General features: G+C 39.9%; 2 protein-coding genes and 2 pseudogenes across 2 annotated transcripts; 3 read left to right on the forward strand and 1 right to left on the reverse strand.

The window, feature by feature from the left end:
- Nucleotides 1-7,911: 7,911 nt before the first annotated feature.
- On the forward strand, nucleotides 7,912-899,453 carry NELL1 (neural EGFL like 1). Its single transcript, XM_032640327.1, is given in 21 exon segments — nucleotides 7,912-7,966; nucleotides 16,583-16,711; nucleotides 87,443-87,593; nucleotides 135,082-135,252; nucleotides 173,867-173,963; nucleotides 194,088-194,160; nucleotides 194,812-194,894; nucleotides 203,232-203,366; nucleotides 204,282-204,384; nucleotides 212,455-212,528; nucleotides 218,242-218,341; nucleotides 240,002-240,130; nucleotides 418,691-418,816; nucleotides 544,761-544,780; nucleotides 544,782-544,884; nucleotides 672,785-672,880; nucleotides 822,790-822,930; nucleotides 854,931-855,124; nucleotides 894,556-894,732; nucleotides 897,018-897,242; nucleotides 898,967-899,453. Coding segments are annotated over 21 exon segments (2,433 nt in total). The 3' UTR covers nucleotides 899,018-899,453.
- On the forward strand, nucleotides 137,650-137,802 carry LOC116758939 (annotated as a pseudogene).
- Nucleotides 552,811-553,116, reverse strand: LOC116757888 (annotated as a pseudogene).
- LOC116757648 (isocitrate dehydrogenase [NAD] subunit gamma, mitochondrial-like) lies at nucleotides 603,021-604,181 on the forward strand. Its single transcript, XM_032639614.1, is given in 3 exon segments — nucleotides 603,021-603,253; nucleotides 603,255-603,493; nucleotides 603,496-604,181. Coding segments are annotated over 3 exon segments (1,158 nt in total).
- Nucleotides 899,454-1,153,433: the final 253,980 nt, after the last annotated feature.

Consider the following 1,153,433-nt stretch of genomic DNA (forward strand, 5'->3'; position numbering starts at 1 on the left):
TGTGGACTTCATAGAGCCACTAAATTAAACCTGGTTCATTCAACTCTAGGATATTTTTTTTTTGCCTGAGAGAGTCTTACACATCTCTTATGTAAGTTATTACTTGGGAGTTTTTCCTGTTATATGAAGGCAGAGAGAATCCTTACTGATATAGGTAATAAAATGAACTGGGCTGACTGGAAGGAGACCCAAGGAGCCGCTGGGAGATGTGGGAGAGTTTAATGTTACTTTGTTGGCGAGGAGAATTTTCATGGCCTGTGACTCTGGAAAGCAGTCTTAAAAGCGTTGGAAATGACCATTTCTGTTTTATGTATTGTAGATGGGCAGAGCCAGTCTCAAGAACTGATGTGATAGGTTGTTGCCTGAAGTACCTAGAGCAGGCTATCCCTGTTCAAAAATACCTCTCCCATTATAGTATCCCACGGCCTGAATTTCCTCCAGTAGATATCCATTGCTTTGTGTCAACAGGCCGGCTCATTGATGTGGTACTTTAGTGAGGCATGCTCCATCTTCCCTAATTCAGTGTAAGTACAAAAGGATGCCTTCCTCCTAATTTTCCTGCAGAGTGATGGTAACACTGTTGAGTACATGGGCCTTCTACCGGGAATAAAGGACCATTTTCAGCCCTGGAAAAGAAGGCTGGGTGAGCACTTTGTGGGCAGCCCAGGGCCACGGGACAATAGAAGGAGGCTTTATGGAGGAAAGTTTGAGAGTTGATCAAGAGGATCATTTTGGTTTCCATGTGAGGGATTTTCCTTAGACCCTCCTGGCCCTTTACTACACTCCCTACTCTCTCCACTTTTATAGAGGAGGCGGATGGCCACTGGTCCTCATTTCTCAATGAGCTCTCTTTCACTTTCTCCCTCCACCCTGATCAGTGAGAGCACATGGCTGTGTCAAGGTCCAGCCTGGAGGGAGGGCAGATGGCCAGTCCATTCTGGCTTTCACACGAGGCTGTGCTCTCGCAACACTGTCTCTGTATTCATAAAGGCCATGTTTGGCCTCCTGTTAACTCTTTTATTTCTCAGTTGGTCAGAACTCATGCCGGAAATAGGGCTGCTATGTATTATTAGTCTCCCACAAGACCTCAACAAGGAGACTGAATCACAGGCTTTAGCCCAGGAGAAGCGGTATAGCTCAACTGTGAAGTACACAGCTTCTGCAGTCCTACTGTCTGGGTTTGAAGCTTTGCTCGGGCATATGTTTGACAAATGGCTCAGTTTCCATATCTGTAAAATGGGTATAATAATCCCACCTACGTAATTGGGCTGCTTTGAGGAATAAATCCATAGAAAGCACTTGGCTCAGTAACCCACACCTAGTTACACTTAATAAATGGAGCCATTATCATGCTGGTTAGTGTTGGGGCAAGGTCTGCCTCTAGGGCCTGTTAGAGGATAGGGTTTCTGCTCTCCCCTGGTTATAGGAATGGACATGTACTTATATAACACTGAAAACCTGGATATTGTGTACACCTTGGTCCTTATCCTCAGAAACTCAAAACTCAGATTATTGATTTTATGGATTAGGAGAGTTTCATCCGAAAGAATTATGAGATGCCTTTATCTATATGTCTATGTACAGATTTTTCTATGTCTTCCTGCGGACTTACACCTAGCTTTGTTCCGAAATGCGTTTGAAGCTGCAAGACAGAAGGACAGTAGTTATCTTCACAAAATGTGGGTCCCTCTAATCTGGATGTCATTGAAATTGATTGTAGTAATTGGAGTAGGGAATGCATTGTTTTGTGTGTAGAATTCTTATATTCATATTGAAACAGAGGTATGGGCGTGAATATATTCACTCTACCCCTCTTTACGATTGCACGTGCATTTCAGGAAACGAAAGTACCCACCCAGGTCCAGGCGTGCATAATTCTAGAGAGTTTGGGGCTTGCTGGGTTTGTGAAGGAAACTTGGGAGGTTTTGCACTTCCCTGGGCTCTGTCAGCAAATTGGCACTTGTGTTAGTTTCCTAAGGCTGCTACAAAGCACTGTAAATCGGAAGGCTTAAAAACAACAGACATTTGGTCTCTCTCAGCTCTGGAGGTTAGAAGCCTGAAATCAAGGTGTTAGCAGGTCCATGCTCTCTCCAAAGCCTCTAGGGGGAGGATCCTTCCCTGCCTCTTCCAGCTTCTGGTGGCCCCAGGCACTCTCTGGCTCGCAGCCCTTCAGTGTCTGCCTGTCACATGCTGACATCTGTTACGTCTCTGTCTTCACATGGCATTTTCCTCTTCCTATAAGGACACCAGTCACACTGAATTAGGGCCCACTAATGACCTCATCTTCACCTGATGATGTCTGTAAAGACTCAATTTCCAAATAAGGTCACATTCATAGGCACTGGGAATTAGGACTTCAACATATCTTTTCGAGGGGACACAATCCTATCCATAACAGCACTATCCTCTACTCTCCAGTTCTACAAGGAAATGTGTTGTGCACCCATAAATATGAAGGTAGTTGGAAGGCTGTTTGGACAAAGGAGAGTGACTTATGGAGGGGGACTGGAGGGCAGTATATGAGATGGAGAGTTTCTCAGCCTTGGATACTAAGAAGGAGTCTTCCTCATTCTTCCTCTGTGGAATCCGCTGCCCTACATAGAGTCAGCAGTGGAGCAGCTCTGAGGGTCAGTGGGACATGGCAGTCTTACTGTTGCCTTGGTGATGGTCAATGAGAAGTGTCAGTTCTCTATGCTGCTTCCTGGGAGAACATCCGTTGATTCATTCAGCAAAGGTTTATTGAGCTCCTAAAATGTGCCAGGCACTGTTCTAGGTACGGAGATATGGCGGCGAACGAGGAAGACGAAAATCCTACTCTTGTGGCGTTCTCTGGGGGGAGACAGAATAAATGTCAACAAATCAATTGATATTTCAGATAGTAATAAGCACTATAAAAAAATGAAGCAGTGTTAGGAGACAGAGAGCCGTGGGCGTGAAGCGAGAAGCTTCTTTAGGCAGGTCTCCCCGAGGAGTTGACATCTGAGCAGAGATGTAAGTCAGGTAAAAAGTGAACCACACAAAGACTTATGGAAAGAATGTTCCAGGCAGAGGAAGCAGCACATACAAAGACCATGAGGAGGGTGTGAACTTGGAATGTTTGAGGAATAGCAAGATGCTGGAGTGAATGAAGGGGAGAGGGAGAGAGAGCTGGGAAGGTGGGCAGAGACCTGGTAACATGTTTGGATTTCTTCAAGATATGATGGAAAAATGCAGGGGAGTTTTGAGCAAGGGAACGTGATCTGATACATGTTTTAAAAAGCAGACTATGCCTGCTGGAGGATGGCTGAATTGTCAGGGGCAAGAGGGGAGGCTGAGAGAATGATTGAGAGTCTAGGGCAGTAGCCGAGGGAAGGGGTAGTCATGGATTGGAGGAAGGTGGGAGTAGTGAAGGGTGGTGAGAAGTAGTTGATTTGGGATTTTTCTTTAGGTCTAAGGGAAAGCAAGTCAAGGATGACCCCACGTCATTTGGTTGGAATACCTGATGAAGGCTGGTGCCATCTCCTTAGAAGGCAGCAGGAAGGGAGTTTGGGGGGGGGGGGGGAATCAAAGGTCCTCATTTGGCCATATTACAGTTTTTTTCATGATCATTAACAAAGTTTTTAAAAAACAGGTTTATTGATATACAATTCACATATTATACAACTCACCCATTTAAAGTGTACAGGTCAACGGCTTTTAGAATATTGTGCATATCTGTGAGAGTTTTGCGTCCATCACCACAATCAGTTTTAGGACATTTTCATTTCCTCCCAAATAAACCCTGCGTTCCTTAGCTGGCACCTGCCAAGCCTTCCTTCCCCTTCCCCCTGCCTTAGGCAACCAAGAATCTACTTCCTGTCTCTATGGATTTGCCTATTCTGGACATTTTATATCAATGGAATAATGTGACATGTGGTTCTTTGTGACGGCTTCTTTCACTTAGCGTAATATTTTCAAGATTCATCCCTATTGTAGCATGTATCAGTACTTCATTCCTCTTTATTGCTGAATAATATTCCATTATATAAATATACTGCATTTTACTTATCCACTCATCAGCTGATGGGCATTTGGGCTGCTTCTACTTTTTGGCTATTATGAATAATGCTGTTATGAACATTTGTGTACAACTTAGTGTGTGGCCATATGTTGTCAGTTCTTGTGTATGTACCCAGGGGTAGAATTGCTGGGTCACATGGTAGCTTTACGTTTAAGTGTTCAAAGAACAATTTTACATTCTCGCCGACCAGCAGTATATGAAGGTTCTAATTTCTCCACTTCCTTGTCAACATTTATGATCTGGCTTTGTGATTTTAGCCATCCGAGTGGGTGTGAAGTGACACCTCATTGTGGTTTCGATCTGCGTTTCCCAGCTGGCTAATGATGCTGAGCATCTTCTCATGTGTTTTCTGGCTGATTGTATATCTTCTTTGGAGAAACGTCTCTTCAGATTCTTTGCCCATTTCAAAACTGGGTTACTTGTCTTTTACTATTGAGTTATGATAATTTTTAATAGATACAAGTTTCAGTCAGATATAGGACTTGAAAATTTGTTTCCCATTTCTGTGGGTTGTCTTTTCACCCGTCATGATGTCCTCTGAAGCACAAATATTTTTAATTTTTTTTTTTTTTTTTTTTTTTGCGGTACGCGGGCCTCTCACTGTTGTGGCCTCTCCCGTTGTGGAGCACAGGCTTTGGATGCGCAGGCTCAGCAGCCATAGCTCACGGGCCCAGCCGCTCCACGGCATGTGGGATCTTCCCACACCGGGGCGCGAACCCTCATCCCCTGCATCGGCAGGCGGACTCTCAACCACTGCGCCACCAGGGAAGCCCATTTTTAATTTTGATGATGTGGCCATATTACAATTACGGCACCTGATAGGTAGTTGGGTATGTAAGCCTGGGGTTCAAAGGAGAGGTGGGGACTGGAGATACGCATGTGAGAATTATCCATGTGTAGATAGTAGTTAAAGCCAGGAGGCTGGATGGCAACACACAGGAGTAAGTGTGGCTGGAAGAGAAGAGGACTGGGGACTGAGCCCTGAGTCTCCCCAATATTTAGGGGTCAGGAAGAAGAGGCAGAGGGATGATCAAAGGAAGCCTCTGGTTCCTGGAGAGACCATGGAGGGAGGCCATTCAGAAGGGCAGGGTGGACTTGGGATATGGTATTGGGTAAACCAAGCCTCATCACTGCTTTCACTGAGCATGGATCCCATTGCAATATCCCAACATCACAGCCACGTGGTCCCTTAATTGACACCACAGAAATTTGATAGACGAATTCTGTAAAGGTTACCTTAGGCTACACACTCCAAATCCCTACTCAAATGCATTTATAAGAGGAGATTGAAGTACTTAGTTATCTAGGAAGATTTATGACCTTGTTAAGATTAACACTTGTTACTGCTAATGGATGTGATGCTGCAAAGCTTTGACAGAACATATGCCTTGCTTTATTTTTTAATGGAACATGCTAAAAGCTCCATCCCACAGGACCAACTAATTACACAGAAGCTTTAACAGAGAGAAAGCTCTAAAGGTCTGACTCAGACTACCTTTTCCCTTTGTTGGGGTCACTGTGACTTCTAGGATTTCTGAGATCAATAAAAGGGCCTTTAAAACAACAGTTCAAAGCCACGAAGGGCTGCTCCTGCTGAGATGTATTTAAAATCCGTGGAGAGACAGGGGGCATGGGTCTCACAACACAACATGGTGTAGGGGAGTTCTCGTTCATTAGGCTCAACTAAACTTGGGGAATCCAATTTTCTGAAAGATGTGTGATTTTAACGTTAGCTTTAAATGTAACATGCTCCAGGTAGAAGGAAAAAGTCCTGACTCTGTAATGAAAACACACAGAGAGAGTCAAGGCAGACAGATCCCCTCTGGGCTGGAGTTGATCCCAGAAGAGATGGAGAATCAGTTCAGCCTTGACGTCAGTTTACCTCAATCCTTCAACTCAACTTTGGAGTGGCAGTACACTTCTTTGTTGCCTTCCCTTCTTCTACTTCAGCTGGTAGGAGCTGGAATTTATCTCTTGTTCATTTCCTTTTTCATCTGCTAAGGGACCACAATGCAAAGCGCCTAGTGGGACAGTGGCTTGCATACAGAAATATCTAGAAAAAAAAGGGCAGAGATCAGAAGAGTATGCAGATAAAACCTTCTCTTAAGGGCTTCCCTGGTGGCGCAGTGGTTGGGAGTCTGCCTGCCGATACGGGGGACACGGGTTCGTGCCCGGGTCCGGGAGGATCCCGCATGCCGCGGAGCGGCTGGGCCCGTGAGCCATGGCCGCTGAGCCTGCGCGTCCGGAGCCTGTGCATCGCAGCGGGAGAGGCCACAGCAGTGAGAAGCCCGCGTACCGGAAAAACAAAAATCAAAAAAAAAGAAACACCTTCTCTTAATAAACTGTGTTGCAAGTTTGGTGACCTTCAGTGGTGGATCCTGGGATCATAGCGATGTAGGGGTTAGGAGTACAGGGAGTGAGAGGGGGCACGAGAGGTGAGAAGGGCAGATCCTTATTAGTGAAGAGGATTCTGGAACGTTGGAATTGTCTCCTGGGAAATGAGGGAGGGTTGTGTTCAGAGAAGTTTCCCTTTCCTTCTCTGGGATCCCTGTTGCCAGTATCAGAGGTGTGGGGTGGACTCGGAGAGGGGACCAGTGCGAGCAAGCTGAGGAGTTTTAAATCACGTGGGGCTCATTTGGTACAAATCAAAGGTCCTGTCATGTCTGATTTCACGACTCTGCATCCTAGTTATAAATAACATTCCTGGATGGAAGTGTGACAAACCTGGGAGCTATTTCTAGGGAAGGCTCGGTTCCAGAAGGGGGTCACATAGAAGGAGGAGGACTTGACTTCTTTCCCACACTCCTAAAACAAAGCCCAGCTTTTCTCTCCGTGGAATGGTCCTCGGGAGGGTCCCAGAGGGACTGCGGGACAGGCATAAAAGTGACTATGATGGCTTTTGACAAAACCATCGAGAAAGTCATTCAAGAAAAAAAAAAAAAAAAGGTTAGGAATTTCCCCTAAGTGGCAGCATCTGACCTGCGGAACCGGAAGGCTTGCAAGTAGACCCCCCAAACCCCACCGTAGCTCGCTCGGGCTCAGCGACCCTTTTACTGGGCCCCCTGCCTCAGCGTCCTCTCCCTGAACCTCCAAAGCGTGTACCCAGTCAGAGGGCGGGAGAGGGGACAGAAGATGCAGGTGGCGAGCCGCGACTCTGCCATCATTCCCCTCAGGGCCCTACTCGCCCCTCGCCAACCAGTTGCCTAAGCAAATCCCGAGTAATTGTTTTCCGGGGAGGGGCTGGGCGCGCTCTTTGGCGCCACCTGGGTCGGGATTCCCCCTGGAAAAAAACCCACCCGCGGGGGCTCCGCGGTTCTTAGTCTCGACCAAGATGAACTAGGGCAACTTCTGCAGTCTCCAGCGCGGCGCGGAGGCAGAGACAGCGGTGGTGGCGAGGCCGGCTCGTCTGGGCTGGAGGGCGTGAAGCCGAAGGGGTGCTTCCGCCTCCAGCTCCTCCCTTTTGCCCGCGGGTCCTGGGACTCCAGCTCCGGTGCTCCGAGTGGTAGCGGCTGCTGTGCCGTCCGCCCGGGTCTTCGCAGCGGAGGGGAAACCGCTCCCAGCGCCGAGCGCAACCTGCCGGAGTGGCCGAGCCCCGCGCTCCCGCTCCAGCTCCGAGGAGAGCGCAGCCGCAGCGGGGGCCGGGGTCCGAGCAGGGTGCCGCCGCCCGCTCTGGGGGACGGGCTGGGGGCGGGGCGGCCGGGGCCGCCTTCCTGGGCGCGATCCCCGAGCGCAGCACCCGGCGCCGCCGAGCCACCTCCCCCGCCGCCCGCTAGCAAGTTTGGCGGCTGCGAGCCCGGCGCGCCTCGGAATCGAGGCGCATTTGTTTCCTCCTGGCTTCCGCGCGCCCGGCTCGGCGGGGACCCTTGGGAGCGATGCCGAAGGATGTGATCTTAATTGTGTGGTTTTGTGTGTGCACCGCCAGGACAGGTAAGCACGGCTGTGGCTGTCGGAGGGATCTAGGGATAGGGGGGAGCCGCGCCGCTGTGACCGGCGCCCACCTAGGCGTGAGGAGAGCTGGAGCTGAGCTCTGCACTGGTCCGGGGAAGGGCGTGGATGGGTCCCTCGAACCTCTCTGCCCCGGTCCAGGTGAAAGGGTGAAAAGTGGGACTCACAGGCTGGAAGATGCCCCCCGAGGAGTGCCCCCTTCCCGGAGGACACGGCCTGGCGGACGCAGGAGTGAGGGGCGCGGCCATTCGGGCGCACCCTCCTGCTGCTAGTAACCGGCTTCCGGGTCGAAACCCACAGTAGGGCGGGTCCGCGAGCCCCACACCCGTGAACTTGACAGGTGCGGTGGAAACCGCTGTCCTTGCGTCCCGCCGGGCCGCAGACGGAGCGCTTCCGGCCGGCGGGCGCTGCGAGGGCCGGGAGGGCGCGGCGCGGGGTGAGGGCTGCGGGCGATCCTGGGATTCCGCGATCTCTTCCTCGTCCCCTCCTGACTCTTCCCCAGGGGAACTCCAGGAGTGGTCTCTCTTGCCACCCCTATCCCCCCCTCCCCCAGAGGGCAGGACAAACTGGGGGGAATTGGAACTGTGGGAGCAATCCCGGGGAGATTCTCTCAAGCTCGCACTAGTTTTCCCGTGCTATAACTGCACGTTGGGGGTTGTAAAGGGGAGGCAAGGATAATTGGCGTCATTTTCTGAAGTCCCCACTTCTTTCTGCCTCCAGAGACGCAGTTGTGAGGACTCTAAGCGCGCCTCCTTCCTAAAGCTTCTACTCGCCCCCAGCCCCCATGTCCCCTGGGGTTTGGAGACCCTCTCTCAGCCGCCTTCTCCAGGGGACTAGTAGTAGATTTGGAAAGGTGGGGGTGGGGTGGGATGGAGGAGGAAATTAGCAAAAATAGGACCCTCCCCCCAGGGGTGGGGTGGGGCGTCGCGAGGTTTCATCCCTACGCTAGCCATCCTCGCCACGCGCGGCCGACTTCGCACCCCAGAATCGGTGTGTAGTCATTCCCTCTGCTTTTCTCTTTTTCTCTTTTATCACTCTCATTTCCCTTCTCTAGAGGCATAGCCTCCTTCCCATGCAGAGTTTATCTGTAGAGGGCTGGGAAGGGATGCCCGGCCTTGGTCCGCTCAAAAGTTCCCTCCGCTGGCCCTTTCCATTTTCCCCAGGACTGAGCGGGAAGCAGCTTTTCCTTTGCTTAATGAAAGAGCGGCGGGTGTGGACTTCTCCGCGGACAAAAGGCATCCCCATCCCTTTCCTATCTCCATCCGAGCTCCCCAGGCTGCCGAGGTGCCAAGACTCGGTCCAGCCTAGAATAGGTGCTTCTTGAGTGCCGGCCCATCTAGATGGGTTAGTCTTTTAAAAACCGAGAACACACTGGAAAAAAACGCGCCCCCGGAAGATCAGGGCAGGCGAGGCTAGTGCAGAGCCTGGGCTAGCAGCCCTGCGTGCAGAGAATTGGAACCGAAGAGAGAGAAACTAGGTGGGGGAGAGGGCAGCATCGGGCATTTCAGGTCTCAAGTGCACATCACAAACAAATATACTTAACGTCCTTTGTTATCATTACTCTTTTGAAAAGTCGGCAAAAAGTGCTTCCCCCAGAAGTGGACTGTGTCTCCAGGGCACGTTGCTTTTGGAGATCTTTAACGACACTGTCTTTTCCCCTTCCCCACATCAAGCCCCTTTAAAACTTGTAAACATTCTCTTGCAGGGAAGATTCACTCCTGTATCCATTCATTCAGCGAAGAGTTGAGTGTCTTGCTGGGTGCCAGGATTGCTTATATAAAGAGGAACCGGCTTGCTTGACTTCCAGAAACTTACAGCTTAGCTGAGAATCTAGATAGAAACTGAAAAGCAGTTTTATTGTACAGCTTGATGGGGGTGGGGGGAAGCGAGGTGGGAGTACAGGAGTTTGTATTGAGGAAACAGAGGAGGGGAGGTAGGAGTGAATTCTGGGGAGGGGTGGTCGGTAGTCAGGGAAGGCTTTAATCGGGAGGTGACATTTGAAAGTTGTGTCTGGAAGGCTTTGTAGGGAGTTTTCCAGGTGCACAGAGTAGGGAAAGCACTCCAGGCAGAGGGCACAGCTTGTCCAAAGTCAAGGAAGCATGGAAGGATCTGCCCATTGGTTGTGGCAGTTGCTTAGGGAGCTTGAGTTTTCCATGCCACTTGGTACTCTTTGAACACCAGAGGCTACCTATTTCTTCTACAGAAATTATCAGAAGAATGAGAAAGACAGGGGGGAATTATATCTCACTTCTTTCACTTACAATTTCTTGCGGCTTGAGGTGGTCTGATGAGCAATTTTCTTCTTTGGTTTTGGCCGGGAACCATCATACGAGCATCACACATACATCCTCTGAGGTAGCTAAGCCTAGCTCTCAATTAGTTTATCAGGATCCAAACAGCCACTGGGAAAGTTTATTTGTCAAGTGGGACAATTGCTGTCTGGGCTGTTAACAGTCCAAGATGAAATAAACACGTGCTTCGCTGAGTGAGCTGCTCCGATATCACTGCCTTTTAATGGAAATGAACAGATGGTATCAGGCACATTTTAATTAAAGCAGCACTGCAGTGCAGCAGCAGTTACATATGAAAAGATCTAATGATAGGTGTCACAGGAAGCTGCTTAAATTACTCATTGTTCAGAGAATTTGTTTGAAAGAGGAGAGTGGAGTCAAGAATAGGTCCTGTTCTCCAGTGCTGGTTATTTCTGGGTGAAAAAAATCTGAGATTTCCAGGTACCTCACTAATAATGAAAATTTAGAAGGCTACGATAACAGCAGTAATAATACATTATGTCCACGAGTTTTCTCCAGTAACCTGGAAGTGTGAATAATGGAAAACTCAGTGATTACTCCCCCATGGCTTTCAAGTGTTGTTCGGATTACTCCCCCATGGCTTTCAAGTGTGGTTCGGCCTCATGGCTTTCAAGTGTGGTTCGGTCGCCAGGGCAATGGTTAGAGGGAGCCCCTGGGGCTGAGGGAATGTCTTTTGCTGCCGCCTGCTGGAAAGGAGAGCTTTTCTTTTAGAAGCACCTCCCAGGCAGTTCATTAACTATGAATTGAATAATAGAGCTGTGAACAAAAGCCCCCAGCCTCCAGTGATCATGTGAAATATTGGCTGATTTGGAACAGGCATAGAGCATGTTCTTTAAGGACGTTGCTTTTGGGGTGGTAAGAAACTTTGTAGGAGTCCAGAGGCCCAAACCCGATCAAATGGTTGTGAAATCCTGCTGGTAAATGAGGTCTTGGAGCATCTCTCCAGTATCGTATTCCCCTTCATGGGCCAGAGGAAAACAGCTGCCATCATGCATAGTGAGCTGGATTAGATTTGAAGTGAGCCACATCCAGGAGGATTTGCTTGGGAGCTTAGGCCTGGGACCCTGAAGGTGAATTGAGTGGGCTTTGGGCCTCAACACTCTCTGGGCTAGACTGAGGAGTGGCCAGCAGCAGGTGTCCTGGGAGATTAGGGTGGAGATTCTGAATCTCAGAGCCAGGCCTCAAGTGCCTCTGTGACATTGACATGCTGCCTTCCAGGTTTTAAAAAATATTTTTTTTTCCCCAGAAGCTTTTTATCCTGCTTAATTCCAATACCCAGCTTCAGCCATTTGAGAGCAGTTATGGCCAAAGTAGAAAACTTCAATAGAGTTTCCTTGGAAAGGGCAAGAGCTCCATGCTTGGATAAGAAGCAGAAACATTAAAATAAAAAAAATATTTTTATGGAACCAACACTTTCATACTGTATAAGGTTCAGGTGAAGCCATGCAAATGCTGTCTTATTAATAGATTTTCTGATTTTTTAGGCAGTGGGCGAAGTGCTATCTTTTACTCATCCAGCTATTGGCACCAGGTATTTTCATCTTGAAGGGGACCACTTAGAGAAAAGAGTACGGTTCTGTTTCTGGAAGCCTAATTGATTTCTCTTGTTCTGTTTTAATGGGATGTTTTCATGACTAGAGGAATACAGTTATCTTAAAGCCAGGGAAGCCCCTTCGCTTGCAGGGTATAGGGAGAGGGGTTAATATAGATTTAATATATAGATTTCACAAAGCACAGCCAGGGACTTCCCTGGTGGCGCAGTGGTTAAGAATCTGCCTGCCCATGCAGGGGACACGGGTTTGATCTCTGGTCCGGGAAGATCCCACATGCTGCGGAGCAACTAAGCCCGTGCGCTACAACTACTGAGCCTGCGCTCTAGAGCCCACGAGCCACAACTAACGAAGCCCACGTGCCTAGAGCCCATGCTCCGCAACAAGAGAAGCCACTGCAGTGAGAAGCCCGCGCACCGCAATGAAGAGTAGCCCCCGCTCTCCGCAACTAGGGAAAGCCCACGCACAGCAACGAAGACCCAACGCAACCAAAAAATAAATTAAAGAAAAAAACAAAAAACACGGCCAGAGTGAGAAGCCCTTCTATGTCATCTGGGCATGTGGAGGGGCTGGGAAAATGGGAGCCATCTGTATCTTTCGTATGATTCCAGTGGAGTTGAGGACCAGGGAGCTGGAATGGTCTGGAGAGCTGGTCCTGTGAAAGACAGATGCAGCAGACCCCAGCTGGGCACCAGATATATGCTAGGAGTGTTCATACAGTTATCACTGAAATCTCACGAGGCTGGGAGGCGCGTATTATCCCCATTTTACAGTTAAGGGAAATGAGGCTCGGAGAAGTGAAATGATTTTTCCAAGGGCACAAATTTAGTAGGGAGAAGAGACGGGACTGAAAGTGGCTCTTAGCTTAGTGTTGTTTCCACAACACTTTCCATATTGAGGTGTTCTCACATGGAGCTGGGAATCCAAGGGCACCATTGGGGTGTTCTGCCAGTTCTACAGAATCTGTGTGGGTGCCTTTTAGGCTTGTCCGGTTGCAGGGCTCCAAGTTTGGGAGATTCAAACAACTTAGGGATAACCATTATTGTGGGTCTTTAGTCCCCGCGTTGGTCACTTACTGCCACGATAATATTGTATAACAAGCCACCCTAAACTCAAAGCAACATTTCTTTCGGTGCATGCGTCTGTCGGTTGGTTTGGTATTGGCTCACTGCGGCCAGGTGTGGCTGGGAGTCGTTCCAAACCCAGGTAGGGTGTCTGCTCCGTGTGTCTTAGTCTCCTTGGAGCAGTGGCCCAGTAGGGCCATGTTTTTCTCACTGTAATGCAGAGGTACAAGGGAACAGGCCCCACCACACTGGCACATCCAAGCCTCTGCTTGTGTGACATTGCTAACATCCTAATGACCCAAACTAGTTACATGGCTGGGCTCAAAGTCAAGGGATGGGGAGGTTTACTCCCACTCTAGTGGAAAGACATGCAAAGCCACATAGCAAAGGGTGTGGCTATGGGAGGGGTAAAGATTTTTTTTTTTTAATTTATTTTTGGCTGCACTGGATCTTCATTGCTTCGAGCAGTCTTTTTCTAGTTGCCCTGAGTGGGGACTACTCTTGAGGGGCGTGTTTTGCGGTGGCTTCTCTTGGTGCAGAGCACGGGCTTTAGGCACATGGGCTTCAGCAGTTGTGGCACACCGGCTCAGTAGTTGTGACTCACGGGCTCTAGAGCGCAGGCTCAGTGGCTGTGGCGCATGGGTTGCGGCGCATGTACTCTGCAGCATGTGGGATCTTCCCGGACCAGGGATGGAACCCCTGTCCCCTGCACTGGCAGGTGGATTCTTAACCACTGCGCCACCAGGGAGATCCAGGGGTAAAGATTTGAAGCCAAGAATTCAGTCAACCATATTCCTTTTAGAAAGTTTCCTGGGCTCGAATGCCATCCTGTCCTCTCGTGGTATTCCTCAGGTATGCATATTGCCCTTAGATCACTGCACCCAAAGCAGTGATCATACATCCACTCATCAATTAATTAATCAGGTCCTGGGCTTCCCTGGTGGTGCAGTGGTTGAGAGTCCTTCTGCCGATGCAGGGGACATGGGTTCGTGACCCGGTCCGGGAAGATCCCACATGCCGCGGAGCGGCTGGGCCCGTGAGCCATGGCCGCTGAGCCTGGGCGTCCGGAGCCTGTGCTCCGCAACGGGAGAGGCCACAACAGTGAGAGGCCCGCGTACCGCAAAAAAAGAAAAAAAAAATTAATCAGGTCCTAAATTCAGGGCCTGACATATATGAAGCCTTGTGCAAGACACTGAGGCTACAGGGATGCTTCCTTCCTCTTGTGTCCAGCTAAGGTCACATTTCCCAAACCACATTTCAAATTCCTGGCCAGAGATAGACTAGTGTGGAGGTCCTCTGAGATCACTCTTAATTTAATTTCTGCCATATAGGTGTAGAGCACTATAGATCAAACTGAAATATTAGTTCCTTTCCTGCCTTTTCAAGGTGATCATAGAACTGCTGGGTATCTGAGCTCACTTGGAGAAAAACATTGCCAGTCTTAACAAGGGGCTTATGGTGCCGTGACCTGGGCTGATAGATGCCCGTTAGCGCAGTACTTCTTTGCACAGAGTAGGTACTCGGTCAGTCATCAGTCTTTATGAATGGAGTCTGTGTCAGGCAGGTAGGATGGAACCTTAAGTGAGATCATAAGGTAAATCAGAGCACATCCCACTCTTCCTCCCCTTAAACACATACCTTAAAGCCCTCCAGTGATACTCCATTGCAATTAGAATACTGTCCCTTTCCTTGTTGCGGCTCACAAGGCAGGGCCTACTCTGGGGCCTCATTTTCTACCACTCCCCCCCGGGCTCACTCTGCTCTGGCCACACTAGCCTTTTCACTGTTTCCTCTACACGCCAAGTTTGTTCCTGGTTTGCATTTGCATTTTCTGTTCTCTAAACCTGGAAAGCTTTCCCCTCCAGATCTTCCCTTCCGGAATGACTGCACCATCGCCAGCCGCTATAGACATCAGGTGTCTCCTCAGAGGAACCTTCCTCTACCACCCTTTTTAAGCCTCCACCCAAGCTGCTTTCTGTTTCATAACTCTGTTTTATTTTCTTCGTGGCATTTATTGCCATCTCAAATTATCTTATTTATGTATTCGTTTATTTTTTGCCCTCTCCTCACCCGCTGCCCTAGGAATGCATGCCCAGGGAGGCCATCTCCAGTGCCTCGCAATGCAGTGTGTGTGTTACATAGAAAGCACTTAGTCATATCTGTTGAAAAACGACTGAATGAATGAGTTGTCTTTGGGTAAACTGGTCTCGCATCTGGCTGCATTTCGGAGGACGAGGGGAAGCCTGACGAAAATTGAGAAGGCAGCTCTATGCCTGTGCCTTTAATTTAACCCTTTGTCCACCTTCGGCTCCAAAGACCCTTCCCAGAGCCACCTTCTGTGGACAGAAGCCTAGATTGCTGCAGCAGCCCCTGTTTCCTAACAGGAAAAGAGTGAGGAGAGGGTACATTTCCTTCTCCAGATCTGTGGGGAAAGGGGTGAGGGCAGGAGGACAGATGAGATTGTCACAGCGCTTGGTGCCCTGATGAAATGCACTCGGTCTCTCTGGAACAAATTGGGTGTAAGCTCTCCAAATCTTGCCTCAGCGACTGCATTACCACCAGACAAACGTTGACAGTTGTTGCTGATTAAAACATTTCCAACTGTGCAATCAGAATTGCACTACTGAGGTGCTGAGTGTAGACAGGCACAGCCTGTAGGAATGGCTTAAACATGGTCCCTTGGACTGATCGCTAGCCTTATTAATAGATATAATTGGAAGTCACTTTGCGGTCAGGACTGAATCATTCTGTGGAACACCCTGTGGATGAGAGACAGGCTTAAGGATTTGCCTTTTTCAGATGAGGCAAGGGGGGCTCAGGGCCCTGTTCCTCTGTGCTAAGTTTCTCCAGCAAGAGTTGTCAGGGTGTGGAACTTTTCAGGAATCCCCTTGAAATCTACATCCATTGTTCTGAGGATCTCTCTCCTGGCCAGTCCCTCCGCCACCCTTATCCCTCAGGGTCAGGATCCCTCTCATTTTCTTCCTCTTTATGGAAGGTGTTGTTGCCACATTAATAGTGCTCTGTGGAGGTGTTTCCTGGTGACGGTGGTGTCAGATTTCACTACTGTATCAGTCTCTGAAGCAGGTAGATCAGGGCCACAATCCTGTATCCACAGTTCCCAATTCTAAAAAAGCTCAGAAACCCAAAGTTTCTTCATAACTCACCTGACAGCAAAACCTACCCTGAGCTGAACTCCTTTGGTGGCAAAACTTGACCTGAACAGATACGAGGCTATTTATAGTCTTTATTTATACCAATTAGAGGACGATATCAGACTTTTTGCTCTACAAATATTGTGTTTGGTTATGGGGTACTGATGCAGACTTTGCTGAGTGTGTTACATAAGATGTAGTATATGGGCCATATTAGCTTTCCAACAGATGGTCCAGTCTGAGTTCTGAAATATATTTGGCCCCTAGGGTTTTGCATAGGGATTATCAATCTGTAATGGGGAATGGGAGATGGGGAAGGGATGAAAAAACCACAGTATCAGTGGGGGTGATGGAGCAAAGAGTTGCCTTCATTTTCCATCCAGGGAAAGAGCATCTCTAAGCACTCATCACTGGGTTCCTTGTATTCCCTGCCACTCCTGTGGCCTCGTGTCATTTCTGTTCCATGTTGCCGCAAGCAAGTCAGCATTTTAAGCCAAGATGGCTCTTTGTTCCTTTTCAGTGGTGGGCTTTGGGATGGATCCCCACCTTCAGATGGATATTATCACTGAGCTCGACCTCATGAACACCACCCTTGGAGTCACTCAGGTGTCTGGACTGCACAATACCAGCAAAGCATTTTTATTTAAAGGTAAAGGCATTTTTCTCCTTTGCATGGGGGCAGAACTTGGGGAGGAGGGTCTGTCTGGGGACTGTTCCTCTGGTGTGTATTTGTCGGAGGATCATCTCTGCTATTTCCCTTGTGTTACCGTCATGAGGAATGTTCAGAAATGCCGAGGGTGTTTAGATATTTGGGGGGTGTTCTGAGGGCGTGGGAGGGGGCAGTCGGGGGCGTGGTGATGAAAGATTTGGCTTGGCAGTGACATATTTCCCGGGGGATTTTGGTGGGGATCTAAAGTGGAATGAATTTGGAAAGTCCTTGAAAGCCATGGGCAGCCACATTACTTTTACAGGATATTTCTTCTACTGTTATTCCTATCGTTACCTATACCTACGTCCATTCCTGTTCCTGTATCTTGAGCTCTCATTTAGTGGGTGGACCATGCACGAAGAGGATGTCTCATGGCTGCATTTTCTTAGGGGTACAGCTTCCTTGGTTCTGCCCACTGTGAACTTGACTATAATTCATTAAATTACTCAGCAAGCACTCCTAAAGGCAGTACAGTGAGCTCTTAAAAGCCTGGGCTCTGGAGCCTGACTGCCTGGGATTAAATTCCAACCCTACCACTTACTGACTTTGCGACTTCGGGCGATTCCTTAGGCTGACTCTGCCCTGTCTTCATCTGAAATAATAGTACCTAATGGGGCAGGTGCAAGGATTAGAGGAGCTAATCCATTCAAGTGGTTCAAACAGTGCCTGATAACATAGTAAATCCCTGGTGAGTATTAGCTGTTATTATGGAACGCCTATTGTGTACCAGGCAACATGCTAATAGTAGGATTATTAGTAAGAGTAAATAAATGTGGTGAGAGAAACAGTCATTACACAAGTAATTATTGACTTCCAGTGGCTATACTTAGCATGAACGGGGTGTATAGGTTGCCAAATAAGAGTATACAGGGAGATCTGATTTATTGGGAGTGGGGAGATAGTGGTGGTCAGGAAAAGGCTACCCTGAAAAAGTGATATGTCAGCAGAAAAGTGAAAAATGAATAGAAAGCTTGTGTAGGGAGAGGTGGCGGCTCAGAGCGTTCTGGGCGGAGAAAATAGTATGTAGGAAGGTCTTAAGGCAGAAACAAATGGAAAGACATTTGGCATGGCTGCAAGGTGGTGAGTGGCTGGAGAGGTAGGCAGGGGCTAGGTCACACTGGGCCCAGAAGGCAGAATTGATATTTAGCTTATATCCACAGGCTGGGGTGTACTGACGCTTTATGGCCAGTGTCTATTTTGATAGGTGGGAGGCCATGTACTTGTTAACTATTAGAAATATTACCCTTGCCCATAGGCCATGTTAGTTTCTTACTTTACTTTCAGCTCAGTGGGGGCCTTTGATAAGTTGAAGGAGGGGAGTGATCTGATCAGATATGGCAGCCTAGATACTCCTCTATGAAAATGCCTGGCAGTCTCCTTTTAACCCAGCCTTTTGTGAAGATAACAAAAGGATTATTTTAGAATGACTGAACCAACATTATGGGATGAGATATATATATATATTTCCTCTGCAGAGAATTTAAAGCTTCTTAATAATATACAGCACATCTACAGATACTACTGTATAATAATATATAACAAGACTACAGATATGTTAATTTCCGCTTACTCTTACTAAGGAGTTGGTGAAGTAAGTAAACTGGGCATGGTTAAGAGAATACAAACAGGATTAGTTTTCTCTTTGCATTGTGCAAGGTCTCTTCAGTTACTGTTGAGAGGCCATTCCATTCTTTTTTTTTTAACGTTTTTATTGGAGTATAATTGCTTTACAATGGTGTGTTAGTTTCTGCTTTATAACGAAGTGAATCAGTTATACATATATCCCCATATCTCTTCCCTCTTGCGTCTCCCTCCCTCCCACCCTCCCTATCCCACCCTTCTAGCTGGTCACAAAGCACCGAGCTGATCTCCCTGTGCTATGCGACTGCTTCCCACTAGCTATCTATTTTACATTTGGTAGTGTATATATGTCCATATATACACTACCACTCTCTCACTTTGTCCCAGCTTACCCTTCCCCCTCCCTGTGTCCTCAAGTCCATTTTCTAGTAGGTCTGCATCTTTATTCCCGTCTTGCCCCTAGGTTCTTCATGACCATGTTTTTTTTTTTTTTTTTTTTTTAGATTCCATATATATGTTAGTATAAGGTATTTGTTTTTCTCTTTCTGACTTACTTCACTCTGTATGACAGACTCTAGGTCCATCCACCTCACTACAAATAACTCAATTTCATTCATTTTTATGGCCGAATAATATGCCACTGTATATATGTGCCACATCTTCTTTATCCATTCATCTGTCGATGGACACTTAGGTTGATTCCATGTCCTGGCTATTGTCAATAGAGCTGCAATGAACATTGTGGTACATGACTCTTTTTGAATTATGTTTTTCTCAGGGTATATGTCCAGTAGTGGGATTGCTGGGTCGTATGGTAGTTCTATTTTTAGTTTTTTAAGGAACCTCCATACTGTTCTCCATAGTGGCTGTATCAATTTACATTCCCACCAACAGTGTATGAGGGTTCCCTTTTCTCCACACCCTCTCGAGCATTTATTGTTTGTAGATTTTTTGATGATGGTCATTCTGACTGGTGGATATCTCATTGTAGTTTTGATTTGCATTTCTCTAATGATTAATGATGTTGAGCATCCTTTCATGTGTTTGTTGGCAATCTGTTTATTATGTTGAGGTAAGTGGAGAGATATACCATGTTCTTGGATTGGAAGAATCAACATTGTGAAAATGACTGTACTATAGCTTCAATGCAATCCCTATCAAACTACCACTGGCATTTTTCACAGAGCTAGAACAAAAAATTTCACATTTTGTATGGAAACACAAAAGACCCCGAATAGCCAAAGCAATCTTGAGAAAGAAAAACGGAACTGGAGGAATCAGGCTTCAGAGTATACTACAAAGCTACAGTAATCAAGACAGTATGCTACTGGCATAAAAATAGAAATATAGATCAATGGAGCAGGATAGAAAACCCAGAGACAAACCCACGCACATATGGTCACCTTATCTTTGATAAAGGAGGCAAGAATATACAATGGAGAAAAGACAGCCTCTTCAATAAGTGGTGCTGGGGAAACTGGACAGGTACATGTAAAAGAATGAAATTAGAACACTCCCTAACACCATACACAAAAATAAACTCAAAATGGATTCAAGACCTAAATGTAAGACCAGACACTATAAAACTCTTGGAGGAAAACACAGGCAGAACACCCTATGACAGAAATCAGAGCAAGATCCTTTTTGACCCACCTCCTAGAGAAATGGAAATAAAAACAAAAATAAACAAATGGGGCCTAACGAAACTTAAAAGCTTTTGCATAGCAAAGGAAACCATAAACAAGATGAAAAGATAACCCTCAGAATGGGAGAAAATATTTGCAAATGAAGCAACTGACAAAGGATTAATTTCCAAAATTTACAAGCAGCTCATGCAGCTCAATATCAAAGAAACAAACAACCCAATCCAAAAATAGGCAGAAGACCTAAATAGACATTTCGCCATCCCATTCTTGATTTGAGAAGTGCTGCTGACACTTTGTCGACAGAGTTGCTATGGAAGCCTGGCTCATCTGTAAGCTTCATGAAAGCAGAAGTCTTCCTGTCTAAATACCCCTACATCTCTAGGGCCAAGTACTGTGCATGACACACAGTAGGTGACAAGTAAACATTTTGAATTGAATTAAAATTTCCTCTGTCCAATGTGCTCTAGGAAAGGCTTGTTGCCTACTTTATATGCTGGTCATTCACTCATTTATTTATTCCCTGGGCTAGATGTCTGCTTTCTAATTTGTGTGTTCTCTGCTTTAGCAGCTGCTTTTGGGATGTCTACCATCCCAAATCTCTCCAACAATAGGGACAGATTTTCAGCTTCTTTGCTGGGAAGAGTAACTTTATTATGGGACTTTGAGGAGGTTTTTCCCTTTCAAGGTCTCTTGTGATTACCTTACCTGGATAGTCTCTCCATCTCTGGATCTGTAATTTAATCACATCTGCAAAGTCCATTTGCCATGTAAGGTAACATATTTCATAGGTTTTGGCAATTAGGACATTGACATTTTTGGGGAGCCATTATTCTGCTTACCACAAAGTCTGCCCACTGGCCCCCAAAGATTCTTGTCTGCCCCACATGCAAAATACATTCACCCCATTCCAATATCTCCAAAGGTCTTAACCAATTATAACATCAGCTCAGAGTCTGAAATCTCATCCACTCATCAGTTGAAAAATTCCAAATCTCACTCTCTAAAAATCTAAATCAGGTATGAGTGGGACTCTAAGTATTTGCCATTTTGGAGCAAAATTACTCTTTATCTGTGGATCTGTGAAACTAGAAAACAAGTAATCTGCTTACAAAATATAATAGTGGGACAGGTATAGGATGCCAGTTATAGAAGTTCCTGTTCAAAAGGGAAAATTGGAAAGAAGAAAGGGGTCACCAGGCTCAAGAAAATGTGAAATCCAGCAGGGCAAACTCCATTGGGTTTCAGGGCCCTGAGGATCATTCTCTATGGTCCTTGACTCTGCCTTCTGGGCTTGTGACTCATTCCTCTGAATCCTTCTTTTTCACGAACAGTAGCATAGGTTTGTAGTTGAATAGTTTTATCAACCTGTTTCTTGCTTATAGAATTTTGGGAGTCGATCAGCCTTCTTTCATTTCATGTTCTTTCTGTCCCCTTCAGTCCAAGTTGGCAGTGTTTCTGCTGGTATAACATTCTCAAGAACCCAGAGGGTCTCCTGTCCATTAGACAAAAGGCTCACTTACAGATCTTTCCGAGATAATCTAATCTCTATTTCTGACTTCTGCTGGGATGGCTGAGGGGATCCATGAATTACAACCATGATCTCTTCAAAGAACCCTCTGTGTGATTGAATATTCTGACCCTTTGGTCCTTCAGAGTCACTAGCAGAAGGTGGTTCAACCACACCCTTGGCTTTTTTCCAGAGCAGACTTTTCCTGACAGTGAATCTCCTAATTTTATTGTCTTTTCCAATCTGGGTAGGCTGGGAATTCTGCATATAATCAGTCCTGGTTCCTTTTTGCTTAACAGCTCTTCCCTCAATCTGTCTTTTTCTTCTTACCTTTTACTATAAGCAGCAAAGAGCAACCAGGCTGAAACTTCAACACTTTGCTTGGAAATCAGAAGTCAAAAATGGGCTTTAAAAAGGGCTAAAATCAAGGTGTTGGCAGAGCTGTGTTCCTTCTAGAGCCTTCTCTTTTCTCTCTATGTATCATTTTTGATAGTTTCTATTACTTTGACTTCAAGAACTGTTTTTCTGTATTGTCTGCTGTTAGTATCATTCTGTTTTTTTTTATGTCATGTATTGTAATTTCATCTCTGTAAGTTCAGTTTGACTCTTTAAAAGATCTTCCGTGTCTTTATCTAACTTTTTGAATAGATGGAGTACAATTGTAACAACTGTTTTAATATCCCCGACAACTAATTCTAATATTTGTATTAGCACTAGGATGATTCTGATTGACTAACTTTTCTCTTCATTACTGCTTCCTTGTATACTTGGTAATTTTTGATTGAATGCCAGACATTGTGAATTTTGCCTTGTTTGGTTCTGGATATTTTTGTATTCTTATAAATATTCCTGAGTTTCGTTTTAGGACACAGTTAAATTACTGAAGAACAATTTGATCCTTTTGGATCCTGTTTGTTTTTTAAATTGAGGTATAGTTGATGTACAATATTATATCAGTTTCAGGTGTACAGCGTAGTGCTTCACAATTTTTGAAGGTTATGGATCCTACTTTTAAGATTTGTTAGATGGCTCAGAGCAGTGCTAGTGCTAGTATGTAGAATAGAATTAATTATTTCCCATCACTGAGGCAAGACCTTCTGTGTACTCCACCCAGCGCCCCATGAATCATGGGGTTTTCCAGTTTGAGTGGTGAGAATAGGTACTCTTCTTGGTCCTGTGTGTATGCCAGGCACTGTTGCCTTTTGGGTGGTTCTTCTATGTCAGCTGAGAGAGTTCCATATTTTTCTCTCTGCCGTTATCTCTCATGTGTGCTGTCCTCTGAAAGCTAGGTGCCTTGGTCTCCCCACACTCTCAGCTTCTTCACCTCAATTTGAGTGAAGACTGCTGGGCTTTGCTTGCATTTCTCTTCCCTATGGCACAGCCTGGAAACTCTCAGAGGGGTAAACTTGGGTAATTGTAGGGCTCATCTCTTTTGTTTTCCATCTCTTGAGGGTCACTGTTCTTCATTGACTGATGTCCAGTGTCTTGAAAACTGCCATTTCATTGAATATTCATTTAAATTCAAACTAATTCAAATTAAATAAAATTAAAAATTAATTTCCTCCACCACACTAGTCACATTTCAAGTGCTCAATTGCCATATGTGGCTTGGGGTTACCATATTGGACAGTGCAGGTCTAGAGAGGCTCAGAGATTTTAGCGTTTCACCACAGTTCAGTTAATATGAGCAAGGTAAGAAATCCTGTCTTTCAAGTTTAATACATGATCGTAAGTAGCAAACTACTTAATCCCTCTACCTCACGGTACCTCCATTTACTCACTGATAAAATGGGGTAGTAATTGTACTTACTATATATGGTTGTAGTGGGATGAAATAAATTTATACACATAATAAATTAATACACATTAATACACACAATACACTGTATTTGGTACATGGCAAACTCTTGTTAAATGTGAGTCCATGCATTTTTAAGTAATAGGGTATAATTTTGGTCTTCTTCTCCTATGTGTATCATCTGTCTTGTGTGTTATTAATGTCAGATTTAAAAAAAAATTTACTTATTTTATTTATTTATTTTTGGCTGCGTTGGGTCTTCACTGCTGCATGCGGGCTTCCTCTAGTTGCAGCGAGTGGGGGCTACTCTTTGTTGCGGTGCGTGGCCTTCTCATTGCAGTGGCTTCTTTTGTTGAGGCGCATGGGCTCTAGGCACATGGGCTTCAGTAGTTGTGGCACGCGGGCTCAGTAGTTCTGGCGCATGGGCTTAGTTGCTCTGCGGCATGTGGGAACTTCCTGGACCAGGGCTCGAACCCGTGTCCCCTGTATTGGCAGGTGGATTGTTAACCACTGCACCACCAGGAAGTCCCTTAATGTCTGATTTTAACCTGCAGAGGTAACTTGGGATAGTGGGAAAAGCAGAAGATTGGGGAGGGGGCAGAAGATTAGGGGTTAGCACTTTCTATGTATTAATTTATTTTACCTTACTACAACCATATAAGGTAATTATTATCATGCTTCCATTTTATCAGTAAGTAAATGGAAGTACCTTGAGGCAGTACTTAGGGGGACCAGTGGATATGTCTCTTAATGTCTTCCAGCCTCAGTTTCCTCATCTGGAAATGGGGTTGATTGTAAGAATTAAATGACAATGTGTGAGAAAGTACTTTGAAAAATAAGTGTAACTGATGCTGCCTGGGTGGGAGCTAAGCCAGAGCCAGAGCCACAGAGACACGGAAACATGGAAGCCTGAGGTGACATGTATCACCCTGGCTGTCCTGCTACTGTGGCTTGTTCTGTTCCCCTCTGCCACTCACTCATTTTCCCATGAGCTGGAAGGGGATCTCCCCACTGGCTGAGACAGGTTGTCTTGTGGAAATGAAAAAAAAAAAACTATTATATATAGTATGGATAAACAATCAGGTCCTCCTGTGTAGCACAGGGAACTATATTCAATATCCTGTAATAAACCATAATGGAAAAGAATATGAAAAATAATATATATAGATGTATAACTGAATCACTTTGCTGTGCATCAGAAAATAAGACGACATTGTAAATCAACCATACTTCAATAAAATAAATTAAAAATAAAGAAAAAAGAGAAAAATATAAAGTATAAAAAACAAATTCATTCTTCTTTCCTTCCTTTATTTTTATTTCTTCTCCTGTTTCACCCTCCTAAGGCCAGCTCTGAGTTGATGTGTATTGAGGGAGTGAAAACCTTCATTTCAATGCTAGCCTCTTAATATTGATAAATTTAAGTAGAAAGCCCAGTTAACTGGAAGCACTCCTATCATACCAGCTCCAAAGCCAGATAGGATTTATTTTCTGGCTACTCAGCTTTTTAAGGTTACCTTTGTCACTGCTGTCCTTGTAGAGTGTAAAGGCTTGAATGAGGAAGATTTTTATTGTCTTCTTACCTGAAACAAATCATATTTTAATAGGGATTGGTGATGGGGGTGGGGAGAATAAATGGCTATGTGTAAGACTGTCATAGGTCTTCTCTAAGCTGAAAAACATCCTATATATTGAGTACCAGAATCAGAGTTTCAAAAATCATCCTGGAATATTTTGCTTTCCTTTGCATGGGACTCAGAGAAGCTCTGATGGTTTGGGACTGTACTTCTCCCTGACTGGCCATGTTTTAGCGTTGAGTAGCTGGGAGGATTTGTCTGTCTATTGGTGTTTCAGTTATAAAAGTGAATTAGAATATACATGAGTGCAAATTCTTTAATGTGTTACTTTCTTTTTCCTGTCAGGAAAGTGCTACCTTTTAGGAGTTCTACATTAGGAGAATTTCTAAAGAAAAAGTAGTATCTTTCCAGTAGCTTGTTTTATGTGACAAGTTAGAACAAAGGCTAATGTGGGATACTTTGAGGAGAAGATTGAGGCTTTTAGCACCTATTTGCATTCTAGGCTTTGAGCTAGATGTTGGGGAAGACACAGATGAATAAGGCAAAGATCCTGGCTGCAACGAGGGTACAGCCTAGAAGGCAAACACAGCATGTCATCAGACATTGTAACGTAGAGGACAAGAGAATGGGCTTGCAGCGGGGTATGGATAAAGTATGTTGAAGAGAGAAATTTCTTCTCACTGGCTAACCTGGGGAAGGCTCCCTGGGGAAGGTGGCACCTGAACCAGAACTTGAAAGATGGATAGGAAGTAAATCCGTTTCTGTTTCATAGGAGCACTGCCTAGGTATAATCATTTTTACAAGATGGTGCTTGAAGTTTGAGCCATAGCTCTTAATACTTAGAAAATCTGAGTAAGATGGAGTTACCCAAAGGGTTTGTTTAATGCTGATCTTCCAGATTTCCTGCCACCCACTATTGCCCAAGTCTAAATTGTTTTTTCTGTTGATTGGATGCGCCTAGTTGCTAATTACCTCTGGGAGCACTTCAGAGTCAACCTCACTTTGAGTGGAGTGATTTACTATAACTTTGCATTTAATCAGTTAGTGGAGTGATTCAGTTCACATGCCAGCGTCTCCCAAATATAGGTATTTTTTTGCTCTTGCCAAAAAACAAAAAGCAAAAAACAAACAAACCCTCAAGCAAGCTGCGGGGCTGGAGTGGGTTTACAAGTTCCTCTCTGGGGCAGATTAACACCTGCACTGGCATATTCTGGAAAATCATTCAATGGCTATGTGCGTAAATGGATGTCATAGATCAAATAAACTCTGTCTTTGTTTCCCAAAACTGCCCACTTCTAACATCTGCACTAAAATCTATTTTCTCAGTCATGCTCCTTTTCCTATCAAATTGTACATTAAGGAAAGCAGAGATGGAGAGAGACAGCAGAGAATGTAAAAAGATAATTCCTTTAGAAACTGTTGGGTATAAGAGCCAATTCCATACTAACAAATTGACCTTGGGCAAATTACCTCTTGGGATTTGTTTCTTCTCTGGACATTAAGTAATAATGGTAGTGTCTATGATACAAGATATTTTTAAGGGTTAATTTAGATAATATAAATTTATTGTAAGCCATAAAAAGAAATTGAAAATGTTAGTCAATATTATTATTAAGAGTATTTATTCAGAAAATATACTTTTAAAAATTAAATAAATATTTAGCAGGTACCTACTATGTTTTAGGCACTCTTTCAAGCACCAGGAATATAGCAGTGAGCAAATCAGAAGAAGTCTGGCTCTTAAGGGTAAACAGACAATAAGCAAATCAATAGGTATAAAGTAAGTTCAGATAACTTTAAACAATTAATGTATTTACAGTCAGGAAAATATTTCTGTTCATTTTCTCTCAAGGAGTATATATTTGCAGTTACCTACTTACTTAATTCCTAATAAGGATGGATAACTTGTCTGACCTCCGTTTTATTTTTAAAAGAAAGGTTACCTGAACTCCTAAAATTTATCTGCCTTTTAATCCTTCCACCAACATTCCTGTATATGTACTGTTTTCATGTCCATTATACAGATGAGGAAACTGAGACCCAGAGAGTTCCAGTAACTGACATTAGTTGTAGTGACAGACATAGGATTTAAATTCAGGAGTCTATACCTGCGGAGTTTGTGCAGGTCCCAATCCGTCTCATGGCTGTTTTTCCCTACTTCATGATGGTGGGAAAGACAAAATAAGTGCAATATGCTAGAGATATATCTTCTTCTAAGAGACACCAAAGGACAATCTGCCAAAATATATTTTGGCAGGTATTTTATTTTTATTTATTTAACATCTTTATTGGAGTATAATTGCTTTACAATGGTGTGTTAGTTTCTGCTTTATAACAAAGTGAATCAGCTATACATATACATATATCCCCATATCTCCTCCCTCTTGCATCTCCCTCCCACCCTCCCTATCCCACCCCTCTAGGTGGTCACAAAGCACCGAGCTGATCTCCCTGTGCTATGCGGCTGCTTCCCACTATCTATTTTACATTTGGTAGTGCATATATGTCCATGCCACTCTCTCACTTCGTCCCAGCTTACCCTTTTTTGTAAGTTGATGAATTTCATTTAATAGAATTTTTAATAATTCCTTCGCTTGGAGGGTCCTGCTGAATATCTGGAGATGAATACCTGGTAATCTGTTTGGATGCTTAAAGAGAACATGCAAGAAAATCAGAATTAACCATGGAGCTACAGTTTAATATGTGTCCATTTAAAATGTAGCCTCTGTGGCCATTTGACCAGCGCTTTCTTGAGAGAGCATTGTGGGAGAATTAGCTCCACCTTGACTGCTGTGCTTTTTAATGAATGCTGTGATTCTTAATTGGGGTTTATTTTAACATATTGGGACTAAATTCTTTTCTGTGGGAACACATCTCCAAAATTAGAATGTAAATCAGTGGAGAAAATGTGATTTGATATGCAAATATTTTATTTAAATACAACTTTTCAGGGACGCAGCCAGTGTATGAAGGGGAGCCAAGGTGTTCTGATAAGCTAGGCTTGCTCAGCCCTCACGCTTACTGTCTGTGAAAAAATAAGGCACACACACCATCTGGCAGCATGGGGTCGCAGAGCATGCACGGCACCGCAAGCCTGGGAACACAGGGTCTAGCTTGGCTCTTTTGCTGTTGATTCCTGGGTATATCCCTTGACTTCTCTGGACCTCAGGTCTTTAAAGTCATAGAATATCTAGCTTGACAAGGAATTATTTTGCAAAAGAAAAGAAAAATCTGGACAAGCACAGGGCAACAACACTGTAGCTGTTTTCTAGAATCAACAAATGTTAATATCTTGTCGTATTGTTTAGAGCCTTGCAAAACATTAGACTCAGTTGAAGTCTCTATATTCCCCTCCCTGTGCTTTCTCTCTCTCAACCTCCTTAAAGGCCATCACTAACATGGTTGATTAGTATTTAGTCCATTTGTGTGTATGTAGGTGTGTATGCACGTGTTTGCACGCTCATATATTGCCACATTTATGTTTTTGTGTGTGTTCATACACAAGATACATAACAGAGAGGGCGTATGTGTAGGGGCTAAATACAGCCTTTGGAACCAGATGGCCTAGATTCAAATCCCAGATGTGACTCTTAATAGCTGTATCACCTTGGGGAAGTTCTTTAGCCTCTCTTTGCCTCAATTTGCCCAGGTGTAATATAGGGATAATAAAGCATCTATCTTCAGATTGTTCTGTGGGTTGACTTGATTCATGTAATATATTAGAATATTATTGGGCATATAGTAAACATTTGGTAAATGTTAGCTGTTGCTTTGTGTGGCTTAAGACATATAAATGGCATCATATAGTATGGACCTTTCTGAAACTTATTATATTCACCATTATTCTTTTGAGGATGAATAGACCCAGTTCATTAGTGTGAACTGGTGTATAACCCCACAATGTATTCATTCGCCTATTGGTGGAAACTTGGCTTGATTCAGATTTCTGACAAACAGTACTTAAAGGTACATCTTTGTGCATGCTTCCTTGCCCATGGTTCTTAAATTCTTAAAATACATACCTCACTATAGGGAGTCTTCTTTAAGGGAATCCTTAAGTGTCCAATAATCCATTAGTCCAATCCTATGGTTGGTCGCCTAGTGATGGAAGTACCACCACATCGTGAGGCAGCTCATATTACTTTTGGAATTCTCTGTTAGAAATAATTTAAAGGAAGACAAATTTTGGTTTAATGCCGTGCCCTTGCATTGATCCCATCTAAATCACTCTAGTCACATTGGCCACCTCTTTGTTCCTTGACTGCACCAAGATTTTCCCTGACCCACGCCATCATTCCTGCTTGCCTTTTGCCTGGAAGACCACCTTATAGCTGCATTTTCTCTATCTGGCTCCTACTCTTATATACCACTTCCTCAAGGAGGTCTTCCCTGACCATCTTACATATGAGGGTTCCCCATTTTGTTATGACTCATCACTTCCTGGTGTTTAGTCCCTCAGAGTTCTTTTCATAAGTTGAAAGTATGTATATATATACACACACATATATATTTGTTTGTTTGTTTGTTTCCTGTGTATGTTTTTGTCTCCCAGAAGATCATAGGTAACTCCATGACTCCACTTGTTTTTTTTCTGTCGTAAGTCAGTGCCTAGCACAATGCTTGGCACTTAGAGTTGGTACTTAAGAAAGAGTTGTTTAGGCAGTGAATAAAGAAATGAGTTAATGAGGCACTATGACCACAGAGATAAAGTCTAAATCCCTTTCTCATGAGGCATCCTCTCAGATATTTGCAGACAGCTTTCAAGGTCTCCCTCCTTTCCTTTCTCCAGGGTTAACGTTTCTGGTTGCTTCAGCAGTTCCTGATGGGACATCATTTTGAATTTCCCCATCATTTTCTCTTTTTCAACTACCTGGCTAATTGTCTCTACTCCTAATGATGTCTGATGTCTTGAATTGAACATGGTGTTTACAATCTAGTGTGACCAGGACACAGCAGAGCATCCCTCCTTGTTCAAGTTTATATTCAAGTTCATATCAAGTTTCTATTACTGCAGCCCCATCACAGAATTAATTCATAATAAACTTATTGTGGACCAAGACCCCATAGAGATTGGTTTGTTTGCTGTTTCACTTGCTAAACTCTGACTTTTCCCTTCTTGATCTTACACAGTTGGTGTTTTGGACCCATGTTTATGTCCTTATGCTCATTACCATTAAATTTCATTACTATCTATAGAGGGAGAGGGTTAAACCACCAAGGTCACTCGCAGCTCTTAAAAATGGAATTGGTTGTTACAGAACAGCATTGTCCGATAGAGCTTTAAATTTAAGGAGCCGCATGTGGCTAGTGGTTACTGTATTGGACAGTGCAGTTCTAGAGAAAAAGTTTCAAATTTTGAAAAGATGAAATGGTATGTATAACATTTAGGGAGAAACCAGTGTGGGATCAAATGGTCTGCTCAGGGTCAGGATTCATTTATTCAGTGTTCTTTTATTTTATTTAATAGATTTGTTTTCTTTTTTTTACTGAGCGTTAGCAAAGTGCCAGGCACAATACTAGATGCTGGAGATATAGCTTTGAAGAAGGTAGTAATGACCCCTGCTCTCAAGGAACTTCCTGTCTGGTACAGTGTTTTCAGCCCTGGTTTCATACTAGAATCACTTAGGGAACTTGAAACAATTCAGATGCTGAGGACCTACCTTTAAGAGATTACGATTTATTTCATCAAATGTGAGGTTCATGTTAGACTTTGATAGTCTTATAAAAACTCTCTGGGTGACTCTAATTGGCTGTTGGGGTTAAACATCTTTGGTCCAGGGGAAATTAACTGCCCTTCCCGGTAAACAGCTGGAGAGAGTCCTATTTAAAGTTACACTTCGGTGGGTAGGTTTTCTGCGTATTCTAAAGTCCTCTACTTGATACTCTGATGTGACCTAATCTTCCCTCCCCAAGTAAGAAAGACTGCCTGAAACACGATGGTCCGTGGAATCGATTACATGGTCTTGTTTGTTGTGTAGTGATGTCAAACATGCAAATATATCCTCAAGATAAGCTCTGAACTCCATCTCTTGACAAAATGTATTATTAGTCTTCAAACTGGATTTCTCTGCCCGTGCTTTTTCCATCTATAGTCTTGACCAGGTCTCCAGATTCTAGAACTTGATACTTTAGAACTCAGCCCCAGTAGAATGAGAGGAATGAGGAGACAGACGTTCATGAGGTGGAAGGAATATTGGCTTGGGCTCTTCCAGCAGGAGGATATTTATGATTGTGTCACTCAGTCTAGGCTGGGTTTTACTGTGTTTCATAACAAGGGCTGGTTTCTCTCTCCATGCTCATCGTGGGACATCTGGGACCTCTGGAACAAGCAGATAGAGCATTCTTTATGTAGAACTTTGCTGTTGTGACAGAGGGAAAAGAGAACATGGCAAAGCATGAGCTGACCTTTAAAACTTCTGCCTAGAAATATGTCACTTTTGCTGAAAGCAAGTTCCATGACAAAGCAAAGTAGTGGCCTTCCCCAGGGAAAGGCAGCAAATATTTGTGAATGATAATATAGTTTATTATAGTCTTCCCTTATCATCACAAATATTTGGTTCAATTTCCTTTCAGCTCGCAAAACACACCCTCCTCCTGCCTCCCTCTTGGGAGACCATACAGAAAGTCTGTCTAGTCATGGCGGTCCACTCAAAGCCCGGGATCCTGTGATGGACTTTACATCAGTTATTTATTTGTCCTCTCTTGCTTCTGACACCCATGCACTAAAAATTCTGCTTCCCGTATACCCAATATATAATGTTAGAACAGGGCTAGAATAACTTAAATAAATACTTTTTTTTGGAAAGGAAAAGACTGATAGATACACAATTATAGCAATTTTGGGATTTAATGGGAGAGATGCTAAAAGGGCCTCTTACCTTAGGGATTGGGCATGTTCTGTGGCTCCCCAGAAGTGGATCTCCTGTCTGTTGTTTTCCATGGCTCTTGCTTTCACTTTCTTGGGAGTCTCTCTTCTTCCATTATCCTTTTTGGCAGCTGAAAAACTCTTGTCAATCCACTTCTTCCCCATAGAAGTTTGGGGACCCAAGTGTTGTTTTGTTTCCTAAATGGTCACCGTCTCTCTTAGTTTAAGATAGTATTCATTTAATTCCAGTCAGTTTTATGTACCAAGGGCCACATTCACAATTACTTTTCATTACCTTGAACTTATCAGGCTTTCATGGGAGAAGAGCTAGACCCTTAGCCATTTTGTCCAACTGAAGGGATTCACTGGAACTACTTTAATTTGTTCAGATGTTTTAACAAAGGTTGGATGTCCAAACCCTTGATGCGATCCTGGCCTCAAGGCTGAGTTTTTTTTTTTTTTTTTTTTGAAAACTGAGTTTTGATTGGCTTGCTCAAAGTATTTCTCAGTTGTATCTTTTTTACAGTTTGGAGATAAAAAAAACTTGTCTCTTTCAACAATACAAGTCCTGGAATTTCTAGACTATGTTCCCTTTCCATCCACAAGGTGGCCAGTTCTTTTGTCTCTCATCTTGTATTAGTTTTCCAGTGTTGCCATAATAAAGTACCACAGACTGAGTGGCTTCAATAACAGAAATGTATTGTCTCATAATTCTGGAGGCTAGAAGTTCAAAATCAAGGTGTTGGCAGGGTGAGTTCCTCCTGAGGACTGTGAGGGAAGGATCTGTTCCAGGCCTCCCTTTTTGGCTTGTAGATGGTTGTCTTCTCTCTATGTCTCATCATATTGTTTTTGTTCTATCTACATTTCTGTGTCCAAATTTCCCCTTTTTATAAGGGCACTAATCATATTGGATTAGGGTCCACCCTAAAGACCACGTATTAATTTGTTACCTTTGTAAAGAACCTATTCCAAATATGGTCACATTTTGAGGTATGGGGGGTGGGCACCTCAATGTAGGAATTTTGGGGGGACCAATTTCAATGCATAACACATCTCTTTCCCCTAGTCCTTGTCAAATGCAGCCGATAGTAATTGAGGCATATACTAACTTTCTGGTCAGTGTACCTGAACTCACCCTGCCAACACCTTGATTTTGAACTTCTAGCCTCCAGAACTGTGAGGCATAAATGTACTCACCAGGTACATTTATGTCTTCCAGTTTATTTCAGATGACAGCTTTACCAAATATTCCATCACTGTATAATAGAAATAAACATCTTTCCAGTCTCTAATAATACAGTTTCTTTCTGCCCTCTGCCAGAAGCCAATGCCACATATTTTTAGTTTATCTCTTGTTGTTGTTGTGTTGTTACAGCAACACCTCATTTCTTGTACCAATTCATGTATTGACAGGAAGGCTAGGTGTTGTTGCAATAAACACCTAGTGATTTACAAGATCAAGAGTTTATTTCTTGCTCATGCCATGTGTCCTTCATGAGTTGGCCACCTCTCTCCTTCATATTTTTCGCTCTCTGAGATCTAGTGCAACCTCTGTCAATAGCCTGGCCATTGCTGTGGCAAAGGGAAAAAGAAAGGTGAAGTGTCCGCTGGCTCTTAAAGCTACTGGTCTGAAGTAATATGTGTCACTTCTGCTCAAATTTCATTGGCTGAAGCAAGGGGTATTGCCAAGCTTTAAATGAAAGGAGACGGGGAGTACAATTCTCTTCTAGCGATGGGCAGGAAATATTTGTGAGCAGGTTTACAGTCTAGAACAACGGACTGAATATTTTTAGAAAAGTTCAGAGAGATAGAGGACGGAGTTTGACACCTTGGGACTAAGCAGGTGGGAAAACTAGAGCAGTTGGTGAAGAGAAGGACTTTGGCCTTGGGAATGAGAGGAGCACCAGAAGATTCTATCTTTCATCAGAGACTTAACAGGTTAATATGTCAGAGTTGAAAGAATCCTTGGAGGGGGCATAGTAGGCTGTATACTCCAGAATTTCAAGTTGCACCTCTGCCACTTAATTGCTGTGTGACTTTTGTCAACTGACTTGACCTCTCTCAGTCTCTGTTTCTCACTTGTCAAAGAAGATAGCGGTATCATTCATTCCACAGGAATGTTTTGAGTATCTCACTTCCCCTGTGTAGTAACTGTGTAACCTTGGATAAGGTACTTGACTTAGACATACCTCAGTTTCTTCATCTGTAAAACGGAGATAATAACCGTAAGTGTTTCGGGGGGTGGATAAAGGATTTCCTGGTTTAAAACATTTACGCCCGTACCTGGCTGGTAGTAAGTGCCCAATAAATGCTAATTATTGTTGTTGTAGCTGCAGTTAGCCCAGGTGATACACAGTGCTAGACACACAGTGGACAGTGGGCACATGGTACATACGAGATCATCACTTTCTGCACCAACACTTTATTGAGGAGTGCGAGTCTTAAAAGATGAAGCAGAGGAGGAGGGAGTCTAAGAGAGAGCGTCACCAAGCAGGCCATGGGTTCCTGGCAAGCTGATTGTTCCGTCTCTCAGGATGTACTCATAGAGGTCATGTATTGTCATCGCCTCTCCAAATGGTCCGTACACTAAGGGGGGACGAGAGAAGAATGTACCTGTTGACTCCTAACTCCCATGGGTCCAAATTCCTACCATGAAGCATCTATGTTTCAAGACATCTGGGCTGCATGTGCGTGGATGCCATGTGAGTCCTGAGATGTCTCCTGCCTCTGTGGCATCAGGGAGGCCCCAGAGCATGAGATGAAGGTGAGTGGCCTGATGAGAGGGGAGGAATTGTTCGAGCATGCATCTGGGCGACAAGAGTAACTGGGAGCAGCTCCGTGGCAGATGTGTTGGTGGCAGCAGTCGTCTGGCTGCATCTCCGTGGGACTAGTGTAAATGGCTTCCAGGGCCCTCTCTGGCTTGAAAGCAAAGCAAGTTCATGAATCTGGGTGTCCTATAAACATAATCACCTTTTTAGCCCTGTTTTCTCACTTTACAGGTGAGGGAACAGACGTCCAGAGTGGGAAAGGATTTATAGAAGGTGATACTGCTTGTTACTTGCAGAATAAAAATTAGAATCCAGGTCTTATGAAGAGTTAGTTCTGAGATTTCCTGATCTCTGGTTCAGGCCTTGCTCATCTCCATCCATCCATCCATCCATCCATCCATCCATCCATCCATCCATCCATTCATCCATCATCTCTGTGCTTGGCATTTACTGAAGTTCTCCCTTGTATCTGGTGCTATGCTGTGCTGGGCACTTCTCACAAGAGAATGCAGTCACCTCTTTCTCCTAACTTTATGTCCTCTTCTGCCATGGTGGTGGGGAAGGCAAGCCAACAGGGAGGAAATTGGATGCACTCCGGATGCCTGGTAGCTGGGATGACTGAGGTTGTCCGGGCCAAGGGAAAAGGAAAGGAGCTGTTCCATCTCTGGCTCGAGCTCCAGTGTAGTGGCAGCAACTCCCAAATGTAGGGAGAAGATGGATTTCCAAGGAGCATACCCGGCTTCTCTGAATCTCACAGGACCTTAAGACATACAGCCTCCCCATTGGACCAAATCATCAAAGGGCCTAGTGGCTCGCTAACTGCAAGGCACTGTGTAGGAATTATGAATTACAGGCAGGTCCATGTTATGATTCCTATCCTTTAGCAAATGAAAATGTAGTTGGGAGGTAAGCAAATATATAAAATATTATTAATAGTATTGTGTTATTAATATTAATAACTAACAGTTACTGTGCTTGGCTAGGAGGCATCTGTTGTATCTCAGTGATCTCAACTTGGAGTCCATGAACAAGCTTGGTGAATCTGTGGGCCCCCTGAAGTTGCATGCAAATCTATGTATTTTTCTGGGGAAAGGGTCTACTGCTTCCATATTCCCAAAGATGTGTGCAGTCCCTTACAAATAGAATTCACTCTGTTGAATTCATTTTCATAGCAGCCCTAATTTTTCAGGTGAGAAAACCAAGGCCCAGAGAGGTTAAGAGGCAGAGTCAGTACTTGGACCCAGACCTCTTTGACCCCAGACCCTGTGCTTGACCCACTTTGCCGTGGTGTATTCCTACAGCATTAATAAGGGGAAAATGAGGCAAGCACCTCTGGTCTGTGCCTGGGAATGGTGTGTGATTGCTGCTTTGAACAGAAAGTACGTGCTTTGGGGCAAGGCCCTGAGACTTGGGATCATTCATCTTGGAGAGCGGGGGTCCGAGGGCAGCACGCCTTCCATTGGGTTCCTGGATGTGCACAATAAGGGTGGTGGCAGCCAGCTGTCCCCATCCCCACAGAGGCCAGGGCCAGTGCCTGGCTGCATGAGGAGTGTAGTTTATACCCAAGGAGGAACTTCCTGACTAAAAGGGGGTGATTGAAGGATGAATTAAGTCTCCTGAGTGGTTAGAGTTGGCTCTGTCTTGAATAGTTTTATTTAAATTCAGGGGAAGGATACATCATCTCTGAAGGCTTCCTATGATCACCATTTTTCTTTGTGGCTCTAAATCCACTATAATTTCCTGACATCCGGTTGTCACTGGTGAGTTCATTGGGATGTCCAGGCCTGGGTTCTCTGGTATCTTCAAGCTGCAGCCCCAGCAGGGGCATTCACACCCGCACCCCTTAACTCTGCTCTTCACCTTGAGAAATGCAGTTCTGCAGATACCCGGGGAGGTCTGCACCTGCGTGAGGCACTAGGGGCTTCAGATGCGTTGTGAGAACTTTCACAGCTTGGCAAGTTGCAAGACTTTGGAGGTGACCTGGTGAGGTTCCATTGCGTGACTTGAGACCACGCTGGGGGATCATTCTGTTGGGTTTAACGGGCTAATGGTTGTGGCCAGATGAAAGGGGAGGAGAAAGCTGGAGCTTCAGGAGTTCATGGCTGAAAGAACCTTCTAGAACTACAGAACTGCATGTGAGCTAGGCCGGAAGGGGGTTCACCACGAGGGTGCGCAGAAGAGGTGTGGAGCGGTGTGTGTGAAGTTATGTGTGTGAATGTACTCCTGTGGCTTTGGGAGTGTGATGTGGGCATGGGTGTGAGTGTGAGTGTGTGCTTGGGGAGGGGCTGTGTGTGTATGCGGTAGCAAAGACCTGGGTTTAAATTCCAGACCCACCGTTTATAAGTGGGGTGGGTTAGGTAATTTACCTCTCTGCATGTCAGTTTTCTCACCTGTCAAATAAGGAGAATAATAACCACCTCACAGAGTTACTGTGAGGGTCAAAACAGAAAGCATGCGTGAAAAATGCTAAGTACGCGCCTGGCATTAGTAAGTGTTGAGTCAATGACAGATGTTAGTGTCTGTAATGGGAGTAGGTGTGCGCATACGTGTGTGGTAGGCTGTGCATATGTGCGTGCACACACATTGGTTTTATCCCCAGCTGTCTTAGCAGACCCTCTTTAACTAAGGGGCTGTCTTAGCAGACCCTCTTTAACTAAGGGGCTGTCTTAGCAGACCCTCTTTAACTAAGGGGCTGTCTTAGCAGACCCTCTTTAACTAAGGGGCTGTCTTAGCAGACCCTCTTTAACTAAGGGGCTGTCTTAGCAGACCCTCTTTAACTAAGGGGCTGTCTTAGCAGACCCTCTTTAACTAAGGGGCTGTCTTAGCAGACCCTCTTTAACTAAGGGGCTGTCTTAGCAGACCCTCTTTAACTAAGGGGCTGTCTTAGCAGACCCTCTTTAACTAAGGGGCTGTCTTAGCAGACCCTCTTTAACTAAGGGGCTGTCTTAGCAGACCCTCTTTAACTAAGGGGCTGTCTTAGCAGACCCTCTTTAACTAAGGGGCTGTCTTAGCAGACCCTCTTTAACTAAGGGGCTGTCTTAGCAGACCCTCTTTAACTAAGGGGCTTCCCTCATCCGAAATCACTGGTGTACTCTCCAAAGCTCCTTTTCTAGAGAAGCATTTCACAGGGAATCTCTCCTGGGACCCATCCTTCCTAGGATTTGCCCTGATTTCCCACTAGGATTGTTCACAGTTTTTGTGCTGCCTTTTTGAGTCTTTTTCTCACCAGCTGTCATTTCCCAGGTTCTTTCCCTGTTGTTGGTGGAGGGAGGAGGTGATGGGGGTGCTTAGGTGATCTTATGTACATCGGGCTCACTTACGTCCACTTGAGACCTACCTAGTTTGCCCTTTCCTCCTGTCTGTTCCCTCTTGGTTCTTGTGCTTTGTGGATCTTAGTGAGTGGAAGATGGTGCTTAAGTTCCACCTTCAATCCCCATCAACTTTCTGTGGTCGGTATTACCGTATTTTCTCTATTTTGAGATTCGCATTTTACCTTTTAACATGGTGTGTCTTACGGTCAAGGTGTACATATAGTCACTGAAGGTGGTATTGCTTGTCTCTAAAGCTTTTACTAAAACAATAGCGCAGCTTAGAGGGGATGGCTTCTTTGACCTTCATCTCAGCACTCGTAACCTTACATTTCAGTGATCGGTTTCTAGGACTGGTTCCCCAGCTTCATCAGGAGCAACTGTGGGGCAGGAGGGACCGGGTCTGGCTTCTGAGCAGTGTCAGGCACATTGTGGGTGCTCTGCTCAGGCTGGTTTGAATGAGTGTGTAGATAAGGTGTGAATCCTCCCTGGAGGAGCCCGCAGGCTGGTGGGTCTTAGCTGCTCCCTTTACTATGGCTTTTGTCCTTTCATTCTGCATGAAAAGTTTGGGGGTACTCCTGTAGTTTTGCTGCCAAGGTCACTACCAGAAGAGTCTAGTTAGGGAGGCAATACAGGTGTGCGTGAAAAGATGATAAGCCATATGGGGCATCACTGGTGTTCCTGAATGGCTCCCCGATGGTGGGTGCGGTGGAGGGGTGAGGTTCAGAGATGCTTCAGGGCTGGCAGGATCCAGAAGGACTCGCAGCAGGAGCGGAAGAATGAGTAGGGCTGGGTTAGGCTGAGAGTGGGAGGAAGACATAGGATGCTGGGGGAATGGCATGTGCAAAGGGACAGGGGGACCATGATCAAGGGACAGTGAGAGGACAGTTTGGCTTGAATAAAGAGTTCATGTGAGAATACGTGGGAGAGAAACCTGGAAAGGCAGGTTAGGGCTTGGCTGTGAGAAGCTTTGAATGCCAGGCTCAGGAAGTTATGGTGGGGAAGGCATGGACTTTGGTATCATTTAGACCTGGGTTCATTCATTCTTTCTTTCAGTAAGACATTCACTGAAATGCCAGGTACTCTTCTAAGTGCTGGGAACACAGTGGAGAACATGAAGACCAGCCCCTACCCTTGCACAACTTACATTCTAGTAGATTCAAGTCCTAGTTTTGTTATTTACTTCCTGGGTAAACATCAAGAAGTTCCTCAAACTTTCCAGGTCTCAGTTCTTCGTCTGTAGGATAGGGATAGCTGTCACTAAATGAAATCATGTAAAAAAAATAACAGCTCTGTATCCAAGTGGTGTTAGCTTCCCCCTTCCTCTTTCTTCTTGCCATTTCCCTTTCCTCACTCCTTTCCATAGGTTCTGGGGAGCCATTGGCTCCGCTCTATGCCTGCTGCTCTGAGAGAAGGACATTGCACCTTTTCAACTGCCGCTGGGACTGCCAACTACAGTTTAGCGCTCTCCATAGGCTCTTGGCCTCATGCATTTGCCTCCTGGGAGTGACTGTAAATTGTCATAGACTGAGGTAGTTCATCAGCAGTAGAAATTAACCTACATGTGCCTTGTGAGTTTCTCCAGGACGACTGCAATTTCAGGGTGTGGTCTGAGCTCAAGGTGAGGCATACCTAGCAAAAACTAGATTGGGAGCACAGGCCAGAAGGGGCAGGAACAGGTGGAGGTCCGAAGCAGAGTCGGAGGAGGAGAGAATGGGAGATGAGAAGAGATAAAGGGCCCTAGGTGTAGGCCGAGACTCTACTGGGGAGGGGTGGACCCCATGCAAAAGTTTAACTCCTGTTAAGTATTTGTTGAGTGCCTGCCACACGCCTGCCAGTGTCCAGCTGCTGAGGCTAGAGCAGTGAATGAGAAAGCAAATTCCCTGCCCTCATGGAGCTTGTGTAGATCAGAAGAGACAGATAATAAGCACACTAACAAAGAAATTACAAGATAATTTTGAACAGAGATGAGGACCATTCATTCATTTACTTAGTCATCAACAAAATTTTGAGTGTATTCTATTTGCTAGCTATTATTCGAGGTGCTGAGAATACAGCAAGGAAGGGGACAGTCTTTACTGTCATGGACTTTGCATTCTAGTGGAGACAAGTCAGTCAGTAGACAAATATATAGTAAGGCTCAGTTAGCGATAAGTACTATGAAAAAAGGAAGATAACAGGGTACAGGTGACAAGGGTGCTTTTCAGATCAAGTGCTTATAAAAGGTCTGAAGAAGAAGATGATGTTAGAGCTGAGACTTGCTGAAGTAATGGAAGAAGCTATACCATATCCTGGGGGAAAAGCATACTGGGTAGATGGAACTGCAAGTACAGAGGCTCCAAGCTTGGTGAGTTTGAGGAAAATCTAGGAGGTCAGGGTGACTAAAGTGAAGAGGGTGAGGATGAGTGTAGTAGGAGTTAAGATCAGAGAGGTAAGCAAAGGCCAGATCATATTTGGACTTTATTTTCCATGGATGAGAGCAGTTGGAGGATTTTGAGTGGGGCAATGATGTATGAGTTGTGTTTTTGAAATACGACTGGCGCTCTGTGGAGGATAGAATGCAGAGGGCCAAGGGTATACTAGAGAGATCAGACAGGAGGCTTACAGGCAGGGGTCCAGGGAAGATGATTGCTTTGACTAAGAATGTCGTGGAGGAGGTGGTCAGCAGTGTTCAGGTTTGGGATGTATTTTGCAGGTAGAGACAACAGGATTTGTGGATTTGTGATGAACTGAATATGGGGCTTGAGGGATCTGGTGGAATCAAGGCTGCCTTCTCCTTATTGCCACTGGGAAGACTAGTGGGGATACTGCTGTCATTCAGTCCTATTAGGTCATGTTGTGTTTGGGGAGCCTATTTAATGTCCACAGGGGAAGTGAGGAGACATTGGGTCCTACAAGTCCAGAGTTAAGGGGAGAGGCATTGGGTCCTACAAGTCCAGAGTTAAGGGGAGAGGCATTGGGTCCTACAAGTCCAGAGTTAAGGGGAGAGGTGGGGCTGGAGGTATATTTCTGGGTTTCATCAGCATGAATGTGGTATTTGAGGCCAAGGGCGTGTTGAAATCATGTAGGGCAGCGGCTTTCAAAATGTTGTCCATGGATGAGTAGCAGTGGCAGTAGCACCTGGTGACTTGATAGAAATCCAGATTTTTAAGCTCTTCTCTGGACTGACTGAATCAGAACCTCTGGGTGTAGAGTTCAGTGATGTGTGTTTTAACAAGCCCTCCAGATAATTCTGGTACAAACTCATATTGAGTGTTGGGGGGTGAGTGTAGACAGAGAGGAGGTCCAAAGATTGATCCATGGGTCCCTCAACAATTAAAATCTGGAGTAGAAGGAGCCAGCAATGGGAACTGAGAAGAACCAACCTGGAATTTAAGAAGAAGACGCAGAGGGTTTTGCAATGGATGACAAATGCTTATGAGGAAGGCGTGGATGGTTGGTTCAAATGCTGCTGAAGATTGAAGGAGATGAGGAACCAAATGGTCCAGTGGATTTGGCAAGATAAGTATCTTTTCTTAGCCTTAACTAGAGCAGTTTCAATGGAGTGGCTCTGACGAAGCTTGTTAAAAGAGAAAGTGAAGTTGAAGAGAGAAAGGAAGGTAAAGAAGCAGAGACAGCAAGTATAGGCAAGCGTTTGGAGAGGTTTTGTTATAAAGAGGAACAGTGAAAAGGAGCAGCTGCTGGAAGGTGACTTGGCGTCTATAGGGAGGTTTTTGTTTTGTTTTAAGGCAGGAGATATAACATATTTGAAATTGAGTGGGAATAACATAGTGGAGACAATTAAACAGGAGATAAACAAAATCTACAAACCTCTAGCCAGGCTTACCAAGAAGAAAGAGAGAGGACCCAAATAAACAAAATAAGAAGTGAAAGAGGAGAAATGACAACCAATACCACAGATATACAAAATATCATAAGAGAATATTATGAACAATTATATGACAAATGCAACAACCTAGAAGAAATGGACAAGTTTCTAGAAACATACAGCCTGCTAAAACTGAGTCAAGAAGAAACATAATTTGAACAGACTGATCACTAGAAGTGAAGTAGAATCTGTAATAAAACTCCCTGCAAACAAAAGTCCAGGGCTGGATGGCTTCACTGGGGAATTCTACCAAACATACAGAGAAGAACTTATACATATCCTTCTCAAACCATTCAAAAAAAATTGAAGGGGAAGGAACTCTCCCAAATTCATTCTATGAGGCCTCCAAATACTCTGATACCAAAACCAAACACACTACCAAAAAAGAAAAATTACAGGCCAATATCTTTGGTGACTATACATGAAAAATTCCTCAACAATATAAGCAAACCAAATCCAGCAATACGTGGAAAAGATCATACACCATAATCAAGTTGGATTCATTCCAGGGTCACAAGGGTGGTTCAACATATGCAAATCAATCAGTGTGATACACTACATTAACAAAAGCATTTGACAACATTCAGCATTCATTCATGATAAAAACTGTCACCAAAGTGGGTATAGATGGAACATATCGCAAATAATGAAAGCTATATATGAAAAGCCTAGATAGACATTTCTCTAAAGAAGACATAAGACAGCCAAAAAGCACATGAAAAGATGCTCAGCAGTGCCAGTTATTAGAGAAATGCAAATCAAAACCACAATGACCTCACAGCAGTCAGAATGGCTGTCATCAAAAAGTCTGCAAATAACGAATGCTGGAGAAGGTGTGGAGAAAAAGGAACCCTCGTACTGTTGGTGGGAATGTATACTGGTGCAGCCACTATAGAAAACAGTATGGAGGTTCCTTAAAAAACTAAAAATAGAGCTACTGTATGATCCAGCGATCCCACTTTTGGGCATATATCTGGAGAAAACTCTAATTTGAAAAGATACATGCACCCCAATGTTCACAGCAGCACTATTTACAATAGCCAAGATATGGAAGCAACTCAAATGTCCATCAACAGATGAATGGATAAAGATGTGGTACATATATATACACAGTGGAATACTACTCAGCCATGAAAAGGAATGAAATATTGCCATTTGCAGCAACATGGATAGACCTAGAGAATATTACGCTTAGTGAAATAAGTCAGATAGAGAAAGAAATATAGTATATGATATCACTTAAATGTAGAATCTAAAAAATAATACAAATGAATCTATAATATGTATAAAACAGAAACAGACTCACAGATGTAGAAAACAAACTTATGGTTACCAAAGGGGAAAGTGGGGGGAAAAGGGATAAACTAGGAGTGTGGGATTAACAGATACAATACTATATATAAGATAGATAAGCAACGAGGATATACTGTATAGCACAGGGAATTATACTCAATATCTTGTAATAACCTATAATGGAATATAATCTGCAAAAAACTCCCACAACTGAATCACTATGCTGTATACCTGAAACTAACTCAATATTGTAAATCAACTATACTTCAGTAAATAAAAAAGAATGATGCAGGAGAGAGGGGTACTAATAGCGGGAGGGAGGTCCTTGAACAGGGGTGAGAGGAGCTGGAATCCCATACATGAGTGGGGCACTGATCTTAGGAGCAGGACGAACTGATCCTTGGCAGCCAGAGGGGAGGCAGGGTATCATACATACAGAGGACAGTGAATACAGAGGACAGTGAATACGGGGCCATGAGGTTGGCAGACTTAAAGGTGCAAAGATGAGGTCGTTTCCTCTAGTTTCTCAGTAGAATAAAAGTGAGGTCATCCATGGAGGGCTAGGGGAGGTGGTGGAGGTTTGAGGTGAGAGAAGTAGGTGTGAAATAGAAGAAACTACAATGGGTGATGTGATATGGTAGAGAATGCTTCCTCACGCCCCCTCTGCTCTCATGGGTGGCAGGTGAGAGGGCGGGGAGGGGATCAGAGCTCCCACAGGGCACACTGGCCTTGCCCCAGGAACCCCAGGTACCCACTGGCTGAGGAGGACCAGCTGTTAGCACACAGGGATGGTGCAAACAAGGATCCCAAGGTGCCCCCAGTCAGGAAGGAAGTTGGGCACTCAGCTCAGAGTTGAAGCTGAGCCCCTTCACTGTGGTTTGGGATGGTCTAGAAGTTCTAGAGCCGTCTTGGCTTTTCTCTCCATCCAGAGAGGACAGAGGTCTCCTTGGTCCATGGGGTTTCTCAGGCCTGTGCTCTGTTGACCAGTGTTCAAAATGTGGCATTAGTTTATTTACTTTATAGAACATTCTGTATTTATCTTTTAAATTGCAAACTACTTTTTCACTGTAACAAAGGAAATAATCCTAAAATTTATACAGCAAACATCAATCATCTCCAGACCCTTTCTTCCTCCCCAACCCCACTTACATCCCGCAGTGTGCATAGCATTCTCCCTCCTGTTAATTTTTGTTTTCTTACTCCTATTTTTATTATTTTCCCGGGCTCTTGAGTCTGATAACCTGGTTTCAGTCTTGGCCCTCTGGCTTCCTGTTTTTTTTGGCAGTACGCGGGCCTCTCACTGCTGTGGCTTCTCCCGTTGCGGAGCACAGGCTCCGGACGCGCAGGCTCAGCGGCCATGGCTCACGGGCGCAGCCGCTCCGCGGCATGTGGGATCCTCCCGGACCGGGGCACGAACCCGTGTCCCCTGCATAGGCAGGTGGACTCTCAACCACTGCACCACCAGGGAAGCCCTGGCTTCCTGTTTTGTGTCTAATGTTGTTCTCCATTGAAGGGGACTGGAGCTCCCTAGATGTAGCTAATTATGAAATTTGGGGCAGGGGAATATCACGATGGCCCTGGGTTGTCTGCTTTCAGATATATCTGGATTAGTGCAAAAAATGGCCAAGAGGAACAGTGAAAAGGCTCCCGTTGGCTGAGGTGGGGCAATTTACTTATAAAAAGCAATAATTATTGCCATCAGTTGAAATAAGCTGTTACTGGCAATCCGTGAATACATGATAATGGTCAAAAGGAATATGACCCTGAACAAATGCTTCAACTTCTCTGTGCCTCAATCTTGCCATCTGTGAAAAGATTGTAAAGATTAAGGAACTTAAAGACTCTTGTAAAGATTGAGGAACGTTAATTCCTGCAGAGAGATTAGCGAGCAACTGGCACATCATATTCAATGAGCATCAGCCGTAATTCACATTATTGTTGATACTATTTCCATGGAATGCTCTACAGGATTCTAGGATAAATATTCCATTTGTAAAAGTTCAGAGTGGGAAAAACTCAAATATTTACTAAGAGCTACTATTATGTAGGCACTGTGCTGCACTCTGAGTTGGAACCAACAGGAATTGTTGTTTGCAGTTACATGTGAATTTGATGTGTTTCTTCCCCACTGGATATAAGCTCCATGAGTTAGGTTCTTTGTGGTGTTCAGCTACTGTATGCTAGTAATACTCAGTTGAGTGGCAAAGGGAGGTATTTATACACACTATAAGTAGTGTGAAAAAATGTAATCTAAAGGATTGTGAGATCATAGCAAATATTTCTGCTGTGGGTTGGAGAGGTGTGTGTGTGAATGCACGTGTGCATGCATGTGTGTATGGTGTCTGGGAAAGCATCCCACGAGAGGATCCTCCAAGCCTTGGTGAGTGGGGGCAGGTTGAGGAGTAGGCAGGAGACGGTCTGGGCAGAGATGCTAGGGCCTGGCAGAGCACTGGTGCACAGAAGTGCTCGGTGCAGACAGACTGAATGGATGAATGAGAAAGAAAGGCGCTGAGGTGCTGTCCAGGGCGCTGGGTTTTCTGGGTCCAGGGAGCGCAGATGATGGGGAATCACTGATGGTTTTGAACAAGAGTGCTTCAGCTTGGACAGGAGGTCCCAGGAGAGAATGGTCTGAGCTGTTGTGGAATCAAAATCTGGGTCGCTTTACTCCTTGAACTCTTGTAAGAAAATGTGATGTTTTTCAAAGAGGCTATTTATTTTTTTTCCCTTCATTCTTCTCTGGTAAAATTCACTAACAGCCTGGGCTCTGGACTGGGACCTGGATTCAAGTCCCAACTTGGCCAGGACTAACTGCGTGACATTGGGCCATGTCCCTCACTTGTAAAGTGGGGGAAATAATACCAATTTCCCAGGGGTTTGTGAATCACCGGTGAGGTAACGTCTGGGGAGGAGCCCTGTAGACTGGTTAAGAGCCATGGAGATGCGAGGGATGGGGCTTCTTTCTTTTTTCCTCGGAGGCGGTGGTGCCCTGGTCTTTAACTCCAGAGGAGCCAGACTTTGCTTCAATTAGTGAATTCCTTGAAAGTGTGGTTCACACTGCACTGACTAGTGTCCTGGATAGCACAGCTGTCGCTGTAGAACATTCTTGAGGATGCACTGCCTGTGAAGGGGGAGGGAGGGAGGCCACAGGGGTCAGCAGACAGCGCTGAGAAGATGGCGGTGGCTTGGCAGTGCCTTTCAGGGCCTGCTAACATTGCCCAGTGGAACGTGCAGAGGAGAGAGCCCTCAGGTAAGAGTGACCTCATGCAGCGGCGATGTCACTCTGTCTTACGGGCTGTATTTGGGGATGGGCAGAACACACACCACCCTTGTTTGGTTGTTTCTTGGGAGCCAAATGCTCCCCATCAATGAATGCTGCCTCTTAGCTTCCTGCTGTGCTTTGTAGCTCTTTTTTTTTTTTTTTTTTAAACATCTTTATCGGAGTATAATTGCTTTACAATGGTGTGTTAGTTTCTGCTTTATAACAAAGTGAATCAGTTATACATATACATATGTTCCCATATCCCCTCCCTCTTGCGTCTCCCTCCCTCCCACCCTCCCTATCCCACCCCTCTAGGTGGTCACAAAGCACAGAGCTGATCTCCCTGTGCTATGCAGCTGCTTCCTACTAGCTAGCTATTTTACGTTTGGTAGTGTATAAAAGTCCATGCCACTCTCTCACTTTGTCACAGCTTACCCTTCCCCCTCCCCGTATCCTCAAGTCCATTCTCTAGTAGATCTGTGTTTTTATTCCCGTCTTGCCCCTAGGTTCTTCATGACCTTTTTTTTTTTCTTAGATTCCATATATATGTGTTAGCATATGGTATTTGTTTTTCTCTTTCTGACTTACTTCACTCTGTATGACAGTCTCTAGGTCCATCCATCTCACTACAAATAACTCAATTTCATTTCTTTTTATGGCCGAGTAATATTCCATTGTATATATGTGCCACATCTTCTTTATCCATTCATCTGTCGATGGACACTTAGGTTGATTCCATGTCCTGGCTATTGTCAATAGAGTTGCAATGAACTTTAAACGTTCCCAACAGACAGTAACCCAGCTGCTTGCCTGCCAGTGTTTACGTTTTCTGTCGAGGCAGAGAGAGTGGGAGCTGTAGCATGGTAAAAGCACTTTCCCGTTTCTGTCATTCTCTTGACAGTGTCTTTCCAGAAACCTTGGGCAGTGAACGTCACAGGGGCCCCTTGCTCAACTGATGTGCAGTGGGATTTGGGTGGGATCCAGCTGGGTAAATGACAGACACATTCATGGACATCTTCCCCAGCCATTCCCTGGGCACAGAGAGAGGAAGTGACCTCCCCTCACTGTCTGCAGGGCTCCCCAGAGGGAGTGTTTGATGTACAGTGGGGGGTGGAATGGGAAAGGCAGGTGGGGAATGGTCCAGAAAAGTCGAGTGGTCTGGAAGGGTGGTTTTTAAAGGACCCATCCGGAGATAGACAACAAGATACACAGTAACTCTGTGCCATATGATCCAGCACTCCCACTTCTGAGCATGTATCTGGACAAAACTGTAATTCAAAAAGATACATGCAACCCTGTGTTCATTGCAACAGTGTTTACAGTAGCCAAGGCATGGAAACAGCCTAAATGTCCATCAACAGATGAATGGATAAGGAAGATGTGGTACGTATATACAATGGAATATTACTCAGCCATTAAAAAGAATGAAATAATGCCATTTGCAGCAACATGGATGGACCTGGAGATTATTATACTAAGTGAAGAGAAAGACAAATACCATATGATATCACTTATATGTAGAATCTAAAATATGACACAAATGAACTTATCTATGAAACAGAAACAGACTCACAGACATACAGAACAGACTTATGGTTGCCAAGGGAGAGGGGGAGTGGGGGAGAGATGGACTGGCAGTTTGAGATTAGCAGATGCAAACTGTTATATATAGGATGGATAAACAACGAGGTCCTAGCGTATGACACAGGGAACTATATTCGATATCCCGTGATAAACCATAAAGGAAAACAGTAACAACAAAAAAAGAAATAGTTACTAATACGCTTCACCCTTATACTAGGATGAAGATTCAGAGAGAGAACTATGCATTCACCTAACAAATATTTATTGAGCAACTACTATTTGCCACGTCCTATTCTAGGTGTCTAAGCTTATAGCAATCACAGACAATAATCCCTGTCCTCATGGGATTTACATGCAGTGAGGGAAGAAAAGCCAGCACTTACTGAGTGCTGAACACACCAGACACTTTTCTAATCCAATGAATTGTTGCAACAACCCTGTGAGATCCACGCTATTATTACCCCCCGTTCTTCAGAAGTTAGGTAACTTGTCCAGGGTCACTCAACTTGGAAGTGGCATGGCTCCTCCTCTCCTTTCTGTCATTTTCTAAAACTGCAGGATCCTGAAGCTTTCTTAGCCTTGCGATGCCATTTAGGGCAACAGCAGCTTCCATGGCTGCCCCTGGCCCTGAAATTCCTCAGATTTAGGACTCCTTTCTTCCTTGGTCCTGATGGAGAAGCCCCTTAACAGATTCCTGCTGCTACTGGTGCCCCAGGCCGCAGCATCCACCTACTTTGTCTTTCCACAGCATTTGATTTCTGCAGGCTTAGGTCCCTTTTTTGTTTCAGTGATGTCAGGAATAATCTTTTGCCTAGCACCTCTTTGCCTGCAGTAAAGGAACTTGAATCTGTTTTTTCTAATATTTTCTTTTTGATTCTGTCTGGTGTTCCCGTCCCTCTTTCTGCTGGTTTAACTTTTCTGAAATGGCTTCAACCTGCTTCTTCAGTTCCTTCTCTGCCACTTTTAGGCCTAATACTGTGGACTGGTCCTGAGATTTTCCTTTCCTTTTCTTCTTTCTCTTTCCCACTCTTCTTGATTTGACTTCAAGATCAAAATCAGTTTTTAAGCTATTCTAATCCTTCCCGGGTTTCTGATGTCCTTACTGCAAAGTCCAAGTAGTAGCTTTGTGTGCACACGTTCGTCCCTGAAGCCTTCATGCCTCCTGATGGTGCTTTTCCCTCTACCTTGATGCAGGTCTGGTTCTCAGTGCCAGCATTTTAGATAGAGACCTTTTACTTTTCCCGGCTGGAACCTGGCCTTGTGTTACCACCAGTATGCTTTTTTTTTATCTATCTCAACTTAAGAACGTGTCATATTACATCGCCTGGCAGAAGAGCTCTCATTCCTCTCTACCTGTTCACGGGTGATGCCACCTTCTCATTGTGATTGAATTGATCCCCCTGTCTCTGAAGTCCACGAACATAATCAGGATTAATTTAATATCCCCAATTAGGATAAAAGGGGCAGAGGCATCTTGGATTCCTCCCTGTCAAACCACCAAGATCATCAGGGTCTTTCTTTGTTTTCATATCTGTTAACATCCCTAAAAACTTTCCAGAGATTCGGGTTTCTAAGAGATGGACTTCTGGGAGTGGTGAGTAATTCAGAGAACATACAGACAAGCCACCCGAACCCATCAAGATTAAGTCTGCCATGGAACACTACAAGTCTTGTGCAAACCTCTCTCAACTCCTGGAATTCTAGTATCTTGTGCTCATGAAGATTGTATTGGGTATTTGGCCAGGGAGCTGAGGAATACATCATCTCTGCTCCATCAGTCATCCCTTCCTACAAAGTCCCAAGGGACATACATACCGTAGTCATGCTTTTCCAAGTTTACTGTGCGTATGAAACTTGCAGGGATCTTGCTAACGTATGGATTCTATTCAGTAGATTGAGGTAAGACTTGAGACTCTGCATTTCTAACAAGTTCCTGGGAGACGCTGATGTGGGCCTAGGATGTGGCCCATGGACCACCCTTTGAGGAGCAAAAGGCTAGACGACGAAGAGTCAGCAAAGGAATATTTTTATTATTTGCTGGAGCTTTGGCCCCAAACTCTGCTACTTCCTCTAATGAGGTGGACTTTGCAGTAGGAAGGACTTCTTTTTCCAAGAGAAGCCTGTTGTTTCTATCTGGGCATGAGTCTGGTTCTTTTTGCTTTTTTTTAATTTTATGGAAGTACAGTTGATTTACAATGTTGTATTTAATTTCTGCTGTACAGCGAAGTGACTCAGTTATACATATTTATATTCTTTTTCATATTCTTTTCCATGTTGGTTTATCATAGGATATTGAACATAGTTCCCTGTGCTATGTAGTAGGACCTTATTGCTTACCCATCCTATATATAATAGTTTGCATCTGCTAATCTCAAACTTACCTCACCCTGCTCCCCCGCACTGCCAGCCCTGAGCAACCACAAGTCTGCTCTCTATATCTGTGAGTCTGTTGCTGTTTCATAGATATGTTCATTTGTGTCGTATTTTAGATTCCACATATAAGCGATACCATATGATATTTGTCTTTCTCTTTCTGACTTACTTCGCTTAGTATGTTAATCTCTATGTCCATCCACGTTGCAGTCTGGTTCTTATTTGGCTCTCTTAGGGGTGAAGAGCTGCGAAGGACACATCTTCCCAAGCTGGAGAAGGTTTTGAGCCATATCTTACCTTAATGGCTGTAGACAAGGAAGGGGGTCAAAGAGGCAGTGAAGGGAAACCAAGAGGGAAATGACTGGAAATCCCTCCAAGCAGCAGCAAACACAATGCCTTTCCTTGACATTCAAGGATCCTGGTCTTTGTGGGCCTTGCCTTCACCTCTCCTTCTGGCACACTAAAGACTCTACTATCTGCCCCTTAATATCACCAGTCCATAGCAGTGCTTCTTTTTGGTGGTGGGGGAGATAGGGGGATAAAAGAACTCACTCTTCCTTTGCATTCTGTTCTTTCCACCTAGGATGGCTCTGTGTACACCTCTCCAGTAGATATAGATGCCAGATGATCTACACTGAACTAATGTAGTCCTACCCAGTCTCTAGTCACAGACTCCACAGAGCTCTCTTTCTGCTTGTAGAAACCATTAAATCCCGTGACTCTGAAACTTTTCTAACTAAAGTCCACTTACGCACAAGACCTGTGACTCACCTGCCAAATCTATCCCTACTTTCTAGAGGTGAGGTATCATAACAATGAGATATTACTGTTCAAAGTGATTCTTGGCCTTTATTTTCTTTTGTAATGAGATGTACATCTTCTTCAGCAAGCACTCAGAGCCATGTATGAATTCAGTTTGATCCATGACTTTTCTCTTCATTTCCTGCTACTGACCTTGCCCGCTTTTCTTCTTGCATAGGCCCATATTTCCTGGTGTCCTTTGCTGACTTATCCTCAGCTCCTATATCTCCAAATGTTGGACTAAGTTGTATCTTCAGGTATCTTATCATATTCATGTCTTTAGGTGATCTCCCCTGGTCTCATGGCTTGAAATGCCATCTATACATTGTTGACACTCAAATTTATATTTCTAGTCTGTACCACTTTCCGGAAACGCAGAATTGAACACCTAACTGCCTAGTTAACATCTCAAACATGAGATGCCAAAACCACCCACCTTCCCCACTTCTCAACTCTGGACATCTTCTTACCCCAAGCCTTCTCCATCATTTACTCAGTTGCTCAGACCCAAAACTTAGGGAGTATCCTTGAACCTTTTTATCTTTACATCACTAATCCAGTCCACTAATTAGAGCCATCTCCTCTACCTCCATAATATATCTTGACTTAGATCACTCCTCAGCATTTTCATAGCCATATCCCTATTCTAAGCTACTGTCGTTTCTTGCTTGGGACATCATAATAGCCACCTAACTGGCATCCCATCTTCCACTTTTGCACCTCTGCGGTCCATCCTACATACAGCAGCCAGATACTATTACTCTTATGTTTAAAACTCCCTAATGACTTACCAATACACTTAAAATAGAATCCAAGCTAAAACCTTTCTTGTAGAGCTCTGCCTTATCAGGCTCCTTGCTATCTCATCCATATTGGCATATGAGTATGGAAGATGACTTCCTTCCTCACTGTAATCAGACCGATTTTCTCTCTGTCTGAACATGCTATATGAGTCAGCTATTGCTGTGTAATAAACTACCCCCAAACTCAGGAGCATAAAATGATAGACATTTATTCTCACTTTTATAGGACTCCAAGTTGAGTGAATCAGCTGATCCAGTCTGAGCTTGGCTAGGAGGTTCTGCTTCAAGCTGAAAATCCAGCTGGTCTTGTCTCTTCACAGTAGTTTGAGCTCAATTCTTCTCCAGGTGTGATCATTATGGAACCCAGGATGAAGTACCAGCAACTACTCAGGGCATGCTCTTCTTGTGGGCAAGGCAGAAACCCTAGGGGGCAGGCCAATCACACAGGCCCATGTTAAGCCTTTGCTCATGCCACATTTGCTTATACCCCATTGGCCAAAGCCAAGTCATATGCCCAGTCTCAACATCAGGGGGCAGGGTAGCGTTTTCTGTCCACAGTGGGAGGAGGACAGGAATACATTTGGTGAATGACAGTCCAAACCATGATATACTCCAAGCTTGTTCCTGCCTCAGAGCCTTTGTACTTGCTGTTCCCTCTGCATGGAATGCAGTTCACCTAGATCTTCATGAACCTGCTTCTCATTATTCAGTTCTTAACTTACATGTTACTCCCTTAGAGAAGACTTTGAAGGTTCTTGATCTTGGCCACAGTAACCTTCTCATTCCCTCTTTACCACATTACCCTGTTTTATCTTTTCCGTCATACTTGATTGATGCCTGGCATTGCCTTACTTACTTGTTTTGTTTGTTTATTGTCTATAATCCTCCAATAGCATGTACAGTTTTGGAGGACAGGACCTTCTGTTGTTCACAGAAGGATTCTAATACCTGGAACAGAACTTGTTACATAATAGGTGCTCAATAAATATTTAGTTTGACCAGGCATCCAGTTCTTATATGCCTTAAAGTCCAACTGTTGAAAATCCTAGGCCTCAAACACTGTGGACCCAAGAGTGCATCACCACACGTGGTAGGGTTAATCAAATGACCCACTACAATCTATAATAGTAATTATGGAGCTTAATTAACATTAATTTATAAGCAGTCATAACAGTAATTGAGAGCCACAATCAACTAAAGATAGCGCTAATGATGTTGATACCAATATATTCTTCCTGAAAACTGTGGACCTTCCAACCATCTGCACATGTTTCTTGATCCACTCACCATAGGAGCATTGAATGTTGTCAAGTATTTAAGTCCTTTGTAGACTAGAAACACGTTAATTTTAGTTGACTGGTAACACATTACAGTAACCTAATTAGTATGTTGCTGGTAAGTAACCCTTAGCTGTCCATAAAAATAATTCTTTGAAATGAGGGGCTATCTACTCATGAAATTTATAAAAGCACCTTTATTTCTTGGTCAAGTTTGAGACTCCTGAAGAGAATGCGAGTGGTGTACCACTGGGCAGTGGGCCACATTTGAAGAGTTACTGATCTGGTGCAATGACATCATCTTCTGAATGAGGACATTGAGGCTCAAGGTAGGGAAAGGATTGTCCAAGAACACATGGGTAGTAATGGCTGAATCAAGAACTATTATTTCTGGTCACCTGACTCTGATCTCAGGGCTCCTTCTGCTCTTCCATTCTGGACCTCCATGCAAAGTGAAAATGCCTTCACAAGGAATAAGATTTTCTTACCTATCTAGGGCCTATTCACTCTTAAGTATTTAACTCTGAATGGGCCAGTGAGGCAGGTCAGGGCAGTTATTATTCTATTTAATAGGTAAGGGAACTGAGATGTGAGGGCAGTCAGTAGCAGAGTTCCACTAGAATCCCTATCTCCTGAGTTAGGGAAGACTTCTGTGGTCATGTGGACTGTGGCTACAGGTCGAGGGTATCATTTGACAGTGTTAGTTGACAGAGAGTGAAGCACAGGGTCTGTAGGACCTTTGACCTTACTCCTAACAGTAGGCCATAGACTGAAGTTCTTTGGGAACCATCAGACAAAGGTCTCTAAGCTTCAAAAACTTTAAGGTGACATGGACTAGTGGAAAGATGTGATTTGGAGTCAGATTTGGGTTCAAATCCTGCTGTCTACTTACTAGGTCAGTGGTCTTGGGCAGCCAATCTGACCTCAAACTCCTCACCTGCAAAGTGGGGGGACATTAACAGCCTTCCCCTTTTAGGTGTGTAGTAAGGAATCAAAGCATGTGGCCCATAGTGGACACTCAATAGTGATGATGATTATTTAAAGTTGTATTGAGCATTGCCCTTTTGCGATTCTATCACATTTGCTGAGTGGGACTTTCATATAATGTGAAATTTTATTTACATCATGTATCCTAGATCATTTTAAGGTCTGTTTTCTTGATCCACTCACCATTCTTTACCAATTATTTACTTCTCTGTGGTGGTTTGGTAAATGGAAATTTAAGACGTGTAAGACATACAGCTTCCACGGAGCTTTGTTCCTGGTTATACACGATATACTCTGAAAGCTGGAAAGACCTTGAAACGACTTTGACCTATCCCCATGACTGAAGTTTAACACCATGCTCACCCCGTACCAGGCTGATAAAACCCTGTCCTTTTCTTTGCCTTCTGATGAAGTCTCCGGTGACGACTCTTTTTTTTTTTTAATGTAATATTAATTTTTTTAAAAAAATTTATTTATTTTCGACTGTGTTGGGTCTTCATTGCTGGGCTCGGGCTTTCTCTGGTTGAGGCGAGCAGGAGACCCTCTTTGTTGCGGTGCACGGGCTTATCATTGTGGCGGCTTCTCTTGTTGTGGAGCATGGGCTCTAGGCTCGTGAGCCTTGGAAGTTGTGGCATGCAGCCTCAGCAGTTGTGGCTTGCAGGCTCCAGAGTGCAGGCTCAGTAGCTGTGGCGCACGGACTTAGTTGCTCCGTGGCATGTGGGATCTTCCCGGACCAGGGCTCGAACCCGCGTCCCCCGCACTGGCAGGCGGACTCTTAACCACTTGTGCCACCAGGGAAGTCCCCACTGACGACTCTTTTTTTTTTTTTTTTAATAAAGTTATTTAGTTTTGGCTTCATTAGGTCTTAGTTGCTGTGCTCAGGCTTTCTTTTTAGTTGCAGTGAGCAGGGGCTACTGTTCGTTGCGGTGCGCAGGCCTCTCATTAAGGTGGCCTTTCTTGTTGCAGATCACAGGCTCTAGGTGTGCGGGCTTCAATAGTTGTGGCACATGGGCTCAGTAGTTGTGCCTCGTGGGCTCTAGAGCGAAGGCTCAGTAGTTGTGGCACGCGGGCTCATTTGACCCACTGCATGTGGGATTTTCCCAGACCAGGGCTCGAACCCACGTCCCCTGCATTGGCAGGTGGATTCTTAACCACTGCGCCACCAGGGAAGCCCCTGACGACTCTTGAGATAGCTCATTGTTGGTCTGCTCCCCTTTAACTCAGAGATGTGTCTTGTTCACAATTACATGCCTGACTTCCTTCTTATAAAACACCTGGCATATGTAATAACAATTTTGTGGAACAATTGAATATTGTCTCAGAGTGACGGACAGTGCTGACCTGGAGTGCAGTTGAATATATTTAAATAGTGGGAAAAAGTTAAGTAGTCCGTGTGGGAAATGTACCTGCTTTGAACCTCTGTGTATAAAAAGATATTCTCATGTGGTCATGCATGTTTGGGAATATTTTATATGATATATTAGTAGAAATAAAATGTCTTTTGAAATAAGCATATAAACATACATTGATTGATTCAGCGAGAAGAATGTGTCTTGATCAGCAAGATACTAGGAAGTCTAGGCTGATGGGAAGCAAGAGCTGTTTGGTTTGGCATCTTTTCATTTAAAAGGGAGGAAGGATTTGAGATGGAGTTTGGAAGGCATCTATGCAGAGGACAATGCCTGAGATCCTATGATAATGTTCAGATGAGCGTGATCTGGATATCAGAGGAGAAGTGGAGTTTGTGAGCTTCAGACCTGGATCCTGTCAGCTCTGTGTGGTTTCTCTTGCTTGTGTGGTTGGGACCTGCATGTCAGTAACCCATATGCCCTCACCTGGCCTGTCTGTTGGCATCACTGTGTGAAAGAAAGGTGGGTCTGGGGGGTGGAGTTTATATTCTTAGTGAATTTCCTGACCAGTCAGATTGCTAAGCACGAATTGCTCTGCATACCCCGGCCATAGCCAAAGATGGTTGAGCTTGTGCCAGAGTTAAGGCTACAATGTGTCAGTCTATGCGCAAAACCTTCATTCCATGGCCAAAGTTTTCTCCTTCCTGCCTATCCACAGTGGAGTTAGAACACCAGTGTTCCTTCAGTGCCTTCCCATCACCTTGGGATGTGTGACATGGCCTCGTCTATATGCGCGACAGTGTCTTACCACCGTCTTTGCTCTCTGTACTCCAGTCACATTGCTGTGTCAGTTTCTTGAATGCCTCGTATTTCCTCATGCTCTTGTGTAAGTTTTGGATATTTTGCCTGCAAGTAAGTGATCGTTCACACTCATCTGGCTTAAGTAATAAGGAAGCTTTACGTATTATCTCATGTAATAAGAAGTCCTAAAGAAGAGAAGCTCTAGGTTCAGTAGATCGGCAGGCGGACTCTCAACCACTGCGCCACCAGGGAAGCCCTGTATGCAGTCTTTGTATCTGGTTTCATTTTGCTCGACATAATATTTTGGAGATTCAGCCATGTTGTTGCACGGATCAGTGTTTCATTTTTACTGCCAATTAGTCTTCCATTGTATGAATATATTTTAATTTCTTTTGGGTAAACATCTAGGAGTGGACTTTCTGGGTCAGAGGGCCAGTGTAAATTGATAAGAAACTACCAAAGAGTCCTCCAAAGTGGTTGTTCATTTTACTATCCCATCAACGGAGTGTGGGAGTTAAGGTGCTCTACATCCTCGCCAATATTTGGTATTATTAGTCCCTTTAATTTTAGTCATTCTGACGTGTATTTAGCAATATCTTATTGTGGTTTTAATTTGCATTTCCCTGATGACTAACTATGTTGAGCATCTTTTCGTGTGTGTGTGTGTGTGTGTGTGTGTGTGTGTGTGTGTGTGTGTGTGTTTTCCCATTCCTATATCTTTGTGAAGGGTCTGTTACAGTCTTTTTTACCTGTTACTATTTTTTTTTCTTTTAATTATTGCCTTATAGGAGTTCTTTACATATTCTGGCTACAAGCTTTTTGTCAGAAACATGCATTGCAAATATTTTTCTCCCAGTCTCTGACTTATCTATTCATATACTACTGGTGTTTTCATGAGCAGAAATTTAAAATTTTGATGAAGTCCAATATATAATCTTTTTTCTTTTGTGGTTAGCTTTTTGTATGTTGTCTAAGAAATCTTTGACTACACTATAAAGTTATGAAAAAATTTTATCTTCTAGAAACTTTATGGTTCTAGCTTTTATGTTTAGGTCTATGATGCATCCTGAATTAATTTTTGTGTGTGGTATTAGATAAAAGTTGAGACTCATTTTTTAATATACATATATCCAGATCTTCTGGTACCATTTGTTAAAAAGACTTTTCCTATTTCATTGACTCGGTGACTCTGTAAAAAAAAATCATGTGATCGTGTTCTCTATTCTGTTCCACTGATCTGTAGCTTTATTCTTACACTAATACCACACTCTTTTGATCACTGCAGCTTTATAGTAAGTCTTGAAATCAGATAGTGTAGTTGTTGCAGCTTTGGTCTTTTTTTCATGATTGCTTGGTAATTCTAGATCCTTTCAATTTAAGTTTACATTTTAGCATCAGCTTTTCAATTTTTCAAAAAATTCTACTGAGATTTTGATATGTTTTATATTAAATCTGTGTATCAATTTAGGACAGTGTGCATCTTAAAAATATTGAGTCAACCAATGAACACTATATATCTCTCCAACAATTTAGGTTTTTAAAAATATCTCTCAGCATTATTTTGTAATTCTTAGTGTAGAGGTGTTGCACATCTTTCATTGGATATATTCTTTGATGTTAGATTTTTAAAAGGTGTTTAAAATGTAATACCATTTAACTTTCATTTTTAATTGTTGCTATTTTGTAGAATTGAAATTAACTTTTATATATTGATCATTTATCTTGAGACCTTGATAGATCCACTTGTTTGTTCTGGTAGTTTTTTTTTTTTGCTTTCACATACTCTATGAGGTTTTCTTCATTTACAACGATGTCATCTGTTAATGATGGCAGTTTTACTTCTTTCTTTCTAATCTTTTGTCTTTCATTTCTTTTCTTGCCTTATTGCACTGTTTAGGACTTCCAGTACAATGCTGAGTGGAAGTGATGCAGAACATTTTTGTCCCTGTTTTAGAGGGAAAGCATTCAATGCTTCACCATTAAATATGATGTTACCTGTAGGGCTTTTTTCTGGGGTACATGCCCTGTATCAGAATGAGGAAGTTGTCATCTATTCTTAGGTTGCTAAGAGGTTTTATGTTTTTTTATTTTTATTTTTTGAGGTATAATTGACATATAACATGATCTTGGTTTCCTTGTACCACATAATGATTTGATATTTGTATGTATTGAGGAATGATCGCTACAACAAGTCTAGTTAACATCTGCCACCATACACAGTTACCTTTTTTTTCTTTTGTGGTTACAACTTTTAAGATCTACTTTGAGTTCTTTTCCCCCTATCATCATGAAAGCTTGTTGCATTTTTGGTCCGGTGCTTTTCTTGCATCAATTGAGATGATCTGATGCCAACTCTAGCTTTAGTCACCTTTGGGAGCACCCGTTCCAACAGCGGGAACTGTGGAAGGGCAAATATTTATAAACATCTCGTACAAATGGCAAAGAAAAACCGACTCTTCTTTGAGAATTTTCTCTATTAAATAAAGTTATAACTGGTGAGACCACAAAATTATTCTTTACCCTAATTATTGTCCTTTAAACAGAAAATTTCAGAGATATGTCTCATATACTAGAAATTACCGTGGTTTTAAAATCTTATCATTAACTATGTCTGGGAGAAGTAGAAGAGAAAGGTAGGAATGGGTACCATGCTCGGACTAGGTGGTGTAAGATTAACAGATGACACAGAAACACTTTCTTTCATTTGGCTCAATCTTTCCTTCTAGAGGAATGATCTTAATATGGGACAGTGTGGAACAAACAGGAAGTGAAAGTCCAATTTCGTTATAAAATGGAAAGAGAACTTCAAAGTGCTTTAAACAAGTTCTAGCCCTGAGGCTCAGATGAATCTCATCCAGAGAAATAGGATGGACTTAGTTTTGATCATCCAATCTCTGTCTTATAATCGTAGGGAAATCATGGGAAATGAGGGAGGAGATGAAGGGCTGGATATATATCCTTTATAATTATTATTTTTTAAAGGGGAAATTCTGGGTTCCAGAAAGCATAGCCTAGTGATCTTAATATCTCTTCTTGGCAAATTTCTAGATTTCTTTCTTAATTAAACATATGGGAACATTAGAAGAGAAATTGTTGACTCCCCTGGAGCTGGTTCAAGAATCCATTCAAGTGTCACCTTTCTTTGATGGCTTCGTGGACCCTAAAGGCAGAATCAATTCAGTTTGGTCTTTGTGCTCTACATTAATTATACTTGACTCTGGCCCTGACCACATATTTTCTGATAATTGTGTCTTTAGCTGTCTGTCTCCTTCACTAAACTACCTTTCTAAAGGCCAGAAACCAAGTTATTCTCAGTTATATCCCTGAGTTAGCAAGTGCCTTAAACTGTAAAGGCACATACTAAATGTCTGTGTGATAAATGAAATGATTAGGACTTGCCAAACTCATATTTTGAAAGAATATTATGTACCAGCCAAGCTCTTTTACTTGTAATAGATCAACAGACAACTAAAATGGCTTAAGTAAAAAGGAGAAATTTAATTGCTTGTGTAACCAAGTTAGGGATAGAAGTGGCTTGAGTCCTCATAGATTAAGGTACTCTAATGATGTCATCATGACTTAATTTCACTTTCTCTTCTTCGTTTTTTAGCTCTGTTGTTTGGGGCTGGTTATTTGCAGACAGGCTTCTCCCTAGGGGAGCAAGGTTGCCCCTAGGATCTCAGGCTTATATCATATTCTCTCCAGAATGTCAGTGGAAAGATGCCTCTTTTTTGTCAGTAAGTAAAACAAAAACTTTGGAACTGTCTTATTGGGCTGTCATTGGTCATATACCCATCCCTGAGCCAAATACTGTGCTCAGAAGGATGGATGATGCTGATTGGTCCTGGGTCACATGTCCACCCATGGAGTTGAGGGGTGGAGTCAAGACCTGAACCCAGTAGACTGAAAGTGAGTGAGTGGTGGATCTCCAAAGGAAGACAATAGTATAGTTACAAAAAAGGAGGGAAAGTGCGTAATGAACAGGGAAAAAACCTCAAAATACCTCTGGGTTCTCAACCAGTTCATCCATTGTTATCTCATACACAAGGATACTTTGATTTCAGTGGGGCCTTAAGCACAGTCTCTCAGGATGCTCTTTGGGCATGATGGTTAAATGTGAGCTTGTTGATAATATAGTTAGGTGGATTTATAGTTGGCTGAACAAACATATCCTAAATGTGTTGATTCATGAATTGATGTTGACATGAAGGGTGGTCCCCAGGGCCATGCTGTCTGATTTTGCACGTAATCCTCTCTGGGCTGGCATTTTTCAGCAGCAACTTGGAAGAAGACAATCATAGGTGTGCTTATCAGACCTCTGGGTTGACAACTCCTGGAATTTTGGGTTTCACAATCTGGTAAAGTTGCAGAAAACATTTAGGAAATGATGCAGAGTCTTCAGCTTTTTATTTTTGCCAAGTAAGGATGCAACTATGTTAACTATCATCTATTCATTTCACCCATATTTTATGGAGAAAAGATATTTTAATATCAAAAAAGGGAGGAAGAACGTGATCTTACAAAAAAACAAAGCCCTTCCCCCAAAAGGACAATTGGCTTCCTTATAGTGACATTAAAAGAAAATAATAAAATGGATATAACACAAATGATTGCAACGTAAAAAGTCAGTTTTCAAAATTACAACGAGTCTGATTTCTGTAATTTTCTCCCTTATAGATTTGCCATTTTGGAGATTTATATTTGACAGTACATCACAGCATAGAGCTTTAATGTCGGCCTATGGACCAGATTATTTTTTTAGACTTAGTGGAAAGTTCAGACTCACATAACTCTGCTGACACAAATAAAAGAATGACACTCTTAATGCTATTTCACTCAATTCAGATATTTTACGTTATATCAAGAGACGATAGGAAACAACTCATCCACCTACAGGCCATATGTGTGCACATCTCTGGCCGGACATGCCTCAGCCATTTCTGCTGCCTACTTTTTCCCCCACAGGGCAGGAAGAAGCTCTGTGGTTTCTGGTAGTGAGGTGTGCAGGAATGATGGTGGGGGGACTCAGGAGTGGTTATGGGGAGCGCTGTCACCTAGAGGGCTGCCCTCACCTGGTGTGCTCAGGCAAAGGCCCTGAGCATCTTGAGTGAAGCAGGCAGGAAAAGCAGCTGAGAGGGATGCTGAAATCAAACCCTCCTTCACCCACCCGCAACCAACCCAAAGTCTGTTCAAGTTCCCCTATTCCACAGCTGTTGCTGGAGGTGATGAAGAGCTGGGAGAAATAGCTCCTTCACTGAATGTCAGGATCGAGGTTCTCAGTATCCCCGAGAGCAAGGAACCAGGAAACTGAAACTGACGGGATGGAATTTCATAGGGATTAGTACAAAGTTCTTCCCAATGGTTCAACTGCACAAGGGCAAGCCTACCTTGAGAGCAGTTTAGGAGAAAAGACCTGTTATTATTTATTTATTTATTTATTTTGCCGTACGCAGGCCTCTCACTGTTGTGGCCTCTCCCGTTGCGGAGCACAGGCTTCGGACGCGCAGGCTCAGCGGCCATGCTGCTCACGGGCCCAGCGCTCGGCGGCATGTGGGATCTTTCCCGGACCGGGGCACGAACCCGTGTCCCCTGCATCGGCAGGCAGACTCTCAACCACTGTGCCACCAGGGAAGCCCAACCTGGGGTTTTTAATGGACTCAAGTTCAGTATGAGCCAAAAGAACCTATGCCATCAGTCTTAGGCCACCTTAATAGGAACATAATGTCCAGATCATTCTAATGACTTCATCTGAATGTAATTACTTCCCAAAGTTCCCCCCTTCCAAGTACCATCATACTGGGGGTTAGGACTTCAGCACAGAATTTATGGGAGGGAACACAATTTAGTCCATAACACATACCTATTACTTTCCTTCCCAAACAGCCTCTCATTCTGATTTCCCCTCATACCATTGCTAATCTTTCTTTTCTCTAGTCTACACTCCAAGCTGTGGCCAGCAGCATTGTCCCATAGGACCTGTTCAGAATGCGTTGCCCTGTTCAGAATGTGGCCTGATGAATCCAAACTCCTTAGCATGACATTTGAGACCTTCCATGAATCTGGCTCCAACCCATCTTTCTGTTCTCATCTCCCACCACATCACGTTCCTGATTCTAAGATCTGTCCATCCTACAGCTGATCCTTGAGAGTGTGTTGCCCTTTCCTGATGGAAGTCTGTGCTTTTGGTGTTTCATCAGCCAGAGATGCCTCTGTCTCCGTTTCAGCCTCTATAACTTCTTTCATGTGTATCACATTTTTTCTTGACCCATCCTGGATGACCCCAGACTTAAATGGGTTCTTTCTCCTGGAGGATACGGTATATTTCTTAACATTGTCTTTAATCCACATTTTATTCTGCCTTATTTTGTAGCTTGTTCATCTCTCCATCTCCTCTGTTAGGGTGTAAACTTCCTGAGGGCAGGGACTCTGGTCATTCTTCTGTTCTCCCCCAGGGCTTTGCATACAAGTGGTTGCATACACCAACCTCTTGACAAGCTCGAGAGGTTTTAGGTTTATTCTGTGGAGAAGGAAAGGGCACAAGTAGGACCAACCACTTGAAAGTTCTTTATTTTGATTTAATGTACAGAGAGACATTTTGAATTAGGTCTGATCAATAATGGAGAGGGTTTATCAGGGGGTGGTGAGTGTCTGTCCCTGAAAGTATTCAGACAAAAAGCCAGAAGACCATCTCTCAGAGATATTAGAGAGAGAATGCCTGAATTAGTGGGAGGTTGGGTTAGGGGTCCTCCCAGGCAGGGTTTCTCAGTCTTGGCACTGTTAATATTTGGGGCTGGATAATTCTTTGCTGTGAGGGCTGTGCCGTGCATTGTAGGATGTTTAGCAGCATCCCTGTCCTCTAACCACTAGGTACCAGTATTACCGCGTATGCCCGCCAGGTTGTGACAACCAAAAATGTCTCCAGACATTACCAAATGTCCCCTGGGGGCAAAATCACCCCAGTTGAGGATTGCTGTTTTAGGGTCCCTTCTATCAGTGAGAATCTGTGAATGTTTTTGTTTTTCTATGTAACAAATCTGCCAAAATCATTGCAAATTCTGTGGGTTGGGAGAGCTAAAGGGAAGGATGGAGAAGGAACAGATCTTTATGGAGCCTACCATATTCCATGACAATCTTGGAGGTGGGGCGTTTTACTTTTATTTTACAAATGAGGAACGTAAGACTCGGAAAAGTCCTTCAGCTGTTGAATAGCACAGTTGGGGCTCAATGTGGGCTTGCCTCACAAACTCTGTCTTCTTGCCCCGCCTCCCCCCTCTTGCTTTTGCCTAAGTGTGTTTCTCATTGCCTTTAAACTCGACTCTTACGTTAACCTGCCTCCTTTTATGAGCCTCACATTTAAAATTTGAGGGTGTTTCAGTACAGTTGTCCCTTTGTATCCACAGGTTTTGCATCTGCAGATTGAAACAACCACAGATCAAAAATATTTGGAAAAGAAAAAAATTCCAGAACGTTCCAAAAAGCAAAACTTAAAGTCTGTGCTGTGGCAACTATTTACGTAGGGTTTACATTGTATTATGTATTATAAGTTGTCTAGAGATGATGTAAAGTGTATGGGAGTATGTGTGTACGTTATATGCAAATACTACACCATTTTACATAAGGGGACTTGAGCATCCATAGATTTTGTCATCTGAAGGAGTCCTGGAACCAATTCCCCATGGATACCAAGGAACTACTGTATTGACTTCTTGTAAATTTCCACGGAGCTTCAGCTCAGTGCTCCCCTGTAGGGCTGACCTAGAGCCTCATGGAAGAAGCCCACGTTGTGATGCCTTGGCACTGGACGCTCTTACTTAACGCTGCTCATGGCTTGTTCTCCCCCTACACCAACTTTATCAAGATACAATTAATATGTAACATTGTGTAAGTTTAAGGTGTAGAATATGATGATTTGCTATATGTATCTATATATCGTGAAACGATTACCACAACAATGTTAGTACCCATTACCTCACATAACGACCATTTTGGTGTATGTGCGGTGAGAGCATTTTAGGTCCCTCTTAGCAAGCAGATCTTAGAAGTTCTCATCACAAGAAAACTTTATAACTATGTATGGTGATGGATATTTTTGTGGTGATTGTTTCATGATACCTACAAATGTCAAATCATTATGTTGTGTACCTGAGATGAATATAATGTTATATGTCAATTATATCTCAATAAAAAAGATCTACTCTTTTAGCAACTCTCAAGTATATAATACAGTATTGTTAACTACAGTCACCATGCTGTACATTAGATCCCCAGAACTTATTCATCTTACAACTGGAAGTATGTATCCTTTGACCAACATCTCCTCATTTCTTCCACCTCCCAGCCCCTAGCAACTAACGTTCTCCTCTCTGTTTCTATGAGTTTCTTTTTTTTTAGATTCCATGTATAAGTGAAATCATACAGTATTTGTTTTCCTCTGTCTGACTTATTTCACTTAACATAGTGCCCTCAAGGTTCATCCATGTTGTTGCAAATGGCAGGATTTTCTTCCTTTTTATGGCTGAATAGTATTTCAATGATATAATAATATTATTATATAATATAATAATATATATATGTATATATATATATACTGCATTTTCTTTCCTTTTTTTTTTTTTTAAAGTGAGCAATGTTTATTGAGCCTCTATTATTATAGTCCTGGGAGGTGATTTACAGGAAAATAGACGTGGTCCTATATCAGGAAGTTATGCGTGAAGACTCTGGAGAAGTTTTTATAATGATAAGAATAAAAAGTACTATGCTTTTGAGGGATTTCTACTTTATAGGATTATCGTGAGGATTACATGAGAAACTTTTACTCCCTCCCCACTTTTTGACAGATATAGACACTAAGCCTTAGAAAGGTCAAATGGAGACAAACTCAGATTGAATGTTTCCACTATCCTGGTGCTCTGTCAGCATTATGTTGTACGGTTGAGCAGGTTGTTCAGTGCTCAGAGGTGCCTGGCTGAGAGTGGAAGTTATACCACACTTTCTTTATTCATTCATTTGCTGATGGACACAGGTTGTTTCCGTATCTTGGCTGTTGTGAACAATACTGCAGTGCACATAGGGGTGTGATATTGCTTGAGGTAGTGTTTTCATTTCCTTTGGATATATACCCAGAAGTGGGATTGCTGGAACACATGGTAGTTTTATTTTTAAGTTTTTGAGGAACCTCCATACTGTTTTCCATAGTGGTTGTATCAATTTACATTCCCAACAACAGCGCACAAGGGTTCTCTTGTTTCCATGCTTTCGCCAACACTTGTTATATCTTGTCTTTTCGATAATAGCTCTAATGGCTTGTTTTAAGGGAGACTTAAATGTCACCAGGATTCACAAACCTGTGAATACCTATGGAACCCCACGGTATTCATAATAACCACAAAAACATCTATTCTTGCTCCATTCTGCCCAAGAAGAACCTAGTTTTCTGTGCAACATCTCAGGAACCCCAGGTCTTTCTGGGGTCCCTTATAGGACACCTCACCACTCAGTCTGACAGCTTCATCCACCACTGGGCATGTTTTTTTTTTGTTTTTGTTTTTGTTTTTTGCGGTACACGGGCCTCTTACTGCTGTGGCCTCTCCCGTTGCGGAGCACAGGCTCCGGACGCGCAGGCTCAGTGGCCATGGCTCACGGGCACAGCCGCTCCGCGGCAGGTGGGATCCTCTCGGACCGGGACACGAACCTGCGTCCCCTGCATCGGCAGGCGGACCCTCAACCACTGCGCCACCGGGGAAGCCCTGGGCATGTTTTTTTTTCTCAACTCTGGCCAATTCAGGAGTCTGCTGGGAGAAGGTTCATTATTGCCAGGACTGTTAGAATCTCTTATGAATCACTACTTTTGTCCAGGGTGCTGTGCCCAGTGGACCCCAGGGATGCCCGTCTTCAGGGATGCAGAAGGCACTTGCTCCATTTGAAGACAGAGCTATCCTCCCTACTTTGGCTTGGGACCCAGCCCCTTGGAGGAACAGAGCATTCCTAGCTTTAAGTAGGAGAAGGACTCTTATTCCAATTACTCCACACTTTGTTTCCTGGTCCCCAATTATCCCTGCTTTGCGTAGACCCCACAGAATCTCTCAAGAAAAGACTCCGTCTCCTCTGAGCTCTTATCCCTCTAGATATAGAAGCTCAAACCCTGCCCAAAGGCTGGGCTGGGGAGGGAGCAGACATCATTCTCTTCCTGCATCCTCACAGAAAAAAGGAATCCTTCTTTTTTCCACCCCGGTTGCCAAACGAAAGTCCCAGAACATATAGCGGCTATATGGTTTAGTGCGGGGAGGGAGCTTGCCTATACTTACAGCATCTGAGTCTCCACTCAGCCAGCCATGATGCCCTCTTACACAGAGGAAAGAGGAGGTTTAACACTCGAATTGGGAAATGCCAATATTTCCTGTACCATCAGTGAAAGGTTTAGGCTGGAGTACATGTAACTGTAATGTTCTCAAGTGTGTTTGTTTCATCCTTTTGATTGGTTTGACTAGTGTGGCCGGTTTCATTCTCTGCTACTCAGGATCTGTCTAGGACACCACAGATCAGCTGCATGTAGGGTTATGATTGGAGAGCCCTGGAAACATTTGGGTACACACTGGTGTTGGCACACATGTTGGATGGGTCTCATGTCCCAGATCATGAGTCCCTAGACTTGATCCGGAACAAGTGGACCTAACGAGCGCTGTCCTTCCTCTGCCCTCATAGGCCTGGGTGGGAGAAGAAGGGAGATGGGGTGTGGAAGGTAACACCCAGCCAATGGGGGAGAGAGGGAGTGACCGACTAGGGCCCATGGTGCTAGAAGTCAGCTCCCAGATCTATCGAGCAAGACCTTGAGATTTGCCACTTGAGATCCTTTGACTTAAAAACAAGATTTCTTAGGATTTCAGGCAGCATTGTTATTGGTATACATGCGGCTGATTTGGTCATCTTTTTATCTTCGTTCTTAGTTTCTTTTTGCCCCTAAAACTGAACTTTGGTGTCTAATCCCATTTGACAGTGTCTGTTAAAGATTTAAATGCTGCTGCCAGATTTTCCAGCCCTATTTGGCCTCTTTGAAATATTGGGTCTGAAAGAAGGAAGGCTCAGCCCGGCACCTACGAACGGCAGCCCCTCAAGAGTGCCAAACGCTGCTACTGTACCTTGCGCTGAGGGAATAAAACTTAGCTTTTCCTCATGAGCATTCAAGCTGCTACCTTATTTATCTGCCAGAGATTCAGACTCATCTTGCTGTCCACACTGCAGGCATGTCTGGCATGTGAGTGTGTGTGGGGGGTGTATTTGTCATCAGCACCTAACCACCTTTGCATTCCCTGATGTCATGAAGTGTCAGTCGATGGCAAGATGCCGTTTAATGCAACATGGCATTAGGTAAGACAATGTGACTAAAGTCATCTCGGAAACTGCAGCCTCGATGTAGTCGCCATTCACTGGGCTTCAGAATGGTTCTCGTGGGTAGTAAAAGTCACAGTTCAAGACTACCTGGTGTCTTGGAGGAAGTGAGTGAAGATGAAAAAAACCAATTTCCCCAAATAGGCATCACCGTGCACCAGCAAAGTATACACAAGAAAACAACAACATATGCTGAAGCTTTTGCATTCTGGTTTTCCTGATGATGCCGGGTTTCATTTTCTGGAGGAGTGTTGGAAATGTTTCCTAGCCTCAGCTTAATCTTAAATGTGCTTGTCACGTCCCACAGACAAACCCATAAGTTGGGAAGTTTGGCAAATTGCTCATCCAGGAGGTCTACATCTCGGTTCTTCAAGTTCTAGGCAAGCAGTGACTTAAAACTGTCTCTCTGCTCTTACATATTTTGAAACAAACTCTGGGGCAAACATGTATTGGGGAGGAAACTTTTCTTGGAAACTTTTCCAAGAAAACTTGGAAGCTGGTTTTCTATGTGTGATAGAACAAGATGCTCAGAGATTCGTTTGAAAAAAATGAAACCTCGAAACTTGAAGTCTGACGTCCCCGGGGCCATATGATAAATGCCAGCGGTTGTGCAAGTTCCTTTCCTTTCTTTTTCACATATATTTCTTTGAAAGACAGACCAGAGCCTGAACTTGGAAGGAACCTGGCAGCCTTTGCTGGGGAGAGGAAAATTCTCAAAAGAGAACGCTGTGGGTGATTTAAATATCTCTCCAGGTGAGTGCAATCACCTGAATGATGTTTAAGATGTAAAGTCACATACTTTGCCCGCTAGTCTGTGGTTCTGAATGTGTCTCTTTGAGTATGGCGGGAGGATTCTTAACCACTGCGCCACCAGGGAAGCCCCCTGAGTCACATTGTTTGATGTGCTGTTTCAAGTCAGTTTCATAGTGAGCAGAGCACCCTTTGGTTTTTTGATTTGTTCCCTAATTATCTAGAAATGTCCTCATTAAGAGAGAAAGTAAACACGGTTTCAGGTGCTGTGCTGAAGACAGGAATTGTTGGGTAGTGGGAGGGGGACCCGGGAGAAGGGAGAACGCACGTGTTTCTTCTTTGAGATAAAAGCCCATCCCAGAAACAAAGGCTGTTAGAATACAAAAGCTCTTTGTACACTGAGCACGTCTGCTGTTACGGATGAATCCTCTCCAATGGCTACTGTCAAACTTGTCATATTTTATTCATGAGTTGTGGTGTGCCTGGATGAAATAAGAAAAGCAAAGCTCCAAATCAAAATTATTGCATAAAAAAGATAAAATAGTTATTATTGTGACATTTTGGAAGAATTCTTAAATCTCTCCAAGGATTCACTTGAAAAAGTTGCACGGAACGGCTGGGTGTGTGGCGTGTCATTTTGCTGGTCGGGGCTCCTGGGCTCAATTACACCTGGACCCACACTGACACACTCTATGCCTATAGTGAATAAGAGCATAATTAAAGAAAGGGCCACAGCAGTGGTTGTCAGGCATCTTTTTTTTTTTTTTGCGGTACACGGGCCTCTCACTGTTGTGGCCTCTCCCGTTGTGGAGCTCAGGCTCCGGACACGCAGGCCCAGCAGCCATGGCTCACGGGCCCAGCCGCTCTGCGGCACGTGGGATCTTCCCGGACCGAGGCATGAACCCGTGTCCCCTGCATCGGCAGGCGGACTCTCAGCCACTGTGCCACCAGGAAAGCCCTGTCAGGCATCTTTGCATTTATCATTCTTACATTATTACTCTGTGGTTGATAAAATACGGCATTCTTGTTTTTTTATTTTTATCTTTTTTTTTTTTTCAGAATGTGGTGTCTGGATTGTGTGGTATGCCTTGTATGGAGAGATTTGGGGAAATAGTGGTAGGAAAGTCCACTTAAAAGTATGCCTTAGGGCTTCCCTGGTGGCGCAGTGGTTGAGAATCCATCTGCCAATGTAGGGGACACGGGTTCGATCCCTGGTCCGGGAAGATCCCACATGCCGCGGAGCAACTAAGCTCGTGTGCCACAACTACTGAGCCTGCGCTCTAGAGCCCGTGAGCCACAACTACTGAGCCCGCGTGCCGCAACTACTGAAGCCCACGCGCCTAGAGCCCGTGCTCCACAATGAGAGAAGCCACTGCAATGAGAAGCCTGTGCACTGCAATGAAGAGTAGCCCCCGCTCGCTGCAACTAGAGAAAGCCCGCACGCAGCAACAAAGACCCAACATGGCCAAAAAAAAAAAAAAAAGTATGCCTTGCACCCCATAGATGTTGTAGGACAGCAACAAAGAGTTTAGGAAAGAAGCTGTTGGTTTACATCATGAATTTGAAAAAGTAAGGTGAAGTGCTTTTGTAAAAAGACATGCCAATTTCACTGAAAAAAGAAAAAAAGGCCCACTGTTGCTCCAGTGGCTCTCTGTTGACACAGGGCTTGCGTGATCCCCATCTATTTCCTGATTTATCTGGAGATGCCTACCATCCCACTCCACCCTATGCTCATGGCCTCCCCGTCTCTGGCCCAAATTAGTGATGGATTCATTGTAAGCTAACTTACTCAGGATTTATTTTCATCCTATGGTGTTCTCTCCACTTGTTCACAATGCCGGATTGTAAGTGACTTGAAAGCCAGTGAGAGAAAGCCTTATCCACATAGTCTCCGTACGCGCCCAACTCGTGTGGTGTCCTCCAACCCTGGCACTCAGACAGAGAAGAAAGTGACAGTGACGAACATTTTATAAAACTGTTCATGTAGATGATTACATGTACATGTCATGTAGATTCTGTGATATAAGTATCATCATTATATTAGTCGCCATTTAATGGAGGAGAAACTGAGTTTCAGGGGGATTGAATGACCTGTCACTCAGATGGTAAGTGCCAGGACTGATGGTGTATCCAAGGTCTTCTGATCTCAAATTCCACTTCCACACAGGGCAGTGTTTCCCAACCTTTTTCATATCATGGCACATGATTTTCAAATGGCTGTATTTGTATATTACACTGGGGAAAAGACAAGGGGCTGTTTTCTTTTTTTTTGCCTAAAGTACTCTTCCTGGCCACACCAAGGGCTGAGAGGATCCAAACCTCAGAGATACCTGTTACCGGAGCCCCAGCATCTGTGGAGAAGCACCTGGGTGAGCCAGAAAGGGCCTGGGAAGGCAGGGGATGGAGGTTTTGTGTGGAGCCTGGGTGTATGTAGAGTGTGTGGTATTAGCACATGTTAGAGCCATGCCGGGGACGGGTTGCGATCCCAGATGCATGGAGGGTCAGCCAGGTCATCGCTGAGTGTATGCACCAGCGAGGGAATGCAGACAGCGGGTGACATTGTGCAGTGCCCTGTTATCTCCTCAATGCCACATTCACTGCATCTTGTAATCTGTGCCACCTTGGACTTGATGAAATGTGATGTGTAGGTTGGGAGAGCGGTGGAGGACACTGAAGGCTAAACTAACATGCTGGTGCTGTGCCTGGCCTGAGGCTGGTCACTTTATCACTTTGGACCTGGAGCCAGGACTCCGCACAGGACCCAGTTCTCAGCTGTGGCTTCTTCTTACAATCACTTCGGATACTTAAACAAACAAATCCCGATGCCGGCTTCACCCCAGACTACTTTCCTGAGTCTCCGGGTGTGAGGTACCTTAAAGGAGAAGGCCCCCGTCTGCCTCGGCATTTATGAGCTGCAGGCATCAGTGGAAAGGAGAAACACAGGGTGACAGGTACTTAGGGCTTGGCAGAAGTTGCCCTGGCAATTGGCTTTTAACTGTATATTTCATGCATAAGCTAGCCACAGCATCCTTTTTGATATTTCCTTTAACTCGAAGATCTCACCATGACTAGAAAGCTGCCCGACCCACTAGTGTGTGCTGGGGACAGGGCAAGCTTGGGAGCACAGGTTCCTGGACACCTGCTTTGTCTTTTTAAATTTTTAGTTTTGTTTTTTTAGTTGAAGTATAGTTGATCTATAATGTGTTAATTTCTACTGTACGGCAAAGAGATTTAGTTATACATATATATATATATATTCTTTTTTTAATATTCTTTTCCATTATGGTTTCTCATAGGATACTGAATATAGTTATACACTAGGACCTTGTTGTTTATCCATGCTATATATAATACTTTGCATCTGCTAATCCCAACCTCTGACTCCATGTTTCCCCCAATCCCCTCCGCACTTGGCAACCACAAGTCTGTTCTCTATGCTGGACTTTTGCTTTGAATCTCGTTTTTTCCATGTGTAACTTTGGAATCCGTTCCCTCTTTGAGTGACTGGCTGGAGGACAGTCTTTTTTTTAGAGCCCTTATCTTAAAGGTGCCTCTAAAGCTCACGTATATATTAACCAATCAGCAAGCATTAACTGGGAGTCTGCTATGCTGCCGTGTGCCGGCCACTGTGCTGGGTCCTGATTGCACAAGAGGAATGTGGAAGATGCTCTGCGCTTGGGGGCCCTTGGTCCAGGTGCAGGGATGAGAGAACCAGAAATATATCGTACTCATTCATTCAAAAATGTTTATTGCACACCCATGTGATGGGCACTGTTAGAGATGTAGCGGAGAAAAGACAGAGTCTCTGGGTTCCTGAAACTTTGGTTCCAGCATTGATGGGGAATCGCAGTGAACAAGTATACTCATAAATTAGTAACTATAGATAGCCATATAGACTATGAAGGAAATAAAACAGCAATACCGAGGAGAGAAAGAAGGAGAGGAGAGACTTTAGATAGATAGGATTCCTGGGGAAGCTCCCTTGCAGAGGAGGGTATTTGATCTGGTGCCTGAATGAAGCCAAGCCATGCAAAGATAATAGTATCATTCCTGATCCCTTACATGATTAATGATGGAACACTTTTATGTGCTAGGCACTGTTTTAGATTCTTTATATTTGTTAACTAATTTCATCCTTAAAATAATCCATAATAGTCCTAACAGGGAGATGGGTATTATGAGCCCCATTTTACAGAAAGGAAAACAGAGGCACAGGGAGGTTAAATCACGTGGCCAAGGTTAGGTCCAGTAAGTGGCGAAGCTGAGAATTGAATTCAGGCGTTTTTGCTCCAGAGCTGACATTTTGGAAGAGCTGGTACAAAAACCCTTGGATCAAACAAGTTTAAGGGGCACAAAGATGGCCAGTGTGGGTGGAAGTACCCGAGGAGGTCGAGAGAGTGCGGCCAGGGCCAAAGTAAAAGCTTGGTCTTTGTTCCAGCCCAGCAGCAACACCGAGCCACGCAGGGTTCTTTCAGGCCATTGTAAGGAATTAGGGTCTCTATTTCAATTGTGCTGGTCAGTGTGGTTAGGTTGAGAAATGACCCTCCCCCACCCAAAGATATTCTGTCCTAATCCCCAGAACCTGTGACTGTGTACTTTACATGATTAACACAACTTTGAAGATGTGATTAAGTTAAGCATCTTTGGTGGGGAGGTGATCCTGCATTATCCAGGTGGGCCCAATGTAATCACAAGCGTCCTATAAGAGGGAAACAGGAAGTTCCGTTCAGAGAGCGGGTGATGCGAAGATGGCGGCAGGGCGAGATTCTACGTTGCTACAAGCTAAGTTGGAGGATTAGGAAGGGGACCTGAACCACGGGAAAAGGCAAGGTAAATGGATTTCTCCCAAAGAGCTTTCGGAGGGAGGGTGGTCTTGCCCGCATCTTAGTTTTTGGTCAGTGAAACCCGTTTCAGCCTTCTGACCTCCAGAACCGTGGGATAATAAGTCGTGTGTTTTTAAGCCACTAAGTTTGCAGTGATTTGTTATAGCAGCAACAGGAAACTCATACAGGCACCTGTTTGAGGTGTTTAAAGTAAGGGGTCGACGGGATTGATATGATGTGATTTAAGTATGAAAAAGATTTCCTTGATTCTCCAATTGCTACATGATGAGAGAGAGAGAGTCAGAGAGGAGCGGGGAGAGGAGAGGAGGGGGAAAGAAACAAGTGGAAGCAAGCTGGCATTGACAACTGCTGCATTATTACAGTCAAGAGGATGGAGGGTCTCGGTGGTGATGGAGGTGGAGCTCAGGGCTTGCTGATGCACGGATGTACCCTGAGACACCCTGACAGAGAGCAGGCAGATGAGGGCATGAAGGAGCCTCAAGATGGCTGGAGAGGTGGGAGGAAACCCAGAAGAATGCAGTGTCCAAAAGACAGAGTGCCTCAAAAGGAGGGAGACTGAGGACAAACTGTTGGGAGGTTGCTGAGAGGTCGTTAGGCGGAGGATAGAGAACTGACCATTGATTTGGCAAGATGCAGAATGTAAGATGGGTTCACAATGGGTGGTAGTGGTCAGTGCAGCTACAAATACATGGCTGGATGTCTCTGTCTAGACTGAGTCTGTCCTATCACCGTGGCCCAGCGACTGCCACAGAGAACGCGCCCCGAGAATATGTCTGACTGAGTGAATGATTGAATTTTGGAGCGAAGGGGAAGCACGCTGAACTGGGTGGCTCCAGAGCTTCACGGAGTTAGAGGAATTGGGTTGGGTCTCGCGAGATGGGCAGGTTTTGCATCGGCATGGAGAAGGTGGCTGGAACTCCAGGCGGGAGGAGAGTTGAGATCCCATGCCCGTGGAGTCCTCACCTGTGCCTGGCACTGCCCCAGGCACCACATGTGTTCTGCATTCCCAGGGCTTCACTCTGGGCCCGAGAGAGCTCGCCAGCGGGTCAGCGAACAACCACTCGCGGTGGCAGAGGTTCAGGTGGTTGTGGCTGGACAAGAGTATCTGCAGGGGCTCGCCGGCGGTCCAGGGGTTAGGACGCTGCGCTCCCACTGCAGGGGGTGCGGCGTTTGATCCCTGGTCGGGCAGCTAAGATCCCACATGCCGTGGGGCACGGCCAAAAATTAAAAACAAAAAAAAAATCTTCTGGCTGAGTCAGATCATACCCAGTAGAAAAGACTCCTTGGAAAACCTACGGGCACCCTTTGAGATGAATTAATCATAAAGACACTATTAAAACACTGAAGGAGTAATTACTGAAAACTGACTCAGCGTGGGTTACCCTAGGACGTGCCAGAGCCAAATTATGTGCGGCAACAATGATCAAAGACCAATTTTCCCCCAAACCGACATGTTCATATCTTTACAAAAGCCTCAGTAAGTAGGGCTTGTAATTTGAGCCCTTGGTTGTAGATCTTGTTTGGGAGGGTGGCCGTGGGAAATTGGTGGAGAAGGATCCAGTAGCCAGACGGCAATTGGCTTTGAATTCAGGCAAGCAGCATCTCCAACGGTTCATTTTAAGGGTGACATTAAAGATTGTATTCTCATCCTAGTAAACATTAAAGAGGTCAGTTTTCAAAGGAGCACAGCCCGTCTGCCAGAATCCACAGCCAGAGCCCCTTTCTGCACTCACCCCACATTTCCTGGAGCTTCTGTTCACAGCCTGGAGTTTCAGGTGTTCAGAAAGCTTTACTGACCCTCCTCAGCACAGGGTCTGAAAGGCCTGTAATTACACTCTATGGGAGCCAGGAAGCACACCCAGCGAGCATTGCAGATAGCTAAATAGTGTGGGAGACCTCCCCAGCAGTGACTCGGGAACTAATCAGCTAACGAGGCATGTAATTAGATTAACACATGTGATCTTAGAGCTGATGATCTGCTTTTTAGGACAGTGGAAATAAAGGAGCTGAAAAGAAAGCGTTCCACTGAGGAGTTCCAAATTCTTATCCCTTCGGAATATTCAGGGCACTTGAAATAATAGAGCAGAGAACCTTCTCCAGTGGCCATGCCAGCAAGTATGGGCCCTGACAGGTGGTCAGTCTCAGGCTGGGGGTAGGGTGGCGCTGAGCTGAGAGGGTACCTCATTCATCACTTAGTTCTTGCTGTGTTACCTGGGACCGATGCTGCTTTATGATTTCTCTCTTGTGGAAAGGATTTCTTTTTCCCTCCTTTGCATAGCATAGTGAGACGTTCCCCTATTACTTTCTTGGCGTGTATAGTGACCAGGCCTGCCCTAACCTAATAGGCCAATTATTTCTGGAAGGACCTCCTGTAGCTTTCCTCTTTTTCCTTCAGCTTACTTGGAGAGAAAGAAATCGCACATTTGAGGTTTGCCAAGCTGCCTCCCTCTCCCCAGCTACAGACTTCTGCCATGCAGAGTCCCTACCCCCTCCACTCTGGAGTCATACCCCTCACCTCTGACCACTGGGACCCCAATAAAGCAGATTTTACCTCTGACCCTCCCCTCATTCCTTACTTCTCATTCATTCTTTCACCTCTGTCTGAGCTAATGCTACCCTGTTGGTCCCCGAGTGCTAAATTTGTGCAGTTTCTGGGGTGAAATCTCCGAGGCCACCAACATTGTTTCTCACTTGAGCTCCTGACGGCTTGCTAATTAATATGATTTTGGTCGTTGCAGCCTGTGTTGAAGTTGGACCGCTTTCCCAGAGGTGGGAAGTCAGACACTCATCCACAAAAGCAAGTAAATCACTTGTATGTGAGGGGGAAGACCCTCAGATACACCAGGAGCATCTTCCTGTGGTTTGGCATCTAGCTTTGCGGGCTGTGGGCTTTTAAGAGCACTTCCTGGCCTCATGAACAGGGGTGCTTGGATTCCTGATAGAAAAGTTACGTGATTAAGATACCTCAAGTAAAACACACGCTTAGAGCTCTTTGCCTATCACCATGAGGAGATGCCAGCTCTGTTGCGAAAGCTGGGAAAAGAAATAGCGCTGTTTTCCATCAGGTGGAATACAGGCTTATCTGGAAGAGTGTCGCTTTCTGCTTGTAGATGCCACAACTATCTCTTTGCCCACAGAGCCACGGGAGCTTACCTTTGAAACATTAGCTGTTCACCCTCGTAATTGCACCATCCTTTAATTTAATGGAAACCCATTAAACCGAAACAATAATTAAAATGAGACATCATCTCTGTAGGAGGTTTGCATATTAAAATCACCGCATTTCAATGCTGGCAGATTTTTATTCTTGAACAGCGTTTGAAGCAACATGTAAAAATGATTTATAACGAATAAGCATAAACTAGAGAGCTTGGCGATTGAACACGATGCCTCACTGTTTACTGTTGAATTTGAGTAGATGTGGCATGGTCAAGGCCAGTACAGCATCGAAGATGTCTCTCTTAAGCCTGAGAATTAGGCCTGTGCAGAAAAGGGAAGTAATTATAATTAGGTTAGCCCACTGCTCCAAGCTTTTCAAACAGGCTAGAGAGTGCACGCTCAACGTATGGGGCGGTTTAGGCTTTTGGAGGAGCGATGCCCCTTAGGGGAGACCTGGCATTCGAGTGGAGTAGAGAAGTTTAAAGATTCTTCCTTGTCTGGGGATTAGGGAAGTCGTACAGAAATATACAGAAAGAGCTGGGAGGTTGGAGTCAGAAGACACATCTCTACTTGCTGGAGGTAGGATCTTGGGTGAGTCACTTAACTTGTACGCACCAGAGATTCCTTATCTTTAAAGGGAGGTTATTAATGCCTACCTAATGGCTTATGATGAATATGAAATGTGGTCGTGTGTGAACCCATTGGCAAATGTTAAAGCTCAGACTTCCAGTGTGTAGGTTTCTGAGCCACCTTTGCAAAGCATCTCAGAAATGCTGTCCTAAAGAGAGGCCAGGGAAGGGGAAATACTTCTGGAGCACAAGCTATATGGTAGGCACACTCCATGTATTCATCACTCCTTACTGAGCCCTGCCACGTGGGTGGTATTACCACTGTGTTTACACACGGGGCAACTCAAGGATGAAGGAAGGAAGCTGAGTTACCCAACCTCTCACAGAGGCTACATGGTGGAGCTGGCATTCAAACACCAGTTGGGCTGAGATGGGTGAACAGGGCAGAGGCAGTGGTGTGCCGTGGTTGGCAGTACACAGATCTGAGTTTGAAATCCAGTGACAATACTTTGAGAGTTTCTTAACTCTTTGTACCTCATTTATAAGATGGAGATAGCAATACTGACATCACTGGGCTGCTGTGAGGATTAAATTAGGAAGTATATTTAAAGTCCTTAGCTCAACATCTAGCACACAGCAAAAATTCAAAGATGTTTGGATGTCGGTCAGCTGGCTGGACCTAGATTGGAGTACCTGGGAGCTCAGTAGACTCTGCCCACTTTTTAGTTTAAGAGAAGAGAGAACTGGCCACTTATCATGCCTCCAGACATGGCTGGCAACCCCTGGTCACCCGCCCGTTGCCCTCCTGCTGGGCTACAGCCATAATCCGCCACAGCCGCAAGGCTCTCCTGGCAGGGCGGTGGCTGGCATAGCTTGGTACAACCCATCCTCCAGGACTCAGGGCCTGCCCCAGCTGCGTTCCAGATAAACAGTTGGCCTGTTCTTCCTGTGTGGCAGGCACTGTTTTAAGAGATTGACATGTGTGAATCTTATACTATCTCTATGAGACAGATGCAGTTTTATTCCCATTTTACAGACGAGGAAGCTGAGGCACAGAGAGATTAATGAGTCCATGGTCACACAACTAGTAAGTGGTGAAGCTGGAATATGAGCCAGTCAGGCTCCAGAGTCTGAGCGCTTAACCGCTACCCCGCACTGTCCCTCATCGGGAGGATCAGGTCTCTGAGGAGAGCTCTCTGGTCCTGCTCCAGGTTATTTCCAGCCATGTGTTGCCTCCTGAGCATACTAACTTTTCTTTTGCCTCTGAACCGAACAATTGGACAGTTCTCATTCATTTATGTTTGTGTCTTTTGTTTTTGGCGGTATGCGGACCTCTCACTGCTGTGGCCTCTCCCGTTGCGGAGCACAGGCTCCGGACGCGCGGGCTCAGCGGCCATGGCTCACGTGCCCAGCTGCTCCGCGGCATGTGGGATCTTCCCGGACTGGGGCACGAACCCGTGTCCCCTGCATCGGCAGGCGGACTCTCAACCACTGCGCCACCAGGGAAACCCCATATGTTTGTGTCTTTATTACTAGATGCTTAGCCCCTGGCAGATAAAAGATGTGTTTTAGTTTTGTGTCCATAGTGCCTGGTTCAGAAGAGTGCTGGATAAAGGTTTTAAAGGTGAAGAATTAATGAGCTAATAATCGGATGGATGAGTGAGCAGTTCCCAGAGGGCTGGGACCAGGACTGTCCTCATGTCTTCTGTAGCAACCCAGAGAGCGTCCCGTGCTGGGAACAATGTTCTTGCCTGTGCTTGACAAACTTCTGTGCAACTTCATCCACCGTGTGGTGGGCATACCTCTACGTTCTCAGACTCTTGACCATGAGTGTGGATTAAAATGACACCTGACTTGACTGTCAGTTATTACCAAAATATACCTCAGTCCCATCAGCCTGAGCTGTCATGAGCTGAGGGTCTCAGCTTAGGAGAAATGCCCCAGCAGGCCATTCTGGGAGCTGACCAGCCCGCTGCTTTAAGGAGGGGAGTGTTATTCCATGGGAAGCCAGACCTGGTTGAGCTTGGCTGGAGGGAGAGGAGGGGGGATCTCACTAATTTAAAGAGACACAATTTCATGATTGAAAGCTGGGTGGTTTATGCTTATTTTCTTCTTTTGTAGGATGCCCTCTTTGCTTCTCCCCTGTTTCTATAACGAAACTGATTGTTTTTTCCTTACAATAATTCTGGAAATAATACAATCTAGAAAATTGAGATGTGTGGAAAGGAGAAAAATGTCACCCAGATTAGCTCCCAATGCTAACTTTCTGATTGAAGGCCATCATATCTTTCTGCTATGCATCACTAAATACATTTTTTATATACTTGGTATGACATTCTACATAAAATCGTGTCCCTGTTTGACATTATTGCCTAGGAATTTCCTGTGTTATTCTAATACCTTTGATATTATGTTATCCTACGTAATCTTCCATTGTATACAGTCTAATTTACAATCATTCCCTGGATAGCTTTTTTGCTATATGATGCAGTCTTCCTCTCCTCCCTGCCCCAGTTTTAATGAGATATAATTGGCATGAAACATTGTATTAAAGTGTACAGCTTAATGATTTGATATATGTATACTGCAAAATGATTACCTCAGTAAGTTTAGTTAACATCCATTGCCTCATATAATTAGAATTTTTTTTCTTGTGATGAGGACTTTTAAGATCTCTTAGCAACTTTTTTTTTTTAAATGTATATATTCTTGGATGCGTTGGGTCTTTGTTGCTGTGTGCTGACTTTCTCTAGTTGTGGCGAGCGGGGGCTACTCTTCGTCGCAGTGTGTGGGCTTCTCATTGTGGTGGCTTCTCTTGTTGCGGAGCACAGGCTCAGTAGTTGTGGCTCACGGGCTCTAGAGCGCAGGCTCAGTAGTTGTGGCACACGGGCTTAGTTGCTCCGCGGCATGTGGGATCTTCCTGGACCAGGGATCGAACCCATGCCCCCTGCATCTGCAGGCTGACTCTTAACCACTGCGCCACCAGGGAAGTCCTTTAGCAACTTTCAAGTAGCCAATATGGTATTGTTATTTCAGTCACCATGCTCTACATTACATCCCTAGAACTTATTCATCTTATAACTGCAAGTTTGTAGCTTATACAATGCAGTCTTTTTATTAAAAAAATCTTTATCAGCCTTTTTTTTTGTTGTTGTTCTCCTGTCCCGTGATTCAGATAGAGCTGGCATCCATGCTTTACCCCTATCTTTATTATGAGGCATCCAACTGAGATGGGGGTGGAGGGGTGAGGGTTAGTGGGGAGACTTGACCACTGGTAGGTTATGGTGCCAGTGTAGGGGGACAGCCTGAAGAGAAGGAGTGATCACAGTTTGCTAACTTCTTAGTGACAAGGGGATGCATTGATATTCCTTACCAGTATTTTTTTTTTTGAAGTTCTGAACTCTACTTTTTAATGGTTAGCTTTGTTCATCACTGAATTTTTTATCTATTATTTCTTTTACATCTTTATAATTGCTTTACAATGGTGTGTTAGTTTCTGCTTTATAACAAAGTGAATCAGTTATACATATACATATGTTCCCATATCTCTTCCCTCTTGCGTCTCCCTCCCTCCCACCCCCCCCTCCCTCCCACCCCCCCTCCCTCCCACCCCCCCTCCCTATCCCACCCCTCCAGGTGGTCACAAAGCACAGAGCTGATCTCCCTGTGCTATGCGGCTGCTTCCCACTAGCTATTTTACGTTTGGTAGTGTATATATGTCCATGCCACTCTCTCACTTTGTCACAGCTTATCCTTCGCCCTCCCCATATCCTGAAGTCCATTCTCTAGTAGGTCTGTGTCTTTATTCCTGTCTTACCCCTAGGTTCTTCATGACATTTTTTTTTCTTAAATCCCATATATATGTGTTAGCATACGGTATTTGTCTTTCTCTTTCTGACTTACTTCACTCTGTATGACAGACTGTAGGTCCATCCACCTCATTACAAATAGCTCAATTTCGTTACTTTTTATGGCTGAGTAATATTCCATTGTATATGTGTGCCACATCTTCTTTATCCATTCATCCGATGATGGGCACTTAGGTTGCTTCCATCTCCTGGCTATTGTAAATAGAGCTGCAGTGAACGTTTTGGTACATGACTCTTTTTTTTTTTTTTTTTTTTTTTTTTTTAAACATCTTTATTGGAGTATAATTGCTTTACAATGGTGTGTTAGTTTCTGCTTTATAACAAAGTGAATCAGGTATACATATACATATGTTCCCATATGTCTTCCCTCTTGCGTCTCCCTCCCTCCCACTCTCCCCATCCCACCCTTCCAGGCTGTCACAAAGCACCGAGCTAATATCCCTGTGCCTTGCGGCTGCTTCCCCCCAGCTATCTACCTTACTACGTTTGTTAGTGTGTATATGTCCATGACTCTCTCTCGCCCTGTCAAAACTCACCCCTCCCCCTCCCCATACCCTCAAGTCCGTTCTCCAGTAGGTCTGCGTCTTTATTCCTATCTTACCCCTAGGTTCTTCATGACATTTTTTTCCCTTAAATTCCATATATATGTGTTAGCATACGGTATTTGTCTTTTTCTTTCTGACTTACTTCACTCTGTATGACAGACTCTAGGTCTATCCATCTCATTACAAATAGCTCAATTTCATTTCTTTTTAAGGCTGAGTAATATTCCATTGTGTATATGTGCCACATCTTCTTTATCCATTCATCCGATGATGGGCGCTTAGGTTGTTTCCATGTCCTGGCTATTGTAAATAGAGCTGCAATGAACATTTTGGTACATGACTCTTTTTGAATTACGGTTTTCTCAGGGTATATGCCCAGTCGTGGGATTGCTGGGTCATATGGTAATTCTATTTGTAGTTTTTTAAGGAGCCTCCATACTGTTCTCCATAGTGGCTGTACCAATTCACATTCCCACCAGCAGTGCAAGAGGGTTCCCTTTTCTCCACACTCTCTCCAGCATGTATTGTTTCTAGATTTTTTGATGATGGCCATTCTGACTCCTTACCAGTATTTTTAAATATTTATAAGAAGAGCTTAGCTCCTCCACCATGATGATCTAATTAGTAAAATTATGGGGCCACCTGAATCTCTTTTTTGAGTCATGTAGTAATTATAAAAATGATTAATACCATGTGTCACAGGGTTCCTTGGGTTTAGTCCCCAAATAGAGGAGTTAAGGATGCTTAGCTGGCTTTACCCTTAGGTGTCTCATTATGGTAATGTACTTTTTCTCAGCAGGTTGGGGTTATAGTTGAGTGTCTTTGGTAAACCTCCTCCGTTGTGTTCCAGGCTTTGGAATCAAGAGATATTATTAATGCAGCAAATATTTTTTGAGGTTCTACCATGTGCCAGGCAACATGCTGAGTGTATCTGTTGATAAACCTTCCCTGTGGAATGTAGTCCAGTAGGCATGGTAGCCATTAATGAAGGGATGACACACAGTAAAGTGATTAGACACATAAAGACTTGATATTTACAAGAAGTACAGTGAGGACAATGTAGGGAATTCGAGCTGGTCTGGGATGGTCAGGGAAAGCGGGCCTGAAGGAGTAACGATTAAGCTGGTATCCACGGAAGACAGAAAGAAGAGAGGTCACTGAAGATGAGAATATACCAAGGTGGGAAGGAACATGGTCCTGGGAAGAAGAGGCGGGAGGCTTGTGTGGCTGGAGCGCAGGATGAAACAGGTGGGAGAGAGGAAAGACAGGCGAATGAAAACGTAAGCAGGAGTGCCAGGCGAATGCTATGGAGTGTCCCGATCAACTCTGCTGGGGCAAGACTCAATTTTATATCCAGTCATGTTGTGTGACCTTGGGCAAGACATAAAACTTCTCTGTGTCTCAGTTTCTTTACCTGTAAAATGGGGGATTGTTATTTAGCTCAGGGGTTGTACGAATAGATTGTTCATAAATATTTCCCGAGTGGATACAGTGTCGGGCGCTGGGTGTATGATGATTTGTCCCTTTTCCACAGGCACCAAGCCCTGAGGTCCTACATATTGGCAAACAGTAGACATAGCACAGTGAAGAGTGTAGCATGTGGGACCACCCTGCCAGGTTGGGATCTCAGAACATGGACTCCTAGCCCGGTGTCTTTTAGAAAGTCATTTAAATTCTGTAAACCTTAGTTTTCTCATATGTAAAGTAGGAAAAATAATAATGGCTACTCCGAAGATTATTGTAATTAGATGATATGCGCAAAGCAGTTAACCCTGCGCTTGGCACCATCGTAAGCCATACACGTGTTTGCTTTTTATCATTCAGGCTCCTGGAGCTAATGGAGGTTTAATGGGATATTATCGTGAACTTGTTCATGGAGATAGAAATCCCTTACACATTAAGTGGGAGTCTTCTGGTGTCCCTACTTTCTGCTTGTGATTTCTGCTGCTTTGAAAGTACTTGGATCAATAACATCTGAAGTTCTCAAAGTTCACTGTTAGGCCCCAGGACCTAACAGTGGGACATGTGCCTCTCTCCACACAGTAGGAATTGCCCTGTGGACAGTTGGCAGTTCTGAAATGGCAAATTTCCTCTCTACTTAGAAATGAAAAGCCAACTGTCATTTCAAATTAGCAAGTGTTGCTTTATCTTTCGGGGCCAATGTTAACCACGAGCTTATGTGGGACTCAGGCTGGAAGGAGGTGCTATGTCTATATCGAGGTTCTGCCACGTGTCGAGGTTCTTAGCGTACACATGCTGCGATTACGGAGACGTCGCCTGAATTCACCATCACTCAAGACTGAGGCAAGCTGCCCTGGTGTGTTTATTTCGTCCTGTTTCTGGCTGCTGCTGTCTTTGCTCTCTCAACCCACTGATCAGTGGAGAGTTCCCTCCAATTAGGTTGAGTAGATGCTTTCCTGCTGGACTTTTAGTGACAGAGGCTTGCAGAGAAAGAAAAATGCCAGGATAATGGGAAACACCTGGGTGTTCATAGCCTCACAGCGATCCTGCAAGGAGTGCCCTCTTCTATTTCTCCTGTCTAGTAAATGCTTATTCATCTTTTTTGACTCAGGCTCAAAATTACGTCCTGTACGATGTCATCCCTAGCCTCCCCGGGTCCCTTCCTTCCTTCTTTTATGCATTGCCCTACTCTGTTTTCACCAAGTAACTGTCTTGCTTATGTAGCTGTCCTGGATGCCAGAAACGGTTTTTACCTTTTTGCTGATACCTGACACAGCGTTAACACAGGTATATGTTTGTTGACATAGAAAATCACCACCCTCCTCACCCTGTAAGTCAGGGAAAATGGAAATGAGGTTTCTTCTACATTAGGCAGAGAAGAGCTTGTGAACACCCTCGTTTAATTTCTCTCCTTCATTCTTCAGCCTCCTTCCTTCACCTAACACGTTTTTACTGACGCTTCCTCATCACATTAGTATTTTTAGTGTTTCTTGAAAATTGACTAGAGCTGTTTCATCCTAGTGGGGAAAGAAAGGAAATAAGGTAAGGAACATGAAACAAGATTATGGTAAGTGATACAAGGAAATAATTGATCACAATACATATACTGTGATACGTGGTATGAAGGAAGTCACCAAAGTGGCATTTTAGACATTAACGGGGGCCCTGTTGGAGGGAGTGACCAGGAGGTTGCATTTGCAGTGAGAGCTGGGGGAGAAGGGAGAGGTAGGCAAGAGGCGTTTGTGTGTGACCGTGTGGGCCATGGGGAAGAGCCTGATTTTATCCTGGGAGCGATGGGAAGCCACTGGAGGGTTTTAGGCAAGAGATGAAAATGATCCTGGTTTCTGCCTTAAGAAGGGCACTTGGGCTGCTGTGTGGAGGATGGAGAAGGGAAGGTAACACGGAGGCCAGTGAGGATGCAGTTGGAGAGATGATGGCAGCTTGGACAGGAGTTTGAAGAGTACAGCTGGGAAGAAATGGACAGATGCCAGACATGGGAGCCCTCGTGACACGCTCTTGGATTGAATACGGAGCGTGTAGGAAAAGAAAAAATTGAGGACAATTTCTAGTTTTTTGGCCTGAGGAAGTGGGTGGTTCCATTTACTAAGACTGGGAACTCTAGGAGATAAGAGAGGGTTGGGGGAGAGAACAAGAGCTCAGTGGGCGAATACAACTTGGTGTTAGATATTCAGATACTGAATATGGAGATATTCAGAAGGACACTGCATATATGAGTCTGTTACTTAAGGGAGAGGTTGAGGTTGCAGATATAAGTTTGGGGGTCGTTGGCCATCTGGCTTGATGATATTCCCCCAGGGAGAATTGAATGAGAGGTGAGGATACCCATAACTGATCTGATATTAACTCCCCTAGTAGGCACTGCTGATCAGTCATGGCCCTCTTTGCATTGGGCCTAAGCTTCAGAATCCTCTAATGAGCTCCCTGAGATCGACAAAGTTAATCTCAAGAACCAAGTGTCTTTTTTCTGGCACCAAATTCTCGGTGAAATGTTACGAGGCTCTTTGCCCAGTAGTAGTGATAATAAAAATAACATTAACAAACATTGGCTAATGATCTCTAGTTTACAGAGTGATTTGTTCATACGTTTAATTGGTTTTGAATATCATCCTGGAGAGTCTTCGGCTAGGATTCTGTAGAAGGCATAAAAGCATTCCCTAAGTGGCTGTCTCTTATCTCAGCCCGGGACAGAAGCTGACAGCTGACAGCATGCCGGTTAGTAGTAAAGTAGTGAAAGCCTTTCTTTGGGCAGAAAGGCAAATGTCATTGAGGTAGGTTTTCTGTGTGTACAGCGTTCTTGGGTTGGGTCCCTCCTTGGAAGAGGACCAACCTTGCTTCCCACTGTGCGTAGCCTAGACTTGAACAGCTGCAAGGCTGGTGTTCTGTGCTGCAAACTTGAAACAGCAATGTATAGAGTTATAGGAGATAAAGCTGGGGAGGCCCTGAGAAATCGCCTAGTCCAACCCCCTCATTTTGCAGGTGAGAAGACTGAGGCCTGAGGTCAAGAATTCAAGGATTTCTTTTTGTTAAAAAACACTCTTCAGGATGAGGTTCTTTAAGGTCCGAATACAAGTCTGTGATGTTGCTTGGGCCATGCAGCCTTTGCAGTTCTATGTTTTTCTTTTTAAAATTTTTTAATACAATTTTTAAAGGTTACTTTCCATTTACAGTTATTACAAAATATTGGCTATAGTCTCTGTGTTGTACAATACATCCTTGAGCCTGTCTTACGCCCAATAGCTTGTACCTCCCACTGCCCCATCCCTATGTACTCCCCACTTGTAACCACTAGTTTGTTCTCTGTATCTGTGAGTCTGCTTCTTTTTGGTTATATTCACTAGATTGTTGTTTCTTTTAGATTCCACATATAAGTGGTATCATACAATATTTGTCTGTCTGACTTATTTTAATTTAGCATAATGCCCTGCAAGTCAGTCTTTGTTGCTGCAAATGGCAATATTTCATTCTTTTTTATGGCTGAGTAGGAATCCATGGTATATATATGTACCACAGCTTCTTTATCCATCCATCTGTTAATGGACACTTAGGTTGTTTCCGTATCTTGGCTATTGTAAATAATGCAGTTCTATGTTTTTCAAAGCTTCCTCGGGCAGTCCTGGAGAAATACCCAAGTAGTTACCATACCATCAGAGGACGTGGTCAGGGCATGAGAGAAGGCCACCAAACGCGTCTTCGGTGTTCATTTGTCATCCTCTGGATAGTTTTCTCTAATTCAGCTCCCTTGGTGTCTGCTTTCTGCTGCCAGAAAGTATAGTGTAAAATAGTGATGTAACGCCCAGTTTATCACAAGGGTGAGCCTGAAATGAGGGATGGCTCTCATTATGCGGATGTTGCAGAAAGAAAGATTTCTGTCCAGTAGCAGGATTAGCTGGACTCGCACACCTCTAGGCCTGCTGAATCGGCCTCAACTTCAATAAACATTTCATGAGGACAGTCATCCGCTGCATGTTTACAGAGGAATTCCAGGCACGCTGATGGATTATGGGCATGCCTTGTATTTATCCTTTCAGCAAAAGCAGAGTTGTCTGGCATTATTAGCCCTAGTAAATCTCTTTTGGGTACAAGGCAAGGACAGGTTTCCCTAGATGCATTGTGGAGAGAAAGAAGCTGAGGCCACGGGAAAAGGGAAATTAGAGACTGCTGAGTGGCCCTGGATCCTGTTACACTCAGGATTCTCTGAATTTTGGACCCCGTTTATCAGACTGCCCCTCACCTTATTTTCAGCAGCTTAATCTGTTTGCAGCAGGCCAGATTGCTCCGTGTCCCATCACAATTCCTGTCAGAAAATCACCGGCTGGCCAGTTGTGAACTCGTCAAAGTGACAAGCAGGCACGGTGGCTGAGACGGCATGTCCAGGCTTTGCCTTGAACGCATGCAGCCGTGTGGAGTGGTGGGTGGTGCCTGAAAACGGAAAACTACTGACAAGAGGGGAAAAGGGAGAATGTACCGTGGACCCTCTGGACGAGGCATTTTTAACTGTGCATCTTTTCTCCTTTTCCTTCTCATATTCCTTCTCCTCTTTTCCCGTCTGTATTCCTCCTTTCCTTCCTCTTCTCCTCCTCCATTTCCTCTTCTTTCTCGCTTCTGTTCCTTCTTGACTCCTAGATATAGAAAGGGAGATCCACGCAGCCCCTCATGTGAGATACAGATTAATTCAGCTGTTCCGGAATAAGAGCGAATTCACCTTTCTGGCCACTGTACAGCAGAAGCCATCCAGTTCAGGAGTGATACTGTCCATTCGAGAACTGGAACGCAGGTAAGAAAGAGCTTTCTGCTTCTCAAAAAAATCTACCTAGCATTCATGGGCTATACAAAATGCCTTGGAATTTAGAGGGTGGAGCTCCAGGAAAATGTTCGGCTTGCTGAAGCCTCGTGACCGTTGAACACATTCATGGACTTACTTTGCCTTAAGATGTCTTTCTCACCTATTTTCTATCTCCTGGTAGACTTTGCTCATATAAAACCACATGCTATCCATCATATTTAGGCCATCAAGCAAGTTACATTTACCAAGAACCTCCAGTAAGCCTTCATTGTGTTTATTTTATGCAGGAACTGTGCTTGGCGCTGGGAATATTAAGGTGAATAATACAGTGTTTATTCTAAGGATCATGTCACACAAGCTAGTAGGGAATATGGGCAAATGAATGTCACGAAGAATTGTAGATGCAGTGCTGGAAGCTTGTGTTTAGGGAATAAAGGTAGTAGGCAATTCTGCTAAGCTTTGTAGTAAGCCAAGAAAGGGTTCAGAGAAGAAGATGACTGTATAAGGAAATCAAGTGAGTAGATACTTGACAGGCTGAATGGGAAGGAGTAAGGAATAGGAAGAAAAACATTCAAGGAAGAGGTTGTGATGATTTGGGGAAGGAACGGGTAAGTGGCTAAGTAGATGACACAAAGTGTGTGGGGCAGGGGCTGAGGTGTTTGAGGCAGGCAGAGATAGGTGGTATCATAGAGGCAGGCGGAAACGAGATCATTCCAAAGCTCTGATGCTGTGTTGAAAAACTTGGACTAAAGTCCCCGTAGATGATGGGAAACTACATAATGGTTTTAAGTTTGAGAAAGGTCACTCTATTCGGGATTTCAAAGTAATGATTATTAGATAATCTAAGACAAAGGTATAAGGTCCTTTCTGGGATATACTGGTGAGCTGTGGCAAAGCAGAGGGTGAGGGGAAAGATTGTGTCCACGAACCTCCATTCCCTGAGAGCCCCTCTGTTGGCCCCTGTAAGCGTGCTGGAAGCCTTCTCCCCAGACCAAAGCTCCTGGACAAGCAAACATCTCTTTCTCAGAGAGACTGGCGGTATTTCAGTCTGCTCTCTGTGTAGTGCCCTGGGGGTGATAGGCTGCCAGGGACTGTCTCTTCGACTGTTACGGTCCCATGGGACCCAGGAGCTGGGCTCCAGAGCCAGGGAATCAAGGGTGTCCCTTGGGTGGCAGCTGTAAAAACCACGGCACCGAATGGTATAAAAGCTCCCTTCTGGGAGATACTGACCCTCTGGAGTTTGCAGAGGGAGAACGTCACGGCTGCCACTCTTCCTTCTGAAGAGGGTTCCAGCAGGTTCCTGGATGTGTGTGTTAGATTAAATGCCTGCCCCTCAGGCCAATGCTTTATTATAAGCAAATGAGCCTCTTTCACTTGAAGTCTGGGCACCAGAGTCTTCCTCTGTTCTGGGCCCCGAGCTGGGTGAGTCCCAGTGTGTGAGCTCTTTTCTCAGGTTATTACAGCCTTGTGGGTCTTGTGGACACGAGCCCCTTTGGTTTTCGCAGCTAGACATTGTGGAGGATTGTCTCTTAGGTGCAGGTGTTGAGAGGTGGGGTGCCTGATGTGGGGTTCAAACTCTTTGCTCCTTAAGGAGAAGCTCTGGGTTTTAAGTTCCCTACTGACTCTGGGTCTCTGAACTGGGACTGGGGTTTATAGTGAGATTATATCTCACCCTATCCTATCTGCTTCGATGCATTTTTTTTTTTTCCTCATTTGTCCCATGTGCTCAGCCTGCCTTTAGGTTTTTTCCAGAGGAAAATGTTCCATAGGTAGCTGTAGACTTAGTGTGGAGGACGAGGTGCACTCGGGATCTACCTGTGTCACCATCCTGAACTGGAACCTCCCAGCCAATTTTATTTTTATTTATTTATTTTTGGCCACGTTGGGTCTTCGTTGCTGCGCGCGGGCTTTTCTCTAGTTGCAGCGAGCGGGAGCTACTCTTCGTTGCGGTGTGCGGGCTTCTCATTGCGGTGGCTTCTCTTGTTGTGGAGCATGGGCTCTAAGTGCACGGGCTTCAGTAGTTGCGGCACGCAGGTTCAGTAGTTGTGGCGCACGGGCTTAGTTGCTCTGTGACGTGTGGGGTCTTCCTGGACCAGGGATCAAACCTGTGTTCCTTCATTGGCAGGCAGATTCTTAACCACTGTACCACCAGGGGAGTCTCCCAGCCAATTTTAATTGAATACTAATTTTATATCAATACATTGAAAATACTTATGAAGCACCTACTCTGTTCTAAGTGCTATGCCAGTTTTTGTGGGGAAGTGAAAGAAACAAAATCTAACAAGAGTTTGGCAATGTGGGAAGCAAGGCATGACCATGTAAAAAACTAAAGAAAAAAGAGCTATTAATAGAGAAGTAATAGACTGGAGTTACTAGGCAGTGTGTAGCTAACTTCAAAATTATGTGGCTCCCCAAACTTACCCCTGTACCCCTCCCTCCCCGCCAGGGGTGGACAGCAGTGGCAGAACACTGGCTCCCCCCCAAGCCCACAGAACAGTCACTGCCTAAGCAGAGGGCGGCAACTGGGAAAGACAGGTGGGCCCTGGGCACCAGGAGCAACCGGGCCAGTGGCTGAGAACTGGTCCCAGGGAGGTGGTAGGTTGTAGGTGGTGGGAGGGAGCTGCACGTGAATGGAGGCTCCAAGGGCCCAGTGTGTGTGCTCCACTGTCCCATCGGACTTTACTGACAAAACCCAAAGTCAAAGGTAAAATTACTGAGAATTTCAAGATGGTGACTGCAGAGCATTAGCCCCCAAGTGTGGGTCCCTCCTGAGGGCAGGATCCTGTGCAAATGCACTGGTCACATGCCCATGAAGCCGGCCCTACCTTGACCTTGCAGCAGACACGGTGGTGCTGTCCCTTGACCCCCCTCACATCTCTTGTGTAGGTTCTGTGTGCCCTTCGCCTGGCTTCTGTGGGCTTTGCTTCTGAAGGTTGGCACCTTACAACTTGCCTCAGAGCACTGACCCTCAGCCTCTATAGCCCCTCCACCCTACTATACTGAGAGCAGAAGTGTCTAGGAGTTCACTTCCTCCCCAGGTAGCCTAGAGTCAATGGTTGACTCATGAGTGTGGGAGTATGGAAGCCTAGTTCCCTGGCCTTCGATGCCCGGAGGCCAGTCAGGCTCTGAGGCTTCATTCATCCCCCAGAACAACCAGGGATCAGGCTGAGGCTGGGACTTCCTTCCCTCCCTCCCTCCCTCCCTCTCCTGGGAGCACTTCCTTAGGAAATCACTTGCTCTCAAATCTCGTCAGGGTCACTGCTGGGGAACCAGAGTTCAGATAAACCTTCCCTTTTACTACTTTTTGATATATCAACCTAGATAGGTAAACTGAGGCAAAAATGATATAAAGGTGTTAAGTTCACTGAGTTCATTACATTAAATTGGTGGTTAAGGAAGACCACATAGAAGGGAGACTCCTGAACAGGTAGACTTCTGCAGGCAAGGGAAAGAGAAGGGTGTAGAAGCGGGGAGAACAGTGTGGGCAGTCACATGGGGAAGAAATGAAGGAAATACAATTTTTTTTGGTTGTGGGGAGAGGTGTGGAGAACGGATCATTTGCTGGAGCAGAGGATCTTTCCGTGTACATTTTCCACAGAGGTGAGGATCTCAACAGTTCTGTCTCTTTCCAGTGGTTAAGTTTGCCCTCAGCCTCAAAGGGATGTGATGGACCCTGACCCTTCGGTGGGGATGCAGTCAGCACGGTGAGCTGGTTGTTTCTGGGCCAGCCTGGCAAAAGCGAACTGCCATATGTGTTGGTGAGCAGGCGTGGGTTAGGGTCCACATGTTCCGTAGACTGGGAGAAAGCGCAGGTTCTTATTGCCCAAGGGTGGAGATGTCAAGTCAGCCTCAGCTTCACAGACATAGGAAGGTCATGTCCTTGCCCCACTGGCTTTGTGGGGTTGGGTGTGAGGGCCTCCTCAGTATGAGGGCCTCCTAGGAGGGCCATACACATGTCCAAGAATAGAGTGTGGGGCATCTTCAAATGCTTCTCAGTGGAAGCAGAGAACTTCCCAAGGCAGGTGAGAAGTGAGTGGAATGGCAACCGATATAGTAGAGCGCTGGCTTCAGAGTCAGACATGATAGAGGCTGGAGTCTGACTTCTAGCTTTGCAGTACCCGCTGTTTAATATCTTGGAACCTCAATATCCTTATCTGTAAATGGGGATAATAATCTGCCTTGCAGGACGGCCGTGAGGATGAAAAAAGATAGTGCATGTTAAGTGCACAGCTCTTAACAAATACGTATTTCTTCTCCTTGTCTAATCCTAAGTCTTGAAACTCTATTTTATGGGTTTCTCTTTTGGAATCTAAAAAAATCCATACCTTACTTTAAGAAACGTTTTGAAAAGCCTTTTGTGTTGCCAGGAGAGTCATCTGAGGCCACCTTCTCTTACTTTCCCGGCAGGATTCTAATAGAACTTGAGGATCATTGAATGGAAATCATCTGACCATTTTTCATTGTAATAGGAAAACCTCAGGTCTTGACTCAAACGAAATAGATATAAAGAAGTAGAAAATAAGTTCCCCTCCACTTCTGAATTCTGTGGTGCCTTCCTGCATGTTTGTTTAGTCTAATCAAGTCAAGGTATAAAGGATTAACTCTGAATTTGTAATGTACTTGGCTGTGGGTACTAAAGATCTGGTTCCATGCTTAAGGAGATTAACATCTAGTTAAGGAGGCTCTCAGCATGCAAGAAGTAGAGGGGAATATTTATTTACGAATTAGGCTTTTTATAATACAAAAGATATTCCCATCTGTAATATGTGAGAACCTTTAGTCATTTTCAGATTTCTTTTTGTTTTCCAGGGTAACAGTGTCTAGAGAAGCAAATTGCCTTTGTAGACATTTGGCGTGCACATTTGACCAGGTGTAGAAGATAATCGGGCTCTTCTTTATCCAGTAGCAGAGGGTCCAGGGATTTGATAGACTGGATTGATAAACTGGAATCTATTAAGGATCTGATAGACTGTTGACTGGGAAGTCAGACACCCAGGTTTTTCTTTTGATTCTCTCCTGTGTCATCCTCATTGCACCTCTCATGATCAAGGTGAATTAAATATGCATTTGCTACAAATAGGATATGATGGGCACTATTAGATTGCTAGCTGATTTTTTTGTTTTCACATTTGGTTTTTTTAGTATATTCGGAGTTGTGCATTTATCAACATAGTCAATTTTACAAGTTTTCATTACCTCTCGAAGAAATCCCCCACCTCTTAGCTATTACTCCCCAATCTCCCCAAGGGTCCCCCAGCCTTAGGTAATCACTAATCTACTTTCTTTCTCTGTGGATTTGCCTAAATGGAATCATACAAGGTGGCCTTTTGTAGCTGGCTTCTTTTATTAAGAATGTTTTCAAAGTTCTTTAGTGTTGGCAGTATGTGTCAGTAGTTCATTTCTTTTTTCTTTTTTTTGGCCACACGTTGTGGCTTGTGGGATCTTAGTTGCCCGACCAGGGACTGAACCTGCACCTTTGGCATTGAGAGTGCAGAGTCCTAACCACTGGACTGCCAGGGAATTCCCCAATTGCAGAATAATATTACATTGTTTGGACATACCACCTTTTATTTGTCCATTCATCGATTGATGGGACACTGGAGTTGTTTCCACTTTTTGGCTATTATGAATAATGCTGCTCTAAGCTTTCTTGTATAAATTTTTGTGTGGACATATATTTTTATTCTCTTGGGTATTTAACTAGGAGTAGACTTGCTGAATCAAGTGGTCACTATGTTTAACTGTGCAGTTGTCAGACTGTTTTTTCCAAGTGCCTGCACCATTTTACATTCCCACCAGCAGTGTGTGAGGGTTCCAAATTCTCTCCATCCCTGTTAAAAGCTAGTTATTATCTTTCTTTTTGATTATAGCCGTCCCAGTAGGTGTGAAGTGATATTGCACTGTGCTTTTGATTTAAATTTTCCTGATGGCAAATAATGTTGAGTATCTTTTCATGTGCTTATTGGCTGCTATATATCCTCTTTGGAAAAATGTTTATTCAGATCATTTGTCCATTTTTAATTGGGTTGTGTGTCTTTATGGTTTGGTAATAGTTATTTTATAGATACAAATCCCTTATCAGATGTGATTTACAGAATTTTTTTCCCCATTCTGTAGATTCTATCACTTCTTCATGGTGTTCTTTGAGGCACAAAAGTTGTTAAATTTGATGTCCAGTTTTTCTTTTATTGCCTCATCCTGAGACTGAAGATTTATTCCATATGATTTCTTTAAAAAGTTTTATAGGTTTAGTTCTTATATTTAGATCTTTGATATATTTTGAGTCAAGTTTTTTAATATGGTGTGAGATAGGGGTCCGACTTCATTTTTTTGCACGTGGATAGCCAGTTGTCCCAGCACCGTTTGTTGAAGACCAATGAATTTTCTTGGTACCCTTGTTGAAGATCAGTTGACCATAAATGTGAAGATTTATTTCTGGACTCTTCCAATTCTATTCCACTGATATATTTGTTTACTCTTGTGCCAGGTACTGTTTTGATTATTTGGCTTTGTGGTAAGTTTTGAAATGGATAAGTGTGAGCCCTCCAACTTTGTTTCTTCTTTTTTAAGATTGTTTTGTCTATTTCAGTCCTCTTGAATTTCCATATGAGTATTAATGACCAGCTTTTCAAATTCTGCAAAGATGTCAGCTGTACTTTCAAAGGGATTGCATTGAATGTGTAGATCATTGTGGGGAGTACTGCCATCTGAACAATATTAAATCATATGATCCACAGACATGGAATGTCTTTCCATTTATTTAGGTCTTCTTTAATTCTTTCAAAGTGTTTTATAGTTTCAGAGTATAAGTTTTATAAGGCTTTTGTTAAATTAAAAAATGATTATTAAATATTCTTTTTGATGCTATTGTAAATGGAATTATTAATTTCACTTGTTTGCTCATTGCTACTTTATAGAAATGCAAATTGATGTTTGCATATTAATCTTGTATCCTGCAGCTTTGCTGATATCATTCTAATAATTTTTTAGTGGATTTCTTAAATTTTTACTTACAAGATCAGGTCATCTGTAAATAGTTATATTTCTGTCTCATCTGAGTGCCTTTTATTTTCTTGCCTAATTGCCCTGAGTAGAACTTCCAGTACAGTGTTGAATAGAAGTGATGGGAACAGATAGTCTTATCTTGTTTCTGATCTTAAGGAGGAAAGCTTTCAATTTTTCACCATGAATTGTGTTGTTAGGTGTGGATTTTCTTAGATGAGTTTAACCAGGTTGAAGAAATTGTCTTCTATTCCTACATGCTCTTATCAGGTTGAGGAGGTTCTCTTCCATTCCTTGTTGGTTGAGTGTTTTTTTTTAACATGAAAGGGTGTTAACTTTTTTCAAGTGCTTTTTCTGCATCTATCAAGATGATCATGTAGTTTTATCCTGTTCTATTGATGTGGTGTATTATACTAATTGATTTTTGGATATTATACCAAGCTTGCATTCCTGGGATTAATCCCACTTAGTCATGTGGTATAATCCTTTTTATATATTCCTGGATTTGATTTGATAGTATATTAATTTCTATATCTATATTCATGAGAGAGATTGGTTTGTAGTTTTCTTTTGATGCCTTTTGTCTGATTTTTGTATTAGATTTTTAAACTATGTGAGCTATGTGGAATAGTTGTTTTTCTTTTTTTTTTTTTTTTTTTTTTGCGGTACGCGGGTCTCTCACTGTTGTGGCCTCTCCCCTTGCGGAGCACAGCCTCCGGACGCACAGGCTCAGCGGCCATGGCTCACGGGCCCAGATGCTCCGTGGCATGTGGGATCTTCCCGGACCGGGGTACGAACCCGTGTCCCCTGCATCGGCAGGCGGACTCTCAACCACTGCGCCACCAGGGAAGCGCTGTTTTTTTTAAACATTTGCTATTTAGTGTACCATGAGCCAGGCATTTAAATTTTTTTTTTTTAGATGATGCCCCTTGATAAGTGTACAATTTTGTAACTCGAAAATATTGAAAATTTTGTCTCTCTCATTCCAGTATTTATACTAGCTATATCGCTCACATTCCAATGTTTATACTAGCTATCCCTTTTTCTTGTCTTATGATACTGGCTGGAATCTCCATAACAGTGGTGAATAATAATCATATTAAAGGTCCTCATTAAAGTCAGGAAGAAGACATCAGATAATCCTGTCTTTAATGTGTTCCTTATCTGTTTAAGCTGCTTAATATAATGTCTAGTACTTTCTGATCTGTCAATCTATCTTATATATGTGTGTGTGTGTGTATACACACACACAGTCATCATGTAAAGGAAATTTAGATCTATTTCTGATTTACTGAAAGGCCGTAAGATCATGAACAGCTGTTACATGTTAAATCAATCTAGCATATATATAAATATGTATATATGTGTATATATAGTATGTATATGTATGTGTCTATATGGATATATATATACATATAGTCATTGTGTAAAGGAAATTTAGTTTTCTTCCTGATTTAAAAGGCCAAAAAATCATGAACAGCTGTTACATTTTATTAAACACCCTTTTCAGGGTACCTTTTAATTATGTGTTTTTTCCCTTTCATTTATTAACATTAATTACATTAATAGAGTCCATAATGTTGAACTATTTCAGAAATCCTTAAATTTATATTTAGTAATGTTTAGGATTTTTGCATCAATGTTAATAATAGTAATATTAATAAAAATAGTAATAATAACTAATTACCGGAAGCATTGACAAATGCCAGGCATTGTTCTAAACATTTTACCTTAAACTCATTAAACACTTTTTAACTCATAAGTGAGATACAGTAGGTTTTCCTGTGTACGTGATTTAACTCAAGGCTTTTTGAATTTTATGCACCAGACTGGTTTAAATATATAGGCAATACCTCTTTTGTAAGTGATTCTGATGGAATTAGCCTGAAAATAATGTGGGCTGATAATTTGTCTCTCAGGAGGCTGGGAACTCTTATTACTGAAAATGTTCATTTTCCATCTCTTTATGGTATTGTTCTATTTAATTAATTTTAAGCTCTTTGGACCAATTTACATTTTGTTGAAATCATATATTTCATTGAGATCGTTCCCTTTTTTGGGGCAAATAGTTGGACATTATATTCTTAATAAAATTTTTATATTTGTGGTTATATCTTCATTAACTTGTAAACGTGGAATAATGTGTTTCCTTCTTGGTCAAGCTTATCATGGATTGTGTAATTTATTGGCCTTTTTAATGAAGCAGTTCTTAAGTTTTATTGATCAAGTCTACTGTTTTTCACTTTAAATTCATTGATTTCTGCTTCTTACCTCTTTTTCAATCACTTTGGTATTTTTACTAGCTTCTTGGATGTTTAGTTCATTTGTTTTCAGTATTTTCTGTTTACTGGTAAAATCACTGAAGGCTTTGTTTTCTTATGAGTACCACTGAATATAGCCCACTGATACTGCTATATACTGTTTTCCTTTTCTGTACTTTTCTATAATTCTTAATTTCAGTTAACTTCCTCTTTGATCCGAGTTAGAGGAGTATTAAAAATTTCAAAGTGATTAAATTAAAAAATACTTAATGGGTGACTCCTGGTTTTATTGTTAACTGAACATGTAAAATATGTGCTATAAGATGTGAGACGGAAAACCTCTCTGGCACCTGTACGTGCTCAATATTTTTAGTTTTTGAGGGGGAACATTTTAAAAGGATGGACAGTTTTTGTGTGTATATAGATATGACTTTATGTGTAACAGTTGTGTTATTCAACTTCTCTGTGTTTTGATTTATGATCTCGAACTATGACATTCTGAGAGAGATAGATTAATAGCTTCTATTATGATTAGACTTTTGTCATATCCTCCTTGGATAAGTTTAAGGGCTAAGCCTGGAGATGTCATGCATTGCCTGTACTGCATTTTATTGACTAATACTGGGAAATTTGATCTAGCAATGTGCCAAGGATGAGAAAACCTGGATGTTGGAATAACGAGGCGGTCTCTGTTTTGATTGTCTGGGATGTAGTCTGTGCCCAAATACATGAAAGTAACATGGGTAAGAGGCTGCATCACATAGGGGCTTTTTCCAGGTGGTACTCTGAGGTACATAGTATGTACTAAGCAACTATTAAGTGAATAGATGATTCATTTACTCCAGCTCTGGTTAGGGCTGCTCAGAAATTTCATGGCTGATTTCAGAGGTTCCCATGGAATATATTGTGCCAGGTATAGTACTGTCCTGGATGCACTAAGGAGGCTGCACCGGACAGTGAAAAGGGCAAAGGTGTTGGTATCTGGAGACTGAAACGAATAATTCCTTGGGATTTTTGTATAGGATTAGAAGTATTTGCAAAACATCTACCATAGTTCTTGGCACATAATTTAAAAAACAAAAAGCCATGATGGTGTTGTTAAGGTGGAAATTTGATGCTGAGGGGAAAGAGGATATACGGAGGAGTGGCCAGAGAAGGAAACAGCCACTTGACTCTAGTTCACTGGTTCAAGGAAAACAGTATCTATCACCCCAGTCTGCAGGTAGTGTTCAATTTCCAGTCAAAAGTCACCTTTGCTGCTGAAGCACAATGGGGAAACCACATTCTGGATCTGAACACTTGCCCTCATGTGCACCATGGGGAGTCATCATCCACTGCCTTTTCCAACGCTGTCATCCAGAAAACCTGCATTTACTGTTTTGGAAATCACTGTTTCCAATTTCTGCTCGGCTTCCAGCTATTCTCAGGTAAGGCCATTATTGAATTAATGGCCGAAGAGTTCATTCAGTGGCTGAGTTTCCTTCAGCTAAAGGCGGGCATCTCTCTCCCTCGTGGGGTTCCAGCAGCCAGAGGTGGATCATTTGGGAGGTGATTCCTTAAACCAGGAGCGAATTTCTTGGCATAACAATATCTAGAAACTCCCTAGGTAACTGAGCCAGTTGAGTTTCTATGAATACCTTGAGTGAGTAGATAAAATGAAATGGAAAACTTAAATATAAAGGCAATTGAAAACATACCTGGAGGTAGCAATTGAAATAGACTCTTCCATGTAATGGAATGGGCACTCTGTTATTAATTCTCATCTATATTTCTAATTTGATGGATTTTTATTCTTTTTTTTTTTTACTGTACCCATAGAGCACGTTGGAGGAGCAACAAAGATGAATCTGTCTCGCTGAGCTATCTTAATAGCATTGCAGATTTAATGTTTATTTTTCCTGATTCAAGCGTGTTAATATGGAGCTTTGTTAAAATGGAAAGCTTAATTAACATAGATTAAATCTAATCAAACATTCTGCCAGTATAAGCAACTCTATAAGATATAATGGTAAATCTTCTGTTTTTCAATTTTATTCCTAAATTATAGATAAAATTAAATCTAAGCATAATTATCTAGGAAGCTGGAAGCTAGGAGTCTAAGAAAAAGCTTCCTGTGGGACACTTCTGTGAGGAGATGAAGAGGACATTTTTCGCCCCCTAAGAAGGCATCTCCTCTTTTAAAAAATTTTGTATTTCGAAAGATACTCTTCAGTTTTCGGAGTTCTTGTGGTGGAAAGAACTACTTTCTACTTTGATGCCAGATAGACGTGGGTTCAATTCCTGGCTCTATCAATTACCAGACAGGTGAGCTTTTGCAGCTGCTTTTAATTTACTTCAAACTTGGTGTCCTTTCATGCAAAGTGAAGTTAATGATTACCATGTCATGGAGTTACCGGGAGGATTCAATAGAAGCACGTAGGTAGGTGCATAGTTCCTCAACGTCTCCGTTTTCAAGACGCTCATCAAATCTCATTTCCCTTCCTCTCCTCATGTTTGTAGATATTTCCTCATACCGTCTCAAATTCTTCAGAAGTGAAAAAGGTAGATATTGAGAATTTCTCATCATTTGAAATAGTAATTAGGTTTTCACATCAAGAGATTGTTGTACGTAATCTAAAAATAGTGGTTGTCCTAATGGAGTGCATTCAGTAATTTCTAAGCAGCAGGTTTACCTTCCTCGTTATGGATGATTTAAGCTAATATGTAAATTATTTTGCACTTTCAGGCAGTTTATTGAAGATGTCAGAATGGAGGGATAGGAGGTGGAAGAAATTCCAGAATAGTATTACATGGTTTGAACCTAGCCCAATAAAAAGCTTTTCTCGGGCTTCCCTGGTGGCGCAGTGGTTGAGAGTCCGCCTGCCGATGCAGGGGACACGGGTTCGTGCCCCGGTCCGGGAAGATCCCACATGCCGCGGAGCAACTAGGCCCGTGAGCCATGGCCGCTGAGCCTGCACATCCGGAGCCCGTGCTCCGCAACGGGAGAGGCCACAACAGTGAGAGGCCCGCGTACTGCAAAAAACAAAAAGCTTTTCTCGTGGGTGATTAATAGTACATTTTTAGAAATTAAACTTCTTATATAAACTTAAGTTTAATTCTTTCCTCAAGGATATATAGTATAACGCTTATATTAAAAAAAGAAGTAGGTGACTTCAGTTGTTAAATTGCTCACATTTGGGAAGGAAAGAAGCAAGTTCAAATTGGAATCTTGTCCAAATGCAGATCTCTCTATGATGCTTTCAAAGTATACAAATAGGTCTTCACTTTCCAAACAAATGTGGGGAGGCTCTAGATTTAGAGCTGGGTTCCTTTTAGACTGTAAGCTCCCTCATCAACAACATTCAGGAGATATTAATGCAAATCTATCAAATACTATGTGTGGTGCTAGATACTGCGGTACAATTGTGAAGCATACAGGGATGGAGATAGTCAGTTGATGAAACACCCCAAAATATGGTTAGTGCCCTGATAAGAGGAATACAGGGAGCATAGAGCAGGGTACCTTGACTTTCCCAAAAGAAGTTGGAACGCCTTCTCACTGAGGGTTATGCTTAAGAGGCAAAGTAGGATGAGTAGAAATCAGCCAGAAGATGGTGAATGGAAGAGGGTTCTGGACGCAGCATGAGCAAAGGGGCGAGAGATGAGAGCGATCATGGTGCCTTAAAATAACTGAAGAAAATGCCGCGTTGTTGGAGAGTGGGCAGAGCATTAGGTAGGGAAGAAGGGGCGTGGCCAGAAGTGAACCACGGAGTCAGGCAAGAGGCTAGATGTGAATGGCTTTCTAAGCAATGCATAGGGGCTTAGCTTTTATTCCAAGGGCAATGAGGAGTCATGCAAGGGACTTAAGTACAGGTGCAGCATGATTAGATGTGTGTTTTAGAAAAATCGCACTGGCTGCTTAGTGGAGAATGGTGTGGAGGAGGCAGAATTGGAGACAGAATGCCAGTTAGGAGGTTGTTGCAGTTGTCTAGAATCTAGACTCTAGATAAGAGGATGGAGACCTGGACTATGTCAGATAACGGTGGTGCAGATGAAGACAAATTGATTAAAATAATTAGGAGGTAGAGTGAACTGGTTGTGGTTTTATGTCGGATGTGGTGGGGAACAGAGAGGGGGAGGGGTCAAGGGTGATGCCCAGGGTTCTGGCTTGGGCTACGGGGAGGTACTGTGCCCTGAGCAGGCAGGATGAGGTGGTACATGACTTTTTTTTATCCTTGTGTTTGCATGTCACATGGTATAGAGTTCCTTGAATTTGCTTTGCTCAATTTTTTAGTTAAATCAATTCACAAAAATAGAAGCTGCAAAGGGTAAGAATAGATGGGAAATATTCTCTGGGAAACGGGATCACCTACTTCCGGAAGGAGCCGCCTTCTTGAAGAAGGAAACGGCAGCTAAAAGTTAAATATGCATCATCTAGAGATGCTTCTAAATGCTAGGGGACAAGACACGTGGAATCTGGGTTTCCATCATTTTTATCTTTATGCCTAGCAGAGTGCAGACAGTTTCAAGGGAAAGTTTAAAGGCTGCAGTGAGCATTAGAAAGTAGTAATTTTCAGATAGAAATAAATGAGTGGAAGGATTGCATGTTAAGAAAATGAGGTTTTTCAGTAACACACTAATGAAATAAAATTTAAATCTTTGTCATAAGAAGTGAAGCTGCTCAGATGACTTTTGACCTTAATTGAGGACGAGAAGTATCATGGCAAGAGAGTATAACGTTTTGGGCAAATTGCTTATGCTTGCACATATGCTTATTAGATTTTGGATTGCATAGTGTTTGAGAAACAGAAAACCAACAAGTGTAGCCATTAACCCTTACTTTCTTAGGAAGAAAGTCGCAATTGTATTAATACTTAGGTATAAAATCATTCAAGTTCAGTGGAATTCTCCTAGAGAATTTAAGCTGTCATCTTTGACTTCCTTTAGAATTAGTAGTTGTGAAACACTTGCACGCCTGCGTAATAGGTATTTACTCATTTGGTCTGTGGAGAGAAATGTGGAGAGGTGGGCCTTGTCACTGCTGAAAGGTTTAACACCCTGACTTGCCAAGTTCTGGGTGGAAGGCATTCCAGACTGTCAGACCATTGACGAGAGTGGTACATTGGCAGGGATGTGGGGCCAGAAGTTAGAAGGCCTGGGCTCAAGTCTCTGCTCTGTCAGTGAATATCCAGGAGACCCTGGGCAGGCCCCTCCCTATGCCTTGGTTTACTTATCTGTCAAATTGGAATCCGTTCATTATTCCTCAGATACTAGTTTGTGTCAGACACTAATCTGTAGGCAGGAGCAGTGGTGGATTCTGCCGTGGCGAAGAGGACATGCAAGGGACCTGATCTTGGGGACCTTGCATTCTAGTGGGGCGAGTCAGACGGTAAATACAAAAATAAATCTAACTATACACATCACGAGAGAAAATAAAACAGGGATGAGTGACAGGCCTGTGGAAAAGAGGCCAGAGACGCTTTACGAAGATGGGGTATTTGAACTGAACCTAAGAGCGAGCCAGCTATGAGAAAATTGGAAAGATGCATGTCCCGGGTATAGGAGAGGGCAAGCGCAAAGGTCCTGTGGCAGAAACCAGCTTGGCGTGCTCAGGAGGTAGACTGAGGGCTGGTGTATATGGAGTGTTATAAATAGAGGACTCAGTGAGGGAGTGGCTCTGGATGAGAAGCTAATAGTAATAGCTGCTGTGACATTTTTGCAGCGTGAGGGGAAGTGCTTCGCAAATGACAAAGCATGATGTTTACACAGGCCGTATCATTTCTCGTCAGAAATCATTTATGGAGCACCAGCTGTATTCAAAGAAAGTCTACCCATCCATGAGAACTGTTCCTTGGAAATCAGAATAATTTCATAATGTGCGAAGCTACAACAGTTACATTTTTTATAGGGCAAATGAACTTGGTGTTTTTTTAAAAAAAAATTGTTTAGGAACCCCTCCCTCCCCCCACAACCCTAAGTTGATTGAATTGTTTGCTGATTCTCATAGCTTGGTAGGAGTGAATTGGCCGTAAAGGTTATCCGTTCATCTGGAAGCAACCAGAATGAGGTTCTTCTAGCCAGTAATAGCCTTTCCTGAGAGGTGGAGGGTCTTATCCCCGAGAATATGGGTGTGGCACAGAGGTGCAGGATGTGTGAGGAGGTGCAGAGGTCCTGGGGCTGGAGTGTAGCCTGCAGGGCAGTAATGGCAAAGAGCTAGTGTGGTGACCTTGGTGGGCTCCCCACGAGAGGCAGCCTTGCAGGGTTTGTTGATGAGCATGGACTTTATCTTATGGGATAAAGGTTGAAAGTGCAGGCCTAGAGGTGGCTTGCAGAAGAGCTTTGTTTGCCTCTCATTGTACTGGCCCCCATAGTATTTTTTTTCCATTAAAATTAAAAAAAAATGAAATTATTGCCAACATAAAAAAAAATTGGGTGATTTGGCCTAAAATCTCAGCTTTCTAGCTTCTCGTGAGAAGCACGACATGCATTCTTCAGATGGCCTCAGTCCCTAGCTCCCCTGATTGTCTCCCCATCGCTGTGAGAACCTGAGACCCTGTTGGTTGCTGTCTTTTTTTTTTTTTTTTTTTGCGGTACGCGGGCCTCTCACTGCTGTGGTCTTTACGGCTGCGGAGCACAGGATCTGGACACGCAGGCTCAGCGGCCATGGCTCACGGGCCCAGCCGCTCCGCGGCATGTGGGATCTTCCCAGACCGGGGCACGAACCTGTGTCCCCTGCATCGGCAGGCGGACTCTCAACCACTGTGCCACCAGGGAAGCCCTGGTTGCTGTCTTTTCAAAAACATTTTTTAATTAATGTGCAGTTAGAAAAGTGAAATTCTTGTACACATGTTTTTATTCGAACAAGAAAACGAAAGAAACTTAAAGGGCTGCTTGTTTCATGAAAAATAGTTCCGACTGTCAACCCACTGCAGTCATGTGAGATACCTCTGGGCCCCTATAGCTAACGGAGTTGGTGATCCCTTTCTGTCGGGGTTGGAGTGCCGCCGGTGAGGTGTTGAAAAGCAGGAGACAGGCATGCTGAGCTGGCGGCCTCAGAGCGTGTTCTTAGGTGGCTGTGCAGAGGATGCATTTACCGTACGGGCATTTTTGTTGCTCCTTTTGTTAAAGGAGTCGGGCCAGTGCAGGAATCATGATCGATGCTCTTCAAATTGAAAGGACAAAAGGAATCCAAGGGCAAAGAGACGAAACTAGCTAAAAAGCCCCTTGACCACGCATTACGTCTTCCAAACAGGATTTCTTTCCGAAGCTGCATTAGATTGCTTTCCACAAATCACCCCAAGGACATCGCATTTTCTTATGGCCGTGGTGGCCACGTTCTCTGAAGTCAGAGTTTGGGAGCGTATAGTCTGATAAAGAATTTTAGGCTGACTTCAGGGGTGGTTCTTAGTTTGGAAGGTAGAGTTTAGTTCCTGAGATCGTGGAATCCTTGGGATGGGTTAGTAACTAACTGGGCAGTAGGACAAGAAATTATCCTAGAATAGCTGTCCTTGAAAATCTGAGCTGTGTAGTCATCGGTTTAGCAGAATTGGCTCTGCAGAAATAGTTAGTAGGTACACATGATGAGTTTAAAGGGGACAGTGAAAATAACCACTGCTGGCCCATTTGTCTCCGTTTGTTCTGCCCTGATTTGATTCTGGGTGCCTGGCTCTCAGCTTTGGGAACATGGAATAACTGATGTCTTTCTGGGTATTGTATATTCAGTGTCTTGTGTTTTATCTTGATCAAACCAGCCAGAGGTAGGAGTGCTTCCTAGTTGTTCCCGGCATTCAGAACATGATGATGTACTTTTTTCAAAGAGCACGTGAATTCATTTGGTGGTTTTGACTTCACCATTCACAGAAGAACCTTGGGCTAGAAACTGGGGCTGTTGGTCTGGCCCCCTTTAAATGACGACAGCTTTCAGCCTGAATTTACACTTCTGAGACACAGTGAAAGGGGAGGCAAAATCGATTATCCAGAATGTGCTAGATATTGGACAGTCATTATCTCATTTTGTCCTCATCACAACCAAGATTGGCAGTTTCCTGATCTCAAAGATGGAAAAACAGTGCCTTTCAGAGAGGTGCAGTAATGTGCCCAAGGTGATGTAGATAGAAAGTGGCACAGCTAGAATACAAAGCCAAGTCTAAAGTACTGGAAATAAGACCCAGAAGGGTACTTAAGGATTTTGACCAACATGTTATCTTTTTTTTTTTGCGGTACGCGGGCCTCTCACTGTTGTGGTCTCTCCCGTTGCGGAGCACAGGCTCCGGACACGCAGGCTCAGCGGCCATGGCTCACGGGCCCAGCCGCTCTGTGGCACGTGGGATCCTCCCAGACCGGGGCACGAACCCGTGTCCCCTGCATCGGCAGGCAGACTCTCAACCACTGCGCCACCAGGGAAGCCCCAACAAGTTATCTTTAAACATCACTTTTTATTTTTTATCTCTGGCATTCATTCATGTGAGTGAGTACAGTTTTGTTGAGTTGGACACGTTGAGATTGATGGCATTCCAGCCTGACTCGGTATACGCATCACTGACAAGCATATGGCAGGTCAGCCACATAGGATCCAAGGACTCCTGGGTCTGCAAATAGTCTCGTAAAACAAGAGTTCTGTTACGTGATGAAATAAACTTGAGAAAGATGACGCATACTCTTTCTTTCTTGGAGAATCACAGTAAATATTAGCATATTTAAGGCTCTTTAAAATCATGTAATAAAGTCCTAGACCCTTTATTAAGCACTTCAAATGCATTGAATCCTTACAGAATGATGAAGTAGTTTCTATCATTATCCCCATGTCATGGACGAGGATCAAGCATAGATTGTTGGTGGCCTTGGCCTTGGCTTGGCCTTGGCTGGTAAAATGATGGAGCTGGGAGTCAAATCCAGGTGCCCATCTCCTCAGCATGTTTTCTTAACCAGTGTATTGTATTGGTTCCTTCAACTCGCTTACTGTAGCATTTCCCAAACTAATTTTTATCGTGCAGTGCTTTGGGGAGTAGTATTTAATATCATTTAGTTGAACTAGCATTCTAACAAACACTGGGAAGCGCTGCACGTACAGCATTGATTCAGGGCCGCTCTGGGCTGTCAGTCCAGAAAGAAGCAGTTTGGTGGCCTCAGAGAGGCTTGGAAGTCTGAACACAGCTGAATAGGGGAGGGTGTCACGGAACTGGCAGTAAGAGGCCACCAGAGGCTTGATGGTGTTGAACCCAGTTCAAGTGTTTCATTAGTCATCGGTGCCTGCACTTCGCCTTCGTGTGGTCGGCAATGAGAGGGCTGCTGTAAAAGACTGTTGTTCAGACGCTTTGAAGGTGTCCAGTGCCCAGCTGGGCTTTGGTTGGTGCAGTGAGGGTACTGCCTGGGGCTCTGTCCACCTGTCCAGGTTCAGAGGCAGGAAGAGGGGGCTGACAATTACAATATCTGCTTATAAATTGTCAGATGAGACTTCTTAAATTGTTGTATTTCAGATGAGGTAAGATAAATTGCTCCTGAGCTTGTCTAGTCAAGGAAAAGTACAACTCAAGGACTTGATTGATGTCAAATTTCCCTCCTTTAAGCCACTGTGGATCCCAGAAATGGGTGGATTGGCTGGTAACATTCAGACGCTTTATTTTATTTTATTTATTTATTTTTATTAAGACTTTAATTTTTTAGAGCAACTTTAGGTTTACAGCAAATTGAGAGGAAGGTACAGAGATTTCCCATATACCCCTTTTCCCCATGTGTGCATAGCCTCATCCACTATGAACGTTAATCACCAAAGTGGTACAATTTTTACCAAGGATGAACCTATGTTGACACGTTATAATCACCCAAAGTCCATGGTTTACATTAGGGTTCACTCTTGGCATTGTACATTTGATGGGTTTGAACAAGTGTATAATGGCATATATCCATCATTATAATGTCATACAGAGTATTTTCAATGCCCTAGATATCCTCTGCTCTCTGCCTACTCATCCCTCCCATACCTAGAAACTACTGACTTTTTTTTCGTGGACAGGATCAGTTTGTTTAATTTTTCACACACACACACTGTATTTTATTTTTACAAGAGATAAATAGACTGACACCAAGCATTGTAAATGATGACCACAACAAAAGCAGCAATGATTGCAATTACCAAACACAAAACACACTCACACCATGTCATAATATTGACATTCAGTCCAGTAATCCTCCACTGTAACAGCTCCTTTACCTTGCAGTGAAAATTGATTTGTATACTTTTTGCCTCTGAGTCCTTGTGGGATTTTTTCTTTTTATTCAAACAAAGTCACAAAAATTATAATCATCCTCATCAGTTCACTCAGTCCCATGTAATTAATTTTTTTTATCTTGATCTTTTGTTAGCACTTTTATGAAATCATCAGTTTTCCATGAGAGTTCTGAAAATGCTTATTCAGTTCAGCAGTATAGTCAGTTACCAGAAACCTGTACTTGTCAGAGTCTTTTCCACGAATTCCTTGAAGATGAAACCCTTTTATAGGAACATGTTTGCAAAAGCATCAGAGTACACCCAGAACTGTCTGTAAATGACAAAAGACTTAAAAATGATCACGGTTAAAGATATGATGAAAGTTCATAATAATTCAGTTGACAAGGAAATTTAGTTATTTCTGAGATATACATTTTAAAGTAATAACTAGAATTATGACTTATAACATTATACCAGAACATATAAGATTTATAGAGATTTCATGTAATGTCTGAGACAGTTAACGTTTCCATACAGATAACCCAAAGAAAGTTTAGTATTAGTTGTTTTTTTGTTTGTTTTTTTATACTGCAGTTTCTTATTAGTCATCAATTTTATACACAGTGTATACATATTTTATTTTTTTAAAAAGCTTTTTGGATATGGACCATTTTTAAAGTCTTTATTGAATTTGTTACAATATTGCTTCTGTTTTATGTTTTGGTTTTTTGGCTGCGAGACATGTGGGATCTCAGCTCCCTGACCGGGGATCGAACCTGCACCCCCTGCATTGGAGGGTGAAGTCTTAACCACTAGACCACCAGGGAAGTCCCCAGACACTTTAAACTTGAGGAGAGCCATGAGAATTTATAGGAATCTTTTCCCACTTTTTGCAAAGCCTCTGAACTAGAAGTACAGCAGCCCCTGGGGATTCAAAATAACTTCATTTTTCATCTTTCAGAGTGCCTTGGGGACTCTAAGAATTATTTACTATGGCTCCATGGTACCTCAGGGATGGAAAGAGAATCTATCTGGTCCATTGAGCTCCTTCCAAGCAAACCGTTTAGGAAGATCTATCGTGGGTATTACTGGAGGGTGAGATGTGGTTTTCAATCCAGACTGTAGTAGCAATGGAACTTGAACCCCATAACAGTATTGAATAGTATTTTGATGGTCCAGGAATTCTACAGGGATTTTGAGCAACCTTTTTCAGTTAGTGACTCTTGGTGCTCTGTAGTTTGGGGAAGCTGGAAGAATTGCTTGTTTCTGTGCTCAGAGAACAGTGATGTTTCTAAGTAAAGCCTGATGTAAGGTAACCATGGGTAGATACAGAACTTAGGAGGCTGATCCTTTCCTGAGAAAGACAGTGGAGGACAGCCAGTGTTGGTGCCCATGTACGCCCACTACCGGTTCAGCATCTTCTATTTGTTCTGCTGTCCTTTTTCCCTCCCCAAAGAGTTATTAAACACCTTTTGTGAACTGGGTGCTGTGTTAGTTTTTGGGGAGATTGAGGTGTGCCTTTGGGGAGACAAACCCATCAGTAGGTACAGCACACTGGGTCAGGGTTAGAAACGGGTGACTTAACACGTTGCCCCTTTGCTCAGCATCCTTCAGTTTCTTCTGCAGTGATTCAGGATAAAATCCAAAGGGTTTACCATAGCTACAATACAAGTCCCAGTATGGTCTTGCCCCTGCCTGTCCCTTTGATCTCATCTCCTGCCCTTCTATGTCGTCACTTGGTTCAGCCCCAGTGGTCACCCTGCTGCTTCAGAAACATGGGCAGCTCTCTCTTGCCTCGGTCCTAAGGCTTTTGCGTGTCCAGGAGCACGTCCTCCCTCAGGACTCACTCCTTGCTTCATTTCACGTGCTCACACCTGGTTAGAGAAGCCTTCTCTGGCAGCACTGTCTAAAATAGTCCCTCTTTGCCCCTGCCATTCTCTATTCCTACGACCCTGCTTTACGTTTTATATACTTTCTCGTCATCTTACACAGCATATATTTACTTGTTCCCCTCTCTCTTCTATTAGATAAGCAGCTTAAGTGCAGAAATTTCAATTGTTTTCTTCTTTGCTATATCCCAGGTGCCTTGAACAGTACATGGCACCTTGTAGATGCCCAGTCAATATTTATTGAATGAATAAATTAGGAAAAATTTTGTTGAAACACAGAAGGAAACCATCAACTTCCAGGGAAAGTCAAGGGAGTCGTTATAGAGTAGGTGGCACTTCACTTGGGATTTGAAGTATGAATAAGAGTTTACCAGGTGGAGAGTGTGGGATGGGGAGGTAGGTGGAGTGAGGGAAGGATGAAGGGTATTTCTGGGCATGACTCCTTCCCTTCCTCCACTCTTCCCCTTCTCTGGCTGCCTCTACATACAAATTACCAGCTAGCATCATTTCTGGGAGAATTCACCACTGAGTCTCTTGTTCTCAGGCTCCCCACATTATAGTAAGATGTGTCAAGTGCCTGATTGATCTTAGATATGATTATGATGAGGTTGGGGAAGGGGTGGATGTATTCATTCTTCTGCAATGAGTATTATCAGCTTATAACTAGCTCCTTATATGAAGTACACGGGGGTTTCACCTGCTGGCAGAGGGATCGTAAAGCATCTTGAATTGATTGTAGGGTAATAATGTCCATCTCCAAAGGACTTGTTATGATTGCAAAGTATCCAACTGTTTTCATATGTTTAAAACTCAGGATGAAGTTAGATCTCCACTGGGGCTTTTTCTCACTCTGACACTTAGAATTTTAATTGACCCCCGGTAGCTAGATCTTTAAAATGAGATAATGTTCAAACACTGTAATTAAAATTTTTAAAAAGGCAGCGGTAACTTACGTACCAACAGGCTCAGCCTGGATTCTGTAATGATTTGCTTAATGCTTAATCTGAATATCAGGGCTGCTCTCTTGTCCTTTTTGCATGCTACTGGGGAACACTTGCTTAGCAAATGAGGGTGAACCATCAGAAAGCTCTTAACTACCCTCAGAGAGATGAACTGAGGGCCTCTCTCTAGGTAGAGGGTAGGCAGTAAAAGTAGGTCCATTTCTTTTCTATTTTCCTCTTTCCTTTTTTTTTTAAAGTCAACTTATTGAGGTATGATTGACATACAAAAAACTGTACATATGTAACAAACAACTTGATGAATTTGGACATATGTATACATCTGTGCCATCACTACCATCTATGCCATAAACTTATCCGTCACTTCCAAAAGTTTCCTCCTGCCGTCTTTGTTATTTTATTTTTTAAAAAATAAATATTTTATTTTTATTATAAATAATAATAATAAAATATTATTTTGTGTGTATGTGATTAAAACACTTCACATAAGATCTACCCCCTTAGCAAAATTTAAAGCATGTGATGCAGTGTTTTTAACTATAGGTCCTGTGCTGTACAGCTTTATTTTCTAAGAGGCTTATGCCCAGGGTATCTCAATGCTTAGTCAGGACACTGTGTTGTATTAGGTTTGTACTGGGTCCGTGGTGGTCCCAGGTAAGAACTGCTGACCAAGTCAAGCTGGGAATGAATGGGAGCAGACCTTGAGTTGGCAGTTGATGCTAGGCTAGGGGGCAGAGAACATATACAGGTTGGATTATTAGGCGAAGTAAAGGTTGGAAACCAAGCAGAAGGAATCCATGCCACGCAGAAGTTGAAGAGGTCAAGGTCAAGAGAATGGTTCAGTAAACTGATGTTGTCAGGGCTCAGGGAGCCCTTGGGTAATGGACACCAAGGTCTCACAGAAAGAAATCAAATAGACATTAGCAAGAAGGTAATTTCATCTTCTTTCCTCGGGGGACCTAGCAGGGAGAAACATGGTGTAAATGCCGAATATGTTGATTTCATTAGTGAGAATGTTTTTGTTTTTTTTTTTTCCCCCCTTTCCTGAGATAGAAAGCCTTTTTGCTAGGTCAAGAGTTGCCCTTATGGCAGGTCTGCCTAGGGCCTGCATATGTGGACAGTGAAATCCCTCTGGGATTGAGAATTGAGAAGCTGGGTTTTCCAGGAGACTTTGACAGTTAACCAGTGTTGGGAGTAGTAACCATCTTTACAGCCCTTCATATGGATGCTGTAGCTGAGTCTGGAAGGGTGGGTGTGAGTTGTAAGTGTCCAGGAGAGGAAGAGAACTCCAGGTAGAGGGGGTAGGAGTAAAAAACGCAGGGTGGGAAGGTAAAGGTAGCAGATGAAACCAGAAGGTTGGTGGTGGTAACATAGTTAGGAGTCTGATGTGCTTGGCTTTGCTGGAAGAGCTTGGACTTGTGATGATATATGCTGATGAATGAATGAGGTCTTCATGTAGACAATGGGGGTAAAGAGGCTTAAAGCAGGTCCAGCTTGCAGTGTAGAAGGTGATCCCTGTGGGTGCATCTGAGGTGCTTGACCTGGAAAGCTGGAGAGAACAGCTTTGCCCCAGGGGCACAAATCATAATAGAACTGAAGGATCCTACTGCACGAAAGGGAGAAAAACACGAGGTCTAGGAGGGAAAGCAGCAGCAGGCGATGCTCTAAGGGTCCCAAGAAGCCCTGAGACCCTTTCCGCAGATGCACTCGTATCCCCATGAACTTCAGGCTCCAGAAGACATGGTTGAATATTTTAACTATGTGGTGAACTTTAAAAATAGATTTTAGGAATGTTATAAATGCCCAGAATCTGAAGCCCTGGAAATTTGGTCAGTGTGAAGTAGGTTGCCAGGTGATTCTAATGCAAGCATTCTGTGGATAAGTGTGTGGGAATCACTGCAAGGCATTTCTAACTATGCCTGTGCCTCTTGCTCTCTGAAGGCCAGAGAGAGGAAGCTGCCATTCAAGCAGGGCTGGAAGGCAAGCCAAGACTCGTGGAGACCACCCAGTAATCTCCCTGCACCTGCTGTGGGGAATGTGTACAGGAGGAATCTGGTTAGGATACAGGTTTGGCTGCTGAAACGAAGACCAAAATAACAGTGGTTTAAACCAGATGAAAGTTTAACTCTCGCTCATGCAGCAGTGTGAATGCAGGTAGTCCAGCATTGATGTGACTCTATATTTTTGTCCTGCAACCTCTGGGATATTGCCCTCTGCCCCGTGGTTCATGATGGTTTGCTCCCAACCCCTGCTAAGCCAGTAGGATGGAGAACAGAAGTGGAGAGTGTGCTCCTTGTATCTCACTGTGACTTTCGCTTGCATCCAGGTGGCCAGAACTTGATCACATGGCCGCACTTAACTGTAAGAAAGGTGGGGAATGTGGCCTTTATTCTGGGCGGCCATGTGCCCCACTAAGATTCTGTTACTGAAGGAGAGGAAAGTGCACTCGGGGCAGCCGGCATTCTCTGCCTCTACTAGTCTTTCAGATCTTTGCTGAAAGAGTCCTGGTCTCCTCTCTGGGCATGTGAGTGTGAATTCCTGGAGAATTAACTTTCATTGCATAATTCTGGGTCAGGAGATTGATAGCCTTCCAGGAAAATCATACAAAGGCTCTCTGGAAGCTGGCTTCCTGTGGACGTTCTCACCATGAAACCCCTCCAAGCAAGAAAGAGCTTTGGCTGGAGCTCATCTAGATACTTGACTGATACAGTTTAAATTAGCTTGTGCTTTGAACATGACCTTTGCATAAAAGAGAGGGATGGGGGGTTGGGGGGTCTGTAGAGAGAATATTTGTGGCTGAGTGGAGGCAGAGGGACCCAGAATTTGCTGAGGCTATGCTTTTGTGTGTTAAATGTTTTCCGTATGGGATGGTACGTTATCTATCCAGAAGATGTGAATTTCAGACCAGTCTCTATTGCTTACTGGCAGTTGGTCTAACTATGAGATCTCTGGGACACTTAAGTTGAGATTGACAAGAAACAGCCTTGGTTTTGGGGTCGGAGAATTGAGAGAAGGAGCCATGGCTTGGGTTATCTGAGTCTCAATGTCCTCATCCATAAGATGGAGATTCTTATTGTTGCTGTCAAGATTTGAGCATTAAAATTCCTAATTCCATGGACCCCCTGACATTGTCCTGTGATCTGAAGAGCCAAAGTGACAAATATCAAAATATTATGTTTTCATTCTTGTGAATATTTGAAATCAAATGAGACAATTTTAAAACTCTGTAGACATTGCACCTTATCAAATGAAGTGGCAGGAAGCTTTTTCTGTGGCTTAGAGAAATTCTTGTGGCTTATCTTTGGGACTGTTTTTTTAATTGAAGTATAGTTGATTTGCAATGTTGTGTTTCTGGTGTACAGCAAAGAGATTCAGTTATACAAACACATATATGTATATTCTTTTTTATATTCTTTTCCATTATGGTTTATTATAGGATATTGAATATGGTCCCCTGTGCTATGCAGTAGGACCTTGCTTATCCATTCTATATATAAAATTTGCATGTGCTAGTCCCAAACTCACAATCCATCCCTCTCCCATGTCCATCCATGTAGCTGCAAATGGCATTATTTGATTCTTTTTTAAGGCTGAGTATTATTCCATTGTGTGTGTGTGTGTGTGTGTGTGTGTGTGTGTGTATACCACATCTTCTTTATCCATTCATTTGTTGATGGTCATTTAGGTTGTTTCCATGTCTTGGCTATTATAAATAGTGCTGTTTTTCTGACTGACTTCACTCTGTATGACAGACTCTAGGTCTATCCCCCTCACTACAAATACCTCAATTTCGTTTCTTTTTATGGCTGAGTAATATTCCATTGTATATATGTGCCACATCTTCTTTATCCATTCATCTGTCGATGGACACTTAGGTTGATTCCATGTCCTGGCTATTGTAAATAGAGCTGCAATGAACACTGTGGTACATGACTCTTTTTGAATTATGGTTTTCTCAGGGTATATGCCCAGTAATGGGATTGCTGGGTCATATGGTAGTTCTATCTGTAGTTTTTTAAGGAACCTCTGTACTGTTCTCCATAGTGGCTGTACCAATTCACATTCCCACCAGCAGTGCAAGAGTGTTCCCTTTTCTCCACACCCTCTCCAGCATTTATTGTTTCTAGATTTTTTGATGATGGCCATTCTGACCGGTGTGAGATGATATCTCATTGTAGTTTTGATTTGCATTTCTCTAATGATTAATGATGTTGAGCATTCTTTCATGTGTTTGTTGGCAATCTGTATATCTTCTTTGGAGAAATGTCTGTTTAGGTCTTCTGCCCTTTTTTGGATTGGGTTGTTTGTTTTTTTGTTACTGAGCTGCAAGAGTTGCTTGTAAATTTTGGAGATTAATCCTTTGTCAGTTGCTTCATTTGCAAATACCGTATGCTAACACATATATATGGAATCTAAGAAAGAAAGAAAAGGTCATGAAGAACCTAGGGGCAAGATGGGAATAAAGACACAGACCTACTAGAGAATGGACTTGAGGATATGAGGAGGGGGAAGGGTAAGCTGTGACAAAGTGAGAGAGTGGCATGGACATATATACACTACCAAACGTAAAATAGCTAGTGGGAAGCAGCCGCATAGCACAGGGAGATCAGCTCGGTGCTTTGTGACCACCTGGAGTGGTGGGATAGGGAGGGTGGGAGGGAGGGAGACGCAAGAGGGAAGAGATATGGGAACATATGTATATGTATAACTGATTCACTTTGTTGTAAAGCAGAAACTAACACACCATTGTAAAGCAATTATACTCCAATAAAGATGTTTTAAAAAAAAAAGTGCTGCTATGAACATAGGGGTGCATGTATCTTTTAAAATTAGTTTCAGGGGACTGTTTTTTAATTGAGTTTTAGCTAGGGATGTACTGTGTTTGTTGCTCACATAATAGACAAACGCAGGTATTTCTGGTGGAGATCTAGAGTTTCAGCTCCATCTGCTTTGTCATTCTGCCCTCTTCAACATGCGGTACTCAAAGTTGCTCTGGGGTTGGTCTTCATTCCAGCATCCAGAAAGAGAAGGATTGTATGTGGGAAGTTGAGGGCCTTTCCTGGAAGCAGCATATATCAGTTACTTCTGTTCACATTCCTTTGGCTGGAGTTCCAGCACATGGCCATACCTGACAGCAAGAGAGGCTAGGAAATGAGTCCAGCTTTGTGCCCAGAATAAAAGTACCTGGGTTTGATGATTAGCTAGCAGTCTCTTCTATGCTGAGTTGATGTGAACCATCTTTCTTTCTTCTCTGTGGAGAGAGTGATGAGGTTGTGAAGGGGAAACTTTGCTTAAGTGACTGTCATCTGTTGTGATGGGTGCATGTAAGTCCCCAAGGAAGTTTTGCTACCAGCTCTTACCTTCATTCACATAGTGCCAACAGTCTCAGTGTCTCTTTGCTGGTGCCTGCAACTTCATGTGCTTTACAACATCCTAGACATGGTGTCATGGAGTAGAAAGAACATCGTTAGTGTTACATAAATCTGGGTTCGAATCTGTGATCCACCACTTACTAGCTGTGTTATGCTAGTCTGATCACTTTATATCTTTGAACTTCAGCTTCTTCATCTATGATAATAATAACATATTATTATAATACCTTCCCTATGGGCTTATTTTGAGGATTTGAAACAATGTCTGCTACATAGTAGGAACTCAGTAATTGGTGGTGGTGGTAGATGTTATTATTATTATACAGGTGTGCTTACCGTTCTCAGCCCAAAGGGCATGGGTTGATTTTTTCTTAATGTCTGGCTCTATCTTGTATGCTCTACTCTTGGGATATCTATTAAAATCAGTCATGTTTGAAATCTGATCTCTATATCTAACTTGAAAACACCAAAGACCCATAAAAGAACTACTAATAATAGTAACTTTGTAATTATATTAGTGACTGATGAGGAACAGTTGACTGCTCTCTTCCAAGGTTTAGAGTTGAGGCCTTGTTCCTACTCAAATTTGGCTCAGGGTGGCTGGAGATGAGGGCTTTGTGGAACTATTTTGGGGTTCCTTTTCCCCAGTAGTTAGTGGTCTGCTAACTTCTGCCCTCTACAGTAGGTCCTTGTTGTTTACCTATGTAATATATAGTAGTGTGTATATGTTAATCCCAGACTCCTAATTTATTCTCCACCCTCCCCATTGCTATCCCCTTTGGTAACCATAGGTTTGTTGTCTATGTCTGTGAGTCTGTTTCCGTTTTGTAAATAAGTTCATTTGTATCTTTTTTTTTTTTTTTTTTTTAGATTCCACATATAAGCGGTATATGACATTTGTCTTTCTCTGACTTACTTCACTTAGTATGATAATTTCTAGGTCCATCCATGTTGATGCAAATAGCATTATTTCATTCTTTTTTATGAAGGTAACCCTTTTGCGGGGGACAGGACTACTATAGAAATGATGTGATGCTTTCTCCAGGCATGGCATCCTGTCAAGGGGTTCCTGATGTTGACATATATTGTTACTGGTCGTGTTAACCTTGATCACTTGGTTAAAGTGGAGAATGAGAGTTTTCTTTGCTGTAAAGTTTCTATGTTTCCTTTTGTAATTAAAGGAAGCAGTAATTTAAAGGTCTTTGCCCGGCCATAAGTGAGAAACTGCTTCTGAGTCACTGGGCTGAGAAGGTTGCTGGTGGGCCTGTTTGTGGAAGGAGGCAGAGGCATGGGATCAGGAGCCATCTCTCGGTAATACCTTGTCTTGTCTCGATGCCATGGCTCTCTCCAGCTTCTTTCTTCATCCGACTTGCTCGTCTAACTTCTTTGTGGTCTAAGTAAGCCAGCAGAATTTCTTTTTATATTTCATTGTAAGGTCTTCCGTTAAAGGACGTTCTTAGCATGAAAAAAGAGTTTTTCTTGGTCTCTTGGTGTGATGGAAAGGGAGGCATCTTTACAAATGCATTTCCCTGCATTCCGTGCACAAAGGCATTCCGTGCAAGGTAGTCAGGGATATAGTTTACGTGATTGCGAAATTCCTGATTTTTAAAGCAATTATTCCGTCTTCTTTTTAGGAGGTTTGACTTTTGAAGCTTTCTTAGTATTGAAAAGCAGTTGCCCAGTAAACACTTTGATTTCAGAGAAAGTTTTTGGTCACGGTTTCCAACTCCAAGGACGTATGAGTTAGTCTCTGGTCGCCTTCTCTTGCATCCTGTGTCCAAGACCAGAGATGAGGATACAAAAATCCAAATCTCCTAATATTCAGGAGTTTTTACTTCTAGTCCAACGTGTGCATCTTAAAAGCCACACTCATCTTGTGATGACCTTGCTACAGATAGTGTGGTGGGCAGACCAGCAGCAGGAGCATTACTGGGGGCCTATTTGAAATGCAGTATCCTAACCCTCGGCCCAGACCTACTGAAGCAGAACCTGCATTCTAACAAGATGATTTATGCGCACCTTAGATTCTGTGGAGCCCTTTTTTTTTTTTTTTTTTTTTTTTTTTTTTTTTTTTGCGGTACGCGGGCCTCTCACTGTTGTGACCTCTCCCGTTGCGGAGCACAGGCTCCAGACGCGCAGGCTCAGCGGCCATGGCTCATGGGTTCAGCCGCTCTGCGACATGTGGGATCTTCCCGGACCAGGGCACGAACCCGTGTCCCCTGCATCGGCAGGCGGACTCCCAACCACTGCGCCACCAGGGAAGCCCTCTATGGAGCACTTTTTAAGAGATGCTGATTTTACAGTGGTTCTACCTCCCAGATGCCTGGGTGGTCTGAGCTGATCAAGGATGAAGATAAAGTCAGCTTCAGGATGATGGCGTCCGGGAAGCTTCTCCAGCCCTTAAGCAGGCTTGATGGAGATGGAGAATATAATAGGATTTCTGTCAGTGCAGTTAAAATTGATTACTTTTGAAGGGCACAAGTTCTTTTGGGAGGCTGGATGGACTCTATCCTTCAGGAGGATATTTTCCCTCCTGAAGCATCTTCTTGCCCCTCTCCCTCCAGTCTAATAATTCTCATCTACCGCCTTCTTGAAACTTTCCTGGATCACAGTTCAAGAATGGACTTTTCCCCCTTTCTTTAAATGTCAGGCTTGTATTGTTTGTTTTTCTGTACTTTTTTTTTTTTTTTTTTTTTTTTTTACCTCAAGTGGCATGTAGATTCCTTGCAGGGAGGCATGTATATCAAAGGTCTTCATACTACTCAGTGCTTCCTGCTTACTTAACACTGAGGGCCATCCCTTGCATATGATTTTCAGTTCTGCTTTCATGCCATGTAAACCTTGCCTAGCCTTGAGGAAATGGACCATTAACTAGTTGTAGTCTGGATTTGTGCTATATAGAAGTCATGGATTTTAATTCTGAGTGGGAGTATGTTTCAAATAACAATTGAAAACTGTAAGGATAAAGAAGCTCTGTGTATGAAAAGATCTCTTGTTACATTAAGTGAAAGTGTAGAACTGTAAGGATGGTATACTACCACTAATGTTAGAAAAATGGGAAAAAAAGAATATATTCATATTTGGTTTTATAGCATAAAAACGTCTGGAAGAAAGGATAGTCTTTATCAAATGAGGCTGCAACAATTGGACATCCTTATGCAAAAAAAAAAAAAAAAACCCAAAACCAAACAAAACTGACAAAGACCTTACCACTTTCACAAAAATTAACTCAAAATGGATCATAAACCTTAATGTAAAATGCAAAACTATCAGACTTCTAGAAGAAAACAAAAGGGAATATATACATGACCTTGGGTTTGGTGATGAGTTTTTGTATACAACATCAAGTGTATGATTCATGAAAGAAAATGGGTAAATGGAATTTTACTAAAGCCAAAACCTTGTGCTTTGCAGAAGATACTATTAAGAGAATGAAAAAAGTCAGATTGGGAGAAATATTTGCAAAACATCTGTTAAAAAGGTTGTGTCCAAAATATGCAAAGAACTCTTAAAACCCAACAAAAAGAACCCAGGTAAAAAATGGGCCAAATACCTGAACAGACACCTCGCCAAAGAAGATGTGTAAATGACCAATAAGCATATGAGAAGATGCTCAATATCATTGTCATTAGGGAAATCCAAAGTAAATATGAGATACCATTACTCACTAATTAGAATGGCTGAAATCCAAAAAACCTGACAACACCAATTGCTGAGGAGCATGTATAGCAATAGGAACTTTCATTCATTGCTGGTGGAAATGTAATATAGTACAGCCACTTCGGAAAACAGTTTGATAATACCTTACAAAGCTAAACACAGTCTTAACTATACAAGCCAGCAATCACATTCCTAGATATTTACCCAGTTGACTTGGAAACTTATTTTCACACAAAAACCTGCACACAAATATTATTAAGCTGCTTTATTCACAATCACCTAAAAGAAGCACCAAAATACCCTTCAGTAGGTGAATGGGTAAGTAAACTATGGTACATCTATATAATGGGATACTCTTCAGTGCTAAAATAGGAATGAACTATCAAGTCATGCAAAAATATGAATTAATCTTAAATGCATGTTTAATATTCCTGGTAAAGGAATCCAGTCTGAAAAGGCTACATACTGTATGATTTCATTTATATGATATTCTGGAAAAGGCAAAAAAGGAGGTGATAAACAGATCAGTGATTTCCAGGGATTTGAGGAGCGTTGAATAGGTAAAGTACAGATGACTTTTACAGGCAGTGGAGCTCTTGTGTATGATACTCTAATGGTAGATACACGACACTGCAGTTGTCAAAACTCATAGAAGTTTACAGCACAAAGGTGAACCTTAACGTATGCATATTTAAAAATACTATTCAGGGGATCGGGGATCCCAGGATGGAATGCAGAATGTGACTTAACAATCTAACTGTATTACAAATGAGTGAAACAACCTCAGTAAAAAGGGAGTTGGAGAAAAAGTTGCTGACCTTAGTAACTTTGGAAACAAGCGGAGCCTGTAAGACTAAAGGCCAAAGGAACTGTATATGGATATTTCACTCTAGTTGAAAGTTGTTGACATGAGGGTGTGGATCAACAATTCTGCAATCACTATGCATGTATGCTAGACGTGAATAATTAAGTAAATGGCTGGTGGATTGTGGCAGGTCACATACAGATAACTATGGGGAAGAGACCGGAATGATCCATATGGTAAATGCATTAAAGTTTGACATCAGTATAAACTCGTGCTTAGCTTAATTTACATGCAGATAGTTAATATAGAAATATTTATGGATAGGTGGTATAGTAACCAGTGTGTGTGTGTGTATATATATATATATATATATTTCTTCTATTAGCACAGAGGACCTAAAAGCAACAGTACCGCAGTAGTAATGAGCACACCAAGAGCTCAGATCTTGGTTTCAAAACCATTCTCCAATAAAAACAACCAGGTCTCCTTGCAGAAATGGCTGATTTTAGGACTGGGCCAGAAAATACATAAGATAAGGCTTGAGCATTTTGTAGTACCAGAAACCAAGGAAGTGCTCAAAATGAAACAAAACCAAGAAACCACAAATGATGGGAATATGTTTAAGGGGCATAGGAGCCAAATGAAAGAACTTCCAATGGCTAAAGCTGGAAAAATTTAAGGACGAAGTAAACTAATACTGGATAATAAGCCAAAGTATAAAGGGATAACCCATGAGTTATTTATTTATTGTTATAAAGAAATGATTGAATAAATAGATGGAGAGAACAGACCTTCCTTGCAGTAGAATTCCAAATAATGTATGTAGATGCTCCTCCCTCAAAGAAATGGAGCTTAACTCTCCACTCCTTTAAGTGTGGACTGCACAGAGGGGCTTCCTTCCGAAGAACACAGTATGGATAGGGAGGAGGGGGAAGAGTAACTTTACAGTGGAGAAACCTAACACACTAAACCCACTACTCAGCCAGGTAGGGGAACAGCAAGATTAATATCAACAGTAATAAGTCAGATTGATGGTATGGTTCCTTGATACGGTATGAGAATTTACCTCTGTGGGCTTCCTTCCAAAAATCCAAACCTAAGTCTAAGCATGAGAACAACATTAGACAAATCCCAGTTGGGGGAAATTTTACAAAATATCAGTACTCTGTAAAATGCTCAAGGTCAAAAGGCAAGTCTAAACTGTCTCAGCTAAAAGGAATCTAATGAGACATGATAACTGAGTAATGCTGTATCCTGGATGGGATCATGGAATAAAAAAAAGGATATTAGTGGCTTCCCTGGTGGCGCAGTGGTTGAGAGTCCGCCTGCCGATGCAGGGGACACGGGTTCGTGCCCCGGTCCGCGAAGATCCCACATGCCGCGGAGCGGCTGGGCCCGTGAGCCATGGCCGCTGGGCCTGCGCGTCCGGAGCCTGTGCTCTGCAACGGGAGAAGCCACAACAGTGAGAGGCCCGCGTACCGCAAAAAAAAAAAAAAAAAAAGGATATTAGGTAAAAACTAAGGCAATCAAAAAAAAAAAAAAAACTAAGGCAATCTAAGACATAGACTTTAGTTAATAATAATGTATAAATATGGTTCATTAATTGTGGTAAATGTACCTACTATATGAATGTAAGTTGTTAATAATAGGGGAAACTGGCTATGGGTTATGTATGGTCTCTGTGGTATCTTTGCAGTTTTTCTGAAAATCTGACTATTGTTAAAAAGTTTATTTAAAAACTTCGGAAGGATACACAGGAAACTGTTAACAGTGGTTGACTGTGAGGGGTGTTTGGTGCTGGTAAGATGGAGCATAGGATGGAAGGGAAATATTTCATTGAGTACCTGAAAGATGTTTATTTATTTAACATCTTTATTGGAGTATAATTGCTTTACAACGGTGTTACTTTCTGCTGTATAACAAAGTGAATCAGCTATACATACACATACATCCCCATATCTCCTCCCTCTTGCATCTCCCTCCCACCCTCGCTATCCGACCTCTCTAGGTGGACACAAAGCACCGAGCTGACCTCCCTGTGCTATGTGGCTGCTTCCCACTAGCTATCTATTTTACATTTGGTAGTGTATATATGTCCATGCCACTCTCTTACTTCATCCCAGCTTACCCTTCCCCCTCCCCGTGTCCTCAAGTCCATTCTCTACGTTTGTGTCTTTATTACTGTCCTGCCTCTAGGTTCTTCAGAACCTTTTTATTTTATTTTTTTAGATTCTATGTATATGTGTTAGCATACGGTATTTGTTTTTCTCTTTCTGAATTACTTCATTCTGTATGACAGACTCTATGTCCATCCACCTCACTACAAATAACTCAATTTTGTTTCTTTTTATGGCTGAGTAATATTCCATTGTATATATGTGCCACATCTTCTTTATCCATTCATCTGATGATGGACACTTGGGTTATTTCCATCTCCTGGCTATTGTAAATAGAGCTGCAGTGAACATTGTGGTACATGGCTCTGTTTGAATTATGGTTTTCTCAGGGTATATGCCCAGTAATGGGATTGCTGGGTCATATGGGAGTTCTATTTTAAGTTTTTTAAGGAACCTCCATACTGTTCTCCATAATGGCTGTATCAATTTACATTCCCACCAACAGTGTAAGAGGGTTCCCTTTTCTCCACACCCTCTCCAGCATTTATTGTTTGTAGATTTTTTGATCATGGCCATTCTGCCTGGTATGAGGTGATACTTCATTGTAGTTTTGAATTGCATTTCTTTAATGATTAGTGATGTTGAGCATCATTTCATGTGTTTGTTGGCAATCTGTATATCTTCTTTGGAGAAATGTCTGTTTAGGTCTTCTGCCCATTTTTGGATTGGGTTGTTTGTTTTTTTGACACTGAGCTGCATGAGCTGCTTGTATATTTTGGAGATGAATCCTTTGTCAGTTACTTTGTTTGCAAATATTTTCTCCCATTCTGAGGGTTGTCTTTTTGTCTTGTTTATGGTTTCCTTTGCTGTGCAAAAGCTTTGAAGTTTCATTAGGTCCCATTTGTTTATTTTTATTTCCATTTCTCTAGGAGGTGGGTCAAAAAGGATCTTGCTGTGATTTATGTCATAGAGTGTTCTGCCTATGTTTTCCTCTAAGAGTTTTATAGTGTCTGGCCTTACATTTAGGTCTCTAATCCATTTTGAGTTTATTTTTGTGTATGGGGTTAGGGAGTGTTCTTATTTCATTCTTTTACATGTAGCTGTCCACTTTTCCCAGCATCACTTATTGAAGAGGCTGTCTTTTCTCCATTGTATATTCTTGCCTACTTTATCAAAAATAAGGTGACCATATGTGCATGGGTTTATCTCTGGGCTTTCTATCCTGTTCCATTGATCTATATTTCTGTGTTTGTGCCAGTACTGTACTGTCTTGATGACTGTAGCTTTGTAGCATAGTCTGAAATCTGGGAGCCTGATTCCCCCAGCTCCGTTTTACTTTCTCAAGATTGCTTTGGCTATTCAGGGTCTTTTGTGTTTCCATACAAATTGTGAAGTGTTTTGTTCTAGTTCTGTGAAAAATGCCATTGGAAGTTTGATAGGGATTGCATTGAATCTGTAGAGTGCTTTGGGTAGTAGAGTCATTTTCACAACGTTGATTTTTCCAATCCAAGAACATGGTATTTCTCTTCATCTGTTTGTATTGTCTTTAAATTCTTTCATCAGTGTCTTATAGTTATCTGCATACAGGTCTTTTGTCTCCTTTGGTAGGTTTATTCCTAGGTATTTTATTATTTTTTTTGTTGCAATGGGAGTGTTTCCTTCATTTCTCTTTCAGATTTTTTGTCATTACTGTATAGGAATGCAAGAGATTTCTGTGCGTTAATTTTGCATCCTGCTGTTACTTTACCAAATTCATTGATTAGTTCTAGTAGTTTTCTGGTAGGATCTTTAGGATTCTTTGTGTATAGTATCATGTCATCTGCAAACAGTGAGTTTTACTTCTTCTTTTCTGATTTGTATTCCTTTTATTTCTTTTTCTTCTCTGATTGCTGTGACTAAAACTTCCAAAATTATGTTGAATAATAGTGGTGAGAGTGGGCAACCTTGTCTTGTTCTTGATCTTAGTGGAAATGCTTTCAGTTTTTCACCATTGAGGATGATGTTGGCTGTGGGTTTGTCATATATGACCTTTTTAATGTTGAGGTAAGTTCCCTCTGTGGTTACTTTCTGGATTGTTTTTATCATAAATGGATGTTGAATTTTGTCAAAAGCTTTTTCTGCATCTGTTGAGATGATCATATTTTTTTCCTTCGATTTGTTAATATGTTGTGTCACATTGATTTGCGTATATTGAAGAATCCTTGCATTCCTGGGATAAACCCCACTTGATCATGGTGTATGATCCTTTTAATGTGCTGTTGGATTCCGTTTGCTAGTAGTTTGTTGAGGATTTTTTCATCTATGTTCATCAGTGATACTGGCCTGTAGTTTTCTTTTTTTGTGACATTTTTGTCTGGTTTTGCTCTCAGGGTGATGGTGGCCTCGTAGAATGAGTTTGGGAGTGTTCTTCCCTCTGCTATATTTTGGAAGAGTTTGAGAAGGATAGGTGTTAGCTCTTCTCTAAATGTTTGATAGAATTCACCTGTGAAGCCATCTGGTCCTGGGCTTTTGTTTGTTGGAAGATTTTTAATCACAGTTTCAATTTCAGTGCTTGTGATTGGTCTGTTTATCTTTTCTCTTTCTTCCTGGTTCAGTCTCGGAAGGTTGTGCTTTTCTAAGAATTTGTCCGTTTCTTCCAGGTTGTCCATTTTATTGGCGTATCGTTGCTTGTAGTAATCTCTCATGATCCTTTGTATTTCTGCAGTGTCAAGTTGTTACTTTTCCTATTTCATTTCTATTTCTATTGATTTGAGTCTTCTCCCTTTTTTTCTTGATGAGTCTGGCTAATGGTTTATCAATTTTGTTTATCTTCTCAAAGATACTTTTTTTTTTTGCGGTATGCGGGCCTGTCACTGTAGTGGCCTCTCCCGTTGCGGAGCACAGGCTCCGGACACGCAGGCTCAGCGGCCATGGCTCACGGGTCTAGCCGCTCCGCGGCATGTGGGATCTTCCCGGACCGCGGCACGAAACCGTGTCCCCTGCATCGGCAGTCAGACTCTCAACCACTGCGCCATCAGGGAAGCCCTTAAGTTACTTATTTTTGAACTATAGAAATAAAAAAATTCAATAGAGTTAAGAAAACTGAAGACTTTATATTTCTTGTTTGAGAACAATAATATTCGTTCTCTTTAAAGTCTTTAGGAAGAAGTTTAGAAAGTACTGTATTTGTGTTGACCATTACTACAGCTACTACTGTTACTATTTAGAAACATCTTAATTTTGAATTTCTGGAGATCTGGAGCTATATCTTAGGTTTAAGATAAGATACAGCTGTGTGGTTCTGCGCTCCATGCCTTGCGCTGGGTTGCTTAGTAAGTATTTCTGTTTGACTGTATTTGGAGCCCTTTAGTCAAATGCTGACAGTCGTTCTCCCCTTTGTTAGCTCGTCGGTAGCTGTGAACTTTTAAATTTTTTTAAATTAAAATTTTTATCTTAACTTTCCAAGGTCCCATGTCTTTTCTCCTGGTTCTCCGTATCTGGGAAAGTTAGAAGCCAGCCTTTCTTTCATTAAGAATAGCATGCCTACTCCCATGATTTTTAAGACTGTCACGGAACTGTTGTGAATAGGGGTAAAGAACCTGATTTTTACATTTCATTTCACATAAATGTTTTATTTTCAATAGTGGAGGCAGTTTGTAGTTGCTATCACCATTAATTTCTTGCTAGATGTTTGCTAAGAGGATCGAGTACAGAAGTAATATGTAAGTTTACAACTGCAAATAAAATCATGATGTCAAATCTAAACAAGGGAAGGGGGAGGGCAGAGAAACATTCTTTCTGAGAAAAAGCAGGATGTGGACTCTTTCATCAGCATCACCCTTCTATGAGGCTGTTTGTTTCCATGTTTGCAGAAAGAAATAAGTGGACACTAGGCACTTTGTAAGGTGACTTCCAAATGTTATGTCATTTTTTTTCCTTAAAAGAAACCTGTGAGGCATATTATTTTCTACTGGATGAAGAAAAGGAGGCTTAGAGAAAGGATGTATCTTTAATCCCTGTACACAGGGATTAAATGGCTGCATCAGGGATTGAACAGAAGCCGGCTGGATTCTGAAGCCCCTCATATATACTAGGCATGTTTTTTCCGGTGACTGTCCTCTTTCTACTACACACATTGCTGTGAATAAAGGAGACAGAAGTTGGTATTAATGGAAGTTTGTCCAGATAAATTAGGAGTATCCTTTAACTTGGTAACTTTATAGACTGGAAGAGAACTTGGGGCTAGAACCCACCGAAGATACCTGATTTATAAAAGGACCACCGAGGTGACTACTTCATTTCACTGAACATGAGGTTTGAGGCCAAAATGTTGGGACTTGATACAAGAAAAAAAAAGGGTTAGTGAGAAAGATACCAGTGTATTCCTTCAGTATTTATTTCTTTAAATAGCTACTGAAAATGATGCATTTTAAAAGCTATGATTTATTGATACTGTTTCTGTTGCATTTTCTGGGCAGAATTACATTTTTTATGTTGGAAGAAAATGCATAGTTATACGTCTGCGGGGCTGTAAGCAGAAAATTGGCACTTTGAGATTTGATCATGTGGCCAGTGGCCCCAGGCATTTAGTAGACACATACCTAAAAGATAGTTTCAATTTTTAAAGTTGTAAAACCTGCATACCTGAAGTTAGAGTGTTCCAGTTTCAGTAACAGGTCATCCCCAAACTTACTACGTTCACAGATTCTGTGGGTCAGGACTTTGGACAGTATCCAGAGAGGGATGGCTTGTCTCTATTCCACAGTATTTGTGGCTTCAGTTGGGAAGAGTGGACAGCTGGGGAAACCATCTGGATGGGTTTTCACTCATATGTCTCGTATTTTTACTGGTGGCTGGCTGGGGTCTATCCTGGTAGTTGGAGGTGTTGACCAGAGTACCTAGATGTAGTCTGCCCAGTCTGGGCTGGCCTGTCTTACAGCGTGATGGCATCAGGGGTGTCAGGGTTCTTACACAGTGACTCAGATCTTCAAGCTCAAGTGTTCTAGCAAATGAGATAGAAACTGCACCATGTTTTATGATCCAGTCTTGGAAGTCATCAGGCATCACTTTTGCCCTTAAAGCACTGAGAAGCCTACCTAGGTTCCAGGGAAGGGGACATAGATCCCTCCTTTCAATTGGAAACAAGTCAAGGTTGCATTGTAGAAGACCACATGAGACGGGCGAAACCATTGTGGCTATTTTGCCCAACAGAATATTAGGCCATACAATGCGGGTTATCTATCTTATGTAGGACTGGAGATGACTGTATTCATACCTCCTGTCATTCCTTTCTATTTATAGCCTAGCAGTAGCTTCATGTACATGGTTACTTCTCAGTTTTTTTACCTTTCCTCAGTTTCATGTTGCTGTATTTCTCATTAATAAGTCAAGGTAATCTAATAGGCTCTAAATCTCTGTGGATTGTTAACAACACAGCTTTATTTTTGTTTAGTCCTTATGGGAGGAATGGTGTTCCTGCAGTCATTTGAGGACCCAGACTTACTCCATCTAATGACACCACCACCCACTAAGGGCTCTGAATCCTCTATTAGGCCCTCCGCAACTGGCATAGTTAAGACACCCTTCTCTTAACTGCCTCGTGTCGGTCACTCATATCACCTCTGTTCATGTTTTGTTGGTGACAGCTAGCTAGTCATATGGTCCCCCCAGACTCAAGGGCACTGAGAAATACAGTCCGGTGTGTGTCCAGGGAGAAAGGCAAGGTGTGAATATTAGCTACATCTGCTACATTTGCCATGTTTGCCATCTCCTGTCCTCTATCCCCCAGGCTGCTAAGGAACCTGGAGCCTAAGCATTGCCAGAAAAGTCAAGGGTAGAATGAAACTAACCAAGCAACCAATTATTCAGTTTCTTTTAAAGTATATCAATTTGCAAAGTAGTATTGGAATTGTAGGAATTTAGACCTGAGATTATTAAAGATTATTTAGTTCAGTGGTTTAAGACGATTGACACCATGATTTCCTCATGGTGTTTGGAAGCAGATTGCTTTCATCCAAACAAACTTATGGGAAACTCCAGTTTATATAACAGGTAAGAGTGAAGCTGCTCTGGTTAAAAAGAGGTTGTGTCCCCATCCTTTTCCTCTGTGCTAGCCCCTAAGGCTTTTCCAAAGAATCCTAGGGCTCTGTGGATCAGATCTAATCACTTTCTTTAACAGACATGAGAAACCAGGGCACAGAGAGGCAGAGACATATTTACCAAAGATTACATGGCTTGTCCGTAGCAGACTGAAGGTTGAAATCACATCTTGGTATCCTTGGGCCAGTGCTCTTTGTATTATTATTTACTTAAGAATTGTGCCATTGCCTCTTTTCCGTACACATAGTCCTTGAGCCCCTGGCCTGAGGTAGGACATAATATACCTTCCTGGTATTTTTGGCTTCTTCTCTTCGTTATCCCAGCTGTGGGCAAAGGGCCAGGAGAGGGAAAAGAGCTTCTCTAGGAATAGCTATAGCATTTCTCTCCGTAGATGCTGATTTCCTCATACTGTGAGGAATGGGGGCTTGCACTTGAGTCCGTCTGTCGATGGACATTTAGGTTGCTTCCATGTCTTAGCTACCGTAAAGAGTGCTGCTGTGAACATTGGGGTGCATGCATGATTTCCTCATGGTGTGAGAAATGGGGGATGCTGTGGCATCGTGGGGACCAGGGATGGGGACTACGTGAATTCGCTTGCTCTCTGACCCTGATAGGGTCATGTCACTGTATGTGGAGGGGAGCACAGTGTCGTGGAAACAACATGGGCTCTGGAATTCAGCAGACCTGGATTTAAATCTTAGGAGTTAATGTGACTTGGGGCAAGGCGTTTTCTCATTTGAGCCTCCGTTTCCGTACTTCTCATGTGAATATAATTACTGGCATTGAAGGTTGTTGGCAGAATTAGAGGTAATATACTTGAAGCCTCATTACACAGTAGGAAGTAATGTTGCCATTGGGAGCGTCCACTTGGTGTCTGTCAGACCGAAGTTTAAGTCATAGTTCTATCACCTGTATGAGCTTCAAATCTTACATTTCTTTTCCGTAAAGTGAGGTAGTGGTTAAAAGCGTGGACTTGGGAGGCTGCATAAAGCAGGAACCATGGAGCCAGACTCTTCCCGTTGGAATCCTGGTTTTGCTCTTACCTAGCTGTGTAGCCTTGGGAAAGTTATTTAATCTGTGTCTTGGTTCCATCTTCTATGAAATGGGGGTGGTAATAGTTGGTAATATTTGAGCTTGCAGTGAAGATTAAATAAGTAAATATTTGTAGAATAGTGCCTGGTACATAGTGCTGTGGAAGTGTCTGTTAAAGCAAATAACAAATAGATAAATACCTCATAGGATGCGGTAGAGATTATTTTGATATGAAATATAAAGACCTATAGTCATTTTCTGGTAATGAGCACCATAGGTATTGACTATTATTATTTTTTAATGGAAGTATAGTTGATTTATAATGTTGTGTTCGTTTCAGATGTACAGCAGTGATTTAGTTATACATAGATACATCTGTTTTTCAGATTCTTTTCCATTATAGGTTATTACAAGAGAGTGAATGTAGTTCCCCGTACTATACAGTAGGTTCTTGTTTATCTATTTTATGTATAGTAGCTTGTATCTGCTAATCCCCAAATCCTAATTTATCCTTCTCCTCCCTTTCCCCTTTGATAACCATAAGATTGACTTTTATGTCTGTGAGTCTATTTCTGTTTTGTAAATAAATTTATTTGTATTATTTTTTTTTTTAGATTCCATATGTAAGTGCTATCATGCGATATTTGTCTTAGTCTGACTGACTTCACTTAGTATGAAAATCTTTAGGTTCATCCATGTTGCTGCAAATGGCATTATCTCATTCTTTTTTAGGACTAATATCCCATTGTATATATGTATTCTGTGTGTGTGTGTGTGTGTATATATATACACACCACGTCTTCTTTATCCATTCATCTATCGATGGACATTTAGGTTGCTTCCATGTCTTGGCTATTGTAAATAGTGCTGCTATGAACATTGGGGTGCATGTATCTTTCCGAGTTAGAGTTTTCGTCTTTTCTGGATATATGCCCAAGAGTCTTGCTTGGCTATTATTAAATAAGTGTGAGCTATATTGTTAAAGGTAGAAGTAACCTTTCCTGAGGTCCTACAAAATTCTAGAGCGTATGCTAGGAAATTTTTCTTTTAATCATCTTTGGTATTTTTCTGGATTTGGGGGAATGGTCCACACAGGTGCTTCCTATACCTGTGATGATTTGTTTCCCTTTACAGAAAGTAGGTAGTGGCCTGCCTGGCTTTCTCCCTGTCCCAGTAACCCTGCCAGGGACACACATTGGGTAGGAGTAGCCTTGTTTCCCAAATCCGTTTTGCCGTGACCTCCCCACCCAGACTTCCAGGAAGTGGTTGTTCAGGGGCACAGGAGAGCTGTTGGAAAGTAAGCCAGTGCTACAGTGACTCTGGAGCTCTTTGGGGGTGTTAGTTATTTCTCCAATAGTCAATATATATCCTTGTGGAATCGCTGGAAAAGAGACTTTTTCTTAGAAACTTTTTGTCTTTACTAATGAATTAGCACTGGATACCATTTTATTTTATTTATTTATTTAGTTGCGCCACTAGGCTTCTGGGATCTTAGTTCCCCGACCAGGGATCGGACCTGGACCCACGGCAGTGAAAGCACTGAGTCTTAACCACTGGATCGCCAGGGAATTTCTTGATACCTTTTTAAAATTAACTTTTGCTGTTTTCATCCTAGTATATGGAAGAAACACATTCATCCAGCAATAACCACTTCAAACTTTTGAGTGTGTATAGTTACTTGTCGGTCTATCTGATATTCTCAAGAAATGGATTCCGTGGTATAAGTTTTCAGGAAAATGCCAAATATTTTAATAAAAATAACTTTGTTGATCTTAATCTATTTATGTCATTTGGAATTATTGTTCCTAAATTTTATTTATGAATATAGCATGGGATTCAGGTAGTCTTGTGAAGTTTGACTTCAGTTCATAGTAACTGATTGTTTTTAATACTCAAGGGTGGGCTTTGGAGAATTATTCATGCTGATTCTGGATAGGGTCTGCCTAGCACTTAAGCAAGGCCTTAGGTTGAAAAAAATTGAGCTATGTAAATACAGAATGGGAACGATTCACCCTCATAGCATCTTGTATCAAAGGACTTGTAGTATTAGATGTTTGGAAGTCAGTGTCAGCATTAGATGCAGTCAGAGTTGTGTACAGCCCAGAGGAGGAGTCTTTATTCCTGGATGCTGTATTTACGGCGGAAGCTGATCCATTTTACCATACCTAGATCGTGGTGACCAAGTTGGGGAAGGATCTGCAAAGAGTAGTTAAGACAGCATCCTTGACCAGGAAGGACTCAGTCTGGGTGGGGGACAGGAGTATAAAAGAGAGAGCTGGGGATGCTTGGTCTGAAAGAGAACACTTTGTAGTGACTATCATTGCTGTTTTCAAATATTTGAAGGATGCACAGGTTTTTCTGGGAGCCAAGACAGTTCAGTAGAACAGCACACTTGGCTGAGGTCCCAGGCTAAGGGGAGAATTGCTGCTCACAAAATCTGGCTGGTAACGTTATCACCCATACAGCTGCCCCTTCCTGCAAACTCCCGGGAGGACCCTAAAGCATTCGGGGCAGAGAGCTCACTGGACACTGGCTTACCATCTCTTCCAGTGGCCTTCCTTTCCCTGCAAGCACCACATGGCTCTTACTTGCCCATAACATCTCCTTCCTCACCGTGACTAGTTGGCCAGGAAGTAAAGCAACACCTGGTGTACTCTACCACAGTGCTGCTTAAGTTTTAATGTGTATATGAATCATCTGTGGATCTTATTGAAATGCAGATTCTGACTCAAGTGGGTCTTGATTGGGGCCCCATAAGCTGAATTTCCACAGGTGATGGCGCTGCTGGTCAGTGGACCATCCTTGAGTAACAAGGCTCTACTACAAATCATGAGTCTACCCTTTAGGCTACAGTCAAGCACTGTCAGGCCGAATGGCCACCTCCTCCATGTTGCTTTCAGGACTAAGCCGTACATCTGTATTAGCAGAGGGTTACTGCCTGGAAATCCTGCCTTTTCCCCTTCCCAGTACTCATGAAACACTTTTAAAAAAAATGTATTTACTTATTTATTTTTGGTTGCATTAGGTCTTCATTGCTGTGCACAGGCTTTCTCTAGTTGCAGCGAGCGGGGGCTACTCTTTGTTACGGTGCGCAGGCTTCTCATTGCAGTGGCTTCTCTTGTGGAGCACGGGCTCTAGGCATGCGGGCTTCAGTAATTGTGGCTCATGGGCTCTAGAATGCAGGCTCAGTAGCTGTGGCGCACGGGCTTAGTTGCTCTGTGGCATGGGGGATCTTCCTGGACCAGGGCTCGATCCCGTGTCTCCTGCACTGGCAAGCGGATTCTTAACCACTGCACCACCAGGGAAGTCCCTCATGAAACACTTTTATCCAGATATCACTTAGCCATCTGGTTTCTTTGTCATCTCTAGGGCCACTTCTGCAGTTATCCAACCTTTTTTTTTTTCTTTTTTAAATTGCCTGAGAGCATTCTCAGGCCACAGGATTTGGCCCTGTCTGCAGGCCAGAAATGCTGGGGAATTACTGTCACCTGTAAGCAGTTCTCAACTCTGACATGTTTGTTTGGTTTTTTTAAAATTAAACACATCATCTTGACTTTTCATCCAAGTTGTCTGAGATACAGCAGTTTTTGTATATGTGCATGATGCTGTCAGATACTTTACCCCAAGACACAAGGCATCCATTTGCCTAACATTGGGGCACATTTGTTTTCTCATAACTGTATACTTGTGATTATCCCAAGGGTACCCACTTACTCCAATTCATTGCAAAATGATCTTTAAAGATCTGTTTATAATACATTGAGCATTTGCTCAATGAGGCCATAACCCCAGGAATAATGATCAAATCTTGTTAAATATATATGCCTCTCTTTTTCTTTCTTTCTTTTTTTATGATTCAAGTTATCTGGAGTATTTTTGATTGTCATTGATTGAGGTCTTTTCAAGGTCATGTCTCTTCCCCCAGCAGTAGCTTTTTGGTCAAAATAAAGTGATTGAAAGTGTTCTTGTGATGTGTTTGATCTTGGTACAGTCTCAGGTGTCAGGTCCTACTGCTTTTCCATACAGGAGCTGTGTGGTTTCTGGCAAGGTACTTAATATCTCTGATCATCTGTGAACTCATCTGTAAAATAGTGATGATAATATTTACCTTGAAGAAATTAATTGAGATGTTTATGAAAGCACTTGGCCCATTTCCAGCACATGCCAGTCACTTTTATTTTTATTTTTTGTACGCGGGCCTCTCACTGTTGTGGCCTCTCCCGTTGCAGAGCACAGGTTCCGGATGCGCAGGCTCAGCGGCCGTGGCTCACGGGCCCAGCCGCTCCACGGCATGTGGGATCTTCCCGGACTGGGGCACGAACCCGTGTCCCCTGCATTGGCAGGCGGACTCCCAACCACTGCGCCACCAGGGAAGCCCGCCAGTCACTTTTAAAATGACAGCTTTGCCTCCCGTTTGTTTCTCTTAGGCCAATTTCTAGCTTTTTTGGAGGGAGGGACACATATTTTATTTCCTTTTTCACTATTCTCAAAGCATCTTGAGAACAGGATCTGTATTTTAAATCCCATCTTGGCTTTTCACTATGTGTTCAGTCATGATACGAATAAATTAATGAATGACTAGATAATCTCTAAGGTTTTCCTGACCTTTTAAGTCTTCTGATTGTTCGATCCTTCCAGTGTCCTGGCTGCTTAGAAAAAAATTGGGAAATTCTCTTAAAATGAATGTCTTCTATATTAAGGGATTTCCTCCTTAGTAGTCTTAAAAAAATATGTATTATATTATTACTAGTAAGTATGTACCTGGGCCCAGGAGTCGGCTGCAATAGTATGAGTAACATTTTCAATTTGTCATCTTGGGCCTGATTCTTTGTATAGTGCAAATGAGATAGTCAGAGGCTGGTCTTGATTTTGCTTCCCCTGCAGTGCTCTCTTGGGAAGATCTCTGTGAAAGATGAGCAAGAAATGTGCATTTGTTTTCATCTGTGACGTGAGATTTGGAAGTTATGCATAATAGAGGCTGAGTTTCATGATACATTCATCTCAGTCCTCATGGAAGATGCATTTTATGTTCTGGATTAGATGTGCCCGGGCTAGTGGGGTCAGGCCAACTCAGCGGGTTAGAGGAGAAGCAGTAGGTCCTTGCAGATCTTGGGATTGAACCTGGTTATCTGTCTAGGCGAGTAGTTCTTGAGTTGTCTGTATGAATAAGCTGCTGGGAGATAGTGCCAGTTGAGGCCATCTTTACTACTCTGTCCTGTGCCTCTGGGATGGGCACCAAACTGGTATGAAGTGCGTAGACTGTCACATCTAGACCTGAGTTTAAATCCTGGCTTGGGTATGTTACTTAATTCCGGAATCTCAGTTGTTTTTTTTTAATATTTCAAAAGGGGTAATATCAGTCTTACAGTTTTTTGTGAGTGATAGGTTAGATAGTATATGTCAAATGCCTAGTGCAGTGCTCGGCAGTGAGATCGGGCCCTGTGTTGTTGATGATCATGGTGACACATTTCAGAAGGGCCACGTAGGAGACGAAGTAGGCCTGCCAACCGTGAAAGTATCAGCCCTGGTGTGTGACTGAGGAGTGTCCCAAAGTTGGCGGCCTTTTATGACTAAAGTGTAGACTACAGTGGTGGTGCTCAAAGTTTTTCATGGGTCTGAAAAAAGAAGGTAACAATCTGGGGAAAGAAAAACTTAATTGTATGTTTCATTCCATCAAATTTTGAAATACTGACACATGTGAGTAGCTTCAAACTTTGCTCCCCTATTGATTATCTAAGAGCTGTTCTTATAGCTTCTTGTCCAGAGGGAAGTAAAAAAGAAAAAAAAAAAAAGAAAAAAAAAGCCTTACTCATCTCTTCTCTGACAGTTTATTTCCATTCTGAACTATGCTTAAGCGACACTGCACCAAGCTTTGCTAATTAGCTTGTGGCCTGTCACTCACAGCGGATCATTTAGTCTCCATTTCAGGGCTTCAAGATGTCACCGTTAGGACTCTCAGACAAAAGGTGAATTGGGTTCCATACCGTACAATTGATTGTGGGTTGTGGTTCTTTGGGTCAAGCTGAGCTAATTTTAGATTCTGGGAACCCTGGTAATAATTCATGAGGATTGATGATGGCTGTGTAAAATAAAACACATTTTTGTTCTTTACATACAGCTATTTCGAACTGGAGAGCAGTGGTCTGAGGGATGAGATTCGATACCACTACATACATAACGGCAAGCCCAGGACAGAGGCACTTCCGTACCGGATGGCTGACGGACAGTGGCACAAGGTCTCACTATCAGTTAGTGCCTCCCATCTCCTGCTCCACGTCGACTGCAACAGGTATGACTTTGCCTTTGATCTTTCGTGATTGTGCCCTTGAAATTGAGCAATGGGGAAGGGATAAAGCCAACCTCCTCCAAGCCTTGCTGGGAAACAAACCAAAGGACCCTAATCGTCATTTAACATACAGAAATGGGCCATTAGGCGTGCTGGAATGACCATCTGTAATATGTTAAGAAAACAGTTCATTAAAATGGAAACATATCCGGCAATTAGGAAGAAATGTACAAAAGGTTGATTATAGATGGGGGAATATTAAGTGCACCTCGGTGTACTCCAGGTACCAGCTGGAATTCCATGGAGCTGTGATCACAGTTAAGTGTGATATATTGTTGAGTTCGTTCCACTTGGAAGCGAATGAGCTGGTCTACCTTCGACTGAATCTGAGAGGGCGGTGCTAGTGGAGCGGCTAATCCTATTCGACTTCATCAAGCACAGCTTTGCTTAAATATTTTTTCCAAATGGCAACTTCTTAAAGAGGCTGTTCTTTGAATCTTTTGGAATTGATGCCATTTATCCTCTGCAGAGGAATGAGCCTCCCAGCTTGTCGGAGGATGGCAGGACTATTTTGAAGTCGGGGCTTTCACAGGAGGTTGTGGGTTGGGTTGAGAAGGAGATACTGGCTCCAGTGTCCGTCCCTGGGCAGGGAGGTTGACTGCCAGCTGAAGAAAGGGCACTGTTGGTCTCTATTGGATCACTTGTGGCTGGACAGCTGGATGATGGTGGTCAGGTGGTCAAGGGGAATATTTTGATTTCTCCAGAACCCACTGAAAGTCCTTACGGAGGAATTTTATAGAGAATTTTTGGTGCTGCATGGTAGCTATGAATTGTTGGTTTTCATTAATGATACTGTCAAAGTTCAGATGATTGTTCGGCTACAGAACTTATTCTCCTGGGCCCAGGATAAGGCACAGGCATGTTGGGGACAGCCTCCCTTCCGGCACCCAATAGAAGGAAGCATAATCCGAGGTCAGTCAGCTCCACGCTGCATTTCTGATGAGATGATACTTCAATGTACTTGTCATTCCAGCTCTGCAGTCTCTTTTAGAAGAGGACCTGGAGAGGCAGAGAACAGAAACTAGTGTCAGGTTTAAGGGAAGTCCCACCATCTTAAAGTGAGTCTTGGTACAGTTTGATGTCATCTATTTCGGGCGCTTTCTGGATTTTTCTGAAGAATCGTGGCTTCAACTAGATGTAATGTGTGTGCCTATGGACCACGTGTCCATAGAAACCACAAACTCCTTTTTACCGTGGGCTGGGCAGTCTGGGTAAAGCCAGCCCTCAGTCACTAACTCCACTTCCACCTTCAAGAGCTTATTGGCTCTTTCAGTTCTCTAGAACTAAAGTGGCCTGTCAGGGAGCACGCGTGCTCCCCCCTACCCACCACTCATGCTGCCCCAATGGGAGAGAAGAAGGGTCCTGCATATCCCCCTACGCCATAGGCCAGAAAGGAGCCTCGAAGTCCTCATTTAGTAATTCCCAAATGAAAAGTCCTGGAGACACCACTGTTTTCTTGCTTTGCAATTTTTTTGCTTCCTCTTTTCAAAAGTTTTATCTTCTATTTCCCCATATTCTCCTCTCTAGAGAAGAGGCAAAAGAGGAGAGAGGATATGTCTCTGCTAATCGAAGGTTTCCTGCCTGCAAAATGCTCTGGTCCCTCTGAAATAGTCTTCTCTGCCATCCTCAGCCACTTGTTAGCTGTGGGAATTTGGGCACATTAATATCTTTTCATCCCAGTTTTTAAATTTGTAAACTGGGACTGCTAATACTAGCACATACTCACAGATGCTAATGTTAGAAAAGATAATTCACATAAAGTGCTTTGGGCGGTGCTTGGCCTTTGGCACCCAGTACATGGTGGTGGTTGTTACTGTTATTATTTATCCTGCACATCTGTGGTGTCTCTTCATCTCCAAGCTTTCATTTACTGTATATCCTGGCCTCTCTACCAGGAAAGTAGGGAGAGAACAGGAGAGCTGGAACCCACAGTATGCTTTAGGGTCAGCCCCATTTATACGGAATGGATTGAGGAGATTCTAAATATTATTTCCCTTCTCTTGAAAATTTTTATACTTTGGTTCATGACATAACATGTTTTTCTTTATGTAAGATCTTGGAGGGAAAGCATAAAGTTGTTGCCAGTTAATGATTTATGGACCCAACACAAATGGGTTTTTTAGATAGGTTAGGGAAAGAGAGGCTGGGAACGACTGGGCCATAGAGGAGGTAAATTTTGATTTTGGTGCAGGAAAAGTCTAGAAACAGAGTTCCCAAACCTGACTACACTTAAGAATTACTGGGGAACCTATAAAAAACATACGAGTAGCCGGGTGCCATCTCTGACCTAGTGGATCAGGTTCTCTGAGGGTGGAACTATATTCTTTATAAGCTCTCCGGACAGTTCCTAGGCAGGCAGGTTAGCCTTGGTGCATGGACTCGTGTTTGAAAACCCGTGGTTTAAATAGAGGGGGCACCTGCGGTTTCCCCAAATGTGGGAAACTCGACTGCATAGTTTGTGGTAGTGGGGGACTGCGTTCGTGCTTTCCCCTGAAAAAAAATATAGAGGGGTGGTAGAAGCTGGAGGACAGGCTGGGCTGCAACAAATAAGTGAGGGACCCTGGAAATATAAGTACCTGAAGGAGATCCCCAGTAGGGAGGAGGAAAGTTTAAGGTGGGCTAGTGTCTATTACATGGAATAAACATATCTTCTTCAGAAGTTTCTTGCTAGCCAGCACTGGTTGATTTTAGGGTGGCAGAAGCTCTGGTCTATTTATCAAGATGCTGCTCTACTACTTATCTAGGCCACCCTCACAGAGAGTGGATTCAGAAAGGCTGATTTTTATTCTCTAAGCTATGTATTTCATACTGCCGTGAGATTCTTCCTTTTTGATTCCTTTACCCTTAAAGTTACACTGTCATATTTTTCTCAACCTGTCACCTGCTAGAGTTGTGCTGGGCAGATGATAAATGGGGATATGATAGATAATATTTATTGAGTGTTGACTGTGCTAGTGACAGTGCCAAGTGCTTTACATAGATGAATTCATCACTCAGGCTGTTATTTTTATCATTTAAGAATGATGGAGCTGGGCTTCCCTGGTGGCGCAGTGGTTGAGAGTCCGCCTGCCGATGCAGGGGACACGGGTTCGTGCCCCGGTCCGGGAGGATCCCACATGCCGTGGAGCGGCTGGGCCCGTGAGCCCTGGCCGCTGAGCCTGCGCGTCCGGAGCCTGTGCTCCGCAACAGGAGAGACCACGGCAGTGAGAGGCCCGCGTAGCGCAAAATAAATAAATAAATAAATAAAACGATGGAGCTGAGGTTACGTTCTATTTCTGCAATCCCGCTGCTGCTAAGTGGCAGCTCTAGGATTTGATTTTGTTTTTCTTTTTCTTTTTTTTTTTTTTTTTTTTTTTTTTGCGGTACACGGGCCTCTCACTGTTGTGCCACCAGCTCTAGCATTTGGACCCGAGTCTGACTTGCATGCCTGTTGTAACCACTAGCCTGTTTAGCCCAACGGGAGGGACTGTTGTCACTGGACTTAGAATATGAGGCAAGGCAAGAGCCAGACTCAGTGTTAGCAGTCTGTTCTTTATTTCTAGTATTTTTCTCCCCTTGTCTTATATTGCCAGTCTTTGGAGTTCAGTAAGATGTGGAATCTTACTAATGGAACCCATTGCCTTGGCATAAGGGAAGGGACCTCCATCTATTATTGCACATCTACCATAGGCCAGCTAATATGCTAAGTATAATAGTCCTTAGGACGGCCATGTGGTGTGGGGGCAATTTCATTAGACCCATTTTACAGATTTGGAATTAGAAAGGCTCCAAGATGGTAAGTAACTCAGTCTCAATCACATAACATAAAAAGCATAGAGCCAAAACTGTGAACCAGGATCTAACTCCCCAACCTTGTCTTCTCTCCTCTCTGCCTCTGAAATTCATGTCCTTCCCAAGACAAAGTTATAACCATGCCAGGAAGTCTCCCCAGGAGAGAGAATCTACAGAAGGTCCAGGAACCATAAAAACACTTGAAATCAGGAAGAGAAGATGCCAGGCAGTTCCTTTGCTCTGAGGAACTGGAATGTAGCAGGATTTTCTACCTTTTTTAGAATTGAGAAACAGAGCCCATTCAGACCTAATAACACAAATTGTCACAAGAAAAGCGACCGCTATTTTAGTTGGTAGTTGAACACTTTCTGCTTGCTATTGAGACACACTTTTCTCCCTGCTTCAGCTGTTCAGCTGGGCCTAGTTAGAAACTCCCAGAGTGTGGGTAGCAGATCACCTCAAGCTAGAAACATAAAAGGAACCACTCAGTTGGGTGGCCAGCCTGATTATCTCCACTGCCTTAGGTTTTTCTTTAGCTGCCTTGGTATTAATAGTTGCCAACAAAGCTGAGAAGGAGGCCTGAACTAATCTTCCTCAGCTTCCCCTGCTCCATTCTCGGCTCACCCCGTGGCCTCTCCCCATTACTCAAAGCCCACAATCCATTGACATCGGGGATCCAGGGCCTAAGAGTTCTTTCACCACAAAAGGGATTTTCTTTCCTTCTCTTTATTTGGTAACTCTTAATTTTCAGTCAATCCATCTAATGAAAGTATTGGACACACTATCTCTGCCAGGCTGTGGAGATACAAAGCATTAGGAGTTCTTGCCATCAGGAAATCCATGGTTTATTTGTCCAGTACGTTTGAATTCTGAAGCCACCAGGACCCCCCCAGTGATTGGCCCTGGTCCTTGGATATCAGGAAAATCGTGGACTCGGATGGAAGCCTTGTGAGCAGGCTGTTCTGACAACTCATAATAGCAGCTCATAATAGTAGAGAGAACTGAAAAGCGTTACTCCCAGCATCTGGGTCTTGAAGTGACAGTGGAGGAACGGACTCAAAAGTGTTTTCCATTCAAATGGTACATGTATCCAGCCTTCAGCCAGAAGTTTCTGCAATATGCAGGTCTCCCCACACAAATCCCACCTCCTCTTGCCTCACTGCTGCAAAAATTTCTCTTACACAGTCCCATTGTAATGGAGCTCTGAACTCTCACCTCATTTGTTCAAATGTGCGCAGGTGGACAGAGCACGTGTGCACACACACACCTGCAGCCCGGTTGTCACTCTGACCGTTAATGATTATATTCTAGACAGTAAACATATTTAGATTTTACTTCTAACACACGCTATTTATTCACTGCAGAGCACATTCAGTGTTTCCGTACAACTGATTTTGAAGAACATACAGAACCAGGAAAACAAACTTACTATACATCACTGAACAAGTCAGTAATTCAAGGTTCCTCTTGAATATTTCAGAGTAACTTCAGGATATGAGCATCTGTTTATATCTCTAGGTTTTTCATAATGAAATATGGTGACACGGCATCTTCTTTCCAGAGAGCTCCTAAAGTATTTACAAACATCATATTAAACCACACATTCCTTAAGGTAGTTAAGTCACGTATAATGTACTCCACTGTCTTTTATACAAACATTTGCACTAGAGTAAGGAGGGGGAAATTAAGAGATGACTATCAAAGGCCAATGCTTCCAAAGGAGCCAGCCTAGATTCTCGGTCTCCTGCTTCTCCTACTGACAGATTATTTACTTCACAAACAGGAAAACATGCACACAAGTCATCATCAAAATTAAAACCGAAGATCCAGCATATGCCTCATGTCCAGCTAACCCGGTAGCACCAGATCTTCTGTCCAGGAAGAGATGACAAGCAAGCTAGGAAGATAGGATATAACCCACGTGTAAATTTAAGTAACAGTACAAGGAGACAGTACAGGGGATGTTGTAAGTGCGCGATGGATTGCTAGATTTCTGCTAGAGACAATCAGGTCTGGGAGACAACAGGAGAAAGAGCTCCTGGGGACGTGGAATAGCCTCTCTATTTCTTACCATCCCAGGTGAAAATGCATGACAATTTCTGCAGCTTTACAGTTTTTGCCACTGTGATGTGATTCCATACCAGTCACATGAGAACTGGGCTTAGAATGAGGTTCATCTTATAAGCATTACACAGCCAGTTATAGTGCTGGTGAGAGAAGAGTGTGTATGGGTGACTGGATGAAGTTGGCGGTGAGAGAAAGCCTGCAGGAAGAGACAGAGAAGGAAATATGACAGAGGGGAGGACAGGGGAAGAAAAGCTGTTCTCCAAGTGACCAGGCATATGGGCTCTGTGGTCTAACCTAAACTTGTAGCGAATGCTGGACCTTTGTCTTGCTTTTGCCATTTAAAAAATGTGACTTAAATGCAATGATGCAGGGATATGAAATCAGGAAATCTGTGTCTTACATTCTTTGAAGATTCCTCCCATCGTTTTGTCCTCTAATCCTTCCTCCCTCCCTATGCCAGAAACTGTTCTTGCATCTGTAAAACGGGAGTAATAGTAACTCTTCTACCATATGGTTGTTGTAGGAATGTAGCAAGAGAGTGTGTGCAAAATCCTTAGAAAATTTCAAGCTACTATATGAACACACAGCATCATGAAGTGCTATAAACATATACCATCATATAGAAAAGATGTTAAAGTATCATATTGAAAATGAATACAGTTTAGTCAGATTTTCACCTGTATAAAAACAGTGGCTCGTGTCCCGTGGATGAGGATCTAGTGTGTAATGTGGATCCGTGGTGCAGTGTAGGGTTTGAGGTCCCTGAAGTTATTCTGACTGCCAAATCCTAGGCATGGTTCCCCAGTAGTTTGTCTTCTAGTTCCATGGTAGGTACTGCAACATCATGGTGCACGGTTTTTATGCCAACACAGTCCCTTTAAAAATAAGTATTTGTAGAGTTTCTTTAAAAATATGTAACTGAGGCTGAATGGGGAGGGAAACATCCCCTCCAATGTAATACGATCTTTCATTGGTCCTGGCAGGGCTTTGAGAATGTGGTATGGCGTCTTTCCTTTTATATTTCTGTGAGAGAAGCGGTTCAAAGATTTACTTCCCCCCTCCTCAAGCCACGAGCCAAAATCGTCAGAGCTTTTAGGAGGAGATGTAAACAAAGCAGGTGAATGAGGAAACTCATATGTTATAGTTTCCTGGGTCTCCTAAACAAAATAGATACTCTTCGCTTCTCTACTTTGAAAATCTGGCTTTTTAGCACAAGAACATTCTGGATTGAAAACTTGAGCTGAAAGACATCGTTAAATTTGTATGACCCTAGGAAATTCATTTACTGTGTCTGGGCCTTAGCTCCCTAGGTATAAAAAGAGGGGCTAGGACCAGATTATTTCTAAATCCTCTTCCACCTCTACTCTTCTGGGCATCTCTCTGATTCTAGCTCATCACAGCGCTTAGGTAGGTAGGGTACGATTTTTTTTTGTTTTGTTTTTGCCTTCAAGACCCTGGAGAGCAACCCAGCATGCCACCTTCCCAGGGCTGCTTCTGTAGTAGACCGGCAGGGAGCTGGTTTGCAGTCATCTGAATTGATACCCGGGTTGACAGTGCTGCATGCTGCTGGAGAGCAAAGATGACTTACCGTAGCTGCCCAGTCGTTTATTTTTTCTCGCTTGTCTCCCTTCTTGCTGGAGTAGATGCTGAATATGCATTTTTGGATCTAAGACATGTTGGCATTTTGTTCCCTCCACCTTGTGTTCTTTCTTTCTTTCAGACGTATTCTGACCCAGGCGTGTGGCAGCAGACAGCCTTTTTGGAGGGTACAGGCTGCCCTGGCTATGGAGGCCCTGGTAGCTTGGTAACCTACAAGATAGAGCAGTGTACTGTAGTCAGCAGATGATGGATAGTTGTGGTGTTAAAAAACATAACACATCCTCTGAATACTGCAGAAAAAAAAGCCTTTGCTGCTGCCAAGCTGTAAAGACTTAAATAATGGGAGGGAATGAATCTAACGGTCTAGGTGGCCAGTTTAATACAGTCCATGTTGTAGATTTTTTGGCAGAGTAGAGAGTGGCTGCTTAATTGTTATGACAGCTCAGACATTACCATGTTGGCTGTCTCATTCTGGCTGAGACCCTCACACTTCGACTCATGCTTTGTACCCTGTGGCTTATTCATCCCACCCTCATTAGGTGGGTTCCAAATTTAACTTTGCCCCATCTTCTAATGACATCGGTAGATAAACCTATTTCTAATTTTGTCTTTTCCAAAACCTTTATCTTTTCCTCTTGTTGCCTGGTGGGTTTAAATATGCTTTTGGTCAACCGTGGCCTCAGTGGCAGAGAGAGGTAGGAGGTGAAAGGATCAATTGAAATGGATAATGAGAGAGTGGCCCGCATTTCCCCCATCCACCTGCACTCCCGAGCTTTCAAAATTGCAAATGGAAAGGACTAAAAAGAAATACAATAGGTGGTTTGTATCTCTTTATCTGGTGGTTTGTTGGCTACCTGAGGCCGTGAGGAGATTAATAAGGAGGCACAGTATTGCATACACGGGGCCTAAGATGTATTAAAATAGGAAGGAAAATAAGACTTCGTTTCCAACTTATAGTGATTTCATCTACATGCCTTCAGACACATCTTGAGTTGTGATTGTATTGCATGGGCATGGGTCTATACAGGATGAATGGAGGGGGAAAATAGGCTGCAGGAGAAATAATGTTTTCTTGTAGGAGAAAATATTGAAGCTTGTTGCATCTTTAGTGTTACAATTCTACTCTGCTCTTTTTGATGGATATGTATGGTTATTCCTTAAAAAGGAAAGCAGTGAGAGAAAATAAAGAGTCAAACCAGAACAATAGGTATGAGGCAACCGTATTTTTGAAAAAAAAAAATACATTTATACATTAGTTGTCTCTTTCCTTTTATGCTTCACTCATTGGAAAGGAGCATTGGGGAATAAAAAAATGCATGAGTCAGCCATGAGGACTTTTTAATTGGAAAGGAAAAAGAATTCCAAATACTACATTCGTTTTCTAGTTAGACCAGGGGTACAGATGTTGTCATTGAAAAGAACTGACTTTCCACACTACCAGAAAGAAATTCATCTATCTCTCTGGGAACTTAAATTAATGTTATAAATAATAGGCAGAGCAGTTGGAGGCAAGGAAACGGATTTACAGCTGAACCTGTTCGGCTGCTTTTCTCTTACGGGGTGCGGTGGGGATGGGGTGTGAAGATGAGAAGGCTTGGAAGGAAAAGGTTTCCGTGCACGCTTTTCCCTGCTCTAACCCCCAGTTCAGTTGACTTTTGTCTCTCAGCCCATCCATCTTAACTTCTTGCGAGTGTGTCTCCCACATGGAGCTCCAGAGACACTAAGCCAGTTGGTTAATGTGCCTGGGCCCTCAACTGAGGGTTTTCTGGGGCAATTAGAGTAGAAATAATTTCCCTTCTCCTTAAAGGGCCTGTGTGATGCTGTCTCTAACTCTTCCTCGGGAGTGTCCTGTTGCATCTCTACTCGTTAGAGTCTATTAGTCTGAGAGTATCACTTTCCTGACAGCAAATTTCACACATAGGAACTTACAGGCTTGGAGTTGGGGCCATGAGCTGGCTTCTTTGGGATACTCAGAATACTGGTATTACCCAGAATGGAATTTCATTTCCACTGGAGGTTAAGAGCCTTGGGCTGTGTTTCATTCTGGTGTGTCCCCAGCACAGCTCATGCAGTTACTCAGTGTTCTCCAAGTTGGTGCTGTCTTTGAAGTGGAAGCAAGGAAGGAGCTGGGCAATCTGTGATTCCAGTTTCTTGAATTCTTTGACATTTTGCCCTTAGAGGCCCAGCACTACGCTGGGAAAAACTCAGGCTTTTTGCTCCGTCATTGCTGAGTGGAGGTTAGTGTTTTGGACTTTTTTTTTTTTTTTAAAGAGGTGATTTATATATTCACTTGATTTTTTTGTAAAAGCACTCTGAGGTAGATGTTCTTGCATCGTATAGATAGGGACTTTTGAGGTGCTGAGAACAGAAATGACTTGTCCAGGGGTTCATAGTAAGTCAGTGGCAGGCTGGAGCCAGAGTCCAGAGATCGTTCCTTACTCTTTTTTTTTTTTTTTTTTTTTTTGCGGTACGCGGGCCTCTCACTGTTGTGGCCTCTCCTGATGCGGAGCACAGGCTCTGGACGCACCGGCTCAGCGGCCGTGGCTCACGAGCCCAGCCACTCCGTGGCATGTGGGATCTTCCCGGACCGGGGCATGAACCCGCGTCCCCTGCATCGGCAGGCGGACTCTCAACCACTGCGCCACCAGGGAAGCCCACCTTTACTCCTTTCTCAGGGAGATTATTCTCTACCAATCCCCTCTACCATCTTCCTTCCTTCTCCTCCTCTATCTTTTTAACACTCCCATGTGACAAGATAACACTTCTAACTTCTCATGGAAGAAGTGTAAGCCATCCCATTTATAAACTGAAACCAACAAAGGCCGAGTTACATGTATTACTTTCTCAGACTGGGGAGGCTGGTCACTTCAAAGGGCTGCTTCCTTGTTGCACCAAAATCGACCTTGTTATAAATTCCAACCACTGTTGGTCTTTGGACTCTAGAAAGCTTATGTGAAATTATTTTTAGATTTAAAGACTCTCCTTCCTTCCTGGAATCTACAATGTTGACAGAAGGTTCATGACTTCAATCCCACAGACATAATATGAGGTCAGGCCTTCGAATGGCCCATTATCCTCATATGATTGGTATGCCTTGCATGTGCCTCTGTGCTGATGTGTAATGACCAGGGACCTAATCTTAAATCATGACTGACTGCAAATGAGCCATTCGGCCATTTCTTCAAATGTGAAATAGATGCGTTACACCAGTCTCCAGTGTTACATGGCTGGCTTTACACTGTTCCAATATAAATTTTGATATTCCCTATTTCAAGGTGATAAACTCTCTGTGTTTTTTAAGGTGACTTTGCAATCACAAGGTCTCATTAAAAACTACTGATGGTGAAAGAAAGGGTTGGGCGGTAGGGGTCCCCCATTTAGGAGGGCATTTGTCATTATTGCTTCTTTTATTGGTATCTAATTAGATATGTACTAGAGCCTGCAGGAGCTAATGATAGAGCAAGGCCAAGGAAGTAGGTGAGCACCCTGGATCTGAGTCATTTTCACAGGCATGGACATTAGGGCGATACATAAAGACTTCACCCTGCAAACCGGATCACCATATGCACTTCCCACCCCAATACACATGTAAGCTCGTTTAATGGCCTTCTATGAGTTTTAGGCTAAAAGTCACAATCCTTAATATAGCTTAAAGTTTTGAATAGTCTGGCCCATGTTTCCTTCTTCGATTTCCTCTTGCACTACATTCTTTTAGTTCCTTAAGTACCATATTCGTTTAAGCTGCAGGATCTCTGTACATGCCATTTCTTGAATATCAAGTTCATTTCTACTTATCCTTAATTTTCAGGACAAAAGAAAGAAGTTTCTTGTGTTTTACAGTTTCACCATAAACTGTTTATCTACAGAGTGTTTTTTTTTTTTTTTTTTTTTGCGGTACGCGGGCCTCTCACTGTTGTGGCCTTTCCCGCTGCGGAGCACAGGCTCCGGACGCACAGTCCCAGCGGCCATGGCTCATGGGCCCAGCCGCTCCGCGGCATATGGGATCTTCCCGGACCGGGGTACGAACCCGTGTCCCCTGCGTCGGCAGGCGGACTCTCAACCACTGCGCCACCAGGGAAGCCCTCCAGAGTGGTTTTTGATCATTTGATTGATGTCTGTCTTTCTCACAGGCTGTATACACCCCGAGGGCTCACCACTGTATCACCGATGTATATTGTGGAGCTGTCACATGATAGGTAGTCAACAAATATTTGTGAATACCTGAATGAATAAATAAATGGAAGAGTGGTCTAAGGGTCTGTATTTGTGGCTTCTGACTTGTGATCCTATCATTCTAGGTGGTTCCATCAGTTAAGTCTCCTTGTTCTTTGCCTCAGTCTCCTGATCTGTATAGAATGGGCATCGTTTCTACTCAGTCTGCTTGTACAGGGTTATTGTGAGGCTGAAATGAGAACCTGCATGGGAACAGGTGTTGTAAATTTCAGTGTGCTTTGTAAATATGCAAAGGCCTGGGGAAAGGCCTGGGGAAAGGTGAAGATGAAGTAAGCTTAGCATTTCTTTTTTTAAAATTAAAAATTTGTTTTAACATCTTTATTGGAGTATAATTGCTTTACGTTGTTGTGTTAGTTGCTGCTGTATAACAAAGTGAATAAGCTATACGTATACATATATCCCCATATCCCCTCCTTTTGCTTTGAATTTCTGAGGATTATTCTTTGCTCGAGGAAGGCAGTTAATCTATAAAAGACTTTCAGTGATTTCCTGGTCTGATTCACAGCACAGGGTGAACTATGCCTCACTCTCGAGTTGAATTTACATGTGTCCTGTGTCCGCAGGAGCTCTGGCGGGCATGAAGGAGTGGACGTGATTTACAGAGAGGGTACAAACAAAAGCCAATCACAGGTAGGATTAAGGGGCATGTGCCCTCTCTGCTGGAGAGTCAATACAGTTGGATATACTTGTCTGGACGGTGGATATATCACCATCCTAAAATTCTGTGGGTCTGTTTCTTCAACCTACAGCTGAGGCCCGCAGTAAGGGGTTTTCATCAAACCCTTTAGTAAGCTCTTCAGGCTGGATTTCATGATTGTCCCAGGCTGTTTTGGTATAGCCTTACTGTGAAGTTCAGTGGACGTGTTTTTCCTTTAATTTTCTTAAATGATGAAAGGTGCTTGCCTGATTCACACTTGACACAAAATTAAAAACAAGGAAGAAAACAAGAAGCTATGAGGACACAAATTCTAAGCAACACTGTGAAGTTTGGGGTGAAAATTCTTGCAGTATAGGTTATTTTTAGCTTCATCTAGTGGAATAATTATTATAAAGCATCCACCGTATAAATGATATAATAGGTAATAAAATACTGGATAACTTAATAAATAAAAAACACCATGAAGGGTGCAAACTGTTCACAACCACGTGGTACCAATCACCCTGCCCCTAACTCCACTCTACAGAAGTCATCATTATCTAACTCCACTCTACAGAAGTCATCATTATCACCAGTTTTATTTCTCTTCTCTGGAATTTTTCTTTGCATATGCAAACACATTGTTTTTCAATAATAAGACAGCACTGTATGTATTGGTGTTTAATTTGCTTTCTCATTTAACAGAATAAAGCCTGATATGCCATCGGTGTACGGCAGGAACATACTTAGGAGGAATGAGGGCTGCTTTGTCTCTTGTAGGATAGTCTGGACAGCTCTGTCCCTTGGCAGTGTGGGGAACAGTATTTACCTGCAGGCCTCTAGCCTCCTGCTTTGGGCTGTAATCCACGCCTCTGGCCTGTCACACACAGCAGTGACTATGGCAACAGGGCAGGGAGCCAAGTGCCCCTGCCCTTGGATCGGCGTGGCCTGTCTCAGCTCTGTAACTAGGTGAGACCGTAGCAATTAGCCTATGCTAAGATGGGAGTTACAAGATTGAAGTGGGTGTATGATGAGGGTCAGATGCTCTGAGCGTGGGCATGATGCTAAATCTTACTTCCTGTGGCTGAAGTGGAGCTGGTGCTGGCCAGGCTCAGGCATCGGTGAGCACAGTGAGAGAAAGTGTAGTTTCATGGTTAAGAGCACAGGCTTTTGGATTTGGATAACTCTGGGTTTCAACTCTGGCTCTGCCACTAGCTGTGGGACCCTTGGCGAGTTCCTTCACTCTTGCAGGCCCAATCATGAGATAAGGTTAATATAGCGCCTCCCCCACGGGATCTAGAACTAAGTGTGACAGCGCACATGCATCAGGTGAGACATACCTGGTTGCCAACAACAGGGGTTTAAACTGTAAGGATGCGTGATGTTTATTTAAACAGGAAGTTTAGATGAGGCAGTGCCTGAGATAAGTTGGTGGTGCTCAGACATGTCACCCGGGACCGATGCCATCCTTTTTATCCGTGTACTCTGTCACCCTTGCCAGTGAAAAGCCTCTAGAAAGGCACAGACGTAGAGAATAGACTTGAGGACACGAGGAAGGGGAAGCTGGGACGAAGTGAGAGAGTGGCATGGACATATATACACTACCAAACGTAAAACAGATAGCTAGTGGGAAGCAGCCGCATAGCACAGGGAGATCAGCTCGGCGTTTTGTGACCACCTAGAGGTGTGGGATAGGGAGGGTGGGAGGGAGATGCAAGAGGGAGGAGATAGGGGGTTATATGTATACGTATAGCTGATTCACTTCGTTATACAGCAGAAACTAACACACCATTGTAAAGCAATTATACGCCAACAAAGATGTTAAAAAAAATGAAAGGCATCTAGAGACAATGACAAAGGGAAAAGGGGTCACCATGATTGACCCCTTAGACCAACCATCCTTCCTTCCATGATGCTGGTACACATCTCCCTCAACAAAGCTGAGGTACTTGGAACAGAGAAGGGGAAATGACATCTGTAGGCTGTCAGCGGTGTTGCCACGGCCTATCAGTAGTTCAGTACCATGCCTGGTAATTGTTCAGTAAATGCTGCCATGCTGCCATGCTGCTGCCGCTGCTGAATTTGATAACGAGGATGGGTCTCCCACACCTGGGCGGAGCAGGAGGACAAATACAAGGAGATAACAGGAGTATCTGGCTAATCAGGAATCATTTATATACATGGATGTTCCTGCCATCAGGGAATCTTCAAGGCCACGATCAAACGGGGGAAAGAATATGAGTGGGTCCGAGAGGCTGGCCCAGCTTCTGTCTCCGGAGTCCATTAACCCTGTTGGCTGGGAGCTCTTGTTAGGCATTTACTTTGGGAAACCTGGCCTCTGCCTGTTGCTGCTGTCTCCTCACGGGTCCTTAAAACACAGCCACCCCTTCCACATGAAGTAGCATGGCAGGCCCCTCGGAGCCAGTGCCTGCCACAGCTTTTCCCCAGGCCCGTCTTCCCCCTTACTCTCACCTCGTAGTCTCATCTCTTGTCTTCTTGGCTCACGGATCCCTGACTTTTGATGCCTGCTGCTTTCCCCACTCAGTTTGGCAACTTGTTTGGATTTCTTCCCTGTTGACTGACCTCAGTGTCACGGCTCCTCTGCCGGCCCAATCCCCGGCATCTCCACGGGCAGGACAGCCCTTTCTGCACTCTGTACTCGGCTTTTCCGATCATCCTAACGGTGACTCCTTCCCATAGCTTGATCTTTTTTTTTTCCTGCTATATTTTGGCTGCAAGTTGGGTCCTGGACTGCTTGAGGGGGTTGCTGCTTACCCCCCTGGAGTTAGAGCCATGCAGCAATGGGCTAGACATCTGCAGGTGGGTTCAGGGCTTCACTTGGAGTCAACCTCGATTCCTGACTTCAATGGAGATGAAAATGGTGACAACTTTTACAGTAGCCACAAGGCTGTTCAACATACACGTTATATGACCCAGCCTTGCCCTAAAGCTTGTCCTTACTAAGTGCCACTTGAAAAAGGTGACCTGCTATTTGCAAGATGGGCAATCGCTGGGATTAACCCAAATGTCACCTCCTTCAAAAGGGAGTGTGCTTAGGTACTGACTCCAGTCTTCCCTCAAGGGGGAGGAGACAGGGTAGGATGGTGGTGAAAGCCTGGGGTCTGGGCTGGGTATCTTCCATCTGCTTCTCCAGAAACATCTCTCCCGTCTCTGCTCCACTCTGCTCTGTGTCCTTGCAGGCTGACCTATGTGGACTGCATCTGGGGGCTCCTTTGCCATCTAGATTTCTTTGGAATTTCATCAGCAGGAAGAAGAGGCAGGAAGTTGGAGGGAGGTGAGGGTTTCTACTCCCCTATCTCCTTCTCTGTGTGGTCACATGGCACTGGGTCACTTTTGACTGAAAGCCACAGGCCCTATCAGGTGGCCCCTTTTTTGAGTTCCTGGCCCTTTTATGCCCAGGAAGGAAAGAGCTCCCAAGCCTCCACCCCCTTTTTACAGTCTTTCTGTTAGTCTGCCATCTCTTGTGGTTTATCTACTCCCTGCTCGTACTTCTTTCTGTAAATAATCCCTTTAATTTATTATTCTCTTTTCAAATGACCAAATTTCAGTATGGTGACTATTTCCTACCAGGATCCTTACTGTTATGGGTTCAAAGTCAGATACCCTGGATCACTCTCTGGCTTTACTGCTTCCTAGCTGTGTTTCCTTGGGTTTCTCATCAGTAAAAGTAGGGTGGCAAGAATAATTGCTTTTGTCTGTCTCTTCAGGAAGAAAAAAAGGGTGTGAAAATACCATGTAAACTGTAATGTACTGTGCACAAAGAGGGGTTCCTGTCACTCTGATATGCCAGGAGCTTGAAGTGGGAACTGGGGAAAGCAGAAGGCTTTGAGGATGGAGTGCATAGGTCTCTAGAGAGGGCTGTGCATCCTCACCTCCTTCTCCAGCAGACTTAATGAGAAGTACAGATGACACGAGGATGGGACCCCACAGATGATCCTTCAAAGACAAGCCCACAAGACCTCCTCTTGCGTTCACCTCAGCCCACACGTCCAACTCATGTGAAATACGGATGAGATCCCCTCCAATTACAGACACATTACTGAGTGATGATGTTAGCCTCTGCTCAGATGGATTCTCTGATAAGGCCTTTGGAAAATATAATTACATGGTCAAAAAAGAGGAAATTGTCAAATGGTGCCGAGAGACAGATGAAAAGGCCGATCTCTTGGCTTTTGTTTTTCTGTATTCAGAGAGCACAGTATTGGAAGAGTAAGTCCTGTTATTTGTGTCCAGGATAATCTGACACTGGTTGCTAAAAAGAAATGGCAGTGGTATTTATATTGGAAATTACTTTGGAAGGCATGTGCCTGACCTTCTAGAGGGATGTGGTGCCGTCTCGAGCTGATCGCTCTTGATCACATTAATAATCTCATCCTTTTTTATTGCCTCTGAAGGACTTTCACTGTGTGAAATTATCTTGATCATTTACCTGTTTACAATCTTACTGTGTCTCATTCTCTCTGACCTGTACTCCTCACCTCCGGTAAAGAGTGTCAGCAGGGCTTCCCTGGTGGCGCAGTGGTTGAGAGTCCGCCTGCCGATGCAGGGGACGCGGGTTCGTGCCCCGGTCCGGGAAGATCCCACATGCCGCGGAGCGACTGGGCCCGTGAGCCATGGCCGCTGAGCCTGCGCGTCCGGAGGCTGTGCTCCGCAACGGGAGAGGCCACAACAGTGAGAGGCCTGCGTAAAATAATTGTCAGCAAGTTGAACTTGTCTTGCGTTTCAATGCCGTATCCGCAGCACTTGGCTGAATGCCTGACTCAGAGTGGATACTTGTTTGAGCATTTGTTGAATTAGGGAATGAATGAGTGAAGAAATGAGGGGAGGAATGCTATGCGTAAATGGCTAGGCATGAGAGAGAATTCTGGACCTTGAAGGAGCTGACATCTAATATTCTTGGAAGAGTATTTGAAGAGGTGGGCATAAACCCACAATTCCAAGACATGAAATGCTCAGAGCCCTAAGCATTGTCAGAAGCAAAGACACGAGTTAACTGATCGAGGGTTTGAATGTGGGAGAACTGACGTCCAGTGGAAATGAGTAAGGTATAATGAATGGTGATTTGTGAGTAAGCCTTTGGATTAGAGCCAGACTGCTGTGTTCATATCCAAATCCCTCAATTTCCAATGGTTTCCCTAATACGTTAAATGGACCACGGTTTTGTCATTTATGGGGAGAAAAAGGTAATAAATGACCCTACATCATGGATTTAATTGAAGTAATACATGGAAAGCATATAGATTTATGGCTGGTACATAGTAAGCACTCAGTAAATGTTAACAATTTTTACCAACAGTAATAGTAGGAGGAGAAAGGAGGAAGAGGAGGAGGAAAATGTTATGAAATAAAATTCAGTGAATCCTAGCCAGTAGATGAGAATATTTGGATTCCAGCGCTGTCTCTGCTATTCAATTACATGACCCAGAGGAAGAACTTCCCTTCTCTGGGTGTCACGCAAAATCAAGAGTTTGAACTTGATGGTCTCTGGGTGCCCTCAGATGACGATTACGTGCTTAGAGCTGGGCTTGAAGGATGCACACTATTTTTGTGTTAGACTCGTGTGCATGTGGGGGATACCTTTCCTTCTGATTCTCGTTTTCCTGCTCATAACGTAAGGTTATTTAATTAAGAGAAGAACATCCTCTCTCTTGTCCCTCTTCTACCCCAGCACACACACAGCTTTGGGTACAGAGAAGGTTCTCAGATACCCATTGGTTGCTTGACTGACGGATTTGGTTGGGTGTTAGGGTTAGAAAGAGCCCCAAGGGGTCCGGAAGAGAAAGGAAAAATGAAGGATTATTTCATTCTTTAATATCAAAATTGTCAATGAGACTCTTAATTTCATCCTCATCCATATATACTTGAGATAAAAAGAGGGAAATGGGAGAACAGAAGATAAGAAAGTAGGAAAGGAATGAATGGTATTTATTAGGTGACCACCATGTGTTGGGAGTTGACATATAGCATCTCACTGACCTTCAGGACAACCCTGTGAGATGTGGGTGCAGGTATTTAAGGCATTTTTATTCCCATGTTGACCATGAGGAGGTAGGATCAGGGAGGGTTAACCTCCCTAAGGCCCCAAGCAGGTCTCAGGTGAGGGTGGGATTGAAACCCAGGCTTGTTTGACTCCAAAGCCATCATACTCTCCTCCTTTGTGAGGTGATATTCCATATCTCCTCTCTCCTTACACCTTCAACACTTGCTCCTCTCCCCCACACTCAGTAGATAAACTTTCTTCCTGCCTCACCCAGAAAATAGAAACAGTCAGAACTTTACTGACTCCTACCTCCACAGCCTGCCTGCTCCTGGACCATGGCCTCTGCATTTCCCATTGCTATGCACGCTCTCCATGTTCCTATTTAGGGCCATCCCCCTCCCTGTGCAGGACATCACTTGTCCCATTTCATTCAGTCCTGCATCATCAGTATTTCCTCTCAACAGGACTATCGCAAGCAATATAAATACATTGTATAAACCTATCATATATAAATAAAAATCTTTCCTCAATCCCATATCCCTCTCTCGCCATTTCTCTGGTTCTCTTTACAGTATAAATCTACAGTAGAGCTAGTAAACACTGTTCACTTCTTCCTCTCCCCTTTTCTTCTGAATCCATCCTAGTCAGGTTTGGTCCCTATAATCATACCAAAGACACTCTTATTAAAGTCACCAAAGGGCCTCCACCTTGTCAATTCCAGGGTCAATTATCCATCTTCATCTTAGTTGACTGATCAGCTGCACTTGATGTTATTGGTCACTCTCTCCTTGAAAATTATTCTTCCCTGGGTTACTGGGCCTCCCAAAACTTGGAATTATCTTTTATTCCTTAAATTTTCCCTCACACTCTAAATGTAATTTATCAGCAAATTCTGTTAATTTTATATTCATAGTGTATCTAGACTCTGACCACTTTTCACCACCTCTGTAGAGTCTGGTCCGAACTGTTACCATCTCTCATCTGTACTGTTTCATCTGCGGCCTGTACTGTTGCCATAGTCTGCAATAAGTAGTTTTCCCTGATTCCACCTTTGCCATGTCCCTATTCCTAGTCTATTCTCAACTCATCAACCAGAGTAATCCATTTAAATAAGATCGTGTCAGTCCTCAAACTTCCTAAACCAGATGAGGAAGCTAGAATACAGTGGTGAAGCAACTTACATGCTCAGGGTTACATTGCTGGTAAGCAGCAGTCATGTTACACATCCAGTTAATGTAGTTAGGAATAAAGTCATAACCACCTATATTGAAGAAAAGCTATATGTTCTAAGTATCCCAGCGTGTAGTTGGAAAGGTAAATCAATTCCTGTAACAACGTGGTAGGTTCCACCATAGTGTGGTGAAGGATGCTTAAGAATACGGAGATGGTGCTATTAATCTAGCTTGGGGGGCGGGTGTGTCACAGGGAGGATATAGAAAAGTTTCCCTCCTGTCTGGATTGTTCCAGGAAAATGGTGGTTGCCTAAATCTGAATCTCGTCACATTCTTTCCAAAAACACTTACAGGTCAACAAGGAGAGCAAATAAATGTATACATACTGACATTGTTAGCATAAATGGAGGCAGAAAGTACCATAAACTTCAAGGTACCTGTAAATAAGTCTTTACAAAATGAACATAAAAGAGCAGGAACTTGTGTACAAAACTATTAAAAATGAGAAAATATGTCAGCTGATGCAAATTCTTCTAAAAAACCAAAGTAGAAAAAACTGTAAGACAGTATTCCAGCCAGAGTCAGTTATACTTTAACAAACTTTTAGAGATATGAAACCCACTCCTAATCAGAAATTCAGAAACTCAGAGTGGAAATGTAAAAACAGCAGGAATATATAAAGCATGAATGACTGAATGCAGGAAAGAAATGAAATAGACATTATTATTTTAGAAATAAAGGACAAATGACAACCCCAACAGAGAATAAAAAGAACTACAGGGGCCATTGAAGAAAGGCATTAAAATAACTAAGAAAGTGAGTATTAAATAAAAAAAAATAGTAAAATCATCCTGAACAGAAAAGGCATGTGTTAGATAAGCTTTATTTAGGAGTGATGTATAGCGCTGTTGCTGTTAAGTTCAATGTTAATAAATCAAAAAAAAAATAGATTCAATAAGGTGTCTTTAAACTGAAACACACATAAAACAAGGTTATGCATTGATTAATGAAAATGTTGCGATCTCAGGCTCGCAGGAACCTAACTCTGTATTTCCTTTGGGATAATGATTCAGTATTTGTTCTGCATTTGCAGCAACCTTATAAAATAAATACTGTGAATAATTAAAAAAAAGGATAAAAATACCTGGAAAGAAAATGGTCAATAAAGAAAATAGGTAAAGATAATCCAACATATATGTAGATATAATTGAAGTACCTGAAGACGAAAAATGAAATAATCAAATGGAACTAATATTTAAAATTACAATGCAAGATAGGCAAAATAATCTTGAAAAAGGACTAATTTGGAGGACTCAGTTTTCCATTTCAAAACTTACTATATAACTTAGAATAATCAAAACAGTGTGGTGTTGGCATAGGATAGACGTATGGACCAATGGAATAAATAGAAAATCCAGAAAGAGACCCTCACATATGTGGTCAGTTGATTTTCAAAACAGGGGTACCAATGTCATTCAGTGGGAAAAAAACAGTTTTTCAACAAATGGTACTGTAAAACTGAATATCCACTTGCAAAAAAAAATGAAGTTGTACCCTTACCTTTCACTACATATAAAAATTAACTCAGTGGATCAAAGATCTAAATGTAGGAGCTAAAACTAGAAAACTTTTAGGAGACATGGGGAAAAATCTTTAAGAAGTTGAATTTGGCAATGACTTCGTGATACCAAAAGTACAGGCAAAAAAAAAAAAAAGGATAAATTGGACTTCATCAATATCAAAAACTTTTGTGCATCTAAAGGAGTATCCAAGAGAAATAAAGCCCACAGAATAGGAGAAGATACTTGCAAACTATATATCTGGTAAGGGATTAATGTCCAGAATAAAGAACTCCTACAACTCAACAACAAACAACCCAATTCTAAAATGGGCAAAGGCAGAGATAAACCCACGCACATATGGTCACCTTATCTTTGATAAAGGAGGCAAGAATATACAGTGGAGAAAAGACAGCCTCTTCAATAGTGGTGCTGGGAAAACTGGACAGGTACGTGTAAAAGTATTAAATTAGAACACTCCCTAACACCATACACAATAATAAACTCAAAATGGATTAAAGACCTAAGTGTGAGGCCAGACAGTATCAAACTCTTAGAGGAAAACATAGGCAGAACACTCTATGACATAAATCACAGTAAGATCCTTTTTGACCCACCTCCTAGAGAAATGGAAATAAAAACAAACAAATGGGACCTAATGAAACTTAAAAGCTTTTGCACAGCAGAGGAAACCATAAACAAGATGAAAAGGCAGCCCTCAGAATGTGAGAAAATATTTGCAGACGAAGCAACTGACAAAGGATTAATCTCCAAAATTTACAAGCAGCTCATGCAGCTCAATATCAAAAAACCAAACAACTCAATCCAAAAATGGGCAGAAGACCGAAATAGACATTTCTCCAAAGAAGATACACAGATTGCCCACAAACACATGAAAGAATGCTCAACATCATTAATCATTAGAGAAATGCAAATCAAAACTACAATGAGATATCATCTCATACCGGTCAGATTGGCCATCATCAAAAAATCTACAAACAGGACTTCCCTGGTGGCGCAGTGGTTGAGAGTCCGCCTGCCGATGCAGGGGACACGGGTTCGTGACCCGGTCCGGGAGGATCTCATATGCGTGGAGCGGCTGGGCCCATGAGCCGTGGCTGCTGAGCCTTTGCGTCTGGAGCTTGTACACTGCAATGGGAGAAGCCACAACAGTGAGAGGCCCACGTACCAAAAAAAAAAAAAAAAAAAAAAAAAAATCTACAAACAATAAATGCTGGAGAGGGTGTGGAGAAAAGGGAACCCTCTTGCACTGTTGGTGAGAATGTAAATTGATACAGCCACTATGGAGAACAGTATGGAGTTTCCTTAAAAAACTAAAAATAGAACTACCATACGACTCGGCAATCCCACTGCTGGGCATATACCCTGAGAAAACTGTAATTCAAAAAGAGACACATACCAAAATGTTCATTGCAGCTGTATTTACAATAGCCAGGACATGGAAGCAACCTAAGTGTCCATCAACAGATGAATGGGTAAATAAGATGTGGCACATATATACAATGGAATATTACTCAGCCATAAAAAGAAACGAAATTGAGTTATTTGTAGTGAGGTGGGTGGACCTAGAGTCTGTCATACAGAGTGAAGTAAGTCAGAAAGAGAAAAACAAATACCGTATGCTAACACATATATATGGAATTTAAGAAAAAAATGGTCATGAAGAACCTAGGGGCAAGACGGGAATAAAGACGCAGACCTAGTAGAGAATGGACTTGAGGATATGGGGAGGGGGAAGGGTAAGCTGTGACAAAGTGAGAGAGTGGCATGGACATATATACGCTACCAAACGTCAAACAGATAGCTAGTGGGAAGCAGCTGCATAGCACAGGGAGATCAGCTCGGTGCTTTGTGTCCACCTAGAGGGGGGGGGATAGGGAGGGTGGGAGGGAGACGCAAGAGGGAAGAGATATGGGGACATATGTGTAAGTGATTCACTCTGTTATAAAGCAGAAACTAACACACCATTGTAAAGCAATTGTACTCAAAGATGTTAAAAAGTAAAAAATAAAAAAAATGTGCAAAGGATTTTAATAGACATTTCTCCAAGGAAGATACACAAATGTCAATAAGCACATGAAAAGATGCTCAACTTGCTTAGATAAAAAGCACAGTGAGATACCACTTAATACTAATATGAAGGCTATAATTAAAAAGAAAATAACTGTTGAGGATACGGAGAAACTGGACCCCTTATACAATGTAAAAAAGCACAGCAGCTACGGAATAGTTTGGTGGCTCCTCAAAAAGCTAAATAGAAGTTACCATATCACCTAGCAGTTACACTCCCAGGTACATATCCAAAGGAACTGAAAACAGCTTTGAATAGATATGTGCATGCCAATGTTTATTTTAGTATTTTTCACAATGGCAAAAGTCAGAAACACCTCAAGTGGCCATCAACAGATGGGTAAACAAAATGTGGTCCATATACGCAGTGGAATATTATTCAGCTGTAAAAAGGAATATAGTTCTGACACATCCTACAGCATGGATGAGCCTTGAAAGCATTATGCCAAGTACAAGCCAGGCACAAAAGGACAAATATTATTCTCCTTATATGAAGTATCTAGGATAGTCAGATCCTAGAGAACGTAGAGGTTAACAGGGGCTGAGGGGTGGGAGAATAAAGAGTTATTGCTTAATGGTTACAGAGTCTCTGTTCGGAGTGATGAAAAGTTTTGGTAAAAGATGGTGGTGGTAGTTGCACATCATTGTGAATGTGTAATTAATGCCCCTGAATTGTACACTTACAAATGGTTAAAATGGCTAAAATTGTTATGTAAAGTTTAAAAAGTTAATAACAGAATATATCCCAAACCATTAAGTATATACTTTAAATAAGTTATATTGTAGGTGAATTATATCTCAATAAAGCCGTTAAAAAGTACAATGCAAGAAAACCAAAGGAAGTCCAGATCTACACACCGAGCGGAACCATCATGAATTTGGGAAAATGGACCTGTAAAGTCAACTCTGAGATATCCTAGTAAGGGTATTAAATTTTATATAAAAATATTCTCATGACTTCAAAAAGGCCATGTCATTTACAAAGGAAAGAAATTCAGGTTGGCGTCAGACACTCTGACAGCAGCATACAAATCAGGACAAAAGTAGCATTTTCAATAAAACTTGAGAAAGATAGTATGAGAAAAGCTTCCCAGTTTGACAACAGAGTTGGGTCTTGCTGTGTGATACAGCCAGATAAGTGCTAGAAAGGTATCTTGAACCAGGGGACCAGAATGTACACAGGTTGGAAGCAAGAGAGTGCACGAAACTTGTAGGACTCGCAAATATCAATAGTTCAGTGTGGCTGGAGTCTCTGTGAATTGGAGAGGCTCCTAAGGCCTTAGATTTCATCAAGCAACTCATTTATTTATTCCTTAACTTAATGGGTGTTTCTTGAGTATTCGTATTAAGTGCTCAGTAATGTCTAGTCAGTTACGTGTTACTGAGAGCGTCGTTTCTGAGATCTGTATGAAAAGATGAGGGAAAGGTTCAAGGGACTAGGGGAATGTGCATATAAATGTTTATTTATGTGTGGAAAAGTAGCATGGGGTTTACTTGAGTAATTCTTCTGTTATTCTAAATATCCTTTTTCAATTGAAAATGTGCGTTTCAGCTTTTCCGTCAACCTAGTAGTATTAAAAAAGTGTGTTGGCAGTTAATCCATTTAAGAGGCAGAGGGAGCCTAGCCAGTTCACCCATTGGGTAATCATACAAGCACAGAGAGATGGTTGCATCCAGGAACTGATCAGACTGACACAAATGCAAAAATACATGAGATGAAAACCATTGTTATTAAGCATACATTTTGTGCCTAGCACTGGTCTAGGTACTGGGGATGCCACAGCAAATAAGAACTGTTATCAAGTTGCCCACAAATTCCTAAACTGCTGATTACATCACAATGTAAATGAGGTAGGCACCAAGGTGTGGTGAGATCAGAATTTTTATCTTCATATACGCTGCTGAGTGGGCATCCCACGACTTACTGTAGTTCTTCGTCTGAGTGTAGAGTTGTGTCAGTTAAGTGTATTTTCCTTTACATTTTCCTGTTAGTTAAGATCCTTACGTTGTAAGTGACAGAAATCAATTTGAATAACTTGACCAAAAAAGGCAAGATTATTAAAAGGTTACCAGATTATCTCATGCACAAAACATAAGGAAAGGGATGTAGCTGGGTCCTTGGGAGGATCTGAAAAACCAACAAGCATTCAGGTGGTTCAGCACTGCATTACTTAAGCCATTTAACATCACTATTGGGCATCAGTTTTTTTTTTTTTTTTTTTTTGCGGTACACGGGCCTCTCACTGTTGTGGCCTCTCCCATTGCGGAGCACAGGCTCCAGACGCGCAGGCTCAGCGGCCATGGCTCACAGGCCCAGCCGCTACGCGGCATGTGGGATCCTCCCAGAACGGGGCACGAACCCGTGTCCCCTGCATCGGCAGGCGGACTCTCAACCACTGCGCCACCAGGGAAGCCCCGGGCATCAGTTTTTAAAGCAATTACTGTGCAGTGTCGTATAGAGCCTTAGAAAGGTAAAAGGAGCAGGCATCATTTTCTTTATGTAAAAGGTGAGGAAATAATCCTAGGAAGATAAAGTGATTTGTCCAAGGTCGCGTCCCAAGTTTAGTGGGTAAGCCCAGAATTTACAAGTCTTTCTGACTCTTGAATCTTTTCTTTTCCCATTAGCCTTCTTCAAATCCTTCTTTTTCTGACATGCAAAAATTTCCCCTTATAATTCCCTCACCTTCTTAATTTTTCTTTTATCATTCATTTTGGTTTTGGAATTAAAGGAGTCACCTATGTGTCCTTAATAATAGGCTTATCTGAGACATCTCTTAAAACTGTCTTTAATTTATACCCTGTAATCTGAACATGAAGGAGCCACTAGGAAAGGGAATAATTAAAGAGATTAGTGGGAGATCTCCGTTGTCTAAGTGATTTTCTTATTATCATCCATGAAATGCCTTATCAGAAATGGGCCATTATAGTTTAAATGATCAGTCGGAGTTTGAAAAGGATTTGAAACTTCATCAGACACTTTCTGAACTTGGAGTTATAGCCTCGTTGTTTTCCAAACTCCAATGTTTCCTCCACAATGAACAATAACTTTTTGATTAAACAGCTGGCAGTCACTATTGAATGCCTCACAATAACAAAAGTCTTCCTTCAGATCAGGAAATTTCATCTAAATTGCTTTGCTCTGCTTCGGTGATTGTGAACTTCTGACCTAAAAATTTCTTGCAACAAAGTGATTACTTTTTAAAAGAAAGAGCCCCAAACTAAATGAGTAATTCAGTGAACGTGATACAAAGCAGAGGTCAAGGCACAAAAGTTGTCCTCTCAGTAAACGTTATTAAAAAACAATCAAGTCTGTATTGACACATTTATATTGGGAAGGCTATAGACAGCAGCTGAGAGAGAGGCATGAAAGTACCACTTAGTAGTCAAGGGCCTTCCTCACTAGTTTTGCTCTTAAAAGGAGCAGCTACCTTTATGTAGCTAGTACCGTGTGCCAAGGACTGTGCTGTCTTTTCCATATGAATTAATTAGTACCCCAACTTCAACCCTTCCTGCCCTCCTGCTGGCGTTTCCCATTGGCTGAAACCAACTGGAACCAAAAAGGAGAGGGAACCTCTTAGTCTTCTTTGGCACAGAACAAGGCAGAGTCCATCTGGAGGGGGTAAATGGAGATACTCAGCGGCTCACCTTAGCTTTTGCCACTATTTGAAATTGAACAACAATGAACAAATAACTATAATTTATCTACACTGTAATGAAGGCTCCAGGAGGCCAGGGATATAATGTTACTCTTGTCAAATAAATTTACAAGTGGCTGCCTATGTATTGTCTTTCTATCCGTTCCTGTGTTCCTCCATCCATCATCTACACAACTATTAATGGGCCACGGTCAGGAGAACCCTTTTACTTTTTTATATGCACCACAAAACGTTGGGATGCTGAAGGACTTATTCTTTTCTTTGTGCTGCTCTGTTTGTTTGTTTTAATTTAAATAGAAAAACATCTAGAAACGGCCTCATGGAGGAGATTGTTCCCCTTTGCCTCTCACTCTGCCTTGGAGATGCCCTAAGCAGAGTCCCAGCTGCTCCTGTCATAGGCTAGCTTGACTGTAGCAGGGCAGGAGGAGATCCTAGTCAAACCTGACTTTGCTTCTTGAGGACAGACTTTGCCAAATAAAGCCTTCATCAGAGATTCTTTTTTACAGTGGGGCCAGGCTGGCACCTGTTAAATCTGATTTTATGAGGGGCGTAGAAATCTGTATTTTTGGAAAGCTTACTAGGCTCCCTTAATGTTTGGCAAGAGACCTTACCTTATGTGTGCTTTCCAAGGTCCTGAAAAAGTGAAGAGGTCAAAGAATACAGATCTCTGCTTGACTCTTGGGGACGCCAATGTTGCAGGTGGTGGTGGTGGTCTGTGGTTGCATCAGGACTTCATGGAGAGAGAGAGATATTTACCTAGTCCCTTGTCATAGCTTTTAGACCCTGAAATAGTTCACGTGGGTTGTTTGGAAATGGTCAATCTCAGGCCTTTGGGGAGACATCCATTTGCTCTGGGAAGCTTTAAAGCATTACACAAGGATGTCCCATATGGTCTCTGCATGACAGATGGCTTTTGGATCTTTATATATTAATATAACAAGTAGCAGATGGAGGTTGAACCAGAGACCTTCAGTGTCCTTTCTGACCCCGACAGTCCTAGTTATTGATGTGTGCTTTATATAAACATCAGTCCTTTGATTTATCATTAAATTTAAATCTCCGTTTAGATGAGTAATAAAATGGGGTCACACTAAATTTTCACCCACTCATGAGTATCAGCAAATATTTTGGAGGCAGCTAGTCTGGGGTATAATTGAACACCTCGTGCAGCACATTTTCTGAACTCCTGGAAAAACATGGGACTAAATGACTGGATTCATGTGCTATCAGTGGCTACACCAAGGCAGTGATTTAGGAGGCTCTTACTCTCCTCTCCTTCCTATCACATTGCTGCCTCTAAACTCCTCTTTTATAGAAATTGTAAAGCTGACAGTGGGTACTGTTTTCTAACCAATTGAGCCAAGTGTCTTAGATGAGGCTTCTGGTATCGTTTTTCTGAAAATACTTCAAATTAAAGTACCTCCTGGATGGTTCTGTGAGGGTGAAAGCAGTGATCTTACCTAATAACATTAATAATGTTTTACTTTAGAAAAGCATTTTAGAATTTGCAATGTACTTTTATTGAGATTATCTGTTTTATATTCATTGAAAACCTATGTAATAGGTACTGTTACTAAGTTGGTGAGTGAAGAAACTGTGAGGGCCCAGAGAGGTTTTGTAACTTGCCCCAAGTCACAAAGCTCAAATGGTAAAGGTAAGATACAAACGGATGTTTTCTGACTTTAGTCCAATGATCTTTCTGTATCTCGCACTGTTTATGTAACCAACTGGTTGAACATTTGACTTTTTAAGAACAGAATCAATAGAGGATTGTAAGACAATGTGGCATAGCACGAGTTTACATCTGGATTTGAATTTAGGCTTTGCCATTTATTGAATGGTATCACGCAAGTCATTTAACTTCTGTGAATATCTATCAATTGAGTATAGCAATGCCTGCCTTTTAGGGTTATTTCAAGGATTATAAAGTTTGTAAAGCTCTTGCATATAGTAGATAATCAAGGGCAGCTCTTAAAAGTTTTGAGGCTGTGTCTCTCTGTCTGAGTTTGAGGCTTACTGTCCTTGCCAAGTGGTCTTCTGTCATCTACTAGGACATCCTTCAGAGACTGTAGTTCATTGCTTCCCAAGGCTGTTCCTTATCTCTGTGTTTTCTGACTGCTAGAAAATTCTTACCTTGAGCTAAAAATACCTCCTTGTAACTTACACATGTTGGTATACGTTTTACCTCTTTTAGCTACATAGACCAAATGCAATCCCTCTTCCACGTGACAGTCCTCCAAATATTTGAAGACTGTCTTGCTTTCCCTTAATCTTTACTTTTTCAGGCTGAACATCCTCTGTTCCTTCAACCATTCATCACTTGACTTGGCTGACAAGGCCCTCACAATCCTGCTTGGTTCTTTCTAAAGTGTGTCTGTTTATCATCTGAGAAGTTCCTACGACTACATGTGATTATCTCTAGGCAGCTGGAATCAGATTAGAATGAGATAATTGTCTTCTTCTGGTACAGTTTAAGATGCTAACATCCTTTTTGGCAGCCTTAGCTTACTGTTGATCAAAACAGCTGTGTAGTTTTTCTCAATATGTATTTCTGTTAAACCTTAGATCTCACATTCTGTCTTTGGGAAGCACAGTCCCTAAGCATGGGATCTTTCATTTTTTGATGTGAAATTTCACCTTATTTGATTTGGCCCTAATTTCTGCCTATTAATATCTCTTTTAACCCTGGTGGTATTATCTTAAAATGTATTATGATTGAAACAGTCATACCAACTCCGTATTTTCCTGCAGATTCAGTAAGCACACTGCTATTACACTGTTGAATCATAGGTAACAATGCTAAATATGACAGAGCTGGGTGTCTGACCTGATCCACAATCAGCATGATCTTGGGATAGGCAGAGCATAAGGGTTAGTAAGAAGTTGTAGGACAGAGATGTTTGGGGCATAAAATATGGTTAAGAAAGGAAAGTACTGTTGGTATGGAGATCCCAATGAGGAGAGAGAAAAGAGTAAAATTTAATTGCCAGACAAGAAAAAGCATGCATCTGGCAAGTGTTTTCTAAGTGGATGAAGCAGGTCTTCATCCATCTTCTTGGGAAGACCTCTCTTTCTCTTGGAGGGTATTCATACCCTTCTCCGGCAAAGTCTCTTTGCTAATCTCATTTGAACCCTGCTGCCTTCTCTTTTACCACAACAAAGGCATCTCCATCCAGATTTCAATTTTGCCTTCTCTTTTTAGTTCGCATTTGTATTTGCTCTGCTGACAGCCGCTGCGAAACTGTTTAGAAACCTGCTGAGCCCTGCTACCGTCCTCCCTCCTGAGCTCTGCATGGATTTGGTTTAGAAGTCAATTCTTACATGTTGGTGCCATACTGTATTCACCTCTATAATCCATCTCCCCGATTACAGTCTGTACCTCCTGTACAATGCCAGAGGTGCTGTTTTCCCCTTGTCATTTGCTGAGTGTCATTGGTTTTGTTAAACAAATTGGTAGGAGGAGACCACAGAGCTCCCCTTTGGGGGTATTCCTTTCACGTCCTTCTGGTACAGCCCTGTGTGATGTGTCTTCCATGTTAGCAAATAATTACCAACAGCCAAGCAACCTGACACGGAAATTCAACAAAGTGTGCGTCGCTGGCAGACACTCTGGCCACAGTGAGTAAGCTTTGAGGAACTATTTTGTAGATTGCCATGACCTACGGAATGAATGCTGAACAGGGCCAAGAGCAATGCCAATGACGCCATAGGTGTCTTTTGTTTTTCTAGTGGTGATCAAGAACTTCGTGTTCTCACATTTCCCCTATGAAGCTGAGGGGGGAAGATTGCACGATGCCCCCTTTTAGCCTGAGTTCAAAAGAGGGAATTGCCTCTTGTGCAAGCTCCCCCGCCACCGTATTAGTGAGGGGAGATAGAATGGGAGTTGTCTTGTGTTCTCTAATAGGGAACTTTCTCTAAGGAGCACCTTGATATTCACTAGTGCTGGCTTAAAGGCAGTGAGGATGAGGCTCTCTGTCTAGCAAAGGAAGGTCATTGTAACTTTCCTCTTCAGGGAGTATGTGAACACTTCTCTTCAGTTCTCGGCAAAGCCTCAGATAAACCTCTTCATTTAGCGTCTCATTTGGGCTTCATATTGTCTTATTGAACAGCGGCATAATACATGTCAATTCACAAGGTTTACATTGGAAATTCATTCTTCTGTATAATTGGGAAAGGTACTGTGGAGTCCCTTCAGAGGCCTTTCTTCACCCAGGTAAATAAGAATCCAATATTCCTTCATAGGTAGTGCTGTTGAACCACTGCATTTCTTTGTGTTGAGCTCTGAGGGCTTTATCGGTTAACAGAAAATCTAGTTCTTCATAGAATATTGACTGGTCTTTAAGCAGATGGCATGCTTGCTAGGGAGGGCATTCTTAAAGTCATGAATAAAGAGAAGCTGTACCTTGTGAAGAAAATTCCTAACGGGAGCCCTTGATTCAGTGGCTGACTGTCATGAAGAGCATGACAGTTACTCTTTGCAGTATTCATTCCTCTTGAGCAGTTTTTATGTTTGACTGGATGTTTAATTTTTCATGCTATTGTATTAGAAATGAGTTACTTACACGTTAAAATACCGTTAGATACTAATGGCATGCAAAATTCCCATAATTCTCCCAATGCATCTTAATAGCCAGCATCTCATTTGAGTTCAAGGCCTAGAAACACGACTAAATGGGAATTGGGCTTTCTTTTTGGCCAAAAGAAAGGGTAGATTTTAGATGGTTATAGAGTAAATTTGTGTCAGATAGCCTATGGGCATATGATAAATTTGGGCTGATTATAATGCCATCAACTTAAGCAGTAAATCGTGCACTTGTCAAAAGGACTATGCTTGATCTGATTAATTTTCAAGTTGCTGACTATTTCTTTCTGAAATACATATATCTGGCTTTCCCGTTAGTGAGTTGTCTGCCTGACAGATTCAAACTTGCTATCCCTACCTCTTTTCTGGATGGAAAACAGTGAGACGGTTTTTTTTTTTTAATCTTGGTCTATTTTGGGGGGGGGGGGGCGGGAGGCTTCTTGTGTAAATCTCATGAGCTGGCGATGATAGAGGAAAACACTTGAAAAAAAGTTATCATGTCACTCATTTCATTGACTGCATTTTCCTCAGGAATAGCTGCGTAAAGTCTCAAGTTCAGCTGCCTGATTTCTTAGTTTGTGTCATTCATTTTTGGGAACTGTGCATCATAAAGTCTTAGCCATAATACTTTAGGGCTTGTGTAACTGTCTGTAGCCCTCTTATTCTGAACGTACTGCCTTCATTCATTCATTCAGTATATGGAGTGGGGCACCTACTTCGACTAGGCTCTCTATCCAGATGGTAGAGATACTGACATGAAAAAGATAGACGAGGTCCTTGCTTTCAAGATGCTTACTTCTGGTAGGAGGAGACAGTCCATCAGCAAAGAGCCAACTGTGGAGAGTCATGTGCTTTGATAAGGGTAAAACAAGCTACGTGATGAGTGGTTAGTTGCTACTTTATGTAGAATGGTCAGGGAAGGTGTTAGTGCAGGAGACAAGTGGGCAGGTGCAGGGATGTTGTTGCGAGGGTTTTATTTCCTCCATACTCAGCAGGTAATCAGTGTTGTAGCAGTCAGGGAAGTGCAGACACAACTTGAGTGTGAAAGTTGCTGGACCCAGGGGTACCAGGAAAGGCAATCGCTCCTTCCTTGCAGGGAGGTCTGGGAAAGCAGGTTCAGCCAGGACCAGAATTTTAGACTTCCAACAGTTAGTGGGAGGGTATAGAGTCATACGCTGATGTTCTAGAGAGTATGTCCAAATGGGCCATCCAAGTGGGCAGGGTCTCAGAGGTCGGTAAAGAACCAAAATACAGGGCAGTCAGAATACATAAAAAATAATATACATAAAAGGATAAATAAGGACGGCCTGAAGTAAGAACGTAGAAGGCTTTGGCTTACTGCTGACATTTTTGTTTCCCCAGAAGCCTTTTACATGGATTGGCTAAATCCAGTTAAGGTCCCAAATGGAGTAGGAAAGTGCCTAGTACTGGATTAGGCAGAAGTGTTAGGAGTAGTGTCTTGTCATATTTTACTCATATAAAAACCATGTATTTTGTTCTTGTTGTTCTTGGTTTGGTGATTGCGTGTTCAAACATACAGTCTGATATATTATAAAATATTTCTTATACCTCTTCCTTTTTCCTGAGTCCTTCTCCTGTCTAATGTTAGTTTATGATGAACTTTCAACAAAGTCAAGCTTTGTAAATGTCAAAGAATTACATATTTTGGAGGGATGTAAAAGATATTAAGATGTTTGCTTAATTTGCGTAGAAAAGTTTGTGACTTACGTCTTGAAAGAATTGAAAAAAGCTAATGAATGACATTTCAAAACTAACATAGTAAAAATCCTGGGCTTTTGGTATGTCATAGAAAATGTACTTTGTCCAAAAATTTTGTTTTAATCCTAGAAAATGTACTTTGTCCAAAAATTTTGTTTAATCCTAGAAAATGGACTTTGTCCCAAAATTTTGTTTTAATCCAAAGTTTCAAATCTAAGTAGGCTGTCAGTGTGCGCTCTAATCAGGTTAAACAGCAACAGAAGTTAATGCTGTTAATTCCTTTGTTTGTTCCTGTCACATAGTCACTTGTTCTGGCTTTAAATTTGTGGAAGTGTGGAAAGAAATTTAGGATTTAAAATTTTCAGTGTGGGAATTTATGACAAAATAGACACCAAATTCTGGCATTGTAACGTTGAAATCCCACACCCTCCCATGCGACAGTGATGTCATTCCCCTAAACTGTGTCCCAAAGCACAAGCAGGCACCTAAGATACTGATAATCCCATCTCAGTGGATTCGTTTGATGTGAGGTGCAGCCGGTGGGCTGAAATGTATCATGTGACCTGTGTAGCTCTGCATCCTTAGACACCTGTGAATTTTACAGACTGGCAGCACCTACTGTGTACCAAGGGCATTAAAACTATTCAAGCCTCACCACAGCCCATACAGTCAGCAGTAACGTCCCCGTTTTTTAATTTTTTTAATTTTGCTTGCATCGGGTCTTCATTGCTGTGCGCGGGCTTCCTCTAGTTGCGGCGAGCGGGGGCTGCTCTTCGTTCCGGTGCGCAGGCTTCTCATCGTGGTGGCTTCTCTTATTGCGGAGCACGGGCTCTAGGCGCGCGGGCTCCAGTAGTTGTGGCACGTGGGCTCAGTGGTTGTGGCTCGTGGGCTCTAGAGCACAGGCTCAGTAGTTGTGGTGCACGGGCTTAGTTGCTCTGCAGCATGTGGGATCTTCCCGAACCAGGGCTAGAACCCGTGTCCCCTGCACTGGCAGGCGGATTCTTAACACTGCACCACCAAGGAAGCCCATCCCTGTTTTTTAAATGAGAAAGCTGAGGTACAGAGAAATTAAATCACTTAATTAAGGTCATATAGCTAGTAGAATGCACAAATGGAATGTGAACCTAAATCTATTTTATCCCAAATTCATGTGTCTCTTGCTATACCACACGATCTCTGATACCTCTTGGCATTATAGGCGTGAATCTATAACTGTCACCTTTCTGTCTTTCGTTGGGGGTATACTTGTGAGGGTAAAGAATACTAGCGACAACTATGGAAAATCCTATCTCAGTTGGGTTGCCGTCCGGTTGGGTGTGTCTGGCTGGCAGGTGGCCTCCCACATCATCATTTAGGAATCCAGGCCCTGCCATCCTGTGACTCTGCCCACCTCTCAGCCCTTAGAGCCTTCTCTTGTCAGCTGAAAGAGACAATGTGAAAGGTGCTTGAGGGAGGTTTTCTGGGGCTAGGTCATGGCTAGCAGTGGTGCAGATCCCTTCCATTCACATTCCATGGCCACACCCAGAGGTGAAGGAGGCTGGAAACCTTGTAGCCACGTAGCAGTGTAGCAAGGAGGAAGAGAAAGTGGGTTCTGGGAGAGCTAACCGGTCCTGACCTTGTGCTTTGGCATGTGGTCTCGTTTCCCCTTTCTGTTCCTGATAAGTAAGTCAAGTTAGGAATTTTAATTTATTTGAGTGAATAGCACAGGCTTGGGGTCTGGGTTCAAATCCCAGCTCTGCCATTCACCAGCTGCCTAACCATGGACAAGTTATTTAACCCTGCCAAGCCAAGAATACCTGCCTGATGGTGGTATTGTGAGGATTAAGTAAATCAGTATAAGGAAAGTCCGTAGTACAAATGCTTGACACACTCGGTACCGTGTAAGTGCTGGCTGTTATGTGGGTGTGTCAGCCCTACTTCATTGTTTATTCATAACTCAGCTGTAGTGTCCCCTTCTTTGGAAAGTCTTCCTTTTCTGCTTTAAAAAAAAAAATCTTTATTGGAGTGTAATTGCTTTACAACGTTGTGTTAGTTTCTGCTGTATAACAAAGTGAATCAGCTATACGATATTTTATTTCTTCTCTGCTTCCGCAGATCCTTGCACTTACTGCACTGAATTGTAAGGTGTGTGTGGCTGTGTTGTCTGTCTGGCTCAGGCATTTCACCTGAGGGCAGGAACTTGGCTGTGCTAACTTCGCCTGTGTGTCCCCATAGCCAGCAGAGTGTCACACACATTGTAGACAGTCAGATGTTTCCTGACGGGAAGGAAACCTCATTAACCAGAAGAGTAGAATATCAGAATACGGTATTCGATTTCCTGACCATGCTGGAAGCCAAGGAGCTCATGTATTAGCTTTGACTTTTCATTTCAGTTGGTTTGGGCAATACTACACTTAAGTGACAGATCATTGTGCCCTCCTGGCTTATTTGCATGAGCCAGTCCAGCTCAGGGATCAGCAGCTCTTTTGCCAAGATTCTGATTGTATTTGGTATGTTGGTGTCATAACTCCCCCTGTACGAGGGTGAGGTTAGGGATGTGGTAATCCTGTTTCTTAGTTTATGAGGTATTATCAGCACTAATCCATGCAATCTTCCCTCCCCTCCCTCCCTTCCTCCCTCCCTTCCTCCTTCCTTCCCTCCCTCCTTCCCTCCTTCCCTCCTTCCCTCCTTCCCTCCTTCCCTCCCTCCCTTCCTTCCTTCCTTCCTCACTTTCCCCCTCTCCTCCTCTCCCCATCTCCCTCCCTTCCTTCCTTTCACTCCCCTCCCCCCCAACCATTCCCATTCCTTTAGGAAAACACTCATATACCATATGTGACTCTTAAAGTTTGTGTATATCTTTGGCTAATCGATAAAATAGTTTTGCATGTATGTAGTTTTAATTTACATAATTGTAGACCTTTTTAGCTTTTTCACTCTATTTTTAAAACTTCTTAGCTTAATATAATTTTAATCCTACAGGAAAATTGAGAATGGTCCAAAAAACAATCATAAACTCTTTGCTCAGATTCTGCTCTCTCAAAGTAATAATGTGTGTTTACATATGTATGTATTTATAGTGTGTATATACACATTGTTATTTTGAACTCTTTGAGAGTAAGTTGCAAATCTCATGACCCTCTACGCCTAAATACTACAGTACGTATTTCCTAAGAACAAGACATTTAAATAAACACTATCCACATTCTCAAAATCAGGAAATTGAACACCAGTCCAATACTATGTTGTAATCTACGGTTTCTATTCAAATTTCACCAGTTTTCTACTAATGTCCTTTATGAGATTTTCTTTTTTCCTGCCCCCAGATCCAGTCCAGGATTCTGCACTTAGTAAACATGAGAGAAAGGCCTCCTTTGCTCATTGGAGCTCACATTCTAGCATATTGAAAACCAAAAAGAAAGCATTTGAATGGAAAGCTCCTCTCACTCTGATAGATGCAAATGTTTTAAAATGAAGGTGAAGATAAATAGTTTGACAGCATTTTCAATTTTTTAGTGAAATGAACTCCTAGAAAATTATGCTTCTGCCTCTTCCCCTAGATAGCGATTTCCGATTCTCTCTGGCCTCCTCTGAAATTCACCAGCGTTGAACATAAGTTTTGCATCGTTATCTCCATAGTGCATAAATAATTTTGCATTCTACTTTCCTCTGGTGAAAATTATTTTGTATATATTTTCCTATATTTCATAACCTGCATATTTAATCACTCTTAATGTCTAGTAAATTCTGTCAAGCTGAACTACTGTAACGTATGTGTTTCTCTTTTGTTGTAAATTTGGCTTGTTTCTAGTTTTTCACTAATATTAGAAAAAACTTTTAAGGAAGTATATAGCATCTTCTTGTATTAAAGCAGTTTTGACAAATTGTTTCATTTAAAATGTTTCCTTCTAACATACAGAAAGAAAGGTTGCATTTTTGCGGAGAAAACACAGGCTGTCTTTTTCAGGAAAACTTATTTTTCCTTGATTATGTTTCGAGCCTCCATTTATAATGGAAAGGTAATTAATAGAGAGGGATCTGATATACTTAGATCTTTGTCAGTTGAATACTTTGCATGTATTGTTAGGAAACAGCATGTTTCCAGTGGGGAATAGGAGAGTAATGTATGATGTGGCTGAGATACAAGACTGCAGTGTGATAGTTCCCAGCTGCAACGGCCTTGCAGTCATTCACTGGCTTTGACACAACCGGACAATCCTTCAGGTCTTCCGCACTTTGCTACTGAGAGCTGCTGGAGGGATCCATCACCCTCTGCCAGGAGGCAGTCAGCTGCATCCCAGCTGGGAGGATTGATGAGCTGTTAGACCTCTGGACCTACCTGGGGGATGATTCTCCCCACGGCTGCTCCAAGTAAGGACAGAGGAATGAATGGAATGGACAGGGCCATCATGAGGAATGGAAATTCACAGATGGTCCCTATATCTCACCCCATTCAGAATCTTCTGAGCGCCTAAGGAGACAAGTTCAGTTCTTAGGCAAGCTCTTCCTTTCCCTTCTCAGTACTCAGGTGCTGGAAGGTACTTGCCAGGGGTGAGGCGGAGGCCTGTGATCAGCTGGTTGGTTACAGAGACTGTTTCTAAATTTCAAGATTTGTAACTGACTAACGTGGGGCTTGGGAGGGCAGAGCAACTGAGACAATTCAATTGAATTGCTCAACAGAGTAATTCAGTTGTTCAGTAGGTTTTATCAGTGCTTTCAAAGATCCTGGGACTGTTGCCTTCTCTGTATTAGTTATATGTCTTACTCTGTCATATGAAGGTTTTCTTCACGTACAGAATTTTATCTTTTACTCTATGAGGCGGGACTTTGTACGTCTGGTTTATTGCTCTGTCTCCTGTTGTCTTGTATGGAGCTTGGAGCATAAAGAAATGCTCAATAAATATTTGTTCATTGGATGATGACTTCAGTTACTTGATTTTGTACACTAGGCACATTATTACGTGTGCAGCTGCTACTCAGTTATTTAGAGGGGGATAGGAGGTTACTGTAGAAATGAGTAGCAGCTGAATAAAGCAGTCAGGGAGTAGTAGAGCACAAAGGAGAGTACGTGGGCTTTGCAGCCAGACAGGTGGAAATTCTCATCCCAACTTTACTGTTCCCTGGCTGTCTTGGTTGACCCATTTACGGTCCCTGAACCTCAGCTTTCTCACCTGTAACGTGGACAAAACCACTTTTCTCACAGAGTTTGTATGAAATTCGTTGCTCAGAATAGACACTCAAAAGTGTTACCCTTTTCCTTCTTCCCCTGCCAAAAGGGCAAAGATAGAAAGCCAGGAGGGGCCCAGATAATGTGTCTAAGTGTTGTCAGGAAACAGATCTCTGTTTATGTTACCTGTCATCTAAAATGTGCCACGTATTGGCTTCATCTCTCTATACCAGCTGCTAATGCCATGAGTACTTCAAACAGTGTGCATGTACCTTTTGGTTTCGCTTTGAGTCTCTTTATTAGTAACTGTGTTCTTTGCCCTTATAGGATTTATGAACGTGTGATAGACCCTCCTGAGACCAACCTTCCCCCAGGAAGCAATTTATGGCTTGGTCAGCGCAACCAGAAGCATGGTTTATTCAAAGTAAGCATTACTTTCTACTTTTGCTTTTCTATGTGCTTGATGTGAATTTAATCATTTAATTGTCACAACAGTTCTCTGACGTAGGTGTTTTGAGACTAGACAGAGAGTTCAGTGACTTGCCCAAGGTCACACACTTCACTCTACTGCCAGATATGGATGATCCAGAATGTAAATAATCCTCAAACTGTTTCTTATTGCCCTACTTCTGGGAGATTTAAGGTAATCTTCAAATTGGTTTTCATTGTCAGAACCTGTTAATTCAGTTTTGGGTGGATGTCTAGTCTAGATAAGCAATAAGAAATGACTCAACTTCCATGAGCTTTGGTTTTCCTGTCTATAAAGAGGGTAATATTCGGTTGGCCAAAAAGTTCGTTCAAGTTTTCCCATAAGGTGTTCTGGAAAAACCCTGAACGCACTTTTTGGCCAACCCAATACAATAACTGCATTCGTAGAAACATGAGGATTCAGTGATAAAGTGAATTGAAAAAGTTAAAAACATCATGAAATTTAAAGATTGTCTTGTTCTTCGATAGAATGGCAGAATTTTGCTTCTGGCAGTATGGTCGACTAGATATTTTAAAAATCCTCTTGCTTCAAAATGTCTGTAAATGCTGGATAAAACAACAGAAATCTTTTATGATTTGTCATTGCACTTACAATAAGGTATATCCTTAGAGGCTAAATACATGAAGGGAAGTGAAAACCAGAGGGATGTAGGCCAATATCAGGAAGTTATTTAAGTTTATTCCTTTTCTTTCTTTTAATCTATTTCTCTATTCCAACTTTATTGAGATATCAATGACATATAACATTATGTGTGTTTAAGGTATACAACAGTGCGACACACTTGATATATTGCAAAATGATTTCTACCCTAATGTTAGCTAACATCTCCATCATATCATATAATTATCATTTCTTTTTTGTGGTGAGAACATTTAAGATCTACTCTCTTAGCAGCTTTCAATTATATAATACAGTATTATTAGCTATAATCACCATGCTGTACATTAGATCCCCAGAACTTATTCATATTATAACTGGAAGCTGGTACTCTTTGACCAACATCTTCCCATTTCCCCCACTCCCTCTAAACCCTGGCAATCATCATTCTACTCTCTGTTTCTATGAGTCAGGTTTTTAGATTCCACATACAAGTGATATTATACATTATTTCTCTCTGGTTTGTTTCACTTTGCATAATGCCCTCAAGGTCCATCCATGTTGCAAATGGCAGGATTTTTTTCTTTCTCATGGTTGAGTAATATTCCACTCTGTGTGTGTGTGTGTGTGTGTGTGTGTATGTGTGTGTACACACATAGACATACCATATCTTCTTTATCCATTTATCTGTTTACAGACACTTAGGTTGTTTCCATATTTTGGTTATTATGAATAATGCTGCAGTGAACATGGGGCTGCAGATATCTTTATGAGGTAGTGATTTCATTTCCTTTGGATATATACCCCAAATTTTGTGGAAGCCACCCAGAAGTGGGCTTGCTGGATCATATGGCTGTTCTATTTTCAACTTTTTGGGAAACCTCTATGTTGCTTTCCATAGTGGCGGTGCCAATTTACATTTCTATCAATAGTGCACAAGGTTCCCCTTTTCTCTAATCCTCTCCAACACTCATTATTTCTTGTCTTTTTGATGATAGGCATTTTAAAAGGTATAATGTGATATCTCATAATGGTTTTTTATTTGCGTTTTTTGATGATTAGTGATGCTGAGCACCTTTTCATGTACCTTTTGGCTCTTTGCATGTCTTCTTTGGAAAAATGTCTCTTCAATTCCTCCGCCCATTTTAAAATCAGACTTTATCTTGCTATTGCATTGTATGAGTTTTTTGTATATTTTGGATATTAACTCCTTATCAGGCATATGGTTTGCAAATATTAGTTGACTATATAGCCAAGGATTTATTTTTGGGTTTTCAATTCTGTTCCGTTGGTCTATGTGTCTTTTTTTTTTTGTGCTAGTATCATACTGTTTTGATTACTATAGCTTTGTAGTACAGTTTGAAATCCAGAAGTGTGATGCCTCCAGCTTTGTTGTTCTTTCTCAGGATTACTTTTGCTATTTGGGGTCTTCTGTGATTTTATACAAATTTTAGGGTTTTTTTCCCAATATCTGTGAAAAATGCCATTTGAATTTTGAAAAGAATTGCATTGAATCTACAGATTGCTTTGGGTAGTGTGAACACTTTAACAGTAATAATTCTTCTGATCCATGAACATATGGGATATCTTTCCATTTGTTTGTGTCTTCTTCAGTTTTTTTATTTATTTATTTATTTATTTTTTTTGCGGTACGCGGGCCTCTCACCGCTGTGGCCTCTCCTGCCGCGGAGCACAGTCTACGGACGCGCAGGCTCAGCGGCCATGGCTCACGGGCCCAGCCGCTCCGCGGCATGTGGGATCCTCCCGGACCGGGGCACGAACCCGTGTCCCCTGCATCGGCAGGCGGACTCTCAACCACTGCGCCACCAGGGAAGCCCTCTTCTTCAGTTTTTAATCAAAGTCTTGTAGTTTTTCAGTATACAGATCTTTCATCTCCTTGGTTAAATTTATCCCTAAGTATTTTATTATTTTTGATGCTATTGTCAATGAAATTGTTTTATTTCTTCTTTGGATATTTTGTTGTTAGTGTATGTAAATGCAACTGATTTATATATTTTGATTATGTACCCTGCAAGTTTACTGACTTCACTGATTTGTTATAAAAGTTTTTTGGTGGAGTCTTTAGGATTTTCTGTGTATAAGATCATATCTGCAAGCAAAGACATTTTTACTTCTTCCTTTCTAATTCGGAAACCTTTTTTTTTTTTTCTTTTTCGTGCCTGATTGCTCTGTCTAGGACTTGTAGTACTATGTTGACTTAAGAGTGGTGAGAGTGTTTTCTGATCTTAGAAGAAGAGCTTTCAACCATTCACTGTTGAGTATGATGTTAGCTGTGGGCTTGTCATATATGGCCTTTATTATGTTGAAATGTGTTCCTTCTATGCCCAACTTGGGTGTTTTTTTTGCGGTACGCGGGCCTCTCACTGTTGTGGCCTCTCCCGTTGTGGAACACAGGCTCCGGACGCGCAGGCTCAGTGGCCATGGCTCATGGGCCCAGCCGCTTTGCGGCATGTGGGATCCTCCCGGACCAGGGCACGAACCAGTGTCCCCTGCATCGGCAGGCGGACCCTCAACCACTGCGCCACCAGGGAAGCCCAACTTGGGTGTTTTTATCATGAAAGGATACTGCATTTTGTCAGATGTTTTTTGACAGAGCATCTACTGATATGATCATGATTTTTATCTTCCATTCTATTAATGTGGTGTATCACATTTATTGATTTGCATATGTTGAATCATCCTTGCATCCCAGGGATAAATCTCACTTGATCATGGTGTATGTTCCTTTAATGTACTCTTTAATTTGGTTTGCTAATATTTTGAGAATTTTTGCATCTATATTTATCAAAGATACTGGTCTGTAGTTTTCTTTTTCTGTAGTGTACTTACCTGGCTTTAGTATCAGGCTAATGCTGGCCTTGAAAAATAAGTTTGGGAGTGTTCCTGCCTCTTCAGTTTCTTGAAAAAGTTTGAGAAGGATTGACATTAATTCTTTAAGTGTTTGGTAGAATTCACCAGTGAAACCACCTGGTCCTGGGCTTTTCTTTCCTTTTCCTTTTTTAAAAATTAAGGTATAATTTATATACAATAAAATTCTCCTCTTTAAATGTACGATTCTGTACGTTTTGGAAAATCTATGCAGTCATGTAACTACCATCAAGATAAAAGATTGTTCCATAACCTCCAAAAATTCCCCTGTGCTGCACTTTATTCAAGTCTTCTCCTCATCCTAAACGTCTAGCAACCACTGATTTGTTGTCTGGCCCTATAGTTTTGCCTTTCCCAGAATGCATTGTAAATGGAACCATTTATGTAAGTAGGCATATATGTTGAGGTTCATCCATGTTGTTGTGTATATCAGGGATTCATTCTTTTCTATTGCTGAGTAACATTCCAATTCTGTTGTATGGATATACTACAACTTGTTTATTCATTCCTTAGTTGATGAACATTTAGGTTGTTTTGAGTTTTTAGCATTTATGAATAAAGCTATTAACACATTTGCATACAGGCTTTGGTATAAACAAAAGTTTTCATTTTTAGTTGGGTAAATATGTCAGAGTGGGATTGCTGGGCCGTATATTAAGTGTATGTTTAACTTCATAAAAAATGCCATTGAATTTTTCAAAGTGGCTCTACTATTTTACACTCTCATTAGCAATGTATAAAAGTTCCAGTTAGAGCCTTAAATTCAACATTCTGTGTGGGATGGAGAGAATGGCTTAGATTCCATGCAAGCTTAGAAGTTGGGACAGAAACTTCTGAAATAAAGCCATGATTCAGAAGACCACCCCTCCAGTGAAAGGGTAGGCAGAAGTAGGCTACTACTTAGCAAAGGGAGGCAGTCCATTGACTAGCTTTTCTCTGCTTTATCTCCACACACACAAAAAATAGTTCCCTGATAAGAATTTGAAACCACAGCTCTTGACATCAAACAGATGTAAAATTTGGATTTATATACTCATGAAGCTCAAACTATCTTAATGTGATCCTGGGTTGGGCACCTTGGGATTCTTAATGAAGAAAATACAAATCATCTTTGGGAAAATCACTTTTCATGCAAACTTCACAAGATTACTACAGATTAAGTTCATGCAAATCTGAGTTTTTAGCCATCATGAGTAAGAATGGGAAGACACAACAAACTTCCCAATTATCCCTCAAAGGGCTGTAGAAATTGGAATTACAAGATAAAGAATTTTTTAAATCCCTATACTTAAAGTGTTTAAAGAAGCAAAATAACAAATTAAAAAAAATGCATGATGACTAGAGATGATAAATATGACCAGGGAGATTTGAGTCAAAAGTTACTTCCAGAAACGGGCTTCCCTGGTGGCACAGTGGTTGAGAGTCCGCCTGCCGATGCAGGGGACACGGGTTCGTGCCCCGGTCTGGGATGATCCCACGTGCCGCGGAGCGGCTGGGCCCGTGAGCCATGGCCGCTGAGCCTGTGCAACGGGAGAGGCCACAACAGTGAGAGGCCCGCGTACCGCTGTGCTCCGCAACAGGAGAGGCCACAACAGTGAGAGGCCCGCGTACCGCAAAAAAAAAAAAAAAAAAGTTACTTCCAGAAATGAAAAATATAGTTATTGAAGTGAAAAAACTCAGTGAATCTGCTAAACAGTAAATTAGACACAGGTAGGGAGAGCATTTGTGAAATGGAAAATATTGTCAAATGATTACCTTAATTGTAGTGCACGGATAGAGGAAAATAGGAAAGGTTAAGATGTAGGGAAGATGCATATATATGGAAAAAAATTTTATGTATGTGTTTTGCTGATATGTATTTAGTGTGTGTATGTATGTATATGCTTCCATAAATATTTAAAAATTCCAAAAGATAATGGGAGAAAGGGGTTATGGGCACTATTAGAAGTATGATGGCTAAGGATTCTCTAAAGTTGATAAGACATCAATTCTTATTACACAAAAGAGTGCAGTCAAAGTGTAAGCTCTTGCTGTCAAAAAGTCACTTAGAAAACTTAGAAGCTTAAACTATAGCTATTTTATTATTTTAAAAAATTATTTATTTATTTATTTTTGGCTTTGTTGGGTCTTCATTGCTGCGCGCGGGCTTTCTCTAGTTGCGGCCGAGGGCTACTCTTCGTTGTGGTGTGTGGGCTTCCCGCTGCGGTGGCTTCTCTTGTTGCGGAACACGGGCTCTAGGCGCGCGGGCTTCAGTAGTTGTGGTGCACGGGCGTAGTTGCTTGGCGGCATGTGGGATTTTCCCGGACCAGGGCTCAAACCCGTGTCCCCTGCATTGGGAGGTGGATTCTTAACCATTGCGCCACCAGGGAAGTCCCTAGCCTTTTTATTTAGCTCATAATTCTTTGGGTTAATGGGATGACCTTTCTGGCTTGGTCTGGGTACGCTGGTATCTACTGGGCTCTCTGATATGTCTGTTGTCATTTGGTTGGTCAGTAGGTGGCTTCTTCACATCTCTGGTGGTAGATCGGCTGTTGACTGGTATACTGCAGTTCTTCCCCATGTGTGGAGTCTGCTCAGGCTTATCCACGTGGCAGTCTTGAGTTTCCAAGTGTAAGAAAAAGAGGAAGCCTTACAGCACTAGTGCATTTCAAGGCTCTCTTTGCTTGATCGCATTTGCTAATAATTTATTGCCCAGAGCAAGTCATATGATGAAAGCCAGGAGTGAGGGGTAAATAAATAGACTTCATCTCTCGTAGGACTATTCTGCAATATAACATTGCAAGGATATGGATGCAAGGAAGGGAAGAGTTTAACATTTTGATAATCTATTACACAAATGATGATAACTAGAAAGCCACACCTAGACATATTAGCAGAATAGCAGAACCCCAAGGTCACAGAGAACATCTTAAAAGTAGCCAGTGATAAAAGGCAACTTCTTCAGAAAAGAATAACTTAGACTGAATATCTGGAAGTCTGAGCAAGAAAAAATGGGAGAAGGTATGAAAACCAATATAAATAATAAAAGCACACAAAAATCACTGCAAAAATTAAAACAATGGTAATTAATTATTAACAATTTTGTGCCAATAAAATAGAAAACGACTGAAAAATGAACAATTTCTTAAAACTATATAAATTATCAAAATGGACTTAAGTGCAAAACCCAGGTAGTCTTAGAATCATTAATGTATCATCAGGAATTCATGATTCGAAATCTGTTGTATCAGTTGGCTTTTGATGCATAGCAAATCAACTCAAACCTTACTGGTTTGAAACAGCAACCATTTCTGTAGCTCAGAATTTTGTGAGTTGGCGTTTTGGGCTGGGCTTTGCTAAATTGTTCTTATGTTCTCAGTGGGTTTAATCATGCATCTTTGGTTAGCTCCTAGGTTTTCTGGGGGCTGGCTGTACTAGAATGGCCGTTAGTTTGATGGCTCATCTCTGCTTCATGTGATCTCTCATTTTCTACCAGTCTAGCCCAAGCTTGTTTACATGGTGGCTGATCAGGGTTTCTAGAGCTGGAGCAGATGTGGGAATGGCCTTTTGAAGCCTATGCTTGAAACTTGCACATTATTTTTGCTGCATTATTTTGGCGAAAGCAAGTTACAAGGCCAGATTCCAAGGGTCTGGGAAATTGACTCCACCTTTTGGTGGGATACAAATTCCCATTACACAGGGCACGGACCCAGAAAAGAGCAAAGGACTGTGACCGTTTTTTTAGTCTACAGTGTCTTTCCACCAAATAACTGCTGGGTTCAGACGGTTTTACAGGCAAGTTCTATTACATCCAAGGAAACCATTCCAATCTTACATAAACTCTTCCAGAGAAGAGAATAAATGAGAACACTCATTTATGAAGATAAGGTTACCTTGATTCCTAAACTAGTCAAGGACTGTATAAGAAAGGAATTGTATAATACAAGGCAATTTACTTTTGAACACAGATTAGATTAAAAATGTAAACAAAATATTAGCAAACTGAATCTAGCAGAGTGTGTGTGTGTGCATGAGAGAGAGCGAGAGACCCAGTTGTTGGTTATTTCAACAATATAAATTTGTTTTTATCACCAAAACATTTATTAACATAACTCAACACATGAAACAAAGGAGAAAAAAATACTGTGGTCATCTCAAGAGGCAGAAAAGCACTACATAAAATTCAGTCCTGACTCATGACAAAAAAAGTTCTTAGCAAAATAGGAATAGAAGGAAACTTCATTAAACTGATAAAAAGTACATAAGAAAACATACATAGAAACATCGTACTTATGGTTTAAATATTAAGAGAATTCCTGTTAAAGTCAGGAATCATACAGGCCATCCCTATTACCGTGTTTCTTTTCGACACTATACTGTAGATTCTTACCAGCAAAGTAAATTAAAACCTTAAGGATTATGAAAAAGAAAAATATAATTATTCATGAATTATATAATTGTCTACAAAAAAATTGGACTCGTGAATTATTAGAATGACCAAGAGAGTTCAGAAGGACTGTTGGACGCTTTTTGTGCGAACAAAAGTTTTCATTTCATTTGCATAAATACAAAATCGAAAAACAAAATCAATTGCATTGCTGAACAAAAGTAGCAACAGTAGCAATAACAAAGATACAGTTAAATATAATATTTTGTTTATAATATAAAATGTGTAAGTACTTAAGTACAAAATCAAATATATACAAGACAGTTAGGAAGCAAATTGTAGAATTCTATTAAAAACGATATTAAAGAACACCTAAATGGGAAGAAATATACCATGTTCTTGGAGAAGGAGGCTTAAAGCAGTAAAGTCAGTTTTTCTCAAATTCATCTCTAGATTCTGGGAACCTGGAGTAAATTCCCAACAGGATTTTTTTTTTTTTTTTTTTTGGGTGCAATCTACAAGCCGATTCTAAAATTCTAATGGAAGATGAAAGAACAAGAATAATGAAGACAATTCTGAAGAAGAAAATGGGAGAGGGACTTGGCTTTTTCAGAAACAAAGGCTTATTATAAGGTTATAGGAATCTTTTTTTTTTTTTTTTTTTTTTTTTTTTTCGGTACGCGGGTCTCTCACTGTTGCGGAGCACAGGCTCCGGACGCGCAGGCTCAGCCGCTCCGCGGCATGTGGGATCCTCCCAGACCGGGGCATGAACCCGTGTCCCCTGCATCGGCAGGCAGACTCTCAACCACTGCGCCACCAGGGAAGCCCTAGGTTATAGGAATCTTATAATGTCATATTGATGCAAGAATTGGCACAAGCATCAATAGAACAGAATGGAGAAGCCAGAAGGATACCCTTCCATTACATGTGGCAACTTGGAAACTTGAAGTGGCATTCCCGATCAATGGGGAAAAGACATATTCATTGATAAATGGTTAGGAAAATCAGTTATTTAAATATTTCATATATATATTAATTGATGTAATTGATTTTTGTGTATGGTGACAGGAAAAGCTTTAAATATGTATTTGCACACCATATGCACAAAATTTACAAATACAGTTGATTTAAAAGCTAAATGTTAAAGCAAAACTTTGCAAGTTTTAGAAGACAATGTAGGAGCATATCTTCATGTTCTTCGAGAAAAATTTCTTAAGCTTAAAAAATAATCTTTAAAGGAAATATTGATAAGTTTAATATGTAGAATAAAAAGATCTCATCACAGATGATCTTGACAACAAGATCAGTTGACAAAGACATAGTATCCATTAAAGAAATGCTATAAATCGATAAGGAATATTCTTATAACTCAATAAAAATTCTGGCAAAAGATACGAAAAGGCAGTTCCCCAAAGTGGAAACGTGAATAGCCAATGAATGTACTAAAAGGATTGCCATTTCAATAGCTATCTTGGAAATGCAAATTAAAACCATTGGTAGATACAATTTCTTAGCCATCAGCCTGACAAAAATCAAAAAAAAAAAAAAAAAAAAAAAAAAACCAGCAAAAAACCTGACAATGCTAAGTGTGAGGGAGACAGTTGGGAACAGGACACATACTCATTGTAGTGGAAACTTGCATTGGTAGAATACTAAGGAGAACAATTAGGGAGATTTTGTATAAAGTTGAAGATGTGTGTACCTTATGATATAGGAACCCAACTTACAGGTATAAACACTGAAGAAACTCCTTTCTACGTTTCTTCATTGAAGAAACTCATGTACCCAAGAAGATATGTACAGACATTATCACAGGAACAATTTCTTTCTTTTGTAATTTCAAAAATTTGGGAAAAAACTATCACTGGGAGAAGGTTTAAATTGTGGTAAATATTAAAATCATAGCACTTGAATAAAAAGAATTGCAAACATAATGTTGAATGAAAAAGCAGGAGAACATTATGGTATTAAATCATTTGTATGTTGTGTAAAAATCAAAACAATCCAATTTATTGCTTATTTATGCATTCACATGTAAAAAGGTAAATGCATGGGAATGATAAGCACTAAATTCAGACTAGTTTAACTTCTAAGAGGAATAAATGGGGATTTTATTAGAGATGGGTACCCATAAGTCTTCAACTATAGTGGTAACATTTTATTTAAGGTGGGTGGGAAATTCACAGGTATTTGCTGTAGTTTGGTTTCAACCCTTTTGTACATCATAAATATTTGAAATTAAAAATCATGACATAGGGCTTCCCTGGTGGCGCAGTGGTTGAGAGTCCGCCTGCCGATGCAGGGGACATGGGTTCGTGCCCCGATCCGGGAAGATCCCACATGCCGTGGAGCGGCTGGGCCGGTAAGCCATGGCCGCTGAGCCTGCACGTCTGGAGCCTGTGCTCCGCAATGGGAGAGGCCGCGATAGTGAGAGGCCCGCGTACTGCAAAAAAAAAAAAAAATCATGACATAAATTTTCAGGGTGATAATTCACATATGTATGTGTATAAATATGTACATATATCTATATCCATAAAGGTGATTTTTCTCATGTCCTGTGATTTTCCACATGTCCAAGAATCATCAGAAATTTGTCTCTCTGTTCCAAACTGGCTCTCACTCATGCTATTTCTTGTTTTGTAGCTAGTTACCCACTGGTGAAGCTACACTTTTCTTAGGGGTCTTACGTCTGTAGTGAAGGGCAGCAACTGGTCCCCAGTCATGGAAAGACATCAGAATCAGATGGGAAGAGTTTACAATTCAAATTTCTATGCCTACCTAGACCCACTTGTTGAGAATCTGAACTGTAGGGTTTGATTTATATATTTTTAAAAGGGCTCTCTCACTGGTTTTGATCTGTAGATTTGAAGGCTCAAATTTGAGTGCACTGACGTAGGTGATGTGTGTTGATGGTCTAGATTAGTGTTTCACCTTGGTCTCTATAAAGATCTCACAAAATATAAGATATAGCCAATAATTAGCTTCTGCTTTAGTGTCTTTAGATTAGTGTCTCTCCAGCTTTAGACTGCATCTGAATCTCCAAGAGGGATTGTTAGAAGACAGGTAGCTGGATGTCAATAAACAGTGGAGTAGGCAGCTCCAAGTTTCTTTACTTCCACAGAAACATCAAAAAGCAAGCAGAAGTTGTTAGAACCAACTTTGTCAGAATTTTGGCAAACATTAAATGTTTGTAGCAACCAAGTTAATTTTGAATCAAGAAAAAGGCAACATCAAAATAGCAGGAAAGCTTTATGGCATTTTTACTTGCCCTCGCCCCACACGAGCTACAGCTCAGCGGCAGTCTTGAAGATGTCAGCCCATGTTTCCAGTGTGGGAAAATGGTCCCTGGCTCTAGAGGGGGCAGAGCAAATCTTATCTACAAATTATTTTGTATGTTCTGTCTGGGACTATCTGAAGGACTGATGCAAGGCACTTACCTCTATTTCACCTAACTCGGAATTCTCCCAGGCCAAAAAAATTGGTGGACATTTCTTGAAAATATTGCAAAGCTACCAAACAATCTGGGGCAAAAGCTTACAGTTGACACACACTAGACAATCTAGAGATAGGAGGAAGAGCTGAGGAGAGAGATTCTTTGGGCAGTTTAAGGCATTCAAAAGTAATCATGTATATGGGGAATTTAGAGAGCTCTATGCATGCCCAGAGCAAGATTCATGATCAGAAAAGACCTGAGAATACCGTAAGCATTCACTTTGGGCTGATCCCTAGGATCAGTGCAGGCATGGCTAAGCGTTAAATGAGGGCTCCAGCATATAGCATGCTCTCCCCCAGCTTTCCCCCTCTCCCAGCTCCTGGCATTCAAGGAAATCTTGGTCTAAAAACTTTCTGAACACAAGATCCAGAACAGAGATTTTAGTGACCAGACATAATAAGGAATACAGTCTCTATAAAAATAGAGGGCTTCCCTGGTGGCACAGTGGTTGAGAGTCTGCCTGCCAATGCAGGGGACACGGGTTCGTGCCCCGGTCCAGGAAGATCCCACATGCTGCGGAGCGGCTGGGACCGTGAGCCATGGCCACTGAGCCTGCGTACTGCAAAAAAAAAAAAAAAAAGCCCCCATGATTGGTTTAAGGCTCTGCTGTTGCTACCTTCAAGTTTTCAATAAGTTTTGAACAAGGGACTCTGCAAATTAGGTAGCTGATCCTGAATAGTTTATAGGGGGGCTTACTTGTTTCTTATTGGTCACATTAATTTACCAAGGTCAGAACTGTGTCTGTTTTATTCAGCAAGTGCTTCAAATAGTATCAGGTGCACAGTTGGCAGATGATGTACTCTTAACATGAATGAATAAATGCACTAGCTATGAATCTGCCTTATTTGTAAAGTGCAAAGATGTCTCTCATAAAGGTAATGCAGATTGTATAAGAATATATATATTAAAAGCACCCAGCACTTAGTAGGTTTACAGCATGCATTCCTTCTCCTTCCTTCTTATGTATTTAATGCTCCGTATACGCTTAACTCTATACTGTAGTAAAGACAGACACTTTTGATGCCTTTTAGGGACTTCTGTTTTAGTTGGGAGCTTGTGATTAAGACAGGGAGAATAGTTTGTCCTGTTATCTATTCCAGCTTGATGACTGTATGATTCTCTGTAGATATAAGGAATCCTTGCTTAAGAGCCCAAATACCTGATACAGGCAGAAAACACAACGGGTGTTTACAGACTTGGACAATCATTTTCCTGCGGAGGTGGGTTGTGGGGATGAGGAAGAGAGTACCAACAATTATTAACTGCTTTCTACGCTCTAGACCTAGTCTGGCTGTACATATATTATCTTAGTTAATTATGTGTCACCTTCAGAGAATCCTAATAAAGTAGTTATTATAATTGTCCCTCTGTATCCTGTGTCCAACACCCCTGTGGATACCAAAATCCATGGAAGCTCAAGTCCCTTATATAAAATCCATGTATGCTGTGAACTGTGCATCTGTGGTTACAAGGGGCCGACTGTGTTATCCCTACTGTGTAAATCAGGCAATGGGGCTCAGAAAGATTAAGCAACTTGCCAGTCTCACGTAGTTTGCAAGTGATGGAAATAGGATTGAAGCTTAGAACTTTCTTTTTCAATATTTTTGCTTATTCAGTCAACAAATATTTTTTAGGGGCTTGCTTGCTATGTACTAGTCACTGTGTTAGATGGTGGAGTATTTCACTTAGGTATGCCATGTCCTGTGGAGGAGACAGACCTGTCTTTTTCCAGGGCTCTAGCCCAAAGAAACAGGTGGTCCCAGTGAGAAGCACCAAAAGGAGGTGGCAGTTCCACACACCACATCTCCCTAGGGAGCATTGTGATTCTCCTTGTTCCCCTATAGGAGTAGCTCCATCCCATAGCTCTTTAGAAGGAAACCTTTCAAAACTCATCTCCCTATATACCAGCCCGTGTTTCATTCCATCCTTTGGAGAGATGAGATGGCTGGGGTAGGGGGAATGTATCACTGTCTCATTACAGAAATTATCTTGATCAATGCTGCAGAAATCTCCCTGTAAAAGAGGCAGTCACTTCTCCGATGACTTCTCAGGCTTTTAATATATACCTGGTAGAAGCTGCCTCCTGGGTCCAAGAACCACACCTGCCTTTTGGCTCCAGAACTAAATAATGCTTATGTTGTGTTTTCAGGTTAAAACTGTAGTGTTCTCTATTTTAAGTATGCATACATCATTTCATAGGCAAAGTAAAAGCAAAAGCTCACTTGTCAAACCTAATTTCTGGGTCCTGGTGCATCGTTATGAATAGTGCAATGAAGGTGCTGCTGATAAAAGAGCAGAGGGTGGAATCACTTGCTTGTTGCTTGGCTCGTAAGCCTCTGGCTTTAGTTACTTCCTATCAGAGACACAGAACACAGGCTGGGAATTTCTTTGCTTCAAAACAGCATTCATTTGAGAAAATAGTTGGCCAGTAGTGATAGGCTTATCTGAATCTTCTGATTGTCATAGGTTTTCATTATCAAGGTGGCTGCCTACCACTCAATTTCCCTTTGATGCATTCTAAAATGATTATGCTGTCATTATTCCAGAGGGTAAGCCTAGGTGAATCACAGTGCTTCAGAGGTTTGGGTGTTCTGACAGTTTCTAAATAGTTGAGATCTCGTGGAGAATTCCCATCTCAAAGCCCTTCACAGAGGACAAGCCTTTCTGTCTCTGTCTCTCGCTATTTTTCTGTCTGGTGAACTTGGGTCTGAAACCGTTCCCTTACCTGGACTTCACTGTCTCCTTAACAGCTGAGCTGTCACTGGGAAGTGAAATTACTTTTTTTTTAATGCCACAGCTGTTGTTTTTTTTTTTTTTTTTTTTACCTCAGCTGGTTCCCATAATTCCACAGATGGTAAACATATGTTTATAGGCACATAGAAAAAGAAGCTATATTGGATTCCTCCCATCTCTAATTCTCACTTTTCCTTTCATGCAGAAAGTCAAAGTCACAGAACTGGGGAATCTTACATATTTGTAGATTAATATTTCTGTGCATTAAGGCTTTGGAAACAGCAGGACAGCTAATGATATGCTAATGAACTGACAGTTTTTATTGATCATAATGAAAGTCGACAAGTGTCTTTCTTGGCTTTTATGCAAGCTGGAATATTTTATTAACTGTCTTCAGGGCAGAAATACATAATTGGCTGCATTGTGAAAATCCTCCTTGTCGGTTTCCCAAGTCTTACTTTTTGCTAGCCTGCTGCCAAGGCTTGGGTCCTTGCCAGTTTATAAACAGAACACATCCTCATCCATATATTTACATGCCTTCCAGGAACTCTCCCCACCTCCTTTTCCTTTCCCTTTTAAAGCAATTTGTTTCAGTGTTTTAGCATACAAAAAAATGGAAGCATTTTCTTCAATGTAAACAGAGATCTGCAGGGAAATAAGAGCGTTAAAAAAAGAATTAGCATTTGTTTGGCGGCAAAGCTGCTTTCATTTGTATCAGAAAGCTCCAAGTGTTCGTAGGGTTTGCCTAATAGTTATTCCATACAGAAGAGGATAATAATGGCTTAATTTTTCTAATCTTTTTATTGCATCTTCCTATATTTCTTACTATGAAATGAGTAAATGTTCTTGGAACCACGGAAATAATGGGCATCAGTGCCCCAGACAAAAAACCCATAATGTATAACCTGCCTGGTACAAATTTAGTTTTCAGTGCCTGGTGAGCTGAGTGCAGGGGGAAGTAGAAGGTGGCAACAGGTGGATGTCACAAAGAGGAAAAAATATCTGTTTTTCTTCTTTCCATCGTACTGATAGTAAAAGCTTATTAATTTGGGTTCTGCCCCTTAGGGAATTTTTTAGATCCTCAGAGGGGCTGAGATTTAGCATTGCACTAACAACAAGAAAATGGATTGTTTAGCAAATTAATAGTGCAAATAAGATTGCGGGGGAGAATGTTAGGCTACCTAAAAGGACCTCAGTTTTCCAGCATTGAAAAACTGTTTTAGCAAGCTGTTAGTATCTAATGCAAATAATTCATTATGGCTGGGTGAATACTATCTTTCCACGAAGGCAGTTAAGATAGAACCTCACTTTGATAACAGGACTTCCTTGTAGCACCATTTTGTGCTACAAAGCCCACATAACTGTGAGACTTTCTCAAATGATATATTTTACTTACACTGTGTTGCAGTGGCCCAGCCCTCATCTGGAGTTAGTAGACCTGTAGTTGATGGCCTAAGATTAAGGTGTCCTTTAGGAAAGCTAATTAAAGTATCAGAGCTTTAGATTTTTCATAGGTCAGATGACCAGGTAATCTGGTCCTAGATCAGTAGTTTTCATCGGGCATCTCAAAATCACCTCAGAACCACTGTCAAAATTTCATACATGACTGTGCTCCCTCACCCTCCTCTAAAATTCTGATATGTTCCCCTAGTTTAACAACTAGCATTCTACATGATTTTCACAGACTCTTAACAGCTGTGAAAATTATAGTTCAATATTGCGTCAGGGAGGAAGAAATTTTCCTCTACCCTTCTAGGTTCTTCTGACAAGTCTAAGAATTCAATTGACATGAGACCAATGAACAGAAACTCAAAACAAATTTTAATAACATGTACACATGGCAGAGACCCAGGAAAACTGAGTAGCTTACCAAAATAGCTGAAACCCTCACCTTAAATACTGTCTTCAGCTAAAGACAACAACAGAGAGTGTGGTGGTAGGTCTTTGGGATTCAAGGGGAGGTAGGCAATTCACACGGAGATGGCAAAGCAAATGTTCAGTAAATAAATGTTTGCTGGGCCATGCAGAGACAATGGGATGCAGAGCGCACGCTGATCTCTAAGTTGCCCCACCACACCTAGTTCATATTCCTTGCAGATATTTCTGATGACAGTTCTATTCTGGGAACAGGCCCTCTATCTAAATTCTTTTAGGCAGTTAGGGGGAAGGTCAGAGTTTCTTCCTGAGTCTTTTGGGTCTTGATTGTTTTCAGGTCTAAATAATCTGCATGCCAGTGAGACATTTTGAGTGGCAAATTTTGCTCTCTTACAATTATATAATTTATAGTTTTTAGGAATTTGATGCAGGTTAGGTATTGATTGTACCTACTTCGCGAAATATGCTATGATAGGAATGGCAGGGAAAGCTGAGGTGGAAACCTATGATTTTTGCTTTCATAGTTTTTATAATTTAGTGATTTGGTTAGTTGCCATTCAGTTCCAAATCGGTAAGATTTTATTCTGTTCATGTACTGGATGCAGGTGCTACTTTCACCACTCTGAACTTGTAAGGAGTAAACACTCTTGCTCCAGAAAATCCAAGTGATTGACAACAGGGCAGGGTTTTTCAAAGTGGGGCCCCTTGACCTTTCATGGGAATCCTTTGGGACGGCTTTTTAAAAATGATGATTCCTGGGCCCACTCCAACCCTCCTGAAACAGAGTCCGGGGTTGATCCAGGAATCTGAATGTTAAACAAATACTCAGTGTGATTCTTAAGAAACTGGCAGTTTGAGAAATACTGCTGTGGTGAATGGTACAAATGAGGTCCACTAGTTATATAGGCCCAGCCAGAGTTTTTCTTTTTTTTTTTTCAGTTAAGTGTAGATACATTTAAAGTTAAATGAAGAGAAATAATAGAAATTCTGTCTCTTTATCCCTTATTTCATCTTTTCTGGGGAGAAGTTGCTGTGCTCTAAGGTACATTTTCATCTATAGAAATCCTCCCAGATGATTTTTCTGGGAGAAATAAGGCTGATCGAGCTTCTTTGTTGTTTGTTGCTTTATACTTTATAAAACTCCGTTTTCTAAAGAAAACTACAGGCTCAGCAAATGCTTCTTTTATTGACAAATGTCCGGGCACTAAGTACAGTTGGCCCTCTGTCTGCAGGTTCCACATCCGCAGAATCAACCAATGTCAGTCTACGGTTGGTTGACTCCATGAATGCTGAACCTGTGTGTGCAGAGGGCCTACCGTGCTATGCCCTTTTATATAAAAGACTTGAGCATCCGTGGATTTTGGTATCTGTGGTGGGTGGGTGGTGGAGCGGGAAGGGAGGGTCCCAGAACCACCACCTTCCAGCTACTGAGGGATGACTCTAGTTCATGTGACAATTCAGTGCAAGACCTTTTGGTTCTTGTCATGGGGAGGTACTGGGATATATACACAGGTATGTATTTATAGGTTCACATACATACACTCACACTTCTTTGGGTTACAGTTGGTATTTGTACAGTACATTGCCACCCTTCATTTAATCCAGCATGGAATTACATCCGTTCAGATACATTAGCATTCCCATCTTGATTCATTTGGCAAGAACATGTCTTTATGCCAGTATGTGGGCTGACCCTCATGACCTCTTTTTCAGAAAAAACATCAAGTGCCTTGAGTTTTTGTGTTGATAGCGATTGAGAAGCTGTCAGTTCTTATTTCCATGTTTGTTCGAGTCAACATCATTGATCTTCACCTAATGATCTGTGTAACACACACGCGTGTGCCGGAGATTAAAAGTGGAAAGACAGAGGAGGGAGGCAGGTGGAAGAAAGGTGTGGGAGAGGCAATTAGTAGTTTATAAAGTGACAAAATCAGTCATTAAGAAAACAAAAGGAATACTGCCATGTATAATATATGTTGCTACAGGATAAGTGGATGGGAAATCCTTTTCAAATGGACTTTTTTTTTTTTTTTTTTTTTTGCGGTACACATGCCTCTCACTGCTGTGGCCTCTCCCATTGCGGAGCACAGGCTCCGGACACGCAGGCTCAGCGGCCATGGCTCACGGGCCCAGCCGCTCCGCGGCATGTGGGATCTTCCCGGACCGGGGCACGAACCCATGTCCCCTGCATTGGCAGGCGGACTCTCAACCACTGCGCCACCACGGAAGCCCTCAAATGGACTTTTTATTTGTTTTGGCAAAGATAATACCATTACAAATATAGACCAGGTTTCTGAGGGCCCTTTCCGTGGCTGATAAAAATAAGAATGATTTAGGCTCTTCTAACCGGCAGGTATTAGATAGACCTCATCCTTTCCTGGTATGTGTGCTTTTGCCACTTTGGCATCAGGGAGGGTGACCACCTGTCCCGGTTTGCCTTGGAATCTCTCGGTTTTAGCACTGAAATCTCTAGATCCCAGGCAAACCTGAATAGTTGGTCACTATAACTTCATCCATATTCAGCCTCATTAGACAGATATTTTCTGATGTGTATTTAGTTCTCTCTGATGGGCTGTTCTTTGAGGGAAATCTATCGCCTTGTCTGCTGTGGACTGATTTTTTCTTTTATCTTGAAAGTTAGCAAAAGCACAGAGATCTAAACTGTGACACTTTCAGTTTGGACGCCTGTTTCACTGACCCAGCACTTGAGTGCTAGAAGCTTCTGTAGCTTTTGCATACAGCAGTTCTTTTTCCAGATGAAGCAGCTGAAGCTCAGAGAGGGTGGTTGTCTTATTAAGTCCAGCCAGTTAGCTACAAATGGATCCAGACCTTAAACCTTGGGCCCCTGACTGCCAATCCCATGCTTTTCTCAAATTCCTCACATGTGCTTGAAAGGCACCCCGGCCTCTCAGAGGAGTTAATTTGCTTCGAAAAACTGAGCAACTTTGTGCCAGGAAGAAGCTGATTGACTTAGACTGTGCTCCATTAATTGCTCCCTGTAATTCCCCAGCAAGAGATGACAAATTCATTTTGAAGAGCTGTGGCAGGCACCTCCTTCCCATGGTGAGGCTGTCTCTTCTCGTAATCACGGACACTGCATCATCCTCGAAGAGGAAGAGGTTAATCAAAGTATCTAATTCGGAGGAAGAGGCCTTGTGACCCTGTTATTTCTATTAATATTTCCAGTTAATACTTTATCTTGGAATAATAAGCAGAGACAGCATTTGCTGACTACCTTCCGCTGTTTAGAAGATGAGCACATAAATGTTAAATGTTGCTTCCTCTGAAAGACTCACCACACTATCATAAGCCTATATTTTATTTATAGATTAAGCTCAGTATTCTGAACCAGCTTCTACATGTTCCATCTGTTCTGTAATATCTCTTCCATCAAATCAGGAAAAAATACCCTAAAAACGGAATCTTGAAACTCAATGTGAAAAATCCAAAAGCCAAGTCAATATTTTCATTGCGAGATGGCGGCCCCAAACACTTTGTTAAATTAGGGCTGTTCTTCCAGACTAAGTTGCAGAACTAAAAGACCACCTTTTATCCACAATGATGTGTGGAGCAAATCTTAAGACTCACCAGCAAAGACTCATGTTACTCAAGTAGCTGAGAGCAGGGTTCTTAAGGAGTCTTCCCCATGTCTAATTTTATTTCCTAGACTAATGAATCAGTAGAGCACTTTAGTCTAATATGTTCCTATTGTAGCTTTTTCCCACTTAAAAAAATCCTGTAAATCAGCAGTATTTAATGTTCCAAGATGACTAGGGCATTGAGGAGAATTTTTATTGCATCAATGTCTTTATAGTTGGACGGTTTGAGAACATTGACTGATGGATCCTTAGTTCTGTGATATCATTAGCATAAACCAGTGGTAAGTAATTGTAGCTTTCTCAAGATGAATGGATATTTTGAGACTTTTTAGAAGAGGATGGTTTGGAGTAGGTCAGTGTGCACTAAGGCCAACTCACCTTCTGAACATGGCTATCAGTCTTGCTAAAAAAAAGAAAAGAAAACTTCCCTGCAAAGAGCATGTGACAGGGGCCATTTGAACTGGTAACTGTAATACTGATTGCCACCTCTCTCTTCTGTTATCAAGGGGATTATCCAAGATGGGAAAATCATCTTTATGCCGAATGGATACTTAACACAGTGTCCGAACCTGAATCGCAGTAAGTAGCAACTTAAAGCATTTCTGAATTATTAATATCATATAGCTTGTTGATAATATCAGAGAAGCACTTCAGGAAGGATACAAACTGTTTACATTGTTGACTTATGAGGTGGTGGGGTTAGTGAGAGATTTTATGTATGCTAAAATACTTCTGTGTCTTAGGATTTTTAAAAAGCTTACGTATTATTTGTAGAATTAACATCTGAAGGTAAGAAGAGATTATATGAGCCGTTTTGGGTCTGTAGGTTAATATAGAAAGTTATGTTTCATATAATTATATAAATATACGTTTATAAACTATTTTTTAAACTTCTTGACTTGGATATATATGAGTGTACTTTTGTTGCTTCTGTGATAATTCACAATTCTTTAGTCCCAATAAAAATGAGAGTTTAGTTTAAATTTTAAAATGTTTTCAAGGTAAAAACATACTGTCCTTTTCAGTTAGTCCTTGTTCCTTTCTTTTTGCTTATCAATGAAAGGAAAAGATCTAGATCTGAAATCCTCTGTGAATTCACTCCAATTTTGAAGTCACACTTAACCAGAAAAGCGAAAACACTTTTATATAGCTAAACAACTACTGTTTAAAATATATATATATTTTCTGTTAACACAGTAACAACATTTATTTTATCTTTTCTTTATTGAGCTTGTCCAACTTGCAGTGATTTCTTAAGCCTGGTGCAAGGAATAATGGATTTACAAGAGCTTTTGGCCAAGATGACTGCAAAAGTAGGTATCTAAATTTCACTCGTGCTGTTTCATTTCTTTGTCCATCCTATCTGGAGTTTAGAGTGATACGCTATAATGGAAACATTTTTAGTGTTGGCATCTGCGATATGTTGCTATAAAATGGTTTATTCTTTCTCGAAATAGGACAACCTATAGTAAACATAACCATTTGCGCCTTTGATACTATTAGACTGTATCAAAATACTTAGTTGAAAAATGTTTGGAAGAAAAGCAATATGTATCAATGTATATTACCTGGGGGTGGAAAAGGAATTTGCCCGTTGGTTATTAAACCAGTAACACTGAGAGATGATATATGGTCAGAGTCACTGCTGCTTATAAGCTAATGCTTTTTGGATGCAAGAATCATTGCCAGTAGTCGGAAAGGGCAGAATAGCTATTGTTAGGAACAGATTATTGTCACAGGAAGGCATTATATCACATTTCTAATATACGATGCATTTCAAAACTGGTCCTGAGTTAAATAGTGAAGGAGGCAAAGTTTGCCTTTCAACACCTTCAGTTTTATAATTCTGCATCTCTCCCTCCTCCCCGTGATTCACTTAACAAGCATCTTTTGAGGATCTGCTATTTGCCAGGCACTGTGTTAGGCACGTAGGAGGCAGTGATGAAGAGGATGTGATTTCTACCCCAGAGACGTTCATATTGAGTGGCAGAGCCGGGGATGTAAACAATTAGGGGCTTTGATAATATATACTCATAACGTTTAGATTGATAATGAAAAGCCCTGAGCCTTGTGAGGAAAGGCGCTGAATAAATAGAAAACGTGGCCGATGCTGTTGTTATGGTACCGATCAGTCGTGGACGTGAGTTCCAGCCTAGGGCAGAGAAAGAATTTGGTTGGCCCTAAGAGACATTACGCTCTGCAAAAGGGCGAATTTTAATAACAGTGAAAATGATACCTTAATCCTGTTCTACCTGCGGCTGTGACTGCTCCTGCCATCAGCCGTAGCACGTGGAAAAAATCGGTGGGTAGGTCAGTCTTTGGGATGTACGGCTGTATTTTGGACTCAAAGACTATGCCGCTGAAGCTAGTGTTTCTGCTTCAAACTAGGTCTCTGGCCAAGTCCCCTTTTGTCTGCAAAGGAGAGCACTTTTGTAAAGAGAGAAACTAAAACTGAGATTCGAGAGATACTTTTCACTTCAGAGTACAGTGGAAATGTGAAACGTAGGCAATAATTTGCCTTCCCGGCTTGTGGCATAGAGAAGCTTTTATGTCATATCGTCTGAAGCAGCTTGATCTCAATACTGTGAATTATATTTTAGATCGCTACCAAATTTTTGGAACAAGGAACATGCCACTCAGCCTCAGGTGACTGTGGTTCTCCATCTCCTGGCGATGAGAGTGCCCTTTTTCATTCTCATTCTTTCCCGTTGCAGGAATGTCATTTTTCTCTTTTTAGCTGTACGTTATTATCTAGCAGCCACATTGAGTTCTGTCCACAAAACGTTATTGTGTAAAATGGCCATTTGTGAGGCGGAAGATATTTAATTGTGAGCAGAAAATGGTTTAATCCACCTTCTAAACACCCCCAGCACTTTGGAAGATTTATAAAAGTCTATTTCTTTCAAACTGTGAATAGAATTATAATTAGAAAACTGAGTACTTCCATCTTCACTGCAAAATTTGTAGTCTGTGATAATCTAGAAGAAGAGTTGGCAAACTTTTCTTGTAAGGAGCCAGCTAGTAAATTTTAGTCTTTATAGATCAAGAAGCAAAATTGAGAACATGATGTATATACTTATTTCACTTCAATATAATCAATCAATATAACATGAAAGGGGGCTTCCCTGGTGGCTCAGTGGTTAAGAATCTGCCTGCCAATGCAGGGGACACAGGTTTGAGCCCTGATCGGGGAAGATCCCACATGCCGCGGAGCAACTAAGCCCGTGCACCACAACTACTGAAGCCTGTGCACCACAACTGCTGAAGCCCGTGCACCTAGAGCCCGTGCTCCACAACAAGAAAAGCCACCGAATGAGAAACCCGCACACCTCACCTCAGTGAAGACCCAATGCAGCCAAAAAAATAATGATAATAATTAAATTTATAAAAGAAAAAAATATAACATGGAAGGATGCTCAACATTGCTAATCTTCAGGGAAATGCAAATCAGAACCACAATGATACATCACCTCACACCTGTCAGAATGACTATCATCAAAAACAACACAAGCAACAGATGCTGGCAAGGATGTGGAGGAAATGGAACCTTTGTACACTGTTGGTGGGAATGTAAGTTGCTACAGCCACTGTGGAAAATAATATGGAGGTTTCTCAAAAAAACTAAACTAGGACTACCATATGACCCAGCAATTCCATTCCTGGGTATATATCCAAAGAAAACAAAAATGCTAATTCAAAAAGATACATGCACCCCAGTGTTCATGGCAGCATTATATACAATTGCCAAGCTATGGGAACAACCTAAGTGTCCATCAACAGATGAATGGATAAAGAAGATGTGGTACACACACACACACACACACACACACACACACACACACACACACACACACACACAGGAATACTACTCAGCTGTAAAAAGAATGAAATTGTGCCATTCACAGCAACATCAATGGACTTGGAGGGCATTATCCTAAGTGAAATAAATCAGGGAAAAAACAAATGCTGTATATCACTTATATGCAGAATCGAAAATAATCTAAAAAATACAACAAACTAGTGAATATTTCAAAAAAGCAGCAGACTCACAGATACAGAGAACAAAATAGTGGTTACTAGTGGGGAGAGGGAAGTGGGGGAGGAGTGATGTAGGAGTGGTAGATTAAGAGGTACAAACTATTATATAATAAGCTACCAAGATATATTGTACAACACAGGGAATCTAGCCAATATTTTATAATAACTATAAATGGAGTATAACCTTTAAAAATTGTGAATCACTATATTGTACACAGGTAACTTATATAATGTATTGTACATCAACTACACTTCGATAAAAAAATAAAATATAACTACTGAAAAATGTAAAAGTTATTCTTAGCTCACAGGCCATACAAAAATAAGTGCTGGGCCAGATTTGGTCCATGGACCTTAGTTTGTCAACCCCTGATCTGGAATAAACTGGAAAGATATTCATATTAGGTAGTATTTATTGAGCATTTACTATGTGTTAGTTACAATGCTTAAACTTTTATATTCACTCTCTCTCTAATCCTTCCATCAATCCTCTGAGCTAGGTTTATTAGCCCACTGTCCAGATGAGAAGACTGAGTCCCAAGAAAGTTATGTAGCTTTTCCCAAGAAAAGTGGATGGCAAAGCCAAGGCTCAAACTTAGATTCTGTAAGTTGGATCATAACCGAGGAAGTTTATGGTTGGAGGAGAGAAGATTAGCAAGAGAACCAAAAGATGTAAAGAAGGAATGACTGATGGAGAGAGGGAGGTGGAAGCTACCAGTAGGAGGATGGCTATACCAGTGAGAAGAAGAATGAGCCCATAAGACGAGAGGAAAAGAGAAGTGTGTGTTCAGATGGTACCTGTTGGGAGTGAAACGTGAGCATAGAGCTTGTGGCAGCTTTTGAAGGAGGCATGTCAGGGCAGGAACAAGCCCTCTTAACTCACCCATCTGGTTACAGCCACTTGTTTTCCTTAGACAGATGTGGGAATTTTCTGAGTCCTGGGTTTACATTGTATGTCCTCCTGCCAGGACCGCACAGGGGTCACTGCTATTGCATTATCTCCTTAAGGGTTTTCAGATCATAGGGACTGCTCAGAATCAGACTGCTAACCTGGGATCAGCCAGATGAATTCTCAGCAAAGAATTCTTTAAGACTTCTGAAGGAAGATATTTCCCTCCAGCCAGTGCCATGGTCTGAGTAGGAAGGTCTTCCTTCTGAGCCTGGTGCAAACCTTGTTTCCTTTTCGTTCACTCTTAAGCTGAGGGTACAGCCCTTTGGGGCTGTACCTTGATGTAGGAGTTTCCTTTAAGACATCCCATCTTGGGCAGACCCTGTTCTCTATTTCCTCTGCCTGGCCCCCTGTGCGAGGCGGGAGCTTGAGGGCTCCATGTTTTGGCTGACGTCATGGAGGTTGGCTTTGGTGCTCACTCGCCTCCCTGGATCCCTGGCTGTCTGTTTTGGCCACTGTGGCTTTATTCCTTTTCTATCAGCTCCTGTGATGATTTTTAAAAGTTATGATTTGTGTATATTATCCAGCATTGTAGTTGGTTCAATTGGTGAAGTCTTTTAGGGTACCTTGTCTGCCATCTTGGTGGAAGCAGAGTGTAATACATCTCTTGGCAGAGTGAAGGAGATGGAGTCTGGAGTGCTAAGACAAACTGGAACTCAAGTAAGGTTCCTGGGTGCAAAGGGAATTCTATGGCACCAAATCAACCTGGATTTGGGCTTTGCCTTTAGTTAAATAAGCCTATCATGGCAAGATTTAGCTGATGGGTTTGGAGGTTTGGTTTGAGTTGCCCAGCAGCTGTGATTAAAATAGGCATTAGTCATGTAGATCATGGTGGAGATAGAAATGGGCTTTGGAGTAAGATTCATCTGATGTTGAATCTCATTTTTATCACTTCTTTGGATGTTTGCAGCCTGGAATGAGTCACTGGTCTCATTTCTAGCTGCAGTTTCCATGTATGTAAAATGGTGACAATTATTCTTCGTTTTATAAAGATTGCATTGAAAGTTGCTGTCAGAGCCCTGGTCTAGAGCCAGGAGGTTTTGGAAAGCAGCAGAAAGTCCTCACACTTGGGTCACAGTGGAAGCCATGGAATCCTACCGGAGAGCGAGCCCAGCGCACAAGCTGGACAGGAGTTGGTAGCCAAAGTCACATCAAACCAAACAGACACAGACACCAGATCAGCTCAGGGTTGTGCCTACGAGGGCTTGCTCTTCCTTTTCTCCTTTCAAAGTATAGGGTGATTGAAAATGACTGTGCCCTTGCTTGCTATAGGAAAGATCAGGGAAGCATGTAGCTTCAGGTGACAGAGGTCAGGGTACAGAAGAGCCCTCTTGAAGAATCCCAGCATTGTGGCAAAACCATACTTTTTCAAGGGGGAGAAGGTGCAGGGAAGCGGTCCCCTGATACTTCCCCTAAGTGATCCACAAGAGACCACCAATCCCCTGGCTTATTCTGGAAAGTCTCCCAGGTAGTCTCTACACTGTGGGAACCGCAGACCTGCTGAGCCAGGTACACAGCGATAGGATCAGGCTGTGTCCTGCTCTTGCATCCCACCTGTGCGGTAATCACATTCTTCCTTCAAGCTCAGGAAGAAGAGATGCTGAAGATGGGGAATTTCTTGATTACTTCTGTTTAAATCTTTGACAAATCTATTTATGTAAATCAAGCAGCACTTGGAGTGGCATTTCAGCTTGTAACATTGGATTTTTGAGACTTTATTGTTTCAAGGAGCTCAATAGTGATTTTTCAATTAAGCTTAAAGGTTTAACACAATAGATTTCTTTTTTCCCTTTCATGTAGCAAATGCCAAATAAATAATATTTCAAAGGAGAAAAAGAAATCTACTGCATGACTAATGTACTTAGATTCATTCATTGACCTCTTACTGTGAAAAAGGCCTCTGCTGTCTGTCTTTTGAATGTGTAGGGTTAAGAATAAATGATTCGGTCCATGGTTGCTTGGATAAGTGCGCAAAGGTAAAACAGAAAAGAGATGTAGATTTGATACCATATCTATTTTGGATCTGTAGGCATTCTTAGAGAAAATGGCAGGTAGTGTAGAAATAGCTTTTGAAAATGAATTTGTATAAATTCAGCATGCTAATGCCAGAGACAGAAAATGTAATTCATTTTTAAATTCAGAGTTGTTTTTCTCCTTTATTGTTGCTTCAGGATTTAAGCAGGGGAAAAGGAAGGCAAGATTACATATTAAGTGCCTTTGAAAAATTAGCTTTTTGCCTTAATATTCCTTTGTCTTGGTGTCTGTCTGATGCATTCTTATCATCACAGAGATTAGGGTTTTTCACTGTCGTCAGAACAGGCTAAATATATTAAAAATTTACAGACAGTACTCAGAAGGGAAGCAAAATCGGCCTTGAGAATAGCTTCCATTGTATTAAAATCGAGGCTTTTCCTGGGAGTTGAGTTTTGTAGGTGAGCACAGCTCAGCTTTGTTGGGCGGTTCTGGAAATTGAGCTATTGCCTTTAGGCAAAGCTCCTGGATTTACAGGAAACTTGGGTAGATACAGAATAGCCTTTTGAACTAGTCCTTAAGAAGTCCCCTTCTTGGGGTGATACAGACACTAGGGTTCTTCCAGACTTTCAGAGTAAGACAGGCACTTTCCTCTCATATCCTGAGCCACTTTTAGGAAAGATTCCCTCCTAGTTCAACTCTTCCTTGTTCATTCCACGGTCCTATGTCTATCACCACCTTATGTGGGAACTACTGAGGCTATAGAGATGAAGTAAAGATAATATGTGACGAGTTATCACTTCCTTTTTATTATCTCTTACCAATACACGGTTTTGGTACTTGGTGTCACCAAACTCTCGGAAGTATATGTTATCTGCATTTCCTAAAGAATTCCCAGAGAACGTAATTACCGTCGATTCTGGACGCTCTATGATTAAGCTGGAGAGTTAAATGTAACTTGCATTTTTGGAAGATCATGTATAGTAGAGAGTCATAGGAAGCTAATTTTCAGGCACGGTCGACTCAGTTTCTTCAGGGTTGATTATAGTGCATGTGGTTTGTTTAGGGTTCTATTTGTTCTTTGCCCTTCCTCTTGGTACTACCCATGGCAGGCAGACGAGGATCCAATTTTCTTGAGAAATTCCAAAAGTTTAGAGTAAGAGATGGAATAAAGGACAAAGACCAAGGTTGAATTGCATGTGGATTCCATTTCCAAAGAGTAGCACTGTTATGAGTAATTGAGAGGAGCATGTACGGACTGGAACCATAGAAAATGTAGAAAGATGGTAGAAGTCATCATTAGCCAGGTTCAACCATTATAACTAAAATATTGCCTTGAAATAGTCTTAGTTGGGATCAAAAATTGATTTGATCTCCTGTATGGGGAAAATACTCAAGACGGGGATATAAAAGTATGATTGAGAAGGAAAAGAAACTGTATGATGAATTTTTAGAAAGTGGTATTTGTTCTTCTCTCATGACCTTCTCTATGTAAGGAGAAAGGAAGAAGGGTGAGATTGCTACCAGGCCGAGTTACTCCTTGGTATGGATGTGATGACAGAGAGATCATACCACATGTCAAGGTTTTTTGTACCATAGTTTTGAAGGCAACCTGGAGTCGCCTACATGGACAATGGTCAAGAGGGAGGGTTGGAACCATATCACGAGGAGCTATTAGGGGAACCTGGTGGGGCTGACTGTGGTCAGGGGCAGGCATGAGGACAGGATAACCTCACATGTTTGTAGAGTGGTTAGATTTGCTCAGGATGGGCCACAAGGCAAAGCTAGGTCTAATAGGAAGAAGGGAGAGAAATTTCACAGCTCAAGCTAAGAAAGGCGTTTCAAATATCCAGAGCTAACCAAGAAAAGTAGCTTTCCTTGGAAGGTAATGAGTGTCCCGTTACAGTTACATGTGCAAACAGGGGCTGGATGACCACTTGAAGGGGTTACTTGTCACGTCATTTAAACTTTATAAACTCTTTCAAATCGGAGATTCTAAGATTGCATGTTTAATGGTAGCAGTTGGGTGACCTAAAAAAAGGAAAAAGGTTTTCTTTTTTTTTTTTTTTTTTTTTTTTACAAAGTCCTCATCTCACCTGGGGGTTTGGTTGCCTCTCTTGAACTTGTCTGAACACCAAAGTGGATTCTGGGGCATTCTATTTGGAGGATCCTGAGCTGGGGAGAAATAAGATCTGCCTATGACTTCCCAGAATTTTTCATAAAAGAGGAAGCAGTGACTTCCCAGCTTGTAAACCATGACACTCTGGTTAGTGTGTGAAGAAGAGGGATAGGATTGCGGGAGATAAATGTAAGGGCTTCAGAGCTGCTGATTAGATCTCCTGTAAACATTGTAACAGTCCTTGAGAACACATTCATTACAAGTGTTTCTGTGTGAGTTTGAGCTGAAAGCACACGCGTTGATGAACACCCATGAGGTCCCTGAGATACAGTTTAATGTCTCATTTGGTGCTCATTAGACCACGGGAGCCAATATGTCTTCAATTTAGAATGCTTCTACCTTGTGTGAAATTTTAAAAAAATCTTCGAAAAACAGATCTGGCTAAGAATCATTGAACTGCTTTGAGCATTTTTTTCTTGTCCCGCTTGGATTTATTTTTTCTGGTTGCGATTAGCTTTGTTAGGACAATGCTGTTGAATTACAGAAATTACACGTAGTAACTCTTGTTTGCAGCTGAACTATGCAGAGACAAGACTTAGTCAATTGGAAAACTGTCATTGTGAGAAGACCTGTCAAGTGAGTGGACTGCTCTATAGAGACCAAGACTCCTGGGTTGATGGTGATCACTGCAGGAACTGCACATGCAAAGTAAGCCTCTTTGTACCTAAATGGACAGTTTTAAGAGGGCAGTTGTACAAATTATTGTGTAACCTGTTTCTTTATAATTCTGACTCTAAGAAGTACTGCCTTTTTACTAAGTGCCTATTTAGTAATTGGCGCAATTGTGAAGGGAAGCTGGAAAAGTGTCATTACAAATGCAAATTCTTATCAAGAGAAAGCAGATTTTAATTTCCAACACCCTCTAATATGATCTAACATGATTAAGAAGCTTACTGTTTAGAGGTTAGAGTAGCAGAGGGAGGAAGGGACTCCTTTGGTTTTCAAACCACCTAATGGCTCATTCACAACTTTTCTCTGCTATAATACCTTTTAAAAAGGTGGTTTAATTAGTTTCTAGGTGTTTTCATTGTATTTGACGACGTATCCATTTTCTGTTTTAGAGAATTGCAGGATCCTCTGACTTTCTTTCAGGTTATCCATTATTTGTATGTACTATTTGATCTGTTTCAGAGAATTATAAGAGGCTCCCCCAAATTAATATGGAAACCCTGTTCAGTTGAAATTATTTGATAACTATCTGAAGAATGCCATTGTTTGTCTGCAAAAATACAAAATGATTGTTAGCGCTTCAACAATGGTTGACAGGGTCTGCAAAAGGTGTTATTTATGTTCTTGTAAAAAATAGGCTTTTCTGTTTTCTGCCTAATCTACTTAGTCCACATGGGCAGGTGGAATAAAGCCAGTGATGTATATTAGAAAAGTAACTGAGGTGGCATGGGTTCATTTGGGCTGGAGAAAATTCTTTATTTGGGATCCTGGAGTGGACTGGGAGTTTCTCACACTGCTTCTGTTTCCCTGGTGAGCCTTCTGGGATGAGATGTGAGCTTTTTGCTGCCGAGCTCACTTCTGCTGAGATTCCTTTCCCTGTTGTTCCTTCCTCAGAGTGGCGCTGTGGAATGTCGAAGGATGTCCTGTCCCCCCCTCAACTGCTCTCCAGACTCCCTCCCTGTGCACATTGCAGGCCAGTGCTGTAAGGTCTGCCGACGTGAGTACTAACTGAGGGTCGGGGTGGCCCTCTGTGCTTCGAGATTGATTTATTCCCCTATTTTTCTGGCCCCAATTGATTAACATTGATGAAAGGAAGTCCTAGCAGTTGATATAATAATAAATGTATGATAAGAGTGGCTATATTTTAATAACTTGTGACGTGCAGACACTTTACATAGGCTATTTTTTGTTTTAAATCCTCACATCAACCTTAATTATTATTCTTCACATTCTCATGTAGAGGGAACTGGTTCACAAGTATTAAGTCACTTGTCCGCGGTCAAACAACTGGTAGTGTTTGGAGTTGCTCCGTAGTCAGGACTCGAAGGCTCCATGTGCTTTGGTCCCCTCATTTTGATTGATCAAGGGCCACACTCTGTGTTTCGGCTCTCTGAGGTCTTGGCCAGGTTTCCTGTTATTAAAGGGCCTTTGTTAGGAATTTCTGGATTGAACTTCAGTTAAAATATTGGAACAATTTCCTTCAGAGTTGGCTGGTCCAAATTATATAATGATTTAAAAATCCTTTTCCCTCTGAATTGCAAAGGACACTCTTTCAAATGAAATGGTGAAACGAACACTGAGACAACCAGGAAGAGTAAAAGCTGTGATTTAGAATGATTGGTATGTGCCAGTTACTATTTTAGGTCATTTCATTCTATTAGCTTATTGAAACCACTGCAATCTTTTAGGTGGGGATTATTTTTATCCCTGTTTTATAGGAAGCTTGGGGAAGATAATTTACCAAGTTTGCAAGGCTGGTGAGTGACAGAGGTGAGATATAAAATGAATTCTGTCGGACTACAAAGCCCAAAGTCTTTTTATCAAACCATATGCTCTTCTTTGAAAAAGGAGCGCTTAGGTTAGAAATGTGCCATCCGATGGATAATTTTCAAGACCATTTCTCTACCAAAAAAAACCACCATCATCACTAGGTCTTCAAAACACAGTGGTCTAGTTTTTTGTCAAGAATAGCATGTCACCTAATATGACAGTGGAAGTGGGGATAGCTGGTCTGTTTGTACCAGCCCAATCTTTTTTTATACTCTTTCAAAAGGAACTTCGGAAAATGTCTTCTATTTATGGTTGGCGCGGTACACCCATTACTCTGGAGGGCTTACGCAGAGTTGATCTAAAAGAAACTTTCTTATTTCTGTTCTAAGTGCTTTTGGAAGTCATGTCTGGCAATACAGATAGATCAGGGGCCCAGATGTTGAGATTATAGTTTGATTCCATGATGGAAAGATAGTTTTTAGTAGCCATAGATTATTTTTTTCTATCTTGATATAGTCAATATAATAGAGGAAGAAGTTGAGAGACTTAGGAATTTGTTTAAACAATATGAGGTACTTTTAATCTATTACTTTGAGCTCTGTGGATAGATCTGTGAATGCTGTCTCTTGGCAGTTGTTGTTCGGACATGGGAGTAGGTGAGTTCTTCAGCTGTTTTTTGTGTTAAGCTTTTGATAGTCTACTTGTAAAAGCGATGGAACATTTGAAAACACATAAGGGTAAAGGTAAAGATGGAAAAATCACCCATAATGCCACCACTTGGAAACAAACACTCTTGAAGTTGTAGGGGATTTGGTTTTTTAAAACTTACGTTTTGTGGACAATTGAGGTCTTATGCAGATAATTTTCACCTACTTTGTTGACTTACCACTATTATCACTTAAGTGTATTACTATCCTTTAAAAAACTGTATAAACCTCATTTTAACGAGCTTCCTAGTGTTCCACCCTTTTGCTGTTGCGTAACTTATTTAATTATTCCCCAATTGTTGGAGAACTAGGTTGTCTTCCCACTTTTCACTATTGTAAATTACTCTTCAATAATATGTTTCTGAGGACACATTTTTGTATTTTATGTTTTCTTAAGGTAGAATTCTCCAAAGTAGAATTATTGGGCCAAGAGACTGACATTTTCAAGGCCCTTGATATATATCATCCAATTATCCTCTCACTAGAAATGTGTGGGATAGTCATTTTTCTTTATTCTAATTTACTGGAGAATATTAAGTTTTAAAAAACATTTCAGCAAGTTACCCGATTTTACCAAGATGCTGGTACATGAGCTAGCTAAACCATCAGTGTGCTTTTTGCCTTTGTTTGGAATTGATAGCAATTTAGCGAGGTAGAATGAATTTTCTCAGCAGCTCAGATCGGTAGTTTGAGATGTTTATAGTTTAATAAAATGGTAATACAAATAAATGCTTAAGAACACTACTCAATTATCATATGACCCAGCAATTCCACTCCTGGTCATATATATGGAAAAGACTAGAAGGGTGAGATAGGGAGGGTGGGAGAGAGATGCGAGAGGGAAGGGGATATGGGGATATATGTATACGTAAAGCTGATTCACTTTGTTATACAGCAGCAACTAACAGAACAATGTAAAGCGATTATACTCCAATAAAGATGTTTTTAAAAATAAAAGTAAGCAGGAAAAGACCCTCTAATTTGAAAAGATATAGAAGTTTTCAAATATTTTCACATCAGGTAAAGGATGGAAAATATTTCCTTTGGTTGTCCCTTTCAGATAAGATTTCCCAAGCTACTCTCTGGGTTTGGGTGGGGCAGCGTCCTAGGGTTTCTGAGAAAAAGTATTGATTTGATTCAAGAGCCGATACATGAAAGCTGATTGTTTTGTGTGCTCGTTTACTAAGTGTTCATCCACTCGTCATGGCTTCAAGGAGCTGTAGCACTTACAGATGAGGACATCCATGTGGCAATAGGAAATAACCTGGTCTAAGTGTTTAAGTCTCAATTCATTATCTGAGAAAAGTACTTTGTTTTGATCAAAAAAACCAATAAATCAGGCCATCTCCAAGAGCACGGCAGTTTTCATAATTCCTGATACTAGGCTCTTCCTCCATCTTTTTGGGAGCCATCAGGGAAAACTCAGGAGAGCCTTCTAGATTCCTTAGCTATGGACATGGAAGTCCAGAAAGTAGTGCAGGAGTCTCATTCCTCCAACGTTTCTTGGGTGTCTGCTCTGTTTAAGGAATTGAACATACCTAGCTACGCATTAGAATCCCCTGGTGAACTTCTTAAAATAGAGTGTCCCAGGGCCCCTCTCTGACCTGCTAAATCGGAATCTCTGGACAGTGGTGTCCTAGAATTTAGTATTCTTTTGGTAGATAGATTTGGGAACCATCAGAGATGGGAGAGAAGGAAAAGGATGGAGAGGGAATCTTGAGCTATGCAAAACAGCATTTACAAAGGAAGACAGGTTGCAGAAGGACAGGGAGATAGTCTGTTAGGTGATAACAGGGTTTCTGTAGGTGAGAAGTAGAAATACGCTGCAAAGGCGGGTTGGGGATGGATGATGATGATTGTATTCCACTGAATTCGTTCAGTCATCCTTACTGAAATTCCCTCCCAACTCTGTTCTGTCCTCTGGTTACAGCAACGGGCACATGTGGATCATTCATTCTATGTCAGACACTGTTAAGCTTTTCTATGTGTATTAATTCATTTAATTCTTCCAAAAACCTAGAGTCATAGGCTCCACTATGATCCCCATTTTATAGATGAGGAGGTAAAGCACAGAGAGGAGAACTAACTTGTCCAAGGGCTCTCAGCCTTGGTGGAGCCAAAATAAAACCCAGGTAGTCTGGCTCCAGAATTAATGCTTTTAACCTGTCTCCTCTCCCCGCCTGCTGTCCAGGGAGATGTATGCCCCATCTCATTACAAGAGTAGTGTGCAGTGTGTATGCTATGTAAGACGCAAGGGTAGCACAGAGAAGGGAGTGATTAATTCCATCAGAAACTTGGGGGTGTGTGTGTTAGGAAGACTTCATAGGGGAAGGAATAGCTGAGTAGGGTGCTGACAGATGAATAGGAGTTTGCCATGTGGACAAGGTAGGTAAGAACACACCTGCCAAAGGGAATTGCACATGCAGAATCATGGAAGTAAACACAGCGTTTGTTTGGGGGGCTCAGAAGCAAGCTTTTGAAGCAGGGTTGTGGCATAATCAGAGAAATGCTTTGATAAAAGCCCCTGTGTGGGGAGAGCTGGAGGCAGGGAGCTGGGTGTGGGATTCAGGCCCATTTGCAGGTGGAGGTGATGAGGCCGGCAGGCAGGTAGGCACAGCCAGGGGACATGGAAAGGAAGGGATGAAGCTGAGTGATGGCCAAAAGACCCTGGGGCAGGGTAGGTACTCCGTAAGCATTTTTTTTTTTTTTTTTTTTTTAACGTGAGACAGATGAATCAGGGACAGAGCATCTGTAAGGGAGAAGTTGCCAGGTTTCGAACAAGAGCCTGTGGGAGACTCATAGTGTGATTAACAGAAATAAGGCAGGTGGAAGAAATGGCTTCAGGAGCGATACATTCTGTTCGGTATAGGAGAGTTGGAGATGGCTGAGGGACAACCAGTTTGACGTGGGCGTCATGCTCAGAGAGGTGGTATCTGAAGCTAGGTCTGTGAACGAGCTCACCGAGGGAGGGTAGCTCCTTGGGTGTTGAGCTTTTCTGCTCTGCCACTCTCCTTTAAAGTGTAACACAGAGCGTTGATTTTGATGTTCTCAGCTGCTGAGTGCCAAGGGATGGCTGGTGTGTACAGATCCCTAAATAAAGGCAGAGCACATCCACATCCACATGTGACAGGGGTGCCAAGTGGGGCCTAAAGGTTGTTTATTTAACGTGCACCCAAATGGCAAAAGTGCCCCTCCATCGCACTAGAGAAATCAGTCTCGGATTTGAAGGGCCAGGTGTCTGTGGGCGCAAAAAGATACAACTGCATAACTCTTTCTGTAAATCCCCGGTACCTTTGTTTCTGACATGGTGGAGAAGTGTGTGTCGGTGCCGAGTTTCAATTTCATCGTCGGACACTGTGAAATGGTCTCGTTTGCATGTCCCCAGTGTGATGTGAAGGGCTTCAGGTATCCATTTACATTTCTACTCATACTAAAAGCTGTTGGAATGGCATCCCAAATGCCCCAGCCGCAGGTATCGGAGCCTGACTTACCGTCTGCTTGAATTTCCCAGATATCAAAAATAAGCCTTTTGGCTGTAGATCAAGAGGTTAGATAATGAGGACTGGTGTTAGGCATACGGTGGGGCTGGGAAGGAAGGGCGTCGTCAGAGAAGTGGGGTGAGGAGGAGGAAGCAGGGGAAATTCTTGTGACCTTCAGTGGTGATGCTGAAAGCTGTCCTGAGATAACTTTGGAGATACTGATACTGTAATCGTCCATGCATCCTGCATCAGTGCCGAGGCTGTGGATGGCTGAGGTACACAACATCATGTTGATGTCACTTGCAGCCCCTAAGGCACCCTGCCATGTGAAGACATGAAGTTCAGTGGACATTTAATTTTTATACCAGACTGGTAGATTTGAGGGATGGATGTGTCCCCGTGTGTGGTGTGAATGTAAACAGTAAGACACTCCTGTCTCCAGATCGAAGTTCTGGGATGAGTGTCTATCAGAGGATGAGAGGAATCGGGCGAATGTCTTCAGACAGGGTAGCAAGTGTGATCCTAACATCATGGGGGTGGCAAGGTGCAAAAATAAGGAAGGAAAGTCTATTTCTTTGCTTCCCACCCTGGGCCAAGGAGCAGATGGCAGATTTGACAGCCGTGTATTTAGCAGAACTGTCACTCTGGAGCAAGCCATCTTGCCAAGTTAGCAGCAGCTGTGTTTGGGAGTGTGGGAGTTTATTAGGCAGGAATTTCAGGCTCTTGGAGGTATGGTCTCCCCATGCAAGCAAGTAGGGGAATCCACATGATCATTAGGACCCATGAGTCAGAGTCAACTGATTTATCTGGAAAACTGAGGCATAAAAGATGATCGGGGATAATTTTTTAAAATGAAGTGAGGAAGGGGGTTATCTAGAAAATTTTATTGGTTCTCTACCTTGTTGTTGATGGTTTTGCTCTGAAAACCTTGGTGTCTGCTTTTAAAGTTTGGAATAGCATTGAATAGCAGAAAGAACTCGCATCTGGGAATCAGCACATTTCTCTGGGTTTTGCTACCAAGGAGGCTCATTAATTCTAAAATTGTTACTAACAATAAGCCCGGAGAGGCACTGAGCCTGAGGCTAGAGATAAAGTTATGAATAGACATAGTTCCTACCCTCACTGGGGCAACAGAGGTAAAATGTGATATTTTCTCTGTTAGGGCGAGGTCCAGAGTACCACACAAACACAAAGTGAGGGCAGTTCTCCAGTGTTAGAGGTCAAGAACAACTTCTTGGGGGGAAGTCGGGCCTAAGTTGAAACTGATGGGTATATAGGATGGAAGGTTACCAGGAGCAGGTAGATGAGGCTGAGTGTTCTGGAGAAGCAGAACAGTATATGCAAATCCCAGAAGCAGAGCGTGGCTGGAGTCTTACGTGGGGGTGTGAATGTTTGGGAGTTTGGGAGGGAGAGTGAACGCACAGGGGTGGCCTTGTGTGAACAGACTGTGAAATGGAGATTTGTTTGTATTTTATTAGGAAGTTCAGGGATCAGTTCTGGGGTGGGAATGAGATAGTGAAGGAAGCTGGGTTGGGCAGAAGGAGAGGTTGAACTGCAGTGCAGTTACAGCAGATATCTCAGCCATTTCTCCAAGGAGTTGTGGAGCTGGAATGACCCTTGGAGTTATCCTGAGTTGGGGCAAGGGGCCAGGACTTTGCAACAGCTTCATCAACCACTCATTGGATGTGGGCTGTGCTGGGAAGGGACCTTGACTTTGGACAAGGGCAAGTCCCGGATCACTATTCAGCTGAGAGCTGTTGCTCATCACCTGTCTGGCAGGTTCAGGAATGTGACCTTTGGCCGTGGAGGAGGATCTGGGTTGCACACCATAGTAGCCACTGTGGGATCGTGATGTTAAGTAAACCAGTGTCTCTGGGCTTTCCTCTTCCTGTGGTCAACAAGAGGGAGTTGGATGAGTTGTTTGCTGAGATCCCTACATACCTGAACATTCCATGAGTCTGAAGATTGTAGAACTAAGAAACTACCAGATTGAATTCACCTGTTTCTAACAGATGGAGAAATGGAGGTTCTGAGAGATGAGGTACTTTCTGTAAGACAGTAAGTTAGTGGTGGAGATCTCTTAGAGTGCGTGTCTTCACTTCTGCTTCTCCTGAGGACTAGGGCTGAAAGCATCCTCATTTGTGCGGAGAGGGAGTGATCAGGCCTTTGCTTTCCTGTTCCTGTGGATGTGGCTGGAGAATTTGGCAGAGATACATTAGGGTCATATCATATTAACATATTCTGCGCTTGCTTAAAAGTGGGTCAGCATTTATGCTTCTCTGTTAACCTTTTTCCAAGGCCTGTCTCTCCTCCCTGCCCTCCCTGTTAGCCTGTTCAGCTTACCTTTCCAAAGGCAGTCTGTCTAGTATTTTTTTTTTTTTTTTTTTTTTTTTGCGGTACACGGGCCTCTCACTGTTATGGCCTCTCCCGTTGCGGAGCACAGGCTCCGGGCGCGCAGGCTCAGTGGCCACGGCTCACGGGCCCAGCCGCTCCGCGTCCCCTGCATCGGCAGGCGGACTCTCAACCACTGCGCCACCAGGGAAGCCCTGTCTAGTGCATTTTGATTCAGCATTTTACTCACTTGTGTTTCTTAGTTGTCTCTGAGCTTCTTGGGAACAGTTAAGTTAAAGACATGTGCTTCCTATGATCACAAGGGGGAAAAATGGTGTCTTTCTGCATGTGACTGAGGTCCTGATGAGTGGAGTATGTATGCAAGTCCGCTCTCACCCAGTCATCTGTTTTATGGTTGGAGTAGCTGAATCAAAGCTATGCTATTACACTCCACGGTGATGACAGCCACCTCTTCCTTGTTTTAACGTTGACCACATCAGTTCATTCTCTAGTTCCTTCAGCAACCGCAGCATTGAAATAGTTGTATGTGCTTGGTGTGAAGGACTCTTGGCAAGCATAATAGAGATGACAGTCTGAAAGGGGATTCAACAGTTATCCCCATCCAATTTCCATGTCTTACTTCCAGACATGCAAAGAGCTTTGCATTGCTTAGAATGAGAGCATTTATATTCTGTGGAATCTGCTGGAGTTGGATGGTGCCCCTGAGGTCATTTTGTTTCACAGCATGACTGTCTGAACTGTTTTTCTGTTTTATTACAGCAAAATGTATCTATGGAGGAAAAGTCCTTGCGGAAGGCCAGCGAATTTTAACCAAGAGCTGTCGGGAATGCAGAGTAAGTTTCAATCTTACGATCCCCATTACTTGTAGAGAAGGAGATGCGGGCTTTAGGTAGGAGTCTGGAATGGAGCATATTTTCCTGAGTGGACCACTGAGGGGAAGGACTCTCTGGTGGGCTTGAGTCCTGGCTGTGGAGTTCCCAGCCACTGTCATTGTGTGGTTAGCCTGTGGTCAGCCGTGGATCAGGTAGCCTTGGGAAAGACTGTTAGGGAAGGAAGGGAGCTAGCAGCTACCATGAGTCAGGGAGGTTGTCAGGTGGCCCTGGGAAAAGGTTTTGATTTGGTGTTGGGGCAATTAGTCTGTGATGTTAGTTGTGGATAGTGTCACTTCTACTCCTAAGAGTCTGATACAATGTTAGACAATGCCTCTGTCTCCTGCCTGCCCCATCCCGTGTATTTCTCAAAATAAGATGTGTAGAACCATAGATCTCATTTAAGACTATACTTCAATTAAAAAAAAAACATTCAACAAACATGCATTGAGCAATTGCTACCTACCAGCGTGGTACTAGTATCTGGTTGTACAACAGTGAACAAAACAGAGTCCTTGTCTTTATAGAATTTGCAGTCTGGTGGGGAGACAGGCAGTAAGATATAAACAAATAAATATACAAGATGCAGCTGAGCCTTGAACAACACATGTTAGAACTGTGTGGGTCCACTTATGCACGGATTTTTTCCAGTAGTAAATACTGCGGTGCTACACTATCCACACTTGGTTGAATCCCTGGATGTAGAGCCGTGGATACGGAGGAACCACAGGTACAGAGGGTTGACTATAAATTATGTGCCGATTTTAGACTGTGTGGAGGGTCAGCACCCCTGACCCCTGCATTGTTCAAGGGTCAACTATGATGCCAAATTCTATGAAAAATACAGAGCAGGTTGAAGGGGTAGAGAGCTTTGAGGTGGGGATGGATGGTCTGGGAAAACCTCTCGGAGGAGGTCATATTTGAACAAAGTGCTGGATGAAGTGTGGGAGCTAGCCAAGCACTTACTTGGTTGAGGTGCTGTCCTAGAACGCAAGAGTGAGAGACAGAGGGAAAGAAGGAAGAGAGGAAGAGCAATTCCTCCTCTGGAAGGAGGCGCCTTCCAGAGCTGCCACTGCCCCACAGCGAAGCAGGCCTGGTTTTGACGGGCATCTCCAGGGAGGCTGGCTGGAACTACGGTGTCACAGAATAGACCATCTCTCCAAGTGCTGTTTTCTATGGCATTTCATTTGCTTTTCGTCACATCCCTGGAGAAAAGAAAGGAGTGTATTTGAAAGGTTGAGGAGAATGAGGCATTTAGAGACATGCTGAAGCTCTCAGGGAACTCGAATCTGGTTCTTTTTGGGGAGCTTCGGGGGAGGGAAGGCTCTTTCCTGTCTCCTGTCTCTCATTGGCCAGAATCTACTGCAGGAGTTAACTCCTTTGAGCCTCCCCACTGTGTTTCCCATTCGCTCTTTCTTGGCTGCCCCTGGGAATGGCAGAGATTCCATGGGTCTGGACAGTCTGGCGGGTATGCAGGTGTGGTGGTCCTTCTGCGTCAGTGGGGACTGTGGGGTGGACTCCTTAGTCTGTGGCAGAGGTAGAGATGGTGTGACAGTGAGGGCTCCATGATCTCTCAATCAACCATGGGAGCTTCCAAACCTGGGAGTGGGGAAGCGGGTGGGTGGCCCCCAACGTGCGGCTGGGACATGACCACATAGGGATGGTGGGTGGATTAAATGAGATAAAGCATGTGAAGAACTTCGTTGGTACAAAGTAAGCCCTCAACACGTGTGAGCTGTTTTTCTTATTCCACACGACCACACATGTCCTCCCTGAATATAAGGCAGATGTCACGTTCTCTGTGGATTGTTTCACTTCTGGGGGAGGGAAGGTGATTTGGACTCTAAAACCCTTACTTTTTTCTTCCACCTCAAGGGAAGTTGGGATGACTAAAGGCAGTCTTACCCACTCTGCTGATGATCCCAGGATCCACCCTGCATCTGTCACTCACGACTAGCAACCCCCTTTACATATTGGGCAGAAGTAGTGGGTAACCCTGGCAAGGGTCACGATTGTGACTCCATCCCTGTTACCAGCAGAGAGGATCAGGGCAGACACCATCTGAGACCTCTAGAAGATGTGGGTGTGCACTTAAATGCCAGCATATTGGAAATGTACTTAACATGATTATTAGCACGTTGTAGGTACTCTCCTTGCTCTGGTTCATCTTTTACTGTTTTTGTTTTGTTATGGTTTTATAACTTAGGGAGAAGTTGGGGCAGACAGGTTATTCTCTTTGCCTGTGTGGTTTGTGTGCATGTGAATACTTTCAGCATCTTTTAAAAAGTCATTGATTTCTTCATTGTCTTTCTACAGTTATTTACTAAACACTTTATGCACAGAGGGAAGCCTCACTGACAATAATATTTAACATTTCTTGAATATTTAGTATTTTCTAGACACTATTTAAAACATTTGAAACTTTATCTAATGTAAACCTCATAATAACCCTGTTATTCGGTAGGGGTAGGTAGCAGTATTATCATCCCCATCTTACAGATGAGGAAACTGAGGCACACATGATCAGAGTCACATAGCTAGTCAAGGAACCAGTTGGGACCTGAACCTGTGTGGTCTGAATCTACAGGCTCCTCTCTTAGCCTCTCTACTGCCAGTCCTGATGGTGTTAGACTTGCTTGGAAATAGTTCGCAGTATTGAATTGTAGAAGGGTGGGTTCAGAAGGATTGAATGATCACTTTTCAGTCTATCTGAGAATACCAGATCGGTCGGGCTATGACTCATTGATTCCCTTGATAAAGGGTAGCATTTATAAAAGGCCGCAGGAGAGCTTTGGGACACATTTAATGGATGTGGTCAGCAGGGAGAGAGGGTGACGGGTGTAGGATGAGAAGGCCTCGGGTCTCTCTCGGGCAGCCTTTTGCAACATTTAAGCCTTAATGCCCTAAGGTACCTGTTGTATATGATGAATTAACTTCTCTCCTAGACATCTAAAATGGTCTTGCATAAGCGATATCCTTGGGAGAATTGAGCAAATAATTACTCAAATAATTTGTGTTCTTTTTTTTTTTTTTTTTTTTTAATGACAGGTCGTAGTCACTAGACCGCTTGCATGACAGGAATGGATGCGTGCACTGAATTTAGGAAGAGAAACTGTTTCCCCCTAGTCTGTCTGGGAACAGTTTCCCAGCCTTTGTTTGTGTTCCTCATTTGGAGGACAGTGTTTGTAACTTGCCTACACTGTATTTAAGACTATAATTTGGTTTTAATTTCCTGTTATTAGCTTGGTATGTCAATATGTAGTCCCATTCCCATAACTGGACTGAATTGATTATACCTTTTGAGAATATAAATAGCAAACTTGTACAATAATATATCGTAAGTTATGGGAGGTCAACCTTTTTTCAAACTAATCTTAATAAAATCACACATAAACTTCTAGTCTTATAAAAGGTCACAGCCTCAGCTGTAAATTTTTAAAGATGTTTTTATTTTTTATATCTTTATTGGAGTATAATTGGTTTACAATGGTGTGTTAGTTTCTGCTTTACAACAAAGTGAATCAGTTATACATATACATATGTTCCCATATCTTCCCTCTTGCCTCTCCCTCCCTCCCACCCTCCCTATCCCACCCCTCTAGGTGGTCACAAAGCACTGAGCTGATCTCCCTGTGCTATGCGGCTGCTTCCCACTAGCTAGCTATTTTACGTTTGGTAGTGTATATATGTCCATGCCACTCTCTCACTTTGTCACAGCTTACCCTTCGCCCTCCTCATATCCTCAAGTCCATTCTCTAGTAGGTCTGTGTCTTTATTCCTGTCTTACCCCTAGGTTCTTCATGACATTTATTTTCTTAAATCCCATATATATGTGTTAGCATATGGTATTTGTCTTTCTCTTTCTGACTTACTTCACTCAGTATGACAGACTCTAGGTCTATCCACCTCATTACAAATAGCTCAATTTCGTTTCTTTTTATGGCTGAGTAATATTCCATTGTATATATGTGCCATATGTTCTATGGTTCAAATGCAGATCCCCAGTTGACAAAAGGCTGCCTGGTGTTCCATGTGTTTCATTTTCCTGGGATCATTTCAAAGCTTCAGCAAGCCCCAGTTAGATAAGAAACAAACTTTTGTTTTCAATATTTTCACCAGGTGATTCCAGAAGTTAACATACTGTTTTGTTTTCTTTCTTTTATCAAGATGAATAAACTCTCCTAGCAGTCTTGGTCAGTTTTGTCCAGTTATTGCTGCCCTGTGACATTATTTTAGGCTAGCAACATTTTTTTTTATTTTACTTAAAGATGTGAGTTTTATATGGTATTAGAAATTCAGGTTGAAGCATAGTGATTAGTAAAGAACTTGAAAGTGTTTATATTTGACATGGTGACAGTTACTCTAAATGAGAAAGAATGGATGAATTATATTTTGCCACCAATGCAGAGTTCCAAAGGTCATAAAATAACATACCACAATCAGGAAGTTTTAAAAATGTTAATCATCAGATACTTATTAGAGAGAGTTTGAAAATAAAGTAAAAAATGGTTTGTGCCAAATTATGTGGCTGGACTAAATGGATTTGGTGGCACTTATGTTACTGTAATCACAGTTCATATTATTTTCAAATTCATGTAAAGGGGTTTGTCTCTCTTTGAACATTTGGAATTACGGTCTTATTAAATATGTTAAAGGTTGAGTTACTTTTTTATAGTAACTATTGAGCTGATTTAAAAAATTCAGAGTGAAACTAAATATAGATGCTAGTGATGTCAACAAAGAGGACCTTTGGTGAAGTGAGGTCCTAAAGATTCACCTACTGAATATTTAAAATTTTATTGTAAGTGATTTTATTTATTTCTAGGGAATTTCTAGTGCTCATCTAACTGACCCACTTTCAGTTCATCGTACCTGTATACCTTGGTCCTTGCTGGTCCCTCTGCCAGGAAACTCTCTTCTTCCTTATCTTATTCCATTATTTAGTTCCTTCAAATGTGGCATTTTCTTCATAATTTCTCCCCACTTGGGCAGAATTAATTATTCTCCTATGATGAGTTACCATAGCATAATTAGAGCACATTTTTTTAGGACTTACTGTATTGTATTATGGTTTCTAGTTTAAGAGGTTTTTTTTTTTTTCTCCCTCCATCCAAACTGTGAGTTCATCAAGGGCAAGGAAGATGTCTTATTTATCTTTGGGTTCACAGTGCTTGTGATCCAGGGCAGTGCCACAGCTGTCTCATAAAAGCTCCTGAGAGCTCATTGTACATAACTTCCCAACTCTGTGGTCAGTAATGTCATGTTGGTAGTTCACAGTGTCCAGTTATTGACACCACAGAAATCAGCAAATGCTAACTTTAGGGTTCCCCCATCCAATAGTCAATTGTTAAAAATTTACCAGCTCTACACTGTCGGTGACATTCTGCTACATAGAAGATACTCAAAACCCATTTGTGAAAACAAAAAACAAAAAAGAAAAAAAAAACCCAATTGTTGAAATTGAGGCTCTTCTGATACAGAAAGGGAAATTGACCTTCTCTCTTCCAGGAGTCTCATCAGTTTAATTTGCGACTTTGTCATTATCATGGGATTCCTGGGAGTACTGTTAATTATCGTAGGTTGTTATCACCGCAGGCTGTCAACAGTGAGCATTTATGTTTGGATCAGCAACTAAAAATATGAACATTGTTTTGTTTCCTGATTATTTGGCTTGCAGGGTGGAGTTTTAGTAAAAAATACTGAAGCGTGCCCTCCTTTGAACTGCTCAGAGAAGGATCACATTCTCCCAGAGAATCAGTGCTGCAGTGTCTGCAGAGGTAAGAGGGCTTGGCGATGGAGCTTTGGGTGGAGATGGAGGGCAGGGATTGAAGGTTTAATGACTACTGTGATGACAATAACAATTGTCCAGAACTCTGCTACTTAGATATGTGTATATGCTATTTACCATCCTCAGTTATAGTCTTATCAATTGTAAAACGGGGATAATAATCCTATCTATTTCCTAAGACTGCTGTAAGGATTAAATGGGATAATGCATAAGCACCTAGCATCGTGCCTACCACGTGATAAATATTCAGTGAACGATGGTTCCTATCATAATAGTTCCTGCATCATTATTGCATTTTTTTTCTCATGAGTGGGATTGGGAAACATTCTTATCAGCTCTTACCATGGGCCAATTCCCCTATCTGCCAGAGGATGACATACACTGAATCCTTACTCATAGATTTATATACTTTTTTTTTTTTTTTACTTCCTGCAAGGAAAAAAGCTTCAAGTAAGTAGCACTTAACTGCTAATTAATGCACGAGCAGAAATTATTTTGCTACCTATTCCTGAAATTCCCCTTTTCCAAATTTATTTCTTCAAATCCTCTGGATCAAATATCACTTCCTCTCTGAAACTTCTCACCCAGGCAGAATTAAATAGATTAGGAGAATCTAAAATTGATTTGAAATCTTACCAAAAAATCATCCAGTTAAACTCATTGCTATTATTTTAAACCTCTACCTACCATACAGTCTTCTCCACATTCTCACATATCCAGTGAGTTAGATTCTTTCTGGTTTACCTTGGAAGCTTCTAGAGTTAAGAAGCCGGGAGCATAACAGTTTAGCTCAGGTTGTATCCTATCTTACTTTTTTCTGTCTTTTCTCTAACACAAGCGTTGGCAGATATTTTCTGTAAAGGGCTACGAAGTAGATATTCTCTCCCCTGCTGTTGTATTGACAAAGTGGCAGAGGTGATAGGTAAATAAATTAGTGGCTGTGTTTCATTAAAATTTCATTTTGAGAAACGGGTGGCGGCTCGTAATTCGCTGACCCCTCCTCTAGTACCTTCTGATATAGAAAAGTATATATTTGATCATGGCATGTTTTCAGCTTGGGCTGAGATTTCTCTTTGTGGTTAGTCTAAGAGAGCTGTGTTTTGGTAAAAATTCCCAGGAAAACTTAGTACCTGGATAACCATAAATGGCTGTTAGAACTCGTGGTATGCCGTCAGAGTATCTCCCCTGATTTATCTGCTTTCATGGCTACAAGTGTATTTGCAGCTCAGATGCTTTACAAAGACTAAAGATTGACTGGAATTTCAGAGGGATGCATTTATTGGTAACTGATAGGGTTGTTAAGTAGGTCTTATAATTTAATGCAAAATCCATCACTTGATACTTGTTAAGGTGCCAAGTGGGACTCAGTGTATGTAAATCCTTTCTGATTTATGGTTTCATTCGAGCAGGATCATTGATTATCCCACAGAAATTCAAGAAGATTTTCATTGCTCTGACCCAGTTTACAACAGACTGGGTACCACAGCTTCTGCTAGCACTTCTTGGGGATGCAGAAACTTTTTTTTTTTTTTTTTTTTACCAATGAAGATGCTGAGAGATGTGACATCTCATTGAAAAGTTGACTCATTTAAGGCTCCTGTTGCTAGCGACCTGGTGGCTTTTACCAAAGCTAAGTCAGCTTTGAGGGAAAACTGGGAGGCAGGAATAGGGCTTCATAGATGCGATCATAGCCAGGGCCAATCTGTACAGTTGACGATTTTCTTCTTCCTCCCACCTGCTTCCTTCTCAGCCGGGAAACTACCAGCTCTTTTATTTAGCAGCTGATGGTTTTTCTTGGAGGCGCGTGTGAGTGAGGGAGTTATTTATGTCCCTTGACAAGTCTGTGTTTTAACAGGAACCAACGTGTGTCTTTAGAAGAGATAGGGAAAAGGTGGAGAGGTTCTTTTCCTGGGAAGCAGGTTGAATGAAACCATTTGGGTATATGGATTCTCTTAGGTTTCTCCTATTTATTCCTATCTCAGAATTCAGACCCTAGAATGAAAAAAGCGTTATTTTTGACTGAAGCCCTTGTCAGCACCATTTACTGTCATTACCTCCTTTCCTGTTGACCCATAGCAGAGAGGAGCCCAGAACATTCAGCCCACTTGTCCACATACTGGGACTTGCTCTGCACATTGGACAGTCAGGAAATGAAAAGGATATTTGTCTGGGCAGTGGGGTGTTCTCTTTTTCATAAAAATGTAAAATTTATGTGATGATGGACAAAAAAATCCATCCAGATGCGCTCAAAGGTCCATTGTCTTGACCTATGCTTTCCATGAATTTTGCTCTGTGTCTCTTAATTCCAATTTATTTCCCAACAGCGTCCTTAAAAGTAGCCTAAGAGTTTCTCACAATATTGTGGGAGATATTTTTCCCCTTTGACTTCTGTTTGTCTTTTCCTCTGTGCTCGTGTTTTCTGAGTGGAGTCTTGGAAGATGAGGGCGGCTGGACAGTTTTGATTCTAATTAGACTGGGAAAGCCCGCTGGGCCTCTTCTAAGGCACGTTATTCTCTTTCCCCCTCCTCCTTGCCCCTCTCAAAACCAGAAAGTAATGAAAAGATGAGAAACGCTCAATTGCTGTGTAAACTAATTTTTATCCTGCATATGGAGAGGCTATACCATTGGCTTTGTGGATTGAGACTGTCTCCTGATTGACAGGCAGCGAGTGAACAGAGAGAGGTAAGACTGATGACCTGAAATACTTATTTCAGGGATGAGCACAGTGGTGTGGTTTCAGCCACCCTGATATTATTGATTACAGACACGGAAGTGGCTGTAGCCTCTTTCAATACCTGTACTGAAGGCCCTTCAATTAGCATATTTATCATCTCTCTTTGTCTTACTGGGAGTGTCAGGTCTTTAGTCTGAGGGAAATCACCCCTCAGTATCATGGCTCAGAAATCTGAGTCAAAGCCTTTCTCATGCCTGCTTGGGGATTTGAAGTTTTCCAAGGTTTATTTTCATTAGGTTTAGACTGGAATTTGAGAAAGCACAGACGGTGCTTTTTGCCCCCTGTTGGTTGATTAAATAGTATCCATAAAGCTCTCCAACTTGGAAAAAATAACGCTTTGTTTTGTTTGTTTTTGCGGTACGCGGGCCTCTCACTGTTGTGGCCTCTCCCGTTGCGGAGCACAGGCTCCGGACGTGCAGGCTCAGCGGCCATGGCTCACGGGCCCAGCCGCTCCGCGGCATGTGGGATCTTCCTGGACCGCGGCACAAACCCGTGTCCCCTGCATCGGCAGGCGGACTCCCAACCACTGCGCCACCAGGGAAGCCCTAATGATTACATTTTATGAATCGATTCTTTGAATGTAGGAGAAAAGGGAGGGATGAAGATATGTTCTTACCATAGAGAATAGTCCTGTCGTTTTCGTGTCAATGACTGAATGAAATTATTTTCAGTACCAGCTGAAGGCTCTGTTTCATCTGTGAAATAGTGTTAAGACCCATTTTGCAGAGTTATAACTTTTTTCCTCAAGACCTAACGTGTTGGCTTGATTATGAAGCTAATTTTTTTTTTACACTGAGTCATGCCCATTTTCTGATATGGTGGTATGGTGATACAGCTCCCTCCCCCTCTTGCTTCCATTCAAGGAGAGAGGTGCAGATTATAGCTTTATACTGGGTTTTTCTCTTTGTGGGAATCAGACCTAAGGCCTTCGAGTTAAGGATAACAGGCTCTGGCTGATTTATACTGTTCGTTGTATCAGCAGAACCGATATCCAGACTCGGTGCTTGGACACCTTGCCTCTTCAAATCTTGGGTAACGACAAATGCTGTAACTCATTTCTCTACCCTTCAGAGAAAACTGAAGGTAATCAGCTGAACAGGTAGTTATATCCACAGGGCTACTGGTACAGCCAGGATGCTGTTAGGGACAGAACTGCAGGACAGTTAGGGAAGACACATGCAAAAAGAATCAAGATGTTAGACGTTGGCAGGGAGAAGCCACTTTGCAGTTGCTGGGATCCACCATCTCAGTCACCAGCGGCACTGCCCAGAGCAGCCCTAATCACTGGTGCAGTTTGTTTCTGATGCCTCAGGACTGTGTGCTGGCAGCATGAAATTTGTTTACCCTCATCATTACCTTGAGGTAATGGCTATAGCAGGAGCCCGTCCACTTAAGCATAAGGCCACGAGGGTGGAGAAAGGGGAGTGGGTACCTTAGTGACGTCTGTGCTTCTGCCTTGGAAGGAGTAACAAAGGTGTGGATGTAGCCCCAGCGGAAAAAGATTGCTCATTAGTTGCCAGTGCTCTCAGTTGAAGGGGGAACAAAAGCCAACTTGACTGTGTCTTCTCAGGATCGCTCCGGGAAAACGCACCAATCGTGTGGCTCATCCCAGAATGCTTGCTGCACTCCTTAGGGTTTTATTCCCTTCATAATTGGCTCTAATTTTATCTTCAGTGTTGCCAGTGACCTTGGAGGGTTTGGCCGCATGTTTAAGCTTTTCAGTGTTGAGGAAAAAGTTCTTTCTGACATCTGTTCCCAATGTGTTTACCTGTCATTTTAATTCACGCCCACTTGCCTTGTCATCTGGCCTGGGCTGAACTTAGTTGAGATTATTACTTGTACTACTTAAGATTTTATGCCCTTCAGTTAACTCCTCCCAAAGAGTCTTGGTGTGGCATGATTTTCTTTTTTTCTAGACCTCCTCATCATCTTAGATGAATTTGTAACTGAAATGGTTTTAGAGGATTTCAGTGTATTTGAGATGAAAAGAGACCTGTAAAAGAGGCACTTAATCAGAAGGTAAACGAGTGCCTGTATAGAGGAACGCATCGTTTATAGATGGGTCAGGTCCTCTGCATATTGATAGATGGAATCTGATCAAAATACCTGCAGCCGTGGGCCACAGTGGGCACTGGAATGACAAGGCTATATGCTCAACTGTTGAGGTTGGGAACAGAGGCATTTGGAGAAGAGTTCAGTCTCAGGGAGCCCTTGAATTCTGTGTTCCTGAAAGTGCCACAATGGATCCAGGCCCAGGGAGCCTTGGGAAGGAGGCACATTGCCCCAGAGAGAAGACCTGAAACTAAGACCAGGCTGCCTTGGACTGGAAGACCCCTAAGTGTTGACTACTGTAGAAAAAGCAATTGCTTTCTAAGACAGAACCTGTGAGAATCCAGAGCTCTGTCTCTAGTAGGCCCATCCTGATGTTACAACCCTCTGTCCACAGGAGCTAAAGGACTGTCCTCACCCCTCCAGGGCCCAGGCTTCTGTGGTACGTATGTTGGTTGTGGAGTACGTTAGGGCATCCTGTTCCCGTAAAGGATCTTTGGGCCGTATCCCTCCTATAGGGCCAGTCCATGGGTGGAGCTGTCTCCATACCAGCTAGGCACATGGAATATATTGTACTCAGTTTACCTTTGCTCCTTGTGACTTTCAAGCTTGGGCAAGCAGCAGTGATACGAGGAGTATTGGCTTTCTAGGATTTGAGTTAGTGTAGAGGAATCTGAGGTGCATTTTCAGATTGTCATTTCAAAGGTAACCTGCTTGACCCTTGGGGGGATGCATTAGGGGCGGGAGATTGAGGACAAGCAGTGGTGCCCTATGTGGAATCAAACTTTATCTTAGAGAAACTAACTCCTGCCCAGGGGTAGTGATCTATTCATTCCTTGCTGTGGAAGAAGTCACAGTAGTAAACCATAAAGATGCTTATCCACTGTTGGATGGAGAAACCAGAGATGAAGGAGAATGGGTGGATGGTTTGCTGTAATTATGAAAAGGTACAGAGTGGGATCTGGAGAGTGGCAGTGTGAGGGCTTCATTGCGATGGGCAGGGTTTATTATATGCAGATTAGGCCAATGGATTTAAAGAAAGCAAAGAGTTTTACAAGTGTTATCGATCTTTCACTGGCAGTAGAACTCTAGATTCAGGACCACGAAGGGAGTCCAAAGTTTAGACCGCTCCCAATGAGAGGAGAAAATATGACCCCAACACTTAACGTTTCTTCTTTAGTTTCCTTGATCATGTCGTGGACACGTGCTGCACCCTGTGTTTGGAACTCTTATGATTTGTCCAGTCAACCTCACTCATCCCTCAAATCTCCTTTTTTTTTTTTTTTTAAACATCTTTATTGGGGTATAATTGCTTTACAATGGTGTGTTAGTTTCTGCTTTACAACAAAGTGAATCAGCTATACATATACATATGTTCCCATATGTCTTCCCTCTTGCGTCTCCCTCCCTCCCACTCTCCCCATCCCACCCCTCCAGGCCGTCACAAAGCACCGAGCTAATATCCCTGTGCCTTGCGGCTGCTTCCCCCCAGCTATCTACCTTACTACGTTTGTTAGCGTGTATATGTCCATGACTCTCTCTCGCCCTGTCAAAACTCACCCTTCCCCCTCCCCATATCCTCAAGTCCATTCTCCAGTAGGTCTGAGTCTTTATTCCTGTTTTACCCCTAGGTTCTTCATGACATTTTTTTTCCCTTAAATTCCATATATATGTGTTAGCATACGGTATTTGTGTTTTTCTTTCTGACTTACTTCACTCTGTATGACAGACTCTAGGTCTATCCATCTCATTACAAATAACTCAATTTCATTTCTTTTTAAGGCTGAGTAATATTCCATTGTGTATATGTGCCACATCTTCTTTATCCATTCATCCGATGATGGGCGCTTAGGTTGTCTCCATCTCCGGGCTATTGTAAATAGAGCTGCAATGAACATTTTGGTACATGACTCTTTTTGAATTTTGTTTTTCTCAGGGTATATGCCCAGTAGTGGGATTGCTGGATGATATGGTAATTCTATTTGTAGCTTTTTAAGGAACCTCCATACTGTTCTCCATAGTGGCTGAACCAATTCACATTCCCACCAGCAGTGCAAGAGTGTCCCCTTTTCTCCACACCCTCTCCAGCATTTATTGTTTCTAGATTTTTTGATGATGGCCATTCTGACTGGTGTGAGATGATATCTCATTGTAGTTTTGATTTGCATTTCTCTAATGATAAATGATGTTGAGCATTCTTTCATGTGCTTATCTTCTTTGGAGAAATGTCTATTTAGATCTTCTGCCCATTTTTGGATGGGGTTGTTTGTTTTTTTGTTATTGAGCTTCATGAGCTGCTTGTAAATTTTGGAGATTAATCCTTTGTCAGTTGCTTCATTTGCAAATGTTTTCTCCCATTCTGAGGGTTGTCTTTTGGTCTTGGTTATGGTTTCCTTTGCTGTGCAAAAGCTTTGAAGTTTCATTAGGTCCCATTTGTTTATTTTTGTTTTTATTTCCATTACTCTAGAGGGTGGGTCAGAAAGGATCTTGCTGTGATTTATGTCATAGAATGTTCTTCCTATGTTTTCCTCTAAGAGTTTGATAGTTTCTGGCCTTACATTTAGGTCTTTAATCCATTTTGAGCTTATTTTTGTGTATGGTGTTAGGGAGTGATCTAATCTCATACTTTTACATGTACCTGTCCAGTTTTCCCAGCACCATTTATTGAAGAGGCTGTCCTTTCTCCACTGTACATTCCTGCCTCCTTTATCAAAGATAAGGTGTCCGTATGTGTGTGGGTTTATCTCTGGGCTTTCTATCCTGTTCCACTGATCTATCTTTCTGTTTTTGTGCCAGTACCATACTGTCTTGATTACTGTTGCTTTGTAATATAGTCTGAAGTCAGGGAGCCTGATTCCTCCAGCTCCTTTTTTCGTTCTCAAGATTGCTTTGGCTATTCGGGGTCTTTTGTGTTTCCATACAAATTGTGAAATTTTTTGTTCTAGTTCTGTGAAAAATGCCAGTGGTAGTTTGATAGGGATTGCATTGAATCTGTAGATTGCGTTGGGTAGTAGAGTCATTTTCACAATGTTGATTCTTCCTATCCAAGAACATGGTATATCTCTCCATCTATTTGTATCATCTTTAATTTCTTTCATCAGTGTCTTATAATTTTCTGCATACAGGTCTTTTGTCTCCTTAGGTAGGTTTATTCCTAGATATTTTATTCTTTTTGTTGCAATGGTAAATGGGAGTGCTTTCTTGATTTCACTTTCAGATTTTTCATCATTAGTATACAGGAATGCCAGAGATTTCTGTGCATTAATTTTGTATCCTGCTACTTTACCAAATTCATTGATTAGCTCTAGTAGTTTTCTGGTAGCATCTTTAGGATTCTCTATGTATAGTATCATGTCATCTGCAAACAGTGACAGCTTTACTTCTTCTTTTCCGATTTGGATTCCTTTTATTTCCTTTTCTTCTCTGATTGCTGTGGCTAAAACTTCCAAAACTATGTTGAATAAGAGTGGTGAGAGTGGGCAACCTTGTCTTGTTCCTGATCTTAGTGGAAATGCTTTCAGTTTTTCACCATTGAGGATGATGTTTGCTGTGGGCTTCTCATATATGGCCCTTATTATGTTGAGGAAAGTTCCCTCTATGCCTACTTTCTGGAGGGTTTTTATCATAAATGGGTGTTGAATTTTGTCGAAAGCTTTCTCTGCATCTATTGAGATGATCATATGGTTTTTCTCCTTCAATTTGTTAATATGGTTTATCACATTGATAGATTTGCGTATATTGAAGAAACCTTGCATTCCTGGAATAAACCCCACTTGATCATGGTGTATGATCCTTTTAATGTGCTGTTGGATTCTGTTTGCTAGTATTTTGTTGAGGATTTTTGCATCTATGTTCATCAGTGATATTGGCCTGTAGTTTTCTTTCTTTGTGACATCCTTGTCTGGTTTTGGTATCAAGGTGATGGTGGCCTCGTAGAAGGAATTTGGGAGTGTTCCTCCCTCTGCTATATTTTGGAAGAGTTTGAGAAGGATAGGTGTTAGCTCTTCTCTAAACGTTTGATAGAATTCACCTGTGAAGCCATCTGGTCCTGGGCTTTTGTTCGTTGGAAGATTTTTAATCACAGTTTCAATTTCAGTGCTTGTGATTGGTCTGTTCATATTTTCTGTTTCTTCCTGATTCAGTCTTGGCAGGTTATGCATTTCTAAGAATTTGTCCATTTCTTCCAGATTGTCCATTTTATTGGCATAGAGTTGCTTGTAGTAATCTCTCATGATTTTTTTTATTTCTGCCGTGTCAGTTGTTACTTCTCCTTTTTCATTTCTAATTCTATTGATTTGAGTCTTCTCCCTTTTTTTCTTGATGAGTCTGGCTAGCGGTTTATCTATTTTGTTTATCTTCTCAAAGAACCAGCTTTTAGTTTTATTGATCTTTGCTATCGTCTCCTTCATTTCTTTTTCATTTATTTCTGATCTGATTTTTATGATTTCTTTCCTTCTGCTAGCTTTGGGGTTTTTTTGTTCTTCTTTCTCTAATTGCTTGAGGTGCAAGGTTAGGTTGTTTATTCGAGATGTTTCCTGCTTCTTAAGGTGGGCTTGTATTGCTATAAACTTCCCCCTTAGAACTGCTTTTGCTGCATCCCATAGGTTTTGGGTCGTTGTGTCTCCATTGTCATTTGTTTCTAGGTATTTTTTAATTTCCTCTTTGATTTCTTCAGTGATCACTTCATTATTAAGTAGTGTATTGTTTAGCCTCCATGTGTTTGTATTTTTTACAGATCTTTTCCTGTAATCGATATCTAGTCTCATGGCATTGTGGTCAGAAAAGATACTTGACACAATTTCAGTTTTCTTAAATTTACCAAGGCTTGATTTGTGACCCAAGGTATGATCTATCCTGGAGAATGTTCCGTGAGCACTTGAGAAAAATGTGTATTCTGTTGTTTCTGGATGGAGTGTCCTATAAATATCAATTAAGTCCATCTTGTTTAATGTATCATTTAAAGCTTGTGTTTCCTTATTTATTTTCATTTTGGATGATCTGTCCATGGGTGAAAGTGGGGTGTTAAAGTCCCCTACTATGAATGTGTTACTGTCGATCTCCCCTTTTATGGCTGTTAGTATTTGCCTTATGTATTGAGGTGCTCCTATGTTGGGTGCATAAATATTTACAATTGTTATATCTTCTTCTTGGATCGATCCCTTGATCATTATGTAGTGTCCTTCTTTGTCCCTTTTAATAGTCCTTATTTTAAAGTCTATTTTGTCTGATAGGAGACTTGCTACTCCAGCTTTCTTTTGGTTTCCATTTGCATGGAATATCTTTTTCCATCCCCTTACTTTCAGTCTGTATGTGTCTCTAGGTCTGAAGTGGGTCTCTTGTAGACAGCATATATAAGGGTCTTGTTTTTGTATCCATTCAGCCAATCTGTGTCTTTTGGTGGGAGCATTTAGTCCATTTACATTTAAGGTAATTATCGATATGTATGTTCCTATTGCCATTTTCTATATTGTTTTGGGTTCGTTACTATAGGTCGTTTCCTTCTCTTGTGTTTCTTGTCTAGAGAAGTTCCTTTAGCATTTGTTGTAAAGCTGGTTTGGTGGTGCTGAACTCTCTCAGGTTTTGCTTGTCTGTAAAAGTTTTAATTTCTCCATCAAATCTGAATGAGATCCTTGCTGGGTAGAGTAGTCTTGGCTGCAGGTTCTTCTCCTTCATCACTTTCAGTATGTCCTGCCACTCCCTTCTGGCTTGTAGGGTTTCTGCTGAGAGATCAGCTGTTAACCTTATGGGGATTCCCTTGTGTGTTATTTGTTGTTTTTCCCTTGCTGCTTTTAATATGCTTTCTTTGTATTTAATTTTTGACAGTTTGATTAATATGTGTCTTGGCGTATTTCTCCTTGTATTTATCCTGTATGGGACTCTCTGTGCTTCCTGGACTTGATTAACTAGTTCCTTTCCCATATTAGGGAAGTTTTCAACTATAATCTCTTCAAATATTTTCTCAGTCCCTTTCTTTCTTTCTTCTTCTTCTGGAACCCCTATAATTCGAATGTTGGTGCGTTTCATGTTGTCCCAGAGGTCTCTGAGACTGTCCTCAGTTCTTTTCATTCTTTTATCTTTATTCTGCTCTGCAGTAGTTATTTCCACTACTTTATCTTCCAGGTCACTTATCCGTTCTTCTGCCTCAGTTATTCTGCTGTTGATCCTATCTAGAGTACTTTTTATTTCATTTATTGCGTTGTTCATCGTTGCTTGTTTCATCTTTAGTTCTTGTAGGTCCTTGTTAACTGTTTCTTGCATTTTGTCCATTCTACTTCCAAGATTTCTGATCATCCTTACTATCATTATTCTGAATTCTTTTTCAGGTAGATTGCCTATTTCCTCTTCATTTGTTAGGTCTGGTGGGTTTTTATCTTGCTCCTTCATCTGCTGTGTGTTTTTCTGTCTTCTCATTTTGCTTATCTTACTGTGTTTGGGGTCTCCTTTTTGCAGGCTGCACGTTCGTAGTTCCCGTTGTTTTTGATGTCTGTCTGCAGTGGCTAAGGTTGTTTCAGTGGGTTGTGTAGGCTTCCTGGTGGAGGGGACTAGTGCCTGTGTTGTGCTGGATGAGGCTGGATCTTGTCTCTCTAGTGGGCAGGTTCACGTCTGGTGGTGTGTTTTGGGGTGTCTGTGGCCTTATTATGATGTTAGGCAGCCTCTCTGCTAATGGGTGGGGTTGTGTTCCTGTTTTGCTAGTTGTTTGGCATAGGTTGTCCAGCACTGTGGCTTGCTGGTCGTTGAGTGAAGCTGGGTGCTGGTGTTAAGATGGAGGTCTCTGGGAGATTTCCACCGTTTAATATTATGTGGAGCTGGGAGGTCTCTTGTTGACCAGTGTCCTGAAGTTGGCTCTCCTATCTCAGAGGCAGAGCCCTGACTCCTGGCTGGAGCACCAAGAGCCTTTCATCCACACGGCTCAGAATAAAAGGGAGAAAAAGTAGAGAGAATTGGTAGAAGTATGAGGAAAGAAAGAGGGAAAGGAGGAAAGGAAGGAAGGAAGAAAGAAGGAAAGAAAGGAGGGAGGGAGGGAGGAAGGAAGGACGGAGGGAAAGAAGGAAAAAAGACAGAAAGAAAGAAGATACAGTAAAAATAAAATAAAGTATAATATAGTTATTGAATTAAAAAAATATTTAGAAAAAAAAGGGACGCATAGAACCTTAGGACAAATGTTGGGAGCAAAGCTATACAGAGAAAATTTTACACAGGAGCATACACATACACCTTCACAAAAAGAGGTAAAGGGGGAAAAATCATAAATCTTGCTCTCAGAGACCACCTCCTTAATTTGGGGTGATTCGTTGTCTAAAGGAGGGAGGGAAGGAAGGAAAGAAAGAAAGAACGAAGGTAAAGTATAATAAATTTATTACAATTAAAATTAATTATTAAGAAAAAAAATTAAAAAAAAAAAACCATGGCCGGATAGAGCCCTAGGACAAATGGTGGAAGCAAGAGTATACAGACAAGATCTCACACAGAAGCATACACATACACATTCACAAAAAGAGGAAAAGGGAAAAAAATCATAGATCTTGCTCCTAAATTCCACCTCTTCAATTTGGATTCATTCCTTGTCTATTCATGTATTCCACAGATGCAGGGTATATCAAGTTGATTGTGGAGCTTTAATCCGCTACTTCTGAGGCTGCTGGGAGAGATTTCCCTTTCTCTTCTTTGTTCTCACAGCTCACAGGAGCTCAGCTTTGGATTTGGCCCTGCCTCTGTGTGTAGGTCGCTGGAGGGCGTCTGTTTTTTGCTCCGACAGGACGGGGTTAAAGGAGCCGCTGATTCGGGGGCTCCGGCTCACTCAGGCCGGGGGTTGGGGGATGGGGGAAGGAGGGGCACTGCGTGCGGGGCGGGCCTGCGGCGGCAGAGGCGGCGTAACGTTGCGGCAGAGGCCGGCGTGACGTTGCACCAGCCTGAGGGCCGCCGTGCGTTGTCCCGGGGAAGTTGTCCCCGGATCCCGGGAACCTGGCAGTGGCGGGCTGCACAGGCTCCGCGGAAGAGGGGTGTGGAGAGTGACCTGTGCTCGCACACAGGCCCCTTGGTGGCGGCAGCAGCAGCCCCAGCGTCTCCCGCCCGTCTCTGGGGTCCGCGGTCTCAGCCGCGGCTCGCACCCGTCTCTGGGGTTTGTGCTTTCAGCCGCGGCTCGCGCCCGACTCTGGGGTTCGCGCTTTTAGCCGCGGCTCGCGCCCGTCTCTGGGGTTCGCGCTTTTAGCCGCGGCTCGCGCCCGTCTCTGGAGATCCTTTAAGCAGCGCTCTTAAACCCCTCTCCTGGCGCACCAGGAAACAAAGAGGGAAGAAAAAGTCTCTTGCCTCTTCGGCAGGTGCAGGCTTTTCCCCGAACTCCCTCCCGGCTAGTCGTGGTGCACTAACCCCTTCAGGCTATGTTCAAGCCGCCAACCCCAGTCCTCTCCCTGAGCTCTGTCCAAAACCGAAACCCGAGCCTCAGCTCGCAGCCCCGCCCGCCCCAGCGGGTGAGCAGACAAGCCTCTCGGGTTGGTGAGTGCCGGTCGGCACCGATCGTCTGTGCAGGAATCTCCCCGCTTTGCCCTCCGCACCCGTCGCTGTGCACTACTCCGCGGTCCCGAAGCTCCCCCCTCCGCCTCCCGCAGTCTCCGCCCGCGGAGGGGCTTCCTAGTGTGTGGAAACTTTTCCTCCTTCACAGCTCCCTCCCACTGGTGCAGGTGCCGTCCTTATTCTTTTGTCTCTGTTTTTTCTTTTGCCCTACCCAGTTACGTGGGGAGTTTCTTGCCTTTTGGGAGGTCTGAGGTCTTCTGCCAGCCTTCAGTAGGAGTTCTGTAGGAGTTGTTCCACGTGTGGATGTATTTCTGGTGTATCCGTGGGGAGGAAGGCGATCTCCGCGTCTTACTCTTCCGCCATCTTCAAGGTCCCCCTCAAATCTCCTTTTGATACCTAGTGTTAGGACCCTTCTCTGTGATACATTCCGGAAGTACCTTGCTCCTCTCCATCACAATATTTCCTGTAACCCAACACTCAAGGGTAGCCATCCCTGCTAGAGTGTTAGATGAATGAAGGCATGTTTATGATGTTTGTGGCTTTTTTGTTACATCCCTATTGTCTAGCACAGAGGCTGGGCACACAGCAGGGGCTTAATATTTGTCAAATGAATGAATAGTACCTCTGCCAGGAACTAAAGGAGGTGTTTGGAATAAAACCTGGAATCCCATTTCAGCAGACTGTGTGTCTTCCTCTGAGCATCTGCTCATTTCCATCTCTCGAGTGTAAATAAGCTCCAAGTGGGTCTTACTCATCTTGGTATCTCATCCATGGATGGTGTTGTGTCGTGTGATGTTATTTTTCTTCTGACTTTGAGTCCCCAAGCAGCAAGTAATAATGGACTGTGTCCTGGAGAAAGAAATAAAGGTTTGTTCCTTTGAAAGGTTCAAGGCATGTCAGGAACTAGAAATTGCTAATGACTGATGGAGTACTGGTTTCTTCAGGTCAGGGTTGGCGTTCCTTGAATGTACCTTAAGGATTAAAATTATGGCTGGGAGGTCGTGTAGAGTGGTGGAGAGAGACTGGGTATTAGAATCATATTTGGGTTTATATCTCTCTTTCACCCTGCTAGCTACGTGACCACAAGGAAGGTAATTAACATCTTTGAGCCTTGGTTTATTCATCTTTAAAGCACTCCTTTAATTCTAGTTTTGAAAGACTGAGGATATAGTCATTAGCTCTACAAATATTGGAGTGTTTATAATGTGTCGGATATTGCCTTAGGCACAAGGGAAACAAACTCACAGGGTCCTTTCCCTTGAAGAAGTGAGCTTCTCATGTGAAGACAGACATTCAACAAATAAACACAGAAATTAACATGTAACTAGTAATTGTGATATACCTGCTATAAACAAGAAGAATAGGGTGGTATGGGAGAGAGTAATGAGATTTTCTTTAGACCTGAGGGACAAGAAAGCCTTCTCTGAATAGAATATATTTAAGCTGCGACTTGACGGCTGAGTAGAAATTATTCTGGCAGGGATGTTTCATAATGTTCTGAGTTGGTGGGACAAGCTTGCAAAGACCCTGAATCAGGAAAGAGACTGGAGTACTAGAGGAATTAAAACAAAGGCTGATACAATTGGAGGGAAATGACAGAGGGAGAGGAGAGCCTGTTTGTTGTTTCAAATCAAAGTTAAGGATTTTATATTTTTTCTTAAGTAAAATGGGAAGCCCTCACAAGATTTTTAAGGGGGATTGTGACATGACCCAATCTGTTTTACTTATGTATTTATTTATTTAGGCTGTGCTGGGTCTTAGTTGCGGCATGCGGGCTTCTTAGTTGCGGCATGCGGACTCTTAGTTGTGGCATGTGGGACCTAGTTCCCTGATCAGAGATTGAACCCAGGCCCCCTGCCTTGGGAGCACAGAGTCTTACCCAGTGGTCCACCAGGGAAGGCCCCCCCAATCTATGTTTTCTTAAAATTTTTTAAATCTTTATTGGAGTATAATTGCTTTACAATGGTGTGTTAGTTTCTGCTTTATAACAAAGTGAATCAGTTATACATATACATATGTTCCCATATCTCTTCCCTCTTGCGTCTCCCTCCCTCCCACCCTCCCTATCCCACCCCTCTAGGTGGACACAAAGCACTGAGCTGATCTCCCTGTGCTATGCGGCTGCTTCCCACTAGCTATCTATTTTACGTTTGGTAGGGTATAAAAGTCCATGCCAATCTATGTTTTAAAAGGATTTGTTTGTGAGGAAAATAGATTAGGGACAGGCAAAAAGGGGAACAGGAAGGCAAATAAAGTGCTATCCATTTGAGAGATGACAGTTTGGAATAGGATGAGTTTTTCTTCTTGCTGTGGAGTGGGGGAGAAAGAGATTCCAGAGATATTCATGAAATAAAATTAATAGAGCTTGGCAAGGGCCGGTATTTGAGGAGAGAGGACAAAGATGACTCAAAAAAAATAAAGAAAGAAGAAGATGTTTTAAGTGGATACAGGTCCTGCAGATGGTTATGGAGAACTTGGAGAGCATGGATTTTGGAATTAAGAGTTCAGTTTCAGTGAGCTGCGAGACAACCGTGAGGACATCCAAATGAAATATCAAGTGGGCTATGGCTATAGTGACATAAAATACAATATGTGGGCTTCCCTGGTGGCGCAGTGGTTGAGAGTCCGCCTGCCGATGCAGGGGACACGGGTTCATGCCCCGGTCCAGGAAGATCCCACATGCCACGGAGCGGCTAGGCCCGTGAGCCATGGCCGCTGAGCCTGTGCGTCCAGAGCCTGTGCTCTGCAACAGGAGAGACCACAACAGTGAGAGGCCTGCGTACCGCAAAAAAACAAAAACAACAACAACAAAAAACAATATGTAAACTAGGACATGCAAGACAGTGTTATTTCCTATGCTTTTAGAGGGTGGTGTGAGCCTTTGTTATTGCTTCTAGAGAAGCGTGGATGTTCTCAGCCAGAGGCCAGAAGAGATTGAGCACAAGAATTGGCCTAGTCTCAATTTTTCTTAGGAACAGATTGGCAGAGCCTGCAGTTGGGTCCTAAATGGGGCTATTTAAAAAAATTTTATAGGGCATAGCAGGAGTTGAGATCCACAAACATCATCAGAGAATGATCATTAGTAGTTGTCTATGCCCCAAAGTATTTAAATCATAGAATAATAATTTTCTTAGTGGTCTTAACAAGAACTTGAGTCAAATCATAACTCTCCCACTTCCTGGATGTGTTACCTTGGATAAGCTAGTCCCAACCACATTTTCCTAATCTGTGAAGTGAGGATAATAGTAATCTTTAGGGTTGCTGTGAGGGTTTCCCTTACTTACCTGGCTGAGGTGTGTAACATGCTTAGCTCTTTTTAAGGGGGATTGTGACATGACCCAATCTGTTTTATTTATGTATTTATTTATTTAGGCTGTGCTGGGTCTTAGTTGCAGCATGCAGGCTTCTTAGTTGTGGCATGCGGACTCTTAGTTGTGGCATATGGGACCTAGTTCCCTGACCAGAGATTGAATACAGGCTCCCTGCATTGGGAGCACGGAGTCTTACCCAGTGGTCTACCAGGGAAGCTCTATGCCTGGCAAGTTAGAAAAACTCAATATATAGCAGCTTTTATAATAAAAGTGTTCTCTGTATTTGGACAGGTACTAGTTAAATGATGTCACTGTGTGCTTCTAATTATAGGACGATAATTCCACAGACTCTAGAGCTACTTATTAAAAATATTCAAGTAAAATAACGTGAATATTGAGTATGTGTGCGCATGTGCGTGTGTATTCTACAATCTGGTCACAGCTGATTCTGGGAAAAAAAGACAGTGATATAAGAAAGAGGGTGATATATATATATGATATATGTATATGGCTCTGTGTACTTTCACAAGTGCACTAACTTCTCTGAGCTTCAATTGCTACCTCTGTGAAATAGGGATAATAATTCCAGTTTCATAGGGTTGTTAACAGAATCAAGTGGGATAATGCATCTGAAACACTTCACTGAGTGCCTAGCATATATTACATGCTCAGTAACATAATCATTATTATTACAACTGTGCCAGATTATTTGAGGTTCTTTAAACTTACCCTTTTTCCTCAAGGGCTGGAGTTCCATTCCTCCCACTAGGATCGTTTCTTGCCCCTTTTCAGGTTTCTACCTGTGATGAATCAAAGGTCAAGTTTTGCATCATCTAGAAGGGATTTCTTCTCTGACACACTGAAAATTTGTACTGCTCACAACTTAACTACCCCTGTATTTAGCTTATATCCCCTTAGAGTTTCTAATTTCCTTGTGGTCAGGGATCGTCTCAAACATTTTGACATTGCCCCCGGGAGCTTGCATAGCACTGCAGTCCACAGAGTAGGTGCTCCATACAAATTCAGTGGATGATTATTCACTCATGCATAAAGGCAAGCAGGCACTGAATAGAATAAATATTGCTTGAATAAAGGCCTGCATTAATTAAAAACAAAACAAGACACGTGTTTTTGGCACAATGGTGAGGCCCAACCAAAGTGGATTTGTCCATAAACTGGGTTTGTCTCACAGGGGCCCTTCATTGTCCTTGAAATACAATTGACCCAACTCTCTGCATTGTGAATTGATATGGCACATGCTTGATAGAGAGATATGCATTGGAAAATCAACAACGTTTGAGGGGCTTTTTTCCAGCCTGTCAAATGCATGTGGAAGGAGGACCGTTGCAGTCTTGGGAAAGAAAAGAAAAAACACAGCCATGTAACAAAGGATGCACATATGACATTGAGTCAAGGATTATAATGAAAGAAAATGTGATAACTTAATTGATCAATTCTGATGTAGGGAGGGAAGGCCAGGCACTTCCTCTGGCAAAGAAAGCTATGATGCCTAAAAATTGTCCCTTTGCTAGCAAAAACATCACGTACTTTTAATGGTTATTATAAGCTTTTCAAGTCCTTGTAAAAGTGTTCTTGACTGACACATGTTTCACAATTCCAACAAATTCTTCCTCTGATTTTGACTGGGGCAATCTCCAGTTAGCAGGTCAGATAGTGAGACTGGATGTGATACCACGCTCCCCTAAGCCTGTGGATCTACTCTCTAATGTCACAAGGAGCATCTACATCTTTCACTTTTTTTTGCTAGGTTTGCTCTGTGAGAGGATACAGGAAAAGTACATGGGCCTTGGAGCTTACCAGACTTAATTTAGAATCTTAGCATCTCCACTTACTAGCTAGATATTAATGAGTTTGGGCTTTTCTTACCTTGAAGCTGAGGATAACAGTGTTATCAAGTTATCTGAACTTCTATGTCGTTGTCAATATTATCATTATCATAATCGTTATCATTCTCATCACAGTGGCTAACATTTAGTGACCACCTAGTATGTATCAAGAATTGCTCTAAGTGCTTTATATGGATTAGCGCATTTAACTCTTTCCACACATATTAGTAATATATATTATTATCCCCATTTAAAACATCTAGTGTAATGCCAGACATATAGGTACATGAATGTTATTTAATAAGAGTTGTTACCTTTTAGACTAAGTATGGTCTAAAGAGTGTTGGTTTAAAATTCTGTTTCAAAGGAAAAACATTCTAGAATATTATCACCAAAAGGAATTAAACTTGGAGTTGATACAGTTCAGTGTTTTCTATATTTTTTAAAGCCAGAAACTGTTGTTCACATGATCACTATATCAAAAATATAAAAGCAAAGCTATTCTATTTGAATCAGGGGTGGGGGACTTGAGCCCTATCTGACAACTCATCTGTGCCCAGGATTCTGAGGAACAGTGTGAAAATCACTGATGTTGTCCTTTCCTGGTATACGTACCTAGACAGGCAAAGCGATTTATTTTGTTTATTGGTATAGACCCTGAATTATAAATTAGATCTCCTCTCCAAGAACAGTTGTTTTTTTTATGAGACTGCCATATGTGATGTAGCAGTATAATTATTATTTGCTAAAATGTACTGAGTTAAAGATGATAAAGCACCTTCATGTACCTTGTTATATTTGAACTTCACAATTCCTGTGGTGGGCATAGCCTATTACTTCTTGTTCACCTAAAAATGATGCATAACATAAATTTTGGGGGGTGGGGGTCGGGAGGAAATTGGTGCAGCTTGTAATAGAGGTAGGAGAAAAAAATATCAGAGACCAGAAATGTTGGAAAAGGGTGATTCTTTTGAGATAAGTTAACACACTGGAGTTGGCATTTGCCCAGGGGGTAGAATGGTAGAATCTGGCTTCTAATGGACACTGTTTAAGTAGACAGGAGACAAAGCCTGGGGCTGGTGTGAGATGCATAAATCGAGAACCTTGAAGGGTAAATCCTCAGTGGGTGACTAGGAAAAATCCACTCTGCAAGAGAAGACTTGCCTATCAGTCTTGACTCTAGACAGCGAGTATGGCGGAGAAAAGTTTGCATTCCTGAAAGCTTAGGGCCTAAATTTATTCTACCCGTGTGGCTCAATCTTTATGCCCCAAGGCAAAATGTAATTTAAAGTGATTGTGGGTTGATAGTTCCCTCAGGCACGTGACGAAAGCAAACACAGATGCTCTCTGAAGAAATACAATTTTACAGCCCAAACCTCAAGTAATTTCCGCATATTAAATCCTAAAAAATATGAGCTCACAAATAAAAGACTCACTCAAAACACAAGAAAATAAGTCCTCATGCATGATACTCAGCAAAACAAACTGTAAAATCAGATGCTGATTTTACTTTAATAAAGTCAGAAGACTGAAGATACTGGAGTTATCTGTATAAAATATGTCTAATATGTTTTTTAAAAAGGAAATTAAAAGATGAAAGAATAAGGGACCACAAATTTGATCAAGGAGACTGAAAAAGAAAGAAGTTGAATTCTACAAAATAAAATTGTAAGTAAAATAAAAATGATATGGATGACTGAAACAGAACATGACACTACTTGAGAGAATTAATAAACCAAAAGATACATCCAAAGTTAAACAGAATTCAGAAGCATAGAAAAAAGCAAGGGGAATAGTAAAGCAAGTCTAAGAAACATGGAGGAGAGCTTGAGAAGGAAGGAATAATATTTATCTAATTCGAATTCCAGAAAGAGAGAATAGATAAAATGGTGAAAAGAGAATGTTTGAAGAGAAAATACCTGATAATTTTGCAAATTGATAAAAGATTTAATCTTTAGATTCAAGAATCCCAAGGAATCCTAGGAAGAATAAATAAAAATAAATTCACACCTAAATACCTTAAAGTTAATGAATACAAACAAACCCCCTTCCCCATCAAGCAAACAACCAAATAAAATAGATCTTAAAAGCCACAGAGAAAGTGTTTGTCACATACTAAGAAATGATGATTAGGTTAACAACTGACTTCTCAACAGTGATAATAGAAGCCAGAAAACAATGGAATATCTTCAAAATGATGAGGCAAAATAACTCTATACCCAAAAAAGCTATTTTTCAATTAAGAGGGTGGTCAAAGGACATATTTAGATAAATTAAAATTGAGCACAGTTACTATCAAAATATCTTCATTAGAGGAACTTGTAAAGGTTACATTAAGAAAAATAACCATCCTAGAAGGAATGTCTGAGATTCAAGAAGACCCTTGGGCAAAGAAATGTTAAACATGCGGTTAAAAAAGTATGCCTCAGGAAGCATGTTCAAGAACATTTCTTGCAGCATTGTTTGTAATTCCAAACCTGCAAATAACTCAAATGTCAATGTGTAGTATAATGGATAAATTTTGGAATATTCATGCTATGGAATATTATACACTATTGACAAATAAATGAAAGATAGCTATAGGCATTAACATGGATGAATAGAAAAAAAACCACCATGGAAGATATTACAGTATGATTTCACATGTGAAGTTCAAAATGGGCAAAACTAAATAATCTATAATTTTGAAATACATACCTATGTATGGTAAAACTATAAAAATATGTAAGGGAGTGATTAACACACAAATTAAGAGAGTTGTCTGATGGCTGGGAGGAGGATTCATTGGGGACCTGTAATAAAGGGGTACTGATAATATTGTATTCATTTAATTTATATATTCATATATATTCATTTTATATATCTCTTATGTATCATAAATTTTGCAATAAAACAATTATAGAAAGACAAGTCATATAAGAAGGCAGTAGAAAGAAGATTCAGGATCAACATGGATAAAAGCCTTCAAGAAGGAACAACTTTAGCAAGTTTGTATATTAGGGGGAAAAAATGTGAAGCATGGGATGGTCCAAAGTTTCCTAGTCCTACTCTTCTACCCCCTTGCCAGCTTACCTTTGCATATTGCCAAGGCGTGTTCTCATGTATGCCGACATATAATAAAAATGTCTCATGCTTTATTATTTGGAAGTCTTTTATTCTTTTCTTTCCTGATGTAAAATTCTATTTGCTTCTTCTAGGTCATAACTTTTGTGCTGAAGGACCTAAATGTGGTGAAAACTCAGAGTGCAAAAACTGGAATACCAAAGCTACTTGTGAGTGTAAGAATGGTTACATCTCTGTCCAGGGAGACTCTGCCTACTGTGAAGGTAAGTGAACTATTGAATAAAGTCAACTTGTGAGAAATATATTCTTGATAGACGTGGTTGAAGAATGAAAGCCTTCACTTGGTTCTGGTCCTATGGGATCCTATAAAAAATTATACCAACAATCTAGGATATTCTCTTCTTCTGACTTATCCAGGCTGCTTAGTAGCATGTAAAAGCAAGACCTTTCAATCACCAGCAAAACCATAAACACCTCGTTTTATGTTGTCTTATTTGGGTATATTGTCTTCTTCAATTTCAGTTAAATGTTACATGGTGGATCCTCTTTTTGAATGGATGCTTTGATACTAGCTTATACCCAATTGCCATCATCTTCACCTGCCAAGGGCAGCGTTTTTTTTCAGTTGTGTTGCCTAATGACTGATTCATGTGTTGCTAGTTCCCAAACTCTACTAAAAGTCCCAGTGACAGATGGACTCATAACTTTGGGCACATGGATTGGTATAGTAGGTTGGTGGCCTCAAGCTTCAGTGACCCCCCCTTTTCTACTTTATAGAGCAGAGCAACTCCTCTGTCTTATGTGAACCCCTCTTTCCATGCTCAGCACGCTGGGGGCAAGCATTGCATACTCCTGTTCCTTTAATATACCAGAGGATCAGGGATTAGTTATGACCTTGGATTTACATGTACAGTGCCCTAAAATCTGAGCCCATCCATTTCTCCAGTGCTCACTGGCTCTCTCCCATCAGTTTAGAGAAATTCTTATAGGCAAAGTGATGGCTAGGCTGTTTTTCCATCGGGGTTGGACCTAATTATTCCTGTCATCTTTACTAGTATATTGGACCTTGGTGTTCTGTTAATTAGGAAGGTAGATGTCTTGACTGGAATAAATGCTGCAAAATCTTGGTCACTCTCCTCCTACTTGATTTGGTTCTCAGGTGGGTCAGGTATTGTCAAGGTAAAGACAGTTGATGACAATAATGGTAGATTCCTTTCCATTCTTCTGTTTTATGTTGTTGACCCCTGCTTAACTTTTTGGCTTTGACTAAAGACCTCCTCAGTTGTTAAGGAAATGTTTCTAATTACTGTTAGTGTTTGGAACCTGGTAGGAAGCCTCTGTTTTTCATTTCTTCTGGAAGAATTTCTTTATTACTGCTTTGGTTCTCATTAGCAATATAAGTCTAACTAATAGTTAACCCCCGACACACACACTTTTTTTTCCTTTTGCTTACCTGTATAGATTTGAACTTGATTTGGGAGACATGCCACTTGGGAGGGTGAAGTTGCCCTTTAGTTATGAACCTTTTCATCTATCCATTAACATCATGTTACATATTTGTCAATTTTGAGGAAGAGGACTATTAATTTCAATACTTCACATTAACATTTATTTTTTGTATCTTATGCTATTTTGTATTTTTTGTCAGAAAATTACTGTAATTTTAAAATGAAAAAATGTGAACATTTTCCTCTCCATTTATCATGAAAATATCCCACAAGCCAGGTAGTGGTCTAAAAAATTTGTTTTCTTACCTTCTGCTATATGTTGGGAGAGACTATGAACAATTATAAAAAATGATAGAAGGAACCTCAAAATAATTTGAATCTTGATTCTACCATTGGCAGGTGTTTTAGTTGTCTCTTGGAAGCAGTGCACCCACCATTCCTGGCTCCCATTAGCTATTGAGACCTGGCAGAACCTGGGAGGAAATTGCTGGTACAAATGCTGTTTTGGGACTCTTTGATTCTCTCCTCATTTTTTGTTACATAGAATCACTTTATGAGGTACCATTTGTGGTATTATGCCTACCCTTTGTGTGTGAGGCCTTATTTTATTGATTATGTTGAGGTTGAGCGATTTTAGGTCTGAATCCCTGTTTCCTTGAACATGCTTCTCAACTCGTGTGCACGGGGCCTTGGGTCAGTGTATACTGTGGTACCACCTTGAGTCATGGTAATGTCCTCGGGCTTTAGTCATTTTTCTGTGATCATGGGGACATTCCACAATTCCAGAGGGCATGTTCATAAAGAGAAGGAGAAATGACTAAACATTAGAGCCCATTTACAGTCTAAGAATAGAACTCAGGGACTAAAACAGGGGTCACATACTGGGCATCTGGATGGGAGGCACTGAGAACCAAGTAGAGTGAATATCAACATTTAGAGCAAACACCCTCCTCTCTTTTCATTCAGCCATCTTCAGCACACTTGGGCTTTTCCTGTGGTTGCGTGGTGGCTGCCATAGCCCCAGACATGGTGTCCTCATACCAGCAACCCAAAGAAGGAAGGAAGAGGCAGGGGTTAAAAATCTTCTCTGTGTGAGGTTCTGTGTTTGTGTGTCTTTTTTTTTTTTGGTGATGATCATATGGTTTTTATTCTTCAATTTGTTAATATGGTGTATGACATTGATTGATTTGCATATATTGAAGAATCCTTGCATCCCCAGGATAAATTCCACTTGATGATGGTGTATGATCCTTTTAATGTGTTTTTGGATTCTGTTTGCTAGTATTTTGTTGAGGATTTTTGCATCTACATTCATCAGTAATATTGGTCTGTAATTTTCTTTTTTTGTAGTATCTTTGTCTGCTTTTGGTATCAGGGTGATGGTGGCATTGTAGAATGAGTTTGGGAGTGTTCCTTCCGCTGCAATTTTTTGGAAGAGTTTGAGAAGGATAGCTGTTAGCTCTTCTCTAAATGTTTGATAGAATTCACCTGCGAAGCCATCTGATCTTGGACTTTTGTTTGTTGGAATAATTTTAATCACAGTTTCAATTTCATTACTTGTGATTGGTCTGTTCACATTTTCTATTTCTTCCTGGTTCAGTCTTGGAAAGTTATACCTTTCTAAGAATTTGTCCATTTCTTCCAGGTTGTCCATTTTATTGGCATAGAGTTGCTTGTAGTAGTCTCTTAGGATGCTTTCTCTTTCTGTGGTGTATGTCTAACTTCTCCTTTTTCATTTCTAATTTTATTGATTTGAGTCCTCTCCTTTTTCTTGATGAGTCTGGCTAATGGTTTATCAATTTTGTTTACCTTCTCAAAGAACCAGCTTTTAGTTTTATTGATCTTTGCTATTGTTTTCTTTGTTTCTATTTCATTTATTTCTGCTCTGATCTTTATGATTTCTTTCCTTCTACTAACTTTGGGTTTTGTTTGTTCTTTCTCTAGTTCATTTAGGTGTAAGGTTAGATTGTTTATTTGAGATTTTTCTTGTTTCTTGAGGTAGGCTTGTATAGGTATAAACTTCCCTCTTAGAACTGCTTTTGCTGCATCCCATAGGTTTGGATCGTTGTGTTTTCATTGTCATTTGCCTCTGGGTATTTTTTGATTTCCTCTTTTATTTCTTCAGAGATCTCTTGTTTATTTAGTAATGTATTGTTTAGCCTCCATGTGTTTGTGTTTTTTCTGTTTTTTCCCTGTAATTCATTTTTTTTTTCCTGCGGTACGCGGTCCTCTCACTGTTGTGGCCTTTCCTGCCGTGGAGCACAGGCTCCGGATGCGCAGGCTCTGCAGCCATGGCTCACGGGTCCAGCTGCTCCGCGGCATGTGGGATCTTCCTTGAGTGGGGCATGAACCCGTGCCCCCTGCATTGGCAGGTGGACCCCCAACCACTGTGCCACCAGGGAAGCCCCCCCTGTAATTCATTTCTAATCTCATAGCGTTGTGGTTAGAAAAGATGCTTGATATGATTTCAGTTTTCTTAAATTTACTGAGGCCTGATTTGTACCCAAGATGTGATCTATCCTGGAGAATGTTCCATGTGCATTTGAGAAGAAAGTGTGATCTTCTGTTTTTGGATGGAATGTCCTATAAATATCAATGAAATCTATCTGGCCTATTGTGTCATTTAAAGCTTGTGTTTCCTTATTAATTTTCTGTCTGGATGATCTGTCCATTGGTGTAAGTGAGGTGTTAGAATCCCCCACTATTACTGTGTTACTGTCAATTTCCTCTTTTATACCTGTTAGCATTTGCCTTATGTATTGAGGTGTTCCTATGTTGGGTGCATATATATTTAGAATTGTTACATCTTGTTCTTGGATTGATCCCTCGGTCATTATGTAGTGTCTTTTCTTGTCTCTTGTAGCATTCGTTCTTTTAAAGTCTATTTTATCTGATATGAGTATTGCTAGTCCAGCTCTCTTTTGATTTCCATTTGCATGGAATATCTTTTTCCATCCCCTCACTTTGAGGGTCTCTGTGTCCCTAGGTCTGAAGTGGTTCCCTTGTAGATAGCATGTATATGGGTCTTATTTTTGTATCCATTCAGCGAGCCTGTGTCTTCTGCTTGGAGCATTTAATCCATTCACATTTAAGGTAATTATCAATATGTATGTTCCTATTTCCATTTTCTTAATTGTTTTGTGTTTGTTTTTGTAGGTCCTTTTCTTCTCCTGTGTTTCCCACTTAGAGAAGGACCTTTAGCATTTGTTGTAGAGCTGGTTTGGTGGTGCTGAATTCTCTTAGCTTTTGCTTGTCTGTAAAGCTTTTGATTTCTCTGTTGAATCTGAATGAGATCCTTGCCGGGTAGAGTAATCTTGGTTGTAGGTTCTTCCCTTTCATCACTTTAAATATATCATGCCACTCCATTCTGGCTTGTAAAATTTCTGCTGAGAAATCAGCTGTTAACCTTATGGGAGTTCCCTTCTATGTTATTTGTCATTTTTCCCTTGCTGTTTTTAATAATTTTTCTTTGTCTCTAATTTAGCCAGTTTGATTATTCTGTGTCTCGGTGTGTTTTTCCTTGGGTTTATCCTGCCTGGCACTCTCTGCACTTCTTGGACTTGGGTGGCTATTTCCTTTCTCGTGTTAGGGAAGCTTTCAACTATAATCTCTTCAAATATTTTCTCAGGACATTTCTCTCTCTCTTCTCCTTCTGGGACCCCTATAATGTGAATGTTATTGTGTTTAATGTTGTCCTAGAGGTGTCTTAGGCTGTCTTCATTTCTTTTCATTCTTTTTTCTCTATTCTGTTCCATAGCAGTGAATTCCACCATTCTGTCTTCCAGGTCACTTATCTGTTCTTCTGCCTCAGTTATTCTGCTATTGATTCCTTCTAGTGTAGTTTTCATTTCAGTTATTGTATTGTTCATCTCTGTTTGTTTGTTCTTTAATTCTTCTAGGTGTTTGTTCTTTAATTCTTCTAGGTTTTTGTTAAACATTTCTTACATCTTCTCGATCTTTGCCTCCATTCTTTTTGCAAGGTCCTGGATCATCTTCACTGTCATTATTCTGAGTTCTTTTTCTGGAAGGTTGCCTACCTCCACTTCATTTAGTTGTTTTTCTGGGGTTTTATCTTGTTGCTTCATCTGGTACATAGTCCTCTGCCTTTTCATTTTGTCTGTCTTTTTGTGCATGTGGTTTTCCTTCCACAGGCTGCAGAATTGTAGTTTTTCTTGCTTCTGCTGTCTGCCCTCTCAGGTTCTGTGTTTTTAAGTTTGAAGAAAGTCCTTCTTAGAAGGTCCTTTGTAACCTCCTTGCCTCTCTCTCCATGCAGAAATCTTCTGCTTATTTTTCAGACCAGGATTACATCCTCTCCACCCTGAGACCAGTGAGATGACTGTCATTGGTTTGGGCTAATTGTGTCCAACCCCGGGATTTGGAATAGGGGGTTTGCCTTCCCTGGGACTAAATGATCTTTGCCCTTTGTCTGAACTAATTAGAGTTGTAGCAATAGGAGGCAGGTGTATGGGTGGTTTTGGGTGGGCAGAAAGCTATGTATACTACATTCTTTTTTGGTAAAATTTAGCTTATGGCCATTTACCCAGCTCTGTCTTCAGAATTTTCCTCTGGGTTGCTCACCACATGCCTGCCTGGGTACTAGAGACTCTCAGAGGCTGAGTTCATTGTTTCACTATAGCATAGAGAGGAGTAGATAACTTATGAACTGTTTCATGCAAGTTATTTTTTTCCCTGAGTAAGTGGAGTGAAAATGACCCATATTTTACAAACTACGATGAACACGACTGGCTTGCAAATTAAAACAAAATATTACACACATTGTCCAGGCTAACTTGAAAAACCTATTCAGGCTTTCAGTGGAAAAAGAAGCACAAAAGACTTTCAATTTTCTTAACTTCCTAAGGTAGTAGCAGAGATATAGTGTATTAGGGACTCCTGCTCTGCAGAGACTGCCGTAGAAATTGCCATAGAGGAGATATGGGAACTCCTGGCCAATCAATAGAAGATAATAAGACCCTTTGTCAGCTATGATACAATTCACGGGAATTCGTTTCATTTTGCCTCGTCTGACTCGAGCAGGAACGTTCCCCATTTTGAGAATTGCTGTAATTGGACTTTGGTGTTTTATGAATCTGGTCTACTGATGCTTTTTTACCTTTGGGATGACATCTTCAATGGATTGGTCTTAAGTGGTTTCTGATTCATTAGCTACAATTAGAGGTAGTATCTGAGGAAAGTACAGCAGTTGGGGTCTATTCATGATCTTATTGAATTTGGAGTCTATATAGAGCCTATAAACTTTTTCTTCCTGTAGTAAACAGTTACGTTGAAGAATAAAGAACAGTGTGATGCGTGTACACATGCAATCTGCCAGGCATAGAGAGTAGTACAAGTAGCGTTAAATAATGCCTCCTACTTACAGAGTGCTCTGAATTTTTCAAATTCCTTTTATATATATTGTACTCTTTGAGCCTTCAGTAAATCCCTGAGGAAAATGGTAACGTTGGCCACATGAACTCCATTTTGCAAGTGTGGACAGAAAGACTCAAAGAAATGAAGTAAAGGTAATACTCAACTCATTTCCCCTCCAGGGCTTTATGCCCTGACTTATGCTGCTCCCTTCCTTCCCATCCCCCACCCTGTTCCACTGTGGTATTTTTTAAAATATTTGCTATCTCCTTCATCTAATGAAATCTGAATGGATGTGAGATGTGTACCATTTCATAGCAGAAGATCTAAGAGCTATTACAGGGTTCCACCTCTTTCTCATAAACCTGCATTGTTCCAGAGCAGGGTCTCTCCTTTAGCTAGGGTTCAAGAATGAAGTCTGCATAGAGCTGTGTGACAGCTGACAGGTGATGAACACGTGGCATTGAGTGAGAAATAATTGTGTAAATCACTGAAACTTTGGAGGGTGAAATTACCTGTTACCTTTGTGTGACTTAGCCTAAGCCTATTGGTACACCTGCCTGAATTAGTTGACCCACATCCTGTAGTTTCAGAAGGATACCTCCAACTCAGTGCTCATGACTGAAAGTAATTTTTTATGGAGCAAGCATTGAGAGTTACTAGAAAAAGTATGAATTGTATGGATCATTAATAGTCTGCTCTGGCCCTGCTGCCAGGTAATAGATATTTTGCAGACCGCAGGTTGTAAACCAGTGCTTTATTATGGCCAATTCCAATGTGGGAAATTGGATTTCCCAATTAAGATGATGATGAGACAATGCAGGTCAAAAATTTAGCAAATTGTCTGGTATTTACTAGTGATTTAGTGGGTCACAACAGTTATCATCATCAACTTATATCAATGTTTATGAGGATCTTTCTTGGAATTGGAAGATGTGTACTCATTGAGACCAGTACTTTGAGCAAGTGGGCTTCTCATGTCTGCATCTTTTGGGAGAATTGGAAGGTAGCAGGGGGAGAGTGTTCTCAGTAGGAAGGACCAGGTTTTATCAGCTCTGCCAAGAGCATATTTTTAGCAGTGAGGTGCCAAGTATAATAATTTATAAAGATGAAGCTATTCCTTCCTTGGAGAAACACAAGTGGAGCTGAATTCAAGGATAATATGTTGTGGAACAAAATGAGTTTTATTGGTTTGAATTTAATAATGTCACGTAACAAAACTGCTGAGATGTCTGAAACACAGCAACTGATTAGCAAGGTGATTTATAACTTCTTTCGCATGACGGGCAGTGATGACAAAGGGTCTGACCCTTAGAGTGTTAAGAGGCTGGGAAAGTGGCAGAAAGGTCAGAGTTCAAGCAGAAAGAAGATTCAGAAGAACTAAGGGAGTAGATATTTTTTGGATGCGGTGGCTAGAGTGAGTGCACTGCCACAGAAACAAGCCCCTGTGAATTCCTGATGAAGAGAATGAATGGGAAAGTGGTGAGTATGCTTAGTTATGCTTCTAATTCTCCAAGGGTTAATTAGGTAACCCTTGTTGTGAAATTTTATAAAATGCACACGCCTCATGATCCATGTAGCCTAGTTTATGCTCAAATCTGGGCTTCAGTCTCCTGCTTTGGACAGCACAGGGATCAAAAGCCTCTTTTGGATTATTCATGTTAGTAAAAGCTTAACTCTAAGCTCCCGCTCAAACTTATTTCCAGGGGTTCAGAATGTTTGAGATAAGAATACCTCGGGGTATCCTTTTTTCCCCTTTCTTATTTAGCCTGCATGACTAATGGAGAGATCTTCTGGTATTCAGATATCTGGCAACAGTCTCACTGCCACCACCGCCCTCACCTCCCCCACCTCCCCCGTCAGCCTTCCCAGGACACAGAGATCTCTTGCCATTGCTTTGCGTGTGATAACCCACTTGCCCCTTTCCTCCTAGCAGGAGATAGAGCTGAGCTTTCTTCCTGGGCCTGGCTTTTCTTTGCCTCTGCTTCTTTATTCCCAAGGCTGCTTTACAAAAGCATCTACTCTTGCTCTTCTACCTACTTAAACTCTTGCCTCTTCTTAATGACATCCCCCACCCCCATCCCTATAACTTTCTTTTTTTTTTTTCCCTATAACTTTCTTTTTGGAATTAAAACAGCAAAAAATATAGCCCAAATCCAAATCTTGGTTATTGCACTTGGGTTGAACCACGGGGTTATTTTTTCAGCTCTTTACTTAGGAAGGAGCCCCAGTCAAAGCAACTGGGGCAGTGGTCAGGACTAGAGGTTAAAGTAGCACTTGTCTTTTTTGTTGTTGTTTTTCAATTTAGCCATGTTTTGAAACATCATTTATAAGATATTTGGAATTTTTAGTTATTTCTTCATGATAAAAATGTCCTGAGTGTTGATGCGTTTTCTAAGCTAGCACATAGAAGCCAAGCGAACTCATCATGTAGCTGAACTACTGTACTACAGAGCTCTCTGGAGTTCCACGGTTCTGGGAGCAGAGGACCATGTATTGGGTTGGTCAAAAGTTCTTTCGGGCTTTTCAGTAGAATGTTACGGAAAAAACCCGAATGATCTTTTTGGCCAACCCAAATACTTTTCTCCCGATCTCAGTTAATGCCACTTTCATCCATCCTGTTGCTGAGGTCACTAGATGGAGAAGTCATCATCAATTCCATGCTGCCTTCACCCACAACATCTGCTACATCAGGAAGTCTTGGTAGTTTTACTTAGAAAATGAATCACGAATTGACCCGTGTCTTGCTCCGCCTCTAGTCCAAGCCTCCTTTATCTCATGGCTTGTGATTGCAATGGTGTCCACTCTTGCCCCCCATAATCCATTCTCCAAACATCGATCAGGGTGAGCTCTTAAAATGATAAGTCATATTATGCCACTCTTCTGTTTGAAATCATCTGATGGCTTCCATGCATCTTAGAATAATGTCCAGGATTGGTCCTGTGTAAGGCACTGTGTGAACTGGACCCTGCCTACTCCTCTGTGTTCGTCTCGTACCACTCTTTCCTGTGTTCTCTCTTCTCCCATCAGTCTCTAACTCCTTGTATTCCTCCAATAGGCTTGTGCAATAGTTCTTACTTGGCCCTAGGATGCCCTTCACCTAGATCTTTGCAAATCCCCTTTCCAGTCATCATTTAAGTTGTAGCTCAAATGTCACTCTTTAGAAAGGTCTCCCCTAACTACCCTCACATAATTAGCTCTGTTCCTACCCTCAGCTCCTCTATACCATTTTCATTTTATTTAATTATTTTATTTTCTTCATAGCACTTTCTAAAATTGTTTTCTTTTTTTTTTGCGGTACGCGGGCCTCTCACTGCTGTGGCCTCTCCCGTTGCGGAGCACAGGCGCCGGACGCGCAGGCTCAGCGGCCATGGCTCACGGACCCAGCCGCTCCGTGCCATGTGGGATCTTCCCGGACCAGGGCACGAACCCGTGTCCCTGGCATCGGCAGGCGGACTCTCAACCACTGCGCCACCAGGGAAGCCCTAAAATTGTTTTCTTGTTTGTGTTTTCCTGTTTAAAGGTTTATGATCTGACTTTTCCCTTTAGAATAAAAGCTGCAGGAAGGCAGTGACTTTATTTTATTCCCTGTATCTCCAGCACTAGAAAAGTGCTTAGGATGTGATGGGTGCACCAAACAGTTTAAAGAATAAATGAATGAATGAAAGTCTCTCCCCGATTCGTGCCTTTCTGTATCTGACACTGCTTTCTTGAGTCCAGTTTGTCGTGTTAGTGTTGATCAGGGCTGCCACTTAGAATCTGTATTTTGGGGGCTGATTCTGCTCTTTTCTTTGCTAATACCCCACTCATGTAATGTTCTGACGCTGTCTGCTCACTTCATTCCATGTAAACTGCACTTCCATTATCTGCTGTAGATTGACTTTCTTCACCACATAGCAAGAGAGAAATTGTAGCTCTTTCTTAATTTTGATAAGAAGAGCATCATTAAAAAAATTGTTTTAGTTAGTTGCTTATAGAAAAAAAAAACATTCTCTGGGATTCAACAAAATAGAAGCTTTTGTTTCTATTCATATAGGCTTTGAAATGGATGCTTCTGGTTGGCAGGTGGCTTTTCTCAAAGCTGTGATTCAGGGACCCAGGCTCCTTCTCTCTCTGGCTCCGCCATGTGCAGCGTGGCTTCCCAGGTTTCCATGGTAGGGGAAAGGGAGTGGAAGGTGATGGCCGGGAGGTTTTTATGGACCAGTCCTGGCCACATTCCACTTGTCTCAAACTTAGTGACTGGCCTTACCTAACTGCAGGAGAGGCTGGTAAATGTCCAGCTGTGTGCCTAGGAAGAAAAAGAATCTGTTTAGGTCAGTAGTTTTCCAGTTTTGCCACAGTTACTAAGTGATTAAAAAAAAATCTCCTCCATTAATTTTATGCCTCTTACTTTTTGTTTATTTCCTGAATCCCCCCACATGTACCTCTGGTTTCAACTGATTGTGGGAAAACTTGCTCACGTGGAAACCAGATAGGATTTCACTATCTTGCTTCCCCTTTCTTGTTTGTGTTATCTCCAGGCTTCCCCATGGCCTTCACTGTATCACCTCATCTGCAATTGCTCTATCCCCATACACCTCATGTCCCGTAGTGACGCATCACTTCTTCCTTCCAAACAAAATTTACAGCTTCTCATGTGCTACAGTTCTGAGGTTTATGCTAGGAGGAAAACAATTCATGAAACAAGTTTACACACATTTGTAAATGATTGATATCTGTATAACATTCCCAGAGGTAAATGTATTCTTAAAAGAGGATACCTGTTAATTAAGAAAACCCCCAAACTGTTAAATTTCAAGTAGCACAGCAAAAGAAAGTGAAAAATTAAAGTCACTTGAATGTGGGAGAGAGAGATCTTGGCAGGAGAGCTAAGCAGGTTGTCCGTGCCTCAGAGTTTGCCTTGGTAGTCAGCTATCCTCAAATATTCCTGCTTTGCAGAATTTTCCTTGACTCCATTTTTTTTTTTTTTTTCTTGACAACTCCCAGGGCAGTGATATAGTGAAAGAACATGAACTAAGGATGCGGAGATCTTGAGTGATCCTGGCTCTACCTCTTACCATCTGGGTGATCTTGGAAAGTCACCCAGTTCTTTTGTATTTTGACTTTCTCATGGTCCAAACAGGACTTTTAAACATCTTCTAAATAGTACTGGTTGCTTGTGCAGGTTAAATAAGGTGTTGAATGTGAAAGTATTCAATATTTTGTAAACGCTAGAGCAGTGTAGCTCTGTACTGTAACTTACTGATGATGATAATTACATATTTATACATTATGTAATTATTCATCGTTATAGTAACAATAAATATTTTCACCTTTGGCAGTGCTTGGACTAGAACTTAGCCTTCAGGTATTTAGGGTTGAGATATACTTACACACACACATGCGTGTGCATGCACACACATACACACACACACACAGATTATACATCTAACTGTGATGGTTAATTTTATGTGTTAATTTGGCTGTGCTAAGGGAAGGCCAGACAGCTGGTAAAACGTGGTTTCTGAGTGTGTCTATGGGGGTGTTTCTGGAAGAGATTAACATTTGACTCCCCTTACCAATATGGGCAGGAGTCATCTAATTCATTGAGGTCCCGGATAGCACAAAAGAGCAAAAGAAGGGTAGATTCCTTCTTTCCCTTGAGCTAGGACATCCATCCTTTTCTGCCCTGGGACAGTAGAACTCCTGGTTCTCAGGCCTTCAGACTCCAGGACTTGTAACAGCAGCCTCCTGGTGTACATGCCTTTGGACCTGGACTCAGTTATACCACCCACTCTCCTGGTTCTCCAGTTTGTAGATGGCCTATTGTGGGACATCTAAACATCCATAACATAACATATGTGTTACAATGTCTCTATGAGGTATCGAGCCAATACCTATAATAAATCTCCTTTTATGTATAAATCTACATGAGAATGGAGATACGGCTGGTGGTCAGATGGTGAAAAACATTGTAAGCATGCAAAGGAGTCTGAGTTTTATTCTGTAGGCCAGTGTACACGCATGTAGGATGCAGACATAACAGCAGGTGAGAAATTGGATCCATTGGGGTATGGAAAAAACATTAGAACTTTCATTTAAGTTTATTTTCATCTCATCCTTTAAATTTCTATTTTGGTATAAGTTTTATAATGTACATCATATATTAGTATAATAACACATATATGTATTTTATTAAATAAATATTTTCATATAGGAGGTACATGTCCCAAACTGGTATCAGTGAAGATACATGATTAAAAGCAGAGATCACCGCTGTAGGCCACAGAGAATTTAGTGGGGGATCAGAGGTGGGGAGGACATTACTGAATTGATACGTTAGGAAAGTCAATCTCATAGCCACATGGAGGCAACGCTGGCTGGGGAGATGCTGGGGGCAGAGAGCCAGGTTAGGTAACAGTGCTTCCATAGTGGTGTCTGCATGGGTTCTCAGACTTGGCCACAATGGATGCCGAGGAAATAAAGCATCATTAAATCAAAGAAATAAGCTTGTCTGGCCTTGCTTGGTGTCTTTCCTCAAATCCTCGCAGACATGTTCCATCTGATTCTTCTGAGAGCTGGGTGCCCTAGTGTCTGGCGTTTTCCCAGGGGAATCTTCCTTGCTGTGCTCTTTGGTGACTCTATCAGAGGGGCTGGATGGTACACAGAGGCAAAGCCTGCAAGGATGGTCTTAGATTATTTTCCGATGATGTACTTTCACCTTTGGCTTACTGTGCAGTAATTTAAGACTTCAGAGTGTCTCCTTGAAAGACATTATGCATATATATGTTGTGTACAGTCCTTAGCATTTTTATGTAGCAAAAAAGAAAGGAAGGGGAAAAAAATCCCTGCTCACTTTCCAGGGACAAGTCAAAGTTTTAGAGCTTTAAATGGAAATGGGAATTTAGTAGACTTAAACATTTTTGGTTGTTTAAAAAATATATACCTCTTGTTTGCTTTGTTATGGAGCGGAGGCTGGCACACCATCGTAGAGCAATTATACTCCAATGGAGATGTTGAAAAAAGGAAAAAAAAGAAAGTAAAACATTAAAAAAATATATATATATCTATATACCTCTTGGCTATCTCCAAGATGCCTAATATCTAGACAGGACGGAGAAGAATTCAAATCAGTGAGTTTTAATTGTGCCCTTGGTATTATGGCTGGTATAATGCCTACTGTGGCTTCTGCTTTGTTATGAAGCTTGCCTGGGAAAACAAGAATTGTACACTCAGAATAATTAGGGAAGAATAGCAGGGGGATAATAGAAAGATTTGACTCAGATTAAGTGCACTTGAACTAGAAATCCTGGCTTTACCATTATTTTTGTGAACATAAGCAGGGAACTTCATCATTTTCCATTCCACTTTGTAAAATTAGTGTGCCAATTTTTACCTTATTAGTCTCTTTTAAGAATTGTTATAGGAACTCAAGTGAGCAAAAAGGTCTAAGGTAAGATCTAGTACAAAATTGGATTTTAGTTAAATGTTACGTTTAAGTGTGGTAAATGCTCAGTTAGACATAATTCAGTCTTACAATCTATGGTTCAAGATATGCGTCAGTGAGTAGTAAGGAAGAGGAGGTCTAATTCCTGTAACTACCAGGAAAGATGCCGTAAGAGAGGGGTTTTGCAAGGTTGGGATTGACTGGGAAGGTAAGTAGGGGATGCTATGGGACATTCAAGCAGAGACACTAGGATGAGATTCAGTTAGTGAAACCAGAGGGAGGGTAAGAAGGAGATCAGTGTGAGAGTTGGGAGGAACAACATCTTTCAAGATCTGGAGGTACAAGAGAGGTGGGAGTTGGAGAGTGGTGAGTGCAGAGGGAGGCATCCTGTAAGCCTGTGAAGTTCAGGGTCCACACTGAACAATGGGAAGTTGCTGAAGGGTTTAAGAAAGATGTGATAAGATCTGATGTGTATTTTGAAAAATCATTCTGTCTGCAGTGGGGGACGGAATATAACAGCAAGGCAGGGACTCCAGTTGTCAGTCTGTTGGAGTCATCTAGGCAAGGTGTCGTGGTGGACGTGGAGGTGGAAGAAAGGGCAGGAGGGGAAACTGGCAGGATTGGTTGATGGAGTGGATGTGAAGGGTAGATTGGATATTATCTGAAAAGTGGAATTAGAATCAGTTCTCTGGCTGCTTCATCTACAGCACGGCAAACTCTAAGGGCTGACTTAGTGGCTTCCTCCTCTGGGCTCTGGTAGTGTTTTGTTCAGACTTGTATTAGAGTGCCTGTCACACAGGATGTTAATTACTTTTTTTTTTTAAACAATAAACTTTATTGCAGAAGTACACTTCAAAATTTGGATGGGGAGTAGAAGAGGAAAAGGGATGGTGAATGCTGAGGAAAAGAAAAGAGGAAGAGCCCACCCCTCTTAATTACTTTTTAACATATTTTCTAGGTAAAGAGCTATTCAAAGTTCAGGGCTATGTCTGACTCGTCTTTGTATCCCCAAGACCCAGCCTAGGGCAGGAACATGCTAAATATACAGGGAATACTTTCTGAATGAACCGATGAATAAATGGAGTCATGATTCCCCATGAATAAACTTCAGGGCTCTATGGCGTCTTTCCGTGAAGGTGTTTAGCAGCTCATAGAGAAGTCTTGTTAATTTCTTTGCCAGTTTTAAAGTGGAAAAAGCGACCTTGACACGTGTTCCAATTGTAGCTTGCACATCTTTACAGGAGCCTTCCCCTCCTTTTATAGTATTGAAAAGATTTGCAGAAAGCCCAGTGCTAGCTAACAGCTTCTGAGGAGCTGCGGCAGAGATTCAGGGACTTCTTCCCATTCACTTCTGGCTATTTATCACTTTTCTTGCTGCTGCTGAAATGCTGAACTTTGTCTTTTGTTGTTGACACCTGGCTCCTCAAAAATCTAATGGGAACTTTTCTGAGCCAAACGAAAGGAATTTGGTGTAGCAGGTAGATTAGAGTTTACCTGTCAATGCCTCTAGCATTGTGCAAACTTAGGTTTTGCATTTGACTGACAAGGTAATAAATCTATTCGTTTAGGGTTGGGAAGAAAGAAGGGAAATGGGCATTCACCATGTAAGGTTCATGGGGGCTGGAACTGTTGCTTGTTTTGTTCACTGCTGTATCCCTAGCGCCTAGGACAGTGTCTGGAAGAGAGTGTCTACTCAGTTAAGTATTTATTGAATAAGTGAACGATTGGTGGTAGGAAATGGAACCCTCTCAAGTATTTGATAGTTTTCCTTTGTCTAGAAAAGCTTAGCATTTGTGCTAGGCAGGTCTTTATACTTGTTATATTATTTAATCCGAACTGACTCTACTTGGTTAATAAAGAAACCCAACATCACACATCACTGCTCTGTAGTAAATGACAGAGACAGGACTTAATCTAGGGTCTTCCTGACACAAAAAGTAATGCATAGCCCGATGACATTATCCAGAGGAAAAATAACTCCAGTTGATTCCTGTTATACTTTTTTTTTTTCAATTTGCCGAGACACATCTGCCCAGGTGTCCATTTTCTCCAGTTCTAGTCTGTGTCAAATTTTTTACACAGAAGTAATATTATATTTCTGACACACCAGCACAGCATTTTATGGTGGGCAGGGTAAACAGAGCATCCTTTCTCAATTGCAGACAAGCTGTGATAAATAGCGATTCTTAGGATGCTTGGGGATCTTTAGTTAGCTCTCCCTTCCTGGGCTACTCTTCTGCAAATCCATAGGAGACTGGGCAATTTCTCTCACGTCCAGGTTTTATTGGTCTGGGGTGTAGGCAGTCAAAGGGAATCTGTTTAATGTGAAGTTTGAAATGCTTACCTTTCAAAAAGATAAGTGGTTTTAGTACTTTTTCTGTTCCCAATATCTCAGTGTACTTCCACAAAGTGGATTTTTTTCCAAAGCCTTTTCGATGAGTTGCAACTCATTAGTAGTGAATGATTATCTACTATTATTCACTAATGCTGTTCCCATACGTGATCAAAATTAGGGGCTTCTTTGAGTCTTCTTGGATATATCTCAGTGCATTGCCTGCCTTCTTCCCCAATCCTTTGTTAAGAGCTGGGCCTCGCCTGAGGATGCAATTGAAATCCACCACTTATTATGTAATTAGTTCTGGTATAGCTTCAAAAGTAGACTTTCCTTGTTAGCGGTTACGAATATTATATTTGAAAGTGAAAAACTCAGCCTGAACACTATACACACACACACACACACACACAGTGTTCACGTTGTTTTTTTTCACTTTTGAACATAATTTGTAATATATTTTAGTATAGACAATAAATGTCCTCGACATACAGTAGTTGGCCAAGGCGCACTGGAATTTAACCGGTTACCTAGTGACAGGCGGGCAGTTTGGTTTCTACATCCCCACCCAGCTTTGTGGCTATCCGTTGGTCACTGAGTATTGAGCCCCTCTTGCTGACCTGGAGGGATCATCCCAGTGTCGCAGTTGTGCTCACTGTAGCATTTGTAAAGTTTATTCCACTTGTCCTAAGAAGGGAATGATTCCTTTGCTCATATATGTTTCAAACATGTTGCATACCAGAGATAGAATTGCATTCAGTGCTTTAAAAAGCCCTTAGAAAACTGTGTTTAACCTAGCATCTGTTCAACTTATTTGTACGTGAAATCGTCTTAACACATGAAAGCTCTTATTCCATGAAACTAGTGTTTTGTGGAACACATTTTGGAAAATGGTCCTTAATGTGTTTTACTACCTAAATTATAGGCTCTACTAATGTTTACAAATCTGGGGATTCCCAGAAATTTCTGGATATTTATATTACAAATGTCAAGATTTCATATTATGACTCCAGTGAGTTGTAAAAGTTTAAGAAATCTTCTTTAATGTGAACTCCTACAAAATCTGTTTTTTCTCATTAGGAATTTGTCTAACCTATGCATCACGAATCTATTTTTTTCAGAATAATACTTAAGAAAATGGTTCATCCTCTTCTTTTCCCTCATTTGGTAAAGCTTGGGTTTGATATTGCTGAATATGTGACCATTAAGTGTATGTATGAGTAGAATAAATATAACAAATATTTGTGTAGTGCATTGTAGTTTATCAAGTGCTTTAATATATTTTATTTCCTTAATCTTCTGTAAAATCCCGTACAATATGGATTGTCATTTTAAGACTATTTCATAGATGAGAAACTAGGATCCTCTCTTAGAACATACTCAAATTGCTTTTTGAATACTTACTGGACACAAAGCACTCTTATTAGCATGGAGAGTAGACTCCAAGAGGTCAGGGGTCTTTGCTTCCTTCACTGCTAAGTTTCTAACATCAAGCCTCACCTGGAATGTAGAAGCTAATCTGTTGTAACGATTGGGTGCATCAACGAATGACTAAATCGTAGTAATCATTGCTGCTAATATTTATTGATATATTTTATATAATTACTTTACGTGCTTTTTCATATTATACCCTAATAAAAATATTGATATTCTCATTTTACAGATGAGGACCTAAGGCTAGGCAAAGTCAAGTGGCTTGCCTGAGGTTACCCCATTAGTTAAGTAGTAGAGTTAGATCGCTTAGCTTCTATAATCCTATTATCTCTGCAAGAGGGAATTGAGGCTGAGACGTTATAATTAAACCTGTATCTTTTTATACCTAAGCCAGCTGTTTTTATACAAAACCACATCATTAGATCGAATTCAGCCCCACGGTAAACAAATAATGATGCTGCTGTTGCCACTGCTGCCAATTACCGTGTCTTCAGCATCTATTCAGTGACAGTCGGTGTGCTTAGCATCTTACATGCATTATTTCACTTAATTCTTACAACTCTACAAGCTAAGGTACTACTTTTATTTTCATAAAACCACAGCTTGGAGAGGATAAATGAGTTACCCGAGGTTACTCTGTTAATAAATGGTATGCCCGCAACCCTAATCTCAGACTGTATTTGTCTCCATGACAAAAACACAAAACAACAACAGCGACAACAACAAAAAAAACCCAGAAGAAACAATCAGAGGAACTCAATGAGGTGTCTTATCTGTTTTTACTTTCTCTTCTTATAGTGGGCCCCGGGAGCATAATTTGGATCCCTTCTGTAGGAAACAGTTTGGGCAGTTTTTATTTCACAGTCCTAGACCACACAGTTAAGGAACGCCCTCCTGGATTTCCTAGATCCCTTTCCTAGTTTCTCCCAAACGGAGAACTTCACGGAAGAACCTAGATGAATAGCAGACCTGGACCTATCACCTTCCTGCTCTCATGCTGTCATCCCCTTCCTCCAAGACCCAGGAGTCCTCCCCTCGGCTTCCTTCCTTTCTCCTTAGGTTATCCTGCAAAATCAGCTCCTCTCGTTTAGCTGTCTGCTCCATTTCCCTTCTCTTTCTAATCCCGCCAGTTTCCTCATTTTCTAATTATTATCCACATTATTGATGCTTAGTGCGTAGTCTAATAGGACATTTTGTTTATAATGACCACAGGTAGTTACACTTCAAAATGAATGAATGGGATTCGGCAGGCCCCTCCATCATATTTACTGGAGGAAGACAAAGGGTTTAAATTAACGGATTAATTGGAAACCTCTTAGGTGCACTTAGTTTCTGGTTGACTGAACCAAGTTCTCCTCTTAAAAGGTCAGTGAGTTTTTCCATAATTTTTAGCTGCTCTGAGAAAGGAACTGTAAATCTGTTTATTTGCTTTATAAATCTTCCTTCAGCTCATTTAGTACAGGGTCGAACATCATAAATCCATGGCTTTCCTCTAGAAAAAGAAAAACAGGCCATGCTAACCTAAAAGGAAACCTGGTCTACTAAAACTATAAGAAACTGTTAATGTCAACTCTTCCTGACTGGAAGGTATAAGAGAGAGTGTGTGTATGTGTTTGTGTCCACACACACATACACATGTATATACGTATGTATGTTTTGAAAAGTCATACCACTGGGCCTGCTGGTATTATGTAAATAGCATGTTTTACCATATTTTCCAAGGGAATGAAATCATCTTTTTATTGAAATAGTATCTGCTTTAACCCAGGCACCTTAGAGTTGGAAATAATAGAAAACATGGTCAAACTAGTTAATGATGTGCTTGGAGACTTGGAATTTTTGATTATCTGAGGGGAAATCTTGGGAACCCTTGTGTGCCCCTTTGTTGTTGAAAAATCTTTCAATTCCTGAATCCCTTTTCTGGCCTTGGACTGCATGAGGCTGTGCTCCTTATTGATTTCTGCTTGGTGACTGAGGTTACTCACAAGGCCACCAGCTATTCTTGGGCATCGATTCTCGGCCTCTTCTTGTTTAGCATGCTAGGTGTGTATGGTCAGGTTGAGGCTCATTGCCTCTAGGCATGTGTAAATGGAAACACAACTTTGGAGGTGGTTTTTGTGCCTTACTGTTAGCATTTGGGTTTTTTCTCCCAAAGTGGTACCCAGCAAAAGAAGAATGGGATCTTCTTAAAGTCAGAGAGGGTGTCTTATTCATTGATGCAACTCCAACACCTAGTACTGCTCATGGCACACTGGTTAGAAACTGTGTTTTCTAAGTATTTGATGACTTAAAATAGATGTGTTTGAATCACTGAGGTTTTAAGTATTTTGGATAGCTGACCTCTCTTCTTCCCTCCCTTTCTTTCTCTGAGTTTACTGAGCGCTTCTTGTTCTCAGATACGCTGCGGGCACCAAGACTACCAAGAAAGGAGATCAGCATCTCCTGACCACCTCTCTCACATTAGACATTGGTTGCTTTTACACATGTCCTCTTATCTAATGGTCCCAATACACTATACAGTAGATTTTATATTCCTCATTTTTAAAGATGAAGATATAAATTCCAGAAAGATGATAGCTAGGATCGGCATTTAGGTCAGCCTGTGTATACACGTTCCTTTATCCCTGGGGTTCCTGAATGCTGCTGGGCAGTAGAATCTCCTGGGAAGTTTGGTGAAGATTCAGTTTCTGGGCACCCTTCCTGGACCCAGAGTCTGTGCAGAATCTTTAGAGACCCTAACTGCTGAGAGGTTTATGATGTATCCCTCATAGATAAGTCATTACTTTTGAAAATAAAATTATAGAGTAGGTATAAAGAGGTCCTATAAAGTTCTTAACTTTTCTTGGGATGACTAATGTATAACTTAAGAAAGATTACGTATCAATTTATCTTTAAATTTCGTACTCTTGCATGTACTGTCTCTCTCTTTTTCCTTTACTCCTTTTGCTTTCCTTGTGCCTTACCCCATAGTCTGACTATTGGATAAACTCAGCAATTCCCAGACCCTGGGATTCTGATGCACAACTGTGGAGCAGTTCATTAAATATTTTGGGTTCTATGCACTTCTAGGCACTAAACGTTTGCCATGGGACATGTTCTGGCCAAGGAGTTTTAAGCCGAAGTCATGTGTGTTGCTTCCAAGCCAGAGTATTTAATTTCTGTGTAAGAACCTCCCAAACCCCTTGGCAACAGCAATCCCAGATAAGGGCAGTTTCGTTAGCCTAGATTCCTGTATTGCAGTAATCTGCACCCACCTCCTCTGACCTGCACTGGACACGTAATGTGAGTTACATTAACTTTTGTTGTCTTTAAGCTACTGAGATACGGGATCGTTTGTTATCCCAGCAAAACCCGTGGTAGCCATATGTGGAAACTACCCTTCTATATTATCCAAGACACTTGAAAGTGAGTTTTAAAGGCTGAGTAGTATTTTACCAGGCAGATAGGGAGGAAAAAGGATATCAGCCAGAGGAAATGCAGATGTACTTTGACACCTTTATTTATCAAATTCTTAATTTTTGTCATTTTAGAGGATTGTGTAGAAGCTGAAAAAATAATTTTAGTAGGGAGCATGAATTCTCAGCTGGGGATATCATAAGGCCCATCAAAGGCATTTGGGTATGACAGAAAATAGGCTGGAGAGAGGGCACAATGTGATGGTGAAATGCAGTTGAGTAGTTTATTATACCTAGAACATTAATTAAATGTGGGGAAGTGGTGGAAAATGAAGCAATTTAAGTTAATAGTGGCCTAGAATACAGCCACTATAGAAAAGAGTATGGAGATGCCTCAAAAAATTAAAAATAGAACTACTGCATGACCTAGCAATTCCACTCCTAGGTATTTATCTGAAGAAAATAAAAACACTAATTTGAGAGGATATATGCATGGCTGTGTTCATTACAGCATTATTTACCGTTGTTAAGATATGGAAGCAAGCTAAATGTCCATCAGTGAATGAATGGATAAAGAAGATGTGGTGTAATATATATATACACACACACACACGATGGAATATTATTCAGCCATTTAAAAAGAATGAAATCTTGCTGTTTGCAACAACATGGACCTTGAAGACATTATGCTAAGTGAAATAAGTCAGACAAAGATGAATACCATATGATCTCAGTAATTTGTGGAATATTAACAAAAGAAGAAAGCAAGCTCATTGGTGGTTGCAGAGATGGGAGATGGGCAAAATGGGTGAAGGGAGTCAAAGGTACAGACTTCCAGTTATAAATTAAATACGTCATGGAGACGTAATGTACAGCATGGTGACTGTAGCTAACACTTGTATTGCATATTGTAAAGTTGCCAAGAAAGTAAATCTTAAAAGTTCTCATCACCAGAAAACAGTTTTTTGTTAACTATGTAAGGCGATGGATGTTAGCTAGACTTACTGTGGTGATCATTTTGAAATACACGCAAACGTTGAATTATGATGCTGTACATCTGAAACTAAAATAATGTTGTATTTTAATTGCACCTCAATTTAAAAAGTGCAAAAGAAACAAAACAAAATACAAACCAGTGCCTAGGAGGCATCCCTCTTCTTCTGAGCAGAGCAGTGCCACGTTAGGCCTATTGTCTTAATTTTGCGAATAGTTGGCAAAAATCATCAGACCTTTGACAAACTCAGTTAAGCTTAAGACGTTTGACTTGGCCCTATTCCTATTTCTCTCACCTCTGGTTTCCCTTAATAATAAGCTAAGCAAATGTAGGTATGTGTTAGAGTTTCTAGCCAGAAAATTTCCCCCTGAAAAAGCAAGGAAGTAAGAATCCAGTAATGATGGATAAGTGTGCTCGTTGTATGATTAGATTTCTTTGATATACAAATAGCAGAAATCCAAACCCAAAATGGCTTAAGCAGAGAGCATTTATGGACTGAGATAACTGAAAGTAGCCTTCGGGCAAGGATGGATCCAGGGCTCAAACAATCTCACCGGGACTCTGTCTCTTTATCTCTGGCTTCTGTTGGTTTTATTTACAGGCAAATCTATTCTGCTACCCTCAGCTTCAAGCTTGCTTGCTAACTAGGTAATCCCGGTCATTTTAGCAAGAATCATAGAATTGAGTATAATGCGTCTGGTTTAGGTCCAGTACTTGGCCCTGAACCACTCATGGTATCCTTGAAGCTATAACATACTGATTAGCCAGTCCTAGGGTACAGAGTGGAAAGTGACAGCAAAGCTCATCTCTACTCAGTCTACATGGAGAGGAGAGGTGGTTCCTTAAAGGAAACTCAAGGTGTTATATCAGAAGAAATGGGGGATAGATTTTGGGTAAGAAAAGACAGTAGCTGTCCTCTACTGTGACGTCTTTCAAGTTTGCTGATGAGGTTTTGCTGTAAAAATGATGGTATGCTTGATAATGATTACTCAGAGAAAGCCCTGAATTGAGATTTAGGAGAACTGGATTTAAATCCCCAGTTTCTACGCTCTGGCTGTGTGATCCAATCTCTGTGTACCTTAGTTGCCTTACCTGTTGAGTGGATGAAATGATACTCTGCCCGATGTTGCTATGCAGGCAGTAAGATAGGATATTGCCCACGTGGTATCTTTAGAGATTGTCCAGCCCCTTCATTCTGCAGGTGAAGAGGGTTAAATGACTTGATCAAGGTTGTATAGTCACCAAGGGCAGAATCAGAAGTGGAGTCTCTGTCTCTCAGTGTTAAAGCCAGGATTTTAGTAACAGTTGTGAAAGCGCTCTGGAAGATTTTAAAAATTATGTGTATGTGATTTGCTCTTTCTAAAAAGTTGTTTGTATGTGGAATTTTTGTTCATGAAATAATTTTAAAAGGCAGAGCTTACTAATTGAAAGGATTTCTATAGTTAATCATTTAGAATCTTCTTGTTAAGTGAAAAAAACCTCCACCCAATTTACCTTTGTTTTGGTAAATATTATATTTTTTTACATACCACCTTTACTTCGAGTAAGGTCAGATCTGCTAATTCTGTTATTTTAAGACGACATCTTGATTTTCATTGTTTTTAGCACAACGTAGTGGGGAGAGAGCAATCTTAGGCAGCAGAAGGACTGGCTCCAGTTCTGCCTTAGCTCCTGTTAAGCTTTGTGACAGGGGCAAGTTACGGAGCTGCTGGTCTTCGTCCTTTGTGGTGTGTATTATTGCCCACGGTAGCATTCGAAGCTATTCAGTTCCCACCCCACCTGCACCTTCTTAAAACACATTCTCTACTGTGGCGCAACATTCTGGAGTTCTTGCTCCCTCTCGGCTCACTTCCATTCTTCAGCTGTTAAGCAGTGGAGATGGAGTTCCGCAAGGCTTGATCCTAGACATTGTCTCTGCTCACTCCCTGTTCCTTGTCACTGCCCCACCCATCTGCATCGGTGCTTCGCTTAGCTCTGATGGATGATTGACTAACACCTTTATACTGGACCCCCAGCCGAGACCTCTCATCTAAACTCCACGCCTTCGAGTCTGATCGCGTATTTGACAGCTACTTAGATGTCTCAAAGGCACCTCAAATGCAGTGTGGCCAAAACAGATGTCCCGTGTTCCTCTGGAACACCTGCTCTTCTCCTAGTATTTCCTCCATCTGTGAGTGATGGCACCAACCATCTTGTTACACAAGGCACAGATTTATGAGGCATCCTTAATGTTTTCCTTTCCTTCATCCCAGTATCCAATCCATCGTCAAGTTTGCTTGATTTTATCTCCTGAGTATCTTATCAGTCCATCCGTTTCCATCCACATTCCCTGCCTCCCTTTAGTCGCAGCTTTCCTTGTGTCTTATCTCGACTGTGGCAGTGGCTTCTTTTCCTCCTTCTGGCTTTTTCCAGCGGGTTTTGCATGCTGCACAGGGAGCCATCTTCTCAAAATGCAAAACGTATCATGCCATCCCCCTTGCCATAGTGCATGGATTCCCACTGCTTTAAGGAAAAAGATGCACCCTTATCATGGGCCATAAGGCCCTTTAGGATCTCTCTTCTGGTCTCACTTTGCACCATGCTCCATCTTTCTATTCACATGAGCAGTCTCTCACTAACAACCTGTAGCATCCTTTCCCCATTCCTTGTAACTTCTCCTTTGTTACCTTCCACCTTTTCTTCAGATCTCAGATCAATTACTTCTCAGGTGACTTCACCATCAGGGTCAAATTTTCAATATACACTCTCTTAGGACCATATATATCTCCTTTTTATGCACCCTCACAATGCTAATTTTATGTTTGCATAATTTCTTGATCCTTCCAGTGATTTTGCCCTTGAACATTATATCCCTAGCACCTAAAAAAGTGTTGGACGTATTAGGTGAGTAAAAAATAATCGACCCTCTTACTTTCACCCACGTGTTGTGAAAATGCATGACCTCTGAAGCCAGACAGATCTGAATTTATATACTGGGTTTGCTTCCTACTTGTTACCTGACTTGAGTGAATGACTTGAGTTCTCTGGGTTCTCGGTTCCCTCATCTGCAATGTGTGCTAGTAATTCTACAGTATACGTTGGAATCAGATGAGATAACATAGTAACCCCCCCAGTAGGGGGCCTGATGCGTGGTAGAAACTAAGAAAATGTTCATTCCCTTTCTTCTCCCCTCCAGCTCTCCTTAGAGTATGATAGGTTATTTTTTACAAATGTCGCGATGCTCTTCTCTTTACATTTTTCTGATCTTTACAGCCATCTCCTTTTTCCACCTGGGCTGGGCATCTGCATGACTCCTACTGGATTCTGTTCAGTTCATTAGTGATCACCATCTCGTGTCCTCTCAGTGGTCCATCATGCAGAATCACATGGCACCTTAATAGCCACCATTTATGATGATGGGCCATTTGTAGGGAGATGGGAGTAATTTGCTTAGGTTTAAAGGGACATTAACTCGCTTTGGTCACTAAGACTCGAGGATTAAATTTTTTCCGAGTCCCCAAATGGCATCTCTACTTGGGTCATCTTTGATTTCAAACCCGATTTCAATAAATTTTTAAAAATCCATGTTGTACTGACCGAGTTATTGGTTCCCTCCCAGTTATGTTGATTCCCTCAAGGATCTGGGTTGATTAGGTCAGCTCTGTTTGCTGAAAAAATCAGTAATGTAACTTTTTGATCTGATTTACCTGGTCAGCTCACCAGAATGATCAAACTAGTTGTCTTGAGTACCTGTGAACAAGAGGAATGGATGTGCCATTAGGATGATGAGGTCAAATAAAGTTACTGTTCATTAGGTATATCCTGCTTTGTTCCATAAAATGTTTGAGGTCGCTTACAAGAATATAAATGAACGGTAAAATCATAGAAATAAATGTAAAATGAAAGTCCCACTAGACAATGAAATCATGGCTAGACTAGAAATAGAAGGAAATGTTATACCTGAATTTGTTGGCAATAAGCCTTATATAATTACTAGAATTGGGCTGCACACGTTTTGCTGAGCAAAAAAGGAACCCTGATTAGTTACAAGATTCACACTGTAACAGAAATTAGGGCATTTCAATGGAAGAAGGAGCCTTTGGATTCAGGGCTAGGCTACTGCTGTCTTGTGAGGCTTTGCTTAGGAACTTTCACCTCTTTGATCTCTGTTTTCTTCTTTGTCATGAGGCAGTTGGACTCAGATTCAGAAGTCACACTTTGGCATCCTAGGTGCCATATTTGGCCTGCAGATGTTTCTCTCTGGCTTACAGGGCACTTTGGAGACTTTATTTGATGCCTCTTGACAAGGTTTGCAGGCCTCCAGTTTGCCACATTCCTCTTCACTCCCTCTTGTGGTACACCTGGTTCTCTTCTCTGGAAGCCAGGAAGCCCCCGCCAGAAAGCAGACCAGGTGATGCCTCGGGCTGGTCTCGAAAGACTGGATGTTTGATCAGGGCTTTTCAGGGTCCCAGGACCCTCCTTTCCCATTCTGCCATTTTACAGTCCTGTCCCAGGTCCACTTCTCTCCCCAGACATTGACTGTCCATGTTCCAGATGGGCATGAGAGGGAGATTGTCTGGAAAGATGGCCCTTGTCAGCTGGCCACTCTCACCTTCACCCCTAATTTGAAGATGCTTATCCTGTCAGCCTCCTATCTCCCCATGAGCTCTGGGCAACTGTAATCTTCACCTTCTCAAGGACCCCGAAGGATCGGGTTTTTACCAGGTGCTAGTGGCTCATGAACTTCATCCTGCATCAGAATCACCTGGAGTCGGATGGCCAGGCTCCATCCCCAGAGTTTCTGATTCATTAGGTCTGGGGTGGGGCTTGGTAATTTGATATTTTGACATGTTCCCAGATGATGCACCATCCTCCCTCATTCCAGATGGCAAAAATATGCTTTGAGAACCACTGTTCTATACATTTGGGCACCTTTTTACCTTCTTAAGTCCACATCAGTAAAACAAATGGCTGTAGACATCATGTATGCCTTACCCTGCAATGATGGAAAATTATCTCCCTCTCTAAGAGAATCAGAGAACAAAGTTGTGGCCAGGTGGCTCTTCTTTTCTTTACCCTCAATTTTATAACCTTCACTTACATAACATTATGTAAGAAATCATGTAAATAAACTTCAAAAATTACAAAATTTGTAATTTTGTTATTTGTTATTTTTCAACTGGATTGAAGGATTAAGTATTTTAAAGAATTAATCCAGAAGAAAGCTACTGAACGTATAATGCAATATTTGCCTAGTACAAACTCTGGCATATGGAAGGCAATAATCAAAATGGCTTTTTTAATAGATAAGAAAGAAACCACACAGGGCTGAAACATTGCCTAATTCTGATGAAAAAGGCCAAAGCCATTTTAATTAGATTTTGCTCTAGATACATCCTACTTAATTTATTATTCTCCCTTTGTAACTCTCCTCAACTAATGTGAGCTCAGTTGTTATGATCTAGTAAAAATCTGTATGGCGTCGGCTCTGGAGCCAGACTGCCCAGGTTTAAATCCCTTCTCTACCACTTACTAGCTGTAGATACAGAGCAAGTTACCTAACTTCTTTGTGCCTTATTTTAACTCATGTGGATAATGGGGATAATAATAGCTCTTACATCATACCATTGCTTTAAGGGTAAAATGAGTTAATATATGTAAAGGGTTTGGAACGATTCTTCACACATATGTATGTCAATGTTATAATGGTATTCTTGCCTTCTCCAGGGCATGGTATATTTTGTGGAAATTACTTCTCGATTTTGTTATATTGTTTTCCACTTAATAAAAGAGAAAACTAAAGCACAAAAAAGACTGGAATTTGTCTGTGTTTACAAAGACTAGTTACCATCCCCAGCTCAGCCTCCTGGGCTGAGCTGCACTTACACCTTCCATCAGGGAAGGTAAATGTGATGTGGTGTTTTCACTCCGCTATTTGGTAGTTGGAATCTCCTGTTGTTTCAAGAAATACCATTTCCTTGATTTAATAAATTCCCCTTGCTTTTCCTGCCATTTTATCGCATAGGGATGGCCTGCACTTCAGACTTAAGATTCCTTCTTCTGAGCAGGCGTTACACTAGTCATCTGAGTCAGAATTGATCCACCTATCATGGTGAATAATAGCTGTGAATGTAATCCCAGAAGCCCTATTATCATCTGCTTGTAGATAATAATGGCAACATCTTATGCTCATAATACTTGGATGGGTTTTCCAAAGCTTTTTCCTCAGGGAGGGTGGTTATTTTTTCAGCTTGCTACCACACAAAGATTTGGAATCAGGCCTGAGCTCTTCAGCTGCCTCCCCAACTAGCTAACTGTTTAGCTTCAGGCAAAGTGCTTAACCTCTCTGAGCCTCGGTTTTTCCACCTTCACGGTGTTGAAGTACCTCAAAGTTGAGCCACTGGCCTGCACTCTTTCAGCCAACCAGTCCCAGAGCTGGGTATAAATCCAGGTCTGTGCGACACAGAATGCTCTCTTATTTATTGTTTTTTTTTTTTTTTTCCCCCTGTAATTGCTTAAGAGCAAGATGGTTTGTGGTTTCTGGTCCTGAGCCTCTGTGGGATGAAGGAGCCTGGGCTCTTGACCAGGAGCTCTCGTTCCAGCAGTTTGGTTGTAGCTGATAAGCTTAGGTGGGCCCCTCCCTCTGGGTAAGGCATCTTCCCAACTCTGGGCTGGAAAATCAAGCCTGTTCACTCACTCAGTACAAAAAGGGTGATGGATACAAACCAGGCCTGGGCACTGAAACGTTTTTATTGTTTTGATTTCTCCACTTTGCTCTTACTATCCTCTCTGTTTCACTGCCTTAGTTTCTTGACATTGACCTTCTTTCTAGTCCTCGAACTCGTCTAGTATCACATAGCAGACTTTGAGGTTGGTCTGTTGAATGGTCTGAAGTCAGTTGGGGTATAAAGCAAGAAGCAGCTTTATTTGTCTTCAATCACTGCCATCAGTTGTTTCCTTAACAACATCCTGGGCTGATTCTACCACTTTCTAGTGACTTCTGTTTATAAAAAGTCCAGTCTAGTTTGAGACTTCAGTTTCATATCCAATTTAATGCTCATCTTTTCCCTTCCCTTTGAGCACCGCCCAAGCTTTGGCCTGAAGGCTTCAGTGGGGATGGAGTGTAATCCAGTTTTTTTTCTGCCTCTTCTTGGGTAGCCAAATACTCGTCCTTTTATGGGTCAGTGTGTAAAGTCTGTTGCAGGTCCTGTGGGAACTCCTGTGGCACCTCCCGTGGCGTGTGTCCCAAACATGGACATTGACTCTGGCCTGGCCTTTCATATCTAACCACCCCTCCTTTTACTTACCTTTCTCAACAGTGTACTCCAACAGCCCCTTGCTGCTGGGATCTCCTTATTCAAGTGGCAGTTCTTTTGGAGACTGACCTGGAAAAATAGCTCGAATTCTGGTTAGCCTTCAGTGTTCACTTGACACATAGGAGACACGCATTCTCGACATACCAATACCAGGGGTGCAGGCCACTGCTCTGCAAACCTCTCTTTCTGTTGGCCGCTTCTCTCTAATACTCTTTTCCTTCTGTTCTGACGCAGAGAAGATCAATAGGTTCATTGCCTAAGCAGATATCCATCCGGCTAAATAGCATCTCAGTTTCTCCTTCTTGCTGGCACCCCCAATCCTTTGGAACCATCCTTCTGTGACCAAGACATTCCTTGCAAGCTAATGACTCTTGGCATATTATCCTGTCTCCCTGCTCCATAATCTTGTGCTTGTGTAGACAGGAGAGGGGAACGGAGTTGCAGTGCTTTGGTTAGCAGAGCCTGCTGAAGGTGTCGGGCGCTCAGTTGCTTTTAACTTGCTTTAGAATTTGGTACTTGACTCCTTTCTGTCCTCAGCTTTGAGACTGAGTCTGGCCCTCAGGAGAAGTCCTGGTCAGCATCCGATGACACTCGCTTCTCTGTGTCTTGACCCCAGCAGCTTCCCTGGCCATGCCCTGTGGCTGTCTTGTGGTGCTTCCTACTCCTGGATTTCTCAGCTCCCTATTTTCCTGACTAGCCCCAATCCCTGAAAACCAACTGTGGTGTTTGCCCAGAAGATCCAGCTTTGTCAGATGTGTTCCAGTTCCTAGGTGAGGAGATTATCCAAAGGAACTATCCAAGGAGGGTCAGAGTGGCCACCATGGCCTGGTGAGAAAGCGTGGACCCATAGGCCATCACCAGGGAGGGGAAGTTTGCCTACTGAGGGCACACATGCCCAAGACTGTCTTTCCCCTGTCTCGTTACTTCCATCTCTGATACCAACATTTCTGGCAACAAATGATTTTGTTGTAGTATGTTGTCTTTGTTCCTGTAGCTCTGTGGGCTGGGCTGGCTGCAGAAACCCACCATTTAACTGCTACTGAGATTTCTAAGGTGTATTTTCAACAAGGGAAAGTCATGAATCTTTATTTTCTAAACTTCATACACATGCTCTCATTTAATTTTCCCAATGACTTGTGTGTGGTAGGTGACCTTATTCCCATTTTAAAGAGGCGTACACTTAGGCCCTGAGAGACATACATCACATGCCCAGTCTGGCTAGAGCCTGCACTGGAGTTAAAAATCCAGAAAGGTCTGATTCCAAAACGCTTAGCTCTTTCCCCTACATAACAATGAAAAGATAGCTGAGGAGGCATTCCAGGCCAGGCCAGCACACTGGCACCTCCCTTGGGTTGGTTGTTTACATAAACTGCCACAGGTTTCAGTAACCGCCTCCTGACGCTGATGCTGACCTCTTGGGAGGACATGCCTGGCCAGTTCGTGGCCTGAGGAGTGGCTGCCCTTGAACCAGAACCTGCTCTGGGGACCATGCTTGCTAGGCCACACTAGCATCCCATTCTCCAGGCTTATCGTTACGCACATTCCTCGCAGCAGCAGAGAAAGTTAATTTGGCAGAAGGAAATTAAACTCGTCTCTTGTTCTTCATTCCCCCAGAAGTATTGTACTTGAGGAAAATCACATCCCCAAGGTGAGAGGTATTGTGCAAAAAGGCACAGCAACCCCTCTCCTTCCTTTGTTCCTTCAAGGCCTGTGTAGGGTGAAGGAAAAACATGTGGAAAATATTTTTATTTACCCCAATAACATTTTTAGGAAGACAAAGATATTTACATGCAAGGTCATTAATTCAGAGTTGCAGGCTGCTGCATTTGTAACTAAGAACGGTTCCTGGGGCAGCTCTGTAAACAGGGCTTTGCAGATGAGGGGTCTGGGCAGGAGACTGTTTCTATTTAAATGTGATCTCCATCACCGCACGCGTGCCTGGCAAATAAGACTGGGTTTCTGTATTTCTTGCTTCGTCTGTGATTTTAATTTTTGGCCTTGCCTTTAAGTTGGATTCCTTACATATTTTGTTGCTGTCCAGGGTGCTGGAGGCTAGGGTTTGCGGTCTGCAGTACTTTCTGGAAATTTCAATCTTTGGAAACTTTGGCTCAACCTGAACATCTTATAGATTAGGAAGGGTGATCCAAAGAGATGGAGAACCTGGGTTTTAGTTGTAGTTTCTGTCACTTACAAGTCAGTGGCCTCTCTATCCTGGTGTGGGTCAAGGTCAGGTGAATAGTGATTGGTAACAGCCTGGAGCAGAACCTCTGTCTTCTGATCCAAGTCTTGGCCTCTTGCCACTGAATCAGAACGACTGCTATTCCCCCAGCCTGAAGTATCATTTTTTTTTTTTTTTTTTTTTTTTTTGCTGTACGCGGGCCTCTCACTGCCGTGGCCTCTCCCGTTGCAGAGCACAGGCTCCGGACACACAGGCTCAGCGGCCATGGCTCACGGGCCCAGCCGCTCCGCGGCATGTGGGATCCTCCCGGACCAGGGCACGAACCCGTGTCCCCCGCATCGGCAGGCGGACTCCCAACCACTGCGCCACCAGGGAAGCCCCTGAAGTATCATTTTTGACCACTTACTAGAAACTTCGAGTTTGATGGTGCTCATCACTGCCTTGCTGTGCTTACAGCTTTTAGTGAAGCGGGTGTCTCTCTGCCTAGAATGCCCTCCTCTTGCTTGTGTGCCTGGCAGACTCTTACATAATATTCCTGGCTGCATCGAGACACTACTTCCAGGAAGCCTTCCTTGACTTCCCCCAGGCAGACTTCGATATTCTCTCTGCTCTGTTTCCGTTTTACATGTTCTATTCATTACAGTTCCACTTATTGCGTGACTGATGAGTGACACGTTATTCCCTGCAGTGCTTTTCCAGGGCAGGCGCTAGCCTAGGGTTGGTGTGCCATACCTGTTTGTTGACTAAGCGAACACACAGCAACACTGGGCTGTGGTAGGTCTGTTGGTGAGACTTTTGCTGCAGCAAGCAGGGAGGTCGCCATCACTTCTCACTTAGACAAGGCAAAAGTGGACCACTTTTGGCTAGTGTCCATTAGCTTGGCCAGCAAACAGAATCTTAATGAATATATTTAAATGTGCTTTTTTGTTGCGAAAGAAAGAAAGAATATATTTGGTCTCTGCCCCCATCCCCTTTCCTGGCCCTGTTGGCACAAAGCTCCTAGAACCCCTGGAAACATCTGAAGTCATACAGGTCTTTTTTATGCTAATGAGATGACTGGCGCCTGGGGGTAGGGACTGGTTGCCAGGGGAACTAGTCCTGTGATTAGAGAGTTAGCCCTACCCCTGACCTCTAGAGAGGGAAGAGGGGCTGGAGGTTGAAGCCTCCATAAAAAACCCTAACCTAAGGGGTTCAGAGCCCTTCTGGGTTGGTGAACAAGAATATATCCTTGTGCCAGGAGAGTAGCACACTCCAAACTCCACAGGGACAGAAGCTTGTGTGCTCAGCATCCTTCCAGACCTCACTGTATGCACCTCTTCATTGGACTGTTAATATGTATCCTTTAAAATAGCCCTTGTAATACATCATTAATAGTGAAAAGTAAAGTGCTTTCCTGAGTTCTGTGAGCTGTTGTAGCGAATAATAGAAACTGAGGCGGGAGTCGTGGGAAACCAGTCAGAAGTCCGGTGACCCAGATTTGCAATTGGCATCTGAAGTTGGGGCGGTCTTTTGGGACTGGGCCCTTAACTTGCGGGACCTGACACTACCTCTGGGTGGATAGTGGCAGAATTGAGTTGAATTGTAGGACACCCAGCTGGTGTTTATTTGTTTATTTTTTTAGAACTTTATTTAATTAAAAAAATTTTGGCCACATGGGGTCTTTGTTGCTGCGCACGGGGGGCTTTCTCTAGCTGCACCTAGCAGGGGCTACTCTTCGTTGCGGTGCGCAGGCTTCTCATTGTGGTGGCTTCTCTTATTGCAGAGCACGGGCTCTAAGTGTGCGGGCTTCAGTAGTTGTGGCACGCAGGCTTCAGTAGTTGTGGCACGCAGGCTTCAGTAGTTGTGGCACGCGGGCTGTAGAGCGCAGGCTCAGTAGTTGTGGCGCATGGGCTTAGTTGCTCCGCGGCATGTGGGATCTTCCCAGACCAGGGATCGAACCCTTGTCCCCTGCATTGGCAGGTGGCTCTTAACCACTGTGCCACCAGGGAAGTCCCCCAGCTGGTGTTTAGAGAGTCAGTTGATGTGGGAATAATCCCACACATCTGGAGTCGGAAGTATTTTGTGAGCAGAGGGGTTTTCCTTTAGTAAGAGTTTCTCTTTTAGCATCACCATTTTCTGTATCCTCAATGAAATTTGATAGCAAAATAAATGTGATTTCGGTATTCTTCCATATCTTCAAAGACAATAATGTGAAGATAAATTGGGATCATCATATATCCCTATCTAGCTTACAAATACTGTCCTAGTTAATTAAACCAACTTCTGAGGAATCTAACTTACTTTTATTTTTTGCAGCATATACCGATTTGGGGGTGTCATATTTTGTAGCTATTAAGTCATTGTTGTTTAGGATTTGGATGTTGGATTTGGAGACATACGTTTTCCCCACGTATAGCACGCTATCAAAAACAATCATGATATGAACTTAGGCCAATTTTGAAATAAGTACTGAGCGTTGTCATGAAAAAACATGAAGATTCCCTGAGCCACCAAGTGCTGCAATAGAGGAAATATGATGAAACCTATGTGAAATCTAACAGTTAGAAATAGCTACAGTGCATCAATGCCTGTACAGGCTCACAACAGCGTGACTGTTCTTATGATCCAGTGTATTGTTCACTGTGAACAGAGAGCCATCAGCTAAAAGCTGTGCTTTCTGGACATTCACAATTAAAAGTAAGAAAGGACAGCAACAGCATTGGTGATGAACAGAAAGGTTTTTTTACATTGAAAATGTGAAACCAAGCAGTGGAAACTTATGAGGAAAATGTAAATTATACATGTCCCCAAAGTGGTAAAGAAATATTTATACTTATTCTTGTAGTAGGTAGATTGTCCACATTTTCCAAATCTGCCATTATACTTACAAGTGAATTAGTTTAAATTTTATATTACAAGTGCCAGGCCTTAGAAGAGCTAAACTAGAATTATTCGTTGTCCCCTGGAGTTACTCTAGTTATTTTGGTGTAATACCCTGCTGAGATTTATATGGAAATGAATTTTAATTTCTAATAAAGTAACCATATGCTTTGGAGGATGTTGCAATAAAGTGTCATAAATAATTATTGTTTCTAACAAAGTCAACCTTGCGACAGTCACATCTTCTTTTAACAACTACGTTAGACGTGGATTTTAGCCATTTCCATATTTCCACCACACTTTCCTCGAAATCTCAACAGGAGGGGTAGCCTGGTGGAAACCTTTTTCTTTCTCCTTTCTCCTCACTTACATAATGTTATTTTATTTTAGAATTGCAAGTTCCTCAAAGGAGACAGGTCTCCCACAGACTTCATGTTTTTTTTTTTTCTCTCTCTTAATTTGTTGTTTTTCCCTTGCTGCTTTTAATATGTTTTCTTTGTATTTAATTTTTGATAGTTTGATTAATATGTGTCTTGGCATGTTTCTCCTTGGATTTATTCTGTATGGGACTCTCTGTGCTTCCTGGACTTGATTAACTATTTCCTTTCCCATATTAGGGAAGTTTTCAACTAGAATCTCTTCAAATATTTTCTCAGTCCCTTTCTTTTTCTCTTCTTCTTCTAATTCGAATGTTGGTGCATTTGAAGTTGTCCCAGAGGTCTCTGAGACTGTCCTCAGTTCTGTTCATTCTTTTTTCTTTATTCTGCTTTGCAGTAGTTATTTCCACTATTTTATCTTCCAGGTCACTTATCCGTTCTTCTGCCTCAGTTATTCTGCTATTGATCCCTTCTAGAGTATTTTTCATTTCATTTATTGTGTTGTTCATCATTGCTTGTTTCCTCTTTAGTTCTTTTAGGTCCTTGTTAAATGTTTCTTGCATTTTCTCTATTCTATTTCCAAGATTTTGGATCATCTTTACTATCATTATTCTGAATTCTTTTTCAGGTAGACTGCCTATTTCCTCTTCATTTGTTAGGTCTGGTGGGTTTTTACCTTGCTCCTTCATCTGCTGTGTGTTTTTCTGTCTTCTCATTTTGCTTATCTTACTGTGTTTGGGGTCTCCTTTTTGCAGGCTGCAGGTTCGTAGTTCCCGTTGTTTTTGATGTCTGTCCCCAGTGGCTAAGGTTGGTTCAGTGGGTTGTGTAGGCTTCCTGGTGGAGGGGACTAGTGCCTGAGTTCTGGTGGATGAGGCTGGATCTTGTCTTTCTGGTGGGCAGGTCCACGTCTGGTGGTGTGTTTTGGGGTGTCTGTGGCCTTATTATGATTTCAGGCAGCCTCTCTGCTAGTGGATGGGGCTGTGTTCCTGTCTTGCTAGTTGTTTGGCATAGGTTGTCCAGCACTGTAGCTTGCTGGTCATTGAGTGAAGCTGGGTCTTGGTGTTGAGATGGAGATCTCTGGGAGATTTTCGCCGTTTGATATTACGTGGAGCTGGGAGGTCTCTTGTGGACCAGTGTCCTGAATTTGGCTCTCCCACCTCAGAGGCACAGCACTGACTCCTGGCTGGAGCACCAAGAGCCTTTCATCCACACGGCTCAGAATAAAAGGGAGAAAAAGTAGAAAGAAAGAAAGAAAGAAAGAAAGAGGATAAAATAAAATAAAGTAAGATAAAATAAAATAAAGTTATTAAAATAAAAAATAATTGTTATGAAAAAAATCAAAAAAAAAAGAACGGACGGACAGAATCCTAGGACAATGGTGGAAGCAAAGCTATACAGACAAAATCTCACACAGAAGCATACACATACACACTCACAAAAATGGGAAAAGGGGAAAAAATAATCTATCTTGCTCCCAAAGTCCACCTCCTAAACTTCGGATGATTCGTTGTCTATTCATGTATTCCACAGATGCAGGTACATCAAGTTGATTGTGGAGATTTAATCCGCTGCTTCTGAGGCTGCTGGGAGAGATTTCCCTTTCTCTTCTTTGTTCACACAGCTCCCAGGGTCTCAGCTTTGGATTTGGCCCCGCCTCTGCATGTAGGTTGCCGGAGGGCGTCTGTTGTTCGCTCAGACAGGACGGGGTTAAAGGAGCCGCTGATTCGCGGACTCTGGCTCACTCAGCCCGGGGGGAGGGGGGGTGAGGGAGGGCACGGAGTGCGTGGTGAGCCTGCGGCGGCAGAGGCCGCCGTGACGTTGCACCAGCCTGAGGCGCGCCGTGCGTTCTTCCAGGGAAGTTGTCCCTGGTTCCCGGGACCCTTGCAGTGGCGGGCTGCACAGGCTCCCCGGAAGGGGGGTGTGGATAGTGACCTGTGCTCGCACACAGGCTTCTTGGTGGTGGCAGCAGCAGCCTTAGCGTCCCATGCCCGTCTCTGCGGTCCGCGCTGATAGCCGCGGCTTGCGCCAGTCTCTGGAACTCCTTTAAGCAGCGCTCTTAATCCCGTCTCCTCGCGCACCAGGAGACAAAAGAGGGAAGAAAAAGTCTCTTGCCTCTTTGGCAGGTCCAGACTTTTCCCCGGACTCCCTCCTGGCTAGCCGTGGTGCACTAACACCACTTTGGTGGCTGTGTTCATGCCGCCAACCCCAGTCCTCTCCCTGGGATCCGACCGAAGCCCTAGGCTCAGCTCCCAGCCCCGCCCGCCCCGTTGGGTGAGCAGACAAGCCTCTCGGGCTGGTGAGTGCCGGTCGGCACCGATCCTCTGTGCGGGAATCTCTCCACTTTGTCCTCCGCACCCCTGTTGCTGCGCTCTCCCCCGCGGCTCCGAAGCTTTCCCCCTCACCGCCGGCCTCCTGTCTCTGACAGTGAAGGGTCTTCTAGTATGTGGAAACCTTTCCTCTTTCACAGCTCCCTCCCACTGGTGCCGGTCCCGTCCCTATTCTTTGTCTCTGTTTTTTCTTTTGCCCTACCCAGGTACGTGGGGAGTTTCTTGCCTTTTGGGAGGTCTGAGGTCTTCTGCCAGCGTTCAGTAGGTGTTCTGTAGGAGTTGTTCCACGTGTAGATGTATTTCTGGTGTATCTGTGGGGAGGAAGGTGATCTCTGCGTCTTACTCTTCTGCCATCTTCTCCTGGTCCTTTCTCTTTTAGTTGCTGCAAAGAAAATGGATCACCTTAGGTTGCAGTGTGCATGATTTGTCCAGAGGAATTAACCTGGCTCATCCTTTTCCTGTGATTAATAGTTATTAATTTTGGTAACTGTGAATAACTAAGAGTCAGAGGGAACAACAACAACAACAACAACAAAAAAAACCAGCTTCCATTTATAGTTTCACTTTCCACATCTCAGAAGAGCTCAGTGGTTCCATTTCTTATCTCCTTTCTTCCTTTTGTTTTCCCTTCACCGGGCTTTCTTTGCCTTACTTTACTCAGTGTCAATCAGTAAGTCAATTAGCACATATTTATGTGCTGCCCTGGTTCATGATGGGCAGTGTGGGGCACTGAAAGAGGAGTAAGACAGGATTTTTATCTTCTGTAAATCACCTCCTTAGAGCTAATCGGGCTACCCGGCATGCTACTGAACTTAAGTGGAGGAGGAATTCAGAGAAATGTTAGGTCAGTGGGGGCTGAACTAGACAGGGGTTTCATGAAGAGGGTGGGAGCTGAAGAATGAACAGGATTTGGATGGAAGGATGGAGGAAAGGAAACATTTTATGCTCATTCCACAAAAGTTTATTTTTAAATATTTTAATACTCAGGTATCAGGTATATTAATACTCAGAAATCAGTACCCTACAATTCAGTATATAAGAATTTATTTTCTTCAGCCTGATCTAATTCCCTTGCCTTCTTCTCAATAAAAGAAGTGGGGAAGTGTCCAATTAGCGGTGCTTGGGTCTCTCTTAGTTTGAAACTCTTATTTGGATGAACTCAGTCTCATTTAGGTAAGCCTAAGTGTTCAGTCTGTTCAAAGTTTCAAGCTTACAGCTTTTGGAGATTTCCCCTCTCCCTTCGTTTTCTCAAGATGATACTGACATGTCCTTATGGCAGAGGGGCTAGGGTGTCCGGTCTAAGCATTATTCCAAGCTGCTTTGCTCTATCTACCCTTGGGTGAGGTATAATTCATCTTACCCAGTCTTTGGGTGGTGGTCTCTGTTCTTCTGTGTCCTTTGGGAGTTTCCATGCATGATGAGTGCTCCCAGGGAGCCTCTCCATCTTGATGACCATGGTTCCCACCTCTGCTGATTCTCTGAGACCTGATTGCAGCTCCCATTTGCTCTCCTCTTGGCCCCTACTTGGTGACCTCCCTAGCTGGCATGCTCAGAAACCTTGTCATGGTGGGGACACAGGAAACTCTGAAATCCTTCCTGCCCATATCCAGGGTCCTGAGAACCACTGATCCTCTCTCTGCATAAGTATGCCACGCCACCATTTCTGTTCAGATGCAACTTCTCCCTGTTGGTGTGGTAGCACCCTGTTGGAGGGTCTCCTTCCAGACTTCCAAATGGAAAGTTGACTAGCAAATTCTTTGTTTTTATATCTTCCTCTGCCCTCTCTGGGGTGTTTATCTTCTTGATGCCTCTGCCCCCGTAAAGCTAAAGAGCTGGGGATGTTAGGTCCTTAACACCTTAATTCTTCATATATCCTCTTGGAATCTCCCCCATCTCCATGCTGCCCTCACTGGAAAGTCTTCAGCTTCCTCATTCTATCTAGTAGGAACTTCTATATCATATTCCTTTTCCCTGTCCAGTGGGCATACCTTCCATTTTTCTTTGGCAAAAAAACCCTTTATCCTTAATGATGAGAAAAGCTATAGGGGAGAGCCCTGACCCCCACCACTAGATTATCAAGGGGAAAATATGCCAAGAAATATTTCTCTAATAATTAGTCACACCACTCAGAATAGCCATCATCAAAAAATCTACAAACAGTAAATGTTGGAGAGGGTATGGAAAAAAGGAAGTGCTCAGGCACTGTTGGTGGGAATGTAAATTGATACAGGCACTATGGAGAACAGTACGGAGGTTCCTTAAAAAACTAAAAATAGAACTACCATATGACCCAGCAATCCCACTACTGGGCATATACCCTGAGAAAACCATAATTCAAAAAGAGTCATGTACCACAATGTTCATTGCAGCTCTGTTTACAATAGCCAGGTCATGGAAGCAACTTAAATGTCCATCAACAGAGGAATGGATAAAGAAATTGTGCTACATATATACAATGGAATATTAGCCATAAAAAGCAACGAAACTAGGTCATTTGTAGAGACATGGATGGACCTAGACAGTGTCATGCAGAGTGAAGTAAGTCAGAAAAAGGAAAACAAATATCACATATTAACGCATATATGTGGAATTTAGAAACATGTTATAGATGATCTCATTTGCAAAGTAGAAATAGTGACATAGACGTAGAGAACAAATGTATGGATACTAAGGGGGAAAGGGGGAGTGGGAAGAATTGGGAGGTTGAGATTGACATATATACACTAGCGATACCATATATAACATAATAACTAATGAGAACATATACAGTATAGCACAGGGAACTCTACTTAATGCACCGTGGTGACCCCAATGGGAAGGAAATACAAAAAAGAGGGGATATATGTATACGTACAGCTGATTCATTTTGCTGTACAGTAGAAACTAACACAGCATTGTAAAGCAACTACACGCCAATAAAAATTAATTAAAAAACAAAATGAAAAAAGAAATATTTCATAAAATCTACCAATAAATACAATGTATGACCAAATGAGCCCAACACTATTTTTCTGATTCACGATTCAATGAAATAGCGAAAGGTGATGACTGGTCTGGATTTAAGATTTCAAGCTTCCTGACACCAAGTCAGTCGTATGGATGGGACATGACAAGACCAGGTGTTGGGCATCACGAAGAGCTACAGGATGAGACATGAGGCTCAAGGGTTCCTTTATACTTTACAACCCAGAGAAACAGGAGCAGATTTGGAGTCCATCCCCCCAAACCAGTCTGAAAAAGAGAGTAATGCTAAATGCAACATGTTACCCTTGATGGAACCTGGGACAGAAAAAAAAGACATCAGTGCAAAAACCAGTGAAATATGAAGTCTGGAGTTTAGTTAATAGGAATGTACCAATGTTGGTTTCCTAGTTTTGACAAATGCACCATGGTAATGTAAGATGTTAACATTAGGGGAAACTGGATTACGGTATTCAGGCTCTCACTGTACTACCTCTGCAACTTCTTTGTGAATTTAACACAATAGAAAGTTTCTTCAAAATGAATTACTTATCTGTGGACAAAGCCAGAAAGCAGGAAGCAAAATGCAAACTATTATTCATTGTTATAATCTTGTTTCTTTATTCTTTTTTTCTGTCCTTATATTTTAGAATGGTTTTAAAAATCATGAATGTTAAACAGTTTCTTTGGTGCCATATATATGTGTATATATATGTATGTGTGTGTATATATAAATATATATATATTGTTTACATTGGGCTGTTTTCAATAAATAGTCATTTAGATATGTGGAGAAAAGAAAGATGCCTCTTTTCCAGCACTTTTGATAGGTTGATCCTCTATGAGAATGCAAGCCACCCTGCATTTCAGTGATTTCGTTTAGATACCGGAAGTTCTTTTTTTCTTTTAGTCACAGTTGATTTTGTTGTTACTGCTTCTGAAGTTTCTTTTGTAAGGAGATATTTTTGCACTTTCAGTTTATAATTTTTTTTTTTCCCCACTGATGGTGGTGACAATTTTCATTAAGCACCTCACACATTGCCTTCTACCATCTTTAGGTACCTCCGGTCCTGTTATTACCAAAATTAATCTTCTTCCTAGGTGTGGAAGCACCTCGACACAAAACACATCTTGCAGGGTATTGAGCCGAAGCAGCAGCTAATTTTCCGGCTTTGGCTTGGTCAATAATGTTGACCAGTAGGAAAACTTCGACTGTCTTTCATCCTCCCGCTGGTCAGCATTATTAACTCGCTAGTCTAATGAGTGTGCTTGAAAATTGCCATCCACGTTTGCCTCTATATAAGGGAAGATTGGATTAAATTCAATCTGTACAGCGTCAAGGATGATGAAAAGTACATGTCTTGCCTATTTATAAAGGCTACTTTTATGGAGATCTTCCTTCTTTCTATAAACTCAGCTTTTTTTTAAATGAAATATACATTTTCAATAGGAACTTATTTTCAATAGGAATAGAATAGGATGACACCTATTACTTGATGAGCAGCAAATGTGATTTGGCAGATTACATTAAATGAGATTCCTATTACACATTAGGCTAAACTCATTGTGCAAAAAGACTCATGGCATCCAAGTTTGGACTACGTGCTGGTTTGTAATATTTTGTATTGTATGCCATGCTCCTACTCTAGGTCAGTGATGGATGGCAACTTGCTGCTTCATTTTTTGTTTCTGTGCTTTGCTTTCTTGCCCATCATAGTTGGCTCTTTCCTAATAGTTGGGGCTTCATCATATTTTAATGTGATGCTACTGTGTCATCCTGATGCAGTCTGTCCACAGCTGTGCTACTTGTTAGTTCTTGGGTTCCTGGCAGCACTCTATCTGGTATATGACATTTTTCCTGTTGATAACACAGATGACCCCAAATAATCAACTGGTTCCTTAGACTTCCCATCCTAAAAATGTGTGCCCCAGCTTGAACTTCCTTTGGTTTCATGCTACTGTATTTATATTTCCAAGGCAAGAGTTTGAAGCTTTTCAGGGAAGCTGAAGGCCATCCATTGAATTCACCCTCCAAAATTAGTACCCCTTACCCTGGTGGCTAGATTGGTACTAATACAAGTCCATCAATAATGATGGAATTGAAAACAGGCGATTTTTAAAAGAGTTACATGCTTACTAATATTCTTCCTCTGGACCTTGTTTTATTTAAAAAAAACTCATTGATAAAAACTTTGACCCCCATGTAAAAAGTCCCAACTTCTGTTACTTGAACCTTTCCCTCAACTTGAATGGGCATGGGCTTTTCTTATTTTGAGTTTTAAGCTGTTTTAACTGGAAATGTGTCTCAGCTTCAAATTAGGTGGATTCTGTTGTTCTTCTGCTCATTATGGTATCAAAGGTTTAGCTTCTAGTCTGCCACCTGCTCTGTAAAGAACATGGATACTCCAGAGTGTGCTTGCTAATTATATTTGATTACTTGAAAGGTCGTGTGAAGGCTTTGAGTGGGTTTGGGTGGAGATGTTTAGAGTGTTGATGGATGATGTCCCTCAGATCCAGAAAGGGCTAATAAATGGGGTTGGACAAAAGGTGTTGGCAGTGATTAACTAAATCATGGTGAAAGATGTGGATCTGCCCTTGGGAAACTTTTCTCTCCTAATCAGCTGGTATTCATAGTTGTTGTCTGACCTTGAATGAGAACCTTAATCTAGTTTCCTATGTCACTGAGGGGTAGTGGGATTCAAGATCATTGTGAAATGGTTGAGTGTAACTACTTAAGAGCACCTTCTTGAACTGTCCAGTCATCCTAATCATGCCTTTTGGGGCCCAGAGTTAGAACCTCAGAATTGTTGGCTGTTGATTTTTAGCCAGAATCTAAAGTGATGGTGTTAGGGTCTTAATATCCTCTCTCCTAGCAATTATGGACAAAGATTACTTTTTAAAAAGCTAAAGAACACCTAGGAAAGACAAAGACAGCTCTTAGGAACTTTTAACATCTTCTTATGTTTTTGAAGTCATGGGAGACTCCATAGGAGAAGTATTTTTGAGACTCCATGGGAGAAAGCACTGTAATGCCTCCAATTCATCCTGATGGAGTACATTTGACAGGGGTTTATATAGGTCAGATACCTTGCTTTTTTATGTGAGCAGAATGTGAGGCTTTTGATAGCCATTATTTTTGGACTTAAATGTTCTTTACGTAGCAAGATGTTAAAATCGGACTCTTTCTGTCCTGTGGAGGACAGCTCAGAGGCATAGAACAGAACATCAGGTGGCAACAACTTCCTCATTCCGAAGTGATGCTGGACCACTTAAGTAGGACTTACAAAGAGGTGCCTAAGAACTCTGGACCATCCACTACATCCTCCTGAGAAGGTCAGGGAAGAGAAGAATGGACAGTTGGAGAGAGCATTTCTCTGGATGGAAATAAACTCTTGCCATGGGAGAGGGAGAGAATCCACTCCTCCCCATTCAGCCCAATGAAAAGAACTTCATGGATACTCCTGGAGAATTTGTGTTTTGGGAGATTTTGAAGGGCAAATGATTTATTGGGGAGGATGGGAATGCCTATTAAAAATGAAGTGAAAGGAAGTAGCTTGGTGCAGGGAAAGCCCCAGACCACATGCACACCTGATAAGGGCTTGGCCCATCAGTGGGGAGCTCCCCAAAAAAGAGGAGTCCCACGTGAGGCACAGATGGCCTGGGCTTGGTACTTCTGCAGGGCTCAGTTACTCGCTGGGGACAGCCTGGGGAGAATGGGGCCTCAGCTCTGGTGCTGTGGCACGGGGATGCAGAGGGGGGCTGTCAGCTATCTGTGCTTTTCACAACAAAACAGTAAGGTCTTTCTTGAAGAGAGATCCGTGCGGCATATTTCCATGGCTACCAGGAATGGCAAACAGCTTCTCCATGTGTTTCCCAATGGTTCCAGCATCTCTGCAACGTAACATTTCTGAGGAGGACCTAAGTACCTATTAGGGGTCATAAAAGGCTTTAGACTAGAATATGGAGGCTCCTAGAATATGGAGGCTGGGCAAAGATATTCTATAAAAATTACTACATTGATTAATGAACAAAGGGAAAGACTATGCAGATATTTGGGTATTCTGGCCATTTTGTCTTTGATAAACGTTGTATCCACAGCAGTGAATGCGAAATGCTGAGGACTGAGGGATAGCTGGAGTGGAAAGTCTTCCTGCTTGTCTGGACTGTCTATTCCATTCTATTTAGAAAGCTTTAATCTTCCTAAGTAAAGAGTAACGGGATGCTGCAGAGAAAGAGGTAGGTATATTTGTCTGGAACTTCCTCAGCTGGAAAAGTCTTCCTGGTTTTGCACCAAATCTGCCTCCCACATTCCCCTCTCTCCCCCAACATCCCTGTCTCCTGCTCCATCCAAAAAGTGTGCCCTTCAGTCTGGCAGAAGGTGTTACTGCCCAAGGGCTGCTTGCCAGAGAACTGCCCAATCCTGTGGCTCTCAGCCAGTGGAAAACTTTCCTCCTCTGCTAAGTCACCTTAGTGAGGCACACTGCCCTTAAACTTAGACTCTTCTAATCCTCTTCCCCCCTGCAGCTGTCACATGCTGTCTCCTGCCACTTCCGCTTGCAGTGGATTTTCTTCTGCAACCTTTGGATATCCTAGGAGTCGTCTTGAATGCTAAGGATTTCTTCTAATGCTCCCAGTTCCTCTGCCCCTGAGGTGTTGTGCTGACTCCTTAAAAGCATGATTGCAATTTTTAACCACTAATAGAATGAGTATTAAATTAATATTTCATTCACTGATGGGGTTGATAATTTCTGTATTCTTAAATATGTTTTCTCTTATTCATTACCTAATTGATCATTAATTGAACAGGCATTTGCAGAGCATATCCTATGTTCCAGGCTCTGCTAAATTGTGGAATAAAGTCATTTAGACTTGGTTCCTGACTTCAGGAGGCTCAAGGTCTTTACATTTTCCTATAAATCATGCCTATAAACATAGAACTAATTTTTTTCTTTTAGCTTTACTGAAAGATCCCTCGTTCTTTGACAGAGTGCGGGTGTGTCTGGTGGGCCAGCTACCACTGCATCGAGATATGATATAAGCCTATATGAAGAGAACAAGCCTAGAGAACATTAACAATGAAGTGGTCACTAAGACTCCATTGTTCTATTATGTCACATTCATCTCGTGTGTTGGAAAGTTGAGGCTGGCAGGAACACTAGAGACCATCTAGCTCAGACTCTAGTTTATTGGCCCAGAGACCACAGCTTGGAGAGGGAAAGTGACTTGCCCAAGGTCAGATCCCATAACTGAGAGATCCTGGGACCCTGGCTCTTTCTCCACACTCTTTGCTTTCTTCTGACATGTGTTGGTGCAGAGACCAATGGCCCTTGTGCCAGGGAAGCTGGAAGAGGTTTTGCCACCGTGTAAGCTACAGGATGGGTTAACTCCAGGATTCTTAGCTCGAAGGGTCTCTGACTCCAAGAAATAAACTGCTAGAATTAATGCCAAATTACTTTTTGTGTTGTACATAAATTATGAAAGTAGGTGTTTCTCAACACTGTAGGCTCAAATTTTTTTTAGCTGTTGTCACGTTTCCTTTTTATTGATTTATTATGATTGTGATTTATTATGGTCATCCACAAGGGTTGAAAATGTGGAGAAAGCAGCATTTAGAACTTACCCAGCTTCGATGATATGAGCTTTTGCTTTGACCACAAATGGCATTTTGAACATTTAAGTAGCTGCTTGTTGTTTGTTCCATGTCTGATTCCCTCACTCGAGAGCAGGGACAGGATCCTCCGAACCTTCGTCCCAAAGCCTGACCTCAGTCCCACATGAAAGATGTTACGGGTTTGGATGGTGGGCTTGGTTTCTTGATAAGCAGGTCATCCCAGTAATGAAACTGTGTAGCCCATCGGAGCTGAGCTTTTGAAACAAAGCCATGTAGGCTCAGATTTTAAGGTGAAGAAGTGTTTAAATACAAAATACAGATGAAAATTTTCCCTGGACATTTTTTTGTGTGTATGTGGTACGCGGGCCTCTCACTGCTGTGGCCTCTCCTGTTGTGGAGCGCAGGCTCAGCGGCCATGGCTCACGGGCCCAGCCGCTTCGCGGCATGTGGGATCTTCCCGGACCGGGGCACGAACCCGTGTCCCCTGCATCGGCAGGCGGACTCTCAACCACTGCGCCACCAGGGAAGCCCTCCCCTGGACTTCTGTAGAGTGACGGTTGTGAGAAAAATTGAAGGACCCGTGTATATTCTTCTTGCATTGCCTTTGCCTTAGAATCCCTTCCTCAGCTTCTCTGCCTGGAAACCTTGTATTCCTCCTTCTATCACGAGTGCTGTATGCTCCCACCTGAAGAACTGTCTTCCTGTCTGTGTCCCCACTGCACTTTATGATGACCATTATAGCGCTCGTGACACTGAAGTTTCGTTGTCCATCAGTGTCTTTCTCCCTGGCTGTGCTGTGAATTTCAGTGGCAGGGAATCGCCATATTCATCTCTATGTCTCTGAAGCCTGTCACAGATGCTGGTACGTAACAGGTGTTCAATATATAATAATTGAAATAATAGACAATAAAATCTAATAATTAGAATGACTTAGGCTAAGTTTACATAATAATATGTATAGTGATAAATATGAATGCAGATCTTTTTTGATTACAAAGTATTTTTGTTTAATGCCTTACTCGATTCTAATATCAACCCGAGGAAAGAGGTATTAGTATTCCCATTGTTCCAGGAAGGCACAGAATCGGAAGAGTTATTTTTATCTAATAAGAAAATTGAGTTTCAAACCCAGGAATCCTAGCTCCAAAGCACATGCCCAACTTCTCCATGGAGATTTTCAAATACCAGGCAGGGACTGGTGCCTGTTTGCACATATCCATGATAAAATGAGTAAAATAAGAGTAATAAATGAGTTTTTTATAACGCTGAATTTAAAGAACCATCCTTTATGTTGTTTTAAAGTGTCTTTTTAAAAATAAAACGATAGTGGTAGCACATGGTATATTAAACATCTATACTGTCCAAAAAAGAATATTGGCTACAGTTTGTAAGATAAACATTATTACAAAAAAATTTTTTTTGAAGTGTTGCCAGTTTGCTAAACCCCAAAGCCTAGGAACCACAGCTACCTTGGTGGAATACCTCAACTAGTTAATTTTTTCCACACCTGTCTCCTGGAAGCAAATGATGAGGAAACAAGCGCGTATCAGAAATTTAATTAAGACCACATCCATCCCAAAGTCATCTAGGGCGTGTCCTGGAACCAGAATATAACAAATCTAATTTCTCATATTTGCCTTAGCTGCATCCCTGGAAAGTGAGGACTCATATTCAGAGTAATAACCATAGTCACATTATTCTTATGAGCTTGTATTTCATTATGACGGTATTCATTGACGCTTAGGCGTGGGTAAAATCGTCTGTATGATGACTGTCCACACTAAGACTTAAAACGAGGTTCGTTGCTATTTCTCATTTAAGCCTCATCTTAAATTCGTATTCTGTTATTTCCGGAGCATGCTGGACAATTGCCTTTTTCCCGTGTTTACAAATTGGATAACACAACAGATCTCCCCACTTTTCAATCCAGAAGCTGATACTGGGTGCAGAAGGTCTGCTCCACCAGGTTTCGTTTTTGTCCTGGGCTGCGTTCCCACCCAGTGGCTATTGAACTGGACTCTTGACAGAGTTTTTGCTGGGCAAAGAACGTGGATGGTTCATCACACTGGTGGCATTTGGAGCCCTCGTCACTGCTCAGGGGTGCTACTGCCCGATCACTGGCATTTTGCTGCCTCTTGGCCCTTGTCGTTAGGAATGAGTAGCATGTATTTCCAATCTCTTCTCTTCTTGATAAACACAGTGTTTGTGAGCGTCAGCATTAACGGCGCAGTTTTGCAGCCCCAAGGTTGAAAGCTTTCCGATGTCTCATTAACTCACGATGGCATTTCATTTTTAATATTGCCTAGGAGCCCTTGCTTGAATCATCACCGTTCAAATGACTTTAATTTGCAGAGGCAAACGTAGCGGTGATGGATGCTTTAGAGATGCAGACCAAAGTGCAAAGTGGTGGGTGCCACTTTGGTGGGCTTATTCTTGGTTAATAATTGTTCGTTACGTTAGGAACATAACGTGTGACACTAGTATAACAAAGCGGTGATAAAGCCAGCTTTGGACTTAGACTAATTTGGGCTTGAATCCCACCTGTGTCTGTTGCCAGTCAGCGTTAGGCAACTCACTTAACCTGCGTCACAGTTTCTTTATAAAATAGATGTAATTATTAATCTTCTAACTTCAGGGGAAGATTAAATAAGAAAAAAGTGAAAATTAAAAAATATATATATCTAGTGTCTAGCTAAGTACTGGGATAAAGTCTGTCCTGTGTGTTACCTTCCTGGCGGCACACAAAGAACTTTTAAAATCAAATGCTTTGCCTGAGGTCACTAAGACTCAGAGTGACAGCAAGTGTAGACAATCAGAAGCCTTCCTGCTCCCTCAGTAAGGTCTCTGAATGGCAGAATCTCCACCCTGTGGTGGTGGTGGTGGGAAATGCAGGGTATGGAGGGCCCTTCTCTCCAAGTCTTGTTTTTCTCAAGAAGTGGGACCATTAATATACCTGTGTCATATAGTACTCTAATGATTGAGCCTCATCTTCTAGGGGGTACGGTCACCGTGCTTGACCTTCGCCCTTGTTCATCTTCCCTCCATGTGGTGAGTGACTCAGGCCTTGCTCCCGGAACAGACCCCACCCACTCTGGTCCTCAGTCCTCTCTTTGCTCTCCTCTCATCAGTGTTTATAGGTTCTCAGTGACAGGTCTCTTATGTAGCTGGCTGCAGCAGGGTGAGATCCCAAGACTTCTCTTGGGATCAAAGCCACCAACTCCATCCCATTCATCTGAGAGCTTGGTGCTGGAGTTTTGGCCAGTGTGGTGCCTTATTTCCCCACTGTCATTGACCCTGACACGACTCTTTCTGACAGTTTCATAGGGAGGTCGGCTGGATGGGCCAAAGTGAATTCCTTGGCCTCTGAGTGAAATAAACGTCTGTATCTCCCTCTAACACGGTGAATTCCTGGGAAAGCAAAATACAAAGTAAAAATCAGTGTTAACTTTTTATGGCTATCCGCCTGTGGGTGGGGTAGCAGGTGATACATCTACATATAACAGTGCGAGGTGAAGGTGGGCTGACCTTGCTTTATTCTTGGGACTAGAACAGAAGGTCACAGACCTTTTTTCTTGAACAAGGCAGGATTCTATTCCAGATGTCATCCTCCATCCTATCCTATAACTAGGGAAACAAAAGAAAGCGGTCAACTCACCTAATATCTTTCCCTTATCCTCTTATTGTCCGGTTACATTTTGTTTTCCAAAGTTGGGATGGAGACAGGCATTTTTGAAATTACTAGAACCTTTAAACTCATTACAACTATCAGTTCTTTGTGACATATTCTCCCTAGAAGACATAATAACATGTGACATATTGTTAGGATCGGGGCATTCACAACCGGTGTGTGTATATCAGGCACGGGGTGAGAAGCTGCAGAAATGATTGGGGTGAAAGTTATTGCTAGCCTGGGGCTGCTGTGTGCTGTAACTGCTGCAACTCTCCGTCTGGAGCTTTTTGCATATGCATAGTTTACACCCCCCCGCCAGCCTTCCTGGTTGGCCTTCTCTTCCCTGTCTTGGAGAGCTCTCTGTTTTGTTAGAAACAAGGCAGCCAGCTTCCATCCTCTTGGTGTCTCAGTGCCAGGTTTGTGTGGGAGGGATGCATGCTTTCACACTCAGTTGCAATTGTAGGTGCTATGCAATTATGATTTAACAGTGAGTAATTTTATCACATCCTTCAGTTCTCAAATTAAAGAACAGTGATCATAGGATCTAGATGCCCAGTTAAAAACAGGCAACTTTAAACGTTAAGGTGTGGCCTGCTATCTAAGATGATTTCTGTAACTTCACATGTGTAGTTAAAACGTCATATATATGTTACAGATGTAAATAAGGATAGCAGTATCCACATTGGTTTATCTGCAAAGGCTCAGATGAAGTTCATGCCCGAACGTGAAGCCTTCTGTAACTTGTACAAGAGACATACCAAGGAGTTCAGAGCTGGAAGGTGACTTTATTAAATCATTGAAGACAACCCTCTTCTTTTTTTTTTTTTTTTGCGGTACATGGACCTCTCACTGTTGTGGCCTCTCCCATTGCGGAGCACAGGCTCCGGACGCGCAGGCCCAGCGGCCATGGCTCACGGGCCCAGCCACTCCGCGGCATGTGGGATCTTCCCAGACCGGGGCACGAACCCGTGTCCCCTGCATCGGCAGGTGGACTCTCAACCACTGTGCCACCAGGGAAGCCCGACAACCCTCTTCTTTTATGGTAGGGGTAATAGATGCCCAAAGAAGTGAAGCAACTCACCTAAGCCTCTTTAGTGGAAGAGGTTGACTTCACCAGCTCTCACTAAACTGCTCCCACTCACCTTCTCTCAACTCTGACAGTAATTATACCCTGAATCCCGAGTAATTAGAAATTGGATCACATATTTTGAAACTTCTTACATTGCTTGCTTATTGTTTCATATGTGCAGACTTGTCCAACCTACTTCACTGAAAGTGTGTTGAGGGTAAGACCTGTAAGCTTTTCTGTCATGAAGGCTGGGTTGATGCTAATCGTTTAGCGGAAAGATTCAGTGAATATTCACTGATTGATTGAAAAAGCCAAGTACTTTGTCTACATGATTCTATGTAAAAGAATACTAGGAAATTAAAAATGAGATCTGAACATTTTAGATTTCCTTCCAATAGATGGCATTTAGACTGTGAGTGTCTTGGGGAAAAGGTTGCATTAGAGTAATTTTTAGATTCACAGAGCCTGGTACATAGTAGATGCTGAAAAAAAAAGTTTGCTGAATAAGTGAATGAGTAAATGAATGAAGAATGTGGGTAAAGAACTAATTAGGAAAAAAGCTAGGGACAAAAGCTGAGAGAGGGGAGGTCTGTAAGGAAAAGCTAGCTTGTCGGGATCCCCATGCTTGCCCTCACATGTATCCTACACCAGGATGTGAGACAGGCAGACTTGAGAGGTCTCCCTCTGGGGGCCTGGGCCCTAGAGAACTTTCTGTTGTCTTGTGGTACCAGGTCTTCTACTAACTCACTGACCTTGGGCACTTGAGAGGGCAAGTGGTAATTAACATGGAGGGGAAGATGAAGTTCCTAAAATACTGTTGCTTTCAAGGTCCCATCAACGGAGGCAATTCAAAATACCAAGTAAAGTGCAAATGAGGTAATTTGGTTGGTGGGAAGTGAACATTTATGAACACTTGGTTGTCCTATGGCCTGTGTCAATTTGATACGTTCCCAAACCTTCGTACTTCGTTTTACTATTGTAATTATTACAAGTGCCGATGATGGGTCCCAGTAATGACCACCTCTGACTCACAGCTGCCACCAGCAAAATTCCTGGAACTCCAGTGCACCTGATTCAGCATTCTCCTCGGCTTTGAGCCCACAGCTGTCTCACATCAACTTCTAAGGAGCCTCATGGAATTTAGCATCATTCATTCGTTCATTCATTTAAGTAACATTTATTGAAGGTCTTCTACTTATTAGGTGGTGTGCCAAGTGCTGAGGATATGAAGATGAAAGGACCATTACCTGTGTTCCCAGTGCTCACTGTGACGTGGGAGGAGTAAAATAAGGCCCCAAGCCCTAATCTGACTTCATAATATCTCATAGAACAAGCCTGGGGCTCACAGTGGAGCCGAGGGTTTCACCAGCAGAGGTACATGTGATAGGTTACCCAGAGATCACACTCAAGGTGGCGATTCCTCTGATGCAAATCACTGCCTCCCAAGTCTGCCTCTTGCTGCCTCTGACATCTGATCTTGCCAGTTTGCTGAGAAGAGCTCCATCTCTGAGGGACAGGCTTATATTTGACATGCTCGTAGAACTTGATTACAGACAATATCTCAGAATGTCAATTCAGTAATTTACAGTAACTGTCAGGCAGGTCAGACATTTATCTCAGGCAGACCAGGATATTCTCACCTTGAAGGGAAAGAAAAATGATCAGAGGGTTCCTTAACGAGCATGTGCTTGGAGGAAGGTTTTCATAGTAGCTGGCTCTGGTGTGCTGGTCGCTCCATCCGAACAGTACACAACCCCCGGTCAGGAGGTGGCTCTGCTTGAATGGCCACCAGAATCCCCTCTCCCCAGAGTGGGCCCGCCTGACATCCCAGTTCTGTCCTTGCACTCTGGCAATGTGACTGTTTACTATTGTGGCTTTATCGAGGTGTAAAGTATTCAGAGGAATGGATTGAGGGCATGTCTTTCAGACTGTGCTACAGGAATCTTTTTTTCTCTTCATAGAGCATTGCACTTCATATTAGTTTCATTTTTATCAAAATACAGCCTTTGTATATTTTAAAGTGACGTAGGGATCCATGGCTTATAATGGAGAAAACAGCAGTCTGCCGCTCACCCCTTCCCACTCCTTCCCTGAGGAAGTTTCTTTCGAAATTTTTTCCATTGTTTATTTCCATTTGTTCTTATGGATGTGTGTGTATGCTATCATTTACACCATTTTGTGCGTTTCCCGTGGTGTTTCTCTTACAGTAAACAAGGATTCAGCTTGCTAACTACTCCCGACCCCGCCTTGTCTGCCCTTCCTTCTTTTCACCCTTCCCCTAGAACTAGGATTAACAGGAAGCTTCTGGTGAGGTTTGAAAAGGCTGAACTTTCCGAGTGTGCAGTTGTAATCCCCAAAGCCCAGGGCACAGCCAACCAGGGTTCAAATCCCATGCTCTGACCTAACAGTTAAAACTTCAGGAAAGTCATGTAAAATATAGGACCCTGGGTTTCAACCTCCTCAGAATTAAAGTGGTAATTCTTGCCATGTAGAAAGTGAAGGTGAATAATATATAATGTATGTAAAGTGCTTATAACTGCATACCTTAAAAACAGGCTAAGCCAAGGGTAGACCTGAGGGGCTCTTTTGAATGGTGAGGTGTCGCAGAGAGCTTGACTAGAAATACTTCTACACTGGAGAATTTAAAGCAGGTAGAAATATGCCCCTCCTCCCTTGCCTCAGATCCTGAAAAAAAACAAAACAAAACTCTGCAAACTGTCCTTAGCTTGGCCAGCTTTGAGCCGTGTCACTCTGCAGTAATTTTCCACCTTTGGCTGCCCAACCCCCTTTCTGTTCACTTTTTCTCTAAACAAGGTAGGATGTCATTGATGAGGCTTCCTTCTGCTTAGTAAATTACAATCACATGGCAGTTCTCATTCCTTGAAATGACTCCCAGATCACCTTGATGGGGATTTTCAGTGCTTCTGAATTCCTCAGTCACACATTTACAGACATTCCCTAGGTTTATTTCCCCAGATGGCTAATCTCACCCCATTGTATGTGGATTTTACCAGTTTAATTCTCAGGGGGCAACCTTACTTCTCTTCTCTTTGCTTCCTTAAGACCTAATCATCCTCAGAAATCAATCTCAGAATTTCCTTTCTGATGAAGCCTTTTTGGACTTTCTTTGCCATCCATGGGATGGACCACACCCCTCTCTTCCTGTTACAAGTTGGGTTTTCCGGAAGCAGATGCTGCTGAGATGGCGTGTGAGGTACAAAATGTTTATTAGGGATCAACACCTATGAAATGGAAGGGAGCAGGATTGGGCAGAGGGAGAAGTTATAAAGCTGATACAACGAAGACCTGGAGTAAATACCGTATGTCAGAGTTGTCATGCATGTCACGTCAGACCAAGACACCTATGCCTTTAGATCTGCTCATGGCTCTACCCCCAGTGCAGGCTGCCCTGGGAAGAGCATGTCCTCAGACCTGCAGCTAAGGTGGACCCGGAAAGAGCTGACAGCTGGGGGCTGCCTACTGACTGCGCTCTGCAGCTGGGTGGCCAGTCCTTCCTGCGGCGTCAGTGGGGGGCTGGGGGTGGCGGTCTTAGATGTCCATCTTTGTGTCTGTCACATAAGCAGAGTACTTATGTCAGTTTCTTAGTGAACACCCTTGATTGTAATTTATCGATTATTGTCCGCCTTCTCCCTAGGACGGTAAGCTAAGCTGAGGAGCTCTGTCTCTATTGGGCTCATCATCTCCAGCATGTAGTGGGCATGCAAAAAAAAGTCATAAAACCAGTGTTTGTCTTCAACATCTAGAGTTATTTCTACCACTGTAGTCATCGCTGTAGTCTGAAGGGCAGAAAATGACTGTTGCCTGAGCCCCTCTTGGAGGCCTGCTACTGCGCCAGCCTTACACCTGCAAGCTGGTACTTTGTGAGATAAAAGCCATTGCTCCTACATTACAGTCGAAGAGCTGCGGCTCAGAGAAGTTGAGCAACTTTCTGACTCCAGGGCCTTAGCATTTTCCCATGCACTGAGCCAGCTCTGCTGCTGAGGCTGGGCTTCCGGGTACCACGATGAGAGCGCCTCTGAGCTAGGACCTGTGTCTCCTCTGGCTTCCATGTCGATATTCAAGCCCAGAGGACATAGGCCACCCCACGTTGAGCACCACTTTAGCTGCTGTATTTTCCTGTTGATGCCACACTAAGGTAAGTCGAGCACCCTCCTATAACCAGAATGCTCTGTTTCATACAGCAAGCATCCTGGAGCTGCGAATCTTCACGTGGTTTGCTCTGTCTTGTCCAACTCTGATAGCGTATCCCAGATGTTGCCTTTGGGAACGTATGAGAGGAGCCCAGCATACCCTTTGATGTGCTGTGTTCACAGCTGTTCTCCCTGTCAGCCTTTCACTGAAGACCACAAAGTTTTCCCCAGGGGTGCCCTTTCTCTCTCCCCCATCCAGGAATTGTCTTGAGTTAGGGGAATGGGAAGCCCACTCACCCCCTTATCCTGGGGGGGGGGGTCTTGGCTGGCATCTCTTAGGACCAGCCCACCATTCTTGGTCTCTCCCATGATGCTCATGGTGCCCTGATGCAGGCAGAGCCCTGGCCATCCCCTGGGACTGCTGGCTTGTGCCCCATGTTGAAGTGGATACTCATCTGACCTAAGCCCTCCCTCTGGCCCCAGGGTATAACAGTGCTGAAGATATTAGCCCTGGAAAGGTTAGAAAAACCTGGGGTTGGTTGGGAAGAGCCTAGGAAGATGCCAATTTGGTTTCTAATCTTGAGGCAAGGGGTGAACATAGATGTCCAGAGGATGGCGCGGGGGGCGGGGGGGGGATGGCAGCAAAGGAGGCAACCAGGCAGGAGAAAATCTCAGAGCCTGTGCCATTAAAGCCCAGAAGCAGTGGTCTAGGCTGGAGAAAAGCGCTATCCCTGGAAGGGATGAGTAGGAACAAAGCGCGTGCAGGCGAGAAAGCGCTTGGAGTGTAGGATGTGGGGTCAGTACAGTGTGTGGCTGAAAGCACAGTCTCTGACATCAGACCATTGGGATCTGAATCCACTTGCTACCAGTCCTGTGACCTTGAGCAAGTTACTTAACTACTCTGTCTTAGTTCTCTTCTTTGTAAAATGGAGATAATTACAACTGTTACAAAATTGGGCTGCTGTGAGAATTAAGTAGGTCCAACTTCATCTGCCAAGGATGTTTTTTGTTCTTGAAATGAACTTTTGACTTCGGAACAGTTTTAGATTTACAGAAAGATTGCAAGGAGAGTGCAAGGAGTTCTCAGTTTCCCTTATATTAGCATCTTAACGCTAGCTGTGTGATGCATTTGTTACAATGAATGAACCAGAGTTGGTACATTGTAATCAATTAAGGCCCATGCCATTATTCAGACTTCCCTGGTTTTACCTCATGTTCTTTATCTGTGACAGTATCCCATCCAGAAACACCACTTATATTTAGTCATCATCTCCCCTTAGGCTCCCCTTGATGTGACAGTTTCCTTGTTTTTTATGACCTTGACAGTTCAGAGGTGTACTGGTCAGACTTTATGTGGAATGCCCATCAGTTGGGATTTGTCTGATTTTTTTTCTCACTGTTAGGCTGGGGTTATGTGTTTTGGGGAGGAAGCCTCATAGATATTTATTTTGTACTTTGGGTTATAATCCAATACTACTTTATTTTGCTGTTCTAATTGTTCCCGCCTTGTTGTGTGGGAGCTCCTTCCGCTGGCTCCTCGGAAGGGGATTTTCAGTTGGATTCAACTGTGTCAACTCAGTGACTTAGTTGGATTTGATGCAGTAGGAAACCGGGGCCCTGAGCAGAAGTTGCCTGTGCTGTCACTTTGCGATTAGATTCTTTCAGTTGCCAGAATGTGTCTAACCAGCTCCGGGCAGGTCTTCCTAACCTCCGAGATGGAATTCTTGGAGTGGAATCAAGTTTGTACATTTTGTTACCTTATCTTCTCTCCCTGTTCACACTGTAAATTCTGTTTGAACAGCTGAGAAAGATCCTCCCTAGGACAGATTAATGAAGAAATGGAGTTTAATGTGCTACTACTTCCTCAGCCCTGCAATGCTGGCATTCTTTACAGTCTGAACTTTTTCTAACCAAGCACTAGACAGGCTTATTTCCCAAGTAAGTTTTATATTCATGGGGCTGATGAAACCAAAATTCAGTGAATGCACAACTCCTGGTTTGAGCACTTATATTTCTGTAATTACTTGCTTGTGGATTGCTCTAATCTCAGGACACTATGAAATCCTGGAAGACAGAGAGTATATTTTATGTATATTTGTGAATCCATTGCCTAGCACAGTACTATATTAGAGGCTTAACAATGTTGATTAAAAAACTGAACACAGGACTGGAAAAGTAATTAATTTTACTTAACTCGGTGAACTCGTTAATAAAATATTATTTAAAGAAAGTCAGAGATTGTGTCCCACCCACCCCCCATCTCCCCGTTGTGGTGGTTTTCGTATCAGCTTCTTAAGCACTTTTGAAAAAAATAGCCTTAATTTTGGTTCTTGTTTTCCTTAGCTGACCTTTCCCATTGCACTTGTCAGACCTTCTGCCTCTTGGCTTTCACTTATCACTGAGCGTACTTGTTCACTGACCTGAACTTTGTCCGTTTTTTTTCAGATTTCTGTACCTTTTCTTGTTATGTCAACTCTGTTTTTCTTTAGGTAACCCACCTTTTGACAGTTTTTTTTCTGTGCACCAGTTTTATTTCGTTTTCCCTTTTTTCTTCCTTCTTCTGGAGATGTGATGCTCAGTTTCCTTCAAGCTTTAACATCAAGGAGTTTGATGAATATATTAGTTTTGTTTATTGCTGGATGCCATTTTAAAGAATGGACCCAAGTGTGAATGGAGCAAGGTTGTCAACGAAGGGCCCAGAAGAAGAGGATGAGATTCATCCTTGCTGTTGAACTTACTGCTGTGGGAACTGGGTATAAGCACAGAGTGGGCTCAGGGTTTGCTCTGCAAACCAGCCTCCCGTTTCTCTATGGTGAAAGCAGTTCCTACTTGGGAGTGACCTTGCTGATAAATGCCTGTCTGGGTTGTGTTGGCCTGACAATATATTAGCCTTTGAAGGTCAAGCTTCTTTCTTCTTTCACAATTTGCTTTAACCTGTGACCCTCAGGTGACTGTCTTTTTGCTCCACGGCTTTATTGTCCTGTGGCCGAATCAATGCTGTTGTGAAAAGGTCAGCAGCTCTGAAACACCTTTGGTTCATAATGGAATGTAAGGCCTATTTTCAAGTTCCTTCCCATCCCTTCTTTTTTCCCCCTCCCACCAATAATCGATTCCAGAGCCCCATCTGTGCTTTTCCTCTAAATGGTTCTTCTTTACAGGTGTTAACATTGCATTTAAGTAAAACATAACATTGCCCTCTTTTTAGCAAGCACATCCTGTTAGAAACACAGTATGCTCTTCATTCCCGCAAACGATCTTTGCACTGTCGCTGTTTCTGGGCAACTGTTTTGCTATATAAATGGCCATTTCAGCCTGGTTTATGTGGACCTGATGTGTAGAGCTTTTATATCTGAACACTGAGCTGCAGGATCCTATAGCATTTGCCTTCTGTGCTTCCCATACTGGCAGAAAGTAACTGCGTCCTGCAGATCCTGCGGTGGAAAGAGGCTCTTCCATTGTGTGCTTATTGGCATTACTGGCCACTGATGGATGGATGCCAGATAATGAATATGTCCTTAACTAACCTTTCCATTTCCATTGTGTGTTTGGACAGGCAGGACTATTCAGGGCAAGGTGAGTGCAATTACATACCTTTTCTTTAATGACAAATCCGTTTTGGTTGAATTCACCCACTTTCTCCCTTCCAGTAGCTAAGAATAAACCAATTACCTAGAGGAGCCTTGAGATAAATCAGATAAACACATTGCTTACTTTTTCTTAGGCCATGGAAGCATTTGGTTGGGTAAGCACAAACCAGTCCTACTTTGAATACCCAGGAGGTCTCCAAACCCCTGAGATAGGCACATAAGTGTGCCATGATTAATTCAACCGTCTCTCTAGTTTCCTTTCTCCATTCTCACCCACAGGCACTCCTTTTTTTTTTCTAGCTGTAGTGAAGAAATCACAGTCCCTGTAACAATCTATGCCCTTCATCTGTTGGTGCCTTTGTACACGCTGTACTTTTACCCTAAGTTACCTCTCCCTACTGGTTTCCCACTCATGCCCCATCATTGTTAAACCTTCAGTGACCCACTTCCCCACCTGTAGAACTGACCATCCCTAACTTCATACCCCACTTGTACTTGGTACATTGTTGTACCTATCGTGACACCTGGCAATTTTTGGTCAATGTGTCTGTCTAGACCGGTGCTGTCCAATAGAACTTTGTGCAGTGAGGGGAAAGGTGTTTAATAGGGTAGCCAGCAGCCACGTGTGGCTACCGAACACTTGAAATGTGGCTAGTGCAAGTGAGCACTGAAACTAATTTATATTGTTGGTTGCTGCTACCCTATTGGACAGCGCAGGTCCAGACCAGTGGTTTTCAGACATTAGTATGTATCAGAAGCACACGGGGGGCTTATTAAAGCACATATTTCTAGGGCCCACCCCCAGAGTTTCTGATTCAGTGGGCTTGTGTGGGGCCTGAGAATTTGCATTTCTAACAAGTCCCCAAGTGATGCTGATATTTCCTTTTTTTCTCTTTTTTTAAAAAAATTGGGATGTAGTTGCTTTACGATGTTGTGTTAGTTTCTGCTGTACACAAAGTGAATCAGCTGTATGTATACATATATCCCCTCCGTCTTGCATCTCTCCACCCCCGCATCCCACCCATCTAGGTCATCACTGAGCACCGACCTGAGCTCCCTGCGCTATACAGCAGGTTCCCACTAGCTATCTGTTTTACACATGGTAGTATATATATATATGTCAGTTCCAATATCCCAGTTCATCCCATCCCCCTGCCCTCCCCCCACCCCGTGTCCACATGTCCATTCTCTACATCTGCATCTCTATTCCTGCCCTGCAAATAGGTTCATCTGCACCATTTTTCTAGATTCTGAGGAGTCATACTTTGGTTTAGTGGTCTAGACCACTGTTGGCAAGTTATAGCCTCCAGGCCAGATTTAACCAGCTACGTGTGTTTTTAAAAAATTAATTAATTAATTTGACTGCATCAGGTCTTAGTTGTGGCACGTGGGATCTTCGTTGTGGCATGCGGGATCTTTTATTGCAGTGAGCGGGCTCTTCCTCGCAGTGTACGTGCTTCTCTTGAGCTGTGGTGTGTGGGTTCCAGGGCGCGCTGGCTCATTAGTGTGGCCCATGGGCTTAGTTGCCCTCGGCATGTGGGATCTTAGTTCCCTGACCAGGTATCAAACCTGCATTGGAAGGCGGATTCTTAACCACTGGACCACCAGGGAAGTCCCAGCCAGCTACCTATCTTTGAATGCATCTTATTGGAAACAGTCTGCCTATTCATTTACATTGTCTGTGGAGGCTTTCACACCAAAATGACAGAGTCAGGTAATTGCAAGAGTAGTCATATGACTTGTAAAGCCAAAAATATTTGCTATCTGACCCTTTACAGAAAAAGTGTGCTGACCCTTGGTCTCTATGAATGTGACTTTGTTGTCTTTGTAGCTTTGGACCCTGCAACAGTGTGGGGTACAGAGTAGTCACTGAATGAATGAATGAATGAATGAAATATTATAGAGGATTCCAGTTAGGTCTAAATATTGGCTTTATTTATTATGGTAGATTGTTGTAAGCTTTTTACAAATTTTGAAACAATCTATTTGAGTCATTTTTACTTGAGCCATGAGGCATTTAAAATTCATGTCCCTTAGCAATTTGATCAAGGTGAAAGCTCTGAGTAAAGGACTATGAAATGGAAAAGCCACATTAATCTGAATGGTAGGAATATTGGCTGTTGAATTTACTATTAGTAGTTGTAGTAATGTTTTATAGAAATCTCATTGGAAAGCCATTTTATCCTGAGACTATTAGGGCAACATTCCCTTAAGACTGAGAAGAGCAGCTTCAAGGACCTGATCCCAAAACCTCTGCTCTGCTCCCAGGGCTAAAATTAAGGGGGCTTTCACACTGGTTTGTCCTGGCACTTCCTCTAGGCCCCTGAAGTCACAGGTGTGCTGAAAATTTTCAAGGTCTAGATACCAGTAACTAAGAGCTTTTTGGAATTCCATTAAAGTGAGGATTATAGCCTTTAAGCTTTTTTTTTCTTCTTTTTTCCTGTTTCACACGGCTTTTTTGGGGTGCAAAAGAACAGTTTAGAATAGTTTAAATTTAGCAGCATCTAAATTTGCTATCCAATCTGAAACCTGGAAGTTATTCTTCATCTCTTCTTTTCCCTCATTTCTCATATCAGCATAGTGGTTAAATGGGTAAGCCTTGTAATCTTACTTGTTATGAGCTGTGTGACCCTGAGCAAATTACTTAACCTCTCTGGTCTCAACTCTTAGGAGTTCTTGGGAAAGTCACCCAAACTCTCCATGCCTCAGTTTTTATGCTGGATTCTGTGTTGTTGACTGGGCACCACCACCACCGCCAACCCCTTCTAAAGGCACCATTTACATCATAGTACAGAGAAGCAGGAAAAAAAATTCCCAGACTTTTCTTTCCTAAATGATTTCTGGTTAGTAGCAGCCAATGACAGGCCCTTGGACACGTGTTGGGAGGAAGGAGAGGAGAAGCCCCTGTTCTCCAGAAGCAGTTACAGCCAGACATCTGGTGGATGTGGGAGCCACAGCTGTTTTCCAATGAGCTCTTAAGAATGACCTGTTTACACTGCAGCTCCAAGCAGTGGTAAGAGGGTCCCAGAGATTCTTTAGATTTTTAGTGGCTTCCTGGTGAGCTCTCAAAATGACTGACTTCATTGCTACAGTCTGAGATCACTAGTGGTTGCTTCCCAGCATTTACTCTCCTGGTCCTTCCAAACATTATGAACAGCTTCAGTGTTTACCTTCTTTCCCATACCTGGAATCCATAGGTTGGCTTCTATTTTCCTAATCAAGCTCTGACGGATATAGTATTCTCATTAGTTAAATAAAGATAATAATAGTACCGCCTCGTAGGATTAAATGAATTTTATACAGACACACACACTCTCGCACACACACAGACATATATACCTGAAGCTCTTTTAACATTTTATATTTATTTTTTATGTGTCTTCCCCATTCCCATCGGAATATGAGCTCCGCTCTATTTAGATTGTTTTGTTGGAAGCCTCCTCTGCTTTTTTTTAAAAAATAATTAATTTTTTGGCTGCATTGGGTCTTCATTGCTGCACGCGAGCTTTCTCTAGTTGCGGCGAGGGGGACTACTCTTTGTTGCGGTGCACGGGCTTCTCACTGCGGTGGCTTCTCTTGTTGCGGAGCACGGGCTCTAGGCGTGTGGACTTCAGTAGTTGTGGCACACAGGCTCTAGGGTGCAGGCTCAGTAGTTGTGGCGCACGGGCTTAGTTGCTCTGTGGCATGTGGGAATCTTCCTGGACCAGGGCTCGAAGCCGTGTCCCCTGCATTGGCAGGTGGATTCTTAACCACTGCACCACCAGGGAAGTCCCCTCCTCTGCTTTCTGTCTAATTTGCATTATATGTCCATCTGTTACATTTTTCAAATGGATTGATATTTGTCAATGCAAATTTGATCATGTGTCTTTTCTCCTAATCAGCAATAACTCCTCGTTATCCATGAGGTAAAGTAGAAACTAGTTCCATAGAGTGGAAGATAAGGTTGGCCATGATTGATCACTTACCCACTCACAGTCTGTGCTGTAGCCCTACTGAAGTTTTGAGGATTCTATAACTTACTTGAGTACTTCATATATCCGTGCCTTTGCACATTCTGTTCCATCTGCTGGGGAGATCCTTCCCTCTTTTATCTGCCTGGTTAACTTCTCCATCTTTAATACTTAGCTTAAACATCATCCTTCTGCATTCTGAGATCCTAGGCACAGTTGGTCATTTATTTCTCCTTAGTCCTCTCACATTTGAACTTATTTATCAGGCTTACCTCAAAGTATCCAAAGTAAATATTTGCACGTTTGTCTTTTCCTTAATTCTGTAAGATATTTGCATCAAGAACCTTTTCTTATTCCTCCTGGTATCCCTAGCCCCGGGACTAGGATTGAACAGGATTTAGTAATATATGTGTAACATGAATGATCGAACACTTTCATACCTACCTCAGCCTTACAACTTCCAAAGGAGTACACTCGGGGTCCACGGCGGGTTAGAGGCCATGGTGTTACAGATTCTGTCATTCTGTAAAAGCTATGTCTGAGTATATGGAACAGTGGGAAATCTTTTGGCCGGTGGGCACAAAGACTGATCTGCTAAACCAATAGCAACTGGGAACAAACTGTTCTCGCTGTTGTAGCTCCAGGGGTGTCAGATGTTTGGGTTTGATCTCCCTGATTAGGAGAATATTCAGTTCTTCAGAGGATGCTGTTTTCCTCTCTGTCTGCCTGGTTCTCGTCACGGGCTGTTTCATTGTGGCAGGTACATTACATCATGGCTGTCTGGTAAGAAAAGAGGTTCTTGGCTGAAGATGTAAAGATGAAGCCAACATGTAATGTGCTGTTGTTTCCCCCCAAGCTGGTGCAAGAAAAGATGTATATTTTCAGTGACTCTTCAGCTATACTTGGGAATTTTTAGCAAGTGGGTTTTTGCAGGAATGCTTAGCTCTGTTATTTACCAAATGGTACAAGTTAGAGATGGATGCGATGTGGCAGAATCCTTATTTGTTTTTCATTGGCACAGGCTGCTTCCCATTCAGCCCTTGTTATGCTGCTTCATTTTAAGTATTCCTAATGTTTGGACATTTCCCACTCTCGCCTCAAGATGGTTTAGTCATCAGAATGCAGTTGGGAAGTTTTCACCTTCCTTTCTGCTTTAATTGGTCTTGTGAAAGCTTTACTCCCCTTGGGGGTGTCAGGGAGCTATAATCAAGTTTGACATAAAAAGTCTGGGCTTGAGTCTTAGTTCTAACACAAGCCAGCTTTGTGACTTTGGATAAATCACCTAAATCACTGAGTCTCGTGTGCATGCTGTTTTAAATAGGAATGATAAGCTGTGACAAAGCGAGAGAGAGGCATGGACATATATACACTACCAAACGTAAGGTAGATAGCTAGTGAGAAGCAGCCATATAGCACAGGGAGATCAGCTCGGTGCTTTGTGACCGCCTGGAGGGCTGGGATAGGGAGGGTGGGAGGGAGGAAGACGCAAGAGGGAAGAGATATGGGAACATATGTATATGTATAACTGATTCACTTTGTTATAAAGCAGAAACTAACACACCATTGTAAAGCAATTATACTCCAATAAAGATGTAAAAAAAATAAAATAAAAAATAAAAGTAAAAAAATTAAATAGGAATGATTACATTTGCTCTTCTTATCTCCTAGGGTATATTAGTCTGATGAAGGGCATTCTAGTTCTAGGGCAAAACCAGGACCGGTACAGTTGACTCTTGAACAACGTGGATTTGAACACCTCAGGTCCACTTACACACGGAATCTTTTCAGTAGTAAATACTACAGTGCTCCACAATCCACGGATGTTGAATCCGTGGATACAGAAATGTGGATAAAGGAACCACTGATATAGAGGAGCTGCATATACAGAAGGCTGACTGTAATTTACACATAGGGTTTCAACTGCACGGAGGGTTGGTGCCCCAGACCCTCGTGTTGTTCGAGGGTCAGCTGGACTCCTTTTCCCCTAAATGAGTGACCTGTTACACAGGAAACGTAGACTCCCAAGCAGTAAGACATTGCTGAACTTTAACATCACCTTCTGTCCTGCCAATATTCAGTGGCGGGAGAAAGGGTGACTATATGTGGCCCAAGAGGGGTTTAAGAGTTAGAGTGTCCCATCATTCCAGGTGAGTATGGTTTACTCTGATGACAGAAAGGGAAGTAGGGTCATTGTACACTCTGAGTCTGTCTTGTCTGGTTAGGGGCTACATGTATTTTCAGCTGGGGGTGATTTTGCCCCCAGAGGACATTTGGTAATGTCTGGAGACATTTTTGGTTTTCATCACTGGGATATGCTACTGGCATTTAGTGGGTAGAATCCAGGGATGCTGCTAAACATCCTCCAGTGCACAGGACAAACCCTCCACAACAAAGAATTATCTGTTCCCAGATACCAGTAGCGCTGTGGTTGAGAAATACTGATGTGTTCTATTTAGTCCTGTCCCAGAGCTCCAGGACTAGTCCGGATGAGCAGCAACCATCTGGATGCAGACAGCCCAGCGGAGGTGATGAGCGCTCTGAGTGGCCTGCCTGAGGGCCATTTCTTGGTTTAGCCCTGGACCCAAATCCTGAATTCTGCTCCAGATTTTTTTGTTTGCTTGTTTTGTTTTTTGCGGTACGCGGGCCTCTCACTGTTGTGGCCTCTCCCGTTGCGGAGCACGGGCTCCGGACGCGCAGGCTCAGCGGCCATGGCTCACGGGCCCAGCCGCTCTGCGGCATGTGGGATCTTCCCGGACCGGGGCACGAACCCATGTCCCCTGCATCAGTCGGACCCTCAACCACTGCGCCACCAGGGAAGCCCCAGATTTTTTTAAATTTTATTTTTTATTGAAGTATAGTTGATTTACAATATTGTGTTAGTTTCAGGTGTACAGCAAAGTGATTCATTTATATACATATATATCTTTTCCAGACTCCTTTCCCTTATAGGTTATTACAGAATATTGAGTACAGTTCCCTGTGCTATACAGTAGGTCCCTGTTGGTTATCTGTTTTATATATAATAGTGTATATATGTTAATCTGAGCCCAGCGCCTGCTTATGACGCGAACTTGCATTAGACTCTTCTCTGCCCATTGTTCACCCTGGAATAGTCTCTTGCATCAGTATAACCTAATGGTTAAGAATGTGGACTTAACAAATGGAATGCCTACTTTGAATCTTGACCTGTCATTTATTAGTCACGCGACCACAGACAACTGTCTGTGCCTTCACTTGTTTGACTCTAAAATGGAGATATGAGTACCCATCTTACTCGGTTGTAGTCCAATTAGTATGTGGAAATAATACTCTCATATGCCAACTACCAAGCACCTAGAATGGTGCTTGGCACTTAGTAAGTCTTGAGAGATATTAACCATTATGTATCTGACTATACTCCAGAGCCAGTACACACCAATATAGCATCAGGATATGGTTCCCATATAATTTCAATTCAGTTGGTCAAAACTTTATTTTATGCCCTATTTTGTGCAAGACACAGTGCTGGGCAGTAGGAAATTAAAAATGCCCTAAACATACATTTAAGTAAATGTATTAGTTTAGTCCAATGAATATAATAGAACTGTATATCTTCTCCTATAGCAGCTCCAAATTGGAAGTGGTTAATTCTATCTGAGGCTGAGAAGAAAGTTCTTTTTTTTAAAAAAGGTTCATTTTTAAAAGATGAAAAAGCAGATGGGGAGAAGGACTTTCCCGGTAGAAAGCAGAAACTTCGCCTTATTCTGTAAACTCAAGATGGTTTATCTCTCTCTTTTTTTTAAAAATTTATTTATTTAATTTACTTTTGGCTGTGTTGGGTCTTTGTTGCTGCGCACAGGCTTTCTCTAGCTGCGGTGAGCGGGGGCTACTCTTCGTTGTGGTGTGCGGGCTTCTCCTTGCAGTGGCTTCTCTTGTGGCAGAGCACGGGCTCTAGGCGCGCGGGCTTCAGTAGTTGTGGCATGTGGACTCAGTAGTTGTGGCTTGCGGGCTCTAGAGCACAGGCTCAGTAGCTGCGGTGCATCGGCTTAGTTGCTCTGCAGCATGTGGGATCTTCCTGGACCAGGACTCGAACCGGTGTCCCCTGCGTTAGCAGGTGGATTCTTAAGCACTGCGCCACCAGGGAAGCCCAAGATGGTTTATCTGTTGAACCTTCTCCACATCTCAGCTGTTCAGTCTCCCTGCCTGGTATCACTCTGACTTTATCTCCCTGAACTGCAGTGACAGGAAGACATCACTCCTTCTTGTCTCTCTGTACTTTTTCTGCCTTGATAAATAGACTTGTGTCAGAAAAGACATCTTTGTGTGGGAGGGCCTGTGAATTTGCTCCTTTTATCCCTTTCCTGCTTGGAAGAGATACCACTGTAGGAGGCCCAAACTGGCCACTAATTTTGGGAGCCCATGCAGTAGACCAGCTGGACATTGTACTGATCAGCAGTGATCTGTGAAGCTGTTTGAACTTGTTTACCCTCGTGATGAGCAGGAAGAAACCTCTCCTGGTAGGGATCTACTGGCTGATAGCACAGAGAGAAACTTAGGAATTAAGAAAAAAAAAAAATTCTCCTTCCTAAAGTTTTTAGACCTTCAGAAGTGTACCCAAACTACAAAGTGCCCTTTCTACAGAGAAAGAGGGATTATGTTTTGCTTGTAACTGTATTTATTTTATTTTATTTTTTTGTGGTACGCGGGCCTCTCACTGTTGTGGCCTCTCCCGTTGCGGCCTCTCCCGTTGCGGAGCACAGGCTCCGGATGCGCAGGCTCAGCGGCCACGGCTCACGGGCCCAGCCGCTCCGCGGCATGTGGGATCTTCCCGGACTGTCCCCTGCATCGGCAGGCGGACTCTCAACCACTGCACCACCAGGGAAGCCCTGTAACTGTGTTTTAATGAGCTACATTTGCCTTAAGAGTTGAGGTAAATGTGTTTATATATCCAGCCTTACAGCCAGTCTCCTGAGCCAAGCTGCACAGACTGAAGGAAACACTGAATATTGAAGCTTGGCCTGACTGGGGGTAAGGGAGGGTTACAGATCTGAACAGAGCTTTTGAAATCTTTAATATCTCTTTCATGTTTATCTGAGTGTGAAAATATGAGTGAATGATCCATTAATTATGGCCCGTACAGTTGAGGGTAATTGCTCATTCATGCTCGGAGAATTTTGGTTCCCCAAATAGTTGCTTCATTTTAGGCATAGGGCTTAAAAATTAAACTTGTTTCATCGTCAGAGCATGTCCTAGGGAGGGCAAGTCAGATGAAGGCTTCATTATCGCTGATTACGATTTTGTACCTTTAGAGAAGCACCTGTGTTGGTTGCATGCGGCGCCTGCTGTTCTTTGAATGCATGCAGATTGCATTATGTACGCTCTACTTGGCCTCTTGATTCCTTACATAGGGAGTTGCCTCTGAGATGTGAGATGATACTTTCAGAGTGGTGGTAGGCCCATTTACAATTTTGTTTCTAGTAATTAAACTATCAAAAGAATGTACCATTTCTCTTGAATTCCAAGGGGACTGATTTCAGTAGCGCCATGTTTCGGCTGACCCAGGATAAAACCGTGAGAAGCCAAGTGAACTTCTGTCCTTGACATCAGACCTTCTCTACCCTCTCTTCTGTTGCCTTAATGGAAAGTGCATTTTGGGGGTTTCTCCACCTTGGCATAATTGCCATTTTTTCGTAGGGGCCTGTTCCGTGCATTGTAGGGTGTTTGGTAGCATATCTGCCTTCTGCCCACTAGATCCCAATAGCATTCCCTCCCCGAGTTGTGACAACCAAAATGTCTCTGGACGTTGCCAAGTGTTCTCTAAGAGGCAAAATTGCCCCTGGTTGAAAAACCACTGTACTATTCAATGCTTCATTTTTACAGGAAAAAAAAGGAGTCTATTACACTGTGACCCTCAGCTATATGCTGGGCAATTCAGGAGGCCTTGGCAAGTCTTGTTTTATACCTGTCATCACACCACAATGATTAATAGCACCCCCCCCCTTTCCCTTTCAAAAGTATACAGGCTTGAATGACAAATTTTAAAGACACCATAGGTTTGAGTAAAATACTTAGATCCTCCCGGTTGGAGAAAAGGAAATTAAGCTCTGAAATTCAAGTGATTTGCCAAAGGTCAGGAGCACAGCTACTAAATTGGGTTGCTAAACCTTGAAATCAAGATGATTTACATCCAAAGTCCTATTGGTTGTTTTGATATTTCTGTCTGATTTCCCCAGAGTGATCTGTAGTAACTCTTAACAATAAAAGGCAAGCCATGGCAAGACCCTGGAAGAATTCATCCTTCTCAGTATCCAGAAACAAGAAGAATTTAGAATTGGACAGTCCTAGATGCAAATCTGAGTTTCACTATTTACTTTTCCATGACCTTGGGACTATGCCTCCTGTATTTCTGTGTCTATGAAATAGAGATAATAAACTGAATACAAGGCTATCCTAAGTGTTAAATTAGATAACGTATGTATAATATGGCACCTGGCGCATATTAAACACTCAATAAAGAATTGATATTATTAGTATCAACCCCAGGAGAAGACAGGAGGTGGTAGAGTTCAAGACATAAAGGAAAGCAGGCAGAATCCTAGGGGCTGTGATAGGCGAGAAGAGTCCTGGGCGAGGGGGTGCCGTGTAGGGCTGTCAGCGTCCTCTGGCTCCCTTGAGAGGCTGCATCTGGAAAGAATACTCACTGAAATTTTGTAACTCAAAGCTTAAGCTCTTCCTCCCTTCCTAGAATATTGTGAACTTATAGGGCACTGTTGAAAAGCAAAATGCCGTAAAGACCCAAAGCCATGAATTTATAACAGTGGAATTTCACCTTGGAGAGTTGAGTACAGAGAGGGCCAAGGCTGGTGCCGGGAACACAGCAGTTCTAGCTCTGTTCAGCTAAGCAGCTGGGTGGTCCTGATCTCCTCCTTTAAATCTTTATTTTCTCACTATAAAAAGAATTGTAACTAAGCCCTAATATCTTCTTTCACATAAAAAAAGACTCACAGAATGACTTTATAGCAAAGTTAAAAGAACAGTAAAAGAAACTGTCTAGTCAGCCACAACACTGTCATCCCTGCAATTCCCTTGTGCTCGTTTTACTTGTACTTTGATTTTTAAATTCTGGAATCTAAGGAGTTACCCCTGGGGAGTGGCAATACAGGTAACTTTTATAGGTTTTTGTGTTTACTTGTATTTTCTGAATGTTCTACCATGCGCATGTTATCACTTTGCAAATCAGAAAATATCTAATGCTGCTCGTTTATTTTTTAAGGCTATGAGACTGCAGGTTGAATAGGCCAGTGGGGAAAAATACTCCCTACCTAGAAAAAAAGAAGTCCTTTGAGTATTAAGACTTAGAATATCGGTAGTGTGTAACCCTGCCAGGCCTGTGGACCATTACCTGCGAGATAATGTCATGGAACATGCTAATAAACACAATGCATGATGCTTGTTCACGCTCACCCCCATGTCCCAGCTGCATGGGCACAGGTGGCTGGTGTGGCGTCTTTGTTCTGGCCCATCACTCTGGGGAAAACAGACGTGTTTGGCGTTCTGCTCAGTTGCTTCGATGGGTTTTAGTACACCGCATTTTATTTTATTTCCATTTTGTGCGTGTATTAATAATCACTAAGCATTTCTCTAAGGAGGTGCATCATTGCATAGAAGCTGCTCTACCAAAACGGGTGCAAATGTTTTTCAAAAGCCTTCTTGCAAATAAAGATGGCTAATGAGTTTTCAAAACTAGTAACAATTCTCATCCTTTAGAGAGAAGAAAAAAGATCTAGAGATGTTGTGATGTTCCAAAGTAAGAACAGCACATTCAATTTCACTCAGATCAGGGTGCTTTTGGAATGTGTGTATTTTGTTCACTCGTTTACAAATATCTGAACTATGAAACCAACTTAGAAAAATGGATTTGCTCAAAATCAGGTCAGTCAGGGGAATGGTATTGATTCTCATCTTTACCATTAATTTGACTAAATTCTCTGTTCCATGGCTTTCTTTACCTAACAGGTTCTTTGGCGCTTGTCAGTGTTTGGACCTATGCACTCATATAGTCTCCTCAGGACACACTGTAATAGCTAAGGGCTCAGTTCTGGAGTAGAGGTGCAAGTCCTGGCTCTGCTAAGTACTTAGTAGAGTTAGTTAAAATTGTATTGTCCCAACTTCTTCATCGATCAAGTGGGCATAATAATAGTATCTATCTTGGAGGATGCTTTTGAGGAGTAACTGAATGTAGATTGCTTTCAAGAGTGCCTGGCCCAAGTTAGAGCTCAATGACCGTTCACTTTTCTTTCTGATATTCATGAGTGAAAGAGATTGCATTCTGTGATTGACAAATGAGAAACGAAACAAACTTCCTTAATACAAAACTTAGCAAGGCAAAAGGATTCTCTGTTTAGATTCCAAGGCTTACTCAGTAATCCCAGCGCTATAGTTTTTTATAATCCAGGCTCTTTTTATTTTCTCTTTCATCTTGGCTGTTTATGTAAATTGTGGTTCATTCAGTGGGAAAAATTTACCTAAAACGTTTTCCCCCATCTCATTCATGAAGTGTTCTGTGTCCATTTAACTCCCAGTGATCTCTCCCTGCCACAAACTCTTAAGTGTTTCTTCACATCAGTCTCTTATTCATTCCTTCTTGAGACACTTGAGTGCCCTGCTGGTCCCACTTGCTAATAAGACTGAATCAATCAAATGGAAAAGGCCACTTCTTTCAAAGAGCTTGTCTTGGGGACCATGGTCTGTATAATGTTTTTGAACTTTTCATCTTTTGTTCTCTGCTAGATTTAATTCTGTTCTCAGTGCCTGAGACTGTGCTATTTGCATCCCCTGTAGGTGATGAAAAAGTGCTTAATGAGTAATAATTTCAAATAACTGTAGCCATATATATATATATCTCACGTTTTCTTTATCCATTCATTTGTTGATGGACACACTTAGGTTGCTTCCATGTCTTGGCTATTGTGAATAGTGCTGCTATGAACATTGGAGTGCATGTATCTTTTCAAATTAGAGTTTTCTCCGGATATATGCCCAGGAGTGGGATTGCTGGATCATGTGGTAATTCTATTTTTAGTTTTTTAAGGAACCTCCATACTGTTCTCCATAATGGCTGCACCATTTTACATTCCCACCAATAGGGTAAGAGGGTTCCCTTTTCTCCACACCCTCTCCAGCATTTATTATTTGCAGACTTTTTGATGATGGCCATTCTGACTGGTATGAGGCGGTACCTCCTTGTGGTTTTGATTTGCACCTCTCTAATAATTAGCAAAGTTGAGCATCTTTTCATGTGCTTATTGGTCATTGGTGCGTCTTCTTTGGAGAAGTGTCTGTTTAGGTCTTCTCATTTTTTGATTGGGTTTTTTTTTGTTATTGAGTTGTATGAGCTGTTTGTATATTTTGGAAATTAATCCCTTGTTGGTTGCATCTTTTGCAAATATTTTCTCCCAGTCCGTACATTGTCTTTTCGTTTTGTTTATAGTTTCATCTGCCGGGAAAAAGCTTAGAAGTTTGATTAGGTCCCATTTGTTTATTTTTCCTTTTATTTCTATTGCCTCTGAAGACTGACCTAAGAAAACATTGCTACGATTTATGTCAGAGACTCTTTTGCCTATGTTCTCTTCTAGGTGTTCTATGGTGTCATGTCTTATATTTAAGTCTGTAACCCATTTTGAGTTTATTTTGTGTATGGTGTGAGGGAATGTTCTAAATTCATTGATTCACATATGATGTAGCCATTCTTCAGTGAGCGTCTGGGTTACCCAGCTCTATGCTCTATATGCAAAGTCTCCTTTATTCCTCATAATCCTATGAAATTAGTGTTATTCTCTTCACTTTATGGTCAAGGAAACAGAGACTCAGCAAGGTTAAAGAACTTCCCAGCATCACAGACCTCGTTAGTGGAAGATTCTGGATTTGAATCCAAGTTTATCGCATTTTAAAGTTCATGTTCTGAACTGTTTTGCCATACTAGTAGGGTAGGTACATGGGGGGCATGCATAATTAGGTGAATAAGTGTAAAGGAAGTTTAGGTTACATATATTTCACCTGGTTGTCCTCATTCGCTAATTCTTCTCAGTATCCTTTGCTGGTTCTTCCTCGCTTTCCTGAGTTCTGACCATTGAAGCTCCCAGGGTGCTCTTCATGGACTTCTCTTTCTGTTTTGACTCCCTTCCTTGCTGATCTCATGTAGTCTCATGGTTTTAAATACTGTCTATATACTAATGATTCCCACATTCACATGTGAATCCAGCCCTGGCCCCTCCATCCTAGAGTCACACATTTTACTGCTTACTTTATAACTCCACTTGGTGTACAGAAGGCATGTACAACTTACATCTAAAACTGAGCTTCTTGTATTTTCCATGACCTATCTTCCCCAACCTGCTTCTCTGTCCATCATCCCCATCAATTAAAGGCTGTCATTCCACTTGCTCAGGCTAAAACCTCAGGAGCTATCCTCAATTCCGATTTCTCACATTGCACATGTAATTCAGTGGCAAATTCTGTTGACTAAACCGTCAGAATAGATCCAGAATCTATCTGACCACTTCTCCCCACCTTTACTGTGACTATCTGGTTTAAGCCACCATCAACTGTCACCTCTATGATGGCAGCCGTCTCTTCACTCCCCTCTCTGTGTCTGCTCTTGCACCCCCCCCCCCCATCTCTTCTGCACATCGCTGCTAAGGGGATCCTGGTAGAGTGTAAATCAGATTGTGTCACTTATCCCAGACCTCTTCCTCACCTTCCTAATTCACTCAGTGTAAAAGCCAAGCTTCAAAGCCCTCCCTAGTTGGCGATGCCCTTACCTCCCGGATCTCATCTCCTCCTAACCTTCCCCATACGTAGCCTCTTCCTGCCCCTCCGACCTCCGCGCTTATCTGAAACACACCAGACAAACTTTTCCCTCTAGGCTGTTGCAGTGGCTTTTTCCTCTGTATGGCTCATTCCCATACCTCTTCAGGTTTTTCCTGATTTAACATGTCAAATCAGTAAGGTCTATTTCAAACTGCGTATCATCCCCACTCCCCGTCCCCCTTCTCCGCTTTCATATTCTCCATAGCAATCACCACCACGTGAAACACTCTACACCGTAACAGTAGATGGTAAGCAGCACAGAAGCAGGAATTTGTGTCGTGTTTCTCGTCCCAGTCCCTAGAACGTTGCCTGGCACCTTCTATATACTCATGAAATATTTCTTGCGTGAGTGAATCAATCGTGCATTTATTTCGTGCCAGGCATTGTGCCGAGCATTTTGCATTCGTTAGTAAATTGTAAAATATCCACCGTTATCCTTTGAATTAAATAATCTTATCATACATACTTGACAGAGGAGAAACCTGAGCTTGGAGAGATGATATATCCTGCTCAGGGTCATGCAGCTAAGTGTAGACATGGGTCTGCTTCACCTCAAGACCCCTGCTCCAGATAACTACATTCTGCTGCTTTTTGTATGCCAGCCCAGACCCCTGTCCCTCTCTTTCTTAGAAACACATGCACGGTTAGCCCTTTGGGGACATTTCCTTCTGGTGGGCTGTAACATGTCCTTTCTTAGTGTCCTGCCAAGGATTAACGGATGTTCTCTGGGGGAAGGTAGGAGAATCGATGCCAGTGATTATTTTTCTTTCATAAAGGAGCATAAGGGACTGGCTGAGGGGAAGGTTTAGGATCAAAATTTATTTTGAACGACATACGTAGGAAAAATGTTATACCCATTGGTTTAGTTCTCACAAGGCAGTAATTTACCATGTCTGAGAGCACCGGCCATTCTCACAGGGCATCTCTGATTGAAGCTCCAAAAGCTCCCATGATTACTCTGGGGAAAGCCTGACTTAGCTGTTTCCTCTCTATTTCTGGTTTCTCTACTTAGTTTTCCAGCTCCTGCAGGGCAGGGACCGTGTCTCCAATTAGCAATGAGTAAAGCACTCTTGACTATTAACCAAAGTAAACAAAAAATTCCAAGCTGGAAGAATAAAGGAATACACGTCGACACGAAGTCAGTTCTCAAACATCCTCTGTTGAGACTCTTCACACCAGGCCCAGAGTTGATAATGATCTTCATGCCTGTGTATTCCTCCACTGTCCTGTTAATGCTCAAAGATGTCCATGGATTATGTACAAATAATGCTGTGGTTCTCTCAGAATTGGGTTGTCTCGGCGATAACCACCTCTCAGGTTCTGGGATTCTGCCAATGGAACCAGAGGGTAGAGGGTCAGTTTTTTTTTTCTTCTTTTCTTGCGGTATGCTGGCCCCTCACTGTCGTGGCCTCTCCCGTTGCGGAGCACAGGCTCCGGACGCACAGGCCCAGCGGCCATGGTTCACGGGCCCAGCCGCTCCACGGCACGTGGGATCCTCCCGGACCGGGGCACGAACCCGCGTCCCCTGCATCGGCAGGCGGACCCTCAACCACTGCGCCACCAGGGAAACCCCCAGAGGGTCAGTTTTAAGGACAGTTTTCTTACGGTTTACAGTTTCTAAAAGGCTTTTGTTTTGTTTTGACTTTTAGCAGTTTAGTTTCCTTGAAACCTTAGCACCCTCTCTGGAACAGTTTATTTGTTGGACTAACATGAACAGGTAAAAGGCATTAAGAGGTGCCGAGCTGCCGGGGTGGGCCTGGCAGTGGACGAGGGGGAGGCGAAGCTGAGCTGTGCTTCGGGGCATTGAGCACACAACTCCTGCTGCAGCTTAGCTTTCTCAGTGGTTTTAGCTCCTCTTCTGCTCACACGTTACAAAGGTCAGGTAGACACAAGTCTGCAGAGAAAACCTGCCTCTGAACTTGGTTCTTAGAAACTCATTTGTTTTTTTGCAGAAGCCAGCTGAACACAGAGAAAAAACATAATTATATATATCATGTTATAATTATAAAATCTGGAATGTAGGTACCTACACTCTAGAAGCCCTTCTACATTTTTGAGGAGATGGAACAATGTTTTCCACCCAGAGCATAAGATTTCCTCATTGAGGACTGGTCCTCGGAGATTCTGATTTAATTAGTTCAGAGCAGACAGGGCGTCAGTATTTTATTTGGGACGTCAGTATTTTCTTTTAAAGCTCTCCTTGTGATTCTAATACAAGGATTGAGAACTACTGCTTTTAGGCAAGCTCTCTGGTCTTGGTGCGAAGAGAATTATTTCCTCCTGCAGACTTTATGGAGTGCTTTGGCCAGAGGAAATATGACCCATTCAGAGCTAGAAAAGACATTTGGAGAACACAGGAGCTTAAAGTGAATGACTCCATACTGAAGACCTAATCAGCATTTCAAAGGGCAGTAATAACAGGGAGTGTCCACTGATGAAAAGCTGGGATTGGCAAAACCAGTTTAATTAATTAATATATTTACCTGACAATCTACTGAGCGTACCTCACAGTCTGATTTTATTCTGGTCTTCTTTCCCCTATCTACAATTCTCTCTTCTTCTTCCCTCTCTTTTGTATCCATACACTCTACCTCTTTCTCTTTTCCTTTCTCTTTCTTCTTTGATTTATATTTTTCTTCACTTTTTCCCTCTACTTTTCTTATTTCTCTCTCTGGCCAGAGTATGAGGTGAGGTATATTTTGTGTTGTCTGCAGTGTTTATTGAGGAATTGTGTGTTCCCAGTGATTTATCTTAGAAACAAATTAGTTGGACAGTTTATAGTTTTTTTTTTTTTTTTTTGGGGGGGGGTACGTGGGCCTCTCACTGTTGTGGCCTCTCCCGTTGCGGAGCACAGGCTCAGTGGCCGTGGCTCACGGGCCCAGCCGCTCCACGGCATGTGGGATCTTCCCGGACCGGGGCACGAACCTGTGTCCCCTGCATCAGCAGGCGGACTCTCAACCACTGAGCCACCAGGGAAGCCCGTTTATAGTTCTTAAATTAGAAAGCTCTCAAACACAGATGTAGAGAACAAACGTATGGACACTGAGGGGAGAAAGTGTGTGTGGGGGTCATGGGCTGAACTGGGAGATTGACATATATACACTAATATGTATAAAAGGGATAACTAATAAGAACCTGCTGTATAAAAAAAATAAAATCCAAAAAAAAGAAAGCTCTCAAGTTATCCTTAATATGTTGCCCTGAAGAGTTTGCCCTCCCCCACTCTGCTCTCTGCCTCTTGTGAGTTCTTGGAACCTAATAGAAATAGATTCCCTTGCTGGGTTAGCACAATACAGGTTACATTAGAATCACCTGAGCCAGCTAAGGCTCCCTTCTCATCCTGTACATCATGTGTAGATTTGTAAGTGTTAACTTTAATGTTTCAGAAACCAAGCAGTGAAGTACAGAACTATTTGCTTCCCAGTAAATATCTTTTTTTTTTTTTTTTTTTTTTTTTTGCGGTATGCGAGCCTCTCACTGTTGTGGCCTCTCCCGCTGCGGAGCACAGGCTCCGGACGCGCAGGCTCAGCGGCCATGGCTCATGGGCCCAGCCGCTCCGCGGCATGTGGGATCTTCCCGGACTGGGGCACGAACCTGTGTCCCCTGCATCGGCAGGCGGACTTCCAACCACTGCGCCACCAGGGAAGCCCCCGGTAAATACCTTAATTGGATGTCAGGAATGTGCTTGTTGTGTTCTACCTTCCTGACATTCATTGAAGGTGGAAGAGACGGGTTTTGTCTTCAATAAATGGCAAAGTTAAGCTTAATTTAAACTTCACATCATAATTAGGTCTGTACTGTCTTCCTTTGACGTCGGTTGTATTTTAGTCACTTTGGTGTTTGTGTAACAAATATGTTTTGTTTCATAGGCTAATCTTTGCTGAGTTTCCCAGCTCATATCACTTCTTTCTCAACATCTTCCTCCTCTCCCTCACCATCATCATCATACCATCATCATCACTACCACCATCACTGTGACCACCCAAAGGCACCTAATTGAGATCTGAGTCTCTATGCAAGAGCCTGACCTACCAGGGTTGTCTCTGAAAAATCCACTTTACTGACTTCAGCTAGATTCATCTGATTTTTCTGAGTTCCAAACTTATTTTGTCCTGAACCGCTTGGATTCAGGCTCACAGTGCCAAGGAGAAGCAGGGGAGGAAGAAGGAAACAGGAGAGGGCTTGAATAAAGGATATGAGAAGAACGTTTGATTGAAATAAAGGGACGAATCACCTAATATGTTAGCTTCCAGCTTTCATTCCCCTCTCCACTCACCATTTGTCTAACAGAAAAGAAATGGAAAAACCGTTAACTGCTTTTATTTTGATGGCAGGGACGTTATACCTGAAAACAAGATTGAAGATCTTAAAATTTCTCCATCCTCAGCAAGACCTCTAGTGACCTGCTGAATAGTTACTTAAGAGATTGTCAGTATAGAACTAAATGAAGTGATCAGAAGCTCATCACGATATATTAGATGATGGGTACACAAAAGTTTGGGGAAGTGACAGCCTGTAGTATTGGATGCTGGCTTGTGAATTGAACTTTAAAATTAAATTAGATCTTTCTTTAGGAGTCAGCAGAAGAGACTCAGAACGGGTATCTTCTACAAGAAAATTGTTACTGCCCTTGCATGCCTGGATTTAGGAACTGTAGATGGTTCGGAAGGGTCCCTAATTTGTCCTGGTTCAGGTTACAGCCTTATGATTAGAAGATATGATGTGTCTCTGTAGTTGGGTGGTTTGTACTTTCTGAGACATCATTTGACCTTTCAGTGGCACAGACAGCTGTTATAGAGGAAATGTCGCAGCTGGAGTGGAGTGCCTTTTTTGGGGGGGCAACCTTTTTGATATTCAGCTAATAGTGTTGGTACTCCAGAAACTTGGGGCATTAGGGTACTTCTGTGTTTGGTTTTCAGTTATACGTCTGAGGCCAGTTAACCTATTCGTTTAGGACCCAGTGATAATGAGAACCAGACCTCATATGATGCAATTTCAAAAATGTTTTATCTTCATCTTTGATTTGTTTTCTTTTGGTTTTGGTTTCTCTTAGCATGGTTTTTCTTAGCAGGTTTCTTTTAGCTGTTTAACTCAGTGGGGGAGTAAGATATTTAAAGTTTCTGGTGCTTTTGTGAAAAGAGAGTTCTAAAATTTGTTAATTTTACTTTGCTCAGATTAGAGCAGCAATATGTGTTCATTTTAGAGAATGAAGATAAAAATCATTGATGATTTCCACCCCTCCACCCCAGATATAATTACTGTTCATGTTTTGGTGCATTTACTTATAGGCTTTCAATATGCCTATATCTATCATTATTGCCAGTTTTTACATCAACATCTGTAGTCTAAAAGAATGGATATTACAGTGTTAATAGTTACCATATTTCCCCTTAATATTATATCATTAGCATTTTCCTAAGATACACATATTCTTTTAGAATATGGTTTATCCTGACTGTGTAACATTGCATTGCACAAATATACCATTCTCTGCACTTCTGTATTGTGAGATATTTAGGTCATTTTCAATTTTATAAATAATGCTTCAGTGAACATCCTTGTGCATAAATCTTGTTTAAATTCCTTTTGAGTATATTCTTATGTTACTACTCAGAGTTTTTTTCAGGTAAAATACCATTTCTATGGGGCTTGCTGATTCTATAAAGTAGTCTTTAAATTTTTTGACAGATGCAAGGTAGCATTGTGTTCTGGGGAGACACTGAATTACAGTTAGAAGACTTAGACGGAGGACGAGTTCTGCTACTTTTTGGTTATGTGACTTTAGGAAGGGGATTCACTGCCCTGGTCATTTTTGCTTCCTTGTTTGCAAAATGGAGAATATGAAACTCATCTTACTTTCCTTTTCCACTTGTTGTGAAGATCAAATGAGGCAGTGAGAATAGAAGCACTTCGTAAACCTGAACGCACTTTCATCTTGTGAGGTTTTTTTAATACTTCTTTGTACAGCAGATATTTTTCAAGTGAGGCATATCATTTTTTGTTTTAATTTATTAAGTATTTTAGACAAGCGAAATGATACAAAAGAAATATCCGTGTGGCCAACATCTGATTTAGGAAATAAAACATTTATTTATGTAACAATTGCTAATCTAATTGAGGCATTGTACCCACTCCAATTGCATGGCCTCTCCCTTCCCCCAGAAAGTTGCTCTTCAGAATTAGGTTTTTATCATTCCTAGTATGTCTTTATCACTTCACTGGCTTTGAAGTTATCCACTTTACTTCTGGTTGTTATCCTTCAGGTTTTAACATCCAGACTTAGCTTCACAAAATCTAAAGTTATTATTTTTATCCCCCTTCTGAATAGACCTTGCTTAGAACGCTTGAAGTCCAACCATCTCTGTCTTTTATGTTGCTTTTCTCAGAATTTTAGTTCTATTTTGTTTCGTCACTACGCAGACTAATTATACTGCATAGTCATTGTTGTTGTGACTTATCCACGTGGTCTTTGCTCACCATCCCTTTCTACCTGTCATTCTTTTGTCCTGGCTTACTTTTCTTTTGTCAGAGGGTATCCGTGAGAAGTTTCTTCAGTGAGAACTATAAGTGGTAAATATACTAGTTTTTGTTTGTTTGAAAATGACTATTTCAATCTTATTCTTGAATAATTATCTCTGTATTTAATTCTAGGTTGTCACTTATTTTCTCTCAGTATTTTAAAGCCATTATCTCACAGTCTCCTGGCTTCCCTTTGTTGATATGGAGACATCTGCTGCTGTGGTCATCAATATTCCCTTGAATATTGTGATACTTTCCAGTCTGTATAATCTTGTTTTCTTTGGTTATCTGCAGTTTTATTAAGATTTATTCATTTCTTTTATGAACAATGACAAAATAAATGTGTCTTTTAATTGTTAAAAAAAAAAAAAAAGATTTATCCAGGTGTGGATTTCTTTATATTTATCCTGTTTGGTATTAATTTCCTCAATTTGAGGGGGGGGTGAGTGTCATAAAATTTGGAAAATATTCAGCTTTTCTCTTCAAGTATTGGCTCTTTGCCATTCTCTCTCTTCTCTCTCCCTTAGAACTCCAGTTAGATTTCCTCACTCTGCCTTTCATGTCTCTTTACCCATATTTCTATACTTGCTGTGGAAAGTGCTGTGTTGCCAGTGAATGAATTCTTTCTGTAGTCACTGAGTTTGTAGTTTCAGTGATTGCACACACATATATCACATATATATACATACATATGTATTTCTAGAAGTTCTGTTAGTTCTTTTTCAAATCTCCCTGACCCCTTTTGATAGCATCTTTTTAATTTGTTACATTTTTGAGTCCGTTTTCAATTTAAAAACATTTAAAGCATGTATTTTATAATATGTATTGGAAAATTCTATTATCCAAGTTGTTATTAGCTTTATTCCACTGTTCTTTTTCTGTTTACCCTCACTCATGGTGCCTTGTTTCCGTGTATTTTTTATTTTTAGTAATTGTGGATTATGAACTCATTTTCAGTACCAGTTAGCTATGGGGATTTTACGAAGCCTGGCTTAAGAGTGTGTATGTACAGACCAGTAGCATTCAATAGAAATTTCTGCAATGATGGAAGTATAATATTTTCTATCTCTGCTGTCCAGTGTGGTAGCCACTAGTCACATGTGACTGTTGAGCACTTGAAATGTGACTAATGTGAGGAACTGAACTTTAAATTAAGATTTAATTAAAAAATTTAATTTAGTCATAAGGCTGGAGAGCATAGGGCTTTTTGCTTCTTCCAGGTACACTTGGGAACTACTAATTTGAGGCCACTTTATGTTAATATTTTTACCTGTAGTATCTATCCCATGCTACAAAGATGAATAGATTTGATCTTGAAACTGTCAGTCTAGGCCTGTGGTTACACAGATTCAGGGGGATATTTTTATACATACAGGAGAGGCGCATCACTTATCCATCTCCCTTTTCTGGTGGGCAGATGAAGTTTTAGCCCACATTTTTCCTAATGCATGCATGATTCTTTAGGAGTCCCAGCTTTACTTAAGGATTTTGTTTCTAATCTTGAGAAAATCTAAATCCTTCTCTTCTTTCCTGAACAGTGAAATCTGGAGGTCATTTGGTCATCAGTCACTCATATCTGTGGTTGCTAGCTCCCCCTTCCTTTTGCTGACTGCAAATTTCTTCTCTGTCCTTGTAAGCTCAGATATTCATTTGTCGAAAAGGGTTTGTTATATTTTATCTGACAACACTCGTTGTTATGAAATAGGCAGTTCTCAGGATATTTATTCTGCCTTATTGCTGGAAATGAAAGTGTCTCCAATTCTTCTGAGTAACTTATTTGTAGTGGGCAGATATCGGAGGCCTTTCTTGCTGGGCGTGGGGAGATATGTTTGTTGGTAGTTAAATAACAGAACAGAAATGTAAATAGGTCTTTTTCATGGGCTATTAAGTTCATGAATAAAATAGATGAAACGTGATACTTCATATTGGCAACTGAATACTACTAACTTGTTTATAGCTAAGGTTTAACATACCTGGTTTATGAGCAAGCTGCAAGCATCCTATTCTCCCAGCTATATCAAGGCACATAGGATTATTGATTTGTGAGCCATGAATCCACATTGTGAAGGTTACATTTTCGTATCGCAACTGTATGAGAAACCTAGGAGATAATAGTGAGGTTCAATCAGCGAGCCAATATGTTGTAGATGCTTTTGTTTTATTTGTTTTGGTTGTTTTTGGAAAGATGATCTTGATTTGATGAGTCTCTCGGTGTTAAGTAGTCAATATATTTTCCATCCCTCTCCATTTTAAAATGCATGTATGAATTAGATGCTAACACAAAAAACAACTGTGTAATACAGAAAGAGAAGGCCATGGGTAATTTGTACTAGGAAGACTGTAGGACTGTACTTTCTCTAATAAAAAACGGGGAAGGGCTAGAGGTGATGGCTCCTTTTCTGAATCTTTTAATTTTATTCTCTCAGCGCTATCATTGTAATTGCCGATATTCACTGAACACTTACCGTATTCTGTGTACTGTTCTAAAAGCTTATTCGTTTTTCTTTTTAACCCTTCACTCACTCCATAATGTAGGTTCCGTTATAATTCCACTGAGGACATTATTCTCCATTGAGGACATCAGCACAGACAGATTGAGAAACAAGTTCACACATCTAATAGGCAATGAGACTCAGGTTTGAAGCCAGTGCCCGACTCTGAACCACTGCACATCATTTTAGAAATACTCTCTAATGTTGCATGTTTTGATTTCTGTAACTACAGAATCAGTGGTGTAAGTGAAGGTTGTAGGTGTGCTCTCTGCTATAGTACGGTGTTTGTAATTTTCTTTCTCACATAGCAAGATGTCTGGATGCTGGTTCAATGATGCTGTCAAGGATCCAGGCTCCTTCATTTTCCCTCCTTCCATCCTTAGCATGTTTGGTTTTCATCCTCAGGCTTGCCTCATGGTTGCAAGATGGCTTCTATACTCCAGACATCACATTCTTCAAAGTAGGAGGAAGGGAAAAGAAGTGGCAGCTACGTCTGTCCCTTTGATGGGGAGAGAAAAGACTTTCCCTAAAGCCCTCACAGAGCCAAGCTCTTCTGTCTCACTGGAAAGGATTGTATCACATGGCCACCCCTGGCTGCAAAGGATGTTGAAAAATTGATTGCTTCACTTTTTTCAAACTCTTGAGTAGAAGGTAGGCAAGGAAGGAATTGGGAATGAGTACGGAGATAGTTAACTAAGTGTCCTCTACAGTGCAGTGCTGGAAACTTAGAATGGTTGGAATCTACTTGGTGAGACAAATTATCTGGAACTCGCCTGGGTGAGAAAGTCACATTGGGGGAGGCAGGAAAGCCCACTTGCCTTGGCTGTGCCTTCTGTTTGCTTGTACTGATGAGGACCCGAGGACTTCTATCCTCGGCACCAGCCTCATTCAGTCCCAGAGCCAACCTGTGTGCACCAGCTGGTGGCTGGGATCTGGAATTCATCTGTCGTTCTAGCACCAGGCTTCCGGAATGGAATACCTAGCTGAGACCCTAGTTTCCACCTATTTGCTCTGTGTTCTAGTTAGTCTTTAAGTGCTAAAGAGTTTCTCCAATTCCTGGGGCTGGGGTTCAGCTTTGATTCTTAACTGTGCTCCAGACTGTCCTTGGCACCTCAGCATGCGGGGCTGAGATTAGGACACCTGCATTCATGTTATGCAGGCCCTTCCCCTTGATGCTCTTTACTGAATCATGACACCATCACTGCCAAGAAAGTCCTGATGCCTGGATGCCTCTCATGGCTCCTGTGTATCAAATCAAGATGCCAACAAGGCAGTCTCAGGTTCAGCATGACTTGGGGATACTGTTGATTTTATATGCCTTCTTCTCAGGCTTGCATTTTCCTAACTTTAACATCTTCCTCTTCCTCTTGTTACATGCTTCACTGCCAAGGCTGCCCAAGCTGTATCAGTTGTTATGACCTACACTGTCCTATGTCCACACCTTCCTAGACCTGAGGCAGAAACTCCCAATAGACTGCTTGGGTCCTAGTCTCTTCCAACTACAGCCAGTTTTGATACGGCCTGAGAGTTCCCTGATGATCCAAATACCTTTCCAGTCTGCTTCATAATATCTAAAATTCTACAACCAGCAAGTTGTTCGTCATTTCAGCCAATTTACCAAGGAATTATTGGTACTTACTAGGTTCCAGGCTCTGTGGTGGGAATACAGTTACATAATACATTACCAGCTACATTATAGCCTAGCGGAGAAGACCAAAATCAACACAGTTATCACAAGGGTGAAGGTTTTATGAAAGAGGTAATACACAGTGGAAATGCAAAAGGTCTAATCTATCCCAGGGAGCTTAGAAATGCCTCCCTGAGGGACAATCTGGGACCACTAGGTTAGGGAGAAGGGGAAGGTGGGTCAGGCAGCATGCAGGGCCAGCACGAGGGCAAGTGTGGCAGGTTCAGGGAACTGAGAGCAGGCTGCCTTCATGGGTGAGCAACCTGTATAATCACACAGGGTCTTGCCTTTAGAAAGACCTTGCCCTTGATTTCATGTTCTGCTGTTGCCATCTTGAGATTTTTGATAATAATTTTGAACACGGGGCCCCATGTTTTCATTTTGCACTGGGCCCCACAAGTTATGAAGCTGGTCCTGATTGAGAGGAATCCAGTGTGCTGAAGGGTGGCCATCAGGGGTCGATGGAGGACAGGTAGGCAGTTGGTGGAGAGAAATGCCTGTGGGAAGGTGACAAAAATTACCTCTTGGTCAATCATTTATATTCCACAAATATTAAATGACTACTACGCATGCCAAACACTGTGCCAGGTACTGGGAAGCTATAGTGAACAAAACTAATGAACAAAAGCAAATTGCTGCTCTCATGGTGCTCGCTTTCTAGTGGAAGAGGCAGACAATAATAAATAGTATGTCAAATGACAAGTGCTTTGAAAAAGGAATGCAGTAGGGCGGGAAGAAATGATGGGGAGATGTAGGGTGTGTGTGTTCTTTTACGTGGGCTGGTCAGGGAAGGTGTGGTCGTGTAGATGGAGCATGTGACAGAGGGGATGGGGTAGGAGGTGAGCAGAGAGGTGATCGTGCGGGTCCTTGTAGAGCATGGTAACTAAGGACTGTGGATTTCACTCTGAGTGAGATCGGAAGCCACTGGAAAGTTTCCAGCAGAAGAATGACATACTTACTTATACCTCACAAGTGCCATCATGATTATGTGTTGAGAACAGACTGATGGGAGGCAAAGGTAGAACCAGGAAAATCCATTACAATGCTGTTATAATAGTTTAGCGCAAGAGGCTCGTGGCCTCATTAGAGTTCTAGTGGAAAAACTGGTGAGAAGTGGTTGGCTTCTTGGATAGATACATCATGACGTTGATAGGATTTGTTGATGAGGTGGGATATAGTTTGTGAGAGAGCGCAAAATTGAGGTTGCTCCCATATTAGTCATTTACATGTTAGTGTGAATAAGCTTATCTAATCCCTTCCTAAGAGCAAATTTGATAAAGAAGATAGAATATTCAGGGAGATGCAAAGGAAACAGAAGGGAAAGATTGGAAACATTTTGGAGAAACAGCATACGCTTCCAGTTTTGCCTTGTTAACTTTTATGAGAAAACTAGTAAAATTATATTTTGTTCATATTGTCCATAGGATGGAAGCAAAGCATTACTATAAAGATTGATACAGATAAGATTGAAAAGGACCCCCAGAAAGGCGTATGAAGGAATAAGAAATATTGAGCTTGCTGAAAGGCATGTTCTTTAGAGTAATTTTATCATTTATACTAAGAGTTCTCAAATGTTTGTCTGACAACAGATGCTGGCCTAGTTACATTGGAATCACCATCAGCGTTTGTTAAAAATAGAGATTCTTGGGGTCCGTCCCTCCCAAATTCTGATATATGACTAAATTTGTCGGGACTAAATTTGTATTGTTTTATGAAGCTTCCTCTGTTGGTTCCAGTGCATAGATATTTGGGAAACTACTGGTTTATAATCTTTCTTTGATACTTAATCAAAATGTTGTCAGGAAAATTCTGGACTGGCAAGAAAGCAAATAGTAAACTTGTACAGGAATCATGCATAATGAGTGAGCCAGGGATTTATAGGCTGTGGGATAAAAATCAATTAGTCTTCATACCTGTTAAAACCTGGAGAAATTAAGAAAAAAACGACGGCACAATAGGTTGATTGCATTGCCTTTTGATATTAGGCAATACAGGTATTAATAATGTTGTCTTGGCAATTTGCTGAAGGAGAAAGGAAACACTAGATTAAAAAAAAATGGGAAAACAAACTTATGGTTACCAGGGGATAAGGAGGGGGAGAGATAAATTGGGAGATTGGGATTGACATACACATACTACTGTATATAAAATAGCCAACTAATAAGAACCTACTGTATAGCACAGGGAACTCTACTTAATACTCTGTAATGGACTATATGGAAAAGAATCTAAAAAAGAGTGGATATATGTATATGTATAACTGACTCACTTTGCTGTACACCTGAAACTAACACAACATTGTAAATCGAATATACCCCAATAAAAATTTAAAAAAATATATGGATTCTAGAACCAGCTCCGGCACTAACTTGCTTTTGGCAGTGATGTGCTGGAATTGTCTGGAATTGGCTTGAAATGGCGTGTGAGAGCCAAGCATGATGTTTTCAGGCATCTTGAGAGCCAGTTTAGCACAGCCCATATTAAAACGAAATTACATCCATTGATGATTAAATAAATCATATTAAAAACAAAGGTAATAAATATGGAAAACTCATCATTCCCTCATTATTTTTCTACATTTTGCTGTTATTATCTGTGATCTTGCATCTGTGTGGTGGAAGTGCTATGAAATGGTTCTGTGGACTGAATGTTGTCCTCCTAAAATTCATCCTTTGAAGCCTGCCCCCCCCATGTGACTGCATTTGGAGATAGGTGAAGAGGTAATTAAGGTTAAATGAGGTCATCAGGGTGGGGTCCTGATAGGATAAGATTAGCGTCCTTATACAAAGAGACACCAGAGACCCGGCTCGCTCGCTCTCTCTGCCACGTGATCATGGAGAGAAGGGGGCTGCCTGCAAGCCAGGAAGAAAGCTCTCACTGCAGACCAAGTCGGCTGGTGCCTTGGTCTTAGACTTCTCAGCTTCTGGAACTGTGAGAAAGTAAGTTTCTGTTGTTCAAGTCACCTGATCTGTGTCATTTTGTCACGGCAACCTGAGCAGACTAAGACAAATGGTGCGCTACTATGCATTTCTTCCCAGCTCCACATGTAGTGACATCATGTCAGTAGCTTCAAACTGGCCATGCTGGAAGTATTTACTTCACAGAAATTGGCAAATGATACAAATCAGAGTGTATTTGATTTATTGTTTTGTTGATTGTTTAGACCAGGGTTTGACAAATCATGGCTCATGGAACAAACCCAGCTCAGGACTGATTTTATATAGCTAGAAGGCTAGGCATGCTTTTTACATTTTTATAAGGTTATAGCAACAAACGAATTTAAAAAATACACAAAGAAGAATACATGACACATACGTATATGGCATTCAAAGCCTAAAATATCTGTCTGGCTCTTCACAGAAAATGTTTGATTCCTGACCTAGACTAAACAAAGTGATAGAGAAAGTATTAATAATACAGACTAAACGTAAGAGCGTTTCATTTCTGTATTAGTTATCTTGTGAATAGTACAAAAAAATGGAGGAAATAGTCTTCTGGGATTCAAAAACTATTTTCCAATTCAGCAAAATGTCTCTCAGCATAAAATGAACAAAGTTTTGAAATATGTCTTTTTTGTTTCATCTTCCTCATTAGTTTAAATAAGAATATCAACCAGCATTCATGTTGGAGCTTTGCTCGTTCATCGGTTGCAACAATAGGTTGTCTATGGATTCAGGAATTCAGAAAAAATCACCAAAAGTATTCTGTGAGAATCAACTGGCTATATAGAATTGATAATAAAGACTATTGCATATTTTATTATTTGTAGTACTACACATCCTTTATAGCAGTAAGACTGTAATAAAAGTGTGTACATATATATGTCTATATTAGGTATAGATTGCTACAGAATTAATTATGGTAAACTTATTGGCTTAAACAGCATATATTTATTATCTTACAGTTTCTGTGGGTCAGGAGTCCTGCACAGGTTAGCTGGGTTCTAGGCTCAGGGTCTCCCAAGGTTACAGTCAGGGTGTCAGGTGGGCTGTGTTTTTATCTGGAGGCTCAACAGGGTTGGAAGCTGCTTCCAGCCTCCCTCAGATTGTAGCCAGAGCTCATTTCCTTGCAACTGTAAGACTGAAGGCCCTGGGTTCTTTTTGGATGTCAGCTAAAGGCTGCTCTCAGTTCCTGGAGACCACCCTCACTCCTTGCCCTGTGGGCCTCCCACATGGCCACTTATTTATTTTTTTTTAGCACATAGAAAGCATTTAATAAGTGTTAGCTATTACATTTAAGACCTTTGTTGTTATTGGTGTTGACTTATTTATTGTGAAGCATAACACACACAGTGGATCCCCAGAAGCTCCTGTACCCAAGTCTTTTTTTCAGGTTCTGCTTTCAGGGATGGCCACTTTTTTTTTTTTTTTTTTTGGCGGTATGCGGGCCTCTCACTGTTGTGGCCTCTCCCATTGCGGAGCACAGGCTCCGGACGTGCAGGCTCAGCTGCCATGGCTCACGGGCCCAGCCGCTCCATGGAATCTTCCCGGACCGGGGCACGAACCCGTGTCCCCTGCATTGGCAGGCGGACTCTCAACCACTGCGCCACCAGGGAATACCACGGCCACTTTTTAAAAGCCGGTAGGCAGAAAGAAATTCTTTAGTGAGAGTCTACTAGCAAGATAGGGTCTTCTGTAAGTTAATCACACAAGTGACATCTCATCAGCTTTGCAAGTCACAGGTTCTACCCACATTCAAGTGGGAGAACATACACAAAAGGATGAGCATCAAAATTTGGGGATCACAAAGGTCACCTAAGAGTATGCCCATCACAGTATGTGTATTCTGGGGACAGGAGGGAGGAGGAGAGTTGGTTGTTAAACATTTACCAGCACACTGCTGGATGTGGGTCAAGTCATCAAATGTCTTTGAACCTCAGTATCCTCAGCTTTAGGTGTTGGAAAGCATATCTCAACTTGGACTCCAAGGAACACTTGGAGATTCCCAATGCCCACTAGCAGCTGAGTGACTTTTTCTTTCAACAGTTTAATTAGCTCAACTTTTCCCAAACTTACTTGAGCAGGGAGCATTTTTAAAATGAAGTACCACTTAACGTCCTGTGGAGCTTCCGGATACTCTAGCCTAGGTGACTTCCAAAATTCACTTGCACTTAATAATTCTATCATATTTTTACCTAAAAAATTTTTTTATTGGAGTATAGTTGGTTTACAATACTGTGTTAGTTTTAGGTGTACAGCAAAGTGATTCAGTTATACATATACATATGTTCATTCTTTTTCAGATTCTTTTCCCATATAGGTTATTACAGAATATTGAGTAGAGTTCCCTGTGCTATGCAGTAGGTTCTTATTAGTTGTCTATTTTAGTAGTGTGTATATGTTAATCCGAATCTCCTAATTTATCCCTCTGCCCCTGCAACATTTCCCCTTTGATAACCATAAGTTTGTTTTCAAAATCTGTGAGTCTGTTTCTGTTTTTTGTAAATAAGTTCTATTTAAAAAATTACATTCCACATATGAGTGATAGAAAAAGACAAATATCATATATGCTATCTGACTTACTTCACTTAGTATGATAATCTCTAGGTCCATTCAGATTGCTGCAAATGACATTATTTGGTTCTTTCTATGGCTGAGCAATATTCCATGGTATATATGTACCACATCTTCTTTATCCATTCCTCTGTCTGTGGACATTTAGGTTGCTTCTATGCCTTGGGTATTGTAAACAGTGCTTCAGTGAACACTGGGGTGCATGTATCAATATCTTTTTGAATTATATCATACTTACTTAACTTTCATATTCTACCTAAGCACCTTTGCACCAGCTATTTCCTCTACCTGGAAATTCTTTCTCTAGATCTTTGCTTGGCCAGCTGCTTCTTACCAACTCATAAGTCACCTTCAAACACAGTTCTCCCCTGAAGTAACTCAAAATGTGGTATGTGGACTAATACTGCCGTCCAGATATTTGCTGCTGGTCTATGACAGGAAATTGAGCTTACTCCAGGATGTAAATCAATGAAGTCACTAAGTATGCTGCTTATTTTAGATGACATTTTTGTTCCTTTCTCTATTGGTATTATTATTTTGCAGCAAAACTTTATCTGAGAAGAAAGTACATTCCGGAATAAACTTCTTAACTTGTGGACTGAAACAAAACTTACTCAAAATAATCATTTTTAATAACATAGGGTTAGAGGATGAGGAAAGGTTAAAGGATCAAGGAGGTAGGAAGGAATAGGGGTAAGACTGAATGGGAAGGGGACGGCAGGTCAGAGGTGAATGGAAGGCCCTATGTTTAAGGGGAAGGGTGCAAGTTCTAGGAGAGAAACTCCAGGGATTTTTTTTTAAAGCACATATTTACTCTGCCTTTAGAAAAGTTTTTTAAGATCCATAAAGAAAAAGATTCATAAAGAAAAAATTAACACTGCTGGATGATTTTCTAGTTGAGGGAAAATCTAGTTTTCTGGGGAAGATCTGTACCAAGATCTCTTAAAAATCTCCAACATCATCATTACTAACTGGTTCAGTTTTTGTTGCATAAAACAAAAAAAATGCAGTAATAGCAGGTTTGGCTTTATTGAGTCCCCATGCAGGGGCTAACAGAGGAAAATCCTTCTCTAAAAGGCATGAAATTGGAGGGTGGGAATTCCTGAAGGTAGTCTGGGGTCATCTCTGAGCCGACAGAGATCTTTAATGCCCTTATTCCATTGACACACACCTTTCTTTGGCTTCAGGTGATACAAAGTCTTCTTTTGAGGGGAGCTCAGCTCTGTTTCAGTGGATGCAAGAAATGTTAATAGCTCTGTAGAAGTTGTGTCACTTAGTATTTCTACTGATACTGAAGGAACATGATCACTTCAGATATGATGGAAAATACAGATAAAATGTGAATCAGAAAGAATTTCCTCCTAATCTCACCAACCTAAAATTATAACATATATTTTCATGTATTTCCTTCCAGCTTTTCTTCTATTCACCCACGTACTTTTATTTTTTTTTTTACTTTTTTAAACACAGTTGAGATGACACTGAATATTTGCACCTTTTAAAAAACACTGGGCACCATGTCAAAAGCACTTCCCTATGTCCTTAGAATTCTTTGTAAACATCAATGGAATGGCTGCACAGTATCCTATCACGAGGATAGAGTAAGTTACATAAACATTCCACTATTTTTGGACTATTAGGTGGTTTTAATTTTTTCCCCTATTATATGTATGAGTTGGTAAACATCTTCTGATTCATCTTTGAATGCATGTTGAAGGAATTAGATTGTATTAATGAAGTGGGTGTGCGCAAATGTGGCATCGTGTGTCAAAGCGTTGTAGCCTTCTACCCTTTACCCTGCCCCTATGTTTCTGCTTCTGTTACCTTTGTGCTGGTGGAGCCATGGGTTTGCCGCTAGTGCTGGCTTGGCCTCCTTTTCACGTGAGCACGAGAAGGATCTGGCATATTCTTAATTGGGAAGTTTTATGTCTGCTTGGACCCTGAAATTTCTCTGGCAATAGTGTTTGCCAGTCTTGGACTTTGGCCCTCATAGCCAATCTTGGGTAAAAAAGAAGAGAGTGAACGGTTCCCCCAGTTTCAATGGAAATTCAACTGTACCTATATTTTCATGGTGAAAGCTTAAACCGCTTATCCCTCATGTTATCTTGGGTCATTAGAAAAAGAATAACTCTTCTCTGACCTAATATAATTTCCAAAGCCATTACACAACCTCTTTGCAGCATGAATTCGTAATAGACTTTAAAATCTGAAAGGATGCAATTGTGAGCAAAATGATGAAAGGAGAAAGGGAAAAATGAAATTGTCAAGGTCAGTAATCAGTGCCCTTGCTTTAAAGCCAGCGTTCCCTGCCATGGCTGCACAGCTTTTCTTTCTCAGCTTTGTTGTTGTATATTATTTATGAAATAGCTGGGCCCTTTTCACGTACCTATCAGCAAACCACAGTGTAATATTACATTGAAAGAATTTGGAGGACTCCTTTTTTTTTTTTTGCGGTACGCAGGCCTCTCACTGTTGCGGCCCCTCCAGTTGCGGAGCACAGGCTCCGGACGCGCAGGCTCAGCGGCCATGGCTCACGGGCCCAGCCGCTCCGCGGCATGTAGGATCCTCCCGAACCGGGGCACAAACCCGTGTCCCCTGCATCGGTAGGCGGACTCTCAACCGCTGCGCCACCAGGGAATGCTAGAGGACTCCTTTGATCATAATCTGGATGTAGTCTAGTGAAGAGAACAGTGACACTTGAGTAAAAAGACTTAAAGGAGCTGAGTCCAAACTATACCATTGATGGTGTATCACTGCATGATTCTCAGTGTCTCTCAGCTGCTTTTTATTTGTTGAGGTATAGTTAATTTGCAACGTTGTGTTAGTTTCAAGTGTACAGCAAAGTGATTTAGTTATACATACATAGATATTCTTTTCCAGGTTCTTTTCCATTATAGGTTATTACAAGATACTGAATATAGTTCCCTGTGCTATAGAGTAGGTCCTTGTTGCTTATCTGTTTTATATATAGTAGTGTGTATATTTTCATCCCAAACTCCTAATTTATCAGCTGCTTTAAAATTCATCTTCCACTTCAACAAGACTGGACTAATAATGCCTAATTGCTTGTCTCCAAGGTTACTCTCAGTTCACACTTAACTGTGTTATAAAAATATAAAGGGTTAATACTGATGTAATATTGTGCCATTAATGGGTGAACACTGAGTGGTTATTGAGTTCAGTTTTTTAGCTGGTTTTACAGAGCAGCAAGTCCAGGGAAACCAAGCTTTATTTCTCCCCAGCTGTGGGCTGGGTGGTTAGCATACATCACTTTTCATAATGCTTACCATCATTCTGGAGAAACTCTGGTTCAAAGGGAATGTGTAAATTGCTCCAAAAGACTGCAGTGCTAGTTGCTGGCAGAGCTGGGGTTTGAGCTTAGATTGGTCTGATCCCAGACATCATGCCTTTTATACTAGATCAGTATTCATAAACTTTTAAAGGGCAACAAGCAGACATTGACCTTGATTTAAATATGTCTGTTCTAACAATTCTTAAATATGTACAAACATAAAATCAGGTATATGTTCCCTATAATTATAGCTCTTATACATCTACAAAGGCAAACCAATTGACTAGTTAAGTATAAACAAAACCATAGGCCAATAAAATTCAAATTTTAATTTCATTGATTCATCATGACCAATGATGGTGTGTCCTGGAATTCAGTCTGCAGTGGCGGCATGTAGAGAGCACGGATTCTAAGGTACAGGTTCTTCGGATTTGGCACATGTACACCACCAACTGCGGTGTGACCACGCGTTTGCCTCCACTTTCTGTAACTGAGCCATCGTTAAGTCTTCTTTTGGACAGCGTGCCATAAATTTCATTTGGCCTTGAACGTATGCTTTATCAGTCAAGTCCACCTCTTTCTTATTTGCTAACAGTCCTTAAAGTATAACCTCTTAGCACATCGCTTTATAAATAAAAAACAAAGATGGGCACAAAAATTGCACAGAAATACTGTTATAAAGAGTTCATCCAGATAATCCCAAATATCCTCACATAAAACAAAGATTGTTGTCAAAACATACTGTATTGCAGTAGGATTCATATACCCCGGAAAGCATCCATATATTCTTAATGTCTCATGGATGGTTTTTCAGGACACTGGGCCATACTGCTCTGCTCATGAACCCACAGGGAAGACAGTGTCTGGGAGAAAACAATAAAACGGGCTAGGAAAATAAATATTCACAGGTGTCACTGAGCCTAGCAGTGCTGTGGAGCAATATTCATTCAGAGACTCAGTAGCGCTGCTAGTCCAAATGGTCTGTACTCCCAAAGCTTAGCCTGGACACAGACGTGTCAGAAGTCTCAGCACCAGGTGCCTGAAATGGAAACCCGCTCCGGGGACAGCGGCTTTCTCACTGCAGCGTCCTGTCTTTTCACCTCTTGCTGGCGAGAGCCAGCCCCTTGCCAGGCTGACCTGGGGACTTGCAGGAGATGATGCTTGAGAACATCTGATGAGAGGTGAATGGGAGGTCAGGGGACTGTTGCTGACACAGATTCCCAGCCTTGTGTTCTAGCACCCCGGGAACTGAATTCTACTGTATTTGTTTTATCCATGTGCCCTAGCTGCATACACAGAACGTGCTTTGTGAGATCGTATTTCATTGTAATGCCTATTTTTTTTTTCATATCTAGTGCTTAAACACGTCTTTTGGTAAATTGAGGACCCCGATGAATAGTAGTTATGGATCAATGCATTGAAGTAGCTTTGGAAATTGTCATAAGCACCCTGAGGGTTTCTTATGGTAATGCTTGTAAAATTCATAAAAAGTTTATGAATACTGATCTAGTTGCTATTAATAATGCACAAAGATGGAAAGGGGGCATGGCTGTGACAAAATTATCTTTTAAAAGTAGCTAAAGATGAGTGCAGGAAAATATGGTAGTCCCATTTGGGGTGAAAGCGGCATGTGGACAAGGAGAGTACTTCTGTTCACACCCAGTAACTTCAGAAATACTTACTGTGAATCTATAATGGCCAAGCACCTATGTTCATTGCAAGGGATACAGCAGTTAAGAGGTTGACAGGGTCTGGCTCTGAACTTGTGAAAGTTATTTTCTGGATATTAAATAGATACTAAATGAGAAAATAAATGAAATGGCCAAAAATGTTAATAAATGCTAGAAGTCGAGGCCTTACGTTTGGAAGAGGACATGGTGTGTTTTGGGGAGTGTGGGTTTGTGTAGACAAATAGGGGGAAAGAGGCACACCATGCAGTTCAGGGGGCTGGCAGAGTTCACATGTTGAAGAGTCTGAGGGCTGCGCTAAGGAATTTTAAATTTTTTCTAAGTGTAAGGATTCATTACAGCCTCTAAGCAGAGACAGGACATGGGATTTAGATTTTTATATGATCTAATGACTGATTTATGAAGAATGTGGTGGAGGAGATCACATGGAAACAAGGACTCCAGAGAGGCTTCTCCAAGGAGAAAGGACGGTGACTGGATGGTAGCAGTGAAGATGGAGAAAAGTGGATGGACTTGACATGCATTTACTGAAATATATTCAAACAGATAATAGTACTTGGGGATGGAGAGAATAGAGTGGAATAAAAGACAAGAGGATTCAGGGATGATCACAGAGTCTGGCTTTAGTAGTTGTGTAGATGATGGTGTCACTTTGTGAGAGGGAAATTCAAGCATTCCCTTTGGGGCATGTCGTTCTTGAGATATCTGTGAAATATCCAAGAGGAGGTGAGTAGTAGGAGGTTGGACATAGGAGTCCTGAGTTCAAAGGAGAAGTCTCCAGTGCATACTGGAGATGCAGATGTGGGAATTATCAGGATGTAAGTGATATTGGAAACCATAAACATGGCTGAGATCATCAAGAGAGAATGATAGGGGCTCAGACCAAATCCTGAGGATTTAAAGTTTCGAGGACTGATACATTGTGCCCAGGGAGATAGAAGGCGCTTTCAATGAGAAAGCAGAAGCCTAGGATAGGGATTTCAAGGGAGGAGTTAATTCTGTCAAATGCTGCTGAGAAACATTAGATAAGAAAAATATCTGTTTGATTCAACAAGAGGATTTTTTTGGTGGTGACTTTAACAAAGAGCAGTTCCCAATGGGAGTAGTTGAGGCAGAAGGCTGCCAGATAGGAGTAGGTTGAGGAGTGAATGAAAAGTAAGAATGTGGAGAAGACGTGTGTAGGCAACTCTTTTGAGAAGTTTTGAAGGGTAACAGAAAAATGGGTTAGGAGCAGAGGGACAGATCAGGGGACAAGTTGAAGTTTGTTTTTGTTGTTTGGGTATTGTGTGTACATATGTTCATGTTTTAAGATGAGAGAGATCAGAGCATGTACCAACGTGGATGGAAAAGATCCAATAGAGGAGAGAGTTGTGATGTCAGAGAGAGTGGATCATTTAGGGGGCAAGTAGTATGGCATCTATAGGACAAGTAGAGAAATTGCCCGTTGATAGGGAATGGACATTCCTTTTTTCTTAAGAAGTAAAAGATGGGTGTGGTTGGTGTGTTGATTTGTTGGTGGAGAGATGAGTGTGGTTCTATATTAGGCAGTTTGTTTTCTCTATGGAGTGTGAAGTGGGGTCATCAGATGAGAGGTGGTGAGAATACAGCGATGGGGATCTGGAGGTAAGAGAAGGTTTAACTAGTCTTCTGAGAGTTGGGGAGGGAACGGTTAAAAGGAATGTATAGGAGTGCCCATTAAGCTGGTTGTGTGAATTAGTGTTTTTGTTGTCGTTGGTTTTTTTTTTTTTTTTTTTTTTTTTTTGGAACTTTCAATTAATTGTGTGAAGGCAGAGCAAAACAAAGAGTTGAGTTCAACAAGGCTTAGGGTTTTGCCTGGACAAAGTATATAGAGGAACAGATGACCGAGGAGGTCAAGGTTAAGGAATGATTAAAAAGAAAGACATGGAATCTAATCTAAGACAGGGGAGAAGGCTGGTGACCAACGAGAAAGTAAATAGTAGATTAACGGATCTACTATTCTGTGAGGTAGAAGAATTGTGACAGAAGTGAAGCAATGCAAGTGAGCCAGAAGTATAAAGAGCTATTGGTTTGAATGTACGAGGCTTATAATGAAATTGTTGAAGGAAGTAAAATTTCTGGTCCTGATAAGGTCTTGGGTGCGAGTGATGGTGTGAATGGCTGACGTGGATTGAAGGAAGAGTGTTGATAGTGAAGAGGTCAAGAAACAGAGTCCCGGAGACTCATTTGTAGTATTTTGAGCGTTTCTCAAACTGTGTGCTATGGTGCAGAGGAAATATGTATAGGGACTATTATTTTACAAAGAAGAGTTTCTTTGTCAAATGTACTTGGTAAATACTGCATAATTTTCTATCACTCCTCTTCCTCAGATACAGATCATATTTGCATTGGAAAGGCACCAAGAACTCTGGTAGAAAGATACCTGTTTAGTTAAATTAATTAACTTTTATAACTTTTTGGGGGACCACATTCTTATTTAACTGTTGCTAAACTTTCTTGACTATTCTCACCGTTTTATTCTTCCAGGCCAACATGGTTACATTTCAGTAATAATCTTGTGTGGACTTTAATTGAAATTGAGTTAAACATATAATTAAATTTCGGCATAATTGCCTTTTAAACATTATTTAGTTTTATCCCAAATGCCTTTCTTTCCACTTATTCAAGTACTCTTGAGTCTTTAGGTTACGTTTTAATAGTTTTTTTCCCCAACGTATGCCTTTCCTGAATATTTCTTGTTAATGTTTTTCTGGTTATCTTTTGTTGTGCTGCTAATATGGTGCTTATCTTTTTCCACTATATTTTATACCTTTTTATTTCTGGTGCTTAAGGGTGCTATTGATTTTTGTATATTTACTTTGTATCTGTCTTTATTACTGAACTCTTTTATTAGTGTTAATGGCATTGTAATTGATTGTCTAAAGCAGTGTTTCTTAAGTCTCAGTAAGGTGTAGACCAATTTTTAAAAGAAAACAATGTTTTGAACAGTGTGTAATGACTTAAATTATTTTTTGAAGTTAATTAGAATAACATTCCTAAAATATAAAAACTTATAACTAGGAATATGCTTCATTTTTGGTAGCTCTTAATTATAAGCCACAAAACTAATACACATCAGATTAACAGCATTCGTTACATGTAGTCAATAACGTTATTTTGCTGAATTCAAACCAATGCTTGTGATGTGACGGTGTACTGATTGCTTCAGCCCAGGGTCATACAGTTCAACACGTCTCAAAAATCATGTGCTCTGTGAAGGCTCAGTTCTCTCCCTGAGTTTCATTCATTCCATCACTGCAAAGCCTTCATTCATGTCATCACTTGATGATGCTCAATTTATGTTCCTATCAGCACTCAACAATTAGTACACTACTTGTTGTACCAATGTAATGGTATTCATAAATTGGTGAGCCACTATAGAAAACAGTATGGTGATTTCTCAAAAAACTAAAAATAGAACTACCCTATGACCCAGCAATTCCACTCCTAGATATTTATGTGAACGAAAAAAAAAAAAAGAAAAAACACTAATTCGTAAAGATACATGAATCTCAATGCTCATAGCAGCATTATTTACAATTGCCAAGATATGGAAGCAACCTAAGTGTCCATCAGCAGATGAATGGATAAAGAAGATGTTGTATATATATACAATGTGGTATATGTATACAATGGAATCCTACTCAGCCATAAAAAAGAGCAAAATTTTGCCATTTGCAACAATATGGATGAAGTTGGACGGCGTTATACTAAGTGAAATAAGTCAGAGAAAGACAAACACTGTATGATATCATTTATATGTGGAATCTAAAAAATACAACAAATTAATGAATATAACAAAAAAGAAGCAGACTCGAAGATATAGAGGACAAAATAATGGTTACCAGTGGGGAGAAGGGAGGGAGGAGGAGAAATATGGGGGTAGAGAATTAAGAAGCGTAAACTATTAGGTATAAAATAAGCTACAAGGATATATTGTACAATAGAGCACAGGGAATATAGCCAATATTTTATAATTACTATAAATGGAGTGTAACCTTTAAAAATTGTGAATCACTATGTTGTACACCTGTAACTTGTATAGTATTGTACAACCATACTTCAATAAAAAACTAAATTAAAGAAAATCCAATAATACTTGGGAATAATTGTGAGCAAATTATGTGGCCATGCGCAGTTATAATCATCTATGACCTGCAGGCCAAATTCAGCTTTCTCCATTCATTTATTCTAGATTTTTAAAAGTTTATATTTCAGATGATCATAGAAATAAAAATGTAAACATAAAAGCACTATTGAGAACTGGAGGATCCCTGAGAATGTACCCATCCACGAACCTTTAGGAGGATTCCGTGAAGCCAAGTGTGAGAAATGTTGCTCTTGGGAAATTGAGGTAAAACGATACAACCCATGTGTTTTATGAAAGAGGTACCAATGAGAGCTTTTCATTTTCCGTTGCTCTCTATGTTAGCTTACTGGCAGAACTGTCTAATGGTAACTAATGTTTAAAAAATGATAGTAGGCATCCTGTTTTTATTTATTTGTTTATGATTTTAATGAGCATTCCCCTAGTGTTTCACTATAACCTGCATCAAATTTGATCACATTCATTTGATTATTAATTAATTAATTCATTAGTGGCTGCGTTGGGTCTTCATTGCTGTGTGTGGGCTTTCTCTAATTGCGGCGAGCGGGGGCTGCTCTTCGTTGTGGTGCGCAGGCTTCTCACTGCGGTGGCTTCTCATGTTGCGGAGCACCGGCTCTAGGCGCTCAGGCGCTAGGGCGCAGGCTCAGCTGTTGTGGCACGCGGACTTAGTTGCTCCGCGGCATGTGGGATCTTCCCGGACCAGGGCTCGATCCCGTGTTCCCTGCATCGGCAGGTGGACTCCTAACCTCTGCACCACCAGGGAAACCCTATCCCGTTCATTTTAGGCATCTATTAGTTGATCCTGTTGGTTATTAACAGATGCATTCATGATGTTATTAATAGATTTTCTAATAGTAAGTCATTCTTGCATTACTGAACAGACATCTATTTAGCGGCGGTATACAATTTAATATTTCATGCTTAAAATTTCTAAATAGCTTAAATACTGTTTTCTAGTATTTTACAACTTGGTTCTTTATCAAAATTGGCTTTTATCTTGGAACTGGTTTTCTGATTGTGTTGTCACATTAGGTTATGGTATCCAGGTTTGTTAACATAATAAAATGGATTAGGAAGAGAGTTTAGCAAGACTGCTGAGGGTTGGTTTAGGTTCAAGAATGACAACGTACACTCAGTTCAGAGTTGCTTTTACTTGGTTTGCCTACTGAACCAGCTAACATGTAGACTTAGAGCTTATACAACAGCTGAGGATGCAGGCGAACGGACACAGCTCACCAGCACTTCCTAGTCCTCTGGGGACGTGCACCAAAAGTTGGGTGATAATACAGTCCACTTGGAGGGTGAATCCTTCAAGTCAGAGAGGCCCAGAGCTGAGGGGTGTGCCTTTGCATACTTAGGTTAGGCTGAGGGAGGGCTCACATCCGCATTGGAGGGTCCGTCTCTTACCATATAAGGCTTTACTCTACCACAATGAGGTACTTCCGTGTTCTGTCTCTCACTGCTTCATCAGCCCTAGAGCAGGCCTGGGCTCATCAGGGAACATCCGTTTCTTCCTTTAATTGGGACACTGTATCGCATATGGGTCATTGGTAACTTTGAAGTTAGAAACAACTTTCTGGTGAAAGTAGATCTGGAAGCTTTTTTGAAACGAATTATTGGATGTCTTTTCATTTCTTAGATGCATTTTGGTCTAGTCCGATTTTACACTTTTGAATCAACCTGTGATCTTGTGATTTCTAGAAAGTGGTTTATTTCTTCAAAATTTTCATGTTCATTAACAGGAAAGTCAAAATATTGCTATAGTTCCCACGTTCCTTCAGGTCTTTTGTTAGATTCCCACTTGCATTCCTGTGTCTGTCTCATTTGATCTGTTGACGTCTTTCTGCCTCTTACAATCCTGGTTTGATATGTGGCCACATTCTCCTGCTTCTTGTCCCCTCTTTTCCAGGAGAGGAGTTCTTCACCTACTTATTTTTTTTCTGTTTTCTGGCTCCTGTGACTTAGGTTTGGCCGTCTCCTCGAAGTGAACAAACATGATTCTTGCTTTCTCGGGGCTAGACAAACCATGGGGCGCCGGTTACAAGGGTGTTTAAGCCCATTCATCCACTACTTTCTTTCTGTAGGCTACTTCCCTCGCTTCCTTTTCGTGCCTGTGGCACGTTCATGCTTCTGTTGGCTTCTTCTCCTTTTCCTCCTTTTCTTCCCTGTTACGTGATGGCTTCCTTCTGTGACTGCTGCCCTTTATTTTCCTCATCTGGCAAGACAGTGCTTCTGGGAGTGTCTCAGATCCAGTTCACCGGAACGCCCACCCTGGCTTAGAGAGTAGCATGCAGGAATTTTTGGAGGGAGTGATCTTAGGATCAATGCCCGTGAAGAAAGGAAGGAAGCAGGACTGGGAAGGGAAGAAGTTGAACTGCCGCGTGGTCAAAATTAAAGCCTCAGCCAATCCCACAGGAAGCTCTGGAGTGCGCTTGGCTGGCAGACTTGTCCTGCATTTGAATAAGCAGATTGCATCAACCCAGGGGGGACCAGCCATTGGATGTGATCCTAGGAAGGGGACAGGACCTTGGGCAAGGCGGCTTCTCCTCAGCTGAGGGAAATTCCTAGAGAGAGACTCCACTGAGATCTATCAGCTGCCAACACTCTCAAAGTTGGAGGGATTAAGTGCTTCAGTCCTGTAAAGGGAGCCGGGCAGCAGCATAGCCCTACAGCCATTACAGGAAGACTCACTGTTGTCCTTTCCCACTTTTGCTTTTGTTGTTGAAACTTCTCCTGACCAGGCATCCCTGCCACAAATGTTTTCAAATGTTATCTTTCCCCCGCAAATTACATCGCTTTCAACTACCTTTAGTTGATTTGGCTTTGCGATGATGCCAGAAACTGTAGCTACTTGAAATGTTCATTAATCAAGAAACACAAAGCAAATTCTCCCCCAAGATCTGAACTAGATAGTATTGGATTAAAATGTCTAGGATTGCACATTAAACACAGTCTTTCCCAGTCAGAGCCACTGTCATAGGATGTATCTTTGAGTTTCCCCTGCCTTAGAGTGAGGTACTGACTCAGTAACTTTTGTTGAATAACAAACCACCCTCAAGGTTATTGTCAAATAACAAAAATGTGTATAATTTCTTATGTTTCTTCAGGTCAGCCTGGGCTGGATGGTCTCTGAAGGGCCTACTTATATGACTGAGAAGGTGGCTTAATGTCAGGTGGGGCATGGAGGGAATTAGCCACACATCTGCCGTCCTCTAGGACGCTAGCTTAGACTTGGTCACGTGGTAGTGTTTTCAGAGTTCCCAAGAGCAGCACGAGAGGGCAAGTGCCAACACACAGGCACTTTTTATGTCTCTGTTTTTGTGATGGTTGTTACTGTCCTATTAGACAAAGCAGATCACATGGCCAAGATGAGAGTTAGTGTGGTAGGGGACTACCCAAAGGCAAGGCTACAGGGAGGAGAATTATTATGGGCATTTTCGCCAACACTCTACCACAGGTACCATCCTCAGATGGTGTGACAGACGTGTTTCATCTTTGCTTAAGTGTCTGAAATTGCAGTGTCCTGGAATCAGCTTATATGGCCTTGAGTCCCCTTCACTACTTTTTCCTTATGTCAGCAGGAAATCTGGTGGTCCATACTCATACTGCTTGGTATCTGAGGTGTTTCTGCATATTAGATATGGTTTCTTTGCCCCTCTGTAGAACTGTGACTCAATTCAACTTGATTCTGTCATTGGCCAGTGCCCAGCAATATGTAAGCTGTCAGTGAGTGTTTGTAGAATGGATGAGTGAATGAAGGAGATGAGAGAGTGATGGGAATTACTGATAGATGGCAACACTTTTTTTTTTTTGAATAGTAAAGCACAAAGCCCTTGATCTTGCCCCTTGGAACTGATCTCATGGGTTTACAAATGTCAGCATGTTGAACAATGGGAATAAGTAGAAAATAAGGAAGGAAGGAGAGAGGTTAACTGGGAGAAAGGTGGGGTCACTGCATAAAGTCAGGGAGTGCTGTTCACATGGAATTAGTGAGTGGCACCCTCTGAAGTTGTGCAGTATGGGAGGCTCAGGACCATGTTCTGCATCCATCTCTGAGGTCTTCTTCTTGTCCCCTAGTTCCTTTGCGTTTCCACCTTTGACAGTAAAGTGAACTGTGTTTAAGATTTTTGAACTGCATTTTTAGGAGTTCCTAAGTATTTTCCTGCCAAGCCATTGGGGAAGAGGAAAAACTGTTTATGCCTGGATACCTATTCACAGACATCACTTGACGTACCCCCGCCCCCAATTTGGTGGGTCTCAGAACATAGACTCACCCCCAGCAAAGATCTCAACTTTATGTTGCTACATACGAGTTCAATCTTTTGAAGACCCACACAGCTCAGTAATTCCTGGCAACTCCCCATTGCAGGCCCAAATTCAAGGCTTTAAAATTTAAATTGAAAAAAAAAAATGTATTAATGAAATGTTAGTTTGACAACGGATGCCAGAAGCGAACACAGATGTAGATGTCAGTTACTGGCGATGGCTGTGCTGCATTTGAAATGCTTTCAGAGCCCATGAATAAAAATAAGATATAATTGTCTGCCTTTGTCAGCAGTATTATTAACTTGGCTCGTCCCATCCCCCTCCCATCACAGGAGATCATCTGTATGGTTTTATTTAGCATCATAATATCAGGGATAGGTGGGGAAACCAAAAGAAAAACCTGCAAGGTTTTCCTTTTCTCTTTTAAGGCTTGCTTCAGTCTTTCTTCTGTAAGCTAATAATTGTAATCAGATTCTTAGAAGTGACAATCTGAATAGATATTACTTAAAACTCATAAATTATATACCTGTAATTTTTGAGTCAGTCTATTTTAAATTGGCTTTTTTGGGAGGTAGGTTGACTTAATAAGGTGTAGGTAGCACAAACTCTGAAACAGCTGGCAGAATTAAAATGTGCAGTGTTATCTGGCTCAGATGAGAAGAATTATCTCTAAATCCGCTGTGACATGTAAATCTGCAGCCCTACATCCTGGATCAGCCTGCACAGCTAGGGTTGGGGTCAGCAAGAGCCTCTTTGTTAGAGAAATGGTTTTGAAAAAGTTTTATTCTTTAACGTTTGTCCTGTTGCCTTAACCAAGATGAGGAAATACCTGGGTGACCCCAAGGTCACTTAACCTCTCTGGGACTTAGTTTTCTCGTCTGTAAAGTTGAGGGGGTTGGACTCAGGGGCCACAAAGATTGCATCTCATTTTGAAATTCTGTGACTCTAAGATCGATTCTTGACAGCCAAGTGACCATGCCTCTGTAGATCTGAGGTTCAGGGGGCTACTCTTAACAATTCCTCACCACCCTGCTGGCTCACCAAGGTTGTCACGGCTGCTGGGGTCTGTGTCCTGTTAGTGGGAAGGGATCCCAGGGACAGGAGCTCATGGAGGAGTACCTCTCCCTTTCTGGACTCTGCACCCAATCAAATCCAGTGGTTGCATTTTAGTTGCATCTGTTTAACTGTGGGACATGACATTTTTCATTTATAAATTCTGGGACAGCAGTGGCAGAGAGATAAGGAAGTGACCTTCACCACATGTTTGACACAAATGGTGCCAAAATAAGTACCTGTTCTATTTCTTCTTCTCGTGGTTCATTCATTCATTCAGCAGATATTTGTTGAGTGCCTACAATGCGTCAGGCATCGTTCTAGGGGGCTGCGGAGGCGGGGGGTGGATAGAGCAGTGAACAAAATGGACACAAATCCTGCTTCTGTAGGGCTTACATTCCTATCTAGCAGTCGGAAGTAGAACATAAATATAATGATTTAGAAGATGGTAAGTATTAGGGAGAAAAATACAGTAGAGTCGGGCAGATGGGCAGTGCCGACCCTAGGAAGGGTGCAGTTCTCAGCGGGGCGGTCAGGGTGCTGCTCACTGAGAAGAGCCGTTGATGAGACTTGAAGAGAATGAGTGAGCCATGTGGATATCTGGGGAGGAGAGTCCCAGGCTGAGGAAACAGCCAGTGCAAATGGCCCAAGGTGGGAATGTTCTTGGCAGGAGCGAGCAGTGGCAGGAGTCTGGCCAGTGTGGCTGGACTGTGGGGACGAGGGGAGATGGAGCGGTCAGGGCGAGTGAGATCTCCCAGACCTTGAGCATCATTGTAAGAACTTTTGCTTTTGCTCCGAGCGAGCTTTCCTCCAGGGGAACCTAAGCTGAAGAGTCACATGGTCTGACATTTCTACACGGGATCGCTATGACTGTTGTGTTGGGAATAGACTTTCGCGGGTGAGGAGACAAGGGTGGTAGCAGGCAGATCACTCAGGAGGCTGTTGGGAAAATCCAGGAAGATATGGTGGTACCTGGGACCACAGTGGTAGCAGTGGAGATGCTGAGAGTGAAAGCATTCTACATATATTTCGGGGGTATAGTCAACAATGTATTAATTTAGTGAATCACTCCACAGATACTTATTGAATGGTCTTCAGTATGCCAGTTCCAGACATGGAGATACAGTGAGCAAGGGCATCTCCAATAGTGCTGTGAAGAAAACAGAAGTGAGTTATATCTTGGACTCTAGAGATGAGTCGTTGAGAGCACTGGTGAGTTGGTTAGTTGATCACTGGAGAGGCAGCTGAGACCTGAAGGAGCAGAAGATACAGTGTAAAACATTTCAGGAGAGCATTCCACTGCCGAGGGGGCAGCGGATGCAAAGGCCCTGGGGCCAGCACAAACTTGGCCTGTTTGAGGACATGAGGAGCCTACGGTGGGTGGGTGAGTCGAAGGAGTGGATGTGGAGATAGAAAATGAAGTTGGAAAGGTGGACGGGGCTAAATAAGGGTGGGAATTGGATCAAGGGGGAGAGTTTGAATCACTGAGGCTTGTCAGGTCAGAGACACCAGACAGCTTGAAGGGTGAAACAGGCATTTTTGGTTTGATACTAGAACCACATTGCTGCAGCTGAGTGCCAGCTGTCTTGAGCCCATATTCATAAGGCTCCATCCCAACTGCACCAATAAGGTGAAGCTGGGACTATTGATCCGTTACAGCTGGATGGTCTGTGTTAGCATGACCCGTTCTGAACTCAAGTGCACTGGGACTTCAGAGGATCTCCTCTGAGACCCTCAAGAGTTCAGGACAGGAGCTCTCCCCAGGGAGCCCAAGGGGTATGCTCAGCTGTATGCTATGTGCTTTACATACTGAGTGTCAGCATGTAAGTTGCAGGAGGTGCAGAATAAACTACCTGGAGTCCTGCACAGTTAAGGGGGAAAAAAATCCATCAGCATTTCTCTCAGTCCTTTCTTATCACTTTTGAGAGCTTCCTGCCATCATCTCCATCAGTCAAAAACAGAGGCAGTTGGGGAAATTGTCAGGCCTAGGAAGCTTTCCCTAAAACATAATTGTTTGGCAAAATTGCTTTTCTTTGTGTGTGTGTGTCCATGTTTACAATAGGTCTCCTTCAGGTGGCAGGGTGCCTTACTTGAGTGAATGTGTCTCTCTGATAAACCAGATTCTTGGTCAAAATCAATTCCTGTTTCTATGGAATCTAAACAATAGGAATAAAAACAGCAACAAAAAACTTGATGTGTTTTTTTTTCCCCATTAACGTTTTTGTAGGTTCTTCCTATGTATCTTTCAAAATATAATTGCTTTTCTTGATTTCAAAAGTAGTCTATTTTCATTGCAGAAAAGTTGGAATGTAGAAAAATCTCTGAAGACAAAATAAAACCATCCATAATCCTATAACGTAGAGATCAACCACAGTTAACATTTCGATAATGACTTTTCCAGTTTCTGTCTCCGTTATTTCTGTCTCTTTCTCTCTTTTCTACCTCTCTTTCCCTCTCTCTCTAACATGAACACTTTTTAAATAAAGTTCGTATCATATTGTACTTACTATGTGCTAAATGCTTTTCCATTAAATAATATATTTTTCAGCATTAAATATTCAAGACCATAATTTTTTTTTTTTTATTAAAAAATTTTTTTTTTTGTGGTACGCGGGCCTCTCACCCCTGCGGCCTGTCCCGTTGTGGAGCACAGGCCCCGGACGCGCAGGCTCAGCGGCCATGGCTCACGGGCCCAGCCGCTCCACGGCATGTGGGATCTTCCCGGACCGGGGCACGAACCCGTGTCCCCCACATTGGCAGGCGGACTCCCAACCACTGCGCCACCAGGGAAGCCCAAGACCATAATTTTAAATGGCTTCTTGCATTGTATCTTCTGTGTATTATAATTCTCTAAAGTTTAATAATATTTAAACAATTGTTGTGGGGACTTTGTGTACACATTTTTGTGAATATCTGTTTTTTTTTTTCTTAGAACATGTAGAATGGCTAAAGAAAATAGATTCTACCCTTTTAAGGTTCTTGTGAAATATTGCTCAATTGTCCTCAAAAAATTGTATGACTTCATACCCCACATAGTTTATATAGTACTTTTACCCCAACTGCGTTATCCTCGTGATATTACAGTTTTTGAGTCTTTCCAACTTGATAGGTCAATAAGTGATAGTGCACTGTTGTTTTAATTTACATTTGTCTGATTCTTAATGTGTTAAATATTTTTCATATGCATATCGTACATGTGCGTTTCTTCTTTTGGGAATTGCAAATTCATGTCCTTTGCCTGTTTTTTTTTTTTATCAGTGTATTCATCTTTGCCTTTTTTTTTTTACATTGAATATTCCTATTTTTTTTTTTTTTACATCTTTATTGGGGTATAATTGCTTTACAATGGTGTGTTAGTTTCTGCTTTATAACAAAGTGAATCAGTTATACATACACATATGTTCCCATATCTGTTCCCTCTTGCGTTTCCCTCCCTCCCACCGCTCCAGGCGGTCACAAAGCACCGAGCTGATCTCCCTGTGCTATGCGGCTGCTTCCCACTAGCTCTCTATTTTATGTTTGGTAGTGTATATATGTCCATGACACTCTCTCACTTTGTCACAGCTTACCCTTCCCCCTCCCCACATCCTCAAGTCCGTTCTCTAGTAGGTCTGTGTCTTTATTCCCGTCTTACCCCTAGGTTCTTCATGACATTTTTTTCCCTTAGATTCCATATATATGTGTTAGCATACGGTATTTGTCTTTCTCTTTCTGACTTACTTCACTCTGTATGACAGACTCTAGGTCCATCCGCCTCACTACAAATAACTCAATTTCGTTTCTTTTTATGGCTGAGTAATATTCCATTGTATATATGTGCTACATCTTCTTTATCCATTCATCCGGTGATGGACACTTAGGTTGCTTCCATCTCCTGGCTATTGTAAATAGAGCTGCAATGAACATTTTGGTACATGACTCTTTTTGAATTATGGTTTTCTCAGGGTATCATCTTTGCCTTTTTTGTTTTTGTGTTTTATGATCATGTTCAGTTATTTTCCAAGTATGTCATTTGCCTTTTAATTTTGTTTATGTTGTTCCTGGATTAATAGAAGTTTTTGGTTTACATCAAATCTTTAAAATCTTAATCATCATTGCTACCTTATTTGCTTTTATGATTAGAAAGATATTTGTCACTGATGGACTGTTGTAATTTATACATTAGTTTCTTTTAAAACCATTATTTGTGCTTTACTTGGCCTTGTGGTGAGTAGGAGTGTAGCATTATTATTTTTTTCTTCAAATATTTGATCAAATGAATCAGAACTATTTACTTAATAATCCTCATTTTATTTCTGATTTAAAATCTTTTATCAAATAAAAAAATAACAAGTCAGTATTTCAGTTTTTGTAGTATTGCACTGTTTTCAATATCAGACTATATAAGTTTTTACCTCAAATCTCTTTCTTCTTTTTTCTTTAAAAATTCCTTGACTCTTCTTCCTTATTGAGCTTTTCAGAAGGTGTTTCTAATAATTGTATCAACTTTCAAAGACATTTACGTTGAAATTGCATTAAATTTATCAGTAGGTAATTTTGAGAGCATTGCCATGTTTATAGGAATATAGCTTCTCTCTCTTTTGCAGGTCAATTTCCAAATCCCTTAAAATTTTTGAGTTTATTTTCTTATAGTCTTGCATATTTCTTTATAAACCTATTATTGTGTATTTAAGCCTATGGTTCACTGTTATGGACAGAAACTTTTGTTAGATGTTCTAGCTGAATGTTGGTCTGATTTAGGAAAGATATTGGTCTATGGTTTTATTTTTTAACGGGTGTCATACTGAGTGGAGGAAATACTGAGGAGGGATTGTTTAAACATGGCCCTGATGGGAATAGGGGGTCAGGGATGCCTCCTGTAAGAGGAAACACCTGGACATGGATTGTTTCTCTTTCAACTTTTATTCCTCATACAATTCAGCATCATTCTGAACACACCATAGAAACTCATCAAAAGCTTTTGTAAAAAGTACTTATTGGTTATTCATAATAATCCTTTTTAACTTCTGCTTATAGGTGAGATTGGGAAAGGAGGGATGGGGGGAAATATTGATTTCCACGCTGTATAGTTGGGAACACTGTAATATCTAAGTCAGTGTACCACTGATGTTTATTGAGTACTGTCACCTTCCCAGGTCTTGGGCCAAGCAAGGAGCTCACATGAATGCATTTAATCTCCACAGTACGCTTGTGAGCTAGGCACTTCGTCGTCTCCAGAAAAGCTGAAGTGAGAGAGCTCCAGCAATTTGCCTAGGTATCAGCAGCAGTGGTGGGCAGGGCCAGACTTTGAAGCCAGGGAGTGCAGTTCCATAGCCCTTGTTCCCAAATGCTAATTTGAGTTACACTGATTCACGAAAGTCCCGTCCAGTGAATTATATGACATCGTATTGGCCATGGCAATGTGACATGATATTGGCAAATAATATGACTTTACTTGCTAATTTCCATAAATTGAACTTTTATGCTTGGGATCCAAAAGCTAAAGACGGGCTGTAGCAGAAGCAAGGAGGTTTGCATTCCTGTTCAACTCTTCATCTAACTCTGTGTGTGACTTAGTCACTTTCATTTTCTGACTTTAGTGTCATCATCTGAAAAATGGGGGTGGATTATGTAAACTTCAGAGAACTTTTCAGGAACTCTAACAACCTATGATTCTAATACAACATTCTACCCTCAGAAGATAGGCCCCCAGACCTGCCTTTCAAATGGGCATTCATTTGAGACTGACTATATTTTTATGCGGAGCACAAAGCTTATTTTTTGAATAAATCATTTGCTTTAGCAGGCTCTTCTCGCCATTAAATTTCTTTTCAATTTTTATTAAAATTGAAAAAGAAATGCTCCTCTAAAACATAAATGCACATCAAATGTAAACTTTAATATTTGTCATTTCATAGACTCACCGAATTTTAGAACCAGAAAAGATATTAGAAATTGTCTAGCACAGATAAGGAGACTGAAGCTCAGAGATGCTGAATTACTTCCTGAGATCACATGGTAATTAGGTGGCAGGAATGTGATACAAAAACCATGTCTTGTTTCTAGCCACAGCCTGTGTTATCTCCCTGATTTTCATGGTAAAACTATTTCGCTATCAGAGGCCTGAAAAATTGAAGTCATTTCTAGGAAAAAGGATAAGAAAAGGGGTTTGTGGGTTTCAAAATTTGAAAGCTTTAAAAGTAAAAGACAAATGACAAATTTGCAATATAATACCATTGTATGTATCCTTCATATATTAAGGACTTCATCATATCAGTAAAAAGATAAACATGGAAATTTTAAATATCAAGAAGACATTTCATAAAAGAAGAAATATATTGGCCCATTAAAAATTAGAATGGATGAAACAGGTGAAGGGCATGAAGAGGTACAAACTACCAGTTATAAAATAAGTCACAAGGATGTAGTATGTAGCATAGGGAATATAGTCAATAATATTGTAATAATTTTTATGGTACCTAATCTATAAAAAAATCAAATCAGTATGTTGTACATCTGAAACTAATACAGGTGGTTTTAAGTCAACTTCAATGAAAAAAAAAAAGATGATCTAATGGAAAAAAAGCTAAACTTCTCTGTTAATCAAATACATGCAAATTAAAACAATTAGATACCATTTTCCAAACTATCAAATAAGTCAAGATACCATTTTCCAGACTATCAAATGTGTCAAGATAGCACAAACAGGGAAATGGACACCCTTATACTTTCCTTTTTTAGCAGAGCAATAATAGGGCAGTGCTCATCAAAAGTCTTAAACTTTTACACATCCTTTGAGCCAGCAGTTCACCCCTCAGAATTTATTTAGGACGTGTTATGGTTGTGTTATCTTTAGGACGTGTTATAAATATGTCAATATCTAGATGTTTATCCACCTATCATTTTTAAAATAGTGACTGAAACAATGTCTAATAACAAGAAACTGATCAAGTGTCATTAATGTTAATCCATGTAATTAACAAAAATGTAGTCTGCAATAAAAGAGAAATAAATACTTGATATAATATTCTGTGTACAGAAAGGAAGCTGCAAGTGGGGTGTTAAATGAAATCTCTCTTTTGAAAAATTGAATCAACATTTGGAAATATAACCCCCACATTTGAAACTGGCTATGGATTATGAATAATTTAAAACTTTTTATCTATCTATATTTCTTTATTTTTCTATAATGACAATGAGTTATTATCATAACAATAAAAAGATAAGTATTTGGATTATTTCCAAAGACATTTAAATGGTTTAAAGAAACTGTTATTCCTTTTTCTTACACCTTTATTATGTGCAGAGAGGCTGTTGATTAAAAGCTGCTATGTCAGTTGTTTGGCAGCTTCTAGCCGAAGGAGATTGAGTTTGAGCTCAAAATCTGGACAATAGAAGATCCCAGAATATAGGCAGTGTTGTTGTGTACAAGGACAAGTCCTCTGTCTAGGGAGATATTATCACTCACCAGTGGGCACAGCTCCCATACTATGTAACTGTTGGACTCATGGGTAGAAGGGCAATTATGTGAGCATGGGTCCATGGATGTCATTTGAAGCAAATTTGTTCACGGTTCTCTCTGGTTTAGGCTTAGTGATTCATAAGTTCATTATAAAATTTTTCTAAAATCTCAGATACATTTTGAATTGCTTAATCTAGAAATGTATTATCTTGGGACTTTCCTGGTGGCGCAGTGGTTAAGAATCCGCCTGCCAATGCAAGGGACACAGGTTCGAGCCCTGGTCGGGGAAGATCCCACATGCCATGGAGCACCTAAGCCGTGCGCCACAACTACTGAGCCTGCACTCTAGAGCCTGTGCTCCACAACTCCTGAAGCCTGCGTGCCACAACTACTGAAGCCTGTGCGCTCTAGAGCCTGTGCCCCACAACAAGAGAAGCCACTGCAATGAGAAGCCTGCGCATCGCAAAACGAAGAATAGCCCCCCACTCACCGCAATTAGAGAAAGCCCGCGCATAGCAACGGAAACCCAACACAGCCATGAATGAATGAATGAATGAATGAAATGTATTAGCTTTATGTTCCTTTCTTCTATTATAATAAAATAGTTTGGGTCTGACTGTCATCTTTTGAAATGAAAACATGATTTAATGAAAGGGCATTTTCCAAACTTTAAGTGAAACAAATGTTTGGATTAGCTGGTTTAAATTAAATTGTTTTCTTTCACTTTTATTACTAAGCACACTCTGTGTCATTTCTTATTTCACTGCACTGTGCATTGAGATTTGTTCTGGAAGCGAGATGGGAGACTTCTCAGCATTTTACCCTGCTCTCTTGGTGACACTTAAGCCTCCTATTGCTGAAATCCTAGTGGTGATAATTTGTGTTTATCTGCACTTGTAAAACAAGGCGATCTCCCAGATCTAATATGAACTTTTCTTTATCCACAGTGCCAAGTGAACTTCCTCTTGGTTGTGGGGTAGATGTGATTAAGTCAGATGTAGCAGTGGATTATTTGTATAAGCAGGGCCTTAAAGCTCTAGAATGTCTTAAGGAAATGTGACATCTAGTTTTGATGCATTGAGACATCAGAGGGACTACGTACTATGGGGCTTCCAAAAGGCTTCTGGCCCTAATTCCTTTCCTCCCACCCTTTCACTGTTGTGTCATCTCTTTGGGTTTGTGTTGAGTTCCAGAATGAGAGTTATGATTTTCTGCAGGGCGAGAATTAACGTCCATTGATCGTGGACCCAGAGCCAACTTTGGTCAGACAGTCACCATTTTCTCTGGTCTCCTCTGGTTGAGTCTTTGCAGCCCTGGCACCTAATGCTATATTAGACACAGGATGAGTTGTGAAATCCTGCTTATCTTTCAGGGCTCAGTGCAAATATTACCCTTCTCCATGGTAGAACAAACAGTTCCCTCATCAAGTTCTGGTAATATTTTAAAGATAACCTCTTTTTACACACGTTTCACCTTGCGTGGCACTTAATCTTAACTCTCTATCTCTACATCTATACTGTGAGTTTCTCAGCTTCCTGAGGGCACAGACCAAATTTTATTTAGATTATTATCTTCAGTGTCTAACCCATGGTCATACTCAATGAATATTTACCTCATACGTTGAATAGAACTTTGGAAATTTCCCAGTCTGCTTTTCTGAATCTCTCCAAGAGAATCCTTCTCAAATGTTCTCCTCACCTTCACTCCTTGCCTTTGGGGCAAGATTCTCCTGGCTTTTATTCCTGGTGATACTAAAGGCATCCCAACAAGACATTCTTACTTACTCTGATATAATTTGGTCCATGGGAGTGTTTGAATTATTAGTAGACTGAGGACAGAAGACTGCTCTCCCCGTGTGGGTGGGCATCATCTAAACCATTGAGGGCCGGACTAGAGCAAAAAGACAGAGGAAGGGTGAATTCTCTCTCTTTTCTTGAGCTGGGATGTCCGTCTTCTCCTGCCATTGGCTATTGGAGCTCTTGGTTCTCGGGTCTTCAGACTCTGTGACTTACACCAGTGGACTCTCACGTTCTCAGGATTTTAGCCTCAAACTGGGAGTTACACCAGAGGCTCCCTTGATTCTTAGGCCTTCAGGATTCTGACTAATCCGGACACCACTGCCTTGCCTAGTTCTCTAGCTTGCAGTTGGTAAATTGTGGGACTTCTTGGCCTCCATAATGACATGAACTAATTCCTCTAATAATCCTCCTTATATATATATATATATATATATTTAAATCTGTATATATATATATTTTTATATGTAAATCTGTATATATATTTATCCTATTGGTTCTGTTTCTCTGGAGAACCCTGACTAATAACCTCTGTATAATGGAAACGATAATATTATTTACTTCATAGGAATGTTTTGAAGATTAAGTTAAATTACATAATATGTGTTAAAACCTTGGGAATTATAAACACTTAAAAATGTTAACTGTTACTGTTAACTAATAAGTTATGTCATTTGGTTTCCTGTGAAGATGTGGATTAGCTGTGCCATCATTATTACGAGGATGGTCTTTGCGTGCTCTGTGTTTTTACGTAACATTTCAACCTGTTTCTCCGTTTGCTTGCTGATATCTGGTAAAATGTTATATTATTGATTTCAGAATCCTATTATGTACCAAATAATGAACCAGAGTGTAGGGAAGAATAAAATACAACAGAAGAAAATTCTTGAATTGTCTAGGATCCCCTCAGTTACCTCTACCAACAGTGGTTGTGTTTGTGGACTTCCCTTTTTTTTTTTTTTTTTTTTTTTTTTGCGGTACACGGGCCTCTCACTGCTGGGGCCCCTCCCGTTGAGGAGCACAGGCTCTGGACGTGCAGGCTCAACGGCCATGGCTCACAGGCCCAGCCGCTCCGCGGCATGTGGGATCTTCCCAGACCGGAGCATGAACCCGTGTCCCCTGCATCGGCAGGCGGACTCTCAACCACTGCACCACCAGGGAAGCCCCCCCCCCCCCCCCGCCTTTTTTTTTTTTTTTTTTTTTTTTTTAATACCTGAAGCATCTTTGGTATCAGAAAACCTGATACCCGGCTGACACATCTGGTCGATTTATCAGCTCTTCCTACTATATGTACAAATCACTGATTTAAACCCTGGGGCTACAACAGTATACAAGACGGACAACGTCTTTGCTCTCATGGAACTTATATTCTAGTGGAGACAGACGGTGAGGAGACAAATTGTGAAATGTGTGTGTGTAAAAATTTCAAGTGATGATAAGACACTAACAAAATCAACTAGAGTAATGGTTGGGGTGGAGTGGGAGTAGGGTCTACTTTATTGAGCAAGGAGATCACGGAAGATTTCACTGAGAAAGTGGTCTTTCAGTTGAGCTTTGATGGATGTGCAGGAATTGGCCAGGTGAAAAGGAAGGGGAAAGCTGTTTACACTGTAGAATTTTAGTTGGGAAGTTAGGCTTTGGGGTCCAAGTTTTGGTTTCCAAATTCAAATCTGCTCCTTACTAGCTGGCCTTGGATAAAGTATTATATTTAACCTCACTGTATTTAATCTACTTATCTGAAAAAGGGGGTTGCTGTAAAGATATATTTTTTAACAAACTTATTTTATTTATTTTTGGCTGCGTTGGGTCTTCGTTGCTGTGCGCGGGGCTTTCTCTAGTTGCGACAAGTGGGCTTCTTGTTGCAGTGGCTTTTCTTGTTGCAGAGCACAGGCTCTAGGCATGTGGGTTTCAGTAGTTGTGGCATGCAGGCTTATAGTTGTGGCTCGCAGGCTCTAGAGCACAGGCTCAGTAGTTGTGGCGCATGGGCTTAGTTGCTCTGCAGCATGTGGGATCTTCCTGGACCAGGGCTCGAACCCGTGTCCCCTGCACTGGCAGGTGGATTCTTAACCACCGTGCCACTGGGGAAGTCCCTGCTGTAAAGATTAAATGGAATATATTTCTTAAATTTCTTGATGAGGTGCCTTGCTCAAGAAACATTAGCTGGCATTAACACTTGCAAAAGCCTTGCAGTGAAAGGGAAACCGTTTTCTCTACTGTTTTTGCTGTGGCTGATAGAGAAGCACAGTTCCCTTTTTTCTCCCCTGTGGAGAGCTGGTGGTTGTGGGATTTCTGCTGCTTCCCTGTTGTACTTCCCCTCCAATTTGTCAGAGCCTGAGACATTCACGGGGCCGTGTTTCCTTAGAAGAGGGTGAACCTGTTCTTTGCTCTGGAGGAATGGGCTCCACTCTTTTGAAATGAGCACACTCCCCTCCCTACCTCCTAGCCTGAGGTTCCTGCTCAAAGGAAGTGACTTAGGCAAGACCTGCCTCAGGCCAGCCATTCTCCCATTTTGCCTCTCGTAACTGGTTAGTCTCTTCTTTTCAAGACAGTTTCTGGTATCTAGAACTGAGCTTTCCAGTATGGTAGCTATTAGCAACATGTGGCTATTGATAGCATTTGAAATATGATCAGTCCACTTTGAGATGTACTATTGTTACCAGGCAGGGTCTCCTGTGCCCAGGGCACAGAAAGCCAAACCGACATTGGGTATTGGCAGCAAAGTGAGGGTTTATTTGCAGGGCACCAAGCAAGGAGAACGGGCAGCTCATGCTTAAAGGACCTGAACTCTCCAGTGGCTTTCATGCAAGGGTTTTTAGAGTAGTTGTTAGGAGTGAGGGTCATAGGATGCATGATTAGCTCATGTACCTTCTTCTGATTGGTTGGTGGTGATGTTTGGGGAATCCCAACCTTCTGGTTCCAGCCAGTCTGGGGTCTACATGCTTGTGGTCAGCATGTAGTCACCATCCTCCACCTGGGTTGGGGCGGGGGAGTCTTAGTTTCTTTAGAATGACTCAAAGATATGCATCAGATTGTTATCCATATGCCTTTAGGAGGAACTAGGAGTCCTGTGACTCTTCTCCTAACCCCTAACTGCCTGAGCCCATTCTTTGGAAGTCTTGGAAGGCCTACGAGGTTAAAACCTTTTTTCTACAAACAAGGAATAGGGGACTGGGAGAGGCTTTTGTACCCCAGAAGGCCCCATAGGGTCCTGCTTGTTTTTGGTATAAATATAAAATACGTGGCAGATTTTGATGAATTAGTGTGAAAAAAAAGTAAAATATCTCAATAATTTTTTATATTCATTACTTTTGGGGATGATATTTTGGGCATAATGAGTTAAATAAAACTTTATTAAAATGAAATTTACCCTTTATACTTTTAAAAAAGTGGTTAGTAAAAATAAAAATATGTAGGTGGCTAAGATTTGAGGTTCACATTATATTTCCTTTGAACGGTGCTGATCTAGAGTATGAGGATTCTAGGAGATTCCTTAGATCTATGCCAGAGTCTTCAGCCAGTATTAGTAAATCTGTGCCAGAGTCTTCAGCCCAGTATTAGTAAATCTGTTAACTTGATCCCTTTTGTTGAACGCTCTTTCTCTATTTTATAAACTAATTAGAATTGAAAAAAATGGAAAGAATGAACTTTAGGCCCCTTGTCCCTGATAGGTTTGAGGGACTATATTTCTACATCAGCAGGTGTATTGCATTTCAGTTCTGGCCTTAAGCACCGAGAGTTAGCACAACCCTGCAACTTAAAGGGCCCAGCTTACAACAAGACTGTCCCAGCTTCAGGCCCACTGGCTACAAATCTGGGGTGGGAGGTGGTTTCACAGCCTTCCTCAGGTTCAGTAGTTCACTAGAACAAGTCAAAGAACTCAGGGAAGTTCTATATTTATCATTACGGTTTATAACGGATACAAATCGGGAACAGCCAAACGAAGAGAAGAATAGGGCAAGGTCTGGGAGGGTCCTAAACATAGAGCTTCCATGTCCCGATGGAGTCAGGATGTGTCAGCCTCCTGGCACATCAGTGTGTTTGCCAGCCAGGAAGGTCCATGAGCTTTGATGTACAGAGTTTTTATTGAGATTTTATTATGTAAATATGATTAATTGAATCACTGGCTATGTGATTGAAGTCAATCTCCAGCCCCACTCCTCTCCCTGGAGGTCAGGTTGGCTCAAAGTTCCAACCCTGTAATCACGTGGTTGGTCTTTCTGGTGACTAGCCCCCATCCTGAAGTTACCGAGGGGCCCACCAAGAGTCACCCCATTAGCAAAAACTCAGATGTGATCCAGGGGGCTCAGGAATAATGAAAACACTTCTGTTACTTGGGAAATTCTAAGAGTTTTAAAAGCTCTGTACCCAGCTCCTAGGACAAAGGCTAGGCAAATTCTTTATTATACAACAGACTGAAAAGTCCAGTGTGGGAAAAGCAAAAAGACCAATTCATCATTTAACCTGTGTTCATTGAGCTGCCAGGCATAGTTCTAGAAACTTGAAATATACTGTGAACATCAAACATCCCTGGTCTCTTGGAACTTATATTCAGGAAGGGGCAGACAGACAATAAACAAAAAAACAAACAACAACCCTACTACGTAAATTAGTTACAGACTATATTAGAGGGTGGTGCCCTGGGTAAAAGCAAAAGTAGAACAGGGATTACCAGTGCTGGCGTGGTTGGTGTGGCAGTGATAGGTTGTGACTTATAATATGGTGGTCAAAGTCGGTCTTGTTAGAGACTGACATTGAAGCAGAGACTTGAAGGAGGTGAGGGAGTTAGCCCTGCAGAAATCTTGAAGAAGTATGTTCCAGGCCAAGGGAACAGCCAGCGCAAAGGCCCAAAGGCAGAAATGTTCCTGGTAGGTTAGGAAACCACCAGAAGGCCAGTGTGAACCGAGCAAATGAAGATGAAAGAAAAGGAGAAAAGTAGAGGGAGCAAGGGACCAGACTGTATGGGGGGCCTAGTAGACCATTGATGGGGACTTTGGATTTTATTCTGTTTGAACTTTTCCACTGGAGAATTTTGAGCAGAGGAGTAATGTGACCTGACTCCTTTTGAAACATTGACTCAGGCTGCTGTGTAAAAATTCACTCTAGCAAGCAAGGATAGAAGAAGAGAGATCTGCTTTGAGATCTCCAGGCAGGAGGTGATCGTTGCTCAGAATAGGGTGATGGCAGAGGATGTGGTGAGAATGGTCCAGTTCTGCATATGTTTTGAAGATAGAGTTAATAGGGTTTCCTCAAAAATTGGAGAGTGAGGGACTGAGTGGTCTAAGGTAAGACTGGCCCCTGAATATCTTCTAGGCCGTGATAAGGAGTTTGGGTTTTATTCTCACTGCAGTGAGGAGCCATTCAAGAGTGTAAGCAGAGGAGTTCTCTGATTACATTAGTATTTTATAGCCATCACTCTGGAGGGTCTGTGGAGGAAGGATGGGAAAGGGGAAAAGAGGAGAGGATGCTGGGGCCAGGGGAGGCAATTAAATCCTTGTAACTGTTAAGTACTCATACTGTGGAGGACCTAACCCCCTTCATATTAAACAAATTAAAATACACCCACGTCCTCTGTTAAATAGCAATTTTTACTGTAATAATTTTAAAGGAGTTTATTAATTTTGCTTTTGAAATTTTTGACCTGGGTTACACATTTAATTCATGAATGAATTTGACTTCTCAGCAATCATAATGCACACCTAGGATAAGTGAGAAAAGTCTAACCTACAAATTGTTTTCAGATGTAAAGGTGTTTTTGCCAATGTAAATTTTAATAATTTTTTTTGAAATTGACATAATGGTACATTTTGTAGACAAATCAACACACGTTAGTATTGATTGTGTAGTTTTCTTTTTGTATTTTTGAGCACATTCTTTCACCCCCGCAAGGTCTTAAAGATTTTTATAGGCTCCTAAAAATCTGATAGGCTTATAAGCCTAACGGATTAAATGACCCTGGATAACAGGAGGACAGTTAGGAAGCTGTTTCATCTGAGAGATACATTTTTTAAAAAAATCTTTATTGGAGTATAATTGCTTTACATTGTTGTGTTAGTTGCTGCTGTATAACAAAGTGAACCATCTGTACGTATACATATATCCCCATATCTCCTCCCTCTTGCGTCTCCCTCCCACCCTCCCTATCCCACCCCTCTAGGTGGTCACAAAGCACCGAGCTGATGTCCCTGTGCTATGTGGCTGCTTCCCACTAGCTAGCTATATTACGTTTGGTTCAATGCCACTCTGAGAGGTACCTTTTAAAAGGATTTGGTTCCCACTGGCTTCATGATGGCAAGATTTTAGAGAAATTCAAGTATAGTCAGTGTCCTAGGTTTTGTTATATAATTTCTACATTTCTTTTTCAGAAGTCACCTTGAGTCTCTTGGACACACTGATCTTAGATTTGCTAGAATGAGTTGATGATTTTGCTCCTTGACTCCATTTGCTTTAATATGGTCTGTTCATGTCACCATGGAAGTATTTTCCACCCTGGTTCAGTGAGGGCGTCTAGAGAATTATTAAGAGGCTTCAAAAAAAAAGTACAAACCGTTGGTTTTGTTTTTACCAGACTAGATCATAGGTTTCCTTTTTATTTTCCTGGTAGCCTGGCATTGGATTGCATGTATTGAATTAAAAGAGATGTTTAGTCCTAGCTATATTATATAGGGCTCGATTTTAACTGTGGAGTAAATAATTCTTAGGGGACACTGCTTGTCTTAACTCTGAATTCACTTTCAGTTATTATAAAACATGCCAAAAAGTTTTGCAATGAATCTGGGAAGAAACGACCTTTCCCCATTCAACTGAGTGAGTGCTCGTGTGATTAAGTGTTCTGATATTCTTTGAGCTACGGAAGAAAGAGAAAACATCAGTTTAAAAAATCAAACTAGCAATCTTCAAGGATCAAGTATTTTCCCCTTTTTTTGTCAAAAATGCTCTGGGTAGGACCCTTTATAAACACTTTATGCCTTTGCTGGGGAACTCATCCATGTCTGCCCTAGGTGTCCTTAATTCTTTTATAATTTTGAATATTACAATTTATCTGATTTGTCGGCCTTTTCCTGAGTGGGATTTCTAGTTCCCCTTTTAAATGAACACAGTTCATCAAATTTGTTCTCTTGGGTTCATTTGCTCTGGAGTCCTTTCTAGTAATGAAACAAAAGGCTTTTCAGGCTAGATATGTGAATGATCAACGATGACATCTTTTCCCTCTTTCCCTTACTTAGAGCTGCCAGTCTCTTTATAAAGACGTGATGTCTCCCTGTTCTCTCAGGGTACCACTTTCATCCCTCTGATAAGAAAACCTTAACAGGCCGCCCTGGAATTGCATTCATCCTCTGATGATCTCACATTTTGCCTTGGCAGTGGTCCGTAGCAAGTGTTTTAACTCTCTGCTCTGACCGTATCAGTGGAGTTGGCAAAGGAATGCTTTTTGATTTTGTTTTTAATATGCCATGAAAAAAGTACAACATGGAATAGTGGGGAAAATATGGGCTGTGGATCTGCAGTTTTCAATCTGTAGCTTTTCCCTCGTCTGAGTACTTTTGAGTTATTTATTTCTCTTTGTGCTCGTCCGCTTACTGATCTGTAAGGTAACAGGTACTATCATTCGATCATTCATTGTGTGTTTATTGACAGCTACTACATGCCAGGCAGAGATCTAGGCACTGGGTTTATAACCTGAATAAAATAGTTCCTGCTCTCTTGGATCTTTTTATTAAGGCTTGAATGAGGTAGGAAATGAGGCTGTCTGACACATAGTAATTCCTAAGTACAAAGTTAATTCCTTGACTTTCTTTCCCTGCAGAGTAAGGGATTAGCTTAGTGAAAGTATATTTAACATTTTTTTATTGTTTCATTTCTGTTGGTTTGTTTTTGAATATGAAAGGGGAGTTCATGTGAAGTCACACGTTTTAAACATGAGAGTCCCTAACAAGTGCAAAGAAAGCAAATGATCAAGGGAGGTTTCTAGACAGCACATTAAGCCAGACGTCCTAGATACTGACTGCTTGCAAGACTTGAAAGCTTCTAAATTTGCAGACACGATATTTTCTGAAAGTCTTGTATTCTGAAGTAGTGTTCAATCTCCCTGGCCTAGCCTGGGATAAAACACTCTGTCTCTAATGGAAGTAAGGCTTGTTCTGCTGAGACCTTCCATATGTTGGGAGCAAGGTAATGGTCAGTGTTCAGAGGAATATCTTCAGGATGGTCTTTGGCCAAGGGAAATACTGACAGGTTTTTACAGAGGCGGGGTTTCCTCTTCCCTGAGGAAAAATGCATTCACAAAGAAGTCTAGAAAGGAACTAGAGGCAAACACAAAGAGCTTGGGAGGATCACTGGCTTGGTGTATACCAGCAATAAGATTCATTTCTAAAACTCCATCATCTACATTCTTTTCCTCCCAGATTTGACACTTTCCTTGCTTTCAGTCAGTCCTTCTCATAAAGGGTGATGTGTTCATTGCGGTGTGGGTGGACTTTGGGTGTATGCCAGACCCTTCGATAGGATGAATGCAAGTCCCTTTGTAGGAAGGGCCCCTGCTTTACAGGACAGAGTAATGACGTGAACAGTGGCTAACATCTCTGGAGTGCCTACCCTGTGGTATGTTCTATTTTATATCTTTTACGTGTATTACCTTATTTAATCCTCATAATCAATATTCTCCCCATTTTAGACGTAGACATTGAGAGCTTAATTTATTTGCCCAAGGCTGCTGAGTTAATAAATAGACTCAGGATTTAAAGAAGGACATTCTGAGTCCAGAGTCCACTCTTTTCTACTTAGTTACATAAGCAGGGGATAACTGTGTATGGATTAGAATCGCTGACAGACCTGGGGTACGTGTAGAAATTGAACTATCACTTTCCATCTGGGGCTTCCTCTCCTTCTCTTCTTACTTCTCTTTGCTTTTCAACACACACACACACACACACACACACACACACACAGAGACACACACACACACAGACACACAGAAACACACATATGTTCAAACATGCACGTTTTCCAGAGTTTTGATTCCGCATCAGCTCAAGATAAATGGATAGAGCAGGTAGGTGGGGCTGCTGAGAGTACAGTCAGAATCTCAACTTTGAAGAGTTGAGAGAAGGAGGAAAAAAAAGGTCCGTGGGCTGGTCAATTTGCTATTGACCAACAGATTCAGGAGTCCAGGTGCCTGCCACAGCCGTGCAGCCTGACTCGAGGTGAATCGAATCTTGGGGCGAGGTTGATGGGGCAGGACTGCCTTTAGAACACCTTGAGTTTGCCTGGAGGAAAACCCCCAGGGTCTCATAATGTGCTTAATGTTTATTAAATAAACAAGGCTTTGGGGGCCCAGTGAGCCTCTGAACTAAGGCAGTGGCAGCAGGAATGGATTAGCTCTAAACACGTATATGTACAGGTATACATGCTTCCTTGGAGTCCTCGGGGACCTAAAGCCTACATAACAGAGCCAGACTGCGTTTCTTTCGGAATTTTCTATCTTGTGGAAACACTAGTTGGCTCTTATCGTCTGGAGTTGAAAGCAGTGAATATCTCTGTCCACTTGGCGAGAACAGAAGGCCTTAGAATGTGGAAACAGATGCGTGTTTTTTTTTTCAAGCCCTTTGGATGGTTCGTTGCCTGGAAAATGATTACACACTGTACCTCCCATTTTGTGGTGAGGGCTTCTAGAAGTTGTCAACACTCTAAAGATTTCAAGAAGGGCAGCTTTGGAGCGTTATTGCTGGCACTTGGCTTAATAATGTTACTCCGGGAGAAGGGGGTCAGGAGGGGAAGTAATGTACAGAGTAAATTCTGTACATTTAGTCCAGTAAATCCCAACCGTTTGTGAAGTCGTGTAACCTGATTTTATTTAATTAGGTCTGCTCTTCCACACAGAGGGTTGTGGGACATACATTTAGTATTAACCGTTTTAAAATTAGATTGATTTTTGGTTTGCGGTATTATTTGGAGGACTTTTGAATTTTTCTTGAAATGGTTATTATACTGTAGGCTGGGAATCACCAATTAAGGACCCGAGGAATATACCAGAAAAATATGGACCGTGGAGGCAGCTTCACAACTTCACTACTTACTGTTTGTGTGACCCTGTTTGGGAAAGTTATTTAACCTTTCTGAGCTTTTTTCGGGTCATTGTAAGCTTGAAGATGAAATATGTGGGCACAGTGCCTGACACAGAGTTAGGTACTCTTTGTATATTCACTTTATTTTTTCCCTTGTCGCAGATATATAGGTATTTATAGACAAATATGGTGCTGTCAGGGATCATGCGGTCATTTAAATCGAAGGGACAAAATCATTTTCCTGCCCCGAACAGCACGTGTGTACCTTGTTACCCATATATGCAGAAGGGAATGAATTTAAACTAGCAACTAAGATATCTTTATGAAGGCTTGGTCTGTTAACTTGTTTAGCTTGGTGCTGGAAGCCATCAGAGTTGCTAGCGTAGCAGGAGAACTTCTAGAGAGCTGATGCGGCTCATAGCCAAATGCCATACAACAATCAAGTCAGTAACTGTGGGAATTATTAAACACAAGTGCAATGGCCTGGAATAGAAACACTGAGTGCTTGTAAATTACTCCATTGCTATTTGAAGGAAAGAACAGTACAAGTTGAAATATTGAAACTTCATACCTCACATTTGTCTCACTACTATTGTCCAGTGCAGAGAGATCTCTGGGTTTTATTTATAATTCACAGCTAAATTGTTTTTTTCCCCCTCAGCTGCAGAACTCTGACTTGAATTCTATTTTCATTTTAAACATCAATAGTTCATTGTGTAAGAGCATTCTTTGCCCTGAAAGTTCGTGGTGTTTTCTATGAGGAATATAGCACAGTAACAATTCTTTATATGGATGGGAGATATAAAAAATGACAGACTAAAGATAGGTGGTTAAGTTGTAACAAAACCCAGCACATAAAGCTTGGCGAAGATTTATACAGAGAAACAGAACTCTGGTTCATGCCCGAGAAATGAGTAAAGAGGAATTGAAAAAGGAAAGAACGTATGCTTCAAAGCTATATTGAGACATGGCTGCCTCAGTCAGGAATAACATGCCCTAATTTTGTTGTCTGAGAAGCAAAACACTTCTTTTGCTGTTGATTATTCAGAATACGTGCCGTTAACCATATGTGTACGTCTTTAGTCAACAATGTGGCTGTAGCCTACATTTCACTAACGTGTGTTCTACTTCCTGTTCAAGTACCCAGCACCCAGAACTATGCCCCTGACCTTTTAATCTCTCTTGCTCTTTCCTCATCATTTATCTCATCAAAGCTCCCTGAACCTTTTCTTCTTAGGCAATCTCCCTCCCTTTTTCTTTCTGCTGTTGACGTTGTAAGCTGCTCTTTTGTACAAGATGACTTGGAGCCAACTCTTTCCACACCTGGAAGTTATGTTGAATGACTGTCTGGTCTCATCACCTGGGAGGCAGATAACAAACCTTAATCAGTGCTAGCATTTTGCAGATAATCTTTGGTAATCATCATAGGCCACCTTGGAATAGATTACTTTGGATTGATCTGGAGTCTCAGTGCCTGGATTTTCTAAAGAAAGAATCAGAGGGTGCCATTTCCAGGATGTATCTCGAATGGAAGAGAAAATACAGATATAAACCAATTTTTAGTCTATTGCAGTCTGACAATTTTGGGAATCTGCAGTTGGATATAAATAGATGTCAGTAAGGACAGTTTATCTAATGAATGAATTGATGATATTCAAGTTGAGTTCTTGTGTAGCTGTTCAGTGTAGAGCCAAAGGAGATGTCAGCCCCTCAGATGCAAGTTCTAGTGGATGGGGGTGAGACCTTTGGTGCATAAAGTTATTGTAAGCAAGCACAGTCAGGAAAGGCTTCTTGGAGGAAGTAGCATTTAATCTGAGATTTGAAGGCAGTAAAGTGAAAACAATAAAAACAGGTGTTTTATTACTTCACATTTTAGTAATATATCTTAAAAATTGTTTTTGTAGTTAGGTTCAACCAATTAATTCAAGTGCTATAAATAGGGAATACGTAAACCTTTTCCATTATCAGTTGAAAAAGGGGCTTCTAAGCAAAAGACGATAAAGTTTAAGCTGGAGAGAAATGGGCAACTACCTCCTTCCAGTAGCTGTTGAATATCAAGTAGTCAGGAATTAAAAAAGACAAACATTTGGTATATAGTTGAGAACTAGATCAAGACTGGGAAAACCAGTTTTTTAGCCTTATTGGTTGAGGATGAGTTTTTGTGGTAAATGGCATTTCTAGGAGATTAAGGACTTTGCTGCCCAAAATGTGGTCCAGAACCATTAGTATCAGCATCATCTGAGAGTTTAATAGAAATGCAGAATCTTAGGACCCTCATAGACCTACTGAAGCAATTCCTCATATTAACAAGACTCTCAGGTTCCTTGTAGGCACTTTCACATTTGAGAAGCACTGTTGTAGAAAGCAGAAGTATTCTCGTGTGGGCAGCATGTTGCAATGCAGTCATACCTCACTGACAGTCATCCGAACCAGGGTCAATTGGGTAGCATTTTTTTTTAACAGCAGTAACACAGATCTAATGAATTAGAAGTTGGGGCTAGGGTTGTGGGGAGGTTGTAGAGATTAGGTATAAGTTTCCACATTTTGAAAACTTCCCCCAGACATTCTGATAATCCAGGTTTGGGAGCTACTGATGTGTGAGACCACAGCAGTGATTCTTACCATGAATGCTCACTAGAATCCCCTGTAGTGTTTCAGAGAATGCCAGTGTGAGGGCCAGACCTCCAGAGACACGATTTAATTAGTCTAGGGTGGAGTTTACACATGAGTATTTTTGTAACAGCCTTATTGAGATATAATTTACATACCACAAAATTCATCCATACATGAGTGTTTTTAAAAAGCTTTCTAGATGATTCTAATGTGCTGCCAAGCTTGAGAGCCCCTGGAAGAAAACTGGCAGGAGGTTATTATACTTCCCGGATGGAAGACGCAAGAGGCTTCGAATTTGGGCATTGTCAGTAAGTGAAGGTGTGTGTGATTGTATGAAGCAGCGATGTAGGGAGGATTTCAGAGACTTCTGAGGTTGAATTAACAGGATTTCATGATTAATTTTCATGGGGTAGAGCAGGAGTCCCCAACTCCCTGTTAGGAACCGGGCCGCACAGCAGGAGGTGAGCTGCAGGTGAGAAGAGCTTCATCTGCCGCTCCCCATTGCTCTCATTACCTCCTGAACCATCCCCCGCACCCCTCCCCCTGGTGGAAAAATTGTCTTCCACAAAACTGGTCCCTGGTGCCAAAAAGGTTGGGGACCACTGGGGTAGAGAATTAATTCAGGCGTCTAGGATTATGTCCGTTTTATTTGATGGACTTGGTGGAGAGTGACATCTGGGGACTTTCCTACCTATTTCCTTTATGGGGTTCCTTTTCATACAGAAATTAGGCAATGTGATGTGTGAAATATTTAGACCTATAGATTTTCTATAGTGTGACCAAATTCATCAGGAGCAACAAGTTATAACGTTACCAGAAGGGAGACCCCTTCCAGGGCCTGAGGGTGGCCTCTTGTCTAACCCTCAGAAATGAATTGTCAGGAGATACACATACTGACAAAACAAAAGATTTTATTGGGAAGGGGCGCTGGGCGGAGAGCAGCGGGTAAGGGAGCCCAGGAGAACTGCTCTGCCACATGGCTGTGGCCCGTAGTCTCAGGATTTATAGTGGTGGGGTTAGCTTTCCGGGTTGTCTCTGGACAGTCATCTTGCTTGTGCCCATATTTGGTCTGACAGAGGGTCCTTCCTGGTGGCACACGCAACTCTCAGCCAAGATGGATTCCAGCGTGAGGGTTTCTGGGAGGTTGGCAGGACATCTTATGGGCTGGCGTCTCCTCCCTCCTTTTAGCCCCTCTGGAATTCTCCAGGTTAGTTTTTTGGTGGTAGCACCATGTTCCTTATCGGGACCTCCTGTTGTGAGACAACTCATGCAAGCAGTTATTACTGTGTCTGGCCAAGGCGCATGGTTTCGGTCAACAGTTCCCAAATGCTACCATACCAAAGAAATTCCTGAACACATGACCTTAGTACCTTTTAAATCTGTAATTAAAGATACCTCCTTTTCGATCTATTCATTGTGTGTTGCACAAAACTTTCCAAGTATCTCCCTGTACCTTTCCTAAAGGTGAGTTAAGATAAATAGTATTGATACATGTGTTGCCCCACTCCACATACTCTTCATTTACACTGGCCAAGTTTCATTATAATGTCATGAGCAAGAGGAGGGAGCTTCAAGCTTGAAGTAACCACGGGTGATACATGCACAGATCAGTCTTTGCCAAGATCTCAGCTCTACAGTGTTTTTGTTTCGCTTCACTCTTAAACTCACAAGAAAGTACATTTCCTGCAGTGTTCTCCTTATCTCTCCATTTTTCAATAATGGGTCACGTGGCACAGAGTTCAGAAGAAACATGGTTATTGAGAGTGGTAAGGAGAAAAACTTGGTCGTAGAACAACTTGGAATCTATTAGAATCTCTGACTATGTCTCTCTTGGGTTCTTACTGATTCTGGGTGAATTTTTATGAAGATGTAAACAACTGAACTCTTAAACTGCTAATTAAAGATGACTAAACAGTTTTCCAGAGCCTGGAGGAAATTTTGTTGACTCAAATGTTTACAGGTTGGATTGAGAAACACAGCTTTGGAAATGGTCTTTTACTCTCTGGATGTGGAATAGTTCAGCTAATAGGAAAAAGATTGAAAACAGCCTCAACTCATCCCACCATCAGTGTCCAGCATGGATGTAGAGTCTGCATCAACCAGAATTGGGCCTGACCCTCTATGACATGGGTATCATGTTCTGAGCTGGACAGAGCTGGATTTTTCCCTTAGCTACCGTTTGTTGGCTCCTTACTTTCCTCCACTCAAGACTATAACTGTAAACAAGATACGGGACATTGCCTGCATTTGTGGTTATTTCACATACACTACTGTAGGCAGGAGCTAATGCAGAAAATGACCCGGAAATGATGTATGTGCAGGGGATTACGGTTTTTCATAGGCTGGATTACATTAAAGCAAGATTACAAACCATCTCAGTTTCCTTGGACAAAAGTCTTTTTCAGAATTACAGAGTCAGGTAGGGGAGGTAAGAGGAGACACTGGCTAGCAGAACTGTACTTGAGAGTGTTAGCAGAGCCGGACTAGGTCTTGTCCATGTCAGCTCACCTTCCAGTTTTAAATATGGAGGGACAGATAACAAGTACTCAAGAGAATAAAAGTGATGGAAAGGACCTTTCACACCCTTCAGTCATTAGTTCTACCTTGTTCTCTGTTCATTTAAAGATGTATAAAAAGGAAAGCATATGAGCTTATTTAAAAATTGACCAGAATAACATAAGCCATTGAATAATTTACGTGCCTTTGTAAATGATGCTCCACAGGAAACAAAAGGCAGTTTTAGATGATATCTCATTAAGATAGGAAATAAAAGTACATAATCACAAGGAGATATCAGAATACTATAAAAAGCCCGTAAGCTGAAGTTCAGTTCAAGATGATAGACATATTGACTGAGAAGGCAACTGTTGCAAGAGTGTTAAAAAATTAAGAGCAGAATCAAAATTCCTGTTCTGTACCGTAAATAAGTAACACGGTGGAAAATAGAATCAATAGCAGATCAGTAGACTCAAACTTGAGAAGTTGTCCTAGAAAGCAGGGAAAGGACAACAAAAAAAGAAAAAAAATGGGTCAGAAGGTTATAGATAGGATGCAACCATAATAGTGCTTCTCAAATGAAACATTGAAAATACCAGAGACTAGTAAATTATATAATCAGTTGTAAAACCAAAACGTATATTCATCCATAGAACAAAAGACTCCATGTAGCAATAGCAGAAAGAGTACTATGCCTAAATATATTCTGATGATTTTTTCAAAGATGAAGAATTTTAAAATTCTATAAAATCCTCTAGAGGACGAAATAAAAATGAAAATAAAAGTATAGCCTCAAAGAAACAAAAATCAAGCAGGTCCCAGACTTTTCCTCTGCAAAACAAGATATCAAAAGATAAAAGAGAAATTATGTTGAGTTTTGATGGAGAAAATTATGCAATCTAAGAAATACCTCTCTAGTCAAATTGTTCTTTATATATGACAACAGAAAGTCTAAGGGCTCAAAGTTCATACAATAGAAGAGGCATACCACATAACCAGGAAATAATTTAAAGTAAAGAGCTCAAGAATGGAGCAATCATTTTAATAAATGATTTTGTAATAAAAAAAACACATACAAATGAATATCAAAGCTGATTGCCCTTAGAAGGAAATGTAAATCATTTTTATGTAAATTAATTGCTAAGGAAAAACATGTACACACACATGTATGAGAGACAGGAGGAGGGGATGTGATTCTTTTGAAAATCTTAAAGGTAAATACTAGTAAAATTAAAGATAGAGTATCAGTGTTCTAAATCAGAAGGTACAAGCAAACTAATCACAGTCCTCTTATTACAATGAACAAATAAACAGACAAATGGTGAGGGAATCTAAAATATAGAAAATTAAACATAAGATAATGAAAAATTAAGTATATGGTATAAATAAAAAGTTAAGGTAAAAGACTGCCCTTGAATTTTAAAAAATAATTATATTCCTGTTATAGGTGCTATTTATAAAAAAACAAAAGCACAGAAGCAATAAAATTCCAGAACTGAGCCAAGTATAGAAAACAAATCTGAACAGAAAAATGCGAGAGAGACAGTATTAATATCTGTCAAAATAAAATTCAAGGTAAAAAGCTTTAAGAGAAAAGAGAATAGTCAATATTGATGAAAGGTAAAATCCTTAATAATGTTGTAGATATGAATCTGTGTTTACTAATAAAATATCAAGGCATAAAGCAAAATCTGTTAGGAAAAAATTGACAGAAGCCCCTGTATTTTTCCTTTTAAATAAAATGTAGTGGTTTTATTTTTTTAAAAAAGCAATACAATATATCATTAAATATTCAATCTTTATAAGAAACTATTGAGTGAAATACACATCTCCCTCTTGCCTCTCTTAGACCCCCCAACAGCCCTCTTTGGAAATAACCACTATTCTTGTTTCTTGGATGTCCTTTTAGTGATACTGTGTGCATATTTAGGAAAATACATACATATAAGTTTGTGCATATGTTCCTTTTTATTTATACAAATGGAAGCATCTTATACATATTATTAAGTGCCCCTTTTCCCACCTTACCATATATGTTGGATATAGTTCCATGTTGGCAGCATATGGACTCATTTTCCTCTTTTCTATGTCTATGTTGTATTCCTTTGCACAGCTCTGGCATGATTTATTTAACCAGACTACTATTGGTGAATATTCCAGTTGTTTCTAGGTTTGCTTCTTCAAAACACGTTTTCAGTGAATATCATTGAACTTATCTCTTGGTGCACATGTGCATGCTCATGTTCATCTATAGAAAAAAATCTTGTAAGTGGATTATATCAAATGTGCATTTCAAATTTTGGTAGATACTTCCAACTTGCCTTCCAAAAAGTTTGTGACAACAATCTCTCTCATCACTGGGATCCACACCATCTGACTATACCTATGTCTCCCTGATCTTGCTACTCTCACGTGTTATCATTTTCCCTTATCCATAGCTTCTGATTACAGTCTTTCTCTTCATGCCAATTCTGACATTATTCTTGATGACTTCAACATCTACTTGGATGAAGCTGTCCAACATGGTGATATCTCAGTCTCATGGGCTTCTTATCTCCACTTGACCATAGCCATCCGTCAACTCCTTCTCATGGTTTAAACAATATTTTTATGCTGAAGATTTCCATGGTGGTACCTAAGGATTTGTCATCATCAGAAATGGCCATGTTTCCGGCATCTTGAATCAATTCCATTCTTTAGACAGAAGATTGTATCCGTCCATCCTCCCTGCTCAACCACTCCCATAGCAAAAAATTACTTTACCTCTTTGAAATGTTGAATCCATTGCTTCCACCTCTTCTTCATGATTCCTGGGTCCTCTCATGTCTTTCCTTGGTACAGGTTAAATTCCATGGCCCATTATTATAATCACTTTCTTAAAAATATTTCCCAATGCCTGTGGCCTTTTCTTCCACGTTGTATACCTTAACCTTGGATGAGCCCAACTCTCCAGCTTCTCCACATTGTTCACAGGGAGCTTAGCATCACCAGAGAAAGAAACCAGGTAAGCTTCATTTTACACTTAGGATCACAGAATTTCACTTAGAAATTCAACATTACTCAGCAATCATCTAATGTTTTGCTAGTAACCTTGTGTGCTTTCTTTTTCTACTCAAACTTTCAGCCAAACCTCTTTATGCTGTCACTCCCACCCTTAATTTGTAAACTTACTTCATACGTCAGTGAGAAAAATATAAATCTTCAGAAGAGAACTGCCTTGTCATCCAACCCCCAGATCCGTCCCATGTCAGCACCCAAATGCTGCTCTTTCCTGTTGCAACAAGCGCCTCTTAGCTGATTAAAGGCCAGTCCTTCTCTGTGCTCTGCATTCCATGTCCTCTTTGCTTTCCTGGGACCTCACTCTTTATTCTGCTTCATCAATTTCACCCTCTCTCCAGAATTTCTTCCTTCAGTATATTATCCTTATCTTTCACCCTACAAAAATTCCTTTTTCTGTCCACATCCTCTAGCAGCCCTTGCTCCTATCTGTATGTCTGTTCAAGGCCGTTCCTCGGAATTGTCTCTTTAGGCTGCTTCCAGCTCTTATATCTACTCTGTAACCTATCCCAGTGCCATTTCCAGCCTACCACTCTGCTCCGACTTACGGGTTGCCAGATCCAGGGGACAGCTCCCTGTTATCACTTTACTGATCTCTCAGCCGCATGTGACCTGGGCTAATCATCACTCCTCTTCTCGGGACAGTTTCATCTCTGTTCTTCTGCGATTACATATCTTCCTCTTTCCCTCCCCACCTCTCTGGTCGCTCTTTCTTAATCATCTTTGCAGGCTCCTCTTCTCACTAAACTCAAAATTTTGATGTTTTCCAGCTTCAGTCCTGAACTCTCTTTTTTTAGTTTCTTTTTTCCCTTATGAATTCACATTAGGTGGCATCAGTTTAATACCTTCAGCTCAGATCTTTCTGAGCTCCGAGTGTGTATATAATCATCCAATTCCTATTTCAAAATACTGTGTCCTAAGCTGAACTCCTGACTTTCTACCCGAAACATGCCCCTGGCCGTCTTTACTATCTCATCCTATTAGACTGGTACCCATCCAGTTCTACTGCTGGAAGCATGGGAGTCATTCTCGTCTTCATCAAGCAAGTCTCCATCCAGCAATTTCTATCCAGTTTACCCAGGAAATGTATCTCCAGCCCATCTACTTGTCCCCATGTTCAAGATGCCATTGTCTCTTCTGTGGACTAGTGAAATAGCCTCTCTTCTGCTCTCAGCGTTTCCCTTTTCTCCCCATCCCGTGTAGTCTACATCCAGCAGTCAGAGCGATCTTTGTCAAAAATAGAGATCAAATCATATGAGCACCAACTGTGCGTTAAGTGATTTATGTAGACCATCTCATTTATTCTTCAAATGATCTTACGAGGTGGGTACTACTCTTGCCCTTAGCGAGGTTAACCAATTTGATCAAGGTCACGCAGAGAGCAGGCGAGGCAAGTGAGATATAAACCCAGGCTGCTTGATTCTGAAGCCCACAGTCTGAAGCACCAGGCAATGCTCTTTTGCAGAAATGTACCATTTTCCTCCTAACAGCGACTTGAACTCTTGTAGCTTAATACTTCATCTGTAATGCCTCTGGGGACCTTGAAAATTACAGCTGAATTCTTTACAGTGGCGATCACTTGTTTTTCTGGCTCTCAGCATCAGAAGGAGTCATGTTTTAGGCAGTTGAATTAGGACAAGCTTATTGGGGTTTCATTCTGAGTTAGAGAGCTCCATTCTAGTGAGCTCACCATTTTGGGAGTCTGTTGTGGACCCAGCAAGGAAAGAAAACTTTCTGAAAGTACAGAGAAATTGGACAGCACCAAGGTGATTCTATAGCAATAACATATGTACATACTCTTCCCCTGCAACTGCCCAGTAGCCACTGGTCTCTTATCAGTTAATCACAGTAATCAAAGATGCAGAGATACACTGTTACCTTTAGACGACAATTTCTCCATGAAGCTTTTGCATAAAAACAAGCACAGTATGGAGGTTCCTTAAAAAACTACAGATAGAACTACCATATGACCCAGCAATCCCACTACTGGGTATATACCCTGAGAAAACCATAATTCAAAAAGAGCCATGTACCAAAATGTTCACTGCAGCTCTATTTACAATAGCCCGGAGTTGGAAGCAACCTAAGTGTCCATCATTGGATGAATGGATAAAGAAGATGTGGCACATATATACAATGGAATATTACTCAGCCATAAAAAGAAATGAAACAGCTATTTGTACTGAGGTGGACAGACCTAGAGTCTGTCATACAGAATGAAGTAAGTCAGAAAGAGAAAGACAAATACCGTATGCTAACACGTATATATGGAATTTAAGAAAAAAAAATGTCATGAAGAACCTAGGGGTAAGACAGGAATAAAGACACAGACCTACTAGAAATGCACTTGAGGATATGGGGAGGGGGAAGGGTAAGCTGTGACAAAGCGAGAGAGAGGCATGGACATATATACACTACCAAACGTAAGGTAGATAGCTAGTGGGAAGCAGCCGCATAGCACAGGGAGATCAGCTCGGTGCTTTGTGACTGCCTGGAGGGGTGGGATAGGGAGGGTGGGAGGGAGATGCAAGAGGAGGAGATATGGGAACATATGTATATGTATAAGTGATTCACTTTGTTATAAATCAGAAACTAACACGCCATTGTAAAGCAATTATACTCCAATAAAGATGTAAAAAACAAAACAAAACAAAACAAGCACCTTTAGTTCTTTCCTTCCAATCCATCCTCCCCATGCTGCCAAATTTATCTTTCTAAAAATACAGCCCAGATTCAGCAAGTTCAGTAAGTCGGAACCTCTGCAGCTTTCTCCTGCCTTCTGAACAAAGGCCAGACTCCTATTTTGGCTTTCAAAACTCTCTAGGACGTGGTTCCTGTGCTATTTTTCCCCCCTAGACTTATCTCTGCCTGTACCCTTAATATATATTACGCTCTCATAAATGAAAACAAATTGCTTTTCCCTACACAAACGCGTATTTTTCTCACTCTGTTTCCTTGTTCTCTTAGGTTCTTCAACCTGTAATGCTTTGTACTCCCCAATGTCTGCATTTAAAAATCCTTATTTAAGGTGTGAAAGCATATGGCATAGGGTTAGGTAGATATTAGCTTATTGTTACTGTTGGCTACTCTTTCTCTTACAGCATGACTTTTAGTAGACAGCTCAGAAAAGTGGAGAGCAAAGCTTTCTAAAGGGATGATGAGTTTAGGGGTCCTTGGTACTGCTGGGCTAGTGGTAATGCGGAGAGCAGGGGCTGGGCCATTTGGGAGAGCTAGAGCCTCAGGGCTGGAGAATGTATATTCAGGTGGAGGTCACTGAATCCCCAGACTGGCCAGCTAGAGTGGGCATCTGGCCGGCTCCCAGGTGAAGTAGAGAGGAGGGAACAAGATTGTAGATGAGAATTAAGTCAGTACGTTTTTTACTGGGCCATTGGGAAGGTTAAAAATATCAGAGATGAAGAAGTGGTTAGGAGTGTGGTGGACCGCACAGCAGTGCTTGGAGGGTGTTTTTCTTGTGAGGCAGCACATGGCCTGAGGTCAGAAGCTATAGGAAGGATTTTGCCCAGGGCGAGAATCACTCTCCCCAAACTGGCCTGCTAAGTTTCCTTTTATGAGAGCCTTCTGGAAGAAAAAGGGGTTTGGAGAAAACAATAACATGCTTCGGGTCACACTGCTAGTTGAATCTCTTATGGTATCAGTGTCACCAGGGCATATACTGCTTCTCAGAACACCTCTTGTTGGCTATTATGAGCTGTGATAAGATTCAGGGCAGAATCACAGGTAGAGTGGAAGGCATATGTATACAGTGGAACATTACTCAGCCATAAAAAGAAACGAAACTGAGCTATTTGTAATGAGGTGGATAGACCTAGAGTCTATCTAGGTCTGTCTAGGTCTAGAGTCTATCTAGGTCTAGAGGTAACGACCTCTAATTTGGACTGTAGACATTTCCTTGCAAGGTTATGCCTGGGGTGACAGAGACATTCTGACAGCATTGAAATTACGCATCTATCATACAGTTTTAAACTTGGGCCTTATTACCAGTCCTCACTGCTATATAGTATATGTACATTAACGTGCGTTAATGTTTTTAATCATTGCCAATGACTCAATGAAAATGCACTGTTATGTTACAAGTCTTATTTTGTGTTAGGTAAACATCATTACAGTTTTTATAATCCTATTTTGGAATTTCATTTTTAAAAAATATACAAAGAGCCTCAAAAAAATAGAAATGACTTGGCAGGAACATTGCTTATGATAGTGAAGGCTGCACTTTGCGCCACTCCAGGGAGGGCTGTTCTCAACTTAGGTACTATAGATTCGTATTGTTATTGCGATATTCAGGTAGGTGGCATTGAAATGTCTTGAGAAAGGGGCGCCTTTGTCTCCCTTTCTCATACAAGGTTGCGGTTGCATCTAACAATGGGGCTACGTCCTGAGCTTCTCTGGAGCTCTGAGGTCCTGGGTGTATGAATGTTAAAGGCAGAGTCAAAGGTAATTCCTTATCTGTCACCTCAGTTTCTTAGTCCTCCTGGTTGTTACATTGATGTGAATAGAGCGATATGCCCTTCAACCAACAAGTTTTTCAGCAGTGATTAGAAGAGTAGCAATTGCTTATGGTTGTCAGGAGGATAGAACAAGATAAAGAACACATTCTAAATGTGGCATTTGGCTCAATAGATTTTAGTTATTGTATTGATTTGATGTATTGGTTAATGAAATCTGTTCTGAGCTGAAAGTCTGGCTTTCCATATTAGCATCGAGGATGTCTCAGGCCCAGGATGGAATGGTAGGTTGTTGCTGGGCCAACTCTGCTGGGGTATCAAGTAGGTACAGGCACCGCGATTATTTCCAGATAGGTGCCATTTGTTAGCCAGTGGTTTGTAAGCACAAGGGACTGCCCATCATCTTGTTTTGTTTGGTTCCCTTTGTCCTGATGGCACAAGCACAGTGCATCTGTGTCTCATGGCTCTAATCCTTCTCACAGTACTAGAGTTGAGAGGACTTAATGGCAGTATGTGCATAGACCCAGACAGGTTAACAGCACACCATCTAGGATATTTTTCTCAACATGGTAATGGTTTAAGAGCGCATTCTCCTAGCTTGTGTGCTTTATTAGCTGTGTGACCTTGGACTAGAACTTGATGATGGGGTGCTTCAGTTTCCTCACCTGTATAATGGGTATGAAAAGTAATTACCTCTTACGGTGTGGGGATTAAAGGAGATCATTCGTATAATATGCTTATAACAGTGTTTAGCACATTAAATAAGTGTTAAATATTCTCACACGTGAATATACATTCAGTTATTTATTAAAATATTGAGAGTCTATCATATGTTAGATATTATTCAAAGTATTGGGGTGCCACGGTGAATAAGACAGACAAGCTCTCTACACTCATAGGAACCACATGCTATTGGAGGAGACGGGTAACAAACAAGAGAACAAATATATGAATCCTGTATTTCAGGATGATAGAAAGGGTGGCAAGTGACTGGAGAAAGTACTAGTTTATCCAGGTCTTCAGAGAGGCCATGTCGGAGAGGTGACCTTAGAGTTAAGACCTGAAGGATGCAAAGGGACCAGTTTTGGACAAAGATTATTCTAGATAGATTATTCTATTCAGAAAGAACAGGAAATGTCCCAGTGCAGTGATGGGCTTGATAGGTTCAAAGAACAGATAGAAATTTGGTGTTGTTCTAATAGAATTGGAGACCAGGAGGGTGGCAGGAAAGACAGGTGAGCGTCAGGTCCTGTATGGATCATAGGAAAGCAAGTAGACTTTATTCTAAATGTAAGGAGAAAGCAAAGGAAAGTTTTAAACAAGAGAGGGATATGATCTGATTTATGTTATTTTAAAAATAGCTCAGGCTGCTTTGGCAGAAATGGACTTTCAAGGACAAAACTTGACATGGGAACGTCAAGAAGCTGTTGTATTTGTGTTTTCAAACCCGTGAGCTCCTGAAGGGCAGCTGTTTCATCTTTCTGTCTTCTGTGTTTCAAATGCAGTAGTCACTTAGTAAATGCTTTCGGAAGGAGGAATAAATGGAATGAACCAGGAACCTCTAAGTTCCATGTATGGGAAGCATATTCCCTATGGGCGTGTAGGCAGGGGCTGTGTCTTACCCTAGCACCTGACCAAACCCAGTTGTTTTGTTCTCAGTAGTGTAAGTTGAGTGACTATTCCCAATGTCAAAAACATAGCAAAAGACTGAGAAAGAAGGAAAAGAGTGCTCTTTTTCAGCCTCTAGATTTTCAAGCAATAAACTTGGTGATGTCAAAGTTTTGCTTTCTGTTTGGGTCCACGGGCTATTTAACAGGAGGATGATTTCTTACTGGACTTCTGCAGTCCACTAAAAGCACTAGTGTTTTCATTTAAGTGTGATCTTAAAGTATGGAGTAGGTGGAATTGAAAGACTTCTCTAGTGATCATTGCTGCAGCCAATAAATGAAATTTAAGGTGAGTCTGAGCGCACCCACTGTGGACAGCCACCACTCATTGACTTCTGTCATTTGGATAAACTTAAACTGAGAGCGTGATGTTCCCAACTGCATCTGGCAAATTCTGACTGCAGCATTGTCAATCCTGGATGCTTCCACTCACTTTCATAATAACCCATTCATCCTTTATCAGCCTTTACCCTAAAATAGGTTATAAATCTACTCAGCATGACTTTCAGATAAAAAGCAGCAGTTTTAAAGGTAGATTGAAAAAATCTTGAACAGGAGAGAAAAAGGAATGAGTAACCAGTGGACTATTGAGTCTTAATGGAATAGTTTTTAACTAAAGATAAAGCTTGGCTTTGACATTGGAGGCAGCAGAATGAAAATGCTAGTTTTATTTCACAGCCAGGAGCAAAACAATTTAGATCAAATTTTCATTAAGCTTCAAGTGTGGAACAAGGAAGGGTGAGAAAATTTTGTGTTCATATCCTGGAATTAAAAAAACAAAAAAGCTTTCTGTTTGAGTTACCTTAGGTTACACCTAAGGAATTTTAGTGCCTGTGTGATCTGGAAAGACAAAAAAAAAAAGAATGAAAATAATTCTCTAGTTACTAGTGTTATAAATTATAGCAGATTACCCAAACTCATTGAAAGAGGTGTCTATTCTCTATTTTTTCATTATCATACTGACAGATGTTACCATTGTGTATGAGTGAGAAATGATTCTTTGAAGACCAATAAGAACTCCCTGTCTTGCCCTAATATTATATGAGTGTTGCAAACTTGATGTCCTGTAAAAGTGTTTGGATGTGAAAGTACTTTAAATACCAGGGTTTGCTGAAACACAGCAGGAGGGAAGGAGAACGAAAGATGCTGACTCCATGTACTTGTTCCCTGCTTTCCTTTAGGTCAAGAGTCAGCAAATTATGGTCCTTGTGCCAAATCTGTCCCACTGCTTGGTTTTCGTAGATAAAGTTTTATTGGAACACAGCCATACTTGTTTGTTTATGAATTGTGTACACAGTAGCTGTTTTCATGCTACAGTGGCAGAGTTGGGCAGTTGTGATAGAGACGTGACCCACAAAAGTCTATTTACTATCTGCCCCTTTATGGGAAAAGTTTGTCAACCTCTGCCTCAGAGTCATGTTTTACAATTTGCCGTATTTAGTTCCAAAAACAAATTGGTACTCCTTGGTATTTACCCAGAGGAGTTGAAAGTGTATATCCGTGCAAAAACCTGCACACGGATGCTTATATAAGCTTGATTCATAATTGCTAAAATTTCAAAGCAACCAAGATGCCCTTTAGTAGGTGAATGGATACACAAACTGAAGTATATCCAGATGATGGAATATTATTCAGCACTAAAAAGAAGTGAGCTATCAAGACATGAAAAGACATGGAGGGACCTTAAATGCATATTACTAAGTGAAAGCCAATCTGAGAAGGCTACATACTGTATGATTCCAGCTATGTGATGTTTTGGTAAAGGCAAAACTATGGAGAAAGTAAAAAAAAAAAAAAATCAGTTTTTACCAGAGGTTGGAAGGGAATGAATAGGTGGGGCACAGAGGATTTTTGGGTCAGTGAAAACACTTTGATACCATAATGATGGATATATGTCGTTATGCATTTGTCCAAGTCCATAGAATGATTAACACCAACAGTAAACTGTAATATAAACTATGGATTTGGGGTGGTTATATGTCAGTGTAGGCACATCAATTGTAAAACAAGTACCACTCTGATGGGGGATATTGATGATGGGGAAGGCTCTGCTGTGTGGAGGAGCGGGATATGGGAAATCTCTGTACCTTCCCTTCAATTTTGCCGTGAATCTAAACCGTCCCTAAAAAAAGTCTTAATTTAAAAAATGTAAAAAGCAAACTGTCAATCAGTCTTCTAGGCTGACAGCTTGTTTTCTGTGACTCCTAGGGAGTAAGTAATTTTGTGTGTGTGTGTGTGTGTGTGTTGCTGAATAATTTTTGTAGCTCCAATAAAGCCTACTGTTCTAGATTTTATACATCCGGCTGTAGGAGTTTATAGATGACCAGGGCAAGCCCCAAGGGACATGACTCAGAGTGTGTGATTCAAAGGAGACATAGCAGCGGTCTGGGAAAAATGATAATCTTGATGGAAGTAAACTAGTTTTAACGAAGTGCTTCTGTATATCTGAATCTGTGTTGTACATTTTTGTCTCATTAATTGTCACCATTACCCTACGAGGTGGAAGAGTTAGGGTTTCACATAAGGAAACTAAGATTCAGAGAAGTTATTTGCTTAAAGCAGAAATCTAGTGAGCAAGCCCAGACTCAAACCAGAATTTGAGCCCAAAGCCCATACATGTCCGTTCTACCACCTCATTGCTTTCCCCTGGGTAAGCTGTGTACATAAGCCAGACAAAGTCAACAGATTTGTACTGATGGCAACAGGTCATTTTCCTCAACTTCACACAATCTTATGTTGCATGTACAGGTCAAGGAAATACAATTTTTTTTCCAGCTGCAAAGTAAGAGAGTATTAATTTCTTACCACAGGCTGCTATTCATAATTCACATCTAATTTTTTAAAAGTATATCTTCAAAATGGTTATAGAGGTCAGTGTTCACACTTCTTGGAAGGTTTGCAACATTTTTTAAGGTAGAGAGAGAGACATCCTCCCTTAAGCATTCTCGTCAGCATTTAATTTTTCAAAAAGGTACAAAGTCCTTCAAAATGCCAGAGCTAAAGGTTGTTGGGGGCACGGGGAATTCAAGATCAATTATATGGGTAGCCTGCTCTGATTTATCACTTGAAAATAGCATCTATCTCTGAATTTAAAGAGAGGCTAGTCAATATCACAGCACAGAGATAGGACACAGCCAGTGTAAGAGTATTAGAGAGAAAAAAGAGAGAGAAGTGAAGAGCCCGCCCCTCAGCCCAGATGGTTGGGGGATGGGAAATAGATAAAAATACTCAGAGTGGCAGCTATTTTAACGTAATTGTTCAGAATAAAGCAGTGGTAAGGCAAGAATTACTCATTTTCGAGTACAATGATCTAGTGTTCATCCTAGGCCAGTAGCAGAATCAGGTCTAATGGATGGCAAAAGTGAAATATGTATTAAACATATGGAAATTGGTTTAATTATATTAATATGTCTCACTTTTCATTCTCATCTTCAAGGTAGGTGAAAGGCGTGTATAAAAATAACCTAAGTGTGGTAATCCCTTGAAATTCTTCTAAAATTTTGAATAGTATTAAATAAAATTATCACTGAGATTAGAATGAAAAATTATCGTGGATGACTCTCTTCCCACCTTTGGACCAAGTCATCTCTCTTTTAATGGCTTCTTTCTGTGGACAGAGGAGTGGGCTATAAATAATGCATCAAGCCCCTCATTTAGGATACATATTGATATGGCTAACTATATACATTCTGTCAGAAACAAAACCACGTACACGACGGAATTAACAAAGTGTTATTCATAAGCTTCTGGCAAGGGAATCCATCTGCCATTACTTTTAGTTCTGCAGGGTTCGAAGGCATTACAAAGGAGAGTCATTTTTATAGAGTAAAAAGAGGAAAGGCTGAGATAGTCTCTGATTGGCAAGCATTCTATTTAGGTTTGATTTTTGGAAGCTGGGCAGGGGGAGACTTTCCAATTGCTCTTGAGTCCTTGGTTGACTGTGAGGGAGGAGAGAGTAGTTGAGGGGTGTTGCAGATGAGGAAGGAGTTTTCAGTGTTAGGGATGGAAGGGGCTCTGTGGCTGGCCATTTCCTCGAACAAATGTGGACCCGAGAGGTGCCTTTTTGCAGTCAGATTGTCATATGGTTCTTATTTGGGGAGGGGGGCACTGCCGAGGCAGGTAGTTTCTCAGTGCTCATTTTCTTCTGACCATGATGGGGGATGGAGCAAGGGCTTCTCATGGACTGTGGTGCATTTGTGAGCCAGCTAGCTTCATCTCATGTTCATCTCATATTCATCTCATATTCTTCAACTTCCGTTCTGCCACTTCCTGTAGTTTGTGATGTACAATGTACAGTGTACAAAGATACAGAAAAGAAAGAGTCCGCAAAGAAGAGAAATGGCCCAAGAATGGGTGTTAAATGGCGCAGAAACATTTGCTCACAGCTGGGTCTATAAAGGTGAGTTCATCTTCCCAGGATTCAACAGCATCATTAGTCATGGGTGATGGTGTGGGTGTTCGCCACGAAATTATGGTCAGCACCTCTCTCTTGGGAGGGTAAGCAAAATACAGCCACGATGTGATCATAAATAATGGAAAAAGGCTTTGGGGTTCTCCCTATTTGCTTGTTCAGTGTTTCTCCAGGTTTAACAGAGATATTTTTAGTTGATGGTGTGGTGACATATTTCTGATAAGCAGCAGTGAACCTTGGGGTCAGGGTATCTGAGATTTAGGCTTGGCTCTGTCTCTTTCAGCCGTGTGACCTTGGGCTCATGGAGAGGCCTAGTATCTTGAGTAGGACAACTTAGGGAGGAGATCAGTGCCATAAGTGCAGAGAGGTCTTGCTTAAACTTTGGCTTTCTTGGCTCTGATTACCTGCAAAAGAAATGGATTTATTTTTACATGGACCTTAACGAATATCTTATGAGTGTGTCTGATGGAGGATCATTTTTGTTAGATGGGATTTGGATGTGAGGCAAAGCCTCCAGCTCCTTGGGAGACAAATGACAGGGATTCACTCAGATAGAGGATGTATTGCTCTGGTAGGAAGAACCTGTTCTAATATGCTCACTCCTAACTAATTGTCTTATGATCAGGCAGAATCTCTTTATGAGCCTCAAATTTTGAAAAACTTGGAGCGTCAAAATAAAATAGATTTCAACCCTGGCTCTGCCACTTGTGAGTCACATGATCTTAGGAAACTTAATTAACTTTTCAAAACCTTAATTTCCTTCTATATAGAGTGGAAAATTAGTGCCTTGAAGAATCAGGTAGGTTAAAGCTAATGAATGCACATTTCCCAGCACATAATAGGTGTTCAGTAAACTGTAGCTGTTTTTATATGACACATAGGTATTTTACCTCAGCCAGTATCAGGCAGTTCATTTGTGGCTGAATATCCTCTCACCAAGAAATACCCTCTTCTCTAAAGACCTCTTCTGGAGCTTGGAAATATATTATGTTACTCAATAGATTTTACCCCAGTATTTAAAAAGCTTAGCTAAAGACCTCAGAACGTTTTCTTAACATTATAAAATGTACCTAGAGGAATTTCTAGCTAGTTGAAAACTGACCTTCATTTAACTCTGGTTTAAATAACCCAAGTATGTGAGAAAGGGGACTTAGTAAATAAATGAGGTTATTTCTGAAGCTGATAGCAAATGCACAGGGCATGGATAGGAGTGGGTGATAATCTATGTTCAAATTTTAGAGGACATTTTTAAAATCAAGGTATAATTGACATATTGTATTTCAGGTGTACAACATAATGATTTGTTATTTGTATACACTGTGAAATGATCACTACAATAAGTCTAGGTTAACCATGCATCAGCACGCAAAGTAACAGGATTTTTTTTTCTTCTGATGAGAACTAAGATTTATTTTATTTATTTTTATTTTTTTGCGGTACACGGGCCTCTCACTGTTGTGGCCACTCCCGTTGCGGAGCACAGGCTCCGGACGCGCAGGCTCAGCGGCCATGGCTCACGGGCCCAGCCGCTCCGCGGCATGTGGGATCTTCCCGGACCGGGACACGAACCTGTGTCCCCTGCATCGGCAGGCGGACTGTCAACCACTGCGCCACCAGGGAAGCCCAGATTTATTTTTTTAATCAACTTTCAAATATGCAATGCAGTATTATTAACTATAGTCACCAGGCTGTAAATGACATCCCCGAGACTTAAATTTATTTTATGACTGGAAGTTTGTGTCTCTTGACCCCCTTCACCCATTTTGCCCACCCATGCCAACTCTCCTCCCCTCTGGCAATCACCAGTCTGTTCTCCATATCTATGAGTTTTGTCTTCTTTGTTCGTTTGTTTTGTTTAATAGATTCCATATGTAAGTGAAATAATATGGTATTTGTTTTTGTCTGACATTTTACTTTATAATACAATTGACCCTTGAACAAGATAGACTTGAACTGCGTGGATCCACTATATACTGGATATATTTCAATAATTAATACTACAGAACTACACAGCTGAATCCACAGATGCAGAGGAACCATGGAAATGGAAGACCAACTATAAGTTATATACAGATTAACCCCTGTTTGTTCAAAGCCAACTGTGCTCTCAAGGTCCATTCTTGTTGTTAATGGCAAGATTTTATTCTTTTTATGGCCAAGTAGCATGCACTGGTTGTATATGTATGTATGTATATGTGATATATATACATATATTCCCCCACGTCTTCTTTATCCATTCATCCACTGATGGACATTTAGGTTGTTTCCGTATCTTGACTCTTGTAAATAGTGCTGCAATGAACATAGGGGTACAGATATCTTTTTGAGATAGTGTTTTCATTTTTTTCAGATAGGTACCCAGAAGTGGAATTGCTGGATCATGTGGTCGTTCTATTATTAATATTTTGAGGAACCTCTGTACTGTTTTCTAATACTGCACCAATTTACAATCCCATCCACAGTGCACAAGGGCTCCCTTTTCTCCACATCCTTGCCAACACTTAGCATTTCTTGTCTTTTGGACAGTAGCCATTCTGACAGGTGTGAGGTGATATCTCATTGTGGTTTTGATTTGCATTTTCCTGATAATTAGTGATATTGAGCATCTTCCATTGTGCCTGTTGGCCATCTGTATGTCTTCTATGGAAAAATGTCTATTCAGATCTTATGCCTATTTTTTAAATTGGATTGTTTGTTTCTTTGTTATTGAGTTGTACCAGTTCTTTATATGTTATGGTATTAACCCCTTATAGGATATATGATTTGCAAATATTTTCCCCCATTTGGTAGGTTGCTTTTCATGTTGTTGTTTCCTTTGCTGTGCAGAAGCATAGTTTGATGTAGTTTTGCTTTTGCTTTTGGAGTCAGATTCAAAAAAAAAAAAAAAATTTGCCAAGATTGATGTCAAGGAGCTTACTGCCTGTGTTTTCTTCTAGGAATTTTATGGTTTCAGGTCTTACATTCAAGTCTTTAGTCCAGTTCGAGTTAATTTTTGCATATGGTGTAAGACAGTAGTCTAGTTTCATTATTTTGCATCTGGCTGTCCTGTTTCCCGACACTATTTATTGATGAGGCTGTCCTCTTCCCATTGTATAATCTTGCCTCCTTTATCCACAATTAGTTAATAATATATGTGTGGGTTTATTTCTGGATTCATTTTTCTGTTCTATTGATCTGTATGTCTGATTTTATGTGAATAACACACTTTCCCCCCCCCCCCCCCACTCTCTCTTGATTACTGTAGCTTTGTAATATAGTTTCAAATCAGGGAGCATGATGCCTCCAGCTTTGTTCTTCTTTCTCCAGGTTGCTTTGAGTATTTGGAAATTTTTGAGGTTCCATACAAATTTTAGGATTATTTGTTCTATTTCTGTGGAAAATGCCATTGGAATTTTGATAGGTATTGCATTGAATCTGTAGATTGCTTTGGGTAATATGGATAGTTTAATAATATTAATTAGTATTAATATAAATCAATACATTAATATTAATAAATCAAGTAATATAAATTAATCCATGAGCATAGAACATTTTTTCATTTATCTGTGTTGTCTTCAATTTCTTTTATCAGTGTCTTACAGTTTTCAGTGTTCAGGTCTTTCACCTCATTGGTTAAATTTATTCATAGGTATTTTATTATTTTTTTATGCAATTGTAAACGGGATTGTTTTCTTAATTTCTCTTTCTGATGGTTCTTTCTTAGTGTATAGAAACACAACTTATTTTTATGTATTATTTTGTACCTCGCAACTTTATTGAACTCATTAATGGGCTCTAGAGTCTTTTGGTGGAGCCTTCAGGGTTTTCTCTTTATATAAAATCATGTTGTTCACAAACAGTGACAGTTTTACTTCTTCCTTTCCAATTTGGATGCTTTTTATTTCTTTTTCTTTCCTAATTGCTCTGACTAGGACATCCAATACTATGCTGAATAAAAGTGGTGACAGTGGGCATCCTTGTTTTTTTCCTGATCTTAGAGGTAAAGCTTTTAGCTTTTCACCGTTGAGTATGATGTTAGCTGTGGGCTTGTAACATATGGACTTTGTTATGTTGAGTTACATATCCTTTATACCAGTGGTCTCCAACCTTTTGGCACCGGTTTCGTGGAAGACAATTTTTCCACGGAATGGGGAGGGGATGGTTCAGGCGGTAATGCGAGTGATGGGGAGTGATGGGTAGCAGCAGATGAAGCTTGGCTCGCTTGCCCGCAGCTCACCTCCTGCTGTGCAGCCCTGTTCCTAACAGGCTGAGGACCGGTTCTGGGGGCTGGGGACCCCTGCTCTATACCCACTTGGTTGAAAGTTTTTATCATAAGTGGATGTTGGATTTTGTCAAATGCTTTTTCTGCTCTGTTGAGATGATCATATGATTTTTATCCTTCATTTTGTTAATGTGGCATATCATGTTGATTTTGTAGATGTTGATCCATTCTTGCCTCCCTGGGATTAATCCCACTTGATCATGATGTATGACTCATTTAGTGTCTTGTTGAATTCGGTCTACTCTCATTTCGTTGAGGATTTTTTCATCCATGTTCATCGGGGTTATTCTGTAATTTTCTTTTTAGGTAGTGTTTTTGTCTGTTTTGTTATTAGTGTGATGACAGCTTCATAGAATGACTTGATAAGTGTTTCTTCCTCTTTAACCTTTTGGAAGAGTTTGAGAAGGATTAGTGTAAGTTGTTCTTTGTATGTTTGGTAGAATTCCTCAGAGAAGCCATCCAGTCCTGGACTTTTGTTTTCAGGGAGGTTTTGTTTTTATTTTTTATTACAGATTCTGTTTCACTTCTAGTGATCAGTCTGTTCAAATTATCTGTTCTTCTTGAATCAGTTTTTGGTGGGCTGTATGCTTCTAGAAATGTGTCCATTTCTTCGAGGTTGTCCAATTCGTTGGCATGTAATTGTTCATAGTATTCTCTTATGGCCCCTGCTAACGTTGGACCTGCCCCAGCCATGGGAAAGCCAGAAATCCGCTTGCATGTCCAACAGAAACTGCACTTACAAAGCCACCAGCCGCATAAATCCAAAGCCACCAGCCATGTAAATCCGCCAAAGTCACACAGCTGCGGGACTTGGCTCAGATTTCAGCCCTGCCTTCGTGTGTGAGTAATCCACTGGTGCCTGTGGCTCCCAGATCTCCTAGAGGTGGCCCTGCCCCTCCTTTTACTTGTGCGTTAACAATAGGGCTTCTATGGTGGAACCTGGCTCTGTTCTGCACAAACCCCCAGTTGTGGCCAGACCACACTCCTGTCCCTTTGGGCTGTCTCTGCGCAGCCAACCCCAGTCCACTCCCTGGGTCTGTCAGCTGAAGCCCTACCTTCAGTGCCTGGCTCCCACATGCAGCAGTGTACACGTGTCCTGGGCTGGGGAGTGCAGGGAGGTGGCCAGGAGTGTCTATGCTGGTCTCTCTCTGCCCTGGCTGCTGTAAGCCAGCTGCTGCACTCTTCTCTGAGCCTCTGAAGTTCCCTGTCTGTTCTGCCTGATCTCCCAGCCGGTGAAGGGGATTCCCAGGGTGAGGGACCCTTTCCTCTTTCACAGCTCCATTCCAAGTGTACAGGTCCTGTACCAATTGCTTTTTAAATTCCTTTTGTCCTACCTAGTTACATGGCGAACTTTCTTGCAGCTTTCATCGTGTGAGATCTCCTGCCAGTGCTCTGTAGGTATCCTGTGAGAATTCTTCCACATGTAGATGTATTTTGATGCATCTGTGGGAGGAGGTGAGCTCCGTGTCCTTCTATTCCGCCATCTTCATCTCCGCCCAGGCTTCATGACTTCATACTAGCTTTTTAAGTGATTAATCCACTATGCTTACTATATATTTATCTTTACCTGTGAGATTTTTACTCTCATGTGTTTCCTTGTTACTGATTAGTGCTCTTTTCAGCTTAAAAAAATCTCTTTAACATTTCTTATCAGGCTGGTTTAGTGGTGATGAACTCCTTTAACTTTTTTTTTTTATGTGCTCAGTAAAAATTTATTCAATGAAAAAATATTCTGTTCAAAGTTTATACAAATCAATGTAAAATTTTAATCAAAATTTCAACAAATCACAGAAATGAGAATTTTAGAAGTTTTGGATTTCTAAAGAGAGAAAGATGAGTGGATGTGTTGGAAAAACAAAGACCATTTTATTTATTGTGATCTATATTAAAGGCAATGATTCCATCAGACAAAAAACGTGCATATATTTTTCCTTTTAAATGTATCTTTTATACATTAGAGGTGTGGCTATGTATCATGCTGTTACTCTTTATTTCAAAGTAATTTAAGGTGAGACAGAAAGTAGATTCTGGTAAGGTAAACTTAGGAGTGTTTTGCTCAAATGTTTTATTATAGTCAAAATTATTTGAAAAGCCATTTAATATATTACAGATATTTCACTGTAAAAATGATCCTTGTAAAAGTTATATGGAATATTTTATAATGTGATATATATATATAAATAAACACTATAAACTGTATTATTGAGAAAAATACAAATAAGCCCTAAAGCATTTTTTTTTAAAAACCAAACTTGGGTTTAAAATTTTGACTGTTCTTTCTATAACCATTGAAGAATACATTTAATAAAGAGATACAGTATTATTCTAATAATTGTCTTGCTAAAAATGTCCTTTTTATGTATTATGAGTCTTAAAATTTCTAGTGACATTTCACTGACTCCATACATTTAACCTAGAAACTACAAATACTAACTCTGAATCACAGCAAATGGGAAAAGAATTTGATTTATTCAACTCTTAAGGAGAAAACAGAAGTGCTGCTTCATTCCTTTTTTTTTTTTAGTTTTGGAATTTTATTTTATTTTTTTTGTGCAGCAGGTTCTTATTAGTCATCAGTTTTATACACATCAGTGTGTACATGTCAATCCCAATTGTGCAATTCAGCACCCCACCATCCCCACCCCCCAGCGGCTTTCCTCCCTTGATGTCCATACGTTTGTTCTCTACATCTGTGTCTCAACTTCTGCCCTGTAAACCAGTTCATCTGTACCATTTTTCTAGGTTCCCCATACATGTGTTAATATACGATACTTGTTTTTCTCTTGCTGACTTACTTCACTCTGTATGACAGTCTCTAGATCCATCCACGTCTCACCAAATGACTCAATTTCTTTCCTTTTTATGGCTGAGTAATATTCCATTGTATATATATGCCACTACTTCTTTATCCATTTGTCTGTCGATGGACACTTAGGTTGCTTCCATGACCTAGCTATTGTAAATAGTGCTGCAATGAACATTGGGGTGCATGTATCTGGTGTTCTCTGGGTATATGCCCAGTAGTGGGATTGCTGAATCATATGGTAATTCTATTTTTAGTTTTTTAAGGAACCTTCATACTGTTCTCCATAGTAGCTGTATCAATTTACATTCCCACCAACAGTGCAAGAGGGTTCCCTTTTATCCACACCCTCTGCAGCATTTGTTGTTTATAGATTTTCTGATGATGCCCATTCTAACTGGTGTGAGGTGATATGTCATTGTAGTTTTGATTTGCATTTCTCTAATAATTAGTGATGTTGAGCAGCTTTTCATGTGCTTCTTGGCCATCTGTATGTCTTCTTTGGAGAAATGTCTATTTAGGTCTTCTGCCCATTTTTGGATTGGGTTGTTTGTTTCTTTAATATTGAGCTGCAAGAGCTGTTTATATATTTTGGAGATTAATCCTTTGTCCATTCATTCATTTGCAAATACTTTCTCCCATTCTGAGGGTTGTCTTTTCGTCTTGTTTATGGTTTCCTTTACTGTGCAAAAGCTTTGAAGTTCCATTAGGTCCCATTTGTTTATTTTTGTTTTTATTTCCATTACTCTAGGTGGTGGATCAAAAAAGATCTTGCTGTGATTTATGTCAAAGAGTGTTCTTTCTATGTTTTCCTCTAAGAGTTTTATAGTGTCTGGTCTTACATTTAGGTCTTGAATCCATTTTGAGTTTATTCTTGTGTATGGTGTTAGGGAGTGTTCTAATTTCATTCTTTTACATGTAGCTGTCCAGTTTTCCCAGCACCACTTATTGAAGAGACTGTCTTTTCTCCATTGTATATCCTTGCCTCCTCTGTCATAGATTAATTGACCATAGGTGCATGGATTTATCTGTGGGCTTTCTATCTTGTTCCATTGATCTATGTTTCTGTTTTTGTGCCAGTACCATATTGCTTTGATTACTGTAGCTTTGTAGTATAGTCTGAAGTCAGGGAGTCTGATTCCTCCAGCTTTATTATTTTCCCTCAAGACTGCTTTGGCTGTTCAGGGTCCTTTGTGTCTCCTTACAAATTTTAAGATTTTTTGTTCTAGTTCCGTAAAAAATGCCATTGGTAAATTTATAGGGATTGCATTGAATCTGTAGATTGCTTTGAGTAGTATAGTCATTTTCACAATATTTATTCTTCCAATCCAAGAACATGGTATATCTTTCCATCTGTTGGTATCATCTTTAATTTCTTTCATCAGTGTCTTATAGTTTTCTGACAACAGGTCTTTTGTCTCCCTAGGTAGGCTTCTTCCTAGGAATTTTATTCTTTTTGTTGTAATGGTAATTGGGAGTGTTTCCTTAATTTCTCTCGCAGATTTTTTGTCATTAGTGTATAGGAATGCAAGAGATTTCTGTGCATTAATTTTGTATCCTGCAACTATACCAAATTCATTCATTCGCTCGAGTAGTTTTCTGGTGGCATTTTTAGGATTCTCTATGTATAGTATCATGTCATCTGCAAACAGTGACAGTTTTACTTCTTCTTTTCCGATTTGTATTCCTTTTATTTCTTTTTATTCTCTGATTGCCATGGCTAGGACTTCAAAAACTGTGTTGAATAATAGTGGTGAGAGTGGACATCCTTGTCTCGTTCCTGATCTTAGAGGAAATGCTTTCAGTTTTTCACCATTGAGAATGATGTTTGCTGTCGGTTTGTGGTATATGGCCTTTATTATGTTGAGGTAGGTTCCCTCTATGCCCAGTTTCTGGAGAGTTTTTATCATAAATGGGTGTTGAATTTTGTCGAAAGCCTTTTCTGCATATATTGAGATGATCATATGGTTTTTATTCTTCAATTTGTTAATATGGTGTATCACATTGATTTGCATATATTGAAGAATCTTTGCATCCCTGGGATAAATCCTGCTTCATCATGGTGTATGATCCTTTTAATGTGTTGTTGGATTCTGTTTGCTAGTATTTTGTTGAGGATTTTTGCATCTATGTTCATCAGTGATATTGGTCTGTAATTTGCTTTTTTTGTTGTATTTTTGTCTGGTTTTGGTATCAGGGTGATGGTGGCCTCATAGAATGAGTTTTGGAGTGTTCCTTCCTCTGCAATTGTTTGGAAGAGTTTGAGAAGGATGGGTGTTAGCTCTTCTCTAAATGTTTGATAGAATTCACCTGTAAAGCCATCTGGTCCTGGACTTTTGTTTGTTGGAAGATTTTTAATCACAGTTTCATTACTTGTGATTGGTCTGTTCATATTTTCTATTCCTTCCTGGTTCAGTCTTGCAAGGTTATACGTTTCTAAGAATTTGTCCATTTCTTCTAGGTTGTCCAATTTATTGGCATAGAGTTGCTTGTAGTAGGCTCTTAGGATGCTTTGTATTTCTGCGGAGTCTGTTGTAACTTCTTTTTAATTTCTAATTTTATTGATTTGAGTCCTGTTCCTCTTTTTCTTGATGACTCTGGCTAATGACGTATCAATTTTGTTTATCTTCTCTAAGAACCAGCTTTTAGTTTTATTGATAATTGCTACTGTTTTCTTTGTGTCTATTTCACTTATTTTTGCTCTGATCTTTATGATTTCTTTCCTTCGGCTAACTTTCGGTTTTGTTTCTTCTTCTTTCTCTAGTTCCCTTAGGTGTAAGTTTAGATTGTTTATTTGAGATTTTTCTTGTTTTTTGAGGTAGGCTTGTATAGGTATAAACTTCCCTCTTAGAACTGCTTTTGCTGCATCCCATAGGTTTTGCATCATCGTGTTTTCATTGTCATTTGTCTCTAGGTATTTTTTTATTTCCTCTTGGATTTCTTCAGTGATGTCTTGGTTGTTTAGTAACGTATTGTTTAGCCTCCTTGTGTTTGTGTTTTTTATGGTTTTTTTCCCTGTAATTCATTTCTAATCTCATAGCGTTGTGGTCAGAAAAGATGTTTGATATGATTTCAATTTTCTTAAATTTACTGAGGCTTGATTTGTGACCCAAGATGTGATCTTTCCTGGAGAATGTTCCGTGTGCACTTGAGAAGAAAGTGTAATCTGCTGTTTTTGGATGGAATTTCCTATAAATATCAATTAAACCTATCTGGTCTATTGTGTCATTTAAAGCTTCTGTTTCCTTATTTATTTTCATTTTGGATGATCTGTCCATTGGTGTAAGTGAGATGTTAAAATCTCCCACTATAATTGTGTTACTGTCGATTTCCTTTTTATAGCTGTTATGAGTTGCCTTATGTATTGAGGTGCTCCTCTGTTGGGTGCATATATATTTATAATTGTTATATCTTCTTGGATTTATCCCTTGATCATTATGTAGTGTCCTTCCTTGTCTCTTGTAACATTCTTTATTTTAAAGTCTATTTTATCTGATATGAGAATTGGTACTCCAGCTTTCTTTTGATTTCCATTTGCATGGAATATGTTTTTTCATCCCCTCACTTTCAGTCTGTATGTGTCCCTAGGTCTGAAGTGGGTCTCTTGTAGACAGCATATATATGGGTCTTGTTTTTGTATCCATTCAGCAAGCCTGTGTCTTTTGGTTGGAGCATTTAATCCATTCATGTTTAAGGTAGTTATTGATATGTATGTTCCTATGACCATTTTCTTAATTGTTTTGTGTTTGTTTTTGTAGGTCCTTTTCTTCTCTTGTGTTTCCCACTTAGAGAAGTTCCTTTAACATTTGTTGTAGAGCTGGTTTGGTGGTGCTGAATTCCCTTAGCTTTTGCTTCTCTGTAAAGTGTTTGATTTTCCATCGAATCTGAATGAGATCCTTGCTGGGTAGAGTAATCTTGGTTGTAGGTTCTTCCCTTTCATCAGTTTAAGTATATCATGCCACTCCCTTCTAGGTTGTAGAGTTTCTGCTGAGAAATCAGCTGTTAACCTTATGGGAGCTCCCTTGTATGTTATTTGTTGTTTTTCCCTTGCTGCTTTCAATAATTTTTCTTTGTCTTTAATTTTTGCCAATTTGATTACTATGTGTCTCGGCGTGTTTCTCCTTGGGTCTATCCTGTATGGGACTCACTGCCCTTTGTGGACTTGGGTGCCTATTTCCTTTTCCATGTTAGGGAAGCTTTTGACCCTGATCTCTTCAAATATTTTCTCGGGTCCTTTCTCTCCTTGTTCTCCTTCTGGGACCCCTATAATGCGAATGTTGTTGCGTTTTATGTTGTCTCAGAGGTGTCTTAGGCTGTCTTCATTTCTTTTCATTCTTTTCTCTTTATTCTGTTCCACAGCAGTGAATTCCACCATTCTGTCTTCCAGGTCACTTATCCGTTCTCCTGCCTCAGTTATTCTGCTATTGCTTCCTTCTAGTGTAGTTTTCTTTTCAGTTATTGTATTGTTCATCTGTTTTTCTTTAATTCTTCTAGGTCTTTGTTAAACATTTCTGGCATCTTCTCGATCTTTGCCTCCATTCTTTTTCCGAGGTCCTGAATCATCTTCACTATCATTATTCTGACTTCTTTTCTGCAAGGTTGCCTGTCTCCACTTCATTTAGTTGTTTTTCTGGGGTTTTACCTTGTTTCTTCATCTGGTACATAGCCCTCTGCCTTTTCATCTTGTCTATCTTTCTGTGAATGTGGTTTTTGTTCCACAGGCTGCAGGATTGTAGTTCTTCTTGCTTGTACTCTCTGCCCTCTGGTGGATGAGGCTATCTAAGAGGCTTGTGTAAGTGTCCGTATGGGAGGGACTGGTGGTGGGTAGAGCTGACTGTTGCTCTGGTGGGCAGAGCTCAGTAAAACTTTAATCCACTTGACTGTTGGTGGGTGGGGCTGGTTTCCCTCCCTGTTGGTTGTTTGGCCTGAGGCAACCCAGCACTGGAGCCTACCTGGGCTCTTTGGTGGGGCTAATGGCAGAGTCTGGGAGGGCTCAAACCAAGGAGTACTTCCCGGAACTTCTGCTGCCAGTATCCTTGTCCCCATGGTGAGCCACAGCCACCCCTCGCCTCTGCAGGAAACCCTCCAACACTAGTAGGTAGGTCTGGTTCAGTCTCCCCTGGGGTCACTGCTCCTTCCCCTGGGTCCCGATGTGCACACTACTTTGTGTGCCCTCCAAGAGTGGCGTCTCTGTTTCCCCCAGTCCTGTCAAAGTCCTGCAATCAAATCCCACTGGCCTTCAAAGTCTGATTCTCTAGGAATTCCTCCTCCCATTGCCAGACCCCCAGGTTGGGAAGCCTGGCATGGGGCTCAGAACCTTCCCTCCAGCGGGTGGACTTCTGTGGTATAAGTGTTCTCCAGTTTGTGAGTCACCCACCCAGTAGTTATGGGATTTGATTTTACTGTGATTGCTCCCCTCCTACCATCTCACTGTGCCTTCTCCTTTGTCTTTGGATGTGGGGTATTTTTTTTGGTGAGTTCCAGTGTCTTCCTGTCGATGACTGTCCAGCCGCTAGTTGTGATTCTGGTGTTCTCACAAGAGGGAGTGAGAGCACGTCCTTCTACTCCGCCATCTTGGTTCCTCTCCTTTAACTTTTGCTTGTCTGGAAAACTTTTTTTCCCCTTCAATTCTGATTTACACCTTTTCTGGGTAGAGCATTCTTGGTTAGAAGTTTTTTTTTTTCCTTTCAGCACTTTGAATGCATCATGCTATTGCCTTCTGGCCTGCAAAGTTTCTGCTGAAAAATCTTCTCTTGGCCTTATGGGTATTCTCTTGTACATACAAGTTTTTTTCTTGCTGCTTTTAAGATTCCTTATCTTTAAATTTGACATTTTAAGTATGTGTCTTCTTTTTAACATCTTTAGTTGTGTTAGTTTCTGCTGTATAACAAAGTAAATCACGTGTACGTATACATATATCCCCATGTACCCTCCCTCTTGCATCTCCCTCCCACCCTCCCTATCCCACCCCTCTAGGTGGTCACAAAGCACCGAGCTGATCTCCCTGTTCTATGTGGCTGCTTCCCACTAGCTATCTGTTTTACATTTGGTAGTATGTATATGTCAGTGCCACTCTCCCTCTTCATCCCAGCTTACCCTTTCCCCTCCCTGTGTCCTTAAGTCCATTCTCTACATCTGCGATTTTATTCCTGTCTTGCCCCTAGGTTCTTCACAACCAAGTATAATGTGTCTTGGTGTAGATCTCTTTGATGTCCTCTTTTGGAACTCTCTGGGATTCCTAGATCTAGATGTTTTCCTTCCCCAGGTTAGGGAAGCTTACAGATATTATCTCTTCAAATAATTTTTCTGCCTCTTTCTCTGTCTTCTTTCTTGGACCCCTGTCGTGCTTGATGTGTTCTGTAGGTCCCTTAAGCTATCTTCACTTTTTTAAATTCTTTTTTTCATTTTGCTGCTCTGTTTGGGTGAGTTCCACTGCCTTATTTCCAGATCACTTATCTTTCCTCCTGCTTCATCTAGTCTGCTGTTCAACCCCTCTAGTGTATTTTTTAGTTCAGTTTTTTTCTTTCGCTCTGTGGCTTCTGTTCGGCATTTAAATTTTTTCTCTCTTTGGTGACGTTCTCATTGTATTTGTCTATTCTCATGAGTTTGGCACGCATCTTTGTGACCATTACTTTGAATTTTTTATCAGGTAAATTACTGATCTTTGTTTTATTAAACTTTTTTCCTGGGGTTTTATCTTGTTCTTTCATTTGGAATATATTTCCCTGTCTCCTCATTTTTCTTGCTTTTCTGTGTTTGTTTCTATGTGTTAGGCAAAACAGCTACCTCTCCCAGTCTTCAAGGAGTGGCCTTGTGTAGGAGATGCACCTTTTGTTCAACCTTGCCCTAGCTCTTGGTTGTTTCTTCAACCTTTGTGATTATCAAAGCAGCCTGATTTATTCTTGATAAGTTCCAGTTGTTGAGGGTGTGCCATGACTTGTCAGTGTTCCAAAGGGCCTGATCTCAGTCAGTGCCTAGATTCAGGCTGATTGGAAGCCAGGCCCTCAGGCAGCTGCTTTTAAAGTGTGCAGGTATATACAGTCCTGGGGCCTGCCATTGTGAAACTTGCTGGCCTCCAGAGTGAGCAATTTTCATTGTCCTCTGGGGTCGACAGTTGCAAATATTGGGTGGGGCTCCAGGTGAGTATGTAAGCTCCTTTCCAGGAGGTACTGGTGAGCTGTATCAAGGCCGAGGGAGAGTGCAAAGATGGTGTTCCTCATCTCTAGCCTCTCGATGTGTGGCAAACTCGAGGTCTGACCTGCAGGCTGAATCTCCAGGACAAGTAGATAGAACTTTTTCACAGGAAAACTGGGGGTGTATTTCAGTCTGCTGTCATGACCCTGGGTGTGATATCCTGCCAGAAACTCTCTGCAATTATTTCAGTCCCATGAGACCTAGAAATATAAGCCCCCCTGACCACTACAGCCAGGCATGCTTAAGGGATGCCCCCTATCTGAGCTGTGTATTTGTCTTTACAAGGCAGGGGGAGTGCACAGGGCCAGGGCAGGGCCGGGGCATGTTTGGTAGCTTTCTCTGGGCAGCAGGAGAGTAACAAGGCAAGGTGTGCCTGTCGATTTCAGCAACGCACCTGGAGAGTGCTGGCTGGGTGTGTCCCTCTCTTTTAGAGAGGCAGAGGGAAAGTACAGTGGTAGGGCATGCTTGCTGGCTTTAGTGGAAGAGTGGCGGGCCAGGGGGCACCCACTGGTTTCAGGCAGGGGGCTTGAGAGTGCAGGCCCAGGGCACACTCACTGGCTTTAGCAGGGCCACAATGGAGTGCTGTGCTTGCCTGCTGGAGTTAACGAGGTAGAAAGACGGTGCAAATGTTGTGCCCGCTCTGACCTTTGCCCCCAGAGAGTCCCGGAAGGCCCCTCCCCTCTGGCAGATGCTCTGAAATTAGCAAATGAATCTTCACATATGGTCTGGGCTCTTTGTTTTTTTTTGCGGTACGCGGGCCTCTCACTGTTGTGGCCTCTCCCGTTGCGGAGCACAGGCTCCGGACGCACAGGCTCAGCGGCCATGGCTCACGGGCCCAGCCCCTCCGCGGCATGTGGGATCCTCCTGGACCGGGGCACGAACCCGTGTCCCCTGCATTGGCAGGTGGACTCTCAACCACTGCGCCACCAGGGAAGCCCCTGGGCTATTTTTAAACGTCTGTTTTTGTGCTGGCTCTCAGGATGAGTGAGTCTGTGTGCAAGCACTCTATGAGTGGAATCTCAATATCCTACAGCCCTTTGGGGTCCAGGGCATGAGTCCCGCTGGTTTTCCAAAGCTCAAGGTTTTGGGAGCTTGTCTCTCTGGTGCAGGTTCCAAGTGTTGGTAAGCCTAATGGGGGGCATGAACCCCTTGTTCCTCAAGGAGAAGGTTCGTATTCATGAGATTTCTCCCAATTTTGGGTAACCATGCCTAGGGTAGGGTTTTGGTGAGACCACATCTATGCCTCTTTTGCCCATCTTGATGTGGCCCTTTTATCCTTTGTTGTGGCCCTTTTATCCTTTGTTGTGGGTCTTTGTTTTCGGGTCTTTTGCAGAGGGAGTTGTTCCACTTGTAGTTGTAGATTTGGTGTATCTATGGGAGGCGGAGAGTTTAGGATCTTCCTACGCCATCATCTTGAATTGCCCCAGTTCCTAGAGGGCAAATATTTTAAACAATTTTCTGTCAGTGTTCAACTAAGAAACTAGGCAGTGGAAAAAGTGATCATTGTTGGAGGACCAACTCTTATCTGACTGTGTGTCTGATTCTGAATTTTACTATATAAGATATTCATCATAGGTCTTTTTTTTTAAGTTAAGTATTTTTTAAAAATTAACTTTTTGGCTGCATTGGGTCTTCATTGCTGCTGCACGGGCTTTCTCTAGTTGTGGAGAGCAGGGGCTACTCTTTGTTGTGGTGTGCGGACCTCTCATTGCAGTGGCTTCTCTTGTTGCAGAGCACATGCTCTAGGCACGTGGGCTTCAGTAGCTGTGGCATGTGGGCTCAGTAGTTGTGGCTCACGGGATCTAGAGTGCAGGCTCAGTAGTTTTGGCGCATGGGCTTAGTTAGTTAGTTGCTCTGCGGCATGTGGGATCTTCCTGGATCAGGGCTCAAATGTGTCCCCTGCATTGACAGGCGGATTTTTAACCACTGCTCCACCAGGAAGTCCCTCATCATAGGTCTTATTCTTTGCTGTTTGTTATTTATCCATCCAGCTATCCATCCATCCAATTAGTCATCATCAAGTCACTTGTTTTCAAATGTTATTTTGCCCATATTTTATAGTAGGTGCTTTGTGTCATGGGTTTTATGGACATGGAAGTGTCCCTAAGGCAGCCTCTCTGTTTGAAAAAAAAAAAAAAAAAAAAATCAGGCCAGCAGGGGAGAAGATAAATGCAGAAATAATGACAATATAAATTTACATAAGTTAAGTTTCTAGAAGTTGAGGAGATAGAGTGGTTCTTCTACCAGGGTAGTTCCTGAGTCAGGAGTATATACAGGGCATCACAGGGGAGTCAGTGGAAAGACAGAGAGTGGGAATGCAGGGGATTTTGCGGAGTGGAACTTAAGATGGGCTCTGTATGATGAGAATATATTTGCTAAAAGGACAGGTGGGCGGTGGGGTTGGAGGCACCAACTATTGGGTGTGAGACAGGCTCAAGGATGTATTGTACAACATGAGAAACAGAGCCCATGTTTTGTAATAACTGTGAATGGAAAGTAATCTTAAAAATTGCATAAAAATTTAAAAAATTAAAAAAGTAGAAGGACAGGTGAGTAGAGCACCCCAAGACAAGAGAACAGCATGAAAGGTGGCATTGTATGTTCCAAAGTGATGTGGTTTGTCTTTCTTTCTGCTTGTTTACCATAATATTTACTGAATAGCTTTATTATTCTCTTGGCTAAAGCCTGTTACTAGGACTCGGTAGTTCAGGGTTTTGGACAGTAGTGACTTAGGTTTGATTGGCAAGTTAGGCAGGTGAAGAGAATAGGGAATAGAGACTACTGGGAAGATAGCTTAGCAGTAAAGAGTGAGAGCTCTGAAGCTAGCTGCCTGGCTTTGGGTCCTGGCTTTAGTAGCTATTAGCTGTGTGATCTTAGGCAAGTTACTTAACTCTTAACTCTTCTGTGCCCTAGTTTTCCCCATAGTGAAACAGGGTGAATAATGGTACTACTGCATAAGGTTCCAGTGACAATTAAATGAGTTAATACATGTAAAGAGCTTAGAAGAGTGTCTGGCACACAGAAGTACTGTGTATTCCAATAATAATGATGATGAGGATGATATCTGCTTCTTAGAGAGAATGGGAAAACACTGAGGCCCTTATGCATTTCAGGCACAACTGTGGGCAATTTACATACTTGATCAATTCTTAAAAACAATCCAATGTGGGTATTTCTATAAAACAGCCACTTTGTAGGAGAGGTCACACAGCAAGGTACAGGAGGAGAATCTGTATTCAAATCTACTTGTTTACTATTAATATTTATCATTCCAGGACCTGATAGCTGGAGAGCATGGTGGTGGGCAGTCAGTGGGAGGGTTTGTGGCCTGGGAGGCCCAGGGGTAGGTGTAGTGTGAGAGTACCTAAAAGTGAAGGTGGAACTAGAAACAGACTCACTGTAGAAGTCTAGGCAGGTGGGCAGTTCTCTTGAGGGTGGCCTGGTGAGATCAGAGTAGAGAAGAGGCAGCTTGAAATCTGAGGCATGAATGTTGTTTCTCATGAGTTACAGGAACAAAGGCAAGGTAGGCAGTGGTGTGCTGGTCAGTGTTTAATGTTGGTTCAGGGAGCAGGGGGCCTGATTTGTAGCGATTGTTTATTTCCATGCTTTAGCGATAACCCCTAAGCAGCCAACGTGAAGACGTGACTGTGGCTTTGGGAAGATACGGACACGGTCATCTCTCATGAGCCCATTCAAAGGAGCCCATTCAAAGGAGCAGCATTCTTCCCACTTGGGCAGAATCCTCTTGGGGGTTTCTTTAGCCATCATGATGCAGTCTCCACTAGTTCTGCCTCTTCCTTGGCGCCAAAAAACTCTGGCATTCAATCTGGTCCCCAGCAAAGGATGTACTTGTCGACTGAACAACGTCATCAGGCTTTTGACGTTGCCTAAGATCATCCCCCGGGCTTGCTGGAGCCACGCCGCTGCCCACCTCCATCATCTTTACTCACCGCATGAACTGCCAGGTCTTCCGATCGGTTGTCCTCTAGACCCTACTTCCAGTCCTATTTTCCGTGTCCTTTGAGCTGATTCTTCTTTCTGTCTGGTCTTTTTCCTCCCATTGCACTGTGTTCTCTGGAACCCTTGTTGCCTTGTAAACAAATGCCCCCATGTCCTCAGACTCGCTGCAGAATAGCGTCCCTCCATCTCTCAGCCTCCTTGAATTCCTCTCAGAATACAGCTCTCCTACAGCTCTCTGAGCGGAGACTGCATTTTCTACAGAACCTCACGTACCTTGGAGGCCAGAGGTGACATTGGCTTCTCCAAAGATAGCTTTCCTGCATGTAGAGTAATTTCTTTCTTTCTCACAACAAAACCTTCTTCTATTTGGAAGTCTCAGCCATCTGCTCATGACACCTGCTGTCCCTTCAAGTTGCCGTCAGTGACACATCTCCTGGCCACTCCCCCTCACTCGCGGAGGCCTTTGGTACCTGGCTGCTCACGCTTCATCTCCACGCTGAGCTGTGCCCTCATTCTTGGCAAAAGACTTGCCTTGAAGATTTTTATCTTTGGGAGCACAATCACCTTCGCTCCCACAGCACTTCATTAAGCTTTTGACCTTGCCATCACTTAGTGGCTCTGTCCCTAAATTCATCAGCTCCTGTCCCTGGGTATAATCTTTCAGCTGCAAGCTCGCGCACACTCTCTCTCCACTTATCAACCCACCGCAGCCGGACTTCTACCCTTGTTCTACTGGTGCCGTTCTTAACGTGGTCACCAGTGCTCTCCTGCCAGATCCACCCTCCATGCATTTCCAGAATGAGCTTTTAAAAATGCATCAGTGATCGTGTTATTCTCTAGATTAAAACACTTTAATAATTCTATTAATTCATTCATTTACATTCAGTTACATTGATCTACAACAGTGATCTACAATTCATTTACATTGATCTACAGCAATGAACAAAGTAGTAAAAACTCATTGCACTCAATAGGTGTATACGCCTCATTAATATTTTCTTTAAGAATGAAATAAAAATATTTGGCAACTCCTCGTGTTCAGAAAATTTTTATCCTCAAGCAGCTTGTGTTTCCATGTAGTCCACATAACCCTTTTAATTCAGAACTGAAGTGGAGGCCCCTGAGCATGACGTTCAAGGCCTGGCTTTGACCTATGCTCACCTTCCTCCCACTTTCCTTAGTTCTGTCTGGTTCCTTCACGACCTTTCAGTTCTGTGAAGTCATGTTCACAGATGTGTCTTCTTCACGCCCTGGGCCTTTCCTCTGGTAATCCTTCTTGCAGGGATTCCTGTCCTTCCCATTTCCTACCTTCTCCTTTATCAGTTGTGTGAACATTTCTTTTTTTTTTTTTTTTTTATGCGTTACGCGGGCCTCTCACTGTTGTGGCCTCTCCCGTTGTGGAGGACAGGCTCCGGACGCGCAGGCTCAGCGGCCATGGCTCACGGGCCCAGCCGCTCCGCGGCATGTGGGATCCCCCCGGACCGGGGCACGAACCCGTGTCCCCTGCATCGGCAGGCGGACTCCCAACCACTGCGCCACCAGGGAAGCCCAACATTTCTTTTATGACAGTTCCCGTCACGCCCTTTGCTGGATAGAATTGCTCATTACCTCCTTGTGGCTGTTCCATGCATATTGCCTCCAAAGTGGCTTCAACCTCAGTGTCCTTCTTTGTTTATGCCTCGGTCTCCCCTTATTCACTGTGGACGCCCTGGCCGAGCTGGCCTCATCTCTGTCACCACACCAGCCGTCAGAGTTCCTGGCCCGTTGAGCTCCTGAAGGCAGCCTGGGCATCCCAGGTCCAGGCTCGGGCCCAGGTAAGCACTTTCACCCTCAGCAGCCCACAGAGAAAACACCTGCCCCACCCTGTCCCCCAAATCCGAAATAGTGCTGCAATCCTTGGAAAGATCAATAGTAATTTTTTTTTTTTTTTTTTTTTTTTGCGGTACGCGGGCCTCTCACTGCTGTGGCCTCTCCCGTTGCGGAGCACAGGCTCCGGACGCGCAGGCTCAGCGGCCATGGCTCACGGGCCCAGCCGCTCCGCGGCATGTGGGATCTTCCTGGACCGGGGCACGAACCCGTGTGCCCTGCATCGGCAGGCGGACTCTCAACCACTGCGCCACCAGGGAAGCCCAATAGTAATTTTGAATGTGGCTTTTTAGAGAGCCCTGGTTGTACCACTTGGTAAAAGCATCTTTACCTTGAATTAGGTGCTCCACAGACTGAGGTGTATAAGACCCCGAAGAGGAGGGGTCTGCCATTGACTGAGCTCTGGCCCTCTTTTCTTCCTCCAGCTTTTCTCCCCAGTAAATGTTTTTAGATGAGGATTTGATAATCAGTGCCTCCCAATTCCATCTCCGCCACCCCCTTCTCTGCCTCTTTTTCTCTGTTTATTCTGTGGAGGGGGGGTATATTTTAAAATTCTAAAATTTGTTTGCAACTCTCAGGCATATCTTTGAATTAGACCTCAGTGTATCTCTAAAAGGAAGGATCTCAGCATTTTTTAACCTCACCGAAATGCCATTATTATTATTATTGGTATTTAAATTTTATTTTTCTAAGATTAAGTTCGTTTTCCTAAAGTAGGAAGACCAATTCATCTTTGTTATCAGCCTTTTTTTAAATTAAGAATCTGCTGCTCTCAAAGGAGGTTTCAACTCAAAAGGCATAAATTCTTTTTTTTTTTTTAGAAGATGTTGGGGGTAGGAGTTTATTAATTAATTTATTTTTGCTGTGCTGGGTCTTCGTTTCTGTGCGAGGGCTTTCTCTAGTTGCGGCAAGCGGGGGCCACTCTTTATCGCTGTGCGTGCGCCTCTCACTATCGCGGCCTCTCCTGTTGTGGCGCATAGGCTCCGGACGCGCAGGCTCAGCGGGCATGGCTCACGGGCCCAGCCGCTCCGCAGCATGTGGGATCTTCCCGGACCAGGGCACGAACCCGTGTCCCCTGCATCGGCAGGCGGACTCTCAACCACTGCGCCACCAGGGAAGCCCCTCTTCTCATCTTTGAAGGAACAAATCAAGGGGTGTTGGCTGGCTCCGTGGAGGAGCCACTGACGGGCAGAGGACGCTAACTTGAGAAGCCTGGTCCCTTTGGCTTGGGTCCCCCAAGGCCGGTTAGAGAGGAGAGCCAGGCCTGGCAGCCTGTCAGGAATGGCTGCCTTTGAAGCCAAAAAGTGAGAAGAGGCAGCCAAAGACATTGTGGAGGCCCAAGACCCTGTCCAGGGTGCGCATGTGTGTCATGCACGCTGTCTCATTGACTCTGCCTGAGGATACTGTGCTCCTCAGACGTGGAAACCCAGTTCAGAGATATTCCGTCACTTGCCCAGAGTAACACTCATTGGTAGCGAAGCTGGGCTTTGAACTGAGATGGGCCACATATTTTTCTTTCTAGCTCTGTGTCATTCAGCTGCACAGGGGCTTACCTGGTTTTGTCCCCCTGAGAAAGGAGAAATACAGGTTTGGGATTGTCCCCCTTGCCCCCTTTTCAAACAGCTTTATTGAGGTATAATTCCCATACCATACAATTCACTGGTGTAAAGTGTTCAAACCAATGGTGCTTGACATAGTACACTCTTTTACAAATTGTGTGTTAAATTTTAACATTTCATTTGACCTAACATGTGACATTTTAGCCATTTTTAGGTGTACAATTTCATGGCATTGATTGCATTCACAGTGTTGTGAAACCATCACCACTCCCTATTTATGAAACTTACTCATCACCCAACAGAAACCCTGTAACCATTAAGCCATGACTTCTCATCCTTCCCTCCTCCCAGCCCCTGCAAACCCCTCATCTTGGTGCAGCCATAACACTTTGGGGCAGTAAGACCGTTCAGTGGTTCTTCAAAATCCAAGCATAGAATTACCAGATAGCCCCCCAATTCCAGTCCTAGATCTATACCTAAAGGTGTTGAAAGCAGGTACTTGAGCATATACTTGTACACCAGTGTTCATTGCAGTGTTATTCGCCACAGCTAAAAGGTGGATGGTTCTTTCTTTTCTTCATCCCAACCATATGCCTGATTCTCTTCTTTACCATAGCAGCTCTGCTTAAATCTTTTCTTTTCAACAATACGGTGTCGTTAACTATACTAACCATGTTGTGCATTCCATCTCCACGAGTTACTTGTCTTATGACCAGAAGTTTGACCCCTCTCACCCATTTTCACGCCTCCTCACCTCTGACAACCATCAGTCTGTTCTATGAGTTTGGATTTTTTTTTTTTCAGATTCCACATGTAAATGAGATCATATGCTATTTTCTTTCTCTGTCTCACTGCACTTAGCATAATGCCCTCGAGGTCCCCCATCCCTGTTGTCACATATGGCAAGGTTTTCTACTTTTTTATGGCTGAATAACATTCCATCGTGTGTGTGTGTGTGTGTGTGTGTGTGTGTGTGTGTATGTATATATCTATATCTACATATATCTAAATCTATATGTATCACATTTTCTTTATCCTTTTATCCATTGAAGGACACTTGTTTCCATGTCTTGGCTATTGTAAATAATGCTTCAGTAAACATAGGGGTGTGTATACCTTTTTGAGATGGTGATTTTATTTCCTTTGCATAAATACCCAGATGTGGAATTGCTGGATCATGTGGTAGTTCTATGTTTAATTTTTAAAGGAGCCTCCATACTGTTTTCCACAGTGGCTGCACCAATTTGCATTCTAAACAACAGTGCACAAGGGTTTCCTTTTCTTCACATACTCACCAACACTTGTTTTTTCTTGTGTTTTGGATGAGAGCCCTTCTGACAGGTGTGAGGTGATAGCTCAGTGTGGTTTTAATTTGTGTTTCCCTGATGATTAGGGATGTTGAGTACCTTTCATGGGACTCTTGGCCATTTATACGTCTTCTTTGGAAAAATGTTCAGGTCTTCTGTTTTTTTAATCAGATTGTTTGACTTTTCTCTATTGAATTGTATGAGTTCTTGTATATTTTGCATATTAAGCCCATATCAGATATATGATTTGCATATATTTTCTCCTGTTCAGTAGGTGGCCTTTTCATTTTGTGGATGGTCTCCTTTGCCGTATAGAAGCTTTTTAAATTTGGTGTAGGGTTTAATTCTGTTTTTTATATTGAGCTTCCAATTTAGATGTTATTCCAAATGGAGTTACTTCAGTATAGAGCAGTGTGTCTTAAATGTTTTTTTCATTGTCATCCCCCTAAGGTGTCTTTCTGACATTTTTTTCCTTATCGTTTTCTCATGAAAATTTAATACCAGAGATATACTATATATCTGCTTCTGTGCTGTGGCCCTTTGGAGAATCACAAACTTAAAAATAGCTAAGATTTTTTCACTCCCCCAAGAGCCCGGTTGAGAGTGAGGGTGTGAAGATTAAAGTATTACCTTGGGAGCCAGGTCTGCCTGGACTCGAGTTCTAGCTCTGCTCCCTCCTTGTTGGGTGACCTTGGGCAAGTTGCTTAGTCTCCCATGCCTCAGTTTCCTCATCTATAGACTTGAAATTATGAAAAACCTACTTCAAAGGGTTATTATGAGAATTAAATTAGTAAATAAATGTAGGCCAGTACCTGGTACTTGGTAAATGCTACACAAACGTTAACTGTTATTATTTTTTAAACGGTTCTTCCTTTTAAAAGTAGTTCAAGACCAGTAGATTGTATGAAAACCCGATTCTCTCCCATTTTCCTCCTTTTGAATTGTGTTTTCCATTGTACTTTTGAATTGCGTTTTTAGAGGAAAGTGGGTTATGAGTCATTATTCTGTGGGTTTTTTTCTCATTTCTCTTCATCCATTTATTTAAAAAATTTTCAACAATCACTTTTCATAGGAGTCTGGACTTGGTGAATTTTAAGGACCACGTTAAATGCTTTATGGTTTCAGCTTTCATATTAGATAAGATGGATTCAGTCAGATGTGTAAAAATTTGGAGTTGGGAATAATGTTGATTTCAATTCAAGAAGATTGTTGCATCTAAGGAATCTCTTCATACGGGGAAAGGCACAGAGAAGTAGCTGTCCTTCCTGAGGACATTCAGCTGATCATCATTCTTCCTACAGGTGCTGGAAGACAAGGACTGGTTTTATTGAAACCCGGTCGTGTTCATTAACGAACTGCCCATAGGTCCACAGGCGCCTGTTTGTTTGTGTGATTCAGAGCCTGGTATTTAATCACTGGTTAATTTGATGCTGTAGTGAATCAGATATAAACCTCTGGCACCAAATCATTTATTTTTAAAAGACTGAAACCTCTGTGCACTTTATTTTGACTGCATGGGAAAGGTGGTGAATAAATAATTTGACAAATTGTGGCTACAGGAAATTGCTATTTAATTAACCGAGGAAAGTGGGTATGAGGAAGGCGAAGCTAAGGTGGCTTTGTAGAGAGGCAGAATAGAGTAGATACCAAGGTTCAGATTCTCTGAGGTCACCTTCCCGCTGTTTAACCCCTTGTGCCTCCATTAAATAAAATGAAAGTATTAATATATACCTATCCATATGGTACTTGTGAGGATGAAATGGGTTAATACATGCAAAGTGCTTTATAACTATGGCACAAAGTAGTGATCAATAAATGCTACCTATAGAAAGAATAGTGCAACCAGAGATAAAGAGGATGTAGATGCTTGGCTGGTGGTACTGCAGTCTCCCATCTCTTTCACTCTTGGCTAACTTTTGTGTATCTTTGTAAAGCAAAAGAATAGCTGCCCAACATCTCTCCATTTTTCCCAACTCCCAGCCCCTGGTAATCACCAGTTTAGTCATTTCTATGAGTTTGGCTTTTTTAGATCCCACATATAAGTGGTATCTTACGGTGTTTGTCTTTCTCTGTCTGAGAGAGAAGTGCTTACTTCACTTAGCATAATACTCCCAAGGTTCATCCATGTTGTTGCAAATGGTAAGACTTCCTTCCTATGGCTAAATGATATTCCGTTGTGTGTGTGTGTGTGTTGTGTATCTCACATCTTTTTTCATTCACCTTTTGATGGTCAAAGAGTACATACTTCTTAGTTATAAGATGAATACGTTCTTGGGATCTAATGTACAGCATGGTGATTATAATGAACAATACTGTATTATGTATTTGAAAGTTGCTAAGAAAGTAGGTCTTATGTCTTCTCACCACAAAAAAGAAATGGTAATTATGTGACCTGATGGAGCTGTCAGCTAAGGCAGTGGTAGTGATCATTTTGCAACAGTAAGTGTATCAAATTTACACATTGTATACCTTAAGCTTCCACAATGTTATATGTCAATGATGTCTTAATAAAGCTGGAGGAAAAAGAAGAATGGCTGCCCAATCAAAGTGATAAGGGAAGGCCGTCAACATTTTATGAAGGCTTCTTACCTTCTCAAGACCCACAACAAACATCTTTTGGGTGAAACCTTCCTCAGTCGTTTTTGATGGAATTAGCCGCTTCTTTTTCCGGTAGAACTTTGTTCATGTTCAGGTGACTGCCTCTTCACTGGCTTAGGACTCGTTCTGTATGGTCTGGCTTTTTTCACTTAGTATAAAAGCCAGAATACAAGGACCACATCTCACTGACCTTCGGAATCGTTACTGCCTCTGGAATTCAGCAGTCTCTTAACAGCTCTTGAATTTGCTTTCCCAGGGGCAGGGAAGGCAAGAGACCATCATAGCTTCCACATTTCCAACTGATTCATAACTCAGGAGGAAACCTTGGATCTTTTTGGAAGCGCTCACTCGTTTTGTTGGTACCGTTGGCTGAAGTAGGGTTCAGATATTCATAGATTCAGGTAGGCTGGAGCGCAGCCTACAGCTAAAGCTGAATGAGTCACCTTTCACTCAATGTGCTTCTTTCCTTGCAGATGCTCAGCATCAGTCTGTGGATGCTCTCCAAGGTCAGAAAAACCAGCCTGGGAGAAAAAAAAAAAAAATCATAGAGAGGTATCTTACAATGCTCTTCCGATGTCAGCTAAAAATTGGTGTGCTGTGATTCCCAGTGGCACAAAGAGATGTTACTTTATGACAGTATTTAATTCTGAAATTGAGCCCAGCAGGGGGAGAAAACATCTTAGCATGAATTTGCAAGTATCTGACATAGCTGTATATGGGAAGTACTTTTAAAATATCAGAAAATCCAACGATCTAACTTCTACCTTATGATGTATTTAACCCTGTGTGAGAAGACTTCTTTACTACGCACGGGATGACCAAAAGGTTATTTGAATTTTTAATCTGCAGATATTTGATCTGGCAGGCAACATGTTTGTTTGACACATATCTTGGAATATGGTGTAAAAATTCATCTCACCAGGCAACAGAAATTTAAAGGGTTATTGTATTAGTCAGTTGGAGCTGTCATAACAAAGTGTCATCGACTGGCTGGCTTAAACAACGGAAATGTACTCACAGTTCTGGAGGCTGGAAGTCTGAGATTAGGGTGCCAGCAGGGTTGGGTTCTGGTGAGGGCTCTCTTCCTGACTTGCAGATTGCTGCTTTCTCCCTGTGTCCTCACGTGGCAGAGAGAGAGTACGCTCTTTCATGTCTCTTCTTTAAAAGGCACTGATCTCATCAGGAGGGCACCACTCTCATGACCTTATCTAAACCTAATTATCCCACAAGCGCCCCATCTCCAAATGCCATCACATTGGAGGCTAGTGTATAAACATAATGAATTTTCTGGGGGAACACAACTCAGTCCAGAGACGTTATATAGGAAGCTCCCTAGATTGTCTTATTTTTCTCTTCTCTTCTCTTTTCTTGTCTTACTTTCTCCTTTCTTTGCCTTCCTATATTCTCTTTACTTCCTGTCATGTTCTCTTCCTTCCCTTCCCTCCCTCCCTCCCTCCCTTCTCCTCCTCCTTCCTTCCTTGCCCATTTCCATCCTCCCTTCCATCCTCCTTCCTCTCTCTCTCTCTCTTCCCACCCCTCTCTCTTACACCCCCCTGCCCCCCAAAGCTCCTTGTGATAACATGCTTCAAGGCACAGACATTTTGGGGTTGAATCTGATAGGCAGATGTGTTTTGCTTGGTTCAAAATATTTGAAAAAAAAATGGAGGCACTATTTTAAAAAGTTAAATTAATACTAGGGTATGTAACTTCTCTAGAAAGATCAGAGATCTAGCCCACAGTCCCTGGGAGGCAATACTACAGAGTGATGAGTACAAACTCTGGAGTCAAGCTGCGTGAATTCACATCCCGGCAGTCCAGGTACACCTCCTGGCTATGGGACCTTAGACAATTAACTGTCCGTTCCTATGGCCCTAGTCTCTCATCTGTAAAGTGAAGACAACATTTCAAATTCTTCCACTGTCTTTCCGCCACTGAGGTTTAGTGTCATTTTCCATGTATCATTCGCCTTGCACAGTGTTTTTCACCTTGTAAGAGAAGAACCATTTCTTTGTTCTCGGAAGTAGAGAAATGAAAACGATTGAGAGAGATTGGTAGAGTGAGGGAGGGAAGGGAGAGAAAGGTAGGTAGGTAGGGATTGATTTATATTTTAGGAAAAATAATATATACCTTATTTATTTGGGGGAAGGGGCATATTTTGCGCGTATATCTTCTGCCTGGCTTCTGTTGGCATTTGGTTTATATTTCTGATTCCATAGGCCTTTAATTTCTCTCCCCTTGCTTTAGGAAGAAAACAATAATTATAGAGAAGCACGGAACATTGGATAAAGTACTAACTCCAGAGTTAGAAGACCTTGGTTCTGTTACCAGCTCACTGATTATCTGTGAACCTTTGGACAGGTCAGAGTTCTTCTCTAGGTCTTTATTTTCTCATCTGAAAAAGGTCATAATAATTCATATCTTGTCTGCTTCACTGGATTTTTATAAGTTCAAATCAGAGACCATATAGGCCCTCACTTTACAAAATACCCAGTGTGACAGTTGGGAGAGTACTGACAGTTCTAATATCAATCCCAGTGCCACCATGTTTTTATGACTCATGATTTCTGAAAAGTCAGGAGATTAAAGTCTGGTAGAATTGCTCTGCAGGTTATCTTACTAGTCCCTGGAGGGCTTGTCCCGAGCTGTGCTTTCGTTTGAATGTCTGTTGCTAGTCCTGGCTGTTCTTCGTTTTCTGGGGAGATGCCAACTCAGTTGAAACAGGTATCCAGGAACAGTGTGAAGGTTCAGGTCATCTTAGTAGTATTTTCTAGGACTTGTGTCTTGGAAAAGACATCTGGAACATCTTCAAGCTCATTGAAACAGGATGAAAGCGGGTGGCCCAGAATATAATGCTACAGAGGCAGGGTTTATGATGAATTGTGAGGACAGAAACACCTGAATGTGTCAAGAACTTTAGAACCCGGGAAGTCTTTAGATGCTCTCTGATCCAACTCACCATTTTATAAATGGGAAAACTGATGTCTAGAGAAGTGCCCAGTGCTAGGGTTAACTAACAGAAAGAGCAAGAATAGAGCTTGACCCTTGACTGTCAATCTAGCACTCGTGTCCAACAGTCAGAGTGGAAGAAGTGTGCTCTTTTTTTTTTTTTTTGTGGTACGCGGGCCTCTCACTGTTGTGGCCTCTCCCGTTGCGGAGCACAGGCTCCGGACGCGCAGGCTCAGCGGCCATGGCTCACGGGCCCAGCCGTTCCGTGGCATGTGGGATCTTCCCGGACCGGGGCACGAACCCATGTCCCCTGCATCGGCAGGCGGGCTCTGAACCACTGCGCCATCAGGGAAGCCCCGAAGTGTGCTCTTGAAGTCACAGAAACCTGGGGTGAAATTGTAGGTGTTCTCCGTGTCGTTTCTGATGGCAGTCCATTGGATGGTTGGGGATAATGAAATGAGATGCACACAGTTCTAGGCACAGAGCACAGTCTCAATAAATATTGATTTTCTTTGTTCACTCTGTTTCTTTTTTAAATGTGCACAGGGAGTGGGGCATAACTTCTCCCCCTACTCCCCCCTCGCCCCACTCTCTGCATCCAACCCTCTCTGGGCTGCCTTTTTCTAGGAAATTCTTATGTAACAAGTCTGAGTAGATCACACTGTTCTATTTAGAGAATTCTTTGCATTTGCTTCTACCCAAGCTCTACACTCTAATTTAACGACGACGATGCCAAATTCAGCTCTGTGTGTTCTGAACAGTCTCACGCAGATGGACGCTGGTGATATGTGAAGAATCATTATGCTACATCAGATTTCACTTGAAAGTCCATAGGTATACCTTCTTAAAACGAAAACAAACTACTTTATTTTCCTGGGAAGGGACATAAATCATGTATTTTTATTACCCCAGAAGACCAACAGAGGACAAGCACTGATATTTCAAAGGTGACAAGCAATTTATAAGAAGGAATCACAATCTGAGCCCCATTATACTCCAGCTGATATATACTGCAGTGGGGTTTACAGGTGTTTCTCTAGCAATATTTAAGAAAAGACCCAGGCCCCTTTGTCACTAGTTTCTAATCCTACAGGGGGCCTTCAGTACTCTTAAGCCTCCTGAGTTGAGGTTGTATCAAGGGTTCCAGCTCAGAGCAGAATGCTATCACCTGTTTCGGGGTCCTGGATCTCTGGAGTCTAAAGTTTGAAAGTGTTAGGATTTAATATAAAAGAGCCACAGAAGCTGTGATGCAAAGTACAGCTTTACTATTTTAACAGAGAGTGTGATACAAAACCAAGGTCATGAACAGTATTGCACGTGGACATAGAATTTGGAGATCTGCCTGTTTCCATACACTTTGTGATGGCATCAGCCACGTGTAACATAGTCACAGGATCGAAAAGTTACGGAGGGCTAAAACTGGCCCAGTGAGATCAATGCCAACTTTGAAGGGAGACTGTGGATTCAAACCCAGGGTCTTAGGCTTACTGACTTTATGCCTTGGACAAGTGATCTAATAATCTCTGAGCCTTGGTTTCCTCATCTTGACATGGGGGTATCTATCTCCTATAGTAAGTAGTCAAGTGGAATAAATGGGGTGATGGGATGCTACCTGTGGAGTACCTAGCATAGTGTCTCATATGTTGAAATGACAGCTACTGGGTATTAACCAGGTGCTAGGGGCTGTTCTAGTTTTACCTTTTGAGATTAGCAGCTATTAGCCTCTTATTCATTTTGGTATCATACTGTGCTTAATGATGTGTTTTAAAATTTTTATCCATTCATCCTTCTGGTAGTCAGCTTAACTGTGGTTCTTAGAAATTCTTGCTAGACTGATCCAAACCTTTAGATTGAGCCTGGCCTTCAGTGTGTTCAACTTCTCCTTTGAAGTTCAATCTCAGACATTGCGTCTTCTTGCCTTGTGGCTTTTGGGTAAATATGAGACTGGAAAGGACCATTGCTTGAGAGAGGGACCTGCTTTAGGCAAAGCACCATCACCACCTGGGCAAAAGTCAGATGGCTTTTCAGGCTTATATTTAAAAACCTCATTGTGGGACTTCCCTGGTGGCACAGTGGTTAAGAATCACCTGACAATGCACGGGACACGGGTTTGAGCCCTGGTCCAGGAAGATCCCACATGCCTGCCGTGGAGCAACTAAGCCCGTGCGCCACAACTAGTGAGCCTGCACTCTAGAGCCTGCGAGCCACAACTACTGAGCCCGCGTGTCACAACTACTGAAGCCCGTGCGCATAGAGCCCGTGCTCTGCAACAAAGAGAAGCCACTGCAATGAGAAGCCCGTGCACCGCATCGAAGAGTAGCCCCCTGCAACTAGAGAAAGCCCACGCGCAGCAACGAAGACCCAATGCAGCCAAAAATAAATAAACAAATTTATATATTAAAAAAAAGAAAAAGAACCCTCATTGCTTTGGGCTCACTCAGTTTCTCTCTCTGAGCATCAGGTCATTCTTTAATTGGGGAGTTCTGTTTGTTTTTTTCTTTCTTTTTTGGGGGTAACTATTCATGACCTTTTAGGATCTTGTCTGTGAACAAAAAGCATTTGTCCTAGGCTCGTTTTGAAAAATCTCAGTTGTTTTCTATGTCTCAAGATTTTCTCAGGATATCCCAGGTCTCTGAAGATGTTAATTCTGTTTTGATTCTCTGCATAACCAGACTTGCTTGTGAAGCACTCTTGAATCCTCTTGAAACTGTCTCCAGGCTTGTGCCTTCCCCTGAGGATGGAGAGACAATCTTTCTTAGGCAGATGTGTCTCCCCTCCATCCCCTGTCCCCATCCTCAAACTAGGGGAATTGTCAGTTCCTTACTTTCTTCCATCCTCTTGTCTCAAGGGACCTAACCGATGACTCTAAACACTTTTTCTCTCCCTACCCTCATTTTTATCAGGAACTGATTTTTATATCTGCTGTTCGTGTGATAGAAGGTAAGCAACAAAGATAAGGTTGTGACAGTTTAATTTCCTGGCACGTTTGTCAACTTTTCTGCCTTACTTTGGTTCTTCCTCTTTCTGGACTGGTACCAGAGCATTATTAGATATGCAAGGGCTGGAATTACCAATGGTATGAATTGAAAACAAAAGCAACTCAAAGACACATCAGCAGAGTGGCGGGGATGTGTGGCCATGGGGTCCTAGGTGGCTCGCAGAGAGCAAGGGTCGGATAAACCTATGTGAGAAATTCTCTCTGGGGTTTCCTAACATCCCCTTTCTGATTTTTGAAAATATTTTTACTCAGGGCCTTGGCATCCTATGAAACGAGGAGATAGCTTAGCTGTTTGAATCAAAATAAACTTGTTATGGCCAAGTAACTCCTTCAAATGTAGATGAGGCAGACACCTCTCAGCAGTTATGCAGTGGCCTGAGGGAGATGAGTCAGGAGTTTCTCTGGGAGGAGCTGACAAGGGTCCATGACAGAGAAACAGTCATTGCCATCAGCAGCCTGGTTGGCAGCTGTGGCCCATGGGTGGAAGATTGAATTGCCTCTGAGGCAAGTCCTGACTAGTTTCTCATCTTAAAAAATGGCTGGGCATCCTAGCAGTACAGAATGAGTTCAGTGTGGCTGCATCTCTGTGAGTAAAATACCAGTGTGACTTAGCCTTCAGCTGGCCCTGCTCCAATCCACTCTCTTCACTACAGCCGAGTGATATTTTGAGAACAGAAATTGGACTGTGTCACCACCGTGATTAAAGCCCAGGCTCCTTTACGTGGCCTCCAGGGCCCAGCAGGGTCTGGCCCAAGCTCATCTTTCCAGTTTCTCTTCAGCTAGGTAAAGTTCCCTCCTCTAACGAATTCTTCTTATTCTTCTCTATCTGGTATGTAATTCCCCTCCCCTTCACCTGTTTCATTTCTATTTCAGGTCTTGGATGAGCAATCACTTCCGTAGAGAATCCTTCTCTGAACCTCTCAGACTAGGTCAAATCCCCATGAATTGATCTCACATTATTGGTAGAACATATAAGTTCTGCTCAGTGTCTTGCCAGGCTGTGAGGTCCATGATGGAGTTTTGTTCATCACTCTGCCTCAAAGTGTAGTAGAGGGCTAATTAGTGTTCTTTGAATGTACAGACTAAATGGTCCTCTCCCTTTCTAACTCTGCAATGACAAAAAGTTTAGCCCCTGTAGTTTCCCTTCTGTTTCCTCATCTCCAATCTCTAAGCTGAATTTCTGTTCATCTTTCAAGGTCAAGCTTAATGATCTTCTTTGAGATGTTTCTCATGGTCATTCTTTGTACTAGTCAGAGTAGGCTCAGTGGGTTAACTAACAAAAGCATATTTCTAGGTCATGAAATGTGTCCATCATGCTGGTCTGGTGGCCTGCTCCTCATTCAGGGAGGCAGGCTGAAAGAGACTTCATCTCTGTGCTCCCATACTTTCCAAAAAAGAAAGAAGGAAATGCGTTAAGCCTGACGCTAGCCCTTAATCTTTCCACCCCGGGGTGGTATGCCCCTGCTCAGATTCATGCTTTGTCATAGAGCCATGCTTAGTTTTGAAGAGGATGGGGAAGTACAGCTGTATTATGTGCCCAGGAAGAGGAAAACTGGTAATACTGGATGAACAGTACTTATGCTGACTAGCCCCCTCCTATACCTGGCTTTTCTTGGTGTCCTAGTCTCTCACTTACGATGATCGATTCTTCTCCTCTCACATAGTCATATGAAAGACCTTGTAATCAACGAAATCACCTTTGAACTCTTAATGTCAAGCACATTACTCTATAACTCCATCTCCTAGCTTTCCAGCTCATACGCTTCAGTACTCTCACTGGCATAGTTCCTTGCCTCCATCAGGATTCCTGCTGCAGGTCGGGTTCACTTAGGAAGCAAACTCTGAGATGGAGACTGGCATGCAGGAAGTTTGTTAGGGAGTGCTGTAGGGGGTGAACATATATGGGGGAAGGGAAAGATACAGGACTGGGCAGAGGGCGGATTTAGCTCATCTCAATGAGTTCTGTGAACCTGGGATAGTCCTTTACACTTACCTTGAGTTGGGGTAAAGGAGAACCAGCCTCCATTGAAGGTTGTCCTGAGGACGGCAGTGTAACTAAGGATAAGGCAGCTCGATTCAGTCAAGGACAGTTTTCCTAAAAGGCTAACAGCTGAAGATCGTTAGCAGGTGGTACTTCAGGCAGCCGGGGGAATAAGTTCTTCAGATGTGAGGAGAGATCTGGGCAGTACATTTCAACTGTCTACACCCATCTTACTGTCGTCACTTCTGTCCTTAATAGCTGAGGTTCCTTGACATCTCATTATCATCAGCTCTTTTTTTTTTGCAACCTCAGTTCCCTTATTTCTCTTTTTACCCATCCTGTTTGTTTAAAAACTCATCTCTGGGTACACCTAACTTTCCAAGTACCCTGCCCCTACCCCACATACCTGGATGAGACAGGAAAAAAAACACATGACCATGCTGACTGCTCTCACTTAATATTTATGGCCACAAATCACACATGCCTCTGCAGCCACCTAGTATACTCTATAGTAAATTCTCTTTCCTTCTTTCCAAAATGATTATTTCATAACTTTTCCCCTTTCCTTAAACATCCAATACCTCCTTCCTCTCCTAGTTCTCTTTCTTCTCGTTTCACTGAGGAAATAAAAAAACAAGTAAAGGAGAACTACTTCATCTTTCCACCACCCAATATGCCAACTTATCTCCACCTCTTCCCTTATCTCTTGGTTTCATTCTTGTTGTAAAGATGACTTCCTCCATCTGTGGACTGGAACACAACTCCTCTTGCCTCCCCAGGACTTGACTTCTGCAAAGATCTGTTCTCTCTTCTATACTGTCAATTTTCTTCACTAGTGTTGAATCATTCCCAATGGCGTGTAAACTCACTGTGGTTTTTCCATCACAAGAGAGTCTTTAAACAAGACTGTCTTTCATAATCGAGTCTCCCTAGAGCTACTGCTTCAGTTTTTCTTCTCTTGATGACAAAATATCTCAGAAAGTTCGCCTTGTTTCTCTGTCTCCTTCATCTTTCATTCTTTCTTTAATTGACTCCAGTCAGGCTTTGCCAGCCCCTTTCCCCAAACTACTCTTACCAGGCCAAGGGCAGCAGTGAACTTCTTGCCAAATCCAATGGTTAATTCTCTTTCTATCTTATTCAACTTTCTCAGCATCACGTGACAAAACTGACCATTACTCCTTTCTTGAAACATTTTTCCTCTTGACTTTCATGATATCCACTCTTCTGTTTTCTTTTTATGGCCGAGTAATATTCCATTGTATATATGTGCCACATCTTCTTTATCCATTCATCTGTTGATGGGTTGCTTCCATGTCCTGGCTATTGTAAATAGAGCTGCAGTGAACATTGTGGTACATGTCTCTTTTTGAATTATGGTTTTCTCAGGGTATATGCCCAGTAGTGGGATTGCTGGGTCGTATGGGAGTTCTATTTTTAGTTTTTTAAGGAATCTCCATACTGTTCTCCATAGTGGCTATATCAATTTACATTCTCACCAACAGTGCAAGAGAGTTCCCTTTTCTCCACATCCTCTCCAGCATTTATTGTTTGTAGATTTTTTTTTTTTTTTTTTTTTTTTTTTTTTTTGCAGTACGCGGGCCTCTCACTGTTGTGGCCTCTCCCGTTGCGGAGCACAGGCTCCGGATGCGCAGGCTCAGCGGCCATGGCTCACGGGCCCAGGCACTCCATGGCATGTGGGATCTTCCCAGACCGGGGCACGAACCCGTGTCCCCTGCATCGGCAGGCGGACTCTCAACCACTGCGCCACCAGGGAAGCCCTGTAGATTTTTTGATGATGGCCATTCTGACCAGTGTGAGGTGATATGTCATTGTAGTTTTGATTTGCATTTCTCTAATAATTAGTGATGTTGAGCATCCTTTCATGTATTTTTGGTAATCTGATATATTCTTTGGAGAAATGTCTATTTAGGTCTTCTGCCCATTTTTGGATTGGGTTGTTTGTTTTTTTGATATTGAGCTGCATGAGCTGCTTTGTATATTTTGGAGATTAATCCTTTGTCAGTTGGTTCGTTTGCAAATATTTTCTCCCATTCTGAGGGTTGTCTTTTCGTCTTGTTTATGGTTTCCTTTGCTGTGCAAAAGCTTTGAAGTTCCATTAGGTCCCATTTGTTTATTTTTGTTTTCATTTCCATTTCTCTAGGAGGTGGGTCAAAAAGGATCTTGCTGTGATTTATGTCATAGAGTGTTCTGCCTATGTTTTCCTCTAAGAGTTTTATAGTGTCCGGCCTTTCATTTAGGTCTTTAATCCATTTTGAGTTTATTTTTGTGTATGGTGTTAGGGAGTGTTCTAATGTCATTCTTTTACAGCTAGCTGTCCAGTTTTCCCAGCACCACTTATTGAAGAGGCTGTCTTTTCTCCATTGTATATTCTTGCCTCCTTTATCAAAGATAAGGTGACCATATGTGTGTGGGTTTATCTCTGGGCTTTCTGTCCTGTTCCATTGGTCTATATTTCTGTTTTTGTGCCAGTACCATACTGTCTTGATGACTGTAGCTTTGTAGTATAGTCTGAAGCCTGGGAGCCTGATTCCTCCAGCTCCGTTTTTCTTTCTCAAGATTGCTTTGGCTATTCAGGGTCTTTTGTGTTTCCATACAAATTGTGAAATTTTTTGTTGTAGTTCTGTGAAAAATGCCAGTGGTAGTTTGATAGGGATTGCATTGAATCTGTACGTTGCTGTAAAGCCATTTTTGAAAACATAAATTCCAGAAAATACTAAACTCTTGACTTAAGGTTGTAGGTTATCTTAATTCTTACCATGAACTTTTTATGAGAAAGCAGATGGTGCTCTGATCTCCATTCCAAAGAGAAAAGATCTTTTTTGTTGAATCAGCCCATTATTCTTCGACATGGGATGCACCTCCAGGTTAAGGGGTGAAAGACATTAATTTGCATTAGACAGTAGCTGCAGTCTGTATTCACAGTACAACGTGGGAGAAAGTCGCTACACCATCATTTTGTAACAGATGGATTAAAGCATGTCTTAGTAAGAAAAACAAGCAGAGAGGGGCTCGATTCCCTTTATCTCTCTGATAAAAGCAACACCATGTACAGTGGACACCTAATAAATATTCATTGGTATCAATGCCTGGACACAGAACTCCTTGAATTTGGACATTTAAAACAAGCATCTTTCTTGGTTAGAGATTAATAATAACATATTCAATCTTCATACTTAGGTTCTTCACTGTTGTGTCCCACCATGCATCTTTCTAGAAATATTTTCAGTTTAAGATGGGATCTTCTGCATCACCTGAATTTGCACTTAAGCCTTTGTGTTTAACACATCTTGCTTTTTCTCTTGGCTTCCATGGGCATTCGCTCTTTCTAATTTCATTGTAAGATGATTACATTCCGGTTCAACCATCTGACTAACCGTGATATTGCTTCTTTTTTTCCTCCTTCAGATATTGATGAGTGTGCGGCTAAGATGCATTACTGTCATGCCAACACTGTGTGTGTCAACTTGCCTGGGCTATATCGCTGTGACTGTGTCCCAGGATACATTCGCGTGGATGACTTCTCTTGTACCGGTGAGCATTAAGAAGCAATGTTGCTTTTCTGATTCAGTCCTTCTCTGTGCCAGTATCTGTGTCATTACATTTAGCTCTAAGTACACTAAGTACTGTTTTCAACTAACTAGTTCTTCTCTTGCATTATCTTATCATCACCTTTTTAGGAATGAAGTGATAATAAGAGAAATTTTGTCTGCCTAATTTATTTCCACTCCCAGTATTTCTGTCTCTGTGTGTGTGCGTGCATGCATGGGTATATGATTTGAAATTGAAGACCCAGTTGCCTATGGTAACACTGAAGGACTTAGAGAGAGACATCAGTTCCAAATTGAGAAAAGTATCAAACTGTTTTCCTTCCATCAAGATGAAATGTGTTTTTATGTGAGAAAATATACTTTGTTCTCATTGGGAAAGATAAGGGGTTAAATTTAAAGCAGGAGCGAGAGTATCTGGTGGGCACGGATTGGGTATATGGGAGCCAGTCAAGACTTTTCACTGACATATGCTTATTGTCAGTTTTGTCCCTCTTCTTCCCTTTATCACTGGGCTGTGAATACAAAACTGGAACTTCATGGATTGTGGTCACTGCCTCTGTGTGAGCAGTGCTGGCTTGGTGGGCATTTGGTTTGGGGTTCCATTATCATTCAAATCACGAACACAGACAGGAACAGTAAATTGGTTAAGGGTGGTAGAAGATTCTGAGTCTTTCTTCTCTTGGATGAAATGTCTTTAAATGCCCAATCTGTAACCTATAAGGAAGGTGCTCCCTGAATACAAGATTTCAGTCATGCTGTGTATTTCTCTGACTCTTGGCATCTTTCTCTTTGTCCTAATGACTGGTATATAAAAAATGATTTCTTTTTAAATTAATTCATTTATTTTAATTTATTTAAAAAATTTTAAATTTATTTTCATTCACAGTGGAATTCCACTCTTAATATATTTTATTTTATTTAAATTTTTTAAAAATTTATTTATTTATTTATTTTTGGCTGCGTTAGGTCCTCATTGCTGCACGTGGGCTTGCTTTTAGTTGTGGCGAGTGGGGGCTACTCTTTGTTGCGGTATGTGGGCTTCTCATTGTGGTGGCTTCTCTTGTTGTGGAGCATGGGCTCCAGGCGTGTGGGCTTCAGTAGTTGTGGCACGTGGGCTCAGTAGTTGTGGTACACGGGCTTAGTTGCTCCACGGTATATGGGATCTTCCTGGGCTCGAACCCGTGTCCCCTGCATTGGCAGGTGGATTCTTAACCACTGCGCCACCAGGGAAGCCCCAATATATTTTATTTTGAATGGCCTTTTCAGAGGTGTAAAAAGTTATAAAAGTTTGAGAAGCATGTTTGTATGTCCAAATACTTTTGCCATTGATTGTTGTATATTTTTACGTTACTGTTCTTTGGCTAAAGGATTTCAGATTGATGCAAGATTCTGACTCCTGCAGTAGACCAAATATTGTTTACCTGTCTTTTATGTATTATTACAAAATTCCCAGAGAAAAAAGAGACTTCATAAACATTATGCTGTGATCCAAACATTTTAAGGGGGCAAAACTCTTTTGGACCTGTAAACAAATATAGTCTAAAAATCTGTGATATTACAGATGAGTCTTGTTCTGTTCTCAGTGGTCTGTCCGGGTCCTGACTTATGTTAACCCTAACATGAGGCAAAGGCAGCGGATCATCTCCCAGCACAGAGGCACCGTATCATGCAACTCAGACCTGATTAAGGCACTGCTGGGTGGAAAGGCCTTGTTGAAATTATATCAGAATACGTAGCACCTCTGCTTTTATTTTCTTCACTGAAGGGGGAAGACAAGAGCTGGTGCTTGTTGAAAGCCTCTTAAGGACAGGTGCTCTGCCTGGTAGTTTGTACAGTATATATGCAACCAGATGGAAAATGTAGTATTTTAAGAACTAGCTCCAGAGTTACTTTTAGAAAGAGAAATGTGTTGTTTGGAGTAAAAGGCAAGTGTATGGTTATCAGTGGGTACACCATCCAAAAAAAACAAAGAGTAAGTAGTTCTGCAGGGGAACTTTTTGTTTTGTTTGTGCATGTATCTTGTCTGAGAGAGAACAGAAAAGTTAGAACAAAAGAGAGAAATAAAAGAGGGAGGAGAGAGGAACCAGCCAGAGAGCAGAAGGCTGGGTGCTGTGGAGGACAGGGGTCAACGAAAACTGCTCAGTGAAAGGATGGCTGAAAGGACTTTTAAGGGTAGGAATACTTAGTGTGAGGGGTTTTGTTGTGGTGGTTTTGCTGTATAGTATGCAGGGCGAGTCTTCCTCATGACCCTCCAACTTTCAGCAAAATCTGTCACCTTGAAGACTGGGTGAGACCCTCCCCATTGTGACCCCAATGAATGCAGGTTAACATAAGGGACGGTGAGGGAAATGGTACATGTGTGTATAGGATATCGTGACCTCAGGGGCAGAGGTAACCATTCCGGTCCTTTCCCTGCCACCCAAAGTACATTTATACAGACATGAATGCAACAATCACAGTCACCACGGCCTCCTCTCAGGAGTGTCAGAAATCTCAGTGAGGGCTTTTGGACTGCCCCCATAGGTCATAGAATTGGGGATAAGATATTTTTCTTAAAAAAAAAAAACCTTCCATTGATCCCAGATTTCTTCTCATATACTGCCCATTTTTCTGCTTCTGTTCATAGCAAACGTCTTAATTGCATCATCAGGGGTTACTGCCTTCCTTACATGTACTTGTCTCACACACCCTCTTCATCCACTCCCACTAAGTCTTCCAGATGCACCATTCGACAGAGAGTACATTTATCAAGGTCAACCATGAGCTCCGTTTTGTTCAGTCTAATCTTCTTATCTCTTGTGACCTTTCAGCAGCATTTAGCAAAGCTGACTACATCGTCCTTTTTTAAGCACATTATTTTATTCACTTCTGAGACAGTGTATTTCCTGATTTTCCTTCTATGTCACCGGTCACACCTTCCCAGTGTCCCTAGCTGTTCTTCTCCCTCTGCTGATATCTTAAAGGTTACAGTACTGTAGAGCCCTGCCCTGGACCTTTTTCTCTTGTTCATCCATATCGTCTTTTCAGATGCCTCCATTCAGTATTATGACATTACAGCATCTCTATGTTAATAACTCCTAAATTTCTATCCAGTTCCAGTCTTTCTCCTGAGCTTCTGAATCATATATTCAACTTGACATCTACACATTGGTATTTAATAGGCATTTCATATTAACATGTATGAGATAGAACTCTGGATTTCCTTCCACCTCTGCAAACTTCCTCCTCTTCCAATTTTCTGCATCTCAGCAAATGAAAGCACCGTCTATCTAGTTTTTCAAGCCAGGAAGCTACGGGTGATACTTGATTGCTTTCCTTCTCTTGTCCCTCCACTTTTAGTCTGTACATCAGACTTGTTGAATCTACCCTCCACACGCTGTCCTAAGTCCGTCCACTTCATCCATTTCCGTCCATATCCTCTACTACCAAACTACCAGACATCCTCAGTGGTTACCATTCTGGACCTGCTGTCCCAGGCTTGCTCTACTGTAACTCTCTATTCACAGAGTGATGAGGGCAAACTTGTAAAACCAGGACTTTCTAAAGATCTCTTGTAGTTTTCCATTTCTCAGAAAATCAAATTAATTCTCCTTGTTTTGATTTAAAACCCTACGTGACTTTTTTCCTTTCTGCCTCTCTGACTTTATCTTGTACCGTTTCCATCCTTGTCCTTTCGGAGGCGGCCACCCAAACTTTTGACTTTTTTTTTTTTTTTTTTTTTTGTGGTATGCGGGCCTCTCACTGCCGTGGCCTCTCCCGCCGCAGACGCACAGGCTCCGGACGCACAGGCTCAGCGGCCGTGGCTCACGGGCCCAGCCCCTCCGCGGCATGTGGGATCCTCCCAGACCGGGGCACGAACCCGCGTCCCCTGCATCGGCAGGCAGACTCTCAACCACTGCGCCACCGGGGAAGCCCTTGACTTTTTTTTTTTTATTCAACAGGCTTGTTCTGCCTTAGGACAGTTCTACCTTGGCTACTTAGAATATAGCCCAGCACAGGGCAGTGCTCAGTAAGTATTGGATGAGGGAGTGAATAAAGCTGCTTGGCCCTGGGCTAATTGTTTACTTCTCTAAATCTCACTTGTAAAACATTGCTCATATCTGTTGTACCTATAGGTTACTGTGAACATCAAATAACATGTGTGGAAACATTTATCATGGCCCTTGTATCAGTCAGGTTAGGATGTTCTGCAGTAACAACCTCAAATATGAGTGACTTAAAATAACCAGGTTTTGTTTGTTGCTCACGTATTTCACCTGTCAACAGGAGTGGTGCTTTGCTTATCATAATGACTTTGGGATATAAGCTGATGGAATAGTCACTATTGTGAACATTGCTAGTCACCAAGACAGGGAAAAGAGAGCCTAGAGCATCTTGTATCAGCCAAAATATAGTCTAACCAAATCCCTTTGATGTACAACTCATTGACTAACTATAACGAGTTACCAGTCCTCAACCAACTACAAGGAGAAGAGGAAAGGCCTTCCTACCATGTACCTAGGTTGATAATTAGACGTATTTGGTGAATGGTGCTAATAAATACCATAGCAAATGATACAGTAGATTCTTAACAAGTTTTGTGTCCATTGACATGAAGAGCTGTTGATTAAAGTAACCTTATTTTTTAGTCGCAGTTCACAACATGATGGGGAATGTAGTCTCAAAAAATAATGATGATATTAAACACATTGTACTAAGTGCTATGATGGAAGTTCAAGCAAAACGCAATAAGAAAAGGGTGTTTGATTGTCAGAATGGAGCATTTGGAATGTATTTGCAAGCCAAGAGGAGCTATTGGAGTTTACCAAGGCATGTTATAGCGCGCATGTAAAGTAGAAATTTGGGAATATAGATGAGACGTGAATGGGAATATGGAATATTGATGGGAATGAGGAGAGGCAAGAGACAAGCATCCTCCCTGATGGTCATTTCTCCTCTAGACCAGATTCAGGGTCCTCCATTAGACATTTCCATAGTAAGCTGGAACTCTGACATTTACCTTGGTGTCCTGAAAAAAATAAACCTGTCAGGCCAAGTGTGCTCTTGACAAGATAAGCAGGTCCACACTTTTAATTTCTGTCATTTCTTTATTGGCAAAGAAGACTCCTTCCCCCAAGTGGTTAGTAGTCTATGTAATAAATGAGGTATATAACAGATATCTGCCACTGTAAGATGTCTTTTCAGATGCTTCGTTTCCAGAAGAAATTTGCTAGGAGAAATTGACAGGCCTGAAGACATCCTTTTGTCTGCCATGAGTTCCTGACATGGCATTTCTCATTATTGACATTCTTATTTCCAAAGATCATTGTGGTCTCTGTCCCAAATCAGTTAGTATCTGCTGCAACTGTTCAGGTGGTTTTCAAAGTACATTGGGCTGGTTTTTTTCTCTCCTTTTTTTTTAGTTTGTCATTTACTCTGGTGCTAACATTTTAGAAGTTAGTAGTCATATAGAAAATCTCCGTTCAACCAAAAAATGAGTGAGCCTATAATTAAAGAAGACATATGAGCTTTGGTGGTACATTGATTTATTGAATGACGGATTCACTCATTCATTCACTCTCTCACTCATTCATTTGTGTGTCCAATATACAATTAGTTTCTGTCATGAGTGTTAGGAAATATGGCCAAAGACATTAGTGACAAATGACCTCTTTGCCCAGGAATTTCATGGTTAGTGAGGCAAGATCTTCAGCTGAGAAAACTCAAATGTGCATTCACCGTCAAATATGTTCCAAGTTTACCAAATCAATCCCTCTTTAAAGTCTTAGTGGGGTCTAGTTAAGTACTGGGTATTTCACATCCTATAGTGTTGGCCCTTGACAAGTTCCAGAGAAGGATCCCCAGAATTGCCCTTCCCAGTTCTATGCTGTAACAACAGTTCTTTGAGAAAGGCTGCACCAGAGATAGCAGATGCCAAGCATGATGCTGGAGAGGAAAGACAATATATCAAACAGAAAAGAAATGTTACCTCTTTCCTACATTTTTGCTGGTTAAAAAGTGAAAAAGTCGTATCTCACGGGATAATAAAAGTTCTGAGGATTCAACATTGAAAATAGTTATCTAGAATTTTAAAATGTGCTATAACTTAATCATTACTGTGATGGCTGGGGTTCCCTGACATAACTGTGTAATTTGTATGAGGCTCCATGCTTTTTTCTAGGAACGTTTCTGTTGGTGAAATCGAAAACATTGGACCTTTGTCACTGGGGGAGTTTTTGGCCTTGGAATTTGTGTGTGATTCTAAATCACTTTCTGTTCTGTAAGAGATCCCTGAGTTGCCCTTATTTTTTTATGAATTTTGAAGCTGGAGGAGTAGTGAAAATTGAGGTTGGGGAGTCCTTTCCTCTTCCCTGGACCCTTTGATTTTTGAAATGGTCAACCTGCTTGATTTATTGGTCCCTGACTTTCATTTATCCCCAGTTAAACTCCCTGTGTTTAGGTTGTTTGATAAGACATTACCTTTGAATACTCAGGAAGCTTTAAAGGAGGATACTTGTGATTTACGATCAAAGCATGCAGCAATAAGACAGGTACTTGACAGTAGTGGGTAAGCACCCATTTTTATGCCAAAAACTTTCCGTAAAGGTAAGAAATAAAGGGAACAAGTGAGATAACAAATATCATATGTGATTTCCATTATCTTGCTAAGAGTTTTTTTATGTTTTTTGATATTGGCATGGAAGAGAGCTTGAAGGAAGTATGTATTTGAACTCAAGTAAGCTTAGTTAAAGTTAGATATAATAGTCTATTAATTTAATGGTTTAAATAAAGTACCACATAATGAAAGATGTGAGGTAACAGTTTAAAAGATGTAAAAGAAATTTTACACTAGTTTTCTGGAAAATGTCTTCCTACTAAGGTCGAAGAAATACAGAACATTTCAAATATGATATACCTGATGTTTTCTCATTGAGCAGGGCCACATGAAATGGAGCTAAAGTAGAAAATCCTCCACCTTGATTGAACACAGTAGTAAATTATGCATTGATTATCCTTATCTTTCAAGCACATAGTATGTGCTTGTTTTGGACACATTTGCTCTGGTATACTTTTGACTATCTGGCATCATAAAGGTGCAAGTTCTAATTACTTGCCTCTCAGTCAAGAGGTGATACAGATATAAGAATAAAATTCCAGTCATGGACTTGTAGACTACTTTTACTTTAGTGGAAAATGCTCTGTTAAAGGCTTTAGAATGCGAAACATTTTATTAAAGATAACAGACTACATTTATTGATATGTTGAATAAGAAAAGTCAAAATAAGACTTGTACCTTTGGATATTTCAAAACCCAATTAAAAACTCTGATGTTCTTTGGAGGCATTTGCCTTTTGTTTTGATTTGTTTGCCTGGTATATTCATTTTTTCTTTCCTTTATTTAGACAGACTTTGTCACCTTCCTCCCCCTCCAGAGGAGGGATGTGAAAGTACCAAAGTAGGATTCCAAAATTCTAACCCTTTAGGGCAGAGGGTCTCAACTCTCATCTCAGATTAGAATCACTTAGGACATGAATTTTAAAAAGTCGATACCTGGGATCTACCCCTTGAGGCTTTGATTTTCATTTGGTCTGGGGTTGTGACCTGGCTTCAGTGTTTTTGTTTAAACGTCCAAGTGATTCTAATAGGCAGTCATGGTTGAGAGCTCTTGCCTTTGTAGAACAGAGATGGTTAGAGTTTGGAGGGAATATTGGGGTGGGGTTGGAATCAGAGAGAAGAAGAATTGCCCTCTATATTGTAGACTAGAAAATGATTCCTTTGAATGGGTGGTGGGTGACATGGTGGCAGAAGGTAATTAAAGCAGAGGTTTGGATGGTTTTTGGAGGGAAGGGCTCTGCCTCCAAAGCTGCCTTCTGGGATGTGTATAAGACTCTGGGGAGAGAAAGGCTGTGGGATGCTCTGTAGGTAGGGTCTCATGGGGAGGTCCCGAATCTTCAATTGTGTCCTGACTGTTATGATGACTCAAAGAGCCCTTAAAGATAAATGGGACATCTTCATGGTGACCTGTGTGTTCCACGGGCCAAGGACCAGACTGATGTCTCTCTGCGAGTGTCTTGATTACTTGGAATCTCCTAGAACCATGACACAGACAGATGAAAGCAAAGAATCCTTAAAATGACTGAGACCTTTTCACTACCCCACTAGTGCAGAAGAATAGGAGTTCAGAACCATTCATTAAGTTGAAATGAAGAAATTATAGAAAGCTACATTACTTGCACGTACAAATTTGTGACTGGGCTTCTCTGCCCATCACCTGTTTTCACAGGTACAAAACAAAACAAAACAAAACAAAACAAAAAAGTTAACAAAAGGAGAAAACAGGGAAAAATTAAGAGACCCCTCTAAACAGGGTTCACAGAGTGAAAATTAATAGAATATTTGGTTTTCCGGGCCAAGTTTAGTTTTCCATATGCAGTCCTGGAAAAGCCAAAGACCAGAAACTTACTCCATTTAGCAACAGAAGTGTTAAAATAGTGCTAAGGTTTATTAAAGCCAGGAAATGTCTCAGGGAGGATATCAAAGGGCATATCCCTTGATATTTTAGGATGAAGGATTTGTCTGGTGTTTGGCTTCCTTGTTGGGTTTAACTGAGAGGTTTTTGTTTGTTTGTTTGTGTTTGGTTTTTCGGTTTTTGTTTTTTTATCTGAACCACATTAGCTGCTGCAGACCAACTAGAATAAATGATGGATCTTGCCCCCAGGGTGTTTGTGCACAAACCTATTAAGAACTGTGTTGCCTTTGACTCAAATTCATTGTAAAAGGCTCGTTAGTATTTCTGTACACTCCATTGTTGGAGTTGTGCATGCAGAATGACAGTTAAGCTTTCACATAAAGGGGTTTGATTAAGGATGCTTTAGCACTTACAACACTGTTGAGGCCAGCCTTGCAGCCCTGCTTATATCCACATTTGAGTCGACACAATGAATGGGCATTTCTCTTTAATAACCCAGCAAGCTATCATGTATTCTTTATTTCCATCTTAAAGATTTGGTAAATGCATATATGCTTAGCTGTTTCCACACTTGTCTAAGATATAGTGAAATATCTTTGGATTATGTTTCCTTTATGTAAGAGTATTGAAAATATACATTACTTATTCTTGAGCCGAATGAAAGCTATAAGTTCTCGTGGTTAAAATCTGGTGTATAAACTGGTGTATAAATTCAACTTGTTGCAAGCTTCGGCAGTGCCACCTTTTTACTTTGTAAATTAGAAAACCATTAAAGTTCTCTGCTTCTTCATCAGTGTCCTCTGTACACTTTCATGGAGTTGTTGAAGGATAAAGTGAGACAGTGTAAGTACATCGGTTCAGATGATTTTAGCTTCAAGAATGATTTAAGAAAAACCCAACTCGACCGGCTTAAATGATAAATTTATTCTCTTATAACAAAACGTCTAGGACAGTGTTTCTAGAGTTAGTTAATTCAGCTGCTCCATGACATCATCAGTGACATAGATTGTTTCTAACCTTTTACTTTGCTATTTTCATCGTGATAGTTTGAAACTTGATCTGACTCCCTTCCAGGTCTCAGAATGGCTGAGGCAACCCCATGCATCATATCTCAATTTAACAATGTCCCAAAGTCATAAGGGAAAAGAGGATTTCCTTCCTAGAGTCCTTTGTTAAGACCAAGGATAACTTTATCAGAAATCCATCCCTAGCAGATCTGTTTTCATGTCTCCTTGGCCAAAATTGTTTAATATGCCTATTAATAAATTATACCTTAGAAAAGCAAATAGAATTACCTTGAATCAAGATTTATCCCTGAGGTGGGGCAGGTCCCGGTTTCCTTTATAATACTTGGGTTGTATTGTCAAGGAAGGAGATGATATGTATGTATGTGTAGATCCATAATTGTCTAGGCAACTGACAGCATCTATTGTCTATTCAGAGCCTTGAAAACTATTTCAAGCATAGGAGTAATTAAAAGAAATGCAATTAGATGCTTATACTAAATTTATGTATGTGCCTATCTCTGTGTAGATATATGGATAGATATTATATTTATTTACATATATGTCAACCACCCATTTTTGGAAATGGTTTAGGAAACAGGCACCTTTTCATACATTGCTGGTAAGAATATAAATTGATACAAACATTCTTGAGGATAATTTGACAGGATGTATCAAAAGGCCTAGAAATATTTATTTACAGCAACTTATTCTAAAGAAACAATCAGTCACAGTTACATATGTGAGAAGATTTTCATTGTGCCCATTTATTCCACTTATTATTTATAAGAAAAGAAACTAGAGGCAGCCTAAATATGAACTAATGAAAGTTTGATTGAATAAATTACAATATATTCATATATTGGAATACAATGAATTTTAAAATAATATTCGGAAGACTATTCAGTGTCAATGGAAAATTCTCATCATACAGTATGATGAAATTCTAACCAGTATGTATACTATTTTCCAATTTAAATAATAAATAAAAATTATCTATGGATATACATAAACACATAGAAATAGAGGCAGGGAATATTCCCCCAGATAAATAGGTATCAGAAAGTGTCTGTGAATGGAAGATTATATGTGATATCTTTTCTTTACACTTTATGTGTTTTCCACTTTTTTTCTGTGGAATGGAATACAATGCAGTGAACTGTATTACATTTTAGTTTTAGAAAATCTCCAAAATCTCCTAAGTGTCATCCTACTAAATTAAATTTAAAAAAATGTTTATGACTTGGTTGTGCTAATGCCTTTCATCCTTAGTGACATAGATTAGGAGTCTGAACTAAAGAGATTAAAAGCAATGGCTTTGCTTCATCAGGTTTCTGAGTAATTTGATTGGCCAATATGTCAGTTGAAGGGCATTTGCAATTATGATGCTGTTTTCGTCCTTTGAGGGTCCTAGAAGGTGATCTGATAGCCAGGTTCTACCTGCCCTGTTTTTCTTCAGCTCTTCTGGCAGGGTTTCCAGATTCAAGGCAGTTTGTCCAATTTTTTTTTTTTTTTTTTTTCTTGACTGTAGCCAAGTCAAAGAGAGAAAGTGAGGGGAGACAGAAAAGTCCCAGGATTTTCATAGAAAAGCAACCACTGGATGAGAATCAGGCAACTTAGATTCTAGTTCTACCCTGGATGCCAGCTCACTGAATGAATGCCACTGTCTCAATATTTTCCTTTGCACCTTGAAAGATTAAGGATTAATTAGCTCAATAGTTTTCAGTCAGAGGAGCTGGGATTCCAAATAAGATTTCTTTTGAAAGGAGTTCAGCTTATTTAAAAAAAGACGTAGTCTTGCAAGCTACTACTTTTCTAATTCTGTGACTCTTTAAGATATGGTTCCTGACCTCTAGGAAATTATGGTCTCTTCGGAGGGCGTACAATTTACATTTTAGGAGCATAATTTTATAAGGCATATAGGTGCTAAATTTTGAGGTGTGAATGTAAATGATGTGGGAAAGAGCCCTGGTGCTGGGAGAAAGAAGGGCATTAATTACTACATGGTAGAGAGAATGTGTTTTCCACAGGGAGCTGTCTGAATGGGTTTGATTTTGATGTTGAGTGGGAGATGGCATAAGAGAAATAAGAAATAATAGGGTGAGTGGTGCTTGAGACGTAGATCCATCTCCATGTTTGTCAATCTACAGCAAACCTGGAGGTGTCCTGGGTCGAAGTGGGAAAAACAGAAGGCTCTGAATCAGACAGACCTGGGTTCCTTCCCCAACTCCAGGCATTTATTAGTAGTGTCAACTTGAATCAACTTTGGGGAAATGGACATACCTTTCTCCCAGACTCTTGTGAGGAGTAAATTAGATAATATTTCTAAAGTGGTTGGAAGAGAGCTCAGCACAGAGCAAATGTTCAACAAACATTATCTACTACTACCTCTCTTTTACGGGTGAGGAATCTTACTTGAGACACAGGGAGGTTAGAGAACACATAGCCACAGCCCTTGGGAGTGCTGGAGTAGGGGTAGATAGGAATGAAGGACTTCTACCTTCAGAGACTCAGATGCAACCTCCATCAGAGCTCTTTGGAAGATGCCTTTAAAATGCTAATGCAATATGGACTGCAGTGGCTCAGTAAACATTGGCCATTATTAGAATGACAGACAGAGCCTGGGACTTGGGTCCAAGAGAATCCTATTTAACCCACAGCTCTGCCCTTTATAAGCTTTGGGATATAGGTGTGATTCCTTAAGTGCCCTACGGCTCAGTTTGTAACCCCAAGAAAGCAGGTTGGGTTTTAATGTTTAGACACATGAAAAAGCCCAACCCAATGACTGACTCTGAGATGGTGCTCAATATTGAAGCACTAAGACCTGATCAACAAATTTCCCTTTCTCCCTCCTTCTCACCAAGTGGCTCTAGAAGCACTTCCAGGGACACCAAGGCTCTTTGAAGTACATCTGGAAGCCCCTTGTCTTTAGAGGCTCAGTCTCTGTTGACAGTGTCCAGATTCTCTGGGAGCCTGCAGTTAGATGCTTTGGGCTCATGGGTTAAGGAGATCAGCAAAAAGTAGATTCACAATGGTCTGTAACTAGCAAGGAATACATTCCTTTATTTAAAGAAAAATATCACCTCTAGAGTCATTCGTTTTGTAAGTTCCTGTAGACCAGAGCTTTGGAATATGTTCTGTAAGCTCCCTTAAAACATTTATGTTTATTCCCTGAGAAAGGAAGCCCCCTAAACTGTGAACACCTTTGGCATTTATCAGCTCTGCTGGCTGGCATCTGGTTAGTCCTTAGGGGCAGCCATAGGACAAATTGCTTTCAGGACAAGGGTCAGAAGCTTGGTCTAGGTTGGACTCCAGGATGCGGTTTTGACAGTTGGGAAATGTCCTCAGAGGGAAATCACAGCATACAGAGAGATGTGTAAAGCCAACAGTGAGTTTGTCGTCCACCTGTTGAATACCCGATGCCTACATGGGTATTCTACATTGTGGAAATCACACTGCAGCTATCAATTAATATTTTAATTGTTTCTACTTATTTCACGAGCGTTGGCCAACTTAGTAAATTCCATAAAAATACAACTGTTCGTGGCTGCAAAATATCCTGTCTTCTGGATGCATTATTTTAGTTTTTGCCACATTGAAGAAGTATTAAGATCCAGTTGCTTCTCTGTCTTCATTTGGGTCTATCATATACATGCATTTAGTCTTCCGTTATTACGATGGATGGTGATGGTTGTTTTTGCCTCAGTTTGGATGAGGAGTGAGTGAGTCACAGAGCAAAACTCAGACCAGCCCCAAGCAGGAAGTACACATACTTAGAGGTTCACGCAGCGGGAGGGATCAGGGTTTCTTAGGTGTTATTCATTAACGGACATTTCTGGGAAAAGTATAGGACCCTAAAGAACTGTGTAGCATTAACGCATATCTTGGTGGTGTCAGGACCTTGCATAATTATTTTACATAAGGACACTTTGTAACTAGACAGGTGCTCCAGCGAGCCCCCGTCTTGTTTATGAGATGTGTTTTCCATATTTCTTATTGAGTTCTTTGTTCTTTAAAATTCAAAGAGTCTTCCTAGATCAGCTAGCAATTATTTTTCCCCTTTTAGCATTCATTTTCCCATTCTGACTGATCAGTTGAATGTAGGGAAAGCATTAACGTATCAGGAATTTCAAATAGCTGGGATGTTAGAGACATATAAGGCGTCAGAAAATACCTTTCTGTTACAGTGATTTGATTCTGAATTTGGACGAACTGTTGAAGAAATGCGCCCAGAGAGAGCTTGCTTTTTGATTCTCCAAAACTTTAGGGTATTTTCTCATTAAGAGAAATTCTTTTCTTTAAGCAGGTTGTCCATTTGACTTGGTTATGTGAAAGATGTGGCATTGTTTGGAAGCAGATAGCATCCTTGCCTATCAGTGTGAGAGGGGCATGAGGGGACAGTTCCTGTCTCAGCCAGAGGGTGTGTGGTCTAAATGACTGTTAGGTCGCAGCAACCCGGGCTGAGCGGCTTTTAGTGCAGTGGAGGAGATCAAGTGAAGATATAGCCTGTCATGCTTCTCTTGGCCTCAACCAAACCTTTTTTTTTTTTTTTTTTTAAGGACAGGTTGGAGCAGCTCATAGCTTCAGAGCCAAGCCCATGAGTGAGGCCAGAGAGCAGTGCCCTCAATCTATTTTTAGGATTTAGAAAACCTGCAAGTTAGAAAATAGCACTGGCATGTAATCGTGCTTACCTCTCAAAGTTCCTGGAGGTTTGAATTTGCTCCACTGCTATTTGGACATGTTTAATTTTATTTTGTCTCTTTTCTCATCTCATTTTGTCCCTTGACTCTGTACTCTCGGGCGTGTTATTATACCTTTTTCCCTCGAATCTCCTTTCATTTTTTCTTTTCATATCTGCTTCATTAATGTGTGTGTTATTATTTATGACTGATCTGAACAAATGATGGTTTGAATGAGGGATGTAGGGTCAAAAGTGAGTTAAAACAGAAATGAACAAGTGTTGACAAGAATATGGAGAAATTTGGAACTCTTTTTGTACTGTTAGGGAGAATATAAAATGGTGCAGCTGCTGTGGAAACCAGTTTGGTAGTCCCTCAAAAAATTAAAGATAGATTAAAAATCATATAATCCAGCAATTCCACTTCCGGGTATATACCCAAAATAACTGACAGTAAGATTTTGAAGAGATATTTGTGCACACATGTTTACAGCAGCGTTAGTCACAAAAATAGCTAAAATGTGAAAGCAACTTAAGTATCCCTCAACAGAAAAATGAATAAGCAAAATGCAGTATATCCATACAGTGGAGTACCATTCAGCCTTAAAAAGGAGGGACATTCTGACACATACAACACGGATGAACCACAGGGAACATTATACTAAGTGAAAGAAGCCAGTCACAAAAGGACAAATACAGAATGATTCCACTATGTGTAGAATCTCGAGTTGTGAAATTCATAGAGACAGAAAGTAAAAGGGTGGTTGTTACAGGCTGGGGAGTTATTGTTTAGTGGGTATCTAGGTTCAGTTTTACAAGATGAAAAGAGTTCTGGAGCTGGATGATAGTGATGATTGCACAACAATATGGATGTAGGATTTAATACCACTAAACTGTACAATTGAAATGGTTATAATGGCAAGTTTTATGTTATGTGTACTTTACCACAATAAAAAAACATTGGGAAAAAATGCCACCAGGACAGATCTCTTCCTGTTACTGGGTCTACTCTAGAAATAACATTTACCATGGTTTTCCTTGCTTCCTGTAGCATATTGGGTAGCGTATCAAATTCTGGTTTTTCCAGAGAGTGATTTATTCATTCATTACTTTATTCATTAAACGATTATTGATTGAGAAATCTACTGAGCATCAGGTATTATTCTAGATGTCGTGATACATTAGTGAAGAAGACAGAAAATTTTGCTATCAGTGGAGCTTTCATACTAGTTGGGTGGAGTCAAACAATAAACAGGAAATATCAATATATAGTATGCCAGACGGTAAGAACTATGGGGAGAAATAAAGTGATGGAAGGAGATGGGGGTGCTAGGGTGGGCAGCAGTGCAGTTTCTTTTTTACGCGGACCTCTCACTGTCGTGGCCTCTCCTGTCGCGGAGCACAGGCTCCAGATGCACAGGCCCAGCGACCATGGCTCACGGGCCCAGCCGCTCCGCGGCATGTGGGATCTTCCCGGACTGGGGTACGAACCCGCGTCCTTTGCATCGGCAGGAGGACTGTCAACCACTGCGCCACCAGGAAAGCCCAGTGGTGCAGTTTTATATGGGGTGGTCTGGAAAGGTCTCACAGTAAGGGGCACAAAAGCAAAGACATGAGAGGAGTGAGGGGAGTAAGCCACGCTGATCCCTGGAATAACGATCCTCCAGGCTGTGGAAACAACAGATGGGCAGAGAAGTCATCTATGCAATGACTCAGGATGAGGTAAGGAGGCTTGTTAAATCAGTAAACTCCCATTGGCTCTTATCTACCATACGTCTGTCTCTAGAATTTTCCCATGGAATCATGTACGTGGGTTTCGTGGCCATTATATGCCGCAGAGACTTCTTTCACGGACTCTGGGTCATGACTGTCTTCCCAAGACATAAAGATGATAGAATTTGAGCCATTGCCTAAATGGGGAGTTCCTGTGTTTTTTTCTTTAAAGGGCAAGCAAAGCTTTAATGGCCCCAGCCATTACTAGGACAATACCCTTTTTAGAAGAATAGAGTTCACAAAGGGACATTTGAACACAGCTTGTAGGGAATTCAATTCTCATGTCCCATTACTGTTAACAAGATCTCCACATTTAATTCCACAGGGTAAATGTGACAACTCTAGAGTCAGGGCCAGAAAGTATCTCTAAGCAACCAGGGAGCTGAAAGAGCCTTGCTTTTTTCTTTATTTTTATATCTGTGGTATTCCATTTCCCCTGCTGTTGATAAATAATTCAGAAAAGAAAAGAATGTTTCAGCCCTGACTTTTTAATGCCGAGGACAAGTGCATTATGCGATTGGTCCCCAAACATGCACAGGCTTTTGCAAGAAGGTCAGTATTTTGTGTTTGTTGGTTGGCAGTGTGTTCTCTGGGGCTTTGCAATCGATTGGCTTTGTTCTTGTAGCCAGAAGAAAGGTGAGGACTGCGTGTATGAAATACACAGAACTGACACTGTCATGCTGTCATGGTCCCTAAGCGGGCTGCTCAGCAACAGGTAATAGACTGGTGGGTGTTGATGAGCTGTGCAGCTTGGCTTAGAAGGGGCAATTATCGGAGGACATCTGGTGACATAAGGTACTTGTCTTGAAACCTGACTGGACCTGGGCTACAGTACCACACTGAGCATCTAGGTACCAGGGCGTGCTGGCAGGGGAGGACAGATGTCACAGTGCCTCTTGTTGAACTTGTTTCTCCTGCAACTAGGATGTCCATGCTTACCCAACTATGGTACCCATTTGCTTACTTTGGAAAATAATTTCTAATACAGAGATAATAATAGTATATAATATATGTGTGTATATGTATATATACACACATATATATATATAAAATATAATAATAAAGTCAGAAAATGGCCTCTGTGGATAGAATCGTGTTGACAACTCATGTTTAGAAACAATGTTACTATCCATATACTAAATGAATAATTTGGGTCACCATTCACAACAAATGTCAACGGTTAGTTGGCTAAAAGGAATGGGGTGGAGAGGAAAAAATTCTGTATTGGTTACTAGAGAGACATTTTAATCCAGACTAACACAGTGTATGCCCTTGGGTAAGTCATTTTATCTCTTTGGACCTCAGTTTTCTCATCGATCACAGGAGAATGTTACATTATAAATAATGTTCAGAGGGTCTACTAAGCTCTTAATTCTTTGAAGCCAAGAATCATGGCTTTTCCTCTCTTTGTCCACAATGCCTGCCATACTAATAGGCACCTTTTGTTCCTTTTTTTTTCCAAGTGCACATCTGTAATCATTTGGAGTATTGCAATTGCAATTTTGTTTGACTTGTAGAACTTTATTTTTTTATTTTATTTTATTTTTGGGGGCGGTACGCGGGCCTCTCACTGTTGTGGCCTCTCTCGTTGTGGAGCACAGGCTCCGGACGCGCAGGCTCAGTGGCCATGGCTCACGGGCCCAGCCGCTCCGTGGCATGTGGGATCTTCCCGGACCGGGGCACGAACCCGTGTCCCCTGCATCGGCAGGCGGACTCTCAACCACTGCGCCACCAGGGAAGCCCAGAACTTTATTTTTAAAGGTGCCTTTGAGTTTTATATTTACAACTTTTTAACATGTTTTAGAAGAATGTGTGAATATGCTACTGAAATACTCATTCTTTGGTAGCGTTTGTTTCACTGAATATTTTATGCGACTTCTGCATATTGACTCAGGCCATAATGATGTTTTATTAACCGTTATTAACTTGTGTCTTGGACCTATCATACAAGTGATCAAAGAACCTTCCTTTTGCACATGAGGAGATTTCTATGAAGGAGAACAGGAGACACTGGTTCAGGATGGACAGCTGGTCTCCCTTTTGAAGCCCTTTTCATGCTGAGTTTTGTAGATGCTTTTGAACACTTGTTGACAAATGTCACCCCTCTGGCACTCACCCTGCTTCTTTGTTTAAACTGGTGCCCGCAGAGCCCAAGCAGCAGCACAGCTGCTGACAGTGTAATGATAATTGCTACCAGTTGTGCCTTTCCTCAAGGATTAGGCTGTACCGGGGGCAAGGGGAGGGGAAAAGATGTGATGGAGGATCACAGAAAGAATGGGGACTAAATATCAGAAGACCCACAGTGAAATTTCAGCTTGAACTATTATGAGTTTTATGACTTTGGACAAAATACATAACTGTCCACTTTCTTCTTTGGTAAAATGAGGGTGGAGACCTCTGTTTTAAGGCCTTTTAAAATTTATGACAGTGCTATGAATGGTGCTGTGGTCTAAGTGCTATGGTCAGAGGAAAGGTAGCACTTCAGGCTGGGGTGACCAAAGAAGAGTTTGAGTTAGTGGCTTCAGAGCTGTGAAATAGCATTTGGTTATTGTTGGAACCACGAGGAGAGACTTTGCCAGTGGAAGGACTGGCAGGTGTCAAAGCAGGGACTGAGAAAGACTCAAGACCTGTTGAGGCAAAGCAGAGTGTTTTAACTTCACCGGCAGTGAGAGCCCTTAAGAGAGTGGGATGCCCTTAACCAAAGGCTTCCGTGCTCCTTTGGCTTCTTTGCTTTAAAATCCCTGATTTTGACAATTCTAATAATCACTCATTCAACAGCACATATTTGTGGAGTGTCAGCTTTGTTTCAGATCCTCTTTTATGTGCTGGGGATAAAGTAGTGGGAGAGACAGAGTCCTTGCTGTTAAGAGTTTTTAGAGAATTTGACAATATTTGTGCCTAATGAGGACATCCTGCCACGGAATTGGCATGAGCAGAGGAGGAATTTTCGCAGAGTTTTAAGTATCACTTGAGAGGCATCTATTTACAGGCTACAGTAGCCTATTGAAAAGAGCTTGCTTTTTGAACGTGAAGTCCAAATACGTGAGTATCGGAGGTATGAGTGTAAGAGTGCTTGGAGCTAGTGAAACTAGGTTTCCTAACTAAATGAACTTGTGTACATTTCTTAACTTCCCTAAAGTTTGATCTCTCATCTATGTAATGTGCATAACATTAATATTTATGTCATAGGGTAGTTTTGAGGATGAAATAAAATATCGGTGTAAAACACTTTGCCTAGCATATGATATGTGCTCAGTACATGTTAGCTGTTATTGTTCCTATTATTAAACTTTTTATTGGTTTTGTTTTCCACTTAATATTTAACATGTACTCATAATACCTCTTAAAAGAGGGGGGAAACACACTATCACCCTTATTACTGTTACCTTTATTGCTTTCCATTAAACCCAGAGAGATCCTTGGCTTTTGGGAAAGTGCAGATCAGAAGAGCAGTTTATTTGTAGCTTTTATGAAAAAGCATCTCTGTAGATTCTTTGAGTGGTAGGAAGAAAAGAAAATTACTTACTACATTTTTTAGGCATGATGGTGATTGTATTTCTTAGGAATGGATGGAAAGGTCTCATGAGTGTTAACTTGTGAAGGACCAAACCAGAGAAGTATGTCTGGCGTAGTCCAGGTATTCAGGGGGCAGACGAAGATGATGATTTGGGAGGCATTTGTCGATGTGCCCAGATTTACCAACTGGATGGAGGACACACTGTGCAGAGTTGAGCCCAGACTTTGGAGCCAGAAAGGCCTGAATTAGCGTCTTACCTCCACAGCTCATGTGACTGGCAGCAAGTCATTTTAACCCATCTGAACCTTTTTTCTTATTTGTAAAATAGGAGTGATAACAATAGCAGTACTTGTATCATGGCATAATATGAAGGTTAAGCGAACTAATAAATGTAAAACCATTGGTGGCAATGTGACACACGGAATCAGCAAATAAAACGTATAACTAGATGTCTCACCAAACCTGCAACATAGTAGTTGCTCAATGAATATTAGCCTCCTCTTTCTCCTCAACTGCTTTATATATTTTAATTTGTTTATGCAGATTTGAAGGAAAATATTTGAAACACTGGCTCTTACCTCTTATTTCTCAGTTTTTGGTCCCACAACTTGGTGTTTCATTCTCATGCCCAAATCCTTGCAAACTGTTTTCAGATTCTAACACCTGTACCCCTCCCTACTACCAGGGCTAGAATGTAGTTTGTCTTTTACCCACATGACCTAAAAGACAGTTAGTGCTTTATTATCAGCCAGATGATTCAAGGACTTGCAAAACAGATCTTAATGATATTTGTATCAATCATTTATTCAACAAATACTTGAGTATCTGCAGCGTGTTGGGCTATGTTCTAGATGTTACATGTAGAGAGCAGGGCATAAGACAGACCAAATCCCTGCCATCATGGTGCTTATATTCCAGACATGGAAACAGTTGATTAAAAACAAAAAAAACTTGTTATTTCAGTTATAAGTGTTGTGAAGAAAAACAAAAGAGAATATAGGACTAAGAAATGATTGGTATGATCAGGAGGGTATTTTATAAAGGACAGTAGGATAAGGCTTATTGAGGCATTGGCCTTTTTGAGCCAGAATCTGAATAAGGGGTTAGGATAAGCCATACAGAGCTCTGTGAGAACACTGTAGTTAGAGGGACCGCTGAGTGCTGAGTCCCTAAAAAAGGATTGAACTTGGTGTGTTTGAGGAACAGAGAGAACGCTGTCCTGAGAGAGACACATGATAAGATTAGGTCAGTACGGAGAGATCAGGTCTTGCACGGTTATGTGGACTCTGGTAAGGGTGTAGATTTAATTCTAAATATTTTGGAAAACCACTGAAAGTTTACCCAACCGTAGCAATGATAGGATAGTCACTACTGAGCACGACGGTGGTTATATTCCATTGATCAACCAATATGCATTTCTGTAGCATTTTCTGTATTTCCAGCAGTGGTGCAGTGGGTAGGGTTTGTGGGTATTGGTGAGTTCAGAAAGGTAGGATAGGAAATGCCTCTGTCCATAAGAAACTTAATATAGAAATGGGGAGATAATTCTATTATACATGGAATAATTCAACACCAGTGCCCTAAACTATAATATTATCTCTGAATAGAAAAGAAGGTGATAAAAGGAAGAGGCCCCGTGTTTTGAAGAAACTTGGGAAAAATGTCTGGAAAGTTTGGAGGAACCAGGTATAGAGGGCATATAAGTCTCCCAGAGTAGATTAGACATAATAGGTCACCAGGAGCCATTATAAACTCCTGGACTGGGTATTTAGATGATTGATCTATTAGTAGTGTGCTTTGGAAGAAGCGGGATTGAATGCTCAGAGACTAGTTTGTGGATTGTATAATAAACTTGTTCATCAAAGCCTGGATAAAGCTGGTGGCTTCGGTGGCAGGTTGGATGGAGGAGACTGAAGAGAGGGAAATAAGTTTTAAAAATCCTAACGTTTGTACTTTGTGAAACTAGAAAGACGGCACTTGCGTGAATGGAAATGGCATTATTGGAAAAAATGAGTCATTCTGGAGTAGAACAGTATGGGTCCTGCCTGTAGTGACGATAGGATATTTATTCAGGTGTGTCTGGTCAGTGCAGTTTAATAAAGCAAAATGGTATTAGATGATATTTAACCAGAGGATTCAGGAGTGGCCAGTGAAACTCAAGGAAGGTGGTGATGATAGCAATAATGACTACTATTATTCTACTATTACTTATTTCTTATTACTATCATCGTCATCACGTCACTATCATCTTTTAGGTTCGTGTCCATTTTCTTCACTACAGGGTAATTGTGCACCAGTGGTACACAATAGGCAACTTAATCACAAGTTGAAGTGAAGACATCTTCACCAGTCAAGATCAAATTATATCACCAGCTCTCCTTTATGGACCACCATGTCCAGTGCTCACTTGTAAAGAAGCAAAGACAAGAAGGGAAGTTGGCTGGGCCTGTCTTTAGATGTATAATTCTACCTGCAGTTAACGTGGTCCAGTTAATGCCTTGGACAATAATTCTGATTGATATGCCTTACTTTTAGAGTGGAAAGAGGAATGAGACATATAAAGAAAGCAATGGAGATCTCCTCCCTTCTTATAAAGTGAATTCAACTTATAAGTGGATAAAAATACCAAACTGGATTAGATGTGAGAGTTAGGTGTGCGAGATAGAGATGTGAGTCATCCTGCTACAAGTGTGTGAATAAGGATATAAGAAAGTGTACAGAGAAAGGTGTGTAAGGCCATGTCCTAGAGGAGAACCCCATATGAAGGCCTTGGGTTGTGGGGTAGCAGCAGCAGTAAATGTGGCAGTAAAATTAAGAGATTAAGATTAAGAGTAAAATTAAGAGACCATACAGAGGCTTTAGGAGAGTGAAGGTATGGAAAATTCCATTATATTTGACAAGAAGAGAGTCATTGGCAATCTTCCGAAGAGCAGAATCATTGCTGTCTCCGATAACAGGATTTAAAAAGAGATATTTTGATAGAAAGTTGGACAGTGGTTAGAATATGGAGGCTTTTGGCAGTCACGCAGTTAGAAAGAATTGTAGAGAAACCTAAAAGGGACAGCAAGCTCAAATGAAAGACACTTTGTCCGCCTCAAGTTGACTTTTAAGATGAATAACATTTGAATGTTATACGGGAGAAGTGGGTTGAAGATGCTTAAGAGGCAGGCTTTGTTGTGGGCAGGCAGGGTACAGGTGAAGGAGCTGGCTCTGTGGGAGGGCTTGGAAAGGAATTGTAAGACAGGAAGGAATAGAGGATAGAGCCAGGGAGTGGTGTCTAGAGTGAAAGCCATGTATGCTTGCGGAGATCCACACCTGGCAACGCGCTAAAGCTAACTTTTTAACTTTTCATTCAGTACGCTTTCTGCAGCATATTTTCCTTCCTCTGTCTTTCACAGGCCACAAATACCAGTACTACTTTATGTAAATAGAAATGTAAGGTTTTCCCTCTGGCGGGACCTTTGAAATATACTATCCACTTTATTGTTCTGTCACATTTCTCAGCACTTTGTTTTTCAAAGGTGTTTTGCTATGTGAGGATAGGGAGAGCCTGATGGCATTGTTAAGCAACTAAATCTGGGGTTGAAAGCTCTGCATGAGTGACATTTAATTCTTATTCCCTCAGTGCTTTGGGGGAAATCTCATAATTGCCCTCTCAGTCTCCCCATCTACAAAACTGGTATAAAACCAGCTTTCTGGACTTCCCTGGTGGCGCAGTGGTTGAGAGTCCGCCTGCCGATGCAGGGGACACGGGTTCGTGCCCTGGTCCGGAAGGATCCCGCGTGCCGCGGAGAGGCTGGGCCCCTGAGCTATGGCCGCTGAGCCTGTGCATCCGGAGCCTGTGCTCTGTAACGGGAGAGGCCGTAACAGTGAGAGGCCTGCATACCGCCAAAAAGAAAACAAAAAAAAACCAGCCTTCTTCTCCCTAGGGCATTAGAGGCTTACTAAGTTAATGTTTTATAAATCAACAAAAAGATTCTAAATGCAAGTGCTATCATTACCCACCGACCAGATATGGTGGCACTCATAATGACATATGTGTTACCTCATGTTCATTTCCATGGCAATAGCCTGTGCATTTGTAAAGAGATTCTGCTTTCTCTGCCAGGGCATAAACAGAGGCAGATCGTCTGTCACCCAGAGACACATCGGCAAGAGAGTGAAAAGTGGATATATGGTTTGTTTTGATCTAAATTTTGTTTTGGGTGTAGAGCCTGTTGTGAAATTTTCTCTTGAAAACAAAAGTCTGCCCCCCACTTTGCTGTAAAATATTGAAAATAAAATGAGACATGACTGCTTCTTGGGACATGTTGAGTTTGGGATGTCAACATAGGAAATTTGAAATTCAACTGTGAATAGGCAGGGTTTATCTCAATGAGTGCTCAGCAATGTTTAAAACCACATTCAAACAACGAAGTCGAACAGGTTATGAATTGTAATTAGGGAGGTATGATAGCTTCTGTTTGAAAGTGTGGCCGATGATGGGGTCCTTCCTCTTTGCAACGCATCAGTGCAAGGGGGTCTCTTCGTGTGGTCTTGGGTCAGGGTTCTTGGATTACTAGGGATCCCGGCATGACGCTCATCGTATTTTAGGAAATACTTGACTTTATTTCAGTTAAGTTAACTAACGATGATGCAGTTTGTCACGCACTGTCCTCATGGGAGTACTTCTGTAAGAATAACAGGAATCAGAAATACTGAGGGTTTGTGTTTCCAGTGGAGGCTTAGCGAATTATCTCCTCTGGATAGTGCGGGGATAGCATGGATTGAATCAGAACAGAACAAGTGCATCCTACCTCCACCCCCTAACATACTGTCTTAAGGTAGGGGACAGGACCTTCTTCAGGAAGTAACAGGTCGGTCCTTTTTCATACATTCTGTCAGTTGTTATTTTCTAAATGTGCCCTCATGACCATCTGGACTCAGGGGCATTGCACTTGCTGTTTCCTCTGCCTGGAATGTGCTTCCCCCTGACATCTACCTGGTTCACTTCCTCACTTCCTTCAGGCCTCTAACCAAAGCCTTTATCTCAGCAAGGTTTCCCTGGCCACCTTTCAAAAATGTCAGTCCCTGGTGACACTTCCTTTTTCCCTTCTCCATCATACTTTTCCTTCTTAGAGTGTATCACTCTCCACCATGCACCATCCACCAAATATATCCACTATATATTTCACTCAGTTACCTTATTTATGGTCTGGATCTCCCAGTAGAATATAAGCTCCATGAGGGCAAGGATTTTTGTTGGTTTTTCTCACTGCTGTATACTAGTACCTAGAATAGCGTCTGGTATACAGTAGATACTTAAAAAATAATTGTTTACATTGTAAGTGAGCAATAAATGTGACACCGAATAGTCTATGTGCTGTGGTGGATACTAAAGATGTATTCAGTTGCAAATAGTGACGAAAAATCCATCTCAAAGTAGTCTAAGCCGTAAGGGGGATTTATTGATTCTTGTACACATAAGTCCAGAGGTCAAGAAATTTTTTTAGACCAATTTTTATACTGTTTTTCCACTTAACATTTTTATTTATTTATTTATTTATTTATTATTTATGGCTGTGTTGGGTCTTCATTTCTGTGCGGGGGCTTTCTCTAGTTGCGGCAAGCGGGGGCCACTCTTCATCGCGGTGCGCGGGCCTCTCACTATCGCGGCCTCTCTTGTTGCGGAGCACAGGCTCCAGACGCGCAGGCTCAGTAATTGTGGCTCACGGGCCCAGTTCCTCCGCGGCATGTGGGATCTTCCCAAACCAGGGCTTGAACCTGTGTCCACTGCATTGTCAGGCAGACTCAACCACTGCGCCACCAGGGAAGCCGCAGAGGTCAAGCAGTTTGGAGGGCTGGTTTGACACAGCAACACGGGGATGTCATCAAAGACCTGGTTCCTTTCCTTTCCTTTTCTTTTCCTTCTCTCTGCTCTGACTTCCCTGATTTCAACTTCACCCTAAGCCTCCTGGGATCTCATTATCTCATTGTGATTCCAAGATGGGTGCCAATAACACACTTTCTTTCACATCTGAAGACAGAGAGAGAAGGTTGTCTCTGAGAAACTCTATCAGAAATGCTAGAAAGCCTCTTTCCCAGAAGCCCCGAGCTCACATGTCCACTCTTGCACCAGACACTGTGGCCGGCGATTATGGTGATTAATTTAGCTTTAGTCACAGGCTCATCTCAAGAGCCTAGGTTGGACTTGGTGTTTCCCAGAGCTCCTGGTGTGTGTGTGTGTGTGTGTGTGTGTATGATGTGTGTGTGTGTGGTGTGGGTACCCTAATGAAAATCAGGGTATGCTTGATAATAAAGTAAACGGATAAAGAGAAAAAACTACCAAGCTTTCAAAAACAGACAAGACGTTATTTCACAAAGCCTAGGTCTTCTACAGGAATTAAGTATGGAATTAGCTTCATGTGCTATATGCTATGAAGTGGGAACACAGATGTGAGGGTTTAATGAGACCCCATGTATAAAGCACTTGGAACTTTTGGACACATTGGGGTTTAATAACTGCTGTTAAAAGTGCTTTTATTGTTATTTCAATACACAGAAACCTTGGGAAGGGTCTTTTGGCCATCACCAGCTTTGGACCAGGATTTAGCCACAGTGCTGAAAGTATGCAATTAATTAACCCGAAGGCATTTGCTTCAGCTCATAAAGCTGTCATATGGTAAAATTTATCCAATTATTTATTTCCTGTTTACGTCATTTTTATAAAAAAGAGAAAGGAGAATTTAAATTGTTAAGATTAAGATTTATAGTATATTGCCAGCTCTTTAACGAAACCTTTCCTCTGCAGTTACTTAAGTATTGAATTGGAGACTTTTAAGTTAGAAGGGAGATTAGTGGTCATAGAGCTATCGTCCTTATTTTAGGAATGAAAAACTGAGGCCCGGAGAAGTTAATTTACTCTAGGGTTACACGGGTGACCCAGATCATCAGACTCTGATTAAGTTTTTTCCAGATTATGGATCAGAATTTTCTCTTACTGACATTGGAGAAAATACATGAATAACTATTTATATAGACCCTACAAAGTAGTCTGCCTACGTCCCAAGAGAGCAAGAAACTGAGTGCTTTGGAAGATTTAGTTTTCACAGGTGAAAAATGGCTGATTTGATCGTTTTGAGAAATTGGAGACTCAATTCCATCTTGTGCCCACGTACACGTCCATTGCACGCGCACATAATGTATTTGCAGAGAAAAATCTTGCTTGATTAAACTAACTGATCTTGAAAATCAAATTTGAGATCTCAAAGCTCAAAAGATATAAAATCTCACTAGAAAAATTTTTATCCTTGATATTCACTTAATTGTCCCTGCAGGACACAGTCTGAAGCTAGCTTCCCCTGCCCTCCCCCTCGAAACTGTAGGTTTTCTCTAAGCATTTAGAGCTGGAGGGTTTCTTTGGGAGGCATATACCATTGAGTTGGAATTCCCTTGTGGTGTTTTTTATCCTTCTGTCTCATTGTGTGACCTTGGGTGAGCCAGTTAACCTCTTAGTGCCTCAGTCAATAAAAACCAGTCCCTCCCTACTGCATAGAGATGTGGTAAAGATAAATTACGCTTCAGTGAATTTTGAATAAGAAATCTATGAAGATAAATGGATGGTAGTGTTTGAACCTTATAAATCCATGGAGGAATGATAAGGGAGGTGATTAAGGTAACAGAACAGTAGCTTAGAGCAGAGGACAAATTCTCAGCACCTAGCAATGCCGAAAGCAGCGGTGCAAACACCATTTCGTGTCCCCTTCTCTCTCCTTTTTCTTTCTGTATCTCTCCAATCACTCTTTAATAGAGCCATGACTCAAAGGTCAAATGCTCTGAAACCAGATTCCAGTCCTGTCTCTTTTCCATTCCTTCAAATGTTGCTGGCTGAGGATATCTGCTGGTCAGCAGAAGATGTCCTGTTAGGATGAGCCTTTCCATTCCTCTCAAGAAAAATACATTGATTGGTAATGGAATCTAGATGGTAGACAGTGGATTGTCTCACTCAACACCTGTTCAACCCCACAGAATGCCTTCCTGTTTTATGTTGGCTGGAATGCTAGAATCTGCATTTCCCAAATTCCCTTATTATCAGCTCCCAAGCATGACAAAGTATGACTGAGGGTTGTCAAACAGGTGCCATCTTGGAGGCTTTGATCAGGAACTGAATTATGTGGGAAGAAAGAGAGTGATAGAGGTTTCCATCATGCTGGCTTAAATCATGGCAGAGACAATGGTGTCAGTTTCTAGCTTTTCCTGGAGCCTTTCTGATTTGACAACTTCCTGATCCTGGCAGAGTTGGAGTGGTTCTGGAAAAGTGGCAGCTCTCTAATGCTGTAACCTACTGATTGCAGCATAGGCAGCATCCTCATTGGTGTGGCAGTTCTGTGGTGTGCTTTGGGGAATTGTTCCTGGAAGGTCAGCCTGGAGTCTATTTCTTCAGCCTTTTCCTTTTACTGCCTCTTTCTCACCTGGAACTGGATACAGTGAAAGAGCTTGGGCGCCGCTGACCCTAGAACCAGCATATCTTTCACTCTGGACTGCCTGCCTCTGAATTGCTTGAAATCAGAGAGAAATAAACTTCAGTATTTGAGCCCTCAAAATCAAGTCACTGCTTTCTGTTGCTGAAGCCTAATCCTAACTGATACATAGGCCCCATGGCAAAGGAGCACAGTGTGACATAAATAAAACTGTTCCCACGCATCTGGGAGCTAATGGTGGTTCCTTCTGGGTCCTGCGTTATGTGTAAGTAAAATGAGGTTGAGATATATACCAATGAACAGATATTTTCAAAAGGGCAGCTTCAGTGGGATGCAGGCAGAAGAGGAGCGTCTGGGTAAGGATTTTTTTTTAAATTAAATTTAATTTTTTTAACATCCTTACGGGAGTATAATTGCTTTACAATGGTGTGTTAGTTTTTGCTGTATAACTAAGTGAGTCAGCTATACATATACATATATCTCCATATCTTCTGCCTCTTACGTCTCCCTCCCATCCTCCCTATCCCACCCCTCTAGGTGGTCACAAAGCACTGAGCTGATCTCCCTGTGCTATGTGGCTGCTTCCCACTAGCTATCTATCTTACATTTGCAGTGTATATATGTCCATGCCACTCTCTTACTTCTTCCCAGCTTACCCTTCCCCATCTCCATGTCCTCAAGTGCATTCTCTACGTCTGCATCTTTATTCCTGTCCTGCCCCTAGGTTCATCAGAACCATTTTTTGTTTGTTTACATTCCATATATATGTGTTAGCATATGGTATTTGTTTTTCTCTTTCTGACTTACTTCACTCTGTATGAAAGGCTCTAGGTCCATCCACCTCACTACAAATAACTCAATTTCGTTTCTTTTTATGGCTGAGTAATACTCCATTGTATGTATGTGCCACATCTTCTTTATCCATTCATCTGATGATGGACACTTATGTTGTTTCCATCTCTGGGCTATTGTAAATAGAGCTGCAATGAACATTTTGGTACATGACTTTTTTGAATTATGGTTTTCTCAGGGTATGTGCCCCGTAATGGGATTGCTGGGTCATACGGGAGTTCTATTTTTAGTTTTTTTAAGGAACCTCCTTACTGTTCTCCATAGTGGCTGTATCAACTTACATTCCCACTAAGAGTGCAAGAGGGTTCCCTTTTCTCCACACCCTCTCCAGCATTTATTGTTTGTAGATTTTTTGACGATGGCCATTGTGCCTGGTGTGAGGTGATACCTCATTGTAGTTTTGATTTGCATTTCTCTAATGATTAGTGATGTGGAGCATCCTTTCATGTGTTTGTTGGCAATCTGTATATCTTCCTTGGAGAAATGTCTGTTTAGGTCTTCTGCCCATTTTTGGATTGGGTTGTTTGTTTTTTTTGATATTGAGCTGCATGAGCTGCTTGTAAATTTCGGAGGTTAATCCTTTGTCAGTTGCTTCATTTGTAAATATTTTCACCTATTCTGAGGGTTGTCTTTTCATCTTGTTTATGGTTTCCTTTGCTATGCAAAAGCTTTTAAGTTTCATTAGGTCTCATTTGTTTATTTTTGTTTTTATTTCCATTTCTCTAGGAGGTGGGTCAAAAAGGATCTTGCTGTGATTTATGTCATAGAGTGTTCTGCCTATGTTTTCCTCTAAGAGTTTGATGGTGTCTGGCCTTACATTTAGGTCCTTAATCCATTTTGAGTTTATTTTTGTGTATGGTGTTAGGGAGTGTTCTAATGTCATTCTGTTACATGTAGCTGTCCAGTTTTCCCAGCACCACTTATTGAAGAGGCTGTCTTTTCTCCATTGTATATTCTTGCCTCATTTATCAAAAATAAAGTGACGATATATGTGTGGGTTTATCTCTGGGCTTTCTATCCTGTTCCATTGATCTATATTTCTGTTACTGTGCCAGTACCATACTATCTTGGTGACTGTAGCTTTGTAGTATAGTCTGAAGTCTGGGAGCTTTCTCAAGATTGCTTTGGCTATTCGGGGTCTTTTGTGTTTCCATACAAATTGTGAAATATTTTGTTGTAGTTTTGTGAAAAATGCCATTGGTAGTTTGATAGGGATTGCATTGAATCTCTAGATTGTTTTGGGTCGTATAGTCATTTTCACAATGTTGATTCTTCCAATCCAAGAACATGGTATATCTCTCCATCTATTTGTATCATCTTTAATTTCTTTCATCAGTGTCTTATAGTTTTCTGCATACAGGTCCTTTGTCTTCCTAGGTAGGTTATTCCTAGGTATTTTATTCTTTTTGTTGCAATGGTAAATGAGAGTGTTTCCTTAATTTCTCTTTCAGATTTTTCATCATTAGTGTATAGGAATGCAAGAGATTTCTGTGCATTAATTTTGTATCCTGCTACTTTACCAAATTCATTGATTAGCTCTAGTAGTTTTCTGGTGGCGTCTTTAGGATTATCTATGTATAGTATCATGTCATCTGCAAACAGTGACAGTTTTATTTCTCCTTTTCTGATATGGATTTCTTTTATTTCATTTTCTTCTCTGATTGCCGTGGCTAGGACTTCCAAAACTATGTTGAATAATAGTGGGGAGAGTCAGCATCCCTGTATTGTTTCTCATCTTAGAGGAAATGCTTTCAGTTTTTCACCATTGAGAATGTTGTTTGCTGTGGGTTTGTCATATATGGCCTTTATTATGTTGAGGTAAATTCCCTCTATGCCTATTTTCTAGACAGTTTTTCTCATAAATGGGTGTTGAATTTTGTCGAAAGCTTTTTCTGCATCTATTGAGATGATCATATAGATTTTCTCCTTCAATTTGTTAATATAGTGTATCACATTGATTGATTTGTGTATATTGAATAATCCTTGCATTCCTGGGATAAACCCCACTTGATCATGGTGTATGATCCTTTTAATGTGTTGTTAGATTCTGTTTGCTAGTATTTTGTTGAGGATTTTTGTATCTATGTTCATCTGTGTTATTGGCCTGTAGTTTTCTTTCGTCGTGACATCTTTGTTTGGTTTTGATATCAGGGTGATGGTGGCCTCGTAGAATGAGTTTGGGAGTGTTCCTCCCTCTGCTATATTTTGGAAGAGTTTGAGAAGGATAGGTGTTGGCTCTTCTCTAAATGTTTGATAGAATTCGCCTGTGAAGCCATCTGGTCCTGGGCTTTTGTTTGTTGGAAGATTATTAATCACTGTTTCAACTTCAGTGCTTGTGATTGGTCTGTTTATCTTTTCTACTTCTTCCTGGTTCAGTCTCGGAAGGTTGTGCTTTTCTAAGAATTTGTCCATTTCTTCCAGGTTGTCCATTTTATTGGCATAGAGTTGCTTGTAGTAATTTCTCATGATCCTTTAGATTTATGAAGTGTCAGTTGTTACTTCTTTTTCATTTCTGATTCTATTGATTTGAGTCCTCTCCCTTTTTTTCTTGATTGATAAAGCTAATGCTTTATCAGTTTTGTTTATCTTTTCAAAGAACCACCTTTTAGTTTTGTTGATCTTTGCTATTGTTTCCTTCATTTCTTTTTCATTTATTTCTAATCTGATCTTTATGATTTCTGTCCTTCTGCTAACTTTGGGTATTTTTTTTCTTCTTTCTCTAATTGCTTTAGGTGTAAGTTTCGGTTGTTTATTTGAGATGTTTCCTGTTTCTCGTGGTAGGATTGTATTGCTATAAACTTCTCTCCTGGCACTGCTTTTGCTGCATCCCATAGGTTTTGGGTTATCACTTTTTCATTGTCATTTGTTTCTAGGTATTTTTTTGATTTCCTCAGTGATCTCTTGGTTATTTAGTAGTACATTGTTTAGCCTCCATGTGTTTGTATTTTTCACAGATACTTTCCTGTAATTAATATCTAGTCTCTTAGCATTGTGGTTGGGAAAGCTACTTGATATGATTTCATTTTTCTTAAATTTACCAAGGCTTGATTTGTGACCCAAGTTATGATCTATCCTGGAGAATGTTCCATGAGCACTTGGGAAGAAAGTGTATTCTGTTGTTTTTGGATGGAATGTCCTATAAATATCAATTAAGTCCATCTTGTTTAATGTATCATTTAAAACTTGTGTTTCCTTATTTAGTTTCATTTTGGATGATCTGTCCATTGGTGAAAGTGGGGTGTTAAAGTCCCCTACTATTATTGTGTTACTGTTGATTTCTCCTTTCATGGCTGTTAGCATTTGCCTTATGTATTGAGGTGCTCCTATGTTCAGTGAATGAATATTTACAATTGTTATATCTTCTTCTTGGATTGATCCCTTGATCATTATGTAGTGTCCTTCTTTGTCTTTTGTAATAGTCTTTATTTTAAAATCTATTTTGTCTGATATGAGAATTGGTACTCCAACTTTCTTATGATTTCCATTTGCATGGAATATCTTTTTCTGTCCCTTCACTTTCCTTCTGTATGTGTCCCTAGGTCTGAAGTGGGTCTCTTGTAGACAGCATATATATGGGTCTTGTTTTTGTATCCGTTCAGCCAGTCTACGTCTTTTGGTTGGAGCATTTAATCCAGTTACATTTAACGTAGTTATCGATATGTATGTTCCTATTACTATTAATTGTTTTGGTTTTATTATTGTAGGTCTTTTCCTTCCCTTGTGTTTCCTGCCTAGAGAAGTTCCTTTAGCTTTTGTAGTACAGCTGGTTTGTTGGTACTGAAATCACTTAGTTTTTGCTTGTCTGTAAAGGTTTTAATTTCTCCATCGAATCTGAATGCGATCCTTGCTGGGTAGAGTAATCTTGGTTGTAGGTTTTTCCCTTTCATCACTTTAAATACGTCCTGGCACTCCCTTCAGGCTTGCAGAGTTTCTGCTGAGAGATCAGCTGTTAACCTTATGGGAATTCCCTTGTATGTTATTTGCTGTTTTTCCCTTGCTGCTTTTAGTATTTTTTACTGTGTATTTAATTTTTGTTAGTTTGATTAATATGCGTCTTGGCATGTTTCTCCTTGGATTTATCCTGTATGGGACTCTCTGTGCTTCCTGGACTTGATGGACTATTTCCTTTCCCATATTAGGGAAGTTTTCAACTATAATGTCTTCAAATATTTTCTCATACCCTTTCTTTTTCTCTTCTTCTTCTTGGACCTCTGTAATTTGAATGTTGGTGCATTTAATGTTGTCCCAGAGGTCTCTGAGACTGTCCTAAGTTCTTTTCATTCATTTTTGTTTATTCTGCTCTGCAGTAGCTATTTCCACTATTTTATCTTCCAGGTCACTTATCCATTCTTCTGCCTCAGTTATTCTGCTATTGATTCCTTCTATAGAATTTTTAATTTCATTTATTGTGTTGTTCATTATTGTTGGTTTGGTCTTTAGTTCTTCTGGGTCCTTGTTAAATGTTTTTTCTCCATTCTGTTTCCACGATTTTGGATCATCTTTACTGTCATTACTCTGAATTCTTTTTCAGGTAGACTGCCTATATCCTCTCCATTTGTTAGCTCTGTTGTGTTTTTACATTGCTCCTTTGTCTGCTGTGTGTTTCTCTGCCTTATCATTTTGCTTTTTTGGGGGGTCTCCTTTTCGCAGGCTGCAGGTTTGTAGTTCCTGTTGTTTTTGGTGTCTGCCCCCAGTGGGTAAGGTTGGTTCAGTGGGTTGTGTAGGCTTCTGGTGGAGGGGACTGGTGCCTGTGTTCCGGTGGATGAGGCTGCATCTTGTGTTTCTGGTGTGCAGGACTACGTCCGGTAACGTGTTTTGCGGTGTCTATGACCTTATTATGCTTTTAGCCAGCCTCTCTGCTAATGGGTGGGGTTGTGTTCCTGTCTTGTTAGTTGTTTGGCTTAGGGTGTCCAGCACTGTAGCTTGCTGGACGTTGAGTAGAGCTGGGTGTTAGCCTTAAGATGGAGATCTCTGGGAGAGCTGTCGCCGTTTGATATTACGTGGAGCCGGCAGGTCTCTGGTGGACCAATGTCCTGAACTCAGCTCTCCCGCTTCAGATGCACAGGCCTAACACGCAGCTGGAGCACCAAGACCCTTGGAGCACCACATGGCTCAGAAAAAAAGGGCAAAAATAAGAAAAATGTTAAAAGCAAAGCTATACAGACAAAATCACACAAGGAAGCATACACACGCACACTCATAAAAAGAGAAAAAGGAAAAAAATATATGCATACATCTATATATTAAAAAAAGGGAGAGAGCAACCAAATCAATAAGCAAATCTACCAATGATACTAAAGTCTAAATACTAAACTAAGATAAACATAAAACCAGAAACAAATTAGATGGAGAAAGCAAACCTGAAGTGTGCAGTTGCTCGCAATGTCCACCTCCTCAGTTTGGGGTGATTCGTTGTCTATTCATGTATTCCACAGATGCAGGGTACATCAAGTTGACTGTGGAGATTTAATCCGCTGCTTCTGAGGCTGCTGGGAGAGATTTCCCTTTCCCTTCTTTGTTCGCACAGCTCCCGGGGTTCAGCTTTGGATTTGCCCCCGCCTCTGCGTGTAGGTCACCTGAGGGCGTCTGTTCTTTGTTCAGACAGGACGGGGTTAAAGGAGCAGCTGATTCGGGGGCTCTGGCTCACTCAGGCCGGGGGGAGGGAGGAGCACGTTGTGTGGGGTGGGCCTGCGGCGGCAGAGGCCAGCGTGACGTTGCACCAGCCTGAGGCGCCCCGTGCGTTCTCCCGGGGGAGTTGTCCCTGGATCCCGGGACCCTGGCAGTGGCGGGCTGCACAGGCTCCCTGTAAGGGGGGTGTGGATAGTGACTTGTGCTCGCGCACAGGCTTCTTGGTGGCGGCAGCAGCAGCCTTAGCGTCCCATGCCCGTCTCTGGGGTCTGCGTTGATAGCCGCGGCCTGCGCCCGTCTCTGGAGCTCGTTTAGGCAGTGCTCTGAATCCCCTCTCCTCATGCACCCTGAAACAATGGTCTCTTGCCTCTTCGGCAGCTCCAGACTTTTTCATGGACTCCCTCCCGGCTAGCCGTGGCGCACTAACCCCTTCAGGCTGTGTTCACGCCGCCAACCCCAGTCCTCTCCCTGCGCTTCGACGGAAGTCCGAACATCAGCTCCCAGCCCCGCCCACCCCGGCGGGTGAGCAGAGAAGCCTCTCGGGCTGGTGAGTGCCAGCCGGCACCGATCCTCTGTGCGGGAATCTCTCCGCTTTGCCCTCCAGACCCCTGTTGCTGTGCTCTCCTCCGTGGTTCCGAAGCTCCACCACCACCACCGCCACCCTTCGTCTCCACCAGTGAAGGGGCTTCCTAGTGTGTGGAAACTTTTCCTCCTTCACAGCTCCCTCCCAGAGGTGCAGGTCCCGTCCCTATTCTTTTGTCTCTGTTTATTCTTTTTTCTTTTGCCCTACTCAGGTACGTGGGAAGTTTCTTGCGTTTTGAGAAGTCTGAGGTCTTCTGCCAGCGTTCAGTAGGTGTTCTGTAGGAGTTGTTTCGCATGTAGATGTATTTCTGATGTATCTGTGGGGAGGAAGGTGATCTCCACATCTTACTCCTGTGCCGTCTTGAAGGTTTCCTGGGTAAAGATTTATAGAATGGCTGTAGGCATGTGTTTCCAGACCAAACTCTCCCTTTATTCTCTTACCAGTTGCCTTCTTGAGTCTGTATTTGGCCATTAAGTGCCACAGTTGATGATTACTTTTCCCTCATTCACTGGAGCTTGAGGACAGTTTTGGTTAAACGTTGTGTAGCAGGGCAAATTTTTTTATTATCTTAATAGCTGGCCAGAGAATTCCTCTTAGAGAGGGATTTTTGCTTAGGAAAATAATTCAATGAACTCAGTGGCTAGAATTGAGAGGACGGACGGGATAGTTAGAGTAATCGACTGTGGAAGTAAAACAACATGTAGAGTTGATGGAAATGAGAAAGGAGATTGGAGGGGAGAAAATAGCCAATGATATGATGGGAAGTTGGGACATGATGTGGGGTGAAATGGCTAGCAGCAAATTCTCAGTGGTGGTGTGGACAGAGGACTTGTAAGACCAAGGACATCTCATGTTCAGTGTGTTAAGTTTGCATCACTGGGATGTAAGGTACTCCTGTTAAAAAGTAAATAAATATATCTGATTTTACAAACACATATTGGGAGAGTGCTTTTCCTTCCATTCTTTCCTTCTTTATTTCCTTCTTTCAAAAATTAAGGGAATGGCTTCCCTGGTGGCGCAGTGGTTGAGAGTCCGCCTGCCGATTCAGGGGACACGGGTTCGTGCTCCGGTCCGGGAAGATCCCACATGCCGCGGAGCGGCTGGGCCCGTGAGCCATGGCCGCTGAGCCTGCGCGTCCGGAGCCTGTGCTCCGCAACGGGAGAGGCCACAACAGTGAGAGGCCCGCGTACCGCAAAAAAAAAAAAAACAAAAAACCCCAAAAAAACCCAAAACATTAAGGGAAGAACTGAGGGTTTTTTTTTTTATTACTTATTTATGGCTCCGTTGGGTCTTTGTTGCTGTGCGCGGGCTTTCTCTAATTGTGGCAGGCGGGGTCTACTGTTTGTTTCAGTGTGCGGGCCTCTAATTGCGGTGGCTTCTCTTGTTGTGGAGCACGGGCTCTAGGCACACGGACTTCAGTAGTTGTGGCTCGCGGGCTCTAGAGAGCAGGCTCAGTAGTTGTGTTGCACGGGCTTAGTTGCTCCGCAGCTTGTGGGATCTTCCCAGACCAGAGATCGAACCCGTGTCCCCTGCATCGGCAGGCGGATTCTTTTTTTTTTTTTTTTTTTTTTTTGCGGTATGCGGGCCTCTCACTGTTGTGGCCTCTCCCGTTACAGAGCACAGGCTCAGGGGCCATGGCTCATGGGCCCAGCCATTCAGCGGCATGTGGGATCTTCCCGGACCGGGGCACGAACCCGTGTCCCCTGCATCGGCAGGCGGACTTTCAAGCACTACACCACCAGGGAAGCCTCGGCAGGCAGATTCTTAACCACTGCGCCACCAGGGAAGTCCCAGGAGCTGAGTTTGACATCTAAATTTATTTCATAGGAAAAGAAAATGGCACACTTCACACAGTAAAACTATCCATAGGCATAATGAATTCATTCAAATTGTGTGCCTCAATCCCACCCTGTTGGGATTTGCTTAAATCTAACATAAGGCTTTGGATTTCTACAGTTGTGTACTAGGGGTGTGGACCAGTCTGAAAGGTTGAAGAAACCCAAGCTACCATTAGGTGATGTTTCTTTCCAAGAATCTCTCTGTTTGTAGACAGGTTGTTCATTATAAAATCACAAGGAGGCTGAAATATCCATCAATATTTCAACATAAAGCAGAAGGTGAGTGTTGGAAAGATTAAAAAAGATGATGGTCTGTTGACCATGTGAAAGAAGGCTGTGTCAAAACCAGTGTAAGGACAGAGAGCAAGGAGATGGACCATGGTGCCACCAGTAGCAGGAAGTGGGGAAAAGGAAGGTAAATAAGCGATAGACTCAGAAAAGCAGGAAAGGGGTAAGTATCAAGTCTGGATTGAGAGGAAGAATACACATCACATCTCAAAACGGTATCTGAGGGTAAGTGAGAAAGGGAAGGACAGTGGGGAGTTGCAGGAAACCTCGGGTGGGCCATGTGATGGGCCAAGGGAATTTTGCAAGGGAACATCTTGGGATAAGCTCCTGCGAAATGGAAGTTAGAAGTAAACTACTGTTTTTCTTGAATATTTAATCTAAGGAGAGTTGTATTATGATCAAGTCAGGTAATTTGAGATATGTGAAATCTGCATTCATGCTCACATCCCTGCATCTGTTGGATGCAGTGTTGGAGACTACAACTGAGAAAATAAGATCTTACCAAACAGCGTGAGGGAAGCTTTAGGTTTTCAGATTTGTTTATCTATCTACCTGTCTATCTATCTATGTATCTATCTGTCTGAGGTAGAAAGACAGAATGAATACAGGTTTTGTTAGCAATATCATCCTCTCTCTTAGGCTGTAGTTTTCCTTCCTACTCTGTCACTGGGGTCTTATTGCCAGGGGAAGGCTCCTAGGTACAAGGAGAAGTGGACATTTCACCCCAGAAGTCTTCAGCTTTTAGTGTGTCTGTTTCAGGAGCAGATGGGAAGTGAAGGTAACAGTCACAGCAGGTGGAAGGCGCATATGCCCGTATCAAGACTTCACCTTGATCCAAAGGCTGAGAGAGAGTCCCTGAAGAATTGGCTTGAATAGAATGCTAAGTAGGAAAAGGAGTTTCAGTAACAGAACATGCTTTATTTAATTAGAGAGCAAGGGAGAAAAAGACTGACAAGCCCCAAACCCCAGCGGTGAGGTAGAGGTTTCCTTGACAAAGAAGCCCCTAAAATGCTAGTCTGTAGTGCCCTTCATCTCAGACTCTGGAATCAGACAGACCTGATAGGAATGCCCACTCCATCACTTACTGGCATGTACCTTTGGGCAAATCGTTTTAATTTGTCTCCTCAGTCGCAGAGCTTAAAGAATAATAATACCTGCCATATACGGTTTTTATGATTATTAAATGAGTATATGTAAAGCACTTGAAAAAAAGCTGAGTACAGAGTAAGTGCTGTATAGTTATGTGTTTTATCATCCTCTTCCTCGTCATCTCTTATGTGCCAGGTACAGAGGGCAGTGCTTAATCTGGAGTATCTAATGGTCATAACAATTCTATGAATAGGTGTTATCCCTATTTTTCAAGTGAAGAAACTGAGACTGAGGGAAATTAAGTAATTTGTTAAGTAGTACGTGTTGGAATTGGGTTTTAAACCTAGACAAGCTGGCTCTAGAGCCCCAGTGCTTAACTTCAGAAAGTGGTCAGGTGCTCAGCACACACTTACGGCTCGGCACGTAGTTACCACTACCATCATTTGAAATGGAATTGGTCGGGTGGAGAGAAAGAGTTAATCCAAGCAATTAAGATAGAAAGGTGGGCGTTGGTAATACTAATCAGATGTCAGATACAGAAGAGAAATGTCAAAATTAATGTTTGGATACACAGTTTGACAGTGCTGCTCTTATCTCTTGATTATCCAGTTATGTCAGAGATACAATTCAAGAGCCAATCAACTTGGTCTTGACCAGGTGTTTTAGATTTGTTTGAGTAGGACAGATCTAGTACAAAGATGGCTATGGGGCTTCTTCAGCCTTGGTGGTGGATGTTGCCCTCTACAATGTGCCCTGGAGCCAATGTCAGGATCAGGGTGGTGGGCCAGATGTACCAGGAGTCAGATGTAAGTCAATTCTTATTTTACAACATTGAATTTCAAGGGTGAACGGATTTCCTTTTACAACATGAGAGGTCAGCCTCTGTTTCTTCTCTCCTCCTTTTTATGTCCCTTCCCCCACTCTATCTCCAGAGTTTAGGCCAGGGCCTAAAACAAAGTAAGTTCACAGAAAGTATTTGTTGACAGACTGAATACCCTCAGAATGAATGTGGTTCTGCCCCTCTTGGGCTATGTAAGCTCTTCCGTTGCCTTTCGGTTTCATTCTACTCATTTGTAAAATGGGGGTAATAATGCTTATCATCAAAGGTGGTAAGTATTAAATTATATAATTTATATAAAATTGTTTTGTGTACTGTCTGATACACAGAAGGTGCTGATAGATATCAGTTTCCTTTCCTGTTCTAGCAATTAGGGTCTGCCGGAAGAAAACAAAAGAATTCATCCCAGATGGTTCAGAAAGAGACTGATTGATGGGGTTACTTACAGAGACCTTGGTGGGGTTAAGGGTATACGAGAGCAAGGTGACACACTCGGCCTTTGCCGTCCTTAGGTCTGAGGGTGGCAGAGGCAAGAGAGAGCCAGAATTGTGGGTCTGGGGCTGCCATTGAGGGCTGTCGCTATGGAGGCATATGAAGGAACTAGGAAGAATTACTCCTACCCTCTCAGCTCCTGTCCTCCACCTGGAAGGCAGCCAACAGAGAGCATGCCGGACGACAGCACAGGGCAGAGAAGGATGAGAATAGGTGTGGCTGTGAGTTGGGTGGGTGGAAAATGGAGAGCTAGCAGTACGCATACCAACAGTAAAGAAAGATAATAGGGAGAAAAATACAACTCCCTTTTAATTGTCTAGAAAAGCATCATTTCCTGCTTCACGGTACCCAGAGATCCCGATGCACTGGGCTTCTAAAAGCAGCGCTGAAGGAATTTACTTAGAATACCTTTACTTAGAGCAACAGTAGTTCTGTGGGACTTTAATAGCTGAGATTTGGAAAAAAATGTTTTCCATGCTTAAATGAATGCGGGAAATGCTGAGTTGAACAAAATTAAACAGGTTTACTCACTGAAATCTTTCTCAGAGCCTGTGCTTAACTAAGGAGCATTTTGAATCTGTCTGTGGGAGATGGAATGTAGAACATTCCCCAAACGTGTCTTCTTGGAGTACGTCATGGATAAACACTCCTTGGAAATTCTCATCTAGGAGTTTTCTCCAGCTGTCGACTGAAAAAAAAATGCACCACGTGGGAGCTGTGAGTTCAGTTTTATTTGAGGAAAAATGAGGACTGTAGCCCGGGAGGCAGCATTTCAGATAGCTCTGAGGAACTGCTCCGAAGAGGTAGGGGGAAGGCCAGCATTATATGTGATTTTAGTGCAGTGCGGGTGTGTGCAACCAAGCACACACTTGGGCAGAGGCTTGCTGCTAGTTACGAGGAACAGATGTCATCGTTAATGATTTTAGTGCTTTTCTAGATATGAGGAGATGCAAGGTTTGGGCTCATTACCTTTTCTCCTGAAAATATTTAACTATTCCTAAAGACCCGTTCTGCCAGCTTTTCCCAGAGCACAGAGTGCGTCATTCCTGATCTCAGCCCTGACCTCCTTTCAGGGGATGTTGAAGGTCAGCGGCCACAGTGGCTAGGGACCTAATCCTTGTAGAGGCAGATGGCAAGTGCCAATTTTTAGTTGGCATAGCCTAGGGGAAAGTCACGACCCTCTTCTCTCTGCTTCTCAGATGCAAGCTGGGGCCCAGACTTCCTGAGTCAGAATCCTCAGTTTCCATACGTGGATCAGCATATGGCTTTAAATGCCTTTGTGTGCTGTGTCCTTTCCATTTCTCTGGTCCCTTAGAAAGGTAGTTGCCTTGGATTAGTTCGGCATTAGCAGGAGTACCCTAATGGAGAGTTGAGCTGTACAGGCAGCGGTCTTCAAGCGAAGGCTTCTATTGACAAGGATTTATCCCTATTGGGTGTCCTCAGGGCAAGCCGGCTGTGTCCGCTTTCTCAGTATTATTTGAGAAGTATCTTAAGTGTGTATGACACCAAGAGATACAAAAAGGGCTGGACACCATCTCTGTCGCCAAGGAACTCAAAATCTCATTGTGAAGGCATATAAACACATAAACTGCTCAGAAAAGAATTCCATATCGCCCTTGACCCAATGCCAGAACCCACTGTGGAACCAAAGGGGTGTTCCGTAGTTGGTTGTGGCTGCGCATGTGAAGAAAGCAAGCTTCTCAGAGGTTGAGCAGTCCCCCCCTGGACCTCACAGGTGGTGGGATTTTAATAGGTAGATGGGGAGGACTGGTGGGTGTGGGGGAGGGGAGACAAACCCGGAGAGAGAGGTAATTTCAGGCAGAAGAAGCTACAAAGAATGGGAATAGCAGGGGTTTAGCAGGTAAAGCCTGTCTTCCTTTGGGTGATAGATTCATGGAAGGCGAGGACCAGGCTCTGACTGCTTTACTTCTGAAGCCAAACTGACTGCTCTTGGTGCGTTTCGCTTAAGCGGGCTTTCCGAGGCTTCCTTCAGTCGCTTCCTTGAATTGCTGATGAACAGTGGTGGGTTCAACTTCTCCCTGTGGGTTTGTGGTGTAGTTTTCACCCACTGAAAGTTAATTAGAGGACGCAAAGCTGTGTGGGGCTTTGCATCCTCTAATTAACTTTCAGTGGGTTCAACTTCTCCCTGTGGGCTTGTGGTGTAGTTTTCACCCACTGAAAGTTAATTAGAGGAGGCAAAGCCCCACACAGCTCTCACACTGGATCATCTGTAAGGAGCCAGCAAATTGGGCTAGGGACCAGGGTGAAATTCACTCGAGGTATTTTCTTTCTGCAGAGAAATTGCCAAAACGGAAGGCTTGTGAAGTCTCCAAATTTGAACAGCACGTTTTCCTTTTTAAAATTCTTCTGTGTGATAGAACCTTCTGATAATATTTCCTTAATAGTGTGTTAGCTTAGGGGCCACACTGCAGTCCTGGAACATAAATCCTGCACGTGGAGGAATAAAGACTCATTGATCCTTGGTGTATCTCTTTGGTTCTGTTACTTCTTTTCCATCCCCTCTCTTTCTCACACCAGCCACAGCATACAGAAAAGAGTACCAGGGAAAATCATGAGACCTTTGTGCCAGTTTTTAGTCTTTGCCTTAGGTTCTACTTAGGAAGGGAGACTTTTTATGCTTTAGTGGTTAAGAGCACTGGCTTTGTCATCCCATGGACCTGAGTTTGCCCCATTGGTGACCTGGCTGTTAAGGAGTTTTCAGTTCACGGCTTAGTATTAGATGCATCGCTTCCCACTATAGCAGGTAGGTTTATATTTCCTGTCTTAGATTTACTCAAACCTAAGAAAAACCAGTCCTGCTCTTCATTCACTCATCTGTTTTTTCATTTAGTCAAATATTTATTGAGCACCTACTATGTGCCAGGATGTGGACAAGATGCAGTGAGTTCCTATGATTAAGTTTGTTCTAGGCGATGGGAGGAGACAGGTAAACAGGTTCATTTGGTTACTGCGTATATGACAACTTCAGGTAGGGATAACGGCAACATTAAGTTAAAAAATACCGGCTAGTGATACGTGCAATGAAGAGAACAAAATAGGGTAAAGCTGGCCGGTGACTAGGGTTGGGGGAAGGGCCATGTTAGATCAGGTGGGCAGGGAAGGGCTCTCAGAGGAGGTCGCTTTGAGCTGAAGAACTGGAAAGAACCAGCCATGCAAAGACGTGAGAGTATTTCAGGCAGAGGGTAGGGCAGTTGCAAAGGCACTGTGGCTGTGGGAGTGAGTTTTTCTGGAGCATGGTGAGGCCCAGCAGTGGGTGCTCAGGTTGGAGACAGGCTGCAGGACCCCTTTGAACTAAAAGCAGGAAAGCTGGTGGTCAGCAGAAATGGGTGGTCCACATGCTATCGCGGGCTGGCCACGCCTTGCTCTCATCAAGCCACGGCTGCACAGTTGTCAAGCATACAGCAACTCTTACCCAAAATGCAGCCAAGAAAGGGGCTTCCCAGACTGGTGTGGGCGCAGAGGGGCTGCAGACTCTGACCTGGTGACTGTCACAGCTTTCTGTTTTGTGTTTTGGTTCAGTTTTAAGACTTTAGGCTGGAAAGCTGGAAAGCTGCCACTCAGAGGGTCCCCTGCCCCTGTTCTCAGTGATCTCCCCCAGTTGCTGAGGGGCTGGGAGAGGGGAAGGTAGCAGGGAGGCAGCGGGGGTGGGTAAGCCCCAGCTGTTGCCTTTGCCACACTGATTAGGATGGGCCTCCCTTGTGGCCTGGGCAGTAGGATGCTGAGATGCAAGTACACTTGGATGAGCGGAAGACATCATTCTCCACCTTGGCTACATATGTGAAGCATCTGAAGTGGGTGTGTTTTCAAATGCTGTGGCTCAGAACTCCACCCTCTCACCCAAACATTTCCGATTGAATTGGTCTAGGGTGAGACTTGGACTTAGGTAGTTTCCCCAGAGCCCCCAGGTGGAACACCACGTGGCCTGGCCACACAGTCAGGCTGTGGACCTATGGTCTAGAGTGATAAACATTCTGCTTTGTTTGTTGTTATTTCTTTGCTTCTTTTTCCTAAGACATTTCTCCATGTCTTTGACTTGAGAACCAGGGTCCTTTACCAAGTTCCGAACACCTGCTCCTCAGAAAGTAGAGTGCAGGTAGCATCCCAGGGGCTTTGATAACAACCTGAAAACAGGTGTGTGTGTGGTATGAGTGGCGTAAGTCCATGCACATATATGTATATGGTGTGAGGTTGTGTATGCAGTACATGTATAAGGCGTATGTGGTGTGTATGTGTGGTCTATGGGTTATGTGTGGCATGAACAGTGTGTGTGTGGTGTGTATGTGTGTGTATGTTGCACTTGTATGCTCTGTGTGGGATGTGTGTGTGTAATATGGAGGGTGTGTGTGTGGTACATGTCGATGGAGTGTACCTGGTACATGTGTGTGTCTGATGTGTGTGTTGTGGATGTATGGTGTGAGTGATGTGTGTGTGATTCTATTTTCACGCTGTGTGTTGATGGTGCATGTGACGTGTGAATTTCAAGTGGATCTTCCATCACATGTGGTGACGTTGGTTAAATTCTTTGCCTCTCTTAGTCTCAATTTCCACATCTGAAATGTGGACTGTCCATAGTATCTCTGCCTCATATGCTTGCTTTAAGGATTAAGTGACATAATGCATATGAAATTCCTTTAGCATGGTGCCTAGCACAGAGTAAGGTCTCACTAAAAGTTATATGATGGAGATGAAGTTTTGATGAATTTCCTTAACCTTTCTGAGTCCTACTTTCTGTATCAGTTAAATGGGAATAACGATTACAAATAGTGTTATGGCAAAAGTCAAATGAGTTAATATCCTCAAACATCTGTTCCGAGCTAAGGTGCTATACAGAGGTAGGTGTGTCTGTAAGTCTCATTTATTGAAACATCTTCCTACGTTTGTTAGGTCTGGCTGATTTCTTTGTTCAAAATAAGTAGAGGTCTGTTGTCTCTTCCTGATCTTGACCTTAAGATTGGTTGACATCATAGAAGTAGGTATGGACCTCAGTGCTCCCTGAAGGTGAAGCGCTTGGGGTATCAGAGTGTTTAGACCACTCCTGAAGAATGTGGGCAGATCTACTTCTAATGCCCTGCTGTACCTTGTCACAGTTCTGTATGTTTTCTAGCAAAGGAAATTTGGCAGTGGAGGGGGGCTGATAGGTTTTTGTTTGCACAAAGCATTTGTTGTCTAGCAATGGTAGCATCAGTGTGATTGAGAGAATTTATACTTTTAATCTATTTCCTGATCCCAATTCTCCCCTTATCAACCTTCATCTCTGCCTATTGCTCCCAGTGTAGCCATTTGACAGGTGGTATGTTTTTGCTTGACAGTGATTAACGTTCCAACCCCATTGTTCAAAACGAAGTGCATGCTAAATGTGGAACCAGCAAAGCTGCCTGTAATTTTGGCTGAGAGACATCGTTTCAAATACGTTTGTGAAAAACTCAGTCTGCATTTGTTTTCTTGTCAGAAAGGTCCTGGGCAGCTTGGGGGTTGGAGGAGGGAAAGGACAAAAGTGGGGCTTGTGATAATACTGACCTTGATCAGCCACTAAAATACGGTAGACTCTTAGATGTAATGTTATGAGCATTTTCATTTTATGAAGTCTCAAACTTGTATTTGTGCAATTGACAGTTGTGAAGATGGTCCTCAAAATGAGAATTTTCTCAAATGAATTTCTTTTTAATTAAACAAAAATATGCAAACAAGAAATTATAGGGCTTTTTTTTTTTCCTTCCAGGAATGAGAATGAAATATTTCAGGCACAGGATACTTCATATCTTTGTGCTCTTTTCTTGTCTCTTCCCTTGGGCTTTTACTTAATTATATCCTGAGTGGTTTTTGTGATTTGGCCTCAACCGCTTCTGTGTCTTTCAGCATTTACATAGACTTTCTCACAGAAAAGTCTGATCCCGGTTCAGATTTGTTTTCTGTAATTGTCATTTATGTCACCTCTTAGAACCTCAGAATGACCTTTCTGAATTATTTTTTCTGAAATTCATGACATGCCTCCTTCCTGTTGCTGCAGATGGCACATAGACGGTTGGGACTTTTTATGTTCCCCATAACCTTCTTAGAGAAGATGAATTTTAGTCCAGACATTTAAAATACAATTGTATTTTTATCAGGTATTTTACAAATCATAAAACAGCTAGTGTGTTAAATAGTCGTTTTCGATTTAGCCAGACGAACCATTCATTAAACCCATCTGAGGTCTACAGACAAGCTCTCAGAAATGAGAAGCTCGGTTTGGGGCTTTGGGTCTGAGTTGTTAATGGTGTGTGTGTTGTCTGTTGTGTGTGTGTGTGTGTGTGTGTGTGAGGGGGAGAGAGAGAGAGAGAGTGAGAGAGCGAGCGAGCGCATTATTGTGTCAAAGTAGCTGGGAATAACCTAAGATTTGTTTTGGTGGGAGTGGGTAGAACAGACTTGTAGGTATATACATTTCATTAACTAGTTATTGAGCACTTGTGATATACCGGGCATACATACTAGGTACTTGGGATACAGCAGTGAACAAGACAGACACAGCCTGTCTGTCCTCAGGTAGTTCATCTTAATTAGGGCTTTTGGGGTCTGGAACTTAAGGGAAAAGAAAGGAAATATCACTTATTTAAGGCCTAGAACGTGCCTGCTACCTTGCAAGACAATTTAATACATTTTATCACCTTATTTATTATAATTATAAATAGTCTGTGAGGTCGTGTTATCCTTATTTTACCGGTGAGGCAAATTGAAGCTCAGAGATTGATGTCAGTTGCCCAAGGTTATTCCACTAATAGGAGGCGGATCTAGAATTACCTGACTCCAAAGTCTCTACGTTAGCACGCTGTGCTATTTCTCTTTAGAAGCTGAGAAAGCATTTTTACCCCATAGAGATCCTACTTTCAAACCCCAGAGGCAGTCTTTTTTTACCAGGATTGAGAACCATGCTAGGGGCAGCATTAAAGTGTTCAAGTGTGACAAAACTCATGGCTCTTCTATCTTCCCATTTAGTGGACAAGATGAAAAGAGCTGTGAAAATGGGATTAGATTGCCCGAGTAATAAGCCATATGGCTCTGTGGCTTATGCTGAAAGGTTTGATTGTTCTGAGCCCTCTTGTGGGTAAAATGTTAGTCTTCTTTAAAGACCACTGAGTGAACTGTTACCTCTCCTGACCAGGGGAGGGGGAATGGATTATTTTCAAGACCCTGTTTCTAGATCAGCTGAAATCATCAGTGATCAAAAATAATGCATGCATTGCAGAGAATATTTTCTCACCCTGGGGAATGGTAACATTGAATCTGGGTAGAAAGATGATTGGTCCAGGACTTGACATGGCCGGGGAAATCTGTCTTTGCAGCCACCTTTTAAAAGCAAAACTGAACTGTGAAATCCAATTCAATTCAATCCATCCAGCATTTAGTGACTGATTATTATCTGCCAGAGTTTATGCTAAGCTTTGAGGATGCAGAGATAAGTGAGCCACAGTTTCTTCCCTTAAGGATCACATGTCCAGTGGGTGAGGCATACATGTAAAACTATAGATACTCTTTCAAGGAGATCAGGGCAAAAATATAAAGGTATACACATTTCTTACAGTATTTCTTTTCCTCTATCTGACTTATTTCACTTAGCATAACCCCCTCCAAGTCCATCAATGGTGCTGTAAATGGCAAGATTTCATTCTTTTTATGGCTGAGGAGTGTATGATATCAATTATATGTGGAATCTGTAAAAAATACAGCAAACTAATGGCTACCACAAAAAGAAGCAGACTCACAGGTATAGAGAACAAACTAGTGGTTACCAGTGGGGAGAGAGGAAGGGGGAGGAGCAAAATGGGGGGGGAGTAAGAGGTACAAACTATTAGGTATAAAATAAGCTACAAGGATATATTGTACAACGTGGGGAATATTGCCAATTTTTACACTAACTATAAATGGAGTATAACCTTTAAAATTTGTGAATCATTATATTGTACACCTGTAACATGTAATACTGTACATCAACTATACTTCAATAAAAACATAATATATACGTTTCTTAAGTAGTCAAGAGGAGGGGGAGGTTAATACAGAGGGGGAGAAGGAACTGAAGAAAGGCTTCCTGGAGGGAGGAGAATATGTAACCTTCCTGAAGGGGAGGATTTTGTAGGATGACAAGAAATAAACCACACAGTTATAGGACATGTGAGAAGGTGTTTCAAGCAGTGGAGACAAAATTTGAAATGGCCATCCTTAAGAATTAGGTTTGGGAAATGTGTTAGTGCATAAAATGTGAGAGAGGGAGGTGAGGAGGGTAGATGATGAAAGTTAACACAGGCCATGTTATAAAGAGCATTGTATTGTAAGGTGTAGTATTTATAGGTCTGGGTTGTAAGCAATTGGTCTATGGGTGTCTTGTGGGTGTGGTTAGGGGCAGATAACTCATGTGAAAGTGTCTTGCGTTATTTCAGGTAAGAGGAAGTGGCCTGAATTAAGGCAATGAGGTTTGAGAGGCAGATTTAGCCTAAGGTACAAGTGGCAGTTCCAGGAGATTGTTGAGCGTTGGGAGTGTGTGAGTGAAAAGTCAGCAGAGAATGATGTTCAGGTTCTGACTCAGGGGACTGGGTGGATGATGGTGCTACTAGCAGAGAAAGGCATCTGGGAAAATGAGAGTTTGGGAATGGGCATGGTGGAGATCATTTATTCAATTTGGACAGGCCGGATGAAGGGAATTTCAGAAACCCTTATGGAAATGACTAGGGGCTGGGTAAGTGGATCGTCTGGAACTCTAAATCACTGGATATGGAGAGTTTTGCGGAGTGTTGTCAAGACAAGGGTGGCATTTTAAAATGTGTCAATACATGAACTTACCTGTGGAGAGAACACAGAACAGAACTCTAGGAAAACCAGCATTTTAGGAACTTAAGAAAGAGGAGAACATAGCTAAGAAAACTGAGAAGTAGTTAAGAGGAAGGAGAAACACCAGGAAAGTGTTTTCCTTGAAATGAAGGAGGTAGGAGTTTTAAGGAGAGAACAGGAAACTGAGAGGTCAAGTTACATTGTTGTAAATTGCCCCTTGAGTTAACATGTAGGAGTGCATTGTGACCCTTGCCAGGAAGTGCCGGGGACAGGGGCAGAAGCCAGAGGGCTATATATTAAAAGGTGAATGAGTGATCAGGAAGTGAAGACAGTGAGTGTAAATCAATTTTTCAAAGAGCTTTGGTGGAAGGTAATGAGAAAATGGATGGTAGCAAGAGAGGGCTGTGGGATGAGGGAGGAGAGGCTGAGGTTGATGAGATGGGGAGAGAGTTGAGCATACCTTTAGATGAAAGCAAGTTTTCGGTAACAGTCCAGAGGCTGAAGAGAGAGGACATACTTGAATAGCACATAGACAAACAAGCCCGCATAGAGAGAGCAGTGTTGAATAGAACAGGATTCTTCACCCTGGGAGTCAGTAGGGAAGGAGGAATTATGGGTATTCCCAAGACATGGAACTTCATAGATGGGACATAGGGCAGGAGACTGAGGGAATTGACAGCTCCTGATCACAAATTAACGGGGCACATTGGAACTGAGGGCATCTGCTGAGTTTAAAAGAGGGTGAAGATTTAAAGAGTGAGAAAGTGACTGAAGATGTGGGGAAGGGAGTGTCCCAGAAGGAAGTTAAAAAATTAATTTGAAGTGTGGAAGATCCACATGGAATTGGGAAGAAGAAATTTTCAGCAAAGCCCATCTGAGGGGGTGATCTTTTTTCAGCCATGCTCAGCTGTCTTTCAGGGACAGAAGTCTGACTGTAGGGCTGAGCACTGGCTGGGGATACGGGAGTGTGTTAGTGGGAGAGACAGGAGCTCAAGTGATGGACTATGGAACTTCCCTAGGATAGACATCAGAAAACAAGGGAAAATAGGGGTAGCACCAGGGTTCATAGTTTAAAGAGCAGGTGTGTTAAGAGTAGGGAAGTTGGAGATGTGGAAGGAGAGGAAGTTATGGTTAGGGATCAGGGTGTTAAGAGTTTAAGATTCCTGATATGGATCACTTCACGGTCACTGGATAACCCAAGAGGTGATTATGAGAGGGAGACACTGAAGTGGAAAGGAGGTAGAAGTTTGATTTGAAGAAATCTAAAGCTTTGAAAATAGAGTGGTCACTGGTCACCCATATGGACATTGAAATCATTTAGGATAATGCCAAGATTTGGGGTAAAATCACTGGGGCAGCCTTTAATACACACCAAATTAAAAAAAAAATCCCAACCTCTCTAAAATATTTGCCTTTGACCGCTATTATGCTTGTCCTTGCTGACTCATTCCATCTAGATATCTCTACAGTATTTCATTTTCCTCTTCACATAAATAGACCGTGTAGTATTAGATATATCTTTTTGTAATGGAAAATTATACAAGCATATCACAATAAGCATTGTGTGTGAATGCAAGCATTTGATATTTGTTGAATAAATTAAAGTGTTTATCATCAACTTCTTTGCATTTTGAGAATGACACACTGGAGATTGACACAGGACATGCATTTGGATTTATACTTTTTGGTACGATGGTTCTTGCTGAGACATGACAAACCAACTTGTCTCTGGCTGAAATGAAAACTGCAGTCTTAAATTGATTATATATGTTGGTTGTTCAATTTTGAATTCAAGTTTCTGATGTCCTTACTCTTTGAAACATTTTTTCTTCTTTGAGAAGCAATATGATACAGTAGTTTAGAGCATCATCTCTGGAATTAGGCTGCTGGGATACAAACCCTACCTGCAACCCCTTACTAGCTTTATGTCCTTGGACAATTACTGTAACCTCTCTGTGCCTCAGTTTTCTTACTTTTAAAATGAGTATAACAGTAGTCCTACAACATAGTATAGTTAAATAAGGATTCAGTGAGGTGTGAGGATTACATTAGTACTTAAAGCAGTACCTGGCCATCCTATATGAATTTTGCCTGTTATTATTTTCCAACTATATGTTCTATAAATGCCTAATCACTTGAATACTAGATATGATTCTGCCACCTTGACATTCTATATTTTTACCTTGGTTCTTAGTCTCATGGGACGTCTTGGAGTCCTCATAGTAGATGAACTCATCTTTATAGTTTATAGTAAGTGAGCATGTTCTGCTATGACATAGTTTTTGTCTGTATTTGGAAAATATTTTTTCAGTCTTCATATCATATCTGTATTTCATTCAAACTTCCTAATGAGTATGATAGGATTGTGTGGGCAGGCAGTTTTTGGTTTAGATGTGGTTATTAAATTCAGATTTATTTATTAAATAGTAAAAAATTCTTACCTTTTTACCAAGGTGTGTTTTTTATTCTTCCAGAAAGATTTGTGTTTTCATGTTTCCATGTTGTTCAGAAACCAGGCATTCTGTGTTTTCTCAATTTGGACATATGGTAGTAACACTATTGACAGAAATGGTGGAATTGAGAGGTTCCTTGCCTTGTCCAAGGTCATATAATGATTGGTATGCTTTTTTGTACTCAACACAACATTCAGAATGCTTCTGGTCTGGCTTTGATCTCATGCCTCGGTTCGATCCTGACTCTCTCCCAACATTATTAAAGCTGGATTCTAGTTTCTCTGCCCGTCCCCATCTCAATAACTTATCCATTACTCTGGATCCTCTAGAACTGAGCCCCTGATTTATTTGTATCAGTCATTCTAAGTCCTTAGGGTGTGAACCCCTTTGTTCATAGACCGTCTTCCCTGAAGCCACCTACTTAGACACAACATTATACATCCTTCTCAGTTCTCCATTGGTGTTAACTTAGTAGGCTTGACTGTGATTAATTTAAGCAGAAAATAAATGTTTTGGAAAGATCTGAGAGTAGGTAGATGGGAGATGTAAACCGGGGGAGAAAATGCACATCCACGATCCTGCTTTAGGAATGGCCTGACTGAAATGCTCTGGATGGTGCTATCGCACTTGAACACTTGCAGCTGTGTGTCTGGTTTTTCCAACCCTGGACACTCAGCACCATGCCACTGAAGTCTCACATCTAAAGTCCTACTGCAGTATATAAGTCTAATTAGCCAAAGCTTTTGATTCACTTCCCAAGAGCCAGAGGCCCTGAGAGAGGGCATCTAATTGTCTCTGCTGAAGTCGCACCTCCGTGCTCTAGTTATCCAGGTGTGGGGAGGGGAATCACCCATCCTCTTTGGCATCTATCGTGCTAGGTGGGACTCCGCCTCCAACCAATCTTTAGATAATTGCCAAAATTTTAATTGCTGGACAGTTAAGCGAAAAAGTTCAGCACACCGCCATTTGTTCTCCCGTTGCTTGTAACAGCATCCATACCCCTCCTACTTGAGCCACCTGCTGAGTCCAGTTTTCCCACTCAGATCATCTGCTCCATGGTCAACTCTCAGGATGGGATGAGGTCCCAAGACCTAATGATCAGAACACAATTATTCCTAATGGTTTTAGCAGTCTCCCCAGACACCTCTTGTCCTGCTAGTTAATTTGTATGTTACCTAAGAAACAAGGATATTCTTTTTTTTCCCAAAGAAAACTGCATTTGGATTTTATTAAGTATAAGCACATTTATCTCTTCAAAGAATACAAAGAATGCATACGGAAGTCTACCCTCCCCTTATTAAATGAGGACAGGTAAAAACTTCAGGGGGTAATTTAAAGTATCAGAAACTGTAGTATTGTGCCGTGTGGGAAACACTGAGCATCCTCAGCTGGGAACTATTTTCTGTTCATGGTTTGAGGACATATTTCTCAGCTAATATTTCTTTAGATCCTGGGTGTTGTTTGAAATGCCTATTTGCAAATATCATCTGACATGATATTTAATAATTATCATGATAATTTGATAATTAATCTCTAGGTTAATTATTCAGAATGGGAAGGAGTTTTTATTTTAAATCACTTTTCAGTGTGTGGTATGTTTTGATTTTATCATGTGCCCTTTTCTTCCTGAATAGCAGTTAAAGGGTGACAGGGTTTTCTTAGCTACACTAGACTCTAGAATCAAGTTGTATTTTTCTGATACTCCACAACTGGCACTTATATGTGTCTGTGTGTAATCATAACATTTGAAGTCTCCTTATTCTTTTGTTTAAAGGAAACAAATGGAGCTTTCAGGGAAAGTAATTTATTTATGAATATTTTAGCAAGTTTTGAGCAATGGGTGTTTTATTTCAAGGCAAAAGAAACTAGACTAATAGTGTGTTTTCATGGAAACAAAGGAGACTTAAACATTCTGAAGAATTTATTACCCGATTCGTGCTCTGTTTTAGCTCTGCTACAAATGGAAAGGTCATCTTCTTTTCCCTGCAGGTATTACTGCAGTCTCTTTGGGAATAAGTCCCTTTTATCCTAACATACTGATTTTAAATAACTTATTCAATTTAAATGTGTATAATTTTCATGGATTTGCTATTTTAACTATGATTTTAGCCTCTTGCTATGCTTCACACATAGACACAGACACACATTGGTAATTACTAGTAACATTTTTTCCAACCCAGGTGCAATCAATTTTAAAACTACATTTTACTTAATCTACTGTACCCAAAATATTATAATTTCAACATGTAATTAACATAGAATTATTAGCAAGGTATTTTATGTTCATTCTTCCCCACTAAGTCTGAAATCCCATTTGTAATTTACACTTGCAGCACATCTCAATTTGGAAGAGTCGCATTTGGCTGCATATTGGACAGTGTGACTCTAAGATGTTAAACGTCTCTCTCCAGGCTAGCCTCTGGGAAGAGAATCTTTATCTCACAATTAGGTCAGAGTTTTTTCTTATTTGGTTTTGTCTTCTTTTTCTGCCTTAGTGTGAGCTGGGTGGAGAGGAGGTGGGGTTGGCTGGAGCGGGGTCTGGGTGTGAGATGCCTCTCAGAATAAGTGAGAGAAATGAGGAGGCAGGGAATCTAGTGGGGATGACTGGATTATTGTACCTCAAGATGTAAGTATATTCCAGTGGGGTCTTATGGGTTGGTTGGGTTATATTTGAGTAGTATAGTGTGTTTGTATATATATCTTTTCTAGACACAGCCAAGTTTTAAGATTCTGGATATGGAAAAAAGCACGAAGCTATGCCCCCAAGAATGCATTACTTGGGATTAGTTTCTAAAGGAAGTTGGTAGAGCCTGACCTTCAAGATCTCAAGCCTGTTCGGCATCACAGAATCATTGGCGGGGCTGGGGGGCAGTCTTATGCAGAAACGGGGCAGAACCAAAGACTGCTTATGTATTTGCAACCTTTTGAGTATTGTAGACAATAGCCACTAGTTTAGGAATTGGTGCAATATGTACTTTTTGTCTCTATGATTGTATGTTTTAAATAATTCAATTCAGCAATTTCATTGAGACTTAAAGATGCAGAAAGACATAAATCACAGCTACTGTGTACCCAAGATGTTTGTAGTCTAGAAAGGGAGACACGTCATACTGCAGGAGTACAATAATAGAAACTGGTATGATTTAAAGAGGTTGTACTGAGAAAGAGATTAAACCTGCCTAGGGAACAATGAGACTTTACTGAGCTAATGGTACTGGTTCCTAGTTTTGAAGAAGACCAGGTACCTGAGAGATGGGAAAAGGTAGTCCAAGTAGAGGAGTCAGGTGGCAAATGTAAGGGAAATTTCGAGTCAGCTGGTATCCAAGGGGTATGTCAGTGTCAAAAAGGAGTGGACGGCAAAGAAGAGAGGAAGACAGAAGGATTCAGGTTACAATGGGCCTTACCCACTGTGCCTGGAGCTTCAACCTCATCCTGTAGAGTTTAGTTTAAAACAGAGTCTTTGACAATCTTGCTGAGGATTGGTGGAGAAAAGGCTATCTAGAGACAGATGGTTTTAAAGCTTTGGGAATTGTCTGGATGGAGGACAGTGGTGGTCAAAAGTAAATCAATGGTAGTGAGGATGAGTTTGTGAGCTACTATTTAAAAGATAGACATTTTGCACTGGGTGGCTGTTATAGACTGAATTCTGTACCCCCGAAATTCATAGGTTGAAGCCCTAACCCTCAGTGTGACTATGTTTGGAGATGGGGCCTTTAAGGAGGTAGTTAAGGTTAAATGAAGTCGTAATGATGGAACCGTAATCTCATAGGACTAGTGTTCTTATAAGAAAAGGAAGAGATACCAGGAGTGCTGGTACAAAGAGAAAAGGCCATGGAGGACACAGATGGAAGGTGGCTGTCTGCAAGCCAAGGAGAGATGCCCTCCAGAGAAACTAAACTAGCAAGTACTTTGATCTTGGACTTCCAGCCTCCAGGATTGTAAGAAAATAAGTTTCTGTTATTTAAGCCATGCAGTCTGTGGTACTTCGTTATGGCAGTCGTACCAGACTAATACAGTGGCTGATTTCAAGTTGATGTAAATAGTAAATAGTTTTCATTTATGGGCTTTTTCATTATTTTCTCTGCCCTGTACTTCATAAGAGGCCTGAGAAACAGGGTTGCTTAAATACCTTGTGGAATTTAAGAGAACAAGGTGGCTAAAGTCGAAGAGTTAATTGAATACTAGCATGACTGTGTGAGTCTCAGAATTCTGCACGCATTACTACTCAGCCTCCATAAGCTAATCTGAGGTTTGAATGCCCAATTCAGGTACCTAGATAACTGTGGGAATATTTGTTTCTCCGTCAACCTGATTAGCAAAAGTCACCTGCATTGGCCAAGGCCTGTTTTTGCCTGCATGCACTTAATACCACACTTTTTATCTCTCATCCAAAATGCCCCCACTTGTCCCACTTCTGAAAGAAACCGTGGTACAATATGAATGCATTAGTCATTTTGGCTTTTAAAAATAGTCACCTCCTAGAGTAATGGAAATATAAACAAAGATAAACAAATGGGACCAGATGAAACTTAAAAGCTTTTGCACAGAAAAGGAAACTATAAACAAGACGAAAAGACAACCCTCAGATTGGGAGAAAATATTTGTAAACAAATCAACAAACAAAGCATTCATCTCCAAAATATATAAACAGCTCACGCAGCTCCATATTAAAAAAACAAACAACCCAATCAAAAAATGGGCAGAAGACCTAAATAGACATTTGTCCAAAGAAGATATACAGATTGCCAACAAACACATGAAAGAATGCTCAACATCATTAATCATTAGAGAAATGCAAATCAAAACTACAATGAGATATCACCTCACATCAGTTAGAATGGGTATGATCAGAAAATCTACAAACAACAAATGGTGCAGAGGGTGTGGAGAAAACCCTCTTGGACTCTTGGTGGGAATGTAAATTGATAGAGTCATTATGGAGAACAGTATGAAGGTTCCTTAAAAAACTAAAAACAGAATTATCATATGACCCAGCAATCCCACTACTGGGCATATACCCAGAGAAAACCATAATTCAAAAAGATACACGCACCCCAATGTTCACTGCAGCTCTATTTACAATAGCCAGGTCATGGAAGCACCTAAATGCCCATCAGCACGAATGGATAAAGAAGATGTGGTACATATATACAATAAAATATTACTCAACCTTAAAAAGGAACAAAATTGGGTCATTTGTAGAGATGTGGATGGACCTACAGACTGTCATACAGAGTGAAGTAAGTCAGAAAGAGAAAAACGAATATCGTATGTTAACGCATATATGTAGAATCTAGAAAAATGGTGCAGGTGAACTGGTTTGCAAGGCAGAAATAGAGACACAGATGTAGACAACAAACGTATGGACACTAAGGGGGAAAAGCAGGGGGTGGGGTTGTGGTGGTGGTGGGATGAACTGGGAGATTGGGATTGACATGTATACACTGATGTGTATAAAATAGATAAACTAATAAGAACCTGCTCTATAAATAAAACAAAATTCAAAAAAAATAGAGTAAGGTCAAAGAAAATACAATTCTTCAGAGCATTCAGAATCTTCTGCTGTGGTGCATTCTCATCAAGAGGATGGAAGGAGAACTAAACTCTTGTAGTTTGTACCTCATTTTAAAAAGCTTTATACTATTTCCATCACAAAACCACTTAATAGGATGAAAATGGAATCATAGGTGTGGAATCATACCTTCATCTTATTACTTGGTGCTTCTCTGCATGATTTCATTTTTAGCAAACATTTCTCACTGGGAATCTTTTATTTTCTTCTTATTTCTATTCAACTCAGTTATTTTGTCAATGACATTCCTTCTCATAGAGCCTTGATTATTTCAAACAAGTTACCATCAAAGTTATTTTGACCGTAAGTGTGTGGATTTATTTTGGGGCTTTCTATTCTATTCCATTGATCTATGTATCTGTTTTTGAGCCAGTACTAAAAATAGGACTACCATATATGACCCAGCAGTTCCACTCCTGGGTATTTATGCAAAAAGCTCAAAAAACAAAAACACTAAATCAAAAAGATACATGCACCCCAGTGTTCATAGCAGCATTATTTAAAATAGCCAAGGTCTGAAAGCAACCTAAGTGTCCATCAACAGATGATAAAGAAGATGTGGTACACACACACACACACACACACACACACACACACACAGGAATACTACTCAGTCATAAAAAAGGATGAAATTTTGCTATTTGCAACAACATGGATGGATTTGGAGGATATTATGCTGAGTGAAGTAGATCAGACAGAGAAAGACAAATACTGTATGATATCACTTATACGTGGAATCTAAAAAATACAACAAACTAGTGAATGAAACCAAAATAAACAGACTCACAGATACAGAGAACAGTGGTTACCAGTGGTGAGAAGGAAGGGCGCAGGGGCGAGATAAGAGTAGGGATTAACAGGTAAAAACTACTGTGTGCAAAATAAATAAGCTACAAGGATATATTGTACAACATGGGGAATATAGCCAGTATTTTATAATAACTATAAATAGAATTAACCTTTAAAAATTGCGAATCACTATGTTGTATACCTGAAACTTAAATAATGTTGTACATTAACTCTTACCTCAATGAAAAATGTTCTTTTGGTTTATATCATCCTATAGATAAAGCAAGTCTAACTATTTGTGTTGAGTAATTGTTACTAACTTTCAAAGGTTGACTTCAGAAAGCATTACTGTACTTTCCAGCTAATTATTGGTGCTATTATCAGAGGCAGTAGTTATCTGCCCCTGTAGTGATCTTCACTTTAGTTGCCTATGTGCAGGCTATGGTTTTCTGTTTCTCATTCCAAACTGCTGAGGTCTGTGGCCTGGGATATGTCCATTCCTTAGACTAATAGCAGGAATTTCATTGCCTTGGTGATCTCGTGTAGTCCAACTTCTTTTTCTTTCTTTCTTTCTTTTTTTAAAGAAATCTATTTATTTTTGGCTGCATTGGGTCTTTGTTGCTGTGCGTGGGCTTTCTCTAGTTGCAGTGAGCGGGGGCCACTTTTTCATTGTGGTACGCGGACTTCTCATTGCGGTGGCTTCTCTTGTTGCAGAGCACGGGTTCTAGGCACATGGGCTCAGTAGTTGTGGCTCACGGGCTCTAGAGGACAGGCTCAGTAGTTGTGGTGCAGGGGCTTAGATGCTCAGCAGCATGTGGGATCTTCCCAGACCAGGGATCGAACCCGTGCCCCCTGAACTGGCAGGCAGATTCTTAATGACTGTACCACCATGGACGTCCCCCAACTTCTTTAAATACTTTTTTTTATATGCTGATGATGTCAAAATGTATATCTCCAGTCTTGAACTCTCTCTTGGGATGTAATCTTCTAAATCCAAGAGCCAAGTTGACAGTTCTGCCTAATTATCTAATAAACATTTCAGACTTATCTTGTCCATAGTGAGCTCTTGAATTCTCCCTCCCCTAAAAACATCTTTTTTCTCCAGTCTTTCCTGTTTCTATGAATACTACCCTAATCCATCCAGGAGCTGAAGCCAAAACTTTTGATAAAATGAAAGAAAAAGAAAGGGAGAAGGATGTGGCCATCTAAAACAAATAATAAATTTACAGATGAAGGAATAAATATATTAGTTGGCCACTGAATGTAAAATTTGGAATTCTCTTATTAACAGAAAATAATTTTTAGAGTAGTTTAAAAAACAAAAGTATTAAGAAATTATTTCTGTTTCAAGCTTAAAAGTCTTCAAGAACTTCTCTTGTCCATAGGATAAAATTGAAGTACCTTACATTGTATATTAATTAGGGATTTTTTATATTGAGTAGTAGGAAACCAAATTGGCTTAAACAATGGAAGAAACATATTGACTCAAGCAACTGAAAAGTCCGGACATAGGACTAATTTTGAGAGAGGCTTGACGCAGTGAATCAATGATATGATTTCTTCCCAAATGCCAAGAACACAAAATTTAAGATATTGTTAGAAAGGAGGGAGTGGCTTGATCATAAGGTTGGCACTTGACAAATACTCACTACAGCTGCCCTTGAAGATACTATGCATCCTTTCCTGCCTCTGACCTTGTGGGGTACCAGTATTCTCCCTTGCTCAGTATTACCCAGTTATGTTGATTTTCTTTTTATTCCTTGGTCCCACTGAGCTCTTTCTTGCTTCAGGGCATTTGCACTAGCTATTCTCTCTGCCTGGAAGTTGCTTCCCTCAACACTTTGGCTCCTTTTCCTTCAGATCCTAGCTTAAAATCATCCTCTTAAAATACTCTTCTTTTGACCACATACCTAGAATAGATTAAATGCTACCTTCTCCCCACACCCACACCCCACCTTAGTTACTCTACATCATCCTATTTATTTCCTTTATCATAGTCATCAAAATCTGTAATGGTCTAGTTCACATACTTGCTTACTTAATATTTATTGTCTATTTCCTCATTATATTTTAAACTCTATGGAGAGAAAGGTCATATCATTCTTATTCCATGCTACATCCTTAGCATGTAGAAAAATGTCTAAGAACACAATTGCTGTTTAATAAGTGTTTATAAAGTAATAAATGAATAGGTTCCTAAAGCCATAAAAATCTCTGCGCTGGAAGGAAATTAAAAGGTCATCTCTGACAAAAGGCCATCCAGTCTCTGTGTTAATAATCCTGGTGCCATGGAATTTACTATCTCCTCAGGCATTTCATTCCAACTTTGGATGTCTCTGACCATTAGAATGCCCTTCCTTTTTATACTGAGTTAAAATATATCATCTGACCCAGATATGCTGAAGCTAGTTCTACTCCTTGGAGTCCAATTTGTATATGATATTCTTTCAAGCTGTTGAATATAACTGTCACCTCCTTCTCCCTTCCTGTGTCTTGTTTTCTTTAAAGTTAGATTTCCCTAATTTTTTCATCCATTTCTTATCTAACAAGGTTTTGATTTTCTTTACCATCCTAGTGACTCATCCATTAACATGTTCTAGTTTGTCTATTTAACTGTGCTCCGCGATACCCACAGTATTATTCACTGTCCATTGAGAGGAACCTTTCCCTGCCTTGTTTTATTGACAGATGCTGTAATTCTCTTAAATCCACAATAAAGTCTCTGAGCTACCGATTCTAGTCGAACCTATGGGCAATTAAAGCTCCTAAGTAGTTTTCCTCAAACGCTGCTGTCAAACCTCATGGCCATCAACTTGTAAAATTATGCATATTTTCAGTGACTCATCTTCCTTTTCATTGAAACAGGCAGAGGATTGTTTCCTGAGGAAGGTTTTGCAAGGTCAAGTGGTGGTTCAGGCGCTTGCATTGGTTAAACTCCTAAGTCCTGCTGGAAGCCTTTATTGCTGCCTTCTTCCCACACGTTTGTCAGAGCCTATGATTCAGTTCTCTGTTGGTGATGCAGTATATCTGCTCTCTGAATTCTGATGAGAGATAAAACCTTGATACTACTATTATATAATTCTTATCAAAAACTCAGGATTGCCTGAATGATAGTCCATCATTCCCAGTGCTCTAAATTATACCTTTTAATCTTGCCGACTCATTGGAGCAATGTCTGTTGGGACCTTGGTTTTTATTTTTTCCCTTTATAAAACCACTTCTGTCAAGTGGTGTTTGGGCTTTTGCCTTATTGAAGGATGTAATAGGGAACAACCGAGAGAAATTTGTTGTTGTTTTTGTTGTAGGGATGTTGTTAAGGATGTTGCTTAAGGTACTTTACTGAGGACTCACCATTTTTATTATGAAGATCTAAGAGCGAATTTTTTCTCATGTTTCAGTATCAAAATGAAGAAGCTCTAAAGCTCCCTTGAAAGAATGACTTGTTCTTTTTTTAAAATTTAATTATATTTATTTGTTTTTATTGAAGTATAGTTGATTTACAATGTTGTGTTAGTTTCAGGTGTACAGATTCAGATATATGTATTCAGATACATGTACAGCTGAATGATTCAGATATATGTACATTCTTTTTCAGATTCTGTTCCATTATAGGTTATTACAAAGTATATAGTTCCCTGTGCTATACAGTAGGTCCTTGTTCATTATATATTTTATATATAATAGTGTATATATGTTAATCCCAAATTCCTAATTTTTCTGAAGAATGGCTTGTTCTTATTTTAGGATGTTGTGTATCTTGTAACTGTCTACGCTCTTCCTTTCATTTGACTGTTAGGAAGCTTAGAGCTACCTTTCGGCTCACACATAATAACTCTGCAGGACTGTATTGTAGGCATTTCTGTTGCTGATATTACTGTTGATTTGGCTATTATGTTGCCAATATTCCTTTTCACATTAAAATATGAGATTTGGTTTATAATTTTCTATTATGTAATGCATTATGCTAATTGAAGTTTTTTCTCTGCATGAAGTCTTTTTCATCTCCTTTATTCTAGTATCTTTGGCGAACCCCTCCCTTACTCCATTTGGGTCACATCGGGACAGTCAATTTTAATTCCTTGGTCACTTTTTGGCACAGAGGTAGTCATGTGACCGTCAGACCCATGGGCGGGCATTTGATGCAAGCTAGGCCAATTAGAATAAACCCAAGTCTTCTCTGTTGAAGTCGCTGGGAAAATTTCATGTCCTTTTGCTTCATAACTGCAAGGGTGTGAGCTTAGAACCACTGGTGGCCATATTTCCTTCCCCATGGCACTCTCCCGCATCATTTGTCTATGAGAATTAGGTTGATATGCAATTAGGAACAGAGGCAAAAATGAGAGAGACACACATACACACATACAAAGACAGACAGAGAGACTGAGAACACCTTAAGGACATAATTTGAAATCCAGCTAGGACTGAAGGCAGACACATGTCACAGTTTTATGCAACAAAAGAAAAATCCTATTTTTTTCTCCAAATAAATTGGATCTGATTTTGGTCATATTTACCTAATATATAATATTGTCTATTTGTTTGTTTGTTTATGTATTTATTTATGCTGCGTGGCTTGTGGGAGCTTAGTTCCCTGACCAGGGATTGAACCCGTGCCCTTGGCAGTGAAAATGTGGAGTCCTAACTACTGGACCGCCAGGGAATTCCCATAATATTGTCTTTTTAAATTTACTTTATGTATGTTTATAAGATCCCTTGGACTTCCCTCGTGGCGCAGTGGTTAAGAATGTGCCTGCCAATGCAGGGGACATGGGTTCAAGCCCTGGTCCGGGAAGATCCCACATGCTGCGGAGCAACTAGGCCTTTGCGCCACAACTATTGAGCTTGCGCTCTGGAGCCCGCGAGCCACAAGTACTGAGCCAGCGTGCCACAGCTACTGAAGCCCGCACACCTAGAGCCCATGCTCTGCAACGAGAGAAGCCACTGCAATGAGAAGCCCGTGCACCGCACCGAAAGAGGAGCCCCCGCTTGCTGCAACTAGAGAAAGCCCGTGCGCAGCAACAAAGACCAAACACAGCCCAATAAAAAATACATGAAATCCTTTAAAAAAAAAAAAAAAAAAAACCCTTAAATACTTTGTTGAATGAGTGTCAGTGTGTGTGTGTGTGTGTGTGTGTGTGTGTTATACACGCGATTGTTTTTTAAAGACAGAAATGAAAACTTTTAAATTTATCTCTATAACTACATCTTGTGCCACCTACATCTTCTTGGCTTGCTATGATCCTTTTGGATTTAAATTCTATTATCTAACACTTTTTTCTCCTCACTAACCTGTTATCAGTCATTTATATATCCGATCAATGTAACATAGATGTCCATGCAAATCATTGACCAAAATGATAAACACAGCAGATCTGGGCACGTACATGCTTTTTAGAGACCACTCTGCTGGTAGATACAGCCTATTAATCAGGATTTGGGTTAGCTTATTTCTCATCAGTAAATCCAAATAGTGAGTCCTTGATCTTACGGCTGTCCTCTAGAAGGTTTTCCTAATGTTCTGAAACACCTCTTCATTCTAGTATTAGAATGACCGTACTGAACTTTGATGTTAGTTCCTATAGAATTCCTAACAAATGATATACTCTTTAGCCCTACTATTTCAGAGTTTTCTTATTATAAAAGAAATACATGTTTACTGTGGAACTTGCGTGCAGTATAAATATATATAAAGGAGAAAGCATAATTAATCTATAATCACACCCAGAGATAACTAGTAACTTTTTGGTACATATACTGTTACATATACAGTGCCTTTTACCTACACAGTATGTAGGTAAAAGCAACATTTTGGTATGTATACTTGTGTATACACAGAGATAATTATCCCAGAGATGACTCTTCACTTTTTGTTATGTATACTTTTATTCCTTTCTTTGCACAAAATAAACATAAAGATGCAAAATTTTGTATTTTTTTAACAAAACCGTGATAGACCCTTTTATAAATTCCTTTGTCCACTTGACAAAAGGTGAGCATTTCTATGCATTACTAGCATTTTCAATGCCATATGGATTTTTTCTATTTTTAGATATTTATGTAAAGCTGCTTACAACTGTCAGACAAATAGTTTTCTTACTCTAACTTTTGCCTTAAAGCCTAAAGCCACAGAGGCCTGGGCTCCTTTGCATTTCTGAATCAGGATATATACGCTGATATATATATTTATATTTCTTTTTTCCTCAAGAAGCCTGTCTTATTACTGTGAGGTATTTCTTGGGGTCCAAAATGGAATTTCCCTATATTAAATTCAATACTACAGTACTCCTCTGGGGCTATAGAGCGTGTATTTGGATTTCTGATGCTTCTCCCTTAGTCTTCGCTCCCAATTTTTCTCAAAATTAGGTCCATCTTCCTTAACACTTTGTTATTGTATCTGCACTGATCTTTTTCTAGTAGGATATTTTTATTACAATGAAAATAAAGTATTTTTCTTATGCCTTTGGCGATTGAAATCACATTTGCATGTTTGTGAACTTCCTCTGAACCTGGCGAAGTGCTGTGCTATGAAAATACTTCATGATCATCTGGTTTTCAAAGGCCCAAACAATTTATATTTCAAATTTTTCAACCATCAAGACTGTGAAAGTTGCTGTGTAAGCCCAAGAAAAAAATTTAAAAATTATACCCCAAAGGTTATTTTTTAGACCTATCTATTGAACCACTGTAGGGTCACTCATGTCTAGTCTAGCCTATATGTCTCCTCAGCTGCGTGCAAATCTGAAATTCTAAACTCCTTGTTATTAGATTTTAACTAGTAGCAATGTCCCCAGGACAGTATCGGGTTAGTAGACCAAGGTGTTGCTGGATTGCCGAGTTTTAACCCAAGCTTGTTAACTCACGGTATTTGACTTTGTGGTTTCTCGTTTCCTATCTCATATGTGGGCGGGGTGGGGGGGGGGGCACCTCTTTCAACTAACCAGGCCCAAGACACAGTGACACAAGACTGATTTAGCAGTCGTCCTGTTCAGCTGATAACAGGCTTCTTCTCTGAGATCACATGGTTGATCCCAACTCTAAATCCACTCTCTTTCCTTGGCTTTGAGAAAATAGCCACTATTTCAAATATTATGCCCCAAATAGTTTTGTTTCCATATCTTATCCTGGGAATGTACCATTCATTACCTTTCCTGAGGAATTAGTCTTAAGGTCTAATTATTAATACCTTTTTTTCTATTCTTGTTATTTAATAATGCTATTAGTGCAAAGAAGATCCTTTATGAGATATTTAGTGTATGCCATACACTGCTCCAAATACCGTATGTACATGTGTAAGCCTGAGGCCATTTCTGCACATTTTCAGAAATGTAACTCATATAATTTCTTTTTAAAGGCAGCTTGCAGCTTAACCTAGATATTTCTGGGTAGCAAGGCAGGGAAAACAGGCTATTTTTTGTTAGAGGTTGATGGGGCTTATAAGACTTGACTCACTGACAGGTGTGTGTGTGTTTGTGTGTGTGTGAGAGAGAGAGAGAGAGAGAGGTGGAAAGACAGAGATGCTACTTTGCCTAGATTTTCTAGAACACTCTCTCTGAAAGCGAGATCAGCTATAGAAACAGTAGAGATTAAAGAGTGTGATTTCCTCTATTAATTTATTACATTTACTTTACAGTAGAACTCACTATGGGATATCCCTAAATAACTAGCTACTCTCTTGCATTTCAGATTTGATTGGGCTCAGAAAAATTTGATTTACCTACAACTTCTCAGAAAGAGATTTGTGCCAGTACACTTCTCTGCTAAGAGACCCTTGCTGTTCCAGGCATCCTGATTTAGGTGAATTATTTGACAGTAGGAAGCCAGTGGGGTGAATTACAGGCTTCACTATAGAGGCCAGTGAGGGAAAAGATGAATTGTAGACTCTGGAAATGTCACTCTAACTTCCAGTTCTCTGTTTTGCTTATAATTAGGTGTGTACAGTGATCTCAGATTTATAAAGCACTTTCACATTCTTTTTCTAGTTTAATAGCTGATGTACTTTGTCACATGGAGAATGACGCTTTCTGTCTCCCCTGCCTGTCAAAACTCTCCTGACATAAGTTCCACTTTCTCCACGAAACCTTTCCTCATTACTTCGGGGGACAGCAGTGCTTATCCCTCTTCTTTCTTCCCTTCAAGTCAGTTTACCAGATATTTGAGAGCCAACTATGTACTAGGCTAGATGGATAGGATGAATAAGGCAATTCTCCGTCTTCAATAAGAGGCAATCCCATAAATGGTGCTTGGTACTGTGCCTGATATATGATGGGTGGCTTTCAGTAAGTATTTATTGACTTGATTATTGCCTTGGTACCTAGAGGGGTGTGTATGTGTGTGTCTGTGTGTGTGTGTGTGTCTGTGTGTGTGTCTGTGTGTGTCTGTGTCGCTATAAAAATGCAGTGGAAGGAACCTGAACCAGCCTTGGAGGTATGTGTTTGGGTTCGGAGTAGATTCAGGGAAGGTTCTTAGAGCAGGTAATACATTACCTTAATTGATAATAATTACAGCTATTGCTACGTGCCAGGTGTTCTCCTAAATGCTTTGCATACATTTATTTCTTTAATTCTCACAAGGATTTCCAGGAAGCAAGTACTATCATTCTCCCTCCTTTATACACAAGAAGACTGAAGCTCTGAGTGGCTAAGAAACTTCTCCAGGTCACCTGGCCGAAAGGGACTGAAGCCAAGATTCAAATCTGAGAGAGAACTCCCTCCTTAATGCATAGGGTACATTCTTCATCCAAACTCCGTCACTCCTGACAGTGAATGAGAGTGCAATTCAATAACTAAGCCAGGACGACAGGCAGAAATTGCTCCTGTCCCAGGCAAGCTGGGAGGTAGGGCCACCCTACCGAACAGTCCCTGTTATTAAATTTCACCTTTCCCACAAAATATTCATGGTATCTTGCAAAAACTGCCTGACAACATTCAAAGTTATCCTTTCCCATCCTCCATAGCATATAGTATCACTGTGAGTGGTGAGTGGAGTACACAGTAGTTGACTAAAAAATAGCTACTGACCTTGAGGCCCAGTTAATCAGATGGTCTAGACTGCTATTTGTCCTCTCAAATGATAAGATCTCAAACAATAGAAGTGAAGGACAGACAGTGGGATGGAAGGAAGGAGAAAGATGCTACAGTTGCAGCAAAGCAGGTGGGAGCTTGGGGGGAGTCTGGGGGAGGGAAGGAGAAAGCAGGTGTGATCATTCATCCTCTGTGTTCAAGTTTAGAGACTGCTTTAAGACCCATTGTTCTTAGTTTTTTGGTTTTTTAAAAAATTATTTTATTTTTGGCTGTGTTGGGTCTTCGTTGCTGCACACGGGCTTTCTCTAGTTGAGGCGAGCGGGGGCTATTCTTCGTTGCGGTGCGCGGGCTTGTCATTGCAGTGGCTTCTCTTGTTGCAGAGCACGGGCTCTAGGCATGCGGGCTTCAGTACTTGTGGCACGTGGGCTCAGTAGTTGTGGCTCATGGGCTCTAGAGCACAGGCTCAGTAGTTATGGCATGTGGGCTTAGTTGTTCCACAGCATGTGGGATATTCCCGGACCAGGCCTCGAACCTGTGTCCCCTGTATTGACAGGTAGATTCTTTAACCACTGTGCCACCAGGGAGGCCCCCATTGTTCTTAGTTTTTTTGTGTGCTACAGTTCACATGGTGAATAGATTCCCTGGGTGTGCTCAGGTGAGCTAGCATCCTACCTCATTTATGATTTCTCAATATGGGCTGCAGAATAGATAAGAGAGGCCACAGGTGGTTGGTAATTAATCCCTGTAATCTACCTCCACTTCTTTCACTCCCTCTCCAGAACTGACATGCCAGTGAATGAGAGGGAATAACCTTGAAACCAACCATTCTTATTGACATTCAAGAGGTAAATCATTCTAAATTTCTGTATCTTAATTATGAGTCATTGCAAATCACTTGTTCCTCATCTCCCACACAGACAGACCATGCCGGAACATAGATGTCCTGGCAACCTTTTTGAAAATCCTGCTCTAGGCTACAAACAGAATATCTTGCGCAAAATTCAAGTTGACTGAATTGCTGTCTAAAATGGGAAGCAGTGTCGCCCTGGCCTTCTTTCATTTCCAAAAGAAATATCCTATTTACTTAGCTCTTTCCTATCAATTCTGCATTCTGGGTGGGTTTGTCAGCCGGTAGCCCCGTTAGCACTTGGAGATGACATCTTCTCATTTGTTTGCCTTCTGGGCCTTTCTGAATTTTCATTTCTAACCATTCTTCAATTTCATATTTGTGCTCTCCCTCTCTCTTTTTCTCTAACTCAAGAGTCAGTGTTAGAACTTGATTTTATTGTGAAAGCACATGTGGTATATCCTGATACAAAGAGAGAAGGGATTTTTTTTTTTTTTAAATTATTTATTTATTTATTTATTTTTGGCTGTGTTGGCTCTTCGTTTCTCTGCGAGGGCTTTCCCTAATTGCGGCAAGCGGGGGCCACTCCTCATCGCAGTGCGCGGGCCTCTCACTATCGTGGCCTCTCCCATTGCGGAGCACAGGCTCCAGACGCGCAGGCTCAGTAATTGTGACTCACGGGGCCAGCCGCTCTGCGGCATGTGGGATCCTCCCAGACCAGGGCTCGAACCCGTGTCCTCTGCATTGGCAGGCGGATTCCCAACCACTGCGCCACCAGGGAAGCCCGAGAGAAGGGATTTTTAATCCCTGTAAATATTTACGGTTGTTATTAGAATTCATGATGAATATTAATCAGGTGGTTAATAATCCTAATTGGTCCAATTTAGAATTCAAAAGTAATCCACTGAAATAGGGTGTGACAGTCTTGGTTTTAAATTTATGCATTTCTCGTCCTTAAGGTGAAAAATGGGTTGGTAGTTAGATATCAGTCTTTCTCCATTTAGCTTCTCTACAAACAGAATGATTAAATGACCTTTGGCTGCTCTGTTGGCGTGGAGGCATCTTCAGGTCATCATGACAATAGGGTGGTTGTTTATTTCTTCAAACAATAGTGTTTTTTTTTTCTTTGAACACATTTAAATGTTGGAAATTAGTTTTAAAATACCCCCTCTTTGGGATGACTGCTGTCATAGATAATGGGAAAATTCAGGCTTTGGGCAGTCTAATTCTGGCTTACAAGGTTGGCGTGCAAAATCTTCAGTCAGCTGACCCTTTGTGCTTATCTTATCTGAACACCCTTGTTTTCCTGCATGGCTTCCATAGTCTTTACCTTATATGGTTACCAAAGGGAAAATGGGAGGGGATAAATTAGGAGTTTGGAATTAACATATACACACTACTACATAGAAAATAGATAACCAACAAGAACCTACTTTATAGCACAGGAAACTATACTCAGTGTTGTATAAGGGAAAAGAATCTGAAAAAGATTTCATCTATCTATCTATCTATTTATATATATATCTGATTCACTTTGCTGTACACCTGAAACTAACACAACATTGTAAATCAGCTGTACTTCAATAAAAAAAGTACTTACTATTTTCTTCTTGCTAATGTTAGGCCTCCATATTTACCTGCAAAGAGAATCGGTGTACTAACATTAAGGTTTCTTCCTCTTCTTTGTGGGTTGCTGTGAGTATTAAATGAGCTAATGCAGATAAAGCAACTTAGTAAAACGCCTAGTACATAGTAAGTGGTACCTGTTGTACGTGGAAGTGTCAGGAAGTTTTTCTGTCTCCAGGGACTTTCTGTACCAGCCAGCTCACAATTCCAGTACCTTTGTTTTGAATTCTCCCTTAGTTGTTTCATTGAAGTACAATAAGATGCGTTCCCTCTCAAGAGGAAATGTGAGTGATTGAGCAAATGCTTGTCTCAAGAGTCCCTTTGTTTTCGTCCTGTGGGATGCTGGAAATGTGATCACAGTTACACTTGCTGATCACAGGGGGACTCTAAAAAGCTCCCTATGAGCCAAACTGACCCACCTGAGGTTTTGAGCAGCCCTTGCTACAGTGTGACAGCTTCCTGCCAGGTGTCCTACTAGCAGGCTTGAACCAATTAGCAATGGCTGTCAAATTGACATACTAGTCACTATAGCTTTTTTTAGGCCTTTAAATTTGATTCCACTTAAATTACCTCGTGCAGTCGAGGAACAATTGCATGGGCAATATACATGTACATTCCTCTTTACAAAAGAGAAAAAGGGGAGCCTAGCATCCTTATACACTTTGCCTACATTTGCATCACACCCAATAGATGTCAAGCCGGCACAGGCCCTCTCTACTCTATTTTGTCATCAACTGGACATTTCGTTGGTAACACAAATGTGAATTTCTGATAATGTGAATCCCGACTGAAACTTCTGAGACTCTTGTGTTTCTGTCTGTATTGACAAACTCCAGTAAGGACTGGCAGTAGGAATAAGGAATTCCCAGAATGGAGAAGTCTAACAGTAAATCCAGGTATAATGAGCTCCTGTGTGAGAATAAAATACAATTTGTCAAGAGTTATTACTACTCAACTAATAGTGAGAGAAGCACCAAGACTCAGGTTTTCTGGCTCTAGTTATCTAAATGTGTTTTCTCCCCTAGTGGCAGGGTTATTGATTCAGGTGCAATGATAAGAGACCCCCTCAGGGGCTTCCCTGGTGGCACAGTGGCTGAGAGTCTGCCTGCCGATGCAGGGGACATGGGTTCGTGCCCTGGTCTGGGAAGATCTCACATGCCTGCACGTCTGGAGCCTGTGCTCTGCAACGGGAGAGGCCACAACAGTGAGAGGGCCGCATACCGCAAAAAAAAAAAAAAAAAAAAAAAATAGAGACACCCTCATAGGTAACAGGGCTGCCTGACACTGCATTTTCCCCAAAGCCAAGAAACATTGCCCACAGTCCATGTGCTTTGGCAAAGACTCTAGACTCCTTGAGAGTAATATTGGTAGGTCACTATGTCATTGATGCACAGACTTCAAGTTGCGTATTCATACCTGGAGAACTCGTTGCAACTGCTGATTCTGGAGCACCTACCCCAGAGATTTAGATTTAGTGGGCTGTAAGTGAGACCCAGGAATCTGCATTTTAAAGTGCACCCCACGCCCCCTGCGCCTAGTGTTTTTTTTTTTTAACATCTTTATTGGAGTATAATTGCTTTACGATGCTGTGTTAGTTTCTGCTGTATAACAGAGTGAATCGGTTATACATATACATATATCCCCATATCTCCTCCCTCTTGCATTTCCCTCCCACTCTCACTCTCCTACCCCTCTAGGTGGTCACAAAGCACCGAGCTGATCTCCCTGTGCTCTGCAGCTGCTGTGCCTAGTGTTTTTGATGTGATTCTCTACAGTTTGAAAATGACCACACTGAGAACTGTGACGGTTCTGGTGCTTGCAAGTGTGGGAGGCACAAAGGTGTATACCTCTCTTACTTGATTCCCTTTTATCAAATCCTTTACTAACTCTTGAAAAGTGCACAACCTCTGGCACTTTAGTCTTGTCTGAAAACTCCTGTGTGGCCCTGGAATCCCTCCATGCTTTGGCCTTTTTCAAAATGGAGTTGGAGGGGGGCTGTGGATAGTTATTGAAATTGTAGTATGGATCTGACTCTGTACTATGATTTTACGTATGTTGTTTGCTTAATTCATTTAATGCTCACTACAGCACTATGAAATCGATACTGTCATCTCTGTTTCACAGATCCAGAAACAAATCCATAGAAGTCACGGATTTGTCTAAGTCACCTAAATAATGAACCACAGAACTGGGAGTCAGGTCCACATCCTTCCTTGTTTGAAGCCTATGCCCTTTCCATTGCAAAGAATGTGTAACATATCAGAGTATTTACCACCTTCTTCCTCCATCCTGACCCTTATTCACCCAAAGCCATGTTATGGACTTCAAGGACATTAATGGACTCCAGGTTTAAGGAGTGGTAGCATGTTATGTGGTCAACTTGAGTTCTTTCTTAGATGCTAATAAGAGTTGCCTACAATTCGTTAGTGAACTAGTAAGGGGAGTAGTACTAGTTTTTTTTTTTTTACAGTCCTCCTTCTCTAATAAGGATTTCATTTTGTTCTCACAATGTTTATTTCCTTTGCCTTGTCTGAGGACGCCAATTAGCAAGTATTTAATGAGACTTGACCATCATTCTCAAAGGGTTTGCAATATAGTTGAATAGATGAAAATAAATATGGACTCACTCAGAACTCTACCTCCTTCCCTCTTCACTCTAAAGGAGAGTCCAGGTGATACACCAGATTATTTTAAAGGCCTTTTGCTAAGACGTTAATTAATAGTATTACCGTGAATAACACAATGAGACATTGACTTCTTTTTCAATGATAAAGTCTCCTTATTAGTACAATTAGTTAAGTCCAAAAATCAATTTAAAGGAAAATGTTAAGTAAACAACAGTAGAGACTTTTAATGGTTGTAAGGCAAAAGTCAGAAGTTACCCTTGAGAGCTACCACAGGATGAGAAAGAATGACTGTGATATTATGAAACGCTGAGGAGTTGTGTTCTGACTGGTCAAGGCATGGGAAAAGGGCAGAATATCACAAGCACCTGAGGAAATTTTAAAAAACTACTCAGCATCTTCCAGACTGAGAATTACTGATTCATAGAATAATTAATTATTGTCTGGGTTCTGGCCTTAAGGAGCATAGGCGTTTCGTACTAGTTTTTTGTTATGATCAGATCATAGCTGAAGATATCTCCTTGGAAAAGTTGGTCTTGAGCTAGTTCCTGAAAACAAAATATTTTGAATATGGAAGAGGTAAAGAGAGGATATTTTAGGCCAGAGACCAGCAGAAATATAGGCATAGAGGAAGTAATGTATCTGGAGTGTTTTAAAGCATGGGTCCCCAATACCCGGGCCGTGGACCGTGGCTGGTCCGCACCTGTTAGGAACTGGGCCGCACAGCAGGTGAGCGGCGGGTGAGAGAGTGAAGCTTCATCTGTATTTACAGCCGCTCCCCATTGCTTCTCATTACCACCTGAACCATCCCCCCACCAACCCCGTCTGTGGAAGAATTGTCTTCCACGAAACTGGTTCCTGGTGCCAAAAAGGTTGGGGACTGCTGTTTTAAAGTATAATGAGGGAAAGTGGTTTGATTACATTCTAGTTAGCTATTGTCACAATAATTATAGATCACAAACCACCTCACAACTCAAAGGACCTTTGGGTTAACTGGGGTGACTTTGCTTCATGATGTGAGTCTGCTAGTGTGTGTCTCCTCTCTTCCTCCTTGAGACAGCAGGTGAGCAGAGACATGTAATTTTTATGGAAAGGAAAGTGCAAGATAAGCCCAAACATACATGCACATGAATTTTAAACCTCTGCTTACATCATATCTGTTAATGTCCACTGTCCAAAGTAATTCACGTGGCTGAGACAAAAAGGCAAAGGAATACACTATTCCTTTAGTAGTGGAGCTACAAAGTTACCAGGCCAAGGGTGTGGATACAAAGAAGTGTGAAGAATTGGGACCAATAATGCAATCTATGATAGACTTGAACATGTGGTAGTAATGGGATATAAAATTAGAATGATGGTGAATATCTATTACAGCTAATGTTTAATAGATACCAATTGCTATATAAGTAATAATAGATGTTTGATAAGTGTTATATGAATGTGTATGGACGAAAGAACTGGAATTCAGTAATGTTAGATTTAATAAAATTAACAGCAGTTTCCAGTTTACTTTCTTGACCATAAGAATAGCGTGAAGAAAAGAGTATTTTTGAAAGGTGAATTTGATATCCATCCATCTCATGAATTGATCAGTTCTATTGCAGTCACCCAGCTGTTCTTCGTTACCTATCGCACTCTCTGAGCTCCCTCCTACCCAGCTAGTTTTGCTCTGTGTTCTCCTATTATTCCTTAAGCTCCTGTAGTTCTTGTCCCAATGTATGTTTTTGGTGTTTCTGTATTCACATTTACAAATATGCAGTTACTAAGTGCAGAATGTGTCTTCTCTCAATGCATGTTTCTGTATTATGCTACAGCTCTGTCTTTGGTATTCATGTTTTACAATTTTGCTTTTTTGGTTTTTTCCTGTCTTACTGTTTCCTTCTTCATCTCCTTTGTTGAGGAATACTTCCCAAATTCTCACCCTCCTTGCCTATAGGCAGTCACCTGCTGCTCATTCCTTGTGGCTCTAGTAGTAAGTAGAAGTAAAGATAAAATAAAGAGTTCCCAGAGTGGAACTCTTATGCCCCAAATCTATCTGATTTTAAGACCTTCTTGAAATTGATAGCTTTATACTTTGACTTTTTTTTTTTTTTTTTTTTTTGCGGTACGCGAGCCTCTCACTGTTGTGGCCTCTCCCGTTGCGGAGCACAGGCTCCAGATGCGCAGGCTCAGCAGCCATGGCTTACGGGCCCAGCCGCTCTGTGGCATGTGGGATCTTCCCAGACCGGAGCATGAACCCGTGTCCCCTGCATTGGCAGGCAGACTCTCAACCACTGTGCCACCAGGGAAGCCCTATACTTTGACTTTTTGATAAGTCAGATTGTACTCTTCAGCTTCATCAAAGTCTCATATATATTTGGTGAAAGTTTAATTTTTGGCACATTTGATAAGTGTTCATATTTCTTTAAGTAAACTTATACTGTGTTGATATTTTGTAGATTACCTTCCCTTATACTATCTCTCCCTATTACATGGAGTAGCATATAATCTTTCTTGAAAGGATGATCGTTTTGATCAATGTATTGTTATTTTCTAGGTTTTTTGAACAATGATAGTTACACAGAATGTCTTTTTTTCCCATTACTAGTTTTGGATAAATGAAGAACAGTCTTCATAATCTCCATTATGTCTTTAGGGCTAACTTAGTTCTTGGGCTTCAGTAATGTATATTTATCTCCTAGTCATAATTACCATCTATCCAAATTCCTAGGTGAAATGTGACTGCACTAGAACTTGGCTTAAAGAGAGGACTCAATGAGTAGCCTTTTATTTGTTTCTAGGGAGCCACAATTTGCATTCAGTTTGAGTTAGGAGCGTCTTATCCCTTCTCCCTTTGCAAGTGAAATATAGGAGAGTATCTGTGCAACAATTTGGGACAGGAGTGAACAAACTTTTTCTGGAAAGGGCCAGATAGTAAAATGTCTATGTTTTATAGGCCATACAGTGTGGGTAGCAACTACTCAAGCCTGGTGTTGTAGCAGGAAAGCAGCCATAGAGCATATGTAAACAAAGATGGATGTAGCTATGTTCCAATAAAACTTTATTCACAAAAAGAGAGGTTCAAGATGGCGGAGTAGAAGGACTCACTCCCTCTTGTGAGAGCACCGGAATCACAACTAACTGCTGAACAATCATTGACAGGAAGACACTGGAACTCACCAGAAAAGATACCCCACATCCAAAGACAAAGGAGAAGCTGCAGTGAGATGGTAGGAGGGGCATGATCACAATAAAATCAAATCCCATAACCGCTGGGTGAGTGATTCACAAACTGGAGAACACTTATACCACAGAAGTCCACCCACTGGAGGGAAGGTTCTGAGCCCCATGTCAGGCTTCCCAACCTGGGGGTCTGGCAATTGGAGGAGGAATTCCTAGAGAATCAGACTTTGAAGTCTAGCGGGACTTGATTGTAGGACTTTGACGGGACTGGCGGAAACAGAGACTCCACTCTAGGAAGGCACACACAAAGTAGTTTGTGCATCAGGACCCAGGGGAAGGAGCAGTGACCCCATAGGAGACTGAACCAGACCTACCTGTTAGTGTTAGAGGGTCTCCTGCAGATGTGGGGGACGGCTGTGGCTCACTGAGGGGACAAGGACACTGGAAGCAGAAGCTCTGGAAAGTACTCCTTGGCTTGAGCCCTCCTGGAGTCCACCATTAGCCCCACCAAAGATCCTGGGAGGCTCCAGTATTGGGTCGCCTCAGGCCAAACAACCAACAGGGAGGGAACCCAGCCCCACCCATCAGCAGACAAGAGGATTAAAGTTTTACTGAGCTCTGCCCACCAGAGCAACAGCCAGCTCTACCCACCACCAGTCCCTCCCATCAGGAAACTTGCACAAGCCTCTTACATGGCCTCATCCACCAGAGGGCAGAGAGCACAAGCAAGAAGAACTAAAATCCTGCAGGCTGTGGAACAAAAACCACATTCAGAGAAAGATAGACAAGATGAAAAGGCAGAGGGCTATGTACCAGATGAAGGAACAAGATAAAACCCCAGAAAAACAACTAAATGAAGTGGAGATAGGCAACCTTCCAGGGAAAGAATTCAGAATAATGATAGTGAAGATGATCCAGGGCCTCGGAAAAAAAATGGAGGCAAAGATTGAGAAGATGCCAGAAATGTTTAACAAAGACCTAGAAGAATTAAAGAAAAACAGATGAACAATACAATAACTGAAATGAAAACTACACTAGAAGCAAGCAATAGCAGAATAACTGAGGCAGGAGAACGGATAAGTGACCTGGAAGACAGAATGGTGGAATTCGCTGCTGCGGAACAGAATAAAGAAAAGAGAATGAAAAGAAATGAAGACAGCCTAAGAGACCTCTGGGACAACATTAAATGCACCAACATTCACATTATAGGGGCCCCAGAAGGAGAAGAGAGAGAGAGAAAGGACCCGAGAAAATACTTGAAGAGATTACAGTCAAAACCTTATCTAACATGGGAAAGGAAATAGCCACCCCAGTCCAGGAAGTGTAGACAGTCCCAGGCAGGATAAACCCAAGGAAAAACACACCGAGGTACATAGTAATCAAATTGCCAAAAATTAAAGACAAAGAAAAATTATTAAAAGCAACACGGGAAAAACAACAAGTACCATACAAGGGAACTCCCATGAGGTTAACAGCTCATTTCTGAGCAGAAATTCTACACGCTAGAAGGGAGTCGCATGATATATTTGAAGTGAAGAAAGGGAAGAACCTACAACCAAGATTACTCTAACCAGCAAGTATCTCATTCAGATTCAACAGAGAAATCAAAAGCTTTACAGACAAGCAAAAGCTAAGAGAATTCACCGCCAAACCAGCTCTACAACAAATGCTAAAGGTACTTCTCTATGTGGGAAACACAAAAGAAGAGAAGGACCTACAAAAACAAGCACAAAACAATTAAGAAAATGGTAATAGGAACATACATATTGATAATTACCTTAAATGTGAATGGATTAAATGCTCCAAGCGAAAGACACAGGCTCACTGAATGGATACAAAAATAAGACCCATATACATGCTATCTACAAGAGACCCACTTCAGACCTAGAAATACAGCCTGACACATACAGCCTGAAAGTGAGGGGATGGAAAAAGATATTCCATGCAAATGGAAATCAAAAGAGAGCTGGACTAGCAATACTCATATCAGATAAAATAGACTTTAAAAGAAAGAATGTTACAAGAGACAAGAAAAGACACTACATAATGATCGAGGGATCAATCCAAGAACAAGATATAACAATTATAAATATATATGCACCCAACATAGGAACACCTCAATACATAAGGCAAATGCTAACAGGTATAAAAGAGGAAATTGACAGTAACACAGTAATAGTGGGGGATTCTAACACCTTGCTTACACCAATGGACAGATCATCCAGACAGAAAATTAATAAGGAAACACAAGCGTTAAATGACACAATAGACAAGATAGATTTCATTGATATTTATAGGACATTCCATCCAAAAACAGCAGACTACATTTTCTTCTCAAGTGCACACGGGACATTCTCCAGCATAGATCATATCTTGGGTCACAAATCAAGTCTCAGTAAATTTAAGAAAATTTAAATCACATCAAGCGTCTTTTCTGACCACAGCCCTATGAGGTTAGAACTCAATTACAGGGAAGAAAACATAAAAAACACAAACACATGGAGACTAAACAATATGTTGCTAATTAACCAAGAGATCAATGAAGAAGTAAAGAGGAAATCAAAAAAATACCTAGAGACAAATGACAATGAAAACACAATGACTCAAAACCTATGGACTGTAGCAAAAGCAGTTATAAGAGGAAAGTTTATAAGCAGTACAATACTATCTCAAGAAACGAGAAGAATCTCAAACAATCTAATCTTACGCCTAAAAGAACTAGAGATAGAAAAACAAAGAAAACCCAAAGTTAGTAGAAGGAAAGAAATCATAAAGATCAGAGCAGAAATAAATGAAGTAGAAGCAAAGAAAACAATAGCAAAGATCAATGAAACGAAAAGCTGGTTCTTTGAGAAGATAAACAAAATTGATAAACCTTTAGCCAGACTCATCAAGAAAAAGCAGGAGAGGATTCAAATCAATAAAATTAGAAATAAAAAAGGAGAAGTTACAGTGGACAGCGCAGAAATACAAAGCATCCTAAGAGACTACTACAAGCAACTCTATGCCAATAAAATGGACAACCTGGAATAAATGGACAAATTCTTAGAAGGGTGTAACTTTCCAAGACTGAACCAGGAAGAAATAGAAAATATGAAGAGACCAATCACAAGTGATGAAAGTGATGAAATTGAAACTGTGATTAAAAATCTTCCAACAAACAAAAGTCCAGGACTACATGGCTTCACAGGTGAATTCTATGAAACATTTAGAGATGAGCTAACACCCATCCTTCTCAAACTCTTCTGAAAAATTGCAGAGGAAGGATCACTTCTAAACTCATTCTACAATGCCACCATCATCCTGATTCCAAAACCAGACAGAGATATTACCAAAGAAAGAAAATTATAGACCAATATCACTGATGAATATAGATGCAAAAATCCTCAACAAAATACTAGCAAACAGAATCTAACAACACATTAAAAGGATCATACACCATGATCAAGTGGGATTTATCCAGGGATGCAAGGATTCTTCAGTATACAGAAATCAATCAATGTGATACACCATATTAACTAATTGAAGAATAAAAGCCATATGATTATCTCAATAGAGGCAGGAAAAGCTTCTGACAGAATTCAACACAGATTTATGATAAAAACTCTCCAGAAGGTGGGCATAGAGGGAACCAACCTCAGTGTAATAAAGGCCATATATGACAAACCCACAGCAAACATTCTCAATGGTGAAAAACTGAAAGTATTTCCTCTGAGATCAGGAAGAAGATAAGGATGTCCACTCTCGTCACTGTCATTCAACATAGTTTTGGAAGTCCTAGCCTCAGCAATCAGAGAAGAAAAAGAAATAAAATGAATACAAATTGGAAAAGAAGAAGTAAAACTGTCACTGTTTGCAGATGACATGATACTATACGTAGAGAGTCCTAAAGATGCCACCAGAAATCTACTAGAACTAATCAATCAATTTGGTAAAGTTGCAGGATACAAAATTAGTGCACAGAAATCGCTTACATTCCTGTACACTAACAACGAAAGGGCAGAAAGAGGAATTAAAGAAACACTCCCATTCACCATTGCAACAAAAAGAATCAAATACCTAGGAATAAATCTACCTAAGGAGGTAGGTAGACCTGTTGTCAGAGAACTGTAAGACATTGATGAAAGAAATCAAAGACGACACAAACAGATGGAGAGATACACCATGTTCTTGGATTGGAAGGATCAACATTGGGAAAATGAGTGTACTATCCAAAGCCATCTACAGATTCAATGCAATCCCTATCAAATTACCAGTGGCATTTTTTACAGAACTAAAACAAAAAATCTTAAAATTTGTATGGAGATACAAAAGATGCCAAGTAGCCAAAGCAATCTTGAGGGAAAAAAAACAGAGCTGGAGGAATCAGACTCCCTGACTTCAGACTATATTATAAAGCTACAGTAATCAAGGCAGTATGGTACTGGCACAAAAACAGAAATATAGATCAATGGAACAGGATAGAAAGCCCAGAGATAAACCCACGCACCTACGGTCAACTAATCTATGACAAAGTAGGTAAGGTTATACAATGGATAAAAGACAGTCTCTTCAATAAGTGGTGCTGGGAAAACTGGACAGCCCCATGTAAAAGAATGAAATTAGAACACTCCCTAACACCATACACAAAAATAAACTCAAAATGCATTAAACACCTAAATGTAAGACTGGACACTATTAAACTCTTAGAGGAAAACATAGGAAGAACACTCTTTGACATAAATCACAGCAAGATCTTTTTTGACCCACCTCCTAGAGTAATGGAAATAAAAACAAAAATAAACAAATGGGACTTAATGAAACTTAAAAACTTTGCACAACAAAGGAAACCATAGACAAGACGAAAAGACAACCCTCAGAATGGGAGAAAATATTTGCAAATGAATCAGTGGATAAAGGATTAATCTCCAAAATATATAAATAGCTCATGCAGCTCCATATTAAAAAAAAAAGCAACCCAATCCAAAAATGGGTAGAAGACCTAAATAGACATTTCTCCAAAGGAGACATACAGATGGCCAAGAAGCACATGAAAAGCTGCTCAACATCACTAATTATTAGAGAAATGCAAATCAAAACTACAGTGAGGTTTCACCTCACAGCAGTCAGAATGGCCATCCTCAAAAAATCTACAAACGATAAATGCTGGACAGGGCGTGGAGAAAAGGGAACCCTCTTGCACTGTTGATGGGAATGCAAATTGTTACAGCCACTATGGAGAACAGTGTGGAGGTTCCTTTAAAAGCTAAAAATAGAATTACCATATGACCCAGCAATCCCACTACTGGGCATATACCCTGAGAGAACCATAATTCAAAAGGAGTCATACAGTCCAGTGTTCATTGCAGCACTATTTACAATAGCCAGGTCATGGAAGTGTCCTAAATGCACATCAACAGATGAATGGATAAAGAAGATGTGGTACATATATACAATGGAATATTACTCAGCCATAAAAAGGAACAAAATTGGGTCATTTGTAGAGACGTGAATGTACCTAGAGACTGTCATACAGAGTGAAGTAAGTCAGAAAGAGAAAAACAAATATCGTATATTAACGCATGTATGTGGAGCCTAGAAAAATGGTACAGATGAACCAGTTTGCAGGGCAGAGATAGAGACACAGATGTAGAGAACAATGTATGTACACCAAAGGGGGATGGAGGGGTAGGATGAAATGGGAAATTGGGATTGACATGTATACACTAATATGTATAAAATAGATAACTAATAAGAACCTGCTGTATAAAAAATAAATTAAATTAAATTTAAAAAACCAAAGCAAAACCAAAAAGAGGTAGCTGACTGGAGAGCTGTATTTAACTCCAGGCCATAATTTGCATACATATGATTAGGAGACAATGGTGTGCCTATATGTATTGCACAACACTATTTTGCTTTCATTATAGTATTAATCTGTATTGCATAATCTCTGATTTATATCACATCATCTGGAAGAAAAAAGTCCAAATCTTTGGTTGTCTCCAAAGCTGAGTTTATAGTAGGTGCTTCCTTTTTGTTGTTCAAATTAGTGAGAATTAATTGGAAAACAAATTTTTAGATGATTGAAATGTGTCCTGTTCTAGAATTACTAATTTGTGCACAATTCTGTTTGCCACGCTGTTGTTCATGATTTTTATTAGAGCATTTACATAGAAATTCTCTTTTAGCCTCTAGCATGATTTGTGAGCAATCACAAATACTGTAAGATCAAGAGTAGACCATTTTGCTTTCTGTGGAAGAGAAATTAGTTGGCAAATAATGTAGAAATTAATCATCCGTTTCTGTTTATTTACAGCTGGGAGCTGTTTAGGGCTCACTTTAGAAGGAGGGTTTCTCTTCCTCCTCTGGCTGAGCAAAGAACACACCGGCCTAATCCTTTCTCTGAATTTTGTCTTAGAAGCTCTTTGGCTGTGATCAGTCTACTCCCTTCTGTCTGTCTCTGATGTGTTTCCTTTCCCTTCTCTGGACCAAGGCTTAGGGTCACTGTCCTGGTTAGGTCATCTGGAAGTCCCATTGCAAATCTTTTGTCTAAGTTTCCAGCCCTTTTAAAGAAACTGTTCTCCGTAGATTCTCCTAATAATTGAACAGCTTATTTCAAAAAACGTCCTCTGCATAGGAAACTGTGCTTTCTAGGTAGATCCTGAATTCCAGCCCTTATCTTCTTATCTCATCATTTATGTAATAGGCAAAGTAAGCTCCATGTCAGAGAAACTTCTTTGAAAGTGACGATGCACCTGAGTGCCCACTCCACCAGTCTTTAGTGAGCTGAATACTCCCTGTCCCCAAGGTGACCATTGCAGGAGCTTAGACCTCTGAAACCTAATTTATGACTCATCATTGAGATTCTGCTGGCTTTCATTGGACTGATATGTGGCAATGAGCAGTAATTTTATACTGGGTTGATAAGGAAAAGCAAAAGAAGTAGCACAAGGTGAAACTAGACAGTTGAATTTATTCAGGGAATACTTACTGAAAGGAGAAAAGCTGCTATTTGTTGAACACCTACTAAGTGCCAAAGCTATGTGGCTCTGAGGAATCCAAGGCTGAGGAGTGAGTAACTTGTCAGTTTCAGAGGTAGGAGATGGCAGAGCTGGATTTGGAACCCAATTCCAACTTCAAAGTCATTCTCTTTCCCTACATTACACTGTCACATGAGCAGTACATATTGGTTTAAGGAAAGAGCTGGGGAATGACACCTCTTCTTTTACCGTCTCTGAACCACATACCAGTAAGAAGTTTGTATTTTTGTAGTGTTAGAGACAGAGAATGTCTCCACTTAATTTTGTTGACCTTTACGCCTCTATTTTTTTTCTCGATTTTAGTGAGTTAAGTGTTCTCACTTTCTTGACTGGACCGTGGCAAATTGCAAAAACCTCAGATCTTCATTTATAGAATGGAAAATGCAGCACCTTAAATTATCATCATTATTTCTTCCCTTCTAGTGCACCAAAGGTGAGAGACTGGTTTCTGAGTGTATGTGGTCCATCCTGGGAGAAGAATAGCTAAGATTTTAATAGCAAATCTATGAGTTAGGTATTACTCTAATACTTGACATATATTGACTTATTTAATTCTCCGAACAACCTTACAATGTAGGTACTACCATTATCCCAAGTTAACAGATGAGAGCACAGACACAGAGAGGTAAACTAACTTCATACAACTACTGTGTGGAGGAACTGAGATTCAAACCCTGGTTGTCAGACTCTAGGGACTGTATTCTTAAAGAAATGGGATCCTCTGAACTCTGCCATCAGTCAGAGTTCACCCAGGAGACAGAAACCATACCAGATATATTAAAGGAGGGACTTAATATGATGAATTGTAACTATATATTAAAGAACTAAAAAGGCAAAAAGAGAATGTCAAGGTACCACTGATAAAGCATCTTCTGGATGCAGATGGGCTGGGAGGACAAAAGGGTGAGGACGGAATTAGTAATATTTCAGAAGCTTGGAGAGAGGCTTTACAGAGCAGAGACTCAGATATCTGAGGATGGGGCATTGTTTAGCTGGTGCTAGTGTCTCTGAGAGTGGAAAAGTGGAATCACGGGACTGGTCTGTGGATGTCTAAGGAGGAAGTGTTGGCCAGCTGGTATTGATATCTGGGGGCGTCATAACAATGGTTCTTCAAGTGCTAGGAAAAATGCAGACTGGAACCAAATGCTGCTACTGGCAGAAAATTGCTGCTGTTGGATTGAAGAATCATTGCTAGGAATCAAAATGAAAACGAATAAGAAGGATGAAGTCCCTTCTGCATTCTGAAACCTTGCTTTTCCCTTCCTGCATCCTTATGGGCAGAGCCTAACGGGGTGAAGCTGGCAAGGTAGAGATGTGGTTTTGAGTCCCAGTCCCAGCACCACAAAGGAGAGTTGGGTTTGACTCAAAGCGCAATTTTCAAATAGGGAAATCTGTTCAAAATTCAGCGGGCAAGCATGCTACTTGGGAATTTCATTTGGTTCCCTCTGTACAATGAAATCTTACACACCTTTTATGAATATGATCTGCCTCTCCTATTAAATTAGAGTCTCTCTAACAGTGCCTGACTTAGACATTTTTCAAGGGCCTGCCTAGTACGATGCACATAGTAGGTACATAATAAATTATGATTGCTGAAGTGATGTCTAAAAAACTTGAGTATAGATTTCCTGTTTAGAAATCATTTTATAGGTTTCAGAGAATCTGTTCATGGGTTCAGCTGAACAAATAAAGCATGAGTGTATTATTCAGGGTAAGGGCTTGTTAGATCCTTGTGGATGCTCAAGAGAGCTCCAGTGTTTGCAGCAAAGTTTACAAAGATTGAAACAATATCCACTCTCTTTCCCCTGGTGAGATGCTCATTAATTAAGGAAATGGAGACATCGATCTGTTTGATGGCACTCCATCAGCAGAGCCACGGCCTATGAAAAGGTAGGGTCCAATTTCCATTCATATTTCAGGGATGCTTCCCAGTTGGGTGGCAGTGTTCTGATCCCACATGTTACCTGTCAAAGGATAATGGATGTCCCTGATGGGAACAACGCTGACCCGACGGCTCTTCTTTCATTTTAATAATGTGATTGGAATCAGGTTTGTGGTGCCAAATTGAATAGGATTAGGAAGTCAGTCATGTCTTTGAACAAAAACAAAAATGTGTGTGAGGGAAGGTAGAAATAATTCCCTTAGTTTGAAACAAAAGAAGAGAAAGCGGCATTTCCATTACCGTGATTCTTACTTTAGGATTATAGATCCTAAAAGGATAATTTTCTGTTTCCTTACTTGTTGGCCCACAGTATGTTTTCTAGGTTGAGTGTGGGCAATGTGGTATAGAGGCGGTAACCCCATCCTACACCAGGATGCTTGAGCGTGAGCCCCAAGTCGGCCAGGAGCTGCTCTGTGAGCTTGGCTGCGTCACTTGGCTTCATTGACCTTCAGTTTTCTCTGTTGAAAAATGAAGAGATTGGTCTTAATCAACATCCCACATTTTCTTCCTCATTCCTACAGCATCTCCTCTGGTCTTATTTTCCTTGGCATGCTAACGTGTATTGTTTCAGATGAGTCAGTTGAGAAGAAACCCTCGCTTTGTCAGACCTAAAATCCATGTTTTTTCTAAGTCATGTAGATTTTTGCTTTAGGTCCTATCTGTTGAGATGGAAAGTTTGAAGCCATATAGTAGTATAGTGAGAGTAAATTTCTTCACTCTTCTAAATATAATGTTCAAAAAACCTATATGTAATATGAAGTAATTATGTTATATCTTAAAAATGGAAACTTCAAAGATAGCATTCTGTTCTCTTTTTATGTTAGCACCAATTATTGCTCGTGCTTTAACAGCTAATCACATAAGAATTGTCTTCTCTTGAGCTAGACCAAGGGTCTTTCTTCTTTTTGTACATCCATCTATCTATCCATCTATCCTGAGGGCTTGGATCTGGCCGGATCACCCAGAGGCATTGTACAATAGTGTTTTCTCTCTTGATGTCCACAAAGAGTATAAACCAAACAGTCCAAGTATCACTTGTTTCAATTTACAACTCTTTGTAGTTTGACTAGGGACATACTTGTATTTTATTCTATGCTCTTTCCTTTCTTACCACTTATAACAGGCAAGCTATTCATCTTTCCTGAACCTCAGTTTCAGTCTGTGGAATTGAGATCCTACTTCCCACCTCACAGGGTTATTCTGAGACTTAAAAGCAATTGTAGGTATAAAGGTCTTAGTGCAGTATCTGACATACATCAGTTTCTTCCCTTCTAGTTTTTAACCTGCTTCTTACTTACTATTATTTTGAAAAAGTGGTTGCCTTGTAGCACCATATCTGGGCTTTGGTGAGTGTATCTGTTTTTTAGAAGTATCTGAAACTGACGCTAACCTAAACAAAAGGGATTTATGGCAAGACTATCAGGAACTCATAGACTTGCTTGGTAGGATGGAGAAACTCATATAGAAAATGACTGGAATCCTGGAGGTTCCTAATGACCAGGATACAGGAAGAAAGGAATAGTTCTGTAGCAAGAATGGTTGAGTGGATAAACCTAACCACCACTTCTTCTGCCCTCTTATTTCCCCCTCTCTCAAAATTTAAAGCTGAAGGAGAGGAGGAATCTGATTAGCTGAGATTAGGTCGTATGACTTCTCCATGGCTTTATGGTGCTATTGAAAGCAAGGCCCCATTACTTCAGATCCTAGGTAGGAGGGAAATTCCTGAAATTACTCTTCCAACACAGTACACACACTAGTGGTAAAGGACAGGAAGCTCCCCATAAGGAACCCCAGATACCGGGGGAAAAGGAAATGGATGCTGGATGGACAAAAAATAGCAAATGCCAATGATGGTGAGCATATGTGTGCTTATACTGTCTATCCACAGATATTTTTACGGACTCTGAATCCATCAGTTCTCAGTTTTTATGTTGGTAAACTTAAAGGTCTTGATTGATTTTAGTTTGTTCTTCTAGGACAGCCTTTTCTGTCTCCTAGGATGTTTTAATTGCTCATCGCTGGACTTTTTCCAAGTCTTGTTAAGTCCTTATTGAGCTGTGGCAACCAGAACAGCACAGCTCTTTGAGTACTGATGTAGTGTGATTAGTTTCAAGGAGAGGACAGTGTGTTTGGTTTTATGTCCAATATCCTTGGTCAACATTAATATTATTTATTGGAGGATAATACGTTTTATTTTTACATCACTTGGGCATCTGGCAGTGTAAGCCTTGCTGGCCCTGGGAAGACCTAACATTTTAGAAACAGAAATATGGATGAACAACGGAGTTATTTGACACTACTTAGGAGAAGTGGAAAAAATAAGCAAAGATCCACATTTCTGCATACCCCCAGTCTGTTCTCTGAGCAGAAACCCTTTGATTTGGGGTTTAGATCCAAGTTGATTTGGTTGTCAATTCTGGTTTTCCAAATGTGTGACCTTCAGCAAGTCACTTTAATTTTGCCTGGTTTCAGTTTTGTCATCAGTGAAATAGGAATAATAATAGCTTGACTGGATTAAAGGTGATTTTATGTAATTAAAGTAATTGAGGCTTTAGCAGAATATCTGGCACATGGTAGAAACAGAATTTAAAGTCTCCCTTTCTCTTCCCCCTTATATCAGAAAGACAAGAGAAATCTGAAATAATTAAAATCATTGGATTCTCTTTTTTTTTTTTAACATCTTTATTGGGGTATAATTGCTTTACAATGGTGTGTTAGTTTCTGCTTTATAACAAAGTGAATCAGCTATACATATACATATGCTCCCATGTGTCTTCCCTCTTGCGTCTCCCTCCCTCCCACTCTCCCCATCCCACCCCTCCAGGCTGTCCCAAAGCCCCGAGCTAATATCCCTGTGCCTTGCGGCTGCTTCCCCCCAGCTATCTACCTTACTACGTTTGTTAGTGTGTATCTGTCCATGACTCTCTCTCGCCCTGTCAAAGCTCACCCTTCCCCCTCCCCATATCCTCAAGTCCGTTCTCCAGTAGGTCTGCGCCTCTATTCCTGTCTTATCCCTAGGTTCTTCATGACATTTTTTCCCCTTAAATTCCATATATATGTGTTAGCATACGGTATTTGTCTTTTTCTTTCTGACTTACTTCACTCTGTATGACAGACTCTAGGTCTATCCATCTCATTACAAATAACTCAATTTCATTTCTTTTTAAGGCTGAGTAATATTCCATTGTGTATATGTGCCACATCTTCTTTATCCATTCGTCCGATGATGGGCGCTTAGGTTCTTTCCATCTCCGGGCTATTGTAAATAGAGCTGCAATGAACATTTTGGTACATGACTCTTTTTGAATTTTGGTTTTCTCAGGGTATATGCCCAGTAGTGGGATTGCTGGGTCATATGGTAATTCTATTTGTAGTTTTTTAAGGAACCTCCATACTGTTCTCCATAGTGGCTGAACCAATTCACATTCCCACCAGCAGTGCAAGAGTGTCCCCTTTTCTCCACACCCTCTCCAGCATTTATTGTTTCTAGATTTTTTGATGATGGCCATTCTGACTGGTGTGAGATGATATCTCATTGTAGTTTTGATTTGCATTTCTCTAATGATTAATGATGTTGAGCATTCTTTCATGTGTTTGTTGGCATTCTTTATATCTTCTTTGGAGAAATGTCTGTTTTGGATTCTCTTGGAGTTAGTCAAGGGAAGACTTTACAGGGGAGGCGAGCCTGGAGCTGGTCTTTGAGAGAGAGAAGTGACAGGACTTCATGGAAAGAGAGAGTGAGAACATGACGGAAAAGTCAGCATATCTGAAAGCTGGAAGTAAGGAAGACTAACCACCTTCCTTCTGGATTTCGGAGTAGCTGGTTAGAAAAAGATGGAAGATGGTGGTGAGATACCTGCTGATGAGGTTTGATTTGAGAGGTTTCTGTGCCCAGAAAAGCATACAACAAAGCAACACTTAAGGTGGTAAATTCACCCATGATGACCTGCCTGTCTCGAAGAGTAGATTGACTATTAAGCAATGAACACTTTCCTTTCAAATTTGTTCCTATTTATTTTAAAATTTCATCCAGTATCTCTGATAAAGAGGGTTGACTCTATTACTTGTCACAGGCTCTATTCTAACTTCATCTCTCCAAGTTGTCTCTGTGAATTATAACTCTGTGTCTGCCCCAGGGTTGCTTTATTCAGAGTCATAGAATGTTAAAGATAGGCTACTACAGTTCATCTACATTTCAGACGAAAGACCTTAGGATCTGAGAGAGGACATGAAGTGCCAAAGACTATGGACTTTTGGAAGCACGGTGTAGCAGAAAAAACGTGGATTTTAGGGAGATTTCTTGCACTTACCTAAATGCATGAACTTGGATATGTTATCTGACCTTTGGAAACCCAATTTCCTCTCTGTTTAAGAGGGTGGACAATGCCTGCCTCAAAGGATGAGTGTGAGGCTGAAATAAGGGAACATCTGGCAAAAGAGCTCAACAAATGTCCCCTTCCCCTTCCTTTGGAGCTGATTCTTATTCTGCAGTTTAAGAAAAGGGTTTGGCCACCTCTTAGGGGAGGAGCACCAAGGGGAAAGGTAAAATCACAGAAGGAATCTAAGGGCAAATGACTGATTTTTGGTTCTGTTCTTTTCTAGGCAGAATCATTTTGGGGAAGGAGGTGAACAGCGTTTCTTCTCTAGTCACTGCTTCTGGGGTTGGGACACTTCTCATGATTCTGATAGAAATTCAGACTGACATTTGAGGGATGAGGCAGGTGGCTGTCATCTCCATTAAGAATAACTGCACCCCAGCCCTTTATCCGCAAGTCTGCAAGTGTGTTTGGCTCCCATAGGAGGTTTATGTGTCGGCAGTTTCAGCGAAATGATTCCTTCCAGCTCAGACATGTGAAGACTTTCAGATGGCCCTGCGGCTTTTTTCTCTCACCTTTACTTATTTCTATAGTCTTGAAATTTACAACCCTTAAGGCTGCAAAAGCTGTTACCCAGAACTGGAGGAACTACTGAACTGAGATTCTTTTTCCCTCTAATTAAAAATTTAAAAAACGTTTTATTTAACTAAAAAGAACCAGAAATGAAAGTAAAGCCTAATATACTGGAAGGCACAGTGAATAGAGAACAGATATGCAAATTAGAGAAACTGGATTTAAGTTTCAGAATTTCCACTTAGCTGCTCCTAGGCCTCTGGCTGTGTGTTCTTGACCATCTGATCTTGAGTACAGTATTTCAAGGCTCCATTCCAGCATAATCTTTTTGTGACCCGGTAAGTGTATTCTTTTAATAGGTTCACAAACGATTACAAACATAGAGAAAAATTGAGAGTATAATGTAATGAGCAGTCTTGTACCTACCGTTGAATCCTATCAAATTTTAGCATTTTGTTGTCTTGCCACATATACTTTCTTTAAGAAGTTATAGGTAGCATTAAAATGCTTGTATACCTCTCTTGGATCTCATTCATCTTCCTGTTTCTGTTGAATTTGATACTTATCTCCATGGATGTTTCTGTATTTTTACTGTCTATCTATATATCTGTCAACACTATGTAGAATTCTTTGGGTATGTTTCTCACATTACAAACATGATATCATACTGCATATATTCAGTTGTCATTTGCTTTTGTCACTCAACGTGTTTTTGAGATTTATCCATGTTCACATACGTAGCTCTGGTTCATTCATTTTAATTGCTATATAGTAACCCATTACATGAGTAATACACAATCTACTTATTCTTTTTCCTGTTCGCTAGTTTTTACAATGGCAAATAATGCTGGAATTATTACACTGGTAAAGGCCTCCTCTGCTATGGGCATCTTTAACTTGCCTTGATATTGTCAAATTGCTACCGAAGATTGGAATCACATTGTTCCAATTGCTTATTCCTATGTTTGTTTATTTTGTAGTTACTTGTTAGCTCAAGGAATTACTAAGAATCCTAAATTTACTTTCTTTTTTCATTTAACACACATTATGTGTTCTCCTTGGCATTGGACTGCATTAAATATAAAATCAGAAAGACTATAACCTGGTCGCAACAGATTCTATACTGTAGACGAGCCATATGCACTTATTATCATACTTATTTTTATTTTATTTTTTTGCGGTACGCTGGCCTCTCACTGTTGTGGCCTCTCCCGTTGCGGAGCACAGGCTCCGGACGCACAGGCTCAGCGGCCACGGCTCACGGGCCCAGCCGCTCCGCGGCATGTGGTATCTTCCCGGACCGGGGCACGAACCCGTGTCCCCTGCATCGGCAGGTAGACTCTCAACCACTGTGCCACCAGGGAAGCCCTATTATCATACTTATTATTATCATATATAATAGTAAAAATGTCTACTCAGTCCATTGGGCTATACTAATTTACTAGGACCACCTTTCTTAAGTTTAGTTGAAACAAATGACTTTACAACAATTTTTTGGTGTTCTACTATGGTTTTTATTTGTTTATTGTTTTTGTTTTTACTTTTTTTTACTTAGAGTGCTTCTGGAATTATAAGAAACATATATTACGTGGGATACAGATATACTTTAATTGTTTTTCTATAGTTTTTTTATTTCTATAAATCTATTTTATTTATTTTTGACTATGTCGGGTCTTCGTTGCTGCACACAGGCTTTCTCTAGTTGCGGCGAGTGGGGGCTACTCTTCGTTACGGTGTGCAGGCTTCTCATTGCAGTGGCTTTTCTTGTTGCAGAGCAAATGCTCTAGGTGTGTGAGCTTCAGTAGTTGTGGCATGCGGGCTCAGTAATTGTGGCTCACGAGCTCTAGAGCACAGGTTCAGTAGTTGTGATGCACGGGCTGAGTTGCTCTGTGGCATGTGGGATCTTTCCAGACCAGGGCTTGAACCCATGTCCCCTGCATTGGCAGGCAGATTCTTAACTACTGCACCACCACGGCAGTCCAAATTCTTAATAAATTTGCCTTGGTTATGGTCACAGTCCTCTGGATATATTGTTCAGCTGCATGTAATGTTGTAACTATTACCAGAAAAAGAAAGAAGACTTTCTGTTGTTGTTTGAGTTTAATACGGATGTTTGCTTGTGATATTTAGCAGTACTGAAACTGGAGTCTCAGGAATGGCTCTTGTGAAGATTGTGGAAAAATGCTCAGTCATTTGTTGAACAAGATAACAGGTCTTGTTTCCAGTTGTGTTGTCAGTCGAATTGACAAGACATGATAGTTTTACCCAGCAGCAAGTAACTTACTTTAAGAAAAGATATGGAACAAGGAATACTGCCACATGCACAACCAGTAACATCACAGAGGCCTCACACACCTAGATGCAGCTGCTGGTGTCCCATCCCGAAACATGGGATTTGTTTTGGTTTCAAGGCATGGGAATTGACCGTAGTCTGGAAGGGAAGACTTCGCATGTTATATTGGGCATATTCTAAGGTAACAATATAATAGAGGGATTTGAGAGCGTGGCTTTGGTGTCAAACAAGTTCAAGTTCTGGCTGTAGAGAAGCTGCAGGGTCTGTGGTCCTTCAGCTTAGAGTTACCTAGTACGTGGAGGGGGGTGTGCCCAGTTCCCATTCTGAAGTACAGCTGCTGACATAGGTACCTAACTATTCTGACGACAGCCTTAAATCAGAAATCAGCATGTGGTAAACCTGGTGGGACCATCATTTATCTCTAAAGGTTGTGTTTCCTCACTTGATGTTGCCGAATGTGCAGCCAGGGAGCAAATGTTCCTCAAGCATTCCCAGAGGCTGGAGGAAGAGATTATCGCCCAGCTGTTAACTCATACCTGTTATGTCATCTCAGTTTACTAAGCCTCAGCGGCTCAGTGGACAGTGGGAGACAGAACGTAGTAGAGACGGGGTTTTCTGCCTCCCTGGCAGAGAAGACTTTGCATGTCATAGTGGGCATATTCTAAGGTAGCAATATAAATGGTGATTTGAGAGCATGGGTGGGCTTTGGGGTCAAACAGATTCATGTTCAAGCCCTGGCTGTACTACTTCCTAGCCATCTGTCACTGTGGTAGGCAGAAGATGAAGGTATCCACGTCCTAACCCCTGGAACCGGTTAATATGTTAGGTTAAAAAACAAAGGATCATATGGTAGTTCTATTTTTAGTTTTTCAAGGAACCTCCATACTGTTCTCCGTAGTGGCTGTATCAATTTACATTCCCAGCAACAGTACAAGAGGGTTCCCTTTTCTCCACACTAAAAATATAACTACCATAACTAAAAGTAGAACTACCATACAACTGAGCAATCCCATTACTGGGCATATGCCCTGAGAAAATCATAATTCAAAAATTGTCATGTACCACAATGTTCACTGCAGCTCTGTTTACAATAGCCAGGACATGGAAGCAACCTAAATGTCCATCAGCAGATGAATGGATAAAGATGTGGCCCATATATACAATGGAATATTACTCAGCCATAAAAAGGAACGAAATTAGGTCATCTGTGTAGATGTGGATGGACCTAGAGTCTGCCATACAGAGTGAAGTAAGTCAGAAAGAGAAAAACAAATACTGTATGTTAACATATATATGGAATCTAAAAAAAAAATGGTTCTGAAGAACCTAGGGGCAGGACAGGAATAAAGATGCAGATGTAGAGAATGGACTTGAGGACACAGGGACGGGGAAGGGTAAGCTGGGATGAAGTGAGAGAGTGACATGGACATATATACACTACCAAACGTGAGATAGATAGCTAGTGGGAAGCAGCCACATAGCACAGGGAGATCAGCTCGGTGCTTTGTGACCATCTAGAGGGGTGGGATAGGGAGGGTGGGAGGGAGACACAAGAGGGAGGGGATATGGTCATATATGTATACGTATACCTGATTGACTTTGTTATACAGCAGAAACTAACACAACACTGTGAAGCAATTATACTCCAATAAAGATGTTAAAGAAAAAAACCAAAGGAGAATTCAGGTTTCAGATGGAATTACAGCTGCTCATCAGCTGACTTTGAGATGGCTTCATTATCCTGGATTATCTGAGTTGGCCCAATGTAATTACAAGGGTCTTTATAAATGAAAGAGGGAAGCAAAAGAAAGAGAACCAGACACATGGCATCATGAGAAGGAATTAGCTACACATTGCTGGTTTTGAAGACAAATGAATGGGGCCTTGAGCCAAGGAATTCATGCAGCCTCTGGAAGCTGGAAAAGGCAAGGAAACATCTGTCTCCGTAGCACTCCCCACCCGCAGCCCCCCACCCCCCGCAAAAGGAACACAGCTCTGCTGATACTTTGATTTCAGTGCAGTGAGACCCATTTTGGACTTCTGACCTCCAGAACTGAAAGATGATAAATTTGTACTGTTTTAAGCTACTGAGTTTTTGGTAATTTGTAACAGCAGCAGTAGACAACTAAAACAGTGCCCTTTATTCTTCTGTGATTTAGTTTCTCATTTTGTAAAATGATGTTTGTAACAGTCCTATTCTCCTACCGTGGTTAGAAGATATAAGTACCTGTACAGGGCTCTGTAGTCACTCTTTTTTTTTTTTTTTATTGCACTACAACTGCTCTACAACGTTGTGTTGGTTTCTGCTGTACATTGAAGTGAATCAGCTATATGTATGCATATATCCCCTCCCTCATGGATCTCTCTCCCATGCCCCACCTGCCAATCCCACCCATCTAGGTCATCACAGAGCACCGAGCTGAGCTTCCTGTGCTCTATAGCATGTTCCCACTAGCTATCTATTTTACCCATGGTAGTGTATATATGTTAATCCGTATCTCCCAATTTGTCACACCCTCCCCATCCCCCTCTGTGTCCACTCGTCTGTTCTCTACGTCTACATCTCTATTCCCGGGCTGGATGTAGGTCCATCTGTACCCTTTTTCTAGATTCCACATATATGCATTAATAGATAATATTTGTTTTTCTCTTTCTGACTTACTTCACTCTGTATGGCAGACTCTAGGTCCATCCACATCTATACAGATGACCTAATTTCGTTCCTTTTTATGGCTGCATAATATTCCATTGTATATATGTACCACACTACTGGGCATATACCCTGAGAAAACCATAATTCAAAAGGGCACAGGTACCCCAGTGTTCACTGCAGCATTATTTACAATAGCCAGGACATGGAAACAACCTAATGTCCAACGACAGTTGAATGGATAAAGAAGATGTACTCACTCTTGGTGAGACTCAATCTTTGGACTAAAAGTCAGGAGACTTGGGTTATGGTGTCAGGCAAAATGAGGACAATAGTAATTTCTTGCCTTTCATATGGAACCGATGTGAGAAGCAAATGAAGTTGTCTTAACTTCTATTTTTTAACTAAGGTACTATTCAAATGTAACTTGTTGTAGTCTAACTCTACATTTCAAATGGTCTTAAGAGATGTTTTGTCAAAGATACATGAAAAAGGAAAAATATTACACATGAACCACCATTTGATTCCAGGAAATAGTGCTGGAGTAATAGGTGGTATTAATTTCATTGATTGGTGCTGAGTGGTACGGTTTTTTCTTTTAGATGTTCTATATTTATTGCATTTTTAATTTCCTATTTATGTGGTAATGATTATGGTTCTTCATTACAAATCCCAGAGTTTTATGTTATCATTTAATTGCAACCTTTGCTTATGTCTGAATGTAAACACAAAGCTATTTATTTAATTCAACTGAGGATGAAGTGGAAGAATCATCTATTTGGCAAGAATATAATTACCATACATCCAGTAACACATTTTGTGTGTTTTAAAAGATGTGTTAATTTTCAGTAAGTGGAATGGTTCTCATAGTACTGCTTGCTAATGATTAAGTAGTCCACAAATATTTATGGTGAGTTTTGATTGAACGTACAGTTGAATAGGTAAATTCAAGCAGATACAATTAAGACTTATTTGTCTCGATTCCTTTTTAAAAGTACAGCTGACCCTTGAACAAGGACATAAGGGGCGCCAGCCTCCGCACAGTTGAAAATCCACTTAGAATTTATAGTCAGCCTCTTATATGCAGTGCCTCTGTATTTGCAGGTTCAACCAACTGTAGATTGTGTAGTATTGTAATATGAATTTATTTATTTTTTTATTTTATTTTTTTAACATCTTCATGGGGTATAATTGCTTTACATTGTTGTGTTAGTTGCTGCTGTATAGCAAAGTGAATCAGCTATACGTATACATATATCCCCATATCTCTTCCCTCTTGCATCTCCCTCCCACCCTCCCTATCCCCCTCTAGGTGGTCACAAGGCACAGAGCTGATCTCCCTGTGCTATGTGGCTGCTTCCCACTAGCTATCTATTTTAAATTTGCAAGTGTATATATGTCCATGCCACTCTCTTGCTTTGTTCCAGCTTCCCCTTCTCCTTCTCCTTCTCCTTCTCCATGTCCTTAAGTCCACCCTCTATGTATGCATCTTTATTCCTGTCCTGCCCCTCCTGCCCCTAGGTTCATCAGACCATTTTTTTTTAGATTCCATATATATGTGTTAGCATACGGTATTTGTTTTTCTCTTTCTTACTTACTTCACTCTGTATGACAGACTCTTGGTCCATCCACCTCACTACAAATAACTCAATTTCATTTCTTTTTATGGCTGAGTAATATTCCATTGTATATATGTGCCACATCTTTATCCATTCATCCTTCGATGGACACTTACATTAATTCCATGTCCTGGCTATTGTAAACAGTGCTGCAATGAACATTGTGGTACATTACTCATTTTGAGTTATGGTTTTCTCAGGGTATATGCCCAGTAGTGGGATTGCTGGGCCATATGGTAGTTATATTTTTAGTTATTTAAGGAACCTGCGTACTGTTCTCCATAGTGGGTGTATCAATTTACATTCCCACCAACAGTGTATGAGGGTTCCCTTTTCTCCACACCCTCTCCAGCATTTATTGCTTGTAGATTTTTTGATGATGGCCATTCTGGCTGGTGTGAGGTGATACCTCATTGTAGTTTTGATTTGCATTCTCTAATGTTAGGGATGTTAAGCATCCTTTCATATATTTGTTGGCAATCTGTATATCTTCCTTGGAGAAATGTCTATTTAGGGCTTCTGCCCATTTTTTGATTGGACTGTTTTGTTTTTTGGTATTGAGCTGCATGAGCTGATTGTATATTTTGGGGATTAATCCTCTGTTAATTGCCTCACTTGCAAGTATTTTCTCCCATTCAGAGGGTTGTCTTTTCGTCTTGTTTATGGTTTCCTTTGCTGTGCAAAAGCTTTTCAGTTTCATTAGGTCCCAGTTGTTTCTTTTTGTGTTTATTTCCATTTCTCTAGGAGGTGGGTCAAAAACGATCTTGCTGTGATTTATGTCATAGACTGTTCTTCCTGTGTTTTCCTCTAAGAGTTTTATAGTATCTAGCCTTACATTTAGGTCTTTAAATCCATTTTGAGTTTGTGTATGGTGTTAGGGAGTGTTCTAATTTCATTCTTTTACATGTAGCTGTCCAGTATTCCCAGTACCACTTATTGAAGAGGCTGTCCTTTCTCCACTGTATATTCTTGCCTCCTTTATCAAAGATAAGATGACCATATGTGCATTGGTTTATCTCTGGGCTTTGTATCCTGTCCCATTGATCTATATTTCTGTTTTTGTGCCAGTACCATACTGTCTTGATTCCTGTAGCTTTGTAGTATAGTCTGAATTCAGGGAGCCTGATCCCTCCAGCTCCATTTTTGTTCTCAGGATTGCTTTAGCTGTTCAGGGACTTTTGTGTTTCCATTCAAATTGTGAAACTTTTTTGTTCCAGTTCTGTGAAAAATGCCATTGGTAGTTTGATAGGGATTGCACTGAATCTGTAGATTGTCTTGGGTAGTACAGTCATTTTCACAGTGTTGATTCTTCCAATCCACGAACATGGTATATCTCTCCATCTGTTTGTATCATTTTCAATTTCTTTCATCAGTGTCTTATAGTTTTCTGCATACAGGTCTTTTGTCTGCTTAGGTAGGTTTATTCTTAGGTATTTTATTCTTTTTGTTGCATTGGTAAATGGGAGTGTTTCCTCAATTTGTCTTTCAGATTTTTCATCATTAGTGTATAGGAATGCAAGAGATTTCTGTGCATTAATTTTGTATCCTGCTACCTTACCAAATTCATTGATTAGCTCTAATAGTGTTCTGATATCATCTTTAGGATTCTCTATGTATAGTATCATGTCATCTGCAAACAGTGACAGTTTTACTTCTTTTCCAGTTTGGGTTCCTTTTATTTATTTTTCTTCTCTGATTGCTGTAGCTAAAACTTCCAAAACTATGTTGAATAATAGTGGTGAGAGTGGGCAGCCTTGTCTTGTCCCTGATCTTAGTGGAAATGGTTTCAGTTTTTCACCATTGAGAACGATGTTGGCTCTGGGTTTGTCATATATGGCTTCTATTATGTTGAGGTAAGTTCCCTACTATTCCTACTTTCTGGAGAGTTTTTATCATAAATCGGTGTTGAATTTTGTCAAAAGCTTTTTCTGCATCTGTTGAGATTTTCATATGGTTTTTCTCCTTCAATTTGTTAATATGGTTTATCACATTGCTTCATTTGCATATAATGAAGAATCCTTGCATTCCTGGGATAAACCCTACTTGATTATGGTGTATGATCCTTTTAATGTGCTGTTGGATTCTGTTTGCTAGTGTTTTGTTGAGGATTTTTACATCTATGTTCATCAGTGATATTGGCTTGTAGTTTTCTTTTTTTGTGACATCTTTGTCTGGTTTTGGTATCAGGGCGATGGTGGCCTCATAGATTGAATTTGGGAATGTTCTTCCCTGTGCTATATTTTGGAAGAGTTTGAGAAGGATAGGTGTTAGCTCTTGTCTAAATGTTTGATAGAATTCACCTGTGAGTCCATCTGGTCCTGGGCTTTTGTTTTTTGGAAGATTTTTAGTCACAGTCTCAATTTCAGTGCTTGTGATTGGTCTGTTTATATTTTCAATTTCTTCCTGGTTCAGTCTTGGCAAGGTTGTGCTTTTCTAGGAAGTTGTCCGTCTCTTCCAGATTGTCCGTTTTATTGGCATATAGTTGCTTGTAGTAATCTCTCATGATCCTTTGTATTTCTTCAGTGTCAGTTGTTACTTCTCTTTAATTTCTAATTCTGTTGAATTGAGTCTTCTCCCTTTTTTTGTTGATGAGTCTAGTTAATTATCAATTTTGTTTATCTTCTCAAAGAACCAGCTTTTAGTTTTATTGATCTTTGCTATCATTTCCTTCATTTCTTTTTCATTTATTTCTGATCTGATCTTTATGATTTCTTTCCTTCTGCTAACTTTGGCAGTTTTTTGTTCTTTCTCTAATTGCTTTAGGTGTAAGTTTGTTTATATGAGATGTTTCTTGTTTCTTAAGGTACAATTTTATTGCTATAAACTTCCCTCTTAGAACCGCTATGCTGCGTTCCATAGATTTTGGGTTGTCGTGTTTTCATTGTCCTTTGTTTCTAGGTATTTTTTGATTTCCTCTTTGATTTCTTCAGTGATCTCTTGGTTATTTAGTAGCATATTGTTTAGCCTCCCTCTGTTTGTAGTTTTTACATTTTTTATCCCGTAATTGATATCTAGTCTCATAGCATTGTGGTCATAAAAGATACTTGATATGATTTCAGTTTTCTTAAATTTACCAAGGCTTGATTTGTGACCCAACATATGATTTGTCCTGGAGAATGTTCCACGGGCAATGAGAAGAAAGTGTATACTGTTGTTTTTGGATGGAATATCCTATAAATATTAATTAAGTCCACCTTGTTTAATGTGTCATTTAAAGTCTGTGTTTCCCTATTTATTTTCATTTTGGATGATCTGTCCATTGGTGAAAGTGGGTTGTTAAAGTCCCCTGCCATGATTGTGTTACTGTCAATTTTCCCTTTTATGTCTGTTAGCATTCGCCTTATGTATTGAGGTGCTCCTATTTTGGGTACATAAATATTTACAATTGTTATATATTCTTCTGGATTGATCCCTTGGTCATTATGTAGTGTCCTTCTTTGTCTCTTGTAATAGTCTTTATTTTAAAGTCTATTTTATCTGATATGGGAATTGCTATTCCAGCTTTCTTTTGATTTCCATTTGCAAGGAATATCTTTTTCCATCTCCTCACTTTCAGTCTGTATGTGTCCCTAGGTCCAAAGTGGGTCTCTTGTAGACAGCATATATACAGGTCTTATTTTTGTATCCATTCAGCCAGTCTGGGTCTTTTGGTTGGAGTATTTAATCCGTTTACATTTAAAGTAGTTAACGATATGTGTGTTCCTATTACCATTTTCTTACTTGTTTTGGGTTTTTTATTGTAGGTCTTTTCCTTCTCTTGTGTTTCCTGCCTAGAGAAGTTCCTTTAGCATTTGTCGTAAAGCTGGTTTGCTGGTGCTGAACTCTCTTAGCTTTTGCTTGTCTGTAAAGGTTTCAAATTCTCCATTGAATCTGAATGAGAACCTTGCTGGGTAGAGTAATCTTGGTTGTAGGTTTTTCCCTTTCATCACTTTAAGTATGTCCTGCCACTCCCTTCTGGCTTGCAGAGTTTCTGCTGAATGATCAGCTGTTAACCTTATAGGGATTCCCTTGTATGTTATTGCTTTTTCCTTGCTGCTTTCAAATTTTTTCTTTGCTTTTAATTTTTGTTAGTTTGATTAATATGTGTCTTGGCGTGTTTCTCCTTGGATGTATCCTGTATGGGACTATTTGCACTTCCTGGACTTGATTATTTCCTTTCCCACCTTAGGGAAGTTTTCACCCATAATCTCTTCCAATATTTTCTCAGTCCCTTTCTTTTTCTCTTCTTCTGGGACCCCTGTAATTTGAATGTTGGTGCGTTTAATGTTATACCAGAGATCTCTGAGACTGTCCTCAATTCTTTTCATTCTTTTTTCTTTGTTCTGTTTTGCGATAGTTATTTCCACTATTTTATCTTCCAGGTCACTTATTCGTTCTTCTGCCTCAGTTATTCTGCTATTGAGTCCTTCTAGAGGATTTTTAATTTCATTTATTGTGTTATTCATCATTGTTTGTTTGCTCATCAGTTCTTCTAGGTCCTTAACATTTCTTGTATTTTCTCCATTCTATTTCCAAGACTTTGGATCATCTTTACTATCATTACTCTGAATTCTTTTTCAGTTAGACTGCCTATTTCCTCTTCATTTGTTTGGTCTCGTGAGTTTTTACCTTGCTCCTTCATCTGCTGCGTATTTCTCTGTGTTCTTATTTTGCTTAACTTACTGTGTTTAGGGCCTCCTTTTCTCAGGTTGCACGTTCGTAGTTCTCATTGTTTTTTGTTGTCTGTCCCCAGTGGGTAATGTTGGTTCAGTGGGTCGTATAGGCTTCCTGGTGGAGAGGACTGGTGCCTGTGTTCTGGTGGATGAGGCTGCATCTTGTGTTTCTGGTGGGCAGGACCGTGTTCGGTGGTGTGTTTTGGGGTGTCTGTGAACTTAGTATGATTTTTGGCAGCCTCTCTGCTTATGGATGGGGTTGTGTTCTTGTCTTGGTAGTTGCTTTGCATGGGGTGTCCAGCACTGGAGCTTGCTGTTTGCTTAGTGGAGCTTGGTCCTAGCTTTGAGATAGAGATCTCTGGGAGAGCTCTCTGCAGTTGATAATTCGAGGGGCTGGGAGGTCTCTGGTGGTCCAGTGTCCTGAACTCAGCTCTCCCTCCACAGAGGCTCAGGCCTGACAGCCGGCCGGAACCTCAAGACTCTGTCGGCCACACGGCTTTTGGGAAGTCTGAGGTGTTCTGCCAGCGTTCAGTAGGTGTCTGTAGAAGTTGTTCCACATGTTGATGTATTTTTGATGTATTTGTGGGGACCAAGGTGATCGCCACATCTTACTCCTTCGCCACCTTGAAGGTCCTCTCTCTTTACACCTCTTGTTGCTAGAGGATCCACATTTCATCAGGAAAGGACATAAATCTGGCAATCTCACTTCAGGCCTAGCCCATCCACCTTTTTTCCCTTTGTGCTTAGTCTGTTTCAGTTGCTCTTAGTGGGCCCCATGCAGAGGCCTTGCGCCCGGCCCTTCTGACCAGAGTTCCTTGTGAAATGGCTGAGCCGACACCTCAGCTCGGGATATGCACTGAAGCTCCTCCTGTAATATGAATTTAGTGAAGAAAATTCCGAATGTAAATGGATCCTTGCAATTGAAACCCATTTTGTTCAAGAGTCAACTGATTTTCTTTATTGAGGTCAGGATTATATTACGTGTGCATGTGTGTGCGCGCGTGTGTGTTTGTATGGAATGAAAAGTGAATGAGGCTATTATTATAACTGGTTACCACTGTTTCCATTTTCAGAACCACATGGCAATATGTAGTGTGATAGAGGCCCCGTTTACATGTTCTAAATTTTCAGGTGACTTGTGGTCATAGTTAGAAGGCACATTTTGTAATAACAGATTTTTAAAAATGTATGTTTCCTGTGGAGATTTGATGAAGTAGTGGTTTGTTTAGATTCTATACTAGAAGCATCTCAGTTAAAAAGAAGGCCACAGAAGGGAGTGTGGTCACACTTTTATGGATCAGCAGATAGCCTAGTCAGTAGTGCTTACATCACACCCAGAATCTGAGCTGTTTCAGTTACCTCTTAGGGCAAATGTATCACAAAAGGTCCTCACCCATTTTTTTTTTTTTTCTTTGCGTTACGCGGGCCTCTCACTGTTGTGTCCTCCCCCGTTGTGGAGCAGAGGCTCCGGATGCACAGGCTCAGCGGCCACGGCTCACGGGCCCAGCCGCTCCACGGCATGTGGGATCCTCCCAGACCGGGGCACGAACCGTGTCCCCTGCATCGGCAGGCGGACTCTCAACCACTGTGCCACCAGGGAAGCCCCCTCTCCCATTTTTGAGCCTAAAAATAAAGAGCAAGGTGGACATCTAGGAATCTATTAAGGTTTTTACAGGACTTATCAGCCATTGTTTTTAAACCATTTATCACTGAGGAGCGATAGCCATTTGTAATATTTAAACAATTAAAATGAATATAACTCATGCAAACCCTGCCAGTTTATTTCTTGTTATTTCTTCTCTTCCTCTAAACATCAAATAATGGTGAAGACTCTGGTTATTTGACTACTCCTATGTGAAAATTCAAAAGTTAAAATTGGAAAGGTAAATGGAGCAATTTATAATGTTGCAAATAGTTGATTTACCTTATACAAGAATACAATTCCTTTTCAAAGAGGTTGGCAGAGAGAAAACTTAAATTTGAAGTGTCGTAGTTTTGGTACTCTCAAGTCAATCAGAAATAAAGAATGGAAGTTTCTCCTGATACTTTACAGCAAATGGGAGGCAATTGGATCATTCTTCAATAACTGGGTAAGGATTCAGTTGGGTCTGCATTCAGACCCACATTGGAGACTGCATAAGTAAAAGGAATTTTGTTATAGAAATCTTGAAAAAAATCATATCAACAAATATTTGAAAATGTGTTTGCATTTTAGAGCCAGTCAGCATCTTTGCCATAGCCACAAGGCAGTAAAGAAGCGTCTGAAAAGGAGAAAAGAATGTCTTTATAGAGAAAAAAAATCTTCCTGTAAGTAAATCTAAAATAGAAGTGTTTCAGGAATTTTGTGTCCTGGAGATGCTTGATGGTTTTGAGTTGCGCTTCTACAAAATTACCGAACACCAGAAAATTTCACAGATATGAAGTCGTTTCATTTGATGTTTCTGATTTTTTTTTTTTTAGTGACAGGGATAAGGGAAGGTTTTAGAGAATGTCTGCTGCCTTCACTTTTGACACTGCAAAGGGAGAAGCCAATATCAGATTTTTAGATTGCAAGGATGTGTCTTACTTTTATGAAAAAAACTCAAGATGTTTATACGTGAAATTCTAAGCTTTGTAGATTTTACAGGATTAGATGTTAGCTGTGCTGGGTCTCCTCTTTGCAGAACCTCACAGATGTGAATCATTTCCATTCCATTCCTTTTGAGCCACATGACAGTAATAATGTCAGTGTCCTTCACCTTAGAAGATTCTCCAGCTATGAAGCAAAGGACAGGGACTGAACACACATTGACCTTCAATCTATTAAACTATCACTACAGGACAGACTAATGTCAGTTACTGGGTGGCATTTCTGAGAGCTCTCTCTCTGGCTGCTGTGCCTGTCCTGTGGCCTCCACACTTCCTAACCCCCATCCTGATACCCACCTGTCAACCCACAGGCAGGAGCTCAGCCCTGCAGTTGCGCCTGTCTTTTGTGAATCAGTGACGCCTTAGCCCCTTGACTGGAATAGGCTTAGTTATTTTTCCCAGTTTTATCTTTTGGAACAGCTAGAGAGCAGGGTTAAATAGAAGGAGCAGGTAGCTCAGTGGTTCTCAACCTTCCCTTCTTTCCTGGAAGATTTAAAAAATGCTTAGATCTGGACCCCACCATAGAGATTCTGATTCAGTTGTTCTGGGCTAAGACTGAGCACTGATTCATTTTTTAAATTCCTGAGATGATTTAATGTGTGGCTGAGAAGATCTAGGAGCTTAGATATAGACTTAGGGTTCTCAAAGTCTAGTTCCTGGACCAGCAGTATCAACATCACTTGGGAACTTATTAGAAATCCAAATCTTCAGGCTCTACCCAAGAACAACTCAATCAGAAACTTTTAGGGGCAGGGCCCAGAAATCTGTTTCTTAATAAGCCCTCCGTATTCAGATGCATGCCAGAATTTGAGAACCACTGGTCTAGACTAACTTTCCAAGGTAGGGAAATGGCTTGAGGGCACACTCCATTGATACTGCTATATTATATGTGAACGGAGGGTCAGCACAGACCCAAGTGGAGGAATAAGTCAGACACCAACCTTTGGGGAGCAAGCAGAATACCAAGATTCATGCTGGCAACCCAGCATCCCTGAAAGTTCTGTCTATCAGGAAATAGTACCAGATCCCAGCAAGTGGTGATTAGAGTGTGAGATTTAGAGAGATGCTGTACTGGGTTCAAATCCTGGCCTTTATTAACTTAGGAAACTAACCTCTCTGAATTTCATTTTTCACATAGGTAAAACAGGGATGGTAGTTACTACCTTTCAAGGTCGCTGTGAAAAATACAATAAAATTGTGAATGGAAAATATCCAGCAAGAGTAAATGTCTAACACATGCTCACAGCAAAATGCATTCTCAAGCAATTATTGATAATATTATTTCTGTACAAGAATAGTCATTTCTTTGTATGTGGTGCTGTCACTTTCTCCTCTTGTGTCCATGGCAGATATTAGAAATTAACCCCAGCAATCTTCCCAGTGGATTGGGGCCTTGAATCTTTTCTGATACAGCACTCCAGGCAACAACAATCAGACCTGGCTTTCAAGATGAGCCCCATTTGTCACCCCCAGTTAAGAATGCAAAAATCTTCTTAGAGATATTCCTGTTCCTCCATTTCCTTCTTGCCCGCATTTAAGAAGCACCTGCTATAGCAGTGTCCAGTAGATGCATAACGCTAGCCACATTTAAAAGTTCTGGTAGCCACATTAAGAAAATAAGAAACAAGTGAAACAAAACTTAAATTTTTTTCATTTAATGTCATGTATCCAAAGCATTATTATTTCAATACATAAGAAATATAAAAATTATTGAGCTATTTTACACTCTTACTTATGGGACTAAGTCTTAAAAGCCAGTGTCTATTTTATACTTAGAGCACATCTCATTCCAGATTAGTCTTTTTTTTTTTCACGGTACACGGGCCTCTCACTGTTGTGGCCTCTCCCGTTGCGGAGCACAGGCTCCGGACGTGCAGGCTTAGTGGCCATGGCTCACGGGCCCAGCCGCTCCACGGCATGTGGTATCTTCCCAGACCGGGGCATGAACCCGTGTCCCCTGCATCGGCAGGCGGACTCTCAACCACTGCGCCACCAGGGAAGCCCAGATTAGCCATATTTTAAGGGCTCAGTAGCCACATGTGGCTAGTGGCTGCCATATTGAACCATGAAGCACTAGGTCCTCACGTCAAGGTCATAGCCTCAACAAGCTCACAGTTTATTGTGACTCAGTCACAGAGAAATGATAATATTCTCCTGCACAAAGTGCTGTTACCCGCCGAGTTTGGATTTTCATGAAGCACAGGGTAATGTAGTCTGTGTGGGACAGAATGACTGGCATTTCTGCAGGCTTCATTTTCTTTTTTTGCTTCTGTATCTTGCCTGTGTGGCTGGAAATATCAGTTCCACTTGGAGCCAGCAGGTCTGACACTCTCTGATCGCATTGCTTGCTTTGAGTGGAGGTTTGTTTAGTGCCGCTGCTAAGGAATGTGTTTCTGCTGTCCTACCTTGATATTTGTCCGTAATCACGTGACGACCAACCACTCATTGAGCTTGTGCTATAATATGCAAGGCACTGTGCTAAGCCACTCATGTACCAGTGGCTTCCCACCACACTCAAAATGCTACCTGATGACTTCGAGGGACCTACCTGATTTGACCCACGGCCACCTGGAAGACCTGATTTCCTACCATCATCCCTTTTCCTCACGCCACTCCTGCTACCTTGGCCTCCTGGATCTTCTTTTTCCATACTCAAGCCTTTCTCTTGGATTTATCTCAGCCTTGAATGCTGTTCCCCAGAATAACCATGTGGTTAGCTCCTTCATTTCATCCAGGTCTTTGTTTAAATGGCATCAGAGAAACCTTCCCAGACCTTTCTATCTAATTTAGCACTCTTGTCACTCCCCATCTTTTCTCTCTGGTTTATTTTTCCTCATATTAATTATCACTACCCAAAATTATGTCACATATTCCTTTACATATTTATTTGTTGGTTGTCTCCCCCACCAAAGTGTGGTCTCCATCATGGCAGGGAAATTCTCTTTGTTTACTATTTGGTTTTCTGTGTTAGCACAGTGCAAACACATAGTAGGTACATGGTAAATATTTGAATGACATTGCATATGTATTATCTCATTTTATATATATATATTTTTTTTTTTTTTTTGCCGTACGCGAGCCTCTCACTGTTGTGGCCTCTCCTGCTATGGAGCACAGGCTCCGGACGCACAGGCCCAGCGGCCATGGCTTACGGGCCCAGCCGCTCCGCGGGATGTGGGATCCTCCCGGACCGGGGAACGAACCCGTGTCCCCTGCATCGGCAGGCGGACTCTCAACCACTGCGCCACCAGGGAAGCTCTCTCATTTAATCTTTATCTGGCGTTTTTGACTAAAGGAGAAACAGTGTGAGAGATAACACATCATAAGTGTAAAATTACAGTCATTAAGTAGCAGAGCTGAGACTTTAACCTAAGATGGTGTGTGTCCAGAGCTCAGATTTCTAATCCCTTCACTTTACCACCTTTTGAGAGGACGAAACCTTGTCTATGACCTTTATCTGTGCTTTTGACCTCCTATAAATTCTCCAGAAAAACCTTTGGCTCTGATGGTATGATTTTCTATTTCCTCCCCTATTAATACATTGCTACATAGCATCAATCAGAGGAACCGATACAGAATTTGGTGACAGGTTTCACCAGTGCTATCAACATATGCATTGAAGTTTCTAGGGAGATCATGTAGTTGATGAAAATATATTTTGATTGCTGCAAAATTGCTCATCCTTGGGTTCATTTTAGGGCCCATCTATGTCAGGTGATAACCGAAACCATTGCAGAGTGAAGACGATGTGAAACTATTGGCAGATAGTGAGTTACCCTTTAATATACCTCATTCTGAAGATTGAAGGCTGTCTCAAAGGAATAAACAGTCTTTCCACGTGCTTTGATTTCATTTCAACTGAGCTCCATACAACCTCATTGAGCTGCTGTGTAACACCATGCCCTGGGCGCAGAGCCAGGGATACTGTCCTGGTAATCTATTGCTGTATGACGGCCACCTCAAACTTAGTCGTGTAGAACAGCAACCATTTTACTATGTTCATAAATTCTGTGGGTGGATAATCTAGACAGGGCCCAGCAGGGATGGCTTGCATCTCCTTGATATCTGGGCCTCCGCTGGGAAGAATTAAGGGCTGGGGAGACTCAAACAACTGAGAAATGCCATCTTCCTAAGCCTCCTGTCCTCACGTGTCTGGTGCCTGGGTTGATACTCCTTGATGTCTGGGCTCAGCTGGGACCATCACCTGGAGCTTGTACACATACATGTGTGGCCATGTGTCTTCAGCCGTCCACAGGTTGGCAGCTGGGTTCTAAGAGGTAATGTCCTGGGATGGGGCATCCAGAGAATGAGCGTTACAGAAGCTGCCAGACTCTTTCTGACCTTAGCCTTGGAAGTCACGGGACATAGTTTCTGCCACATTCCCTTAATTACAAATGCATTTCTAAGGGAGGAATAGATTGTGCCTCATGATCCAGGGAGGGGTGAGGTTATATTGTAGAATAGCACGTGGGTTGGGAGATATTGATTTGGCCATTTTTAGAAAATCTGCCACAGACCCAGAGGAGAAAATGATATTTGTTACTACCTGTAAACACCCGGAGTTACACAGAGGTGGGAGACAGGCATGGGAGACATATCGGGCAACTTCATTTTCCTTTGGAAAGCAATCCTGGCCTACAACATGCACATTCTATATGTAAATGGGGTTATTTCCTCTGCCTTGTGTTTCCATCCTGTTGTTCACTAAGGCGATTTTTCTAGATCTATCGCCTTGCTGTAATGATTCACTGTATGAGTTCTGGTATTGCTTTGACACTTCGGCTCAATTTGTTTGCTTCTTAATCATCCAAGAGAGTGTACCCTCCAATCCATGAGGCTAAGAAAGCTTAGTGTCTTCTCGTGCTTCAGGGATTTTCTTGTTACTACAGACTCCCAGGAATACTCATCAGAGACCTGAGGCAGCACAGACAGATTGTAAGCCTCTTTCAAGCTTAAGAAATCTACACGTTAATATTTTTAGGGTGGCATTTCCTTTGTTAGTTGGCCTGGCATATGTATGTATATTTAAAATTCATTTTATTGAAGTATAGTTGATTTATAATGTGTTGATTTTTGCTGTACAACAAAGTGATACAGATGTATACATGTTCTTTTTCATATTCTTTTCCATTATGGTTTATCGCACAGAATATTGAATGTAGTTCCCTGTTCTCTACAGTAGAACCTTGTTTTTTAATCCATTCTATACACAGTAGTTTGCATCTGCTAATCCCAAACTCCCATTCCATCCCTCCCCCACCCTCTCTCCCCCTTGGCAACTACAAGTCTGTTCTCTATATCTGTGAGTCTCTTTCTGTTTCGTAGATAGGTTCATTTTTGTTATATTTTAGATTCCACACGTAAGTGATATCATATGGCATTTGTCTTTCTCTGTCTGACTTCACTTAGTTTGATAATCTCTAGGTCCATCCATGTTGCTGTATATGACATTATTTCATTCTCTTTTATGGCTGAGTTGTATTCCATTATATATATGTTCCATATCTTTATCCATTCATCTGTCAGTGGACACTTAGGTTCCTTCCATGTCCTGACTATTAATAGTGCTGCTATGAACATAGGTGTGCATGTATCTTTTCGAATTATAGTTTTGTCTGGATATATGGCCTGGCATATATTTTTAAGTATTCTAATTTTCAGAATCCTAGCCCAGCTGAGCAAAACAAAAAAAGCTAACAATTACTGAGCATCTACTATATATTAAGAACTGTGCAAATCTTTCTAATTATATCTTTATTAATACAACTCCACAGCAAGGTGGGTGGTGGTGTTTCTTCTTAAAGATGGGGACATTGAGCCTCTGAAGGTTTAAGTGACTTGCTGATTTCTTAGAGCTGCTTCACATGGGTACTGGGGTTCAAACTCAGTATGCGTGTCTCTCAAATACCTGCTCTTCCCCTTATCCCGCAGATGCTGTCACATGATTTCATTATGGACTTTGTATCCTCAGTCCCCTTTCTTTCGATCCTCCTGTGTCTCTTTTCTAGGAAACACATAGGGCATCAGGACTTGGTCCCTCACTGTCCTCTCAGAACCTTATCAGGTGAACAATTATACGTAATGTTGGTAGATTCGTTTTCTAGCAGTGCCATAACAAAGTGCCACACACTGGGTGGTTTAAAACCACAGAACATTTTACTCTCACAATTTGGGAGGTCAGAATCCAAAATCAAGGAGCTAGCAGGACCACACTCCCTCCACACACTCAAGGGGAGGGGCCTTCCTTGCCTCTTCTGTCTTCTAGTGGCTCTGGTGTTCCTTGACTTGTGGCTGTGTGAGTCCAGTCTCTGCTTCCAGCTTCACGTGGCTTTCTTCCTGCTGTGTCTTCTCCTCTTATAAGGGCACCAGTCATTAGACTTAGGGTCCACCTTAATCCATTATAGCCTCACCTTAACTAAATACATATGCAAAGACACTGTCTCAAAATAAGGTCACATTCTGGGGTTCTAGTGGACATGAATTTTGAGGGGAAACACTACTAAACTCACCACAGTTGGATATGGAGGAGGAATTCAAAAGGAACAAAGGGATATATTGGAAAGCACGATAGTAGAACTAGCACATTTTCAGGGTTCTGTGTTTCCCTTTAATTCTATCTTCTTTTTCTTTGGAACCTCATGAGTCAACTGAGCCCCAGAGCACTAGAAAAAGAGTCATAGTCACTGGTAAAAAGGGGGAGGAAAAGAGACTTTTCCCTTTGGCCAATCTTTCTCCCAGATTCCTTTTGTTTTTCTGCACTATCACCTTGCTTCAGAAAGACAAAGAGCAGTACATTCATATCAAGAATCCCTGAAGGAGAAGGCAAACTTCTGTAATAAAGAAAAACATCAACACAACATTAGTTTTCTTGCCGTATTTCATATTTAGACAGTTTTCTTCAGAGTTTCTCTGGGTAGTTGTGGAACCGAAACAATAGCAAGCCAGCCTCTTTGCAGTAAAGAGATAAAAGGGTCACTTTGGGGATGCTTAAGGGACCATTACATAAAACCACAGTCAAACAACAGTTTCACATCTTTCTTTCATTCTCATTTTGGATATTTCTATTGGACTAGCGTTTTAAAGGAAACATTGGACTACAGTTCAGCTCTTCCTTAATTTCGTAGTTTAATGATGCATTGCTAAATTATCCATGTGGAACAAAACTAACATTTACTGAATCCGGATTACTTGGCTGGTACACCCTAGACACATCTTCATACTTGCTCAGTTACTCTTCCCAACAGCTCTGTGCGATGGATCTTATTGCTTCCAGTTTCTGGTGACAACACTGAGATTCAGAGAGCAAGTGACAAAGCTGGATTTGGACTCAGGGCCTTGGGGACATAAAGGAGAGTAACAAAGCTCCTAGTAATATCTTCCCGGAATTATTGAGGAAGGGTTCATGGAAAACGCAGGCCAGCACTACATGGTGATCATGTAGATGGTGGTGGTGGTGGTGGTGATGGCCTCTGCCATTTCTGGAGCACCTACTGTGTGCCCCAAATGATACCACATGTTTTACAGAGTTTCTTCCCATGAACATTCACTGTATAAATGTTTCTTGAATATCCCTTCTGTGGTATAATCTGTTTGGATCTGAAGCAGAGACTAAACCCAGTTTTCTACTCTTAGTCATGGTATCATTGTCTGCATTTTATACACACAGAAACTGAGGCACAGAGAAATTGTCAAATCTTTCTGAGATTTGTATCCAATGCTGAGATTTGCGTGCAGATCTGTCAGCCTCCAAAGTTTTGTCTTTTCCGTACAAACTTGATTATACTCAAAAACCATTTTCTTTCTTCTTTAAAACAAAACAAACCCAAAAAACCCTCTATTTTTTAGCAATAAAAGATACATATTGGTTGTAAAAAATTCACAAGTACAAAGTGAATAAAATAAATAGTATAAGTGCCTTCCATTTATCCTCTACCCAACTTCTCAGTGTAAATCACTGTTAATAGTTTAATACACATTTTTATAGATTTTCTACATATGTACAAATATCATATGTAAATGATTAATATATATTATATATAACCTGCCATATTTAATATATAGTGCTATATATCCAAGCAGAAAAGCACTTGATTGAGTTACTACTTTGTGTTTTGTTTCTCTCTGCTGTGGAGAAATTAGGGTATATATTACAGAAAATAATAATAAAAATAAAAGATTATTTTACACAGATCACACATACACACAAGAAAGGATGGGAACTGGCTCGTTGCCTTTCACTTCTCGTCTTTACTTCTACAACCCTTCCACCATATCTATTCTGCTCATAACCCTACTCAGGGCTTTGAGTTGAGAACGGCTTCCAGTCCTAGAGACCCCAAAGCATCTTTGCCAATGGGAAGTTAGTACACATTTTCTGGAAACAGCTTAAGTGCTCAACAGATGAATGGATAAAGAAGATGTGGTATATATATAAACAATGAAATACTACTCTGTCATAGAAAGTTGAAGTCTTGTCATTTACGACAACATGGATGGACCTTGAGGGCATTATGCTAAGTGATATCAGTCAGATGGAGAAAGACAAATGCCATCTGATTTCACTCATGTGGAACATGAAAAAACAAACTAAAAGACCAAAATAACTGAACAAAAACAAACATGTAGGTGCAGAGAACAGAGCAGTGGTCACCAGAGGGGAAGGTTGGGGGATGCAAAATGGGAAAAGGGGGTCAACTCTATGGTGAGGGAGGGAAACTAAATTTTTGGTGGTATGTACACTGTAGTGTATACATAAACAGAAATATACTGTTGTATGCATGAAATTTATACAATGTTATAAAACAATATTACCTCATTTAAAAAAAGAAAGAAGAAAAAATCAAAGACTGAATCTCCCAGAAGGAGCTGGGATTATAAGGCTTGGTATTTGGGAGGATAAAAGTAGTCTAAGCTACAGTAGTTTAGCCCCAGAAGAGGGAAGATGGAAACCTGTAGATTCTTCAGTGGTGTCCCTGAGAGTGGGGAAAGAATGGGTGTATGGTACACCCCCAAATTCAGGTCCCCACTACTGGGATACCTGTTCTTGGCAAGGATCTCAGCACCTGAGTTTAGCAGGGGACTAACAGGGCTTCAAGCCTCCTTTTTATGGGCCAGAGTAATAACCAGTGTGAAAATCAGACAGCCCTCCCACCAGCTTTTGCCTGAGACCCCCAGAACTGTGATGGAATCCAGCTGAGGGCAAAGTGGGGTGGAATGGAGCTCAATAAGGAATGCGATTTAGTTGTCCATTCTGGCAAATAGAGGGTTTAGAGTTATATTTATTTTGACTTAGAAAATTGTTTCTTGAATTCAAGTTCTGTGTTTGAACATTTGCCCTTGAGCCTAAAGCACAGATTTTCAGATTTCACATTTAACAAACTGGGGATGAATACATTTTATATCTAATTACTTCTCTCTCCTTCCCCAAATATTACTATTAAATAAATGCTGTTTTTTAATTAAGGAAATGTGACATATCCCTAGGACATTAGCAGAATAACTAACGGTCCTGATCCTCATTTGCAGAAGAACAATTTCACCTAAGAATTATGTCTGATGAGTCTTTACATCCTCATCTTAAGACATGGCCACAGAGATAAATGTGCCAGCTTATTTCAGAACTTTATCCTTAGTAATTTTTAACAGCTTTATTGAGATATAATTTACATAGCATAAAGTTCACCTCCTTAAAATGTACAGTTCACTGGCTTTAAGTATATTTTCAGAGTTGCACAAACATTATAATACTCTAATTTTAGAACATTTTTATCACCCCGAGGAGAAAATTTATACCCATTCCCTTGAACTTAGCCCTAGGTAACCACGTATCTACTTTGTGTATCTATATATTTGCCATCTGGATATTTTATGTAAATGGGATCATACAATAGGTGGTCTTTTGTGATTGATTCTTGCACTTAGCAAAATGGTTTTGATGTTTATCCATGATTCATGTTGTAGTATGAGCAGTGCTTTACTCTTTTTTATTACTGAAAAATATTCCATTACAAGGGTATACCACATTTTCTTTATGCAATCGTCTGTTGATGGCTATATGGGTTGTTTCCACCTTTGGCTATTATGAATGACGCTAGTATGAACACTCCTGTGCGAGTCTTTGTGTGGACATGTTTTAATTTCTAACTGGTGTATACATAGGAGCATAATTGCTGGAACATGCGGTAACCCTATGTTTAACAGTTTGTGGAACTGCCAAAGTAATTTCCAAATATTTTACATTCCTACTAGCAGTGTACAAGGCATCCAGTTTCTTCACATTCTTGTAAATACTTTTTATTGTCTTTTTGATTATGGCATTCTAGGGGTGTGAAGTGATATCTCACTGTGGTTTTGCTTTGGGTCTCCCTCATGACTAAAGATGTTGAGCATCTTTTCATGTGTTTATTAGACATTTATATACATGCCTTAGAGAAATGTCCATTTAAATATTTTTCCCATTTTCTAATTGGGTTATCTTTTCCCGCTAAGTTTCTTTAGATATTCTCAATTCAAGTCACTTATCAGACGCATGATTTGCAGTTATTTTCTCAGAGTCCGGGGGTTGTGTCTTCAGCTATTCTTCATGAAAGAAATGGCCTGCCTCAGAGAGAGCTCCTGAAGCTGCATGCCTTTCTTCTTTTCCCACAGTCACTGTGATAAATAAATATATCAACACATTATTACCTGGTTGTATTTCATTTATAAGCTCTGACCATCTAAGTTTCCCCCAGCTGCCTGATTCAATTACTTTTCCCTTGTCTTAATTCTCCTTGAGCTGTCTACAATTTTTGATGCCAAAGACAATAATACTCTTTTCTTTCTGTCCTTCCTTATTCCCTCCCTCCCTCCCTTCCTTTCTTATATAAATAGGTACTTTTACTAGACAATTACTGGGTTTCAGAAGCTCTGCTAGGGGCTGGGGATAAAGAAATATATTTTCTGTCTTCGTTTGTGCTCTAGTAAAGAAGACAGATGTTAGTGAACCACTAATACACTAATAAGCATAAAACGATAACTGTGATTAGCCCTTTGAAGGAGAGGCGCTGGGGGTTATATGAATATATTACAGGGGAAACTTCCTGGTCAGGGAAATCAGCGATTCTCTTCTCCGAGGAGGTAAGAACTGGGTTAGATACCAAGGATAAGCAAGTGTTAAGGGAGCTAAGAGGGAGGAGCATGTGAAAGTGCCTGTGACCCAAGGGAACAAAGCCCTTTGAGGCAGGAAATAAAGTGTGGTTGGCACAGAGCAGGCAAATATGAAAATGAACCGAGGCAGTTAGGTAGAGTCAAGACCATGATGGGCCAAGGAGGTTGTAATAGAAGTGTTTGTCCACATTTTAAGACCAGTGAAAAACAACTGAAGTTTTAGAAAAGACAGGAAGGTGATCACATTTGAATTCCTAAGAGATTATTCTAAGTGCAGTATGAAGAATTAATTGAAGGTGGGCAATAGTGAATGTGAGGGTCCACTGAGGATCTATAGCAGGAGCTCAAGTGACAGCAGCTTAGATGTGGGTAAGATGATTGTAGCTTGGATGAGGGCGGTGGAAATGGAGATAAAAGAATGAATCTGAAAGATATTTAGAAAGAAAAATCAATGAGACTTGATGGCTTGATGATAAGGGATTAAGGGAGGAAGACATTTCAAGAATGACTAATAACTAAATGATGCTAATTATTCTGCCATGGTTTGGCAGTAACTGCCTTGGTTTGAGTCTACCATCCTATAACCTTGGACCACTTAAAACCTCTCTGTTCCCATTTCTTCATTTAGAAAATATTGATGATAATATTTAATTCATATGAATGCTACAACACATTTAGAGCAGCATCTACATTGTAGTATGTGCTCAATAAATATGCTAAACAAATAAATGCGCTCATAGTATGTTTATGAAAAATCCCAATTATTAGGGATTTCTCTGTTTGAAAAACCAGAGGGGGAAAGTGACTACTTTCTTAAAAATGAAACACACTGAAGACTTTTGGTTCTGGCCAAGGTGGACTATCCCCATTCCTCCCAGGTCGTTAACAACTAAAAATCCCCTGGATATAACACAGAAAATATCCAGCAAGACTCTGAAAGGTGGAAAGAAGGTGGACTACCTAGCAACTCTGGGAGGTGAGGAACAACAAGGGGTGAGTTCTCCGTTTTCTTTTTTGCCTTTGGTGTCTCCCGGATGGGGAGTTAAAGAAGCCTGAAACCTAAATCCACAGACAGGCACAGAAGACAAACGCTCCAAGGAGAGCCAATTCTACTGCTCCTAGGGAAAGAATTAGAGAAGGGGCTCTAACACAGCCGAAACCTTTTTGAAAATACCTACCCTCCTCGAGCCATATGTTCGTAGAAAATCTGCTTGGTAGAAGCAAGCAGTGCTCTGATTCCCTCTCTGTGGGAATGTCAGTGGGGCCCAACATGGAGCTGGGCCTCTGCTCCAGCCCAGCAGCACACAGACTGAACAAGGCAGTGCAAGGCAAGGCTGATGGGTTGTCCACCTCTCCCAACTTCATTGCCAGTGAACAAGACCTCCACCTCCACCCAGCATTGACAAGGCTGTATGAGGTGGAGCTAACTTTACACTTAATGGTGAAAGACAGAGTGCTTTCTTCCTAAGATTGGTGGCAAATGATGGTCTGCTCTCATTCCTGTGTGCCATAGCACCAGAAGTCTTAGCCAGCAGAATAAGGTGGCCGCACAAGGAAATAAAAAGCATACAGATCAGAAAGGAAGAAATAAAGCTATTCCTACTTACAGATGACATGATTGTCTACGTACACAATCTTGACGAATCTACAGAAAACATTGTGTAATTTTGTAACTAATTGTGTAATTGTGTAACTAATAAGTGAGTTCAGCAGAGTCAAAAGCTCTACAAGATGAACACACATAGTCATTTTCCTATATACTAGCAACTATTTTCCTATATACTAGCAACTATTCTATACTAGAAACTATTTAGTTTCAACTATTACGTAGAAACCGAATTTAAAAACGTAACATCATATACAATAACTGCAAATAAAGTGAAATCCCTAGTTGTAAATCTAATAAAACATTTACAGGATGTGTGTGCTGAAAATTACAAAACCCTGATGGAAGAAGTCAAAGAATAACTAAATAGGGAAACATGCTGTGTTCATGGATCAGAAGATTCAATATAGTGAAGATGGCAGTTCTCCACAAATTGAACTATAAGTTCCTATGAAAATCCAAACAAGATTTTTTATAGAAAGGGACAAGCTTTATCTAAAATTTATATAGAAAGGAAGAAGAACTAGAATAACTAAAGCAATATTGGAAAAGAACAAAGTGGAGGGAGTCACTCTATCTGATATAGAGGCTTTCTGTAACTTAGAATAATCAAGGCAGTATGGAATTGGCAGAGGAATATATACACAGAGCAGTGGAGCACAGTAGAGAACCCAGAAACAGAGAACACAAATACAACCAATTTTTTTTTTTGTAAGTCAGATATTTATTATAATAAAAAATATGATCACCTCTACCTGTAGCAGTTAGGTTCCTTTAAGAATATGTCATTTTACAAACAAAAGGATGATCACAGTGCTACTTTATTTTACTTACTGTGTTTACTTTTTTTTAAACATCTTTATTGGAGTATAATTGCTTTACATTGTTGTGTTAGTTTCTGCTGTATAACAAAGTGAATCAGGTATACTTATACATATATGACCATATCACCTCCCTCTTGCATCTCCCTCCCACCCTCCCTATCCCACCCCTCTAGGTGGTCACAAAGCACCGAGCTGATCTCCCTGTGCTATGCAGCTGCTTCCCACTAGCTATCTATTTTACATTTGGTAGTGTATATATGTCCATGCCACTCTCTCACTTCGTCCCAGCTTACCCTTCCCCCTCCCCGTGTCCTCAAGTCCATTCTCCATGTCTGCGTCTTTATTCCTGTCCTGCCCCAGGTTCTTCAGAACCTTTTTTTTTTTTTTTTTTTTTTTAGATTCCATATATATGTGTTAGCATACGGTATTTGTTTTTCTCTTTCTGACTTACTTCACTCTGTATGACAGACTCTAGGTCCGTCCACCTCACTACAAATAACTCAATTTCGTTTCATTTTATGGCTGAGTAGTATTCCATTGTATATATGTGCCACATCTTCTTTATCCATTCATCTGTCGATGGACACTTAGGTTGCTTCCATGTCCTGGCTATTGTAAATAGAGCTGCAGTGAACATTGTGGTACATGACTCTTTTTGAATTTTGGTTTTCTCAGAGTATGTGTCCAGTAGTGGGATTGCTGGATTGTGTGGTAGTTCTATTTTTAGTTTTTTAAGGAAACTCCATACTGTTCTCCATAGTGACTGTATCAATTTAAATTCCCACCAACAGTGCAAGAGGGTTCCCTTTTCTCCACACCCTCTCCAGCATTTATTGTTTCTAGAGTTTTTGACGATGGCCACTCTGACTGGTGTGAGATGATACCTCATTGTCGTTTTGATTTGCATTTCTATAATGATTAGTGATGTTGAGATTCCTTTCATGTGTTTGTTGGCTATCTGATATATTCTTTGGAGAAATGTCTGTTTAGATCTTCTGCCCATTTTTGGATTGGGTTGTTTGTTTTTTTAATATTGAGCTACATGAGCTGCTTTGTATATTTTGGAGATTAATCCTTTGTCAGTTGGTTCGTTTGCAAATATTTTCTCCCATTCTGAGGGTTGTCTTTTTGTCTTTGTTTATGGTTTCCTTTGCTGTGCAGAAGCTTTTAAGTTTCATTAAGTCCCATTTGTTTATTTTTTTAATTTCCATTTCTCTAGGAGGTGTGTCAAAAAAGATCTTGCTGTGATTTATGTCATAGAGTGTTCTGCCTATGTTTTCCTCTAAGAGTTTGATAGTGTCTGGCCTTACATTTAGGTCTTTAATCCATTTTTGAGTTTATTTTTGTGTATGGTGCTAGGGAGTGTTCTAATTTCATTCTCTTACATGTAGCTGTCCAGTTTTCCCAGCACCATTTATTGAAGAGGCTGTCTTTTCTCCATTGTATATTCTTGCCTCCTTTATCAAAGATAAGGTGCCTGTATGTGTTTGGGTTCATCTCTGGGCTTTCTCTCCTGTTCCATTGGTCTATATTTCTGTTTTTGTGCCAGTATCATACTGTCTTGATTACTGTAGCTTTGTAGTATAGTCTGAAGTCAGGGAGCCTGATTCCTCCAGCTCCGTTTTCATTCTCAAGATTGCTTTGGCTATTCGGGGTCTTTTGTATTTCCATACAAAATGTGAAATTTTTTGTTCTAGTTCTGTGAAAAATGCCATTGGTTGTTTGATAGGGATTGCATTGAATCTGTAGATTGCTTTGGTTAGTATAGTCATTTTCACAATGTTGATTCTTCCAATCCAAGAACATGGTATATCTTTCCATCTGTTTGTATCATCTTTAATTTCTTTCATTAGTGTCTTATAGTTTTCTGCATACAGGTCTTTTGTCTTCTTAGGTAGGTTTATTCCTAGGTATTTTATTCTTTTTGTTGCATTGGTAAATTTCTCTTTCCGATTTTTCATCATTAGTCTGTAGGAACACAAGAGATTTCTGTGTATTAGTTTTGTATCCTGCTACTTTACCAAATTCATTGATTAGCTCTAGTAGTGTTCTGGTAGCATCTTTAAAAGACTTTATATTACCCCTTTTATGGCTGTTAGCATTTGCCTTATGTATTGAGGTGCTCCTATGTTGGGTGCATACATTTTTACAATTGTTATATCTTCTTAGATTGATCCCTTGATCATTATGTAGAGTCCTTCTTTGTCTCTTGGAATAGTCTTTATTTTAAAGTCTATTTTGTCTGATTTGAGAATTGCTACTCCAGCTTTCTGGATTTAATCCAGAGTTAATTAAATCTGGATTAAAGGGGTAACACAATAATAGTAGGGGAATTTAACAGCCCACTTTCACCAATGGACAGATCAACCAAAATGCAAGTAAATAAGGAAACACAATCTTTAAATGACACATTAAACAAGATGGATTTACCTTGCTCCTTCACCTGCTGCATATTTCTCTGTCTTCTCATTTTGCTTAACTTACTGTGTTTGGGGTCTCCTTTTCGCAGGCTGCAGGTTCATAGTTCCTGTTGTTTTTGGTGTCTGCCCCAGTGGGTGAGGTTGGTTCAGTGGGTTGTGTAGGCTTCCTGGTGGAGGGGATTGATGCCTGTGTTCCAGTGGATGAGGATGGATCTTGTCTTTCTGGTGGGCAGGGCTGCATCCGGTGGTGTGTCTTGGGGTGTCTGTGAACTTAGTATGATTTTAGGCAGCCTCTCTGCTAATGGGTGGGGTTGTGTTCCATCTTGCTAGTTGTTTGGCATGGGGTGTCCAGCACTGGAACTTGCTGGTCGTTGAGTGGAGCTGGGTCTTAGCCTTGAGACGGAGATCTCTGGGAGAGCTGTCGCCACTCGATATTATGTGGGGCCGGGAGGTCTCTGGTGGTCCAATGTCCTGAACTCAGCTCTCCGAACTCTAGGCCGGACACTAGACCAGAGCACTAAGACCCTGTTAGCCATGCAGCCAGTTGTGTAGGGAGTTTCTTGCCTTTGGGGAAGTCTGAGGTCTTCTGCCAGCGTTCAGTAGGTGTTCTGTAGTAGTTGTTCCACATGTAGACATATCTTTGATGTATTTGTGGGGAAGACGGTGATCTCCATGTCTTATTTCTCAGCCATCTTGAAGGTCGCCCATTGGGTTTACTTTTGATTACAACAGTTATTGTTATTCTTGTCTTGGTATCATATTTGTTATATTATTTCAGGAATATCCTGATGGTTATAAACTTGTCCTCAGGGGGGAACCAAGCAACAGGGAGCTGTGCTGACATTCGCTGCTGTCACTGGAACTACTGTTGCTGCAGCTTCACTCCTAGGCCTCCACTCGCCAGATCCAGGCAGCCTTCCAGGAGCTGCGACTCCTGGTTACTGATCCCAGGGCTGCCCACCGGGTCTCACAGAGGTGTCTGGTATTAACCTGTCTACCAATGCTCTCGGTTCCAGACTCTCCTCTGTGCTAAGCAGACATCATCATCTGAGCAACAGCGGTGCTCCCTCAGCTGGTGTCTCCCTGTGGAAGCTCCCAATTGGTTTTTGACAAAAGTACAAAAGCAATTCAATGGAGGAAAAGTAGCCTTTTCAACAAATGACATGCATAGGCAAAAACCTAGCCTTCTTACCATATAAAAAAGTTAAGTCAAAATGGGTCATGAACTTATCTAAGAGTTAAAACTACACAAGTATTAGGAAAAATATGAGAAAATCTTTAAGACCTAGGGTTAGAGAAAGAGTTCTTATATGTGACATTAAATGCACTATCCATAAAATGAAAAATAGGTAAATTGAATTTCATCAAAAGTAATATATTTTGCACTGTGAAAGGCTGCTAAGAGGATGAAGATACAAGCTGAAGACTGTGAGGAAATATTTGCAAATCACATATCCAACAAAGGCCTTATATCTAGAGTATATGAAGAATTCTCAAAACTCAACAGTTAAAAAAAACATCCCATTGTAAAATGAGCAAAAGACATTTCACCAAAGAAAAATAGATGGCAAATGAGCATGTGGAAAGACATTCAGCATCATTAGCTACTAGCAAATGCAAATTAAGAGCTCAATGCAGTATCATAACCACACACACGAAAGACTAAAATTTAACAAGTGAAATACCAAATGCTGACAGTGATGTAGAGAAACTTGATCACTCGTGCATTGCTAGTGGGAATGTAAAATGGTGCAACCATTCTGGAAAATCGTTTGACAGTTTCTTACAAACCAAAATGAGCACTTATCGGATGCCCCTATAATCACACTTTTGGACATTTAACCCAGGGTAATGAAAATATATGTTCACACAAAAACCTGTGCACAGATGTTCATAGCAACTTTGTTCAGAGTAGTAAAATACAGGAAATAATCCACATGCCCTTCAATGTGTGAATGGTTGAATAAACTGTGATATATTTTTACAATGGAATACTACGTAGCAGGAAAGAGGGATGAACTATTGAAACTACAACAGTCTGGTTGTGATTCAGGGACATTGAGCTTATTGAAAAAAAGTCAATCTCAAAGGTTACTTACTGTGTAATTCCACTTGTGTAACAGTGTCTAAATGACAACTATAGAAGTGGAAAACAGATTAGTAGCTGACAGGGGACAGGGATTGGGGGTGATGGGGGGGAGTGTGGACTAGGTGCAAACACAAAGTCATAACATGAATGTGGTGGTGGTTACACAGATTTATACATAAGTTAATATTACTTAGAACTACAGCCATATGTACATACACACAACATGAACGCAGTTTGAAAACATGGTGTGAACTGAATTAGGTCAGTAGACTACTTAACAGTGACACACAACTGTCAGTTTTCTGGTTTGGATATGGCACTACCGCTATATAGGATCGCACTGTGGAGAGAAACTGGGTGAAGGAGTTAAGGGACATTTTGTACTACTTCTCCAGCTTCCTGTAAATCTGTAATTATTTTTTTAAAGGTAAAAGAAATTACCTACATTGTGGCCAACATTATAGATACTCCTTTGAATCACATAATAAAGTGGGAGTTTAGAAAAAGTGCAGGAGAAGAAATGAGGAGATGGGAGTTCGAGTTACAGACGTACACCTTACTATCTATGTACTTATAGGAAAAGCCTCTTGCGTGCTCCAAACTGCGATTTCGTCTATAAATATGACTAATAAAACCTGCTTGGCTTGTCCCAGTGAGGTTACTGTAACAATTTTTGTAAAATTCAAACTAGATTATTTGGAACAAAGCGAAACTGTAGCCAGCAGACCCCAGATGTGGACATTTGCAGGCACAGCTGGAGTGACCGTTTCAGTAGCTTGTCTGGATCCTGATTAGTTCTCTAAGGACAAACAGTGTGTTAATTGATAATGGCTGTTGATTACAATGTTACAGAGGTGGATTAGAGCCCTTGTGAGGAAGGAGAAACGAACCGTGTGATAATGACAGTGCTTAATGAGTACCAGTAAATATTAGCCAGTGTAACAGTAATTATCATTAGTGGAGAGCTTGTTGCCAAAATTGTTATTTCTTTGTCCTGAGAGGTTCAATACTCCAAATTTACCATAATCAAACCCTGGTTACGTATCAGCGATCCTAAACATAAATCCTTCACCTTCCCAATCTATAGTCTTGTTTCCCGGGGACCATAATTGAATCTAAGCAAATATTTCTTTGAATCTTCAAAGAGGTATTCTAATTTGTGTCTTCAAAGGCCTATCTGTTCACAGCCTTTCTGCCTGAACTACCAGCCTGTAAAGGAAAAAGAAAGTTTTCTTAACCAGTTTTAACCACCATCCAACAATTGAGTCTGCTCACAAATAATTGTAGTAGTAGTGGGAAGAGTAGTAGTAATAAGAACAAAGATAATAAAATAGCTTACACTTATGGAGCACTTACTAGTTGCAATTAGCTGTAATAAGTATTGTATCTATATTAGCTAATTGAGTCCTCATAAAAACCCCAGGAGATAGGTTGTATTATTATTATTATTTTTACCATTTTAACCATTAAAAAAATTTTATTGGCGTATAGTTGCTTTACAATGTTGTGTTAGTTTCTACTGTACAACAAAGTGAATCAGCTATATGTATACGTATATCCCCTCTTCTCTGGATTTCCTTCCCATTTAGGTCAGCACAGAGCACTGAGTACAGAGTTCCCTGTGCTATACTGTAGGTTCTCATTAGTTATCTATTTTATACATAGTATCAATAGTGTATATATGTCAATTCCAATCTCCCAATTCATCCCCCCTCATAGGTTGTATTATTATCCACATTTAACATGTGGAAACTAAGAAGACACAGATGTCTGTGTCACTCAAGTGCACATAGCTGGTGAGTGGCACGTCCAGGATCATCTAACCCGGGCTGTGTGGTCTAGAGTCTCTGGCCTCTGTGTCCTTCTACCTCTCACAAGAGCTTTTCTCACACCTGAAGCATCTCTAGCAGCTGGAAGGGGATTTTGAGATTTTTAGAAGGAGACCATTTCTTCTATGGCCATCTCTGTCAAACATAGTTTTGAGGGTACTGGTTACTTTTAAAACTCGGTTGTGACTAAAGATAATAAGATGTGAAAGTTTTGGAACCTTTGTCATTTGGGGATAGGCTGGATCTTCAGTGGGTATTTGGGACCAGTATAGAAAAAGACAGCCTTTTATTCTTGGCATTAGGGGGGTCACCTCTGTGTGACTTGGTTTAGCTTCAGCCACGTCCAGGTTACTTCCAAGTACCTCAGTGATGTGATCTTTCTGTGTCTGGAGTTACAATCCAAACTCCTCCACTTCTTAGTTTCGTGATGTTAAGTTACTTAATAATTTAATATTTAAATTTAGTAGTGTGTTTTTGTCCCATTTCCTTCATTGTAAAATGAGCAAACATATTTCACGGTGACTTGGGAGAATTAAATGACATCATATATGTACAACATTTATCTCAATGCTTGCACTCGAGGCTGAATACTACTATGTGAAGTCGAGAAAGTAAAGTCAGGGTTGTAGAAAATGGGCTACAATTCCTTTCCTCAAAGTTAACTACTTAATAAGGCATTCATGATAAAATTCGCAAACCTCATCACCATATGTTGTTGATTTGATTGCCTCCAAAGGGATAAAATTTTAAATTTATTAAAAGTTCCAGAGGGTTAAAGTTCATGTGTTAACAGAGAGGCAGGAGTGGACGCCTGCACGGCGAAAAGTGTTCATATGAAGTGGTCTTTGAAGCCAGGCAGGGGCACAGATATTCAACTATACTGGGAGAGTATTTGAGTCAGGGAAACATCATGACAAACTAAGAGAGGTAGGAGTCAGCTATGCACTTGCAAGACAGTGATGGGGCCACCTCATTAGAGAAAGGGCTTTGCATCAAGAATATTGGGAGATATACAAGGGTAGGATAGATTTGTTAATTAGCCTGATGGGGGAATCCTTTCAGAATGTATATGTATATCAAATTATCACTTTGTACATTTTAAGTATCTTTCAATTTTGTCAGTTATAACTTTATAAAGCTGGTGGCAGGGGCGGTGAGGTGGGGGACACCACATGGGCAACGAGGACCGGAACTTACTGGAATGTTGCATAGAACCACACCTTTCTCCACAACTGTTCCTGTTGCCTGGAGTGCCCTTCGTGGGCATTCTGGCTGAGAAAACCATGACCATTTTTAAAAGGACTAGTTCAGATACTATGTCTTTCAAGAAGACTCTTTCTCCCTATTAGAAGTATTTTTCCCTCCAATGAACTTTTATTCCAGTTAATCTTATTTCCTCTTATCAAGTATGAGCACACCTGCCAGTTTGCCTAGGTCATTCTGAGTTACGCCTGTCATTCCAGTGTAATTATTGGCAGAGCCCCCTTCTCACTCTAAAATATGTTTCTGTTTATATGATAAAATATGAGGGGTCGCCTACTTATAACTCTTATCACTTCTCCAGTGTTCCGGTTGTGTTACATATTGCTGTCTGGTGGCCTCTATTAAAATGTTCATATAAGCAGAGACCATATCTACTCATTTGTATTCCCAATACAGACTCTAATAATTACTACTTAAATGGATTTAAATAAGGAGATTGAAAACTCTTGGGGTCTAAACCTATATTCTTAGACTTCTTTGTGTCCCTAATGTCATCTGGTATTGCACCTGTACATATTAGGTGCTTGCTTAGGTCTGTAAATGTGATTGGACCATTCATAGGGTTATACTATTTCTGGACTATCCTGGAGATGATGATCTGAGCACAGACTAGAAGTGTGTCTTCATGAATCTTCTCCCTTCACACTGCTTGCTAACCTGTTCGCATTTCTGTCTTAGAGTTTGCGTTGGTTTTAAGGCCTAAAGAAACATTTTCTTTGAAAAACCCAAGGTGTTAAATTAAGAGCCATGTGCATTTGTATACTTGACATTATTGCATGTGGGTGACTGAAACAGCTCTACTTTGTAGAATTTAACCCTTCTCATTACTGGTCCCTGTTAGGAAATTTAAAATAAAAATTAATGAAGGGGGGCTTCCCTGGTGGCACAGTGGTTGGGAGTCCGCCTGCCGATGCAGGGGACACGGGTTCGTGCCCTGGTCCGGGAGGATCCCACATGCCACGGAGCGGCTGGGCCCGTGAGCCATGGCCGCTGAGCCTGCGCGTCCGGAGCCTGTGCTCCGCAATGGGAGAGGCCACAACAGTGAGAGGCTCGCATACCACACACACAAAAAAAAATTAATGAAGGGACTTCCCTGGTGGCTCAGTGATTAAGAATCTGCCTGCCAATGCAGGGGACATGGGTTCGAGCCCTGGTCCGGGAAGATCCCACATGCTGCAGAGCAGCTAAGCCCGTGTGCCACAACTACTGAGCCTTCCCTCTAGAGCCCGCAAGCCACAACTACTGAAGCCTGCGTGCCTAGAGCCTGTGCTCCGCAACAAGAGAAGCCACCACAATGAGAAGCCCGTGCACCACAATGAAGAGTAGCCCCCGCTCACCACAACTAGAGAAAACCCACGCGCAGCAACAAAGACCCAATGCAGCCAAAATTAAAATAAATAAATAAATTTATTTTAAAAAATTAATGAAGATAGATGACATTTCAGTTATTGGTACATTGATCTAACAGTTTGCTTAACAAACTATATTGAATTTTTAGTTTTTGTTCAATTAGTGTTGATTTCTTTGAGATTTATAGCTGGAATTTTCAACTCTTGTTTTATAACCTGTTCTGACTTAAATAACCCTACTTGATTTTTCTTAAGATTTCTAAGAAGTTATACTAGCAGATGTTAAAGGGAATAAAGGGCATAAACTTTCTCACATTATTTATTTACAGAGGAGTCATTTAGTTGAGTATTAAAACGTCCTGATGATGAGGGGAGAGTCTAGTTATCTGTGAAATCTTGATTTCTCACTTGGAATCTTTCAGTCCATTTCATAGTGTTAGATGTATTTTCCCCCTATGTCTTGTGGATTAAGGATGCCATGGCTATTTGAATACATATAACCATATTACTACACGTTAGGCATCAGCCCAGTGGTTAAATTCTGAACCTTGTGAAATACTTCTGGGTTAATGCGCCTCTGCCAGGCTGTATTAGCTGGACCTTCCTCTTTAGTTTTACCCTCTTTGTTCTGTTGGAGAAGAACACTTGATAGGGTGCTGGACAGGTGGTTTTACCCACGAGCTGGACCCAGGCAATCGGAGCCTCCATTACCCAATTCCCAACCTGGGGCTGTTGACATATCAGACTGGTTAATTCTTCGTTGTCGTGGGCTGTCCTGCTGCATTGTAAGAGGCTTAGCGGCATCCCTGCCCTCTACCACTAGATTCCAGTAGCATCTCTTTTCTCAAAGCATGACACCCAAAAACATCCTCAGACACTGTCAAATGTTTCCTAGGAGGAGGAGACGCAGCATTGCATACACCGTGCCCCTGCCCCTATTGAGAACCACTACCTTGGAACCTCTGCAGAAACCTTTGCAGACATGGAAGAAGCAGTGGCCTTAGAGAAGCACTTAGCAATCATTGGTAACTTAGAGAAGCACTTAGCAATCATTGTCACTTGCATAAGTCGCTTGACTTCTCTGACACTCAGTCTGTTTACCTGCCAAGTGAGGATAATAACATCCATCTTTTAGAGTTGTGAGATTTCAACCACATCAGGCATGGAACACTGCCAGGCATAGAGTAAGGTCCCAATGCACGGTAGCCACTGTCGTTCTTACTTGGTGAGTTCCAGCTAACTTTTCCAACACCAGTGATTCCAACTTATGAAAAAGTGTCTCTCTTTCTCACCCTTAAAACAGAGCATGACGAATGTGGCAGCTGGGCAGCACAACTGTGATGAGAATGCCATCTGCACCAACACCGTCCAGGGATACAGCTGCACCTGCAAACCGGGCTACGTGGGCAACGGGACCATCTGTAGAGGCTAGGCTGGCCCGTGTAGGGGCAAGCCCTGAGCTGCAGCCCTGCCCGAGCTCTTGGTGCTCCTGTGGCAGATCCATTGTGCAATTCTGGTGGCTGAGCATGGCCAGCATTCCTGTCCCTGGACTGTCAATTGGCAAGGGCACTGTTCATCAGAGCAAAAGGTGCTCTGAGTCTCCCTTTTGGGTTGAAGGAAGAAGGTATGAGTATGGTTCAGGGGCATGTTTCCGTATCTAGATGGCTCTCTTCAGCTTTGCCTGTTGGCTTGTGTTTGTGATGGATGCACTGGTTGCTGAGAGCCCTGCTCAGAGGGCATGTGGGCACTGCTCAGGGCCACATTCCAGGTATGTGTTCAGTGTAGGAAGCTTAAAGTTTCAGCCGCTCTCTGTGTTTGGAGCAGTTCAGAGGCCAGTGCCCTGGCTTCTGTCTGCATTTAGAATAAAATTCCCATTCCTCCTTCTGGCTAACGAGAACATTCAGAATCTGGTCCCTGGCTCCTCACAGCTGCATCTCTGTGTTCTCCCCCATCCTCCCTCGGTACCAGTGCGCTATTCCTCGCTCTTCCTCACACAGGCTAACCACATTCCTGTCTCAGGGCTTTGCACTTGTGCTCCCCTGAGCCTCCATGCTCATTTCCTTCAGGTCTCTGCTCAGGTCTGCCCCCATCATTAGAGACTTTCTTTGACCACTGTTTCTGAAATAGACCCCTAGTACTTTTCGGCCCCATACCCTCCTTTATTTTTTCTTTACTAACACAGCCTATCGTAACATTATGCATTTATGTGTTTGTTTCTGTATTGTCTGCCTCCCCATGGGGATGTAAGCTATGTGAGAGTGACCACAGGGTTGCATCTCCCTACTCTGTCCCCAGCAACTAGAATGGTAGCTGGCACACTGTAGACAATCATTAACTAACTGAATCAACCAAAGAGGAAAGAGACACAGTCACATTGAAAAAGAGGCAAAGTGTACAAAAAACTCAGGAAATAACCCTTTGAGTTAGGTATTATTATTATCCCCATTTTAGAGTTCACAAAGCTGAGACACAGAAAGGTTAAGTAACTTACCCAAGGGCACACAGTGCATTATCAGTATTCTTCTGAAGAGATGGCATGCTGATGGTGAAAAGTAATGAACAATGACTTCTAAGAGGGGAATCTTAGAAGATTGATTTTATTCTGTGTTGGGGAAGTTGGGGTAGACAGCCTCATGCATGACTGAGAGTTAAATTGGTGAGACTTTTTAATGGCAACTTGACAAAATCAATCTACTTTTAAAGTAAATCTGAAGGGTCATAGAGGGATTCTCTTGAGTCCATAGATTTTACCTCTTGAAATGTGTTCTAAGCATATGCTCCTGAGGGGCAAAAAATGGACATACAGGGATGTTTTTGCCTCATTATTTCTATTTACCAAAAACCAGAAACAGCCCAAGTATCTGTCAGTAATGGAATGATTTAATTTATTTGGAGTATAATTTAATGGACTACAATGCAGTGGTTTGAACTTCTGAGTGTATCTACAGACACATGCACACTCATATACACACCCACATTGAAAGGCATATTTTTGAGAAAAAAAGAAAGAAAAATAAATAAAACCAAGTTGCAAGACAATACATATGGTATACATATAGTATAATCACCTGGCTAGTTTATTATTATTTCTAAGCATCTTTATTGGAGTATAATTGCTTTACATTGTTGTGTTAGTTTCTGCTGTATAATAAAGTGAATGAGCTATATGTATACATACCTCCCCATATCCCCTCCCTCTTGCATCTCCCTCCCATCCTCCCTATCCCACCCCTCTAGGTGGTCACAAAGCACCGAGCTGATCTCCCTGTGCTATGCGGCTGCTTCCCACTAGCTATTTTATATTTGATAGTGTATATATGTCAGTGCTACTCTCTCACTTCCTCCCAGCTTACCCTTCCCCCTTCCCATGTCCTTAAGTCCATGCTCTATGACTGTGTCTTTATTCCTGCCCTGCCACTAGGTTCATCAGTACCACTTTTTTTTTTTTTAGATTCCATATATATGTGTTAGCATATGGTATTTGTTTTTCTCTTTCTGACTTACTTCACTCTGTATGACAGACTCTCGGTTCATCCACCTCACTACAAATAACTCAGTTTCATTTATTTTTATGGCTGAGTAATATTCCATTGCATATATGTGCCACATCTTCTTTATCCATTCATCTGTCGATGGACACTTAGGTTGTTTCCATGTCCTGGCTATTGTAAATAGTGCTGCAGTGAACACTGTGGTACATGACTCTTTTTGAATTATGGTTTTCTCAGGGTGTATGCCCAGTAGTGGGATTGCTGTATCATAGGGTAGTTCTATTTTTAGTTTTTTAAGGAACCTCCATACTGTTCTCCATAGTGGTTGTATCAATTTACATTCCCACCAACAGTGCAAGAGGGTTCCCTTTTCTCCACACCCTCTCCAGCATTTATTGTTTGTAGAGTTTTTTGATGACGGCCATTCTGACCTGTGTGAGGTGATACCTCATTGTTGTTTTGACTTGCATCCTCTCTACATATATTTATGTAAATACAGGGAGATGGGAACCATGCACATTGTTCCCCTTATTACCATTGGGTGTGTGTGTGTGTGAACAGGAAACATCCACTTATTGCTATAAATTCAATATTGTTTGCATCTCCTACAGTGGGGATTTTATATATGTAATATTTGTGTGTTTTTTGAAAAGTTCCATGAGACAAATAAACTAGTGCTCAACTTTTAAAAGAAGACTTGAAGATATTTCCAAAGCAAACAAAAAATACAAACATTAATATAGTTCCACGGGTTATCAAGCCACTGCTGATACCTGCATGGTAATGCTGTAAATCTGAAGAACAACACAGGGAATTGATTTTTAATGCATTATTTTTCAAAATGACATTATCTCATACAATGATATGATTGCACCAGGTCAGTGAGTTTTGTTTGTCACAGCCTCTCTTGCCACTGTGATAGGTGATGGCTTCACCTTTGTGGAATTTGAAAGTCCCAACTGTGAAAAATACGAGTTCAAATATGTTCCTGGTGTCCATGGACTCTGAAAATACATCTTCCCTTGAAAGTTATGAATTAGGGAAAATAATTTTCTTTAAAGTAGTTCTCATGGTCCATTGTGTTAACCTTAATAAGATCAGGAGAATCCTCCGTTTGTTCAGTGTTATGGGGGGGAAGCATTGCAGTAGAGGTGAAGATTGGACAAAGGAATTGGAGAATTGGGGTTTAGACCTGATTTCCTTACTGGTGAGCTGTCACTTCTGTATTTTTTACATAGTACAATTGGGTTAATGTTACCTTCGGTGTTTATCCAGCAGTGTTATTGCAAAGAATTATTAAAGGAATATATATATATTGTTGTGTTTTAAGCTATCAAATGCTCTAAAAGTGGAAGATAGTATGATTGGTGGAACAATGATGAAGGGCAGGGGGGAGGCAGTACATGAATTGGCTTCAGCCTCAGCCTTGTGACCCAAGTACCCAAATATGTGTCTGTTTCAAGGCATACCTTTTATAGTTGAGTTTTCGCTAGTAACTGGATCATTTATAGAGGGAGTTGGGACAAGGAGTATCCGACAGCTTGAACTAATTCAGAAGGTCTGAGAGAAGAGATGGCTTGTATTGTGCTGGAGCCACAGTCTCGGGCACGCATGACCCAATCCTCACCAGACTTGCCAGATAGACACTCCTCTTTTATAAAGGAAAAAGCTATACTTGGGTACAGAAACGGAGAAACTTAAAGCAATCATTTCACTACCATTCCTTCCTGAGGGCTGGAAAAGATACATGATAAAGGACTCTCCTCATTGCCCAGAAAGGCTCCCCGATTTTGGATGCACTAATATTATGTTAATAAAAGTATATTGGTAGCAATGTTTACAGGAGTACTGGAGTGTCAATACTGCAGTGTTGAGAAGAACTTAAAATAACGTCAAACTTATTTGTAAACTCACTCTCATGCAAATACTTACCAACAAGCGCTGGTACTGAATTTAGATCTCAATGTATCTGGTATAGTCCTTAAGGGCGGGAGCAGAAAGGACACTTACTGATTTAATTCTAAGAGAAGGATGTCTCTAGGCCCAGAGACTATTATTATGCTTACACTTCCAATAATGCTTCCTTTGAAAAATGTGGCTGAAACTTGAAAATGAAACTGATTGTCTAGTCTAAGCTTTCAAGAGGACATTATGTTCATCAGCTTGGTAAAGAAAGGCAGACAGGACACAGAAGCTGTATTGCAGTCTTGAAACCAGCAATAGTGCATTAAGAAGACAGTCACAAGAAGGGAGCTTGTGTGGTGCTAGGCGCAGTATATTGGTTGTGTTATTTTGATTTTAAAAAGGCAGACCTTGATGTAGTCTTTTCATATTCTTTTTCCTACGAGTGCATTTTTCCTAGGCAAAAAAAGAGTCTCTTGGATGCACTTTAAGCTCTTTCCATCACTTACCAAAGTCACTGCTTACCTTTTAAAGTTTGCAGCCCAGTAGACGTAACTGCATCCTTAGGGGCTTAAGGGAAGCACGTTAAACCTAGCTTGTATCTCAGAGGGAGTGGAAATCTGGCACTTAGACAACTGCTGATTCTTTAGAGTGCATTTGAGGTTGCACTTTGGTGAGTCACGTAGATGTTTGTTATCTGTAACTGTCACATCCAAAATGATGCATGAGATTAGCAGAGCCATATATATATCAGTCAACTTTTATTTTAAAACAGGCTACTGAACATTGACTTTCTGGTGAAAAATCAAGATAAGACTGGCTTTCTTTCCTAACTAACAATTCTCAATGGACCAGGAGACTTCTTTAGGCAACGTTATTGAAAGATGTCACAGTCAATCTCTAGGCTCTCTGCTGGATTATGATCTGTTTGGGGAAGCAATTATTTGCAAGATATTTAAAGTGCTTAACAACTGCTACTTTTATAGAATGGCGCCAGCTATTACTTAACATACCCATCCTCAGTTCAGAATATATGCAAAGGGTATTTACCTTTTTTAGAACTGAAAAACGAAAGTACCTGGTTGGATGTCATTTTTTTTTTTTTTTTCTTTTTTGGGCAAAGCTGATGAGATCTTTATGATGAAAATAATCTTACAGTATATTTCTGTTAGATTCCCATGAAACGCAGGTTGGTTTTTTTAATTTTTTATGGAGTGTTTAAATTCCTTGAGCAATTCAAAACTGAATTCTGCTGTCACATGTAAAATGGTATCCACTTGAAGAGCTAATGACATCAGATGCATTCTACAGCAGACTTTTCATTTTTAAGCACAATGAGAAAAAAGATTATATTCTGGGGGGCAAAATGGTAGGTGAGGTTAAGAAGGTCACTTGATAAATCAGTAGCCTGTACTGACGCTTCAAGTTACACTCCCTAATTGAGGTTATTCTTACAATCAGTTTTCAAACAATAGTGAACACATTCCTACCGTATAACATTGATATAAGGGTTCAATTGTATCTTTCCTTTCTATACATCCTGAAAGGATGTACAAGAGGAAATCACTGAGACATCTTGAAAAATAAATCTATTTGTCAAATACCATGTTATTTCAACAGCAGCAAACTAGTCAGTTAACAGTTAAAACCCTAAGAAAATATTAACTTGTTTGAAAACAAGTCTATATTGTAATAACCCCAAATATCAACCTTAACATCCGATTCTAACTTTCAAATGCTGGGTACCTTTTCCAAGAGGAAATTACATCTGCTTTTACATGAATCCCCGGTTTAAATACTTGCAGAAAGACACACATATTATCTACTCAGCAAATGTCTGAAATCAAACAAAATAATCCAGCACTGGACATTAATATCTTACAAATAGCATAAGATCCCAAAAGTACAAGAAAAACCTTGGCATTATAGAAAAAGAAATTAGGTGGACAAATTCTAAGTACAACAAAACATCTAAAGAGGGGACCATCTAGAAATCTACCATACAGTACACTAGACTCAATCTGGAGCATTCTACAATTTTATATTAAATTTGTACAATTTTATACCAAAACTATAGTCATTTTAAGAAAACATTTTACATTTAGAATAACTACTTAAGACATTTAAACTGTAGGTAATATTTAACTGTAAGCAAGAATAAAAAATAGTCCTATAATAATCTTTTATTTTTTCTCAACAAGTAAATAAACACAGATGCCTTCTTTGCTTTTATGCCTAACTACCTCTCTACTCCTTTAGTCCAGTTCCACATCATCAAAAGTAGGGGTGAATAAACAAAATCAGTAACGACAAACACAGCAAGGGCCATTGTAGTAGGGATTATCAATGACGGGAAATTTGTACAATGAGATATCTAGTTAAAAGAGTAAAGGTAGAATGTGCTTTTTAAGAAAATGGCCAATAATCACTCATCTGAGAAAATGCAAATAGCCGCCAGGTAAAATTGGCAGAATTTGGACTGAAACCAAACTTTTAGTGTGTATCAAACTAGCATTAAGAAATGCACACAGGATGTAAACCAAAATAGTGGTTATCTCCTGCACACAGGATGTAAACCAAAATAGTGGTTATCTCCAGGTGGCAACATTACAGGGAATTTAAATTTTCTTCCTGTTTTAATATGCACTTTTTTGGGGTGTGTTTTTAGATTGACACAAGTAGTACCAAGTGGCTAGAAAGAACACAGACCAAGGATACTAAAGTAAAACCACAGGGTCTTTTTCTATCAGAAGAGACCTCAAGGATTATCTAACTTAGATACATTATCTATCTATGTATCTGGGCTATAACGGCACTGATTTAAAAGACTAGACTAGAAATTCCAAGAATACTTCCTAGATGATAAAAATAATCTATTTTCAGGATTGTTTACACTCCCTAAGTATGCAAAAATTAACACATTGAAATGTAAATTCCTTCATATACGTTATTAAAAAGTAGGAAAAACAAATTTAAAGGGAGTTTACACAACCTTGTAATTAAAGCATAAGTTCATTGTTGAATGACAGAGCAAAGCAGATCATTACAGAGTTTGTCTGAAAGCAGGAGGCTGGCCTGCAAGGGGCCCTTAGGGAGTAGGCTGGGTGCCCAGGCAGGTAGCTCTTTGCTTTGCTGTCTGCATTCTTCAATAAGCCCAGTCCTGGGCTTCCCTGGTGGCGCAGTGGTTGAGTCTGCCTGCCGATGCAGGGGACACGGGTTCGTGCCCGGGTCTGGGAAGATCCCACATGCCGCGGAGCGGCTGAGCCTGCGCGTCCGGAGCCTGTGCTCCGCAACAGTGAGAGGCCCGCGTACCGCAAAAAAAAAAAAAAAAAAAAAAAAAAAAATAAGCCCAGTCCTTTTACATGAATGGGTGTGATTCAGCCTAGTTTCCCCCACGAATAATGTAATGAAAGATTTCTACTGACGAGGGATTACTCTTGATGCAAAATTTCTCAGTGACATTCAGATTAATTCCAGTGTCCACAATTTAAGCAATTTCCAGTAGGCATTTACAACCCAGAATCCAATGACCTGGTGTTTTCATGATAGTTAGGGAAAGTGTTCCAGCGAAAAATAAAGTTTAGATTTGCTCCACTATGTACATCTGAATATAGCCAGAGGAGTAAAACTCAAAACCAACCAAAAGACAAAATGCTATAAAATATTTTTTTGTTGTAAGGTAATCAAATTCTCCCCAGAATAATGTGTAACTAATTTCACATATTTATTTGCAACCAATTTAACTTTTCCAAATTCTCATTTGCAAATGAGAGGCTCATACAATTAAAACTGATGATACAAACCATTGTTTCAGAAGGATCAGAATTTACACTAGTCAAACGTGATTCCATAAGATTGATTTTAACATGTTCTTTCAACTTTATTAAAATCATCGATATCCCAGACGCATTTACCACTTAAAAAAAATCAATTTAATGCTATCAGAAGGTGATGTTCACTTTAATCCTGTTTGCCTTCACACCACTGCCGTGAGCCTTTATTCCAGGCCACATAAACAAAGAGGGCCAGCACCACGTGGACGGCGACCACTGCAACAATAGCAGCATAAAAATAGCTGTCTCTGTTGGACATCCCAAAGGCGCCTTCAAAAGCATAAGATTTAGTCGTGAAATGTAACCCAATAGGTAAAGTGATTATTAAAGCTGTGAAGAACGGGAGCGTCTCCAGAGTAGATGCTAATGAACTTCCATTTCTGAAGTCTCATGGCTGCAGCGTATTCAGCACCACTTTATCAAAGTGCTCCATGGTGTCGACACGCTAACAGCAGGCGCTCAGAGGCGGGCTGGGCTCGGGCCGCGCTCAGTCGGCTCCGCAAGAGACCGGTCGCGGCTGACTGCGCCGCTGGATGTTATATTTTAAGGCAAGGTTAGCATAAATAGATCTGGTTCTTTATTTTTTTAGTCTGTAAAGGGTGACAATTATTTCATAATACTAGTTTCTTACTGATTTAATCATGCAGTTATGAGAAATAGCCAATATCTATATCCGATGTTAAATTCCTGATTAATTTTGTTTATTTAATTGATTAATTAGTTAGATTGTTTGTTTATTTATTTATTTATTTTTGGCTGCGTTGGGTCTTCATTGCTGTGCGCGGGCGTTCTGTACTTCCGGCCAGTGGGGGGGCTACTCTTCGTTGCGGTGCGCGGGCTTCTCATTGCGGTGGCTTCTCTTGTTGCAGAGCACAGGCTCTAGGCACGCGGGCTTCAGTAGTTGTGGGACGCAGGCTCTAGAGCTCAGGCTCAGTAGCTGTGGCACACGGGCTTAGTTTCTCTGCGGCGTGTGCGATCTTCCCGGACCAGGGCTTGAACCCGTGTCCCCTGCATTGGCAGGCAGATTTTTAACCACTGTGCTACCAGGGAAGTCCCTGATTAAATTTAAAAAAGTTTATTGGAGTATAGTTGATTTACAATGTTGCGTTAGTTTCTTCTGTACAGCAAAGTGACTCAGCTATACATATACATATACCCACTCTTTTTAGATTCTTTTCTCATGTAGGCCATTACAGAGTATTGAGGAGAGTTCCCTACGCTGTATGGTAGGTCCTTATTAGTTACCTGTTGTACATATAGTAGTGTGTATTTGTCAATCCCAGTCTCCTAATTTATCCCTCACCCACCCCCCACCTTACCCCCTGGTAACTGTAAGTTTGTTTTCTACATCTGTGACTCTGTTTCTGTTCTGTAAATAAGTTCATCTGTAGCCTTTTTGAGATTCCACATATAAGCGATATCATGTGATACTTGTCTTTCTCTGTCTGACTTACTTCACTCAGTATGCCAATCTCTAGGTGCATCCATGTTGCTGCAGATGGCATTTTTTAATGGTTCTTCTTAATGACTGTCACACTGTGAAAGCTAAGTAAGCAGTCAGGAGCCTAGAACAGGTTCCGTTGCTGGGTCTGCCTGGCCCAGAGGCTTCTTAGTATTACCTTAGAGACTTCCTTTTTTTATGTTTTTTTTTTTTTTTTTTTTTTTTTTTTTTTTTTTTTTTTTTTTCGGCCACACCTCATGGCTTATGGGATCTTAGTTCCCCAACCAGGGGTCGAACCTGTGCCTCCTGCATTGGAAGTGTGGATTCTTAACCACTGGACCGCCAGGGAAGTCCCCTTAGAGACTTCTCTTGATTCAGATATTTATTAAGGTAAAGGATAAATCTAAAAACATTCACAAAGAGTGTGCAAGTGTCAGCAGAGTTTGGCAGCAGTGCTAACTGCGATCCTTCCTCAACAGGATTTTGGTGGGATGCTAAACGAGTACTGACCAGTAGAACGTGTTGTGGTTTACACTTGCCTTCTTTCACATTTCTGCCTCTTCCTATTCCCAACACAAGGATATGTTTCTTCATTTCAGCCTCACACACGCCACTCTGTTTGTTTTCTAGAATAAAGTTAGGTACGTTCCTGGCAGAGTAACTCAGCTCTGCTGAAAACTGCTCAAAGCTTTAGGCCCTAAAATACAGCAACTCAGCCACAGTGAGTTTGGTGTCTGTTTCTGTTGCTTTTGCCTAATCTTCTCATTTATACATAGGTGTTTATTTTCCAGGGCATCTGGATTACACCTTGTCCTGTGATAATGAACCAGTGTCCTCACTTGCTAATAAACATAATGACATTTTCAAATTTCTTCTCACCCTTAGCTTCTAAATTTTAGGGAAAACTGGAAGGCAGTAGGGTTAACCTGTGAAACTGCTTGTATAAGGTTAGGAAACAGTGGTAGCTTCTGTCACAGACAAGCTTGAGAATTTCAGTAGTTCCAACACACTGAGTTCTTACCTATCACTCACTAAGAGCTGGTGGTGTGTGTAGAGGGTTGTGCTCCACACAGTAACTCAGGGACCCACTCACCTTACATCTTGTCGCTGTGATCTCTTCTTGGTTCTCAGAATCCTCACCGCTCCATCAGCAGACGGGGAAGGAGAATTAGGTCATGCGTGGGAGGTTTTGAAGGGCCAGTCCTGAATGTGATGCATACCTCTTTGGCTCACATGGCATTGAGCAGAATTAGGTCCATGGCCCACCTAACAATACAGCAGAATGTCTGTGTGCTTGGGAAGGAGGGTGAGGCCACAGCTGTGGGTGAACACTAGCAGTCTCTGCTATATTGCTGTTGTGAATACAATTCTAAGTGAATAAAAGTGGCTGCATTATTATTTGTAGGAAATAAACCTCCATATGCAATTCTAAAATGGGTTCTGGCTGATGCACTGTGAAGAGCAGGCTTTCCAGTAAGAAAGACGGAGTATCCAGGGTTTAAAAAGGTCTGCAGTAGGGCTTCCCTGGTGGCGCAGTGGTTGAGTCCGCCTGCCGATGCAGGGCACACGGGTTCGTGCCCCGGTCCGGGAAGATCCCACATGCCACGGAGTGGCTGGGCCCGTGAGCCATGGCTGCTGAGCCTGCGCGTCCGGAGCCTGTGCTCCGCAATGCGAGAGGCCACAACAGTGAGAGGCCCGCGTACCGCAAAAAAAAAAAAAAAAAAAAAGGTCTGCAGTGGAATGCACTCATTCTTTCCAACCATGTCATCACCACTTCTGTCTGGCTTCTGTCAAATTAAAGATAGCTCACTTTTTATCTAAGCTTCTGATCCTGCCAGTTACAAGAAAAATTGAGAAACTTTATGGGTCACTTGAAAGTAGTGCAAAAACCTCAGAATCATTAAATATCTCTTCAGCAGAACTGCCGGTGACATAGTAAAGTAACTCCACCTGAGCCCTGGACCTCTCATAATTCTGTTACTTAAATAACTGATTCCTGCTTGTTACTATAACTCTCTTCCTGAGTTCTGTGATCATTTCTTCCAAAATCAGTGAATTTTCCACTTTTAAACTTACAACAGAGAAATCATGTGTTGGTTCTCTTGCACTGTGTTCTTGTATCACCTTATTTATTTAGGGATGATACTATTTGTAATGTGCGATATTCTGAAACAGATACTGGACAGGGATAAGGCAGAATTTCAAGTATTTATTCAAATATAATTTAACTATAGTTTTAAGTTGTGTTAGGAAAAATGCACTAATTTAAGACAGATTTTCTTTTTTTTTTTTTTTTTTTTTTCGCGGTACACGGGCCTCTCACTGTTGTGGCCTCTCCCGTTGCGGAGCACAGGCCCCAGACGCACAGGCTCAGCGGCCATGGCTCACGGGCCCAGCCACTCCGCGGCATGTGGGATCCTCCCGGACTGGGGCACGAACCCGTGTCCCCTGCATCAGCAGGCGGACTCTCAACCACTGAGCCACCAGGGAAGCCCCAAGATAGATTTTCTTTTAAGTAGAATATTAAAATTTCATAAAATGGATATTTTGCCTGTATTAAGTGACTATGTAGATGAGGGAGGAATTCTAGATATTCTTCTAAAACACAGCCTCTTTTTGGAGATGTGACCAGATGAGCTTGGAAAATGGTTTGAATTCAGCCTCCTAGACTATTTATTTTTATTTTTTTTACATCTTTATTGGAGTATAATTGCTTTATAATGATGTGTTAGTTTCTGCTTTATGACAAAGTGAATAGTTATACATATACATATGTTCCCATATCTCTTCCCTCTTGCGTCTCCCTCCTCCCACCCTCCCTATCCCACCCCTCTAGGTGGTCACAAAGCACCGAGCTGATCTCCCTGTGCTATGTGGCTGCTTCCCACTAGCTATCTATTTTACATTTGGTAGTGTATATATGTCCATGCCACTCTCTCGCTTTGTCACAGTTTACCCTTCCGCCTCCCTATATCCTCAAGTCCATTCTCTAGTAGGTCTGTGAAGGGAATAAAGACACAGACCTCCTAGACTATTTAAAGCAAGGAAATGATCCTTGGCATCTAAATGGCAAACTCTGTTTTGCACAGATAAGGGTATTGAATATTGGAATATTCATTTATAGTATCTCTCTAAAGACTACATTAAGTAGAAGAAAAATAAGGTGTAATAAATTTCTCAAAAGTGAACTTGCTTTATGTTTAACAGAACAAAGTAAAACACACACATGCACGTACAGAAGCATATGGTTTGACATTAGTAGAAGACGTAAGGGCTCTAGAATAGCAATGCCCAGTTGAGATATAATGTAAAGCACACAGCTTAATTTAAGTTTTCTGGAAGTTGCTTTAACAAAGGTAAGAAGAAATAGGTTTGACACCTCTCGATCCAGACATTTCAAGTGCTTGACAGATAGCTGTGACTGCTGACTACTCCAGTAGCTCTAAAACATTTAGGATAGGTTTCAATTAATAAGAATATGGCACACTCTTTAATCTGTACCCCTAATCACATGGAGAAGATCTCTAGGGAGGCAGCATGGTGCCCTGAACATAAGAAATGGGGCTTTCCATCATTTTCTTTGTTATATTGAGCAGCCCAGGTCTGGCTTTCAGTTGAATGCAAAACTGTAGTGTTTATTAAGCAGACAGATGGCTGGAATCCATATACTGGGGGCTGAGAATATCTAATTCCTTCTACAGTATAGCATTTCCTGTCTCAGGATGGAATTTCCCCATAAAGTCACATATTGAATAGAAATGAGTAGCATTCATCAAAGCTCAAATTATACTAAGATGAGAGAGTAGATGGGAAAAGAAAACAAGTCTAGAGCATTTACTTTTGTTGCATTTCAAGATCAGTTTCATATTAAAAACAATTCATAAGAGAGCAGACATGGGCAGTTCATAATGACCTGCTTACTCTGGCGATGCTCACCAGCTTTACATAGTAACTCGCTCTGCAGTCTCTCGCAACAGCCGTGAGCCAGAGGAGAGCCATGCGTTCTCGAGGCTAGGGAAACGTGACAATCTGTGGATAATTTTCTGACACGCTTATCTGTGCCACTTAGTGGGATCATACTTGAATGCTGAATTTACAGAGAATAAAACCTCATTATTTTAGACCCAGATAATTTGGAATTTGCAATAATTTTATTGAAATTGAATTAGCAAGAGGCAACCTCCAACAGTGTAAATACAAGGGCTTTTGAATCTGACACTCTTGACATCAGACCTCCACTCCCACACACACTGTGGAACGTAGGGCCTAGTCTCTTCACTTCTGTCAGTTTGCTTGCTCACCTAATGAGTTTGGAGGAAAAGACAGTAACTTCATCGTGGTTGTCACCACCCGTCTTTTCCAGTCTGGCTGCTTTCTAATCCACCCGGCGCACGTCCAGATCCAGTGATTCTCTGTGGCCTACCTGCCAGCTGGATGACAGAGTGATGAAGGGCATGGCTTCTGGAGCTACACTGCTTGCTTAGAAGCCCGGCTCTCATACCTAGCTGTGGCATCTTGGGCTAGTTACCTAACTAATCTGTGTCTCGCTTTTATTTTTTTTTTTATTTTTATTTTTTTCTATGTTTACTTGAATTTCCCCCAATGGCCAAGCTGATTGACTTTAAGGAAATCCAGTTAGCATTTATTTAAAAGTATCATTTCAAAGTTAGTGTTAACAATTATACAGATTTTTAGAAAATACATGCAAAAAGAAGAAAAATCATTCTGTGATGTAATTACATACATGGGATAATCAGTGATAGCATTTTGGTTAATATCTTTCTAGTTCTTTTTTAAAATTGGTATAATAACACTTACATTACATATTTTTTGTTACAAATCATTTCCAGTTTTGAACATATATTTTAATTTTGTTCTGTTTTATAATCCTTATTATTTACCATTAGGGTTTATAATCTTTTTTTTTTTTTTTTTTTTAAACATCTTTATTGGGGTATAATTGCTTTACAATGGTGTGTTAGTTTCTGCTTTATAACAAAGTGAGTCAGCTATACATATACATATGTTCCCATATGTCTTCCCTCTTGCGTCTCCCTCCCTCCCACTCTCCCCATCCCACCCTTCCAGGCTGTCACAAAGCACCGAGCTAATTTCCCTGTGCCTTGCGGCTGCTTCCCCCCAGCTATCTACCTTACTACGTTTGTTAGTGTGTATATGTCCATGACTCTCTCTCGCCCTGTCAAAACTCACCCCTCCCCCTCCCCATACCCTCAAGTCCGTTCTCCAGTAGGTCTGCGTCTTTATTCCTATCTTACCCCTAGGTTCTTCATGACATTTTTTTCCCTTAAATTCCATATATATGTGTTAGCATACGGTATTTGTCTTTTTCTTTCTGACTTACTTCACTCTGTATGACAGACTCTAGGTCTATCCATCTCATTACAAATAGCTCAATTTCATTTCTTTTTAAGGCTGAGTAATATTCCATTGTGTATATGTGCCACATCTTCTTTATCCATTCATCCGATGATGGGCGCTTAGGTTGTTTCCATGTCCTGGCTATTGTAAATAGAGCTGCAATGACATTTTGGTACATGACTCTTTTTGAATTTTGGTTTTCTCAGGGTATATGCCAAGTAGTGGGATTGCTGGGTCATATGGTAATTCTATTTGTAGTTTTTTAAGGAACCTCCGTACTGTTCTCCACAGTGGCTGAACCAATTCACATTCCACCAGCAGTGCAAGAGTGTCCCTTTTCTCCACACCCTCTCCAGCATTTATTGTTTCTAGATTTTTGATGATGGCCATTCTGACTGGTGTGAGATGATATCTCATTGTAGTTTTGATTTGCATTTCTCTAATGATTAATGATGTTGAGCATTCTTTCATGTGTTTGTTGGCATTCTGTATATCTTCTTTGGAGAAATGTCTATTTAGGTCTTCTGCCCATTTTTGGATGGGGTTGTTTGTTTTTTTGTTATTGAGCTGCATGAGCTGCTTGTAAATTTGGAGATTAATCCTTTGTCAGTTGCTTCATTTGCAAATGTTTTCTCCCATTCTGAGGGTTGTCTTTTGGTCTTGGTTATGGTTTCCTTTGCTGTGCAAAAGCTTTGAAGTTTCATTAGGTCCCATTTGTTTATTTTTGTTTTTATTTCCATTACTCTAGGAGGTGGGTCAGAAAGGATCTTGCTGTGATTTATGTCATAGAGTGTTCTTCCTATGTTTTCTTCTAAGAGTTTGATAGTTTCTGGCCTTACATTTAGGTCTTTAATCCATTTTGAGCTTATTTTGTGTATGGTGTTAGGGAGTGATCTAATCTCATACTTTTACATGTACCTGTCCAGTTTTCCCAGCACCATTTATTGAAGAGGCTGTCCTTTCTCCACTGTACATTCCTGCCTCCTTTATCAAAGATAAGGTGTCCATATGTGCGTGGGTTTATCTCTGGGCTTTCTATCCTGTTCCACTGATCTATCTTTCTGTTTTTGTGCCAGTACCATACTGTCTTGATTACTGTTGCTTTGTAATATAGTCTGAAGTCAGGGAGCCTGATTCCTCCAGCTCCTTTTTTCGTTCTCAAGATTGCTTTGGCTATTCGGGGTCTTTTGTGTTTCCATACAAATTGCGAAATTTTTTGTTCTAGTTCTGTGAAAAATGCCAGTGGTAGTTTGATAGGGATTGCATTGAATCTGTAGATTGCTTTGGGTAGTAGAGTCATTTTCACAATGTTGATTCTTCCCATCCAAGAACATGGTATATCTCTCCATCTATTTGTATCATCTTTAATTTCTTTCATCAGTGTCTTATAATTTTCTGCATACAGGTCTTTCGTATCCTTAGGTAGGTTTATTCCTAGATATTTTATTCTTTTTGTTGCAATGGTAAATGGGAGTGTTTTCTTGATTTCACTTTCAGATTTTTCATCATTAGTATATGGGAATGCCAGAGATTTCTGTGCATTAATTTTGTATCCTGCTACTTTACCAAATTCATTGATTAGCTCTAGTAGTTTTCTGGTAGCATCTTTAGGATTCTCTATGTATAGTATCATGTCATCTGCAAACAGTGACAGCTTTACTTCTTCTTTTCCGATTTGGATTCCTTTTATTTCCTTTTCTTCTCTGATTGCTGTGGCTAAAACTTCCAAAACTATGTTGAATAAGAGTGGTGAGAGTGGGCAACCTTGTCTTGTTCCTGATCTTAGTGGAAATGTTTTCAGGTTTTCACCATTGAGGATGATGTTTGCTGTGGGCTTGTCATATATGGCTTTTATTATGTTTAGGAAAGTTCCCTCTATGCCTACTTTCTGGAGGGTTTTTTATCATAAATGGGTGTTGAATTTTGTCGAAAGCTTTCTCTGCATCTATTGAGATGATCATATGGTTTTTCTCCTTCAATTTGTTAATATGGTTTATCACATTGATAGATTTGCGTATATTGAAGAATTCTTGCATTCCTGGAATAAACCCCACTTGATCATGGTGTATGATCCTTTTAATGTGCTGTTGGATTCTGTTTGCTAGTATTTTGTTGAGGATTTTTGCATCTATGTTCATCAGTGATATTGGCCTGTAGTTTTCTTTCTTTGTGACATCCTTGTCTGGTTTTGGTATCAAGGTGATGGTGGCTTCGTAGAAGGAATTTGGGAGTGTTCCTCCCTCTGCTATATTTTGGAAGAGTTTGAGAAGGATAGGTGTTAGCTCTTCTCTAAACGTTTGATAGAATTCACCTGTGAAGCCATCTGGTCCTGGGCTTTTGTTTGTTGGAAGGTTTTTAATCACAGTTTCAATTTCAGTGCTTGTGATTGGTCTGTTCATATTTTCTATTTCTTCCTGATTCAGTCTTGGCAGGTTGTGCATTTCTAAGAATTTGTCCATTTCTTCCAGATTGTCCATTTTATTGGCATAGAGTTGCTTGTAGTAATCTCTCATGATTTTTTTTTATTTCTGCCGTGTCAATTGTTACTTCTCCTTTTTCATTTCTAATTCTATTGATTTGAGTCTTCTCCCTTTTTTTCTTGATGAGTCTGGCTAGTGGTTTATCTATTTTGTTTATCTTCTCAAAGAACCAGCTTTTAGTTTTATTGATCTTTGCTATTGTTTCCTTCATTTCTTTTTCATTTATTTCTGATCTGATTTTTATGATTTCTTTCCTTCTGCTAGCTTTGGGGTTTTTTTGTTCTTCTTTCTCTAATTGCTTGAGGTGCAAGGTTATGTTGTTTATTCGAGATGTTTCCTGCTTCTTAAGGTGGGCTTGTATTGCTATAAACTTCCCCTTAGAACTGCTTTTGCTGCATCCCATAGGTTTTGGGTCGTTGTGTCTCCATTGTCATTTGTTTCTAGGTATTTTTTTATTTCCTCTTTGATTTCTTCAGTGATCACTTCATTATTAAGTAGTGTATTGTTTAGCCTCCATGTGTTTGTATTTTTTAAAGATCTTTTCCTGTAATTGATATCTAGTCTCATGGCGTTGTGGTCGGAAAAGATACTTGATACAATTTCAGTTTTCTTAAATTTACCAAGGCTTGATTTGTGACCCAAGATATGATCTATCCTGGAGAATGTTCCATGAGCACTTGAGAAAAATGTGTATTCTGTTGTTTTTGGATGGAGTGTCCTATAAATATCAATTAAGTCCATCTTGTTTAATGTATCATTTAAAGCTTGTGTTTCCTTATTTATTTTCATTTTGGATGATCTGTCCATGGGTGAAAGTGGGGTGTTAAAGTCCCCTACTATGATGTGTTACTGTTGATCTCCCCTTTTATGGTTGTTAGTATTTGCCTTATGTATTGAGGTGCTCCTATGTTGGGTGCATAAATATTTACAATTGTTATATCTTCTTCTTGGATCGATCCCTTGATCATTATGTAGTGTCCTTCTTTGTCCCTTTTAATAGTCCTTATTTTAAAGTCTATTTTGTCTGATATGAGAATTGCTACTCCAGCTTTCTTTTGGTTTCCATTTGCATGGAGTATCTTTTTCCATCCCCTTACTTTCAGTCTGTATGTGTCTCTAGTTCTGAAGTGGGTCTCTTGTAGACAGCATATATAAGGGTCTTGTTTTTGTATCCATTCAGCCAATCTGTGTCTTTTGGTGGGAGCATTTAGTCCATTTACATTTAAGGTAATTATCGATATGTATGTTCCTATTTCCATTTTATATATTGTTTTGGGTTCGCTACTATAGGTCATTTCCTTCTCTTGTGTTTCGTGTCTAGAGAAGTTCCTTTAGCATTTGTTGTAAAGCTGGTTTGGTGGTGCTGAACTCTCTCAGCTTTTGCTTGTCTGTAAAGGTTTTAATTTCTCCATCAAATGTGAATGAGATCCTTGCTGGGTAGAGTAGTCTTGGTTGCAGGCTATTCTCCTTCATCACTTTCAGTATGTCCTGCCACTCCCTTCTGGCTTGTAGGGTTTCTGCTGAGAGATCAGCTGTTAACCTTATGGGGATTCCCTTGTGTGTTATTTGTTGTTTTTCCCTTGCTGCTTTTAATATGCTTTCTTTGTATTTAATTTTTGACAGTTTGATTAATATGTGTCTTGGCGTGTTTCTCCTTGTATTTATCCTGTATGGGACCCTCTGTGCTTCCTGGACTTGATTAACTATTTCCTTTCCCATATTAGGGAAGTTTTCAACTATAATCTCTTCAAATATTTTCTCAGTCCCTTTCTTTCTTTCTTCTTCTTCTGGAACCCCTATAATTCGAATGTTGGTGCGTTTCATGTTGTCCCAGAGGTCTCTGAGACTGTCCTCAGTTCTTTTCATTCTTTTTTCTTTATTCTGCTCTGCAGTAGTTATTTCCACTACTTTATCTTCCAGGTCACTTATCCGTTCTTCTGCCTCAGTTATTCTGCTATTGATCCTATCTAGAGTGATTTTAATTTCATTTATTGCATTGTTCATCGTTGCTTGTTTCATCTTTAGTTCTTGTAGGTCCTTGTTAACTGTTTCTTGCATTTTGTCCATTCTACTTCCAAGATTTCGGATCATCCTTACTATCATTATTCTGAATTCTTTTTCAGGTAGATTGCCTATTTCCTCTTCATTTGTTAGGTCTGGTGGGTTTTTATCTTGCTCCTTCATCTGCTGTGTGTTTTTCTGTCTTCTCATTTTGCTTATCTTACTGTGTTTGGAGTCTCCTTTTTGCAGGCTGCACTTTCGTAGTTCCCGTTGTTTTTGATGTCTGTCTCCAGTGGCTAAGGTTGTTTCAGTGGGTTGTGTAGGCTTCCTGGTGGAGGGGACTAGTGCCTGTGTTGTGCTGGATGAGGCTGGATCTTGTCTCTCTAGTGGGCAGGTTCACGTCTGGTGGTGTGTTTTGGGGTGTCTGTGGCCTTATTATGATTTTAGGCAGCCTCTCTGCTAATGGGTGGGGTTGTGTTCCTGTTTTGCTAGTTGTTTGGCATAGGTTGTCCAGCACTGTGGCTTGCTGGTCGTTGAGTGAAGCTGGGTGCTGGTGTTAAGATGGAGGTCTCTGGGATATTTCCACCGTTTAATATTATGTGGAGCTGGGAGGTCTCTTGTTGACCAGTGTCCTGAAGTTGGCTCTCCTACCTCAGAGGCAGAGCCCTGACTCCTGGCTGGAGCACCAAGGGCCTTTCATCCACACAGCTCAGAATAAAAGGGAGAAAAAGTAGGGAGAATTAGTAGAAGTATGAGTAAAGAAAGAAGGAAAGGAGGAAAGGAAGGAAGGAAGAAAGAAGCAAAGAAGGAAAGAAAGGAGGGAGGGAGGGAGGGAGGGAGGAAGGAAGGAAGGAGGGAAAGAAGGAAAAAAGACAGAAAGAAAGATGATACAGTAAAAATAAAATAAAGTATAATATAGTCATTGAATTAAAAAATAATTAGAAAAAAAAAAAAAAGGGACGGATAGAACCTTAGGACAAATGTTGGAAGCAAAGCTATACAGAGAAAATCTTACACAGAAGCATACACATACACCTTCACAAAAAGAGGTAAAGGGGGAAAAATCATAAATCCTGCTCCCTGAGACCACCTCCTCAATTTGGGGTGATTCGTTGTCTAAAGGAGGGAAGGAAGGAAGGAAAGAAAGAAGGAACGAAGGTAAAGTACAATAAAGTTATTACAATTAAACTTAATTATTAAGAAAAAGAATTTAAAAAAAAAAGTCATGGACGGATAGAGCCCTAGGACAAATGGTGGAAGCAAGAGTATACAGACAGGATCTCACACAGAAGCATACACGTACACATTCACAAAAAGAGGAAAAGGGAAAAAAATCATAGATCTCGCTCCTAAATTCCACCTCTTCAATTTGGGATCATTCCTTGTCTATTCAGGTATTCCACAGATGCAGGGTATATCAAGTTGATTGTGGAGCTTTAATCCGCTGCTTCTGTGGCTGCTGGGAGAGATTTCCCTTTCTCTTCTTTGTTCTCACAGCTCACAGGAGCTCAGCTTTGGATTTGGCCCTGCCTCTGCGTGTAGGTCGCTGGAGGGCGTCTGTTTTTTCGCTCCGACAGGACGGGGTTAAAGGAGCCGCTGATTCGGGGGCTCCGGCTCACTCAGGCCGGGGGTTGGGGGATGGGGGAAGGAGGGGCACTGCGTGCGGGGCGGGCCTGCGGCGGCAGAGGCGGCGTGACGTTGCGGCAGAGGCCGGCGTGATGTTGCACCAGCCTGAGACCCGCCGTGCGTACTCCCGGGGAAGTTGTCCCTGGATCCCGGGAACCTGGCAGTGGCGGGCTGCAAAGGCTCCGCGGAAGAGGGCTGTGGAGAGTGACCTGTGCTCGCACACAGGCCCCTTGGTGGCGGCAGCAGCAGCCTTAGCGTCTCCCGCCCGTCTCTGGGGTCCGCGGTTTTAGCCGCGGCTTGCGCCCGTCTCTGGGGTTTGCGCTTTCAGCCGCGGCTCGCGCCCGTCTCGGGGGCTCGCGCCCTCAGCCGCGGCTTGCGCCCGTCTCTGGGGTTCGCGCTTTTAGCCGCGGCTCGCGCCCGTCTCTGGAGTTCCTTTAAGCAGCGCTCTTAAACCCCTCTCCTCGCGCACCAGGAAACAAAGAGGGAAGAAAAAGTCTCTTGCCTCTTCGGCCGGTGCAGGCTTTTCCCCGAACTCCCTCCCGGCTAGTCGTGGTGCACTAACCCCTTCAGGCTATGTTCAAGCCGCCAACCCCAGTCCTCTCCCTGAGCTCCGTCCAAAACCGAAACCCGAGCCTCAGCTCGCAGCCGCGCCCGCCCCGGCGTGTGAGCAGACAAGCCACTCGGGCTGGTGAGTGCCGGTCAGCACCGATCGTCTGTGCAGGAATCTCCCCGCTTTGCCCTCCGCACCCGTCGCTGTGCACTACTCCGCGGTCCCGAAACTCTCCCCTCCGCCTCCCGCAGTCTCCGCCCGCGGAGGGGCTTCCTAGTGTGTGGAAACTTTTCCTCCTTCACAGCTCCCTCCCACTGGCGCAGGTGCCGTCCTTATTCTTTTGTCTCTGTTTTTTCTTTTGCCCTACCCAGTTACGTGGGGAGTTTCTTGCCTTTTGGGAGGTCTGAGGTCTTCTGCCAGCCTTCAGTAGGAGTTCTGTAGGAGTTGTTCCACGTGTGGATGTATTTCTGGTGTATCCGTGGGGAGGAAGGCGATCTCCGCGTCTTACTCTTCCGCCATCTTCAAGGTGTGTCTCGCTTTTATAATTGGGCATAATGATTGTATATATCTCCATGGGTTGTTTTCAAGACTAAGTGGAGTGTAAGTGCTTAGGGTAATGCTTGGAATATATTGGGTACTATTGTGTATCTCTCTCCCTTGTGAACTCTATGCAGAAGATCTTCCCGTGCATCCCCGTGACTTTAAGGATGGGATTCACACCTCTTAGCCTGTGACACAGGTCTTTTCTGATCTAGTTGCCACCCACCTCTTTAGTCTCATCTCCTGCCACTTCCTCTCCAACAAAACCAGTCCTACTTCAGTCAGACTACTTACAGCGTTCCAAGTCTTCCTTGCTGTGGAATAGCTCAACGGTTACGTGCATGGATTGTTGAGGCCAGTCTGCTGGGTTCAAAACTGGTTTCTAGCACTTAGCAGTTCCATGACCTTAGAAGTTACTTAAACTTCTCTGACTTGAGGGTTAAATAAAGTGCCTGTACATAGTATGTTCTTAGTTGTTACGTCCTCGCTTTGAATGAAAAATCTTTGCCTTCGTTTTTATGTGGTGGTTGCTTGTCCTTCAGAATGCAGTTCACGTTCTACCTCTTTCAAGCCATTTTCCTTCACCCCTCCTCCGTGTTCCTGCATATCATTCTCTGTGTTGGCATTTATCACACCATAGTGCAAGTGCTAATTTGCTTAATCTGTCTCCCTCACTGTCCTGGGAAGGCAGACAGCATGTCCTTGTCATCTTTGTGTCCATAAAGCTTAACACGTAAGGGTTATTTAATAAATATTTGTTGAGGAAAATAAGCAGTAAACTAGTTGTGAGGATTAAGTGAAATAACCTATGTTGACCATTCGGCACATAGTAGGAACCCAGTAAATACGAATTTCCTTTCCTTTAGAATTTACTAACAGTAAAAAGTAAAATTTACTTTTTCCTTTGTCGCGTGTGAAAAGGGTTTTTCGCTTTACTGCGAAAAATAAGAAAGTCAATAAATAAGGATCTTGCTCACAGTACAGATATTCTACATTTGATCTCTATTTGGATGTGTCTTTTCTCATCAGAGTAGTGATGAGAATGGTTTGGTGGTTGGGTCCACCATATTCAGGTTATTCCGTTTAATATAAAGTATGCTTTCTTTTTACACAATGAATGTCGAAGCCATAGAAATATAATACTCTAAAGAAAAGTATGGCCATTTACCTAGAAGCCCACCCCTTTGACAATAATAAGAGCTAGCTCTTTGTTGTTTTTTTTTCCAGTTTTGCTACATTTTAATGGTAGGTTTTTTAAGGGATTATTTTTAGGTCTTGTCAGCAACATCAAACAAAAGGTACTGAGTACTCCATAGGGTACAGAGCGCTGCCAGGCACCTCAGAAAACGCACGTGACCTGGCGAACATGTTGTTCTTGCCCCCTGAGGGGCTTACAGTCTGCGGGGGGGGCGGTGTCCAGGGGTTGGGGGTGGCTGACAACTCACAGTCTTAGGAGTTGAGTGAACAACAAAGTAATTTATTAAGGCAAATTCTTCATCCCCCTCAAGCTACTGTGGATGGAATCATTTTGGAATTCAACTAATCAAGAGAGAGGCAAGACTGGATTTGGTTGAGAATTCTTCAGGCTCATATAGTTTTTTAACGTCCATCATAGTAGACAGAACTGACCTATTAGACAACTGAAAGTGGAGACTAGATATCTTGAACTGCAAGGGCTAGGACTTAATTGTGGTTAATTATTTTAGAAAGCAAACATACTGAACGGTATGACTAGGCTTATTACACTAGTTTAAAAATAGGCCAAGTACTGGGCTTCCCTGGTGGCGCAGTGGTTGAGAGTCCGCCTGCCGATGCAGGGGACACGGGTTCGTGCCCCGGTCCGGGAAGATCCCACATGCCGCGGAGCAGCTGGGCCCGTGAGCCATGGCCGCTGAGCCTGCGCGTCCGGAGCCTGTGCTCCGCAACGGGAGAGGCCACAACAGTGAGAGGCCTGCATACCGCAAAAAATAAATAAATAAAATAGGCCAAGTACTAGCATGGCATTCCCCTCTTGCTAGCCTTGGTCATTTAAAATAGTGAATATTAAATATGTGGGCTCCACATCTAACCCACAGAATTAACAGCTAGCTTTTATTGAACACCTGTGAGCCAGGCACTGTGCTAAGAGCTTTACAACAAATATCTCATTTAAGTCATACCAGTTCTCTATGAAGGAGGCAGAATTACTGTCCCCATTATATACATGAGGAAACTGAGGCTTTAGAAAGGATGATTGAGGCAGTTAGCTATGTAGTCTAGGCGGGGGATGAGATTAGATAAGGAGAAGGGGGTTTTTGAAAAACTGGAGTCATCGTGTGTGTGGATACCAAGTCGTTATATGGATACAGCTTGGAGAATGCCAAGACTTTTCCTATAACACAGGTCATGTGGGAATAATAGACTTTTCATGAGAGAATTGTAAGGGAAGGAAATTTGGGGGCATGAGCAAGGACCTGATTGTTGTTGAGGACCTGATTCTCGTTTTTTTTTTAACCCCACATTTGTTCATTTATTTATTCTTTTGGCTGTCTTGGGTCTTCGTTTCTGTGCGAGGGCTTTCTCTAGTTGTGGCAAGCAGGGGCCACTCTTCATCGCGGTGCACGGGCCTCTCACTATCGCGGCCTCTCTTGTTGCGGAGCACAGGCTCCAGACGCGCAGGCTCAGTAGTTGTGGCTCACGGGCCCAGTTGCTCCGCGGCATGTGGGATCTTCCCAGACCAGGGCTCGAACCCGTGCCCCTGCATTAGCAGGCAGATTCTCAACCACTGTGCCACCAGGGAAGCCCGAGGACCTGAATCTTGTTCCACCTGGTGGAGGAAGCGTTCTCTGAAGAGGATGAGGGTTTAGGGAACTCCGTTTCCCATCCACTGAAGTCCCATAGCCAAAATCTTTGGGACAGAACGGAGCAAGGAGCAGGAAGGAGAAGGGAAGCAGCAGACCTGATGTTGAGTTTGAACTGAGATGGATGCAGGGAAGGGTTGCATTTTGGGTGATGGAGATCAGAGGAGTGTGGAGCCTGGTTAGATTAATCTCCATATTCCAGTGGTGGTTCCTAAGGTAGAGTCAGGGGAATGACAGCTGCAGAACCTGGCTTACAGACAACTGGGGAGAGAAAAGGAGGATGGCCAGAGTAGAGAAATGGACATCTGTTGTTTTTACCAGTGAGCGTTCTTTCACCATATTGCTAACGACTCCTCAGTTTCCTTCTGGGTGCCACCCCTCCTCACTTTTAGTCCCTATGTTTTAGTCCCTAGTGTTGGAACCTGTAACCCTTCTCTGGCACAATTATACAAGTGTGTTCTCCTGGCCACAGAGATTGGTTCAGGTTTGACACGTTACCCAAGCAGATCCAATTAGTTCCCCCCCCCCCCACTCTGTTTACATTCGACAGGGAGACTAACTTTTCTACTATGGAAGGGGGTCTGGAAGAATATGACCAGGAACATTTATGGCCGTTTTGAAACCACAGGGGAGAAGCTGTCTGAGAATGAAGCCAACACACAGAACTGTGTGGAGAAACGGAGTTGAATCAGACCTTGACAATATCGTTGGAGCTTCTGTATCCAGTCATGCCTGAAGTGTTGCTCTGGGTTTTCCGTCATTTTCTAAGAAAGTGCTAACTGTTGGTATGGTATCTCAACTGCTTTGGGAAGGAAAGCAGTAAGAATCCTTAACATTCCAATGGGAGAAATCTTTGTATTTCTATGAGCTTAACATATATTTGGAAAAAAGGTGCTAATGAATCAGGGTGGTTAAAGTTCTTACTATGAAGCCAAAAGGCAGGCAACATTTTAGATAGAAGAATAATTAGCAGATTTGACTACAGACTTGTACTTTTTTTTCCTCTGGCATGGGCAAATTATTATCAGTCTCAGTATTCTTGAATGAGGGTTTTTTCTTATTCCCTAGAAAGTTATTTATTGTACGAATGCATATGTGGCGTTTTGTGGATGCTTTTCTCCTCTTCACCCTTCTCTGGAGCCTTTCAGTCCAGGTCAATAAAACAGGCACCACTCTGCATCATTCATACCATCCTCAAAACCCACAGGGTTCTTCCTTGGTTCTTGACTGTTGGAGTTAAAATATCATTTCCCTCTTCTTTAGAACGGTGCTGTTTAGATTTCTTATCAGAGTCCAGCTGTGTCTGAAGGCCTATATTCTAACCTCCCGGATTGGTAAGGGAGAGTTGTCATATTTTGTCTGTGGCTGATAAGAATTGGAACACAAAAGAGTTCCCCTTTGGGTAAGATTAAACCAATAACTCTAATTCAGATCATTTCATTAAATTGTATTATCTTGAGCAAAACACTCTATTCCTTGATATTGCAGATGATAAGTGTTGGAGAAAAGGAATAAAAATAGTAATTCCCAGTTTCTTTCACATCATGATACACATAGAAATGATACTATTTCATAGGCACATGGGCGTAAATAGATGAGGCTGCTCACTGCTGAGTGTCACCTCGCTGGACTGAGTGGATCAGTAGCTCAGCACACCTTCCCCTATTCCTGGCGCTCTGACTGGGAAGCTTCTGGATTTGCAAACCATAAGGGCTGGATTTTGGTCGTAGCTCAGCCACTCAACCCCACTATATTCTTGGGGTGTTCTCCTTTTTTAAAAAACTTTTATGATACTATAGTTGATTTACAGTGTTGTACAAAGTGTACAGCAAAGTGATTCAGTTTTATATGTATATATATATATATATATACACACACATACATATGTAGGAATTTATATACTCTTTTTACATTCTCTTCCATTATAAGTTATTATAAGATATTGAGTATAGTTCCCTGTACTATACAGCAGGTATTTGTTGATTATTTTGTATATAGTAGTATGTATATTTTAATCCCAAACTCCTAACTTATCTCCCCCTCCCCTTTTGGTAACCGTAAGCTTGTTTTCTACATCTGTGAGTCTATTTCTGTTTTGTAAAAAAGTTCATGTGTATCATTTCTCAGATTACATATGTAAGCAATATCATATGATCTTTGTCTGGCTTACTTCACTTAATATGAACATCTCTAGGTGCATGCATGTTGCTGCAAATGACATTATTTCATCCTTTTTATGGCTGAGTAATATTCCTTTTGGGTCCTCAGCTCTGCGTCCTTAAATGGAGAATCTGAGGTCTAGTCCTAATGTAAATGTCTGTATATCAGCAGCATTATCAGATCTGATAAACAGAGGTTTATGTGGTGCACTGAGGCTTTAAGCATGAAAGTATCAACACTAAGCTCATTGCTTAGACCTGTTTAATTACTGCTAAGCATCCCTGTTTTGTGCTGGTCTTAGCCTATGTTTGCCGTCAAGATGCCAAAGATCATAATTGATTACACCTTATTTTTCTTCTACTTAATGTAGTCTTTAGAGAGATACTATAAATGAATATACCCTTGTTTTTCTTAGTGTGACTGCAAGATGCCCTTCAGCAATTACCAGCAGGAAACTGAAAACATAAAGGTTTCTTAATTGAAAGACCTGGAAATTACACAGCACACCAGGAGCAACATAGCAAGGTCACCAGGGGTGGGCCCAGAGGGAGGGTGAAGCCCAGAGCCTGGGGTTGTGCCTTTATCGAGGTCAAGGGTGGGGTGCCTAAGTTTCTGTGGGCTCACTCTTTACTGGTAGAACATATTTAAAACATAAGAGTGGTGATTTAAAGGACAGCAAGAGGAAAAAAGAAACAAGTAGTCCAAATGGTCAGATATTTAAATCAATCAACATCTGTAAAACAAAGGTGTCTCAGTGCAGGGAGGTGGCCTAGCTCTTTTATGTAGTTGTGAGGCTGGAAGTGTGTTTATTTGGGTTAACCATCTTTGAAGGGGATGCCTCTTGGAAATGAATGCCTTGGAAATCAATGTTTAAATCAGGCATTTGTATTACAAAAAAAGCAACAACAACTAACCTGCCGGGGCTTATACCACAAGACTCTTTAAAAAAAATCAGACCTACATTATTTAAGATACCTGTATGATAGATAGTCTGTGATGTAGAGTGTCAGAGTCTGGGTTAAGTACTCAGAGATTATTCATAGAATTACTGAATGAAAAGGAAGAGTTGAGATAATTTATTCCCCCAATACAAAAGAAGATTCTCCTAAAATCATCAGAGTATATTTACGTAGAGCATCATGCAAATACACAATTGAGGGTGCTTAGAGCCAGCTCCTAGTTGTCCTTTAGCAGCATCAAAAGAAAAGCATAAATACATAATCCATACATTACTAAACAATTTACTCCTCCTTAGCCAAGTCTTTAGTACATAGAATTAGAGACATTTCAGTATCAATAACCTGTTACATCCAGCAAGAGCGGGAGCTGACCACTTTGATGGGACAGGACAGCACTAGATCCAGCAGGTACGGATAATTGGAGTCAAATGATCAAGGAGTAAGGAGAATGAAGAGACTACATGTACCACCCAGAGTGCAAGAGAGTCATGAATTCGTGATCACAGTCTAGGCAAACTTTTGGCAAGGGTGTGAGGGAGTGACACACTCTGTAACCATACATCAAATTTCCTTCAAATCTGTTGCAACTGAAGGAAGCTGTGTCCATCTGAAAACTTTATGCCATTTTTTAGTGCAGCAGACTGAACCTCAGTATTAACCCAGGTATACATTGATATCCCTTACTAAAGTTAGTCAAAAGCAGTCAACTCCTTCTTCTATAATAAGTTGACAATCGGGAATTATCGTAAATGAAGCTAAAACAGAAGCTTTTCATACCTTGAACAAGCACGTATAGTTTGAGGTTTTGCTTATTACTTTTATGTGTTCAGACTTTTAGGAGAGGTATCTCAAGAAGGGAAACATTTCGAATAAGTCAGAGGGTAGGAAAAATGATACAAAAGCCTTGAATATTAAGTTCTAATCTCTTTGAAAGCAGCTATTGATCACTTACACATGAGTTTGCATTTGAAGGCCTCTTAGCACCTACCTCTTGATCAATTTAACCGAGTGAATAATTCCTGAACTTGGAGTATACAAATGATAACAGGTGAAGTGTCCTAGTCTCTATTGAAAAGTATTTACATTTGAGTAAATTTACCAAAATTACATCCTTTTAAGTAAATCATATGTTTCTGAGGATAAGGATTAATCTAGAAATGAAACTCTTCATTGATGGACAGACAAGTCATTATAGAGGTAGAAGCACCTGTAGGGATCATGTCTCTTATTTGTATGTCAGGATGCTCTGGGGAAAGGACTTGCCTGTAACTGTTACTGAATTGGACTTGGGTTGGCTCGCTCACACACAGTAAAGCCGATATGCTGCCGCCAGGTCGTAGTGAAGGAAAGTGCAGCGTTTACTGCAAACACCGAAACAAGGAGTGCAGGCAGCTAATGCTCAAAAAACCCAGACTCCTTGATGGGTTTCAGGGAAGTGGGGAGGAATTTTAAAGGCAAGGTGAGGTAGAGAGTCACATGGTGTGTGATCAGCTCGTGCACAATTTTATGACTGGTTGATGGTGAGGCAACAGGGTGGTGTCACAACTTAACATTACCAACCCTCAGGCTCCAGCCAGTTTGGGGGCTACATGCTTATAGTCATCATGCAGTTAGCTTTCTCCATCTGGTGGGGGTTTTAATGTCTGGAAAACAATTTAAGAATATGCATGAGACAGTATTATCTATGTCTTTCACAGAGGAACTAAAGATTCTGTGACTCTGCTATATGGTTGATTTACTGTTTAAATTGTTACCAGTTCTCCTAGCCCAACTGCTACTATCTGTTACTACATGTTCCCATTCTTTCCATCATTAATTCTTGAGCCAGCCTTTTATGACTCAGGGGAAGTCTGAGAGACTAAAGCTTTTCTACAAACAAGAGGCAGGTAGAGGACATTGGCAGTGGGGGTGTGGGTGGGGGTCTGTCCCGGGAAGGCCCCATAGGGTCTTGCTTGGTTACATAACCTCTTCACGATAGAATGAGGCTGAGAATCCATGTTTCTAACTCTTGGAAACCTTTTAATTATTCCATGATATCTTCCTCGACTTGTTTGTTTCACAGCTATTTTTATATGCTACCGTACATACTACAACTATAGTGGTAGAGTGGGAACTATGATTTACCTGGCAATTTACCTGCTATCAGAGTAATTTTTACTTTGTTATTTCCCAGATAACCCTGGAGGGAGATAGAGCTGTCAACTCTGTTTTACAGATGATGAAACTGAGTTTAAAGAGGGGGACTATGTTGTTCAAGGCCACATAACAAAGGCACTAGAGCTCAGAATCAAATGCAGATTTCCTTGAATGCAGAATATATACTCTTCTTCCAATGTATTGATCATAAGGCAACCATGTACTGTAATATTCAACTTCTGACATTTTTGAGAGTGAGGAGGAAGATATTAATGATTTCATTGGTCTGGGATAGACATGTGGTCACCTTATGACTCACGACACTTCTTGATCAACCAAGAATATGTCAGATGTTTACAATCAAGGATGTGATGGCCAAAACAAAACCTTGGTCTTAGTTCAGGAAGAGATGTCTGGGATTGAACGAGTCATTTATTTATATTTATTTATTTATTATTGAAGTATAGTTGATTTACAATGTTGTTAGTTTCAGGTGTACAGCAATATATATATATATATATATAATATTGAAGGCTGTGGGGCTTGCTCAGCTGCGGGAATATATATTCATTTTCAGATTCTTTTCCCATATAGAATGAACAGGCTATTTTTAAGCTGACTAATGAGGGTGAGTAGAAATTAGTGAAATTAACAAAGTCAGAGGTTTGCAGTGGGAGGTGATGTGGAGAAAAAGAGAAAGACACCCATGTCAAAGGAGCAATGTGGACCAGTTGCAAGAAAGCATGCATGTGTATGGAACTGCTCCTCTCCATATGCCTGGTCATTCAACTACCAAACTTGCCTAAGAATTGTAGGCCACTGATTTGTGCTGAAGATTTCTTTTCATAACATTAGGCAATGAAAATTGTAAATGTGTCTCTGTGAAGTCAGCGTATGTTTAAATATAAGAGTAATTGTAAGACTAAATGGAACACTCATAATGGTACCTGAAGAAAATGGAATGATAGAAAAATGCTGTTTCCGTGCTACCCAAGAAATTACATTATGGAAATTGTGCCACCAGAGTGAATTAATAGATGGCTTAAAAAATTCGGTGCCCAGCAAACAAATGCATATATTAAGTATCGAGTAAGATTAATGTTACAGGAACGTTTGCTCAGCTTGTGGAAAAAGGCCTTTGCGTGCGGGGAAGGGGGTGGGTGAAAAGGGGGCTTTGAAATTGGACAGCAGGAGAGCATGCATATGCCCGAGGGATCTGAAATCCGTTGAACTGCCTGGATATTCATCTTTGCCCACCAGCCATTTTCAACAATCCCGGGTCAGACTCGTCTTTGTTGCTAACTCTTGGCTGTAAATGTGGCAGACACGCTGGTGATCATTGATGAAATGACCAACAAGCTGAACTGGGCTGTCTGCTGGGTGAGCTTTGTCTTTGCCATTAAGCGGAGTTTCCCGGCCCTTACTTTCACAGTACATTTCACAGCCATTTCTGAAAGAGCCCAGCTGTGCTGAGATGGCCACTGCGGGGTATGTGATGCTATTGCCTGCAGCTCAGGGATGTCTGAGAGCAGCTGAGCAAGCCCCACAGCCTTCAAACACTCATCGAATTGCTTTCCAGAAGCACATTTCTTCACCATTCTCTGACATAGAAGGGAGCAGAGGGAACGGTCATGGTCTGAAATGACAGACACTCTGGATGGGAGTGAGCTAATTTACAGGGGAAAATACAGTCTACAAGTTAAGAACAAAGAGAATAAGAGCCCTGTAGACTGTCTTGAGGCTTTTAGTGTATCCTGGAGGTAGTATCCTTAGCAGTGAATAGATGGGTCTTAGAAGAATGATTTGGGGTGCCAACGTTTTCCGCCCACTGTGGTTCACAGGGGTTTGCATTTATCTTGCCTGTCCACAGAAGCTGAACTTCTGAATCTGACACCTCAGCTGTCTTAAGTTTGTTGATAACCTTCAGACATTCTGTTTCCCAGGAAAGTAATTGCTTTAGTCTTTTAGTGGTTAAACAACAGAGAAGCTCTCCTTAGGAAACCCGCAGGATCTATCGTAAGGCAAATAGGCTTTCCTGCTTGGATCATCTACCACAAAACTAACAACTAAACTCAAAGTTTCTTAGCAAAATGCTTTTTCTAAACTAGATTTGGAGGGAGAATTGGAATGCAGTTTGACAAGATTATATCCAGGCAAACACCTGGGGCAGGGGTTGAGGGGAGGAGACAACTTCAGTAGAGCTGGGAAACCGGAAATGAGGACGTGTTGTTAAGAAGTGGCTTTTCATACATTTGTATAGTAATTAATCTATGTCTCCCCTTCCCTCCCATTTCCTGACACACTCTGATTATTGTGTTTCCTGGTTGCAGATTATATTCTTTCTATTTTTAAATTTGTTCACAAAAAATGCACTAGCAAAATACGATTTAAAACCTACCCAATTGCTTCTGGAAAGATCTTATGTGCTTGTGCCTGCCTGTCCAGATTCAGTACTGACCCTTCTCACCTCCACTTCTGATGGGGAATCACCCTGTGCTCTTACTACTTAACGGCTTTTGTATTTGCTGGTATTTCCGCACGGAATTTTCTCTAGGTTTTAACCGTTGAGGAAAATTTCCTTCCTCTTTAAAGCATCAACTCAAGCCTTACCTTCTCATTGAAGACTTTCCCAGTCTCCTTAGCATTCAGACATACTCCCTCTCTGCTCCCACTGCAAGCAGTTCTTACAGACATACCAACACTTGGTGTACATATCACCTCTATTTACATAGCTGTCGCCCCTACCAGCCTGTGATTCCCTCAGAGGCAGAACTGCTATCTTTCTCATCTTCATTGCCTAGCAGAGTGTCTGGTACATAAAAAGCACTCTATACTACCCATTCATGCTTATGACATTTATTTTTTCAACGTTTCTTTACTTCATATCCATATGATATGTGCTTTTTACCTCTACTGAACAGTCTCTATATAATTATATATTAGTTCTTGCTAGGAACCAAACATATATACGGATTGGTATGACTTGAACACACAAATGCTGCATGGAGTGGACTTACATCTGTACTGTGTAGTTAACAGAAGTGAAGTGCTGCTGATCTGGGTGTGAAGCTAGGTAGGAAACAAATCCCACTGGGTTGCCCTTAGTGGTAACAATTAAGGTTTGGAAGGTAGATCTGCTGTTGGATCTACTACTATATATATTTTTTTCTTTCTTTCAAAGGCAATATAACTCTTCACTTTAGCCTCAGGAGGTCATAAGTAGCTTAAAGCCATCATCATGCTTGGACTGCTTGGTTAGCATGAAATACACAGCAGGTCTCAGCCTGACTCCCTGGGGTCAGATATATTCAGGTTATCAAACTGCCAGGGGTGTAAAAGTGCTCACTTTGTTAGACTGTGGAGCCTGGAGTCGTGGTAGGTGTATGACTGCTCGCATCAGTGACTCCCTTTCCTGAAGCCTCTTGCTCTAGGCTGTGGGTGCCAACTTGGAGGGAAGGACCTGGGGTGTCAAAACAATGGCAATATAGTAGAATGACTAAGAGTATAAGAGTATCTGAGTTTGGGTTCCCCAGAGGCAGGCTATAAGAAAAGGATCTGAACTCCTCGATTTTATTTGGGAGGCAAGCACAGGAAACACTGGTAAGGGAATCAGAGTCAGACAGGAAATGGGAGGTGGCCAGTGTTGGGTGCTTCACTTGAGAAGTGAGTTACAATTACGGGCAGCAGGAGCTCCATCCTTATGGGAACTTTGGATAACTGTGGCCCAGAGTTATCTCCCGCAGGGGCTGAGTCCTTGCTGGTTGGCTGTTCCTGAGGAAAATGAATTTCCCAGCATTTGTCTATTGCCAGCCTCCCCTCAGGCTCAGCAGTGCAGATGCTGGAAGGGGGACCTGGGCATGTATGTGAGGAAATGGTAAGGCCCAAGGAGACGTGCGGGTTTCCTGCCGCACACTGCTTACAAAATCAATACTCAATTGATTTTGATAGAATTGAAAGTTGATAGAAAAGAAAGTTGATAGAAAAGAAAGTTGCCTTTAACCAGAATGCCGGCAATCTGGGGAGATGGTGGACTCAACATCCCCCAAAAAACAACCTCCAAAGATTCTGCTCGGCCATGAAAACTTTTAAAAGGGAAACAGGGAAGTAACCTCAGTTAATCATTGAGATGCGGGTCAGAGTCGTCGCCATCCCCCTGTGTGCAGGCTTGTGGGCAGCCTTGTCAACTCCTCGGGATCTTCCTCTAGATGCTATCTTGGTCACACAGTTTGTTCCAGAGATTACTGAAGGGGAAGCTAGGGAAGAGATCTGGTCATCTGTTAATCACTTATTCTTCATTTCTACTTCCTTGATCTATGGAAAGAACTGACAAGTTAGACAAGGTATTGTGTGATCAAAAGATTGGAAAGGTGTGTTTGGGCTGGAGATGAGTAGATCATGGGGGTGCCTGTTTTTAAAGTTACTTACAATATAGCTTTGGTAAGGTGACAAGAAAAGGGGCTTCCTGCTGAGGGCAGTTTCCTGCAAAGAGCTGCTTACAGGGGAGGGACCAACAGTGTCCACTACAAGGAGATGTTAGAATGTTCTCCAAGACACAATTAATGTAGAATTTCAAAGTGAGATGCCAGGCCACTAAGTGGACACTTCTAAGTAGATATTTTTGAGCCAGTTTCCTGACTCTTGTATACCTCACCCACTTCAAGGATGTGGAAAGTCCGAGGGAGTGGTGTTAGCATTTTTGGAGGAGACCTTTTCTGGACAAATCTGTCCTACAAGCCTCTTCACGTCCAAATGTACCTGTACCATTTCTCTTACCAAGCCTGGGAGCCCTTCAGTTATATTACTAGGGGAGCCTCATATGTGGCTTCTGAAGTTTGGTGACACAGTGAGCTGGAACCTGAGTCCCACCTGGGGAGTGTTGGAAGACAGGCTGGTAGGCTGCTCTGGAGCTGAAGTGAAGGGGAACTTCTGCTGTGATGGGAAGTAGCAGCGCTCTCTGAATAGCCCTCAGAGGAGGCCCGGGTGTTTCCTCGTGGCCGCTGTGCTGCACTGGAGCCATTTTCAGTTTTGCCAAGAATGTTGCAAGGAAGTAACAATGCAACAGCGAGACTGTATGTGGATTGAAAGAGAAACAGGAGTTGAAGCTATAGTGGCCGCCTGAAAGAGAGACATTGTCAAAGGCAGCGTAGTGGCAGGAGAGGAACACCCACAACAGAGTCCATAACTGTATATCTGCCGCCAGAGATCCCTACTCTAAATGACAACTGCACCTCCCATCTAAGATGCATCCTTTTCTCCTAGTTTCTTCTCTCCAACCTTATCCTGGAAGGGGAAAAATAATTAGTTAGCCACCTAAGGAAGAAGGAAACCCGTAGGTGGGGAAAAAGAATGGACCATGTCCCTTTCTCCCACTGGAAGTGCCCAACCACAGTAGACCCCAGCAGTGATTAGAGGTTGAAACAGTCTGGAGTTTGGATTAATGTCTAGAGCTGGACAATTGTTCATAAGTCTTTCCATTATCTAAGAGGGAGGAAAAAAGTTATGGGACTTGATCAAGATTTCATCTAGGAGCCAAAAAAAAAAAAATCTTTCCTCAGAGTCAGAGCTAAAGTGAAAGTTGTTTATTATATCCTGTGGGTGGTGTTTGTTAAATCATGGTCTGGAAACAGACCTGGGTGGAATTTTTTTTTCTGTAGCTTGTTGGCAATGTGGTCTTGGTAAAGTTCCTTACTCACTATTCTCCAGAGAAACAGAATCAATAGGGAACATGTACACACACACATATAAACACATATATAGTTAGAAAGGTTATTATAAGGAATTGGCTCATATGGTTGTGGAGGTAGCCATGTCCAAAATCCCAGAGCCAGTGTCCCAGCCGGAGTCCAGAGACTGGAAGCTGCTATAGAACCAGGAAAAGCCGAGGTACCAATTTGAAGGCCATCAGTCAGGAAGAACCAGTGTTTCAGTGTGAAGGCTGTCAGGCAGGATAATTCTCTCTTACTTGGGGAAGGGTCAGCCTTTGTTCTATTCAGGCATTCACCTGATTGGATGAGGTCCATCCTCATTATGGAGGTCAAAGTGCTTTACTCATCTCCTGACTTAAAGGTTAATCTCATCCAAACACACCTTCACAGAAACACCAGAATAAGGTTTGACCAAATATCTGGGCACTCCGTGGTGCAGTCAAGTTGACACATAACATTAGCCATAACATTCACGCTCTGTGAACCCATTTGGTTCCCTCAAGGGTTGGGAGAGATGAAATGAGAAAGGTGGAGAAGCAATGGCAGAGTCAGAAGCTCAGGAAATGGTGGCCATAATTGTTATTAATGGGAGTATTCAGAGAAGCCGAAGTTTGATCCAAGCTTAGGAAAGAGAGAACTCAGAGGTATAGAGTCACAAGATCAGAGTAGGCCAGCAGTCAGGGGAGTAAGAAAAGGATGTCCCTGAGATAAGACAAATTTGAACCTTAAGTAAGTCTGGTCTTGGACAAAGGACCCCTTATATGTGCCTGTTGAAGCAGGGAAAAGGTGATTGATTTAACAACCTTAAACATTTTTTTAAATAAATTTATTTATTTTTGGCTGCGTTGGGTCTTCGTTGCTGTGGGGGGCTTTCTCTAGTTGTGGCGAGCGGGGGCTACTCTTCGTTGCGGTGCGTGGACTTCTCATTACGGTGGCTTCTCTTGTTGCGGAGCACGGGCTCTAGACGTGCGGGCTTCAGTAGTTGTGACTCGCGGGCTCTAGAGAGCAGGCTCAGTAGTTGTGGCGCACAGGCTTTGTTGCTCTGCGGCATGTGGGATCTCCCCGGACCAGAGCTCGAACCTGTGTCTCCTGCATTGGCAGGCGAATTCTTAACCACTGCGCCACCAGGGAAGACCAACAACCTTAAACATTTATTGAGCATCTGTTATATTCCAAATATTACATTAGTATTTGGAGATTTGAGAATGAATGAGATGTCATCTCTGCCCTTAAGTATGTTATAATCTGTGTGGGTAATCTTTTGATAACTTTACAAGTCTATCATGTCTTAACAGAGGTATTATAAAGCATAGTGGGAGTGACTTTCTGTAATAGGGAGTCAGGGAAGGCTTTACCAACAGGTTTCTTTTTATCTGAATTTCAAGGAATGGGTAGGAGTTTGCTAAATGAATATGAGGGGTAGACATTTCGTGCAGAGAGATAGCAGGAGCAAATTCATGGAGGAACAATTGTTCATGGCATTTTGGGGGAACAAAGTATAATATGTTGCTGCTGGGTCACAGGTTAGTTGAAAACAGAAGATGAAAAGAGTTCCAGGAAAGGTCCAATGGGTAGGCTGGGCCAGTAGCCAGGAAGTCTTGAAGGCTCCAGTGAGGAGTTTGGACTTTAATCTCCATAGAGCGAAAGAGTGTCATGGTCACACTGGTATTTTACAGAGGAAAGAAGAAAAAATAAAACAGCAGGGAGGAGTTTCTCTAGACCACTGTAGTTAAAAGACGATTATTTTTCTGTTTTTTCAGAAATGATTTCCAGGATTTAGCTGGCCTAGCTCTTGGGAACCCAGCTGATATCAATGAAGCAATTCACCCTGCTTAGCAGATTTGAATTTAAGCTGAATTTGAATCGAGTTGTCCTGATCATACACTTAAGAGTGGAGTCCTATGTGGCCAATAAATTCTGAGATGCAATTTATGTACAATCAGAATTATCATCAGATCCTTTAAATCTCCTATAAAGTACAGCTGAGCATAGTTCCTCAGTTTAGCCAACAGATATTTATTGAGTGCCAAGATTTGTTCTAGGTATTGTGTGTATAACAGGGAACCAAACAGATTAAGTCCCTGCAGCTGGGGAATTAAACAATACAAATGAGCAAATAAATACATGTTTTCAGTTAGTGATATGTACCAAGAAGGAAAATAAAGCAGGATAAGAAGCTACAGAGTGAAGGATGGAGGGAGGCTGTTCTCTGATATAAACAATAAACAGCCTTTCTGATAGGGTGATATCTGAGCAGAGCCTTGAACGAGTGAAGAGGTAAGCCAGGCAGGTATCTGGGAAGACTGTTGCGGGCAGAGAGAATAGCTAGTGTGAAACCCCTGAGGCTGGAGTTGCTGAAGGAACTGCAAGTAGACCTGGGCGGCTGGGGTAAGTGTTCAGGAACAATGGTAGCAGATGCATTGAGAGGACCTAAGGTCAGATCACCAGGGACTTGCAAGTCCTGGTAAGGTATGCACCGGATTTTATTCCGTGTATGCAGAGGAATCAGTAGAGTCTCTCTGAGCAGGGTAGTTTCATGATGAGATTTATCTTTTGTAAAGGATTACTCTGGCTATAAGGAATTAGGATTCCTTATAGAAAAAGGATTACTCTTGCTTCTATAAGGAAGCAAAAGTGGAAGCACGAAGACAAGATAGGATATTTCCATAGTTCATGTGCGAGATGAGGATGGACTACAGTTGTAGCTCTGGAGGTCTTCAGAATGGTGGGATTGAAGCAGTTGTTTGAATTTAGAACCAGAAGGATTTGTTGATGGATTGGGTGTGAGTATGAGATAGTAAGGGGTCCAGAGGGATGATTCTGAGGCTTTCAGTGTGAGCCAAAAAAATGAGCTCTTTATTGAGATAGCCAAGATGGTGGGAAGAGCAGCTGTTCAACTTAGTGAGTCTAACACAGCCATTTTTTTTCCCTGAAGAGTTAGAAGAGATTGAAGTTTACTAGTCAAGCACCAGATGAAGATAATGTGATCTGAAGCCACATTAAAGACAACCAAAATTAAATACTGTGTCTTTAAACATTAAAGTCACGTTCAGTAAAATACTAATGCTATTTAGAGGCACACAGGAATAACAGAGACTGAGTCACACAACAACAGGTTCCCATCTCCCATCTCAGACTCTCTCATTTTATGGCAGATACTCATCAAGTGAAGTGGAATGGCAGAAGGAATCACCCACAGTCTAAAATATTTCTCCCAGTGTTTCCTCCTTTCTCCCTCCCACCCTCCCTCATTTTCTCCCCCTCTTGCTGTCTGCGTACAGAACATTAAATATACAAATGTTACATCACTGTGAGTTGAACTTTTTTTCTTGATACACTGCCATGATTGCATTAGATGTTGTAAATGAGGAACTAGGATTTCTTCAGATGAGATGAATGAAAGTAAAATGCTTTTATTAATTTTCAGATGCACAAACTGACACTTCACTTATCTCTAGACACTTTATGTAGATTCAGAGCTGACATACAACCTTCCAAAATATTTTTATCAAACAGCACCCAAGTAGTCCATAGATATGAGAAAGCGTAACACTGCTACCTGTGACTGAGTTGAATTTGAACAAACCTGGCACATTGTATATTTGTTTGAAAATAGTTACTTAGTTTTATCACATACTATTCCTTCTGATGCCCAGACCTTGATGAGCACCCTAGACAATGTCTCCCAGGTTTTTTCCAGTGGACTATGGTATTATTGCATTCATTTCATGTAAGCTCATTGGGGACATGTTAACAAGGTACTAGGCAAGTGATAGGTTTCTCTTCTGCGGGTAATTAGATTTGACAAGCAGTATTGTAGGCTGCCTCAGGAGACAGATTACTGTCCATGAGGCTGCTTTAATATCATGACAGTGCCTTCATAAGATGTCCCTTTGTACAGCCAGAGGGATTCAGGATGAAGTGGCTGGCACCATGGATATTCAAACCTGACTCATTAGTAGCTTAGAGCATCCTCGTGTATTTCATTTTTAACATACCCTCTGGCAGTTTGGGACAAAAAGGATATAGAACATTCACCTTCAGTTGACCACTTACGTATGTATGTTCTCATCCTTTGACATCCCATGCCAAACTGTAGCTCCGTGAAGAGAAGTATTTTAAGTTGCTGGAGACTTGTCTGTCTTCTAGCTGGTTAAGCCAGCAGACTAATACATATACAGCGGATAGAGCCCTTATCTACATGAGGGCAAATGATATTCTGTCTTGTTTGTTACTGAGGAGCCTCTCCCCTTTCCTTGTCATACTTTAGAGGAATGAATTTTAACTCATATAGGTCCTAAAATATTAAAAAATTAGTCCATGCTCACAAAATATGAAGACAGATTTTAAAACCATTTCTTTTTGGTAAGAGGAGAATTATAAATGGAAGTTAATTCGTTTTCCCCATAAGACATATTAATATTTTCTATCAATTTCTCAAATTGTTAAGTGGAGGAACGTTAAACTATTAAGTGCTGTAAATATTCTTTATGTGGATATAATATTACAGAACCTTCTCTACCTTTTCGAATAGACATGCAATAAATGACTGTACCAAGCAACTATATTGTTATCAAAGGGTTGCTTAATAAATCATTACTATTTAGAATGTGAGTTTGCTGGTTCTTAGAATTTCCTACATTATACTTTTGGGCCAATATGTGCAATTTGGAATCAAAATAAAATAAATGGCATGTTTTAGTGTTATTCTTTTATTATTTAGACTGATATAAATTACCCTCAAATATGGCATTCACACTAATAATACTGATCCTAGACAAGCGTTGAGCTGGGCACTGTTCAAATTGCATGCATTTATTCCTCACGAAACTCTTTGAGGAAGATATCATTCTTCCTCAAAGATATCATATCTTTGAGGAGGAAATCTCTCTACTGAGGTAGAGAGATTTCGAAGCAGTTTTCCCAAGGTCAAATAGTTACAAGTAAAAGAGCCAGGATTAGAACCCAAGCAGTCTGTTGACTTTTAACCCTTATGCTTTGCTGCCTCAAAGGAACAATCTCTGCACACTGAAAATTAATTTGTATTTCTATCAAGTTTATACATACATGTAGCTTAAAGAGCTAAACAGTTCTAGAAGGATTTATAAAAATGATTTATCCCCTGGAAAACTTTTCCCATTTCCTATCCCTAGAGGCAACCACTTTGAATGATTTTAACATTCTTTTTTTGGTGTTTTTGTCCATATCTCTAAATAGCACATGTCTTTGCTACTTCTTTATATTTCCAACTTTGACATTTTTTATTGACTTTCCATCATATAAGGGGGATTTGGCTGTCTTCTGCACACCTCAGCATGCATCTTATCGTTAGACCAATATTCGGCATTTATGTTATCATGACCATGTGCATGCTATTGGTAAATGAATTACTATCAGGTACCCTTGGTTTCCTTTCTTGCACAATTCTTGGTTCCCCTGTCGTTAGTAATCATTTAGTTTATTCGTCTTCTTGCTTAGTTTACTGTGGATTTATCATAATTTATTCCCAAACTCTCACCAGTTATATAAATGCCCTCAAAGACATTAACACTTTCATGTTCTTGAATAAATCTCCTCCAAAGGTCGACTGACTTATAGGCTCACGGCATAGCTCATCTCCTGGGAATTGCTCTTTATCATGATACTGGGGACCCCCTTTGCCTCCCTGGGGTGGTAGCCCCTGTTCCAATATACCAGGCATATTCTTTCCTGGTTTACTGCTCTGGCTTGGCGGAGTACATTCTCCATTAATTATATGAGGAAGGGTACATGGGAGAAAAATTTTGAGACCTTCTCTGAAAAATGTCTTACTTTTATTAAATGCATGAATACTTAAAAAATTGCTTAGGAAACTGTCTGGCATATAGTAAGCAAAAGATACGTGTCTAGTAGATAATTTTACCTTCATCCTTGACTGACAATTTAGAAAGACTATATATTTTAGGTTGTAAATAATTTTCCTTTCTCAGAATTTTGAAGGCATTCCTACATTGTCTTCTAGGCTCCAGTATGGCATTTGAGAAGTCCAATGTCTTTCTGACATTTTAGCCTTTGTTTTTTGTAATTGGCAGTTTTAAATTTCCTGATGATATGGGATAGTTTTCCTTCACTTTGTTGGGCACGCAATGGACCTTTTCAATCTAGATATTCATAATTTTTTTTTGGTTTTGTTTTGTTTTTCACACACACACACACACACACACACTGTATTTTATTTTTTACAAGAGTTAAATAAACTGACACCAAGCATTGTAAATGGATGACCACAACAAAAGCAACAATGATTGCAATTACCAAACACGAAACACACTCATACTATGTCATAATATTGACATTCAGTCCAGTAATCCTCCACTGTAACGGCTCCTTTACTTTGCAGTGAAAATTAATTTGTATATTTTTTGCCTCTGAGTCTTTGTGGGATTTTTTTTTAAATTCAAACAGAAAGTCACAAAAATTATAATCATCCTCATCAGTTCACTCAGTCCCATGTAATTAATTTTTTTTTCATCTTGATCTTTTCTTAGCACTTTTATGAATTCATCAGTTTTCCAATAGAGTTCTGAAAATGCTTATTCATTCAGTTCAGCAGTATAGTCAGTTACCAGAAAACTGTACTTGTCAGAGTCTTTTCCATGAATTCCTTGAAGATGAAACCCTTTTATAGGAACATGTTTGCAAAAGCATCAGAGTACACCCAGAACTGTCTGTAAATGACAAAAGACTTAAAAATGATCACGGTTAAAGATTTGATGCAAGTTCATAATAATGCAATTGACAAGGAAATTTAGTTATTTCTGAGATATACATTTTAAAGTAATAACTAGAATTATGACTTATTATAACAGAACATATAAGATCTTTAGAAATTTCATGTCATGCCTGAAAATTTATATTAACATATTTTCATACAAATAACCCAAAGAAAGTTTAGTATTAGTTGTTTTCTGTTTGTTTTTTTATTCTGCAGGTTCTTAATAGTCATCAATTTTATACACATCAGTGTACACAGGTCAATCCCAATCGCCCAATTCAGCACACCGCCATCCCCACCCCACCGCGATTTTCTCCCCTTGCTGTCCATACATTTGTTCTCTACATCTGTGTCTCAACTTCTGCCATGCAAACCGGTTATTCTACCATTTTTCTAAGTTCCACATACATGCGTTAATATACAATATTTCTTTTTCTCTTACTGACTTACTTCACTCTGTATGACAGTCTCTAGGACAATCCACGTCTCAACGAATGACTCCATTTCGTTCCTTTTTATGGCTGAGTAATATTCCATTGTATATATGTACCACATCTTCTTTATCCATTCATCTGTCGATGGGCATTTAGGTTGCTTCCATGACCTGGCTGTTGTAAATAGTGCTGCAATGAACATTGGGGTGCATGTGTCTTTTTCAATTATGGTTTTCTCTGGGTATATGCCCAGTAGTGGGATTGCTGGATCATATGGTAATTCTATTTTTAGTTTTTTTTTTTTTTTTTTGCGGTATGCGGACCTCTCACTGTTGTGGCCTCTCCCATTGCGGGGCACAGGCTACGGACGTACAGGCTCAGCGGCCATGGCTCATGGGCCCAGCTGCTCCGCGGCATGTGGGATCTTCCCGGACCGGGGCACAAACCAGTGTCCCCTTCATCAGCAGGCGGACTCTCAACCACTGCACCACCAGGGAAGCCCTATTTTTAGCTTTTTAAGGAACCTCCACACTGTTCTCCATAGTGGCTGTATCAATTTACATTCCTAAAAACAGTGCAAGAGGGTTTCCTTTTCTCCACACCCTCTCCAGCATTTGTTGTGATTTTCTGATGATGCCCATTCTAACTGGTGTGAGGTGATAGCTCATTGTAGTTTTGATTTGCATTTCTCTAATAATTACTGATGTTGAGCAGCTTTTCATGTGCTTCTTGGCCATCTGTGTGTCTTCTTTGGAGAAATGTCTATTTAATTGTGCCCATTTTTGGATTGGGTTGTTTCTTTAATATTGAGCTACATATATATTTTGGAGATTAATCCTTTGTCTGTTGATTCATTTGCAAATATTTTCTCCCATTCTGAGGGTTGTCTTTTCATCTTGTTTATGGTTTCCTTTGCTGTGCAAAAGCTTTGAAGTTTCATTAGGTCCCATTTGTTTATTTTTGTTTTTATTTCCATTACTCTAGGAGGTGGATCAAAAAGATCTCACTGTGATTTATGTCATACAGTGTTCTTCCTGTGTTTTCCTCTAAGACTTTTATAGTGTCTGGTCTTACATTTAGGTCTCATATCCATTTTGAGTTTATTTTTGTGTATGGTGTTAGGGAGTGTTCTAAGTTCATTCTTTTACATGTAGCTTTCCAGTTTTCCCAGCACCACTTATTGAAGAGACTGTCGTTTCTCCATTGTATATCTTTGCCTCCTTTGTCATAGATTAGTTGACCATAGTGTGTGGGTTTATCTCTGGGCTTTCTATCTTGTTCCAATGATCTATGTTTCTGTTTTTGTGCCAGTACCATATTGTCTTGATTACTGTAGATTTGTAGTATAGTCTGAAGTCAGGGAGTCTGATTCCTCCAGCTCCGTTTTTTTTTCCTCAAGACTGCTTTGGCTATTTGGGGTCTTTTGTGTCTCCATACAAATTTTAAGATGATTTGTACTAGTTCCGTAAAAAATAATTTGATAGGGATTGCACTGAATCTGTAGACTGCTTTGAGTAGTAAAGTCATTTTCACAATATTGATTTTTCCAATCCAAGAATATGGTATATCTCTCCATCTCTTGGTATGATCTTTAATTTCTTTCATCAGTATTATAGTTTTCTGCATACAGGTCTTTTGTCTCCCTAGGTAGGTTTATTCCTAGGTACTTTATTCTTTTTGTTGCAGTGGCAAGTGGTAGTGTTTCCATAATTTCTTTTTCAGAATTTTCATCATTGGTGTATAGGAATGCAAGAGATTTCTGTGCATTAATTTTGTATCCTGCAACGTTACCAAATTCATTGATTAGCTCTAGTAGTTTTCTGGTGGCATTTTTAAGATTCTCTATGTTTAGTATCATGTCATCAGCAAACAGTGACAGTTTTACTTCTTCGTATCCAATTTGTATTCCTTTTATTTCTTTTTCTTCTCTGATTGCTGTGGCTAGGACTTCGAAAACTATGCTGAATAATAGTGGTGAGGGTGGACATACTTGTCTCGTTCCTGATCTTGGAGGAAATGCTTTCACTTTTTCACCATTGAGAATGACGTTTGCTGTCGGTTTGTCATATCTGGCCTTTATTACACTGAGTTTGGTTCCCTCTGTGCCCACTTTCTGGAGAGTTTTTATCATAAATGGGTGTTGAATTTTGTCAAAAACTTTTTCTGCATCTGTTGAGATGATCATATGGTTTTTATTCTTCAATTTGTTAATATGGTGTATCACATTGATTGATTTGCATATATTGAAGAATCCTTGCATCCCTGGGATAAATCCCACTTCATCATGGTGTATGATCCTTTTAATGTGTTGTTGGATTCTGTTTGCTAGTATTTTGTTGAGGATTTTTGCATCTATATTCATCAGTGATATTGGTCTGTAATTTTCTTTTTCTGTAGTATCTTTGTCTGGTTTTGGTATCAGGGTGATGGTGGCCTCATAGAATGAGTTTGGGAGTGTTCCTTCCTCTGTAGTTTTTTGGGAGAGTTTGAGAAGGATGGGTGTTAGCTCCTCTCTAAATGTCTGATAGAATTCACTTGTAAAACTATCTGGTCCTGGACTTTTGTTTGCTGGAAGATTTTTAATCACAGTTTCAATTTCATTACTTGTGATTAGTCTGTTCATATTTTCTGTTTCTTCCTGGTTCAGTCTTGGAAGGTTATACCTTTCTAAGAACTTGTCCATTTCTTCCAGGTTGTCCATTTTATTGGCACAGAGTTGCTTGTAGTAGTCTCTTAGGATGCTTTGTATTTCTGTGGTGTCTGTTGTAACTTCTTTTTCATTTCTAATTTTATTGATTTGAGTCCTCTCCCTCTTTTTCTTGATGAGTCTGGCTAATGGTTTATCAATTTTGTTTATCTTCTCAAAGATCCATCTTTTAGTTTTATTGATCTTTGCTATTGTTTTCTTTGTTTCTATTTCATTTATTTTGCTCTGATATTTATGATTTCTTTCCTTCTGCCAACTTCGGGTTTTGTTTGTTCTTCTTTCTCTAGTTCCTTTAGGTGTAACGTTAGATTGTTTACTTGAGATTTTTCTTGTTTCTTGAGGTAGGCTTGTATAGCTATAAACTTCCCTCTTAGAACTGCTTTTGCTGCATCCCATAGGTTTTGGATTGTCGTGTTTTCATTGTCATTTGTCTCTAGATATTTTTGATTTCCTCTTGGATTTCTTCAGTGATCTCTTGGTTATTTAGTAACATATTGTTTAGCCTCCATGTGTTTGTGTTTTTTACGTATTTTTCCTGGTATTCATTTCTAATCTCATAGCGTTGTGGTCAGAAAAGATGCTTGATATGATTTCAATTTTCTTAAATTTACTGAGGCTTGATTTGTGACCCAGGATGTGATCTATCCTGGAGAATGTTCCATGCGCACTTGAGAAGAAAGTGTAATCTGCTGCTTTTGGATGCAGTGTCCTATAAATATCAATTAAATCTATCTGGTCTATTGTATCATTTAAAGCTTCTGTTTCGTTTATTTTCATTTTGAATGATCTGTCCATTGGTGTAAGTGAGGTGTTAAAGTCCCCCACTATTATTGTGTTACTGTCGATTTCCTCTTTTATAGCTGTTAGCAGTTGCCTTATGTATTGAGGTGCTCCTATGTTGGGTACATATATATTTATAATTGTTATATATTCTTCTTGGATTGATCCCTTGATCATTATGTAGTGCCCTTCCTTGTCTCATGTAGCATTCTTTATTTTAAAGTCTATTTTATCTGATATGAGTATCAGAAATGTTCTCTTAATGGAGTCCCTGTATCCTCCTCATTGCTTCTGTCTACTGATTTGCTTTGGTTTCTGTCTTTTATGTCAGAAGCTTTTCCACATGTTTGAACCTGGCTCTTCACTCACTTAACATATGGATAATAACACATGAATTGAAAGTTCTGTGCAAATGGAGATGTGATGGTTGACAGTGAAATTCAGTATAGGATGGTCTGGTCCATTCTCTTAAGAATCAGTCGATTGTCAGTATCTTTAAATATTTTATTTTTAGTTGTTGGTTTTCTTATAAGCTGCTCTTCAAAACTCCTATCCAGGGAATCTAAGTCCACCTGTCAGCACTCTGTTTGCTGTATAAACTTTCACTTATTTCCCCTCAATTCAGCATGGAACTTGCATTTAGTTGTGCATAGTGTTCCCCAGAGCAGAGCATAAATGTCCGTTCTTCTGCTAGGTTGGTGGCTGGGGGCAGTCATGTAACTGAGCAGAATAAGGAAGATGATCTGGGTGTTTGTTTCTTAAAGAGACTATCCACCCACCTTTACCTGCCACTCTCAGGGGTATCTGTTGTTGCCAGTTCCTGAGGCTTTGGGGTTCTGTGTTGCAAAACAAATGGTTTCTTGGCTTTTCTCTCTGAGTGTTTAGGATTCAGCTTTATCACATCTGAAAAGTCAGTCATCACTCCTTCATCTGCTTTCCAGTTTACAAAATTGTCTTCTCTGTCATTCTCATTGCCCTTGTAGTTTTACAATTTAAAAACAAAAAATAAAAATTGAAATAGAAACGTAATGGGATTTCAGGAAGGAGCAGATGCAAGTACATGCATTTAAGCATCTTTACTTGGAAATTTCTTTGTGGATGTTTTTAGTTTTGCATAATCATCAGTTTATCTGTTAGATGCCTGAACGTCTACCATGGTGATTTGGTTTTTGTGTGAGAGTCTTCCTTCCCTTCTCAGGGATACGAGTGGGTGGGGGAAGGTTGCACATGGAGACATGTAGAAGCACAGGAGAGAAAAAGCAGCATGATGCAGGGGAAAGAGCACAAGCTTAGGGGGAAGAGACTTGAGTTTGAATCTTCTGCTAACTTAATAAGAGTTGCTTATCCTCTTGGCATATCACTATGTTTATTTATAAAATGAAAATAAAACACCTACCTCCTAGTTGCATTTTGCAGATGGAGATAAAGTGCTACCAAACACACAGCCTTGGATATGGTGCCCAGTAGAGGCCGTTGTCCATCTTGAATGAAGGGAGAACATTTGCAGGCCAGGGATGGGGAGACTGGAGGGAATCCTTTGGAGAAGGTTTTTTAGATTAGTGTAGTCACACCTACTTTGTAATGTTGACAGGGGATAAACCAGCTGGCTAAAATAGCTGGCTTCAGAAAGTCCCCTCTAATTTCCAGATTCTGTAGTTATTATAATAACCTGATTGCAAAACTTGGGTCACTGGGTGATGCTGGGTTAACAAGTATGAAGTGTGCTTTATAGGGACTATGATTTCAGGCTAATTGGGAATTTTTAAGAAAACCCACAGTGTATGTTTACCTCAGCTTATGTCAACAGTTGTGGAATGTGTGTGTGTATGTTTAGAACTAAAAACTGAGATAGGTGTAACAGAGAGGACTTTGTTAGTTCATGCATCTAGTCATTATTAACACAAAGGGATTCTCTTGCCAGATCCTGGTTCAAAGGGAAACCTCTGAAATACAGAGCCTTCAAGAACAATATAATGATGGTACTCGTGAATAGTTCTTGGAAGACAACAATCGTCCCAGACCAGCAGAGAGAATTGAATGGCATAGTTAATGCCCTAGGTAATAGCAAAAGTATTTAGTAGAGTTGTTCATGTGGCTGTAAAGTTGAGTTAGAAGGGAAGATAAAAAGCTGTTTCCAATTAACCTGTAATCTTGAGTCTTCACCTGTCTTTCCAGAAAGGCCAAAGTTGCTGCTTAAGCGTCAGTTTTATGACTTGACTCTAAACTTTACTGTTTCATTCAAAAGCCAACCTGCTTCTCACCCCAGAAAAGAATAATGTGACTCCCCACCCCTACCTCAATATCCCTTTGGCAGGGTGGGAGTTTTTCCTTTACTAAATGAAAAGTGTATCTGAAAAGCTCTTCTTAGTGTAAGAATACGTATAGCTCTTCCTCAAACAAGGACTTCTACAGCCAATTCAGTATTGTACAATATGTATCCCCTTTTGGAAAACAAGGAGGACATCTCTGGATTACTTTTTTTTTTTTTTTTTTTGGTGGTAGGCGGGCCTCTCACTGCTGTGGCCTCTCCCGCTGCGGAGCACAGGCTCCGGACGCGCAGGCTCAGTGGCCATGGCTCACGGGCCCAGCCGCTCCGCGGCACGTGGGATCTTCCCAGACCGGGGCACAAACCCGTGTCCCCTGCATTGGCAGGCAGACTCTCAACCACTGCGCCACCAGGGAAGCCCTGGATTACTTTAAATCTGGCTCTCCACAGTCCTCTGTGAGAACTATGCATCTGTCAGCTCTTCAGTGGTTATTGAATAGCGATGGAATGACAGGTGAGAAATTGCATTAATTGTGCAACAGAGAAAATGGAGCAAATTATGTCTCTGTGCATTGATCTTTTTAAGAAATTATTGATAAAACAATGTTCATAATCAGTTGGTTCTATAGGACAACATGAAATGGATATTAAGAGTTTTCTAAAGAGTGTATGTGCAGATAGGTGGGAGTGGGTGTGTATTTTAAAATTCTGCTTTCATTAAGGCAAAGCTTTGATACAAATGGTCTTGTGCCTTGAAAATTTACTGTCTCTTTTTTTAAGTGCATGTTTTCCTTTTTAAAGGGGTATCTTTCAAAACCTTTTATTTTGATTTCAAAAATCCTGAATGTTTCTCTCCTGCCTTCAAGGTCTCATAAATTTCTTAGATTTGCCATTCAGGGTCCTACACCCTCTGACCCCAGTGTACTTTCTCCATTTGTCTACCACTGTTTTCCTACATAAACCTTTCCTTTCAGGTGAATGGCAATGTTTAGTGTACCCTACAGGCCTTTCAATTTTGCCTCCATCTCAGAAATCTTCTCCTTCCCTCTGTACTTATCTGCTGCTAGCCCTTCTTTCAGATGTGTCTGAAACACTTTCCCTCACCATCCCTACCCATATACATGGTCAATCCATCCTGTGCATTTCCACTTCCCAGCTGGGTCACTCAGGAATCATTTACCATCCACTGCCAGTTTGTATTCCACCTATATTCATTCCATTTAACTCTGCCTAGAATGCAAGCTCCTTGAAGGCAACAGGTTTTATATTTGTTACATAGCATTTCTCTCTTCTGACATTAAAAGATCCACTTATGTGTTTGTTTCTTGCTTGTTTATATATTTATCTATCTCTGTATCCATTTATCTGTCCATCTATCATTCATGTATTTTTTTGCTGTCTACTCCCACTAGAATATAAGTTCCAAAAGAAGTTATGAAAATTACAAAGGTTACAGAGGTTATATGTGGCAGACAGTTTGGCTTTTGAGCCAGTGCTCACAATCACTAACCTATACAGCCTCATGGTTGTGGTCAGTGACCCCATCATTCTTCTAATTTTACTTAACCTCTCAAAGCATGTTGATACTGCTGACAATTCATTCCTTGGGTGTTACACTTCTCTTGGCTTCTATGACATCCTTTTCTCTCTGTTCTCCTCCTGCCTCCCAGATCACTTCATCTCTATTCCTCTCATGGTTCGAAGACCGATGGTCCCCAGTTTTGTCTTCATAATTTTTCTGTGCTTTGTCTACAGTCATCTTTCTAGCCTAGTACTTCTTTTTTTTTTTTTTTTTTTGTGGTACACGGGCCTCTCACTGTTGTGGCCTCTCCCATTGTGGAGCACAGGCTCTGGATGCGCAGGCTCAGTGGCCATGGCTCACGGGCCCAGCTGCTCTGCGGCACGTGGGATCTTCCCAGACTGGGGCACGAACCTGTGTCCCCTGCATCGGCAGGCAGACTCTCAACCACTGCGCCACCAGGGAAGCCCTCGCCTAGTACTTCTTGACCTTAGTGACATATGACACATTACGGTGTCACAATCAGTTATGACATATGTCAACACCACTCACTTATTCATAAGTGTTGAGTTACAAGCTCCTGTGAATGATTTACATTTTTAATAATTAGACTCACCTCAGAGTTACCATTATAAGGATGTCATATTCACTCATTTGCATTTCAATGGTGTGGGCTTGTTGGTGTGGGGAAAAGTGGAATCAATTAGCTGGAAGTGAATTGCTCATAATTCATAGCCTATTTTATGTTTGCTGAAAATACCCAGGAACTGTGGTTATTGATGTGGCATTGATAGAGCAATTTTGAAATACTATAATTGTAAACTGTGGATTTATACTTGTATTTGTTTCCTTGATTTTACCCATGGATACTTTTTGAAAAAGGAAGAGAGATGAAGAAAGCATGCATCTTTATCTGCATAGCACAGAAATGAGAAGGAGGCTCTAGTTACAGTTTCCCAGTCACAGGTAGTGTGATTATCCAAAGGACATGTGCAGTAATACCATTTATATTAACACCATGAATAAACATAAATATTATCTGCTATATTTTTTAACCATAAAATATGAATTATTTTTCTTTGTTAGTACATGCTTACTTTTAAAATATTAACTGTAGAGGTCTGAATTTGATCTTTAAAATACAATTTTATGTAACTTTTATATTAGATTATCCATATATATATTTTTCCCTCAAAAAGAAGTCATGTTTGAGATCAGTAACTAGATGACTTTACATGTTTGAGATGAGTAAATAGATGGCTTTACTAATCATTTGCAGGTAAAATGCTCTTGTAAATATGTCCTATATAAACAGTTTGGGAATTCCGTGGTTTATTTGGCCAGCTACTTTTGTTCATACATGTGTGTGTGTGTTTGGTTTTCATTACAATCTGAGTATACTCCTCGGAACATGTCTCATATGAATGCCATTCATCATCTGTCGTGGCAGAAGCAACGTTGAAAACCTCTGCTTGAGGCTATTTCATATACTTTTGTGTGGTTAACTTTCTCCCATAAGTTGATGACTCCTGAATTTCTGTCATCACCCACAATCCTTTCTCTGGAGCTGCAGACTTATTTATTAAGCCACCCACCAGGCATCTTTATGTGGATGTCTTACAGCTCCCCAAACACATCATGTCTGAAACTGAACTCGTTTTCTATCCTATTTCCCCAACCCAACTGCTCTTTTTTCAGTGTTGTACATCATTTTCATCGATTATATTATCAGTCACCCAGTTCATTAAGAACATTAAGAATAATATTCCATGTCTCCCAGGTCAATAACCTAGTCCTGTTTATCTCCTAAATATCTCTGAAAGTATTTCTCTCCTTCCTCACTGCCTTCATCTTAGTACAACTGCTCATCATTTCCTGTTGGAACCATTTCATAGCCCAGTGGTTCTCAAATTTCAGCATGCATCGGAAGCATTAAAACACAGATTGTTGGGTTCCCAACTGCAGACTTCCAGGTTCAGTATGTCTAGGGATAGTTACAAGAGATTACGTTTCTTAGCAGTTCAGGGTGGTCCTGATTCTGCTGGTTTGGGGATCGCTTTTTGAGAACCACAGTGATTGCCTGTTAATTGGCCTCCTTGCCACCAGAATAGTCACCTTATTATTTATTCTGCAAATTGCTTCCCAGAGGATCATTTTTTAAATGCAACTTGTATTATATCTCTCCCTTACTTAAATCCATTTACTGTCTCAGCGTCACACTTAAAATAGACTTAGTTTAATTCTTACCACTCAAATATGTGAAACCATGGCACTCTTGTTCTTATATCTGCACGTTGGAATATACATATCATAATTTTGTCCCATTGAGGCTAAGAACTTTTTCTAATATCTGGGGATGTTTATAGGTCAATCTGGCTATTAAAATCTCAATCAGTATCCAGTTTATACTCCCAGTCTCAGGGCTTCCTTCCTTCTTTATCCATACCTTTAAAAGATTTATGTCCTTTCCAGGGTTAGGAAGAAGATTGGGGTGTATGTAAGGGTGGCCCATTGGTTGAAACAAAATTGTGTAGTTGGGTCTGTTTATTTTTCTGCCAGCATTCTCTCCTGGTATTATCATCTGCTCTAGCCTCAGGCACTGGTGGTGGACAGCTGTTATCCATATTACATGCCCTATTAGACGACAAGCAGGTACCCAGCTGGCTCCTACTTTGTAGCCATTTTATATCAATTTTTAGAAAGGAGCAGTACTGCTTCTTTCCTTTATTCCCAGTAGCCTCTAAGTACACCACATGCTGGCCCCGACTTGCCCGGACCTTGTGAGGATGTAAATACAGGCCCTTGCTACTCAAAGTGTGATAAGAGGCCAGTAGAATCTGTATGACTAGGGAGCAGCTTGAAAATGAAGACTCTGCTCCCCTCCCTTCACTAGAACTACTGAATTAGTGCCTGCACTTCAATGAGATCCTAGGGCGATCACGTATGAGAAACTGGCCTAGGCCTCTCGGACCCCTAGAAATATTCACCTCACCTGTTGCCATTCTCTGTTCCTTCACAATATATGAATTTGTAGAACCTGTGTTAGCCAGTTTCTTCATCTGTAAAATGGGAAGTATAATGCCTACCTTGGCGGATTATGGTGATGTATATAAAATATTCAGCACAGTACCTTAAATGTGGCAAGTGTTACATAGTGGTAGCCACTATTAAGTCTGCATCTTCATCTTCTTGAATTTTGACAGCCTTTGGAAGTCTTCGTAAATAAGTCACTGACCTCCCCAAACAACCGCTAACCTACATCAGGGGCGGTGGTGCCCGAAAGTTAAGTGAGAATGGGATTGTGGCTGGCTTAAAATTAAAGATATGCTTAATTTTCAGTTAAAGTGCATAACTGGTATAGCTTTGGGAATCTAAGAGTTTGCCTGCCTTCCAGGGTTGAGTGGTTGATTTCTAGAAATATCAGACGTTAATGCTTGTAGCTCTGATCTGGGAGAATATATTAAAAGACACTCCATATCGTAGTGAGAAGGGAAACATGAATCAAAAACATAGTGAGATACTACCACCAAAACCTATTTGAATGGCTAAAATAGAAGTACAGTAATACCAAGTATTGATGAAGATGTGAAGCTGTAATTCTCTTACATTGGTAGGGATATAAATGGTATAACCATTTTGGGGAAGTGTTTAGCAGTTTCTTAAAAAGTTAACAATAAAAGGAACAAACTCCAGCAGGCAGAAAATCAGTAAAGACATAGTTGAACTCAACAATGTCATCGTAAACTGGGTATAGTTGACATTTGTAGATTCCTTTACCCAACAACAGCATAATACACAGTCTTCTCAAGTTCACATAGAATATTCACCAAGACCACATTCTGGGCCATAGAACACACCTTAACAAATCCAAAAAAATTGAGATCATACAATGTCTGCACTCAGACCACAACGGAATTAAATTAGAAACCAGTAATAGAAAGATAGCTGAAAAAATCCCCAATTAAATGTGGAGATTAAACAACACATTTCTAAATAACATATGGGTCAAAGAAGAAATCGCAAAAGAAATTTTTAAAATATTTTGAACAAAATGAAAATGAAAACACAACAAAATTCATGGGATGTGGTGAAGACACATAGTAATAAATGCATATAGTGGAAAGGAAGAAAGATTTAAAATCAATAATCTAAGCTTTCACCTTTGGAAACTAGAAAAAGAAGAGCAAATTAAATCCAGAGTAAGCAGAGAAAAAGAAATATTAAGAATTTGAGCAGAAATCAATGAAATTGAAAAGAAAAAAAATCAATAGAGAAAAATCAATGAAACCAAAAGCTGATTCTTTGAAAACTTCAATAAAATTGATAAGCCTCTAGTCAAGCTAACAAAAAAAAAAAAAGAAAAAAAGGACATAAATTACTACTGTCTGCAAAGAGGGACATCACTATAGATCCTATGGGCATTAAAAAGATAATAAAAGAATACTAAGAACAACTTTTCACTAACAAATTTGATAACCTAGGTGAAATGGACTAATTCCTTGACAAAACACACAAGAAGAAACAGACAATCTGAAGAGGCCTATATATATTTTTAAAACTGACTCAACAATTAATAACCTTCCAAAATGGAAATCCCCAGTCCCAGTTGTGTTCACTGGTGAATTCTACCACACTCTTGAGGAAGAAATTATACCAGTTCCCTATAATATATTTCAGAAGACACAAGCAAGAGGAATACTTTATAACTTAGTCTATGAAACCAACATTACCCTGGTAACAAAAGCAGACAAAGGCATTACAGGAAAAGAAAACTACACACCAGTATCTCTCATGAACATAGGTACAAAACTTCTTAACAAAATATTAGCAAATTGAATCCAACAATGTATAAAAAGACTTATACACCATAATCAAGTGATATTTATCCCAGTTATGCAGGGCTGTTTCAACATTCAAAAATCAATTAATGTAATCCATCACTTCAACAGGCTAAAAAAGAAAAATCACATGATCCTATCAATAGATGCAAAAAAACATTTGACAAAATTCAACACCCATTCATTATACAAAGCTCTCGGTAAACTAGAAGTAGAGGAAAAACTGCATCAACTTGATAAAGAATACCTACAAATAATCTACAGCTAACATCATACTTCATGATGAGAAACACAAAGCTCTTCCAGTAATATCAGGTACAAGGCAAGGATGTCCCCTTTTACCACTCCTTTGCAGTATTACCCTGGAATTTCCAGCGAATACTATAGGACAAGAAAAGGAAATAAAAAGTATACAGATGGAAAAGGAAGAAATAAAACTGTCTTCATTTTCAGATGACAATATCATCAATGTAGAAACCCTGAAAGAATCAACAGAAACACCTCCTGGAACTAATAAGTGATTACAGCAGGATTGCAGGTTACTAGGTTAATATACAAAAGTCAATTGCTTTCTTACACACCAGTTTTCAATTAAAAACACAGTATCATTTACATTAACATTTCCAAAATGAAATACTTAGGTATAAACGTTAACAACATGTATATAAGATCTATATGAGGAAAACTATGAAACTCTGATGAATGAAATTAAAGAAGTACTAAATAAATTGAGAGACATTCCATATTGATGGATGGGAAAACTAATATTATTAAGTTTCCAAGATATCAACTCTTTCCAAGATTCAATGCAAACGTAATCAAAATACCAGAAAGTTATTTTGTAGATATTGATAAACTGATTCCAAAGCTTGTATGTAGAAGCCAAAGACCCAGAATAGCCAACACAACATTGAAGGAGAAGAACAAAGCTGGAGGACTGACAGTTTTTGACTTCAAGACTTACTGTGAAGCTACACTAATCAAGACACTGTGGTGTTGGCAAAAGAACAGATGAATAAACCAATGGAAGATAATAGCCCAGAAACAGACCCATGTAAGTAGTTAATTGATCTTTGGCAAAGGAGCAAATGCAGCACAATGGAATAAAGAGAGTCTTCTCAACAAATGGTGTTGGAAAAACTGGACATCAACATATACAAAAAATTAATCTAGGCACAGGCCTCAAACACTTCACCAAATTTAACTTAAAATGGACCATAGACTTCTATGTACGATGAAACACTACAAAACTTCTAGGAGAAAATCTGTTATAGATGACCTTGGGTATGGTGATGACTTTTTAGATACAACACCAAAGACTGGATCGATGAAAGAAATAATAAACTAGACGTCACTAAAATTAAAATCTTCTGCTCTGCAAAAAGACTTTGTCAAGAGAATGAGAAGACAAGCCACAGATTGGGAGAAATTATTTTTAAAAGGCACATCTGATAAAGAACTGTTATCTAAAGTACAAAGAGCCCTTAAAACTCAACAGTAAGAAAACAAATAACTTGATTTTAAAAATTGGCAAAAACCTTAACAGATATCTCATCAAAGAAGATATACAGATGGCAAATAAGCATATGAAAAGATGTTACACATCATATGTCATCAGAGAAATGAAAATTAAAACAACGAGATACCACTACAAACCTATTAGAATGGCCAAAATCTGGAACACTGACAGCACCAATGCTGGCAAGGATATGGAACAGCAGGAATTCTCATTCATTGCTGGTGGGAATGCAAAATGGTACAGCCACTTTGGAAGACAGTTTAGCAGTTTCTGACAAAACTGAGCATACTTTTACCATAAGATTCAGCAACTCTGCTCCTTGCTATTCACCCTCATGAGCTGAAAACATAATGTCCACACAAAATTTGCACGTGGATGTTTATAGTAGCTTTGTTCATCATTCACAAAACTTGGGAACAACCAAGACGTGCTTCAGTAGGTGAATAGATAAACTGTGGTACATCTAGACAATGGAATTTTATTCAGTGCAAAAAAGAAATGCATTACAGAGCCATGAAAAAACATGGAGGAAATTCTAATGCATATTACTAAGTCAAAGAAGCCAATCTGAAAAGGTTACAGAGTATATGATCCCAATTATACAACATTCCAGGAAATGCACAACTCTGGAGACTCTAAGGAGATAGGTGGTTTACCAGTGGTTGCAGAGAGGGAGGCATGAAGAGACAAAGCAGAGAGGATTTTTAGGGCTATGAAACTACTGTATATGAATCTACTAGATGATATATGTCATACATTTCTCTAAACTCAGAATTTGCAACATGAAGAGTGAACCCTAATTTAAACAATGGATTTTAGGTGATAATGAGGTGTCACTGTAGTGTCATCAGTTGTAACAAATGTACCACTCTGTGTAGGATCTTGATAGCTGGGGAGACTGTGCCTTTGTAGAGGCAAGGAAATCTTTTTTTGGGGCATTACTTTCAAGTTTAATTGTTAAATGACTGAGAAAAATTGGTAGAAGTTGATGGACTATAAAACAAATGTAATAAAGATAAATAATATCAATAGAAAGTTCTCTGTAATCAAGAACTAAATTGTTACCAAAACAAATTTCAGATCCCATCAATAGCTTTAATTAATTAAAACAACTGTAATTGAAGTTATAAATAGGCCCTTGGATTGTTTCCTAATATAATTAATGGAGAATAATAAATTGTTTGAACTTATTAGAAAAAGATTTAAATTTCTGACAGACCTGACATGAGTGCTAATCCCAGTGAAGGAAACATATTACTTGGGAGAAGGTATTAACAATGGTGTGCTGGTACTTGCTTAATAGCTCGCTTTCTGGGAAAAAAAATAAACAGAAGGGCCGATTTGTAGTTTTGAGGCAAGGAAATCTTTGTATGGGAAATCTCTATACCTGCCATTCAATTTTTCTGTGAACCTAAAAGTTATAAAATATGAAGTCTATTTTTAAGTATGTCATATGGGTACATTGAATGTGCTTAATGAATTGTCCAATTCCAAAGTGTATTTTCTACTCTAACACATCTCCTTGTGACTAGTACTCTGTCTCTCACTGCAGTAGAATATCTGTCCCAAATAGAGTACAAGGAAGGAGAGACAACTGTGACCGAGGCAAGAATTTTGGATCTAGAACTCCACCAAAAGAAGCCAGCTCAAGCCAAGAGGAAAAGCACATATTTTTACATAAATTAAATCTCTACTTATGGATCATGGCACTGAAGATGCTGACAGCTGCCAGGTGCTCTGTGAAGGCCATGTTCCCACCAACTATTCTAGGCCACTCTTGGGAGATTTTCCTTGGCCATGAGACCTCACTGAGGAGCTTCTCTTTTAAACACAACATTCCTCCAGCAGCTAAGTATGGTGGGTGGCATACTGTGACTATGATTCCTGGGGATGGCATTGGACCTGAACTTATGCTGTGCAACAAGAATGTGTTCAGACGTGTGTGTGCCCGTGGACTTTGAGGAAGTGCAGATTACCTCCACTTCTAGTGAAGAGGAAGAAGTTCACAGTGCCATCATGGCAGTCCATCAAAACCACGTGGCCTTGAAGGGTAACTTTGAAACTGACTACAACCTACCACCATCTCACAAATCACAAAACAGTGTGTTTCGCAGTACTCTAGATCTCTATGTCAGCGTCATTCGTTTTAAGAGTCTACTAGGTGTGGAAACTAGGCACAAGACATAGACATCTTAGTTGTTCGGGAAAGCACAGAGGGTGAATACAGCAACCTGGAGCATGAGAGTGTGAAAAGAGTGATAGCCTTAAAGATCATTCCTAAGGCCAGGCTTTTGCATGTTGCTGAATATGCTTTCCAGCTGGCCCAGCAGATAGGGTGTGAAAAAGTGACGGCTGTGTACAAGGCCAACATCATGAAACTGGGAGATGGCCTCTTCCTCCAGTGCTGTAGGGAGGTGGCATCCTGCTATCCTCAGCTCATTTTTGAGGGCATGATTGTGGATAACACCACCATGCAGCTGGTATCCTGGCCCCAGCAGTTTGATGTCATGGTGATGCCCAGTCTTTATGGCAACATTGTCAATAACGTCTGCACAGAGTTGGTTGGGGGAGCAGGCCTTGTGCCTAGTTCCAACAATGGCCACATATATGCGGTGTTTGAAATGGCCTCAAGGCAATCAGGCAAGACTATAACCAATAAAAATGTGGCCAACCCTACTGCCATGCTGCTGGCAAGTTGTATCATTCTGGATTACCTCAAGTTCCATTCCTCTGCCACCTCCATTCGTATTGCAGTCTTGGCATCCATGGAGGACAAAGACATCCAAACTCCAGACATTGGAGGCCAGGGTACCACATCGGATGTCATTCAGAATATCATAGATGACATCAGTGTTGCCAATTAAACAGTCAGTGCATTAGAGGCTGAGCTAGCCTTCAAATTCCTTCCTGTCCCACACTTTACATTACTCTGCCCAGCCAGCTTGGCTAATGTGGACTCTAGAATAAACTAGCTCCTGTTCCAACTCAGAAGAGGTAGGGGGAGGGAATCAAGTCTGATTTTTTTCTATTAAATTTGAATGCCATAAACATTGATGGTTTAAATTAGCCATACCTATTTTGTCGTCTATGTATTGAGGAATTCTTCTCTATTTTAATCCACAATTCACACTTTTCTATGAGATGATAGAGTGAATAAATCAAAGTTGTTCGTAGAGTCCTGGGCCTTTTCCAGAACCTGGCACACTGATTTTCTCTTATCTGGGTCATTAAAATTGTGCAAACCAGCCTGCAAAGGAGGCTGGCTTCTCTCTAGAGGTTGTTAATGAGTTAATTGGTTCAAGAAAATTTGCCTACAAAATATACATTGTCATTTTAATAATAAATAAGGTACCATAAAGCTGAGCTAGTTCAGAATGCTTCCACTCCCTCCTAGATATCCTGTCTTTTCCCCTGGTCTTGTTTAGGTGAGGAAGGAATTTTTGCCGGTGTAATTTTTCACACATGGGATTCTCTGAGTACCGCAGCACTCCTGCAGAGGGGGTTCTTGCATTCCTTCCTTGAGCCTCTAAGCTCAAGAGTCTAGACATTATATACCCAGTTAACAGGCACTGGACCCATGACTCTTTGCTATACAAATAAAACCATGGACTGTAAACTCCATGCTCACTGCTTTATAATCTTCCATGGTTTACTTTCTTTTAATCTCTCTTTCAAAGAGAGAATGTACATAAGAAAATGAAAAACACTGAGCTCGTTTGAATGTTTACTGTCATTTTATTATAATATATTTTATTTACAGTAATTCTAAGGTCATAGGTGGGAGAAATGCAAACAAAAATGATAATTTTATTAGTGCTGGGAAATATTTATTACTCAAGTAGGAAATAAAAGCAATGACTATAAAAATTTACAGTAGTTTTATCGGCAGGAATAGCTTGCAGATAGAAGGGAGATTGAAAAAAATAGTAAATCCTTAATAATTTTGGAAACCTCTGCGTCTCAGCTATAACCCTTGGATCCTACCATGGTTCTTGGGCCATAAGTTAAAGACATTGGACTGAGACCTGAAAAAGTCCTTATGGTTTCCAAAAGACTCTGTCTTACATTGCCTTAATCTCACCTATCCTCGTTATGTATAATGTCAGGGCTCAGGGTTTGGAAAACCAAACGCTGGTTTGAGGGGATTTAATTTGAGGAGGAAATGTCTACCTTCAACCCTATCTAGAGGTCTTTCTTGAAGAACAAGGCAAGCAGGGAGAAGTCAGTTATAAAATAATGATGGTATTCCTTTTATTGGACACTAAACATGTCATTGGCCATGGCTGCCACTGACCTGTATGGTACTTTCCTCTGGGCAGATAGAGACCTGGAACCAGAGGACATGGTTTGATGAGTGGAGAAGGGATGGATTTTTGGCTTGAAGTCCCCCTACCTCCAATGCTACATGAACCTGTACTACCTTAACCCACTCTCCCCACTCTGTACCCCTTTCTCTCATGGCTAGGGAAATTTACTCACCGCACAGCCAGCCCAACTGCAGACAGTAGCCCAACTGTTGGCTTTTATCTGCCAATGGGAATTTATGCTGATAGGTACATTTGAGCTGAAGTTTCCCCTCTTTGTTAAAGATGACTGTTTCCAAAATCTTCCCATAGTTTTTGGGCCAGACTGCTGTGATGGCACCTAATACACCACAGTGGAATTTTCCATTTATCAGTATTTGATATTCCCACTTAGCTATGAACATCTCTAGGGCAAATACCGTGTATTCTTTTTCCTTGTCCTCTGTATCCCCTAACATAATGACTGGTACATACAAAATAAGTAATATGTTTATTGAATCAACCAAAAAATGAATGATATGGGTGACACTGCCTAACTTTTCTTATATGTAATATGAGATAATAACTGTACCTACCTCACAGCGTTGTTGGGAAAATAGAGCAAGAAAATACACGTAAAGGTGGTAGCGCTGTGCCTGTCCAATGGTTAGTGCTTGGTGTAGTTTAAAAATTATTATTTTCATTAGTATCCATTATATACCATTCTAAAAGCTAGTTCTGAGGAGAACTGGGAAATGCTATTAATTCATTACTGTCTTTGGAATTTACTGGATAAGTTACTTTACCTATTATTCTATTATGGGTTTGTAACTGACTTTCAACTAGGGTAGCAAACCATACCTGCTTATTCATCAAGTCCCCTTATCTCTCTCCTTTTTATTTCTTGAATCCAGCCATCTCTCTTCTTTCTCACTTACCCCTCCTTTCTCATTAGGCTTTCTCATCTTTGGTGACTTCCCAGTCTCTGTTCCTTCTCTACCTTGTGTCCTGCCTATAGTTTAGCCCACTTAAATCTATTTCTACAGTGCACTCAGCCTGAACTTTCTAAAAGGGAAATAGGATCATGTCACTTCCTTACCTAACACTTCTCATTGAACAGCTTTCCTTTGGCCTTGAAAGAAAGTCAACTGAGCACAGCATGAAAGACCTTCCATATTCTGATCTCTGCTTCCTTCTCCAGGTTCACCATTTCTACCCCCTCTCCCCACCCCAATAACAACACAAAGTGTCACAAGAGAGTGCAAGCAGAGCTCATTGTCAAAGAGCCATGTATTCTTTCTAGTTCAGGCCTTTGTATGTGGTCTTGCTTCTTCTCCCCTTGAGGAGATGATTTCCTTGTCATCTAGAGGACTAGATGTAATTGTCACCACCTTTGGGAAGCCTTCCTTGACTAGCTCTTTCCATTCCCTGCTGAGATTGAAGGGAGGAACTGCCAGTTCCCCCAGAGTCCTCTGTGTATCCTATTTAGTGTTTTTCTCTCCAGTTGTCGTTACATGCTTTCCTTCCCATCAACCTTACTATACAATGTGTTCCTTGGCAACAGGGACAATTGAGTCATCGATCACTATAGCATCAGCACCTAGGACAAGGACAAGCTCTTAGCGTATGCTCATTCTAAATATTAATGGAAGGAAGATAGGAAGGAAGGTCAAAGGAAGGAAGAAAAGAATGGACTGAATTCCCAGGTAGGAGTGGAGGATTGGAAGAACTAATCTATTGCAAAATTCTCCTGTTTGGCTCCAGTGTATGAACCTTTACAAGATTGCTTCTCTCTAGAGAGCACTAAAGCCCTCAAGGCCATAAAATGGGTAGTTGGCAGGTCGCCTCTGTTTCTTGAGAAGATTTCTGTATTATTGTTACATGATTTTTATCTTAGGTTTGTCAGTTTATTCTGCTTTGTTTAAAGCTAAATTCTGCTATCAATAAATATCAATACAAAGTTGGACAGCTAAACGGTATCACTCCGTAAATATCTTTCCTCACCACCATCTTCATAGATTTGGTTTTCTAGAAGGATGTTTTAACATTCTTACTTCAGCTTTCTGGTATTCAAAATCTTGTTAGGGGACATCTATGAATTTTGGGGAAAACAATGAATCTGTTTAAAAGTTCAACAGGGAAGATTCCTCTAAGAATCAGGAAAACCTGTGTTTTTCACCATGAATTTGTGCCCTTCTTGTACTAGATAATGTGAGGTATTTAATCAATAGAAAGTTTCCCTCATTGCCTTGCCTAGTAGCAGACACAGGAAAAAGCCTTCAGCAATTTTTTCTTCTCTGAAATTTTCTCTTGTCATTCTATTACTTGATTTTGCTCTATTAATTTCATTTTCTTATATTTTGTTTTACTGTAAGCCACTTAAATCACAATTAAGGAACACAAAAGGAGAACTGGGGTCTTCACCTTTTCCTTCTTTTCCTTCATTCTAGTTCATTTTCAACATTGGCATCAGAAAAATCTCCTTAAAGCAGTGTTCAGATTGCCATTACGCTGTTCCCTCAATTTGTAATGTATTCAAAACCCTCCATAGTTTTAGCTCACACTGTCTTTCCACTCTTAGAGGTTCCAATTTTCCTAGATAATGTTCCAGGCAATAAAGGTACCTTCATTTACCTAATTACAGCCTTATCTTTTCCTTCTATGTAATGTAATTCCTCTCATTAAGGAATTTCCCGGTTGAGTCTCTCTGCCTGTTACAAGTCTACCCATTATTCAAGGTTCCAAAAGTACTTCCTTTACGAGAAGGTTTCTGATTACCCCCATCCAGATATACTCCCCTTATCCTCTCTGAATACACAAAACCCTTTTATTGGACTTTTGAACTCGTTCATTTCACATTTTGTCTTGTATTAATTTTTTATCTACTTGACTTGAGCCTTAATATATTATATGCTCCTTGAGGATAGGGATATTTTAGCCCATGTTCTGGATCTTGTATTACTCAGTATAGTGCATTGTATGTAGTAGGTACTAATTAAATACATACCAAATTGGATTGAAGATAATGATGATTTTAGCTAATAAATTTTTTGTTTCTTATGTGCCATACATAATTCTTCATGCTTTGCATGAAGAATTTTATTTAATTCTCATATTAGATGAGAATTTTATTTAATTCTCAGATGATTATTATTGTATTCCCAATTTTGTAGATGAGAAAACTGAGGCATGTAGAGGTTAAATAATTGGTCTAAGGTCACACAATTAACAGGCGGTGAAGCCTGAGTTCCAGTTCTGGCACTGTGGCTCTAGAACCCAGGTGTTTAAATGGTCATGAGGGTTTGTACATGGTGAATTTCTCATACTCTTATATGAAAGTGGATTAGGTTTCACCAGTAGATCTCTGTTCATTATACCACAGCTATCTCCTAATATAATCTATAGGAAAAGTTATTGCTAACGTTTTTTGAACCCTTAATATTGTGTTAGGTACTGTCCTAGATGGTTTACGTATATTAACTCATTTAATCTTCTTATGAGCCAATTATATTGACAAAGAAACCGAAACACAGAAAAGGTAACTGACTTGCTCAAGGTCAATCAGATTGTAAATAGTGGAGCCAGGATTAAAATCAAGCCAGTGGCACCAGGGTCTAACCACTATTACTAAACTGCTTCCCCACATTTTAGGTGGTCTAGATAGCCCAGGATGAGAAAGGCAGAATATCTAATCGGGAGAATAGTGCCGGAATCAAGCATCACATGTTGAACATGGTAAATCAAATAGTCGAACTGCTTCTTTGTAGTAATGGCAGATAAAAAAAGACAAAACATGGAAAAGAAATAATGTGCTGTTGAAACAAGAGAATAAAATAATGATAGGAAGTGGAAAAGCAATGCTGAATTTTGCAAACAGGAGAATTTTGAATAAATTTATCCAGTTCTGGCTCATTACAGAGGTTGCAAGAAACTGACAGTATTACTGGGGGCTCAGCTGGGAATATGTAAAATGTCTGCGGGAAGCTGTTACAGAGCTAGAAATTTTTTGAAGGGAGACACTTGGTTCTTGGAGTTTGTCTGACAACTTGCATAACCTTGGGACTCAATGCGGTAAAGTCTTCTTCACATTGAAATGAATTTGCTGACATGGGAAGCTACATATATTGCATTTGTGATTGCTCTAAGAAATGCAAGGAAAAGAGAAAAGAGATACATTGAAAATGGAAAACAAAAATGAATCAACTTCGCAAAGCAATTTAAAAATTGGAATATCTTGTTACCAATTTTGCAAACGCTTAAAAACCAACACAGCCTGAGTAAAAACAGTGTCTACTGAGAAAGACACTAGTCTGGGCTTTCATCTGCTTAAGCATCTGGTTTGCTAGAGCTAACGCCAAATTTAGTTCATGCCAAATAGATGTAAATGAATGGTTGTTGCCACAAGGGAGAAAGAAAATACTGTGTATGTTCAAGTACAAGGTATTTCCCCCTTTTTTATCCCTCAGAAAAAAAGAATTCCCTTAAATTCAAATCCTTATAATGTTCTTATATTAACAGGTGTTCTGTCAGTTCTTTGATTTTGAGTGGCAAAGTATTTGGAGTAGGGAAGAACAGGACATTAGCTATGCCAATTTGGGGCTTTTATAGAAATTGTAGAATAAATTTTTAAAGGAGGCAAAAAAAAAAATCCCTCAACAAAAAATGAGTCATTATTCCTGGGAGCATGTTGTCATAATTGCAAGTATTGAGTGTCATTATATATGTGCCTTTTAAAAATCACTTAATGACAAATTTCACACTGGAGATCACATATATTTACCTACTAGACAAATGGGGAAATAAATCCTAATATTATACAATTGGATTCTTGTGACTTTGCTTGAGATTTCCAATGAAAGCGTCAAATACAGATTCAAAAAGTCCTTTATCTCAAACAACTTAGACAGATGGGATGATGATAGGTTTGGAAAACTTTAGAGAACTTGAAAAATGACTCTGGGTTGGGGAAGACCTTGAGGTCAAGATTCATGGGAAGAGATTAAATGAAATTATTTCAATGTCATGGTAAAGGAAAAAGTAGTAATTCTAAATTAATCTATTATTTAATATCACCTATTAAATAATGCATTCAAAACGACTATGTGTAATAACTGAATCCATAAATCAAATAGTATGCATAGATAGTTATCTCATTAATGTGTCCCTCAGAGTTATTCAACTTTGCCCAGAATATTTTTTCTTCCTGTTTTCTGTTTTAGATCTTATCACTGATAAAAAAGGAATCATTTTCCTTATATTTGGAGTTGCTTCCTATTTAGGCATTTACATTATCTCCTAAATGGAACATGAGAAATGAGAAAAATGAAAGAAAATAGATTTTGAAGTTATTGTGCAGAAATCTATAATAGCAAAGGAAGAAGTCGAGATTTCTGGAAATATTAGTAGTATTGTGGAAAGAAATGCAAAGGAATTTCACATGAAATAATATTTAACTATTTAAGGCTGTGGCTGGAGCCATACCTAGGGTACTTCATCTAGGTTTGATTTTTCAGATTGATAAAAGATGTAATTTCTGTGAAAAATCATGGTGTCACAAATCAACTATATGCCGAATACCAGAAAAAGATGTTGGAAAGCCTGGTTTATAAATAATGTGTTTACTCCATGGTAAGAAAAGTCTCTGGGATTGATCCTTTTCAAGGTATTCATGTTGTGATGGAATTAGGTTATTTGGATGCCAATTTTATTCTTACCAGCAGCAAGGTACTTGTTGCACAGTAACTTCATCCATCTGTTCTTTTAGTTATTCACTTGTTCCTCAGTGTTGTTTGCCCTCCATTGAACACTTGCTTTGAGCTGGGTGCTGTGCAAACCGCTGAGGGTGCAGCTTGCCTATCAATGTCCTTTCTCTCCAGGATCCCTTGGGGCTGAGGGAATCAGCAATCATCCAGGAATTACAGTCATACCTTGTTTTATTGTTCGTCACTTTATTGTGTTTTTAACAACATCAAGCAAGTCTGTTGACACCATTTTTCCAACAGCATTTGTTCACTTCGTGTCTCTGTATCATTTTGGTAAAATTCTTGCAATATTTCAAACGTTTTTATTAGTATATTTGTTATGGTGATCTGTGATCAGTGACCTTTGATGTCATGATTGCAAAAAGATTACAACTTGCTGACAGATCAGATGGTGGTCAGCATTTTTTAGCAATAAATTTTTTTTCATCAAGGTATGTACCTTGTGTTTTTAGACATAATGCTATGGTATACTTCATAAACTACAGTATGGTGTAAACATAAATTTTATATGCACTGAGAAACCAAAACATTTGTGAGACTCGCTTCATTGCAATTTTTGCCTTATTGTGGTGGTCTGGAACCGAACCTGCAGTATCTCTGAGGTACGAAATGGAGTGTGATAAGTATTGTAATAGAGGTATAAGCAAGGTGCCATGAGAGCACAGAAGAGGAGAAATCAGAAATCTTCCCAGAGTAAGTTGTGCCTCTATGGGGGAGAGAGGGAGAGAGAGAGAGAGAGAGAGAGAGAGAAAGAAAAAGAAAGGAGAAGTAGGAGACAGAAGGGGAGGACCCTGACTGGGAGAGCTCTTAATACCATCACAAGCCACTTATCTGCCCATTACCTGATACAGCTTTTACTCTTAACTCCCATCCTTTCTTATTTTGCATGTAATTACTGTTGAACTCATTTTACCTACAAAACCTTGCCCTAATGATGTTTATCTAAAAGGTAAGAGTTTCAAGGTTAAAGGGGAGCATCTGATTTTTCTGTGAAGTGATTTTTTTGGAATGAACTCTTTACATTGATTAGTGAACCTGATTAGACGCCTCATCGTAGTTGACTCTAATTCTTGTGATTAGGAAGATTTATTATTTTTCTTCAGCTCCTTCTCAGCCCAATGCTGCTCTTCAAAGCCTTTCTGGTTTTTTTCATGGTCTTCTATCAGTATCTCTGTGAGCACGGTTCATCATTTTGTTCTTTCCAGCACCCTTGTTTCCTTCGTCTCTCTCAGATGCCTCCTTGGTAGTGGACTAGATCTCTAGAAACGTGTCATCTTTTCTTCCGTGGTGGTCAGCTCCAGAGTGAACTCCCTGCTCCGATACCATTTTGATTGCTCACTCCTTCTGCAAATGGCCTTGCATTTCGTTTGACATTGTATCTGTTGCCCTCCTCAGTCATCTTTCGTTCTATGGCAGTGGCATCATCTACTCCCCTGTTGGCCCTGAGAAGCTGCCCAATAGGCTAGGCTCTGCCTGGGGTCTGTCGTAGTTGCACATCCCTCTCCTCTGTCATGGTAGCAAAAGGCATGCCCATGGCTCGAACATTCACCACACTCCTCTGGTTCAGGTAAATAAACAAACCACCACAACAGCATTTCCAGTGAGAATAACCTTATCACTCTTCCACCTGATATTTTCATCTTCTTTTTCCAAGAAGCCACCTTTCTACGAAAAAGATTGTCAAACTCTTGATCTTCTCCGGTGAGCCTATTTCATGTCTGTTTAGAGCACTCCAGAAATGGGCAGCTGAGGGTATTAGCATGACTTGGCCATGGTTATTGTTTTCCTCCAGATTGACAAATGCTTTTTGTAGAATCCGGCTGAATTTCTTTGGAAAAGAGCTTAAAACGCACAGGAGGAGGAAAGTACTTCTCTCAGGATCCCTGCTGAGCTGGTAACAGTCTATGCGAAGTCATCTATTTAAACAGAAATAAACATGCCTTGGGATTCCAGGAGTCTATTTTCAGCTTTATTAAGCTGTTTTCAGGTTTATTAAGAAATCTGTGTTTAATTTTTCCAAACATCTTCAGTGTTGTTCATTTAGCTTTTCTCTGTGTGTAGATCAGTTAGAACCCTTGATGAGAACGCAGACTTGGAATTCTGCCCCTTATGGAAACACAATGTGTTCAGAGAAGAATAAAGAACCTGGAAGACTTTTGAGGGCCTAGGCAGAAACTTGTACTTAACTGGCTTTTCGTGGGGAAAAGTATTCCTGGTCAGATGTTGCCTGTGCCTGGGTCCTGGAAGATTTCACTGTTGGGTATTTTTTTCCTTTTAAAAGGTCCCTCGGATTTATACAGCTTGGTCACCTGTAATAAGTCATACACTGCTCTAGGCCAGGGTCAGCTCTCTGTGTGTGTGTGTGTGTGTGTGTGTGTGTGTGTGTGAGATAGTAAATATTGTAGTTTTTGTGGGCCACGTGGTCTCTGTTACAAGTATTCAATGCTGTCATTTTAAAGCAACGGGAGCCACAGACAATAAACGTGACTGGGCTCTAATAAGACTTTACTTATGGACACTGCAATTTAAACTTCACATAATTTCCATGTCATGTAATATGACCCTGATATCATAGGACTTTCATTTGCCAGAAGGGAAATTAGGCAGTGAGCCTGAAAACACAAATAATGAAGATTATGTCAAGTTCTAAGGGAGGAAGAAAGAAAACAAAACAAGGGTACTGTAACTGAGAGCAACTGGTGGTTGAAGGACTGAGGATGTGGGTTGCTTGAGCTAATCAGGGAAGGCTTTTCTGAGGTGGCATCTGAGCTTATCTCTGAATGATGCCTGAGAGACGTGAACATCTCGTGCAAGTAGCAGGAACAGGGAAGGGAAACCACTGAGTCAGGCAGAGCTCTGGGCATTTGAAGAAGCAAGACGACTGGTTTCGCTGGAGAGGACATTGTCTGGCCCTCCTCTTTCCCTTCTGCAATGAGAGAGGGATGTGGTGATGGTCAGCTAGGATTCTGGCTCAGATGAAGGGCTTTGGGATTCATTCAGGTACCAGTGCCAGACCATAGGTAGGTTTAAAGTTGGAGAGTGATGGGAAGTGGTTTAAGGATTTGGACAGGTCACTTTGGCTGCTGGGTGGATGAGAGATTGAGGTGGGGGAATGAGAGTGGAGGCCAGGTGGTCGGGAAAAGTGGTTAGGAGGCATGTCTGAAATACAGTCTTTTCCATTTACTTTCCTAACACTTTTCTTAAGGTCTGGATCTGACAGAAGCTAAGGAGACAGTGAAGAAAAGTGATAAAATATATAGGTCAGGTTGAACTACCAAGTGAGATTTGCATCAATAACACTACCAAGAAATTAAGTCCATATTATACTCTGTAATGGCCTATATGGATATGGAAAAATAATCTAAAAAAGAGTGGATATATGTGTACGTATAGCTGATTCACTTTGCTGTATACCTGAAACTAACATAACATTATAAATCAACTATACGCCAATAAAAATTAAAAGAAATTTTTTTTGTGCGGTACGCGGGCCTCTCACTGTTGTGGCCCCTCCCGTTGTGGAGCACAGGCTCCGGACGCGCAGGCTCAGTGGCCATGGCTCACCGGTGCAGCCGTTCTGCAGCATGTGGGATCTTCCCGGACCAGAGCACAAACCCGCGTGCCCTGCATTGGCAGGCGGACTCCCAACCACTGCGCCACCAGGGAAGCCCAAAAGAAAAATTTTTTAAAAAAGAAGTTAAGTCCACATTATTTCTATTACCTCAGCATTGCTCACAATGACAGCTAACTATCCTGGGGGTGCTTGCTAGGTGTGGCATTATTTCATTTCATGTTCACAGAAATTCTGTGAGGTTGGTGTCTTTATCGACTCTATAGATGAAGAATCTAAATTGTAATAGGTTCTGCAATGAGCCAAGAGGTCTCAAAACTGGTAGGTGGCAGAGGGGATCTAGGACCCACGCTTGTCTGACTCTTAAGTATGTGATCTTTGCCTTTATGTTTCAGTTATCTGTTACTGCACATCAAACAACCTGGAGTGCTGTGGCTTAAAACAACAATGGTTTATTCTTTCTTGTGATTTTGGGGTTGGCTGGGCTCAGTGAGCGGTTCTTCTGCTCAGTGTGTTGTTAGCTGGGATTATGCGTGAGGCTACAATCAGATGGTGGCTCATCCAGGGCATGGAACGTCCAAGATAATCTCATCCTCATGGGCTGGCAGTTGATGCTAGTTGGCTGAGCCATCTCTGTTCTCCTCCATGTGACATCTCAGCCATCGTTAGGCTAGACAGGCTTTCTTACTGCATGATGGATGCGCTCCAAAAGGGAGCAATGTGGAAAGACAAGCCCGCCCCAGTGCGTAAGTGCTTATCAAGCTCTGCTTCTGTGATGCTCGTTGAGGTCATTACCTCAGAGCAAGTCATACCGCCAAGCCCAAAATTAAAGTGAAAAGAGAGGGACTTCCCTGGCGGTCCAGTGGTTAAGACTCCATGCTTCCAATGCAGGGGACATGGGTTCGATCCCTGGTCGGGGAACTAAGATCCCACATGCCGTATGGTATGACACAGCCAGAAAATACAGTAGAATAGAATAGAATAGAATAGAATAGAATAGAATAGAATAGAATAGAATAGAATAGAATAGAATAGAATAGAAAGGAGATTCTACATGAGAGATGGGTTCATTAGGATCCACCAATAACAATGACATTGTTATTCTAGCTTCTGCCTTTATACAGAAATATATGGAAACTATTTCCTCTTTTGTGATATATCAGGACTCTTCTTAGCAACTAAGGATAAGCCAAGGCACCAGATATGTATTGATCCATGTGTTAACCAGACATTTATTGTTCCATAATAGTTATTGTTCCTACTATGAGTGAAGCTAGGAACAGTGTGCTAGGAATTGTGAGTAAAGAAAAGCTGGTTCTTTCCTCAAGGTGATTAGAGTCTAGAAGAAAACATGTATGATGTTATCAGATGAGTACCTAAAAAATACAGATGTGTGTTTGTGGATAGAAATACACCTTAAGATATATTTCAAATTGCTCTTATTGGAGGCCTGGATACATTTCAGAAAGATGTTCTTCTTATAAAAATATACCTTTTTCCAGGTTGGTATGATTTTTTTATATCGTGGAAGAAATTGAAGCATTTATTCTTCCAGAAAATTAGAGGGCATTGTGAAAAGTCAATTTTTGTCAAAGATGAACTAATATCCAAGTCCACTGTTTTAAGAAGGAGAACTGCATCTGCTACCATGACCTTCATCTTTGTTTGATCTCTGAAACCTTCTAGCAGTCAGCTTCCTATAAAAAATAACATAAAAAAGCCACTGACATGAAAGCTTCTAATTTACTCATCACATGTATGACAGATCTCTAAGCAGTATAAACTTTTACATACAGTAGATGCTCATTTAATGTTAATATCTAAGCTGGCATCTCCTGTTCATTGTTATGGTATAGGTGTTTGGTATTCTAATGAGATTTAAAAACAAACAAAAAGTTACAATAGCATTTAACATGTGCTTACAATATTTCAGGCACTGTCAAAATGTCTTCTATGTATCATTTCCTCTTGCCTTTGTGCATGTCTGTGATGTAGGTACTGTAATTATCTTCATTTTCTAGGTAGAAAAGTTTTAGGGAAAAGAGTTAAGTAACTTGTCCAAGAGACAGGCCTTGAACCTTGGACCTTTTGATTCCCAAACCCATTCTCTTTACCCCATATGTAACACAGATGTAGCAAGAGCTTGTAATGGGAAAGAACATTGGAATGGCCTTCAGGAGACTTGAATTCTAGTCCTTTGGGCTGAACTAACTAGCCATGTGATCTCATATAAATCAACTTTTGCTTGAAAAATAAAATTTAACTCTCTTCTCTAAAGCACAGACATTTGCAGCCCATGTTTTTATGCTACTTTAGAGCCTACATTTTCTTCACGGCTTACATTGTATCTTCTGTGTTCCTAATCTCCCTTATCCTACTGTGTTTTTTTTTTTTTACTTAGCATTTTCACCTTGTAGTATTCTATATTCTGTATCCTCTGCTTAATTATTCTCCATTGTTTATCTTCTGTCTCTCCTATTCAGGGATGCAAACTCCAGTGAGGGCAAGGACCTTTGTCTGCTTTGCTTCAAGGTGTATCCCAAGTGCTTCCCAAAGTTCCCAGCACATAGGAGGCCCCCAATAAATTTATAGTCATTCCTGTTAAGGAATGTGGTGGTGGGAGATAGGAAGAGGCATTCCAGGACGAAGGATATGGTGTAAGAAAGGACAATAAAACACTGGATATCTTGGTCTTTTAAGACATTTCATTTATGTGAGGAAGTAATATGGGATGAAGATGGACCCATTCAGAGGAGGCACAGTGGAGAGGTCTTCAGTGCCACACAAGAGAGTCCAAATTTGATTTGTTAGGTAATAGAAAGCCACTTTGATCACCAAGATTTACTAAGCCACCAAAATTTCCAGGGTGCCGTCATTTGTTCTAAGAGACAAACCTTGAGGCTTAATTGTATTTTGAAGTAACATTTAACTTTCTTCTCTGAATGTGTGGTCAGTCTTTCCTTGGGAATGACAGGAGGCGTCAAGGAAATAAGAAATGATGTTTTACTCGGAGCTCAGTGTGAAAAATGTGCAGGTGAAGATGTGTTATTCTTTATTTATGGTTATTGAATTCGAAATTTAGCAGTAAAAATCTGCTATTTAAAGGATTGTTACACTGCAAAAGACTTGAGAAGCACGTGGATTCTAGGGGTACTTAGAGAATCGTTTGATGCCTGTTGGGTGACAAGCATAAATGCATTCAAATTAATCATTATTGCCATTCCAGCAAGTAAAATGCAGCGATGTGTTTATCAAAAGGACGTTTCCAAGAGATATGAAGAGAATATGATAAATAGCAGAGCAAATGCGTCATGCTACAAAGCCATGTGGTGAACAGAGGCTATCAAACTGTATCCACTGCATAGTCTAAGGCAATATAGATTTTATGTATATATTACATTTCTTATAAACATTTCATAAGCATCATTTTAAGAAAATAGCTGCATGTTTTTCTATTGTGAGCATTTACAATCATCTTAACCTTTCACACACTTCTGGACATTTCAGTTTCCAAATTCTCATAATCGTAACTAACTCTGCAGTGAATATCTTGGTGCACATTTTTCCATATTGATTGTTTTCCAACGAGACCATACTCACAGTGGAATTAGTGGGTCAAAGGATATGAAATATTTTGCATCAATTCTGTCTGCTAATTTGGCTAGTGAAAACTGGTACTTGTTAATGTTTTTTTTTAATTACTAATGAGGCTGAAATTATGTTGATTAGCCAGTTGTTTCCTTTTCTCTGAAATGTCTGCCCATGTCCTTGCACCTTTTATCTATTGGAGCCTAGTGTTTTTAATTTGGATATGACACTCAGAATTCTGCATCTGCAAAGGCCGAGTCTTTGGGTCAAGCCAAATTGTCAATATAACTGGAATAATTAATCAACTCATTGGAGCAGCTGGTCAATCTCCTGTTGTGATGGGTCATTTCATCCATACAAGTGGATCAATTTAGTGATACATCTGGTGGAATAAAGGTGCACCCAATAAATCGTGTTAGGAAGTGAGCTGAAAATCTGGACATAAACTGCCTCAACTAGTTCGACTTGCTCATGAGTTCACATGCATCTCCTTTCTGATTCTTTCCAAAGTAGAATAATGGTGATGACGGGAAGTTCAGGAAACTTCTGTTTGTGCACTAGGAGCCTCTGCACGAATTGCAGTATATCAACCTTTTTATCTTCTTTTGAGTTGGAGGTTCTGAAAGCAATCTTCTCCTTGAAATTAACATCCTCGATTCTCTCCTTTCAGTGATGCTTTGCCAGATGAAACTCTCATTGACTTCATTTAATAAATGAGAAAGCTCATTCTCTCATTTATCATAGGTTGTACTCTGCAATTGGATTTATGCCAGAATCAGAGATAAGGAGATTATAGGAAAGTGTATGAAATTATGAATGCAAGGTTATTTATACTTCAGGTGAAAGGGGAATATATTTTTTCCCATCTGATTCTGTGGAAGTTTTTTTTTTTGTTTTAATTAGCCGTGGTATCTTTCAACTTTACCGTTGTGACTCTGAGATGTAATAACATTTAGGGACAATAGAAGCCAAAGTCATCAGGCACAAAAGGGGTCTGAGTTTTTTTAATCTTATTTTATGCTGTGAATGGAAATTAGATCCTTTAACTATAGGTTTGTTCTATGAAGAATTAGGATGTTGACAGTGTGTCTCTTCTCATTATTTCCTTTTCAGTTATGCAATTTATTTATGTGTTTCTTTGGATATTTGCTCTAAAAATGAACACTCTGACTGCATTACTGCTGCATTATTGCTCTGCTTGAATGGTCCTTGGTGACTCTACATCAGGAGATACAGTTTTCTCACGAAAGGTGTCATGGCTGTGAACACTGACAGCTCTTTGGCTAATTAAAATTTAAAAGATGTTAGTATCCATGAAGCTTTAATAGATTTATACCTGATCTGTTATGGATGGAAACAGTCCATTTAATCCATTTGCAGCTAGCCCCTAATACATACATGCATGTGTGTGTGTGTGTGTTTTAATGAGATAAAAGCAAATTCAGATAACAGGAAAAAATAATTAAAAGGACAGTTCCTTTTTCCTTTTACAAAATTATTTTGTACCCATTCCCAAGCACACATACATATTTACAGATACACACATACACATACACACACACACACACACACACACACACACACACACACACACACACGAAAAGAACAATGGCTCATGGTGAATATATAATCGTTTTGGACTCAGGCAGACATCATTCCTTTCTAGGCAGTCTGTTCTGAACATCTATCTACAGCAGTGGAGCAGAAATCTAACCACATCCCTCAAAAGCTAGCCCAGGACAGAAGCATTCATTCTGTGATCTACCATGATAAAATATGGTGATGCATTTCCCTAGCTTTAATTCTAAGCTAAAAGCCAAAAGCTTTTTATGTCTTTTCAGAAGCGAGCTTCATCTGAACCACTGCTTTAAACTAGCAGATTGAACCACAGTTCAGCAGCCTGCAGCTCAAATGGTCAAGTTGAACCCAAGATCAATTTTTAATTGGTCAGTGACAGAAGCAAGTAAAACTAGCATTCAGAATTAATTTCTTAAAGTTAGTGAGTATGGTTCTCTATTCTTATTTCGACTCAGAAGGATTCCGAGCTGTTGGTCACGGGTAGCAACCAAACTAAACAAAAAGCTTGTGTGAAACCAAGTGCTTAGCATTACTAAACACATGTAGGAAAGACCACGGGCTGTGTAGAATCAGGCAGCTCTATGGCCTTGTCACTTACCACTGAGGGACTTTGAGTTATTCAACTGCTCAGAGTCTCAGTGTCTTCATCTATAAAATGGGGATAAAACAGTAAATACCTCCTGAGGTTGTTGTATAGCTGAAAGGAGAATCTGCATGTAGAGTAGGCTATAATGTATCATGGTATGGAGTTATCAAAGATAACAATATTGGTGGATGTAGCATCAACATTGTGTAAAAGGAAGCCAACCTGACTTGAAAATTCAGGTGCTGAGCTAAGACACCAAGGAAGAGAGCTGCTGAGAATGAGGGCAAATTCAGCCTCCCTAAACTCTCCCTCTGTGAGGGCTTCTAGGAGGTCATCCAGGGGAAATGTGACCTGTAAGACCCTGCATTTCTTTGTCAGATTTTGAAGAAAAATGCCTAAAGTGTATATAGGAATGGAAATGTGATGGAGCAGCATCAAATATCTCTGTAAGGAATAATCGATTAGTGTCTTATTCTCTTACCATAGAGCATGTGATTCCATTTCCAAGATTATTGTCTTCTAGGAAGAAGAGAGCATCAAGAGATTATTTTTTATTTCATTTCTATAAAATTCTGTTTTCCTTTTCTCTCCATCCTCCCCAACATACTACCACTTCTTCAACTTTACTTTCAAGTTTTATTTAGCGGTAGGAAACCATTTTCTTATGACATTACCTTTTGATAAAATCACAAGCCACTGACATTATTTCTAATTATACACAGTGAATGGTTTAATTTCCTCTTTGAACTGCTTAGGTGCTATATGTCAAACATGTTTCTTTTGATCATCCCATGGGGTTGATACCACGTTATAGGAATTTCATCAAAAGGAAGAGTATTGTGGAGCAATGAGGCTCTAAAATGCCTTGAAGAAAGCGAAGTTCCTAGGTAGAGTTAACCTTCGGACAAGCCCAAGGAGCCCCCATTTTTCAGAAGATTTACTATGCGCCACACACTGTGTTAAACACGTAACATATGTATACTTTTATTTCAGTTTTACATCTGCTCTTTGGAGCAAGTGTAATTTATCATAATTATCCTTATTTTATTAATGCAGAGACGTAAGGTAACATTCTCAAGGTCACACAGCAAGCAATTGGTGTAACTTCTCTTTGATTACAGCTCAAACACCAGAGCTCTCTTCCTCACCCTATACTGTCCCTTAAAGCCTAAAGAATAGTTTAAATGTATATTTTCTGAATGTAACACTTTTTTTTCATTTCATACAATGATTTTTAAAATGTTTCACCTTCCTGCTCTTCATGACTCCCACTTCCTCAGTGACAAGATAAGAACTGATTTAAAAACAAATATTTTGTCAAGAAGAGTTCCTCTTTAGCCTTTCCTAATTGATGAGTAAACTGGGAACTTTTAGAAAATGTAATTTATTTTTAATCATTCCTGATAAAGAACCAACTCTTCTTCATTCCAGTCATTATTCCAATGTTTATGATCTTAATGATGTAGCTTTATATTAGATAAGGATAGGAGCTACAATTTCTTCATCTTAATAAAGGCATTTCTACTTAATGTTTGTAATGTGTAAGGGGCTGTGATAGTGCATTATATTCATTTTTTAAACTTTACAGAAACTGTGTGAGAAAACTAGTATTAGATCTCATGTACTACATGTAAGAAGTGAGGTTGTGAGGAAGTATTTACTTGTTCAAGTTAAGTTATATAAAACTAGTAAGTAGCAGAGCTCAGTCTTGAAACCAGATCTATCTGACCTTAAGTATGTGCACTTTCTTTTACACTTATTGTAATAATATTAGTGTTCACTCCCACTGTGAATTAGTGTCCAAACAGGCTGATAATGACAATAACACCTTGACATTTAGGGTTGTGTCAAGAATAACAGAAACTTAACTCAGCAAATAGTCACCGAGTGGCTACTCTGTGTCAGGCATTAGCATAAGCAGTGGATCCAAAGCAAAGCAAAGACAAACGTGGTGCCTGTCCTGTTGGGTCCTTATAATCTTGTGGGAAGACATAGATCAATTCAAAGAATTCGTTAATGACAGTTGTGATACATGCTGTAAAAATAATACAGGCTATCACAAGAGTGTGTGACTGTAAATTGACCTAGTTTCTGGGTCAACAGAGGCCCCTGGTTTCTGGGGAAGTAATCGTCGGTTGAACCAGGAAGAAGGTATAGGAATTAGCTGATGTTCCTTTTTTTTTTTTTTTAAATCCGGTAGGGTTGATGACATATTATAGGAATTTAACATAGGGTGGTGGTTTGGAGGGGTGGCGGCCAAGCAGGCAATGATGTTACAGCCCGTGTGCACGTTCAGAGGCAGGAAGGACTTTGAATCTTGGAGTGGAAGAGGAGGGTGCTGTTGAGCTAACAGGGCTAGATCCTTCAGAGCACTTCCCGTTGCGGAGAGGCTCCGGACGCGCAGGCTCAGCGGCCATGGCTCACGGGCCCAGCCGCTCCGCGGCATGTGGGATCCTCCCGGACCGGGGCACGAACCCGCGTCCCCTGCATCGGCAGGCGGACTCTCAACCACTGCGCTGCCAGGGAAGCCCTTAGCCATTTTCATCTGTATCTGATGGGTGCTGCGAATCCATCCAAAGGTTTAATGTGTGTACAGTCTGTCATTCAAGTTGGCTGAGCTTTCCTTTCCAACTTCAGTGCATGGACTGCAGACACCAAGCAAGTAACCCGTGTAGTGGCTTTATGAGCTGAAAACTAATCTATGTGTTTCAGTAAGGAAATCTGTAGCTGTACTTGTTTCTCACATAGTGTTTAATGACTGAAGCAGCTTATTGATGCTATCAAGAAACTGATACATTTGTAAAAAGAACTGCATTATCCATGCTATGAAATTAAATGTCGCATTGCAGAGCAATATACTAAATATCTCCTTAGTCAATTTTTGTAAACTAAATGCTATAAAATCACACTGGAGCACAGAGGCAGCACAAATCCATGGGAAATAGATTTCTTTACGAAGTCTATTTTGTTAGCCCATATTTTTTTTTTTTTTTTTTTGGTCTCACTGCACAGCATGTGGTATCTCAGTTCTCTGACCAGGGATGGATCCCGTAACCCCTGCTCTGGAAGCGTGGAGTCTTAACCACTGGACCACCAGGGAAGTCCCCTGTTAGATAGGCAGGTTTTAATTACCTTTTTACAAAAGTGTGTATTTTCCATGCCTGGGAAAAGATGTACATTCTTTTCCCCATGTTTTTCTCTATATTTGTGCATGTCTATTTGGGGCTTTGAGGGCATATGCATTTTAGCAACTGCTTTGTGTGGTGTGTTAGCATAAAATCAGATATATATTCTTTATCTTTTTCTATACAAATATAAATAACATGTCCCTGTGTAGCCAGGATTCTGTTTTTAAAATCTCTAAAATAGATCGTGGATATAAGTGCCTAGATTACTTTTCAGTGCCAGAACTGGAACTGTCCCCAAAGCATTCTGAGCATGTCCTGCATCATTGGATAATCCCAAAATTTTGCATAAAAAGAGGTTGAATAACCTCTTCTTATCCCTAGAGAAATAACAGCATTTACTGAGCACCTACTCTGTGGTAGGTGCTTTACATATTGTCTTTGTTTAATTCTCACAACCAAGAGTGAGTACCATTATTACCCTGTTTTATAGATGGATGAACTAAGATGCAGGAAGATTAAGTAACTTGTTCTATCCACACAGCTAATAAGGGTTAGAGCTTAGATTGAACCAGGCAGTCTGATTGGAGAGTCCATATTCTTAGCTTCTACCTAGCAGTGCACTATTCCAATGTGAGATGGCTCTTTTAGAAAGGATGTTTTCTTTTATATGGTAGCTTTTTTCTCTCTTTCTTTTTGGAAGGACCATTTTGTGCAGCTTGATGTTAACACCTATCCCCTCAAATATACTTACTCCCCCAGAAAAATGATTAAATGATAATACTGATGAAAATAATAGCAGCTGCCACTAAACAAGCCCTAATTATATGCCAGACACTGGGCTCCTACTTTAAGTGTCACATTTCCTTCTCATTTCTATGAGAATTCCATTTTTCACAGATTATGGCACAGAAGCTTAGAAGATTACAGTAAATTCTTCTTGGAGTGGCAAAGGTAAGAATGCAGATTATGTCTGAGCAAGGTGCAAGCCCGTGCTTTTCACCCAGTACACAGAATTGTCTCAACTGTATACCCTTTCATGTGCAGTGCACTTATGGGTACCTATAAAAGCCAGGGATGGATAAGGGAAACGTTTTATAGTTTATCAAAATACGAGGTCTGGCACTGCAGTTTTTTAAAACCCAGCAATTAATTAAGCCATCTCCTCTTTCTCACCTCTGAGGGGAGATGGAGATCATAGGGTGTCCTTCCCCCGTATAAGAAGCCGTCTGTGTTTGGAGTCTCCCTCCACAGCCTCCCCTTCTCTATGATGAGTGAGCTTGAAACCATTCATGCATCTGCACCCATGTGATTTTTTTCCAGTAGGGTTATCTGACAGTCAGTTCTCAAGACCCTGCTAGGTTTTTCAGTTTCCTTTTTAAAATTCAGGTTTGTAAAATCTTCCCTGGTAATGGAGCCTGACAATCCGACTACCTGTCTCTGAGCACTGACCATGGGACAGGCTCAGTGTCACCTGTCATTCAGGCTTCATGGAGGTGAATGAGGCATGATTCCTCCTTCTAAGAGGCATCAACTTAAGTGAAAGAGATAGAAAAACTCGGAGTAAATGTGACCTTGTCTTCTATGAGGAAGATGACCTTAGATCTCCTCTAATAAAAGTCCTATTTTCATGGCTTTAACTTTTTGGCTTTGGCAATTTCCAAGCAACTCCAAAGACTATTAACGTGACATACTTCTCAACCTTGCTGATACGCTGAATTGGATCTTTTACATCTGAGAGTCAAGTCATTAGGCGCTCTGGAAACAGACGGTTATTCAATTACTCATTCAACAAATGTTGATGGAGTATCTCTGGGGAGAGCTCACACTCCAGAGTCCTCTTTCTCCAGTTCCCACTGTCACCAGCTCTGCAACCTTGAGGAACTTCCTTGGTTTTATCAACCTTTATCCCCATCTGTGAAATGTGGATGGTAATAGCACTGATGTCAGAGAGTTGTGGTGAGATCATATAAATAAAGCACTCGAAGACCATGTCTGAGGCACAGTAAGGCTTCAGTAAAGGTGAGCTGTTACTATTAATAGCAGCACTTTCCAGGCACTTCACAGGGTGCTGAAATGAAATGAGCAAACCCATATGCTTTGCATCCATGGCAGAGATGCAGAGAGAGAGAGAGAGAGAGAGAGAGAGAGAGAGAGGGAGGGAAAGAAAGGTCCCTGCTCTCTTGAAGCCAAAGTTTGAGGAAATGAAAGAAGGCTCAGCATGATTGGAGCACAGAAAGCAGGGGAAGTGATGGTGGATGAAACTAGAGAAGGGGATGGGAACCTTGTCAGTTTAAAAGTCGGCCTAGGGCTTCCCTGGTGGCGCAGTGGTTGAGAGTCCGCCTGCCGATGCAGGGGACACGGGTTCGTGCCCCGGTCCGGGAAGATCTCACATGTCGCAGAGCGGCTGGGCCCGTGAGCCATGGCCGCTGAGCCTGCGCATCCAGAGCCTGTGCTCCGCAAAGGGAGAGGCCACAACAGTGAGAGGCCCGCGTACCGGGAAAAAAAAAAAAAAAGTTGGCCTAAATCCTTAAAGCCGTGGGAAGCCACTAAAGTGGTTAAGAAAGGGAGGCGACATTTTCTATTTATATGTGGGAGGATCACTGGCTGATGGATGGGTGACTCAGAAGAAGGGTACAGTAGATGTAGCACGAGGGCTCTTAGTATGTGAAATAGCCTCAAGTGTAAACACTTGCATGCAGTGCACATATGACAGGTGTTACGAGGCAGGAAGGAATAAGAGAAACATTTTATTCTTTATTGAGATAGGAATTGCCCAGTGTCACACAACTAGTAAGTGGTGAGGCTGAGATTGGAAGCAGAATTCATGCTCTTAGCCCCATGATCTTGCTTAATGATCCAGGCAAGACACAATGGTAGCTTGGACCACTATGGAGGCAGTGATGGTGGAGAGGAGTATACAGATTCAGTAAGTGTTCAGGTCGAAGAATGGACAGAACTGGGTGAAGGATTGAAAATAGCAGATAAGCCGGGCTCTGTCTCTCTATGTGACTCTACTTAATTTCATGCTTGTAAAGGGTCTGATGGAGATCCCTGAAATTTCTCAGATGTCACTGCATTACGTGATCTCAAATATGTTGTTAAAAATATTTATAAATCTTAGAGATTTGCAAAGGTCTAGAACATTCTAAATGATTGCCACTTTTTTTTGAGAATATTTAGAATCTTTTCATTGTTTGTCCAGAGTTAGTCACTTTCCAAGTTGGATATAATAAACAGCATTTTACCCCAATATATTGGGTGGTGGTTTTGCTTGTTTTCTACCTCTAAACATATTGCAAATGTTTCAAACTTTTGAGCCAGTTAAAGGAGTCACTCCGTTTTTCTTTTGTTTGCTTATTTTTGTTTTTGTTCTTTTTGGTCTATAGGGAAGTTTAAAAAGAAATGTTAAGTTGCAAATAATACAATGACCTTACAACAATTATCTTACACTCTTACCATATGGACGTATTAAGTTTGCTTCTCATTTTAAAGGGTTTAGTGTTTCTTAGTGCATATTTGGAGTAGTTTCTGAACATGAGTTTTTCAACAATATGTTGGCTTTTACTAATATCCTCAGTATGCCAGCTTTCTCTTCTTTTTGTGTCATCCATATCTCTAATCCTCCCTGTTCCCACAGTTAAGTCCCTGATTTTTAAATCCTGCTAATACCCAGGAGACTTCTTTTGGAAAATTTCTAGCATGAAAATAAATGTCAAATTATGGCTTTTATTTGACATCATGCTACCTAAAATTCTTGCAGACAGGTTGAGGAGATCCTTTTTTTTCCACACATTTAAAAAGGTTATTTTTTTCTCCATTACTGAAGATTAAAATATGACCAGTGAAATAATCTTTGGAAACATTGAAGAATAAAAGGAAGGAGAAAAATCACTCATAGCATAATATCACTATTCAGAGATTATCCTTGTTTACATGTTGATATATTTCCTTCTAATCTTTTTTCTGTATTTAGTGTCACAGTTATGGTGGAGGTCCAGTCCATAACATGGAGGGGTGACAGGGTCTACTTCTTCCCTGTCTTGGTGGTGAGAAATCCAAGCTGATTTCACCGAGTCTCAGTGAGCTCAGGTGTACCCACGCCTACTGCACCCCTAAGACATCCAGAGCTCCCCTATGTAGTTCTGGGGACTAAAGAGTTTCCTCGATCACTGAATTGAGTTACTCCCATGAAAGATGGTTAGATGTGATCTGGGTGAAGTCTCAGGATACTGGTGAGTGGCATAATGCTGGATCTCTTCCAGGCAAAGTACGGGCAGCTGGTCCTCACTGGACAGCACAGAGAGTTGCCTGGGTGTCCACTTCTACTGCTTGGAGGTTCTGGTTGTGGGAATTACTTCCTCCTGCAGGTGGAGTTAGGGAAGGGGGAAGGAAAAGGGTGGGCCCTTAGGTGATGATGAAAACATTTCATAAGCCTAGAGCCTGGGGTGGAGACACATAAACTATTGTCTTGATATGATGGTTGCTTACTTTATGTTGTTATGATTGTCATCATAACATAAACATTATTATTTGCTTAAATCACGCTTTGTCCCTGTTAATATATTCCATCTAGCATAAACATTTCATTTCCTAGGTTAGTGTAAATAATGATATTTATGATAATAATCATAATAATTTACACTTATACAGTGATTTTGGAAACTTACCCAGTATCACACAGCTAGTAAGTGGTAAAGCTGAGGTTGGAACCAGTATTCATGTTCTTAGCTACTAAATGCTACTGCCCAAACTCCTTCCAGGCATAATTGTAGTACACATGATATTCCATTGATTGTATAAATTAAACTTTACATAAGTATTCTCTTACTGAAGTAAAGAACTGTTGTTTGGGTGTATTTTTATAAATAATGCTGTCATGATCATATTGATACATAAAGCTCTGTTGTTTCATTGCTTTAATTTTTTTTCTGTAGGACATATTCATCAAAGTGGGACTATTGACTCAAAGTTTATAAACAAGTCTGTGGCTTTTGATATATATACCAAAATGCTTTTTCTTGTCAGAGAGGTTTAATTCACACTACCATCAAAGACTTGTGGGAGCTTCTGCCTTAGATGTTTTATCTCTCTCTGTGTAGCATCCATGCTAAGCCTGCTAGTAGAAAGCAGTCTGCTGGCAGTCTAGGAAGATATTCCATATTTCCCTCAAGGGATTAGACATTTCCTTGGGGCATTTGATAACATATAGGTAAATTTGGCTATGGGAAGTAAGCAGTGCAGGGAAAGAAATGAATTTCAGGCAGAGGAAACATTAGCAAAGACAGATGTTGAAAAGTAAAGCCCTTGATTTTTGGAACACAGGTTTATTTTAACTAAATGCTTGTGGGCTGGGTGACTTTGACAAGGGGTCTCACCCTGGGCAAAGGGCACTTTAAGTGGTCATGCACTTAATAGGCTATAAAACCAAGAGTTTAGATTATTTGATTTTAAGCATCCTTAAAATTCTAGCATGAGTTATTCTCTAGCCATGCAAGTTAAATAAAATAAAAAGTCCCCATATCTCAAAACAGAAATTCTGTATGTTGCTTAAGTTCTGAAAATATGTATTTCTAATGGGTAGGAGGTAAAGGCTTTGCAATGAAAGCTGTTATTTCTAGAAGATAACTAATAATTCTGGGAGATTCGTGGACACGTATGTCAACTGTGAGCAACTTAAAACTTCAAAGTTCTTGTTCCACTCTATAGCCTATAAGGATATTCATTTGTTTCCCTGACCTTGAGTGGATTCTATAGCACAGCGTGTTCTTTCTCTTGTGCTATAGAGAGAGTTTCTTATAAAATTAGGGGAAACATAAATCAGGGCAAACTGACATTGGCACCCAGAGATAGGGCAGTGTGAAATCCATGTTCTTAATCCAGTGGGCACCATCTGCTCTTTGGGGTCAGGGAGGCAGTGCTTTAGGATGGTAGCTACAGTTAGCTCACCCCAGAAGCTGTAAATTTGAAGGGCACAGAGTAGCTCTTCTCTTCCTGGAAAATGATTTACAAGGGCTTATCCGTCTTCCTGAAGTTAGTACCTTTGTAATTTATTTGAAGCAAGGCCATTATGGCCCTATCACACCACAAATGTCTTATCTATCCTTCAAGGCCGCACGGAAGTGCTCCGCCTTCCAGGAAGGAGGTTATCCTGATGATACCTCTCTTTTTAATATCATCAGGGTGTAAACTCCAAAGCAGGATGCATCCAGTTTATCTTTGCATTCCCAACATGCAACACATAGTAGGTATTCAATAAATGTTTGTCAAATAGATGCAGGAGAAAACGATGGATTACTTTTCCCAGGAGGAATTATTCTTCCCCTTGTGTTCTTACTAAACTCTGTTTCTGGTAGACGTGCAACATAATAGGTAAGAGTCTGCGAGATGTGAAGCATAATACATAAGAGTCAAACTGTGGGTTCAAATTCTGGCTCTAGCTCTTATGAGCAGTGTGACTAACCATGATAAATGGCTACCTTCTTTGTGCCTCAGTTTATTCACCTTTAAAGTGGGGTTACTTTATAAGGCTGTCCTTCAAAATAAATGAGATAGTACTTGTAATGAGTTTAGATTATCGTGTTACATGTTTCTTCCATCATTATCTGTATGCATGTTAATACGATTTATTAGATTAGAAGCTTCTTTAAAGTAGAACCTCATTCAAATTTCAATCTTCTGTTAACAGTGAGGTCTCAGCAGTATTTACTAAACACAATTGACGTAGTGATTTGGAAGGTTCAGCTCATCAAAGCACAAACAATGTTAAATTTGCCAGCCTTGTGAACAGCCTTCGACTGCAAACCCCATGAGAACTGGGATGGTGTTTTTTATTTTTATTTCTTTCCTTCTTTTGTACACCCAGCAGCTAACACATGCTTGGCATATACCGGCCATTTAATAAATGCCTGTTGACTGCTTGCTATATGCCAAACACTGTGCTAAAGATGTACAGATTCCTAAGACCCAGTCCTTGCCTCCAAGGCCTTTAAGATTGTTCTTTATTTTTGAGTGAGTTTATGAAATTCAGCAGGAAGCAGAGAAGATAGAATCCAAGAGTATGAAGTCTGATGGGAGGGAGGTGCTACAGGGGCCAGGGATATACCTCAAAGCCCCCCAGAAGATGCTGACCAGGTTTCAGTGGGCTTCATGTCTCCTGAATCACTGTAGATACCTTTGCTCTCGCCAGAGCCCCACCACCAAGCCTCAGTGGGACGGCGTCCCCTTTGCCCTCCTCCTGACAACAGTCACGTTCTTACAACACTGCCTTGCAGTCCTGTTTAAAGCAAATATATTTGAATACGAGCCTACATCATTGGCATTATTTATAATATTTGTAATAATTATTTTTATTTTTCCTCTGGAAATCCAATGCTTAAACTGCTCAGCAAACTGCTCCAGAGAGCAGGGAAAGAGTTGGAAGCCCTCATCCTTCATTAAAACATTGAAAAGCCAGTATTGTGTCCTGACATCACCCTGAGGTGATGGTAGTCTGAGAGGCACTCACAGCTTCACTGAGATAGTGTTGAAGTATCAGAATAAACACTGAAAATACTTGGTCTGAGTATGATGCTGTGCTGGTGAGGAACTCATTGTACTTTCTCATACATTATCTTGTCCTCACAGTATCCCTGAAAAGTAGGTGGTCGGGGGCCGGGCCCCTTACTGGCTCTCTCCGCGTCTCTGATGCTTCCCAGCAGAGTGGGAAGCTCCCACGTCGCTTCCATTTGGTCCCATTGCCAACTGGAGAGCGGCATCAAAGCTTTCCTTACCTGACACAGAATTCTGACTTCCCTTTCTATGCTGTTCTCCAGGACAAGGCCCCTGAAATATGCTTTCTATGCACACTTAAATATTTTATGTTAAGGGTGATTGAAGGCAGACTTCAAGTAATACTTCCTGTGGTTTATTGGCTCAGTTAATTTAACATTAAGAAAGAAACGAGAATGAATAAAAAGCATTGTCTATTTCCATATGCAAATGTGTGCCTGGAGGAAGCTGTTAGTTGCAGGGCAATCCATAAATTCCAGAAATTTAGGAGAATGGTTCATGACTCTGACATTAGTTTCTGCAGGTTCTAGGGTCTGTCAGAGAGCTCTTCCTTCATCCGTTGTCTTCTTTTACAGGATGTGGCATTTTTGTTGTTGTTGTTTTGTTTGTTTCAATGACTCAGAAATTCCCTGCCTCTAAGAATGCATCATCAGTGCTGTATATGAGCCATGGGAGGCTGTCTCCCGGGAGATTTTTAATTATGTGTCTCTGATAGGTGCTCATTATTGGGCTTCATTTCCTCTCCAGCCTCAGCAATCCATGTCAGCTTCAGCAGTAATTCTGCCAGAGACCTGTCAGGTCATGGTCCCGGGGGTTGCGGGGGGGGGGGGCAGTGATTTTCATGCAAAATTCTCATCAACTCTGGGATTCCTCAGAGGTGATTCAGGGGCCATTGCTGGAGGCAAGAGGGAGGCCAACCAGCAGCACTCCAGTCTAGTTTTGCTTTTCATCTCTTATGTATATGTTATCTTTTACAAAAGGGGGTTCTACTGAGTTAAAAGTCAAAGACCACTGATCAAGAATAGGAGGGAGCTAGTAATAATGGCAGACACTTATTGATGTTTGCTATGTGCTGGGTTCTGGATCTGCATTCTCTCAACATGATCTTCTAAATGTGTGAGTATTCCCATGTTATGGATGAGAAAACTGAGCCTCAGTGATGTGAAGTCACTTGTCCAGGTCACGTTACTAATAAGGGGCAGACCTAGGGCTCCTTTCTTTCCTTTGTTTCTTTCCACAAAGCTTCATTGGGCAACGGCCCAGTCCCACACATGGTGTAAAATACTGAGGAAATGGCAGTGCGTAAGAAAGATATAAGCTCCACCTTGATGGGGTTTATGATCTAGCAGGATTTGAATCCAGGGGTGTGTGACTGTGGCGCCTGAGCTCTTAACTTTTGTATGATAGTGTTTCTAAACACCAAACCCTGGGGCATGATCTTGAGGTAGTCTCTGGGGAAGATGTGAGCAATGAAAAGAATAGTTGTACACCGAATGAGTCAGACTGTACTCACTTTCTGGAGGGTGTGTGGGCAAAGAAGGTCCCGTGAAATGATGGATTCTGTACTCCTAGAAAAACTCCCCTCTTTTGTAGTGACTAGAAAATGCATGGTCAATTCTGATTCTCTGCACAATTCCTTTCCAGTGTTAAACTGTGACTTTAAATATGGTGTAATGTAAAGATCACTGGCCTGTGAGTTAAAGAGAACTTGGTTCATGTCTTGAAGCCCTTGTCATCTTGGGAAAGTACTTTTACTTCTTTAGCTCATTTCGCCATCTGGAAAATAATGTATTTAGGTGGTATCCTTGGTTCCTTCTAGTTCAGATGCTATGATTTTGAGTTTGTGAGTGTAGTAGGTATATGCCCTAGGGTTGGAGGACATTTGTCCTCTTCAAGAAAGGATGCCCCCTACAACAGTGGTTTAAAAAAATGTTGACTATTGCCAATAGTAAGAAATCCATTTTATATTGTGACTTAGGGTGCAAGCATATACACATACCAGCAAAAAAGTTCATAAAGGTACCATTACTTATGTGATATACTCTTAAATAAACTATTGTATTCTGTTCTATTCTGTACTACTTTATTTTTGTAGAAGTGTTGACTATGATCCAATAAACTGATTTTATATTGATTTCATTACCCACTAGCTGTGCCTGGTTTCATGAAATCAGTCTGCCAAGGGGAGTTTCTCAAGGTCAAGCCACATCTGCCTCCTGCTTGCTTTGGAAAAGTAAAAAAAATATATATTTCTTCCTCAGACTGCTGAGCAAATAAATGCCCCATTGCCCTCTGGCCCTCCCTCTTTGACTAGGCAGGCAATCTGTCCCAATTTCCTGCTTTGCTTGTGTGATGCATTAGACCCTTTGCTATCCTTAAGTGAATTGAAAGTGTCTCCTTAGGATAAAAGCACAAACCATTGTTGTATGAAGAAGTGATCAGCCAGTTCAGCCTGGAATAAAACTGCTTCACTCAGTCATCAAAGAGCTCTTTAAAATTTTCTAATGCATGGAACTTAACTGGAGAGAAAAAATAATCACCCATATTTTGTCAGGACGCAGCAATGCAGTAAAACACTTGCAGCTTGTGAAGTGGCTTTATTTCTGTCAGGTTGGTCTCCCTTCCGGTTGGTGGAGAAATTGTTATGGTAACGTAACAGATTTGTAAACTGAGGCCGAGAGCCCGAAAGACTAGCGGGTATCTCAGACAGTGACCACATCACATGATGAGGCAGAACAATGTGTTGAAAACTCACTGGCTGTTCTCTCCCTGAAGTTCTTTCTCACAGCACCTCTATTTTGTTGCTTGTGAAGCTAATAACAGTGTCAGGAGAGATGGAAGTTGTCATTTAGCCAAACCTATTGGAATATGTAATTTCTGGTCTTCTCTCCTGTTTCTGTCCATCATGGGTGCCATTTTATTTTTATCCCAATTTTTGGTGATAAAAATACCAAAGAAAATGGGTGAGATTGAGAAAATAAAGAGGAAGCTTTTTCTCCTTTCGGTTAGAGAATAATGTATCGTATTTCCCTTTTCTTCCCTGTCTAAGAATTTCCAGATCATATTTTCTTTTCCTTTTTTTAAAAGCATATTTGCATTCTATTATTGTAAGCTGACTCTCACTATCTCTTCATTAGTCTTTCTGTGTGTCTTTTAAAATAGGAGTTTCTTTTCCTTCTTGAAGACAGAAAAATCTTGGCGAAAACTGGAAAAATACAAAAAGTACAAATACAAGTATAATTTTATCATTCAGAGAAAATACTATTATTAATTCCTTTCCAGTATGGCTACTTTTTTCTTTCTGTGTAGCGATTTGTCATAAGTAATATATAATTTTATTTTCTGACTTGTTCCTCTTAGACTTAGGCATTTAGGTTGTTTCCAATGTTACTCACTTACAAATAATGCTTCAGAAGATATCTTTTTACATTAATCTTTATCTACATCCCTGATTTATTTCCTTTGAATAGATACTTGGAAGTAGAATAGTTAGACCAAGGCTTTCCACAAAGGCTAAAACAATTTAGCTTCCCACAGTATCACATGAGAATGCTTGTCTTGCCGCCTCTTCCCATTTGTTTTATTTGTTTCTTTTTTCTTCATTTTTTATTGGAGTATAGTTGCTTTACACTTCTGTGTCAGTTTCTGCTGTACAGCAAAGTGAATCAGCCATACATATACATATATCCCCTCTTTTTTTGGATTTCCTTCCCATTTAGGTCACCACAGAGCTCTGAGTAGAGTTCCCTGAGCTATACAGTAGGTTCTCATTAGTTATCTATTTTATACATATTAGTGTATACGTGTCAATCCCAATCTCCCAGTTCATCCCACCACCCCTTTCCCCCTTGGTATCCATACGTTTGTTCTCTATATCTGTGTCTCTATTTCTGCTTTGCAAATAAGATCATCTATACCATTTTTCTAGATTTCTCATATATCAGTTAATATATGATATTTGTTTTTCTCTTTCTGACTTACTTCACTCTGTATGACAGTCTCTAGGTCCATCCACGTCTCTGCAAATGACACAGTTTCGTTCCTTTTTATGGCTGAGTAATATTCCATTGTATATATGTACCACATCTCCTTTATCCTTTCCTCTGTTGATGGACACTTAGGTTGCTTCCATGTCCTGGCTATTGTAAATAGTGCTGCAGTGAACATTGGGGAGCATGTATCTTTTGGAATTATGGTTTTCTCTGGGTATATGCCTAGTAGTGGGATTGCTGAGTCATATGGTAGTTCTCTTTTTAGTTTTTTAAGGAACCTCCATACTGTTTTCCATAGTGGCTGTATCAATTTACATTCCCACCAACAGTGTAAGAGGGTTCCCTTTTCCATTTGTTTTAAAGTGAACCTTTTGATTACTAATAATGTTGAGATTTTTTCCCATTAGTGTATTGATCTTTTGCATGTTTTCTCATGTTAAATTTTTAAACCTATTTTCAAAACATTTTAAAATTGAGGTATTATTTGCATATAGATGAATACACAGGTCCTAAGTGTACTTTTCAACAACCTATGAAAAATGCCTATGCTTGTTTAATCCCGTCACTATCAAGCTATAAATCATTCCCATCATCCCAGAAAGTTCCTTTGTGCCTGTTTTTAGCCACTGACTCCACCCAGAGGCAACCACTGTTCTGATTTCTCCCACAATAGTTTTTCCTACCCTAGAACGTCATATCAATAGAACTACATAGTACATAACTCTTCAGTGACAAGCTTCTTTAGCTCAGGATAATTTTTTTAGGGTTCATCTACGTGGTTCAGTGTATCAATAGTTTATCCCGTTTTATTGCTGAATAGTACTTAATTGCATGGGTATACCAGCATTTGTTTATTCAGTCTCCTATTGATGGACATTTGGGCTGTTTTGTGTTTGTTTTTTTTCTTTTTTTTGACTATTATGAGTAAAGTTGGAATGAACACTAGGACTCTTTGGGGGTTTAAATCTACCATCTTCCTATTGGTTTTCTGTTTGTTCCACCTGTTCTTTGCTCCTCTTGGTCATTTCCTGCCTTCTTTTCAATGAGCAGAATAATTTTTACTCTCCCATTTTATCTCTACTACGAGCTTATTAGCGGTATCTTTTTGTTTTTGTTTTCAAGGATTGTGCTATGGTTTGTAATATGCATCTTTAACTTATCACAGCCATACTTCAAATACTATTATTCTAGTTCATGTTTAAATTAAAATCTTCAAAAGAGTATATTTCAGTTATCCCCTTCCAACATCTGTGTTCTTATTTTTATACATTTTATATCTACCCATGTTGTAAACCCTGAAATACATTATTACTGTTTTTGTTTTAAATTGTCAATTAATTAAAAAAATTTTAAATGAAAAAAAATATCTTCTGTGTTTGCCCTAATATTTACCATCCCTGGCAATCTTTATTCCCTTCCTCCCCCCACTTTTTTTAAGAACCAATTTTCTCTCTGGTATTATTTTCCTTCTACATGAAGAACTTCCTTTAATAAAGTTCAGGTTTGCTGATAAAGTCTCTCAGCTTTTGTTGGCCTGAAAAGTATTTTGCCTACTTTTTGAAGGATATTTTCACTGGATATAGAATTGGAGCCTTTTTTTTCTTAGTACTTAAAAGATGTAATTCCTTTGTCATCTGCTTGTTTTTGCCTGTGTGCTTGCTTTAAAAAAAAACAACAACACTGAAAGTCTTTGTCTTATGACTGGATGTTTAATCTATTCAAACTTAATGTTATTTTTATAGTTGGATTTATGTCTACCATTTTACTTTTTGTGCTCGGTGTGTCCTGTGTCCTTTTTTAAAAGACTCTATTTCTTGTTAATGCTTTTTTTAAAATTAAGTGAATATTTTTTAGTATAGCATTTTAATTAATGACGTTTTCACTAGATGTTTTGAGTTATTTTTTTTAGTAGGTGATCTAAAGCTTACCATATGCATTTAAATTTACGAGAATCTATGTCAGATTTATATTCATTTAACTCCAGTGAAATACAGAAATACCCCTACGTTGCTCTATCTCCTCTTCCTTTTGTGCTATTATTGTTACACATATTACATATATATATATGTTAAAAACCCAACCATGCATTTTTGTGATTCTTTGTATAATTTCATACCTTTTAAAGTAGCTGAGAGAAGAAAGTAGAGCAATAACATGGTTTATAAATTTTGTTGCTGTGTTCTTATTTGCCATTTTTGGTTCTCTTCTTTTATTCCTGTGAATATGAGTTGCCATCTAATGTGAATTCCTTTTGCCAATATAGCTTTGCTTCCGCTCCCATTCTTTGTGTGGTTATTGTTAAAAATATTATAGTTACATATGTTATAGGCCCAGTAATATAATTGCGTGCACACTGTTTTATACAAATGCATTTTAAATGAGGCAAGAGAAGAAAGGAGAAGAAATATGCATTTATACTGTGTTATAATTGCATAAGTACCTTTACTGTTTTTTCTTTTTAAATATGGACAAGAATCCCATTTGGGGTCACTTGTTTTAAACTGAAGAACTTCCTTTAGTAGTTCTTATAAATCAGTTAGATAGCAACAAATTTTTTCTCAGTTTTGTTCATCTGGGCATGTTTTTATTTTTTCTCATTGCTGAAAGATTTTTTTTCTTATGTAAGTCTTTCTTTTATTTTTCTCCAGGTCTATTGAAAGATTATTGACAGATATCACTGTCTAAGTTTAAGGTGTTCAGCATGATGGTTTGATTTACATATATTGTGAAATGAGGTTTAGTTTAGTTAAGATCCATCATCTCATACAGATAGAATAAAAAGAAAAGAAGAAAAAAATTATCCTGGTGATGAGAACTCTTAGGATGGATTCTCTTAACAATTTTCATATGTATCATACAGCAGTGTTAACTATAGGCATAGTGTTGCATATTACATTCCTAGTATTTATTTTATCACTGAAAGTTTGTACCTTTTGACCACCTTTCTCTGATTTCCCGTGGCCCCTCCTCTGGTAATCACAAATCTGATCTCTTTTTCTATGACTTTTGTTTGTTTGTTTAAGATTTCACATATAAGTGAGATCATACCGTATTTGTCTTTCACTGTCTGATTTATTTCACTTGGCATAATGCCTTCAAGGTCCATACATGTTATTGCAAATGGTAGGGTTTCCTTGTTTCTTTTTATGGCTGTGTGTGTGTACATGTATATATGTATGTATGTGTGTACATGTATATAAATGCATGCCACAACTTCTTTATTCATGTATCCACTGATGGACACTTAGGTTATTTCCATGTCCTGGCTATTGTAACAATGCTGCATGTGACATAGAGGTGAATATAGCTTTTCAGGTTAGTGTTTTTCTTTCCTTTGGATGTATTCTTAAAAGTAGAATTGCTGGATCACATGGTAGTTCTATTTTTAATTTTTTAAGGAACCACCATACAGTTTTCCATAGTGGGTGCACCAGTTTACAATCCAGCCAGCAGTGCACAAGGGTTCTCTTTTCTTCTCATCCAATCCAGCATTTGCTATCTCTTGTCTTTCTGGTGATGGCCATTCTAACAGGTGTGAGGTGATATCTCGTGGTTTTGATTTGCATTTCTCTAATGACTAGTGATGTTGAACATCTTTTCATGTACCTGTTGGCCATTCCTATATATTCCTTGGAGATATTTTTCCTAGAAACAAGATTTTTGTTCATCAGCTTTATTCTTTCAGAACTTTAAACATGTCATCTCACTGTTTTCTGACCTCCATTGTTTCTGATGAGACGTCCACTGTTGTTAATCGCATTGAGATTCTCTTATGCATGAGGAGTCGTTTTTCCTTTGCTGCTGTCCTAGATTTTAACTGTGATCTGTCTGGGTTTGAATTTCTTTGTGTTTATCCTCTTTCGATTTTGTTGAGGTTTTTGAATGTGTAAATTGATGTTTTTCATCTAATATGGGACATCTTAAACGTTATTTCTTTGAATATTTTTCTGTTCCTTTCTCTCTGTCTTCTCTTTCTGGTATCCCACTTATGCATATGTTGTGCACTTAATGGTGTCCCTCAATTCTGAGACTCTTTATTTTTCATTTTTTCCTCTTTCTTCGGACTGAATAATCTTTTGATCTGTCTTCAAATTTGTTGATTCTTCTGCTAGCTCAAGTCGATTTTGGAGAACACTTAGTAAATCTTTTATTTTGGTTACTGTAGTTTTCCACTCCAGAATTTTCATTTGGTTCATTTAAAATAAGTTTTTATCCCTTTATTGACATTCGGTATTTGATGATACATTATCATCCTACCTTCCTTTACCTCTTTAAGCATGGCTCCCTTTAGTTCTTTGATTACGTTTAGTGTAGCTGCTTTAGAGTCTTTGTTAAGTTCAATACCTGAGGCTTCTCACAGGCAGTTTCTGTTGCCTGCTTTTTAAATATATTTTTTCTGTGTATGGGTCATACTTTCTTGTTTCCTTGAGTAGCTCATATTTTTTGTGTGTGTGAAATAGTGGGCATTTTAGACAGTATATTGTAGCAACCCTGAATACTGATCCCCACCTCCAAGAGTTGTATTTTTGCTGTTTGCTTGTTTGTTATTTGTTGGTACAATTGCAGTGAATCCAATTTTCCTTGAAGTATGAGGTCTCTGATTTGCTCTTCAGAAGTATAGTCTTGAACATGCTCATGGTCACCCTGGCAGACAGTCATTTTATCAGGCTCTCTCTTTCTCCGATCTCCTTTGTAAGCTGCCTGCCTCTGTTGGTAACACACATAGCTCTCAGGCTCCACTAATTTCTCCTTGATTGCTCTGCTGTTTTGGATAATCCTATGAAACATAATGTGCTCCACCATAAGATTCAATTAAATTCAGACCCCTTTTCTGGAGAATATTTTGAGGCTGATCTCTGGAGTATATTCTGACCACAGGGGGTTTCTTTTTCACCGTCTCTTCCCCTGGTTCCCTCTGGTAAACTTGTTGACCTGGGGTTTAGCCTGTTGCTCATAAGGAGGTATCAGCCTCCTCTTAATTGCTTACCATCAAAATCTCTATTTTTTTCAGAGTGCCCTAAAGCTTGAACTTTTCCACATTCTTTTCTAAATAAAATCAGTTTCTTTGGGGGAGTGCTTTGGTATTCTTTCTTATGGCCTGTTGAGGTATATTTTTAAGTTTAGTTTGAGTGAATCTAATATAACCTTTATCCAAGGGGTCTCTTAGATCTATTTCTAAATTTGGTTCTTTCTGGGGTCTCTACTTAATGCTCTGGGTATTCAGCAGGATCTCTCAACTTTTACTGGACAGAACTTGAATGTTTGCTATCCCTGTTAAGCTCCAATAAGTGCTTCAGGTCATAGTGCCCCATTAGTTCTTCTTTGCCTGGCTACTTGGAGTATTACTCCAAGGATGCACAGCTTTAACTTCAAATATTCAAGGGGTCCCATATGCAGACTTTTAAAACTTTCTCTGCTCAGTTTTCTCTTCTTGAGTACTCTGCCCTCAAATTCCAGTCACCTCTGCATCCTCAGACTCTAATCTTTATCCCTAATCCTCAGCAAGACAGCTGTACCCTGCTGACTTTCCTTATACCATTGTCTGGAAAGTGCATCCAGGCAGAAAATTGAGGCAATCTTAGAGATTGCCTTATTTGTTTTCCTTCTATGAGGCATAATCTCCTGGGCTTCTCATCGTTTGATTCCTGAAAGTGATTGTTTCATATATTTTATACAAGTGAAGTTGTTTAGGGTAGAAAGAATAATCATATCCTCTAAACTCATTGCAAGAAGTGGAAGTCCTGCCCTTTTTTTTTTTTTTTTTTTTTTTTTTTTGCGGTACGCGGGCCTCTCACTGTTGTGGCCTCTCCTGTTGCGGAGCACAGGCTCCGGGTGCGCAGGCTCAGCGGCCATGGCTCACGGGCCCAGCCGCTCCGCGGCATGTGGGGTCTTTCCGGACCGGGGCACGAACCCGCGTCCCCTGCACCGGCAGGCGGACTCTCAACCACTGCGCCACCAGGGAAGCCCCCCATTTTTTTTTAACTTAGTGTTTTCCTTATTTATTTGAGCAAGCATCTCAAAAATCCCAAAATTTGACTTTGTCTGTTACATTAGCTGATATTTTCCTTTTATGTCATTTACCTTTAAATTATTTTTCACTGTCTTATGATCTTTATATTTTAATTTTTACATAACTAAATATATTGGTGTTTTCTTTGTAATTGCTTCCAACTAGAGATCAAGCATCTACCTAGAGTTTCTTTCATGGATTTTTTGGAGCTTCATATTTTCTTTTAAATTATTATTCTACTGAGACTAGTTTTGGTATTGTGATAAGATCATTTTGTATGTCTTTTGTTCTAATTTTCTTCAAATCATTTGTAGGAAAAGGTGTCGTATAAATAAAATAAATAGGTGTCACTGGAAACTGGTTAAATATTTTTATCAGTTATTTCAGAGTCCATGAATATCTATTCTGTGTCATGGATTTAAGGTCGTTCTTGGGTAAAATGAGATTAAGACAGATCATACTGCATGCTTCTTTTTAAAAGGCAAAATATGTGTAAAATCAATAAAAATGGAAATGAGGACATAAAGACTAAGACAAGCACTAAGGAGCAAAGCAGCAGCCAAAGTGGATAGTTCTAATTTAAGGTAGTGGTTACAGTGACCAGCCTTGCAGTCAGAAAGATCTAGATTTGAATTCTGGCTCTAACACTTACTACCTTCTTGATCTTTATCTCCATTATTTAGAGGTTATGCTTAAATTGAAATTGGACGGTTCCTGACACATCACCACTGTGGTCATTTTCGTTGTTGTGATGGTAGTGGTGAAAATCAGAAATATAAAAAGTTGGAGATGCAGTTTCAATGATGTGATTGGGCAAGGGTGAAGGAGTGTGGTGTGGCCTCTGCTCTCTTTATAATAAAATAAGTAGAATGGTGTGAACTATGTGTTCACACAGGTATGTATGCCTGTATTTAGCATCACTAGGTATTTCCCCTAGATCCATCTCTTTCTACTTACTGGTACCGTGAGTTGCCATATAATTCCGTTCCTGACCTTTGCACAGGGAGGCACTGAATGTTGAAGCACTGAGTGGGGGAAACAGGTAGAGGGTGGAGTGTGGGGAGCAAATGGATAGTTGGCAGTGTTTGCATGACTTTCTCTATCCCATTGAGTCCGTGTTCTGTTTGGTTTGTTCTTCATAGACACATGGTAAACCAGATCAGACAAAATCGGCTCTTTCCTCCTTTGCTCAAAGGAAGCTTGTAGTGAAAATACACTGGAATAGGAATAAGGATCACTGAATTGAAATTCGCTTTTCTCCACTGTGGAGTTGTATAATTGTAGGCCGGTTTCTTTTCCTGCCCGGTTTCTACTTTGCTACTAGGATGTATAATCAGTAGGGCCAGAGAAAGTCCTGCATATGCATCAAAGTTTATTCACTTATTAAGTTTTTAATCAAGTCCTTATTGAGTGATTTCTTTGTGTTAGGTGCTGGGGACACGGCTGTGTAACAGTCACAGAGCTTCTCCTTGTACCTGTCCTCAGGGAGTTTATCTAGAGGGATAGACGGACATTAAATAAGTGAGCATATGTACAGTGACTACCACCAAGGACAGAGGCCAGGTGTCATGGGTGATAAAAAGTATAGGCCAGTGGTTGGCAAACTTCTTCTGCAGGGGGACAGGTAGTAAATATTTTAGGCTTTATGAGCCAATAAGGAAAATGGAATAATTGTTCTTACCAAATCGCCAATCAGTTGTTTTTACATTTTACATTTAAAAATAAAAAAAAGTCTTAAGTCACATGGGCCTTACAGAAACAGACAGCAGGCTGTAGTCTGCTGACCCCTCATTAGGCCAAGTATATGATACGTAATGTAGTCTGCTGAGTATTATATCTCTGTCCAGAGAGTGTTAATGGTCACTATTTTCTTAAAGGATTTGTGTGAGAGAGATCTCCCTGGCTTTCTACTTCCACCTATCTCTACTTTATTTATCTCTCTCTCTCTATATTTATATCCTCATAGAATTCAAAAGTATGAATGAAATACATGCAGTTGTACTTACCAATATGTTTTTGTTATTTTAATTTGGCTGCCTATGTGGATCCTCTGGGAGAGGACAGAACCATTTCATTAGTTTCCATACAATGTTCTGGTGACTTTAGTGGTAAAGTTACTGTGATTGTGTAGATTCTGTGACAGTGGCTGGATTAATCACCAGTATGTTGTGGTGTATCTGCTGAGGCAGCTGGGGAGGGAGACTGAGAACAGGTACTGTGGGAGCAGACAGAGGAAGAGAAGAGAACAGCTCAGATACCTACTGTCCCAGAGTAAGATCGGCCACCTTGTTTAGTTTTGACTCTCCATTGTTTCATAGGTTAAAAAAATCTGTTTGTACTTAGTAGAATCAGAGGCATGGTATCCTCTGTGAACATACTAAGCTATTTGCAGAGGCCCCTGAAGAGCAATGTAATTCAATTAGAAAAGAAAGAACACTTAATACTTTTAAAAACTCATTGATGATATTGCAAAATACAAAGGCCAAACCTTTTTTTTTAAACTGGCACTTAAAATGTCTGAAACACTTTAAAATGTGCTGAATTTTATTCATTCTACTGTAAATCTATCCTGAGTTTTCGATTCAAGCATTCCTATAGGTACCCCTATATATTTTTTGGGGGCAGTTACAACCAAGAAGTAGAAAAAGACAAAAAATTCAAATGCATTCAATTTGACTTTATAAATTTCCTTTATTTCTCTCTTTCTCCCTCTTGCTCTCTTTCTTTTTTTTCTCACTTTCCCCTTAATTATCTCAGTGTCTTACTTTTTTCTGATCTTATTTTATGTAAACTAAGGAAAGAGCTGGGGCTGGGGAATATGCCAAAGAGCTAATCAACAAATTGTCAATAATAACCATGTGACTCAAGCCATAAATCACTTTGGATTAAACATCAACCTTCACCTGGGTATGAAATGTCCAATGCCATTTATTTGTTATCTGCCAATGGAGATTAAAATGTCCCGTTCCCAGGAGATTTTTCAGAAATGGATGGATCCTCACTCTCAGGGCAGGTGGGAAGCTGCCTGCCTGAAAACGGTCAAATAAAGGCAATGACATTGCTAGGTCCTTTTCCTCCCTAAAAACTAGAATCCATGTATATACGACATCCAGTTAGAGAGTGAAAATTTGGTCAAGCCATTATGTTTTGCATATCATGCCAAACACATCTTAGATTAGAAGAGCAATCGACTGATGATCTTAATGTTGTGTGGATGTTGTGTGGATGTTGTGTGTGTGTGTGTGTGTGTGTGTGTGTGTGTGTGTGTGTGTGTATTACTTGCCCTCTGGATATATTGTTTAACAAAGTGAAGAAAGAGCCTTTTCATGAAACTCCTGTGATTAACATAATAACTAATATTTACTAAGCAGTTGCTATGTTCTAGAGTCTAATTCCTTTACTTCCAGGTGTTATTTGATTTTCTCAATCACCCTGTGAAGTAATTAATTCATTATTTCCATTTTCAGAAGAACTTCTGAGGCATAGAGTGGTTAAGTTTTTGGCCCGAAGTCACACCATTTGTAAGTGGAAGGGCTAGGATTTGAACCCATTGTCCAAAGCTATGCTCTTACTACACTGTACCAGTCCTATCGCCTTCCGTCGTAGACATTTTCATAATTTGCAGTTCTGTATTTCTTTGTGTGAGCATCTTTTTATAATGTCCATCTCCTCCCTAGACTATAATATAAGTTCCATGAGTACAAGATCGCAGCGTTTTGTTCTCTGCTGCATTGCTAGAGCTTAGCATAGTGTTTTGCACGCAGCAGGAAAGCACTAAATAAACATCTGTAGGAAAAATGAATGAACAATACGCTACAGGAATGGTGTTGTATAGCAGTAGTACCAAAGATAACATTTGTATCCTGCTTTGCAGATGACAAAGCATGTTTATCACAGTTGCCAAGAACTGCTCCCTTCAGCTCTGGGCAGTGGCCAACAGAACTTTGGGGTGTTTCACTGACCTAATGTTGCCAGCTGCCACCGTGAATACCAGCTTTATCCCATCCTTAGCCTAACTCTCACAATTGAAACATCCACAGAGGCTTTCCAGCTGAGCCTCTTACCTCCTCCTCCCAATTCCTTCCAGCTTTCATTGAACTTTTCTTCATTTTCCAATAAGAATCGGAAGCAAAAGCTTTTGTTTGTTTTTATCTTTTGGAGGGATGTCATCTAAAGCTCTTTTTTTTTTTTAAGTGATTTTTAACCTGTTCTAATGATCATAATAGCCCACTTTTTGCTTCCTGGCCATAAATCAGATACAGTTCTCAACATTTTATATGTATTAGCTCATTTAATTCTCAGGAGAAGCCTATGAAGCAGATACTATTACTAGCCCTAATTTTTAGATCAAGACACAGATGCAATGAAAACTTAAGCAATCTGTCAGGATTGAGCACCCAAGTAGCCTGGTTCCAGAGTGTGCCATCTTAACCCCACACTACTATGATAATAACTTCCATGCCTCTTGGCCAGTATTGATTGTGTTGGGTCTACCCTCCGCTAAGTCCTTTACATTTTTTCTTAAAGATAGTCCCCAAATAATATCAGCAAAGTGGATACTATTAATTTCTACATTTTACATAGGAGAAAACTGACTCATGAAGATGAAAATAATATGTCCAAGTTCACATAACAAATCAGATCATCAGTTCATATGGCTAATCAGAATCAAACCCCAAAGGCAGAGGTGATAGACTCAAAAGCCTTCCACTGCCCTTGAGCAAAGTTTGCTTCAGTTCTGTTTGAACATTACCGTTTATCCCAAGTCTGTTTTAGTGTTAGACCCATGCAAAGTCAGCAACTGACATTTATGTAATAATAGTTCTTGCACATTATTCAATACGTTAAAAAATCTTTAACATTCTTTAGAGATGACCTATTCTAACATCAGAAATGTAATTGTGATGTCAAATCCGCAGCTTCTTATAAACTTCCTCAGGTTATACCATAAACTTGCCGTGGCATATTAACTAGAACTTTTTATATGTATGTAAGTAATAATACCACTCCCCATCTGTGTAGCACTTACAGAAACACATTTATTTCGTATTTACTCTCAGCCAGGCACTGTGCCAAGCCCTTTTACATTATTATCTTTTGAATCTCACAGTGACTGTATAGGGTGACTTTATCCACATTTGTATACCTGATCCACTTGAGATTGGCGAAGGCTAGTGACTAGCCCAAGCAAGAGTCAGTAAATGGGGAAACTAGGTTTCATTCCCAGGACTGTTAATTCAGAATTTAGAGTCTTTCCAACTTGTTTTTTCGATCTTGCTTGGTTCTATCAAAATTTATACATAAAAAAAGAACCAAATAGTTAAAGTGATTTGCTTGAGATCACAAAGTTAATAATAGGCAGAGGCCTCACTAGCATTAGGTCTTTTTTCTTCTAATCTGTTGCTTTTGGCGCTGCACTTAACACATCTCATACGTGTACACACATATTAAACAGATATGAAAATAAAATACTTCGCAGTTCAACTTATTTTTTAGTTTTATTGTCTGTTTTCTTTCCTTTACTCAGGTGGCCCTTTAAATGTCTAATTGCTGAAGTTATTACATTCAAGGATTATATAGCAAGAACAAGTCAAATTCCAAAACTCACAAGAAATAAAAGATATTCCCTTTGAAGGTCTTACTGATATTCTGAGAGAGCAAGGCTTAAATAAAGAGGTAACTGGGTTGCAATTTCAGACCAGTTTTGCATGCAAAATCTTGGTGAGTTTTATACTCAGTTAAACAATATGCAATCATTAGAACAGACATATTGTGAGAAGGGACTCCTGCGAAAGTTGTTTCAATGCCAAGAGTTATTAATGCAAGCTGGGACTAGGTAGGTTGTTAGGGTCTTCTCAGTGAAATGGCAGTTTTCAAGGTACTTGGCTTGGAGCACTGAGTGTAATTTTTTCCTAAAAATGGAACTGAAATGGAAGAGACCAGGGAGGTTGAGTCAGTCTACATAATTTATATCATAATAAAGTAAAGGATATTCTCTGGATCATGTTTGTTTTTCTCCTATGATCAAAGATAACATTAAAAAATCCATATAACCCCATCCATCACATTTGCTGTGTCCTTGTATTAATCAGGATAGAAAAACTATGGCATTCTAATAGTAAACCATACAGTCTCAGTAGCTTATACTATAAAGTTTATTTCTTACATAAAGTCTGATGTGCACTGAATCACCCTCCTCCATCTTATACTTATGCCGTGTGTTTGACATGGCTTCCAAGATCACTGTGACAGCAGAAAGGATGGGTAGACAAGACCCACTGACTCTTATATGGCACGTGTGCCTTCTACTCAGAGCCCATTGGCTAGAACTAGTCACATGACCCTGGCCAACTGCAGTGGAGGATGAGAAATGTAGAAGAGCAAATGGTTATTTAGTGAATGATGTCTCCGACCCATTAACTATGATTTCTTCCCTTCCTCTTCTGCCAGCCTGCTTTTTCCTCTCCCACTTTTCTTTCTTCCAGTGCTTGTCTTCCTTCATCTTTCCTTGTTTCCCCTTCATTCAGCCACTATTTAACAAATTACATATCTCTTGTGCAGGGTGCTTGCATGCCCTTAAGAGTGAGTGCCTCCTAAGTTATGTGCCTTATATGCTTCTCTTGTCTCACCCTCGTCCTGGCCCAGCTACTCTGTGCCACATGGTTTCTAAGTTGAGGAATATACCAGAGTCGAACATGATTCCCCACACTCCAGTTTCCTACAGTCTTTTGAGTGAGATGTGACATGTAGGCAATGCAGTAGTAAAAGAGAATGCATGTGTCGTACAGTTTCTACAGGTAATGTGTGTGGGAGCTGATTCAATATCATTCTGCACTCGGTAGCATTTGCTAAATGCTAATCAGAGCACTTTGCTGGACCACATATTAAGGGAGTAAGATAAATACAGTCCTCCTGCTTTATGAAGAGCAATTGCAGTGGAAAGACATTGGAGAAAACAAAATATGTGTGGTCACCCATCACACGTACTTTAAATAGGTATAATCATTGTGTCAGAGGTTCGCAGACTTTGCAGACTTTAAGCTCTGAGCGTAGCTTAAAATGTGTGAGATTATTTGGCCTGGGGGAAGGCCCAAGGTCCAGATCTATCAAAGCTCCTGAAAAGGTTATTTACTCCAGAGCTTCTGGAGTAGGTGCAGATACTGACTGCTCTTCTGTTTTCATGAAACTTTACCCCAGATTAACAGCAGCAAAGGTACTCTGACTCCTCAAAAAATATCTAACATCATTCATCCCTTGAAACTCCTGGCATGGATAGTATTGCAAGTAAGAAAGAAGCATTTCCTTTCTTTTTTTATGTCTGAAGAGAGCTGTCCCTGCCACAGGACTTGGAATAGCCCATAAAACTTGAGCAGAAGGTTAGTAAAGCATAGAAATAAATAATAAAACTATAAACTGGCAAAGTTTGATGAGATCTTGATTAACTGGGACAGAGATTGCTCTTAGGGGTCCAGGGATGGGCTTTAGGAAGACTGAGGACTCCCCTGAAACATTTGTGTGTATTCAGTTATATACATTTTTGAAGAAGGGTCTATCTATAAAAGATTAAGAGCCACTCGCCTCATTTTAGAGAGGTAGAATCCCCAGTCCAAGAGATTTAAAGTCATGCCAGATATCAAGCAAGTAATCAGGAATAAATCCAATTCTAGAGTCCCGTTGGTCTTATCCCCACCGTTATGGGTTGAACTGTGTGTCTCCCCCCACCCCCAATATTATTAAAGTCCTGTACCCTCTGTACCTGTGAATGTTACCTTATTTGGGAATAGAGTCTTTGCGAATGTAATCAAGTTAAGATGAGGCCATTGGGGTGGCCCTAATCCAATATGACTGGTTTCCTTATAAGAAGAGGAAAACTCCATGTGAAGCCAGGGGTACACAGCAAGAAAAGATGGAGGCACAGATTGAATTAGTGCACCTAGAAGCCATGGAGCGAGAGAATACATTTCTGTTGTTTTAAGCCACCAAGTTTGTGGTAATTTGTTATGGCAGCCCTAGGAAACGAATACGCTCACTCATCACTAACTTTCCATATCCGTACGTTGTTTTTTTTTTTTTTTTTATCATGTTGGTGCCAGTGCTGACAGTTGTGTTTTTAAATGAATGTTTACTGGACCTAGTTTATGTACTCCCCCGGGTACTCTGAGCCCATCTGTCCCCTGGACCTTGGCTGCTTGCCCTGCTTCCTGACTGGAATAGCTGAGCAATGGCTCCTGTCATTCTCACAATTCTAGTATTCCAGCCACCAACCAGAGTTTACTGATTCTCTGACCTGTCCTGGGGTCTAGTGCCAGGCTTTGGGACCACCTCCATCGTGCTGGCTCTGGGAGGATCTGCAGCAGCTCCTATGTCTAAATCCAACCTGACCAGACCCCAGAAGCTCTAGTTTCCCCAGCACCTCCACAGGGGTCAAATAATACCATCTAAAATTACAGGACAGTTGATGCTCTGTGGAGCAAACTTTGATGGAGAAAAGGCATGAGTCATAAGGAGACAACATGTGAATTGTTTTCTCTCCTTCTTGCAGACTGTTCTGAGATGCAGAGGTTTTATAATGGTTCTTCTGAGATGTCCCATGTCACCAAGAAACCATTATCGTCATTCACAATGTTATTTTGCTTTACCTACCGTAAAGGAAAGGCTGCTGTGTTTCCCAGTCTGGAAGCTCTTCAACTCCTGTCCTTTTAGGTTTTTATGGAGGCTTCGTTTTGTAGGCATCGTTGATTGAAATATTAGCCATTTGTGATTGAACTCAACCTTCAGCCCCTCTTCCCTCCCTGGAGGTGGGGGATGGGGGCATGGCTGAAAGTTCGAACCAGCTAATCATGTGGTTGGTTCCCCGGAAAGGGATTTACTATGAATAACAAAAGATACCCATTTCACCTTCATATTGTGGAACGGGGAGCAAAACTAAATATTTTTTTAAAAGGTGTCCCTACAGCTCTTACTTAGGAAGTTACAAGAGTTTTAGGAGCTATGTGCCAGGAACTGTGGATGAAGATTATTATTATATCACAATATCATACCTACTGTTATGGGTTGAATTGTGTTCTCACAAAATTCATATGATGAAGCCCTAGTCCCCAGTATCTCAGAATGTCATCTCACTTAGAAATAGGGCTGCAGACGGAGATGGAAACAACCTAAGTGCCCATCATCGGATGAATGGATAAAGAAGATGTGGCACATATATACAATGGAATATTACTCAGCCATGAAAAGAAACGAAATTGAGCTATTTGTAGTGAGGTGGATAGACCTAGAGTCTGTCATACAGAGTGAAGTAAGTCAGAAATAAAAAGACAAATACCGTATGCTAACACATATATATGGAATTTAAGAAGAAAAAAAAAATGTCATGAAGAACCTAGGGGTAAGACAGGAATAAAGACATAGACCTACTGGAGAACGGACTTGAGGATATGGGGAGGGGGAAGGGTGAGCTGTGACAGGGCGAGAGAGAGGCATGGACATATATACACTACCAAACGTAAGATAGATAGCTAGTGGGAAGCAGCCACATGGCACAGGGATATTGGCTCGGTGCTTTGTGACCACCTGGAGGGGTGGGATAGGGAGGGTGGGAGGGAGGGAGACGCAAGAGGGAAGAGATATGGGAACATATGTATATGTATAACTGATTCACTTTGTTATGGCAGAAACTAACACACCATTGTAAAGCAATTATACCCCGGTAAAGATGTTAAAATTAAAAAAAAGAAATAGGGGTGCAGATATAATTAAGATAAGGTCATAGTGGAGTAGAGAGAGCCCCTAATCCAATATGACTGGTGTCCATATAAAAAGGGGAAATTTGAACACACACACACCATACGAAGATGAAGAACACACACACACCATACGAAGATGAAGGCAGAGTTCAAGGTGATATTTCTGCAAGCCAAGGAATGGCAAAGATGGCCAGCAAAGCACCAGAAGCTAGGGGAGAGGAGCACGGAACAGATTCTCCTTCGCAGCCCTCGGGAAGAACGAATGCTGCCAACACCTTGGTCTTGGACTTCTAGCCTCCAGAACTGTGAGACAATGAAGTTTTGTTGTTGAAGCCGCCCAGTTTATGGTACTTTGTTATGGCAGCGCTAGCAAACAGGCATAACTACTTCTCATTGTCTCTCTTTCCTTCTTGCTTTCACTGGATTGCACCAACTTCCCTCCCCCATCCGCCGCCACTGCCACAATAAACATTCAAACTTGTCTCAGGCTCTGGTTTTCCATAAACTTAAAGCTAATACACGTTTTACTCCTATTTTGGCTTTAATATGTGTGTGATTATCCCTGGATTGGGTGCTGACTTAGCGAGAAGAGATATGATATATCATTTTCTTAGAAAAGCTCACCGTTTTTAGCTATGCCCAATTTGTAAAGCACTAGGAATAACTAAGGCAGAATGTTTCATGTTATACGTCTACATAGTGACAGAGTTCAGAAAAGGGAGAGTCACATCATAAGCTTCTAGAACTGCAAAGTGAACTATTAACTATGGCAGACCCTATTTTATCTGTGTGGTTTCCTAGCATTGCCAAAAGCATAAACTTGTATTTAGTGTATTCTTTATGTATTTTTGAATTCTCACAAAGGGACTTGTGGCAGGCAAAGGGGAGTCTTATTCCAAAAGGGATACTCAGGCATTTGTAAACAAGGCCCTGTGTTGGTAATTCAGACAAAGTAATTAGAGATTATGACTGTGGGAGTCTGGAGTATATGTGATGAATGGTATTAATTGGGAGTGAATTGATGCTGGGTGGGTAAGGAAAGATAATTTCTCCAGCTAAGTCCACATGACCAGTAGCTGAAACTATTCCCCAGACCAATCCATTATTCCCATCAAAAGGCATTTATTAAATGTTTATTTGCATATCATGCTATGATAAAGGGAGGAACCAACCAGCTCTTGGAACACACTCCCTTGTGTTAACAGATAAACTGAGGCACATTAAAATGTCTAAGAGTTTACCTTAGCAAACATCAATTCAAATCCAGCAGCACTCCACCAGCAGGAGCTAAAGGAAGGGCTTTTGTAGAGCAGACAAGGAGACAAAGCAAGGAAGTTATGTGATTGGCTATAGCTTAAGAGCTTGCCTTTTTTGGGAAAGACTGGTTGGCTGTTTGTGATTGGTTCTTCTTAAGTTTAGATTTCTGAACCTCGAGGCATTTACAGAAATTGACACTAGTTTAGGTTTCCATTTGCTTACTTAGGCTCCTGATGCGTTAGAGTCCGCTTAGCCTAATGACTTAGCCTAGTCCATTCTCTAGGTCTGCGTCTTTACTCCTGTCCTGCCCCTAGGTTCTTCATAACCATTTTTTTTTTTAGATTCCATATACATGTGTTAGCATATGGTATTTGTTTTTCTCTTTCTGACTTCACTCTGTATGACAGTCTCTAGGTCCATCCACCTCACTACAAATAACTCAATTTCATTTCTTTTTATGGCTGAGTAATATTCCATTGTATACATGTGCCACATCTTCTTTATCCATTCATCTGTCAATGGACACTTAGGTTGCTTTCATGTCCTGGCTATTGTAAATAGAGCTGCAATGAACATTGTGGTACATGTCTCTGTTTGAATTATGGTTTTCTCAGGGTATATGCCCAGTAGTGGGATTGCTGGATTATATGGGAGTTCTATTTTTAGTTTTTTAAGGAACCTTCATACTGTTCTCCATAGTGGCTATATCAATTTACATTCCCACCAACAGTGCAAGAGGGTTCCCTTTTCTGTACACCCTCTCCAGCATTTATTGTTTGTAGAGTTTTTGATGATGGCCATTCTGACTGGTGTGAGGTGATACCTCATTGCAGTTTTGATTTGCATTTCTCTAATGATTAGTGATGTTGAGCATTCTTTCATGTGTTTGTTGGCAATCTGTACATCTTCTTTGGAGAAATGTCTCTTTAGGTCTTCTGCCCATGTTTGGATCGGATTGTTTGTTTTTTTGATATTGAGCTGCATGAGCTGCTTGTAAATTTTGGAGATTAATCCTTTGTCAGTTGCTTCATTTGCAAATATTTTCTCACATTCTGAGGGTTATCTTTTCATCTTGTTTATGGTTTCCTTTGCTGTGCAAAGCTTTTAAGCTTCATTAGGTCCCATTTGTTTATTTTTGTTTTTATTTCCATTTCTCTAGGAGGTGGGTCAAAAAGGATCTTGCTGTGATTTATGTCACAGAATATTTTGCCTATGTTTTCCTCTAAGAGTTTTATAGTGTCTGGCCTTACATTTAGGTTTTTAATCCATTTTGAGTTTATTTTTGTGTATGGTGCTAGGGGGTGTTCTAATGTCATTCTTTTACATGTAGCTGTCCAGTTTTCCCAGCACCACTTATTGAAGAGGCTGTCTTTTCTCCATTGTATATTCTTGCCTCCTTTATCAAAAATAAGGTAACCATATATGTGTGGGTTTATCTCTGGGCTTTCTATCCTGTTCCATTGATCTACATTTCTGTTTTTGTGCCAGTACCATACCATCTTGATGACTGTAGCTTTGTAGTATAGTCTGAAGTCAGGGAGCCTGATTCCTCCAGCTCCGTTTTTCTTTCTCAGGATTGCTTTGGCTATTTGGGGTCTTTTGTGTTTCCATCAAAATACAAATTTGATCATTTATTCCCTTGTTTAATCTTTTCAGTAGCCTGGAATAGCCTACAGACAAAGCCCAGACCCCGCAGCCTGACATACAGGCTCCTACCTTCCTCTTGAAACTTGCATAGTTCAGCTGCTCCTACGGAGGTTGCATTCCCATGCACACGAATGATCTTCTTGTTCTACAACTTTGCACTTTTGCTTAGCCGGCCCTTCTGCTGTGTTTCCTCCCTCTCTTTTCTTACCTTTCTTTACGTCACCAACTCATCTCATTCTTTCAAAGACTGCTAATGCAGCTGTTCTTCTTGGCAACTTAAGGAAAGATTAGATACCCTTCCTTAATGGTTCCTTATCATCGTGTGTTCTGATTATGAGGACTTAAGATATTACATTCAAATCATCCATTAGCACCTGTTGCTCCCACAATAGTCTAACCCAGAGGTCAGCAAACTCTTTTGGTAAAGAGACAAGTAATAGATATTTTAGCTTTCTGGGGTACATGGTCTCTGTCACAACTAGTCAACTCTGCCGTTGTAGCACAGAAGGAGTCAAAGATAATAGGTAAATTAAGGAGCTTGACTGTGTTCCCATACAACTTTATTTACAAAAATAGATTGAAGGCCAGATTTGGCCTGTGGATTATAGTTGGTAAGTTCTTGATGATGGAAATCACAATCATGTCTTATCTTTCTTGGTATCTCCAGCACCTGTTTTGGTGCCTGGGCTCGAAGGGTTGCTCAATACATGTTAATTGAGCTAGGAGTGTGTTAGCCCCTCCAAACCATCACATGCCAAGTGCTTATTCTTGTTTTTATTTGAAGTACAGTCGGGTTGCTGTTAAACAGTTTCAGTTCTGTATCCAGCTGGCGTGCCTCATTTGAGGACCAAAAGTGAGTCAGTACTTCCTAAATTAACAGGTTACACTCTAAAAAGGAGATCCCTGTATCCTGCCTGAGCATCTAAGGCTTCTTGCTAATTTTCTCAGGTATTCCATTACCCTTGGGTCTTTCAGCTCTCCTTGAAACCAGCCACAGTGCCATCTGCAACCTGCTTATTGAAAGCTGTGTAACTAAGTACAGTAATAGAATTTTTCAATCAATACCCATTTGTAGCAGAAGCCAGTGGAGAGATTTCAGGGCAGCTGTAACATGCTGAGGTAACTTGGTGTCTCTAAGAAATCAGGCAGCAGAAAGCAGTATTAACTGAGTTCCATCAATCACACATGTGGGCACTGGGCCTGAAATTTAGTATAGGAGCTAGAGGATTGCATGATGTGTATTTGGTTGTGTAAACCCAGACAACAAATTCATCTGAACCCTGCTTATGACATTCAGCTGGTTTGGGCCCTTCGTAAGAATTTTATTTTCTTTTCCCCAGTTCAAAAATTCATCAGTCTCCTCTGTGCACATAACACAAAAGGAAGAGCAGTGGCACCTAATGGTAACCCTGGGAGAGTTGGTACCAAGAGGGAATATAGCCTAATAGAAAGAAACTTGGAAGTCAAAAGACCCAGAATTCATATTCCAGCTGTTCCTCCTACTGTGTATTTTGGGTCTGAGTCAGGTTACATCCAGAGCGTTAGTTTTCCTGCCTTTACAATGCGGATAATGCCTGCCTGCCTGCCTGCCTACCTGCCTGCCTCATCACAGTGTCTCAGTGAATTTCACAGCAATTTTTGGCTGTGCAAATGCTATGCAATGATAGTTGTTGTATTATGAACACCTCAATTATTCCGCTTCTCCAGGGAATGATGTGTCAACCCTAAGTGAATTTCCCTTATAATTTAATCTGTTAAGTGCCAGGAGTTTAATTTTAACAAAGTTTATGTAAGTCTTTCTCAAAGAATGCATAGCAAACTAACTGCTTTATTAAACCAAATAGTCGATGCAGATTTAACCCATGTGTTGTTCAGAGTTAACACTGGGAATTCTGCTTCTGTTTGCAGTGTCATAGCCGTAGGTGCTGCTGGCTGTGGAACTGACATGTGATTGGGCTCTGGCTTAGAAGTAGTATGGCTTTTGCCTTCTGGAAAAATCCCCACGACTTTGTTAAACTGAGCTATTTGCCTCTTTTCCACAAAGGGAAAATGCATAGTTGGAGAATTATCGAAATACTGTTGTAGTTGGAAGGAACATCCAACACCACGGAGTTTGATCTCTTCTTAGAAAGAAGTGAAATGAGATCCCAAGGGTTTAATGACCTGCTCGTGATGATATAGAAAATGAGTGTCAAAGCTCACACCCAGGGCTTCCCTGGTGGTGCAGTGTTTGAGAGTCCGCCTGCCGATGCAGAGGACACGGGTTTGTGCCCTGGTCCGGGAAGATCCCACATGCCGTGGAGCGGCTGGGCCCGTGAGCCATGGCCACTGAGCCTGCGCATCCGGAGCCTGTGCTCCGCAACGGGAGAGGCCAGAACAGTGAGAGGCCCGCGTACCGCGGAAAAAAAAAAAAAAAAAAAAACTCACACCCAATCCCTGATCACCTGACAACGTTAACAGTAGTGGACATTTGCATAGAGCTTTACAGTTTCCAAAACATTGGCATATCTGTATCTTATTTGGACCTCTCGGAAATCCTGTGAAGTTGACAGAGTGGGGGTCATTCCCTCCATTTCCAACATGTTAGGTGACTTTTCTAAGGCCACCCAGTTGCTGTCTGGTTGGGAAGAGATGCTGGGGACATGCACCTATCTTCTGATCACAGGTTCCAGTTTCATTCCAAGCCATCATATTTCATACCCCTGCACTGGGCCTTGTATATTAGAGCATGCCGTGTAAGTGCTGCATGGCATCTGGGGCAGTATGGCTTTGCTGACTGCTGTAAATTTTCTTCCTAAAAAAAGATGTCTTCTCCCAATAAGTTCTTCCTGTTTCAGAGCAGTTTCTCCAGTGTGGCCTTTGGTATGCTCTGAATTGTTCATAAAGCATTTAAAACCTTATTGTGAGGTCTGTACCACTGGTCCTAGCAGTCACAGGCACCTTCACATCGTATCAGCTCTTACCCACTTGGACTCACAGTCTGCTTCTGTCTCCAGCCTCATCTCCTGCCCCTTTTTTCTTAGCATTTTTGGTTCCACCCATGCTGAATTAATTGAAGTTCCCAGCATAAGGAAGCCTCTTTTTTTTTGCTGTTTTAGTAAAAAATATTTCAGCTGGAAGCGATGCAACCCCAATTCAAACTGGCTTAAACATACCAGGGAATTTATTGGCTCCTGAAACTAACAATCTGAGGATAGATCAGGCAGTGCTGGACTCAGTATTTCCAAATTAGTATAAGGAAGACGTCTGTGTCTCTTTTCCCTTTCCTTCAGTCTGAATTTTTCTGTGTTAGATTTCTTTCTTAGGCCAGTTCTCTCAAGTGGAAGGAAAGATGACCACTGGCAGTTCCAGATTTATATTAGCTAAGCAATTCCATTGGAACGAGAGGACTTCCTACCACCTCCAACACTATGATAGCATCAAGAAAATGGTCTTTTTGAATTGGCTTAATTATATATTTCCATACTTAGAATTGGGACATGCAATGAGTTCAACCCAATCCACATGAACTGAGAGTAGGGATAAGAGAGATTCCTGAAATAAAACAACACATTGTGTTACTGTTAATGGGGAGTGAATGCTGAAGAGGCAAAAACAGCAGACTTTCACTACATGCACTAAAAGGCCTGTCCCTCAGTTCACCCTGTTAAAATATCTGGTGCCATGTTACTTACCTAGAAAACTCCTGTTTATCTTTCTAAACCCTACTCATAAGCCCTTTACCATGTGGATGATTTGGGTGTAAGTTACTTAACCTCTATACATTTTAGTTTCTTTGTCTACAACATTTAGAAATAATCAAGCATCAGACTAAGGCCTTCAGTTGGTCAATGTGTCCTCAGTATGGCTCTGTCTCAGTATTACTGATTATAGTAATGTCCTATGAAACCGAAAAAATGAACGTGAAGTGATTTGGCCTTTTATTTAATGTCTCACAATCTGCTAGACTATAAGCATTACTGTTTACTCTGCAGCTCTTGAAATAAGTAAGACTTCGTTCTTTCATCAGTTGCCTTGACACAGTCTGTAGAATTTATAAATCTGATAGACAGTAAGGCATCCCTGCCATCATGCCCAGGAGGTTGCTACTGTCATCTCAGGAGACTCCTAGTCTGAGAGACTGGAACCCCCTCTATCCCCTCTCTCCATATGCTCTTTTCATCTTCATGTTAAGAAATGTCCTAAGTCCTCAACTCCTTGCTTTTAATCTTTGACATGGCTTCTGTTGCTGTAGCCAATCTCTACTTCTCTTCCTTCCATGTCTTTCCTATCTACTGCTTCTCAGGTTCTCCGATTTTATATCTAATGATCATCAATTCCTTTTTTATTCCTAATTTGAGATACAATCAAAACACCCTTTTGGATGATAATCTCATTCACTTCATTTGGTTACCTAGATGTTTTCTCTTGTGCTTACTGCTTTGACAGTGTTCTCCATTCCAATAATTTCTTGGGTATAATTTTGGATATGGTATCATTCTGGATGTTGCAAGTTCCTGATTCCTCTTTTGAAAAATAGCAAATGGTAAATACCAGCACCATGAATGGTTAGTGAAAGAAGAGGAAATGATTTAACTATTGGGGTAGATTTTATTTAAAAGTTCGAAAGCCGCTAGTATTGTTCGTACGGTTCAGAATTTTTCTTCTGCATTGCCCAATGCGTAGGTATAAAGTTTCATTTATACTGTATATTCTGTTCCGTTGAAGAAGGAAATAGAAGCCAAAGCACTTGTAACAGGCCAGTAGAAACCACCTGAGTATCTGCTCCAGTGATAACAGGAAGTTTAAAGTGCCTAGTGACTTTCAGCTAAATCTTTTGCTGGTTTTAGGAGTCTACTCTGTGATTTGTAATTAATTTATTCAATGAGGAGCGATTGATTATGTATTGTGTGCCAAGAACTGGGTGCGGAACTGGAGACAGAGGGATGAAAGACATGATGTGCATACTTGAAAAGCTCAAATCTCTTAGGCCAGACAGACTGGTAAGAAGACAGTCAGGAGAGTATGATAAGTGATGAAATGTCTCTGGAGGAATACAGGAGGGGCCTTATAGTGCATTAAATAGTGACCACCCCCCAAATATATGTCTATGCCCTAACCCCCAATGCCTGTAAATGTGACCTTATTTGGAAATAGGGTCTTTGAAGATCTAGTTAAGGATCTTGAGGTGATACCATCCTGCATTTAGCGGGGGCCCAAAATCCAGTGACCTGTGTCATTATAAGAGAAATGAGAGGGAGATTTGAGACAGAGCCCCCCTGGGGAAGGCCACAGAAAGATGAAAGTAGCGATTGGATTTCGGAAGCTACAAGCCAGGGAATGCCAAGAACTGTTGGCAGCCAGAGAAGCTGGGAGAAAGGCACGGGGCACGTTCCCCCCACAGCCTCCAGAATGCACGAACCCCATTGAAACCTTGATTTCAGACAGAGAGAGAGTAATATTTTTCGTCTGTGTTAACTCACCAGTCAGTGGTAACTTCTTACGGCAGCTTTAGGAAACTAATACAGGCCTTTAACCTACACTGCAGGCCTGGGGTGAAAGAGGGTCATCCAACATAAAATGCTTCCCAGTTCAGGAGACATTTCAGCTGTAGGTTGGAGGCCAAGGAGGAGTTAACCAATTTACCGATGGGGAGGGAGAATTCCAGGCAGAAAAAATACATGTAAGTGTAGTCCATTTTATTGCCAGAGAAAAAGCCTCCCTAATTCATAACTCTGTAGAAGAAGGGCAAGAGACATGTTACTTACCCAGTTTGTTTCCTTCGGACAAAGTTCTTGCTTCTACTCTGCGGAGTCTACCTGGTCCGTAGATTATTGGGGGAGCTGTTGACTCCTCTCACACCTCCACTTCTATCACACCGGTTTAGGGGACCATCGGTTTCTCATCTGAATTATTGTAATAGCTTTATAAGTGGTCTGTTTGCTTTTATTATTGCCTGTTCCACCCCATGGTCTATTTTTCCTCAACACAACAGCCAGAAAGATCCTGTTAAAACCTAAGTGACATTATGTCACTCTGTAGCACAAAACATTCCAATGGCTACTTCATTCAGAGCAAAAAACCAAAGTCCTTAAGTGTCCTAAAGACGCTAAGAGAAGAGCGATTCCATGAGCTTTCTGCTGCTGTGACTCAGCCCCTGCCTCACCTGGCCTGCTTGCCGTGCCTGAAGGTGCTGGGTAAGGGCCTGTGCCAGGACCTTGGCACTGAGCTGTTCCCTTTGCCCAGAACACTCATCACCCGCCTTGTCTGCCTGGTCTGCTCTCTCATCCTTTATGTGTCTGTTCAAATGTCAATTTATTAGGCCTTTATGACTACCCTACGTAGGTATTAACCCCTCTCCTAACACTTAGCTCCCTTACTCTGCTTTAGTTTTCCCCGTAACACTTACTATTATCTGAATTTTTGTACTTTTGCTTGTTTGCTTGTTTTTCCCCCGCTAAAAGGTAAGCATCATAAAATCAGAGACATTGTCCGCTCTGATCATTGTTACATGTTAACTGCCTAGCAGAGTACTTGGTGCATAGTAAGATTTCAACTGCTGGTTTTTGAATGCGTGGATCAACGATTCTTAGATTTTTTTTTTTAACTGTGAACTTTATAAAAGAAATGAAAATGTTTGATAGGAATTCCGAAACCCATGCTTTATTTAAAAAAAACAAGTTTCAAGTGTAATATTATAGAAAAGAAATGACTGAGGCCTGCAGTGGGTTCTGATATTCATTCCATGTTCCTTCTCACTGAAAAAACAAATGAGCTAACAAAAAATTGGGGTTGCCAAGTACTTTTTTTTTTTTTTTTTAACCTGAACTCCCTTTTTACTTCTTACAATTATCCAAGGAAAGAACATAGTCCTTGAGGCCCAAATGTTATCAAATGGCTTCTGAGGGAGGCTCTGCTTCTCTCCTGTGTATTTTGCAAATGCTGGCTGGGCTGTGAGATGCCCCATCTTGTCTTTCTGTCCCTCTAACCTGGTACTCTGTACCTGTCATTTCCTTGCTGGGATCATAGTACACTGATCAGAATGAACAGTCTCTGCACACTGTGGGTATAGAGGAGATATTTAAAAATTCTCTGCATGAGTGGATTCCCTTCCAGCTGAGAGTCTGAGCTGGGAGCAGCTCCCCAGCTGGGCAGGAAGTTGGACGCCATGAAAACTCCTTTATAACACCCTCAGGAAATAGTAGCCCCAGCATCTTGCTGACCCTCTTCATAGGCAGCATCATGTGGGCTGACCAGATGGATACAAAAGCAAGCTCAGCCTGTGTGGGGAACTGTGCCTGGGGGGTAGGGCAGCCAGTGGAAGTGGCAAGGGACAAATCTGGAGAGGAAGGCAATGTATCAGGCTCTGTGCCACTTGCTTTCATGTTTATATTGTCACTTAACTTTGAAACAAATTTGATGAAGAGGTATTTATGTCTTCATTTCACAAGTGAGCCCACAGAGGCTCAGAGAAGGTGAGTAATTTAGCCGAAGGTCACACAGCTAGTGATTTAATCCAGGTTTCTCTGATTCCAGGGGCTGTGTTCTTTTTACCTGTACCACGCTGCCCATAAATTAGAAATGCATTTAGAGGGATTTGAGCTTAAATATTTCAAAAGGAACACTGGCTGAAGAATGAGGGCAGCTCATGTTGTAGATGAGATATAGCTAAACATCTAGACAATACATAACCAGGCGGTGGTGAAGGCTTAGAGGCCCGGTGGGTGTGTATGAACATGAAAGCAGCCATTAATCAGGCAAGCTCGCTTAAGAAGACCCTGGGTTTTGACTTTGAAGGCAGCCAAGGAAAGGTCAAATATATGTTTTGAGTCCACCAGCAAGCAGCACTCTTTGGAATTCCTTTGCATTCTACAACATGATAATTAATAATTCTAACTCTGGATTCATTGGTCGGGACCTTCAAACATGGAACTGAAAAGCAGTACATTTTCAACAAAATACAAATGTAGCCTGATAGCCCTGTGAATTAGGGTTTCATTTACCCTTGGTTCCCCACATCAGTGTATTTGTCCTCAAATGGGTTTCCCCACTGTGTATATAAGTATGTAACTAATAATAATAATTAAAATCGTTTGAGTACCTGGGACTAAGCATTTGACCTTTATTCCTCATAACAACCATGTAATGAGGAGGCTATTTTGCTTTCAATTTTGTCATGAGGGAAATAAAGTTCATTGATATTTCTAGATCAGCCCCAGGTCACACAGCTAGAAAATGGCAGATGTGAGATCAGCACCCACGGTGCCCATTTCTTAAAGCCTCTCATCTGACAACCTAGGTGTCTGCCTGTGTTAGGTATTACAGAGTGTGGGTGCGGAGAGCAGTGTTTGCTGCAGGGTCTGATTGCTAAGTTACTTCTTTTTCATTCCTCTGTTCTTTTTATGCTTTCATCCTTCTCTCCTCCCTTATTTCTACCTTCTCTCCTTCCCTCCCCACAATCTAAATCCCCAAACTAGTTTTCACCCATTGGGTAAAGTTGGCATCACTTCTCAGATACCTGATGCTGTTTTAGAATCCCAGAGCCTGGAATTCTTTGTCTCTGCTTCCTAATTAACTTTCTCTTGAGCAAGTCATCTACTTCTCTCCTCTCAGTTTTCCCATTTACAGAATGAAGGTACCATTACAAATCACCATTCAAGATTCTTATGAAGCACTTTCTAAAACAAAAGCATAAAACTCTTTACAAATCTGGGAAACTGTTCAAGTTCCAAGATGGAGGTGGGAAATTGAAGAGCTCTCTTGAGAACTTGGGTCCACCCGAATTACCCAGCTTCTGTCACTGCAGCTGGGATCCATATCTCACTCAAGATTTAACGTCTAATTCCATGCGGTTATATAAAAATCACATAGTGATTTTTCCTGGGAGAGCTTGCTGGAATTTATTTCTTAAAGTCTCTAGACTGTGACCTCCAGGGGTAATAGATGTGTTGGGCTCCAGTATGGCAGTGCAGCAGGGAACCTTCTGACCCTCGCACCCCAGGCTTTCTCCTCAACTGCTTTTCACAGCTAGCATTTGCAGGCTCCTGTTTCCTAATGCTCCAGTAAACGCTGAACACCAAATTTTGAATTGCTTTCAGAGTTTTTGTTGCAAAGATGTAATTTGACTGTTGCCCTGGTTTGTACATTGTAGGGGGTCCCAAACTAACTTCCTGAATTTTGCTTTTGGAAATTTGAACACCATCTCTCATTCTGTTCCTCTTCTTGGGTTTTTGTCTTAATCCCCTTCATCATTTTCTTTGTTATTGATTCCAGTGCTCAAGAAGCTCTCAAACTCTGCCATCGATTTGTGTACCGGTTAGGGAAGGTAGGCTGTGAAGAGTTTTGATATTTGAAAGAAAATGCTGTACTATATTAATTAACCTGGAGAGAAAGATTGACAGATTTAAAAAGAACTAACTTTTACCGAGCGCTTACGATGTGTGGGCATTATGTCAAGGACTTTACCTGCACTATCTTACTTAAGCCTGGTAATATCAGTATGATGTAGGTTCTCTTAGTGACCTAGTTATACAGGTAAGGAGTATGAATATAAGTTCATTTGTATCTTTTTTTTTTCTTTAAATACAAAGCAAAAGTAGACTTACAGACATAGAGAACAAATTTATGTTACCAAAGGGGAAATAGGGGGGAGGAATAAATTAAGGGTTTGGGATTAACATATACACATTACTATATATAAAATAGATAAGCAGCAAGGACCTACTGTGTAGCACAGAGAGCTACATTCAATACTTTGTAATGACCTGTAAGGGGAAAGAATGTTAAAAAGAATATATATATGTATATAGCTGAATCATTTTACACCTGAAACTAACACAACATTGTAAATCAACTATACTTCAATAAAAAAATAAAAATTAGAAAGAAAGTTAGAAAGAAGTTTGATGCTCAAGGAGGAACTTTCCCAAAATAATCACAATGGTAATCATTTTGCAATATATAAACGTATCACACCAGCATGTTGTACACTTTAAACTTACACAATGTTATATGTCAATTATATCTCAGTAAAGCTAGGAAAAGAAATCAACCAGCTAATAAGGGCTGGAACCATGACTGGAACCTAGGTCTCTCTTTCCAGAGTCATGTTCTTAACCACTCACTGAGCCATAGGTGGTCCTGAAAGAATTACTGAAGCACCCCGATTGTTTGGGTGATGTGTCAGTGATTGGCCCCACCCCCCCAGGGGCACATGGTTGGGGCTGAATATCCCTCATTCCCAAGTTCTTAGTAATTTCCTGTTGAATGGCTCTCCCTTTTAGATGATTCTTCCAGTTCTACATTTCAGAGATTTAAAAATCATAAACATGAATTCATATTCAATATTTTGATTCTGCCTCCCTAAGAAAGAGACCACTCTTGTTCTGAATGAAAGTGAATTGGGGAAAAGTAAGATAATATTGGCAGTCCTAAATCCTTCATAAGACCAGTGGGTATCTGGTGAGACAGGCAGAGCAGAAGTGGCCTGTCTGTGAAGTAGCACAAATCCTGCGTTCATGATATCCCAGCTAATCCCCCCCCACTCCTCGTTCCTCACAGCCCCTCTTCCAGCAGCTGAAGCCTCTTTTAGTTCTACTCAGTTGTGCTCCATGCCTCTATACGTTTGCAGACACTGTTCCTTCCTCCTGACTTTAGCACCCTTGGCCCCAAGCTGCCTGATGGTTTATTAGTTATTTTCCTGATTCAGCTGAGGCAGCAGCTCTTCTTTGGAGCCATTCTTGACCTTCCAGGCAGAAACAACGCTTTCCTTCTTTCTACCTCCTTTTGGTTTCGTGTATTGCTAGGATCTGTAAAGCATTATGCAATCCTAGCAATCTGCTCCTTAGGGCCTTTGCACCTGTGGTATCCTCTGCTTGGAGCACTCTTCTGCCTGATAACTGCATGGCTCACTCTTTCTCCTCTTTGGGTCTTTTCTCAAATGCCACTGTCTTAGTGCCTTCCGTGATTACCCTGTTCAATTACAACCTTCCCCGCGGGCGTACTTCATATTCCCCTGGTCGGCTCCGTTTTTGGCCATAACACTTGTCATCATCTAATTTGCAATCTCACTGACATGTTTATTTTGTTATTCTGTATCTTCCCCCTAGAATATAAACCCATATGTTGACATGTTTTTATCTGTCTGTCTGAGCCCTGGTTCTCAGCATAATCCTTGGTACAGAGGGTACTCAATAAGTATTTATTAATTACTAAATTAAGGGACTGTCTTCTCTCAACTTTCATGATACTGACATTTTGAGCTGGATAATTCTTTGTTGTGAGGCTGCCCTGTGCACGTAGGATGTTTAGCAGTATCCCTGATTTCTACCCACCAGTAGCATTCCTCCAGCTGTAACAACTAAAAATGTCTCCAGACATTTCCAAATATCCCCTGTGGGGGATATTGCCCTCAGGGAGAATCCTTGTGTTAGAATCCCAGATCCTGGAAAACAGGAATCATATCTGTTTAGAGTATCTGGTGTCAAGCACACAGTAGATGACTGATGAATCTGTAAAGCTGGAGTGATCTGACTTGGTCAAATGTTTATCTCAAATTTCACGATATAGTTAGTTTGTACACAAGACTGTCTTCTCAAACTTTTTATTTTCTCTCTATAATTAAATTACTCTACCAAGAAATATGGGTTCAGTATCACCAGAGTTCAGGATGATATAGAGGAAGGCAGAGTTGCAATAAACATGACCATGGCCCTTAAGAATCTCATAGTCCAGTTATAGAAACACATATATAGCACCCCCCAAATGCAGAAGGATGCATTATCTCTCCCTTCAAGCTATGCCACTCCTGTCTAGTTCATCTTCTGTAACAGATTTTCTATAAAAGCCTAGTGAGCAAATATTTCAGCTTTGCAGGCCATATGATCTCAGTTGTAACTACATCCATAGGAAAATAACACTTGTAGACATTTTCTTATCTTTTCAGTCTTTCTAGAGCTAAAACCAACATCTCAATGTGAAGATTTCAAGGTTAATCTAAAAGTGACTCTATGCCCACATCCTATCACAAAATGCTATGGACTAGAAAAATGTGGCTATCACCAAGAATGTATGAAACAAGTACATGGTTTAAACTGCAGTTTTAGTGGGTTGGGAAAGCAAGTCATCGATTCATAGCTGCATTTATAAATTACGTACAACAGAATATAATACAATACCATATATGGAAGGCAGTACAGTACAGTATAATGCAAGGCAATATGATAGGAAATACCAGAACGCATTACACGTACTAAGAGTATATTTTATATTTCTGGTTGTCTATGGGGTTTCTGATGTAAAACCTATTTCTAACTATTTAGTGTACTAAAAAAGATCAGCAAAGCACTGTTTTAAACCAACTAGAATAATGGATAGAAAAATGGAAAAGTCTATATGCAGATACCCAGGCAAGACACTATTGTACCTTAAGGTAGGTAACAAATCTGGAAAGTGGATGAGAGATGGCATGACGGAGAGGATGGCTCACAGATTGTAAAATGCCCCTGCTTCCCCACGTGGCTTACTGTGTTCTGTTCTAATGTTCAGTCTCTAACCTTGATGTGAGTTATCAGCACCTGTTCATTTTCTTCATTTATTTGTTACCTTTCTGCAGGGCAAAACCATGACCTGAACTGTCTCTTTTCCTGTGCTTCTCCACCTGGCAAAAATCCCATTCCTTCTTCCAGGCCCAGCTCAAATGCCAGCTCTGTTGCACAGCTTTGCCCAGGTTCGCCAGGCACAGTTAATCACGTTCTTCTCCACGTTCTCTCAGTACTTTATTCGTACTGCTACAGGGGCACAGATCACATTTGATGTGCTTGGTTTTATATGTACCATTCTCTGCTACTCGACTGTGAGCTTCTTGGGCATGGAGGCAATTTTCATGTCTCCTTTTGGACTTCTCAGCGCTCAGCACGTTATCTACACATAGTAGGTGGCTAACCCCTAAATGGAGACTGCTTAGTGACGTTGTTAGGACTCTGAGCTTGAAACCCAGGATGCCACTCAGTAGTGGTGCGACCTTTGGTAACTCACCTTACTTCTCTAAGCTAGCTTTCTCATCTGGAAAGGAGAATAGCGTGAGAAATGCACAGCATTGCTGTAAAGATGAAATGGAATATTAGGTCTATAAGGTACTTAATGGGTCTTCGATAAATGGAATTGACTGTCACTATTGTTGTCATTATTATTAATAATGTTGAAAAGAAGAGTGGAAAAGGCTAGCAGAGCCACAGAGACAAACACAAATAGTAAGTGATAGGAGTGAAGGTGATTTAGGGGCCAATAATTAGATATTAAGTTATGCAGTATATTGTGTGCTTGAGGCCAGAATGATGAAAAGTGAGGACTGCAGACATCTGGATGTTTGGTTTTATATATCAGGGTAGCTATCTGGATGGTTTTCACTCTTACCTTTATATTTTACACTCTTGAGGGGAGACTTTGGGAGGATGCAAAAAGGGATTAAAGTAACCTAATTTTACTCATGGAGGTACCCCATAGACTTGTGTAAAGTCGGAGTGGAGTTTCTCACGTGCAACACTACTGACGTTTTGGGCCAGATAATTTTTTTGCTCTGCAAGATTGTCTTGTGCATTGTAGGATATTTAGCAACATCCCTGTCCTCTACCCACCAAATGCCAGTAGCACACTGACCCTACCTGCCATCTTGTAACAACCAAAATGTTTGAGGGGATCTTTGATAAATATTATGTTCTGAACTAGGTGAGGAATAAGCCACAAAGCAGACATGGTGGAGGGGGGTGATCTCACCTTTATTATTGACAGAGCTGGATTGGAGAACATGAGTTTAAGTCTGTAAGTCAACCTGGTTTGCTAAGAATAAACACAGAATAAGACCAGCTTACCCACTGAATCCCATGGAGAAAGGCATCATCAGGGAAGTAAGGAAAATTGATACCATTTGAAGGTATCTCACTCCCAAGAGAGAAGCGAGGTAGGCATGGAGTTTTACTGAGCGTGACCAGATGTTAAATATTTTCTCCCCCCTTTGGAATTTAGGTGCATATAGTCAAATTAATTATAATCTTTGGTTTATGACACCTTGTAACCATTGGTCCATGGTGGCCAGCTTTTATTTATTTTGATATCTTGATAGTTATTTTTAATAATGAAATTCACACCTACTAACTCACCATCCAAAATAAAACTAGAAATGTAAATATTACTCACTCCTAATGATAGTTTTTCTCAGCCCATTCTCCTGTTTCTCCCACCCAAGGGACATCATCCTGATATATATTGTTTCCAAATTTACCGATAGAATAAATCTCTCTACCTCCCCAGGGACAGAATGAGAAAAGCTGGCAAAGAGAGGGTAGAAATGAGCTTAAGGAAAATGCTTTCTCAAGGAAACCAGGAGGGAGGGAAAAGGGTTTACTTCTACCAGATGGTGTTGATATGTTTCCTTATTTTTTCACAATACAGGGTGTCCCTAGAAACTAAATATATGCCAGTTATACTTTAAGAGTATCATACCAAGTGTTTAGAACTTGGAGGGCTATTACTTTTTTTATTAGTGTCAAACTATTTTTGTCAAATTGAGCACATGGTGATAATACTAGGCATCCACAAACCTGGCACCTGCAAACCCAGTTTCTCATCCTGTTCCCCTTAAAGTTCGTTTTGTTTCACATGCTAAGAATTTTTTAAATATAAAAAGTAGTCTTGGGCTTCCCTGGTGGCGCAGTGATTGAGAGTCCGCCTGCCGATGCGGGGACGCGGGTTCGTGCCCCGGTCCGGGAGGATCCCACATGCCGCGGAGCGGCTGGGCCCATGAGCCATGGCCGCTGAGCCTGCGCGTCCGGAGCCTGTGCTCCGCAACGGGAGAGGCCACAACAGTGAGAGGCCCGCGTACCGCAAAAAAACAAACAAACAAAAAAAAGTCTTTCTTTGGATAAACTCGCTCAGTTTTGAATTTTTTATTTTATTGTGCAACAGGAAGACTCCTTTCAAAAATAGAATCATACCATTTTAGAGTTGATCTGATCCAATATCTCCCCCAGGGTAGCAGTTAATAACAAATGCCATTCTACTGACAGATTCAAGTTTGTAATCTCATTGAATATCTGCGGTCTACAGGCCATACTTTGGAATCTAGAAAGTGGTCGACAAAAGAGTGACACACCCATGGTGTCTGAGTTCTTCTGAGTTTGCAAAAGAGCTATGATTCCAAGTCCCATGGCAAACCACACGATACTGCTGGGGTCACCAAGTCAACGAAGGAGTGGCAATTAGCCCTTACTAAAGAATAAGTGCCATAGCATAGGGATCTTTTCACTGCTGCATCTCCAGAATCTAGATGAGGAACTGGTGCGTTATAGTACTGGTATTTGGAAAAGCAAAGGCCCGGTGGTAAGTTAAGACAGTCACATCCGGTTTTAAGCTTATTCCACTTGCAGTGCCCTGTGCTGGGTGGTTTACGTTGGTAGTTTAATTTAACCTGCATAGCATGGTGTTTTCATTATTATCATTATTGCTTTGCTCTTGAGAAAACTGAGGTCCACAGGGGTGAAATTATTTGCTTAGGTCACACAGCTAATAAATACAGAGCAAGGATTTGGACCATGTGGTTTCTATCATCCTGTCTTCTCATAAGCTAGAAAGAGGTATAGTAGGTGACCTGGCTTCTTGTTCTGGTTATGCCATCAACTAAGTAATGCTGTGCAAATTATAGGTCCTATGAGTACCAGAAGAAACGCTAGGTTCATAGTTGATCCAGAAGGGCCTATCCAGATATAAGTAATGTGTGCACAATTTTTAGACTAGGATACAGTAGTGTGTTTTGATGTTTTATGAGGTTTCAAAGAAAACTCGCACTGATCTTGATTTCTCCAGAGTAGCTTAAGTTTTGGATGACATGCTCCTTTTTAATTTGCTTTTGTGTTTTTTTTTTGAAATGTTTGGCATATTACCTAAGGTTCAAGTAGGCAGTGAATTTCTTTATTCCAGATAAGTTCCAATAGAAGCAGTATGTGCAATTGGGTGAAATGTGACTAAAAATGGACAAAAATGGAGGTTAGGTAATAGGTGCATGAACTTGCACAACTCCCTACACCCCTTCTTCAATGCAATGTGTGAAATTTGGGAGATACTGTTTTCTTCCAATTTGTAGTCAGTTCCCTTAACCCTTATGGGACTATTCAAAACGGGAATAAACCTGCCCATGTGAATACCAGATTGCAGGTGAATCTTCACTGCATCTTAGAAAGAGGAGGTAAGACTTTGAAGCCAAAGAAGTCTTTGTTTGAATCTTGGCTCTGCTGCTTGTCATCTGTGCAGCTTACAGAGGGCACTTGATTTCTGAGTCCCCATTTCACCATTTTTATTTGGAAACAGTAACACCTATCTGATATTTGATGATAAGGGCTACTACTACTCTTTTGAGAAACTAAATCAAGCACAAAGAACAAGGGTTGTGGGCTTCCCTGGTGGCGCAGTGGTTGAGAGTCCGCCTGCCGATGCAGGGGACACGGATTCGTGCCCCGGTCCAGGAAGATCCCACGTGCCGTGGAGTGGCTGGGCCCATAAGCCATGGCCGCTGGGCCTGCGCGTCCAACGGGAGAGGCCATAACAGTGAGAGGCCCGCATACCGAAAAAAAAAAAAGAACAAGGGTTGCCTTAAACCCATCTTGGTGAAGCTGAACACCTTATAGGATGGGTTTATGTTGTCTGCGTATTAGACAATTTGTTCAAGTTTCACAGTCATAACCAATTAATTTTATTTACGAAATACTTAACACTATGTGCCAAACACTATTTTAAGTCCCTTACAAATATTGACTCATTTTATCCTTATGGCACCCTATTTATTCTATCTGCACATTCTTAGAACATCACAAACATATGCTTTCTTCACAAAATCTATTATCATTTCTGTTTAAGAGGCGAGTAAATCAAGAGCACACGTGTATTATAAAACAACACCAAGTCTCCTAACCACGTCTGCTGATGTGTGTGTGTGTGCGCACGCACGCACATGTGTGTACACAGATCTGGATCAAGTGCTGTTTGTGCCACAAAGAAACCCAGACTGAGCTTCCTGCTTCCAAGCCCCTGCCTTCTTTGGGTGCCACTTGAAACTCTTCTTTACCAGATTTACATCTGTCATTCTTAGCTTGCAAAAAATTTTTCTTGTTCTGTTGTTAACTTCGATGCAGAGCTCTACTCTAAATACCTAACTTGAAATGTTTGTCACCAGAGCCCACAATGTGTGATTTGGGGGACAAGAGATTTCATATACATTTGTATACATATATTTATATGCATTTGGTTTCTGATGAACATACCAAGGTAGATATTGTCTAAACCTTTTTTTTTCTTAGTCTCAGGGTACTGAGATGCTGGAAATAGGAAATGGTATTCGAATACCAAGATACACACTATATATCCTCTGGCAGAAACAGAGGAGCTCACAATTAATTGCTAAATTACAGAATGTTAAATCATCCAAGGGGCATCAAATGATGTGGAAAATGACAATATTGTGAGAAGTTCTATTTACTTGAACTAGCATTCAGCTATCTAAAGACATAATGGAGCTTTTTAAAGTTAGACCCATATTATTTATGTGATGATGGCAAAACATAACCATGACATTTTTCCAGGGTGACATTTTCCAACTGCAATTAAAAGTCAGAACATTTGCTCACCGAGCTCTCATGTGAATAAAAGAAATCCTGCGTTAACAAGTTGCAGTCATCTTCATTAGTGAGAAATTTTGCAGGTTAAGAACACAAAATTATTGGTTATCCAGCAGGGTTTGATAATAACTTATTCAGATGGAACTATTTCACAGTTGTGAGAACAAGTGTTTTCCTGTCAGAACAACCTGCAGAATATAGACTAATTCATTCAGCAAATATTTTTTGAGCATCTACTGTGGCCTCAGATTCTGAGACTGTGGCGCCACGGGGAGCAAAAATAATCACAGTACTTGCCATGATAGGTCTTGCAGTCCAGTGGATGCAAGAGGAGATGGTAATCAATTATGCATAAATGAACATTTATATTTAAAACTGCAAAGGAAAGGGGCATGGAAATATGCTCTGCTAGTGTGTAATAAGGGGAACTAATCTAAGGCTAGCAGGGTAGTGCGGAGATGGCCTTAGGATGACTTTGCAGTGTTTATCAGAAAGCTTTATCAAGTCTATACCCCTTGAAATAGGATTTGTACACTGAGGCACTTTCCCTAAAGGAATAATTTGAGATGTGTTAAACATTTTGTCTATAAGGACAAGGCATTGTTTTTATTATAGAAATGTTGGAAACATCTTAAATATTCAAAAGTAAGCACTTAGGTAAATTTATTATGTCCTTCAAAATTGTTTTGACTACCGAAAATCTTTAAAAAAATGTAAAAATGTTGTTATTGTAATAAAAATGCTTAGTAAGAAAGAGTATCTACAAAACAGTGAGTATTTTAAATGCCTTTGCCTTTATCCTAACCCTGTCCTTTCTAGCTCCTCAATTGATTCTTTGATTTCAAATATATCAATAATCATACTAATAGCAACTGTAAGAGCTCTTCATACTAGCTACCATTTAGCACCAAATACTTTATATCCATTATTTCAATTGATCTGATGTATACCAGTGAAATAGGTAGTATTTCATTTAGTTCTTTTTGTATACCGTGACTTTTAAATATGTCAACATAGATATATATTCCCTGTGCAACAATGAAAGAATTGTTTCAATGTCCATGCTATTTACCATGAATTTCCTTATTGCCATTCTATCTAAGAGAAATCCCTTATCTTTTTGTGACAGCATTCTGCGAAGAGGGCTGCAGATATGGTGGAACATGTGTGGCTCCTAACAAATGTGTCTGTCCTCCTGGATTCACAGGAAACCGCTGCGAGAAAGGTAACCTCATCTGGTGTGTGTGTGTGTGTGTGTGTGTGTGTGTGTGTTGGGGTTGGGGAGAGAGAGAGAGAGAGAAGGCTTCAGAGAGAATGGAGGCTCTTCCTCTGGAGCTATAGTACTGCGGGTTGACTTAATACATTATGTCTTGATGGTGGATGTGGCTCTCCTAAAGTTGGGTACCTTTTGATTACTGTGTAATAGGCATCCTCCTTCTGAAAATAGAGCTTTATTTGCCCTCCCTCCAGCGTGTCTAATTTAGCAAGGTCGAGTCTTTTCTCTGCCTCTGTTTGCAGTGTGCATTTTTAGTGCTAATTAGAGATAAAAGCTGACAAACTGACCAGCGGCACTTAATCCTCTATTGGGTAGCGTCACGGGCAACCACTGGAGTTATAGCAATCTGCTGCACCCACAGAATCTGAATGAGAACCACACGCTCCTTGTGTAAAAGCACATTAAATAACCCCAGCAGCAGGTTTCTTGGTGTGTTGGGATTTTATTATAATATTGGTTTATTAGGAATATTATCATTCATGGACCTGATAATATAAGCCAATTAGTATTGGTAAGATTCCATTATGTACAGCTTTCTATTTGCAGTAAATGTAGTGTTTACACTGGGCACTATTTAGTGAAATCTAGCTCTTTTATTAATTGGAGAAGTCCTCCTACCTGTGTGTAAATGAAATCGACATTCAGTGCCAAAGTGTCAGGGTATGTATCAGTGCAAACAAGACGTTTTTGCCATGTGAAATTGAGTATTTCATTGTATTTTCCCATGAGCTTCATTAGGTTAAAATCACTGTGTTATGTGCTTCTGAGTCTGGAATGTCACACTGGACACGTCTCATAGTAGAGCATAGCACGATGGCAATATGGTGGTATAGTCCTTATCCCTGTTATTACATGAGGGGGAGTATGTTTTCATCTAATGTCAAAGATCTAAGCAAAGCTCTTGCTTCCTTGCCTTCATGTTAAAGGTTTCTGAATTTAATAATTTTTTTTTTTTTTTTGCGGTATGCGGGCCTCTCACTGCTGTGGCCTCTCCGGTTGCGGAGCACAGGCTCCGGACGCACAGGCTCAGCGGCCATGGCTCACGGGCCCAGCCGCTCTGCGGCACGTGGGATCTTCCCCGGCCGGGGCACGAACCCGTGTCCCCTGCATCGGCAGGTGGACTCTCAACCACTGCGCCACCAGGGAAGCCCTAAATAGTAAATTTTTTAAATGAGCCTGTTTATTATACCCCAACTTGTTTGACATATTACATTTGCACTGCCTGTGTATCTATAGGGCGGCCTGATCCTTTTAAGAACATGTCAAAATTTAACTACATAAATTATTCAACAAGGAAATCAACAATGAGCATCATTGTTTCCATATTTTGTGATATTATCAACAAATCAGGTCACATTTATTAAATAATAATTACTTGGTTTGTCTTTAAAAAAAAGACATATAGAGCCAAGTTCCGGCTCCGAGCAGCATGAGAGAATTATCACGTGGAACTGAAGGATTCTTGTCAAAAGCACAGTAACTTAGCACACATAACCATATTGCAGTGCATTTGATTTTAATTCGGTTTTCTAAAATGAAAAAAAAAATCTAAAGGTTTCTCATTATTTCCTCCAAAACGGCTATGTTTCCCTAAAATTAGAATACAGGAATTAATGGAGACAGAATGGTGATGATGATAATGCTGATGGTGAGGGATTCTAATATTACTAATGATATACCATTTATCATGTACTAATTATGCGTGAGACCTTTTAAATGATTATTTTAATATTAAGAACAAACAAAAAGGATAGATATTATTACGCTCATTTTATAGATGGCAGACTAAAGCTTGGGTAGATTAAGTAACTTCTGCAATGCTACAGAGCCCGTATTAGAACTGAGAATAAAACTCAACTTGTATTCCACAAACTACATTTTAAACCCTTGCATGTGTTTCAAAGGGATAATGATGAACTTCCTGTAAAATCTGGGCTCCTGGTGAATCAGAATGTCTGGGGGAGGGTCCATGAGCCTGCACTTTCACCAAGCACCTCGGGTTGCTTGTTATAAACCAGTCATTTTTATATTGTCATAGTGATATTTAACCAGAGTACCTACTGTAAAGTTCTTATTCTTTTTGCATCATAAAGCATTGGAGGAGAGCATTGATCTTAGACCAGGGCCTGAGTCAGTGGCAGCCCAGGAAGAATCAGTTATGGTTTCTGATGGCTTCCTGATTTGACCTCTCTCCTTTGCTCTGCTCAATAAGTGGCTGATTGAATCAGTGCTTACATTCTGGTCCATAATATGGAACAGGAAAAAGCGAGATAGAGGAGAAAATCAAGACCGGAGGCAAAAGTAAGACAGACATTGGCAGGTCATTGGTTCCTAGATAAATATTAAAGTTGAGATTGAGAATTACTTACTCTTGAAAACTTATACAGTTGCTATAAGGTAAAAAAAAAAAAAAAAAAAAGAATAAAATAAGGTTTCTCTGTATGTGATGTTGTCCTCCGTTTGTAGCAAAACCCTTCCGTTTAATATTGGCCAATATTCTAGTTCTCTGAGATTTTTTTATGGATAGTGTAAAGTACATGTTTTTCCAGTCACTTGTGTGCAAGGAATCTAGGTGAATTATAGGACTAAGACTAAGAACCTGTTTCATATCTTGTCAGAATTATTTTATGCTCACTGTCAGCAATAAACATTAAATAATTCCACTTGACATTGAATAGTGATGCTAGATGCCTTGAGACACAAGGTGCAAAGGGGAAATACAAATGCATTGTGAATGTCTAATGGCATGGTTACATTAAATGTCATATTTGGTTTGTTTTAATTTTAGGGCTAATTAAATGGTCCCATTTGAGCTATATAGAATCCACTTACATTTAGTTTTAAAAATGTTTCTTTTGCCCCCGCCCCCCACCCCCCGTTAGTGGTTTTATTCATTGCTTGTGATAGCCTTTCAGAATTCAAGTATATTCAGCTAAATCACTGAAAAAGAAAATGCCTATCTGAAACATAATGAAGTTGAAAATTCCACTCACGTTTGATGTGTAACACAGAGATGAACAACTCTGCGTTTATTTTATATTGATAAGATTTTAGTAAATGTACACTTTTCATAACCCCACTCAAGATAAGCAAACATTTTACCTCCCTTGGTTTCTGGACAACGTATTACGTTGGCTCTTCTCTTACCCTTTGTTCCTTCTCTGTGCCCTTAGCTTTGATTTGGTTTCACATCTAACATGGAGATGTGTAAAGAGAGAGATGAGTGAAGAGCCAGTAAGAAGAGTAGTTGTGTTACTCTTAGGATAGAAAAGGTCTGCCAGTGAAATCTCTTTGTAATCCTAGAGAGCTAAAAGGATATCATGCCACGCTGACATAAAGGAGCCAAATACAAAACAAAATGAAACAATACGATTCGTCCTAGAGACTTTTCAAATATAAAATCAAAGAGTTACACTAAATCCAGAGGTATGGTACTTACCGTAAAATAGCATAGGATCATCCTCTAAGAAGTGAATGTTTTCTACTTAGCATTAAGCAAATTTGCAAGCAACAAGTAGAGATTAAATATAAGGTAGCGAGCTTGTCCAATGAAGGGTTTCTTAACCTTGACACTATTGACATTTTGGACAGATAATTCTTTGTTGCAGAGGGCTGTCCTGTGCACTGTAGGATGTTTAGCAGCATTTTAAGCAGGCTTTTAAAAATTTATATATCTATCTGTCTAATAATATTAAAATATAAAATATTTATATAAATATTTATATTTCTAAATATAAAATATAAGCATTTTTTAGGAGACAGAAAATCATTTTTAAAGCATCTCTTCAGGAGTTCTAGAAGTACTTTGGATTTACTGTAATTAGAAAATTCTTTTTTTGCTAAAGTATAGTTGACTTAACAATATTATATTAGCTTCAGGTGTGCAACCTAGTAGTTTGACATATTTATAGACTATACTCCATACAAAGTTATTATAAAATATTGACTATATTCCCTGTGTTGTATGTTATGTTTTTGTAACTTATTTATTTTATATCTAGTGGTTTGTACCTCTAAATCCCCTTCACCTATCTTGCCCCTCCCCCAGCCCTCTCCCCTTGGGGAACCACTAGTTTGTTCTCTGTACCTGTGAGTCTGTTTCTATTTCTGGGTAATCAATAAATAGCAAAAAAGTTGAACAGCATTGTGCATTCACAGTATAATTTCTAGTTATTTTTTTCTATTTTGCTTATCTGAAATTTCTAATTTTTCTACAATAAATATAAATCATATTTTTAATAAGAAATGATTTCTTAAAAGCTTAACATAAAGAGAATTTAAAATTCATGAAAAGAACTTCATTTTTCTCAGTGACTGGGGGCTTTTTAACCTTTCCTAAAGGGAAACGACTTTTTGCAGGATAATTTATTCTATTTTTTTCCCTGTGCTTCAGGGCATTGTAGATATATAGGCAGAGGGTAGTAGTTTATCCTGAGTATATTGTCGATCCACCAAGTAAAAAGAATGGTCAGAAGAAAGAACTTGTCTATTTTTCCAGATTTTAAATCTTGCCCCAATTTTGATGGAGCTCTATCAGTGTTCTATTTGCTACTGCTCTGCTCACCTCTGTCATGGAGAAAATTTTTGTACGAGTCTTTACAAGGGTGGATAGTAGCTCCATTATCTAAGTGGAGAAGAGGATATTTCCTTGCCAGGTATAACAGGACTCTGGGGAGGGCATTTGGGAGGAGAATTAGTGCAAATTCACAGCAGTTAGGAGAGTTATTTAACTTTTCTTAGCATGAGCTTTCTCAGGCTGTCTGACACATGGTGCATGCTCAGTAAATGGCAGCTTCTGTTATTAATGTTGCTGCTATTGTTGTGTAGCTAACAGGTGCCCAGCAAAGAGTAAGCAGGATTTTTGTGGCATCATACAAAAGGGAAGTACTAGGAGTTGAGTTTTCTCTGAGTTGCCCATCCAGTTGAACCCACCAAAAAAGGAGAGATGCAGATCCTCTTGAAAATTTCATTAAAGTCAGATGAGTATAAATTTGTTTGAGGAACTATTCCTTGCACTGGTTCTTTCCAGAAATAGAGAATGGCAGAGGAGAGGCATTGCGCCGCAGAATGGGAGGAGCCCAAACCCACCAGCACTGAGATCATTCATGTTTAAAGCAGCTCAGCCTTAGGTTCAGATGCTGAACCTACAGTATCTCGTTCCCCTCCTCTTCTCAGTTCCACCCGCTCAACTTTATTTTTTTCAGCCGTGATGGAGAAATTGAGCTAAAGATCTGACACACTTCTCAGTGGCTCCAAAATGGAGTTGTCACTGAACTCTCGGATCTCTTTGGAGCAATTTCAAAACCCTGTCCATGGTCCTGCCAGGCTCACCATTTTGCCAGGTTTCAGACATCTGGAAAAATACCTGAAACCATTTTTCATTCTCATCGCCTTGGTACAGAGCAAGTTTTCAAGTCATCTCAATATAATTGTAGGGAGCTATGCCTTCTGTTCACAAACAGCGATTTGGACTATAAAGATGCAGCCTGGGATAGTGTAAATACTTCTAGACGGAAGGACAGAGGCCTGTGTTCTGCTACTAGATCTGCCATGAATTATGTAGCCTCTGTGAAGTGAAACTTGCATCAGCCCACTACCCATGGATTATGAGTCCCAACCTTTTGCATTTGTTATTTCTTGTGAGGCAACTAGTCCCACCCTAGGGAACATATATGAGGATGTGTATAAGTGTTACTCAGCCAGTCAGTAGTGGAGTTGTGGTTCTAACCCATGCATGACTGAATCCAAATTTTACACACTTTCCAATAACCTGTTGCCTCTAGCTCGTATTACCTGTGTTCAAGGACAATTAAATCTAACAGATTATATGCAAGGCTAAATACATTATGTTCTTCTGTGAGTAATAAACCGTACTCTCCTACTTGATGATGGGCATTGATTTATATATTCCTTTCAACATCTTTGTTGCACCTAAGGTGAGAAGAGAATAAACAAAACAGGAGTAAGAACACACCCTCTGACGTCATTCTAGGTCAGTCTCGGTTGGGTTCCACTATTTACCAGAATCGATGAGATTAGATCAGATATACATAATGTTTCTAAGCTTCAGTTCACCACTAAAAAAGGTATATCAATATTACTTATTGCATATTATTATTGTGAGGTTATATGAAATAGTCTGTTTAAGGCACATAGTCCGCTCATCAGCCTGCCACAGTCTGAGAAGTCTGCACTGAGGAGATGTAGACACTTTCTCTTTTCCTCTTTCAGTATTGTATTTTAAAATTCATAGGTGTCAGGAATCTTATCCTGGGTGAGATAATCTCATGGGAAAGAGAATAAGGTCTCACGTAACCAGTACAGTGGGTTTCTAGTGTTGAGGCCCTCTGGACGAGCGATGCACAGTTGCTGGTTCTTCCTTGGTGAGGTGTTTTGGTAAGGGCCTTTGATCACGAATTACTTCCAAACGAAGTTCCCTTGACATGACGATCCTTTGATCTTCTGTAGCTCTGAGCTTGTGAAAGGCCACTTCTCTGCTGTGGCTCCTTTGCTCTGCAAGATTAACATAAGATTAGGGTGATGCTGTGATGCTCTTCTGTAGGATTCCAATAAAGCAGACACTTTTCCCCTCCTTCAGTCCAAGCGCAGCCCTCTCTTAATGTGGTCTTTTTTTTTTTTTTTCCTCTGCTATGTGACCGAGGCAGTGCCAGACCCAGGCATTAACTTTTAGGCTCTTAGGGCACAAGTCAAATATAATTTGCTTTGTCCCTAACCATCCAGGGGACATTTCTAGATATGCTTGAAGACTGTCACCCTGGGATGAGTTTAGAGAGGATGTTCTTCCCCCTCTTTCCTGCAAAAAGAAAAGAAAGGGTGACCTGGAACTGGAAGCATGCCAAATCTCTCTCTCTAACCAAGTTCTCACTTTTGGCCTCATCACCATCCCTTGCTAAATTTCTAGGTCTTTGTTTACAGAGCCGGAAGGTGGTTAATGGTTAATGTAAGAAGATGGTTAATGGTTAATGTAGGCATCGCTGACTTTTGAAAGTGTTATAAAGGTAGTCTAGCATCCAGCTTTGAAACATAGCATTATTATGTATCAGAACTCTAACATAGGAAAAGTCCAGTTTTAATATCCTATTATGTTTGAACTCAACAAATATTTGGTAAATGAATAAATGAGTATACACAAGGACCCTAAATTTCACATGGTCCAGTCTTTTCATTTTATAGATCACAAGTTGTAATGGCTTCAGTTGAAATCTAATTTAAAAGACAGCAAAGTAAAAATGTATTATACTGGAGATGGAGGAGAGAAAGGCCATTAACAAGAATGCCATTCATAAGAATAGTATAGTATAGAAATTTTGTGTATTTCCAGTAGCTTTGTCAGCACGCTTTCCAGGAAGCAAAGTAAAGGGCACCAATCTTTTTAATGGATTGGCATTCCTCATCAAATACATGAAAGCTATTAGGGATTACCTAGTGTAGTTAGTAATGCAGAAAATAATTCCTGACTATTTAGATGACAAGCGGTTCTTCCTCCCCGCCCCCCACCCAGGCAAGCTCGTACTATTGAACTGTGAAAGCCAGGAGTGGTTCATAGGCTCATTTTTAATCCTCTGCCCTGAGAAATACAAACACCCTTGTAACTTGAAGCACAATGGCTGAACAGAAAGGAACTCCAGGCTTCTGTAAAAATATGACCGACTGGAGCCCAGAAATTACACATTTTCCCTGGTAACTAGTATCCAAGAATTCTTTCGATCCAAGTATATTTAATGCAGTGTAGATCATGTGGAAAAAGCCTAATTGAAGCCAATAGCTTGGCCGAAAAAGACTGTAAACCCTTGCGATTCGCGTCACTCTCTCCTAATAGGATCCACTGATTCGAAAAGGTAGTTGCCCGAAGATGTTCGCTTGGGTCCAAAATGTGATGAATCAAATAGCAATATCTACGCATTCATTTTGGTGATGGTTGAAAAGATAAGAAGTTTCAGGCTTGGTGGGCTAATGTGGTTTTAAGGCATTCTCCGGTTTAATAGAGACCTTGAAGTTATCTGTGGGAGGCAACAATTTTAGCCAAGAAGATTGAGTCCATAAGGGGAGATTCTGGAAGATTATTTTATTAATCTTGCTAAGAAAACCTTTCAGTACCTCCTCAGTGCTTACAACATAAAGTCCATCTTCCATAGCGTGATATCTAATGACCTCCCTGATTGGACCTCTGCCTACCTCTCCAGCTTTATCTCCTCCTTCTCCTCCACATACATCTTAAATCCCAGCCCATTCTAAACTACTCTGGTCACTGAAATGCACCTTATTTTTTCAAATCTTGGAGCTTTTGCCTGTAACGTTCTCTCTGCCTGTAACACACATACAGGCTTACATGTTGATCGCCAATATCTGATATTAATCAAAGTACAAGCGTACCTCGGAGATACTGCAGGTTCAGTTCCCGACCACTGCAATGAAGTGATTATCACGATAAAGCAAGTCACACAAATTTTTTGGTTTTTTTGCATATAGAAGTTATGTTTACACTATACTGTAGTCTTTTAAGTATGCAGTAGGATTATGTCTCAATAAAACACTGTACGTACCTTAATTAAAAAATACTTATTACTCAAAAATGCTGTCATCTGAGCCTTCAGTGAGTTGTAGTAGTAACATCAAAAATCACTGCATTAGCACATTATAAATCAACTATACTTCGATAAAAAAAATTAAAGGAAAAAAATCACTGATCACAGATCACTGTAACAAATGTAATAGTAATGAAACAGTTTGAAATATTGTGAGAATTACCAAAATGTGGCACAGAGACAGGAAGTGAGCAAAAGCTGTTGGAAGAAAGGTCCCAATAGACTTGCTTGACACAAGGTTGCCACAAACCCTCAATTTGTAAAGAACACAATGTCTTCCAAGCACAATAAAGCAAAGCACAATATAACAAGGTGTGCCTATAATGGAAAAGATTGGTTATTGAGGGTGTCTAATTATCTAGAATCCTCATGATCTGCTCCCTCTCAAAATATTCCTCCCACCGTCTTCCCCATTCCAGTTGATGATGAAATCTACCCTTTCCCATTCTCTGGATCAAGACCTTGAAATTGTCTTTGACTTCCTTCTTTTGCACAGCACATCCAAATCCTTGCTCTGCCTTTAAGATATATTTGGAACCCAAACATTGTATAATCTCCACCACTACCACTCCTGTGCATGACATCATCATCTTTAATCTAGGTTATGGCCAAAGCCTCCTAACTCATCTCCCATCCACTGTTGTACAACTATCATCTCTTTTTAGCATGGTAGTCAAGGAGACATTGCTAAAAAATAGGTTAGATGGAGACACTTCTCTGCTCCAAACCCTCCATGGCTCTCCATTTTCACTCAATAATATTAAGTCAAAGTCGTTACAGTGGTCAAGACTCTTCATGCTCTGAGCCCCACTCCCTATTCCTTCTCTGTCCTCACTGTTCACTATGCTCCCCCTCACTTGAATACCTTATTTTCCAGTCATGTTTTCCTTACTGTTTGGTTGCTTGGAATGTTCTTCCCCCAGATATTTTCATAGTCAGCTCCCTCATGTCATTTAGGTTTCTGCTCAAGTGTTACCTCCTCAGGAAGACCTTCACCCCTAACTAAAATAATGTATCTCTTCCTGCTTGTCACTCTTTTATGGTCATCAGAGCCTGTATCACTCTCTGATATGATAATGTTGTTTTGTCTGGTCCAACTGCCCAGCCAGAATATAAACTCCATGAGGGCAAGAGTTTTTTTTTTTATCTCATTGTCACTGTGTTTCCAGGGACCAGGGCAACACCTGGCACATAGCAGCTGCCCCAAATATTTGTTGAATAAATAGATTCTTTAATAAGAATCTCTTTAAGTTTTTGTGTTAGTCTCCAAAGCCACAATACTGTCATCATGACATATCTTGGGAAGAATGAGAAAATTATTGTTGTCAATCACACACTTTCATCCCTGGTATTTTTAGATCATATGTAATCAGTTATCCTTGATGTTTTCTTCTCCCTCACATTCCCATTCGATCAGTCACCACAATCTATTTTTTCTCCATCCTACTGCCTAGTCTAAACCACTGTCATTTGGGTTTTGCTTGGAACCATAGCAAAAGGCAAATCTCCAGGTCCCAAGTCCTGCTCTTTCCTCACACAAAAAACTGTTCTTTCTGCTGAGTTGCAGCCAACATAATCCCTATAAAATGCAAATGCAGTCAAATCATTTTCCTGCTAAAAAACCTGAAATGGTTTCCAGTGCCCTTAGAGTGCCCTCCAACCTGGACTCTCTCTGAGTCCCTTCCCCATTTCAAGTTATAATCAATAACTTGAATTTTTCCCAAACTGAACTTTTTTACATTTTCTCAAAGCAATGATCTTCTTTTCTTTTTTTTTTTTAACATCTTTATTGGAGTATAATTGGTTTACAATGGTGTGTTCGTTTCTGCTTTATAACAAAGTGAATCAGCTATACAGATATCCCCATATCTCTTCCCTCTTGCGTCTCCCTCCCTCCCACCCTCCCTATCTCACTCCTCTAGGTGGTCACAAAGCACCGAGCTGATCTCCCTGTGCTATGCAGCCAAAGCAATGATCTTCTTACTGCAGGTCTCTGCCCCGGGTATTTGCTCTACCTGGAACTCTTTGCTTCTCTTTCCCCACCTTCCTTCTTCCTCCCACCGTATCCAGCCCACATCTTCCCTTGTTACCTTACTTAGATTTTAACTTAAGCTTTTCTTCAAAAATATTTTTCAGACTTCCTAGTTAATGGTAAGTCCCTTCCTGTGTGCTCTGTATCAACTTGGTTTTCCCTTTCATAAAATGGATTACATTTAATAGCATGTTTACTAATTTTCTCTCCCCTTTCCTCCTACCACCCATCCCTGTAGCATAGCCAGCATATATGTTTAACTTCTCTTGCCCCACGCAAAAAAAACCCTATAAAACATTAACTTGATTCAGCAACTATTAACCCACAGTGTCTCCAAACCAAAATGGCCTATGTCCTAACCACTTTTCTTCCATCCCTTCCCTGGTCCTATTCTTCCCACTTCAAGGTGTTAATGATAAAGAATATAAATTAGATCATATGGGATCTGTATAACATGTTTCTGGATGAAAGAAGCATTAGCATCTTTGAAGAAAACGTTAATAGACATAAACTAGATGGTTCATTTCAGGAGGAGAAGCAAGTCCTTCCTTCCTCCCATAGACAAGCCCCAGCCTGTCTTAACATACCCCTGACCCAGGTAAGCCTGCCCAGACATGGCACCTCCCTGGTTCTTAAATTGGCACGTAGTCCTGTTTGGATTGGACCACTTGATTAGAAAAGTCAAAGAACTGCGAACTGCACTTTTAAGCACTTTTTGATTTACTGTCAGCAAATTATTATGGCACTCTCTTTCAATAAATGATCTCAAGTACCCAATAGCAAGCTTTAACTTTTCCAGCTACTTGGTCTCCAGTTATGTGGAAATACCATGGTCACTTATGCATTCCCCACTAACTCCATGGATTAGCATTTTAGAGATGTTTACATTTTTTTCTCTACATATTTTTCTCAGTGTCTCTTGCAGTAGTTATATTTCTCCAATCTCTAAGATTTTAGTCAGAATGATGAACGCACTATTTAACCTTCATAGCTATTATTTAATGCTTAGGCTAGACCTTAATTGAGGCTAGAACTTGTGCTGAGTGCTTGACATATGTTGTAGTATGTTATTTAACATACTATACTATAACCCAGAAGTCTGGCACTGATTAGCCCCTCCAAACCTGTATTTCTTGTCTAATTTCATTATATAATTCTGTACTGTTCCCACTTGCCATTTTTCAAGCATATAAGCATATCTCAGGTTCTTTGCACCTGGTGTATTTTCTTTCTGGAATGTTCTTTCTCCATATATCTCGGTGGCTCATTTCTTTACCTCCTTCAGTTCTCTACTCAACTGTCAGTCTCAGTGAGGCCTTTCCTACCACTTTACTAAAATTGCAACCCTAAACTTGCCCCAATCAATATCACCTCCATTCTCTGGTTTATTTTTTTTCTCTTTGCACTTATCACCATTTATGACACTGAATATATCACTAATCTATCTTCCTTATTCTTTCTTCTCCCACGGGAAGGTTGACCACCATGATAGCAGAGATCGTTGTCGGTGTTTGCTGCCATAGCCCAGCTCTTAGAATAGTGCCTGGCACTTAGTATACATGCAAGAAATTGTGAATCATTGATGATTATCATCATTTATCAAGTAAATTGGGATTAAGAACTGTAAAGTAATATGACCACGATTATAGGGCTAGGAAGTGTCAGATGTAATTTGAACAGTTCTTCGTGCTTCAAAGCTCTGGGTTTTAAACACTGTCCTTTGCTGCCCTTCTCCAAAAGGCAAGGCTGATTATCTTGAACAATTGTCAGAGCTCATCTCTTGTGTGTTGTTTTTCTCAGTTAAACTCTGAATTCTGAGCGTGCCACTGTGATTCCTTTATATACCATCAACACTGTGGTGATGATCTGAGAGGCTAACTTTCCTTGTTATGCTTTAGTTGATACCCTCTTCCTCAGAATGGGACTAGTGTAATAGAAGTATTTCATGTAGTATAGATCTTTACAGTCTCCAATGCATGTTTCCAGGAACTGTATCATCTCTCTTTTCAACTCATAACAATTCCATGGAGGATGTATTATCATCATTCTGGTTTTACAGATGAGGAAACTGAGGCTAAGAGATTAAAGAAACTGCTCAAGGCTAATAAGGGGGACAGCTGGGAGTTGAATTCTTGTGTGGTGATTTAAAATTCCATGCTCTTTAAGTTTTTGTTCATTATTATGTCATGCCACCTGCCTCCCTCCTACAGGAGTCTTCACGTCTCTTAGCTCCAATTCATTAACATGTAGGCTGAATTTGGAAGTGCCAGAAGAATGCCATTGTTATGCCTTTTACTCATAGGGCATTCCTGAATTAAGACAGTGGGGCACAGCGTAACCTTTTGAGATGAACTACCTCAACCACTCACCGTGTGGCGTTGACCAAGTTATATAACTTCTCAGGCGTGCAAGTCACAGGAACTGGAGAAAGTCTAATTAGCAAATAGCAGATGATGATAAACTGGTAGGTTGTAAAGAATCACAGTGCAGAGACTGTCATTTATAATTTCTGTATTTGAGACCCGTGTTATCAATTGTAGCCAATATTTATATAGCTCTTTGTAGTCACAGACTCTTCCAAAGATACTTTCTTTTTAGAACACCCCAATAAAGCATTGTGAAGTAAGCTTCATGTCCGTCTTACAGACAAAGAAACATATTCATTTAGATTAAAATGGCTTTTCTGAGTTCATCCAGTTAGTCAGCCCTGAGCTGGTATTCTAATATGGGTCTTTTAGTTCCACCACTCCAGACTTTGAACTTGAAGTAGAATAAAGGCAATGTGAGCCTTCCAATGTTGATGCCACTCCGACAGAGATTAATGCCTAAATATTGTTCTTAAAAAACCCTGAACGTGTTAGGGCATGACTTAACACATCCTCAGAGTAGTGACATTTTAAAAATCAGAAGGAGACAGATGTCTGAACAGATGTTTGCAGGTAAGCAGTGTACCAACAATTTGGAAGTTTCTGGAGAGATCTGAAGTCTGTTATATACATATCTGCAGATCTTTCCCTGCTCTAACACCCTCAGTTTTTTTCTCAAGGAAAACTTATTTTAATGTAAATACATTTTCATTAAGTGAACCATCTTGCTTATAATTTAGTAGTAGTTAGCACTCAAGTGCTGGGCATCTGAGCAGAAACTATTTTCCTATTCTCCAGTCTATTAATATACCTGTAGTCAATATTTTTGAGGTACTATGTGCCAGCCACTATTTCAAGTACTTAAATGGATTATAGGATAAATACTATTATTATCCTCATTTTATGGGCGAGGGAACTGAGGCTTGACCAGCTGTTAGGTTGGAGATCAGAATTTGCTTCTACAGTGCAATGGGCAGCTTCTATGGTTCCAGCTGTCTGTAGGGTTGAAGGTATTCCTGGAAAATAAGTTCTGTAATTATTTATTTAAATCACTCTCCCTTTCTCTCCTCAGTTTCTGCAATAATTAGCCGAGATGTTATCTAATAAAACCCTTGATTGGTAAATGTCACATTCATCCCCTTTTGTTTAAGGGTGACCTCAAGACTTGAAATAATCCTAAGAGTGCAGGAAGAGGGGAAAAGCAGGAGATCTGGAAAACTCACAAAAAACTTAATAAACATTTATTGAAATATAATCTGTAGATAGAGAAGCACACAAAAGATAAGTATATCACGCAATGAATTTTTAAACACTAAAGACATCTTTGAAATCAGGAACAAGATTGAAAAATAGAACCTTAACTGCATCCCAGAAGCACCCCTTCCTGTCCTCTTCCAAGACCCCACCAAGAGGAACCACTGCCCTGACTTACAGCACCGTAGAAGAGTTTTGCCTGTTTTTGAAAGTCATTACAAACGGAGTCAAGTTGTAAGTCCTCTTTTGTGTCTGACTTCTTTTGCTCAACAATAGATTTGTGAGGTTTATCCATGCTGCTGCTTATAGTTGCAGTTATTTAATTCTCATTGTGGAATAGTATTTCATCTTGTGAATATGCCAAATGTATTTATCCATTCTATTGTTGGACCTTTGAATTGTTTCCACTTTTGCTTATTTTGCCAGACTAAAATGCTTGTATATGACTTCGGGTTACCGTATGCAAGTATTTCCATGTATCTGTATATCTAGGAATGGAATTACTGGAATATGCTCGGGTTAATAGATACTGCCAAACAAACAGCTTCTCAAAGTGGCTGCACCTATTTATATTCCCAGTAGACACAGATGAGAATTCTAATTGCACCACAGTTTTATCAATACTTATTTACTATCTTTTTCATCTTACCCACACTGTTGTTGTGGTATTATATTCTTGGTTTTAATCTGCACTTCTTTGATGACTAATATAGTTGAACATGTATGCTTATTGTCCATTTGATTTTTACTGTTTTATGAAGTATCTAGTCAGGTCCTTTTCCCTTTTCTCTAAGGCACTGTCTGTTCTTTTCTAATGCCCAGTTTTAAAAGGCAAATAGTTCTACATGACTAGCTATGAAAACACAGCAATTTCTTGTTCCTATCCTACTCCATTCCTCCTCTCCAGAGTCAATCATTTCCTTTTCTACATCTCTGATTATAAAACATTCATAATATTATATCTTGATTTCTCAGTTTTAGGCATTATCTATTGACCACCAGGGAAGATGAAGAATTATATCTTTTCAACCTCTCACTCAAAGTGCACTCACAGACACACACAGACATGCCAACATACACATCGCACACAAACACTTCTTATTTCCTTCTTCTTCAGTTTCATTAGGTCAGTATTGTTTATCTTTTTATTTCTATGATATTTTAACACACGCTGCAGAGTTAGCTATGGTTATTTCCCCTGTATTGTGCAAATGCTTGCTTTACCTGGATTTAATTATTATCTCATTTTGTTATTGTTTATTTGCTCAGTTTTTTATTCACTCAACATCCATTCAATCTCAGATATTCCTCAAATAATATTGGGTTGGCCAAAAAGATGTTCCGTAAGATGTTACAGAAAAATTCGAATGAAATTTTTGGCCAACCCAATACTATCATCCCAGTGCCTTCAAATATATTTTATATTTTACAACTTTAACTCGATGAAGAAAGCTTTTCCAAAGCCTTCTGACCTCTTCCATTCTACACTGGAAGCTTGTTAGGTGTACAGCACAGCTGGGGTTGTTTGGATAGCCTTTCAACATCATCTCATTTCCGTTGGATCTCCTGTTTTCTGAATCCTGTCTATTTTTCATTTTTGCATTACATCCTTATTTAGAGGACGGATGTTTAATTAGCTTCCTAAGTGTGCATGGAAGATAAATTGTTCAAATGTTGCATGTCTGAAAACATTTCTACTCTACTTTTGCTTTTATTTGATAGTTTGGATGGATGTAGAAATTCAGGTTAAAAAGCATTTTTCTTTAGAATGTTATAGGAATAACTATTATTATATTTTCTAGTGTAACTTTTGAGAAATACATTGCCATTCTATTCTTGATCATTTGTACGACAACTGGAAAATTCTGGAAAACTTTATTCCTTAGTGTTATAAAATTTGATGAAAATGTACATTTGTGAGGGTCTATTATTAAAACAGTGTACTGGGAACGTTCAAGAGTCTTTGAATTTGGAAATTCCTAGGTTTGTTTTTGGGATTTAAAAAAAATGTTCTTTGATGATTTATTCCCCTGAATTTTCATTGTTATTTATTTCTGGAACTCCTATTATTTGGGTGTCAGACCTTTAGATTGGTCTAATTATTTGAATACTTCTGCCTCATTTTTTATCTTTCTCTTTTTTAATTTCACTTTTTGTTCTTTTTCTGGGAGGTGTAGATATTTTCTCAAACTTAACTTCCAAATTTATTGTTACTTATTTCTACTATCCTGTTTTATTACTGTTTTCTGAGTGTTCTCTTTATATTGTTTCCAGTTCTTGTAGGTACTGTCTTCTTTGACCTTTTCAGAGATAATAGCAAGAATTACTCTTAAAGTTTTTTTCTTATTACTTAATATAATATGTTTTTAATAAATTGACTATTTTTCTTCTAGTTTGTTCTTACCTTTGTATTTTCTCAGACATCTAGTAGCCTTGGCTATCTGCTTATTTTTTTGAGTGAGACATTAAAAAGTTGGTTGAAAATTCAGTTTACCTATGTGTGATATTGATATAAATGATTTTAGGTTTATTCTTTTGAGCTATTCAGATTTTTCAGAGAAGATTCTTCCAGTCTAATGGAAGGGATCAATGCCATTTCTGGAAGAATTATACTTTGTTGCTAGCATTCTGAGAGCCAGGTGGGATGGATAAGGCAAAGGGTTTCAAAATTCAGTATGTGTATTTCCACTGAATCCCCCGTTTTCAATATGGTATCTTTGCTCTCAACTGTCTTCCAGTTTCTGTGGTACCCTCTACTGAGAAGAAAACTCCAGTCTTTGTTGGGGCAGGAGAAAGGCCAGGAGTCTGGCTGGGGTGAGGGAACATCTCTGAGGAGTCTAACTGCTTCTTTATCTAGTTTCCAATTACTTTTCCTCTTTTAGCCTCACTATTCCCTGCAGTGCCAGAGATACCTGATGCCACCACTTCCTGTGTTCTGTGGTGTAAATCACCTTGCTTTCTGGCTTCCCCACTGCAGGCTATGAGTCATTTTCCTTAGGTCTTCTGACTGAGTTAACTCTCATCCACTTCTTTTCCAGCTTCCAAAATTATGTTGCCCATGTCTCTTCTCCAATGTCCTTTGCATTTTGAGGGTCTATGGCCTTCATAATTTGTCTTTGATATTATTTTATGAGTGTTTCATGGAGAAAGTAGAGGTAGATGTGAGTATTCAATCCAGCATCTTTAATTGGAATTTAGTCCCTCAGTTCTAAAAGTGTTTCTGACTCATAAATGAAGAGTCACAACAAACCATGGATGAAAATGTATATACAATAATAGTAGTATAAATGAATGTAGAATTAGAGGATATAAAATATATTTTTCTTTCAGAAAAGAGAAGATTGAGGGACGGGATATAATTCAATTTATAAGTATCCCTCTCTAAAAAAATTACTCTCTCTAAAAAAATATTAGAAGAGGCTTCCTGGAAAGACAGACATTTCCCCTATCTGGAAGTACGGTATCTGACTAATTTCAAAGACCAATAGAGCATTATTTATGATGTTAAATGTTTGAGTTATTTCTTTAAATTTGCAGGATGTTTTGGAAATTGGGGCCATAAATTGCCTTTCCACTAAGGATAGTTAAGTCAGGTTTTAAAAAAAAATCAAGAGCTATTTCACATGAAATTTCATTTGAAATGTAATTTCAAATGATTTGGAAGTGGGCCTTTCAGTGGCTTGGGAAATGACCAAGGGAAAATAAGTAAGAGGAAATGGCAAAGGGAAATTTAGTACATAATTGGGGTTGAAGGACCATCAAGATACCATAGAGATGAGCACTGGGCTCAGGCTTATTTAACAACTTCATGAATGAACCGGAAGAAGGAGGATTCAAGTTAATTAAATCTGCAGATGGTCCTTAGTGGAGTTACAGATACCAAGGCGAACTAAGAAATAATACAGGAAGACCTGGGGGTCAAAAGCTTTGATAGCTTTGGGCACAGAAGTGCGAAATTAAATTTGGAAACGATAATTAAAATTGAATACACTTTGTTCAATGAAAAAATAGGAATTAAACTGCAGACAATTGGTGCTGAATAGAAAATAGTAAAGCTGAAAGAAATCCTGTGGCTGATGAACAAGTTATTTAAACAAGAGCCTTGCTTTGTGACTCCAGAAATAAATTCATTTTAAAAAGAACATGTACTTTTTAATATATTTGCTGTGTGCGTAATATTCACAAAACATTTAGTCACCAGGAGATGGCTGACATTAAAAACACAAATAAGAATCTCTCTAACCTCAGATGTATTTACACTCTATCAGTAGTAAGGTAAGTGGAGTAGAATATCACAAAAATATTATAATGGATTAATGAGGTTAAGATCAAGATATGATGAGAGGTATATGATGTGGAGGAACCACTGAGAGGCAACTGACTACAAAATCGATGATTTCAACTTTTCGATATAGACTCTGTGTTGATGTGGTGTGAGGTTGGGAAGATCGTTGGGTAATTTTACACGCTGTCCCAGTAGTACCGTTCACTGTAGGGCACCCTCTCAGGTCTGGGTGTTTAAGAGTTTGTCTGGTTTCAGTAGTATGGTCAATAGGATGGAAACCAACCAAGGCCTGGGGACAGTAGAGCAGCCTAGATGAAATTATAGTGATAACTATCAGAATGGAAATCATATGTACGCAAAGACATACAAGGGCAAGATGTCGACCACTTATTGAATACCTTGCCTGTGTCAAGATTGTTCCAAGCAATTTACGTTAACTCCTTTAATGCTCACACTCAATCTACAGGATTAGACATTATTCTCATCTTCAAATTGCAATCAAGAAAACAAGCCTAGGAAATGTAAGAAAATCACCTAAGGTTAAGTGCCAATAAGGATGGGTAAACTGGAATTCAAACCAAGGGCTTTCTGTTTCTAAGATCTACGTGCGTTTTTTTTTTTTTTTTCCAACTGTGTTACACCATTTGTCACAGAATACTAGCATAAATAATATATGTAGAACTCGTGTGTGTGTGCATTTTGTCTATTCTTTAGAGTTTTAGGTAGAGAAACATTCTTCTGAGACTCATTGACAGAGCTATTCTTGTATGCTATAAAGTTGTGAGCAGATTTCACTCTGTGCAGTTTTCAGTGCAAAATCGTCTTAAAGGAGTGTTTTGTACTTGGGTTAATTGTTTTGCGTCTTGGGAGAGGAGACACATTAACTAACATGTAGCAGAAATTATATAATATGATAGTGTCATTCCCGACTGTTGTCACCCAGAGTCACCATGTTTTAAAGTTTTAAGTATCAGTATGTTTAAGAAGTAATGTTTATATATGTTAGCAGATTCAGATACTCTACACTTTAGGTAAGGAGATACATTGGAAGTCTTTCCATCTGTCTTTCAGCTGTAAGTTCCCCTACTCAGAAGGAACAAGAATTACCAATTTCTTGTGTGTAGGCTACTAGGCCACCAATTTTAACAGGACCCAGATGATGTGGGTTTTTTTAGAGGTGATGAGGGCACCTTGTGTGTGTGTGTGTGTGTGTGTATATATATATATACACACACACACACACACACACAAGAGGCATTAAGTGGGTCAGAGAGAATTAAGATACACTTCACAGTCTTATTTGAAGAGGCAAGGGTGGAAAAATTCCCCATGAAGTGTGCTGAAAACCACTAAGAAATGGGAAAATTGGAAAATGCAGGCAGCTTTGCTGGAAAGTGAGCAAGATATAAGGAGGGAAATCCCGAAGATTAACAGTGAGAAGAGATATCCAGGGTGACTGATTGCTTTAGCTTCTCTGTATCTGCCCTCTCTTTGAAACTAATCAGAATTCCTTGAGCTTCTGGTGAATGAGATTTCTAGGTGAGAAGAATTCTGTTTGTAATACAAGTGAGGTGGTTTGAATTGAAACTTAATCACATTTAGGAAAGTCAAGTATCCCTTCTGGGAGAGATCATGCAGATTATGAAATGATTTTAGCAAACTGGTAACAAGACCATTCTTTCTAACTTTCGAATCTATATTTGGCTAACTAAAACACATGGAAAGAAAAATCCTGTTTTGGTCCCAGGGGCAAAAGACCTAAGAAATATTTCTTTCTAACTCCTATTTAAACGACTCATTCAGTTTCTAGAGCTCACTTCACCCACTAAAATTGCATCAGTAATTGTAGAGAAATTTCTTCATGATAGAGTGGAATCTCTTCTATTATCCTAGTCATAGTAATTCCCCCATTATTTAACAGTACATGGGAAATATCACAAGTCATGTTACAATATAGGACTTTGAAAAACATGAAATATTAACAGCATAATTCTACTTTTTCACATGAGTAGAAATTATACTGGCCTCTCTGAAAATAACACCTGAATGGAAGTCTCAAAGATGAGAAGCCTGAAAAAATAATAAAAAAGAAACATCAATCCTCAAAACCAACCAAGTATGAGAATTTATTGATTAGGGTGGGGGGAAGAGGGAAGACAACACTAGCTGAGATAACATCTAGCCTAGAGAGACCAGGTCAATTCATACAGACCTTAAGTATCTTTTCAGTACCTTCTTCAATTCTGGGAGCATGCAGTTGCAAGTTTTGGCAGAAGTAGTTTTCACTTGCGCATACCTGATGATGAAACTTCCTTCATCACATAAATGAATTTTTGCCCCAATGCTTGCCATCAAAGCATCAGTAGTTAACAAGCCATACCCTGTGAACTTGCTCATCACCTGCACTGTTACATTTTTCCTAAGGAGAGAAATCTATAGGGAACTAAGCTTATGGAAGAGGGCAGTGGGGCAGGGGGAGAGGGAGTATTGGATGTATATGTTTTCTAAAGCAATTTTCCAATACGAGCAACTGAAGCCACCACTTTTATAGAATTACTTACCTCATTTACCTATTCAAAATTATAAAATAACATGTGGTTCATTTAATAAATAAAAACTGGTTTCAGAATACTATATACAAGAGCAGAAACCAATTTTATCCCAGGTAGACGAAAGATTTCTGAAGAAAGGGCTAAAGAAATACAGACTTGGCAGCTAGGGTCACTTGTGAATTGCAGAATTCACATGTATTTACTTAGCCCATAAATGGTTACCAACTACTTGCTATGTACAAAAATGCTTTAAAATAAATCCAGATGATGAGTTACCAGGGGAGATAAGAGAGGTACATAAATAATTATTAATACATGATTTTTAAAATGCTAAATTATGTATGAGAGTCATAAAGAGCTTTCGTAGGATTTTAGAGGAGGAATATTACTTCTGTTTGGGGGCAATGGAGGAAGAATCAAGAAAATTGTAATGAATGGCAGGCATTTGGATAGCATTTTTAGTAATGAATCAGACACATCCAGCTCAAAGTAGAGAAGTAGCATTTGAGAAAGAGAAAATAGCATGAACGAAATCTTGCCGTGTGAAATTACAGGACCACCTTGGGAAAGCTGAGCAATCTAGTCTGAAGGGTGGGTTGGGATTATACGTATTTGTATTAAGCTCAGATGCAGAAGGATGAGCTAATCATCTCTGTCACTTGCTATCGTACTACTCTTGTAAGTTCTCTCCCATTTGTTTATTTAATCTCCTGTCTCTCACTGCTCCCTTCTCTCATGCCTCGCTCTACCGCAAAGACAACTATTTAATGTATCTGGTATGTTTCTTTACTTACATGTGTTCCTTGAAATGTGAATTCCTCTTTTTTGCATTTTGATTTTCAACTTACTCAGATGGTATAATGCTGTATATTTTGCCATGATTGCTCTCTTGAAAAAACTCAGCACCTTAGTTTAAATGTAAGATTTAGAGTGATTGCCCTGTTTACTTAAAGTCCACTTGTTCTGACTGACAAGAGATTTTTTTTCCAACATTAAATGATTGTTTATTTTTCAGGTTTAAAAGTTTTGAAATATATATATATATATATATATATATATATATATATACACAAGCTAAATAAACTACACTCAGAATCAATGTGGAGCAGGACATATTATTCTGGATAATAGGATAGGATACAAAGAGGATGATGTCGGGAATTCTGTGGTGGTCCAGTTGTTAGGACTCCGTGCTTTCTTGACACAGGCAAAAAAAAAAAAAAAAAAAAAAAAAGGTCATGTCTTCAAGTACAAAGAAAAACTGGTAATGCTGCATGGTGCAGTGTCCTAAGCATGTTTCCATCATGTTTTTCTCATGCATTTTCCCTCCAAAATAAAACCCAGACAGCCACTATTCCCCTTGACTGCAAGCAATATCACTCTGAATAGCCTCTTAATTGTCACCTTGTCATTCTGAAAATTTTCCTGGTACATAGACCAAAGCAGGGACTGATGGGTTAAAATGCACGTATAAACTTTATTTGACTAAATCCTACCAGATTGTTTCCAGAACGGCTGCATCAGACCACTGTCTGCCAACAGTGCATGATTCTAAATTTCCCAATCTTGTCTGTGTAAATCATAGATCATTGTTTAATTTTAATTTCTCTAAGTACCAATGAATTTATGTATCTCTCCCTATGCTTCTTAGTCTTTTAGATTTACTTTAAAAATAAAAATTGCCTGTTGACTCATTCTGCCCATTTTCCTGTTGAGATTCCTATCTTTCCCTGGTTGATTTTAAGGAGCTGTATATTAGAATGATGTTAAATAGAGGTAGAGATGGGGACAGTTTCATCTTGTTTCCCATCATAAAATAACGTGTCCAAAATTTCTACATTAACTATAATACTATAATATTTCAGTGAGTTTCTGATGTATCACTTCCAGTGCAAAGAGTTCTGTTCTATTCCAGCACCATAGAATATACAGGTATATACACACACATTATATTTATTATATTATATAATTATATATGAGGGCTATATATCATATGTGAGGGAGGGTTCTATGGACAGAAATAGATGTTGGACTCCTATTTTTGTGCAAAGTACATAAATGATTTACAATTCTTTTAAAAATTAACATAGTATAAAACAAATGAAGACTGGGTCTTGGTATTAAGCATGAATGAATCCATCATTTTTTTGTATGTCTCAAAGGTTCCCTTGATTTCTGTATTAAATAAAAACATTGCAGGGACTTCCCAGGTGGTCCAGTGGTTAAGACTCCATGCTTCCACTGCAGGGGGCACAGGTGCTATCCCTGGGTCGGGAACTAAGATCCCGCATGCTGCATGCGTGGCCAAAAAAACCGAAAAACAAACAAAGGAAAAATTGGATTAAAAAACGTGGTATATTCTGTGGTGACCTAAATGGGAAGGAAATCCAAAAAAGAGGGGATATATGTATACACATAGCTGATTCACTTCGCTGTACAGCAGAAACTAACACAACATGGTAAAGCAACTATACCCCAATAAAAAAAATTAAAAAATAAAAAAGTGGTAGTTTTTCATTGTAAACAATGGGAAAATATGAAAAAGTATAAAGAAAAAATTAAAATTACTCATAACTTTATTCCAGGGGAGGAAATACTCATATTACTCTATTTCTTTTCACCTAGCATACTTATGTATGCACACTCTTTAAAATTTTTGCCGCTTAAAATATGCTTATTGTATAATTTTAAGTTGTGTAAAACATATATAAATTATATAATTAAATATATATCTATATTAAATCATATAATTATATAGATAGATTTCATAGGCACATATGCTCTAGAATCACGTTTTCAACTATCTAAAATTTTGCCTATTAAATATTATATTTGTGTAAGAAATACAAACATCTATATAAATGTCAAAAGTATATTTGTAACTAACAAGAGTTAGCCCATACTATAGATATCAGACTGTATTTTGCTTTTATTTTAATAATGAATCATAAATCATTGCTTTTTTATGGAAGATATTTTTAATAATAATAATGATAATAATAACAGTGGACTCGGCTTACTCACTTAAGGCCTGTGTCTTCCACTGGAGTCCCAAGCATCAAACTCTGAACGTGGCTACAAACCACATTTCCTGAGGCTCTCTGTGTCTTTAAATGTTCATTAAAAAATATGCCATGTATGGTGCCTCCTGCTCTAACACTCTGAAAGCCTGTGTAATTCACTCCCTGTGTCTCTCCTCATGTTGAAGGATTCATCAATGTGCATGAGTTCTGCTGCATGGAGTTTCTGGGCCCATGGGCCCACCTGCCTTGAAGAGACAGAAAATCAAGGAGGTATCATCAGTTGGTCTTGGGGAGAATCTTCAGGATGATCAAAGGAGACTGGCCTCAGGCAAAAGCAAGGATCCTTACAGGGCCTCAGAGAGGTCCAGTATGAGGAAGGCAGGTGGAAGAAGCACCATATTTCATTAGACCAAAGATAAAGCCTGTTTTGCCAATGATCACCTAACCCTTAAAGTGTCTGGTAAACAGTAGATGCTCAGTAAGTGTCCTCTGAGCTGAATTCTAAGTTCTTTTATATGGTACTTAAAAAGGTTTTCGTTTTTGCTTTGTGCCTCCTTAAAAAGGTTATTCCTATTCCATTCTTGCCTCGTATGCTCGTTTCTCCATTTCTCTTTTCTTCCAATTCCTTACACTTTACATAGGGAGCTTATAGTCAGTGATTTTTATAGCACTAATTGGAACTAACAACTCCCAAGTGATCCAGTTATTCAGTAGCAGTTAGAAACACTGCTCAGGATGGTCATTACAGTATTCTGATTTGTCCGTGCTGGGGATAACAGTCATCTCTCTATTGAAGAAAAAACCAAAAAACTTAGATATAAGTATAAGCAGGTACAACTAGATGCATTTCCAAAGACGTCTCTTGAAATTAGCTGTAAAGCCGCAGGGAAAATAAAGCATTAGAGAGGTGGCAGTGGAGTATGAAACCTCTTCATTTCAGGTCAGTTTTAGGTCTACAGGTGGACAATACTTCATGATTGATGGTTGGCTAAGAAACATTGAATCGGGTGTTTGGTTTCATTATTAGTAAGTAGGCATTTTGTCAAGCTGTGTTTGTGGTTGACAGTCTGATTTTGATGGTGTTCAGCTATTGCCATTTGGTAGAAATTAAGGTAAATAGTTAAGAAAAGCCTGGGTTTTACGATGAGACATAGACGTGCCTTTGAATTCTGGCTTCAGCACTTACCACTGAGTCTCATAATTTTTGGTTTGGGCTTTAGTTTCCTCTCCTTTCACGTTAGGATAATAATGGCTAAATGAATTTATTTAGAATAAGTAAAAATAATACTAGTTAGCACTTATTGAGCACTAACTCTGTACCAGACGCAGATTTAAGTATTTTTACATATATTTACAAATTTAAGCATCAAAATGCATACAACCAATTCCCCATTTTACAGATGAGGGAACTGAGGCAGAGAGAAATTAACCCAAGAATATGGCAGATCCAGGGTTTTTGTTTTTTTGGTTTTTTTTATTGGAGTATAGTGCTGTGTCAGTTTCTGCTGTACCCCAATGTGAATCATCCATATGTATACATGTATCCCCTCTTTTTTGCATTTCCTTCCCATTTAGGCCACCACAGAGCTCCGAGTAGAGTCCCCTGTGCTATACAGTAGGTTCTCGTTAGTTATCTATTTTATACATGGTATCAATCGAGTATATATGCTAGTTCCAATCTCCCAATTCATCCCACCCACCCCCTTTCCCCTTGGTAACCATATGTTTGTTCTGTATGTCTGTGTCTCTATTTCTGCTTTGCAGATAAGGCAGATCCAGGGTTTGAATTTAGGAAATCTAGTTACAGAGCCTGCAGTTAAAACACTGTGTGTTACCTTGCAATAATATCTCTCATCTGTGAAAGCTGTGATGCTGATGGAAGATAACGGTAATGCTGATGATGGAAGTCGTTAGTGATGGTGGAGTCAGGTCAAGGAAAAACATTACTAACACCCTTACCCTGGGCAAGTCAGCTTCCTCTTCATAGCTCCTTCAGTGTAGCTTTGCCAACTGGTTTAGAAATTCACAGATGGAATATCTATGCAAATATAAAAGATTATTTCTGTACACATTACTGGTGGACTACTCAGTGATTGGATAGTACTTAGAAATAAATTCTAGTTTTGTGTTTCTTTTTTGTCTTCATTTTCACCCTTCTTTAAGAAAGTCACCTTTAATAAAACTCTGGTTTGGGTCACAGAATCCTTTCTAGACTCTCCAGATTGGAGATGAGCCTTAGATCTTCTCTTTTTCAAACACCCACCCCATGCCTCACTCTCCACCCAGTTTGTTTTCTTAGGAACTCATTCTAATCTCTTTGTTATGGTTGTTGTTGTTGGTTTGTTGTGAAAGGAACTCACTCCTGCTGAGGCGGCACGTGCTGTCACATTCATTCGTATTTTCAGGTGGAATCTGCTTCCTCATCATTCAACTTTTGGTCCTAGTTTTCCATCTTGGAACCAGTTAGGGAACTAGCTCCTTCCATGTAGCAGCTTCCTCGTGCTGAAACCTAAATTTATTCCCATTAAACTTCTCTTTTTGGATTTGACCCACAGCTCTAGGCTGCCAAGTTCATTTTAGGTCATAGATCTGCCATCCTGTTTATTCACAGTCCAGTCAGTTTCATGTTATCTCTAAAGTTGGTAAACATGTGATGCCCTCTGTGTCTCTCTCCAGTTCCTGATTTGAGGGAAACTTTTATTTCTGCTCTGCAATCAGATCACATTAAAAAGCTAAGTTGGCAAATACTTATGACTTGTCTGTGCCACAAATAAAGGAAAAAAATTAGACTTTCAGTTTCATTAACATGTCACCCTTTAGCGTCTATTTTTATACGATTGTACTGATTTTAGCTCTTCTGTCTTTGTATGTCCACTTGTTTGGTAGTTAATGATCCCTGTCCACATCTCAGTGCCAGGGCAAAGCACTAGGCATAGCAGTCATAGGATGACAGAGAATGTAAGAGGAGACAGAGGGAGAGACATTGACAAAGGGCTTGTATCAGTCAAACAGAAAGTAACACATTTCAGACACCACGTGACAGCAGCAATGACAAATTTCACAGCGTGTCTTTCTTTGAATGTCGCAGAGCTATAGAAAGAATGTGGCAAAGAAAAGCACCACATTTAGCCCTATTCCTTTCTTTCTACTTTAAATTATACAACCCTTCCTGTAACATTGGCTGTTAAAGCTGAACTACCACTTGCTATAAAACAATCTTAATAGAACATACAAAGCGTCTTCTTAGTGAAAACATAAAAGATTTTTATCAAATTGACGATATAAGATCTTCAGCCAGAGCTCCTTGGGAAGAAAAAAATATATTTTAGGTAATAGAAGTTACCTGCAAACCATAAAGTTATCCAGGGTACAGTATAAGACACACACAATTAAAAGGGGCAAGGGGGAAGACTTTGTTACTTTGACAGATGTCGAACGGCGTCTTTTTTTTCCCAAATTCTTAAATGCAAAATGCTTACTTGGCAAACTAGAGCCTGAGTGAGGACTGTGAAGGGCTGTTGTACAGGTGTTAGGTATTTGTCCTGCATCCAACTAATATCAGCTGTTTGGGTAAGTTACTCTATGTTCTCTGGGGAGACACTACCCAGAAAGTACAAAATGACCTAAGAAAAATTATTCTGAGTTCTTGCTGGCGGCAGACTTAGTTCATAACCTCAGATTGTACCAGGGATCCATTAGGCTTTAGCTGGCAGGTAGAAAGATGCATCACTGAAACTTAAGGAAAAGGAAGTTGTAGCATGCTTGCATGGTCAGAGAAAGCGAGGCTGACGCAGCATTTCTGATTTAAGCCACTCATAGGACATGAAGCATCTTTAACCTTATCGCAGGCTTTACGTATGCTGCAGCAGAAGGAGTGTGAAGTTCACATCAGGCATCCTGGGTGTGCATCCTGCCTCTACCTGCCACTAACTGTGTAATCCCTAAACTGTGTTTATCCTATAAAATGGGTTAATAACCTCTACTTCATGAATGTATAGTGAGGAGTAAATGCAATAATGTAGGTGTAGAGCTGTGCCTGGCACATAGTGTATTTTGAGATACAGTTTCCCACCCTCCCTTTGATTTAATTATTTATTTATTTATTTATTTTTTGGCGGTACGCGGGCCTCTCACTGCTGTGGCCTATCCCGTTGCGGAGCACAGGCTCCGGACGTGCAGGCTCAGCGGCCATGGCTCATGGATGGGCCCAGCTGCTCCGCGGCATGTGGAATCTTCCCGGACTGGGGCACGAACCTATGTCCCCTGCATAGGCAGGCGGACTCTCAACCACTGCACCATGAGGGAAGCCCTCATTTAATTTTTTAACCAGGGCAAGAGGTAGGTTGACACTTAAATGTTAGAAAAGGTATTCACATCTGATGTCAGCTTTAAATATTTATACCTGCAGTCTGAAAGAACAGCTGCAGGCTTGCCTTCAAGTTAGTCCTTCTAGTTGTCAGAAACTGGCTGTGGTCATGCTTGGTTTTTCATCTACCTTTCCTGGTGTCAGCCATACTAAAATTTTTGTACACATGAAGTTTGACAACTGCACTCCAGGAAAATTCTTTTCTGGACTCTTTCCGCATTTTCAGTACCTCCTTTCCTCCTCCACCTCCTTCTGGGGGAAGAAAGTAAAGCTGTATTTTCATCTGTAGAAAAGTACTGAAGAATTTAGGCAGGAGATCCACCCATGATATTTGCATTTGACTAGAGATTACAATTTTGGCATGAAGTACCCGTGTTCTAAGGGTGAAATCTCAGACAATGTCCCAAATTTTTGCTATGTCAGCCGTGGCCTGGGCATCTAGATATTCCTATAATGTAGCCACACTCTTTTACCAGGTTGCCACGTGTGCTCGCTCATCAGGGGAGAAAGGCAGAGTTAAGAAGAATAATTGGAGCTACAGAGTACTTTAACTAATGCTTGGTAGAAATCACTATTCCTTTCTTTTCCTTCTTTTTTTTTTTTTTTTTAACTCATTTGTCTCTTAATCTAGACGATGTCTTTGGTGTCTTTGTCTCTACCGCTCTACTGAAGAATAGATAGATTTTATCTCTTAGGTTGTGAGTTTGTATCTCTTATTCCCCTTCATCTGTTCTGTCCTTCTCCTGACTCCCTTCCCCTCTGGCAGTCACCGGTTTATTCTCTCTGTGAGTCTGTCTTGTTTTATTTGTTTGTTCTGCTTTTTATATTCCACATATAAGTGAAATCGTATGGTATTTGCCTTTCTCTGACTTACTACACTTAGCACAATACCCTGCAAGTCCATCCGTGATGCCACAAATAGCAAGATTTCATTCTTTTTCTTGGCGAATAATCCTGGTGACTGTAAATAATAAATATAAATATAAGTACGTGTATATATATAACATCTTCTTTATCCATTTATTTATTGTTGGACACTTAAGTTGCTTCCATATCTTGGTTATTGTAAATAATGCTGCAATGAACATAGGGGTATGTGTATCTTTTTAACCTAGATAAGTACTCAGAAGTGGAATTGTGGGATTATATGGTAGTTCTATTTTTAATTTTTTGAGGAACCCCCATACTGTGTTCCATGGTGGTCACACCAATTTACATTCTCACCAAGAGTGCACAAGGGTTCCCTTTTCTTCATCTTTGCCAATACTTACTGTTTCTTTTTGTAATAGCCATTCCAACAGGTGCGAGGTGGTATCTCATTGTTGTTTTAATTTGCATTTCCCTGATGAGTAGTGATGTTGACCACTTTCTCATGTGCCTGTTGACCATCCATATGTCTTCTATGAAGAATGAGCTATGATTCTTTAACCTAAGAGGGCATCTGAAAGAAAGGTCTTTCTCAGTCTTCCATCAGGAGCTTGTGAGGCCTATTGAAGTTTCTGAACCCTACCCATTTGCTTCTAAAGTCACCCTGAGATAGAGCTGAGCATTGCAACTCTTTCTTTTAATTGGATAATTATGCAAAGGTGAGAGCAGCTAAGAGTTAGCTGGCCCTATTGATATTAGCTGATGCCAGAAGAATTGAGCGGTGACTCAGTTATCAATATCTGCTGGGAAGTCACCGACAGGATCAAGTAAGGGATAGCTGACCTCCTGTGGAGGACACACTTTGCTGCTGAGATGGCTGTTAAATCATTCTACGCAGATTCAGGTGTATAGGAAAAGCCACTTACTCTGTTTTCATTATCGTAAATTATAACCCTATTCTGAGCCCCCATTTCAGACTAGTGGGAATTCAATCTTTAGCATATTGAAGAGGGTTCCTTCACAGAGTCCTATGAAGATCTTGGGGTCTCATGGGGCACAAGGCATTTGAGCTTGTTGTATAGTCTACATTGGTCAGTGCTGGGATGCTCATAGACCAAACCTGCATAGACTGTTAAATTTGGAGACTTTACAGATGACACAAATCCAACCCAACCTATCTTAACCAAAAATGCAAAATGTTTTTCACATTGTTGAAATGTCCAAGGGAGGAGCCTCGTCTCTGGGCATAGCTAGATAAAGGTGCTCAAATAATGTCATGAATCTATCTTTCTCTCACGGTTGTTTCCATCTGGGTTAGTTTCCTTTCATCAGGCTCCTCCCCCATCATAAAATTTTGGCCATCTGCCACCCCAAGTACCCCTCTTTACATGTTGCTTATCCTAGTGGATATAGAAGAGCTCTTTAGCTCTTCCAGCAAATGGGTCCTTAATTGGCTCTCATTGCACTGTTTGGGTTAAGTGATGCAGGTAGATCATTCTGCATGAATCACAGGGACTGAGGGAAAGAGAGGTGCCTAATAGAAAGTCAAGAATGTTATCAAAAGAATGAGGAATAGATGTTGGGCATACAGAAACAACCAGCATCTACCTGGGCACAGAAAATGGGAATCTTTCCGAAGGTGGGAGCACAATTATTAGAGTCCTGTCTCCCTACACACATCATTCAACTATTTCTGTCAATTCTAGCTCAACCTTTTTTGTAGGGTGCTGAGAATGAGTGGACAGGGGCTTCCACCACCTGTGGAATGCATCCTCATTCATCCTTTAATCAATGTTGCAAAAAGATCTCTCTTGTTTCCGTTCCCACCCCTGCAATCAAATGGACTGGGCTTCTTCCCCCACAGATATATTAGTACAATCTCGTTGAACTTTAGTTTTCACAAAAGGCATGTGGCCTTCAAGGAAGTTTGTTTCTCAGGCCTGAAATATAGAAGGAGCCTGACTATTCTTGGAAGGAGAGAGCGGAAAATATAAGAAAGAGATTGCAAGCAATTTCTTAAAACATTTTCCTAGTACTTTTGTTTCATACTCATATTTTCTTTTGCTTAATCCACACTAGGTCACACACACAGAATGAACTGGTTGACTGACTTAGTCCTTGCTGTTCTTCAATCTTTTGCCTTTATATAGAATATAGGGGGCAAAATAGTACAGTTCAAAGGCTTTATCAGGAACTTTTGAGTATGTGGTCCATACAAGAGTAATTAAAGTAAGTTCAGATTTTCTGATTTACCTTCTCCAGTTCTGCTTCATAGACTGCTAGAAATTCTGATTTGGGTTCACCAGCCCTAACCTCTCATGTTATAGACAAGATTAACACCAATGACACTGTGATTTGTTCAAGAATCAAAATGACTTGTAACTACCCTTGCCTGACGGCCTGCTGTGATGCCAGACACTGTAGAATCATACTTTTTACTACTAAATTATCACAGTAACCTCTTATAAAATGGAAATAATAGTGATGAGGATTAGAAGTCTTAGGCACTAAACATGTAGCTGGTATGGCCTGGAGATGGGGTTAAAATTTTATTTTTGATTTTCTTTTTAAACTCCAGAGTTCATTATCTGCAAGACAGCATTATTGCTAGGATCTCTCCCTGGGTCTCCTGAATCTCAGTCTGAGGGCCTTCCCTCAGTGGCCCAGAGGAGAGCAGCCTCTGTCAGTGTTGTTCAAATTTTGCTTCTTGGAAGAGCTTTAGGGTTTCAGCCATGTCCCCTTACTACTCACTTGGGATGGGATGGGAGCCAAAGAGCCCACTCTAAGTCCTCCACTCCCACTTTAACCAGAGCTACTCTGCTTTTTCATCTCTTAGGTAAGGGGATGGCAAGGGAGCTTGCATTTGAGGAAAGGTTTACCAGTATCTGTGAAGACCCCAAGTTTCACCATCTCTGAGGGCTGTGTGGTTCTTTCACCCAAAGATGCCTGGGGCCACCAAGCTCTTCTTTAATCACACAAACCACTTTGATGCCCCAGGCCTTGCTACTTCTTGTCTCTATCCTTCCTCTTGGTGTCGCCATCACACATTCCAGGGGCGGCTTGTTCAGCATTTCAGCAGGGACTAAAGTGGATGGCCTCACCTAATTTTTGTGAAGAGTATGGGAATATCTTGGGTTTGATTCGTCTACTTTGTAGTTTTGTTTTTATTATTGTAAGAAGAAACAGGACTTGGGGTGTTTTTTGTTGTTGGGTTTTTTGTTTTGCTTTGTTTTTTTTCGTCTTGAATTTATTATTTCAGACTTGTCGTTGTGCTCTGTGCTAATAGAACACAAAGGTCTGTGGCCTGAGGTAATTGAGGTCAATGGAAATGTTTCCAGTGAAGATAGTACAAAAAATTAGATTCTGGGCTCTCAGAAAGTTGGCCCAAACAAACTGTTATCTTCATGTACTATTTCCTTCCTTGGGATTTTCATTAGATCCTCTGCAGCATCAGTTATCACCTGCTAAACAGATGATGCACCAATCTATATTCTGGGACCTAATCCTTTCCAAACTCCAGATCCACACGCTGCTCTGAAATGGATTTGTCAGTGTGTTGAAAGACCCCGACTTGGTCAAAAATGGACATATCGTCTTTCTTTATTGTGAATTAATTCCCTTTGCTAAAAATTCCCGTTATTTTCCTTCTAAGTCTGCCCCTAGCCCCAGCAGGAATTGTGGACCTTTAACCAAATTAAGTCCTGACACCTGGGAAGTTGGGTGGACCCTGAACACGTGTCAATTCACGTTGATTCTGGATTCTGTCTTCCAGAGGTTTCAAAGCAGGATGCGAGACTGAGTCAGTAAGGTGGTACTGACCACCGGAATTTTAAGACAGTAAGTAGGAGCAGAGTTGATGCTAGGAAAACCGAATTCATAGAGAAGCAGAAAAACAGAGTTTTGTAAAGGAAGCCGCAGCAGGAAAAGAGAGAAGACAAGGAGAAAGATACGGAAAGAGTAAATTTCTTAAAGCTCGCCTAGTTCCTGGGAAGACCAGCAGTATTTGTCATTCGGTTCATTGAAAGTTCTCTGTATGTTTTTATAATCAACCATACTTTCCCTTGAATTTATTCAAGTGGGGTTTTGTCCCTTATAACCAAATTATTCCCAGCTGAGGCCTTGCTTTTCCTGAATTTTCTAATAACAGTAATTATCACAAGAAGTAGATTATTGAGTGATTACTCTCTCCAAATTATGGTATCACTTAGTGCTTTACCTCAATTAACTTCCCAATCTCAAAACACCCTTATGTGATAAGGATTATACTCCTTGTAGAGATGAGGGAATGAGGCTTAGGGAAATTGAGCATCTTGTTCAAGGTCATTTAAAACTATGCCGGACTCCAGAATTAGGCAATTAGCCGTCTCACTAAAATATCTCCTTATTTCTATTAATGCTACTTTTTATCACTCAGCCTCAAAAGTTGAATCTTTTTAAAAATTATTTATTTTGAGTCATTGACAGCCAATAAATTATCTGAATTTTCTCTTAAATATCCATTCTGCCTTTAACTCAGGCTCCCAATCCCCCTTGTTCACAGCATTGCAGTGGCAGGTTTCTCTATTTTCTCGGTAGAGCTCCTTCAAATTTATTTTATGAATTGTAGGTCTGATTTAACGTTCCAAAGCCCAACTCTGATTATGACTTGGATTCTTCCGTGGATCCCTATTTCCTGCCAAGGCTGATAATATGCTTTTATACTAGAACTCATGCATTATCCAGCATCTGCCCAAATTAACTTTCTTACCTCATCTCTCCTCGACCTCATGCATGTACCCTGCCCTCCTACTAAACCAAGAAACTCATTATTTCTCCAGATAGTCCTTGAACATTGCTGAGGCCTGCCTATCTCCTGGTTCTCTATTTCCATAGGTCAGGTCACTATTTTAGGATGAAAAGGAAAGAAGGGCAAATGCTCCAAGGCTCTGAGTCCTTTTGCTGCAGTTTTTCCAGTAGCTCTACTTGGAGAGATATGGATGCTAGATCATTAAAAAAGGGCAACTAGCCTGTTAAAGAACTTAAAAATTAAAGAACACGTGTTTTAATGTGAGCATTGATTTCCTATCAGCTGATTATAAGGTTGTTACTTTGACATGACATTTATTCCCAATATAGCTGGTCAGATTTTATCTTAGGTGAACAGACACTGGCCTAGATGAAATCTGTCATCTTCTTACATCCTTCTTGAGATTTGAAGGAATGTGTGGTATATCACTCTCCCATATACATACATATATGCACATGACAGTGAGCACACAAAGAGTGAAAGAATGCAAGAAAGAATGAATGAAACTAGGAAAAGACAACACCATTTAAATGAGTTTTGCATTTTTAACTTGAAGATATAAAATCACTCCATTAAGGTTTCATTTATGTTGAAAGTAATTTTTATAATAATTACATATTTTAGATTAATACTTTTTTTTAAATGAGCTTGCTTTATCGCTGCTTTTAGTTACTTTCTACATTGCAATGCCTCCCCCCTTCTCTTTCATATGGGACATTTTTTGTCTTCTGATACAGTGGAAATGTCAGTTGCTTTTCATTTTTCATTGTTCCATCATATAGACACAAGAAAACAAATCTGAGAGAACAAGGTGATTAAGGTCTACAGTGCATCAAGTATTCAGAACTTATGTCATTCATTTCATTTCCGCTCTGTAGTAAACTGAAAAACATTTAGTTATTTTGAAAGTGCATTGCCAACAGAGAGAATACATTCTGAGTAAATTTCAGGTTCCATTAGGTTTGCTTTAAAACTGAGAGATGGAGTGGGGTAGGGAAAAATGAGGAAAGAAGAGAGATTTATTTCTCCATCTTTTTTTCTTTTTTCGGTTCTTTTTTACATTTTCTGGCCTGGGCTCTATTCCAACAGCATAGTCACATGACTCAATAATTTATAACCTAACATAAATCAGATACCAGTCACAGTTAAATGTGATTTGTTACACGTGTGGATTTCTGTTCATGGTATCTTTATTGAGATTTTCAGCAATAAGATGTAATATGGCATCTCTACCTATTTAAAAGCTTCATGCTGTTTGATCCCAAAAATGATTTGCATCTTCCTTATCTCAGTGGCGAGAATATTTGATACAAGATTGCCTACTATGAAGTCCCCGTGGGGTAGTGTGTCTGGTGAGCTCCCTGCACCGGAGCAAACGGCATTCGCCGTTTCTGTGGGTTTAGAGATGCTTATGGCTGGAGACAGATGAATAGCAACTTAGTTTAAGAGGGAGTTAACTTAATATAAACCCAAAGTTTCCTCCCTCCCCCAACAGACGGCATATATGATGATTTTTTTTTGAAGAGATTATAATCTGTCCAGTTTCTTTCTTTTAATGATAGTACCAATTTGGGAGTCAGATTACACAAGTCCCCTCGTGAATTAGTATCATAACCTCAGGGGAGGTTTAGAACTTGCTGCTCCTCATTTTATTCATCTGGATGTGAAGAAAATAATGTCTAAATTACAAGGTTGAGGGAATTAAGTGGGATACAGGCCTACCTTCGTTGTACTGTACTTCATTGTACCTTCGCAGATATTGCTTTTGTTGTTGTTGTTTTCTACAACTTGAAGGTTTGTGGCAACCCTGCATCGAGCAAGTCTGTAGGCACCATTTTTCCAGCAGCATATGGTCATTTCACGTCTCTGTGTTACTTTTTGATAATTCTCGGGATATTTCACATTTTTCATTACATATTTGTTATAATGATCTGTGATCTTTGACGTTACTACTGTAACTTGCTGAAGGCTCAGATGAAGGTTAGCATTTTTTAGCAATAAGGTATTTTTAAATTAAGGTATGTACCTTATTTCTCGTAGGCGTAATGCTATTTGCACACTTCATAAACTACAGTATGGTGTAACTTTTGTATGCACTGAAAAACCAAAAAATCTGTGTGACTCGCTTTATTGCGGTATTCACCTGTTGCAGTGGTCTGGAACTGAACCTGCAGTGTCTCCAAGGTGTGCCTGCACCTGTAAAGTGCTCTAGGATAATGTCTGTCATATAGTAGGTGTTCAACAGAAAGTGTTGGTATTCTGCCATATGTCAGGGGAGAGAGAGAGAGAACATGCAAAGGACACTTTGTGGTTGCGTTGAGGTTTTGTAGACCTGTGTGCGGGCTTTGCTTTGCTGTCCAGTTCTCAGGAATTTCTCTGTTGAAACCATAACCTTGAAGAGTGTTTGTTTCCATGCAGTGACTCTACTGTTCATGCCTCTACACTAATATATGCCTACCAATAACATAACTCACAGTAAACCCTAGTCAGAGTGGGGTAGAGTAAAAATACCTAGTGGAGGTTTGTGTAAAAATATTATTTGGGGCCTATAGCAGCACTGAAACTAGGGTGAGGTGAAAGAGGCTCTCACTTCAGATGCCAAAAACCTTGGTAATGAAGATAAACATCATTCTAATGACTTTTTTTCTTTTCAAAGAGATTTTAATTTCTAGAGACAAATCCCACTCTTCCTTTCCCAATCCATTCCTTTGTACCTTGAAAAGTATTTTTTTAATTGAAATATAGTTGATTTACAATATTGTGTTAGTTTCAGGTGTACAGCAAAGTGATTCAGTTTTATATATATATATTTTTTTTCTTTTTCAGATTCTTTTCCCTTATACATTATTACAAAACACTGAGTAGAGTTCCTTGTGCTATACAGTAGGTCCTTGTTGTTTATTTTAAACATAGTAATGTGTATCTGTTAATCCCAAACTCCTAATTTATCCCTCCCCCACTTTCTCCTTTGGTAACCATAAGTTTATTTTCTACGTCTGTGAGTCTGTTTCTGTTTTGTATATAATGGAATATTTTTAAAAATCAAATCAATGCAAAAAATCTATTATGAACAAAATACCAAGTTTTTAATAAAGACACGATCTACCAGAGGTGGGATTCAGATCAAGTGGGTGGGATCACGGTGCAGGTGTGAAGCCCAGTAAAGATCTGCAGCACATCAACGAGTGCCTTGTGAGGATTTTAAGCGTTGGTTGGGAGATTTCAGTGATGTACTTTTTTTTTTTTTTTTTTTTGCGGTACGCGGGCCTCTCACTGTTGCGGCCTCTCCTGTTGCAGAACACAGGCTCCGGACACGCAGGCCCAGTGGCCACGGCCCACGGGCACAGCTGCTCCGCGGCATGTGGGATCTTCCCGGACCGGGTCACGAACCCGTGTCCCCTGCATTGGCAGGCGGACTCTCAACCACTGCGCCACCAGGCAAGACCCAGAGATGTACTTTAACAGACCTTCCTCAACGATTTTGGCTATCAATAGAATATGAGGTTTATATTGATGATCTTTTTTACCCCCTTTTCAATAATGAAAATATGTGCCCCGCCCTAGATTTTGTTTCAGCACCTTTAACCAAAGACCATAGTGGGAGAGAGAAACTTAGGATGACTGATTTTCAGGTACAAGGTTGGCAAGTTTGCATATGAAGTTTCATTTAGAGGTTCTCCAATTCAAGGAAAATATTGCTTTATATTTTCAAAACAGCTAGATCGATGAAAAACTAGTAGAATAGTGTCTTCTCTGTTCAGTTAGTTATTTTCTCCAAACTTACAGCTATAAAAAATGTTGTTCAAAAGAAAGAGTGTTTCTTCTTCTGAACCCAGTCTTGGTATCAGAAACTCGATAATTTTGTTTGGATTGTATTCAGCAGGTTGATAGATAAATAGAAATTCATATTTATTGCTATTAAACAGTAGAAACTGTGACTTCTGGGTGCCTAGTCTGCCTCAGGCACTAAACCAAGTGTTTTTTTCCTTACCTCCTCTAATGCTCAGGTGAGCTCCATAAGATGGATTATTTACAGGTAAAGAAACTGAAGTCTAGAGACGTTGAGTGATTTCAAGATCACACAGTCACTAAGTGACTGAGGCAGAAACTGAGCCCAGCTCTTTCTGATTCTGATGTCCATGCTCAGTGCACGGGGGCAAAGGTTGAGGCTTGAACATCTGTGCTTTTTGTTTGGAGGGAAATGAGTTCACAGAAAACGAACTATCAGGAAGAAATACCCTATCAACCTCAGGAATGTTTACCTCCTTGGAGAAGCTTCCAGAGATAGAAAAACCAAAACTAATGTAGAAACACAGCAGATGGAATATGATCCCCCTCTGGTGTGTCTCGATGAGGAGGCTGGCCATGTCTGGTTCTGCTTCGAGATCTCTTCTGAGTCTCACCTGCCCTTCCTGCACGAGCCTGGCTGTTGCCCCTGCATCACTTTGCAATTCTTTGCCAACCAGGAGGTATCACAGGCTGTTGGAAATAAACCTCCAGTTGCACAGGCATCCCAGGCAGTGTTGCTGGCCCCCGATCTTGGTACCCTCTCTTTCCTCATTCAGATGTCTGGAATGGAGTACTCTGGGTGACCCAGTACTTCAGCTAATAAAAAATTATGCAGTAATAAAACACATGAGAAGCTGTATTAAAGCTAATAAAACTCATGACTGCCAATTTAGAGGGTCCCTCAGTCCTTTGCAGTGGCTTACTGTCACTGTTACAAGTATCGGTATCACTGGGTGACAGCTGTTGAGGACTGCTGAGTCATGTGGAATTCTCAGAGATGGAATGTGAGATCAACCATAACCCAGGATGTCAGATCTGGGTGAAGCACCTATTATAATGGTTGTGAAACTACATGATGGAAATAGTGACACTCAGGGGTGGCTGGGGTGAGGCTGCAATGCAGTGAATGGGCTTTCAGCACCCATCCCGTTGTAAATCTTAGAAGCTTCTCCTGTATGGTTCTGTGTATTAGGTTCTTATGTAACGTTAGATTTGAAGACGTTTGACTGCTTAGAAGGATGAGCATACATAAATCTTTCATCAAATCCTATTTCCTCATCTTCTGTTTATGAAATCTGAGTCCCAGAAAGGTTATTAGACGTCTTGCCTAAGCCTCACGCTGGGTTAATAACAAGACTAAAACAGGAACCCGGGTCTTCTGACATCTGGCTTCCAGTTCTTTCTCTACTTTGGCCTGTATTTGTCTGCATACCTGTTCCAAGGCATCTCTGCTGCCGTGTCACGCATCTTCCTCAAATCTTAGTTGTCTGTCACTCTTGTGCAATAGTGAAGCGATTCCTTCTGATGTAGAAAAATATTTTTTGAGGCTATGGTCAGATATCAACATTTATTTCTGCCCATGACCTGTCACACTTTGAATCAGTCCCTCCGAGGTAAAGTGCAGGACATATTTCATCAGCTGTCAGGAGGCAGGCGGCCTCAGTGGGGGCATGTAAATGGCATTTTGGTTTATATTCCTCCTGTAGAGGCAATAATAGTATGATCAAGGCTTTCGTTGCTTACGATGGTAGTAAAATCTTTACAGCCCTCCATTTAATGACAGACTGGTCTTTCTGAAGCCGTATGACACAAACCTACCCAGAATTAGAGATTAGGGAGAAAGAAATTCATGAACTTGAGCAACTGTGATTATCGTCCAGAGAGACTAATTATGTGTTTAATGAGCCTTGAAGCAGGTGGAAGATGCGTGAGAGTTCTGTGCCGCTGGGTCTGATAAAGGGTCTCTAGAAATCAAGTGAATCTGAATATTTTTATGAAGGAGGGGGTGAGGGAGAGGGTGGGTCAAGGAAGAAAGACCTGGTGGGAATAAAGTATACAGGGTATTTGTTTAGTTTGTTTTTTTCCCTTTTTGCTACACACACACACACACACACACACACACACACTCCACTCTGGGAAGTTGATGGAAGCTCTGAATAATCTTCCCAAAAATATTTGCATATATACCTTGAACATGTTTGAAAATGCAGAAGGGGTTTTAGTTACCTGAAAGTCCATCCGTTGACTCGTAGGCATCCATGGATCACAGCCTAAGAACCGCTGATACAGCAAAAGAAAAACCCAGATGTGATTTGGTTTCTATGATGCCTGATAAGCCCTTCTCTTCTCCTGAGCTCTTTTTCTTTTAATAAGAAATCCCCAGACCTTTCATAAATATACTACTCTTTTCTTCCTATGTATTATCATTTTTCATTGTATCCTTTGGATTTGAAAGGGCGTTTTATGGAGTGGGAATGGGGCAATTTGAAAATGGGCCTTTTCTTTGCAAGTCCCTTAATAAGGGTTACTTTGGGCAAAGGACTCCACAGATAATTCTGGAATAGTTTCAGCCTATCTCAGTGCAGGGCTCCTCCCCATCGCCACCCCCAGCTGCTAAGGAAAACCATGCTGACTAGGGCAGCTTCCATATATCCTCCTTCCCTTTGTTCAACCTCTGAATGAGGCATTAAAATATGAAGAACTATCCCTGCCCCCCCAAAAAAGGCATCAGGAGGAAATGAAAAAAAACTAGAGGGCCAAGATAATCCCCAGGGTACCTCCTGAATTACTCAGTTAACCATGCTCTTCACTCCTTCTTGGTTGTTACAACTGTCTAAAACCAGAGTCAGTTGGTGCTTTGACTGAGGAAACTGAACTTGTGCTTGAACGCACACATGGAGTATCACTTCCTCCACCTTTCCTTGCCCTTCCTCTCAGCAACTTTACAGAAGGGAAAGCCAGAGAAACCTGGGTAAATGTACCTTGGCTTGCCAGCCCTGTTCAGAGGTGCACTGTCTGTGGCTGCCTTGAAGCCAGTTGCCCTGGAAAGAAACAAATGATTTGAACAGAGTGGGATAAGTGCCTCTTTCCCAGACTTAAAAAGGATTGGATTTCTCAGTAAGAGGCTGATTAACACCAGGCTATCTTATTTGTTAGCAGTCTGATGGACAAGTTTCTCTTGTCCCATCTGTGCACATCCAGATTAAAAATGTGATGATGGTGCTGGGTTTATTGATCTCTGTTCCTTTGTTTGTTTGGCTTCTTTTTTTTTTCATTTTCTCCCTATCTTTTCCATTTTTACAAGAATGGTCCAAGGTAGTAGCTAAGTCATTGTGATGTCCCTCCTTCTGATAACAACTGAGTACCCAGGCTGGGGCTTGTAATCACTTACTTTGCCTAAAGTTTGCCTTCCATTTGCATTACTAAGAGAGCGTTAAACAAAAGGAGAGGGGATGGAGTTTCTCCATTCTCTGGCACCAAGGCTTAAAAACAGATGCAGCAGCCATGTGTCTGGGACTCCAAGACCCATGCCAAGTAACATTTTAGTTACCACTAATTAGGTTCCATTCACCAGGAACTGGTGTTTCCACAATCCTTAACATTCAGTGTCTTCTTCATCCTCAGGAGGGGTTGGGAAAGACGGAGGGAAGCCTTTTGGTAAACCAACTTCTGATGCTGTGTGTCCTCAAAAAAATTATGCCTCTTACAAAGATTGAGCTATGCAGTGTTTTGGTCTCCTGGAGCCCCTGCTGCTACAACACTCCAGGAAGCAAATATCTTTCTTCAGAGAGAAAATAAAAGTCTATGCAAGGTGCCTCCAAATGCGTACTGATCTCCACTGAGGACAAAGATTGTTGTCTGTTTTTCTGCCCACAAATCGAGTGTGGTTGATCTGCCTCGTTCATACATGGGAATAAGTTAAACAACGGCACTGATAGCAGGATGATGTGCTAAAATGAATATTACCTCAGATGGGATGATTTAGTGCTTCTAACCTTGGGGTGAGGCCCAAGGTGAGGCCGCCTCCCTGGTAATTAGTGAGGTGGCTGACTTCATAAATGGTGGCCTCTGAGCATTCATTTCCCCTGCAAAAGTCATTCAGCCTCTGTGCCTATACTCCCTGCATTAATTAGTCATTTGCAAAGGAAAATGAGGGAAAGAAAGGGGATGAAATTGACCTTTGATTCAAATTTCATGTAATAAGGCCAAAATTCTCTGAAGAAAGTCAAGGTGACAGAAAGATAAATGTTTTTTCTATCTCCCCCTCTTTCCCTTAACCCTTAAACTGGAAGATGCTAATGTAATTTTTACATACAGGATCTCCCATTACTGCTTAAACAATAAAACATACAATGGCAATTGGATCTTCACAATCATACCTCTGAACCAGGGGGCTGGCGACAAGTGATCCTCCCAGGGAATGGCACTGGAGGCAACTTGTGGGCAGCATGACTGCCCTTCACTTGCTGGGGCACATGTGGAATAAAGTCTAGGTCCTTTGTTTTCCGGCAATATTTAGCGGAGTCAGGAGCACAGTTGTGCAAATTGCATTTTAGGTAATTTATATTGTCTCCTATTTCATGTTGATTATTTATGGAACCCACCAAATCCTCACAAAAATTGTGAGTTTATCCCTTTTTATGAATGAGGAAAGTAAGGCAGTAAGAAATACAATAATTTGCCCAGGGTTCCTAGCCGGTAAGTGTCAGAGTGGGGGTGCAAACCCAGGCAGCATGGCTCCAAGTTCATGCACCTAAATAGTATGATACACTGCTCCTTACTATTAAATGAGTTGACGTGTGTAGAGGGCCTAGAATAGAGCCTTGAACGCAGTATGTTTTACATGAGCATTTGCTCTTGTTCTTGTTGTTTTTCTCCTCCTCCCCGCCACTTCCTCTCCCTCTTCCTCCTTCTCCTTCACTTTACTATAATAATAATTACATTCATTTTAACATTAATGCGTTGCTGCCTTTAGCACCTTTTCTGTAACATTACTCCGAAATGACTAATAGATGTTTCCATTCATTTCTCATGTTTGGTGATTTTTATGTCAGAGCTGTTCGCGATTTTTTTTAATTGGGAATCATTGTTTAAGGAGTTTACAAAACCAAAAGAGGATAATTTGTCTCCCAAACATGGCTCTACAGGTTATTTTCTGTTTTACTAGTGTATCATCTGTGATGTACCTAATAGAGTTGTTATGAATCAGACTCATTTACCACATGAGGTTCATGAGTTAAGAATCTGAAGTGGAACACAGGAGTTGATGGACTGGGAGGCCTTGATTGGTTATCTCCAGGATTAGATGATTGTCAAGGGCGACTCCCTTCTCCTTGTTCCCGTCATCTGACCCTATGCTACGTCTCCTATTTGATTTCTCACCAGGGTCAGGTCCGATTCCTAAGTGCCCCCTCCACTCCCTGCTGTCCCATGTCACATCCAATACCTATGTTATTGTTTTGAAATAACAAAACAGAACATGTCTTTCCTCTCCAAATCCCACCCAGGTCAATTACACCTGCTCCTAGGGAGTTTTCTTCTTTTTAGTCACCAGTAATTTAGTGGCCTTCTATCTCTCTAGCGCTAGGCTGATTCTTTAGATTCACTGGCTCAGTTAATCCTCACAGTAGTCTATGAGCTGGACACTATTATTTTTATACCAATCAGGCACTGATGTCTTTCTTAGCGCTAATCGGTTGGTCTTCCATTTATTCAATTTATTAGAATAAATTTAATCAATTTATTTGGTATTTATTGAGCACCTACTTATGTTAGACTCTGTTCGGTGGGGAGAGATGCTAGAAATACAATAGTGACCAAAATAGTCAGGGTTTCTATCCTGGGAAAGGCAGTGAAGGACACAAAGTTAACTTGCAAATGAATATGTTATTGACACTTTGGTAAGTGGATGGAGACTGTGGGGAGCTATGGAAGAATGGCCTTTGAAACCAGGTAGCCAGTTTCAGATCCTAGTGGCTAACTGTGATTTTGGCCCAGTTATCTACTACTTTAAGCTAGGGTTCCTCTGTGGTCTGTACAACAATTGAGGATCTAATAAATGAATAAATTGGAATAGAATGTGTAGGTATGAACTGAATTTGGGAGGCAGAGTTTCATTCATTCAACTGCACGGATGTTTTGAATACATATTAACACAGTGCTAAGTGCTGGTGACACATAGATGAACAAAACCCAGCCCCTACCCTTAAGTAAATTACTATCTAGAAGAAGAAAATAAATATGCAAGCAACTAGCTGTCCTTTATTACTTTATGAAAAAGAGCCATTTTGGTATGTGTTTTTGTGCTAAATTCAGATTTAGTGATTGAGGTTTACCTGCCAGCCCTCATCTGTTTAAAACTGATAAGGTTATTACATTTTATTGAGGTATAATTGACATACAGCATTATATTAGTTTCAGGTGTAAAAGATACAAATGATTGGGTGTTTGATTACACTGTGAAATGATCACCACAATTAGTCTAGATACTGTTCATCACCATACAAAGTTACAACTTTTTTTCTTGTGATGAGAACTTTTAAGGTCTATTTCCTTGGCAACTTTCAAATATGCAGTATAATATTATTGACTATAGTCATCATGCTGTACATTACATCCCTATGACTTATTTATTTTATAACTGGAAGTTTGTACCTCTTGAACCCCTTCACCCATTTTACCTACCCCCTAACCCCCTACCCTCAGGCATCCACCATTCTGTTCTTTGTATCTGTGAGTTTGATTTTGGTTTGGTTTGTTTGTTTGTTCATTTGTTTTGTGTTTTAGATTCCAGATACATGTGAAATCATATGATATTTGTCTTCACCTGTGTGACTCATTTCACTCAGCATAATAATACACTCAAGGTTTATTCGTGTTGTCACAAGATTTCTTTTTTTTTTTTATGGCTGAGTAGTATCTCAGTGTGTGTGTGTGTGTGTGTGTGTGTGTGTGTGTGTGTGTGTGGTGTATACCACATCTTCTTTATCCATTTACCTATCGATGGACACTTAGGTTGTTTCCATATCTTGGTTATAAAGCATTATTACAAATAATGCTACAATGAACATAGGGGAGTATGTATCTTTTAGAATTAGTGTTTTCATTTTCTTCAGATATATACCCAGAGGTAAAATTGCTTGATCATATGGTAGTTCTGTTTTTAATTTTTTTGAGTCACCTCCATGCTGTTTTCCACAGTGGCTGCACCAGTTTACATTCCCACCAACAGTATACTAGGGCTTCCTTTTCTCTATATCCTTGCCAACACTTGTTACTTGTCCTTTTGATAATATTCATTCTAACAGGTGTGAGGTGTTATCTCATTGTGGTTTTAATTTACATTTACCTGATGATTAGTGATGTTTAGTATCTTTTCATGTGCCCATTGGACATCTGTATGTCTTCTTTGGAAAAATGTCTATTCAGAATCTCTGCCCATTTTTTAATTGGATTTTTTTTTTTTTTTTTTTTTTTTTTGCGGTACGCGGGCCTCTCACTGTCGTGGCCTCTCCCGTTGCGGAGCACAGGCTCCGGATGCGCAGGCTCAGCGGCCATGGCTCACGGGCCCAGCCGCTCCGCGGCATGTGGGATCTTCCCGGACCGGGGCATGAACCCGCGTCCCCTGCATCGGCAGGCGGACTCTCAACCACTGCGCCACCAGGGAAGCCCATCTGCCCATTTTTTAATTGGTTTTTTTTTTTTTTTTTTTTTTTTTTTTTTGCTATTGAGTTATATGGGTTCTTCGTATTTGGGATATTAACTCCTTAGCAGATATATGATTTGCAAATATTTTCTTGCATTTAGTAGGTTGCCTTTTTGTTTTGTTGATGGTTTCCTTTGCTGTACAGAAGCTTTTAAGATTGATGTAGTCCCACTTGTTTATCTTTGCTTTTATTGAAGATTTTAAAAGTTTCCTTTGAATGTTTGATAGCATTCACCAGTGAAGCTGTCTGGTCCTGGATTTTTGTTTGTTGGGTGGTTTTTGATTACTGATTCGATCTCTTGCTAGTAATTGGTCTATTCCTATTTTTTATTTCTTCCTGATTCAGTCTTAGACTATTGTATATTAAACCATTTCTTCTAGGTATTCCAATTTCTGTGTGTATACTTTTTCACAGTAGTCCCTTATGATCCTTTGTATTTCCATGGTGTTACTTGTAACTTTTCCTTTTTCATTTGTGATTTTGAGTCTTTTCTCTTTTTTTCTTAATTAGTCTAGCTAAAGGTTTGTCAATTTTGTTCATCTTTTCAAGGAACCAGCTCTTAGTTTCACTGTTCTTTCTATTGCCTTTTTAGTGTCTATTTATTTTTTCACTGCCAGCCCTCACTTAAGACCACCCTTCTATGATAAATTTTCACAGTATATCTGCCCACAGACCCATAAAGTTTTTTTGAGACATTTTAAGGGAAATGAAAAAATTTGATTCTTCTAGCCTATGTGCTTCTAAAGGCAGTTGCTATGTCTTGTATTTCTACATAGTAGGTGGTCAGTGGCTTTTAAATAAATGAGGTTTACAGAAATGAATGAATGTATGAATAAAGATATACTAAATCTTATGTCTTCTCTGGTAGTGCCATTCAATTCAGTTCAATTCAGCTCAGTCCAATAAATATTCATTTACAGCAGGTAGTGACTTTCATATCATGGATACAAGATGAACAAGAAACTATTTGTTTCTTTCCAGGAGTTTAATCTGGGGCAGGGGCACCAATTGTAAGTAGGCAGCTCTGAAACCAAGTCTATTGATCCGATCTCAGTTGAGATCAGAGAGCAAGTCTTTATGCCCTAATTTAAAGAAAGGCAGAGACTTTGCATCAGGTTAAAGGCTTTTCTGAGTCAGAAAATCTTGAAGACACAGGACTGCAAAGTGAAAAAGAGTATCTTCTTCCATAGTAGATTATACTATTTATTCAAAAATTTTGCCTTGTCTTTTTCCTTGGTCCTTTCCTTCTGGGTTTCTAAGCCATTCCTTGTTAGGTCCTTCCCCATGAAAGAATTATACTCCCCACCTTGATGACCTCAAGCTTGGCCATATGGCTTGCTTTGGCCAATAGAGTATAAATGGAATCAACTCATGCCACTTATGATCAGAAGTTTTAAAAAAGACTTTGCATAGTCCAGTTATCTCTTTTTTTCTCTCTGCTATGAGGATGGCATGTCCAAAGTTTAGGTTTAGATCAGAGGTGCAGCCAACCTGCACAAACATGAAAAGTGAATGAGAATTAAACCATTATTGTTGTAAAAAACAAGATATTAGGTTAGGGTTGTTTATTGCTGCACATCCCTAGCCTAAGATGACAAATATATTTCCCAAGAGCAGAGAGAGACTGTCCTCACCCACTCTTCCCCTTAACGACCGCTGCTCACCTTTGTCTGTTCCAGAAATTCTGGATGGGTGAAGAAGAGGACTGAGGTACATGGGCACACTATGTTCCTTTGGTTATACTGCACTGTCACGTAATGTCTTTGACCAAATCCTTTGTACTTGAAAGCTGGTCCTACTACCCCAAAGTGTAAAGGAGAGTTAGCAAATCCTGGTTATGGTATAAGCTATTGAGAGAAAGGGGTCTCTTTGATGACAAAGCCCAAAACGATCTTTTATAATCCTGCTAAGGCAATTTTGAGAGTTCTGAAATTGCCACATAAAGTTGAAAAAGAAAATCCTATCAGCTATGTTTCCCCATCAGTTGTCATGGAAACTGTCACATTTTGGGGGGAGGGGGTGTACAATACTGAGACAGTTAAATGTTAACCTGAGTATTAGTAGAAAGAAACTGCTAAGTTGCAGATAGAAGAGGTTTTGAAAGGTCACAGAAATAGAGACCCAATCAGTCATGAATTCAACTTTTCTCATAAATCTTTGCAGCCACCATTGTCATCAAAGGCACGTACTGAAATTCTCTGAGGAGTCTGACACTCTTCTCTGAATATTCTCTATTGCTTGTCCCAAGGAAGAGCAGGGAGCTATTAGTTTGATACACATATTTATAATATGACTCCGGAATATAATTTTACTTAATCCCTTGGGGGAAAAACACCTAGGTTGTCACTTTGATGAAGAAAAAGGTGAAACACGCAAGTAAGAGTACACATAGGGGATATCAAATATATAGTTTTGGAAGATGATAAAGACATTAATTCATTCAGTTGATGAGAAATTCAGCTTTCGTCACATTCAGGTCACATTACAATAAAAAAAAATCTCTCTCTTATTCCTGATGCTTTTATGAAACTTTCTCATTGTCATAACTTTGCATAAGGTTCCTATTAATAATCATTTCTGGCCATTTCTTGACAGTTTGTTCTACACCTACTTTTCTGTCACTTGTTGGTTTAATCATATCTGCCTGGATGTTTCCATATTAGATTGACCATGTTATTACAGTATTTGAGGCAGAACTCTGTGTGTGTGTGTGTGTGTGTGTGTGTGTGTGTGTGTGTGTGTGTTGTCTGTGTGGTGCATGCAGTAACATAGTACAAACCTGGTACATTGAAGTACATGTTTAATGAATGAATGATGAATGGATGAAAAGCATGTAAGTGAGATTGTGTTAGGCTTATCTCAACTTTGTAATATTGAACAAGTCTTTAAGTTTCAATCTTTTCTATAAAATGAAGGTACACTGGCAACGTTGACCTACTCATTTAATATTAAATGAGAGACAATTCAAGTTAAATGTGGTAGATTAAACATATGCATTTATATCTGCTCCCTCCACATATCTCCAAGAAAGGAACAAAAAGTATATAAATGACATTAAAAGGATAAGAAAAAGATACAAATACACAAGTATGGAAAGAAGAGGAGAAAGGCAGTAGTGACTGAGAATGGAAATGCAAAGTATATAGACAAATGGAAACAGCATATCAGAGAAAAAAGAAACTCAAGTATCTGGATACTTGCTTGCAAAGAATTTTGGGAAGACTTAGGAATTGGTACGATAAGCTACCTCTGAAGATGAAGATCAAGTGTGGGGATGAACAGAGGAGAATTGGGTGAAGACTTTTCTGAAGATCAGTATCCCTCAGGTGCCTTCCCCTCCCTTTTGAAAACAGGGGCTACATCTTTCCCTCCCATCAGAAGACAGAAGGTTTGCTCTTATGAGGAATTGTACCAGAAAAGCTTCATAAATGGGAGTACCAGGCACAGCAAAAGGCAGGGTGAGGATGTACAAAATAAATCAAAGGAAGTAAATGTAAAGAAGTCTCCAGAATTGCAGCATCCCAAATTCCCTCCCCCTATTTTCAGTCTGGCATTTAATTCTCAAGAGGATTTCTCTCAGAGAACACTGATCACCTCAAAATAGACGACCCTTAGGAATACTAGAATTTGAATACCATACAGCAGAGTAACCAAGAAAGCCTAAAAGATGAAGCACAGATAAAAATCAGAATGGATAAAAGAAACCCACAGTGAATAAGAGACAATGTGAACAGAAGAAAATGCCAAAGGAAACGATGCAGAAAAATGAAAAGACCTTTCATTTATGAAACAATGATGTGATGCTATAAAATGAAACATTCCAAGAATAAACAGAGGTTTTGGAAATTAGAACTACAAAAGTTCATTTGACTAGTTAGAAGGTCAGGTTGAACCTATCTCAAAAAAAGAGAATAAAAAAAAGAATAAAAACAAAAAAAATGAGAAAGAACAAATAAGAAAATCATAGGATATGTTCAGAAAGTTAATTCTGGATAATAGAAGTTCCAGAAAGAGAAGGTAGAAAAAATTTGAAGAACATTATCAAAGATTAATGAATAAAATTTCCCAGAATGCAAGGACATGAGTTCCCATACGTGAAGAACTCACTAAATATCTAGGTAAAAATATTTAAGTGGTGCTAGGAAAACTGGAAAGCTACATGTAAAAAAATGAACTTAGAATATTCTCTAATGCCATATACAAAATTAAACTCAAAATGGACTAAAGACCTAAATGTAAAATCATATACCATAAAACCCCTAGAGAAAAACATGGGCGGAACACTGACATAAATTGCAGCCATCTTTTTTTTTTGATCTGTCTCCTAAAGTAAAGGAAATAAAAGCAAATATTCACAAATGGGACCTGATTAAACTTAAAAGCTTTTGCACAGCAAAGGAAAACATTGACAACATGAAAAGACAACCTACTGAATGGGAGAAAATATTTGCAAATGATATGACCAATAAGGGATTAATATCCAACATATACAAACAGCTCATACAACTCAACGTCAAAAAAGCAAACAACCCAATTAAAAACTGGGCAGAAGAAATGAATAGACATTTTCCAAAGACAGCATGCAGATGGCCAATAGGCACATGAAAAGATGCTCAACATTGCTAACTCAGGGAAATGCAAATCAGAACAACAATGAGATAGCACCTCACACCTGTCAGAATGGCTATTATCAAAAAGACTACAAATAACAAATGTTGGTGAGGATGTGGAGAAAAGGGAACCCTTGCACACTATTGATGGGAGTATAAATTGTTGCAGCCACTGTAGAAAACATGGAGGTTTCTCAAAGAACTACCTTACAATTCAGCATTTCCACTCCTGGGTGTATATCTGAAGAAACCCAAAATGCTAATTTGAAGAGATACTTTTGAGGAAAGTTATTTAGAGTCTACAGTTTTGCAGATACTAAAAATCAATTACAAAGATAAAAAGACAATACTAGATATTGAAGGCAATTTCCAAAAGTACTTCTATGCTTTCTTCCTTAGAAAGCTACTAGAGATGTGTTCCTCCAAAATGAGGATGTAAACCATGGAGTGCGGGGAATCTGGCAAAGTGAGCGTCCACACAGGAGACAAATTTCAAAGGATAGGGTATGTAATTATAAAATCAACTTGAGCCAACCATAAAGAGTGTTTACGTAGTCATAATAATGTAAGCACTAAATAATTGGCTGACAACATTTGTGATAAACTATGTTGAGACATGGAAACAGCAGAGAACAAAAAGGTGTCCTCATCTTCCAAACAAGGAAGTCAATTGAAAATGTTAAAAATTAGCCAAATCAAGGAATGAGCATTAAATGTGGAGGGAAATACCAGAAGGCATAGCTAAAGGAGAAGAATATGCTTGCCTTTGGGGGCTGACAGTCAGAAATAGGAAGGATTTGACACTTTTAAACTCTATTTACATAGTATGTTGGACTAGAAATACACCAAAAGAAATACAGTGAGAATGAACAGGAGAAAACCTTTTGTTCACTGTGGAGTCCGTTCCTCCTTTTTCAATAATTCTACTGTTTCTTGAAATTAAGTTTTCCATTGGACTTCTCACATCATAATATTAAATGTCTGTTTATGGTTCTGTTTGCTGCACTAGTCCCCGAACTCTGCATTCACAGCGCCAGTACAGTGCCATGCAGTTGGTATATAATCTACCTGGGCAGAGTTCTGTGTCTCATTCATCATTTTATCCCAGAATCTAGTAAAATCCCTGGCATAGAATATATATTGGTTGAATAAATGAAATTCGGGCTGAAAATGAATGAATGCATAATCCATTATTATGATTTTATGAACATCATAAATCACAGATTAATATGAGAAAGAAGATACTTTTAAAGATTTTCATGAAAAGTGGGTGTTTGAAATGTTCTCGAGGAGATATGCGAGCACAAATTGCGAATCTCTATATAGGCACATACATTGTTTCACCTTCAAGGTTCATTATATAATTATGCACAGGTCCCTTCATACTGCATTGAGTAGGCTGATTCCACGGCTGAATCACTGCAGGGATCTCGGTCACTAAACACAGGATGCACCACACTGTCAGCTATCTGGAGTTGACATCCCTGTGTCCCATCGTGATACACTCCTCACAACAAGTGTTGGTAGTAATATGAAACTGTCTATAATGATTTTAATTATTTCAGACTATTAGGACAATTATATAATACTTTAATAAATTTTTATATTTTCCCTGCACCCCAGTGTTTAAGCTTACCAAATCATTGGATGTCAGGATAGAGTCAGTGACATCCTAGACCTGGATTTGAAGACCTGGATGCAAATCCCATCTTTATAAAACTTAATAACCTCTGTGAGTGTATTTGTAAATTATCATTGCAATAATTCTATGTAATAAAGGATTCCAAAACACAATGGCTTACAATAGCAAACAGTTATTTTTCTGACTCAGGTCTGTAGGTTGGCTAAGATTCTAATGGGTTCAGCAAAAATTGACTGGATTTAACTTCAAGTAGTGGTTGGGCTTAGGTATATTCCAGATATCTTTTCATTCTCTTTGAACTTTCAGCTACAGACATGTTCTCCCAGGATGATGGCTGAAGCACAAGAGCTAAGCCAACTCATGCAAGAACTTTTAAACCTCTGCTTGTATTAACAGTCTCTCATCTTTCATCGGTCAAAGCATATGGTCAAATAGAACATCAATCGGGTATACATCAGTCAGGGCTCAGTTAGAAAAAAAATGAGCTGTTATAAGAAGTGGTTAATTATAGTAAGTTGATCTTACACCAGTATGGAAAGAGCTGGTCAATTAAGGTCTGGTAAAGGTATGCGGAGAATCAGAAGAACCCCAGGTGAGGGTTGGGAGCAGTGGGTGCAGTAGTGAATCTGACCTGGTCTGTGCTCTCAAGCAGCGGGTGCTGAACCTAGTTAGAAAAGCCTGGTGTACATGTACTTACAATTAAAGGTGGAAACTGTTGTCTTGAAGATAAAATGGTTTGGATTTTCAGTGAACAGATAGGGTATTTCAAGCAATTAGCTTCAGAAAAACTTTCTAGTTTAAACTTACTTGAGAGTGAAGGAAAGGAGAGTTAATACAGGGCAAGTATTGTATTCTGAAGTGGCTGGAGAACACGCAGGGCTAACATCTTTGTTCTCCATTTTTCTAGCATCCTCAGTAAAGCCAGGATTTTGATATTTTAAGGAGAATAATCATTAGTCAATTTTCTGGCAAAGGAGTGAAACCAAAGGGTTCTCTGGTGGCATTCTTAGCCAATTAAATGCTATGAAGTTGTAAATTAATTTGGGAAATTTCTGATGTTGTTATTTCTTAATCTGTGTATAGGATTTGGATTCAGTTACTGATTGATAAACATTCCAGGAGTACTCACTTCTTTCACTTCCTTCCAACTTTCCCATTTATTTTTTTCTGATAGAATGTTTCAGATGGGAAAGCAATCATTCTTCTTTACTCAAGGCATTTATTTTATAGGATCTATGACTTGGAAACCTTTTGTTTTCTTAAAGGAACCATAATGATCACCCTTTGTAGCTGACCTGCCACCATTTAGGAGAGACTTGGTGCTGAGAAAGGAAGAAAGAGAAGAAAAATGCAGCTAATTCACAAATCATAAAATATGTCCCCAGAGTTATTAAAATGCATGCATTGTGATCTAAGAGTCCTGGAAGGTATGAAAGGCTTCAACATCAAGTGACATTCTTGGCTGTGATAATCTATGAAAAATCTATGCATGATCACATTGGATGTCAAGACCTGCTTAGCATTGTTACTGGCATTTTCTGGGTGGGCGGTGATAGCCTCATGGTCACTGCCATTATAACCCTCCATACTGTAGTTTCTGATTCCTAGCCAGACCAGTTCATTTTGACTTTGGCCCTATAATTCCTAATGACATAGAATTTTTAAAGTACTAATGTGTGTTCCACTCTTGCATTAACAGGAAGTATTTTTAATTTGCTCATGCAAAAAGATAGATACTGGTTTAATAATTTGATTGCTTTGTTCACTAAAATAGTGATTTTAAAACACTTCACATTAAACTGAAAGTCAAAAATGTTTTAAAACATTAAAAAAATTTTAAACATCTTTAGACAATTTACAAAGCTTATGGGCTTCAATATTAACGTAACATTGACAAGTTGGGAGAAATGAAAGATGACTCACGTGTCTTAACTGATTTTCAAGCAAGGGCTTGAATCTGACTTTCCTATTTTAGCTTTCAAAATGATAAAGGAGGAATTTTTGACTTTATTAAGACCAGCATATAAAAGTGGAAGCTAGTCTATTGGAGGTATGTAAGCCATGTCAGGCAACGGAGCTTCAATCCTATCTTGGCTTGAATCCTATCTGTAAACACCCTAACTTCAGTGTGTGCACAGCAAAGGTATGGCTTGCTATTCCAAGAGAGTTTGCTATTCCAAACCCACACATTCTTAGCTGCATCAGCTTTGAAATTCAAATGCTAGATAATTTGGAAATCACTTTTGAGGAGGAAAATATATTAAGATGCATTTGCCCTTGTCAGACTGGATTGATGACAAAGGCTTTGCATATTTACAGGTTAGAAGAGGCTGTGAGCAGGATAGTCTCATATGTCTGCAAGATAAATTGAGCAGCTTGGTTGGCTTGGGATGTGGGTTCACAAAATTTCAGAGAGTGTCTTTGCCAGGAACCCTAAAACCTCAGAGCAGCAGCATCTCTTTAGACACAGGAGAGGATCCTAGTACTTCTCTATCTTAATCCTTTGATTTGTTGATCTGTAAAAATGATAAGAGTACTATCTATCCATCTTAAAGAGTTGTGGTAAAGATTAAATAAAATAGGCCAAGTTTCCCTACAGTGCTTGAAACATCTGAGACGCTTGTTACATGCTCACTTCTTCCATCTGTTTACAGAGGTTTCAGGCTTCTTTTGTGGTCACTGTCAGATAACATGAGTCTATGAAGCAAGTACGTGGAAGACAAAAGCTATTAAGAGTTTGGTATCAGAACTAAACGTAACATCTGCCTGGTTATGCTGCCTGTTAAAATAATCTGTTGACTACACTTGACCAATCTTTTCAATTACAAGCTTACTTGGAATCTAACTTTTTCAGTAATCCTTGCATTCCTTTGATTATTCCACTATATACTGACATTGTGGGTTCATTTTAAGGTTGTATTTATTTTTGCTAAGGACACTTTCCACGTGACTTTTATTATATGTAAGATTTGTAACATTTTATGAATAATGAGAATGTTTTGAATTCTTATGGACATCTTATTGTACTTTATGCAAATGGAAAACTGAGGACTTTATTTTTTATTGAAGTATAGTTGATTTATAATATGTTTCAGGTGTACGACGTAATGATTCAACATTTTAATAGATTATACTCCATTTCAAATTATTACAAAATAATGGCTATATTTTCCCTATGCTCTATAATATATCCTTGTTGCTTATCTACTTCATACTTAATAGTTTGTACCTCTTAATCCCATACCCCTATCTTGCCCACCCCCCTCCCCATTGGTAACCACTAGTTTGTTCTCTGTGACAGAATTGCATTCATTTTTTTGGTTGGGTGATATTCCACTGTGTGTGTGTGTGTGTGTGTGTGTGTGTATACACACATCTTTATATATATGGATACATCACATCTTCTTTATCCATTCATCTGTTGATGGACACTTAGGTTGCTTCCATATCTCGGCTATTGTAAATAATGCTGCTATGAACATTGAGGTGCAGGTATCTTTTCAAATTAGTATTTTCATTATTTTGGATATATACGGGGTAGAATTGCTGGACTATATGGTAGTTCTATTTTCAGGTTTTTGAGGAACCTCCATACTGTTTTCCATAGTGGCTGTCTCAATTTACATTTCCACCAACAGTGCAAGAGGGTTCCCTTTCCTCCACATCCTCAGCAACATTTGTTACTTGTGGTCTTTTGTATGATAGTCATCCTGGTAGATGTGAGGTGATACCTCATTGTGGTTTTGATTTGCATTTCTCTGATCATTAGTGATGTTGAGTGTCTTTTCACTTGCCTATTGGCCATCTGCCTGTCTTCTTTGGAAAAATGTCTATTCGGGTCTTCTGCCCATTTTTTAATCAGGTTGTTTGCTTTTTTGATATTGAGTTTATGAGCTGTTTATATATGTTGGGTATTAACCCCTTATCGGTCACATCATTTGCAAATATTTTCTCCCATTCCATAGATTGTCTTTTTGTTTTGTCGATGATTTCCTTTGCTGTACAAAAGCTTTTAAGTTTAATTAGGTCCCATTCGTTCATGGAACACTGAGGACTTTTAGTCATTTTGTCTGAAAACCTCTACAACTAATCCTTAATTTGTCAGTTTAATTTTTAAAGGAAATTTGAGCCTTAAACAAAAGTTTCAAGGGAACCCTTTTAAATGCTGTTACCACCTCAGATGTACATTCAATTCCCTTAAAAAGAACCTGGGTCTTCAGAGATGCAGGGCAGTGCCCCTTAGATCATAAAACGTAATTTTGGGGGTGAGATGGGGGTCACCACTCAGGCTTCGTGAACTTCAGGTAACAAGAAGTGGTAAAACACAAGACAACTCAACCCAAAGCATAAGCCAGAAGGAGTCCAGCCTAACTCCAGGAGGAGCGTGTGTCCCACCTGTATACACAGAGTCCCCTGCAGCACTTTGATCCTGTTTGTATTTTCTTGCCTGTCGCACTGTGCTTTCATGATTATCCCTCCCCCACCAGACCAAGCAACTTGAGGGTAGTTACCAAGTCTTTCTCGTCTCTGTATCCTTTACAGCTACGGCCTGGAGTATGGTAGGTCCTCAGTAAATTTTGAAAAAAGAAGCAAATGATTAGCGGGGGAACTATATGTAGGTTTTAAAAGAAAATCTTTGGGTGACTTCCCAATTCAAAACACATCCAATCTAATTCTTTCAGCATATGGAGCAAACTACATTATAATTTAATGATGCTATTGATTCCAAAGGATGTTTGAGATACCTGCTTTCTTCCTGCCAATAATTTGCTTGTCTGACTTCCTTCAAATTTATGTTCATACCTTCACTTCTCAAAGAGGACTGTCTTGACTACTTGTTTTTGATACCGCCTCACTCCTGGTACTCCCAGTGCCCTTTGCCTGTTCTCTATTTTCTTTTTCCAAAATCCATGAACTTTCCAAAATCCTACATCATCTAATTATTTATTATCATTTACTGTCACTCTCCTGCTGGAAGCATGTAAGTTCCACTAGGGCACCTCTGTTGATTTGTTTTGTTCACTGATAGATCCGAAGTGCCTTGGACGATGTCTAGTACGTTCAATAAATATTTGGTGAAGATTATAATACAAGATACTTAAATAACAAAGAGAGTCACCTTTGATTCCTATAAAGTGTTTCTAAGGTAGAAGTTAGGATTTAGATATTTTATATAGATTTGCCATAATAAGGTTGGGAAAGAAAGAGGTCTAATGATGAGAAAATAAATGTATCCATTTATCCAAATTGTGATCTGCTGAAGTTTTGCCATAGTTGAGAGGGGTTTCCTTCTGTGTTAGCACCAATGGGACATCTTGTGCTTTGAGTGGCCACAGTTATTTTCCTACCCCTTTTCCCTCTCCCTTTGTCATTTGGCTCAATGTATTACTTCCACACGTTTTCATGTTTAACCGTGTTATGTCTCGTGCTATTAGCTATCTCTCACAAGGAGTAAGGTCAAGGGTTTATGAATGTGGGCTCTGAATTCAAACTGCTTGCCTCTTTACCTTGAACCCGTCTTTACTAGTCAAATGTGAGACTGGGCTATTTTCTTTACTGTCTGTACCTCAATGTTCTCATCAGCAAAATTGGGATAATACTTGCATCTTTTTTTGTAGGGCTGTCTTATGGATAAGATCTTTTGTGAAGCACTTGTAACGGTGTCTAGCACATAGTAAACTCAAGACTAAAACTCCAAGGATAAAAGGAAAGCCACTTTAGTTTTGTCTTAAGTGGACTGTAAATGTACTGCGTGTAAGGGCTATGCAGGCTTCATAGTTTTCTGCTTGTCCTCTAGAACATGACAGCAAACATTATACCTGTTTTCTGAATGATTCTTTGGCCTTTCAGTGCCCTGTTTGGCTGGTTTTGACTACTGTGAAGGCAAATGGTCTCACGATGTTCCTAAAGATAGCTACAGAAATGTAAAGCAAAATGAATTTCACACATTGTTGATGTTCTTATTATACTAGCATTTTTTTTGAGGAACCTGGAGTGAAAATGCTTGTTACTGTTGGTTCTTGGAGCTGTTTGCTTCCTGATTCTTTGTCCTAAACGTTACGTCACTCAGTTGAAGTCCTAATAATTGTCAATACCCCCCAGCTAAAGGACACCAGGATACACCTGTAGTCAGTTAAAGTTGGGTTCACTATTTGCTGCAACAAGGGACATTGCACATTATTGGGGATAGTAGTTATCTCAACGAGAAAGTGTTAAAGGATGGCTTCTGTGTGATCTGGTCTTGCGTTAAGCGATTTGGGGAGGTTACGATGGAAGTATGACACTGTTGCTTACGTTTTTGAGGAAAGGGTAAATGCATGGTTGGGGTATCCTAATAATTTTTTTTTTTTTTTAATCTAGGAATCAGTAGGAATTAAGCAGAGCTAAAGTCATAATTGCTAAAGAAGTAGCCGTCACTGTTACCTGAAAGAGGGAACTGCGTGAATTTTTTGGTCAGTTTTCGCTGTAGTCTTGTTTTTGTCTGTGCTCATATATGACTTAAAAGGTATATTACTTTGGTCTTGCTCTCTCATGATCACCGAGCAACTCCATGTAAAATTATTCACGTCCAGCAGAACGCCATGGTCTAAATATTAGAGCCAGACTGGATATCAGGTGAATGTTGTCAGGGCTGCTTTCTTTTCTACAATCTTCTATGACTCTTGTCAACTTTTCTACTTCATTCCTCAAACTCCCGAGAATTATTTGGGTCTTGGTCTGATATTCCAATCATCCACAAACATAGACATGTAATCTTTTTTTTTTTTTTTTTGGCGGTACGTGGGCCTCTCACTGCTGTGGCCTCTCCCGTCGCGGAGCACAGGCTCCGGACGTGCAGGCTCAGCGGCCATGGCTCACGGGCCCAGCCGCTCCGCGGCACGCGGGATCCTCGCGGACCGGGGCACAAACCCACGTCCCCTGCGTCGGCAGGCGGACCCCCAACCACTGCGCCACCAGGGAAGCCCTAGACATGTAATCTTGCTCAATGTATCTGCTCTCTAGACTTGCTCATGTTTTCTGTGTCTCACCCACCAAATGCACTTTCCCTTCTAGTATTCAGGTAGCTTCACATCAAGGTAAAAGTTGTCTCATCTCTTTGGACATCTGGACCAGATGAGTGACTTCCTCAGTTGAGAGGAAGCCTGGAGACTCATCAGACGAGCATACTGTACACGTTATCAACTTCTCTGTCTTTCCCACCAGATGGTACTGCCAAGACTTTAGTAAACCTTGCAGGAACACCTGTCCAACCCGTGAGTTCCTGTATACTCTTGTGTAGGTTTAGGTCATTTTAGACATGCCTATTTCAACACCTGAACTAGATGTCGTTTCTCACGGACAGGAACTTAGTCCGTTTTTATCCCTCACAACATGTAGTACAGTAGTGAGCGTGCCAGGGCAGTCAGGAAATGCTTTATAGAATGCTTGTCTAGAAGACCAGAAAACAGGAAAGTTTATTGTCACTGTGAGAATAAGCCACCTTCCACATGGTACTTTTTCCTAGATAATAAGTATATTCTGGTTAAATGTGGCAAGGCAAAAACAAAACAAAAGAGTAGCATTACTAATTCTGATTCTGTTACTTTTTTGTAAGTGCAAGACTTGTTTTCACACTTGTTTTAAAATTTCTATTCTCATTTTCCATTTCCTGTAGTCCTGTATTTGCTGTAAGCTTCTCTATTCTCTATTAGTTTGTCATAAATCATTGCAGAGAATCTGTGTATTTGCCAATATTGCGTACTGTGTTGGGATTAGGAGACTTCAAAAGCCATTCCTAAAGGTTTGTTTTAACCACTTCTATGGACACTTCCCAATTCTATTCTCTTTTTATATGTTAGTTTGGCAGAATCTTCAATATCTCCTTTTTAAAAAGACTCAAATAATTGTACTAAATAAACATTGAGAACTTTGCACTTATGGTCAACAATCACGGCCTTAAGAATGTACTTATTCGCATTGATAATCTGACTGGTTAATTTTGCCCTCCTCTCAGTATTTTGTATTTATTTACAAGAAAAGAAATGAGAGGAAAATGATTAAGTGAAAGCCTTCTGAAAAGAGAAAAAGACTTTATCCTCCTTATTGTTTGCACATGAAAAGAAGATCTCTTGTCCACTGTTGGAAAAAAAATACTATTTTTATTTGAGCTCAAAATGTGTAACTTCTCATAGTTCACTGGATTTACTAAATGCTTAACATTAAAAATGGAGACTACTTCAGCAACATATAATTATTGTTATTTAGTTAAATACATAATTTCTTTTTCTTATCCCGTTTACTTGCCTCTCACCTGATTAAATAGTATGAGGAATGGATTTTTGTAATGCATCAGTGCGTTCCTTTAAAACTAAACAGAGCCAGCCCCCTTCTGTGCCTCAGTAAGGTTACATAAGGCGGTTATGAATGATTAATCTTCCTTTTTACTTTTTCTGCTCAATTTTATGTTGGTAACACCAGTGATAATGGCTGGATCCAGTGAAAGTAAAATAAGCATCTCCTGTCTTACTGTATCATAGACTTGTAGAGGTTGATCCATGGGAAGCAAGTTACTATGGGAGAGACTGAAACCTAGAGGTGGTCCCCTCAGCTAAAGCTTAGGGTTGAGGTGGGACACAGATTGAACTGGAAATGATGGAAGGACGTATGGCTCAAATGGCGAAGGTGCGTGTTTGAGAGCATGGGGAGAATTCACAGGTGAGAATCTAGGCTATAGACGAGTTTACTAAGAAATAAGTAGGCCTAGGAAGGAATGAAACACCATGACAGGGAAGAAGAAAGTCAGTGGATAGTCAATTAGGTAGGAAGACACTGACTGAACTTCTAGTCTTCAGTTCTTGAGACAGAATCCCAACTCTGGATGTTATCAAGTATAAGGGAATGAATAGGCCACAAGAACAAGACAGATTTTAATCGAGGCTACACCTGGAGGACATAGAAAAGGGAGGGCCAAGCACTGAGTGAGTTGGTTTTATACATTTAAAAGTACTTAATATAGTCTGATGATGGAGAAACAGATTGATCTCTGATCGCTGATTGGAATAATATCTACAGATGGGACTCAGATGGCACCAGCACAGGCAGGCAAAGCTGGTTTACAGGGCAAGGGATAAGAGGCCATGCTGTTACTGCAGCCAGTCGATCAGTGCTAACTGAGGTAAAGCATAATCAATGAATTGATGACTCTGGAGCCAAGGATCCCGCTTTGGGGACCTTTTCTTGCTAATATAGTACCATCCTGAATTTAGCCAAGAAAATGATTACTCCAACTGCATACCATGCTTTAACTTCATTGTTTTAGGTGTTGAGTGCATCTTTCATATAGTTTTCATCCATTCCATACTTTAAGGAAGTAAGAACTTTACTAGATCTTCCTCCTGTCCTCCTTCTGGGATTTCCTAAAAACACTCATTCATGACCATTTCTAGCAACAGACACTACCCATTTCGTCAATCTCTTATTGGGTTATCCGCCTCACAATCTGGTGACTAACACAAAGCTAGACATTCTTGGGAAAGAAAAAATGAGGTATATTATTTGCCTTTAAGTTGCTTTCATTCTTCCCAGGGGACAGTAACATTCTTTGTGAGAGTAGTTTCAGCAGAGTGTTGGGGTCCCATGACTGCTTGCCTTCCTGAGAAGAGTCTGCAACTCTCATTTATTGCTTATAGACCAGATTGTGGTAAAGGCTTTTACCTCTGAGAATCACATTACCTGAGTGAGTTGTTGAAGATGTGTAAAATTTATGGGAAGTACGAATTAGAGGAGTTATCTATACTAGTTCACAGCTCTACAGAGCCTGCTGTGTTTTTGCAAATGTTTGAAACGCCTTTATTGTTAAATCTCTTTTATCTTATCCCCCACGTGTTGCCACCTAGAACCATTTTCAACACCAACATTGAACTGGTTCTGTTCTCCAGAACACTTGTTCTTTCCCAAACCAAACTTTGGCTCTCCTTGTTTCTTCTGTCTCAGATGTCCTCCGTGTTCACCTTTCAAAAATTGGCCTGTCTTTGAAATCCCTCCTATTTATAATGTTTCTTAGGACAACCTTGAACCACCATATCTTCCCTCATCCTGGGCTGTGTCTCTGTGTGTGTGTGTGTGTGTGTGTGTTTACTACTCATTTGTCATTTGACATACTTTGTTCTGAATTGTCATTTGATGTGTTTTATCCTCCCTGCTATATTACCTAGTTATCTATAGTTATCTGGAGTTAGGATAGTATCTTGTACTGCTTTGTATTTTCACACTATTCTGTGTTTATTTGATATTCACAATCAGTAAAGGCTATGTGATATTATTAATTTTGCATTAGACAGATCTGAATGGCCAGCATAACTCTCAAGCCATGATTTTCCAGCTCTAAAATTGGGGATAAGGTTACCTGGTTCTCAGATCATCTATGAAGATTGAAATTATGTATGTTAAGAGTCTGGCACCTTAGTTTCTTTATAAATGTTAGTTCTCTTTTCTTGTCGATCATTTGATAAGATCTGGTATCAGTAGGCGGTACATCTTCAACAAGATGTTTCATTAGCTTCGGCTAAACACATAGTCCTGCAGTAAATTTACGTTGACCTTGTTTCTTCATTGGATACACAGTGAAAACTTGAGTAACAAGAGCCCAGCTTCATGGACTATATATCTAACCAGAAATGTTGTTGTGTTACTTTTATTGTCCCCTAGATAGGTATTTTTTAAATGCATAGAAATGATTTAATTAAAATAACTAGCAAAACAAAAGAATAGCTACAGGCTCCTATAATGTAGGAGTCCTTTATACTGATCCTGTCATCAGAAGAGACATATTTTTCATCTTCAAGTCCTTTATACTGATCCTGTCATCAGAAAAGACATATTTTTGTTTCACTTACTAAAATAGAAGAGAAAGTAGACTGTTTAAATGATTTACAGCATTCACCCAGTCACCCTGTTCACTTGATTCATGCCTATTCATTCTTCATGTGTCAGTTTAGATAAATCTACTCTAAGAAGAAACCTTTTCCAATTACCTAGGGTAATGATTCGGAGGCCTGCTTCTGGAATCCTTTGAATCAACTCTGTGTTAACTCTGGTCAAATACCTCCTGATTTGTCTGTATCCAACAATAGAGAATAAGCTTCATGATTGTAAGGTTCCTGTTTATCTCAACCATTGATGATTCTTCACCACATAGCACTTCAACCCCCTCAGGGCAGGCAGGCAGTAAGTATAATACTTTTTGAAAGCAGTAAATAGTGGGTCACTAGAAAGAAAGCTAGACTAAATTAATTTTAATTAGACAAGAAATTCAGTTATTCAGGGTAGTCCACTTGTGTCAATCACTCCAGTTAAATTTGGAGGGGCATTTAGATATAGTCCCTCAATTATCAAGCATATTGAATCATTTCACATATATTAACTGAGCACCTGTTATGTGCATGGAACGCTGATACGTTTAGTTGAGGCACCTCTTGCTCAGAGATATGTTATGCAAGTCTGTGCTCAGCACAAGATTGAAAGAAGTGGGTCTCATAACAGAGCATTGGAGGTGAGGCACTACTTGACAATGACACCTTAGCACCATGTTGGAGAGTTTACCTAGGCTGGAGGTGAGGCCAACAGTATAAACGCAGTGAACATGGCTGAGGCCACTAATAATTTAAGACCCTGAGGTGGAAATTAGCCACAGTTAGCTTTCCTATCCCCTGTAGGTAGAAATGTTTGTTGTCTTTTTTGTCTGTCTGTTTTCATTCAACACTTCCATTTTGTGTACTGATTAACAACTACTAGGATGGCTAATGCTTAATGAATAATTTTCAATGTTTGTATTATTGAATGAATACAAATTGTTTAGATAAAGAGCTCCTGGTAAGAAGCAAAACATGATATTCATGAAATTTGGAAGCATCTTTTGTCTTTGTTTTTATTTTCTTCTGAATGGGAATTAAAGATTATTTTTTGCTTTTATTTCATTTAAAATGGAAGTAATTTTCTTTTCTGATTACAAAATGTGCTGCAGTTTCATTGTAGAACACTCAGATGATATCAAGTTATAAAAGGGAAAATAATGATCCTTCTTTGTTCCTCCAACCAGACACAACTCAGGTTAACATTTTGTTTGTACAATTACTGACATTTTCTCTTTGTATGTTCACGTACACACACCTCCCAACATCACCGACCCAAAGCATATAAATTGACACCACACTATAAAATTAAAATGAGATAATGCTGTAAATACTTCTAAACACTTTCCCCTTAACAGAATGTAGTAAATATATTTTTAGACAACAGACCTACATTGTCATCACCATAAGCAGTTTCTTACCAGTGACCAGCAAAGGAAAATTTGATGGTTTACTGGCTTAAGAAGATCTGTGATCATCTGTGTGCTTCATCTTTGCAAATTGGTTGACTCAATCCTCAGATAAAAGTTCTGGATGTGAAACTTCTCTGGTGATGCACACATTTAGGGTCTTAACACACAAAGCCAAATTGTTCTCTTCGGGATTTATACTCACTAATTCTCCCAACAGCTGGGTAAGAGAATGCCCATTTTGACACCCTACCAACATTGGCTGTTATCATCATTATTTTGAGTCTGATAATATTTATAATTGAAATTAGGTTAAAAATAGTTTTTCCTGATCATAAAAGAATCTGTCTTATTGATCTTAGAAAATTTAATGCTATTATTGATTACATTTTCTTATATATTTTTTGTATTTTGTTCATATTTTATTCTACCTAGTGAATCCCTTTACCATTTTCAATTTTTTTTTTTTTTGCTGCGTTGGGTCTTAGTTGTGGCACACGGGATATTCGTTGAGGCATGTGGGATCTTTTGTTGTGGCACGCAGGCTTCTCTCTAGTTGTGGCATGAGGGTTTTCTTTCTCTAGTTGTGGCATGCAGGCTCCAGGGCACATGGGCTCTGTGGTTGTAGTACGCAGGTTCCAGAGCGTGTGGGCTCTGTAGTTTGTGGCACACAGGCTCTCTAGTTGAGGCGTGTGAGTCCAGTAATTGTGGCGTGTGGGTTTAGTTGCCCCGCGGCATGTGGGATCTTCAATTTTTAACCTAATAATCTTTTTTAAAATCGTATCTTAAGAATTTCCCCATGTCATTATAATTTACTTTTAATCATTATTTTGTGTTGCATAATATTAATCAAATACGTGTACAGAGTTCACCCAAATAAATACATATACATGTGTTTAATATTATTTTTAACACTTTATTGACATCTAATTGACATAGAAAAACAGCTGCTTTTTAGAGTGTACAATTTGACAGGTTTTGATATAAGAACGATGGTGATAATAGAAATCATTGTAAAGTTTCCTCATCTGTCTTTGTAATTTACTCGCCGACTCTTCGTCTCCCTTCCAACCAAAAACCACTGAATCGCTCCCTCTCTCTCCCTTTCACTATATATTAGTTTGCATTTTCTAGAGTTTTGTATCAATGGAATCATACAATGTGTCCTCTTTCTTTTTTGTCTGATACTTTTTACTCAGAATAATTATTTCGGGCATCTAGTTGTATCTTATGTATTTTTTTGTGTGTGGCTGTCATCCGCATTTCCCTGATGACTAATAGTGTTTGGCATCCTTCCATGTGCTTATGTGACATCACGTCTCCTACGTGAAATTTCTGTTCAACTTTTCTAAACATATTTTTAAATTGCGCTGTTTTTCTTTTTATTGAGTTTTGAGAGGTCCTCATATATTTGGATAAAATTCCTTTATCTGATAGATGCTTTGCAACTATTTTCTCCCAATGTGTGGATTGTCTTTTCATTCCCTTAACAGTTTCTTTGAAGAGGAAAAGATTTTAATTTTAATGAAGTCCAGTTTGTTCTTTTATGGATTGTGCTTTGGTTGTTGCAGCTAAGAATGTTTGGATAACCCATTGTCAAGAAGATTTTATCCAGTGTTTTCCCCTAGAGATTTTAACCTTTATATTTAGGTCTATGCTATTTTTTGAGTTAACTTTTTAAATGAGAAAAAGTATGGATCAAAGTTTTATTTTTCTTTTGATTATGTATATTCATTGTTCTGTCACTGTTTGTTGAAAAGACTAACCTTTCTCTCCTGAATTGCTTTTGCACCCCTGTCAAAAATCAGTTGTCCATATATGAGTATCATATATGAGTTAGTCTATTTCTGGACTCTACTCTTTTCCATTGACGTTTGTCTGTGTTTAAACCAACACCACATGAATTTATCATTGTAACTTGACAATAAGCCTTGGAATAAGGTACAGTTGACCCTCCATCTTTTTTCTTCTTTTTCAAAATAATTTCATCCTTTTAAAAAGCTATCAAAATGCATCTCCAATTTGCTTTGTTGGTGACCTGTTAACACTAATGAAAATGGATAGTTATGATACCTCTGTAACTCAGGTCTGGGAGGTCAGAAAAAGTAGAAATTTATTGTCGTTCTGTTATTGTTCATTTAATTTGAAAAATAAGTATTCATCCAAAAATATAAAGACTCTTTTGATCTGATAGAATGGCTCAAAAAGAAGTGAACCATCTGCGTCCTTCTCTTCTTCATTATAATCACCCTGAGCGATAAATCTGGGGGATCTCCAATGAATTTTTCTACAAAGCCTTAAAGAAGAAGAAAACAAAAAAATTGCTGTTAATTTAAAAGGAAAAGTCTTCCAGGCTCTGTCTGCTATAGCGTATTTACAAAATGCATCACTGTTTGAACATTGATACTTATAACTGTGGGTAGAAATATGATTTATGCTATTGAGGGATAAGCTGGTATAATTGCTATGTCATGTGATGATACTGATTGCAATCTGGATGAAAATTAGAAATGATGAAGTCATGTGTCAGAAATCCTAACAACTTCGAAATTACAATTGAAAAACAGAAAATGTTACTATTGTACAAAGTCGCTGAAGGCACAAAAATTCCATCCTGAAACACCGTCATGCTCATTTCAAGTGAGCCCTTGGAAGAAAGGCTATATGTTGACTAACTTACCTGGAAGGAAGCACAGTGTTTACACAGAGGGGAGAAGGATGGAACTGCACACAATGGGGGTCACTCCCAAATCTGTTGTTGCTTATGAAATATTTTGAGTAGTCCCTTTGTTGGTATTCCTGTTATAATGATAGTCCCTGATTTTTAATTTAGAATAGATTGCTTACTTAAATGCATATATTTCATTAAATAACTGCATATATTTTTAGAAGTGAATGGTGAGGAATGAACAGAAGAGAGGTTTTGTGTCATGCACTACGCTAAACATTTCATTTGTATCTTCTGATTTAATTTCTGGAACAACATAACAAGGTTGATATATCATTTTACTGATTATGAAATTAAGGTTGAGTTTGGTTCAGGAACTCAGAAAACTACTAAGTGTTAGAACTGGGATCTAGTCTCAGGATTTTATGACCACAAAGCCTATGTTTTTCCTGAAGAGAGATATCCAGATGTATTGATTATCATAAAAGAACTGTGAGCCAGGTTATAAAGAGGTTGTTCTTTAGAGGCTGCATTTACACTCTGGACTTGGTAATTCCATTTATGTTCGGTCCCCAGAAAGAAATGTAAAAGATTCTGGGAAAAATAGGATCAGGAATTCACATTAAATGATATTTATCGGACTAAGAGAGAATGACGTGTTTTAACTCAGCCTGACAGGTGCTAACATGTTTGGAGCCGACAAAGACTTTAGGTAAACTGCTTTTTCTCCCGTAAGAAATAAAATCCTGTTAAGAAGTTCCTTAATTAATACCTTGTGCATGTGTGTGTATGTGTATGTGTGTACTCATGTGTGTCTGTGTTTGTGTGGGCAACGTTGTCTAAAAGTGGTATTTAATTTCATTCAGTATTCATTTTGGACCTGAAATATTCTGGGGAAAGCTTTCACGGTAACACTTTAAATTATTTTGGCATGTAGAAGTGAATTATCGCCAAGAAGGAAAAAGGGGAGGGGGGGAGGGAATGAAACACTTACTAATGTTTCTGTTGTGAAGCTAGAAATTTCTCATGTAAAACCTTATTTGCTCCTCATAACATGTCTGAGGAAAGACGAAAAGATCAAAGCATGGGATATTCATTGTCATTTATTACCTCATGTCTAATGTCTTGAAAAGAGTTATTTCATGTATTTTGCCTAGGTGTTTCGGTCGTATCAGGTGGATGACACTAGCCCCTATTACTCCCTTTTGACCAAAAGTGGAAGTCATCTATTTGTTTGTTTGGTTTTTTCTTGAATGACTTTGGTAGTTGGTGCTTTGAAGGAATTTGTTCATTTGATCTAAGTTGTTTAATTTATAGTTGTTTATAATATTTTCTGATGGTCGATTTGACATTTCTAAAGTCCATAGTTGTAATTTGGGTGGTCTTTTTTTTCTCTTGATAATTCTGCCCAAAGGTTTATTAATTTTATTGTCCTTTTCAAATAATCAGATTTTGAATTTATTGCTTTTTCTCTGTTGGTTATCCATTTCCTGTATTAACGATTGCTGCTCTTATCTTTATTATTTCCTTCTTTCTTTTTACTCTGAATATAATTTGTTCTTTTTAAAGCTTCTTAAGGTAGAAGTTTAGATCATTGGTTTGAAATCTTATTTTCATATATATGCTTTTGATGCTATAAATGTCCTTTTAATCACTGCTTTAACAGCATCCCACAAATTTTCATATTTTGTGTTTTCATTCTCATTTAATTCAAAATATGGTATAATTTTACTTGTGACTTTCTTTTTGACCCATGGATGTGTGTGTGTGTGTTTAATTTCTGAATACTTGGAAAATATTTCTATTATTTACTTCTATTTTAATTTTGATTTTATAACATTCTCTGTATGATTTGTCTTTTTAATTTATTGAGAATTGTTTAATAATCCAGAATATAGTCACACTTATTTAATGTTCCATGTGCTGGTCAAGAGAATTTTGGATGGAGGATTTTGTAAATGTCAATTAGGGCAGGTTGGTTGATAGTATTCAAATCTTCTATGTCATTAGTAATTTATTGTCTACTTGTTCTATCAGTGGTTGAGAGATTAGTCTTGCAATAGCCTACTATAATTGCAGATTTGTCTATTTCTCCTTTAAGTTCTATCAGTTATTGCTTCATGAACTTGGAATCTGTTAGCATCTGCATACACATTTAGGGTCATTATATCTTACTGATTAATTGATCTTTTTGATCATTATCTAATTTTACTTTTTCTGAAGTTTACTTTGTCTTATATTACTATAGTTGCTCTAGTTTTCTTTTAATTATTGTACGCACGGTAAATTTTTCCATGTCTGCGTTCTTTTATTTCAACTACATACTTTGACAGCATAAGATTGGGTCTTTTTTATCCAGTCTTACAATCTCTGCCTTTTAATTGAAATGGTTAGGTTATTTGCACTTAATGCAATTATTTTATGGCTGAGTTTTAATCTGCCATATCTCAATTTGTATTTTATTTATACATTCTGTTCTTTGTCCCTTTCCCTCCTCTTTTCCCACCTTCTTTAAGATTTTTTTTTGTAATGATTCCATTTTATCTTCAGTATTAGCTTGTTAGCTATAACTGCTTTTTTTTAGATGTTGCTTCAGGGTCTACAATGTACATCTTTAACTTGTCACAGTGTACCTTCAAATAATATTGCTTTGCCTCACATGTAGTGTAAGCACTTTATCACATGTTTTTTTATACAGCAGTAAACTTCTGTTTTCCCCTTTCGAGGCTCTGTGCTATTTTTGTCATACATTTTATTTCTACAGCAGTAAACTTCTATTTTCCCCTTTCGAGGCTCTGTGCTATTTTTGTCATACATTTTATTTCTACATATATTATAAACTCCAAAATATATAAATATTAGGTTTTTAAAGCCAACTTTTCAGAGGTAAAAATGAGGAAAAATTGTCTTTTATATTTATTCACGTTTACCATTTCCACAGCTCTTGAATCTTTTTTTTTTTTTTTTTTGAGATCCAAATTCCTTCTATGTGAAGAATTTCCATAAGCATTCAGTGTACTGTAAGTTGGTTGGTGATTGATGCAGCTTTTGTTTGCATGAAAATGCCTTTTTACACCTTCATTACTGAAAGATATTTTCACTGAATGTAGAATTATGGGTTGACAGGTTTTCCTTTCAATACTTTAAAAAAGTTGTCTTTCTGGTTTGAATGTTGTTTGAAGAGAAATATGTCATCATTCTTATCATTACTCTCTTTTATATATATATTTTTTAATCTGGTGGCTTTTTAACATGTTCTTGTCCCTAGGTTTTATCCATTTGATTAATATTTGCCTTCGTGGGGTTTTCTTTATGCCCTTTTCTTTGGGTTTGTTGAATTTCTTGGGTATGTAACGTTATGGTTTTATCAACTCTGAAAAAATTCTGGCCATAATTTAGGCATTATTCCTTCAAATAAGTTATTTTTGAACCGCTTTAATCTCTTCTTGTCCTAGGGCTCCAGTTATTTGTGTGTTAGACTGCTTGATATTGTTCTATAAGTCACTCAGACTCTCTTTTTTTTCTCTCTTTGCTTCATTGTGGATAGATTCTAGCGCTCCATCTTCGGTTTTACTGATTTATCATCCACAATGTCTAATCTACTGTTTAGGGTGCTCTTTCTCTCTACTGTGGCCTGGATACTGGCAGTATGCTAGGGGAAATCACATGACTTACTTCCTGTTTGCTCTTCTCTTAGGGATCACTGCCCTGCACTGCCTGTTCTCCATAGACAGAGTTATTTTGTAATTTTTTTTTCTTTTTTTAGTTTTCTAGTTGATTAATGCAGGAGTGAATTTCTTTGGGGGGGTAGAGTGGAAGTATTCCCTCAGTAGATTTTGATTTGTTTTTTTATATTGATCTTGCATTGTCGTTTTTGACATTCAACTTTATAAACAAATATTTATTGGGAATCTATTAAACTAAGCTTTATAGAAACAGAAAGATGCATAACAATGTGAGTCTGTCTTCAAGAAGCAAGACAACTGTGCAAACCAAAAATTGCTATCAAATAAGACATGGTTTGTGGATGAAATGTTTAAAAGGTGCTGTCAAGGACACAAAAGAAGCATGGAGAAATTTCATCAGAAATATATGTGTGGTGCAGAGGAAGATATACATCCATTTTCCATGGGATTGTGAGACCAGAAATCCAATTCTTTTAACCTGCTATGTTGCCTTCAGAAGGCCAGGATAAATATGTAATCTCTTGATAAGTTCCCCAAACCAGGGTTACAAAGACAAATAGAAATGATGCATCCCTTAAGGAGCTGTCAATTTAGCAACAAACTTATAAATAAATAAATTGAGGAAAGTGCTCTAGGACTGAAGAGGAAGGGATGGGTTAGTGTTGAATTTCAACCACAGGGGAAGACAATGTCAATTCTGGCTGAGCAGGCAGGAAGTCTAGATTAAGGAATTTTCCATGGTGCTGATTCAGAAAATTGAAGAGTTCTTTGCTGGGTAGGTTGATGTGATGTGTTGTGTGGGTGAAACATGGGGAAAAAAGTCTTAAGAGGCAAAAGATTGTTGTGCTCTGTGATCTACAAGAAATATGAAATGTGAGGACCGAGAGTATAACGGAGGTGAGTGTAATTGGAAAAAAAATGACTGAAGGGTAGGCGAGTTTTATACGGTTGAACATTATTTTGTAAGATTTTACTGACTATTGTTTGGTCAGTAGTGAACAGTGAGATAAATTTATTATTTCCAGATTTCTTTTTTAAACATAGGGATGGATAGTGGTACCCTTCACCGAAACAATCAATACAAGAGTAGGAGGCTTGGGCGGGAGTGGAATGACTTTAATTTCAGACGTTTAGGTTTTCTGTCCCAAGGATATTTACTTAAAGAAATCAAATAGACATTTTAACATAGTGTTCTTGCTATAGTTTATGGAATAAGTTGAACTAAAGGTAAAGTTTTGGGATTTGTCAGCTATAGGCTGTTGTCACAGCCATTACTGTAGATTAAATAATCTAGAGCAAATGTAAGGAGGGATGGAAGATGACCTACAAAGTTGCCCCTGGAAACAATGGCTAAGGAGAAATAAGGAAAAACGGAAGAAAATTATGTCTCAGAAGCAAGGGAATTTAGAATTCCTAGAAAAAAAGTTAACACTGTTAGATGTTTAAATTTAATATATGATGAATGATAAAAGCGGTCTGCTAGACTGAGTTAGGATGTCATTGGTAACATCTGCTAAGTGGAGAAGTGAAGGCACAATTAAGATGAGAGAAGGAAGGTTAGGTGATAGAGACCAAGGCTGAAGATTAATTACTCCCCCGGAAACCTAGCTGTGAAGGAAAGAAGAAGAAGATTATCCAAAGAGAGACACTGGTAGAAAATTATTATTTTTAGGAGGTAAAACACTTAAATATATTTTTAGCCTTTGTTGTAAGAACTAGTGGAGAGGGAGAGGTTGAAAATTTAGCAGCAAATAATCTTAATGATAGCATGGGTATGGTAAGACCATCTCTTTCATACGCAGTTGGTGGGTGTATAAATTGGTATAATCTTTTTGAAAAGCAATTCAATAATGTGTGTAAAGAGCCTTAAAATATAGTTTTTGACCCCGTAAGTCTGCTTATAGAATTCGACCCTGTGGAATCAGAGATGCAGATAACATTTTAGGTACAAGGAGAATAGTCACAGCATCATTTATAATAATGAAAAATGGAAACAATCTTTATTTGCAACAAAGAAGGCATAGTTATATAAACTATAGTGTATTCATAGAGTATTATACAACCATTGAAAATCCTGTTTTCAAAGACTTTCAGATTATTAAGGGAAATGTCCTCATAATACACTGTTGAATGAAAAATGAGAAACAAAACCAAAAAAAAAAAACCAAACCAACTGAATGTAGAATGTAATCTAGTGTTGAAAATAGAAACATAAAATTTAAAGGGAAAAGTACAGAAATGAGTAGGAAAAACTAGAAAGTTGAACAATGCGTCAGCAGAGACTTAAGGAGACTAGGTCCCAACAGTGACGTAAGGGTTAGTTTAGGTAGAGAGATGCCTCTACCTAACTTGGAGAAATAGAAGGATATTTGTAGATGTGGGGAAGGAAGTTAAAATCTTTTTGTGTTGTTAAATGTGAGCAAGTTCTTCATCATCATCACCACAATTCCACAATATCAACAACACATTATTGTGGGCTAATTATGTGTCACATTTTGTGTTATATGTTTTTAATATCACAGTAGCTACTATGAAAGATAAGTAAACCGGGCTTCCCTGGTGGCGCAGTAGTTGGGAGTCTGCCTGCCGATGCAGGGGACACGGGTTCGTGCCCCGGTCTGGGAAGATCCCACATGCCGCAGAGCGGCTGGGCCCGTGAGCCATGGCTGCTGAGCCTGTGCGTCCGGAGCCTGTGCTCCGCAACGGGAGAGGCCACGACAGTGAGAGGCCCGCGTACCACAAAAAAATAAAAGATAAGTAAACCAAGTCATGGAAAGGTTAGATGTTATACACACTAGGAAACAGTGGAGCCAAGATCCACACCCAGTCCTGTTTATCTCCACAGTCCAGTTCAGAGCCTTCTGCTGAGAGGGGAGTGGGACAACTTTGATAAGAAGAGACTTAAAAGTTATGTAATAGTCGCTGTGGGTAAATTGAAGGGAGCTGACCAGAGACAAGAAAAAAAAAAATGGCTGAATGGCACCAAAAGTTTCCTTAAGATCACTTATTTGGAGTGCCACCAGTTCACAAAATTTTTTTTTTTTTTTTTTTTTTTTAAACATCTTTATTGGGGTATAATTGCTTTACAATGGTGTGTTAGTTTCTGCTTTACAACAAAGTGAATCAGCTATACATATACATATGTTCCCATATGTCTTCACTCTTGCGTCTCCCTCCCTCCCACTCTCCCCATCCCACCCTTCCAGGCTGTCACAAAGCACCGAGCTAATATCCCTGTGCCTTGCGGCTGCTTCCCCCCAGCTATCTACCTTACTACGTTTGTTAGTGTGTATATGTCCATGACTCTCTCTCGCCCTGTCAAAACTCACCCTTCCCCCTCCCCATATCCTTAAGTCCGTTCTCCAGTAGGTCTGCGTCTTTATTCCTATCTTACCCCTAGGTTCTTCATGACATTTTTTTCCCTTAAATTCCATATATATGTGTTAGCATACGGTATTTGTCTTTTTCTTTCTGACTTACTTCACTCTGTATGACAGATTCTAGGTCTATCCATCTCATTACAAATAGCTCAATTTCATTTCTTTTTAAGGCTGAGTAATATTCCATTGTGTATATGTGCCACATCTTCTTTATCCATTCGTCCGATGATGGGCGCTTAGGTTGTTTCCATGTCCTGGCTATTGTAAATAGAGCTGCAATGAACATTTTGGTACATGACTCTCTTTGAATTTTGGTTTTCTCAGGGTATATTCCAAGTAGTGGGATTGCTGGGTCATATGGTAATTCTATTTGTAGTTTTTTAAGGAACCTCCATACTGTTCTCCACAGTGGCTGAACCAATTCACATTCCCACCAGCAGTGCAAGACTGTCCCCTTTTCTCCACACCCTCTCCAGCATTTATTGTTTCTAGATTTTTTGATGATGGCCATTCTGACTGGTGTGAGATGATATCTCATTGTAGTTTTGATTTGCATTTCTCTAATGATTAATGATGTTGAGCATTCTTTCATGTGTTTGTTGGCAGTCTGTATATCTTCTTTGGAGAAATGTCTATTTAGGTCTTCTGCCCATTTTTGGATGGGGTTGTTTGTTTTTTTGTTATTGAGCTGCATGAGCTGCTTGTAAATTTTGGAGATTAATCCTTTGTCAGTTGCTTCATTTGCAAATGTTTTCTCCCATTCTGAGGGTTGTCTTTTGGTCTTGGTTATGGTTTCCTTTGCTGTGCAAAAGCTTTGAAGTTTCATTAGGTCCCATTTGTTTATTTTTGTTTTTATTTCCATTACTCTAGGAGGTGGGTCAGAAAGGATCTTGCTGTGATTTATGTCATAGAGTGTTCTTCCTATGTTTTCTTCTAAGAGTTTGATAGTTTCTGGCCTTACATTTAGGTCTTTAATCCATTTTGAGCTTATTTTTGTGTATGGTGTTAGGGAGTGATCTAATCTCATACTTTTACATGTACCTGTCCAGTTTTCCCAGCACCATTTATTGAAGAGGCTGTCCTTTCTCCACTGTACATTCCTGCCTCCTTTATCAAAGATAAGGTGTCCATATGTGCGTGGGTTTATCTCTGGGCTTTCTATCCTGTTCCACTGATCTATCTTTCTGTTTTTGTGCCAGTACCATACTGTCTTGATTACTGTTGCTTTGTAATATAGTCTGAAGTCAGGGAGCCTGATTCCTCCAGCTCCTTTTTTCGTTCTAAAGATTGCTTTGGCTATTCGGGGTCTTTTGTGTTTCCATACAAATTGCGAAATTTTTTGTTCTAGTTCTGTGAAAAATGCCAGTGGTAGTTTGATAGGGATTGCATTGAATCTGTAGATTGCTTTGGGTAGTAGAGTCATTTTCACAATGTTGATTCTTCCCATCCAAGAACATGGTATATCTCTCCATCTATTTGTATCATCTTTAATTTCTTTCATCAGTGTCTTATAATTTTCTGCATACAGGTCTTTCGTATCCTTAGGTAGGTTTATTCCTAGATATTTTATTCTTTTTGTTGCAATGGTAAATGGGAGTGTTTTCTTGATTTCACTTTCAGATTTTTCATCATTAGTATATAGGAATGCCAGAGATTTCTGTGCATTAATTTTGTATCCTGCTACTTTACCAAATTCATTGATTAGCTCTAGTAGTTTTCTGGTAGCATCTTTAGGATTCTCTATGTATAGCATCATGTCATCTGCAAACAGTGACAGCTTTACTTCTTCTTTTCCGATTTGGATTCCTTTTATTTCCTTTTCTTCTCTGATTGCTGTGGCTAAAACTTCCAAAACTATGTTGAATAAGAGTGGTGAGAGTGGGCAACCTTGTCTTGTTCCTGATCTTAGTGGAAATGCTTTCAGTTTTTCACCATTGAGGATGATGTTTGCTGTGGGCTTGTCATATATGGCTTTTATTATGTTTAGGAAAGTTCCCTCTATACCTACTTTCTGGAGGGTTTTTATCATAAATGGGTGTTGAATTTTGTCGAAAGCTTTCTCTGCATCTATTGAGATGATCATATGGTTTTTCTCCTTCAATTTGTTCATATGGTTTATCACATTGATAGATTTGCGTATATTGAAGAATCCTTGCATTCCTGGAATAAACCCCACTTGATCATGGTGTATGATCCTTTTAATGTGCTGTTGGATTCTGTTTGCTAGTATTTTGTTGAGGATTTTTGCATCTATGTTCATCAGTGATATTGGCCTGTAGTTTTCTTTCTTTGTGACATCCTTGTCTGGTTTTGGTATCAAGGTGATGGTGGCTTCGTAGAAGGAATTTGGGAGTGTTCCTCCCTCTGCTATATTTTGGAAGAGTTTGAGAAGGATAGGTGTTAGCTCTTCTCTAAACGTTTGATAGAATTCACCTGTGAAGCCATCTGGTCCTGGGCTTTTGTTTGTTGGAAGGTTTTTAATCACAGTTTCAATTTCAGTGCTTGTGATTGGTCTGTTCATATTTTCTATTTCTTCCTGATTCAGTCTTGGCAGGTTGTGCATTTCTAAGAATTTGTCCATTTCTTCCAGATTGTCCATTTTATTGGCATAGAGTTGCTTGTAGTAATCTCTCATGATTTTTTTTATTTCTGCAGTGTCAGTTGTTACTTCTCCTTTTTCATTTCTAATTCTATTGATTTGAGTCTTCTCCCTTTTTTTCTTGATGAGTCTGGCTAGTGGTTTATCTATTTTGTTTATCTTCTCAAAGAACCAGCTTTTAGTTTTATTGATCTTTGCTATTGTTTCCTTCATTTCTTTTTCATTTATTTCTGATCTGATTTTTATGATTTCTTTCCTTCTGCTAGCTTTGGGGTTTTTTTGTTCTTCTTTCTCTAATTGCTTGAGGTGCAAGGTTAGGTTGTTTATTCGAGATGTTTCCTGCTTCTTAAGGTGGGCTTGTATTGCTATAAACTTCCCCCTTAGAACTGCTTTTGCTGCATCCCATAGGTTTTGGGTCGTTGTGTCTCCATTGTCATTTGTTTCTAGGTATTTTTTTATTTCCTCTTTGATTTCTTCAGTGATCACTTCATTATTAAGTAGTGTATTGTTTAGCCTCCATGTGTTTGTATTTTTTACAGATCTTTTCCTGTAATTGATATCTAGTCTCATGGCGTTGTGGTCGGAAAAGATACTTGATACAATTTCAGTTTTCTTAAATTTACCAAGGCTTGATTTGTGACCCAAGATATGATCTATCCTGGAGAATGTTCCATGATCACTTGAGAAAAATGTGTATTCTGTTGTTTTTGGATGGAGTGTCCTATAAATATCAATTAAGTCCATCTTGTTTAATGTATCATTTAAAGCTTGTGTTTCCTTATTTATTTTCATTTTGGATGATCTGTCCATGGGTGAAAGTGGGGTGTTAAAGTCCCCTACTATGAATGTGTTACTGTTGATCTCCCCTTTTATGGTTGTTAGTATTTGCCTTATGTATTGAGGTGCTCCTATGTTGGGTGCATAAATATTTACAATTGTTATATCTTCTTCTTGGATCGATCCCTTGATCATTATGTAGTGTCCTTCTTTGTCCCTTTTAATAGTCCTTATTTTAAAGTCTATTTTGTCTGATATGAGAATTGCTACTCCAGCTTTCTTTTGGTTTCCATTTGCAGGGAATATCTTTTTCCATCCCCTTACTTTCAGTCTGTATGTGTCTCTAGGTCTGAAGTGGGTCTCTTGTAGACAGCATATATAAGGGTCTTGTTTTTGTATCCATTCAGCCAATCTGTGTCTTTTGGTGGGAGCATTTAGTCCATTTACATTTAAGGTAATTATTGATATGTATGTTCCTATTTCCGTTTTATATATTGTTTTGGGTTCGCTACTATAGGTCATTTCCTACTCTTGTGTTTCGTGTCTAGAGAAGTTCCTTTAGCATTTGTTGTAAAGCTGGTTTGGTGGTGCTGAACTCTCTCAGCTTTTGCTTGTCTGTAAAGGTTTTAATTTCTCCATCAAATGTGAATGAGATCCTTGCTGGGTAGAGTAGTCTTGGTTGCAGGCTATTCTCCTTCATCACTTTCAGTATGTCCTGCCACTCCCTTCTGGCTTGTAGGGTTTCTGCTGAGAGATCAGCTGTTAACCTTATGGGGATTCCCTTGTGTGTTATTTGTTGTTTTTCCCTTGTTGCTTTTAATATGCTTTCTTTGTATTTAATTTTTGACAGTTTGATTAATATGTGTCTTGGCGTGTTTCTCCTTGTATTTATCCTGTATGGGACCCTCTGTGCTTCCTGGACTTGATTAACTATTTCCTTTCCCATATTAGGGAAGTTTTCAACTATAATCTCTTCAAATATTTTCTCAGTCCCTTTCTTTCTTTCTTCTTCTTCTGGAACCCCTATAATTCGAATGTTGGTGCGTTTCATGTTGTCCCAGAGGTCTCTGAGACTGTCCTCAGTTCTTTTCATTCTTTTTTCTTTATTCTGCTCTGCAGTAGTTATTTCCACTACTTTATCTTCCAGGTCACTTATCCGTTCTTCTGCCTCAGTTATTCTGCTATTGATCCTATCTAGAGTGATTTTAATTTCATTTATTGCATTGTTCATCGTTGCTTGTTTCATCTTTAGTTCTTGTAGGTCCTTGTTAACTGTTTCTTGCATTTTGTCCATTCTACTTCCAAGATTTCGGATCATCCTTACTATCATTATTCTGAATTCTTTTTCAGGTAGATTGCCTATTTCCTCTTCATTTGTTAGGTCTGGTGGGTTTTTATCTTGCTCCTTCATCTGCTGTGTGTTTTTCTGTCTTCTCATTTTGCTTATCTTACTGTGTTTGGGGTCTCCTTTTTGCAGGCTGCACGTTCGTAGTTCCCGTTGTTTTTGATGTCTGTCTCCAGTGGCTAAGGTTGTTTCAGTGGGTTGTGTAGGCTTCCTGGTGGAGGGGACTAGTGCCTGTGTTGTGCTGGATGAGGCTGGATCTTGTCTCTCTAGTGGGCAGGTTCACGTCTGGTGGTGTGTTTTGGGGTGTCTGTGGCCTTATTATGATTTTAGGCAGCCTCTCTGCTAATGGGTGGGGTTGTGTTCCTGTTTTGCTAGTTGTTTGGCATAGGTTGTCCAGCACTGTGGCTTGCTGGTCGTTGAGTGAAGCTGGGTGCTGGTGTTAAGATGGAGGTCTCTGGGATATTTCCACCGTTTAATATTATGTGGAGCTGGGAGGTCTCTTGTTGACCAGTGTCCTGAAGTTGGCTCTCCTACCTCAGAGGCAGAGCCCTGACTCCTGGCTGGAGCACCAAGAGCCTTTCATCCACACAGCTCAGAATAAAAGGGAGAAAAAGTAGGGAGAATTAGTAGAAGTATGAGTAAAGAAAGAGGGAAAGGAGGAAAGGAAGGAAGGAAGAAAGAAGCAAAGAAGGAAAGAAAGGAGGGAGGGAGGGAGGGAGGGAGGAAGGAAGGAAGGAGGGAAAGAAGGAAAAAAAGACAGAAAAAAAGATGATACAGTAAAAATAAAATAAAGTATAATATAGTTATTGAATTAAAAAATATTTAGGAAAAAAAAAAAAGGGACGGATAGAACCTTAGGACAAATGTTGGAAGCAAAGCTATACAGAGAAAATCTTACACAGAAGCATACACATACACCTTCACAAAAAGAGGTAAAGGGGGAAAAATCATAAATCCTGCTCCCTGAGACCACCTCCTCAATTTGGGGTGATTCGTTGTCTAAAGGAGGGAGGGAAGGAAGGAAAGAAAGAAAGAACGAAGGTAAAGTATAATAAAGTTATTACAATTAAACTTAATTATTAAGAAAAAGAATTTTTAAAAAAAAGTCATGGACGGATATAGCCCTAGGACAAATGGTGGAAGCTAGAGTATACAGACTAGATGTCACACAGAAGCATACACGTACACATTCACAAAAAGAGGAAAAGGGAAAAAAATCATAGATCTCGCTCCTAAATTCCACCTCTTCAATTTGGGATCATTCCTTGTCTATTCAGGTATTCCACAGATGCAGGGTATATCAAGTTGATTGTGGAGCTTTAATCCGCTGCTTCTGTGGCTGCTGGGAGAGATTTCCCTTTCTCTTCTTTGTTCTCACAGCTCACAGGAGCTCAGCTTTGGATTTGGCCCTGCCTCTTGCGTGTAGGTCGCTGGAGGGCGTCTGTTTTTTCGCTCAGACAGGACGGGGTTAAAGGAGCCGCTGATTCGGGGCCTCCGGCTCACTCAGGCCGGGGGGTTGGGGGATGGGGGAAGGAGGGGCACTGCGTGCGGGGCCGGCCTGCGGCGGCAGAGGCAGCGTGACGTTGCGGCAGAGGCCGGCGTGACGTTGCACCAGCCTGAGGCCCGCCGTGCGCTGTCCCGGGGAAGTTGTCCCTGGATCCCGGGAACCTGGCAGTGGCGGGCTGCACAGGCTCCGCGGAAGAGGGGTGTGGAGAGTGACCTGTGCTCGCACACAGGCCCCTTGGTGGCGGCAGCAGCAGCCTTAGCGTCTCCCGCCCGTCTCTGGGGTCCGCGGTTGTAGCCGCGGCTCGCGCCCGTCTCTGGGGTTCGCGCTTTTAGCCGCGGCTCGCGCCCGTCTCTGGAGTTCCTTTAAGCAGCGCTCTTAAACCCCTCTCCTCGCGCACCAGGAAACAAAGAGGGAAGAAAAAGTCTCTTGCCTCTTCGGCCGGTGCAGGCTTTTCCCCGAACTCCCTCCCGGCTAGTCGTGGTGCACTAACCCCTTCAGGCTATGTTCAAGCCGCCAACCCCAGTCCTCTCCCTGAGCTCCGTCCAAAACCAAAACCCGAGCCTCAGCTCGCAGCCCCGCCCGCCCCGGTGGGTGAGCAGCAAGCCTCTCGGGTTGGTGAGTGCTGGTCGGCACCGATCGTCTGTGCGGGAATCTCCCCGCTTTGCCCTCCGCACCCGTCGCTGTGCACTACTCCGCGGTCCCGAAACTCCCCCCTCTGCCTCCCGCAGTCTCCGCCCGCGGAGGGGCTTCCTAGTGTGTGGAAACTTTTCCTCCTTCACAGCTCCCTCCCACTGGTGCAGGTGCCGTCCTTATTCTTTTGTCTCTGTTTTTTCTTTTGCCCTACCCAGTTACGTGGGGAGTTTCTTGCCTTTTGGGAGGTCTGAGGTCTTCTGCCAGCCTTCAGTAGGAGTTCTGTAGGAGTTGTTCCACGTGTGGATGTATTTCTGGTGTATCCGTGGGGAGGAAGGCGATCTCCGCGTCTTACTCTTCCGCCATCTTCAAGGTCCCCCTCAGTTCACAAAATTATACATTGTTTTCTCCAAATGCAGTTAAATGTGTTGCTGTGGGAGAGAAAAGAAAAGCTGAATTAATTGAAAGTTATGGTTTACTAGGGAGATTCAATGAAAAGAGTAGGATTTGAAAATTTTGAGGATGTTGGCAATAGTTGAAGCTGAATGTGGGATCTAAGCTTAATATGGATGACAAGGTTTTTATAAAGAGGTGAAGGAACAGGGTAAAAGACAAGGGTGGAGAGAGGGACTGCAGTCCTTGAAGGGGGTCGGGGCATAGTGAAAAGGGCAAAAGTGGAAAAGGCAAATACAATTTGTTGTCATCAAGAAAGCTGAGGACTTTGAAGCTGTATGTTTAAATGGTTAGAATAGCTGCCCAAAATTCTGTGAAAAAATTAATGATTACATCATCTCTATGATGGTAGAAATCAGCAGTAGAGATAGACTGTGAAGCATGTTCCAAAGTGCTTAGCAGATACAATGGAGTGACCAGAACTATGAGCTAGAGCAGAGGTGGGAAAGTGGGATGGCATGAATCTCAAAATACGAAAGGCATGTGCTGAGGATCAGCGAAATAAAGATCTAGCATCAGCAAGGAACACCGGGGATGACCCTGGCCGCTCCAGCATCGGGGTATAGCGAGAGGGATTAGCATCGGGGTATAGCGAGAGGGATTAGCATCGGGGTATAGCGAGAGGGATTAGCATCGGGGTATAGCGAGAGGGATTTTCTTGAAGAGGCAGCCGATAGCCTTACGCTTAGGACATTGCCTGGTGCACGAGGAATGCTGAATGCCAGCTCATTCTCACTTTATAGACAAAGGAATGAATATAAAATTAATGGTTTTACACCAGGGGATGGAGGGATTCTGGGAAGGGTTCAGGATGTCATGGAATGGGGTCCAATTACCTCGGAGTCAGGGTTCCCAAGACAACATTGGAAAGCTTTTGTAGAGAAGACCAGAAATGATTGAAAGAACTCGATGGGGAAGGCACGGGATGATGGATGGACGCCAGTCGTATAGAGGTTTGTTAATTGGAAAGGCTGGTGTTCTGATCTGTGACTGAGGCTGGCACGCATGAAGGAGTGGCTCCCACTGACTATGCTACAGTCCCTAAGACTGGGACGACTAAAGCCTATGTAGTCTGCGGAGCTAACAATGATAAAAGCCTGCAGTCTTTGCTCAGTACTCAAATAGCAAGATGTAGAGAAGCTTTCATAATGTTTTTTAAAGATAATTCTGCTTTGGCTGTTGGAAATGATTCACTGCCATTTAAACTGCTCCATTCCTAGAGGCATCGTTGGCTTGAGGTAGCTGTGGAATAGGGTTTATTTCTTCTCATACAAATTAGTTATCATGGAGCAGTTTAGATGAAAATACTCTTAAGTAGAGCTCTTTTTACATGGCTGGGGATAAACTTGGCTGTTTCCTCCAATGCCTTAGCCCTCAGTGGTATAGAGGTAGACTTTTGGTTGCTAAAAGCCTAAAGCCTCAAGTTCCGTCACTAGCCTAAGTTCTATTTTTCTGCTCTGACCATTTTGGTGAGAGCCTCTGAAGTGTTATAACCTCTCTTCTGTAGCTTACATGTCAACAGGATGCATATAAAAAGGAAGACTTAACGACATCTAGTGAGATGTGAAATCAGTATCTGTATTATTTACTGAACACATGCTGAGCATTTTTTACCAGAATCTTTGGTAAACATCTTCAGTCATAAATTTCACAAATTCTTGGATGGATTTGTGCTTTAATTAACATTCTTAGCTGGAAACTAGAGGCAGATGGGAAGTGTTGTTAATAATTCCATAATTGATAACAATCACTTCGGAAACACAGGAACAACTCATAACTCACTAATCATTTCAGAGAACAAAACCCTTCAAATCATTAGAGAAGTGCTCAGTGACATGGGGAGTTGAATAGTCCAGTGAATGAAGACCAGGTCAGAGGCAGAAGTCCTGGGTTTGAATTCACTTAGCATGAAGATACCATCTATCTTCTCGAAGCCTTATTTTCCTCATCAGTCAAGTAAGAATAATTCTTATTTTCACAGGGTAGATATGAAAAATAAACGAGAAAATGTGTTTGAATAATCAGTGCACAATGCCTGGTACCAAGCAAATCCTCAGTAAATTCACTTGAGGTTAAGATATGAAATACACAACAGCCCTAGAAGTTACCAGTATCCAATATCCACTCAGTGCTCAGCCCTCGTGACAATTCAGTTTTTTAACTTTTAAATTTCTGTTTTGAGCGTCAGGAACAACGTACTTTTTGATAAAGGTTCTGAATTTAACAGATCAGTTTTACTTTAATTTAACTTAGAGCTTTTACCTAGAATGCCACGTATTTCCCTGCCATAAAACCTGTTAAACACTCAGGGGATCAAAGTTCCTCAGAGCACCTTAGGAAACAGTGATACAAGGTTTCAATCCCCTTCCCGTTATTGGTAGGTTGGAGTTAACAGCAGCAGCAGATTGATGCGTATTAAGTAATCACTCTGAGCTAGGATCTATCTCATGAAATTTTAACTATAATTCTTAAACATGTTTGGGGGTCAGTGCTATTATCAGCACCGTTTTGAAGTTGAGGAGACAGAGGGCACAGAGGTATAGAAGATGATTTGAAGACAGTTTCTGTAATCACAATGCTAATCTGGGATTTAATCAGCTCGTGTGGTTCAGTGGATGCCAAGTAGAAAGTGAAGACCACGAAACTAAAAAGATCCCCATGGAGTGGCATATTCCTAAGGGCCAGAGAATGTTAGGAAACCAGAGGAGCAGAGCCACATACAAGAGCAGTGAGCTGAGAGTAAACTAGAAGTATGGAGTGTTTTTCTAGAATGCTGGATGCTGTCAGTGGCTTGTTTTTACCTGTCCGTCACGGTGTTGTGTGTGGGTAAGTCTGCTGGGTTTAAGAGGCCAGTAACAGGATGGATGTCTTGGTTCAAATGGGAGAATTTCATTAAATGAGGCTATGGAACTTTATTCATTGTGTAGATTCATAGAATTAAATAAAAGAGAAGCCTACTGGGTCAAACATGCATAACTAGGAAGGCAGCTACATTCCGTTTGGAATTTTAAACCGCTTTCATGTGAAGGAATCTACTTACTGCATCCTGATGGATACCAATGCTTTCTCCTTAGGTTAGCCCAAATAACTGTCAAATGCAATGCTTTATTTTAGCAGAGTTTATAGGTTTTGTGAATTTAAGGGAGAATGATACAGTCAGAAGCTGAGTTCGCGGTCCAAGGTAGTGACTTCTTAGCATTAAGGGGACCACATTTGCTCACGTGTATCCAAGAAGCTGTCCTTATCTACTAACCTAGGCAAGTGTGCATATTCCCTGAGAATCTAACTGGACACAATTTTGAAAGGTGGATACTTCTCCTCCTTTCCTACCACTATAGAAAAATTCTACAAAGTTGACAAAGGTCAAAACTCCCCCAAATTGCCAAGGATTAAAAACTCCCCAAAGTTGCAATTAAGCACTTGCTCCTGGGTAGAATAGCAGTTTGTATACTATTTAAGCTGGACTGAATGAGGCAAAGGAACCACTGCAGGAAAAAAAAAAAAAAAATTGGGTTCCTTGAAATATTCACTAAGAATTAATCTGAGTAATTCTCTAAGACCTGTACAAAAGTACCTTAGCTGTACTATAGAGTCCATATCTAGGAACCTCTCTTCTGTCTGCCCTTCTGGGGCATGGTGGTAGATCTCTGTCCAGCAGTGAAAATGGGTTAACTACATGTCAAAAGAGGAAAACCTATTCTATCGTTTGGGTGATGGCTGCTCTGTAGAAAAATGAGAGTGGTAATCTATTCAAGACCTAGTAAAAGATATTTGATGTTTTTTGGAGAATTGGTCATTAAGTGGTGTGATTTGTAATGAAATGATTTGTAGCAGATTAATTTGGGGCTGTGTTGAACTAGAGCCTCACATCAGCCTGCCTCCTTAGTGAGGGTCACAGAACGATATGGATGAACATGGGACCTTCCCCTATGTGTTTTACAGTTCTGGACTCCTTGTTTAAACCTGAAATCATGGCTTTCAAGTCCTTAGGGACTGAGTAAGTTATGGGCAATTTTGCAAAGGTTCCTTATTTTTAGGTCAGGTCTGTCCTCTCTCTTTAGCTTGGTAGAGTCTATCCTGCAAAGGTTCCTATTCTGCATTCCTAAACTGAGGAATAAGAACTACACCTGTCACTGAGAGGATGCCTAATTCAGACCTCGCCTGTTCTGCTTATCTGATGTTGCATAACTAACCGCGCAACCACTTAGCGGTATAAAACAATGATACTTTAATTATGCTCATGCCTCCTTGGGTCAAGAATTCAGAAAAGGCCAAGCAGAGGAGGCTTGTGTCTCTGAGACCTCAACTGGAAAGACTCTAAAGACAGGATGTGGCATGCATGGCTGGGACTGGAAGCATCTGAAGGTGTCATTACTTAACATGTCTGGAGCCTGGGTTGCGACAATTAAAGGCTGGGCTCAGCTGAAACCATCAACCAGAGCAACGCACGTGGCATCTTTATGTGACTTGGGCCTCCTCACAGCATGGTGATCTCAGAGCAGCTGGATCTCTTCTGTAGTGTGCAGGGATCCACATTCATGTGTTTCAGTAAACAAAGTATTGATAGAAGCTACATAGCCTTTACAACCTAGATTTCAACATCACAGTGCATTTACTTCTGCTTAAACTCCAAAAATTGTAGTCACACCCTGCCCAGAATCAGAAGTAGATACAGTACATTCCCACCTCTTGCTAGAAAGTATCAAAGTTCTGGCTGTGTTTTAAAACTGCCGCATTTGGTAACTGGCAACACCAAGTAATGACAGTACATTTCAACACACCCCAATCTATCTCTAAATAGATATTGCCCCTTTAGCACAATCTGCTTTGGTTCTAGACACATATTCTAGGGATATTTCCATGGCTCAAGCAAATCTCAACATGACAGCTTAGGACCAGTTTGGGAGGCTCAGGAGAACACAAGTCTCATTAAGTTTTAGTCATTCTTTTCTTTGGAAGCTAAAAGTCATTCTCTAGCTTCATCGTCTGTCTTGATCACTGTACCTTATGGGATGCATTTTTAGCAGTTTCCAAATTAGTGAGGGGCTTTGCTGCCTCTGACAGTGTTCACCGTGAAATGTTGTGACCAATGGGCCACATTATAAAGGAAGATTACTGAACATGGGTGTTGAGTCTGGCTGCTATGGGACCTTGCAAAGGGGTGCTTCCCTTAGTGGATCCACCATGATCTGAGCTCTGTCTTCACAGACTTGCAAAATCTGAAATTCACTATTGGTTAGTACATGGTCTTAGTGATCAGATCACGTGAAGCTGGTTGCAGGAGACTAAAGTGTAAGCCGGATACCAGTTCACTAATTTATATGAGGAGCTATCACTACTTAGGGATACTTCCATTCCCTCACTTTCATAGTCTTTCCCTGGAGGTACCCTACATGACAAAGCAAGTGAGTATTGAACAAAACTCTGGAAGGCAGTTATGATGCCACGATTATCTCAGTGTACTCAATGCCTAGCAGGGGATGAGGCTCACAATACATGTTTGTTGAATATATGAAAGAGAATACTTTAGAATGGACGAAATCTTAAGGAGGATGTAATCTGATGGTTTTCAAACATCCCCTAGGGATCACCTTGGAGATTAACGGGCAGGAAGTAGAAGGGGTCCTCTTTTATCTATTTCAGATATTAAAACTCTTACTAAGATTTAAACTTTGAAAGGAGTTCTACTGGTACACAGTATCAGCAGCTAATAATAGAAAATACTGGCAAAAATAATGCGTTGATGAGTAAACTGAGACCCCAGTAATTATGTAATATGCCCAAAGCCACCCAATTAGTAAGAGACTGAGCTGGCGCTCAAATTGGAAGTTTCCCATTCCAAGCCCTGACCTCTTAATAATAAGCAACATGCTGATGACTCACTGGGAACTCGGCACCTAATTTGTTGTAAAGTTCCCCCATCCATCTCCTGACAAGAGCATTTGGCATCTGTCCAGAACTTGTTACGGCCTTTTCATCTTCTTTCTGAGAAGCAACACTTGACATTTCAATCATCATCTTATAAAATTCTCTCCTGCCCCAGTTTTTTCCTCTTCCTCCCTAAGCCTCATTCATTCGCTTTCTTTTAAAATTCCTTGGACAGCCTCACAGATGAGATATTCTCTGTTACAAGGAGGATGAACTGGACACGTAGACAGTAAAATCCAGGCCAAAGCTCATTCTAAAACACAGTTTCCTTCAAGCATTGTTATCACTGCTATTGTTCATCCATTCCTTCAAGCTGCCATCTTCTGCTGATGCTTTCAAGAGGTCAAAATAACCCTGCTGGCTTATTTGCATGTAAAAAATGCAAGCCCGTGGCCCCAGAAAAGTATTTCTTTCTCCTCTTCAGCTGGCTGTGAACTGACCTTGCCTTGGAGCCGTACATACTACCTTTCTACCCACAGTTGACTCTGAGGATCAGAGATGAAAAAGCCTCTGGGAATCTTGAAATCCAGTCTTATTTTACCCACGAAGAGTCTGAAACCCAGAGAGGGGGAACACTTTGCTCAAGGCCACACAACTAAGGAGTGGCAGAGAACTGTGTCTCCTCATCTCTAGTTCAGGACTCTCTTAGAAACAGCGGGCTTGCTTTGCTTCCAGTCCAATGCAGTGCCCTCCAGCTGAAACCCCGGTGGCAGAGCAGGCTCCCGGCATCACAGAGGACCTCAGTGGACCAGACATGGCACCCACACAGCTGAAGGCGTGAGGAGCACACGGGCCCAGTGGACACCAGTCAGGGCGGAGAGACAGCTACCAGCATCAGGGGCTGAGCTCTCCAGCTGTGCCTGCGGTCTGTCACTCCAACTCTTTGTAGTAACAGGTGGTTGGGGGCATTAGCAGTGTGCTCACCTGGAGCCAGAGAGGACTAGAGCAGATGGTAGGGACCACAGACTGTTGTTTCTATTATGGCCAGTGAAAAGAGGTGAAGAATGAGTCTTAGTCTGGAGCAATCGTTTTCAAACTTTTTTTTTTTTTATAAGTAGCAAAAAGATTGTATTTTTCCAGGCCAAATCTTGCCTGGAACTTGAGTGCATAGGACGGATAAAAGCAGAGCCGCTCTGGTTGAACTTGGAGAGAGAATAAGATGTCCTCTAAGGTTCCTGGCTACACAGAATTTGGATAGTAATGAGCAGAAGGAGAACTCGCCACTAGGAGAAGTTTCGGAAATCTGTGCGAGTAGTTTGGGTACTCATAGTGATTAGTGGGGGTGTTCTTGTTATTTAGTGGGCAGGGAACTGGGGATGTCAGGTGTCCTGCAATTGGAGGATGATGGTTCTAGATGTCCTGTATCCTACATGATAGGTATGAATATCTGCCCAGACATTCATGTCAATGAAAGAGCAATGTGTAAATATCTGAGCCTAGAACCTAGTTTATTTTACATATGACAAGTGGTATTCATTACACAGTTTTAACACACACTGCATTTCCAGAAATGCAACAGCTAGGGTGATTGGGAGAAGAATGTACATTTTTGTCTTCTTAAGAGCTTCACCAGAAGTTGCTCACTAAGAGACATAATGAGAGGGTTAACATCAAGCTTTCTGGCTTTGAATCCCAAATCCTACACTCCACTAGCCGCGTGTGATGATGGCCAAGGTACTTAACACTTCTGTCTCTCAGTTTCCTTAGCTGTAAATTGGAGATAATAACAGTACCTATCTCAAAATGTCATGAGAATTAAATGAGTCAATAATGTAATGTGCTCAGATCAGTACCTGGCACAAAAGAAGTGCTCTAATTCATCTTGGAAAATCATGTCAGTGATGGCAACACTGCTTATGTTAGTTGTGGCTCTGAAGAATTACACCTGCATTATTTTATATTTGCAGTTGTCACATTCCTGGTGATTATGATTGATGGATAGAGAGGTATTTAGGTCTTATTTTAAAATATCAGCTATAGGAAAACGTGCTGAAAGTAAAACAATTGAACGTTGTCCTATTTCACATAAATATAAACATATCGTAGGTAAGTGTGTAACTGCTTTCTTACATTTCCTAGAGTAGCCATGCCCAGCCTTTTACATATTGATTATGTATTTTTTTATTATAAATTACTTTCTTTTGTATCTTATATTTAGAGGTTATGTAGATTTCTTTTAAGGTCATATGTGTAGGTAGTGTATACTACTTTTAAATTTCATTTCAGGAAATTAGTAAGGAAAGCATTGCAAAATGCTTGTTTATAACAGGGCACATTGGGTGTGATTAGATGGAGGACCACCGCAATAGATGAATGAGAATCACCTGGAACTCCTGAGTTTGTATCTCAAGAATTGTCTGGGTTGGTCTGGGTAAAGCTGAAAAGAAGTAAGAGGTTTGTCCAGCCCACTGTGTTTTTCCCTAGTCCCCCTTGCAACATTTAAGGCTCCAGTAAACACAGGTTGAAAATAGCTCTGGGACAGAGTCTCAAAATGTATCTGAAAATGTATCTTAAGTCCCACGGGAAAACTTCTTAGTAGAATAAAAATGAAACCACTGGCAATGGCGTTGTCCTCAGCTGCATTCTAAAGGCTATTAGCAACAAACATATTAAAAGATTTATTACAGATGACTAAAACCTACTGTTTCTATTTCATAATTAGACATTTCTCACATTTATTCAGGAATCAATTCACTATTCCACTGAGGTATTGGCCATCACCAAAATCCAGGCCATTCTGAAAAACTCCACAACTCACACAGACAAAGTTCTTAGAAATTGAGGGAAGGATGCTTTGTTAACTGAATGTTACAGGCGTTTCAAGTTGTTTATGGCTTTTAATTACTACTGTTCTTGATTCTTAATTATAAACCACTACTAATTTAGTTCTATTAATACTGGTTTTGTTTCTTGTAAATTACTTTTGCCTAAACTTACGTAGTGATGCTAATTTTAATAGTATTTCGGGGGGGTCAGTAATTTGTCAATTAGAAAACTTTTATGTAATTGCATTTCAATTAAAATGTGAATTGTCTGCATCCAATCTCCAGTTTGCTTCTACAGTGGCAAGTTTCTATTTGTCAACTGAATAACAAGTTACTACCTGTCTGAAAAGTGAAAAAAAATGAAGTGGGTTGAATAAAAGCCCTACCTTAAAGGGCCAAGGTTGATAATATTTAAGAGCCATTTAAGAGCCATAAGAAAGGTGTACCTGGGGTGAGGGTAGAGTAGAGAAGACCCAGGATACCATGCAGAAAGGTAGAGAAAGTGGATGCCCACCTACAGACAGATTCTTTTTTTATCTGAAAGCATATTTGCAGAACACAACAAAGAGACTCAGCTTACAGATGAACCAAAACTTTTCTGAGGAACTGCTTGGAAAGGGTGAACAGACAAGTCAGATTGGAAATAACATATCTCTGCTTTCAGACACTTGACATATTTTTCTGCTGGAAAATCTGGGCTTTTTTTAGCCAGATTCCATTCATCCATGAACAAGAAGAGCAGATACTTCCAGGACTTACCAGGAATTCCAACGATCTCTGTCTGAATAGAAATGAGAGTAAATATCAATCAAACTGTAGATAAAATCATCTATGAAACTTTCAGGGACCTACTTATTTTACATCAAAACACATCCACATATTTCTAGGCTAAGATAACATGTCAGTAGGATGATTAGAAGACAAAATTCCATGCAAGTACAGGAGAATTTTTTTTTTTCAGTAGATTTTGCATGAGTCCTAGAAGTGAAAATGATTGGACTGAACTCCATTCACAAGAAGGGGGTTTTTGCAAAAGTACCTAGTATCCTCCCTCTACCTAAACAGAAAAAAACTGCAGCAGCCTCAGTTGGAGGGTGTCCCTTGGGTTTTCTTCCAGCCCTAGAATTCCATAATTTGGGGGATAAAAAAACAGTGAGATTCCTAAACCCTATTCTGCCCACTGTAATCTTCTTTGCCATAGCTCTTTGTAGTCAGAACCTAGAGGAATGAACTTCCTTTCCCATCCCCCTTCACTTGCATTTCAGGTAAACTGTGAATTATCTACACTCATTCCACTAACAGGAAAAAATGTACCACACATTTTTCTAGGCTTTTGGATGCAAAGATAGGAACCTGATTTCAAGTTGCTCAAAGCCCAGGGCTTTCCTGGTACAGACAAATGAAACCATTATTATAATGCAGTAGAGTAAGCATTGCCTCTCAGATAAGTAAGGTCTGCTATGGGAGTGGAGGTTGTTGAGTTGTAGCATCTTGAATCCAAAGGCATTGTAAAAGCATAAGTACCACTGTGCTGTTTGCAAAGAGATTAGATATATCTTTGTGCATTTCTAGATTGCCATATTTGTCTCCTTTTGAAATCAGATTGTGATGCAAAGTGGGCCTCTCTGAATGCAAGTGTCACCAGGTATGACACTTATCCCCGCCCTTTTTGGGTTCTTCATCTGAAGAGTATAATGAACAGTAGCACCCGATTAGTGCTTTCCAACCTTCATCCACAAAAAAGTAAATAATATCTAACACTTACTGAGGGCTGACTCTGTGCCAGGTACTTGCATGTGTGGTTTTCTACGTGAACTTACTTAACTCTCACCACGACCGTATGAAGTAGGTACTCTATTTCCACTTTAAAAACGGAGAATTGAAGTAAAAAAATGTACAGCAACATGACGAAGTTCACAAAGCTGGTACAAAGTAAGCTTACTGTCTCTAGAATAATCCATCTAAAATGCAAATAGAATCACATCACTTTCCTGATTAAAAGCCTCAATGGCTCCCTTTGCCTAGACTCAAAAGGGTAAAGTCCAGTGTCCTTAGTGTGATAGCTGTGTTCTCTATGATTTGGCCACTTCTCCTATCTCATCTCTTGACTTTTCTTTCCTTTATACCTTTCAGCCATACATGTCAGTCTCCCAATACACCTCTTTTCATATTTTTGGCTTCCTCTTTTAAATTGCCTGATATGTACTTTGTATTCCTCTTGCTCGTTGTAGACTTCAGTAACGTGCCTTCTATGACATTTCTCTGCTGGCTTCAGGTCAGTGGTGGTACCTGTCCTATATATTTGCCTGGCAGTCTGTGCATCTTCATGACCAGAGCTTACCATATTACACTGACATTTATTTAAGTGTTTCTCTCCTGTACTAGGCTGCAGAGTCCTCAAGGACCAAAGCCATGCCTTACTCATCCTGGTATTGGTGGCATCTGGCACACTAGAGCAGAGTGGATGCTCAGAACGTGCTGGCTGAAAGGTCCTGACCCAGAGGTTGTTCTGTGCAGCAGCTAAGAGCTGTGACTCTAGAGCTCAGATCCTACACTACCACTTACTGCTGTGTCACTTGGACAGTTGATTTAAACTCTCTGGGTCTCAACTTTTTCATTTGTAAAATGATAAAATTAGGAGTATCTTCACCATATTCATTGTAAAAATTACACACAGCGATGAATATAAAATACACAGCAAGCTGTTTTGTACATAATAGTCACTTGTAAATGTTAATTGTCATCAATCCTCATCATTATATTTAGAAAGGGTCATACTTAAACCCAAGACAAGAGCACATCTGTTTAAGGCTACAAAAACTCTCAGAGAAATTCTACCCAGACTTACATCCTTGCCATTTGCTAGAGTTTGTCAATCCTTGCAGTGGGAAAACTTTAAGGAAATATGGCTCTATACATGGATCACATTGTGTACCACTCATTTGTTTGCTCTCTTTTCAATGGTCTCTTTTCCTGTATTTGAGAAAAAATTATAGGCTTGAAAATTTAAGGAAGGTTATGGACGAGTAGTCTGGGGAATATGAATAGAATTGAGCCTAAGATAAAATGATCAGGCTTGCCACTTCTTCAGTCTTGCCAACTAGAATACACATTAATAAAACTATTTAGGTATGTGCTCCTTTCTGATTTATTCTTGGGGCTGTCTGATCCATAGAGCCAAGATTCCTAGTTGGTGAACTAGAAATGTTGGTAAATATGTAGTGAAGGCATGACATTTCCCTTAAATGATATAGACTTTAAAGAACTGAAAATAATTTCCAAGATTAAGGGAATGTTGTGGTATAATAATATAATTATAATAACTACCCTTTATTGTTTATTTACTATGATGAGCACATTTGTATTTATTATCACATTCAATAATCACAATTCAATGAGGAAGTTACCATCATTATTCTCAAAATAGAAATAAAGAAACTGAGAACCTCAGGACTTGTTCAAGGTCAGTAGCTATAAAGAGGCAAACCTGAGACACTGAACCAATTCTGTGTGACTCCCACATTCATGTTCTTTGTCACTGCACTGAACAAACACACACATAGAGACACATTCATACGCATGCGTGCATATGTGAAAAGCCAGTAGATTCAGGCTCTTAAGTATATAAAAATTAATTAATTGTCTAGTCTAGTCTATGTAATACTTCAATTACAGCTTTATATACTTAAGAGCCTGAATAGACTAGACAATTAATTAATAGACTAGACAATTAATTTTTTTGCTTCATATTAAAAGCCCATGTTGACTCTGGTCAACAAATAAAAAAGAGACAAGTTTTAAAACATTTATTTTAGCCTGTTCCTGAAGACCATGGAGTTCAATTGAGTTCAATTTCAGGAGTGACTTCAGCATTAGAGTCAATGGAGAGCAAGACTGATTTTTTTTTTTTTCCTGATGGCCTTTGAGCTGTCTAAGCTCCCAGAAGCAAGACACAGGTTCACTGTCTTTTTTTTTTTTTTTAAACCCTCTGCCCAGCTGTGGCTCAGCTAATACCTCCAGTCTCTGGAAAAGTTCAATTCACTCTTGTCCCTGATTAGCAAAGCACCTTCTGCCTATAGCTCAGTTCATCATTGGTTTGATTGTACTTCCAGATACCCAGGACACTGATAATCAAGTACAACTTGCTTTCCCTTAACCTAAATTGTTGAACTTTAAAGATTTGGAGCATTACAACATTATTTTAACTTATACCACTAAGCACATTACTCCTTCGATTGTTACTGAGTCATAAATCACCCCCTGGCCTTTACCCACTGCCAGGTTTGCAGTTAACTATTGAGAACAGATTCTGAGATACCTCTTGGAAAATAAAATCTTCCTCTATTTGTTACATGTCTTGTTATCTCATTCTACTGAGAGATCAATGTGATAGTTGAATCAAATCAGGTAGGTTGGTGTTTAAAATTACAGAGCAGTTCCTAGAAATAAAATGACTAAGTTTTACTTTTCTTGGACAATCTGAGGAACCTGTGTTGTTGATGCCTGCTGAGATGATGGGCATATCCAAGAAGAAAAAAATCAAATAGGAAATGTTGCCAACAGTTCACTCCTTCCTTCCTTCTTAAGCCTTTCTTTCTTCCACTTATGCCAGTTATTGCATGCCTACTATGGGTGAAGCACTGTGCAAATCTCCCAGATTTAAATAATGGAGACACAAAGATTAATCAAACTTTGTCTTAGTTTTAAGTTGTTTTCATAATATGAGGGCAAGCCATGCAGGGCAAAAGGTAACTAAAATTCAAAGTGGGAAGTGCTCAGTGCCATAGAGAAGCCCAGGTAAGCCTATGAAAGTTCATGTGAGAGATTTTTCCTGCTAGGGAATCAGGGAATTCCATGACTGTGGCAACTTTGGAACTGGACTCTTACAAAAGATAGGAAAGAAAGAAGGACAAAGCTGGAAGTATCATACTCTATACTGTACTTCAAACTATACTACAAAATTATAGTAATCAAAACAGTATGGTATCAGCACAAAAACAGACTCATCAATCAGTGGAACAGGATATAGAGCCCAGAAATACACCCCTAGACATATGGTCAATTAATCTACAACAAAGGAAGCAAGAATATACAATCAGGAAAAGGCAGTCTCTTCTATAAGTGGGGTTATGAAAACTAGACAGCTCCATGTAAAATAATGAAACTAGACAATTTTCTCATGCTGTATACAAAAATAAACTCAAGATAGATTAAAGATTTCAATGCATGAAACTATGAAGCTCCTAGAAGAAAATATAGGCTGTGTGCTCTTTGACCTCATGCTTAGCAATATATTTTTGGATCTGGATCTGTCTCCTCAGGCAAGGGGAACAAAAATAAAAATAAACAAATGGGACCAAGTCAAACTAAAAAGCTTTTCCACAGTGAAGGAAATCATCAACAAAATGAAAAGGCAATCTGCTAAATGGGAGGAGATATTTGCAAATTATATGTCTGATAAGGGGTTAGTATCAAAAATATATAAAGAACTCATACAACTCAATATCAAAAAGCACACCATCAAATTAAAAAATAGACAGAGGACCTGAATAGACATTTTTCCAAAGAAGACATGCAGATGGCCAACAAGCATGTGAAAAGATGCTCAACATCACTACTCATCAGAGAAATACAAATCAAAACCACAATGAGATATCACCTCACACCTGTCAGAATGGCTACCGTCAAAAAGATAAGAAATAAGTGTTGGTGAGGATGTGGAAAAAAGGGAACCCTAGTACACTGTTGGTGGGAAGTAAATTGGTACAGCCACTATAGAAAATTAAATACAGAACTGCCATAGGATCTAGCAATTCTTCTCCTGGGTATTTATCTAAAGAAATCAAAAACAGTAATTTGAAAAGATATGTTTATAGCAGCATTATTTATAATAGCCAAGATATGGAAGCAACCTAAGTGCCCATAGACAGATGAATGGATAAAGAAGATATGGTGTATATATAATAGAATATTAGTCATAAAAAGAATGATATCTTGCCATTTGTGACAACATGAATGGACCTGGAGGGTATTATGCTTAGTGAAATAAGTCAGAGAAAGACAAATGCTGTATATTTTCACTTATATGCGGAATCTAAAAAACAAAACGAATGAACAAATAAAACAAAACAGAAAGAGACTCACAAATACAGAGAACAAACTAGTGGTGGGGAGGGGTGAGATAGGTGAAACGTATTAAGAGGTACAAACTACCAGTTATATATAAAATAAATAAGTCACAGGGATGTAGTGTACAGCACAGGGAATATAGTTAATATTTTATAATAACTTTCTATGGTATGTAATCTATAAAAATACCGAATCACTATGTTGTACAGCTAAAACTAACACAACATTGTAAGTTAACTATATACTTCAGGAAATAAAAAAGACTGTTGGGGATGGGGACAGCATTTCAGGTGGAGGAATGCAGAGGCACAGAGAGATGAGAAGTGTCATGTTTCCTTCAGTTCTCTCCTTCCCCTTCCATGCCTCTGGATGCCACAGTCCTTGAACCCTAGCCTCCTCGGACCCTTTCCCATCCATTTTCCCAGATCAAACTCAATCATTCTGTGTTGGATGGATAGTCAGGACCATCTACGTGATTTGTCCCCATGAAAATATCATTGGTCTATGATATCATTCATTTAAGGTGACTTGTTTGTATGTTAACCAGGGATTTCTGAGACATGACCTCGATTTCACACATAGTATTAGGTTGTCAGGGTACTTGCTTTTATTTTAGGAAAGGAAGGGATACTTTCAACCTTGTCTTAGATTAGAGAGACAACTGTCCTCTTAGCTAACTTGGAAGGCCCTCTGTCAAACAATATTGGGCACAAGAAAACCTGAGCAAGATCTGAATTTTGTGGGCAACATAATTTACAGGTAACCAATTTGATTTTGGGGCAGACATGATTTGGGGGGAAATGAGGTTCGCTTAGGGCACCCCGTAGTTTGTTAGTATCAAACCGGGTTTAGAAATCAAATAACTGTTTCTACTAACCCTGTATTAAGAGAAAAAGTATCCCTTAAAATTTGCACAAATGTCTGTGTTCCAAGGGTCTCATGGTTTGAAGTGTTTTCAGATATTCTAAAAGGATGCTTTACTTTACCATGACAGGGATAAGGGAAGGAAAATAGATATTTCTTAATTTTTAAAATACTTCTTAAATAATACTATGTACCATGTACTATTTCTAAGATTTTTCTCCTTTACAAACTACCTCCTGTCTTATCATCCTATTCACATTAAAACATAGTAGCGCCATGGACTTTGAGATCTTGTAGCATTTGGCCTCTGCTTACCTCTTTGTTTCCCATCTCCTGTCACTGTCACCATCACTTCAATTGCTTTAGTCGCATTGACTTTTTTCACTGGCTATATTAACATCATCGCTTCCTTGAGATTTATGCAATTCCTGTATCTTCTGCCTGGAGTGGTCATCCCCAACAAAGCCTGTGGTTCTCTCTCTCCCTTCATTCTGGTCTCTGCTCAGAGAGGCCTGCCCTCACCATCTGGTCCAAGATAGATCTCCCACCACTCATCTCGGCTGCTTCTCCAATTTAGTTTTCTCTATCTCACTTAATACCACCTAACATAATGCTATATATTAATATTTTAGTTTACTGTCTGGGTTTCTCTCTAGATTATAAACATCAAGAGAATAGAGACTTTTTTTGAATTTTAGGATTTTATTTATTTTTTTATACAGCAGGTTCTTATTAGTTTTCCATTTTATACATATTAGTGTATATGTCAATCCCAATAGAGACTTTTATCTTGCTTACCGCTGAATACCCAAAGTCTAGAACAATTCCCAGTAGGTAATAAGCATTTAATCAAAATGCATTAAATCAGAGGTAAGTATTACTGTCCATGTTTTACGGGGAGGTGCATATTGTCATCAGCAGAGGCTGGAAATGTACTGAAAATCGCCAGCCTCGTAACCGAAGCAGCTGGGAATTAAACTTGAAAGCTCCCTCCCTTTTCACTCCACCAAAATAACTTTAAAGAGCATGCTGTAGTAAATTTCTCCCTTCTGTTGCAGAGTTTGACATAAGCGATAGCTTCTTCCACAATACCTCTGTTATAATTAGGTGTTTGTTTTTCTCACTTTCCATTTCAGTATAACCTAGTCTGGGCTGTCATCATCTGTGGGATAATTGTGGAGTATTGACTACACATAGTAATCACTAATTAATGCACAAAGTATATTAACTTTAGCTAATACAAATAATAGTAATGATGATACCCCCTGTCTATTTGACAGAGCTTTTTCTCTCATCTCTTATCTCAGTTCAGTGAACATCAGAGCAGGAAGGCATCTTAGAGACACAGAGTGGAAAGGGATTCTTTCAATGTCACATATATCCCTGTAGTAGGTCTCCATGCTCTTTCTGATATGGCCAGCTGCCTTATGGCCTGCGTATGAGAAAAACAAAAGGAAAAAGAAAAGCAAAATCTATCTTAATGCCCTAAATTTTTCCTTTGCCTCATGTTAATGTTTGTCATAACGCGAGTTCCTTGAAAGCTATTCTATTTATTTTATCCATGCTTTTTTAATTATGGGGAGACATGCTAGAGCCACATCTCAGTGTGGTTTTAATTGGAAGTATTGATGTTTTGAAGTTGCACCCTGCTGGGAAAATTTTAATTATGATCCACGTGTCCCCAGCCTGAATGGTTCTGTGGTGAATTGTAATATTGTTCGTAGCTCTCCATTTCCTCCCCACCCCTATAAGAGGAATATACACCTGTATCCTTTGCCACATCACTTGCAGCGCCTTCTGTAGGTACCATTGGCAAGACTGGCCGTGTAACTTGCTTTGGCCATTAGCATATGAGTCGATAGGATGTAAGTTGCATTCAAGCAGACACTCCCTGATATAAGAAGAAGCATGTTATACAAAGAGGCTGCTGTTTTATCCTGACACCCAGAATAGGAAGTCAGGTGGGGCAGATTCCAGTAAACCTAGAGCAGAGCCTGAACTGAGTTGCAGCCTTTATGTGATACATGTAAGAAATAAATATTTTTTTGTTGTTGTCCATTAAGAAATTGAGTTTGTTTGTTAGCATAACAAATGCTCAGTAGTAGAGGTTCAAAGAAGGTAAAGCAAAGAATTATAAAATCTCAAGGTTGCAGATCCATCAGAGGTCATTGAGTCCTGACCTCTCTCCAGTATAGGAATTACTCCAGAATATAATACCAAATAGCCATCAAGCCACTCACTGTTTGAAAATCACTCACAAGAAGCTACCTTGTCAACTACTCAAGAATTGTTTAATCTTAACCTATCCAAGTGATACCTTAAACATGTTGCTACATCCGTGGCATCATCTGAGTTGCACCTGTACAATTAATTATTTATAAATCCTCTTTAATTAAACTCTTTTTGTTTAAATAGATTTACTTAACAAGAGTACTTGTTATCACTACCCTAACTGGAAACCTATTATCAGTTGCCTTAAACAGAAGGTCATTCAGTAAAAAACACATACTGTAGAAATGAAACAATATTATTGATCCTAGCTATGCCCTGTTGATTCCTATCACTATGGGTCTTTCTATCTCTTTATTAACAAGAATTATTGAGAAGTATTACAAATTGAGCCCTACTCCTTGTTACCAGAAAGAGGGAAAGAAAAATTAATGAAGGGTAAGTTACTCTGTGATTTAGGGCTGTTCAATTCACACTTCTCATTTTGTGGAACATCAGAAAGACACACCAGAAGACAGAGTTGGAGCAAAGCGAGCATCACTTCTCTCAAGGGCAATTATCAAGGATAAAGCCTCTTCAACAACTTCTTTTATGGTAATATCTTGATCCCATAGGTATTGACTGTAATGCAAAGATGATAAAATTCTAATTCTCCTTCCAATTTTATACTATCACCTCTCCCCATAGTCTTAAATCTTCTTTTCTCCAGGATAAACATCTCCAAGTCATCAACTTTTCCTTGTATGCTATGCTTTCTATGACTCGCCCCCAATCTCCCTTCCCTGGATAGTCTTCACTCCTTGTCAAGTTCCCTCGCTCTGAGGCAAAAATGAGTAGAGCTCACATGTGAATAATTGAGATGGTCTGGAGACGTACTGTGTAAAATTCACGATCATAATTAGGATGCAGTGGGAGACTGGAAACAGTAAGTGGCTGATGATTGACTCTGGTGCAACTGCAAAATTCTTTCTGAAATACAATGAGAAGTTTTCCGGAAACTTTTACTGTTAGCTTTGGAATTAGCAAAGCTTTAAGCTCTCCTAAGCCGGGGGGTGGGGGGACTACTTTTATTTTAACCATTCCAGTTCTAAGAAGGGATCAGGGTTGCTGTTCCTACAAATGACCTTCCTGTTTCCATGCAGAAGAAATGTAAATCAGTCAATGAGAGATGGTAGCAGCAGGACCTAGTCAAGCAGGGCAGGGAAAAAGGAGAATTTCACTGTCTGGGAAGAACCTGACTGTCACACAACCTGGCAGGGTCTTTTGTAAGTGAAGCTATTACACTGTCCATTTGGCTTGACAATGTCAGCCACAGACGTGCTAAATCGTCACACTTCTCTGACAAAAAATCCTGGGCAGTAATTCCTTCTTTGAGTTAAAATAGCTTTCAGACCTCTCTGTCTACCAGGAAACTAACGGGGCTGCTCTGCAGTGCTGCCTGATTAAAGCTCCTTTGTGTGCACTTCCCACCTCCATCTACCCACCCTGGACCAATAGCACTGGAGAGGGAGAGGGAAGAAGTCCAGTCAGTTATAATGTTATGCTTCTGTTCCCCTCATAAGGCTTTGCTCTAATTTTTTTCCTTACTATTCCCCTGCTTGACCAAGTAGGGTGGTCTGAATGGTTGGGAAAATAGCCCTTGAATTGATTTTTTTTTTTTTTTTTTTTACTATTTTGGCTTTCTGACTTCTACCTCTTCTTCACAGCTTCTTTTCTGGCTCCTGGCCATATGGTCTTGGACAGATCACCAGTCCCTTAACCGCTTTGAGCCTCAGTTTATTCCTCAGTAAAATGAGAAATTTACAATGCCTTCCTCCAAAGGCCATTGTAAATATTCCGTGAGTTGACGTGAAAGTTCTCCAGGATACCGCCTAGCACATAATAAGTGCTCAGTAAGTGGGGTTTAAATCAGAATCAGACTATGAAATATTAAATCATGTTCCTCTAATGTGCATGCCTCACGGGTAAAATCTATCTAGATCCAAAGAGCCTGTAGGGCAAGTTCACAAAGACACCTTCATAAAGGGCTTATACACATTATTCATTATTTCTATTCATACAAGACTTAGTGACTGTTGAAGAGTGCTCAGAAAAGAGCAGTGAAAATGATGAAAGGTCTGTGAGGTCACTCCTCTGGGGAAAAGGTTAGAGGAGATGTGTTCTTTAATCTGGGCAGGTGAAGATTACTGCATGACTTAATAACGGTCTTCAAGTATGATTGATGTTAGTAACTGAAAGAGTAATGGAAGGGTTGCATTAAAGTGGAAACACATCATTATCATTCTCCCAAAACCTGCTAGATACTTCCTAAGAGCACAAGTAGATGAAATAGAGTCCTATCGCTAACAACGATAGATATTGGGACCGGAATCAAGGAGAAAACCCCCTGCCTGTGTACTTGTCAGTGGCAGAATCTGGATGGCTGGCGGCAGGACATTTTTGAGAACGCTTTGCCCACCCTGGACTTTAGGCAATTTAGTGACTTCTGTCTCCAGACTGTGATCTTGCCTCTAAATCTGGGCTAGACCCCCCAATGTCCAAAACAGTGCCTGACTCACAGTGAATGTGTGACAAGTGTCTGCTAAAAAGCTTTTATTCCTATCTTTTGAAAAATGGAGATAATATTCTACCCCTAGGGTTGATCCATGTGACACACACTACCATGACAAATGCTACCTTTCTTTATAAAAATGACTGTAGTGGTGGTGGTTGGTAAGAGGAGAGGTTGCACGATAGGAACTGGATAACTTCTGTCGGTCACTAGATGGTGAACTTTTTGCGGGCAGATTTCTTACTCTCCAATGTTTGAGTTCAGTGTCTCTCAATCATTAGAATTTCCTGGGGAGCTTTAAAAAAAAACAAAACACTGAAGCCAGGGACTCAAAGCAGACTATTTTAATCCAAATCTCTGAGTACGATGCATCAGCTTTACCATTTTGTAAGGTGCAGTCAAGTTTGGGAATCGCCGTTCTAGCTGAATGCAAAATTAAACTAGGAGGATAGAGGACAGAGAGCTAGCGCGCCTTGTGATCCTTATCCCCCAAATCATGAACCCTTGAAAGTTCCAGACCGTCTTGAAAAGAACAAAAGTATAGTTTTTTTAGAGAGCACTAGAATTTTTTCTTATCCTGCTAACACTGATCCTCCATGGAAAAAGAATATAAAGTGGTCTCTAATTTTTTTTACATTCTAATATTTTGACTCAACTCTTATATAGGTGGTAGAAATTGCTTCTTTATGAGGATGGAAGGCTTTCAGTTTCCGTTTTTGTAGAGTTTTATATGCTTCTTGACCTTTATGCCATACATCCCCAACGGAAAATTTGTGAACATCTCATATGTTCTAGAGCCGTGACTAGCATCTCATGTTGAAGGTTTCACATTATCTAAAATTATATTACTAAATTTATATGCCAGAGAGGTATCTTAATTTTTCCTAGAGCTATAGAAGTCTATAGGCAATAACGATACGGGTGATCTATATCTTGGGAATATTAAAGAATGATGATTTGACAGATAAAGAACCCCATATTTGATATTCAAAATAATTAGCTAGAATAATATACAAAAGGAAAAGAAGTCTACATGCAGCTGTAGCGTTCAGATCATTCCGTCTTACATTGGTTATTAAAATTCTGGCAGTGAGTGGATATGGAAAAGTGTTCTTTCTACTCCCTCTTGTTCTCGTGATTTCCTCAGAATATGGCCAAGCTCCTCACAAGGGTCTGAAGTTACTAGTTTGAAGAATAGTTACTTAAGAATCTACTACTTCTCAGTTGCATTGCTCAGTTGCAATTTACCACTGCAAGACAGTGTCTTTTTACTTGAAAAACATGGTATTTTTAAAAGATTATCTGTTAAAATGAAAACAAAGCAAAACCAAATTGTCATGAAACTTTTAACACCAGAAAATTCATTTCAGAATCTCCCTGGATTTATAAACCTTGTTTGATAAATGGTAATTGACTCTGTTATGGTTACTATTAGGCTTCTGTAAACTTATAAGATAATTAGCAAAGCTAATGTTTTCTGCACTTCTCCCATTATCCCAAAAAAGGAAACAGAAATTTCTTGTTCGAAGTACATACCAATATGTGCTTCCTGCAAGTACCCCTTCAACAGACTAACTGAATGAATTGTTAGACAGGGTTATTTACAGTTACCGCCTTAAACATAGGTTTGGAGCTCCCAAACACAATGATTTAAATACTGTCCTGTCAGAGGTGCTGCTTCGGGCAGTAATTAGACTACTGGTTTAGGTGCTACGTAAACTGCTAGTAAAGCAATTCTGCAGTAAGTATCAAGATTTTTAAAAATCTTCATACCTTTGGAGTCAGTGTTCCATTTTTAAGGGGATTTCCTAGAGAAACAGTGTAAAATGTAAACTAATATTTATATGTAAAATGTGCCTTATGCTGTTAGTCATTAATCAAAAGAGTGTACAAGTAGAAGTAACCAAGTATTTAGCATGGGGTATAATTAAGGAAATTAGGATACCCAAAGAATGAAATATTGTATGGTTATCATATTTTGATAAATGCTAAGTAACAAAAGGAAAATATGAAATGATATATGTAGCATATGCCCTCACTGTAAAAAAAAAAATGCATGCAAATGTTAATAGGGGTTATCTTGGGCAGTAGAATTTGAGGGTTTTTTCCTCTGCTTTATTTTTTATATAAATTTCTGAATTTTCCATAGTTTTTCTTTTTCTTCCATGATGGAAATAGCCCTATTGTCTTTTCCCCCCTAAAAAAAGAATAAGAATAACAACAAAACACTTGCCGATACAAGTTCAAACATAAACACCTAATGAGGAAAATGACATTCATTTCCCCACACCCTGAGAAGCCACCATCATTTTGGTCATCATTTTCACATCCATCACCATTTTTTTTTTGCATACACATCCATGCTTCATACTTTTTTAAAAAGACATTTATAATGCTGCTTTGTGGTAGGCAACTTTTTTCAGTTAGGTTGTTTTTCCCCTTCTCTCTTTTTTCCCTTTCTTCCTCTTCTTCCTCTAGTTTGACCCACTTCCCATGTAACCACCTAATATAAAAATTTACAGATACACACTTCAGGAATATGTATGTGTAGGTTTGTGTTTATATATTTATATTATGTATTTATATATGTAGTAGTTTATATATCCACATATATGATACACATATATGTGTGTGTATATGTGAGTGTATATTATATAGTGTATATGACATATATGTATGAATATACATGAAGTCATAGTAATGATATGAAATTGCCAATATTCAACTGCTTTTGACTTGAAAAATGTCAGTTTCAAGTCAAGGGTTATTAAGATTATTATGGTGTGGATAAACTACAGTTTACTCAACCTTTCCCTCATTGATAGGCATTCCTTTTACTTGCTGTTCTCAGCATAAATGTTTCAGTTATCATAATTGTACATATATTCTCAATAATCAATGTTTTTTATACCTAAGGGGGATGTTTTTGTGTACGATACAGATTTTTACCAGAACCATTTACATATATTATTAACAAGGATGTATTTTGAATAATCTTTTCTGATATTTGCAAAACCTTTCATTCTGTCCTTTTAGTTGGGCTGAAAATACAAAAAATAATCCTGTTGAATAATAATGATGATAGTGATCATTTCTGCCTTTTACTTGATTTTTCAACAGAAAACTTTAGTGTTCATCCTTTGAGATTGCTGCTACTGATTTTTAGTAGATAGACTAGGTCTTGAAACCATTTTAAGTTTATTTTTGTGAATGGTGTGAGGAAGTGTTCTAATTTCATTGATTTAAATGTAGCTGTCCAGCTTTCCCAACACCACTTATTGAAGAGACTGCCTTTTCTCCATTGTATATTCTTACCTCCTTTGTCAAAGATTAAATAACCATAGATGTGTGGGTTTATTTCTGGGCTCTCTCTTCTGTTCCGTTGATCTATATGTATGTCTTTGTGCTGATACCACTCTGTTTTGATTACTGTAGCTTTGTGGTATAGTCTGAAGTTTGCAAGGGTTATGCCTCCAGCTTTGTTATTTTTCCTCAGGATTGCTTTGGCAATTCTGGGTCTTTTGTGGTTCCATATAAATTTTAGGATTATTTATTCTAGTTCTGTGAAAAGGGTCATGTGTAATCTGATAGGGATTGCATCAAATTACAACTTTTTGGAGGAGGGACTGGCTTTGGTATAAATGCCAGTCACGTCGTTCCTCAAGGTGTGCTGGTTGTTATCCCCTTGATAGGGAGTGTTATTGGTGTTGTGGTGTTTAGAGCCTGTGCTGGATGTGAGGCAGTGCTTCCTCTTTGCTCTTTGACTGTCACCCCCCCTGTCAGGACAGGGTCTGCTCCCCAGTTATTGGAGTAGAAGCCTTGAGGGTTGGGTTCAGTCAGGCTCCATTGTCCTTGAGCACGTGCCCTGCCTGAAAGGAAGTGATTGCTGAAGCCAGTGAGGCCCGTGTGGTCACAGTGAACCTACGCATCGCCTGTGTTGGCATCTGTGGCTCCTCTCAGAAGCAGCCCAAGATCACGTCCCTTTCTCAGTTGTGTCCGTCCCAGTTCTAGTGCACAGATGTGGTCTAAAGTAGGCTGGGGCTTGGGATCGGAGTGTTGTGACTGCAGGAATTGAGGTGGCTGTGCTTCCACCTGGGATCTGGGCTGCCTTTGTGGCAGACTTCTCCCAGTACCTGTCTTCCCCAGATCTGGTGCTAAACTGCACAGAGTGGAGGGGGCGGAGCCGGGGCTCTCTTGCAGGGAAAGGAATCGCTGAGTAGCCCTACGCAGGGTCTATCTGCCTGAGATTCAGTGTTTAGCCACTGCTTATTCTTGTGGTGCCACCCAGTGCACGCTGACAGTGGTCTCTGCTGTTCTGCCTGGATCATACCCCAGGTGCCCTGGTCTCTCTTTGCATAGCTAGACCAAATCTTTGCCCTGACCTCACACCAGGCTGTGACATGGAGTGAGTGGGGCCAGGGCATTTACCCCTTCAGATTGGGAAGTACAGCAAGGAGGCAGCAGCTGCCAATACAAGTCTCTCTCGTCCTAATTGTTAGCAAACCAGCATGTACCCACTCCTAGTGGGGAGAGTCTAGGCTTCTCTAGCCCTCCTGTCTGTCCCAGTGGGTTTCCTAACAGGCAAGGTGGCTTGTCTCCTCCATGTAGGACCCCAGGTCTGGGAGGCTCAGACTGTGAGTCAGTCTGCTCCCTCCCTGGGGCAAGTGTCTACCCATGTGGACCTTCTTTTCCTCACAGGTCCCTCCCAGGGGCCCTGGTCTCAGCTGCTGCCTGTTTTTTTTTTCCCTTCATTCTACACAGTTGCATGATCTTTCTTGCAGCTTTGGTTTTATAGGAGGTCTTCTGTCAATTTCCAGTTCGTTTTCTGTGATAATTATTGCACGTGTGGATGTATTTTTGATGTGTTTGTGGGGGGAGGTGAGCTCCCCATACTCCTACTCTGCCATCTTGATCCCCCTACTCCACAGTTGATGTTTTTCACTCAGCTATTTTTTAGATACATTCATATTTATACATATAGTTCTAGTAATATATTTTAATTGCTGTATAATTTTATATTTGAAGAAATTAGACATGATTTAGTTTCCATTTTTATAGTGATCAACATTTAGCTTGTTTCCATTTTTAATATCATAAAAACTGTTGCAGTTAATATATTTGTGAATTCTCCTTGTAAGCATACTTACTTTCAGGGACTATTCACATTAAGATGTTATTCCACAACACTCATAGACAGTAAACCATATAGAACACATCCTTGTAAGCATTTACAAGAGTTTCTTTAGGGTGCATATCTAGAGATGGAATTATCATATCACATGATAGGACTGTATTCAATTTTATTAGATATTGACAAATTACTCTTCAAAGAGGTTTACCAATTTATACCATTGTATGACAGTTGGTTTTCCACACATTTTCACTAATAGTTGGTATGGGAAAATTTTACTTTTTTTCTAATCTGACATAGGAATTGGTTTATTTTGGTTATGGTACATGCATCTCCTTGATTAAGCAACTTTTCATCAATTTATTGGTTCTTCTGTTTACTTTCAGTGCATATTTTCTACCCATATTTCTATTGTCATCAATATTTTTCCTGTAGACTTATAGGATTTTAATTACACACTGTTTTGTTTTATAGCATCCTCTTTGTTTTACATCATCCTTGCACATATCTTCTCTTGGTCCATGATATCTCTTGTCAATTGTTGATGTTCTCTTGTTTTCTCCTTTTGATTAATTTTTGTGTCTGTATTGTATTTCAGAAATCCTCTCTTAGGTGGCATCATGAAGACATTATCTCACTTTTTTATGGAGTATTATGCAACTTTCCATTTATTATCTAAGGTTTTTAACACATTAAAATGTGTTTTAAAAATGTGTTTTTATATATAGTGTGAGGTAGGGGTCTATTATTTTTGCTGTCATTCTATAGGAAGAGCCAGTTGTCTCATTTACTTGTGTAGTCCACCTTGAACATGGATACGCCTTCATTGTAATCACATTAATATATACATAAGTCTATTTGCAGTCTTCCACATTGCTTCATTGGTCTATTTGCTATTCATACACCAATAGCACATTGTTTTAGTTACTATATATTTTTTTAAAAAACTACAGGTCATCTCGTAGCATTTATTTCCCACTTTGAAAGTTTGTTCTTGGCCTTTCCATAGAATTCAAATCCAGCTGTTGGAGTGGCCAGCTTTCTCTGCCCCTGTGGCCAAAGTCGTTGTGAGTTGTAGCAAGTTGTAAGTTTCCTGTTTGAGGCACTGGGAAGATGACTGTCTGCATTGGCCAACTCTACTATAAAGACAAGCATTCTCCTAGCCTCAGGGTGGGAGGATTTAATTCTCCCACTCAGCTCTCTTATGATTTTTAATGACAGGGAATAGCAGGTGTTTCCAAGGCCATTTACACAAGTCTAATAAAGTCTTTCTTCCTATGGGTCCAAGGATCCTTGAATACCAAGGTTTCTAGACACCACTGTGTTCTCATCCTTACCCCAGGGCTATCCAGTACCAGTCTAATTACACTTCAAACCCAGGATGAGAGAGTCTATGTCATCCGTTTAGACTGGGACTCAAGATCCTGGCATAGCTTGCTGACATCTTCTGGGACCTGTCTCGTTGCCCTTACCAGATCTGCATTCCTCAGAAGACATAGGTATTGGATTGAAATTGAAGGATATGAGGGAAAAAGGATACGTTTTAGGCCTCTATCTAGAATCTTCTATTACAAAGATTATATAATGATAAATTTAACTTGTCATCTGGGAAAAAGACATTTAAAGTAAATCAATTTAAAACACATAATATCAACATGGCATAAAAGGATTATCTTCCTTTTTATAGCATCCACTTCACCAAATAATTACACTAGTGTGATTAGCTGTAACTACTTAGTAAGAACATAGTACTTTCAATACCTTCTAGAATTTAGATTTCATCTGTCAGGAGAGTTCTTACTTATTCTACTACATACTATACTGTTTGGCCCAAAAATGTTTCCTGTAATGATGAGTTTTATAAATAGCTTTAGATTATTCTTCACTTCTCTCCAAGTGCTAAACCACTGTACAGTATCTAAAGATTATGTACTGCCAACCTGTTTGCTCTTCATGCAAGATGTTAGCCCGTATTTGGGAAGACCTGCTTTATGATTTGTCCTTTATGGCTTTAGTATTTTATTCCCTACATAGTATTTATAATCAGGTGGAAATACAATTCCCAACAATTCAATTTGCATTGTCTTTGAAGCATATATACATTTGGGTGGCCTTTTTATCTTCTTTTTTATTTCCACTACCCAGAACCACTGCTCTGTTCCTAACATCCAGTTTATCTCTGTTATAATTTACCCTTATTCCTAACAGTGATATGATGCTATGCTTCTTGTAGTGTTGTTGGAAGATTTAGTTGAAATATTATATTTACAAACGTTTTCGTAAAATTTGTTAACAAGGTGTTTTCAGATATGTTATCTCATTTGAACTTTATTCCTACTCTGCAATGAAGGCATTATTTTGTCCATTATAGGAGGAGAGAAACTGAGATTCAGCATCACACTTAAAGTTATTAAATATAAGACAGGACTCAAACTCATAGTTTCTTTTAATTAGTATTCTCCCCACCCTGTGTCATATTCTAATATCCAGAGCATATAAATATTTTATCCATTGTAGTGGGTTAATGTTTGCTGGTGACCGTCCTGATGGTGGTAAAGGATGTGTTTGTTCTATACTGTTTACTGTCCATGAGTATTGTGGAATAACATCTCAATGTGAATAGTCCCTGAAACTAAGTATGACTTTGCCAACATGCATCGTCTGTAGGTCTTTAAGTGTGTGTTTGGTTTGTGTGTGTGTGATCTCAGTAAGTTTTTTTTTTTTTTGCTGCTAAAGGTATCTCAAAAACATTTTAGTCGATGAAAATTTTTATCTCTTCTGAGCTTGGCAATTTAATAGAGACTGGTTCTATTTTCCTATCATTTTTATTCGTATTCAATCAGAAAAGCAACTGAAGGTGTGTGATTTTGTACTTGCAAATTGTTGTGGTAGTTGTCTCACATGTGACCCAGTATTACCTAGAGTTTGACTTACACTTCTTGGATACTCTGCTTAAAATCTCATTGTCCACTGTAGGGCTTGCTTGTTCTTTGTATTTATTACCATGTAGAACATTTTGACAACTATTATTTCACCTCATCAGCATGTCTCATCTGATTATGCTGTGAGGCAAAGTAGCAGGAAACCCCATTATTTGAGTCATTAACAATGAACTGGACAAAGGAATGTGTAATCAACTGTGGGCAATAATATGTGCATTATTGAGATTTAAACTGGTGTATCCCATCTGTTCTAATTACTATAAATCTGTCATAAGCGACAGAAAAAGATTTATATCTTATTACTTACCAGCTGATAATGTTATGGAGTAGGTCAAGGTTCTCCTCTTTGTGGCCTTAGCTCACCATACACGTGAGAGACAGTCTGTCTGTGATGGGGCCAATGGAGTAACTAGAGTAAGCCTCATATACAAAGAGTGTTGGGGAGCCAATGTGTGTACATTTTATAGCTCCTCTTATTGCATGTATCCCTTCCTCCAATATTTCATACTTTTTGGCCAAGTCCCAAAAATTTAATTTGTTTCAAGACCAGCCCTGAACAAAGGTCATCAACACTCCTGTCTCTTGTCTTTGGGAAACACTGACTATAGCTTTGAAATCCTCTGTCCTTACTCATGTGTGTTGCAGACTCTCTCCTGGAAACAAAACATGACTAAGGCTTAGAAGGCCGATACGGGTGGCCTCTGTTGATTTAGAGTGGACTGATTTCTAACCGGTGCCACTCCAATTATTTATTAGCGATAACATTATCAATAATGGAGGTAGGAGATGGTATGATCAAAATTCACAAAAATGGAGAGGTGAAGAAGAATTATCAGTAAAGTGCAGGAGTATGCAGCCCTGGATAAGTAACTGACTTGTCTTGATTGAAGAACTGCTATTAATTCTCTGGCACTGGGTTAGATTTGGAAACTGAGGAATAGAGAGACCATGACAAGAAAGTGGCACAATTCAAGTAAGATCTTCTGGCAGAAACCCATAACCTTTTCACTACAAAATACTGCAGAAAGTGCACGTTTGCTTTTAAAACTGGTTAATGCATTTATTCTCACCCCGATTGAAACTTTCTCTTCCTGACTCGGGCAACTCTGTTATCATCAGCATTCACCACACAGCCCTAGGGAAGTTACCCTAGAGAAGTTAAGGGGTCCTGGTGTTCTTGCAGCCTGACTCATCAGAATCTTCTCCAATTTGATTTTGAAGGAAGTTAGGCCAACAGTATATCTGTTGCCTTTTAGTATCTCGTTCTTCATGGTCTTTATTATTTCCTGCCTTTCAGGCAGTTTTGAGCTTTAGGATTCTTTTGGTGAGCAGATATATCCCGGTGGCCTTTTCTGGTTATACACCTGCATTGTGACTATGCAAGGAAGGAACAAAACTGACATAGCACATGTGCATGGTTTTCCTCCTTGAACAGGTCCTTGGAAACCTGGCTGCTATTTATAATGTTAATAGAATGATTCCTTTTCTATGCTTCATTCCCAAAGAGAGAACACACACAGCATATTTTGAATGATAAGCCGGAAGCTGAAGGGAGCAGGCATGAGTATGAAGAGAGGGTCAGGTTTATGCCATCCTCTCAAAGAGTAAGTGAAAGTCCCCATATCAACCACATACCAGTTGAGATAAAGGACCTAAGACACAGGGGTATACTACTGTTAAGATAAAAAAGAAGACAAAAATCAAATAATGAAGTATAGTTGGCCTGCCATATCCACAGGTTCTACATCTGTAGATTCAACTAACTGTGGATTGAAAATACCCGAAAAAATTACAGAAAGTTCTAAAGACTGAAATTTGAATTTGCCTCATGCCATCAACTATTTATATAGCGTTCACATTAGAAGTAATCTAGAGATGACGTGAAGTATATGGGAGGATGTGCATAATGTGCAAATACCATGCCATTTTATATAAGGGACTTGAGCATCCTTGGATTTTGGTATCCACAGGATCCTGGAACCAGTCCCCTGCAGATACTGAGGGACAACTGTATGTTTCTCAGTAACAGAAATAAGCAGGGATTTGGGGTTTCAGTTCTATCGTGTGTTTTCCATGTGTCTTGGGTAAATCCTCCCATCTGTACAAGTTCCAATTTCCTCAGCTGTGGAATGAGAATAATAATTCCTCCTTAAAGTTACTTTAAAGCACAAGAATACAATATGGGCCAATACAGAGCATGATACTTGGAACAGGTTCCTTCTTCCCTCGTCTTAAGCATATGTGACCTAAAGACCGAATCTGATGATCTTTAAGTTTCTGTGAAGTTCTAATATTCCTGAACTCTATACGTGTGCTGTCCAGAGTGGTAGCCACTAACCACATGGTCACTGAGCATTTGAAATATGGCTAGTACACCTGACCAACTTAATTTTTAATTTTAATTTGGTTAAAAATTTAAAACTGAAGCTTATGTAAAATATTTTAGCACAACTCTATTGTCTTGGGAGGACTACATTTTACTTTCATTGTTGCATCATGTTAAGATATTATTATTCATGGTGTAGTGTGACAGTTGGCTTCTTATGGGGTTTCTAAATATCTCATTAATAAATGTTATATATTGATTGTATATTGAAATGATAATATTTTAGCTATAATGAGTTAAGCATATATTATTGAAATTAATTTGGCTCCTTTCTTTTTACTTTTTTGATGTGGCATCCAGAAAATTAGAAATTTTATTCATGGCTCATAGGATATTTCTATTGGACAGCACTGCTCTAGATAGTATAGGAGGATGCCTCAACATCAAGACTGACGTTTGCAGCTCAGAGGACAGCTTTACATCTGTCTGGAGAGTTAGGGAAAGGTCTGGTCAGGCAGACCGCCGTGTGTTGACTACAAGGCTGGGGTTAGTCTGTTACTGTGTCTGGATCATGTTTGAGGGGCTCTCAGAGAACAGATAACATTTACATTGCTTCTCACCTTGAACAGTTGACTGTAAATCAGTCATTTAAAGCTATTCTCAGTTACGCCCTGCAAATAATGTCTGTCTGAGACTTTGCAGCATTTTCTCTGAGTCTCCATATTCTAGTACTTACTTGCCCAATCTAGTCCTTAATTTGGGATTCTATTTCATGGCTGTGACACTGGGTTCTTTTTCTATTTTTTGACATTCAGGAATTGATCCTCCAACCCTCTTCACCTCCAAATTTTTCCTTGATTCCAACTTTGATATAGTAAATATTGTGACATCACTGGGAGGCGTGAATTATATCCCTGCCTGGATCCAGGTGCTGGATCCAGGAGCTACTTAGCTGCATTCTCAACAGGGATTTTTCTCTTGACAAAGGCATCCCGAATTAGTGAATAACTTGTGACTTTCTCTCTGTCACTGTGAGAAAGTTGGTTCCATGAGATCTTTGTGAGAGCAGAGCCCTCGTTTGTTCTCCAAGGCTTAGAGCAGCAGGCTGGCACGTAGGTGTCCAATAAATATTTTGACAGAATAATTGGAAGCTAGAGCGCTTTTTCCCAAGCGCATTTAACTTTATTGTGATAATACTATCATAATAATACCTCATATTTGTCAAGGGCTTTGTAGTTTACAGAAGCACTCACATCCATTATCTCATTTGATCCTCACATCAGCACCATGCGGGGATTCTTATTTCATGTTCTTGGATGTACAGGCAGAAACTCAGAGAGATGAGTAAATAGTGGGGCAGGAGTTGGAACTTATGTCTTTTGTTCTTCTTTCTCTAATTGCGTTAGGTGCAAGGTCAGGTTGTTTATTCGAGATGTTTCCTGTTTCTTAAGGTAGGATTGTATTGCTATAAACTTCCCTCTTAGAACTGCTTTTGCATCCCATAGGTTTTGGGTCGTCGTGTCTCCATTGTCATTTGTCTAGGTGTTTTTTGACTTCCTCTTTGATTTCTTCAGTGATCACTTCGTTATTCAGTAGTGTATTGTTTAGCCTCCATGTGTTTGTATTTTTTACATATCTTTTCCTGTAATTGATATCTAGTCTCATAGCGTTGTGGTCGGAAAACATACTTGATTCAATTTTCTTAAATTTACCAAGGCTTGATATGTGACCCAAGATATAATCTATCCTGGAGAATGTTCCATCAGCACTTGAGAAGAAAGTGTATTCTGTTGTTTTTGGATGGAATGTCCTATAAATATCAATTAAGTCCATCTTGTTTAATGTATCATTTAAAGCTCGTGTTTCCTTATTTATTTTCATTTTGAATGATCTGTCCATTGGTGAAAGTGGGGTGTTAAAGTCCCCTACTATGAATGTGTTACTGTCGATTTCCCCTTTTATGGCTGTTAGTATTTGCCTTTGCCTTATGTATTGAGGTGCTCCTATGCTGGGTGCATAAATATTTACAATTGTTATATCTTCTTCTTGGATCGATCCCTTGATCATTATGTAGTGTCCTTCTTTGTCTCTTGTAATAGTCTTTATTTTAAAGTCTATTTTGTCTGATATGAGAATTGCTACTCCAGCTTTCTTTTGGTTTCCATTTGCATGGAATATCTTTTTCCATCCCCACACTTTCAGTCTGTATGTGTCTGTAGGTCTGAAGTGGGTCTCTTGTAGACAGCATATATATGGGTCTTGTTTTTGTATCCATTCAGCCAATCTGTGTCTTTTGGTGGGAGCATTTAGTCCATTTACATTTAAGGTAATTATCGATATGTATGTTCCTATTCCCATTTTCTTAATTGTTTTGGGTTCGTTATTGTAGGTCTTTTCCTTCTCTTGTATTTCTTGCCTAGAGAAGTTCCTTTAGCATTTGTTGTAAAGCTGGTTTGGTGGTGCTGACCTCTCTCAGCTTTTGCTTTTCTGTAAAGGTTTTAATTTCTCCATCAAATCTGAATGAGATCCTTGCTGGGTAGAGTAATCTTGGTTGTAGGTTTTTCTCCTTCATCACTTTAAATATGTCCTGCCAGTGCCTTCTGGCTTGCAGAGTTTCTGCTGAAAGATCAGCTGTTAACCTTCTGGGGATTCCCTTGTGTGTTATTTGTTGTTTTTCCCTTGCTGCTTTTAATATGTTTTCTTTGTATTTAATTTTTGACAGTTTGATTAATATGTGTCTTGGAGTATTTCTCCTTGGATTTATCCTGTATGGGACTCTCTGTGCTACCTGGACTTGATTAACTATTTCTTTTCCCATATTAGGGAAGTTTTCAACTATTTTCAACTATTTCAAATATTTTCTCAGTCCCTTTCTTTTTCTCTTCTTCTTCTGGAACCCCTATAATTCGAATGTTGGTGTGTTTAATGTTGTCCCAGAGGTCTCTGAGACTGTCCTCAGTTCTTTTCATTCTTTTTTCTTTATTCTGCTCTGCAGTAGTTATTTACACTATTTTATCTTCCAGGTCACTTATCCGTTCTTCTGCCTCAGTTATTCTGCTATTGATCCCATCTAGAGTATTTTTAATCTCATTTATTGTGCTGTTCATTGTCGCTTGTTTCATCTTTAGTTCCTCTAGGTCCTTGTTAAATGTTTCTTGCATTTTCTCTATTCTCTTTCCAAGATTTTGGATCATCTTTACTATCATTATTCTGAATTCTTTTTCAGGTAGACTGCCTATTTCCTCTTCATTTGTTAGGTCTGGTGTGTTTTGATCTTGCTCCTTCATCTGCTGTGTGTTTTTCTGTCTTCTCATTTTGCTTATCTTACTGTGTTTGGGGTCTCCTTTTTACAGGCTGCAGGTTCGTAGTTCCCGTTGTTTTTGGTGTCTGTCCCCAGTGGCTAAAGTTGTTTCAGTGGGTTGTGTAGGCCTCCTGGTGGAGGGGACTAGTGCCTGTGTTCTGGTGGATGAGGCTGGATCTTGTCTTTCTGTTGGGCAGGTCCACGTCTTGTGGTGTGTTTTGGGGTGTCTGTGGCCTTATTATGATTTTAGGCAGCCTCTCTGGTAATGGGTGGGGTTGTGTTCCTGTCTTGCTAGTTGTTTGGCATAGTGTGTCCAGCACTGTAGCTTGCTGGTCGTTGAGTGAAGCTGGGTGCTGGTACTGAGATGGAGATCTCTGGGAGATTTTCGCCATTTGATATTACATGGAGCTGGGAGGTCTCTTGTGGACCAGTGTCCTGAAGTTGGCTCTCCCACCTCAGAGGAACAGCACTGCCTCCTGGCTACAGCACCAAGAGCCTTTCATCCACACGGCTCAGAATAAAAGGGAGAAAAAGTAGAAAGAAAAGAAAAGGAAAGAAAGAAAGAGAAAGGAAGGAAGGAAGGAAGAAAGAAAGAAAGAAAAAGAAAGGAAGGAAGAAGGGAGGGAGGGAGGGAGAGGGAGGAGGGAAGGAAGTAAAGAAAGAAAGAAAGAATCACCTCTTTTTTGGATTTCCTTCCCATTTAGGTCACCACAGAACACTGAGTAGAGTTCCCTGAGCTATTCTCATTAGTTATCTATTTTATACATAGTATCAATAGTGTATATATGTGAATCCAAATCTCACTTCTTTTTAAAAGCTTTATTGAAATACATATAGTTGATTTATAATGTTGTGTTAGTTTCCGGTGTACAGCAAAGTGGTTCAGCTGTATAGATAGATAGATAGATATAAAAATATATATATTCTTTTTTTACATTCTCTTCCATTATAGGTTATTACAAAGTATTGCGTATGGTTCCCTATGCTATACGGTAGGTCCTTGTTGTTTATCTATTTTATATATAGTAATGTGTATATTTTAATCCAAAACTCCCAATTTATCCCTTCCTCCCCTCTCCTTTGGTAACCGCAAGTTTTTTCTATGTCTGAGTCTATTTCTGTTTTGAAACTAAGTCCATTTGTATCATTTATTAATATTCCACATATAAGTGATATCATATAAAAAAAAGAAAGAATATAAAGTAAAATAAAATAAAGTAAGATAAAAAATAAAGTTATTAAAATAAAAAATATTAAGAAAAAGAATTTTTTTTTAAAAGAAAAAACAAAATAGTGGATAGAACCCTAGGACAAATGGTAGAAGCAAAGCTATACAGACAAAATCTCACACAGAAGCATATACATACTCCCAAAAAGAGGAAAAGGGGGAAAAAATCATAAATCTTGCTCTCAAAGTCCACCTCCTCAATTTGGGATGATTCGTTGTCTATTCATGTATTCCACAGATGCAGGGTACAGCAAGTTGATTGTGGAGCTTTAATCCGCTGCTCCTGAGGCTGCTGGGAGAGATTTCCCTTTTCTTTGTTCTCACAGCTCCCGGGGCTCAGCTTTGGATCTGGCCCCGCCTCTGCGTGTAGGTCACCGGAGGGCGTCTGTTCTTCGCTCAGACAGGACGGGGTTAAAGGAGCAGCTGCTTCAGGGGCTCCGGCTCACTCAGGCCGGGGTGGGGGAGGGGTGGGCACAGAGTGCGGGGCGGGCCTGTGGCAGCAGAGGCCACCGTGACATTGTACCAGCCTGAGGCACGCCGTGCGTTCTCCCGGGGGAGTTGCCCCTGGATCCCGGGACCCTGGCAGTGGCGGGCTGCACAGGCTCCCCGGAAGGGCGGTGGGGATAGTGACCTGTACTCGCACACAGGCTTCTTGGTGGCGGCAGCAGCAGCCTTAGCGTCTCATGCCCGTCTCTGGGGTCCATGCTTTTAGCCGCGGCTCGCGGCACCTGTCTCTGAAGCTCCTTCAAGCAGCGCTCTTAATCCCCTTTTCTCGCGCACCAGGAAACAAAGAGGGAAGAAAAAGTCTCTTGCCTCTTTGGCAGGTGCAGACTTTTCCCCGGACTCCCTCCCGGCTAGCCGTGGCGCACTAACCCCCTGCAGGCTGTGTTCACGCTGCCAACCCCAGTCCTCTCTGTGTGCTCTGACCAAAGCCCGAGCCTCAGCTCCCAGCCCCGCCCACCCCGGCAGGTGAGCAGACAAGCCTCTTGGGCTGGTGAGTGCCGGTCGGCCCTGATCCTCTGTGCGGGAATCTCTCTGCTTTGCCCTCCGCACCCCTGTTGCTGTACTCTCCTCCGCGGCTCCAAAGCTCCCCCCATCCGCCACCCACAGTCTCTGCCCGCGAAGGGGCTTCCTAGTGTGTGGAAACCTTTCCTCCTTCACAGCTCCCTCCCACTGGTGCAGGTCCCATCCCTATCCTTTTGTCTCTGTTTATTCTTTTGCCCTACCCAGGTACGTGGGGAGTTTTTTGCCTTTTGGGAGGTCTGAGGTCTTCTGCCAGCGTTCAGTAGGTGTTCTGTAGGAGTTGTTCCACGTGTAGATGTATTTCTGGTGTATCTGTGGGGAGGAAGGTGATCTCCGCGTCTTACTCTTCCACCATCTTCCCCTCCAGCCTCAGAACTTACGTCTTTTGTTCAAAAGGCCTGTTTACTTTCCTCTGCTTCCACAGCATCTTCCACCATCTGACTCCAATTTTTGTGCATAATTCAAGAAACTTGCAGTGTGCCTTTGTAATTCTTGCCTTAATTAACTCGATGCTTATCATGATGTGCCTATACTAGGTTTTGAGAAACTTGGGTTTTATATTGCTCATTCTCTCTGTTCCCATTTTTCTCCCAGTCATGTGGGTTTGGACCTTTTTCTGCTCTGTCCCCTGGCTTCCAGAGAGGATATACACTACTCTAATTTTAATTTCAATGAGTGTTTGTTTTAAACCCACCCACTCATTAGCTCGAAGCAGAGATTCCAAAGTCATGCTCAGTGTCTCCCTCTTGTATCATCCCCAGCCTGTTACCTGATCCTGTTGATTCCACTCTTGAATCTCTCTTCTCTGCCGACTCCATGGCTATCAACCTTGGTATCTCTTGCTTTGATCATTTCAATATGGTGGGATTCAGAGTTAACATTTTCCATTAGAAAAGTTTTTAAAAATTATGTTGTCTTGATAAATGAGATAAAACTTCCTTGTCATACTGGCCTTGGGATGTCACCTTGTAGGAAGACTACCTGTCTTCTAAGGCCTCCCACATGATTTTCCTGCTTCTAAACAATCCTCCAGTCTTCACTAACCCGTATCTCCAGAGTGATCTTTTCAAAATAGAAATGCGATTATGTCATGTTTCTGCTGAAAAGCCTTAGGATGATTTCCCACTTAACTCAAGCAGGACTTAAATTAAGGACTTTCATAGAGGAATTGCGGCGAGCCGCTTCTGACCAGCAGAATGACGAATCACCACACGCTAGATTCTTCTCGCATCACACTTTATTGGAGTACAGCTTGGTTTCGGGCGGATGGAAGGAAGACCCCGTACGCTCGAGCCTGTCTGCTTATATAAGGGCTTAAGGACTCGTGTAAGTCCCTGATTCGTCCGTATGGTTATCGCATTTCGCAAGCCGGACTTTGGATAGGCCACTGCTTCAAAACCTGATTAGCATATTAGGTGCATACGCCCTAGCGGCATACTTAGTGCATGCGTAATGGCTATCCGGCCGCGCCCTACAAGGAATCCCATCTTATCTGATAAACGCATCTTTTCCTCACCTTGCTCTTCCATAAGCCCTGTGCTTCAGCCACATTGAGCACCTCAGTGTTTCCTGAACACTCTGCATTTTATCCTGCATCCAGGGTTTTTACATATGGTGTTTCCTGGTCCTGTAATGCTCTTAAAAGAGCATTCGCCTCCATGAGGGGAAATTCTACTTGCTTTTCAAGGCTCAGATCAGACATCTCGCCTGTGCTATTTCTTTCATCCTCATCTCTATCCAACAGTAGCGCCCCTTCTTCTCTTCTAAAAGCCTTGACTCATCCCCTCTAACATTTAGAGTATTAGAGTATTGGTGTATCTAACTGTTTGTCTCTTTTTCCTCTGCTACACTATGAAATCTCAGGTGTGAGGACCATGTCTTTTCTCTATATGTCTTCTGTGCCTCATTCTCACTCATAGTAGCATTTCAGTAAATGATTGATGACTGAATAAAGGTTTGAATTCTAAGTTTTCCCCTAGGTACATACACAAAAATTCCAAAACCATCTGATTAGTTCAGGGCCACCGGCATGTCAGACTCTCATAATAATATGATAAGACAGGCTGAAAACTAATTAAAAAATCATGCTGGTGCATGGGTTAAAAAATATTTTTACAAATTAGGTGTGCTGTCTTAAAATAATGATTTTTAAAGAAAGGTCAACGCCCAAAGTGGGGGTGGATTACTATGCTTAAAAGAATTGTCAGTGTGGTTGCCATCTGCTTATTTCTGCATTTATTCTGACATTTCAAACACTTAAAGCGGCCTGATAATAGAGATCCAGAACTGCAGAATCACAGCACAGCTGCTGCTCAACACAGAAATGCCTGATTCACCCAACAATTCACAAGTCCACTCTCCCGCCAAATAATGGTGCTCAGTCATGTTTGGGATAACATATTTATGACTTTCTGGTCTAATTGGTCCCAAGGTATTTCAGAAAATACTACAATATAATGACTTTGTAGGAGCCACTATTTAAGACTTTGAAGTAGGATCTGGAGTAAACTGACCTGGGCTTTAATACAGATTTGATGTATGCTTTGGGATTTCCATTTTCTCATCAGGAAGGGGGCTAACACTTTATTGCAGTTGATGGAGGCATTAAAGAAGATGATATATGCAAAGCACACAAAAGAGTGATGATTATTATTATCTCAAAACATCAAGCAACCTGGGTCCATTAAGCTCCCAACCCCTAGAGACAGATGTTAGACTCACTCTAATGTTTCCTACCATGTTTGGTTTTTTTTCTATATCTATGTATTTTTATTTGGTTTGGTTTGTCCCTTTATTTAAATTTTTTTAATATTCCACATGCATCCTATTCTTCACTGCCTACCATGGACGAGATAGGCAATAAGTGTTTGTTGAATAGATGCCGTGGTTTTAGACTCATGGCCAGACAGACAATAGACTAGGAGATCCTTTCATTTGCTGAGCTCTCATTCTATCTTGCCCAGGGAGGAAATGGAAAAGACAGGGCTAGTCACATCATATGTTGAACATACGTTATTTTTTAAGTGTTCCATTAGGCGGGTTCATACTATGTGTATTTAATCTTCACTCTATCCATGTATTATATTCCCCATATTTTAGTCACAAAGAATCAGGCTCACACTCTAACAAAAGTAAGAAACTTGTTCAAGTTCACACTTTGGAAGAAGGAAAGCTAGGATGCAAGCTCAGGACTGCTGAATTCTTTCCATATCCATGCCTGAGACATTGTGAACAAGATGCACCTTCAGTTTTTTGGAAGAGTTTTTTTTCTCTTCTTCGTTGAATATCTTTCCTTTACATAAAGAAATGTTCCAGGAAAAAACTGGATTTATATTATTTTTGTGAGCTGGGAAACCTGAGTTTTAGAAATTTTTCTTTAAAGATTTATTCTCCTGGGACATCTGGCAGAAACAAAATCTCATTCTTTCTGGAGGCACTCACCACCAACTCAAGTCTCACCCAGTTCTCAGGTGTAGCTCCGTTGAACACAATCTTTTATTCAAAACCTCCAAATAATATGAATGAGAGTCAGAAAATTAATAAACAACAGAATAACATGTGCAGGGGTTTCAGAAAATAGAATTGTTGGATCCCAACACATACTTTAGGAGTTAAAATATGGGATTAAATTTGTTGAATACAGCTTAAATGGTTTTTTGATGTACTTCAAATCTTTTGTGAGAATAAAAGAAAGGCTAAAGTTAATGATAAAAGCATGCAACTTGTGAAGTTAAGAACCTCAGAATAAAACAAAGAGAGGGAACTAAAGGGAAAAAACTAAAGGTGATAGCAAAAATAAGTAAAATGAGAAATGAAATTTGAGGATCAAAAGCTGAAATTATTTCTTTAAAAAGATCCATTATATAAACAAAACCCTACTGGCATTAATCAAGGGGAAATAGTCAAGGCATAAATAGTCATTATTAGAAATAAAAAAGGTTTAAGTACAGATACAAGTAATTTTTTTTTTTTTTTTTTTTGCGGTACACAGGCGTCTCACTATTGTGGCCTCTCCCATTGTGGAGCACAGGCTCCGGATGCACAGGCTCAGTGGCCATGGCTCATGGGCCCAGCCGCTCTGCGGCATGTGGGATCTTCCCAGACCGGGGCACGAACCCGTGTCCCCTGCATTGGCAGGCAGACTCTCAACCACTGTGCCACCAGGGAAGCCCAGATACAAGTAATTATTAAAATGAAAAAAAAATTTATCTTAAAATTTGAAAACTTAGATGGAATACACATATTATTGGAAAAATATAATTTACAAAAACTGAATCATTAAAATTTTCAATTAGTTAGAATTCTATACTCATCTAACCATACGTATAGATACTCAACACTCAAGCACAGTTATTATTTAGTGAGGTCAACTGAACATCTAGGAAACATATAGTACTGAACTTTACAAAATATTTCAGAGAATAAAAAAGGGGAAATACTTCCCAATTTCACTTAATATAGATAGTATAAACTTGTTACCAGACTAGTCAGAATCAATTTAATAAAGGAAAATCACAGTCTAATATCACTTATATTTTTAAAAATTATTTTCAGAAGAAATATAAGGAAAATAACCCCCAAATGATTATTTTTTAAAAATATCATGAATAGGTTGCTTTTATCCTAAAGATTCAAGAATGATTTAACAGTACCTAATTTTCAATAATTCATTACATTAAATGATGCAAGGAGAGAAATATTATCTCACATTAAAAAAATTACTTTCAGTACAATTCATTCACTGTGTTAAAGAAAAAATATCTTAGCAACTGTGGGATATGTGCTAAAAACCTAGAGCAAGCCTCAAATTGAATGGTGAATCGGTAGAAACAACCTCTTAAAAAACACGAGGAAATAAAAGATTGAAGATCATTCTACATTAGCATAAATTAACTTTTGTTCATCAAAGAAACTATCCCTTCCAAAAAGGTGAAAATATAAGGATGAATGAGATATTTACAACAGATATAAATCAACAAAGGTAATATGTAGAATATACAAGTAACTTAAAATCTATATGGAAAAGGAAAACAAATAGAATGGACCAAATGATAAATATAATTTACAGAAATTAGAAAAATCAATAAGCGTATGGAAAGATGAGTTTCATTAGTAATCTGGGAAATGTAAATAAAACCACACGAGATACTGTCTCACACCCACTGTGGTAGTAAAACTTTTGACAGTACAAAGTGTTGACAAACACATGAAGCTCCAGGAAAGAAAATGCACACTTTTAGCTGGAACATATATTTATATTCATTTCTAAGCTTTTTGGAGAATTGTTTTGTACTTTGGTAACGGTCACTGTGTGTGTGTCTCTGAGCCAACAATTTCACTTACAGGAATATACTTGAGAAACTCTTGAGCAGGTACACAAGAACATACCAGTGGGAATGTCTGTAAGTTCATTGATTGTGATTGCAAACATTGGGGAACTGAATTTCTATCAAAGAGAGGATAACATAATAGCACAGAAATTGAACAAATTAGTAAATGTCAAAACAATGTGGAGTGAAAAAAGGAAGTTACAAAAATATGTGCACAGCCTTATGCCACTTATATCATTTTAAAAATGCAAAAGAACAGTATTCATTATTTAGGGATTTGTACATAAAGAAGCACCTGGGAATGACAAAACTATGACCATAAAATAACACTGGTTAATACTAGCAAGATGTGATCAGGTGGGCATACAGAGGAGTCCTCAACTGTATTAGTAATGTTTTATCCTTTTACCTGGGAGGTGGTTGTTGGTGCTTTCACAGCATTACCTTTTACACTTTTTTGGATTACTCCGGGATTTCATAAAAATGACAGGTATGTGTATAGGTGAGCAATAGAGATTAATAGTATTCTCATTGCCTTCATGATGATTAAAATTAATTCCAAAACTTCTGAGGATTACTGCTACAGATTATATCATTGATCCTTGTGTGTGATCTGTTAGGAGAGGCAGTGAGTGCATGTACACAAGGATAACCCGTGAACTGAAGGTCTCATTGAAAAATCTGGAGACTGAGGCCTAACTAACATCTTGGGCACTTGTGTTGAATGACGAGACCTCTCCAGCCCTCTAGGAGTAGCCCAGGATGACTTAACATGATTCTGTACTGTTGGTGAACGCACGACTGGTCACATCTTGTTTTCAATTATAAATCATAAGCCATAATGGATGCCTTTTAGAAACTGTATTTATAAATGTGCAGACAGGCAGAGAATAGTGGCTTGTATTCAATAAACACCATAAATGACTGTGCTGGAATAGAGCATAGAATCCAAATGCAGTTTAAATGTGTCCTATGGAATTTGTGAAGCATTTCCTTAAAGCAGAACTGAGCAAATTCCCATTTCTGCCCTTGACTGGAATCGTGTAGAAGCAGAAAGGAAATCTCCTTGGGGTCCATCTTTTCCTTCCTTCTCACACATTCTCTGGTTGGGCGAAAGCATAAGCATAGGATGAGGGTTAAACCTAGTTACAGTTTGTGGTAACAAATTGTAGTGTATTTGCTCTTGCCCAAATCTGCCAAAATGTCATGATCCAGCCTAGCAGAACCTATTTAAGCTATAATATTAATTCCTGGAGCATGAAAAGATACACCTGTGGTGTGAGCACTTTTTTGCCCCAGACTCAGCTCCTGAACCCTCTCAGGAGTTCCTTATTTACTCCCCAACCTCTCTTGCTTTATATTTATTGTCCTTTTGACCATTTAAAGTGTGATCTTTCTTTTTACCATGTGAACTGCCCTCTTCTTAACTAGTGACTTGTACCCGTCTCTCCTAGCTAAGATGTTCTTGTCTATTTCTCTTTCTTTTCAGTATAACTTTTATGAGTGTTTGCTATTTTCATGATTTGATTTGAAGTACTAGTTTCAGTTAAGAGAATGGAAACAAATTATCATGGTTTATATCTCACCTTCATTTTCTAGCTGTGTGATCTTGGGCAAGTTACATAACTTCCCTGAGCCTCTGTCTCCTTATCCATAAAATAATAATAGTGTCTGTAACATTAGGTTGTTGAAGGGATTAGATAAGCAAACACCTGTAAAGTGCCCAGAAGAGTGCTTAGCAGAGTCAGCACTCAATGTGTGCTAGCTGTGGTTTCTCATCGGTTATTATCAAGATGTTACCTCCAATATATTCCAGCAGTTGTATTCATTGGAATCATCTCTTACTTTCTCCGAGTCACCCTAGCTTCCTACAACTTTCTTATTTGTACTTTCCCTCTAGAGTTACTGGTGGCTTAACTCTATTTGGCCCTACAGGGAAGGGGCCCAACACAAAGGAGCTTCCACTGAGCTTGCCATTCTCACCATCAACTATCTAGAATGATGTGGGCACATGGTGATAACCCGACAGAAAAGTCCCTCTCCTCATGTGCTTATATTCTAGTGGGGGAAGCGAGACAACACACAAACATCTATACCACATCACATCAGACACTGACTAATGCCCTCAAGACAAGAAAGCAGCGTAATGGAGTAGGGAGAGACTGGAGCCTACTTCAAAAATGGTGGTCAAGGAAGGGGTCTTTGCGATGGTAGCATTTGAGTTGAGACCTAAATAACAGAAGGAGCTTGTTGTGTGTATTAAGAACATTCCAGGAAGAGGAGACAATGAGTATGAAATCTCTAAGATAGGTGATGGATTTGAGAAGTCCATGTGGTGAGTTCTGGAGTGCAGTGAGCTGAGGGGAGAATGGTATGAGATAAGGAAAAGGGTGAGGACAGTCTAGATCTTGTAGGGAATTGTAATGTAATTCAAAGCTTCTGTTAAAATCTAAATACTATAATAAAACCCATGCATTGGAAAAAGTGGCCCTAAAATATTAAATTATGTGAAATACAAAGATACTTCATAACAAGGTTGAGGAAAAGACTCAATGAGCCTGCCCAGGTGAGCCAGCTCCGAGACCTAAATCCACCCAGGCTTTGTTGCTATTTGGTGCCTCCTTGTGGCTATTGTCCTCAGGCCTCAGTATCACATTGAGGCTACTTCTATCCTTGTCTTGGCTAAAATGTGCAGCTGTTCCAGAAATGTCCCAGTGAGATGGTGCCCACTGGTGATTGTTGATGATCCCAGATGATCAAGCTAAGAGGATATTGGGCACATGGGACCCATTCTCATTCCTGTTTTCTGCTGGCCTTCTGTTCTCTTCTCTTTCCATCTCCCCAGAAGATAATGTTTTTATTCCACCTCTATTTGAGAATAAGGGTTAGACAGAGAATGAGAGCTAATTGCCACTCAGAAATCCTATTATATATTAATTCATGCTATCAGGGAGTATATAATCCCAGAATTTTACTGTTAGAGAGGATGACATGGTAGCTTTGATTTTGTATTTAACTGCATTTGACTTATTAATATTATATTGTCTAATATTGTAATTATATATGTTCTTTTCTCCTTCAAGGAGTATAAACTCCTAAAAGGCAGAAACCAGTCATCCAACTCTGTACCACTGGTTATAAAGGGGTAAAAGAAAACCAACATTTTTATTCACATACTGCAAATAGTAGTACAAGTCTCATTTAATAGTCACAGAAGTCTATAAGACAAGAATTATTATCTCTATTTTAAATATGAGAATGAAGAACCCAAAACCACACAAGGAAAGGACAGATCTGTGTATTCAATGCCAAATCATCTGAAAATATAAGCCGCATGACCATGAAATAGTATTTGAAACATATAAACCAACAAAGCTCGTTTACACTCCACTTCAACAGATCCACTGCCTTGAACTCTGAAGCAGGTTGCTGGAACGTAGCTGATACTCAATATCAGCTGGTGAGTTATAAGTGAAAAACATATTTGGCCATTTTGGAGTAAGAACAAGGGGTTAAGGGCACCTATTCGCCTAATCTAAGGATTCAAGATTATTGGGCCCCAAATTTATTCTCAAGCATTCAGGCCACAGTTAGCCACTGTCTGGGGGCCCAGGCAGCCCTGCTGAAGCTGCCACAGAAGAGGTACTTGCCAAAGTCAATCAGTCTGTCTCTGCTGTTCAGTTAGGTTCTGACTTGTAATCCTCTTTCCTCTATCACCATTTTACTCAATGAATTGTAGTCAACACCACAGGAATAATTAATGCCTATGAAATAGTACATTCTTGAATAATGGGAAGAGAAGCCAAATGTGGACTGTTAGCAATTATTAATAAGGGTATTCCCCTTTTTCCCCGAAATAATATGGGCTTTGGCTTTTGCAAAGAAGTCATTCCTTAGTGAACGTGTATATATGTGTGTTTCTGGGGGTGGGCATTGGTAAGTAGAAAAAAAAACTTTTGCCAGATTATGATGACCCAATTCTCTACTATTGAATCAAAGAAAGTCATCTTTTTCAATTTTAAGAAATTATATATTTATAAACAGACTGCAGAGGCTAGGAAAAAGAGGAAGTAAAAAAACAAAAATTTTAAAAGTGGCAAGTTTTCCCAAAGAGATGCCTGTGACTCTCAGTCCATCCGAGATAACCGTGTTGTTAAACAAACTAAGCAGAGTGGAAATAATAAGATTTAAGAAACTAAGAGTCACCTGCTACTGAGCATGGGCTTTGATTTCTGAGATCAACAATTTGCAGGCTTTATCTCATTTAAATATCACATTGATATAGCCATTATTTTCCCCATTTTAGTTCCATGGACTGAAACAGATCATACCTGGTTCCATAACCAGGAAGGGACAGAGGCAGAGTTCGAGCTGGTTCTGGTTGACTCTAGAACCTGTGGCTTAGAGTCTGAGCTGCCCTGATTTGGTCGTCTGTGGTGACTGTGTAAGAATGGTGATGGGACATTCATCCCTGCCTGCAGCACCAGGCATGTGCCCCAGGACAGTCACATCAATCCTTTGGCATTAAAATATTCAAATTTCTATTTGCATTAGTTGTTATCTTATAAAAATAAAGGCATAGAATTTGACTAATCTTTAATTGCAAATGATTTAATTGCCAACAGTTGCCCTGGCAACATCATTTAGTTAGCACAGAAAGTAGTTCATAATTAAAAGCGAGACTCTAAGAATCAGCAAACCCGTTCTGTCATTTTGCAAATGTTAAAAATAATACATTGGAGAGAACAAACATTTGTGTGAAAGTAATAATAACAATGTCATTAATATTACTAATTGATTTAAATATTTGCCTTATTTTTAATTTTAACTTTTGTGTATGTTTGGTATGTAAAAATGCTTATATTGGGGTTGCTAAAAAAATATTTATAATATCAGAGGTGCACCATTCAAGAAGTTGAGAGATCGTGTTGCCCTTGTCAACACGAGGGCAGCCTCTTCTGGCAGCTGTTACAAACCCAGGTATCTACACCTGTCCAGCCAGCATGAGAAGAACCAGGTGTGGGCTGCTCTGCAGTGGAAAATTCATGTACTATTTAAAGGCGGCAACCACTGCTCATGTCCCACCAATTGTTGTCACGTGGAAGCGTGGGCCCAGGGTTGCCAGATTCATTTTTTTAGAGATGTCAGTAATCTAAAATTTGTATGTGAAATCCCCAGATTCTTAATGTTGGTATCTGGTCCAGTTGTTAAATAGACCTCTGTGTGTGCCAAGCAAAGCCATACAATGTGTGTGGACTGTTTCTGGTCCCAGGCCTGACTGTGTAGGTCGTGTATTCTAAGGCCACAGGAATAGACCTGGCACAGGTACTGTGCTGTTTTCTTTGTGACAGGAAATCCCTGCCTAAGGAATTGGGAAGCTATTCTTTTTAGAGTGTCCAGTCCTGTCCCATTTTGTTGAAGCCTGATGTTCAATGTATTCGTTCTTCCTTTGCCAGTGTTACTGTTGAGAAGCCAGGAGTTAGGTGATGAAAAAGCCATACTAATGCTTGTGGTGATGGCAGCGGATGGTAAAAAATCCTTCTTAGAAGGAAACTTCTTAGTAGGACCAAAGGTAAAGCAGCCAAAAACTGGTGAAACATTCTGAAGGATGACTTGACTTTTCCTTGGCAATCATGTGTGGACACCTAAATTATTTGATAATTCCTCTCTCCTGTTTGTTTTTAATGATGCTTTAGACATTTGCTTCATTTCTATAGTACGGACCTTCATGTGGCCTTCAGTATAAACAATCTGTGGTATTCTATGCCTGCTATGTTTCTACTTCTCTTTTTTAAATTTTATTTGTTTTAATTGAAGTCTAGTTGATTTACAATGCTGTGCCAATCTCTGCTGTTCAGCAAAGCGACTCAGTTATACACATATAGACATTCTGTTTTTAAATATTCTTTTCTGTTACAGTTTATCACAGGAGATTGAATATAGTTCCCTGTGCTATACAGTCAGACCTTGTTGTTTATCCATCCTGTATATAATAGTTTACATCTGCTGATCCCAAACTCCCAGCCCTTAGTTTTGAAGATATCAGTCTCTGGTGCACTCCAGGGGACAAGGGTGGGAGAGGGCAAATGGGAATAGCTTACTGAAAATTATTGAAACAGAAGAGACTCAAGAAAAGTGAAAGCTGGATGGATGAAGACGGAGCCAATAGATATATCACCAACAGGAATCAAATCCCATTGCAGCATGTTAATTAATTCACTCTGGAGGAAACTTCCTCTTGTTTCCTGCCACTAACCTCCTTTCTATCACCAAATGCCTGAATAGTTAGCATATTATGCTACGAAGAACATAGACCCAGGAGGCAGAAGACCTCAGTGGGGCTTTCCCACCTTGAGCAGTTTCCGAGTCTCAGTTTCACCAGGTTTGAAGGGAAAATCTGAAACTTAATGTGCCCCATTCACTGTGGGGTGTGAGGGTCAAACAAGATACTGAGTGTGATAGCACGTTGCATATGGTTCCATGCTGAGCCTGCCCTGAGAGATCACCATTGTTGTCAAGCCTGCAAGGTACAGCATTTTGCATCAAAAAGACTGTCTTAGGAAGCTCCATGATCTAAGTTTGAGTGTGGAGCCAGAGCATCCTCTAGACATTGCAGAGGGTACGTTCACACCTCCACGGCGGTTCACTGCAGGTTGGGGAGCAGCAACTGAAGCTCTACTGAACTGAGTAATGATCTTCCTGCAGACCTGGCTCTGGATGTGTCCCCCAGAAGTGCTAGAGTTTCTCTGGGTAGGTAGCACTGAGTTTCCCCCAGAGAGATGATTGTTTCTTTGTCTGGCTCCCTCAACAGACTCTGAGGTCCTCAAGGGAAGAGGCTACGTGTGGTATTTATGATTTCACAGAAGAAGGTGGAAGAAAGAGTCAGTATTGCATAGTAGGAGAAACAGAGTATTTGGCATTAGACAGACCTGTACTGGGATCTCAACTTAGTCATGTAGTATCCTACACGGCCTATACTTTTGCTTTTCTTATGTGTAAAATGGAGAGAGTAAGTCATACTTCTGGGCATTTAGTAGACATGGAAGAAATATTCATTCTCTTCCTTCTTTGCATTTCATCACCTAATCTCTGGACTCATGACAGATTGTGTGTGTGTGTGTGTGTGTGTGTGTGTGTGTGTGTGTGTGTGTGTGTGTATTCATGCTGTTAGGTAGGAGACTTTAGATAAATTACTTCTCTCATTGGGCCTCAATTTTCCTTTGTATAACTAGATGGTCATTGGACTCAGAGTTTGCAAACTGAGAGCTTGAATTCAATGAAAACTTATTTTCTGTGCCCTGTCCAGTGTTGGCCTAACTGGTGTTTTTAAAAAATAAAATTAACTTTACAGGCAGACTTAACCAGTGAACCTTCAACCGAGTGAAGGAGTGGGTCTTTGCTGGGATTCCACCATGGCTGGAGCTAAGTAACAGCTGCTCCCAGTAGGCAGGGCATGTACTCTCACCAGTTTACTAAAGCCTGGGCTACATCGTTCACTTATTTTGCCTGCCTGGATTCTGTTAATCTTTGGAATGTATGACCTTGAATATGGTAGCATATAAAAATTCCATTCCTCTGTTCCCTTGTGACTCAGTGATTTCTAAGCATGTGGAATTTCGACAAACTTAGCTATTACCAATACTACAATGGCTAACCCACACAGTTGGAAAGAGCTATTGTTTCTCTATAGGCACTGAAAAGGGACAGATGACAAATGACCATAGACAATGATATTATCCTCTAATCCATTTCTGAGTGATTTTCACCCCATGTAATCTACTCTATCAGTAGTCTGTCTTCTCTAGACCTCTAGATACTTAAATGGACTCTCAAGTTGAATGGTTGTTTGTTTGAAGCAAGATGACTCATTTTCTTTGTTTCCTCTCGTAGTTACTTGGTCCCAGCTCTCAGCTTTCCAGATCATAGCTTCTCAGGCTGACTCACAGGGCCAGCTCTGGCTCTGGACCCTTTGTGAACAGCATCAGCCCAGTAAAGACATTTTCAGACCAAATGCATCCAGGATACTGTGGCACTAGAGCCAGACAAAGCAGCATAGATGTTCTTTAGAGATCTTAAATTCACGTCCTTCTATCTGTTTAACAGTATGCTTGAATTTTCTCTTCTGAATTTCTTCTCCAACTCACGGAATAGAAAAAAAAGACACTTTTCTTTCTCCCCTTCCAAAAACACCAATTACAAAACTTTGTGAATTTGACAAATAAAGGCTTTTACTTTTTTTCCCAAATAACTTTTTCATTATTATGGTTGCTTGTCTGCCATTAAACAATATAAAAGAATTTGTTCTTTGGGTGTAATCAGATGGTGACAGAAATATGGTGAAGTTTTCTAAAGGATTGACTTATTTAAACATTTCATTTTTTATTGGAGCCTGAAGCCTCTCTGTTTTATTTGGAGGTAAATTATCTTATTTATCATGTCTGCATAAATACCTCCACTATGAATAATGCAGACTATTGGAATACTCAACGAAAAACGTGGATCTGTTCTGAAAGGAATAGGTTTAACATCTTGCAGGAATAAATTAAAAACCAACTTGTGTTCCACCTTTTAAGCAAGAAAATAAAGCATTGTTCAGGATGGTTTCTCTGCTGTCTTAACCAAGGATTCTTAAGGCCATAAAGATACTTAGGATTAGGTATAATGAATGGCATAAGGGGAAAAGGTTAAAACATAGCCATTTCAGTTTCCTGGTCACGTCAGGCAGACCTGCAATTTGGTAACAGTGACAGTGTGACCTACTGAAAGGGAGACTAGCCTACTGAAGTTTTAAAATCAAAAACAAGTTCAAATCTTACCAAATACCATGCACTAGCTAGCTTTATAGAAATTATTTGCTCTCTTTTGAGCTTGGTTTTCTTATCTACAAAAGAGGGATAAAAGTATTCTATTGGTTAGTTGTTGCTTGTGGCTGCAAGTAACAGAACACTCAAGTAATTGTGACTTAATAATAAAATCCTGAATTAAGTTTCATGACATACATCTGGCATTATGTAGCTGCAGGGTTAGTTCAGAAGGCGAGTTTGGTGCGCCTGTGATTTTACTGGATTTTCTCTCATGGGACCAAGATGGCTGCACTCCCCATCGTCAAGTCCTCCGTCAGGGCTGTTACATGGAATGGATATGCCAGGAATTCTGTCATTTCACCGTGAGAGGCAACCCCATTCTTACTTCCAGCCCCAGCAGACTTCCCCTTACTTCTCATTAGTCAGAACTTGGTCACATGCCCTTATCTAGATAAACCACTGGGAAAGGCGACAGGGATAGCATTATGATCATAGACCTGTGATTCTCAAAGTATGGTTGTTAGAATGATTCTGGTAAGCTTGTTCAAATACAAATCGCTGGGTTCTACCCCTGGAATTTCTGATTCAGTATGCTGGGGTAGGACCTGATCATTTTCATTTCTAGTGTGTTCACTGCTAGTTAATGCTGCTAGCTTGAGGATTACTCTTTGAAAACCTGTTATTTAGATCAAGAGTAGTTCCACCCCTGGGGCTGGGATATGGGCTTCCTCTTTTCTGAGATTAAGGAACCACTACCCTTTATGTAAACAACTCAAAGTTCTTCTACCAGAAGGGAATGGAAGGTGGTGTAATCAGTCACAGTCTAGCAGGAAAACAAAAACCTCAGCAGGTAATTCAATGAAGGTAGTTTAATAGAGTGAATTATTTACAAAGGTGTTAGAAGAGCTTAATGAGCAATTGGGGGAAGCAGGAGTGACCTAGAGATTAGCATTGCAGGAGCCACTCCCACTGCTTGGGCTGGAAAGGTATAGCCATTGTCAGAGATGCTACCAAAGGTAGAGAGGATGGGAAGAAATGTCCTGCTTCTCTCTTCCTCCCTCACTCCTAAGTCTCACCAATGCCCCCAATCAGCCACACCTAGCTGAAAGCCAGTTGACAAAAGGGTCTGAGGAATACTACTCTCCGGGGTCAACAGAGGAAAGGTAGGTACTGAATTGACAGCAAATAGATGAATGACTGGTACAACGGGCTGGGAGGATGGTTGGCAAGGAGTCAGCTGCAAATGCTTGCTGTGTATAAGACTGACAGAAGCATTCAAAAACATATTTAGAGTAGTTAACAGCATGCAGGTTACAAAACAAGATCTCGGTAAACGGTGATGATGATGAGCAACAATGACAATGATGATAATGATGGAAGGAAGTGATTCCCAGGGAATTGGCCAGAACACATTATGTCCCCTTTACTAGTGTGACGTGTACTCCGCCATCTTCCCCAAATCCTCGGAGGAATCTTTTATACTTAGTTCATAGAATGACACTGGACGTCTTTCTTTACCTTCTTGCTAACAACAGACACGTATATCAGAAACTTTGATCTGATGCTAAGACGAGAATAGAGAATTGAAAGTGCCCTTTAGACTGAGAAGCATTCCTAAGGGAAAGTTGTAGACTGTCCAAAGTAGGATGGGTTCATGAGCCAGTATATTCATCTCAGATATGCTGCAGTTGTAAAATAAAACCTTGATTGGTTTTGAACTCAGTTCTTAGGTCCAGATACCTCAGGTGAAGCTGAGTTTACGTTTTGCTCCAGGGCTGGGCTGGTAACCCAGACGTGGCCACAGTAATTACTTCAGGACTCAGCAGATGACCAAGTTGAGACCAACGATGCTCAAATCCTAGATTTTTGACAGTGCTGTTGATAAAGAATCTCTCTTTTCGATGGATTTAGAACAGCTTAGAACGGCTGGAGAGGCTCTGGTTTAAAGTGAAGCTAGAACAATGAAGAGCAGAGTAACAAGAGGAGGAGTCTGAATCCTGATGATACTGTTTGGTTACCTGAATCCCATAGTTTAGAACCCCTGGCGGTTTCGATTAGGTGAGACAGTATGTTTATTTGGGGCTGGAAGTTGTTAAGCGAGATTAAAGTATAACCTGAAACCGATGGTCTAAGGTTAAAAGGTGTTTCAGCATCAACTTACCATTCAAGTACTCATTCCTGGGCCTCTCTCCACGTACCTGGTCCTTCCACCTCACGATTACTGCTTTCTGTTCTCCTAGATCTGTACTTCACAATTATTCCTCCAGCCTTTGCCCTTCACTCTTTCTTTCATTTTGTTGTTCAGAATCATATTTTTGTATTTCCTCTGGTTCTCAGCATCAAAAATGTACATTTGGCGCTTCTGCTTCAGGTTATGTTAAGAAATACGCCTTCTATTTTAATAGAGTCTTTGAGAGGCCTTGATGTCGACACTGACGCTACCTCACATACTCCAGCCCCGTGGCAGGACCAGATATAGTGTAAAAATCTGTTTGCCTGTCTTTTACTGGTTTCTTACAGTGGAAAGTTAGATCACCGGTCTTAAACTTTTCTTTTTTCTAGTAAGCGCATTACAGCCAAACATTTGTTTCCAGGCGTTGCTGTAGCTGATTCCCGCCAATTTTAACATGTTGTATTTTTATTATCATTCATCATATTTCATATTTTCCCGTAATTTCTTTTTTAATCCATGGGCTTTTGGAGGTGGTGTAGTTTCCTAATATGTTTACTTTTTCTAGATATCTTATTGTTATTTGACTTCTCATTTAATTCTGAAGGTCAGAGAACATACCCTGTAAGAATTCAGTCTTTTTAACTTTTTAGAGATTGTTTAATGAACCAGCATTTGTTTTATCTTGATCAACTTTTCATGTGCACTCGCAAAAAAAAATACGTATGCTGAAGTAACTGGGTGTCATTTCAGTAAATGTCAATAAGTCTTGTTTAGGTCTTCTACATTCTTACTGATTTTTTTCTGTCTAGTTATTCTATGAATTACCGAAATATGGGTGTTAAAATTTCTGGATTTGTGTGTTTTCCCCTTTAGTTCTTTGGCTTTGTTTGATATATTTTGAAGCTTTGCTATTAAGAACTTTCAGTATTTAGGATTGTTATATCTTCCTGATGAACTCTTTTAGGAGATGCCTTTATCTTTGCTAAGTTTTCTTATCTTCAAGCCTATTTTTTTCTGATATAAATATAGCTATTCCAACCTTTAACAATGTATACATATATCAAATTATCGTGTTGTACACTTTAAATATTTTACAATTTTATTTGCCAAGTATCCCTTAATTAAGCTGAAAAATAATACGTATTCCAGCTTTCTTAACATTCATGTGTACACATTATATCTTTTCTTCTAAATTGCTTGTATTTTTGTATTTATAGTGCAGCCCTTGAAGACAATATATAATTCGATCTTGCTTTTTTATCTAGTCTGGTAACCTTTGCCTTTAGCTGCGTGAGATACACACACACACACACACACACACACACACACACACACACACATACACATTTAATACAAATATTGATATGGTTGGATTTGGGTTTACCATTTTTCAGTTTCTTTTCTATTTGTCTGATTTTTTTAATTCCTCTTTTCCCTTTATTGATGCCTTCTTTGGGGTTAATCAAATACTTTATTTTATTAGGTTTTTTGCTTTTTTTTAATTATTTTTATTTTCAGTCTACTTTGGCTCCTGTTTTGCTAGATCAGTATAGTTCCGTTTTTCACAGACTACTTCGAATTAATATTTTAATACTTGAGTATGGTTCCACTTTACCACCCACCTCTCCTTTTGCTATTGTTGTCATTTGTTACATCTGCATACGTTCTGAGTCCTACAACAGTGACATAATTTTTGATTTAAAGTTATTTGTATTTTAAAGAAGTTAAGAGACTAAAACAGAGATAATCCATATAGTTTATATATCTTCACCTATATTTATTATTGGTAATGTGCTTCATTTCTTCCACTGGATCTGAGATACCATCTAATTTCTTTTTCCTTCACCCTTAAGAACTTCCTTCAGTGTTTCTTGTAGTGCCAGTCAGCTTGCTATGATCCTCTGTTTTAGTTTATCTGAAAATATATTTATATTACCATCATTTTTGAAAAATAGTTTTATTGCATCTAGACTTCTGGATATATAAACCATTCACACTTAGTGTGATTATTGATATGGCTAAAGTCTCTCATCTTGCTATTTGTTTTCTATTTGTCCCATGTGTTCTTTGTTCCCTGTCTACTTTTTATGTCCATTTTTGCAATGAGTGTTTTATAGGATTGTATTTTATCTTGTTTCCTTATTAGTTATCAATCTTTATTTTGTTACTCTACTGGCTGCTTTTGTATTTGTAGTATAACCTTTAACTTATCATAGGCTACCTTTAAGTGCTATTATACTGCCTTACATATAAGAACCTTACAGTAATACACTTCCATTTCTTCCCTGTTGGACTTTATGCTGTTGTTGTACATTTTATTTCACATGTGTTTGAAACTTCCAAATACGTTGTTTTTTTTAATAGTCAAAAATAATTTAAAGATATTTAAATAATAAGAAAATAATTTTAAAATTTAAATTTTTTGCTAAAAATAATAAAGAAAATAATTTTACAATGCAGACACCTTTTCCAGTATTCTTCGTTCTTCTGTGTGCATCCATATTTTCATCTATTATCATTTTCCTTGTGCCTGAAGGACTCCCTTTAAAATGTCATGTAGTACTGAAAGGCTAGCTGTGATATCTTGCAGCTTTTATATTTCTGAAAGGTCTTTATTTCAGTTCATCTATGAAATTTATTTTTGCTATGTATAGAATCCTAAATTGACAGGTTTTTTTTTTTTTCATTCTATGCTTTTAAAGCCATTACTTCACTGTCTTTTTCACTTGCATTGTTTCACAAAAGAGATCTGGTGACATTCTTATCTTTGTTCCTCTGCATGTAACATATCATTTTTTTTTTCTTTGAGTACTTTTTAAGACTTTTTTACTTTATCACTGTTTGGAGGAAGTTTCCTTATGATGTGCCTTCATGTTTTCTTCTTCATGTCTCTTGCACCTGGGGCTCAGTGAGCTTCTTGATTCTATTTGCTTATAGTTCTCAATGCCTTTGGAATCTTTTTGGCTAATATTCAAGTATTTTTCCTGTCTTCCTGCTCCTTATTCAGGGACTTCAGTTACACATATATTAGATAACTTGATTTTCTCCTGTAGTTTGATTCTCTTTTTATTTTTTTAAAGTCTATTTTTTATTTATATTTTGTTTTGGATAGTTTCTATTTCTATGTCTTAAAGTTCACTAATCTTTTCTTTTCTAATCTGCCAGTAGCCTCATACAGTGTATTTCTCGTCTCATACATTGTAGCTTTTATCTCTTATTAGCTTGATTTGGAGATACATGCATGCAGATGGTGTGTGTGTGTGTGTGTGTGTGTGTATCTATATATATATATATGTATATATATATATACATATATATAATATTATATATTCTATCTATAATATACAGTTAATATATATAAACTCTTTTCCTGTCTCTATTAACTCTTTTAACATGAATACAGTTATAGTAACTGTTTTAATGTCCTATATTCTAACACCTGTGTCGGTTTTGTTTTGATATCAAATGGTTTCTTTCCTCTTCATTTTGAGTTAGATTTTTTTTCCAGACATCCTAATAATCTTTGTTTGAATGCCAGTCAATATTGATTTTACCTTTTGGATCCTGGATATTTTTGTATTCCTATAAATATTCCTGAGCTTTCTTCTGGGACACAGTTAAGATACTTATATACAATTATATCCTTTTGGGTCTTGCTTTTAAGATTATTAGTTGAGGCCAATGCTGTGTTTAATACAGGGCTAATTATTCTACAGTACTGAGGCAAGACCTTTTTGTGTACTCTATCCAGTACTACTCAATGAATTATGAGAATTTTCAGTCTGGCTTGTGGAAGCATGCACTAGTTCCCTCCCTAGGTGACCACCAGATACTGTTGCCTCTAATCCATTCTGATTGTCTTTCTCCAGCTTTGAGTAGTTTGATGACACTCATTTTCTGATCAGTACTCTGCTGAATACGTGAATGGGACACCCTGCAGGACTCCAGAGTTCTCTCTGTGCAGCTCTTGCCCCTCCACTACTCTGCTCTGCAAACTCTAGCTATCTTGTTCTCTCCATACCCTTAGCTCCATATCCTTAAACCAGGTAGTCCACTGGGCTCCTCTTGTGCTCCTCCCCCTTCTACCAGGTCTGAACCTCTCTTAAGGTAGCAGACTAGGGCAATTGCAGGACTCTTCTCATGTGTTTTATGTCTCTCAGGGATCATTCTTCTTAACTGCCTAATTTCCAATATCTTAAAAACCATTTTGTTCATATATATTGTTTGGATTGTTCTTGTTATTTTGGGTGGGAAGGTAAGTCCAGTCCCTGTTATTCAATTTTCAATAAAAGTAGAAGTCTATTTATTTTTCAACTCAGTATCTTTTAATTTCAGTCCTTGAACATATTTCTGTGTTTCTTTAAAGTTCTGTCTACTTTATCCAACATCTGGGTAAGAGTGGGGTTAGTTTCTATTATCTGCTTTTTCTCTTTAGCATGGTCACATTTTCTTATTTCTTAAGATGTATAATTTTTTTATTGTGTATTGGATAATTATGTTCCTACTTAGTAGAGGTAGAATTTTCCTCTGAAGGGTGCTTATTTTCATTATAGCAGGCAGTTAACTTGGTTAGCCTCAGACTCTAATTTCTGTCTCCTCTGTAGTAGCATTGGCTGAAGTCTATACTCAGCTCTTTCACCTGCATGTCTGTTGCTAACGATGTTAGATCATCTTTAGGCCTGAAATGGCGCTTAGCCACAGGTGATGCTAAAAAAGAAGTTCCTTCTTCCTCCAAAATATGCAGGAGGCTGTATGGGTTAATGGGTATATTCTGGAGTCAAGTAGACCTTGGTTTAAATCTCTCCGCCACTTTCCAGATGCTTTACTATGGGCACATGATTTAAACATCTAAGCCCCCATTTTCTGTTTAAGGTAATTCAGATTATGTCAGAGCCAGCTGTTTAAGGTAATTCAGATTATGTCAGAGCCATTCTGAGAACCAGATGAAGTAGTGAATATAAAGCACTTGTTGGAGGGCCTGACATACAGTAAATTATTAATAGGTAGAAGTTCAAAAATCCTATTTGGTAAGAGAGAAACTATAGCAAGAAACACAGAATATTCTAAAATAGAGTGGATATAAGTTAAATAGGGTAGCAGAACTGTGTTAAAGAGCACAGTAGGAATTCAGCTGATAGAACTGTTAAACACTGTAGGAATTCAGAGGAAAGAAAGAGGATTTTTTTGTGGGATTAAAATTTGTGCTTGGATTTTAACTTAAAAAAAAAAACAGTCACTTACAGAGTGGGAAGCATGAAATGAAATTGCACATAGAATATGTGGATACTAAGGTAACCAGGCCAGAGTGTGCCACGGTTTTGTGCTGAAGAATTCTGAGAAATGAAAGAGAATTGATAGGCAAAGTGAGGTCAGATTATTGACTCTTTGCCTGGTGGGAGGTTTTTATAATAACGATCATTTGTAAGTACTAGAAGAGCCGGATATAATAAAATCACAGAATCACAGAAATTTCAGACTGGGAGTGAATATGACCTAGTTCAATGGTTTTGTTTGTTTGTTTGTTTAATTATCAATGGGCATCACCAGTGAAACTTTAATAGATCTATACTACAGAAATGTATAACTTGCTCAATGGCCACTCCAGGTGGGTCCGTCTGGAGATTCAGCTGGTTTGCCTAAGAGAACCTCCATGGAAACCTAGTGCTCTGTTGAGTACTAGTTGAAAAACACTGATATAGTTAAATCTTTGCTTATTGTAAAAATAAAAGAGTTAATGTATTGAGTTGGAAAGTGACTTACTCAAGCTGAATTAGCTATCGAGTGCCAGAATAGCTAGTGTTATTTTAATTAAAATTTTCTGAGCAATTAGATTTGGGAACATCAGCCTTGGGAATTAGATTTGGGAACATCTCCTATGAATTGGAGAAGACAGTGGTGGAAAGACCAGCCAGGAGATACTGCACTCATTCAGGTCTGAGAAAATGAGGAACTGAGTGTGGTGTTGGCAACAGATCTAGCGAATGGATGCAAAACAGATTTTTAAACCATGTCAAAGGAAGAAGTTTCAATGCATCTCCCTTCCCTTCCTCTGACTTTCCCTCACCCAGAAAATATTCCTTTTGTGCCACTGAATTCCAGGTCCTGCTCTGTCCTCATGTCACCTCATGGGCTTACAACCTAGCAAAGGGCTTGCTGAGAGGATGGATATTTGAGTATAGACTTGGAGGTTGAGACATTAAGCCATGGAGATATCTGAGAGAACATTCTAGACAGAGGAACAGCTTATGTGGGCGACATATGCAGCGGCTGGAGCATGTCTGATATGCCTGAGGAGTAGCTGGGAAGTCAGTGTAGCTGTCCTGGCCAGTGTAATCAAAAAGAACAGTGTTTGATGAACTCAAAGAAGTAAGAGAAGGCAGATCATGTGAGATTTTGTAAGCCATTATAACAACTTTGACCTTTTATTCGTTGATTGTGAGGAATGAGAGCTGAGACGGAGTACTGGGGAGGAAAATGAGTTTGATACATAGAAAGATATATGTTATAGTAATGCTTTGGGTAGAATGAGTTTGAAATGAAGAGACCTCTGAGATTAGCTTATTCATAGGCAATAGTAAATGTGTGTATGAACTTTTGTAAGAGGTCACATTATAGAGACGTAGATGAGAAACCCTCCAGATTAGAGAGGAGAGTTAAAGTGGGATAAATTGATTCGTTGTAGAAGAATTTGGGAATGATTTGTTCAGAGAATAGTCAAACAAAAAGAAGCACTTCAGAGATAAAATTAGAAGGGTACAACTCTCTTGTGCCAAGTCAGTAAAGAAAGAGATTTACAAAAGGCAGAGAAGAGCAATATCACCAATGCCACTGATGCTATTATTAATAGCAGGCACCGTTCAGTTTAATGGACTGAACCTAGTTGCTGATCAGCACTTACGAAGAAGAAACAGTAATAATGATACCACCATATATTCTGTGTAGCAGTTAATTGACTTCCAGAGCTTGTTTATACCTTATTGAAGCTTTGTTTGTGAGGCAGACGAAACATTTATTTTTGTTATTGCAAATTAGATAATGAAGAAACTGAGGTACAAAGTGATCACTTAAACTTGATAACACCATTCAGCTGGTTAGTAGCAGATGAAGACATCAGCCCAAAGCCCAGATCTGCCATCTTGTAGGGAGTTAAAGCTGGAAGAAGACTGAGGTGTACTACAGCACAGTCCTTTCCTTTTACATGAAAGGAATGGAAGCCTGGAGACTTAGACTGTCTTGGCCTGGACACACATAGTTCCTCCATGACCAAGTGGGGATTAGAAATTACAGAATGTTAATGATTGCAGACCTAATGAGTGCCTGCCTAGTTTGGTGGAGTAGCTTTACATTGCTCTCATTCAATCGTTAAGGTAACAATGAGAGCTAGGTAATATCCTCCTCCTTTAAGAGCCAAGGAAACTGAAGCTGAAAAAAGATAAACAACCTGCTCAGAGACTTCGAACTAGGAAATCACAGAGCCAGGATTCAACTCAGGTATATTTGACTACAAAGCTTTGTCTCATTTGCACATTATCTCAATTCTCGGTTTTCAGCACAAAACCTCCCCTGTAGCTGCCTGCATAATCTTGACAGGTGCTGTTTTTTTCTTGTTTGCTTATTTTTTTTTTTTTTTTTTTTTTTTTTTTTAGAGATTGTGTCTGCATGCTTCTGACCTTAGCACAGTCTTTCCCCTTAATGTGGAAAGGGCTCTATCAAAACAGTTAGGAAACGCTGGCTGTAGCAATAAAGCAGCCCCAAAACGTATAATGGCTCAATAAGATAGAAACATATCTGTGCTCACATACAGAGTCCCTGACAGTTTCAGGTCTGTGGAAGGGCTCTGTTCCACTTAGTCACGCATGGAGCCAGACAGACAAAGGCTCTGCCATTTTCAACCTGTGGCTTCCAAGTTTCCTTATACATTAGCCTCCAGTGGGAAGGTGGAAATAGCATGGAGGTTCATATGAGATATTTTTGTGGGCCATATTGGAATTACATTATTTCTAACTTTAGAGCTAGAGCTTAGTCACAAAGCCTCACCCATCTGCAAAAGACATGTAGGCCTCACCCATCTGTAAAGGACCTATGTTCAGGACACACCCTTGGGAGCCCAAGAAGAAAAGATGGAAGAGCTAGACTGTTTTTACCACAGAGCCTTTCTTTTTCTTTTCTTTTTTTTAATTCAAGTATAGTTGGTTTACTATGTTGTGTTAGTTTCTGGTGTACCGCAACGTGATTCAGTGGGTACACACGCACACACACACACACACACACACACACACACACACACACACACACGTGCACACACACATATATTCTTTTACAGATTCCTTTCCATTACAGGTTATACAAGATATGAATACACTTCCCTGTGCTATACAGTAGGTCCTTGTCATTTATCTATTTTATCTATAGTAGTTTGTATCTGTTAATCCCGAGCTCCTGGTTTATCCCTCCCCTGACCTTTCCCCTTTGATAACCATAAGCGTATCTTCTACGTGTGTGAGTCTCTTTCTGTTTTGTAAATAAGTTCATTTGTATCATTTTTTTTAGATTCTACATATAAGTAGTACTATATAACATTTGTCTTTCTCTGACTTCACTTAGTATGATAATCTCTAGGTCCATCCATGTTGCTGCAAATGGCGTTATTTCATTCTTATTTGTGGCTGAGTAGTATTCCACTTTATATATATATACACACAAACACACACACATACACACACACACACACACCACCTCTTCTTTATCCATTCATCTGTTGATGGACACTTAGGTTGTTTCCATGTCTTGGCTATTGTAGTGCTGCTATGAGCATTGGGGTTCATGTATCTTTTCGAATTAAAGTTTTCTCTGGATATATGACCAGGAGTGGGACTGCTGGATATCCACACTATTTTCCATAGTGGCTGGATCAATTTACATTCCCACCAACAGTGCAAGAGGGTGCCCTTTTGTCCACACCGTCTCCAACATTTATTATTTGTAGACTTTTTGATGATGGCCATTCTGACCAGTGTGAGGTGATACCTCCATGTAGTTTTGATTTGCCTTTCCACAGAACCTCTATTTTTCATTTATTTGTCTTTTTAGTTTCCCTCAAGTATTCCAATGTGTGCTATGTTCAGTAGAGTCCTGGAACTCAGCAAATATTAGATAATAATCAGGTTTGTGTTCACTGTACTTGTGGCAATTTATGGTATTGCTTTACTTCCTTAAAGTCATGTAACGTTTTTTGGGAGGAGAGAATCCAGTTTTATGGGGTATATATTATAGATTCATAGATTCTATCACTGAATGTTTTGCAATATTACAATCGTCTCAAAATACAAATGAACATCAGTGTCTTACAGTTTTCTGCATATAGGTCTTCTGTCTCCTTAGGTAGGTTTATTCCTAGGTATTTTATTCTTTTTGTTGCAATGGTAAATGGGAATGTTTCCTTAATTTCTCTTTCAGATTTTTCGTCATTAGTGTATAGGAATGCAAGAGGTTTCTGTGCATTGATTTTGTATCCTGCTACTTTACCAAATTCATTGATGAGCTCTAGTAGTTTTCCAGTAGCATCTTTAGGATTCTCTATGTATAGTATCATGTCATCTGCAAACAGTGACAGCTTTACTTCTTCTTTTCTGATTTGGGCTCCTTTTATTTGTCTTCTCTGACTGCTGTGGCTAAAAGTTCCAAAACTATGTTGAATAATAGTGGTGAGGGTGGACAACCTTGTCTTGTTCCTGATCTTAGAGGAAATGGTTTCAGTTTTTCACCATTGAGAACAATGTTGGCTGTGGGTTTGTCATATGTGGCCTTTATTAGGTTGAGGTAAGTGGAGAGGTATACCATGTTCTTGGATTGGAAGAATCAACATTGTGAAAAATGACTATACCACACAAAGCAATCTACAGATTCAATGCAATCCCTATCAAACTACCAATGGCATTTTTCACAGAACTAGAACAAAACATTTCCCAATTTGTATGGAAACACAAGAGACCCCGAATAGCCAAAGCAATCTTGAGAAAGTAAAACAGAGCTGGGGGAATCAGGCTCCCGGACTTCAGACTATACTACGAAGCTACAGTCATCAAGACAGTATGGTACTGGCACAGAAACAGAACTATAGATCAATGGAACAGGATAGAAAGCCCAGAGATAAAGCCATGCACATATGGTCACCTTATTTTGATAAAGGAGGCAAGAATATACAATGGAGAAGAGACAGCCTCTTCAGTAAGTGGTGCTGGGAAAACTGGACAGCTCCATGTAAAAGAATGAAATTAGAACACTCCCTAACACCATACACAAAAATAAACTCAAAATGGATTAAATACCTAATGTAAGGCCAGACACTATAAAACTCTTAGAGGGAAACATAGGCAGAACACTCTATGACATAAATCACAGCAAGATCCTTTTTGACCCACCTCCTAGAGAAATGGAAATAAAAACAAGAATAAACAAATGGGACCTAATGAAACTTCAAAGCTTTTGCACAGCAAAGGAAACCATAAACAAGACCAAAAGACAACCCTCAGAATGGGATAAAATATTTGCAAATGAAGCAACTGACAAAGGATTAATCTCCAAAAATTACAAGCAGCTCATGCAGCTCAATATCAAAAAAACAAACAACCCAATCCAAACATGGGCAGAAGACCTAAATAGACGTTTCCATACCATAATTCAAAAAGAGTCATGTACCACAGTGTTCATTGCAGCACTGTTTACAGTAGCCAGGACATGGAGGTAACCTACGTGTCCATCAACAGGTGGATGGATAAAGATGTGGCACATATATACGATGGAATATTACTCAGCCATAAAAAAGAAACGAAATTGAGATATTTGTAGTGAGGTGGATGGACCTAGAGTCTGTCATACAGAGTGAAGTAAGTCAGAAAGAGAAAAACAAATACCATATGTTAACACATATATATGGACTCTAAAAAAAAATGCTTCTGAAGAACCTGAGGGCAGGGCAGGAATAAAGATGCAGACATAGAGAATGGACTTGAGGGCACAGGGAGGGGGAAGGGTAAGCTGGGACGAAGTGAGAGAGTAGCATGGACATATATACACTACCAAATGTAAAATAGATAGCTAGTGGGGAGCAGCCACATAGCACAGGGAGATCAGCTCGGTGCTTTGTGACCACCTAGAGGGGTGGGATAGGGAGGGTGGGAGGGAGACGCAAGAGGGAGGAGATATGGGGATGTATGTATATGTATAGCTGATTCACTTTGTTATAAAGCAGAAACTAACACACCATTGTTAAGCAATTATACTCCAATAAAGATGCTAAAAAAATGATTAAAAATATATAAATTTTTTAAAATGCAAATGAACATTTTTAAAGATCCAGAAATCGTCTCTCAGTCCTAACCAGTGACCTGGTTACAAGGTAATATTAATTTTTTTCTGTCTTTTATTTTTAAGCAGTAATATAGAGTCCAAAGTTAATATCCTATACAATAGGGGAAACAGTAGATTTTGCTTAAGGGTGTTTTTTGTTCATCACATCTATGAAGTTTGATTTTGTTATTCATGATCTACAGTTCAGAAAGCAAAAATTTGGAAAATTCTAAACAATATACTAGTGTGTTGTTGGGCAGGAGTTTGAAGTCGTATTTGTGTGCAAAGCCAGTGTTCTCAACCATCGTTATGTGTTTACATTCCAGTTGCACTGATAGACTCTTAAGTGTCTGGAGTACAGAGACCTTATCTTTTTCATCTCTTTATCATAGGGTGGAATATAGCTTCATACAAGTATGCTCAATAAACTTTTGTTGAATGAATGAAAGCATCAAAAGTTTTTCTCATGGCTCAACCTACAAATCCCTAGAAAAGATACAATCAACTATTTCACTGTGAACTTTAACCAATTAATATGAAATACAAAAGTATCTCCTTGGAAATAAACTTTGAGAACAACTTTATTTTGTAAATTTTCAAATAGCAAATCTGAGAGAGAGGAGATCAGATGAAGGAAGAGATTCATCCAAGTCAAGAAACTAGAATTTTGCAAGAATCCAAGGATGTGTTTGCCAATGACTTTTGATAGCAAATTCACTGTACATTCCAAATAGGGTTAAACGTGTTGTTTAGGACACATCCTATGGTAAAACCTTGGGTCGTCCTCTGTTTTTCATGCTGAATAAAAAACTCAAAGTACAAGTAGGATTCTTGATTGAAGGCAACTTTAACTGTGTGTCTTTTGTTGCCTTAAAATCTCTAAAGATTAGACTCAGAAGCAAAGTCTTAAAAACTATATAGTGTCTTTTAGACACTATAAAGTGTCTTTTAGGTAAATAAGATATAAAGACGAACTAACCCCATAATATTTAATTTTGCGAATTGACATTGTATCTTTGTGATTTGCAAATAGCAGGAACTCTTGTGGTACTTTGAGTCTCTATTACAGCACTTTTTCATTGTTCCTTATGTTCGGTCCAATGTCATTTATTTTTTCATTCATTCATTCCCACAGACTTGTACTGGGTGCTTTCATATTGCTTGACATTCACTTATTATTCCAAGAAATGTAAACCTAAGATGTTGTCTCTATTCTTGGAAAGTCTGCATTTGAGGGATGGACACAAAAGGGAAATACTGCTGTGCTTAAATAGATGTGTGTGTACATAGTGAGGCATTAGGGAGGGAGGACCTGTATGTCTGGAGGAGTTGGAGTAGGTGATATCAGTTAGGGTTTGAAGGATGAGTGTGTGTGTTATATACCTCTTCCTCTTGTTTGAGAGCTCCTGGGTTTCAGGAATCACATCTTCTTCACTTTTGCATCTGTTTTGCAACTGCCACGATACAAATAGCATCCTTGACATGTATTTTCAGCTCAGCCAATATTTAGAGAATTGAATAGATACATTATCTTGGTGTAAATCTTCCTTTCTCCATTCATCAATGACATGATGTGATAGAAGAGTGACAAGTACGGGTTCTAGCTCATTCTGAACCTGGTTTCGCCATATGTTAGCTATTTGACCTGGGCTATCATCTGATTCATTATGTAGCAGACACTTGGATATAAAAGTGAATACTATAGGTTCCACTCTCAAGAATCCTCCAACATCTCTTGTTTCCTCTGCTACATTTTCAGGACTGTGCTGGATTAAACTGAGATTTAAACAAAATCCTAGGATTTGTTATAGGAAGGAAAAATGATTTTCTCATTTGTCTGTTTCCTTTGCAATGTCTGACACCATGTGATGCACCCAGGCTCACTGTGATTTATCAGAATTCCTTGAGACAGGGGGCCGGATTCCATGGTGAACTCACAGAGCATCTGTCTTGTTTGTTTGCCTGTAGCAAGTGCTGACTGGGAGAAACAAATCTCTTAGGACAAAGGCAGCCACAAGCCATTTAACAGTTTTTAAAGTCCCCAAGTATCACTGAAAAGCCTCCACGTGTTTTCTGTATTTGGGTATCTGGTTGTTGCTTTTAATACTACTGCGACTATACAGAAAAAATAGCCAGTTTTACGAACACGATGAAAATATAAGCACCTCTCAAGTACAGCCTGGTCTCATATAAAATGAAACTGTTGGCTTCAGTTATAGACCTGGCCCATGAAATAGAAATGTGCAGCCTTGTTTGCAGGTGCTAGTGTGTGATGAGCCCTGGTTATTCCCAGTGAAGCCCCAGAATCTGCTGTGTGCAGTGCAGCTCCCAGGCAAGGAACACCTCCACTACTTTTCTAATTTTCAGTATAAGCCAGGAATACCCCAGTGTCTCTGGGGTAATTGCAGATGTATAATTTGACTGGTTGTATTCACTCCCTATGAGTTTCCCATGCTACACAGATAACTTATATCCTGCTGGATCGTGGAAGCTTTTGCTAGTTTCTCTTATTTCATTTTGGGAATAAAAATATCTGTGACTTGAAAAAAAAATATTTGCACATCATTCAGTATTCCCACTCCTCCTAGAAATTTCCTGTAGAATTGAGAGCAGGAGGAATTATTTGTAAGATGTTCAGATAATTTATCCTCCAAACTGAGTTGGTTTTGAGAGTGAAAGAGGCAGCAGGTGACAATGAGACCAACCAGGACATATGATTTCTATGGTTATTTGAGAAGTTTTGCTTTTGTATGTCCTGGTTTCCTGACACTAACTGTGGCTAGATGGTTGTTACCTAAATATTGTCATTAGTCTAGAAATCACAGGGTCTGTGAGGAATCATGACAGACTTTCTGGAAGCTGTGGAAATAAATGTCTGAGGCAAAACTTGTTGCTGCTTTGTTACAGAGAGTTATCTTTCAGCCTCTCATAGAGAAGTTATCTCTGAAAATCAGTCTTCTAGTTATGTCTGTTCCTCTTGGTGACCTATATTTAGAAATAACCAAACTGACTTCATAACTTAGGGCCCGGTCCTTCCCCTCTGTGAGACATGGCCTCAAGTCACTTCTCTGTTTCAATTTATGAACATTTTAGTGATTCAAGGTGTTTCCCACTGAACCACACACCTGTAAAATTTCAGAAATGAAAACATGGTTGTTGAAATTTTATTGTTTGGAGATTTATAATAAATGCACACACAACCTGACTGCTATAGCTGAAGGTGCTATAGAAGCACTAGGTCCTGTGGCCTGATTGCATTTAGAAAGCTGAGGGATGCTGTATGTCAAAGGACTGCATGAACTTAATGACACAGCCGTAAAGGAAGAAGATGGCAGTTGGCAGAAAAAGGCCAGGATGGAGTTGCCCAGAATAAAGAGCTTTCCTCTCTTTACGTGGCTGGAATGCTATGAGATGAGACTGGCAGGTTTCAAACTACGTTCACAGCCTTGTGCACAAATCGGGACTTTTCAGCGTAATAGATACACTGGTAGTTGATGCCTACAGCACGGCACTGCTGAACAGGACTCTGAAGTGCGTTGTATCCATTATGTGTTATATCTGAGTATTAATTAAATTTCTATTTGTATAAGACCGCTGTAGTTCAGGTGTTTCTAGGAGGACTAGGGGCGGATTCCCAGCCCTCAATGGCTATATTCCAAGAAATAATTACCTGGAGAGATTCTGTAAGATGAGCTGAGCCTGGCATGACGACTGACAGCTCATCTTTCTGCAGTGGTGTCATTTTCCTTCAGCTCAGAGGCAAGCCTTTGGGCTAGAGAATCCAGGCATTTGCTGATTCTAAGAAGCCAGATTCTAGAGCAAACAGAGCCCAGAAAACTTCTTTTCATCACGCACGACTGAAGAATGAGGAGCTCTGATTGACTATCACAAATCAAGTCCTTAAGTGAATCAGCAGTTTTAGAAAGAATTAGAACAGTGGTTCTCAAACCGTGCTCCCCCAAAACTTAGTTTCACAAGATATTATCCAAAGAAAAAGCATTTCTCAGCCAAATAAATTTGGGAAACAGTGCATATTATGATTCTGCTAAGTTTTGCAGGGCATATAAATATGATAAGTCTCTGAGACTGAAATCTATAAAACATTAGTGTAACACTATTTAACCTAGAGTTTCCTGAACTTATTTGTTCACAGGTATTTTCAGAGAATACCAAATAATATCTGGGATTACTATACTGAAATCATTGAAGCAGAGAAGAGTCATATACTCTGAATAACAAAAGTGTGCCAAACATCCTTGATTTAGTTTCTGGTGATCCAGAAACGAACACAGCATGTGCCGTTAGGAGTGTCTTCATGACCATCAGTTCTCATGCGTTGTTCAATTTATGAGAAATCACCCAAAAAACGAAGCTTTCAGTTTGTTTGTTTGGATTCTAGAAAAAAAAAGATGGGATACAGTTTTTCCTGTAACTTTCTTTTAGGTGACTAACCAGTTTTAATTGATATGTTGACGTGAGCATGTTTTAGGTGTTTATTGAAAGGTTGGTGTCAAAAGAAATTAATGTCCTGGTGGGCTTGTGTTTTTCTCTGAGGCAGATATTGATGAATGTACAGAGGGGATCATTGAGTGCCACAACCATTCCCGCTGCGTTAACCTGCCAGGGTGGTACCACTGTGAGTGCAGAAGCGGTTTCCATGACGATGGGACCTATTCACTGTCCGGGGAGTCCTGTATTGGTAAGCAGCTTTCAGCCATGCCCTCCATCCATCTGGACCTTTGCAGGAGGGGCAGCCTGCTTTGGTAGTCTGTTCAGCTCCCAGTGTTAAGATATGACCCCTCATTGGTTAAACTCATCAGTTTTCAAATTTCCTCCCTCTGCAATTCAGGGATCAGGGCAGGGATTAGGCAGTGCAGGGTTTTAGAACTATTATACAGAAACTGGGGCACTCAGAGGACAAAGCCTGGGTCTGTAGTCTGTGGCTTTTAGTTCTTTCTGAAGGAAACCATGATGACTTGCTGGAATTTTTCACAGTTTAAGATACAGCTGTGGGAGAAGAGGAAATATTGAGGGACTTAGAAAATTTAGTTTAAATCTCGGCTCTTGTAATACAAAAGTCACTGTACCTCTCTGAGCCTTCTCCTGTGAATACAAAAAAATGTGGATAATAATGCACATATATTATTAGATTTAAATGGGATATCGTAATATTTAAGGATTATAAGCTTTGGATTGATGCACAAATATGACAGAGTCAAATTAACCTTATTACTGTTGCTATTACCACTGCTGTCATCTTTGCAAGGTCTCCTTTAATCACTTTTCTGCTTGCAGTTCTGTTAACTGCTGAACAGAGGAAGTTAACAGATGGAGTTCTTCCCCTTCAAGACCTTATACCTTTCACAAAATCCAAACAACTGATCAAAAATGTAATCGTTTCAGGGGCTTCCCTGGTGGCGCAGTAGTTGAGAGTCCGCCTGCCAATGCAGGGGGCACGGGTTCGTGCCCCGGTCCGGGAAGATCCCACATGCTGCGGAGTGGCTAGGCCCGTGAGCCATGGCCGCTGAGCCTGCGCGTACGGAGCCTGTGCTCCGCAGCGGGAGAGGCCACGGCAGTGAGAGGCCCGCGTACCACAAAAAAAAAAAAAAAAAAAAAAAAAAGTAATCATTTCCATGAGAACCTTGGCCAATCCAGTTATTTCATGTCACATGGACTCAGCTGAATTCTTAATGCTGATTTGGACAGACCCAGAGGGCAAGCATTCTGACCATGGGTTCTCAAAGTTCAGAATGCTGAATTCAAAAATGGAAATTTGACTTTGCTCTCTGCATATCTGCATTTTATTTTTTCTAAAGGTTCCTCCTGAGAACCAGTCAGTGTTTTTTACAACTTTTCCCCTAAGATTGCTCTGAAGCAAAGATGAACTGGGGAACAATAGGCACATGGCATGAATTGTCCATTGCAATGTCAGCGTTACTGTTGAGAGGCACGCGGTGTAGTTGTTAGAGGCATAGACCCTTGAGCCAGACTCCCTGAAGTCAAATTCCAGCTCTGCCGTTACTAAGTAGGTTGCAAGGTCTTAACGAAACTCTACCTCGTTTGTCTCATCTATAAAATGGAAATGTTCCCGTTCCTGCATATTCAGCCCTCTGCCCCACGTCTATCTTTTATTGTTAAAACGATGATTTGCAACCTCAGGGAGAGGTTTGCATCTATCCTGGGTCTTCATATACTTCCTTTACACGTGGCCAGGAACTTCCGTATGTGTACAACTCAGAGTAAATAGATGTTATGTGAATAGGGATAGATCAAATGGCTGTTGGATAGAAATATAGAATATTGACATATGCGATGTTACATGTTGGGGCTAAAGATAAAAATTTCATTTTTAAAAACAGTATTTAACATCAATGCATAGGTGACTCTTAGCTTTTTTGTGCACAAAAGACCTTAAACATGACGTAGTTGATCCAGTTTGATAACTGCCTGGACCTGCCGTGGTGTCGCATACTTCTGTGCCTTTGCATGGGCCGACCCCTCTGACTGGAATGGAACAGAGTTCTGAGTCAAGGAGCTCTTCTCCTTGATCATGTTGATTCACATGTGAATTTTTGTTCATTTTCCTAACTTCAGCTCATGTTTCACTGGGACCCCATGAAGCATTCTTTGATGTCTTCATAGGAGTTTTCACTTCTCTCCTCTCTAGCTCTAGAGCTTTTACCCCGGCATGTTTCTGTAGCTTCACTTGTTGCACTACCATTCAGTTTATTTGCTCTTGGACTAGCCTGTGAACATGAAATGAGGTTTATTCTTCTGTCTCTCCAGCGAGACCCTTTGGTAGTTGGTGTGCAGTAAATGGGAAAATGCAACCACAGTTCATGTGTCCAATAAAGAAATGCAATCTCAGAAAGAGTGACACCTTGCTTCCAGCCACATAGCTTGTTTGGTACAAGTCGGGACTCAAGCCTAGGTCAAGGGTGACTCTATGTCCCAGATGCTGGGGAAAGTCCCACTTTATACCTATTGTTCTGTTGTAATTATCAGTTGTGCCTTGTCACTGTCATAACTGTCCCTGTTAGAATGACAGACGTCATGGTCACCTCACCTGCTGATTTCTCTCTGCCATGCTGAGTGACGTGCCCTCCCCAGGGATGCACTTTCTTCATCCATGAACTGCTTCCTGCTCTGCCCAGGAAACTGTCGGTGAACTGGATTCCTTGGCAAGGAACTAGGGCTGTTTTTAGTAGTAACATATTTTCTGAATTCGCTTTCATTTCCTCTCCTTTAAAAATAGCTTTGTATATGGGTCTTATTAAGAACAGAAATCTGACCATCATTTAGGTTATTTTTGGTAGTTGAGCGCACTATTGGTTCAGAATATTTCTTGGTGTAATAGATGTATAAATCTGATCATGTCACTTTCTTGTTACATCCTTCTAACGCCTTCCCATTGAATGTAAATAAATTTCTAATTTCTTTGCATGGTCTTCCTCCAGGCTTTAGGTGACATTGTCCCTGCCCACTTATTGGGCTTATCTCTTATATATGTTAGCCTTTCTGATCTTTTCATGCCTTGAACATGACAGTGAACTCACCCAGTTTCAGGGCCTTTGGCTTTGACGTTCTCTCCGTCTGGAACACTCAACACCTGTTTCCTTGCATGGTTGTCTTTTTTTTTTTGAAGTATAGTTGATTTACAATACTGCGTTAGTTTCATGTGTACAGCATAGTGATTTGTTTTCTTTTTCTTTGCAGATTATATTCCATTAAAGGTTATTACAAGATATTGGGTATAGTTCCCTGTGCTATACAGGGAACTGTATATCCTTGCAAATCCTTGTTATCTATTTTATGAATAGTCGTTTGTATCTGTTAATCCCATACTCCTATTTGTCCCTCCCTCCCTTCCTTTCTCTTTGGTAACCATAAGTTTGTTTTCTATGTCTGTGAGTCTGTTTCTGTTTTGTATATAGACTCATTTGTATTATTTTTTAGATTCCACATATAAGTGATATCATTTAGTATTTGTCTTTCTCTGACTTATTTCACTTAGTATAATATTCTCTATGTCTATTCATGTTGCTGCAAATGGCAACATTTCTTTCTTTTCATGTCTGAGTAATATTCCACTCTGTGTGTATGTGTGTGTGTGTGTGTGTGTGTGTATACACACACACACACACACACACACACACACACACACCACATCATCTTAAGTCAATCATTTGTTGATGAGCACTTGGGTTGCTTCCATGTCTTGGCTATTACAAATAGTGCTGCCCTGAACATTGGGGTGCATGTGTCTTTTTGAATTAGAGTTTTCATTTTTCCAGGTATATACCCAAGAGTGGGATTGCTGGATCATATGGTAACTCTACTTTTAGTTTTTTAAGAAACCTCCATACTGTTTCCACAGTGTCTGCACCAATTTACATTCCCACCAACAGTGTAGGAGGGTTCCTTTTTCTCCACACCCTCTCCAGAATTTGTTTTTCTTCTTTTTTTATGAATATCTTGAAGTCCTAACTCTTAATTAATTAATTTATTTTTGCTGTGTTGCGTCTTCGTTTCTGTGCAAGGGCTTTCTCTAGTTGTGGCAAGTGGGGACCATTCTTCATCGCGGTGCGCGGGCCTCTCGCTGTCGCGGCCTCTCTTGTTGCGGAGCACAGGCTCCAGATGCGCAGGCTCAGTAGTTGTGGCTCACAGGCCCAGTTGCTCCACGGCATGTGGGATCCTCTCAGACCAGGGCTCGAACCCATGTTCCCTGCATTAGCAGGCAGATTCTCAACCACTGCGCCACCAGGGAAGCCCGAGAATTTGTTATTTGTAGACTTATTTTTTCATTTAATTCTTAGCTCGAATGCCACTTGTTCGAGGAGACTCTCCCTGACTATTTTATCTGGGGTAGTTGCTTCATTACATCACTCTCTTTTATATCTTTTATAGCATTTTCTTTGTTTACAAATGTATTGTGCATATACATATGTGTAATTGTCTCCTGCCACAAATGTACAGATTCTCTGAGGGCAGAGACCTTGTCTGTGTTTCACCACTGTACACACATTTCATCATGTATACACAATGTAGGCACAAATTAGGCATCAATGCATATATGTCAGATGATTGAAGGAATAGATGATAAAACTGTATCAGGTCAAATTTATTTTGTATTTGGTTTGACACAACTTGTCGTGTAGATTGCAGTGAGTAATGTAAGATGTTAAATATCACAAAATCACGTGAGTCTTTCGTTTCAGAAACATAATATTTATTAAGAACAACCATTACACCAGTACTGGGTTAAGTCTTCTGGGAATATGAGTATAAAGAAGATAAGATCTCTGTTGTTGAAGGATTTATAACTTGAAATATTTTGAATCATAATAACCTATCTTAATGGCACTGAAAATTAGCACATAAAATAAGCCCTAAATAACATCAGCTACTAATGCTTACATTTAAAAGAAATAGCAGCATCTAAAACAATCATTTAAAAACCTCTTGTAAGTGTTTTAGCAACATGCACTCAGCTATGCTTTTTCCCCAGACAATAGCAGGGATGGCATATGTTGGAATCTAAAATATGGCAATTATAGGCTTTTAGGGCAACAGTCACCTGACACTCCAAGCCATTTTTTGTTAGATGAGGTTAACACCTGCTCTACTGACTTCATCAGTTACTGGAAACGTCGAACATTACTAACATCATAAAGAACAGCACCCTTGCAAGATTTACTGTTGCCTCTTTCTGCTAAAGTAGATCATATAGTTGAAGAAATGACTAGTCTAGGTATTGCAGAGACAGACGGAATCGCCCTTCTTGAGAAGTTTATCAGAGTCTCTATCTCCCTCTTTCTCTCCCATTTGCTTGTATATGTTTATAAGTCCAGGAGAGATGGGCACACACAGGTTTGATAGCTGGAATTTGTAGACGAAGATGACAGGGATGCCTTATTACTGTGGGGTCCAGTGCACTTTGTGTTTGGATGCAGTGGTGGGAGTTCAGTGACTCAGTTTTCGCATAGAAGCTGTGAGCAGTTCCTTTTTATCTGGGCACAGTTATCTGGGTCATTTAGAAATGAAAACTAATGTATAATCAACAATGCCATGTCTAAAGAGCAGGATTTTACATATTTTGAAAATGAGATTCAAATTCCCTTGGATGTCAATCTGTCTCCGTGATCTTGCTTCTGCCTTTGAATCTTTATTTTCCTCTGCCCGCTCTCATCTCTCACGTGAATTCTCAAGCCTCCGCAAATATTTCTTCCACTCTTCCCAAACCCTGCACTCTTTACTCCTTTGCTTGTATGCTTTTCCCTGACCATCCCTCTATCCCCATTTCCACTTGTCAAAATCCTGATGAAGTTTTACACCCTAAACTAGTGATTCTCAAATGTGTTTCACAGTAGATTCACGTGAGTAGCTTTTTAAAAATACTTATAGGGCTTCCCTGGTGGCGCAGTGGTTGAGAGTCCGCCTGCCGATGCAGGGGACACGGGTTCATGCCCCGGTCCGGGAAGATCCCACAAAAAAAAAGTACTTACTTTTACAAAAAAAAAAAAAAGTATTTATAATGGGGCGTCACACACCTGGAGAATCTGATTCAGTTGGTCTGTTATGGGATAGATTGAGGTCATTTTGTTAAGGTCTACAAGTGATTAGAAAGAATAGTCAATTAACATAGAGAACCACTGTCATATTTCTCTAATAGTAAAAAAAAAAAAGGCCTACCTCTCCTATGTTCTCATAGCCATGTGTTTGCACGTGTTGTATGGAATTTATCAGATCAAGTTTGTTGTCGTCATCAGTTCCTTATAGCCTGCAGTACAGCTGAGGTCTTTTTGTATCTCCTATAGATTTGTATTGAATTAAATTGTATTGTTCATGCAATTTTGTCATTATTGTTATCAAACAAAATTTTCAAATCCTGGTAAAAGCCATTTTGTTGACAGACTCGGGGATAACATACAGCTCTTCCTATGGGACGCGGCACCTCTTGGCCTCCCATTATTGTGTCCTCTAAAGGGACTTGGTTGTGTGAGGCCGGTTCCCAGACTCTGGAGTCTGTTTTCTGGTCACTGTAAACAGCCCAGTGAGTATTTACTTGTCAGAGCAGCTGCTGCAACTGACGTGAACTTACAGAGCAACATAAAACCACCAGAGAATGTTCCACTGGAATCTCTTGGGAAGGAGAGTTCACTTTTTATTGATTGAAGCATCAGGGCTGATTGAAATGGTCTAAGAATGATTTGGGTTCTGCTGTCATTGCCCAGTGTCTAGTTCTTATAGGAGTGGAGATTAAAAAAAGGGCTAGAGGGGGCTTCCCTGGTGGTGCAGTGGTTGAGAGTCTGCCGGCCGATGCACGGGACACGGGTTCGTGCCCCGGTCCGGGAGGATCCCACATGCCGCGGAGCGGCTGGGCCCGTGGGCCATGGCCACTGAGCCTGCGCGTCCGGAGCCTGTGCTCTGCAACGGGAGAGGCCACAACACCGAGAGGACCGCGTACCACAAAAAAAAAAAAAAAGGTGGGGCTAGAAGCTGGAGATGCTCCCTGTGACAAACCTCACTGCGCGGGGTGGAGGATTATGAAACCTTAGCCAGTAACAGTGTGACACAGGAGAGGCAGGTTTCCAGTATATACTTATAGGATTTGGGGGATTCAAATCCCAGCTGGGCCGCTTTCTAGCTGAGCCACATTTGGTAAACTATTTAACCTCTCTCTCTAAACCTCAGTATCCTCAGCGTACAATGATTAAAATAATATTTCCTGGTGGAATTTTTTGTAACGTAAGTGTTCCTATATGCCAATATCCTAGCAAGTAGTAGATGATAATAGTCAACATTTAACTTCCCTTCGCCTAAATCTCTCATCTGTCAAATGAAGACAGCAACGGTGATACTAATAAGAGCCAACATTTATTGAGAGCTTACTTTCTGCCAGGCACTGAGCAATTTACAGAAGTGCCGACCTCATAAATTGCTGTGGAGTAATTGTGAGGATTAAATAAGCTAACATAGGAAAAAAACATTCAGCACTTGTGTTTTTAAGTGCTCGATAAATGTGAGCTATTATCATGAACTGAGCACCCACACTATGTGCCAGGGAACTTCATGCATTACATAATTTAGTTCTCACAACTGTCTTAGGAGGGAAGCCCTTTTACTGTCACCATTTTAAAGACGTGGGAAGTAAGGTCCCAGGGATTAAGATAACTTGTCCCAAATCCCACAGCCAGTAAGGCTGTAATCCAGGTGCCTTCGATCCCAAATCTTCTTTCTGCTTTTAGTATGTTAACACTGTAGAGCTGTCTGGAAAGGAGGAGACCTGTGATGAGCCACAGACAAGGAGCTGTTAAGCAGAGCAGCTACAGGTAAATGAGACAAAGCAAAGAGAGAATGAGGGAGTATAACTGAGACCCAGACAGCATTGCTATATTCTGTCCGAATCAAGAGCATTGGGGAATTGCTTTATCCAAAGGACTCAAGGGCTGTGTCTTTGGGCCCTCCTGCTAGACCAGGGGCAGGATGTCAAGGTGGCAGGTTCTTGACAGGTAATCTGATAGCATCTTAGCCTTAACAATAGTATCACCTGGCTATCCACTGATGCATTACCTTCCCTGCATTTTTGATGATATGAATCCAGAGTAGAAAAGGAAAGGAAGGCGTGGGGAATAAAGGGTATGAGAAACGGTGGTAAGTAGATGTTTAACTAATTATATTTGTTCTTTCATTCATTCATTCATCCCCCGCTGCTCGAAAGTAATTAGTATATACAAAGAACACACATTCAGTAGGGTTATTAAAATAAAAATATTTGAAAAATACAGAAAATATACTAACCATGAGAGTTAACAAAGACGTTTATGAATATCCTGACAGGCACAGCAAAAAGGAAAGCATGATTATATGAACTGGTCTAATCTGAAAGGAGTTCGCATAAAAAGTCTTTAAGCAAAAAGGCTCAAATGTGCTTTTTCTCTGTTCCAGAGCAGAGATATGCCAGGGTGGTGAAAGCATCTTTGTGGACCAGAGTATTTCAAGCTAAGAAAGTTTCAGAGACAGAGGCATACACACCAATCTCAGAACAGTCATTGGATTTTCTCTTTGCCAAACAATAATACCCACCCATGCATAAAGTATTTTCATTGAAACAGCTCCTGCCCCAACCTTCCTTGATAATATTTAAATGATCTCTCATTAACTTCAAAATTGATATTTGTTGCCAAAGAACTTTAGGTTTGGTTTTCATCCAAGTAATGAACTATCTAAGAGACTTCCCAAAGGCAGACACCACCTGGCCATGTCGCTGTTTAAATAGCTTTATGCATCTAACTAGCAGTGGTGTGAAGTACATGGGGCTGTGGTCTGGGGACTCAGGGGAGCTCAGTTGCTTGGCACAAAATTGCCACCTTCAAATGGACAGAGAGACCAGGGACAGACACCACCTGGGTATGGAATGGATATGGAATAAGATTGGTATAGTCAGGACACAGGATGGAGAGGATAAGAACATTTCCCAACATCTAATAGAGGGGATATTCTGGGTTCCCCAGAAAGGGCCTTACAGTGGATATTAACACACAGTTGCAAATGTTAAATCAGGTGAGAAATGTGTCCCATCAGACCCTCTGCAAGTTTCCTGCTCCCCTTCAAATCCAGCCATGCATACATAAGCCTGGAGCGGTTTACCTGTAAGTTAAATTGGATATATTTGGGGGACTTCTCGAGGAAGGCAAATGTTCCTCCTCAGTTTTGGTGATAAACATTTCAAAAATATAATTTCACAAAATGATGTCAGAATAGCATTCATCGCACTAAGCTCAGGCGTGAACGCAAAGTCCATTGATCACCCTCTGCCTATCTGGGCTGACACAACAGGCCTATGTGATATTATCCACTTCAGCTCTGGAACTGAAACAAGACATCTCAGGGAATTATTCTAACAGACCTCAAACTAACGACAGGGTCTATCCTCTAAGCCACCCCTGGCCCTGATTAGTATCTTTTCAGTGACAAACACCTTCCTAATGGAAGCTGTGACCAGCCATGGAACAGATAAAACAACTTGGAGCCATGCTTGAAGCAATGCACAGTGCATGGAGAGCCAGGGACCTCAATTCTAATCCAAGTGAAGATCACCTGGGTGATAATGAAGAGGAGAAAAACTAGAAAACTATTGAAAAAACAACTCTCCACAAGGATTGCCATGTTATACTTATTATATCCACAAAAATAAGCCTGCTGTTGTCTTAGCACTAAGTTAGGTGATACGAAGTGTCCAGAGAATTCACCCCTAGGGACTTTAAAACACCAAGCTGGAGACAAAAATCAACATACGTGAAACAACCAATAGCATTCTGATACAGGTTATAATCTTATAATTAACTGTAAAATTATAGGGTCAACACTGTATGTAGGTAATTAGGGAGGAGAGTGCTTAGAGAGGATCAAAGAACAGTCATACCAGATTGCACGGGGGTGATTAGACTTGAAGGATGGAAGGGTTTATGTGGTTTATAGATATAAAAATAAAAAGTAAATATTAATAATAGGGAAGATTGATTACTTCATGTTCTAGTCACTCTTCTAAAAACTTCACATTTTCTAACTCATTTTATCCTCAAAACAGCTTCATCGGGTGGGAATTTTGATAGTCTCTACTTTATGGACAAAGAAACTGAGGCACATAGATGTTCCATAAATTGCCCATGGTCATCCAGCTATTAACTGGTAGATTTCTTCTTCCAGAAAGGGTTAATCAACGTCCTTTCTAGGAACTGTGTGCATGTTTAATATTTTTGAAATATTAAGCAACAGGAATATTACTTTCTTTATTGCCCATTAAAATCTTGCTGCAAAAAATGGTACTATAAAAGCCACATTTTTATTTATTGAATGCCAACTGTGTGTCATTTCACTTTCAAAAACCCCTTGTAGGTAGCAAATGAGGAGAAACACGTCAAGCAGCGCAGCCATGTGTGAAAGAGCCCGTGTTCTTTCTACTCCCCCAATGGCCTCTGTCAATTGTATATTAATTGTAGATAATTTACAAAAGGATTAAATTAAGGTGTGAGTAGTGATCATTATTCAGATAATTGCCTCATTTTCTACTTCACTGTGTGCTTATAGATACATACCTGGTATTACGTCCATAATTTTTAAATTTAGTTTATCTTACATGTGTGTACAGAAGGAACTAAGGTTTTACTCCATACCAATGTATTCTGGGGGGTCATCACATATCTGAACAAAAGAGAGAGATCTAGGATGATGGCCATCTAAGAGGTCACCTGAGTATAAACAATCGTCAGTGTGTTCCCCTTCTGAGAGGTTGCCTCAAGGCTATGGGAACTTCTAATATTGCTACATGGTATCAGGTCACAGTCATGAAGATCCAGAGCTTATGAGTCAGAAAGACAGGCATACCTGAAGCGCTGCAGCTGGCTCGCACTCCGCTCAGCTGCTGAGGTGTGGCTGTTTGCTATCTCCTGTCCCCAGCTACATTGAACTAAAAAGCACAGCTCTGCTTCGCAGGCCTATACTTTTGACTGGAGCCCGGTTTCTGCCTGGCAAAAGAGAGCAAGAACAAAGTGATTGTGACTAATTGAAGCTTTTCCTTTTCCCTGTAGTTGACATCAGTGGTTAAGACCAGACTGGGGTGATGCCTCCAACAGAGCATTTATCAAAGTCTGGATCTTAGGGCACTAATGCTGGGATATTTTGCAGCAAAGGCTTTACTAGTAAATACATCTGGGAAATTCTAAATAGAGTTGAGGTGGTTTATCAACTGCAGGACTTTTCAGAGCCTTTATATTGAGAGTGTCCAGAATTTATTTGGCTTTAAACCCTTTTTTTCCTCCTAGGCATCCTATGGATTTGGCACTTCGTAGAATATGCTAACTGAAAGCTCAGCTGAAAAAATGAATATAGCCTACTCTAACAATTTTTAGAAAACCTTATTTGTTCAGTATCATTGAATAGTGTGCTGTTCAAAAGAGGGTTTTTGTTTTTTTGTTTTTTCAGTTCTGCAACAAAATGTTTTTGGGCATAATACTTGTCCTTTAAGTACCAGCAATTTTTTATATTATTATTTAATTTTGCTATAAGAAAATCATTTGAATATATGACCTTTTGTCTCTTGCATTCTTTTTTTCCTGTGATCATTAAAAATGTAAATCACTCAACTCTACTGTCCTGTACTGAGTGATCTTCTAAAGGCTTATTGGGGCATAGCTGTTTTGTCCCTAAGCTGAATGGTCCCAGTCCTTATGTTTTTGACAAACATATTTCTTCTTTGAATAAGTATTTATCTCCTTCATGTATTACCAGCCTAACCTGTAATTTTTTAAATGATACCAAGAAGATTGCTTTCCTTTCCACTGTGGTAAATGAAGACTTGGTAATTTGATGTCTCAGGCCACAATAACTCAGAAGGAGTAATTAGAAGCCAGTTGCCTCTTTAGGCTCTGGGGATGTAAAGAGGGGTGATGCAGGTCTCTGGGGTGCTCCATGACAATTCTACTTTGCATGAATCAGCCCAGTGGGAGTTCTGAGAAAAGGAAGCAAGTCAGATGGCAGCTGTGAGGAAGGCTGTATTGGAGATGGGGGGGGGGTGGGGTCGTGCAGTGGCTCATACAGAAGGAGTAACAGTTGTATGATATACAAAGAAAAAGTGATATTTTTCCCTAAAATAAGTACTTTTCAATGCAATTATGGTTTTCTTTAAGGTCTTCTCTTTGAATATGAACTTGGCATTTTTACAAAGATCAGGCAACAACAGAAGCACTTTGATTTCCTCCTACACAGGATCTTGAAGCTAACACCATGCAAAATCTTCTTCATGAGTTTTAAATGACTTTCTTTTCCTTTCTTCCTGAGGAGTTAGTCCCACATGAGTGACACTAGAATGACAGGGGGGTATTCCTAAAAATAGTTTCTTAACATTACTTCCTGTGAACTCAGTTTCATGTAGCTTAGGGCAGAGGTTCTAAAAGTGTGATCCTCAGACCAGCAGGATCTTCATCACTTAGGAAGCTGTTAGAAATGAAAATTCTCCACCCGCTCCCCGACCTACTGAATCAGCAAGTCTGGGAGTGGACCGGTGATCTGTTTTATAATGCTCCCCCGTTAGTTGATTCTGATGCCCACTCATCTTTGAAAACCAGTTTGGTTTTTTGTTTCATTGAAAGGCTTCAGAGGGATCCATGAATGCCCTGAATCTGTATGCGAGTGTGTGTATATGTGTGTACATGCATCTTTTGGAGGAAGCAGAACCATATTTTTCACTCGGATCTCAGAATGACACTAACTCCAGCAAGGTAAAAACCACTGCTTAAACATCAGGATCCAGCACTTGAGGGTCTCTTGCTGAAATTATTTGACCTGAAAGCCACACACATTATGTTTGCTTACAAGCCATTGGCTAGAAATAGCTGTACAGCCCAGTCTGAATGCATGAGTTCAGGGAAATATAATTCTCTGTGTGTTCAGAAGTAGTAAACCCTAAGTCTCTATCACATTTCCATACAATAAAAACCATTTATCATAGATAACAGATAGATAGACAGACAGACTGATGAGAAATTGACTAACTCCTCTTAGGGTTGGGGCATGTGGGGATGGCAATGTATACGGGAATTTTTCACAGAAAATATGATATTTTTCACAGGGTCTATAGGATGAGAAGGAAGTTTTCCAGACAAAGTAGATATTAAGTATTCCAGGCAGGAATAGTAGTCTGATTGGAGACAGAATCATGGAAGAGATCTAATTATGTTCAAAGGATGGTGAGATTTCCATTGTGGATGAAGTACATGATATATATGGTCATGTTATGGGTGAGGAATGGCAAGAAAGGAGCCCTGGAAATAAAAGGTAGAGACTAGATTATGAAGGGTCTTGTGTTCTAAGCTAAGGAGTTGAAAGTTTTGAATTATTTCATAAATATTAGTGTCTCTAAAGGTTGTTGAAACATCTATTTTGTTGCGACAACCCTGATACTTTTTAAGTAGCTATTTTTAATATAAAAGATAGCTATGTAAATAGAATAGTGTTTCCCACAAAGTTTCAGACCCTCTATCAGACGTGCATCATTGTGATCTCCTACATCTGTGCAATTTTGCTTCTCCTGTTCCTTTTGCTTAGAACGTCTTTCTTCTGAAAAAAGTGAGGCCATCAGAATTAGATGGCTTTTGATCATGATTATTATCAAGCAACTCCTGTGTGCTAACATTCTGGCCTGTAGTTCTCACAACAACTCTTCAGTTTCGGTATGATTCCTCATTTTACAGAAAGAGACAATGAAGAACAGAGAGGTCTGTTCTCTGCCATACAGTGAGTAAAATTTCTCAGCTGAGAAGTTGATATGACTTACTAAAGCAGTTAGTTTAGGGATACATATGAGTAAAATATTGATTCAAATTCAATTTTCTGCCAATTCCTAGAAATATTACCTTGTAGCAGCTCAAACTGGGTCATTTTCCTGCTAAAAAGCCCTTGAGATAGTGAGAGAATGGTGTGATCTATTAATCTAGTCTCTCTTTGAAGAGGCCGAGGCAGGGAAAACAGGAAGGTGCTACTGTAATAGCCCAAGCAGTAGAGATGGAGAGGGCTGAGTAAGCTACACTATGGGGTGGATGGTGAGCATTCTGTGTGCTTCAATTAATTGTAATTTTTTTTAAAGAGGGACCTTGCCTTCGTTGTTTTGGTATTACCTTTTACATATAGTGAGCATCAGTTCATATTTGGAGGGTCTATGTCTTGGCTGCTGTGTTGGAGATTTACCATTTGGTCTTTGCAGAAAGTTTGTTTTCTACAGACTTGGGAGCCTGCCATCATGTGATGATGTGGGACAAGCCTGACCTGAAGTAAAGATGCCTCTGTTTGTGTCCTAACTCAGAAACTTACTAGCTGTAAGCCCTGAGCATGTTCCCGAATTTCTTATACTGGGGTACAGGTATTGCTGAAAGGGTACCCAGAGCTAGATGAGGAGTCTTGCTTTGCTCAATGGTTTGAGGGGAAAATGATCTTTCTATCATAATCCTGACTAAATGGCTGGATTGAAAAACTAGCAGGAAAAATAGTTTTTAAAATAGAAAATATGAAACCTCAAATACATTTCAGACCCACGGTTTCCCTTTTATGTATGTCCAGGATTCAGAAAAGTGAGCGTTCACTCTTTCCTACCATAGAGATAAACTCGGTAGAAATGTTTGAGAAGCAATGATCATTTGACCCTCTGCTTGGTTCTTTTAATGGGAGAACACGGTAATGCTAACATTCTAAGAAGTTTTTTTGAAAGGACAAAGTAGATCATGATTTGAAAGGATTTTGAAAACCCTAAGGAGTACAGTGTATACGAGTATAATAAATTGTTATTATACATAATAAAAAGATAGAAATCTGTTTCATAAAGACATGTCAACATGACTCAATGAGTCAAGGCTGGGATATCAAAGCATCCGCAGTTTCCTAAAAAGATACATGTAAAGAATTATCCACTGTTTGCCTGCTCCATTAAAATTTTACCGTCCCAGGAGCAGGAATTTTGTCTGTTTTGTTTGCAATAGTATTCCCAATGCCTAGAACAGTGTGTAGCATATCATATGTGCTCAATAACTATTTGTTGAATAACTGAATTAATAAAAGGACTCTCAAAGCAATCATTTCTATTATTAATGAGGACACTGACCCTAACTGCTGCTTACTCTGAGGAGCTGAGCTGGACCACAAATGAACTGCAGGAATTCCTTTTGTTTATATTCGAGCAGCTTGAGTCATGTCAAAGATAAATAAAATCAGACTCCAAGTGGTAAGGACAGATTTTAATCAGCAGTAAGCTACTGCAATAGAGAAGAGGGTCCAGTGCGAATTGAATGCAACTTAGATTTGTGCAGAGGTGACTGGGCATTCTAAAAGGAAAATGCGGGAGTTGGAAAGAGGAAAGTGGGGGCTTGAGTAGAAATAAGGAAGTGGAAATTTACAAAAAGCAGGAAAAGGTGTTGGTCCATATGAATCCCATCTGGGTTTGTTAACCAGCTGTTACTGAAGTTAGGTTTCTACTCTCCTACAGAGACTGGGAGGGGTGATGGGGGCCTATCTTCATTCAGGTGTTAGCTGGAACAGCAGAATATTCTTCTGCAACCTTGAGCTTTCCCATGCAGGATCCTAAAGGGACTGGAGCCATTACTTAATTGATGCTGCCTTGAGCTGCTGGAAACTATGCTAGTGTTTGTTAATTTTTCTCATGTTGGGTGGACAAAATTATTTGTGCTAAGAGTCTGCAGGGTTTATAGGCCCAGGTTGAGGCCTGGTCAAGAAAAGGGCTCAGAGAAGCCTGACTAGAGTTTGCTCAGGGAGAGAATTTTAATCTATGGGCTCCTTTGCTTTTCACTAGAAACAAACTTAGTTTGGGCTCTTATGGTTTTAGCTCCTGTAAGGTAAAAAACACAGAACGACAAATTCAAAATAAACAGAAAGTCTAGGGCAGAGTGGGTTCAAGTTGCCTACTCTTTGCCTCATTTTTCCTTTGACTCTCACAAAAGCCTTCTAGGTCTTTCCAGAGACTGTCCCTTCTAAAACAGGAGGCAGCCCCAAGTCTATTTTTACCAAATCAGTTCATTAAGAGAAGAAATATGAAGAGAGAAAGAAGATGAAAGAGAAGGAATCATCCAAGAAAAGACACCGTGAGATCACATTAAGATTTATTTATAGCATGTTAGTCTTCTCTGTAGATGCTGCCCTTCTTGGCATGGTGACCCAGATCTTTGTCCTAGATCAATGTCCTAACTTGCCTTCTGCTGGGACAAAGCTTTTGGAAAAGCTTTGACCCCTTCCTAGAAATCAGGGACCATAATAAAGAGAGTGGTAAAAAGAGATAATAACTAAGAGACATGGACAGTCTTTGAATTCTTAGGGTCTGTAACCTGAATCTCGTGTTATTTAGATTGAGACCTGGTTTTGAACTGTACCACTGACAATGGCGTTTGACCTTTGATTTCTATGTAAGCTGCAGGATGCTTCTAGTAGTAAATGAAATTAGTTTGTAACCTCTATGTGCCTACAGCCTTTCCTTGGCATAGAAGAGAAGAAGTTATTTCTCATCTGTCAACTTGCTTGAGAGAATGATTTGTTAAAATAGAGAGTTAGTTTTGGTTTTCACTTGGCTGGATTCCCCATCCATATTTGTCACTAAGGGTAACATTGCCAGGCTTCAATGAAACAGAAAAACCATGCCGTTCCCTTCATTACTTTCTCTCTTCAGCACCTGCTTGCAAATACTCATTAAGAGAGACTAGGGATATTTCAATAAACAGTAAATGTCCAAGAAAATGGTTTAATTCTAAGAAATCTCTTTGTTATCCTGAAACTGTGTTCTTCCATTCATTTCCATCCGGTTCTCCATTTGTCACCAGTCATATTGTAACACTGGAATTACAAGCTCAGTCCTGCAAAGGTGAAAAGTAATCATATAAAGATGAAAATGGACAAGACCATAGAAAGTATTTTATATAAACCGTATATTTTATTAAAGAGAAAACTGAGGCCCCCAAAGGACAAGGGTTGATCCATCAGATTCAAATTTAACACCTGTTTATGCATGTCTAAGTAGACGAAAGGCACTGTAAAAGGTGCTGTGGGAAACACAAAGATAAATAAGACCACAATATTACTTCTGAATGAATAACGAAGATAGAAAAGTACATTCCCAGCTAAGCATACAAGGTAACATAAAGGACATATAGGTAACATAAAACCGAAGAGCAGATTCCACAGTAGGAACTCCGGCCAGAAGAGCCAGATGCGAGGCCTCTGCACGTGGCCCGCTGTGAGCGGGTGAAACCCAACTAAGCACAAAGGAAAAAAAAAGCCATCGCAGAGCTGTGACTATTTTCAAGGCTACTGTTTTTCTCTGTGGAACACTGAGAATCCTAAAGATGCCACCAGAAAACTACTAGAGCTAATCAATGAATTTGTAAAGTAGCAGGATACAAAATTAATGCACAGAAATCTCTGGCATTCTTATACACAAATGCCAGATTTTTCTCTTCAGAAAAATCTGAAAGAGAAATTAAGGAAACACTCCCACTTACCACTGCAACAAAAAGAATAAAATACCTAGGAATAAACCTACCTAAGAAGACAAAGGACCTGTATGCAGAAGACTGTAAGACACTGATGAAAGAAATTAAAGATGATACAGACAGATGGAGAGATATACCATGTTCTTGGATTGGAAGAATCAACATTGTGAAAAATGACTATACTACCCAAAGCAATCCCTATCAAACTACCAATGGCATTTTTCACAGAGCTAGAACAAAAAATTTCACCATTTGTATGGAAACACAAAAGACCCCGAATAGCCAAAGCAATCTTGAGAAAGAAAAACGGAGCTGGAGGAATCAGGCTCCCTGACTTCAGACGATACTACAAAGCTACAGTCATCAAACAGTACGGTACCGGCACAAAAACAGAACTATAGATCAATGGAACAGGATAGAAAGCCCAGAGATAAACCCACGACACATGGTCACCTTATCTTGGTAAAGGAGGCAAGAATATACAATGGAGAAAACACAGCTTCTTCAATAAGTGGTGCTGGGAAAACTGGACAGGTACATGAAAAGAATGAAATTAGAACACTCCCTAACACCATACACAAAAATAAACTAAAAATGGATTAAAGACCTAAATGTAAGGCCAGACACCATCAAACTCTTAGAGGAAAACATAGGCAGAACACTCTATGACATAAATCACAGCAAGATCCTTTTTGACCCACCTCCTAGAGAAATGGAAATAAAAACAAAAATAAACAAATGGGACCTAATGAAACTTCAAAGCTTTTGCACAGCAAAGGAAACCATAAACAAGACCAAAAGACAACCCTCAGAATGGGATAAAATATTTGCAAATGAAGCAACTGACAAAGGATTAGTCTCCAAAATTTACAAGCAGCTCATGCAGCTCAATATCATAAAAACGAACAGCCCATTCCAAAAATGTGCAGAAGACCTAAATAGACATTTCTCCAAAGAAGATATACAGATTTTCAACAAACACATGAAAGGATGCTCAGCTAATCATTAGAGAAATGCAAATCAAAACTACAATGAGGTATCACCTCACACCAGTCAGAATGGCCATCATCAAGAGATCTACAAACAGTAAATGCTGGACAGGGTGTGGAGAAAAAGAAACCCTCTTGCACTGTTGGTGGGAATGTAAATTGATACAGCTACTATGGAGAACAGTATGGAGGTTCCTTAGAAAACTAAAAATAGAACTACCATATGACCCAGCAATCCGCACTACTGGGCATATACCCTGAGAAAACCATAATCCAAAAAGAGTCATGTACCAAAATGTTCATTGCAGCTCTATTTACAATAGCCAGGACATGGAAGCGACTTAAATGTCCATCGACAGATGAAAGGATAAAGAAGATGTGGCACATATATACAATGGAATATTTCCCAGCCATAAAAAGAAACGAAATTGAGTTATTTGTCGTGAGGTAGATGGACCTAGAGTCTGTCATACAGAGTGAAGTAAGTCAGAAAGAGAAAAACAAATACTGTATGCTAACACAGATATATGGAATCTAAAAAGAAAAAAGAAAAAATTATTCTCAAGAACGTAGGGGCAGGACAGGAATAAAGACTGAGATGTAGACAATGGACTTGAGGACAGTGGGAGGGGGAAGGGTAAGCTGAGACGAAGTGAGAGAGTGGCATGGACATATATACACTACCAAATGTTAAATAGATAGCTAGTGGGAAGCAGCTGCCTAGCACAGGGAGATCAGCTCGGTGCTTTGTGACCACTTAGAGGGGTGGGATAGGGAGGGTGGAAGGGAGACACAAGAGGGAGGGGATACGGGTATATATGTATACATACAGCTGATTCACTTTGTTATATACCAGCAACTAACACAACAATGTAAAGCAATTATACTCCAATAAAAATGTTGAGAAAAAAAAAGAAAGAAAACTGAAGGGCCGGAGTGTTGTTCTTTTCAGTTGAGGGTGAAATTTTGTTAAAGAGATTAAGCAGTAAAATGAATGTAACAATAGATGTGTAATGCATAGCCCGGCGTTAGGCATTTGTAAAAACATCTCTGTTGTACTCTGTGAGATGCAGATGCAGCTATAACACAACCTACCCTCCTACCCATAAGCAGATATGTAAAAACATATATATCTAAGTTTGCTGGCGTCAATACTGTAGCTTCTCCGTGCAGTAAAATTTCCTTTGGATAGTATTTCAATATTTATAGATTTTTTATTCTCTGCACGGTTCAGAATTGTACTGATTTTAAACAGATGTAATCACTAGTTAAAGAAGCATGACTTGTTCATGGCAAAAGCAAGCCAACTTTGTTAATTTAGGAGGCTGCTCTGCCTGTATTCTACTCTTGTTTTCATACCTAGAAGGAACTGTTTTCTTCATCTGCACTAAAACACCTTAATTTGTACAGCCTAGAAAAAAATGTAGTCAGTGACCAAGGCAAGTTTGTAAAGTGTCAGTAAACTATATTCGTTTGGTATTAGTCACTTAATACACCGGATTTACCAATTAGGGCTCAGAGAGAACTTGGAGTGTTAGCATTTCTGGATTTGGCTGGCCGAAGTACAGATCAAATCTATGAGAATTTGTGTGAGAGTTCAGAATTCAAGTGGAAATCCCTCAGTAAACAGATGAAGGTGTGGGTTGGCTTCATAATAAGAGCTCAGGTATATTCTGAAGAGAGAGTGCAATGGAATTCATAAGCTGAGATGAAATCCAGGAGAGAAAAAAATAAAGAAACAAGAACAATAACAACAGCTAATCATTTTTGAACAATTACTCTATGATAAGCATTGTATTATGTGCTTACTCAAATTACCAGATTATCCCAGGGCATGTTTTTTTATCCACAATTTCAAATGATAGGACTAAGGCTTAGAGATGTTAGGTAAATTTTCCAGATGTTGGGTAAATAAGTTGCAGGGGTAGGACTGGAGTGCAGTTGACTTATTTGCTCCATTTGCCTAGAACTTTCCCAGTTTTATCACTGAAAGTCACCTATCTCAGGGACCCCCCTCAGTCCCAGGGAAACTGGGACAACGGGCCATGTTAACTTGTACGCACAGCTGCTGAATTCCAAGGCTTAAGCTTTAAATTGGTATCTTATGCTGCTTTCATTGAGGAGAAAGAGAACTGATGACCAGAGATGGCACCTTGGAAAATGTCAATAACTTTAAAAATGGGAGAAGACTCTAAGGTCCTTACTTAAAGGGCTGTATCCTTTACCCATTTTATCCCCAGTCTTTAGCACTATGTTTAAGACAGAGTGGATGCTCAATAAATATGTGTAATTAGTTAAGTGATTGATGATTGATTATTAGTGATTGGATGAATGAAGAGGTAAGAGGATAAATAAGGCAACATCATATCCCACAAGGATCAAGTAGAGAGCTCTTAGACTGAAATAAAATAACAATATTTACATGAAGGGTAATGCTTTTGCAAACTAATGATCATGAGAACCTTTAGGATTTAGGCTTTGAAAAGAGAGTCACGTGGAAGCTTGCAAATATTTAGGAGAGGACAAAGATGCATAAATGGAGGGAGCTGCTGGTTGTAGGCCCTAGGACGTAAGACCTCGATTTAAGGAAGAGATAAGGAAAGAGTGAGCTGAGACAAAGTGTTCCTTTCTTTTGCTCAGAGAGTCTGCTCAGTTAAAGGAGAAGACCCATTGGAGAAAAACACAATTACACACTGAGCAGTAAAGAAACACCACAAGGACACATTTCTTCCTAACTCAAGAAAGGCTGGAAGCTGGAACTATAAAGACTGAAGCGTTAACGCTGGAGGGACATTGGAACTTCTTCCTAAGAGACATCACGATAGCATCTCAAATAGACAAAACTATAGCTCACTGATCTCTTCTTTCAGTCTTTACCTTTCAGGCTGAACACCTCATGTTTCATTCAGTTGAGATGAGTTTGAGCCCTTCACTATGCTGGTGGACCTCTTCTGATGTGTCCTAAGTATGTCAGCCCCACTCTTAATAGTCTGTGCTCTAAAGGGAACGTGATACCAAAGTGTGATGTGACTGGCACACATAGAGCATGGCTGTCACCTCTCTTGTTCTGGGCCTGAAACTTCCTATGCTTAAAATCTCATTAACCTTGTATTTTGCAAGCCATCTCAGGCCTCAGATTTTCTCTACTTGTTTCTTTCACTTATTTTGCTGATGTGCAGTATGTATATTTTCCCCTGCAGTTTTCTCTCTGCCACTGTGAGAGAAGCAATGCTGCTTTAGCTATGGGAGTGGCATCTGTGCTCTATCTTGTCTATCATTAATAAACCCCCAAGCTCTGTTCTCATTTCCAAGCTGCTAATGTCTGGTAATGATTTCCAAGTCAGAACACACACAGCTGGATATTCAAACCCCAGGTTAAATTTTGTTTTCTGACATATCACCTGTCTGGAGTTTGAAAGTAAGTCTAGATGTGTTGCAGAAGTTATTCAAGGAAGAAGATGGGGTAATGAAAAAGATCATTCCTTTGACCTAACTGCTACCAAACCATTGGAAAAAATTGTTTCCCTTGATCTCTGAAATCAACTTGTAGAAGGTTCAGCTCCTGAGGCAGGTACCATTACAGTTGTTATGCTATTAAAAGTTCTGCAGAGGCTTTTTTTCTTGAAGACTAGGAAAATTGTTTGGAGCTAGGTTGGGACTGGTTTGATTGCTGTTGATATAAACATCTCTGAATTGTATTTTTTTTTACATGTGCAACTAACCTAAGAACTTCAAATTAAAGAACAAAGCAGATCATCTAGGCACAACTAGATTTTTTTTAGGCAAAATTGAGTACAATAATAATAGTTCTCAGAAATTGTGAAAATGTCAGTGCAAGAAAATTAGTTCTAATGTAAGCCTAGCTGTGGGATTTTATTGAAAATGTTCTCATCCTAGCATGGGGCATTTAAATAATGAATTTACAAGGAGAAACACAAGGAAATCACAGAGAGCCATTACTTACAATGAGAAAAAACAAGTACACTTTAATGGTTATAGATTTGAGTATGGAATATTTTGCCTGATTTTTGTTTCATTGCCTCTTTGTCATTGGAGGCCTGTCTGATGATTTGGGTAAGTATCACGGGTGAATGTCTTTGTGTTTGCTCAGCAGAGAACAACAGTTGCAATATGTAAATAGGGTGCCTCTTCCCTTTGGATGCCTTGGGATATGTATAATAGATTAAGCTGGCTTTGTGCAGAGCAAACAGGTCTGTATTACCAAGAATATGAATAATGTCAGTTTCCATAATTGCTAACATCTGGCTTTCCATAAATCTGTTAAATTGTATGGAAGCAGAATTAGATTTCTGCGTCATAAGTAAAGCAATTACATGGAATTCTGTAGGCAATACGGTCCTGTATTCAACTGTGAAATCTTTTCATTCTGGAGCAGCAAAAGCAAATCCAGGTTTTGAACCCCGTTTTTATTGTGCACCCCAAGTGTATTCATCTTTTTGCTCAGGTTTCTTAATTTATGAGAGGAAAACACTGCCAATGTTTGTAACTTTGTAAATGCAAAATAAACAAATGTTAAAATAGCATATTATAGCTGGGCATTAATTGACAATTTAGAGGTTATTTTAGAGGAGACCATAAATTAAAGATCCTTTTGTAGCCACTGGTTGTGGACCTGTTGAAATTAATCTTCCAGATAATTCCTGGGGTGATTTGTTGATGAGTCTTTCCCTGCCCTTGTCCCCTTAAGCATTTGACAGGAAAATGGGATGTGGAGGGAGGAGGAAAGGTGGCCTTCCTATTTCAGTGTGGTTACTACTGAAACCACACTGAATTTGTTGTACTTTGAACTAGACCCAAGAGCTTTTCCTGATGAAAAGTCAACAATAAAATGTGTTCCCTGAAGGGAAGGGTTGCGGTTGTGTCTTATGCTTATTGAACACCCCAAAGACCAAATTTTGGCAAAGTAGGCTTTATAGTAGTATTGGTCTGTAAAATTCCTGGATTTAAGTAAGTTAAATAAATACATTGCACATCCACAGTATATTTTGTTGTACTTGGTACTGAGAAGAGAAAAAGGAAAAAGATTTAGTCCCTGCCCTCAATGAGCTCACCATCTCTCTATGAGCCATGGATAAATTAAACATGGAGCTCCCAAGAGATGAATGCAAGGATAGCGTGGTGTGTGTGCAAGGTACAGAGAAAGCAAAAGGTCAATAGTGACTGTCTTGCAGAATGAGGGATGGTGATGCTTGGTCTTGATCTTGAAGAATGCATGGGAGTGAAGATAGCACAGGAAGGGAAATGCTTACCTTATCAATTAATGTATACTCCACCCGTTCCATAGGGGCTAAGAAACAGAGATGGGTGGGGGGAGTACTCCCATAATTAGAAAAGGCATGTTCCAAGGCACAGGCAGAGGAAACACCATGGTCTGTTTGTAGGTCACCCATTGCTTTTGAAGAGAAAGGGGAAGAGACAGAAGGTTAAAAACTGAAGTACTAAATCGGGGCTTATATGTATGCCAGGAGATTGAACTTTCTATTATAAGCATCAGAGAACCACAGAGAAGTGGCAGGCAGAGGAATGACACGGACAGGTTTGATTTTTAGAACACCACTACCCTATAGAGGGTATTTAGAGCAATGATTCTCCTCTGGCTGAACAGAGCCCAGATGTCTGGATCCTAATTTATGTCAATTAAATCCAGTTCGTGGTGGTAAGCCTGGGCTCCAGTACTTTTAAAAGACTCGCCAAATATTTCTATTTTGCCCACAATCTCCAAATATTTCCGTTGTGCCCACAATCAAAAAAATCACTGAATTAGAGTGAGAAGTGTCTGGAGTCAGTTGAGACCAGATAGGAGACTAATGCAATAGTCCTGGTGATAAGGATGAAAATCTGAACTGAGTTCAAAGAAATCTGAATGTTATTTTTATGATTATATATGTGATGAGCCACCTAGCTAGCTATCATCAAGTTACTCTCTATCTGTATCTCCTAGAGATACAAACTAGATTATAAATGTGATGAGAGAAGTATAAGACAATGTTTTGTTACTTTCAGCAAAAATTGAGGAGTGAGAATAGTGCAAACATACCACTTTAGTATTGTTCCAAGATAGCATATACCTAAACATTAAGCCATGTACCACCAACTATCATTGCAATGAGTGTTCAGAGAAGGTGAATAATTACTATAAACTGGCATCATATTGGGAGATGCTTAACTGAGGAGGTAGGGCTTGAACTTGATCTTAATCATTCACATTCATTAAATCAAGAAACATATTTTTGAGTACTTATTATGTTATCTGGTTTTATTTTCAAAAGACAATAGATTAGGTGGGTATGGTTTTTTTTTTTTTAAACATCTTTATTGGGGTATAATTGCTTTACAATGGTGTGTTAGTTTCTGCTTTATAACAAAGTGAATCAGTTATACATATACATATGTTCCCATATGTCTTCCCTCTTGCGTCTCCCTCCCTCCCACTCTCCCTATCCCACCCCTCCAGGGTGTCACAAAGCACCGAGCTAATATCCCTGTGCCTTGCGGCTGCTTCCCCCCAGCTATCTACCTTACTACGTTTGTTAGTGTGTATCTGTCCATGACTCTCTCTCGCCCTGTCAAAGCTCACCCTTCCCCCTCCCCATATCCTCAAGTCCGTTCTCCTGTAGCTCTGCGTCTTTATTCCTGTCTTACCCCTAGGTTCTTCATGACATTTTTTTCCCCTCAAATTCCATATATATGTGTTAGCATACGGTATTTGTCTTTTTCTTTCTGACTTACTTCACTCTGTATGACAGACTCTAGGTCTATCCATCTCATTACAAATAGCTCAATTTCATTTCTTTTTAAGGCTGAGTAATATTCCATTGTGTATATGTGCCACATCTTCTTTATCCATTCATCCGATGATGGGCGCTTAGGTTGCTTCCATGTCCTGGCTATTGTAAATAGAGCTGCAATGAACATTTTGGTACATGACTCTTTTTGAATTTTGGTTTTCTCAGGGTATATGCCCAGTAGTGGGATTGCTGGGTCATATGGTAATTCTATTTGTAGTTTTTTTAAGGAACCTCCATACTGTTCTCCATAGTGGCTGAACCAATTCACATTCCCACCAGCAGTGCAAGAGTGTTCCCTTTTCTCCACACCCTCTCCAGCATTTATTGTTTCTAGATTTTTTGATGATGGCCATTCTGACTGGTGTGAGATGATATCTCATTGTAGTTTTGATTTGCATTTCTCTAATGATTAATGATGTTGAGCATTCTTTCATGTGTTTGTTGGCATTCTGTATATCTTCTTTGGAGAAATGTCTATTTAGGTCTTCTGCCCATTTTTGGATTGGGTTGTTTGTTTTTTTGTTATTGAGCTGCATGAGCTGCTTGTAAATTTTGGAGATTAATCCTTTGTCAGTTGCTTCATTTGCAAATGTTTTCTCCCATTCTGAGGGTTGTCTTTTGGTCTTGATTATGGTTTCCTTTGCTGTGCAAAAGCTTTGAAGTTTCATTAGGTCCCATTTGTTTATTTTTGTTTTTATTTCCATTACTCTAGGAGGTGGGTCAGAAAGGATCTTGCTGTGATTTATGTCATAGAGTGTTCTTCCTATGTTTTCCTCTAAGAGTTTGATAGTTTCTGGCCTTACATTTAGGTCTTTAATCCATTTTGAGCTTATTTTTGTGTATGGTATTAGGGAGTGATCTAATCTCATACTTTTACATGTACCTGTCCAGTTTTCCCAGCACCATTTATTGAAGAGGCTGTCCTTTCTCCACTGTACATTCCTGCCTCCTTTATCAAAGATAAGGTGTCCATATGTGCGTGGGTTTATCTCTGGGCTTTCTATCCTGTTCCATTGATCTATCTTTCTGTTTTTGTGCCAGTACCATACTGTCTTGATTACTGTGGCTTTGTAGTATAGTCTGAAGTCAGGGAGCCTGATTCCTCCAGCTCCTTTTTTCGTTCTCAAGATTGCATTGGCTATTCAGGGTCTTTTGCGTTTCCATACAAATTGCGAAATTTTTTGTTCTAGTTCTGTGAAAAATGCAATTGGTAGTTTGATAAGGATTGCATTGAATCTGTAGATTGCTTTGGGTAGTAGAGTCATTTTCACAATGTTGATTCTTCCCATGCAAGAACGTGGTATATCTCTCCATCTATTTGTATCATCTTTAATTTCTTTCATCAGTGTCTTATAATTTTCTGCATACAGGTCTTTCGTCTCCTTAGGTAGGTTTATTCCTAGATATTTTATTCTTTTTGTTGCAATGGTAAATGGGAGTGTTTTCTTGATTTCACTTTCAGATTTTTCATCATTAGTATATAGGAATGCCAGAGATTTCTGTGCATTAATTTTGTATCCTGCTACTTTACCAAATTCATTGATTAGCTCTAGTAGTTTTCTGGTAGCATCTTTAGGATTCTCTATGTATAGTATCATGTCATCTGCAAACAGTGACAGCTTTACTTCTTCTTTTCCGATGTGGATTCCTTTTATTTCCTTTTCTTCTCTGATTGCTGTGGCTAAAACTTCCAAAACTATGTTGAATAAGAGTGGTGAGAGTGGGCAACCTTGTCTTGTTCCTGATCTTAGTGGAAATGCTTTCAGTTTTTCACCATTGAGGATGATGTTTGCTGTGGGCTTGTCATATATGGCCTTTATTATGTTGAGGAAAGTTCCCTCTATGCCTACTTTCTGGAGGGTTTTTATCATAAATGGGTGTTGAATTTTGTCGAAAGCTTTCTCTGCATCTATTGAGATGATCATATGGTTTTTCTCCTTCAATTTGTTAATATGGTTTATCACATTGATAGATTTGCGTATATTGAAGAATCCTTGCATTCCTGGAATAAACCCCACTTGATCATGGTGTATGATCCTTTTAATGTGCTTTTGGATTCTTGTTTGATAGTATTTTGTTGAGGATTTTTGCATCTATGTTCATCAGTGATATTGGCCTGTAGTTTTCTTTCTTTGTGACATCCTTGTCTGGTTTTGGTATCAAGGTGGTGGTGGCCTCGTAGAAGGAATTTGGGAGTGTTCCTCCCTCTGCTATATTTTGGAAGAGTTCGAGAAGGATAGGTGTTAGCTCTTCTCTAAACGTTTGAAAGAATTCACCTGTGAAGCCATCTGGTCCTGGGCTTTTGTTTGTTGGAAGATTTTTAATCACAGTTTCAATTTCAGTGCTTTTGATTGGTCTGTTCATATTTTCTATTTCTTCCTGATTCAGTCTTGGCAGGTTGTGCATTTCTAAGAATTTGTCCATTTCTTCCAGATTGTCCATTTTATTGGCATAGAGTTGCTTGTAGTAATCTCTCATGATTTTTTTTATTTCTGCAGTGTCAGTTGTTACTTCTCCTTTCTCACTTCTAATTCTATTGATTTGAGTCTTCTCCCTTTTTTTCTTGATGAGTCTGGCTGGTGGTTTATCTATTTTGTTTATCTTCTCAAAGAACCAGCTTTTAGTTTTATTGATCTTTGCTATCGTTTCCTTCATTTCTTTTTCATTTATTTCTGATCTGATTTTTATGATTTCTTTCCTTCTGCTAGCTTTGGGGCTTTTTTGTTCTTCTTTCTCTAATTGCTTGAGGTGCAAGGTTAGGTTGTTTATTCGAGATGTTTCCTGCTTCTTAAGGTGGGCTTGTATTGCTATAAACTTCCCCCTTAGAACTGCTTTTGCTGCATCCCATAGGTTTTGGGTCGTTGTGTCTCCATTGTCATTTGTTTCTAGGTATTTTTTAATTTCCTCTTTGATTTCTTCAGTGATCACTTCATTATTAAGTAGTGTATTGTTTAGCCTCCATGTGTTTGTATTTTTTACAGATCTTTTCCTGTAATTGATATCTAGTCTCATGGCGTTGTGGTCGGAAAAGATACTTGATACAATTTCAGTTTTCTTAAATTTACCAAGGCTTGATTTGTGACCCAAGATATGATCTATCCTGGAGAATGTTCCATGAGCACTTGAGAAAAATGTGTATTCTGTTGTTTTTGGATGGAGTGTCCTATAAATATCAATTAAGTCCATCTTGTTTAGTGTATCATTTAAAGCTGTGTTTCCTTATTTATTTTCATTTTGGATGATCTGTCCATGGGTGAAAGTGGGGTGTTAAAGTCCCCTACTATGAATGTGTTACTGTCGACCTCCCCTTTTATGGCTGTTAGTATTTGCCTTATGTATTGAGGTGCTCCTATGTTGGGTGCATAAATATTTACAATTGTTATATCTTCTTCTTGGATCGATCCCTTGATCATTATGTAGTGTCCTTCTTTGTCTCTCTTAATAGTCCTTATTTTAAAGTCTATTTTGTCTGATATGAGAATTGCTACTCCAGCTTTCTTTTGGTTTCCATTTGCATGGAATATCTTTTTCCATCCCCTTACTTTCAGTCTGTATGTGTCTCTAGGTCTGAAGTGGGTCTCTTGTAGACAGCATATATAAGGGTCTTGTTTTTGTATCCATTCAGCCAATCTGTGTCTTTTGATGGGAGCATTTAGTCTATTTACATTTAAGGTAATTATCGGTATGTATGTTCCTATTTGGGTATGGTTTTATACAGCTGATAACTGAGGGTCAGAGAGACTTAATAATGTGACCAAGGACATACAGTGTGATGTGCAAAATGACTGGTACATAGTAAGCACTCAATTAAGTGGGAGAGTTTCGAACATGAGTGACCTCCTGACTCCCGCATTCGATGCCACTTTTTGTTGGGAAGAATTGGAGTAGAGGAAGAAGGCTGGGAAGATGAGAGAGGCTTCTAGGTGGGAGCACCATATGGTCATATGTGTTGACCAGGAATAATGAGGAAGTAATTGAGGTCTGATTGTAGTTGACTTGGAATCTAGATAGCATAATTTGGGATCATTTCCACAGTTTTCAAAGGAGGAATAATTATTCATTAACTAAATGTCTTGACTGAGCCTACAATTGGTAGAACAAAGACAAAAATAATAAATCTTATAATGAAGTAGGTCTTAGAAATATTGTTGGAATTCCTTAACATCTTCTGCTTTGTACCACGGCTGTGAAGCATGCAGTCAGTAAGGGAAGAGAGGTCATTTGTTTCCATTATTTTTAAGTCGCAATAGTTTTAAATTCTACCAAACGTTGACTGAGTAATCATATTGTATCATTCTCAGAATTTCAGCTAAAAATGCTGAAGAGGATCCATGGAATATTTTATCTTTGAGAATGAGTTGCAGTATCTAGAGGGCAAAGTAGTTGAAAGTATATAAAGCCACAGAATATTCTAGTATGCTGAAAGAAGCCTTTAGACCTTGAGTTGGCACAGTGTAGTGGAAAGAACTCCAGTGCACCTTTCAGAAGGCCCAGGACACAGTCTTTGCTCTAACGGGTACTAGCTGTGTGACCACTTAGCCATCTCTGTAACTTGGTTTCTTCTTTTGTAAAGTGAAAACAACTATTCCTATCCTGCAGTTATATGACATGACTTGTGAAAAAGAATGCTGAAAAACTTTGAAACTATGTATATAGTATATTATAAATATATATATGTAATCTATATATATATTAGCAGTAAAATTGATATTATGCCTTTGAGCACTTTAGGGGGAAATGGCACTTAAATTATTTTTCTGTAATTTAGTTCCATAATTCTTAAACAAATGCCTACAATTTTATACATATTTAACATGAATTTTATGGTGAAGAGTAAGTTAATTTATACTGTTCCTATTCTCACCTACCATAGCAGTCAAGCCTACCGTTCAGTAGCCTACCAGCAGTTATATATATATATATACTGCTGTGTTCCTCCTTTTTCACCTTCATGAGGACAGTGTCTTACAAGTCGTTGCCAACATTTATAGTACCAGTGTGCAAAGAACCCTGGTGCATGGCAGACTTTCGGTAAAAATGTGTTGAACTCAACATTGTCACCTGAAAGATATTTGAAGGACTTGGCAGTAGATTAATCAGTGGAGAAGACAAATGACATGATAGACAAATGGCTAATGTTTTCAAATACCATAAAAATTGTCATAAGAAAAATCAAGTAGACTTTGCTTGAGTGACCTCAGAACTAGTACCTAAGTAGAAGTTACTAGATAATATATTTTATTTCAATGTAAGGAAGACATTTTTTTAAACATCTTTATTGCAGTGTAATTGCTTTACAAAGGTGTGTTAGTTTCTGCTTTATAACAAAGTGAATCAGCTATACATATACATATATCCCCATATCTCCTCCCTCTTGCGTCTCCCTCCCACCCTCCCTATCCCACCCCTCTAGGTGGTCACAAAGCACGGAGCTGATCTCCCTGTGCCATGTGGCTGCTTCCCACTAGCTATCTGTTTTACATTTGGTAGTGTATATATGTCCATGCCACTCTCTCACTTTGTCCCAGCTTACCCTTCCCCCTCCCCGTGTCCTCAAGTCCATTCTCTATGTCTGCATGTTTATTCCTGTCCTGCCCCTAGGTTCATCAGAACCTTTTTCTTTTTTTTTTTTTTAGATTCCATTTATATGTGTTAGCATACAGTATTTGTCTTTCTCTTTCTGACTTACCTCACTCTGTATGACAGACGCTAGGTCCATCCGCCTCACCACAAATAATTCAATTTCATTTCTTTTTAAGGCTGAGGAATATTCCATTGTATATATGTGCCACATCTTCTTTATCCATTCATCTGTCGATGGACACTCAGGTTGCTTCCATGTCCTGGCTATTGTAAATAGAGCTGCAATGAACATTATGGTACATAACTCTTTTTGAATTATGTAAATTGATACAGCCACTATGGAGAACAGTGTGGAGGTTCCTTAAAAAACTAAAAACAAACAGAACTACCTTATGACCCAGCAATCCCACTACTGGACATATACCCTGAGAAAACCATAATTCAAAAGGAAGACATTTCTAAAAGAGTTATTCAAAGATAGAATAGGCTGCCTTGTGCAGTAATAGATTGTCTGCAGAGAAGGGACTCAAACCAGGGCTGGACAGCTATGTGTTTGAGATGTTAAGGTCACCAGAGCCCTGAATGTCAGGGAGGGCTACTGGATTTATGTTTTCCTTCCATACTTGGCTGTCAATGAAAAACAGCAAAATATATGGTGTCTTTCATCAGCATTCATGCCATATCCTAACTGTAGCTCTGAGATGTTTTCTTGTGTGAGCAAAAATGTTGCTAGCCATTAGGGTGGTGAGTTTTTGATTAGGCAAGGCATCCTCCAAGAATTATTTCCTTTTCTTTCAACCTTGGCCCCAGGATCTGGGGGCAGCCTAATTGGCTCAGGGTTGCCCTAATTGCTCACTCGTTTTGCCCTAATTGCCCACTCCTTCCTACTCAGTGGCTAATCTATTCACACTTTTTCTATAAGACCCAGATCTCCATGGGTGTATCCATACTGTTAACGAATTAGCAGTATTTATGGCCTCTGGATGGTATAGTTCTTGAGAATATCCTAAACGCAGTTCAGAGTTGCTCCTGGATAATTTAGTAATTAGAGTCTGACAGCTGTGGGTTTGAGTCCCAGACTGGCCACTTATTAGCTATCTGACAGTGAACATGTTATTTAACTTATATGAGCCTCAGCTGCATGTGAACAGCTTGGCACAGTACTTGGCACAAGGCAAACACTCAATAATGTTAACTAATGCTATTATAAGTGATGATTATTTTCTAATGATCGTCTTGACCGAACTCTAAAGCTCCATGCTTTCTTCTTTGCAGACATTGATGAATGTGCCTTAAGAACTCATACCTGTTGGAATGATTCTGCCTGCGTCAACCTGGCAGGGGGCTTCGACTGCCTCTGTCCCTCTGGGCCCTCCTGCTCTGGTGACTGCCCCCACGAAGGAGGACTGAAGCACAATGGGCAGGTGTGGACTCTGAAAGAAGACAGGTGTACTGTCTGTTCCTGCAAGGTGAGGCTAACGTGGTGCAGCGGAGATTGTCACTGTTCTTTCTCTCCCTCCCCCTCTGCTCTCCCTCCCCGTGTCTTTCCCCCAGGTGGTTGAGTCATGGGTCTCCCGTGATTCCTGAAAAGACTTCTCCTGTTCTAATCCTAGCTACAGCTAATGATGCTGCTGAGTGGCAGGCAGACCTGCTTGGAATGAAAAGTGAGGTATAGGGTTGCAGAGACTGCTGAACCCCGGGGGGGGGGGGGGGGGGGGGGGGGCGGGGAGCAGGGCAGAGAAGCCGATGTTAGTCCTCCCGCTGAGAGCTGGCAGTGCCTTTAAGGTCAGCTGGGTGAGAGCTTTAATGAGCCCTCAACCCTCACTTCTACAGTCCTGCCGATTAAAACTTCTCTTTCTCTGAAATGATCACCTGCACGAACTTGCTCACTCTTCTGGTGACATCATCCAGAAAAGCAAGGCTCAGACACTTGCTCGCAGTGGTCGGAGACAGGTGGGCTTCTGATACATTCTGAACACAATAATGATCGTACGAGGCCGTCTGGCCAAATGATGTCTTCTTTGTCGTTCTCAGTGCTGGGCTATTCCTTACGTTAAGTTGTTTGGAAGTGAGTTTAATGCTTCTGAAAACAAAATTCTGTCATCAACTAGTTTTGCTTTATGCTTTGCAAAATGGGCCTATTGAAGTGTTTGATTTCCTGGTGCTTTATTTCTTCTTCTGTTGATCGTGCCTATTCAGTTTCCTTTGATACTGCTTTCCTGTAGCTCTTACATTGTATTTTTATGTCCCATTGGGATGGGATTGTTTAATATTTGGCTTACGGGCATGGGAACTCTGAGAAATTACTTGCTTAGTAGCCTCGTAGGGAGCTGGTCTCCTGATAAACTCTAGAGTGTTCCCTGGAAACACAGTAGAAATGGACCTTGAAAAGTCCCCCAATTCATTCACCTGCCTTCAAGTCTGTCACACCTGCAACAGACCTGGGGGCACCTATTTAGGAAAGCTGTTTTACCAGGTGTTTAGATCATTAGCCCATAACACCCATTTTACCCCTTATACATAAATATAGTTCCCCACATTTCAACTTAGGTCCATTGCCCCCAGTTGTTAAGTACCTCCTATATGCCAAGCATCCTGTAATTTAACAACAGCGTCCCACTTAATATAGCACAACTCTGAAAGATGAAGAAACTGAGTTTCTAAGTTTTAGGGGAAGTAATGTACGCTTAATATCACAAGATAGAAATGTGTAAGCTGGGATTTGAATTCTACTTGCTTGCCTCAAATTTTATAGTTTTCTCATCTTGCTACATGTCCTGTAACCCTCTACAGATGACATCTGTTGACATTTATAAAAAGCAATTAAGTAATCCAACTTGGCTGAGCTCAATGCTCAACTCAGTACTATGTTAATGACTGGGTAGGACGTTCCCTCAAGAAGTTTTCAAGTTATTAAGTACAATATTTAAGCATGTGGCACTGACTCAGAGCTAAAGTTTTGGCGTTTTTTGGCCACGCCGCGCAGCTTGTGGGATTAGTTCCTTGACCAGGAATGGTACCTGGGCCCTCCGCAATGAGAGCGTAGAGTCCTAACCACTGGACTGCCAGGGAATTCCCAGAGCAAAAGTTTTTGAGAGACGGAAAAGCTTGTTGTGGGTTAGAATAGTGGAGAAAGGCTTATGGAAGAGGTTGGTAATTAGGTCTCCATTCAGCCAGCAAAATGAAGATGAATCCCTTTACTAGTTCTTTTCTAGAAAATATTGTTTTTCTAAACCTTTGAAGAGGCTCACAACCTGACCCCAAATCCTTTTTAGGCTTTCTAGATCCCCAGTACCTGGAACAGGCAAGGGACTTTAGTTGAGTATGAAACCGAAATTTATTTTTCAGTTGTTTTATTTAAGTCCATGATAAAGCAGGGCACTTACCAATCATTAAGAATTTTCCAAAGCTTCATTAATTGGTGGGGCTAATAATCCAAGCAGCTAAGTTGACTTATTCTGCTTTGACACCTAAAGTACCTCCAAAGACTTCTGGAAATCAGACTGACATTGCCACAGGAAAGGAACAATTCCTGTCCTCTTATTTTGTTAATATCATGCACCTCCACCACCACTGCACTCCTTTATGAATAAAGTACTGGGCAGAGTTCTCTCCATAAGTCTTTTTAAAAAAATAATTACCCATTAATAGCATAGCTTCCAAGAGGTTGTGGGTGGGGAGGAGGTCTGGCTTTAGGAGCTGAACTGAAACCCTGAATCAAATTCTGTAGATCTTCCTCAAAACATGCACTTATTTGCGAATCCTCTTTGTTTGTTTCCATTATTTTCAGTTGTAAGTATTCTATTCTGATTTGATAAGAAATATTTCCAGTACTTAAGCATCAAAGTGAACTATTATAATGGCATCATCTTAGAGGCTAAGGAGTAAAATCAAGGTTAAGATATAAAGTCCTAGCTTTTTAATCATGCCCTTGATGTTTCAAATTCAAAGAAAAAAGAATCACACAAGCAGAATCACACAAGCCAACAAAGGGTCAGGGCATACTGTTGAAAGAAGCAAAGTCAAAGTTCTTTCCCCCTTGAGAATCAGTACATCAGGTTAGCTAATGTTTCATGCCAATGGACAAAAGTGGCCTTGAAACATGTCCACAGCTGAACGGAGTTCAATGATAGAGCTAGGCTAGAGCAAATGGATTTGGGCTTTGTTTAGATGCCATGTGCTTCCTCGACAGTGGCAATGATTTTGTGCACCTTTAGACCCCTTAGTTGATTAGGCACAGAATAATTGCTGAATTGTTTGGAACCCACGTTCCTCCAGCATTATCCAGATCACAGAAACCCGGAGTGAAAAATGGTTCTCTCGCTGGGCTTGATCCCTAAATCCTAGTTACAGCCCAATTTCTTTTCATAGATACCCATCTGTGGCTTTTCCTTTCATAAATCTGTCCAGGGCCTTATGGAGACATTTTTATTTTCTATCTGTACTACATGGAAAGACAGAGTGGTCTCAGCTTTATTAGTTTCTAGGAAATGCAGCATTTTAGTATGAGTGGTTACATTTATATTGGAGATCATGGAGATGAATGGGGAAATGGATACACAGTTAACCACCTGTCATGCCATGGTAGAGTCATGAACAATTTATTTGTTGAGGGAACATACAAAGGGGAAGTATGCTCTATATTCTGGGAGGATGCAGAAAGGAATAGGGAATGACTTCACAGAGTAGGTGAACTTTGAAGGAAACATTAAAGGATGAGAAATTTATCCAAGTAGAGGTGTGGGGAAGGTGAATTCCAAACAGAGGGAAAACAAGAACAAAGAAACAGAAGCATAACGATATATATTAAAGGAAATATGAAGTGAATGTTGAGATTAGAATATCAGGAGCAAGTGAGCAGCTGAGGATCACGAGAGATTTTTTCATTTAGGATTGGTGTGGCCTAATCATGGTCTGATTGACAGCATGATGGACAGACTGGGGAGATCAAGGCTAAATGGAGAGATACCACTTAGGCTGAAGTAAAGGTTCAGGAAGGTAAAGGTGAGAACCTGAAAGAGCAAGAGAGGTAGGATCACATGGGAGCTAACACAGGAGTAAAATGATGGGTCCTGATGAATGATGATGTCAGACACTCAGCCTCTGTGGCTATGTGTGTTCTTATAATGTAGGCACAAAAAAGCTTCAGAGAGACATGCTGGAAGCTTAGCTGCCCATTTTCCTGAGTGAAAAGAATTGAGGTGCCAGTTTCAAGTGAAGAGATAGGATTTGCGATTACTCCTATACCTACACCTTTACCTACTACTACTACTACTACTGTCATTAGTAGCTGGAAAATCCAGTGGGAGAAAGAGCAAAGCTATAAAGGCCAGATTTCATTTCTGTGCTTCATTCAGAGGGTTTGTTTTTGTTTTTCTGTTTTGTTGTTATTTTTGTTTAATTAAAAAGAAAGGTAAACTAAAGAGAAAAGCATTCATCCTGAAAGTAAATATAATACTGAGGACCTGAGCAAAACCAGATCTTGAGTTTTTCTGGGAATTACAGAGATGGGTAGAGAAATAGAAACTATAAGCAGTCACCCACCATTCATATTAAAGTCAGGGCCAAAGAGCTGTGACAAGGAAGTTGGGTAAAGCGTAGAAGATTTTTTTGCCTTGAAATTGTCTGGAATACCGGCCATTTGATCTGGCCTCGTATAAGCCTTTGCCCAGAAACTGAGGAAGGTGGCCATAGTAGGGAAACTAAAGGCTTCATGCTTTTCCTTCAGGTAAGGAGAGAATAACCCTCTCTGCAAGGAGCTGACAGTAAAATAGCCCTGCCATCCTCAGCATGGCACTCACTCCGAGAGTGAAGAACAGGGATGAGTCAGCCTGTGCCTGGGGCCAGGGTAGATCTTAGACTTCTAGAATCCTGCAGCTACTCATACAAATGCTTTGCTTTGCTCTGCTCTGCTCTCAGAACTTAACCAGCACCATTATCAATACCTTCCTGTCTAGGGTGTTCTTGATGGCAGGAGTTGGCTGTGCAAGCCCTAAGGTTGTGTTTCCCCTTCTTTTTTTTCCCACTTTTGTTCATTTTTATTTATCAGTTAATAATAACAAATACTTTCCTGTATGTGTGGAATTCTTGTTCTTAGAAATATTTAGTAGTAGAGAATCCATAGGGGAAAATGTGAGTTGTTACACTATATGTGTCTTGTTATAATATTTTACTGGTATAGTTGATTTAAAATATTGTATTAGTTTTAGTTATACAATAGTGATTCAATATTTTATACATTATATGCCATTTAAAGTTATTATAAAATAATGGCTGTATTTTCCTGTGCTGTAAAATACATCCTTGTTGCTTATTTATTTCATACATAGTAGTTTGGATCTCTTAATCCCCTGCCCCTAGGTTACACAACCCCCCCTTCCCTCTCCTCACTGGTAACTACTGGTTTGTTGTCTATATCTGTGAGTCTGTTTTGGTTTTGTTATACTCATTTGTTTTATTTTTTAGATTCCACATAAAAGTGATAACATAGAGCATCTGTCTGACCTATTTCACTAAGCATAATACCCTCTAGCTCCACCCATGTTGTTGCAAATGGCAGAATTTCATTTTATTTGTGTATGACTGAGGTAATATTCCCTTGTATATACATATCACATTTCTTTATCCATTCATCTGTTGATGGATGCATAGGTTGCTTCCATATCTTGGCTACTAAAAATAATGCTGCTATGAACTTTGGGGTGCATCTGTCTTTTCAAATTAGTGTTTTCACTTTCTTCGGATATATACCCAGGAAAGGAATTGCTGGATCCTATGGTAGTTCTATTTTTAGTTTTTTGAGGAACCTCCATACAATGTTCTATAGTTGCTGTACCAATTTACATTCCCACCAACAGTGTGCTAGGGTTGCCTTTTTTCACATCCTTGCCAATGTTAGTCATTTATAGACTTTTTGATTATAACCATTTGAACAGGTGTGAGGTGATATCTCATGGTGGTTTTGATTTGCATTTCTCTGATGATTAGTGATGGTGAATATCTTTTCCATGTGCCTGTTGGCCATCTGTATATCTTCTTTGGAAATATGTCTATTCAGGTCTTCTGCCATTGTTAAATTGTTTTTTTTTAATTGAATTGTATGAGCTGTTTATGTATTTTGCATATTACCCCTTATTGGTCATAACATTTGCAGATATTTTCTCCCATTCACTAGGTTATAGTTTTGTTTTGTCAATGGTGTCCTTTGCTGTGCAAAAACTTTTAAGTTGAATTAGGTCTGATTTGATTTTTTGTTTGTTTTTTAATTTTATTGGAGTATAGTTGATTTACAGTGTTGTGTTAGTTTCAGGTGTACAGCAAAGTGATTCAGTTATACATATACATATATTCATTCATTTTTAGATTCTTTTCTCTTATAGGTTATCACAGAATATTGAGTTCCCTGTGCTATAATATGTCCTTGTTGGTTATTTATCTTATTTATAGTAGTCTGTGTATGTTCATCCCAAGCTCCTGATTTATCCCACCCACCATGTTTCCCCTTTGGTAACCGTAAGTTTGTTTTTGGTATTTGTAAGACTGTTTCTGTTTTGTACCTAAGTTCATTTGTATCATTGTTTTAAAATTAGATTCCACGTATGAGTGTCTGACTTACTTCACTCAGTATGATCATCTCTAGGTCCATCCATGTTGTTGCAAATGGCATTATTTCATTCTTTTTTTAGAGCTGAGTAATATTCCATTGTATATATGTATCACATCTTCTTTATCTATTCCTCTGTCAGTGGACACTTAGGTTGCTTCTATGTCTTGGCTATTGTAAGTAGTGCTGCAATGAACACTGGGGGTGCAGGTATCTTTTCAGATTATGGTTTTCTCCAGATATATGACCAGGAGTGGGAATGCTGGATCATGTGGTAGTTCTATTTTTAGTTGTTTAAGGAACCTCCATACTGTTCTCCACAGTGGTTGTACCAATTTACATTCCCACTAACAGTGCAAGAGGGTCCCCTTTTCTCCACACCCTCTCCAGCATTAACTGTTTGTGGACTTTTTGATGAGGCCATTCTGATGTGTGTGGAGTGATATACCTCATTGCACTTTTGATTTGTATTTCTCCGATAATTAGCGATGTTGAACATCTTTTCATGTGCTTTTTGGCCATCTGTATGCCTTCTTTGGAGAAATGTCTATTTAGATATTCTGCCCAGTTTTTGATTGGGATTTTTGTTTTTTTGACATAGAGCTGCATGAGCTGTTTGTATATTTTGGAGATTAATCCTTTGTTGGTTGTTTTGTTTGCAAATATTTTCTCCCATTCTGTGGGTTGTCTTTTCATTTTGTTTATGGTTTCCTTTGCTGTGCAGAAACTTTTAAGTTTAATTAGGTCCCACTTATTTATTTTTGTTTTTATTTTCATTACTCTAAGAGGTGGATCCAAAAAGATCTTGCTGTGATTTGTGTCAGAGAGTGTTCTTCCTATGTTTGCCTCTGAGAGTTTTATAGTGTCCAGCCTTTCTTTTAGGTCTTTGATCCATTTTGAGTTTATTTTTGTGTATGGTGTTAGAGAATGTTCTAATTTCATTCTTTTACATGTAGCTGTCCAGTTTTCCCAGCACCACTTATTGAAGAAGCTGTCTTTTCTCCTTTGTATATTCTTACCTCTTTTGTCATAGATTAATTGACCATAAGCGTGTGGGTTTATTTCTGGGCTTTCTATCCTATTCTCCCATTTACAAGGTTACCTTTTTGTTTTGCCAACGGTTCCCTTTGCTGTGCAAAAGGTCCTATTTCATTTTTTTTTTGCTTTTGTTTCCTTTGCCTGAGGAGACAGAGTCAAAAAAATATATTGCTATGATTTATGTCAGAGAATATTTTGCCTATATTTTCTTCTGGGAGTTTTATGGTTATTAAAGACATTGAGGTCTCTAATCCATTTTGAGTTTGCTTTTGCATATGGTGTGAAGAAATGTTTTAATTTCATTATTTGACATGTAGCTCTCCAGTTTTCCCAGCACCACTTCTTAAAGAGGCTGTCTTTTCCCCATTGTATATTCTTGCCTCCTTTACCATAGATTAATTGATCATAAGTACATGGGTTTATTCTGGGCTGTCTCTTCTGGTCAGTTGATCTATGTGTCTGTTTTTGTGCCAGTGCCATGCTCTTTTGATTACTGTGGCTTTTTAGTATAGTTAGAGAGTATGATACCTCCAGCTTTGCTCTTACTCTTTTTTTCCCCACAAGATTGCTTTGGCAATTGAGAGGTTTTGTGGTTACATATAAATTTTAGGAGTATTTGTTCTAGTTCTGTGAAAAATATCATGGGTATTTTGATAGGAATTGCATTAAATCCGTATTGCTTTGGCTAGAATGGATATTTTAACTGTATTAATTCTTCCAATGCAGGAACAGAGACTATCATTCCATTTCTTTTTATCCTCTTCAATTTCCTTCAACATTTTATAGTTTTCAGAGTATATGTCTTTCACCTCCTTGGTTAAATTTATTCCTCGGTACTTTATTCTGTTTGATACAATTTCAAATGGGATTTTTAAAATCTTGTCTTTCTGATAGTTCATTATTAGTGTATAGAAAAGCAACAGATTTCTATATATCAATCTTGTATCCTGCAAATTTACTGAATTCATTTATTAGTTCTAATTGTGTTTTGATGGAGATTTTTGAGTTTTCTATATATAGTATCCTATCATCTGCAACTAGTGACAGTTTTACTTCTTCCCTTCCAATTTGGATGTCTTTTATTTATTTTCCTTGTCTAATTGCTGTGTCTAGGACTTACAATATTATGTAAAATGGAAGTGGTGAGAATGGGCATCCTTGTCTTATTCCTGAATTTAGAGGAAAGACTTTCAGCTTTTCACCATTAAGTATGATTTTAGTTGTGTGTTTGTCATAAATGACTTTCATTGTGTTGAGATATGTTTCCTGTGTACCAACTTTGATGAGAGTTTTTATCATGAGTATATGTTGAATTTCATTAAATGCCTTTTCTACATCTACTGAGATGATCATGTGATTTTTATCCTTCCTTTTGTTAATGAGGTGTATCACATCGATTTTTCAAGTATTGAAACATCCTTGCATCCCTGGAATAAATCGTACTTGATCATGATGTATCATCGTTTTGCTGAGAATTTTTGCATCTATATTCATCAGAGATATTGGCTTGTAATTTTCTTCTTTTGTACTGTCTCTGTCTGGTTTTGGTATCAAGGTAACGCTGACCTCATAGAGTGAATTTGCGAGTATTCCCTCCTCTTCAATTCTTGGAATAGTTTAAAAAGGATAGGTATTAGTTCTTCTTTATATGTTTGGTAGAATTCCCCCTGTGAAGCCATCCAGTCTTGGACTTTTCTTTGCTGGGATTTTTTTTTTTTTTTTTTTTAATAAATTCAATTATACTACTAGTAATAAGTCTATTCACATTGTCTGTTTCTTCCTGATTCAGTCTTTGAAGGTTGTGTTTCTAGAAATTTGTCCATTTTTCTAGGTTGTCCAATTTGTTGGCATATAACTGTTCATAGCATTCTTATTATTATTTTTTGTATCTCTGTGTTATCAATTGTTATTTCTCCTCTTTTATTTCTTATCCTGTTAATTTGGGTCCTCACTCTTTTTTTCTTATGAGTCTGACTAAAGGTTTTTCAATTTTGTTTATCATTTCAAAAAAATCTCTTGGTTTAATTGATCTTTTCTATTATTTTGTTTGGTCTCTATTTTATTCATTTCCTCTCTGATCTTTATCATTTTCTTCATTCTGCTGGCTTTGTGTGTTCTTCTCTTTCTAATTCCTTTAGATGGTAGGTTAGGTTGTTTATTGGAGATTTTTCTTGTTTCTTGAGGTAAGCCTGTATTCCTATAAACTTCCCTTGTAGGACTGCTTTTGTTGCATTTCATGGATTTTTGAGAGCTGTGTTTCCATTTTCACTTATATCAAGGTATTTTGTGATTTCCTCTTTAATTTCTTCATTGACTCATTGGTTTTTTAGTAGCGTGTTGTTTAGTCTCCATGTGTTTGCGCTTTGCCCATTTTTCTTCAGGTAATTGATTTCTAGTATCTTAAATTTGTTGAGTCTTGTTTGTGGCCTAGTATATGATCCATCCTGGAGAATGTTCCACAGCACTTATATATAATGTGTGTATTCTGCTGTTTCTGGATGGGATGTCCTATGTATAAATATTGAGGCCAGGTGGTCTAATGTCATTTAAGACCACTGATTCCTAATTGATTTTTTTGTTTGGATGATCTGTCCGTGATGTAAGTGGGGTGTTAAGTCCCCTACTCATTATTGTATCATTATCAATTTCTAACTTTATGTATGTTAATATTTGCTTTATATATTTAGTGCTCCTGTATTAGATGCATATATATTAATGAATGTTATACTCTCCTTGTATTGATCCCTTCATTATTATATAATTCCCTTTGTCTTTTGTTATAGATTTGTTGTAGTCTATTTGATCTGAGTAGTTACCCTAGCTTTCTTGTCATTTACATTTGCATGAAATGTCTTTTCTCATTCCCTGAATTTCAGTCTGTGTGTGTTACTACCTCTGAAATGAGTGTCCTGTAAACAGAAATGGGTCTTGTTTTTTTAATCCAAACGGCCACCCTATGTACTTCATTGGAGCATTTAGTCAATTGACATTTAAAGTGATGATTATTGATAGATATGTACCTATTGCCATTTTGTTAATGGTTTCTTGGTTGATTTTGTAGTTATTCTCTATTTTTTCCTTCTTCTTTTAGTTTCTTTCCTTGTAGTTTGATGATTTTCTTATAGTGATGTGTGTGTTCCTTTCTAGTTTCGTATAATGATGGTAGCTTTTTGATTTGTGGTTACCGTGGGATTCATATATGTTGACCTATATTTACTAGTTTTAAACAGGTAGTCATTTAAATGCAAACATATTCTAAAAGATCTACATTTTTTATTCCCCACATTTTGTATTTTTGATATCACATTTTACATCTTTATGGTTGTCCCTTTATTGATTATTATACAGTTGATTTTACAATTTTTTAATTGTATTTTAATCTTCGTACTAGCTTATTTTAGTGGTTGATCCTCAGCCTTTATCTAAATTTGCCTTTACTATTGGGATGTTTCCTTTCCTATCAACTTACTTCTTGTAATGGCCTTTTCTTTTCCACTTAGAGACACTTTATCATTTTTTCTAAGGTTGGTTTAGTGTCAATGAACTTTTGTAGTTTTGCATGTCTAAGAAGTTCTTTATCTCTCCTTCTATTCTAAATGATACTCTTGCTAGGTAGAGTATCCTAGGTTGCAGGTTTTTCCCCTTCAGCACTTTGCAGGCCAGAAGGGAGTGACATGGTATATTCAATATTTTTATAGAAAAATCAGCTGATAACCTTATTGTAGTTCCCCTGTATATGACTGTTTGTTTTTCTCTTGCTGCCTTTAGAATTGCCCCTTTATTTTTAACTTTTGCCATTTCAATTATGATATGTTTAGTGTGGATCTGTTTGGGTTCATCTGTTTGAAACCCTCTGTGCTTCCTATACCTGAATATCTGTTTCCTTCTTCAGGATTGGGAGGTTTTCAGCCATGATTTCATCAAATACAGTTTCAACCCCTTTCTCTCTCTTCTCCTTCTGGGACTCTTATAATGTGAATGTCGGAACATGTGATATTGTCTCAGAGGCCCTTTAAACTGTTCTATTTTTTATATTTGTTTTCTATTTGCTGTTCTGATTGGGTAATTCCATTATTCTACTTCCAGATCACTGTGAGTTCTTCTGTATCACCTAGTCTGATGTTAATTCCTTATAGTGTGGTTTTTATTTCAATTATTGTATTCTTTGGTTTTGAATGACTCTTTTTATATTTTCTAGTTCCTTGTTAAAATCCTCACTTTATTCATCTATTTTTTCCCTACTTCAGTTAGCATTCTTGTTATTTATGCTTTGAACTCTTTATCTGGTAAATTATTTGTCTCTCTTTTATTAGTTTTTTTTTTAAGGGGTTTCCTCTTAGTCTTTCAGTTTAAACAAATTCCTTTGTCTTCTCATTTTGCTTAACTTTCTCTGTCTCTCTGAAATTAGGTGAGAGAGTTACCTGTTGGGGTCTTGAAGGAGTGTCCTTCTGTGAGAGCATCCCTATACAGTCTACATGTGTCCAGGGGCTTTAGTGGGAGAGCTGTAGCTGACATGAGCATGAGTCATGTGTTTCACGAGAATGTGCTGGAAACTAACACATCGGTAGGGTATGGGTCTGGAGATGAAGTTGCTAGAACCAGAGCCAAGTGTGATCTAGGGCTTCTCCTCTACTCGGTGGTCAGCACCACCCTATTGGGTCTGGGATCGAGTCCCAAGTTGCTGGAGCAGAAGCCCTGAGGTTCGAGTACGAGCTGGCTCCATTCCCTCTATGTGTATGCTCTTTCCCCTCCTAATACCAGCACCCTCACTCCAGAGGAGAACAATGCTGGAGCAAGAAGGGCTGGAGCAGGTGCCCTCTGTGGGTCTAGGCATGGGCTGTGGTACCTCTGGACCCAGTCAGAGTCCAGGACCTCTTCTGATGTGCTGCCTCCATAAGGGCCAGAAATGACTGCCCCCACTCAGCTCACATCCTGCACTGGGACTGAGCTGCCTTTTTCCTTCACAACTAAGCTCTCTCTTCAGCTGCTTTAGCCCTCATCCTAGTGTGGAGCTGCACCAAAGAGCAGGTGGGGCTGGTGTGAGCACTCAGCCTGCGTCTAGGGACGGGCTGTCCCAGCACTGGTGTCTGGGACCACTTCCGAAGTACTGCCTTGGTAAGCACCACTAATGGCTGCTCCCTCCGTGTTCCCGCCTATACCCAGTTATGTCCCTTAAAACTGAGCCTTTACCCCAGTGTGGAGCTGCACTGTGAAGCAAGTGAGGCCAGAGTGTGCCCAACTCAGGCTGGGGCATGTACTGGGGTGGTTGCAGGAAACAGCCAGAATCCAGTGCAGTTTCAATCCACCCTTTTCACCTTGTTTCAGGAGTAACCGAGAATGTGCACCTTCCTCACAACTGGAGTCCAGACTTCCTGTTAATTCCACTGGCTGTCCAACCGTCCCACGGGCTTTGTATTCCCCTTGTCAGACCCCAGGGCTGAGGCACCCAATATATAGCTCTAACTACTCACTCCCAGGGAGGATTCCCCGCCTCTTCTGAGTACCCTCCCATGGGAACAGGTACTGACCTTATAACTTCTCTTCCCTTTCTACCTGACACTGTGTGACTCTTTCTTACAACCTTTGTTGTAAGAGATTATTTCTACCAGTCTCCAGTTAGTTTTCATTGAGAACTGCTTCACATGTAGATGTATTTTTGATGTGTTCATGGGGGGTTTGGCATCCTCTTACTCTGCCATCTTGGTCTCTGTCCCTGTGTTTCCTTTTCTTTGAAAGATAAACATCTTGGCAGGTTTACTTCTGCCTTCAATACTCTAGGGGTCCTTTGAAGAACAGAGGCTCCATTTTTGTTCCCCTGACTTCGTATTTCTGTGCAGTTCCAAACCCTACCTTTTCAGTGCAGGAGCGTGGACTTGGTTACTTTGCTTCTCCATCAGAGGTTTTCAAACTTTTTCTTGCACAGAATCTCTTGTGAGACTTTCCTCACTGACTCTACCCCTCAAACTTTCTGATATAGTAGGTCTGGGTCGAGGCACAACAATTTGCAGTTCTAATTATGGGCATACCTCAGAGATACTGGAGGTTCACTTCCAGACAACAGCAATAAAGCAAATAAAGTGAGTCACACAAAGTTTTGTGTTTCTCATTGAATATAAATATCATGTTTACACTGTACTAGAGTCTATTAAATGTGTAATAGCATTAAGTCTAAAAAAGTATATATCAAATATTTTATTGCTAAAAAATACTAGCCATCATATGACCCTTAAGTGAGTTATAATATTTTTGCTGATGGAGAGTCTTGCCTTGGTGTTGATAGCAGTGACTGACTGGTCAGGGTGTTGTTGCTGAAGGCTGGAGTGGCTGTGGCAGTTTCTTAAAATAAGGCAACGTTGAAGTTTGCCACATTGATTGACTTTTATGATTTCTCTGTAGCGTGCAATGCTGCTTAATAGCATTTTACCCACAGAATTTCTTTCAGAGTTGGAGTCAACCATCTCAAATCCTGCTGCTGGTTTATCAACTAAGTTTATGGAATATTTTCAGTCCTTTGTTATCATTTCCAAAACCTTCACAGCATTTTCACCAGAAGTAGATTCCATCTCGAGAAACCACTTTCTTTGCTCATCCATGAGAAGGAACTCTTCATTCATTGAAGCTTTATCATGCGATTGTAGCAATTTAGTCAAATCTTCAGGCTCTCCTTCTAATTCTAGTTCTCTTGCTATTTCCACAACATCTGCAGTTACTTTCTCTACTAGAAGTATTTAAACCTTCCTAGTCATCCATGAGAATTGGAATCAACTTCTTCCATACTCAAAATGTTATGTTGAACTCTTCCCATGGATCATGAATGAATGTTCTTAATGGCATCTACAATGGTGAATCCTTTCCAGAATGTTTTCAATTTCCTTTGCCCAGGTCTATTGTAGGAATCACCGTCTATGGCCTTATAGCCTTACAAAATGTATTTCTTAAATAATGAGACTTGAAAGTCAAAATTACTCCTTGATCCATGGGCTGCAGAATGGATGCTGTATTAGTAGGCATGAAAATAACATTAATCTCATTATACATCGCCATCAAAGCTCTTGGGTGACCAGGTGCATTGTCAATGAGCAATAACATTCTGAAAGGAATTTTTTTTTTTTGAGCAGAGGGTCTCAACAGTGAGCTTAGTAAACTATGTTGTAAACAGATGTACTCTCATGCAGGCTTTGTTGTTCCATTTATAGATCACAGGCAGAGTAGATGTAGCATAATTCTTAAGAGCCCTAGGATTTTGGGAATGGTAGAAGAGCATTAGCTTCAACTTGAAGTCACCAGCTGCATTAGCCCCTAACAAGAGAGTCAACCTGTCCTTTGAAACCAGGCATTGACTTCTCCTCTCTAGTTATAAAAGTCCTAGAGTCTTCCAATATAAAGCTGTTTTGTCTATATGGAAAAGCTGTTGTTTAGCTTAGACAGCTTCATTAATTATCTTAGCTAGATATTCAGGATAACTTGGTGCAACTTCTACATCATTACTTCCTACATCACCTTATACTTTTTCTTTGTTTAATTTCTATTGGAGTATAGTTGATTTACAATGTGTTAGTTTCGGGTGTAGAGTAAGGTGATTTAGTTATACATATACATATATCCTTTTTCAAATTCTTTTCCCATATAGGTTATTACAGAGTATTGAGTAGAGTTCCCTGTGCTATACAGTAGGTTCTAGTTGATTATTTTATATATAGTAGTGTGTATGTGTTAATCCCAACCTCCTAATTTATCCCTCCCCCCTCATGTTACCCCTTTGGTAACCATAAATTTGTTTTCTCAGTCTATAAGTCTGTTTCTGTTTCATAAATAAGTTCATTTGTATCAATATTTTTAGTTTCTACATGTAAGCGATATCATATGATATTTGTCATTCTCTGTCTGACTTCCTTCACTTAGTATGAGATGATTTCCAGGTCCATCCATATTGCTGCAAATGGCATTATTTTATTCTTTTTTGTGGCAAATATTCCATTGTATATATGTACCACATCTTCTTTATCCATTCCTCTGTTGATGGACATTTGAATTGATTCCATATCTTGGCTATTGTAAACAGTGCTACAATGAACGTTGGGGTGCATGCATCTTTTCAAGTTAGAGTTTTGTCTGGATATGTGCCCAAGAGTGGGACTGGTGAATCAGATAGTAGCTCTATGTTTAATTTCACAAGGAACCTCCATACTGTTCTCCGTAGTGGCTGTACCAATTTACATTCCCACCAGCAGTGTAGGAGGCTTCCCTTTTCTCCACACCCTCTCCAGCATTTATTATTTGTAAACGTTTTGATGATGGCCATTCTGACGTGTGTGAGGTGATACCACGTTGAAGTTTTGATTTGAATTGCCCTGATAATTAGCGATGTTGAACATCTTTTTATGTGCTTTTGGGCCATCTGTATGTCTTCTTTGGAGAAATGTCTATTTAGATATTCTGCCCAGTTTTTTATCTGGTTGTTTGTTTTTTTAATATTGCACTGCATGAGCTGTTTCTGTATTTTGGAGATTGGTCCCTTTGCAGCCATATTGTTTGCAAATATTTTCTTCCATTCTGTGGGCTGTCATTTCATTTTGTGTATGGTTTCCTTTGCTGTGCAAAAGCTTTTAAATTGAATTAGGTCCCACTTGTTTTTATTTTCATTGCTATAGGAGGTAGATCATAAAACATATTCCTGCAATTTATGTCACAGTGTGTTCTGCCTATGTTTTCCTCTAAGAGTTTTATAGTATCTAGCCTTACATTTAAGTCTTTAATCCATTTTTATTTTATCTTTGTGTATTGTGTTAGGGAGTGTTCTAATTTCATTTTTTTACATGTAGCTGTCAAGAGACTGTCTTTTCTCCACTGGATATTCTTGCCTGCTTTATTGTAGATTAATTGAACTATTCATTTTTTGTCATCTGCATCTTATAATTTTGGAGTACAAGTCTTCTGCCTCCTTGGGTAGGTTTATTCCTAGGTATTTTCTTTTTGATGTGATAGTAAAAGGGATTATTTCCTTAATTTGTCTTTCTGATCCTTCATTGTTCGTTTGTTAGTGTGTAGACATGCTACAGATTTTGGAGTGTTATTTTGTTTCCTGCAACTTTGCCGAATTCACTGACAAGCTCTAGTAGTTTTCTTGTAGCATCTTTAGGATTTTCTACGTACAGTATCATGTCATCTGAAAACAATGACAGCTTTACTTCTTTTCCATATTGGATTTTTTTTCTTTCTTTTTCTTCTCTGACTGCCTGGCTAGGACTTCCGAAAACTATGTTGAATAAAAGCGGTGAGAGTGGACATTCTTGTCTTGTTCCTGTTCTTAGAGGAAATGGTTTCAGCTTTTCACCATTGAGAATGATGTCAGCTGTGGGTTTGTCATATGTGGCCTTTATTATGCTGAGGAGAGTTCCCTCTAAGACCACTTTCTGGAGAGTTTTTTTATTTATCATAAATAGTATTAAATTTTGTCAAAAGCATCTTCTGCAGCTATTGAGATGATCATTTGGTTTTCATTCTTCAATTTGTTGATGTGGTGTATCACACTGATTAATTTGTAGATATTGAAGAATCCTTGCATCCCTGGGATAAATACCACTTGATCATGGTGTATGACCCTTTTAATGTATTGTGGATTTGGCTGGCTAGTACTTTGTTGAATATTTTTGCATTTATGTTCATCAGTGATATTGGCCTGTAATTTTCCTTTTTGTGGTATCAGAGTGATAGTGGCCTCATAGAATGAGCTTGGGGGTATTCCTTCCTCTGCAAATTTATGGTAGAGTTTCAGAAGGACAGGTGTTAATTCTTGCCTAAATGTTTGATAGAATTTGTATGTGAATACATCTGGACCTGGACTTTTGTTTGTTGGGAATTCTTTAATCACAGTTTCAAGTTCAGTGCTTGTGGTTGGTCTGTTCATATTTTCTATCTCTTCCCGCTTCACACTTGGGAGATTGTACCTTTCTAAGAATTTGTCCATTTCTTCCAGGTTGTCCATTTATTGGCATATAGTTGCTTGTGGAGTCTCTTATGATATGATCATTTGTATTTCTGTGATGTCAGTTTTAACTTCTCCTTTTTCATTTCTAATTCTATTGATTCGAGCCCTTTCCCTCTTTTTCTTGATGAGTCTTGCTAAAGGTTTATCAATTTTGTTTATCTTTTCCAAGAGCCAGCTTTTAGTTTCATTGATCTTTTCCAATGTTTTCTTCACCTCTATTTCATTAATTTCTGCTCTGATCTTATGATTTCTTTGTTTCACTCTCGTTTGTTCTTCTTTCTGTACTTGCTTTAGGTGTAAGGTTAGGTTGTTTGAGATTTTTCTTGTTTCCTGAAGTAAGATTGTGTTGCTATAAACTTCCCTCTCAGATCTGTTTTTGCTGCATCCCATAGGTTTTGGGTAGTCATGTTTTCGTTGTCATCATTTTTCTCTAGGTATTTTTTGATTTCCTCTTTGATTTCTTCAGTGATCCATTGGTTGCTTTGTAACATATTTTTTAGCCTCCACGTGTTTATGCTTTTTACAGTTTTTTTTTCCTATATTTGATTTCTAATCTCATAGCATCATGGTCAGAAAAGATGCTTGATTTGTGGCCTAAGCTGTGATCTATCCTGGAGAACGTTCCATGTGCACTTGAGAGGAAAGTGTATTCTGCTGCTTTCAGATGGAATGTTCTATAAATTAAGTCCATCTGTTCTAATGTGTCATTTAAGGCCTGTGTTTCCTTATTGATTTTCTGTCTGGATGACCTGTCCATTAATGCAAGTGGGGTGTTAAAGCCCCCCCCCCCCATTATTGTGTTACTGTGGATTTCTCCTTTTAGCATTTGCCTTGTATATTGAGGTGCTCCTATGCTGGGTGTATATATATTTACAATTGTTATATCTTCTTCTTGGATTGCTCCCTTGATCATTATGTAGTATCCTTCCTTGTCTCTTGTAACATTCTTTAAAGTCTATTTTATCTGATATGAATATTGCTACTCCAGCTTTCTTTTGATTTTCATTTGCATGGAATATCTTTTTCCATCCCCTCATTTTCAGTCTGTATGTGTCCCTAGGTCTGAAGTGGGTCTCTTGTAGACAGCATATATACAGGTCTTGTTTTGTATTCATTCAGCCAGTCTATGTCTTTTGGTTGGAGCATTTAATCCATTTACAATTAAGGTAATCACCAATAAAAGGTATGTTTATATTGCCATTTTGTTAATTGTTTTATTTTTGTAGGTCTTTTTTCTTCCCTTCCTCTTTTGTCGTCTTCTCTTGAGATTTGATGACTATATTTAGTGTTGTGTTTGGATCACATTTTCTTTTTTGGGTGTGTATCTATTGTAGATTTTTGATTTGTGGTTCCCATGAGGTTTTGATATAGCAGTCTATACATATATACAAAATTTTTTTAATTTGCTGGTCTCTTAATTTTGAATGCATTTCTAATACCTGCATTTGTACTCTCCTCGTCATATGATTTTTGGTTTTGATATCAGATTCACGTGTGGACGATTTCCTACCTTTTATGTTTGACATTTCCAGTGAGCTTTCCCATTCGTAATTTTCTTGGTTCCACTTGTGGCCTTTTCTATTCTGCTTAGTGAAGTTCCTTTAGTGTTTGTTGTAAAGCTGGTTGGTGGCACTCAATTCTCTTAGCGTTTGCTTGATTGATTGTAAAGCTTTCGATTTCTGTCAAATCTGAATGAGAGCCTTACAGGGTAGAGTATTCTTTGTTATAGTTTTTTTCCTTTTCATCACTTTAAATATTCCATGTCACTCCCTTCTGGCCTGCGGAGTTTCTGCTGAAAAATCAGCTGATAACCTACAAGGGAATTCCATAAGGTTATTTGTTTCTTTTCCCTTGTTGCTTTTAATATTTTTTCTTTGTCTTTTATTTTTGTCAGTTTAATATGTCTCTCGGCATGTTCTGCCTTGGATTTATCTTGTGCTTCCTGGATTTGTGCATTTTTCCTGGTGGAGGGGACTAGTGCCTGCCCACACATGGGTGTAGCTGTGTCTTCTCCCTCTCGTAAGCAGGGCCATGTCAAGGGGTGTGTTTAAAGGTGGCTCAGGAAGACTTTAAGCAGCTTGTCTGCTGATGGCTGGGGCTGTGTTCTCACGCTGTTGGTTGTTTGGACTGAGGCATCCCAGCACTGAAGCCTAAGGGCTGTTGGGTGGGGCCCAGTCTTGGCATCAAAATGGCGGCCTTTAGGGTAGGGCATGCCAATGAGTACTCACTAGTAACTCTGCCATCAGTGTCCCTGTAGTGAGTCACAGCCACCTCCTACCTCTATAGGAGTCCTTCCAAGTCCAGCAGGTAGGTCTGGCCCAGGCTCCTATGAAGTTACTGCTTTTTCCCCTGGGTCCCAGTGCACATCATGCACCCTCCAAGAGTGAAGTTTGTTTCCCCCAGTCCTGTAGATTTCCTGTGATCCAGCCCTGCTGGCCTTCAAAGCCAAATGCTCTAGGGGCTCCTCCTCCTGATGCCAGACCCCCAGACTGGGGATCCTGATGTGGGGCTCAGAACTTTCACTCCTGCAGGAGAACTTCTGTGTTATAATTATTTTCTGGTTTGGGGAGTTGCCCACCTGGCGGGTATGGGATTTGATCGTATTGTGAATGCACGCCTCCTACCATCTTGTTGTGGTTTCTTCTTTGTCTTTGGAAGTAGAGTATCTTTTTTGGTAGGTTCCAGTCTTTTGTTGTTGATGGTTGTTTACCAGTTAGTTTGGTGTTTTCATGAGAGGAGGTGAGCTCAGGTCCTTCTGCTCCGCCATCTTGTCCTGGAATACTTCACCTTGTACTTTGGTTATAAAGATGGCTCCGTTCCTTAACAGTCATGAATCAACCTCTGCTAGCTATAAACTTTTCTTCTGCAGCTTCCTCACCTCTCTCTCAGCCTCCACAGAACTGAAAAAAGAGTTAGGGCCTTGGTCTGGAGTAGGCTTTGGCTTAAGGCAATGTTGTGGCTGGTTTGATCTTCTATCCAGACCACTAAAACTTTCTCCACATCAGCAATAAGACTTTCACTTTCTTATCATTCGTCTGTTACTGGAGTAGCACTTTCAATTTCCTTCAAGAACTTTTTCTTTGCAAGAACTTTTTCTTTGCATTTACAACTTCCATTTGGCACAAGAGGTCTCCCTTTTGGTCTTGGTTTATGACACAGCATACCATCCTCATTAACCTCATTCACATCTAGCTTTTGATTTAAAGTGAGAGATGTATGACTCTTTTCACTTGAATGCTTAGAGTCCACTGTAGGGTTATAAATTAGCCTAATTTCAATACTGTGTCTCAGGAAATAATAGGAAGGGCAAAGGACAAGGAGAAAGGCAGGGAACTGGTGGTTGGCTTTGCAGTCAAAATACACACATTTATTAAGTTCACTATCTTTTTTAGGCACAGCTTATGGCACGCTAAAACAATTACAATACCAACATCAAAGATCACTGATCGGGACTTCCCTGGTGGTGCAGTGGTTAAGAATCTGCCTGCCAATGCAGGGGACACAGGTTAGAGCCCTGGTCCAGGAGGATCACACATGCCACAGAGCAACTGGGCTGCATGCCACAGCTACTGAGGCCTGCACGCCTGGAGCCCATGCACTGCAACAAAGAGTAGCCCCCACTTGCCACAACTAGGGAAAGCCCACACGCAGCAACAAAGACTCAATGCAGCCAAAAATAAATATAAAAATTACAACAAAAAAATCACTGATCACAGATCACCATACCAAACAGTAATAATGAAAAAGTTTGATTTGTGAGAATTACTAAAATGTGACAAAGTGAGCAAATGACATTGGAAAAATGTCACCAATAGACCTGTTCTACACAGTTGCCACAAACCTTCAATTTGTAAGAAATGTAGTCTGTGAAGCACAATAAAGCAAAATGCAGTGAAACAAGGTATGCCTTTGGTTTCCAGAAGAGTCTAACGCTAATGGTTAGACGACTCCACTTTGAGACCCATTGCCCCAAGAATCCTTCTGTTCTGAGTATGTGTGAAATCCTTTTATCCTACCTCCCAGTCTCTTCATAATACAAGGAAGCAGTATAGTAGAAAGTGATTCTTATAAAACTCCAGATTGGGGTCTAGTTCCTGTTTTATTATTAATTAATTTGCCATGTGGAAAAGTCATTTCCCCTCTCTGGACCAAATTCCTCTTGATTAAAATGAGTCAGTTGGATTAAGTGACTGCTAAAAAGTTTCTACACCAGGTGCAAATTAGAGTAGACTAAAAAAAAATAATCGTTTGTGGGGTATAACCTGAAGGCAAAATTTATTATTTTGTGAAAAGACTGAATATTACTTCCCAATAAATTTGTATGTGAGAAGGTAAAACAAATGGGTCTAGAGTACCACTACTAATTTTATACTTCATATTTGGGATCAAATAACTTCTTTAAAGGGCAAGATAGGTGTTGCACACTGTAAGATCTGTCTCACATACTCAACTTTACTGTTGAGAATCAGGTGACCAGCTGAATTTGGACTGTGGGCATCAGCTTGCCAAACCTGTTTTATGTTATTATTCAATTTATGTGTTATTCAATTTATATAAGTAATCCTACCTAAGTCTACTTCCTTAAGAAATTTGAAACTATGGGGAAAAAAGGAATAGTGATATTATGCTATAAGGAGTAAAGTTTCAATGTATTGACTATTCAGTAATAGAATGTGTAATTTACAGTATAAAGTATAATTTTTATGATACAGTAAGACTATGCCAGGAAAGTATATGTCCCTGGTGTTTAAAATTCAGTAGCAATTTAAATATTACGATACTTACTGCTTATAGCTGAAATTTCATTATAAAATTGCATAAAAGCATTTAGGTTCTATGACAAAAGGGTGTGAAAATACATCTTTGTCATTTAAGTTGGCATTGTCCTGACCACCCAAGCTAGGATAGAGGTCAAGCTCTAGGAATAAACCCACAAATCTATGGCAAGTAGTATTACTCGCCATTAGTGGGCTCCATTCTCTTGGCAAATTTCAATTCCAGTGTGGTTGTGCTCTGTGAGCTGATGTTTTATAATGACATTCTCATTGAATTAAATAAGGCCACCTGTGACATGTTTATTATTGAAAATTATTTTCTTGACAGTTAATAAAGATCAGAGCAGAAATAGAAACAGAAAAACAACAGAAAATATAAACCAAATTAAGAGTCAGTTCATTGCAAGGGAAAAAGGAGAAAGGACTCCAATCAACAAAAGTATAAATGGAAAAGGAAACATTACAACTGATACCACAGAAATTCAAAGGATCATAAGAGGCTACTTTGAACACCTTTACTTCAGCAAACTGGAAAACTTAGAAGAAATGGAAAGATTTTTAAAAACATAACTTACTAACACTGATTCAAGACTGAATAAACAGATTACTAGTAAGGAGACTGAATCAGTAATGAAAAAAATCTCACAACAAAGAAGGCTTCACTGGTGAACTTTTGAGGAGGAGATCAAGGTGCGGAAGGATGAGGATCTGACCTCCCCCGATTAACACATCCAAAATACATATGTACATGGAGCAATTCTCACTGAAAACAAACGAGACTGGCAGAAAGACTTTTCTACAACCAAGGCTGTAAAAGAGCCACATGGAATCCGGAAGGGAAGAGAAGCCATCAGGACAGGACCTGTGCCCCTAAGAGGGGACAGAGAAGAGGAGGGAGCTACCATAGGTTCAGAGAGCATCCCTGGTGAGTAAGGGGTTTGAACCACATATGGGGCAGCCTGCCCTGGGGTCTAAAACTGGGAAGACAAGTCCCCTTAGCTGGTTTGAACACCAGTGGGACTTAGAACCCAAAATTCAACTCATGAAGATTACTCCCAGGAAGGAAGGAAGCAGATTGAAACTTCATGGGGCTCTGGCCAGCTTCCCACTACTGCCTCAACACACTGAGCACCCAAGCAGGCCCCTATAGCCCTGGATAAGCTCCCCACTATGGCAAAGGCTGTTGTTGCCAAGGAGGGTGGGCACTTGGCTCGAACTTAGCACTTCATCTGCATGGAGCAAGTGTGGCCATTGCTGGTGCTTTTGGAAGCTGTGGATTGGGAGCTGTGTGAAATTCTGACTGGGGCGCCTGGACCATCACAGCACATACCTTGGCCTGCACCAGATACCTGCTCCAGCCCTTCTTTCTCCACACTGTTCCCCTCTGGGGCCAAGGTGCTATTGCTGGGAGAGGGGAGGGCACACACTTGGAACAGACTCACCTCAGACCTGACTCTCAAGGCTTCTGCTACAGCACCTTGGGACCCAACCTCGTCCCTGTAAGAGGGTGACAACCACTGAGCATGGGAGAAGCTCCAGCTCACACCTAGCTCTGGCTCTAGACATTCCAATTCCTGCCCCATCTCCCACCAAGGTGATAGCTGCCAACACACCCTGGGGGAAGATGTGACCTGTATTCACCTCAGATCCAGCTTTCCCACCAAAGCCACTTCACAAATGCAGACTTAATAGGAATGCTCCAATAGAAGGACACTCTTTCAAGACTGGGATAGGTAACTGTTTCACCTACCTTCAATAGAGACAGAAGGTTAAGCAAAATGAGAAGACAAAATGAGAAAGAACAAGAAAAAATAAATAATGTGAAAAACATTATTGTAAAAAACAAATAATTTACCAGTTAAAGATTTCAAACAATCAGTAATAAGAATGCTAACTGAACTTTGAAAAAAATAAATGAACACAGTGAAAATTTTAACAAGGAACTAGAAAATATAAAAAAGAACCCATCAGAGTTGAAGAATAACTGAAATAAAAGCACACTAGAAGGAATTACCAGCAGACTAGGCAATAGAGAACTCACAAGTTATCTGGAAGATAGAATAATGGAAATCTCCCCATTAGAAGAGCAAAAAGAAAAACACATTTTAAAATATGAGGACATTTTAAGGGACCCTCAGAGACAACATTAAGCCTGCTAACATTTGCATTATAAGGGTCTCAGAAAGAGGAGAGAGAAATGGGTCAGAAATGTATCTGATGAACTTATGGCTGAAAACTTCCCAATCCTGAAGAAGGAAACGGATACCCAGGTACAGGAAGCACAGAGAGTCCTAAACAATATGAACTCAAAGAGACAAATCCGAATTAAAATTGCAAATTTTAAAGATAAAGAGAAAATTCTGAAGGCCATTAGCTGATTTTTCTGTAGAAACTTTGTAGGCCAGAAGGGAGTGGCATGCTATACTTAAGAGTGCTGAAAGAGAAAGCCTTGCAACTTAGGATACTCTACCATGTGATCTACATGCTAAGCCAAAAACCTGGTCTCAACAAATGTAACAGGATAGAAATTACATCAAGCATTTTTTCTGACCACAATGGTATAAAACTGGAAATCAATTATAGGAAGAAAAAAATGGGAAAAACACAAACATATGGAGACTAATAAACATGCTACTAAAAAAAAAAAAGGGTCAATGAAGAACCCAAAGGGGAGATCAGAAAATACCTGGAGACAAATGGAAACACAACTTTTCAAAACCTATGAAATCCAACAAAAGGAGTTCTAAGAGGGAAGTTTATAGCAATACAGGCCTACCTCAAGAAATAAGTCTCAAACAACCTAACGTACCACCTAAAGGAATTAGAAGAACACATAAATCCCAAAGTCAGCAGAAAAGATGAAATAATATCAGAGAGGAAATAGAGACCAGAAGAAAATAGAAAAGATTAAACAAACAGCTGGATTTTTAAAAGATAAAATTGAAAATTCTTTAGCCAGACTCATCAAGAAAAACGATAGGACCCAAGTAAACAAAATAAGAAATGAATGAGGAGAAATTAACAACGAATATTACAGAGATACAAAAAAATCATAAGCAAATACTATGAGCAGTTATATGCCATCAAATCTGAATACCCAGAAGAAATGGAAAAATTTCTGAAACATACAACCTGCCAAGACTGGATCACAAAGAAATAGGCAATCTGCATAGAATGAGTACTAGTAGTGAAATTCAATTAATAATAATAATAAAAAACCTTCCAGCAAACAGAAGTCCAGGACTGGATGGCTTCACAGGGGAATTCTTCCAGAAATATAAAGAGATAATACCTATCTTCCTCAAACTATTTCAAAACTCGAAGAGGAGGGAACATTCACAAATTCTTTCTACAGGTCAGCGTTACCCTGATACCAAAACCATACAGACACTACAAAAAAAGAAAATTACAGACCAATATCTCTGATAAATATAGATGCAAAAATTCCACAATATATTAGCAAACCAAATTTAACAATATATAAAAAGGATCCACACCATGATCAAGTGGGGTTTATTTCAGGGATGCAACAATGGTCCATTATTTGCAAAATGAATGTGATACACTTCATTAACAAAAGAAATGACAAAAAATCTTTTTATCAAATGATCATCTCAGTAGACACATAAAAAGCATTGGACAAAATTCAACAGCCATTCATGATAAAAGCTCTCATCCATGTTGGTAAACAGGAAACATAGCTTACAAAACTAAGGACCATTTATGACAAACCCACAGTTAACATCATACTCAATGGTGAAGAGTTTAAAGCTTTTCCTCTGAAATCAGAAACAAGATAAGGATGCCCACATTCACCATTTCTATTTAACACAGTAATGGAAGTCCTAGACACGGCAATCAGATAAGGAAATGAAATAAAAGACATTCAAATTGGAAGGGAAGAAGAAGTAAAACTGCCACTATCTGCAGATGAAGTGATACTACATTAAAAAATCCTAAAGTCTCAGCCAAAAAAAGTATTTAAGTAAATGAATTCAGTATATGTGCAGGATACAAAATTAACATACAGAAATCTGTTGCTTTGTATACACTAAGAATGAATTAATAGATCAAGAAAGCAATCCTGTTTAAAGTCACATCAAAAAGAATAAACTAAACCAAGTCTAAAAATAAACTTAACCAAGAAGTGAAAGACCAATACTCTGAAAACTATGAGACACTGATAAAGGAATTGAAGATGAAACAGAAAAATGGAAAGATATCTCTTGTTCTTGGATTGAAAGAATTAACAATTTATTGACCAGAGACTTGTCAATAAGTTTTTTAGAGGGTGATACAATTCACATCACCATGCAAAGTTGTTAGAGCTTAAAATTGACCAAGGGTTCATTATACAACTGACGGTTGTCATTATCATTCATATTTTTCTCCATTAGGTTTTTGTTCCAACCTACCTTGTGTATATTATAAACGCCACTTTATTACCATAAAATTTTCAAAAATGACACATCACGAAACTTTGAAGAAGAATTTTTCGGTAAATTTTATGCAGATACTTTCTCTGATTATCTGAGTGACATAAATACTAGTGTCACCGAAGATGACAGTTCTTCAGAATATAGTTCTGATTCAGACAGTGTGCATATTAGACCAACAAAAAGATGAAAAAACCTCAGTGACTGATTCTGATACGGAAAGTGAAAATGAAACTCACGGTTCTGGAGAATGCTCCTTTGCTTCTAGAGTGGATTGAAGACAACATTTCATGAAAATTAGAAGACTTTACAGGTATGTCAGGTGTAACTATTGAATGTAATTACCCACAAAGTGTTAGTGAAATAACAGAATTAATTTTCAGTAACAACTTTTTCCAGTTGGTAGCTTCTCAAACAAACTTGTATCACCAACAAAATGAAAAATCATATAAAAAGTATGATAAGGCTTTAAAATGGACTGATGTAACCAATAGTGACATGAAGAGGTTTCTTAGATTAATAAGTTTGATGGGACAGATAAGAAAATCACACTGGAAAGAATATTGGTCTACTGATCCTTACTGAAACACCTATCTTACCAAAGATTATGATGAGAAGAAGGTTTGAACAAATAATGACATTTCTTCACTTTAATGATAACTCAGAAACTCTACTTCCTGCAGACAAGATTTCAAAAGTTAAACCTCTTTTGGATTATTTTCTACCAAAATTTCAGTTGATCTATATACCCAAACAAGAGCCATCACTTGAGGAGGCAATGCTAAAGTGGAGAGGACAACTCAGATTCAAAACCTGTAATCCCGGAAGACTTACAAAATATGGAATTTTGGTCAGGATGGTTAGTGAAAGTGAAACTGGATACATATGCAACCTTGAAATTCATACAGGTGAAGGAAAGAAACAGTATTATCAGTCCTACAACCTTATCTGGGTTCATGGCACCATATTTACCAAGACAATTATTACAACAGTGTGTTCACATCTGAAATATTGTTGAAAAACAAAACCAGAGTTTGTGGGACTATAAGAGAGAATCAGGGTCTACCAAACCAATTAAAGGAGAAATCTGAAAATGTACAGTGAGGAGAAATGACATTCTTACAGACGGGAGAAGATCTTCTTATATGGAAAGACAAGAGGCTAGTCTGCATAGTGACAACTATTCATGACACCTCCACAACATCTACAGGAAAGGAAGACAGGAGGACTGGCTATCACATAACTAAGTCCACTTGTATATTAGAGTATAATAAATATATGAAAGGAGTTGATTGATCCGATCAATATCTGGCAAACTTCAATATCCTCCAGAAAACTCAAAAATGGTAATATAAAGTGGGTTTCTGAATAATTGCAGTTTACTCAATGCATTTAAATTTTATTGTAGCCTTAATGCACAGAATAAAATGACTTACAAACAATTTTTGTTAGCAGTACCTAGAGTATGGGTAACAGACCATTCTGGTGAATGTAGTGGTAGCCCTGCACCTGGTCCTTCTTGTGGAGTTTATAAAAGAGTCCCCCACAAAGATCCACCTTGTCAACTATCAGGTAAAATAAAAGAACATATTCTAGAGGAAATAATATCCACAGGACTAAAAAAAAAAAAAAAAATGCTACCAGAAAGTGTAGACTCTGCTTTATCCAGGGGAAAGCACAGTGAAACATGGTATATTTGCAATAGATGCTCTATTCCCCTGCAGAGAGGTACCTGCTATATACTGCCTATAGCACTCTAACAAAATATTAGCGTGGTTTAGTAAGACATGTACAAAGTTTCAAATAAATACAGTAAGTGCAAAAAAAAGTTTTTGATATTTGCTCAAATGTTGTTTGATTTTGAGGTGTTTCAATATTCACTTATATCACAAACTGCCAGCCACAGGTGTTAGTTTCTGCAAAAACCTCCCAGGCAATAATGTGTTAATACTGTTAAGATGTCCATATTACTCAAAGCAGTCTACAGCTTTAATGCAATCTCTATAAAAATACTCCATGACATATAATCCTAACATTGATTTGGAACCACAAAACACCCTGAATAGTCAAGGCACTCTTGAGAAAAAAGAACAGAACTTTGAGAAAACAGAACAGAATTGGAGGTATCGTGCTCCCTGGCTATAGACTATACTGTGAAGCTACGGTATTCAAAGGAGTATAGTACTGGCACAAAAACAGACATCTAGATCAATGGACCAGAATAGAGAGCCCAGAAATAAATTCACACACTTATGATCAATTAACCTACAACAAAAGAGGGAAGAATATACAATAGAGAGAAAACAGTCTCTTCAAGAAGTGGTGCTGAGAAGACTGGACAGCTACATGAAAATAATGAACATTTCTTTACACCATATAGAAAAATTAAAAAATAGATTAAAGATCTAAATGTAAGACCTGAAACCACATAACTCCTAGAGGAAAACATAGGCAGAAAACTCTTTGACATAAAGTGTAGCAATATTTTTTTGCATCCCTCAACTCAGGAAAAGGAAACAAAAGCAAAAAAAACCAAACAACAACAAAAAACCCCAACAAACAAATGGTACCTAATTAAACTTAAAATCTTTTGTACAGCAAAGAAAACCATCAACAAAAAGAAAAGACTGTCTACAGAATGGGAGGTATACTTGCAAATTATATACCTGATGATGGGTTAATATCCAAAATATATAAACTGCTCATACAACTCAATATCAGAAAAACAAACAACCTAATTAAAAAACATCAGAGGACCTGAATAGACATGTTTTCAAAGAAGATGTACAGATGGTCAACAGGCACATGAAAAGATACTCAATGTCTCTAATCAGAGAAGTGCAAATCAAAACCACAAGGAGATATTACCTCACACCTGTCAGAATGGCTATCATCAAATAGACCACAAATAACATGTTTGTGAGGATGTGGAGGAAAGGGAAAACCTAGTTCTGTTGGTGGGAATGTAAATTGGTGCAGCCACTGTGGAAAACTGTGTGGAGGGGCCTGAAAAAAACTAAAAATATAACTACCATATGACCAGCAATTCCACTCCTGGGTATATATCTAAAGAAAATGAAAACACTAATTTGAAAAGATACATGCACCGCAATGTATCAACATGGATGGACCTAGAGGGCATTATGCTTAGTGCAATAAGTCAGAGAAAGATGGTATGTTATAACACATGTGGAATCTATAAAATAAAGCAAATGAATGAATATAACAACAACAAAAAGACTCAGATATAGACAACAAACCAGTGGTTACCAGTAGGAAGAGGGGAGGGGCAAGATGATGGGAAGGGCAAGATAGAGGTAAGGGATTAAGAGTTAAAAGCTACTATTTGTAAAATAAATAAGATACAAGGATATATTGTACAACAAAGGGAATATAGCCAGTATTTTATAATGTCTTTCGTGGAGTATAATCTATAAAAATATTGAAGAGTATAATCTGTAAAAATATTGAATCTATTGTACACCTGAGATTAATAAAATGTAAATCAACTGTGATCCAATTAAAATAAAGAATGAAGGAAGGAATGAAATAAGGAAAGAATAATTAACACCCATCCTTCTCAAACTCTTCCCCAAAAAAACTGAAGAAGAGGGAACATTCCCTAAATCTTTTTACAAGGCCAGCATTTTCCTTTTAACAAAACCAGGACAGGACCCTAGTAGAAAGAAAACTATAGGCCAATATCCCTGATGTGTATGTATGCAAAAATTCTCAAAATACTAGCAAACCAAATTTGGCAGCACATTAAAGGAATCATTCACCATAACCACGTGGGATTATCCCTTGGATACCAGGATCGTTCAACATAGGCAAATCAATCAATGTGATACATCATGTTAAAATAATTAAAGACCCATATGAACATCTCAATAGAAGCAGAAAAACATCTGACAAAATTCAACATCTCTTCTTCATAATAAAAACTCTTAGCAAATTAGGCATGGAAGGAACATAATAAAGGCCATATATGACATAAGCCTCCAGCTAACATCATACTCGATATTAAAATGTTGCAAGCTTTTCCTCTAAGATCAGCAACAAGACAAGGGTGCTCACTCTCACACTTCCTATCAACATGGTGCTAGAAGTCCTAGCTAGAGAAGTCAGGGTAAAAAAGCAATAATAGGTATCAGACTGGAAAGGGAGAAGTACAATTGTCTCTATTTGCAGATGACATGATTTTGTATAGAGAAAATCCTAAGACTCAACCAAAATCTATGAGATCTAATAAAAAAATTCAGTAAATTTGCAAGATACAAAACTAACATACAAAAATCAGTCATGTTTCTATATACTAACAATGAATTTTCTGAAAAAGAAAGAAATTGATCCCATTTACAATAGCATCAAAAACAATAAAATACTTAGGAATAAATTTACCTAAGGAGGTGAAAGATCTCTACTCTGAAATCTATAAGACACTGATGAAAGAAATTAAAGAAGATAATAATAAATGGAAACATATCCCATATTCATGAAATGGAAGAATTAATATTTTTAAAATGTCAATACTACCAAAAGACATCTGTAGATTTAATGCAATCCCTATCAAGATTTCAATGGCAGTTTTTACAGAAGTGGAAAAAATACTCCTAAAATTTATATGGAACCTCAGAAGATCCAAATAACAAAGAAATACTGAGAAAGAAGAGCAAAGCAGTTGGCATCACACTTTCATTTCAAGCTATACTATTAAGCTATCATCATCAAAAGAGTATTACACAAGCATAAAAACAGACAAATGAACCACTGGAACAGGATCAAGAGCTCAGAAATAAAACCAAGCACATATGGTCAACTAATACTTGACAATGGAGCCAAGAATACTCAATGGAGGAGAAAAAACATCTCTTCAATAAATGCTACAGGGATAATTGAATATTCATATATAAAAATAAAACTGCACCACTATTTTACACCATTCACAAAAATTCAAAATGGATTAAGATTTAAATGTAAGAACTTAAACCATGAAACACTTAGAAGAAAAAATAGGAATAAAGCTCCTTGTCATGGTAATGATTTTTTTATATGACACCTAAAGCACAAGCAACAAAATTTTTAAAATAAACAGTTTGGACTACATCAAGCTAAAAACTTCTGGACAGCTTAAGAAACCATCCTCAAAATGAAAATACAACCTATGGAATGGGGAAAAAAATGCAAACCATCTATCTGACAAGAGGTTAAGATATATAAAGAACTCATACAACTCAATAGCATAAAAACAAATAACACAACTAAATATGCATTAAGGACCTGCATAGACATTTCTCAGAAGATATGAAAAGCCAACAGGTACATCAAAAGATGCTCAGCATCACTAGTCATTAAGAAAATGCACATTAAAACCACAAAGAGGTATCACCTCATGCCTGTTCAAATGGCCATCATCAAACAGACGAGATAACAAATACTGGCTTGAATGTGGAGGAAAGGGAACCCTTGTGCACCCTTAGTGGGATTGAAAATTCGTATGACCACTGTGGAAAACAGTATGGAGGATCCTAAAAAAATCTTAATAAAATTACCCTATGATCCAGCAGTTTTACTACTGGGAATATTTCCAAAGGAAATGAAAACACTAACCCAAAATGATATCTGCACCCACATGTTCATAGCAGCATTATTTACAATAGCTAAGACACAGAAACAACCTAAGTGTTCATAGATGGATGAGTGGATGAAGAAGTCGTGGTATATATTTACAGCACAATATTATTCAGCCAGAAAAAAATGAGGAAATCCTACCATTTGCAACAACATGGATGGACCTTAATGGCATTATGGTAAGTAAAATAAATCAGAGAAAGACAACTACTGTATGATTTCAGTTACAGGTGGGATCAGAAAAGCCCAACAAACACACAAACAAGCAAAAACAGAGAATAAGAGATAAGACTTGTAGAAGTAGAGGGTGGGTGGGGGATTGAAAGAAGGTGGTCAAAAGGTACAAACTTCTGTAAGACAAGTGCGTGCTAGGGATGTAATGTACAGCATGACAACTAGAGCTAACACTGCTGTCTAATATATAGGGAAGTTATTAAGAGAGTAAATCCTAATACTTAACATCAAAGGAGAACTTTTTCACCTCTTTTTGTTTTTACTTTTTTTTTCTTATCTATATAAGGAAATGGATGTTAGCTGAAGCAATTATGGTAATCCTTTCACAATATATGCAAGTCAAACACCACTCTGCTGCAACTCCTTAAACCTATACAATGATGTATGACAATTATTTCCCAGTAAAAGTGGAAAATAATTTTCTTGACAGTTAACCTGTAATTCAAAAGCCAGTGTGAACATGGCTATTGTTCTGAAGCCTGTTAAAGTCTAAGAGGGCCCTATTTGGCATTCTCACATAATTGATGAGATGTGAAATTACTTTGAACTAACACTGGAGGCTATTCACTCATTCTTATTCATTCTTTTGAACAGCACACACAGAGAAACTTGACATTCTGATTGGGTGTCATTGCCTGTTGAACAGTACCTGCTTCCAGAAGAATCTATCCCTGTGTTTTATGTTGTTCACGAATAGCCATGTGGGTTCCTAAGACCTGGTCCTTCTATACTTGGGGAGAGTAATATTGTGGTCAGCTGAGCTGACCAAATGTTTTCATGTCATAGCTATCATTTTTCTTAGCTTCTGTTAAATCCATAGGGGAGTCATTTGGGGTATGGTTATTTAAACCAAATATATTAGTGAGTTAAAATCATGGTATATGAGCTATAAGCTGAAGGTCTATTGTTGAAAAATTCCTAGGACCTGGACACTCCTTTGTCCAGACTAGCTGAATTCCCTGACACAGTTCATCTGCTTAACTAGAGTCTCTTGCTTGCTCTCTCTATAAATATGTGCAAACATACATGTGTTTGTATACATATATGTATATATGCATATGTATGTATGTGTATGCATGTATATACATATAATCTTTCATCCCCTAATATTTTGAACACTGATTTCTTGTCATTTCTCCTAGTAATAGAGCTGATGCACACCATTTGAGGTAAAGCATTTTTTAACCTGTTACTTCATTACATATGTAGCCAGCATGTCTCCATAAAGAATGTAAAGCATTTAAAGATTTCCACTTTAGCTGGCAGTAAACATATCTCAGCAAGCCCTGTCCTATTCAACATTGTTGTCCATGAAGTAGATGAAGACCCTAAGGGCAGGCCCATCAAGCTTGCAGATGTCACTAAACTGAAGGAGGACAAACTAAGATGAATGACAGACACAGCATTTAGAAAACATTGTGACAGGCGAGGGAAATGAAATGGATCTAACAAGATGAAATACAATATGGATAAACACCAAGTTTTACACTTCCAAACAACTAACCACACAAGACACAATAGGGCTTAATGAGGTTTTAGTCTTCATTAACCTCACAGAGGTCAACACTATGACATAACCAAAGTAAGTAAGGAAGTAAATATTGAAATCAGGCTGCATTTATAAAAGTACAGTACTTAAAACAAGGTGACCATGAGTCTCACTTCATTTTGTGTTGGTCAGACCATTACTGAGGAATTATATTCAGCTGTCTAATTCAGCTACCTCATTTGAGAAATGGAGATAAAAATTTCTATTCCACTGAATAATCAGTATTAAATGTGACAATGCATATAAAAGAGTTGGCACAATGTGACATGAAATAAATGTTAAATTGATGGTAGATGATGACAACAATTATTGGAAATACTCAAAAGTGTCGAAGAAGGTGGCAGTAAATGAAGGGATGGAAAAAGGTATTCCATGCAAATGGAAATCAAAAGAAAGCTGGAGTAGCAATACTCATATCAGACAAAATAGACTATAAAATAAGGACTGTTACAAGAGACAAAGAAGGATACTACATAATGACCAAGGGATCAATCCAAGAAGAAGATAAAACAATTGTGAATATATGTGCACCCAACATAAGAGCACCTCAATATATATAAGGCAAATGTTTACAGACATAAATGGATAATTGACAGTAACAATAATAGTGAGGGACTTTAACATCCCACTTGCATCAATGGACAGGTCATCCAGACAAAATCAATAAGGGAACACAGGCCTTAAATGACACATTAGAACAGGTGGACTTAATTTATAGAACATTCTATCTGAAAGCAGCAGGATACAATTTCCTCTCAAGTGCACATGGAACGTTCTCCAGGATAGATCATATCTTGGGCCACAAATTAAGCCTCGGTAAAATTTAAGAAATTTGACATCATATCAAGCATCTTTTCTGACCACGATGCTATGAGATTAGAAATCAAATACAGGAAAAATACTATAAAAAGCACAAACACACGGAGGCTAAAAAGTACGTTACGAAGCAACCAATGGATCACTGAAGAAATCAAAGAGGAAATCAAAAAATACCTAGAGAAAAATGACAATGAAAACACGACAATCCAAAACCTATAGGATGCAGCAAAAACAGATCTAAGAGGGAAGTTTATAGCAACACCATCTTACCTCAGGAAACAAGAAAAATCTCAAACAACCTAACCTTACACCTAAAGCAAGTACAGAAAGAAGAACAAACGAGAGTGAAAGTTAGTAGAAGCAAAGAAATCATAAGATCAGAGCAGAAATTAATGAAATAGAGGTGAAGAAAACATTGGAAAAGATCAATGAAACTAAAAGCTGGCTCTTGGAAAAGATAAAATTGATAAACCTTTAGCAAGACTCATCAAGAAAAAGAGGGAAAGGGCTCAAATCAATAGAATTAGAAATGAAAAAGGAGAAGTTAAAACTGACATCACAGAAATACAAATGATCATAAGAGATTCCACAAGCAACTATATGCCAATAAATGGACAACCTGGAAGAAATGGACAAATTCTTAGAAAGGTACAATCTCCCAAGTGTGAAGCGGGAAGAGATAGAAAATATGAGCAGACCAACCACAAGCACTGAACTTGAAACTGTGATTAAAGAATTCCCAACAAACAAAAGTCCAGGACCAGATGTATTCACAGACAAATTCTATCAAACATTTAGGCAAGAATTAACACCTGTCCTTCTGAAACTCTACCATAAATTTGCAGAGGAAGGAATACCCCCAAGCTCATTCTATGAGGCCACTATCACTCTGATACCAAAACCAGACAAAGATACCACAAAAAGGAAAATTACAGGTCAATATCACTGATGAACATAAATGCAAAAATACTCAACAAAGTACTAGCCAGCCGAATCCAACAATACATTAAAAGGGTCATACACTATGATCAAGTGGTATTTGTCCCAGGGATGCAAGGATTCGTCAATATCTACAAATCAATCAGTATGATACACCACATCAACAAACTGAAGAAAAAAACCATATGATCATCTCAATAGATGCAGAAAACGCTTTTGACAAAATTTTATACTATTTATGATAAAAAAAAAAAATCTCCCCAGAAAGTGGTCATAGAGGGAACTTTCCTCAACATAATAAAGGCCATATATGACAAACCCACAGCTGACATCATTCTCAATGGTGAAAAGCAGAAAGCATTTCCTCTAATATCAGGAACAAGAAAAGGATGTCCACTCTCACCACTTTTATTCAGTATAGTTTTGGAAGTCCTAGCCATGCAATTAGAGATGAAAAAGAAAGAGAAAAATCCATAATGGAAAAGATGTAAAACTGTCATTGTTTGCAGATGACATCATATTATACATAGAAAATTCTAAAGACACTACCATAAACTACTAGAGCTCATCAATGAATTTGGTAAAGTTGCAGAATAGAAAATTAATACACAGAAATCTCTTGTATTTCTATACACTAACAACAGAAATTCAGAAAGACAAATTAAAGAAACGATTCCATTTACCACTGCATCTAAAATTATTAACTACCTAGGAATAAACTGACCTAAGGAGGCAAAAACTTGTACTCTGAAAACTATAAGATGCTGATGAAAGAAATAGAAAGTGATACAAACAGATGAAAAGATACACCATGTTCTTGGATTGGAAGAATCAATATTGTGAAAATGACTATACTACCCAAGGTGATCTAGAGATTCAATGCAATCCCTATAAAGTTACCAATGGCATTTTTCACAGAACTAGAACAAAAACTTTTAAAATTTGTATGAAAACACAAAAAGACCCTGAATAGCCAAAGCAATCATATGAAAAACAGAGCTGGAGGAGATCAGGCTCCCTGACTTCAGACTATACTACAAAGCTACAGTAAACAGTATGGTAGTGGCAAAAACAGAGAAATATAGATTAATGAAACAGTATAGGAAGCCCAGAAATAAACCCATGCACCTATGGTCAGTTAATCTACAATAAAGGGGGTAAGAATATACAATGGAGAAAAGACAGTCTCTTCAATAAGTGGTGCTGGGAAAACTGGACAGCTACTTGTAAAAGAATGAAATTAGAACATTCTCTCATACCTTTCACAAAAATAAACTCAAAATGGATTAAAGACCTAAGTATAAAGCTGGACACTATAAACTCTTAGAGGAAAACACAGGCAGAACACTCTGTGACATAAATTGCAACAATATCTTTTAGGATCTACCTCCTAGAGTAATGAAAATAAAAACAAAAATAAACAAATGGAACCTAGTTAAACTTAAAAGCTTTTGCACAGCAAAGGAAACCATAAACAAGACGAAAAGACAACCTACAGAATAGGAGAAATTATTTGCAAACAAGGTGACTGACAAGGGATTTATCTCCAAAATATACAAACAGCTCATGCAGCTCTATGTGAAAAACAAACAAACGAACAACAGCCCAATCAAAAAATGGACAAAAGATCTAAATGGACATTTCTCCAAAGAAGACATACAGATGGCCAAAAAGCCATGAAAAGATGCTCAACATCACTAATTATCAGAGAAATGCAAATCAAATCCACAATGAGGTATCACCACACACTGGTCAGAATGGCCATCATCAAAAAGTCAACAAACAATAAATGCTAGAGAGTGTGTGGAGAAAGGGGAACCCTCCTACACTATTGGTGGGAATGTAACTTGGTACAACCACCATGGAGAACACTATGAAGGTTCCTTACAAAACTAAAAATGGAACTACCATACGATCCAGCAATCCCACTCCTGGGCATATATCTGGAGAAAACCATACTTCAAAAAGATACATGCACCCCAATATTCATCGCAGCACTATTTACAATAGCCAAGACATGGAAGCAACCTAAATGTCCATCAATGGAGGAATAAAGATGTGGTACATATATACAGTGCGATATTACTCAGCCATAAAAAAACGAATGAGATAATGCCATTTGCAGCATCACAGATGGACCTAGAGATTATCATACGAAATGAAGTGAGACAGAGAAAGATATTATATGATATCACTTATGTATGAAATCTAAAAAATGATTAAATGAACTTATTTACAAAATAGAAATAGACCCACAGACATAGAAAACCAATTTATGGTTACAAAAGGGGAAATGGGGGGATGAAGTAGGAGTTAGGGATTCAAATATAAACATTACTATATATAAAATAGATAACCAACAAGGACCTATTGTATAGCACAGGAAACTATACTCAATATCTTGTAATAACCTATAATGGAAGAAAATGTAAAAAAGAAAAAGAAAATATATATCTACATGTATGTATAACAATCACTTAGCTGTACAGCTAAAAATAACACAAGTTTGTAAATCAAGTATATTTCAATAACAATTTTTAAAAATAAAATATTTAAAAATAAAAACAATTAAAAATTTAAAAAAGAAAGTGGCCACAATAACAGTGAGAAGATTCAAAACTATGGGGAGTGGTCAAAAAATTAGAGATGTTTAATCTAGAGATGAGATGATTCAGAGTAGACGTAAGAGCTCTCTTCTTAGAACGAAGAGTAAAAATGTGATAGAAGGGACGGGGAGTTCTATGATTACCAAGGGTGTAAACAAGGATCAATGAAGATGGGCAAGAAAAAGTACAATTTTTAACATTCAGAAAGGTACAGAGTTGCGTAATTAGAATACCTTCCACGGTGGTGAATTCTTCAAGACCGGAGAGCTTTAAGCACAGGCTTGATGACTTCTGAATATGGTTGCTCTAGACTAATCAAGTATAGGTCAGAAAGTTTGGTTATGTGTCCTCTAAGGTATATTCTGGCCCTGAGATTCTCTGGTTTTGTAAATATTCAGCAAAGCAGTTATAACCATAAAAGGTGGCCACATGTCTCACCTTAAATTTTTAGCTCTTCATTGTCTGAGATGAGAAGTTACCATGAGCAACAGACATATAAATGAGAAACACTGCAAAACGTTCTGTCTTAACGTTTGAGTGCTGTTGACCTTCAATCCCTTCTGAGTGTTCAGGGCCATTATTCCAGAAATTGTACTCTGCCTATAATTTGGGGAGCTGCCTCAAGGTGGGAAGTGACACCTTATTGTAGCTCCTTATAATAAACAACCTAAAAGCTATCTTGTAGAAGAAAAATTATTTCGAAACCAGAATATCTGGTGGTGGTGCTTAGAGAATTGCTACCTCTGTGTTACTAGATAAGTCTTTTAGCCTCTCTGGGCCTCAGTTAATTCTTCTGTAAAAAGGGTATAGTCAGACTTCCTCCCAGAGTTGAGCCAGAAATAAAATTAGATGAATGCATTTGAATGTATTAGGTTGTTCATTGTGAACTGGGAAAAGTACAGCAGCATGATTTTCCACTCAAATGAGTGCTTGACTGTTTATGCATTTTTAGCTGCTTAGTTATAATGTTACTTAGAAATACGATTTTTAAGAAACATTTAGAAGAAAAGTTTGAAAGAACATATTGACTTCCCTCTGCAACTTAGAAATGTCTCTGTGTTTACTTGGGCTGCCCTGCAAGCAAGGTCAGGGAAAGGCAGGGTGTGTATATGTGAGTATACATGTGTGCATCTGTTTCGAGCAAAATGGGAGGTGGCCAGGGGAGCACTCTGACTAGAAATCTTTCCTATGTGCTCTGTAAAGTGTTTATAAGATTTGGTTTCCATAGTGCAGCTTACTGTTTCCCTAATGATGAAACCTCCTTAATCTCATTTCTAAACAGGATGGGAAGATATTCTGCCGGCGGACAGCTTGTGATTGCCAGAATCCAAGCGTTGACCTTTTCTGTTGCCCAGAGTGTGACACCAGGGTCACAAGTCAATGTTTAGATCAAAATGGACACAAGCTCTATCGCAGTGGAGACAACTGGACTCACAGTTGCCAGCAGTGCCGGTGTCTGGTATGTTGGCTTCCCTTAGAGTGTGTTATCCTATATATCCTGGAGGGGTTTACAAGCTCAGTTGTCTGTGGGATTTAGTTTCCTGCGATTTGTGATCCTGTGCAGGGAGTTGTGGGTCCTGTGGCTAATTACGGGGCATATGTTCTTCCAGAAGACATTAGTATTCTACTATTTAAAACACCACGTAAGACAGAAAGGACATTTATAGCACAGATTTGGTCTAAGTTAGTTTACAATTGATACTTTTTAGCCACTCCAGATCAATAAAATTCCCCACATGATAGAAAGCTTTCAAAGCCTTGATGGGGACTTATAGTTCTTACAGAGTGAAATCTTTCATTTCTTGGGACATTACCATTAAAGGTTTCAGTGTCAGAGATAGCAGAACATAGTAGAAATATCAGGGATTGATATTGATTCTAGGTCATAGAGACAGTCCTGGTTCTCCCACATGCAAGATGTGTGTAATTAACTTGGGCAAGTCCGAACATTTTCCTTGATCATTCTTTCCTTCAGTGTACACAAGTGGATGGGCACCTATTTTGCAGGGCTGTTGTGAAGATCAGTTATGTGAAAGGCAAGTGTAGTACTTGACACATAGAAGGTACTTAGTGAACAGTAGTTACTATTGTTCATATTTCCTAGATTGAAAAATTTGTTTTACAGTGCTAAACCTTAATGTAGAAAAATGAAGGTTATTTTGTATCTTAATATGGGGATACTAATGATATAATCAGGTTAGAGAAAGTCCAGAGAAAAACCTTAATTTCTGGACCTGGTTCTTTCTGTTTCAAATTATATAACACAAAGATTTCTAGTGTTGCAAAGACTGTTAAGACACATTATCATAGTGAATATGATGTTCCATCTCCGAGGTAATTATAGCCAGTGGAGCTAAGTCATAACTAAGTCAACTTGTAATGGAAACTGTTAGCTGTGTTCCATAATTTAACATTTGCTAAAATTAATGATTCAGTCTATGGATACTGTATAAAAACAGGCATTCAGAAAAACTGTGCTGTAAATTTCTATTGGATTTTCTAAAGTTACCTGGCAAATGTGCAGATAATCTTAATAGAAACAAATCCTTCTTAATCACTCCTAATACTGAGGAGTATAACTCAGATATATTCAAATCATAGCCATTCTTACATCTCCCATTCAAGAACAGGCAAACACAACACAACTATAGAATTAGGTTCCACATCAGCCTGGAAAATTACATTTCTCTTTGAAGAAGCCAATCATCAGGCATTCAGAAAAGCTGTTATTAATTTTAGACATGATATTTTCATAGAATTTCAAAAGAGTATCCTCTCTCATCCCCAGACCCTAAGGTTATTATTTCCTGGGAGAACTGAAGCTGCTGAATATAACTTAATAACGACGTGAGAATAAAGTGGGTTATATTTAATAAATATCAATAGTTTGCATGTGCCAGACTCTGGATGATGTAACAATGAGCATGACAGACATGGTCTATCACGAAGCTGACTAAAGGCCATAGTCTTGTGAAGCTGACTGAATAATTAGGCATGCATTTGCATAACTTATAATGAGTGTCATGATAATGGAAGAGGCTACATAGGTAGTAGTCGCTACTATGTGCAGCTCAGTGGAGCCACAGTGGCCACATCCTGGAATACTTGGAGGCTCTGTCTGAACTGTAACACCTTATACACATCTGTGATGTGTCACTAGCCAGACATTACATTCAAAACCATTATGAAATTGTTCTCCTGATATTGCCCGACCTCAATTTTAAATCCAATATAAGCAACTCAGTGCATGTTGTTATTGAAATAGTACAGTGGTTTAAGTTCCTCTTTGACCTTAAGGAAAATAGATTTCTCTTTACACACTAGCTCAGTACCTTATCATCATCTATTTGTTCATTTGTTTAGCATTTATTGACCAGAACTAAGCTAAGCATCGGGGAGATAAAGGAACAAGCCCAAAACCTGAAAGCTCAAAATGTAATCTGGAATTGTATTGATAATTATAAGTCTCACGATAAAAATAATTATGGGTTGCCATTGGCACGCAGAGATGGGACCGAACTCTTTCCGTGGCTACAGTATAGACAGTCAGCAAAAGCACTCTGGAGGAGGTGATGTCTGTATTTGTTCTTCAAGGAGGAAACACATCATACCCATAATGATGCTAAAGTAGCAACAGTCAGTGAGGACAGTGATGGAGATTCCTGAGAATTTCCCCCTCTGGGACTTTGGCAACAGGATTGTGCATAAGGTCAGTGATGAAGTATTTTGGCTTTCTCTCCACAGGAAGGAGAGGTAGATTGCTGGCCGCTCACTTGCCCCAATTTGAGCTGTGAGTACACAACCATCTTGGAAGGGGAATGTTGTCCCCGCTGTGTCAGTGACCCCTGCCTGGCTGATAACATCGCCTATGACATCAGAAAAACTTGCCTGGACAGCTATGGCCTTTCTAGGCTTAGTGGCTCAGTGTGGACAATGACTGGATCTCCCTGCACAACCTGCAAATGCAAGGTAATTGGGTGTCCTGAGGATAACCAGGCCTTGAACAATGCCAGAGAACACCTGCAGGAGGTCCACTCCTGATGTTTCTGAAGGCACAGGTGCCAAGGGGCATGGTGGAAACACAGGCAGGCGTTTGCTTCTCCCCAGAGGTTAATCTGTCTGAATGGATTGTAGCTGTACTGTGTATTAAGGCAAATTCCAAATGATAACCATGGAATAAAACAGTCCTCTCTTTTGCCTTTTAAAATACAGGATTTAAACAATTGCACTAGGCCCAATTATGGCTGATTTAAGCTATTTTGACCTGCATATTAAAAAGTAAAAAAAAAAAAAATCTTTTTTCATCCTGGAAATTTTTATAAGCTCTTTCATGAAACTGCCAATGTTAGAAGAAAGGGTTCTATAAATCTATGAAGTTTTTTGCTTTGTTTAATTATCACAGTACCTAATGCAGGGACTTGAAGCTCTTGTTGCACGATTTAATTAATTGTGATTATTTGCCTATCTTTTTGGAGGAGTTACCATGAGGCATCCTCATATGTCATTAAAATTAACAACTGACCCCTTCCTACCTTCAAAGCTTATGAAGAGCTATGACTGTAGTCAACTTGAAGCAAGGGTTAGGCAGGGTCAAATTTCTGCCGAAACATCTGCTTAAGATTCCCATGATTAAGCATGTTAAAAATATTAGTGCCTGGGCTTCCCTGGTGGCACAGTGGTTGAGAGTCCTCCTGCCGATACAGGGGACACGGGTTCGTGCCTGTCCAGGAAGATCCCACATGCCGTGGAGCGGCTAGGCCCGTGAGCCAGGGCCGCTGAGCCTGCATGTCCGGAGCCTGTGCTCCGCAACGGGAGAGGCCACAGCAGTGAGAGGCCCGCGTACCGCAAAATAAATAAATATTTTAAAAAATATATATGTATATTAGTCCATTCAATTCTATCAAATCCTGGCTCAGCTTCAGGCATCAGTGGAAGGATCCCAACTTGTCTTTTTACGCTGTCAAATGTGGATTCTTTTCTCCTTCCTGAAAAGTACCATCTTAAAATGCAGCCCCAATACATAAAGGACATCAAGCTTCCTATAGCAAGAGTTATGGTCCCATTGTACCTTCAGCCCCATCAAACACAATGACCAGGAGATGTGGAGACCTATGTTATTTAGTATTATTTTTCTGAGCTTAGGTTTGAGATTCATTTAGGAGGATTATAAAGGTATATTTACATTAATACATGTAATTGATTTTTCATGAATTCCCCAAAATTGATATGTACCATCCCCTTCACAGTCACCATGAGATAGTCTATATTTACCCCTAACATGCCCACCTTTCTGTAAGCCATTTTGGAGTTCTTTTCAGACCCTTTTGGTACTTTTGACTAGTATTATTAATGGCAATTTATCTTTCAGGGGGTCAGGGGGTTATTTTTGGAAAGAATCTCATTTAGAGTAAGTCCAGTGAATAAGTTGTGTAAACAGACAACTTGGAAATACAGAGGAGTCTCAAACAAACCTGAGCTCAGACAGGGGTGTATGAAGTTGCACTGCCAGCAGTAGCCAACAAGAGGAACCCTGAAGGGTCTCATAAATCTTTGGCATTTTTCTAGTAATTTTTTTATAGCATTCATGGAGTTGGTCTCAACATGTAGATGGTCATTTTGAATATAAAGGTGGACACTACATATTGATTTATATTCTATGTCTCATTGGCTAATGCTTGTGTCTTGATGCACAGAATGGAAGTGTCTGCTGTTCTGTGGATTTGGAGTGTCTTCATAATAATTGAAGTATTTAAAATGGACTCATCATCGCGGGAGAAAAATGGATAAAATAACCATCCAACATGATGAAGAACAGGAGTTGGTGTTTTTAGTTTTTTGTTTTTAACCACAGACAATTACCAAAGTTTCCACTGAAGGAAGGTGTTTGGGGGTTTACCTTTTGGACCTACCACATTGCTCATTCTTGCTAACCTAGTCTAGGTGACCTACAGCGCAGTGCATTTAAGTCTATGGTGGTTTTAAAAAAAAAAAGTTTCCCATGTTGTAAATCACGTTTCCCTTATCAGATCATGTGCAGACACATTTAAATGATCTCATGGTAAATGTTGATGTATTTTTTTGTTTATTTTGTGTACTAACATAATAGAGGCTCGGCTCCTTTTGTTTATTTTTTCTGGATTTTTGGATCAAATTCTACAAATAAAGTTGCCTGTTGTGATTTTTGTCCCATCCACTGAATACTTAGTATTGAGATTCCTGTGAAATGTATTAATATGTGTATGTAGAGCCTATAACTGCATCTTACTTATATTTCAAACTGTTGAACACACCTAGATACCCACTCGTTCAGCTTAAGCAAGCTGAAAGCAATTATGATATGTTAAAGAGGGGACCACAAACATAAATAACTATTTGAAAAAGAACTTTCTCCTCCCTCTTACAAACAAAATGAAACAAAATCTTAAGCCACAAGTTAGAAACAGCAATGCTTGCAGACTTTTCTGGCATTGAAAGAGAAAGTATCCTTGCATCAGTTTTATATAGTATTTGATAACTTACTTACAAGGGACTTCCATGCTTTTTAATACAAGTTGTCACTATAGGAGAGGTGCATGGTGTTATTCCTACATTATATAAGAGTAAATTAATGTATCCCAGTCCACTAATTTGTTCAGATCTAGTTGATTTATAACACATTGGGATTGATAACCAGGTCTCCTGATGCCTGTCCAATGATATTTTCTACTAAATCATGCCACATCACATATGGTAGAGGACATGCTTTTAAGAAGCTGTTTGTATGGTCAACAGTGAATGTTTTCATTTGAGCCACTACCATATTTTTAAGCAATGGCAGTTTTCGAGTTACATAAAATGAATAAATGTGCAAATGACATTATATCTGAGCTGAGAATTGAAACAGTTGTAGTTTTCAAGTGAACCACACCTTAGTGGTTTGTAATACCTAAGTCCCCTGAATTCATCATTGTTCTGAATCAAGTTGGTTCATGAAATTTTGTTCACAAAATCAAGACAAAGACCTAAGTTGTTAAGTCAGTCATGCTAGATATATTTTAAATCCCAAATATTAATAGAATTAAAAATTACAAGTTAAGATTACCTATTTATTGATATTTGTCAGTATTTTTGTGAAGATAAAATTAACTACAATTCACTACATGAGATCAATTTCACGTGCTAAATTATGATATAGCAGTTAAAACTATATTTGACAACTACTGCTATAGTATGGTAAATTAGAACATGTCTCCATTTTAATTCTTTGAGTGTAATCTTGGAACAGAGATTTTGAAAATATTATTTAGAAAATATTTATGGCACCTCCATTAAAAAAATACCTGTCAGTTTTCAATGGAAAAACAAAGACATTTATAAGAATCATTTGTGGCTGTATAAGTGAGGGGTTGGCAAACTATGGTCCCTTGAGTCAAATCCGGACATCTGCCTATTTCATTGGAACACAGCCACGCACGTTCATTTATATATTCTCTACTGCTGAAGAAAGTGGCAGAACTGAGTAGTTCCAACAAGGACGCAAAACCAAAAATATCACCATCTTACCTCTACAAAAACGTTTGCCAACGTCTGGTGTAAGTGATACTGAACACTGGTGTGTATTTTAGAATGTGTGTTTCCATTTTTTTCCAAGGAATTTCCAGAATTTAACAGTTTTCATTGAATCTGTATATATTCATACTTTGTTGCAGAGCCATTAGCATTGATGGCTCCTCCTAAAATACTGGTGTTTCACAACTACAAACATAAGACTCAGTATTTTCTTCATTTCATTTCAGTTAAAATTAATTTGTGCTAACATGATGATAAAATGTTATGGATATTTAGTAACACAATTTAAACTACTGCCAGCTCCTATCTATATGGGGGTTTTACTTCCTATAACATAATTGATGACAGTTTTCTTATTAAAAAACTTGAGTACTTCATTCATAAAGTACTGTGCTGAGCTGGGGAAATAAAAAGATGAACAAAATAGTTTTTACTTTAAAGATCACCATTATGTGGGCCTTTAGAAGGTGCTGACAATCTTTGAATCCATTAGGGGATCATATTGAAATAAACTGCTGCCTGAAATATCTTCTCCAGCCAGAAACTGAAAAGTTATTTTTAAAAGTGTGGTAAACCTCCTGATAGAATGTGCTTAAGTCTCATGCTGTGATTTACAGTGTGAAATGGCTATCCATTTAATGAACAAAAAAAGTGTTTGACAAACATACCTCCTTACAGATCATAACCATTGTCTTCAAGTGTAACATACACATTGGTAAGAGACAATGATAAATACATAAGCAATTATGTAGCTACCCTCTGATTTTCAATAGTGTAAAAGCACTGTGATTCAAGAGAGTAGAATATGAAGGGAGATGAAAGTCCTATATATTAACAAGACACATCAATTAAACATAAATTTTGCCTCATTTCCTTCTAGGTTGCATATGAAATATATATATACACATGTTATATATAGGTACCATATCTATAATCTATATATATGCAACTGATAATGCATATATATTAATATATGTTCATATGCTATGTGTATGTTTATTTAGTCTCAGAGCTTCCCCTCCTCTGAGCTTTCTAGTTCTACACTAATGTTACTGTTACATTTTCCTTGAATTATGCAATAGGCTAGAATACATACAATCTTCATTTTCTAGCATCCAGCATAGTGCCTTGCATAGGGTAGGTTTTCCATTAATTATTTTAAAAATTAAATTCATAATCTTTTATAGTATCAATAAGTTATCATGGGGTGGTGGAAACAACTCACTTTAGTGGCTTTCAAATGTTCTTAAGCAATAAGACCTGTTTAAAAATAAAATTTATTCAGTGCTTTACTATAAAAATCAGATAAAAGCAGTATTTTTCTGCTTGGAGCAAGGGTTGGAGAACTGGAATACCTTCACATATCCCACCACAACTCACAGACATCAAGAGAGCACAGCTTAAAAGCCACTGGCCAACCCATCACCTTCCCTTCTGCAAATGAAACCAACACTCAGATGTTAGGTGAACTGCCCAGAGTTCATAATTAATTTGTTATGGACCTAGAACTACCACCCAATCCACCCTGGTTTTCCCTCTGCCATCCTGGTAATGATTTGAAATGTTTTTTCACATTTCAATTTCAAGCGAGCTTTACTCCTTCTAAATGGATGACATTAAAAGATAATCATGAGTTCAGGCCAAGACAGTGGAGTAGGAAGACCCTGAGCTCATCGGCTCTCACAAGCACACCAAAAGTATAATTATTTGCAGAGCAATTATTGATGAGAAAGACCAGAATCTAGTAGAAAAGATCTCCTGCAACTAAAGATATAAAGAAGAGAGATGAGTACAAGGGGTGGAGTTGTGGTATAGTCAAGACCCATACCCCCAGGTGAGTGACCCACAGATGGGAGAATAATTACAATTGCAGAGGTTCTCACCTAGGAGGAATGGGTCTGAGCCCTACATAAGGCTCTGCAGCTTGAAGGTCTTGTACCGGGAAGAGGAGCCCCCAGAACATTTGGCTTTGAAGGCCATCAGGGCTTACTTTCAGAAGACCCAGAGGGCTGTGGGAAATAGAGACTCCACTCTTAAAGGAGGCACACAAAATCTCACATGGTCCAGGATGTGAGGCAGAGGCATTGATTTAAGAGGAGCTTGGGTCAGATCTACCTGCTGATCTTGGAGTGCCTCCTAGAGAGTCAGGAGGCAACTGGAACTCACTCTAGGCATGTAGACATGGGCAGCAGCCATTTATTGGAGATTGTTCTACTGCATGGAAACAGATGCTGGCAAGTGCCATTTGGGAATCCTCCCTCTAGCTTATTAGCATTAGGACCTTGCCCCGTCTGCCAGCCTGTAGGCACAAGTACTAGGATGCCTCAGGCCAAGCAACTAGCCAGGTGGGGACAAAGCCCCACCCACCGCAGGCAGGTTGCCTTAAGACCTCCTGAGCCCAAGCCATCCCAGGACTTGACCCTGTCAACAAAAGGGACCCAGCCCTAAATACCAGTGTTAACAGGTGCAAGCCCAGGAACCCCTAGGGCTCTGCAGCCAGAGATCCTAGGACCCAACTCTGCCCACCAGTGAGCAGGCATCAGCCCTAGGACCCCCAGGGCCCCAGACCCACCCACCAGCAGGCTGACACACCAACTCCAGGACCCCCAGGGTCCCCTATAATTGGAGACTCTGAGACTCAGCTCCACCCAACCAGTGGGCAGACACCAGCCCTGGGACCACCACAGCCTCATGGTCTACAGTGGCAGGACCCAGCCCACCTACCAACAGGCCAGCACCAGTCTTAGGAACCTCTCGGCCCTGGTCCCACCCACCAGCAGACCAACACCAGTTCTGAGACATCTTGGGCCTCTCAGCCAGCTGCCATGGGATCCTACCACACCCATCAGTGGGCCAACATGAACTTTGGGACACTCTGGACCCCGAAGCCAGCTGTGTTAGCACCTGGCCCTGCTCACCAGTGGGCCAACACCAGCTTCAGGACACCCAGCGCCCTGCACCCATAAGTGGCTTCTTCGAAGCCTGAAACCTTCCCACCAGCAGGTGGACATGAGCCCTAGGATCACTGCAGCCCCATAGCCTGCCTTGTCAGGACACAGCCAATACACCATAAGGCCTGCATCAGCCCCAGGACACCAAGCGTTCTGGCCCTGCCCATCAGCAGGCCAACACCAACTCTGAGATACCTTGATTTTCTCAGCCAACTGCTCTGGGATCCAGCGCCACTCACTAGTGGGCCAGCACTAGCTTTGGGACACCTAGGAAATTGCAGCCAACCATGTCAGGAAATAACCCCACCCCCCAGCAGGCCAACACTAGACCCTGGAATCCTAGCCCCACAACCACCCAGCCCCAGAAACTGAATCTGCCCACCACTGAGCCAGCAGTAGCCAGGGTTTATCAGCCACCCAGCCCTGCCAACCAGTGACAGCAGCTTCTGCACAAGGCAAGGCCTGGTAACCAACTGGACCAGAGGCCAGTCATGCCTGCAAGACCACCCAACTAGTCAACCCACCACAAGAGAAAGACACACACAGCCCACATAGAGAGCACACCTAGAGCATATTAGCTCTGGTGACCAGAGGGAAGTGTGTTGCTGGGATGCATAGGACATCTCCTACACAAGGATACTTCTCCAAGATTTGGAAACATAACCAACCTACCAGATACATAGACATAAACACAGAGAATAAGGCAAAAAAAAAGGTGAGAGGAACACATTCCAAATGAAGGAATGAGATAAAACCCCAGAAGAAGAACTAAGAGAAGTGGAGACAGGCAATCAACCCAATAAAGCGTTCAAGGTAATGATTGTAAAGATGATCAAAGAACTTGGGAGAAAATGGATGAACAAAGTGAGATGTTTAACAAAGAAAAGATATAAAAAAGAACCAGAGCTGAAGAATACAATAACTGAAATAAAAAATGCACTTGAAGGAATGAAGAGTAGATTAGAAGATACAGAAGAATGGATCACTGAGCTGTAAGACAGAGTAATGTAAATCACTGAACCTGAGCAGAAAAAAAAAAAGAATAAAAAGAAATAAGAACATTTTAAGAGACCTCTGTGACAACATCAAGCATACTAACATTTGCATTATAGAGGTCCCAGAAAGAGAAGAGAGAGGAAAGGGGTAGATAACATATTTGACGGCACTGTAGCTGAGAACTTTCCTAACCTGGGAAAGCAAACAGACATCTAGGTCCAAGAAGCACAGAAAGTTCCAAATAGGATCAACCAAAAAAGTGCCACCCCAAGACACATTGTAATTAAAATAGCAAAAGTTAAAGAGAGAATATTAAAAGCAGCAAGGGAAAAGTAGCAAGTTACACATAAGGGAACTCCCATCAGGCTATCAGCTGACTTTTCAGCAGAAACCCTGCAGGCCAAAAGCCAGTGGCATGGTATATTTAAAGTGATGAAAAGGAAAATCTACAATGAAGAATACTCTACGCAGCAAGGCTTTTATTCATATTTCTTGGAGAGATCAAAATTTTACAGACAAAAATGTGATCAAGACAGCAGAATAGTAGGACATGAAGTTCACCTCCTCCCACAAATACATCAAAAATACATCTACACGTGGAATGATCCTCACAGAATATCTACTGGATGCTGGCAGGAGACCTCAGACTGCTGAAAGTGCAAGAAAATCTCCACATAACCAGGTATGACAGAAGAAAAAAAAAGTGAGAAAGGAATCAGGATGGGACCTGTGGCCCTGGGAGAGAGCTGTGAAAGAGGAAAGGTTCCTGCACCCTGGGAAGCCTGCTCACCAGCAGGGAGATTGTCTGGGAAAGAAGAGCTTCAGAGCCTCAGAGAAGAACACAGCAGCCAGAGTGGAGGGAGGACTGCACAGATGGTCAGTGCTGCCACCCTGCACTCCCCAGCTTGAGACACTCATTCACGAGTATGGGTGGGGGCTGGGTGCTGGAACTCAGGCTTTGGAGATCAGACCCAGGGAGAAGACTGGAGTTGACTATACAGAAATGGCCTGTGAGGGCTGGAATCTGGTATGACTGCAACTGAGGGTGTACACAGAGGAAGCCCAGGTTGCCTTAGAGACCGGTGCCATTGCTTGAGGGGTACATGGGGGGTGGGGGCAGGACCTGTCATTGTAGCCTTTTTCCATATTTGCATGCTCACAGAGATCAGGATACCTCCTGCACAGGCTGGAGGGGCGATCATGAACAGTCACTGCCCACCTGGACTCCAGGAGTGGATTTTACACTTGTCAATATATACATGCATTTTGTCAACATATATGCACATGACATGGGAGCACCCAAATACATAAAACAAATACTAACAGACATAAAGGGAGAAATTGACAGGAATACGATAATAGTGGGAGACTTTAACACCCCATTCACATCAATGGACAGATCTTCTGGACAGAAAATCAATCAGGCAACAGAGATCCTAAATAATACAATAGAACAGTTAGATTTAATTGATATTTTCAGGACATTACATCCTAAAATATCCAGAATACACATTCTTTTCAAGTGCACATGAAACATTCTCTAGGACAGACTACATACTAAGGCACAAAACAAGCCTCAACAAATTTAAGAATATAGAAATTATCTCAAGCATCTTTTCTGACCGTAACAGCAGGAAACTAGAAATTAACCACAGAAAAAGGAGAAAAAAACAACTACATGGAGACTAAACAACATGCTACTAAAAAACCAGTGGGTCAACAATGAAGTCAAAGAGGAAATTAAAAAATACTTTGAGACAAATGAAAATGAAAACACAGCAACACAAACTCTATGGGATGCAGCAAAAGCAGTTCTTGGAAGTTCAGATACAGGCCTTACTCAAAAAACAAGAAAAAATCTCAAATAAACAACCTAACCTACCACTTAAAAGAATTAGTAAAAGAAGAACAAACAAAACCTAAAGTCAGCAGAAGGAGGAAATAAAGATCAGAGAGGAAATAAATGCAATACAGATTTAAAAAACAATAGAAAAAAAATCAATAGAAGATCAGGTTCTTTGAAAGGATAAACAAGATTGACAAAAACCTCTGGCCAGAATCAACAAGAAGAAAACAGAGAGAACCTAAGTAAACAAGTAAGAAATGAAAAAGGAGAAATAACAACTGATACTGCAGAAATACAAAAAAACCTAAGGGAATACCATGAACAATTATATGTCAACAAATTCAACAACCTAGAAGAAATGTATGCAGAAAACTATAAGACTGAAGAAAGAAATTAAAGATAATACAAACAGATGGAGATATATACTGTGTTCTTGGATTAGAAGAATCAACATTGTGAAGGTGACTATAACACCCAAAGCAATCTACAGATTCAATGCAATCCCTATCAAACTACCAATGGCATTTTTCACAGAACTAGAACAAAACATTTCACAATTTGTATCGAAACACAAAAGACCCTGAATAGCCAAAGCAACCTTGAGAAAGAAAACTGGAGCTGGAGGAATCAGGCTCCTAGACTTCAAACTATACTACACAGCTACAGTCATCAAGACAGTATGGTACTGGCACAAAAACAGAAATATAGATGAATGGAACAGGATAGAAACTGCAGAGATAAACCCACGCACATATGGTCACCTTATCTTTGATAAAGGAGGCAAGAATATACAATGAAGAAAAGACAGCCTCTTCAATAAGTGGTGCTGGGAAAACTGGACAGGTACATGTAAAAGAATGACATTAGAACACTTCCTAACACCATATACAAAAATAAACTCAAAATAGATTAAAGACCTAAATGTAAGGCCAGACACTATCAAACTCTTAGAGGAAAACATAGGCAAAACACTCTATGACATGAATCACAGCAAGATCCTTTTTGACACCCTCCTAGAGAAATAGAAATAAAAACACAAATAAACAAATGGGACCTAATGAAACTTAAAAGCTTTTGCACAGCAAAGGAAACCATAAACAAGACCAAAAAACAACCCTCAGAATGGGAGAAAATATTTGCAAATGAAGCAACTGATAAAGGATTAATCTCCAAAATTTACAAGCAGCTCATGCCGCTCAATATGAAAAAAACAAACAACCCAATCCAAAAATGGACAGAAGACCTAAATAGACATTTCTCCATAGAAGATATACAGATTGCCAACAAAGACATGAAAGGATGCTCAACATCCCTAATCATTAGAGAAATCCAAATCAAAACTACAGTGAGGTATCACCTCACACCAGTCAGAATGGCCATCATCAAAAAATCTACAAACAATAAATGCTGGAGAGGGTATGGAGAAAGGGGAACCCTCTTGAACTGTTGGTGGGAATGTAAATTGATACAGACACTATGGAGAACACTATGGAGGTTCCTTAAAAAACTAAAAATAGAACTACCATATGACCCAGCAATCCTACTACTGGGCATATACCCTGAGAAAACCATAATTCAAAAATTGTCATATACCACAATGTTCATTGCAGCACTATTCACAAGAGCCAGGACATGGAAGCAACCTAAGTGTCCATCGACAGATGAATGGATAAAGAAGATGTGGCACATCTATACAAAGGAATATTACTCAGCTGTAAAAAGAAACGAAATTGAGTTATTTGTGGTGAGGTGGATGGACCTAGAGTCTGTCATACAGAGTGAAGTAAGTCAGAAAAACAAATACCATATTTTAACACATATATATGGAATCTAAAAAAATGGTTCTGAAGAACCTAGGGGCAGTACAGGAATAAAGATGCAAACGTAGAGAATGGACTTGAGGACATGGGGAGTGGGAAGGGTAAGCTGGGATGAAGTGAGAGAGTGGCATGGACATATGTACACTACCAAATATAAAATAGCTAGCTAGTGGGAAGCAGCCGCATAGCACATGGAGATCAGCTCGGTGCTTTGTGGCCACCTAGAGGGGTGGGATGGGGAGGGTGGGAGGGAGACGCAAGAGGGAGAAGATATGGGGATATATGTATACGTATAGCTGCTTCATTTTGTTATACAGCAGCAACTAACACAGCAGTGTAAAGCAATTATACTCCAATGAAGATGTTTAAAAAATTTTTTTGACAACCTAGAAGTAATGGACATTTTTCTAGAAACATAGAGTCCACCAAAACTGAATCAAGAAGAAATGGATACAGCCACTATGGAGAACAGTATAGAGGTTCCTTAAAAAACTACAAATAGAACTACCATACTACCCAGCAATCCCACTACTGGGCATATACCCTGAGAAAACCATAATTCAAAAAGAGTCACGTACCAAAATGTTCATTGCAGCTCTATTTACAATAGCCAGGAGATGGAAGCAACCTAAGTGTCCATCATCAGATGAATGGATAAAGAAGATGTGGCACATATATACAATGGAATATTACTCAGCCATATAAAGAAACGAAATTGAGTTATTTGTAGTGAGGTGGATGGACCTAGAGTCTGTCATACAGAGTGCAGTAAGTCAGAAAGAGAAAGACAAATACCATATGCTAACACATATATATGGAATCTAAGAAGAAAAAAAATGTCATGAAGAACCTAGGGCTAAGACGGGAATAAAGACACAGACCTACTAGAGAATGGACTTGAGGATATGGGGAGGGGGAAGGGTAAGCTGTGACAAAGTAAGGAGTGGCATGGACATATATACACTACCAAACGTAAAATAGATAGCTAGTGGGAAGCAGCCACATAGCACAGGGAGATAAGCTCGGTGCTTTGTGACCACCTAGAGGGGTGGGATAAGGAGGGTGGGAGGGAGGGAGACGCAAGAGGGAAGAGATATGGCAACATATGTATATGTATAACTGATTCACTTTGTTATAAAGCAGGAACTAACACACCATTGTAAAGCAATTATACTCCAATAAAGATGTTAAAAAAAAAAGAAGAAATGGATAATTTGAATGGACCAATCACTAGAATTGAAACAGAATCTGTAATTAAAATCTCCCTACAAACAAAAGTCCAGGACCAGATGGCATCACAGGAAGATTCTACCAAACATACAAATAAGAACTTATACTGATCTTCTCAAACTCTTCCCAAAAAATTGAAGAGGAGGGAACAGTCCCAAAGACATGATATGAAGCCAGCATAACCCTGATACCAAAACCAAAACAAAGACACCACCAATAAAGAAATTTCCAGGCCAATATCTTTGATGAATACAGATGCAGAAATTCTGAACAAAATATTAGCAAAACAAGTCCAACAACACATAAAAAATATCACACACCACAACCAAGTGGGATTCACCCCAAGTTCAGAAGGAAGGTTCAACATATGCAAATCAATCAATGTGATATACCACATAAACAAAAGACAAAACCCACATGATCATCTCAATCATTTGATGAAATTCAACATTCTTTTATGATAAAAACTCTTACTAAAGTGGATATAGAGGGAACATCTCAATATAATAAAAGCTACAACAAACCCACAGCCAATATAATACTAAATGGTGAAAAACTGAAAGCCTTCCCACTAAAACCTGGAACAGACAAGGATGCCTACTCTCAACTCTTCTGTTCAACACAGTATTGTAAGACCTAGCCACAGCAATCAGACAAGAAAAAGAAATAAAAGGTATCCAAATTGAAAGAGGTTAAATTGTCATTATATGCAGATGATATGATACTATATATAGAAAACCCTGAAGACTCCACACAAAAACTACTATAACTGATAAACAAATTCAGCAAGGTAGCAGGATACAAGATCAACATACAGAAATCGGCTGCATTCCTTGACACCAACAATGAAATATCAGAAAGTGAATGTAGAAAAAAAAAAACACCACATTTGAAACTCAGACTCCCAAAACTAAAATACTTAGGAATAATCTTGACCAAGGAGGTGAAAGATGTATATGCTAAGAACTATAAAACATTAATAAAGGAAACTGAAGATGACTCAAAGAAATGGAAAGATATCTCACGCTCTTGGCTTGGAAGAATTAATATTGTTAAAATGGCCATATTATCCAAAGCAATCTACAGATTTAATGTGATATCTATCAAATTACCCATGACATTTTTCACAGAACTAGAACAAATAATCCTAAAATTCATATGGAACCATAAAAGACCAAGAATTGCTAAAGCAATCCTGAATAAAAAGAGCAAAGCAGGAGGCATAACCCTCCCAGACTTCAGACAACACTACAAAGCACAATAATAAAAACAGCATGGTATTGGCACAAAAATAGACATATGGATCAATGGAACACAATAGAGACCCCAGAAATAACCCACCCACATACGGTCAATTAATCTTTGACAAAGGAGGCAAGAATATACAATGGGAAAAAGACAGTCTCTTCAGCAAGTGGTGCTGTGTAAGTTAGACAGCCACATGTAAAACCAATGAAGTTGGAAAACATGCTATTGCCACACAAAAATAAACTCAAAATTGCTTAAAGACTTATTATTTATAAGACATGACACCATAAAACACCTAGAAGAGATCATATGCAAAACTTTCTCTGACATAATTGTACAAATGTTTTCTTACGTCAGTCTCCTAAGACAGTAGACATAAAAACAAAAATAAACAAATGGGACCTAATCAAACTAACAAGCTTTTGCACAGCAAAGGAAACCATAAACAAAATGCAAAGACAACCTACAGAATGGGAGAAAATATTTGCAAATGATGTGACAGAAAAGGGCTTAATTTCCAAAATATAGAAACAGTTCATACAACTCAACAACAAAAAAACAACCTAATCGAAAAATGGGCAGGAGACCTAAACAGACACTTCTCCAAAGAAGAAATACACATGGCCAGTAGGCACATGAAAAGATGCTCATCGTCACTAATTATTAGAAAAATGCAAATCAAACCTACAGTAAGGTACCACCTCACACTGGTAAGATGGCCATCATTAAAACGTTTACAAATAACAAATGCTGGAGAGGGTGTGGAGAAAAGGGAACCCTCCTACACTGTTGGTGGGAATGTAAATTGGTACAGCCACTATGCAGAACAGTATGGAGGTTCCTCAAAAAAACTAAAAATAGAACTAGCATATGATCTAGCAAACCCACTCCTGGGCATATATCCAGACAAAACTATAATTCTAAAAGATAAATACACCCCTATGTTCATAGCAGCACTATTCATAATAGTCAAGATATGGAAGCAACCAAAATGTCCATAGACAGAGAAGCAGATAAAGAAGGTGTGGTACATATATACAATGGAACACTACTCAGCCATAAAAAAGAACAAAATAATGCATTTGCAGCAACGTGGATGCAACTAGAGATTATCATATTAAGTGAAGTAAGTCAGAGAAGACAAATAATGCATTTGCAGCAACGTGGATGCAACTAGAGATTATCATATTAAGTGAAGTAAGTCAGAGAAGACAAATACCATATGATATCACTTATATGTGGAATCTAAAATATGACACAAAGGAGCCTATCTATGAAACAGAAACAGAATCACAGATATAGAGAACAGAGTGGTGGTTGCCAAGGGGGAGGGGTTTGGGGGAGGGAAGGAATGGGAGGTTGGGGTTAGCAGATGTAAACTTTTATATATAAAATGGATAAACAAGGTCCTACTGTATAGCACAGAGAACTATATTCAATATCCTATGATAAATCATAATGGAATATTCAAAAAGAATTTATATGTATGTATAACTGAATTACTTTGTTGTATAGCAAAAATTAACACTATCAACTATACTTCAATAAAGAATATTTTTTAAAAAGTTTTACAGACAAGCAAAAGCCAAAAGTGTTCAGCACCACCAAACCAGCTTTATAAGAAATGTTAAAGGTATTTCTTTAAGCAAGAAAGAAAAGGCCACAGCTATTAGGAAGGCTAAAAGACCAAAAATGGTAAAATCATCTATACCTGCATAAGTAGTTCAGGAATCAACAAAACAAGAAGATGTAAAATATGATGTCATAAACAGTGATTATGTAGAAGGGGAGTAAACATGCAGGGTTGTTAAAATGCATTTGAAATTAAGAGATCAGCAATTTAAAATAATCATAGATGTATGCATACAACACACATGCACACACACACACAAGCTTGCTACATATAAACTTCATGGTAATCACAGACCAAAACTCTATAACAGACACACACACAAAAAAGAGAAAAGAATTCAAACATAACACTAAAGACAGTCACCAAATCACAAGGGAAACAAGCAAAAGAAGAAAGGAGCAACAACAAAACCTAGAAAAATAACACCAAAGGAATTAACAAAATGGCAATAAGTACATGACTATCAATAATTGCTTTAAATGTAAATGGAATAAATACTCCAATCAAAAGACAGAGTAGCTGAATGGATACAAAAACAAGACCCATCTATATACTGCCTACAAGAGACTCACTTCAGATCTAAAGACACATACACACTGTAAGTGAGGGTATGGAAAAAGGTATTCCATGAACATGGAAATCAGAAGAAAACCAGGATAGCAATACTTATATCAGATGAAATAGAATTTAAAACAAAGATTGTACAAGAGACAAAGGATATTACATAATGATCAAGGGAGCAACCCAAGAAGAAGATATAACAATTGTAAACATATGTGCACCCAATATTGGAGCATCTAAATACATAAAGCAAATATTAAAAGATACAGAGAGAAATTGACAGTAACACAATAATAATAGGGAACTTTAACATCCCATTTACACCAATGGACAGATCATTTAGGTGGAAAAGTTAATAAGGAAACACTGGTCTTAAATAACAACTTAGACCAAATGGACTTAATATATATAGAACTTTACATCCAAAAGCAGCAGAATACACATTCAAGTACACAAGGAACAGTCTGCAGTATAGATCACATGCTAGGACAGAAAACAAGTCTCAAAGATTTAAGAAAACTGAAATCATATCAAGCATCACCTTTTCTTGCCACAACACTATGAGACTAGAAATCAACTGCAAAAAAAACACAAACACGTGGAAGCTAAACAATATGTTACTAAACAACCAGTGGACTACTGTAGAAATCCAAGAGGAAATTTTAAAATACCTGGAGACAAATGAAGACAAAAACACTCCAATCCAAAATCTATGCATTGCAGCAAAAGCAGTTCTAGAAGAGAAGTTTATACCAAAATAAGCCTAAATCAGGAAACAAGAAAAATCTTATATAAACAACCAAGCCTACATTTAAAGTAACTAGGAAAAGAACAAAAAAACCCAAAGTTAGTAGAAGGCAAGAAATTATAATAGAGCAGAAACAAATGAAATAGAGTTTTTAAAATACACAAAAGAAATGATCAATGAAAGTAAGAACTCTTTCTTGAGAAAGATAAAATAATAGATAAGCCTAGGGCCAGACTCATTAAGAACAACAAAAAAAGAGAGAGGGGGCAAATCAAATTCAGAAATGAAAAAGAAATTACGACTGACATCACAGAAATGCAAAGGATCATAAAAGAACACTTTAAACAAGTATATGCCAATAAAATGGACAACCTAGAAAAAATGGACAAATTTCTACAAATGTACAATCTCCCTAGACTGAATCAGGAAGAAATAGAAAACATGAACAGACCAATTATCAGTAATGAAGTTAAATTAGTAAGTAAAAGAAAAAAAACCTCCAAACAAACAAAATCTAGGACCAGATGGGTTTTTAAATTTTATTTCTTTTTATACAGCAGGTTCTTATTAGTTATACATTGTATACATATGAGTGTATATATGTCAATCCCAATCACCCAATTCATACCACCACCACCACGACCCCCCCTTACTTTCCCCCCTTGGTGTCCATACATTTGTTCTCTACATCTGTGTTTCGATTTCTGCCTTGCAAACCGGTTCATCTGTAACATTTTTCTAGATTCCATATATATGCGTTAATATACGATATTTGTTTTCCTCTTTCTGACTTACTTCACTCTGTATGACAGTCTTTAAGTCCATCCAGGTCTCTAAAATGACCCAATTTCATTCCCTTTTATGTCTGAGTAATATTCCACTGTATATATGTACCACATATTCTTTATCCATTCATCTGTTGATGGGCATTTAGGTTGCTTCCATGACCTGGCTATTGTAAATAGTGCTGCAATGAAAATTGGGGTACATGTAACATTTTGAATTATGGTTTCCTCAGGGAATATGCCCAGTAGTAGGATTGCTGGGTCATATGGTAGTTCTATTTTTAGTTTCTTAAGGAACCTCCATACTGTTCTCCATAGTGGCTGTATCAATTTACATTCCCACCAACAGTGCAAGAGGGTTCCCTTTTCTCCACACCCTCTCCAGCATTTGTTGTCTGTAGATTTTCTGATGATGCCCATTCTAACCTGTGTGAGGTGATAACTCACTGTAGTTTTGATTTGCATTTCTCTAATAATTAGTGATGTTCAGCAGATTTTCATGTGCCTCTTGGTCGTCCGTGTGTCTTCTGTGGAGAGATGACTATTTAGGTATTTTGCCCGTTTTTTGATTGGGTTGTTCGTTTTTTTAATATTGAGCTGCATGAGTTGTTTATATATTGGAGATTAATGCTTTGTTCATTGCTTCATCTGCAAATATTTTTTTCCCATTCTGTGGGTTGTCTTTTCGTCTTGTTTATAGTTTCCTGTGCTGAGCAAAAGCTTAAACTGTTCATTAGGTCCCATTTGTTTATTTTTATTTCCATTACTGTAGGAGGTGGGTCAAAAAAGATCTTGCTGTGATTTATGTCAAAGAGTGTTCTTCCTATATTTTCCTCTAAGAGTTTTATAGTGTCTGGTCATTTTAGCTCTTTAATCCATTTTTTTCTTTAATCCATTTTGAGCTTATGTTTGTGTATGGTGTTAGGGAGTGTTCGAATTTCATTCTTCTACATGTAGCTGTCCAGTTTTCCCAGCACCACTTATTGAAGAGACTGTCTTTTCTCCATTGTATATCCTTGCCTCCTTTCACAGACTAGGTGACCACAGACTAGGTGCGTAGGTTTATCTCTGGGTTTTCTATCCTGTTCCATTGATCTATATTTCTGTTTTGGTGCCAGTACCATAGTGTTTTGATTACTGTAGCTGTAGTATAGTATGAAGTCAGGGAGACTGACGGATCCAGCTCTGTTTTTCTTCTCAAGATTGCTTTGGCTATACAGGGTCTTTTGTGTTTACATACAAATTGTGATTTTTTTTGTTCTAGTTCTGTGAAAAATGCCATTGGTAGTTCAATAGGGATTCCATTGAATCTGTAGATTGCTTTGGGTAGTAGAGTCATTTTCACAATGTTGATTCTTCCAATCCAAGAACACGGTATATCTCTCCATCTGTTGGTATCATCTTTAATTTCTTTTATCAGTGTCTTATAATTTTCTGCATACAGGTCTTTTGTCTCCTTACGTAGGTTTATTCCTAGGTATTTTATTCTTTTTGTTGCAATGGTAAATGGGAGTGTTTCCTTAATTTCTGTTTCAGATTTTTCATCGGTGTATAGGAATGCAAGAGATTTCTGTGCATTAATTTTGTATCCTGCAACTTTACCAAATTCATTGATTAGCTCTAGTACTTTTCTGGCAGCATCTTTAGGATTATCTATGTACAGTATCCTGTCATCCACAAACAGTAACATTGTTATTTCTTTTCCAATTTGGATTCCTTTTATTTCTTTTTCTTCTCTGACTGCTGTGGCTAGGACTTCCAAAACTATGTTGAACAATAGTGGGAAGAGTGGACATCCCTGTCTTGTTCCTGATCTTAGAGGAAATGCTTTCTGCTTTTCACCATTGAGAATGATATTTGCTTTGGGTTTGTCATATATGGTCTTTATTATGTTGAGGTAGATTCCCTCTATGTCCACTTTCTTGAGAGTTTTTATCACAAGTCAGTGTTGAATGTTGTCAAAAGCTTTTTTTGCATGTATTGAGACGATCATATGGTTTTTATTCTTCAATTTGTTAATATGGTATATCACACTGATTAATTTACATATATTGAAGAATCCTTGCATCCCTGGGATAAATCCCACTTGATCATGGTGTATGATCTTTTAAATGTGTTGTTGGATTCTGTTTGCTAGTATTTTGTTGAGGACTTTTACATCTATATTCATCAGTGATATTGATCTGTAATTTTCTTTTTTTTGTAGTATCTCTGTCTGGTTTTGGTAACAGGGTGATGGTGGTCTCAGGGTGATGGTGGTAGAATGAGTTTGGGAGTGTTCCTTCCTGTGCAATTTTTTGAAAGAGTTAGAGTTTGATAGAATTCGCCTGTGAAGCCATCTGGTCCTGGACTTTTGTTCGCTGGAAGATTTTTAATCACAGTTTCAATTTCATTACTTGTAATTGCTCTGTTCGTATCTTCTATTTCTTCCTGGTTCAGGCTTGGAAGGTTATACCTTTCTAAGAATTTGTCCTTTTCTTCCACGTTGTCCATTTTATTGGCATAGAGTTGCTTGTAGTAGTCTCGTAGGATGATTTGTACTTTTGCAGTGTCCATTGTAACGTCTCCTTTTTCATTTCTAATTTTACTGATTTGAGTCCTCTCCCTCTTTTTCATGATGAGTCTGGCTAAAGGTTCATCAATTTTGTTTATCTTCTCAAAGAACCAGCTTTTAGTTTTACTGATCTTTGCTATTGTTTCCTTTGTTTGCTTCATTTATTTCTGCTGTGATCTTTATGATTTTGTTCCTTCTACTAACTTTGGGTTTTGTTTGTTCTTCTTTCTCTAGTTCCTTTAGGTGTAAGGTTAGATTGTTTGAGATTTTTCTTGTTTCCTGAGGTAGGATTTTATTGCTATATACTTCCCTCTTAGAACTGCTTTTGCTGCATCCCATAGGTTTTGCATCATCATGTTTCCCTTGTCATTTGTCTCTAGGTATTTTTTTATTTCCTTTTTGATTTCTTCAGTGATCTCTTGGTTATTTAGTAACATATTGTTTAGCCTCCATGTGTTTGTGTTTTTTATGTTTTTTTCCCTGTAATTGATTTCTAATCTCAGAGTGCTGTGGTTGGAAAAGATGCTTGATATGATTTCAATTTTCTTAAATTTACTGAGGCTTGATTTGTGACCCAGGATGTGATCTATCCTGGAGAATGATCCATGTGCACTTGAGAAGAAAGTGTAATCTGCTATTTTCAGAATGTCCTATAAAGATTAAATCTATCTGGTCTATTGTGTCATTTAAAACTTGTGCTTCCTTATTAATTTTCTGTCCGGATGATCTGTCCATTGGTGTAAGTGAGGTGTTAAGTCCCCTACTATTATTGTGTCATTGTCGATTTCCCCTTTTATGGCTGTTAGCATTTGCCTTATATATTGAGGTGCTCCTATGTTGGGTGCATAAATATTTATAATTGTTATATCTTGTTCTTGGATTGATCCCTGATCATTATGTATTGTCCTTCCTTGTCTCTTCTAACATTCTTTATTTTAAAGTCTATTTTATCTGATACGAGTATTGCTACTTCAGCTTTCTTTTGATTTCCATTCACATGGAATATCTGTTTCCATCCCCTCACATTCAGTCTGTATGTGTGCCTAGGTCTGAAGTGGGTCTCTTGTAGACTGCATGTATATGGGTCTTGTTTTGTATGCATTCAGCCGCTGTCTTTTGGCTGGAGCATTTAATGGAGCATTCACATTTAAGGTGATTATCGGTTATGTATGTTCCTATTACCATTTTCTTAATTGCTTTTGGTTTGTTTTTGTAGGTCGTTTTCTCTTGTGTTTCCCACTTAAAGAAGTTCCTTTATGATTTGTTGCAGAGCTGGTTTTGTGGTGCTGAATTCTCTTAGCTTTTTCTTGTCTGTAAAGCTTTTGATTTCTCCATTGAATATGAATGAGATCCTTGATGGGTAGAGTAATCTTGGTTGTAGGTTCTTCCCTTTCATCACTTTAAATATATCATGCCACTCCCTTCTGGCTTGTAGAGTTTCTGCTGAGAAATCAGCTGTTAAGCTTATGGGAGTTCCCCTGTATGTTATTTGTCGTTTTTCCCCTGTTGCTTTTAATAATTTTTCTTTGTCTTTAATTTTTGTCAATTTGATTACTGTGTGTCTCAGCATGTTTCTCCTAGGGTTTATCCTGCCTGGGACTCTCTGTGTTTCCTGGACTTGAGTGGATATTTCTGTTCCCTTGTTCGGGAGGTTTTTGACTATAATCTCTCCAAATATTTTCTCAGGTCCTTTCTCTCTCTCTTTTCCTTCTAGGACCCCTATAATACAAATTTTGGTGCGTTTAATGTTGTCCCAGATGTCTCTTATGCTGTCTTCATTTCTTTTCATTATTTTTTCTTTATTCTGTTCTAAGACCATTCTGTCTTCCAGGTCACTTATCTGTCCTTCTGCCTCAGTTATTCTGCTATTGATTCCTTCTAGTGTATTTTTCACTTCAGTTTTTGTATTGTTCATCTCTGTTTGTTTGTTCTTTCATTCTTCTAGGTGTCTGTTCTTTACTTCTTCTAGGTCTTGGTTAAACATTTCTTGCATCTTCTCAATCTTTGCCTCCATTCTTTTTGCGAGGTCCTGGATCATCTTCACTATCATTATTCTGAATTCTTTTTCTGGAAGGTTGCCTATCTCTACTTCATTTAGTTGTTTTTCTGGGATTTTATCTTGTTCCTTCAACTGGTACATAGTCCTTTGCCTTTTCATTTTGCCTCTCTTTTTGTGAATGTGGTTTTCATTCCACAGGCTGCAGATTTGTAGTCCTTCTTGCTTCTGCTGTCTGACCTCTGGTGGATGAGGCTATCTAAGAGGCTTGTGCAAGCTTCCTGATGGGAGGGACTGGTGGTGAGTAGAGCTGGGTGTTGGTCTGGTGGGCAGAGCTCAGTAAAACTTTAATCCGCTTCTCTGCTGATGGGTGGGGCTATGTTCCCTCCCTGTTGGTTGTTTGGCCTGAGGCAACCCAGCACTGGAGCCTCCCCGGCTCTTTGTGGGGCTAATGGTGGACTCTGGGAGGGCTCATGCCAAAGAGTACTTCCCAGAACTTCTGCTGCCAGTGTCCTTGTCCCCACAGTGACACACAACCACCCCCAGCCTCTGCAGGAGACCCTCCAACACTAGCAGGTAGGTCTGGTTCAATCTCCTATGGGGTCACTGTTCCTTCCCCTGGGCCCTTATGCACATACTACTTTGTGTGTGCCCTCCAAGAGTGGAGTCTCTGTTTCTCCCAGTCCTGTCAACGTCCTGCAATCAATTCCCACTAGCCTTCAAAGTCCGATTATCTGGGAATTCCTCCTCCCATTGTTGGACCCCAAGGTTGGGAAGCCTGACATGGGGCTCAGAACCTTGACTCCAGTGGGTAGAATTCTGTGGTATAATTGTTCTCCACTTTGTGAGTCACACATGCAGCAGTTATGGGATTTGATTTTATTTTGATTGCATCCCTCCTACTATCTCATTGCAGCTTCTCCTTTGTCTTTGGATGTGGGGTATATTTTTGGTGAGTTCCAGTGTCTTCCTGTCAATGATTGTTCAGCAGTTAGTTGTGATTCTGATGCTCTCACTAGAGGGAGTCCAGGACCAAATGGTTTAACAGGTGAATTCTATCAAAGATTTAGAGAAGAGTTAACACCTATCCTTCTCAAAGTATTCCAAAAAATTGCAGAGGAATGAATACTTCCAAACTCATTCTACAAGCTCAGCACCACCCTGATAACAAAACCAGACAAAGAGGTCACACACACAAAATAATATTTCAGGCTGCCAACTAGCAAACTCAACATTAACATTAACAAACTCAAATTCAAGAATACATTAAAAGGATCATACATGATGATTAAGTGTGATTTATCCCAGAGATGCAAGGATGGTTCAGCATCCACAAATCAACGTGGTACACCACATTAACAAATTGAAGAATAAAAATCATATGAATTATCTTAGTAAATACTGAAAAACCTTCTACAAAATCCATCATACATTTATGAAAAAACTGGTCACAATGTGGATATAGAGGAAATATACTTCAACATAAAAAAGACCATTTTTGATAAGCCCACAGCTAACATCATACTCAATGGTGAAAACCTGATAGCATTTCCCCTAAGATGAGGAACAATACAAGGATGCCCATCTCACCACTTTCATTCAACATAGTAGTGCAAGTCCTAGCTACAGCAATCAGAGAAGAAAAAGAAATAAAAGGAATCCAAATTGGAATGAAGTAAAACTGTCACGTTACTATATGTAGAAAATCCTAAAGATGCCAAAAAAATATTAGAGCTCATCAATGAATTTGGTAAAGTTTGAGGGTAAAAAATTAATATAAAGAAATCTGTTCCATTTCCATACAGTAACAATGAACTATTAGAAAGAGAAATTAACAATTCCATTTACCATTACATCAAAGAAATACCTAGGTATAAATCTAACTAAGGGAGTAAAAAACCTGTACTAGGAAAACTATAATACAGTGATGGAAGAAATTGAGGATGACACAGATGGAATGATCTATCATGTTCATGGAATGGAAGAATTGATATTGTTAAAACATCCATACTACCCAAGGCAATCTAAGATTCAATTCTTATCCCTATCAAAATATTCCAAATTTCAGAGAACTGGAACAAATAATCCTAAAGTTGATTTAGAATCACAAAAGACCCCAAATAGCTAAGGCACTTTTGAGAAAAAAGAACAGAGCTACAGATATCATGCTTTAACTTTATACTACAAAGCTACAGTAATCAAAAGAGAATAGTACTGGCACAAAAAAAGACACAAAGATCAACTGAACAGAATATAGATTCCAGAAATAAACCCATGCACTTATGATTAATCTATGACAAAGGAGGAAAGAATATACAATGGGAAAAGGACAGTCTTTTCAACAAGTGGTTCTGGGAAAACTGGACAGCCACACATAAAAGAATGATATTACAGCATTTCCTCACACCATATACAAAAATAAACTCAAAATGGGTTAAAGACATAAATGTAAGACCTGAAATCATAAAACTCCTAGAAGAAATCATAGGCAAAACACTGTTTAACATAAATTGTAGCAATTTTTTTGGTACCGTCTCCTCAGGCAAAGGAAACAAAAGCAAAAAAAATCAGACAAACAAAAAACCCACAAATGAGACCCAATTAAACTTAAAGGCTTTTGCACACTGAAGGAAACCGTTGACAATCGAAAAGGCAGCCTACTGAATGGGAGAAAATATTTGCAAATGAGATGATCTATAAGAGGTTAATAAAATACAGAAATAGCTCACGTAACTCAGTATCAGAAAAACAAACAGCCTGAATAAAAAGTGGACAGAAGACCTGAATAGACATTTTTCCAAAGACGATATACAGATGGCTAAGAGGCACATGAAAAGATGCTCAACGTGGCTAATCAGAGAAATGCAAATCAAAACAGCAGTGAGATATCACTTCACATCTGTCAGAATGGCTGCCATCAAATAGACCACAAATAACAAATGTTGATGAGGATGTGGAGAAAATGGAACCCTTGTGCACTGACAGAAGGAATGCATGGCATGTTCAGAAATAAATTCAGAAAACATTTTTCAAAACTTGAATCTTTACATCAATTTGCTGCCTCTGCTCTACCCTCATCTGATTTCTTGGTTCTTGTAGGTTGGAATCATAATCAGTTTTTTGATTCATAACTGTGATGTCATCTTATGTTATAGCTTCAAACAGGGATAACAGAACACTGAGAAAGAAAAGAACCTCTCTGACTAATCTGAGAACATAACAACTGCCACCACCATGACTACAACGATTGTAGAGATTGTAGTAGATTGTAGTGGTCAACTCTCCAAGACAATGTCCATCAAGTATGAAAAGCTTTTGAGGAGAAATGAAGTAGATTACCAGAAAAATCATGTTTAACTAATTTGTAGCAGTTTTTCAATACCTGAATTTTTTAAAATAAAAATTTATTATTGGGGCTTCCCTGGTGGCGCAGTGGTTGGGAGTCCGCCTGCCAATGCAGGGGACATGGGTTCGAGCCCTGGTCCGGGAGGATCCCACATGCCGCGGAGCGGCTGAGCCCGTGTGCCACAACTGCTGGAGCCCGTGCGCCTGGAGCCCGTGCTCCGCAGCAGGAGGGGCCACCGCAGTGATAAGCCCACGCACCACAGCGAAGAGTGGCCCCCGCTTGCCGCAACTAGAGAAAAGCCCGCGCATGGCAGCGGGGACCCAATGCAGCCAAAAAAAAAAAAAAAAAAAAAAAAAAAAAAAATTTATTATTGAGAAGGGATATAAATATTTTAGGAAACAAGAAGCCAAATAGAAATATCTAAACATATATAAATGCAAATTTACCTGGAGTTATTGACAGTTGGTAGGCCAATCTCACATGATAAAAAAGGTTCAACTTTAAAAGGGACATTTATATAGTTTTGTGGTAATTTAGCACTACTGTTTCAGGAAAGTAAAGAACCAAATAAAGATAAGGATGGGACATGGGAATGCTACTTTTAAATGCAAAATTAAAATATTCTTTTGATTGAAACCAATAAGCATTAACTTCAGCAACTTCAAAAACTTAAAATATTTTAAAGAAAATAGAACAAAAATCAGGGGTACTGTATGCCATAATATTTACAAATGATGAATATTATGTTCAATATGTTTCATGTTCAATCATGTTTGAGAACAGAGCTGAGATGATTCTGTTGTGGACCAGGCACTTCCAGGGGAGGATTTTTCTTAGATAAATTTCACAAATAAAATTCAAAAATGACTAACTGAAGGAATGGGTCACTAAACTAGAAAATCAGAGTTACAAAAGCTTTAAACAGATTTGAAATTATCAAGTGTTATAAGTGATAATGTAATTCAAAGAAGTACTCAGTAAGATGGAGGGAGTCACAAGAAGGGCAATGACATAAATAGTATGTATCTTATAGGGCTCACTGGATTGTTAACCAGTTATTGCCAGCTGAGAATATGGGCCCTGTATTCCCATGCTTTTCAATATTTCAAATCGAAACTATTGATTTGGATTTTAATGTGTGATATTATGAGCCTTAAATTCTGCATCCAAGTTTATAATAAACATGGTACATACAAAGCATGTCTGCAGACTGATGTTATACCATGAAATCAATTTGTCACCGATCTCTCTGCTTTAGAGCCACAGGACACCCTAGAAATTATCTAATACTTCAAAGTTTACAAGTCAGTAAATGAATTGCTTTTCTCTGTACCCTAACTTCACCCTCCCATTTATCATTCACTTTAATCATATGGCATTTATTCATGTTTAAACCCCAGAATTTCCTCAGTATAATCTGTGTCTGCTTCTGCAAAGTGTGTATGCCGATATTTCTATTGATTAAATTCTACTGGAACTGGAACACTTACTTAAGCTTGTAAAACATCAGCCTTCTCCCTGTTAGAAGGCATCATCAGTCACCATAAATATTTCCATTTCTGAAACCAATGATGTGTTTGTAGAAAGTATTCATTCAGAAGACTTAAGATTATTCTTTACCAAAACTGTTCATTGCCCGGGCACCAGATATGAATTCACACAAGGGTTCTGATGATTTAAATTTGTGCAAGTTTGTTGAAAAAAACAAGACAGCTAGACCCATGATCTTCCCTGTTCCAACCTCACTCTAATTCACAACCAGACAAAATGTAGTAGACCAGGTAAGAAGCCTAGGTAAGATAGGACATCCAACAGCTTATGACTTGTGGGCAGGCTCTTGAAGTATCATCTACAGAGATGAAGAAAGGAAAACACAGAATACCTTCTCATTAACAATAGCAGATCTTGGTAGCTGCAGTACATCTGAGAAAGGACTGTTTGTCATTCATTTCTGCTATTCAGCACATAAGAAAAAATGAAGAGAATAAATATAAAGTGGACTTGAAAACTTTGTAAATGAAGAAAGTGAAAAGACACTACCTATTATATTGAAGAGTATCAGAATTAGAACTAGCCTTGTATATTAGTCTTCTGTGGCTACTGTAACAAATAATGATAAACCTAATGTCTTAAAACAACAGAAAATTATTTCCTCACAATTCTCTAGGCCAAAAGTCTAAAATTAAAGGGGGCCATCCTCTTTCCGTATGCCCCAGGGGAGAAATCCCTCCTTGCCTTTTCCAGCTTCAGATGACTCTAGTTGGTCCTACGTTTGTGGCTGCATCACTCTAGTCTCTGTCTCTGTGGTCACGTTACCTCCCCCTCTTCTCTGCATGTCTCTATTCTGTGTGTCTCTTATAAGGACATTTGTCATTGGCTTTAGGGTCCACCTAATAATATGGGATGATCTCATCTTGAGACCCCTAACAATTACATTTATAACGACCTTTTCCAAATAAGATAACATTCACAGGTTCTCGGAATTAGAGTGTAGACATTACTTTTGGGGGGCTGCCATTTGGCTTATTACACCTTAATTTATTAGGAAGTCTAAAAAAATATTGACTTAACCCCTTTATGTATTGAAAAGTTACAGTTCCTCCTTTCTTTATAATCTGAATCACTTAGGCACTAGGGTGGATACTGCCTATGTAATTTTCACTCACATATAGAGAAGATGTTTTTCTACCAGTATACAAATACCCATAGACTAGAACTTCTACATTCCAGAAATTTTCTAGAGAAACTTATATTTAAGGTCTTAAAGAGTTAAAACCCTGGATGAAATTAAGGAGGCAATTATAAAAATTAAGAAGGGAGTGATGAGGTCATTGCTATTTCATTTTCATACAAGACATTTTATTCAATAGTCCTTGGATAGCACTTGGTGCCCATTCATAGTCAAACACTGACATTGCCAAAATGCAGAAGTAGAAATTTGAGTTAAATGCTCCTTTTTCTTTTTAAAAAAGACCTGACTATATAACCACAAAAAATAGACAATAGGGATATTTAACTGGAATTTCAAGCAGACCCTAAAATTTCCATGAATTCTCCTCTGTCAGTTTCAGCTTTCCCCCCATACTTGACAGCGTACCAGATAAAGCTTGAGACTTATGCTCTTTAAGCCTTATACATGTGTATGCGTTGCAAATATCTCTTTGCCCACCAAGATTAAAAAAAAAATCTCCCTAGTATACCTGATGGTACTATATCATATCAATTTCATCTCTTGATTGCAGAATGGAGTTCATTAACTTAAAATCATTATAGTTTCTCACACATTCCTCCCTTCATTTCATTCAAAGATAGTTTGAAAGAATCCATCTCTGGGCATTTGTGCTCAGGAAGTAGACTTAGAGCTAACAAACCCTTTTCAATTAATTATCAAATCAGTATTTCATGGACAACTCACCCAGGCTCTTTATTTTTGGAGCTGAGAGAAGAGGACAAATATAGAATTAACACATTATCTGACAAAGACTGTACTAAGCATTACACAAATGTTGTCTCATTTCATACTTAAAATCCTCCTAAAAGTTGGGGATAATGATGCACATTTTACTGATGAGGAAATGATGACATGACCTTGCCTTATAGTACACAGCTGTCAGTAGAGGTTCTGTGATTCTAAAGCTAAAGCCATACTGAGTAGCTGGGAAATATTGAGAGGAAACTTAAAGCTGTTTTGAAGAATTAGGAACAGAAAGCCTTTCCCAGAATAAGGATAGAGAAATGAAAGAACTAAGCTAGAGGAGAGTGGGCAGTGAGAGTAATACAAGCATGAGTTAGGATTACAGAAAATTTTTTATGCCCAGCTGAGTTGTTTGGACTGGGTTGCACAAGACCTGATACCTATTTTGGTTCTAGTAGGACCACCACTTTTACTGTAATTCTCAGTAGAACTTTGCTATGCTGCATTTGATAAAGTAATGTGCGCCTGGCACATGCATGGCTAAGAGTCCTCTCACCCCACGATTTAGCAGCTGTTAATTTTCACTTTAGCATTCTGGGTGAGGTGGGTAATTACATTCAGCTGCCCGCAACCATCCCGCTGCTACTTTCCTGCAGACCTGTGACTCTTCATTTGTTCTCACGAGTAGCGTTGCATTGTGAGCTGTGAAATGAATCCAGCTGTCCAGTCCCTGGCAGAAGCCTGTTCATCATCTGCCTCTCTGCTCTGGATCTAGATGGTTCAATCACACTTCTTTTCAGCGGGGAGATTTATCTTTCTAGTCACTTTACATAGCAATCTTAGAAAATATGAAAGCTCAGTCTCACTGTACAATGGACAAAACTACTAAAAATGCCACTATTTGGAGCATGAAGAAAATGGCACATTGTGAAAAAGACAAAATTTGAGAGTGAAACTGAGGAACTCAGACCAAGAAAAAAGGTTTGACTGGCTTTTGTTAACAGCCTATGTGATGTACAATAGGAAAAGTGAGAAACAGACAGTATGAGGTGGACTTAAAAGCAAATAAGTCAGTGTATTTGGCTCAAGCTTTGGAGCCCAACAAAAGATAGCAGGAATTGTGGTGATGTCCTGAAACATCCATCCAAAGCTCATGCATATGTCTTGGTTCAAAAAACTTAGTGTAAAGAGACCAGCTCCCTATGGTTCGTGCTTACTCTTTCAGTCATTAATGAATTTATATTTATGCTAGGTAATTATTGGTTATTTCATTGAACACCTATTTTGGACAATATTATTTAGGAAAAAGAATGCAGCAAGATACAGAAAAAAATGTTACAGACATTCAGAGGAAAGAGATGTCACTTCTGGATGAAAGGATACAATCACAGCATTAATTGATAAAACATTGCTGGATAAAACAACTTCTAAGGCTGGGCATTCATTTTTCTAATATTAACGATGAAGACTCTGTGAGCTATTTTGAAGGAGCAGGGTATGAGTAGTGACTGGTTATGATGTCAAAGTGCAGTAGGAACCAGCCCAGCCCAGCATCCTGACCATCTGACAGCATAATCAGGACACAGTCAACAGGTTTGTAGGAGGGCAGGGGTCAGTAATGATAGAAAATGTGGAAAGAAATAAATGGCATCATTTAAGATTTGACTATTTGTTGATGTTCAGCCAGATGTTGTACAGTTTTAATATAAGAGGTATTTAATAGAAGAGTTTGGAGCAAAGGGATGAAGTTACAGAGCATGATTTTGATGCCACAGTGAGGCATTTGAATGAAGCCACCTGCACACAGAGACTGGAGAACAAAGTGGCAAGCGGAAGAATGAGAACTGTCACCGGAGGACGAAGATAAAATGGAAAGAGCACATGTTTTGGAGCCAGGCAGTCCTGGGTTTGAATCCTTGTTCCACTACATCTTAGTTCAGTTAACTGTGAACAAGTTACCAATTTGCCCAAGTAGCAACATCCTGGTTTATTTAAAAAAAAGGGGGGGGAACCACATACCTTGATGAATTTTCATAAGATTACGAGATATATTATGAAGTTTGTAAACTTAATTGATACTCAGTGAATAATAATTATTATTAGGATAATCTTCATTGATGTGTTTTCTCATATTGACCCCTTCTGATGCCCTGTCCCCTCTTGCTTCATCCTCTTAGACAACTACATAAATAGCTTGTCAGGGATTGGGTGATGCTTTTATTCACAGTTTAACACATCTTAGCCATAGTGATGAGCCATCAGGAAAATACATAGCTTATCCAGTTTGTTTTTCCCCTCCAAGAATATGCATGAGCAACCTCAACATCTGAAGGTGCTTTTGGGGGAAAAATTCTAAAAGAATGATGAACTGCTAACAAGCTGGGTAAAGTCTATAACTGCTCAGCACTTGGATTCTTCTATCAGGCTGTGTGGGGAAGTAGAATAATGATAAATGGGTGTATTAGAGGTACACGGTTGCAAGCAAGTAGGTAATGATAGGAAATGATAACCTATTTGCCGCAGGACCAAAAATCAAAGTAAAGAGCAGTTGAGTAATTTGAAGTCATTTGATCTGATAAATATTAGGCTGCTGAAAAAGCTGGGTATTGTTTCCCTTGGAAAACCTGAAAGAAACACTTAAGCTTGAAAGTTACATGCAGCATACCCTATCCTTCTGCACAGTTAAGAAATTGAGGGGGGGGGGGGACCTTGAAGATGGCGGAAGAGTAAGACGCAGAGATCGCCTTCCTCCCCACGGATACACCAGAAATACATCTACACGTGGAACAACTCCTACAGAACACCTACTGAACGCTGGCAGAAGACCTCAGACCTCCCAAAAGGCAAGAAACTCCCCACGTAACTGGGTAGGGCAAAAGAAAAAAAGAAAAAACAGAGACAAAAGAATAAGGACGGCACCTGCACCAGTGGGAGGGAGCTGTGAAGGAGGAAAAGTTTCCACACACTAGGAAGCCCCTCCGCGGGCGGAGACTGCAGGAGGCGGAGGGGGGAGTTTCGGGACCGCGGAGTAGTGCACAGCGACGGGTGCGGAGGGCAAAGCGGGGAGATTCCCGCACAGAGGATCGGTGCCGACCGGCACTCACCAGCCCGAGAGGCTTGTCTGCTCACCCACCGGGGCGGGCGGGGCTGCGAGCTGAGGCTCAGGTTTCGGTTTTGGACGGAGCGCAGGGAGAGGACTGGGGTTGGCGGCTTGAACATAGCCTGAAGGGGTTAGTGCACCTCGACTAGCCGGGAGGGAGTTCGGGGAAAAGCCTGCACCTGCCGAAGAGGCAAGAGACTTTTTCTTCCCTCTTTGTTTCTGGGTGCGCGAGGAGAGGGGTTTAATTAAGAGCGCTGCTTAAAAGAACTCCAGGGACGGGCGCGAGCTGCGGCTAAAAGCGCGAACCCCAGAGACGGGCGGGAGACGCTAAGGCTGCTGCTGCCGCCACCAAGGGGCCTGTGTGCGAGCATAGGTCACTCTCCGCGCCCCTCTTCCGCGGAGCCTGTGCAGCCCGCCACTGCCAGGTTCCCGGGATCCAGGGACAACTTCCCCGGGAGAACGCACGGCGGGCCTCAAGCTGGTGCAACGTCACGCCGGCCTCTGCCGCAACGTCACGCCGCCTCTGACGCCGCAGGCCCGCCCCGCACGCAGTGCCCCTCCCTCCCCCCCCCACCCCCGGCCTGAGTGAGCCGGAGGCCCCGAATCAGCGGCGCCTTTAACCCCGTCCTGTCTGAGCAAAAACAGACGCCCTCCAGCGACCTACACGCAGAGGCAGGGCCAAATCCAAAGCTGAGCTCCTGTGAGCTGTGAGAACAAGAGAAAGGGAAATCTCTCCCAGCAGCCTCAGAAGCAGCGGATTAAAGCTCCACAATCAACTTGATATACCCTGCATCTGTGGAATACCTGAATAGACAAGGAATGATCCCAAATTGAAGAGGGGGAATTTAGGAGCAAGATCTATGATTTTTTTCCCTTTTCCTCTTTTTGTGAATGTGTACGTGTATGCTTCTGTGTGAGATCTTGTCTGTATACTCTTGCTTCCACCATTTGTCCTAGGGCTCTATCCGGCCATGGTTTTTTTTTTTTAATTTTTTTTCTTAATAATTAATTTTAATTGTAATAAATTTATTATACTTTACCTTCGTTCTTTCTTTCTTTCCTTCCTTCCTTTTCTCCTTTAGACAACGAATCAACCCAAATTGAGGAGGTGGTTGGTCTCTAAGAGCAAGATTTATGATTTTTCCTCCTTTACCTCTTTTTGTGAAGGTGTATGTGTATGCTTCTGTGTAAGATTTTCTCTGTATAGCTTTGCTTCCAATATTTGTCCTAAGGTTCTATCCGTCCCCCCTTTTTTTCTAAATATTTTTTAATTCAATAACTATATTATACTTTATTTTATTTTTACTGTATCTTCTTTCTTTCTGTCTTTTTTCCTTCTTTCCCTCATTCCTTCCTTCCTTCCTCCCTCTGTCCCTCCCTCCTTTCTTTCCTTCTTTGCTTCTTCCTTCCTTCCTTTCCTCCTTTCCTTCTTTCTTTACTCATACTTCTACTAATTCTCTCTACTTTTTCTCCCTTTTATTCTGAGCCGTGTGGATGAAAGGCTCTTGGTGCTCCAGCCAGGAGTCAGGGCTCTGCCTCTGAGGTAGGAGAGCCAACTTCAGGACACTGGTCAACAAGAGACCTCCCAGCTCCACATAATATTAAACGGCGGAAATCTCCCAGAGACCTGCATCTTAACACCAGCACCCAGCTTCACTCAACGACCAGCAAGCCACAGTGCTGGACAACCTATGCCAAACAACTAGCAAAACAGGAACACAACCCTACCCATTAGCAGAGAGGCTGCCTAAAATCAGAATAAGGCCACAGACACCCCAAAACACACCACCAGACGTGAACCTGCCCACTAGAGAGACAAGATCCAGCCTCATCCAGCACAACACAGGCACTAGTCCCCTCCACCAGGAAGCCTACACAACCCACTAAAACAACCTTAGCCACTGGAGACAGACATCAAAAACAACGGGAACTACAAACCTGCAGCCTGCAAAAAGGAGACCCCAAACACAGTAAGATAAGCAAAATGAGAAGACAGAAAAACACACAGCAGATGAAGGAGCAAGATAAAAATGCACCAGACCTAACAAATGAAGAGGAAATAGGCAGTCTACCTGAAAAAGAATTCAGAATAATGATAGTAGGGATGATCCGAAATCTTGGAAGTAGAATGGACAAAATGCAAGAAACAGTTAACAAGGACCTAGAAGAAATAAAGATGAAACAAGCAACGATGAACAATGCAATAAATGAAATTAAAAGTACTCTAGATAAGATCAATAGCAGAATAACTGAGGCAGAAGAATGGATAAGTGACCTGGAAGATAAAGTAGTGGAAATAACTACTGCAGAGCAGAATAAAGAAAAAGGAATGAAAAGAACTGAGGACACTCTCAGAGACCTCTGGGACAACATGAAACGCACCAACATTCTAATTATAGGGGTTCCAGAAGAAGAAGAGAAAAAGAAAGGGACTGAGAAAATATATGAAGAGATTATAGTTGAAAACTTCCCTAACATGGGAAAGGAAATAGTTAATCAAGTCCAGGAAGCACAGAGAGTCCCATACAGGATAAATCCAAGGAGAAATACGCCAAGACACATATTAATCAAACTGTCAAAAATTAAATACAAAGAAAGCATATTAAAAGCAGCAAGGGAAAAACAACAAATAACACACAAGGGAATCCTCAGAAGGTTAACAGCTGATCTCTCAGCAGAAACCCTACAAGCCAGAAGGCAGTGGCAGGACATACTGAAAATGATGAAGGAGAAAAACCTGCAACCAAGACTACTCTACCCAGCAAGGATCTCATTCAGATTTGATGGAGAAATTAAAACCTTTACAGACAAGCAAAAGCTGAGAGAGTTCAGCACCACCAAACCAGCTTTACAACAAATGCTAAAGGAACTTCTCTACACAAGAAACACGAGAGAAGGAAAAGACCTATAATAACGAATCCAAAACAATATAGAAAATGGGAATAGGAACATACATATCGATAATTACCTTAAATGTAAATGGACTAAATGCTCCCATCAAAAGACACAGATTAGCTGAATGGATACAAAAACAAGACCCTTATATATGCTGTCTACAAGAGACCCACTTCAAACCTAGAGACACATATAGACTGAAAGTAAGGGGATGGAAAAAGATATTCCACACAATTGGAAACCAAAAGAAAGCTGGAGTAGCAATTCTCATATCAGACAAAATAGACTTTAAAATAAGGTCTATTAAAAGAGACAAAGAAGGACACTACATAATGATCAAGGGATCGATCCAAGAAGAAGATATAACAATTGTAAATATTTATGCACCCAACATAGGAGCACCTCAATACATAAGGCAAATACTAACAGCCATAAAAGGGGAGATCGACAGTAACACATTCATAGTAGGGGACTTTAACACCCCACTTTCACCCATGGACAGATCATCCAAAATGAAAATAAATAAGGAAACACAAGCTTTAAATGATACATTAAACAAGATGGACTTAATTGATATTTATAGGACACTCCATCCAAAAACAACAGAATACACATTTTTCTCAAGTGCTCATGGAACATTCTCCAGGATAGATCATATCTTGGGTCACAAATCAAGCCTTGGTAAATTTAAGAAAATTGGAATTGTATCAAGTATCTTTTCTGACCACAACGCCATGAGACTAGATATCAATTACAGGAAAAGATCTGTAAAATATACAAACACATGGAGGCTAAACAATACACTACTTAATAATGAAGTGATCACTGAAGAAATCAAAGAGGAAATAAAAAAATACCTAGAAACAAATGACAATGGAGACACGACGACCCAAAACCTATGGGATGCAGCAAAAGCAGTTCTAAGGGGGAAGTTTATAGCAATACAAGCCCATCTTAAGAAGCAGGAAACATCTCGAATAAACAACCTAACCTTGCACCTCAAGCAATTAGAGAAAGAAGAACAAAAAAACCCCAAAGCTAGCAGAAGGAAAGAAATCATAAAAATCAGATCAGAAATAAATGAAAAAGAAATGAAGGAAACGATAGCAGAGATCAATAAAACTAAAAGCTGGTTCTTTGAGAAGATAAACAAAATAGATAAACCACTAGCCAGACTCATCAAGAAAAAAAGGGAGAAGACTCAAATCAATAGAATTAGAAATGAGAAAGGAGAAGTAGCAACTGACACTGCAGAAATAAAAAAAATCATGAGAGATTACTACAAGCAACTCTATACCAATAAAATGGACAATCTGGAAGAAATGGACAAATTCTTAGAAATGCACAACCTGCCAAGAGTGAATCAGGAAGAAACAGAAAATATGAACAGACCAATCACAAGCACTGAAATTGAAACTGTGATTAAAAATCTTCCAACAAACAAAAGCCCAGGACCAGATGGCTTCACAGGTGAATTCTATCAAACGTTTAGAGAAGAGCTAACACCTATCCTTCTTGAACTCTTCCAAAATATAGCAGAGAGAGGAACACTCCCAAATTCCTTCTACGAGGCCACCATCACCTTGATACCAAAACCAGACAGGATGTCACAAAGAAAGAAAACTACAGGCCAATATCACTGATGAACATAGATGCAAAAATCCTCAACAAAATACTAGCAAACAGAATCCAACAGCACATTAAAAGGATCATACACCACGATCAAGTAGGGTTTATTCCAGGAATGCAAGGATTCTTCAATATATGCAAATCTATCAATGTGATAAACCATATTAACAAATTGAAGGAGAAAAACCATATGATCATCTCAATAGATGCAGAGAAAGCTTTCGACAAAATTCAACACCCATTTATGATAAAAACCCTGCAGAAAGTAGGCATAGAGGGAACTTGCCTCAACATAATAAAGGCCATATATGACAAGCCCACAGCAAACATCATCCTCAATGGTGAAAAACTGAAAGCATTTCCACTAAGATCAGGAACAAGACAAGGTTGCCCACTCTCACCACTCTTATTCAACATAGTTTTGGAAGTTTTAGCCACAGCAATCAGAGAAGAAAAGGAAATAAAAGGAATCCAAATCGGAAAAGAAGAAGTAAAGCTGTCACTGTTTGCAGATGACATGATACTATACATAGAGAATCCTAAAGATGCTACCAGAAAACTACTAGAGCTAATCATTGAATTTGGTAAAATAGCAGGATACAAAATTAATGCACAGAAATCTCTGGCATTCCTATATATTAATGATGAAAAATCTGAAAGTGAAATCAAGAAAACACTCCCATTTACCATTGCAACAAAAAGAATAAAATATCTAGGAATAAACCTACCTAAGAAGACAAAAGACCTGTATGCAGAAAATTATAAGACACTGATGAAAGAAATTAAAGATGATACAAATAGATGGAGAGATATACCATGTTCTTGGATGGGAAGAATCAACATTGTGAAAATGACTCTACTACCCAAAGCAATCTACAGATTCAATGCAATCCCTATCAAACTACCACTGGCATATTTCACAGAACTAGAACAAAAACTTTCACAATTTGTATGGAAACACAAAAGACCCCGAATAGCCAAAGCAATCTTGAGAACGAAAAAAGGAGCTGGAGGAATCAGGCTCCCTGACTTCAGACTATACTACAAAGCTACAGTAATCAAGACAGTATGGTACTGGCAGAAAAACAGAAAGATAGATCAATGGAACAGGATAGAAAGCCCAGAGATAAACCCACACACATATGGACACCTTATATTTGATAAAGGTGGCAAGAATGTACAGTGGAGAAAGGACAGCCTCTTCAATAAATGGTGCTGGGAAAACTGGACAGGTACATGTAAGAGTATGAGATTAGATCACTCCCTAACACCATACACAAAGATAAGCTCAAAATGGATTAAAGACCTAAATGTAAGGCCAGAAACTATCAAACTCTTAGAGGAAAACATAGGAAGAACACTCTATGACATAAATCACAGCAAGATCCTTTCTGACCCACCTCCTAGAGTAATGGAAATAAAAACAAAAATAAACAAATGGGACCTAATGAAACTTCAAAGCTTTTGCACAGCAAAGGAAACCATAATCAAGACCAAAAGACAACCCTCAGAATGGGGGAAAATATTTGCAAATGAAGCAACTGACAAAGGATTAATCTCCAAAATTTACAAGCAGCTCATGCAGCTCAATAACAAAAAAAACAAACAACCCAATCCAAAAATGGGCAGAAGACCTAAATAGACATTTCTCCAAAGAAGATATACAGAATGCCAACAAACACATGAAAGAATGCTCAACATCATTAATCATTAGAGAAATGCAAATCAAAACTACAATGAGATATCATCTCACACCAGTCAGAATGGCCATCATCAAAAAATCTAGAAACAATAAATGCTGGAGAGGGTGTGGAGAAAAGGGGACACTCTTGCACTGCTGGTGGGAATGTGAATTGGTTCAGCCACTATGGAGAACAGTATGGAGGTTCCTTAGAAAACTACAAATAGAATTACCATATGACCCAGCAATACCACTACTGGGCATATACCCTGAGAAAACCAAAATTCAAAAAGAGTCATGTACCAAAATGTTCATTGCAGCTCTATTTACAATAGCCCGGAGATGGAAACAGCCTAAGCGCCCATCATCGGATGAATGGATAAAGAAGATGTGGCACATATATACAATGGAATATTACTCAGCCTTAAAAAGAAATGAAATTGAGCTATTTGTAATGAAATGGATAGACCTAGAGTCTGTCATTCAGAGTGAAGTAAGTCAGAAAGAAAAAGACAAATACCGTATGCTAACACATATATATGGAATTTAAGGAAAAAACAATGTCATGAAGAACCTAGGGGTAAGACAGGAATAAAGACGCAGACCTACTGGAGAACGGACTTGAGGATATGGGGAGGGGGAAGGGTGAGCTTTGACAGGGTGAGAGAGAGTCATGGACATATACACACTAACAAACGTAGTAAGGTAGATAACTAGGGGGAAGCAGCCGCAAGGCACAGGATATTAGCTCGGTCCTTGTGACAGCCTGGAGGGGTGGGATAGGGAGAGTGGGAGGGAGGGAGATGCAAGAGGGAAGACATATGGGAACATATGTATATGTATAACTCATTCACTTTGTTATAAAGCAGAAACTAACACACCATTGTAAAGCAATTATACCCCAATAAAGATGTTTTAAAAAAAAAAAGAAATTGAGGGAATTTCTGAAGAAACAATACATCTTGGTGGCACTTTTCCAATAATAAAGGATAAAAAGGGATTTTCACATAACAGAGAAGGAAGACTGAGTAGATTGACTCAAATTTTCCCTACTTGGGTGGCTTCAACACACCTACCCCCCGTTCCCACCATGTTCATGTTTATGAGAGATATTAAGTGGTCTCTATTCGAGTTATCCAATCAAGCCAGATCAGCCAGTATTTACTGAGTGCCTAAGACTGAATATTCTATGGAGATATTAAAACAAAAGCCAAGTGTTCAGAATGAAGCTTTGTTAAAATAGGTCCCAATGAGTGACTGCAACAGGTGAGTCATTTCCTAGTTTGCCCACGTTCTAATACCCATTGTCTTAAGGCAAAGAATCAACAAATGACTGTTCTTTCCCAGGGACAGAATTAGATAATGTGTAGATATCATCATACTGTTTCTTAGGGAGAGAAAGCAATTCACATGGTATTAAAACAGCAGGTATGAGATGCTACAGTTACCGTTTCCAGATACTATTATCTAGATAATTTAAGGAAAAGACAACAAAAACAATTGCTTAAATTATGTAGATTGAAGCCCTGGGGCTAAAATTTTTGGAACACATTTTGACCTGGTTTTCAGCCAAAAGTATTATGCACCAGCTGTGTGCTGATCAAGGAAGAAGAAGAATGAAATAATACTGGCCCTTTTCCTTGAGGAGCTTAAAATGTATAAGGAGTTATAGACTATGGATTTAAAAGCAATGTTGCTACGTGTTGTGATAGGGGTCACCATAACGTGTTAAGGAAGTAAAAAGGAGGAGAACCTAACTCATCCTTTGGGAAATGTTGTCATGGAAGACCTCAAGAGGCCTGAATTGAGATGGAACTACCCCAAAAAAGGCTGCAGTAAATAGTGTTCCAGAAGATGAGAACAACATAAGAAATTCCACAGAGGAGTGACATGGTAGCATAGGTAGTTTCATACTACTTATAATTGTGAAATAGGAGGTAGGGGAAAATGGTAAGAAGGATGTTTGAAGAGGGAAGAAAGGCCAAGTCTTGGAGGGTTTTGTATGTCAATATATGGAACAATTAGAAAACAAGCAGGGAAAATGACTTGGTAACCCAATTTTGAAGTTAAAAATATTTAAGTGTTGACTTTTCAAATAAGGTCCTGGTGGCCATGACAAATTCCTGGTCCATTAGCACTTGCCACAGAGGTGGTAAGTACTCTAGAATTTTGTTTTAGGTCTTTTGGAATAAAGGATCCAAGAAGATGAAAGGATGGTAAGTCAAGCACACTTGGAGAAAAAAACAACATTACTGGGAAACAGAGAATAGGTGACCCCCCAAAAAAAAGACTGATGAAGAGACTTTCTGGTTATAATCCTTTACAATACACTCTTCTGACCTTGGCCTCTGTCCTTATGTCTTTGCTACTTTGGGTTTCTCAGGCTGTAAAAGTTCTAACAGAATGTTGTCAGTGAGATTAGGAAGTATGTCTTTGAGCAAATGGAAGAACTAGAGAAAAAGTGAAGCAAAAGTGTAAGTAATCAAGGAAGGTGTGAGTAAACTGAGCACATATCATCCCCTCTCCAATCTTCACTCTGAGGAGAAAGAAAATAGAGAGTGATCTTTAAGAATCAATTATACCCCTAAGATTATCTCTAAGGGTAAGAATGTCTCACTTATTCTCTCTCTAATGTATCAGTTTTAGGCATTCATTTGTTCATTCTTTTATGTAGTTTTCTATTTATGTACTATTCTACTTCCTTACTTAGAAGGATAATTTTAATATCTATTTAGAGCTTAAATACATCAAAAATAAACAGGAAACTCCTAAGTATCACCACAACAGTAAAAAAAAAAAAAGGGGGGCTAATTATAACTTTTTTAATGACTTGCTGTGAACTAGGCATTGCTAGTAATTTCCTTCATGTTCACAATAAGTCCATGGCAATGGTAACACCATTTCAAAAATGAGGGAACTGAAGCAGAGAAGTTAAGTAATATGCCTAAAACTGCAGAGTTCCTAAGAGGCAGAGCTGGGATTTGAATCCAGTAGAGGAGTTAAAACTTCAACTGACCAACGAAGCTGATTATGCTTTTCCTCCTCCTACACTAGGAAATAAATTTTCAATTACGTTTCCTCTTCTCACTTCTATTATTTTTCCTCTATGTTACCCAACATCACTTTATCCTTTCTCCTCTGATCACTAACTGCTTCTGTTAGGGCACAGAGAGAGGAAAAAAAAAAAAGAAAGAAAGAAAAACACACACACACTTTAGATATTTCAAGCAGAGGGAATTTAATACAGGAGATTAGTTATACATGTGTTGGAAGGGTTCTGAAGCTAAACAGAGGAAGCCAAATCAGTTAAAAGAAGCTGGAAGGATTGGGAGGGATAAAAAGAGGGAGTGGTGTTACCAAAGCACTGAAACAAGAACCAGGACCAACTGACAGAAATTATTGATAGAAAAAAGATAGGGGCTACCCTATTGGAATAGGGACCAGCCCTCCTTGTGAGAGTTGGTATCACAGAAAACACAGGCACTGCTGAGGACAATGCCCAAGGCAGGGAGATAAGAGAAATATCCTGGATCCTCCCCTCCTCCTACCTTCTGGTCTTCTACTGATTCCTCCCTTTATTCCAACCTACCTATAAGTCAGAGGGAAAAGGACATTTGGGAAATACAATAAAACAGGGGTAGGACTGAAAAGGAATATGAGAACAAATGAGCACATGACTGGTTCCCCAAATGGCTGATTAACCAGCTTGTCCCAGGAGCCATTTTCTCAGTCAAACCACAGATATTGCCTGCCCATTAATGGTTAAAGTCAAGCATCTGTTTCTGAAGATACCTATTTCTCTTGGTGACAAAGTACAGATATGTACACTCTTGAAAGAAACAGGTTCATTTCCTTCAACAGCAGCCAGTAACGTTTGGCACTGATTTAAGTTAGAAAGATAAAGAGATGATATCTTTGGAACTTCATGACCTAAGAAAGGTAGGTCTCACTTTCAATGCTACAGTTTGAAATATTATGTCATTAACTTTTTTATATATTCCCCCAATAACTTTTAAAGTATGCTCCCAAAGGGCCTCACTATTCATTGTAGAATTGATTTATATTTTGTCATATTAAAACAAAATGGCAACTCATGCACCATTTCATATGGGTATTTTCAAATAAAATATGGTGCCTGAGCAAGAGTTAGAAACATGTACTATTGAAGGACTAACAATATATGAAGCATTTAGACATAGTTAGATTCCTTCTTGAAGAATTTTTGCAGTACTAAAGAGACCCCAGGATGTCTGAAATAAGACTCAATAAAAGAACGCATTTATTCTTGCCCTGAAGAATTTAGTATTTGGCTACATTTACACTTTTGATTACCACTGTTGGTGTTGCTGTCACCAAAAGTCCTGATTCAAAAAAAAGTAGAATAACAACAACAACAACAACAACAAAACACATACTCCTGATCAAAAACAGTAAAATACCTAGGAATAAACCTACCCAAGGAGGCAAAAGACCTGTATTCTGAAAACATAAGAATCTGTTGAAAGAAATTTAAGATGACACAAATGGATGGAAAGATATGCTGTGTTCTTCGATTGGAAGAATCAATATTGTTAAAATGGCCATACTATGAAAAACAATCTATAGATTCAATGCAATCCCTATCAAGTTACCAAAGGCATTTTTAACAGAACAAGAACAAAAAATTTTAAACTTTTAATGGAAACATAAAAGACCCCAAAATAACCAAAGCAACCTTGAGAAAGATGACAGAGCCGGAGGAATCAGGTTCCCTGACTTCAGACTATACTACAAAGATACAGTCATCAAAACAGTATGGTGGGGGGGGGGGAGCTTCAAGATGGCGGAAGAGTAAGACGTGGAGATCACCTTCCTCCCCACAAATACAACGGAAGTACATCTACATGTGGAACAACTCCTACAGAACACCTACTGAATGCTGGCAAAAGACCTCAGACCTCCCAAAAGGCAAGAAACTCCCCACATACCTGCACAGGGCAAAAGAAAAAAGAAAAAACAGAGACAAAGGAATAGGGTCGGGACCTGCAAGAGTGGGAGGGAGCTATGAAGGAGGAAAGGTTTCCACACACCAGGAAGTCTCTTCGCGGGTGGAGACTGCAGGTGGCAGAGAGGGAAGCTTTGGAGGCATGGAGGAGAGTGCAGCAACAGGGCAGTGGAGGGCGAAGCAGAGAGATTCCCACACAGAGAATCTGTGCCGACCAGCACTCACCAGCCCAAGAAACCTGTCTGCTCACCCGCCGGAAGGGTGGGGGCTGGGAGCTGAGGCTCAGGCTTCAGTTGGATCCCAGGGAGAGGACTGGGGTTGGCTGCATGAACCCAGCCTGAACGGGGTTAGCGCACCATGGCTAGCCAGGAGGGAGTCCAGGAAAAGGTCTGGAACTGCTGAAGAGGCAAGAGACTTTTTCTTGACTCTTTATTTCCTGGTGCACTAGGAGAGGAGATTAAGAGTGCTGCTTAAAGGAGCTCCAGAGACGGGCGTGAGGCGTGGCTATCAGCACTGACCCCAGAGATGGGCATGAGATGCTAAGGCAGCTGCTACAGCCACCAAGAAGCCTGTGTACAAGCACAGGTCACTATCTACACCTCCCCTCCTGGGAGCCTGTGCAGCCCACCACTGCTAGGGTCCCGAGATCCAGGGACAACATCCCCGGGAGAACACACGGCACGCCTCAGGCTGGTATAACCTCACGCGGGCCTCTGCTGCTGCAAGTTGGCCCCGCACTCTGTACCCCTCCCTCCTCCCGGCCTGAGTGAGCCAGAGACCCCGAAGCAGCTGCTCCTTTAACCCCGTCCTGAGTGAAGACCAGATGCCCTCAGGCGACCTACACGCAGAGGAAGGGCCAAATCCAAAGCTGAATCCCAGGAGCTGTGCGAACAAAGAAGAGAAATGGAAACCTCTCCCAGCAGCCTCAGGAGCAGTGGATTAAATCCCCACAGTCAACATGATGTACCCTACACCTGGGGAATACCTGAATAGACAACGAATCATCCCAAATTGAGGAGGTGGACTTTGGGAGCAACAATATATATATATATTTCCCTTTTTCTCTTTTTGTGAGTGTGTATGTGTATGCTTCTGTGTGTGATCTTGTCTGTACAGCTTTGCTTTTACCATTTGTCCTAGGGTTCTGCCTGTCCGTTTTTTTGTTTGCTTTTGGTTTTTTTTAGTATAGATTTCAGCGCTTGTTACGATTGGTGGATTTGTTTTTTGGTTTGGTTTTTCTCTTCTTTCTTTTTCTAATTACTTAAAAAATTTTTTTACATAATTATTTGTTTTTAGTTTAATAACAATTTATTTTATTTTATCCCTTCCTCCCTCCCTCCCTCCTTCCCTCCCTCTCTCTCTCTCTCTTTCACCCTTTTACTCTGAGCCATGCAGATGACAGGCTCTTGGTGCTCCAGCCAGGTGTCAGGGCTGTGCCTCTGAGGTGGGAGGGCCAAGTTCAGGACACTGGTCCACAAGAGACCTCCCAGCTCCCCATAATATCAAATGGTTAATATCTGCCAGAGATCTCCATCTCAACACTAAGACCCAGCTCTGCTCAATGGCCAGCAAGCTACAGTGCTGGACACCCTATGCCAAACACCTAGCAAGACAGGAACAAAACCCCACTCATTAGCAGAGAGGTTGCCTAAAATCTAATAAAGTCACAAGCACCCCAAAACACACCACCAGATGTGGACCTGCCCACCAGAAAGACAAAATCCAGCCTCATCCACCAGAACACAGACACTAGTCCCCCCGACCAGGAAGCCTACAAAACCCACTGAACCAACCTTAGCCACTGGGGGCAGACACGAAAAACAACGGGAACTATGAACATGCAGCCTGTGAAAAGGAGACCCCAAACACAGTAAGTTAAGCAAAATGAGAAGACAAAGAAACACACAGCAGATGAAAGAGCAACGTAAAAACCCACCAGACTGAACAAATGAAGAGGAAATAGGCAGTCTATCTGAAAAAGAATTCAGAATAATGATAGTAAATATGATCCAAAATCTTGGAAATAGAATGGAGAAGATATAAGAAACGTTTACTACTGGGCATATACCCTGAGAAAACCATAATTCAAAAAGAGTCATGTACCAAAATGTTCACTGAAGCTCTACGGACAACAGCCAGGACCTGGAAGTAACCTAAGTGTCAATCAACAGATTAATGGATAAAGAAGATGTGGCACATATATACAAAGGAATATTTCTCAGCTATAAAAAGAAACGAAATTAAGTTATTTGTGGTGAGGTGGATGGACCTGGAGTCTGTCATACAGAGTGAAGTAAGAAAAAGAAAAACAAATACTGTATGCTAACACATATATATGGAATCTAAGAAAAAAAAAGGTCATGAAGAACCTAGGGGTAAGACGAGAATAAAGATACAGACCTACCAGAGCATGGACTTGAGGATACGGGGAGGACGAAGGGTAGGCTGTGACGAGGTGAGAGAGTGGCATGGACATATATACACTACCAAGCGTAAAGTGGACAGCTAGTAGGAAGCAGCCACGTAGCACAGGGAGATCAGTGAGGCGGTTTGTGACTGCCTAGAGAGGTGGGATAGGGAGGGTGGGAGGGAGGGAGATGCAGGAGGGAAGAGAAATGGGAACATGTGTATATATATAACTGATTCATTTTGTTATAAAGCAGAAACTAACACACCATTGTAAAACAATTATACTCCGATAAAGATGTTAAAAAAATAAAATAAAATTACGTATTAGAAAGAAAAAGAGCAAACAAACAATCAAAAACACAATAAATGAAATTAAAAATTCTCTAGAAGGGATCAATAGCAGAATAACTGAGGCAGAAGAACGGATAAGTGACCTGGAAGATAAAATAGTGGAAATAACTACTGCAGAGCAGAATAAAGAAAAAAGAATGAAAAGAATTTTGGACAGTTTCAGAGACCTCTGGGACAACATTACACACACCAACATTAGAATTATAGGGGTCCCAGAAGAAGAAGAGAAAAAGACTGAGAAAATATTTGAAGAGATTATAGTTGAAAACTTTCCTAATATGGGAAAGAAAATAGTCAATAAAGTCCAGGAAGCACAGAGAGTCCCATACAGGATAAATCCAAGGAGAAACACACCAAGACACATATTAATCAAACAATCAAAAATGAAATACAAAGAAAAAATATACAAAGCAGCAAGGGAAAAACAACAAATAACATACAAGGGAATCCCCATAAGGTTAACAGCTGATATTTCAGCAGAAACTCTACAAGCCAGAAGGGACTGGTGGGACATATTCACAGTGATGAAGGGGAAAAACCTACAGCCAAGATTACCCAGCAAGGATCTCATTCATATTTGATGGAGAAATTAAAACCTTTAAAGACAAGCAGAAGCTAAGAGAATTCAGCACCAACAAACCAGCTTTACAACAAATGCTAAAGGAACTTCTCTGGGCGGGAAACACAATAGGAGTAAAAGACCTACAATAACAAACCCAAAACAATTATGAAAATGGTAATAGGAACATACATATCAATAATTACCTTGGGGCTTCCCTGGTGGCGCAGTGGTTGAGAGTCCGCCTGCCGATGCAGGGGACGCGGGTTGGTGTCCCAGTCTGGGAGGATCCCACATGCCAGGGAGCGGCTTGGCCCGTGAGTCATGGCCGCTGAGCCTGCATGTCTGGAGCCTGTGCTCCACAGTGGGAGAGGCCACAACAGTGAGAGGCCCACGTACTGCAAAAAAAAATAAATAATAAATAATAATAATAATAATTACCTTAAATGTAAATGGATTAAACGCTCCAACCAAAAGAAATAGACTGGCTGAACGGATACAAAAACAGGACCCATATACCTGCTGTCTATAAGAGACCCACTTCACACCTAGGTACACATACAGACTCAAAGTGAGGGGATGGAAAAAGATATTCTATGCAAATGGAAACCAAAAGAAAGCTGGAGTAGCAATTCTCATATCAGACGAAATAGCCTTTAAAACAAAGACTATTACAAGAGATGAAGAAGGAGACTACATAATGATCAAGGGATCAATCCAAGAAGAAGATATAACAATTGTAAATATTTATGCACCCAACATTGGAGCACCTCAATACTTAAGGCAAATACTAACAGCCATAAAAGGGGAAATCGACAGGAACACAATCATAGTAGGAGACTTCAACACACCACTTTCACCAATGGACAGATCATCCAAAATGAAAATAAATAAGGAAACACAAGCTTTAAATGATACATTAAACAAGATGGACTTAATTGATATTTTTAGGACATTCCATCCAAACACAACAGAATACACTTTCTTCTCAAGCACTCATGGAACATTCTCCAGGATAGATCATATCTTGGGTCACAAATCAAGCCTTGGTAAATTTAAGAAAATTGAAATTGTATCCAGTATCTTTTCTGACCACAACACTTTGAGACTAGATATCAATTACAGGAAAAAAATCTGTAAAAGGTACAAACACATGGAGGCTAAACAATACACTACTTAATAACCAAGCAATCACTGAAGAAATCAATGAGGAAATCAAAAAATACCTGCAAACAAATGACAATGAAAACATGATGACCCAAAATCTATGGGATGCAGCAAAAACAGTTCTAAGCGGAAAGTTTATAGCAATACAATCCTACCTAAAGAGACAAGAAACATCTCAAATAAACAACCTAAACTTACACCTAAAGCAATTACAGAAAGAAAAACAAAAAAACCTCAAAGTTAGCAGAAGGAAAGAAATCATAAAGATCAGATCAGAAAAAAATGGAAAAGAAATGAAGGAAAAGATAGCAAAGATCAATAAAACTAAAAGCTGGTTCTTTGAGAAGATAAACAAAATTGATAAAGCATTGGCCAGACTCATCAAGAAAAAAAGGGAGGAGACTCAAATCAATAGAATTAGAAATGAAAAAGGGGAAGTAACAACTGACACTGCAGAAATACAAAGGATCATGAGAGATTACTACAACTATATGCCAATAAAATGGACAATCTGGAAGAAATGGACAAATTCTTAGAAATGCACAACCTTCCGAGACTGAACCAGGAAGAAATAGAAAATATGAACAGACCAATCACAAGCACTGAAATTGAAACTGTGATTAAAACTCTTCCAACAAATAAAAGCCCAGGACCAGATGGCTTCACAGGTGAATTCTATCAAATGTTTAGAGAAGAGCTAACACCTATCCTTCTCAAACTCTTCCAAAATATAGCAGAGGGAGGAAGACTCCCAAACTCATTCTATGAGGCCACCATCACCCTAATACCAAAACCAGACAAAGATGTCACAAAAAAAGAAAACTACAGGCCAATATCACTGATGAACATAGGTGCAAAAATCCTCAACAAAATACTAGCAAACAGAATCCAACAGCACATTCAAAGGATCATACACCAAAATCAACTGGAGTTTATCCCAGGAATGTAAGGATTCTTTATTATACACAAATCATTCAATGTGATAGACCATATTTACAGATTGAAGAAGAAAAACCATATGATCATCTCAATAGATGCAGAGAAAGCTTTCGACAAAATTCAACACCCATTTGTGATAAAAACCCTCCAGAAAGTAGGCATAGAGGGAACTTGCCTCAACATAATAAAGGCCATATATGACAAACCCACAGCCAACATCGTCCTCAATGGTGAAAAACTGAAAGCATTTCCACTAAGATCAGGAACAAGACAAGGTTGCCCACTCTCACCACTCTTATTCAACATAGTTTTGGAAGTTTTAGCCACAGCAATCAGAGAAGAAAAAGAAATAAAAGGAATCCAAATCAGAAAAGAAGAAGTAAAGCTGTCACTGTTTGCAGATGACATGATACTATACACAGAGAATCCTAAAGATGCTACCAGAAAATTACTAGAGCTAATCAATGAATTTGGTAAAGTTGCAGGATACAAAGTTAATGCACAGAAATCTCTTGCATTTCTATGCACTAATGATGAAAAATCTGAAAGTGAAATTAAGAAAACACTCCCATTTACCATTGCAACAAAAAGAATAAAATACCTAGGAATAAACCTACCTAAGGAGACAAAAGACCTGTATGCAGAAAATTATAAGACACTGATGAAAGAAATTAAAGATGATACAAATAGATGGAGAGATATACCATGTTCTTGGATGGGAAGAATCAACATTGTGAAAATGACTCTACTACCCAAAGCAATCTACAGATTCAATGCAATCCCTATCAAACTACCACTGGCATTTTTCACAGAACTAGAACAAAAAATTTCACAGTTTGTATGGAAACACAAATGACCCCTAATAGCCCAAGCAATCTTGAGAAAGAAAAACGGAGCTGGAGGAATCAGGCTCCTGGACCTCAGATTATACTCCAAAGCTACAGTCATCAAGACAGTATGGTAGTGACACAAAAATAGAAATATAAATCAATGGAACAGGAAAGGAAGCCCAGAGACAAACCCATGCACATATGGTCACCTTATCTTTGATAATGGAGGGTAGAATATACAATGGAGAAAAGACAGCCTCTTCAATAAGTGGTGCTGGGAAAACTGGACAGGTACATGTAAAAGAATGAAATTAGAACACTCCCTAACACCATACACAGAAATAAACTCAAAATGGATTAAAGACCTAAATATAAGGCCAGACACTATCAAACTCATAGCGGAAGACATAGACAGAACACTCTATGACATAAATCACAGCAAGATCCTTTTTGACTCACCTCCTAGAGATATGGAAATTAAAACAAAAATAAACAAATGGGACCTAATGAAACTTCAAAGCTTTTGCACAGCAAAGGAAACCATAAACAACACGAAAAGACAACCCTCAGAATGGGAGAATATATTTGCAAGTGAAGCAACTAACAAAGGATTAATCTCCAGAATTTACAAGCAGCTCATGCAGCTCAATATCAAAAAAACAAACAACCGAATTCAGACATGGGTAGAAGACCTAAATAGACATTTCTCCACAGAAGATATACAGATTGCCAACAAACACATGAAAGAATGCTCAACATCATTAATCATTAGAGAAATGCAAATCAAAATTACAATGCGATATCATCTCATACCGGTCAGAATGGCCATCCTCAAAAAATCTACAAACAATAAATGCTGGAGGGGTGTGGAGAAAAGGGTACCCTCATACACTGTTGCTGGGAATGTAAATTGATACAGCCACTATGGAGAACAGTATGGAGATTCCTTAAAAAACTAAAAATAGAACTACCGTACGACCCAGCAATCCCACTACTGGGCTTATACCCTGAGAAAACCATAATTCAAAAAGAGTCATGTACCACAATGTTCATTGCAGCTCTATTGACAATAGCCAGGACATGCAAGCAACCTAAGTGTCCATCGACAGATGAATGGATAAAGATGTGGCACATATATATAATGGAATATTACTCAGCCATAGAAAGAAACGAAACTGAGTTATCTGTAGTGAGGTGGATGGACCTTGAGTCTGTCATACAGAGTGAAGTTAATCAGAAAGAGAAAAACAAATACCGTATGCTAACACATATATATGGAATAAAAAAAAAAGTCATGAAGAACCTAGGGGCAAGATGGGAATAAGACCCAGACCTACTAGATAATGGACTTGAGGACATGGGGAGGGGCAAGGGTAAGCTGGGACAAAGTGAGAGAGTTGTAGTGTATACATGGACATATATACACTACCAAATGTAAGATAGCTAGCTAGGGGGAAGCAGTCGCAGAGCGCAGGGAGATCAGCTCGGTGCTTTGTAACCAGCTAGAAGGGTGGGATAGGGAGGGTGAGAGGGAGGGAGATGCAAGAGGGAAGAATTATGGAGATATATGTATATGTATAACTGATTCACTTTGCTATAAAGCAGAAACTAACACACCATTGTAAAGCAGTTATACTCCAATAAAGATGTAAAAAGGAAAAAAAAATGTTAAAAAAATAACCAAAACAGTATGGTACTGGCACACAAACACACATATAGATCTTTGGAACAGGATAGAAAGCTCAGAAGTAAACCCATGAACTTATAGTCAATTAATCTACTATAAAGGATGCAAGAATATACAATGGAGAAAAGACAGTCTCTGCAGTAAGTGGTGCTGAGAAAACTGGACATCTACATGTAAAAAAATGAAATTAGAACACTCTCTAACACATTTACAAAAATAAACTAAAAGTGGATTAAATACCTAAATGTAAGACTGGATATTATTAAATTCCTAGAGGAAAACATAGAACACTCTTTGACATAAATCACAGCAATATTTTTTTGGACCCATCCTTCCTTAGAGTAATGGCAATAAAAACAAAAATAAACAAATGGGACATAATTAAAAGGTTTTGCACAGTAAAGGAAACCATAAACAAAACAAAAAGACAGACTTCCATTGTCTTTGTAAGAAAATATTTCCAAATGATGCAACTGACAAAGTATTACTTTCCAAAATATACAAATATCTCATACAGCTCAATATCAAAACAAATGAACAACCCAATCAAAATATGGACAGAAGATATAAATAGACATTTCTCCAAAGGAGACATACAGATGGCCAAGAGGCACATGAAAAGATGCTCAACATCACTAATTATTAGAGAAACACAAATCAAAACTACAATGAAATAGCACCTCACACTGCCCAGCATGACCATCATCAAAAAGCCTACAAATAATAAATGCTGGAGAGGATGTGGAGAGAAAGGAACTCTCCTACACTGTTGGTGGGAATGTGAATTGGTAGAGCCACCATGGAGAACAGTATGGAGGTTACTTAAAAATAGAGTTACCATATGATCCAGTGATCCCATTTCTGGGCATGTATCTGGAGAAAACTATAAGTTGAAAAGATACATGTACCCCAATGTTCACAGCAGCAATATTTATAAGAGCCAAGACATGGAAGCAACGTAAGTGTCCATCTACAGAGGAATGGATAAAGAAGATGTGGTATATATACAGAATGGAATATTACTCAGCCGTAAAAAATGAAATAATGTCATTTACAGCAACATGGATGGACCTAGAGATTATCATACCGAGTGAAGTAAATCAGACAAATACAATACAATATCACTCAAATGTGAAATCAAAAAAAGATACATATAAACTTATTTATAAAGCAGAAATAGACTCACAAACAGAAAACAAATGTTTGATTTATATTTACATATATATATATAAAATCACTTTGCTGTACACTTGAAACTAATACAACATTGTAAATCAACTATATTTTAATAAAATTAAAAAATATATATGCATGAAGTAGTCCTCCTACCAAACTTCCTCATTAGCATTGCATTACCCTGGGCTATGACCTGATGCTATCCTTTCTAATTTACTTCCAGGTTCTTTTATTTTTAGTTGTGTTCATCCAAACTGTTACTGACCAGCATGTCTTTAATGGCTCTGAGTTCATTAGAATTCCCTCCAATTTGGTTGGTCAGAAGCCTCTATGAAGGATGCTACACTTAAGAAAATAGGCTCTTTCTAAGGATAACCTAGAATACAAACATGAACGGTAATTTGTTCCAGTGAATCCCCAATGTATCCTTAGTGTGGCATTGTTTTTTTCCCTATAAGTCTAGATTTGTTGAGCAATTGCTGCATCTCTACACTTCATTTTGCCTATGGAGACAGCTTGAGGACATTTGATATGGAATGAGAAAAAGCTTGCATAGAAAATTGGCTGAATTTCTGAAATAGGAACCTATTTTCCTTTCCTCCCTCAGTTTTCTGAGTCTGGTTTTGTTTTTATGGAAATCTATAGTTTCTGTCATTGTGAAAGCCTTACTTGAAAGAGATAATACTAATAAACCATAGTGAAAATATACTACAGGTAGCCCTAATAAATGGACACACCTGTTCTCAGCCTGACTTTAGAAGCAACTGAGCAATAGAAAAGAAAAAATTTAAAAACAACAAAAAGAGTTATATTATGAATAGAACTGTTTGGAGAATGTGACTTGGGTGTATAGTAATAGTGGGCTTCATAAAATTGATTCCCAGAATTAAATAGATTTACCCACTTACTATTGGATAATAACTCCCACATACGAGCACTTGCCCCTGTGAAATTTAATGTACAGAGGAGCAGGGTAGAATGTACACTGCCTGCAGGGAGACTAGTGCCAAAACTCAAGGAGGAAAGAAGGGGCCGAGCTTTGCACAGACTCAGCTTCTTTCCTTAACTGACTAATCATATTAGTAATTCCTTCCCTCTTGGGAAGTAGCAAGTAAATGGGCAGAAGCCACCAGGTGCTTAAACAAGGCAAGAGTAGAGATACATGTTGTCTATTAGTATCATCCTTTGTTTAATTTACGACTTGATCTCTCCTTTTCTCCTCCTTTCTTTCCTTTTTTTTATTTTTGTTTTTTAGAAATTTCATGTGATGTCTGAAACATTTATATTAACATATTTCCACACAAATAACCCAAAGAAAGTTTAGTATTAGTTGTTTTTTGTTTGTTTGTATTTTTATACTGCAGGTTCTTATTAGTCATCAATTTTATACACATCAGTGTATACATGTCAATCGCAATCGCCCAACTCAGCACACCACCATCCCCATCCCACCGTGGTTTTCCCCCCTTGGTGTCCATACGTTTGTCCTCTTTTTATTCTTTATTCTCAATTTTATTTAATTCATACAGCAAATACTTTTTGAGCACCTGCTCTGGCTGATCTATGACAGGAATTTTTCATTCTCCATTTCTTGCTCCATGCTTACCTGTGCTTTAAGCCTACCTGTTACTTACATGGGCACTGCCAATCTACTGAAGTAACACAGCAGGGTAAATGAAGCTTTTATATACACTTGCCAAGTTCTCTGTTGAGTACTATTTTAAATTCATTCATTTAATCATTCAAAACATTTATTGAGCACTTAGTGTGTGATACTTTTCACGTGCTAGGGACAGAACAGTAAACAAGCCAGGAAGAGCTCTTGCCTCAAAGTGTTTATACTACAGTTAGGGAGATAATAAGCAAACAAATAGATACATAATATGTCAGGCAGAGATAAGTGCTTTAAGGAAAATAGCTCAGGGTAAAGGAGATGAGAAATGAAGCCTGTTTGGGGATAGCGTCATGAGGGAAAGTCTAAGAAGAGAATCTGTAAGCATAGGCCTGAAAGGAGTGAAGTAGGTGGCCATGAAACTGTATGGGGAAGAGCCTTCAAAGCAGATGCAACAAGTATAAAAGGTGTGGTATAGAAACAAATTGACCTAAAGGAAGTATTCAATATATATAGAACATTGTATCCCCGAACCTCAGAACACAAATTCTTTTCAAGCACACACAGTATTAACAGAAATTGACCATATGCTGGTCCATAACTCATCAAAATTTTTTAAAAGATTGGATTATATTTGATATATCATTGGAATACCATGTACTTAGGTTAAAAATCAATTTTAAAAACATTAGTATGTATGTTTGTAAGTTAAGGGCTATTTCTAAATAGCATGTGGGTCAAAATAAGAAAATCTTACCTGTCATAATGGATATCAATGCATATTAGAGTATATTTTGAACTGAATAAAAATACTGCATGTTAAGATTTACGGGCTGTAGCAGTTGGGTAGAGAGGAAATTACAACCACATATGTATACATTAGAAAGATTAGGGACTTCCCTGGCGGCGCAGTGGTTAAGAATCCGCCTGCCAATGCAGGGGACACGAGTTCGAGCCTTGGTCCAGGAAGATCCCACACGCCGCAGAGCAACTAAGCCTATGCGCCACATCTACTGAGCCTGCACTCTAAAGCCCGCGAGCCACAACTACTGAAACCCGTGCGCCTAGAGCCTGTGCTCTGCAATAAGAGAAGCCACCGCAACAAGAAGCCTGCGCACTGCAACGAAGAGTAGCCGTCGCTTGCCACAACTAGAGAAAGCCCGCGTGCAGCAACGAAGACCCAATGCAGCCAAAACTAAATAAATTTATTTAAAAAAAAGATTAAATTTGACAAGAACCCATCTCATGAATTTAGAAAAAGACAAAGACTGTGAATATTAAAAGGAAATGTTTTTTTAAAACTGAAAAATAAAAATAAAGCAAACATTTAAGAAAAAGGATTAACACAGCCAATAATTCTTTGAAAAGACTAGTAAACTGCCAAACCTCTGATGAGATTTACCGAGGTGGGAGGGAGGAGAGAAGAAGCACATATAGTTATCATCAGAAGAGAAAAAAAAGTAACATCTTAAGAGTGGCTGCAGTCCAAAAAGAAAGAAAAAACCGGGGGCAGGATATCACAAACACTTACAAACTAATAAATATGACTTATCAAAATTGGCAAAAGTAGATGACCTGCATATCCCCCTTATATCCCTTAAAAATGTAAATTCATGCTAAAATACTTCTTAGAAATTAACTCTAGGCCTACCTGATTTCATCAGGAAATTCTCCCAAGCACTCAAGGAAGAAATCATTTTAATCTTACATAAACTCCTCAAAAAAAAAAAAATGTGTGAGACTAGCATAACCTTAATACTGAACCCCAATATGGATACCATTAAAAAAACAGAAGGGCTTCCCTGGTGAAGCAGTGGTTGAGAGTCCGCCTGCCGATGCAGGGGACACGGGTTCATGCCCCGGAGCGGCTGGGCCCGTGAGCCATGGCCGCTGAGCCTGTGCGTTGGGAGCCTGTGCTCCGCAACAGGAGAGGCCACAACAGTGAGAGGCCCATGTACCGCAAAAAAAAAAAAAAAAAAAAAAAAAAAAAAAAATAGAAGTAAAGTTCACTGTGAGATAATAGAAAATACATATTGGCCTCTGCCCCCAATTCCTAGCACAGGGCTCCTGAAACCCTTGTAATTTACTAAGTGATAGGAGTACTAGGAGCTTCCCTTGCTCTAGTATTTGGTCTCTGACCCCATCCCTGTCCTTGACTGTTGGAAGAGGTCATTGAGGAGAGGTGACCAGGGGTTGACCCTCGAGCTGGACCTGGGCAATCAGAGGCTCTTCACCCCCTCCCTGCCCACTGTTCCCACAGTATGAGTGAGCTGTTTCAAGGAAGCAGCCTTGAGAGAATAAGGTGTTGTCAACTCTAGACCATCTGGACTGTGTATGTGACTGGACCCATTAAGGCCTCTTATAAAGTTTTAAGATTCTGGCAGGTAGGTGCAGAGAGCTATTTGTCTTGTGACTGTTGAAGGCAAGCCTCATATGTAAGTTCCTTTGCTTATTAAATCTGCCACCTACCAATCTGGAATGGTCTGTCTCTTTCTTTGGTCTCTCCTTGCCCTCTTTGTAAGGAGCCAGCTTCAGAATTTATCTGGGGAACCCCTGAGTTTGCAAACCAACACTGACATAGGACTCTTAAAACCCTTGTAAATTCCTAAGTGATAAGAGCACTAGAAACATCTTTTCTTCTAATGAAGTGCCTCTGGATGGGCTCCTGGATGGGAGCTGGTCACAGAAAAGTTCAAATCATGATTAGAAGCGTGGAGATTTTAGCCCCACTCCCCCATTCTCCAGGGAGGGTCTGGAAATGGAGTTAATAATTGATCATGCCTATTTGAGAAAGCAACCATGAAATCCCAATAGTATGGGGTTTGAATTGTTTTCAGGCTAGTAAATACATCCTCACTGGGAGGTCGATGCATGCCAACTCCACTGGGATGGAAGCTCCTGCACTCAGGACCCTCCAGACCTATGGATAACCCTATGTTATCTCTTCATCTGGCTGTTCATCTGTATCCTTTATCATATCCTTTAAAAAAGTGGCAAATATATGTGTTTCCCTGAGCTATGTGAGCCACTCTAACAAATTAACTGAACTGAGGTGGGGGTCATGGAGACCTCCAATTTGCAGCCAAACTGGACAGAAATTGTGGGTAACCTGGGGACCTACTTGTGATTGGCATCTGAACTGGGTGGCGGCAGTCTTGTGGGACTGAGCCCTTAACCTGTGTGATCTAACAGTATATCCAAAAAGATATCAGAAAAAAGTGTCAGAATTGAGTTAAATTGTAGGACACCCATCTGGTGTCATGGAGAATCACTTGCTGTGGGGGAAAAACCTCCACACATTTGGTGATCAGAAGTGTCGGAAGTGAAGTGTTCTGGGTCAATAACAAAGGACACTCACAGGAGAAGGACTCACAGGAGGAAAAACTGTGTTTTTCCTTACAGTCACTCTTAACCGATCCTAAATGTAATATTAGAAAACTGAATTTTAAAATATGTTAAAATAATACATCTTATCCAAGATTAATACCCCAAGAATGAAAACTGATTTAACTATAGCACATAAATTGGTATAATTCATCTTATTTACAGATTAAAAGAGAAAAATCATCTCAGTATCTCAACAGAGGTAGAAAAATTGCTGGATAGTATTCAAGATCCATTCATATTTAAAGGAAGTATCAAGCTGGGGCTTCCCTGGTGGCGCAGTGGTTGAGAGTCCGCCTGCTGATGCAGGGGACACGGGTTCATGCCCTGGTCTGGGAGGATCCCACATGCCGCGGAGCGGCTGGGCCCGTGAGCCATGGCCGCTGAGCCTGCGCGTCTGGAGCCTGTGCGCCGCAAAAAAAAAAAAAAAAAAAAAAAAAGTATCAAGCTAAGAGTAAAAGGGAATTTCATTGACCTGACAAAGCATATCTACAAACAAACTACAGCAAACAATATTAAATAATGAACCATTAAAAAGTTTCTTTTTGGTGTCAGGATCAAAGCAATGATGTCCACCATTGCCACTTCTACTTACCATTACATTTGAGTTTTAGCCTTAAACTAGGAAGAAAGTGATACTAAAAATATAAGAATTAGAAAAGAACATATCAAATTTATCATAATTTTAATTGATACAACTGTATTATTAGAAAATCCAAGAGTCTGTAGAAGAATTATTAGAAGGGGCAACTTGTTAAAGACATTGTAATAAAATATAAATTACTAGAATATAGTTTGTTATTATGAGTTATGCCAAAATTGTTTATGAAATCAAGATAGAAAGATAAATTTAATACTACATTCCAACCACAAATAGGTTAAAAAATACTAAATACAACATGACAGCACCATCAAAATCTATATAATATCTAGCACTAAGTCTAACAAAATTTGTGAAATTCCTCTAAGTGGGAATAATAAATTTATTGAAAAAATAAACACAAAGTGAGAGAAATACTGTGTTCAGGGATATGAAGAGTCAATATTTTAAAGTTATCGTTTTTGCCCAAATTGGCATAAGGAGTCAATATTATCCCAATCAAAACCCCAACAAATGTTTTAGTATGTTTGCAAAATGATTCTATGATTTTTATGAATATTCAATGACCAATAATAAAGACATACCTGATGAAAATAACAAGGTAAGAGACTTGTTCTGTCAGATGTCATAAAGTACCATAAAGAAATAGCAATTAAGATAGTGTGATACTGACAAATAAACCGATAGACAAAATTAGAAATAGATCCACACTTACATGGATTCAAATTTTAACAAAAGTGACATTGCAGAGCAATAGAAAGGAGATGGACTTTTCAATAAACAGTGCTGTAGGAACTGGGTACTCAAATGGAAAAAAATAAAGTTGATTCACTACTTTACATCATACACAAAAACAAATTCCAGAAAGATCAAAAATTCAAATGTGAGCATATGAGACTATCTTCACAATTTGTTGAGACAAGCTGCAAAAAGCACTAAGCATAGAGTAGAAAATACATTTGGCCATATTAAAAGTAAAATTATTCTTCATCATAAGACACTATAACAATGTGAAAAGACAAGAGAGGAGATATTTGCAACATGTGTAATCACCAGAGGGTCTGAATTCAAAATTTATGACGACATTTTATAATCCTCTAAGAAAAAGAAACCCCAAAGAAAAATTAGCAATTAACTTGAATGGGGATTCCACCAAAGGCTAAAGTCAAGGTCAATAGCATGTAAAAGAAGGCTCAGCCTCATTTGTTGTCAGGAAACTGCAAATTAAAGTCACATGGAAATAAAAAAGTAAAGTCACAAGGAATGATAACTATACCCCTACTAAACTGACGAATTTAGACAAATAGCAAGAGATGTTTAGGTTATGGAAATAATCATACACTCCTGTTGAAAGGCTAATATTTACAACCTTGTAAAAATTTATTTGGCATTACCTTCTAGTGTTAACCATCTGCACATTCTATGACCCAGGAATTTCAGTGTTGGATGTTTAACCTAGAGAAACTTGTGTGATGTGAACCAGGACACCTGTACATGTAAGAATGTTCATAGCAGCATTGCTCAAAATACTCCCAAACTGGAAATGCACTACAGATCTAGCAGTGTGGATTAAAAAAAAAAAAAAAAAAAGTGATTTATTTGTACCAAGTGAAATTCTGTACATCAGCGTAAATGAATGAACATAGCTGCACACGACACAGTTCATCTTAGATACATACATTTGGTTCCACCTACATAAAGTTCAAAACCAGAATTACTGTTTATATACACACATATATTTAATTAAATAAAATAAAAAATCTAGGTAATATTTCTATAAAGTGAGAAAGGTGTTTGTAAGCAGAAAGCGGACATGGGGGAACATTAGGACTTCTGATAGTGGTTTTACAGGTGTAATGATTCTATAATCATTGTCTAAACTACACATTTATATATTATGATGTTTTCAGTATATAAGTCTTATTTTAAATAAAGATCATTTATTATCCCTTCAAAAAATAAAGGAAAAGATGCAGCCTTGCCCTTGAAATAGTTATAATCTGATTAAGGGACACAGTTGAAAGAACAATTACTTGGTTCTAGTTGAGTTTAATAAAGACTGTAAGATAGGACTATCCCTTGTTCTGAGATGTCACATCGAAGTGACAAATTAAAACTTAACTCTGTCTGAAGCAGGAGTCTAAGTATTAAATAGCTTGTTCTGTCTTATACTCCCTAAATACGAGGATAAACTCTTTCATGCAACTAGATAGAAGGGCACCTATTGTGCTAGTGTGGGAAACAATATGTATTCCAAATTATTGACTTCCACAATTAAAATCCTTGAGCTGTTATAAATCCGGAAGTATTAGAAAGGATACATGATCATTACGACTTAGTTTTTGCCCCTTTTCTGCTCCATACTATCTAACCAGAGATAGATTCCATGATCTAGGAGTACAAAGGCAATTGGCTAAGAAAGGGGTGCGGCTAGTTGTTGGTCTGTCTCTATGCTCCAAAGATAGCTCATGAATCAATGCAAGGAGGACCTGTGCTTCCCTAGTCCTATCTGGAACTCTTACAGTCAGAAGCTTTATCAATGTCCTTTGTGCCACACTAATGGAAAACAATAGAGCAGAGATGGCTGCTAGGGATGGTAGGGGCGGTTCGTTTGCCCTGCTCTAGATCCACCTGCAGTTGTGTTCTGCACCAGTCTCAGCCTATCAATAATCAGTGTTGTGGTTGAACTGGCCCTTGTGATTCTTATTAAGATTCCAAAATGTCCCTCATCAATCACTTTGAACTTTGAAAAACAAAATTAACAAAGGTTTATTACTTACAAGACCTGGAAATTACAGGGCACACCTGGGGCCACTCTGTGAGGTTGTGGGTAGAGAGTGTGCACAGGCCTGGTGTTCTCCTTTGATTGGGGTCAAGGGTGAGGGCATACAGTTTTGAGGGCTTACTGTTTACTGGTGAATTTAAAACACAAGAGTGGGAATTTAAGTGCTGGAAGAGAAAAAAGAATAGCTCAAATGGTCAGTTATTGAAATTAACCAAGATCTCTAAAACAAAGGAACCTCAGCCTGGCTCTTTATCTAGTTGTGTGGCTGGAAATGTATTTACTGGAGATGGCCATCTTCGAAGGGAATGGGTCTTTGAAATGGAAGCCTTGACAATCAAAGTCAGGCACTTGCGTTGTAAAAACAAAAACAACTGTCAGGGCTCACACTAAAAGTCCCAAAGTGACACAAAATAGCAATTGATTCTTCCCCCACCTATAGAAAGGGGCACAGAAGATAGCTGAAAGAGGAAGCCCGCAGACCAGAAGGAGAATCTGAAAGAGAGCATGGAACTTGACAAGAAGTCACAAAGGCTGTCCCGTCTCTGTGCTTCTGTATCTCCAACTTGTGCACTGCCTGTCTGAGGGAGACATGTTTGAGACAAGATGGGGCAAATGGCATCTCAAAAGATGCTGGCACAGAATAATAAGGTTAGAATAGATGTCTTCCTCCAACCTTGGCGTTACCCTCTTAGGAACTTGTAGTGAGTCCCAGCAAGAGGAAAGGAAGATTGGGCTTTGCAGGAGAGAGAGCGACCGAATTTAAAACGTGAATTGACTAAGAAATGGTACAACTTTAGTGAGTCTCCTTGGAATTACTAGTTCACATTTTCTGTATCTGGCAGAATAAAGGCTTGAAACATCAATTAAACTGAGTTATATAAAACAAAGACATTATTTCATACACTTGGGCTTGGGGCCATTAAATTTTTTACCTGAAATGTATCCAGTGATTTCCATCTCAGTTTTCAGGTTTGTGTAGTTGGTCCTTTGTCTTTTGTGTACAGGTTCCTTTGTCCAACACACAGCAAGCCAAACTCCAAGGCACTGAGTTTTGCAGCAGAGAAAACGTGTATTCACAAGGCAGCCAAGCTCGGAGACTGGAGAGCAAATCTCAAATCTGCTTCCCAGAAGGGGAGGAGCTCAGGATACTTATGGGATAAAGCTGAGGCGTGGGGAGCCTGGGGAAAGGTGATTGGAGATAAGAAAAAGGTGACGTAAGTGTTGTTCTGCACAGATGCAACTAAGCTACAGGTTTCTTAATGGGACGCATGGTCAGAAAATAGCATTAACATGCTTTGAGGGTGGAGGTTTTGGCCCTATGACATCAAAATCTCACCAAGTGGATCCTCACACATGCCCAATGGGAGGGTTAGTGGTCTTAACCAGTTTCAACCAGCTTGAGTTTGAACTGGACACAGCTGACTAACTTCCTGAAAAAAAAAAACTTGGGCAAACATCTTATTGCTTAGGCTACATGACAGAGGACATGCAAGTTTTTATAAAAACAGTTAAAGGGAGCTTGATAAGTGAAAGCAGGTTATGGGCGTGATAGATCTGACTGATGATTACCCTCAGCTTCAATCTCAATGGCTGCTCCAGAAGCAATGTCCTACAGGCTATGATGAAATATCTAACTGAGGCTTCCTACGTAGAGCCATGTTTACTTGAGCAATCTTATTTGAGAGAAAGCTGTGTGAGATGGACTTTGTCATTTGACAATTTAGACAAAGCCCTTGTCTTTGCTGATACATTTGTAATGTCTTGTAATGTTGGTTTTCCCTACGGCAAAGGAATTCCCTAGCATTTAACCATTTAAGTTTTAGAGATAGTTAATTAAGAAGTAATTTTCCTGTGGTGATGTTTGTGGTCTTATCAAATGAGTCAGCTTCTAGCACAGCAGTAAAGTTGCATCCAAACTGAACATGGTTTACAATAATGGAAGCAGATGGTTTACCGAGTTAGGGAATGAGAACTGATTATTGATTTGCTATCCTTACAACAACATCAGTGGAGAGTGATAATGAACTGTACCACTTGTAACAGAGTAAATACCCATTTTTATATTACTTGCTTTCTTGCAAATTGGCTACTAGCAGTGAGAGTAAAATATATGGCTGTCTCATATCTCAAAGCACTAAACAAATTGCACTAGAGGAATGCAATGAAGCACGGGAGAGCATTTGCTGATATTTATAACTTGAGCTCAGGCTGAAACTCCGCATTAAAAAGTTCACAATTCTCCCTGTTTATTTTCTGCAGTCATTTAGCTATTGCTTCCACAATTCTTAGCTCTGCAGTTATTTTGGAATAACGCATAATTGTCTTTTACCTCACAACACTAAAGTGCTCTGGGGCTCTTATCAATTTGTCATTTCCATGACAAAATATAGGCTATTTTCTGGCCTTGTATTTCTTGAAAAAGGAAAAGTATCCATAGAAAAATAAGAAAAAAAGGAGGATCAATATATAGGAATGCAGCTCTACAATGATTCTTGAATAAAGACTTTGAACTGATCTGAAGCAAAACTTGGATTTTTTGTTTTGTCTCTCTTCTTTAATCATGACTATTTCCACCGCTTCCTCTCATGTAACTGGCATTCTGTCAGTGGAAACTATCTGGAAATACTCATCTCTGAGTCACTTTTCCAACATTTTCTCTCTTCCTGTCGGAGGTGCTCTGAGTCTGCATACATTTTGCTATTGATTCTATTTTTAAGATGGATGATTTTGTGTGATACTGGACTCTACAATCTCCTTGTGCCAAGACAAACAGGTGTTTCCACAGTTGGCATCCACAGTGCACATACCTAGGAGGGTTATTTTTGAATCTGGGAAGATATTTTAGCCACTAGCCAGAAGAGTGGATTCATATTCAAAAATCAGTTTATCCCCAGATGTAGTAGCTGTATCACTGTTCAGAACAGGGTTCCCAAACACTGTCATATCAACGTGGCAGTGCACCTTGTATCCTCAAACAGAGAACCCTGTTGCTGGAGACAGTAAATAGATGCTCTTTCCCCTTTATTCCTTTTGAAGATCACTGAATAAATTAGTGGAAGTGGTATATGAAAAGAAGAATCCAAAAGCCATATGCAGGGATGACAGAGTTTTTTCACTCTGATCTATTGGTGATAGCTTTCTTAATTCTTCTGTTGAGAAGGATTCTGAGGAAATATCTAGGCCTAGTGGGAAAGCAGTGTCATATTGAATTATGATATTTCCCTAGGCACAGAATATAGAAGAGAGTGTATCACATGATTCCCACCCATGACACATAAAAATTCCTTGCATTTGTTTGAAGTTTCACAGCTTTTGGAGCATTTTCATGTGTTGCATTTTGAATAGAAATCATATGTTCTCTTTTCTTTCTTATTTATTTATATATTTATGTTTTATTTTATTTATTTTTAATTTATTTTTTAATTGAAGTATAGTTGATTTACAATGTTCTGTTAGTTTCTGGTGTACAGCAAAGTGATTCAGTTATATATATGAATATATATATATTCATTTTCACATTCTTTTCCACTGTGGTTTATAACAGGATATTGAATATAGTTCCCTGTGCTATATACAGTAGGACATTTTTGTTTGTCTATTTTATATATAATAGTTTGTATCTGCTAATCCCAAACTCCTAATTTATCTCTCTCCCATCCCCTTTCCCCTTTGGTAACCATAAATTTGTTTTCTACATCTGTGAATCTGTTTCTGTTTTGTAAATAAGTTCATGTGTATCATATTTTAGATTCCACATATAAGTGATATCATATGCTATTTTAACCAGAAATAGTAATTATTATTGAACATGCAGCCATGCTCTTACAGTAAAACCCAGACTTCTTTTTAATAATAAAAACATATCTACATAGGTCCACTGATTTTATAAAAGCATGTTTCTTTGTATAGTTCAGTGATTTTCAACTGGAGGTGGTTTTGTCCCTCAGGGGACATTTGGCAATGTCTGGAGACAATTTCGGTTGTCAAATTCGGGACCAGAAAACTGCTACTAGACTTAATGAGTAGAGGCAAGTATACTGCTAAATGCACAGGGCAGCCACCCAAAGAATTATCTGAGATTGAGAGACCTGCTCTAGCTCATAGTATAAAGCACTAATCTTGCATATCACACTTGTAAACATTTTTACTGGTCTTCTACTTAACCTAATTGAAGAGCACAATATTCTAAAATCACTACTAAAATTTATCTTTATAAACTTAAGGTATCAATAATCTTTATCACTAATATTTACCAAAATAGGCTAAATGCTGTGACATAAATGAAGGCTGAAGATACTTTAAGGACGAAATCATATATTCTCTGACAACAGTGGAATTAAACTGTAAATCAGTAATAGAAAGATAAAAAGAAAATCTCCAAATGTTTAATATTAAAGCAAAATACTCTATATTACCAATGGATAAAAGAGGAAATAAAAAGGAAGTTATTTAACCTGATAAAGAATTTCTATCTTAAAAACCTACAGCTTATATCACACAATAAAAAAATTAGTGTGTCCTTCCACTTGAATTTGGAAAAAAGTCAACAATGGCCATTGTTATAACATCAAATCAAATTTGTACTTGGTACCTAGCTTGTTCTTTTGTTCTTTGTTTTTTGGAGTGATGCTCTCTTTCTCTCTTTTCTTTTCCCTCTTTTTATCAAGTGCTTTTTAGCTATTGTTGAAATAGGCTACATGGAGTAAGTAAAAGAATAACTTACTTCACATAAGATAATGAACACTGAAAACTATAAGATAATGATGAAAGAAACTGAAGAAGACACAAATAAATGGAAAGAATTCCACATTCATGAATTGGAAGAATTAGTATTGTTAAAATGTCTATACTATTCAAAGTCATTTATATATTCAAGGGAATCCCTATCAAAATTCCAATGGCATTTTTTACAGAAATAAAAAAAATTCTAAAATTTGTATGGAACCACAAAACACTCTGAATGGCCAAAGCAATCCAGTGAAAGAAGAACAAAGCTTAAGATATCACACTTCCTAATTTCAAACTATATTACAAAGATATAGTAATCAAAACAATATAGAACAGGCATAAAAATAGACATGTTGACCCATGGAACACAATCGAGATCCCAGAAATAAATCTTCTTGTATACGATCAACTAATATTTGACAGGGAAGCCAAGACTACTCAATAGTGAAAGGATATTCTCTTCATTAAGTGGTGTTGGGAAAACTGAATCACACGCAGAAAAGTAAAATCGGACCCCTAGTTTATACCACTCACAAAAATTAACTTGAAATGGATTAAACACTTGAACATAAGATCTGAAACCATAAAACTCCTAGAAGAAAACATAAGGACAAAACTCCTTGACATTGGTCTTGGCAATGACTTCTTTTTTTTTTTTTTTCGGAACGCGGGCCTCTTACTGTTGTGGCCTCTCCCGTTGCGGAGCACAGGCTCCAGACACGCAGGCTCAGCGGCCATGGCTCACGGCCCAGCCGCTCCGTGGCATGTGGGATCTTCCCGGACCGGGGCACGAACCTGTGTCCCCTGCATTGGCAGGCAGACTCTCAACCACTGCACCACCAGGGAAGCCCTGATTTCTTTTTTAATATGACACCCAAAGCATGATCAACAAAAGCAAATATAAATTAGTGGGACTACTACTACATCAAACTAAAAATCTTCATAGCAAAAGAAACAACAAAATGAATAGGCAACCTACGGACTGAGAAAAAATATTTGCAAGCCATATATCTGAAAAGGGGTAAATATCCAAAATGTATAAGAAACTCACACAACTCACTTGCAAAAAAAAACCAAACAATATGACTGAAAAATGGCCAGAGGATCTGAATGGACACTTTTAAGAGGAAGACATATATATGGCCAACAGGTACATGAAAAGATGCTCAACATCACTAATAATCAGGGAATTGCAAATCAAAACCACACTGAGATATCAGCTCATGCCACTTAGAATGTCTATCATCAAAGAGACAAGAAATAAAAAGTGGGGCAAGGATGTGGAGAAAAGGGAACACTTGCACACTGTTGGTGAGAATATAAATTCATACACCCACTATGGCAAATGGTATGGAGGTTTCTCAAAAAATTCATAATAGAACTAACATATGATCCAGCAATCCCACTTCTGGGTATATATTAAAGGAAATGAAATCAGGATCTCAGAGATATTTACACTTATGTTTATTGCACTTATTCACAATAGACAAAATATGGAAACAACCTAAGTGTCTATCTACAGATGTATGGATAAAGAAGAAGAGAGATATATACCTATGTGTTTATATATACAGTTGACCCTTGAACAACATGGGTTTCAACTGCATGGGTCCACTTATAATCAGATTTTTTCCAATAAATATGTACTACAGTACTACACAATCCATACTTGGTTGAATCTGTGGATGGAGAACTACCGATAAGGAGGGCTGACTGTAAAGTTATACTAGACTTTTGACTGCTGGAGGGGTTGGCACCCCTAAACAATAATATTCCTAATTGTTCAAAGGTCAACTGTATACCCTGCACACAATGGAATATTATTTAGTCATGAGAAAGAAGGGAATCACAGATGAAACTTGAGGTCACTGTGCTAAGCGAAATAAGTCAGACATAGAAAGATAAATATTATATAATCTCACCTTTATGTGGAATCAAAAAAAGATAAACACAGAAACAGTGAGTAGAATGGTGGTTACCAGGGGCTGGAAGATGGGGGAAATGAGGAAATATTGATCAAAGGGTATAAACTTGAAGGTATAAGATGAAAAATTCTGAAGAGCTAACATTCAGTATAGTGATTACAGTTAACAACACTGTACTATATACTTGGAGTTGCTAAGAGAGTAGACCTTAAATATTCCTACTACAAACAATAAATGGTAATCATGTGATCTGATGGAGGTGTTAACTAGCCCTACTATGGTAATCATTTCTCAATAAATAAGTGTATCAAATAAACACATTGTACACCTTATACTTACACAATATTATATCTCAATTAAATCTCAATAAAACTGGGGGGAAAACTTACTTCTGATTCCTAATCAGATTCCTAATTCGCTCCATGAATCAATTCCTGAGAAGGCCCCTTATTTGAAACAACTCAAGATGCTTGGTGCTATGTGCCTGCTCAGAAAATATTGAAGAAATACTTTGCAAATGCATTTAGGAGAAATAGCAAAAGACTTTGGCAGTGATCAGACAGCAAGGTTGTCCTATTTTTTCCCATCAATCCACACATTGATCCTGGAATGCAAAAACTAAAGAAAAAACAATCTCTTAATCAAGAAACATTGAAAAATTCATACCTTGTATTAAGGTTTTTATCTTATTTCATCTAATTTCTGTGGGATCTGTAAGACACTTGATAATAATATTACCTCACAGGAGTGGAAATTAACAGTCTGAAAGATTAAAGAAATGGTTGGAATTTCACAGATAACTTGGGCTTGAGAAATACCATATAGTCTAGGCTTTAGGAATACAAACTTTGGGAACTATTCATATCTGGGCTTAAATCTATTTTCAATACTTTATCTGACTGATTATGAATAGTTATTAACCTGTCTGAGCCAATTTCCTTTTCTTCACTAGAAAGCTTTGTAGTGACGCTAATCATTGTTGCCTTAGTTACACATCTTTCTAAAATTTCAGAAACAGTTTCTCAGTCCTAAATATATGTATTAGTATTCTGTGATCATGGTCATAGCTGAAATAATTGTATTAGAATCATTTCCAAAAGCAGATGTCTGCAGAAGGAACTAGAGTGCACCTGACAGTAGTGGCATATCAAGGGAGGCAGAACCAGTAATAAGAGGATGCTTTGTGTGTAGGTCATTTACAGATGATAATAAGGCTGACAAAAAGTTCTGTTTATTATCTCTGTAAACTAGCCATGCTAAAGAAAGTCAAAGTCAGTGAAAAAATATTCCTTTCCATTGGAACAAACTGCTCCCACCAAATCCCCAACACCTAATTTTGGTACATCAATACCCAACGGGCAGATACATATTTATATTCACTGTAGGTATTCTCTGGATTGACAGTACACAGGCAACATGTCAAGCATGTTAAAATAGAGATAATCTTCACTGGCATTGCCACTACTCTTGCTGTCTGCTTCTCAAAATTCATTGGACAAGAGGACTCTCAGCTCACTAGGGCTAAGTCCTGGGACATGGTGATGAGATACACAGAAACTGTGGTAGAGTTTTTTTATCTGAATAAACCAGAATTCAGAATTAGAGAAGAAATGTTACTATTATGGGAGAAGATGGTAGTGGGATTAAATTCTCATTAGGGGAAAAAAACCCCACAGTATATTCATTGGTAAAACAGTAGGAATGATAGCTGACTATTCATCAGAAACAATGCAAAAGAGAAAAAACTATTAAATGACATCCTTAGGGTGCTAACAAAAAACAAAACAAAACAAAATCCCTGTAAACATGGAATTCTTATTCAGCAACCTACACTGCAAATTGTTCAGGGAAATAAAATGCTCATTTGCACGATATTTGCAACTATTTTGTAGGGTGGAATTGTATGCATGTGGTTTGTGTGCGTGTATTCCTTAGGTTAAAGGTAAATGAAACTATATGGAAACTCACTACAGATAGGCACGCATATAAAGGTAAATATAAAATGTATACAATGTATAAACATGTGTAAATTTATAAATTTATATGAAATATATATAAAGGGAAATGTATATTTTCCTGCTACTAAAAATAATTGACCACTTAAAGTGAAAATAGTAACAATACACTGTAGGGTTCATAGCTTCTGTAGATGTATGGCAACAACAGTGCAAAAGACTAGAGGGACAAAATGGAAGGATGCTGCTTTTAGAATCTCATATTACATGCAAAGTGGTATAATATTTTTTGAAAGTAGATTGTGGTTAACTAAAGATGCATATTTTACACTCTAGAGTGACTTTAAACAAAGGCAGTATGGCTGATAACTCAATAGAGAAGATAACACGTAATACAAAAATATGCTTTAATGAAAAAAAGTCAAAAAAAGAGATTCAGCTAACAGTAAAGAAATAACAATGTAACATAAAGCCAACAATATAAATAATTACATTAAATGTAAATGAACAATTGAAAGGCAGAGATTATCAGCCTGGATAAAATACCAAATCCAAACTATAGGCTTGTTTTTTTTTTAAATAAAAAATGCACTTCAGGTTTCAAAATACAGGGTAAAACTAAAAGGATAAAAAAAGATAAATCAGGGAAATTAATTAATCATAAAGCATAAGAAAACTGGAGCAGTTTTATGAATACTAGACAAATTAGAATGCAGGAAAAAAGTATTCCTAAATGCAGAAAGTGATATTTTATAATGATAAAAGAGCCTAGTCATCAAAAAAGACAGAAATATGAAATATGTAAAGACCAAGTAATAGAACTTCAAAATATATGAAGCAAATCTGACTGAACTAATGGGAGAAATAGACAAATTCATAATTATAAGTGGTGTTTCAAAGCTTATCTCCCAGTGGTTAATAGAATAAGTAGACAAAAATTATTAAGACTATAGAAGACTTGAAAAATCTCAACCAATTCTTCCTCAATATTTATGACACTCTGCCTTCCAATAGCAAAATAGCCATTTTTTTAAAGCATGCACAGAACATTGGTCAGATAGAAGATATGATAGAATATAAAACAAGGCTCAATAATTTTAAGGGTTTTGAAATAAATAGAGAATTAAATTAAAAACTAATATCAGTAGGATATATGGAAATTTACCCAAATATTAGAAAATTAAGTAACACTTCTAAATAACCCTTAGTTCCAAGAAGTTACAAAAGAAATTAGAACATATATTTTAAAAAAATTTTTTGGCTGCATTGGGTCCTCATTGCTGTGCCTGAGCTTTCTTTAGTTGTGTCCAGCAGGGGCTACTCCTCATTGCGGGGTGCGGGCTTCTCACTGCGGTGGCTTCTTTTATTGCGGAGCATGGGCTCTAGGCATGCGGGCTTCAGTAGTTGTGGCACGTGGGCTCAGTAGTTGTGGCACGTGGGCTCTAGAGCACAGGCTCAGTAGTTGTGGCACATGAGCTTAGTTGCTCCGTGGCATGTGGGATCTTCCTCAACCAGGGCTCAAACCTGTGTCCCCTGCATTGGCAGGCGGACTCTTAACCACTGCGCCACTAGGGAAGCCCTAGAACATATTTTGAACTGAATTTTGATGAAAAAAAAATTTTAATTTTGTAAGATGAAGCTAAAGCAGTGTTTAAAAGGGAAATCCATAGCTCTAAAAAAATGCTTATAATAGAAAAGAAGAAAGATATTAAATGGGTAATCTCATTCTCATTCCACACTGAAAAGTTAGCAACAGAAGAGTAATGAAAACCCAGAGCGAAGTGACATAGGAAATAATAAAGATGGGAGCAGAAATTACTGAAATACAAAGTGGAGAAACTGTTTAAAAAAATAAAGACCAGGCTTCCCTGGTGGTGCAGTGGTTGAGAGTCCGCCTGCCGATGCAGGGGACACGGGTTCGTGCCCCGGTCTAGGAAGATCCCACATACCACGGAGCGGCTGGGCCCGTGAGCCATGGCCGCTGAGCCTGCACGTCCGGAGCCTGTGCTCCGCAATGGGAGAGGCCACAACAGTGAGAGGCCTGCTTACCAAAAAAAACAAAAAAACAAAAAAGACCTGGTACTTTGAAAAGGTTAATAAAAATAGCGAAATCCCTAACTTTATTATTAAGAAAAAAGAGAAACAACACAAGTTAGCAATATAAGCAAGAAGTAAAGAAGTGACACTACTACAAATCCAAATGATTGTACATTAAATGTATATTGTATATTAAATAATAATAAGAAAATATTATGAGCAATGTATGTCAATTACTTTGACAACTTAAATAAAATGAAGAAGTTTCTTGAAAGAGACAAATTACCAAAACCAACAAAAGAGAAACAGAAAATAAATTAAGTTCATAATTGAAAATTTTCTTAAAGCAACTACAGTTCTAGCCTTAGGTGTCTTCATTGTGAATTCATCAAACATTTAAGAAGTAAATTTAAAGAGTAAATAATATCAAACTCTACAAACTTTTTCAGAAAATAAAGCTAGAGGAAACATTTCTGAATTTATTTGGCCAGTATAACCCAATTTGACAAAATGTATTACACATTCATGATAAAACAAACAAACAAACAAAACCAAACAAACAAAAAAACTCAGCAAGATCCTCAAACTGATAAGGAGCATCTGTGAAATATCTTTAGGTAACATTGTACTTAACAGTGAAAGACAATGTATTCCTTCTAAGATCAGAAGAAAGCACATTTGCCCACTCCTACCACTTCTATTCAACATTATGCTGAATAGAAGTTAACAGGAGGATCTAGCCAGCACAGTAACGTAGATTGGAAAGGAAGAAATAAAGCTATATTTTTTATAGGCAATATATCACTTCTGTAGAAAATTTCAGTTACCTGCCAAAAAAACTCTACTTCAGCTAACGAATGAATTTAGCAGTATTGCAGGAGACAGGCTGGGCTTCATTGCTATGTAATCTATGCAGTTGCACTGGGTCCCATGTTCAGAAATGCCCTGCACTTGGTTTAATGCTCTAGTGTCACTATCTTGAAATTTGAACAAAGGGCCCCAAAACTCTATTTTGCGCATAGCCCTGCAAATTATGTAGCAGGTCTTGGCAGGAGACGAGGTCAATATAGGCAATCTATTGTACTCCTAGTTACCACCACCACCAACAAATGAAAAATGAAATAAAATTGCAACAAATTCAAAATACATAAATGAATTAGAAACAAGCTTTACAAAACCTATGTGAGGCACTGAAAGACATAAAACATTGCAAATTAAATTAAACAAATGGAGTGATATATAATTTTTATGGATTGTGAGTCTCAGTATTTTTAAGATGACAGGTTTCTCCCAAATGACCTATAGATTCTACATAAACCCAATCAAAATATCTGCAGATTTTACTTATTGTAAAATTGGCAAGCTTATATCTAAAATATCATATGATATTGCCTTTATGTGTAACCTAAAAATATGATACTAATAAATTTATATACAAAACAGAAATAGACCCACAGACATAGAAAACAAACTATAGTTACCAAAGGGGAAAGGGAGGGGAGGGAAAAATTAGAAGTTTGGGATTAACATATACCCACAACTATATATAAAACAGATAAACAACAATGACCTATTGTATAGGACAGGGAACTATACTCAATATTTTGTAATAACCAAGAAGAGAAAAGAATCTGAAAAAGAATATATGTATATATATAAACTGCATCATTTTGCTGTACACCTGCAACTAACACAACATTGTACTTCAATTAAAAAAAATTTAAATAAAATTTATTTGGAAATGCAAAGTTCCTAGTCTAGCCAAAATAATCTTAAACAAAATGATCGAAGTTGAAGGACTACCTTATTTGTAGTATTTATATAAATATATGGTAATTAAGATTGGGTAGTAGTTGCATACAAATTGACAAATAGAGTCATGCAACAGAATAGACAGTCCAGAAGTAGACCCATACTTACATGGTCAATTGATTTTTGATCAAGGCCACAAAGCATATCAATGGGGAAAGGAAGGTCTTTTCACAAAGTAGTACTAGAACAATTGGCTATGTTTTCAAAAAGGGAAACTTGACTCATACCTCCTAGACCACATATAAAAATTAATTGAAAAAGAGGATAGACATAAACACAAAAATTAAAAATATTAACCTTCAGGAAGAGAACATAGGAGAAAAAAGATTTTATAATCAGGACCCAGATACATAGACAGGACTTTTCATAAAAGAAAAATTAGATAAAATTTATCAAAATAAAAAATGGGGGCTTCCTTGGTGGCGCAGTGGTTAAGAATCCGCCTGCCATTGCAGAAGACATGGGTTTGAGCCCTGGTCCGGGAAGATCCCACATGCCGCGGAGCAACTAAGCCCGTGAGCCACAACTACTGAGCCTGTGCCCTAGAGCCCACGAGCCGCAACTATTGAGCCCACGTGCCACAACTACTGAAGCCATGCACCTAGAGAGCCCACCTGCTGATGCAGGGGGCACGGGTTCATGCCCCGGTCTGGGAAGATCCCACATGCTGCAGAGTGGCTGGACCCGTGAGCCATGGCCGCTGAGCCTGTGAGTCCGGAGCCTGTGTTCCACAATGGGAGAGGCCACAACAGTGAGAGGCCCACGTACCGCAAAAAAAAAAAAAAAAAAATTTGGTGTATTTATAAAAATTAAATGCTACATAGCAATAGAAAGAAAGGTACTACTGTTATTTGGAATAGCATGGATGAATCTCAAAAACCTTATATTGAGCTAAATAAGCCAAACACAGAAAAGTACTTACTGTATTATTACATTTATATGAAGTTCTAGAAGAGGTCAAACTAATAATGTAAGGGAAGAAAGTCAGTACACTAGCTGAAACTGGAGGGTTGGAGAACCTGAGCAGAAGGGGAGAGGCAGCACGTGGAAAGGAGGGCCTCTGGAGTGTGGAGTTCCAGAGTATGGAGGTTTTATGGCACTTGGACATCTTCCGACGTAGCTTTAGGCAGCTTACAACTCACAAATGCATGGGAGATTCCTGCATCTTTTACGCTTTCAAGGAGACATGGGTTTGAGCCCTGGTCTGGGAAGATCCCACGTGCTGCAGAACAACTAAGCCCGTGAGCCACAACTACTGAGCCTGTGCCCTAGAGCCCACGAGCCACAACTATTGAGCCCGTGTGCCACAACTACTGAAGCCGTGCGCCTAGAGCCTGTGCTCTGCAACAAGAGAAGCCACTGCAATGAGAAGCCTGCGCACCGCAATGAAGAGTATCCTCCACTCGCTGCAGCGAGAGAAAGCCTGCACGCAGCAACGAAGATCTAATACAGCAAAAAATAAAAATAAATAAATAAATAAATGTATTTGAAAAAAAAAAGCCAGTACTAAAATTTTCCCATTCCCTAATATTTCCCATTATCACATGTAATAATCAATAGATTCTTTATATCGGTTCTCTACCCTTCCCCACCCCCCAAAAAAAGAAAGAAACTGAAGGGTTGGAATAGAGAGGGTGGGAACAAGAGGATCTTCCTGGCATGAAGGTATTATCTGATACCTTGGTAAGATCTAGATTTTACAGGAATGTGCTGACAACCTGACTCTCAGCAACAAAAAAACCCCCAATTTGTAGTATTTGTAGATTTTTCTTTTGGTATTAATACTCCTACGAATGGTTGAGTAGATGACTTGAAGAATTTTTATATATTTAATGATCAGTCCTTGTAATCTGGTTCTAGCATACTGCTGAACCTTGATGTGTGCAATTGCCAAAGTTCACCAAGCTATACCCTGAAGATCTGTACATTTCACTGCATACAAATTTTACCTTAATAAGAAATATGAGAAAATACAAGTTTACCAGCTCTACAAGATAGTCTATCTAAGTACAATTTTCTCAGCAAGCCACATCTTCAATTTAGCTTCTCTTTTCCCATTGTTTTGCATAGACTCTCCTGGAGCATAGTTACTTTATATTACTTGCCTGCTCTCTAAGAAAATTGAATGGCTATTGTATACTAGACTTTGTATTCAAGTGGATTATGTCCAAATACCAGGATCTGCCTACCTTTACGCTAGTTTAGAGGACCAACACAAGCAGGTAATCCATGAGTTTGTTGACTGGGTCTAATCACATGAGCAATCAAATGGCTCTCTTAAGAATTTCAACTGCTACACTCAGGGACAAAAACATCATTTGTTTGCTGGAGCTGAATTTTTCCTGAAGTAGATTTTGCTCAAGGCATCCATAAAAGACCATGTGCAAGGTGAAATTACAAAGGAAACCACTGACAGAGTGAAAGTAATAGAGAAGAAGCACAAACAGGAAGAAAAACGCTATGAGCTGATGTTCATACAACACTTAGATGGTAATAATCGCAGGTAACATCTAATTGTGCCATTACTTTATGCCAAGTTTTGTTATATGTAAGTAAGCCTATTCAATCATTACAAGATTACAAACATAGAGATATTTCAGTTAGTCAAGACCAAGGAAAACAGAATCCTTGTAAATTTGAGGAATAGGCATTTGTTATATGAATTAGACCTCACACAAATATGGGAGGAGGTGCGACAATAAAAGTCTGGAAGAGAGGGTTAGGAGGGGGTCAGAAAGGGTTAGAGAAGCCATTGCTAACTAGTTAACCTGAAGCACTGGTACAGGCGGAAAAGTCAGAGCTTGCAGATAAATGTAAGAAGCCAAGCACATCTGGCCACTAAAGTAGAGCTGCACAGGTGTTGCTCTCTGGGAAACTGCTGCCTCTGTGTAGCTCTTGCTTTTGTGAGTCCACAGCCAAGCACTTGGTTGTAGGCCTGCTACCACTGTTGTTCATCAAAGCCAGCAACTAGTAAAGTGAGTTAGCTGGGGAATGCAGGATTGAGAGGGCACACTGACACTGCCGGGCATTTCCACACGCATCCATCACCACGTCGGACCATGATGATCTTCTGAAAGGAATGACTTCTGCTTCACTTCACCTACCTAATCCCAAGTAAGTTCCTCTTTTGACCAACTCTAACCAGGAACCACACTGTGAAGAGGATCTTAGGAAATACAGATCTTACCTTGAGCCAAGTATATACAAAACAAAGTAACACAATACAATTTCCCAATTTACAGAGAAGGAAAAGAAAGATCAAGCTGGTGAAACAATTTGCCCAGGTTTTTATACACTTAGTAAATGCCTGAGCTGTGACCCAAACCCAGGTGTACCTGATGCCAAACTGTTTCTTAGCATCATTCTACGGCCGTCTTCATGGATAGGGTTATTTACTTCAAGGGCTTTCTGCTTCCAGCTCCACATTGTCACATTCAACCCATTTTTACTGAGGTGTTTATGTGCCTTTGTAACCAAGCAACCTTATGTATGGTTGTAGTGAAGATTAAATGAGGCTGTATAGAAAGGGTATTTAATAATGCTTTGCCTGTGAGCTCTTGGTACCTTGTGGCTATTGGTGTAATGATGTCGCTGATGACGATGAATGGTTTTACCTTCAGGAAGCTTAATAAAGGAAAAAGCATGATCCAGGGTTTCTGGACAACAGTTTAGCTTTGCTGTTTAATCTCTGCGCTAGTCATAACCTGTGAATTTCAGTTTTTTAAATCTCTAAATGAGGATAATACTTTCTTCTCTGACTACTTCTGGGATTTTTGTGAAGATAATACAAATACACATATTTTTTTCATATATATGCATATTTTTATATATACATGATTTTTGTTGAGACTGTGTTTCCTGGGCCTGCTCTCTTCCAGTTATCCCACCATCCCACACTACCTTTGAGAGCAGTTTGGGCCCTTCTTTTCTAGAATTAAGCCTCTAACTCTAATAATCTCTATTATCCAGGGGGGTTTTGAAGAAGACACAAGGAAAATGTGTGCAAAATATAATCTACAAACCAACATGAAGCCTTATTATCACCGATCACCTCACTTTTGGTGGTTTCCTTTTGAAAACATTGAAAAGGTAAGCTTGTTGTTATGCCCACCTAGTCTACCCCAACTCAGTCTAACCCCACCCCCATCCTGATGAAAGCTTTGAGCTGGGCTATCTCTGCAAATTCTCTAAGCGCACACTGCTGTCTCCACGTTATACCCCAGCATGTGCGCAGAAGGAGATTTCAGCGTGGTTATCTCTGAGTTTCCCTTTCCTTTAAGAAAGCTGTGTTTCTTTTTTTTTTTTTTTTTTAACATCTTTATTGGGGTATAATTGCTTTACAATGGTGTGTTAGTTTCTGCTTTATAACAAAGTGAATCAGCTATACATATACATGTGCTCCCATGTGTCTTCCCTCTTGCGTCTCCCTCCCTCCCACTCTCCCCCTCCCAACCCTCCAGGCTGTCCCAAAGCCCCGAGCTAATATCCCTGTGCCTTGCGGCTGCTTCCCCCCAGCTATCTACCTTACTACGTTTGTTAGTGTGTATATGTCCATGACTCTCTCTCGCCCTGTCAAAACTCACCCTTCCCCCTCCCCATATCCTCAAGTCCGTTCTCCAGTAGGTCTGCGCCTCTATTCCTGTCTTATCCCTAGGTTCTTCATGACATTTTTTCCCCTTAAATTCCATATATATGTGTTAGCATACGGTATTTGTCTTTGTCTTTCTGACTTACTTCACTCTGTATGACAGACTCTAGGTCTATCCATCTCATTACAAATATCTCAATTTCATTTCGCTTTAAGGCTGAGTAATATTCCATTGTGTATATGTGCCACATCTTCTTTATCCATTCATCCGATGATGGGCGCTTAGGTTCTTTCCATCTCCGGGCTATTGTAAATAGAGCTGCAATGAACATTTTGGTACATGACTCTTTTTGAATTTTGGTTTTCTCAGGGTATATGCCCAGTAGTGGGATTGCTGGGTCATATGGTAATTCTATTTGTAGTTTTTTAAGGAACCTCCATACTGTTCTCCATAGTGGCTGAACCAATTCACATTCCCACCAGCAGTGCAAGAGTGTCCCCTTTTCTCCACACCCTCTCCAGCATTTATTGTTTCTAGATTTTTTGATGATGGCCATTCTGACTGGTGTGAGATGATATCTCATTGTAGTTTTGATTTGCATTTCTCTAATGATTAATGATGTTGAGCATTCTTTCATGTGTTTGTTGGCATTCTGTATATCTTCTTTGGAGAAATGTCTGTTTAGGTCTTCTGCCCATTTTTGGATGGGGTTGTTTGTTTTTTTGTTATTGAGCTGCATGAGCTGCTTGTAAATTTTGGAGATTAATCCTTTGTCAGTTGCTTCATTTGCAAATGTTTTCTCCCATTCTGAGGGTTGTCTTTTGGTCTTGATTATGGTTTCCTTTGCTGTGCAAAAGCTTTGAAGTTTCATTAGGTCCCATTTGTTTATTTTTGTTTTTATTTCCATTACTCTAGGAGGTGGGTCAGAAAGGATCTTGCTGTGATTTATGTCATAGAGTGTTCTTCCTATGTTTTCCTCTAAGAGTTTGATAGTTTCTGGCCTTACATTTAGGTCTTTAATCCATTTTGAGCTTATTTTTGTGTATGGTGTTAGGGAGTGATCTAATCTCATACTTTTACACGTACCTGTCCAGTTTTCCCAGCACCATTTATTGAAGAGGCTGTCCTTCCTCCACTGTACATTCCTGCCTCCTTTATCAAAGATAAGGTGTCCATATGTGCGTGGGTTTATCTCTGGGCTTTCTATCCTGTTCCACTGATCTATCTTTCTGTTTTTGTGCCAGTACCTTACTGTCTTGATTACTGTTGCTTTGTAGTATAGTCTGAAGTCAGGGAGCCTGATTCCTCCAGCTCCTTTTTTCGTTCTCAAGATTGCTTTGGCTATTCGGGGTCTTTTGTGTTTCCATACAAATTGCGAAATTTTTTGTTCTAGTTCTGTGAAAAATGCCAGTGGTAGTTTGATAGGGATTGCATTGAATCTGTAGATTGCTTTGGGTAGTAGAGTCATTTTCACAATGTTGATTCTTCCCATCCAAGAACATGGTATATCTCTCCATCTATTTGTATCATCTTTAATTTCTTTCATCAGTGTCTTATAATTTTCTGCATACAGGTCTTTCGTATCCTTAGGTAGGTTTATTCCTAGATATTTTATTCTTTTTGTTGCAATGGTAAATGGGAGTGTTTTCTTGATTTCACTTTCAGATTTTTCATCATTAGTATATAGGAATGCCAGAGATTTCTGTGCATTAATTTTGTATCCTGCTACTTTACCAAATTCATTGATTAGCTCTAGTAGTTTTCTGGTAGCATCTTTAGGATTCTCTATGTATAGTATCATGTCATCTGCAAACAGTGACAGCTTTACTTCTTCTTTTCCAATGTGGATTCCTTTTATTTCCTTTTCTTCTCTGATTGCTGTGGCTAAAACTTCCAAAACTATGTTGAATAAGAGTGGTGAGAGTGGGCAACCTTGTCTTGTTCCTGATCTTAGTGGAAATGCTTTCAGTTTTTCACCATTGAGGATGATGTTTGCTGTGGGCTTGTCATATATGGCCTTTATTATGTTGAGGAAAGTTCCCTCTATGCCTACTTTCTGGAGGGTTTTTATCATAAATGGGTGTTGAATTTTGTCAAAAGCTTTCTCTGCATCTATTGAGATGATCATATGGTTTTTCTCCTTCAATTTGTTAATATGGTTTATCACATTGATAGATTTGCGTGTATTGAAGAATCCTTGCATTCCTGGAATAAACCCCACTTGATCATGGTGTATGATCCTTTTAATGTGCTGTTGGATTCTGTTTGCTAGTATTTTGTTGAGGATTTTTGCATCTATGTTCATCAGTGATATTGGCCTGTAGTTTTCTTTCTTTGTGACATCCTTGTCTGGTTTTGGTATCAAGGTGATGGTGGCCTCGTAGAAGGAATTTGGGAGTGTTCCTCCCTCTGCTATATTTTGGAAGAGTTTGAGAAGGATAGGTGTTAGCTCTTCTCTAAACGTTTGATAGAATTCACCTGTGAAGCCATCTGGTCCTGGGCTTTTGTTTGTTGGAAGATTTTTAATCACAGTTTCAATTTCAGTGCTTGTGATTGGTCTGTTCATATTTTCTATTTCTTCCTGATTCAGTCTTGGCAGGTTGTGCATTTCTAAGAATTTGTCCATTTCTTCCAGATTGTCCATTTTATTGGCATAGAGTTGCTTGTAGTAATCTCTCATGATTTTTTTTATTTCTGCAGTGTCAGTTGTTATTTCTCCTTTCTCATTTCTAATTCTATTGATTTGAGTCTTCTCCCTTTTTTTCTTGATGAGTCTGGCTAGTGGTTTATCTATTTTGTTTATCTTCTCAAAGAACCAGCTTTTAGTTTTATTGATCTTTGCTATCGTTTCCTTCATTTCTTTTTCATTTATTTCTGATCTGATTTTTATGATTTCTTTCCTTCTGCTAGCTTTGGGGCTTTTTTGTTCTTCTTTCTCTAATTGCTTGAGGTGCAAGGTTAGGTTGTTTATTCGAGATGTTTCCTGCTTCTTAAGGTGGGCTTGTATTGCTATAAACTTCCCCCTTAGAACTGCTCTTGCTGCATCCCATAGGTTTTGGGTCGTTGTGTCTCCATTGTCATTTGTTTCTAGGTATTTTTTTATTTCCTCTTTGATTTCTTCAGTGATCACTTCATTATTAAGTAGTGTATTGTTTAGCCTCCATGTGTTTGTATATTTTACAGATCTTTTCCTGTAATTGATATCTAGTCTCATGGCGTTGTGGTCAGAAAAGATACTTGATACAATTTCAGTTTTCTTAAATTTACCAAGGCTTGATTTGTGACCCAAGATATGATCTATCCTGGAGAATGTTCCATGAGCACTTGAGAAAAATGTGTATTCTGTTGTTTTTGGATGGAGTGTCCTATAAATATCAATTAAGTCCATCTTGTTTAATGTATCATTTAAAGCTTGTGTTTCCTTATTTATTTTCATTTTGGATGATCTGTCCATGGGTGAAAGTGGGGTGTTAAAGTCCCCTACTATGAATGTGTTACTGTCAATTTCCCCTTTTATGGCTGTTAGTATTTGCCTTACGTATTGAGGTGCTCCTATGTTGGGTGCATAAATATTTACAATTGTTATATCTTCTTCTTGGATCGATCCCTTGATCATTATGTAGTGTCCTTCTTTATTCCTTTTAATAGTCCTTATTTTAAAGTCTATTTTGTCTGATATGAGAATTGCTACTCCAGCTTTCTTTTGGTTTCCATTTGCATGGAATATCTTTTTCCATCCCCTTACTTTCAGTCTGTATGTGTCTCTAGTTCTGAAGTGGGTCTCTTGTAGACAGCATATATAAGGGTCTTGTTTTTGTATCCATTCAGCCAATCTGTGTCTTTTGGTGGGAGCATTTAGTCCATTTACATTTAAGGTAATTATCGATATGTATGTTCCTATTCCCATTTTCTATATTGTTTTGGGTTCGTTATTATAGGTCGTTTCCTTCTTTTGCATTTCTTATCTAGAGAAGTTCCTTTAGCATTTGTTGTAAAGCTGGTTTGGTGGTGCTGAACTCTCTCAGCTTTTGCTTGTCTGTAAAGGTTTTAATTTCTCCATCAAATCTGAATGAGATCCTTGCTGGGTAGAGTAGTCTTGGTTGCAGGTTTTTCTCCTTCATCACTTTCAGTATGTCCTGCCACTCCCTTCTGGCTTGTAGGGTTTCTGCTGAGAGATCAGCTGTTAACCTTATGGGGATTCCCTTGTGTGTTATTTGTTGTTTTTCCCTTGCTGCTTTTAATATGCTTTCTTTGTATTTAATTTTTGATAGTTTGATTAATATGTGTCTTGGCGTATTTCTCCTTGTATTTATCCTGTATGGGACTCTCTGTGCTTCCTGGACTTGATTAACTATTTCCTTTCCCATATTAGGGAAGTTTTCAACTATAATCTCTTCAAATATTTTCTCAGTCCCTTTCTTTTTTTCTTCTTCTTCTGGAACCCCTATAATTCGAATGTTGGTGCGTTTAATGTTGTCCCAGAGCTCTCTGAGACTGTCCTCAGTTCTTTTCATTCTTTTTTCTTTATTCTGCTCTGCAGTAGTTATTTCCACTGCTTTATCTTCCAGGTCACTTATCCGTTCTTCTGCCTCAGTTATTCTGCTATTGATCCTATCTAGAGTACTTTTAATTTCATTTATTGCATTGTTCATCGTTGCTTGTTTCATCTTTAGTTCTTGTAGGTCCTTGTTAACTGTTTCTTGCATTTTGTCCATTCTACTTCCAAGATTTCGGATCATCCTTACTATCATTATTCTGAATTCTTTTTCAGGTAGATTGCCTATTTCCTCTTCATTTGTTAGGTCTGGTGGGTTTTTATCTTGCTCCTTCATCTGCTGTGTGTTTTTCTGTCTTCTCATTTTGCTTATCTTACTGTGTTTGGGGTCTCCTTTTTGCAGGCTGCACGTTCGTAGTTCCCGTTGTTTTTGATGTCTGTCTCCAGTGGCTAAGGTTGTTTCAGCGGGTTGTGTAGGCTTCCTGGTGGAGGGGACTAGTGCCTGTGTTGTGCTGGATGAGGCTGGATCTTGTCTCTCTAGTGGGCAGGTTCACGTCTGGTGGTGTGTTTTGGGGTGTCTGTGGCCTTGTTATGATTTTAGGCAGCCTCTCTGCTAATGGGTGGGTTTGTGTTCCTGTTTTGCTAGTTGTTTGGCATAGGTTGTCCAGCACTGTGGCTTGCTGGTCGTTGAGTGAAGCTGGGTGCTGGTGTTAAGATGGAGGTCTCTGGGATATTTCCACCGTTTAATATTATGTGGAGCTGGGAGGTCTCTTGTTGATCAGTGTCCTGAAGTTGGCTCTCCTACCTCAGAGGCAGAGCCCTGCCTCCTGGGCTGGAGCACCAAGAGCCTTTCATCCACACGGCTCAGAATAAAAGGGAGGAAAAGTAGAGAGAATTATTAGAAGTATGAGGAAAGGAAGGAAGGAAGAAAGAAGCAAAGAAGGAAAGAAAGGAGGGAGGGAGGGAGGAAGGAAGGAAGGAAGGAGGGAAAGAAGGAGAAAATGTAGAGAGAATTAGTAGAAGTATGAGGAAAGAAAGAGGGAAAGGAGGAAAGGAAGGAAGGAAGAAAGAAGCAAAGAAGGAAAGAAGGGAGGGAGGGAGGGAGGGAGGGAGGAAGGAAGGAAAGAAGGAGGGAAAGAAGGAGAAAATGTAGAGAGAATTAGTAGAAGTTTGAGGAAAGAGAGAAGGAAAGGAGGAAAGGAAGGAAGGAAGAAAGAAGCAAAGAAGGAAAGAAAGGAGGGAGGGAGGGAGGAAGGAAGGAAGGTAGAAGGGAAAGAAGGAGAAAATGTAGAGAGAATTAGTAGAAGTTTGAGGAAAGAAAGAAGGAAAGGAGGAAAGGAGGAAAGGAAGGAAGGAAGAAAGAAGCAAAGAAGGAAAGAAAGGAGGGAGGGAGGAAGGGAGGAAGGAAGGAGGGAAAGAAGGAAAAAAGACAGAAAGAAAGAAGATACAGTAAAAATAAAATAAAGTATAATATAGCTATTGTACTAAAAAATATTTAGAAAGAAAGAAAAAAAAAAAAAAAAAGAACAGATAGAACCCTAGGACAAATGTTGGAAACAAAGCTATACAGAGAAAATCTTACACAGAAGCATACACATACACGTTCACAAAGAGAGGCAAAGGGGGAAAAATCATAAATCCTGCTCCCAGAGACCACCTCCTCAACCTGGGGTGATTCGCTGTCTAAAGGAGGGAAGGAAGGAAGGAAAGAAAGAAAGAACGAAGGTAAAGTACAATAAAGTTATTACAATTAAAATTAATTATTAAGAAAAAAAAATTTTTTTTTTTAAAAAAACCATGGACGGATAGAGCCCTAGGACAAATGTTGGAAGCAAAGCTATACAGAGAAAATCTTACACAGAAGCATACACATACACGTTCACAAAGAGAGGCAAAGGGGGAAAAATCATAAATCCTGCTCCTAGAGACCACCTCCTCAACCTGGGGTGATTCGCTGTCTAAAGGAGGGAAGGAAGGAAGGAAAGAAAGAAAGAAAGAACGAAGGTAAAGTACAATAAAGTTATTACAATTAAAATTAATTATTAAGAAAAAAAAAATTTTTTTTTAAAAAAACCATGGACGGATAGAGCCCTAGGACAAATGTTGGAAGCAAAGCTATACAGAGAAAATCTTACACAGAAGCATACACATACACGTTCACAAAGAGAGGCAAAGGGGGAAAAATCATAAATCCTGCTCCCAGAGACCACCCCCTCAACCTGGGGTGATTCGCTGTCTAAAGGAGGGAAGGAGGGAAGGAAGGAAAGAAAGAAAGAACGAAGGTAAAGTTCAATAAAGTTATTACAATTAAAATTAATTATTAAAAAAGAAAAAAAAATTTTTTTTTTTTTAAAAAAAAACCATGGACGGATAGAGCCCTAGGACAAACGGTGGAAGCAAGAGTATACAGACAAGATCTCACACAGAAGCATACATGCACACATTCACAAAAAGAGGAAAAGGGAAAAAAATCACAGATCTCGCTCCTAAATTCCCCCTCTTCAATTTGGGATCACTCCCTGTCTATTCAGGTATTCCACAATGCAGGGCACATCAAGTTGATTGTGGAGCTTCAATCCGCCGCCTCCGCGGCTGCCGGGAGAGACCTCCCCCTCTCCTCCCTGCTCTCACAGCTCACAGGAGCTCAGCTTTGTACCCGGCCCTGCCCCTGCGCACAGATCGCTGGAGGGCGTCTGTTTTTTTGCTCAGGACGGGGTTAAAGGAGCCGCTGATTCGGGAGCTCCGGCTCACTCAGGCCGGGGGTTGGGGGATGGGGGAAGGAGGGGCACTGCGTGCGGGGTGGGCCTGCGGCGGCAGAGGCGGCGTGACGCTGCGGCAGAGGCTGGCGTGACGCTGCACCAGCCTGAGACCCGCCGTGCGTACTCCCGGGGAAGCTGTCCCCGGATCCCGGGAACCCGGCAGTGGCGGCCTGCACAGGCTCCGCGGAAGAGGGGCGCGGAGAGTGACCTGTGCTCGCACACAGCCCCCCTGGTGGCGGCAGCAGCAGCCCCAGCGTCTCCCGCCCGTCTCTGGGGTCCGCGGTTTCAGCCGCGGCTCGCGCCCGTCTCTGGGGCTCGCGCTTCCCGCCGCGGCTCGCGCCCGTCTCGGGGGCTCGCGCCCTCAGCCGCGGCTCGCGCCCGTCTCGGGGGTTCGCGGAAAGCTGTGTTTCTAATCTGTGGCGTGATGACCTTTTGCCTACCCTGTTAGATAAAATCACAGGCTTCCTTATTGGTGCAGAGCTGAGAGGAAGCTTGCAAACTGAATATAGACTTTACCTGTGAGGAGCATGAAAAATCCACTAAAACTAGTGCATCCTTGCAAGTGACATTGCAAGTCCAGTGTTTCTCTAACCGCAGCCCATGCCAGCATTTGTAATGCAAACTTGCCTCCTCCAAGTTAAGAATTTAGCAACATCTCAGCTTTAGAGAACTCACAGAAGAAAGTCATTTATACTACAATCTTTGTTATGGTTAAAAAAATAAGAAAAGGGAAATGCATGGGATATTGCCTCATCACAGACAATCAAGCATTTTTACCCGGACTGTTTTTCCCCTAAAGATCTGAAATAACACCCAGACAAGTATCCAGTACGTATGATGTCTCTTAACAAGTTGTTAAGCAACAACAAGTTGCTCCCAATACTCACTACACGGTGTAGGGTAGTAGGTGGCAGGATGTGATGGGAAGTGTATGGATTTTTTTGTCTAATTAGACTTCGATTCCTGGATCCAGTATTCTTTTCGGGATAATTTTAGGTATAGTCTTATTTATGCTTTTCTTTCAGAAAACACTGCCCACTTGAGAGTTTCTTTTTTTTTTTTTAATATATTCTGATAAAGAGTAGGGGTGAATATCTCTTTGCTTCCTTGTTTTCCTGCTTTCCTTCTAGAGAGCTGTACATGGAGAGATCAGCTTTTTGAACTGGTAATTGGCTTGTGCTCAGTAACACCCCAGGAACCTCTGACAAGTTTCTTAAGGACACTTTTGTACCTGAGTCTCTGGACTCAAGATAAAAGCTCAGAACAGCAAGGACTCTGTAGCTACATCCACATGTGATGGTATTGAATGTAGACCAAAGACAGAGCAGGCTGTGCCGACCATTAAATATGCACCTATAAGCATGAAAATTAGCTTTGGTCATAACTGAAATTCCCAGAAGCCCCCCAGGCCTCCTGAAAGGTGAAGTGGATTATCACATCTTCTCGGAATATAAAGAGGAGTCAGGTGTTAGGTACCTGAGCTGATTACCTAAGAAGACCGCCTGAGACTAAATCAAGTGTTTTCTGATTAGCAGTCAGTGCAACGGCTCTAATCTAATAAGCTGACGATCAGGGAGAATGAGAGCTGTGAGAGGGAGAAAGGTCGTTTTTCCATCCAAGGGTCCGTTCTGAGGCCTGCTATCACCCAGACCTTCTTTGTCTGGGTTCCATAGAACTGGGAGAAAGCTAAGCATAATAAGCACATTTGCCTTCGAGAGTCACATGAATTGTATGGGTTAGTTAGTCTGGAATTCTGAAGCCTCTTTGGGAGGTTTCAAAAGGAGAGTGGTTAGGGGCTTCCCTGGTGGCGCAGTGGTTGAGAGTCCGCCTGCCGATGCAGGGGGCCTGGGTTCGTGCCCCGGTCCGGGAAGATCCCACATGCCGCAGAGCGGCTGGGCCCGTGAGCCATGGCCGCTGAGCCTGCGCATCCGGAGCCTGTGCTCCGCAACGGGAGAGGCCACAGCAGTGAGAGGCCCGCATACCACAAAAAAAAAAAAAAAAAAAAAAAAAAGGAGAGTAGTTAATTAGCTTGAGGTGAGATGTCTAGGTGCTCAGCTTAGAGAGTGGAGGACTACTGAATAGCTCTCACCTGCTGCACTGATTTGTCCTGCATTACATTCCTGAGGCAGTCAATGAGTTTCCATCTTTCAGCACCTCTATGCTCTGCTTTACGATGGTGGGACTTTGAGTGTACAAACTACCTTTTTGAAAGGATAAACTTGCTCCTTCCTTTCTGTTTCCCGTTCTTGTGATTGTCACCCCTTCAATGCTTCTTCATCCTTGAGGTAGCAGTTGCTTCCATAGGAGCAGCTGAATCTGGTTTTCAGTCTTTCCAACATTCACAGAAATAACCTCATCGAGCACTGTCAAAGATATCGATAGCAGCTATCTGGTCTTCCATCCTCAGAGGTCTGGATCCCAGCCTCACAGGACCCCAGAGCTACCAGCACATGCCAGGCAATAGTTCTGAGTTTCAGCTCCAAGTAACCCCTCCTTCAGGCTTTAGTAAGTCCTACCTCTTGCCTTTGTTGCACAGTCCAATCAGAGTAGCTGTTTCCTGCAGTTATTATCTTAGAATTCTCTCTCTTTTTGTTTTTACCCTTTCAGTCACCTAGTTAGCTGAATTCTAGTTAACCATCCCTTAAGTAAATTCTTTCCATTAAAATTGCTATGTGATTTCTATCCCCTCTCACCGTTATAGAAATTGGTAGCAAAAAACCACAGACCACCCAAAACAAGGTTGTGAACTGGTTCAGAAGTGTCCTTGAGTTTGAATTCAGAGTTAAGCACCTTGCCAACAGGAAATAGGATGCTAGTAATGCATGGCATGCAGCGGCATCACAATTAATTAAATTATCACCTGCACTAAATGGTAATGATATGCCTACCGAGTAGTTCTGCCTCCTGATGGGAACCTAAATGACAGAGTTTATTTTGGGGGTTTCTTCAATAGAAAATTTTACCTGCCTATTGCTTTCCTTGGCTCTTAGAATAAAATCCAAACTTCATCCCATGGCCTTTACATCTCCACCGTATCTGTTCCCTTTCCAACATTGTCTCCTACCTGTTTCCCTCTTCCTTACAAACCTTTAGTCTTCCTTCTTACTATAAGGGGAGGAAGCTTTACCTCACCTAAGGGCCTATGCCATAGTGGTTCCCTCCAGCTGTAATGCTCTCTACCTGATCTTTGTATAGCTGGCTTCTTCTCATTATTCAGGATGTAACTCTAAGGTCACCTTATTGGAAAGTCCTTCCCTGACCAGACAACTGCCGTGTGTATCTGGAAAAGATGGCCAGCACCTTTATACTTGAACATCACTCAAATTAACTGAGAAAAATATCATCGTCTTTCAAATGGGTTACAGATAAGTAATGCAGACAAGAACATACAATCGTTAATCATTGTTTAAATAATTGAAACAGCTACTTAGTTTCAGATAAATGTTCCTTTACTTTATGTATTTCCGTTTTTGTAAATAGAAACATCCTTTGGTGGGGGCAGGGGATCAGTAAATAGCACCATGAAATCAACAACGCCTATCAGATGTTTATCAACTTAACATGTCTCCTGGTATTTGCTCTGGTCATTCTCCCAAAACAGAATTGTGCCCATTAGGAATACTTGCTGAACATGTAAATATGTAGAATTAGTGTTGGTTAGAATTCTATAATAATTGTACAATCTCAAAAGTAAGTTGAAAAGTCAGAAGTAATAATAACACATTAAAAAGTATGGAAAAGTTAGGTATTTGGATAGGCAAAGTTGAAAGTGGTCTTTAAAATGGTGAACTGTTACCAAAAAACACTTGGAATTAAGTACCCCTTTCATAACAGGACAGATATGTATTAAAAAAGTAGATGAATTTGTGGATGCTCTCTTAATATTAATATGAACACAAATTTGTCCAGTACTGGATCAGTATTAACAAGAGAGAGGATGAAATTTTAATTTAGAGTATCTCCTTGGTTCTGGCAGCTCCTGACACCCTCTGGAAGACCCAACATTCCCTGGAAGCCCCTGGCAGCCCTTCTAGATGTTCATCACACACCAGACATCACAGTGGTAGAAAGCACCTGGAATTCTGCAATTGACACAGCTGGGGAAAGCTGGGAGCAACAAAAACAGAGAGAAACAAGGAAAGGTTAGCAACTAGAAAAGGAAAGCATGGATTTCTTGGTAGGTTCTAGTTAGATGATACATGGTAAGAGATTCCCTGTTCATTCACAAAACCCAAATGCTCAGCCAGGCAGCCTTCTGTTCTGCCAAAAAGCCAGAATGATGTTCAGGGAGAGATTTATTTTTTCTTAATTCTGGAATATATCTAGGACATAAGGCTGTGATTTGCTCTTCCCCAAACTCCTAGGTTCAATTCAGCATACCTCAGAAGTATGTTACGTAACTTCCTGGACTACAATGTCATTTTCTTTACATTAGGAATGTAGGTCATTTCAAGTACATTATTAAAATACTGATAAAGATATTGAAAATGCTCATTTAACCCTCCACCAGGCACTCCTCACCACCATACACATACATACTTGCTATGCTTTATCATTAAATTATCTAAAAACAACCCAATGGTCTCCACATTGGCTACTTTGCTTGGTAATCTGATGATGGGCCAGATATATCTTTATATTAATATGGAACAGATGTAACCCAAGGTCTTCCTTCCATATAGTCTGATTGAATTGGATTAGGATTAGATTTAAAAATTCACTTCTGAGAAAAAACTCCCCTGGGGGGGCGGGTGGGGGGGAAAGACAACAGATATATTAAGTAGTTATAAAATAGAAGAGATTTGTATCTCTATTAGGCTTATTTCTTGCTTACAATATTCTGTCCTATTGAACATGTAAGACATTAGCAAAAGAAAAACTTTCATGGGAAAGGCAGAGGAAAGAAAGACAAGGGTAAGGAGGTTTGATGATCTCTAGTAGGTAATCTTTGAGTCACATGTTTTCTGTTTGTTCTGCAAAGCCAGTGTACTTGTGTTTTCAAAGTGAATAGAGACAAGAATTTAGAAACACTTAAACTTTCCAAACTTCTGAAATTGGAGGATAGATCCTCTTGTTTATATGAAAAGCAGCCTCGAATCAGATATTTTACCTTATAACGCAAACAATAGAACACTCTATTTAGATTATTTTTAGTTTATCAGTTGGTTTGAACAAAGCCCACTTTGTTCTCAAAAGGATTTAAGATAGTTAAAATAACATACATGTTAGATGTAGGAACTTTAAATAAAGACAATTAAGGCAGAAGAAAATGGAGGGTAAAAAATTAAGGTAGAATCAAAACTGAGTTTAATACAGTAATAGTTTTCTTCTTACCTTTGATTAGGTAGAGAGCACAATTGTGTTCAACCTTTCTAGCAATCAATGGGCATAGAGAAACATTACTGTTTATGCGGTTCAGAGGGGCCAAAAGATGGAAAATAAACCAGTTACTTCAGAAAAGAGTATTACCTGGTATAAAATAACACATTTTCTCCCATATTTTTTAAAGAAAGGGTACCCTGTAACATAATGAGTGAAGCCTTTATTCTAAATATAGAATACATTTCAAAGTATTGTTTCACATAATGCCTCTCAGTGTAGGCTGGCAGCCATCGTTCCAATTATAAACACTTTAAACCACTTATAATTTACCAGACAGAATTTGAGGTTGAGTGACATGATGCAGCAAAAGAACGAGATTCTACGGATCCAGCTCAAAAAAGAGGTAGATAATACATAATTTAGACCAGTAGTTCTTGCCCTGACTGCACATTAGAAACGTGAGGTGATTTTTAAAAATGTTGATGAACATGTGCCATCCCAGATAAATTAAATTATAACTTCTGAAGGTGAATCCCACAGAAAGGTGTTTTTTCAAAGTTTCTCAAGTGATTCTAATATGTTTCCAGAAATCACTGAGAAGAATGAATGAACTGCAAAGCCTTTGGTCACTGCCCATAAGTAGTACTTTTTAGCCACGTTTTGGTAATTGAGTCATGGTGGGTCTGATATTTCACTCTTCAAAACGTATTGGGAGCATATCTAGTTATACTGCAAGATGAACAAAGACCCATGTGCTCCAGCTGTTTTCATTTAAAACTGGATGATCAAAACCCAGCTCTTCTGTGCAGAGGGAGTGCCTGTGGACAAAGCCAAATTTCTCTTAGGGAAATGAGTACTGGTAAAAATGCATGGATGAAGAGCTGTTGGTTTCCCTCACATTGGGGGAACTCTTTCCTGTCCATAAAGCACTTTCACATGCATAATAGCAATTGAGCCATAGAAGGGCATTTGAAGTAGGTACATTATCATTTACATTTTATCAATTTAACTGAGTTCCAAGAAGTCAAGTAATTTGCCTAAGGTCAGTTAGCTAGTGCAGACCAAGAACTAGAAGACACCTCTGCTGACAACTAATTCAGTACCCTTGAAACATGTATTTCATCCCTCTAACTTCAAACCTCCAAAACTTGCTTTGCTGGATCAATCACAACGAGGATGCTAGAGAAAGAGGAAAACAGAATGAATCTCTTTTGATTCCATGTCTTCCTTCAGCTACTGTCCCATTATCCTGCTCCCTTCTTCTGTAGAACATAATGAGAGACATAGCCATACTATCTGTCTCGACTTCTTCATCTCTCATTCTCTATTCATTGTAGCCTAGTTAGGCTTTAGTCCCCAACACTGCACTGAACAGGTCTAGAAAACCCACTGTGGTAGCCAGCCTCCAAAACAGTCCCCCATATCTTCCAAGTCCTGCTATTTACTCTCTGTGTCCCCTTTTGCATTGTACCAAAGTTGGTCTGTGTGACTGATAAGACACAGTGGAAGTTATGGCATATCACTTCCGAGATTGGGTTATAAAGACTGTGGCTTTCATTTGGGGCATGTGTGTTCTCTCTCTCTTGGATCACTCACTCTGGGAGAAGCCAGCTGTCATATTGTGAGAACACTCAGACAGCCTGTATGGAAACTTCCCACATGGTGAGGAACTGAAGATTCAGGCCAACAGGAAGCAAGGAACTAAACCTGCCAATGGCCCTGTGAGTGAGTAGGACATTAGATCCTCCTCAGAGAACCTTCAGAGGACTGCAGCCCCAGCCAATATAAAAACCGCAACCTCGGGCTTCCCTGGTGGTGCAGTGGTTGAGAGTCCGCCTGCTGATGCAGGGGACATGGGTTCGTGCACCGGTCCGGGAAGATCCCACATGCCGCGGAGCGGCTGGGCCGGTGAGCCATGGCCGCTAAGCCTGCACGTCCGGAGCCTGTGCTCCGCAACGGGAGAGGCCACAACAGTGAGACGCCCGCGTACTGCAAAAAAAACCCAAAAAAAAACAACAACAAAAAAAACTGCAACCTCATGGGAGACCCTCAGCCAGAAGCACCCAGCTGAACTGCTCTCAGATTCCTGACCCTCAGAAAATGTGTAAAAATAACAAATACTTGCTGTTTTAAGCTACTAGGTTTTAGTACCCCACCCTCCTTCCCACATAGCCCATCTGGGCACTTTGTAGCTGTCTGTACCTCTTTTTCTCTTGAGCTTCTGTTGTTGAGCCTGATACTTCATGTTCAATTGGAATAAAACATTAATGGGTCCAGATTCTCACAAAATTTAATTTGTTTTTTCCTGAACTACACCCCTGTCTTGGGATGACTGTATATGTCCAATAATATATTGTGAATGCCTCTTTGTTGCAAAATGTTTCTTCACTTGTTTTCACTTGGTTATTCATGATTATTCAAGATTCAATTCCAGCATGTTCTCCAGGAAGCCTATTTTGAATTCCTACCCTGGGCTTCTGCTGTGTTTGCATAGTGTAGCATCCTGTGTATTCTGATTACATTCACTTATCAAGTTAAATTGAAATTCTCTTTGTACATCTTTATATTTCTTTCATTAGTTCTTAAGTCTCTCAAAGGCAGAGGTCCTCGTGTATCACTGCTGCAGCAACATCCTCTAGTTCACCTCCTACCTCATAGTAGATATTCACTAAGTGTTTGATTATCTCAGCTGAACAAGATTTATGTAAGCTAGAGTAATAAGTTCATTTTGCATGCCTATAAGTGAATACTGCAGATGTGAGTAGCAGAATTTCAGGTTTCTTAGATCTCAGAGTAGTTACAAGGGCCAATAGGAGGCATGACCTATAGGAGCCAGACAAGGCAAAGGAGGGTTGGTTTAAGGTTGGTAAAGAGTGATATGGAACGTGGAAAAGTGGATCTAAGATTGCCATACCCTATGCCTTAAGAAAAGTCCATAAATATGATTTATAAGGTGAATACCCATTTTTAACGCTTTCTAAGATACTATGTAGGCCAACCAAACTGGCAAGACTTTTGGTGAGCTTGTGGGTTTTGTAAGTGTGCTTTTTTAAACGGCAATTTTCTTTGTATCAAATATATAAAAATTCATTGTAGAAAATCTGAAGCATCCAAAGACAGATATAATAGTAATCCTACCACCCCTAATCTTACCATCTAGACCTATACATGCCCAAACACTATATTATATAATATATATACATATATAATAAATTCCTATTTTAGATAATTCTATTTTTCTTTAAAAATTCAGATTTAAGGAGTAACTTTTCTATGTCTTTTAAGTATTTACATATTTATTCAATAAATATTTACTGATCATTTTGAATGTACCAGGAACATAATAACACATCCCATATTTAATTAATCCCTTATTGTTGAACATAAAACTTATATTCAGTGTTTTGCTCCATAAATGCTGATGTGGTGAACATTCTTTTGCATAAAATTCTGGGAAAGGTTTAATTTTCAACAGCTCCATCACTCTATGTTTAGAGATATACAGTTTTTAAAAAGGGAAAAGATAACCTCGAGTGCCTTCTTAGGTTATGAGATGTTGCCATGCCCTCAAAATCACAATTCTGACAGTTGCTTTAGGAGAATACTGCAGGACTATTTTATATAAAATTCACATTGAACCACAATCCCCCATGCATTTTCACTAAAAAGAACAAAGACGCAAGGAAAGGCTTCTAGTGAAGACCCCAGGCGCTTTTTGATATAAATGTAGGCCAAAGCATGAAGTTGAGAAATCTGCCATTTATCACCCACCACACAGTCCTTTGAACCAAAGGATGCCTAAAGACCTCACATCCTTGCTGCAACTGAGAGGGTTGTGGCCGAGAAGGGAAAGAGAAGAAATTTTATTAAGTAAGTACTGTTTTGAAGCATTATGCTAAATCCCTTAAAAACACAGTGCCTGACACATTACAAGTTTCAATAAATATTTCCAAAATAAAGAACTGTGGTCTTATTAGCTCTTTGTTCTTGGAAATCTAATTAACCTTTCACCATCTCAGTTTCCTTTTCTGTAATAATTATTATCTGTAAATTCCTACAGAAACCCTGTGAAGTTTAGACAAATCTCATTTCACATATGAGAAAAGTGAGTCTGAGATTTGCTAGGAGACTTGCCCAAGCTCATTACTTAAATGGTGGCTGAGTTTGCACTTAGATCACAAAGTCAAGTCTAAGAATAGCACACACTAGCAATCTCTTAGCATTGTTTCAGGAGTCAAGTTCATTCGTCTGCCAGTGGAGATATCCAACTATCCGTGGGGCAGACACCTCAAGATACTACAGGGCTTGCATGGAGTCTCACTAATGGTTGGGGATGCTGGTGGATATTGAGCTAGTTGTGGTACATCACTGACTTATTGTTTTTTTCAGGGTCTCTGGTTCAAATCCAACCTCATCTAATGCTTGAATTCCCAGTAAAACAGCTTCACCACGTGGCTACAATCTCTGCTTCAAACCTGTTGGTGCAAATCCTGAGGTAGCCCCTTCAATCTTTAGCCTGATCTAATCTCAGAATTCCCTATTGGATTCAATCAAATCAAGACCATGCCAAAAATGGCATACAAAATCACATCCACTCCATTTCAAGAATGAACATAGGTGAGGTTTTCTGCTAGGTTTTTAAACTGCATTACTTCATTTAATTCTCTTAATAAACCTATGGGACAAACACTCATAAAAGTTGCAGCTTAACAGTGACTTTCTTAAGGTCACAGAGTTAAGACATAGTCAAATGGATAGTGTATGTGAGCTCTATATTGGATTCTGAAGCCAAAGCTCTTAAATACTGGGCCAAAGTTTTACAAACTTTGGATGCCAACCCATTAGTGTGAGGGGCACGGCACTGCCTTGTGCAATTCCAGGGGGCACTGTCCACTTCTCTGCATTGTACTGGGGCTCTGAGTGAGTCTCAACTTGCATTAAAAAATACAAAATAGAAAATAAATACACGGGTGTATCACACATAGTAATGTAAGTAGTGTTCTATAAAATGTGTGTGTGTGTGTGTGTGTGTGTGTAGCAACAGCATGTTATGGCTGAGAACACAGACTCTGGAGCCAGATTACTTGAGTTTCAATCCTGGATCTGCCCTTTGCCAACTGTAAGACCTGTGTAACTTACTTTACTTCTCCACACCTCGGTTTTCTTATCTGTAAGTTAGAGTTAATAACAGTGAACACCTCATAAGGTTATTGAGAAAATTCAAGGAATTAATGTATATAAGGCACTTAGCATGATGCCTGGCACATAGTAAGTACTCATTACCATTTAAAAATTTTATCTATAATTACTACTAGTAGTATTATGAGGTGTGTGTGTACTGGATCATGATGTAAGGTACTTTTATTAGGATAGGTCATGGCCAAAAAATTTGAAGGCCATTGCCCTCAACTATTTGGCCTCCCTTTTAAGTAGATACTATTGAATTTGCAAAACTGATGACCCTCTGATAAAACATTACTAAATTTGACTCTATTCTTGTGGGCACAGAGAGATTAAGTAATTCTAGTCCAGCAACCCAGCTTTTGGAGAAGAGGCGGTGGAAGCAGTACTCCAGTAATCAGAAATAGTTGGTGTGCCTATAATTTCTAATAGTCCAATGGAAACTATTGGAATAAAAGAAGACTCACAGAGAAGAGGTAGGATGATAGAGACGTTGAGTTTGTCCTCCCTACCCTCATCAGAAATGCCAAATTTTAAAAGAGTTGTATAGCTGCTTTTTTAGTGACATATAAGGAATCTAGAAAAGTGGTCCTTTTTCATGCTCCAAAAGTCAGAGGGATCTCCTCAAACCTGTGTCAGACTTAGGGGAAGCAACATAATGTGGGACAATGGATGAATACTGGTTTTGAAATATGGTGACTTGGGCTGGGTTCCCAGCTTTACCATTTACTCACTGTGTGACTGTGGGTGGGTCATTCAGGTCACACATTTTCACACATTTTCTTGGATACCTAATATCTGACTTTTTCTTTCTCTAAGAATGTGTTATACTATCATCCTGAAAGGGAGGTTGTGAGGATCAAATGAGGTAGTATATCTTTAAATATTTAATATCTATAATTTTGAGGCATTTTCTATAACAGTATGGATTGAAATGTCACATTGAAATCCTGATCACAGTATAAAGTTTCCTGATCTTAACTCACCTCTCCATATTCACCTCTCACTGCTTTCTCCCTTGAACTCTATATTCCAGCTATATACATATATATGAAAGGGAGCATGACATTTTATAAAACACAGATATCAATAAATACATAGGACTTCCCTGGTGGTGCAGTGGTTAAGAATCCACCTGTCAGTGCAGGGGACATGGGTTCGAGCCCTGGTCCGGGAAGATCTCACATGCCACGGAGCAACTAAGCCTGTGTGCCACAACTACTGAGCCTGCGCTCTAGAGCCCACAAGCCACAACTACTGAGCCCGTGTGCCACAACTACTGAAGCCTGTGCGCCTAGAGCCTGTGCTCTGCAACAAGAGAAGCAACCACAATGAGAAGCCCATGCACTGCAAAGAAGAGTAGCCCCTGCTTGCCACAACTGCCTAGCAACGAAGACCCAACACAGCCAAAAATAAATTAATTAAAAAAACCATAATTACATAAAACATATTTTAGTTCTATAAAATGTCATAGTCTCTTTAATGTCTCATTTTCCCACTCAATTTTCTATCTGCCCAGAACATTTTTATACCCCACCTTCTCCCCATGGCATTATAATCAAATATTACCTTATCTTGGAAGCATTTTTATCTCCCAAGTCCATTTATGTATCCCATCACAGAGTCCCTGTATTTCCCTTGCTCTAAGGTATTAAATTCATTTCTGGTTATACTTGAGTCTTTCCCTGTTTGTACTGGTAATGTCTAATTTGTCACTGACAAATTCTCAGTATTTTTCAGCCTCTGGAACATAATAGTTGCTCAGTAAAAGCACATTGATTCAAAAATTATTATTTACATTCATCTCCTCAAATAAATTACGATCATATTTTGAGTGATGGGGACTGTAAACCAGGAACAAATTGTTGGGTATTCAGACATGACGATGTTAAATTAGGACAGCAAGCCAAACTGAAAGTAACAAGCCACTATTATAGCAACAGTGCAGGCAAGAGGCAAAAGGAAAAAGGCGCTGACTACTCATTATTCCATCTTCCCCCATAGAATAGCACTGCACCAGGGAGAGTCCAATGACATGCAGCACAGCTGGGTTGGGGAAGGTGTGGGAGGGGTATGTCTTACTGATGAAGAGCATCTGACAAGGCCCCCGCCTTTTCATGAATTAGGGCATTGGGAGAAGAGAGAAGGGGAAGGGCTAGGAGTGGAAGAGTACTGAGTCCAAGTGGAGAAATGTGCCTCAGCCACAGCTTCTTATGAGGAGGCCTCTGAATGGAGGTGCCTGGGCTAGGAATGCAGCCACGCATATGAGCACAGCTGGCCTGGGTCTGAATCCTTGACCACAGCTCCCTCCAGAAAGCTGCAATGCATGGCTGTGCCCCAAGCCTGTGCAGGGTGGGAGTTTCCTCCCATGAGGCATGCTAAGCAAAGCCTTATATCGTCTGTGGTCAGGCCTCAGGATCACACATAGGACTCTGGCCTCAAGCTGGACCCTCAACTCCACACCTTGATACTTTAGGGACAGCCCAAGTGAGAAGCCTAGGCTGCCTCATCATAGACTCAAACATGCTGAACATTGAGGGTATGGGTCTGTTGGCTCAGAATCTGTCCCTGAGACCGAATTTTTAGCCTAGGCCAGGGCCCGGCAGATAGGACAGCTTTCCGTGCTGTCTTGGCATCTTCTGATGACAGCGGTAGTCCACGCATGTAAGCCCGGTCTTAGGACGATGTCTAAATTTCCTGGGGCCATACTCATGGATCCAGGAGGCAATTCGCTGCACATCTGCTTGCTCTGGGGCAGACATAATTAGGTCTCCAGGTTTAGCTGACCCAAGCAGTTTGCTCGGGTCACACGGGTAACAGCTCTGTAAGGGGCAGAGCTGACTTTTATCCAAATGTCTCAACCCCAAAGTGGGGCTTGTTTTATATGCCAAGACGTGTTAGTAGCCCAACCAAATGACCAGTCCATTAGCTACGGAGAAGGGTCAGGTAGGACCAAGGGCTTCCACACGCTCCACTACAATGACCCTAACTGCAGCATTTTCCCATCAGGCCTTAGGAATGAAGGCAAGCAAAAACGCACATAGATAATATATCTACAGCAAAAAGTATTCAGTAGTGGGAGCCGTAACAATGGAGACTGTAGGGCCTTGAAGGAACCCACTACCCATAGCTGGCCCTGGGGAAGTGTCCCAGTGGTGGTGGCCTCAGTTCTAACACTGGAGTGCATGACCTTTTCCCCCCTCATCCTGGTGCCAGAGGATGCAGGGATTATAGTCACCTATGCACCAGTGTGCCCAAGGCCCAAGAAGGTCAGTTCTCTCCCACCCCTCCATTGAACTCTGACCTTGGCATAGTGCCTCTGGTCCCACCAGGAGCCAGAGAGTCCTCAACCTAACTCCTAGTGTTGTTTATTTGTGAACGCTGAGAGGCCTAAGTAAAGGTTGGCAGAGCTGTCTGACTCACCTCCAGGCTCACTGGGAGAGGCAGACGGAATAGTATTTGTGTCAGTCACAGAGGCCCTTCATGCAAAGACCCCAGAGTAGCTGCCCACTGGGTGCCAATGGCCTGGTTTCTGGCCACACATTCCCTGGGGGAGGCAGGAGTGGAGAATTGGGTGGACCAGCAGGCTCGGGGCAGGCAGCCAGGCAGCTGTTCCCTAGCTGGGACTCCTGGAGGTGGTACAGGGTGGGACAGTTTGGGTGGAGCCCCAGCTTCCACGGTGCGGGGTGGGGCAGGGGTCGTTGACACTCAAAAGCCTATGGTTGGATGGCACATATTCCCTACCTACGACTGGTGCTGCATAGCTTTGGGCTGGGAAAACCCAGTGACTGCTGTTACACTGCCCCCTCTCTGCTGACAGTCTTTGAGGGGATTACAAGGGCTCCCTCTCCGTGGCATATTGGAGCCTGAGTGAGGCCAGCATGGGCCTGTCCCCCTGCTAGACCACGTGGAGGCTGTGCTGCCCTGGTCGCCACTGCCGCTGCTGCTGAAGCTGTGCCATCTTGGTGGCGGCCACTCTCAAGGCACTCTGAAGGAGGGATTCTGCAGCAACACTGCCCACGAGATGCCGCACTCCCTCACTAAACATAACAAGATTACCTCCTGTATCATGGAGGCATGATATGATTTAGACTAATCAAATTTCTAAGGTCTCTTAGGGCCACGGAGTGAAGCAATCCTAGAGCACCACATTCTCTTTTACCAAAGGCGTGATCCTCAACAACTCCCTGTGCTACCGGGCATCACCAGCACCAGGGGCCTGCTGAAAGTCAACAAGAGCTACTGGACACAACTCAGCTGGGCCTCCAATGGTCTCTGGTCTCCTTAGCAGGGATCATAAGCAGTGTGTTAGGGAACTGCTGTCTAGTTTTCTTGGAGCCTCTTTGTTGGATTTCTTTTTTTTTTTTTTTTTTTTTTTTTTGTATTTACATTTATTTATTTATTTTTTACATCTTTACTGGAGTATAATTGCTTTACAATGGTGTGTTAGTTTCTGCTTTATAACAAAGTGAATCAGTTATACATATACATATGTTCCCATATCTCTTCCCTCTTGCGTCTCCCTCCCTCCCACCCTCCCTATCCCACCCCTCCAGGCGGTCACAAAGCACCCAGCTGATCTCCCTGTGCTATGCGGCTGCTTATTTGATCCACTGGGTGAGCTCAGCCAGCGTGTCTGGGGCTAAAGAGAAGGACCAGTGGTCCCCCTGTGAACTGCAGAGTGTTTGTAAACAGTCTGCTAGCTCTGGGGAAGCGCTCTGAGGAAGGGTCTGGGTTTCTGCTCTTCCAGAATGGCATGGTGCTCAACTGACCACCCTGCTTACTGTGCCGGTATGTCAAGGTATGAAGGTGGTGACTTCGGGCAATGAGCCAAGCCAGCTGAAAGTAGTAATCAAGCCTTTGTTCCCTCAGTGTGACAACGCAGGTAAGAGACAAAGAAAAAGGGACTGGCTCTTCAGCGTTCCATTTTTCCCCACAGAAAGGCACTAAGTGAGGGTCAGATGACGCGCAGTGCAGATGGGAAATTATCTCACTGCCGAGGAGCACCAAATCAAAGGCCTCTACCTTTTTAGGAACGCAGGAGAGCAAGAGAACACGATAAAGGGCTAAAGCGGAAAAGTACTGAGTCAGAGGGGAGAAAAGTACTTCAGTCAGGGCCCCTGATAAGGAGGTGTTGGTGCAGAGACCTCCACCAAGACACCCAATAAAGATTCCCATTAATGGAGGGTCTGAGTTAGGAATGCAGACATTCTATTCCTATGAGCACAGCTGGTCTGGGGGGTTGGGGGGCTGAGTCCTTGACTGCAGCTCCTCCCAGGAAACTGCAGTGCACTTGCTCTGCACCAAATGTGGTGTGGGGAAGGCATCTCCCCCGTGAGGCCCACCAGACAAAGCCTTGTAATTGTCTGTGGTCAGGCCTGAAGAATCACTTGCAGGATCTCCCTGCGGAGCTGGACTCCTCACAAACAATGAAGAGACGAGGGTAGAAGTGGGAGGGAGAATTAATTGTTGCAAACAAATTCAAAGCCAGGGACAGATGAGGCCCCGCCCCTGCTCCATAGCTCATTTCGCCCCGCCCTCGTCCCGTTCAACACCAGTTTCAATGTATCACTCCCATAAATCTATTTTTTTCTCTTATTCCTGCTTCCTTGTAAGTTGGACAAGAAGTGATAGATAGCCAAGTAGGGCTGATACCCATGAATGAGAACCAGGAATCCCCAAGGGGTTCAAGACCAGATCCAAAGTCAAATGAGACAAACACTTGTACTGGGAAGCCCAGATGAGGATACTGAAGTTGTATATACCTTTCAGGGCATTCCTATCACTGGTTCCTAAAGAGCATAGTTCCTGACATCTAACCCACTTCAATCTTCTGTCAGAAAAATTAAAATATGCATTTGAAGAATGTTGTGCCCAGTAGGACCAAGAGGTTGGCCATCTCTTCTTCTCACAGCGATGCCTGGAGCCTATACCAGACATTCTAGCAAAGAACACATGCCAGTTATTACAAATTCAACAAAGAAGGGAGGATGGCCCAGCAAGAGAGGAAGAGTGGAAGAGATATCTTACAATTTACTGAGATATGAGCCCTGGCACCTTGGTTTTTAATTTTTAAAAGCACTGTGTAATGGGCTATATAGTTGTAAGCTGTTTTCCTTTCTTGGATTTCTCTTAACTCATTTGCCACTGGTCGCAGCACCCCAGAAGGATAGAAATAACTTTATTTCTGCTGCCTCAGGTTTTCTTCCTATAAATAGTTGGAGAAAAATGGGAAATAGTATTTTATTTTCTTTATGAAGCTACCATAGGATTTGTAGCCTTAGAGCCAAAGAACTAAGTGACAAGAAATCAGGGAATACAAAACATCTGCAACCGAATGAAGGTTCTCAAGGGGGATTTGAAAACGAGAGCAACTGAGAACATGAGTTCACAGAAAGAATATCAGCTCCCGCTTTGGTACTGCTCTAATCATCTCTCTCATCAATTATTTACAGAAGGAAGATCCACATTAAAATTAATCATGAAATTCTGAATTGCTCCTTTACATTAATAATGAAACAACTGCACCAAATGCAAACAGACACCAATAACAGAATTTGAAATAATGCTTAATGCACAAAGGGAAAGGGCCTATTTAAGTAAAACACTCAGCGGCTAATTATTGTACTGTCAGGAGGGCTGTGGTCCATGACCCAGATCAGCAGCCTTTACCTGTCAAAAAATGTTGTTCTGTCTCATCTGCAGTTGTCATATTTAGAGCTACATTCAGACCTCCCCCAGCTCTTGAGTACCAGGGAGTTTGAGGGTAATTTGAATAATAGTAAATGGCCTAACAGAATTTTAGGATGACACATGGACATGACATCTCAGCCTGGCAAACACAACTCTCAGACAGAATGCTTCCCCTTTCCACCTCTTCTTATTATCCAGTATGAGCTTTCCGTACCATTCTATGTCACCCATATGAATTGACCCTTGGTCATCTCTGTTCACAAGGACCTTCTCTTTTGGAAATTTCTACAGTATATTTCCCTGTCACGTTCCAGTATTTGGTAGTATGGTATCCTGGAGTCCTAACTGCTACTGACACTAGATTTTCCTATTTCATCCTAGGATGTATTGGATGTGATCTCTACTCTCAAGATTTTTCCCCCAGTTGAGGCAGGTTTCCAATCATCTTTTTTGACTGTGCATTAAAGAATTTCTGTGGTCCTGGAAAAGGGCTCAAACTATTGGGTCCATGGTAACACTGAACCTCCATCTGAGAAGAATTTAAGAACACGGGAGATCAGGAAAAACAGAAAGAAGAAAGAAGAGGCAGGGTGGCATGCCAGGAAGTGAATGGAATTTCCACAAGAAGACTAGAGTTTGAGTCTGGCTTTTAACACTTGTACTTAGGCAATTTGGGGCTATTCATTTAATCATACTGAGTCTTGGTTCCTCCTATATAAAATGAGGAGTAAAACACTGTCGCTCCACCACATAGATTGTCTGAATTGCTGAACATTAAATGTTTTGTATCTTGTATAAAGCCACTCACAGCTACCTAAGAGCCTCTTTGACACAGTGGGTAAGGACGTAGACTCTGGGTCACATCATGTGGGTTTATATCCTGGTTCTGCAACATCCTAGTATGACATTAACCTCTCTGTGGCTTAGTTTCCTAATTTGCAAAATAGGGATAATTATGGCATCTCACAAGAACATTGTGGAAATTAAATGAGTTTCCTATGTATAGTACACGGGAAAGTGTCAGTAAGCAAGCACCAAATATATGTTGATAGTTACTGCTTTAGAAAATAAATAGGAACATGCTTGTATAGCTTTTAAGGTGGTACCTAGCACAGAGTGAGGTCTCAGCAGATGTTATCACCACTGCTGCCATTACTGTTCTAACCATGTTAAGAGACAGGCTAAGTGCACAGGATGACAACCTCAGATTTGAGTTTCTGTTGAGCAGAACCTTAAGAATGTTTCTGTTTTTCTCAATTAATGCTTTATTTAAGTAACTGAAAACGTTCTATGGTGGAACCTATTATAATATTCTCTCTACTGCACTACAAATCATGCACATTTTATTATGCTGTGGTCAGAAGACTTATAATGTCCTCAGAAGCCATTCCTGGCTTGTTGAGGAACTAAGGGAGAAAATTTGATGTTTTATCCAAATCCAGAGGTACAGAAAGTTAAATAACAGCAACCAAAAGTTTAGCGATCGGATCCCATAAGGGGAAGAAAAAGTGGTTGTGATGAAATAACTTGGAAATGCTTTTGCAAAGATGAATGGTTCTTCTACAAGTCATGACCCTTGTGGAAAATACTGATGGTCACTAGGTTAATCCATGGTCCATTACAAACAGGTTTCCTACGTTCTTTGTGGCCAAAGCTCCCCTGTTTTCATGTTTCTGTATTGCAGGTGGGAACCGCAGGGTGTCAACCAGGGCAGGCAGCAATGTGACAAACGATCCACACCTGATGTTATACAGAGAAAGGTCAAAGGTGCCATAAACCCTTCTTTTGAAGCTCCCATGAACCCACATCCTTCCTTTTCCCTCTGTTCATAGTGGTTGTAGTAAAAGAACAGAACTCTGCCAATAAACAGACAGAATCCTAGTCCTTTCCCAGAAATTTTACAACTACTCCTTGAATGATGCCCATAAACATAGCAACTATCTGTCAGAAGCATGTAAATCAGGTCTAAATATTCATCCTTGTTCTCCCAGGCAATGCTGCCTCGCAGCACTTTGCTTCAGTGGAGACTGCAAGCCTCATGACCAACAGTGCTTCTGTTATCTGCCTCTCATTCTCCTGCAGAGCTGCTGTTGGGCAGACTGGAAGAAGAGGCATGAAAGTTAAGGACCTGGGTGTGCTGTGGAGGTTGCCGGCTGCTCCTCTCACATGTCTAGACTGTGACTCTTTAGGCTAATTTAAAGCACGTTTTCCCACAGTGCGTGCTCCAGAATGATATTTGATGTTGCGTGACAAAGAATGCTTTGCACAGTCCAGTGGTCCTGTATGTTTGGAAAATTCTGGGTTGTATGATGTTAAATAGGTCTTTTAATGGAAGACTTCCTCGGAACCTGTAACGAATTGAGACATGTTATATTTTAGTGTTCTAAGAAAATTAGCTGGTCTCTGGGCCAGTACATATATCAGGTTTACTTGGAATGATTTCTGGAGTGTTGTGCTGAGAAACTTGGAGACAGTCCATTAGAGGGAGGGAGAACTAGAGAATGTCTCTTCCTGGGTTCCTCCCATCTCCTGGCTCCCACGGGTCAAAATCCTCCTTTCAGGGAGTTATTTGCTCTGCATTTCAGGGTTGCAACATCCAGCTAGCTGGTGAGTGGCAGCCAGATCCACACACTGCGGTACAGCAGGACCAAGTGGAGACTCCGGTTTGCAGCTGCTGGGCCTTGGGTGACGGACTGAATGGCTAGCGTGCAGCCCCACTACTGAGGCACAAAGGTAGCTAAGAAACAGCTGAGGCCTGGGAGGGAGCGACATGAAATCAGGTGAGAGAATCTGAGAAAGTTGTGTCTGACTTGACTCTCTTTTCATTTGTGACACATGCTAGAAGACTGGTGTAGAGCAAAACCAGTGACCCGAAGACTGCAAGGGGACCCGAAGAAAGTAGAAGAGATGCTGGACACAGGCTTTTGTTCTCAAGGAGTCTTAGGTGGGAAGGTAATGAAGGTACAAGAAACCACTAGAGAAGTGTCTAAGAAAACAAACGCGTACTAGCAAGGAAGATTCGAGTGCTGGATTGTATGTCTAAGTGCAAAGCGAAGGGTGGCTCTGTAGGATTTCAGAGAAAGAAAATATATAGGATGGCTTTAAGTAAAAGACCTTCAATGAAATGTGGAAGTCAGATTGGCTAGGAGGTGGGGTAATAAAAAGAAGAGGGTATTTGATGGAATCCAAAACTAAGAGTGAGTTTTGTTTAGGACTTTCATGAAGACAACTACCCAGCTTGTTTGCTTTTTCTGACTCAGCAACAAGTATTTCTCCTTTACACCCTCATATGTCTTGTATATACCACTGTAATTTTTTAACATGAATTAGTTAACATATCCAAAACTGAACTTCTGTGAGTCCCCACTTTTCTTATACCTGTTTTTCCTGCAGTTTCCCCCGTTTCAGATAGTGATGACCCTCTGTTTAAAGTTGCTTAGACCAAACATCCTGTTTCTCCTTTGCCTACTCTGTCATACTCCATACCCATTCTATCTGCAAGTCCTCCTGGCTTGACCTGTGAAAAGCATCCAGAATCTGACAACAGCTAATCTCAACACAGCGACTCTCTTTAAGCCACCAGCATTATTGCACCAGCCTCGTAACTGGACTTTTTGCTTTTATTTTGGTTTATTTGCAGTCTGTTGGCCACCCAATGACCAGAATGAGCCTGTTAAAGTCTGTCACTTTTCTGCTGGAAAGTCTCCAATGGTTCCCTGTTTTACTCAGAGTAAGAGCCAAACTCCCAACAATGATCTTTAGCTGCACATGGTCTGGCTCCTGTTTACTTCTTGGTGTCTTCTATTTTTCCTCCCCTCCACCCCTGTTCATTCTGCTCCAGCCACACTGGACTCCTGCTAATCCTGACACTTCAGGCACATTTCTCCTCAATGTCTTCAAGTAGGCCAATTCCTCTACCTGTGATGCTTTTCCCCAGATATTTACATGCCATGCCTCTCCTCCTTTAAATGTTGACTTATGTCAACACATCAAAGAGAACTTTCCTTGACTATTTAAAATTGCAACATTTTAACTCGAACATCCTATTCTTCTTCGCTGCTTTCTCTCTCTCGCAAGCATTTATCACCTTCAGTATAAGATATGACTTTCTTCTGCCTCCTTGCCAGAATGTAAACTCCACGAAGGTAGGGTTTTTGGGCTGCTTGCCCACTGCTCTGTTTTCAATGTTCAGAAAAGTAGCTGATCCATCGCAGACCCTCTATCAATACTTAATCAACAATGAATTACATAAAATTTGGTTACTTTCACATGTCTGTCTACTGTCATGTGAGCTTCTAAAAATATGGAATATTCTATTTTCAGCATTAGCCCTGAGCACACGACTTGGCTCTTCATAAGCCCATAATAATATTTCGGGCAGGAATGCAGGAGAGAACACTGAGTTAAATTTAAGCAGTTGTTATACAGAAACATGTCCTTTGGGGAAGATTGGTCCCAAAGGAGGTAGGTGAGGGAAGAGGGAGGAAACAAACATTTACTGAAGACTTGCTATCTAACTTGTATATATTTTCAAAATAACCACTTGAGATAGAAGGTGGTTTATGCCCAGTTAACTGAGATGCCTCAGTATCAGAGGGTTAAAGTAACTTGTCTATAGTCACACAGCTAAAGAGGCAAAGCCCTTAAACTTTCGAGTCTGTCGCATGATGCCAGTGTGAACTGATGCTTACCAAGCCAAATGCTGGATTTGAACAAAATATCCCCACGGATAAAATAACCTTCACTTTGCCTTCATGTTTGGACTGATCATTTCTTCCCCTTTGTTTGTGGATAGTTTTCTCTCTAGTGAAGGAAGTCAATTGTGTCTTAAGCCAAATTTTAAATTTCACTAGATACATGTTCAATTCTCTTAAACCACTCACTTATTGCTCGGTCTTTCCTGCTTTTCCGGAGATTTAACCTCCACCACCATCGAGGCTCCTTCCTCAATTATTTGCATATTTAGTTATTTATGATTAAATGAAACCATCATCTTTATTCCATTTGCAGAGGCTTGTGGGATCTGGTACCAAGCCAGATGTGGGCAATTAAGCCAGATACCACAAGGAACACCCCAATCAGCAGCATGTGGGCTGCAGCCTTGCTCATCAATGTTTCTCTTTGCTTTCTTCAAGTTTATGTCTGGTAGTTACTTTGTGGGAGATCTGACCTGGCAAAATGAAGGTCTTTATTTTCTTTTTTTAATCCCAACTGATCTTTGAAGTTTTCTATATCAGTTCACCTAGTCAGAAATGGAAAAGTCACTGGCTCTGAATTAGAGATTGCTTTACTTGGGTTTTGTTTCCTAGTGAGATATAAAAATTAAACTTTCTCCAGCACACCCTCCCCAGCTGCAACAATCACAGCTAAGGAAGGAAGCCTTGAGCAATCAAGTCTATGTGCCTGTAAATTATATCATATCACCGCTTAATGCAGTGCTGGTAGAGATGCATTTAGGCAGAGGGACTCTTAATCATGATCAAGGCAGTTATGCAGAAAAGAGACATGAAAAAAGGGAAAGGTGCTTTTAATTACACAGGAAACAGCTAACATCTAACCAGAGCATCTCCCTGGGGGGGAAAAAAAAATTGGAATTAAACAGACCAGCTGCACTATCACTGATTGGAGAAAAGGAGTAAAATTCAATTTAATTTTACAAGATGACCATGGAAGCAATAGCATTGTGAAGAAGCACCTCATTAATAACACGAGACAACACAACTTTACAATTTTCTGTTTTCATGGACTTAGTGGAGAAAAAAAATGTGCTTGATTGGTGACTTACTTTCTCCATGACCTTGTCATTTTTCTACAAGGGGCTGTAGTGCTTAGTCAAAGCACTAGTCAGTGGATCATCTCAGGGAGTGGATTATCTCAGAGAGGTTGGATGATAAACCATAGAGAAGACAGCAGGAGAATTGAAACTGCCTCCAAACAGTTGAGAGGGGTACTAATAGCAAGCATTGAGTCTAAAAGTCAGATAAGGGTTGTAAAAGGAGAATTATGAAACAAATAAGCAAAAAACTCAGACACACATATAGGGATAGATTAAAATAGTAAAAGCAACACAAGCAAAAAGCAAATTTTTCATGCCAGTCATTATGTTAAATGTTTACATATACAGTCATCTCTCTATGTCTGTGGATGTGGAACCTGGGGATACCGAGGGCCAACTGCTCTGCGTCATTTTATATAAGCGACTTGAACATCCATTGATCTTGGTATCTGCGGGGGTCTCGGAACCTGTCCCCCACGGATACCAAGGGACGACTGTATTAGCGTATGTTAATCCTCTGAGGGAATTTATGAGCCACACGCGTATTAAGATTGAGCAAATTACAGCTGAGGAATTGGGAATTAGAGATGCTAAATAACTTGTCTAAAGGCCATGCAGCTCTTAAGTACCCTAAGAGGGATTCCTATCTAGATTTATTTCGTACAAAAACACATGTTCTCCTTCAGTGTTTTAAACTATCTGTCAAGTTGGGAGAGTCCTGAGCTGTTTCTGTGAACACTATTTGTGTGATCTGATGTGTCTTAGTTCGTGAATGAGTATACCAAAACTGGGTGGGTTAGTTTGGCTTAAAGATACATGGTTAGAGTCCACAATATAAAGATGTTAATAAATGGGGCATTCCAAGTCAGAAAAATTGTTAATATTTATCCCAGATCTATGACAAATATGTGTGAATTTGAGGAATGTCATTTCTTCCTTCTAGGCCTGTTTCTCCATGTTTATTATAATGGGAGTGAATTTGCTTGTCTCTAAGGACACTTTATGAATAAATATTCTATGATTCTGCTACGTGCATATCCATGGCATATGCCTCTCAGATCATTAGGGATTGAAATAAGTGATCCAAGTAGTTTGGCTTATGTCAAAATATACACTAACACTTATTAAGTTATATATATGATGCTGTTTTAAAAACTTTATTTAATCCTTTCAACAAAATTATGAGTTGAGTTCTATTATTACTCCCTTGTTACAGGTGAGAAATCTGAATGCTCAAAGACTGAATAAATTTCCCAGTGTCCCAGTTTGTGCTCTTAATTATTGCCCTTCTCTGCCTCTGTCATCCCAAGTGACTGCAGCCCATATCACTCTGCTGAGTAATTACACATTCTAATGAGACCTGAAACATAGGCAATGGGGCTGGGGTGCTATCTAGATCTCCTTGGAAAAAGCCACTCCTGAAACATTTTGAAAACTGATTTAAATAGTGATTTAAATTCCATTTGTCTAACCTGAATCAGCTTGAACTATATGCCAAAGATATTAACATGGTGATTTCCTACCTAGAATTTTCTTCAGTGGCAAAATGTTTACTTGTAACACTAATCTTATAGATATGGATGCAAACCCTCAACAAAATACTAGGGAATTGAACCCAGCAATATATAAAAAGGAGTATACACCATGACATATGGAATCTATCTTCGTAATGCAAGGTAGGTTAACATTTTAAATAAGTTAATGTAATACACCACATCAATAGAATAAAGGACAAAAACCACATAATCACCTCAGTAGACACAGAAATTCAGCACCCATTCATGATAAAAACATTCAACAAATTGGGAACAGAAAGGGATTTCCTCAACCTGACAAAAAGTCATCTAAAATAAAACCAGAGCTAACAGCATGCTTAACAGTGAAAGATTGAATGCTTTCTCTCTAACATCAAGAAAAGGACAAGAATATCTGTCTGCTCTTGCCATTTCTATTCAACCTTCGTACTGGAGGTTCTAGCCAGGGCAATTAGGCAAGAAAATGGAACATAAGGCATTCACGTTGTAAAGGAATTAGTAAAACTATCTGCTATGGTCTGGATGTTGGTGCCCCCCACCCCCAAAATTCATATGTTGAAATCCTAATCCCCAATGTGATAGTACGAGGAGGTGGGACCTCTGGAGAGTTAGTAGGTCATGATCTCTATCTAGAGATTCAAAACAATTCATATCAAAATGCCTGATGACTTTTTTATAAGAACTTGCAAGCTGATCCTAAAATTCATATGGAAGTTCAAGGGGCCCAGAACAGCCAAACCAATTTTGAAAAAGAAAAACAAAGTTGCAGGAATCACACATCTAAGAATAGAGAATTGAGAACAGAAATAAACCCGCATATTTATAATTCAATTGATTTTCAATAAAGGTACTAACACAATTCAGTGGGAAAGCATTCTTTTTAACAAATGATATTGGAACAACAGGATATCAATATGCAAAAACTATAATTAGGAAGAAGCATAGGTTTAAATCTTGGTTACTATGGATTAGACAATGGTTTCTTAGACATGACCCAAAGCAAAAGCAACAAAAGATTTAGATCAACTGGACATTATTCAAAATAAAGAACTTTATCCTTCCAGGAACACCATAAGTAAAGGGAAAAGACAACCCACAGAATGGATGAAATTTACTTCAAATCATATATCCCATAAGGGACTTGTATCTAGAATATATAAGGAAGTATTATAACTCAATAATAAAAACACAAATAACCCAATTTAAAAATGAGCAAAGGATTTGAATAGATATTTCCTCAAAGAAAATGTAGAAATGGCTAACATGCACATAAAAATACACTCAACACCACTAGTCATCTAAGAAATGCAAATCCAAACCACAATGAGATGCCACTTCATACCCACTAGGATGACTATAACCATAAAGATAGATGATAACAAGCGCTTGTGAGAATATGGAGAAATTGGAAACCTCATACATTACTGATGGGATATATGATGGAGAAACTGCTTTAGAACACATTTTGGCAGTTCCTCAAATGGTTGAGCATAGTTACCCTATAACCCAGCAATTCCACTCTTAGAAATATATACAAGATAAATGAAAGTACATGTTCACGCAAAAATATGAGCATAAATGTTTATGGAAGCATTATTTATAATAGCCCCAAAACCGGAAATAATCCAAATGTCTGTCAACTGATTAAAGGGTAAATAAAATGTGGTATTTCTAAATATGGAATGTAATTTTGTAAGAAAAACGAAAGTATTGATACATGCTATAACATGGATAAACCTGGAAAGCATTATGCTAAGTGAAAGAAGTCACAAAGGACTACATAGTTAATGATTCTATTTCTATGAAGTGTCCAAAAATAGGCAAATCTTTAGAGGCAGAAAGTAGATAAGCAGTTGCCTAAAACTACAGAGGTGAAGAAATTGGTAGGTGATCACTAAGAGCTACAGAGTTTCTGAAGTAATGAAAATACTGTAAAATTGGTTGTGATGCATATACAATTCTATGAATATACTAAAAGACATTGAGTTGTACCCTTTAAACAGGTGGATTGTATGGTATGTTCATTATATCTCAGTAAAGCTGTTGAAAAATAGTAAGTCCAGACAATTTGCTACAGATTTCATCATTGTTGGTTGATTTTAGCCAAACGATTGATTGAGATCAATCATTTCTTGGAAATAATACCACTCTATCATTCTTCAATTCTTTTTCTGACACATAGCCTGGAACTAGATCTCCATCTCCATTTCTTAAATGTAATTCCTGTCTTTGCTCAAATAACTCAGAAAGTAAAGAGGGTATTACATGTGGGAGGAGTTAACAAATGTTTCATGGGAAAAGTCACCCTTTTTAGAAATAAAATCACTAGATTAGGTAGAATTTCAAAAAGTATTTCATTTGTCCCATTTATTCTCTACTGATTCATTGTCAAAAGATATCAGTTTATACCCCTGTCACCAACTGACAAGTTAGTGGTTTATACTCACCTCCCAAAGTGTCTCACTTTATTTTTGACTATTCTACAGAATGGTTCATCCTTATATTTAGCAGACTCTCTCTCAATAAGTTGAAATGTAAATCCTTCTACTTTTATCACTTAGGGTCAAAAGATCAGTCAAGTTTCTCTTTTCATCATGACTACCCTTCACTGATTTGCAAGTATCTATCATGCCCAGAAGCAAAGAGGTGAAGGCAAGGAGGTGAAGTAAGGAGGAATATGAACTAGAATTTGATCCAGATAGATGGGCCTCGGACAAATTACTTAACATCTCTGAGTTTCACTTTCACATCTGTAAAATGAGAACAATAAAATCTACCTTGTAGAATTCTTAATGAAATTTGTTGGATAGCTTTTATTTCTAAGTGCCTGGCAGAAGGTAGGTATTCTAGAAGATTAGTTCCTGTCTCTTCACCATTGCCTGCTTCTGCCTTTTTCCCAGTAAACTTTTCCAGCTATTTTGATCATCTGTAATGTAAAATGGGTATAAAACATGTGTAAACTGTACTTGACCTGTAAGCATAGATTAAAATGGAGAGGGAGCAGAAGGGACTCCTCTGACCTCATAGGGATTTAGATAGCCTACTTCTTACAAAATTCACAATATTTTTTCTGCCTTCTAGGCTGAACATGTACCTTCTTTCTGCTTGCCATTCATAAGAAATTCTTGTTTTGTAAACAAACCCTAACCTGCTCATTTGGCCAAGAAACAGGGTTTTTTTCCTCTCTGAATTCCTTTCAACCCTACAGAGAGTTTGTGTTTTGAAGATATGTAGTTCAGAGTTTTTGCTTTCCTGGTGGTTCTTGCCTTTATTCATTGATAGGCAAGAATTTATTTTAGAAACAAAATTGGATGTTCAATCATGATAGTATATGGCATTTTTAGGAATAGGAAGAAACTAACCTTTCTTAAGTGTTCAGTAAATGTCATCATTGTACTCAGTACTTTCCTTGTGATGATCTTAAGCATTTACTATTATATATTTGCATTTTACATTTGAGAAAACTGAGTCACAGAAGTAGAGAGACTTGCTAAAAGTTTCATAAACAATGCCATTCTGTCCCCAAAGCTTCCCTCTCCGTTACACACTGCAGTAGCAGACTTGGGTAGCAGTTATCCTGATTTTACATAAGAATTAGTGTTGGCACCAGCAAAACTCTGGGATTTTATTGTTGTGGTTTGAGTCCTTTTCCAGGAAAATAAAAATGAAATACATAAAAGAACACTTGGTTAGTGAATGAGGAAATCAAAATTCTCATTCTAGCTATGCCAATAAATGAATGTGGGATACTCGGAAAGTGACTACTTTGGAGAATAATATTTATATTTATATGGAGATCATTAATTATATAGAATCTTAAATGACTTTTAAAAAACCCTTGAATCTTCCACATCCTTTCTGCCTCCTTCTCTACCTATTCTTTAGGGATGTTTGACATTGAAAAGTCATATATCTACATAATGGCTATACCTTTTTTGTTTGTTTGTTTTCTCTTCAGGATTAACTTATCTAAGATTGATTCCAAGCAGGCTTCCTGACAGAACAGAACTTAGCCTCCTGCAGAGCTCTGTGGAAACGTGCCACAGTTTTAAATTGTGATCCTGAATCCCTGGGTGTCCCAAAGCTCTCTCATGGGGAGAGCCATCAATATTGTTTCATAATATTCCAGATGTCATTTGTCTTTTTGACTCTCATCCTTTCCTAAGTACATGGTAGAGTTAGACTGTCTGACGAGGGACATCACAACAGATTGAATGCAGAAGCTGACAGGAGAATCCAGGTGTATTTCAATGTCAGATATTCAAGGCACTTGCAAAAATGTAAAACATTGCCACTAATTTTTCTTTTTGCTAATTTTTGCTTTGTTTTGGAAAATATAATTTTAATTAAATATTATTGTTTATGTTAACATAGAACGGATTTATTATTTTTAAATGAATTAATAAATATTTCTGAAAATTTATGTTTTAAATATTTTTAGTATAGTAAATATAAACATATAGAACCCACACAAACATATGTTTTTTTAGACCTCTGAATAATTTTTAAGAGTTTAAAAGGCTCTAGAGACCAAAAATTTTGAGAACCACAGGCTTAAGGCAATCAATCCTGATAGGTTGCTGAGATGGGCTTGGGTCACAGCCTTGCTCATGCCAGAGAAGGGGCAGACATTTCTTCAAGACTTGCTACATCCACGTGTGCTGCCCCTCACTGCAATGGACAGCAGAAAACCCCTTTATCCACTACTGCTCCTATCTCAGTAAATTACCACCAATACACCTATTCCAAGCAGAGTGTATTCACTTCTTGGTCACTCACATATACTCATTCAGCATCGATTTAAAATTCCTGTTAAACAAACATAAGTCCAAATATAAATCCCAATTAGAGTTTCTGAGAAACGATTGAGTTGAAAAATATGAAGAACATACGTCTCACCTATTTAGATTCTTGAATTTTAGGTTTTTCTAGTTTTATACGTGGAGCCTAGGAGGAGAATCATTAACCATATGAAAGTGTAAAATTGCAAGCCTCTTTGATACTGTTCTCATTACTCCAAGTCCCAGGGATGGTTATTATGCTATGTTGGTAGGAGGAACAATGGGAAGATGGCTTGGAAAATATGACATTTGTTGCAGTGACAGACTCTAATTTGTTTATTCTTGCTGGTATCAGTGCCCTTACAGAATCCACAAATACACTAGCTCTGGTTTGGCCACATGACTCGCTTAGGGCAATGGAACAATAGCAAATATGATGCAAGCAGAGACCTGAAGTTTTCACATTTAAGCTTGTCCTCTCTTGCTGCTCTTGGAGCCCCAAGTCATCATGTCAACAAGCATGGGCTGGCCCGCTAGATGATAAGAGACATGTGACATGTGACCCAGTTATACCCATCACTCCAGCTGAGGGCAAGTCAGCTGTCAGATGTATGAGGGAGGACATTTGGGATCAGCTAACCCTCAGCCATCCCACCTGTAACCACAGGTGCATGAGTAAGGCCAGATGAAAGATTCAGGTACACCAGAACTGCCTAGTGAAATTGGAAGCCAGATAAGTGGTTGAGGTTTTAAGCTTCTGAATTTTGGGTTGGCTGATTTTACAACTGTAGAGAATTGATATCAAAATTTACTGTAATTTTAATGCTTGTAAACATACTTATAGAAACTTCTTTGATACAGGTTTAGTCTGTCATATTTCCTGACTTCTACGAGGAAGTAAAGAAGCCAATAAGATCTAAAATTCCTTTCTTAATTTGTGTTACCCCAGAGCCTTAGAACCTTTTGCTGTAAATGTGCTGGCAGTGAAGGTTGTGGGTAGGCTGGGGGTGAGGTGGGAAATGAGTTTGGAGTAGGTGCACTTGGTTGGTTAACTGTAACTGAGGTAGGCGGTACATAGGCCCCTGGGCTGGACAGCTGGTGTCTGTCAAACAGAGTAAAATTGAAGCTTTGTTTTCCCTGACACTCCAAGGACAAAGTTAATGGCAGGAGCTGAGCTCTCCTGGAGTAAAGAGATAAGATGGTCACTCCTGAGGCCAAGGAAACCTCCTTGTCTGCACCTGCACAGGAAGGCTCCTTGGGAGTCAAAAAAGGAGGGGGTGCCATCCTATAATAAGTGTGGACGTACCCCCACAGGCCTCAGCACTGGAATCCATCTAGCAAAATGTTGCGCATGCATGTTGGGGAGGGTCCTAGGGCAGGTCAGGTGTGGAAAAAGAAGGGAGGTAGTTGGCCAAAAGTAAACAAAGACCTGAAAGAACTGCCCTATAGAAATGATTTAACTGCCTCTTTACTGTACTCCTCCTCATTAGGAATGAAGCCCACACCCTTTCTCTCTGGGTGTGAATTTCTGTCTTGCTTCAGTCTTTTTTTTTTTTTTAATTTATTTATTTTTGGCTGCGTTGGGCCTTTGTTGCTGTGCGCGGGCTTTTCTCTAGTTGCGGTGCACGGGGTCTACTCTTCCTTGTGGTGCGCGGGCTTCTCATTGTGGTGGCTTCTCTTGTTGTGGAGCACGGGCTCTAGGTGCGTGGGCTTCACTAGTTGTGGCATGCAGGCTCAGTATTTGTGGCGCATGGGCTTAGTTGCTCCGTGGCATGTGGGATCTTCCTGGACCAGGGCTCGAACCTATGTCCCCTGCACCGGCAGGTGGATTCTTAACCACTGTGCCACCAGGGAAGCCCCCTTGCTTCAGTCTTAAATAAACAAACTGTTTCTCTGTGTGCTCTCCCACTTGTTGTGCTGTGTCTCTAATAATAAGCTTTGTACCTGTTTTTACAGTTTTTGCCTCCTTGAAACATTCTTGCTTTCAAATGGGGCAAGAGCCAGGGGCACTTTGCTTCTAGCCTCTAACCCCTGGTGGTCTGGTGAATAGGATTCCTGGTTTTCATCCAGGCTACGCAGGCTTAATTCCTGGGCAGGGAACTAAGATCTTGCTTCGGGACTGCTCACTGCTGTCTCTCTGAGATCATAACAATCTTCTCATTCTGAGCTTTGGTTTCTCTAAGGAATAAGTTGAATGACTGAAATTTTCATTTTGTTTCCCCTAGGAAATTTTGAAAGATATTCTCTGCTATGGGACAATAAATAATAATAATAAAGATTACTTGGTAATATAGAGATAAATGGCTTATTAGGGATGTCAAACTGGTAGCAGAACTTGAAGCATTAAAAGGCAAGACACAACTGTTAGGGGAGAACTGGTAGCAGAGATTCAGGCTGGAGACTCAGTGGGAGGAACAACAAAAGCTACTTACTTAAGTCTCCCTTAAGAACATTTTACATTTTACAATGTGATGCGCACAGTGAATGCCAGTTACCTTGCCCCAGGCCTGACATAAGCCTTGTTAGATTAGGAAAAGGACTGCTCTCTCTAAACTTATGTTCTTGGACTTTAGAGAGGGTGGGAATTAGAACCAAATCTTAGGTTCAGCACTTACCAGATGAGTGACCTCCAAGACATGATCTATAAAATGGGGTAATACAAATACCTAAAAAAAAAAAAAAAAAAAAAAAAACCCTACGTTTGAAAACTGACAACGACCTACGCCTTCTCTCTCTCAGTGACACTACAATCTATGCGAAGAAAATGTACCTTTCTTCAGGGCCACATAATGATGTCTGTGGGCCTCTAGGCAATTTTGCTTTCATGGTCCCCTTCTTTCATAAAAACATACTACAGAGTATATTTTATGACTGCATTGGTATACAGACAAACATAATCCTTGACCTTAGAGGTTAATTTTTTCTTCTAACTTTAAAGGAAATTAAAACATTTTTGTGGGAAAAAAACGCACAAGAGATCTTAAGCATTCTCATCACACACACACACACACACACACACATACATACACGAGAGAATTAAAGAGAATTAGCCATGTAACTGTGAGGTGATATGATGTGTTAATTATCTCGATCTTGGTAATCATTTTATAATGTTATGTATACCAAACCATCACGTTGTGTCCTTTAATATACAGTTATATTTGTCAATTATTCCTCAACAAAGCTGGAAAAAGAAATATGATAGAATTTTTAAGGACTTCTGTGAAGATGTTGGGAAGGAGAAAAGGCGCGGAAAAGTCCATTTGAGAAGGTAAATTTTTTCCTTGGTGGAGTATTTATGAAAAAGGAATGAGCCTGTAAGAGAAGAAGATCATTGCTAAGTTTACGGCTGAAGTACGTTTACTGCTACTCAGCAGTGCATACATGCTTATGTCGGGGCAGGGGGAAGCTAAGCATAAGGAAGATTAGATCAGTTGTAGAAAAAGAAGTCAGGGCTGACATATCAATTCGGCATAACAAACACAGTACTTAGGCACCAGACTACTTTCTTTCACAAACACTGTTCAACACAAGTCTCCTTGGGCCCATTATCCACATGGTCTTGGTCTAGATTGCCAACATTCCATGAGGAAGGAAATAATAAAGACAAAAGCAGAAAAACATTTAAAAAGCAAATCACAAAAATAGTTCACAGTTAAATATATATTCAAGATCTGGATCTCTGGAAAAAAATATTAGAATATATACTCTTCTGACAATTCTAAAAAAATAAAAAGAGAAAGAAAGCACAAATAAGCAAAAAGAGGAAGTGCTGGGATGGTAGTAATCATGCAAAAAGGATGTAAAATTATATACTGTGGGCACTGACATATGAAAATCCTAACAAAATGGCAGGCGGGAGGTGGTTCTGTTAATCTACTAATATAAATTAGCAAAATAGGATAAAATTGAAAAGCTGAATATAAGAACACATGACAAATACTAAAGGTTATCTGAGAACTATTTCTAAGTTTTTTTGAGGTCGTATATCTCTATTGTAGAATCCTTCTAACTTGTGATTCCAATTCCTATGTTATGTAAATCTATTTTTCCAGAAATATAAAAGATGTAAAGCCATTTAATTCACTTCATGAAGCAAGTATACAACTGATTTCAAAGTATCACAAAGATGGCACATTAAAGGAAACTATGAATCCAAGAGATTTGTGAGTATTCAAAATAAAATGCTAGCAAATAAATCCAACAGTGCATCAAGAGACTAATGTACCCCCAAAAGTACTGCAAATATGATGTATTAACTTGGAATCTAAATCATATAATAGGTCAGAAATAATTATTCCAATTGATTACTAAAAATTATTTGATTAAGTTTCAACTCTTATTCTGATAAAAATATAGAAATATAAAAATTACTCTAAAATATTTTAATTATAACATCTATCTGAAAACAATCACATCAAAGTTAAAGGAGATACACTCAAAGCCTAACCACTAAGAAATAAGGATAAATCGTGCACCATTATTTTATAATGAAATATTTTGTGCATATAAAACTATAATGTACATATAAGATAATTTGTACATTCAATACCATGAAAGAAAAAGAAAATACCTATTTATATTAAGGGGGTTTCACTCGGATGTGATTTCCCTTTTTGATCACCTTTTTCTCATCAGAAATGGAAGGTATCCTAAATTTTGTATTTATTATTCTGTTGATATATGACTAAACAACGTACTGGCTAGTTTTGTATGTGGTCTGGCTCTATATAAATTGTATCATATTGTATATACTATTTGCAATGTAATTTTTAGCTTAATACCATCATGTGAGTCCTTTATGATAACAGTTGTAGCTATCTTTTATTTTTGAAAGATATTTCATACTGTTTACTATTATATTGTTTGAATCAGCAGCAATGTATGTTCCCTCTTCTAGATGGACATTTAGGTTATTTGCCTGAACGTTTGTTTGATTGGTTTGCCAGCAACATTCTGTGTCAATTTCTTTGCACATAATGTCATGCAGGTCTGACTAGACAGGTACTATTCAATATAATTTTCTGATGCTTTGAAATATTCTACAAATCTGTAATTTTTAGGAAAGTAAGGGCAATTATACTTAACAGTGCACACATGGATTTTTTTCTTTTTTTTTTTTCTTATAGAACTACACATTCTAGCCTCCATGTGTCTTAATCTAAAATTCATAGTTTCCATTTTGACATTTTTTGCCTTGCCTTTTTGATGGTTATTTTCCCCCTCTTTATTGCCTTCTTATGAAGGGAAACCTCATTTCTTTTTTATTTTCTTTCTTTTCCAACTCTCTATCCCTGTTTTTAAAGCAGTTATCTTTGAAATTTTATCATCTATACCTAATTTTACAAAGTCTAAAATTTATCAATGTCTTTTATATACTTCTAGACAATAAAAGGATTTAAGAATGCTCTAACCCTGGTTATCTCATTCCACCCTTACATAATTTTTTCAGTGGTATTTTAGTACTCAACTTAGTATTTTAGTATAACTTCTCAAGTAGGCATTACTTCTGTAGAACTGAATTAAACTAATAAAAAAGCTAACTGTATAATTATTTTTACATGTTGTAGGCATTGTTATAAGGTTCTATTTTTTGATGGGCATTAGGAAAAACCTATTTACATTCATCTTGGCCTATCTTTAAACCTCAATATAGCTGGATATACTTGTGTAAACTAAACTAAAATTCCCTGGAACTTATTTCAACCGATCCCTCAGAATTTAAGAAAAATAGCCATTTGGGCTTCCCTGGTGGCGCAGTGGTTGAGAGTCCGCCTGCCGATGCGGGGGACGCGGGTTCGTGCCCCGGTCCGGGAAGACCCCACATGCCGCGGAGTGGCTGGGCCCGTGCGCCATGGCCGCTGAGCCTGCGCGTCCGGAGCCTGTGCTCCACAACGGGAGAGGCCGTAACAGTGAAAGGCCTGCATACCGCAAAAAAAAAAAAAAGAAAAAGAAAAGAAAAATAGCCACTTTGAAATTTTAATGTATATTATAAGTTGATAAACCATCAGGAGAACCTCAGGGTGATGATTCTGTAGAAAATAAAGGTACATTTTAATTGGCCTTGTCTGCAAAACTAAATCTTTATTAAATCCCCTTATTTCCCATAATAATATAGTTGTTTGCAAAGGTTCAATAAGAATTTGTCTTCATTTCTACCAAGATCTAATTGGATAAACCAAATTTATAACCATAACCATGCCAGAAACATCACATTTGAAAGTAAGTTGTATTTAATTAGATAGGACAAGCCTACTATTCAGAAATAAGAACTTCACTTTTTATGTGGAAAAGATGCTTACAAAGTTCTCCCAGGAGACTGGTCCAGTGCCTGTTCTATGACTTGGAATTAGATTTAGTAAATAATATAACTTCTCAGTAGACCAGAAATTTTAATAAACCTGGAGAATCTCAAAAAAAGAATATAGCCTTTCAGCTACAGATTCTGTAGTTGAAGACTGGTAGAGGCATATGGGATAGTTCTTGATTTTAGCCTCAAAACAGATAATCAGATAAGGGCAGAAAAAAAACATTTCTAGTAGACAAAAGTGATCAAACTTATGACCCTAAATTTGTGAAATCTCTAGACAGAAGTTTTCTCTCTTCTTTAGTTCTGCTAAACATGCAACAAGGGGTCCTTTATGTAGTAATCATTACCTCTTGTTTCCTCTGTGTAAATAAAATGAACCAGATAGAAGAGAATATGAAATCAATGATAATCAGAACATTTGTTAAACAAGCTTATTTTGTCAAATCTATTCCTTAGATGTGGAGGTCAACTATGGGAGGTGGGAGTGAGGTGGGAAGTAAGAGGAGAAAGCAGGATGAAACCAAAATGTGAACTAACATTTTCCAAAGAGCTTAGCCCCAGCAAGTCTGAGTGAGGCACAATACTCTCCTGGACCTTCCCACAAAACACCAAAACCGTATGTGGGAAAAGCGAGAACATTTAGCAACGATACTTGCTCCAGGGGCAGGAATGGGGGTGTTCTTAGATTTCTTCTTATCCCTGTGAACTCTTGCTTTTCATGTCTTCAGCACCTACACATAACCAGTACTGTCCTGAGCATAGCTAGGTATTTTAGCACTTCAGGACAAAATGAAATGTATAATATGGGTAGGGAATAACAGACCTATTTCCTCTTTTCTACTTAAAAGCTTTTTTAGGGTATGGAAGGTCTAGAGATATCTTTGTGGGATTGAGATAGTAATTATAGCAAACACTTATCTAGTGATCACTGTGCTGGCACTGTTCCAAACATGTTACATATATTCGATCCTCCAACCCAACAACCTTATAAGATATCAGAGGTAAATGTACTCTGGAGTTAATAAAGTTTAAATTTCAGAATCAGATACTTAATTTCATATTTATAATTTTGTATTCATTTTCTTAAAGGATACTTCCAAAATTTTATTAGGCTTAGGCCCCCAACACTGGCCCCAAGTTCACACAGCTAGTTAAGATGGCAGAGCCAGATTTAATCTCAGACTGCCCAGATCTAGACTACGCACTCTGTCACTTCAATTCTGTATGGTCTGGGAAAGCTAAAGAGGACAGCCTATATGTCCATGCCCAGGCCTTCCAAGTCATTCTGTTGTAAGGCATTGATCTCATTTATGAATGAGATAAGACTTAAATGTTTAAAATTTCTACTTTACTTGAATTTACCACCAATTCCATTTAAATTCTAAATAGCTATATGATTATTATTATGATAAATCAACAAATACTATTATCACTCCATTTTTCAAAGTCTTTCTGATGCTAAATAATTTTCTGAAAACTAGATAAATTACCTACCTAGGAAATGGAGAATCTGTGATTTAAATTCAGGTCAATCTGACCTCATGCTATTCAATGTTGCCTAAATTCAAGATCTCAGAATCAGATTTACTACTACTATTTTTTTTTTACTTTTATTTGCCATTCTTTTTTTTTTTTTTTTTTTTTTTTGCGGTATGCGGGCCTCTCACTGTTGTGGCCTCTCCCATTGCGGAGCACAGGCTCCGGAGGCGCAGGCTCAGTGGCCATGGCTCACGGGCCCAGCCGCTCCGCGGCATGTGGGATCTTCCCGGACCGGGGCACGAATCCGTGTCCCCTGCATCGGCAGGCAGACTCTCAACCACTGCGCCACCAGGGAAGCCCTATTTGCCATTCTTTGAATAATTTTATGTGTTAGTAGACGTGTATGTTTTTAAAATTTCTATAACAACCCTTCAAGATAGTCTTAATTATCTTCATTTCATGGGAGTTTGTTGACATTTGAAGAGTTCACTAACTTTTCAGTTGTTCCAGAGGCAGTAAGTGGCAGAGACAGGATTCCCAGTGAGACCTACCTTGTCATGGGGAATTGGCATCAGTAACACTTTAAGAACCATCCACAGAATCAAGACTCCTTTCTCCACAAAGCTGCCTCTTGTGTATGAGCCAAATGAAGAACTCCCTGCCCTTGAAATCTCCCTTTATTCTCTAAGTTTGGCATTTTTCAAAAGCCATTGAAATCCACCGCTAAACTGTAAAAATTCATTCAAGGCTTTGAGGACCTATTCCTCAATAGGTGTTCTAAAAACGTTTTGAGCACTCTTAGTGTCACTGGAGTAAATGTAGAGGTTCACAGTGTGCAAATATTGCCATGATACACGTGCTAACAATCACATTGCTGTCGAAAGTTACTTTGTGCAAGCATTTGCATCTCCATGGGAATATTCTATTGACTAAGATATGTCACTAGAAACAACAGAAGGATTTTTCTTTAAGTATGGATTGAATTGATTTTTCTAAACGGCTCCAAAGTGTGGGCTTTCATTCTATAATCCATCCTAAGTGTTTTAAAATAAAAGAACTATCAAATCACTTGGCAGAACAAGACCTGTTGATGCCCAGAAAGGCCAATTTATATTCAGTTGGCACCCTAGCAAGCAGCATGATTGATATCATTCAGATTTGAGACTGGAATGATAAATAGTTACACATGGCCAAGCGTCACACTTCAGGGCTCACGGGGCCCTGTTGAGTTATTGTTTTGTTTTGCCCCTGGTTCTTGTAGGCTGAAAACTTCGTTTTCATAAATTAATCAGTGATGGCATTTTGCATCTCTGATTTGTTGCCTTTCTCAAAAGGCCTTTACTTGCAGTTTATAATGCTGAGTGGCACAGTTTCAAGCTACCCAAAGAGATACAAAACAGTTGGATAATCAAAAGCATTTCTGTTATCATGGCAAATAAATATAGAATTCTCTAAATGCTTCATTTTCAAATGCAAGGACATTTAAGCACAACAACACTGAAAAAAAATTTTATTATATGCTGAATAGATATAAAAGAATATTATAAGAATACATGTAAATTAAAAGAAATAAAAACAAAGGAATATCTATATTCTAACCACCCATTTTAAGGAAAAAAATTTTTCTTTGAAATTTCTTGTCTGCTCTTCCCAGATTCCATTCTACATCCTCCTTCAGAAACAAACAGTAACCACTATATTTAATTTTAGGTTTAAATAAAGTATTGTTTATTTTAAATACTTTTGAATCATGTATAAATGGAATTATTCTTTGTGGATTTTTGTGATTTATTTAGGGTTTTTTTGCAGCATATTTGCAATAGTTATTGTTGCTATTTATAGCTATAATTTATTTATTTTCGTTACTGTATATGATTTTATTTTAAGAACATGCCACAATTTATTTACCATTTTCCAGTCAATGGACATTTGGATTGTTCCTGTTCTTATGAAGTTCTGTTATGAATGTTCTTATACAGGAACATTCCCACATATATCACTTGCTATATATGATTAAGAGTTTATATATAAATATATATGAAACTCATGATATATTCATGTATATATGTAACATATTCATATATTATTTAGAAAATATATGGATTTGTGGGGTCACAGAGTACTTACATCCTCAACTTTACCAGATATTGTAAATTGTTTTTTAAGGTGTTTGTACACTGTGTCAGCTCTTCCACATGTTCACCAAGGCTTGATATTGCCAAGCATTGACATTTTTGTGCCCCTGGAAGATGCAAAGTGGAATATACTGTGTCTTTAACTTGCATTTGCCTGATTTCTTATGAAGAGGAGCACATTTGCATGTATATTGACCATTTATGTTTCTCATTCAGTGAAGTACCTACGATTCACTATTTTTCTACTGAATTGTTTATCTTACTCTTAATTAGTTTTTATGAAAATATTTCTTCCTATTTTTCATGTATCTTTTTATTCTCTCTGTGATATTTGATGAACAGAAATTCTTAATTTTGTAGTAGGTAATTCCTTTATGCCCTGTTCTTTTGTTTATTATTTATGAAATCTTTCCCCGGCCCATAAAAATGCCTTTTATATAGACTTTTAAATTCGAATACTTTTGCCTTTAAATTTAATTTTATCTGTTTGGAACTGATTTTTTATGTGGCATGAAGTTTTGGCCCAATTTCATTTTTTGTTTATTATACACAATCACTTGTCCTAGCATCATTTAATAGAAACACATACTTTCCTTGTCTTCAATGCCACCTCTGCCATTCATTTGTTCAGCTCATACTTACTGAGTGGTTGATATGTTCCTGGCACCACTATAGGGGTTAGGGATCCAGAGGAAATAAATTAGATTAAAATTCTTACTCTATGGTGCTTTCATCTTAGTTGAGGGAGAAAGATGATAGCTAATAAAAAATATGCAAAGAAAAGTAAAATTTACTTTTTTGATGGTGATCAGTGCTATAAAGAAAATAAAAAGAGAACGAGTATAGGAAAAGTGGGGCTGGGGTAAATTTTTAATGGAATTATCAGGAAAGGCTATACTAAGAAGCTAGCATTAGAGGAAAGATTTGAAGAAAGTTAAGGAACAATTCATGTGAATATCTGGGGTAGGGGGTACATTTTAGATAAAGGGAAGAGCAACTGCAAAATTCTTGAGGCAGAAGTATGCCTGGTGTGTTCAGAAGATCAGTCTGGAAAGTGTAATCAAGCAGATTTTAAAAGATAAGTTCAGGGCTTCCCTGATGGCGCAGTGGTTGAGAGTCCACCTGCTGATGCAGGGGACACGGGTTCGTGCCCCGGTCTGGGAAGATCCCACATGCCGCGGAGCGGCTGGGCCTGTGAGCCATGGCTGCTGAGCCTGTGTGTCCGGAGCCTGTGCTCCGCAAGGGGAGAGGCCACAGCAGTGAGAGGCCCACGTACTGAAAAAAAAAAAAAAAAAAAGATGAGTTCAGAGAGGGAATAAGGGGTCAACTTTATCGGACAGGAAGCCTTTGAAGTATGACATGATCTGAATTACATTTTTGAATGGTTCATTGTATTGATCAGTGATCAAAAGATCACTGTATCAAACCATCAGAATCAATCATGTATGTTGTAATTTAGCAATAAATAACCACATGTTCTCAGTGGCCTCACACCATGAATGTTTAATTCTTGCCCGTGTTACACTCATTGCAAGGCAGCTGGGTACTATGATCTACATTCTCACTTCAGGACCCAGGCTGGCGGAGTAGCTACCATTGGGAGCGCTACTAGTTCTCATCACAATGAAACAAGACTAGTCAAAACAAGCACCAACCGCTAGAGCTTCCATTCATCTAGAAGTGACCACATCATTTCCATTCTCATTTCATCAGCCAACTTAAATGACATGGTAATTTAGGTTTCAAGGGTACAGAGAAGTTCAACCATGCACATGGTGGAGTATCTGGTGCATAGCACTAATGTCTACAAGTCTCTGGCTGCTGTGTTGAGAACACATTGTTGGTGGGCAGGGGCAGTAGCAGGGAGTACAGCCTGTTCAAAAACAAAGGCTTAAACCAGGGAGGTAACAGAGGATGTGGTGAGAATTAGCTGGATTCTGCATAAATTTTGAAGGTAGAGGCAACAGGTTTTTGTCAGTAGATTTGATGTGAGGTGGGAAAGGAAGAGAGGAAGGAATGGCTTCAAGGATTTGGGCCTGGGCAGCTGGATAATGAGGTGCCATTTACTGTGATGGATAATGATTAAGGATGAGCAAGTTTTTTGTTTTTCATTTGTGTGTGTGTGTGTGTGTGTGTGATCACAACTTCAGAATTAGACTTTCAATCCTTCTGACTTATTTGTAAGCATTTCCCTATGTTATATATCTCCTCTTTTTAAACATCTAGGACAGTTTCTGTTTTACTCACTGATTCCTGATACTGAGGGTATGAATAATAGGAAGCGGTGTTAGAAGGGTCTTCCCAGGAGCATACAAAATTTCCTGGCCTCACCTTTGGTCCAGCCAATGGTGATGCAGAAGCCAGAGAAGAACTGATGGATCTGGAGCACCCAGATCTCTTAAAGCCAGAGCACTAGGAACTCTACTGTGACCTTGTGGCTTCTGCCAGTTACAAAGTAAGTTTCCATCTGCTGTTGGGTTCCATTGATAGTGATTTTATCTATCTTTGTGCCAGTATCATATTGACACAATTACTAATGTTTTATAAGTTGTGACATTTAGAAGGATTAGCTTTCTGAACCATAAACTCTTCCTTCTTTTTCAGGAGTCCTTTGATTCTTCCTGGCCCTTTGATCATTAATTTAAATTTTAGGATCACCTACGAAGTTAAAAACAAACAAACAAGAACAAATCTCATGGGATTTTTATTGGGATTACACTGAATTTATGAATCAATTTGGGAGAAATTATACCTCCATTTGAAGAATGTGGTAAAGGTCTCCAATAAATAATTGGAGGTCTCTTTAAAAGTCTTTAACTAAAAATTTATAGTGTTCCCCTGTAAATATTTTGCTCAATTTATATTAGGTTTATTTTTTAAAACTTTATGTATTTATTGTTAATGTAAATTGTATCTTTTTAGTAAATTATATTTTAAGCTATATATTACCATTACAGGGATGTGAAATTATTTGTGTATATTTAACTATTTTTATTATTGTGTTTTAGTTATGTTTCTTATAAACAATGGATAGATTTTTAAGTAACATAATTAGTTCATGCACATTATAATTACTGACATAGTTGGATTTGTTTTCCATCTTACGTTGTTTTCTATTTGTCCCATTTTTGCAGTTTTCTGCTTTTCTTCCTTTATCTTGCATTAACTAAATTTCTTCTCAATCTTTTTTACCTCTACTGATCAAGAGCTATACAACCTATTTCTAGTATTTTAGTAGTTACCCTGAAGTTTTTCACATAGGCACACTTCCTTTATGAAAGCCTATGGTTAGGTTAATCAACATCTTTTTCTTCCTTTTGAATAATACAAAGACCTCCAGAATATTTAAATTCTTTTCATCCTCTTCCTACTTATATATTCTTTTTGTTGTATATTTTAGAGTTTTTCTATTTTTCCTTTTTACAAGCATGACAACACTATTATTGTCTCATATTGTGGGTGCTTACTTAGATTTGCCGAGGTATTATCAGTTTCTCTGTACAGGATTCCTTTTAATAGCTCTGACTGTACATCTGGAATCTAGTTGTTTCTGCCTGATGTCAGTGTTGAAATGAAGATGGCTGCAAATTCTTTCATATTCCTCCTGTGGAGAAGTGAAATTAATTTTCCTCCCTTGGACCTGGGCTGGCCTCTGACAACTCTGTTCAGTAGAATGTGGTAGAAGTGATACCATGCCAGTTCTGGGCATTTTCAAGAACTGGAGCCTTCTTTCTGCCATGGTATCTGAGAGCTCTAAGCTGACATGCAGGAAGTATGCCTACCCTGCCAGAGAGGCCACATGGAGAGGGCAGGAGGATTACATGGAGAGAGGTGTGGTCTGGCTAAGCTCGGTTTTCCAGTACCATTTGTACCCTAAAAGTACCAGGACCATGAGAGAAGTCTTCTGGACCCCTCAGACCTGCTCAGCCACAAGGTAAATATCACCAACTGGCCCTATTTGGTGACAGAAGAATCATTCTAGCCCCATCCTATTCCTGATCCACAAAAACTATGTGATATAATCAAATGGCTGTTGTTTTAGGTCACTATGTTTTGGGGTAATTTATTACGCAGCAATAGTTAACCAGATCAAATGCCTTCAGGTTTTCCTTACCTAGAAAGTCTGTATTTTGTTCTTACTCTGGTTTTTGTTTGTTTGTTTGTTTTTTGCGGTATGCGGGCCTCTCACTGTTGTGGCCTCTCCCGTTGGGGAGCACAGGCTCCAGACTTGCAGGCTCAGCGGCCATGGCTCACGGGCCTACCCGCTCTGCGGCATGTGGGATCCTCCCAGACCGAGGCACGAACCCGTGTCCCCTGCATCAGCAGGTGGACTCTCAACCACTGTGCCACCAGGGAAGCCCTGCTCTTACTCTTGAAATACATTTTTGGTGAGGAAAAAAAAAATGTGTTGGTACTTATTTTCTCTCAATACACTGAAAATATTATTCTGGCATTTATTCTTCCTACTGAGAAATCAGCTCTCAGTCTGTGTCAAACCTTTGAAGGTGATCTGTTTTTTGTTTTGTTTTGTTTCATTCAAGTTTCTGTTGTCTTAAATCTCTGGCTGTTTTTTAAGATCCACTCTTTTTCCTTGGTTTTCTGAAGCTTCACTTAGGTGTGTGATTGTGTTTCTTTTCTTTCATTCTTTGTTTAATCCTACTAGGGATTTACTGGTCTTTATCCCACATGGGATAGAATACTGATTGTTTTCCATCATCAGTTCTGGAAAATGTTTAACCATAATCTCCTCAAATATTGCTTGTACCCAGTTCTCTCTTCTTTCAGAATTCCAGTTAGTTGTATATTAGACTTAGTTTACCCTCCAGATCTATTAATCAATCTTTCATAATTTTTATTTCTTCAGATATGCCTGCTTTTTATATTTAAACTTTTTTCTTATTAAAATCTTATTCAAACTTTTAAATTTATTTCTTATTTAAACTATCCTTTGGTTTTTTCCAACATTTTATTGTAAAAATTCTTAAACTTCCACAAGTTGGGAGAATTTTATAGTGAATACCCACATACCCAAAATTAGATTCTACTGTCTTCATTTTGCTCTATTTACATTGTCACATTTCTATTATACTATCCCTTTAACCATCATCTTATTTTCTTTATATATTACTAAGAAAGTTACAGACATAAATACACTTCTACCTAAATACTCTGTCCTGCATATCATTAATTAAAATTTAATATTTATTTATAGGTTTTGTTATTTGTCCTGAAGTAAAATTTACAAATAATAAATGAACATACCTTAAGTGTACCAGAAAATGATTGTGGGTTGAATGAGTTTTTAATTTCATGTACAATTTTTTCATTTCTAAAAATTCTATTTGATAATTTTTAAACATATTTTTAAACTTTTTCTCAAATTTTATATTGGAATAATTTTAGATTTAAAGAAAAGTTGCAAAGGTAACACAAAGAGTTCTCATATACCTTTTACCCAGCCTCCCCTAATGTTTATGTCTTACATATCAACAGTACAATTATTAAAACTAGGAAATTCACACTGATACACACTCTTGTTTTTTTTTTTTTGGCGGTACGCGGGCCTCTCACTGTTGTGGCCTTTCCCGTTGCGGAGCACAGGCTCCGGATACACAGGCTCAGCGGCCACGGCTCACGGGCCCAGCCACTCCGCGGCATGTGGGATCTTCCGGGACCGGGGCACGAACCCATGTCCCCTGCATCGGCAGGCGGACTCTCAACCACTGTGCCACCAGGGAAGCCCCGATACACAACTCTTAACAAACCTACAGACTTTATTCAAATTTTATTTAACTAGCATTTCTGCTAATGTCCCTTTTATGCTCTAGGATCCAATCCAGGATTCCACATAGCATTTAGTTTTAATTTAGTCTTAGTATTCTCTAATCTGTGACAGTTTGTCAGTTTTTCTTTCATGACCTGACACTTTTGAAGTATACTAGCCAGTTATTTTGTAGAATGTCCTCAATTTGGATTTCTCTGACATTTTCTCACAATTTGAACAAATTGTACATTTTTGTACATCAGATCGTGTTGCACATTTTTGGTGAGAATAGTAAGAAGTGATGTTGTGATTTCAATTTTTATTAGGGGAGACATGGTAGTATTGACATTTTATGTACAGCAATGTTAATTTGGTCATTTGATTAGGGTAGTGACTGCCTACATGGTTCTTTTAAAATTTTGTGCTGTAACTTCATTTTAGTCCTTTATTCCATTTTTTAAATATGTAAAATTTTATTTTGTATTCTGTGTCTTAATATTTGTAATCTTTACAAGTACCATTCTGTCCCAGGTATTTTTGTTTGACTTGAGATAATTTGAGTAAAGATGGGACACTGGTGGAAGCTATACCACCTCTACTTTATAGAACAGTGGGGAGATAATGGGATTTGCAGCCAGGTTGATAAGAACATAAATCAACTATTTATCAGCTGTGTGATTATGAGTAGCTTACCTTACCTGAATGTTATTTTCCCCATGTGTAAAATGTAAATAAGCATTATCTGACTTAATTGTAGTGAATATTAAAAGAGTTTTCAAAATAAAATCATCCTCCTACAGAATTAACTAGGAGATACAAGAGGATAATATTCTCTTAAGTTGAGCTAGCCAATTACCAATTTGAGACATTTATCATTAGGAACATATTTTAAAGTCACCTCTAGTGAAAAAATTTAGAGGTTCTCTACACGGAGTAATGTGGGAATCTGTGTTGCTATATCAAGGAGAATGTATCTGAGCAAAAGTGATTAAGGAAATCCTAGGATAAAGAAACATTCAATAGTCCACAAAGCATATTCCCATTCATTGCTTCACAAGCTGAAACATTTGAATTTCACAATATGTGGTGGGTAGATCTTATTGTTCTCACTACACAGATAATAATACTAAGTTATAAAGATCATGTAACTGATCTAAGACTGCTGTGCTTATAGGTAAGTAGCATAGGGAGGATTCAAAAACAGATTTCTTGAGTCCCAGACCAGTGCCTTTCCACCAACCATGCTACTTCTACCCTCTAATGCCCATTCATTTTCACATCAACATTCTTCCCTAACATATCTGGTTGTCTAGCAACATCCCAGGGCACTTCAGTGCAACACTACCTCTCTATCCTCCAAGAATATTTTTCAAAATCCCATTATTTTCTTTATCACTCATCACCACTTTCCAAAGAGATATTAATCAGTGGCATTAGCTAATATAGGACCAAATATTTCCTGATGAAGTGTTAAAACTTTTGCGATAAAAAAAACTATATGTAATCTTATAACCTCTACATATTTATTTGTGCATAATATCCCTATTCACTATCTCAGTTGGAAATGAAGACAATGTTTAATGTACTATATGTCCTTCGAAAGGGGACTTGGATGCTTTAATGTAGAAAAAGGATCAAATAAAATGAATCTTCTCAGGTACAGGAGAGGTTGACCCAACTCCACTTAGATCCCTATGCATGCTCCACCTCCAAGTGTGTTTTAGCTCCAGAGTGCCTTAGAAGGCCTATGTAGGACCAAGGAACTGTTGTTTCAGTGAAATTGAGGAAAACTCCTTGAACACTCAGGATAATTCCTGAACTCTTCTATTCAAAACAAAAATACTACAACATTCATTCTACTCAGGGAAACACAGTTAAAACAATGATAATCAGGGCTTCCCTGGTGGCGCAGTGGTTGAGAATCTGCCTGCCAATGCAGGGGACACGGGTTCGAGCCCTGGTCCGGGAAGATCCCACATGCCGCTGAGCAGCTAGATATGTAAGCCACAACTACTGAGCCTGCGCGTCTGGAGCCTGTGCTCTGCAACAAGAGAAGCTGTGACAGTGACAGTGAGAGGCCCGCGCACCGCGATGAAGAGTGGCCCCTGCTCGCCGCAACTAGAGAAAGCCCTCGCACAGAAACGAAGACCCAACCCACCCCAAAATAAATAAATAAATAAATAAATAAATAAATAAATAAATAAAAAGCCATGCTTATAAAAAAAAAAAAACAATGATAATCAAAGCTAACTTTCATTGAAATATATGTATGTAATATATATAATTACTTCAAGTACTTTACATATAATGACTTATTTTTTCCATTGAGATATAATTGATATATAACATTGTGCAAGTTTAAGGTATACAATGTGCTGATTTGATATATTTATATATTGTAATATGATTACTTATTTATGCCATACAATAACTCTGTGGGAAAGATACATTTATAACCCCATTTTATGGATGGGGAAATTGAGATGCAGAGGAGCAAAGTAAATTCCCTGAAGCTGCATATCTAGTAAGTAGCAGAGCCTGGATTTGAGCCCAGGCAGCTTATTTCTGCAGCTCTATACTAGCCAGTAGAGCCAGAAAAACACTCAGAGTCAGTTTTAAGCAGAGAACTCCATCTACTACATATCAACTTGATCCTAATGACAGGAAGACATCCCAAGATTCTCATGGCTTAACTATCTGATTATTATTATTATCATTGTTTACACTGGGAACTCATTCATCATCTATGTTTAGTTTTTTAAAAATTTTGAATAACTACAGATTCACAGGAAGTTCTTATGTACTCTTCACTCAGTTGCCCCCAGTGATACCACCTTGTATAATATAGTAAGTATCAAACCAGAAAATGAACATTGGTATAATCCATGGATCTAATATTCATGTAACCATCACTACAATCAAGATGTAGAAATGTTCCATCACAAGGCTCCCTTATACACTCCTTTATACTCACACCCACCTTCCTCCTCCTCATCTATATTTAACAATCAACATTTAGACAAAGCCTATACACCTATACTTAGTGGTTGTCCAAATAAAGGATTAAAAAGAAAAACAAGAAAAGTACAAAAATGGCAGTTAAGATTAGGCAAAAGCACTAGCTGACTCTGAAGTTTCTTGATTTAGGCATATTTTTCTGGTTGCATTTGGATATAGAGTACCCCAAGTCTTTGCTTGGAAAGACTTCAGTATAAGCCCAGAAGAGAGCAAAGTCAGAGAAAAAATTCCTCTTCATCACTGGAATGGAGTGGGATGGGCAATTCATCATTCTCTTCTCAATTAGATTAGCTACCAGAAAACATGGATAATTGTCCTGGCTCCACCATTTCTGATCTTATGACTGTGCATTTAACCCCTGAGGCTTTAGTTTCCTCCTTTACTGAATGAGGATAATGGATATGAGATCACTTTATAAAGGTTAAAATCTGATGTCAGTGTAATAGAAATTGTTCAAAGGGTCATCTCTTTCTCTTCTACATAATCCACTTAGCGTAACTAGCCATCCTCCTTTTAGGAAACATCTACATCACTGCTAACTTGAAAACAAAGTGCCTTGCTCAGAGATTGTTGAGGGATGACAGGAATTTGGATTTCTGAGGCACGAGCTGTGAAACGCCTGACAGAGAAGAATAGTTTGTGTCAGATATGCTTGATTTGTCATAGAAAGCGGAAGGACACTTTCCCCGGCTTAGATATTTATCAGTAAATGGAGGTCACACAAATACCGCATGACATTAGTTCCTGCTAGCTGGTCACACATAAGCAGAGCTCCAAAACCTTGGCATTTGGTGGGTGCACCAGAGTGGTACATTTGTTACAAACTGATGAACCTAAATATATTGACACTCCATTATCACCCAAAATCCATATTTAACATGTCTCATCTTCTTTGGGTTGACCAGCGGCACTGGGATGCTGCCAGCTGCATGGGAGAACACCGAGTTTTCCTTTTGCTACAAAGAGCCACACTATGCAGAGAATAGGATCCAGCATTAGGGCTCTTTTTCAGAATTGTTGATATCATTTTACTCCTGCAGCTGCTGGTTCTCCACATTAATAATTGACTAAATATTCCCTTTTGATTCTGAATCTAGCAGGTGAAAGATTTTTGCAAACTCTTATATCAGAAATAAATTCAGCTTCTACTTTACTATAAGCCACTACAAGGCAAATAGAGATCTGTTAGGATGAATAAACAGGGAAATATTCCAGAAACATGAAAAGAATCTGCAGTTCAAAGAATATTCTCTGAAGTGTCAAAGTAGTAATGTTACACTGAAATATACTTATTTCATGAAATTTAAAAGTTCAGAAAAATTTAAAAAGAAGAGATTTAGAAAATATCTGATGTATTGTAGAAGGCACTGCTAACTGCATAAACAGCCATTTAGCTAGGTATAGAATTGTGGAGTCAAAACCACTTTCCTTCATGGTTCTGTGGAAGGAGCTCCTTTGTTTTCTGACTGTGTTTACATAGGAATAATTTGGGATCCACCTAACATTAACCTAATCAATCATTTTCTTGCATATTTGGGGAAACTTTATCTTCAAAATATATTCAACCAAGTTATATCTAGAAACATACTTTTTTCTTTAATGTAATGTACATCTCCATTTTTAGACTGAAGATACTTCCATGGTGAAACAAAGATTTTTTTTTCTCAAACTATCAATCTCTTGGTTAATGATGAAACACTAGCGGTACTTCTAGGGAAATCGCAAAGAATAACCATATTACTTAACACTTTTAGAGGTTTTAAAGGTAAAGTAAGATATAAAACAAGTAAGAAGCAATAAAATTATCTCTTTTTTTCCTTCAAACTCTTCTAAAACTACAGAAAGAATTATCATTACTTTCAGGAGATTTCACTGTCTTCTTATAACTCAATAAAACCAACTGGATGACAATTATAAGATTCTGCAATACCTAGCATGAAATAAAATCTATGCCTAAAAACAAAAAGACTTTACACTAGCAACAGAGAGTTAGAAGAAATAGTAAAAATAATAATCTTAACAATAGCGCAGAGAAATACAAATAATTACAGTAATATGAAACATGCAGGAATTATATGTTGAAAACTATAAATACTTATTCAGAGGTATAAAGGTAGACTCATACAAAGGAGAAGCAATCATCCCAAGAAAAAAACAAAATATTACACAGCTTTAAATTCTTTTCAAGTTAATTTTTAAATTTGTTTATAATTAATCAATAAAAACTATGCTTCTGAGTGGGTTAAACATTTCCTTATACAAAGATCAATTTCACTCAACTATAATTAGAATTATTTTGTTTTGTTTTGTGGGCATGAAAATAATTTTTATTTTTCTTGGGTGATTAAGCACATAAAACCACTTATGACATTTAAAAAAATAATAATTATAATTGGATTCTTGCTCCCACTGGATTTTAAAGGCATTTTAAAAGGTAAGTTATTAAAACTGTAATGCTGATGGAGAATAGTGAACAAATCAATTGATAGCACAGAAAAAGACTCTCTCTCTCTCACTATATATATATTTATTACTTATATACTTTACTTATTAATTTATTCTAATCACTTAAGAAAATTGGTTAAGTGTTCTGAAAAAATGCAGTCTTCCTGTACAATAATACAGCAAAAATTCCAAATAGTTTAAAATAGCAGTTCTCAAATTGTTGTCTCATAAAACCTGGAGGTTTCTAGACTTTTTCAGGGATCCATGAGGTTAAAAAAGAAAAAAAGATTTAAAGAAGAAAAAAATATAAAGAAAAATTTGTTAATTAACTTTTTTTCCACTGTGTTGACATTTGCACTGATGCTGCAAAAGCGATAGTAGGTACAATGCTGATGTTCAGCATAGATCAAGGCAGCAGCACCAATTATACCAGAAGTCATTGTATTCCTCATTACAATACACCAGTAAGGGGAAAAAAAATAAAAGCCAATTTCACCTAAGAATATCCTTGATGAAGTAAGAAAAATTATTAACTTTATTTAATCTTGACCTTTTAATGAGACATTTTAATATCCTGTGTGACAAATGGAAACTATGCATAAAACATTTTGCTCCATGTGAAAGTATAATTCATGGTGGTTTTGAAGAAAATTATATCTGTGATTGTTTGAGTTGAGAGCTGGATTAGCTGCTTTTTTCATGAGACACCATTTGTACCTTGAAAGAGTTAGAGGAAACACTGACTGAAACCGCCAGCCCTGGCCAGGCAAAGACAGGAACAATCTGCATGAGTTATTTTACAACAGGAGATCCTGGTAAGGAACACGGAACTAACAAGCCACCACCAACCAGAAGAATATGGGAAGGGTCAAAAGGAGAGAGGAGACGCCAGTCCACAAGGCCTACCAACCTCCCAGAATCCTCCTCGCTGGAATCCATCTTGGCTGAGCGGTTTCATGGCCACCAGAAAGGACCCTGAGTCAGAGTGATGGCCAGAGACAACCCAGAAACTAATCCCATCACCATAAAACCCAAGACTGCAAGCCATGTGGCAGAGCAGTTCTCCTGGGTTCCCTTACCCTGCAGCTCTCTGTCTGGGCGCCCCTTCCCAATAAAGTCTCTTGCTTTATCAGCACCTGTGTCTCCTCGGACAATTCATTTCCAAGTGTTAGACAAGAGCCCATTCTTGGGCCCTGGAAGGGGTCCCCCTTCCTGCAACAAAAGAACAACTGACAGAGAAACTATGGTTAATGAAAGAAATGAGCCTGGCCATATATTTTGTCAATAACATTTGCGCTTTCAAGTAAAAATTAGACTTTGGGGAAGCCTGTATCTATCATCATGAGCTTAACAATACCTGTGTCCAAATACTGAATGACTTTCTGATGAGATCGGTTACAATAATAATGAATGTGATTGTTCTGATATGGTACAATGAATGTGCCAAAATTTGAAAGATCTACGTAAGTCAGTGAACCAGTATTTTCCAAATGAACAATGTATTATGTTCCAAAATCACGTATAAGTAAAGGAGCCATTCAAAGTGCAAGAAAGACCAATAGATGTTGACATAACAGAGCATGGAAATTAACTGATATGGTTTCAAATTCTCCTCTACAATTGACATTTAAGAAACTGACTTATTGGGTTTTGTTGTAGCATCAAAAAAAAAAAAATTACCATTGTCTGGATGGCCTATGAGAAGACTCCACCCCTTCCCAACTACCTATCTTTGTGGGACCAGATTTTTTTTTTAAAGCACTGAAGTTGCTATGAAATTGCCCTTTAGTTTTTCATATATTAGGGAGGAATAATAGATTTTTGCGTATCCCCTGTAAGTTGTTAAAACAGAAATACTGAGGGTTGCTATTCTCATGGAGCTGTATACTTGCCCTGTTACAGATGAAATGATTATGTCTGACTGTATTGCTTTAAAATGAGTTTCGTTGCTTTCACACTTAGGCAAAGATATTTAAATTTATTTTTGTTCAGAGTATCATGTAATATACTTCTCCCCCATCTTGTGCTCCCAAATTTGGGATAAGCATTGAATCCTTTTTGGACTGCAGGTTGCTTCTGATTTACTAGAAAGCATGATGCATGTAAAATAGTGGCTAATGAATATGGAGTCCCACCTTAAAGTTTATCAAGAGAAAAAGTTAAAATATCAAGGAAGGTCCTACTACAGTAAAAACCTTATTTCCTTTGTAAAACCGTGGTATCTCATAGGAAGCCTTGGATCTTTTTTTTTTTTTTTTTTTTTTTTAAATTTATTTATTTATTTTGCATCACTGGGTCTTAGTTGTGGCATGTGGGATCTAGTTCCCTGACCAGAGATCGAACCCGGGTCCCCTGCATTGGGAGCACAGAGTCTTAGCCACTGGACCACCAGGGAAGTCCCGAAGCCTTGGATCTTATTCTCAGCTACCAAAAATGTTTAAACATGAAGGTAAAGATGACATGAGAGCATAGTATATTCTGTTCTTAAGGTCCACTGTTCTCAAGGTGCACGGTTATTAATCTTGGTTTGAATGTATAAATTATATAAGATTAATTTGCCGATAGGGTCGATGGAGGTTAGTGTATGGGGTATTAAAATGAGAAAGCTGATAAAATACTTTGATCAAAACAACCTATCATAATTTAATTGATTGTACATTGAATGCAGAAACAGACTATAATTTGTTTTCCATTGTCAGATATTAAAGAGATTTTCAAAAATTTAAAGCAATGTCACTCTTCTCAGTATTTTTTTTTTTTTTTTTTTTTTTGCGGTACACGGGCCTCTCACTGTTGTGGCCTCTCCCGTTGTGGAGCACAGGCTCTGGACGCGCAGGCTCAGTGGCCATGGCTCAAGGCCCTAGCTTCTCCGTGGTATGTGGGATCTTCCTGGACCGGGGCACGAACCCATGTCCCCTGCATCGGCAGGCGGACTCTTAACCACTGTGCCACCAGGGAAGCCCCTCTCAGTATTTTTTTATTTTAGAAAATATAGTTATTTTCCCTTAAAAAATCAATTATGTTAATATGTAATGAGCAATTATTACTTTTAATAATAATTTAAAATAATTTAATAATAAATATTTGTAAAATATCTCAGCTCTAATTTCCAATGCAGCCAAAGTATAACTCACATAAACCAAAGCTCTCTGAAGTCAACAATAATCTTAAGTAATGAGATACTAAGAACAAAATATTCGAAAATCATTGGTTCAAAGTATTCATTTCTAAAAATAAAATCATAAAACGCTTGAAAAATTCAGTCATTATTTATCTTCCCTCTCTATGGAGAATTCTGTGTGCAGATAAGCAAAGGAAGAACTACCAAAGAAAAAATTCAATAAGTCGTTTAAAAATGTGAAATGCCTGTGCATAAGAAAATAGCTTTAAAATTTTGAGTCACACTAAAAAACAAATAAGATATGCTATTTTCCAGAAGTTTAGTTAAGATTAATATTTAACGGATAAAGATCCTGTATAAATCAATTAAACAAAAGAAAAAATATGATTACGGTATAAAAATAAGAACAGCTCAGAGGAGTGTAAATAAGATAAAATGAATACAAGCACACATGCCATCATATTCTCACACTTTTACACTCTTGCTTATAATCAAATAAATGCACGTAGATAAGACATATTTGCTTTCTGCCTAACAAATGATCTATCTTTAGAAAGAGAATACTCACTGTTGTTAAAATGTTTAGCTTAAAGCATGCTCTCTAATGCTATTTGTGAGAACATAGAGTGGTGCAAAGTTTATGACAGGTGATTTGGCAAATTTATGAAAAACCATAACAAGGTTCATACTCTTCGATCTAGTAATCCCACCTCAAATAATTACAGTATCATCAAATATTTTTAAATTAGGAAAATATGTATGTTTACATAAATATGTTTCTTATAGAATTAAGTGTAATATACAAATCTCATAACAAAGTATATTAATAGTAGAACCCATAAAATTAATATATTTACACAGTAAAATATTCTATACCTATGAAAACTATGTTGTAAAGAACTCTGGCAATATGTAAAAAGATATATATATGCTACAATGTTATGCAAACAAGAATGATCTAATATTGCACAAACAATATAACCCTAATTATATGTAGTGTTCTGATGGGGAAGCATTTTCTTCTACATGAAAGGCAAATCTTTTTTTCTTCCTATTATTGCCTTCTACTTCTCTCACTATCTATAAATTTTTAATTATATTTGCCAGTCTCCCAGACAGTGACTGGACTTCTACTTACACAATTATACCCTATAACTATTAAAGAAATTGTATTCATAATTTTTTAAAGTCCCTAAAAAGAAACTCCTAGGTCCAGAATTCTCCAGGTTCATAGATTCATAGATTTCTGCTGGGGATATAAAATAGCACAAACTTTCTGGAAAATAGTCTGGCAGGTCCTTTTGAAAATGAAAAATATAACCACCCTACAAGCCAGTGATTGTACTTCTGGGCATTTATTCCAGGGAAATGTAATCTAATGTTCACACAAAATCTTGTACATGAATGTTCACAGCAGATTTATTCATCATAGCCCCAGCCTGTAAACAACCCAGATGTCTCTCACAAGTGAATAGTTAAACAAACTCTGGTCCATCTATATAATGGAAGAGTACAGTAAAAAGGTGCACAGCAGGAAAGAGCTATGAACTATTTATACAAGCAACATCTTGGATGAATCTTTAAAAAATGATGCTGAGTGAAAAACGCCAGCCCCCACAAATTACATATGATATTATTCCACATATATTACATCTTGAAATGAAAATACTACAGAAATGAAGAATAGATAAGTGATTGCCAGGAGTTAAAGATGAGAGAAGAGCAGACACAGGGGGTGGGTAGAGACTGTTGGGCAGAACAGTGGGTGTAGCTATGAAAGGGTTGCCCTCCTCCGTAGTCAAGCTGCTGCCTTCTCCATAGTGACATGACACTGGGGAGACTAATGAAGTGATCTACAGCTTCATGTTGATACAAGTATCCTTGCCTTTGGAATTTTATCATGTTTCCCAATTCACAGAATTTGGTAACTCTAACAATTTATCTATTCATCCAAATAAATTAGCAGCCATCCATTACTCTTTAAAGAATCCAAGTAGTTACTGTTTAAAAGTTATTAGCCTAAGAATCTTTTACTTACTAGCTTAATTACTGTAGACAGATGAGAATATACCCCTATTAGGACAGAGTCATTTAGAACATATTTTACAACTTAGAAGAAATTAATACTTATTGGCATACTGAATTTGATTCCACTTCCCACCAACAGTGCACAAAGATTCTAATTTCTCCACATCCTCATTTTTTTTTTAATAGTAGCCATCCTAATGAGTGTGAAGTGGTATCTCATAGTACTTTTGATTTGTATTTCCCTAATGATTAGTGATGGTAAGCATCTTTTCCTCTGCTTATTGGCCATTTGCTTGATGTCTTCTTTGGAGAAATGTCTATTCAAGTCCTTTGCCCATTTCTGAAATGGGTTGTTTGTTTTGTTTTGTTGCATTTCCATAATGACTAAATGATAATGAGTATCTTTTCAGGTGCTGATTGCTATCTATATATCTTCTTTGAAGAAGTGTCTGTTCAAATTTTTGACCATTTTTAATTGGGTCACTTTTTTTGTTGTTGCTGAGTTTTGGGAGTTCTTTATGTATTCTGAATATCAGTCTTCTATCATAAATGATTTTCAAATATTTTCTCCAAGACTTGGCTGATTTTATCATTTTCTTAAGAGAATATTTTGAAGAGCAGAAGTTCTAAATTAGTGAATTTTACTGTGTGTAACTAATGTCTTAAACAAAAATAGAAGGGGTCAGAAAGTAAGTGGACTTAAAGGATATAAAGAAATAAAATATTGTTAAAACAAAAAATTTATTCTTGACTTTTGTCCTATTCTGAATTCTGCTCCCATGTCCTTATGAAAATACTTGAACTTCCACCTTATTCCTGATGTCAACCACACGGGCATTATCTCACCCACCCTCTCCTTCTTTTCGAGGACTGAATTTCTCTCTCATTGTTCTTAACAGGACCTGGAATGATTCTTCCTTAGTTTCAGTCAATGTCCATGTCTCTGCAATGACATTACCACGTTGTTGGCTACCTTTCTGTCTATCTCTATGTGCAACTACCCACCTTCCCTCTTGAAAACTCACTGATTCCTGGACCTTTCTGATGCTGACTCCAGACCTAGATACATTCTGGAGTCTTCCTTCCTTCCTTCCTTCTTTTTTTCTTTCCTTTCATCCTTCCTCTTTCTTGCTTTTCCTTTCTTCAGTAATTATCTGAGTATCTATTATGGGCAAGAAATTGTGATAAGCACTAGGAATACAAGAACAGAGTATATGTTTTCTTTGCCTTCAACAGAGAGGAAAAAAAACGAGTTTAGGGGAATTGCAGTTTGGAAAGGTGGTACATAGCAAGGGCACATTACTTAACCCAGGGTGGGCAGGGAACGTGTCCTGGAGATAAAATGACCCAAGTTTTTACCTGTACTAAGAATTAGGCTTATTGACACTATTTTCATCATTATGTGACATGGCATGTGTCCTCAAGGGCCCTCCACACCCTGGGGTCAGATCACTTTATCATTTTCTAGGCCATCATCTGTACTAGCCTAACCTGCCCTAGAGCCTTCTGAAGTCTGAGCTACCTACAAGTTCCTCTATCTGACAAGGAGGACTTTCTGGGCCAGCATTTCTTATTAGCATTTGACTTTATATAACACATCGTTCCCGGAATAAGAGCCCTAAAGTAATTCCACCATTTTTACTGTCCTACTGCAGTTTTAATTCAGTATAAAAAAAAATAGCTAGAGGTGAGAGAACACATTTAATTAAATATTGTATGCAGCTGATGAATGTATACAAAACCATCATTCAAGGGGTGCATATTTTTAAAATGAGTTTCTTTCTTTGACTTTCTTTGACTTCCAACCCTATTTGAATTTCTGCTCTAAAAGGCCAGATTGCTCTTCCCTCGTACTTTCAATTTCACAATAGGCTTTCTTGGAAGAGCTGAGTTGGTCCCACTTGCTGTTAGCACAGCAGGGTCCATCCTCACGATGCTTCAAATCTCACAGTTATCCTGAACTGCCAGAACAATTCTTGACTACCTTAATGAGACTCAGCACCCCAGCCCTGATGTCAAAGTGAAGCTTTTTCTAAAGAGTTCAAGCAGCGTCTAGTGAAGATCTTATTCTTTGCCATATTGTCAGCAAAAAGACAAATATTTTCCGTAACCCAGTGACCTTGAATTTACTAAGGAAGTTAACTAAAATGCAGTAAACTTGGCTATGTTTTCATTGATTCCCAGAGACAAATTATAGATCACATGAAACATGGTTCCACGATGCCATTTATTCTTTTAAGGAGACAAATATTCTCTCCTCACCTCTATCTCCATGGATGCATTTTAATGAATCTATTCTGTGACTAGACATACAAAAACTTCTTCACATAGAAACTATTGTCCAGGAATACAGGTGACTTAATTTTAGGAAAACTGCAGGTATTTACTTTGTCATCATTTTCTTCTGCCTACACCATCACGCACTACCTGTGCATTTATGGCTTAACAAAGTGCTGTAAATTGAAGCTTTCCTGTGTTGTGGGGCAGTTTATTGTGTCCCTGACTTGGTCCAGGACAGTAGATCTGATTATAAATTTTACTGAGATGTTTCCACATTATAACTTAGACTTCATTGCTTAAAGCAGTACAGTCTCAAATCTGTGTTTCAAAGTGTAAGGGATTATAAATTCAACATAGAGAAACTTTGGTGGCAACCATCAGGCTTCCTGGTCTTTCTTGGAACTGGTCAAGGGGATTGATGGAGAATCATGTTAAGCGAGTCCCTTTTTCTTGGTGGAATTTTAGATAAAGTTTCCTAACACTCTTCAGGTATGCAAGCTCCCAAGGGGAGGACAGTTGCTGATGGAATATCTGCTACATATTAATGCTTCCTGAATCAAAAAGAATTAGACCAGATATCCTCCTTTTGTCCTCTTTGAGAATTTGTATTTACTATTTTCAAGTGACATACTTACTTCATAATTCTAGCCAACTTAAGTTGAAAAGGAGTTTATTAAAAAACATTGATTAACACAAACAGCGCATGGGAAGGTGAGAGAATGGACCTGGGAAATTGATCAGCAGCTAAGAAACAGTTAAAGTCATGCCACTTTCAGAGGACATCTCACTACTACATCACCTCTGATCTCACTGTTACAGCAAGGGGTGGTAGACTATGCTGCTGCCATCATGAATAATGTCTAAGCATCCCTACTTCTTTTTTCATTGACAGCCTCAGGCAGAGGCATCTAACTGATCACCCAGGCTTAGGCTGTATGCCCTTGCCCTGGTAGCCATGGAGTGGAACACAGGACTATCTGACCTTCCATCAATTTCCATAGTGGGAAGAAGCCCTGGATTTCACCTCTTTTGAAATGTACCCTGAAGATAAAAGATGTTTGAATATTAGATACACAAAAACTGGAAAAAAGAGAAAATGAGAGAGAAACAAATGTCCACTACAAGTGGTGACTCTCTGCCAATGTTTTATTGTTGTTATTGTTTTTAATCACTTTTTTTTCATTACAGTGGAATGTTTAAAGAACACAGCTCCTAAGTGCTAGAACTAAACTTTTATCCCAATTTGCTCCAATCCCAAAGTCTGAGCTTTACCATTAGGCTGCTAACTCTTTGCTCACCCTTTTCCTTTTCAAATCTTGGACAGACTGGGATCAGTCATTCTTTCAACAAGAACTTACTTACAGAGTACCTCCCATGTGTTAGAATGAATGCTAGATGTTGGGGATGAAAATGATGAACAAAATATAAGCCTGGCACTTTAGGGTCCCTGAAATCTGGAGTCAAATAAAACGACGATTATTTCAATATGGAGCTGTTAAGAGGAGAACCTCTTAAGTTCCATCAAAGTAAGCCTCATGTCTCCCTGTACCACCCTGCACAGCAGGTATTCCACCCAGAGGAGGAAGTGTGGCTTATCTGTGAAAAGGAAAAGTCTTTTAGGCTCTCCTGTTCACCTTCTCATCTTCAGACAGCATGCACAGTGTGGTAAGTATATGACAGATTCTGCCCCTAGGCGGACGGAAGTAGCAGCTGCTACAGTTATCCGGCCCAGGCTGTGGAGGGATGGGGAAAGTTCAGTGTTGGGTGGGATGCAGGTGAAAAGCTAGATTTGTCACTTAGCTTTAGCCAGTATCAAGTTGACATTTTTATTTCCGTCTGCCTGCCTCCAATGACTATCTCTCAATTGGTTTCAAACTTTGTAGGAGAATAAAGTGCAGTTAAAACATCATTTATCCAGTGTAAACCCCAATAAAAGTGACAGGAGTTAGGGTACTATTTGAGTTTCCCTCTCTTTCTCTTTCTCTCTGTCTCTGTCTCTTCTTTCACTTTTCTTATGTCTTCCCTCTAGTCTCTCTTCCTAAATCTTCATAATACCCTCCCTCTTTTCCCCTCTTCCTTACCCCATCTCTATTCATCTGTCTCTCTTCACTCTGTCACTCCTTACTCCCTCTCTCACGCTAATCTCTTTCCTCCCAGTCCAATCTTTCTCTTTATTTCCCTGTCCTCCTTTCTTCATCTTCTCTCTCCCTTTCCCCGCCTCTCTCAATCCCCCCTCCTCTCTCACTCTGACTCTCTCTCTCTGTCTCTTTCATTCCACAAATGTTGGCCTAGTGCTTTTGCTAGATTTCACTCTGCATGCTGGCTGTTCAAGTATAACTGGTGTGAAATGATCACCCGGGGAATTAAATAGGAGAAAAGATACATGGAGTTAGTTCAAGAAAAATTCACTGGTTTGAGAGAGGACAGTCTATCTTAGTGGAGGCTATGGCCTGACAGTGTCACCTTTGGTAAAATCATTGGTCAAGGTGATCATCTGAAGGTAGAGGAGTATTGTCCCCGGGTCGGAATATTAAGGCATGGAAACTAGTCTAAAAATTCAACTCTTATTTTTTCTCATACCTGACAGGTCCCTCATGCAGTCTAATATTTATGCCGTGTGATGGGGATTTCAGGAATTGAAAAAAAAACTCTTTTATTTATTATTAATATTTGGATTGCACATTTTAAAAAAGTTAATTAACTTTTGGGCTGCATTGGGTTTTCGTTGCTGTGCGCAGGCTTTCTCTAATTGTGGTGAGCGGGGGCTACTCTTTGTTGCAGTGCGTGGGCTTCTCAATGTGGTGGCTTCTCTTTGTTGCAGAGCACGGGCTCTAGACATGAGGGCTCAGTAGTTGTCGCTTGCGGGCTCCAGAGCGCAAGCTCAGTAGTTGTGGCGCATGGGCTTAGTTGCTCTGTGGCATGTGGGATCTTCCCGGACCAGGGCTTGAACCCATGTCCCCTGCATTGGCAGGTGGATTCTTAACCACTGCGCCACCAGGGAAGTCCTGGATTGCACATTTTTATTTAGGTCTTCACATATCTAGTCTAGTATTCAAAAAGTTACTTTTTGTCCAAATTGGTTGTTTATGTTATTTCTCAAGACAAGTCATATTAAAGTCTGAGATAACACTGGATTAGATGTTTACCCTCTCTTCTGGTCATTTCATCTCATCTTAATTTTTTTCAAATAAATTCACAATTTCAGCTCTGGAAGTTCATATTATTATAGCTCCAATTATTAACTATCTATACTTTGTCCTGGATGCAGCCTTATTATCTTTAGAATTGAAAACTTCAGAGATGAACAGAATATTTGCTTATTATGAAGGTCCTTGGAATGCCGTCCTAAACTCATTTATATTTAACAAAACTAATATTTCCTAATGTTGGAGGTAGATATGGGGAAGGAAGGAACAAGGAGAGGGGAGGTTAGAGATACTTCCTCTAGGAGGAGTTGAGAAAAAAGCTCTTCAGGTGGACTGTGTTTTTCATCAATTTTTTCTTAAAATGTGAACTATGCTTTCAAATTATTTAAGGGTTGTTATGTGGAATATGCAATCTGGCTGTTCTAATTGACCCAGAGAGCAGGACCAGGGTCAGTAAGAGAATGTGATGGAGATTTATTTTAACTCAAGATAAAGCAGAAATGTCTAGGGTAAAAGTTCCCCAAATACGGAAGAGACTGCATCAGGAGCTGGGGATATTATAGAACACTTCCTACGTACCAAGCACTAAGCACTTTTACTATAAGTCTTAGTATTTGGGGTACTGTAATGGATTGAATAATGGGCCCCCAAAGAATATGTCCATATCCTAGTACCCAGAACCTGTGAAAGGCTCCTTACTGGGAAAATGTCTCTTTTAGTTAAGGATCTTGAGATGAAGAGATCATCCTGATTATCATGATGGGCTCTAAAACCAATGACAAGTGTACTTTTAAGAGACACAGAGTGGAGAAGGCTACATGAAAATGGAGAATGAGATTGGAGAGATGTGACCACAAGCCAAGGTAGCCTAGGAAAACTGACAGCCACCAGAGCTGGAAGAGGCAAGGAAGGAGTCTCCCTGAGAGCTTTCAGAGGGAGTGAAGCCCTGCTGCTGCTTTGATTTCAGACTTCTGGGCTGTGTAAGTGTGAGCGATTACATGTCTGTTATTTTAAGCCGCTAAATTTGTGGTAATTTGTTATGGCAGCCATAGGAAACTAATGCTGATACTAAAACATGCATTAGCCTCATTTTGCAGCTAATGCACAGAGGGACATAGAAGTTACTAACTTGTTGAAGGTCATGTAGCTACAGAGACAGAGCCATGATTAGGAGAGAGGCAGTCTGGCTCAGAACCCACATTCATGAACCCAGTGCTATATTCTTCTCCAGGTAGTGAGTTCCCTCTCTCTGATTTCCAATTGGAGATTGGAAAACTGCTTGATGGGACCCAAGCATTAAATAAGCAGAAATAACTAGATTCAGATTTCCAAATACCAGTACCTTGTATCAGATTCTGAAGTGTCACTTTAACAGCTTCTGGTTCAGTTGATTTTTAGTGTTGCCCAAGAATCCTTATTTTTTAAAAAAGACCTCTTTCCAGTGAATTGTCATAGAATATTCATGTTTGGGAATGATCAGACTAGATACCTTTTGCAGGTTTTTGCAGCCCTGAGCATGTGTGTTCTATACCTCTCCTTGCCCTCAACTCATTTTGTGTCTCCCTTCCCAAAAGCAGGAGACTAAGGGAGTCGAGGGCTCTTCTGTTTTTCTTGTATCATCCATGTGGCCTGTTCTTTGTCCTTATGTTTCTTTATGAGCCACTATAATGGTCTAAATCATAAGCTGAATAAGTTCACTGTTTTACTACTTTGGTGCTTTGAAACAAAATAAAAGAAAATGAAATCAGACATATCCTAGAAGCAAGTACAGAGAAAATAAAAAGTGCTTTGTGGGTTCACAGATAAGAAGCCTAATAATCATGGATGGAAATTCACTGTAAATAAGAGTCTGAAGTGAGACAAGCCAAGGTACTAGGGCTTAACTGCTCTGGAGTTTTGAGAGCTTTCCAGGAGACGTCAGAGATTAAAGTTTTTTAGAGAGTCATTCTTTTCATGTATGTGTAGACTGCAATTGAATTGGACTCCTAGAACATAACAGTTGAACAATTTAATTGGCAGGATTATTAACCTAAAAGAAAGGGAGTAACAGGTGGAAAGATTGTAGCTTTTCTCATGGAAACAGGAAGGAAGGGCCCAACTGAAAGGGGCAAATTGTGTTGAGTCTTCCTAACCACTCTATGGTAGATCACCACTTCAGAAACCTCACTGAACTTGACCAAGGTTGCACAGCTATTGTGCTATGGAGCTGGGGATTTAAATCTCTTTCAAAGACCATGCAATTTCTACTGCATCAATGGTTCAGTGACTGAACAAGCATCAGAATCCCCTGGAGAGCTTGGTAAAACACAGATTACTGGACCCCATCCCAAGAGTTTCTGACTCAGTGTGTCTGGAGGACCTTGCATGTGGAACAAGTTCTCAGGTCATGCTGATGCTGCTGGTCCAGGGACTACACTTGAAGTACCACTGTGTAACTACACCATCTGGGGAGGATTTGAAAACTGTAGGTAAATGTTCCTCCAGTTATTTAAAAGGGTCCCCAAAATAATTTAGACCAGAAGTTGCAAACTGATGGCACAGACATGTACATTTAACATGATCAGTTCAAAATTATTTATTTAGTGGTCAATATTGTAAATCCAGAGATTTTGGATAAAAATCTTTTTCTGAAAACTATCAGAAGATCTGGCATGGCAAAAATCAATTCAAACTTGGTATTAGCTTCCCCTTTGAGGCCAGATGTAAACCTTCCTACCATTTCAAATATTTACTTTACCTGCTTTGCTTTATCCTTAAATATAATAGGAGGAATTTATTGGGTTATAAAACCCAATTATTAAGCAAATACTGTTCATTACCAGTGTTCTAAGGGCTTTACCTGTATTAACTGTTTAACTCTATAACCCTCTATGAGGAAAATTTCACTCAGTTAATTAAGGCTGAGGGAACAAAGAGAATAAATAAATTATCATGGGTGAGACATAACAGCAGTTTATTTCCATAGCTCATGCCCATAAGCTTAAAGCTGTAAGCTTATAGGCTATACTATTTTGCAAATGAGAGCTATCACACTAGCAGGGCACTGTTGGTGAGCACTCTACCTGTATTAACTCATTTAACCTTCACAACACTATGAGACATTATAACTATTTCTATTTTACAGAAAGGGAAACTAAGGCAGAAAGAAGTTAACCGGCTTGGCCAAGTTCATATAGGTAGTATTAATACAACAGGTACTTGAATCCAAGCCACCTGACTCCAGAGTCCATACTCTTCAATTTTAAATTCTACTGTAGACATTTGTGTCTGTGACTCTGATCCAGACCAATTCCTCCTTTTTGCAGTTGAAGAAATTGAGTGTTTCAGAGGTCAAATGTCTTCCTTAGAATTGTGGAATGAGTTAGCAATAGATCATGTTTGTACTCATGAATACCAACAAGTACCCCAACAATGACCCCCAGTAGGAATTTTGGCTCACTATTATTGTAATGTAAATGGAAAAGAGGTTAAATAAATGTTAATGAGATGCTACTCATTGTCTTTATCTAAAGGTGGTCTCAAATGGCCTGGTTGCCCACTGGAAGGGCTTATTTTGGGATTTTAAAAAATGATGCCCAGGGCTTCCCTGGTGGCACAGTGATTGAGAGTCCACGTGCCGATGCAGGGGACACGGGTTCGTGCCCCGGTCCAGGAGGATCCCACATGCCGCAGAGCGGCTGGGCCCGTGAGCCATGGCCGCTGAGCCTGCGCGTCCGGAGCCTGTGCTCTGCAACGGGAGAGGCCACAACAGTGAGAGGCCCTCGTACCGCAAAACAAACAAACAAACAAAAAACGATGCCCAAGCCCCACCCAAGGCCAATTAAATAAGTTAAATCAGATTCCTCGAGGGATGATGTCTATGGTCTGTATGTATATATACACACATATATATAATATATATTTAATATATATTAAATATATATAAATTTTAGGATTCCAGGTAATTCTAATGTGTAGCCAGAATTGAGAAGAATTGAAAAACGCTGGAGTACACTCTCAGAATATGCAGATTGCATGCAATGACTGGTAATTAGACACTGATGTTGCCTTCTTCTGGAGATCGTACAGGTTCCTGTAAAGATGTCTAGTTCCATGCTCAATGCCAACTGCATCCCTATAAGCCAACGCAGTAACTACTCGTTATGACACGCGTTCATGGATAACTGAACAGCCTTACTGTGCTCCCGCTCCCCGTTAACTTCTGTGACTGAAGGGAACTGGGCTCCCCCTATAAGAAATAACCAGACTTAATGTGTTGGACAGTGACGGGTTTTGGGGTTAATTTCCATGTTTATTACTCGTGCCCCTTGTCTCCATCTAATCTGATGTTCTTTCTGCTGCTTACATGTGACTGACTTGTGCAGTGATACTGCAGGAAGTGTAATTTGAAAAACTCGAGTCCCCAGACCACCTCTGCTCTTCATGACAACTATGTGACTGGTCATTGTCAGTTCAAAAGTGGAAAAATAAAAAATTCATCTAGAAAAGTAATTTCAAATTCTATTTCAAGTCATATTCAGCCTTACAGAGGTAATATAATGAGAATTATCCAAGCAATGCTTTGGCAGCAAAACAACATTAATTTGAATGAGCACTTATAGAGCAGTTTCTTCCTCTTCTGTAGAATTTTCCACAATTTATAACAGTTATCTTTTTATTTTTGGCGGTACTTGGGCCTCTCACTGCTGTGGCCTCTCCCGTTGCGGAGCACAGGCTCCGGATGCGCAGGCTCAGCGGCCATGGCTCACAGGCCCAGCCGCTCTGCGGCATGTGGGATCTTCCTGGACCGGGGCACGAACCCGTGTCCCCTGTATCAGCAGGCGGACTCTCAACCACTGTGCCACCAGGGAAGCCCTATCACAGTTATCCTTTTAAGGACTGCCTTTTCTGTGAGAATTTAGGCTCTGTAAGTACAGGAACCATGTCTGTCTTATTATTATCATGTCCCCAAGTCCTAGTATATTGTAGGTACTAAATAAACATTTTCTGAACTTATAATTAAATGAATGAATATCTGAGCTAGGCATTGAAGATAGAAAGAAAAACAAGACATGATTTCTGTCACTGAGGAGCTTATAAGATTAGGAGAGAAACAGAAACGTTCAAGAATTACAATCCGATGTGGTTAGGACTTTAATAAAGATAGATATAAGGAAGGAAAGGGCTCTTGTATGCTAACAATCTACAGATCAAATCTACCCCCAGAGTGGAAGCAGCCATAAAAGTTAAAATTTCTTGGAAGTATTTTGTGTTATAAATTTTAATATGGGACAAAGTAAATAATTTACATAATTCTGAAGCCAAATTAAATTTTTAAAATTGATCCCTAAAATCAGAAGGAAAAAAGAAAAAGCAAATGAACCTAAGTGGGTGTTAATCTGATGGCATAGCAACACAGAGGAACTATTAAAAATGATTTTTTAAAACGAAACCATTTGAATGTACATACTTACTTGAATATATCAGGTATGGTCTCCTGTTGATTTACCTTTTTTACTCTCTGTGAGATATTATTGCAGGATTGGTCACCAATTTTCTCATCCTTCCCTGTGTCCATGCTCTTAAAGAGTCCACCCCTATATTGACTCTGGACTTGGCATGTGACTCGCTGTTTTAGTTTGCTAGGGCTACATTAACAGAGTACCACTAACTGGGTGGCTTAAAAAACAGACATTTATTGTATCACAGTTATGGGGGTTAGAAGTCTGAGATCGAGATGTCAGCAGGGCCATGCTCTCTTTGAAGAGTCTAGGAAAGGATCTGTTCCAGGTCTCTCTTTTATCTTCTGGAAATTCCTTGGCTTATGACAGTGTAATTCTAATCTTTACATGCTGTTCTCCCTGTGTATGTGTCTGTCTCTAAGTGTTCCCCTTTTATAAGGACATATTGAATTAGGTCATGTTTATAAGGTCATATTGGATTAGGGCTCCACTCTTCTCTGGGATGACCTCACCTTAATTTAACTGATTACATCTGCAACAAACTTAATTCCAAGTAAGTTCACACCCTGAGGTATTGGCGGGTCAGGACTTCAGCCTATGAATTGAGAGGACACAATTAAACCCATGACACTTGCTTTGGACAATGAGATAATAGCAAATGTAAAGAAGCAGAGATTTGAAAAGTGCTAGTACTCTGGGGCTTGCTCTCTCTTACTACCTTTAGGGAACTGCCACTACCACCATGCGAACAAGCTCGGACTAACCTGCTGGATGATGAGAGAATCATGGCCCATTTGTCCCCAAGACAAGTTCACAACTAACCTCCACAAGCAGAGACACTCACCTGACTGGCAGCTGACCTCAGTGAGAGAGTCTAGGAGACCAGCAGAAGAACCACCTAGCTAAACCCAAGTCAAATCATATTTTGAATTTTAAAAAGTCTGTTGTTTTAAGCCACAAAGTTTTGCAATGCTTTATTATACAACAGTGAATAATTTATGGTGTGTTTGAAATATGGGAAGACACTAGTCAATTTCCAATTCTCAAATTTTCAAGCTTTTGTATGAATAATTGCTGTTCCCAACAAGAAAATTCGGTCTTGTAAATTTAGCTACTACTCAGGCTTGTCTCCTCCCTTTTCACTGCTGTTTCCAAGGGAGCTTCCTGGAGTGAATAAAATGATGTTTTAAAAAGAAACTGCTTCCATAAATTGCCTTGCTATATTGCTTAGAAAAAGGAGGGAAAATAGAAAGGCTTATTTCTCAATGCCATTATTTCTTTGTATATTCTAGATAGCTATCTGGACTTCTCTGATGGCGCAGTGGTTATGAATCCACCTGCCAATGCAGAGGACACAGGTTCGATCCCTAGTCCGGGCAGATCCCACATGCCGTGGAGCAACTAGAGCCCGCGAGCCACAACTACTGAGCCTTCAAGCCACAACTACTGAAGCCTGTGCGCCTAGAGCTCATGCTCTGCAACAAGAGAAGCCACCGCAACGAGAAGCCCGTGCACTGCAATGAAGAGTAGCCCCCGCTCGCCACAACTAGAGAAAGCTCGCACGCAGGAACGAAGACCCAACGCAGCAAACAAAACAAAACAAAAACAAAAAAAACATATAGCTGTCATTCAAGGAATCATCAATTGTCCATTTATTTGTTAATCAGCAAATCTATAATTCAAGTTTATTTAGCATCTATAGGCTGCAAGGTGTTTATATAAAAGATTTTGGATACAGTAGCCATCTCAGGTAGAGTTTATCTATCTATCTATCTACCTACCTATCATCTATAAAATTTTACAACAGACTCATACTCTCAGAGTTAGAAAGGGCCCTAAAATGTCTTTTGTTCTAACCTCTTGCCAGTGCAGGAATATACTCTATGTCATTCCCAACAAGCAATCTTTTCTCTTCTGCTTGCACACTTCTCATGATGAAAGGCTCATTACCTCATGAGGAAGCCAATTTTATTCTAGAATAGCACTGCTTGTCAGAAAGTATTTCCTTCTCTTGACCTCAAATATGCCTTCTCTGGCTGCCCAGTTTCCCTAAAGACTCTGTCCTTTCCCCATTTTGCTAATAGTCCCAGAAATAGCATATCTATTTCCTCTTCATGTGACAGCCCTTCAAACATCCTAACCTGTATAGACATAATAATGTTATATCTTTTCTAAGAAGAAAAGTTCTGATAAATCTAGCTCTCACCACCATTCTTAACAAATGGAGAGAGTATTAGAAAGAATGACTTGGGGGAAAAGCAGAATTAACTACAGACAAATACAATGAAATAATGTGAATCATTACTTCTATGTGTGCCCTTTCTGGGAAAATATTAATGAGATGTTCAAGAGACATGAACTTTAACTCCCATTTAATGTCTTTAACAAGAACTGTGCCTAGAAAATTATCAGGATATCCAGGGATTATTTTTCACTTTGTTCTCAAAGGTGAGCCTGTTTGAGAATTTAGCTGTTAGAGATGATATTGAAAGATGACCCTTATATCCTGTGAACTTTTACTGGACAGTTGTAAGTAACATGTTCCTCCAGCTGTATCTTTCTAGAGAGCAGGTTTAAAAGAAGTTTATGCTTGTATCTGCCAGTGAAGATCATACTGTTTTCCTTGGTCCTCTCACTCGACCTAAATTATGTCCAGCTGAGGACGGTTTCTATCTTGGACATTGCTGGGAAAAAGCAGCCACTTTTTCAGAGAATCAACAAAGTTTAGTCAGTGGTTTTCTCATCTCCAGTGCCCGCTCACCTTTGAAGAAGGTTAAATTGGAAATAAATCCACAAATCACCATGTTAAAGTTGTGAGGACACAAATGTTTCAAATGGGCAGAAAGGGTCTCAAATCCTGGCTCCTCCACTTACTAGTAATGTAAGCTTGAGCAAGTTACTGCATCATTTTAAATCTGTTTTTTTCTGATAATAATGCTGATAATAATGACCACAGAGTCTCTCCTGAGAACTGAATGAAAGGATATTTCGTTCTTTGAACATGCACACCCAACTTGAAGCAAGAAGCAAAGGCCTTGTAATGATTATTATTATCAATTATTAAATAATTAAAAATCAATCTTGAAAGTAAAGATAGCTTCTTAGGACATCATAAAAGTAGTTATCCTTAACTAAAGCAATAAGACTGCTTCAGAGGTGTATATTATACTGCTAAAAAATGGGGAAGACAGAAGAAAACTTATTAAAGACTACAGCTCAAGTCTGAGGCAGCTTAGCTTTTGCCCAAAGAGTTCCTGAACATGTGTTATGTGACAAGAATTTGATGTCTGGTCTTCTGTCTAAGAGACATGAGTTTAGATAAACTTAGATTTCAGTTTCTTCATCCACAGAATGAAAAGCTTCCTCTGTATAGTATAGGATGGTTCTTTTAATATTCTACTAAAATTAAATCTTTTCACTCCCTCAGTTTTTCTTTTGATTATTCCCAAGGTAAATATCTAGGCATGTATATCTTCATTGTTGGAAGTATGGAAACCTGTTTCCCTTGCTCCTTAGTGACAACAATTCTAATCTGTTTTATATTATGTCTCTTTCCCACTGCATACAGAATCAGGCTGAGGGTTAAAAATTATAGGTGTTTAGTAAGCCAACGTAGGGTTCAATTGATTATGCTGAGAGACAAGACCTAAGCACATTACATTGTTCACTCTTCAAACTCCTATCTATCATTCAGTGTATAACTTAAATGGCACATCGTCATTGATAGCTTCCTCTACCACTCTCCCCAATACACACACACACGCACGCGCGCACACACACACACACACACCATGCAATGGCCTCAGGATCAATTATTCAATTTTCTGTGCATCTCTAAATGTTTTAACTTTAGCAGAGTATGGTTTGTCACTCAGTTATTTCTTTAGGTGCCTGTGACTTCTAGATTTTGAGAAATTTGAAAGAAAATGCGTATAAATTCTAGTATATAGCTTAGTACCTGGGATTCAGAAAATATCTGTTCAATGAATGAATAATGATAATGAGGAGGATGAGGATGATAGCAGCTAAATTTTTTTGAGTATTTTTTACATTTTAGGCATTTTCCTAAGCTCTCAACATGAATGAATTCATTGGACACAACTACTCTATGAGATAGATACTACGATTTTAATTTTTATCTCATTTTATCGATGAGAAAACTGAGGCACCGAGTATTTGTTAAATAACTCCCTAGGCAATAAGATTCAGAGTTAGGGATTAAAACCCAATATTTTGTTTCCAGTGAATAATTAATTAAACACTATTCTATGCTGTCTCTCCTGAACAAGTAAATGAAAAATTAATGAGTGAATAAAATGGGCAAAAATACCTACCCAGTACACACTGTGTATACACTGAATTATTACCATACTAATCCAAACTTGGACCTGATTTTTCCACTTCTGTGGGGGCATGGTTTCCTTACTTAGTCCAACTTTAGAGTAGTAGGCAGAATAATGATCTCTAGATATATCCATATCTTAATCCCTGGAACCTATGAATATGCTACTTTTCATGGCAAAAGGGACTTTGCAGATGTAATTAAGGATCTTGAGGCATGGAGATGATCAAGGTAGGCCCAGTGTAATCACGAGGATCCTTATAAGTGAAAGAGCAAAGCCTGAGAGCCAGAGAGAATTGAAGATTCCAGGCAGCAGGCTCTGAAAATAGAGTAAGGGACCGTGAGCCAAGGAATGCAGATGGTCTCTGGAAGATGAAAAAGAAAGGAAATGGACTCTTTCCTAGAACCTAGAAGCAAAACAGTCTTTCTTGACACCTTAATTTTAGCCCATTGAAACTCAGTTTTCTAAATTTCAGAACCGTAAGAGAATAAATTTGTTTTGTTTTAAATCTCAAGTTTGTGACTTGTGAAAATTTGTTATAGCAGTAATAGGAAGTCAATATGTCAGGTATAGTGGTCTCTGATAGCATATTTAGTGTCAGCTTTGGAGGTCCGATAGATTAGCTGCTATTTAGGCAAGTAGAGAGTGCTGTCTTGTCCTATAGAAATGGAAAATAGATACAAATGGGAGAAGGAGAAAATAATTAGTCTTGAATTTCTTCTTGGCCGTTGTTGGAGGGTAGTCTATATTGGGTATTTCTAAGTCATTGAGCCCTTGTGTTTATTTGGGAGCTAATTTAGAAAGTATGTTGCCACTTCAGAGGCAAACGTTGGTGAAAATTAAGATGGGGGTGTGGGGAGCTGGAATGGCATGGTTAGGATTAGGGAACTGATCCAAGAGTGATGGGCTGTCAACAGACCCATGCAGGTCCCAAGGGGAAGTGATGAATTCTGATATAATTCACTTAGGTTGGCACTGAGCGGGGCTGACTCAACACATAGAGCACTCTGACAAGAGTGTCAGCCCTGGTAATATCTGAATTTAAAGCAGTAATCCTTCCTGTTGGGACAAACCTCACTGTGTTAAAGCAATGCAAATGAATTATCTTCATGATGCGTGTGTGTGTGTGTGTGTGTGTGTGTGTGTGTTTATGGAAGCATTCCTAGCCAGTGACAAAGAAAAATATTATTCAGTAACTGGAGTCTGGTGTTGGAACTGTTGATTAACATTTGGGAAAGAATTAATCCATTTTGGTTTCCATAGTTTATTAAGAATAGAAACTTTGGATGGAATAAAACTTAAATACATAAAAAGAATCCATATAATCTTTCTTTGCAACTATAAAGCTTCTGAACATCAGTGTCAGTAGGGACGTTTTAAGCTTAAAAGCCACAAAATAAGTCCAAAAGAAAAGACTAACACTTAACTACATGTAAGTTAAAAACTTTCCCTGCAGAAATAACCAAAATTAAAATGAAGGCAACAAGTTAGGAAACAATGATACATCAAGTATGATACCACATTTCTACTATAGAGAACATTCATGCAAAGGAGAAAAGAGAAAACTTCTGACAGATAAATATGGAAAATTCATATGGACAATTCATAAAAGAGAAAAGAAAATTAGATTAAAACAAATGGCAAAATACTCAGCCTCAATAGTAATCAAAGAAATGTAAATTAAAATGAGATACCAGTTTGCATATCAAATAAGAAAACTTTTAAAAAACCTTGTAATATCCACAACAGCTTTCATAAACTGCTAATGAGGCACTGCTAAAATGGCACCATTTTTGGAAATATAGAGTCTAAATGTGAATTTTTTTCTAAATAAATAATTCTACTACATAAAGTTCTTATACACAAAATTCTCCATCATAGTATTATTTGTAATACCAAAATATTTAGAAACAAATTTAATGTTCAAAAATACAATGAGGGGCTTCCCTGGTGGCGCAGTGGTTGAGAGTCCCCCTGCCGATGCAGGGGACATGGGTTCGTGCCCCGGTCCGGGAAGATCCCACATGCCTCGGAGCGGCTGGGCCCGTGAGCCATGGCCGCTGAGCCTGCGCATCCGGAGCCTGTGCTCCGCAACGGGAGAGGGCACAACAGTGAGAGGCCCGCGTACCCCAAAAAAAAAAAAAAAAAAAAAAAAATACCATGAATTAAAGAAAAAATTGATAGCACCTAACCAAACCAATAGAATATTATTCAACAATTTAAATATTCATTCACAAATTGTAGGTTCCCAGTTAATTACAAAATAGAGCATACAGAATTGTATCTCTATAATTATTTTAAAATATTTTTGTAAATCTATCTATACAAAACAAAACTGGAAAAATAACCAAAATGTTAACATGAATAGGTTTATATAAATTCTTGATTTTCTCTGTTTTCTTTTTTTTGGTGGCCTTGTTTCATTTAATAAGCATGTACGACTTTTATAATAGAAAAATAAATGATTAAATAAATCTCTTCCTGGTTCTATTTTAAAAGGAGAATTCAAATAAGCATAGATGTATAAGGAGAAAAGATATGATTCCATTAAGAAAATACGGGCTGAATAAGATGCTGAGAATCACACCTTACATTTAATGGGAACATGTAAGCAATACAAATAAGTTTTAAGCAGATATTTAATGGGATGCAGAGAAGGTTTTTATTTTGTTTTGTTTTAAGAGTGCAATATTGATTCCTTTGGTAGGGGAAAAGGCAGCATTTCTTTCACACCAGCAGAACCTGCTGTCACCTCTCTTCTCTTTCTGCTATTCCAATTATGTGCAAAACACCCAGAAGGAAATAACCAGCCTCTTGATTGCTTGTCTTGCAAACTCAAACCTATAAATTGATAGCAAATGCCACCTTATCAAGTAGAACCCAAAAATGTTTAATTCTCTATAAGACTCCCAGCAAACTGGAAAATGTACAGAGGGACAGTATTTACAAACACCTTGATTTCCATTCACCTGTAGCGTTTTATGAATTATACCAGTTTCATTTTAAGTTATTGTGTTTGCTAATATGATTGGAGAGGATTTTTGCAATAAGACAGTAGTTGTGGAAAGGTGGGTTATTTCAACAACTACCTGTTGCCTGATCCTAAAAGTGATCAAATTAGAACAAAGCCACTTTCACTTGTATTTTGTACAGACTCTGCCTGTGGTTGAACTTGCTCTTTATGGCCTTTCAAAATATGAGTCATACCCATAATTTGGAGTTGGTTTTCTTTGTCGTCAGGCAAGGCCAGAAATAGGGGGCTGTTTGGGGAGATGTTAGCTTTACTGGGCAATGGATCTGGGAGCTTTTCTAAGCTGGAGTTGTGATGCTAATAATCACTGAAATCCAGCTGTCCATTTTTATGTCTCCATTTTCCTCCTCTGTGGACTGCAAAAGGTGTCACAAGTTTCACAAAGCAGCTGCATCTAAGGGCCATAAACCACCCACAGTATCCCCTGCATAATCATCCATCTGCCAGAGCTCGTCATCAGTTTTTGAAAGCCACAGTTCCTTCTAATGCATCCTTTGCTTGTGAAGAATTGCTCGGCAGAATGGGCTATTATAATCGGGACACCATATTCAATGAGATTGTCACCATCTGTTCCACCTTCCAATTACCAAAGCAAATGGAAATCAAGAGGCAAAGACATCGGAAATCCCAGGTAATATTTTCTGTTCATTATGTCTTTTGCCTCATGTGGGTTTTTAAAATTTTATTTGCAACACATTGTAGGATGAAGCACACTTTCTATTATGGAGATACAATTAGAATATTGTGATCCAGCACTGAGAGAAAATTACTTTTTGCGAGATGCATGCGGGTACATTCAGCATCTTGACCTCTACTCTATAGTAGAGATTTCTGGTCAGGCTTGCAAAACTCACATAATGTTAGGCGTGAAGTGAATGAGCAGTAACTCCCTGAGTTACTATTGCCTGGGGAACAGTCAATGCAGTTGTACAAGTAGGTACTGTGGCATCGATGTTTTCACGTTTCTGCCCAATAGGCAATGCGTTTTCAGCAAGACTTGAAGCAGAACGTGAATATTCCCACGGAAGGGATGTGTGTGCATGTGTGTGCATGTGCAGGGGAGTGTTGAAGGAGACTGAGGTGACAGGTCAGCAGATGTAAAATTAATGCTGATCCTAAAAGAGAAGTAAGATGCCAAAGACAGCACGAGTTTAAAATACTCACGTTGAGGAAAGAGTGCTCTAGCAGCACACAGCCATTCTGGAGATTAACAGGCAATGACTAAGAATGAATAATCATATTAGAGGTCCTAAAGCAAGAAGCAGACATCATAAGCAGGACGAGGCCCCAGGGTGTCGGTACCAGTGGGATACAAAATGTTTTTGAAATGGGTCAGATCTATATCCTTAGCTATGTGTGTTAAGAATCCACTTTTGGGGCTTCCCTGGTGGCGCAGTGGTTGACAGTCCACGTGCCGATGCAGGGGACACGGGTTTGTGTCCCGGTCCGGGAAGATCCCAAATGCCGCGGAGCGGCTGGGCCCGTGAGCCATGGCCGCTGGACCTGCGCATCCGGAGCCTGTGCTCTGCAACGGGAGAGGCCACCACAGTGAGAGGCCCGTGTACCACAAAAAAAAAAAAAAAAAAAAAAAAGAATCCACTTTTGTAGGTGAAAAGAAACTGGAAATTAGTGTAGAAACACACAACATGGCTTAAAGCTGGCTGTCTAGGACTCTGTACCATCAACATAATTCTCAATACAGTGTCTTCATCTTCAATAAATAATTTTGTGTTCTTCCCAAAGTCCTATGCTAAGTGAACCCTCTGGTTATCCATATAATCTGCATACTTGACTACAATATTCAAGATTCTGTTGCTCAGAATGGGCAAAATCAGAAACCATTGACCTCATGTTCAGTGTTAATTCATTTTGTTGAACACTTTTCCGTCTTTATGTACATAAATTGATTATCCATTTCCAACCTACTCAGCCTGCCCACAAAGAATTGGCATTAACTGAACTGTCAATACTTACCCCTGAGTTAGCCATATGTGTGGTAGTACAGCTACCCAAGAGTAGCATACAATACAACTATTTGCAGCTTGCGTGTGTTTGCTGCCTTTGATATGCTTATGATATTAAGACAGAACCACTTGTCCGGTCTTTTTTTCTTTTTTTTTCCACATTCTCATGAAGGAATGCAGTGCATGTATATTTCTGATAAGGTTATGGTTAAACACTGAGAGCATAAACATAGGCTTCTACTCATTACCAGATGACTCTATCAGAAGATTGTATATACCTGTAATTGTTTCTCTCAGCATAGCCAATAGGATGGGCCCTGGTGCCCAGTATTGGAGGGGTGGGATAGGGAGGGTGGGAGGCAGGGAGACGCAAGAGGGAGGAGATATGGTAACATATGTATATGTATAACTGATTCACTTTGTTATAAAGCAGAAACTAACACACCATTGTAAAGCAATTATACCCCAATAAAGATGTTTAAAAAAAACCCAAAAACTAATTGCTAGCCATCCACTCTCTTTTTTTTTTGCTAATAGTAATAATTTGCTTTATGTTTTCTCTGAATGAAAGGTCATTCACAGCTATGATCTGGGACATGCATTTATGTATTTACGTATTTAATTTTTAGTTAATCATGATTTTAAAAACAGCTTTATTGAGATCTAATCAAGATATGATAAGTTGCACATATTTAAAGTGTACAATTTTATAAATTTTGACATCTTTATACTCCTATGAAGTTATCATCACAACCAAGACAATAAACATCATCAACATTCCGAAAAGTTTTCTTCTTTTCCCTTGCAATTCCTCCTCCCTGCCTCTCCCTGCTCCCCATTGCTGATCTGTTTTTTATCACTATAGATTAGTTTGTATTTTCTAGAGTTTTATCTAAATGCATTTATACAGTATGCACTTCTTTTTATCAGACTTCTTTCTTTCAGCATAATTATTTTGAGATCCATCCATGCTGTTGCTGTCTCAATAGCTTGATTCATTTTACTGCTGATAAGTATACTGAATGGATATATCACAATTGTTTATCCATTCACTTGTTGATGGATATGTGATTTGTTTCCAGTTTGGGGCTATTACAAATAATGCTGCTTTGTACATTCATGTACAATAGATGCACATTTTAGTTTTCCATACTTTATATTTCACAGCAGGAACTCAAACTAAATCAAGGCTTTTTTTCTTTTTTGGCATCTGGAATGGACATATAAGGCTTTCCTAGAATTTATAAACCCCTATGACAGGTGACAACTGTGTAAGAAGAAATCTGGCTCATTTATTCACTAGCTCTTTTTCCCTAATGATTTTTTACATGAAAACAAAGACACTGCTATTTAATCAATAAAACAAAAATTTATTGAAGAGCCACTAAATCCAGTCTCTGATTCACCCCTGTAAAATAACATACAGAGAGACACGGCTCAAATAGACTGTTTTTCAGTAAATGATCCCACTTCTTCAATTTTAAGATGCCCATTTTGCCATATTTTAGCCTTCTGAAGATGTGGATGCATTTTTCAGTTGATATATACATTTAATGTACAGTTTCTGTCCCCCACTTAAATACCTATCAATTGATGAATGGGTAATACCCATATGATGGAATATTTTTTTTATCAAAAAACGGAATGAAGTACTGATATATGCTACAACATAGATGAACCTTGAACATATTATACTAAATGAAAGAAGCCAGTCGCAAAAGGTCATGTATTGTATGATTCCATTTATATAAAATATCCAGAGTAGGCAAATCCATAAAGACAAAAAGTAAATTAGTGGTTTACAGGGGCTGAGGGGAGGAGTAAATGAGGAGTGATTGCTTAATGGATATGGGTTTCCTTTTGGGGTACAGAACCCAGAACCAGATAGTGGTGATGGTTTGCACAGTACTTTGTACGTACTTAATGCCACTGAACTGTAGACTTTAAGTGGTTAAAATCATAAATTTTATGCTATGTATATTTTATCACAATAAAAAAGAAAGAAAAATGATTTTAAAAGGTATATTGCATTCGCTGTATGGCATATAATTGATGAGATTTCAAACCCAGGAAATGGTGTGACTTAGCATTACATGAGTGGCAGGCTGGTGCCACTGGGCTCCTAAAACAACTCGTGTGTATGTGTGTACACATGTATTGTATAGTCTACCTAACTCTTAAACACACTGCAGTTAAAGTCATGTCTTTCACAAACTAAGAAAAATTGGGATCCATTGCAGTTGTTCCATTATTTTGATTAAAAAAATAAAAACACATACCTAAATCTAAGAATACCAGATTTATTCTGATATAGTGAAAGGAGAAGAGCATTTTGGAGCTGGTCAATCCGGTTTAAAATCCAGGATAACCAATATCCAGCTCTCTGAAATGGTTATTCTCTCTAATATGACATTTAACCTTGCAAATGTCACATTAGGCTAATATTACTCACAGGATTGAATAAGTTACACGCAGTGTGCCCAGCATGATGCCTTGGACAGAGTGGCTGCTTAACAAATGTAATGCTTTGCCTTCTCCCCAGACACCCACCCTCCTGCAATACATAACCTTTAATTACACATGACAATATAAACTATAAATAACACTCCTGCTTTGAGGAATTGAACACATGCCTTATGGTGGGGACATCCTGCTTGATTTCCAGAGTTACTATTTATCAGATACATTGCATGCTAGCTAATTTTGATCATTCTACGATAATTGTGTCTTACAGTGAAGAAACTTTGTAGATTAATTACAAATAAATGAAGAAAGAGGGGCTTCCCTGGTGGCGCAGTGGTTGGGAGTCTGCCTGCCGATGCAGGGGACACGGGTTCATGCCCCGGTCTGGGAAGATCCCACATGCCGCGGAGCGGCTGGGCCCGTGGGCCATGGCCGCTGAGCCTGCGCGTCCGGAGCCTGTGCTCCGCAACGGGAGAGGCCACAACAGTGAGAGGCCCGCGTACCAGAATAAAAAAAAAAAAAAAAAAGAAAGAAAGAAAGAAAGGTACTTTGATTCAAATACCTATGGTAAAATAGAGACTCCTAAAGAAATCTAACTAAAATCTAAATCACAATGGAAACTTGACAGGGGAATAGGATTGGGATGTCCCACTTTACAACAAATACTCAATTTCAATTGGGAGTTAACTACTATGTAATTTAATTAATAAAGAATACAAGTGCTGAGTCATTTAAAGATCTACTTGCCTTATCCTGAGCAGAGTACTCAAACCGATCCGTTTGCATTTATTAGCTGTGATTTTATTCCCAGGGTAATGAGGGACTTATTTTTGTTAGAGGATTTATAATAGAAATCTATTTCTATAGTGCCCAATCTCCCCACATAGTGAGCATACAGGGCCTAAACATAGGAACAAAATTAATTTAGTCTGTTTCTCTCTATAGAAATTAGGTTTTACTTTTTCAAAAGGAAAATTTAGGGCACATCCATTTCTCTCAGGTTAGTGGAAGATGGTGGCCAAGATAAAACAAGTCCCCCATAGAGTGGGCTTTTACCTTAAAGCAGAGCCTAAACTTAGGAATGCAAATATGTATGCAAAGGACAGCCAATGAATGGCTTATAAGAGGGGCACAGTTCATGGCTTCCCAGTCTTGGGCACATGCTGTAAAGTGTCAGGCTTTTGGGTCTGCGGCAGTAGTCACAATATACTCTTTCTGTAGGTGTGTCAACCTGGCTTCCAATCTCTGATCCCTTGCCCAGAAGTAACTACATTATTCATTATTTTCATCCATATCTAAAGGAAAATAACAGCTCATTCACAAGACACTGGGACTTTAAATGTTGAACCCAAGATCCCTGAAGGGAATACCTCTTATTGAGCATCCTACACAGGGCCATGGCTATCACTAACTGTGGCCAGAGAGCACTCAATAAGCACTGAGAAAATCATTTCACATAAATTATCCTATTTAATCCTTTTAGCAACTCTGCATTGTTGATGTTATTATTTCTCTTCATGGATGAAAGAATTGAGGTTCAAAGACTCGCCCAAATTCTGGAACTAGTATTCAAATTCAGATTTGTTTAATTCCAGACTACTGTAACAAGCAGACAGATGCCCTCACTTCTTCAAGGTTCAGCTAAGCTTAACAATCATCAACTGGGGTCTTTACTATTTGCCATGCAGAAGTTTGAATGAAAAAAGTGTCATTTGCTTCTGATTTCTCTCGACCACATGACTATTACAATTTCTACCTGTACCATACCTGCTCCCCTGGATTTCATCACCTTGCTCTGCTTTTTTTTCTACAACACTTATTTCTTTTTCAATATAATATATACTTTACTTATTTATTACGATTATGGTTTACTGTCTGCTTTCACCAGCACTCCAGCTGGGATATCACCTCTAAAAAGGCAGAGATCTTTGTCTCCTTTTGTTCACTGATGTATTCCAAGTGCCCAGCAGATAGTAGGTACTCAATGATATTTGATGAATGGATGGTCAGTAAATAACATAAGGCAAAATAATGTAAATTCTTAATTGAATTTTGAGTTATGTTCTTAGATCATTATAGATTTAGTCCTTTGGAATTCAATCAGGATTCTTCACCACTTTCTGTGTGAATACTGGCAAAATTCAGTATAATAAAATCAATGCCTAAAACTCATTCAATGCTTATTATTAGACAGGCACTGTTCTAAAAACTCAATAACCTTGTGAAATAGGTAGCATTATTATCCACATTTTTCAGAGGAGGAAACTGAGACATAATGAGGTTAATGAACACACTCAAAGTCATAACACTAGTTAAATACTGGAGGTAGGATTCAAGCCCAAACAGTTTGGCTCCAGTGACCGTGCTCTTGACCTCTGACTTCACAGCATTACTGTGAACATTGAACATGATACAGAAAGAATCTAGCAGATTTTTTATTTTGTACATGATAGACATTCCATATTAGTTCTCTTTCCTTATCCCTTTCTGCTTCTATGCTGTATCTACTCTAGTTCTACAATTCCTTATTATTTAATTCTATCTATCTATCTATCTATCTATCTAACATCTATCCACCTATATCTTTAACATAAAGGCACATGTACTATGTCACACATATACTGCCAATGCAGGAAAGGTTTTTACACTGATAGGCTAATACCTTTAGTAGCACAACTGACTGTTTCTTATGGTTCTTTGGGTCGGCTTCCAAGCCAGGTCTGGTGGCCATCAGGGGATGAAATGAGAGGCAGAGCCTCATTTGAGTGATTATAGAAGACTTCACCTAACCAGGGCTCATAATTTGATGATTCAGTGACTTTCCCTATGGATAGCAGGAGTTTGAGTTATGTTCCTTGGGCTGGAAACCAGAAAGAAGTGTATGGAAATTCCAAATACTGGGAAGGTTTCTGGGTTAGCTAGGAAATTTCTCTGAACTAGACTGGTGAAAGCATTAAGAGGTTCATGAAGCTACTGCTTTGAGAAAGATGGCAGAGAACTAAATGGCACCACCATATGCAGAAAATCAGGAATTAGTAGTGATTTTGGCAGTCTTGAGGTTTAAAGAAGAGATAGTGACATGTATGATAGGAACAGCCACCCTTCCAGTTCCTTGTCCTACTATGCTTCCTGACTGTGCCCATGGCAAGCCTCCTGCCAGGCCTTCCTAGTGATGCCAGAGAAGGCCACAGAGTCCTTCTCTACATAATGCTCCTCACAGCCACTGGTCGTTCTGTGGAAGTCCGTGTATAAGTTGGATCCATCCTGAGCATTCTTAGAATGAAGTTACGGACAGTGCTTGCTTGCTGTATGCTGATGAGAATCAGATACTTTAAGAACATGGTGATGTATTGCAGAGTCTTTGTATTTCTTTTCTTTTTTTCTTTATTTTTTTAACTGAGGTATAACTGGCAAAACATTATATTAGTTTCAGGTGTACGACATAATGATTCTATATTTGTACATATTACAAAATGATCACAATAAGTCAAGTTAACATCCATTACCATATGTAGCTACAAAAATTTTTTTGGATGAGGACCATGTACTTTAGAAACATGATGATGTATTATAGAGTCGTATTTCTTTTAAATTCAGTATTCTATTCTTCCTAAGTTCTTTGAGGGCTTTTTTCTGTGGTGCTTGATGCCTGGGTCTCTTGGAGACTTTACTGTGAACGCAACTAAGACCTGCCTAAGGAATGTTCTTCTTCGTCTGCACTGGGATCTGAGCTATGCCTCACTAAGGGCTCCTCTTTTATGAGTTTTTTACTCCATTGAGTCTCAAATCTATTGAACTTGGCATGTAACCTATAGTATATCTACAATTATGACATATTCAATGATGGTTGATAGTTAGAACTGACCCATGGGCTCTGGAAAAAGTTGCCCTGAATATGAATCCTGACTCAACTTACTAACCATCCCCCCCCACCAAAAAAAGAAGATTTTTTTTCTCCTATGTCTTTATCTCCTTTTCTGTAAAATGAGAATACTATTAGATTTATTTTATCATGTTTTGGGGAAGAATTAAATAAGTTAATATACATGAAGTACTCACAATAGTGCCTGGAACATAGTAACAACCCAACACATCTTAGATTGCTAAACTAGCAGTATTAGGCCGGGAACAATAGCACATGCTTTTAAGTTATTCGAGAGGATTAAATTACATATTTGATGTAAAAGGTTCAGTACAACTTCAGGCACAAGATAATCCATTGATATTTTGGATGATTATTGTGAAGATAGAGTTTGGGATAATAATGTGATGGTAATATAAGGGCACTTAATAAACAGAACCTGAAACTCCACTCCCTTTTTCTATTGACAGGGTCAGAATTGGATGAGAATTTGGGAAACCAATAAAACATTATGTCTTAGATATCTTTGGGAAAATCTTGGATGGGTGTGCACAAAGATTCTCATTTTATGCTGAACGTAAGTGGCCCCGAAAATTTCCTGAGATTCTTCCATATTCTTTGAAGTTACCCAAGGATGCTGATAGGGCCAAAGCAACTCAGTAAAGGAGGATGGGTCCTTTAAACTAAATCCTCTGTATCCAGAACTGTGGGAAAATAGAAGAAAAACCTCACTACCCAAAGAACTTATAGCAAGGAAAGAAAGAAGCTAATACCATAGACAATGCCTGAGATATCCCTAATGTGTTCTTGTGTTGCTTGATAAGGATCTGAGCTAAGAAACTTTCACTTTTCCTCTGGACTCTTCTGATCTTAAACTTTCCAGATTTTAACAGCACAATTATATGTTGTAAATTACATTTGCTTAGGTTCTCTCAATCTTGCTAGACCTGTAGTCTTTTCAGATATTAAATCCCTCATCTGTAACCTCATTTTGAAATTATTTATTCCCATATATTTTAGGAATATAATTTATTTAAATGAACAAACATTTTCAACGTTGACAAGAAGCTTATCCAACGGACTCTATCACTGTTACAAATAAGCTGCTACTCTTATCTTTTCAGATAAAGTATCTGGCTGGGTTAATGTTATTTCCTCATTATTGAAAGTGACTTATGAGACCCTCACAAAGATAGCACAGATGTGTAATAAAGAGATAAATATTTTTCTGTTTCACTTTTATAACACATTTTTCTCCCTTTCATACACACACACACACACAAACACTTATTAGGGCCTTTAGAGAATGTCTAGGAAGCAACAGCCACGACATTGTTGTTGAAATAATAAACATAAAGAAAGAAATCACTCTCCCAAAGAGTCGTCATCTTGGGGAAGAAAAAGAAGAAATCCTGTTAAATAATAGTTATTACTATCTATGTAACCTTTGTTGAAAGATTCAACAGAGTGAAAACTGTCCTATTATATGACCTTGCATGATGCATTTGACCGCTCTGTGACACTGGGTATAGAAAGGTGATAAAAATCTTGTCTCTTGGGCTTCCCTGGTGGTGCAGTGGTTGAGAGTCCGCCTGCCGATGCAGGGGACACGGGGTTCGTGCCCCGGTCTGGGAAGATCCCACATGCCGCAGAGCGGCTAGGCCCATGAGCCTTGGCCGCTGAGTCTGCGCGTCTGGAGCCTGTGCTCCGCAATGGAAGAGGCCACAACAGTGAGAGGCCCGCATACCGAAAAAAAAAAAAAAAAAACAAACTTGTCTCTCTTATTTGAAGGTATATTACAGATTTAAGGAGTTAATATTTATAATATATTTGAGCTAATCAGAAGACTTTAGATGAATAGAAAACTGTTACTACTATATTCTCATTATATCTACATAATTTGCTGAAGAAAAAAATGATACTGGTTTAAAATTTTAGCAAGGTATGTAGGTTGACATTTACATTAAAATGCTTGAAAATAAAGAACATTTAATCCAGTAACATTAAACCCCCAGTGTATTTCTGGGGTCCTCTTCCAACAAGCCACTTGCTAAACCAAGGATTATCCTACACACTTTGCATATATTTTATCCTTGTAAAGTCCTAGTGAGATAGATATTATTCCCCTTTAATTGATGAAGAAACTAGAGTGCATATTTGTTAAGAAATAATGCTCAAAGTTTCAGTGTTAGAACATGAGCTGGTCAGAGATATGGATCAAACAGTCTTATTCCAGAAAAAAAAAAAGGCAACCAAATCTCAAAGGAGGGAAAAGAATGGGTTCCACTGCAAATGCAATTACACTGTGCTTATCCTCATATGGAAGATTCTTGGCATCTTCCATTTAGGTAAGTAAGAAATCTCACTTGAAAGTAATGAAACAGGCATCCTTTTTCTTTTTTAAACACATTGTGTTAAAGTTCGCTCTCCTGCTTAACTTATTTAAAAAAGAAATATTCAAACACTCTTAAACTCTTCTGGACCTTGAGCTTGAACAGTACAGGGTTTATTCCACTACCCCCATTTGCTCCTTTTCAGTGTTAGAACTATGTATCTGACATTCTTTCTCTAAAATGCAGTCTTTTTTCATTTTTCTTTTCTTTTTTTTTTTATCATAATGACCATCTTCTGCACTCTAATTTAAAAAAAAAAAAAGAAAGGGCCTTCCCTGGTGGCGCAGTGGTTGAGAGTCCGCCTACCGGTGCAGGGGACACGGGTTCGTGCCCCGGTCTGGGAGGATCCCACATGCCGCGGAGCGGCTGGGCCCGTGAGCCGCATCCGGAGCCTGTGCTCCACAACGGGAGAGGCCCCAACAGTGAGAGGCCCACGTACCGCAAAAAAAAACAAAAGAAGAATAATCTTTATCTCAAGGATTGGGTTTACAGACATTCTTGCTTAAGGATAGTTATAACTCATTTTGATTAATAATATAGATAAGACAACGGCAAATAATGCATAAGTTCCTCCACCAGTATTTTTGGTGCTTGATTGTTAGACTGGGAGCATACACAGGAAGGTGTAATTATTCTTGGGCAGAGTACTGGGGATTCTTTATCCAGCAGCCAGAGTAATTGTTGTAATACTAAATTTCAATCTTGACATTACCTTTTGACTCAAAAATCTCTCAGGGCTTTGTACAAGTTATAAAATCTAAAGCCCCAAGCATGGTCTTTAAGATCCTGCACAATCTGTCCCCACACCTCATTACCTCTCTGACCTCATCTTCTATATTCTATGTCTCATTCACTCGGCTCCAGTCACGCTGGCTGTTTTGATGTTCCCTTAACATCTCTCAACCCAGAGCCTTCCCACATACTGTTTCTTCTCATTAAATACACTTACCCTCACCAAGATATCTCCTCCAGGTCTTTGCTTAAATATCTTTTCAGTGATGTTTTCTCTTGTGGCATATTTCCTCTATGGCACCCTTCTGCTTTTCTTCATAGCATTAATCATAATGTGACAAATTCATAATCTGAAATTTACCTCTTTTTGTTTACTGTATCCTACTGTTATGAAGAATTAAGCTCCCTGAAGGAAGAGGGCTTTGTCTCTTATTTCTTGATGGATTCTTATCATCTAGAACACTGTTTATTTACAGATTCTCCATGTATATTTGCTGAATATATAAACAAATGAATAACAGCATGAATGATGGTGGTGGCAGCACAGAATTATTGGTAGAGGTATTGTGGAATTGGGATCTTCCCTGAAACAAATTTGAGGCTATCCTGTTAGACATCAGGTTAATAAAAGAGTTGGTGAACTATAATGATCTTTATTTTCTTTATATCATCAGGGTCATAAGAGGCCCTAATGATGGGAGGAGAATTTTACATTGGTAATGTCTTCATCTATATGTTACAGTCCTATCCCTTACCAGGTCAAATATAGGAATAGTGGAGCTACCCACTCAAACAACAAAATTATACACTCCAATCTGTTCTTCCCATCATAGCCATTTTGGACTTAGCAAAATATACATCTGATTGTACCCCCAGCAAGTTAAGCCTTTGGTGGTTTCTCATTGCTTTTATGATAAAGACCAAATATTTAACAAGAGGCATAAGATGTTGTATTCTGCCTTCTTCCAGACCCTTACTTTCTCAGTTTCTTTTCACATCACTCTGATCTTTGCCCTCTTGCTCTAGTCAAAATTTCCTGTTGCTGGGATACAAAATGTTCCCTCCTACTGTGTGCCTCTCTTGGATTGAAGTGCCTAACTCAGCCTCTCCCTTCATCTAAACAATTCCTCTTTATTCCGCAGAATTTGGTGGCCCAGTCATCACTTTCTCATGGGAAAATTCCCTCACCTGTTGGCCAAATTCCCCTTGCAAACATATATTCTCTTGGGTCCCACTTGCAATTTGGGGTAATAATTTGGCTATTAAAATTCTCCTTTGCTAGACTTTCAGCTTCATGGAAGCAGAGGCTATGTCTGTTCTCTCTACCTATGTCCCTACCCAGAACAGTGTCTGGTCCACAGTTGTGTTTAGGAATGTGTTGAAGGAGTGAAGGAAGTAACACTCACATGCCCTTACTACCTGCAACTACATGCAGAACTCTGGTCCTCCAGAGACTATTGTTGATTGATTAACCAAGCTGGTTTTGCAGTTTAATAAATTGTTGGCCATGTTCTTTCTAAATTCAACGTTTTCCTTTTTTCTTCTTCTAGTTTCCCCCCTCTCCCCCCGTTGGGAGGGAGACTGTATGATCTTGAACAAGTAGCTTATCCTCTATGAATCTAATTCTTAATATATACTGAAAATTCTTCTCATGAGTTTGCAATGAATTTAATCAATATAAATGACATAATGACTACAGTTTAAAATAATAAGAGCATTAATAATCAGATAATACTAGTTTCCATATTTGAGAGCTCTCTATGTACCCAACACTGTACTAGTAATTTATATAAATTATTTTACATTTCATCCTTCTAAAAATCTATTAATAAATATAATAATAGCTAACATTTACTGAGTACTTTCTTTGTGCCAAGTCTTGCCTAAATTATTACTTTTGGTCCCTTCATCTTTGAGAAGTAGATATTAATATTCTGACTTTGCTAGTAAGGGACCTGAGACTTGGATATGTTAGAAAAGTTTTTAAGGTCACACTAGTTTATCAGCTGCAAGATTGTTGTTGAAAGTAACTTCTGCATTTCAATGTTTCTTTGTAAACAAGAAAAGAAAGAAACTTGATGATAAGAAATGTTCAAGATTATGCAACTTAGATACTGGTGATGTCAAGCTGAAAGTGACCCTGGAGATAAGTTAATGTCAAACTTCCATTTAAAAAATCTTAGAAATGAGATTAATTGATTTGACCTACTACATCATGAATATGTTGAAGACAGAAGACATTTCTTTTTTATTCTTAGTGCCACACATATTGCTCTGCACAATATAGGTGCTTAATAATGTTTATGGAATTAAATCATTCAAGTCATCAATCAAGACAGAACCAAGATTAACCCAAATCTCCTAATCTCTAATATGAGACTCATTCCATTACATATGATGCTAATAAGTGACCACGCTCAGTTTAATGCTTGCCTTGTTAAACAGCATCATTATTAATAATAACAGTAAGATTATAATATTTCACAGGTGATTTTACCACCACTATGATTATTGTAAGAGAATCTGCAGATCCCCTTTTGGACTTTATTGCCAGTCACCTCTTTCTGCCATTTGTTTCCTGACAGATGCATCCTAGCACCAGGGATCCAAGTCTCCTCTTTACATCTCAAAGGCAGCAAAGAGGAGACATACTTATAAATCAGTTCAGGGTATGTTTCAGTTTCCTTGGTGGCAGCAGGTTGCTGCCATTCATGGAATCCCAAAAGTGAAATGCAAAATAAATGGATATGAGTGGGTGGGTGGTGATGGTCGTAGTAAATCCCCACCATGCATTAGTTGCTAAGAGATTAAAATGCTTGCATAGAGCGAAACATGCAAATATAATTCCAGTGGAAAAGTTAAAGGGATTGAGTTTGTTCAAACAAGGAAAGGGAAGGGTAGTAAGCAACAATCTTACAAGGGTAGTAGATTAACAATCTTTGAGGAATAGCTTGGCTTTATGACCACTGACGGCAGGCCCAACGCGTATCAATTCTGTCACTGAGTGAAGAATGTGAAATATACAGTACAGCAGGAGAGACTGAGGTGTGATAGAAGGAAGTCTTATTGTTGAAAACATTTCCTCCCTGAACTTGAACATGAGCAGCTGTTAAATATCTTCCTCTTGACAACTTTAAAGAAAGGTACTCCCCTTATATGTCTGGGATGATCAAAGTACTGTCCTATTCAAAAAGGTCTCAACTCACCTCACCTGCATGATAACATCCCTCCTGATCTAAGATTATGCAGTTCAAAGCCTTTTATTTGTTTAAATCCTTGATGACATTTGCAGTATATCAGTTCAATCAAAGAAATAAGCTACCTATTAAAAGATCACTTTACTCAAGAAATCCCAGAAAGATCATCAGAACTATTGGGTTTGGTTTCACATAAATCCAAGTCTGGTTTTATGCTAAAAAACAAACAAACAAAAAATGAAAGATTTGAGTATCACATGGCAAAGGCAATAGGATACGTAGGTTCAGGACCTATATTGTGCATTGATAACTACGTAATCCTTGTAATTTTCAGGTTACTAAGAAATTCCACCAGCCTAAAATGTTTACCCACTGCTCTGTTATGGTCCCTGAAATTTCTACTGTTAGTCAAAGGTTCATTTCAATTAAGAAATTACTATTCTTATGCACGTGCCAAGGCTATAAATGCTTTTGGGATAGTTAATATATTGGACAATTTTCAAACATAGCTATCACTCTAGGCAATGAGAGTGGGATAGTACAGAATTATGATGGTAGACAAACCAGACAAATAGGCCAATAGTATGCAGCACTGATTGGAACAGAATGAGAGGAAATGAGCCCAGAGAAGCCAAAAGTAGAATGAAGGCATCTGTGTAGGGTGCTAGAGCCATCTCGTGCCAGATCATAGAAGCAAACAAATTTTCAGAAGCTTTGAAAGCCAGTTTTTAAGCACAGCCATTACTAAAACTTAAACTATATAACTTAAATAAATCACATTGAAAATAAAGTTAATAAACACTCAAAACTCATCAGCTCATAATTACGTTACTGTGTTTTACTATTATCTATGCACTTTTCATTATTTACAAGGAAATACTATATAATGTTGAGCTAAGGAGCATCTCTTCCCAATTCAATGTTTAGTGATGTTATGTTGATAGCTTGAAATTAGCAGTGGCTGGAGTATTTATACCATGCAAATTGGTAAATATTACAAATCAGTGAACTCTTTTTTAATCCCCATAGAGTCCATTGTTAAACATACCATGACAATAAAAGTTTATGAAAGTTATTAGCTTCTCACAGGAGTAATAAAGATTAGCCGGTTGATGTAGAGAAAGACAAAGCTCCCAGGATGAAGCAGTTAATTCCAAAACATTCTAAATTCTTTAACACCAAAGTTATCTGTGGATGATGAATAACAGTTTGTAATTTTTGCTGCCCACCAAGTCATTACTACATTGTTAACAACTTGTCTTCCACAAAAACATTTTCTCAACCAGCTAAACAGAAACTTCTGGAAACGTCTGAAGCATCTTTTTTTTTTTTTGCATGTTTTCCTTCCTCATATTTTCAGTAATTCTTTTAAATTGGTTTGCTATGGATCTCACAGATACCTCTATTTGAGAATATATTTTCCTTAGGTAGACTATTTCATCAGCTGTTCAACACAGAAATGTGGGGAGTCAGAACATTTCAGAGGTACCCACAGCTGGGTTTGAATTTTCTCTCTGTCATTAACAAGATGTGTGACCTCATATGAGTCACTCAACTCTAACACTCAGCTTCATCTATTTTAAACTGGAGCTAATACAACCTACCTGGCAGTGTGAGAATCAAGGTTTCACGGGATGACGTATGTAAAAGTAAAAGCATAAGAATGCCTGGACTATAAAGACATTCATGAAATGTCGATCCTTGTCACTATCCTTTCCTTTCTTTATCTTTTCCCCTATGATACAGAAGTTTTTCAGGGCTATGACTCTTCCAAGGGGTAGAAAACCATAAATTGCCCCAAACCAACCCACTGGTAAAGAGCATATGAATTTCAAAGTCCTGTTTGCACAGGTAAAAGCTAAAACTTATCTTTGATTTCACAAAGCCCCAGAGACAGCCTAAAGAAACATTTTGAGAAGAACAAATATTCTAGGGGCACTCTTTTTTCAGTTGAAAGAGAGTTTTGAATGTGATCTGGTCTTTCTTCAATAGCTTGGGGCCTTGGACAGGGAGGAAAGAAGGAAAATTGAGTTCAAGTTTCTATGATCTACTCATTCAGAATTAGCAGCTTTAAAATATTGTGAATATTTACCTTAAAACAAGTTATATCTTGTCAGCTGGGCACAGTGATTTCTTTGACTGCTATCATGATCTAGCCTCAAGGTTTAAAGTAACAGAGTGGGGTCTATCCCAAGATATACTGGTAAAGGGAAGACTCATTTTCATAAAGCCCAGAATTTGGATGCATCTCTTCTCTCTTTGTTATACATTGGAATGTATATGTTGCTTTCTTAACAAGAGAAATGATAGGAAAGCAGATTCCTTTAATAAATCTAAGAGTTTTCCATGAGGTCTCTATAAGTCTTTGAGGTTTATAAGCTCAGGTGTTATTCTTTCTCCCAAATTTTTAAAATGAACTTTTGTTTTGAACAGTGAGTTACTTGACATGTTCTGTAATTAATGGTGTCTGTAGAAGGAAAAAGGGGAAAAGAAAGGAAGTGTGTGGCAGGGGGAGGGAAAAATTGAAAAGGAAAAAAGAAAAACAGAGACATAAAGAGAGAAAGGAAAAAGGAAGGGTAGGGTTAACAATCAGTCCTTTACGCTTTTTAATTGATAAACTGATTATGCATTTTCTAAAACTTACTTATACTCCAAAGTTATAATCTCTTTTCTCAAAATTCAGAACATTGCTGCTGTAACTCAAATTTATATATTGTTTTATCATTGCAAAAATGATTCACCAGCCAGAATATGCCAGTGATGACCAACCTTCATCTCTGTGTATAATCCCCAGCCACTTATGTTCAAATATATTGGACATTTCTTCCTGGATATCCCAAAGTACCTCAAATTAGCAATGAATTTACCACTTCTTTTTAACTTTCTTTGCCTCTGCTCAAATCAGTTTCTTTTCTGGGCTGGTATGTGTGTGTGTGTGTGTGTGTGAGAGAGAGAGAGAGAGAGAGAGAGAGAGAGAGAGAGAGAGAGAGAGAGAGAGAGAGAAAGAGAGAGAGAGAGAGAGAAAGAGATACAGACTGACAGAGAGAAACAGACAGATAGAGACAGAGACAGAGATGCAGAGACAAAAAGAAAGACAGACAAAGAGAGAAATGCCCCAATCCCCACAGTCATCCACGTCAGAACTCTGGAATCATGGCAGACTGTACCTTCTCCCTTTTTCTCTCCTAATTATAAGTCACTGAGATGGGTCTATTCTACTCCCTAAACACGCAAGTCTAATCTCCAGCACACACATGACTGCTTACTCTCATCGTTTTGGTTTAGGCCATCATCATATTTGACTGTTACACTGGAAATAATCAGATTCCCTGCAACAATTCTCTTGCTCCTTAAAAATGCTCCAATTCTCTACCTGAGTGATCCTGTTAGAATGCAAACCTGGCTATGCCTCCCTCCTGCTTAAAATCTTCCCTTAATAAGAATAGATTCTGAATGTATTATCATGGCATAAAAAGCTGTTTTTTATCTGGCCACCTGTTTACCACTCCAGCCCAAGATATGTTGTTGAATGAATATTTTAGCTTAGATATATCAAACTATTTTTAGTTTCTAAATTCTTCTATGTTCTCTTATGCCTCTAAGAGTTTGAATGTGCTATTTATTGTCTCTACTTGAAAGATGCTTTCCTTTCTCCTCTTTACCTGTTTTACTCTCTTTGTTTCTATAGGCAACTGAAGCATTACCTTTTCCATTATTCCTTTCTTAGCCAACTCCAAATTACATGCTTACTTGCCTGTTTCTGCCATTAGATTGTCAGTTATTTCAACATAGCTATAATTTCTTATATGTAACCTTCTAATGTTTAATAGAAACGTAGATGCCTGGCAAACAATGGATAATCAATGATATATATGTATATAAAGTAAATAAATGAATAAAATATAATATCATTGATATTTCAATTTATTTTTCTATATCATCCTTTATTACTATTCCATCTACCTGCACTTAAACAATGGTTTTATTTGTAGTTAAAATAAAAATACACTAAATATCAATAGAATTTTCTATCCTATAAATACTTTTGCTATTAATATAGCCAATAGTAATCTCAATTTCTTGGGTTAGGGAAACACAGAGCAAAATGCAACACAAGGTAGGGAGGGAAAAGAAACAGAAGGACATGAGCATTAATTATGCTCCTTAAATGATTAAACAGCTATAGCTTTCAGATGAGACCGTCATTCTCCAGAAAGACTCAGCAGAAGGCAGAACAGCTATTATAAATACCTGATGTGGGAAGGAACTGAGAGCCAGGAGCTGAACTAAACTAAAAGGCTAGTTTGACAAGGAACTAAAGGCTAGTTTGGCTGAATTCTGCTGAGCTCCTCACTAACATTTAAATACATTTATCAGAAGACAGAACTCAGAAGAAATTATATCCTGTTGTTAAAACGCTTATGAAAGAAAACCAGACTTCACCTTCTCCCCAAATAACGTCATTTTTTTTCTTTTTCTCTCAAACTCTAAAATATTTCAAAACATTCTTAATTTTGAATACATAAGATTTTACTAATTCTCAGTAATTATTTTCACAGTTTGTTTGTTATACACAGGCAAATGCAAGAGCTTGCCGGTTGGCAATCTCATGCCAATCAAAAATAGTTTCTGATTCTGGATCTTCTGAATCATTTCAAAATGCTTGCAAAAGACAAAACCTCATTCAAACTTGCTTAAGCAAAAAAAGAAATGTATTGGATACAGGGGCATTTCATGGAATGCAATATCAGAAAGTATATAGTCTGGATTCAGAATGAAGTAAAACAAAGAAATAGTAAATTACAAACTAGAATAACTCTTTCCATCCCTCTGTGGCCCTGTGGCCTCTCATCTCTGCACTTCTGAAACCTGTACCATTCCTCCTTTTACCTCTGTATACCAGCTTTCTTTATTTCTAACTGTACAATGGCAGATCCATGTGATCTACCAATCCCAACACGCACTGTGGACTAACTAGGCTTTTATATTTTAATTCTAAATCCCTAGGGGACAAAATCTGGCCCATTTTGTGTTAGGCTTGCCAGATTGAGCAAATAAATGTGTGCCATGTAACATTTCAGACATGCTTATAAAGAAAAAATTATACATTGTTTATCTGAAATTCAAATTTAACTAAGTGTCCTGTATTCTACCTGGCAATCCTATGTCAAGTAATCTCTACTGGTCCAATCAGCTGTTGTAGGCATGGGGACAGGCCAAGTGGAATAAAGGATGGACTTGCACGTCAGCTAGATAATTGAGTGATAAAAAAATACTCTCAGGGATTTCCCTGGCCGTCCACTGTTAAGACTCCATGCTTCCAACGAAGGGGGCGCAGGTTCAATCGCTGGTCAGGGAACTAAGATCCCACATGTGCACGATGGGGACTAAAAAATTAAAAAAAAAAACTCTCAGGAAGGAAGTTGTGATCTTAATATGTACATGAAGAAATCTACTGCATGTAGGATAGAATAAATGAGAGAGAACAGTTTGGTTTTTATGCAGGAGGCAGGAGCCAGAAATTATTACTGTTCAGACAATCAGTAAAAGATGTGCCAGTTGACTAGGACAGAATAAAATAGTTCCAACCAAGTAAAATTTTAAAATAATATATATATTTTAATAATTCATCAGATGGATTGAAAGGAAATGCAATCAGTCTGGTAGGTTTAGAATTCCTTGCATTAACATTACTTGAGTGCCTATGTATAAGCATTTTAAAAGTACATATATTTTTCACTTGGAAAAAACTCCTGAGAGGTTACATTATCATTACATTTTTGCAATTGAGGATATTGAAGCTCAAAGAGGCTAATTACCTACGTAAGACAACCTAGCTAGAAAGCAACAGAAGCAGAATTTGAAGTCAGGGCTGCCTAAATTCAGAGACTTTGCCCTGTACAGTGTTGCTTCTGAATGTTGTTCCTTCATACCCTTAACATCAGCATTATTCCAAGCTGTCACTAAGGATCACTATAGCTCCTCCGTTGGGATCTTAAATCAGCAGCCGCATTTTATATGATGAAAAGCCTAGGGACTACTTCCATATGGAGCACAATTAAGAGTGCTTGGCTTCTGCCCAATATTTTCCCCAGAATTTTTTTCCAATATCCCCATCTGTTTTCTAATCCTAAATGAGTATAACACTGGTTGAGGTACCTTCTATGCTGTTGAGAATAACAACTGATGCATAACCTATGCATATTCATGAGTGGAATTATAGCAATGCATGAATGCTCTACATTTGTGCCTTATAGCCAACACCTACTTCCTCTCTTTTTGTTGTTTTTGTATAAAATAAAGGAAGGGGTTAGTAAGCTTAGTCACTAATCAAAGATAATTACACCATTGCCGTTCCCAACATTCATCTGGGCCTCTGTAAGTCAAGCAGGAGTAAACATTTAAGGTACTGTTTTAAGACAGGCCCTATGAAAAACATAACAGGAGTGCTGCTGGAATCTTTATGTAAAAGCACCCTTCTTGGTCATTTCTCCCTCAAAGTCTCTTTTCAGCAGCCCACTCCATCACCACTTCTATGGCATCTTTTTTCCTCTCACCATTTCTTCATGCAGATTCAAGCTCTTCCTTTTTTACTCGATTTCTCTTTTAGCTGTGAGAGAAATCCCTCCACCAGTTTCAGAGAAACTTCTGACTTCCTTAAATCTAGGCACCAATAAATTTACGTTCGGACCCTGGAGGCTTAACTTCTACATGGAACAAGTTTACCAAAACAGCCAAACAAAGATGGGTCTCTCTGCAAGGAATTCTCATACCTGTTTCAAAGGGAGTGGAATTTTCTCCCAATAGAGCCTTCAGAGGGAATGCATTCCTCCTGGCACCTTAATTTCAGACTCCTGGCCTCCAGAATTGTAAGAGAAAACATTTCCCTTGTTTTAAGTCACCAAGTTTGTGATTATTTGTTGTAGCAGCCCTAGGAAACTAATTCACATACAGAAGGACAACAGTTAATATAATATTCAGGCTTTTCTCTTCCCCCTCGTTTATTCATCCCTTGGGGAAGAGAGTGAAGTCTGAATGTATATTTAGGAGTAGCATCTAGGCATGCATGGCATTACCTCTTCCTTCTCCCTTTTTCTTTGGGAGCCAGTTGTTACCAGGAACACTGTCTTTTGATCTGCTCTTCCATGTTCTAAGTTACAGAGTGGAGATGGGCATGTTACATCATTTTCCAGCATAGCCTATGAATGGGCATGTAAATATGCTTATTTATTAAGTCTAGTATTAGGAAGCCAATTGTTGTCACACGCACAGACACCTAAGCCACAATCTCCTACTTTAGTATGATTAGTAATAAAGATTTTTTTTCTACACCTGTTGATTCAGACTTATTTGTCACTTCAGACTTCATTTCCACTTTAGTCAATTCTAGAATCTCTTGGAATTTATTTCTCTCCTTGACTAACTCAAACTTTTCTACAGCTCCATCTTGAGCTCCACCTCACATGAAATGACTGAGAAGAAAAGAGGATATAGATTTGTTCAATCAGAAGACTATTTTATAGACTCACATGACACCAAAGGAATACGTATGATTTCTGACTTCTTAGTAGCAATAATGGAAATCTAAAGACGATAAAGCCACATATTAAAAATTTAGGCAGAAAATGATTTCCAACCTAGAACCCAAAACCCCAGCCCAAATACCCATCAAGTGTGAGGGTGGAAAAGTCATCTTTCTAGCAGGAGAATGGAGTAGCCAAGGAGTTTATTCCTGGTTGAATGACTACATTATCCAACAGATGTGATTATAAGGTGATCTAATCCAACAGGAATTGTTGATTGAAAGATTTTTACAGAATTATTGGAAGGTGTCAAGATATTTGGCAACAGGTATAAGAACATTAAAAGGTATTAACTCCAGGAAATAATCAAAATATGCTCAAGAAAGGAAAATTGGTTCACCAGTAAAAAATATTTATAAGAATTAAAACACTGAATATTGACTTAACTAAAAATGATGATACAATTATGTTGGATGAATGAGGAAGAGGAATGAAAGAAGAAAGGTAAAAGTATTTTTACCCTTTTATACCATAATACTGTGCCAATCAATGTATGTGATAATTCAAAAGATGAATGTATGTGTGTGTGCACGTGTGTGTTCACAATTTTAAAAGTAAATAAGAGAAGAGGCAGTCCAAAGAAATAATTGGGAGGAGATTTCCAAAGGCAGGAGTAGGGGAGTGATGAGAACAGCTATATTTGTTATAAGCTTCTGTGTATTATTTCTAAACCATCTGCATGTATTACTTCAAGAACAATAAAAGTTGATTTAAAATGGAAAAAATAAAAGTCCATGAAATTCATCTTATAAACTTGATTTATATTCATGAAATAAACCTACTAGCTATACAGTGAAAACAAAATAAACCTCACCCTGCAGTTATACATTGGTAAGCATTTGTGTACAATTTGGTGATGAGAAACAAATAGGCATGAAATAAAAATTGGAGCCTTGGGCTTCAATATAGGAGTGAATATTAAATACATATATAAATAAAAATATAAGGAAAAACAAAACTGAACTGAAATACTAGGCAACCACAAAATAAAGATGGAAGATTGGAAATAAAGCCATGGGAGCTTATATTTTCTGGGCAGGAGGAAAAAAACGATGAATTTTACATTCTTTAAATATAATATGGTGAATTTATATATGTATATGGCAGACAGAAAACTTATTAGACTTATGTGTATTTTAAGAGCCTTTTGTATGTAAGGAACTATTACTGTTGCTGGGAACCAAACAAACAAAAATCCCTGCCCTCAGGAACATCACAATCCACACAAGTATTGTTCAAGTACATGTGAAACATTTGCAAAATTTACCACACATCAGAGCCTAATGTTGAGTCTAAAAAGAGGTCTCAAGAAATACAAAAAAATCAATATATTAATGAGTTACCATGACAAAAACGTTATTTAAGTAAAATTAATTTAAAAAGAGTCAGAAAAATGTCATTATGTTTGAAAATAAAAATAGTCACATCACTTCAAAGTAATTCATAATTCTCAAAACATAATAGAAATTATAAAAAATTTAGATAATTAAAACAATGAGGGGCTCTTTGGTGGGGCTAATGGCAGACTCTGGGAGGGCTCACACCAAGGAATACTTCTCAGAACTTCTGCTGCCAGTCTCCTTGTCCTCACGGTGAGACGTAGCAACCCATCACCTCTGCAGGAGATCCTCCAACACTAGCAGTCATTGTTTATAAAAGAACAATAGAAGACAGCAGAAGCAAGAAGAACGACAATCATGCAGCCTTTGGAACAAAGACCACATTCACAGAAAGATAGACAAGATGAAAAGGCAAAGAGCTATGTACCAGATGAAGGAACAAGATAAAACCCCAGAAAAAACAACTAAATGAACTGGAGATAGGCAACTTTCCAGAAAAAGAATTCAGAATAATGATAGTGAAGATGATCCAGGACCTTGGAAAAAGAATGGAGGCAAAGATCGAGAAGATGCAAGAAATGTTTAGCAAAGATCTAGAAGAATTAAAGAACAAACAAACAGAGATGAACAATACAATAACTGAAATGAAAAATACACTAGAAGGAATCAATAGCAGAATAACTGAAGCAGAGGAACAGATAACTGACCTGGAAGACAGAATGGTGGAATTCACTGCCGTGGAACAGAATAAAGAAAAAAAAATGAAAAGAAATGAAGACCGCCTAAGAGACATCTGGGACAACATTTAACAGAAAAACATTTGCATTATAGGGGTCACAGAAGGAGAAGAGAGACAGAAAGGACCAAAGAAAATATTTGAAGAGATTATAGTTGAAAATTTCCCTAATATGGTAAAGGAAAGAGCCACCCAAGTCCAGGAAGCACAGAAAGCCCCATATAGGATAAGCCCAAGGAGAAACACACCGAGATACATAGTAATCAAATTGGCAAAAATTAAAGACAAAGAAAAATTATTGAAGGCAGCAAGGGAAAAATGACAAATAACATACAAGGGAACTCCCATAAGCTTAACAGCTGATTTCTCAGCAGAAACTCTACAAGCCAGAAAGGAGTGGCATGATATACTTAAAGTGATGAAAGGGAAGAACCTACAACCAAGATTATTCTACCTGGCAAGGATCTCATTCAGATTCGATGGAGAAATCAAACACTTTACAGAGAAGCAAAAGCTAAGGGAATTCAGCACCACCAAACCAGCTCTACAACAAATGCTGAAGGAACTTCTCTAAGTGGGAAACACAGGAGAAGAAAAGGACCTACAAAAACAAACACAAAACAATTAAGAAAATGGTCATAGGAACATACATATCGATAATTACCTTAACCATGAATGGATTAAATGCTCCAACCAAAAGACACAGGCTTGCTGAATGGATACAAAAACAAGACCCATACATATGCTGTCTACAGGAGACCCACTTCAGACCTAGGGACACATACAGACTGAAAGTGAGGGTATGGAAAAAGATATTCCATGCAAATGGAAATCAAAAGAAAGGTAGAGTAGCAATACTCATACCAGATAAAATAGGCTTTAAAATAAAGAATGTTACAAGACACAAGGAAGGACACTACATAATAATGCAGGGATCAATCAAAGAAGAAGATATAACAATTATAAATATATATGCACCCAACGTAGGGGCACCTCAATACATAAGGCAACTGCTAACAGCTATAAAAGAGGAAATCGACAGTAACACAATAATAGTGGGGGACTTTAACACCTCACTTACACCAATGGACAGAGCATCCAAACAGAAAATTAATAAGGAAACACAAGCTTTAAATGACACAATAGACCAGATAGATTTATTTGATATATATAAGACATTCCATCCTAAAACAGCAGATTACACTTTCTTCTCAAGTGCGCATGGAACATTCTCCAGGATAGATCACATCTGGAGTCACAAATCAAGCCTCAGTAAATTTAAGAAAATTGAAATCATATCGAGCATCTTTTCTGACTACAACGTTATGAGATTAGAAATCAACTGCAGGGGAAAAATGTAAAAAACACAAACACATGGAGGCTAAACAGTACATTACTAATAATCATGAGATCACTGAAGAAATCAAAGAGGAAATCAAAAAGTTCCTAGAGACAAATGACAGCAAATACACGACGATCCAAAACCTATGAGATGGAGCAAAAGCAGTTCTAACAGGGAAGTTTATAGCTATACAAGCCTACCTCAAGAAACAAGAAAAATCTCAAATAAACAATCTAATGTTACACCTAAAGGAACTAGAGAAAGAAGAACAAACAAAACCCAAAGTTTGTAGAAGGAAAGAAATCATCAAGATCAGAGCAGAAATAAATGAAATATAAACAAAGAAAACAATAGCAAAGATCTATAAAACTAAAAGCTGGTTCTTTGAGAAGATAAACAAAATTGATAAACCATTAGCCAGACTCATCAAGAAAATGAGGGAGAGGACCGAAACCAATAAAATTAGAAATGAGAAAGCAGTTACAACAGATACCTCAGAAATACAAAGCATCCTAAGAGACTAACTACTACAAGCAACTCTATGCCAATGAAATGGACAATCTGGAAGAAAGGGACAAATTCTTAGAAAGGTAAAACCTTCCAAGACTGAACCAGGAAGAAATAATAAATATGAACACACCAATCACAAGTAATGAAATAGAAACTGTGATGAAAAATCTTCCAACAAACAAAAATCCAGGACCAGATGGCTTTACAGGTAAATTCTATGAAACATTCAGAGAGGAGCTAACACCCATCCTTCTCAAACTCTTGCAAAAAACTGCAGAGGAAGGAAAACTCCCAAAATCACTCTATGAGGCCACCATCACCCTGATGCCAAAACCAGACAAAGATACTATAAAAAAAGAAAATTACAGACTAATATCACTGATGAATATAGATGCAAATATCCTCAACAAAATACTAGCAAACAGAATCCAACAACACATTAAAAGGATCATATACCATGATCAAGTGGGATTTATCCCACAGATGCAAGGATTCTTCAATATACACAAATCAATCAATGTGATACACCATATTAACGAATTGAAGAATAAAAACCATATGATCATCTCAATAGATGCAGAAAAAGCTTTTGACAAAATTCAACACCCATTTATGAGAAAAACTCTCCAGAAAGTGGACAAAGAAGGAACCTACCTCAACATAATAAAGGCCGTATATGACAAACCCACAGCAAACATCATTCTCAATGGTGAAAAAGTGAAAGCATTTCCTTTAAGATCAGGAACAAGACAAGGATGTCCATTCTCACCACTATTATTCAACATAGTTTTGGAAGTCCTAGCCACGGCAATCAGAGTAGAAAAAGAAATAAAAGGAATACAAATTGGATAAGAAGAAGTAAAACTGTCACTGTTTGCAGATGACATGATACAATACATAGAGAATCCTAAAGATGCCACCAGTAAACTCCTAGAGCTAATCAATGAATTTGGTAAAGTTGCAGGATACAAAATCAATGAACAGAAATCTCTTGCATTCCTATACACTAATGATGAAAAATCTGAAAGAGAAATTAAGGAAACACTCCCATTTACCATTGCAACAAAAAGAATAAAATACTTAGGAATAAACCTACCTAGGGAGACAAAAGACCTGTATGCAGAAAACTATAAGACACTGATGAAAGAAATTAAAGATGATACCAACAGATGGAGAGATATACCATGTTCTTGGTTTGGAAGTATCAATATTATGAAAATAACTATACTACCGAAAGCAATCTACAGATTCAATGCAATCCCTATCAAATTACCACTGGCATTTTTTACAGAACTAGAACAATAGAATCTTAAAATTTGTATGGAGACATAAGAGACCCCGAATAGCCAAAGCAGTCTTGAGTGACAAAAACGGAGCTGGAGGAATCAGACTCCCTGACTTCAGACTATACTATAAAGCTACAGTAATCAAGACACTATGGTACTGGCACAAAAACAGAAATATAGATCAATGGAACAGGATAGAAAACCCAGAGATAAACCCACGCACCTATGGTCAACTAATCTATGACAAAGAAGGCAAGGATATACAATGGAGAAAAGACCGTCTCTTCAATAGTGGTGCTGAGAAAACTGGACAGCTACATATAAAAGAATGAAATTAGAACACTCCCTAACACCATATACAAAAATAAACTCAAAATGGATTAGAGACCTAAATGTAAGACTGGGCACTCTAAAAGTCTTAGAGGAAAACATAGGAAGACCACTCTTTGATATAAATCACAGCAAGATCCTTTTTGACCCACCTCCTAGAGTAATGGAAATAAAAACAAAAATAAACTAATGGGACCTAGTGAAACTTAAAACCTTTTGCACAGCAAAGGAAACCATAAACAATACGAAAAGACAACCCTCAGAATGGGAGAAAATATTTGCAAATGAAGCAACTGACAAAGGATTAATCTGCAAAATATATAAACAGCTCATGCAGCTCAATATTAAAAAGACAAACAACCCAATCCAAAAATGTGCAGAAGACCTAAATAGACATTTCTCCAAGGAAGACACAAAGATGACCAAGAAGCACATGAAAAGCTTGCTCAACATCACTAATTATTAGACAAATGCAAATCAAAACTACAATGAGGTATCACGTCACACCAGTTAGAATGGGCACCATCAGAAAATCTACAAAAAACAAATGCTGAAGAGGGTGTGGAGGAAAGGGAACCCTCTTGCACTGTTGGTGGGAATGTAAATTGATACAGCCACTATGGAGAACAGTATGGAGGTTCCTTAAAGAACTAAAAATAGAATTACCATATGACCCAGCAATCCCACTACTGGTCATATACCCAGAGAAAACCATTATTCAAAAATACACATGAACCTCAATTCTCATTGCAGCACTATTTAAAATAGCCAGGTTATGGAAGCAACCTAAATGCCCATTGACAGATGAATGGATAAAGAAGATGTGATACGTATATACAATGGAATATTACTCAGCCATTAAAAGGAAAGAAATTGGGTCATTTGTAGAGACGTGGATGCATCTAGAGACTGTCATACAGAGTGAAGTAAGTCAGAAAGAGAAATACAAATATCATATATTAACGCATATATGTGGAACCTAGAAAATGGTACAGATGAACTGGCTTGCAGAGCAGAAACTGAGACACAGAAGTAGAGAAAAAATGTATGGACACCAAGGGGGGAAAGCGGCAGGCGGTGAGGGGGGTGATAAATTGGGAGATTGGGATTGACAAGTATACAGTAATATGTATAAAATGGATGACTAATGCGAAAAATAAATAAATAAAAATAAACATTAAAAAAATGCATGATATTTAAAAACTTTGGTATGTAAGCAAAGCCATCCTTACAGGAAAAATACATAGCCCTAAATTCATATTTAAAAAATAAAGTTGTTAAGCTATAAAATTTAAAAAGAACAGCACACTCAATTCAAAGAAGGAGCAGGAGGTAAATAATAAATTTAAAAGTAAAATTTCACAAAACAGAAAACAAAGAAGCTCTGTAGATGAAGGTGATACAGTCAAATATCATATAAGTTCTTTGGAAAAATACTGATGAAGTTGGCAAAATCAATTCAAATATAATGAATGAATGTATAAATTAATAATATTAGGAATGTAATTTCATACATGGTTGAGGTTTTTTCAATCTTTCAAAGAATAATATGTACAACTTAATGCAAAAAATTATAATTGTGATACAGTGGTTATTTCTTAGAAAAATATGAATTACGAAAATGGACTTATGATGAATGAAAAACTAAATGAATCAGAAACTCCAGACTGGTTCAACTTTAGCTAGCTCTACAGTCAAAGATCACAGTATATTTTTATCCAGTCTTTATTTGCATTCAACTTCATATTTAGGAAAGTAGCTATTTATATTTAAAAACCTGGATCAAAGATCTTCTCTCCAGGGAGACTCCCCTAATTGCAGGGGATGGGGTTATTTTTATAATGAAGGCTGGTGCCAACAAATACAAGCAGTTTGACTTTACGCAAGTTACTTACTTTTGTTAAATTGACTTACTTTCAGTAGCTCGTTTCATAAAATTGTACAGATTATATGAGATTAACTTAAGTAAAGCATTTAGCCCTGATTCACAGTTGAAGTGCATCAATTCATAACTATTATTATTGTATCTGATGTGGGATTAATTGGTGTCTATTAATATTCCCTCCTCTGTGCTCTCATTGCACAATGTCCATTTTGCATTTAATATGGTTAATTACATTTAATTTCTTTCTATGTCTGCCTTTCCCACTATATTAGGAGTTCCAAGGCAAGGCAGAGACTTACTCATTTTTAATTCCTTGAGTGGAATGGACATTCAGTAATTGTTAAATTGATTACTAAATGAATAAAATAAACAATCAGTCAATCATTCCATCCATCAGTGTATATATCTACTGGGTATGAAATCCTGCATCATTTGGCCTTGCTTTATTGATTAATAAAAACATGAGTATACTAATATTTGTGAGGTTTTAAGTGAAAACCTATTTGATGAATACTCCTAGTTCTTGTAAAATCAGTCTTTCATATTTAAGCCAAATTTAAATTTGAATGATCTATTTGAGAGAATACATATATGTATACACGTATATATATTTATATAGTTTAACATATATGTAAGTACATTTATAACTTTATATATAACTATACATACAAATATGTTTTGTATAAACAAATATAAATATAAAATATATAACATACGAACATGAAATCAGTTTTGTATAAACAAATATATATAAATGAGCATATTTATATGCTGTATATGTAAAAACTAGGTAACATGTAAATATATATATATTTGGAGAATAGATAGATAGATACATTATTTTTATATCCTGCCTACATCAGAAGATTTGAAGTGATGAATAAGAAAATGCAGACATTGACCAGTACCACTAAAAAGAATTATATAGTGATGAAGTCAGGATTCTAGTTGTTTCTGAAACATAGACTGACTTGAGTTTTACTAAAAATTTACCTTTGAGCTTCCTGGTAACCCAGACAAAAGGATAATATATTTCTTTGTGTCTGACAGTAAGAAGTCCCTATGTTTGGCTGGCTGTAAACAGAGTCATAGCGTTAAAATCAAAGAGTATATTTATGAATCTTAGGGTAAGATATATTAAATACTAAGTTAAAAATTGTCTTCAGTAGCCAAGATACCAAAGGAGACCAGAGAATGATTTTAAAAGAGTTTTTTTGCTTTAAGTTATAGAAACTATTCCATTGAAAAACTAGTCAAGAAGTCCAGCTTTAGTGACAAGACTAAAACAATGCAAAATTTAGCACATTCATTTGTAATAAATAAACTTGTAAAATGTTTGAAATCTTTGTAGAATAATTTGATAATCTTTCCACACTTTTTTTTAACAATTGTAACCCAGGTTTTCTAGCTCATGATGGCAGACTGGCTCAGAATCTCCCTGTAAATGATATCATCATTGAAATCCTGGTTTCTCTAACATTTAAGATTCAAGCAGTTTTGTAAGAAGCTCAGTACATCCTAGTCACCCAGTTTGATGTGGTTAGAAGGATTTTACTGTGCTGTTTGAACGTGTTGCCTTTTTCTTTCTGCAAATTATGCTAATATTTTTGGCAGTTCTTACAGCTTCACTAAACAACCCAAATAAAGGAGTTTCCAAGGAGTGAGTGACCAAGACTTAATTTGGTCTTGGTCATACTGTCTCATGCTTGCTAAGGTTGTACTTCCTAGAGGCCAATGAGATGGAAGCAGAGTAGCACCAGAACTCCAAGGTGCTCAAAGTCATAATCACTAAAGTCTGTTATATATTTATATTATATAATATTATTAATTATATTTATAATAGTAGGTGCTGTTGATGCCCACCTACATCTCCTTTCCTACTCCAGTGCACCCAACCTCCAGCAGTTAATGACTCACAGCTGTGCTTAAGGCCAACAGGAACTGCCTCATATAGAAATAGCCCAGAGGTTAAGCTGTCCCATGGGAGTGGCATTTAGTAATTGAATGATTCATGTGAGGGTAAAAAGCTCAACCCCTTAACCTCAGTGTGGGATCTACCTCTGCGGTACTGTTCATGCTCCAGTTTTCTCTGATGGGGGCTGACAGAAGCTAAATTTCGGTACAGCCCCCATTTTGCTCATCTTCTCTCACCTTGACTTTCTTAAAAGTTTTCTCCTAAAAGCACCTGCTTGCACAAAAGAATCACTTGCAACAGAATGCCTATCTCAGGCTCTTCTAGGAAATATAACCTAAGATGTACCTTGTGTGAATTAGTCTGTGGGCAGTCTGATTTGACTGCGTCCAGTCTGGCCACCAAAGAGATTTTTTAGAATTCATGTTTTAATGCCTCCTCTTTCTGAACCATATAGCACTAATGATTACCATTAATTTCATTGTATTCCCCTTTTTCCTATAGCATATCAGAAGGGCAACATTGGTAGTATACAGGTAGATGTTTAACTATCTGAGGGTTGCTTTAAGTATTCCAATCACTCTGGCCCTACCAAGGGACTACTGGGCCTCTTAGCCTGGTGTTACCCTAGTATGTTCAAGAGACTGTACACTGAGGAACAGAAACTTGATGCTCTCGGTATTTTTTTTTGAATTTTAATAATGAATTTAAAAATCTAAACTAACTGACCACATACCAGACCACCAAAAAACTAAATTCCCCAAAGAAACAACTGTATAAGTCTCTTTTCCAGAATATAATAAAACACAAACTGATAGCTATCAAAAACTTAATTAAAACCACCCAGTCATTTGGAATAAAAATGTAATCTCCTAAGTAAAGAAGGAATCAAATGGAAAAGCAAAAATTACCATTATAGACAAAGTAGAAAATAATTAAAATTTAGAACTCTACTTCTTAGAACTTATTATATACATTTGAAGCTTTACTCAGAGTAAAATTCATAACCTTAAAAATGATTTTATTATTATTACAAGCCCTGACTTTTAGTTTTTTTATTTATTAAAAAAAATTTTTTTAATGTCATTATAGGAGTGTAATTGCTTTACAGTAGTGTGTTAGCTTCTGCTTTATAACTAAGTGAACCAGCTATACATATACATATATCTCCATATCTCCTCCCTCTTGCGTCTCCCTCCCACCCTCCCTATCCCACCCCTCTAGGTGGTCACAAAGCACCGAGCTGATCTCCCTGTGCTATGCGGCTGCTTCCCACTAGCTATTTTACATTTGGTAGTGTATATATGTCCATGCCACTCTCTCACTTCGTCCCAACATACCCTTCCCCTTCCCTGTGTCCTCAAGTCCATTCTCTACATCTGCGTCTTCATTCCTGTCCTGCCCCTAGGTCCTTCAGAACCACTTTTTTTTTTTTTAGATTCCAGATATATGTGTGAGTATATGGTCTATGTTTTTCTCTTTCTGACTTGCTTCACTCTGTATGACAGACTCTAAGTCCATCCACCTCACCGCAAATACATCAATTTCGTTTTTTTTTTATGGCTGAGTAACATTCCATTCTATATACGTGCCACATCTTCTTTATCCATTCTTCTGTTGATGGACACTTAGGTTGTTTCCATGTCCTGGCTATTGTAAATAGAGCGGCAATGAACATTGTTGTATATGACAATTTTTGAATTATGGTTTTCTCAGGGTATATGCCTAGTAGTGGGATTGCTGGGTTGTATGGCAGTTCTATTTTTAGTTTTTTAAGGAACCTCCATACTGTTCTCCATAGTGGCTGCATCAATGTACATTCCTACCAACAGTGCAAGAGGTTTCCCTTTTCTCCACACCCACTCCAGCATTTATTGTTTGTAGATTTTTTGATGATGGCCATTCTGACTGGTGTGAGGTGATACCTCATTGTAGTTTTGATTTGCATTTATCTAATGATTAGTGATGTTGAGCATTCTTTCATGTGTTTGTTGGCAATCCATATATCTTCTTTGGAGAAATGTCTATTTAGGTCTTCTGCCCCTTTTTGGATTGAGTTGTTTGCTTTTTTGATATTGAGCTGCATGAGCTGCTTGTTAATTTTGGAGATTAATCCTTTGTCAGTTGCTTCATTTGCAAATATTTTCTCCCCTTCTGAGGGTTGCCTTTTTGTCTTGTTTAAGGTTTCCTTTGTTGTGCAAAAGCTTTGAAGTTTCATTAGGTCCCATTTGTTTATTTTTGTTTTTATTACCATTTCTCTAGGAGGTGGGTCAAAAAGGATCTTGCTGTGATTTATGTCATACAGTGTTCCGCCTGTGTTTTCCTCTAAGAGTTTGATAGTGTCTGGCCTTACATTTAGGTCTTTAATCCATTTTGAGTTTATTTTTGTGAATGGTGTTACGGAGTGTTCTAATTTCATTCTTTTAAATATGGCTGTTCAGTTTTCCCAGCACCAATTATTGAAGAGGCTGTCTTTTCTCCATTGTATATTATTGCCTCCTTTGTCAAAAATAAGATGACCATATGTACGAGAGTTTATCTCTGGACTTTCTATCTTGTGTCATCAATCTCTATTTCTGTTTTTGTGCCAGTACTATTCTGTCTTGATTACTGTAGCTTTGTAGTATACTCTATAGTCTGGGAGCCTGATTATTTCCAGCTCCGTTTTCCTTTCTCAAGATTGGGGGGCTATTCGGGGTCTTTTTTGTTTCCATACAAATTGTGAAATTTTTCGTTCCAGTTCTGTAAAAAATGCCATTGGTAGTTTGGTAGGGATTGCATTGAATCTGTAGATTGCTTTGGGTAGTATAGTCATTTTTACAATGTTGATTCTTCCAATCCAAGATCATGGTATATGTCTCCATCTGTTTGTATCATCTTTAATTTCTTTCATCAGTGTCTTATAGCTTTCTGCATACAGATCTTTTGTCTCCTTAGTTAGCTTTATCCCTAGGTATTCTATTCTTTTTGTTGCAGTGGTAAATGGGAGTGTTTCCTTAATTTCTTTTTCAGATTTTTCATCATTAGTGTATAGGTATGCAAGAGATTTCTGTTCATTAATTTTGTATCCTACTACTTTACCAAATTCATTGATTAGCTCTTGTACTGTTCTGGTAGCATCTTTAGGATACTCTGTGTATAGTAACATGTCATCTGCAAACAGTGACAGCTTTACGTCTTCTTTTCTGATCTGGATTCCTTTTATTTCTTTTTCTTCTCTGATTGCTGTGGCTAAAACTTTCAATACTGTGTTGTATAATAGTGGTGAGAGTGGGCAACCTTGTCTTGTTCCTGATGTTAGTGGAAATGGTTTCAGCTTTTCACCACTGAGAACGATTTTCACCATGGGTTTGTCATATATGGCCTTTATTATGTTGAGGTAATTTCCCTGTATGCCTACTGTCTGGAGGGTTTTTATCATAAATGGGTGTTGAATTTTGTCAAAAGCTTTTTCTGCATATATTGAGATGATAATATATTTTTTTTGTTTTTTTTTTTTGTTTTTTTTGCAGTACGCAGGCCTCTCACTGTTGTGGCCTCTCCCGTTGTGCAGCACAGGCTCTGGACACACAGGCTCAGCGGCCATGGCTCACGGGCCCAGACACTCTGCGGCATGTGGGATCGTCCCACACCGGGGCAGGAACCCACATCCCCTGCATCGGCAGGCAGACTCTCAACCACTGTGCCACCAGGGAAGCCCGATCATATGGTTTTTATTCTTCAAATTGTTAATATGGTGTATCACATTGATTAATTTGCATATATTGAAGAATCCTTGCATCCCTGAGATAAATCCCACTTGATCATGGTGTATGATCCTTTTAATGTGCTGTTGGATTCTGTTGGCTAGTATTATGTTGAGGATTTTGCATCTATGTTCATCAGTGACACTGGCCTGTAGTTTTCTTTCTTTGTGACATCTTTGTTGGGTTTTGGTATCAGGGTGATGGTGGTCTTGTATATGAGTTTGGGAGTTTTCCTCCCTCTGCTATATTTTGGAAGAGTTTGAGAAGGGCAGGTGTTAGCTCCTCCCTAAATATTTGACAGAATTCGCCTGTGAAGCCATCTGGTCCTGGGCTTTTGTTTGTTGGAAGATTTTTAATCACAGTCTCAATTTCAGTGTTCATGATTGGTCTGTTTATATTTTCTATCTTTTCCTGGTTCAGTCTCAGAAGGTTGTGCTTTTCTGAGAATCTCTCCATTTCTTCTAGGTTGTTCATTTATTTGCATATAGTTGCTTGTAGTAATCTCTCATGATCCTTTGTATTTCTGCAGTGTCAGTTGTTACTTCTTATTCATTTCTAATTCTATTGATTTGAGTCTTCTCCCTTTCTTTCTTGATGAATCTGGCTAATGGCTTATCAATTTTGTTTATCTTCTCCAAGAACCAGCTTTTAGCTTTATTGTTATTTGCTGTCATTTCCTTCATTTCTTTTTCATTTATTTCTGATCTGACTTTTATTATTTCTTTCCTTCTGCTAACTTGGGGTTTTTTTGTTCTTCTTTCTCTAATTGCTTTAGGTGTAAGGTTAGGTTGTTTATTCGAGATGTTTCTTGTTTCTTGAGGTAGGACTGTACTGCTATAAACTTCCGTCTTAGAACTGCTTTTGCTGCATCCCATGGGTTTTGGGTCATCGTGTTTTCATTGTTGTTTGTTTCTAGGTATTTTTTGATTTCCTCTTTGATTTCTTCAGTGTTCTCTTGGTTATTAAGTAGTATATTGTTTAGCCTCCATGTGTTTGTATTTCTTACAGAATTTTTCCTGTAATTGATATCTAGTCTCATAGCATTGTTGCCGGAAAAGATACTTGACACCATTTCAATTTTCTTAAATTTACCAAGGCTTGATTTGTGACCCAAGATATGATCTACACTGGAGAATGTTCCATGAGCACTTGAGAGAAAGTGTATTCTGTTGTTATTGGATGGAATTTCCTATAAATAGCAATTAAATCCATCTTGTTTAATGTATCATTTAATACTTGTGTTTCCTTAATTATTTTCATTTTGGATGATCTGTCCATTGGTGAAAGTGGGGTGTGAAATCCCCTACTATGATTGTGTTACTGTCGATTTCCCCTTTTATGGTTGTTAGCATTTGCCTTATGTATTGAGGTGCTCTTATGTTGGTTGTATAAATATTTATAATTATTATATGTTCTTCTTGGATCGATCCCTTGATCATTATGTAGTGTCCTTCTTTGCCTCTTGTAAGTCTTTATTTTAAAGTCTATTTTGTCTGATATGAGAATTGCTACTCCAGCTTTCTTTTGATTTCCATTTGCACAGAATATCGTTTGCCATCCCCTCACTTTCAGTCTGTATTTGTCTCTTGGTCTGAAGTGGTTCTTTTGTAGACAACATACTTATGGGTTTTATTTTTGTATCCATTCAGCCAGTCTATGTCTTTTGATTGGAGCATTTAATCCATTTACATTTAAGGTAATTATCGATATGTATGTTCCTATTCCCATTTTCTTAATTGTTTTGGGTTTCTTATTGTAGGTCTTTTCCTTCTCTTGTGTTTCCTGCCTGGAGAAGTTCATTTAGTATTTATTGTAAAGCTGGTTTGGCAAGCTGAATTCCTTACCTTTTGCTTGTCTAAAGGTTTTTATTTCTCCATCAAATTCGAATGAGATCTTTGCTGGGTAGGGTAATGTTGGTTGCAGGTTTTTCCCTTTCATCACTTTCAATATGTCCTGCCACTCCCTTCTGGCTTGCAGAGTTTCTGTTGAAAGATCAGCTGTTAAACTTATGGGAATTCCTTTGTATGTTATTTGTTGTTTTTCCCTTGCTGCTTTAATACTTTTTCCTTGTATTTAATTTTTGATAGTTTGAGTAATATGTGTCTTGGCAATGTTTCTTCTTGGATTTATCCTGTATGGGACTCTCTGCACTTTCTGGACTTGATTAACTATTTCCTTTCCCATATTTGGGAAGTTTTCAACTATAATCTCTTCCAATATTTTCTCAGTCTCTTTTTCCTTCTCTTCTGCTTCTGTGGCCCCAATAATTCGAATGTTGTTGTGCTTAATGTTGTCCCAGATGTCTCTGATACTCTTCTCAATTCTTTTCCTTCTTTTTTCTTTATTCTGCTCTGCAGTAGTTATTTCCACTATTTAATCTTACAGGTCACTTACCCGTTCTTCTGTCTCAGTTATTCTGCTATTGATTCCTCTAGAGAATTTTTAATTTCATTTATTGTGTTGTTCATCATTGTTTGTTTGCTCTTTAGTTTTTCTAGGTCCTTGTTAAACATTTCTTGTATTTCCTCCATTTTATTTTCAACATTTTGGATCATCTTTACTACCATTACTCTGAATTCTTTTTCATGTAGACTGCCTATTTCCTCCTCATTTGTTTGGTCTGTGGGTTTTTACCTTGCTCCTTCATTTGCTGTGTGTTTCTGTCTTCCCAACTTTCTTAACTTCCAGTGTCTGGGGTCTGCTTTTCACAGGTTGCAGGTTCATAGTTCCCGTTGTTTTTGGTGTCTGCCCCCAGTGGCTAAGTTTTGTTCAGTGGGGTGTGTAGGCTCTTTGGCAGAGGGGACTAACGCCTGTGTTCTGGTGGATGAGGATGTATCTTGTCTTTCTGGTGGGCAGGACCACGTCCAGTGGTGTGTTTTGGGCTGTCTGTGACCTTATTATGATTTTAGGCAGCCTCTCTGCTAATTGGTGGGGTTGTATTCCTCTCTTGCTAGTTGTTTGGCATAGGGTGTCCGGCAATGTAGCTTGCTGGTTGTTGAGTGGAGCTGGGTCTTAACGTTGAGATGGAGATCTCTGGGAGAGCTTTCACTGTTTAATAATATGTGGAGCCAGGAGGTCTCTGGTGGACCAATGTCCTGAACTTGGCTCTTCCACCTCAGAGGCACAGGCCTGACACCTGGACGGAGCACCAAGACCCTGTCAGCCACATAGCTCAGAAGAAAAGGGAGAAAAAAAGAAAGAATGAAAAAAATAAAATAAAGTTATTAAATAAAAAATTATTAAAAATAAAAAGTTAAAAAGTAATAGAAAAAGGAAGCAAGAAACAAGAGAGCAACCAAACCAGAAAACAAATCCACCAATGATAACAAGGGCTAAAAACTATACTATGAAAAAAACAAACAAACAAATGAAACAAAATGGATAGACAGAACCCTATTACAAATGGTGAAAGCAAAGCTATACAGACAAAGTCACACACAGAAGCATATACGTACACACTCACAAAAGGAGGAAAAGGAAAAAGATATGTATATCCTGCTCCCGAATGCCACCACCTCAATTTTGAGTTGATTCGTTGTCTATTCAGGTATTCCATAGATGCAGGGTACATCAAGTTGATTGTAGAGATTTAATCCACTGCTCCTGAGGCTACTAGGAGAGATTTCCCTTTCTCTTCTTTTATCGCACAGCTCCTGGGATTCAGCTTTGGATTTGGCCTCGCCTCTTTGGGTAGGTCGCCTGAGGGCATCTGTTCTTCACTCAGACAGGACAGGGTTAAAGGAGCAGCTGATTAGGGGGCTCTGGCTCACTCAGGCCGGGGGGAGGGAGGGGTACGGAATGTGGGGTGAGCCTGTGGCTGCAGAGGCTGGCGTGACATTGCACCAGCCTGAGGTGTACCGTATGTTCTCCTGGGGAAGTTGTCCCTGGATCCCGGGACCCTGGCAGTGGCAGGCTGCACAGGCTCCTGGGTGGGGAGGTGTGGATAGTGACCTGTGCTTGCACACAGGCTTCTTGGTGGCTGTAGCAGCAGCCTTAGCATTTCATGCCCATCTCTGGTGTCCGCGCTGTTAGGCCCAGCTCACACCGGTCTCTGGAACTCAGTAGGCGGTGCTCTGAATCCCCTCTCCTCGTGCCCTGAAACAATGGTCCCTTGCCTCTTAGGCAGGTCCAGACTATTTCCCAGACTCCCTCCCGGCTAGCTGTGGCACACTAGCCCCCTTCAGGCTGTGTTCATGCAGCCAACCCCAGTTCTCTCCCCGGGATCTGACCTCTGAAGCCTGAGCCTCAGCTCTCAGCCCCCACTGGTCCCAGCGGGTGAGCAGACAAGCCTCTCAGGCTGGTAAGTGCTGGTCAGCACTGATCCTCTGTGTGGGAATCTCTCCACTTTGTCCTCTGCACCTCTGTTGCTGTGCTCTCCTCTGTGGCTCTGAAGCTTCCCCCACCGTCACCCCTGTCTCTGCCAGTGAAGGGGCTTCCTAGTGTGTGGAAACCTTTCCTCCTTCACAGCTCCCTCCCAGTGGTTCAGGTCCCATCCTTATTCTTTTGTCTCTGTTGTTTCTTTTTTCTTTTGCCCTCCCCAGGTACGTGGGGAGTTTCTTGCCTTTTGGGAGGTCTGAGTTCTTCTGCCAGCATTCAGTAGGTGTTCTGTAGGAGTTGTTCCACATGTAGGTATATTTCTGATGTATTTGTGGGGAGGAAGGTGATCTCCACCTCTTACTCTTCCCCCATCTTGAAGGTCTCCCCCCTTGATATTTTTTTAATATACAAAGAGCTTATGCTTAAAAAAGGGAATTTACATTTAAAGCTGTATTTGCCTAAGCAGAACACTGTTTTTATCTTAGATTATATGTTTACTTGGAGTGAGCTGAGTGCCTCATAATTTTGATGAACTAGCCCTCCTCTCCCTGTTCATCCTTTGGTGTATGACAAAATTAATTCTCTTTGTATTAAAACTCAAATATTCTATATTGTTTATTATTTTATTCAAACAACCCAACTCAAACTGCTTTCTATTTTAGTATCTCATCTCCTGTTTACTCCAAGTTGAGTCAGGTAACACCCTCTGGAGAGGACAGCCCACATCCAGGACCAACCTGAGCATCTTTTCTTCCTTTTGGGGTGAGTTTCTTCCCCATTCTAAATGTTGTATGTGTAATTAAGAATAGCCCACATCCTTTGCTTATTTGACCCTCTGTCATTGAAGCCAGTCATCTGCCCAGTTCTTTCTAGACACTGTTTCACACAGAGAGCACATCAAGCTTCCATGCCTGCAAAATAACTGTGTCCTCAGTTCCCCGGAAATTCTTTCTAATGGTCCTGTATTGTCAGAGCCAGCAGGCACAAAAAAACTCCCACTGAGCATTTTCTACACAAAACAACCCTCTTTTCCATTCTCAGCCTGAATCAGGTATACATCTCCTATGCCTTCAAATCCTTTACAGCTCCTGTCATTTTGGTCCTAAGGGATTTGGGTGCATAATTCTCTCCTCTTAACTGAGACTGCCTTATGACAGGAAACATATCTTAGTCATATTTATATTCTCAACACCTAGCAGAGTTGGTCCTCAGCAGATGATTCATGTATAAATGGATGGACATTTGAATGAATGAATGCATGAATGGACTTGACCTTCTATTCACAAAGAGTTAAAAATATAATTGATGGTTGCCTCTTCCAAATCATAACCTATTTCGAAATGAGAATTTCCAAGTGAGTTGCTACTTTTTTTTTCTAGCATGAAAATCTCAGCTCTTTATGTAAAGAACCCAATAGGATTGGCAACTTATTCCCATTAAATGCACACACTCCTGGCAGGGCTGTTAGCCTTTACCCTGGTAAGTGAGGTTAGGAGGGAGAAACACTAAGTTGAGGAATGGGAAAGCAGAAGTAAATTATTGTGTAATCATCATAAATTACTGCAGCTCTGGGATTTGGAAATTAATGGTGGCGGGGGGAGCTGGGGGTTTAAACATGAACTGCATCCATTAGTGCAGCGCAGGCTTTTTATTGCCTTTTCCACCCATCTTCTGAGAATGCCTATTATTCGGGGACATCATAATTAGATTCCACTGAAAATGATGAGAAATAAAAAGGGGTTTCAGAAATTGGAGCAGCATCCTCTGCATTTGACTGTTTATATTATTTTTCTATGGGTGCTGCTTTTTCAGTATTATTTACATAATTTTTACTGTGACATCAGATTCTGTTGCATTTGGGCTCTTGATGTAAGTCAAAAGGGTTGGTGAAGCAGTCTATTACTCTTGACATTTCAGACCAATAATAAATTTGCTGGAGAAAATCTAAAACATTGGAAAAAAGATACGCTTTGTTGTTCACAAATTGAAATATGATGTAAGTGGTTTCTGCTGAAATCAAGGTAAAAGCCCAAAAGAGGAGCTTCTAATAGTCGCAATGTTTCTGAAGACAGATTTGAAAGTCAACTGGGAGCTGGGAAAATGGAGCTCTCCATTCTTATCACACAGTCAACATTTTTTGTCCCACCTTTATTGTTCACTTCTTGTATTTTTAAATTTATGAACATGTCTGTCCTATCCACTAACTTGTTAGCTCCTTGAAGGGCAGAAGTCAAGCCTATTTCACACGTATATACATCTTGGACGTCTTGGTTTATTAGCTGTATAAGAGGTGCATCATGTTCTAATTAAAAATGTACAACGTACATATAAATGCTCAGTTATTGTACCTTTGCACCTATTCAGGCCTTTAAACATGAAGCTCAATATAGCACATCTGCCCTTCTTTTGTCTTAAGCTTTGTATTGATTTTCTATTGCTGAATAACAAATTACCACGAACTTAGTGGCTTAAAACAACACAAAATTATTATCTCACGGTTTCTGTGGCCCAGGCATCTGTCATGGTATCAATTCATTGGATGTTTCATGAGGGCATCCTCTTTAGTAACTAATCTAGTTTTTGTGCCCATCTATCACTGACCTGAGCTCCTGAACATATTAGACCCAGGAATTTCTTTTGACTGATGCTTCATGGTCAGAAATGCAAGCCAAATTTCAATTCAATTAATAATTTTAAAAATAGATAAAAAGAACAATAATTTACATTTTTGAGCAATTATTTTCTTCCAGATTCTGTGCAAGCATTTTATATACAATATGCCTTTTGCAAGATGAGGAAACTAGGAAGAAAGAAGTTTCATTATTTGTCTACGTCAAACAGCTAGAAGTTATTAGAGTCCACATTTAAGTTTGAGGCTCTCTGAAACCAAACTTCTACTCTAGTGTCATTCTTTATCTCTTGTGATTTTTCCGTCTTGCTGAATATCAAAAGACCTATTCCGTCCTTTTGCATAGTCATTCCTCAGACTTTCAGGTATGCAATCAGATTAACTCCTGGTTAACTTGATAAATTAAAGTTGGATGCACTGAGTTATACTCACCAGACTTTTCAGTCATGAATAGTATTAGTTATTTGGTAAGCTTAAAATATTTAAACTTGTCATTAATATTTTATGCATAAGTAAATTGAAATACTTAGAACCTGAAATTAGCTAATAAATTGTTTTTAATTTGACATTGAAAATGTATAGCATTTATTTTTTCTTTTTATATGATAAAGTAGATACATGAAGATGATTATTACATATATATGTGTGTATACACATATATAATCACCATCACCATCATCACTAGCAAATATAAGTTCTACCCTGTGTCAGATAGGGTGCTAGCTTTTACATAAATTGTCTGATTGCAACTTTATAAAAATTTTCAAAATAAATATTAATGAAGCTCATTTTGTTGATGAAGAAACAGACCCACAAGGGTTAAATAATTTGCTGAAAGTCCTATCACTAGTACATGTTAGTGCTAGAATTTGAACATTTTCTACTTCTTTCATGTATGTCATCTTCACAAATAACATACCTTAGTGGTCTGGTGGGCAGGGCCCATGCTTTTCAATTTTTCCATATTTTCCCCAGTGCTTAGCCTGGTTTGTAAATCTTAGGTGACCAAGAAATATTTTCTGATTGAAGCTAAGAAACTGAAACTTTATAGAAATTAATCCTGAAGAGAAAGAAAATTAGAGGAGACTACAGAATGTTCATATCATTTATTTACACAAAGTGTGCCTTGAAAACATTCGGAGAATTCATCCCTGCAGAGATCATAAACATTATATTGGCAATATCAACTACTGGTGTTGTCTTGAGGAATGAAAATTAAAATTTGCATTTGGAAAACTCTTTAAAATGTTGACATATTTTCACAACTGTCTTCAATCAAGGAATGGTTTTCAATAATAAAGTTATAGGTGCACCTCCCTACAATATTATGCTAATGAACAGGAAGGACTGATCACCTTAAACTGAAAAACTTTAATACAAATACACTAGTTCAGAAAATCTCAGCCAACAACAGGGTATAGTTCACCTAGTTGCTGTAACATTTTGTAAAGAATGGATTTGGAGGTCCTCCTGCTTAGCTAAGTAAGCATATTTGGGTGTGGTGAGCTGTTTCAAGCAAGTCATTTCAACTATGCAAGAGTATAAACTACTTTAGAATTACATTGTAAACAGCATTTTCAATCTTGTATTGCAATTATACCTTGAATGTATAATCAAATCAGAATATAGAAATCCCAAAGACTTCTGGCAGGAATTAAAAAGGGACCTGATTCTCTAAACAAGGGCACAATTTCCCAGCAGCTGGCTTGGCTTCCCCAGCAGCCACTCAGTTAAATTCCTGCTGCACAGGCATTTCACAGACTTCAGTTGTGAGCAACCCATTCATGGAAAAACCCTGGCACTAAATTTGTCCGCTAGTTATGCCCTCTTTTCTCTCTGTTAGAATTAACTCTTCATGCAGAGTAGTGAAGCATGGGAGGCAGCAATGATGATGGGGCAAAAAGCATGGGTATTAGAATTGATTAGTTTGTGTTTAAGTCAGAGGTTTGGCACCTGAAGATCTCAGGCAAAATGACTAAACATCTGTGGGTTTAGCCTTCCCCTATGTACAATGGGGATAATATTACCAGCTACTTCTTAAGATTATTGTAAGTATGAAAAGATATAATATGTGGAAAGATCTTATCTCCATGCTTGGAAGCATAATTCCTCAACAAATATTAATTTTTCTTAGAGTTGACTTTCTGAATGGTGGTGTGAGGAGCTCACCAAAGAAGTGATAATAACTGGTGAAAAATATTTTTTTAAAATTAAAACCTCTGGAAATAGTCCTAAAGACATACAGAAGATGAAAAAACACTTATCCAAGTAAGATTATTAAATAAAGGTAAAAACAGTGAGAGACTACTATGCCATTGAACCACTCTCAGCTTCCACTTTTCCCTCCCCTTCCTGCAGCTCAGCATGATGGAAGCTCTACTCTGGGCAGGTTGAGTCAAGAATACTAGTCTCTTATCCCAGATCTGAGTCAAGAGATGTGATTTCTACCTAGGAAAGTGAAGCTACCAGTATATCTCAAGTCCTAGTTATGAGACCAAATAAATGTCAGCCAACTGCCCCCAAGAGGTCAGAGACACTTAAGCTGAAGGATGCTATTAAAAAACAAAATGGAGATTCTAGTGACAAGTAATTAAGAGGAGGGCTGGTAGCCCTATGAGAGCAATAAGCTAAACCATACACTAACTAGGAGTCTATCAAAGAACCAGAGAAAAAGACAGTTAAAAAGAGCTCTACAGGAGTAAGAATAAACTGAAAGACTGGCCTCAAAAACTATCCCTGCAACTGGGAGATTGCAACTGACATATACACACTACTATATATAAAATAGGTAACTAATAAAGACCTATCGTATAGCACAGGGAACTCTACTCAATTCTCTGTAATGGCCTATATGGGGAAAGAATCTAAAATAGAGTGGATATATGTCTATGTATAACTGATTCACTTTGCTGTACACCTGAAACTAACACAACATTGTAAATCAACTATACTCCAATAAAAATTAAAAACAAAACAAAACAAAAGCAACAACAACAAAAACTAACCCTGCAAAACTATCCTGTTTAATTAGACCAGACTGAGAGCAAATTATGCCCCACCATATTGCTGTAAACAGTAAAGCAACTGGCCAACAATTAGTGAGGGTTAAAAATTGGGTGTGATGCCCACAGAGGCAGCCAGTGTCAGAGAAAGATGAGGGAAAGAAATAGTAAAAGGGAATCCTCCTAAAGACTCTCATCACAGGCTCTGCCCTATGCAGAGTGGTATCAGAGGTTTCACACTGCAGGGGAAAAGACTTCACTAAAATAGTTCAGCCAAGTCACTGAAAAAAAAAAAAAAAAGGCAACAATAACAAGCTTTGGAGGAAGATTAGTATCCAGAGTTGCTACAGTATATTATCTAGCATGCTTAGTTTCCAACAAATATTTTAAAATATGAAAAGAAACAGGAAAGTGTTATTCATACAAAAGGAGAAAAAAGAGGCACCATAAAATGGTTTTGAAAGGGCTGAGATATCAGATATAGAACACAAAGCCTTCCAAGAGACTACAATAGATGTGTTCAAAGTACCAAAGGTAATCATGTTTAGGAAAGTAAAGGAAGGTGCAAGGACAAGGATTCAAAAAATATAGAAGCTCAATAAAGAGATATATAAAAATCAAATGAAAATTTTGTAACAGAAAAATACAGTGTTAAAATTAAAAAATCATGAGAGGGGCTCCACAGTAGATTTAACATGTAGCAAGAAAGAATCACATATCCACCCAACAATAGGATACACATTCTTCTCAAATGCACTTGCAATACTTCCAGGGGTAGACCATATGTTAGTCATAAAACAAGCCCCAATAATATATCTGTTTTGAAGAAAGTTTGATAGAGATTATGAAATCTAAAAAACAGAGGAAAAATAAGGGAAGATGAGCACAGATTCAGAAATACAGGATACAATTAGAAAGAACAGGCTACATATAATGGAAGTACCATAAAAAAAGGTGAGGGGGGAAAAGGGGACAAGAAAGATGGTTTCATGAAATAAATGTCCAAACACTTCCTAAATTTGAAGAAAAATATTAAACAACACTTAAGAAGCTCAATGAACTTCACGTAGTATACACTCAAAGACATTGCCACCTAGACATGTCACAGTAAGAAATGTTGAAAGTCAAAGACCAAAAGAAAAAAAAAAAATCTTGAAAGCAGCAATAGGAAACTAGTGCATCACATACAAGGAGACCACAATCAGAAAAATTTCTGACAGCTTATCAGAAATAATGTAGGCCAGATGGTAGTGGGATGACGTATTTAAAGTTCAGAGAGGAAAAAACAAACAATTCTGTAACTGAGAACCTTAAATTCGCAAAAACTATCCTTCAAAAATAAAGATAATATAAAGTCATCCCCAGATAAAAAAAACCTCATAGACTTTTTTGCTAACAGGACCACCTCAGAGAAACATCAAAAGGAGTTCTTCAGAAAGCAAGTCATCTCAGACATTAATTTGAATCCAAAGAGTTAATTCTGTAGGTAATTATAGAAGGCAGTATAATTGCTCTTTCTTCTCTTAACTAATTTAAAAAGCTATTCCATAAAACTATATATGTGTGATTATATTGTTGGGCCTATAACACATATAAGGAATCTATATGAAAATAAAACAAAAAGGGAAAGGTGGGAACAAAGGTGTATGGAAATGGCATCAGATGGTAACTAGAATCTACAAGAACAAGGAAGAGAATGAGATGGTAAATGAGAAGATCAGTATAACAAACTGTAAACATATACATGTTCTATCTTCTTTCAGCTCCTTTAAAAGACATACATTTATATAAAGCAATAATTATAACATTGTATTGTTGGGTTTGTAGGATATAAATGCAATGTGTATAACAATCATATCACAAAAATGGGGAAGAAGGATCAGCGCTATGAAGGAACACATTTCTATATCTCACCTGAAGTACATTCTGATAAATTAAGGGGAGTATGATAGGCCATTAAGCAATCACTAAGAAAAATGTATTTAAAAAAAAGTTTTTGTTTGGCTTCTTTTACTCAGAAATAATATTTTGAAGATTGACCTATATACTACTTTGAGTTTTAGTAGTCCATTCCTTTTTACTGCTTAAAGTTATCCCATTGTATGAATGTACCACAATTTGTTTACCAAGTCTCTTGTTTACTTTGAATGACATTATTCACTTTATTTTTATTAATTAAGTCTACTCATTGGTTGATCATTAGGCCAACTTATCTCCAATATCAATATCTAATTGGATCAAAAATGGTGGCCAAAAATGCACTAGAGAAAATAAACTTCTTACAGCTCAATTTACCAATGCGCATACTGTGGAAAACAAAGTCTTATAAGCTTATTTTTTACAAAGAAATTTCCATTATGAAATAAAATTTGAAAACTGCAACCATATCTCTCTCACAGGCACACCAGCTTATTACAAGTACTGTCATATCCTATAGTTAAAGGACCCTGTTTATCCTTTTGAACCCAGATTTTCAAAACCTTTTAACATTAGAACTCCCCCACTTTTCAGGTTACATTACAATTTTGGAAACATTGCTCTACATACAACTCTGTATTTGTATATATGCACACAACAACACACAACATTAATATTAACACTAACACACATGCGTATCAGAGGTACACCTGTGTAGATTATTGAGGCAATTATCAGATTAATTTAATGGAACACTATTCTACTTCAAGTCTAATAATTTATGGGAAAGAATTCCCATGGACTTGTGGAAAGGAAATGCATATGAAATATGCATTTTGAAGTCAACTAATAATCTCACCTTTCAGCAAAAGTACAGAGACGGACAGAGATTTTTCTCAAAGCTGCATAAGGATTAATGGCAGAAAGTTACAATTTTTTCCAATGATCCAGTCTATCTTGCCCCTTTATATATAATTTAAAACCTTTTGATAATAAATATACATGTGGGCTTCCCTGGTGGCGCAGTGGTTGAGAGTCCGCCTGCTGATGCAGGGGACGCGGGTTCGTGCCCCGGACCGGGAGGATCCCACATGCCGCGGAGCGGCTGGGCCCGTGGGCCATGGCCGCTGGGCCTGCGCGTCCGGAGCCTGTGCCCCGCAGCGGGAGAGGCCACAACAGTGAGAGGCCCGCATACCGCAAAAAAAAAAAAAAAAAAAAAAAAAAAAATAAATAAATAAATAAATATACATGTGGATATGGGAGGATCATCTTAAGTAGGACAGGCTGCACAGCCCTTAGAGGTGCTGTTAGTACATGTATAGCATTTCAGTAAAAAAGACACTAGCTTGCCCTGGAATGAGTATTTGTAATAATTCCAATGTGACATTCTGAAATTTCCAGAAGCAGAAAGTACAGATGTAGCATGATTTGTTGCTGCCGTTTACTGAAGATGCAGCATAAACATAAAAGAGTGTGGAAATTGATAGACTTGGTGGAAAAAAGTGATTTAGATGTTTAACTCTGATGTCCAAGCCTGGTAGGGAGGAAAGTCTGACCAGGTGGGAGTAGGCAAGCTGAGAAAAGATGGGATGATGAACTGTAGGAGGAATGAAGGACATGGAGAACTGTATAAAGTGGAAGAATAAGTCAATTTTTCTTAGGAGAACTAGTAGGATAGGAGGTTGTAGTCAAACTTATAAGAATAAAATCTTAAGATTTTGTAGCTGGAAGATGGCTCAAAGATGATAAAGTTTAGGATTTATATAGTTGGAATAGGATGGTGTCAATGATCAGTGGAGCGAGTCAGAGAAGAAACTGTGAGCTGGGTGTTAAATAGGTTATTCATATAGAGTTTTAAAGGCCCTCAAGAAAATGAAAATGCTTGAGTAGGAAAACAAATGTGTTAGTCAGCAAAGTATATCAATAGAAGACACCAATAAGGAGGGTGAAGTGTAGTAGAACATGGCAGCATACACCTCAAATGAAGAGGGGATTTTACAAACGAGAGGAAGAGTATTGTTCTGGAAGGCATGCTGAAGTAGAAGGTATGTGGACAGAGAATAGGAGCAGTTTCTCCTAAAATGAGCATAAAGGGAATGGGGTTTGCAGACAGGGAGTCAGATTTTGGTTAGAGCAAAAGCGAAAGTAGAACTTCCGTCAAAAGGTTTTAAAAAGTAGGGGTATTTGCACTGTAGAGGGTTCCAGAGGGCATAGTAGAAATGGATGGGAAGGAGAGGAGGAGGGGAAGTCAGTCAGAGAAGAGGAAGTACAGAGAAGCAATAGTAAGCGAGTTTAGAGGAGTACAGATGATGAGTAGGAGATAGTATTGTGATTACAAGCATAGGCTCTGGAGTTAATCCATCTTGGTTCAGATCCTAGTTCCACTGGGTCACTAGCTGTGTGTCGCTTGGAAAACTGCTAAACTCTCTAAGCCTGTTTCCTTATCTCTCCAATGGGAAAAATTGAATGAGATAATACAGGTACAATTTTTCTATACAGTGCCTTAGACACAGTAAATGTTTAATTAAATTATGAATATATGTACATTGTAACTTCAGAAGACCAAGGTCATCTGATATGTGAAGCATAGCAGAATTAGCTAGCCTAAAGGCTCAGGGTTTCAAGTATATTTCCATCATAGACTTGTATAGATGCAAGCTAAGACCCACAGAAGAGTAAGAAGCCAAATGAAATTTTGCTTAGAGTTACAGGCACTTTCTTTATTATACTAAGTGTAAACGAAATTTTAGTGTGGGGTGATATGTGCTGTATTAGAGAGTGGATATAGCAGTACAAGAGCAAAGAGAAGGAGTGGGACATCACGGAGGGCCATGCAGATGTAGACTACTAAGACTGAGCCAGATTATAACAGTGGAGTAGGGATAGAGAGGGAACAGCATGTGCAGACGTTCAGTCATGAAAGGCATACAGTGTTCTCCTGAGAACAGCAAGAAAGTTAATGTGATAAAGCCCTGAGGTGGAGGTAGCAAAGGAGTAGGATTGAAGCTGGGAAGTGGGCTGAATCTAAACAGCAAGTAACAAGGATCCAAACAATAGCTGAATGAGTAGTTTCAGATCACTAAGTGAAATAAACTGTTTTGGAAAGATATCCTACACTGGGTTCTCCAGAGGAAGGATGTTCCTGAAGGGAGGAACAAGGAATTCTGGGCAAACAAAAGCAATAGATATAACAGATACAATCACTTTGTAATAGATACAACGTCCATAAATATTCAAAGAAGGCTGTCTTCTAGAGAGGGACACAGCTTTCAAATCACTATCTCACTCAAATCAGTGCCCCAATTCCATCAACAATTAATCTCTCATCCTTTAACTTTCAACAATTCCCCCAAATAGTTCACACCAAAGGGTCAAAAACATAGAAAAATTTACCAGGTCCAATCCCTCATTTAAAGATAAGCTGACAAGTTCAGGAACAGTTAGGTGCCTGGAACAAGAATGCAATGCTGGTTAGTGGCAGAGTTAGAACTTGAATTCCGGCATTCAGAATGGTAGTACAGGGAGCTTTCCACAAAACTACACTGACACTTAGCACATCCCTTTCCTCTTGATATTTGTGATGTGATAAGCATGTGTAAAAGGGTGGGGGTGGAGAGAAGGTGGGTGAGAAAGGGGATAAAGGAGAGAAACTGAAGAGCCATGGAGAAGAGTACAGAAATGACAAAGTAGGGGGTATACTGAAGGCCAGTGTCATATCCTTCAGTACTTTGTGCCTGTATGTGCTGTGACTATGGCTTCCTAGTAAAGGTATCTTAGACTTTTCAGCTCAGACAACTTTATAACTAAGACTCGCATGAGAATTTTCCTTTTTTTTTTTTTTGGTTTTTATATGAAGATATTTAACATGGGTCAATAGTAAGATTCTCCCATAAGGAACTGTGAAAAATTATGATCTCTGAGAATTAAAATGTAGAATCAGTGTATAATGCCACAGATCCAAGATATGCAAAAACATCTTAAAAAGATGGAAAGCCTCAAAGGACTTGATCCAAGGGATTAACTTCTCTATAGAGAATGTTTCAATTAGGAAGCAGCTCTTTGGCCAGGAAGAGAAGAGAGGAAGAGCTGAAGAGGTAAACCTTGGCAGTATCTATCCTCCCCCATTCACTGTGAAGAGGTGTCCTGATACAAACTCTCACGATTCCAGTCCCTGTGGCAAACTGATCTCTATTGTGGAAATGGTATCATGAAGACATCTAAGGTTATGCCTGGTGCTACTGAATACAAAACAGTACAACCCCACTCACTGACCTGGCCCTCTTCCTTGCTCAGCAAGCAAACTCAGGTTGTAATTTGACTTCCCATGAAGATTTGCTTAGTGGAAGACTGAACTGGTCATGTTGATGCAGATGTGCTCAGCTTTATGACAGTTATATTTCTCATTGTAAATCAATAGAATAGCCTTTGCTTTTTATGTCACTCAATCTGAGCTGAATTTGTGGGAATTCATTCCGAAAAGACAGATATGTTCTCAATATGTTGACAAAATTGTGTCTCTGAGTTGGCAAGGCTGAAAGCCAGACCATGGACTGTGGTGAATTCTCCAAACCAAGGACATCTTGTGTGCCTTTTGGCAGCCAGCCAGCCAGCTTTTCCCTTGAGGCCTTTGACCTTTCTGTGTCTTTAGCTTCAAACCTTTACTATCTCCTACCCAGAAACATATGGCTACAGCAGTAGGAACATTTCGTTTATCTTACCAAGTAAAGATAAAATTCCCCTAGTAGGGTTCTTTTTTTTCCTCCAAGCCCAAAAAATGCTAAATAAAGATTACACCAATTATTCAAGGAGCACTACTGAAAAACAAGTGAATTTTTCCTTTTTTTAAGCTTTCAGTAACATTTACTAAGGTGTCAAACCACCTTATTTTTACTGTGGTGCATTATGTAGACGGGAGTTTAGATGCAACAATCTATATTTTCAATGATGCACACTAACGATGTTAGGAAATTGCCATATTATTATTGCTCTGTTTTAGCAAACACTGTATCTAAAAGGTATCCTCTATGTTTTAAAGCAGATAAAATAAGCTCATTTATGCTAATACCTTTCTTCTTGACAGTAAATTTTTCCTAATGCATTAATTATGACTCCAGATAGACCAACGATTATTTCATATATTCTTATCAGTAATCACTTTATTCAGTCAGCCATACACATCAGTAAACAAGTGGAATAAATTCCCCAGGGAGGTGATAAAAAGACAATGATTTCAGCCTGGAGAATTTACCCCACAATCGAGGAGTAATTAGAGAAGAAAATGAAGAGTTATAAAACATAGTTGCAGGTGTGAGCATTTGGCAAGGCATGTTGCTTTGCAAGGATGAAATGAAAATGGACATCTTCATTACTTATCATATACAGGGAAATGCACTAGTTATCATGGTCTCCTTTCAGAAGTAAGCAAAAAATACAATCAAATTAGTTGCTTTTGTAGGAGAACAAATTGAAATGTAATCATCTCATTTAAATGCTAAATTCCCAGAAGGGAGAAAGATGAAACCAACTCAGCATATTTCTAATTATTTATTTCTTTAATACAGAGATTTATCCCCTCAAGATCAAGCTAATTGATATTAATTTTTGATGTTACCATGTGCAATAGGGGTCCTCATTCTATATTTTGGTCCAGGATCTTGTGATTAAAATGAGGAGCAGAGGTGGTAGTGTGAAGAGGGAGATTCGTTAAACTGGCTGATTTAACTACTATCTGTATTTGGACTTCCCATTTACCGTCTTATTTTTATCTGTCAAAGACATTTTCAAAAATCATTTTGTATAGGAAATGGTATGGCTTTAAAATACATGCATTTGTTACACATATATTTTTCTTATCAAGTCAGTGTCACAACTACAAGCTGCATTCTTCCAGTATAGCTTTTAAACTTGTTTTGAGTTAATTTGTTCACTCGCCAGCCACTGTTACACAGCATCAGTAAATACTGTCTCATAATTGACAATGATCCACATTACTTAAGGCGAAATACTCAGAGGTCCTTTAGTTCACATTAGGGGCTTGAGAAGTAGAACATTTTAATTATCTGGAAAGCACTCAGAGAGCAAATCAAACATTAAAAGACCAAAAGCTTCTTTATAAAATCACGATTCAACTTCTGGTCTTTCATAATAATTTGTTTTTCTGACCATGGAAAGCCGTTAGAAAAAGTCAGCAAATCATTCTATTAGTTCTAATGAAGGCATAAAGTCTTGAACTCATGGAGAACTGGCTGAAATAAGGGCTAAAGGTCCCAGATTATTAAAATTAGCGTCAATCAGTTTAGACAGGTAATCAATAACTGTCCACTTACATTGTTCATCCAGCCTTAGTACACAGAAGTAAGCCTCATATCTATTTTAGTTTCACTAACACTTTATTAGGAATAAGTTTGAGTGAGGAAGTTGGTCATTTTGGAAAACGCCTCGGGAAAATATTTGCCTGAAGAGTTTTAAGCCTTATGCCTTTAGTTGTGGTTCTCCTGTTATGATAAGCTGGACTGATCATGAGAGGAAGTTTAAAAAAAGAATTTGGAAAAATAATGTTCAAGAACATAAACTTTGACAACATTCTTTTGAAGCCTTAAAGACTTTTTTGTTTAAATATGTTTGCTAATGGATTATGGGCTTATGACACCATAATAAATGTTTCAAAAGCAGAGATTATTTTTGAAAGATCATAATTCTATTTCTTAAAAAGGTGCATATTTAGACATAGGCCAATCATCTAATATTTAATTCAATAAAGTTATGAGTGTAAAAGTTATGGTAGCTCATGGATGATGTATTGAATGGTTATGACGAACGATGGTCTCCATATGGTGGTTAGATTGTTGTATGGTTCACTTCCTTCCCAATACCAAGTCCTAATTTTCAGATGTATGTTCCTCAAAAACCATTAGAGGAAACCATCTGGAAACTGAAATTCTCATTTACTCATGAAAAGTCTACAGGCATATGAGATTCTCTCTCTCTCTCTCTCTCTCTCTCTCTCTCTCTCTCTCTCACACACACACACACACACACACAAATGAAAAAGAAAAGGAGAGAGAGCAACAGAGATATTTATTGTACACTGAGTATCTGTGAAAAGTATATACTAGAATAGATGCTGTAAAGGACAGTGGAACATCTAGTTCTTCTAGTGTTCATTCCACTGGATCCAGAAACCATATTTTTTTCTGGCCCTATAATAGATATTTTCATTGCCCCTTAAACATTTTTATATGCAAATAAATTAATGAAATAGGGAAGTATTTAAGCCTGGAATTAGGTTATCTCAAGTTTTGGGTCACTTTGAAACAACTGTTTATTTTGGGTGTGTAGATTTCTCCTCTCAGATAACTTACGTAATAATAACAAATATTATAACATATCTCCATAAGACAAAATGCTACCTATATTTAATGAAATTCTGTCACAATCACACTTATAGAATTACGCCAGCAAGCTTTCAGCTTTAATCATCCAACAACCCTACTATAAAAGAATAATTAACCATCCCTTCAAAGGGTGAAAAGCACTCTCAGAAATACAATCTCTGAATGATTTCTTTCCTGATTGGTTAGACAAAGAGACAGCCTTACACTTTTCCAGCATATGTAGACATTGCCTCAGAGATAAAATAAAGCAGTCATAAAAATAAACTTTATTGTGTATTATACATCCAAGGCCTTTTGAAAATAAAGACACAAGAGATGCTAAATACAAAGAGAGGGTGGAGATCAAGATGGCAAAGTAGAAGGACCCCATCTCCTCCCACAAACAAATCAAATGTACATATACATGTGGAACGATTCTCACAGAATATGTACTGTATGCTGGCAGATCTCATACAACCAAAGCTGCGGGAAAGATCACCACATAACTGGGTAGGACTAAAGGAACAGGGATGGGACCTGCACCTCTGAGAGAGATCTGTGAAAGAAGAAAGGTTCCCTCAGCCTGGGAACCTCCTTGGCTGGCTGGGAGGTCAGTCAGGACAAAAAGGGAGCTTCAGAAACTCAGAGGAAAGTGCAACAGCTGCCTTGTAGTAGACAGGACAGAGAGGGATGAGAACAGATAATCCTTGCCACATCGCTGCACTTCCCAGCCCAAGGCATGTGCTTGCTGGTGTGCTCAGAGGCTGGGTGCTAAAACTTGAGATTCAGCAGACAGACCTGGGGAGAGGAATCAGTTTGGCTAGTGGTCCCGGACTGAAGTAGGGGTGTGCACAGGACACAGCTCGGGTCTGCCAAAGGAGCCCCATTGTCATTGTGTGCAAGGGAGGGGTGTGACCCCACCATAGCAGCCTCATTCTCAGCTTGCTCACAGTGAGTGTGGCTCAACTGCTAGAAGATCTAAGAACACACGAGCACCAGGGTATTGCCCACACATGGAGGTAGAGCTGAAATATCAGCCCATAACCATCATGCCCACAGCTAAGATGGGGCTGAGGGCAGTGCCAACAGTGTACTCACACACCAGGTAGCAGGCAATGTCACGAAGTGAATGTCCCAGTGGACAGCTCCTAGAGAGAAATACACAATGACTCCTTTCCCAGCAGGAGCACTCCAGTCCCACCTATCTCACACAAAAGTTTAGAAATGGATCTGGGGGCTTCTACTGCAACAACTGGGGAGCAGACCCTGCCCCCAACAGGGCTGTGACAACCACAGAGCAAAGAGGAGGCTCCACCCAACATCCAGTGCAGGTTCTGGTCATCACAACACCAATAATACCCCCTATCAAGGGGGAAAAAAACAGCACACTGTGAGGAAAAATGTGGCTGGCATTTATACCCAAACCAGCCCTCACTTCAAAAATATTGGACACACAGTATACACATGCTCCTACATAAAAACACCCATTTAAGACCAGAGTAGATAACTGTTTCTCCTAAATTCACAGAGTCAGAGAAATATAAGTAAAATGAACAAACAGAAGAACCACTCCCAATTAAAAGAGCAAGAGAAATCCCCTGAAAGAACAACGAAAGAGACCTCTCCAGTCTACCAGATCTCGAGTTCAAAAAGGAGGTAATAAAAATGCTGAAGGAGTTAAGAAAGGCAATCAGTAGAAATGCAGATCACTGTAACAAGGATCTAGAAACTATAAAGAGGAGTCAATCAAAATTAGACAACTCAGTTGCTAAGATGAAAATCAAGCAAATGGCAATAAAAAGCAAACTAAATAATGCAGAAGAACAAATAAGTGATCTGGAAGATAGAATAATGGAAATCACCCAATCAGAAGAGCAGACAGAAAGACAAATGGAAAAAAAAAAAAAAGAAAAGAAAGCAACATATGAGACCTATGGGATAATATAAAGCATATCAATCTATGTATAATAGGGATTCCAGAAGGAGAAAAGGGGATCAAAAATGTGTTTGAAGAAATTATAGCTGAAAACTTCCCAAACGTAAAGAAGGAAACAGATATCCAGGCACAGGAAGTACAGAGGGTCCCAAACAAGATGAATCCAAACAGACCTACACCAAGACATATCATAATTAAAACGCCAAAATTAAAGAGAGGATTCTAAAGGCAGCAAAAGAAAAACAAAGAGTAGATCAAAAGGAAACTCCCATAAGGCTGTCAGCTGATTTCTCTACAGAAACGTTATAAGTGAGAAGGGAGTGGCAAGATATATTCAAAGTCCTGAAAGGGAAAAATCTGCAACCTAGGAAACTCTACACAGATACATTATCATTCAGAATAGGCAAGATAAAGAATTCCTCAGAGAAGCAAAAGCTAAAACAATACAGCAATACTAAACCTATCCTAAAAGAAATATTGAAAGGTCTTCTCCATATAGAAAAAAAGCAAGAATTTATAGAAAAGGGAAAAATCACAATTAGAAAGGCAAATATAAAAAAGGGTTGTAGATCAGTTTAATAAGCCAGTACATAGATTTAATAAAACAATCAAAAATTTTTGTGAAAGCAATTAGAACTACAATGAACAGCAAAATGATAATCATGAATATGTAAACTAGGACATCAAAATCACAAAATGTGGGGGAGGAGAGTATAACAATGTAGATCATTTAGAATGTGCTGAGCTTATATGACTACCAGTCTAATGCAAGTACATATAGTAATGCATTAACATACTTGAAAACCAGGGTAACCTCAAATCAAAAACATACAATAGGGACTTCACTGGTGGCATGGTTGTTATGACTCCACCTGCCAATACAGAGGACACGGGTATGATCCCTGGTCCGGGAAGATCCCACATGCTGCAGAGTGACTAAGCCGATGTGCCACAACTACTGAGCCTGAGCTCCAGAGCCTGCAAGCCACAACTACTGAACCTGTGTGGCACAACTACGGAAGGCTGCATACCCTAGAGCAATGTGCCACATCTACTGAAGCCTGCATGCTCTAGGACACGAATGCCACAACGACTGAGCTCGTGTGCTGCAACTACTGAAGCCCGTGTGCCTAGAGCCCGTGCTCCGCAACAAGAGAAGCCACCACGATGAGAAGCCTGCGCACTGCAATGAAGAGTAGCCCCTGCTCCCTGTAACCAGAGAAAGCTTGCATGCAGCAACAAAGACCCAACACAGCTAAAACAAAAACAAAAACAATAGATTCACAAAAACCAAAAAGAAAAGAATTAGAGCATAATACAAAAGAAAACCATCAAACCACTTAACAAAAAACAAAAAGAAGAAAGAAATAAAAAACAGATAGAAAATCAACTGGAAAACAGGTTTAAAAATGGCAATAAATACATACCTATCGATAATTACCTTAAATGTCAACAGACTAAATGCCCCAATCAAAAGACATAATGTGGCAGATTGGATAATAAAACAAGAACCTACAATATGCTGCCTACAACAGACCCACTTTAGGGCAAAGGACACACATAGACTGAAAGTGAGGGAATGGAGAAAGGTATTTCCTGGAAATGGAAATAACAAGAAAGCTGGGGTAGCAAAACACATATGAGAAAAAACAAACTTTAAAACAAAGGCCATAAAGAATGATAAAGAAGGACACTGTATAATGATAAAAGGATCAATAAAAGAAGAGGATATTATACTCCCAGTATAGGAGCACCTAAATACATAAGACAAATACTAAGAGATAAAAAGGGAGAAATTGATGGGAATACACTAATGGTAGGAGACTTTAACACCAAACTGACATCAACGGACAGATCTTCCAGACAGAAAATCACTAAGGCAATAGAGAACCAATTTGACACAATAGAACAGTTAGACTTAATATCTTCAGGACATTAGATCCAACAAAAAAACCAAACCTAACAAACAAACAAAAACCCAGAATACACATTCTTTTTAAGTGCACAGAAACATTCTCTAGGATAGACCATAAAATAGGACACCAAACAAGCCTCAACAAATTTAAGGAGATAGAAATTATTTCAAGTATCTTTTCTGACCACAACAGCATGAAACAAGAAATCGGGGGGGACCTTGAAGATGGCGGAAGAGTAAGACGCGGAGATCGCCTTCCTCCCCACGGATACACCAGAAATACATCCACACGTGGAACAACTCCTACAGAACTCCTACTGAAGGCTGGCAGAAGACCTCAGACCTCCCAAAAGGCAAGAAACTCCCCACGTACCTGGGTAGGGCAAAAGAAAAAAAGAAAAAACAGAGACAAAAGAAAAAGGACGGCACCTGCACCAGTGGGAGGGAGCTGTGAAGGAGGAAAAGTTTCCACACACTAGGAAGCCCCTCCACGGGCGGAGACTGCGGGAGGCGGAGGGGGGAGTTTCGGGACCGCGGAGTAGTGCACAGCGACCGGTGCGGAGGGCAAAGCGGGGAGATTCCTGCACAGACGATCGGTGCCGACCTGCACTCACCAGCCCGAGAGGCTTGTCTGCTCACCCGCTGGGGCGGGCGGGGCTGCGAGCTGAGGCTCGGGTTTCGGTTTTGGACGGAGCTCAGGGAGAGGACTGGGGTTGGCGGCTTGAACATAGCCTGAAGGGGTTAGTGCACCACGACTAGCCGGGAGGGAGTTCGGGGAAAAGCCTGCACCGGCCGAAGAGGCAAGAGACTTTTTCTTCCCTCTTTGTTTCCTGGTGCGCGAGGAGAGGGGTTTAAGAGCGCTGCTTAAAGGATCTCCAGAGACGGGCGCGAGCCGCGGCTAAAAGCGTGAACCCCAGAGACGGGCGCGAGCCGTGGCTAAAAGCGCGAACCCCAGAGACGGGCGGGAGACGCGGCTGAAAGCGTGAACCCCAGAGACGGGCGCGAGCCGCGGCTAAAACCGCGGACCCCAGAGACGGGCGGGAGACTCTAAGACTGCTGCTGCCGCCACCAAGGGGCCTGTGGGCGAGCACAGGTCACTCTCCACACCCCTCTTCCGCGGAGCCTGTGCAGCCCGCCACTGCCAGGTTCCCGGGATCCAGGGACAACTTCCCCGGGACAACGCACGGCGGGCCTCAGGCTGGTGCAACGTCACGCCGGCCTCTGCCGCAACATCACGCCGCCTCTGTCGCCGCAGGCCCGCCCCGCACGCAGTGCCCCTCCTTCCCCCATCCCCCAACCCCCGGCCTGAGTGAGCCGGAGGCCCCGAATCAGCGGCTCCTTTAACCCCGTCCCGTCTGAGAGCAAAAACAGACGCCCTCCAGCGACCTATACGCAGAGGCAGGGCCAAATCCAAAGCTGAGCTCCTGTGAGCTGTGAGAACAAAGAAGAGAAAGGGAAATCTCTCCCAGCAGCCACAGAAGCAGCGGATTAAAGCTCCACAATCAACTTGATATACCCTGCATCTGTGGAATACCTGAATACACAAGGAATGATCCCAAATTGAAGAGGTGGACTTTAGGAGCGAGATCTATGATTTTTCTTTTTTCCCTTTTCCTCTTTTTGTGAATGTGTACGTGTATGCTTCTGTGTGAGATCTTGTCTGTATACTCTTGCTTCCACCATTTGTCCTAGGGCTCTATCCGTCCATGATTTTTTTTTAAAAATTCTTTTTCTTAATAATTAAGTTTAATTGTAATAACTTTATTATACTTTACCTTCGTTCTTTCTTTCTTTCCTTCCTTCCTTCCCTCCTTTAGACAACGAATCACCCCAAATTGAGGAGGTGGTCTCTGAGAGCAAGATTTATGATTTTTCCCCCTTTACCTCTTTTTGTGAAGGTGTATGTGTATGCTTCTGTGTAAGATTTTCTCTGTATAGCTTTGCTTCCAACATTTGTCCTAAGGTTCTATCCGTCCCTTTTTTTTTTTTCTAAATATTTTTTAATTCAATAACTATATTATACTTTATTTTATTTTTACTGTATCTTCTTTCTTTCTGTCTTTTTTCCTTCTTTCCCTCCTTCCTTCCTTCCTCCCTCCTTCCCTCCCTCCTTCCTTTCTTTCCTTCTTTCTTCCTTCCTTCCTTTCCTCCTTTCCTTCTTTCTTTACTCATACTTCTACTAATTCTCTCTACTTTTTCTCCCTTTTATTCTGAGCTGTGTGGATGAAAGGCTCTTGGTGCTGCTGCCAGGAGTCAGGGCTCTGCCTCTGAGGTAGGAGAGCCAACTTCAGGACACTGGTCAACAAGAGACCTCCCAGCTCCACATAATATTAAACGGTGGAAATCTCCCAGAGACCTCTATCTTAACACCAGCACCCAGCTTCACTCAACAACCAGCAAGCCACAGTGCTGGACAACCTATGCCAAACAACTAGCAAAACAGGAACACAACCCCACCCATTAGCAGAGAGGCTGCCTAAAATCATAATAAGGCCACAGACACCCCAAAACACACCACCAGACGTGAACCTGCCCACTAGAGAGACAAGATCCAGCCTCATCCAGCACAACACAGGCACTAGTCCCCTCCACCAGGAAGCCTACACAACCCACTGAAACAACCTTAGCCACTGGAGACAGACATCAAAAACAACGGGAACTACGAACGTGCAGCCTGCAAAAAGGAGACCCCAAAGACAGTAAGATAAGCAAAATGAGAAGACAGAAAAACACACAGCAGATGAAGGAGCAAGATAAAAACCCACCAGACCTAACAAATGAAGAGGAAATAGGCAATCTACCTGAAAAAGAATTCAGAATAATGATAGTAAAGATGATCCGAAATCTTGGAAGTAGAATGGACAAAATGCAAGAATCAGTTAACAAGGACCTACAAGAACTAAAGATGAAACAAGCAACGATGAACAATGCAATAAATGAAATAAAAAGTACTCTAGATAGGATCAATAGCAGAATAACTGAGGCAGAAGAACGGATAAGTGACCTGGAAGATAAAGTAGTGGAAATAACTACTGCAGAGCAGAATAAAGAAAAAAGAATGAAAAAAACTGAGGACAGTCTCAGAGACCTCTGGGACAACATGAAACACACCAACATTCGAATTATAGTGGTCCCAGAAGAAGAAGAAAGAAAGAAAGGGACTGAGAAAATATTTGAAGAGATTATAGTTGAAAACTTCCCTAATATGGGAAAGGAAATAGTTAATCAAGTCCAGGAAGCACAGAGAGTCCCATACAGGATAAATACAAGGAGAAACACGCCAAGACACATATTAATCAAACTGTCAAAAATTAAATACAAAGAAAGCATATTAAAAGCAGCAAGGGAAAAACAACAAATAACACACAAGGGAATCCCCATAAGGTTAACAGCTGATCTCTCAGCAGAAACCCTACAAGCCAGAAGGGAGTGGCAGGACATACTGAAAGTAATGAAGGAGAAAAGCCTGCAACCAAGACTACTCTACCCAGCAAGGATCTCATTCACATTTGATGGAGAAATTAAAACCTTTACAGACAAGCAAAAGCTGAGAGAGTTCAGCACCACCAAACCAGCTTTACAACAAATGCTAAAGGAACTTCTCTAGACAAGAAACACAAGAGAAGGAAACGACCTATAGTAGCAAACCCAGAACAATATAGAAAATGGGAATAGGAACATACATATCGATAATTACCTTAAATGTAAATGGACTAAATGCTCCCACCAAAAGACCAGATTGGCTGAATGGATACAAAAACAAGACCCATATATATGCTGTCTACAAGAGACCCACTTCAGACCTAGAGACACATACAGACTGAAAGTAAGGGGATGGAAAAAGATATTCCATGCAAATGGAAACCAAAAGAAAGCTGGAGTAGCAATTCTCATATCAGACAAAATAGACTTTAAAATAAGGACTATTAAAAGGGACAAAGAAGGACACTACATAATGATCAAGGGATCGATCCAAGAAGAAGATATAACAATTGTAAATATTTATGCACCCAACATAGGAGCACCTCAATACATAAGGCAAATACTAACAACCATAAAAGGGGAGATCAACAATAACACATTCATAGTAGGGGACTTTAACACCCCACTTTCACCCATGGACAGATCATCCAAAATGAAAATAAATAAGGAAACACAAGCTTTAAATGATACATTAAACAAGATGGACTTAATTGATATTTATAGGACACTCCATCCAAAAACAACAGAATACACATTTTTCTCAAGTGCTCATGGAACATTCTCCAGGATAGATCATATCTTGGGTCACAAATCAAGCCTTGGTAAATTTAAGAAAACTGAAATTGTATCAAGTATCTTTTCTGACCACAATGCCATGAGACTAGGTATCAATTACAGGAAAAGATCTGTAAAAAATACAAACACATGGAGGCTAAACAATACACTACTTAATAATGAAGTGATCACTGAAGAAATCAAAGAGGAAATAAAAAAATACCTAGAAACAAATGACAATGGAGACACGACGACCCAAAACCTATGGGATGCAGCAAAAGCAGTTCTAAGGGGGAAGTTTATAGCAATACAAGCCCACCTTAAGAAGCAGGAAACATCTCGAATAAACAACCTAACCTTGCACCTCAAGCAATTAGAGAAAGAAGAACAAAAAAACCCCAAAGCTAGCAGAAGGAAAGAAATCATAAAAATCAAATCAGAAATAAATGAAAAAGAAATGAAGGAAACGATAGCAAAGATCAATAAAACTAAAAGCTGGTTCTTTGAGAAGATAAACAAAATAGATAAACCACTAGCCAGACTCATCAAGAAAAAAAGGGAGAAGACTCAAATCAATAGAATTAGAAATGAGAAAGGAGAAGTAACAACTGACACGGCAGAAATAAAAAAAATCATGAGAGATTACTACAAGCAACTCTATGCCAATAAAATGGACAATCTGGAAGAAATGGACAAATTCTTAGAAATGCACAACCTGCCAAGACTGAATCAGGAAGAAATAGAAAATATGAACAGACCAATCACAAGCACTGAAATTGAAACTGTGATTAAAAACCTTCCAACAAACAAAAGCCCAGGACCAGATGGCTTCACAGGTGAATTCTATCAAACGTTTAGAGAAGAGCTAACACCTATCCTTCTCGAACTCTTCCAAAATATAGCAGAGGGAGGAACACTCCCAAATTCCTTCTACGAGGCCACCATCACCTTGATACCAAAACCAGACAAGGATGTCACAAAGAAAGAAAACTACAGGCCAATATCACTGATGAACATAGATGCAAAAATCCTCAACAAAATACTAGCAAACAGAATCCAACAGCACATTAAAAGGATCATACACCATGATCAAGTGGGGTTTATTCCAGGAATGCAAGGATTCTTCAATATACGCAAATCTATCAATGTGATAAACCATATTAACAAATTGAAGGAGAAAAACCATATGATCATCTCAATAGATGCAGAGAAAGCTTTCGACAAAATTCAACACCCATTTATGATAAAAACCCTGCAGAAAGTAGGCATAGAGGGAACTTTCCTCAACATAATAAAGGCCATATATGACAAGCCCACAGCAAACATCATCCTCAATGGTGAAAAACTGAAAGCATTTCCACTAAGATCAGGAACAAGACAAGGTTGCCCACTCTCACCACTCTTATTCAACATAGTTTTGGAAGTTTTAGCCACAGCAATCAGAGAAGAAAAGGAAATAAAAGGAATCCACATCGGAAAAGAAGAAGTAAAGCTGTCACTGTTTGCAGATGACATGATACTATACATAGAGAATCCTAAAGATGCTACCAGAAAACTACTAGAGCTAATCAATGAATTTGGTAAAGTAGCAGGATACAAAATTAATGCACAGAAATCTCTGGCATTCCTATATACTAATGATGAAAAATCTGAAAGTGAAATCAAGAAAACACTCCCATTTACCATTGCAACAAAAAGAATAAAATATCTAGGAATAAACCTACCTAAGGATACGAAAGACCTGTATGCAGAAAATTATAAGACACTGATGAAAGAAATTAAAGATGATACAAATAGATGGAGAGATATACCATGTTCTTGGATGGGAAGAATCAACATTGTGAAAATGACTCTACTACCCAAAGCAATCTACAGATTCAATGCAATCCCTATCAAACTACCACTGGCATTTTTCACAGAACTAGAACAAAAAAATTCGCAATTTGTATGGAAACACAAAAGACCCCGAATAGCCAAAGCAATCTTGAGAACGAAAAAAGGAGCTGGAGGAATCAGGCTCCCTGACTTCAGACTATACTACAAAGCAACAGTAATCAAGACAGTATGGTACTGGCACAAAAACAGAAAGATAGATCAGTGGAACAGGATAGAAAGCCCAGAGATAAACCCACGCACATATGGACACCTTATCTTTGATAAAGGAGGCAGGAATGTACAGTGGAGAAAGGACAGCCTCTTCAATAAATGGTGCTGGGAAAACTGGACAGGTACATGTAAAAGTATGAGATTAGATCACTCCCTAACACCATATACAAAAATAAGCTCAAAATGGATTAAAGACCTAAATGTAAGGCCAGAAACTATCAAACTCTTAGAAGAAAACATAGGAAGAACACTCTATGACATAAATCACAGCAAGATCCTTTCTGACCCACCTCCTAGAGTAATGGAAATAAAAACAAAAATAAACAAATGGGACCTAATGAAACTTCAAAGCTTTTGCACAGCAAAGGAAACCATAACCAAGACGAAAAGACAACCCTCAGAATGGGAGAAAACATTTGCAAATGAAGCAACTGACAAAGGATTAATCTCCAAAATTTACAAGCAGCTCATGCAGCTCAATAACAAAAAAACAAACAACCCCATCCAAAAATGGGCAGAAGACCTAAACAGACATTTCTCCAAAGAAGATATACAGAATGCCAACAAACACATGAAAGAATGCTCAACATCATTAATCATTAGAGAAATGCAAATCAAAACTACAATGAGATATCATCTCACACCAGTCAGAATGGCCATCATCAAAAAATCTAGAAACAATAAATGCTGGAGAGGGTGTGGAGAAAAGGGGACACTCTTGCACTGCTGGTGGGAATGTGAATTGGTTCAGCCACTATGGAGAACAGTATGGAGGTTCCTTAAAAAGCTACAAATAGAATTACCATATGACCCAGCAATCCCACTACTGGGCATATACCCTGAGAAAACCAAAATTCAAAAAGAGTCATGTACCAAAATGTTCATTGCAGCTCTATTTACAATTGCCCGGAGATGGAAACAACCTAAGCGCCCATCATCAGATGAATGGATAAAGAAGATGTGGCACATATACACAATGGAATATTACTCAGCCTTAAAAAGAAATGAAATTGAGCTATTTGTAATGAGATGGATAGACCTAGAGTCTGTCATACAGAGTGAAGTAAGTCAGAAAGAAAAAGACAAATACCGTATGCTAACACATATATATGGAATTTAAGGGAAAAAAATGTCATGAAGAACCTAGGGGTAAGACAGGAATAAAGACGCAGACCTACTGGAGAACGGACTTGAGGATATGGGGAGGGGGAAGGGTGAGTTTTGACAGGGCGAGAGAGAGTCATGGACATATACACACTAACAAATGTAGTAAGGTAGATAGCTGGGGGGAAGCAGCCGCAAGGCACAGGGATATTAGCTCGGTGCTTTGTGACAGCCTGGAAGGGTGGGATGGGGAGAGTGGGAGGGAGGGAGACGCAAGAGGGAAGACATATGGGAACATATGTATATGTATAGCTGATTCACTTTGTTATAAAGCAGAAACTAACACACCATTGTAAAGCAATTATACCCCAATAAAGATGTTTAAAAAAAAAAAAAGAAAAGAAATCAACCACAAAAAGAGAAATGAGAAAAAAACGGTTAAATGGAGACTACTAAACAATATGCTACTAAAAAATCAATGGGTCAGTGATGAAATCAAAGAGGAAATGACAATGGACAAATGACAAATGGAAACACAACAATAAAAAATCTATGGGATGCAGCTAAAGCATTCCTAAGAGGGAAGTCCATAGTGTTACAAGATTTTCTCAAAAAACAAGAAAAATCACAAATAAACAACCTACATTACCACCTAAAAGATTAGAAAAAAAAGAACAAACAAAACCTAAAGTCAGCAGAAGGAAGAAAATAATAAAGATCAGAGAGGAAATATGTAAAACAGAGATAAAAACAATAGAAAAAAAATAAAGCCAAGAGCTGTTTTTTTGAAAGGATAAACAAAATGTACGAACCGCTTACTAGGCTCATCAAGAGGAAAAGAGAGAGGACCCATTTAAACAAAATGAAATGAAAAGGAAAAATAACAACCAATACAGCAGAAACACAATAACTCATAAGAAAATACTAGGAGCAGTTATATGCCAACAAACTGGACAACCTAGAAGAAATGGACAAGTTTCTAGAAACATACAGCTTACCAAAACTGAATCAAGAAGAAAACTAGAATGAGGTATCACCTCACACCAGTTAAAATGGCCATCATCAAATGTCTATAAACAATAAATGCTGGAGAGGGTGTGGAGAAAAGGGAGCTCTCCTGCACTGTTGGTGGGAATGTAAATTGGTACAGCCACTATGGAGAACAGTATGGAGGTTCCTTAAAAAACTAAAAATAGTTAGCCCCAATATTCATAGCAGCACTATTTATAACAGCCAAGACATGGAAGCAACATAAGTGTCCACTGACAGATGAATGGATATGTATATATACAAACAATGGAATACTTCTTAGCCATAAAAAAGTGAAATAATGCCATTTGCAGCAACATGGATGGACATAGAGATTATCATACTAAGTGAAGTAAGTCAGACAAAGAAAGACAAATATCATATGATATCAATTACATGTGGAATCTAAAAAAATGATACAAATGAACTTATGTACAAAACAGAAACAGACCCACAGACATAGAAAACAAACATACGGTTACCAAAGGGGAAAGAAGGGGGAGGGATAAATTAGGAGTTTGGGATTAACAGATACACACTACTATACTTAAACAACCAGGACCTACTGTATAGCATAGGGAAGTATATTCAATATCTTGTAAGAACCTATAGTGAAAAAGAATCTGTAAAAGAATATATATATATCAAATATATATATATGAAGAATATATATGTAGCTGATATATATATCTGATATATATATCTGAAGTATATATATATGATATATATATATATGAAGTATATATATATCTATCTGAATCACACCTGAAAGTAACACAACATTGTAAATCAACTATATTCAAATAAAAAGATTCCAAGAGATGTGTCTACTGCTACCTAGAAACAAGGCGAAGGCCATTCCTATATTAAAGAAGCAGTACTGGATAGTGTCAAGGCATAGATCTTGGTTGAAAATGTGGCCACTGTAAACCCACTACTTGGGTGTGAATCTTAGCTTCCCACTTACTAGCTGTGTGACTGTGAAATTAAGTAGAAATTAATCTCTACTTCAGTTTTCTGATTATTGATGTAATAGAACCAAAGATGACACCTCTCACTATCAGGACTTCTGAGAGTTAAATCTGTTAGAAAGAATTATGTAAATAGCACACAGTAAGCACTCAATAAATGTATGCTGCTATGACAATTATTATTATTAACTTCCTTTCTTCTTTGTACTGGGCTATATTTCATCACTTAGAGAGGTCTAATCTTAGCAACAGAAGACTAAGACATTGGCCAAAATTAATCTCCATATTTCAAAAAGAAAATTAGGGATTGCAAGGAAACTGGTAAAATACAGCAAGGCACTTGATTCAAGTTGAAAGTAAAGTGTTTTTTTTTTCTCATTTTCCAGTCACATTTGCACCTGTAAATTACATATTGGGGTGAATCATCAACATATTAAAATATTATGGTAAAAGAGACAATTCTGAACCTAAACGTAAAGTCCCATGACTAAAATATCAATTTCAAGGTTAAAACTGTAGGTTTGCTTTGGGCCTAAATAGAAAAACAACAGTTTATGAGGCCTCTTGCATTAAACAGAATCTAGTTTAAATTTTGTGACAGTTTAATTCTAGCGCTGCATTCATCTAACAGATTCAAAATCATTTGCAAACATGTACTGTATCATTATCCTTGTTTCACGGAGACTCTAAAGCATAGGCGGAGATTCATGTTTTCAGGCAACTAACCAAGCATTTCTTGGTTGGCTGCTGGGTACTGATGAGTGTTCTACAAGTTAAGGTATATCTGAAAATATCTCATTTATTGCCATTTTCTCCAAAAATGCTAACTGAAGTAGAAAATGAGTGAGTCATACAAATTTAATTTAAGTAAACTTTGTAATACCTAGCACTATGCTAGTTGCATAGGGAGATATCAAGGTGATTGAAATAGGATGCCTTTCCTCAAAGAGCATATATTTTGCTGAGGAGATAATCATAATGATAATGGATAACATATTCTGAGCACTTACTGGGTGTCAACCATTAAAGTAAGTTCTTTATATGTGTTTTGTCAATTTATTTTTATAATCAACCCTATAGTTAGGTACAAATCTACCCAATTCATAGTAAGAAAGCTGAGGATTACAGAGGTTGAGAGATTTTCCCGAGGTTACCTGATGGTGGTTCGGGAAGGCTAATAATTCATTTGTCTCACCACAGGTAGGACCCCACTGTTGGTGGGGCTCTTAATCCCCAACAAAATTGCCCTGATCCTCTGGGGACTTCATACAATAGTTCTTCAAGAGATTCACATTTACAACCTTATATCCTCTTCTCCTTTCTCTTCTTTCTTAAAGATTTTTGTCTATAGATCAGTATCTTGGCCTTTGACAGATTCAATAACCTATTCTCTTTCAAAGATTTCATCCTCCCTTCCATTCAATAATCCATTCCTATAACTGAATCACTAACATTGCTTTCATTATGGCAATCCCAAGTGTCACACTCCAAAACCACCAGCTCCTTTCTTACCTACTGCCTCTACTCCAGACTCACAACAATTTTTCAAACCCATAAAATGCAACCCATTGAACCAATTGAACCTCCATCTTATCTCCCTCTCAGGACCCCTTATGTTCTCATTTCCCCCCTTATCCAGCTTAAATTCCACTGTCCAACCTGACTACCTTGCTCCGTTTCCCTCTGACATTGTTGCTTGGCAAAATCTAACCATGGATAAGTTCAGTGCTTCATCTACATTGTGTCAGTGCTCAGGCATCAGAATTTGATGAAAGGAAAACAAAAATGCTGACTGGCTTTATTTTATTTTTTCTCAGTTTTAATGAGATATAATTGGCATATGTCTTTGTATCAGTTTAAGCTGTACAACATAATGATTGATACATGTATATATTGCAGAATGATTACCACAATAAATTTAGTTATCATCCATCAATTCTCATAGTTAATATATTTTTTTCTTGTGAAAAGCACTTTTAAGACCCACTCTCTTAGCAACTTTCAAACATACAATATAGTATCATTAACTGTAGTTACCATGCTGTACATTACATTCCCAGAGTTACTTGTCTTATAACTGGAAGTTTGTACATTTTGACCACCTTCACCCATTGCCCCATACTCCACCCCCTTCCCCTGGCAATCCAGTCTGTTCCATTTCTATGAGTTTTTATGTTTCTGTTTTTTTGTTTTTTTTAGATTTCACATGTAAGTGAGATCATACAGTATTTATTTTTTTCTGTCTGACTTTTTTCATTTAGCATAATGCCTTCAAAGTTCATCCATGTTGCTGCAAATGGCAAGATTTCATTATTTTTATAGCTGAGTAAAATTCCATTGTGAGGTATATATGTATCACACATCTTCTTTATCTATTCATCTGTTGATGGACACTTAGGTTGCTTCCATGTCTTGGCTATTGTAAATAATGCTGCAATGAAGATGGGGGGGACAGATATTTCTTGAAGACAGTGATTTTGTTTCCTTCAGATATGCAGCTGACTCTTGAAGAACGTGGGGGTTAGAAGGGCCAACCTACTTGCATAGTTGAAAATCTGTGTATAACTTTACATTTGACCCTTTCTACCTGCAGTTCCACATCTGTGAATTCAACCAACCATGGATCATATGGTATTGTAGTACTTATTTACTGAAAAAAATGTGAGTATAAGTGGATCTGTGCAGTTCAAACTTATGTTCTTCAATGGTCAACTGTATACCCAGAAGTGTAATTGCTGGATCACATGGTAGTTTGATTTTTAATTTTTTGAGGAATCCATATTGTTTTCCATAATGGTTGCACCAATTTACATTCCCACCAACAATGTTCAATAGTTCACTTTTCTCCACATCTTAGCCAACACTTGCTATCCTGTGCTTTTTTGAGGACAACCATTCTAACAGGTTGAAATTATATCTCATTATGGTATTTATTTGCATTTCCCTCATGATTAGTGATGTTGAGCAACTTTGTACCTGTTGGCCATTTGTATGTCATCTTTGGAAAAACATGTATTCAGTTCCTCTGCCCATTTTGAAATTGAATTTTTGAGGGTTTTTTTTGATACTGAGCTGTATGCATTCTTTATATATTTTGGATATTAATTCCTTATCAGATACATATTTGCAAATATTTTCTCTCATTCTGTAGGTTGCCTTTTCATTTCATTGAGAGTTTCCTTTGCTCTGCAGAATCTTTTAAGAATCTAGTAGTCACACTTGTTTATTTTTGCCTTTGGTGTCAAATACAAAAAATAATTGCCAAGACTAATGTCAAGGGAGTTTACTGCCTGTTTTTTCTGTGTTAGATGGTTTCAGGTCTTACATTCAAGTCTTTAACTTAATCCATTTTGACTTAATTTTTGTGTATGGTGTAAGACAGGGGTCCAGTTTCATTCTTTTGCATATGGCTGTGCAGCTTTCCTGACACAATTTATTGAAAAGACTATCCTTTCACATTCATGGCCCTTTTGTTGTAAATTAATTGACCATATATGCACGGGTTTATTGCTGGGCTCTATATTCTTTCCCATTGATCTACATGTCTGTTTTTATGCCAATATCACACAGTTTTGATTACTATAGCTTTGTAATATAGTTTAAAATGAAAAAGTGTCATGCTTTCAGCTTTGTTTTTGTTTTTTTTAATATTTATTTATTTATTTGGTTGTGCAGGGTCTTAGTTGCAGCAATGTGGGCTCCTTAGTTGTGGCAGGTGGGCTCCTTAGTTGTGGCATGCAGACTCTTAGTTGCAGCATGCATGTGGGATCTAGTTCCCTGACCAGGGATCGAACCTGGGGCCCCTGCATTGGGAGCATAGAGTCTTATCCACTGCACCACCAGGGAAGTCCCATCCACTTGTTTTTCTTTCTCAAGATTATTTTTTCTGTTTGGGTCTTTTGTGGTCCCATGCAAATCTTAGGATTTTTTTCTGGCTTTATTTTAAATACATAATCACTCATCTTGAGAGTACCCTTAGTGCTGCACATGAATCAAACTAGATTTCCCTTGTTCAACGGTTTTCAAAATTTTCTGTCTCAAGACCCTTTTCTACTCCTAAAAATTATAGAATTAAGTAATTCTGTTTACATGGATTATATCTACCAATATTTGCCACATTAGAAGTTAAAGTAGAAAAAGTTTAAAAGACTTACTAATTCGTTTAAAAACCAAATAAATCCATCATATGATAAATATTTTATGAATAATAACTTTATTTTTCAAAACAAAAAGTTGATAAGAAATGAATACTTTTATATCTTGCAAATGTCTGCAGTGTATGGCTTAATAGAAGACAGCTGGATTCTCCTATCTGCTTCTGCACTGAATTTGTTGCAACACCACATGTCATGTAGTCTTTGAAAAATCCCAGTGTATACTCAGAGAATGAGAGTGAAAAAGCAAATAACATTAGTATTATGATAAAAATAGTTTTAACTTCACAGATCTACTTAAAGATTCTTAGGGGCCTCCAGGAACCCTTCAGTCACAATTTTTTAAAGCTGCTTTCATAACCCATTCATTTCCTCACTCAACTTGCTAAATAATTTTCTGCTGTATTTTTTTTTCTCAAACTTTCAACACCTACTTTTCTCTCTTAGCTTATAGTCAACAAAATTGCAACATATTTCCTTGAAAAGCAGAAGCAATCAAAAGAGAATTTCCATACACTCTCACTACTTATATACTGACCTACATTCATCTATACCTGTATACTCTACCCAACCTCTGTACTCTACCTTGTCTCTAAAGGAGGTAGTGGCCATGCCAAGGCCAACTCCTTGCTTGTTCTCAATATTTCTCCCTTTTTACCTCCTCAAAGATATTGCTTCAGCTTCTGCATCATTTTTTCCTTCACTATTGCATAATTTCCAAAAACATTCTAACTTGTTTCAGAAGATTCCAACATAAAAACCCCCAATGCTTAATTCCACTTCCCCTCCAGCTTTGGCCACATCTTTCTTTTCCTTTTTGACAGCAAAACTCCTGATTTTCTGCCTATACTCTCTACCTCAAGTTCCCGTATTCCCATTCTCTTTTGAGTGCAACGTTTTTCAACTTTTCTCCCCAAATATCTTATAAAATAGCTCTTGTGAAGATCTCCAGTGGCCTCCATGTTGCTAAATCCAATGGACATTTCTTAGTTCTCACCTTATTCAACTAAGCTGCATTTGACACATTTTATCAAAACCTCATTCTTAACTTTCTTCACTTAGCTTCTGGGTCACATTCTCAGATTTCTGCCTGCCACACCAGAAATCCTTCTCAGTCTTCTTTGTTGATTCCTTCTCATCTCCCTAACCACTAGTATGGAAATGATTCAGAACACATGTCAGAACACATGTTGTATGTCTTCTCTATGATTCCCTCCTTATATAATCTTATTCAGGCTCATTAACTCAAACACCATCCAAATTTACATCTACTCCCAAATTTACATCTCCAGCTTGGACCTTTTCACTGAACTCCACACACTTATGGCCTACATTATATCTCCAATTAGATATCTAATATGCCTTTCAAACCTTAAAACTGAACTTACAATTCCTGTTTCTGATTTCTCCAGTTTTCCCTGACTTTGTAAGTAACAATCCTTCAAGTTGATCTAGCCAAATAAACTCTTGGATGGTTCCAAAGGTAAATAATATTTTTCCACTTCTCAAGATCATTTCATCAGCTTAAAGTCAACATCATTTCATTAGCCTATGAAGTCCTGTACAACCTGGTCCAGCACTGGTCTCTGGCCTTATCATGTGCTACTCTTTCCTTCATTCACTCAGCTCCAGCAACAATGGACTTCTTTCTGGTCCTTGAATGCCATGCTACCTGCCGAGGGGTCTGGACATATTTTGTGGGCAAAGGGAAGTCATTGCAGAAATTTCGCATCACGTTATTTCTTCAAATAGGACAGTCTTTGTTCTCTTTCAGTCTGATCAACCCTGTGAAACTGAGGCAGAATCTAAAGTTTGACAAAGCAATTCCCATGGTCTAAAATTTCTGATTCCTTTCAAAAAACATTTTAAACTTTCAGTGTATTTCAATACCAATTATAATCAATGAGCTGAGTTTTGGGCAAAGTTACACTGAGAAAATTTGTTTGCATACAGTAAAAATATATGTGTTTGATGAGTACAGAGAATGAAGGCTTTAGAAATTCATAAAAAAGGATGAATGAATATGAGATCAGAAAAGGTTTAATGGGGAAGATAGCTCTTTATCTGTATCTTGAAGAGTGAGTAGCATTGGATAAGTGGAAACAGTCAGAGGGACACTCACAGTAGGCAGCATTCTTGGGCAAGGAGGCAAGATTTAAGAGCAGGACATAATGAAGGATCAAACTGACTGAAAACAAAATGAGCTTATTTTAGAAGGTAAAGTACATAAGATGTTTACACTTGGCTTCTCTAAATTTAATTAACTTAATCCTTCTACATTCTATAGGGTCTGTAAATTCAAATCCACATAGATTTCATGATAGGATCATGGTGATTTGCATGTATTTACAGCATCTTGGTCTGATTGTATTTTTTAGAGTAGAACACATTTATTCTCAAAATATCCAAATATTGAGTTTCAATAGCCATTTTTTCTTTTTAAGTAAAATAGCATTCACAGTCAAGTTGCTTAGATTAAAAAACAGGCAGGTCACTATGGAGAACAGTATGGAGGTTCCTTAAAAAACTAAAAGTAGAGCTACCATACAACCCAGCAATCCCACTACTGGGCATATACCCTGAGAAAACCATAATTCAAAAAGAGTCATGTACCACAATGTTCATTGCAGCTCTATTTACAATAGCCAGGACGTGGAAACAACCTAAGTGTCCATTAACAGATTAATGGATAAAGAAGATGTGGCACATATATACAATGGAATATTACTCAGCCATAAAACTAAACGAAATTGGGTTATTTGTACTGAGGTGGATGGACCTAGAGTCTATCATACAGAGTGAAGTAAGTCAGAAAGAGAAAAACACATACCGTATGCTAACACATATATATGGAATCTAAAAAAAAAAAAAAAAAAAAAAAGCGTTCTGAAGAACCTAGGGGAAAGACAGGAATAAAGACGCAGACATAAAGAATGGACTTGAGGACACGGGGAGGGGGAAGGGTAAGCTGAGAAGAAGTGAGATAGTGGCATGGACATATACACACTACCAAATGTAAAATAGATAGCTAGTGGGAAGCAGCCGCATAGCACAGGGAGATCAGCTCGGTGCTTTGTGACCACCTAGAGGGGTGGGATAGGGAGGGTGGGAGGGAGATGCAGGAGGGAGGAGATATGGGGATATATGTGTATGTATAGCTGATTCACTTTGTTATGAAGCAGAAACTAACAAAAAAAAATATTTGGAGACTTGGAAAAATTATATATGTATTTGAAATTAGAACGGGGGATTCACATTTATTTTTTATCTGTAACTTTTATTATCACCTTATTACTACCTTTCTAAATGTATCCTTAAAAATTAAAAGTGCAAAAAAAAAATGCTAAGCGCTTGTATTGACAACCCAAACAATAAAGTGCTTTATTTGACAACAAGAACAACAAAAAGCATCAGGCAGGTCTTCAATGTATTTGACTTGGTTTTGAAGCATAAATCAAATCATTTCAATTACCATTCAGCTTGTGGGCAGAGCCATTGTAGAATAAAGAATGAACAGAAAAATATGAACAGTCTCATCCTCTTTCCTAATGCTCTCAAAAATTCACTTTCCAATTCATTGTCCCAGACTAAAAAAATAAACAAGCATTCATGTTCAGAAACATTATGGCAATGATTCAGTTTCAGCCTCCTTCTCCACCATCCAACAATTTTTTGCTCTATGTCAAGCCGTGTTTCCATAATCAGTCTCTGGCTGTTTATGATTGGGACTAAGCACCTTTTGTGCTTCCAAGATATTGCAAGTGAGTGCAAACCAAGGAGAAAACAGATTATCCAAGCACAAGTTTTATTTGTGTTCTGACAGCAGTACCCTTGCCTTCATCTTTTCCATGTGTAACCTGATTTCTGAATATCTCCTCAAAAGATAAAATCTCACTATCTCAGGTTTTCAACAGCACAATGAAAATTGGTCTCTGGAAGCAAATTTGGCCTACCCTTTGCTAAATTATTACAGTTTAAGCCATATTTCCTAAAAAGAAAAGAAAAATGTCACTTAAAAGCCATTTAGAATGTGTAGATTTGCTTTTTCACTTTTGTCTTTTAAGCAAGAGAGCAGAAGTTCAAATTTAGAGACAACAGGCTTTTTTTTTTTAAATTCTTTTGAGATAAAACCTTCACTCTCTGAACAAGGACAATATCAATTAACAGAGAAATTTCAGAATATTCTACCTGAATATTAGAATAGAATATTCTAACAGATGATAGTTTTAATTACTTAACTATATAATTTCTAAGTTCCTATTACCAGTCATGATTGTGTTCTTTTTTAACTGTACCAGGAACCTATAAAATGAACATTTAAAGATAACTGGTTATCTTAGTATACTGCATTATATTTGAAAAATGATCCTTCATATTATCTGATGCCTTTTTTTAGTAAGAAAATCTATTTTCATATATTTAACCTTAAACTGCTTTAAAAAAACTAAACTTGATCCTTACTCTTGTCCCAAATCTGTTTCACTCAGTTTTCATAAAGACATTTTTCCAAAGTGTTAATGGAATTTTGAGCTTTGTTGTTTTCTTTCAGAATTTAAGTAACTCCTCACTTTAAAACTTTGGGTAAATAATTATGAAGGAGGAAATTGGTGTTACAAAGAGGAGACCTGAAAAGCAGAGTTTAATAGATGTATTTTACCATTCAGTCTTGGAAGAAATTAACAACAACAAAAACTGGAGAGAAGTTTCCTTGAACAGGAACTTCATTCCTTCCCTGATGAATTAAAAGAGTCTCAAACTTGTGGTAGACCGTGGCTGACAGAACTAGATCATGGTGTTTTTTATATCCTGTGAACTTCTGGCAATAAATGAATTGAGGTAAAACTAAACCCATAAAACCCAGCAGGTTGGGGAAAATCTTTTAGAAACAATCCTCAGATACACATGGGTTGTCCAACAGCTTTATTAAACTGAGTCAGTCAGACAAGGACAACCAAAACCTAAGAACTTGTTGCTTCAGGTAAGTCAGGAGTCAGCAAAATAATTCACAAATTTAATCAACGTATGTCTGATTGCTGGATCCTTATTACTAGTAAGGAGACACTTGGTTATATAACCCTACAATAAAGCCATCTTTCTAAGCTAACACAAAAATAATAGTCAATATCTCTTTGTAAGTGATCCTCAAGCTAGCTGTTGAAATATTTAATATTTGCATGAACAACATAATAAAAAAACAGGACAAAATTTAATTCTGAAAGTCAGGTAGTCTTGGAACAAAAAGATTTTTGAGAAAGTGAAAGAAAGAATATATAGGGGTACCCGAAATTCAATAACAGTGCATTGACAGCAATTTTATGTTCACATTTTAAAGAAATGTTCATTTTTTTTGCTAGCTAACTTTTTCTCTTTTAACATCCATAGTCACATGCTCAGTTATAGGATGTACTCTTGAAAGATGTGTGATAGAGAATGTCAGGAAGAGTGACCACTTTCCCCATCTGCACTAGTATAGTCATGGTGGACTAAACTGAGCATTTAGGAGAAAATCGGCTTGGTGGTCTACTGCAACTCCCTTCCACCCCTCAGGCCAAATTTACACTAATTGAGTGAATAAGAATTTGGGGAGCAACCTTGGTTGTTTGAAAGGTATTTAGTGTGAGAACTCTGACTGCTACATTATTATTGCTATTATTTTGGCTGTAGACAAAGAAAGAGGTGATTTGGTATATAGATAGCTGGGAGAAATAAGAAACCAGTATGGTTCTGACAAAGGCAAGACTGAAAAGAAACCTTAGAGCATGTCGCACCTTTGTAATAGGAAAGCAATAGTTTTCATAAAAGCGCCACAAATTTGGCAGCACTGATAAAGGGCTCTGATCAAAGGGTTTGTGGGACCAGCCTTTGATGAGATTGCCAGAGTAGAAAAGTATTTCTTGCTTTGGCTAGCTCAGCACCCATTCCCCCTTCTTCTGGCAACAGCACCCTGAATTTACTTTGTAACAACCCCACTGTCAACTCATACTGGGACTTGCCTTATCCCTCAGGAGTGGGGATTTAACCCAGGCCTGACAATATAGAGAACTATAAAATTTTTTTACAATTTTTTTAAAGGTTGAGAAACAATACACATATCATAAAGTTTACTCTTTTCAAGTGTGCAGTTCATTGATCTTCAGCATGTTTACAGAAAAAGGCAACCATCACCAATATCTAATTCCAGATCAATTTTATCATCCCCCAAAGAAGCCTTGTACCCATTAGCAGTTGTTCCTCATTCCCGCCCACCATCAGCCCTTGGCAACCACTAATCTATTTTCTGTCTCCATGGATTTTGCTGTGTGTACATTTTATATTAATGGAATCATACAATATGTAGCCCTTTATTTTCTGTATCCTTTCACTTAGCATATTGTTTTCAAGGTTTACTCATGTTGTATTATGTATCAGTATTTCCTTCTTTCTGTGGCTGAACAATTTTTCACTAAATAGGTATACCCCATTTTGTTCACCCATCTATCAGTTGATGGACATTCTATTTTTTATCTATGATGACTGATGCTACTATGAAGAGTCATGTCAAATTTTTGTGGGAATATGATATCAATTATCTTGGTTATATACTATGAGCAGAATCACTGGATCATATAGTAACCCTAAGTTTACATGTAATAGGGAAAACAACAACAGCTCTCTGGGCAGGCTTCAAAGGAACTCTGATCTCATTCTTTTCCTTCCAGTGGTTCCAAACTGATGTTTTCTTGCATGATTGTGGAGTGCTTATTTGCTAAGTTGCTGTGGAGTTCAGAAGAGAAGAATGGGAAGAGGAGAAGTTAAACCACTATACATCTCACTGTTCTTACCAATATTGAAACGGTTTTCTTGAGTAAATACTTCCCTGGTGGCTGAAAACTTCTAGTTAATATCTAGAGTTGTGAAAAAAATAATTGATTGTGAAGATTTCTGCCAGTGTTCTCATGGCTTTTATAATGATAGGATTTTGGAAATCCTTACTCTGCTATTTATAGCTGACATCACTATACCTCTAGTTTCTGCAATGGTATTTTTGGTCAAAGCATGTGATATAATCTGGTCCTAAGAAAAATAATTGTACTTCTGTACATGCTGAGGGTTTAGGGTTTGGGTCCTGAGTGTAGTAGTTATTTTAGGTGCACTGCCCATATCCCTGGAGCCTCTGACGTCACTGCATGCTTGTCAACTTCCAGTTGTGGATATTTGCATATGGTGCTGCCTCAGAACTTTCTAAAGCCATTTACATCTGCTCTAACCTCAGATACATCAGCCTAGACATGCTCCCTACAAACAATGAGTAGTCATAGTTGGTGTACAATGTCCAGTCTTCCTGGTCCTTTAGGTGGTATAACTTTGAGACGTATGTTTTACGTTATTGCCCAAAGTATCCCTTTACGGTTAAGCTTTAGTTGCCCAAAGTTGCATTTGATTTATAATGTACTCTCTATCAGTTTCTTTGCCTTCCCTGTCCTGTCTCCCACTTTCCTACTGACATAACCTGCACAGATAAAACCCTTGGACTTGAATCTTTTTCTCAAGGTCTGTTTCTGGGAAAACCTGACTTAGAGAGAAGGAAAGCCTGGAGCCAACTGCAAACAACATATTCTACAATAAAAGTGCTAATCTGGAAAGAAGTCACCTGGGGGTATAATCTGAGAGAGTAGAGCTGAGTTCTGGAGACCATGTTTAAGCCTTCCTATTAAATCCTGACTGTTTCTCTTCACCTTCAGTAATATGAGCCAAAATAGTCCCTTTTTGGTTTTACATGAAAGTTGGTTGTTCCAGTTTTTGCTTCTGAAAGAATTCTAAATAATATGATATTGTTGACTGCAGACTTAAAAAAATAATAGCCTTAGATAAGCAAAGCTAATGTTTTGAAACCAATGGAAGTAAAAGCACCTTGACAGAGCCTTAGCTGTCTCTCACAAGGAGAAATCGAAGATATTTATTAGGTTTAGGATATAAGCTTCAGTGGTATAAATCAAGTCTTTCAAGGTAGGTACCTAATTGGGATTGAGATAAACATATGACAAAATTGCTTAAAATTGGTGGACAAAGCATGGTGAGCATCCTGAAGCAAGTCTTGATAAGTAAACTATTTGTTTGACAATCTAACTATTTGTTCAGTAGAGCAATCCACTGTCCTATGAAAACTGTTTGCCCAGATGAGCAAACTGTTTGTTCAGATAAATTGATATGCAGGAATATCCTGAAGCAAACAGTGAAGCTATTTATTACTTTAAAATTTTCCTGTAATAAACAGTTAAGTCTTGTTGACATAGGTGTTCTCAGTTCTTAATCCTGATACCTAAGCAATGTCATACAGGTGGTCTTCGTTCTCATGAAGATAAGTAGGATTTGTCTTTATGGGGGGAAGTGTCAGAGACATCAAAGGAATTCTAGGCAAGTAAGTGAGAGAGAATAGGCTTCTGTTCAAAACTCTCATCAATAATACCAATGTACTCAGATTTGAAATAGAAAACCAATAAACTAAAAATATTCAAGTCTAGAATGTAATGTCATCAAAAGGTTTTATTGTGTGTCCAGACACACATAGAAAGAAAACCTTTCTTTCAAAATATGAATAACTATAAATTTTCAAAATATTAATAACTTGGTTCCTTAAAATTCTTCTTCAAAATGAGTATTACAATGGAAAATATTTTGTAACTTAGTTCAGAGATAGTTTTGGAGGCCTACAAATGTTTCCCATTGATATCAACATATCACACAGGCAGGTAGCCATAGCCCAATTTGGCTTTCCATTTATCTGAAAACGTTTTTGTCACAGCAGAGGATCTGAGATGGCACAGAAGTGTTTGTATCCTAGCAGCAGGCAAAAGCCAGGGGTTGTCTGCCAAAGTTGTAATGCATAGATTCTGTGGTGCAGATAGCTGCCTCAAGGAGTATGTCATGGGGAATTCTAAGGATGATGAGGCCAGATTCTACTCTGCATGGATCCACAGCAGGTAAGCACTGGAATAAATGTGGTTGGCTGTCATCAGATGTAGGAGATCCTTTGTATTTAAAGCTGAGCTTTTAATAGTATTGCAGGTGAAGAAGTACAATTGAAGGAGTTTTTGCATCATATCCATAGCAGGAGAGGACCATACATCAAAAAGTTTAATTGGGATGGTTAGTTTTCACTAGCTTGTGACTACAAACACTAAAAACAATTTTTTTTTTTTTTTTTTTTTGCGGTACGCGGGCCTCTCACTGGTATGGCCTCTCCCGTTGCGGAGCACAGGCTCCGGACGCGCAGGCTCAGCAGCCATGGCTCACGGGCCTAGTCACTCTGCGGCATGTGGGATCTTCCCGGACCGGGGCACAAACCCGTGTCCCCTGCATCGGCAGGTGGACTCTCAACCACTGCACCACCAGGGAAGCCCTAAAAACAATTTTAATCCATCAGATTGGCTAGGCTATAAGACTGTCAGGCAAAAAAGGTGATGCAACCATTCTAGAGGATAATTTAGCAAAATACATTAAAAGGCTTAAAATGTCCATATGGTTTCTTCAGGAAATTTCAATCCCAAAAACTAATTTTAAGGAGAATGTGTTCAAAAATTGACCTGAAAAATGGTTGTTCATAACAACATCATTTATTAGAGTAAAAATTTAAATCACCCTGTTCCTATAACCTTTCAAGACTTAAGCAGGAAGAAACAGAAAATATAAACAGACCAATCACAACTAATGAAATTGAAACTGTAATTAAAAATCTTCCAATAAACAAAGTCCAGGACCAGATGGCTTCACAGGCAAACTCTATTTAACATTTAGAGAAGAGCTAACACCCATCCTTCTCAAACTCTTCCAAAAAATTGCAGAAGAAGGAACAGTCCCAAGCTCATTCTATGAGGCCACCATCATCCTGATACCAAAACCAGACACAGATATCACAAAAAAATATTACAGACCAATGTCACTGATGAACAAAGATGCAAAAATCCTCAACAAAATTCTAGCATACAGAACCCAACAACACTTTAAAAGGATCATACACATGATCAAGTGGGATTTATCCCAGGGATGCAAGGATTCTTCAGTATATGCAAATCAACCAAGGTGATATATCACTTTAACATATTAAAGAATAAAAATCAGATGATCATCTCAACAGATCCAGAAAAGGCTTTTGACAAAATTCAACACCATTTATGATAAAAACTCTCCAAAAGTGGGCATAGAGGGAACCTACCTCAACATAATAAAGGTCATATATGACAAGCCTACAGCAAACATCATATTCAACGGTGCAAAATGGAAAGCATTTCCTCTAAGAACAGGAATAAGACAAGGATGTCCACTCTCACCACTATGATTCAACATAGTTTTGGAAGTCCTAGCCACGGCAATCAGAGAAGAAAAAGAAATAAAATGAATACAAATTGGAAAAGAAGAAGTAAAACTGTAACTGTTTGCAGATGACATGTTACTATACATAGAAAATCCTAAAGATGCCACCAGAAAACTCCTAGGGCTAATCAATGACTTTGGTAAAGTTGCAGGATGCAAAATTAATGCACAGAAATCTCTTATATTCCTATACACTAACAATGAAAGATCAGAAAGAGAAATTAAGGAAACAATCACATTTACCACTGCAACAAAAAGAATAAAATATATTGGAATAAACCTACCTAAGGAGGCAAAGGACCTGTACTCAGAAAACTATAAGACCCTCATGAAAGAAACCAAAGATGACACAAACAGATGGAGAGATATACCATGTTCTTGGATTGGAAGGATCAATAGTGTGAAAATGATTATACTACCCAAAGCAATCTGCAGATTCAATGCAATCTCTATCAAATTACCAATGAGATTTTTCACAGGATTGGAACAAAAAATTTTACAATTTGTATGGAAACACAAAAGACCCCAAATACCCAAAGCAATCTTGAGGGGAAAAAACGGAGGTGGAGGAAATCAGACTCCCTGACTTCAGACTATACTATAGCTACAATAATCAAAACAGTATGGTACTGCCACAAAAACAAAAATATAGATCAATGGAACAGGATAGAAAGCCCAGAGATAAACCCATGCACCTATGGTCACTTAATCTATGACAAAGGAGGCAAGGATATACAATGGAGAAATGACAGTCTTTTCAACAATGGTGCTGGGAAAACTGGACAGCTACATGTAAAATAATGAACTTAGAACACTCCCTAACACCATACACAAAAATAAACTCAAAATGGATTAAAGACCTAAATGTAAGGCCAGACACTATAAAACTCTTAGACGAAAATATAGGCAGAACACTCTATGACATAAATCACAGCAAGATCCTTTTTGATCCACCTCCTAGAGAAATGGAAATAAAAACAAAAATAAACAAATGGTACCTAATGAAACTGAAAAGCTTTTGCACAGCAAAGGAAACCATAAACAAGATGAAAAGACAACTCTTAGAATGGGAGAAAGTATTTGCAAATGAAGCAACTGACAAAGGATTAATCTCCAAAATTTATAAGCAGCTCATGCAGCTCAATATCAAAAAAACAAACAACCCAATCCAGAAATGGGCAGAAAACCTAAATAGACATTTTCCCAAAGAAGACATACAGATGGACAAGAGGCACATGAAAAGATGCTCAATATGACTAATTATTAGAGAAATGAAGATCAGATGTACAGAATATATACAGATTGCCAACAAAGACATGAAAGGATGCTTAACATCACTAATCATTAGAGAAATGCAAATCAAAACCACAATGAGGTATCACCTTATACGGGTCAGAATGGCCATCATCAAAATATCAACAAACAATAAATGCTGGAGAGGGTGTGGAGAAAAGGAAACCCTCTTGCACTGTTGGTAGGAATGTAAATTGATACAGCCACTATGGAGAACAGTACGGAGTTTGCATAAAAAACTAAAAATAGAACTAACATATGACCCAGCAATCCCACTACTGGGCATATACCCTTAGAAAACCAGAATTCAAAAAGACACATGCACCCCAACGTTCATTTCAGCACTATTTAAAATAGCCAGATGATGGAAGCAACCTAATGTCCATCAACAGATGAATGGATAAAGAATATGTGGTACACATATACAATGGAATATTACTCAGCCTTAAAAAGGAACGAAATTGGGTCATTTGTAGAGACTTGGATGGACCTGGAGTGTGTCATACAGAGTGAAATAAGTCAGAGAATAACAAATATCGTATATTAATGCATATATGTGGAATCTAGAAAAATGGTACAGATGAACCCGTTTGCAGGGCAGGAATAGAGATGCAGATGTAGAGAACAGATGTGTGGACATGTAGGGGAGGGGTTTGGGATGAATTAGGAGATTGGGATTGACATATATACACTACCATGTGTAAAATAGCTAGCTAGTGGGAACCTGCTGTATAGCACAGGGAGTTCAGCTCGGTGTTCTGTGGTGACCTAGATGGGTGAGATGGGGAGGGGTGGGAGGGAGATCAAAGAGGGAGGGGATATGGGGATATGTGTATACATATAGCTGATTCACTTTTTTGTACAGCAGAAAGTAACACATTGTAAAACAACTCTACCCGAAGGGGAAAAAAAAAAAGAATTGGTTAAATAAATTACCATATGTCAATAAAAGGAAATACTGTTCAGTTATTTGATGATCCCTGTACATTATGATTCTTAGATATTTGAGGGCTACAGATCATTCTTAGAATCAGATTAACACCGTGGACACTCTCCTATGCTAAAATATACATGAGCTTACCTAAATTCATACCTGAAGTCTGGCACAAAATGCCAAAAAGTTCATGGATCTCCTGATGTGCGTTTAGGGTTACTAAGTTAAAAATTCAGCATTAATTACCACTAAATTATAAAATGTTCACAGTGTATTAAATTTTAAAAATCAGAATATGTAACATATATAGAAAGAGAATTATGCCTTTTAAACTTAAATATATGCACTTATACATGAATATTATATTTTACAACCCCTAAAATAATCTATTCAATGCATAGGTCTCCTGCCTACCATTAACAGACAGAAATTACATCTTAATATTTGACTTAATTTCTCAGAAGTTTAGTTTTTCCTTTTTCTTGTTTGTTAAAACAAATAAGAAATATTCAACTACCTGCAAATACACACAAAAAAGACTTTATTACTTTTAACCAAAGGGCATATATATCAAAAAAAACACCTTATACATAAAGTAATGATGAGTCTCAGTTTGTCAGTTTTCTGCATTTCTGTGTGTGTGTGTACATGTGTGTGTGTGACTGGAATTTGTTAGCTGTGATCAATAGAAACCAACTCTAGCTAATTTAAGCATAAGGGGCATTTATTAAATGGAAATGAGCTAGTTAATAGCTTCCAGAATGGCAGTGTAAAGAACTCTATGAAACCTCTCCGCAGCCAAAAACCAAACCAAACCAAAACAAAAACCCAACAAACAAACAAAACAAAAAAACTTTAACTGGTAAAATTATAGAAACAACAATAACAATAACAACTATTTAATCTTCAGAAAATTTCCTAAGGATATATAGCAAATGAATAAACATTTATTCAAAAAAATCTACTAAGTCTCATTAAAAACTAGTAACAGTCTGTGGCTCTTGAGCCATGACTCACTGCCTCCACCCCAGTTCAGCCTGATGGAAGTTCCTCTCCAGATAAGTGAGACCAAGATAATAGGTCTCCCACTCCCCCCAGTTTTCATTCAAGAACTATGGTACCTCCCTGGGAGAGCCAAATTGCCATCATTTCTCCAAGGTCCATGTTGCAAAGGCAAAATTCAAGCTTTATTCAGCTGAAAAGTCAGAGACTTCCCTTTTTCACACAGCCCTCATTCATACGGCAGAAGCTTTTATGCCAAGTGTGACAGGCTAAGAATACTAGGTCCCCAGTTTCACTTATCCCATCTCACTTGTAGGATGGAGGTTTCATGCAGGGAAAGGCAAGATAAGGAGACTGAAGTCTACCGCCCTGCCCAGTCCCCTGATCATAAAGCAGGAGTGTCACACAGGGCTCCAAAGTTTCACCAATGACTATATTTGAAACAGGGAATGAGGAAGTTCAAACCTAAAGGCACTCTCAGAAACAACAGACTTTGGTGGCAAGCAATTAATAAAAATGAACATAGCTTCACAAAAATATGGGCTACTATTAAGAGCATTATGCGTAATGGTAATACCAGAGGAGAAAAAAGAAAGAAGGAACAACAACAACAACAAAAAATCAAAGGTGAGAGAAAAGCTGTACTAAAAAAAAGAAATAACAACTTGTGGTAACTAGAATTCATAGGAACAAGTGAAGAGAACCAGCAATAGTAAAAAAGGTTATTGTTACAAACTATGTAAATATATGTTTGCTTTTATTTCTTCTCTTGACCTTTTTAAAATAATTAAAATTATATAAAATAATAAATTATAACAATGTAATGTTGGGTCTGTAACACATACAGATGTAATGTATATCATTAATAGCACAAAATGGAGGTAGAGAATAGAACTATATAGTAGCTATATTTCTATAGCTGTATATCTCTTAAATTAGTATAAATTCCAAGAAGATTAGGATAATATAAAATGCATATGGTAAGCCTTAAAGCAAACACTAAGAATATAATTTTTTAAACAGTGAAAAAATTATTAAAGGAAAAAAATTACACTAGAAAATATTCACTTATCACAAAAGAAACAATAAAAAAGGAATAGCAGGCAAAAAAATGACTGAACAATATAAAAACAAAATTAAAAGTGTAGAGTAAATTCTAATTTATCAGAAATTATATTAAATGTAAATGGATTAAACACTTCAATTAAAAGGCAGAGACTGGCAGAATGCATAAAAAATGTGTTAACTGTATACTGTCTATAAAAGACACAACTTAGATTCAAAGACACAAATAGGTTGAATCTACAACAGCAGGAAAAGATATACAGCGCATGCAGTAACCAGAAGAGAGTTGGTGTGGAAACAGCAAACTTATAGATTTTAAGAAACAATTATTACTAGTGACTAGGAAGGGCATTTTATAGTAAAAAAAAAAAAGTGTCTATCTATTAGGAAGATATAGCAATTATAAACATATATACATCTAACAACAGAGCCCCAAAATACATGAAACAAAATCTACAAAACTGAAGGGAAAAATGGACAATGTGACAATAATTGTTGAGGAATTCAATACTCTAGTTTTAATAGTGGATAGAACAAGTTTGCAAAAGATCAACGAGGAAATAGATGACTTGAACAAGATTATAAACCTATTAGATATATTTGGTACATTCCAAACAAGAAGAGCAGAATACACATTCTTTTCAATAACATATGGAATATTCACTATGCTACAGTAATCAAGGGGGTCCTGGCATAAGAATAGACAAATAGATCAATGTAATAGAATTGCATGTCTAGAAATAAACATTCACATTTATGGGCAGTTGATTTTTTACAAGGGTATAATACAATTCAACAAAAAAAACAAAACAAAACAGGCTTTTCAATAAATGATGCTGGAACAATTGGATGTCCACATGAAAAATAATGAATTTAGACCCCTACCTCACACCATACACAAAATTTAACTTGAAATGGACTGAAGCCATAAGTATAAGATAAAAACTCTAAGATGAAAACATGAGTAAATCTTCATGACAGTAGATTTGGCAATGGATTCTTACATATGATACCAAAAAGCACAAGAAACAAAAGAAAAAAATAGATAAATTAGATTTCAACAAAGTAAAAATTTTGTGCTTCAAATACCTACAGAATGAGAGAAAATATTTGCAAACCATGTATCTGATAAGGTACTTGTAATCTAGAATATATGAAAAATTCTTATCACTCAGTAATAAAAAGATGATAACCCAAGCAAAAGTGAGCAAAGGGTCTGAATAGACATTTCTCCAAAGAAAATATACAAGTGGCCAATAAGCATATGAAATATGCTCAACATCATTAGTCATTAGGAAAATGCAAAATAATCCCACAGTGAGAGAACACTTCACACACACAGAAGGGTTAATGGCCTTTGCTGAAATAGTTCATCAACACTGGAAATTGAAACTTGCATTGTCACTGTTGTAATCAGTGGAAACTGGGACTGCTGCTTCCACTGTTGTTGACAGAAAGAATGATCTCTTTTATCAGTATCTCCAGATGAACTATGCTGAGTGGATGCATCTGATTAGCTGAGGTTAGGTTACCTCCCTACAAACTTGCTGCCAGAGAATCCAAGAAAGTGATAAAGTATCTCCAGCCCAATAATCAGAGGCACGTTCTGCTTTTCACCAAGACTTGAAAGGTGAGGAATTCTTCAAATACAGAAAAAAATGTACAGATAATGGACAGTCAGAAAATTTTTAAATGTACACCCTGGTTCGGATATGAACGTGGGCACGCACATGAAAATAAAGCTATACAGACCACTACATATATATTAATTAAAACATTTAGAATATTGTAGTACCAAAACCTCATTTTTTCCTTCCTTTACTAATCAGTATTTTGTGAATATCTGAACTAATTAAACAAACTTTTTAATAGTAAAATCATTTTAATTATTTTTAAATTAATTACTAAGGTAAACTTCATTGCTTTTTTTCTTAACTTTCAATTCTTCCACCTGGTTGGTAGAAATGCTCTAATTGAATACTATAGATATATTATTCTATTCTAATAGTTTGTTTTCATTTTAATTTAATTTCTAATATCATTCATGGCACTTAGAAAATGATTGTCTTTTCACCTGTGCATTTGTAAAAGCCTCATGTATAATCATATCTGTCATTCCTGGTTCAATCATATACTCATAAATCTTCCATAAACAGTGTAGTCTATTTCTAATGAAAGCCTTCAACTTAGTGTAAGAAGCATTCAACTGAGGCACTTTCAAAATCTTCTTTCATTCAAATTGCTGAGGAAGCTCTAAGTACCCTAACATCCAAATGACTTAGTGAAATTAATGATTCAAAGTAAAAGTTAAAACCTCTGGAGCCCTTTCTAGAAACAAAATCAGAGCATGAAAAGCTGAGGGAAAGCATGCCAGAGACGTTTCACTATCAAGCCAGAGGTACCAGGGCTTTTCTAAGAGCCAATAAATCAACATAATTTCAAATTCTCAGGGTTCATTGAAAAGAGCAATTATGCTAGTCAAAATAATAAGGTTGAGGCTAGGATCTGAATCATATGCCAAGTGTGATGGGAATGTATGTATTGAGGATCCAGGGCAACAGAATAAATTTTTTCAAGTGAGATGTGATTTTGTGGTAAGGTTAAAAGCATAGGCAGGGCAGTTTAACAAATGTAGGTTCGTATCTGGACACTTCATAGCTGTATGATCTTGAAAATTGTTACAGACAGAAACCGTTACATGAAAACAGGATGCATTAAAACAATTAGACTATGTTATGCCTAAACCAGGCAGACAAATTACTTGTTTACATCTATAATTTTATTCCACAGGCAAAGGGAACAATGAATTCACATAATTTAATAAAATAACTTGGAATAGGCTCCTTTCTCTGAGCTATTCATGTATTAATTAATTCAGTTGAGCACCATGTACCTGGCACTCTGGAGATGTTTGTATGTGTGTGGCAGCAGAATAAGAAATCTTGCGGGGGAGACTGTGCATAAAGGCACTTGTTTTCCTGCATGCCACACTGTGCAGCCAAAAATATTTAAAAAAAAAAAGACACTTGTTTTCAAGTAGCACATAGTGTTGGGGGGAGGGGAGTGGAGAGCAGCTCAAAAGATGCACATAAAAATACCATACACACACACGTGCACACATACAACTTACTTTCTAAAGTATAAGGTGTTCCACTATAATAATTAAGGTTGGGGGAGTCTAGAAGAGAGTCAGATTCAGTCTCTGAATTAATTTAACACATTAAAACTTCTAGTAAGTATTTTAGTCATATGATCATTAAGGTCTTTCCTAACCTGAAGATTTTTAAATAACATGACTTAATGGAATCAGTCACATCCAAAAATGTGAGTAGGCTTAAGTCATCTCTAAAAAGGAAAATTATTTTCAATTTGGCTAAGAAAGACCCAACTATAATCTCTATATAAGAGAAACACTTAAAAAAATAATTCAGAAAGACTAAAAAACAAACAGATGAACAAACATATACTAGGCAAACGGAAACAGTAAAACAGGCATTGCTCTGCTGATTTCAAAGTAGAATTTACATTAAAAAGTATGAAGTTCAACAAAGAATAATATTTTATTAATGATAAAAGCTGTAATTCAGGACTTCCCTGGTGGCACAGTGGTTAAGAATCTGCCTGCCGATGCAGGGGACACGGGTTCGAGCCCTGGTCCAGGAAGATCCCACATGCTGCAGAGCAACTAAGCCTGTGCACCACAATTACTGAGCCTACGCTCTAGAGCCCATGAGCCACAGCTACTGAGCCCTCGTGCCACAGCTACTGAAGCCCATGCACCTAGAGCCCGTACTCCGCAACAAGAGAAGCCACCGCAATGAGAAGCCGGCACACTGCAACAAAGAGTAGCCCCTGCTTGCTGCAACTAGAGAAAGCCTGCACAAGGCAACGAAGACCCAACACAGCCAAAAATAAATATAAATAAATAAATAAATTCATATTTTAAAAAAGCTATAATTCAGAACAATTATATAACAATTATGAATATATACGCAAAAAGTGACAGAAACTATATTAATAAGGCAAAAACTATAAGATATACAAAACTATAGAATATACAGATTAATATACACTAATAGTAGGACGATTTTTGACTCCACTCTTTGTACGAGACATACTGAGGCCAAAAAGTAAATAAGAATATCGAGGACCTGAATAACATAGTCAAAAAAGACAATCTTATGGCTGTATATTGAACTGTGTGGCCTGATAATAGAGAACATAACTTCATCTCAAGAGCCCTTGGAACAGTCACAAAAATTAGTCATATGTAGAGCAAAGAGAAAGCATTAGAAAGTTTTATAAAGCAGAAACAACAAATGTTATCACAATGTAACAAAACTAGAAACTAATAGCAATATACAAACCAAAACCTTTCAAATTGAAAATTAAAAAGGCATGTAGGGCTTCCCTGGTGGCGCAGTGGTTGCGAGTCCGCCTGCCGATGCAGGGGACGCGGGTTCGTGCCCCCGTCGGGGAGGATCCCACATGCCGCGGAGCGGCTGGGCCCGTGAGCCATGGCCGCTGAGCCTGCGCGTCCGGAGCCTGTGCTCCGCAACGGGAGAAGCCACAACAGTGAGAGGCCCGCGTACAGCATAAAAAAAAAAAAAAAAAAAAAAAAAGGCATGTAATAAACAGCTCATGGCTGAAAGCAGAAAGAAAAATCACAATTAAAATGTGTCTAAAAATTAATAATAAGAAAACACTTTGTATCAGAATCACTAGGACCTATTTAAAGACTGATCAGAGAAAAATTAAAATAAACATAAATAAAGTTCAATAACCATAAAATAATAAAAACAGTGAATTAAGTTCCAACTAAAATGCTAGAAAAAAAGAGAAAACAGCAATTCAAAAAAAGCATAAAAAGCATAAATTAAAAGCAAAAAGTATTAAGGTAAAACATAGGAAAATCAATAGGTGTAATTAATAAGTCAAAATCCCATATTTTGGTTAACAAAGTAGACAAACTACTAGTTAATCACGGGATAAAGAAAGCACATATATACAAAATAAGAAATGATGAGGGGAATACAACCATTGAAACAGAAGAAACTTTAAAAATTATTAAGAGACTATTTATAGATCGTTGTGACCATAGTAGAAATGTAAAGGTTAACTACACCAATTTCCACTGAAGACACAGAGAGTGTTACTAAGGGACAACAAATAAAAATAGGCATTAAAGAGGTTCTACACTGGATAATCCCAATAATACATAAATTGTTCCAGAGCCTAGAGAATGAAGGACATTTTAAAATTCCTTTTTAACATTGGTACCTAAACTTAATAAAAAATTGCTGAAAGGAAGAAAATTGCAGAACAAATATCACATATAAAACTACACAAATATTTAAGAGAACCCAAGATCACAAGAAGAAAATAATACGTCATGATAAGTAAGATTTATTAGAAGAATGCAATATTTGCTTACTATTGGGAAATGTATTAATATACTATATTAATAGATCTAAGTAGATAAACTATATATGTCCATATGTTTTCACAAATACACTCCCATTTATAATTTTTTAAAACCCAGCATATTAGAATTGTATTTTATGGACATTGGATATTATTCTGAATATAATGGGAAGCCAATGGAGAATATTTAAGCAAGGCAATAACGTTATCTGATTTACGTTTCAAAGATATTTATATCATTCTGGTTCTGGTTCAGTAAATTCCTGAAGACTTGCCGGAACCATAACAGAATCTACATTCCAGAAGAGGCGAAGAAAATGTGATCCTTCAGGAAACGGCCTTAGAAAAGGTCCTAACCTATTTTCAGGCGAGGGATTGCCATAAAAGTTCACTACAAATCCTGGGGAAGTCAGTTAAACAATGTGAACTATTTTATGCATAGTTTCTTTTATATAAAAGTAATTACTGCATGAGTCTTTTATCAGACATTTCAATTCAATGTATAAATTATTATAGTTCTAGAAGAGAACTCTCACAATTGTGTTAAATATAAACACAAAAAATGGCTCTTTTCATTCAATTGCTATTAAACACTTTTTAAAAGTGTTAATGTTGCCAGCCACAATTACATTTTATTGATTTACATTTTTAATTACATATTGCATGACTGAAAGTTAATCTGATGATGATTATCCATTGAGTAAATATTAGGGAGTAATTAGAAGGTTAGAGATTCTCTTCATCAGTGGCAGGCATAGAAAAGGGATCATTCTCTCCATTATAAATAGTATAATTGCTATATGAGGCTATAAAGATTGTGTAGAATTTGTTAGTAAGCATACAAATCAGGTCCTGTCTGTGTTACCATTAGAAATCTTAAGCTTAAGGCTGGAACTTGACATGCAAATGAATATGGGAGAAAAGGTTTGACTGACAGGGCTTGAGAACTGGTATAGATTAACCTAAAAAATATGGCTCTTGCTTGCCTTTAAGTCAGAAAGTCCTTTTTGATTAGAGATATCATTTTTCTTACCCTTTTTACTGGTAATCATTATGTCAGCTGAACTTGTTATTTGGCTCATAGTTTTAAGCACATTATATACACGTTCATGAAAAACAAAATGGTGCAAATAGCTCTCAACCCTGCTTCAAGGAGATATTTTCCCTCTTGATTGAAATTCTGCTGCCCTTCCCTCAGAACAAGCTGAGAGACCCATTTTTCTTGTTCTCCCAGCTGTTATGCAAGCAAAAAAAAATTTTTTTAATCCAAGGATGTAATCATGTTGTTTCTTCACTTAAAATCCTTTAATACTCCTCACCAGTTGCAGAATAAAGTCCATGCCTTTTACGTTGTTTCCAAAACCCTGAACCTCACAGTTACTTTACCACCCTCACTGAAACTCTCCCTCTGATCTTTCCCAGCTCTGTATTTTGGGGCACATTTTCCCCTTTACCTGAAATAGCATCCTCTTATTTACCTGTGTGGTAACATCCTATTCATCCATCAAAATCCAACTCAAATGTTATTGTCTTTGCCCAGAATTATCTGCCATAGACATCACTTTTTCTGTGTATCCATAGCACTTGGAGCCACATCTTCCTTACAGGATTTAAAATATTATTTTATTATTGTTTATAAGTTTGTTTCTACCCAACATAGTGAGCTCTTGCTGTTAAGGAGTTAAATCTTCATTTCTAAGTTTATTTATGTTTTTGTTCATTTAAGAAATATTTGTTGAGTGTCTACTGTGTAGCAAGTCATGAGGTGATAGAGAGTGATGGAGGAGTTGGCCGGTGAGAATCTGCAAGAGGAAAGAAGTGGAGTTTGTCTGATACAGAAATAAGGTTGGCAGTTTGAGTACAGGAAGAAGCCAGTGAGACTAGAGCAGAGCGAGGGAGAGGGAAAATGGTAGTATGACCAAATGCATGTCTGTTTTTATAGACCTCACTCTGAGCCTGACAAACAGATTGCTAATGAGATAAATCTTAATTAATCATCAAGTTATTTAGAATAGCACAATTTAAGAAATTATGGGGTACTATAAAAATCATACCTTTCATTACAAATGGGAAAATAAGGCCTAGCCAGACACTGAGTCTTACTCTTGTTGACCTAAAACAAATGGACTGCAAGATATTTCTCCAGCATAGATGGGTTTATTTGAGATCAGTGGAGAATTGCAATTCTGAGTCTGCAACCACGGCAAGCTATGTGCAAGCCCTCCACCCTACCAGCCACTACATGGCAAGGGAAGGAATATGTTTTTGTAAAGGGGAAAAGGAAGTTGAGAAGGCCATAGGAAACAGAGTCTATGGCTTTTCATTGGCTGAGTCCTTGCCAAGAAAGAAAAGGAGTCTTTCTTCTTCCTGTTGGGCTCTGCTATTGTCATAGGATGTAAGGGCTCCCCTTTATCTATCTATCTATCTATCTATCTATCTATCTATCTATCTATCTATCATCATCATCTATCTATCTATCTACCTACCTATGTTGGATTTTTGCACAGAATCATTTGCAAAAAGGGGTTATGCTACTCAAAAAAAAAAAGTTAGAAAACTGTTGTTCTAAAGAAATATTTAGCTACTGACTAAACCACAATGTCTCTTCAAGCCACATTAACATCTAATACATCCTTCTCCTGAGCTCACTATTATGCCACCAGTGCAAGTACACAGTCACATCAAAAGCGTTATTTCTGAAACTGTTCCTTAACATTTTTTAAAAAAAATTTTGGCAGAACTGTGTGGCATGTGAGATCTTAGTTCTAGTTCCCTGACCAGGGATCAAACCCACGCCCCCTGCACTGGCAGTGTGGAATCTTAATCACTGGACTGCCAGGGAAGTCCCTGCTTTTCTTAACATGTGATTCCAAACTGTTACTGACTTTCTTGATACAATCTTAAAATTTAATGACTCATTTCTGTCTTGTCTTGACTTTGGACTTTGTATTCTTCACCATTTCCCTGGCTATAACCTCTGACTTTGACTTCTCTCCACGGCTATTTTGCTTTTCCCCCAGTTATACTGTTTTGGGTCCCATCTTCTAAACATTGCTATTCTTTCAATTTGGTGATATTTGGTGATACAATTTGGTGATACAACCCTCTTAACTTCTGTATAACTCTCAGATATAGTGCTTCCACCAAGCTCAGCCCAAACCTTCAATGAAAATGGCCATAAAGAGTCACTCTACAACAAGTGGCACCATGTCTGAAATGCCAATTTTCTACTTGACCTTCACTAGATTCTACTCCCTACTCAATCCCCTCCTTACCATTTTAACTCTTCTCATTTCTTACTGAGACCATGAGAGACCACTCATTGCAGGAGTGGAAATAACACAGTCATTTTAATGATAGAAGGCATAAGTTTCCATCTGTGAGATCTTGAACAATCACCAAATATATCACAGAATCTCTGTAATTATACTTATTTCATCCTTCTGGATGAATAACATGGCATCATGTATGGGAAAACAACTTGGAAAGTACAAATTGACACATAAGGTTAATTCTGATTATGTTTTATCTATAGACTTAAATTTCAGACTATTTACCTTCATAGGTGTACTTCATATCTGTTTTCAGCCATTTTTCCCTCTGAAGACACTAATCAAATTTGAGTCCACCTTTTATGAAAATTGATGACCTGTGTGAACATATCATAAAGGCTTCTAGGGCCTTGGAAGGGACAAGTGGGAGCCCTGATGCTTAAGCTTATTTAGCTTCATAGTAAATCTACTTATGGAGAGAAGAATGAAAGCCAGGGCAGTTATGAAAAAGTCATGGACTGTTGACCTTTGAACCTGAAGACAAATGCAGCTCACCCATATTCTAACTGAATGTTGCTCTATCCTAATCATGATTCAGCCTCATTGGGTTTAAAAAAATCAAGATGAGCAATTGTGCATTTGAATGGCAGCCAAATGAGAAAAGACCATATCCTTCAGCAAAGCCATCTGCCCACTTTCACAGCCTGAAATGATGCAAAAATGTCACCCTGAGATCTATAGCCCATTTTCTTATGATTATCTCTAGAGCTCAAAAAAATCTCTGTACTTTTTCTAGTTTAATCCTATCTAGGTCCATTACGCATTGATTTAGTTGAACAAAATCCATTACATAACGATGCATGGTGATTATTGCTTTAATAAACCCAATTTTAACCTATTTTATTCATTTCAGTGCCTTACCAAATGCACTGAATGAAGTGAATTAAATTTTCTTCTCTTACTTTCACCTTGCCCCAAGTTAAAGAATAAGATGGTATTGAAAAAGTAACTGACTCTGTGTGATGAATAACATTTAAAAATGACTCCCAAGATTCCTGCCCTCTTGTGTTCATGCAATATGTAATCCCATTTCCTTGAATGTAGGCAAGGACCTGTAAATATGATGGGATATCACTCCTCTTATTAGGCTATGTCATGTGGCAAAGGTGAAGTGATTTTGTAGATGCACTGAAGGCTCCAAATCTGTTACTACTAACTTAATCAAAAGAGAGATAATACCTGGTGAGCCTGACCTAATCAGGTGAGCTTATTAAAGGGTATGTTAATCGTCAGAGATAGAGGAAGTCAACATGATTAGAACCATCAAAGACTCTCTCCTGCTAGCCATGAGGAAGTACTCTTCCATGTTTTAGAGAAAGCCACATTTCAAGGAAGAGTGGGAAGGTCTATAAACCAAAAACCTCAGTCCCTACAATCACCAGGAACTAAATTCTGTCAACAAACACTGAATTTATGAGAAAATTCTCAAATCCAGATTATATCACGGCCCCAGACAACACCTTGATTTCAGCCTGGTGAGACCCTGAGCAGTTTCTGTGCTGAGACCCCTGACCCACAGAAACTGTGAGATAATAAGATCTGTCATAATTTGTTATACAGTTATAGAAAACTAATACAATCTGGTTTAACCTAAAAGGTAACAAGGTAAACCAATATACCAGGAAATTAAATTTCATAAAAATAATGACTATATGTTATCTATCATGTATTAATAGAATATCTCTTTGGGCCTCAGTATCTTCCCATTTGTGAAATGGTAATGTGAGGAAGAATCTTATGCTTCAGTAGTGGCTTCTAGACTTCTGGCTTTTATGGAACAGTAAAAATTTCATTGCATTATTTTTGAGACCAATTCAGAATTTTCAACTTTTTATTTTGGTATAGAAAGTATATAACTACTATTATTAAACTAGTATGAAAAATAAAGAATGTTGTAACTCAAATGGTGATGGTCAGTTTTGTGTGTCAGCTTGGCTAGGCGACCGGTCCCCAGTTATTCAATCAACGTGTTACTATAAAGGTACTTTGTAAATGTAATTAAGGTCCATAATCAGTTAACTTTAAGTAATAGAGTTTATCCTAGATAATCTGGGTAGTCCCGAATTTGATCAGTGGATAAGGCTTGAGAGCAGAGCTGAGGTTTCCCTGAGCAAGAAGAAATTCCACCTGTAGATAGAAACTTCAGCTCATCCCAGAGAGTTCTAGTCTGCCCT

Source organism: Phocoena sinus, chromosome 8 (genome assembly GCF_008692025.1).
Source record: "Phocoena sinus isolate mPhoSin1 chromosome 8, mPhoSin1.pri, whole genome shotgun sequence".
Taxonomy (NCBI): Eukaryota; Metazoa; Chordata; class Mammalia; order Artiodactyla; family Phocoenidae; genus Phocoena; species Phocoena sinus.